Source organism: Athene noctua, chromosome 1 (genome assembly GCF_965140245.1).
Source record: "Athene noctua chromosome 1, bAthNoc1.hap1.1, whole genome shotgun sequence".
NCBI classification, from domain to species: Eukaryota; Metazoa; Chordata; class Aves; order Strigiformes; family Strigidae; genus Athene; species Athene noctua.
The window spans coordinates 223,568,044-224,721,476 of NC_134037.1; the positions used below are offsets into that span (position 1 = coordinate 223,568,044).

The 1,153,433-nt window shown below is 36.7% G+C and overlaps 1 protein-coding gene across 4 annotated transcripts; it reads left to right on the forward strand.

The window, feature by feature from the left end:
- Positions 1-92,739: 92,739 nt before the first annotated feature.
- PCDH9 (protocadherin 9) lies at positions 92,740-803,519 on the forward strand. 4 transcript variants are annotated; one of them, XM_074931165.1, is made up of 9 exons: positions 92,740-95,808; positions 262,100-262,111; positions 335,402-335,419; positions 392,580-392,597; positions 415,972-415,977; positions 506,851-506,868; positions 525,286-525,295; positions 546,477-546,678; positions 801,615-803,519. In XM_074931165.1, exons 1-9 carry the CDS (start codon positions 92,753-92,755, stop codon positions 801,986-801,988), a joined length of 3,714 nt encoding a protein of 1,237 aa, XP_074787266.1. In that variant the 5' UTR covers positions 92,740-92,752; the 3' UTR covers positions 801,989-803,519. The 4 variants fall into 4 exon arrangements, 3 of the variants coding, with proteins under 3 accessions (XP_074787266.1, XP_074787258.1, XP_074787273.1); XM_074931157.1 differs by lacking the exons at positions 262,100-262,111; positions 335,402-335,419; positions 392,580-392,597; ... (1 more) ...; positions 506,851-506,868; positions 525,286-525,295 and having other exon boundaries at positions 92,740-95,788; XM_074931172.1 differs by lacking the exons at positions 262,100-262,111; positions 335,402-335,419; positions 392,580-392,597; ... (1 more) ...; positions 506,851-506,868; positions 525,286-525,295 and having other exon boundaries at positions 92,740-95,788; positions 546,603-546,678.
- Positions 803,520-1,153,433: the final 349,914 nt, after the last annotated feature.

Genomic DNA, 1,153,433 nt, shown 5'->3' on the forward strand with positions numbered 1-1,153,433 from the left:
ACATAAATGGTTCTCCTTATTTATTTCCAGATGCTTACTATTTTGTTCATTCACTGAAGTGTGACTATTTACACATTTTATTTTGTAATCCTACCTATTACGCACGATTATTCATATAGTCCTTGTCTTAACCTAAAAGACATCATCTCACAGTGAATTTTATTCACCAACTAATATTTCCTCCGTACACAGTAAAAATGATTCTTTACATTGCTTTTTAGTCTATTGATTTTCAGTATTGTTGGTTGCTTATCAGTCCTTGCCTGTGAAAAAAAGATCATATTTGATAATTTAGTTTATTTTTTTATTGTTATTGAATGTTTTCCTTATTGTCCAAAACTGCACTGTCCCACTGCATTTCCTAAATGCCTCTAGGTAAATTTCTCTCTGCTTTACAATACTTGGACTTCATGCAAGAGATATTACAATTTCTCTTGGACAAGTATCCCCAATTCTACTGAGGTTAATTACTTTAAGGTTGGTTTTCATAAAAATTGTTTTAAAGTATATTATTTTGGATTTCTTTTTAATCACAAAGCAGATGCTTTCACCTCAGAGTTTCCACATGATCAATGTTCTCAATGCTCTTAAAACTAAAGGAACAGGAATATACACAAAATGAGAATTAGCTTACTTAGGCCCAGAGTCTATGCTTATGCTATCTCACAGAAGCCTGATGCATTTTAATCATCCATATCATGGCTGACATTGCCCATTTTGCTTTAAAAAAAGACATGAAACTGCAGAATGCTTAATAGCACAGGCCACAGAATAGTGTTGTATTTTTACACATACAGTAATTGGAGAAGGATATCTTAAAAAAAAAAAATACTGAGAGAACATTGTTAGAGGTTTGATTAAACCTCTCCAACTCAGTAGGATAAATTGCATCTTTTATCAAAAATAGCAGAAATTATTAAACTTATTAGGGAAGCCTCCAAATTGAAACAAAATAATTGTAGTCACTTTGCCACTTGAGCTTTCTGGACAGAAGACCTTTGGGATATAATGTTAAAATTGCAGAGGTCAGAAAGAATTGAGAATGATAAAACAGGAAATGGACAAAAATGGAGGGAGGAGAAGGAACAAAGCAATCTAACCATCAGATTAAATGTAATTCTGAGAAAAAGCTACAAAGATTTTGGGGTATAATGAGTGAAGGCAACGTGTTTCAGTAAGCCAGGAAATTGTCTCTTGTAATTTCATTTCTCATACTATTCAGTAAGTCAACATTTTGGATGGGTTTTTGGAAATACAGACATTACCTGAAGAATGCATTGGATCCTCTCAACATGTTCTGCTCCTGAGCTGAAGCTGCTGAAGGAGAAAGCAAATTGAGTCAGTTCGCAGAGGTAAAATCCATCCAGCTGGCCTTGGATATCGCTGAGTGAGAAAAGTGTCCAGTGCTCTACCTCTGTACTGACTCATGGATGGTGGCAAATGTGCTGTGGGGGTGGTTACAGCAGTGGAAACGGAGCAACTGGCAGCACTGAGGCACACCCATCTGGTCTGCTGAATTATGGCAAGATATTGCTGCTCGGGTAGAGAATCTGGCTGTGAAAGTACGCCATGTATAGATGCTCATGTACCCAAGAGCCGGGCCACTGAAGAACATCAGAAGAACCAACAGGCAGATCAGGCTGCCAAGATTTAGGTGTCTCAAGTAGATCTGGACTGGCAACATAAGGGTGAACAATTTCTGGCTCGCTGGGCCCATGAGTCCTCAGGCCATCAGGGAAGAGATGCGACATACAGATGGGCTCCTGACTGAGGGGTGGACTTAACCATGGATGTGATTGCACAGGTAATCCATGAATGTGAGACGTGTGCTACGATCAAGAAAGCCAAATGGTTAAAGCCCATTTGGTATGGAGGATGATGCTTAAAATATAAATATGGGGGGGCCTGGCAGATTGATTATATCACACTCCCATGATCTCAGCATGGCAAACACTACCTGCTTACAACAGTAGAAGCAGCCACCAGTTGGTTAGAAACTTATGCCATGTCCCATGTCACTGCCCGGAACACCGTTTTAGGCATATCATGCCAGAAAGGATTGAGGATTGATTGGGACACATTTCCAAAACAACCTCATAGACACTTGGGCCAAAGAAGATGGCACTGAGTGGATATATCACATTCCCTACCATGCACCAGCCTCTGGGAAAATTGATCAATACATTGGGTTGCTAAAAACTACACTGAGAGCAATGGGTGGTGGAATTTTCAAACACTGGGACGTGCATTTAGCAAAGGCCACCTGGTTACCACAGATCTGCCAAGCAAGCTGGCCCTGCTCAATCAAACTTCATACATACTGTAGATAGGGATAAAGCCCCTGTGGTGCGCATTAGGAATATGTTGGGGAAGACCATCTGGGTTACTCCTGCATTGGGTAAAGGTAAACCCATGCGTGGGAATACTTTTGCCCAAGTACCTGAGTGCACTTAGTACATAATGCAGAGGAGTGAAGAAGTCTGATGTGTGCCTCAAAGAGATTTGATTTTAGGTGAAAATAGGCAATGAATCAAACTGTAAAATAACCCTGTTATTGCAATTGGTGCCTTGCAACATTCCCGTGCCACATCCAAAGCCTCCTGCTCCACTGACTGAGCCCACTCCACCTCATTCCTCCAGCCTTAAAGATTGTCATGACAGATGGAACTCGAAGTTATGGACTAAATGAACTCAGCAGACATTTTTGAAGGATGACCCATAGACTGAGGGAATGATACCTGTGAGACCAGGGAAAAGGGGTGGTGGTTCCTTAGAATGTATTTGGAACCTGAGCATTCCATGGTATGGTATAAGGGGTGGAGTTGTCCTGGTTTCAGCCAGGATAGAGTTAACTTTCCTTGGGCTGAGAGGGAGCACAGCTGGGTCTGGATCAATCATTGAAGTATTCCATATCATGTGACGTCATGCTCGGTATATAGGCGGATGTGTGCTCTCTCACGCCCCATTTTTCGCTTTCTGGGTCAGCATGGCAGGATTTTCTCATGAGGTTGAGATTACTACTGGGGGCAGGCTCCATACTGGTTGCTGCTCAGTAAGCCACTGCTGCATTTTACCCGTTTTGGACTACTGTTATGTTGGTTTTGTTACTATTACTTTTTTTTTTTTTTTTTAATTCAACCTACAAATTTCTTCTTTTGTCCCTTCCCTATTTCACCGGGGGGGGGGGGGGGGGGGGGGGACGACGACGACGGACGGACTGGAATTGAACAACTAGACATGTGGCGATTGGCTACCAGCCGAGTTCAAACCACAACACCTCCTAACTGTAATAACTTACATCTCAAACCTTTTTGTGTCTCATGTAAAAAGGGATATTACAGTCAAAAAATTTAAAATAATCAGATTATATAATTTTTTCTGATCCTGCATGGCATTTATATGAGAAAACTATCTTGCAGCCTTCATTTGGATTTTCATTGGATCCCTTCCCCCCATATTTACTAAAGTTAATCCAAGAAGCACTAACAGGTTAAGATTAACATTTTTTCAGGGATAGCAAAAAGAGTTTTGAAGTACAGACACATGCATTTTCATCCCAACAGTAATAAGTGAGGGACAACTAAAACTTCAAACCAGAGCACAAGAATTTTTCAGAAATTTGTTTAGCAATCTAAGCATCTGAATTATGGTACCCTTCTTTCAGTCTGGAAACCATTCAGGGGCTCCCTGAGTTACAGAAAGCTCTGCATCGTCTCCTCTGAATCCCTAGGAAAAGTTTTTCTTTCTCTCATTCTGAGAAGCAGTAATGCACCTGTTCTCTGCTTTTCTGAGATATCTATTATCTAGAACTGCAGATTCTTACCTCAGGAGCTATCATTTCATCTCCTGTTTGGTCTCTGTCACCCTGCCCTCAGCTGCAGGTGCCTCACCCTGCTGGGCAAATGCATAGGTGGAGAGGGAACAGGCAAAAAGCACCACACTCTCCAAATGTCTCCATCTGACCCAGAGTGCAGGACTGTTATTTTCTGTGGGCTTGCCTCATGCTTTTTGAAGAAGCAGTACATGAACAAATCAGATATGTCCTGTTAGTTTTGTGAATATATTCCTAGAACTCATGCTTGAACTTGAAGATACATGGAAAGCTTCAAAGAAACTGTTTTACCCATTGACTTCAGGAGATGAAGTTATGCCACTGTGCTCATGGTATAAGAAAGATATTTTGTGCTGACAAACCAGAGGTCAGATAATTAACAGTACATTAGACTGAATCTTTCTTTTTTACACTTCTGCAATTTCACTTTACCCAAATCATAAGATCTTGAGACTAAGGATGGATAGCACAGGACAACTGGTACTCACTGATGTCTGTTTCAACAAATGGTCGTCTACATGTTAATCCAGAGAGTCACGGATGGTGGGGGAAACTGTAGAGGCAAAGTTGTTTTTTTTTCATACTCAGTCTAACTACAAATATATAATGAGGTGACAGACTCACTAAGTTCCAAGTGTATTTGCAGAGAACGGAGTCCATTTTCAAAATTTGTCTCAGTTTAGTGAAATTTATGAAGCTGAGAGTGACATGACAGAAGCAATAGCTTTGAGAAGCACAAGACTGAAATCCTTAAAATAATTACAACAAATACTTGAAAAAGAAAATATCCAAGACTGAATATTTTTAAGTACATATTTGATAAATATAAAAAAGATCAAAAAACTTAATTTTTGTTATATGCATCTCTTACCACTTTTTTGCATTCAGGTTTCAGAATACTTGAATTCCCACCAGTTACATATAAAATATTGTTATGGGCAAAAGGAATGCATCATATATGCAAAGCTGAGAATTTATTCTTTGTCTCATTAAAGTCTTAACAGTATAATCAAAGAATTGTTACTCCAGTTGCATCGATTTTAACACTTCTAGGTTAAATCATATGCAAGCAGAATGAGGTATGCACAAACTTTGTAGTATCTACCCTTTTCTCTGGCATTATGCTCAGTCCTCTACTGCTTCTCTGCATCCTATGGTCAATGACTTCAGGTCCTGGGGGTTTGGTGTAGCAAGTCATCAGTATACCAAGTCCTTTGATGAAAATAGTATAATGTTAGGGTTAGTGGTTTCTTCCTCCTCACTCTAGGATCCATTTGGGGTCATTTGTATACATATATTATCACATTCTACATTCCTCTTTCACTTGCAAGTACACCATGTATCTGGTTACTATATATGGTGTGATTTACATATAATGGATGCTTGCTCGCTCTTTTTTTCTGTCACCCCTGTAACTGTTTTTGTCTTGTCTCCCAAGGTTGCATTCCTTTAAAAACCAGTAGCTGAACTCTGGTGAGTGGTCTGAAGACAATAGAATCTGTTTTCACCTTGTGCCTGTATTTTCCAGGCCTCTGTGATCACCCTATGTCTCTATTCCTTCTTCTATTCTAGGACTTCAGCCTGTCACAGACAATAGCAATAATGTATTTACTGGGTTACAGTGCTACAGATTTGCAATACAGAAATTCCTGATCCAATTTTACAGAGTAAAAATATACTTGTCCACAAAAATAGTGCAGTACTTTGTCTAAAAGATAAATACTGAATTGTTTTGACAGTGATTAAATAACATATTGACACTTACAATTGCAACATTTTTTTTCATCTAGCTGACTCTGGCAGCTCAATATTTTTTCACTGGAAATTTTAACCTGTTAATAGAGAGTTAAAACAACTAATGTCGATATCCCATATAATTCACAAATAAAAGTCCCAAAACTGAATGTTATGTTCTATTTCCTGGTAACAATCATATTTTCAGTGATTTTATTTAGTTCCTCACAAGTGTATGCATCATATAACAAATGTATTTACTTGACGATTATTGCTCTTGTTATGCTTTCTCTTTCTTAGTTAGATTTAATTCCAATTTTATTGCTGATATTTAAATAAGTGTGAATTTAAAAATACAAATTATATTTAGAAAACCTCAAATTCAGGGTAAAAAAAAATTATCGTATGTTTTATTCAAAATTATTGTTTTATACCATCTTTATGCTAATATCCTTTTATCAATCATGACTATTTTTTCAAGAAACAAAGTAGTTATTGGCTAACACCTGATCTTTCCCACTGAATTAATGAAGCTGGTCGCACTACCTGTTCTGGTTAGACAATGATATGGAGCACGAGACTGGCACCATAAAGTGGTAACTGCTATGTAAACAGAAGTTAATTTAAGAAGTTTCAAGATAAAACAAAATAATCCTTCATATTTTCCAAATCACCAGCAATATTATTGCAACAGCTATACACTATGCTTTCAAAAATGGATGCACTTTCAGACTTCTCTTTTTTATCACCTCACCGTCATGATAAATGAAATCTTCAAGATTACAATCCTTGGTTCAGAATATTATAGCGCCTCAGAAATAAGAGTCAATGTTTATTAGACAAAGAGCTGACAGAAAAGTGAGGAAAAGCAAGAAACTAGAGGGAAACAACAAGAGGCTGCTTGTTGAGTCTAGTGACCTTATTTGCTGCTCTTAATATGCTAAAAATTGTGCCAATCACAGAAAAAAAGAGGAAAAAAATCCTTTTAAATTCAATTTTTCAGCACAGTGCTTGGATATTGTTGAGTTTTTGTTTCCTGCATCTGTTTTCAGCACTTTTATTTCTTTTCTCCTCAGGGTAATACTTTAAAATGCAACTTGTTGTCGGCAAAAAAAAAAAACCTCCTGATTATACATCTGTAAGTTATTATTACTGACATGTACGCAAACTGCTAACTAGTGCTTTGTGCCCTTCATTCAGTTTGTATTATTTCCTTGACAAGCAGCACCAAAATTACTTGGGAAGAGTGAAATACAGCCTTGAACTAGTCTCAGAGCTTATTAAATATTTAATGAGTAATAAGAATCCATCAAAGGATGGACTTTAACTTACCTGTGACAGCTGGAGGCAAGAATTGTTTTACAACTTGGCCTGAAAAGTGATTCTCTATGAAAATGACATGAGCATAAGAGGCAGGAAAGAGGAAAAACTGTTCTATTGCTAGCATTTAAATATAGAGTAATCTATGAATAGCTGACTTATTGGCTTTTACATTTATTATTATGGGGCCCCAGGAGCTAGGAGCTATGACTGCAGACATAGTTATGTGCACTTACCTGTGTGTACAAGTACGAATTGAGTAACGTGGAAGGCTTTGATCCAGTTTCAGCTGAAATTTCATCTTTCCTGTTTGTGCTACTAACTCTTCAGACACCATAATATCTGAAGACTTCTAGTGCTGCTACTTTGCACATAATTAAGAAGGAATATGTAGTTCAGTGCTACTTTTGGTAAAGCATACATACATTCAGCATTGTGTATAACTACCCTTATATCCACAGTAAGAATTGTAGAATCATAGCATGTTTGGGTTGGAAGGGACATTTAAAGATCATCTAGTCCAACTGCCCTGCAAATAAGCAGAGACAGCTTCCAACAGATCAGGTTGCTCAGAGCCCCATCCAACCTGACCTTGAATGTTTCCAGGGATGAGACATCTACCACCTATCTGAGCAACCTCTTCTAGTGTTTCACCACCCTAATCATAAACAATTTCTTCCTTATATCTATTCTAAATCAACCCTGGTTTAGTTTAAAACCATTACCCCTTGTCCTATTGCTGCAGGGCCTACTAAGAAGTCTATCCCCAAAGAAGCCTGTGTTTCAGTGAATATGTTAAACTTGGAGTTTCTTTCCCATAATTCCCTATCTTGTATAAATCTAGATTATCAATTCTAAGAGCTACTAATCACTTTTGTAGCACTGGAAACTGTTCCTTTAAATATTTTTGGCTGGAGGGGGTAAAAACTGAAGAGATGAAAGTTCCCAATAAATTATCAACTTCAAAGTAGCCTGACGCAGAGAAATGAGTGGCTAAAAACTGTATCTCTGCTGAAAAATCCCTGAAAATGCAGAATATGCCCAGGTAAATCAGTACTTCATCCAGAGTCTGAGCAACAAGCACCACTGCAGAAGAACACAAAGAAAGATCACAGATCCCATTACATTTTTTTTCCCCAGCAAATCAGACAAAGGATACTTTAATAAGCAAGAAATTTTAGAACTCTGGCACTCTACATATAATTAAGCATGAAATTAAAAAAAAAAAAAAAAAGTGTAACAGCATTTTTGAATGTCATAACTCTTAAGAGATGGTAGAAGCCATTTATCTCTGATAAGTTGTCCTGGTTTGAGTGAGTGGCAGGGGTCTTTTGGTAGCAAGGGAGGATGCTACAGTGTTGGGCCCCTGTAAGAAGCTTCTCAAGAGATCCCCATGCCCCAAGTCAGACCTGCCTTTGCACCAAGGCCAAGCCAATTAGCTGTGCCTCTGCAATAACAAAATTAAGAAGGGGAACCTGGGAGGATTAGTTAGAGTTGTGAGAAGTTGTGAGAACGTCTGTACAAACACCAAGGTCAGTGGAAGAAAGGAGGAGGAAGAGGGGAACCAGAGCACCAGAGCAGAGACTCTCCTGTATTCTGTAGTGAAACTGCAGGGCCGCCCCCTCTTCCACCCATGGAGGTCTACGGTTGAGCAGATACCACTTTGCAGCCCATGGGGTCCCCACACTGACCCAGGTGAAGAAGGCTGGGACCCTCTGGGAAGAAGGCCCCACTGTTGCAGTTCGGTGCTGGGAGGACTGCAACACACGGGGGTGACCCACACGCCCATGGGAATGACCCATGTCAGAGAGAGTTTGTGGACAACTGTCTCCTGTGAGAGGGGGACTGCCCTGGAGCAGGGGAGGAATTCCAGAAGTTGTGTTCCCCACCCCTGAAGTGGAAGAAGCTGCAGGACTGACTGCACCTTCATTCCCTGACTCCTGCATAGCTGCAGAGGGGAGGTAGAGATATCAGGAGAAAATCTGAACCAGGGAAGAAGGGAGGGGTGGGGGAAGGTGTTTTCAAGATGTCATAATGCTTCTCATGGTCCTACTCCGTCTGTTAAGTGTTGTTGCTAGTGTCTGTATTAAATTTATGTTCTTTTCTTTCTTCCCCCAATGAGTCTTTCTCTTGTCTGTGCCTTAAAGAATGAGATCATCCCTCCTTGCCCTTATCTCAAGTTCCTGGGTCTTTTGATTCCCTCCTTCTCACCTCAAAATGAGTACAGGTTAAGATAATGTGCATTATTTTTATTTTTTTTTTAAAGCTGTCAATTGGATCCATTTGCAGACAGCTACAGTGAGCACTATGAAGATAAAAGAACAACTGCAGCACCTCTAGAACAGATGAATTATTTGGTGAAGCAGTGGAAAATTGAATGTAAGTAAACTATCACACTAAAGCAACCATAACATTTACTTATTTAAAATGACACAAAGGTGCACAGACTACTGTTACAGCAGACACAGAATTAATACTAAAATACAAGTAATGAAAGGCAAAACAGAAAATTCCAAACTTCCAGTGGTGTGCTTATTATCACTAAATGTATATATAAGAAAGATGTATGTGGAACATAAAAATAAGAAAAGCTTTTACAGACTAGGATAAAAAGTATGTTGTTGGGCTAAAAATGCATCGAACCACATGAAGCAAATAATTGATTTTCATATTTGGTACTGTAAAGCTTATATTTTAAACACATATATTCCAGAATCAAGTTCCTTGCAGAAGGGAGATGTCTCCAAGCAAGTATTAGAGTCATAAAGGCCATCCAAATGATCTCTTTCATAAGTATGGTGGAGCCAGAGAATGAGAAAAGCTAAATAGCAAAGTGTATATCTGATCATGCAAACCTCTCCAGTTGTTAGGCACCACACTTCAGGGTTAAAATAGAAATTCCAGCCTGCTTCTGGTTAGTATCCAGAACCTGGGATAGACCGCTGTTCAGAACTAATACAGAATTCACAAGATGAAATGCAGAAACAAATCATAGCCACTTATATGAATATTCAACACATATATGGGGGGAGTTTGGTCTCTGTGCCTACTATTATTACTTTTTTTACTCAGCACATAAAATGTGTTTTGATGTTTTAAGTTGCCTAGAATAATGGGGGGGGGGGGGGGGGCAAAATATATTAGTAATTAAAAAATAGTTAACTGGAAGAACTGGGGATGTGACAATAACTTCCAACAAGGGGTAGAGAGTGGCCCTTTCTTGCCATCACATTTAGAGCTAGAAAAGGTTGTAAAGCTTTGGCTTGGGGAAGGACCGAGCACAGCCTAGCCAGTTATGCATGCAGCAAAATATTTGTTAAGAATCCTCATAGTTCAGTAAATATCAATCACTACATATGACTCCCAGTGGACTTGAAAGCACTCTGAGCCTTTCACAATGTGTGATATTCATTGGATTGACTACAAACACAAAGTATATAAGCAGTATGTTGTAGCTTTAGTGTCTAGTAATATAGATAACTTTCTAATGAAATAAGGAATACATCTTTGGCAGAGGTTTCCAGAAGTCTCTGTGGTATTTATAATGAAGGCAGAAAGATCCTATGTTCTCATGAACTTTTGCACCTTTGAAGTTGGAAAAGTGAATTTAGATATCTCCAAGGGTAAAAAGGCTTAAGCAGCTCCAGGTAGTGATGAAGAGAGTGCATACCAGGGATAAGTTCAACTTGTAAGACAAGACCTAGATTGTTCTCAGGCAGACATTGTCCATAATTGATACCACTCTGATTGATCACTAGTTTAACAGGGTCCTAAGAGGCACAAGGAAATAAGGAATTACTCAATAATGTTTAGACTTTTATCTTAAAAAGTTTAAACGTCAATCTTGACAAGATGATGAAAAACAAATTTCTTGTGCTTTGTAACAGATTATGCCTCATACTGTTTCTCCTTCTGCTAAAAATGCATAATCGTTAGTGCTGTGTTAAAAAGCATTGTACATTTTATGTGAAGTGTCTTAATTATTTAATATATTTCTTGGTAAAGCAGTTAATTTAGTATGGTGTCTGTTGTCTATCTACCCAACAGTGAACAGTAAGTTAAATGGAAACTATTAACGAGTGCAAGGTACTTAGCAGTGTCTCTGCAGGGTAAAGAAATGTTCTCTCAGCCATTCTATCTCAAATGCAGGACTCACTGAGCATAAGTAATATCTAAGCTACAGAGACTGAGACCTAGATCATTGATAACCTCTAGGCACATGATTTCCATTGATTTTAATGGCAGTTACATACCTGAGTGTTTCTTGGGATTTGGTTTGCTCAGCATACCCGTAATTACATTAAAAAGCACAGTGGCACATGGATGTTTCACAGTGAAAACTCATGTCCTAATAATTGAGCCTGACCTCAAAATTAAACTTACATCCTTGAAAACTAAATTAACCATTTATATGTACACCAGTTTCTGCTGGAGAAAACAATATGTGAGACAGATTGCAACGGTACTATCCATTGCAGCCTTTATTCTCTCATGGGAGAATTAAATACGGATGACTATCTCACCGCAAGAAGAGGCCGTGATGAAGGTTGAACAGGCATTGTTTTAATTGGTTGCTTCTTCACTATGCTTCCCTGATGAGAGTGTTAGCAAAGACAGAAGATAACATAAAGCTCTATCCGTACAATTTTGGCAAAAAGATTTAAGGGGAGAAAAAAAAAAACAATGTTTAGTTTCTATTTGGCAAAAATATGTCTGAGTAAATATTACATTTTGTATAATATGTGGATTATATTGCATTAAAAAAGATTCCAGTAAATTGAACATTTTATTTATGTATTTCTGAAAACATAAATGTAAGCAGTAAGAAAGGTACTACAGTCTTCTTCTGTGCTATTTTTACCTTTACAAAATAGCATCTTTCAATGCCAAGAATGAAGATGCTTGTTTGTTGTTTTCTCTTTGTTTTAATCATGTACCAAGGACAATCTTTTTTAGAGAAGCAGGTGTGGTGTAAAGAATAGCTAATGAATTCAGGAAGCAGGATTCATTGTGTAATTTCAGTAAAAGGAACTTTCGTATACAGTCTTTCAGGACTTGATCCAAGTCTCATTGAAGTCAGTTTGATTCTTTACTCCGATTATTCAATACAGAGTCAGCAGAGACAAAATAAACAAGACACATCTTAATAAGTTCCATAGGAGCCACGATCTTGCCTAAGGAAATCAATATAACTTCTGTATCTGGTTGTCTCTCATTGTAGCCATTGTGCAACGAGTACTTTTTTTTTTTCCCCTCTGATTTAGACACCAAGAGCACTGATTTCATCTAGTCATCAGTGCACCAGTTCTCAAAATCCCTGTCTGCTGAGAAATCCTAAGTACAGCTGAACTGCACAACCTGCAGCCCTCCAGCATCTTCTGTATCTTTTGAGTTTCTATCTGAGTTTCTTATCTCACAGAAAAAGCAGAAATTCAGCTGATTCAGAAACATAAGCCTTAGATATGCCAGTATTCAATTCCTTGGGATATGGCCCACCAAGACTTACTACCTTGCATTTCCCATTTATACTGTGCTTGGTAGACAACATAATCAAAACCAGTAAGTAAATATGGTGGGTTGACCCTCACCAGAAATAAAGCCCCCCCACAGTCATTCACTCAATCTCCCTTCAAGGGGATAGGGGAGAGAACCAGTATGAGAAAAGTGAGAAAAACTCATGGGTCCAGAATAAAGCCACTTTAATAAGTGGGCGGGAGGGACGAAAAAGGGGTGAACAATAAAAAGGTGAAAAAAAAGGAGAGAGGGAGAGGGAGAGGGAGAGGGAGAGGGGAGAGGGGAGGAGAGGGTTAGGGGAGCAGACCACCGCCCAAACAGTCTCAAACTAATGGCTACTTTGCAAAGTCTATGACCTGATTTTATTGTTGAGCATGTCATATGGTATGGAATATGCTTTTGGTCTGTTTAGGTCAGCTGTCTCAGCTATGGCCCCTCCCAGCCTCTTGCCTATCCCTATTCTATGTGCTGTGGGGACAGAGGGAGAAACATCCTTGATGCTGTGCAAGTACTGCTCAGCAATAGCTGAAAAATTGATGCGTTATCAACCACATGTTGATAATATAGTGGTATTTTGTGTTTGAGAAAACGTAAAACATATACCTGAGAAAACTGTATAGTCTGGTACTTAGGGATTCACCTAGAAGAAAAGAGTTCTATTTCCCATTCACAGGGCTGTTTCTGTATTTTAACATACATAACAGACTGAAACAATCTTATACTTGCTCTTCTCTTTCTTACCCAGTGAATCCTGGATTCTATGTGCAAAATAGCACAGCTTTAGGCACTGCTTCTACCTGCAGAAACCTCATATCTGTTGTTTTAAGAATACGGTCATGGAAGATGCACGTTGATATTCAGATTGCACATAGAAATGTTTGATTTTAAAATAAGAATCAAGAAAATTTGCCTTTAAAGAGGCAAATGACTCAGAATTTATCTACACAAACTACAACTGGAACACATACTCAGTTTTAATTTATTGCTTTATTTCAAGGTAAATCAAGTGTATGGAACCATCTTTTTTGGTAATAGCATGATCTGATAAAACATTTTGCTCATGAAGGCATAAGGATCTTGTCCTGAACTGAACCATTGCTCAGAAGCAATAGAACTACAGTGGCTGTTCATTTTTTTTCTTTCCCTCTGAGCATATGGGAAAGATCCAGGGACAGTCTAACTCTTAATTCTCATCTAGGTAATTACCTCTTAAATAAGTTAATCAGCTTTCTTACCTACTGAAAGGATGCATGAGTAAAAGCCAATTTTTGACACTAACACCTTGACATGAGGAATAATGTGAAGTGACTGATGGAACAACATATATAGCAATACGCCACTAAGAAGATTCACTTTCCAGTTTCTTGCAAATGTGATTTTAGATCATCTGCAGTTTCATTTCTTCAGCTACACTTTCTTGGCACTACAAAAATTTCTGAAGTACAATTTCTATGTCTTTGACAGCTAGTGATGCTATAAGTACAATTTCTATGTCTTTGACAGCTAGTGATGCTATATGCTGTCCTTTGCTTTTAATTATCCAGCATAATTTTACTGGTATTTTAAGACTATTTACAATTTCCTGTTGAATCCCTGTTTCCCTCTTTTTTTTTTTTTTTCTATTTTTGGTGCTGCATATCAGTAAAAACATTCAAAATGTTTACATACAGTAAATTTTATGGGTGATTATCTGAAAGACTGTGTTCCTATCACAAAAGACCTGATTGCTGCTGTGCTGTACCTTGACTGTACCTTGTCTTGACTCTGAGGGCCACCACTAAGCTGCAGCTGGCACAGCTGGCAGCAGCACACCTGCTAAGCCAAGCAGGCTAATGAGAATATCTCACACCGGAACGCTTTTCTTGATGGTAGATAATATAGCTCTTCAGCAGAGGAAAAGTCCTTGTCCCTATTTGCAAAGTCCAGACTCTGTGTGGGTCTGTCACAAGCCTGTTCACTGCTTGCCCTGAAATGACAGCTGAAGTTAACATGCAGCTTTACATTGCAAAACCCTGTATTTATTTATTTGTCTTCTGAATACTCTAATCTTTGGTATGCTTTTTTTATAGAACTCTAAAATGTAGGCATACAAACCAAAGCTAAAACAATACATCTCTCACTACTTTAGTTTCATATGTACAAAATGTTATGAATATTCCCCTCAGGTAGCAACCATGCTGCTGGTCACCACAGACTATGAAAATCCTCAGTCAATATTTGCTCACCTTCATGTGAGGAAGGGTAGAACGGTTAAAAATTAGATGACTCCAGCAGACTCTTCCATGTCAGTTGTTGATGAGCTCTGAAGAACCATACACTGGTGAAGTCAAACCATGTAAAGTGTCACAGCCTTTGGAGAAAGTGTCTTTTTATAAAGAACCTGTATATTATGTATGGATGTATTTTACAAAACAAGCACCTTATTAAATATGTATTGAATGAAATGTGGACAGATTTTTCATTTTCTAACAACCAACTACTGGTTAGCGTTTTATTCTTATTAGAAAATAGACTATGGATCTCTAAGATTTCAGTTAACAAATGCTTGGGGTATTATTATGTGCTAAAAAAACTTTCCCAGTGATTTTTTCACATTAGGACACCCTAGGTATTAGCTATTTACATAAGTTTTGTGTATGTTCCTTATTGTATATAATGATTATTTTTCATTAGTCCTGCATTTAGACTGTTACTAACTAACAAACCTTTCTCATATTGTCACTGAGAATTAACTAGGAGAACAATTTATAATCTTTACAGAAAATGAGACAACACTAGCAGTTATATGTAGAAACTTTGAATAATAGTTCTAGCAAAAGGGTAAATATGATGCTTGTGTAAATAGAACTATATATTTCCTTTTATATGATTCACCTAATTAAATAGAGTTTCAGTATTAATAGCCTGATGTTTCACTTGAAGATTGATTAGGACAATGTTTTCATGAACACTCTGGAATTTTGCCCACATCAGCTTCAGATTTCTGTCTTTCTTTTAGAGTTTTTCAGCATTAGAAAGCTCCGAGGAGACAAAAATGTCTGCCTTATTGACAGAAGTCAAAGTTTCATAACCTCCAGACTGCATTTTTTTTTTTCCCAGATACTCTGTAAAGAGGAAGGGGAAAAGTACAGATTTTAAAGGTTCTTATTAACATACATTAGCTGGCAATTATTGAGTTCAGAATGTCATTCTCTAAAGCGATACTCTGAATTAATTTTGATGCCCTTCAACTTCTTAAATTGTTTAAATCCTGTACAAGGGCTATAAAGCTGATCAGTAGTTATTCAATACATTAGATATTTATTTGAAAGTAATACTTTTCTTTCCACATATCTTTGAACTCTAACAGCACTTATTAGAAACTAAAAACCATACCTATTTGTAAGGCTTTTACCCCATAAAATAAGTTCAGTTTTAAGACTAAAGAAGAAGCTAGAAATTGGATGACTTGTAAATAGTTACTCCAAACCTCTATTGAAAGAAAAAAAATTATCTTGTGTAGCTTGGAGTTCATGGAGTTCTCTGTTGCCTTAGACACTTTTCTCCCTAACCTTTAAAAATATTTAAATACTAATAGTTTTGTATCATGTTTCAGGATATTTTTTGCAAAGATAACAACCTGTATTGAAGAAAACATTGTTCTTGTATGTTTAGTGTTCCTAAAGTTGTTTTGAATCATTGGGAATATAACCCTGTGGCTGGAATGTAACTGTTACAATTCTTGCTTGTATTTAGCAAATTTTAGGACTTGCCATCACCAACATACAGATTATACATCACATTTGACTGAACAGAAAAACTATCACAGCATTTTGTGTCTCCTCGAAAAACTAAGGAGCAAACCAGCAATACAGCAGCGATGGTGTGATTTGATTACCAGATGATGTCTACATCAAAGATTCAAGTTGGATGCAGATTTCTGAAGTTACTGAGTTAGATCAGTTATTTCAGATACTTAATCATTTCAGTTCAACTACCAAAGTTCAGAAAAATAATAGTTAAATGAAGTTTCAACAAAAAGTTTTACACATTTTTTAATACATGGCACAGAACTGCCATTCCCTGACAAAGCTCTCTACCAACATAATAAGGTTATTACTTTATTGAAACAATGGCTGTCTTAAGTCAGGGACTGGGGACAACCCCTCTGAACCAATGCCTCCTTGCACATACCCAGAGGAGGTGAACATTTCATAAATTCCTCTGCTCTACATTCTCCTCTTTCTCGTTCTGTAGATTACACTGTAGGAGGCTCAGGCACATACAGGGAACAAAGTAGCCTTGATCAGGTCCAGCTAGACAGTTAGGGAAGAACTTTAGGGCATGTCTCACATCACACCAGTACCACATGCATTCAGTCAGCAGAATATAGTGAAAAACAAAGCAGAGGCAAAGAGTCGTAACACAGTGATTCCTATATCATCAAGAAGATTAAATTGGGAATGGAAACCTGACAGCATTTTGAGAATACCCGAAGACTTCCACTAAAGTTAAATATTTGTAGAGATTCTTTTCAAACTAGAAATAAACTTTGATCCTGAAGACTTTGGTGAGATACATGTTTTTTTGTTGTGTTTTTTTTTTTTAAATTAAGTTTTCCGCCTCTCTGCAAAACAGTCTAAAAGTTTGTTCATATCTAAAATGGGACTTTTAAAAGGTGTCTATGCTATGGTTAATTGAAGCTAAAAATAAGTATCTATTTCTTCTGTAAACAAGAGTTGGCCTTGCCCAGGGTGAACCAAAATTTATGGAAAATGAAAATGAGTAATTAGCAATGTCTTCTTCCTTATCCCATTATAGAAAACCTTTTCTTTCCCAAAGAGGAGAACATAAACTGCTTTAAACAAAACAGAGCATAGCTGGAGTAATTTGAATTGTAGGCTATGCACAATTGAAGCTGGAGCTAGTTCTGCTTGCATTCATTCTCTAAGTGTGTGATGCAAGCAAAGAAAATAAGATTTTCAAGTGCTCCACCCAGGATTGCAAGGGAATAATAAAAAAGCCACAAGTAAGGCTGTTCAAGATACTGCTTTATAGTACATGATACAAAAAACATACATGAACAAAACTTAGCGTTTCAAAACCTGAGGGCAGTACAAGGTGTGCAGCTTTCAGCAGTGGTTGCAGAGAGGATAATTTCATTGGGAATATGCCCGTCACTGCGCTGCAATAACTTGCGATTGCTCCTGCTCATGAGTTTGAAAGCACACAGAAAGCACTGTTGAATAGTGCTCGTCAGTGGGAGAAAATTAAAATCCAGACATTATTTTGCTGCATCTTAGTGCATTCAGTAGGTGCGCATAAAGCATCTGTGCCTGGGCCTTGTACTGCTTTAACTGTACTTCAGGCTACGTCCCACTCACCTACGCTCTCTTTAGTGACAAGAGCGCAGCTTTGCTTACTCTGTTGATGACAGTACACATCCCTCCTGCTACGTGAGAGGCTATTAGCACAGGTACTTAGAAAATGGTGTCAGGAAAAATCTGGGCTGTATGGAAATCGATAACAAAGCTTTCCATTGATTATAATGAAGCTGGATTTCACCTTGCAAACCAGAATTCTTACACTTTAGCTTATTGCATTTCGCTTCATCAGCATTTGGGAGCTGGAAGGATTGATCTCATGACAACTTTTATTTTTAATTTACTTATGATGGAAAATTCTTTAATTAAAAGCCCCTGTTTGGCAAAGAAATAATTGTGGGAACTTATTTATTAAATGAAATCTCCATGTTTGCTCTTCGTGTACACCCTGGCTTACTGGAAAAGCAGTTAGAATTCTTCTGAATGTATTAACATATGTTTCATAAATTTCAAATCAGGCTGAGAACATGCAGCTACAAATACTCTCTTGGTCTTGTTTGCTGTGAGCATGTGGAAGGGATATATGATAAATGCACAAAATTACAACCACCACTGAAATACGTATCAACCTTTTATTTAGTGTCCTATATAATAATGCTTAGTGTCCCAAATAATGCTTCATTCTTGAGAATAAAAGTCACAGAGTTTAACATTTATTGTTTAACTGATGCTGTTAATTTAAATAGAGAAAAAAAGTATTTAAATGCATTTTAAATAAGTAATCTGTTTGATAAAGAAACAGTAGAATACGACAGGAAAACTGGTATTTAGAACTGTTTAGAAGCTGATTTGTTTCTTCTTTCTTATCATATTCTAATATTTCACAAAAGATAAAAAAGTTAATTCTGAATTTAAACATAAAGATTTGAAATTAACAGTCAAAACTCCAAATACATTCACTATGGATCAGAAGTTTCAACTAATTTGATGTTTTTCTTTGATGTTGTTTTATGCATTTATTAATGTACATACCAATACTCTTAAAGTATAAAAATTAACATTAACATACAATCTACTCTGAAATAATTGCTTTTACTCCTTTATTGCTAGTGATAAAGCATTATGAAATATTTTATATTCATAAATGCGTTTAAACTTAAGATTATTAAATGTAAAATATTTGAGCCAGATTTTTTTTAGAATTATTAGATAGGATAATAAAAGGAGCCAGTCTTGATTCTAGGCCTGATCCAAGACCAGTATATTTCCACAGATTCAGTGGCGGGTGCCATCACACACTAGGATGTCTTCTCAACTGATTCTGTCACCTAGAACTTTGATACCTGGTTTGAGCTGGCTACTCCAGACTCCCTTTGAAGTCAACAGAAAGAAAAACAAAAATTTTAGGGTGTGATTCGTATGACCAAAGGTGATGCGATTTCTGCCTAAGGACTCAAACTGTAAATTTCTCTGCCTATAATGCACTGTTATTTCAGATGTGGATCTGCAGATCTTAAAGATGAACTCTATTGGGTCAGATGAATCCTAGCCTCAGTACACCTTCCTTTATTCAAGCTATCAAAATGAGTAATATACAAATGCCATGAGCCTTCATTGCCTCATTAGAAAGGGCAAGAGCCTTCACATCAATGACCCACATGTGAAGGCATGGAGGGATGCAGCATGGCAGCAAATACCTTGCAGTAAATACAGGGAAGCTCTGAAGACAGATATCTATTTTCTAAAATACCAAAGTGAGGATAGACTGACAGGTTCTTAGAGTGTTAGCTACAGACACATCATTCACTAAAGTGCAGAGCAATATAACTGCTGCAGAAAGTATGTCTTTTATACAGTGCTTCCCTCTGCTTCAAGGTACACCAGGACAAAAAAGCTTGTTTCTTAGAGCATGAATGAATACAGATCCTCAAAGGAGAGACCCTCATTTGCGAACAGCTTGGCTTACATTTAGGGTCATTTCTAGCTCACTACTAGGAAGCCAGTGAAGGGCTGGAGAAGAATTATTTCAATTTTGCTCATATATATATTTGGGGGGGGGGAAGAGGGGACATGACACAACCTATAGTCATTAGACCTGGTTGAAAATGTGATTGTTTTCAATGTACTAATAATAAACTAGGAAATTTGGGAGGATTGTAAAATTTCAGTGACACACATTTCCAGGCAAATAGGCGCAGAGATCTTAAATACATCTTCTAATCTAACCAAGGATTTTGTTTTAGCTTTTCACATTTACAGTAAGAGGCACCTTTCACTCAAAGCCTAAGTAATCTTAGACCTTAATAGCTTTTCACTGTAAATCATGAATCATACTTTCCTCTACTCATCCCCAGCAATGGAAATGTGAATCTGAATTATTGGAATAAGAAAATTATAGGTAATTTATGTTTGTTGTAGTCTTTTTTCTATGATTTTGAGAGAAGATGGCCATAATTTGTAGCCCTGGTAACAGGGACTGCACATCCATTTGTTAAAGCTGACCCAACAAACCACTTGTCCCTCTGGATTTTAGTTGAAGGGAGAAAAAAAAAACAAACAACAAAACCCAACAAAAAAACCCACAAACAAACAACTAAAAGAAAGAAAGAAAGAAAATGAGATTAACTCATCATTGGGGAATTTTCTTGTTGTTATTGTTTAATTATTCAAGTAGCATTAGGGAATGAAATATTATAAAAGGATTTCATTAATAAGTGTTTCTGCTGGAGATATTTTTAATCCTCAATCTTGAAAAAAAAAAAAAAAGCTTTAAATAATGTTTCTTCAATATTCAGATGATAGCACAAAAATCACTATCCATTTAAGAACACACTTGATTTCATCACATTGATACCGAAAAGCTGGTCGAGGAAGAACTCTCTAAGACTCAGAATCAGAGTATTAGAAAGCAGGCATTCTTTATTGCAGCGCTGGGGGATCGCTCCTCCACAAGCGTGCACACCTTGGAGCGAAAAGCAGCTCCTTTCTATAGTGTAAAGCGTTTACATATTCATTATAATTCCAAGAATAGAGAGAGATATTACAATTAGTTTTGAGAAATCATTGACATAAATCCTGCCCCAAGTCCCTCTCTGTTGTGCCTGCGCAGTGGCTCCTGGTAGTCTTGGGCGGGGGTCTTCAGGATGAAGATTGAAGATGCGTCCTCCTCTTCCTCTCGTGACTTTTCACCCAGTTAGATCTTTTCATCATTTCCACAGTCATGACAACTCATCATTCATTGAGTCCCCCTTCCTTATCTTGGGACTCAGTAGTTGCAGCTCCTTCCTTATCTCAAGAGCCCCTCCTGCTGAGAGCCCACCCTTTTATTGCATTATCCTGCCTGTCCAGCGTCTATCTTAGTTGTCCTGCATCCATTTTGTCAAGGTTCCTCACTTCAACATGCCTGATACCACCTATTCAGATTGTTATCTAAGAGCTCGTTAAACATTTACTTAGAGTTGTAGCAAATCCAGACCAAACAGTGAGTGACTGCATGACCTGAAAAAAATCCTACAAAGACCCCAAGTTTTTGTAAAAGATGTGGATCATGACTCTCTGTTCCCACTGTAGTGATACAGAGAAATGATTACTTGTTTTGAGACTTATTTACTTACTTAAACTGCTTAGCAACTTATTTACTTATTTATAGCAAGTTATAGTATTACTTATAGTATTTTTTAATATTGCTAAGAATCCTGCTTGCTCAGACTGTTCTGTGGAATTTTACCAAGGACTACTGTGAAATTGATTCACGGAAAAAAGACTCTACAACTCAAATAGAGTTATAAAGCAGGTATGTTTACTCCGGCACCCGGGTGCAAGGGGATTTCTCCACAAAGCTTGCACACCCACCACACATTTTACCAGAAACTTATAGAGTGTGCATATCCATATTCATTGGATTACATAACACAAACATACATATGCATGAGTAGGGCTGGGTTAGTTAGAAAGGCTGGTGTCAGCAGTTTATGTTCTCTTGCTACCCGCAAGTTGCCTCCTGGTGGTCATCTTCGGGGGTCTTTAGGAGGAAGGCTCACAGTCTTTCTCACCTTGTTTTTTTTTTCCCCGGAGCATGCGCAGATTCTCTTAGCCAATTTCTTGAATAACAAGAGTGTTTTTCAGCCGGTTTACTCATTCTATCTTTTCTAAGAGAACCAATAGAACTTCTACCATCCGTATATGGCTATCTTTACTCATTACCAAGACTCCAACTAGTTAGAGCACACCTGTTCCCCAGGGACAAAAGCATAATATTTTGCTGAACATTATAGTTCTTGGTAGATTTTCACAGTGAACTGCTTTGTCTTCATGAACACAGTAGTCCTTGGTAAAATTCCACAGAACAGTCTGATCAAGCAGGATTCTTAGTAATATTAAAAAATACTACAATACTATAACTTGCTCTAAATAAGTAAATAAGTTGCTAAGCGGTTTTCTATAAGTAAGTAAATAAGTCTCAAAACAAGTAATCATTTCTCTGTATCAGTAGTAAAGAGAAATCAAAGTTCTTTAAAGCTTACAGGAGGTGCTTAGTAACTTCTAGCATCTTGTCCTCGATTAGCATCAGTTTACAGCTGAAACATTGGTCTGTTAATTTAAAGTGATTTGATGTGATGGAGCAGACTGTGTTCTAAATGCTTTTTCCTAAATCACACTCAATTAAATAAAAAGCTTGTGATGTGTTGATGTGATATCAGTGCCCACAAGCTGTAGGGCTTGTCTGTATTATATAAATGCTTCTTTTTAAAAACAAAATTTAAATCTTTGTACTTCTCTATGATATATCCTTTGAACACCACTGTTGAAAACACACCTATCTCCTGAAACATTCCCATTCTAATGACCACATTCCATTATCAACCTTTTTTCTCAAGCATATTGTTCTGTCTGTGAATCTAGTGTACCTTTTACCCATTACCTCCCTGCATACATCCAATTTCTCAGCCATTTTGCACAAAGTAGTGATTTTCATCCTCAAAGTCCATTTACCACGTATTTCTTCAGCTCTTAAACAAAGCATTCAGTTACCTAAGCAACTGTCACACCACTGAGTTTTGCTAGCCAGAAGAAAATGCATGCACCTGTACACAACTTCCCGTACCATACTTCCCCCCCCCCCCTTTTTTTTTTTTTTTGTCCCTTTCAGGTAAACAACCAAAACCAAAACACCTTTACTGATACACAGATTTGCCGAGACTACTTGCACACTTTGTAAGGTCTGGATTGAATCACTGGATCCCACACGTTTCTACATTGTCTAATCCTCGTTAATCGTAGATCATAAATTCCAGAAAACTTTATTGGACAAACTTCTTCAGTGCAAAATCAAGTTAGATCCCCTTTATCTAATGGAACACCATATGATGCTGCTGCTAAGACTATAAAACCTGTGTATCAGCCTCCCTGAGACACGGTTGTACACAAAAATTTGACTGAAAATTTTTGACAAAAATTTCTATATCGCAGTGCAGTCTGATTTCACAATGGCAACATTCAGGGACGATGCACGGAAAAAGAAAGAACCACTGACTCAGCTAAGCAATTTGTCTAACATGCATATAGGCTGTCATATTTAAAATATAAAGCATAAATCTATGTAAAACTAAACATCCCAGAAAGCATTTACCATTCCTGTCCCTTTAGCAGCAGAGTGGATGGATTCAGGGTTTAGGGCCTTTGGGACAAATAGTGCTCTGGCCTTGTTAAGCTGCTCACCTGGCTGCTGAAGAAGAAACTTCTTATTTGCACAGAGAACTTTCCCCTTCCAAAACAGCCTGTGACTCCTTTCAATCCCCTGCGCTTATGCTGCAAATTTTCCAGCTCTGACATGAACATGCACCCTTTCAGCTTCTGGGCAGAGGGTTGTTCAAAGTCAATGGCCCTGCTGGTATCAAGCCCATTGATTCACTGGTGTAGAGCCATTAAGTATTGATGGCCCTTGATTGCTCTATCAAAGCTTCCCAGCTATAGTCTCTTCACTATGTGTCAACCTCCTGCTTTAAAATGAATGCTCTAAGCTGCACTTAATGTTACCTTCAAAATGAAGTGCAAAACACAACAGGGTATTCACAAAACACAAATGGGAATTTTACATTGACAGCGACATAACCCCAAACCCTCACCACTTTTCTTGCGAATTAAAAGAATGTCAAGTACTCTTTTTGTCAATTAAAAGACTTTAAAATCTAACAAAGGAAAAATGAAAAGCATAGTTTGAGAGACTACCACAAGTGTGAGAATGGAACAGAGGAGTGCATCTCTGAGAAAATGGATGGATAATAGTGCTCTGACTTCATAGCAGAAAGGAGAATCTCTTTCTAAGGCTGACATAAATGAAGGGCTGTATCTTAAGTATTGTCAATCATGTGACCGAAGTATCCTAAGGAGTTTTCTATAAGACTTTTTAATGACCTCAGCTCAACTCACTCTGGCAGTGCATACGATTACTGATGATTTGCACACTAAATCGATGAGTAAATTCTCATAATAAATTATTGATTTATTTCATCCCATTTCGCCTAGTCAGGCATATAATTGCTCACAGTTCTGCAAAACCACAGATTTGTTAAAATCTAAATATGTATGTATTCACCAGTGCTTCTCAGATTAGTATTAATCTATTAATTAATAACGTGTAGATTGATATTCCAACTCAAACAACCCTTTCCTCATTGAAAGTATAGACATATATCAAAACAGCAAACGGATTTTGTATTTTATCCTCTAAATAGATGCCAGATGCTCAGCTGGTGTCACCTGGTATATCTCTATTAAAGGCAATGTCAATTTATACCAGCTGGTCCATGTGACTACATGTCTAGGTGAAAGTGAAATTTTGTTATTTGTATACAGAGTTCTTTGTTCCACTTACTTGATTCTTCTTTAATGATACAAAATTAGAGTCAGCTGCATATGTTGTTTTGGTTTTAAAAAAAAATACACAGCCTAATGTTGCCTTTATATTTGTCAAAAGAGATACATTTCCAAACAGTAATCAGAAAGGGACAATTATTCCCCCATGAGAGGGAAAAGGAGTTTTCAACTGAGTTAAAAAGACAAGTGAAAAAAACAAAAACAAAAAACAAAAACAAACCCACACACCAAAAAAAAAAAAACAAAAAAAAAAACCAAAAAAAAAAAAAAAACCACACAAAAAAAAACCCAAAACCAAAACGTTGGGGGGGAAAGCACAGGAAACTCTAGAACAACTAAAACTCAAGAGCGGAAAAATTCATGTGAAAATAATTCAGTAATGAGCAATTGCAGTTACAATGATCTGCAATCTCAGATGTTTCCATACACGATTTTTTTTTCTCTGTGTTTTAAAAAATGACATGAATATATACAATAGACCAATCTATCCCAGTCCTATATATGAGTTTTGGTAGGTAGCTTCTTGTTACTGCTTTGCAGTTGTTGTTTTCAAGCTGCTTTTATGTCTCATTTTGATATGCAAATAACAGAGGCTCAAATGTTAAATCACCTACCAAATAACATGACAATCTTATTTCATTCTACCTTTCAAAACATTCTTTTCTGGTTTTGCTTTTTAAAGGCAAAAAAGCTCTTCCATTCAGACGAGAAACAGGACTCCAAACTAGGCTATGTAAACTAATAGGATGATTCTGAGATTAAACCAAGTAAAGAATTTAAACACCTTTATTAAAAAAAGAAAAATATTTTTATAAACAGCAAGGTTTTCACAAAGGCATGATTAAAAATAGAAAATATATATATATATACAGCCGAGTGATCTAAACAATGTAAGACTGCACTGAGACCAAGCCTTTCTCAGAGTCTAAAAGAGCTAAATCTCCTCAGTAGAATTTTTCTTCCCCTCACTTTTAAGATAATATTTACATATACATGCAGAGATTTATGATAATGCATTTGCTAGTGTTGTGGCCTGCCAGGAAGAGTAAAGTAAATGCATCTGTTACCTACTCATATAAAGAAATGCCATGGGAGTGAATGCCTAATAAGCAGAGAATCCCTATACCACAGTGTGAGAAACTACCCCTGAAGTAAGGACTGAGCGAAAGCGAAAAAGCTTTCACAGCACAGCATCAGCTGAAGTCGTGCTGCTGGACGAACCTCTTGAAAAACACTCTCAATATCACTCTCAATGAACAGTTCAACCAATGGAGGTAATAGAAGTCATCAAGAACCAGCGGCAGTCACAGGCAACGTACCTCTGACTATATATATTCCATGTGTATATATGTATATATTCCTGTGACTACATATATTCCATCCAGGAATCTCCACAAGAGTATATGCTGAAAAATCATGTTCTCACAGTTCCTTTATACTGCCTTTTTTTTTTTTTTTTTTGAAATTAGAACTGGACAACACATTCTCCCCAGAAGAACTTATATTTGAGTAACTAGGCAACAGAAGCAGACTAGTCATCAAGTATGTCACAATTTGTCAGTTATCAGTGTCTATGACATCAAGGCTTGCTTCTTGTCCTTGAGTGGTTCACATACCACAGCATGGTAATAACTGGCAAATACTGTCAGTTTTTCTTTATAAATAGGTGAATAACTGCAGTGGCTCAAAGAAAATCAGAGGCACTATTAAATAGGAAATAATTAGCCATGGTAGATCAATACTTACATAAACAAATCAAATCAAGAAAGGTCCAACCACCTCTGAAAAGGATCCTGAGACATACTTGAAATCACTCAGCAAAACAGCTGTCTGGACAGAAAAGGAAGACTAATAGTTTATTCAGTTAAAATTCTCAGATGAACTTCAGGGGGCAGAAAGCAATTACTTGATTTGGAATTTGGCTCAGCCACACCCCAGTTATGTGACAGAGTATAGATCTTCTGTGGCCACAAACAGGCAAACTTAGTCTTACAATTCACAGAGCTGTACCGGGATTACGGTATCTGCTTATAATTTTTGTGGGTACTTTATAAACTATTCCAATGCTGATATTGCAAAGCAACTTGAAGATCAGTACATTAAAATTTTATGAAAGTGGATCAAAAAGATTATTTTAAAAGTTCTTCTGGGAAATGTTTATTTGTACATTCAACATTACATTATAAATTACTGTAAGTGAGTTAAAGGTTCTAAACAAAGAGCATACCATACAATCACCTGTTCAAGAGGCATCTCTCCCTTGTCTTTTTAAGTGTAGTTGACAAGTATTGAATAATACAGACTCACTTGTGCTTTTCCACCAAAAACAATCACTGCCTTCAACTGAGATCTCCAAATTTAGATCAGCAGTGTCCAGAGTAGAAACCGAACCTCAGGTATCATATAATTTGTTAGTAATATTTAAAATAATAGTATTTTTTGGCAGTCACAACTCAGAAGATTTGCAGACTTCCCAGTGGGGGAACTAAAAAAAGAAAAATCTGCTGCTGGACCACAACTCTAACCGTATATACAAGATGTTTTTCTGTTCCTTTGCTATTATGTCTACCATGCATTGGACAATATAATGTACTCCATCGTGCCCATAGCTTTCCTCAGCTTGCAGCTTATAATGTTCTCTGTGGTACTCATTATACAGCCTGCAGCCACTAACAGTTGCTGAACTTGTTTTTGAACTTCAGTATTTGAGCCTTTCTTGCTCTCTGACAGACATTGAAAATGCTGTCTGTGGAGTCAGCTCATTCAGAAGAAGATGTATCTAGATACACCTGGTGGTACCTATATAGGTTTTCTTGAGGTTTTCTTACAAACAGCGTATCTTTATTTCATAAGAAACTATATGCATTTCTCAGCTGGAGGGACAGTGTGGATCAAGCTTGGGGGATAATGAAATGTTGGTGGATGAGAGGCAGAGATTTTTTTTTTACAGAGAGTTTGTTTTGCGAACAAGGAAGTATCTAACGCGACATTATAAAAAATTGAAATGGAAGCATGTAATTAGGAAAACGATTCCATGATTCTATGATTCTATGAAATGTAATTACATCTGTCTGATGTGAAAACTGGATGAGTCATCATTTTCTGCAGGCAAACAATTAATACATGTATATTTCAAAATATCTAAGGAGTGCATACACTGCCTGCAATATACATTAATGACTATAATGGTCTAAGCAGGTGTCCAGATATTACTGGGGGAGTAAATAAAACTGTGAGTTGTCATTTTTTCACAGCATTCTAGTTAGGAAGTGCAACTGTGGTATGACTGAGGAGCTGGCACTCATGAGAGTGTTTTTTAAATGTTGTACTAGGATGATTTTATTTTCTACTGCTTCATTGGAGTGAGGTGAAAAATTATATATAGCTTTAAGAGATTAATGCTATTTGTAACTGGGTGTACAAATGTTAAGGAAATCCGAATAAAGATAAAACGCTTAATGATGTATTTGTTTGAGAGCAGTTAGGCCTGCACTGCAATACTTTTGCTAGCATTAATAGGTCAACATTAATGATATGTCCACTGCTCCAGAATTAAGCTCTCTGCTGTGGGAATATATGTTCCTCCCTGATAACATTTTCTTCTTCATTGAGTATAGATTGTGTTCTTTGTTCAATGCACAGTACATGCTTTTGTCACTATAAATACTATATGTCTACTTCAAGACATGCATGATAATGAGTGTGTTTTATTAATGCATATATATTTTTGAAGAGGTATATAATAAAAAAAAGCATCACTACTCATGTCTCCAGATGCAGAAATCAAGATAAGTGTAATTAGTTTTTCAGCTTCCGTTTATTTGTAAAAATATTTTCTTTCTTCTTAAGCTCTTTTATACATTTCAGAAAACTTAGAATATGTTTATTGGTAGGATTATGGCTTTTAAATTATGAACAGCAATGTTTATTCTGAAGAGCCCACATTTGTATGAAATATTCTATATATAATCTCTTGATGTAACTGCATGGGATTAAGTTTTCAGCTATACATTCCATTTATATAGAAACATTTGTAAATATATTGAGAAATTCTGAATCTCTAAAAGCAAATAGATGAGAAAATAAGTGACCTACAAGTACCAGCCACTGAGTTGGTAATCAAATCTATAGCATCATGTCTTGAAAGAGAATCATGGGATTGCATATTAAATATGTGACATTATTTTCTTTTCTCCCAGAGAGAATATGACTTCCCTGTGCAAAACGTTCAGACTGTAGTTTGTGTCCTGTGCTCTCAGCCCTTCAATTGTTTAAGACTTTAAAATTTAATCAAGAGATTTCTTAATGGAGACGAAGGAAGACTAACATCAGAAATACATTTGACAAAAGGGTAACAAATTTCTACTTAATTATTTACAATGGCCTTATACTGCTACTTAGAGACACAAAGTAGTCAGACTCCTGAGCATCAGATCCAAGAGTCTGGAAGGACAAGGGCATCAATTCGTCCTCACATCATGCAAACAGTTTTCAAGATTGCATCTTGTTGATCTTGATGAAATTACAAGTCTAGGATCTGATGCAGCATGCCAGTAATTTATGATCACAGGTCACTCCAAGCTGAATGTTTTCAGGGCACATCAAGCCTACTTGTAATTTGCATGTAACTCATTTTATCACCTAAGAGATGTTTTTCATCAGGCCACTGGGCAGACATTTGCAGTTCTGGAAGGCCTGCATTTGAGAAAAAATGACCTCTTTTCATCCATCACAACATTAAAACAAACATCAACCCAAAATGTAATATTAAAGCAATTAACCTATTATCTTCAGGTCAGGTGTTTGTTATTTTGCCATTTACAGAATGACAAACTCTCCCACTTGGCTGCTGATGTTTGGACTGGGCCAGCTGTCTGTTCTTTCTAAATGATGTTTCAGTTGATTACGTGACTATGAAGTGCCCTTCTTCCTGCCATTTGGGATTACTCCTAGTTAACTCTATAGCTGAGCAATTTTCCCTACATTGCCTTTCAAGGGAAGAAAAAAAAAAAAAAAAAAAGGCAGATTCCGCAGCTATTATGTTATATTGTTTGCACCCTGCAACCTTTTGGACAGGTTTTCTTTTCCAGAGGAATCTGTCTCACTCCTAATGTACTAGCTTGAAAAACAATTAAGTTCTCTGATATTGTTATTTCTAATGTCATACCACTCACAGGGTTCACAGGGTTCCTATAAGAATAATAACAATTTAGAAAAGGAAGGCAACATTTCTCAAGATATTTCAAAATTAACAGTTAAATGATAGAAGTATGCCAAGCTCCACAGAGGAAGTTTAAATATTTGAATAATTCTGATCATGGATTATGGGGGGGGTGTGTGGAGAGGAGTTTGCAACAGGAATAGAACTACCTTTGACGTCTTCAGTCTATGTCTGTGCTAGTCATCCTAGGTTCCTTTGCAAACAGCTCCGAAAGGGAATTCATCCCACCCAATGATAAGTGTCTAAGATAAATCAAAAAAAAAGCCTCCTGAGGGTTCCCATTTCTGTCTAATTACTATAGGGGGAGACAGGATGATTCATTCGGATTTAGATATAGAGTTGATGGTTCTCTGATGTGATGCAGGATGAATCCTGCATCAGGCATATTTCTCCTGTAGGTGCAGGCTGCCAAGTGGGTCAAATCTTTACTGTGGCACACTTAGTGCACAGGACCTGTATATCACAATGTGCTCTAGCTAGTTAGCTACCATGCTGCAGATGCCTTGCTTCTGTTCTAGAGAATAACAATGGAAATGTTTATGTGGTCATATAAAAGCATTCTTGCATAAGTAAAAAAGGATTATCCCTATACTGCCCTCACAGTGGCTTAAAACATACTAGGTTCAAAGCATCTAACTTAAAACTATCTCTAATGATACCCACAACAGATAAGCGTTGCAGACTATCCTGGATGCTTGATCCATTTAGAGACTACACGATACCAGCCCAGTAAGATTTCGATTTTAGTAGTCCATCTGGGCATCAAACTTAAGTCTGGTACATCAACAGTAAATTGATTTGAATCACTGTTGTGATTGCACTAGGTATATTTGGAGTCTCTGATCTCATTCCCCCCGGACCCTGAAACAGATTAGTCCAAAAATGCATGTGGTTTACCGAACAATCTGAATAAAGTTGCAACCTGACTCTGTTCAGATCCATTTATGTACACTTCCATGCAGTTTTTTGATTAATTGGATGTGGTGCATAGCTTGGACCTTAAAGTAAGTGATGTGGATGCACCATTTTAAAATCAACTCTCTTTTTCCTTCTTTGCTGGTATACCATGTTTTACTTGGCACATTCTGTTGTCCTTATGCTTTGTCTGTTTTACCTCATCAGCTTTCATGTTTCAGCTATTATAACTAAACAAATCTCTCTCTCCACTTTTTGCTATTCCATGTAATAAGGCAAACAGCTCAACCAAACTTTTGGTCGTGTCACCCTGTCATCAATTCAAACACAACAGAGGGGAAAAAAATCACCTCTCCTCCTCTACTGCTACCAAAACTGTCATACAGACTTATAACCCAGGTCATATAATTTCCTCCAGAACATTTTCTGCAACATTCATGGGAGATGAAGGTGCAAAGAGCATTCAAGGCTGTGTTGTCACCTATAGGAGGAATCCAAATTAGTCTTTCAAAAGTGTAAGGTTTGTTTCTAATTCATACCTTTTCTGAGTGAAAGACCAAGAATGCTTGAACAAAGAAGTTACTCCTAACCTCCAGCAAATGCAAATAGATATACAAGAAAAATAGAACACTTTCTCTGTGTTCTATTTTCTTAAAATACATGCCCATCAAGCTATGAGCAACAGTACCAATTAAACTAACCATAAAAGCTTGACATTTAATGTTGAAACAGATAATAAGGGAACACAAGTGAAACCTTTCAGGGGAGTGAGGAAACTGAAGGTGAGTCATAGCACCTGGAAACATCCGTTGATTCTGTATGAGACTTAAAGGACAAATTACATGCAGATTATAAAAATATAATTTTATAATGGATACAGCAACTTGGGTGCTGCAGTGCCATACATCTGTTTTATAGACTGCTGAATAATTTAGCAATTTTAAAATTAGAATACGTTACGAAAGGCCATTAATATTGCATGAAGCATTGTTGAATTACATGGTATCAAAATTACATCTGTTATAGGGTGTTTCTTCCAGTAATGGTCAACTATGTTTATACATAGTCACTGCTTTTCTTAATTGTAAGTATTTTAGTGATGTTCTGGAGAGTGAAATCAACAGATGTTATATAGGATATAGCTCTTCCAGATGGGAAACACTCCTGCTTTAATAGCCTAAATCAGCCTTTTTTTTTTATCATCAGTACCTAAACCATCACTACAAAATGGCTTTTTTTTCTTGCAACTACTGGAAAAAAATTGTCATAAATTTTTCAGTGTGCTTTCAGAAAGTTGACAACACTGACGCCTTCATCCTGTAAATTTCTAGTTGATTATGGTACACATCTGATTTTCTTTGAAGTTCCCCAGGGAAGGGTTTGGAAAGCATGAAAACTATTGTTGAGAAATAGGCCCTATTTCTTTCTGTATCTGACCAAGTGTCACCATCTTTACCTTTTAAACTACCATGCTTCTATGTTTTCATCAGACAAATCTGAAATAGTAAGTGAAAAATAAAACTTCCTCTTTGTTGTGAGAATACAGAAGTAGCATGTCTTATACAGTAAATTACTTTCTACTAATATGACATACAGTATTATTCTATAAGGATAATATTGACCAGTCCTTATTGCTACTACTTATATTGATTAAAAAATGTTTTCTCATATTCTTTCAGTGAATGCTGTCTTCATAATATGACATAATCACTGAAACAGCATTTCAAGATGCTGACAGACTCTTTAATTAGCATTTTGAAAGTAATAAAAGTTTTTGCATGTGACCCTTTTAGTTCAGAAAGGCACAACCCTTGGCACAGCACTTCTGCAAACAGCTACTGCTAACTACTTTCCTTATTGAAGCCTAATTACAGAGATTTAAGTATCTACCTTCCCAAATACAAACCTATATTCACTTTGCTGCAGTATTACCATCAATCTCAGCACAGCTGTGAAATATAACAACCCAGTTTGTTGTACTAATGAAGCAAAGAGCTTTATGTTTAAAAAAATGTCAAAAATTATATTCGAGCCCAGAATCTTTTGTTTGATATTAAGGTAACTTCTGTGTTTAGTCACTAAGTAACACTACTTGGACCACCTCCTTCTTCTCCAAAGCTCAGTGAATGAAGTTGGCTTTGCAGGCTTGCAGCTAGGTACATAGCACGGATTCACACTGGGTTTTTTTCCCACTCCCACCTCAAAACACAAGGTCATATCTCCACTATTCTGTCCCTTGACGGGTACTCTCCAGCCAAAATCTGTTATGTAGCCATCTGTTTATTAACTACTAGCATTCTGCAAAATGCATCTGTAAAAGAATCTAGATTTTTTTAGAGAGAACAACTAGCACTTAGAAAAACAATTTCCATTTTCTGCACCTGTCTTGACAATGAATTCCCTCTACCTTCAGCTATTTTGACCTTCCTTATTGAACAAACATTGATCTTTCCCTTTGCGCCTCTTGAGTGAATAGTGAATGTTCCTCTGTTTCATCTCTTTGTCTGTGCTCCAGAGTCCTTGCCGGTACAATTATTGTGGTAATGTATCCAAGACTTTCTAAAAGCTGTTTTCTTTCTCCTCTCTGTGACTGAATGCATACTGAGTATAAATCATTAAAGAATAGAAGGGCTAACAGAAGTCCAAGTTTTGGAAACTGAACTGTCATCTTTAGGACACTGCAAACATTGTTCACTGATACAAGAGGGGTAGAAGGACAAAACAGAACCACTTTTCTTTGTGATACTAACATTTCTGAGATTGGTTTTGTCCTCATTATTTAAAATATAAGAGCTCCTTAGCCCACTTGTTCTTGGTCTGATATATATGTGTGTGTGTATAAATATATACTTACACAGAGAACAAGTGACTGCAGGCAATGGAGTATGTGTTCAGAGTTTAAATTCCTGGGCAGGTTCCTTCAGGTGTTACTGCCTGTCATTCAGCAGTTCACAGTATGTCGGTTCACAGGTACTGCTCAGTTACCATCTTTGTCTGGAAGTAGATATACACTATATATTTTGGCAGTGGCAAGAGTTGGAGGAAGAAACATGGTGGTCTTTTAGAAGGAGGGAGGGGAAACTTTCAAGGCATGGTTCTGGTGCAGACAGGAGTTTTGACAGTAACTTACAAGATTGTCTATAAAAAACAAATTAAGATAAAAGTATTATCACAGTATTAAAGTATCATTTGGTATCAAGTGTATTGTGTCTTTTTGTGTATTTTTTTAAAAAACCACATCATTAAGAAGCACCGCATCCTGCTACAACCTGAAAGTCTCAAATTTTAAGCCAAGGAGAGGGGGACTAACTTAAAAAATATATTGTTAGTATTATAACCAGATGTCTGGTTGATAGGGAGAAATAGACATCTGTTATAAAACAGGTGTTTAAGTTCAGCAGTATTGCTAACTTCAGGGGTCAGACAATAAAAATAGCTGACTGTGTAAGAGTTAAATAGGCAATGAGCTATAGTGAATACACTATGAGCCATATTTATAGGTAATACAGCAACTAATTACCATGGCAGGTAAATTACTGACAATCCCATGTCTTACATAAGTGTATCAGCATGTACGTAAATTATCTGAATAGGCCATTGAGCTATTCTATGAGTCATTTTAGTTAAGCCTTGCTGAAGGAGAGAGAAGGTGGATGGTGCATGGTACAGATACTGAGAAAATCCATTCTTACATCTTTCTTATTCAGGATTCTTGTAAGTAATCCACAATTCAGTGACATCCTGAGTGTGAATACTTCCTATGCTGGAGCTTAAATTATCATGTAGTCATGTAAACATATCACATAGCTATGTATGCTACTGATTATACAATAATAACTATATTTCATGAAAAGCACCGCAATCATGATAATAATGATGAAGAATTCGCTATTCGACCCATACAAATATTCAGTAGTTCTAAATTGTAAGCCTCAGGAACAGAATAGCATTTTCACACAGCTTATTCACATAGCCAAGGCCTGACATTCTCAACGGTATCACTTGTGGACAGGGGTCTATGCAGTATAGAATATAACTGAAATAAAATACATGAGACCATCAGGGAGAAATAAAGATGTCTTAAAATGTCTCTAGGCACAGATCTTTTTATATGCAAAAAATACAGTAAAGCTCTATCGAACTCTGCACAGAATGGCCTTAATTTTAACTCTTTTATGCTAAATTCTGAATGGAAAGACATCAGTAATGTGTGTACTGTTGTTTATTTAGTACAGGTCCATAGCCTTCATTACATTTCAAAGCATTATTTGCTGCTTTCTAGATTTGAATTAGTCTCTCAATCATCCTCCAACAGAAATCTACCAGCTGTGACCATCAGTAATTCCTCTTTTTTGTCATAACAAAACATGTAGTGCCATATCCAGAGATAAATTAGTCTGGTGGGTTCAGAGATGGGAGTCAGCAAAATTAAAGAAGGAATGAATTACCTAAGAGCAGAACAACGAGGCTGAGAACAGACCCATGCTGAGAGCACTGTGGCATGGATAGATGTACAATGTAATCAGCATAACAAAAATAAATGCTGTACTTCCAGCTGAAGAAACTCTCAAACTTCCGTCCAAACAATATAAATAAAAACTGCTTCTTAAAATTTCTGGACTTTTTTCTATTTTCTGTCAAGTTAAAGTACCAGTTATTATTAAAATTCTCTCAAATTTTAGCAGGCAGTTCATTCTTTTTGTTTCCATTAATTGCAATAGAAATGTGCTTTGAATCCCTACAAATAAGAGATATCCACTTATAAAAAAATAAAGGTGCTATATTTAAGAGAAAATGTATTTTACACATCTGTCTTTATCACCACCTGAAATTTGATGCAGCTTCAGAGATAATGTCTTTATGGACAGAACTTACCTCAAAAATTATTTCCATGACATACAGATCTATATTGACTTACACTAACTGGGAATCTACAGTATTTTTTAAGGGAAGGATCCCTCGGTATTAAAGAGAACAGAAGGATCTCCAATTTTATAGACAGAAAGTTGATGCATTGACGCCATTGAGAGCAGGAAAATAAGGCAAAAAACCTCATGAGCCAAGATAAAGAGAGGGAGATCCCTTACCAATTACTGCCACAGGCAAAACAGGCTTGACTTGGGGAAAATTGATTTAATTTATTGCCAACTAAAATAGAGCTGGGTGGTAAGAAACAGAGACAAAAAAAAAACCTTAAAGCAACACCTTCCCCTCACTCTCCCCGCTTTTTCCAGGCTCAACTTCACTGCTCTGCTCCTGATGTGTGGACAAACCTGCCCTGGTGTGGTCTTCTCCAGGGGCTGCAGGGGAGTGAGTGCTAGTTACCCTGTCTGGAGAGACTCTTTCCCAGTTCTCTCATCTTATGACTGCAAGACTGTTTCATATTTTTCCCTCACTCCTTGCTGCCACACAGCTTTTTTCACCCTTTCTTGAATACACTTTCCCTGAAGCACCATCTTGTCTGAGGGGCCGAGCCGTGCCCTGCGGTGGGTGGGTTGGAGCCGGCTGGAACCGGCTGTGTCCAGCACGGGGCAGCCCCGGCCTCTCCCTCCGCACAGAGGCCGCCCTGCAGCCCCGCTGCCTGCACGGTACGCAGACATAGCCTGCAAACAATTTTAGTAAGGATGCGATCACAACTCAACCAGTTTTATCGCTCTACAGTATAGATAATCTACACCTTACCTGAACACATATGTCACCCTTTACAGTCAATGAGAGAAACGGGTGCTCTTCAAGGCACAATTCATCTTACTGTTGAATAGACCCGTTGGTTGGTTTTACCATGAAAAACATTCTCTGTTTCCCTATAGCTGATCTGGATTTAGACACACACACACACACACACACACACACACAAAACCAAAAAACAAACCAACAAAAAAACCCCACCCAAAAACTTAAATATAAACCAGAAAAATAATGAAATCCAAGAAGCATGAAATCTTTGTACTACTCTGTAACAGGAACAGTAAGCGCCTCAGTGAAACTGAGTAGATAATTGAAAGTCTCATTTTATTCAGTTGTTCACTATTCAAGCAGTACATTGAACCCATTAGAAATGTTCAGCTATGACAGAGAGACCATTACAGTCACCACTGTGGATATTTAAAGAGCAAAACACATGGCTTCCATCTTACGCACCCCAGAAGTTCCTAAACTTTAATGGGCTTCATCTTTCCTCAGTTCCACCTGTCTTAAAAATATGGAAGAGAAAACAAAACAGAAAAAAAAAAAAATTGCACTGGAAGCGTATTAAAGATTCAATTTAAAGCTGAGAAAGGAGGAGGGTGTCCATAAGTCAGTAACTTGGAAAGACACTGTGAGAAAGACGTGCTTTGAGACCGATGTCCATGCTCCTCAGCCTGTTCAACAGGATAGTAAATTTCTGTTGGTCTAATCCAGCAGCAAAGGACAATTCCAAGACAGTGCTGTCTTGGACACTGCATTGAAGGCTAGACTCAGCACTCTGCTTTCTTTCTATTCACGCCTCACCTGACTTTGGAGGACTAGGCACACTGAATAACTATCCCAGCTTGTTTTAGGTACTTAATCAAACACTGTTCCTGTCAGCTACTCACACAGTGGAGATCTGAACCAGCTATGGTCACTCTGGTTGTAATTCAGCCACTTAGGTTAGGTGTCTAAATTTAAATTATATTAATGTAGGCCTGATTACCTGCATAAAAACGGTCTCCCAAGGCCAAACTTCAGGCATAAAGGTGTAGGAGAGAATCTATTTACTCCCATGAGCAAAGTTTTTGTCCATCACATTCAGATGTTATAAGACAAATGTGTGTGTATATATAAATATGAAGCTGGCCTAGCTAAGAAAAGTGGTGATGCCTTAGCCAAAAGCTGAAAAATAACAGTTTTAATAGGTGAATTAAGGACAGATTCTTATCATATTTTGTCATGTGTTATATAATTGGAAACACAGAATAACTCATCTAGTTTTAGTAAACGTAGTCCCCAAAGTACTTGGCTTCCACAGATTTTCAACACAAATGTGGGCAATGTTTAGTTAGTCAACATAATAGTAGTTTTTTTCTTGATATACAGTAAGTGCTGATATCAGCATAGTGATAAACACAGACCTGTCTTGGCTAGTATTTTTGCCCCCTATTTCTGAATACTCTGTCAGGCAGTCTGTCTAAAGCTTTCTGATTTTCTGAAATAGACAGTATTATGGAGCCGTGGTAGTCATTCCATGGCTAAGGTTGTAAGTACCTTCCATTATAAGCTCAATTAGGCCATTCCATCTAATTTTAACATCAGACTGTTCTATTAGAAATTTCTCTTGTGTGGTGTTCTGAAAGAATATGATTTTTTTTTTTCCCCCTAGAAAGTTTGAGGGTAATTGGACAAGGCATTTGTGAGATTTGAGAGGCTGTAAAATCAGTGGTAATTTGCATTTGTTACATTATCCTAATGTATTTCAGAACAGCATATCCCCAAAACAGCATGTTGTAGAAACGGCAAATGTGGTTTATTCTCCTGTCTTCAGTGAGGAGTGAGGAGTTTATGAGCTTTACAGGACTAGACAGAACTACCAGGGCTAGGGAAGAACCACAGTTTAAAAGGTTTGCAGGAGTTGGGCTGCTGTCAGAGCTTTTGTTTAGGAGGTACTCAGCAAAAGCAGGACTTTGGATCATCTTCATGCCTGAAAATACTTTATAAGACATAATTAGGAATAATTAGTAATATTAGATTAAACTTTCTCTTACTAAAAATAACCAAATTCCCTTAAAAATAATTGACACTTAATTTTCAGATATGTCTCTCCATTAGCTTAGGAAAAAACAAAACAAAACAACTTAATTAGAGCATTCTGCAAGAAATATGAAATTTGAAAGACAGGAAACCTTAGAATTCTAAAGGAAGATCAATAAAACCTAAAAATCAGAAACTTTAACATTCTTATGTAAAGTACCAATGCCTCATTTATTGCTTTCTCCTGCTCTTGCTCACCATCATGTAGCTTTCAGGTATAGTTCAAATATTATATGTTGACCTAGACTTTTAGGTCATAATCACCTACTAAGTAACAAAACACAACAGCAAAAACATAATGTTAAAATAGAGGTACTATAAAGTACTGAAAAAATATTACAAATTTAAACAAAAAGATACATACTTTTATGCTGTTCTATCCCCCTTTCCCAAGCTTATGAAATATTCTCTGTAAAGTTCTTAGAACACATATACATATAAATTACATAGGCCTATCTTTATTATCACATGTAATTGATACACTTTCTAGTGTAAATCTCAGGTTTTCATTTTTCACACTTTACTTCGAGGAGGCTAAGAAACAGATTTAGGACAAGTGACATATTATAAGCCTGTAAACTGGACAACAAAACATAGCCATTACAAGTTTTAAACCAAAATTGCCCTCCAACTTGCATACAGATCAAAGATTATAATATTAAACACACTATTCTTCATATTAATATTTTATATACCTTACTGCGGGTTTTAATGTACTGTATTTCATATACTTCTCAGTATTATTCATAGAGTATATAATTATGTCACAGAGCAGAGACTGATTATTAATCCAGCTAGTATGGAAAACATGGAAAAAGAAATTATTTCACCTAACTTCACTCACCTAAAATTTAGTTACCATGTCCAAAGTAGTCCTCCCAAACTGTATTTATCCCATGAAAACAGAGAACACCTCCAGAAGGTAATTAATCCCCTTTGAAGAGTCAAAGATGAAATTCAGTTGCCTCAAAATAGGGATTCTTTGTTTCAAGTGCTCTAGGATACCTGAGACATCAAGATGGGGTTGGAAAACATGATGAAAGAGACCCCTTCGGAGACCTCTTTGAGCTGTTGCTGAAAGCAACACAAGGCATACCAAGATATTTTAAATGTCACTAGATTAAATGTTTCAGGAACTGCATTCCATCCAACTGTCAAGTTTAAACTAGATAGACAACATTCTTGGTGACTTAAATTAAGTAAGGGTATTGCCACCCACACTCACAGATATAAACATCAGCCTAACAGGTGATTTGCTAATCATGTGACTTTCTTTTTTTAAAAATTACATTACCTGGAGAACACTTAGTACATGTCTGCCAATCTACATTGCAGTTGCAGTACAGTTATACTGTCACAGAAATATAACGAAGGTATAACGAGTGACTCTTACACCAAGGAGAGCAAGCATAGAGAGTTCTCTGAGTCCTTAACTTGTGAAAATATCACTATTTAGCAAAATAATTAACCATGTTCTAAAAACCACATTTTTCAGTCTCACCAACTTTTAGTGTATGCTTAAACTTAGCAATTGTCAAGCTTTTTCTGAATGAGAGTTTAAAAGATGAAGGATAAACACAAGAGAGATAAAAAGAGATCACTAGAAAAAAAAAAAGAATATAAGAAAGCTAAAAATATTTTCTCTCTAGAGTAATACATTTTCTTGGAAGTACATAATGATCTAACTACAGTGACGTTCCTCTTACAATGAAAATTTATTCTTAAATGATTTAGCAATGGCAGTGTATGATGAATAAATTATACATGAAGATTAAGTAAGGCAGCATTAGAGTGTCAATTGCAACTTTTCCTTTTTTTAAACAGAATTAAGTCAAGGATACTTTAATGAGAGTTCTAACATTTGAAAAAGCTGTGAACCATCTAATAGCTCCAGTGCTGAATCCAGTCTTACACAGATAATTTCATTGTTCTCTCGAGTATTTATAGTTGTGTTCTAACCAGAACTGATATTATTTTATGCATCATATAGAAGGAGTCCTTACAAGAATTTAAGATGTTATTTTTCTTGTTAAGATACAAATATTGAGGTCTAGAGAGGCTCCTGTAATTGTAGATTTTTGGAAAGTCTGAGGTACTTTGGGAAAATTTTACCAACATACTCTTCCTCTTCACGTACAAATGATGCCATCTCAATATTTGAATATGGTTATAGGTGCCTACATGTAATGGATGATTGGAGCAATCAGTACTAACCAGCTGATTTAGTCTACAAGTTTCTTGTACCATGAAAGAACTCTGTGCAAAGATTTGAAGTCCTATTTACAACTACTCTTCTAATTCAATAAACCATTTGACTCTTGTAGCTGTCTTTTAAACACCAAGTGAGTGATATGTAAGCTTCCTTGGTAATCAGCTAATGGCAATCATATTTTCAGTTAAGGGGATGCCCTGCATGCAAGTGTGAAAAATAGAAGAAAAACATTGCTTCTGTGTTCTTTAATGGCCTCCTAAATCAATATGGCATATTTTGTTCCATGGTATCACTCATCTTTCTTCAAACAATTCTAATTATTATCTCCTATCAAAAGACTAACAAAGAGAACCCATCTCAGATCAATTTTTAATGACAGATCCTTTTAATGATTGCTATCCACAGTACACAGATTTTATTTGTTAAGCTGACACAGAAAATTATCTCTACTTTTCCTTTAAAATCCTCTGCTGCAAACAAATCAAATCACACTGAATATCAGATAGGAGAATTGTTAAGATAGCCTGAGAAACTGGGATATTTTAAAATAACATATATTTGATAGACACTAAAAAGATTATTAAATCGCTCTTCTTTTGCTATTTGGCATGAGCAGCCTAATACATTTCATTTTAGACTATAGGGTTTTTTGTCTGTACATTAAGTGAAACTGGAGAAATACAGGGCAGACAACTCTTCATCAGAGAACTAATAAGCTCACTAAGCCGTGAGCCCTGCCTCAAAAGAGCTATCGTTTTTCACTTTTCTTACACATCTGGGAGGCATTAAGCAATTTTTCCTGTGAAGGGGACTTCTTTCCCTATCCAAAGGAAGTACTTTCCTTGTATAGCATCTAAATAACAAGCCACTTTAAGAAAAGTATAATCTGAGGAGCTTGTGTAATAGAAGTGCTACATGTGGGTTATATCTGGGTAAAAGCCCATGGTGAAAATTCTACCTCTCAAATTTCCTCTGACTGCAGGAATCCTGGACATGGATAGAGATTCTGCTTTCTTTCTGAAGTGCTGTATGGTTGAGAGTTTTGATCTTTTACCATAAATCTTCACTTCGTAACAGAATGCTAGAAAGTGTTATGTGGTCTGTGATATACAAGGTCGTATAAAGTAGATGTTCTGTAGACCCTGTACAGAACATTTACCTACAATTCATAGGGTTTGAACTGGATTATTTCCAGGTCTTTTTCCATCCTATGACCCTACTATTTGACCTCCAGATGGTAGCATGTAAGATCAGTTCTAAAGGTTATACATTTCATCTCTAATACCCAGAAAATAGCTTTGTCCAAGTTTTCAGCTCTGTCATTGCACCTGCACCATGCTTCTGAGGAAAACTGTAAATTCAAAGGGTTGAAGCTTTCATGAAGTGCTTGAACTAGAGCTGAATCTGAGGGGAGAATCTGGTACTGATATTGAGGAATGAGAAATTCCATGCCTGAAGAAGGATGGATAGCTGGCTATCAGTGTTGATTAAAAAGCATTTTTACAATCAGACACAGAACCACGTTGCTCTACATTTCAATGCTGAAGTCTGAACATGCACTTGGTTAAATAAAAAATAGCATTCCCATTTATTCCAGTGATTGTCAGACTAAGCTGCTGAGAGGACACTTGTCATACTCTTTAAATACAGGGCAAAGCTTCTCAGCAGCACACACTTCCACTTACAGTTTTCAGAAGACATTATGTCTTTTAGAAATTACAAATGAAAGTTTTTTCTAGTTTGCCTCCTCCTGATACAGTTTAGTCTCAGAAATGATAATTGAGACATATATAGCATAGAGTGGGTGAAAAGGAAGTGCCACAGCAAGAATACAAAGGCTACCTTATACATGGTACCTTTCTCTCTGTCAAGGCCTGTCACTTGAAATACTGACTGGTACCTTCAGGAAATTAGTATGAAATACAGTCATAGGGAGCAGAGGGAAAGAAAGATGTTAAACTCATCTTTCTTGCTTTAAAGGTTATTTCTAATTTTTCATTTAATCTCCTTAATGAGATGCCTGTTGTTACCCTAGACATACTCGCCTACTTCAACGAGTGACAGAATGAACCCCAAACTTCAAATATTAGAAGATAATAGCTAGTTACAGATTTTTAAATAACAATCATAAAGAAAAAAGCCATCTACAAGTGTTCAGAGAATTTAAAATGTGCAGGAGTGACCCATTCCTGAGTTTTAAATGTTAATTTTATACGGCTGATTTTCAAAATAAAAGCATATTTGCTCCAATATAAAGCATTATATGCATATTAAATAACTTTACCAGTGAATATATGAAGATGTTAAAAAGTCAGTCTATTTACAGTTTATGGGCTATGTTTCATATTCAGTGCTAGTACATAGTGTAGTACTGTCAGACTGCAAACATCACTTTGAACCTGGTCCTTGCGTGTGTTTTCTGCTGACTTTCAGCTCAGCATTGAGCTAAATCCCACAGGTGATGTTATGAGAAATTCTTGCTTTTATCATAGAGCAGACAACAAGAGTCATTAAACTTTGATGACTTAAATGGGATAATGATCAACAAAGAGATGCATGCAACCCAGAATATTTTTCTTTTAAGTCTGAGTGTGAAAGATAGCATTACTTGGTAACAGATTAGCCTTTAAAAGCTTTGGTAACTTGTCTGAGAATTATCTGAAAAAGTCAGTTGACAATTATAACACAAAGTTTTGCTGAGTCGCTTCTCTCCAGGATGGGTGCACTTGTCCACCAGTTACCCATAGGAGGGGACCTGATGAAGGAGCCTTCTCTAGCCATCAACTTCTTTCATCCACAACAACCGATGCATTAGTAATACAAGAGCATACACCCAGGTCTCTGCATTATGTACATAATCTCTCCAGGTTAGTCAGTTCATACATAGTCTTGTATGATGAGTGAGAAAGACTGAAAGGAGAAAGCTGCAGAAATGCAAGGGTATTTCATGGCCTGGAGGAAATATTGTATGCCAGAAGAAACACAAAGAGGGGTCTTGGGCTCTTTTACAACCTTTTTCCCAAAACCTAAAGATGCTCACCAGTCATGATAAAACTGAGAGAGAGCCAGTGTGTGCAGGTATTTATTGGTTTATGTGATCTGGTCTTCCATTAGTAGAGCATGACATGTTTATATGTGTCTCTGAAGGCTGACTTTAAACCCAGAATGTACTGTTATGGTTTTGTGGGAAAAGGTGTTTAAATGACAGTAGAGGCTGAAGAGGAGCAATGACACCAAGCAATGTTGTATCCTGCTGTGATGGTTTGACTCTGGCTAAATGCCAGGTATCCACCAAGTCGCTCTATCACTTCCCCCCCCCCCTTCCCTTTGTTTTCTCAACAGGGTAAAGAGGAGAAAGAAGATAAACTAACCCTTGTGGGTGAAACAAAAGCAGTTTTAATATAAGCAAAGCGAAGCAAAAGTCCGCGCGCGGAAGCAAAAGCAAACAGATTTATTCTCTACTTCCCATGAAGAGGCGATGTGGGGCCTTCTCAGGATCAGGGCTCCCATACACGTAGTAGTTGCCTCGGAGGACCAAGGGTGACCCCACCCCCTTCCTCCTTTCTCCCAGCTTTATCCTGAGCAGACGTCACATGGTCTGGAATATCCCTTTGGTCAGTTCGGGTCAGCTGTCCTGGCTGTGTCCCCTCCCAAGATCTTGCCCACCCCGTCCCACTGGGGGAAATGTCAGAAAGAGCCTTGGTGCTGTGTAAGCACTGCTCAGCAGCAGCCACAACACCAGGGTGCTACCAACACCCTGCCAGCTCCAACATAAAACACAGCACCGTGAGGGCTGCTATAGGGGAAAACCGATTCCAGTTCAGCCAGACCCAATACACCTGCTTATGAGAGGCAATACCAGAGACACAGACCTGTGCCCTGAAAGGACGGCAGAGGTTATATCTACACTGCTAAATGCACCCAGCCTAGGGAGTGGTCCCTGCCTACAGATCAAGAGGTAGGGAATGTTGCTCCACACTGCTGAGCACTAGCTTTCTAGAGCAGACTGGCTACATCCACAAGACAGAGAGACCAGTGCTGGATCTTTTCTGAGACTCATGTAGGCAAGGTGTAACGATCTTTCTTTTTCCTTTCCTTTCTCCTCAGGACAAAGTGAATAATGTGAGGGCACACCAAAGTGATCTTTTCACAGCGTGAAAGTGAGGCCATGTATTGCACTTGCGGGGGTGTGTTCTTAAGGCATGTATGAGGTCAGGATAATATTGAAGAAACAAACCTGCTTCGCTCTTGTCTACCACACCTTTTAAAAAAATTTTCTGGATATGTGTGGGGGTTAGCTGCTTGATGCATTGTGAGCTTCAGCATGAATTACCATTCATGCAGTCTGGAGCGGCAGGGGACCTGCACACTGGAGGGAACTTGGAACTGAAACTGATTAACACCAGATATGTATTCTCAGCAGGCAGCGAGGAAACATATTCAAGCTAAGAGAAATTTAGGACTATATATTCCCCAGTAGAGTTGGGGAATATGTACCTGGGACAGGTAATAGCTAACTATCCTTTCAACATATACCCTTTTGTTTTGAATTCAGTCTTAATACTAAGTGGTTTCTTTTCTATGATGATATGATGCAAAGTTTAACCCTGCTAGAGCAAGTACCAAGCTTTAGAGGGGAACGGGTATGCAAGGAAATAGTGATTACTATAACCTATAATGTTTTATACCAATGTACAAGAGCTTTCTGGATGTTTTTTCTTTTTTTTTTTACCTTGTAACATTTTATGGCATAGGAACTGTATTTTCTCTCCTTGCCTTGGTGCCACATATTCAAACCTTCTGTCTCCAACCATCCATTAAGCATTTAGGTAAAAGATGACCTTCACAATTAAATTTTTTTTCTTTTTTTTTTTTTTTTATGAAGTACCGTCTCTACATATTAGTGCTAAATTGAGATAGCTTCTTCTTACTGACAGTGCCCTGAGCAATACAAAATTCCTGTTTGTCAGTAGACATCCCTGCTACTTCAGTGCTTATCACTAAAATGAGATGATAATAATAATAAAACCCCTTCTTTTTAAGGATGACACACTCCTCTGGCACTGTACCCTCTGTTGGCACCATATGATCACATCAAAATAAGAGTGACTTGGGGGAGTGTGGAAGAGCAAATGATTCAGAGTGAATAATTTAATAACATTTAGCCTCTTTTCCATGTGTCAAGTGCCCACAAGTAGCTTAATACTTTCTCAGCTATATTCATTACCTGTGAGTATTCATCACATATTTTCTCTCAGTAACGTGGATTTTAAATTGTTCGTTTGAACTGTTTATTCAAATGAAATATTACTTTTCTTGACATATACATTTTGTTCAATGAATGGATAAATGCAAATGAAGTCAGGTATCTAGTGGAAATAGATTAAAAATTCATAATTTACTCTCTCAAATATTTGCTATGTGAGCACTAAACATATTTCTACTAGCAAGTTTTCACTAGAATGTCTGCAAATATTGTGAGTACAACTAGGAGACATTTAATAGCTATAGTGTTCATTAAGGTAGTCTCCTAGAATGGGAAACCAAATCAACAGAAAAGATTACCTTAATTTTTCCCCCACTCCCTAAAAAGCACCCCAAAGAAAAATCATGCCAATATTAAAAGAAATAGGCCTGATACTAACTTCTTTCTTAAATCAGGTTCTTCTGGGTAGTCTTTAAGGTTTTGGGATAAGTTCTGATGTCTCTGTATCTTCCCTCCTCTCTAAAGCACTCAGATATACACTGAGCAACCTCACCTGTGAAAAGCTATCTATAGTAGCACAGAGGTCAGCCTAACCCTTTGGCCAGGAGTCCTTGGAACAGCAGTTTTAGAAGTGTAATCTGGCCTTTTTTTACTAGCAAATGTGACAGCCCTTTGGCAGAGCTCTCATAAGCTCTCTCCTCTCTTACTTCAAAGTGCTTTCCTGCATGTTACATATTTTTTCTCTAAACGCTAGTGTAGCAGGAATGATCAAAACAGATATTAAAGCCGTTTACCTGTTCTGTGCTCCTTGCAATATTTCATGTTGCTAATGAAGGTTTCCACAGAAGACTATTGAGATGCTACAGTGTTTACTAGTACCTACTGCTTTCTAATCCTATTACTCTTTTGCAGCCTGCTGAACCCACTGATCACTCATTTGTATTGTGCATGGACTCATTCAAGCATACATAGGTTGAATTCCTCCAGCTGTTACTACTGTGCTTGACCATAAAGGAATGCATGACACCCCTTTTTGTAACTATGATACCTGTGACATTATTTTTCTTTAATAACATCTGTAAAGAGGATCCAAAGTTTACTTTACCCAAAATGCCACATTCACTGTAATGAATGTAATATATGGATATCTCTAACTGATGGACACAAGTTTAGTAGAAAGGCAAGGTGTTGAGACAGGTTGTTCAAAGCCATTGTACAGACAGATGGCAGCTACTGCTGCTGCCACCTGATACGCTGACAAAAGATCTAAATGTTGCTCAGTTTCCTTCTTGTAACTATATTCACAACCTTTAAGTTGCCGTGGTTTGGTTCCCCTTTCCTTTCATGCCTTTTATTTTATCCTTGTCACTTCAATACCTTTTTTTGAGAGATTTTCAGGCAGGTCATTACTGCAGCAGAATTTTCAACATCTTTTTGTTCTTATCATATCCCTACTCTACAAAATTGGAAATGCCTGGTTTTAGACCAGCAGAACAGGTTTGGCGGTGATAACCAGGATCAGCCAAGACTCCAGATCCCCAGAGAAGTCTGTAGGGAAGGGGAACATCCAAGGTCAAGCTGGGAAGTCATCAGCAAGCCAGGGTCAGGACCAGGTCTGGAGACAGCAAGAAGTGCAAGACATCCCAGCAATTTCTGGGCAAGTCTACAGTGATGAGGCAGGTCTGAGATCAAGACAGAAAGTCAAGTCTGCAGTATGCTGTATTTACCCCTGTTTGACTAAACAGATTTACTCAAATTACAACCATCAGCACCTACACTAATCAAGTGGGAAATCCAAACAAATAGTTCGACCTGATAGACGATCTCTTTTTTTCTTATCATATACCTAGCCATACCCTGTGGTACCTACAATGAGAAAAAGTGTGATCTTTCTCAAGAACACATCTTTTTCATAACATATTCACAAAACACTGCAGATCTGTTTCCCTGTTAGCAGCACAGTATTGCATTTGTTTTGGGTCTGTGTTCTGCCTGATTCATAGCCATATTCTGTACTGTTTTCCCTAAGTATCTTCAGTATTATCCTGCTGAATACCTATTCTGAAGCAAGGTTCCATCTTCCACTATCTCTGTGGTGAGGGGATATTACTCTGCTTCTCGTGCTGCTCAAAGTCATTCTCTATTGCAGTTACTGTGTTTTATAAACAACAGATGCTCTGTGCCCCTTGTCCATCTTAAACAATTGCTGTCAAGATGTAGCATCAGAATAGGCCACCTTGGCAACAAACAAACATAAAATTCCTCACTCCTACGTCTGGACTATAGGTCATGCTTTTCAGTGCTGACTGCTCTGGCTGGAGACAATTCCAGCTCTTCTGCCTTTTCTCTGGGTTTAAAGAAACAGTTCCCAGAGTACTTGCAATTCTGGCAAAAAAAATTCATTTAATGAATTATGCTCTGACTAAACAAAATCATACATGTAGCCAGTGGGTAATATTCATACCCATACAAATACAAAAGTACAGTAAAATGCAAAATATACCCTTTTACTGTTGAGCTAACTTTCTTCCTTTCATTCATCCCAGAATTGTTTTGGCCATGAACTGAAAAAAAAAAAAGAAAAAATCCTCCAGCATAGAATAGCTTTTTTCCATCTTTCACTGGAGAAATTCAAGAGGCTGTATTTGATAATTACAAGTCAAGCTTTAAAAAGGCATCCAATTCTCTCCTATGAAGACAGGCTGAGAGAGTAGGGGTCGTTCAGTCTAGAGAAGGGAAGGCTCCAGGGAGACCATATAGTGGCCTTCCAGTGCTTAAAGGGGGCTACAGGAAAGATGGGGAGGGACTCTTTATCAGGGAGTGTAGTGATAGGACAAGGGGTAAACAGTTTTAAACTGAAAGAGGGTAGATTTAGATTAGATATTTGGAAGAAATTCTTTACTGTGAGGGTGGTGAGACACTGGCACAGGTTGCCCAGAGAGGTGGTAGATGCCCCCTCCCTGGCAGTGTTCAAGGCCAGGCTGGATGGGTCTTTGAGCAACCTGATCTAGTGGAAGGTGTCCCTGCCCACGGCAGGGGGGTGGAACTAGATGATCTTTAAGGTCCCTTCAAACCCAAACCATTCTATGATTCTGTGATTCTATGAAATTCTCTTACATCTAATCTTACTTACTTGTCCTTAGGTTCTGCTGGTACTGTGGAAAACAGTACTGGTTTAATTATTAATTTTTCCAAGGCTTTATGTTTGATGCTTTCTTTACTCAGTGGAAATGTTAAAATATAATTTTATATTATACTCTTAAAATCTATGTTCCAGTTATGTACTTTTCAGCACATAGTTTACAGACATTTGCAAATTCAGGAAAGCTAGCTAAGGCAAGAAAGATGTTTTGACAAAGAGTTTAATTCTGGACTTTGTATTTTTGTTGTGAAAGTGTACAAGGGGCTGAAAGTAATAAAAAATGTCTGTCACACTATTTCTTCAGTTATATGTATTACAGCTGAATCACGAATTAAAGAGCCTCATGGCAAGATGATTAAGATTTTTTTTTTTCTGGCCTTAGAAGGTATGAACCTATGAAATTACTTATATGTGATATGTTGGAAAGTTTTGCCAGTTTAAGCCTTGTGCCGTCAAACTGAGGGTTTTTTTTATATGAACACTTTTTTGTACAGGTACACAGTTGTGAATTTCCTTTAAAGTGGACAGGAGAAATCTGATTTGCATGAGTTTGCACATCAAGGACTCAGGTCAAATAGGTTCTCAGCTTACTTTAATTTACACCTCTTCTTGCCTCATGGCATAATGATTGCACTAGTTTACAGTCCTTTATACATCAGCAGAATGAAAGCAAGTAAAAAAGATTCAAGTGAATTTAATGGAAATGGCTCTAATTTAGACAACCTTGTGAATACTTTTTGGACTCTCCCCATAGAAATTAATGGTGTGGAATGTCTATTAATTCAGCTCTTCCATACCCTACAGTACAATAAATCCACCCTGGCCTTACATGGGTCTATCTTTGATTGTAAAGTAGTGAGAAGCTCTCTTAGAAAGCACCTACTTGGCCAATGATTTGGGAAAATAAATTCTGACCACGTAGGAGGGGAAATATATAACGGATTAATTTAGATATATGACTCAAAAGTAATTTGCTATTCAGGAATAAAATACACATAGCAGTAGAAACCCTTCTAATGTGTCTAATTTAGCTATACCATTCACAACAGAGATTGCACACAAAATTCAGCTAATTCCACCCATTTCTAATTTTCTAACAACCAGGTGCCACAGTGATTTCACCTCCAGAATATTATTAAGATCTTTTTCCTTTTACAGTATTTTAGAATGTCTGGTTTTATAAAGCAAGAAGTTTGATCATCTATCCTCTGAAATGTGGATACTAGAAAGAGACTGCACTGTACTAGCTACTCAACCACTGCTGAATGTAAAGTGCCGTCTCAATACCAACTCAGTATTGTCCTGCTTGTATATGCAATATTGCCACCGGTTCTTTCAGTTCAAGTGTCTTAATGGGAGCTTACATACAGCTGATGAACCCTCTGATAACTGATATTTTTCCCCCAGTGACATAGCCCTGGAATATAATTTCTTATCTTCCATTTATTCAGTGTGTGACCACACTTTTGGACATACCAAACCACATGTTTCTTTGCTTGTTTGTAGTTTAGAACCATCCATATAGCTTTCTAGCAACATATTATTAGCTCCATCATTTCATGTTTCCCAGTCTTTGTCAATCGTGTTTTATTTAATATCGTAATAGTAATGTCAAGTAGATGGGTGCAAAAATCCAAGCCCATATCTACACATAAGGCAGACAGAAGCAGATCTCTATTCCCCAATATTGTATATATTTAATGCCAAGACCTCTTAAATTTAGCCTCTTGCACAGCAGATTGGCTACATACACAGTCTGCAGTATCCCTCTGACCCCAAGGCATAACCAACATTACTTCTTGGAGAAAAAATTCAGGTCAAATATCTGAAGCAATGTGAGAATTGTTTTGCACATTTGCTTGAGAAGGGCAATGGCCTAGTCAGCAGCCACACCCAGTTTGGTAGTCTTCTCTGTCCTTCCAAACATACTAGTAATTATTAGGCACTGTGCTTCATTAATCTATTGCAAAAAAGAAAGCAAGCTCTACATTAATTATGGTACATGATCCAAGAAAAATACTTCTATTTCTTGTATAAGTAGTCTGACACCTTCTTTTCAAAATTATCTATTAAGATGAAGGTTATAATTATATATATTTTTAATTGCAGCACAATCAGCAAATGTATCCATATGTTACTTATACTTCCAGTCTACAGCTACTGCTTATTAGCAAGCAGATTTAAAAAACATTGACAATGTCTTTCAATGCTAAAAATTCACTGGAAGCTTTTGAAATTGTCAGGTTTTTTGCAGCAAATGAAGTGTACTGCTTAGAGAAAAGTAAACGAAGCTAAACATGTACTTGATATTGATTCAGTCTACACAACAGATGGCAACATGGATGCAAATAAAGTGCTTGTCCTTTTATTATTATTAGTTAATATTTACATCACTAGTATGCCCAGAGGCCTCAGTCAGGAGCAGAGGCCCATTATGCTAGACACTACACAAATACGCACCGGAACATTTTGTTCCAGTATCATCTTTCTCCTGCTGCACACTAAACTCATTGATGACTCATTTGTATTGCCCAGAGAGTCGTTCAAGCATACAGAGGGTTGATTTCCTCCAGCTGCTCTGTAAAGTTTATAACCTAAGCTGCAAAGGAAGGAAGGAAGGGAAGAAAGCAAGCTTCTGAAATGTAAAAATTCACTTTGAAGGTTTTACCTTGCATTCCTTATAGCACAGATGTGTTGGAATACCCCTTCACTTTCTTCTCAGGTTCCCTCTTAGTTTCCCACTGCCCCATTGTTCCACCCATTTTCTTAATCCTGTCTCCTTCCCTTTGCTGCATTCTCCTTGCTTTTTCTCCAATGCTTTCATGGCGTATGCTTTTACCAGAACATCACCCCATATCCTCCAAGCCTGGTAAGACTCCAGGAGCTATATAGGAGTTACAAAGCATACGGTATTCATTGGCCAACAAAGACATCTGTAATTATTAACTGAACTAGTGTATTCAATTTTCAAATTCAAAATGTTTCACTGTTCTCATCCAGATTGTGATATATTTTAATTATGACAATTAATGTGTTGGTGTATTGTGTATGATTAGTTCTACAGTACAGAAGAAAAGCCTCTTTGCCAGTAAGTTCTTCTCTGAGGACCGTTTCTATCATGTAACAGAAGCAAACGCCCCCCCCCCCACCCCCCCATCCATCCTTGCCCTCAGCAGGCACATCATTCTGTCTCTCACAATTAAGCCGTAGTGGAGTTTGAAACTAGATTTCAATCAACTTCTCTCTGATCCTGTGGATGGGTCTCAACTACATCGGTATACAAAGTTTTTCTCTCTGTTCCTTCTTTCTCACCTCTCAGAAGGAAAAAATGAAATACTTTTTTTAGAAGTCTACTAACTGTTTTGATGTTTAGGATTGAAACAGGAACCCACTATTTAGCTCATTTCAAATATGGTAGAAATCCAACTATCTAAAAAGAAGAATAGTTTTATGATTTTAAAATTCAAGAGATGGAAATTTTGTTGCAGCATAAACTACAAAGTGCTGTAATATTAGCCTTACCAAAAAAAAATTTCTTAAATGCAAAAGAAAAGCATTTAACAAAAGCATTTAAAAAGTCAATTAGTATTAAAGAAATATTATCAATATAATTTTGATGTCTTACAAGAAAATTATGCATATGAAAAAAAGGCCCAAAACTTAACAGAAGTTTTGCTTAGACTTAGTGTTAAGAATCTGTACTTCCCAAACTAATGAACTGTTCCTGATAAAATTTAAAGGAACAAAATCCATTATATTTTCCGTCAGTCATCATTAGGATTCAGAGTTAATACCCATAGTGCTACCTTATACCTGTTCAAAAATGTCACAGATAGTGATTTGTGCATACAGTGTCACACAGCATTTATTTGATGAGATGTTAATTAATTTTATTGCTGGTGGTATCTTTCTTTAGTAACTCTTGGGGCTAAAAGAAATATATCTGAACAGATTGCTGACTGGTACATCTTACCACTTACACTCCAAGATTCACTAAAACTAGTTAATAAGTATATTCACACTGAGTTTCTTTGGGAACTATTGGCTAACATCAGGGATTACTGAGGTCTACTAACAGTCATTACTGAGATGATCTTTTGACTCAAATTCTTGTAGAGGAGAAAAAACCCATGTCAGTAATATCAAAACCAAGGATAATGGATTATGTACAATCTTCATGCAGCTACTCCTATGCAAGACTGGTAATACTGTCCCAGTTACTATTACTATGTCGCACCATTACAGGACACGTGAGAAGCACTGCAATATTCAGCCAAAGAAAACAAGAATATGCTGTTCCATACAAATACTTCCCTTTCACTGATACTACTTTTTGTCAGAGGCTGTTGCTTGAAAAATAGTTCTGTTAGGATCATTTTGTTATCTGTAAATCAAATAGAAATACAAGGTCAAGCTCTCACCTGGAAAACCGGGGGGAAATTACATTAACTGCCTGTATTTGCTAAGTAATAATTCCTTATTCTTTAGTAACAATTCTGGCTTTAGAAAGAACAGGAAATAGCAGATGCAAAAATTAACCCAGAAGTTAAGATAATGGGAGAGGAAGGCTGATCTGTAATAGAATATTGTCTTATAATACTGCCCTCTTACTCAGGTCTAAAGCCATTATTATAATATCAAGTGGGGGACTGTAAATAGACATACATGAGCCATACATGCTCCTAACCAATGAAATAAACATTTCTCATTCCTTCTGGAATAAAGCTTTGGATCAAATTCTATCAAGTAGCTATAGGAGTATCAGTTACATGAGCAGATTCTGCTGGCCACCTCTTTGATTTATCTTCAAGTTTGATGCAAGCAACAATTTTGGAATTAATTTCTAAGCCTTAATTTTTGTAATTAAATGTGAATGTGGTGGCCTTACTCTGCACCAAAAATGCCTTAGAACATGTGCTGTGAACTGCACATGTTCTCCCCAAGTCCCTAACGCTAAAGCATTTTGGTAGTACAATATGAGTGTTACAGTAATTGCAACTCTACAGTCAGAAGCCCATTATCTATTTCAAAGCAGTAATCTGAACTCTGTTCAGCTGGCATTTTTGGCAGTGGCACACATCTAATCAGAAGTTCTTGCTCCCTAGCTCATGCCAACCTATGGTAATGCCATAACCCCTCACTGACAGCCTAGATGACCTTCCTTTATAGGCAGTCCAATTGCACTAGGTAAAAACAGAATGACAAAAACATTGTGTAAGGTCACAAATTCAGATACTATCAGTAAACCATAGGCTTCAAATGCCAATAAAGATAGAAATAATGAATGCCACTAATAGCAGCTCTCAGTATGAAAAAGTTATTTTTAATGCTTTTTAAAACAATGTAACTATGGCTTTAGAAAGTTACACAAGCTTATTCTGGTGATGCAGATAGCAGCCTCTGCAGCAAGGAGGTGAGCTTCTATTCTGATTTATGTCAAGGACTCAAAACAGTACTCGAGGTTTACATTGAGGACAAGGAAAGAAGAATCTGACCCTTAAGACCCTGTATTAAAGACAGAACAGTGAGTTTCTTATCAAAGACAATTGGTTTCAGTTTGTGTGTAGTTTAACTTATATTCTTATCACAGTTCTGGACAGTGGACATAAAATAACAGTCTTCTGAACTCCACTATGACTTTAGCGTCATTATAATACAAACCATGGGTAATTAATAAGGCTTTTTTCAGTATGGAAAAAGAGGCCCAGATAGATTTTTGTATCTGTTCTGTATTGGGCTTGATCTCTATCACTGCTGTTTTTTTATTGACACAGTTCAATCGTATACTTATGAGTCATTCTTACTTTAGCCTAGCATATACGAAAGAAGAAAGGTTCAATCGGTACAAAAAAGCATCTGTAAGGGAGACTTAAGTTACTAGTACGGGTTAGAGGAATTTTCTTATCTATTTTGGCACTATTTTTGCCAAAATAAGTTTTAATATATTCTGCTGCTGAAAAAGGAAGACAGGCTATAGGATGTTTTCTGTTACAGTACTTTATGAGCCACATAATTTGCCATGTCACATTTATCAAATAATGCTTATTAATAACATTAATCTTGAGCTATTGGTTAATTCATCTCAAAATTCCTTAGCACCTACACGATATAACCTTTTTGTAAATGTGAGTCATTCACTTAAACTAAGGAAATGTTTATGGCAGTGTAAAACATTAATTAGTTATCAGTCTAAGAAGATTCCAGGAATGAATGTTCAAACTCCTTGTATTTTAACAGATGACAATTAAGTCAAATAATTAACCTTCATATGACAAAAAAAGTCACAGAGGAGAACAAGTCTTTAGTGTATCTGTTAAACACAGAAAGAGCATGCAAAAGCAAGTAAATTCTAATCAGCAAAAAGAGATGCAGCTATTTCTATACAGAAATATATTTTACATTGGGTGTCATTCAGGGTACTTGTAGCTTTCAGTCTATGATTCACATTGCTTGGGCAGCATGTGCCAGTACCACAGCAACTTCATGCCTTAGATTATAGTCTGAAATAAAACAAATTTTAAATTATGGTCGTAGTTTACTAACCCATATTAAATAATATGATATAGTGACTCTGCATTGCCTTCCATTTTGGGGACTGGCTTGTCCTTGGTTAAATAATGCCCTTGTAAAATTGCAAGGCAAAAATAAACTGTTTTCCTCTTAACTAAACAGAGATAGCCCTGTGATGTGAAATTACTGAAAAGATGTGATTTGGGAAAATTACAGTTCCTTGCTTAGTATGTATTGTGCATGCCCTACAGCCTTCCCTAACCAGTAGCTCCCAATTTCATTTAAATTGTAATGATTTCCTTTAAGGACAATTACGTTGCCTAAGAGCAATGCATGCATAATAATGCTGCTTTGGCATGGTTCAGTATAGAACGAGAGTAATAACTGTTTATTAATATGATAATTAACTGTTAATGCTTAGCAACCTAATTATATCTGTTAAATAACTTACATTTTTGAGCCAAATTCTAGCAAAAAGAATTCTATTAAAAATAATAAAAAGCTATGAATATCATAGTAAAGACACAGTTACAGTTTAAAGTGCTGGATTTTGACTTCACTTCCATGAAACATTCTGGATTTCTGCAAACTGTGAACAAACATGGGCTGTTAGGCCTTTCTTGTTCTAAGAGGAAATGTCTCGATGTTAGAATTTGGGCCTTATTTCAGGAAATGCACAAATGAACTATGAATACCATAAAATCTGAAGAAATTAATAAAGCTGTATACTCTATAGGGTTATTAGAGTTTAGAAAAAGTCTTTCAGCAAGATTTGCACAAGTTTCACCAATGGTGATCTTAGTAAATTTTATTATTACTATTCTTTTCTTTGGTCTAGGAAGAACTGCCTTGATATTGAACAAACACATGGACAAATACAGCCCTGGATATGTCTTGGCTAGGAGCAGTAGAATTTTGATGCCATACATCAAAAAGATGGACTAATTGGTGGTAGTCTGATAGAGAAAAATAAGAATGATCAAATACCTAAATGGTATAACTTATGAGAAAAATGGATTTGTTTAACCTAAAGAAGAAAAAACTGAGAGGAATATGACAGTCTTCAAGCCAGAAGTTATGTAGAATTAAGCAAGAAAGTGAGTAAAGTTAGTGAACTGAACATGAAGAATCATCTTTAACTGAAGAAAGAAAGGTTGAGGCAAGGCATTAGAATGTATTTGTAAGGACAAACATAGCAAAACCATGCAATAGTTTTTCTGGGAAGACTGTAAAGTCTCATCATCAGAGGCCTTGATGCTAGTTCAGAAGCTGTCAGGAATTACAGAGGCTGAGCTGACTCTGAAGCAACAGGATGGCTCAGCCAACTCCTGGAGACTCTCCCAGCCTGGGAACACTTTGACAGTTTTTATCTGCAGAGCAACATAATAGGATTGACTATTTCAAATATTCAAAAATGTAAGTAGTGTCCTATGAACAGATTGTTTGCACTATTTTGGCCAATTGTTCTCTGAAGTACTATCACTGCACTTAAGATTTCAGTGCCATTTGATTCTCTCTCATACTGTTCACTGGACCTGCAACCTGTGCAGCAAAAGCCACGTTTTCATCTCTGTGGCTGCTAACTTTTTATTCTGTTCTTCTCATTTCTTGTCCATACAATGTTTAAAAACAATTGCAGTTTTCATTATCCCTGTCCTATTGATTGTGGAACAAATGCTCAGGAAATAATTCACCTCAGAATATCTAGAGGCACAGATAAGAATGCATCTAGGTATCCTGTAGACAATGCCATATCACGGGATTCCGTTCTTTAGATAATACTTCCTGAAAACATTTGTTTAAGATGCAAGTAGAAGTTTTCTACCTTACTTTGTTTCCTACAGCATCTTCTTTTGCTCTATAATTTTGAGAAGTGTTATTAGTCTCACACTAAGTCTCAGTGCAGAATTTTATATTATAATAAACAGTCTTTTTGGAACCCTGACACCCCTAATAAAACCCAGTGAGAATCTTTTGGATTTTCCTTCCCCCAGCCCTTTTCTTCACTCATCAATATTAAGTCAAATAAGAATATAATTTAGAATAATTTTATGTGATCCTTTTGATCCTCTTTTGGATAGGACTTTCATAGCTCTGAAACTGGTTTTATAACCTACCTCCTATCAGCTTCATTATCATAATCTATAATTCCCTTCTTCAGGATAAAGAATACAACTGGATTCAGTATTTCAAATAAGTTCTCCCTGTGGCATCCAAACATAATTCACTGAAGGTTTTAATAATTAACAACAGGCATTTAAATTTTATTTTATTCCAGAATTAAGACCAACTGTCATTTGCAGAATACAGTGTCATACTAGCCAGTGTCACTTAGTTGGTAGATAGACACTTATTGAATCAGTATACTTTTTCCCTAGGAATTTGTTGGCATGCCAATGTCAGCATACAAGGGGCATGTTGAAGAACATTAAGGATGGTAGGTAATACAGGGATAGATTCAGAATCCACTATAGTGATCTGGAAGTAACTCACTAGACGCTAGACTGGACTTTACAATATAGACATTACAAATGACAAAAATGAAAAAAAAAATCTTAATAATTGTCATGTGAATTACAAAGATAATGGTAGGAGAACTGACTGACACAAAGTGTACTCTCGGATGTCTTATTAGCCCTACTCTAGAGAGTTTCATTTGTAAGAATTAAAGGAAGCAAAAAAGGAACACTGAAATTTGTGACCTTTCATCACAACTGGAATATATCAACTCTAAAATAAAAGGGCATAACACTAGTGCTCTGCATTCTCCACATTGAGGAACCTCATCTATCTCCTAGAAGAGAAATGGATTCTTGGCAAACTGAGCTGTCTGACAATGTTCTGACTTGTTTGAGCCAGCTATTTCAGGGTGATTCATTAAGATCTATTAACACAAAATTTAAGATCTCTGACTTTTCACTTTTTATTTCAGAATTAGAAATTCTGCTGCAGAGAGGTCAATTAAATCCTGTATTATTACCAAGCTGATAAAGTAAAAAAGACTTCTATTTTCCTTTAACTCATTTTTGGATGGTGCAGGCCAGATTATACTGAGTACTAGTACTGTAGTGCAATCAGAATTGGGAGATTCAAAAATCACTGGACTTATGTCCATAGCTCTACAAAATATACGCATACACAAATATATATATCTATATGAAAAAAATATGTTTAGCATGAATTACAGTATGATTTGAGTGTTTACCCCCTTCAGGGGAATTTACTTGTTTCCCTTCAGTTCTCTGTGATGCAAAGAGAGAAGGAAGAAGCTTACAGTCGCTTAGAGGAATCTAAAGCACTTACCAGTGCAGTGCTGGTTAGTGCCTATACACGGGATGACCTGACCCTACTGGTCTCTCCACATCCCAGATTCAGACACCTGGCCCTAACAGAGTGGCTCACAGATCCTGACTTAAGCATCTTCACAGACTGTTTTGCCATGACTAGGTACAGCCTGAGAAAGACAATCTGCAAAGCCATTTTGCATTTGTTAAGGAGGTGTGTAAAGCTACTTAATAGAAAACACTCCATACATATTTCTGGATGCAGACCTCCCTTCCCAGAGACAAGAAGCCTCTATCCATCTAGGATCAGAGGATAGGCCCATTCCTGAAAGTTTAGAGGCTTAACTGAGCAGGCTTATAGTTGTTAAAGAGTAGGTGTCAGTGGTGCTCTCTGACTGTATATTCTACCCTAGTGGCAAAGTGCACTCCCCCAAACACTGAGGGACCTATGTTGAGTTTGCAACTCGCCCTGAGAAAATTCACATCCACATTTTAATCTGGGTGAGTGCAACATTTGGTTTTCACATGTAGCTAGATGACTATATGAAAAGGAATGCAAGACTTGTGGTGCCAGGTGGACAACAGGAGAGAAAGATGACTCAGCAGACAAGTTTTGAGTGTTCACTGCTTGGATGTGGAGGAAATTGGGTTCTGATTGTTGTCAGACTGCTTCTGATTTTCTAATCCAGTTACCATGCAGTGTGAAAATGCATAAACAGTTCAGGGATTTGAATGTAAGTCTCTTTTTATCAGCCATGTGTCCACCCACTCATCTGCAAAACCCAGTTTCCTAAATTGTCTCCATCTGGTCCCAGGAATCTCACACCTTTTTGTACATTGGTGCAGGTGCAACAGCAGGAAAGATCCATGACAAAGCAAGCTACCGTGGTGGCTCTTCCCTCACCCGAAAATTAGAGAAGTCTCTTAGGAGGAAGGCATTAAAGTACTAAGCAGAGAAAAAAAATGGCACTAGGTTTCTCATTTCCTCTCTAAACGGCAAGTTGTTTGAACTGGGAACTACCTGGCTGAGTACTGCTGAAAGGACACCTTTCCTCTGGCCCTGCATTTCAGTGGAAGTGTCCACAGCTGCTACTCTCCAGAGAAGGCCCATACCTTGGGTGTGCTTGAGGAATGCTGCGAGCATGGCTGTGGGGCTGGGTTTGCCCACGGTGCCCATATGCCACCAGCCCAGGTCATGATGGAGCACAGGTGAGTGCTGGTCCCCTCACACCCCAGGGGCCACTTCTCTTGTGCACGTGTAAGCACATACGAAACTTTACAACTCAAAATTAAGGCATCAAACTAGAGTAAATAAGTGATGAATTGTGTGCTTCTGGGATATGTTTCCACATATGGTTGAGGGTTTTTTGGTGCTCACTCTTCCTGGTTTGCACCACATCAGCAGTTTCTTAATCTCTGGCCACACCAAAAAAAAGTCCAAATGAATAAAAGTTGGCTCTCCCATCTTTCAGTCTCATTCTACCCAGTGGCCTAATGTTCTTCCTAGCAAAAATAAGAAATTATTTTATTATTAGAAGTATTATCCACAGGTCACTGGTCATATAATTTTTGTAACGTCTCTGTAAAGCACCAGTAGAGCGATAACAAGGAGAAAGTAAAACTGGAAATCACTCAGTGGTTGATATAATCCTCTCCATGTTGTTTTTGATCATTGAAAATCTTTTCTTGTCTCTTGGCACTTTTTTTCCTAAAAATTAGTAAAGCAGAGAAAGGTTGGGCTGTCATATGTCAGCCTCTCTATCAGACTCTTTCTTGCTTTCATTTAGTGAATGACATTGGACCTCACAAGTGATCCCAGACCATATTCTCTCTTAGTGTCACTTTATTGTTATTTATTGTGTGACTAGAGCCTGTATGTAGTGATTTGTAGAGTAAAAAAGTCAAGGCTCTTGGCAATCCACATCTTAGAGAAACAAAAATAATATCATATACATAAATTAATATTCAAATACAAAAAAGATATGTAAGGCCCAGCGTAAAAGGGAGAAACAAAATATGCTTTATATATTATTTATTTTTCTCACAATGTTTTTCTGCCCTGGCAGAGTTTTCTTAGCACACATATAAATATAGACAGGATTAAAATAATTGATGACTAAAAAAGTGTAAGAATAAAGGCATTGTGAAGGAGAAGACTGTAAGATGACCTGAAGACACTGGGCAATTGGTTGTGGGAAAGGTATACAGTATTAAAAGCAAAGATATCTGAAAACGGACAGTAAAATTACTTGAAAGCTTACAAAGCAATTTCTTTGCAAGAGATAAAAAAAGAAAACTTTTTTCATGAATATATTTATATATCTACATGAAGTCCATGTAGACAACAAAAACTAATACTGCGCCAATGTTCTCATCCACTTCATGCTGATGAAGGATTTTAAAACAATAAAAGCAGTATGTTTCTCAAATTAGGAAGAAATATAACAACACAGACAGAATATGGAGAAGCATATAGCACTGAAAAAAAATCTTTCATAGAGAAAGTATTTCCAGTCTGTAGAATGGCCGAGAAGACTGTAAAAAATGTAAAAATCAGTTTATAAATAAAAGTATTCTTGACAATGTGTGGCTACATTCAAAATCTTGAGATGTTATCAAAATGTTCTCAGCATCTCATTGTTAATTTTCTGCCATCATTGTAAATGAGTTCTAAGCTCTTTTTTTTAAAAAAAAAAAAAATGATATCATAGGTAAATTTGTGGAATAATTGTCTCTACACAGCTGAAATTGACTTTATCATCAATCAGTGTCACATTTGAGCCATAAATACTTGTACGATGTCACAGCTGTTAAATGATATCACAGCAACCATTAGCACTATACAACACTGAAGAGCTAAGGGTCACCAAACAGTTTTGAGACTTTACATTTACAGCACAACTTTTTGGCCACTTGGAACCATTGAGTTTTATTTTCTCCTCCTGATCCATCTATGAATAACAGAGAAATACATTTGGTAGCTGCACCTGAGTCAATCATACTCACTAGTCTTGCTTTAAAATCACTGGAGAAAAACAGAAAATTTCGGGCCATCGCTCATCTCATTTGAAAGTAAGTGTCTAAAATAGGTCAGAAGTATTGCTCCTTGAAAGGTCTTATTTCTGTACATTGATTAGAAAAGGAGCCTACAAAGGCTACATCCCATGTAGATGTCTCCACTGTAGATTTCTAAAGCTATGTGAGATTATTTCCACTAATACATTTTAAATATTTATTTTTCTGTATAAAATTCTGGTTACAAGTGTCCATAAGTACTAGTAATGCTACTGTGAGCACCAGTGCACACTCTGTGTGCTTCATCAAATCTCCCAAGACTCTGCCAGAGCAGCATACAATATTCCAAATATAGGTACACTGAACTGTCTTTAACGTTTTGGGTCTCCGTCAAAACACTATCGTCTTTGTAGTAATATTTTCTGAAGGGATTTAATTATTCATATCCTCGGAAAATGTTATGATAAAGAACAGCTTATGTCACTTAACTTCAGACATCTTAAAGTTACAGATACAAGACTGAGCCAGTCACCCTAAGTTCCCTTGGTAGTCACTGGAAAGAAACTGGCACCTCCAAAGGGCAATCCATCTGACCTATCCTAAATACCGATTTTAGGATGAGATGAATCATTCCCTTGAGGTGTCCATTTCTCTTCATTGACTATAAAGAAAGAATAGGGTGAGGTAGAGAGATTTTTTTTTTTTTTTTTTTATGCCTAAAGTAGGGCAGATTAATTTTACCCCAGGAGGAAAAAAGTTCGGCTGCTTTGTACAGAAAGCTCTTAAGAATATAACAGGCCAAACTGAACTCTGTTCAAAACAGGGCAAGAGCACAGAATATAGTGGATTTCTTAACATATACTAGGCTGAATATATATTCAGTATAATTGGCCACGCAAGAAAACTCAGGAAAACTGTAAACAAAAAGGACTTTCTGATCAAACACAGAAATAAAGTATCTCTCTGTTCCAAAGCAGCTACATATTTCATAATTAATGCTAAGAATCTTTTTAGGAGTTCAGACTTTAAATAAATTGTTAGGCTAAATTTACCCACACTTTCAGAGTAATAAATTAACTACTAGTGTAGTACCCATAGAAAAGATTAGAGTCAACACCCTCCCTATATGTGGTAGACTTTCAATAAAGGGGCACAGGCTTAAAGTCAAGTGCAGAACCTGACCTACAGTGAATGAATGTTTGAAAGCTAGTTAGGGTTGGGTGGAGAGAAGTGGTAAGTTTGGAAGAAACTAACTGGCATATAAGAGGAATAACAATTTCTTGCTCAATTAATTTAAAAGTACTATCCTATATGAATTAAATGTATATTTAAAACTTGTGATTGAAATTGTTCCAAAAATATCAAAATTACTTGTAAAGTAGGGAAATTTATTTTTCCCATCATGAATTTCCATTGCTCTAACTTGCCAAATTAGACATGAAATGATTTATAGCTTTTTATCAGGTTTTTGTGGTTGGTTTTTTTTTAATACTAGCTTAAAATATAAACATCACAACTTCATACAAAGTGCAAACAAAAAAAGCATTCCGAAACTTTTTTTTTTTAACCATAAAACCAAAATAAACCCTCCTCATACAAGAATATTTTTTAAATCTTTAATAAAGAATAATGTACAGATGAAAAAGAAAGAAGATTCCTTAAATTCTTCAGCTAGATATTGTGTAAGGTCAGGTTGGATAGAGCTCTGAGAAACCTGATCTATCTGAAGGTGTCCCTGCTCATTGCAGGGGGGGTTGGACTAGCTAACCTTTAAAGGTCCCTTCCAACCCAAACCATTCTATGATTCTCTAAGTTAATATTTTCATAAATATGCATGACTTTCTGTAGAGCAAACATATAGAATAGCTGTCCTGAAGTCAGTAGGAACGTTTTCAAAAAATTGGTTAGGGTCAGGCTTTCAGATGGTTCTGGTTATACTGAGACTTTGTTTTCTACCCAGGCTATTGCACTATAGGTGCTCTCTTTCCTCACTCATTCTGTTCACTCTTATTTTCACAATGCAAATAGACTATCTGATATTTTACTGGAGACAGGACTTGCTTTGGCCAGACATGGGGTGTGGGGCAGGAAAGAAGGGACACATGCATGAGCACTAGGGAGTGGGAGAGCACTGGAGTAAAACCAAAAAGGCTGTGCAAAGTAACTTCAAATGAAGTACAAGACTAGTATCATGAATCCCTCGACACCTAAAAAACTTCAATAACATTTGGTTTTAAAGTATATTTGACTGCCTTTAGAATCATGTTATAAATGCAGTATCAACAACCTACACTGAAAAAAAGATAATTTTTTTAGTCTGATTTTACAGTTTCTCTGATGGAAAGTTAATACTCTCAGAAGTTCCTGGAAATTTCCTTAAATCTTTTTTAAACTAAACTTTTAAAATTAGATAGGAACAACATCTACACATTTTTTTTTTCCCCAACAAAGTCGTTAGTTAAGAATTTGTTTTAAACCCTGGTGAACATAACTATGCTTGCAAAAAGTTGCCCAGAGTACATGGCTTGATGCATTGAAGATGTTATCAAAATCTTGAATATATAGACTAAAGGAAAGACAGCATTATATTATTATTCTGTGTTTGGGAGAATCACAGGGACACTGCAACTATGTACAGTACGAAAGAGATGATGCAAGGTTCTATATTTTTATTCTGGATCTTATCAAACACTATATCAATGCTAACTAAATGAGACTAGGCGTAAAATCTTCCGTAGTGATAATCTTGTTTCATAATGGTTCTTTCTAAGTGTCCACAGGGGACACTAGAAGGAGAATACCAGGTCAGATTAGCCACAAGTCAGATACAGTATAGTTATTTTAATGGTGCAATAAGGAAGACAGAGATATGATCCAAAAGGTGGGAACTGAGCATAGAATTCCCCCAGTCTAGGCTGGTGCAGGAGCAGAACAGAGTAAGATGGAGAAACATGAAGGGAAAGAAGGATAAAGGATTGATTTGGAAAACATATCAATGTTAGATAGCTTAGCATTTAACTTGCAACATAGCATAGATAGAGGCAAGTCCAGTCAGGCATATTTACTTAGCTGAAAACATGCACTTATATGTAAAATGTGGGTTTTTTTAACACCAGACTTACTTAAAAAAAGAATTCAACAACATAACATTTGTATTTTACAGATCTCATGGCTTTCTTGAATGTTTCTTTTACTTTTTACTTACATACTGTATTCAACAGAATGATCCGTGGTCTTTCATACTGCATAAGCACACAAAGGTCATAGACTCAGGCTCCACACCTGGCTGAACTACTCAGCAGAAATGCAGCTGGACTGTGGAAACCCATTCTGTTGAATTCAGCAGGTGTCCCCCAAAGTCAGTAGCTGGGAACTACTTATTTCACTCAGACCAGTTTCTTTAATTTCATCCTTCCTGTGCACCACTGATTCCAACAGGCCTCACAACCAACCTCCTATAATGGAGAACACTTAATGAGAAAAGGAAGCCAATGTTCTGGATTAATGCCTTCTAAAGTCACAGGCTGTTAAGCAGGTGCCCAGAACAATTTTCAGACACGTTTTCTAATCATCAAAAGGTCCTTAGTACCTAAGCAATGACCTCAAGCATGATTTTATTAATGCTTATTATTATTAACTTATTGCTACTGCATTCAGTTTTTGAACACAAAGTTGCCACCAATCAGACCTTGAAATAAGCTTAAAAATCTTCCTACTTGTATGAATGTCAGTTAAACTGCTTATAATATTTGATGGCAGGTTCTGACTGAAATTTGAAAAACATTTGATGATGATGTAGTGGTAAGCACAGGACACAATTATAATGACAGTATTTGTTACCATAAATGCTAGGGTATACTATCAAACACAAAAATTCAGGGTAAGAGCTTAAGAAGGAGGGATTTAAGACATATTATTTTCTTAAATAATGTACTTTCTTAAATGTAATACACATTTCTTAAGATCACTGTAGAGGAAGTTATTCTCTAAAGGAATTTGAATACTTAAGAGCTGGTGGTTAAAGACTTGCTGACACTGGAAAAAAAAATCTGAACATGAGGATCGGGTGGAAAGAGAGTAAGGAGAATAGTGCAAGAAGGGAATGAATTGGGTATGAAGGTTAGAACAGAAAATTGGGGGCAATTAGTCTGGAACACTGCAGAGAGACCATTGTTCCTGGCTAGGATGTTTGCTGAGACTGCAAATCACATATTTATTTATTTCTGCTGAACTAACCTTCTAAGTAATAAAGTGCTGCAAGGGCACAGACCAAGAACAGTAACATAATTCATTTGAAATTAAGTCACAGCAACCAGTTTATAGATAAATGGATAAAGAGCTACATATTCTTCCGGCATAAATTAGGTGTAACGTCATTGGAGTCAATGGAGTTGTGTCATTTTGCATCAGGAGAGAATTTGTTCTACAACACAAGAAATAGTTTTGGCAGTTGTGTCCCATTTCCAGTAACACCAAAGCTACAGAAAAATTCCATTTGCAGCTTCTTTTTAATCTGTCTAGTAGTTCTGTCTAACGGCTGGAAGGGTCCCCCAAGAATTAAAAAAGAAATCAATTTCCCTTCTGGTGACATCCAAAGACAAAGATATAGGATGAAATTCTGACACTATTTACACCTGGAAGTTTCACTGAGTTCAACAGTACCGTTTTATGATACACTAATTTGGTTCATTGTTTCCTATAGTTCGTTGCTATTTAAATGTCTGAATATTCATGTAGTGATAAATACAATATCTGCATAAATGCAGCTTCTTTGACACTTTCAGTACTGATATTTCCTTCATGTAGAGCTTGATCAATAGAGGTATGAGCTGGGACAACTTGTCCAGATTGAACATTTAAGCAGTTTTATTCCTTACTGAAATTTCCATATTGTTTTTTTCTTCAGACATTTAGAAATTATGTTGCGACTTACAGCAATGATAAGTCTTTATTTCACAAATTGTAGAATTTTACAGGGATCCAAAAACACTACAGAAAGGAATTGAAATACTTGTCTCTGCAGAGGCATTGCAATTCTTTCTTACTCATATTTTGTTATGTATTTCTTTCTTGTTACCATTTTGGGTTGTTGTTCATTCTGATATTTTTCAGGTGAAGAAAGAAACTAAATCTCTTAGAGGAGACAGATGGATCTGAGAGCAGCATAAGCCTTACTAAGAATATGCCTTTTATTCTAAAATATTTCTATATTTTTAATTCATGTTTCTGACAGCTCATGGAATCCAATAGGAAAACAGAAATGGCTTTTACCAAAAGGGAAAGATCTGTTCCAGAAGGTATTAGTCATTTCCTAAATATTGCTACATATTTCTTCATGATCTTTCAACAAGCTACAAGGACTTATGAGAGTCCAATCCTCAAATTTCTTCTTCAGTCTGCTTAAATGCAGATAAAATAGGAAAAGAGTAAGAAATTGTTATTGTCAATGATGCTTGGATCACAGTCTGCTACTTAGAGTTATGACAAGCACCTTTCCATCCTTTTAGTAAATAAGAAATCTTAGTCTGAGGCTGTCCATACCCTGATGTGTAACATTAATGACAAGACAAAAGCTTACACTGGAGGCTTGTGGAATCTGGAAACTTTAAGAAAAAATGTAGCCTGCAGTGCTGAGGAAGTCACAACAAATTTAGACTCTATGCTAGTGATCTGCCATAAACATACTTATGTGCTAGAAGTACTGTGTGTTACAGCCATACTAAGCTACATCTACAAAAGGACTTGTGCAACAAGCACCAGCATTGTGGTTTTACTAGGTTGCTCCGAAGCCTTGCTGGACTGCCACCTACCTCTATAGGCACCTGATGACCCTTTATTCCCTGTTCAGAGATGTTCATAACAGAGGCCCTAATGCTCCCACACTGCTTTGTGCCTATGCCCTGGTAACGCTGTTAAATGGCTGGTCTCACCAGGGACTTCCAGTATGGTCAACTCTCTTAAATGTTTGAACAGCATCACACAAAATGTTTTTATCCAGTATCTTAGTAGTCTCCCAGGACAGAGACTCTGAGAACTGAATCCTCACCTCTAACCTCGGCCTCCTTTGAGATGAGTACTCTATTACTGTATTGAGTGTGGCTGGAATTTTTCTGTAGGCTTTCTTGTTGTTCAGTTTTTATTTGTCAGGTTTTGGGTAGCAGTGTGTAAAAGAGCTGTTTCAGGCTCTTATATAAGAGAATTTTTGTGTCAGAGAAATAATTATGTCTTCTTGAGGAAGGGGTTGAGGTCCTACCCTTCTCTATCCTCAGTATTTTGAAAGAGTTTGACTATTTCATGTGAATCCCTGTTCAGTTTGCAAGTTTCTGTGACACCTCACTTCCCCCTTGCATTGAAAAAGGAGAAAATACAGTTTGTCTGCAAAGCTCTCAGAAGTTAGGTATTGCAGTACTTAAATTCTTCTCTGGATCCCTATCAATCTCCCTGACGACCTGGGAAAGAAGGAAATTGTGCTGCATTTATATCCAGCACAGCATCTGAATTTCAACACATTACTATAATTAAAGTTAGGTACATAGAGATACAGATTCAAGGTATCAATTTCTGATGGCCGCACATCCACACGGAGAGGTAAAGTGAAATGTCATAGCTATGTAGAATATGCTTCCTCCTTGTTATTGATCAATACACAGTATTTGTAAATATTAAAACATTTTCTTTCCAGTCCTTATCTAGTTAATAATGGTTTTCAAAGTATTAGATTAAATTCACCCTCTTGAAATGTGATAAATCCAGCATAGTTTCACTAGGAATGTATTTGATTTGGTAACAACAACAACTGCTATCTATGTTTTGTTCATATCAAAGAATCCAAACTCCTTTATAAACTAAGGAACGAGTTCAGATGCTAATGAAATGCAGTCACCCATAGGTGAAATGCAGCAGAATTCCTCTTCTTTTAAATAAATAATCTACATAAATGTTCAGCACTGGTAGTGGAAAAGAATCTCCGAGATAATTTTTCTGCCACAGATTTTGGTTTTTTACTCCTCTGAACACAGCAAAAAACATTGTGATGTTTCAGGGTGAACTACAGCCACGGTTTTAGAAAAGAAGGTGGCTAAATTAGGCACTTAACACATAAACAAACGTATGAGAGGAATGACTTACAAAACCACTGATCACGAGGTGTCTCAGCTAGGTTGAGAGCTGATTGATGAGCCACCTATTTGGGTAGGGACACAGGACTGCTATTAAGAGGTATATGCAAGGAAAGAAAAGGCAGTCTCACAATGAAAGGGTTTAAGATGTCAATAAAGCACATGTTTACAACAGTAACATTAAGCAGTTAACTGTGATTCACAGTTTTAAAAGCAGAAGACATTTAGCTTGCTAATTACAATAACAGCTGCAAAACTGAAGAATTCTTCAACTATTTATGAGGTATGAAGACAAAGCATAAAGATAAAGCATTAGAACATGTGAGATCTGACCAATAAAAGTTTCCTATTAAATCAATCTCATCTGAGTCCGGCAGAGTCCTACCAAAGGGACTTTAGAAGCATCCTTATTCTTTTCTGCTCAGTCCCTGTCTTGCATTATATTTTTAGATGCTGCTGGTCCTTCAGTTGATTGTTTTAGCACATTGGCTAGGTGTTCGGCATGTGAAAGGCCTCTACTGGATATTGTGAATTGGATTCTTATATGCCTGCAGAAAATTTTATTCAATGAAACAGCAAGTCCTTTCACAGGATGACCAGGCCACAAACCACAGATGTCTAAAACAATTCATCTGAGTTGTGCCTTCTGACCCCTTCTTTTCTGCACATATCACAACCATGAGAAAGTGGGCTGTGACCTATGCGACAATTCCTGGTAGTCCATACCCAGGTCTATTTCCTCCTACTTTTCTGAAATTCACATATCTCTTCCATTTCCTCGACAGATGTGAATCTTCTTTCAGTCAGAATATATCATACTATATAACTTAGTAGATAAACAGCCAGGTCTGTGGCGGGGGGATATATACATCTGGTCATGCCCCTACAAATACACTAAGAATGATCTGCACACAGTTTATGCTTAACAGGATTTTGAAAAATTTCCTGTATCTTTTGGCAGCAAGGGGTTTCTTTCTGAGGAAACTATAGAAGGGTCATTACTCTGTTTTTTGAGGCACATCCAGATAAAAAAATACAGGAAAGTTACCCTCTGCATCAGGAAGCAACAGTTAAATCCTCAGTGAAGGAACTTGAAGATGCTTTTACATAAAGCAGTGATCTGAGTCGATCTCACAGGATTGCAAGTTATATTAAAAAGCAGTGCAGGGAAATGAAAGCCAAGGCACAGTATCCATCAAAGTAGTGTAGCAAAGTATATAAACGGCCCTTTGATAGCTATCAAGCATTGGATGCCATTGCAACAGCACTGGCACTAAATATAATAAAATCCGGTAGTGGTCATTCACTGTCATATCTTGGGCAGTCTCGTACTAAGTGGTACTGTGCATGCTATGCTATCCTTAGGAGAACGCAGTTAACTTCCTGGAGCCCTGTTCTTCTTATTTCCCCTATGAAAAAGATTTCCAGTGGGAGCACAGGATAGAAGCCGCTCTTTCAACTGTCTGGACAATGGCTGGAAGTTGCTCTTCTATGAAGTAAGTAAGGGAAAGGAAAGCAGTAGCTGGCATATGCTCCCTCTATGCCTGGACAAGAGCACCTGGACATCAGGTGACACACAGTACATCACCTGTTTCCTATCTGCCACCTTAGCATGTTTTTCTTGACAGCGACTAACTCTTGTGCCTCAAGAATAAAAAATATAATTAAATTCACCATAGGAAACAGTTCACGTTCTTTCATTTTGCATCCTCATTGGTTAAACATTTTGTGTAGGAAGGGCCCCTCTGTTGGACTTCCTTTTCTGTCCTATGTCCATCTCTTTTTTGCCCACCTGCCAGCCTATCTACATAAATAAAATCCACATTAAATACGCAATGGTTAGCGGAGAGGTACTGGAGAACTTGCCACTAAATAATGTCATTTAGCTAATTAAGTTAGACTGCTAATAAAGGTAATGATAGAAACAATAGTTTTGGCAACAAGAGCCGGGAACTGTGGAGGAGAATGTGATTGCTGCTTGGATCATATTCACCTTTTAAAGTGCCATTTTGACGTTCATAAAGCAAGCACTGCTTGGTGGAAAAAGAGTGCTTGGTGGAAAAAGAGTGCTTTCAGAGCAGCATAGATCAGTAATAACTACAGAAACAGGGGATAAAAAAGGCTGTTTAAGATTCTGGGTGTCTCTCATGCCAAACTCTGTGTTATCCAGAGAGTTCAGAAGCTCACAGCCAGCGTCTCCTGGAAACGTGTCACCTTCGGTTGCTATTGATCAGTAGCTACCTACTGTTGTGCTGGAGATTCAGCTCACCAGCAACAAAGTACTGTCGGTACCAAGGGTGTTGCACAACAGTGCACAAAGCTTTTTGATGACTAAAGTAAAGAAATAGATATCTTTGAATAAGGTCAGAAATTACTCAGTGATAACATGTTTTCATGTTATCTGTGAATGCATCACCATGGCTCAGTTGACAGAGGTGAGAGACTTCTCCAAAACACTGAGAAACAATCACGTAGGCTATCTTTGGTTTTTAATACTGAAGAACTTCTTTCTGTTGTTTTTATCTTCATTTTTATCAAACTCAACTTGCACTATTTTACTTAAGTTTTATGTAATAATACTTTGTGAGAAGTGATTTATTATTAATGTATCAGCAAAATATTTCCAAAAGGTGGTATTTTTAAAGTGAAGAAAAATGGAAGTGTATAATAATTTCTATAAAAAATTAAAATAATCTGAGATAACTATACATTAAAAAAGTTAAACCTGTGCAAAAAAGACCTAACGTTATGACAAATGGGATGCACACAATTCACCAAAGTACATATATGCACATCAATCCAGTTTAGTTTAGTCATCCTATGGGCTTTTTACCTAATTTCTTTCTGGAACCTGTGGACTGCAAGACTGCAGTATGTTCCTTCTGAATTCAAGGTTCAAACCTTGGCTACAAGAAACCATTATATTTTGGTATACTCAGTGGAGGAAAAAGCTGTGAAGGTTGCACCTACCTGTCATTCTCTGCAGCCCCTCATGACAAGAGTCTATTCAGTCCTCTGGCAGGCAGTAGAAGAGTCCTTTTAAGACCATCACTTATACTCAGGAAGAAAAAAATCTATGCTTTGAGTAATCATCTGACTTGTTCCCCTTACAAACCCACACATCTCTGCAAAAACAATAGTAAAGAGGGGCTGTTTAAAAAAAAAAAAAAAAAAGTTGAAGTCAGGAGAGAAGACACTATTACTAGATATACACAGTAAGATGATGCATAGATACTTTGTCTCAGGCCAGAATTGCCGTGGAATAAGAATATTTTATCCACTTTTTGTGGATTTTTCAGAAGGATGTATCACCATGGACCACATTCTCTTTGGTCTGAGTTTCTGCAGTTACTTCCCATGTGCTTTCCTCCAACATTTACAAAAATGAGATTCAAATTAGAATAATGTTAGTATAGTCACTATCTAACTGGTTATACTTAACTTTGGGAGGGGCAAAGTTACTTAAAGGCAGTATTTCTCTTTCCTGTCAGCCTCATTTTTGTGACTGACTTCTTTTTGCTTTTACAATGGTATTTACACTTTTATTCACATTTCTAACTTGCCAATGGCTATTAGGAAGGGTTGGATAAAATTTACGTCAATGTCAGGCTATTAGTATATAATTAGTACAGGTGTTTGTGCTTGAGAGCACGCATCTGTGAGAAACCAGGGAATGGATGATAAAGTCCTTAAAGTCTAAGGCTCAGTCTTAAACCTATGCCGTGTATTTACTGTAATGGGGGAAACACTGAGTTATTTACAAAACCTGGAAGGTTCTGCAGCCTGCTGTTACAGAAAGCAATGTTCAGCAGGCTTAATAAAAAGATGTGCCCTTCAGACTGCTCTCAGTTTGTCCTATCATGTCTTTTTCCATCTTCTGCCTTATAACATTTTCTATGCCTTGTAAACTGATAGGAATTCATTCCTCAATGGTCACACACAGAGGTTAATAAGCTTCTAGAAGCAGCTGACTTAGCACTAGAGAAGAAATACTCTCCCCTACATCCAGTTCAGAAATGTTACCTTCATATCCCCTTCCCTGTTTTGGGAAACCATACTGACACTAAGTCTTTTTCCACCTCGGCTCTTCTGGGTGTAGACTGGCAGTGCAGTAAGTTTTTCCTCTTGTCCTGTAGCTGAGAGGCTGTTCACTGTGCAAATTGCTGGTCAGCATGATGTGACACTGAGTCAGCCAGAACCATGAGATAGGTACCAATGTTATTCCTTATGTCAAACCTCAAAATAGGGCTTTGAGTGTTAAAAATAATCATTCATTAGGTCATGGGGTAGGACAAGGTAACTATTACAAAAGAGAAAAAGATTTTGTGGGGGAAACAGCTTAAACCATTTGAAAACAAATCTCTCCCCTACCCACAGTGTCTGTCCTTCCTTCTGACCTTGTTCTCCATCCAGCAGTTTTCACCGTGGATTGCAGCAGACTCCCTCTGACTGTCTCAGAAAGTTTCCATCACCTCTGTGTCTGTGCTCTCTGATTTCACGCCGGCTCGCACGCCAGCTGCAGGCTCTCTGCCTGCTCCACCCTGCACTTGCCAAAGGTTTTCCAGCAAAGCCTTTAAGCTCGCTCTCGGAGATAACACCATCTCCCTCTCCCTTCAGAGGGTGCAAAATCCAGGACAAAACAAAGCAGCAGCTTTTGACCTTGCTGTCCGGCGCAGCCTTTCAACAAAACACACTACGCACGGAAGCTGTGAACAAACAAATAACTCAGGCTGTTTAACATGTCACAGTGACAGGGTGGTGAATGGTAGGAAAGGCTAAAAGAATTTAAGAGATTATTGGAGGACAAGCAACTAATCCTATGTGTATTTCTCCCACATTTCTTACATCGTAAAATGTCATTCACTTGTGCAGCCAGGAAGCAGAGAACTTGCTTGTTTAAGAAGAACAGATCAGGAAGGTACTGCGGATTTTTATTACTCAGAAGGATTCCTTCTAAGGTGATAAAAGCACACAGTTATCTATACTGGCACAAACAGCAAGGTGTCTCTGACTTGTAATATTAGAGCCAAAATATGTCACTTTCTCTGCCTTAAATTCCTTCTTTTTTTTTCTTTCTTTTTTTTTTTTTATCTTCAGAAGACGTGTACAAATTCCACTATAAAATAAATAAGTATTTTGCACCGAGTGATGAGAATGTTAGAGGTTAAAAATATTCTCTACCTCCTGCCCCATCCGTGCCCTGCCATCTCTATATATTTTCATACATATGCAAGTTTATGCTGTAAAATGTTCCTAGCAAGAGTTTGCTGTTAAAAATGTTATGCATTATGCCCGATAAAATGCTGAGATAAAATGGAATTACAAAAAGCTGTGAAATACACCTTGGACAGTATACGGATGCTGCACTAGGAAATGTACCTCACAGGAAACCATGAAACCTGTGACCCAAATCACGGCACCAATCAATCTGTGAGGAAAACTAATATGCATGATGCCTGGGTTTCATGTACTCAGTGAGCATATTCACATGGTAAGGTTTTTTATCATTTGAATGTGCTGCACCAAAAGGGAAAGGATAAAAAGTACACTGTCACCAATTTGGAATGAGGTCTGTAGCAGTCTGCCGGAAAGGAAGAGGACCATAAATGGGAGAAAGGTTATGTCTAAATAGGCAAGGCTTTCTACAAAAAAAGACACCTGGGAGAATGAAGACAATTGCTATAGATTCTTTTTTTCCTGCAGATTTTTTCAATTATATTCCTCAAAAGATTTGGAGACAGTAATTAATGTAAATGTTGAAATGCCCTCAATTTACCTTCTTTTTATTTTCTTGCTCCTTGCAATTTAATAAAATAATATAAGCAATGATGAAGGATTTTTTTCACCTTTTCCATTCTTCCAGACCCTCAGTTCCTTAAAGTCATGAAAGCACCAAAAGAAGTATTAAGCCCTGTAATTTTTCTAGTCTGCCACCCTTCCAACACTCAATTTTTTGAAGTTAAAAAATTATTTCTGTCACCTTTTGGAGGCTTTCATAGGTGCAAAGTTATGAATAAGAAAGTAAACTCTTAACAGAACTATCACTCCGTACTTTGAACCAAATGGCAAAAATAGGGCGGGAAGAAAAAGGATGAGTAAGGGAAATTAAAAAAAAAAAAAACAAAACCAAAAAACCCAAAAAACCACCACTTTTTCCAGATTAGCTGATTTTAAAAATGCATGTATATATGTGTTTTTTGCTTCTGTCTTTTCTTCTAGTTTGATCTTAATAGAACTGAAAAAACCTGCAATATACCATTTATTTGTGTTTCTGACTTTGCACAAATGTTTCTCTGCTTTTCAATAGATCCTACTCATAGCATGTAAATATCTGTGGCAAAGACCATCCCCCTGGAGTGATACAGGATGCTGTTAAGCAACATTTTTTGAGTTTTCTTTGTTTTTGTCCTTTTGTTCTCTCTCAGAGTTCTTTTTGTCATTTTCTTTCTTACCATGTGAACGCAGAGGGAAGTTCCACAAGGGCCTCTTTCTGCAAATAATAATCACGCAGCTATGTAAAGACTACAGATTTCAGATAGCCCATGCAGAAGATCATGACATTTTCTAACTAACTTAGAATCTGATGTTCAGAAGCTGAATCCCACTGGAATGTGGGAATACAAATTGGAGTATTTCCACTCTAGATTACCATTACTCTCTGGGTGGATGGGTCTCCTGGAGGCTCAACTCCACAGCAGAAAATTATTAAATTCTCCACTTTTTTCCTTCCTCTGCACTTAGCATTTTTTGTAAAATATATCTGAGCACATAGACTAGATGGAAGCCACAGAGCACTCCAGCAAGGTTTCTTAGCTAGGTGATCAGCAGTGAGGACTTGAAGACACGCTGGAATATGTAGTCTTGATCAACAGTTGACCCAGTCTCAGCTTGTCTGAGTCTCACCTAACTGAAGGAAGAACCCACATATAACAGAGCTCCTTGTATCATTGAAAAGCAAGCATAAGCCTGAAGGTCTAAATGTGTATCATCATACTTAAAATGTTTGGAAATTATTAATGGACATACATGCTCTAAAATTACCAACCCAAAGAGCAGAAATGCAGCACTCTTGTGTTCATAGATCTGTGGTTGTGCAAGGTGTTCCCAATACAGAATACTCTGCCAAAAGCTGAAAACACAACAGCAAACGTTTTGTCATTTTCCTTAAAGAAAGAAAATTAAAAAAAAAAAAAAAATAAAAGTACAAGCTGCTTCTGAAGCTGTTATTTGAGAATATGAAGCTTTTCGGACCCTCAAATCATAATGTGTCTTCTTGCCTAGCTCTTTTGTTGAGACCTGCATTTTTGTTGATGCCAGTGCTAGGTATGACATGGCAGCAGTTTCAATGGGTTTACAACTACCAGTAGCAGTCAGAAATGGTAAGTTTCCAGATGTTTATGACAAAATGCATCTCTACAGACAAGGAAAACTTACATTGGTATGGTACTGGCAGCTCCAAGGCAACCTTGACATAAATTTTCAGTAAACATATTCCTGCCATTGCTAGCTGTGCTACCCTATCAATTCAGTGTGATTATCTAGTCCAATACCAGGAATCCACATTTAATAGATGGTTCCAGCAGCAATCCTCTGACACCATCAGCTAAAACTTGTTCTCACTATCTTCTTTACCCTCATCTTTATTGCTGTCTGCAAGAGAGCTTCCCAGTTCCATAAATTGGTATGTAAGGGCAGGTATTTTCTTCATAAACTCCTGCTGTTTCTCAACTGTTTGTCGGTGCAATGGAAGATTTTCAATACAGCATGTAATTAACTATTACTGAGCAAGTAAAAACAGGAGCGAGATGTGTTTGGTGTTGAAGTGTAGCAGAGAAAAATGTGATTTGCCAGGGTTATTCCTTCCTACAGCTTTTAAATTGCACCATGTCTCTCCCAAAAATAAATTCATGAAAGACTGTGGTATTTTTACCACTGAGCTCTGCTTATGGAAATGCCTGGCTGCCCTCCAGAAAAATAAACTCTTTATGAACAGAAACAACCCCCCAACATTTCATATAACAGGGCAGCAGTGCAGATGGTTATAGGACACTTAAGCATGGCAATAATTCATGGACATCCCTAGCCATTTTAATATAAATGTTCACTTGTAATGAGCTAACAAAACTAAACTTGGTCAAAAGTTTCATTTTAGGAAGTAGTTACATCAAGAATTTTACATTGAGGTTTCAGGCTTGGGGCAACTGTGTTTGTGTGATCTTTTCCACTGAGCACAGAAACCAATTTTGTAAACACTGAAACTAATTGGTGGGGACAGTCTCAGACACTCTGGCTGTTGCTTTGACTCTGAACTATATTGTCCTCTAAGACACCAGAGGTCAAGGCATTAGGCCCTTGACAAGCAGACAACTGTACAACTTCACTGTGATGCTATATCAGCAAGTATTAAATTTAAATTTTCATACTGAACTAGCGATTAAGCTTGAAAGTATGGTTGTATAACAAGCAATGAAAAATCCTGTTTTAATTATACCAAACTTACATAGACATTGCTCTTTCTCTTTTTGTTTCCTAATTTATATCCTCTCTCTTGGTGTTGCCTTTGTTTCTGCTTCGTTCTTGGCCTTCCTGTCTACAGCTATTTCTTGTCAGAATACTCCCACATCTTTTGCTACCTAGTGCTTCCTAAACGTCTATCATCTCTACAGCTAAATTGCATAAAGCATTACTTTGCTACCAAAAGAAAAAAAAATCTACTGCAAGGGATCACATTTTCCTACTTGATGCTCCTGTGGACCATTTCCATTTCCCCTGCTATCTCGAGATAGGAAGCCCAGCTGTTTGCTTTTTTCACTTCTTTCATTAGAGTTCACACTTTACCTCCAGATACCCTGCTAGAGCAACTGTCTTCCTACACCAAAACCCTCTGGAGAGGTACAAACATTAGTGAGCATGTTAGAAGTACTAATGTGCAGAAACTTACCCTGTATTGCGTATGCTGCCTCTCGAGTTCTGCACAGGGAGCAGTCAGTCTCACAGTGCTCCTCCATCTGAAAATAAAAGAGAGTGGATGAAATAAGAAAGGTTCTGTGCAATTGCGTGAACATGTTTGTTTTCTCCTTATAAACGCATTTACCAGGCAAACATCCAAATCCAGCGGAGTTCTGCCTGACGAAGCACCTGTCCCCGAGGGGCCTCATTTACTGTCGGTTCAGGAAGAAGCTCTAGATGCTGTGCACTTCTCCCATCCCCTCCACCTTTGTCCCTCATAATGGGGTGTACTAACATCTCTCTGGTCTCTTCCTTACCCAAGAAAGCAAGGTCTTTTAATTGCAAGAATAGGTTTGAAATAGCATTTTTTATTATTTTAATTACTGTTACTACTGTTATTTGATCACAAAAATGATTATGGTCCTATCATCCTTGTCATCAAACTTTATGACAGAGTCACTAGAATAGGAAAAGGGTCATCTGATAGGCATCGTCCTTCCTCTAGCCTCATTCCTGCAAATGTTTCACCTTTTCTTGTCAGGCAATAATGCACTGGATGCAGTAGTGTTTTTAATCACCTCAGTCACCATTCTAATACTATCATTACTCCCACAATGTGTAGCCATATAAATATAAGCTTATTGTGGAATGCAAGCGATGTCAACTTTCAAAATGGATGGTCACTTTAATTATAACAGAATTATAAAAATAAAATTGCTTTTTAGCCAGTGTTATCACGTCAAAGATTTTATCTGTAACTAGTTAACTTGACAGCTTTACTGAAACTTTGTTATAATTAAATTCCTGTATCATGCAACTGTCTGGTTTGATTTTATTTCATATTACAGTTTTTAATTCATTTAATTAACATTATAGCCTCATTAAGCAATGGTATGTTTTTAATTCAGCTCATTTGTAAAACAGATATTAAGTTACATCCTAATGGACCCATTGCACTCAAGATCTATACAGATTGCACTCTTGCCTGACCCATGACTGAAATTAGACACAGCCTTAAATATTTAAATTCTTGCAAAATAATATGAAACTGTGACAAGCAAGAGTGGGATAGCACATGAAATTTGTAAGTCCTTCTTTGGCAAAGCAGGGATAACAGAGAGTTGCAGGATGTGAAAAAGTATTGTGGTCTAGAAAGAAAAAAAATGAAACTTTAGTTAAGGCAAACAATAACACTTTTCCTATAATTTTGTTATTAACATACAGGATTTTTTGTTTGGTTGTTTGGTTAGTTATTTTTTGGGGTTGGTTTGTTGTTGGGTTGTTTTTTTTTTTTTAATAAAAAAAATAAGGTCTGATATGGCAGAACTAAATTATAAAAAGAGGGAAAGGAAGACTTGTATAACTCACCACTTGTTGATGGAATGAGGTTTTGTTAATTGTTTCCACTCTCTGCATCTAAGGTTGGAAATAAAAACCTCTTAGTAATGTCAAGTTGTCTGTGTAAGACAACATTCAAAAACATGCCTCTCAAGTCCTGTCAAAGAGATCTTTTCCTACCATAGGTCTCACACTATTCTTTGATGAATTAGCAATTTTTATTTGATGTTTTTTATTAGGCTTTTAAAATATTTTAAAATAAATTTCTTAGTGAAATTTGAATTACATTATATTAAGCACAAATAACTAAAGACAATTTTAAAAATATGCACTGGTCATGATATTACAAATTATTCCCTTATTTTCAGTTATGACAATTTTACATAATATTTTGTCACCTTAATTGAACTAAACCAAGGATTCATAGTAATAGTGGATATTAGCTTAATTTCTTTAAATGCCTACAATCAAATGAACAGCTTTAAGGCATCTATGTATTTTGTTGTGACAGTGTATTAGGCTTTCTGGTGTCCCGAAAGCACAGTCTATTCAATAATACCTCTTTTTTTTTTTTTTTTTTAATAAAAAAGATAATTACTATGGCAACTGTCTAGCTTCACGCTTTCACTTTGCTTATCAAAATTTTGTAATGTTGTAGATGACATGCAGTACTTAAAAATATCCTCTAGATGACACTGTTTACTGTGTTTAGAAGATGTGCAGGCATTTTTAAGAAATGGCTGTAAATTGAACGAAATACATTTGACAAGTATTGTTTGAGCTTAAGCCTTCTCTCTTGACGTCAGCGGCCAAGATTTCAGCAGTTTCAGTGAAAACAAGAAGAGCTTCTATATTTATCTATAAAACTAAACAAAAATCTTGTCCTTTTCTTTCAACGGTAAGGACTGCTCTTTAAAATACAATTAAAATAGTTTTAATTGCATCCTAAGCTATAAAATATATCATAGGAATGCTGAAACTCCTTCTAACATACACACACATACTTAATTATTCTAGATGACTTTGTTTAAAAATGACACTGTATAAATATTAATCTTTTTTTTTTCAACTATTCTTTGTTCCATGATCTACATTCATTGTAGCACAGTAAATTTGAGTTCATTAGATCAGTTACTGCTATTTAGATGTAAATGTCTTCAAGGAGGATTAATTACACTCTAATTCTGATTTTTTTTTTTTTAAGGCAGCATAATGAAGACATTCTCTGACATTTCTCTGATAAAAAAATCCAGAAACTCCCCTTGTGACTCCATATAACACAGTTCACAGTAGATAAAATTTTGGAAAAATGGGTAATTTTAATGGGACTTGGGCTAGTAAATTAAGTTAGGTTGAGATCCAGAAAGCCATTCAATGGTCAAAATGTCCATGCTCAAGTTGTCTGTCCCCCACAGCGGCACCTTGGTTGCCTCTAGAACACATGGGAAGAGTGAAAAATTCCAAAGTGCTCTCCTTCAAAAATGAATGAGAGGCCACTCTTTCCTTTAAACCAGTCAGAGAAGAAGGAACTGCAACTACCATGGAGATTTACCCACATGCACATTTAGATCATGTAGCTGTATATGTTGCAGCAATATTTTGAACAACTTTTCAATTTGCACCTTCCTACATATTCTCTTAAAGAACATGAGAGCCCTGTTGAGGAAACTGAAGGTAACTGCTAGTAGGAATGCTTTTCAATTACCTGTTACAGACTTCTTATAAGTGGTAAATGAACCACCAAGAGCATTTGAAACACAGGCTGGAAATTCATGACAGTTCTCCAAGGAAGCAGAAGAGCCAAGAGGTGTTTTCCTCTGTCCTGTGTGATTCAAGCATGCACCACCCTTTCATTAGCAGAGTATCTTAACCTGCAAATTGCTGGTTATTTGTGGAGGGTCAGGTTTACTGACTATGCAGGATTTTCTTCAGTGACTGTTTTATGCAAGGGGTGCACACAGTTCATTGAGTAGGGAATGCAAGACAAGGATCTCCTTCAGTCTTACCCACTATGCTTTGGAGTCAGCATACACACACAGAGAATCTGTCCCAGTCGGGCTTTAACCATATTATAAAAGTGAACAGCATCATCAAGAGATAAAGTTAAGATGTTCATCCAGAAATTAGGAGTTGTGATTTTGAGACTATAAAGACAAAAACTGAGTAAACACCTTCTGGGCTAAAGGAATTTTAAAATCATTTAAACACAAATTTCATGGTTGTGCTTAAAAATAAGGTAAAAGAAGATGCAATGTTTTACAGAAAGCTGGATTTTGTAGGCATGCACTGTATTATCCAGTGAGAAGACAAAAATAGACTTTGTAGATCCTGATAGGGCTCGAGATATGTGTTGTTCATACAGGCCAAGACTAAGAGGCTTTTGAACAGCCACAAAAATACAAGGTCAGCTTCTCAGAAATGTTAACTACGCAAGCAAGATGTGGAGAAATTTCCTCCAGTTTGATGACATTTAACTTCAGACTTTCAGGTTTGCATTGCAAGGCAGATACCTATATTCTGTCCATAACTTACTTTAGACCACTTTAGATCTTTTTAGATCTGATTTTTGAGGTCTGGGGGTTTTTTAACCATGTATCTTCTCAGTGGGGTTACAGTATTGTGCAAGATCTACTTCACATCAGAACAAGCAGTATCAGCGTTAATGAGAACAGAATCTGTGACAGTATACTTTAAATCAGAGCTGCCTTAGGATATGTGGGAACACTGACATAATCATTTGCAATGCTAACTTCATACAATTCCAGAGAGAATTATGAAAATTAGCCTCATGTCTGTATTTTGTGGGGAGGAGCTGGGTTTTCAACATTACTTCCTCTTAATACTACTAAGACATGCAGGTCCTGACTCCAAATGAATTCCAAGTTTGTGAGAACATTTTTGATTGAAGACCAATAGTCCCCCGTTCCCCCACACCTCCCCTTTAGGAAAACTGAAACATATGACCTTCTGAAAGAGAACCAGTTAGGTTCAACTTCTGTAGCCTAATTGGAAGCTTATACTCATTTAATTTAAAAAAAAAAAAAAAAAAAGAAAAGAAAGAAAGAAGATATATTACTCTTTAGCCATAGATGTGTCACTGCCAAAGAATGCCAAGCTTTGGCAAAAGCTTTGACTTTTACCTTATAGCATTTTACAATAAATTCTTCCAAGTGATGGATGGGGCTGGCTAAGGAATACCTGGGTAGTTGATCCATAAAGTATAAAGCACTAACCCATCACAGACCAAAGTGGGGTAACAAACACTTTTATCAACAGAATGGAGATTTTCACTTACATTCAAGGACTTGGATTCAAGACCTAATACTTAATAGGGAAGAAAACTGGAGGCTCACAACTCCACTGATTATGCCATAGTAGCATAGGTATGTGTACAGAGAAAGATTCCTGCTACACCATCTGTAAAAATATGTATCTCTAGGGCTAGAGAGACAGTCTTTTCATTCACTTAAATGTAATCATGTTAATAAGAATTTCATAGTTTCCAGATTAAAAAAATTCTTATTTCTGTCAGTAATGAAAAGCATATTTGCTGAATACAGCTGACTACTCTCACTGTATATCCTGAAGTCCTCTGGCACTCACGCTATAAGAAAAAAATCCTCTTCAATAAGATTCCCTACATTTCTCAGTCAAGAATCAGCTGAACAGTAATGTAAACCAAGCAACAGCTGAAGTTCACCTTTGAAATTGACTGCTGTTCAGTATACGAAGTTTACTAAATTGCACAGGTGTTTTGATGGATTGACAGCAGTGCAGCAGTGGGAAAAAAAAAAAAAGGCTTTGTAATTATTACTCCTCACTGGTATGATAATAGCATAGGCAGGGTGGATCTGGTTCTACAGTGAGTGACATACTTTGTAATGCCTGAAAGTAAAAGACTTCCCAATTACAGAAATGAGATAAACATCATTTTTCTATTATGCCTTCATGTGTCTTCTTCCAGCATCACATGCATTTCATCTGAGCTTTCTGTCTAAGAAAATCTGTAGGTTTCTTTTTTTATTGCACAAATTTACTGTCTTCAGTGACAAACAGTTATATACTGTACAGGAAAAGAATGTCTAAATAGGACTCTGAATAAATTTGACTTACTCTTTTCCAAGATATCATATCTTGGGAACAAGTATTCTCTCCTCATCACAGGCCTGAGGTTTGCAAGCATGGAGGGAAGCTAATCAGCCAGAAGGCCCTCAGTCTATCCAAGCTTTAAAAAGATAAAGGGGAAAGACAGAGATATGAAAGGGAATCTAAGTACTGATCCCTGTAAATCCATCTGAAAATAACAACTTTCTGGCATATGTCAGAACAAACTTTGCCAGGAAAAAAATATGGCACTTCCAAGCGATTCCTAATATTACGTTTTCTGATTCTAAGGTGTCCTCCCTGGGAGGGAGGATTTTCCTTGTTCATGCAACCTGAGTCTGCCCAAGCCCAGTTGCTGGGCAGAGGGAGATGGGTGCCTTGTTAGTCTTTGCTGTGGACCCCTGCGGCACCCTCCTGCCGCTGCTAGGACTAAAAGCAATCTAATCTACCTGTCTAGACAAGGCTTTGCTTTGGTCTGATCCCTCTCTTTGGAGTTGCTTGTGACATCCAGAAATTTGACAAGGAAAGCAATTATTGATCAGTCTGAGGTGTGTTTTGCTGTGATAATTGTCTAAGCATGACTGAGTGATGCTCCTATAGATAGGTGCTTACTTATTTCCTAAGGCATGTCGTCCTCAGAGTGACAGAAACATTGATAAGGAAGAGGACAAAATGACTAACTTTGATGGAGTTCGCGTTGAAACATCTGCTGCTTGTCAACATGGGAGGCAGAAACAGTGATTTATTAGTAGTAAAAAAGGAAAACCAATGAAACTGTGTCTCATTCTTCCCCTAAACTATTTGCTGACTATGAATGCCCAGTTAAGTTCCCATGAAGAGAAATTACCCCATTATCTGTATATTATTACTTTACTTACATTATAACTTAACACATACATGATAACACATTACTTACTTTAAGGCTTCAAGTAGCTTCTGCCTCTTAAGGAACCTGGCCAATAAAGTCACTGAATGGAATAGTGAAAATCTATGAAGAAGTCAAATTATGGTCATTCAGATTTTTTTCCTCTTGTCTGGAATCTAAATATTTTTAGGATATTGAACAGCATGTAAATGAATGCAAAGATATTTGGTGACATTTCCTATTCCCTGAATGCATACCAAACACAGGCCTGTAATTTTCCCCCATTGTTTTAATGCGAGTAATTTTATTTGGATTAATCGTTTCTTTTGGGCTCAGCTCTGCATGGGGACTCTGCAGAATTCTGGCTTCCACATTAAGAGGAGCTCTGAGACGAATTAGCCTCCAGAAAGACAAAATTATATCAAAGTACTTCCCCAGAGCATGGTGGCATGTACAGGATCGGGGTACTGCCACCCGTAGGAGGAAGACACACCTTCTCTTTTACGGCTCTCAAGTCCTAAAAAATAAAGGTTCTTTGAGAATCACAGCCATGCCACTGGGGCACGGAAAAGCAACACGGTGCAGAAATCTATGCTCTTCTCTTCAGTGTATATGCATGGTAAATAGATTGGCATAATCTGCTCAACAAAAGGGTGCAGCTCTTACAATATTTCTACCATCAGAATGCAAAACATACCGCCCCAAAATATAAAACCTCAAAACCACAGATCCCTTGGTTTAACCAGAATGTTAAGAAAAGTAGAAGTGTTATAAATAAGAAGCGATCATAACAGCACAATGCTTTTAAACAGAAATTAGTCATCTGTCTGCCTGCCTATCTGTAATTTAAAGAATGAAGCTATGTCTATGTCAAACGAGTATTTCTTTCCCCAGAGGACATAGAGTTTAATCAAGCTTCACTACCTTAGTAACCTTTTGTAAATGGCGAGGCATGACTGACATCAGAGTAGGACTAAAAAACAGAAGATATTTAGGTTCAAACCTAGATGTAAAGATGTCAGTCTCACTAATGCAAGTTAGTGTGAGTATATATATTGATTTAAATTGAGCATTTTCTATTTTCTGTGCAAGCAAGGAGCAGGTCAGAAGTTGAAAGCAGAAAAACAAAGTAAATGCCTGAAGGACGTCTCATTCCATGCTTTGGGTCTCATTCTGATCCTGTCAACCTTGTATCAGCATAACTCCATCAATCAGATTTACATTACTGTTTTGATGGAAACGAAAATGCTTTAGTAAAGCTTTTTTCAGACACTATTTTGTCTGAAAACCTTTAGACTTCTGTTCTTTTCCTGTCTTTTTCCTTCTACCGTTTTTAAACAATAAAGCATCAGTAAGACATCAGGTTATTTGCAGGTCTTGGAATATTTTCACCTTACCCAAAAGCACACTGGTTGGAATCTGCTCCTATATTCTGATTCATCAGCTACTTCATCCGCTAGTAAATAACATGAGGGTAGCAAAGAATAAGACATTTTTTTCTTTTTGTGCCACATACAATTACATCTCATTTAAGTGGTCCAATAATTGCATTTTAAATGACACTTGTTTACTATTCTCTTTTTGCCATATCCAAATTGATTTTTATTGTTTTACTAAATAGTTACTAAAGCCCTGTGAGGGAGAAAAAAAAAACCCACACTTTTAAGCAAACAACTCAGGTCTGTACATTAATATGTACCTTTAAATAAACAGCAATAATTAATGGGAGTTCGGCACCTTGTTGTATTGTACAGTGACAGGGATTAAACACTGGCACTGCAAAATGCCATTTTTCAGCTTGTGCATTTGTAGACCCTTCAGAGCCATGAACTGACATTTGCAATCTTTGTCAGTCAAAAAAAAAATGGCAAATTCAGTTAAATTTAATTCTGCCATTCAAATGGAATGAAGGTCGTCACCTGCCCCTTTTGTGATTTGATTATCCAGGGTCTGAGTTTATTTTCCTGAAGAAAGACACATTAAAAGGGCCCAATTCTGCAACTATTCCCCCATCTCAGCAGTTCGATTGGCTTAAATTATTCATCATTAACTGACTTAGCTGTTGCTATTTATTTAAGAGTACAGATTAATATGTAGTCCTGGACTGTTTGCTTAAGTGTTTTTTCTTTCCTAGAGTGCTCACAACCATTCTGAAAAACAATTAAAACTATTTTGAAATTATGAAACTAAGTGTATTAAATATAATTTATAATTCAATTACCTGGCTTTTTCAAATGCTGTAGTTATGTATGGTTTACAATACCCGAAGTATTTTTATTGACTTCATTTGAACTACTCATGTAAATAAAGACTCCAGGTTCAATCCTTACACCCAAGAAGAGAAGGAAACTCTGAAGCAAGCTCCTGAAATCCAAACCATTAGGTGTATAAAGTCTGGACAAAAGCAGCATGGTTGTAAGGAGAAACAGGCTTGTAAGGACATGCAAAAACCACAGGCTCCACAATCCTCTCTGTATGCTGCTCCCACCTTTGTGGCATTCATGCCTCTTGTCTTCATAGACTCCCTGAAGTTTGGGGGGTTAGAAGCACAGAAAATTATAAGCATCACTTTTTGGCCCAGTACTTCTTGTAAGACGTGGATTTCCTGAGGTTCCCATAAGACTGAATTGTGGCAGAAGCCCGAGTCAAGGACAGAGCAATGCCAGTGCTAGTTTGAGCAGAGCAAATGTCTGCCCTGTGGAGGGGGACTACTTCATGGATTAAATACTATCCATAACAGGGGGAGTCCTCACTTCTCACTCGCCCCCGCTGAACTCCAACTTCTCTTTCTGGGGACAACAACATCAGGAACACCCTGAAAGATCTCAGCAGAACCAGCAATTTGGCTTTGAATATTTTGCATTGGAGAAGGGACCAAGGCTGTATTTGCTAAAGATTTAAGCACCATTTAAGAAACAAGGCCTCCAGGGATAATATTAAGGATTGCTAAATAGCTAGCACGTAACCTGCCATTTCAACACACAAGGGAATGTTTATAATGCATTTTTTCACTATGCTGGACTGAAGGGGACATGCTATAGGTGCACCATAGGTCAGGTTCCAGTGTTGCAGTGCGATAGCATGAAGTAAAAGAGCTCATTCATTAGCATATGAATCAGTTCTCCATAGAAAGTGGTAGAACTGCAGGAGAGGAAAAGCCATTTTGCCTTAATAATAACAGCCTGTAAGAGGCAATCCCAGGTACAAAATGATCAAGTGACCAGAGCCAGTTCAGTGAAGAATGATAGCATTTTATGCTCAACACTTCAAGATTAAAGTCTTTAGTTAGCTAAGCATAATGTGAATCAGTTTCATGTATAATGTATTGTGTGAGCCTGTAGCTGGTATGATACAATGTAAGCAATCCCATTTAGTGCAATTTGACTATAGCTAGTACTGAATAATTGGAGTCAGCTTCTAGCATGCTAGAATCTGAGTCAAATATGATATGGAAAAGAATTTGATACATAATAATATGGAGGCGAAGATAACAAGCAATGATGTGGATGAATAGTTAATATGCCGTAATACAGAAGTCATTTTAATAGGTTATGATGTGATTAGGAGTCCAGTGTTCTTATATGCAGACAGAAGCCTAATAGATCACGGTAAAGAAAGGAGACTATTAAGGAACAGTGTAAATGATGGTACATAGCTGCATTTGAGCAGAGCATAACATCAAATACTGCAGTTTTCTCAAATATAAGAGTGAGCAAATAAACATTTACTGGAGGATAAAACATGGCTACTCAAGTGGACATGGGAAACCTTTCCAAGCATTTCCTCACATTTTAGGGGCAGTGTAATGCTGCACTGGGTGATTCCAACTCCTGCTCAGGAACTCAGCCCTTTCTATTAATTTTCTCCCATTATTAGAAGCAGTTGTGACAGTTCTAGCCCCTTTGGCACTCTGGGCCTCAGTTTTACAAGCTGTTGTGCAAATATTATGATCCAAACACCTGCCTTTCAATGTATGATTAGTTAAAGCACTACATCATTTTAAAGCAAGCATGCAAACATGACAAATCTGCACATAAACATATTTTGCTTTCTAAACTTCAGAAAACAGCAAAAATATGCTATTATTGTGACTTGTGACCATACTGAGTTTAAATCCAACAGCCACAAGTTCATTGATTTTTTTTTTCTCTTCTAACTTTTCATGAGGCTAAACCTGTGTACATGAGAAAAGCTCATTTATGAGTATGTGCTAATCAGTTCTGACTACAAGTTAAAGTCATCCCTGAGCAAACAGAAAACTATTCAGCTTAGCAATAAAGTTAAATAATTATTACCAGGCTATGTGATGTGACTACAATGTGACATTGAAATGACTATGGTGTGATTAGAATAAGAATGTTATATGCCTGTGATGTTACCAGAACGAGGCTATAAAACGTCTGTATTGCCATACTGCTGTGATATGACTAGTGTCAGGAAAAATGTGTGCATTATTAACGCATACATAAACATGCCGTATTTCAGAGGCAGACTGCATTACACAGAATGCTAGTAGTTCTAATTATCTTCTTTATTAATGGCTGTTCTGCTTTGTATTTTAAAAGACGAAAGAAATGCGTACTTAATTCATTCACAGAGTTCTTTTCCTAAGTGGTTTGGCAGTGAGGTTGCTCCTTCATGTCACTTGTTTGACTTTCAATGCTGGGGCTCTAGTCATCCTTTCAGTATTACATAATGAACATTTTTCTTAAACTATTATTAGATTCAGTTCCGTTTGCTACCACTACTTGATGTCATCAAAATCAGGATCAATTTTTTTCTGTGTGTATCTGTAACAGGAGTCTTTTGGACACAAATACAAAGCACAGCAGAACTAAGAGTGTTTAATCTTTACACATCATGGGATTACAGGATGTGCAGCGTTCACATACAGTGCCTGCATCCATATGACTAGCAAAGATATGTACATTTATTAGCATGTACCACAGAATACCAAGCCATGCAAATTACTGACCTCTGACAGATACAAGCAGTTTCCACCATCAGTTAACGGTGTGTCGTATGTGCAGATGCATATGGGAGACTAAAGGTAGGAGCCTGCATCTGAAAATGCAAAATCTTCAAGGTAGGAACTCGCATCTTCAGCTGGCCAATGCTATCAACTGAAAATGTGTAAATTATCTATAGTACCGTGTACAGAAAAAGTCAAATGCTGATGTTATCTTTGTTTTTTTCTGTTTTTGTATGCACAGGTATTTGAAAGGCTTAACCAGAAACAGCAGCCAGGGTGGCCATGTACCTGGGCGTACTAAATTGGATAGGTACTGTGTCATACAGCTTGCAAGTTCAAGCTGAGAAAAGCTAGCAATAAAAGCGCAGCCAAATGAAGGTTCATTCATGCTTCAGGAAACGTTGAAAAAGGCACTACATATAATGCACTATATATAATGCACTATAATCATCTTCTTGTCACACTTCTGAGGTCACTCGTATCGTAATACATTGGCATTTTATTATTACACTGTCTTCCAGGCTGGTGATGCTTCTTTGTGGCTAGCTGGATAATCTACCTGTGTCATTTACGGGGAAGGCGAAATGATCACTTTTATTATTTATCAAACCACAGAGAGGGATGTTTTCCAGTTCAATGTTTAAGCAGACAAAACCCAAACCAGCAGAGCAGCTCCCTCCCTCCTCAGCAAGTATCTCGGCTGACCCTTCGGGAAGGGGAAGGAGAAAGGTGTGCAGGCGTAAATGGGAGCCGAGACAGGGCTGGAGTCAGAGCAGCGTGAATTATAGATGAAAAGGCATGTATTAAACATAAAGTCGAACCGCGCGGAGGAGGGCCGAGGCAGCGTGTTTCCTCCGGCGCTGCGCGGCGCGGCGCCGGGCGGCGGCCCCGGCCGGGCAGCGGAGGCTGCGCGGGCACCTGCGCTCCGCGCCGGACTCTCAACCGCACCGCGGCCGGCGGCGCTTCCCGCTCCGCCGCGCAAGGGGGACCGAGCGCGTTCTGAGCACACCGCCTCCCCCCCCCCAAGAAAACCCAAACCAACAACCCACCGCCAACCCAAACCTACACCGCATCCTTCTTCTTTCCGGATTGCCTCGGGGCTACTCGCAAGCCCGACGATCCCTTCTGCCCCCTCCGCGCCCACCGGGGCGGCCCCGACCCCTGCTGCGCTCCCTCCCCCGCCGACCGCGGAGCTCCCGCCCGCCGGGTGGCCGCGACCCCCGCCCCGCGCCTGCCTCCGCGCCCGCGTCTGTCCGTCCCCCGCCCGCCGCGGCGCGGTGCGGCCCCGCGCATCCCGCCGAGCCCTTCCGCGTGGCGCGGAAGCGCCGCGCCGCCCGGCCGCCCCCGCCGCCCGGCCGGCCCGGGGAGCGACGTGCCCGGCGGCCAATGCCAGGGCCGCGCTCCGCCATCCACCGCCCCCGCCGGCGCGGGCCAATGCGGTGCGGCGGGAGGGGGGGCTTAGCGCCGCGCACACCCTCCCCCTGGGCTTACTGAGAGTTATATCAAGAATTTCAGTTCAGAGAGAGAAGGAGAGAGCGTGTGTGAGGGAGAGAGCCTGGGAGGGAGGAGGGAGAGCGCCGTCGCTTCCTCCCGTCACTAAAGCAATAACCTATTAGGGGGGTTTTGTGTTGGTTTGGTTTTTTTGGTTTGGTTTTTTTTTTTTTTGTGGTTTGTTTTTTTGGTTGTTTGGGGTTTTTTTCTCCTTTTTTTTTTTTTTTTTCCTTTCTCCGTGGACAATTATCACCCCAGAGATAAAGAGAGAGAGAGAAGAACCGCCAGACCAACTCTTGTCATTTCCAGTAAGAAGTTGCAGACTTCATGTAGCTGCCTCTGCTCTTCTGAGAGAGGGATGGAAATTGTGTGCAGTGCAGAGTGGAAAATACCCCCGGTCTAAAGAAGTGCACCGGATTTTTGCTTGCTGTTTGTTTGGGTTGTTGCGTGCACGTTAAACACCCGAAGGATCGCCGCTTCATAGAAACGAAACGTGGAGAGGATGACTAACGACAGAACTGTGAATTTCTTCCCTGGAGTTGCTGATTTGCCACCCCGAAGCAACACATATCTCAAGGAGGAAGCATTTGCCTGCTGCTGATTTCTCCGAAACTGGTGGTTTACCAGATGCATTGTGCTGTATCTGCTGGAACAGATCATTGCTTAGCTGCAGCAGATCGTCAAAGGTAGACAACCAACGTAAGTGCAAAGTTACCCATACACTGTGATGCATTTCATTTAAAGGGAAAAAAAAAATAAAAAAAAAAAGCTAACACGCAGTATATTTATCTAGGGAAAGAATCAGTGTTTCGGATTCAGTTGATGTTGGTGGCAAAGGCTCACCTACTCGCTGTCTCTGCATCCCTACCTGCATCACTCTGCTGGAAGTAATCACGGGCATCAGCTATCGTGCAGCTTAATGCAGATAAGATTAGTGCTTAGGGGCTGCCCGGTTCCGCCAAACTGTAGGTGCTGGCAGCCTTGCACCCGGATAATTCCCGGTTAGCAGAGCATGCAAACAGAAGTCTGTCTGTCGCTTTCTTTTTTTTTTTTCACCTGCATTATTAGTCTGCAGTATTTATATGTGGCAGCTGCTAATAACATCCTGAAGGGAGACCAGTGTCAATGGGGAAAGGCTGCACCTTTTTTCATTCTCTCGTCATCAGAAAATACACCCACCCCCCCCCACCCCCCCCCATCTGTAAACATGCTGGCTGCTCCTAAGTTGCATTTGGAATTTCCAGCCTCCTGATTCTTCGGATTTAGACTGTGTTTAAAAACAAAGTTTAAGGTTATTAAACAGAAGGAGAAGTATCCAACATCTGGAGAGGAAACGTTGAGCTGAGAGTGTAAGAAACTGTAAGTCCTGTTATTGTCTCATCAGTTAAGAGGGATGTGAAGTAGCCAGTGACGACTGCTGCAGCAGCGGCATGTCCGGGTGGTTTTTTCCCAGTACCATAGCTATAGAGGGGGATGCAAGGCACAAGGAGCAGAGAAAAATCTGTTTTTCAAGAGCTAAAAAAATATGTCGAAGCAAACAACAAATTACATTTGGCAGCTGACATAGCAGTTAGAATCCAGAAGTAGTGCGGGAAGATTTTTTTACTTGCACCAGATGACTGGGTGGAGGAGGGTAGAGGGGGAATGAACGTTACGGATTACACGGTCTACCAAGAAATTATTCAGAAAGTACGTGTTGAAACGGTAGCTACCCTTTATCCTGCAAGTAGTTATTTCCATTCTCACTCTGTGCAAATGCAGCTGACGGGATATTGGTGCATTTGTCCAGAGGGATTGCTTGTAAAAGGGAGCAGTAAGAAAATGTACTGCTGCAAGTGTGTATTGCAAAAACAAGTAGTAGTTGGAGATTGTGGATTTGTCATGCCTAAAAAACCAATAATGCTGTTCTGTGTGGTTGTGTTGACAGTGCTGTCTCCAAATAAGAAATGAGATGTAATGCATCCTGCAGTCCATGCATGCCTCCTCTTGCAAATCGCGCATCATTCCTCTGTGGAAACCTTTAAGTCCTAAAATTTGGGAAAAAAGAATAAAAACATTATCATGGACCTGAGGGATTTTTACCTGTTGGCCGCTTTGATTGCCTGTTTAAGGCTGGATTCTGCTATAGCTCAAGAACTTATTTACACTATTAGAGAGGAGCTGCCTGAAAACGTACCCATAGGGAACATACCAAAGGACCTGAACATTTCTCACATCAATGCTGCCACAGGGACCAGTGCCAGCCTTGTCTACAGACTGGTGTCTAAAGCAGGGGATGCCCCTCTGGTCAAAGTGTCCAGTACCACTGGGGAAATCTTTACGACATCCAACAGAATAGACAGAGAAAAACTCTGTGCTGGAGCTTCCTATGCAGAAGAAAACGAGTGTTTTTTTGAACTTGAAGTGGTGATTCTCCCCAATGACTTTTTTAGGCTGATCAAAATAAAAATAATTGTAAAGGATACTAATGACAATGCACCTATGTTTCCATCCCCTGTCATCAATATCTCCATCCCAGAAAACACTCTGATCAACAGTCGTTTTCCAATCCCATCAGCAACAGATCCTGACACAGGTTTCAACGGTGTGCAGCACTACGAGTTGTTAAACGGGCAGAGTGTCTTTGGACTGGATATTGTAGAAACTCCAGAAGGAGAGAAATGGCCGCAGCTGATCGTGCAGCAGAACTTGGACAGAGAGCAAAAGGACACTTACGTGATGAAAATCAAAGTGGAGGATGGAGGTACCCCCCAGAAATCCAGCACAGCCATCCTGCAAGTCACAGTAAGTGATGTCAATGATAACAGGCCAGTGTTTAAAGAGAGTCAGGTAGAGGTTCATATACCAGAGAACGCCCCTGTAGGCACTTCTGTAATTCAGCTTCATGCTACAGATGCAGATATAGGCAGCAATGCAGAAATCAGATATATTTTTGGTGCCCAAGTCGCCCCTGCAACCAAAAGATTTTTTGCTTTAAACAACACTACAGGGCTGATTACAGTTCAGAGGTCCTTAGATCGAGAAGAGACTGCTATCCACAAAGTGACAGTGCTGGCTAGTGATGGTAGCTCTACACCGGCTCGGGCAACGGTTACCATCAATGTCACTGACGTAAACGATAACCCTCCTAACATAGACCTCAGGTACATAATAAGTCCCATCAATGGCACAGTTTACTTATCTGAGAAAGATCCCATCAATACAAAGATTGCCCTAATTACAGTTTCAGATAAGGACACTGATGTGAATGGCAAAGTGATATGTTTCATTGAGAGAGAGGTCCCCTTCCACTTGAAGGCGGTTTACGACAACCAGTATTTGCTAGAGACCTCTTCCTTGTTGGACTATGAGGGCACCAAAGAATTCAGCTTTAAAATTGTTGCTTCTGATTCTGGCAAGCCCAGTTTGAACCAGACTGCCCTGGTAAGAGTTAAACTGGAGGATGAAAATGACAACCCTCCGATTTTCAGCCAGCCTGTAATTGAGCTGTCAGTTTCTGAAAACAACCGTCGTGGTCTATACTTAACAACTATTAGTGCCACAGATGAAGACAGTGGGAAAAATGCAGACATTGTTTATCAGCTTGGCCCTAATGCCTCCTTTTTCGATCTGGATCGAAAGACGGGAGTTTTGACAGCCTCCAGAGTTTTTGACAGAGAAGAGCAGGAACGTTTCATTTTTACTGTTACAGCCCGAGACAATGGCACCCCTCCTTTGCAGAGTCAAGCAGCTGTAATTGTTACTGTCTTGGACGAAAATGACAACAGTCCCAAATTTACTCATAATCACTTCCAGTTTTTCGTATCCGAGAACTTACCAAAGTATAGCACGGTGGGGGTGATCACGGTGACCGATGCCGATGCTGGGGAAAATAAAGCAGTGACCCTTTCTATCCTGAATGACAATGAAAACTTTGTGCTGGATCCATACTCTGGAGTTATAAAGTCCAATGTTTCTTTTGATCGAGAGCAACAGAGCTCCTATACCTTTGATGTTAAGGCAGTAGATGGAGGGCAACCTCCTCGCTCTTCTACAGCGAAAGTAACTATAAACGTCATGGATGTTAACGATAACAGCCCTGTTGTCATCTACCCACCTTCTAATACTTCTTTTAAGCTAGTGCCACTCTCAGCAATTCCAGGATCGGTGGTAGCTGAAGTCTTTGCTGTGGATATAGACACTGGAATGAACGCCGAGCTTAAGTACACAATCGTAAGTGGAAATAACAAGGGTTTGTTTCGGATTGATCCAGTGACAGGTAATATCACTCTGGAAGAAAAACCAACTCCTAATGATGTGGGACTGCATCGCTTAGTTGTCAACATAAGTGACCTGGGTTATCCCAAATCCCTGCATACTCTTGTGCTTGTATTTTTGTATGTAAATGATACTGCTGGAAATGCCTCTTATATTTATGACTTGATACGCAGGACTATGGAAACACCTTTGGACCGGACCATAGGAGACAGTAGCCAACCCTACCAAAATGAGGACTATCTCACGATCATGATCGCCATTGTGGCAGGTGCCATGGTTGTCATAGTGGTGATATTTGTCACGGTTCTCGTTCGCTGTCGACACGCATCCAGATTCAAAGCCGCCCAGAGGAGCAAGCAAGGTGCTGAGTGGATGTCTCCCAATCAGGAGAACAAGCAAAACAAGAAAAAGAAAAGGAAGAAAAGGAAATCGCCGAAGAGCTCTCTTTTGAACTTTGTGACCATTGAGGAGTCCAAACCTGATGATGCAGTTCACGAACCTATCAACGGGACAATAAGCCTTCCAGCAGAGCTGGAGGAACAAAGTATAGGAAGATTTGATTGGGGCACAGCACCACCAACAACCTTTAAGCCTAACAGTCCTGATCTTGCCAAGCATTACAAATCTGCCTCTCCGCAGTCTGCTTTTCATCTCAAACCTGACACTCCAGTTTCAGTGAAAAAGCACCATGTGATTCAGGAACTCCCGTTGGACAACACCTTTGTTGGTGGTTGTGACACCCTTTCCAAACGCTCTTCCACTAGTTCAGATCACTTCAGTGCCTCAGAGTGCAGTTCCCAAGGAGGCTTCAAGACAAAGGGCCCCTTACACACCAGACAGGTAAACGAGCACTTTTACTGGTCTATAAGTACTGCATACAAGTGCCCGATCAACCAGTATTAAAAGTGCCACTATGTTGTGGGGTTTTTTTTGTTTCAGTCTAATTTAATTTTATTATATTATGGGGGGAACAAAAAAACCAACCAAACAACAAACAAACAAACTTGACCCCTTTATCATTTATCTGGGTCTTAACCATGTATTTGCAGAATGCCTCTGTTACTTTGTGTTTTGAAGAATACCGATTGTTAAAGGACTGTTATGCATCTGTGCATGTGCACATACATGTGCATAAACAAAACTGAAAAAAAAAGTTTTTTTTTTTCTCCCCAGTATTTGACTGTCCAAATGTAAAATTTATAGAAGAAGAAAAACTGTTTCCTTACATGCTAAATTTCAATCAGAACATTTGACTGTTTCAAGACTGAAGGGATATGTACATTCAGTTTCAAATTTCAAAGTGAGTTGGCTTGAGTTTCCTTTACAGTTCAAGCTGATTTGGAACTTTGCTAAGTTAGTATTCCTAAAAGGGTTAACTTTTTTCCAAACAGCCAGCCAAATTTCCAAGCTACTTCATCTGTGAAGCACGTGGTTTGTTGGTAGGATATAACTAAGCCATACGGAAGTCTTCCTCTGTTTTGAGTTCAAAATGATTTTGTTGTAATAGATGAAAGTTCATATCTCATAGACGGTTTATTGCATATATTTAAAAAAATGGCCAAAGCATACTTTTGAAAGGAATGCGTTCTCTGAATACGTCTGAATTATGCAGGGAAAAAAAAAAAAAAAAAAAAAAAAAGTCAGCCCATTGTAAATATTTTCTCATCTTGGTAATGCATAAGTGATCTGTCATAACTCATTTTAAACGGTGAAATACGCCATATGAAGAGGGATTAGGAGGCTGAGAAACTCATATTTCAACCAAATCCAGCATTACTTTTTTCTTAGGCCTAATAATTCCTTGCTAATAAAGATTTAAACGCGGCGCTGTCTAATTTATTGTCTGGGTGCTGCGGGTTGCCGCCGCGCTGGCGGCTCGGCGTGGCCTGTAGATGGCGCTGAGGCACCACGCGGCGCGCGCTGGCCCGGCGCCAGCCCTGCAGTAGCGGGGAGGAGGGGGGGAGGGAAGGCTCAAGCTGATATTCCAGCCAAAGAACCTTTTATTTAATGATGGTTGCACCGGAGTGGTCAGTAGTTAAGTTGGCGTGTTTGCAAGGCGGCTTCCTTAGCGCTTCGCTTTCGCTGCACCGACTTCGTAGGTGTGGGGAGTCGCGTTCGTATTCCTGCTGGCGCTGTACCCTCCAAGCGGCGGTGATTTGTCTGAATTTATTAGGGATGTGAATCCTAGAGAATCAAGTGAGACACATTTAGGCTTGTCTTTGCAAAAAGATTTTGACAGGAGCCAAGTTTAGGATAAAGTCATCCTCTTGCTGTTGCATTAGCCTTATCTGAGATGAATGTGACGTTCCCAGAACTGTGTCTTGACTTTGGGTGTCTGTAAGGTGTCACACTAACAAGATGCTAAGAATAAAACAAGCGCTTTTGAGGCAGTTCTGTTAAAGTAACTGCTCTAAAACAACTCGTACTTACAACGAGACGCTGAAAACATCGCAGAAGGTTCTCACAAAACCTTAACCTTTCGAAGGACTTTAAAGAAGGGTATACTCTCGGAGCCGTCTTCAGGCTGTTACACAGCACCATACACGTACTGTCAGCATAAGTTAAAAAAAGTACCAATTTAAAAAAAAAAAAACAAAAACCAACAAATTTATAGAAGAGCTCTGCACAATCTGTGGTTACTTGTCTGAAGTTTTCTCCCCAGTTTTGGTTACAAAATGTAACACCCCCAACCCACACATTCCTTTTCTGTTCTGAGATGTTGTTAATTTAGTTTAAATTAGCTTTACAAACTCTATTAGAAAACTCAGACTTAATCTCCCACAGAATCTAGAGGCAGTTTAGACCCAAAAAATTACTTAACTGACAGAATGTATAAGCTCCGCACAGTGAAGTTGAGGGGGGGACACCAAACAAAAACTACTGGCAGTATTTTCAGTTACCTGTGTTCATTACATTAACTACAGTGCTTTCAGTTTAATAATAGCATCAGTCATTATACCTGTACATGGACCGGATTCAAATTCCACTGAAGTCTTACTGAATCCTTTTTGAAATTAGCAGATACTCATATCATGTAGGTTGGATTGCTCCCCGCAAAAGCTGTAATATGTAACTGAATATATAACTCCTTCTTAGGTGGACAGTTATCTAAACTGAGCTTGCGTATTTTTATTCTGTGGGGAAGCAGATTGTCTTTTTTTTCCCAATGATGAGTGTTAACAGGACATAACCTTTTCATGCCCCTGTGTCACTTCTGGCTGGAGGAGTATAGCCAGCAATGGTAGTAAACATTAGCAGCCTTCCTATTATTCTCTCTGTAAATCCTGAAATTAGGATGCATTTTAGCTAATATTCATTGGCACAGGAATTAAATACACTTTCATAGGTCTTTTTTTTTAGATTTGTGATAGAGTATGGCCTTTAAGCAAAGTATTCAGACTCAAAAATCCTACTGATTAGTAGCATGTGTTAATGGCACGGTATCTGAGAAACATTTTTAAAAATTCCTTTAGGAATTAAGTAGTTAGTTCTTTGCCACTGTACTGTTTTCTAGAGGTTTAACGAAATTTCTCTGTATCTAATGTTAGAAGTTGTGTTAAGTTTGGCAAGTTTCCTTTATGTGGTTTGCAAAGGGTGCAGGAATTGTTGGGGAGGATGTCAAGATAGGGAAAGAAGAAAACCAGGATTAATATATATGTAAGAAATACTAGCAGCCTCCATTTTTACTTACAGTTTCTTTCAGTCCAAGGTAAATACACATGCAATGTATCTTGCATATCTCTATATTTATAGAGAGCTGAGACCGAAGTTTACACTTGGACTCCATGCAAGCAAAATCCTGTTACTTTTAATGGGAGCTTGGCCCTAGAAATCTATTAGAACTGGGTCCTAAGTCAGAAAGGTTTTAGAATTCAAAAATAGATTGTTCAGTATGAATTTCTTAGTATTTTTTTTGCTGGGCAATTTCTGTGCAATCATCAATAAATTTAGTGGAAATTCTGTGGTTAAGTCATCACATGTCACTTTGAATTGCACAGGCTGATGTTTCAGAAATACCCAGTATAAAAACCAAAGCCTTCTTCAAGTGCCTATCTTGCAGTAAACCTGGTGGATGCTCTGAAAAGAGCATTTTTGAATACTTGAACTTGGGATTGTTCTAAATGCTAATTCACATAATGAGGAATATGGAAAGGATGTTGCACACCACCAGCTCATATAGCTAAGCTTCCAAAATCAGTGTTATGACTCATAAAGAATACTGAAATCTATGCAGGCTTCTCAATCAGTGTTCTTTTCAGTATTTGATTGAACTTTAAAATGCACTTCAAATTAGTAAGTCACTACACCAAACAGCTACATAGAAATACAGTAGAAGACGACATGTTGTATTCTTCTATGTGAAAGGCGTCTTATAAGAAGCAAATAAACAGACAAAAACCTACTCAGTGTCATTAGATTAACAATAGATTAAATAATAAAAGAAATTAGGGCCAATTTACTATGGTTATCCCAGTTTTAAATTATAACAACTTCATTTAATCAGATTTGAAGTACAACAGTGACAAATAACACAGCTTTAAAAATACGTATCAGTATGGATTATGAGTAAAACCTTCAGTCTTCATTCCTAATGAAATAGCATATAGGCATGTGCTTACCTTTCATGTAACGTGGTGGGACTGAAGCAGATCCTTAAAGCCCAAATGACTTCAGATGTTTTCAAGAAAGACAGCCGTAAGCACACTCTAAGCACTTTTCTGAATCAAGATGCTAATTTATAAATTTTGGAAACATGCACAGTTCTAGTAGCTTCTGGAAAACTAAATATATGTTAACACTGTCCTTTTATTTCTGTGCTCTGATGGCAGAAATTAAGGATTTGGGGCTTGACTGACACATTAAATTCATTCCATACTAAGGTATATGTTTAATCATATAGTCAATAACATAAGCTCTATGGAGCTTGCTTTACTCCTTTTTCAGTCAATGGGCTTCTTGCCTGATCAAGGAACGAGTAGGCTGGATCCCACTGATCAATGCACATCACTTAAGCTTTCTGTGGCAAATGTAATCGATGTTATCTTACTCTGGAGTGTTTAAATTTGTAACTTTAGGGTTTATGTAAGAGAAAAGAAAAGAAAAGAAAAGCTGAAAACATTAATGACTTAAATTGATACGCTGAGAGTGGCAATTTCAAGGTGCATAAGTTGATGGAAATCTGCATTGGAACAGCAGTGCTGAGTCTATGTCACCTGCAAATATTAAAATTCTGTAACTGTAGCATTCCGTAATTCTGTACACGGTATTATTTTTAGTCGCCTTGCTTTACCACTTAGTATAAAAAAAAAATTCAATTCTATTGGGGTTTTTTTTATGCTTAATTTATTTTTTGTGTTAGCATGGATATTAGTCTCGGGTGAGGACTAGTCACCTGGAAGAACGTCTGCATGTAAAATTAAACTGTTTTCTAGTACTGTATATTTATATATCTATATCTATACTAAAGTATTAGAAATGGTAAAAATGTACAGTGTATTTTTTCTATCCTTGTATAACTGAAAAATAGGTTAACAGATTTTGTTCAACTGTCTAAAGAAATTCATCTTTGAGCTGAGACCAAGCATAGAAAATTTCAGCTGAAAAGAAGAATTTTTCAGAAAGTTAAGAGCATGTGAAAACTGGGGGTTATAATGGAAATCTGAACATAACCCTAAGCTATAATACCATTTTCAATAGTGACAGTAGAAATGCTAAACTAGAGTAAGGAACATTTTGTGTATACAGATACCAACAGTAAAAGCTTAGCAAGCTTCATTTCTCTTGAAATGTTTCCTATGCAAAAGATTTTTATCAGAATCACTGGGGTCTCATCTGTCCTAAATGTGCAAAGTCAAAGTTTCACAAATGCTAATAAATTTCTGCCACACATGGGAGTGAGAACCGGATCTTGAGAGTTTAATGCTGTTGGAATTTTGTGATAATGTTCTTTTGTATATAGGAACAAGAGAGGATCTTTTTAGTTTCCATTTCAAATTTTCACTTCCAAAGAATCTATTCTTCTAGCACAGCAAAACCATATCAGCCACACTTTATTGACAGCAATTTTATTGTAGCTAGAGGCTTACAGTAAGCTGTTTATTGCTGTTCCCTAACTCGGTTGACAGCAATTGGGGAATTAATTTTCTTGCCCCTGATGTGCTTTCTTGGGTATAAACAACAGATGTTAAAGATATGAAAACTGTGACCCATTTACATTCAGCAAGTCTTTGTGGGCACAGTCTACCTGTCTGAAGTGCACGTTTCAAGTCCTAAGTAAGATTGCTTCATCAGTTCTAGGGTTCTTACTGTTTTTCAATAGAACTGCTCATATACACATGTTCTATACAAGGGCAGATACATAATACCTAATGGACCAATCCTTATCTAAGCAAATTCAGTTGAAGAATAGCTGAGTTCAAGTTTCATTCATTTCAGGAGATGCTGTATCTTCTTACTCTAGTGTTTAATTGCATCGAACATACAGAATATAACTGACAAAACACACATACCATGTTCTGAAAGATCTAACATGAATTACAGGTGATACCTGAACTGTTGGTATCACTTCTCCCAGAAAATATCATGGTCATCTGTAAAATCTGTACTCAGAAGTTTCCTCCGTTGCTACTTGAGTACAGACATCTCACATAGATTTTGTAATGTCCATGTCTTCACTGAAGAAAAAACAAACACACGCAAAATCATATTTTTTTTCTTCTTTTATTACTGCTTTGACTTTCCAGCCTGTGGTGAAATGTATGTAAACATTTTATCCCAGTAGACTGATGTGGGCATTTAATCAGTTCATTTCTGGTTTACATAAGATAACATTCCATTGACTGGAAAAATATTTCCCAGACTGTAGATAAGAAATGAATGGATGCTATCATATTTTACTGAACTTTGGGGGGAGGAGAGCATCTTTTGTTTGTTTCCATTAGTGTCTTTTAGCAAGACATTTGCAACATAAGGGGCTTTAGCATATTACCTAACAGATTTTAAGTGCTTGTCTAGATGCAAAATGTATATAATTTTAACTGTTCCTTTGTAATTAAGATACACAAAAAAGTTCCTTCTAATACAATTGCACTAATTTTGTTGTAAAGGATTGTCCTTTAGTGAGCTATAAACTGTCTCTGGAAACAGAAGTAGCCATTACTGACAGAAGACACCTTAAATTGGCAATGTGGCACTATTACATTGGTTGTGTGATTATAGAAACTTCAAATAAATAAAGAAATTAAATTGTTGTAGCCATAGGAAACCATGTGTAGATTATTCCTAGGACCTAAAGATTCAGGGAAGCATTTGGGCCACTATCATTTTAATAGTAAATTCATATTGATCTTACTAAAAAAATGGAACTTTCAAATCTGGGAAAGATTTGGCCTGCATTCTCAATTTAGTTTTTAGTTTTTATGAATGCCATGGATTATGTGTGACAATGCAGAGAAAGGTGGTTAAAAATTTGATTTGTAGTCATGCTGAGGTGTCTAAATTGTATCAGTCTCAAAAGTTATCCATTCTCTGTCTCTTCTTATTTCTTTTGCAGCTGAGTTGCAGGGGAAATTTGTTTTAAAGACTTGGCATGGGTTGTCCTGCATCTTGTGTTGCACAGAGGGAAAAATGAGTAATTCAGCATTTGTCAGGATTTGTTGGTGTATAGTGTCTGTAGTTTCCTATGAGCTGATGTTGTAGTTTTGCCATTTCTTCTGTGAAATGCCACACTGGATCTTTTTGTGCACAAATATCAATATTATTACTCGAAAGTTGTTCTAGAATATGCACACTTCTTGCTACAAGAGGAATATAAGGAGTCCTTCTTAGAGCAACAGTTCAGCATTTGAAGCTAAATCCAAACTGGAGTAAATCTGCTGATTTACGCCGTCTGCAGCTCTTCCTGATGTTAACTTCTTTATAAAAGCAATAGGATGATGTTGAGATAATATTTCCAAAATCTAGAAAATATGTAAAATTAATTGGGAGTCAAGTGAATTAAAGATCATTTTATTTTGAGCTGAATTTGATAACATGTAGAGGATCAGCTGTCAGATTTTTCTTCCTTCATTTGTTTCCTCCCCCAGGTTTGCAGATACAAGACCTAGGTAGCATTTTAAAATAGCAACCTCTCCCCACTCCAAAACAATCGGATATTCTCACTGGCTGATAGCTGAAAGAGGATAGCTATTGATATTGATTTGTAAAACACTTAGTAGCCTCAAACTGATACTCATACATTCTCCCTCATTCCTTCCAGCCAGATTAAGTGTTAAATGCAACTACTTCTATTTGTAATTTTGCAGGATATTCTTAGCACCTCCTAGACTTTCATGTGTCTAGTAAGAAAAATTCTGTGACTGATTTTCTTAAATGTTAAAAAAAATGTTTAATATCTATCTGTACAGTGGTTTTGATCAAATGAGTGATTTCAGCCTATGCCTTATATGGTCATATAGCCTTTAAAACAGCAAAAAAAGTAAGAGGAAGACCATGTTTCAGTTATGAATGGTATTTGCCATTCTTAGTCTCTTGCTGATTGGTAGCTAACAGTGGTATCTCTTAAATGGCTAAACCTGACATGCAAACTTCTGTTACATAACCTGTGCTCCTTCAAAATACATAAAGTTATGGAGGTAATTGTGTTTCTAATGCAAAGGTGTCTGTAAGATACATATGTTTCTATATATGACGTATATATGACATATATATCAGGTTATTATAGGGAGTATTTACTCCCATTCCTTAAGAGAAAGAAACAGTTTGCTACTGAACTTCGTAGTGGAATACTTTCACCACTGAGGTTTATGTGATTCTCTCGTCTCCTCCTACCAGTATTTTTTGGAAGAAAGTTTTAGCAAAAGTTTGGTTTTACAGGAAGGAGTCCATGAGCTCCAGAATGGGATGCAGACTCATGAATTTTGATTTAAGAGAACACCTCCTTCCTGTGTAGCATAAGATGCAGAGCCTGAAGGGAAGTGAGATCTAATCCCTGTTTTTAGCAGCTTTCCATTCAGTAGGGTAGGTTTTGGGAATACTGTTGTTATGCCAGTCCCTGTCCTTACAGCATGTAATGAATATATCAGATCATTATGGTTGCTTCAGGTGCCCAACTTCTGATTGTGGATCTAGCCTAATTTCTGTAAATGGTGTTCACAAAAAGTATGATTTGTATAATTTTCAACAGTGTACTTAGCTGCTAGCACCTGTGCACACAATACCTGATTTTGCTTCTGCTGACATGGTGGGATTCATCTCATCTAACTTCTAATTGTATGGCAAATCTAGTTTGCTTCACTGGGTTCATGATATACTTCACCCTGAAGAAAATATGCTGGTTTAAACTGTTTCCCAAAGCTGATGTATACAGTTGGGTGAGATGCATCCCACACCAGTGAAGAGTACGATCCAGAGTATGATCTAGTCCCCTTTTCTCACTGAACTCAAGAGAAGGGCTTTAAGGGTATGTATTTCTTTAAGTAAAGGCATTATTTGAATAGTTTATATGCATACAAAAATGTATAATATGCACAGCTGCCTTTGAGAAATTCTTCTTTAGATTATGGTTCAAATTCAGAGGCTCCTGAATCAACAGAAAGGCCCTTACTGAGTTTATATTAAATTGTTATCTGGCCGTTTGTACAGCTGTCTATTTTAGGAAGACGGTGCAATGAAACACCAGTTATTTTTTTCTGTTCTGAGTATTTCGTTTTTTCCTCAACACTGCATGTTCCTTGATACCTCGTTCTGTGAATGTGAGTAGAGAAAAAGGAAGTTGTAAACTTTTGATCTCTACCCTTGGTCATATCTGGCTGTTCGCATTATAGTGCAAAAACGTTTCTTTTACCTCTCTGGTTTAGGTATGTGTCTATAGCAGTATGAATTTTCAGTCACTTGTCAGATTGTTTTACTTTAGCCATTTCAAAAATACAGGTCAAAATATCAGTGAAATGCTAGTGTTACCAGTAGGAGAATTTGAAATTGCCTTCAGTTTGTGACAACAGTAGCCTGAAACGAGGATTACATTGAAGTCTGCAGCATCTAGAGCAGCAGGAGGTAGACTGTGCACCAATAGCAAAATCCTAGTCATCTCCCATATTTTTTAACAACTGCCAGATAAATAAAAAAATAAATGAAATCTGCATCTGTATAAGGGCAGTAAACCTTGCCTGTTGAAATTTAATCTCTCCCCTGTACAGGAGATGGACTTTCCTATTTGAGATTTCATCAGTTTCATTTCAGAAAGCTGTTACATCTGTCAAACATTTCAGTTTGAAATGAATGCCTGATTTTTTTTTGCCTTTGTATGCTACAAGAGCACCAGGTTGTCAATCAGCAGAAATACAAAATGAGACAAGATAGGTGATCCGCTACTATGATTGGCATTTTATTTTTATTTTACAACCCCTTTTTTCTTCCTCAAACTGCAATGACTTAAAAATGGCAATGCTTGTCTATATTGTAGAAACAGATAAGAAACACGAATATAGTGAAGGGAAGTCACCCTTGGTTCGTCCCGATCCTGTTTGTTGTGACTTCTGGTGGCCATCCTTTTGAGAGTACTGGTACAGTCCAGGTGGACAGTAAATCTGTAGGTGGCTATCACTATGAATTGTGTGTGAATGTCAGTCTTGTGTGAATGAGATTAAACTATATTGTATGAATGAGATTTAAATACATTTACTTTGTTTTTCTTCATTTTTGCGATAGAATTGATACATTGCAACAAACCTCACAATCCATAATATTTAAGCAGTAGAGCAGGACCACTTCTGGGTGGGCTGTGTAGACTTTCAGAGCGCCTCCAGGCAAAGGGGTGGTCCAGAACCTTTGGCAAGTAACTTGAGTCTAGCGACATTTTTGGTTTTCTAATCTGCTTCCCTGATACAAATCAGAACTTTTGTTTTTTAATGTGATTTTTCAAATTCTGGTCTAAGAAATTGTCAGAATGGTAGGCGCTCTTGAAGAGTTTTAAGAAACTGATGCACTTCTGTGGTTCTGTGATGTGTCTATTGATAGCATCCCTACTGAACATCCCTGCCTTTCACTATTACTCAGCTTTGCTCAAATCTAGGCTTTGGCTGCCTTCTGTGCTTTAGCAGTTGATTAAGAAATATTCTAATCCGTCACACAGTACCAAGAAACTAATGGCTTGTGGAGTATTTTAGTCTTCAAGCTTGCACTATAAATGATATGAAAAATAGTGTCATTTGGCTGATGCTTAAATACATCTCATTCTTTTATGAGATATTGTCGTTGTCCTTTCTTGTTTCTCTTTTTAATCTCCTGTTTCATTCTCTGAGAACACTTATTTCCATAAAACATATTAGAAATCTGAGATTTCCCGTCAAATTAATACTGTCACAGTAGAGTAGTGGCACATTTTGTGTACGATCTGTTGTAGCACACCCAAGTCGTAACCACACGTCGCTGTAGGTAAGGACTTACAATGAACCAACTGGCTTCATCAGGATTCAAAGATGTGAAGCATTTGGAAGTATATCTGGGTAGAAACATAATATGGGAAGTAAAACACTTTCAAAACTAGATAGGTACTTGCTTTAACTTGTTCCAGTAGATTTAAAAGAATCAAATAGGAATGAATTTTAATTATTAATACAAATCTGAGAAGAAAATCTATTCCTGCAATATGTAACATATTTACCCTCTGTAGCTTGGTGACATACTGCATTTGGATTGCAAAACCGAGCTAAAGGTGTGGCAAAGGAAAAACCTAACTTCATAACCATGGATTTGCGGAGATGTTAGGCGGGACAGCTTCTTCTAGTTAGAATTGCAACTAGGAGGGTAAATGTATCTGGTGTTAAGTTGCATGTCAAAATCTGAGGTATGTTTAGTGCACTTGTTAGTAATAAAAGCAGGTGTAGGATGAACAGAGATGGTGGGTTTTGTAGTGCTATGCACCTGCATTTTAATACTGATCAAATCTGATTCACTGGTAATTGATATTATATAGGCATCCTCGATATGCATTATGGAGGAATGAAGCTAGTTTCATATGGTATAATGGCTTGTATGAATCATTTTCCTTCAGAGCATTTGTATTATAGACATACTCAACCAAAATCCTTTGTATCTATCTTCACCTACAGTTGCTGTAGTCCAGTGCAATGCTGTAGTACCAGCTAGCCTGCTGGATTTCACCGGCTATTTTTGTAGCCATCCTGTATCTGTCATAGTTAAAACAAGTGGACAAAATATTTATTTAATATATGTTTTGCTTACTTGTTGGTTTTCTGTTGGGGTTTGTTTGGGTTTTTTTTTAATAAGATTGTTCATACTTTCTCACAGATGGCATAATGCATTCACAATTTGTAATAAGTGTGGTATCTCACTGAGACTTATGATAGAAAATTGATTCTGAAAACAGCAAAAAATGTAAATCACAAAGCAGAACAATGGAGATTACAACTCAGTAACTGGATAGTGCTTCTTGAATTCAGCAATTTGAAAGGGAGATTGGGATGAGAGATGAAAACATTCATGTGTCTTTACATTTCAAATGGTTAAAAGCTCAGTGTGGATGTCTGGAGTTGTAGGAAAACTTCCTCCTTTAATAAGAAAGCTGGCAGTGCTGCTGTGATATACAGGATGTCAGTGATCCCTGTGTCTGCTTGTTTAAAGCGGCATGCTGAGCACTTTTCAGCAGAGCAGTTTCATGCAATGCCTACTAAGATGCTTTATAGATGGTGCAGATCAGCTCCAGACAAAGTACTTCTTGTTGCCATTTATGATTGTTATCTGTCATAAATATGTCATAGAAGTACTTCCCAATTTCAGAACTTTCATTCTTTGGACCAGTGGTGACCACATTAAAAAACATTCTACATTCACTATCTCACACTTGGTATTTTTTAACATTTTCATGTCTTAGTGATAAATACAAGCCTAGCTTGTGTTCAGTATTGTTGAAGTTCATTTCAGGAAGCCTCTAGCTACTGACGAGTGTTATATCTTACTTCCTGCTGTCCTCAGTAAAGATAGTTGGGGGTCAGGAGAGCCCTCTGCACTGTGCTGCTGCTTGCTACTGCTCATGACATTTGGTGTCTGATAGGGATGCTGTGATAGCACCTTCAATTAAAAGCCATAGGCAACAAGCATAACAAAGAGAATCCTTAAGAATGCTTAACATTATGCCATTGCCTGGACTAGAATAAAACCAGCATGAGAATAAATTGGCTATGTTAGCTTAATTGTGATTTTCACCTAAGCGCTGCCCATGAGACCTTAGACCTAGCAGAAAACTCTAGCTGAAATAGAGAGTTTTTTCTGAGATTACTTAAATTTATCATATTTCTGTCAGAAAATACTAACGCAATTCTATTCCAGTTTTAAAGCCTTAAGCTTTTGCTGCCTGTTTTGGGTTTTCATTACTTTTACGTGTGTACAGTTACACAGAATAATGAGAAACCCGCAAAACCTGCATATCACTGCATGTAACATTGCTCTGCAACTATTTACCACCTCATTAGTTTTTTCAATAGCAAAGATAAGTTAGCATTCTGTCATGAAATTTGAACTGCCACCACATCCAGCTGAAGCTTATAAACCACAGCATAACTTTCACAAAGTGCATTAACTCTTGCACCAGAAGATGCACTCTTGAAAACACAAAAAAATTCATATGACTTTTTATATCTGTGAAGCCAATTTGTTTGACATTTTCTCCTGTAAATTTTGCTGCTCTTAGAAATCTTCTAAAATACAAAGGGAGAAATTCAGTTGTTGTGTAATTCTGCACAACTCAGTTGACCGAGATAGACTTGATCTCATTTACATTTGGACTGTGCTGTGTACTCATTAACTCTTTAAACATCATGTGCCTTTTTCTCATTTTTGTGAAGGCTCTACCTTCACTAAAAAAAAAAAAAAAAAAAAAAAAAGTTGTGTGCTACATCCAGATTGCTATTGTGAGGTATCTGTCTAAATGTAAAATCTTGCGTAGACAAGAAGCGGGTATTTCATACCTTGATGTAGCTGGTCGAGGTCAGCCCTGAACAATACACCTGGGGCTGATCTCAACTGGCTGTGTACAGGTGAAAGTACAATACCTTATCATTAGCAGGATTTTATACTGCATTACTTATTTCAGTGTAAAATCATGTTATACTATCTTGCAATCTAAAGGTGCCTTTGGGGATATAAATTACATGTGTACTTACTGTAGGTCCTTTTACACTTCTAAAGCAATGCAAAATGAATCTCTGCCCTGCTGTCTGGCAAAACCATACAATTTGGTCCTCTGGCTGAATTAAAGTCCTTGTTGGACTTCACATATATCGCTGGTGATATTGGCAGTGGTTCCCCTAAAAGTTCCCACCAGGTTTGCGTTACCATCTGGTATAATTCCAATGCATTTTCATACCTTCTTCAATGTTGGCGATACCATTTTGCAAATTATGCACGTTTGCATCAATGATTGCAGCTGCATACAATGTTTATAACTTAGTCATCCCCCCAGACTGAAGTAATATGAAGCATCAAAATCAAACATTAATTCAACACAGGCCATTAAGTCATGATGGCGATGGTATAGATGTGCCTATATTCAATTTTTACTTCATTAAAACACAGTATTTTATAGGAAGCATGATCAGAATAAAACATTTCATCCACAGTCTACTCCATGTTGACAATAAATGAGTAGAATAGGAACAAATGTCAGTTCCTTTGAAAGTGAGGTGAGCAGTCCTGAGCATGAGTTGCCTTCTTCAATTTTTTTGTGCTCTAGTTTGTCTGCTCCTAAGAATACACTTCTCAGTGTATTTCTCCCACCTTTGTTAAAGTGTCTCCTGAAATTGTCTATAGGTTTGGATTGCTGTCAACCAAAGGGTTACCATTCCTTTAAAACCACCTTCAAGATTTGCTGTTTATTTTAGGTAAGGAATCTGGATGAACAGTTGTTTTATACCACTTAAAATGTTCCTTTACTGTTGTGTCATCTCTTAATTTTTGATCTAAACTCAATGACTTTTTTTTTGGTCCTTTCTTGTTCTGAACTTTCAAGGTAATTTGCTTGCCTCATAACCTGCACAGATGCTCCACCCATCTAAGGATTCTCTCGTTTTCGATATACTGTTTTTTTCTATTATTATTATTCCCCCCACAAAGGTACCTACAAGACCACGTATTTGGTTCACAGTCAGTAGTTACCCAGCGTGAGACATTTCCCATTCACATGTGATACCAGCTGGCTGCTGCTTCCAATTATGCCATATGCTGGAAAGCAGAGCTGTTGAAGTATTGGAGTCAATGTTATAATCAAACTAGTTAAGAAGGTAGCAATGTGTCTCATAAAGGGTTCTGGACAATGTCTGATTCCTGCCATAAGCAAAATACTGACAAGTCCTGCTTTGTTTTGCTGCTTTTTCAGGTGGCAAAAAGCTAGACATACATTCATTATATTGTAAAATCACAACCTTCGAGATCTTGCTGAATCTGCCCTACAGCTATTTATCACATGATTGCAGGGAATGAAAATAACATTTTTCCTTCTACTAGGAATATGTTGCTAACCTTGAGGCAAGATAGTGCATAATTTTATGTGTGCCTAGTCTTGCTGTTATATATAGACTATTTTGAGATGAATCAGTGTTATCATTTCCCAGAATTTAGCAGTAGTGCTTTACCAGAGCCAAGGAGATTTCATATACTTAGTCTCTTGGCTGCAACAGTGACCAGGGATCCCAAGTCTGAGTCACATTTACCCTAATGCCATTTTATAGTCATGGAAAAAGGCCAAGAAGATGCTAATATCATTTACTCTCAAGTGAATTTTTTTATTTTTTTTTTTTAAGGTTAGAAATGCATGTAAACTGCATTTACTTTGTGTAAAGGCTATCTGAACCCAATTCTGATTTCACATCCATTAATTTTATATTTGTGAAATTACAGCTGTTGTATTGATGGTTTTGTTTGCAATCAACGGTTGAATCCGTCTCCTCATGTCTGTGCAATAATCCCTCTTTCTTCCTCCCCCAAGCAACTGCAGGAGATTCAGAGATCTCTTAAGACTTTTTTTCTTTCCTGTGGCACCCATCTTTGTCTTGCAGTTTCTTGAGTAATCTCTTATTTTTAATACGAAGTATTAATTTAAATAGCGAGAATTAGGAAAACTGGAGCACAGTCCCTCTCCCCAATTACCAGTTTAACCATCAAGTTGCCTATCTGATGCTTTTCTAAGCATAGCTCTACTACAGCTGTGTACCTAATATGTAGCTGACTTCTTGGTTTAGTTTGTTTGCAGGGTGACCTGCAGCGAGTAGTTTTGAGCACGTTGAAATAATTTCTGATAATACATAGACACTTTCTGTCAGGGTGCACTTTTGAACTACTTATGTATATAGACAGCATTTTTTTAAATATTGTCTAAAGATAAACATTTCCAGGATGAAATTTGTAGAAAAAAATTGAGGCATATACTAATGAAAACAGTTGAATATGCAAATCAGGCTACATCCACTGTTTTAAGAAATAAAATAGTCCTGAGCATAGTTTTTAGCATCATCTGTTATAAAAGAGATGTCATTCTTTTTAAGCGTGGGGAACAAAATAATCACATTTATAGTCCATGGGTCTGTGGTATTTTGAGGTAGTTTAACAAAATGGTGAGATGCATGATACTTAATCCAAACCCACTGGAGCTTCAGATTATGCTGTTCAACTTGCTGTGTAAATTTTCTTTTGGGGATTCCTAGTTGATTAAAGCTTGATAAAAACAAACATCAGAAAGGGAGAAGTATCAGTTTACTCTCTTCTGGATTGAGATAGCTGTCCCAAAATATAGGTGTGAAAGCAGCAGTCCACTTTTGCAGACTTCGTTGGGGCAAAAAATATTGTGATAAATTCTGCAGAACATACTTGGGCAAAATGCCCATTTTTTTAATTGATAATTTTGCCAAATTAAGACCTGTTTTACCCTTATCTCTTCGTTTCTTGGACAAACTGTGTTGACTCTGATCCAGTAAAGTGGAGCAAGCTTCTTAATCTGGCACATTAAATAAAAGCTCAGCTGGGAAAGGAATGCAGTATTTTGTCTTTGCATTTCAACTGAGTTGAAACTTCTTATTTTAATCTTAGGTTGCGAGAATCATCTCCAAGCAGTGTAACATCATTTACAAAGTTAGGTGATAGATGCTTGGACTGAATACAAGTGTATGATAGGACACATCTTTCCTGTTAATAAAAACAAAAATAAATAAATGCAGTGTTCAGACTTCCTTATTCAGTTCTTTCAAGCAACTCTGTTCTGACTTCAGCACTCCTGCTGTTTCGAGTCATGGACCACAGACAGTGTATTATGCTAATCTGTCTGCTGGGCAAAAACCCAGTTGGGAGTAGTTGAAAGTCTAAAAGAAGTTTAACTTTTGACCACATCCCTGTTTTGAACCAAATTTGACAATGTAGAAAGGCTTGCTACCTCTAGAGGCGTGCAGAGAGTCTTGCACCTCTTCCTTGAAACTCTGGCGTCCTTTTCTCCTCATTTTGCTTCCTTTCCTCAGGGGAAATTACTCAGATTTTTACCAGTGTAATAACGAAAAGAGTTGCACTTTTTATTTCTAAAACAAATGAGCATTTTTTTTTCCACTTGTACTGAGACTGCAATCTCTGCCAAAAATCTGAAAAGAAATCACCAACTGTTCTGTAATTCTTTAAGCAATTACCATTGAATACACACACTATGGTTGAAAATGCAGTAAATACACAGAACTTCAGCAAGGAAAATCTAACACAAATCATAAACAAGTAACTGATGCAAGTAGTAACATACACATTTTTTATGTTAATAAATATAATTTATGAAATAAAAGTACATTGTCAGTAATCCCATGAGTGATTTAGTGTATCATCTCATCACATGGTGAATGAGGGGAGGCTGCATGTAAAATGAATGCTTGTAACCTTATTTATCTCCCAGGTATACTAAAAATACTCCTTTTGATATACAGAAGAATTTGTTAAGAAGATTACCAAAACAATATGGTGGGATTAGACTAAGATCATACCAGAAGGTCCATCCTTCAGTTCTCTGACTCATAAGAAGAAACAGATTGTGTCAAATGGAAAGTGAGAAATAATGTAATCTAACCAATCTGCACTTTGGCAGAGTCATTGTAGGCTAGTTGAGGTTTTTTGCCTATTCTCAGTTAAGATAGCTATTTGACACAATACTGAAGAACTGACCATTTTAATTGTGAATGTGTTTTCCTGGAAAGCAAAACTTAAGTTCAGAGGAGTCTTTATTGGTGGTCTAGTTAAATAGGGCTTCTCAGGGTCAACCAGCAGGGTGAATCAGTTGGTTGCATCAGTACTTGCACAGACCCTGAATTGGGAGCTGTGGTATTTAAGAGAGCCCAGGAAAAAATCAATACTTGCTTCCTTCACAGTTTTTATTGCTTCCCCTGAAGCCTTCTGTCCATGATTCCTGTTGATCTTCGAAGTCTGTAAAGTTTTTTTTTCTGGGGCTTGGGAATTGTCACTTTTTAGAAATCTATTGATGAAAGTTTTGTGACTCCTGCTCTTTTTGCTGAGAATGCAGACTTAGTTTTTCTGTCTCTTTAAGGCGCTTGTGCTTCTCTTCCTATTGTATAACCAAAGGTAACAAGAGTATTCTTACCTTTTTCCTCTCTTGCCTGGACTGCATGCTTACTGTTTTTCACCTTTGCTTTATTTCACAGGAGAAAGGTTACTCCCGCAGAGTAACCATTATTTGTTACGAGGTGAATCACACGTCTGTTTCATGTTACTGGCTTATGCTGTTTTAGCCACAGTTAGTATTAACTAGGCTTAATCACATTCGGGGTTGGAATCTTAAACTATGAAGCTTTCCTATTTCCTAAATCAATCCATTTAATTCTGTATAAATGAGAGCTATTTCAAACAGAACAGACAGAAGTACTTATATGGGATACAATGTTGCATAGTCCCTAAAAATGATTTTTTTAAAAGAAATGTGTATATCATTTACATAAATTTACATTATTTAGAATAGAGAAATACATTATTGCTATTTTAGTAGCGAGTAAACTGAGGTATAGAGAAACGATGTCTTAAAGGTAACATTTTTAAAGCCAAGGATAGAATGTGGATTAAAGACTAGGTGCATTAGATGCAGTGGCCCTTAAGTGGAATAGTTGTTGAATTATATTTTCATGGAGGAAAACACAGTTTTAGCAAGCTGAGAATGCCAACAACATCAGCAGTTATTTGCATAGTATTGTCAGGGACAGCTATTCTGGAGACAATTCAGTGAATCAGAGCTGTTTGATTAATCAAATCAAGTCTCTGTTGTAGCAATGCAAAGAGGTTATGTCTGCTGGCAATCTGATTTGAAATCAAATGTTTATGGATTAATGAACACAAGACAATTGCTTCTAAACCTCTTTTCAAGCAAAATCTTAGGTCTTTAGAAATGTGGATAAGTAGGAAATGATTAGCTGGGTCTGACAGCACAAGTGAGAATTTATCTCCTCAAATATACACTCTTTACAATTAAAGAAAATCCAAGCAATTAAAAGCAGCCAAAATACAACAAAGGACAAAATTTACAAGTTGTGTTTGTTATTTTATTAACATATGCTAATATAAGCAAATTGTAATCATAGTTACATTACATTCTAATTGAACGATAAACTTAACAGAGCTATGTCATTTCGTATCAACTGAGGATCTATCCCACAACCTGCTTTTTAAAAAGCAGTCCAGGCCTTATCTTCAGATGACCCTTGCACTTTAATGTATTGAAAAAAAAATCATTCTTTCTTTCTTAGCAGTTGTTGTTCATTACATTACCTTTAAAAACTGTGAACAATGTGCATATTATAAAAGGAAATGTGTAACCCATTTGAGCATAAAAGAAAGTTCTTCTGCTTTTATAGGAATTGACTCAGAAATAATTCAGGTACAATTTTGTGTTCCCTTTGGTCTCTTTCTTCTCTGAGAAGGCGCTCTGCTTTGGTTTGATACTAAATTAGTTATATCTAAATGCCACCTTCATTTCTGCCCCCACTGAGCTTAACAGTTAATGTTCCAAGCTAGAATAAAGAAATCCTTGCTTTCATATTTTATCCCATTCCCATGGTGCAGTCGACCAATAAGAAGCATATAGTTCTTACTGAGTTAAGAGAATAGCAGCACTTCTCTGAAGAAAATTGGCTGGCTTTCACTCAGTACATAAAAAAATCATTAATTAAAAATGGAAACAGCTGGAAATGAACATCTTTCTCATGTCAGAGGTGAATTTCAAACTGCTTTTTGATTTGACTTTCCCTTCATTTGTTTTAAGGTGATAGTCATTATTTTGCAATGACTCTCTTATTTGCTAAGGTAACAGCGATAGCATTACCTGCTTGGGCTTGGGTTTGAAAACTTGACTATATGTAACATTTGGTCTACAAGTAGCGGCACTGGCTTCTGTGTACAAGAAAACTAAATCCTAAGTTCTTAGAGGGATGAAATTTGTATCAGAACAGTTTAGGGTTATCAAAAGACGTCCATTAAAATCTGTGGGAATTTTATCATTGATAAGTGCTTTTGAAAAGCCTACCCTTTTGCTTTATGTTAAACTCATGAGGATCACAGAACTAAATCCTAAGGGTGTTGTCTGATATTTCACCTGAAAGGTGATCTAATTTGGAGGTTAGAACATTTTAAATGGAAACATTAGTGATGACAGTAGCAGGACATCAGCCTCACTGTCTTAAAACTTTAACAGGTAGGTGCTGTTTTGTATATGGAGAAAGTCCATGAACTGGCTATTTTGATCAAATTTCATACTACATCATCATCTCAAAGTCATGATTCTTTTAGTGTGTAAGAGTGACTCATATTTTTTAGCTGCTTGCTTTAATGCTGTTAATGTTGTTTGTTTGTTATAGTTATTTTAGTTGCATTAGTTTAGTTAGGACTAAAATAATTCAAGCAAGGAGAATATGATGTCACTCATCATCTTGCCTTGTCACTATGCATGTACAGGTGTAGATATATGTACAGATATATACATGTGCTTGTATGTACAGGAGTATATATACTTGTTGAAATACATATGATTGGAAATTGGCCAGTGTGACAACCATATATAAGAAGGGTCAGAAGGATGATCCGGGAAATTACAGGCCTGTCAGCTTGACTTTGGTGCCTGTGAAGCTGATGGAGCAGCTCATCCTGAGTACCATCACACAACACATGTGGGACAAACAGATGATCAGGCCCAGTCAGCATGGGTTTATGAAAGGCAGGTCCTGCTTGATAAACCTGATCTCCTTCTACGACAGGGAGACCTGCTTATTGGATGAGGGAAAGGCTGTGGATGTTGTTTACCTTGACTTCAGTAAGGCCTTTGACACCATTTCCCACAGCATCCTCCTGGCGAAACTGTCTGCTCGTGGCTTGGATGGGCACACGCTTTGCTGGGTAAAAAACTGGCTGGGTGGCCGGGCCCAGAGAACTGTGGTGAATGGAGTTAAATCCAGTTGGTGGCCGGTCACGAGTGGTGTCCCCCAGGGCTGGGTTTTGGGGCCACTCCTGTTTAACATCTTTATTGATGATCTAGACGAGGGGATCGAGTGCACCCTCAGTCAGTTTGCAGATGACCCCAAGTTGGGTGGGAGTGTTGATCTGCTCGAGGGTAGGGAGGCTCTGCAGAGAGACCTGGACAGGCTGGAGCCATGGGCTGAGGCCAACTGGAGGAGTTTCCAGAAGGACAAATGCCGGGGGCTGCCCTTGGGCCACAACAACCCCCAGCAGCGCTACAGGCTTGGGGAGGAGTGGCTGGAGAGCTGCCAATCAGAGAGGGACCTGGGGGTGTTGATTGACAGCCGGCTGAACAAGAGCCAGCAGTGTGCCCAGGGGGCCAAGAAGGCCAATGGCATCCTGGCTTGTGTCAGCAATAGCGTGGCCAGCAGGGACAGGGAAGGGATCTGACCCCTGTCCTCGGCACTGGTGAGGCCGCCCCTCGATTCCTGTGTTCAGTTTTGGGCCCCTCACTACAAAAAGGACATTGAATGACTCGAGCGTGTCCAGAGAAGGGCAACGGAGCTGGTGCAGGGTCTGGAGCACAGGTCGTACGAGGAGTGGCTGAGGGAACTGGGGGTGTTTAGTCTGGAGAAGAGGAGGCTGAGGGGAGACCTCATCGCCCTCTACAGCTACCTGAAAGGAGGTTGCAGAGGGATGGGGATGAGTCTCTTTAACCAAGTCATAAGCAATAGGACAAGAAGTAATGGCCTCAAGTTGTGCCAGGGAAGGTTTAGACTGGATATTAGGAAGCATTTCTTTACAGAACGGGTTGTTAGGCGTTGGAATGGGCTGCCCAGGGAGGTGGTGGATTCCCCATCCCTGGACGTGTTTAAGAGTCGGGTTGACATAGTGCTTGGGCATATGGTATAGTTGGGAACTGTCAGTGTGAGGTCAATGGTTGGACTGGATGATCTTCAAGGTCTTTTCCAACCTAGATGATTCTGTGATACTGAGGATTCTACCTTAAAGATACAATGCTGGCCAAAGGTATATTATACATGTTGCCTAAAGAATATGCACTGGTATGTATTTAATAGCTAAAGAGCCATAGGAAGGAAGTTCAAAGTAATTTTCAACACTTTCAGAAAGACCAACATTACTTCTTTTATGACTAACCCAAAACTGCTTTACGTTTTCAAGCTGAGAAGTCTACCAAGTCCTCAGGTAGTACTAGACGCTCTCTTTGTTTATGAAAACAGTTGAGGATTTAATTTAAGGACATTTGAAGATTTATTTTACAGGATAAAACCAGATGCCAGACGTTACAATGAACTGTCTCAAAATGTAGTGCAATTGCAGTCCAAATCAACATGAAGCTTATCCCACAGAGACCTATGGCATATACAGAGAAGAGGAGTCTGAGGACAGACCTTATCACCCTCTACAACTACCTGAAAGGAAGCTGCAGAGAGCTGGGGATGAGCCTCTTTAGCCTAGTAGAAAGCGGCAGGACAAGAGGGAATGTCCTCAAGTTGCGCCAGGAAAAGTTTAGACTAGATATTAGGAAGCGTTTGTTTACAGAACGGGTTGTTAGGCGTTGGAATGGGCTGCCCAGGGAGGTGGTGGAGTCCCCATCCCTGGAGGTGTTTAAGAGTTGGGTCGATTTAGAGCTTAAGGATATGCTGTAGGTGGGAACTCTGCTAGGTGAACGGTTGGACTAGATGATCTCCAGGGTCCTTTCCAACCTAGATGATTCTTTTCTATACGTCAGAGGTGAATCTACTCTATAGGAATGCCTTTAGACAAAAGCATGATAAAAGGCAGAAGAGATAAACAGTTCGTAACTGACAGTCTCCTCCTTAGGAAACAGTTCCCTGACTGTGTCCCTGCTGCTTACAGACTAAAGGAGAATTAAAACAGCTAGTGATGTCGTTAAGGCATTGGCTAGCATGTGGTAGGAGAGAGTTTCTAACTGGAAGAGATCACATGGTACCTCCACATTAATATTTGTTATTGCATTTGGGTTGACTTGCATTGACTATCTGTTTCTTGATGGGAAAGTCTCCAGGATTGCAACTACATGGATTTTTGGTCCTGTAGGAGATGAGCAGATATTTTTAAAACTTCATATGGGAAACACCATGCTGGTACTGAGACTGAGCTGACAGGTACCACAATTTTCACGTGAAGGGGTATAGCACTATTGCATTGTGCTACAAGATAAACACCTTGTCATCAGCATGGCTTGTATGGTTAGTCATGGCATGTTTTGGTCCTGTCTTGTTGATGAGCAAAGTTCATATGTAAATGTAGTTTGGGCTAATATAGGCAGCAGTGCAGACTGGTGTGACTTGTTTTGAAGTACATGGTACCTGCCTGTACTAGTATCACCTTTAGAGAACTGCTAGGGTCAGAATTAAACACTCAAACTTTCTTTTCCAGTAAGATTTTCTATCAGATATTGGTTGTGCATCATTGCTCAGCATGCATTAAGATCTCTTAAACTAATAGCATTGAGCCTATTTTCATGTATGAAATTGCAAGGACACATGGCTGGTATTACTGGTAGATAATTTCCGATTATATTTAGTATTATAATTGTTGAAATTTGACAGTAAGTTCTTAGATATTTTTAAACCTAGTCACAGAAAATTATTTCCAGTTTGCCAGAATGTGTTGTTTGGGTTAGACTTTAGTAGTCCCATCAAGCTTATATATGATTGTTCTGCACAGAATTTTCCACATGTTATGCTCTGTGTACGTCAAAACAAACAAAACTAGCTCAGTGATGTGGAGGCAGCATACACTGCACCCATGGGTGAGTAAGGCTCATTCATGCAACAGTATGCTAAGAAATCTAAGTGATGCGTGGCGAGGTTGTAGATCATGTAATCACACTCATGACTGCTGTTCTAGTGGAAAGGATGAGATCTTGCTGGACTTCTGAAGGCTGAGATAGTAGTGAGAGAACAATACTTCCAAAAGACAAGTCAGGTCTGAGAAGTAAAAATGTTACAACTTTATATGTCTGAGAAAGGTAAGAAGAGATTTATTTTTAAATTTCCTATTTTGTGGTTGATTGTGAAGCTTTGGTTTCGTATTATTGGTTTCTTTTTTTTTTTTTTGTGATTTATTTACTTATTTATTTTCTTTCAGAATTAAAATACCTAAATTTTACTCAATTTTTTCTTAATTAAAGATTGTGGTTGGATATGTTACTGAATACAGACCTTAGTACAGCTAATAAGCAAACAAGCTTTTCTGTAAAGGCTTCACTAGATAATCAATCTCAAATCCTGGCTGGGAGCTTGTAACTGTTACTTTTTCATGTCAGTAGAATTAAAACAAGGTTTACAAGTTTAAATTAATCAAGCTGCTGAAAGGCTGTTTTTTGTTTGTTTGTTTCCTTAAAAAATAGGTGAATTTGACCTCTGTCTGTATGGGAAAAAAAGATAGGGAGACACGTACTTGAGTTGGGGTAGAAACCCCATGGCTTTGTGCAGGTGCATGTGTGTGTGCCTTTGTGAGAGAGAAAATCCAAACAAATAGATTACTTTGCCATGTAAAAATGTTGAATTAAAAAGAAAAATGCTGGTGTTCATAGAGAATCTTGTATTTAACAAGAGCAGCCCTGGAAAGAACGCTCCCAGTAATCTCTCTTTAACCGACTCAACTGGAAGAAAGCCAAGTTGTTCAGTTGCACAATAGGTTGTAATCATGCGGGAGAGTTCCCAGTTGGGAGTTGAAAACTGAAAACCTGACATGCATAAGTGAATGAAGTTACCCTATGTGATGTGTTGATTTAAGATTTTTTTTCCCTCTCCTTAAAAATACAACTGGGCTTCTGCCTTTGTCTCGGTACTAAAGAGGCAACACTGTGAGACACAAAATTAGTTTAAAATTGACATTTTGGATGTCAGTGATAATTTGTCCTGATGTTATTGCTCCTGGTTGTGATTGTGACAAGCAGGCTTGATCCAAGCGGGCACTGTTAAGAGCCAAATTTAATAGACGACCTTTGTAATTTTCTGCCTTGTGGACAGCAGAGACTTTCCAATGTTCCTTCACCACAACAATCAGGGATTACTAAATAACAAGTCCACAGGATTGGGGGTGGGGGTGGGGATTGAAAGGATTAATGGAGTATGACAAAATTGCACCTGAGGGGGAAAATCTGTAGCAGTTTTTGTATGGTGATGTGGTACATCAGGCAAATTGGCAATTGCTACTGATCTTTACACATCCATGTCTTCAAATAAAGTGTGTGAAAGTCAAGCAGATGCAACTATGTGGCTAAGGCTGTCATAAACATTTATGTCATAACCGTATAAATCACTTAATACTATCTTTTTAAGTATTTCAATGATCAACTATATTAAGCATCAGTGGATTGTAGGCACTGTACTAAATCATTTTTTTACTCTGCTATAACCTCTTATCCTGCTAAACCAAATCCTAAAAAAGATTAAAAATGTAGGGTTAGTCCAACCCTTCTCTTCAAAGATAATTAAGAAAAGTTCCTGTTTAGGAAGAGTGTTTCCAGCTTTAGAATTTAAAAATATATATATTAAAATTGGTTTGCAGTCTGCATTCATGTGCTGATCTGATGTTAAATAAACCCCCTCTATCCCTTTGTTAAACATCAATTTCTAAACAACAACAACAATCTTAGCCCCAAGTTCTTATGGGATATTAATTTTTTTAAAACAAACTGTTCAGAACTATGAAACATCAGAAATTTGTTAACAGATACTAGATTCCTTTTCACACTGGATTAAACCAAGAATCCCACCCCTGATGGCAATGTATTTACATAAAGTAGAAACAAGGAGAAGCAAGAAGAGAGCTATTCAGTTTTATTTTTAAAACTCTTAATTTTTGTTTGGAAAGGAACTTATCTATTAAACATTGTTTATTAGTTCTATAAGAAAAAAATCTAAACTTGGGACTATTTTCTTGACTTATGTGGAAGTTTTAGATTTATGTTGTGTTCGTGTTAGCTGAATTTAGCCTTTAGGAGCAAGATACTTTTCCTTTCTTCCCATTTTGGTATAAACCCTTAGTCATTAGGGAAAATAGCAACTGGTGCAAATGGTTAAACTTTTACCTATGCAAATCTACTCAAGAGAGAGAAAATTAAGAAAAATCACAAACACATTTATAAGTTGCTGTCTGAGGTAATCTCGCATGTTTTGTGAATTGTTTAAGGAAATGCTTCTTTGGCAGTGTTGATTGAAGGTCATGTTGTTATTTAGACTTTTTACTAGTGGAACAGCAAATGATTCATTAATTCCATTAGCTATCCTTTCTGCACACTGGGAAAAGCAATGTAATTGTCAACTATTCCTACTGTATACTTAAGCTGTCAAGGATCCTGGAAGGCTTCAGTTATCCTCTTTGAAGATATCAAAGGAAGGGGTGGGCTATTTTGTGTCTTTAAAACAGAAATAGGGAAAAAATGTGCCACTAATGTAAGCTAAAAGATTTCTTTTTAACCTAAAGTGACACTTTAATACAGAAACACTGGGCAGGTTTCTGACTGGTAAAGCTTCTGGTTAGTATTTTTTTAAAAAGCAGTTTTAAAGTAGAGCCTGTCAGCACGCCATTAGTGTTGTCTCTAAACCTGTCTTGTCTCTGGGACCCATGCCAGGGACTTCTTGTTTCCCTTCCCTTTGGGTTCCTGAGGCAATCCATAGGTCTCACACTGCGTGTGGTGGACAGGCGAGCGTGGCATGACTGAAGTTGGTGGGCATGCTGCACTCTTCTTGCATGGATATCAGGCAAAATCAGGGCGCATATTTTTACAGCTCTTCTCCATGAAGTTTCTGGTGGGTTAGTAAATGGCAAAAGTGAAAAACATCAGGTGGATCTGCAAAATTATTACCATATCTTCCTGCTGTTAATGGGGAGGACAGCTAAAAGCCTAGTCTACTACATTTAGCATGAAAAAGCAAAGAGAGGTTTCAGGACTAGTAGCCCAGCCAAAAGTGGGCTACATATGAATTGCAGCATCTGCCCTCTAAGTGATCATTCCTATTAGGTAGTCTTTTGCAGAGAAGTGTTTCTCCATAGAAGAGACAGTTATATGGAAAAGACAGTGAGGCTCTTTGGTGCAAGAGGCTTCATTTTAACCGTGGTGAAGAAGTCCAGGAAAAGTAGGTAAGCAAATCCACATAGCATGGATTTTTGTTCTCTCTACCCATGTTCTTAAAAGAAATAGTGTGCTCTCTTCTGCTGATCTTAATGTCCCAGACATCCTTGGTGGTCGTTAAAAATCCACCATTGGTTATTACACATTTCAGAATATTCCTTTTATTTTGTCAATAATGAATGCAAAGCTGTCTTGTCCTTTCAGTGCTTTGAGCTGTTCAGATAACACATTGCAGAGTGATTGGACACAAATCATGTAACCCTACTAGGCTTTGTTTGAAAGGAAAGTACAACTTTTATTTCATTATTGGCTAACTAATTTTCTGGTATGCTTTTCCTACAGTTTTGAGTGACAGTCCCACACCCGCAATACATGGTTTGTTTAATTATGGTGCCAAAAACTTAAATTTCTCTTTAAAGATGCAATTTTACATCCTGACCGTAAAATAATTAATAGTTTGCTGCTCACTCTTCTATCCTGAAAAAGGAAACATATTTTGCATATTTCTTAAGACATAACTTTGTCACTATGTGATGATTTTTCTCTAAAACGTGAAAAAATGTGGAAAAGGAGGTCCATCTGTTGGGAAAAGTTTTGCTCTGTGTGTGATATAATGTAATGAGTAATCATAAATGTAAAACACTTGATGTGACAATTTCCTATATAATGATTATGCAGTAGTTAGTAGCCACAGTATACTATATTACTCCTGTTATGTATTTTGGAGGTGGACGCTATGGATTCATAGTATGGTTTAACTTGTATAAGTAGTATCAGTCCATCTGAGGGATGCTCTTTCCCCAGGTTGAGAATTATGAATTTAAAGTGTTGATTTTTTGAATCTTATGAGCCACTACAGAGTGGAAAATATTTAAGGATAGCAGTGTATGTATTTCTATATGTTACTGAGTGTTAAAATAAGCAATCAATTGATTGTTAAATAAACTAATATATATATAATGCATTATATTTATGCACAGAATAGCTGCAAATATCAGGAGTGTTTCACTTTTATTGTAGTAATAGGCACCATTGCTATGTATTTATCTATGCATAGTTTAGGAGAGAAGAAGATGCTGTTAATGATTCTGTAATATTTTCTTCATTGTAGTGGCCATTGAGTTGAATAAGAATTCACTGATATGTATAGTAATGAATCTTTAAAACTATAATTTCTAATCAGTGTTGGACAGTGCAAACAAACAGGTGTCCTTTAAAAAATGGACCTTTGTACACTTTGAGTAAAGAACTACCTAAAAAGGATATAAAGTAGTTGTACATTCAAAATGTATTAAATTCCATTTTTCTTTTGCTATATTTTGTAAAACATTTTCATTGTAAACAGTATGCCTCTCACACATGTCAAATCAAAACTCTTTATTTTAAAAATATATACCTAATGTAATTGGAAGCTTATTGCACTCTCATGCAATGTATATATTGTGACTTCAAAAAGTCTGTACTGAACTTTGCTTAAACTACTAGTATGTGGATTTATTTCAAATTTATTTTTAATTAATGATATTAAGGATAAGATCCTTTCTAAATGTACTTTAAAATTCACAATAAAGTTTCAGAAGTTGTTTTGTACAATGTTGAGGCTTTGTGTTGAATTTTCTTGTTGAAATATTTTTAAACTGGTACCTTGACTCAGTTCCACATTCCTCGAGTATGTGCAAATCTGTGTTTAACATCATCATGATTTAAATCAGGTGTGCCACGTAACAAAATACAGTATGTCCATTTACTTAAGAGCTGTCTTCATTAAATTAGGGATTGCTGCTCCATTGAACACAGCATTTCCTGGCACTTCTATAATTTCTCCTGGAGATTGAGTCTGGGTTCAAGAAACTCTCCATATTGGACTTGAAGGGTGAGATAAAATGTATACTTTATTTTGCATATCCCCTCAATCCAGGAGACTATATGGAATGAGTTGGATGAAATAATGGGGTAAATATACAGAAAAACATTTTTATTTTAGAATATCTAAAAATCTCATTCATAGCTTCCAATGGAAACAAAAAATAAATATAGCCGTGTTGGAGAAAGATGAAGTGGTACAGTATACAGTCAAATCTATTGCAAACTTCCACTTTTATTTTCTATGTCTTTTGTTCTTAAAGCTGTTTTATTATTAGATGATTCAGTAGTTATTGAGGTAAAAATCTTGGTGGCCTCAATGGGGAATCTGCCTGAGTAAAGAGATAGTTAAGCTCTGCAGAGCTTGGAATAATGATTATTTTTCATTTCTGTCCTTCCCCATTAGGGAAAAAAGTGACCATTGTTTCGCTCAGAAAGATAAGTTTCTATTTAGCTATATAGTTTCTATTTAGCAGTGACTGAAGAGGTTAAGCAAGAGGATGGTATAGTTTTTATTTTGAAGATAAAATAGTTATTTCCTTAACTAAGAGACGATTAGGATTTTAATTTTATGGATATTTTAAAATTTAGCATTTTTCCTTTGATGTCACTATAAAAATTGCTAGTGGCACAGTTTTAGGTCATTGGTGTACATGTTTGACAACCCTATACGGCATACCTGTATTATCATGAGGCTGTAATTTTCAATGGCACTGTAGATCTGCATATCTGAAAACATACATAGCTTCATAGCTCCCACTCAGAAATCCCAATACAACTCCTTAACTATGGTTAGCTAGACTTTTGCACATTAAAAATGTAATTCTGATGTCAAATAAATCTGATTTGGAGAATGAGCTAGAAATCTATATGGCTTTCAAAATCCCCTATTTAACTTGTCTGTTTAAATAGGTAAAACTCTTCCAGAAATTATTTCCCACTGCAAAGCTTCAACTAAAGTCCAAGGCAAAATTAGACCTAATTATCTTAATGGCAGATAATACTCAGCTGAATACTTTACTTAAGAAATGCCTCGAATTTAATGGTGCTATTCCTGCAGAAAATCAGATCTTTCTTTTTGAGTGACTCCTTCATAAAAGACTGAAGAACAGTTTTGAATTGTCTTCAAAAAAAAAAGAATTTGAAATTCAGGCTCTAAAGAGAGCCCTCAGATCTCCAAAGGGTTAGATAGTTTCACCATACTCAGCTGTTTTTTTCAGTCTTTAATAACATTTATCTCATTAAAGAGCTGCTGTAGGGCTAACTCAACACTCAATTACGGTGAAGCACTGATACTCCAAACGAGAGAACCATTTTCACTTTTAATTCTGGAAATGGGAATGGATGTTCAAGTATTCTCATGTGAGGAAACACAGATGACCAAAAGGAGGTAGGATCATGTACTTTTCTTGCAAATACAGCCAGAGACCAGAAATAGTATACCAACATTATTGTACAACACAATAAACGGGACACTGACTGTCATCAGGAATGAAAGTCAGAACATTGTCTGTTGCCTGGTTTGATGCTAGTCATTGCCTGCTCAGCTTGCTGGTGTTTGAGACCCATAATTGTCTCTTGATGTATGACTTTGTGTCTTTTTGCTAAGGTTCACATCTTCGCCTTCTCCATTATGAGTTATGAATCTTTTTATTGCAATATTACTGCCAAATTTAAGTGATTAGCCTAATTTAGAACCTGATGGTGTAACCTAGGCTCATGTTAGCTGGCAGCTAAATCTGCGAGGGGTCCTGTTAGTTCCAATACCGCACAGTGCGCTTGCAAGAGCTTACTGGCATGCCAGGGCTTGTGTCATCCAGAGCTGAATAGGTGGATTCCTCTGTGTGAAATCTGACTTTAGCCAAGGTTGAGGGCCTCTGATTAATTTTTAAATAATTTGATCTCAGTGACAGGAAAATGATCCCTGGTGTCCATAAGAAGTCCCATCCTGAGTTGCATTTTATAAAGTTTTATAATACTGCAATATCTTGATAAAATGGTCATAAAAGCAAAGGTGTAGTCAAATTAGGATATGGTAATTTTCCTTAATTAGGACAGACTTCTTGGATCAGAATTCTTTTTAAGAGCTGATACACACAAGTTTCTATGCCATTTATTCACGCTGAATACGATATACCAAAATAAACCTTGTCTAAATTAATAAGAGCCAGATTCTGCCCTCCAAAAAACCCAGATAGATGGGAGCCAGCTGTAGCAGAAGGTGGGATAGGATGAACTAAAATCTCTTCACTGATAGCCATCATCAAAGGAAAAAAAGAAAAACATAGTTTATTATGAACCCAGGGGAACTATTTAATTTAGTTTTTGAACGCAGATAAACTCAAAAACAACACCCTAAAGAAAGAGCTCTAAATTAAATCTTATTTTGATCTTAGGAATGTTACGTTTTTTTAGTTGTTGCAGGTTTTTGTATATCAAGTGATATGATCAATCCATGAAGTTAGATGTTAAAAGGCATTTAACAGTCAGTCAGTTATCTCTATATGCATGTATTTATGTCAATTTTATTTTCTTAATAGAAGAAAGTATTTTGCTGATAAAGTTTCAGGAAGTGATCCAGCATCTTTACTATGCAGCTTTCTTGAAGAAAGAGTCCGTTTCTAAATATCTGATAAGAGCCAGCTTCATGTGAAATGGAGTAAAATGTTTTTGTCTTTGAAAAAGGCATCCCCTAGATTTTTGATGGGGATCAGATTTGCTGGAGGAACTTGTTCAATTTCATTCTTGCATATTCACTTTGCATTTAATACAAAATGTTTTCTTGCTTGCAACATGAAGCAGGATCTTGTCATAGCACTGCAAAGGGAAGATACATAGTTGGCTTGGCATTCCCTGACAATATGCTTTCATTAAAACTTTAAAATGTAAATGTATGGAGAAATGTATGTCACATCCCATCACCGAGCTTCACAGCTTCACAGCTATTGCATTCGTTGCCACTAGTATGTGGCATAGTTCTTCTTTTTATAGCTTGTTTCCCTTCTAAATGTAACTATATACAGCAAGTTATATTTAGGAGTGAATGTTTTGCCAACCTTAACTAATCAATAGGAGTCTTAGCTCCCAGTCCATTAGATCATTAGTAGTTTAAATTAGTAACCAATGGTTAACAGATTTTTAGCAATGCAGTTCCCCCCACTCCCCCCACCCCCAAGTTCTTTCGCAAACTTCTTTGCAGCCCTGTTTTCAGGTCACTACTCAACGTCTTATCAAAAGGAGTGGGTGGATTAGAATTCAGATACATGAGAAATGTTAAATAGGAATTGCTCAGTACTGCTTTGACTGTGGACAGAAATATGTTAATTAAAAACAGTGGAGAAGATAATCCTGTTCTGAAACCAAGTGGCTATGACAGTTCCTACAGCTGGGAGGCACAGGGCATGCTTTAACCAGTTACAAAACTATTTAGATGGATCAGAAAATACAGTGTAGAGAGATTATACCAGTGAATCCAATTCCAAGTGTTACGTCATCCCTCCTTTTGCTTTTAGTTTCTTATTTGAATGTTAAATACTTGAAACACAATCTATCATTTGGAACATATATTAATTAAAAAATAACGTAAGAGCTCATTTTGCTGTCAGAAACATTACTTTTACGGTCCAATAGTACACAGCAATATGCCTGACAATAGCATTATCAGTAGTTTGGAAAGCGAGCCTTTCCAAAGGCATGTTCAGAGATCACAGAGAGAAGAGTCATTTCATGGTAGAAAATCATACGTTCCTTAGTAAGAGAGGGTGACCACAGAGGCCAGTTGCAGAACCTATCCTAGGATATTTTTTCTTTGCAAACAGGAATGTCACTACTTTGTCCTTTGTGGGAGATAGCAGTAGAAGGAGGTGGAGTTCTTCAATGACAGGGCTAGGAGGCATCATTTTACAACCAGTACACTCAGTATTTATCTCCATGTGTACTTTTAAACCATGGTTGTAAAACAATTATTTTTGCAATTAATACTCTTCTTTTTATAGAAGAGTATTAATTGCAATTATTATCTCCTCTCTGATAGGAGAGTTAAGGCTCTGTGGTGACATACCTGCATACCACAGGGGTACAGTACGAAAGCTTCAACAGTGTTAAATCTCTGTGCTTCTTTGCATTTTTATGCTTTATTTTGGAAGTATTTTGACATGGCTTTTTTTGTGGGTTTGTTTTGTTGTGGGTTTTTTTTTTTCTTTCTATTCTCTTAGTCTGGCCTAGTCCTTCCAGATTTGCAAAATTTTTTTTTTTTCCTTACTAATTAATATTCTTTCTTAGATAGTATCTTTTGGTGATATAGCTCTTTTTCAGGATGACACAGTATTATGTTGTTGGAGACAAACGTTGAGAACACCTAGAGTTATACCTTTAAAAATGGACATAATATATTACTGTTCTGATCCAAATCACTATACAAATACCATTGTAAACATCTTTGCTAAGAAATTAGGCAGTCTGTCTTTGTAAGTGTGACAAGAATGTCAAGCTACAGTAGAAATAAATGGGAAATCAGCATTATTCAAGAGAAAAAATAATTCACTCTCATATCCAAAAATAGCTGTGGCCAAAAGCAAATATGTCATTTAAGTAAAGGCTTTGAACCCTCTTTAAACAGACCTACTTTAAGGATTTGCAAAAAAACCCTAAATAAATTTAGAATTATCAATAAAAATATGAACTTCATGAAGAAAAGTCATTGTAATATTTTTGTAAATATTTTCTCTAAAGAACTGGTAACACAAAATTCTGTGTAAGAGGAATAGTTTCTGAGAAATAAATGCTGTTCTCTAGTATTATCAGCTGCCTGCTTCTGCAATTATCTTGGATTAAATTCATCTGACTGAATGATCTAATCACCTAGACACCTTTTATACTTAGTGGAGAGAAACAATTTGTGGGTTTGATTGATCTCATTTCATCCTGAAGTGGGTGCCCAAAATCAGTCCTGTGAATTTAACCCTAAATGTTAAGTACCTCATGTGTAGACATGAACCCTGTAGAAATTTAAAACTAGATGATGCCAGTTTTTTCAGACCTTGTATTTCTTTGAGTGTTCTAAGTATTTCCAGCCTCAATACTTCTCTGTCAAAGGCTGTGAATTCAATATATAGAATAAAAGTCATTATTTGCAGTGCCACTTCATTTAGAAATGTGTAAGGAATAGAATTAAATGGAGCTGAATGTTTTCAGTGATGGCAGGCTGAAGCCTTGACAGTCATTGTGATTGCAGTACCTTAACAAAAAGCATAAGTGATGAACATAGCATTTCAGTTAATCTTTAACAATAATGTAAAGTAATATATGTGGTTTTATATCAGTTGACCACTAAATGACAACTGATTTATATGTTGGTCATTATCTCCTTTGAAGCAGGTGAAGGAGTTAATTCTTAGGACATTCCTAAAAGCAGTCCTCTAACCACCAACTACTTTGACTTATTTTTTAGTTAAGAAAAAGAGCATTAAAATTAAATTTTATGCTGAAAAGCGGCTCTTTCACCTTTGTCACCTGCAATCATTGTCTTGTAGCCACCTGTGGTCTGATTTGTGTCTAGCTTGCTCTATAAATTGATATTTTTCTAACAGCTAGCCCAGAAAACGCAAATCAGAATGACAGGCTAGAATTCTTTCTTATGCATTGTCACCAATTATAGATGAGTCAGACTAAATTGCTCAATCAGGTTTATGTGTTTTTCTTGTTCTCTGAGGAATTTGCACCTCTGTAAGGGTTTCCTCACAGATTTCTTTTGTTTACTTTTTCTGAATGGATGGGATTTGCTTCATTATTAAAAACTAGATATTGTGACTGGGATGGAAGAAGCTTTACTGAAATATTTCTGGAATTTTCTTCCAAATTTCATTACTTGAACATCACTCCAGAGGGTATGGATTTTTATCTGTGAACCTCAGTGGCAGTGCAGTCCTGTCCAAGTTCCATCTCCATAACACCTTAAAGCACTTAACACCTTAGGTCTATCTGGTTTCTTTAGGTGTCAAGGATGCTGGGGACAGGGCTACCTTGGTTGCCCTGCCACTCTCCGTATTGCAGCTTTGAATTCACTGCTTCCATTATTTTTGTTGCCAGGGTGAAGAAGAGGATTTTAGCTTTTGATGACAGTAACAATAATAACCACAATGATAAAAAAATGAAAAAGGAAAGAGAAAAACAATTTCAAGAATAAATTTGGAGAGATCAACAAGCCTATGGATATGTAATTTCAAAGACCTATAGATTTTCAATACATGCAATAGCAAAATATTTATTTCACAGCAGGATATGATCAACAGCCTGAAATTTATAAAAGTCTCTGAGCTCTCAATCCATTCTTTTTTTTCCAGTTGTTCTGCCTTTGGGAGCAGTGAAGCAGTCTGGAAAAGACTGCAGCAGATGAATCCAGAGACTCCTTTAGGAACATAGCAATGAGCAAAATATATCAGCATTTCTCTACTGACAATATGCAGTAGGTGATCTTTTTCAAAACTCTTGTTACTCACACAGTATTAAAAAGACATACAAAAGCTTAGCATGCCCATGGGGCTTGGGAGTCAGATTATTTCTCTCAGTGAGTTTGCATCCATAAGTTAAGGACTGTATTCTGGATGTTAGCTTTGTTGGTATAATAAAGTCTCATAAAAGAGAAATATATAAAACTAGATCCATTACCATGGAAATAGTGAAAGGTCATTTCCATGGAAACCATGGGAAGCTCTCATACTATAATTTTGAAGAAGCCTGTCTTTGAAGCTACAATGCTTTTATACAACGAGCCTTGTTTTAAATTAAATTTATATATGTAAAGTGATAGACATTTTGAAATTTCTAACTTAGTACAGCCATTTGCTGGAAAGGGTATGAATTTCAAAGCCAGATGTGGTACTCATTTTTGCTATGGGGAAGGTGTTTGGTATCTTGTTGTGCCTCGTGTGTAAAAGGCTGAGCTTTCTTACTGAGAACAGTAACCTTTTAGGATTTGCGACTGAGGTTTCTGTTTTCCATGGCTTCCTTTTCTGTCTAAGCCTGATGCCAGAACTTCAGCCTCAGGAGAATGCTTTCTAGCATATATGTATATATTTGTAATTTGAGAGCACTTTCAGGCATGGTAACAAGACAATTTGTAAGGATCTACCTTTATGAAAAAATGCTATAAAATTTGTACAAAGAACAGGGTTCTATAGAAACATCTGTGAAATCCTGTGCAAGTTAACTTGCCCAAATTTTTCATTCCTTATTGTCCACCACCACAATCTTTTTAGATTTTTCTTTAGACAGTCCTGTAGGTAGTGCTTTTTAGAGACTTTTGAATAACTTTTCATAACAACTAAATAGACAATCAGCCTATAGATGTTGTAAAAATATCTTCTCTGAGTAAGTAATTCTCCACTGGGATTCTTTCATAGTGAGAGATAATTTACTGTTTCTATAATGCAGGTATGGAGAGGTAGATGGAAAAAACACTTAAGGTATTTAAAGGTGGTTTTTATCATATTGGAACACACACACATGCCTTCAGCATGAATTTCCAAGCAAATGTGAAGTTTGCTAAACTAGCTTTAAAAAGTAATTCAGCTTCAGGATCCTTGAGCACCAGAGGGTAAGAATCCTTACTTAAAATAATTTACATAAAATCATAATGAAGTTTGGAGCCAAACTACTTTCTTTTTCTCTTATCTCATCAGAATCACTGAAGCAAAAGTCAGGGCATTACTTTTACATACCTGCTTTAGATTTGAAACAGCAGTAAGCTTTCAGACATCCCACTCCCCAGGGTTGCCTATGCAGTCAATGGAAAGAGTTAGCGATATCTGAGGTTAGGCAGACTCTGCTCTACAGGTCCTTCCCACAGAAGGATTCAGGAGTCTCTGCCCCATTAAAATCATTGGAGTGCAGTCACTTAATGTCTTCCCCAGTCTGCTTGATGTTGCAGCCTGAGAGAGCCATCTGAGTCACCATTTATCTTAGAAATAACAGTAGTTACAGGGCTGTGGCTGCACTTTTCTAGAAGAGGCTTTGGATACTGTCCATACTTTCTTTCCTGTCAGTATTTCAAAACACTTTCCAAATATTAAACCTTTTATCTTTCTATGTTTGCAGGAGTTAAGGATCAAAAGTGTTAAGGCCAGCATTTCTAAGTTTCCACTAATTCAAGGAAGGTTTATCAGCATTCATTTTGAAAAAGTCTAGTCCTGACTTCAGTCTAAGAGTCTAGGAGTCTAGGACAGGGAGTTCTTGCTGAAAATAGTATGTGCTAGCACCCGCACTGACTTAAAATCAAATTAAGTTGTTTATCAGAAGTTTTTTACAATTTACAAGTGGGAAGGAAGCAGTGATGTACTGATCTGATGCACGAGTCACTATGAATCAGGTTTTCCTGATTTGACATCCTGACTTTCAAGGTGCAGTTAAACTGAAAGAGATAAATGAAAACATTGTGAGTTTTCTTCATTATTTATCATGTCAAGGGGACAGCCTTGGTTGGAGTCATCACAGTTTGTCACAAACTATAGTGCAGCCATGCACTTTAGACTTTGGAATCAGAGATTTTTCAATCAAAACATTTGCATTTTTTTTAAAGGAATATTCAGTGAGGCAATTGTGATGCAAGGTCTTGCTAAGAAACAACTGGTGTCATTAAATACTCTAAGTGCATAGAACACAATATTTTTTTTGTCATTGTATGCATGTATGTAATTCTCTCCATCTGGGAAAGCAAATACTTGAACTCACTCAGAGTAAATATTTAATTTATATTCATTTAGTTCACTGATACTCTCCAGGATATCTCATTTTTTCTGGCCAGGCCCAGATTGCTGGATGAAGAGGTATGGATGCTGTTATGTAGAAAGTCCACTTTGCTCCTTGATTGACTGAAGGAGGTTGCTAAACATTGAAACAGTGATTCTTTTATTCTTCTTCACTGCTGCTAATCTCCTCTGCTGAGCAAAGATACAGATCTCAATAGGAGAAGATTCTTTTGACATGATACCACCACAGTCTCTCTGCTGAGTGATATTTAGGTTGGGATCTTTCAAAAAGTTATACTCACATCCCATCTTTATTCACTTGTCTTAGTTTCGTCTATGATACAGAATTCTCCTTTCATTTTTTAGTTATTTGAGGTGCCAGTATGATCCTATGCCATTTATCAGAAAGTGTCCTGCTCTACAGATTTTCTGGAAAACAAACCAAAATATTTTAAGAATTAAGTCAACAACAAGAAAAAAACAGTCTATCTTTTCTATCCCATATCTTTTGTCTTAACTCTCGCTTCTCCAGTCTTCCCCCCCTGGGAAGTTATGTTTAAAGCTATAAATTTTTGGCAGAAAAGTTCTGAACTACATTCAACAGAAAGTACATCTATAGTTTTTAATTTATTTATTTTGTTTAACCATCTACTGTTGCCAAGGAACTCTTAACTATCTGGTATGTTTTCTTCACATTTGGCCAGATCCGGAGCAAAGTCAAGGGAAGACTCAGGGAAGTTTCAGTGGGATTTGGAAGAAGTTTGTTTCATTTGTATACAGCTAGAAATATCAGAGAGTAGTATTTGTAAGGGTTTCCAATGACATGAATCAATCCTAAGGCAAATATTGCAGTTACAGATTTTCAGTTCATAGTTGTTGCATATGAAAAATATATTAAAGTCAATTGGGATGGAGGAGATAGGAAGAGACACAACAGTGAGTGTTCATATAGGATTCCCTTTGTCTCCTTCCATGAACCAGCTTTTAAATATGTAGATAATTTTCTTATTTTATGTAATTTATGATTATTTCTAAATCACAATTTGGCTACTTTCAACCTTCCCTTCTCCCACCTCCCCTTTATTTTTCCAGCTAGGTTTTTAGAAATCTAAATTTAGTACAGTGAGTCACCAGCTAGCAATGGTCAGCTGGCCCAAGCCTCCCCTGACTTCTACCATTTTCACTGGTGTAAAGGTAGTACTTTAAGTAGCATTCTTATATATTTTCCGGCCATTAAAAAAAAGAATGAAGCATGACCAGACCTGTTTGGTCTAACCTTATGGGCCCAGTCCAAATATTCTGCAGATTTTTCACAGAGAGAGTGGTCAGACAGTGGAATAGGCTGCCCAGGAAGGTGGTGGAGTCACCATCCCTGGATGTGTTTAAGGGTCATTTAGATAAGATGTTGGGGGATATGGTGTAGAGGAGAACTTTGTAGAGTAGGGCTGATGGTTGGACTCGATGATCTCAAGGGTCTTTTCCAGCCTGAATGATTCTGTGATTCTGTGATTTTCTCACTGATACCATGATGTACTTTTTGTCTTTGGTATTTGGAAGTACTAGACCTGTTCCTTTGTTTATTCATTTTTTAAAAGATACAATTAACAAATGCATAAAAATGGATCTGCATTTCTAAACTAATAATTTTCATCAAAGGAAATAGGATATGTCATTTGATATCATTATAACTGACAGTGTTTAATTGACATTTTTGAGATTAAAAGAAAAATAGTTTTACATTATTAAAATGGGTCAAATGGTAATTCGGTGTTTTGAGCTCAAGAACAAGAACCAGTACAGTATTTCTTCATATATTTCCTGCTCTTGATGATTTGAAAGTGGGAAATTGGAAAATATAAGTTGGATTTCTTTAGAGGATATTTCTCTGTGGAAAGGTCAATCAAAAGGCTATCCTGAGTTGACATTTTTGAGTATTATATGAAAAGAGGGATAATAAAGATTGTAGAAAGAGATGCAAGGAGAGAAGAAGATTTATAAAAGCACCAAAAGAGAAATTATCCATTATTTCAATTTTTCAGGGCAATATGTGCTAAAATGTCAGAAGTATATTCATTTATCAATTTATCAGTAAAAGAGATTAAATACTCCATCACCCATTATTTTTATTGTCTGATTTAGTATTTTGGTTACAGACACTGTTTACGTAGACAATAACTTCAAGAGCGTACTGTCACAGCCAGATCCCATGTGCCTTGCTCTCTGCATTTGCAGAACATCTTACAGCATTGGCGCCAATTCTACAGAAAATCACTTTTAGCAAATTAAAGAAAGTTGTGTGTATATGTGTTTCAAAATGAAGTTCCCAGTTGGGAAGTAACTTAGGAAACCAGAGACAGAGTATGTCAGGTGGTAAACAAAACTGTAGGAGGATGCAGCTGTCAGAGAATTTTAAACTAAAAGCTGTCCTTGGTCTGTATTGTATCATATGAATATCAGAAGTGCTGTAATGGAGATCAGAGATTGGGCTTGAAACACAGAAGTTTATCGATATTTTTGAGTGGAAGGCATAATAAAAACAAAATAAAAGTGATTGTCATACCGTAAGTAATAAAATCTAGCCTCACCCACTCTAATTTATATGATTTATATAATTTATATAATTGTTCATAATATTTTTTCTGATAGTAATAATAAATATACATAGAGTGTATCTAAATATTAACATGTGTGATAACTTGCATGCCATTCACAAAGAGCCAAAAATCCCAAGCAATTCCCTCCAACTCAGAATATGACACTGGTCTCCTTAGGGGTATGCTGGGTGCAGGAGAGGAGCATAAGTGGGAACAACCAACAGTGGAGGCATCCATTCATTCTGGGCTCACGAAGAGCCTTCTGTCAGTGACACAAATTTGAGCTGCCTGGTAAGCACTGGGTAGGGGGCTGAAGGTTAGAAGAAGGGACCAGGAACTTGTTTCTTATCACCTCCTGTGTTCACCCAGGGCACAGGGAAGGATCAATGCCAAAGTGATTGTTTATTAGTGCATGCAGTTACTGACACTAGACAGACTGATATTTATCTTTATCCAATTCCTCTGACATGTACTACCCAAAGATCTGACTCAAATATAAATATGTATGCAAACTAAAAATCTACCGGCATTTCAAAGTTACCTGTTAGTGGACAATCATAGCCTTGTCAGTGAAGATACAGTTCTTGCTTGTCTACAGCATTAACCACGCTACCAGTGCTAAAGGAAATGATATTAAGACCATAATATAATCAATAATAATGCAAGATAAAAGGCCCACTTCTTCCATCACTGAAAAATCCACTGAAGTTAATAAAATGATACAAAGGTAATTTTTTTTTTTTTTTTTGTCCTTTCACAATATATAAACATAGGATACACAATGAGTTGTTACAGATTCCTGAGGATAAAACTCTGCCAAAGATACTTTCCAGTCTTTTGTAAGTCATTAGCATTGATGTGCATGAACTATATAGCACAGAAGTTCTTTAATGTTTGGTATGATTTAATTTTAATATTTAATAAACAGAATAAGAACCATTCAGAAGTTTGTTTCATGGGGTATCCCTAATCTAGTCTTTCTACCTATTTCCATTTTAGGAGTTTTTTGGAAGGTCTTTTTATTCTTTAGATTCTTGTTACAATCCATTTATTTACAAGGTTTTACTGTTACGGCATTATTGGCAAAGTGACTAAACATATAAGAAATTAGGAATCCTGATCTTATATTATATATCCTTATATATAATAAACTTGTATGGAACACCCTTTTAAAATCTGTGTGGGTGTGTCTGCATGTATCTTATAATTTAAGTAAGATGATATATTGGGTGTGTCTTACATTTTCCCTGTTCAGGTAAGTAATTTATATACCTTTGTGTTTCAGAAAATTGTTACATAGTTTTGTGTGACTTCCTCCCATAAGGTTCCAGCTCATCTTAATGACGTTGCAGTTTTTGTTGTGCAGGTATAATCTCTGTTTTATAAATATTGAAGACTTTAAAACCACTTTTTGTTGTTGTTGTTTTTATTTTCAAGATGAAGCAACAACTATCATGTTCCCATTGATAATAATAGAGATTTTGTGAATGATTGCTGTGGGAGCTGGCATACTGGTGTAACACATCTATCTAGATTGTCCAAATGGTGTTCAGAACTCTCCCAGAGTTTGTTGGATGCACATCTAATCCAAATTACACAGTGCGATCAGATAGTTAGAACTTAACGACACTGGAATCACTAACTTTGTGGAGCATTGAGCTGCTAAGTGTACAGAGAGCTAACATATCTTTGTAAACAAACATTAAAATTACTGTGTTGGGGATATTTTACCTCCTTCTTGATGGTAGTTTTCATTTCCATCACTCCAAGTTGCATGCAGATATTTTAGAAAGATAAGGTTTCTGGTAATATGATCAGAAAAATTACTCTGAAAAGCTTAGAAGTCTTGAACTTCCTCTCAGTGATTTTTCTGTCTGTGCAGGTAAGAAATTAGAGATGGCTTTTCTAATTGCTAGCTCTGTGAATACAGTATCTGAAAATCCGTGTTTCTGACTTTCACTTTTAGCTTACTAACAAAAATTCTGCAGTTCAGATTTACATAAATCATTTTGCTGATGATGCACAAGATAGAACAGAAATTCAGCTCAGTTTTAAATGAGGTCTAATTCTGATAGTATAAACGTGGTATTTATTGTCAAAGGAGACCTGCATGATTTTTAGAATGGCTCAGCAGATATCCTTATGAGGGAGAAGGGCAAGAATTGGTCAGTGACTTTCCTCAGTTTACTCTTTAACATTGAATGTAAAAGATCTGACCTTAAGTCTACTGAAAAGAAGATCCTCTCTAATTTCAGCAAGCTTTGAATGTTGGGCTGATTACAGATTATAAACACTTACTTCTTGGTTCTTGTAAGTACATTTATGTGAGCTTGTAAGGTTCTGCATGTACAGTATGTATCATGATAATACCCTGCTGAGACCAGACACTTCGAACCTGTCCTCCCTCATACTTATTCTGACTGTGCAGATGTGACATTCAGTTACCACCTGGTCTTGCTTTTTTCAACTTTAGAAAAAATCTTCATCATAATTTCAACTTAATATACTCCAATTTTATTATTCTCTGTGAAAACACTTTCTGAAATCTAAATTTGCTAATTAACGCACAAGTTTTTTTTCATGTCCTTAAGGAGAGGAACTTTGAATTGAGTGTACAAGGAAGGTATGAAAGGCAAAACGTCCTTATAAATAATCCTTTATGCTTCAAAAATAGTTTGATGGAATCAAACACTTATTTGAAATAAAGCTCAAATATGCATTTGATATAACAATTTTTAATGGCTAGAGTCCATGGGTGTCATGAGACATCCGATTTCCCATTTCTTGGCAGTTTATAACAACTGATGTCATGTAAGTCAAATCCATCAGAGGACACCTTTCTGCAAATTTCTACGCTCTGATGTTGCAGAGTTCCCTAAGGGCTCTGGAGAGACACAAGGAGAGATGTTTATTATGGGCTTCATTTATTGAAGAAAACAGTTCTTGCATTTAGTGGGAGGATCACAAAGCCGCAGTGAAACTCGGAGAAGTCCCTCAGCTCTAGATTTTAAAACTCCCAAGCTTGCTTGTTCTTTTATTTGTCTGTCATTGTGCACAGAACAGCATGACCACTGTTTGCCTCCCAAGCCACAGCTGGCGGCAGGGGATAAGTGAGAGGCCCAGCACAGCAGAGAGGAGGATGTTTACACAGACCCAGCCTCCTTGAAGTTTATGCAGGGGGAATGGCTATTAGAGATGTATAAAAATGTTAAAAGGGAGGATTGCTTGTCATATAATGAGGAACTTTCTTAACCTCCACCTTGCTGTCTTTCTGCCTTGCAGAGCTAAGAATTCTCCACCTCCCTTCAGCTCTGCTGCATTTGCTTTAGCTGAAGCTGATCTGATCAGGTGGCTGGCCCTGGGGAATCTGGTTAAGTGTTAAAACAGGCCAGGTCTCTGGGCCAGTGGGCAGCTGATGAGCCTTTTGCTCAGCGTGGGGAGTGGGGGCTCATTGTTGCTCTGTGGCAGTCACCCCCCACCCCCCCCACCCCCCCACCCCCCCCACCTTCAGTAGTATCCCTTCAGAGTTGTTTCTCCATCAGTGTTCAGGCTGCTCTGAAAATGAAAAAAAAAAAAAAAGAAAAAGTCCCCAAGCCCTTCTGGAGCTTTTCTTTTGTCATCCCTGATGCTAGTGCACAGCCTTTGGACAGCACACTGGTTTCTTAGGACTGTCACACCTTTGAATACACATCCCAGGAGGCTGGGTGTCACGCACTCTGTCAGTCTCTGGAAAGGTATAATTCACTTCTTCGTCACTCAGCAACTTCAGTGGGCTCTTACCATCTTTCCTGGACACCCGGCAGCATAAATAAACAGGAATCTCTTTGTTCCCCTGAGACACCCTGATTACTGCCTTGGGTGTGCAAGAAAGAAGGAAAACCCTGCATGTGATCTCATGGATCTTCAACTGCAGCTTGACCTTTTGCTTCTTCACATTACCAAACTTTATGTGTGTAATATATTTGCATTTTTTCCCTTGTGTGCTGATTTACGTAAGCATGTGAAATTCTACTCAGAGGCTGTGTCACCTGAAAGCCAAAACCATGTTCAGGGTGGGGTTCCTCTCACCTAACCCTAACTGTCTACAGTTAGACACTACATTTGAGGTCTGTATATAATTGTAAAGAAACAAGGAACAGGGTGTCACAAGTCATTTGGCGTTTTTAACAGCACAAGATAACCAACAATTCCTTATTTTGCTCCACCAACTAAGCATACTAATGCTGTAGCATATTAATATTTCTCACAGGATCACATTATTTGGGTTCAATATATTTGATCAGAAAAGGAGCTGGTTCAGTATAACACATGTAATAACACATTCCCCCAGGGAATGTTAGTTGCTTTTATAAAAAAAAATAAAAATTAAAGCTTTTCTAAAAAAAGGTGTAATGTGGCATCTATGTTATATGGATACATTTTCCTTTATAGCTTGCAAGATACTTAAAACTATGCTACTACAGTGTTTTTATAACCAAGTACAAGCTTTTCCTCAAATTGAATCACTTTTTTGTCTCTCTGTATTTATTTATTTTTCAAGCATATTTGTCTCTTTCATACCTGACTATTTTATTTGACTATGGTTGCTTTCTCTGTTTTATCTGCAAGTCTAATCTGTCTAACCTATTTTAGGCTTTTATAGCAGGCTTATCGCTACAGTATCTAGGCATTAAATGCTTCAATGCATTTCTGAAGGCTTTCATTTTACTTAAATGCCTTTGAACACACTTAGGAAGTGTTATTAATTAGAATGAGCAGCCCAGTACAACTTCAGGTACTAATTAGACATTGCCCTTCCATAAATTCTTTGTAACTTTCCCACACACAGAACATTTTAGCTAAGCTAATAATTTGGAGATGGAGAAAACCATTGTATGTGCTCTTGTCAATGTTTACTGTGTACACATTAGATATGACATGGTTAGATTATGCTTTTGTGTAGAACACAAGCATAAATCTTAAAAAAGTTCTGTGTTGCCAATTAGGTATACTTAGGTAAGTTCTGCCTTTGGACCCTTTCATTGGGAATTTAATTAAAACAGTGAACTTTGAAAGCAGTCATCCACTGACAGTTTAATTTCAACATTTTGTTTCCTTTCATGTTTGGTACAATTTAAAGGGTTCATTTCTTTGTTTTATCTTTTTTACCTCATAGAAATAACTTGCCCAGAATATTTTAAACATTTCCTTCTTCAAAACAGTATGAATGCACTTATACAAGTCCTGTAATTTTCAAGCTGAAAACTCAATAATCGAATGGTAAATATGTCCAACCTTCTATGTGAGTATGACAAATTGTTTCATGCATCTGGTATTGTGTCAGCGTTCTGAGCACAAAACCCGGTGAGCAAGAATTTATATACTTTAAACATCTCAGAAAATACCTTACCGTATATTGAAAGCTAGGCCATCTCTGGGAACTAAGAGAAGCTGTTGGTACTTCACTGGAAAGCAAAACTTCCTTTGCACTGCTGCAGTAGTGAGAGCTAGAGCTTGGATGCACCTCTTGCCACCCAGGGGCTGTATGAGTTACAGGCAGCATAATGCTCTTAGGCAAGGCTGCCTTAGCCTTGATCTCACCACTTGAGCTGCATCTGCATGCACATCTCTCCCCAGAGGTTGTGTCAGGGTTGTTACTAGTGATCCACCAGCTGTAATCGCACTTCGCTGGCCTTCTCACAAGATAAGGAACGGATAATGTTTTCTCCTGGTAGTTGCTCAGATACAAAAAAGAAGTCAAATATAAGAGACTTCAGTTACATACATAAATGCTTTCCTTGGCATTTTTTTAATGTGGTGGAAGTACTTGCAGGACACTTCAACAGCTCATGTGCACTTAAGAAAATAAATTGACCTAATAGTATAAACTCAGTGGGGAAAAATACAATACGTGCTAAATGTGAGTTGCTTTAAGTCTGATTCTATGCTAATGGGTTTGAAAAATAACACCTCTGTCTGCTGTGCTGTAAATTTTGAACTGCATTTTTTAACTTTGAAATTGTTATGATGGGAATGAAAATTAAATGTTAGAGTAAATGTGACGCTATTTATGAGATGAGGCTAAGACAGTTTTGCTTAACTTAAAACAATAATCTTTTATTTGCACCGCATTAATCTTTACACCAGAACTCTATTTCTGCCTTGCATATTTCTTTTCTAATATGAGAGTTCAATATTGTTTCCTCCAAATAATTCTGTTGAAACCTGAGCCAGCTTGCTACATTTGGACAACATTTGGTTTCTTATGACCCATTTTTATGACCTTTCTCTTTCAAATAGGCGCTATACTTCATGTACCTCATAAAGTCAGACAAATGTGAGTATATTCTGTGATTAAAATTGCATCTAGTATAGTTTAGCCTCTTGACACAAGTTTAAAATGAACAAGTTTTTCAAATTATTTTCTTTTCCATTGCTTAAGGTGCTGAAAAAAAAAGAACAAGTAGACTGTGCTTGGTTTATTCTTTTGCATGAATCAACATTACAGTGAGGGATATCCCCATCATTTAAACTGAAGCAAAAAGATCCTTCTTAACAGTAGCACTTACTGGTCTTGAAAATCGTAGGAGATTCTTCCCACTGTGTTTACTACAAAGAGATCGAGGAAGGAGCTTACAAGACATTTCAGCCTTGCTCAGATTTTGTCTAGAAATTCAGCATCAGCATTTGTCAGGAATGGACCCACAGTGTTTGCAGATGCAGAATCAAATGACAGTCATTGCTAAACCCATGTTTAAAGTTGCATCTGTGTAATACATGAAATTAATTTATGAATCTCTAAGTAAAGTGGTAGTGCACTCGATGAACATAACTCCAAAGCAACACGCCAGTTCTAAGGACAACTGTCTCCAGAAAGGTTTATCTCAGCAGGCTGACTGCTCTACCTGAAAATAAAAGTATCATAGAAAGGTAGCACAGTGATTTATGAAATATAACAGGAACTGAATCTCGGATCTCAGAAATCTCCACATAAGCTCTGCATGTCTACGGCTATCCCTGAAGTCATGATGCTGAATCCTAAAGAGCTAGGAAAGAAAGCAAGCTTTTGTCAGAAGTAGAGCCTTTGCAGTTCTTCAGGAAGGAAGCTTTTGTTCAGCTGAGTGCAGTGAGTTGCTGCTCAGCAGAACTTTTTGTACTTTTTTTTTTTTGGCTGACATTGGACTGCAGCTGTGATACAGATACCTTTCAATGGATCTTTGCTGAACAAAATGAAAGGTAGAGACAGGGCAAATATTTTTATGAGGTCCTCGGGGGAAGTAGGATCCCTGGAGCAAAAGGAGTGACGATCATAAATTCACATAGTAATCTGGCATTCACAGTTCACCTGAAATCTGAACTTTAAACTAAAGGACATATAGGTCACATTTAGTACATAGAATGTCATGACCACAGCATCTCTCTTCGTTCCTCATCACTTCCAGTACAGCATACCATGTATACAGCAATCTAAGTGAATCATAGCTCCTTAGAGAATCAAATTCTTGTGAAATAGCTGCTCTTTTCTTAAATTGTATTGGAATGAGTTCTGCCAGCAGACCACCAACTCTACGCTGTCATTCATACACAGAAACTTATATGAAGAGTTATCTGAAAGTCTGAACTGGGTATGTGTCAGCCACAGTACAATGCCCTGTGTGTGCTTTCAGTTGTGTCATTTGACACTGGAGCATCTGTTACTTCTTCTGATGCTCAGAATACATATTAATGCACAAGGAAATGCTATTTGTGTCAATGTGTACATTTAATGTATATGTGTATGTATACGTACATTTCTGATAAAATTCAACATTGTAGCTATGCAATTAGCTATGTGAAATGAAAAAATCGTCACATTATATAAACTGTAAACTTAGAAATACCTGACATTTTCAGAAGAATCCAGTTATATGTATATTTTAAAGATGTGGAAACCTCTCTCACTTTACTGAAAAGTGGTGTTGGCTGACAACAGGCACGCAATACAGTTTGGGGCAAATAAATTCTGTGGGGGTAAAAATTATCTGTCTAATTGGTAAGAAAGTTTTCTTTCTTAAAACTGATTGATTTATTCAGCTTAGTAGAGCAATTCTTTATTGTGCAAATTACATGCAAGTTGCTTGTTCTGCCCTTTTTTATTCCACAAAGATTTGTCTTTTTTTTTTTACCAGAAAATACTTTTTCTAAAGAAAAAAAAAAAAAGTAATTCTCCATTTAATCTGTTCCACCACAGTAGAGTAGTTTCTCTTGAGTTGAACTTTTAGTTCAGGTTGAAAGAGTAAGACTTCCTTCATTTAAGAAAGCCATTTCAATTTTTAAAACATATAATGTGAAATATAGTTTTACAGCTCAATCCACATGCATTGAAGCACTGCAGAGTTGCTTTGCTTCAAGTGTGGAAGAAATTCCTTATATTTTAATGGCAAATATGTTAGAAATATATGGGTTCAATGCCCTGTGCTTTGTCCAGGGCAAGTGACTTACACAAATCTCTTCCAGATCTCTCCAGGGGATCCCTCAGTGAGAAGGGTGACAGAGCTATGCATCCTATCTGAAACACGAGTTGTTAGCATCTCCATTCTGACTACTTTGCTCCTGGGCATTGTAATACTTGTAAACAGATGTTTGCAAACTTTGAGATGAACATGACTGAAAAAAACATTCCTTTTCTTCTCTGTGTAATAAATACCAGAAATTCCTAGTAACAGAAAGTTTTCTCTCTCTGTAGGCCTAGCTGACCACTGGTGTACTAGATTCATAATTACTTATGAAAAAGGGAACTTTCATTATTTTTTTTTTCTTTTAAAATTGTTTAAAAGACAGTTTTTTGGTTTGTGATGACAGGAAGAATATAGAGTATTTTTCAAAGGAGTCTCACTAGAACTCTGATTGACAACTTTCTGTTGTCAATCTAAAAACCTCCAGCCAGTTCTCTGTTTATCTTGTACAACACACAGAAGAAGCTGCTTATAGTGTCATTCCTACTGTCATACCTGTGTCCAGCCCACCATACACATAACTTTTTAGCAGGGGAATTTAATGGCCAGAACTTTTGGTTGAAAAGCAGTAGCTATTTGACTCCTGCTGTCTCTCTCAGACAGTCTTCAGACAATGTAATATCTCTTGGTTGACATCATCCTAAAAATGTACTTTGCATGGATTTCTTTCACTTTTGAAGTGATAGTTTCCTGTACAGTCTGCTCCATCTTGGATCCAGTTCAGTACAGAGGAAGGTAATTTATCATTCTGTAGACTGATTTCATAAGATGGCATGGGTTGGCTCCTGTGAAGACAAAATTACTGCAGTGTCTGCAAATACTAGCACCTGGGACTGATGACTTTGCAGTGATCTCATGCCTAGTGAATTAGGATTCTCCCCATTCTAGAACTGTCCAAAGCACACTCATCTTCCAGTCCTCTCCCCCAAAAACTGAGCCTCCAAAGACTGCTGCCGAGACAATAGCTGTGTTTCCAAAACAGACCCAGTGGCACCATTCCTTTGCATCTTAATGGATAAGAGGTCACTTACCTCTTTCGGATCTACTGCTCTGAACCGTCACGGAGAGGTTTCAATTTCCTAAGAGAGAAAGACTACCCTACAAAATTCCCAGGTTCTCTCTGTCCTCTCTTCAGCCTAGAAAGGAGGGAGCATGATGGAGACAAAGCTGACTCTCATAAAGTCTGACAAGATCTGTCACTCTCACTGGTTGGGAAGAGAATACGTGCTGTTATGTCACTAACAGTGGTTTTGCAAGATCCAGGAGATCCTTCTCCTCAGATTTTCCTGTTATCCAGTGGGAATTAGGAATGGTTGCTCACAGTGCTTTTCCTTATACGGCAGCAAAGCCATCACACATTTTGTTTCCCAACAATTTTGGCTTGTATCAAATGTGAAGCTGTCTCAGAAACAGCTTGTAAAAGAGAGAAAAGTAAGACTTTCAGCTCCAATAAGTACCTGAATGCTCTTTCTTGTTAACTTGGCATGAGTATGATGGTATTTCAACTTGACATTGACATGAACATTTCAATGGCTGGACAGTAAGCTCTCTGATAAAACCATTGTCTGACTAGGAAACAAGGCTATTTAATAGGGCAGCCTCTTTATAGCAATTATAGTAAAAATCAACCTTTCAGAAGTTAAGTTTCTGTTTGAGGGGCCAAAACAAGGAGTGAAAGCAAGGATTAATTTCTCAGCAACTATCTAAGCTCTTTCCTTTTCAAATGAAAACAAAACTCAGACTGGATTTTATGAGAGGTATATAGATGCACATGAAAATATCAGTCTTTTAGTTTTCCTAATTAGGCTCTGCTTCCAGATATGAACATAGCCTTACAGGCAGAAACAACCCTTTACAAAACTGGAAAATTTGAAGCAAAATAAAGAAGAAATCCATATGGAAAATAATAATTTTTAAATATAACAAGCTTGTATTTTTAGGAATAGACTTTGACAAGAGTTGTCTCATTATGCTTGGTATTTTTTGGCATGCAGTTTGAATATAGTACTCATTCTGAGTATACTGCATAAAAACATAGCTTTGATATGGCTTAGGATGTCTGTTCCGTGGTTCTCTGTATGTTTCTTGGTTTTGCATTAGTTCCATTGTGTGTTTCTCCAAAATGTACATGCAGCTCTTTTCATCTGTCTCTGCTTCTTCTTGTTCTTTGTTTCCTTTCCTTTGGTTATAAGCATTTTATATCAGCCTTCTGAATCTATGTTACTGTAGTAGAGTAGTGCCATAAAGTGATATCATCTGGAAGTTAAGTAGAGGCATTATGTATTTAAATTATTCCTAAATCATATATTCCATGATAAGAAAAATCTGGGGGAATAACATTTCTGTCATGGCTTGTAAGTAACGTGCAAAAGATTTGCCCAATACTGTCAGACAGTACGTGATATCCACAGTGAGAGTCCATCATATTTAGTTTATCGGTTTGCAATCCTTTCAGTTATATTTTTTTCATCTGAAGGTTTATTATCAGTTGCTGTACATTCATCCACTTATTTAGGTTTCAGTCATCTTCTCTCTGAATGTATGATCTTAAACCATTTATTAATCTGAAGATTAATCTCCTTTTAAAGAGTATTTTTCCCCCTGATTAGCATCAAGAAAGCCTTGCTGCTTTAGATGAATGCAAATTGTTTTGGTTTGTACGTGATGGAAAACTAGGACTTCTGCCAGTTCCCTTGACTGTTTTAGAGAAATTCCAGACAGCTAGAAAGTAGTAGCTCCTTAATGCATGTTTAGTATTGTAAGTCTCCTATTGATGGTGCATTAATATCTGTCATCAGAAGTATCATATAAAAATGTTGGTGTCAGCAGTGCTATGCCTAATGGCAGTCTCCTTGTGAACAGACTACAGAGAGAGGTGAAAACAAATAGATGATTATTTTAGACCCTTGTCCTTTATTTAGAGGAAAAGAGGGGTGAGACTGTCACTTTAAATAATAGTTTTCTACTTCAGGAGATAGTTTGTTGGTTATTCTCTCTTCATGTTATGCCAAAGTTGATTTTTGTGTACTTGAGACAATAAATGTAATGCGTGAGCCTGATACATATTCATAATTTTGCTCTAAGGCTAAAGTGCTTTCCTTGTAAATTCATCTAGCTACAGATATTGTGAGCACCAAAAGCAATTACTTCACCCCATCAGTTTGGTCTGAAAAAGAATACCATTAAACTCCTTGTTCTATATTTATTGTTCTAACAGGGAACAAGAAGAACATTCTGCTGAGACACCAGTACAAGAACCAAAATTAGGATGCTTTTATTCAATTATATTTGACAAAGCTGGACACATTTTTTTCAATCTGTAATGCAGTAAATTTATGTACCTATCAAAAACAATTCATAGAGCTCTCCAGTGTTAAATTGTGGTAAAAAGGGAAGGCTAGGCAAATTTAGAAAAAGAACAGTATGCTTTCCATTTGCAAAGGAAGACATGAGGCTCAGTAAAGAATGCTAATTTTTCAAGTTGCAGTTTCTATTATCTGTTTTTTTCACTATATAACACCTAGAAACAAGAATCCGTTGACTGGGTTCTGTAGAGATCAAAAAGTTGTGTGCCGCCCCCAACACTTGCATATAATGTAGAATTAAAATCTGAATAAAATCAAAGGGACAGTGGAAAACTGAAAAATGAGGACTTCTTTTATGATAAAGGGCAACTATAAGTGAAAATATACATAAAAAAAGAATGAACTATGTTTCTAAGTGAGTACCTAGGAGGCATTTCAGTGGAGCTTCATATACATATAGAGGGGTATTTGAAAGACAGAAGTTGGGCTCATCAGAGACAGAGGTCAAATTCTCAGTATGGAAGAAAAATGGATGGAAAGGTTGAAGGTCAGCTGTGAAAGTTCTTACACATTAAAAAAAATAATGGCAAAGTAAATAATACAGATGAGACAACCTTTGAAAGGAGCATAAAGCAAGGAATATGATGAAAAAATCAGACCAAGTCAATTATCTTTTGCATAAGTATTTTGAGTGAGCGCTAGTGTGTCAAGATCACAGTTGTTGAAGCAAGGAGGTGGGGACTGTGAAGATGTGAGACGAGGAGAAGCTATATGATCATTTTTGCTATGTGCTTCAGGAGATACAATGTACAGATGCTGGCCTGGAACTAGCCTAATTCAGGGAGCTGCCTACCTTAATAACACAGTGGTCACTGATTCACTATGCAGTCAATGGACAGAAGCACCTCCAAAGCATCATCCATCCTAAACCAGGCAGGCAAAGTAAATGAGATGGATCATTTTTCAGGGATTCCTGGGTTTTTTTGCTTAGTGACAACTCTGACTTATAACATAAACATTAATATTGTGAAAGACGAATCTAACCAATAGTTGGATGGTGAATGTAGTTTTTTACTGCAGTAGCGCCGAAAGGCTCCACATTATGTTAAAATCTTGTTGTGTAGGTGCTGTAAAATACAGCCCTTTATATGGAGTCATGTATCCTTCTGTGCATACATCATGCATCTTACTTGGAGATTTCTGAAACAGGAGTCTTGTGGACCAGAAGCAGAAGCTTTATGAGGTGAACCACAAAGAGCTTTTGAAATGTTTGTAAGTGGGCTGAATTGTGTCTAAAGATGTTCATAGACCTTGTTTCTTCTCCATTTAATGGTATAAATTTAAAGGAATTTTTTTCTGTTTGGGCATGTAGGTAATGTGAACTGCTGCAAAACAAACTGCATTAAATATATTTGTATACCATATCATATGTAATACAAAATTAAAATTACATATTTACCATGAAGAAATTATAGTGAAAAATGAAATTATTTTTAAATATAATTTAACTGATTTTTTTTTTAAATGAGTACTGTCAGTTTTGAACTGGTGTATACAGGCTTAATGTCTACAGTTGTAATTTTTTTTAAATGCGCTCTAAACAATCTTAGAGTGTCTATGAGTGAATACTTGTAGCTAAAGAAGAATTTAATGCATGTGGAAAGAAGATATTTCGAAGTATATACAAAGACAAACCCCTGTTTTTACACAGATTTTATTCTTCCTCAAAACAAAAAGATTTGCTAAGGGAATTAGCATTTTTATGTATTAATTGTTTTATTGTTTTTTAAAATTAATGTCAGGACAATGTAGTTTCCTATGCAGCACTGGACTTCTGGATTCACTTAGTCTGTGTAAGAAAGATACTGTATTACCTAGATCTGTATCTCAGGAAAGGACTCTCCAGAGGCTGAGGTATTACATGGTGGTGAGGAATGGATGTGCCATCATGGTGGCATCAAAAATGAGGTTAGAAGCTGTTGACCTTATCACTGTACTGTCTCAGCATTAAAGTTTGAATTTAGCTATCATCACTATCTCCTGTGAAATAGGAAGTTGTTGTCCTTTCCTCTAAGCTGGCAAACATGCTGAATTAAGTGGTGTGGCCAAGATGGCATAAGAAATTTTTAGTTATAGTAGAAAATGAACACATGCCTCCCTAAGCCTATTCAGTTATTTATCAAATAAGATGATTAAAAAATCCCCACCCCTCCATTTTATTTGGTTTTCATTAGGACAGGTGTCTCAGTAGTGTGCACAGAGAAGAGCTTTGAATTCTGCTGAAGTTGGAGTTATATGTCACATAATTCCTAGAACCCAGTAGTGAAGAGATAATTTTATGGGATTGGTTAATTTAGGATGAATGTTTCTACTTGCTGTGTTATCTGTGAAAAGGAAGTCTTGTCTAACTACCAAGGAACTGGAAAGAGCGGCATGAAGTGCAAGACCTCCACACCAAAAATCCTTATGGTTTATCTAGGAGGGAACAGACATCATTGTCTTTTTATTATGTTTTGGGGGTTTTTTGCTATTTGAAGTTCTCATCTGGTTTTGTATTTCAGTTTTAAAAATATTTCAAATCCTTGTTGGCTTCTCTGTTCCTAACAAAGCTTCCCACCCAACACATTAATGTCTCAACATGCTCTTTGTCTGGACACCCAAGGTCTCCTTCACATGACAAGACACGTTGCAGGTTATATGTTCCCTCATCTGTCCACGTATGCAAGGACTTTTTTTCCTGCAAGTGCTTTTTGTTTTTCAAGCAAATCCTTTTCAGTATAAACAGGATCTACCTGTGTCAAGGTGGGAATGAGAACTGGATTTGACCCTGAATGTCCATCTGAAATAGGTTATTGGAAGTTTGGCTTCTGTTCATCACCAGTACTGGCTATCCATTAGTATTCAGAAAATCATTTGGATGTTAACCTCTGTTGCTTTAGTTACAATCTGTACTGATGAAAATTGCTGTAAGCTTCACAGGAAAAACTATCACTGGTAAACTTGAGATAGGGAAGCTTTCAATTCAGTGCTTATAATAAATTAAATAATATAAGAAATTAAAAGGAATTAGGTCTTTTCTGTGAAGATGCTGTAGTGCAAATAGGATAGTTGCAATGAGCTATTGCAGCTATTGTCAAAAGCCCTTTAAAATAAGATTAGATCACTTCATTGTACCATTTTCAGTTGGTGAATTGTAACTTTGTTTTATAAGGCCTATTTAATACACAAATTTCAGTGGAACTTGAAGAAGTGAAGTAATAGTTGTGATGATTTAAGATTAGAAGTGTTTGGATAAACACACATAATAGTTGTAATAGATCTGAATTGTCACCTGAGATTATATAACCTGATTTATCATTTCACAGAAGAATTGCAGGTAACAGTTTACAATATATTTTCATATGTGGTCTTGTCATTGTTTCCCTTAGTAAATTATGCTCCTTTATATAACAGAAACAAGAGTTTTATTTTGTCTTGAGGACATGTAAGATTTATGGAAAATATTTATTTTCTAGGTAGAAGAACTGATGTTATTTTCTCATTCACTTTGATACAGGAGGGACAGTTAAGATCTTCAGGCACTTATTTATATTTAATGCATTTTGTTTCTTCTTCATGTTCTGGAGTGGCTAGAGTAACTGCATTTGTGAAAACTTGCAATTAATTTAATTTCCATTTGCCAAAGTTAATAAAAACCACTCTAAGAAAATTGCTTCTTTGTCAACCTATTCTAGTGATGAGGGTGACTAGACAGGTCATGTCTCCTAGCTTCTGCAATAAGAGGGAGACAAGACAGGATTCTCATAGGAAAGAATAGTTTGTGGATACGTGTTTTTGCACAAGTATTTTTGCATAATTTCCCAGACAATTTCTCCAAACTTTGCTATTAAAATTTAACATCTTGTTTAACAAAAATGTTCTGTTTCAGTGGTCATGAGTCAGATAGCTATTTTCTCTGCTAGAGACAGCAGTCTGTTTGGCATAGGAGATCTTCTATTCTGAAGGCATGATCACAGAGAGCGCTGCAGACAAACGAATGCACGGTCACTTTTCATCCTCCTGCTACGCATAGAGTGGCGCAAAGGCAAGGTTGCACCTTATTTTACTCATTCACTCAGGCCTTTTCTTCAAGGGCACTGAAGTACGTCCAATTTTTATTTTCTGATGCAGTCTCCTGCTGACTGAAATCTAGGTCAAAACCTTGTGACCTTACTCCACGTGCATTCTTTCTGCTCCTCGGCAGCAGTGCTGTTTGATGGCTGCACTGCCAGCTCGTAGATCAGCTGCTGAGAGGCACGTGGCACCGAACAGTTTTGGCTGCGCCTGAAACGGTTGTTATAAACCTTTCTTATGCAAGAACTCGAGAGTTAATGTGCCGCCTGTTTAAAAACATCATATTCCTCCAGAAGTGCTGAGGTATTCCAGTAGTTATCCAGCAGTGTCTCCTAGAAGAGGAAAATAGCTTTCTGGGGTCACAGCAAAGGTCCTGCTTCTGACAGTGGACAGCAATGACTGTCGAAGGAATGGCATGACGACGAGGAGATCACAGAGGTGACCTTCTGAGGTGAGGGTTATTTCTGGCTGCTCCATTCAGAGAAGTTAGCAGTTAGTACAGGTAGGAATCAAACCTCCTCCATTTGATAGCAGGGGCAGAGGGAGTTAACGTGAAGTAATGGAAAGTAGAACATGAATCAAGCAGGAGAAATATAGCTTGAGTATCAGAGAAACTACTTAGTGGTAAGCTGTATTACAGAATCAGGCAGCTTCCCAAGGAGAGATGACGGATTTGTATTGCTTGTGGCATTTAAAAGTGAGCTGCGCACAGCACATGAAATACGTTAAGAGGTATCTCACCATCTCTAGCAGAATGACAGATTAGATGAACATCTCTAGATACAAATGTGTCGCTACCCAGAAAAAGATTTAAATAATTTCCAGAATAGCTTAAATAAACACAGCAGAAACAAAATGCATTAACTTATGAGGTTTAAAAAAAAAGTTTTCACTTTTTTTTCCCTGTACCTCTTGCCAAAATTACTTTCCTTCTGTGAACCATAGTTCTGCATGTATAGCTTAACTTTTATAACACTTGTTTAGTGTTATAAAGGTCATATAATAATCTGTATTAAATTACATGCTGCAATACATGTACTTACATATGCATTTTTAGAGCACTAGATGATAACTGAAATGATCTTGCATCATTTTATTTTACAAAGATAAATTAGTGTGTATTATAGTCTAGCTAATGCCACACAGTATCTTACACCAACTCTAGCTCTATGGAGGTAGCATGCTGTTCGATCTAAATAAGCATTTCATAACCCGGACTTTCATTTTAACCAGCTGAATGAATCTGCCTTGCATCTTTTAATGAATACTTTGTCCAGAATGTCATACACCCTCTAGTGAATGAAATTCTTCATAGTCTGAAGCATTTACTTTAAAAAATATTTAACATGCAGCTGCCTGCTAACATACATAGCAAATCTTCATGTGAAGCTATCAAGTAGAAATAAGGCACTTACTTAAAAACTTCGAGACATCACACAATTTGCCACTGAAGACTGTTTAAAGCTTTAGGCACTTAGGTAACTTAATTTTTGTACAAGGGAAGAAAGAGATTTAGGTATTCAGAAGAAGATGAAGTCAGAGAGTGCTGTGCCAGGTGTTTCAGCTGTAGGAAAGCTTAAAGCATGGAAGGAGCAATGTAGCAGCAAAGCAGACGTGCTGAATAATTCATCACTGTCTTACACACTTCTGCTGCTGTACCATTATTTAGGAAAGAATATTATATTGTTATTGATTACAGCACTTGCTGACACGTTTCATTTGCTAGGAGGTGTGTGTGCATGCTTTGTATTTCCGATGCTTACACCATCACCAGAGAAACTTATGTATAAACTCGATTAAAATTTAAGAGGCTGGATGTTATACACACACACACAGACACTCAGCATTTATCCCTAACACTCCCAGTTTGGGGCGGGAGAGCTTGCTTCATGTGTCAGAGGAACAATCTTCCCACAGATAGTGTTTTTGAAGTGATGAAAAGCATTTCTTAAGGGAGTACAAGCTTACCACAACACTGCTGGGCAAACGACTTCTTCGTTTATACCCACCTGCCACCCTGCAGCACCACAGGGGTGCGCAGGAAAGGACCCAGAAGCATCCTCTGCCGCGACAGACCGACTTACACAAGCCAAAGCCCAAGGGTGCCCTTTACTTAGGCTGCTGCAGTTGCTGATACAAATAAACTTTTGCCTGTAGTTGGCTAAAGGCCAGAGGGACTTGATGGCTGTTGCAGCTAGTAACATGTTATTCGAACAATGAAATGAAATCCTGTTCCTTACATGCTTGAAAACAAATATATATATATATATATATATATGCGTTCACATCTATATCTATAGAATAGAATATATAAATAGAATATAGATAGAAGTGTATACAGATATAGAAACATGCCATTATTTATGCTTTCAGATTTATACTGGAGCATTGTGAGATGTTTTCTTTTTCGACTTTTGAAACAGTGAAGTATATTTTCCTCAGTTAAGGAGAGGGCAAGGGAAGAAACAAACAAAAGATTTTTCTGATTTTTTGTTTGTTTGTTTAAAGGAAATCTGGTATAGATGAAAAAGGCTTTGTGGCAAAATCTAAATTGTCTAGAAACAGTACTGAGAAGATGTCAAGTGGCTGTGGTGAGCTTTCTCTCAAATGTTGAGCTTGTAGGGGATCCTGTGCCAAATTCTGAACAGCACTGGAGACTGACAGAAAATAAACTGCATGTATCCTGGAGGAAACCCTTTCTTTACCTCTCTTCGCATGTCCAAATAGCAAAAATAAAGACTATATGCAAAACACAAGGGGCCCTGAATGCTTTACTAAAAGAATAATCAGGTTTCTTTTACCATTTTGAAAATCAGCTTGGTGGAAATAACATTAATTTTATACCAGGATTAATCCACAGTAAAATACTGATCTGTTGAAGCAAATGGCTGCCCTGTCAACGATTTCAAGAGAGTCAGGGCTCACTCCTAATGGCCAGTTTTCTCAGGTGGCAAACAGTGATTAGATTTATAAATATTTGTTTCATAAATATTTGCTTCTGCTCAGATTTTGGAAGAGCCAGTTCACATTTAGCATGGCTAGAAGCTTAGCAGGTAACATGATCCCCCAACTCATCAGTCAAACATACACAGTGTATCCCTGTTTGATGTATGCAAAATATTTTGCACAGCTTGGATGTTTTTAACTCTCCAAATACTAAATGAGACTGCTCAGTCGAATTACAGTAATATGACTAGCAAGTGTTACTTGCAGGTTGTTGGTTGGGGTTTTTTGGGTTTTTTTTCCTCTTTCTCTTTCTCTCTTTCCTTCTTTGCCAAGAGGACAATTAGATGGGCAGTTAATATTTGGTTTTGTAGATTCTTTTATTTTACTCCTTCAAGCTGAGATGACAAGACTGAAGGAAAGCCGTCTGCTTAGAAGAAAAGATTTTAAATAGCTTTCTCATGGTTTGTATTTGCAGTGACTCTATATGGATATTAGATCAATATCTGAATAGACATTTGTGAATATAATTTTGCAAAACCTTTCTTCAAAATGCTTGGCCTTTACTATGGCAAAAATGGATGAATGCTGCAGATTTAGAAACAGGTTCTTCAAAGCTTTGGTGCTTTTGCGTCAAAGACATCTCTTACTTCCACTATTTAGTTATTGTGTTTTACCTAGAGAAAATGCATGCATATATTTGATTTAGTCAGTGTTTTGATTCTTGGCAGAGTTAGTGCTTTGATTCTTGGTAACTAGTTAAAATGTAAAGCAATAAATCCCTGAAATTTATCAAGAATGTTAAAAGGTACAGCTTAATCGTTATTTACTGTCTAGAGCTTTTGGTATGTCTGATTCACTTTCAAGATAAGTGCCGAAAAAAAGGAACGCAATGTATCTTTTACAAAATGCTCAGCAAAAACTCCCAATAATATGGTAGTGATTAGTGCAGAGCAATGCTTACAGCAATCATATAGTGCCAGTGATTATACTTTGGATCCACTATAAAAACAAGCTGTTCCTGATGTGCTCCTCAAAAGTAGGACAAAATGTTCTCCATTAGTCTGTTGCTACTTAACATCTTTCTCTACGTCACATCTTAATTTTTCTCTCATGCCATCTGCAGAAAAACATGTCTCTCAACCTTCTAGATACTTAGATGGCAATTTTCAGAGCTGTAAGAGGAATTAGGCCATGTGAGTAGAAAATCTTGTTGTGGTGGTATTGTAGAGGCTATAAAAATATACAGATAAAGTTGCCAACACTGATTTTAGTCTTCAATACAAGTAATTATACCATTATTCACATATAGAGTCAAACATAAATTCACATATAAAATTCAAATATAAATCATATTCTGTGATTTTAATCTAGTCTTTTGCTGCCAAAGTATATGAATGTTTACATCTTTAATCTTGGCCTCGGTCATTAAGTTTCAGATCAATGTGAGAACAGAATGCATTTTGAGGCCAGCTGAGTGTATCTTTTCTTTCCCGAGAAATGAAAACATTCTTGTACGTGTAAATATCTTGTATTCTACAAAGAGGGCTCCCAGTAGTAGGGAGCATCATGGACCAATCAGACAATCTGGTGTACGCTCCCTTGCCAGCACGTCCTCTGCAGCAGAATGCTGACGAGGTGAGTCTGAACCCAGGTGTCCTGCTGGACAGACATCACGACGCTGAGTGTCCCACCAGCCCTGGATGTCTCCAGGGACAGACTTGTACATTTTCAACTCCTTTTATAGCAGGTGAACAAAGAGCAGGGGTGTGTTTCTGCTGCAGGGCAGGACTGGGACTTCTCTGGACTCGTTGGGGATGAACATGGAGAGGGAGACGTGTGGGAAGGACTTGAGTAATACACCTAAATTCATTGGGCTTTCCTGAAAGAGGAGCACTTGTGACCTAGTGACACAGTGAATGATGGCATTTTTCTGTAACATAAGTTGCTTCCTGACATGGTAATACTGTCTGTGCCCTAAAAACTAATGCCGCTCAGCTACACCGAACAACTTGTCTCAAGAAGCTCAAGGTATTATTCTATCTATAAGAAACAGGGCTGGTTTGGAAAAGATTAGAGGCCTTAGTGGGGCTCAAAACTGCGCTCTGTAATGCACTGACAAACTTGAAGCTCCACAGTGAATTATAACTGTCCTGATTGTAAGGAAGCACCTATGGACAAAGAGGCAAGGCAGCTACAAAACTTCGAATGGGTTTGCAGAGTTGAGAGAGGGCAAAAAATAATGGGAGATGCAACTAAGGATCTTATGACAGGCTGAGACATGGTACAATGTGCAGTTTTGTTGAAGTCAGTGAAAACTAGTGGAGCTGAGCATTAAAGGACCATCTCACTCACCACTCATCCATGTGTGATGTGGCAAATCTCTGAGACTTTTCGCATGTAAGGTATTCTCCTCCTTTGGTTCTTTGTCCTGTTTCAAAGACGCTCACTTTCTCTCTCCCATGTGCTTTCAGTTTTCTTTTTACAGTGAGTTTCTTCTTTTGCTTAACAGTGAATATTTGATTAGCAGCTACTCAAGTACTATCTAACTTCCACTCCAGGTAGCAAGAGTCTTTTTTTCCTTTTTTTCATGTCTTTCACACTGGCTTTTTATCCCGTGAGTTTTATCAATGCTGCATTTTTGCAACTCTCACTAGCATCACCATTTTCTTTTTTCCTATTCTGTTTCACTTTCCATTCTGTATTTCATTCAGTACTGAGAATGGAGATTGGCAGGTATTTTATGCCGAAAAATAAAGGGTTGGAAACAAAGGACTTTACAGAAGTGGATAGAATTATTTATTGTTGAAAAAATCTCAGTGATCTTTTAAAATTAATTGAAATACCTTCAGTACTGGAAGCCCAAATATCACAGGGTTGTGAAAGAGCTTAGCCTGAAGCAGACTGATGCCAATAGAAGGATCACAAGTGACTTATAGTCAATTGGTATTATAGCTGATTGGAATCTGTGACACTTCTGTGAAAAATATGTCCCTCTTTCTGGGATTAACTAGCCTTAATTTATATTTACAGTGTGAATATAGCTGCTATTGCCATAGGATATAATTGCCTTTCATATCTGCAATGTACTATGTCATATACTCTACTATATTATGTATCATGATTTTAAAGATTTTTCTGTTTTCCATTTTACAGTTAAGAACTGAGGCACGCACTGCTTCTATGGCTTGCTCAGGGTAACATGGGGAAGTCTATATCAGAGCAAGGACTTGAATTTCAATTTTGTGAGTCAGTGCTTTAGCACTCAAACAGTTGCTACTCTGACACCTCTCTAGTAATCAAAGAACAAAAAATGAGGAAGGGTAAAATGCCTATGGTATATCAATCTTTATGCTGAACAAGAAACAGAGGGAAAGCATTAAGCTTAAAAAAAACCCTTCCTAAAATGTTCTTATTCTATTGAAACTGGGCCACTTGTGCGCCCAGGGATTCAAGATTCATGGATTTAGGACAGCAAACACGAAGGTGCTTGGTTTTCTATCTTAGTGGCTGAAGAACTCCCTGTGGATACAGGAGTCTTGGAGATCTGATCATTGCACTGTTCAGATATTTTATATTAGAAAGTTGTTAGGTAAAGAAAAAGAAGGGAAGAAGAATGGAAATTAATTTCCACCCCCCTCACCTGAAATATGCTCGAATTAAATTTTAGGGATAAATGTAGGGATTATTCTGCATTATTCCTGCAGAAAGTAGACATCTAAGACTGCTTAAATGACAGGTTGCAGATCAAATACCTAGGACATGGTGTGGCATGCACTCACATTACAGATAAGCCTGATCAATTTAGGCATTTCTCATCCTTTATGCAAATAACTTATTTTACTTTTATTTTTAAGAATGTTATTTGTGCTTGCTGTGCATAAAAGAAGTACAAATATGTGTATCTGTCTGAGTGACAGCTCTCTGAAGTCTACCACGTTACTGTGCCTCTGAACATGATGGATAATGGGTGCAGAGAGAAAATATGGTGGGAAATTATATTGTCTCTTTAATTAGTTTCACATCAATACAAGTACACACAGACATGTCTTCATGGACATAATTCCCACATAAGAACTGTAGAGCTATAGAGGAAGAATGTTACAGCTTTAAATGGCATTGACTTATAATAAAGTAGATATAAAAATTAGGAGCCCTGACAAATGTGTATGCCAGACTTATTTAAGGACTTGGTGTTCTTACAGAAAACAATTTCAAGCTATAAGGCAATATGCTTAGGAAAGCTTTTTGTAAGAAACTGGTCTTTTGAGAGCAATGATTTGGAAAGGTAATGTGTCAGGAAGCTGAGACACAATCATACATGAACTTCAGTGAGAAGACAGTCCTTTGTTGATTTTCTGGTTAAAATATATGCTAATGGTTTTCACTGATTTTTTTCTCTTTTCCCCTGTCAGTTGTGGCAATGTTGGAATATTTCCAGAATAATATTGAATTGGTTTATTGCTCTTCCCTTCCCTTCCCTTCCCTTCCCTTCCCTTCCCTTCCCTTCCCTTCCCTTCCCTTCCCTTCCCTTCCCTTCCCTTCCCTTCCCTTCCCTTCCCTTCCTTTCCCTTGTATTTTTCACAAGTTTTATTGCTATGCTTCAACCTTACACTTAAGGGTAGCATCATGTCAGTCATCTTGCTCTCAAAAATAAATAAGGTAAATGCCATATTTATCCTCATTCTTCCTATGGCAATATGCCATTCTCTGTTTTCACTGGGAAAAAATGCCACTTTTTGGAGAATGGCACTGTTTTGGAAGATTTCATAAAGAATACAGTATCATAGATTCTATAGATTTGGGCAAGGGACAGCATCATCTTGAGTGACCCAGTGAGGTTTTAAGCAATGACTTGAATAGATATGCCTACATTTACATGCATCTGTAATTTTAGAAAGCCACAAAGGATGCAAAAAACTTCTCAATGGCTGTTTCAAGACTAGTAAATAAAAGAGCTAAAGCCTGTTCTTTAGCTCTGAGGACAAGCAGTATGTCACAGATCACCTCCATGCGGCTAGACTGTCTTTCCCAAAATCAAGATGACTGCTGTCCTGCAGTCTGGGAACTGTCCCCATTCCAAGGTAACCCCCGAACTGTGACATGGTGTGCTCTATGACAGCAAGAGTTTGCTTGAAACTGACAAGGACTGTGCTGCTAAACATACTGGATGTGTCTCATCCCTGTTTAGTTTATGAAGCTGGATGAACCTTTCATTTTGTATTGTACAAGGACAGCATAAGAAGGCACACTACATACTGAGAAATGAGCTATGTATATTACTGTAGTTTTCTGCCTGCTATACTGAATCAACAGTATGAACCCCTAAGATTAATCATGGATACCCAGAACTCAAAGTCTGTGGATGCTAACTCAACTGGAGACCAGGCCCAAAAGGGACACTAGGACACAGGGTAAAACAAGCATGACTGACTCTAGGACACCACATGTGTTTGAAAAGTTCTGATGAGAAAACATTGTCATAGCTGGAGAATTAAAGCTAATATGATTAATATGCACTGATCATTCTGCGTGTCTGGACAGGTCTAATTACAATAGTCACTGTTAAAAAGCAGCTTTTTTTTTCTTTAGCCACGTACATGCATGCAACCTGGGTGCATTAACTTGGTAGGAGGCTTCAGTGGGTGAAAAATAGAGAATAGCAGTCAGATGGCTATCTATCTTCTGTATATATTTTTGTTTTGTTTTGTTTTAAAACGGGAAAATATTATTAAATTTTAGTCATTGAGGTGTTTTTGGTAATCTAATTGTATTCTTTTGTGGAGTGCAAATAGCACTTTTTCAGAGGTATCCCCTATTCCTCAGTTTCCCTATTTTATGTTATAAAAGACACCAGTATTAACAACATACATTGCTGATGTTCCTATGTACTCAAGGCTTCTAAAATATTAATGTCTGTTAAAATCCTTCTTAAAAAAAGGGGTTTTTTGTGCATAAGTGCACATGCATGTTGATATACAAACACCCCATACATCTGCTTCCTTCCTTCCCTCCTTCCTTCCTTCCTGCCTTTCTTTCTTTCTTCCTTCAGACATAAATGCTTGCAGATTGCTCTCCTGTCTTGCCATTCAGCAGGGACATCAATCATTTTGAAGCTGAAGATATTTTCAGGAAAATCCTCAGGTCTTTTCATATCAAAAAAAGTTTGATTTAATCAGAAATTTGAAAATTTCTTTTACCTGTCCATGGAGTCTATGAATTCGACTGCCCTTATGTTGTCACTGTAAAATAAAAGCAAAAATACATACGTTTGTGGAAAAAGACACTCCTTCGGTTTTGCTTTTTTATTGATAAAGCGGCTTGAATGGCACAGCATGGCTTCAGATACTGAGGACACATAGACATGAGAAGTATATTGTTAATTTTATCATTTCAGAGAGAACCAGACCTGGAATTCACTGTTCCATGTTGGTACTGCAGCAGAGAATTTGGCTGGGCTTGACCCCTCTGTCTGCTTGGAGCAACCTCAAAATACTCAGGACTTCATCTCTGAAGCTTGCTGAGGGATGATACTCAGCCCAAAGCAAGCAGAGTGTTTGTTCCTTTTGTATTTTTCTTCTGCATGTGTTAGAGTCAAATGAGGCAGGCTCAGGAGCTTTATAAGCTTGGTGACATGGTATGGCTCTTAAGTTTATCTCAGATCGTATTTATACAAGCATGCTTGCATCCAGCAAACATTTTAAATTCGTAGCCTGGTTGAAAAGACAGAGGGTCTGCTTCTGTAGAGGTGCATGATACCCTGGCTATACCATAGGTCACCTAACTCAACCCTTATATGTAGTTCCTAGAAATACCTCCATTATTGATCTTTACGTTAGTTTCTTCTGTTCTGACTGAACTCTTCCTGAAGTGAGATACTTTCCTGAACTACCATAAAGTTCCTCAGAAAAATACTTACGGAACCTTTAAAATAAAGTCAAAACAGGAATCTGTGCGACTAACTAGTGTTTCTCCCACTTCTGTTGTACATTATTGCCTTTTAGTTCTGTCCCTGTTGTGTTTCCAGACTAGAAATTCCTGAACTGAAAAAGCTGTTTTTTTGGTTGCTTTTGCTGTCTGTGAATCAAAAAAAAAAAAAAAAAAAAAAAAAGTAGCTTATGGTGAGCAACGATAAGTAATAATATCCATGATCTGCTGATTTGGGAAAAAACCCTGCTGTGATTCCAGATTTGGGCAGACTGGTATTACGCTAGATTGAAATCCTTCTGATCATTTAATTTGTGGGATAACACAAGATTTAATAAAAGTGTTATTCTTATTGCATTGAAGCCAGTTCAGACTCTCAGTGACTGCTGTGTGAACAGGATCAGCTTTTCCGCATGCAGTAAGGTACAACTCCTACAGCACTTTTTTTTTGGTTTAAAAAAGGCTTACTTCTCTGATAAAACTAAAATTGAATTCATTGTCCTGGTTGTTTTCTGAGAAAGTAGTGTGATAAGTCATGACTGTTACTGAAAGTCTATTTAAAAGCCAATGACTATCAAGTTTTTAATATCTCAGTTATCACAGAATTTCTAGGTGGATGAAGAAAAAAAGGCTACATGCTGCTCTCCTTGAGTCAATAAGAACTTTGCATTGATTTTGAGGGAAGCAAGATGAAGGCCCAAGGACTATATAGTGGTTGTACACTCTAGTTATCAATGGTAAATAATGACTTCTTTCATGGCAGGTACTAAAGATTATTTTTCCCATTTTATAAGTCACAAAAATCAAACCTGGAAGGTTAAATGCCTTGTGTTCAGTCACAGGTAGAGAACATAGAAGCACTAAGAAGCTCAGGGAGCTCTTGATGGTCAACTCTGAACTGAATCTTCCAGAAATTTGGCAGATAAAGTAGGCAGATGAGAAAGGAGGCATATACTGACCGAAAGGCCAGGGAAATGCACTGAGATTCTTACTAGATCAAGTAAAGCATGGGCTAAAAAAAGGCCAAGAAACTTTTCCATGTGTTGAAGCAGCAGTATATACTGTTTCTAAGGAAGGTGTGGAGGAGCCCTTCCAAAGCCAGGACTTGAAGGCTGTGGGAGCCGTGGCTGGGGATCTTGCTCTTCAGCTTCACCACTTAATGAGGTTTGACAAGGTTATGCATTGCCTTACTGGCACAGTGGGAAGTAAAGATGCAATGTGCAGATACAGAATCACCAAGTGACCCTGCCTGTCTGGTATACTGTGTTTAGGGGCGCTGAGACTGATTTAGCCAGGCTTCTCCAGACGACAAACTAAGAGAAGGAGCTGAATGAGCAGGCTAGTGGCCCTTTTAACCTTAGCACATGAAACCTTTTCCAGAAGGCTTCCCAATGAAAAAGAAAATTTCTTTAGTGCTAAATCATGTAACCAGCAGGATGCACAGCACAAGGAAGTGGATTTTGTTAGGATTTTGCCTAGAAGAGTTCTGCTGTCTAGAGTTTATGCAGAAAGGAAATGAGGAAGAAAATAACAGCTATAGGAGAGAACAAGTTGCACAAGCTAAACTGATGTATTTCAGATTTCTGCTTTTCTTTCATGAGGGTTCTAGTTTACAGTAAAAATTATCTATCATGTTAAAATAGATGGTAAAGATTCCTTATACAGAGCTAGAAAGAACATAGTGGGTTTGCCTCGTATTCCCCACAACATGTGTAGCATTCCTGTTACCTAGGAGAAGAAGGCAGGTACATCTGGTGTAGAAATTTGAAGGACATGAGAAATGTCTGTAATTGGTCCCTAACTGTCTGCGAAAAGAGGTGTTTCAAACAAGAAAAATGATTTTGTTAGGCAGTGGTTTTGCATTTTCATTAATGGAGAAAAGGAGAAAGAAACCTCAGAAATTACAATTCTTTTGCAAAAAAATAATCCGAATGTGCAGCCATCAGCCATAAAGGAGTGTGATATGCATTTTGTATCTATATCTATATCCATGCATAACTATTTATAAATTCTCAGTATCACTGAGAGCTACTGGGCTGCTGAGGACTTATGTTAAAAAGATAGACTTGCATTTAAATGCTGATCTCAACTTTCCACTAGGGACCACTAAAAAGTCTTTCAGTAGAAAAGGCTGGGATCAGCAAAACATGAAATCATTATAGCTGCAGACTTCCTAGACCTGCTTTGTATTAAGCTTTTGAAAGGGACATTTGTTTAAGGATAAGATAGTTTTATCTTGCCTTGACTGCTTAATCTTCTGCTATGGCAGAACCCCCGTGCTCTCACAGCAAGGTCTCTGAACAGGGACCAAGGGACACACCTGTTCACCCCCTCCAAACTGACACCCAACATATCCTACTGCAATCTGACCCTTACTGGATGCCTGTACTAGGAAACCTTGAAGTTTTTGTCTTGATTCCATTGTTTACATCATCATTTATAAAAGCAGACCTGTGTTAAGATGTAACATGGATTTAACACAGGTGAGGGGGCAGCCAGGTGAGAATTTACCTAGGTGGGAGCCCTAGGGGATATGCCAGCTTTTTCCTTTTTCACTTCCTTTACTACAAGCAAAGTGAAAGTAATACTTCCACTGTCATGGAATGAGTATGAGTTTTTCAACTTGTCAGGGTCTTTTTGAATTCCATCGTAAATTTTGTCATACAATGATGTTATTTTCCCGTGGCAGCTGAGCACCAGGGTGACCTGCTATTAAATATCTGAGTACATAGCTCCAGAGAGGAAGGAACATCTGCCTGCCCTAGATGCAGTTATGGGAAAAAAGAAAGTACCCACTTTTATGGTAGATACTTTTTTTTATTTGCACAATCTGAAGTGTCACTGAGGAATTACATGGGAGCATAAAAGGAATCCTATACCAATGCAATCCTGTGGAAATTTGGATGGAAAATTGTAGACCATCTGGGTTTTACCTGTGAGCTGATCTATCCTCCAGCTGCACTCAGGTCATTGGGGTGATCTGAAGACCTGGGTGTTCCCTATAGTCTGCAACCAACAGAAGATAGAGACAATGCTATGAAGAGACAGTTGGTAAGGTGATTTGCATTAGGATTTGCAGAGATAAAAAACATTCAGAAAGGTGATACTATGAAAGTGAATACTGTTTAGGGTAACTTTTTTTTGCCCCCCAGCATGTATTTTTGCAGTTAAAGAAACTTTGTCCTGACTTCTTGCTGCACATCCCTTTCACCTGGCAAGAGATACGTTCTTATTCTTTTCTCACTTCATGATTCTTGAAGAGGTAGCACGTTCCATGGTACTTTTTTTTATACTTTACTGTTTGCCTTAGGTATTAAGTTTTTTAAAACAGGGATTTCCTCTGCGTAGCTTACCAAATTGCTCCACCTGATACTAAAAAAAAAATTATAAATAATTAAAAACCATAATAATCACTGTGTCTTCATAAGCAAGCTGATTCTTGCTCCATTCTTCTACAGTAAGAGTGAATGAACTTCTGAAGTAAAAACTGTGAATAAGAATGGCCAATATACTGAAGAGGGTGCTAAAATAGGTTCTGTGTACATGGTAAGCACAGACCTCAAACAATCAGTTATAATAGCCATACATGAGGTCTTTGATTTGTTCATATAGAAGACAAGACTAGAAATTCAACATGTTGAGAGGGTCAGAGCTGAACTTAAGTTCAGCTGCCTGTTTGATAACTGCATGTATTAAAAATAGCAGCATAGAATTTGAATGTTTAAGCTACTCAGTGAAGCACACCATGTAACTGAATCTATAATTTGGCATCTGAGATATAGAAACTGCTCTCACTAGAAGATTTGCTTATAATCTGATGATAAATGGCATAAGAACTGTCTTTTCCTAGAAATGAAGGGTGGTCAAGAAAACAATCTTTGAAATCCTTATTCTCTTCCCCTTTTTTACAATAACTATGAGTCCACTGAAATCCTCATATACCTTATGAATGTTGAACAGGTACACTATGACAGAAAGTGTACTGCTTGGTAATCCAAATGCTTATAGGTAGGTCACATCTCCTGAGCTGCTGAATTTTAGCTCTGTGTAGGTGGAATGTAACAAAACAATGTCCACATAGTTTGTGCACTAGTGTATAATTAGCCAAGTACTTAAGCTTTCCTTTTTATTTTTGATCTTTTACATGTGATAGGTGATGCTCTGTACATAAAAATGAGACAAAGTGCTCTCTACAATTCTTTCAGAGTATTTCCATTTATAGAGATGTCAGAGAGCTTTTTTGTTATAATTCTGAGGAACATGAATGTCTGAGCTTCTCAACTGATAACATCTTGTGCATGCAAATCTAACACAAAAGAATCTATTTACAGCTTGACTTCACAGCAGATTGCTACCATATTAGCAAACACCTTTAAGTAGTTTGAAAAAGTGATGATTTGTTATGTCCTTTGGGCTGTGTATCTTGTATATGGCTGCTTTCTTCTCTCTTTTGATGATGTCCCCATCATCACTGCCACCAACACCAGAAAAAAAAAGCCTGTAATAGTTGCTCTCCATGCTCCCCATGTTGATGGATAGTAGAAACAGAAATCATTTAAGGTGTGGCATGGAAACTAACTACTTCAGTCTACCTGTGGTTGTCTTTAAGTTTTTACAGATGGCTGGAAGACAACCCATAGAATCTTAATTCAAATTAGAATTTCAATGTGAATATGACTGAATATGAATAGATTATGTAATCAAATACATCAGAATAAATTAGTAAAGAAAATTGTTTTGAAAAGATTTTTTAAACAAATTTCTGTTTAGCTGTCTCTTCTATACATATATTATCAATTTAATATTGGATCAATTCAATTTCTGCTGTGTAGGTAAAAATTCATGTGCATTAATTAGCTTACAGACAACAATAAAAGGAAAGCTGAATGAGCATTAAGACCATTTACAATCTTATGCATAGGAGTGGTTATTTTGGGTCAAGGATATAGTGAAGGAGAGAGCAAGCAAGGACAAAAAAAAAGCTTGCTCACTGATCCTATGTTGTGCCTGTTCTAAATTTGGCTGTTTTTCAGGGAATTCAATCCTAGCACATCAAAAGCAGTGCTGAATGAACAAAAGCATGTCTTGGAAAAGGGGACCATATTTTTAGTTGATCTAAGTTATCATGGCTGCACTGACATCAGTTAAGCTACTGGTTGCAATATACAATCTTCTAGAACACTCACACACATACATGCATATGCGTATTATATATACATTATCTTTATGCTAATATATTTTTATTAATGGAGGGGAAGAAGAGGGAATTGGATAAAAGTTTGCATTTGTGATGGCCATGGAGAGGAAACCTACTCAATAGTGACACAAAAATATTTTTATATTTAAATATAGCCTTAGAAATGGGAAAATAAATGTTAAATGTTTCATAATAAAGTTGTAACCTGGTAAAAAAATTCACAGTGAAATAGAAGGAAGATTACTTTTAGGACTCCACTCATAACTAGTGTGAACTGCTTCCAAGCAATCCAAAACAATATGTTGTGAGGAATTCTTCGGTGCTAAGTCTACCTTAGCTAAAACCAATGCCTGTCATTGAAGTCTTCTTACTCTTAACCATATAAAAATGGCAGTACAAAGAAAAAGCAAAATAATTGAAGAAAAATATGTATCATGAATTATATATCATTAACATCCTTCACATGATCATCACCCTTCATGTGATGATGATATGTGTTTCCTTGTGTACCTCTTATGAGGAAAGGATGAGAGCTGGAGCTGTTTGGCTTGGCGAAAAGAAGGCTCAGGGGAAATCATACTCATGTATATAAATCCCTAACGGGAAGGTGCTGAGAGGAGAGAGACAGGCTCTTTTCAGTGGTATGCAGTGACAGAACAAGAAGCAGTGGTCATAGACTGAAATACAGGAGGTTCCTTCTGAACATGAGGAAACACTTTTTCACTATGAGGGTGACCAAGCACTGGTACAGGTTTCCCAGGGAGTTGAGAGTCTCCATCCTTGGAGATATTCAGAAGTCATCTGGACATGGTCCTGGGCAACCATCGCTAGGCGTCCCCACAGGGGCTGGACTAAATGACCTCCAGACATCCCTTCCAACCTCAACTGTTCTGTGATTCTGTGAAACAGGGCTGCTAACTGGTAAATTTTTGAAGGCTCAGGACTATTGCCACAGTATGAAATATGAGGGCTATTTTAGTCATCCGTCTGAATTTATTTATTAGAAGACTTTTTAAAAATCAAGGAAAATACATTATTTTTTTATGCTAATGTGGGAATTAGTCTCATAACACTTTATGTGTAGTGGAAATTATATTTATGCAAATAGAAGTGTAAAGGATATAGCCATCCTAACATGCTAATTACTCTTATGGTAGAAGAAACAAATCAGGTGAAAATGAAAGCTAAAATTAGAGACTTCACATGAATGACATATATTGCAAGATGAGGTGGAGCCAGTGTTTCTAAGAATGATGTGAAATAGAGAGAACTGGAATTGAAGTTAGCTTGTGCTTGGATTTGTACCTTACGATTCCTCTTTAATTAATAGGTCCGTCTTCAGTTGATGATGCCACTGAGACCTTTCTGTGGTAATAAGAAGATATAAAAACATTATGTCCTGGGAAATATTGGTCGTATTTGTGAGATTTTATTTCTTTTCCCCCCAATACTTCTACCCATGAAGTACCTTAAATTACAAAGTATTAAGTGTAGGATGGAAAGAGCAATCAGAAGAAGAAAAGCTTGTGTGAGAGGCCGACATTACAGCTTTTTCAGGTATCTCTTGACGAGACTGAATATGGAAGGGAAGAGCAGGTGTTCATCTGAAATAAGGTCACCAACGAAGAGAATACCAGACACAGTTTTACTAAAATTGGGTCTGACTCATTCTGGAGCAGTATGAAACATTTTTTTCTCAGAAAGACCAGTTCTCAAAAGGATTTTTCTCTGAAGAGCTGGTTGGTCAGTCTGCTTTTATAGCATCATATGAAGGGACGAGGAGTTGAGAAGTGCTGTCATTAAGCCATTCAAGTTTTCATTATAAAACCTTTGCTCTTCCTGTCTTCATGAGAGTAGTGAGGTTTTCTAGCACGATAAAATGATGCTCAAGTATTTTGTCTTTTCAGTTCTATTATGTTCTGTTCTGCCACTCTTCAATCTATTGTATGCCTACAGAGCATTATAAATGTATCAGAATATAGTTTGCCATATATCATTGTCAAAATAAAATGCAGCTGCGATTAGTACAATAAATGTTGAAAGCACTGAAACTCAGTAAATAATACCAAATCTTTAACAAAATTCCAAATTAAGACTTTCTAGTTGTTTACAAAATGTAACCCTGTGTTTATTGTCATACACAAGCATGACACTGAACAATTTTTAACATGGACAGACCTTAATGATTAGAGATTTGACAAAGAAGGATATATTAGGCTGCCTTTTAAAAGATAATTTCTTCTCTGTGCCTGTCTGAAAAGTATGGCTATTAATCAGTCAGACATTGTTAGCAACCTAAAGATCGAATTAAGTTAGGGAACAGAAAATACACTGGAGTATGGGAGGTAAAAGAGTGTGGACACCTTGAGGTACAGATAAAATTGATTAGGAGGGTTTGGGGGTCCCAACTAAGAAGACCGTTTCTTGTGTGGTCCTCTTTCTGAATTCTTATCATTCATATCTGATGACGTCCGTTGCCAGCCAGCTTCTCATTCTTAATCCTTGTTCTCATTAAAGTCCTTCAAGATTATTAAATTAATTTTCTTGGTTTATCCTAGCCTGGTTAAGCTCAAATAGCTGTTTCTCATGTTGGCCTAGACCATTATTTATCTCTTGTGCTCACATACTTAATTTTTTAAATTTGTCTTCCCTTTCAGAATAACTGACATGCTTATTTAGCAGAGCAAAATCTAATGGAGCATTTCAAAGCAAGGTTGATAGCCTTTTTTTTTTTTTTCTCCATTTTGGCAATATCAGATGTGTGAAACAGCTCTTTTTAAAAATCTTGGTGATTTGGATGATATCACCTTTACTAACATTACTTCTAGCTACTTGTTTTATTACTTGTTTCAAAATGGAAAAAGACCTCCTTTGAAAAACTTCAAAACTGGAACAGTAAAGATGGAAGGGAACCCATGTCTCTGCATTACTCTGCAAATCTTAATTTTTAAAAAAGCAAAATACTAACTCCTTTTACATCTTGACATATTTTACATTGAGACCACTTTTACATTTCAATTTTCATTGATTCACATTTCACCCTCAATTCTGATGTTTTTAAAATCATGTAAATTAGATACTAATATCGTTATGCTATATCCATGAATATTTTTAGTTCTGTTGCTGCATGTTCAGTTACTGATAAATTATAGAGAGCATCCCAAGTATGATGTGTTTTACTTCTGATTAGAAAATGCAGCTCTATGTTTCACATTCAGATGAGATTAATATCTGTATACGGTGCTAGAGAATTTTCTTTCTAGCATGTTGAAGAAATTTGTTGAGTTTATGTTAAAGTCATTCATAAAGTTGGTGATGAGATTTCTGATTATATTCATATATAAGATTAACTTGCTTTATAAAATATAAGGAACTGTTCTTATGAAAAATGACAGTCCATTTCTAGCTATTAAAATACCTAAATGTTCTGTCTTAATTAAAATTCTTAAACTATTACTACCTTAGCTGATAATTAGTAAAATTCTTTATCAATTCCATTATCTATGTGAACCGACAAATGGCAAACCAACAATTCATTACTTGCTTTTCAGCATACATAAATGGAAAAGGTGGGATGATATAACATTTGACTCTATTTGCATTTGTCTTTGAGATGGTTGACTCAGAAGATGAAACTGGATTTGTCAAAAATCTTTTGTCTCGCATGGAATTCACTGAGAGCATAAAAATAATTTTAACTTGAACCAAGGGTAAAATCCTAATCCATTGCAATAAATTATAAAGCTGTTTTGGCTTTAGAGGTGACCACTAATTTATCCTGGTTGTCTACAGAAAAAATTTCTGAGAACCGTGAATGTAAATGCTCCTATTCATTTACATCTTGATGACAACTTAATCTGAAGTAATCTAGTCCATATTATTTTCTTCACATACATATTTTGTACTTTGACATTCCCTTAAATCTCTCTGGTTTTAGGAGTGGATCTTTGTGGCTTGAGATATTTTCCTAATAATCTCAAGGATTTTTATTATGAAATATGTAGTTCGAGCATGATTTAGCTTCTTTAATTTTTCTATTTATCTTTGCCTGTGTATTTCAGTCAGTCATGTCCTCAGCCTGGCTTCTCTGTCAAGTCTATAGACTTTGGTTTCTATCAGGAGATATGGTCTGTTAAGTTAGAAAAAGCATTCAGCTGTATGCCAAAAGTGGTGGTTATTATTTAGAATTAACAACGTTGGAAATGCCGTGCTTGTTTTTTTCAGTACTTATTTTGGTTCTGTTTGAAGGCACTGGGCCAAAATCAGGAACAATATGAAAAGCTATAATTCTATTGATGTCGATATATCCAATCCTCTAACTATGAGACTAGACTGGCCCATTGCCTGTACATTTTAACTTTCAGAGGATCTGATCCCAGAGCAATGGACATAGAAAGCATTTGCCTGTCAGTCTTTTTCAATTACTTGACAGTCAGTATGGTATATTCCTCTATTATTGTAATTATAGTTCTCAAGGGATAGTCAAGACACAGAGCTTTCCTTTCAGACAATGGTTGTTGCCTCAGGGGAGAACAATAAACATGCAGATATTCTTAGACAGCCACTGACACTCACAATAGCTTTTCCTAGATGTATAGGATCATAATGCTGAGGAATTGTATGGTTTGTTATAAGGATTTTTTTATATAGTTGCCAGCAGCCTCAAACTCCAAACTAGTCCAAAGACTGTATTCATTTATTAAACTTCATCTAAGCTAGTATCAATAGCCCATTGAAATGGTAAAGAGAGTTACATAATAAATTCACAAATATGCATACATTGCACAATTAATTTCAAAGTTAGCCGTATCTGCCTGTCATTTCTCTTTAAATAAACGCTTTTAGATTGGTAGGTCTAGACTGAAGGTGAGAAATGGAATTTGCTGAGGGTTCCCTTCTCCTGGGTCAGAACTCGCCCCCATGCTGGGAAGAGCGTCGGCAAAGCCATGCAAATACTGATGGTCCTCTGGTGCCTTTCTACATTCTCCCTGAAGATCAGCCAAATTTTCTCATAATTGACTAGGAGCAAATGCTGGAACATCTTAGCACAAAGAATCATGGGCTCTGTCCTCATCAAATACAGCTGAGTGCAGAAACAAAAGGCTCAGCTATTAATGGAATCGCTTTGCTATAGGATGCTCGCATGTGGGCAAGGTGGGCCTGGATGCTCAGTCTCGGATGCCAGTCTGTCAGCTCACTGGCTACGGCAGATAAGACCTTAGTGCCAGAATGAGCTGCCCTCTCCCTCTCCCTCTGCATGTGACAGTGTGACCTGGCTACAGGAATCAGAGATAGAAATGGAAATGGTCTGTCATTCCTTGTCATAGGCAACTGCTGTTCAGAAAGGAGAAAAAAGGGTTCTAAAGTGGAGGCAAAAGTGCATTCCTATTATAAATGTCATTTATTTAAATACATGATCACTGAAAGGGTATTTTATTCATTTTCTTGCTTTTGAAAAATTAAAGGAAAATATGTCTGAGAGTTTCACCTCAATGATCACAGTACAGAAGGCGAGGAAACAGAGGTCAGCTGTTAGTTGTCGGTTTTCCCATTACATTATACATCAGAAAATGAAGCTCTCTGTGATTTACCCTTTATGCTGTTTATTGCCTTCATCCAGTTTTGGAAAATTCATTTTTTAAAAATTAGTGTTAAAACGACAGAATCCTTAATTCTGTCAGAATGTAAGTAAATTATCACAATTCATAATGAAATTGTTATGAAGGTACTTTGAGTACTGTTGCTAAGCCGTTCTTTTAGGCACCAATGTGCAATAGATTCTTCATCCAGTACATTTTGCTTAAGGTCTTTGTTCTTTTAATAAAGATAAGAACCCGGGGGGCTGCATTGTCTTTGGTGGAAATGACTAAATGGATGGCAACATTTTTCAAAGTTGCATTTGAATAGGTTTGGACTCCTTTCACAGGAGTCTACACCTTTCCCATTCACAGAATTCCCAAACAAGCAGTGATCCTTGTAACTTTAACTCCTTAAAAATACTTGAATGACTCTGTTTTCAGGTTTGTCCTAAGATTTTACTGTGATCAGTGAAGCTTCTGTGTGGCTAGAGCGAAGGAAGAGTGAAACGTCTCTTGCATCTTTTCTCTGAAGCAGTACATCTTCCTCTTCATGTGACATTATGTGTGTCTTTGTGTTCAGGGCAGAAATGGTTTGAGGATGAATGCATGCTGGCAAAGGAAAGAGGGATTGTCTGGAGGCCTTACGTGGTTTACATTGATAAAAACTATGACAAAAATCAGGACAGATGTAAAAAAACAGACGAGTAATTGCTCCGCTCACTCCTTCTGTAGATATCTATGAATGAAAGGGTGGAGGATTAGGTTTTGAATATTCACTATTGCAATTCTTCCACTGTAAACTCTCATCTGTGGGTTGTCCACTGTTCTTCTGCTTGAAGCAAAAGAGGAAAAGGAAAAGGAAGAAGATAAATGGAGAGGTCTGCTGTAAAAAAAATAATGAGCATAATATAGTTCTTCAAATGTAGATATATAGTGCTGTGTTAAACATCCTTGTTTGAAAGATGAGCTTTGAAACAGGTGAGGTTATTGTGGTCCACAGTTGAAAGGCAAGGAAGATTAAATTGGGCTTCCTAAAAGAAATATAAATATCTGTCATAAAAATTCATCTGCCTTGTCTAAACACAGAAAATAAAATTAACTCAGTCACGACTATCAGAAACATAGTAGATGGATTTATGATTTATTCTTAATTTGTGACATTTTTAACTGCTGAGGACAGGTTTTTAGTTTATAAGAGCATAATAACTTTGCATCCCAAGATCTCACGTCCACATCAGGTAAGTCACTAGAGGATAGATATATGTGCTGTGGGAAAGTCACTAGGCTTATTAAAGTCATTGTGTATGAATTGGTCAGAGTAACCAGATGAATATCTCATTCTCTTTAAATGAAGGAGACTGGCAGTTGCTTTTTAATTTTTTTTTTTTTAACTGTATATGCCTTCAAAGTTTGTGTGCCTTATTGATCATAAATACTTTAAGTCCCATTTCAGAAGTTAAATCCTTAGAATCACTCCACTTCCTTGCTATCTGGGGCAGATGAGTGCTGGCTGACAGAAAAATTGAGAAACAAAAGCAGAAGTTTCTTGGAATTATTTTTTAAAGTATTTATGAACTTCCATGGAACTAAAATACTAAGAATTTGCACTAAGTGCATCCTTTATTTTTGAATATCAATTTAAAATATCTGATAAGAAAAATGAAAAAAATCTTTTCAGATCAACAGAATTTTTAAATTTCAGTAGATGTTAGATTAAAATTAAAGTTTGAAATGTTATGTTGAATGCATATACTTTAGACAACGCCAGAACTAAAAGTATTTGGCCAGTTCCTTGACTTGAAGTTTGGTTTTGTTGCGTTCAGTTGCACCTCTCCTTCATGGATTACTGAATGTTTCAGTGCTGTAAGGCTCTATTTTTCCCCACCTCTCTCCTCTAAACTGTGCTCTTGGACCAGTTTTAGCAAGTGTGCATAACTAACTTCCTTCACTTCAGTGCAAATAAAATAAACTGCTGGAGCCATTCTTCCCCCAAGTCTATAGCTGTGTAACTGCATGCCGCCTTATCTGATTGTACATACTGCTTTATCCAGAAAATACCTGCTTTATATGCTTATCTTCTCAAATACATTTCTGTTTTGTCTTCCTGAGTCTTAAGCCACATATATTTTTTCTTTCTCAGAAACCATCTCCCATAGAGAACTAGTTTCTTTAAGGGTTGCCCCTTTCAAGGTGACCTACTGAAGACTCAGCGACTTTAATTTGTCTTTACCTTCCTCAAGCAAAGCAGAGATCACAAATCAGTAGTCTTCTGGCAAGAAAAACAAACAGTGACAACCTCAAGTACTCCAGACTTCTCAGAAAACATTCCGTGTATAAAAATAGCCAAGTTCATATTTATTTTGTTTGCCTTTTGTTTTTAGAACATTTTGAGCCCACCTGGGTGGTATTTTCAAACTCTTCCCTGCAACTAGGGAGCTGCATATATATTTTATTTACAAGCCACACGTCCTTCTCCCTTGAAAAACACATGTATTCTTACGACTAAGAGTCAATAAACACAGAAGAGACTACAAAATATATGATAAATCCTGAAAGCTGATCCAAAGAAAATTTGAAATGTGCAACTTCCCTTGGCCTGACTATTCCTTTTGTTTACTGAAGAGCAAGAAAAAAGAGAAGGGCATATTTGCAGTCCTTTACTCAGTCATTTTATTCTCACTTGTGCTTCAGCAAAGGTGAGGCAAAGGACGATTTATCACAACAAATAATCTGTTGCTACAACAGGAAGCTTGACATAGTTCAATCCGTCTCATATACAAAACAAAAATTGAAGTTCCCCTGTGCAGATATTGTTTATCCTCATTGTATGAGTCCTTTTTTTTCCACTGGAGATTATGTGACTTCAGAACTGAGCCTGAAATACATAAAGCCATTGTGAGTGAGGATAGTGTTATAGAGGACCACAATACACTTATTTTAAATGGAAGAAAAATTTATATAAAAAAAGAGTGTTTACTATCCCACTGCAGGTACAACTCAAGCTGAGTTACAGTAATGCTACCTCTGCCATTGCAGAATGGGGAGGGATACAACACAACACTACAGAAAAGCAAAATTTGAAATGTCTTTAGCCAGCAAAGACTATGAAAGCCAGCTTGCATAACAGGATGGAAATGTACAGACATTTCAAGGTGTGCAGCCCTCTAGTGTTTTAATATCAAATGCTGTGAATAGTGGGACCCAACTGTTTTTCTCCAGCTAAGGGAGAATTCTGCTGTGCCAAACAACTCCTGCATTTTCATTATTAACTGAAGTGTAGCAATGAAGAGATCCTATTCAAGTAAATTACTGATGCATCACCTGCTTGCATGTGTGTTACTTATACAGACTATGTTACAAGTTCCAGCAGCTTTTATAATCAGTGCAGCAGCTCCCTGAAGAAAGCATACTTTGTGGAGACAGATTTTGTCATTTATTCTGTCAGTTCCATAGTTGCCAGATATGGTATATCACAGAAGATATCTTTATATTAAGGTGCTTTCCTATAATCCTGAATTTCATTGAATTTCATTGGAAGCAATAGAATTGTGCTCTTTTACTTTCAGTATGAATGTAACCCATTGATCTAATTTGGTCCATTCTATTTCAGCAGCCATGCCATATACCAACTTTCTGAGGCAAAATGTTTCCGTAGAGGTGTCTGTGCACACATTATGGAAACTTAACTCAAATAAACCTCCAACAATAACCAAAAAACCCACCAATATCACAAACTCCACACAATACAGAATTTTATCTATGTAAAAAAATACAAGATGAAAACAATAAAACGTTTAAGGAGACTGACAGGAAGGTTAAGGAGAGTGGAAAGGACACATTCTCAGGGTAGAGCCTGTGACTCTGAATGTAGTATTTTATGCATTGTATTCAGTTAAAGTAATATGTGCTTTAAATAAACCTGAACTGAAAAATAAACAAAAGGGTATTTATAGGTATCAAATTAGAGAATTATAATTTAATGCAAATTTACAAATGAAAAATAAGTGTAATCATCTAAATACACAGACACAGATAATCATCTTCCGTGTTTAAAAAAATTGGCTTTGTAGAAGAAATTGAGTTCCTAATTTTGAAATATTTTTACTTATAGTAGCAAAGTGGTTCACCCATAGCCACTGTGTTATTCTCATAAGGCACAGTAACAGGATATATAAGAAGGTATACATGAAAAAGACTTGATAAACTAATACACTAAGACTGCTTTGTTTCTGACATTTATTTGTAAATCTGTGGTTGAAAAACATTTTATACATCATAATACTGTGAATGAAAAAGAGATGCTGAAGATGCCAGACAGAGAACAATAAAGTAGCTTTGATTTTTCTCTAAGTTGAGCTAAGAAACCAATGCCCTCTCAAGTTCCCAAGTGTGTCTGTGTGTGTTGGCTCTGTGTGGGGGGTGTTTTATCTGTGATGCTGGTAACCTAATGGCAAACATCACAAAAGCTGTACCAAAAAAATAAAAATAAAATTGTTGGCAGAGCATATGCAGTCACTCAGAGCAACAGCGGGGATTGTTCTAGAAGTGACAAAGTCTCTCCTGCTATATACTGATTTGTCACTTCCCTTGGGAAATAAATACGTCAATGCATTTGCCACCTTATGTGTAATAAAATACTCTTCCAGGCAAAGAAACAAATAAATGCTCCCCTTCTCCATCCTTCTCCAGATAATAAGCAAAACTGAAGTCAAAGTCACTTTTCGTCTCTCAGCAATCCCTCAAATAAGAAGCGGTGTCCTGTAATTTGATGCAGTTAAAAAACTACCCTCCGTTCCTTTATTCAGGAATATGAAATCTAGGCTTATGGGAGATGGGTTTTGAGCAAGGGTGGTTTTTTACGTGGGTACGGTTTATTTTGAATCTACATGCAAAGTAATGAAAAATCAAAAACAGTAAATCTGAAATGGCACGTGACCTGCATATGTGTGTTTGCACCTCTGCATGGTGTGCACAGGATGTGCAGTCCATTCAACAGGGTGCAGCCACACACTACCAAACAGTGTATTCATTGAGCACTCACTGAAGAAGAGTTCTCCTCAAATGTCCAGTAAAGCCACAAATTCAGCTTTATATTCTGACATGATCCTCTGTAGTGGAGACTACTGTAGAGCTGGACTGACAGCACCCTTCGCTTGGTCTAGGCTCTTTGTCTCTTGGACTTTATTATTCCAGGCATGAGGAATTTAAGCAAACATGGTTTGTGGCTTTCTTAGTATTGCCACACTGAATTTCCATCTGTTTTATTCCTCTACAAGTACACCTATTAGTGTGACCCCAATGAATATACATAACTCCTGAGTTCAGCCTGGTTCTTCAGGTGTGCTTTATGGGAAGTATCCAGCTGTGCTGGAGTGCTTTAGGTTACCTGTTAGTTCAGTTCCATATTGCTCTATTTAAGGAAACTTTAGGTGGAATTGGTGCGTGCAATTTGAGTAAAACAGTATTTTTTTTGTTTTCGTTTCTGGGGGGTTTTGCAGCCATTGGCAGTGCTTGAAAAAGTATGTAATAAAAATTGGTCTCAAAAATTGTATTCTCTATAAAACATTTGTTATGAAGGATTAATCTGAGATTCAAAAGCTTCAAAAGGTTTTTTTTAAGACAATCTTGTATTTTCTTGATCAGAAAAATGTAACTAGCAGCCATTTTGTTGTATGCTTAGATTAAAAAAAAAAAAAAAAAGGGCTGGGAGGGGAGAAAACTGTTCTGTTTAGTGCCAATCATTTATTCTTATGTTTCTATTATATTCAGGAGATAAATTTTGCCTTTCCAGTTATGACTTGTTATTTGACAGTGTCTTAGTTCAGTGTCGCATCTTGAAAGCTCTACAGTCATTTTAGACCTTTGAAATCTCTTCATGAATACTTAATTCTGCATTTGTAGGAGAAGAGTCTGTGCTGGAGAGATCTGTAGTACCGTTCAATCTGTTGCCACTAGCTCTCAGTGCAGATTGTGCAAGGCTGCAGAATAAATTAGTATTATTTTGAAACACCATTTGTCCACTGGAATGTCACCCCTTCAGATCCTCGCATGGAGCATATGAAATAGCACTAGATGCAGACAGTGATGTATGTTCCAGTGTGGTTCTCCCAATTATCGTCATGAAGCCTTCTTGCCTGCATTGATGTTTTGTGAGAAGAACAGAGAACAGCGCTGGTTCCTGAATGTATCTGCGTGATGGATGGCATTTATTTTCATTTCTTTGTTCCTCTGAAAGGGGAGTGACTGGGTGGGAGGAAGGTAGCTTTGTTTTCTTGTGTAGGGAAGATCCCAGAGCAGAGGGCAGAGAGCATGTGGCAGCTCAGCAGGACCCTGTTAGCATGGGCAGAGGGCAGGGAACTGGTGAAAAGTGCAGGGAGCAGACATGCTGCAGCAATGTGGAGGTGATGCAAAGAAAACTTTTGAGGCATCTAGAGCATACCGCACAGAGTGTACTGCAACCCAGATCAAGTCATTGAGTCTGAAACCAAGCCTGGAGAGAAGGAATTGCTTTCAAATATGTGATTTGGGGTACACTGAAGGGAACATTCTTTATAATCCCATTTTATTTCTGCTGTTTTACTTAGATTATTCTGAGTTTTGTCTGTTAACAAATATTTGGTCTAGTGTAAATTCAAATAAAAACTTGCTTTAATGATTAAGAACCTGTTGGAGTTTTCTGAGTACTCCTTATACTGCAAGGGAGTATCATTTCAATAGAAGTAAAGGGAGAACTTCAAAGGTCTGGCTGCCTTTGGCTCTTGTCACAACAAATTGAACTTTTAAAATCAGAAATGCATGTTTATTTTTTTAAACAAACTCCCCAGATTACTTGCTCTAAAAATGTATTTGGTAATCATTGAGCTATCAGGGTTGGGCAGATGTAAATCAAGAATGGCATAGCCTCTGCCCTAGATATTTTTTTCCTTTTCTCCCCCTTTTTGCTTTTAACTATTTGGGCTTTTTCCAAAAGAAAAAGAAAAACAAACGAAAAAACTCCAAAAACCTAGTTAGCATGCAAGGTGTTGCTTTTAATGCCTGTTAGAAGTAGTGCCTTGAAGACCCTGCTTCTGGAAACCGTAAAAGTAAGCAATAAGGAAAGAAAAAAGTATTAAATGATTTTCTCTTTTTCATAACTTCCAAAAGAATTAACTTGTTTGATCTACCCGTGTACAGCATCCTTAATGTACTGAATGCCATGCTGTTCAGACAAACCAGAACCCATAATAAAAACAATTCAATTAGACAAGACACTTAACCACTTTACCCTTAAGTGTAAATTGATATGTGAACTGAACTCTGTGGAATTTTCCCACTGAGCTCAGTTGTGCTGTAATAGATAAAATGGTACTGGTTTGTGTACACCTCTTAAAAGTGAGAGAGTTTGAGACATGTGGCAGCAATTCTGGCAAACATTCCCTCTCACCCTCTTTTTTTACTTTTAAATTTCCTGAGGGTTCTAATTAATAAAGTTAGTAGGAAAAGCAGTCACAGTCTATCAGTGTCCCTAATGGACTTTCATTAGAAGGGAGGCCAAATTCTTGCCTGTCTATGATCCTCAGTTTATTGGCCGCAATATCTGGTTTGGATCTGAAACCTTTATTTTCTTTCAAGATTTCTGTAATAATAAATTCCTTGCCTGACAACTCCATTTTCTAAATTTCATACTGAATTAGCCTCTCTACAAGGATGTCCTTTTTTAGGGAAAAGTTAGGGGGCTTTGCCGTCACAAATCTTCTCTTGTGTCACAACCAAACACGTAGCCAGACTCTTAGCCAGAACACCTCAGAGACATAGAAACCAATATATTTATACAAAATACTGGCTATACATACCTATAAAACAGCAGTTGATCAGCAGAACTCAAGTATGACCTTGGTATTGACTCTGTAAAAACCTCTCAGTTATTAAAAAAATAATAAATACTTAGTTCTTACTGTGGCATTTTTTTGAGTAGATTTAAAACCTTCTTAGAGGAGGTAACCTTGACTGTGTTTTACAGATGGGAAGAGAAGGATGCAGCTCTCCTAACTTCACTGAAAAAAACCACTAGCAAAATTACAATTCGAAATTCAGGCCTCCAGGTTGCCTTTCAGGGCTGTCTATGGTAGATCTCACTTACAGGCAATAATGTAAAATGAAAGTTGTCTCAGTGTCTATTCTGGATGGAATATTAATAGTATCATGCATTTACAGAGGTTTGTGTCCTTTGACATTTACACACAGGTGTCACAGTTCATAATGGGTGCATAATATAACACCAGCAACACTCAAACAAATGCGAAGTGGCTAGAAATTAATGGGGTTTATGGCAAAGACACTTGGGTGGCAGATTTGGCTCTTGTTCTTGCTTTGTTAACCATTGAAAGGGTGGTGGTGGTGGCGGTGGGGACCAACATGGAAGAAGGTGGAAAATTGACAGTAATTAAGGATAAAAAGCCAGAAGTTCTGGAGTGTGAGTAGGCCTCTGGGAGCATGAGGGGTGAAGTAGTCTAAAGTTTAAGTGGTCGCAGGGAGAGGCCAAGTACACTGATATTGCAGCTTTATTTGAGTAACAAGAGGGAGGAGGTCAGAATGGAACAGTGACATGGACACTCCAGTTTAAATCAAACTGAGAAACAAAGCTAAATGCAACAACTAATATTTTCCTAATAAGGCTATGTGACATTCCTGACTAATTTTAAAGTGAACCAGAGTAGATCACATGGTTAAGGTTTTCCGTGCAAATTTTAACTAAACTAATGTTAAATTTCAGTTCAGTTAGGATAATTTTTCTGTACAGAGCAAGAAGAGTGCACGTGAGGGTGGTGAAGAAGTGGCCGCTAGTAGATGGTACAAGACAGTGGATTTTAATCTTGTAGTCAGACTGGGGTCTGAATGTGAATTGAACAAGTCAGATCCAGAGCATCAGGTGCAACACAGTGCGCAGCCAATTGCTGGCAGCCTGCTGGGCTGCATCTCTTGAGAGGAAGATCAAGGACTCAGCAGTGGAAGGGAGAGATGATTTACTATGGGAGGCTTAAAACTGTGTTCTATTTAGGCTCCATTTAACCTCCAGGACCTTCGTGAAGACAAGAGAAGACACAGAAAGTAAGGAGCGAACAAAGAGAGATGGAAAAGGAAGGATAACTGAGTCAAAAGTGGATACAGGAGAAAATGACTGAAACATGAGAGAGGATGAAGTGGAGGAAGGATTGCACAAGGGAAGGAGGGGACCATCTTGTGCTAGGGGAGAAATGTGGGAGAAGTTTCCTTTTAGAAGTTTTCCACCCAGCAGTATCGAAGGCCCACGGTAAAGATTTCATTATTTGTACTACTTTTAGTAGTATGTCCTAAAACTCACACACTTCTAGCATCTAGGCTTGAGCCTGTCCTGCTGCACAGTGTCCATGTGGTGAGTAGGGGGTGAAGGTGGGTGTACCCCAGCACCTTGTCTCTTCCCATTGTGGGGTGTCTTGCTCCAGGCTGCAGGCACAGTGTGGGGGGGATGCATGCATGGGCAGCACAGGGCTGTGAACCATGTGGGGACTTGGGCTCAGGGTGGGCTCGGTGGTAGAGCAATAGCGAGTCAGGGCTCTTGAAGTGGTGGGATATTAGGGCACTACTCAGAGGTACCATTCAGAAGTGGAAAGGGAGCAGAAATGGCTGCTAGGTGAGAGACTCAGAGAGGCCATTCATACCTCTGCTCTGCCCTTCTTTCCAGCTCAAGAGCTGTCATATTTTTAAGCATCTTCATTATTTTGTTGCTTTCCGCAGGATGGACCTTTCTTTTAAAAAATTATGCTCTTTGAGACAACGCATAAACATAGACTATTTAGGGTCACTGTATTTAAAGGCTTTAATTTAATTATTGTTCTCTCTTTTAGTACTCTGAATTCTTCAGGCCTTAATAATATTGTTGGGCTTTTTGACTACTGTTGTGCGTGGAACAAATGGTTTTATTGAACTGTCCAAAATACTTTGCACATCTTTTTCTCTGAATAGGTACACTTAATTTAGAAACCATTCGTACATAGGGGCAATTCACATAATTTCATCCAGTGTGTATTGCCTCTTGTCTACACTGAATTTTATCTGTTGACTTTCTTGAACACATAACTTCGTTCAGGTTTTCTGAAGTTCTCCCTGGCCTTCTCTAATCTTGAGTAACCTGCGTCACTTTGAATGTGAGTTTTAAAGGTTCCATTAATACTTTAAATGGTTTTTAATTTTTTGTTTTGTTTTGGGATTGGCAAGGCAGTATCAGAGGTACACTGAGAATACCTTTGTTCAGCAGAGCTGCAGTAATTGCTTCTGTCCCTTGTAGTTTGAAGAAAGTGAAATAAAGTGAAAATACCCATTCATAACAAGAAAATGTAAAGTCAAATAGGCACAAAGTTTTTAATATTTAATTTTCCACATTATAAAGCAGACTCTTCTTCTCTGCCTTCCCATAAATGCAGAAATGGATAGGATTAATTAAACATTAAACCATTATTCTTCCTAAAAGAAGAGTCCTTGCTGGTCATGTTTGATATAATATATTCCCAAGGTGATCTTTCCCCTCTCCAAAGTTTCCCCATCACTGGTTTTAAAAAAAATTAATAATAAAGAAATAAATATTTTGTTATCATATTGCCTTTATCTTTTTACTGGAGGAGAAAGGAGTATTATTTGGTAAAGCTTCCTTTAATTAAATAATCGACTGGAGGACTGATTCCATAATGGAAATGTTGTGTGACATTCAGTGCAGGCAGTGATTTAGAAATGAGACAGTGAGTCTGTGGAAGGAAAAAGGTTTCTAGGACCTTAGGCTTTAGGGAAGAAGCATATTTACTTTCTGGACTGTTTGCCTTCTAGAAAAGAAGGAGGAGCAGAGAATGAAACCAACAAAATAGGGCCCCTAGCATTTTTAGCTAATGATATGCAGTGTCGAGAAGGTGCTATTTGTATCTGTGAGATATTGCTATGGGCTGACAGAGTAAGAAAACAAGAAACATATGAAGTAAACTCAATAAAGCAAAAATATGCCATCCAGGAAGAAAATGAACGAGAGAATGAATTTTTTTTTTTCCTTTTTTTTTTTTTTTTTTTAATAAAAGTAAATCACACTTATTTAAATTACTTAAGTGTTGCATTTTGTAACCATGAGCGCATGAACATAACTATTGCATTGGCTGTATCCTGTATTCTTTAATTTATCTCTATTACTAGCTTTGTTACTCTGCATACTCCGCTTAGGCTAAGTGGATAGTTCTCGTCTACATTTATCATAATAGCACTGAATAAAAATGATAGTTACTGACATATTTACACAAATTCACAGGAAAAAATAAAGTCTTTATAGACCTACAAAATTAGGGGGTAGGGTGGTGAGAGAAGGAGATATGTAATATATTTGCTGATGTGATACGGGTAAATAATGAATTGTCAGGAACTCTCTGGACTTAGGGAGATAGGAAACTTTAAGAAACAGTCTGGGGATTTACCTAATCCCTTTATTGCTCCATGGAAGCTCAGAGGACTTCTACTTTTAACTCAGACTTTACCTACTATCTTCTGAGCAATAACTCTACAATTTGGAGCACTTTGTTTTAATCTCCTCCCAATGGTATATTTACTATCTTGTATCATATGTTAACAGCACAGTGAGTCCCAGAGGAGGAAAAGGGAGATCTATCGTTTCTCAGGTGTATAAAACCTTCTCTCAGCTGACATCCACCAGTACCTTTCTAAAATGAAACCAAAAGATGAGTGGACAAATGATACAAACTTGGGGTGCAAATGTCAGTGGGAGAGGAAGTGAAAAGGAGATAGTGGCCCAAACACTACTGTGGCTACAAGAATTCGTCTAAGGTAGGGTCTTTCTAGCTCCAGACTTCCATAACTTTGATTAACCTTGCAGTGTTTCAGCACAGGGTCATGCTATCCCGTTGACACTTTTCCTTTGAGATGTCAGTCACATTTCAATAACTTTCCAGTGTGGGCTTGTAAGTCCTGTCTCTTCATTGACTTTGAATGAGGCAGGTTGCTTATGAATGCAGCTTGAAGTGTCACTCAGATATTCTCGCATTGTGTTATCTTTGATTGACGTGTCTGGAGTGGTGGAAAACTCAGGGTATCTAACTGCCCCTGTTTTGACAGTGAGGACCCTCCATTTTTTTATTTTTATTTTTAATTCCTGAGACTCTCTCGTCCTTCTGATGATAATGAGATTTGGTACTGCTTTTTTCTTTACACTATTAACAAGCACACGAGAGTCCTATCCTGCAGATGTAGCATCTTAGCATTTCTGTCTGGAGTTTAGGTTCTCACAGCATGAAAAGCATAAGCCCCACTAATGGAAGATAATACATTAATGATAGCAGAGAAAGCACCAGTTCAGGAAAGGGCATAAAAGAAATTCCTATTGGTTTAGCCTTCAAGATAGCTTTTAGTTTATGTCTGGTTTGTGTAATTCCTAAGGGTTAGGCCCAGAGCCATTTAAAAAGGGCCAGCAAGAAGGCAGGAAAAACATTTTTAGTTGTTCAATGTTTATTATTAGCAACATAGACTGTTATCTGGTTTTATGGAAGTTTCACTATGTAGTAGAAGGCTGTGTCCCAGAACAGTGATTGTTCCAAGGCTGTGTTATTCAATAAGCTGATTTATAACATATGACTCCAGTTATAATCCAAGAGTTTCTCCATTTATTCCGAACAAAATAAATATTTCTTTGCTGTAGCCACTTGAGGTTTATAATCTTGTTTTCAGGAGTGCCCTGGCTCATATAAACAGACTTATCCCCCTTCCAGTGCTAACAGAAAATGCAGGGTCCATTGTGGAGGAGGGGCAGATTCTGTAGTATAAAATAGTTCATATGTGTTTCATAGTGTTTCATAAATCTGGTTCCCAGGCAGTGGAGAAAAATGAATAAGAAGTGGTTTGGGGGTTTTTTTTCAAGCTACTACTATAGCTTTTTTGCTCAGCTGAATGGAAAGTTTATAAAAACTGCTAGTGCTGGAAACTAGATGTAAAACAGTAGCAAACAAAAAACTCTTTAACAAGCATAATCTGTTGTCAGTGAAAGGCAAAGACATCATTAAATTCACAACAGTGCTTATTTTTCTAATGTAAGTCGTGGTGGAAGCAGTCATGCTGAGATGTGAAAAAGGAAGCAAGGGCTGTATCCTGAGCATTGCCATGCCAAATTCTTGCATGCGTGTCCATCTCTGAGGCTGAACCTTGGCTGTATCTGTAGCCACCAATGTAGTGCACAGGGAGAGTGCCGTGTCTGGAGTGGAATCCACAACATTTATTGCAATGAGGAGAGAGCTAGTTAAGAAAGCTAATAGCAAGGAGAAGGGGGTGTCTCATGCATTATCATCTACGGTTTCAGTGGCAGGAATGAAAAATACCCCATCAAAGCTCATAGTCTAATGGCTACAGCACTTTATTTGGCAATAGGAGATGGAATACTCTTGAAAGACAATTGAACTGTATCCTCTCACATGTTACATCAGTGCTTGAACTACTGGATAATTGGGACCAATGGTTCTTCTTGCAACCAGGTTTTATTTTTTAAGAGGTACTTACAGTGGCACTCTGTAACAGGTGCTCAAGAGTGCCTGTAAGTTCAAGCCCTCAGAAAAAGGAGGCAGAAGAACATCTAGCTTATTGATCCTGATGGGGCTTAAGTCTGCTCTGGGTGTGAAACTGCTGAGCTCTGACAAAAACTGAGACTGTTCCCTGTGTCTTCAGAACCAGGACCTTAAATGTGTGAAAATCTTCAGTGTATGAAGTGTGGCGAGTTGATCTTGGCCAGATGCCAGACGCCCACCCAGCAGCTCTCTCACTCCCACTCCTCAGCAGGACGGAGGGAAAATAAGATGAAAAAGCTCATGGGTCAAGGTAAAGACAGGGAGATTGTCTTACCAATTACCATCACGGGCAAAACAGACTCAACTGGGAGAAAATAAATCTGATTTATTGCCAATTAACATAGCATTGGATGGTGAAAAACAAAGACAAATTAAAACAACACCTTCCCACCCCCACCGAGCAGTGCAGGAGGATGGGGACTGAGGGGTAGGAGTCAATCCATAACAGCTCTTCTTTGCTGCTCCTTCTTCCTCACATTTTTGCCTTGCTTCAACGTAGGTCCATCCCATGGGCTGTGGTCCTTGAGGATGAACTTGCTCTGGTATGGGATCTTCCACACTTTTTTTTTTTCCCCACACACTTCCCCCCCGCCCCCCCCCCCCCCCAGTCCTGACTGCCTGTGCAGCGTTTTGCACTTTCTGAAAGCTGTTTTCCCCAAGGCACCACCACCCGAGGGGTTCAGCCATGCCCTGTGGTGTGTGAGTTGGAGCCGGCTGGAATCGGCTGTTTCTGGCACAAGGCAGCCCTGGCCGCTCCTCACAGAGGCCGCGCTGCAGCATTCTAGTATCAAAGTCTTGCCATGTACACCCAATACACCAAGATAAAGCACCTGAGAAAGGTAGGTGGGTTAACAGATACTGTAGAAACTGGGTTTTCAGGATTGTTATTTTGTCTTGACTACCTATGAAAACTTGTCCAAGTTCTGTCTTGGGATCAGGAGAATCCCAGACTGAAATTGTCAGAAACAAGAGATACTATTTAAATTAACTTGTCCTTAACTTACTGTAAGATGTGTAACTAATCATTTAACTATTTTACTCAAAATTTCCTTTTGCCTTTCTCTCCATATTTTCTCTAATACTTATCACCACAAGTTTATGAATCTCAAAGTTTGAAGAAGCTTTGAGAATTTTGGCAGAACCAGTATGTTCAAATTTGCCCAAAAATTAGTTTGATTGGAAATTCCACTACATTGTCTTCCAATACACATGGCAAGCAGATGCTGTGTTTTATTATGTGTCACCTAATAGTACCAACATTTACCTTAGTATGCTATGTAGGAGGTACGTATAGACATGAGTCCATTGGCTGGCTTGGAATTATGAATTTTAAATGAAAAGCAGATAGATTCATTCACAAATACCTAGATGCCCTTGCTCATAATTATTTTTTATGATGATTTAATCTCCATGTTTCTTAATACTCTGGTACCTCTTCAAATGTTTTGGGAAATAGTGTTAGAATATTTTCTTTGCAAGTAGTTTCTTTTGATTTTTATTCACTTATTTTTATACAACATATTGCAAATAACATTAGTGCAAAAAATGTGTACATGTGCATATGTGTATATTTGATGTGTGTAGTATAATATGCGTAATATAACAAAATCATTCTTTCATCAGCGTTACCACCCTCCCAGTGATAGGAGCTAGTATACTCAAGAAGAGACCTTTCCAAACCATACTGAACCTCCATGTGATACTGACTTAATTCTTCATTCATCTGTCTTGAAATCTAGCAGAGCAATAGGAAAAAAAAAAAAAAAAAAAAAAAATATTTCCCCGTGGACAGTCATGAGTAAAAAGACAGAAAGCTGTGATGTGACTTGAGATACCACACTGGGGGCCTTTGTTTAACTGTTGAGGGCTGGGTATTATCACAGTAAATGGCTGTGGAAAATCTTTTAGTTATCTTTCTGAAAGAGGTGTTCAGGAACAATTTTCTAATGTCACTATCTAATTTGTGCTTTAATATTTGTTGCCTACTGAACTATTTTTCCTGACCTAAGTGCCTGTATTTTTATGCAGTTACTGAAGAGATTTAAGTTGTATAAGCAGGCCAGATCTCCCCGTAAGCCTGTGAACGTGCATAACTTCTCTTCATTGCTATGTTAAGTTGGATTTGCCAGATACTCATGATGTAGGTGTAAATAAGTTGTTAAGTTAGGCTGAGTGCTACAGATCACATTTAACAAGCGTAGTCAAATATGTAATGAATACTAAGCCGAGAAAAAACAAAGGGAGGGACTAGATTTTTATATTAATCTTTGAGTGGGAAGATAAATTTGCATTTTTATTTATTAGTCAGAATCTTCTAGGACTTTTTAGAATTGTACAGTTTCACCAGGAGATCTAGCTTATTTCAGGATTCATCGAAGAAGGATGTTAGAAGGCATCTGTCTCTGTATCCAGTACTCTTTGCAGCTCTCTGCTTTCTAGCAGTCTGACTGAATCTATCTTATATGTGCTAAGTGTCTCTGTTTAAGCCATTCTTTCTGAGAGATCATCTTCAAGTCTGGCAGACTTGGTATCATTAGGAAGTCTTCCCTGATATGCCAGCAGGGCTTTACTGAGGCTTGCAAGGTAGTGCTGTAGGTATAGGACTGCAGGACTGCACCACACACAAGCAGTGGCAAAGTGGTATGCATTTCTGGGCTAATGACAGCAAATGCTTCTTAATCACTTTGGAAAATAGTGCATAATGCCATTTTTTTTGTTTTGTTTTGTTTTTATTTTTGTTTTTGTTTTTTAATTTTTACTTGTGCAGTTCTACCTGACTGTATGCAAGTGCTCTTTGACCACTGGCTGTCATCTCTCGGTTGATGACTCCAGAGCATTAGCCTACTTTTCCAACCACCTCTCCTTTGTCCCTCTCTTCTGAATGCAGCAATGATGTAGTAGTGAAATGCTGCTATTAGGTTAAGCTTTTCTTAGTTTAATTCCACTTTAATTCACTGTGTAGATCATACAACTTGGGCTTGAATATCTCCCACGTAGATACGGAAACACTCCGTTTTGATTCCCATCATGAAAAAATGGCCTCAGTCTGGTTCAGAATACGTTCCCCAACCTGTTAGATGAAACAGCAACAACTATCCATGTGGGGTGCCAGATCTGTTAGGTGTGATCCAGAAATGCTTACTAACGAAACTGATGTAGTAAGCCTCCTTCATGGATTTGGATGGACGAGAGAAGGAGGCACTCAGTCCTAAGAAGGCAAGGGAATGGATTTCATGACCAGATCAGGCATATGACTGAGTTACAGAAGCTTCATGATCACTGCACATCCTCTGAGCTTCAATAGTAGACTTCGTTAAGTACTCTTAGTCAATGTTAATTGAAGTGTAATTAGACATGATCTGTTGATGTATCGCAGTTCATGTGTGGTATGTCTCTATACTAAGGTCATTTCAGAGCCTGCGTAAGCCAGCTTACATAAGCAAAAAATACTGATTTGAGACAGAAGGAAGGGGTTTTTAGGTTAGATGTTTAGAGAAGCTTTTCAGTAGCATAGATGGTTAAGCAGCAGAACTGTTCTGTGATATTGCTGTCACTGTGAATCTGGAAGACATGAACATGTTAAACACAGTAAGAATTGTTTTCTTATAGGTAGAGGTGACTTCCAGCTCTAGGACTGAAGGGTCCACAAAAGAATTTACTTGCCCTAAGACATACAGCAGAAGTTATATGTAACCCTGTGGTGGAAGAGGGAACCTAATTGTGGTTTCCCAAACCCTGCCCTTCATTTGAACAGAATCTTTGGTCCACAGGTTTGGTTTACAATCTTTTAGATTTTTTGAAAATCTGTCAGTATTTGTATTTCTATCCCATATACACATACTTCTTTCTGTCTTCTCTTTATTACTTAGATGTTTTCCATCTAAATTCTGAGCTAGGATTATTTTACTAAAATTGTAGTTGCTGGAAGAACTGCAAGGACAAGATGTGTATTTTGTTTGAGTTCCTTCATTTAATCTTGAGGGGAAATAAAATTATTTGCCTTTGATGTTTAAAAAAATGTTCAGTATTTTTAGCAGCAGCTATCATTCCTGCCTCCCTATGCACATGTGTCTCTGGAGACAATACCTGTGAGGAGTACCCTTTTCTGGAAGTCCCAGGGACAATTCTGGTTGAGTTTCAGTGCCGTAGACACTCCTGGCTTGATTCTCGCCATGCATTTACTCTGGTGCAAATACTTTTTAAAATTCCAATAGCATTTGATTTTTATTAATTTTACTTCATTTTATATTTTCATTTTAATTTAATTTGGGCTTTCTTTTCCTACAGAAAAGTTGTGTAGAAACTAGAAAATAAATTAAAAAGAATCACTGACACACTAGGAGACATACAGCTCAATAACTCATTAAGCTTTAGAGATGCTTATTGCATATATTCTCAATTTTCATTCACAACATGCGAAGTGCAAACTCCATCTCTCTTTTGACTGTGCACTGTCGGTAAAATGGATTACATTTTTTCCTTGCACAGGATATATTGTCTGTTGAGATCCATGAAAATAAACACAATAAAAATTCCAATGAAATGTTATTGTATAGAATAAGTGGTTGGGTTTAAAGTCTCACTATTTCAGCTGCATTAATTGTACAAGCTACATAGTTTAATATTTTTTAGGAAAAAAATTAGGAACTTGTTTGAATTATTCATGTTTTGAAAATGGCCTGTATGACAGCTATTTTCATAACTCATTTTTACTGCAAGTTTAGCACACACCAAAACTCCCACTGAATTGAGAAATTAGGATAGTTATGATTTTACCTAAAGTATTTTCATGCTTTCTTTTAAAGAAATAGCTTCTTTACTGTTAATATGCTGCACATTGTCATGAATGGGGAACTACAGAACTATGAAATCATATAATGCTTTTCTTCAATTAATAAGGCTATAAGATTTTGTCCTTCTTAGCATTAATAGGATAGCTTTCTAATTAAAAGATTTTTGATCTCCCTTTCTCTCCAGTTCAGGGAAAACCTAGACCGCATGTAAATGGTAGTTTCATAATACACGATGAGGAAACTGGTAGCAAAAAGAACAATATTAAGCCTGAGACACTTTTTCCAGTTTTGGTCTGTAGAAGAGGCAAGTCAGAAACTGAAAGCTGTCTCACTCTCCTGTATTTGTTCTCCCTTCTTGGACTACATGGAAATAATTTGATAAAGGCTCTCCAGTACCTTGGGTGTAAAGAAGGAGTAAGAACTGAGGGGCAGGATTTTTCTCTTTGGGTACCCAAGTTGCCTGATACATGCAGAACAGCCTGAATCTTGGTTCATGCTTCTCACAGTCTGAATCCAAAGACTTAAATTTAGAAGCTGGATACTTCCAAATATCCTCCTTGGAAGAATGACACTAGACCAATATTTATTCAGCACCGTTTTAGGAATCTCAGGCAAACAAAAAGGATATGATATTTCCAGCTTGCCACTCCTCTATTGCAGCAGCAATGTTTTTGTCCCTGAGTACAGCCAAATTAGTAATTTCTTGATATATGCCAGGTTATATTGCTCTTTCCTGACCAAATAAACTAATTTAAATATGTTGCTTGTACTACACTTGGATGCTGACCCTAGTAAATTGTGGTGACATCCAGAAAATTACTCATTAGGAAGAGGTATTTAGAGTAAATGAGCTGTAGATTGAAGGAGCAAATGTGTTATAAATCTCTTTTTTTTATGTGTTTGATTTAATTTACAGTCCTGGTTCTGGTCCATCTTCATCTGGATATTGCTTTCTTCTTAAAAGGACTTTGAACAAAACATACATCCAACTGGCAGGATATTGTGAATATGTGCTTACCTTTGACAGACTCTTGGGCTTTAAAGGAAAGTAAGAAAATCATATTTGCCCTAATAAAGGGATTTTTTAGAACAAAAGAAAACCACTAATTTCTAATGAAAAACTGCTAAAACTTGAAAAAAAGAAAAAAATAAAATCATGTGCCATATGGCAATTATGCCAAAAGATTAAATTTATTACCAAATAAAACTGTTGGCTTGTGCATTTCACAGTTTCCTCCATTCCCAACCAGTGTGTTTTTAGAGGCTTTCTGTAGGGTTAGTTGCCCAGACTTCTGCAAAAACAACAGTTTGTCCTTATTGCAGGAGGTGTTAGGAAATCAAATCCAACTGGAGCACCGAATGAAATTACAGACTGGTTTTGTCCCAGCTGCATGACACATGCCAAGAGCTGATTTTTCAGTACAGACATTTAAAGAAATGAATACAGAATTCTATTTGTTCTCCTACTGAATGCATTATCCTTATTGGGTTTTTAATACTTCAGCGTGCTATTTAATATTTCAGCAAAGTCACCGTTCATTTTCACCTCAGTGAAAATGTTTTTACATGTCATGTTTTCTTTTACTAAGTGATCTTTTAAGGAAAAAAAAGTACTAACAACCTATGTAAAACTTGAGTTTGTTTACTAAATAATGCATGTGTGTGACAGACATACTGTGTCAGTGATAGCCAGATGATAGCCATAATGATTTATCACAGCTTCAAATGTGACGTGTTTCATTGTTGCTGTTGTTTTATTGAACATTTTTTTCCAAAAAGCCCTATGGGATTGCAGAAGGCATTACAGAAGATTCCTGTGAAATTTCTCTCTTAATGTTCCCTGGTCTTAGAGTCTGCTAACGAATACTCACCTCCCAACATGATTTTGAATCTTTAAAAATATGTGTTTATTATTTGAACTTTTGTGCCATCAATTTCCTTTATAATCGACAGTTTCATTTAGGTCACATTATGGAAGGTATTTCCCTTCTTACTTCCCTTGTCACCTACCGCAGACATTCATCTATGAAAGTGGACGTTTGCATTATCACCTCACATAAAATTTGTGCTCTGAAGTTATGTGGCTGAGATGCAGTTGGCAATCATTTAGCAGGCATATTTAAACGACATGCATGTTGCTTGCATCTAAATTGTAAAACAAATTTTTTTTTTTTTTTTGTGTAGGCACCTATTGAATGAACTTTCTCGGTGTGTTCAGCAGGGTTTACCGCATTCAAATTCTATTGCCTAAAAGAGGGTGAAGGGATAAATTTGAAGACGTGAGATCCCCTCACTTCCACTTGGGCACGCAGTGTGACTCTCACAACTAAGTTGGCAGAGATCCTTGACACATGAAAAGGAATCTTCAGCAAGGACAATGGTGTTTTTATTTGGCAGTAGGAAAAGATGCAAGGGAACACAATTAAGCTCCATACTCTTGTGCTGAATGGCTTAATTCAGCTATGTTCGTTCACCAATATTTCACTCTTGTTCCTGTGATTGGCATGGGGAGGAATACAGGAAAATGAGTCCACAGAAGCCCTCTTCACAAGGACAACTTACTTATCTATAACCTGTCAAATTTGCCAGCAGCTAACGTCAGTGTATTAAACCCTTTCTGAACGTACTTGTGCAGTTTGTTCATCAGATCGGTTCTGTGAACAGAACTCATCCTTGAATCTGTCCCCTCTCTCAGGCCTCTCCTAATTTGCCGTCTTTGGCATTTAATGTCAAGGAAATAGTATAATGTGAATTTGTGAAAAATATTTTCAGCAAGTTCATGCTGATACAGAATTTCCCTGAGAGGCAACATTAATAATGGGTTGGCACAACACATTTGCTGGAGTGGGTTTGATGCCTTGATTGAGTTTCCGTGGTGCGTTTGTTGTTGCTTTGGGGAACGTGCGGATATTGGGTTCAACAGACCATAGAATTTTGAATTAACCTCTCTTTTTCTCTTCATGAATATAATGGCTTCACAATCTGTTCTTGCTTTGGCCTTTTATTTAAGGGAAGAAGAGAAGCTTTGATTTAAAAAAAGCCCTGCCATTTTTGAGAGCATTGTGAGAAAAAAATAAATATACATAAGGAAACATTGATTCATCAGAATCCCTTAGGCTACTTTCCCTCAAGAGTATCCTACACTGATTCTCTATAAAATATTCAGTTTAGCCTTAAAGTGCAAAAGATTAAAACTATTAGCACTAAGTTCAGATATGGCAGCTCCGGATACAGCCTTTGTTTAGAAGAAGCCTATGATAATTTTCAAGAGTCCTGTTAAACCCCATCAGGGGTCTCATTTTAGTTAAATTTCTCTTTTCCTGGGAGTTGTAATTGAATAATGCAATTTTCCAAGATGAAGACTGGGAAAAAAATAGAGAAAAAAAAAATCTTTTTTCTTTATTCCCTGTTACTGTGCTCTGAGTGTATTCTGGTTGCTTTTTCAGTCAAGGACTCTGCTTTGAGAGTCTCAAAACACCAGAGTAACAGTCTGATCTTTGCATTATTTCCAGTGCCTAAGAAGTTTGTTTTGTGTGTGTGTGTTCATCTGAGAGAGCTACATACTTGGATGTGGGAGTGGATAGGTGCTAATAAAAAATAGTAGTTATAGGCTGTATCTGTACCGCCAGATGAAAAATGTGCTTAGGGTTAATTTAAGGGAAAGTTGGTATAATACCTACTAATATGGTGATTTGTAAAGTGAGGTACAGGCTGACTATGAAATTTGTCTTATTTAAAAATGTCATAACTGCCGAAGTACATAACCTTTGAATACTAATTTTACTCCTTAGATTGTTATATTACAAAGAAGCTAAACATTAAACTTACTCTTTATCTTAAATATTTCACCATGTTTACTCTTTAAGCCCTGTTTGCACATTGAGACACATGTTCAAGTTATTTTAATTTACTAGCTGCCTGCTTTAGCTCAATCTCACAGTATTTGGGTTGTTCTCACAAGCAAATGTTTATATCTAAGATTTTAATTCAAAAATACAAAAATAGCCTGGGATAATATTTAAGTTTTTGGTTTTATTTTACAGAAAACCTGATGAACAGTTTTTCAAGTTTATTAGTTTAGCCGTATTAAGAACAAGCCATTGGCATATTCCTGAATTTTCTTTCTACCTAAGTACTGGCTGTGATTACAAAGAATTAATAAAGCTGTTTCATACTTTAGCAATTTGTTTCCTGAGATCCTTGTTCAAAGTTGTGTGGGTTTTAGAGAGCGAGTTAAACTGGGGAAAATTAAATTAACCTTTTGGACAGTCTGTCCGTATTCCAGACTTGCAGTAAATAATTTGGGTGAAATTTATTTGCTCTAGGAATTAGATGAAATGATGCTGATCGTAGTTTAGCTCTTAAGAAACTGGTGTTCAAGATTTAACATGCTGTTGTTTGGGTTTTTTCTAACAGAAAGGCCCAAAAGTGGCAGTTTCCTCCCTTTGTTTATAAAATACTATAGCAAGTATAGAAAGGCTTTTCATTGGTTATTATATATGCACCAGGATTTTTTCAAAATTTTCTTGTTCTCACTATTTTAGTTCCAGTTTTGGTAACAGCAAGGAAAGCAAGAAACAGATAAACAAGTCTTTGCAGCAAGACAAGTTTAAAGTCGCTAAGCACAGGGTGAAGCTAGAGGAGTAAGAGGCACTGTTGTTTTATTATAATGACTTAACATTCCTGCTCTTTCCCACTTTCCTTTGCCCCTCATCAGCTCCACAGGCAAGAGTCAGAATTGGTTGTTCTCAACAGACCTTGTTCTCTGAATGATCAGCACCTGTTACTCTAAGCAGGGTAGAGAGAACTGAGAATCCCAGCAATCCTGCAAAAAGATAATGAACTTTTCTTTAATACTGTCTTTTCCATTATTTTTATCTCTACTAGGCTCAACTGTAATAGTGACAAAGGAAAATTTTAGCAAAAGCTGTCATGATGTTGCCAGGCCCACACAACTGCACTTGGTTTGGTAATCCAAATTCTTACATGACACAAAATGTGGGCAGTTTTGGTATCAGAAGATCATGCTTTTTTACATGCAAATAGAAGGCACTTAGCTTGCCACCATATGGAACAAAAGTAATTACTGAGGATGAAAGGCAAAGCAAGACAATTAGCATGCTTGTTGTTTGTCAGGAAGCAACCTTCTATATGTCAGAATGCTGTAATTCAGGTTGCATGATGAGGGTTTTTGGGAATGCAACAGAAGTAGTGATTTGAATATTTATTCATTTATTGCAGTGACAAATGCAATGGAAACCTGTTCAGAGGCTTGCTTTATACTCAATTGCTTCTTGTAACTGATTCATTTATCAGGTATTTGACTAGGAGGAGCTCAGTGTAACACTGTACTGATGTAGATCAGTGCAGAACAAAATATGTTGAATTTCACAGGCTTGCCTAGACAACCAAGCTGATTACCACTGTATCCTAAATATCAGGTATTTTTTTTTGATTGGTATTTGCCACCTGTTGAACATGATCTTTCTGCAGTAGTCTTATGGCATGGTAATTTATAATGAAAAATACAAGGAAATTGTAAATATATAGAAACAATGTAAAGAGATTATTCCTTAATTTAGTCTTCTCTCATGTGATTTCAGTCAAGGATACAAGAAGAGCTATCCTTTTTTCTGTGGCAGAATATTAAAAAGTGAATGTGTTTTAGAGCACATTTTCACATGTTCTGATCTAGATTCAGCAAGACCAGTTCATCTACAAAGATTAATTCAAGTCACATTGTTCCTTCACTTGTTTTCTTCTTCAGGGAAACTTCAGCTCTTAAAATCACGAAGAAAGTGGGCTCGATGAAAGCCCCAACGAAGAGTTTGTAACTGGCGACACAATAGGTTGGCTGTGTGCAGTCCTCATGGTCTATATTGGGTGCTTTGAAGCAACTCTGTAAGAATTAGGGATGCTGTTGCTAACACAGGTTCTTCAATCCTGAGTGAAAAAAGTCCTTAAATGTGACTGAAATACTCTTAGCTGGGTTGAAGTCTGTCCATTTTCCCGCTCTCAGGAAACGCCCCATTGTTTTCTCCACCCTCTGTGGTATATTGCTTCCTCTTCATGATTCAATGTATTGGACAGGGAATCTAAGGACAATGAGAAATCTGGAATACAGTGTATGTTCTTATCTGTTTCAGAAGTCTCCATGTCACATCTGTAGGATTTATATTTTCTGAATAGTCCTTTCTAATTTTGGGGTAATGAATATTCAAGCCATGTGTTTAGATGTCTGTGCTATTTTAACCTGTCTCTTGCATGATATTCCCCTGTGAATGTTTCATACATGTAAAAGTAAGAAGATGGAAAATTACAAGACGGAGATTGACTTTTTTTGGACCTTTTCTTATCCACGAGAACATTTTAATAAATTTTATGGAGCATATTCATAAAATACTATCTGCTAATTGTGAAATGATTGAAATATTCTAAGAATAGATACTATATATGTAAATTAAAAATTAAGAATGTGTTGATAATCTTTAATAAAAAATACCACATCTGCTTGGAAAAAGACAACAAAAACCCAGAAATTTTGTTGTATGCAATTACCGTTCTGAAATGGTACACTGTACCATCATGTATCAGTCTGCTTCAACCATATGTATGCCTGATTATGTATATATCTGTTACTTATGCAGTTGTTATAATACTGGAGTTATGATGAGAAAGTGAAGTCAGAGATGATGGATTGCACACACAAAAAAGGGTTGTTTTTTTATTTGGCCTAGGTGATGTAACTGTTGACTTAACTAGTTGCCAAAAGAGCTACAGTACATTTTTTGACTGACTTGCATGAGAATAGCAGCAACTTGTTCAAGGGTTCTGTTTTTGTTTTCCTTTTGTATTTCAAAGACAGCAGCCTTAATTAAGATTTGTGTGATGACTTTAGCTGAATTTTTCTTCATTTAGTCAAAGCCTTTAAATTTCTTAATAGTGCTGTTTATAGTATGCTAATTTGAGTTAATTTTACTGCACTAGATGATACACTGATTTAGAAATGCATGTAATAGTCCAATTTTGAGTGGAATGAGACCCTTTCTTAGTTTATTCTTGTAGGCACGTATTGTCTGCTCTGACCTGCAATTCATGTAATAAATCATTTTTAACGCTGGCACAGGTGTCCTTTTGAGTTTAAGTATGCTTTCCATTCATATTGTCTGCTATAATTTTTTTCTGATGTATGGCTCATTATCACATCATTCTGTGTGTGCAAGTATTTTTATAGCATCAGCTTTTGTGGTCGTTTCTAGTTTCATAGCTGAATTTCTTATACGCATTTTTGAGTTTCGTATTCAAACTGTATGCATGAGCTTTAAAATACCATATTCGAATCACTCTTGCAATTTTTCAGTGAAATTTGAATCTGTCTGAACCTGATTTATTCTCCCGTCTGAAAACAAATGGTCTGATCAAATAATGGTTGAGAAAGTAGCAAAGAATTCCAGAGTTCTCTATAATTTCAGATATAGATAGCTACCTATGGCATTACCACAGTGAGGGCTTGACTCTGTGGAAATGATTTATAGTAGTTCTTAAACATACAGGTAGTATTTCTGGCAGGCTACGTGTGTAAAGGACTACAGGACTTTCTCTAAAAAAAGTACTTTTTTTTTCTCTCCAATTTGAACTGAAAAAAAAAAAAAATCAGGAAAAATAATATGGTTGATGATCCAGTCCCTTCCAAAGCAAGGTCAACTGTACCTAGGTAATTTCTGACAGATGTTTGTTTCTTAAAGACACCCAACTGTGGGAACTCCAGAGCTCACTCAGCAATCTGTTTTACTGTTTCAGTAACCTTCCTTACTGTTACAAAGATTTTCAGCATCTTGCTGCAATTTAATTTCACTAATTCTTTATCATGGATAACACATTCCTCTTTAGAGCTACCTTTTATACATTAAAAGATTGCTATCATCTTTATCTTCAGCCCCCTCTTCTTTAGCTTCAGCAATCTCAAATTGTTAAATCTCAGATCTTTCCTTGTTGGTCAGACTCATGATAGTTCTTTGGACTCTTTCCTGTTGGTTTGTATCTCTTTGAGCTGCCCAGAACAGGACAGAAACAATCTATCTCAGGTTTTCCCAAAACTGGAGCAAAGCAGAAGATTTATCATTTGTATCCCGCAGGTAGTTCTCAGTTTTACATATCCAAGAATGTGTTTCTTGCAACAGAAAGACACTTTTGATTTATCTCCAGATTGGATCTCCAGATCTGTCCCTAAAAACCTCTACGCACCTGGTTGTTCTATATCTTGTATTTGTGCAGATTGGTCCTGCCTTTTAGAACTTGCATTCTAACTGACCTTCCAAACACACTGGTAGGCCCAGTTACACATTTTCTTTAAACGCAGTAAGCACTCTCTCCATCGTTCACATTATTATTAAAAATTTAAACAGGCCTGCTAGAAAAAAGAAAAAGTAAAATTAATAAATTGTTAGCAATACCTTAGTCATGATTACACTATACGTACAGATATCTAAACAGTTTTGCAGCCACACTATATTAGTACCACTTAGACAAGCTTTCCCTTTTTCTTTTGTATGTGTGTTTGAGAATTTTCTATGAAGCAAAAGCCAGCCACATAGATGACCTTGTTTCCAACTCACCTCTCCACAAGCTCTGTTGCCATTTTGTGGAGAGATTTAATTCTCTTGACATGTTGTTCTTAAAGGATTGACTAATAATTGATTGGTTTTGCCTGTTCCTTACCTCCTTTTCAAATTTCCAGCTACTTACAAACCATGCTGTTCATTTGTTCCGGAACTTTTCTGAGACTTAATAGGTGACAGAGATATTTGTTATTTCTATGCACCTGCTTCCTTTTTTAAAGATAAGTATTATGTTTTCATTTTTTTCCATTTTATTGATACCTCATGCGTCCTTCACAGACTGCTTTTCTGATGGCAACATGGTTCTGAGATGGCTTTACTAGTTCTCTAAATACCCTAGGAGGAATTTCATCAGGCACATCTGTTCTGAAAACTAATTTACTTAAGTACTCTCTAACCTTTTCTGTCTGTATTTTTAATTGAAATCATTCCTTTGTTGTTTGTATTAATTATGCTAGTCACCTCCTCATTGTTGACCTTTTTAATTAAAACTAATGCAAAAAAGACATAAAACACTTTGGCCTTCACAGTGTCATCTGTCAGTAACTTTTTTTCTCTATTGGATAGCAGAACAACACTTCCCTTTGTCCTCCTCTTAGTCAGTTTGAATAGATTCAGTTTGATTAGTGCAGGATGCAGATATTTTAATTATGTTTTATCCTCCCAGTAGATCAGTTTAAATTTCCACAGAAGGGATTTTTTTTTCGTTGACCTTCCTGTGTTCATGTTCATGCCAAAAGTCAAATCACTGGTATTCCTGGAAAGTTTTATACGAGTCAATACACCTTTTTTTTCCTTTTTTACTTTTTTTTTTTTTTTTAAAAAAAAAAAAAAGGCATTCAAACCAAAGTCAGGAAGTCGAACTCTGGAGACTTGACAGTTTTGTTTGCTGAGTGACACATTCAGCCCCTCATTATTCACACACAATGAAAGTGAACACTTCAGCAATTGGAAATCACTTTGGCATGATCAGTCAGTCAGAGAATTTGATGGTGTGAACATTCCTGATTCTCTAGTCTACTACAGAGGACCTTTTATATGCTGGAATGGTTTTTAGCACATCTAGCAATTTTCAGTCATAACTGTTTGTCATGGTTTAACCGCAGCCAGAAACTAAGCACCATGCAGCTGCTGGCTCACTCCTCCCCCCCAGTGGGATGGGAAGAGAGTCAGAAAAAAAAGTTAAACTCATTCATTGAGAAAAGAACAGTTTAATGCTTAAAATAAAATAAAATGTAATAATAATAATAATAATAATAATAATAGTAATAATGAATATAGCAAAAAGAGATAAATAAAATCCAAGAATAGACAAGTGATGCACAGTGCGATTCCTCACCACTTGCAGACTGATGCCCAGATGGTCTCCAAGCAGCGATCTGCCCCTCCTGGCCAATTCCTCCCAGTTTCTATACTGGACATGATGGCATGGAATATCCCTTTGGCTAGTTTGGGTCAGATGTCCTGGCCATGCTCCCTCCCAGCTTCCTGTGCACCTCCTCACTGGCATACCACCGGAAACTAAAATATCCTTGATTTAGGATAAACACTGCTCAACAACAACTAAAACATCAGCGTATTATCAACATTATTCTCACACTAAATCCGAAACACAGAACTGTACCAACTACTAGTAAGAGAATTAACTCTATCCCAGCTGAAACCAGGACACTGTTCTACCATGAGAGATGAGAGCATCATGAAACATGATATTAACATGAAAGTGTTAAAAAAACCCAAACAAGAATAAAAACAATATCACTATCTTATCTCTTTCAGAATTAACTTGAACTGATTCTCCTTCACTTGTTTAAATTTCATAATTTGTTAATATCATCCCTTTAGACTTACTCCTGATATTTTTTTAAAAATGTAAATACTTAGCAGGTATTTTCCCTCATATCCAGTGACAGGATGTGTGGAAATGGTTCCAAGTTGCGCCAGGGAGGTTTAGACTGGACTTTAGGATGCAATTCTAAGGTGGTCAAACACTAGAACAGGTTTCCTAGAGAGGTGGTCAATGCCCCAAGCCTGTCAGTGTTTAAGGGGCATTTGGACAATGTCCTTAATAACATGCTTTAACTTTTGGTCAGCCCTGAAGTGGTCAGGCAGTTGGACTAGGTTGTAGGTCCCTTCAGGCTGAACTATTTCCTCTCCTCTCCTCTCCTCTCCTCTCCTCTCCTCTCCTCTCCTCTCCTCTCCTCTCCTCTCCTCTCCTCTCCTCTCCTCTCCCTTCTCCATAAGAATTACTGCAAATACATTTCTTTCTCACATTCTCACTCAAGCAGCATGATCTCAGAATGATTTTAACATGAAAGTCTCATTAGTAGAATTAAAAATAGATTAAAAACTTTAAATTGGCTTTTGTAATATCTGTGACAACATTTTCTATAACATTTCAGTAGCATTCATTTGACCTTCTAGAAGCAACTGTTCCTTATGGCACAATAACAGGATGCCTGGAGATGGGTTAAAGCAGTTAAATGGGGACACTTACGGAATTTTCATGAAGCGAGTCCTTCAAAAATTTCTCTACCCCCTGAAGCAGTATGAGGTTTTACCATTGTATGTGCAATTTGCAGGCTGCCTACAAGCTGAAGAATGGGAAAGTTGGCAACCAAGAGAATAAACTCCTGGATCTTTTTGTCTTCAGCTGAGACAAGAGTGTTGAACATTATGATATGGACTCTTTGTATTTACTATTAGTCACTGGAAGAGGTGCTTCCTGGCTAGAGAAGACTGAGATTTACAGTGCTGAAAACGTATTAAGTCTGCCTTGGGGAACTGAAAGGAAGACTTCACAGCTAGAGGAGAGATTTGTCTTTTGGTGTGTGTATAGGAGGGAAACGACTGTGGAAGAATGTACTTAAGAGTTAAACTGAATCTTTCAACTTCCAATATATGTTCTTCAGGATGCATATATCAAGAGGCTTTTATTGGATGTATAAGTAAAATGATATAGAGCATCAGATAACAATGTAATATACTCTGCTATCAGGTCATAGAAGATTTCAGGATGTTTTGTTGTATCTAGACAACTTGGAAGAAAAACTTGCCCTTTGTTATAATACAGGTTGTCAATGATGCCAGGGCTGCTAATGTATCATAAGCACTTACAGGCAATTTACTAAAGCTGTGATAACTAAATTTCATGCCAAAGATATCTAAATTATTTGTGAGATTTTAACAGACTAAAATGTAGCTACAATATTTTCTAAGGAATAGAAAACAAATATTTTATTTTACAGTGACAGTAGATTTAGTCTAAGAGGGAAAAAAAAAAGAAAGTAATTCAGCAATATCTAAATGCTATTGCCACCAAGGTGGGGCTTATTTTATTTTATTTTATTTTATTGGTTGAATACCGGCAACTGCTTGCTGTTGCTTGGTTAGGTATGTCAGGTGCCAACTTGCTGTAGGCAGCACAGCAAGTGAAACAAGTGAAATGCTGTTACAGCCTTGGGCACCTAACATCCATGTTGTTTGTTAGCATCATCAGACAGGTAATTCTGAGTGTAGATGATACCAGATTATCACAGCCCCAGATATCACAAGGATGAAATCAGTGTCCCCAAGCTAATCCTGAAAGAGTCAACAACATATGCTAGAGTATGTATGTTGCAGCTTTCATCATTCTGTTTGCCAAATACTATTTTGAATAGTTTACAATTACAGGCAAACAAAGCAAACAAACCCCAACCAACTAATAACAAAATAAACCCCAGTTTATTTCACTTTATGGCTTTGTATTTGAGAAAACATATTGTGTTAATCCCTCCATTATTGTCATATTTACAATATTCTTTCACCACCTTTCAGAATATGTATAACCTTTCCGTTAAATCTCAGAACTGAGTGGAGGCAACAGTCCCATCCACCTCCTGATAACTGAAAACAATCTACCCTACCTAAACAAGGTCTCAGATTTCATTGTTTATTTGGGGGCAGTGTAGCATGAGAAGACTTTTTGCAATTCCTCCATTCTTCCTAAACCTTGCTCGTGTCTTTTTTAGGCTGTGTTTCATTACCAGTAAAACTCTTGCATTTATCAGTTGATTAAATTGCAGGTTTGTGCAAATTCTGGGTTTAGGTAATGCTGAAAACTGCTGCAGATAGTGTGCAATGGGGTCAGTGTAATTCCTGAAGTAGAACTTGATGCTGAAACTATTTGGCAATCAAAATAAAATCTAAGCTTTTCAGGAGTTAAATAACTAACCAGTATATATCACAGAACATGTGTAAACATTGTTCACTGACTCAGATACACATTAATTCTAATAACCAATTTTCCTCCATAATAATATTATCTTTTCCTGTTTTACTGTATCTGTTCAGTTAATCAACCTTAAGGTCTAGGTATTACTATAATAATTTATATATATATATTATGTATCTTATATATGTTTATATATATATAATAAAAATATATAATATATATTTTTATATATCTATATATAAGAAAAGACAAAAAGCCCCCCCCCCCCCTCCTATTTTGTTTTACACAGTGATTTGTTGTTGATAATGCAGAGTCGAGGACAAGTGTTATGGCCAGATTATTGTGAAGAAAGAAAACCCCACCAGTTCTTTGGTCCTTCTCAGTCAGGTTGAGAGAGAAGTATTTTAGTGGTTTAGCAGGATTCTGGAAATTAGGAGGAATCCATCTAGGCCATAATATCTCAGGGCCACAACATTTGTTGAATATTTTTGAAAAGGACTGAAATAATTTCATTCTTCTCCCCCTGCACTCCCAGGTTCTGTTCACCTAACACCCACCCCCACAGCAGTTATGTTACAATAGTATTTCTTAAGCTTAACACAGTTTGTTCCCTTTGCTTCTTGAGGCTTTGGCATTAATTAGTCTCAGTTCAATATTGTAACTTTCCAAGGTAATTCTGCATAAGAAGTAAAATAAACCAAAAATGTATATACGATTACAGTTGATACTGAACATGCTATGTGTGGAATTACCAGTGTATAGGTCATCATTTTATTGTCATGGGCTAGAATTTAGTGAAGTCAACTTCAGCACTTTGAATGGTGAAGCATTAAGACCTGCTACTTGTATTGAGAAACTCTTCCTCTTATCAACTTTATTTTTCTTGGAGAAAAATAGTAATAAAAATGGATTCTAGAATAAATTTTATTTGCAGGTTTTTTTCTCTACTACATAAAAGCATCCATTTTTAACTGTTAAAAAGTTGATCTTATCCGTAGTACTGAAACAGAACACTGTACTGTTAAATTGCAGTTAAATCCCTGGCATAACTGTATTTTTACAGAGGTAAAAAGACAGCTAGCTGAAATGGAAACGAGAGAACATTTCTTTCTTTCTGTGTTGATACAGAGGACTCATTAAATCTCCTATCAGGCTTGCAGGCACTGCAGAAGGACAGACATTTCAGAGATCTTCAACCTCTTAGGAACTTTGGAAGTTAATGAGCCATCCCATAGTTATTATTTTGTGTTTTATCAGGGGTTTGCTCTGGGCTTTTATTTGATTTTCAGATTGTAGTGTGATCTTCTATGTGTGAGCACTGGATGACATGAGCTCTAGAAATGCTGTGTTTTTCAGTAATGATGGGCTATACCAAAATCTTTTAATACTGTTTGAGTCTTTTATGATCTTCCAAGTACCATTACACCATTAAACATTTCAGACAAGAATCAATAGGGCTTCGTGTCAATCTTCAGAGACCCAAGGACACTTTGGCTTTGGTGAAGTCTGTAGTGCTAGGATCTTCCATGTGTACTGGGACCTCCAAATGTTCTGGTATCTAGCCATAGCATAAATAATGCTTCATCTCCTTCAGAGCCCCCAGGCTACCTTTGGTCTCATGCTTGTCTCATAAGTGCCCTGTTTGAGGTGTTTTGATGTTAGGATGAAGGGCAACCAGTTAGTATAGGAAGAAGGGTGTAGCTGCCTCCACTCTCTTGCCCTTGTGCCTGGCAGCCTGAAGAGGCCAGCAGGGGAGCACTGCCTCAAATCAAGAGAAGCAATTGGAGAACAGAAAGAAAGGGAAGAAAAGGGCACTAAAAAACCTGTATTGTGATATTGCAGAAGGATCGGAATTAAATAATTTTTGTGTCATTTGTAGTCATTCACTGATGCAACTTTCCTGTTTGTTTCTCCAAGACAGTTAGAAATGCTTAAAAAAAAAAAAAACATTTCAAAAAAAGGCTTATTTTCTACTGAATGTTATAAGGCTATCAGAATATTGTTCTAACAAAAGCTTCCAATAAAGAATCATTACAGAGTTTAAGTACATCTGGCAAAGGTGAACCCACCCCTTCTAAGGCTAACTAATAGCACTATAGTCACTGGTATTACACCATTAGTGAAGCCTGATTTATCCAACCTGTTCATGTAGACCCATAAAGTACAGCAGTAAGCACCAGCATTAGAAATGATGATTTGCCTTGCCCATGTTATGTGTTTGAACTAGCAGGTCTATGTCAGGGAAAACTGAAGTTCATTCCTGGATTAAACCAGGTCCTTTAGACATAACACTTAGAAGTCAGTAGCAATCTTTCCATCTCCTTCTTTGAGCTTTTGATCAGAAACTCAGGGTCGATTTTCTTCAGCTAGAAGCATCATTTTGGAGAATTTCAAACAAAACTGTCCTCTTCACACAGTCTCTCTTCTACCCAGCAAAAGTCTGCCCTTTATTCAGAGACTTGTATTCAAGTTTCTCATCTTACTGTTTCTGATTACTTAAATAAAAAGAGAAAAACAAAACAACCATGCTTTTTCTGAAAATGTATTTATCTTCTGAGGTAAAATGAGTACCAGAGTTCATTATCTTTTGAACCTAAGTAAGAAGTTAAAGAATGAGGGTTGCATGAACGTGTTTTTTGTATGGAGGTGGGGGTTAAGGAGGTGAGGAACTAAAAAGACATTTGTTTTATAGCAATCAGGCCTTCTCATGCTGACATGCAGCGTTTTTCCACTCCAGCTGACATGGTTAGACATACTCTGACACCCTGAGGGATGTAAATCAAAGACTGAGAATTTTAGACTTTTTACTCTCTGGAGAAATTTTCCCAGTATTTTAATGATTATTTATATTTCCCAACTGTACATTTCCTTAGATGCATGCAGGTTTAAATATATATAAATATATATCCCCTCTCAAATCTTCAGAAGACAAAAAACTTTAGTCTGTATGGCTTGTTATCATTTTCCTATACATTTTCCAGAGGTGTGCTAGGAACAGCCTGCTGTACAGCTGCTCTGCTCCAGCTGAACAGGTTCGTAGGGAATGAAGAGCTTAGAGCAATTTGTAGGCAATGAAGCAGAAAGAAAAATCCACAAAGAAGCAGCTGATGTTAGCAGCTTTTAAGGAGATTGAAAGAAAAGGGAAAGAATAGGGAGTTGAATATAGAACAGAGAGAGAGAACATGATTTTGGAAGAAATCTGAATTACTATTTTTCAAAACCAAGGAGAAGCTACAGTGCTTACCTTATAAGCCATACTTTATCCTTTCATGCTTTTTACTGCTTGCTGAACAATATCTACACTTAGAATATGCAGACATTAAGCCAAGTCTTTACCTTCATTGCACAAATGGCTAGGAGCTTGAGACTGGCAGCCAAAGTTTTGTGTTACGGCTTTGTCACTGACACACACCTAGGCCACAGTCAGGAAAGCGTTTAGAATGTGTTAAATTTTAAGCACATGGTTAAATCCCCACTACTTGCAGTAATACCTTTCTGGAATGAAACCTGAATGTTAAACTCTGCAAACCAATCTTGCAGTGCCTGTTTTCCTGTCTGTAAGCTGGGAATAATACCTAGTTCCTATGTGTGTTTTGAAGCTTAATTCAGGGCATTTATACACTATCCTAAGTAAAATTCTCAACACGACGGAATTGTGGTTTATTACTATATTTCATTAGCATTAATAGCAACTGTTATGTGTGTGTAGTTCAAAGAGATAAACATCTAAATTTTCATGTCATTACTGACTTTATTTTCATGTCATTACTTCCCTTTAAAATTCTCAGTATTGAGAATTTTAAAGGGAAGACTGTCAGTATTGAATTAAATCAGTATAACAGAGTCAAGTACACCTTCATAACTCCTATCAGATCACATGGGGATTACTTCAAGAGATCCTTTAGTGTTGTTTTTTTTTTTTCTTTTGCTTTAGTTATTTACTCTCATGCAAAGTGAGTGTAAGATATTAACAATCCAAACTATATATTAATATACAGCTTACTTTCCAGAGGGACCTATGAACTAAGGAAAACAGGGATGAAGTGAGAAAACCTGTGAACAAGGTATAAGAGCCACTGTGAGAATACTAGATATTTTATTTGGATGTTTTCTTATGGACATTGTTTAGAAAGAAAATAAATACTTCATGATGTCAGATAATCTGATAAATAATTAAAGAACAAAAAAAAAACAGTGAGAGAAAGAATGAAGAAAAACACTTAAAAATGTTGTGGCTGCTGCTTTTCTTTAAAACACATGTTAGTGATTTTGAATTCCCCGTAAGAGTGTGTTTGATATTCCTGAGGTATGTAATAGATGTGATGCAGTGTCCTGGCACAGAGGGACCCATTATTATATTTCATTGGTTCTTTTATTACCTGAGGGTGAGCACAGGCAATAGAACAAGGTGTCAAACTTACTTTTAACCTTTGGTCTTAGAAGAAGCTGAATGAAGGGTTTAAGTGTATTTCAAGTTATTATCCTTAGAATCGTCTCTCTCCCTCTCTGTTTGCAACTGGTGAACATGAATGTTACTCAGTTTGCAGTGTCACCCCCTTATATTGTGTTCCACTTAGACCTGTTGTTTTCACCACAGGTCCCTTCATGCTTTTTCCTCTGCTTTGTGTGATAAGGTATAGGTTGTGTCAGATAACTTCAATATGATTCCTGCTTAGAGGAAAAAAATGTTAAAAAAAGGAGAAATATTTCACTTTTGAGTGATGGTAAAAAAGCACAAGACTGGCATATTTTTTTGAAACATGCACAGGTCATAGATCAGACTGAGTGTGGCGCCCATGCTTAGAAAGAGAAATAGACTGTTCTTAAACACTGGAGGATAAAAAACTAGAGAAAATGGCAGAATAGTCTTCTATTATAGAAATATTATGGGTGTATGTTAGTACTTGAAATGCTGCTAAGGCTTATTCCTAACTAAGCTTCAGAAATAAACTGTTTGTGGAGGTCAGACAGGGGTAAAGCAGGCTAAATCATGCCTCTGCTTTAGAGAAGGTATGTGGACTGTAGGCCAGGAGAGCAGGGAAATTAATTTTATTATAAATTTGGAATGGAATCAGAACTATGTATTTTCTCCCACTTCCCCACTTGCATCCCCTACCACACACAGTCCGCAGTCATCAAATAATGTGAAAATTAATGATGGAGTCTGATGGAACAGGGACCACAGTGCTGATAGCCTTCCCTCTCTTTTCTGAGAAATTTGGGCTTCACAGTAACACAGTAAGATATTAACAGGAGGATGCTAGTATTTCTTAAAAAAAAAAAAAAAAAAAAAAAGGAGAATACTGTGGAGAAAACTAATGTGAGAAACATTTTTTAGCAGCTTTAAGGTTTAAGGAAGCAGCTCCAGAAGTCCATTATTATAAGCCAAGGAGACCTGTTCCATGTTGTGTAAAAAAATATGTAAGATCCTCCTATGACTTTGGTGTTAGAAAGCACTGAAGGTATTCATAGCACTAAGCAAAGTGATAATAAATATTTTACTACTGCTAACTGCTTAATTCTAATTCACATTCTAGAGTTCAGATTCATTATTTTCCTTGTCTGACAGTCGGTTTGGGGTGGTGAATGATGGAAAGTGCTGAACTCTCTCCTCACTGAAGTTGATGCCATTAAGTGTCCTAGCCTTTACCCCATACACATAATTCTGCCTGTAGTTTTGTTTGAGTAAAGCCAGCTCAGCAACAAAGACAATTATTTTGAGAGAACTTTTATGTTAGAGCTCTTTATTTTACTACTGAGGGTTCTCTGTGTTTACTGACTCCATCTTGGGAATCCACCTCATTTCTGGGCTGCAATGACCTTTGTGTTTATAATGTTTCATCAGTTTCCAAGCAGTCAGTTGGAGGTGAATGTTGTAGTATTAATATATTTATCATCAATTCATGTCACCTGAACATAATTCCTTACCCCCCTGGCCCCTTCCCTTTTTAATTCTGTTGTAATGCATTTTGCTGAAATCCGGGGGAAGTATTAGGTTCATAGCTTTTCAGAGAGATATGGAGTTTTATGATTTTAGGCTTCTAGTGTAAATATATCAGTTTTCACTTTCTAGTGTACACTATTTTTTTTCCCTGAGAGTAGTTTGAACACGTCTAGTATCTGTTGATTATATCATTGTGTCAGTGTTTCATCCATAATACTAAAATAGTAATACAGTATTCTGCTTTTCTTAATGTTTTTCAACTGTAGAACTGTAGAGCTAAGAGTTTTTTACAAAGGAGTTCAATATTGTTAACCACTTTTTACATATTAGGAAAGTGAGGTACAGAAAGAGAAATGACTTGCCCCAAATTAAACTAAGAAAACTAAAATAGAACTGGGGATAGAGGCCACATTTCTGAATGCTCATTACCCTCTTCTGCTTCCAGAATGTTGAGGTTATGTTTCCATGCAGATAAAGAAAGAAGAAACATTCCTTGAATATAATGAAGAACCATATAAACCACATCCCATTCCTTAACTTTGTCCCTCAGTAGGATACAGTATCCTTGCTTATTTCTAGGGAAATTAACTGCAAGCTTTTTGGGGTTTGGGTGGTTTTTTTGTTTGTTTGTTTGGTTTGGTTTTTTTGGGTTTTTTTTGGGTTTTTTGTTTTTTTTAAAAGAGGATGGTATTTGTATGGATTTCTCCAAATATTAACACACTCATTTTAAATTAAATTAATTAAACTTAAATCTTTATGTGCAAATTACCTCTACTGGAGAATATGAAGTGGTTTGTTTTTCATTTGGGTCTTGCTTTTTTGCTATTTTAACAGGGTAAAGATGGACTGTAATAAGGTCTTTGCTATGCAGGACTATCTTGTGTATTGTCTAATAGCATTTTACAGCACAAAAATAATTAAAAAAAGGGACATTTTAAAATCAGCAGCAAAAAAAAATGCACACCTCTTTTTGATGTGGCAGTGCCTCTAAAACATTATTTTGAACAACTAATCCTTTAAAAACAAGACCATTTCATTAAAAAAAAAAAAAAAAAAAAAAAAGCCAGTCAGTTTACAATGGGCATTTAAATGGATTAGTGACATGTTGTCTCTGTGATATATTCCGGTAGTCAAAGTTTAACAAGAAAATACATACCAAAACAAAATTCATGTTTGAAACAGAATGACTTTTTGGTAATAATTTACTGAAACTACGTCTAGTTCACTAAAAGCTTATTTATATGGAGACTTTCAGGAAAATTAATCTGTAAAAACGAATTTAAAGTGGATTAGTTAAACCTAATTAAGTCCCTGTATAGATGTTCATTCAGAATAAAAATTGCCTTGATTTGGTTTAACTTAACTCCCTTCCAAATGAGTTACGACTACCAGAGATTTAATGTAGTTTAAATAATCTACTTTAAAAATTAAATGCAGGATAATTCTGCTGCATGTCTCTGTGTAGACAAGGTCTCTGGGAGAAATCTGTCTGACCCTTTCCCAGATGTTAACATAGGTGTAGACATTAACTGAATTTCAAAGGTAGTCTGAAGTCTGGCAGAAGCTATTAAATCACTCCAAATTTGGAAATGATCTTTCAGGAAATGACAGTATACAGATAAATAAGCTGTTTAACAGGTGTGAACTTATGACAGGAGGGAAAAAATATCTTCTGATGGTACTTGCTTCCAGTAACTGTGGGGAAAGTCTAGACTTCAGCTTTCGGGCTAACTTTTGATAAGGTGAACATGACCCCCTCCCCTAAGAAGGAATGAATTGAACAGGGCCATCCTCTATGAGGTGATAGGAAGTTGGAACCTGTCTGGTTAATTATCATAATTATCTGTCATCATTTTAGAACATAGCTTCTTTATTCTAAGATTCCAGTTTGGATGCATCCTGGCAACAATCCTGAATTACCAATAAAGTATTTATATGTTTCTTTGACTGTGTGTTTTTTATAAGGCTTGGCATTTCTTCCAAACTTTTAGAGTATCACCACATACCACAGTTTCTAAGTGACAATGACTTAAGCAGACATAAAGGTCAGACAGATTCCTAAAGACAAATAGCACCCATTTCTGCCATAGCTGTGCTGTGCTTGAATGAACATGGAAGCTTGGAGGAACGTAGAGGCATGGTCAAAATGAATTTTGGAAAGACCTCTTCCCTGAATGAGCTTCTTAATGTTTAAAAATGAGTTCTCTTATAGGCAGGAGAGACTTGCATTGCAAATGATGGTAGCTTTTGTGCAGATGATTTCATTGACTCTCAGAGCATTGTAGGTAAATTCTTCCTGTCTTAATTCTCTGCCAGTTGTGCAAGATGTTGTGTGATTCCAACACTTTCCCTTCAGCTGTAGTGAATTGAATTTTTCCACAGGGGACTTAGGAACCAGCATTATTTAAGGCTAGTAGTAGATTTTCTCCCCTTACTTAAAGCAACAGAAAGAATGATGCTTCTGTAAGACCTCAACTTGATAAATTTCCCAGTACATTGAGGATGTTATCAGAATCACTGTAAGTTAAAAATAGGGGGGGGGGGGGGTAGGGGTGTGTGGGAAGTTATTGAAACGTAAGAGGAAGACTGACAGCTCTGTGTGTACAGTAACTACACAATGGTTCCAGATATAGGTGATTTCATTTTCAAAACATCAGCAGTATTATTGTTCTCTTCAATTGATTTTACATGGCACAGTTAAAAAGCTGTCTTCATTTCTCTTTGCTTGCTTTGTAACAAACATCAGTGGAGAGCAAACTTCTAGTCACTGTAACGAGAAGTGTCACAGAAATGCTCATGTCAACGCTACTAACTTCACACACTAATTGTACTATTGAATTTTGAAAGAAGAAGAAAAAAAAAGCAAAATATGGACTAGTAATAGAAGGAAACAACAGAACAATTTTGAGAACTGAGAACTACCTGGTAATATCCTTCACTTTTCAACTTTATGTGAAATAAACCACAGAAGTGTAATGAAGGCCGTTACTGGTGCATAAATGCCACTTCTCTACACATATGGATGGACTCTGGAGTAACTGAAAAAACTTATGACTGGAGGAAACAAAGTTAAACTGTGCAACTGCAGAACTGCAAACATACACGTGATCCTTTTAGAAAAGGATCCTCTCTGTTGAGGGTCCCTGTCAGTATGAACCAGCAAAATCTGCCCTGCAGGGGTACCCCCCCTCGCCCCCAGCTGCAAGTCCCCATCCTCTGCTCGGTCTGACCTCTGTGAGCTGTTGCTGTTTGCCATGTCCACAGAAAGAAAACTATACTGAGAAAAAGTAAGGAATTTTCTTCTGGCTGAGTAAGCCAAGTATGCTTCTTGGGGGGGTCAAATGAACACTGGTACCTGTGGCTGAGGAGGAGTGGGAAAATGTGCCCTGAGTGAAGGGGGAAAGGGCAAAGGGCAGTTTAAACTGCTTTCAAGTACACCTGCACATTGAAGTCAGGTACAAATAAGAAAATGTTTGCTGTCTGTATAGATACATATTTTTATTGTTCTTACACAATCATGCAATACATGTGAAGTGATATATCTGCTTACTTCACATTCATAACTTCAGAATTGAAAATGCATCTTCCCTTTTTTTCTGTGGGGTTTTTCTGTTGTTTTTTAGTTCAGCATCTACGGTAGATATTGCTTTGTTAAATATTTTCTGAAACCTTAGAAATATTAAGGTGTAAATTAAATGATTTAAGAGTATAACATTTATAAAAATCCACTTGTCAGTGTTGGGGAGGTAAAAAGAAATAATCCTACCATGACAGCAGTCCCTTGGGAAGACCTTACCTTCCTGATACCATCCATGTTTTTTGTGGTTCAGAACGCTTGTTAAGCTGAAAAGGGGGAAGAGAAGTGCATGACATTTAAACTTGTTGTAACATAAACCATTTCTTATCTCTCCCCTCAGTCCCTCTCCTCTGCCTCCCTCATGTCTCCATTTACAACTTCACTATCCCTCCTGCCTCCTGGGACCATAACCTTAGTGTAATCCTTGTTCTTTTTGCTTCCCTCTTCATATCTAAGACAAACAGTTTCTTTTTTTTTAATGTCACCAAAAAAGTCCACATTTCTCTCAATGTTTGTGGTGCCAGAAGCCTTGTTCCTTCTTTTTTTTTTTTTTTTTTTTTTTTTTTTTCAGAGTAAATCTCCTAACTCATCTCTGTGCCACACAATTCCCATATCAACCAGCCCACAGGGCTAAAATCCCAGGTGACACTACCAATTCTACCTGCTAGTTCTAGGTTTTTTTGTCATAAAGTGGGCATTGTCCCATTGAGTTGTGGAACTGAACTCCTTTGTTTCTTTTCTTTTTCCCAAAAGACAGACTGAGAGATATTTAATCATGCCAGAATTCACTGTTCTTTCAACCTGGACTGGTTTTCAGCAAGCCTGGAAAGCATCTCTGTGCCATTATCAACTTCTCAAATATTCACCAGCCATTTTACTCACACTTGTTAGCATATTTCATGATTTTCATGTTAATTAGACATTTGGTGGTATAGGTTTTCATTTTTCAAATTTCCAAGTGAGCCAAAACTTCTTTGTCAGGTTTTTCCCAGAAGCATAGCTCTCTTGGAAGAGAAGTCCAACTCGCACTTTACCCTGTTTAGATTTACAAAGTAAGCATCCTTGTGTCTAAATCCCATGGGGATCTGGTCTGGATAGATGCTCTACAGTGGAGCTTAACACACACAGAAAGCAGTAAGCTTAGCTGCAAGTAGTCATGACTGCAGCCGCTTTCAGTCAAAACGTGTTTAGAATACAGTGTGTTGCTGTCTTTCTTGTGGATCATTTGCCCAGGAAGTGACAGACTTAGGAAGACCTGAATGATGCTGGTTGTTTTATGACTTCCACCCTAAATTCTGTTGCTTCGCTTCTTCAGAAGAATAGGAACAACAATATGTGCAAGTTTTGCAGAGTGTTTTGAGATCTCCCGATGAAGAGACCTGTTTAAAAAGATGTACAGATTTTAAAATAAGCTTTGAATTGTCCATAGTTTTGCATTAATAGTTTTGAGGTTCAAATTAATGCTGTTATAAATAGTACCACTTAGATATGCCTTGTATGTTCCTAACTGTGCAATCACCAAGCAAATGCAGTAGTTAGATACCTTATAGCAATTCTATGTGGGAGAACAACTATAAGTATGATGTTAATGTAGCTAAATTAAGGACCATTAAGGCCCTATATGGAAACTCTTATTGAGAAGTAGAGTGCTTAAGGGAGGATTAAACTACAAAAAATAAACACATTTTAATTCAGAATGAGAACATCTACATATAGTTTAATGCGTTTTAATTTCTCTGCATTATCTTCATAGTTTTATCTGATTCATTTTAACCTTCCTAACTGCAGGCGTCCCAAGTGATTCTACTTTTTCATAAAAGTATATCTTTGGAAGCCTTCTCTTTAAAATTTTATATCCTTCTATCCCACTCCTTGCAAGTAACCCAAGAAAAGTCTTGTTTAAAAGATCAGTATAAAGAAAAATAGTAATATGCATTCTGTTGTGAACTGATTATGGCAACAGACATGACCATCAGAGTGAGAAAATACTTTGCCGTATTAAAATAAATATATAAGCTAAAAGTAAGTTCATATTTTACAAATAGAGGTTAAAAGCTTAAGGGGAATTCAAAAGTTCATGAATGATGGACATAATGGAAAATCACAGAGAACAGCAAAAGGAAGACCAAGATAGTAAATGGCATCGTATACCTGCCCACGGAAACTGAATGCCTGAGTTCAAACCTGATGATTATGGGTGAAGTGAAAAATACAGATTTTTGTGTGTTTGGTACAGCCCATGGTAAAGAAGTATGTGAAGCTGTGCTATGCCAAAGATGGGGTTCGTCCTGTTGCTCCATGCGATTTGTTCCCAAAAGAATATTTCTCTTCTTTATTTCTATGGTGTCACCTCAAGCTTTACTAACTTTGGAGGGATTCAGCTTGGCTGCTTGGTTGTAATTTTGTCATCCCTTAGGCAGAAATATCAATTCCATCTAAATAAATATATAAAACTGCCAGGTAAGCCATCCCACACCTAATACTCTAGAGTCAATAGAAATTTCTTCTGTCATTAATATAGGAATCCTGCAACCTTTTCAGCACTGATAAGGCTGCATCATGGACATGAGCATTAATGCTTCTTTCCACTGGAATCAACACTGTTTGGGTTAGAATTTTAATAATTAGATTTCGGTCCTATTTTTGGCACTTACAACAGACTGACTTAAGTGGCTTCCAAATATTAGATTTCCAATTTTTTTCACCTGTCATTATTTTTAAAAGTTCATGGAAATTAACAGAACTGTGGACATGTCCACTGGCAGAGCAGTTGGTTCCAGTTACTTTCTTCACTGATGTTTGTGTTATGCTGATTATAATACTTAAATAAATGGAAAACCAGCCATAATTATGACAGAATACATTAAGAAACAGAGGCATTAATCTCACATAGAAAGCAAGCAGAGTATTTTCTAATTCTATGAGTTATCACATCTGTGAAGGACAGAAGTCCTGCTGGTTTTTATTGCTAGTTTTAGATTTTAAAGGACCTTGCTAACATCACTTTAATGTATTTGAATGCTATTGTTTTTTAAAAATAATAGTCTATACAATTAAGAATATTAGAAAATTCATATTTTTGTAGTTACTAGAGAGGTTTCTTATCATGCGTTATTGAAACAGTTGATGGTAAGTAGATTTATTTATGTAACTTGGTCATTTTTAAAAAAATATTTAATTAGATATTAAGTAGATGTTTTGACAGTAGGGAGTAATATTTGAAAGCAGTTTAGGATCACATAACTAAGTGCAGATCTTTCCAAAGGTGTCCCGCTACAAGCGGAGAAACACAACAGTCTTCACAGAGAGATGCCAAATCTGGTGCATTTACTTTATCAAGAGGTACAGTGGACTGCCAGTCCTGGGGCTAGTGCTTTTTCTTGTTCACCCGTGCATTTCGTTGTTAGAGTGTGTAGACTTGCATTCTCCATTTAGAGAAATCAATGCTTCCTTCCATCCTCCCCTTTTTTTGCTACTGCTGACCATTTTTCTTGTCAGTTTGCTTTCCCCATTGCTGGGTGAGCAGCATATGAGAAATAAACCACTGAGGCACATCAAAGCTTATAAGAAGGCCAGGGTGGTGATTCAGTGGCTGACTTTTTCCAATCCATTCTCCTTCAAGTGGCTTGTTTAAAAACAAAAACCAGAAATGAAATCTTACAATGTCTCTTGTTGATGTTTAACAGAACTATAGAAAGACCTTTTGCCTTAATAATGCCGGTGACATGCATTTTGTTTATCTTTCTAATTATTTATTTATAGTTGACATGAAAATGCTTCCCACTAGACATCGCTGACTGCACGAAACCCAGTTGTGTATTGCTTTTGTGAGACTTTTGTTATTATAGCATGATTAAAATAGTACATTAATTATGCATCCTGCTATAAAACTAGATACAGCAGAGGAAATAAATACATATTAATAATACATTAGTTATTAATCTGTATACTTGTCATGAGACGCAAACTACTACATCTTTGGTTCATGAAGACCACCACTCTTCTGCTTTTTAAGTCCACTTACATCTCACTACTGTGAAAGGACAAGCTTTTGTTAAAGGTCACTTTGTGCTACAAATGAGTAGTCCCAAGATTAAGTAGCCAAAAGCTACATCGCAAAGCTAAAATTTCACCTGAGTCTAAGATATGGTGGTAGCATAATAAAGCAGACTGGCCACTAGGATGGCCATGTGCAATCAACTTTTAATCATTAAAAGTGGTAGAGTTTATGGTCATTGCAAGCAAGACATCTTCCTGAATCAACAGGAATGATTCTGACTTTTTATTTGTGAGTTTCCTTACACCACTGGAAAGGAAACTTTTATACTAAAGGGAAGCCAGCTAAAGTTTTCTGAACTGATGAAAAACATTCTAGACATGGGTATTTAAAAATTAGGAGATCTTGTAAAGTACCTCATGTGATTGGATCACCTTAATGGAAGATTGTAAGGTTGTATGTGGATAGCTCAAATGTGATGAAGTTATACCTATTTAGTAGTAACACAAGGGGTTCCCAAATCTTTGTAAATCAAGCCAATGGATCAAGAAGGAAAATTTCAGCCAATTAGCTGCAGCAAACTTTTATTAAAAGAAACCATTTGCTTTCTTTTGAGCTAAGGCTAAATTAGATTATTTAGTGTAAGAAGTGCTTGTCAGCATTTGTACTAGGAAAATAAATGTGTCCGGGACTGTTGATGACAGTGAGGTCAACTGTACTGGAATGACCCATGTCCATATTATTAAAATTTCCTAGTCTACAAAAGAAGGTGAGTGCAGGCGAACTCTCTGGAGAGAATACTATTAACTCCTAAAGCTTGGCTAAAATATAGTTTGGGAGAGGCCTAGTTGGCCAGGAACAAAACTATGCCAGGGAGTATTTGTGTAATTTAACAGGTGGTTGATTTTCAGTCCCTTGGTACATTTGCTAGCACTGATTATTTTCCTGGTAGTGGTAGTGTTGTTGAGTGAATGCCCAGAAGATGGAGTTGTCCAAAGATATGTTTTCATTCAAGATTTTAGTTCCATCGTTAAATGACATATGTATGACTTCTGTATTACTTAGAGGTTTTAGACATATTTTAATTATTGGGCCAATGCATGTGAAGAGGAAGATAGATACTTCTGCTGAGGCTAAGTTAAAAACAGACATGATATCCTTAAATTGTCAGCTACATTATGGTTATGTTTTCACATTGTCTTAATACTGAACAATGACAAATAGAAACCTGCATCATGGGTGTACAGTTTTAAAAGTTGTTTGATTAGCTTGATTTAAAAGTTGTGTCAGCCAAGAGAGGTTAAAATAATTAATTTTCCTATTAGTAACAGCAATACAGCAACAACAACAATAATAATAATATGTAGGTCTGTCCTGGGATTTGCACCAATAGATCTAGAAGCACATGAACAAGGAAGTAAATATTATTTTACAGACTGTGAAAGTGAGACAGAGTCAAGTGGAGGGTCGTGACCACAATCACCTTCTAGGTCATGGGCAGCATCAGAAATAGTATGTCAATCTCTTGAATCCCACACTAAAGCTCTGTTCCCTGTTATAGCACCCATGGTTCAACACATAGGTTTAACTCTTCCCAGATTAATTCTGAAGAAGGTTCTGAGTCATATAACATGGACAAGTCATCTTTAAGGGCAGTGATTCAGAACAATATGTGAATATTTATTAAGCTAAAATGGCTTTCTGTCTTTCTTGTAATTTCATATCTTCTTAGTTTTCTCTGACAGAAGACAGAGGAGATCATCCAGTCAAGAAAGTAATCTGCCAAAAGACAGATTTACCTGTCTATAAACCCTTCCTGGAAAATATTTTAAACACCTGTTTAAAAAAAAAAAAAAAATATCCAGTTGTGGAAAATAACGCTGGTTTGTTGGTGGTTTGTTTTGTTTTGTTTTGTTTTTTAAGTAGCATTTTCAGTCTGTCATTTTCCTTACTCTTGGCAGGTTGTTTTTATTCTTAGTGTCTAACCTACATTTCCTTTGCTTTGAGTCCATAGTGTCCACTTCACAGCTGACTCTCTTCTTTCCAAATCCATTGTCTTCCCTTTGATAGCAACTGCTGATATATTTGAAAATTGTTAATGATCTTAAGTATGGAAAAACTCTTGTACCAAAGAGTGGATCTATTCCTTTTTTTCACCACTATTTGCAGATCTTTCCATTGCTTTCATTAGAACTCTCAGGAAGCATCTTAGTATTTTTCCTTGAAAATGTGGTTATCTTCTTCCATTTGAAAAACACTGTTCATTACAGCGTAGACCCCTCTAGTAAGAGAGATGAAAACACATGAATATTGGTGAATACCAGCTTGCAAACAAGAAAAAAGCAAGCTGAAAAAACCAACACTTTAATGTTGTAACCATTCAGCCGTTGTACTGCTGAATTTCCTTAATTTTAAAACAATGTTGCACAATTATATATTCTCTGTTTGCTTTGTTTTGTAAAAACCCTGGAGTGATTTCTGTGAGAGAAAATGAAATGATCTGGCTGGCTGCTGAATGCTTCGGCTGCTTTAGGGCACTTTGGAAGAGGTGGTTTTGCATTAGCAGTTTGGATTTTTTTTCCCTTCTTTATTCTCTTCCTTTCCTTTTTTTTTTTTTTTTTTTTTGAAAGGCAAGTCATAAATAATTATACTCCAAAAACGTGATACCATAGCATTTCTACAAGAATCATGTCCTGCTGTTTGCTAACCTTATGTAGCAACAGTGCATTCATTCAGTTAGTTTACAGGGATGCTTTGGCAGTGCTGTTTTCATAAATGCATGCAAATCCTGCTGTTTAAAGCACTAGGCTTTCTTAACTTCTCCAAATACACTAATGGTGTTATAGCTGACAGAGCACAAAAAATCAAACAATATCAGAAGAGTTATCCCTTAATTCCTACACTTCTACAGAGATGCTTTCCTTGTTTAAACTGGCTTGACTTGTGCTTACTTTGGTAATGTTTATATTTGTAATTAAAGCCCCTCCCAGTTTTTCTGTAAATTGTTGATTACGCTGCACTCATCCATCAAGGCTGGAGAGCTGTAGAGAAAAAAACCACCCTGACACTCCTGGGGGATTTATTGGTGGAGGAGAGGAAGTTGGAGCCATTTCCCTGGGACTTTATAACACTCCTTTAGTTCCAGGAATCTGTAACTTTCCTTCAGTTAGACCATTTCTTTGGAGCTATCACCAAGAATTGCTCTCTGTATGTGCAAGCATTTTAAGGTGTGGGGAAATGAGCAATGGAATACAATATGCATCTCAACAAACTTGAAACCTCCTTGTAATTTCAAATAGAAAATGTTCCAGTTGTATCTCAAGACAGTGCAACTTTGATAAATCTTTTCAAAATCCACTTTGAGGGGAAGTTCAGTGGTGTCTCTTAAAATCTGCTCGATGACTATGCTGAAATGAACAGTCTGCAAAGTAATCTCTAGGGTCTGGATAGACTAATTAAAAATTGTTTTTGAAGTTAGAGAAAGGTGAATGAATTCGATGGGTTTCGTACCTTATGCACTAGTCTGAATTATATGATACTTGTTTTATAATAAACCAGTCAAGCAACATAAGCTTCAGGAGTTCAAGGTTAGGTAGTGGTCATATATGGGATATGAACTTAAGGAATATAGTTTCCTGAGGATTCGGGGTGGTTCTTGCCCTCCCTCCCTGCCTTTGCAGACAGTTAGCTTGCTTTTTCAACATCTGTGGCTTCTAGGTTTTATGTGGCTGGTTAAGGTCACAGATATTTTTTGGCTGGGCATCATCATTACATGTACACACATACATGCAGACACACATGCACACACACTCACTCTCTCTGCCTAGCAACTGTAGAAGAGATGTCCAGTTGGTCTAATGATAAAATAAAAATGCTATACAAGAGAAACCACTGCTTAGTGGTTTCTTCATACTAGTGCTTTGACAGTATGCCGGGGCATTCATTGCAACTCTGGCCTGAGATAGAGTCTGAAGTGAAAAAGGAAGGGGAAAAAAAATTACAACGTAACATTGTTATTCTGAGAGATGTTAGCAGCTGAGAAAGCAAACAATGGTTTAATATTCCCCTTTCATTTTCCATTCTTGCTTGTTATCTTTCATGTTTGCTTGGAACCACCTTTTCATGACTGAGATATGCTATGATAAAGGAAGTGATGATACATGAAGTAGCGCTGTGACAAAGCACAAAGTGATCATTGCCCTCATCCTCACTGCACTTTCACACCGTTAATGGTGTAACTATTAAGACTTACACTTAGGATCTCACATTTGTGCTTTCTGCAGTGTGCCATACTTGAAGAGTGACAGCCCCTGCTAAAGCACCTCAAAATATTAGGCAATTCTGATAACATCACTCTAAACAGACACATCTTATTATTTCCCATTGTGTAGGAAGGTTAAGTGATTTGTTTCAGCTCAAACAAAAGTCAGTGATTATGATCAAGAATTCACATACTTTTTCTTGGTACTTAGTTTAGTTGAAATAACATTATAACATTAACAAACATGAAAATAACTGCATATTTGGCAACTGAGTCTGATAAGTAATTTTAAAATTATTTACATGAGCAATTCACTTATCTCTGTAAAAGTTTTAATTCTCTTTCTGCTAATACTGAGATTTCTTTTTTGTTTCCTTCTCTTCATTCCCTTTCATCTGTTTGTTTTGTTGTGGGTTTTTTGTTTGTTTTTTTTTTTTTTTTTTCCCCTCGAAGTTCTTTCATCCCTTTAGCCAGGATCTGCTCTTAAGTACTTTGCTTTCAACAAGAGACTGTCTTTTTGTAGCAGATGCCAGTTTCAGTCGGTGGGATTGTAAACAGAAAGTACCCATGACAACTGATTCATCCCCCACAGAGACCACACATAGTACCTAGGAAATGTCTGCACTTACAAAGAGTGGATCCTGTCCCCAGCTCAGGTTTGCAACACTGAGTGCCAGAACAGGTGCCAGGAGAATTCGTTTTGGCTTGAACTTTATGAATAAACTAGTATTTGATGAGGAATGCGGTCTCCATTGACGTTGCTGCCTGCGTTCTCACTATTTAAAGAACAGAGGAGCAAGCTTCAGTCCACAGTGTGTGATCATTTCCCCCAATACCTGATTTAATACGAGTAATTTCTCGTTACACCGTGTCTTCCTGTTGAGAAGCTCACACTCTGCAAACATAAATTAATTAAGCTTTATACTCCCTCTGTGTGGTATTGTAGACTCAGGAATAGAGTGGTTTAACATTATACTAGTGTGCCAGTTGGGAAATACCAGAAATCTAGTTTTCTCACTTTCCACATGCCCCAGGGCAGATTCAATGCATGCCTTAAATGAACGGACTGAAAAAGACCATGAGGAATGTGGTATTGATAGTACCTCCAGACTTACAGTTTGAGGCAGGGGATCCTACTTGGGAGAGCTGGAGCGCTCGTGCCAGTGAAGTGAAGGCGGATTCCTCGTGAAAAGGTGTATGCTAGAGCCTGCTGAGGTACACAGCTTTTCCAGTGGTCCTTGTAGAGTCTTTCTGTCACAGTGGCCTGTACAGTTCTGCCTTGATGCCTTGTCTCAACTAAAACCATGGAAATTAGAGATTCATCTTCCTTATAATGATTTCTCTAAAATCACGGCGGTAGATATGTGCAAGCATGGATTATCTGGTGGGGAAGAAAGGCTAAGAGTATTTCCCTTTGGTATCACCTGCTATGGCATATCCTCCTGAGGTATGCCATAAAAGATCTGGATAGTCAGACTGCTATTTTGTATAACCCCCCTGGTGTGGGACACAGAACAGCCAGTTGAGTTTAGGAATCCTGTCTCCCTGTTTTGCTAGTATTAGAAGTTAATCTAATAAATACTTTTTTTTTTTCTTTTTGTTTTCCTCTTTGAAGCCCTATTTTTTAATGTACAGTAACTTTTGGGTTTGTTTTCCAGAGTAGCAGCTCTGTACCATATAAATTATTACCTCAGGCACTAGGACACTGTTGCTAAGAAAGCGAAAAGAGAGACTGTAAATGCGTGTGAGAAAGAAAAGGTTTCTGCATTTTAAGAGTAATGGCTAGAAGACAATTAAGGCCTAGCTTTTAAATCATAGGGCTAGGCCAATGTGTATTGGGACTGCAAATTGGAAATGTTGCATTATTTTTAAATGGCTGAATACCTTCTGCGGTATCCATAACAATTGTTACTTCTCTGAAGCTGCATAACTTACTGCAGTGAAAAAAAGGAATGAAGTTTAATCTACCTAAAGAAAATATATCTTGACATTTACCCACCATTAAGTATACATCCTAATCCCATGCTATCCATACACTTTGGTTTACAAACAAATGACTCAATTAATGTCTCTTAAAGCCTTCTGGGAGGGAGAGTGGAGGACATGCAGTGCTTGAGCAATGGTTGCTGAAGGCATTTTGATTACTTAAGCTTGGAATAGGCATAATATCCCAGCGTGGGGGGTCCTTATTCCCTGGCAGTGCTTTCTCTTCTCCTTCTGGAAAGTGTTTGCATGCTCATGCAGTAACTCAGGCTGTTTACTAATCCCCAGGGGGAGGCTGTGGTGATGCTGCCACCCAAGGAGATATAATCTCCTCAGGTCACTCAGTACCTAGGGAAACATGAGGTGCTCTCCTTTTGTGCTTACCCAGTAACCTCATACAAATAACCCTTTCCTCTAGAGTATAAGTGGGAAGTGAAAGACTTTTTTTTATAAAAACTGGAAAAAATAATTTTAGCCATTAAAGGTCATCAGGGATTTAATTCCTGAGACTAGCACTGACCCACAGTTAGTGTTTCAGAGCTGGAAGCCACTGATTTCTGAGCCATAGAAATGGATTCCAATCCTACCTTCTGTCACTTCTTCCAGGTGAAGCTGATCCTCTGCTTTGGTGAGGCTTTTTTGCTTCTTTCAGCTTCAAGCAGCTGAAACCCGTTCTTTATTGTTTTCGGAAGTGTCTCCTCTACTGGTGGCCAGTTTGATGCTCCAGTTAGCCATTTATATGTTGTTAGGCTGTGTCTGTTCTCTTACTACCTCCAGCTAGCAGAAGGAACATCCAAAGATGTGAAACCTCAAAAGTTCTGGTATCCATCTAGCACAGAGTTATCTGGGATTAGCAGAGTCTCATTACTCAGTATGGGTTAGGTTATGTTTAAATTCTGTTTGCAGTTCAGGGTCTAGCCAGAACTTCATGACAGACTTAAGGACGGAAAACTGAATCATTCTACTATCAGTCAGTTTGCCCCTCCAACAGTACCATAAAAGCAATTGGACTTGTCAGTTTGCTTTGTAGGGGTTCTGCTTCTGACATGTACCAGCTTGTTCTGAATGGAGAGCACTGGTCTAAATCCAGATATGTCAGGTTTTAATATTAATATTCCTTAATAAAGGAATGAATCCTGCAAGGGAAGTAAAACTCAGAAGGTTAAGAAGTACCTTTGAAGTCCTCTATCTATATGTGTGAGTACTGGTGAACCACTCGAACAACAGGAATCTTTCCAGAACCTTTTGCAAATTCTAGTTGTAGTTTTACTAAAACTATTTCTTCACACTTCCAGAACTTCTTGAGCAAGGGATTCCTTGTACTACCCACCAGATTGCTTTTTAGTTTATGCAGATTCACTGACATAGATTGCTGATAGCTGAATAAGGAAAAAAAAAAAAGCTAATGTCTTTTTGAGTCTGATTTCCTCAAGTTACTTCTGAGTTAAAGTTGCTACAGTCTGCGCATCTCTGCTCAGTTTCATTTCCTGTTTTGGTAGGCGATAGTGTTAGGAGGAGATGCTTGCATTTGTCAGAAAGTAAATTTAGTGTTGTAACTCTGCCATGCTGAGACGGACTGAAGCGGTACTAAATGAAAGGGAGAAACCAGAAAAACAAGAGGTTACAATGTCAAATTCCCCAACTGATTTTGAATTAGAAGCAGAAATATACTTTGCTGTATAATCATGATTCAGTTCCATCACCCCAGCTCCCACCCCAAAGAAGACCGTGTTCATTCTGTTGAAATACGGAAAACTGAAAATTCATTTTGATACTGTAAGAGGAAGTAAAAAGGGCCGAAAGATTAATAATAGAATGTCAGTGTATACATGTAATCCAGGCTTGAACCTGAGGGCAGTCCTTTCAAGGAGTTGAATGACATCTATGTGTAATTTAATAAATGACTGTTGTAACACAAGTGGAGAAGCTCTCAGACACATTGTTTTTGTGTTGATTGCTCAGTTCAATTACTGTAAACAAATAATGTAATGTTATAATAGTCACTGAAATAAATCTACTCTAAAAGGTTAGAAAAAGGTTGGAAATATCAAAGCCACGTTTATCTATAATTCAATGATTGATGCCAGACTCACCTAAAAATAAAAGGCCGTCCTTCTATGAGTATATCAGTAGCAAGATTAACAATTTCAAGAGCTTAATGACAACTTTTAGATGATGGTGAAAATGTTCCAGCATAAATGTTTACAAGTTACTGTACATACAGAAACGCTTAGCAACAGGTAGAGGTTAAATAGATTAATTGGTAGCTTTTATTTCCATTTACAGGTTCTCCTATAAAAAGCTGGATTTACAAAGAAAAGATAGTTGAACTAAACTGTAATTTAAGATTAAGCTCTTTTTAAAATTTCCGTTTGAAATAGCCAGGTGGTTCATTAGATAATAAACCAGGTTCCTCTGGAAAGCCCAATTTCAAGACTTAAGAGAGTGCTCCAAAATAATGTTTTTCCCATTCTGCTTTTTCCACAGACTACAGCTGCTTTCTTGTATTAAAAAGGTTTTATTTGCTCAGTAGATGTCCATGTGCCTGAATTTTCATGCCCTTTCACCTCAGATTTTTCCTAAACCTCTTGTGTAAGTTGGTTACTTCATATCCCCAGCTTTTTCAGCAGCAGCAGCCTTCCCCTCTTATCACAAGCTACCCCTACCCAGAGCAATGCATTAAGTCTGAGAGGACAGGATGCAGCTGCCTCTAAAAGCCTGTCAATGATGCTTCTTTTTAAGTCACTGAGAACTGCTAGCACAGCTGCACAGTGAGGTGGATTTACACTGTATACTTTTTTTTTTTTCTATATGAGGAATTTCTCAAAAGCTGTATAGAATAATGAGTTAACTGCTGATGCATGAAGGCAAATGAAGACACTGCCTTATGCTTAATGGCATCCTATGGATAGCCCTGCATTTTAGAGCCAGTTTTTCTTGGGAGATATTGTCTAGGTCAGATGCTGGGGTTATTCTTTACAGGGAATTCAAGTAGATTCTTAACTTTAGATGTGACAGTCCTGGAGTAGGAACAAATTTGACTTAGCATTAAATTGACAGCTTGTATCTTATTTCCTTTGAATACATAATTGCTTGACGGTGAGCCAGTCTTGACGGCTCACACAGTACCAGTAGACTGTAGCAAATCAGTTAATTTTGGGCTCTAATTTATGAGTCATTATGCATTTTAGCATCAGTGCAGAATTTTTTTATACAGAGAAGTATCTGGTGGCCTTAGTGACCAGTGTGCCTCCCTTTCCCATCACTCCTCTTTTCCCTGAAGGCTCCATTAGTTACTAGCTTCATCCAGTCTGAGAAAAGCAAAAGGCAAGGGAGCAAGCCTGGCAAGGCTGCAAGCTGATGTTTCTTTGCCTGTTTGCTTCCACTTTCCCTTTTTCTGTTTATTAAAGTTGTAGCTGTCATCCACGTGGCAGCTGTGCCTGGTTGGAGGAGGGCAGCAAGGGCAGAGGAAGACCCAGGCAGTAACAGCAGAGAGAGTAGATGCCGCTGGATGTTTGTTGCTGTGGTTAAAAATGCCAAGTTTAAAAACATATCTTAACATTGCAAGTGAAAAGAAGTCATCGTGGCCCTTCTGTAATTTCCAGCTAGGCTCGTTACAAAAGAATCAAACACACATTTGATACAACAAAGAACCTCTGTCCAAATGACAGTCAGGAAAGTGAGTGTACAGTTGGGTAATGACGGACCTAAGGACTCAGGCATTACTTAATGCAGATATATGGGAAGAGGCGTGAGTTGCCCCTGCCCACATTCCTTCAAAACTGAAGCCAGATCTTCAAAACTGAATTCTCATCTTGAAAAACAACAAATCATGGGCACGTGAGTTTTCACAAGGAATTGCAAGTAAAGGATTGTATTAAATTCCCTCAATTCCACAACATTATTACTGTAAGAGAATCTATTTGGATTGCCGTTTACAAATTGATGTTTAATACATTTATGCTTCTTCATATGCATCTTGTTAAATTTTTCATGTATTTGTGCTACTGCTTGGGACAGAGGAAGTCACCACCTTGAAATGGGATAACGATTTCATTAAAAAATCTCCTATTGCAGAGATCAAACCCTTTGCCTTGTAAACAGACTGGAGAAAACATTCTCAAAAATGATTAAAAGGTCTTTGAAAATGTAATTCTAACAATCATAATCAAATTAACCACCAGTTAACATGATTATGTGCATTAAAAAGTGAGTATAAAGTGTGAAACCAGCAGCTTCATATTATATAAGTTCATAAAAAGGAGACATCAAAGAAACCCACAACCATAAAATGTTACCAAAATATTTTGAAAATTAACTTAAGGTTGTATTTTAGGTGATTAGAATTCATTTGAAAATCCTTTAAAAGACATGTTCTAACTTCATTTTAATGAAAACAATTGCTTTGGTGGCTTTAATAATTTGGGATTAGTTGGTAAGAAAATATGAAATGTCAGATGCTCTGACATGATAGAAAATACCACCTTTCAAACACCCAGTGGAATTTCAGAGTAGCTACTAATCTGTTACTTTGCCAGTGCTGGTAAGCGATTGCTGTATTTCCAAATGTCATCGGAGTAGTTTGAGTCATGCCATACAGAAGTGAATTTCTGAATATTATTATGAGCTTTTCCAAACAACTGAGTTCCTCTGGCTTTGGCAATTCTCTAAGCCATAGTTTAAATACCTCACAAACTCATTGAGCATTGTGGGTTAAAGGACTTTCATCACTTAAATTACAGATTATGTGGGTATGTTCAGCACTTAGATGGGAATGAAATCCTGAAAACTCTTGATAGCTGCCATTGTGTTGAAGTCCTAGTGTGCCAAAATATCTGCTGATAAAACCTCCAACGCTGCAGCATCAATGTATGCATACAGCTGTTCATGTAGTGAAGCTTCTGACTTGCTAAAAGCCCTGTCTTTTGCATATGGTATTTTCAAAGCAGGTATTCTTCCTCCTGGGCTGCCTTCCTTTTGGCTTTCTCAGGATAAGAAGACAGACTAAGCATCTACTCACCTGTCCAGAAAGCCTGTCATTGGAGCCCCTGCCAGGACACAGTATGCATGCTTGCATGGAGAGGGAGAAGTAGCAAGGACAGATGACGTTCCCCATTCCTTAGTTTTGCTTAAGAATTCAAGACATGACATGATTCCTAGTCCTTTTAGAGCACTTGACTCCAGAAACGGGAAGGATATTGCTAAGAGGCACTACAGCCTCAAGTTAGGCGACATACTATCTGAGAGGTGGAATCTACGCATTCCTTTCTCTTCTCCTTCCTTCTGATTACTTTCTGCACCTCCTTGTTCAGGCTGCCCTCTTTTGCAAAAGTGTTCTCAAATGCTTAAAGCGCAAGGAGAACCTGACAACGTAACACAGATCTACCCAATCCTGCAGCTGGGTGCCAGACAGATATGTCACCACTGAGTATTGCAAAGATCTAGTCCTTCTTTCTTTTATCCTTAGCTAATTAGCACTATGATTAGAAGAGTGGCTGCAGGCCACGACTCACACTGCTGTTACCAGTGGTGGAGTTAAACCAATATAACAAGGGAAAGTATATCCTTCACCGTTAAACCTCCTGTGAAAAGGCAGATTTTACTGGCATGTGATAAAAAAAAAAAACAACAGTGTTCATTTTCATGGAACAGCATTGTGTGTTGTTCTGGCAACGTTAGAATGGATAGTGAACCTGCTGAGAAAGCACTGGATGGGCTTTGCTGGGGCAGCTGCCTTATACAGCTACCCAGGTATAATGAAAGTGGTTAAACCTTTTACATTTGGTAGACAGGATTCCCAGAGGCAGACAGCACTAGGAAAAAGGCTCAAATTTCATATACAGCAATATTAATTTTGGATTGCTCTTTTTATTAATAAGTTAGGTGATCAGTAGGGTGAAGGCTTTTCTCCTTTCAAGGAGTTGGCGTGTACTTTTTTTGGAAGAGATTAGAAATGTGATTTCACAGAGGAAATGTAATCTCATCTTAAATATTTACAGAATGCTAATTTTATGCTCATACGTTGGCAGAAAAACAGAATAGCATTAATTAATATGAATTATTTTCTAACGGAAGCATGCTCTCTTCCTTTGGCTAGGACTATATTAGTAAAAAAACCCCAACATACAGGCCCATTCTTTGGCCCTCAGATAATGCAACACAGTTTGTATCCATACAGCTAAATTCTCCCTTTTTCTTTAATGCTCCTCCAAAAGAGGATGGCCTGCTTCGTAGTGGCAGGTAGAAGTTGCTACTGATTCCTCCTATTTCACATGCAATACTAAGGCACTACCTGGGAGATGCTATTTGGCATGACTAAAGGAGTATTGATAATTGTGTGCCAGTGCTTGACACCATGTGTTTTATAACTATAGAGACACCCTGTGGCAGATGCTATATGACCAGCACACAGGGCTAATACTGAAGGAACAGCTAAGTACTTGTGCTGAACACAGAATGTAATTCACTGCTTGCCGACTTAGATGTTAGACAAAATATAGCAATATACCATACTTTCAAGTAAAAAGACCCTCCAAGCATTGAGATGGGTTACAGAGGAGGCTGTGAAATGCCTATTTCTGCAAGTTTTTACGTATAGGTTAGGCAGATATCTACTAGGCATGTTTAACCCTGCCTCACATTAGAGAGATGGACAAGCTGATGTCCTGAGATTCCTTCAGTGGCAGCTTTCTGTAATGCTGTGATGTTAGGATGCTTCTTTGCTGGCAGTTATGGCATATGTGGAAAAAAATTTGCAAGTCTCTCTTGTACTGAGTAAACAGTTCCTAGGGTTTTTGTGCTCACTGACATGGACTTCCAAAGTAGTGAATTTTATTTATTTTTTATCTCAGAAATACTGATTCTGCAAGAGATTCCTGTGGGTATTTTGATACTGAGACTTGCTCTATATCTAGAAACTGATCTATAGCCATGGATGCAGATTAATTTTTAAATAGCAAAAAAGAAATTTAGAAACACATGTGCGCATTTTTCTTTGATGACTTAAGACCGCTCAAAGGAATATTTCCTATTCACATAAAATCCTTAAAAAGATAAAATGGTTGACAGATACTTTACAAGAAAAAGCCATATAAACATTTGAGTTCATACGTATTAAATATAACTGGGTTTGATCCATAAATTGAAATATCTTAATGTTAATCTCTTGTCTTCCTGCTTCCCACCCTTCACCCGCACATAGGCTTTCACATAGGATTGTCTCAGGATACACAATGCTAGGAATTAAACAATGTTGCTCTCTCCTATAAATTATCAGCATTTTGGGATAAGATTAACATGAAATAATTTACACTTTTTGGTTAACCATCATGATTTATATTTTCCTGTTTTACAGAAAAATTGGTTGAAAACTCACTTGTAGGTTCAATGAAACAAATGGGTCCTTGAAATCCTAAGCACCAAATTCTTATCCAAACTCAGCATTAAAAATGAACTTTCATATTTGTGCTAGTTAAATCTCTAACACATTCTATTGCAGTTTTTCTTTTGTGAACATAAAGAGTTAGAAGCTTCTCAGATGGTGTTTAGTGTTTATAATGCATTTGTCTGGGCAGATGTGCTTGTAAAATTACCAAACCGTTCAAAGTTATAAACATAGTTCAAATAAAGCTTGTTTCGTCTGTGTGAAGGAGACTTGATTCCTTCCTCTCCAGACTTCTCAGAACACAAACAGTATTACTGCAGTGTAATGGATGCCACTGTTGTATGTGGATTGTGACTGCTGGTGCTCCCTGCTTTTTTTGTTCCTTGGTATGTTTATTTATAGGAGAGTTATAAGACTGTGATTGAAGACGGTCCCCTTGGGCTTGAAAAGTGACTGACCCCAATCAGCAGGGCTTGTTGTCAGTGATGCTGGAATCTCTTCATGAGCGAGTGGAAAGTAGTTTCCTGTCAAGTTTAGTTAGGGCTGGGCTTTTTTCTTTTCTTTTTTTTTTTTTTTTTTCCCTCTAGCATAGACGATCTTTGTTTTTATGTACAGTGTGATTCCTGTGTTGCCTTAAAGATACAAAGAAGAAAGCCCGTGTTTGAAACAAAGGGACTATAACAGCTAAATTTTGGTTCAATGGAGTTGTTGCGTAAGAGCTTTCTATGCATTGAGAGATAGATTTCTCCAACAGCGAGTCCTGTCAGGGACCCTTAGAAAGTACAGACTTATGATTGAGTTTCCCATCACAGTCCAGTCTCCTTTGTCTTCTGCCTCTGCAGTTTGAAACTAACCTTGATTGTGTCTTTGCACAATATATTGTATAGTTGATATGTGAGGCTACACAGGTAGAGAGTAGAGATATATCTAATGATGCTGTGGTAGGATGAAGGAGTAAAGAAAATGTCTTTGAAGAAGGACATTTTCTTCATTCTCCAATGAAGCAGCTGAAGGGAAAAAACCTCAACCACACAAACAAAAAACCCCCTCAGTTTTCCGCACTGGACACTTAATATGACTTTAGGGTTGTGGTTTTTGGCTTTTTTTTTTTTTTTAAATATGTTTACAAAAAAAACATTCCTTAGTTGAAGGGATTGGATCCATGTTTGACAAGACATTACCCCTTTCTGAGAGTGACTTCTAATTTCCTTTCAACATTTCTTCTGTAAAAAAATCCATTTTCCCTTGCAATATTTGTCTCAGTATGATAGTCTGGCATTGACCCTTTACATTTGGCAGAACCAAGCAGATACAGTTCTCAAGTAGCCTTTTTATTTCTGGATGTTGCTGGCTATTGTTCATTTTATTGTTCCAGTAGTGAATGACTTTAACTCCTGTCATTTTCCCCCTCTAACTTCTGCTTTAGGAGGAAAAAAAAAAAAAAAAAAAAAAAAGAAAAGCAAGAAGGAAATTACTGAAGGAGAATGACATTTTTCACACTTACTTTTGATGGTCAGAGAATTTATTAAAGTGCTGTTCTTGACAGGATGGTTTCAATTGCAATTCAAGTCTGGCCTCAAATCTGAGTCGGAGACTGGATCTGACTAGGACAGAGGGGGTTTTGCCTAAAACCTTCTCACAGTTCCAACTGCATCAGCTACAATTGCAGTTTCGTGTTTTTGAAGATTGTTGTCAGACTTCGTTATTAAAGTGCTCCAGGACAAATGGTGCTCTGTCGTGGAAGTGCCAAGTCTTGTTAATTATTAGTAAAAGTATTTAAGTAGATACCACCTTGCTGGTAGTGATCATCTGCAAATCCAAGGGGCAAGCTCTGAGATGGTTGATATATAAGTGATTTGAAGCTTTTTTTCAGTATTTGGGCACACTGTCACCAGGAATTGTGATGCCTTATGAAAAAGCCGAAATGCTACAGTATGCCAGAGGATTATTTTTGTTTCCTACAGATCTCAAAGCAACTGCTTCCTTCTCCCTTTGTTTGCTACTTTTTGACACGCTTACAGTGAGGAATGATTGAATATCTGATTAACATCACGTAAGAAGCATTTTTGCCCCGTTTTCTGACGAGCTGCCGAACCAGTCCAAATCCCTTGAGTCTTATGCAGGAGGTAATCCCACGATCCAATGTCAGCATAATCCCCCCAAGACAGCTTAAATATTTGTAGTTCTTTCTTAAATCAAGAAATCCCTTGAGGTTTATACCAATCCCAATTTAAAAAAAGACTTGACCTGAAAACCCTGGAGGAATGTTTGAATGAGGTTGTCTTGCCTCTGGCTTCTTGGCCAACTTGCTCTAGTAAGATATGAATAAGATATACAAGGTCATAATTTATAATATGATATGAAAATTATGCATCCAGTGAAAGGCTAGGGGGAAAAATAAGGGATGGCAATGGTGGTAGAGACAGCATTTATTGTGATTATTAGAAGGGGGCCTTAGTGGGCCGGGATTATTGTACTTTAAGTGAAATTGATTTTGTTCATGATTTGATTTTAATCTAGTTTAGATGAATCAAATTCTACAAGGAGCAGATATTTAATTTAGTACATTAGGATGAAAAGGACATCAGTTCAGAGAAGTTTAATGCATATGATGTGATAAAAGCAGTATCTGATTATGAGAGGGGTTTTTTATAGTAAATCCTTGTTATTTCATTACTTCTTGGATATTTTTTCTCTCCACATAATATTTTTATTAAATCCAGCCAAGATTCTAGTCTCCTTAATGATACTTAGGCTGACTGCATGAGTGAAAATAATAATAATACTAAAAATTGGAGGAGGACAGGGAGGAAGACAGAATTCCAGACTTATCACAATGATTTTTGCTAGAGATCTACTATTGGAACAAACAGAAGATTCTTGCTTGCCTCCGGGGCATTTGCTGCAGGTGAGCTTCTTTGCAGAACGAGTCATAGCTGTCTTGTTACAGACTGCAGTTGTAAACAGAGAGTCTGTAGAAACCAATCTCCTGCAATTTTCCAGTCTACTGTTTTCTAATCTAAGGGAGCTGGAATGCCTTGCAATTTGGAAGAAGTTGGTTGCTGTTGAAGAGAGGTCTCCTACACTTTAGCAGTCAGGACCAGATGGATCTGTTTTCTTAGGTTAACACCAGAGTTGGGAAAGCCATCCATGCTCAGAATGCAAAATTCAGCTGATGTATCTATCTATATACACAGGTTTCTTTTTCTTATAGAATAATTTAACTGAAAATGTTCCTCTTTCTTTCTCTATTCCCTGACATCTGATTACTAGCAGCCTCTTGTTGGAAGAAGGAAATACTGTTGATTCTTTGCACCTTCTTAGCACTGTTCTTTGGGCTGTTATAAATAAATCAGAGAACTAATTTCCTCACTGAGGAATGTTTTCTGTTTGGATGTTTAATGAACAAACCTTTTATATGCTTAGGGAAAAGCTTTGCTGTTATAGAAGGGACTTTCTATTACCATTTAGATTCACAAGGATCGGCATGGGTCACAGTGATCTGCATGGGAAAATAATAAAAAGAAATAATGAAGGAGAATTCTTACATCATAGATGCAGGGCAGGAGTTGGCAGAAAAGCATTTTAATACATCAGTTTGGGAATGCTTGATTGTATGTCACCTTGCTGCACTTGCTTCAAATTAGGAGTGCTTTTGCCCTCTTTGTAAAAAAATATAATTAACATTTTTCATTTGCTGAAATGCTTTTCAGGAAAAGGCAAAAAAAAAAGGAGTGGTGTGGAGAAAAAAAAAGTGGCTGTATGGGTCTGACAGCCTGTGTCCAGAGGATGGGACCTTGCCTTTCAATGCTTGAATCTAATCATGTGTCGCAGGGCAAAACTACATCCCCCTTCAACTCCCCCTTCCGTATAACAAGTTGTTCCAATTTAAAACCAATTTAGTTAAACTGGGACACTGGTGGATAATTGTCAGATGCCTCCTATGTGGAGGCAGAATTCACTCTAGAGAAATCTCTGGAGATGGGTTTGCATTGACGTAAATGAAATTAAGATTTTAAAAGAGTGCACACTATCTGTAGAGAATGCAGTTGGTTCCCCCTTATTATACTGCTTTAAAGCTAGTACCCATCACTTACTGCCCTGGTCCAAGACCTGTGGTCATCGTGGTTCCCCATCAGAGGCTGAGAACCACCATAGGGAGCTGTTTGAAGGACACATTGAGAGTGTCGTTTGGCATAACAGGGAGACACTGTTTCCCTTTCTGTTTTGGAGGCTTGGCTCCTTTTTCGAATATCCAGTAAATAACACTCCCTGAGAGCCTGATGAATCAGCAGAAGTAGATGTTTCATATTTTAGTATCTTATGCAGACTGTTCCAACGAGTAGATGTATTGTTTCATTCTGTCCTTAAATACTTGTGTGTTGTAGGCAACAACTGCAGTTTTAGATTTTTGCTTTATAGTGCCTTTATTAATATACATTGTTTTCTGTCACTGACTAATTAGCATTGGCAAATAAGGCCATATTTTTGGATCACATGAAGTTCACCTGAGGTTTGAATGAAGCAGTGTTAGACATGGTGAGGGATAGAGCATTAAGCTTGGTCCGTGCCTTATCAATAATCTTGGATTTCCACCACCTGCAACAACTATAGTTTCACTCCATCTCTTTCTTTTTCCTTGAGATTCTGGGAGTAATGAGAATTTTGTTGTCATTGCTGACTATAAGTCCTGTACTGAGATTGCATCAGTTCATTTAGCAAGAGCTTTTCAGGGACCTACAGGCAGGAATTGCTTTCCTTATTTTGGTGCTTCCATTTTGTGGATTCAACCCAAAAAGCAGTCATCAGTGAAAGAGGTTCTACTCTTATATGTATTTTAAAAATTACGAGAACATGTTATGCTAGGGAATCTAATTTTCTTTATATGTAAGCGTATTTTAAATTTGTAACATGCTTTAAAACATTTTATTTCGCATTCAATGCTAACTAGTATGTCTTTGGGAAGAGAAGGGTAGAAGGGAGCAAAGTAAACACACAAATCTGAACGTTGCATTTAGATAAACTAATCTGGTGATATTAAAAGCTTGTATAAATTATTATTTTTATAGTATCATGTTTTCTAGTTCCTACTAGGCTTTAAACTGTCTGAAGCCGTGAAAGGCTATATTCAATGTCACAGATGTTTGCGGGAGAATGCAAATGGGTTGACATGTACTTGTCAGTGTCAGCTGAGAAAAGAGCTGGCGTGTATTGTTCGGTGGAACAATGAAGGAGGTGGTGTCTCTGGGACAATAGCATTAGCTGGCGAAGCAGATGGACTGCTAGCTTGGGAGGTCTAACTAATCCTCTATCAGAACAATGAACAAGAGTTTATGCTTTACTTGGCTAAACTCCACTAAAGTGAAACAGAACTGTGGATGTATCAGGAATCCTGAGTTAGGGCCATTAAGTGCAATAATTTTGCCTGTAAAGGCTGTTTGAAATGTTCCAGAATGAGTGATTGTATCAGCACAAGGATTCATTACTTTTAAACAAATTCAGAAAATTTACCCATATGAGCAAACTCTCATAGATGAAGCAGTAACACCATTTCTTGAATAAAGAACCTTCCACTAGGAGACTGTCTTCAGTTCCTTATAACTTTGCCAGAATTAAGTTATCTGACATTTTTCCTTGCCAAGATCTGCCTAGGCTCAGATTTTCGAAAATGTCTAGAGGCAAAATGTATTATTAAAATAAATTTTTGTAAAAAACCCAAACAACACTCTTGTAACTGTTTACTAGAGGAAATTCAGTCCCTCTGTGCTTTGGCAAATGAACCTGGAATTGGTAAGAATCTATCTTTTGCTCTTACGTTGGGAAAACCACTCACATGTAGTCCACTCATACACATTTAAAAATACCTCAGTTTGCCCTGGCTCAGTAGCAACATTAGCATTTGGCAGCTAACGTCTGTGATTTGTGCCTGAATTGAGCTTGCTTTAGCTCAGAAATCACTGGTGTGACTTGACTGCACATGAACCATCCCTAAATAGCTATATCTGTGTGTATCAGGGTGAGCATCTCTTTTCTTCCAGTATGGTACTCACAAAGGGCTCTTGGTCTCCACAGGGAGATTATCTTCTGTTTTCAGTATTTGTCCACTTGATGTCCAAACAGAACTGAGAATTACATTCTGGCTTGGTTGCAATGAGGTGAGGAGCAGGTATGGAGTAGGAAACAGGGGAGTTGGAGGGAAGAGATACCTCACTCAGTAGGAGGAAGAAATGGCAGGAGCCACCTGAGAGGCATAGGGTGGCCATGGGTGGTGCTTACTGCAGCTGCAGCTAGGCAGAAATGTGAAATCTGGACGTAAGAGCAAAGGTGGCAAATGATATCGGCAAGGTAAACAGGTCTTAGGAATCTAGGAGAGCAGTGGCGGAGACTGGACAGGAATGGTCACTGAGCAAAAGGTAGGTAGGTAGGTAGGTAGGTAGGTAGGTAGGTAGGTAGGTAGGTAGGTTGATGAGAAGCTCAAAGCTGGCAAAGAGCTATGAACTAGAAGCACAGAGTTAGAAAACATTCACAAGGTTTAACTGGAAGGCTAGAAGCTTGCTTCTGTAGGATTGCTCTGATAATGATGGTGAGAAAACCAGATCAGCTGCCTGTGCCAGATATGCTAAGGCACCCTCTTCATTGGCTGGAAAGAAAATTTAAGAAAGAGAACCTTTTTATGCCTGAAGTTAGCCTGGTGACACTTAAATGAAGCTTTCATTTCAGCAAAGGCTCGCTTGCTGTGTGTTTCTTAGTATCTGTGCGAGAGCCTGTGACACACTGACTCTGATGTGCAGAATGCCTTGCACTTGCCCCGACAGCCGAGGCCAAGGGGTATCTGTCCAGAGCCTGTGTGAGGCCGCACAGTGCCAACCACTGGAAAAAGAAGGCCCTGAAGCTCTGAAATTTATTTCACACCTCTATATTCTTAGTTTCAGCAGATGCATGTCATCTTTCCTTTGTGAAATATGCCCAGCAATGCTACCACATGCTGCACAGTGATATTGTATGGATAAATCTGTTAATATTTAGAAATTATTAAAAAGCTATAAGGGAGAATCAAGAACATTTGAGGAAGGTAGTATTTTGTTATCAAGTTATGATTTGAAAAGCATGCTGGAAAAGGTGTATGGTGTATTCACTGAGTAGCGAGGATAAAGTAAGCACAGAATAGCTGTTATTTGTCAAGCAGTGCCTGATCTCTGCACTCAGCGAGAAGAATAGCAGATGTCATTTACAAGGTTTATGTACAGAGAGAGGAAAAGAAAACAAAAATGGTTATTCTGGCATTCCTTAATTTCTGGTTGCCTGATTTTGTGATGTTAATAGTCTGCTGTATTATTTCAGTAGTGCAGCTTTCACTAATGTTCAGGCTAGGCCAACCGACTTATCTTCGTTACTTCAGAAGGCTTTCTTAAAAAAAAAAAACAAACAAACAAACAAAAAAGCTACCACAAAAATCCATGCTTGCTGTGAAAGGGTTAAATAACATAAGCCTTTTTTTCTGACTACTTTGCTAATCTGTACACCTTGTTAGATTCACAATTGCCTATGAGGTTATCTACCCTGTTGAAGCTCAGAAGAATTTTCAGTGATGCTCATTTGTAGTATACCTGTTGGGGGAAAGAAAGAGCTTGTGCAATTACAACTTCTCTTATAGCCATTGCTTATCTGAGTCTGCCTCCAAGTCAGGAAGCCTTTTCTGGCTTGAGCAGTGCAGTGAAGAATGACTCTGCTGCCAACGGAATGGAAACTCAAAACAAGATTGAGTTTAAATCCACAGCTGGGACTTGAACACTTGGCACTAGGGATCATAAGGTCATTGCAGTAAGACAGGGAATGTTCATGCATAGTGTGTAAGAAACACATCAACTTGCCTGTCCTCACTGCAGATTTTCACTATTTGGTATATGTGTGCTGTACAATAGATGCCCATGTTTTCAACGGGAAAAACACCCCAAGTCTGTATGAATTTTTTAGTATTTATGGTCAGACAAAAAGATTTACCTGAAGTAAATAGTTATTTATTAGATTTGTCACTTCTAACACAGTGGAAAATATATTTTTATATTCTTTTTGACAAAGGTACAAAATGCCTGTGAAATATGATTATATTGCTCAGGATATCAAAACTCACATAACTGAAGGCAACTGTTCTTTTTTTTCTTTTTTTTTTTCTTTGTAAAACATTGTTTGGGACTTGTGTATATCTTTTAATGCCTTGCACAGTCAAAATTACATGGCCACTAAAGTTATTAAGAATATTAAATTCCAAAGGAAAAAACCCCCAAGGATTGTTTGCAAAAGTAAAGCTATAGTAATAGATAGTTACAATCTTAGAGATTTTTTTTCACTGTTTATTCCAAGTTAGGTGTATTACATTACATAATTCTTGATAAATTCAAATAACCAACAGAAAAAGTGCTTCTTTTTAAAGAGCTAGCGTAGCCTCTGAAACTAGACGTGCGTATTAAAGTTACAGCCAATAATCCTGCCTGAAAAATACATAAAACTCATTTTAATAGAATCAGAGGTTAATAATTTCTTGCTGTGAAGGAAAGACAGAAAGCAGAAACCAGTCTGGCTTCAAGGATTTAGGGTGAAACTTGGTACTGTACAGGGGAACAGGCACATGACCAAATTCAGGAATCTGCAGAGGACTGAGTTTGCAGGAATAGAGTTATCTGGTTAGAATTTCTTCATGAGAAAAAAACATTTAGTTGACAGTATTTATAAGCTCTTTTTAACTTTTGTAATTATTAATGCACTGATCTCCTAGACATTGAACATGTTTTTTTGTCTTCTGATAAATATGACAAATTTGTCAGAGATTAGATATATAGATTATAGAGTATTTGGACTATACTTTTAGACATCCAAGACCTCACAAGAGATAGCTCTTGAACCCCCTAAGCTTTGAAAAACAGAGCTCACATGGGATAATTGACATGCCAGACATAAAGCCATATTAAACTAGGCTTCAACAGTTAAGCCTCTCGCAGAGCTGCATGTACTGTATAAAACTAGCAAACCAACCAACTGGTATTCTAACTTCACTTTCAAATGGCATAATAGATTGCTTTTTTTATGGTAAATGGGGAATAACTGGGAGCTAATACTGGAAATAATGCACACTGAGGATGGACTAAATATGTGAAGAAAAGCCTAAGAACTACAAAAGGTAGAGCTGAAATCTTTGTTGTTTGATTTAAACAGTCTGTAAAACTGGAGACTATTGAAGAAAGGAATCCAGATTTGTTAATCTCATGGTTTGAGAAGAAGTTCAGTCTTAACTGGATGAAAAAAAACCTTTTGCAATTTGCTGAACCAAAATTTAAAAAAAAATGTTTCAGGAGTGCTAGCACATAATGTTTTGAATTTAAATAGGCTCCCTGCAGTTGCTCAGTGAAGCTGGCATTCTTGACAGACCAGCAACTTCAGTTTAGTGATCAGCTACTCTGTGTTTTAGGATCTGTGTCTCTGATAGGAATTGGGATACTTGAGGCTGTCCCCATTGCAGAATGGGAGATAAATACAGCAAGAATTGGACCTCTCAGCGCTTTCAGTCTCCAGGCTCCTTCACAGAGCACCCCTGGCATGACTAACTTCCCTTATGGGAGCCCTTAAAACTCTCTTCTGGATTCATCAGCAGTTCATCTATTGCAGAAAGCATGGACCCAAATATTTTTTGGGGTCAGTGAACACACAGTCAGAAGAACTCCTCAGGGAAGCTGAATAGAACTTGCAGTAATAAGGAAAATGTCACTTTTCAACTACTTCCCTGTCATTTTTTTCCATTTTACAGTAGTGTCTTCTTAACTTCTCTTGACAAAGCTTCCCATCTAGTCCAAGACTATTCAAACTTTACAGTGAAATCCTTTGACTGCCAAATATAGAGTTTATTCAGTAACTTTTTTTTTTTTCTGACCATGATATATTGTCTCTTTTTCCTTTTTTTTATTTTTTTTTTCCTTTTCTTGTCAGGACAGCTTTTCTTGCTGCAACTTCTCATGCTTCTCAAAATGATAATTAAAGACTCACAACTCACGTACTGATTTACTGCTGAAAGGTCATACCGTACCCCTTCCATTAAGTGGTTTATCCATTCCTTATCACAAGATATGTTCATGTCTATGTAACAGTTTCCCACTCCGCTTCCACTTAGATCTGCGTTGCATCATCTTCTCACAACTAAGAACCCTCTAAATAAACAAGTATATCAGTTTAACCTTCACTTACACAACATTCTTACAAAACATGTATTGTTATTTTAAGGATTGTTTTGCCAAGTAAATAACACCTAACATCTTCATAAGTATTAAGGCTAGAAATATAGACCTGTGTTTACTTGGCACTACATTTACCTTGGCAAAATGAAGATCAGGTTCTTAAAATATGATAGGACAATAACCATTAAGCTCCCACCTCTTAACCTTTCATTCTGGCTTTCCATCTTTATGTATTAACCACTGTGCTTTCGTTCATTCTGATTTATTTTTATTGTACTTTCCCAGCAGGCTTGCAGTAATGCTGCTTTCTGTGGCTTCTGTGTGCAAAACACACTCTCTTGCAGTAATCCAAATTTCATTTATTCCATTTCAGGGGCAAGTGGATTTGAAGAGAAGTACCACAATGGCTAATTCTCTTCATAATTTCTCTTACGGCAGGTTGCAAATTATCTGTGACCACTATTGTAGGCAGAAGTATACTTTAATCAGAAAAGAGTACTGATATACGAAGGAACCCATTAACTGTGGCTGTGATTTTTCTCATCTATAGTGTGCACGTTACAATATACATTCTGCCAAACAAAGCCATAGCTCATAGACACCACAAAACAGTTTCAGATGGTTTCACTCATACAGAATACTTTTGTCTGCTAAAACTATTGTGGAATTATGCTGCTGACATTTCAGCCATTGAAAGTGGCCTTTCTTTGCTCTAATTAGGCAGCTGAGACTGTCAGTTTTTTCTATGGCGTGAAATTTTTATGAAATTTATGGCGGTTTCTTCTTCCAGAGGAATTAGCTGTCCAAGATATGTCTGAGTAGAAAAACTTGCTGCTGTGCAAACAATTCATGTTGTGTTTGAGAACGTGAAGATTTCTGTTAAAGGAACACTGGTGCAGGATGGATGGTTGATGTTGCTCTGCCCAGCCAGTAGAGACAGGGTAGTTTCACAAATCTTCCTCAAAAATTAATTGTATACATCCCAGGCTTGTCCTGTGAGTACAACAGTCAGGGCTACCTTTGGCGGCACTGTAGAGACTTATAAGACCATTGGCAGGATGCATTTTGTAGACTGTATTAGCCATTGTACAGAACAGTTGTCTTTTTGATGCTTTTCTGAGGACTGGGGGGAAAAGGATTTTCACAGCCCCTTCCTTCTCTGAAGCAGTGCATCTGTACACCACATGGCAAGATTTGCTAGCTGACAGGCTCCTGGGTACTGTGAAGATGCTGGACTGTATGAAGAAGGAAGGAAAGTGTTACACTGCTGAATTCCCCCAAAATACCTCATCTACTATTTGCTTCTCTCTAAGTTTTTACAACTCCTGAAAGAACAAAGACAAGTAAAGTTTTCAACTAAAATAGACAGCAGGGCATTATACTAACAGGAGTTGTTATTTTGTTACTGAGGGAAAAAAATGCAAAATGATGTATATGAAAATCAGAGCTCAGAGTGTATAGTGTATCTATCTAATGCTTCAAGACCTACCATACAAGATACATCTCTGCTTGTCAGTGAGACTGGATTTTTAGGAGCAGATGATTTGATATTTGAAATGAGATAACTTGCCAAAGTCATTACTTCAGTATCTTTCAGTAGATACACTCCCTGTTCAAATCAATAAAATACCCATCCTTAGCTTTCATTAAGTACGAGCCAAATGTCACCATATCCTAGAAGTATGCTGCAAGATTACAATATGTAGCTGCCTTCTGCTTATACATGAATAAGCTTGTGATAAGTTCACTTTAAACGATTTTCTTCCTCTTCCTTGCTTCCTCACCCTCCCTTCTTTTTTCCCCTTGCTTGTAAGGGTTTAATTTTCACTAGCTTGCCAAAAGCATAATTATACTTGCTGCATATAAATACCCAGTAGAGATCAGAAGAGAAGACAGAGAAAGTAATTTTTAGAATTCTAAAAAAAATTGCAAATGTAAACTGAAAGTGCCGACAGGATTGGAAGTATGTGGGCTGGATCACTAATTTCCACTAGGGCAGGGTTCATTCAAGGGAAAAATATGGTTAAATTAGACAAATTTAGGTAATGAATTACTTGCATATCTCTAATGAGCACTTCAGATTACCTGCTATTAGAATTCTAGTACACCCAACCTAAATTTGGATGAGATACAGCCTACACAACTCAATTTCAGGAAAAAGAATTACATTTACTTTTTAGTATACGGGCATTTCATTTTACTGTAAAATGTTGTGTGTCTTAATCTAAAACACTGTCAGTTTATGTAGGATTTAACATATACACAGAAAATACAGGCTGGATTATGTGGAGAGTCCCTGATCTTTGTGTTAAATTGTGTTTCACTGAATTTCAGTGAGGCAACTTTAGCAGATTGAAATAGCAACATCCTCAGTAACTTTTAGCAAGCTCTGCATACTAGTCTGCGTTTGGAAACGAACAGAGTAGTTCTGTATGTTAGTACATACTAATTTTCAAGTTGTCAGGGCATTCATTTATCGCTTTGTGTAACCTTTGATGGAAGGTATGAACTGTAGTTTGGACAATGAAGTCACAGATACAGTTTACATTATTTAGAATTACGATGATATTTTGACACAGGCTGTATTCCTGTTAGCATGGCTTGAAGAAAAAGAAAATGCCAGCAGATCATCAAGGTGAAATTCATATGGTCTGATTAGAAATCCCCTGTAGTCAATGAAAAGACTCCTGTTAATGCAAATGAACTTTATGTTAGACTGAAAATTGTCTCCTTCGAATCCCTCCCCAGCTCTGCAGTCACTTACTTTTACAGACTGCTTATTTTCTAATTCTCTTTACTACAGTGTCACTGATCTCTTGTTTTGTATTTTGTCCTAATACCTTTCTCTTTCTGGGCTTTTAGTCTGGATCTCACTATTAACTTTTGTGGACTTCTATTCATGAGTTAAATCACTGCCTTTTGTCTTCATTCAAATAATTTTTCAAAACTCATCCCTGCTATAGAGCCTTTAGGGACAACCCATTGACTTAAAGAAATCTGAAATGCAAATAATATACTTGGCAAATACACAGTATAGTTAATCACTTTCACCGAAAAGCTGTGGTTTTCTAGCAAACTCTAGAATACTCTTATTTCCCATGTGTTTTTTTCCGTATGCGCCTTTTTTTTGCATTCCCCACTAGTTTTCTGTTCATTGTCATTAAAGAATTTCTACATTTTGTTTATTATCATTCACATTTAAAAAATTTTAAACAAGGTTCCTGATCTTATTTCCCTATAAGGTGTGTGATTCACATGTGGGGTTAATATATCTGTGTATATAGAAAACCTTAGATCTTGTGCTTAAAAATACTCTCCTGATGATGTACTGTCATACTTCAGTTTATTGAGCAAACATATTTTAAAAACACGTGTACAAGTTTACCTGAATGTCTGACCGAGGGCAGAAGTAAAATATATGTTAACTTGCAAACAGTAATAAATTGTCCTGTAATCTTTTCTGATGTTGCACCATGCAAGTATAATGAACCTTTTCCATTACCTTCTGCGGGTGTTGCCGAAGGGTTCATTAGAAGAACACTGACAGGTGTATAGAAATGCATTTTAAACTCTCTGAATACACAAAAGATGAATAAACTAGTTGAAGGTAAAATACTTCTCTAGCCTTTCTGTCTGCTTCAAAATGTATGTCATCTTTTCCCTGTCTGTGTCAGGTCATGAGTGACATTTGACAGCAATTTTTGTTCACATGTGGCATATTGAGGCTGTCTCTGGATTTCTCTTTAAAAATAAGAACAACCTCTTCCCTCTTGCCCCACACCCACAGAACAATTCCATAATGATGACATTTCCAAAGCCCTTTGTGTTGCCACTAGAAGCAAATATACAAATCATTCTTCTGTTATATAGAATCAATACTGTATCTTATTTGTACGAGTTTTGTTTACATATAAAGATTATTTTGTTAGAAACAAAGACTACTGGCATCCTTGTAATGGTAAAATGTTTCATATATCATTTGTCTTTTATCATCAGTATAACATCGTCAGAGTTGTTCAGTTTTTAGCAAATCCAGTTAGATGATAGATGTTGGTTTATGCCTTGTGATATCATCATAAGAAGGGAAAAACTACTCATTTGCACTAAGATAATTTTATGCATATAATACTTAAATATTAAATAACTTATTTTTAATGATATTTTGCAACCAAAGTTAAAAGTAATAAATACAGAAAACAAATTAAATCTAGAAATACTTGAAATGATAGGCTCAGATTTTCCTCAGCTGGGTTAGAGCTCAGAGTTAAATACAAAGAGATTAGTATGAATCTGCTTACTAACAATTGTGATTATCACAAATGAAAAGAGTAATTGTTGTATTTACTTTGCACATGGATCCTCATAAAACAGCATGTTATCTCAGGACCCACGTGCAAAGCAAATATAAGAGTAGTTATTCTAATAAGGCTTACTGAACATCTACTCCAGCAACTTTCTTTTTTATCAAATGTGTGAAGCCAAACACTTATCGAAGAAAATATAATGAGAAGAAAAAGTAGGGCTGCTTGGCATAAGATAATATTAAATGCAAGACACTTGCATGATGTTCTCGTCAAGATCAGAAACTTGTTGGTTATCATTGGGTGCATTTCAACAGGAGATCTGTTTTTTATTTTTGTCTTGAGAGATGTTTCTCTTTACAGTTGACATCAAGCTTTCACATCAAACCTTCACATGTATAAACAAGATCAAAAGTTTTGAAAAACTTTAAATTCCTCAGTCAGCATCTCTTTTTATGAGCTTAGTCATAATGTTACTTTACACAGTGTGGTATGGCTGTTTTCCCTGATTCCTTTTAGTTATTTTTTGTAACCGTGTGAAAGAATTAATGGTGTTGCAGCCTGAGAACTGGAACAGCATCAGAAAATGGGGTAAAAGAATGATCTGGATCAAAAGGTCTAGATGTAAAGGTATAGCAATATGGATTGATAAGGAATCGACAAAATTATTTGGATTGTCATACTCTGTTGCTTTTCAATTCTCAAACTGCTGTATTTTTTAAGTTAAAGAAGAGTGGATCTTAATGCATAAACCTGCATCTTAGATAATCTATGCAAAATCAAAGCTAGAGGCAGGGGGATCAACAGCAGGGGTGCTCCTGGGAGGCAAAGGAAGTGGGCTGTAAGGGATTGACAGGAAAGATACTAAGGAAGGGAAATCTTGGTTTTAAATTCACCTTGCTTGATCACACATAGGTCCTTTGCAGAATCCCATGCTTCATTTTGTTTTACCTTTTTTTATAGATAACCACAGGATCAGGAAATGAAAGATCAGTAAACCCTTACAAATTATATGATGTTTTCTGAATACTGTGTAGTCTCTTCTCTTATTGAAAGGCCAGTTTTTTTGCTGGTGTGAGCCAGTATGGTTTCATCAACCTTATGGAGTGACTGGTAGCATTGGCAACAGTGGGATTCCAGGGATTTACATGAAATAGAACTGGATTTCAGACTGAATTCCCTAGTTTTATTTTATTTTATTTTTCCTTAATCAGAGGTACAGAGTCTAAGTACCATTGCATCTTTCTTCCCCATGACTGTCACATTTGTCTGAACTTTAAAAAGTTAAAGTTGACACCCAAATAGGATTTTCTTAGTGCACAAGGGATTGTGATGTGCATTTAGGTGTTGTCTCTTTCTGTTTTACTAACTTGCTGTATAGTTATCTAACTTCCCTGAGTTGAGCTGAAAGCCTTGTATCAGAAGCTGTAACTATCAGTGGAAGTAAATGAGTTGCCACTAGTTACAAGACTTCTTTTTGCCCCTTAAGCAGCAGTAGTCAGGAAGCCTGGAACAGGATAAAAAAATCAAAATAATTGGATGTAAGAAATCTGAAGGTACAGCCGAGACGTCATCTTTTTTTACAGGTAACTGTAGAATTTGAATAATTTAACCTTTAAAATGTTGTTTATTCTGTTGTGATCAAGAGGAAAAAATGTCACTCCTTTCTTTTGCTGATGCCATTTACAGGGTATGATTACAGATGAATGGTGTAGGTGCTTGTGTACAAGGAGGCTTCAGTTCAGTGAGGAGCATCGCTGTGCAAAACAAATCAACCAGAACAATTAAAAAAGAAAAAAGAAAAAAAAAGAAAATCACACTCATATTTACCTAGCATCACTCTGGGCATAGGATATGAAAAATCTGACATAAGCGAAGAAGAACTTTTTGGTTTATCACCAAAACCATAACCATTTCTTTGCTTTGTTGTAGGTATTTGTGGTCACCCCATCTCTTGCATTCTGGAATTGGTTGCTGCCTGGGCACTACGCAGGACAGTGGCTTCCTGTGGGCTGGGGCTGGCAGCTGAGGGTGTCCCCAGGGAGTTGGCAGCTGGGCCCCACTGCTCCAGCCGGGAGAAGGGCAGCTGGGATGCAGTGGGGGCAGCCCCAGCCCGGAGCTTCGGGCACCTCTCTGCTGACTGGCTGCGGCCAGGCTGGGAGTCAGGCCAAGGTCTGGACCAGTGGGAGGAGAGCTGGGCACAGGCTGGGCTGTTCATGCAAACGGTAATGATGAGTAGTAGCACCTGCTCTTCACAACATGCTGTGCTCCACATGTGTGTCCTTTCCTGCATGCACAGTGGTGCACGCCATTGAAGTTGCAGTCATGGTGACTAGACCAAAAGCCATCAGGATGACTGGTTCCAGGTGCTGTAAAATAGTCTGGTTTACATTTTGCAACCTCCTGAAGTTTGAAAGTCACTACTCTCTTTCCTTTGCTTGAGGAGATGCCGTCACACTGCATATTAGCGGTGCTATGTGCTGCCTGGTACTAGTCACTGTGGAGCTGGGAAATTCTTTACTACAACGAACCTTATTCATAGAGTCATGCCCATATGTGCTTTTCCAGCACTACTTCACCACTGGCAGGAAGATGGTGGTGTGCTGGCTGTCTTTAATATTCCTATTCTGGAAAATCCAACAGAAATATGTTTATGAAAAAGTGAGAATAACTGAAAGAACGTATCTCTTACCGAGAACTTTGTAGTAAATCTTTCTGTGCTTTAAAACGTGACTGATATGCCCCCAAAAATGGCCTCACAATGTGTTATCTTTGTGCCTTCCAGAAAAAATGTTTTATTTTCTGGAACATATTGCTTCATCAGGTCTAGAATATATTCTTATATGCTATGCCACTGCAGATAGTCCACTGAAAATACTTTGCTTGCATTATGAAGCATGGCCTGCAGCATGCCTTAGGGCATGGCACTTGTGGGGCTCAAGTGATAGCTGAGTAACTGTATATGCACTGTATAGTTGCTTATAGTTACTTCAACATAAAACAGCACATTTACACATTAGACAAGCACAAAATGGTCCATGTGGAATGAATTTCACTTGAGGCAAAGTGTCCTTGTAGAGGTTTAAAGTGTGAAGTGAATTTTATCATTTTAAATTGTACAAATAAGCAGAAAAGAAAGTTAATTTGTATTCTTTTTCCTGTTTCAGGGCAGTCGAGGAGAAGTTTTTCCATTTTTCTCTGCTTCTTTTTTTCATATTTTTGGGAAGGGTAGGAGAGCTAATACAAATTTTTTTTTTTTTCTTAAGGGTGTAAGTCAGTTTCCAAATGAAGTAAAATATAATAAGGAACGTGGGAGAGTGAGCCTCTCAAAGCTGACTTGACATGTGTAATGATAAATCAATTTTATGTTTTATTATGTGGAGCTTTTTGTTTAGATGAGTGGAAAGTGAAACAGCAATAATTGTGTTGGGTTCATGGGCTTGTGGAAAAAGTGCTATGAATTTCTCTTTCCCTGGGAAAGCCCTAGCCATTGGACATATCAGTTACATATTCAAATATATTACAGTTTGTATCACTTGCATCCTATTTGAAACACTAGCATACACAAAGAGTAGCGCGATGTAGAATTTATCCCTTTACCTCACAGGGTTTTGGGCAGGTTTGCTGTTCTCAGAGTTTTTAAAAACTTTTTCACATCTTACAATCTAGTTCTTTTCATTCAAATTTGTATTTTTCCCTGAGGACCTTTGCGAAAGACACTCACCAAAACATAGCAAACAATTTGAATTATTTGGGTTTAGTGATTCAGGTGGAAGTATCACCAGTGTGCAGTGGCCAATCTGAGAAGACCATGAATCATGAAAAGAAGCAGTAATTCAGAGATCAAAATCTGGTCCTTCGAGCTTGCAACTCACTATGACTTGCAGAGGAGTAAAACTGAAGTCTCTCTGTGGAAGGCATTGGAACTACATCTGAGAATGAAGCCACTACGCCCCAGTCACCATACTACAATAGTATAGTATAGTAAAATGCCTGCTGAAACAGCTGAGAATTCCTTTTTTGCCGTGACTATGAAAGCCTTAGCAGCTGCCTTTTCATACCTAGAATGTCTGAGTCTCATGGAGAGCTCAGGACCGCTTAAACGAGAGGTGGTCTCTACAGCTGCCTGGGCCTGAATAGACAGGGCAATCTGGAAATCAGCCTCTCTAGCATGTAGTTCACTATGTGTTAAGCCCCCATTTTAATTTACAGTCCATAATACAGTTTCTTTGGCAGGGATTCATAAATCTATGTTTCATCCATATGACTGCTGCATTTTAATGGAGCTTTCTCTGGTGCTGCCTCTATCTCCATGAAGCCTGCCTCTTAGGACATGCAGAATTCAGCAGTAGGAATATCACCTGATGCCAGTCCTCGCAGATGCCTAGCATTATTGAAAATGTGCTGGTACCTCACATTGCTATGCAGGTCCATGGTCATTAAAATTTTATCATATAAACCCTGCTGTCTGCACTGAAGAAGAATTGAGAGCCTTAGCAGAGGATGATCACGTATTTTATCAGAGTCTTCCGAAAGGGAAAAACCAGCAGGTTCAGAGCAGGAAGGAACCAGAATAACATTCCCTTTAATTTAAATATAATATAATGTCAAAACCGTTGAAATTGACATTTATCTACTGTAGTTCATTTTAACTTTTTCCCCAGAGTGGCTCAGTGTCCTGTGGTTGCACAACAGTTCAGACCGGTTGCACATGATGTGATTTTCATGTTTCTCCTGCAAGGAAGATATTTATCCAAACATGCAACAGACAGCTAAAGAAAAAGATTATAACACTGATTTATCAGAGGTCAGACTGTCAGATTAGCAGGTTCAGAGGCTTCTTAGCACTGATGCATATAGAAACCGGCATGAAGGTAATTAAGCAGAGTACTCTGCAGGTAAGACAATTAAGAAGTTTCAATTTAAAAAACAAAAACCAAAAAAACCCCAAAACGAAGCCATTTCTGGCCAAAGTATTTTGGTTTGTTGTTAGCAAGTGATCAAATGAAAGGAGTTTGGCCTGCTTGTGGTTTTACCAGGATTCTTTTTTATTCTTAGTATTTTGCTTGTGTATGTATGGTTTCCTTTTCAGTTACAATTAAAAAGAAATTAGAGAAAGAACATTACAAAATTAATTACTTTTTAAATTTATAGGGAATATTTAAGAAATGCTTATTCCGTATTAACTAGAAAATGTTTGAAAAAGATAAATTTGAGCTGAGTTCCAAAGTGATTAACCCCTTCTTTTTTTTTCCCCCTAATACCTGAATACATATCTTGAGATAACTGATATACAGAAATTACACCTAGCTCCCACTGAAGACAAAGCAAGTCTTTCTGAGTTTCTCAGCATCTTTTGTATTAGAATCTAGCTCGCACAGAAAGAGTACTCAGAATATAATACTTGGAATCCACAGCTTGTTGGCAGGCTCACTGGTTTACCCCTAAAGAGACGTATGGTCCATAAGCAAAAGTATCTGTCCCATGAGCTGTATTTAGATAAATAAAACATACTTGTTCCTTAAATGAATAAAAATAAAGACAAAACGAGATCTACTGCAGGCAAAAAGTATTTCATTCTCATATTTTCTGCCTACAAGAACTATTGCAGTGTTAGGTGGACTTCGATGATTTATGAATTCAGGAAAGGCAAACCTCAGTTTTCCTAGATGACTGGCATCTAACTGTTCTTGCTTTAAAAGCTGAGAAGGGGACTTTTTTCTGTAAAGCAATAGGTCTAGTGCCAAACACTTCAAAGGTACTTAAAATAAGCACAAGTGTTTTCATTAATGAAATTAAGGAGCAAAAAAAATATATTTTCTTCTTGAGAAGTAATGTTTATCCCTGGAATTAACAACAGTGGGTGTTGCATGAATTTTATTCTGGATTTCTTCTTACTCTTTAATTAACACTGGCTTTAGATCAGATGGCTAACTAGCAAGTTCCTACCTTACCTCTCTAAGTGTTTAAATATTATCACAATTATTTCATTTCACTTATGAGTTAAAAGTGCTTATTGTTTTCAGCTCTTGGCTTTTCTTCTCTCTTTTTTTTTTTTTTTCTATAGATGAGTGTATCCTTGTTTAATTCTGTGTCAGGGTAGCTTTGTCTAAATAGAAGTACTTTGTTATGCTGTCTTGCCCCAAGTTTTTTAATAAGCAATGATTTACGTCAGGGAGGGTCTGGCACTACACTGAGAAAATGTTGGGAAACTACAGACAAGCAAAGATACCTTGGTGTTCAAAAACTACCTGTCCTCTCAGAACAACTTTATTTTCTGAGCTATGGGTTTTTTTCCCTTCCTAATTTTTATAAGTCCATGTGCAAGAGTTACTCATACATTTACTATTCTCTTGGAGCTCTTGAAAGAGAATGTGAATGGCAAAAGGACTGTGGAGCCACCATCTGCAAAAGGAGGAACTGCTTCTTCCAGTGTGAAAATCTCCATAGCTTTATCTTTGTCCACCCTTGCCTTCTACAATACAGGTCTTCTGAGGAAGGAAGGTGACAGGTAGACCACGAGGTTTGCAAAGCTTTGGAGGAAGCGATAGGCTTCCACTAGTGTCTGCTTCTGCTGTCAGTCTTACAGACCCCTGAGCTTATTCCTATGGGTTCAAATGCATTAGAAATAAATGAACAAAGGATTTTGCATGAGAGATTTCTGTTTACTTTTCATCTTTTACTGTACTTCGGATGACCTGGCTTTTTATAGGGACAGTAATCATCTAGGTGAGTATTATGAGTCATCTACTGAAAAATAACAGGTTGCTCTTCTCTGTTAAAAAAATATCTGCTAACCTTTCTGAATATGAAGAAACTACAAAAAAATATTCCATATGCCTACTTTCTATAAAAATTATCTACATAATAATACTTCTGATGAGTATTTGTTGACAGGTTTGCTATCAAGTGTTTTAAATCTAAAATTTGAAATTATTTTTGCACTGTCAAGGTTACTCTACAGATATGTAGAAATTTTTTTTTTTTGCTTGTGCTTGTAGGAATGTTTCATTTACTTGTAGCTGAAGTCTGCTTCCTTACAAAAAAAGATATGCCCTATATTTTGAATGCATATAACCTTTTGAAACTTGTAACTTGATGAAATCTATTTGGACTTGTTTTCATGGATCTAGCAAAACAGAACTCTGTGATCTCGGTACTCTTTTTTTTTTTTGCTTAGTATCAGGTTGTAGTTCAAAGCCTTCATAAAGCTCTTCAAAGAATGTACTAGAAGAATTCTCATTATTAGTGTTAGCTAAAAGGCTTGCTTCTAATTTTTTTTTTAAATTTTCAAAACGAACAAAAAATATTTCACTGAAATATTTGGTAAAATCAAGTGAACACAGGACACCAATTAATAATAACACTGAGCCAGTCTGATTCAGATGACAGACATAATTTTGGTTTCATACAGTAAAAGTTACATTAAAGTGTAAGTCAATGAGAACACAGCTTTCCCTATGTTCTAAGAAACTTGGCAACCTTCACTAGGGGCATTTCTACCAGCTATAATCATTGCATTATTATTATATCTTGCATTCCCTTAGCTTGGGAAACATGATGAGTAAGAGCAGTCTCATAATGTATATTGATCACCCAAGTATTAATCTACTCAAACAATATTTACCATTTGCTTAGCACTTTTAGTTTCTTTAAACATGAAAGCACTTTTAAAAGGCTGGTGGGTCTGTATTTTTCCATTTTACTTGTGGAAAAAATGAAGCAGGGCACAGCTAAGTGACTTTCCCAAGTCATGACCTCAGAAGGGTGACTGAAGTGATTTGGGCACTCATGCTCCCAGGGCTGGAAGGGGAGACAAACTTGGCGAATCTCTCCAGCTGTGGTTGTGCCTGCTCTTTCTGTAAAAGCACATTTTTGTGTAAATGCCTCTATAGATATTTATTCCTTGAAAATAACAGCTCCTTCCATGCTTGTTCTATCTCACAGCTTTTTCGACTCTACCTGTCTTCGTGCCATTTCTAGACTTGAAAAACACATGCACACAAATCAACCACTGAAGATTTCTAGGGCTGAATATGAGGTTTTCTTGTTCATCCTCTTGATCGTGGCGTACAGTCAATCTTATGAAAAGGTGCTTGTAGGGAAGTCTAGTTCAGCACTTCAGCTTTACCAGACATAGTACTTCATTTTTATCTCTTTCTGCCAGTACTACAGCAGTTTTCCAGGGGGCTGGGATGATGTTTTGCAAGAGATAAGATAATATAGTGCACACACTCTTTCCTAAAAAGTGTGCTTTCTAGCATACCACGTTGATAGCAGAGCAAGTAAACAACAATAACTACCTCTCTGGCGTACACATCTGCAGCTATCACTAAGGGACACTGCTGTCCAAAACCTTTTCTTCCATGCAGTGCTGCACAGCTGGGCATGGGCACTGTGATTTATGGTCCACTGACTGCAGTTCCAGCTAGCCTTCTTTGAACCAAATTTTGCTTTTAAAATGACAGGTCTCTGCTTTCTCGTTGAAAAAAAATCAACCGAGTTTTCCACCGGATTTGTAAAGTTCCAAAACCTTTGTTTCAGTAATAAATACTTCTTCCATAGAACTCTTATACATGTCAGGGGGGAACCATCCCCAGGCTGATTTAAAGGCAAAAGACAGAAATGGGCCACTCCAGGCTTCCTGTAAACAGTTTAGATGAGAACAATGCGCTAACAGTTCCATGCAGTTTTCAGAGGCGGCTGAATTTGCTGGATTGCTGAGTCACTGACAAGCTGTCGCATGAACCAGACAATAATTTCTTTCAATTAGAAACTTATACAGACAGGAATATCCTTCAAATATCACAGAGGTAAAATGGAAATTCGGCTCCATTTCGGAGATGGATTCCTCCACTGCTGAACAGCAAGTGCCAGATAATGGAGCATCTACTTACAGACATCAAACTTCTTGCCTTCTTTTCTTTTTTCTTTCTTCTTTTCAGTATTTCCTAACTATCTTTTCTAAATTCATTTTACTGTTGGCTGACTGTCACTGGTTACCATAGCAACAACCTCTGGTAGCAGCAAGTCTGGGATGCCCGATGTGAGCATCTTCACATTTGAGCCTTGCCAAGGCTAGCTATTAATCCAGGGTTATATATTGGCTCAACACTATAAGATTGCTCTATTTTTTCCCCCTTTAGCTGAATGCCACTTTGCTTTTCCTGAGTTGGTTACTTCTCTTTCCTCACATATCTGTTGGTCAATCTGGTGTTAATTTTCATTCTTTGATCTTTTTGGGTTTGTTACTTTGGAGGACTGGTTAGCTTAAATATCTTTTAACAAAATAACATACAACATGACTGCATTAAAGAACCTCTTTTTCAATATGGTTCTTAATAAAAAAGAAGGATTTTATGTAATCTTCTCCTTTGGACAAACATTGACAGTTTATTAGAACATATTTCACTTGCAAGCTGTTTAAATGGTTTGCATGGCATAACGATGGTAAGTTTTTTACTAGGGGAGAGAAATACATTTAATGGTAGCATGTTTGGAGACAGGCAACGGGTATGGAACAGATGTGAATGATGCAGCACTTAATGGCAGCAGTGGAAAGGTATAACAGCCTTTAAAATTTTTTTAAACCCCCATACCCTCACCATAAACCAACTCCTAATAGCAGTTGAAACCTTGCTGTAAAGCAGAAGTAGCAAAGTGGTTAAGAGTAGTTGGCTGGGAAATGAGAGCTGAAAGAGGAAACTGCAGTGCAGTGATTGGTTTGATTTGCTGAATAAATTGCTATGTTCAGATTCAATTTGTATCAATAAGCAAAGCACTGTACACCTGCAGAGGCTGTCACACTTGGTATCCAAAACTCTGACACAGGTAGTCTTAAACAATCTTTTTACTGTTGTCAATAATTAAAGCCAAAAAAACCCAAATCACCCCACCAAAAAACCCCACTAAACTTACAGTATTTGCAATTTTATTCCATATACATGGGAAAGGAGAGTAATGTTTCTTTGGGGTAATTCCTTACAAAACACAATAGTTTTTATAAACTATATATGGAATATTGTAGTATTGTAGTATTCTCAACGGATTATTTTAAGAGTAGCCAAGGGGTACTGTTCATTCTGTAGAAGTATTTCTCTTTATTAAACGTGACTGAAAGCTAGAAGCATAATATGCTGTCTCCTTAATACAGTGAAAATTGCACTTTGATAATTTGCAGCTATGATGTAAAATGAGTAAATGTGAAGGCTTTTACATTTGCACCCAGGCAATTGATGTTTATCCATGTTTGCAATCCCTGTAGCTTTTCAGGATTAAGAATAGCTAGTTTCTAGGGAGTGCTTGGGTTTTGTTTTATTTCTTTTTTTCTTTTTTTTTTTTTTTTTGGTCTCAAACCTCTTTGGATATGTTTTGCAATGAACAATTCATTCAAAATCTGAACTCTCTGGCTTTTTGGTTTTTTTGGGTTTTTTTGAGTTGGGAAAAATCCCTGCAGGTTTGTTTGGAAGCTTGAGTTCAAACCGCTGTGATGGGAGTTTTCAGGAGAAAGAGGACTGAACTCTTATAAATGATTGATGTAGAATAATATTTCTGGAGAAAGGAGAAGGATGAATCTTGAGAGGAGGTATAATGGCTCCAAGGTGTAGAAGCTTATTTGGACCAACCCTGGTAGATTTTATGGGAATTCCTCAGGTATTTAGAAAGTTGCAGACTGACTGAGAGGCCTATCGGCTTAATATTTTCTATTAGGGAATTCAATTTATTTCTAGTTAATTATTTTTTTGAGAGAGTAAGTAGGGTGAGTTGATGTTGAGTAACTTCTGTCCTGACTCTTTGAGCTGCTACACTCATACATTATTTTAGTCAGAATCCCGCAGATTCTATTTCTTATGGTAAACATGCATATTTTTCTGCAGCCCAGCACTAAGTACAAACTTTGAAATGTTGCTTATTAATTACAGTTGACATTTGTGAGCTTGAGGTCATGCTACTTTTTGAAAAGATGCCTACATGGCAAATTTGAAAAAGCATTTTTGGCAGTTGCAACCCAAAAGACCTATGGACAGTTCTATAAACTCGTTTTCAGCTTTCTTTAATATTAGTTTAACACTCTGATGTTTAATCAAAGTGTTTGATATTTAAATATTAAACACTGCCATCTTCCTCTGGACACTTAAGCCAATATTAAAACAGAATGAACATGAGCATCTTGTTTAATTATTGTTAATGGTCCAGGCCAATTCCAAGACTGAAATATCAGCACTTATTATACATCTAAAGGAAGCGTGATTCTATTTATTCTTGGTGACAGGTATTTTCATCATGTGAACTTAAAATATTTTGAGCTTCTGTAGACTTCTTCAATGGAAAATTCCTTTACACTGGAGGGAAGTTTGATGTCAGGATGAAAATGATGCTCAGTTTTTGATGACTGACAGAAAGAAGGTCTCCTTCCTAATATAGATAGGAGTGACAGTCTTTGTTCAGGAGTATGTTATCAATTTGGGATATATATCACTGAGTATTCTGGGCTAAATTTTTAGACATGTGTTTTTGCCCTGCATCTAATATGAGACCTTCACATTGTAGGTTAGTAGTCTCAAAAATACCCAAAATAGTATAGAAAAATAGTCTTAGAAATTTGTGCTTCCATGCAAAACTATATATTTTAAAGGCTATATGTAACTACCCGGACTTACTGAATCTTCTTCATTTGAGGAGGTGGGAGGAAACAAAAAATCAAACAAAGAAAAAGCAGCGGGGGTGGGGGTGGGGGGGGGTGGGGGGGGAAAAGCTTGGCTTCAGTGCTGATGAAATTCAGAAGGCAGGCCAAAAAGAAAAAAAAAAAGGCAGTACAGGAAAGACCTGTGACAGAGGGTCTGACCAGTCTGTTAAAGTGGGTTAAATTAAGTTCTTTAACCTTAGTCTCTAACTTTGTTCACAGACTTAGTTAAATTGGTGGGTAGGCTGGCTCACTACACTTCCTTCAGGCTACACAGAAGGAACAATTAAACACTCTTTTATGTAGTCCCTGCTGGAAACAGTAAAAGCTGTGCCACAAAGTGTTTGGCTGCATGGCATAACTTGTACCTACCCACCTGAAGAAATAAAAGGTATTTCTGAAATAGAAGTTCAGAGGCCAGTGGATTTATTGGCTGCAGCTGTGAAGGTGAGTGGCTAAAAGCAGGAGCAGTAGTCATGACCATTCGGCTGTCAATATGCCAAAAAACCAAACCAAAACAGATCTTTCTGTGTTTTGTGAATTTTTGTTTGCCGATAATGTTTATTTCTGAGTATGAAAGCTGTATTTTGTATCTAGTTTTTAGACAAAGTCAGATGTCCTGGCATTTACTTTAAGTAAACAGGATTGTGTGAAGGACATTTTTGATGACTCCTTTGTTTCTCCTAAGAGAAACAGCAAGCAAGTTCTCTAGTAAGGGAAAAACATTCAAGATAAATATGCATGACAACATTAATTGTTGCAGTATGTTAAAAACTAGATGGATTGTTGTACTTGTGTCATGCTTCAAAAGCATGATCTTTTCTTATATTGTTTTTAATACATCATTTTGTTAGAAATGCCATGGATATTCAGCACTTGCCCCACAGCAAAATGTTTGCCTGAATTCCTGTCAAATCTCTGTTCATTTATAGGAATCTTTAAGGCACTTTAGCCAAAAGGGATTTGGTCTTGTGATGCCAGTGTGTGCTGCCAGCTTTTATTGGTTCTTGGTGGATGGGCTGTTCACTGCCTTCCTCTACTTTTAGGGAGCTTTGCTCCTTTTCAGCCACGTTGTTAAAGAAGGTGAGGAATCTCTGCCTACACATCTTTATTGACTCTCAAGCTTTTGAGTGAAGGAATAGAGTCTTGAGTTTTGATTTCATGTTGTTTTTAGAACAAGCAGACAAAAAGCATTGACTTATTGAACAAAAGAGATCAGGCTTAGATGATAATGCAAATGATGATTCAGAAGAGGTTTTAAATGAAATGCCAATAAATATGATCACAGGTCATACCTACTCAGCTGTTTCTTGATCAGTTGGCACAGCTCTGTATGTGTGTGCTACCCAAAGCCATTAAGCAATTTGTTTGCGATGAAGATGATTAAACTGTAGAAGCCAAATGCCTGAGACAGAATTACTGTACTGGTCATGCAAATATTTCTTGGTGTATAGAGACAGACAGCTTCCTGAGGCGGTGGCTTCTTGATAGGTAAGGTAAAGACCTACAAGTCAAGAAGAAATTGAGAGGATATTCAAGGGTCTTTCTGTTTTCCTTGATGGTGAGGGAAAGGATAACTAATGAATAACAGCAAAACAAATCGAGCAGTAAGAGGTGAGCGGCTTTTTCTGCCATGTGATGAACATTTGTTTCATTCATGTATCATAAATCTGCAGCTTGTTGTCAGTGTTTTCCTTAGTTTTCCAGTACAGAGCCCTGGAACATACCCACACTACTTGCTCTTGTAAGTATCTTGAAATAGTGACTGTGATTCAGGCTGAGATGAACAGAAAAGGGAGGGGCTTCTAATTTACAGTGACTAGATAAGTACTGTTCATTACAGTTCTTTGCAAAGATTTTTTTTTTTTTTTCCCCCCAAGGTGTACCCTGTATGTGCTGCTTTTTACTTTAAACCTGATAAAGCCATTTACATCACAGGGAGTTTATGAGGAACAACTCTTGAGGCCTGATTTGCTACTGTCTTTCTTTAACATGGAGTAATACCAAAACACTAACAGATCAAAATGGTAGTATTTACATCGCCAAAGTGTAAAAAAAAAACAAAAAACAAAAACAACAAAACAAACCAGTACTTTATTAAGAGTTTGCTCATTAACCATCCTCAGTGATAAGAGATGTATCAGTTCTTGCAGAGACTGGGACATGTGGTGCTGGAGGGAGTTTACCTAAGGAAGAACATTTCAACACGCCTGGCAGGTGAATGTCTGAGCTTTCTGAGGTGGATTTGAGAATGGCTGCCGCTGTTAGCTTTCCTGTAAATTCTGCCCCCCTAGAAGGCTAGTGTTACTGCCATGCAAAACTCCAGTTGCACTTTGTTTGTCACAGGCATTTTAGGATGGAGTCACCTGGTAATTCCCATTGACCTCCCGAGAACTCATTTGCACGACATAGTCATTTTAGGTACTTGACAGTGATTTGACTCGTTATTATTTTGTTTCAATCAGCTCACATATTGCATGTCGCAGCAAATTGAAAAGATTTCATAAACACCTGTTACAAATTGTGATTTCATGAGTGAAATTTAGATCTAAAGTGTTTTTAACCATGACCTTTTGTTATCTCTTGTTATTTTTCTTCTTGTTGTTGTTGTTGTTTCTTATTTAAATATAAACTGAGAAATAGAGATGAGCTACTTGTTTATGAATGTTAGGGATCTCAGATGATGGCCACTTGATTTTTTTATATTCAGTTATTTTTTGTTTTTATTTTATTTTACTCTGTATCTTTAATTTCCAGATAACATTATTTGCAATGATAAGTGATGGAGGTAGTGGGTCCCACTAGTGGCCATTACCTTAACATGCTCAGTTTGCATTCTAATCCATTACTAGCAAGTGATGTTTTAGGTTCATTTATATGAAAATGTCATTGCATTTCAAATTTTGTAGTCCAGTAAGATATGCTAATTTAGAGAACATAGGGATTTACAAAATCTTATGCTTTAAAAATAATGAAAGAAGCTTTCCAAGTTTCTTTTCAAGCAAGTCTTTGCAGAGTGAAAGCAAACTACATAGACATCAAGAAAGTGGAGTATGATAGATATCAAGAAAAACCTGGAACATTTCTATTTTTTTCATCAGATACATAGTTTGAAAATGTCAAACAAAGGCTATGTTGTTCTTTACATTTTAACTAGAAAATTCTCAGCGATATCTAGGTAACAGGAAGAAAATATTCATGGATTGTTATAGTCACAGTTCCTCTCATTTCCCAAAATGCACAGCTGCTGTGTCATTTTAAGATTTAGAAGTCACTGCATTTACGTTTTAACGATCAATGGCAGCTGTTGATCTGAGTCATTAATGAGATTTTGACTGCATCTGCATTTAAACCTTGTATATTCTGAAAGAGACAGACTATGCTTGGAAAATGAGATTTCTGTCATGGTAATAATAAGGAGTTTTACATGCTCAAGCTGAGAGGATTCACGAGAGTGAATCTGCTCTACCCTGTGGAAGGTTACACAGTACAAACTTTCTTTTAAATGAGAAGGGGCAGAGGGAGAACTCTTGCTGCGATTTCAAATAGAGCCCTTTGGTCTATAAGCACATAAAAAATGGCCCCTAGGTGAAGGCACCTGCCACTTCTGTGTTGAGAGTAAAGTAGTAGGAAAGTCTCCTCAAAGTGAAATGAGATTTTGTAGCTCTCTCATTTATTAAAATGCTATCTATTACTTCCTTTGAGGGCAGCAGAGTACCTTGAGAATGACAGATTGAGTGCATATAGTGTCACTTGGGGGATGTTTAATATAATGTCATAGATATTTGGGTATAGTTAAACCGCTCTTAAAAATGGCAAATAATGACCTTCACAAACAATGTCCAAATTTTAATTCTGTTCAATATAATTCCTCCTTATAATAATTAAGTGTTCTTGTATTATTATTTTTTTTTAGGCTGTAAGTATCAGTGGGTTTCCAGATCAGTAATAACTTGCTTACACATTAGTAGAGAAAAATATAAATCTTTTTCAAGCTACAGAGTGAATTTCTAAGAGGGTTTGCCTTCTTGCACACTTCATTCTCTGATGTATGTATTTCATTAGCCTTTCTATCCTTTCAATCAGAGACTTGTTCTCTCTACTTTAGATCCTTGGGAAATTGCTCCGGTTAATTTCTCATTGCCAATAGGCTAAATTAAATTCCCAATATAACAAAAAGATAGAATTTTCCAAATTAGAAGTTGGTGAATATGTGCAAAAACCAGAGTGAACCATAATAAAGTTTTCTTGTAGAAGTGCTATGATGCTGGTTTTTATCCTACTGAACAAGGAGTGGGCGCCTTACTGGATTCTTAGTAAAGCTGTACCATTTTCAGGTGATTGCTTATTATAGCTTAAACAGGCCAACTGCTGTTGCAAAGTCCAAAGTACTGCCCATTAGGACATGTGAGAAGTAGCTTGGAAGAGCTACAGGAGGATACTGACGTGATGTTTTACAGAATGTTGAGACCAACCTACTATTTCAAATATCTTACTTTTGTGAAGACTGAATCTGTAAATTGCCCGGGACATTAGATAGAGAAGTAGCAAACAGCAAAGTCACAAATCAGCTAAATACTAGCTTTCTTTCAGACAATGTACACCTGTTACAGATTTCTGGTAAGGCAAAGAGTGACAATCATAACCACTACTTTAGAAGAAGTTTGCTAAAACATCCAAAGTCACGAATAATGGTTGGTTTATAGGTTATTCGTTATTTGAAGTTAACTGTGTTGGAATCAGTCTGGCATGGACAGTTTGGGAACAGATGCTACTTCTAATTTGGCTAGAGAAATTAAGTACAAAGAGAAATAATGTTAAGGTTGACAGGAACAATAACATCTTTTTGTTATCTCTCACAAATTCTCTACTGCTGATTAAGATTATTTCCTCATCCTATTTGTCCTATACAAATCTTTGATTTGGCCAGATGCCAGGTCTCAGTTCTTCAGAATCATCATCTCATTTACAGCGGAGAGATTATCCTTTGACTTTTGACGTACTACATTGCAACTGCAGCCTGTGTTAGCAGTAAATCTTGCCACTTGGGCATTTCAGAACTTCATAACTAGTGAGAATTAATAATTTCATAAAAATAACTAAAATTGTAGCAGACTCATTCCCTTGGAGAATTTATGACTATATGATTGTGAGTCTCAGTTCTGAGCTTGGGTAGAGGACAGAATATCCATAGCCCAAATGTACCGTACCTCATCATACAGGTGTTGAAAAACTTAGACTGTAACATGTTTAGGACTTTTCCCACCTCTACTCCTTCATCACAAGTCAGGAGTGCATAGAATTATAGAATCATTTAGGTTAGAAATTACATTTAGATCAATGAGTCCAACTAATAACACTGCCAAGCCCACCACTAAACCATGTCCCTGAGCACCACATCCACATGTCTTTTAAATACCTCCAGGGATGGTGATTCAACCACTTCTCTGGACAGCCTGTTGGAATGCTTGACCACCCTTTTGGTGAAGAAATTTTTCCTAATATCCAATTGAACCTACCCTGGTGCAACTTGAGGCCATCTCCTCTTCTGTTACTTGTTACCTGGGACAAGATACTAACACCCACCTCGATACAACCTCCTTTCAGGTAGTTGTAGAGAGGGATAAAGTCTCCCCTGAGCTCCCTTCTCTCCAGGACAAACAACCCCAGTTCCCTCAGCTGCTCCTCATACAACCTGTGCTCTAGACCCTTCACGAGCTTCATTGCCCTTCTCTGGACACGCTCGAGTAATTCAATGTCCTTTTTGTAGTGAGGAGCCCAAAACTGAACACAGGAATCGAGGGGCGGCCTCACCAGTGCTGAGTACAGGGGCAAGATCCCTTCCCTGTCCCCGCTGGCCACGCTATTTCTGATACAAGCCAGGATGCTATTGGCCTTCTTGGCCCCCTGGGCACACTTGCTGGCTCATATTCAGCCATCTGTCAACCATCACCCCCAGCTGCTTCTCTTCCAGGCAGCTTTCTGGACACTCTTCCTCAAGCCTGTAGCACCACATGGGATTGTTGTGACCAAAGTGCAGGACATGGCACTTAGCCTTGTTGAACCTCATACAGTTAGTATAGGCCCATTAACAGCCTGTTGAGATCCCTCTGTAGAGCTTTTTTATCGTCAAGAAGATCAACACTCCCACCCAACTTGGTGTTGTCTGCAAACTTACTGAGGGTGACTCGATCCCATCGTCCAGATCATTGATAAACATATTAAACAGAACTGGTGCCAATACTGAATAGAATCACTTGTGACCAGCTGTTTTGCTGATTAAGGATACCAATTAAACTCACACACCAGAGTGAAAAGAGTAGGCGTATTTTACTGGTGATAACCAATGTATCAGTGTAATACAGAAAACATGCAGTAAGAAAAAGCAGAATAGTGCACCTAAAGCAACAAACAGGAAAATACAGGGTAATGCATCAAATCATTGCTACAGGAGAGAGAGAATAGTGATTAAGAAAGATCCATCACCACTTGCATACGTTACCATCACCCAGACCCGCAGTGGCTGGGCAGCCCCGGTTACAGCGAGGAGCCTGTCCCGGCAAGGGGGAAATCCTACGCGGTGCATCCACACGTAGGTGAGGCTTCCAAAGTCGCTGTGAGCGGGTCCAGCCTTATATACCAGAGATCGACAGGCCAGAATAGCTGTCACCTTTGTTTTGAGCGGAAAATCTCTGGTTTCATTCTCCTGTTGGATTCCACCCAAAGCCTGGCCAGGGCTTGTAAGGGGAGACCAAGGGAGTTTCTAACAAGGCCAAATACGTGGGTTCTCAACCTTGAACAAGGCTAAACCAGCGAAGTTGGGTACGTTCTCTCCTCACTACTGATTATATTTTGTCTAAACTGCATCTTTCACTAGCGAGTTTATTTTATTAATGATTACAGACTAAGTTAGCCGCTTCAGCTTGGGGCCTGTTGTTCAGGCTTCAGTATTTCAATGCTTTAGCACTTTTTACCTCAGCACAAGTGAGTTGTTATAACTTAGTACAATACCTACTAGCACAATGGTTATCAGCTATAAAATATACAGGATTCATCTATAGGTCAGCTCTGGCTTGGGCCTGTTCTCCAAGCCTTAGCACTTCACCAGCCACCAACTGCACTGAACTCCATTCCACTCCTCCTTGGACTTGGCCATCCAGCCAGTTTTCTACCTGGCGAAGTGTATGCTCATGAGTTCAAAACATTAGCAGCCAGTTTCTCCAGGAGAATTCTTTGGGAGATGGTGTAAAGGCTTTACTAAATTCTAGGTAAACAACATTCACAGCCTTTCCCTCATCCACTGAGCAGGTTTCCTGGTCATAGAAGGAGATCAGGTTAGTCAAGCAGGACCTGCCTTTCATAAACCTATGCTGACTTCACCTGATAACCCGGTTGTCCTGTATGTGCCACGTGATGAAATGCAAGATGATCTGCTCCATAAACTTCCCCAGCACTGAAGTCAGACTGTCAGGCCTGTAGTTCCCTGGATCCTCCTTTTGGCCCTTCTTGAAGATGCGTGTCACATTTGCTAACCTCTAGTCAACTGGGACCTTCCTAGTCAGCCGGGACTGCTGATAAATGATTGAAGATGCTTTGGTGAGCACTTCTGCCGGCTCCCTCAGTACTGTTGGTTGGATCCCATCTGGTCCCATAGACTTTTGTGTGTCTAAGTGGTGTAGCAGGTCACTAACCATTTCCCCTTGGGTTATGGGGGCTTCATTCTGCTCCCCGTCCATGTCTTCCAGATCAGGAGGCTAGGTACAGCAAGAACAATTGGTTTTATTATTAAAGGCTGAGGCAAAGAAAGCATTAAGCACCTCAGGATTTACACTGGGAAGTCACAGAAGCCTCTTGTGATACAGGTGTCCACTTGCTTCCTCTTCTGGTGAGCTTTCTACTTTGAGATCTGGAAGAAATGAGTGAGGTAACAAACCTGTTCTTATGTCTAAACACTGGCAGTTTTTGAGGTTAGGAGAAAGGAAATGAAAAGTAGCTCAAGAGAGAGCTCTGGTTCCCATGAACTGAAAATCCAATGAATTTCATAAACTAAGTAAAGGAATGATCCAGAATGTCTATCTCAGCAGTGGTTCAACAAAGTCTTATCGCCCCAGATGTTGCTTTGCTCTTTCATAAATCCTCTTTCTAGCAATGGTAACAGCAGGGAAAATAAATAATCAAAACAACAACAAACAGAAATTCTATGTAGAAGTTTTCCACTGTATAGCATAAGATGACCATTCTGTAATGCCTGTTATAAACTTAGAACTTAGAAAACTGACTTTCGTGGTTAAATAACTGTTGGCTAAGAGCAAAATCATGATTTCAGGCCTCACACTACAAACAACTTACACATGTAAGTAGTTAATAGCATGGTATTAATTATATGGATAAAGGGTGCACATCTGGGCCCTTGGGCACTTTGGAGTCCTGGGTAGAGGCTGATTTTGAGACCTGAGTAGTTTTGTGGAAGCCATTACAAATTTGATACTACTAGCATTTTAAAACTGGAAAAAAATGTTAATTCCATATCAGACACTTGATGTGGACAAAGGAAATAGTAACAGATCATAATCTATGCAGTAATACTGAGTTAAGTTTATGCTTGTACAATGGAAGCAGAGAAATTGTTATTATCTTTGCTATTGCTGCGACCCTATGGTATATTTTAGGATTAAAAAAAAAAAAAAAGTATGAATAAACCATATATTTGAGTATATTTAAGTATTAGTTATATTTAGACTTACATTAAGTATAGTTAAGTTTTTTCAATTGCTTGACTCTTTTCATGGAAATGTGACCTATATCCTGATGAAAACTACAAAATAAAAAAAAGCTGTCCTTTACCATTGGTTTCTTCCAATCACACCATTTCTGATTGAAAGGCCTGAGAATAAGGAGCTTTTCAGCCTTAGGGAAACCAATTCAGAACCCTTTAAGCATATCTCAATCTCCTGTAGTGAGGGGAAAAAACATCACTTTTGGATTGAGGATAAAGTGTAGTGTATGCCAAATCCCAAATAATGTGTAGAAAAAGTGACGAGCAAATGAAAGAGTTCTACATAGAATTAAATATGATTGTGTGTATTATATACATAAAGTTGTAACAGACTGGAGAGCATAAAGCTCAGTAGGCCTTTGTTTCAGTATGCTCAAGAGCATCCCAAAGTTTGACCTTTGGTCCTGAAGCCTAACTTGTAATTAGGTAAGTGACATTTCCAGGTTTGGAAGGTTCACTTTGTAGAAGTGCTGAATGGGGTCTTGTAACATTCTACATATTCACTTTTTTTGTCATTTAAAACAGACATGAATTCTCTTTTCTGTTTTGAAGAGACACTTGCCATAATGGAAGCAGATATGATATACTTCTCATTGGCACTTCTTTCAAAACTCATTTTCAAGTATACAGTGACACCAAACAAAAGTGTGCCCTTTCTTCAGCTGAGATGCTAAAATCTATCCCATCCACATTTCATTCCATGCACATTTCTACCTAATCTAATTGGATCTGAACTTCTAACATGAGAAGATTGTTTTAATGGTAAGAAAAGTGTATTTATTTGTCCATACCTGGCACAATGTATAGCAAAAGAACACATACCCAATATGAGGTACAGGGAAAAAAGCACAATATGTTGCTTAGATTTAATATGCAAACCAAGAAGATAGCATGCATTTGTGTAACTTGAATGAGGTAATGTTCTTGTGGGAAACCTAATTTTGCATAACCGTAATGAAATATTTTATCTTTTATTTTAATAGTTGGCTGACATTTACGCTTCTTTGCTAAGAAAGGGAAAGTAAATTAGTTGGAATAGTTTTCAGTAATTGTGTAGATTTTTCATATGAAAATAATATTTGACTTCAGGCCATGCTTTTTAACTGATGACAAAATTTAGAACAGAGGACTTGACTTGAAAAGGTAGGCTGGCAGACTCAAAAAGGTATCATGGGTATCTAGGTGAAAACTTTTTGTTGCAAAATAGTCATCAATTAGCTAAATCTGCTCTTCCTGGTAAGATGCTCTGCTACTTCTTTCACAATATGAAATATTAAGAAAGAAGCTAACTTTAAACTAAGTGGTTGTTAGTAAAAATAAAATGGACAAACTATGTCTGGAAACACAGTATTTATGCAGCATTAGGGTATATTTTTTGTGTTTGTGTAGTATTTAATAAGAAAAAATACAATACACTCTTTTCAAAGTAGGTGGCTTTCAAATTAAAGGTATTTAATTGTTTCATGATTGTGGAATTGTTATCAATGAGAATTAAGTCTTAATAAAAACTTAAAAGGTGAAGAACAATAAACTTACCAATTATCTTGAGCTCATGTTTGTAAATACTCATAGGCTGGAAACACCTCTCATATTCCTGTGAGACCAACAGTAATCATACTTTTTATTATCCCACATAATACAGAATCCATCTCTTCTAGGCTTTCAAAATTAAGTTCCTTGTTGTTGCTAACCAGCTCCACCTCTTTTGCTGTTGAACATTGTACTACAATAGCATATTTATGCCACAGTGTGTTCAGTGCATATCCTGTGGATTGGATTCAGCCTAAAACCAGCCTTGCAGACTAACTGTAAACCCTCAGACATATCTAAACCATATGGTGAGTGCAATGTGGATATCTCAAAAGATAGCACTAACATCGATATGTAATCTACATGGTGATTTGTAGCATTGTGCAGGATATACCAGCTCAAGATGGACAAGATGGACATAAGATTTGTATGCCACTTTAGTATTTTTTCCTGAAGAAAATGAGAAAATAATCATAGCAACATGTCTGATTAGTGACACATGCATATGAAAGTTGAAAATAATAAACAGTACCAAAGCAGAGGCAATTCATAAAATCATAGAACAGCCTAGGTTGGAAGGCACCTCAAAAGATTTGGTTCAACCTTTTGCAGAAAAGGGAGCCTTGATGAGATTATCTAGCACCCTGTCCAGTTGCATCTCGAGAACTTCCAGCTTGTCGGGGAAGGAGACGAGACAAAGCACAACCACATCTTTCTTTGTAGCAGCTAGTCACATCTTAGCTCAGTTGGGGCTGCTCATCTTCTCTCAAGTATTCATCCCGGGCCAGGTATCTTCACAGTCTCTCTGCAGTGTCCATTTCATAAGCACTGTCTGAATACAGCTTCTCTTCAAGGGAGTCACAGACCTTCAGCATTTTGTTCACCCAGCTAGCCCTACAAATGCTGCTGCTCTGTGTGCCCCCACTCCCAATATCTTCACTTTCTAGCTACACTCAAACCCCCACAGAACTTCTCAGGCTTTGTGCTGGGTGGATGTGAGATGAAAGCAGTAGTAGCAGTTAACTGAACCTTTGTAAAGGCACCAGTATGGTTTATCTCCCTGCTATCTAGTTTAATAGCTTATACTGAATGAGGCCTCTGACAAGTCAGTTGAATCTGAATCTTTGAAAATTGTAGGTGGGTTTAATGATATATAATTAAACTGGCTTTTAGTATAATACCAATAATAATAAATAGAGTACTACCATTTTCCTCCAAACCCTCTAACAGATACTTACAATAAAGGTTTTCTCGACCCCTGCCACCCCTCCCATCCCGGCATTGAGAATGTAATGAAATTAATAAAAGTGGAAGGAAGAATTATTTGAAGATACTGTTCAAAATAAATGATCCTGTTTCTACCAAGTATATTTTACACTCTCTTTTTGATTCAGTTTTCAGATCTGATTTGAGGAAAAGCTCTTTTATGCTTGTGACTATCATTATTTACTTGCACTGAAAGACTTCATATAGGAAAGAACTAGAGAAAGAAAAGCTAATGAATTAGAAAATAAATAGTTTAAGAACAAAAGGGGGCAGAAGAATACCTTATCTCTCTGAGCAGCAAGACAGGCAGAAAGGAGAAAAAATGTGGTAAAGAAAGTGTGGAGAACATAAGAAGCAAAGTGCCTCTTGTTTGGAAACATTGCGTATGTCTTCCAGCTGCAAATGTCAATAGCATAGCTGGAGGTTAAGGTAGGTCTTGAAGACAATTGGGACATATGGAGTCAATTGTATAGCTGCCACAGCAAAAATGTGTTTGGTTCTGCATCTAAAAATGTCACAGTTCCTCCAAACACATGCACAGTACTATATAGCTTATGGCAATGGTTATACTAATTGACAATGTGTGACAAATCCAGTCAGCTAACTGGAATGGAATGGAGTGGATTACAATACAGCATAGGACAATTTTTCTGCAAAAGACCAAAGTCCTAATACTAGGATCTCACAGGAGATACTGAGATACTAGGGTATTACTAGGATAATAGTAAATGTATCAGGATAGTGATTCATTATTACACAGTCTACCTCCAAGACTGCCCAGATGTTTCAAGAGAAAATGCAGACAAAACAAGCAAAGCAAAGAACAAAATAATCAAATAGCCAGAGATGGGAAAATCCACTTCCAGGGAACTTTTCTCCAAATTCTTTTTGAAAGTATTGTCTTTTAAATCATGAAACATAGCACATAACCTCTCTTTCAAAACTTTTTAACGGTTAGCCTGCGTAAGATTCCCAAGAATATCAAGAGTTGTAAGTGCCAAGTCGTCCTTTGAATCTTGTTAAGGTCTTGACATCAGTGACATCCTGTGGCACTGAGTTCCATAATCTAATTATGTGCTGCATTAAAAAGTATGTCCTTTTATCAGATTTGGAGCTGCTGCTTTTCACTTTCACTTAGTGTCCTTTTGTTCTTGAATTATGAGATGCAGGACTACAGAAGCTCCTGATCTATTTTCTCTTTGCCACTTACCATTTTTATACTTTCATCATATCCCTCCTTATTCATCTTTTTTTTCTAAGGTTAACAATTCCAATTTTTTTCAGTCTTTTCATATGAAGGCTTCTCTATATGCCTAATTATCACAATCACTCTTCTCTGAATGCCTTCTAATTCAGTAATATCTTTTTTGTGATGGGGTGACCAGTACTTCACACTATTCGAGAGGAGGGAAAATTATTGATTCATATAATGACATTATATTTTCTTTTTTATTCCTCAACTCATTTCTTATGCATCTTAACATTTTACTTGCTTTTTTGACTGCAGCTGCACATCAAGCAGGGCTCTTCATTGAGCTGTCTGCAGTGAGGCCCAGGTGTTTTTCCTAAGTTAGTGCTCTTAATTGAGATCTCTGGTAAAGTGGATGATTTGCTACAGTTTTGGGTTTTTTTTACCAATATACATTACTTTGCATTTAAATAATTTTTTTTCACCTCTTTTAAGATGGCTCATCCATCTAGCTTGGTCAGGTACTTCTGAAGTTTCCTGTCTTCTTCAGAATTTTTTTGTGTTATCTGCAAATTTTGCCACATTGCTCTTCACTCTTTTTTTTAGTGATAATTAATATATTTTGAACACCTGGTCCTTGTATGGTGCCTTGAAGCACCCCGCTGTTAACTTTTTGCTATAATGAAAAATGACAACATATATGCATTTTTTTATCTTTGAGAAAACTTTTGCTTCATTTTGCATCCTATCCCAAAATGACTTAGTCTCTGACTGAAATGGAGACTGAGTTAGTCTTCTGAGAGGATCATTGTTCTTGCCACATTTATTCAGTTACTCTAACAAGGTTAAGCACTGGATACCTTCACAATTAAAGCTAAATCTTTGAGAGACAGCTATGCTCTTTGTGACCACAAGTATGGAAATTAAGGACAGAGGATGAAAAAGTAGTTAATTCATGCAGTATATTGGGCAGACACATTCAAAATTAAGATGCGAACGAGTTTTTAATACAGCAGTTCTTAACACTGTCTTGGTGATAATCCTAAAATCCAGGAATATAATCAGTCTAAATGGGCAGGAGAGTAAGAGTCTACTTCTTATGCCTAAGAATTTGTGCAACAATAAGGAATAAAAGGAAACGAGTAGTAAGGTCTAGGCAGCTGTTAATTTTCCAGATTTTCTTTCAAAATCTGATACAAACCAAGATATTTTAAGATTTTGAATCCCCAAAGTTTTTGTGGAAAAGGGGAAAGGCAGACTCATTTTGAGGCTTTATATGTCCTGACATCCCCTAGGCCTGCTTATACCCTGGTATCTCTCTCTCTTTCTCTCAAGTGTTCCCCATCCTCTCCCTGAGAGAGACTATGTCTGCTTCATCAACCCTGAATGCCTACAGTATGCAACAGACTCTACCACCTTTCTTCACAAAGAGGATTGATTGCACAGAGGAAGGCTCCTCAGACTGCTTGGGACACCTTGCACAGATGCATGCCACTGCCTTGAATTCAGAATGGACACTAAAAGAGATCCTGAACATATATTGGTGGAAATGTGATCAGTCACCTGCAACTCAGGCCCTACCTCTTTGGTGAAGGAACTCTAAGGACAACTAGAACTTCTCATGATATTGCCAAAGTTTTGTCTGAAGGAAATACAGTATTTTCCATATCATAGTCTACCCAACCCTAAACCACACTATTTTGGGTGGCATGGAGGTTGACAACAGGTATCAAGTCTTTGTTTTCTGAATGAGCCTATTCAAATGCTGGTAAACTCTCTACAACTAGTATTGGACCCTAGTAAGATTTCAGGGCAGAACATGGAATATAATCTATGGCTATCTGTGGACCAGTTATACATACATATAATTATGCACGCATATATATTTCTGTGTGTATATGGGTATATATACACTATATATATTCTGTTTCCTTGAGCAAGCTATTTTGAGATAGTCAAATATAGGATGCTGAGTTATAAGAGAGTAACAGTAAAACTTGCCACCATGACCTTTTTTTTTTCATGCATAGCAACAGAAAAAAATTATCAGTCTAATATAGCACATCAAAAATACAGAGTTTCTTATTTGAAGGAAGTATAGCAAGAAAACTTGGTGCTCTTCATTTAATTTTGGAAGGTTCTAAAATACCACAGTGCTTGTGCAGCATAGAAGGTGACAGGGATAGAACATAAATTGTACAGTCACACCTATTAATGAACATAATGTTGTATTAATGACTCTTTTGAATCAAATATAAAACCAGGAATTGTACTGTATGCCAGTTAGATAATTTAGATGAAAAATAAAGTATACCAAAAATATGAGATCACTGCAGTGAACAAGTCAAAGCTGAATGCTTTTCACAATATATTTGCAAAATAAGCAGCAACCTGATAAGGAGTTATGTAAGTCTTTACAGTTTGCCAGCCAAACCTAAGAAAATGACTTAACTTTAAGTGATTGAAGGCTGAGTTTTACAGAAACAATGCATATGGAAAACAGTGAGAATACTGTGCATGCTGCTGGCTTCACACCGAAAATATTCATGCTTTGCATTTGCTGTGGGTTAATATATATCTTGAAATGTGTGTGTATTCGGATAGTAGTAAGAGATAAATATATGCCTTTCTAATGGTGTACTGCCATTTGGGAGAATATCACAGAGTACTTTTCAACATCTCTAGGAGGCTGTCACTCATTCAATGAAGCCTGTAGCCCAGTATTTTTCATGTAGAACCACCATGATGAAATGTATCAATAAATAAGCATTAAAATGCTGTCTGAAATAAATCCATATCCTGATAATATTCCAGTGCAGAATTGGCTTTTTTTTTTGCAGGGTTTTTCTTGTTCCTTTTATCTTTCTCTAGAACCTATATCAAAATTAATTTGAATATAGAAAAGATTTATCAGTGCTTTCCAGGAAGGCTGCTTGGTTCTCTCCTTCCCTTAAAAGTCTGTGCATCCACCTCTGTTCCTCAGACATCAGTAGGATATCAGAACCCATGAGAGGTGCTGCATTTTTCAAGTTAAATGTTTGAATACCTTCCCTCCCTCCATCCTGTTAGTCCTGGTAATGATTTCTTCTTGGGGAGGGGTATCAATGGTTATAATTTTAATGTACAAGATAATAAGTGAAGGAACACAGTGGGAATAAGATGTGAATGATTATATGGGCTAACATACCTGTTTGTTTGGAAGAACCTGTTTCATATCCTTACATCTGTGACAAGAAACCCATCAGCTTAAGGTCACGGGAGCTTCTGTAACTACTGGGAGCAGGCTTGGGTGGTGGTTTTAGTACCTCTGCATTTCAAGTTCGTATAAACCCTGAAATCATTATGATTTCTTTTTCCTTAGGCAAAACAAAGTAATAGAATTACGAGGCACAAAAAGTAACCTTTCTGAATTTTAGCTGCTTTTATTTTTTTGCTTTTTCTTCCTGAGATTCACAGCTATAAAAACATTTCTGTGTAAGATCCTTACTCAGCTATCCTGCACTTAATCAAGAACAGGGACAATGGATTGATGCTGCCCTTACTGGGGATTTTTCACATATATACAATCATAGACATAAACACATGCAATTGTTCTATTCAGTTCTTATGAATTCATTTAAAAGTAAAAATTGTGTTAGTAAAAATCAATGGGAATATTGTTTTTTACTTCAGTGGAACACAGGTTTAATCCAAATGTGACAAAGATATATTTAAAAAGCTGGTTTTTATGAACACTCTCAAATCACTTGTGATTTCACTTTTTTTTGTGATGGCACTCTATTTTTCAGACATTGATTTTTTCCTGACAATTTTAATTATACTTGTCTATGTAAGACAAACTATGATCCTCAAACCATCCAGTCAAAACTCTCAGAGCAGAATTATATATAGTTCCCAGAAGAAAACAGCTGAAAACACTAAAGCTAGATGGACAGATACATTAATTATTACATAGACTTCAAAAAAATTTTTTTTTCCATACCGATTCTACTTTGCAAAATGGAGAATCTATCAAATCAAGTATTTGACAGGTAATGTACAAAATATCATGCCATTTGTCTGTTAGAGAAGAAAATACTCTCCTAGCTGAATCTTACTGAAAGAAGTCTTCATACTAACACAGATTTCACAAGATAATTAGGTCTTGCTATGCACAAGACGTGCGTATCCTGTTCATCCAGATTAAGTATTATTTTAAGTATATTAGTGTATCATTAGCAACATGTGAACATCAGCATGTATGAATGTTGTCTATCCCTAGAGTGGTTTGCCTTTTCAAAACAGAACTATCAGAATGCTTCCTTTGAATTTTCCTAATTGGTATGGAACCCAGGGCTGAATTGGTGAAAATATTCAATCTTTCCCTATCAAAATTAAATATAGTATTGCGAATTCTTGTGCTATATTCCCAAGATCTTACTGACCATTCATTTTAAAAGCATATCAAACAAGAGCATTATTAAAATTCAAGATGTTCTAGTCTGAGGTTTTAAATGTTGTATTTATCTTTGTAATTTTGTAAAAAGAATGCTGCTCTGTGAATAATATCTTTATTTTAAAGGCGAGTCTTTAGTGTTTAACAATAGAAGTTAACTGCCTTCTATTTAACAGCAGTGGTAACTATACTAGCTTGACTTTCTGATTTGTTTTTCATTGTTCATCTGTTTTTTGTTTAATTTCAGATCTCACTGATTTTGAACAGTGAAATCAAATTGGCCTTTAACTTTTAGATTCCATTTCATATTCCTTTGAGCGGGTACAACACAGTGCCATTCATGCAACAGTAAGATAGGGCTACATGAGGGGGGAAAAAAAGAACCTATAATAGCAACTTAATAATGGTTTTACTGTCTTTTTCCTTAAAATGTAAAAATATATCAATTCAATTAACTTATTTTTATAACTTCAAAAGTAAGTCTATATTCAAAATACTGGATTTTTTTGTCCAGACTTATTTTAGGAAAGCAATTTAGCGATTTAGAGTACAACCAGAAGTGTTGACAATAGTGTCAATATTACATCCTAGTTTGCTATTGTACAATATATTGTTTCTCAACAAAAGAAAAAAAAAAAGCCATAGTATTTAATTTACAAAGGAGATGACTGGTAAAGAAACATTTTAATCCTGTGCCTAACTGTAAAAGGGTTTTAATGAAGGAGTATTTAGTTTTCATGAAAACATCTCTGAACTGCCTTGTAATTTTTAGCCAAATGTTTGAAGTTTGTCCATAACATTAACTGAGAAATGTGAAGTTTAAAATAGGTTATGTTATATAAGTTCTTCCCACCTCCCAGGAATTGGTAAATCCAAGTAACTAGCCCCATCATGACTGTCAGTCTGTATGCCTTTATACAGGTTTAATTTAAAATACTTCTTGTACTTCAAACCTGCTTGGACAGATATTGCATCCTTCCATATCGTTGTGGTTCTCCCTAGATGATCAGTTCCTAGTAATTACTGTGGTGGAAAGCAGATCTGATTAGGAAGGAAGAACAATGTTGTGTTGAGTAAAACTAATTCCACTAACTGCTAGATATAAATTTGTTTTGTAAGTTTAAAGAACCATGGATAGAAATGCCTTATTTCTTTCAAACTCATTCTTTGTATGCCTATGTCAGCTAAACGTTTTCCTCTACACTTAAAATAGATTTGTGGTTTTTGGATTATATTGTTTTATGAGCTCACCAACATGTCTCCAATAATGGAACTTCAAGATAAAGCTTAATGTTACACAGCACACTGCTTTTTTATGCTGTGGACAGTCCATATTCAACTATACAATGTTTTCATCTTGCCTCTATAAGTTTTGCCTAAATTATATGCCTTCATTTTGCAACTGAGACGAGAAAAAAACATTTTTTTCTTTTTCTGTCTCTCATCACCTTATCACATTTAACATTCCTTAACTAAATAAATTGATGGTGCATATGTAGAACAAACCTTTTCTAATGGTTTGGTTGAAGGGGAGGCTTTCAGAAGCTGCTCTTGAATACCTGGTTTGCAGCTCTCAATATGTTGAAATAAGATGAATAATTTATGGCTGTCATAATTTGTGGCTGACATAATTAGTTGTGATATGTGGAAACAAATAGTTTTAACATTAAATCCTGCTATAAAAGGAACTTAGTAAATTCTTAGATCACTTAATTTGTGTAAGAGAGATGATAAACTAAACAAAATCAATGATGTACCAGGAAATCATTCAGACATTTACAATATAAGCTTTTCTGTGACCCAAGAAAATCAAAAGAAAAGTATGTGAGTGGTACACTTACCTGCTTCTCATCTTGAGACTTACCAAAGTAGTTGTCAGTGGAAGATCTTTGTTGAGCCAATCAGGAATCCAGTGTTAAGCAAAATGTATGATCTTTGTCCCCTTGGTAACAGTTATGTTTAGCACAACACAAAATGTGTTGCTCTGATCATTGGTCTAATTGGCACCTTTGCTGCCAATCTCAGAAGAAAGGTCAAGACGTGGTTAGGCATGGGACTCATGTACTGTCTTACAGCTGCAGCCTCCTTGGCTGAATGCTGCCATTTATTGAGCAGTCATGTACTTTTTAAATTCTACTAATGTTTTAGCAGATTCTGTGGCTAAATACCATATGCATTTAATCTTTTTATTTTCTTTTTTTCTTTTATGCTTTCCTGCAGATAGTGAGTTTACTGCATTAAATCTAGGTGAAAGAAAATGAAAGTGAGGGGCTAAGCCAGTGAAAACATATCTGCAACCCGAACACTTCATAACTTCACTTACTGTTGACAGGCAGTGTTTTATGCAGTGGAATATTGACACCACCTAGGCCAAGCTACTTTGGGTATTCGACAAAAGTACATCTTAGAACACCTAAGTTTAAAAATGTCTATTCCATATATAGTCATATTCTATGAGGTAGGCACTCCTAGAGGGTGATTCAGAGCCCTAAATTAGTTGACTAAAGTTAGACAGTGTGAATACCTCCCACAGTAGCAATATGTTGCCGAGGGACAGAAAGGCGACAAGTGAAGGCAGAAAGGGAGGAACAGAGTGATAAGGACTATAAATGAAGTAAGTCTATAGTGAACTTCAGAAACTGTTAGAAATCTGTAGAAGTTTTTTGACAAAAGGAAGACCAGTTTGCTTGGTATAGCACATACTCCAAAGCAAGTATTGTCTTCATAGGTAAATAGCGTGGGTATGACACCTTCACCTGTGCATATCCATACATACTTTTATTATATCTGTATTACAGTTGTTCATGGAGTCCCCAGTCAATACTGAAGGACTAAAGTACATATATAAATAATTCCTGCTTCAAAGAGTTTACGAGAAAAATAGGATTCACAGGAGAAGAATAGGAAGGCAAAGGGAAGGCAGAAGAATGAAATTACTTGCCGAAAATCACTAAGGATAATAGTTATTTCTTACTATAACATGGACTATAATCTATAATCCCTATGATTTCCCTGTGTGAAAGCATTTCTAATAGACAGAAATTCTGGGAAATAATTTGTTTTAAGAAATGTTACTTTTAGTAAAAGCAAGTATTTGTGCTTACAAGTAATGGTGCCACAGTAACAATCTCATTTATGTTCATAAGGATTGGGTAGAACTCTTGAAAATGCAGTCCTTTCACAGTATTTATGGCTCTTCTGTTTTTGATTAAAATAATTCATTTGGGTTGTAGGCACCTTTTTAAAGAGAAATCAAGAAATCTGCATTCATCTGTCTGTAAATTTATTAGCTCATTAGTCACTGTACAAGTGGATGGCAAATCTCAATTTTTCATCCTCAAACCCAAAGGTTACTAAAGGACAGACATCCTACATGTCACAGACTTTCGATTTTTTAATTTGTATTTAACATCCATTTAGAAGTCTTTTTGGCATTTAATGGGATTGCCAAGGAGCCTTCTAGTTATAGGTGGACATACATGCACACACAATCTATCTATCTATCTATCTATCTATCTATATCTATCTATTTACCTATCTGCCTATCCATCTGTTATCTTAGCTCGTGTAGGATAAAAACAATAGATCTCTGAGAAATTTTCCATTAAACACTGTCATTATTGTGCACCTTATAAAAAAAGTATTGTGGTTTGGGGAGGAGTGGGAAGCAAATTCTGTTAAAATTGGTACAGCCATTATTTCTCTTGCTGTTTCCTTTGATGGACTTTCATTTTCCTGATTCACTGTAAATTGGCTTAGTTGAAAAGTTTTGAAAGTTCATAGTCTTAGTTTTGATAAACCAAATATGTGAGTCATAGGTTGTAGATTCAAAGTTTCTCATTTTTAAGTACTGATAGTACAGGTAGTTTGCTATCAATCTGTCTAGTGGCTACTTTTACAGAAGTACACTACATTGGAGTAGAGCAATACATTCTTGACAGTATGTGGATTTCCTAAATTGCATCATATTTTAGAGTTGGGTTGAGATTTGACCTGAGCCAGTTGTTGTAGACATAATAGTACTGTGTATATTATATTGTGGATGAAATTGAGCTTCCTAGGCTAGTTTTTATAAGTCTGTTTGACTTACTGGACAGAAGACTTCATCTCAATACCTGTTTACTAATCAGTTTCAGCTTGCATTCTTTTATCTGGTAACAGGCAAGAAAAATATTTAGGCAAGTTATCTTCTGCTTGAAAATATTTAAATAAATTTATATAGCCATTTATCCTATTCAACAAGAGTATGTGATCTTTTGGTTGGCTACAGAAAAGGCACAGGCTGTATTTGATATCTGATGGCTATAGTTTTCTTTAGACAGGCTCATAAATTTTGCCTCTTAGTAGAAAGTAAACTAACACATTTCAATGTCAAAAATATTTAGCAATGTGAGCTTTGTAACTACTGAATATTGTTTTTTACAGTTCTAGAAAAAGTGCTAAATGTTAAAGCACTAGAAAAATTTTAAGATTGACTTATTATTTTAACTATCACTTTATAGTCCTTCCGCTGCCTAACTTCCCATACTTTTTTGACATTTTAATAGAGAGAGTATTCAGATACATTGGATTGAGAGTGTATCCTTGGGTAACAACTGCTGCAATCAGTCACTATTTTCTTTGTCTGGAGTAAAAAGATAAGCCCTTTCATTCCACCACTATCAAATTTCTCTTCACTCTGGAGCAGGAGCCAGACACTATGAATACATCGGTAGCACTGGACATATCAGCCCTGCAATTGTCCAAGTCAGAGAGCACATTCCCAACAGGATGCAAATTTTGTATTTTGGCAACGGAAGGACATCTGCCATATCCCTCTTCTCAGTGTCCTGATAATCCTGGAAAGGAAATCAGGGCACATGGACAAGGCAGAAGATGGAGTCATGTTCCAAGAGGGTAAGTTTAGATGCAGCTGCAACATTTTGAGCTACTTATGCCGTGCTTGATTTTCTGCTCTAACATGCATACTAAACATCTTTATGTGCTTGCTTATGTACACACTTGCTCTTGCTTAAAAGTGTTAATATTTTTATATGCCTGAATTACAAATCAGTGTACCTCAAAAATGCAATCAAAATGCAGTAGTTTCTTATAAAATACTAATGCAATTGTTTTCCCTTAGTATCTGAAAATGTGTCTGAAGTAATTTCTGTTGAAAGAACTTCCTTTAAAACTGAGTCTATCTTCTTTCCTACCACCAAAGATATTTGATTTGGTAATAAAGAAGAAAACCACTTGTGAAATGAAAGTGGCCATTAAAAAAAAAAAAAAAAAAAGGTGTTTCACCTGTTACCAGAATACTTAAAAATTGGTTGTTGTTTAACCCCAGCAGGCAGCTCAGCCCCACACAGTCACTTGCTCACTCCCCCATAGTGGGATGGGGAAATGAATCAGAAGGGTTAATGTGCAAAAACTTGTGGGTTGATATGACAGTTTAACAGGTAAAGCAAAAGCCACCCATGCAAGCAGTGCAAAACAAGGAATTCATTCACCACTTCCCATTGGCAGGCAGGTGTTCAGCCATCTCCAGGAAAGCAGGGCTCCATCACATGTAATGGTTACTTGGGGACAGAAAGGCTATCACTCCAAACATCCCCCCTTCCTCTTTCTTCTCCCAGATTTTATTGCCGAGCATGACATCATATGGTGTGGGATATCCCTTGGTCATTTGGGGTCAGCTGTCCTGTCCATGTCCCCTCCCAATTTCTTGTTTACACCCAGCCTACCCACTGGTGGGGTGGTGTGAAGAGCAGTAAAGGTCTTGAGGCTGTGCAAGCATTGCTCAGAAATACTTGAAACATCTGGGTGTTATCAGCAGTGTTTTGGTCACAAATCCAAAGCATAACAATATGCAGGCTACTATGAAGAAAATTAACTCAATTCCACCCCAAACCAGTACAAAACTAAACTTCAATATATTCTTAATCTCATTTATTTCTTGAACCCTCTGTATTCTTCATATAAATATGAAAACTGGCTTCCATTCTTGGATCCAGTGCTGTACACTTCAGGAAATCCCACTAATGTCTAACATTATCCTCACAGAATGAAAGAGAAAAAAGGACATTTTTTTTTCCCATACCTTTTCCTTCACATTTTGAATACAAAAATAAAATTTCCATATAAGTATACAGTTTCTGTTATAAACTGCTACTAATCATCTGAGGTTATATTATATTTCCTTGGTTCAGCTAAATACAGGATTAAATATAGTGTAATTAAACTTCGGTTTTTGTCATTTTTACTGGTAGCAAGTTCAACTCACTGCTTATGTTTCCAATGTCTATGTCTATGTGAAGTCACATTTTTGATGAATGAAGTCCTAATTTCCTCTCACATCAGCTGTAGGGCTCATGAGTGGGGTGGCAAGTGTCATGTAGTTAGATCAAGAATATTGTGTAGTTAGAATTTCTAAGCACAATCATGCACTTTGTTTTGTTATCACTTTCCTTTATATTGTTTACACGCTGGGAATTTGCTTCCTGACTTTCTGGAAAAATGCCAGGCTCAGAGGAAGTTTCAGGGTCCTTTTCCTTTTCACCTTCTCATTCAAATGTCCTTGTGCATTCAGCAGGAGGATGCCAGCTGTGTGGATTCAAGAAGCACAGACCGCAAGAGAAGACGTTTTTAGCATAACTCACTGTTCTCTGTGGTTTTGCGTGTTGCTTATGGGAACCTGTTGTTCTTATGCTGGCTAACAGTGTAACGTGTGGCAATGTGAGATGGATAGCTATTGAACACCAACATTTTAGAGTTGTGGAAAGAAAGCATGGCAACTTTTTTTTTTTAGTTGATGGGGGAAAGGGATTTTTCTGGCACTTTTGACAGTCATTTACAATCATTAAGTTTAGTGTCTGTAAAAATATATAGTACAGCTCGATTATGCTGTGAAAGGCTTTCATTGCTTGAGTAGTAGTGTCGAGCTGTCCTGCCTTATGTAAGCCAAATGTTTTCGAAATCGAGCTGCTTGCGGAAATCTTGGGATGTCTCTGGAGGGATGTGCCAGGGCAGGGGCATATTGGTTTTGACTAAGGAACTTGTAACCATTTTTCCTAGCCAAATTATATATTACTAATGACAGCAGTTCTACAGGGAAATGCAAGTGAAGGCACTGTAGATAACTGCAGAGAAGGAAGAGAATATATCATTTCCCTGCCTTTTGTTTTCAAAGTCTAGCCTTAGAAAATTAAAGGACAGGAGAAAAATAAATTATTAATACTGCTCATGAAATTTTAAATGTACAAACAGATCCTGAAATATAGTAGCAGGAGGGTGATAAACCCACACCCTTTCCACTTTTTTTCGGTAGTGGACACGTCTGTGCAGCAGCACTCAAGCACAGATTCTTACTGCAGGTGCTTTTCCCATTTCGGGAGTTCACTGCCCTTGTTTTGTTAGCCTCAGCATTTTGAAAGTGTTGGCTCACCCGCAGTGCTTGCAAATATATCACTGTCCATGCTGCCTTTGCTCTTTGTATTTACTGGTGTCTTATGCTTCAGGGTTTCTGATGCCCTTGAGAAGCTGTGACCATTTTTTACATCTGAAAGAGTGCCAATTCATTTATTAAGACAGAGTCTGTGAGGCCTGGATAAATTTATTTCATCTAACATTTAATAAAACATTAAATTAAAAATGTGACTTAGGCTGTGACATACTTGGCATTACCCTTCCAAGGTTTATATTTGAGTGTTGCAGGGCCCCACTCTCCAGAAGGTAACATGCTATCAATCTAGTTCTGAGGTGACAAGGCCACTGATGTTTTCCTGTGGTGGTTGTTTAATAATTAATTTTTCATTGCTCGTGTGTTCAATAAATAGATTGCAACAATTAAGACCAGTTTAATAGGTTTATAGGTTCCTTATAAATTCCAATAATGATAATAGTTAATAAGAGAATAATGAATTTGTGCTCAAAGATCTCAAGATCAATCAAGCAAATTAAATCCGGCCTATACCTAAGCTGTGGCTGCTGGGGTGGGGTGGTTTTTTTTCGTTTGTTTTGGGGTTTTTTTAGCATAAAATGAACCCTGTGTGGATAAGCCTATCTGGTGATTTGTTGAATTTCTTAGTGTTCACTTGTCATATTAATTTAAATCTTTAATCTGAGGACGTGGCAGGCATATGAAGTGGTGCATTAAATCAATATTATGTTGCAGACGATGTCTCTGAAGAGGTTGCCATTGTGTAGGGGAATGCAATAATAGGAATAATAAAAAGAAATTGCATTTTGATCTTTCCACATATGTTATTACAATGCTGTTCACCCATTTTAGAAAACATACAGCTCTGCTTGTAAAGGCAATCCCTTGCGTCGCACTTTGTCACATACTCAAAATGCAAAGTAAAAAAAAAAAAAAGAGTCCAGATGGGGAAGTCTTGTCAGTTACTATTAGGATTCGAGAGCATCAGCCCTATGAAGAGAGAGTGTATTGCTTAACAGGCATTTGCTTGGCATTTGAAATAGATGGTTGTTGGTCTCGTTAGAGTTCCTGATAGTCAGATATAACCTCATTAAGCAAGTTAATAAAGGAGAAAGGTACATTTGGTTTCTCTACTTGCTTTATGTCTCATCCAGGGACTGGTTTTCCAATTCTTTTCAAACTTTTCTGTATAATCACTTGAACTGGGGTGATTCTGTCATTTCACAGCCATCTCCACAGCTCTTTATTATTGCACACACAGTACACTTGGAAGGGGATTCAAAGCACTGTTATTCATTCCTGGCTCTGAAACTATCTTACTGAGCATCCATTCACTTCATTATCCATTTTCTATATCTGTAAAGTACGAATCAAGCTGATGACCTCAGTAAGATGTTTGGATTAAAATGCTGGATAAGTGCATATTACGTGAGATGCAAAACAGTAGGAAATTGGGGCATTCGTTTTTCCAGAACTTTAGGATCTGACTTAAGATCTTTTTTTACCAGTTCTTTTTTTAAAGTAAGTCTGCTTAGACAGGACCTTGCCAAAAATCTGTGATATAACCTGAAAAGCAAGGGGGGGGAAAAACCTCCACAACAACCGTATCTGTTATTATCTGGACTCTAAAGAAATCAACCTTAGGAAAGACTGCATATCTAAACCAACCCCTGGTAACCAATACTTCATGTGACATATTGAGGCATTTCTTTAGCCTTCCTCGTTCTTGCCATAAACCAAGACTACCACCTCTCAAGCTTGCAGGCAAGGAGAAGGCAGCGAGGGAGCAAGTAATCATTGCCTGGGCAGCAGTTAGCTGTGGCTGCTGCTCCAGCATATCTGCAGAACAACTTTTAGAGAGAACATAGGTACCCATATGTTGGTGAAGAAAAGAAGAGAAGGTCTTGAGAAATGCAGCTGTTGTGGTTATTGCAGGTAGAAAGATATGCAGCTGGAAAACTATGTTGCACTGCTAAAAAGCAGAAGTAGGGTGGGAGGACATTGCAGCAAAACATAAGAGTAAAACGCTATCATAAAATGACAAAAAGAGGTGAAGGGCTGATAAATCTCCATTGCTACAGAAGAGTTAATTATTTAGCCTTGATCAGTGGGGACTCCATGCATTTAGAACAACAGGTACTACTTATCATTAACTGCCACTACCCTGTTTCTGGTTTTGGCAGTAGCTGATTAATACTATCAATGGCGATGTCTATCCTGACAAAATTAGATATTTCACTACTCTAAGTTGGTCAGGTGCTGCAGACTGGATTTGCCATGCTGCAACCCATCAGTGCCACCTGCTGTTACTGCAGTGTTTGCCAGTTTCAAATTTGGACACACAATGACCTCTGATCCTGTGGTAAGAGATCATTGGTGACCCATTTCTGCACACAGCAGTTGCCCATCAGTGGCTGACCGTGACCTTTTTCTCCCAGTGGTGAACAGTCATCACTGAGAAGCAATGGGCATTGACCAGTGAATGCAAATTGCACTTACTGCATAGCAGCTCACTAGCAGGGTATGTTCTGTTAGGCTCTTATTTTGGGGCAAGGAGTTGCAGAAAGCAGTTACTGCTTCTTGCTAGCTATAGGTCCCTAATTAGTTTCTGCAGTGACTTTGTGATTCACAGCAGGTGATTAGCAGTGATAGTTTACTAGTGGAGTATGTAGTGACTTCAGATAAGAAGCCCAGGGCTGAGAAGATAGGAAACGTAGTAAGAAAATGGGACTATTGTAGCTAGGAGGTAATCAGGTAGCTTTTTTTTTTTTTTTTTTTTTTTTTTTTTTGGTAAGACTGAAGATGTAACAAAGATTTTTAAATAGGAGAAAAGAATGACGCAATTTCAGTGAAGACATTCCTGAAACACAGTGGGGAATTCAAACTCAGTGCATGTGTGTCTACAGTATAGTCACTAAATCCCAAGAAATACTGTTTTCTAAAGGATGGAGGGAGCAGTGCTGGGTGGCCTGACTGAAGATAAGCATTCAGAATAGACATAATAATGAGATTCCTCCTTGATGTGCAATAAGTGGATAGAGAGAATAGCAACAGTAAGTTCATCAAGATGGAAAATCAGAACATTTATCAATGATGATTGCCCTCAGAAACTGTAGGAAAAATTATTAAAAGTAGTATCTTACTGATGGCTCCATATAGGCAAATGGGAGAGCATAGTAATTTTAGGGGTTTTTTTAATTTCAATTTATGAGGTTAGCAATTACACTATGATGCAGGATGATATGTGCAAATGTTTGCATGAATTAGAGACCCTTTACAATTTATCCTGATCCTACAGAAGGCAGGCAAGCATTTATTACTGTAAATTACTCCTTATTATTGAAGAGAATTTTACTTGATGAGTAAGATATCCTTTTGTAGCCCAAAATAAATTTTGTAGAGGGGATAACTAAGGAGTTGTATATCCTTACCTGTTGGAACTATGACGAAGTAACTCTTAAGAAATGAACAAGGTGTGAGCTTTTTTTAAATTGTACACTCAGTTGATTCCTGCTCCCTAGGTATCTAACTCATATGTACAATTAACATTAGCTCAATTACAGTATGGTCACCTTTAACTCTTGTTCTCTTGGAGACAGTTATTTCAGTGAATCTGGAAATGACAAATCCCATGCCTTGCACTCTGCCCAAAATTTAGATCTGTGCAGGAAAGCATTGCTGCCACTGACTGCGAGTCTTTAGCTTATCCAAAGTACATTTTTCCTTTCCCTTAGTGCTCTCAGCCTGATATAATCAAAACCTTCTCCAAGACAATGTTAATATTCATTCATTTAGTGTATGGGATCCTATGTCCATCTTAAATACCTCCTATGGTTGGACATACTATTTAAAAGCCTGGGCTTGTTAATAAAGTATGGTATGTGGGGTCTCAGTTCATTCTATTTTAAGTTTATGAGAAATACCATTTCAGATGTACAGTATTGTAACATTTGAAAAATGCTGACCTGTTAAAGGCAACCATTGAATATTTCTGTAGAGAATGCTTTGAGGACTTTTGCTTTTAGAAAAACATCAGGTTCTAAGCAGAAAAAATAGTTCTTCTAACTCCATCTAAACTATTTCTTCCATGTTAATGCTACTTTCAGAGGATTCTGGAGGTGTTTAAAAGCCCACATAATAAATTTGATGTGGGTTATTGATGCTTCACTTTAAACTTGGAATCAACACAACACTTTATTTTTCAAAACCAAATTTGCAAATAAAATGTAGCAGTTAGTTAGGTTTTTGTTCACTGACAGGGTTCCTTGATTTTCAGGCCATGCCATGAAGGATCACAATGGTATTCCCTCAGGGTCCTTTTTTAACAGTAGACAGTGTCAGAAGGAAATAAAGGGAACCGTGGAATGCTCTAAAATGGAAATGTAGCAACGTTTCCACTGAGCCTGTTTCTATCAAACATTTCAAGTAGCAGGGTTATGCCTTGAAATATGAGTTTGTTTTCTTACAAAAAAGAATATATGCAGTCCAATGTAGCAGTTGATGGTCTTGTTATCCATATAAATATCTAAACCTCATCTGAATCCTGCTGGGCTCTTAGCTTCAGTGATATCTTGAAGAAATGTAATAAAACATGCTTCCCCAACACCAACTTTCTCTTCTCTTGGGAATGAGCTTCTCATTATTATAAGCTATTCACCATGGTCTTCTGGATCTGACAGACCTGATCAAATAACTTCCTACCAGAAGTGGCCAGCCTCTTATTCCCTGGGATAGAAAGAATGTGCTTCTCCTACTCTGCCTCTATTAATAGTGTTTAGATACTAATGGACTAGTCTTATGAAATTGAATTCATACCGACAGCTACCAGCTTAGGCTTGATTCAGTCAGCCATATAGATCATTTATGCACCATGGACAGATTCAGGGCAATGCTTCTTCAAAAATAAGTAAGAAAGTATGGTCTGAACTCTGTATAAATCCACATCAGGCTTATAACAGGTGGGTTGAAGTAAAAGCAATTTAGAAAAAAGATTGATGTACGTTGCAGGAATATGCAGATTAATGAAGTAATAAGGACAGAGGGCCAGATCCTCAGGGCGTTGTAAATCATCATCACTTAGCTGAAGTTACTGAAGCTATCCTGATTTACAACACCTACAGAATTGATCCAGTAGCAAATCCTTAGTGATAATGTTGGTGTTTTCTCCTGGTAACGGAGATGCAGGCATCAGGGATGACAGTTGGTTTGTGGAGCAGGTTTAGAGCAGAATATAGAGAAAGGACAACATGAATATTTACAGCATGTGGGGAACTTAAGGCTGGAGAAGACCTTCTGTGTTCAGTTCGTTTTTCCTGTTGCAAGCAATGACATCATCCCTTTCAATTTTTTTCCTAGAAAGGAAGTGGTTAGTTGAGGCAGAATGATATTTTAAGCACAGCTTTTCTTTGAAAAATAGATTGAATGGAACTTTTATCACATGCTCCTTCTGGTTTCTTTTATGATCACTTTTGCATCTTCCATTTGAAGAAAGAAAATTCTATATTAAAAGGGGGTGGAGGGGGGTATGTGGTTTTTTGGTGTTTTGTTTTTTGGGGTTTTTTTGCTGTTGTGGTTTGGGGGTGGTTGGTTGGGCACTTTTTTTTTTTTTTTTTTTTTTTTTTTTTCCCCTTAATGCTATTGTTAATCTTGTAAAGCTGGGAGAGTTGTGGAAGAACAAAGTGGATAGTCTTCTAGTTCATTAATCTTTTAGGATGTTAATAATGTCCTCTTTTCAGACCTTATTTTTGTAAAGGCTGTGGGACCTATGCAGCTAGTACTGGTAGCATTGAAGAACACAATATGAATGCACTACAGATAGTAAATTGACTTGATGCTGCTTTGTACTGCACATGGAGCTGCACTTCACTTACCATCTGAAGTATCTGTTAAACTGGAAATGTCCAGCACACCCTAGTCCACTGTGCTGTCTACTGAGTGAGGAATTTTATCTGCCAAATCTTTAGTGCTGGCAGCAATATACAAAGCCAGAAGGACAACAGCTTGGCTTACATGTAGCATGCTGAGTCTGCAAGGACCAGATAGATTGAAAGACTGTCTATTGACTTGTAAATTCAGAAAATTTGATAGTGAATCCTGTGGTATACTGAAAATGCACAACTGTTCTATGCTGTCTATGAATGTAATTTACAGAATAGGATTACATTTTAGTTGAACATTGGCTTTTTATGCAGAAGTTCTGAACAAACTCTGAAATTTTTTTATTAGTAATGAAGTGTAACTTCAGCTCCAAAAACATTTGAAATTGTGTGTGGCAGTTTTTAGCTAAAGATTTTTACTTGCTTCAGACAGTTACTACAGGAGTGCATATATGTCAGTGTCAGGGGGGGTAGGGGGAGGTGGAGAGAAAGGAGGGTTTTATTTAATCTTCCAAAATACAGTTCCTGATAACTGATAGAGAAGATTGCATGGATAAGCATTTGATGTTCAGCCCCTAAGCTCAATCTGTTTTATTTGAATTTATCAAAGTTTCCCCATCTCCAGAGAAGAATGAAAATGAACATTTTGCTGAGAAATGTTTTATGATATTTCTAGATGTAATTTTTTTTTTTTTTTTTCCTGGCTAGCTGTGAGAGCCTCTGGGGTCTCTTTTCCTGATGTTTATCAAATTCAGTTAAGGTACCATCAAATCTTTGCAAGGCAATGTATGGAGAAATTGACTGTTATGAGAGACTAATAAAAGTTATCAAGCTTGTTCTCTTCCCAAACCCCTGTGTTCTTATTTTCCTGATCAAATACAGCATATAGTGAATGAGAGCTGCTTTATTTATTCAGCAAAATTGTTTTTAAACAATAACAATAACAAAAAATTTCGGTGGGGTGTTTTGCTGGAAAACTATATTTACTCCTTCAAGGAAAACTTTGGGTCTCCTGCAGAGGAATCAGCTGTTTGAAGTTTGGAGCTAAAGTGTACTGATATTAAATCAGCATCTCTGTGGTAAACAGGTTAAAATATCTTAGTATTTAAGTGGTGAATTTTGAGGGGAAAGGTGTTTTTGTTGTTGTTTGTTGTGTTGTGTTGGGATTTTTTTTAATAACCGGCCAAGCAATCCAGGTCATGAGGAAGTTCATAACAGTAACTGCTAAATCAAGAGTTTGAGACAGGACACTGTGTCACATGCATGAATAACATAGTATTTTAAGTATCAGTAGTAGTGCACATGTTCACTGGCTTGGATTCCAGACAGTTGCATTCATTACTAGAAAAAACTATGCAGTTAAAGTGGTTAATTGAACCAAATTGACTACACCAAGGAAAATGAGATTATATTGGTAAACTTGGCTATTACATAAATATATGAATATACTCCTTATTATAGCCTGAAACTCCCTTTTCATGGTATGTTGCACTAATGCAAAGCTGTCCTGGTCTGCAGGATGATGTACAAACTGGCTTCACTTCCCTTGGTTACTACTCAGCAGAGAGAACCTGTCTGTGGGTGTACTTCTGTCTGTGGTTTATACTGTGCAGGACAACAGCTAAAACAGGTCTGCTGCACTTTGTGTATAGTTCAGACTTTTCGATACTGTAGATACCGACAATATATTTGGAACAGCACCATTCACGTATGTATGAAAAATCTTAGACTCTTGGTCCTGTTGCTTTGTGATTATCTTGATTTAAAAGATATTTAATTAGCCAGTACAAAACTGGTGCTACAAATGTGCTTAAGGACATCTGAGAAAAACAGACGAACAAGTCAAAACCCTAAAAGAATTAAATTAGGATAACAGGAAAAAAAAAGAAAAAAGAGGAAGAAATTCGTTGACTCCACAACTTAAGAGAATTAAATTTTGTATATCTGTGAATTTAATACCATATTTTGTAGGAGATTTAGAACAAGTTATATGATGCAGTCACTATAGTAAATGGTGATGTAAAAAGCATAGTAAAGAAAAATAGAAATCTGGAAGAGTCCTTAGACTAAATTTCCATGGAAAAGCCCTTATAATAGAATATTTCTTTATAATATTCTAATAATAGAGCAATTATTTATTTGTTGCAATTCACCATAGTATGATTCTTTAAAAAGATAACAACCGGGAAGTTGAGAAAGACTCTTGTTTTGCATTGATCTGGCCTCTCCACTTTGGCTCAGGTGAAAAGAGGGTGTTTATCCCTTTTTAAAGGGAGTGTGTTTCTAGAAAGAGAGTGTTTACCCCTTTGCTGGGAGCAGCTGGACATTGTGTAGGAGGAGAGAGGGAAGAGGAAAGTGAAAACAAAGGACAGGACTTGTCACATAACAGAGACCTGGAGTTTGCTAGGCAGAGCAGGGAACAGGGGTGGAGCCAAGTTGTAGGAGGGATGGAGGGAAAGTTGGCTCTCTTTTTTTTTGTTTGTTTTCTTCCTCAAGGGACAGTCACTTCTATGGAGTTTTTTGCAATGTGGCAAGCTATTGTAAGACAGATGATTGGAGAAGAAAGCATGAGGAAGAGACACAGCAGACAAGAGAGAGATTTGACTATAGTATTTTCTGTTTCATTCTGGTTTTTTTTTCTCCAGGTTAATGTATTTGGTTTTCCAATTTATATACTAATACAACTCACTCTAGGAAGAAAAATAAAAGGGAAAAAGAAAAAAAAAAGCGCCTTATTTTGCGTTGCTTGTAGACCTGACCTGAAGGAAAAGGAGTGGGCAAGTTTACTTTCAAACTGTTCCTGAGTGAAGTCTAGTCATACTAAAAAAAAAAAAACACCAAAAAACCAAACACCAAAACCAAAAAATAAAAGAACTTGTTAGAGATGCTGTACAAAAAATTCCAGATGGTGAAGCCTCAGGAAGTCTTAGCCTGATTACAAGCAGTATGGATAACTGACTCTGATAGTTAGTTACCAAGACACCAGCCACCACATGTGGTGACTTTCTTTCTTCCTTACGATCAAATGGGTTTGTTGTAGATGTAGGTGGAGAATGGGGCCAGGTTTACTGTCATTGCCGGTGTTTCAGGAGATTGCATCTTTCCCCCAGGGAACTGACCAGTGAAGGATTTTTTTCTTTCAAAAATAGATTTGCATCTGACACGTCAGGATGGTGTCAGGATATTATCTTGGCATTTATCCTCAAAAATCCAAATCATGCGTTAGTCAGTTTGGTGCTATGTACACTGCAAGAGTTAGTCGGGAGCAACCAGCCATGTCTGACAACCACAATAACAAGCATGATAATGTTTTTTCAGCATGTGGCATTCAGGTATTCTGATAGCATACATTCAACAGTTTTGAAATAACTTGTAATGCACTTTGGAAATAGCGACTGTATTGCCAGTCAGTAAGGAAATATTTAGGATAATGACAGCTACAGGTGAATTACTGGGTCCAAAAGTGCTTTTGACAAAACCTTAACATATTGTGGTGTATGGGTAGATGAATATTCTGAGAATTAGACCGTAGAGTCAGCATGCATGTGGATGTCTGTCTTTCTCTCTTTCTATAAATGGTGAATTTGAGAAAAATTTCTCAGTTATTCTCTCACTGGAACTGACCTTTTTAGGGCTGAAACAGAACAGAAAATGCCAAATTCTTTGGCCTCCCTGGGCACTCCAGTCAGTTCATAAGGGCAGGCTACTCTTTGAGAGGTATTTGAATTAACAGGGTTATTTACCTTAGGTATTTACATAATTTCTAAAGTACTAAATTAAGAGTGGATTTTATGCATTTTAATACAAATGTAATTATATCTTTATTTAGATATAGACTGTCAATTAATAGGAATGAAAATGCAGGATGATTTTACGGCATTTGCAGCTAGATAATTCAGGGAGTTGGGTAGGGGATGATAATATGTTCTTCAGGTTTTGTGTGTAGTATATTAAGTTCAAAATGGGTTTGTGGTTTAAAGCCTTTTCCAGCCATCTACGAACAGCAATTTTCATTTGCTGTGATTAGGGCAGAGTTTGATATGAGGTCAGCAGCTGATTCACTAAGTCGCTTGACCTCCTTTCGGTGTCTTATTTCAATACTGAAACAGTTCTTTACATCTGCATCATCAGCTGAGTTCACATCTCTTTGATATGCTTAGAGGCTTTCCTACTACTCTGTGTTTTTGTTTAGTCAACAGTACTCCCTTTTATATATGCATGTCTATAAATATATGTGTGTATTTACAAATATCAAATTACTTCTCTTGTGAAACAATACTTTGTGTATTAACTTCACATTTTGTCTTTAGAAGGTAAAGATAATGCTTCCCATAGAAGAGCCAAGCTCAGGTCCCACAGATGTCTCTTATGGTGTGTGTATATCTGTGTTAATTTGCTTGATACTTACAAGGGATCCAGAACCTTTCTTGCAGTCTCTGTGCAGTCTCAATTCTATAACAGAATTGTGACAAACTTGAAATTTATGTTTTACAGAGAATTTGTCAATTTGACTTTCTAATTGAATTCCAAACTGGATAGGTAAGAAAGAACATTTTTATTATTTTCTGCGATTGATATTTCAAAATATTTTGGGAAGACGGGGATTAAATTTTTAAAAGGTTGACAGCATCAGGGCAAACTGGCATGACAATATTTTATGATACTTTACCAGTCAGCCTAGATTTCATACTTTTTTTTTTTTTTTTTTCTGGATGTCATAACATTTTTGACCATAGCTACATGTGAATAAGCATTACAGGTCTTGTTCTTCAAGTCTACTTTTATTATAGTTTGTGATGCTCAGAGGTCTTATATTGCGCATATACAGATTTTATTTTGGATATTCAAGGTCCTGATTGTCTGGGCAGCTTTTTGCTCTGTAAAATCAGTCTTATGAAGTCAGTAGGACTACTTGTGTGAAGGTAATAGTTGTGTTCATGCTCTTTTTTTATTACATAGATCTATTATAGTATTAATGAATTTAATTTAGGTTCTTGAACCTCGTAATTCTTTGGGTGAGTTCACAAGAACAGATTGAGCTGAATGAAAAGTTGTAAAACTCTGAAGTGGTAAAGAAACCAATTAATGTATCAACAGTATATACTGTAAGGCAGCAGTGAAGTACTACTAATCATACAGCAATCTTTAAGGTTTAATCTGGAAGAGGAATAAGATATTACTGTTCTTTTTTATTTGTGCTGCTGATTTTTAAAAAAATAAAATTGTGTAAGTAGTGGAAAGTAAGAGCAAGTTTCTTCAACTTAGTCTTTTCAAATAAATCACTTGTGAATAGGTTCTATCTTAAATGACAGCAACAAATATAAACAATGAAAATAATGTAATTTAAGAGATTGCTCCAGCTTCTTAAAACACAATTTGTTTGGGAAATTAAATGCCTATTATAATATTCTGAGTGCTATCAATGGAATTAAGTGAGGTTTTTATTTTCAGTAAATGATAAATCTGTGTAGCAGGCTATGCCACACCCTGCAGTTTCTCTCCCCCTCCGTTTTAAGATTAAGAACCTCAAGTATCATTAACAATCAAGGCAGGCTTTCCTACAGGAACAGTATCATTACAAATAAGTAGCTTAACACTCAGTGCACGTTAATGCACAGAACAAATCCTTATGCCGATTTGCTAGCACTAAAACCCATTAGAATATTGGCCCCGAAAGGGGCGAATCATTGAAAATATACTAATTATCAGTCAGGCTCTTTAGAAAGATTTTTGGGTCAATGCCAGGCATTATTAAGATTTTCAGTAAGTTTAGACTGAGTTTTCTGTTTGGTTCTCTGAAAGAAACTTGTAGGTAGAGAATTTGCTTTATGCATGTGTAAATTGAAACTTCATAGATTTATGGAAGCTTTTATGTTAGGAAAATCTGTATTTAGTGAGTTCCAGTGTACTGCTGGGATAAGAAGTGCTAGCATACTGTGCCATCTCTGAATCCTACTTTCGGCCTGCTCTTGGGTCTTGAACCTGACTCAGGTTATATGACCATTGTTAGTTGCCAGTCCTTTGTCAGGAAGCTGAAAAGCAGTCAGCATAAAATAATAAATGAGTAAATGTTTACACCGATGTCATGGCTGGTGCACTGCAGACTGTCTGGTGGGGGGAAGCTAGTCTGTGAAAAATGGACAATGTGTGAATTTATGGCTCTGTCAGGTCATTTTCATGGCTAAGGGAATGGGTATAGTGGTTATCGACCAGCAGAGAATTTATATCTAGGATTGACTATTGTTGTTCAGTACAACAGATTGTTTCTCACATGTCTCATAAATAATGTGCAGCTTTTCATTCAAACTGATGAGTATACCAAAAAGTTGTATTTTCTGCTTTCCCTCTGCATGGTGTTGAAACAGTGATGACATCTTGCCACTTTCTTCTAATGCTTTTACATCTATGAGGCCTGAGAGAGAGAAGAAGATAAACAGCTATAGAAGCATCTACTTGGTTATTTCTTTAAGCAGTTAGAAGCTATCTGTTACAGGATGTGTCCTGACACTGTCTCTCATCCCCAGCTGAGTCAGTGGTGGGACTGGGTTCTTTACACTTTGGCATCTCAAGATGAAAATGTTGCAGGAAGGTGGTATTAACTGAAGTTTCTACTAAGTAAACAGGATGTTATTGGCTTCAATGAAGCTTAATTCATTTTTACAGTGCTGGATAGCCTGACAGGGTCTTCGAAGCACATATTCCTTCAAATAAGCAGAGAAAAATCATCCTATAGCTGTTTAGTCATGTATGAACTGATAAAAGCAACCACTCACGGTCGAGTAAGTTCGTGCTACCTAACTTGAATAATCTATCCTTTACTCTTTTGGTGAGAGGACTGTAGTCCTCCACTACTGTACCTTTCAGCAGAGAGTGGAATGCTTCAAATAGTCGTGGAAATTCAGTTTAGGCTTTTCCTTCTTAATTACATTCTTAATTTGCGAGCAGCTTCCACACACATAGTGGTGTCACCAAAACGGTGTAATAGAACTTATAAACACCAATTTGATGGAGATAAGCAGACACTCCTTTATTAACGGCCAGGTGCACAGGGGAATTGTCTCACCAACAACACACATCTAACTCGTGTAGCATGCTGATTATATTGGGTACAGTAATACATATTAATCAGTTTCTCATACATAAACATGTTAACTCCCATAACTCATTTTCTTATTCCCACCTCTTTCCAGTCATGCGCACTTGACTCCTGAAATGAGTCGGGGGGCTGCTTTTGCAACAACCACAGACTACGGACCTAAAAGGAAGACCCTCCAATGCCCTTGACTCAAGGACTTTGGCTCACATTGTAATTTGAACATGCTTCGAGGCCCTTTCACAGTGCAATTTTAAAACACCTAGTATACAGGGCTATAAATCATCCTTACCAAACACTCTAACAATGGTACCTCATCTAGCAGTATAACTGGGTGCATGGTTACTTTAAACTAAACACAACATCTCTATGACTACTTAAAACATTACACCACTATCTTTTATAAAAAGTGATATTTAATTGATTAGTCCTAATCATTCCTTATCAAAATCACCAAAACTCATAAACTCAAATTAATAACAAATCAGTAACAATCAGTAACAGTGGCAGAAAATGTTGACCGCAAAACTTGTGGCTGTCAGATATTAGCAGGGAGATTAGATGTCAGCGTTAGGTATCTGGAGGTTCTTCTGGTGTGACTGTCCCTCTGTCCTCTTCAGAGCCAAGGTAGTATTCACTAACCAGGCCGGATCCCAGATTTCCCTCTCTGCTTAGTGCTTGTCTAGTAGCTGTGGACTGTGGTGGGCCACCTCTGTGGTAATACTGCAGCTTAAGTAGACATTCCCAGTTAGCTTGAAACTAGCCAAAGGAAATCTGACTCACAGTGTAGGAATGGGCAGCATGATGGGAGCTACTTGCTAGTGTTTACTCAGCATCTGCTAGATGGGGCAATCCTTAATGGACTGATAAAATGTATACACTATTATGTGAAAATGTGAGGGGTAGCAACTTTGGTATAGTTTACACCACAATGATAATATGTCTCTCTATGTCAAAATGCACTGAGAGCTGTGCAGGGTTTTGCAGGGTTTGTTTTGTGCATTTTTTTGCGGGGGTTGGGTGGATTTTTTTGGCTTTGATTTCCTTTTCTCCCTTCGGCTTCATTTTCCCGCAGAGTAAAGATGTACCCTTTCTTAAGATCTAAAGCTGTAGTCTGTTGTTTTCCTCTCAGGAAGAAAATTCCTTTCTACTATTTTCTTAATGCTTTACCTGTACTACTACTGTACCAATGAAAGTACTGCATAGGTTTGTGTTAGAAGGCATTCCTCTTCATGATAAGAACAAATTTGATTTAAAAAGGCCTGAAGTGGATGAACAAATAGATTTTTTTCCCTAGTGCTTTATTTTAATTTAGTTTAGTATTCTTAAGGTGTGTTTTAACTGCTATATATTAATCTGGATATCTTTTTCCCTATGTCTTTGTGAAGGTGGTTTGTGGTTGCAGTTGCAGTAGATCACCGATCAACACTAAAATGTTTTGCCTGGATTTTGAACTCTTAATTTTGGGGTTAAAGAATATTTGGATTTGCTATGGTTTGAATTACGTCTTCCTGCTGTTTGAGGAAAATACAATTAAGGCTGAAGCAAGTTATTTTTGCTTAATAAAGGGAGAACAGTGCATTCAATATGTATAGTTTTATTGTCAGAGTCTCAGAAGTGAATTCATTAGAAGGGAAACTAAACTAGTGTTCAGTGATAAAGCAGCATGCTTTCATGTAGAATTTAAGTTCAAATTTACAGCTTTTTCCTCATGTTTTGGAGTAGCTGTTATTACACAGACATACTGTAATTTCTTAACCATTTTCCCCTTGTCATACACTGAATTACCGTAATTGAAAATGGGTGCAGAACCTCTATTCAAAGGATGAAATCTACCCATCAGTCCGTGCACCAAACATCTATCCCATGACAAGGGATCATGCTAATAGAAATGCTGCAGAAGTGCAGGGTGAAAATATTTATGAATGCAGGTCCAGTGTTAGCTGTGTGAGACATTTTTATATTTGGATTTGGGGTTTGGTTTTATTGTATTTTCACTTGTAAAGAGAACTTAACTGTAGCTGAACCATAATACTTCACCAGACTTTGCTTGCTAGACATAGTTCCCTTGGGAACAGCAAACTTCCCTCAGATGCCTCTGAACAGCCAAGATTTCTTTTCCTTAACCTATGGATTTGATCCCAATAGACAGGGATCCCAGAGCGTAACTGATACTCTTGCCCTTGATCCATCTGGAAGCAAATCCTGCCCCTATACAGCTGGTGGGCTCAGGCAGTGTATACACATAGAAAGGCTCAGATAAAAGTAACCACTGACCTTGTTTGCTTATTTTAGCCTGATCTTTTATTATCCATTATGAAACTGAGATGAAATACACAGTAGTGCTGAAAGAAAAAGGCCTGTCATGGGCAATTGAGGGAATATATATCCAGTGACGAGGATCAGTAAAAGAGCTGCATCTTGCTAATGTGATAGGGAGTTAAATATGCCTAAGCTCCCATATATTTGAGCAACAAAGAGGCCTTGCCATCCATTATGATCCTCATTCTTTGTGAATTGGTATACTGTTGTCCAGTATAGTACTTTCTTGCTCCATCCCAAATGCCAGTGTAAATTTTGTGTTTAATCCCCTGGATTCTATCTGTGTGTCTAAAATGTATCCCATGAGCTCTGTGACAGTTTACATCTGGTATTCTAAATAAGCAAGAATGTCCATGTGTGGTTCTGTGGTCAAAATTGTGTTGATAGCATACAAATTTCTGAAGAGAAGAAAGATTATGTGTTCATGATTTATACGAAAAATTATTCTTCTTTCTCCTGATATTCACTTGTTGTTTGTTTCCCAATATAGTAGGTTGTGCATTTAGAGGAGACTAAGTATGTGTATTTTTAATAGTATAATAGATCTGACATTGTACCACTCACAAAAATGGTATGCTGACAAAACACTGGGCTGAGATCTGGTTTTCAGTCTTTAACTTCGTTAAAGATTTTGAATAACCCTTGGTAACTCACTTATCTCTGTAATTAATTTCACATCTGCAAAGTAAAAGAGATTCTTGCTTTTACTCTTCCTTATATATTTCGCTATTGAGATTTATGAGGGAAAGATATTTTCAAAAAACATGTTTCTACTGAACGAATTGAACTAGCTGTATCTTATCTGGGTTTTTCAGTTAATCCTCTAATTTAGTCAAATGATAATATTAAAAATAAGAATTAGTCCTTTTTAACTGTTGTGAAACAGAAAGGAGAAATATAGTCTTTTAAGTATAATACAAGTAGGAATCATTATAATTTTTTAAAATAGAGAACTTTATTCTTCCATCAGAATGAGCACAAATCTTACTTATTTTTTTTTCTTTTCCAAAGTCAAAACCACTTTTCCTTTTGTATCCCATTGATCAGTTTGGTTTTTACACATAAAAGGATAGTGCTCGGTAAGATTAATGTGTAGTTGCATTATATAGAGCAACATATACATTTTTAATGACTTGCATTCAAATTCTACCTTAGACTATTTTTATAGCTCTCCTTACTATGAAACTCATGTGGTGTTTCGTCCAATCAGTGATTCTAAAGTCTGATGAAGAAAATAAACATCTAACAGCTCAATCAACAATAGCATTGTACCTTCCAGAACAGCAGTATTATCCTTAAATCTCAAGTTTGTCTTCACAGGACTTGATATAAAATAGTGCACTGTATTTTAGTCTCAGTGCATATTGCTACTAAAATGAGTATTCAGGCAGCTTATTAATGAGTAGAAGAAAATCAAAGTTCTAGTATGTTGTCCCCAAACCTACCAAGTAAGTCCCTAAATAATCAAATATTGGAAATACTGGAATTGGGATCTGGGAATAAATAATAATCTCTAAAACGAAGGTTCTGCCACAGTTATGTAATGTGGACACTTTCGGGGTTTGACAGCATCTGGGAAGACATTTTTTAAATTTCGGTTTTGTAAAAAACCACGTATATTTTACCATAAATATGTATTTACCTATTTAGGTACAAAACCCACTTCAACTTCCAGCATAGCCTGCAAATAAACATTTCCAACATACATTTTCTTTTGTCTTTGAATATGCAGTGTGTCTGGACAAAAGTGCTTTCAATGATTTTAATTATTAGAAGTACCCCAAAGTAGGAGGTAGATTATTATATAATTTCTGGATAGTAGTCTGAAACCCAAATAAAAATGCCAGAGCTAAACTTTCTAAGATCTTTCATCCTATTTGGCAACAGTATGTGTATATGCTTCAGTTTCTAAATCTTGGTGCAGGCAAAATTGGAATTTGATAATCCTGTATGACAAGTACCTATTCTGTATGCTCAGCAATCAACATTATTACTGCTGTGTCTGCAATAATGATTATTAATGCTACTATTATTTTAAAATAAACATTATAGAATAGTTCAGTTGGAATGGACCCACTGATAATCTAGTCCAACTGCCTGTTGGAATTAACTCCCTGATTGAACTCAGACTGATGCAGAGAGCACTATATAAATACTTAAAATAGGCAAAATCTTTATTTAAAAGGTAAATATTCATAAAATGATAGTGATTGTATACATATAGATAGTATTTGCAAACAATAAATTTCATACTAACCCAAAATTCAGGGCATCTCCAATATCTATCTGTTGGCAAGACCAAACTGCAGAAACAACTTCAAGCTAATTGGAAAAGGGGAACAAATCCAACAGCAAACTGTTTACCTTGCACAGATCACTGAGTTACTCAGCTAAAGGCAGTGAAATACTTTCTGGCACACACTGATATAAAGATTCCCTGAAGTTAGACAATGGTTTGAAAATGAGAGCTGGATTTGTAATTTTGAAATTTTGGTGAGTTTATTTGTGAAATGCCAGCTTCTTAAAGTGCCTGTTGTTATAGAAGATCAATCCATGGCTTGCATTAGAGCAACTGTTTTTGTTGTCATGCATGTTACAGCCTTCCAAATAATTGCTGCAGTAAAAGCGACCTTAGTTTTCTTTCACTCTCTCTCTTTTTTTTTTTTTTTATTAAAATATTTTAATTTTTAGTCTTTCTTACCATGCACATGTTGAAAGTTGCTATTTTCATCTATAGGAATTTTTGTAAGTCTTAGTGTTACAGTACACAGCCAGCCAGCTTAAATTAAAAGACCAGTGGAGGTGTTTTGGAAGGTTTTACGCTTAAATTGATTAAGGACTATTGAGACAATCCCTTCTGCTAGCAGTTCTGCAGGATGCTGACATCTTAAACCATTGAAGCTCTTACTAAAATGGTTGTGACTATACCTCTGCAATGCAAAAAGCTTCAAATAAAAGAAAACGTTTTAAGGCATTGATGCTATTTATAAAGATGATCTAATTTCCTTCGTACCAGTTTTATATTACTTTTTCAGATAAGTTTTGGCTGGTTGCTGATTTTAGGTTCTACTTCAGTGGTATACATATTTAATGGAAAAAAAAGAATCACGTTTCAAATCGGAAAATCTGCATTTCATATGATGATATTTGAATTACTGAAATGTGGGTTTTTTTTCTGTTTTCTTCTGGAACAAGACAAAAATGAAAGGCTAGCTTTGGCATCAGTTAAGTTTTAGTATGATCTCATGTTTATGGTGGGTAAAAATAGAAGGAATATCTTAGTAATTTTTCTTGTTGTCTTTGGGCAAACATTTTGGAATGGAATAAAAGATTTAAGGAGCTGCTTAGAAAACAAGTATCAGTGTAGTCAATAGAAATTTACAGCAAACTGCTTGTAGAGCCTTTCATGACCATATGCTGGGACAGTATGGATAGTCAGTGTCTAGCCGGACTATCAACTGAGCCTTTTCTCAACCATTTATGTTACTGATATTTATGGAATTTTTTGTTGTGCAGGTAGAGAAATAGCATGTCTTGCTTTAAGGGAAGCTGAAGTCAATTATGGTGAATCAGCTTTGGGAAAGATGATTGTATATGTGTCCAATATCACCTAAAGCCAAAGACAGAGTCCTTTTGATTTTCAGTTTTTCTCTCTTATAGTAACTTCTGTGTATTTGAGTACTGAGTCTTTTATCTCTGGCAACATTTGAGATAGCATAACATGGTGTCAGAAGCAACTGGGAAATTTTGGAATGTGCATCCAAGTCGTGGTCTGGCAAGTGCATAAGTTAGTACCTGTCCACAGTATGGACAACTAGAGAATGGAGTTGTGGGCATGGAGGAGAGATGTATTGGTGCATACTGAGAAGCTATGCAAGCATAAAAGTTATACTCCCTGGTCTCTAGCCAAGATGAGAAGTGACATTGCTTTATAACTGTACCATTGCACTTTTTGTTTTGTGTTATGTTTCAATCTGTTTTGAGAATTAATTAGACAAATATTTCAGTGATGCAGTTTTTTCAGCATCAGTGATCTCCCACACATGGCCAACCTTAAAATAGCTATTATACTGATTTGATGGACAGGAACATGATAGGAAAACTTAGGTTAGCTTGGAATTTGAATTTGAGTAGTATGACAGCTAACTTTAAGGCCAGTGACATTAACCCAGTGCTGTATTAGGAGGAGTGACTTCAAAGAATATGTGACATTTTATTTCAAATTGTTTCCCCAGTGTCCAAGAAGATCATGTTCTCCGTGTTTTCATATGTTGAGTAAAATTTGAATCCCCAGATAGTTTGTCAGTATTCATTCTTGTGGAAACTATTGAAACTGCTATTTCTCTTCCAATTTGGCACAATCTCTTGCAGTTTAGCAGCGCTCTGTTTTCATCACTGCTATGTTTTTATTTACTGATATACTTTATTCTTGTTCTTCAGTTATTCTATAAATGATGGATTTCAGAAAGTTTTTGAAAGATGAAAACTTAAAATTGTTCTTTGGAGGGTTAATTAATGCTGCTGTCCCTGTGTCCTCTCTACCATGCATAGTCTGAGAATGATTTCTGAAATACAGCACTTGAAAGTGTTGCTGTGGGGCTCATACCATGCTGCCTGTTCCTCCTCTCTCCGTGGGAAGTCCTGGTTAGGCCTCAGGCTTGTCTCACACATGCACCAAATTATCATTCAGAACAAGAACACAATGAGTTGCTATTGCTCAGAGTGTTAGCTTACATTTTAGCATCCTTCAGTTGGAGGTGCTTTAATTCCCACTAACTCAATTAGCATTTTTTGTAGAATCATAGAAATTATGATTTGTGAAAGCCAATTGGATTTTGTAGCATCAGCCTCTGTTATAACAGGAATTTTCTAGACTTATTTGAAAAAGTGAAATCTCAGATGAAGTGGCTTCTGCCTTTCACCTTACTAGATTTTTTTTTTTCCCCCTTTTTTTTGGTGAAATCTGGCTTTTTAAACCTTTGTTTCTTTGCTTTCTTTGATTCTTATATTTAGCCTTCAAACAGCTTTTGTTAGGTATCTTAACCTTTTCTTGGGGTTTTAAGCCCTCACTTTAGAGGTTGGTATTGCTGAGCAACATATTAACAAGAGCTGAAGACATTATTAAATACTGGAATGCTCAGAACAGGGATGAGATATAATTTTCCTGACAGCAGGAGAACTTATAGTTATTACTGCCAACTAAAGTAGTATGCATGTGTATTTTAGTACATAAAAAAGTTTTACTTAAAAAACGTGTGCTTTCACAATATATTAAGTAGTATGTAAAACTATCAGCTGTTAGTGGATATTTTAAAGTTGTAATATATTTTGAATTTTCTAGTGCTGATGAAATGAGATAATTGATGAGGCAATTTGCAGTACAGCATAAATATATAGCATTCATCAGATAAAAATGGTTGCTGAGGAATTACACCATATTTAGTAGCATTAACTTTTTTGCCCTTTATATAATGGCATAAAAATGCTTCTGGAATGAAAATGGGTCTTTCCTTGAAATATATCCTCCATTAATATTGCTTGTAATTTCTGTTATGTATCACCAATTATATCTTGGCACTTTGCCTATCATAGTGGATATGCTGTTACAGTTGCAAAATCATTTCATCTAGAAGACCTGGTGGCCTGGAACAGTGCGTTACGTTTACAGCAGAGAGAGAAAATTTAGGGAGAAATGCAATTTTCCAGAAACTCTTGCTAATGGAGGTTGGAAGCCTACCAGAAATGATGCTAAGGAGATCTGAGGTATGAGAGAGACAGAGAGAGAGACCTTCTGCTCGGTTGCCATTCAAGCTGTAACCTGCTATGACAGTTGTCAACATTGCCCTTTCTGATTTCTCCCAGTTGTATTCCATTTATTATAAGCACTTCAAAGAGACGCCTGCTGGGGAATCCAGAGGAGAGTCACTGCAGGAGCCTGGCTAACAGACTTAGTCGAAAGTATCCTTGCCCCCTGCTATGAGCAATAATTTAATGAGCACTTCACAACAACAATATCAAAATAGGCATGCCCCTTGTTTCCAGTGGAGGAGACCAGTGAGAAGAGCGGGCTTCCAAAATGCATCCTGTATTTTTGCAGCTGGGATCTGGGCCCCTTTCTTTTTGACTTGTTACAGTGAGGAGAGAGCAGAAGTAAGTTAAAGGCTTGACCTGTTATACAGGATGCAAAATGCTTGAAAGCAGACAAACACTGCAAGGTTTTCTTACTGGCTCCCCCAGGATCTTTTTTTGTCTCTTTGAAAATGAAGGAAATGTGAGAAGGCCTGTATCTAAACGGTTTTCTGTAATTTTGAAGGGAAGATGCACATTACTAAAGCAATAGGCAGAGGGTAATATAAAAATCTTAAAACTCTTGTGGAATGTCAGATAAAAATGAGTGGAATAAACCAATACAAGGCCAGCGGTGTGGGAGAAATCTTTAAATAAAGTTAGTGATTCTACTTACAGGCTGAGTGGCTTACTCTAACTGGTTTACTGAGAGAATCCTTGTGCTCTCTACCAGTACAACTTCTTGTAACTCCATTTTGCTAGAGTGGAAAAAAATATATAGACGAAGAATCACACAACATTCTTTAGAAAAAAGCAATTTCCTGTCTGAGAGCAGCTGAGCACGACTGTCTGTGGTACTTGTTTGGGGGAGCAACATTGGCCCTTCCCTGAAAAAGACACTTCTGAAAAGTACTTTTTAACCTCAGTTGAAGCAGTGGGGCTTTATGATGCAGTAATGTTCCAAATATTGTGCAACAGTTGTTCAATGGTATCTCCTCCAAACTCAGGTAAACCAGCTAAATGACTACTAAGAGAAATGCACAAAATGCAGATGTGTACAGCAGAATCATCCACTGGAGTATCAAGAAAATAGCATTACCTGGGCTATATAGTTTTGCAAAGAGATATATTTGCATGCAGATGTAGTTATTTATTTACACGTCTAGTTATCTGTCTAAAATATAGACATGTTAATAGCTAGCACACATTTCACAGGCACAGACTTGACTAAAACTTCTGACCCGCAAAATTATCCTCGTATTAATGTCCTATATACTTGTTATAGATCAGTGCCTGTCTTTAGATTATTCACAAGAGTTTACAAAATCTGTTGTTCTATGATCCTAATTTAGTCTCTTTTCAAAGAGAAACTGTAGGAGGCCATCATCATTACACTAATATGGGGCAAGCTGTTACTAATATCGAATCAGAACTCATTAAAATACAATGTTGGAGATACTATCCGTTATTAAAGTCAGGTTATGCTAGTGCATTTCTGTCAATGAAGAAGGTGAATAGTTCACTCAGGATTACTAGTGCAGTTGCTCATAATTAGCCTACAGGATGTTGAATGTCAGTTCGTTACATCTTTAGACTATTTATGCCCTGGGGGTCTGAAAATTCAGTTTAACATATCATATAAAGGGCCCTTTTATTATATCCTGCCTTGTTTGTTTTCTGGTTGTTTTGTTTTGTTTTGTTTTTTTCTTCCAGTGAAGAAGGAAGTCTCTTCTTTAGTTACTTACCAGAAAGCTTCTTTTTATGCAAAACAGCATTACTGAAATGAACTTGATCAATCTCATTTTCTCACTTTTTTGGGGTCCTACTATGACTTTTCAGTTTTACAGAGAACAGACAGCTGGCTTTGTAGCTTGTAGGAGTGTGGATATCACTGAGGTCTAGATAACATTAATGTGACTGGGAGTTAATTTGCTTGTCTACGTGCTCTGCATTGTGGGGTGCATCTTTAGGTTTAACAGTTGTGCTAGAAAAGCAGTCTGCCTTCAGAGCTGGGTAGTATGAATAAGAGGAGATAAGAGGATTCACAGCCAGAGTAATTTCTAACTGATGCTGTTAAACCTTGATTTAGGATATTTCTGCACAGCTTGGCCTATGCTCACAAAATGAAACTGGTGGACTGTGCTGAGATCATAGGCAGTGATTAAACATTTATAGTTAACGGTAGTATACTATGGTATTGCTGCTGCCCAGAGGCAAAGCATTGTAATGCAGATTCAGTATAGCTGCTGCAAGAACTCTAAGACAGAAGGTGATGTAGTCTCTTCTGCAGTACTGGCTTCTGGCTGTTCACAAACCCATGTGTATTTCTCTTTTTTATTTTAGTAGGGGGACAGGGGAAAAAGTTAAGTGGGGGCTGCTAATAATGATCCAAAACCTACTGCTTCCATCCTTTGTCTGTCCATTGCATCTGTCTTCTGCTTAAAGTTTACTCTCCTGTATGTTAGGTTATTCTGTTTTGTAAACTGGTTTATGAGATTAAGTTCTGTAACCGTAATACAAGTATGTAGCTGTGCTCGTGGTGATGGCTCAGTTGCAAGATAGATTAATCAGAATGTCTGCTTGTAGAGGGCCACCATTTGTTAAAGAAATGGGTGTAGACATTTGGATTTTTTTTAATCCATTCGTGTCATATCTGTGATCTCTTAAGTTATATATACAACAATCAAGTTTAAAACAAGGTGGATCGTGTTTGGTTTTAGATGATTATAAGAAATTATTTCTTGACTGCTAGCAGCAGCTGATATTATTCAAGAGTTCTGTGTTTTGCTTTGTTTGTATTTATTTGCATACCAGAGACTGCTGTTTGCATAATAAAACCACTTTTAGTTTAAATCCCTGTATGGCTGATTGCACACGCATTGCAACGTGGTAGGCTTTTTATGCTGTAGAGATCCAGTTCAGCTTTCTGTCTTGCAAAGTGTTGACTTGTAAATGTTCACTGTATCTGAAGAAAATAGCAGGGTCATAGCAACATGCTTTTGGTGCTAAGCATCATAATTGTTATGCTGTGAATTTCCTGATGCTGGCAGGTTGGTCTAAGGAGAGAGAAAGGGACATAAAGGACATAGATAATCACATCTCCATTAGGCATATGTAGCAGTTCAGATAAACAAGTGCTAGTTTACTGCAACTAATGGCATTGAGGAAAGAAAAATGGTTGTCTGCTAAAGTCTCTTGAGGAAATTTTGAGTTCTTGTGGGATATACAGAAAACACTTAAAGCTTCTTTAGTCTGCATTTACTGCTACACATTGGAATTACACTTCTAAAATCACTTGTAAGCATGTATGTGATGTTATTAAAGAGGGCTTTTATGATGAAATCATATAACCTGTGATATGATTAGCTAGTGCCACACTTGGGCCTAATAATTAATGTCATTTAAAAAGAAGTACCTGCTGGGAAGGCACCTACTGGAGGCGTAATTATGCATTGGTAAGTTCATAATTCACATGCAGCTGAATATAAGCATGTGTGAAAACTGAGCCTGACCTTTTCTCTGGAAAGGACTGGGGGATTCATCTGGTTTCTTTGAAGAAAACATGGTCTGATTTGGCCCCTGTATCAGGTAAATGGAATTGATGCTCTTATCCTCACTGGTATTTTTATTTTCTATGGAATTTAGCTGCCCTAAGAATTCCTTGAGTGTCAACCATATTACACAAGCGCTTGACTCATGTCAGCATTTGGAAAAGGGAAGAACTACATAGTTCTTGGCCCAAGAAAGCAATTAAAGGCAACATCTTGTTTTAATGCAGCATTTTGAAAATAGGGATAACCTTTGAAAGTTGTATTATCTTTTTGTTAGCTTATGACAGAATCTATACAAGCTTGATTTGTCACAGTGCAGCGTCATCTGTTGAGGAGAATTGTTGCACTGCTTGCTGTTGCTTATCTTGCTCTTTTTGATCTGTCTTATTTCTTTCTGCTTTTGTGTTTACCCTTTCGTTCAACATAAAGACACCTTAAGCTTTACCCACTGGGAGGAAAAGCGAAGAAGAGGTGCAAACCCACATCTATATGAACATCAGCATGTCAGAAAAACAGACATTTATATCAGAGGAGGACTAATGTCTCTTTCTAGGGCCTGGGGAAAAGGAAAAGGAGAGATGGAGCAACTGCAATACATAGAAAATGAAACGAGGGCCTTTACTGATAATGCTATTACAAAGTGCAGGTGTGGCTTAAGGGTTAGGGCAGGAAATTGGGAATTAGGTCTCCTGGAGACATATGAGTTTCTTCAGTTGACTTATCCTTGACCTTAGGTACTTTTTTTATGGTTTGATTTGTTTGACTATATAATAGTACAGGGGGGTTTTGTTTTGTGTGGATGTGGAGGGAATTGATGTTTGCAAAATGCTTTGAAATTCTCAGATGGAGCTAAGTGATTCTTACTGGAGGCGTTTGGCAACATTTTTATACTTGTGTTCTGCTAAGAAATGGCAAAGGACAGGTAAAAAGTAACGCCTTTCAAACCTGACTTTCACTGCCTTGCAATGTGTGTAATCGTTTACCGTGGTGTAAAGTGAGTGTAAAAATGCTACTGAACTAGAAGAAAACAGCATTTTATGCTCATTTTATCTAGGTACAGATCACTACACAATGATCAAGACAGTAGCAAATCCGACTTTCGTGGTAAATATAGGATACCCATGCTGGACAGGGTATGATGCTATGCCCATGAATTCCCCTGAGAAACCCAGAAATGCTCTTTCTCCTCAAAGAGGACATTTCTTATGGGAAGTTTCTAAGCAATCAGACAACAACTTTCCTCTTTCTGTACAGTCTGCCTCAGTGATGGCTTGAGACCTCATCCTGAGGGTGGAGTAGGAGAATATGGCATAACTTCTGAGCTAATTGTGCCTGAATTAGCACTAGTTGTGAATCTAGTTTGATGCCTCCTCCTAGGTGCTGCACATGGTGGAGATAAGGGCTAGAGCAGAGTCTATGCACTGTCTTGCATTGAACAGTAAACCTGTGCTTTCCATTGCTTGCAGATCTCAAGACCTTCTTTTCTAGGTGAAATGCCTCTAAAAAATGTGGCCTGACAGAAGAAATAGTACTTTTATGCATCCCCTTCATGGCATACCACATTGCATAATGATGTGGAAGTAAACTAAATTAATTCTCTTATTAGCTAGAATCCTTAAGTAAGGCTGGACACCATCTAGCATGGCTAGAAACAGGTCCAGAGAGGTGGAGGTGGAAGGCTACAGAGCAAGCAGAATCTAGAAGAGAATCCAGTTTTCTCAAATACTAGTCACACTTTTTTTTTTTTTTTTTTTTTTTTTTTGCGGGGGTGCGGTAGGGAGGTTGTTGGTCAGCTGGGTTTTGGGTGTTTTTCTGTTGGGTTTTGGTTTGGGATTTTTTTTCTTGATTATAACATATTGTCTATATGTAGTATTATTTTTCTATAAATTGTGAAGAGATGGCTCCAGATGTGTGGAAAATAGCCTATAACATGAAGTTTTAACTCTCCAGTAGCATTATCAATAGCATCCGTCATTTTAAAGATTAAGATGGGCTAATTCCCATGAAGCTCCTTCAGCATAAGAAGTTGCTAAAGACAAACTGTCTCAACCTAAAGTCCTAGTGCATTCTTTAGGGAATGCAGATTTCAAAAGCTTACCATGTGTATTTCAACCCAATAGTTAATATTTAGATGAGATATCTATTCTATAATTGATTTTTTAAAATGACAAGTAGTATAACTGTGTTGGGAGAAAGACAGGTGATGAACACTTGATCAAAGCACTGATATTTACATATGTCTTATCTTTAAAGGACCATTTGAAGTTAGCATGCTTGCTAGTTCATTCACCCTTTTCCTTAGAAGGTGAGAGTGGCAGTGTTTAATTAGTGAGTGAACAGTATTTTGTTTGGTTATGACTGCATCTCAAACATGATCGGATGCCAGCTCTGGAGGTCAGATTTCTTTGGCCGATAGCTGACTCTGGTTGACTGATTTCTGCTGTGATTCTGTGAACCATATCAGTATTGATCAGAATAAAATTTTTCATGTGTGTGATCTCTGACTGTACTGTAGAATAACTTTTATTTTAGCCAAATTGTGCTTGGGTGATTTGCCAAAATAGTTTGTCTGGTTTTTTAAAATCTTGGATTCTTCATAGAGTAGAATCATAGAGTCATTTAGGTTGGAAAAGACCGGTGAGATCATCAAGACCAACCATAAACATTGCCAAACCCACCACTAAACCATGTCCCTAAGCACCACGTCTAGACATCTTTTAAATACCTCCAAGGCTGGTGACTCAACCACTTCCCTGGGCAGCCTGTTACAATCTTGACAACCACTTCAGTGAAGATGTTTTTCCTAATATCCAATCTAAACCTCTCCTGGCACAACTTGAGGCCATTTCCTCTTGTCCTATCACTTGTTACTTGGAAGAAGAGACTGACACCCACCTTGCTACAACCTCCTTTCGTATCGCTGTTGAAACGGACACGACAAACACCGAATTGTGCAAAATGGCTACTTTATTTATTGTTCTAACAAGCCTTTTTATAACTATATTAAGACTATGTGTCCATATGTGATTGGTTTAATTAGAGACTAACAGTTCAAGATTGGATAACCTCTTCTCTGTTGGAACCTCGATAACCTTCCTTTCCTTGCGGTCAGGGAGTTCTGGTCTGGTAGTTCCTTAATCTTGTTTACTCAGCTTTTCTCAGGACTTTCAAGCCTCTTAAGGGTACATGGTTATCTGCTCAAGGTCAATAGCAAACTTACATTCTGATCCCTCGGACCAGCCGAGGTCTCCCATACTTTCAGGTGGTTGTAGAGAGCGATAAAGCTCTCAGCCTCCTCTTCTCCAGACTAAACACCCCCAGTTCCCTCAGCCGCTCCTCGTACGACCTGTGCTCCAGACCCTGCACCAGCTCCGTTGCCCTTCTCTGGACACGCTCGAGTCATTCAATGTCCTTTTTGTAGTGAGGGGCCCAAAACTGAACACAGGAATCGAGGGGCGGCCTCACCAGTGCCGAGGACAGGGGTAAGATCCCTTCCCTGTCCCTGCTGGCCACGCGATTGCTGACACAAGCCAGGATGCTATTGACCTTCTTGTCCTCCTGAGCACACTGCCAGCTCATATTCACTTGGCCATCGACCAATACCCCCAGCTTCTTCTCTGCCGGGCAGATTTCCAGATACTCTTCCCCAATCCTGTAGCATTGCATAGGGTTTCTGTGACCCAAGAGCAGGACCTGGCACTTGTTGAACCTCATACCATTGGTATCGGCACATTGATCCAGCCTGTCCTTTTATCCTCAAGCATATCAGCAGTCCTGCTCAGCTTGGTGTTGCCTACAAACTTAGTGAGGGTGCACTTGATCCCCTTGTCCATATCACTGATAAAGATATTAAACAGAACTCTCCCAAATACTGAGTGCTGGAGAGCACCCCTTGTGACCAGCTGCCAATTGGAGTGAACTCCATTCACCAGAAGTCTTTGGGCCTGGACATCCAGCCAGTTTTTTACCCAGCGAATAGTACGCTTGTCCAAGCTGTAAGCAGCCACTTTCTCCCGGAGAAAGCTTTAAGAAGTGGTGTCAAACACTTTACTAAAGTCTAGCGAGACAACATCCACAGTCTTTCCCTCATTTGCTAAGCGGGTCACCTGGTCATAGAAGGAGATCAGGTTAGTCAAGCAGGACCTGCCTTTCACAAACCCATGCTGACTTCACCTGATCACCTGGTTGTCCTGTACATGCCACATGATGGAACTCAAGATGATCTGCTCTATAACCTTCCCCAGCACTGAGGTCAGACTGACAAGCCTGTAGTTCCTCATATCGTCTTTCTGGCCCTTCTTGAAGATGGGCATCACCTTCCCTGTCAGCTGAGAGTGCTGATAAATGATTGAAGATGCCTTAGTGAGCACTTCTGCCGGCTCCCTCAGTACTGTTGGTCAGATCCCATCTGGCCCTATAGGCTTTTGTGTGTCTAAGTGGTGTAGCAGGTCACTAACCATTTCCCCTTGGATTGCTGGGGCTTCATTCTGCTCCCTGTCCATGTCTTTCAGATCAAGTGTCTGCATCTTTCTATTAATAACTGGTCTTAGAACAACTGTCTTGAAGATTGAGGCAAGGCGGCATTAAGTATCTCAGCCTTCTCCTTCTCCTTTGTCACTGTGTTTCCCCACACATCCAATAAAGGAGGGGGATTGTCCTTAGCTCTCCTTTTGTTGAAAATGTATTAATAGAAACTTTTTTTACTGTCTTTTACAGCAGTAGTCAGATTAAGTTCTAGTTGGGCTTTGGCCCTCCTAATTTTCTCCCCACATAACCTCACAACATCTTTGTAGTTCTCCTGAGTTGCCTGCCCCTTCTTCCAAAGGTCATAAACTCTCCTTTTTTTCCTGATTTCCAGCCAAAGCTATCTGTTCTCTGTCTTTTCTTTCGACACATGGGGATGGCCTGCTTCTGCACCTTTAAGATTTCCTTGTTGAAGAAGGTCCAACCTTCCTGGACTCCTTTGCCCTTCAGGACTGACTCCCACGGGAGTCAACCAGGCTCCTAAACAGGCCAAAGTCTGCCCTGCAGACATCCAAGGTAGCAGTTCTGCTGACCCCCCTCCTTACTTCTTTGAGAATCAAAAACTCTATCATTTCATGATTGCTGTGCCCAAGACGGCCTCCAACCATCACATCACCCACAAGTCCTTCTCTGCTTGCACACAGGTCCAGCAGAACTCCTTCCCTAGTTGATCACTCACCAGATGTGTTAGGAAGTGATCTTCCACACACTCCAGGAACCTCCTAGAGTGTTTCCTCTCTGTGGTATTGTATTTCCAACAGGCAACTGGTAAGTTGAAGTCCTCCACAAGAACAAAGGCTAGTGATTGTGAGACTTCTCTCAGGTGCTTGCAGAATATTTTGTCTGCCTCTTCATCCTGGTTGGGTGTTCTGTTAACACCCCCACCATGATATCTGCCTTGTTGGCCTTCTCCTGCATTTTACCCATTAAATACTCACCCTGTTGTCACCATCATCAAGATCTAGACAGTCAAACTCTCCCTGACATACAGGGCTACCCTACCACCTCTCCTTCCTTACCCATCCCTACCGAAGACTTCAGAGCCATCCATTGCAGCACTCCAATGGTGTGAGTCATCTCACCATGTTTCCACGATGGCAACTACATTATAGTTTTCCTGCTCCACAATGGCTTCCATCTCCTGTTTGTTTCCTGTGCTGAGTGCATTTATGTAGGTAAACTTCAGTTGGGTTGTTGATCCTTCCACCTTTTTTTGGGGAGAAGCCCTAATTCCTACATGACCATTCCCAGGCACTTCTGTGGTTCCTAACATCTCAATAACCTTTTCATCTTTGCTGCCACAGATATGCTATATAATATGTATTATTTGCCTAATTGGACAGGCTTAGTTTTCTCAAACTCTCTTAGGTAATGTAATAAGCAATTCACCTTTTCCTCACGAGTTGTTGTATTGGGTCTGGCTGAGATGGAGTTAATTTTCCCCATAGCAGTCCTCATAGTGGTGCTGTGCTTCGTGTCTGTAGCTAGAAAGGTGTTAATAACTCACCTGTGCTTCGGCTACTGTTGAGCAGTGCTCATACAGCATCAAGGCTGTCTCTCCAACATTGCTCCCTCACCAGTAGGCTGGGGGTGGGTGAGATCTTGGTAGGGGACATAGCCAGGACAGCTGACCCAAACTGACCAATGGGATATTCCATACCCTATGACATCTGCTCAACAATAAAGCTAAGAGAAAAGGGAGGGGGGGGGGGCTTTCATTATTATGGCGTTTGTCCTGCAGAGCAGTCGCTACACATACTGTAGCCCTACTTCCTGCAAAGTGACTGGATATTGCGTGCTGATGGAAAGTACAGAATAAATCTTTTGTTTTCCTTTACCTGAACCCATGAGGTTTTTTCCATCTTATTTTCTCCCACTCTGTCCTACTGAGGAGAGGAATGATAAAGCAACTTGGTGGGCACCTGGTGGCCAGCCCAGGTCAACCCACCACAGTCATCAGTGCCCAGTTGTCCATACTATATAAGTGTGTTTTGGAAAATTCTGTTGAAAGAAAAAGGTTGCACTTGCAGGCATGTTTCTTAATGTCTTTGGAAAGTTATCTACACGTGCCAAAATGACCTGTTGTGAATGTTGGCATGGAGAGGAAGGAAAAAAAGTTTGTTATGGAGCACAAATCCCCATAATGCAGTGCTTAGAGGGGTACGATGCAATGTTTAAGGAGATGTTTCGTGGATCACCTCACTTTCTGGGATAACAGGTTATAACCAGTGCAAGTCGGAATCAGATTCTGAGGTGATCAATGCAGCTTTCTGCCTGTGTATGAGGAGTGTGTGGCTTCATATTTTCACTTATCTATGCCCCAGTATAACTGCCTGGGTTGGAACTGCACAGATTTTTAGTGTCAGACAGTGAGATGGCAAGCTGAAATAGGTATGTGAGTGTTGATTATGAAAATGTGCTCCTGAGGAAATTGAAAATTTGGATAGTGAGAAGTTCTCAGATGTAAAATGGTTGTCTGTAGCTACAGGGATGTTTTAGAAATCACCTGTGCCATGTTTAATGAATCTCTCTGAGCTCTCCGTCTGGGAAGATCAGACCTAAAAAAAGAGAATGACTCAAAATGGGAAGCAGAAGAAAAAGGACAAACCTACTCTAGTTGTTCAGATAAAGCTTTGTGACTAATTTATTTTATTTCTTCAACAGCTGTAAAGGAACAGTTTGGGAATCTGCTAGACCAATTAAGATGCATGTGTGTACACATTCAATCTGTATTCTAATGGTGTATGGTTAGCTGAGTTACACTGATATATGAGCAAATTATTTTTCTTTGATTTCTTTTTCTTTTTAAGAAAGCCTAACAGATATGACCCAGATGAGTTTTACTTGTTTATTTTTCAAAAATAGAAAATTGAAAAGTACATATTTAAAACAAGCAGCATGTCTATATAAAAAAATAACAACTAAAAAGAAGAAATTAGGTCAGTTATTTGAAGCTGAGATTATCTATAAATAGATACAGGACTTGCTATTAAAATAGCAAAGCTAAACAAAGCACTGTCCTTACTCAAGCATCGGCAATCTCTAAACAGACTCTAATTTTCTCTTCATTTCCTATTTAAATATGTAGTTCTTTCCTAAGTAGTGTGCTACATGGTTTACAGACCACAGGTAGTAGCAGCATCCTTCTAGCTGTAGAGCAGAAATATGTTTATTACAGCACTAAGTAAAGCAAATGGCATCTATAGACAGCAGTAGAACAGGCAAGGGTGGTAATTTCTTCCAACAAGAATTACTTTTTAACTTTATACTGATAAAAAATACTTTCATATAATATTAATGCTGGAAGTTTTTTTGGCCAATACATGGAAAGGGATTATAAATGAATGTCAGTGAAACTATTACAGGCCATTATTAACATGTCCATGACAAAGTGTGTATTAGTGTAACTGTACTGTAGATACACTGGATTTTTTTCAAAAGCTTCTTTGGCTTTGTAGAGGTGTAATGGTCTGTGCATGTTGCTAGTGGAGAATGCTATCCTTAGGTATGCAGTTCATTTAACAAGAAGTGAAATAGTCATTTATGTACGCGGATGTGACATAAGTACTTATCTTTTTTATATATGGGGTTCTCTAATGAGACATACAAAATGTCACCATTTTATTATTTTCTGCTTTAAAAGTGATTGTGAAGGGACCTTGTCTCCCTGTGTTTCTTCACTTTTTTTTTTTTTTTTTTCTTCTAAGGGTAGTAAGCTAGGAGATGCATAGTGTGTATCATGGTGTTTTTCAGTTGTCATTTTGAGATGATCTCCAGACAGTAAGGTCAGAGAAAAAGTGTATGCAAATGGTCCAGACAGAAGAAGCCGATCAAATAAATTAAAAATAGAATAAATAGATAAATATTCCAGACTTGTAAAATGGTTGGCTTTAATCTCTCAACATTCTTTATTGCTTTTCTTCTCCTCACATAGAGTTCATTTTGAACTAGCAGGTATACTGCACAGTATAAGAACTCTTCATTAAGGCATCAGTTAAGATTTATTCCTATATTTTAAACATCTCAGTATATTCATAACTTTATCATTTTGCACTTAAAAGATTTTTCATGAGATTTTTTCTCTCAAATATATCTACATTGTTTTATATTTAATAATTCTCAAATATTTTTTTGAATTATAGCAAAAAAAAGTATTTCACTTGTGCTATACATCTCTTGAGTAAAAGATGTGCTCAAACATTTCTTAATTAGTTAATCTGAATATCTCACACTTTTGCAGTAAGGTATAGGTGCTCCCATCTAAACATTTGAGCCACCTCATACTAGGAAAAACATTTTGTACATAAACAAACAAAAAAAATATTGTATTTTTCTCTGACTGCATATCTAGGAAGCATGCCTAGCAAACAGCATTTTCTCTTTTCTTTTCTTTTCTTTTCTTTTCTTTTCTTTTCTTTTCTTTTCTTTTCTTTTCTTTTCTTTTCTTTTCTTTTCTTTTCTTTTCTTTTCTTTTCTTTTCTTTTCTTTTCTTTTCTTTTCTTTTCTTTTCTTTTCTTTTCTTTTCTTTTCTTTTCTTTTCTTTTCCTTTCCTTTCCTTTCCTTTCCTTTCCTTTCCTTTCCTTTCCTTTCCTTTCCTTTCCTTTCCTTTCCTTTCCTTTCCTTTCCTTTCCTTTCCTTTCTTTTCTTTTCTTTTCTTTTCTTTTCTTTTCTTTTCTTTTCTTTTCTTTTCTTTTCTTTTCTTTTCTTTTCTTTTCTTTTCTTTTCTTTTCTTTTCTTTTCTTTTCTTTTCTTTTCTTTTCTTTTCTTTTCTTTTCTTTTCTTTTCTTTTCTTTTCCTTTCTTTTCCTTTCCTTCTCTTCTCTTCTCTTCTCTTCTCTTCTCTTCTCTTCTCTTCTCTTCTCTTCTCTTCTCTTCTCTGTCTTTTTTTTTTTTTTTTTTTCCCCTCTGTAGCTATGGTATCGAAGCAGATTTAGTTGTTACTTTATTTGCAAAATTAGAGAATCTGCTATCTGTCATCAAAGCCTCACTGTGAGTGTCACCTTTTATGGTAGTGTGAGAGTTTGTACTGCACAAAGAGCATCCCTGGTCATTCTCTCATGTCATATATGGGAACCTGTTGTCAGATTTTCTGCCCAAGGAGTTACATTGAGTATTTGGATTCTGAAGTATATAGTGATCAGCACCCCATCAGAGAAAATAGCCTAATTATGATATTTTCACATGGTATGGTTAAATGAAACAGCCACAGTAGTATAACTCATAATCTGCAGTAGCTAAAGATTAAACAACTGTCCAGGCGAGAAGGTTATTTCAGAATGCTCTTTTTGTAAGTGTCATGACCCAGATTGGAGGCACAGAGATTTGCAATGGTTCTGTGATCCCCTTGGGTTAAATTAAGGTGAAATGACATGAAACGACTGGTTAAAATGGTTTACTTGTGGACGAAAATTATAAACAATGTGTTCTCCTATAAATCTGTAAGAAAGAATGGAAGGGAAGGGAAAGGGAAAGGGAAAGGAAAAGGGAAAGGGAAAGGGAAAGGGAAAGGGAAAGGGAAAGGGAAAGGGAAAGGGAAAGGGAAGGGAAAGGTCAAAGAAAACCAGATCACCACCCCTGGATCCAGCATTGTCTCTGGTCCAGTAATCGTGGGTGGTGGGTGCACCACACAGCAAAGTTTGACACCTTTTAAATTAATTTTATAGGCTGATTAGCTACTAGACTAGGAGGAGCTGGTATTCTACAAACTCATTTCCTTGAGAGATGAGGAAAAAGGCAGAGCATGGGTTCCATTTGAGTCGGTGGTCATACTCACCCTGCCTGCCTTCGGGTTTCCTCTGTTTCCAGAGATTTCTGCTGACTTCATGCTTCTTATCAGTCACCCCAGAAGTGATCATCTCTTCTCAGTTCTTGTTACCACTTCAGTGGTGAAGGTGTAAAGTCATTAGCAAGGCAAGTTTGGTGTCTGACTTGCACAACTGAGCCACAAAGTATCAGGCTTGGACAACAGAGCCAGTGATTAGTGGTACTTGTGTTTGAGGGGAAACATTTGGTTTCACTCAGTCTAGCTTCCCCCCCTGAGGCTTATCTAAGGACTTTGTCAGTGCAACTGCAAGGGAGTGAGGGGTGCATCATTTGATACACTCCCCCTTTCTTGGGTGACATTCTTTAATCCAAAGACCACAAGTTGTCCTTGAGGTTTTCTGTGTCAATGAATGTTTGAGGCATTTCTTCCTTCAGTTCCTTACAGAAAGTAGACTCTTGCCTCCATAGTCTGTTCCCTCTACTGCAATGACTACTTTTGCTATGATTAATATTTTTTGGTAATAAGCAGGTTATTTGAAGTTCTGGTTGAAAGGAAAACTGTATATTTTTAAGATAAGGGATTCATAAACAGTAAAATACTGCACAGTTGAAGAAAATTTTTTTTCTTTAAATATACATGAACTTGTTTCTCTGAGGATAAATTAAATTCTCTACGATGGAAGTGCAGAAGAAAACATATGATATGTGTTGTTTACAACCCTTACAAGTCTAATGGCTCAGGAGCAGGCAGTCCCCAGGTGCTGTAAAAGAAGCCAGCACCAGAGAAGGCCACCCTGGCTAAACAGGGAGCTTTGGCTGCAACTCAGGGAGAAGAGGAGAGTTTAAAGATTTTGGAAGAAGGGGCTAGTGACTCACAGTGATTACAGAGAGGCTGTGAGACTATGCAGGGCAGAAATCAGGAGGTCTAAAGCCCAGCTAGAAATTAATCTGGCTTCAGCAAACAAGGACAAGAAGAAATGATTCTATAAGTATGTCAACAGCAAATGAGAGACCAGAAAAAGCCTCCATCCCCTGCTAGACGCAGGAGGAAACATGGTAACAAGTGATGAGGAGAAGGCTGAGGTGCTTAATGCCTTCTTTGCCTCAGTCTTTAATAACAAGACCAGTTGCACTGAAGGAATCCAGCCTCCTCAGCCAGAAGACAGAGACTGGGAGAACAACCCCCCCTCATTCCAGGAGGAGACAGTCAGTGACCTGCTGCATCACACAGACACACACAAGTTTAAGGGACCTGATGGGATACACCCGAGGGTGCTGAAGGAGCTGGCTGGGGTGCTCGCCAAGCCGCTTTCCATCATTTACCAGCAGTGCTGGCTGACCGGGGAGGTCCCGACAGATTTGGTATTGGCCAATGTGACGCCCATCTATAAGAAGGGTCGGAAGGATGATCCGGGAAATTACAGGCCTGTCATCTTGACTTCGGTGCCCGGGAACTGATGGAGCAGCTCATCCTGAGTACCACTGAGTACCATCACACAACACATGCGGGACAACCAGATGCTCAGGACCAGTCAGCATGGGTTTATGAAAGGCAGGTCCTGCCTGACAAACATGATCTCCTGCTACAGCAGGGAGACCTGCTTATTGGATGAGGGTATAGCTGTGGATGTAGTTTCCCACAGCATTCTTCTGGCAAAACTGGCTGCTCGTGGCTTGGATGGGCAGATGCTTTGCTGGGTAAAAAACTGGCTGGATGGCCAGGCCCAGAGAGTTGTGGTGAACGGAGTTAAATCCATTTGGCGGCTGGTCACGAGTGGTGTCCCCCAGGGCTCGGTTTTGGGGCCACTCCTGTTTAACATCTTTACTGATGATCTAGACGAGGGGATCGAGTGCACCCTCAGTCAGTTTGCAGATGACCCCAAGTTGGGTGGGAGTGTTGATGTGCTCGAGGGTAGGGAGGCTCTGCAGAGAGACCTGGACAGGCTGGAGCCATGGGCTGAGGCCAACTGGAGGAGTTTCCATAAGGCCAAATGCCGGGGGCTGCCCTTGGGCCACAACAACCCCCAGCAGCGCTACTGGCTTGGGGAGGAGTGGCCGGAGAGCTGCCAGTCAGAGAGGGACCTGGGGGTGATGATTGACAGCCAGCTGAACAGGAGCCAGCAGTGTGCCCAGGTGGCCAAGAAGGCCAATGGCATCCTGGCTTGTGTCAGCAATAGCGTGGCCAGCAGGGACAGGGAAGGGATCTTACCCCTGTCCTTCGCACTGGTGAGGCCGCCCCTCGATTCCTGTGTTCAGTTTTGGGCCCCTCACTACAAAAAGGACATTGAATGACTCGAGCGTGTCCAGAGAAGGGCAGCGAAGCTGGTGCAGGGTCTGGAGCACAGGTCGTACAAGGAGTGGCTGAGGGAACTGGGGGTGTTTAGTCTGGAGAAGAGGAGGCTGAGGGGAGACCTCATCGCCCTCTACAGGTCCCTGAAAGGAGGTTGCAGAGAGCTGGGGATGAGTCTCTTTAATCAAGTAGCAAGTGATAGGACAAGAGGGCATCATCCTAAGTTGCACCAGGGAAGGTTTAGCCTGGATATTAGGAAGCATTTCTTTACAGAACAGGTTGTTAGGTGTTGGAATGGGCTGCCCAGTGAGGTGGTGGAGTGCCCATCCCTGGAGGTGTTCAAGAGTCGTGTTGAGACAGTGCTGTGGGATATGGTGTAGTTGGGAACTGTCAGTGTTAGGTTAATGGATGGACTAGGTTATCTTCAACATCTTTTCCAACCTGGATGAGTCTGTGATTCTGTGAAGCATGGTGCCTCTATCTTGACAAAGAGAAACTCTTTAAAAAGCAGGATGCCTACTCCTTTCCTTAGTTAATTCCAGTTTGATGTTTTTATTCTCCCTTCTGGATCAAAGTTAGATTTTACATTAAAGGGAACAGATTTATATTTATTTGTTAAATGAAGTTAGGCTTGTCTGGAGTTTCAACTTTTAAGACTACTCAGGATGAATATCCAGTAGAACCTGCTTCTCTTTCAGTCTAGCAGTGCTACAAAAAAGAATAATTCATTTTGAAAATGGAGCACTAAAGTATCTTTAAATTTCATATTTTATTTGATTTGACAAAAGTAGAAGACTGCTTTGCTTGCAAGCTCATGTCAGCTTTTGGTTTTTCTTACAAAGCGGAAACCTAAGTGGTTAAACATCACCAGTTGCCACAGTTTATTGTTTTTTATGATCAATGAGATCTATATCACTGAACAGTGGAATGAAACTCTCTCTCCTGCCTTAAATGTGGGACACTAAGACTCTATGCTGTAAATCTTAGACCAACAGCATTCAAACATGGTGTTACAGACTGACTCATATCATCATTAGATGATGAGTCTAGCATAAGATTTATGAAGACAGGAGTATGACAGAAGTCCTAAGTTTCCTTTGGTGAGAGGAGGATTCATTTCAAGAAGGCTCTTAACTCCCCAACCAAATAATTTAAATAGTGTTTATATTAGATCTCACTGATATAGTAATTCATTCATTTGTCATTATAATGTAGTCTTGTTTTGAAGGCAATTTATCTGAAGAGGTTAGTATTCAGGAAACTTCCCTCATTTCTTAAGTTTTTAGAGACAGATGTTCCACTATGGAATTGATGTGAAGAAAATTGGGAAGTGTTTGTTTTCTTGTTTTTACTGGAATCTACCATTTCATGCAAAATCCACCCATTGTGCTATTGTACAGTTGTGTAAGCATGAATGCCCAGCGTGTGGCCTGGGAACTTCCTGAATTGTAGTAAAAATTATTTTCTATCCAATCATGCTTGCCTCAGTTTGAACCTTGATGTTTCAGCAAGTTTTTGAAATTTTGCACTCCTAGTCTGAGAAAGAAAGAGAAGGTAGAAGAGCAAAAATTTAAATGAGATAGATAAGAGATAGAGAAGCCACAAGAAATAGAACTGATAGAACATATTAAATAGGAATGTCTTAATTGTCATACACTCTTTTACAGACTTTCCTGTAAGCAGCTCTTGATGTGGAAAAGCTTGGGAATGTGTGTTCATTAACTTGCTCGTGTTCATAATGGAACACAGATGTCACAGTTCTCATAGACAAAAGTCGTGAAAGTTTGAATAATTTTCTGCTCTTGCTGGTAGCAGAAAACCCAGTGAGGTAGCAAATAAGAGTTATGACTCTTGCTATCTAACTACCAGAAATGCACCAGTATCACAGGATGCTTAACCTTGAAATGTATACTTGTGTTTCTTCTTGATCAATTTATCTCTTCTTTAGAGTGCGATCACTTTTTAAACTTCCTTTCTCACTTATTAACTTGGTTAATTTCAAACATTTGATACATTTCAAACACAGCTTTGAAGATAGAGATGTTTTAGTTGTCTGTGGAAGTCAGAAGCTGAGGAAGTACTGAATATTAAATATTGAATATTCTGACATACTGGAGCTAGATATCTTACTCATGTCTTCCTCATGAAAGGTTAGCAATCTACAATTAGTACATTAGTAATCTACTCTATTTTTGTCACATCCTACCTTTTAAGTAAGGTCAGAACTGCTCTGTGTCTAGATGTCTTCTTTGGAAGAATGTTCATGTGTGAGTAGTATGAAACAGAAGTTTAAACAGAACAGTTTCAAAACAGATATATATATTGTTAATATCCCAGTCTGGTAAACAGGGTTTATTTGTAAATCAGGGGTGGCACTTTCAGATGGATTCTTAATGCATTTTAGCAGGTAGTTACCCATTCCGTATTGTGGTTAAAGTTCCCAAAACGCATCTTCCACTGCCTATTGTGATTTAAAAGAAAACCAAACAAAAACAAAGAAATCAACCCTCCCAACTTTTTTCTTTGTCTGGAATCCTGTACCTGAAGTAAGAATCCAGTGACAATAAAAGGTGATAGTCAATATTCATGTAAACGTTTTCACAGGGATAAGCCTACTATGAATACTTGAGAAAAGGAGGAGTCCAAGCAACAGTGGGTAGAAAAGCCATAAATTTTATGAAGGAAAAGTGAGGAAAGCTTTTATATTGCTTTTATTCTGCTGTGCTACCTCATCCATTACTCTCCACCCTTCTTAGGGCAGTACGTCAGAACAATTTATTTCTAGAAATTTATGGTTAGTAGATTGAGATGTTTCAAGATAGAGATAGATTCCTTTTGTAACAGATGTACTTAAATCTTAAAGCATAGACTTGCAATCAAATTCACATAGATGGGAGCTGGAGGAAATATCTTTTGAGGAGTATTTTTTTTCAGATAGTGGAATGGGGTCAATGTTTATAAAAAAAAAACCCAAACAACCTGGTCCTTAACAGAACTCCATGCTTTGGTTCAGGAGCTGCAAATAGTCACCTCGATTCCTTGCAGAGCAGAAAGTTCGGTAAGTGACTGAGCTATTGCTGGGGTAGAGTCTTAGCTCCAACTGCTTCTGGAGATGAACTGTGTGTTCTTATGAATTTTTATCTAAAATATCTTTTTCTCTCTTTAGCTGTTAGCTGCTTTCCAAGAAATTCATCTGCTTTCTTATCAGACTGAAAGCTTGGGAGGCCTCACTTGCTTTTAGCTAGTAAGATCTCCTACACAAATAAACAGTTTTTTATTGCAGTAAATTCTATGAAAATAATTATTTTCTTTCTGGAAGGGGAAACAGTATCTTCTGTATCATTTCTGTATGTTAGTTGCAAAGAAGAAACTGTTATACATTAGAAATTCATTACTCCAAGAATCTTCCACTTTTTTTCTGCTGAAGTTAATTAGAATTCATGTAACCAGACTTACTGTGAAAACAGCGTAAAGTCTGAATAACACAAATCTGCATTTACAATAACAACAACATTGTTTCATGTATAAAAACTAAGGTCTTCATTTTAGTATCAAAAAGCAGAAAATAACCACCAGGTATTAATGTTCCCAAAGGGCTGTCAGAAATGGTTTCTAATAAAACAAATCACTGTGTATAAACCCATACTTTTCCTTTCCATATTAGGCAGTGTATGGGAAGTGTTAGCTTGGAAGGATTTGTTGCTCAGCAGTTCACATGGCAAACACAGGTAAGGATTTGGTTAAACAGTTTAAGACAATGTTTCCTAAAGCCAGTAACTTCCTTAGCTCTTCTGCATGGTTTTCTGAAAGGCTGTGCATTATAGTTGCAAAAAGATTACTTCTGACAGCAACGTTCTTCATATTAGAACATTGTCAAAACAGGTATATACACAAGGACAAGAAACAGATTAACTACATCTCTTGCTGAACATATTGCTGGGCATGCTCAATCTGGCTATGCAACTGCATAGCAAAGCTCAAGGCAGTTACACAACAGATGTAGTGACTTTGGGCACTGAATCTATACTGTTGGGACTATTTTTTTTAATAACTTTTAGTGAGGCTTAAAATATGTTGTTCAATTTTGAGTAAGAAGGAGAGATTCATTTTATTTCACATTACTTCAAATTTAACTTTTGTATTTTGACCAACATCATTGCTCTGTACATGTTAAATGATGGTGGAAGGTATGTTAAAAAAAGAGAAAGTAGCCTTTCTTACATGCAATTTATGTTTTGATTCATAATTTACCCTTGTAGTCACCGAGTCACATATTTACAGCATGGCAGCTTGAGGAGTTGCATACATTATCATGCTGATTAGACAACAAAGAGACAAGACTGAGTTAGCATAATTGTCATATACCACCCAGGTATTTATTCTTCCTTACTGAAGTGAGGATAGAAATCTGGTTTTTATTAATAATAGAGGAGGGACTTGTTTTAGATCTCTCTCTGAACCACTTCTGACTGTTCACATTCAGCTGGGAATCTGAACCTTGCATACATTCATTCTCTTTGTCTCACAAAACTTGACCTTGTCACTGGAGTGTGTTGTCTTTAACTTTTGCTCCAGGAAAAATTCTTAACATTTTATAGTCAGGTTTAATAGCCAGCACAGAGATAAAATTCTAATCTTGACAGAAACTTTTGAACATTTGCTAGACATGTTTGGATTAAGAGGCCAGTTCTTTTCTCTACGAGGGTAATAATTAACGATATATGTAGAGAAGAAATGGCCTTTGGCACTGTAGGCTTTTCAGTGTCTCCTATCCCGATTTAAAAGATGTCTAATTTGGAAATGCTTTATTTTGCACCTGACAAAGCCCAAGAAATGGGTATCCTTATCTCAGGCCTGTGGAGACACATATGTGAACATTAAGTGTTTGGATTTCTGAATGCCCAAAACACTAATCTATTTTGTGCCTTGATCTTTTTGTGCCTCAGTCTAGAGGTCTGTAGTATCAGTGAAAAGTCTGGGTTGTTTTGAAGTATAGTTAAGGGACAGATTCTTTCAGCAAGGCACAGAAAGTATGGATTACTTGTTACTAGACAGTATCTGTGTGCCCTACTTAACATGTAAAGAAACAACCTGTGTTCTTTCTTGAATCTGATTTACTTGAGAACTGCAACAGCAAAAATAGACGCCCTGCCTTAAGTGATGCTGTTCCTACCTCTCCAGTGCAGGCCCTTCTCTATCGCATACCCCCATTTTCCCTTCCCACTTCCATCATATTCAGGCAAAAATAGTTGAGCTGCCTGGTGCAGTGTATCTGCAGGAATCAGTTTTCATTTCCCACCAGCACGTGAGCATCTGCCTGCAAGGTGAGTCAGTGGAAGCCAGCTGCTCCTCTGTTGGAAGCAGCGTGTGAATTATTGCTGTGTTGTGAAGTGGGCGTATGGCTTGCAAGCAGTGTTACTGTAGTTAGCAAACAGTCACACCAGAGTGCAAAAGAGGAACTTGTACCACTGACTTTCCAGCCTGTGAGTGCATTGTGCTTTTTACTCTGTAAGAATGGAGAGTATGATACAGCTACCTGTCAGCAGCCTGCTACTCCACGCAAGAGTAGCTGGTGGAATCGTATTCATCTGTGAAAACATCTGTGTAATTAAGCTGAATGCCAAAGAGCATGAGAGTTCAGATGATAGGAGAAAGCTTCAAATATACCCTTAGAGAGATTTGATTATCATATGGTTTTCCCAGACTTGGCTACATAACTCTGTAGGCATTGATCGATTGATAGGTGTGTATGCCAAATAGATACATTAAGAACTGTTATACTGAAGTTAGGATAGAAAAAGAAGGAACTAATCTATAACAGATACTTTCTTGTAAATGCACATCATCCTCACCTTCTGTTCAAATGGGAATTATGTGGCTTTCTACTTTCTGTTCCCAGTTGCAATTAAAAAAAACCCAAAGTGTAGAATTCGTAGTATAAAATAAGGATTTAGTTAAAATAATCCTATTTCTTAAAAATAAAAGCTTTGTCAAGTAAAAAATTTATTCTAATTGCATTAAGAACTTGTAGGTTGTGCATACTCTCATTATATCAGTATTAGATGTATTATCTGTATGGTGTGCATAAGATGAGAATACCAAAGTGTATGATGTGTGATTGCGATGTGTTGGTTTTTGCAGAATGTAATTTTCTATAAAATGCCTACAGATTTTTTAAAACCAAACATGTTTCTCAGAACACATGCTTTCCTGAAGATTAAAAGTGCATACAGCTGTTGGTGCTTTTAATTTTTTTTTCTTTTAAATCATATTTTAATTTTTAAGGGATTGTGAAAGTCTTACATTGAGGATTCAAATGAGCTTAATATTAACTGAGAGCTGTTGTTTTCTTAAAAAAAAACCCAAAACAAAACAAAAAAAGATTCTCTCTAAAATCATGAATTCTAACTTTCTCTTATAATGTATCAGATTCAGCTGGGAAGCTAGTGAATATGAACAGATGTGAGATAAGTTTTGTGCTACTCTGAAGTTTTGTTAAGAACTTTCAATAGGAGCCCACTTAAGAGAAAGGCTACATGATTATTCATTTATTGCCTCTTTTCTATCATATTGCAATGATACTATTCATGTCACAATTCAATTTCTACTATTTACATTTTAACCTCTGAATATAGTCCATTTTGCTATTGAAAAAAGAACTGCGTAGTGTTCCAGTAACTTGTCTGCTAACATAGTCGCTTGGTTTTGATGAACGGACTCAGTCTAAAGGATTTTCTCCTATGATGTGTGATACCTCAAACAAATAGAAATATGTTTCTCATCAATGCATTGGAAAGAATAATTTATATTGTCACATATGAACAACTTGTTCTGAACGTTGTGTTTCCTCTGTCATACTGAGCTGCTCATTTAAAGTGTGCAGGGAAAACTTACTGGATAAAAACTGTTGCTCAGTAAATAATGATATCCGCAAATGTTTAAAACAAATTAATCCAGTGTGACTTTGTGGTTGGTTTTGTTTTTTTAATAGAAATGACAATTCTGGTTTTACTAGCATTCTTCTGAACAGTGTTGAAAACTAAGAATAGTGGCTAGTCTTTTAACATTACATGTTAAATCAGTATTAAACCTTGATATGCACAAGGCAAAAACCTGTATTTTCTAGTTTAAATATCTGACCATCACTCAGAAATGTTTATTAATTAACAATGTTGAGAGTAATTTTTTCCTTTTTATGAAGACTTTACTTAACCTAGGAAGCACATTTGCAATGTAAAAATGTTTGTGTCTGTATTTCTTTAGTCAGTGGAAGAAAAGCCTAATGTATGCATACAATATTTCTTGTGCAATTAATTAATTTCCTATTCTTTGTGGTGTGGGGTAGAATTTCTTAAAAACACACACACACGCTTGTTTGATTTGCCTCTCATTTTAATACTTAAATAAATATTCTCTAGGCTTTCTGATCTTCTCTTTTACATATTTCATTTTCCTCAGGTTCTAAGAAGGCATTGTATTGAGGGAGTCAACTGGCACAATGCCCACAATTAATGATAAGCCTTCCCTTGTCATTCTTTCTCTGCATCATTGTAGGCATTTATGAGTAAAGTAAAAGAACATAGTGTATCTCTGCTTCTGAATGCAAAATTCATCACTTCACCTTTTCTTCCCAGGACAAGACATATGTAGTTGAAGGGACAGACCAGAACAACTGATATCGCTAAGAAATGCATAGAAATCTTGTTTCTTTCTTTTTCTCTCATATTTATTTATTTTTAGATTTATTTTCTCAACTACAATATTTGCTCATAATTAGAAGAATTTTTTGTAATATTATAGTTTTAGTCCACATAAAAAATATTTTTGAATGGGAGTGTGTGAATGACCCTCCACAGGCATTTAGGTACTACAAACTGATGTCAACAGGGTATCGGAATAGATTTGGCTTAATAATGCAAAATGCAGGATCATAATGTTTGGGAAGGTTGTTAAATGTTTGCTTGAAGATGCTGTACAGCAAGGTGGTGTATTTCCTCAACTTGTCCTCTTATAAACATGAAGAAAATTTTTAAAGATTGATCTGATTGATCTTAGTGTGATGTGTATGTGCTCTGTGCTTCACAGAAAAGCTCTCAATAACCCCTGTACAGAGAAGGGTTTTGAATAATACAATGTTTAGGGTTTTACGTAATGACACTTCCATTGGTCATGCTGTCTTGTACTAGTCTTCAAGGTCCAGATTGAAAATCCAGTGAAGTCAGTAAAATATTTTCCTCTTGGTTTAGGAGATTGTTTAAATTGGTGTACTCTGATTTTAATGCTGCGTCTAGGGTTAAAATTCAAGCCTCTACACCCAGACTTCAAAAAAGATCTAGAGAGTCTTCAAGGTGACAAAAGATTTTGTGCATTCTAGCAGCTATCATAACTTACAGTTAATTAGCACTGACTTTCAGATTTTCAGTGAAGAGGAAAAAAAAAAAAAAGAATCTTCTGATTCAGGGCAAAGAAAAGAGCACATGGACAGAGTAAATGCTGCATCTGTTTCTCTTCTATAATTTGTAGCAATGGCCAGTAGAAAGACCTTTCCCAACTGTAGAATGTGGTTTCGTTACAACATGATTTTATACAGAATTGAGTCAATAGCATGTAGTCCTCTATTAGGGATTTTTTTAAAAATTATTTTTCTTACCCTTTAAAGAAGAGGGACTGTGTCTTAATGATTTTGCAATTGTGTGATGGTGCTAAGAGACCTATTACAACAAAAGAATAGAACTGTTACTGGAAGTATAGCATGACTTGTCAAAAGATTCAGTTTCAGTAGATTTAATAGATTTCTTGACTGAAATCTTGACAGATGCATAGTCTATCAAATTACTAATGTAACCTAGTTGGTACCTGGGTGTGTTATACAGGCTGTAAGGCAAAAAGAACACAACAAAAGGATGCCTATAAAAAAATAACACTACTATGTCTTCTCTAGAAAAAAATTATATCGTTCTGCAAAATACATGGTAACTTTCACAGGTGGCCAACACATGTTTAATCAATTTTCTCCACATCGTGACAGTTTGGGGTGGTCTTCCAAAATAAAGCTCCATGGAGTTACTTTTGTATTAACTTATTTTTAACTAATTTGTTTCTAAACATTTTATAAAATATAGAATATTATGAGCTACACTGACTGCTTACTATACATGTCTAAATTTTATATTTGTTAAATACATATGTAGGGGCAGTCATGGGTAATAATTTCAGTGACTTGCTCTGTTGAAGTGAATATCTGATAGTGGAAATAATACCTGAGTACTTTAAGCATATTGTTTTATTATATAATCCTGTTAGAAAATTAAGTAGGCAAATTTAAAAGATGCCCACACACCATTGTGGTTTTCTGCATTTTTAGAAAAACATCTGTAAAACTTTATTTTTATCTGTACTAAATTCTGTTGTGTTTTTACTCTGGAGCATTGTTTGCCAGTTAGTCACTACCACAAATTTGATAGAACTATCAATCAGAAACACTGTAGAAAGGGAAAATGAAAAGCAAACAAAACAACACAGCAGAACTGGCTGTGAACAAAACCTGTGGCCTTTTTTGTACCGTGGAAAGGACACCTACCAGAATGTCCTCATTTGTTTGGATGCAACCGAGCTTCAAAAGGGCAAGACAGGTGTGCTGTCTTAAGGAATCTTAATTTATTATGTGACACAGTTCATAAACCATCAGCTAAATGTGAGAACTGAATGCATTTTGGGGCCAGCTCAATGTATCTTTACTTTCTCTAGAAATTAAAATATTTCATAATTTTTTTTCATATTATTAACCTTCTACACTTCAGATGCCATGGCATCACAGCAGAGTGGAGAGATCTCTGAGAGATGTGCCAGGATGCTGTCTGCCTGGCTGGGATAGCTCAGGACTTCAAAAACTTGGACAGATGGGGTGCCATCTCATCAGAGGTAGCATTCTGCTGGGCCTCAAAAGAACTAAGAGTTGAAGATGGGGCACTGTGTCCAGTTGACATATCAGTTCTTCTGCTAGGTTGTGTTACAGCAAATGAGATCATGGTAAAACAAACCAAAACAAAACTAGAAAGGCTAGGGAGCAAAGTTATACTCAGCAGAGCCTAGTAAAAAAAAAAAAATAAAATAGTATGCTTGTTGTGTTTTGCCTCTCAAAACTTTATATCAACAGTTTTATAGAGGTGGAAAAACTCATTGAATAGACCTTTACTTCTTCCATTGTCCTATTCTCTCTGTCTGGTCCTACTTTTTCTGTGTGTAGATGTTCAAACCAGTACAGAGAGAACTTTCTCAATCCTCTAAATATCTGAGAATCTCTTCCACTTTTGTGGTTTTGTTACTATTCCTATAAAAATCCTAATGTACTTTTCTTTTTCTTTGGCCTTTATTGAAACGTGAGCTGTGCTTCCTACAGGTAGTTCATTCTTTCTGTACTATTATTCACCAGCACAACTCTTTTCCCTCGTTTTAAAGCATTTGTATAGAAACAAATCATCTGCATACAAATGCATCTGCAGTGACATACCTTCTGCTTGCAAACAGCATAAGGCAGACACATTTCTATAAGAGATCAAAGAGTTAGTTTACATGGATAAAGGTGTGCATTGGAGACAGAACAGCTGCTCCAGGCTTTTGAACTTTCATTTACCATCTCCCACTTCACAAGAACAGTATCACGGCAGTAGATTTCACAGCCATCAGAAACTACATTCTTTCCTAAACTTACTAGATCCTTGGTATAAGACCTCTGGCATATGCTTGTGCTGTATAATTGCACAATATATAATTGGAGAATGATTAGGATTGATGCAGGATAAAGTACTGTGTGTTGAGGATCGGCAGGCCAGTGTTAAGGGGATGAGCTTCAACAAGGCCAAGTGCCAGGTCCTGCACTTGGGCCACAATAACCCCCTGCATGGCTACGGGCTTGGGGAGGTGTGGCTGGAGAGCTGTCTGGAAGAGAAGGATCTGGGGGTTCTAATTGACAAGCAGCTGAACATGAGCCAGCAGTGTGCCCAGGTGGCCAAGAAAGCATCCTGGCGTGTAATAGTGTGACCAGCAGGAGTAGGGAGGGGATAGTCCCCCTGTACCCTGCACTGGTGAGGCCACACCTGGAGTATTGTGTCCAATTTTGGGCACCTCAGTACGAGAGAGATCTCGAGGTGCTGGAGCGAGTGCAGAGGAGGGCAACGGATCTGGTGAAGGGCCTGGAGAACAAATCCTGTGAGAAGGGATTGAAGGAGCTGGGAATGTTTAGTTTGAGGAAGAGAAGGCTGAGGGGAGATCTCATCACTCTACAACTACCTGAAAGGACATTGACAGGGATACTCAAGGAAGGAGACGTGGTGGGGTGGTGCTGTATGTCAGGGACTGTTATGATTGCTTTGAGCACAAGTGTAGGGAAGACAAAGTGGAGTGTCTTTGTGTTTGAATCAGGGAGAAGGCCAACAGGACAGATGTTGTAGTAGGAGTCTACTATAGGCCACCCAACAAGAACAGAGAGGTGGATGAAATATTCTACAGGCATTTGGGTGAAATCGCACGATCGCTTGTCCTTGTTCTTGTGCGTGACTTTAACTTCACAGACATCTGCTGGAAATACAAGACAGCAGAGCGGGATCAGTACTGGAGATTCCTGGAATGTGTGGGAGATAACATCCTGACACAGCTGGTGAGTGAACTGAGCGGAGAGGGTGCCCTGCTGGATCTTCTCTTTGTGAATAGAGGACTGGTGGATGATGTGGTGGTTGGAGGGCAATCAGGGCACAGCGATCATGAAATAATAGAGTTCTCTATTCATAGAGAGGCCAGGAGAGGGGGCAGCAGAACTGACATCCTGGACTTCCAAAGGGCTGACTTTGACTTGTTTAGGCACCTTCCTGACAGAATCCTTTGGGAGACAGTCCTGAAGTGTACAGGGGTCCAGGAAGACTGGACACTCTTTAATAAGGAAGTGTTAATGGCTCAGGAGCAGGCTGTCCCCAGGTGCTATTACGTAAGCCAGCGTCAGAGAAGACCACCCTGGCTGAACAGGGAGCTTTGGCTGCAACTCAGGGGGAAGAGGAGAGTTTACAGCCTTTGGAAGAAGGGGCTAGATACTCACAGTGATTACAAAGATGCTGTGAGGTTATGCAGGGCAGAAATCAGTAGGTCTAAAGCCCAGTTAGAAATTAATCTGGCTTCAGCAAACAAGGACAAGAAGAAATGATTCTATAAGTATGTCAACAGCAAATGAGAGAGCAGGAAAAGCCTCCATCCCCTGCTAGACGCAGGAGGAAACATGGTAACAAGTGATGAGGAGAAGGCTGAGGTGCTTAATGCCTTCTTTGCCTCAGTCTTTAATCACAAGACCAGTTGTACTGAGGAAATCCAGCCTCCTCAGCCAGAAGACAGAGACTGGGAGAATGACTCCCCGTGACCTGCTGCATCACACAGACACACACAAGTCTATGGGACCTGATGGGATGCACCTGAAGGTGCTGAAGGAGCTGGCTGGGGTGCTCACCAAGCTGCTTTCCATCATTTACCAGCAGACCTGGCTGACCAGGGAGGTCCCGACAGATTGGAAATTGGCCAGTGGGACTCCTATTTAAAAGAAGGGTCAGAAGGATGATCCGGGAAATTACAGGCCTGTCAGCTTGACTTCGATGCTCGTAAAGCTGATGGAGCAGCTCATCCTAAGTACCATCACACAACACATGCGGGACAACCAGATGCTCAGGACCAGTCAGCATGGGTTTATGAAAGGCAGGTCCTGCCTGACAAACCTGATCTCCTTCTGTGACAAGGCAACCTGCTTATTGGATGAGGGAAAGGCTGTGGACGTTTTCTACCTTGACTTCAGTAAGGCCTTTGACACCATTTCCCACAGCATTCTCCTGGTGAAACTGACTGCTTGTGGCTTGGATGGGCACATGCTTTACTGGGTAAAAAACTGTCTGGATGGCCGGGCCCAGAGAGTTGTGGTGAACGGAGTTAAATCCAGTTGTCGGCCGGTCACGAGTGGTGTCCCCCAGGGCTCGGTTTTGGGGCCACTCCTGTTTAATGTCTTTATTGATGATCTAGACAAGGGGATTGAGTGCACCCTCAGTCAGTTTGCAGATGACCCCAAGTTGGGTGCGAGTGTTGATCTGCTCGAGGGTGGGGAGGCTCTGCAGAGAGACCTGGACAGGCTGGAGCCATGGGCTGAGGCCAGCTGGAGGAGTTTCCATAAGGCCAAATGCCGGGGGCTGCCCTTGGGCCACAACAACCCCCAGCAGCGCTACAGGCTTGGGGAGGAGTGGCTGGAGAGCTGCCAGTCAGAGAGGGACCTGGGGGTGTTGATTAACAGCTGGCTGAACAGGAGCCAGCAGTGTGCCCAGGTGGCCAAGAAGGCCAATGGCATCCTGGCTTGTGTCAGCAATAGTGTGGCCAGCAGGGACAGGGAAGGGATCTTACCCCTGTCCTCGGCACTGGTGAGGCCGCCCCTCGATTCCTGTGTTCAGTTTTGGGCCCCTCACTCCAAAAAGGACATTGAATGACTCGAGCGTGTCCAGAGAAGGGCAACGAAGCTGGTGCAGGGTCTGGAGCACAGGTCGTACGAGGAGCGGCTGAGGGAACTGGGGGTGTTTAGTCTGGAGAAGAGGAGGCTGAGGGGAGACCTCATTGCCCTCTACAGCTACCTGAAAGGAGGTTGCAGAGAGCTGTGGATGAGTCTCTTTAACCAAGTCATAAGTGATAGGACAAGAGGGAATGGCCTCAAGTTGTGCCAGGGAAGGTTTAGGCTAGACGTCAGGAAGTATTTCTCTACAGATCAGGTTGTTAGGCGTTGAAATGTGCTGCCCAGTGAGGTGTTGGAGTCTTCATGCCTGGAGGTGTTTAAAAGTTGGGTCGACATAGCACTTAGGCATATGGTGTAGTTGGGAACTGTCAGTGCTAGGTTAACAGTTGGATTAGATGATCTTCAAGGTCCTTTCCAACCGAGATGATTCTGTGATTCTGTGATTGTATAGAGGTTGGTGCTGGTCTTTTCTCACAGGTAATTAGTGATAAAACAAGAGGGATTGGCTTTAAACTTCAACAAGGGAGGTTTAGACTGGACATTAGGAAAAAAATTTTCACAGAAAGAGTGGTCAGACAGTGGAATAAGCTGCCCAGGCAGATGGTGGAGTCACTATCTCTGGATATGTTTAAGGGTCGTTTATATGAGGTGCTGGATGATATGGTGTAGGGGAGAACTCTGTAGAGTAGGGCTGACGGTTGGACTCAGTGATCCCAAGGGTCTTTTCCAACCTAATGATTCTGTGATTCTGTGTGATTCTGTGACTGAGTTTAGCACTTACTAAATGAAGTCACTGAAAGTGGATAGTGTTCCTGCAGAGGGGAACACTATATGCTTAGCTAAAAAGTGATCACTTCTTCCATTTGTACCCTGGTGTAATAGTTCTGAGTTGTCCAAAGGAAGTGATATTAAAAGATACCACTTTGTATTTTAAAAAGTTGTTTAATTTTCTTGCTCTAGAAATACTGGAAGGCTTCTTGCTCTTTCTTAAGCAACTTGCACCTACAGCACAGTCCAGTGGCCCTATGCAGATGTGGGGCTGTGCACACAGCTGATTGGGATTGGAGATGAAGATGACTCTTTGTCTCTTCTGTCATGTTGAATACTAGGACTGGCATTTGAGAAGCCCTTTTGAATGAGTAGCTTCAAATTGATCCAGTTTGTTGAAAAGCTTGAGGCCCACTGAATTGAAAAATAGAATTTGGATTGGAAAAAAATGATAGATTTCAAGTCACTATGCAAGCTTTCTGAGACAGGATTTTGCATTGCAGCAGTCATTTAGAGTGTGTAACTGCTTATTTCAGCATTCTTTTAATTTAGTAACTTTTCCCCCACTAAACTTGAAACAGAAAAGTATTTATGTGTGTGTGTATACATGTCTCTCTGTGTGCATGTACAATTACTAACACCTATATATAAGAAATAATTAATTGAAATACCTCCTAATGTTTAAAAAGGGTTAGAAGCTATATCAATGTATTTTCTGATCACGTTGCAGTTGTGAATACCATGTGTGATGTATCACTTTACTTAGATTGGTAGAAGTTGCAATATGTGGTTGAAACCCATGGTTATAAACCTAAATGATGAACTACAGGATTTGTGGGTAATCAATTACTGTGGATTACAAATTTTTTAAGACTTTATTAATTTATCAGCTGTTAATAAATAAATGAATTGTTAATGGTGTCATGCGAACACACAATATGATAACTTCGTTACTAAGCTTTATTGTTTTTTCTTTCAGGAGATCTTATGACTAGAATCTTGTCGATTTTTTTTTCTAATTGTAACATCATGAATCAACAATTAGCTTTCTGTTTGCATAAAAACTTCAAGCTGTGCACTTCAAAATCAGATGTGGAAGTTTATAGTAAGGTTACAAGGTGTATTTATTCTTCTTTTTGAAAACAATATAGGAATGATGAGGACATTTAAGGCTTACTGCTTAAATGTTGTTTTAAATCATATATTTCCATGTGTTGTCCATTCCTCTAGAAGTTGTTGGTTTTGATTAGAGGCTAACAAAAGTATCTGGAAAATTCCATTCTTCAAATGTCACAGCACTGATCACAGCTGTACACCTAAACATTTATTATGTCCTTGTCTGTCTGTTCTCCCTCCCCAGAAAAGATTGCCTGCTGGGAGAGCAGACTCAGGCCTTACTGACAGCTTGAACCAAGGGATTATAAGAAGTTTTCACAGTCCAAACAGAGGACAATTTACAGGCTAGCGAAGAATTTGATCATGCAGATTGACGTGCCAGAATTCAAAACTGTGACCTGCTGCTGTTCAGGTTACTAGGACAAACGTAGCCATTGGGACCAGGATTAGCAAATTAATTAGAACACCATGTAAACTTCATATACTATGTCATTTGCTAAACAGGACCTATGTCATTATACATGTATTACATCACAGTTAAAGGAAAAGGAAAGTGAAGGAAATCATTTACGTAAACGATATAATTAGAATCCTATAGTCTTTGGAGTGTCACATTACGATCTTCAGCTTTTATAATTTGCATGAGTTGCCTATGTTTAATCACAGTAACACACTCCAGGGTGAAATGCTTTCATGAAAACTAACAATTTGGCATTGTCATATATTACAGTTTGACATAATAAAAACATAAACTCCTAGAAAGTTTGTAGACATTTAAGTGAAGAGCAGGGATATCAATCATTACAGTAAGTAATGCTAGCAAGAATAATACTATTTGGGATAGATTTCATCATTTTAAGGTTTAAACTAATTTCTCACTATTAAAAATTAGGATGAAACTATGATTCGGATGAGATGACCTCCAAGGTTTCTAGTAGGTACAGTGGGTTTATTCTGAATGATACTGGTAACAGCTGGAAACGAGATGCTGGATTTAAATGAAACATTCATTTGCCTGAAGTTTTCTTATCATTTGTTAAATTCCAGAATGGAGCTGTATGCTGTTTTCCAAGGTGGGACAGTAAGTTTTATAGCCTACAGACAGGCATCCTGGGTAACTCTGTTAAATATCAAGGCTATTCAGACTTCCAGCTGCTAATAGCTGGTGAAGCTTTTGTCTGTCCTCAAACAGTATAGTGACTCTTGGTCCAGAGTAGTGTTTGCACAGAAAGGAGACACATAGTAGGACTATGGGGAAGAAAACAGAATACTTCCATCAAAGTGGTAGTTTACTGTGGGTGCAGAAGGTGTATTCTCACAAAGGCTGTAACTGTAGTTGCTTACACTTTTTGCATTTATAGATGCAATATGTCTGAGAAGCTGATCAAGGCAGTGACTTGCAATCTTGTGCTTAGTTTATGGGAAAACTCAGAACTGACATTTGGTGGCTACACATAAATAAAATCATTTTCTTCTAAGGAAAAGTGTCATACTTAAAATTTGATATTTTTCTTCTCAAAATGAAAGAAGCCTTTGGCATAAAATTTATTCAGGGTCACATTTCACCCATAACCTGTTTTTTTCTTTTTCAAACCTGTACCTAGTTACACTTTAATATTTCCAGTCTCTCTAGATTGTCAACATCATTGTATAATAACCAACTTATTATAGAAAGCAGCAAATGCCATGCTGCCAATCACTTGTCCATCACACTAACAGGTGCGCTGCCATTGTCAGTGTCAGGCTGAATACTGGGGATCAGTTAGACAGGTGAAGTAATTTACTCATCTTGTAGTGGCAGAAGGGGACACCTTATCAAGGAAAAAAGAGAAGTGGCTTCCCTTGGCGCATTTGGTATGTGGCTATATAACTTGGATTTATAGCCTCTGTGTAGAAACTGATGCACAGACCAAATTTTACTCTAAAAGGAGGAAAAAGATGTTCTTTTAGGTATTATGCAAGAATATTTGTTTTTCCTTTCTCTTCACCTTATTGACTGTCATTCTCATCCTTTTCCCCGACCCCCATCCTGAACTTTCTACTATTGTCAGCTTAGCACACTGCTAGATGCTAAATCCTTGAAAGATCTGTCAGTCTATTGGAGTAAAAAAAACTCCCACAAGCTTCAATAAGAAATAGCAATTCTGTGCATTAAAATATTTCCCACTGCCACTTTTTTTTTGGCAGTGTTTGGAATAGAGGTGTCCAGAGCATGCTTTTACCAATTCATCCAAGGAAGAATAAATTTAAGAGTTACTATAGTTGTACTGATGTCTGTCTTCACCTGTCCTAATCTCTGTAGCCATGACAGCTGCTGGTTAATACCCAGAAAGTTTCTGGGGGCAACAGAGAAAGTTGCTTTATTTAACTGTCTTTCTCTGTTACTCTCAGTGTGCTGGACAAATTTTCCAGTATCATTTGTGACCTCCTGACTGGAGCTTTAAACAGGATGGCTAAGCCTGGTGTGTTTGTACTTGTAGCTTCTGACTAAAACCATCTGTGGTCAGGTACAACCAGTAATTACCTGGGCCAGTAAATAGAGCTATTATTTGTAACAGGGATCTATGAGTCTTCAAAGTCAGAACGATAGAGGCAGCCTCAGACTTAATTGTGGGAAGGAAGAATTCATGGTAACGGTTTTGAAACCTTACTTTTATTGAAGCACAGAGAGCTATGTCTGGTTAGTAAACGAAATACTGGAGGTTGATTCTAATTTATTTACGGAAGCATTGCTAGGAGTACATGTACCCTCACACTAGAAAATTTGGGGTTTAAACAAACACTTGCTAAAGTGTCAGGCTTTTTTAGGATACTGCTAATAATAGGTTTGACCTGTGGGTTGACAGGAGGATTTGTGGTACATTGACTGTCTTGTTTAGCAAATGGCTCCCATAATCTCCAGTTCCATCATCTAGATATGTAGTTCAGCAGTTCTTGTAAACAGCAGAGCTTTCCCTGCTTCTCTTCTCTGTCTACCAAAATGTAATGGGCAGTGCTGAAATTTCAGACGGCCTTGGGCACAGTATCACATTATACCTAATCTGATGTAATTACAGGCTGCTTCCAACAAGGATGCTCCCAGCCCTTATACCCTTGTGCTTCCTGTTGCTTATCTTGTATCCCTTAAAAGGAAAAAAATAAAATGTTCGTTTCCACTAATCAGTAAGAACCAACTATCTCCTAGCTGCAGGAGTGTTGGGAGATGAAGAGGACTAGGATTATCTTTTTCAGTGGCAGTCAGCAATTAGGTGGAGGGTGAAACTGCACCTGTGCAGTCCTTTCCTGTTCTGCATGCAACCTGTGCGAATAGGCACCTAACCTTCCCTCTCTTTAATTTGCTATTATTTGCCATAAAGCGATAGAAGCCCATTACCATCATGTGTTAACTTCTGTGTTGAGACTTTTTGATGGCACTGTAATGTTATCTCTGTTTAACTAGTATGATGTTTACTGGTATTATAAAGTATTATCCCACCAGAACATTCTGTTTACCAGAACAGCCTGCAACACTAAAGCCTGTGATTGTAAAAGAGATTTTTTCTTTTTCTTTTTCCTTTTTGATGTCATTTATAAACTTCAGAGCCATTGACAAATTTGAAGGATTTGATCCAGAGCATGTTCTTTCTGGTTACTATTTTGAAATTCAAGATGCTAAACAGGAAAAACAGGAAAGTATTTTGCATAGTTGGAAAAATGAAACAAAAGCCAAACATTGCTGAAAATAGCTCTTTATACTGAAGACCTAAAGAAAACACTTTGTTTTCTCTTAAAATCCATTTTGTATTTTAAGTTGGCATTCTTGCACCGTATTAGAAAACTGGGCTCAGAAACCGCAGATCAAGGTCAGGTCCCGGAAAGAGCCTGAGGCTTTATCTACACAAAGCCCCAGAGCAGGATGCACATATCAACTGATAACATTCTGACTGAAACTAACACAAGACCTTCATATGTCAGCCTTTCTCCCTTTCTAACCCCTTCCTAGAGAAAGAAGTGTGAGTGCACACCCTGACTGGATGCTAGTCTGTATGATAATCTGGTAAATCAGGCCCCTAAGGAATGTTTAAATGCATGCAACCACAAAATTTCCATCACTATTGGGATTGTTGTCTCTGCATTAAGAAAAATAGAAGCCAGGTGATCCTCAGTTCCAGGTGGCTGGCACAACAGGGCTGCCATTATGGACGTGAAGTTTAATAGAACACAGGGTTTAGAAGCAGGACAAACTTGGTTTTTGGTTAAATGCTATTTTGGCAAAATACATGTTTTAGCAAATGCCACTGCCATTTCGGTTTGAGAAAGGATTTGACGTCTGAGAACTGAAACACTGAGAACACCTTCTAAAGGTATAGATCAGGAAATACATTTATTGCTGTTTATTCATAATAAAATGTTCAACAACAACAACAAAAGACTAAAAAATACTTAAATTAGATAAGAAACCTCTCCAATGACATAGACTGAAGATTGAGATTTGCAGTCCCCTATACATATTTTTCTCTCTCACTTGAATGGAGATTGCAAAGATTAGTTTCGTTATCAGAGCTATATTGACTTTCTTTTCATTTGCAGAGGTACTTTTAAAGGTAAATTATGCTGTTCTCTGACAATAAGCATGCTAGTGTTCTTTGCTGCTTGTAGTTCTCTCTATAAATGAAAACTGTCTCTAACGCTGGCAGTCCAGCTCTTTGCATGACACTTAAATCTCCCTTTTCTCTCTCACTCTTACAGTTCAGTTTCTCAAAAAAACCACACCACACCACCTCTCTTTCAATGCTTTTATATATTTTTCTATTTCTGCTATGTAGTACAATCTAAAAGGAACACAGTCTTTCACCAGTTCTGATATTATGGTTTCCCACCCAGTGATACAATTTTGTCTGAAGTATAACCAGTGCTTTCAGATCTGGTGTGTAAAGCTAAGTGTCTGCACCCATAGTGAACTGAATAAAAATTGCAGTTAAATATACCCCATATGGATTCAGGAGCTGAGCCGTTAAGTGTCAGGTCTGAAAATGTTGGTCTGTGTGTTCTGTAGCAATGAAAGAGGGAAGGAAAGAATAACATTAAGGAAAAATCGTGAGGGCTTTTCTTTCTTTCTTTCTTTCTTTCTTTCTTTCTTTCTTTCTTTCTTTTTTTTTTTTTTTTTTTTTTTAATCAGAACACATTTATGATGCTGTCATCAAAGTACATGTGGAAGCATCTCTTTAGAAAAACTGAATTCTTTAACTACATGCTGTTTTTTCAGTAGCAAAGCTGCACTGTAAAATGCTAGGAAGTTCTTCCTTCATCACTGGATTGCTTTTATGAACATATAAAAGCTCTAATAATAACTTCATTTTTTGAGGTCTGTACACATTGCAGGATTCTGGTAGTGCTTACCACAGCTCAGAGGAGCTGTATACAGTGTGACGTGTTCAGGCACCGTTTTGTGTGTGGTTTTTTGTTTTCTTTGTTTGATAGAGCGGTGAATAAAGACACCAAATTTCAAAGGGTTTCTGGTTTAAAGAGTGAATATCTTTTTCTGCCTGGAAATTTATATTCATAAATCTCATCGGCATGATCAGGAAAGTAAAACACTGTCCTGATGAAAATATACAGAGCTCCTAAAAACCTATTGTGGTGCTTAGAGCACAGAAGGCTGAAATTCTGCTTTTATAGCTAAAATTGTTACAAAATTGAAACCCCAGAGGCCAACTCCAGAGAGGAACCATGTGATCACCTCGTGTATGTGTGGTGGTTCATTTTTCAACAATTTTTTTAACAAGTTGCCATTTAAATGTTATCACAACAACAAGTCACAGGGGATTTCTCATGTTCTGATGTTAACTTGAGGTGCCATACTGGCAATTGCATGTAGAAAAATAGTTGTGTTGGGTTTGTTTTTTGTTTTGAGTTTTGGTTTTGTTTTTTTTATTATTTTTTTAATTTTTATTTTAAGATTTCAGCTTCCTGTTCTTAGAACATATTTTAAAAGACATGTCTCAGTTGCAGTTTTTTTGGGGAATGCTTGTACTTCTGCCAGTTTACATCTCCCACTGGGAGTCACTGTAGAGCAGGGATTACCTTGAATAGGTTTCAACAGATTAAACAAACCACCAAAAAAAGCTTGTCTTTATTTTTACTTCCTCTCTCTACAAATAACACGGTAGGCAGAAGGGGAATGAATTACAATTTAGTATGTCAGCCTTAACCAGCATGTATCTCAGGAGGTTTTTTTCCAACTTTACTAACATGTGAGTAAGGTAATATTTGAAAACTCCTAAACATAATAGCAAACATGTATATGATATCAAACTTCTAGGAACATGTGCTAAATTTCTGCACTGTTGCTACATTGTAATTTTATATTTCCATTCTGAGTCAAATGTTCTTTTTTGTTTTGCCTCTGCTTTCTGGGACTGAAAGGCATCTAAATTTTGGAGCATTGTATACTGACACAAACCAAGTGACACTAAACAAGGTTTTCGCTAAACAACAAACTTTGCTTGCTTTTACACTGAAGGAAAGATCTTTTATTTTTATTTCATTTGAAAAAAAGAGTAAAGCTTATTCCTGCACGCATGAGCCATGGTTCTGTAGATGCTGTTGTGATTTTTGCTCATTTGCCTTCGAGGGCTGTTGAAGTCAGTTGATATTTTTGCATTTAAGTTGATCATTGAGTTTCAAGACTGAGGAAATATTGTACCTATGTACTTGGAGCCCACACTTTACCTGGTGTAGAAAAATGCAATCCATATAGTCTCTCATGGTGTATGGCCACAGATCATTGCTGAGTTTATATCCGTAAATGTTGCTCTGTGTGAATAAAGGAGAAGTGGCATAGCATCTTTGAAATTCTACTTGGAGAGTACAAGTAAAATTCTATTTGAAAGATAGGCCACATGCAAAAGATTTTATCTTGTTAAAATGTGGCCTCATGTCCTATCTGTATGTAACTGCAGGCATTTTTCCACATCATAATACTACCTTCGCTGTTCTAGCTGATTCCCTGTTAGAATCTGTAATCAGTTTCACATTTGTCTCCAAGCGAAATCCCTTCTTCAGTAACTCCATCCATTAAAGGTGAAGTCATGCAGCTTGCTTCACTGTTGTGTGATTACATATTAATTATATAATACAAATTCATATTGTTGAAGATACTTTATAGGATTCTTTGCATTTTTCCCCTATATTGATCAAGGATGGGTATTTCTTCTGTTTCTTCTACAAGCCTTATGAACAAATTATTCAAAAAATAATTCCCAAGCCTTTCAGGAAACAGTTGTATATCATTCTACTAATAAAAATATTTCTTTTTTCTAAATAAGTTAAATGTTTAAAGTGTATGCTTAAGGTTTATTTATAGATTCCCACTTTTTTTTTTTTTTTCAAGGAAAAAGCAATCGCTTAATGCTTTCTCATCCTGAATTACTATACAAATGCCCAGCAAACAATATCAGTTCCTCTCAACATTTGTATTTGTGCACTGCACATATTTTATAACAACATTCTTTATGCTGTTGTTGGTGATATTTTATATTACAAGTAAGAATAAGTGCAGAGCATGATTCCTAGTTACAACTGAATTGGGGAAAAAGGAGAAAACTAGTTAATTTTCCCCAAAACTTGTCCTAAGCTTCTGAAAACTTTGTTTTTAAAAAAGTTCCTTCATATTATTTGGAAAGTAAATTAACCTCTACATCAGTATATTTTATTGTGGATGAATGATAGTGGGATTAATGCTTATACACAGAAAGCATGACACTGTAAATCATGTCATTCTTGAAATGCAGTTAGAGTTAAAAACGTAACTACGTGAAAATGACAGTATGGAGTTCCATATTTATTCTTTCTCAGTTATTTCCTTATTAAATGTGTTTAGCTTGCAAGTCAAAAAATAATTTTTCTTAACTGCCAGCTTTTAAAACTGAATTTGAGATCTTAAATCTGTCTCTCATCTCTACCTCACAGAATGGAGTTTACTTATTGAACCTTAGATGCCAGTCCTTGTTGGTGACGGATGAGACAGAATAGTACTCAGCTCATTCTTCCCTGTGATAGCTGGAGTAACATTACAGCTGCATTGCAACTAATTATGAAAACTTTGCTAGATGAGGAAACAAATGCAATTCTGTAAATAGAAGCTGTTATATGGACTGAAAATATGTAATTTTTACATCTTAAGTTCGTTGGTGTATACCAAAGCAAGTTCAAACAAATGGAGGTGTTATTATCTCTCCTTTACAAGGAGAGAAAATACAGCTGAGAGGTTGGAAACTGGGTTTCCAGTCACCCAAAGTCACAAAGTCTTTTCATAGCCTAACGAGTATCACTTTGATTTGCTAGTAATAAACAGATATTTTAACTTCCTGAGTAGTTGCCTTACAAGATAATGCAGCTGTAAATTCAAGGGTTGTCAAATGGTCCTTGCTTGTCTGGGAAGCATATCTTTAAATTCATTTTGATGTGCACTAGGGTCTTTTCTATCACTTTTCTTTTCCATTTCTTATTAATTTTTCCCCCAGAACAGAAACTATTAATATCTTGATCTCTTTCACCTGTTTTCTGTAGAGAAGGCAGAGCCTCCAGGTTGGAGTATGACCAGAATTATGGAACCAGCTGGTACAGTGTCCATCATGTTTCTAGGCTCCTTTTCTTCCAGTCACCTATCTTCTTTTCCATGTAGCACAATTGAGCCAGTATTTGACTCAGTAAAACATAAAGATTTAAAACAAAACTTTCAGTCCACTTCTGCTAAATATTTTGCTTGGCAGAAGCTACATTACACAATAAATGAGTCTTTTGGAAACAGCCAACTGCTTCATAAAAAAAAAAATCTCCTGTTCCTTTATTGCTTTCGGGGGAGAACAATGAAAATTCACTGTTACTGGCCACATCAACCTGAATGAAAGCCAAATAGGAAAATTGAAAATGATTGTCAAGTTCATCATATCTAATACAATAGAGGCAAATTAGAGTTATCTGCAGCAGCAGAAGTAGCAGCAGATTGCATTATAAATCATCATATCATTGACAGTCAATTACATTCAAAACTTTCCAAGCATGAGGCAGCGGCAGTGTTTATCTACTAACAAACTTATTCAAGCCAGAAAACAGTGTGGGTGCATGAAAAGAATTTCTTGGGGGTCTGAAGGGTTTGCATTGAAAACTAAAGTTTCAGCAAAAACATATTCCATGAACGGTAGAAAGGATGAAGCTTGGTTAGTTGTGAAATTATATCTTTAAACCTATTCTGCCTTTCTTCCACTGCAGTAAACCCACATTTGCCAGTCTGGGAGAGCCCTCCAGTAATGTCAACTTCTCTCCAATCTTCTCAGCTTCATTACCGCTTCTCCTTTCACAATACTTCTAGCTTCCTTTTGAGTTACCAGCATTTGCTCCTTTCCCTTGTTATTTTGTTTGTTTGTTTACAATTTGAAGTACATTTTTAGTTTGTCTCCATCAAAGTAAGTAACCTTGAATTTTTGGGAATCTTTAACTTACGTAATGGATAATGTGATTTTAATTAAATAAATTCTAATCAAATAGATTGCATAGAAAAATAGTGTAAGTTGAGAGAAAAGTCTTGACATTATTTTACCAATCAGTTTATTGTACAAATTCTGGGAATTGGACTGAACCCTCAGAATTAAATATTTTTTCTACTGGAAACTACAATGGTTGTACTTTCTGGCTGTTCCCATGGCACCAAAAAGAGCACAAAGCAGGAGCAAAAACTTTAGGCCCTGGGAGGAGGGTTTGTGAGTTTACTGTAGTGCGAAAGAAGGAGAGAGTACTCCATACGATGATCCATCTACTTTTTTGATAAGCATAGAAAGCCCTGAAGCAGTAACACAGTGTAATGCAGGGTTAGTATTGATCTTATATCCATGTGCCTGTATGGAGTGGGATAGGTTGTTGGGTTTTTAGGAGAAGGTCTTAAGTTTATGTTTATTTTTTTCTAATCAAATCTAGGTAAATCTCCAGAGGCTCTCTTTTAGGATCAGGTTTCTTCATATTTTCGGAATGATTTGAGAAGATTATCATGCAATAGAGCAATGAATCACTCCAACATTAAAATGGGTAAAGAGTTAAGGCTGAGAGCTGTGCTGCTGTTTTGCAGAGTAAATGATTTATTTTTAATAAGAAATAAGAGACTTCAGGTCTGAGGTCTTCCTCCTGCAAGAGCTCTCCTTTGTGCTCTGAGTGCCATCCCATCCCAGTCAGCTGACTCCAATTATACTGCATGGACACATGCCTGTGATTCATTCTCAATTCCAGTCCTAAACCACCAAGTAATTTTTGTCATTAACCATCAGCCCTTGGTGTATCTGAGATGAGAGGGGCATGAAGGTGAAGAGCCAACGTGTTACAGTTGCCACACATCTCTGCTGAATTTTAGTTTTTCCACACCTGAGAACTGATCTGTGGATCTCTAAAATTAAGTAGCCAGCTAAAGTGCTAAAGTTAGCGCTTCTTGGGTAGTTAAAAGAAAAATAGAGGTAACTGTGGAAGGTGGTTCAGATATTAGGTGGGTTAAATCATGCTGAGAATCTAGAATAAAACCTGAGTTAATGTGGGTATCATAGTTAGTTGCCTGAAGATAGGTAGGATGAACCTATTAAGGCTAAGATCAGAACGAACATGAACAGGAATTGTTACACTGATGTTATTTTGAAGCACTAATAAATTAGCTGAACGGGTAGAAAAGAAAGGCTTGTGCATAATGGTGAAATCAAAATTGTGTTTCCGGTTTTACATGTCTGGGAACAATAAAAAATTCTCTTAGCTAATGTCTGTATAAGGGAAGTAAGGAATAAAAATGTGGATACTTTGGGTGGAATTCAGATGGTTGAACATAGTTGTCCCATGCAGTTTGGGATGCCCGGGCATACCCCAACTATGCTGCTCTTCTAGAATGGTGTAGCTGACCTAATAGTCCTACGTTCTATCTACCCTATGAGACAGCAGAGACATCATAATCTGTCATGTAAGGGAATCTCTGGGGCATTTTAAATGGCATTAGACATCTCTGTTTAGAATCTTATCCAGTCTTTGGACTGTTGTCACATTATGAAATGCCAACTACAAACCAGAAAACAATTATGCAGTCAGTGCAGCTTGCTTTTGTTTTAGTAGAAGTTTCATTGAATCTGAGTTGAAACCTAAATTTCTGCGGTTAGACAGTTTAGCATATTTTTGAAAATTCTCAGTTTTACTATGTTCTTCATACAATTCTGACTGTAAATCAAAGCTTTATTTATCCATCTCCTTTGCCTCTTTTAGCTTTTCATGAAACACTTTTGCACCCACTATTGAAATAGCAAATGCTAAATTTAGTATGTAAGTAGTTTTGTAGAGGATTATGTTCCATATCCTTACCATATTAAGAAACTGTGGTGTTTGGCTTGCTTGTTTGCTTTTAAATGCTTCTTGACAGCTGGGGTATGACAAAAAAGCTTTTCTGTATGCTTGTTCTGAAATTATTTGAACTTACATTATCGAGTAGCCATAAATAAGCCCTATTGACCCAGTTAATTACATATGCTTTCACACATTTCACATACTGATTTCTGTCGTGTGCTTTATTCCAAAGGAATAAGTCAGGGCCGGTAACTCTGTGGGTGATATTCCAAGAATGAGTTAAGCCAGAAGGACTTGATTATGTTTGCAAACATATATTCCAGTAACCGTGAATAAAATACTATATTTCATATTATGTTTTTGATTACTTGAAATTGAAAGGTCTTACCATTGTGTTATCATAAATACAAAAGCAAACTTGTGATAGGAACATTAGTTAAGATCAAGAATAGTGATTTGATCTCAATAGAATAAAAGACTATTCAAATCACAGTTCAGTTTTTTCCTTTTAAATCCATTATACAACTTCAGTAATCTTTTGGGACAGTTTTTCACTGGTTTTCTTTTTAGCTATGCTCATAAAAAATAATGTCTTCATTTTTTCCCCTGTACTGAGCTACATGATCCCGCTAGTATTAACTGAAATTAGTAGGACACCTATCTTGCTTAATGCTGTGTATGATTCTTTATTTTAAATACGGAAATTGTTTCTGGAAACTCAATTTTCTGCTTACTAGCTTTAAATGTTTGTTTTGATTTAATGTTTCGAGCAGACATGGACAGGGCTTTTACAAAGCAGTTCTGACATATTATTAAGTAGCGTTTAAATTGTAGGAACTCATTTGATACTTAGTTCTTGCTCTCTTATTGAAGTGTATGTATTGCCAACTAATGTTTAGGAATATGTTCAAACTCTTGAACATATCAAACACTCAAACCCAACCCATTTCATATTAATGCCTCCTGAATTTCAGCCTTATCATAAGACTTTGTATTATAACAATATCTTCCCTACTGTTGCAGGCCCATCTTTACTAAAGGCAACATGACCCAATTCCTGTATTTCCAAGGAAAAGTTTTAAAAAGTTCTTCTCTTTCATGAAGTGATGCTATCTTTGTGGGTTTATTTTGTATTTCTTAGTGGATTGGGGTCATGGTGGGGTGGGTACAACTGTCTGTCTTTATTTTTAACCACTTCCCAGTGGGAAACATTTTATCGGTAAAAAGCCCAATTAGAAGATACAGAAATGCATACATTCTCAGGGTTCTGTAGTATACAGACAACATGCATAATTTATGTAACACATTTGGGAATTGTAACTTCTTTCTATTATTTCATAGGAAGGAAAATGATGGATTGTCAAATCATGCTACATGTTTTAATTTTTGATAGAAAGAGCTAATATGTTTATACAAGGTCACTCAACTCCTGTAAGAAAGGTTGTTAATGTGAGAAATTATTTGCTGAGGTAAACCACCTTTGTTAGACAGCAAAATTCATCACTCCAGTCTTGTTTAGGCATGTAAAAAACACACTGTGAATACACCTAAAATTCAAGGGAATTAATGTTTCAGCCAAAATATTTTTAGGCTATCCTAACAGGAATGCTGGGTATCAATGAGAACTGGTTTCAGTGATGTTGCTGCAAATGGTATCCCTGACATGGTCCAAGGTTTAGGTTGCCAAATGCCAGCTAGAGTATCATGACATATGACTGAGTGTTCAGTGACCGCACAGAATGTGTTTACCACCTTCCTGTTTGCAAAGGAGTAAGATCAGTCCTGCAGGTAGTTACTGTGAAGCAGCTAACAAGATGTAAATACTGATAAAGTGTAAATGCACCTTATCAAACAAATTATATGCCTTTTAATAATGTGAGATTTCACAGAATCACAGAGCCATCAAGGTTGGAAAAGATGTTGTAGTTCATTCAATCCAACCATTGACTTAACACTGACAGTTCCCAACTACACCATATCCCTCAGCGCTATGTCAACGCGACTCAAACAACTCCTGGGATGGGGACTCCACCACCGCTCTGGACAGCCCATTCCAACACCTAAAAACCTGTTCTGTAAAGAAATACTTCCTGATATCCAGTCCAAACCTTCCCTGGCACAACTTGAGGCCATTCCCTCTTGTCCTGTCACTTATTACTTGGTTAAAGAGACTCATTCCCAGCTCTCTGCAACCTCCTTTCAGGTAGCTGTAGAGGGCGATGAGGTCTCCCCTCAGCTTCCTCTTCTCCAAACTAAACACCCCCAGTTGGCCTCAGCCCATGGCTCCAGCCTGTCCAGGTCTCTCTGCAGAGCCTCCCTACCCTTGAGCAGATCAACACTCCCACCCAACTTGGGGTCATCTGCAAACTGACTGAGGGTGCACTCGATCCCCTCGTCTAGATCATCGGTAAAGATGTTAAACAGGAGTATCCCCAAAACCGAGCCCTGGGGAACACCACTTGTGACCAGCCACCAACTGGATTTAACTCCATTCACCACAACTCTCTGGGCCCAGCCATCCAAACAATTTTTTATCCAGCAATGCGTGTGCCCATCCAAGCCACAAGCAGCCAGTTTCACCAGGAGAATGCTGCGAGAAACGGTATCAAAGGCCTTACTATAGTCAAGCTAGACAACATCCACAGCTATAACCCCATCCAATAAGCAGGTCTCCCTGTTGTAGAAGGAGATCAGGTTTGTCAGGCAGGACCTGCCTTTCATAAACCCATGCTGACTGGGCCTGAGCATCTGGTTGTCTCACATGTGTTGTGTGATGGTACTCAGGATGAGCTGCTCCATCAGCTTCCCGGGCAACAAAGTCAAGCTGACAGGCCTGTAATTTCCCGGATCATCCTTCCGACCCTTCTTATAGATGGGCGTCACACTGGTCAATTTCCAATCTGTCGGGACCTCCCTGGTCAACCAGGACTGCTGGTAAATGATGGAAAGTGGCTTGGCGAGCACCCCAGCCAGCTCCTTCAGCACCCTCGGGTGTATCCCATCAGGTCCCATAAACTTCTGTATGTCCGTGTGATGTAGCAGGTCACTGACTGTCTCCTCCTGGAATGAGGGGGGGTTGTTCTCCCAGTCTCTGTCTTCTGGCTGAGGAGGCTGGATTCCCCCAATACAACTCATCTTGTTATTAAAGACTGAGGCAAAGAAGGCATTAAGCACCTCAGCCTTCTCCTCATCACTTGTTAACATGTTTCCTCCTGCGTCTAGCAGGGGATGGAGGCCTTTCCTGGTCTCTCATTTGCTGTTGACATACTTATAGAATCATTTCTTCTTGTCCTTGATTGCTGAATCCAGGTTAATTTCGAGCTGGGCTTTAGACCTCCTGAATTCCACCCTGCATAGTCTCACAGCGTCTTTGTAATCGCTGTGAGTGGTTAGCCCCTTCTTCCAAAGGCTGTAAACTCTCCTTTTCTCCCTGAGTTGCAGCCAAAGCTCTCTGTTCAGCCAGGGTGGCCTTCTCTGCCGTTGGCTTCTCTTACAGCACCTGGAGACCGCCTGCTTCTGAGCCGTTAAGACTTCCTTCTTACAGAGTGTCCAGCCTTCCTGGACCCTCTACCCTTCAGGACTGTCTCCCAAAGGATTCTGTCAAGCAGGTGCCTAAACAAGTCAAAGTCAGCCCTTTGGAAGTCCAGGATGTCAGTTCTGCTGCCCCTCTCCTGGCTTCTCTACAAATAGAGAACTCTACTATTTCATGATCGCTGTGCCCTGATTGCCCTCCAACCACCACATCATCCACCAGTCCTTCTCTGTTCACAAAGAGGAGATCCAGCAGGGCACCTTCTCTGGTCGGTTCACTCACCAGCTGTGTCAGGATGTTATCTCCCACACATTCCAGGAGTCTCCGGGACTGGTCCCGCTCTGCTGTGTTGTATTTCCAGCAGATGTCTGTGAAGTTAAAGTCACCCACAAGAACAAGGACAAGCGATCGTGCGAGTTCACCCAAATGCCTGTAGAATATTTCATCCACGTCTCTGTCCTTGTTGGGTGGCCTATAGTAGACTCCTACTACAACATCTGCCCTGTTGGCCTTCCCCGTTTCTATCGCAAAAAATGTGCTCTCCTACTTGTGTTCAAAGCAATCATAACAGTCCCTAACATAGAGCGCCACACCACCACCTCTCCTTCATTGTCTGTCCTTTCTAAAGAGCCTGTAGCCATCAACTGGCACACTCCAGTCATGGCAGATATCCCGCCATGTTTCTGTAATAGTCACTACATCATAATTTTCCTCTTGCCTCATGGCTTGAAGCTCCTCCTGTTTGTTACCCATGCTGTGTGCATTGGTATAGATGCACTTCAGATGAGCTGATGTCTCCAGCACCTTTTCACATTTAGAGGTCTTAAGTCCAGTCTGAACGTTCACAGATGTTACCACAGTTACTGATCCATCAATATCCCTTGCATCTTTGTTGTGCTGCATCTCTCCATCCCTTGCCTCCACTGAGACGGCAGGGTGAGGGTCATCACTGGCATAACAGCCCACAAACTCCAGTAATCTACCTTTGGTCTTATGTCTGGGAGTTCCAGTTTTGTCCCCTTCCACCTTCACATCCAGTTTAAAGCTCTCTCAATGAGCCCAGCTAACTGCTGACCCAAGATCCTTTTCCTCCTCTGGGACAGGTGCATCCCATCCGGTGCCAAAAGGTCTGGTGTTCTGTATACTAACCTATGATTGAAAAATCCAAAGCGCTGCTGGTAACACCAGTCTCAGAGCCACAAGTTCATCTGTAATCTTCTTCATCCATCCCCACAACTTCTTTTAGACTTATGCTTTTTTGTTGTTTTCCTTTAAATAAGTTTTCCCTTCATGAAGTGGTTGCATTTTAAAACACTTCATCGTTTGTCTCTCACCCAAGTCATGTTTCTGGAGTCCCATTATATTAGTATTAATCTTGTTCTTTATACCTGCTCTCTGTAGTTTTAAGGAAAACAATGTTGACTTTTTTTTTTTTTTTTTTTTTTTTTTTCAGTTGCTAGCAAGTATTAAAAACTGTGTTTCCCAGGACTACTGAATTTAGATTGTAAGTGAAACTTCTTCAAGATGGTGATCACAGAACCGAATTCTGTGTCTAGTTATCAAATGTTTTTCCCTCTAGATAATACAGTACCAGTATTTATAGTAGTCATGTTTTTGAATGGTCAACTATCAGTCAACCATTAGTCACCATTAGGGGAAAAGGTTATTCTGAGACATATGGGATTTCCTGAAAAAGTGCAAAAGTTTTTGCAAAGAAAAAGAGAGTTGTGGGATAGGGTGTGGGGTATTGTTTTGACATTTTGATGAGCTGAGTTTATTAATCTAACAGTTATTTGTGACCCTATCCAACTGTCTAAGACTCAAATTTTGAACATGTTTGAAAAACATGTTTGAATAAACACTTGGAACCTACACGTCACTGTTCTTTCTCACAGAGAGGAAGATGCATAACAGTAGAATGAGGATAATGGATTTGGACGAATTTAGGGAACAGATAAATAGGGTCCTTGAGGAAGATCACCTGAGCTATATTGAGAACTGGTGACACAGACTCTTGTAGAAGTACAGCTGCAGACACTTTTGAAATGCACAAAAGGGACAGGCAACACTGTAAAATACTGTTATGACTACATCAGAAGCTCTTTGATAACCTGAACCAGAAAGAAATCATAAAAATGGAAAAAAAAGTTATACATAACTAGGCATGAGAATAGCAAAATAGCCTAGAAACAAAGATAAAGTAGTACCAAGTGAAAACTGTATGTTAGTTAGAAAGTGGTGGGGGGAAAACAAAATGTCTAGGTCAATCTCATATAAAAATAAGAAAATCATATCTTTCCATTATGAAATATAAAGAAGAGAGCAAATACAGGCTGATGTAAAGAAAGCTGAAAAATTCAGTGCTGTTCTTTTCTTGTCTTCATTCGCCATGATACAGAATTATTTGACCAGATAGATACACAATGTAAGGGTACATGAGAAATGTGAGGACATAGGGTATATGATGAGGTACATGCTGAAGTATAGCTGCCAAAAAGAAAGACCTTAAAGAAGTAAAATTAATGAATAAAACTAAAAATTCATTAATGAGAGCTTTCTCTGAATCTTTTACATTTTGAGAACTCATGGAGATTGAGGGAGTCGCTGGGGGTTAGAGAAATGTAAATATATTTCTGGGCTTCAAAATAAGAAAAAAAGACAACCAGGATGTCATAGCCAGTCTGACCTGAATCCTTGGAAATAGTTTAGAGAAAGTTATTAAAATCTACAAGAAGTTAATTTAACTCTAGAATGCTTTTGACAGGGTAATCAGAAATCTGTAGAAATCTGTAGATGTAACATACCTTGAATTTAGTACACTCTTTCATTCTGTCCCACATGATATTCCTGTAGGCAAACTTGGACTCCATTTAATCAATGTCATGTAATGTATAAGAATCAACCACTTACTGTTATCCTCCCTTCAAACCGTGAAGGCATGTCAACAGAGTCCTGTATTCATCTGTCCTGAACAGAGTAGTATTTTCAGTGTTTTCATTAATAATTTTGATGATAGACTACTGTATCTTTGTAAAACTTGCAGATAAAATCAAGCTTTTAACAAAGTTGACATGTGTAGGGGGCTTGCTGAGAATCAGCATTCAAAATTTTGGAAAACACCTTTCAAGTGACCAGTAGATATTCATTCAAGTTTTGTGGTAAATGTAAAAGTCAGAAAGGAGAAATCAAATGCACCAAGACAAAAATGTCTGGCTAATCAGGTGATAGTTGGTCAGAAATGAAGCACGAATTAACAGTGTGATCCTGTAAAATATCTGAACAGAATTACTGTGTGCAAGATGTGGAGAATAATTATTCAAGTCAGTGCTTCTGAGGCCATATCTAGTATGCTGTTTAGTTTTGGTCATCATGGTTTAAGGAAGAGTTGAGCAAGCTAGAGAAAGTCCAAAAGACAAGACTGACAAGGGGTTTTGAAGACATAATCTATAAAGAAATGTTGATAGACTTTGTTTTATTTAATCCAGACAAGAGGAGACTGAGAGAAAATATGAGGACTCTTGTTACGTAAAAATCTGTTGCAAACAGGACAATGATCAATTGCTTTTCTTGGACACCAGATGAAAAAGAAGAATAAATTGAGTTAATCTACAGATTAGGGTTAGGTTAGGAGATGTGAAAGTTTATCAGGCAGTAAACCATTGGAATAAATTACCCCCAAATATTTTATTTCCTGGAGTTTTCCTCAAGTTTGGCAAATGTCTGACAGATGGGTCAAGTATAATTGCTTTTCTTGCTTTTATGTAGTTGAAGTAGATGTTCTGTGAGATCTCATTTCCCATTTATTAATATAAATCCATAAAATTTATATTTATTGTACCAGATTTATCATGCATTTTTGTGCCTCAGTTTCTTAGCCTTAAAATACAATAGTAGTTCTACATTTGGTAGTTGTGGTGGGAGTATATATATATGTGTGTGAAATACTGAGATTGCTTGGATACTGTGACAATGGAGGCCATATACATTTATGCTGTAGAGTGATAGACAGCTACTCTATGAAGTCATTGTGAAAATGTCATGTCTTTGTCTTAAATTCTTGCTTTCTATTTCTGGGAGATTGGAAGTTACAGTGGCTTCACAGAGTTGTAAAGGAAGTATCTAACCTCAGTTGTGCCTCTTGGGACCCCTTGGACAATTTTTGGAGAAGTTATTTGCATATCTCCAATCAACTCTTTGGCAAGTATGGGAAAAGTTCCCAGCTGCCAGTTTTGACAGCCACAATTCTGGCAGCTGTTAGTCTTGAAGGGGAAAGAGGAAAAAAAGAAGAAGTAATAGCATTGGTATTTTTGTAGAGCTTGGTGACATTTAATATTACCTGCTGAAAATAATAAAAATAAAAAAGCACGAATGAGAAGAAAAGGATTCCAACTCATGAAGCAGATAATAGTAATTTAGTATTTTAAAGCAACTCCATGACTATTTCATCTCTGAACAGTTCCACTTTCAGCTTGTTAAACTGAAAGTAGAAATAAGAAATTACAGGTTGAAGGCATGGGGTTAAAAATAAATTCTCAAGTGGGCTGGCAAACTGCAACTTCTTGGGAAAAGTAGTTTAGCTAATGTCAGTTTTCTGTTGCAATTTTCACAAGAAAAGGTCTGGTACTGCTAAGTATCTCTCAAAAGGGAGATTACTTTAATATAATGGTAAAAATATTGAATAAATAATTTTTTAAGTGTTTGAAGGATTTAGGGACAAAACTTTGTGAGAGGGAGAGATACTGTTTCATATATTTTATTTGTATTTGCAATATTTTAACTCTACTTCTAAACAATAAAACAGGCTTTCTTTAACTTTTCAATTAACTGTGTGGTAATTTTAAGAAAAGATCATGATGTGGTTTGGCACTAGTTGCTGTTCATTTTAGTGGGATTTATATTTTCATTCACTAAGATACTACAGTATTCTGAATGCAAAACTGATGTTATAGGAAATTTTGCTTGAGTAGGAACCGCATAATTTGACCTGGAGGTCACATTAGTTATTCTCTTGTATTGAAGTATCATGGGTAGTATTAATCTGTATTTGTCTTTTGTTTTTTGCTATATGTTATCATGATGCATTGTCATTATAATAACAAATAGCCTGTCAACACATTTACTGGACCGCAACCCTCTTGGGATAATCACTGAATTTTCATCAAGACTGCAATGATTAGTGTTTCTGATTATGATAATCAAATAACTAATTAGCTATCATGTTTCAGAAAAGAGATAAAATTAAAAATGTTTTCAGAATATGTTAAGACTGAAGTTTTAGCTACTTACACTTTTTTTTTTTTTTTTTTTTTTTTTTCAGAGAGCTTAGAGCATGTAGGAAGAAATGGAAGTTGCTATTTCTTACGAAAAATGGACTGAGTTGTTTCTCACTCTATCCTTATATAAAGACCTGTACTTATCTTCCTTCCCCTTATTTTTGACCAGAGCTGATTCAAAAACATGGTGAAATTACCACTGGACTTTGTAACACAAGATAACACATTTTGTTTCTGGGGCTTGTATGTTTCTTTTCCCTTTTCTTTATATTTTGTGCCTTTTTTTTTTTTTTTTTTTTGTGAATTTTCAGTCATGTTAAAGTCTGATTAGCTGTCAGTGTAAAGGTAGAGAGAGATCTCATCTTCACAGATTGCTTCACAGTGGTGCTGTATTGTGGTGCTGAGATGGTATTCTTCTCACCTTTACGTGTATTTTATCTTTTTGTATTTGTACATGATGAAAGCTTGTGGCGCTGTTTCGTTCAGGTTTCCTGCCTTCAGAAGCAGGTGTCTGACTGGAATGTCTGGTTTTTTTTTTTCTTATGTTTTGATTTGTTTAATGGTATGACAGAGAATGAGGGCAACATAAGGAATGCAAAAGTTTGTTAAAGGATTCATTACATGCAGTTCCAGTTCCTTGCTCATTCCCAGAACTATTGTTGTATCCAAATACTTGTAATTGCATTGTTTTCCATGCTGTCCTTCATCTGTGTTCATTTTAAATGTCACAGAGAGAGGTGGTGACATTATGCTAATTTGTAATGGATTCCAGTGTTACATTGCCCCATTTCTTTGACCTCAGCAAAGAGCACTTGCTGAGAAGAACAGAGGATGATTACCTCCCCTCTGAGCATGAACTAGCTGCTATGCCTACATGACCTTGGATTCAAAGAATAAACTCTAAAATTGCTGTGCAGAGGTTATACAGGTTTTGTGCCTAAAACAAAGAAAGGATTTCAAAGAGATTTTTTTCCCCTCTGTGGCAGAGTTTATAGATTCTTCCTCATAAAATATATCTCTCATTCAGAAATTCCCCTGTCTAAGCTCGTGATATCAGTTTTCAGTGAATGTGAAAAGAAATGTGGCGTACATATATTTAGGATATGCTCTTTAAGAGATACCAAGCTTTTACAGGGGAATTAGATGAAAGACTAAGTATTGCAGTTTATTATGAGTTCGTGGCTGGAGTTAGACTGTACCTGTATCAAGATAAGGATCTCGCCTGAAATATTGCTGTGGTTTGATCCTCCTGCAGCCTAAATGCAGGAAATATTGAGCTCCCGACTACAAAAAGACTCTCAAAGCAACCCCTGAAACTATATCAATTCTATACTGCTAGAATATAAAAAAAAATGGTGGCAGGATCAAAGGCATAGTTCAGCCATTACTGCTCCTTTTAAAAGAGAACTGAACAGGGTCATGTGGGAGGAACCTATGAATGGTGGAATTGAAGGAAGATTTCAATCTCCCTTTGAAAATACACTGGCATTAATATGATTTTGAAGAGCATGAATAAGAAGCTCTACAGTCAAAGCACTGCTGCAGGAGCAGGTTTTTGGCCTTTTTTACGTCAGTCACAATTACACCGGAGCTCCAAATAAGAGGTGAGTAAAGCCTGGGGACATGATTCTGCATTCATTCCTCACCCAAAACTCCCCCTCATGCTCAGTGGGAGCATAAGGGGGAGTTTTGTGTTACGCAACACTGCTTCAGTTCTTGATTCTGGTTCACAGTGAAACATAAATCCATTGTGCAACTTCCTTATTTCTCCTGAATCAAACAAATCAAAATCAAAGACAAAACCCCAGTAAACAGATTATAATTCCTTTGGGGAAAAATAATCTGGTTTTCTCCAGATGTGTTCTGGTACTTTGATTTTAAAAGATTAGGGTTTCACACATGATGAAAGTCAGAGGCTATTGAGCTCTGTCCAAGGAATAACTGATATTTTCATATAATACCTTTGAGTTTTGGTCTTGACACTAATTATTTTATTTTCTCTTGATGGTTATCAGATTGTTAACGGTACTGAACTGAAATCTCTAAGACTAGCATGACTTGATGGATTTGATATTTTTCCACCAGCAGCATAGGAAAAGTAGAATTGTGTCCTAAACAGATGCAGAACAAATGCCAGTTGTAGGTTACTGTAGCATTTTTCCCTCCATCTTAAAGACAGATTTCATTCGTTCTTGAGGGAACAGACTTTAGCTTTGGTACCCTTTTGGACTTCATAGATTTTAAAAATTCAGAGCAGGCTAGACTGTTTGGCGGATTGAAAATCAGGGGAAAAACAGTGATCTTGGTGAAAAAAACCAAGCATTTCAGTCATGCTGAACATCTTCCAGTCTTCATATTTAGTATCTTTTTCCCCCATTGAAGCTTGCTTGTAAATGTATGTTCTGCAAAGCTGGCAGAGAAGAAAGCTTAAGATGGTATAGAAAGATGATTTTAATGTTCATTAGAGTCTTATGTTATATTATAGACCAGGTTCATGAATCAATTTAGTTACAAATGTCACCTTTGTCCTGATTTCATATCAGTGAATCATAGTCACTGCTCTAATGTACAAGATTATGTTCTCTATCTAAAATCTAAAATGATCACTTGTGTGGATATGCACATGTACTTGTGCAGGTAATAAACGGGGGGTTTTTTGTGTACTCATCCCTAAATTTAAGACCCTAATACATTATTAAAACCTACTAAAATAAATAATATTTCTGTTAGCTTTCTATTCCCCTAAATTTCTAAACATATTTGAAGAAAAGCTGTGGTTTGAACTCCTTGCTTACATGTCCAGTCACATTCTGTAACAGCTGCTGAAATGCATCTGCTTCTGGGTGGATTGTGACAGGTGCTTAAAAAGGTATCTTCCATTGAAATTGTATTACAGTTTTTATAACGAGAGGTAAATTGGAACTCTGAGCTAAAATACAGCTATTTTCCACATTTAGACAGGCAATCACTTATTTTAATCAGATAACAGTATTACAGTGTTGTACTTCACCTGTTTCAGAAATAAGTTTCTGTTGAAATATACTGCACGGGAGGTTGGGGTTTTTTTAAGCACTGCAGCAAGGTCATATTTCATATTAAATACGTAAAAGGAGTTAATTCTGCAGTAAAAAGATAAGTTCCTAAAATTGTACAATACAAGTAGTATGTTCACTACATTTACAATACTTCAGTTCTTTAGTAGTCAGTCTACTTAGCAGCAAATGGAATGAATTCCTTCAGCTATTAATGAAAATATCTGATGTATTCTTCCTAAGGCAGTCTTTGGACCAAAATGGCATTCATATTCATCTGGTTGTAAAGTTACAAATGCCTATGTTTCTTGTCTCAATTTATTTAAAGCATAATCTTGAGGAGATCAGAGTGGCCTGTAATGCAGATCTGTAGAGCCAATCCACCATGTTATCCTATTGTAATAAGGCTAATTTTAATGAGTACACAGTGTGCTGCAGCAGCAAAGAAAGCCAACAGGATGCTGGGTTGCATCGACAAAGGCATCACCAGCAAAGATAAAGAAGTCATTATCCCGCTCTACGCAGTGCCTGTCAGGCCACACCTGGAATACTGTGTTCAGTTTTGTTCCCCACTATGTAAAAAAGATGTAGGCAGACTGGAGAGGGTCCAGAGGAAGGCCACAAAGATGATCAAGGGACTGAGAAGCCTGACATATGAGGAAAGGTTGAGAACTGGGCTTATTCAGCCTTGAGAAGAGAAGGCTTAGGGGAGACCTCATCACCATGTTCCAGTATCTAAAGGGTGTCTAGAAAGAAGATGGAGACTCCCTTTTTTACAAGGACTCCCATGAAAAGACGAGGGATCATGGGAACGAGTTACTCCTGGGGAGATTCTGATTGGACACCAGAGGAAAATTTTTCATTTTCATTGAGAACAATCTCCTTAGGGAAGTTGTGGATTCCCCAACATTTGACACTTTGATGACAGCTGTACAGGGTGATGGGTCATCTTGTCTACACAGGGCTTTTGCCAAGAAAGGTTGGACCAGATGATCCTTGAGGTCCCTTCCAAGCTGATATTCTATGATTCTGTGATATCAATTTTTGGCAAGACAATAACTGTATGGGAGGAACTAGTAAAGCAGATCCCAGTATTCAAAGTATATTTTGATGAGAATTTTTTTTAAATGCATACCCATGGCAACTTAGTTAGAACAGGGGTATAAAATTCTAATATAATCGTTATGAAACACTTAAATCTGAGAAACAGACAGAAGACGTCTAAAAAAGACAATTCATACCAAAGTCTGATCCATACCACAGTGTTTCCGTATTCCTGCTGCTTTGTGAATAATGACTTGAAATTGCATCCAGTTTGGATATAGTAAGATGGAGAAATATACAGTAATTGAATGTGAATAATCTTTGCAGTTGGACTTTGAAATACAAGATTGGCTTTCCTAAGTGCAAGGTTTTGCTTACCATTCTCTAATCACTTGCTTCTCTGCATTTTTTTCCTTGGCACACTTAATGCTTTGTTGGATTTTAGCTGAACTAGTCTGGCTTGTATATTACAGATCATTTACTAGGAACCTGCTGGGTTACTTTCAAAAAGGGTGCTGTTCTTCAGTTCTTAATTAAATCACCAACAATTCCATTGTAATCGTACATTTAATACATTATTTGCAAACCTTTGCTGGATTGTTTTCAATGAGTAACTGAAATAGTGCTTTATTTTATATTTCTGCAGTATGATGGCTGTTACATGTGCAACAAATACACTGTTAAACATGAGTCAGATCTAATTTAAGTATTATCAAGTAATACTAGTTTATTTTTCCTCATATTCACTTTGAAACAAGACATTTAAAAATAGATCTGGTTTAAGAGTAATTTTCTCTGATATTTTTAGGTGCGTTTAATTATGAACATATGCCACAGAGCTGAGTGTTCTAAACATATTCTAATTGGAATACAGAATGAAGTGGAAAAAAAAAAAATCAGTATTTTACATTTTTATGTCTCAGTTCAGTTTTACTATCACAAAGTTAAAGGAACAGAATTATTGTTATTATAACATATAGCCCTGACCCGATCCTCATCCACTGCAGGTTGTGGCTTTCCACTATGAACACTGTCCCTCTTCCCAGAGGCCTGGGAGACCTTGGTGAAAACTCAGGCAAAGAAAGCATAGAGTACCTCAGACTTGCTTGTGCCTGCTGTCACTAAAATACCTTCACTATTCAGTAATAGTCACACATTTTCCTTGTTAACTCTTTCACTATCAGCATCATAGTGAAATTCTTCTTGTTGCCCTTGATGTCCATTGCAAGTGTCAGCTTTAGGTGGGCTTCTTCTCTCCTAACAACAGCCCTTTGTGTCCTAGAAGTGTTTCTAAATTGCTCCTTTTATAACTTGTCCCTGCTTCCACCTCTTGTAAATTGCCTTTTTTTACCTTGGAGCAATACAGTATTGTATAACTATATGAAGTTGTGCAGTATTTCATTATACAAATTTATGATGATAGATCTGTTTATTTGGGATGGTGAAACTGCTTCAGGCCTAAGGGAAGAAAGAAAAAACACCTTTGACTGACTGGTTGTTTGGCTTCGCATCACTTGGGTGCTAAATTTTTTCAAAACCTTTTCCAAGCAGATGGACTACTTATCTTAAATGTCCTTTAGTAATACACAATTTTACAAGCACCAGTCATTTTGCATTATTATTATTATTAGTAATTAATGAAATAAATAAAGTTTTATGTCAAGTTTGACAGGTTTAACTGAAGTTGTGGATACACCCTCCCTGGAAGTGTTCAAAGCTAGGTTGGATGATACTTTGAGCAATGTGGTCTAGTGGAAGATGTCCCTGCCTATGGCATGGGGGTTGTAACTAGATGATCCTTAAGTTCCCTTCCAACCCAAAGTATTCTATGAATTATGAGGAAAATGTATGGTATTCTTCCATGATTCATCCTGTTTCTGTCAGCATGTCTTCTCTCTGAAAAGCTTCAAGAAAATCTTCAATGCTGGTTTTAACACAGCATTAAGAATCTTTCTAGAGAAACAAACTTGCTAATATAAAAAAAAAAAAGAAACTCACTGCCAAAAACCACTGGGTTTGTTTCTGTAGACCCAGCAATTATTGAAATTGCAATTTTGGTTGGTCTTGTATAGATATGCAGATGAACATTCAGTAGAAGATCTTCTGATGACTTCTTAAATCATTGTGTTGTACATAGCTGCAAGAAATTTTTTTTTGCTTTCTGCCTAATAATCTCATAGCCTTAAGGATTTATAGATGTGTTTGTGCACACTTAATGCTTCTCTGATTTCACTGATAACAATTCTGAATATTACAATATTCTACAGACCATATGTGCAGATACTTAACACTATTACTACATGATACTAAAAAGAAATGACAGCTTTGTAAATATTTTGCAACTTGGGCTATTATTATGATGTGATACTTGCAATTATATGTCAGTGCATGTTTACTTGTATTTTTTTATTTGCTGTTATGGTCCAACAGCCTTTCATCTTATACTTCAGTCTTTGTCTGAGTAGCTGTTTGCTTATTCAGATTGGTTGAGAGGTATTCCAAGAGTATTTAACATGAACTTGACTTGGTGTGCATCAGGTGTAGTGGATAAGAGTCTACATCCTTTTTCAGATGAACACATAATTTGAAACTTTGTTAGAATTGTTACTGACAAAAAATGTTGAATAAGTAAAATGGAAATCACAGTCTTCTATCTTAAGGTTTCAGCCCTACAAATATTTCATAGTCACTCATGTGCTTTACAGGAATAAAATGGTTATTAATGGTAATAAGATCCTTTTCAGGTGTAAAACTATATGAATATATGCATATAGGATGTGTGTGTGTGTATAGGTATATATTTATATATGAACATACATAAATGATTGTTTGATTCCCTTCTTCCCCCCCCCCCCAAAAAAAAAAAAAAAGTCCTATTTTGATCTCTATTTAATTTTGAATAAATTTCCCACTTGGTTTTATAAGGAAGTTGGAGTATAGTCCTTACCTATTCCCTCCACTCCACATTCTTTAAACTCTGTTTCCTCACCAAAGGATGTGAAGAAATAAATTTCCTGCAGAGCTTTTAAATTTAGAGCATGGGGTTCTTAATGAGGGAGTAGGAATTGGTGGTACTTGAAGCAAATAAATAAATAAAACATGGTTTAGTGAGGAATAACTGGTGTAGCTAAGAGAGTGCTAACTCAGTCCTGACATAATGTTGGTATTTTAATGCATCCTGCAGCATAAATATAAGACTCTTGCCTCCTTAATTATAGCGAACATATTTTATAATGGTTCTATTGATCTTTTGTGAACAATGTTGATCTTGTAGGAAGAGTAGGTGGAGCAACCAAATAACAGCATATACTGCTATTGCTTTCCAGCAGGGTAGTGACACTGAAGTGCTTCTTAAACAAAAATATTCAATTATTTGTGTAATTGATGTAGCATAAATTTTCAATATTCTTAAAAGTAAGTGAATATCGTTCTCAATTTCATGACTTGGACTGTTATCAGCTTCTGTCATTCACAGGAAATTACATCCTAAAATCTCAATAGATAACATGTAGCTGCTGTAAAAGCTAGTGAGATGAGGTAATGCTATGTAGACAGTACAGATTGTCTCTGATTGAATACAGATTGAATATAGCACTTGGAAGAACTTTTGCCAATCACTGAAAATAGTCATTACACAAGTAAAATGAAAGAAATGCTTCCTGGATTGAATTACTTTTTTTTTTTTTTTTTTTTTTTAATAAGGAAAGTAATTAGTGATCTTAAAATAACAATGATATTTCAAAGTTGGATAAACCCTTGCAGAAAAGTGGTAACAAGGATCATAAAGGACAATAAAATTCAAGTTATTCTACTTTTCTTTCAGTTACTATCAGCACCTTTTTTCCCCACAAGTGCTCTGTTCCGGTACTGACAAGAAATTTCTGAATTTAGGGAAACTGTTCTTTGTATTAAGCTGGTTTTAGTTACTGATTAGATATAGCAGCTAATCCTGAGATAAAAACCATAGTTTTGCACTGCCATTTAAGCTAATATTTTCTTATTTAAGTAGAGTTTGGAAACACAAGCTGACTGCATAAACTTTGTCAATTATCTCATTCCAAGAAACGGACAAAATCCTTCTGGCATTACTCACGGGGGGTAGTTTTGCATAATTTGGTGAAATTGGAAAGAGTATTTGATAATAAGAGTAAAGGTCAGAAGCATGGGAGGAAAAAAATGTCTTCCTTTCACAAACAAAAAGCATAAGTACATTATGTGCCAAATACCATGCGTCATTGGATGGGGGAATGAATTGTGTGGGATCTGACAAGTTCCCAGCACTGTCTAATGGTATTTTAAAACCCCATGTTTTATTGTGACTTTTCAGAAATACTGTTTGTTACAATTTAGCAGATCCTTCAGAGAAATTACATGCTCTTCAGTAAAATTATCAATTATAACAAGCAAGCATACTTGCTTGTATGATTGAGGCCTCTGAATTCATTCTGTCTCTCACAACATAGAAAAGCAGCAGCATTTCAAAAGAAAATATTTAGAGTTTTACATTACTGTGGTAAAAGTATGTTTTTTCTGGTGAGAAAGTAGAACATAAGGGTCCTATTCAGTGACCTTTGATGCAAAGCAATGCCCTACTTAAGTTGGTAAGTCATTTTCAAGCGTATTTACCATTATGAAGCATTCTTAGTTTAGGTATCCATCATTAAAATAGCCACTATCCCAATAAAAAATTCTGCAAAACCCATAACGACTTATAATAAATAGGTAGACTGGATATCAAGATATCATTTTAGGAGAAGTTTGATCTGGGTCTGGAAAGGACTCACTCATTCTGAATGACCAAGTATTTTTATGGTGTCCTTTCTTTTGTTCTCCAAAGTCCTTGTTGTAGTTGTTAGCTGAGAGGAGGAATTGTTTATAAATTTGCCACAAATGTGTGGGGAGGATATAAATCATAACTCTGTTCTCTTCAATGCTGAGTCACACTTTTGTTGATGCATGCTGAGTTCTGGTCTGTCAATAATTTGGACCACTGTAGGGTCAGAACTGCAGCTCTCGTCTTGGTCTTGTATACTGACTGTTGTGACAGTCCATGATCCAACTATGTATTATCTCTCATCTTTTTGAGATTCATATTATTTATGGGTTTAAGGACTGCTGCCATCTGAATAGGAGTCAGTAGCTGGTGTAAATGGGTCATGGTATGTTGATAGCCTTTGGATGGGGAACAAGGCCTTGACTTTCCAGTGATATAGAAATAGGAACAAAATATGTGAGATGCTTGGGTTTATGTGTTTACTTATTCTCTCAGGACCTGGACAGTCACACTTTGTATTAGCTTAAGAATTGTAACATATAGCAGTATATAAGATAAATAACAGTAATCTAGTTGGACTGTTTTAAAGACATGTTTATCTCCCAGATAGCTGGTCTTGAAGACTTTGTAGACAGTGTATGGTAATGTAGAACTAAAAACTCTAACAGAGATCCATAGTCTGGAGCTGAGTTTTTATGAGCAATTCAGCTTTCCCATGTAAAATTATAGGAATTTCTGATTTACAGATATTTTCAGTAATTTCCATGGCTTACTTTGTCTGGAGCACTTGATGTTATTTTTTCTGCATTGAAGCTCTTTATTGGTAATCACCGTGAGCTGTGAGTAGCTGACTAGTTTTTCACAATCATTTGGCAGTCAAATTCAGTGCAACTCAGCCTAGCAAAGTTGACAGTATTCTTCTCACAACTGTGTATGAAATCTCTATGTGATAATTTCTCATTTGCAGAAGACTGGAAAAAGACATTATGAGGTATATTTCTAGGGAGTCTTCATGTTTGTGTCACTGACTTTCTCCTTGATCACTTGGAGGGTTCTCTTTTATGTTGCGGTTTCCTCATTAATTTTGTTGCCATTTTCAACCATATGTTTTTCGGGGGGTTTTTTGTGGGTTTTTTATGATGTTTTCTATACCCTATTAATTTATTAATACTGGTTATATAAAACTAAATAAGGAAGAATATTTTACATTAATGCCATGAGATAAAATTGCCCTAAAAATATGCTGTAGAAATGCTACTTTTCAGTCAAGCAGTTCAAAGTACTGATTAAACTTGGAAACTCTTATTAGATTCTGTAGTTGGAAAATTCTTGCAGAGATAGCTTAGTGCTTTTCTAATTTATTTCTATTTTATTCAGTTTTTGGGGTTGTTTTTTGGTTTTCTGTTCAGCTCAGTAATCTGATTTCCAGAATTCTCTGACAAAACACCAGTGAGCATGACCAGGTCAGCTCTACATTACATGATCAACAATGCATCGCAGACATTGGGCTCACAGTACCTGATATTGGAAGGATGGAATAGTCTTCATTTACACAATAATTTGAACTATTTACTTAAAGTACACAGACTGTTGGCAAGTGCAACATAGATTTTTCATAAGACCTACCAACATTAGGAAATTTGCTAGTAGTATCAAACTCAGTTTATGTCATAAAATATTGTGCTTACTTTTTTATGGTATTCTCATCTCATTTGATTAAAGATTTGTCCGCAAATTCTAATTGCTTCCCAACTCTCAGTCAGTGCTTACTTATTTAAAATAAGATGGAGGTATCTCCACATAGCTTTTTTTCTTATGAGAGAAACTACTTATGAAATGGGTTACTTAATCTGTAAAGGTGATAAAACCAGAATATTCTTATCTATTATTTCCTCAATTTTAAAATTGTTGTGACAAACCTCTAAGTTTCAGATTTATCATGGCTAAACTGTCAAACACCACTGTCCAACTATGAAGAGAATCTGTTTCTGCAGATACAGAATTTGAGAAGACATCTAGATGTGGATGAATTTAGCTTCTTATTTTTTTTTCACTTCCTTTAATTTAATTGAGTAGTTTAGCTTTTAGTTTATCATTTGGACTTTTCAGATTTTTATGCTCATAACCGTGTCTTACCACAAAAGATTTTTTGTTTGTTTCTCGCATGCAGCTCTTCTGGTCCACAGAACATATTAAAAATGAAAGGCTGGAAACCTGGAGGTGTAAAATTCCAGCACCAACGTCGAAGTTGGAATATGTCTTCTGATTCTCCTGGACTAACTTAAGCTGCTAGAGTTCATCTACGCATACACGTCCAAAAATAGTTTATCTCTGGCACTAGAATTCTCTATGCTTAACTGGATACTATACAGACTATACAGATCTTCATGGTGATCTCAGCAATGGCAGCAAAGAAACAAGATAAAAAATGCATTGATTTATACTGGTCTGAGTGGAGAAGTTCCTAGAGTATAGATGGGCTTGTCTGTTATTATTGTGGTTATAGGGCTATGAGGGACAGAAATTGGAGATACAGTAGCCTTTTTTCTTTTCTACTGCTATATTGGAGAAAGAAAAAAAACCCTATCCCAAACACCCTTAATGATATCTCAGGTTGATCTCATGCTGCAGTCCAACAATATGGTTGCAGCATATATATATACACATGCCTGATCAAGTAGATACCTAATTTAACTCCTGCAATGTTGTGTTGGGTGTAGGCTGAAATACTCTCACCCCTCATCCTTTGGGAGCTTGGGTAGACTGGTCTAGCATCTGGAGTGTCCTCAGCTCATTCCACTACCATAATTTCCCAAGCTCTTTAAGTTACATTTGGGGTCAGATTGCAGTTGCACCTGGGACTGCAGTGTCAGCACACACTCAGAAACAGTGAGAATATAAATTGTTAAATATGGAAGAGAAATGTGTTTAAACTTCTGGTAGGGAAAGTATAGATTGCTATTTCAGTGTTAGGTTTGGTTTGGGGGGTTTTGGTGTTTGTTTGTTTGTTTGTTTGTTTTTCCCTAGAACAAACAAAACAGGAAGGATGAATGTTTCTTTGGCTAATCCAGTTGTGTTTATAAGAATATGATCTGTATTTCTCTGGATTCCTCTATCCCTTCAGACCCCTTTGTGTATCTGAAGATACAGTTGTCTAAGACAGGAAGGGAGAAATTTAGGAAGTTAGAATAGAGTATCAGTAATTGATAAGAAACACTGAAGGGTTTCTTTTTGTGTGTGTTTTGTGTTTGATTAGCGTGATTGTGTTAAATGATTTACAGTTTCCAGAAAATTAAAAATCTCTGTTTATATGTACTACAAACCTGAACTGCATTCTGTGAAATATAGATCATGAGGCATACATGCTTATTCCCTTTCTCTGAAATTTTGAGAAAATTCCTGTCGGCTCAAAAGTTAGTCTTTTCTTGCATTTTCTCATCTTTGTATAGCGAGATGTTAGTGCAGTTCTCTTATCCCCCCTTTTTTTGACATTATTAAATTTTCTCAACAAACCCCATTTGGCAGCAGCTTTTGCTGCATGCTCAATTAAGAACCAGTACGGAACAGCATGCAAACACAGTGTAAAATGTTAAAGTATGGATTAGGAAACTTCAGGCTGATTTTGCTGCCTTGCCATTCATGGAAATATACACAGAGATCCTATTTTAATCTATGACAGTGTTTGCTCCTCTTACATACTTGTTTGTACAGTGAATAAAGGATAAAAAATGGATTTCTAAGAGGATCTGTCCTACCTGCAATAGAATGTAAGGTTTTGTAATAATGAACAGTAAAAATATGTTATTTCCTTTTTCATTTTGTTTCCAACATGAAGTTATACAAGCCTTCTATTTAATATACTTTTTGATTTTTTTCTTGAGAAATAAAACTGTCGCAGGATATTTGCCTTTTTCTGGTATGGTATCTAGGCAATAATAATTGCATATTAAACATTTCACTTTTTTAATATTGAGTTTCTTATTACTTTGCAGTTTGGTATGTATCATTAAACACCATGCCTCCGAATCAAGTGTGAATGGTTTATTGTTGTTTTATTTTAAAATAATAACTTCCATGAAGGGTTTTCTTTTTCATTTTTTAAAGAAATCATTACATTGATCTTGTTTTGTAAAAACTTTTAACACAAAGAATTTTGTAATAAAACCATCATTAATTCTTATTTATCTTAACCAGATAAACAAGGTGTCCACTGATCATGATTAATTATCATCAGTCTGAGTTAAGAATTCTTTTTGAATTCTATCTCCTTGAATTGCTATTCAGAAACATGAATTGGAGATTTTCTCTGGGGAAAAAAAAAAAAAAAAAAGTCACTCTAGCAGCATTGCCAGTGCAATAAATGACTGTGTCTAAATTGATATATGTGGGATACTTCCAGCTTGGGGTGAACATTTTGCCATATCTCATTTCTCTCAAAGGACAGGACCTCGGTAGCTGCACATGTGGTTTTCCATGAGACAAGCACAAATTTTATTCAGTCTCAACACAGACAGTGAATCTTTCTATGAGCAAGGACTTCTTCTGTGGTTGAAGGTGGCTAAATCAATTCCTTAAGATTGGAAGAAATAGGAGATACAATTCAGAGGAACTGAAAGCAGATCATTATAAACAGAGAGGGAGCTCTATGTAAGGTTAAGCACTTATGTAAATGTTTGTCATAATGGGGCATAATCAGGCGAGTCAAACAAAGTGTGGAGATAATAAAATTAAAAATCCAACATCAAAAGGGCTCAGAATTCATCCTGTGAACTCTAGAAGTTCATTAAATCTTTTCATAATGTCAGGTGGTCTGCTCTTTATCAAAAAATGTACTTTTAATTAGGGGTCGCATCACTGTAGTAACTGGGTGAACCACAAGTATTCGAAAATAGAAAACCTTGCAGATTTATAGAATAATGCTTATTTTCAGGAAGCTTAATGGTATGTGAAAGCAGGTGGAAAATTAATGCAGTTCACTTTACATCTGGGAACAAATGGAATTTGACTGCAGTGTAGAACTGGATGAAAAATGGGAAAAAAATATTATTCCATTCCCCTCACACCCTTCAAGTGGGATTTTTTTTTTTTTTCTTTAATGGATGTTTCTAAAGCTTCTCCTTCTTCCTCTGTTCCCTTCACAGAGGACATTATATATTTATTCTTCCTCACTCCTCTTCTCTTTTTGTAAAAACAATTGCATTTTTGGTTTTCCAGCAATTGTCTCGGTTCAGCCTGTGTCCACTAGCAGTTACCATGACAAGCTGTATTTTCAGAAATTTCAAATACACAGTTGTGGTGCTTCTTCTATAGCTGCTACCTCATTTTGCTGAATTTAAAAAGAGAACTTCAGAAATACAATAAGTGATTTATTCTTCCCATGACAACAATTTTTTTTCACTGATGGTATGAATGAATGAGTGCAAATTTATGTTAACTAAAAAGATTTAATTAATTTCAGTGTCCAATTTCTTTTGATTAATCAGTTAGCATATATAAAAATGGTCCTACTGCATTCTGGCCAAGAGTTGACCTAGCTTATTGTATGGCCTTCAATAATAAGAAAAAAACCCCTACAAGGTAGGACAAACATGTATGTATCATGTATTTTAGTTTGTGTGTGGTTTTTTGTTTCACTGTTTTTAAACTTTGTAATCTGTGGATCAGGGGCTTTATTTTATCTGTATATTCTATGGTTCTTGATGGACTTCCATTTTCATTTATATCTGGAAAATACTTTTTTTTTTTTTCCCTGTGCATTTATACATACCAAATTTCATTTTACATTTCACTGAATTCAGCTGACAGCTGAAGTAAAGTAGTTGTTTCTTTGCTATTTCTGTAGTTCTGAATTGTTGATTTTCATCTGAGAGGAAAAATGCATGCACTTCATTTGTTTTCTGAGGTACTTTTATGAAGTAACTGAGCAGTGTATGTAACCGATCACATAGTAAGTTTTTGACTTAAGTGTCATAAGTAAGCTTTTTGACAAAGCCTTTAAATTAGGTTATTTGATAACTATTTTGAAATACAAGACTAATATATATAATAAATTTATACTGTCCATTTTAGGCAAACATTTTGAACTCAAAGTGTGAAAAATAGCATTAGATAAAATACTCCACTTTTCCCAAATGCTGTGAACTTAATTAAAATCCTGCTGGAAGTCACATTAGGCTGTGTTTCAATGTAAGTAGCTGTTCCCTGTCACTGTCTTTGATGCTTCAGCTGAAGTAGTTTTACCAAGTCATCCAGTGTGCAGTGTATGAGTGTCTCTGATAAGATTTCTTCCTTGTAGGGATGAAATCCAAAAATCAATGTCAGATGGAAATCAAAGTTCTCAAAAGTTTGAGGGATTGATGGAAAGAGGTTTTAATGAGTGCGCACTTCAAGCTTTACCTTCATAAATCTGGCAGAAAGGGCAAGCATGAAATTCCTGGGTGCAGGTGTCTGGGAGAGATGTTTGAAAATAAGGAGGTTTGAAAAAGTTTAAATGAAAATCAGGAGTAACGTTTTGATGGAAAGAAAGAAATATTTTTTCCATATTCTACCTGGAAATGTAACTAAGATTTTGAGGAAATTAAGTATATGCCTGTACCTTTGTGAAACTGGATGATAACCACATTGCAATTACCTCTCAGTAATAAGAAGCATAAAACTTAATTGCTTCTATTCAAGTAGCTATTTCTTCTAATTTAAAATAAATAAAAAATTCCACCACCCAGAAACAGGGTTACTGAAGACACCGCCAAGTTGACTGATTAAGGTAGAAGACCAAAATGAGAGAAAATTATTATTGTTTTGAATTTCAGTGTAGCATCACACAAAATATTCTGTAAGCTAAGGTTAATTTTGTCAGTGATCATTTATAGCCATATGGAAATAAAACCATTTTAACTGATAATACTGTTGCATCCATGTTTTTTTAATATAAACCCCATATTTTTCTAACAGTTCTATTCTGATTTTTTCCTGTTCAACCCAGTCCAATTTTTGTTTACTAGAAACTGTTTGCTTATGCCACCATACATTGGATATTGGCACTTAGAGCTAATTTTAAACTGTGATTGGACAAGTCATTCGAGTGAAAATAAAGGTAGTTGCTCTTTCTTCATGTAACAGTATCAAATGAAAAATAAGTAATGAAAACAAAGGAGAGAAATAAATTGGAAGCTTATTCATCACAATAGTTGGGTTCCAATGCTATTAATTCTGAACCTGAGATTTGCCTCTTTCAAGTATTTACTCTGAAATAAAAATGCAATTAAGAAACAAATGGGGGAAAAGAGTTTAAAAATATAACTGCAATGAGAAAACCTTCTGGATCAGGTTATATGCTGTACTGAAGTAGGAATATTCTGGATCTTTATTTTTTTTCAGTAGTTATTGCTTTGAAAAGCCTTATGTTATTCTTCAGAAGTCTGTGATAAAGATGTCCCTTTCTTACACGAACTTGGGCAACAGCCATGCCTGTGTTTTGTGAAGTACAAAGGCTTCACAACTAGTGAGAGTTTGAAAGAACTCTGCATGCCACGGGCATAGTCTTCTCCCAGGTGTAATTTGAGAGAAGAACCATTTTGTACTCAGCTGCATGAAGCTAAAACTGACAATGGAGAATCTTCATCCTTGGAGATTCCCAGAACCTGACTAGACAAAGCCTGAGCAACCTGGTCCTGCTCTAAAATTAGCCTCTGCTTTGAGCAGTTAGACTAGATGATTTCCCGAGTTCCCTTCCAACTTAAATTATTTTACAGTTCTAAACTGCAGTATATTTTAAAATTTGGCATAATGGCCATGCTCATATTGCATCTTCCTGATGCAACAGCACCATGCCCACACTAATGGCCATAGCAAAATATTGTGCTTAAGTTCTGACAGCTCAGATGTCTAAAACCCATTGAAATTAAATATGGCAGCTCTCCACAGGAATTCCAGAACCTTTTGCTCTATAGTGATCTAATCAAAGGTTTATTTTCTTTTCTTGTTCCCTTCTACGTTTTCATCTCTTTGAAGAAACAGTCCAAAGGTTGTTATTTTGACTGGAATTTGACTTCAGCTAATTACATGTGTTTCTAGTACTTAGTGTATACGTAGTAAACTTTGCTGTGGAAGGAAAAAAATCTCAATAAATCGTATGCTCTTGGTTGCTACTTATTAGAAACGTGATTTTTTGAGGAGATGAATACTTTTAGAGGACAGTTTCCAAAAATTGTGATCACAAATACAATGCCAGTTACAGGCCTCTATTTATACAGAAAAATTAGTCTATCCTGCTTTTGCATTTTTTGTCTTCTCTTGCTGTCATGTTTATGAGTTGTTAGCAGAGGAGCTAACTGGAAGAGACAAAACATATGCATAGAAAGGGCTTGCGTAGGTATGAAACACTTCTTACTGAACCCTGACAAAGCCTGACCCTCTACTTTCTCTCCACTACCCATACTCCACCATCTTTCCTTAGCCATAAAAAGAGACTTTGCCAGTCCCCCTAAATGAGGAACCAAACGTGACAGCTCAGCTGATGGTGTTGACATTGGCAGAAGACTTGATGGACGGCACCAAACCTTGCCGTGGCCTATCTCCTGCTAATTAGCTGTTCGAAGGAACTCTGTGTGCCACAGGCACAGTCTTATCAGAAAAGGACATCTTTGCCATTCACCCTGACAGCTGTGATGCAGCTGTTCATGGAGCAAATTGAGCACAGAGAGGGAGGGTGGGAGGCGGAGGAGGCAGATTTAGAACAAGTGACAGCTCCGGTATCTTGCATTGAAGCTGTCCTGAGCTATAATAAACAACTGGAATGGAGCAGAGAGAAAATGGGAATCAAAATGTATAAAATGGGAATACAGGTTAGGCATGAAACAAGAGGAGGAACTAGAGAAGCAAACAGGACTGCCCTGTGACAGATCTGTAAAGGAACTGGAGCTGTATGCTCTTGTGATTAATGAAGGCTGAGGGATTTAACATACAAACGTTTGTGGTTTTCTATAGGTTGTGCACATGTCCGTGGGTATTGATGGGGATGCATGCCAGGAAGTCCCAGAACTGAGCAAGACAGGGAGCAGCATGGGCCTGAATAATTTATTGAGATGCCGTAGATCTGATGGCTTTGGAGGCAGACTGAGGGAAGGAGTTTAAAAAATCCAAAAAACAACACAAAATGAAAAAGTGCTTGCTACTTGCTCTGAATCATTATGGGTGGGAAACAAGAGAGTCTGAGAAAGTGATGCTGCTGCTTTTCAAGGCAAACACCCTTGCTGATGCAGAAACTCTAAGCGGTAAAATACACTGTTGCTATAACTTTCTTATTCAAGCTTGTAACATGTATTCTATTGACACTTTTGAAGATGTCTAACTTAATTAAATGTTAACTAGACAGTAGAGAAATAAAGGTGTGGACTGAGGATGTAGAAAGTTCACTTGAAACAGTAACATTTTCACTGGTGTACTTTTGTTAGTTTCCACTCATTTTTATTTTCTAGTAGTTTTGTTTTTAAAGAAGAGTGTGAGACCAGACTTTGGACCTTTTGTGATGCTAAACTATCAGTTATAAATTTACCCATCATTTTATAATGTAACTTGAGAGGGGTAATAGAATGCAAAATTCAACAAATAAATTTTAAGATTAAAATGCGTTTGCAATTTTTCAAAAAGTTGATCTCATTTAGAAGGTAAAAAAGCAGTTTAGATTACATAAATGAACTAAAGATGACAGTAACATTCCCTTCCCCAGAAGTCAGGCTAAAGACTTTAATGTTGAGTGTAAAAAGAAAAAAGTTATTACAACATTAATTGATTTTCCTCTGTGTTTCCTAGAAGCAGAAAGACAAATATTTTTCTTGCAATATATCTGTCCTAGGCAAGGGTAAGGAGTGTTAGATTGCGTGGGAGAACTTGCCTCTAGAAAGCTTCTGCTATAATTTTACAACTGAGTGGATTAGTTTGTGATAGCATTGAGATTTGGGATGTTCCTGCAAACTAATTCTTTTTAAGGTTTTCTCTTTTTATTGCTGATTACCTGTGGGTTTTACTACATGCAACTTCTCTTTTCTCTACTGACATATAGACAAAACAGCTAACAGTATGCTGCAATCAGTAGCCAAAAATGTCCCAGAGCATATGTTTCTATTGTTATAGTAAAGAAACCACACATATGCTTATATACATCACCAATGCTTTGTTTTTACATTTACTACCATGCTTACTATACCTCTTATCCTGCACTGAAGAAATTATCTGGAGTTGCCCCCCCAAAATAACATATAGTCTTAGAACATATATCAAAGATTATTTTCCTTGTTTGTAAGTATATAAAAAACCCAAAACAAAACACTCAGAAAAGATGAATTTATACTTTGGGGACTTTCTCAATCAAAAAAATACAGACCTTTGCTTTATTTTATAGCACAATGCTCCTGTAATTTTTATTTGTGCGTGTATAATGTATCCTGTACCATATTTACAGAGACATGCAATGGCTTATGGTCGCATTTTGTGTATTTTCACTCCTGATTTGTGAGGTAATCCCAATTATTGTACTAAAAACTTTAGGTATTCATAAATATTTGATGTGCCCACATAATCTTTCAGATTTTATATGTCTAATGACAAATGTTATGAAAGTGATTTTACCCAGTTAAAAACAAACAAACAAACAAACAAACAAACCACAAAACCCCACCAATTTATGTTCACTCTAAATGTTATTTCTGTTATTCTGTTATTTCTGATCTTTTTGTTATATTTCTTAATTTTTCCAGAATTCAGCATACCATTTACAAATGAGTGGTTCTTTATATCTCTTCTGCCAATACTTTTCAAAATTGTACAAGATTAGAGGTTTTGAGTGTTTAGGTTTTGACATCTGTTCTGTGTAACTGATCACTCAGTTTAATAATTTCAACAGTAAATCTTATATCAATATCTGCCTTCCTGTGTTTTGAATTGTGTGAGTTTGCCATTGCACAGAAAATAGGTATTTTCATACAAAGGGTTTTTCTGTAACTTTATGTTAGTGGTCTAGTTCACTAGAAGTAAATTAATTTTGCATTGAATTATTTTTGCTGTCACTATATTTTTGCCAGTGGGAAAAGTCTTCTATATTAATCTATTTTTCTATTGATATAATTCAATTATGGTTGTGCATGGGTGGCCTTTGCACACTATGCTATATTAATAACATAAAATTAGATTTACTGTTCTTAATGGGTAATTCTTGTATAGGAGATAATGATACCTTTCACTTTTATTTAGGTTATGCTGAAGCCAAGACAATATCAGTAGGTTCTTAAGAGATATACTTTCACGGACCTTGTGAACTGCCAAAGTTTTTGATATTGAACAAACTTAGAATCTGGAAATGTTAACTAATTAAAAAAAAAAAAAAAAAAAAAGCAAGCTAGCCTTAAAGTTTAGCCAGAGTTCTACCCAGAAGATGGACACAACCTGCCAGTCATTAAGAGATGACTTAGAAAAGCCTTTAAGGCTTAATGTCTTGCTGCATGAGGGTCTGAGCTGAGTAGGAAAAAGAGGGGAGTGGGAATTTTTAACCTTGTGATACTGTATAAGTGACTAATCAGCGATGTGAAAAGAAAATGATGGTTTTATTCTGTTTTCACCCCCAATATCTGTTGTTTCTTTTACTGCTGATGTGACTAAAGGGCAGCAGCAGAACACTCATGTACATACTGGTTGTTAGACATACAAACAACAAATACACCAGTAACAAATCTCATTTTTTATTTAACATTTTTATGGTAGTGAGTTTTGGTTTAATCTGGGATCTTTTTATTGGAGATATTATGATAATCCACAAGCCACTGATGTCTACTGGAGTCATAATCTTTCAGATTTCTTCTGTCTGAAATTAAAATGGTGCTTCTGGATGTTGCAGATACAATCTGTTTGATGGCATGTCTATGTGTTTATGAGTTTCTAAGAGATGAACAGGAAGGAGTTGTTCACAGAAGCACAGCTTTTCATTTAATATATCAGATATAGTCAGTGTCCATTTTAAAATCATAAGTATATGTGCTTTCTATGTAGTTAATAGATATATTTGGAATGCAGTTACTAGAAGCATAAAAATGCTTTTTTTTTTTTCCTAAATAATTTTGTAAGTAGTAATAAACCATAGAGGGAAGTTTCTGTGTCTTTTTTTTTAAGGGAGTTTTCACATTTGGTTTTTCCTCCTGTGTTTTCCTTTGTCTTCCTTATGCTCTTCCTTGCTTTCAGTCTCACTTTCTTTCACATGTTCCTCTACACTATTCCTGTCACACCTGTTGTGTGCAATGTCACACTCTCTCACATGCCTCCTCTCTTTCTCTCTAATTTTCTCAAGTGCTTTTCATCTCTTCATGTGCTCTCTTGCACATGCTTTCAGTGTCTTGCTTGCTCATTCTTGCATGCTCATTTTCTTTCTCACTTGTTTTCTCTTGCTTTCACTCCCTCTCGCTCTATAGCATGTGCTCTCTTGTGTGCTTTTGCCCTCTCACTTTCTTGTATGCACTCTTTCTCTTATGCTCACTCCCTTTCTCACTCATGCTCTTGCACTCTCGTTCTCAATCTTGCTCATGTGCACTGTGCGTCTCTGTCTCTTCTGTTCTCTCATTCCTCTCAAATTTATTGTATCATTTTTTATAGGGAAAATATGTCCTTTTTGTTACCCAGCAAGTGGTCAGGGATTAGCAATACGAGATAGTTTGATTACCAGGGATAATACTGCTTTATGAACCTTCTTAACTGGATTCACAGGCAAGATTTTGGTTTTCCTTTAAAGTGTTCCCCCCTCTTCCTTCCACCACATCCCCCCCGCTTCAATCACATCATTGCTTGGAGGCAAGAGGGTATGGGGAGAGGGGAGAGAAGCTCATTTAGCAGCCCTACTAGACATAGGCATCACAGTACCAATCAATCAACACACATACTTTTCCACTGAGACTCCCCTGTGACCTTGAGGAATGTGACAAATGACTTAGAGGACTGAACAGACAGAAGGTTCGTGATAAACCAAAAAATTATGTTCTTCTGAGTGATGAAGAAAAATAAAAATGAAGAGTGAGGGTACATATAAATTTGGTATGAACAAGATTTGATAAATTCTGTAACTACCTTTCTCTATAGTGACTGTGTTTGGAGGAGTTTACTGTCATGGTAATCAAGACTTCTTCAATAAACCTCACTGCAGTGTTTACGGTACTTTTTTGTGCAGTACTGCAGTATTTTATGGCTCTGAGCCCTCAGCTGTTGCTGGAGGTTGTAGCAGTTATTGATAACAGATTCCAGAGGCAACATATCTCATCAAATTCATGTTGAGGGAAAATAATCAGCAATCACTTAACCTGGATTGACTTGACTCATTCTGAAATCTGCAGCACGTTAACTCAGTCATGAGAAGGTTAGTATTAATCTTAAATGTTTGATACATTAATAAATGCAACAACTTATAGTCTGGCTGTAGATACACTTTCAGCAGAGTTCTAAAAATATTTTTACATATATTATATATTTTTACTTTTTAATAGAACAGCTGGAGTCAGCAATCTCTATGCATCTGTTGTGTATCTGTGTGTTTAGTGCGTTATGGGAGAAGGGGTGCATTTTTTTGCACCCACCAATGTGTGTCGAGTCTTAGCAGAAAACAATGTCTGTTAGGACAAAGATATCTTTTGCCGCATTATTCATTCTTTCTGTCTCCTTCCAAATGCAGATAGATTGGCATTTTCATTACTAATTCCTACTCATTCCATTTTTCTCTAGTTCCTTTGACCCTTATCAACGTGACTATCTGTATTCATCCTGTTTTAAGCCCCTAGTAATAGCAATCACTATTACATAGTTCAGCCAGCCAAACCACTGATACTCCTGGTTCTGTACTTATATTCCTCCTTTTTGGAGCTCTGTAAAATAAGTAGTGACCTTCTCATCGAAATTAGAATGTCAAATATACATCAGAGGTCAGTAATTCTTGTTCTGCATAATTGTCATTGCATTCAATCCATACAGGCCGTAAAACTGAATTTCTAATCTCATTGGCAGAGTTTAGAAAATATATTTCCCTTCAAACTTTCTTTCTTGTTCTGAGAAAAAAAGGCCTATTGTAAACAAATTTGGAGACTACATTTTTTCTAATGACAAGGTAAACTTTCCAATGCAGGAAAAGATATTTTGTTCATTAAGCTCTGTAGCAGTGCCACTAAACTAAAGGCTAAATGAAGAGAGGTGGCGTGTGTTTGGGGAAGCAGGCAGTAGAGTGTCATCATCCTTCTAATGATATTGAAACTGGTCAGATTTACTGGTAAAATGCCCAGATCTCCCTTGTAGCAACCATAATTGGGTATATGTCTGATGTGTTAGAGTGCCAAATGCAAATTGGAAAAAAAAACCAACACATTACCTGGTGGAGGGTTGAAATAATTTAGATAAATATAATCCAGTTTATAGATGAATGAATGACAATCACTATAAGGTCCTCCAAAATGACAGCAAAAAGCAGTCTGTTACTGTTTCAAAAGACTTGTGTTAAATTTACCAACAAGGAATGGCCTATCAGAGGGCAGCAGATAGATATCACAAAAAAACCCCAAAAACAAACAAACAGAAAGTTGATTGTTCTTGGGGTTTTTAATGAGGTCAGTAACCCAGTCCTGTAGAACAATTAATTTCTTCAGCACCTTGCTGAACGTAATTCTGTTTTGAAAGTGTTAAACTCTTCTCCCTCAACTTATTCAGCTGCAGTTTTCATTGAGGTAAAGCCAGATTGCTAGTGTGTAACTTTTCTGCCCACTCATTCCCTCATTTGCTCTAATGAGGGCATTTGGAGTGGGTCTGACAATGGAAAATGACAGAGAAGTGGGATTATAGATTAGTCTGAGATTAAAAAAAATGCAGAAAACAGGTTAAATTTTAAACCATTGAGTATGAATTGTGTTCACTAGATGCTCTGTTAATATGAGCAACCATTCAGAAGTGTAGAAAGCAAGACTCTGTAGGTTTCTATACAGTAGATTTTTCAAATTCAAGGTATTTTATGTGACAATACCAGAAATCCATTAAATAGTTTTCAAGAGCTTCTGCTTTTCCAAGGAAGTTATATTTTTTTACACTGGCTATCATGTTGAAATGTTTTCTACTTGGAATTCATTTGTTTTAGTTGGATCAAGTCTGTGTCTATCAAAAGTAGTTAAGAAAAAAACTTTGAGAGTGTCTTCAAGGACAGGGAAACATGAGCATCTGGGTATTTTTATTAGTTTGGGAACACAAGTCATGTAGCTTTGTGTCTCAAAGAGATAAGGAAAATAGAACAGAGACTTGAACCCAGGTCATTAAAGCCCTAAGATAACACTTTAATCACTGTACCTATCCATCCTTTGGAAGAAGATTATTAATGCAAGTATTTTCATCTTCTGCTTTTAAAAGTAAGTTTTGTCATGAAATAGCAATACACCTCAGTGGAGAGTTTTTGCAGCTCCTGTCTGAATTTAATACAAATTAAATAATAGGGTTTTTGTATTATCAATGCCAAAAGCTTTCAGACTGACTTCTGTTTTGGTTTATCCCAAAAAAGAAAGGTTAGCACATTTGAAAATAGAATAAATATCTCTTTATAAGATTTGTCTTTATATGGCAGAAATACAGATCCATTTGGCTCATTCAATTTACTGTTGAAGGCATGAAATACTAGAGGCCAAATTCTGATAGACCTATATAGTCTATTTTATGGAAACATATGGTTTTGTAGGGTGAATGCAAGGTCTGAATTTGGCTTTAAAACTAACAGTAACTCTGAGAAGTGTTAAGTATGCTTTTAATGCAAAAATAATAAACATAATTATATGGGGAGGGTATAAAGTTTTGGGAGGAGAGTACAGTGAAACCAGAGCTTAAAAGACTAATCCTGTTCTTAGTGCTGTTGAACAAAACTGTATGCACATCAGTTTACATAGATAAACTTTGCTATAGCAAGATTTAGTTCATAGGAACATTATGAATCATAGTGATGTAATGTTTGTTAGAATGTGTTATTTTAGGTATAGTCTAATTTTGTGTGTCAGTTATGCTTCTCCATATAACTGTGGAAAACCTGCTCTATGTGACAACATAAAAACAAAGCAAACAAACATTCTTGTTTTGTGGTATCAGAAATCAAATTTTGTTTTTTTCTGTTTTTCCATCAGCAAAGAGGTCTAGTGAGAATGGATCCTGGTTGGTGTTTTGTAACCTTTAAGTGATTATAAAGCTAGAATCACCATGGCTGGGTAAGGGTAAATGAGTAATTAAGGAGAAACCGAGGAAGAAGAAGCCAATATATTATCCAATCAATGGTGACATTGATTCTGAATAGAATTTCTTAAAATAGATGCTCAGAAGTCATGAGAACATAGCTGGGTTTAAAGGAAGGATGTACAGGAGTCAGTGCCAGTAAATTTAAATTTAAGATGTTGGTTGTCCTTTCAGTAACATATATAAAACATGGGGCTTTTTAAAAAAAAAAAAAAAAAAAAAAGAAAAAGAAGCCTCCCATAAAGGTTTGTGATCTGTATGTTTCTGAGTCCAGCCTTTAAGAAAGAAAAGAGAGAAAGCCTCTCAAACTGTAATGAAATGAATTTTATTTTGCAGGCACTGGGCCCATGCCATTTCATTTCATTACCAGGATACGCTGAGCGGGCTGGAATCAGCAAGAACTACAGGCAATGCAAGCTGATGATAAGCATTTCATCATGGCCCTAAACATATTAAATTTTTAGCTATAAATTTTATCAACAGCATCTACATGGCTGTATAGCATTTACCCCTTTCTTTCTTCAGCACCCACCCCCACCCCCTTCATTTTTGATCTGCAAATATAACTTGCACTTGACTGTTCTGCTCAGAAAACAATTTTTAAAAAAATCAATAAGTAAAAATACATCTACAATTTAGGTAGTCCAGTAATTATTGTTCAGGTTATCTTCTGTACTAACTGAAAATGGCAAAACAAAGTTGCAGCATGAGCAAGGGTAACAACAGATGAACCTCATCAGGTTTTGTGACAGTCTCCAGAAGATTTCCTCCTAAAACTAATAACATATTCCAGGGGAATATTTTTCATTTGAAGACCTTCTTCTCAGACTTTTGGTCTTCATAGAATGCTGATAGAGAAATAAAAGCTATAAATCTTTAAGAAAAGGTTGTAGATTTGATATTTCTAATAATGTAATCAATAAAATTTCACCAACTTCGGATATCTGTAATGGTTAAATGGCCAAAACCAGAAGTATACTGGAGTCTACAATAGCATTTTAAATTAAATGTTCCTAAGGATGAGGACCAGGAGAAAACTTAATCCTCTGCATTACCAGGTGATATCCAGTAATCACTGACAGACAAAAGGGAACACAGAACTGTGAAACAGAGGGAGCAGGTGATAATTTTGGTTTCATCTGGAAAAGGGCTGGTCTTTCTGAGCAGTGCTCTGGGTAACTGTAGTAGCATGTTTAATGGTAAGAGAAGGGTGCATATGTGAGAACTCTCAAGGCATAACAACCCTGGGGCTGGTTAGAGGCTAATTAGTTTCAGGAGTGAAGACTCTAGAGTAGCTGAGAGAAATCCTAATTGTATTAATAATGAATTCTGTTCTTACATCGTGCTATAGTACAGTTCATCATTGGAAATGTGGTTTTAAACAAATATGTTCTTTAAATTTTGGAGGATAGTTAATACTGATTGAGTGGTCTGCTAGGGAGGAAGACCACACTCATGGATATGTTGACTGCTAAAGCCAGCAAGTCTAGAATCCTGATGTGACTCAAGATAAACTGAAATTTCAATACATTGCTCCTCCACTGTTGTGGTTTGAATTCAGCCATAGCAAATTGCCACATGGCCTGTTGTTTACTCCACCACCACCCCCTGGTGAAATAGGGGAGGGACAAAAGAAGAAATTTGTAAGCTGAATTTAAAAAAAATGTAGTAATAGTAACAAAACCAATGATAACAATAGTAAGTCCAAAACGGGTAAAATGCAGCAGTGGCTTACCAAGCAGAGACCGATACAGAGCCATCCCCAGCAATGGTCCGACTGAACCAGGGAAATAAAAAAATGAAAAAAATATCCTGCCATGGCAACCGGGGAACCAAAACCAAAGACATGTGTGAGAGAGCACGTCTGCCTATATATTGAGCATGACATCACATAATATGGAATGCTCCAACGACTGATTGGGACCTGGCCCTCTAGTTGTGCTCCCCCTCAGGCAAAGGAAAGTTAACTCTATCCTGGCCAAAACCAGGACATCCACTAAGCTGTATAAGCTCATTCTGAAGGTTGTAGTGCAAGAATCTAGGGACGAAGAAACAGGTGGTGCTGATAATGGCAGAAGCAACTCATTGGTCATGTAGCCATACACGAAGTAAGTTAAGAGAATGCTTCAAGATCCTAAAGAAGTTTGTGTGTACAGCTTCTCCTTTTTTTCCATCCCATCCTTTATAAGGAAATTCATCCTGCTCATCTATCTGGTATTTCTGATTCCTATTCCTACTGTCAACTCCCCTGCCCCCCCTTTTACCTATGAGTGAGTAAGGACTGATAAGCAATGACAATCAGAAAATCAGTAGGCATACCTGGATTTTGTTCAAAAAAACACCCTGTAGTTTGAGAAAAACTGCTTGTTACATTAGGCCTGGAAATATGGCTAGGACGGGCTTTTCTGATGGTACCTGCACAGTATTAATGTAATAATTGCTTACACTCAAAAGTAAAAAAGTGCAATCTTAAAGAAAAAATTACCAGAAAGCATTTCTATGTCAATAGTTAATGTAGAATATTTACCTTTTTCTTTAAATAATATTTTCATCATTATTTTGGGTTTGGTTTTTGTTATATAGTATAGCTTTTTGACTACATTTTATTGGTACAGCTCATCCTGTACATATTGCAAAGCCTGATGTAGGTGACATTTATACATGTTGCTTTGAGAAGACTTCGGGAAACAGCAGTTGCCATTGTGGTTCTTGGAAGTGAGCAAATTATTCTTGAAAGAAAGTAGGGAACCTAACTAACTTCTAATGTGGTTTTTGTCACTGGTATCTCAGTGTTTCATACAAGTAAAGATAACAATAAAGGTTTTTCTCCCTCCTTTCCTGATGGAAAAATACAGCAATGGCTCTGTGGGACATCTGGCGTGATGTGTAAGTGATTAGAGCAGATCTATGCACTAAGTTTATCAGACATTGGATCAGGCCCTATGTGGCTGCATCACATTTGTCTCTGTGCAGGAAGTTTAGCATGTAAAAGGCTACTGTAAATAGGGAAGGAATAATCAGTTCTCTGTGTTATGTCCATGGTGGATACAAGAAGTAATTATCTTAAACTGCAGTATTGAAAACTCAGGTTAAAACTTCCTTCCTATAATGGTAGTAAAGCACGATCACCTGAAAATACATTACCTGGAGAGACTGAAGACTTTCCATGACTGGATGTTTAAGGTCAGAGTTGATAAATATCAGTTAAGAAAACCATTGAACAAGTTTGTCATGTCCTGGAGTGGGAGGCAAGGGGTTGATGTCCTGCAATTCATTGTAGCTTTTAAATTTCAGGACTCAAAGCAAACACTAATGATGTTTCTTACTTTAGATATGCAGTTAGCTGCTTTTTTTTTTTTTTTTTTTTTTCCCTCTTCCTCCTAGCCATTCAATCAATAAATTCAAGATCACTAACCATCAGCCATCAGGTTGCTCAGAAATACAACACCCCAGCATCCTAGCTCTCTAAGAGATTTCAGCTTCATGGCTAAACCAACTCAAAAGAAGAGGCAGCAAAATTTAAAAGACTGTTTCTTTCGTTAAAATGATTTAGGTTTTCCTTTCACCTCTGTCATATTAATAAATACATGAGCTGTGTCTTTTTCATACTCTCAAGCATCAATAAGGAAAAATTCTTTCCAGTAGAACCCAAGAAAAGAAAGCTTTATGAAAAAGTAGGTGAAAGTTTGAGGCAACTAGAAGGTGACTAAATTTAGAGAGTGGCAAGGGCAAAATGAAAAATTATGTAAGCCTATCTAATAATTTATTTGTCAGTCTTGTTTCAGAGCCAGATAAGATCTTTATACCGTATGTCCTTTGATTTTACTATAATTCTTTTCAGTTAAGATGTAGATGAAGAATTGTGTGTTCACTATCTTGTGTTGAACTCTTAAAACATATAAAGCTACTCTTAGAATTATAGAAAGCAACAAATTAAAAAATAAGTAATTTTTTTTTTAAATGAGACAATTCTTAAGAAACTGAAAATAATTATTTGGTTCAAGAATATTTAAGAAAATAAACTATAGGAGAAAATAGTTTCACATTCTAATATGTGAAAACCCTAGCATGATCTTTATTATTCATTCAATCTCTTCCTAAACTTGCCTGTCCTCATTTCTTTCTTTTTGTTTTATTAATATTCTGGCCTAGCATTCATTTCTACTTTCTGTTATTTCTGTAATTTTCACAAAGGCAAATTAAATCTGTTGCATGACAGCATTATGCGACAGTTCAGTAGTTTCACAATTCTTACAAATATTCCAAGCCTATTGCTGTCATAAGTGATGCTCTTCTGTGTGACTTTCAGAGAGCAAAAGCTTTTTATAGGCAGCTGTGCTCTTGCCCCATTCTCAGTTCTTCAAGTGAGCACAGTGGAAGAATCCTCTTCTGGTACGCCAAAAACTGGATAAGAAATCATCCCATACCCATCACGGATTGTACACCTCCTGATGTTGTGCAGTCCAAAGCATCTTTTCAATTTCCACATGCCTCTGCTGTGCCTTTTGTTGCAGAACATTTTTTTATTTGCACTGAATGGTCTTCAAACCAAGGCATCTAAATGTATCTGCAATTGAATGAATTTGTCATGATTATTTTGTTTCCTTCTGTTTTAGCAACATCTTTTGTTCTGGCTAGTGATGTTACCATTCTAATAAGTATATATTTTAAAATAAACAACTAGAATTAGATTTTTGAAGACAATTTCAGTTTCCCCTGGTTTTATTGCTTTGTAATTATATAATTTTCCATGTGCTGTTTTCAAATATTTAAAGCTACCTGGCAAATATTGCTAATTTGTCCTTCTGCTCATTGCTACTTTCATCAGTGTCATTTGATGAGTTATAAGGAAGTATTATTTATTGAACGATACAGCATTAGACAAATTAAGCTATTTTGCCAGTCTCCAAATGCTGTTCTTGTTCACTTCCAATGAAAGTGCTTTGAGTCGTGGAAAAGAAATATGAAGATATGGAAACAAAGTAGAATGGATGGTTTTCATATGAAGAAAGTGTGGGATTTAATATCTACAGGCTTACTAAAGTCAAGATAGGTTACATCCACTGCTATTTGCAGCCAGACATTTCATAAGAGGTATCAGGTTGGTCAAGCATGACTTACTATTGGTAAATCAATGTTGCACATTCCTGGTTACTTTCTTGTTCTCGTGTTCTTAAAAAAGGGATTCCAGGGAGACATATCCCATGATATCTCTGTAGTGAGGGACCTAACTCAGGCTCCTATCATTATTCTCTGGATCAGTTTTCTTCCCTTTTTAAGGATAAATGGATGTAAGGATATAATGATAGCATTTTTACAGCCATCAGGGACCTCATCTAATTGCTGTGCAAGTTATAGACAGTAGACTACAGTCACATCAGCCAGCCCTTACAACAGTCTCAGGAGAATCCCGTCAGGTCTAATGGATCTGGATACATCCAACTTGTCAATATTGTCCACAAGCTTTTGTAAGTTTTTCTTTTGGTATGAATCATACATAATTTCTTGCCCATTAATAATTTTATAACTTCTTCTTTTGAATTTGCTACAACTTTTTTTTTTTTTTTTTTTTTTGTATTAAGGTAAATTGATCTCAGCAACTAATTTTCACGATAAAATTGTTGCTAATGTTCTGGATTCAAATCAAACACTGTTAATAGATAAAATGGCTTGGATTATTAGGTCATTGCTCTCAAATCATATATATTTTTTGAAAACTCAATTTTTATACTCTTCTATTTTTTTCTTATTATTTTCTGAATCAGTCAAATGACAGGCAGAGTTGGTTAGTCTGATGTACTCTGCAATGTATTCTTTTGTCTCACAGATATGCATACATATGACAGTACATTTAAAAAATACACTTCTAATTCTGAACATTTCTCAGAAAAATCTGATTTAAGACACTTTCACATCTGAGCTTTGAATCCTTTCAATGATGTTGCCCATAGTGTAGATTACTAAGCATTGCATTAACATAAGTAAAATTGCCTCAACCCAGTTGATAGTTTCAGATAAATTATATCTTTTCTATGGCTTTGCAAAGTTTGGTATTGTTTGTAATGAGGAATTCTGTAAACACTCTCAAACCTGGCTTTTTTGCCTCTCACATTTCTGTTGAAATAAAGACAGCTGCGTTTATAGTTAGAGGGAATAAAAATTACTTTTACTATCTCACCTATGGTAGATGTTTGCTTCTCTTTAATTGACAATATAGGCAGAATACAGGACTCCTCCAGTTGCAACTGTCACACAATATAGGTATGGCCAGAAAACAGATGAATGCAATACATACAAATGTAGTTAAATTGTTACAGATGTTAATATCTTTGTAATTATAGTTCAATATTCCAGAGTGCACAGGTCAAACTCAAGGTGTTGATTTTGGATTAGATGTTACTCAGTCTGAGTTGCTATTCTCACTGCTAGCAAAATATAATTGATTGATTTGCAAGGCAAGACAGTAAGATTTTATGTCTGGCATAGGTGCAATAAGCAGATTTCCAAGATGTCTGAAGGAAAAGACAGAACATAATATGAAGAGAAACTGAAAACTTAAACCCAGGTTGATTTCACTAGGAGTAGAAAGGGATTGATATACTGAGGACATGGGAAAGGTTAGTACCCAAAACTATTAGAAGGCATTTAGTGCATAATACTATCAATAAAAAATCACACTGAAAATCTCATCATTTCATACTTTCTTTGCCGCACAACACTCAACACCACACCATACCACCCCCCACCAGTATCCTTTATAGGAACCCTTGACAGTCATGGCAAAACTTTGATTCTGGCCAACACTTGGACATTTTCAGTGTATTTCAGTATTGCTGGCATCTTTCCTAAAAGTGAAAACTGTGACATTTTTATAACAAGACAAAACTAAAAGAGGAAAAAAATGTCCTATTCACCCATTTCTCTGTGTGGAGGTTTCACATTTGTGGGTTTATTGCAATTAATCAAAGACCAAATGCATTTGTATTCTCTGAATGGTTTGGGAATACTTTCATATTTTCTCAGTGTAGCAGTGTGAAATGGTGCAGGATGCCAATGGATAATAGTTCTGGGAAAGATATTTTTCATGCTAGGACAGTTCTTATGGGTTTTGTTTTAGATGATGGATTGCAAGTTCTCAGTCATTTGCAAGCTACAGACTTTACCTGTGCTGTCTACATTATCAAGTTTCTCACTCAGTTTGAAAACTACAGCATTTTAATTGAAAGGGAAGCTAGACCTTCCTGCTATATCAATGTGGGAAGGTTGTTAGACTCTGAAAAATAACCTTCCCATTTCAGAAAAATGAACAAATACCATACAAATGTTTTTACCTTGGTAACCAATGGGGCCGAAAGGTGAGTTGGCACACATTCAAGTGCAAAATATTAAACAGAACCCTGTATGACAAGGAGATCATTTAAAATTCACTGACTTAGAAGAGATTGAATATCTGAGGACTTAGTAATGTTTAACAACGGTGTCAGTCTCCCTAGAACTGCCATAGAAAATACTTTTTCCTTTGAGGCTAGTTTCAGTGTATGACAGAGATTACTGGATGTTTCAGTAAGAGAAGGGATCAGAGCAAAAGAATTGGGCATTTGTACAGCCGAAGCTCTAAGATCAGATTGGTGCAGCTCATCAAATGGTGGAGTTTACTTTAGCTCAGATCTCACAGGGTAAAACAAACCACAGTAAGAAGTGAATGCTTTAGGGCCTTGACATTGTGAAATGTCTTAAGATAAGTAGTATGTTGGATTTAAAAATAAAATAGGGACTCTATCCATACTGTCTTTGCGAGTAGTTGCAGGTACTGCTTTTTCCAGTAGTTGCAAAGTTACTTTTAGAATGGCAACATGTACGTAGTTTTCACAATATTTAGGCATAACTGCTGATGTGTGAGTTTTGTAGATAATTAATTTAGCTTTACAGGCTGCTGATGATGTTCTGGGTCTCCTCTTCTAATCCATGTTCTGAGGACCTACCTTTGACAAGTTATTTTCACAGACACTTTTGGAAAAAAACCCCACCTTATTTTAGTTGAAAGGGAAGAAGATGTCTGCAGATTTCTGGAAAAGTGAAAAAATTCATTAAATGGTTTGTATTTCAGATACATTTATTATTTGAGTATATATTAATATTTCTAGGGTATATTCAATGTTTGTCATTATGGCATTTATCAATTTAATAATGGTGTAGATAATAAGGCTGACACTGAATTAGGGAGAATGACTAACAATGAGTTTGGAATACATTTTGAAAGGTATTAAGTTTTGGATCTTCGTTTAAATAATCCCTAGTATTGTACAATCTGAGTTTTTCATTAAAAAAAAAAAAAAAAAGAAAAGAAACAAAGAAAGGTCTAAATCAGAAGTCTTGACTGCTGTATTCTGGTGCAATTTGAAAAATTTTATAAAACTTACAGAAATGTACTTACCCTGAACATCATTTGTAAGATTGTTTTGTTGCAAATTATTCTTTCTGAAAAGAAAGACCGCAGTATGTCTGCAAGTCCAGACACTTATTTGAAGAAGTGGTAACTGATACTGTTTAGTAAATATTCAAGGCAAACAATTTAATTTGGCAGTGTTTCATTTAAGTAAAATTTCTAGAGGTACTCTTCCAATAATTGTCAGGGGTGGACTACTGATAGGAAAAATAATTACCTTTATTCCTGAAGGTTTTTTGCTATGATTTATTTGAATCAGGATTAGTATTAAATAGCTTATCCATTTTCTTCAGAGACATATTTTCATTTTATTGTTTTGTGAGTTCTCTCCCATTAATGTGAAAGTAGAAGTCATCTGGTAGACCCAAAGAGGAAATAGTGATAGTTTACTATGAGTACTTTGTATTGGCTCTCTCTTTTTATTTAAATATAATATGGGTACCTTTTATGGGCTTTATTGTGGTAGATGTCTCATGAAACTTTTCTCTAATAGCTCCCAAAGGAACAGCAAAGTGAGTACTTTGCTAGGTTCTCCTGACCAAATCCTCTGGTTCTGTGGCTACTCATCCTTTTAAAGAACTTGTTTTCCTAAGTTTTAAAAAGTCAAGATCCTTCTCAATGTGCCCCCTGTGGAATGATATCCTAGCTTCCAATATAATAAATTATTGGATCATTGTTCCAGATAGTGAAAAAGTAGTGGTGTTAGCCGACTGTATAATAAGACTAGTTCTAATGGAAATTCATGTTCATCTCATGCTCTTCCAGTTCAGGAGAAGAATACAGAATGAGATACAGCGGCTGTCATATAACATTCTAGATTTGTGTTTGATCTCTCAGCATCAGTTTTGACCACACTGCTGCCAAAAAGGCAAGTCGTGCTCCTTTCCCTGCCTCCAGCTGTCTGTTCCTGCCACCTCTCTTGTGTCAGCACTAGTGATTGTTCAGCTGTTCTGGGAAAAATAATAATTTGGGGAGGCAGGTCTAGTTTTTAGTCAGTTCAAGGAACTGACATAACTGGTGAGTTACGTGGTTTAAGTACTGACATAGCAAAGGATGTGCCCAGCAAAAGAGAAGAAAGTGAGAGCTGTCTTTCTGGTGGCAGCACAGTCTGAGATCAAATAAACCTCGATGAAAGTTTATAGAATGAAAAAAATCCCTCAAAAAAAACTTTGGGTATGATTTGTGAATGTTTGTTAAACTCTGGAGTTTAGCAAATGACAACTGCTTAATTCTGTTGATATCTGCCCTTGTACCCTGTTCTGTTACTTGTGTTGTCAATTTTAGTGATATCTGAATATTTCTGTTAGAACAAGTGAATTAGGTAGTCAGTTTTGTTTATATTTATCAATGTATGCTGCTGCAATTCTCTATTCATTGGTATATAGGAATTTGCAAGAAAAAACTAAAATTTTGCTTTTAGTTCTAAAAATGCTGAAGCTCAATTTTTTTGGTGAAGTCAACAGAAGGAAGAATGGAAATTCTTTCTGCTACTCTTGATGCCTTCTGGTGGTACAGTTTGTTTTCAGAAGAGCCTGGTTGCCATGGGAGACAGAGTGGGAAATATAGTGTTTTGAGCTAAAGACATTCTGTAACATCTTTCTGTTGAACTCTGTAATAGTCAGAATATCACTGTATGGAGAGAATACTTAATTAATATGTTGCTACCATTTGTGCTGACCGGACTTCTTAAATTGTGGTTTGTTTTTTTCTGTTACTAGATGCTTAAAGAGTAATACTGAAGGGTTCAAAATATGTGCAGTTTGAGTCACTCACTAAGGTGTAGCCATTATTAAAGACAGAATTAGAAACAGAAAAATCAAAACCACATCCTAAAGCCTCACAGTTGCTATATAGGGCAGTACACCTTTAGCTAATTTCTTTCTACTCATATGTTCACTTTTATCGGTTGTTGAAGAAATTATCCCAAGTAAGTACGAAATATTGAGAAAATATATATAATAGCTATCAGGCTGATTTTCAAATAATCAGAAGCTGGGATGAAGCTTGAGGGATGCTTGCTTATCTCTTGCTTTTCCTAGGGCCAGCATGAATTATTTGTTTTAATTTTGATTTGGGTTCTGTTTTCTGAAATAAAGAAGAATGACCAGTTCTGCATAATGTATACACATAAGAAGTTACACATCTGTTTTAGACCTGTGAAGGAATAAGTCCACTGTAGATCCAAATAAGTGAGTGTTCTTGAGTTTGTACTGGAGTAATTTCACAAAAGTTGACAAGATGGTTGGAGATAGGATACTGAGCCAGGCCAGTCCTTGACCTGAACAGAATGGCTATACCTCTAGAGGTCATCTGATCCAACAACCCATTACCTGTCACATGGCACATACAAATATTTATGGCTGTTTTGGGGGTTTTGTTTGTTGCTGGGGTTTTTAGTTTGTGTTTTTTTTGTTTGGGTTGTTTTGTTTTGTTTTGTTTTGTTTTGTTGTGTTTCCTTCTAGTTAGGGTTACTGTCTGTCAGGCAGAAATGTAATGAGATAGGGTTGTCTTAGTCATGGCACCCACTTATACTGTACATACCTGGACCTGAAAGCTAGGAAATTATTCCTAATTTCTGCGATTCTGCAAAAGTCTGACCGACTCTGTTGCAATTAGGATCATAGTACTTACTATCACAGAATCACAGAATTGTCTAGGTTGAAAAAGACCTTGAACATCATCCAGTCCAAACATTGACCTAACACTGACAGTTCCCAACTACACCATATCCCTCAGCGCTATGTCAACCCAACTCTTAAACACCTCCAGGGATGGGGACTCCACCACCTCCCTGGGCAGCCCATTCCAACGCCTAATAACCCGTTCTGTAAAGAAATGCTTCCTAATAGCCAGTCTAAAATTTCCCTGGTGCAACTTGAGGCCATTATCTCTTGTCCTATCGCTTATTACTTAGTTAAAGAGACTCATTCCCAGCTCTCTGCAACCTCCTTTCAGGGAGCTGTAGAGGGCGATGAGGTCTCCCCTCAGCCTCCTCTTCTCCAGACTAAACACCCCCAGTTCCCTCAGCCGCTCCTCGTACGACCTGTGCTCCAGACCCTGCACCAGCTTCGTTGCCCTTCTCTGGACACGCTCGAGTCATTCAATGTCCTTTTTGTAGTGAGGGGCCCAAAACCGAACACAGGAATCGAGGGGCGGCCTCACCAGTGCCGAGGACAGGGTTAAGATCCCTTCCCTGTCCCTGCTGGCCACGCAATTGCTGACACAAGCCAGGATGCCATTGGCCTTCTTGGCCACCTGGGCACACTGCTGGCTCCTGTTCAGCCGGCTGTCAATCAACCCCCCCAGGTCCCTCTCTGACTGGCAGCTCTCCAGCCACTCCTCCCCAAGCCTGTAGCGCTGCTGGGGGTTGTTGCGGCCCAAGGGCAGTCCCCGGCATTTGGCCTTATGGAAACTCCTCCAGTTGGCCTCAGCCCATGGCTCCAGCCTGTCCAGGTCTCTCTGCAGAGCCTCCCTACCCTCGAGCAGATCAACACTCCCACCCAACTTGGGGTCATCTGCAAACTGACTGAGGGTGCACTCGATCCCCTCGTCTAGATCATCAATAAAGATGTTAAACAGGAGTGGCCTCAAAACCGACCCCTGGGGGACACCACTCGTGACCGGCCACCAACCAGATTTAAGTATAAGTTATGTAATTTAATACTGAAGTAGTAAATAAGTGATATTGGCTTGAAAACCACACTAAAAATTTTTAAAAGTGAGAGGATCTTCCTCTTTGGTACCTAAATTATAGAAGATTTTAAAGTTTCAGGAAGCTTAATGTGGATCTTTAGGTCAAATTTTAAAATTCTTTTTGCCAATCAAATGGAGGCCAGGAATTTTATATCTTCCTCATACTTATCCAAATACAAATAAATAATATATGTATATCAAAGAGAGAGAGTTTAGGGTGACCTGCTTTAGATTAAAAATAAAAACCTCTGAGGGGAGAAAAGAGTTGTGATACACTTGGTGATTAAAATTTGTTTCAGGAGTAAAACCAATTAGTTGAATGGTCCATATAATTATTTGGAAGAACTTTGTGTAATACTACTGCAGCAAATGCTTTTTAGTAAAACATACTAGACAAGATTTATTCCATTAAAGAAGTTAATCTATACATTTCCCTTCCCTGTCTTTAACATCTGACAGGAATTTCACAGTTTCTTTCAGACTTCATAAATTATTTTCTTTTAGCACTAAACTAATTATTTGTATTTTAAATTGAGGATTCCTTTAATTATTTTATTTTCCTAAATTCAGAATTTAGAAGATTCTGTGTGATTAAACACAGGAGCGGTATCAGAGCACTAACTTCAGTCTGGCTTTGCAAAATCTGACATAAGTAATTATCATGGTAAAACGGATTCTAAATTCATCAGTGTGCTAATATTTTCTTAAGATAGTATTGAGTTTTATGAAACTAATGAAAAAGTTATGTTGGATTTCAGAGTTAATAAAAGCCTCAGATATGTTGCTGTGTTATCAGCTGCTATATTATATCAGAGGATTCTGTGTTACATTAGAGAATATTGGATTTGCAATAGGATGCTAAATGACAATGTAATATAAAATTGCACAACTGATATTTTTTGAAGTCGTTAATATAATAGACTAATTGAGTGAATGATTTTCATATTTTGTCAGTAGTTTAAGAGTAATGAAGAAGTTCATCTTGGCTGCTGAAACTGAAACTGAGTCACAGAAAAGTATCAACCTGGTCAGTCCCAGTTCTACAGGATTGTCTTAGCAAAGAGAGGGAAAGAGTCGTCATACCTTGTTTCTCTGTATTTTCATGCCAGCTGCCATAGAATTGATAGATGTAATAGATCTCTAATTTTCACAGTCTAAGCAGTCCTGAGGGGGTGTGGATCTTGAAGGATTTTCGTCTCTAAGTGGAATACCTCATTATAGGAGGGGTGACATAATGATGACCCTGAATTCAATGATTAAAATTTTTGCTTATTTTAGCATGTTATTACTAGTTGTTAAACATCAGCCACTTCAAATTAAAAATGTTAAATGAAATCAAAACAGGGAAAGCAGCAGTAAAATTTCAATTCAGCCCTAGAAGTGGAAAAAGATAATTGATGCATATATGTAAGGTCAAGAAAGCTTTATTTGATGGTCAAGGAAAGTAAACAAGTGAACAGTAAACTACTGTTTAGGATAGCTCACCCATCTTTTCCCTTTTCCTGGTTTCCCAAGCAAGAGGTAAAATTTAAAAGTCAGAAGTGAGTTTTGTTACTCAGGATTATGATTTCATGATTGTGAAGATATTGATAAGTGGAAACATAGAAAACATTAAATACGGTAACGTAACATGAAATTTCCTTCAGAGAATCTGGGAATACCTGTGAATATAAATTTCTACCAATAATAGGTGAAATCAATATTGTGTGTGCTTTCAAAGAAAATCCTAGAAACCACCACAGCAACAACTACCCAATACCCCCACCCTCCCAAAAACTGAACCCAGACTTCCATTATATCTTTGCTTACAGTAATCAAATTGTAAAAATTTGAACTGAAATATCCATGAAAGCTATTGACTATAGACATAAAAACTTTTGAAGAGCACTGAGTTAAAATGGTTCCACTGTTTCTAAAAAAATGAGGTTAGAGAAAAATCTGGTTTCCATCTATATAATTTAACCTGACAAAACAGACTTTTATCTCATATGCATCATATCATAATGTTAAGGATACCTGTTGGAATTCTAAATGTCTTATTAAGCTAATAGTTCTGTACAAAATGGAAAGTGAATCAAATCAGCCAGCTGTCTGACGGTATGGAAAATATCTTTGAACAATGATGATAAATATTCCTCTTGCTGAACTTTTCAACAGCAAAATGGCAGACAGTGAAGTTTGAACACCTTCACTGGCCTCCATCTATACTAAAAGGAGTGGCACTTCCAGACAGCAGATCAGTGTAATACAAGTTGGAAAATCGAGATACAGACCGTGTTTCTACCTTTGCAAATAATGTAGTATTTGACTGTAGGGAGTTGGACACCCTCAAATTATGGTAGGATATGCAGCAAAAATACATTAATTTAATTTTGGTTTTGTTTTTTGGGGGGTTTTTGGAGGTGTGTGTTCTTTTTTAATGTTTTTAGGAAGGTGATTAATTTAGAACACTATCCATTTATGGTGGACTGCAGAGACTTTGGATCAGACCTAAGATGTCTGCCCTACATATCTGTTAATCTATTCTGTTTTCATTCCAACAGTCCCTTTTGAAATACTGTCAAAATGAGGTTTTGTGCCATTCAAAGGGTTCCCCCTTTGAAAAGGAAAAGCATTCACTGCACTGTTAGACATCTTTTAAAGAAGAAATTAATTTGATGCTGTGGTACCTACAGCCTTATCCCAGCCAACAGTAAATACAGACTATTGAACATATGCTTTCCTGGCTAGTAGTCAGGCTTCTTTAGCAGAGATTCTTTTATGCGTACATTCCCTTTTGAGCTAATGGAATAATGACAACATGTTTTCTAAAGAAAACCTGTGTATGAGAAAATTGCTTAGACATGCATAATCTTTTTTCAAGAGGCTGTCAAGGATTTGTGTTGACGCTTGATGGTATGTTATTAACATGCTTACAAAACTAATTTAAAGGCAGTAGAGCAGGGCTGTTTATACTATTTGTGGTAATATTACTATTACTAATTACATTATATTGTAATACTCACTGATACAAATCAACTGCTGGCAATGTCAGGATTAGTATGGGATGGTATAACAAGCCAAGATTTTAGACCTTTGAGTTCAGCTTGGCATTCTCGTGTTGAAAATGTTTTTTATCTTGCTCTTTAACATGAGTAGAACATGTTTACTCTCCAAATTACTGCAAAGACAGAATTTTATTGACTTCTGTTTTCACTTTAAGCTTGACTCCTGTAGATTAAGCTTGACTCCTGTAGAATTAGCAAAAATTTAGAGATTGAAGACTATATTGATTATTTTAAAAGGTAGTCATGTTTATGAAGAAGCACAATAGGGAAGGTGCAATTTCTTTTTTCCTTAATATGGAGATAAAGGATGACAATGGGATCAATACAGATCAGTTAAGGTCTTTTAGGATATGTATAAGCCTTTGACTGATTAGGCAGGCAGCTGTATTAATTGTATTACTAAATATGTCGTGGGTTAAACCTCAGTGCAATACCTTCCTTTCCTTCTAATATTAACTTCAGTGTAAGTACTGGGATAAAATTTGTGACTTTCAGACAGAAGAGAAAACAAGATTAGACCTACTAGAAACAAGTTATATGAGTAATTGAATAAGATTGTCTGTAACTATAGGTTCTTTATGCAAATCTTGAAAAAATATTTATTTTATTTTGTGAAGGGGAAAAGTTACCAACAGTTAGCTCAGTCAGTCATATCCTAGGCATTGTAATCAGGGTAACTTCTGAAGTTTTTTTCAAGCATGGTTTTGTTTCTTTGATATCCTGATGGTCTTCATTAGGATTACTTTATCACTATTCTTTATAGTGAGAAAAATAAACTGATCACAATAAACTCATTATGATTTCCTTCTGACTGTTGTCAGAAGTTTACACTTATTTTCTCTGAATGACAACCATAATTAACTGTACCCCTCCTCCTTAGCCACAATGCTGCTGCTCCCTTCATAATTTCTTCACTTCATAACAGACAATTGCTGTGCTACCTGTGCAAATCATTACCAGAAAGTCTCAGTGTATATGTTTATTCCCAGCATGGATTTGCGGTATAGAATTCACGAGATTGGAGTCAAAGCATTAAATTGAGAAAAAATAGTACATTGAATCATAGTGCCAATTTTAAAGCTGAATCACATCTACCTTTGGGATTTTAGTATAATGTAGCTTTGCATGACTAAGAGCCTTCCCACCAGACTAGAGTCCTCTTCCGAGGTATAAAGGATTGTCCTTTGCAACATAATATGCTGCCTCTGAGAGAAAGAGAAAATGAGAGAGATTTTATTGCTTTTACAGAGAGATTCTATTTCACTTTTCTTTTTCTCTGTTTTTTTTTTTTTTGTGTGTGGGTTTTTTTTGTCTTGGTTTTTTTTGTGGGTTTTTTTTGGTGTTTTTTGTTTGTTTGTTTGGTTTTTTTTTTTGTTTGTTTTTTTTTCTTTTAAGCATACCATCACTTAGCATTCAGAAATATCTGGAGAGTACAAAAGTGTGCTCTTTTTTATTTTTCCCATTGCGCAGAGTTTGCTAATTTAATGCTGCAGCTACTGAAACAATCTGTCCCCTGGATGTTGCTATGATTTCATATAATTGACTGTTTTGTAGTTTTACCTGAAGAGAGTTTCACAGTCATGACAGGTAGTATATAGACCTTTGTGTTTTGCTGATCAGGGATACCAACTAAACTCAGACACCAGAGTGAAAAGAGCAGGTGTATTTTACTAGAAATAACTAAATAATATAACAGAATAATATAGAAAACATACATTAAGAAAAGCCAGAATAGTGCACTTAAATAAGAATATACAGGGTAATGCATCAAATAATTACTACCTGAGAGAGAGAATAGTGATTAAGAAAGATCCATCACCACTTGCATACATTACCATCACCCAGACCCGCAGTGGCTGGGCAGCCCCGGTTACAGCGAGGGTTTGGGGAGCCTGTCCCGGCAAGGGGGAAATCCTATGCGGTGCGTCCACCCATAGGTGAGGCTGCCAAAGTAGCTGTGAGCGGGTCCAGCCTTATATACCCAAAAGTCAGCAAGCCATAATAACTGGCACCTTTGTTTTCAGTGGAACATCTGGTTTCAATCTCACATTAGATTCCCCCAGAGCCTGGCCAGGGCTCAAAGGAGAAGCTAAGGGAGTTTTCCTCCTTATCTAATTTATTTGTGTTCTCTTTAAAACAAGGCCATGCGTCTGTCCCAAGGCCGGACAGCTGGCTTCACAGCTTTGTTAACTTACCCCTACACAGAGAAGAAGAGATATACATTCAGGATAGACATGTTTTCATTACATCCATCACCAGTAATGAGTATATGATATCTAAGATACATCTTTCATTAATGAGCATACATACTTTGTTAATGACTACATATTAAGTTAGCAGCTTTGGCTCGGGGCCTGTTCAATACTTGAACACTTTATCACTTTTTACATCAGCATAGGTGGTTTGTTATAACTTAGTATAGTACCTATTGGCACAATGTTTTTCAGTTATAAAATGTACAGGATTCATCTGTAGGTCAACTCTGGCTTGGGCCGGTTGTGCAAGCCTTAGCACTTCACTTTATCATCCACTCTTGTCATAGTGTATCCACAGAATAGGTGCAGTGCAATGAGCAGCAGTGCAAAGAGGCAGTCACTGCTGGTCAAGTAGTGGTTTGAATCTTTGATCTTTTTGACCTTAGAGTTACCAATAAGTAATCTACTTGTGTTTTGTCATAGATAAATCACATCTACTTTGAGCTAAACTGAAACCACCAATTTATTTCACATAGGGGTAATCCACACAAGCCTAAATAGCGGTCATTTGTTTCTCAACCACACACGATTGTCTTATATGACCATGTCTTTCCTTTGCCCTTGGGTTGAGGATGAAAGACTTCAGAGATCGTAATTTCAGGCAACACTGAAGAAGCAAAAAACCACAATAATTTGATATTTGCAGGATGATAATATAATCCTTTATGGCTGAAACCAGTTATAAATTGTAATCATTAACAGTCAGTCCAGATCCATTTCAGCCATAAAGAGTTGCACTGTGCTAGAAATACCAAGAGGGTTTTAGTTAATAATTGAATTATTGTCCTTTTGTGTGGATTGCATCTAGATATCTGTGTTCAAAATAAGTAGTCTTCTGTAGAAATTATATATTCAGTACCTTACATGTGATAAAATTTTATACCTGTCAAATGGTCTTACATCAGGAAATCAGCATTAATTAGACATTAAATAGACAATAAATAAATAGAGCAATGAATTCACTGTAGAATATGAAAGGTGAACTTGCTGTTATGCTTGCACTGTCTTTGCAGTGTTAGTTTCTCTTTACATCTCATTTTAACAGTTACTAGTCAAGTACCAGAGACTTATTTACCTCCTTAACTCAAATGAGGTGGGACAGAAGCGGGGAATATAAGTCCATGAGGCAATGGTAACTAGTAGGCATGACTCTAACAGTAAAATATTGATAACGTAGAGTATTATGTTGCAAGCACAGAGATTGCATGGGGAATGCACATGCTTTGAGAACTGAAATTAAATTATGAAGTCTCTTTTTTTTCTTCTGATGGGGTAGAATTTCTCTGTGAGCTCAGAGAGATTTCTCTTACTCAATTTTCTGTGTTGTATAATCACTACTAACACCAGATAGATTCTAGAGAAGGTTTGACTTTTCTTTTTTTTAAAAAAAAAAACCCAGTGAAATATGTACTTGGTTTCTTTTATCTAATAAAATGTTCATTTGTCTTCCTAAAAACATACTTAATTGCTCACACAGGAAAATAATTGCATGTCTTGTAAACCTTTCAGTTCTAACACTGACATTATATTCTTACTTTCATTCTTTTTAATACATTACAGTTTGCCTTTTAAAGTTTTACTTCATCCTTAGAAAGTGACGGCTTGTGTGGGTTTTTTTGTTGGTTTTGTTTTTGAAAACAAGAAAAATTGCTTATCTCTGTAACTTATGTAGTTGCTGCTTTTACTTTCTGGTGGTTTTTTCCTCTTCCGTGATGAGAACCATCACCAGTAGGTATTATTTATTTAATATTTTTCTGTGTGCTTTCAATTCCTGTAAATTACAGCATTTAAAAATAAAGACAAACTGTAGGCAAACGAATGCTGAAGTCAATTTAAACCATGCCAGCTGGAACAGAAGAGAACCTAGTAAGTTGGCAAGGACTCATCTGGTGCTGCTTCTTCAACTGAATGTTTATTGTGCAGGTATTTTGTGTTTTGTGCGTGTGTATTAATGTGTTAAACTGCAGATCGGTCCATCATCCTTATTTCTCTTTCTTCCTGTCACCTGCTGGATCTTTGACTTCTTCATTGTAATTAAAAGATCAATAGTTTATTATGCTTGAATTCTTCATAAATGAAGGCAATGTTAGAGTCTTCACAGATACTACAGCATCTTCACATGAAGGTATAATCTTATGTAAGAATACATGCGGAACCGTATAATTTCTAGACTGTATGCCAGTGCGGTACAGCCTCTCACAGGCTCTCTAAATGAGCAATTAAATGCTGTGGTGTCCTGTCAGTTCTCTTGTGTATATACCCTATTCTGCTGTTGAAGTGTAAAAATGAATAAAGGAGATTATCCTTGCTAAGACCTATTAATGATCAGTCATAAACAAGTCTCATATTCTTTCTTAGGACACTGTTGTTAGTACTACCTGTTTTGACAAGTTACAGTGTATTTTATTTTTACTTCTGTTCAAGAGCCTCTATACTACTTCAGTGGGAGAAAATTAAGAATTATGGTTGGGTAATGATGCTACTGTATTACAGTCAAAAAGACAGTAAAATCTTTTAAATACAGAAATTTCTTGCTAGGTTTTGGTGTGGTGGTGTTTTTTTTTTTTTTCAAGCTGTGTAAGAATTGTCATTTTCCTGAAATGAGTGACCAACACTCTGAAAATCAGAGTGATTTCTTGATGCATACAAACAAGATTTTAATGTTATTCCTTTTAGGCATTGAAATGACAGACATATGTTGCAGGTTGTGTGAGGATTGATGGGAGAATTGGGCATTGAACCTCAGTCCTTTAATTCCTTATTTGCTAGGAGTGAGAGACAATGCTCTTCAGAGTCCCTTATGTTTGGGTCTATTAGTTTCAGAGAGGTTTGCCTGATTAGAAAGTTTGTGTAAACACATTTCAGCTGTGTAATTCAGACAGCTTAACTTCCACAGGCACTGTGTGACAACATCTGTATGAACTATTTGGAGACCAAAATGAAGTATTGGGTGTCCAGGTTAACAAGGTTCTTCAGAATTGGGGTTTTATTTGCAAAATTCAGCAAAACTTTTGAGAATAACGAAGTACAGCAGACTTTCTTCCTCAGGCGAGGATATGATTTCTGATGTCTGTTTTTTAAAATATATGATCCTAGCAGAAAAGGAGAGGAAAAAACTAAGAAGTTTGATTAATGGAAGAAGCTTAGAAAGAGCTAAGTTTGAGGACTGATCTCAGAGCTCTTAGGCTGGAAAAAACATCCCATTAATTTTAGTGGGAGTTTTGACTGCACAAGGACTTTCAAGATCAAGTGCTTTCTTGTTCATTAAAGGATAGAAGGTAATTAGAAAAAAGCACAGAAAAGATTTTATATAGTATTGCTTTTGTCAGCTGAAAAAATCCATATTATTGTAGGAGTTTTAGGCTAATCTTCTCTCTCCCTTTCTTGCATAAAATGATGACACAGTAGGTTGTTTTCATTACTCTTAGAGGTCTGTGGTTCTATCTATTCATTTTATTGGGAAAAAGCAATTGGCAAGTTTTTTCTGTGTTATCTTCCTTGCTGTTGGATTGCAATCTCATCTATGATGCTGACTTTGTCATTTCCTCCTCCATCCAAACTGTTTAGCTCAAGATATTCCCACAACATTTTTGTTTGTAAATGTTGGATGATAAATGAAATAAAAAGCCAGTGTGCATTTTGGTTGAAGGATTTTGCTGATGTCAGCTCATGAAATAGAGGAACAGTTGGAAAGAAAAAGATAACACTGTACTAAGTTTTGCAGAAACACATCTTGCATGTTTTATTATTCCTTAAATTATGTTGACTTTTGAACACCTTTTGGGGAAGAAGCTCTTGAATCCAACCCTGAATTTTAAATGTATGGTAGCCACGAGCCATTTCAGGAATTTAGCTGTAATTTATTTGGGTCTAAGTTTAATTCCAGTTGGAATTGCCACTGGTTGTTGGACTGAGAGCAAGAGCCACTTTCTTACAGCTTTCTACCACGTGCTGGTGGACACAGGGAAACTGTAGAAGGCTGGGGAGTCAGATAAAGCTGTTGCAAATCTGTTGCTTCCCTGATTCTCTTTGCTGGCCCTGTAATACATAATGATCTTAACCATTCCCAAAAGCATGGGAAAGTGCGATAGATATATTCACTTCTGATGTAGCAGTAGCCTGCTTTTTGAGAAAGTAGCTATGTAGAAAAAAGATGTTGTATTTAATGTGATGCCGTGCATTTGTCTTTTCAGTCTACAATTGTTATATGAATGAGATTTTATTCCTGTTTATTCCTGTTTTATTTTGATGGTGTCCCTAATCTTTCAACTAGCAAAAGGGGATGGAGGAAGAATTCATTATTTGTTGTTATTGAAATTACTCTTGTGGTTCCTTTCCAATTATTTTCAGGAAACAATACTTATTATTTCTGCAAAGGTGACTTATTTCTGTAAAGGTGACTTTCTAACAAGTAAGAAGTTATTTAGCAATACGGAGTCTGCCTTCAAAAACTCATCACTTTATCAAAGTAGATAAAATGTGCAATATACATTCTAAAAAGAGAACTTGATCCATAGGGACTCCTTCTTTGCTTTTTTACCAGTTTAATTTGTGGCCTTTGGGTGAATTGCTCTTCATTTGTACTCATGTAAATGAGGAAAACAATCATATGTAAAATATCAGAGGAGATAAAGGCAGATTTTAAAATGAGGCATTCTCAGTGTCTTTTACCTTTCTGTTAAGCTCTACTTATTAATCTCCATGGATTGTGTAAGTGCCTTTTCACTCAGAGTGTAAGAACAAATAATAACAATTCTGCGTGAGCAAAGCGTTTTTGTTTTTTTGTTTTTTGTTTTTTTGTTTTGTTTTGTTGTTGTTGTTGTGTGGTTTTGGTTTTGGTTTTTTTTTAAGAAATTTTAGAGGAGGAAATAAGGGACTTCCTGAAATTAGTTGGAAATGTGACTTCAGATATCAGAGGAGAACATTTTCAGTAGGTGAAATACTTAAGATGACTTTCTGCTTTCAAGGGGATTTCTTGAAAAAGCTTTCAGAACTGTGATATAATTCTCCAACAACACAGAGTTTGTGTGAGATATCTGAGGTATCTGTTGGGAGTACTTTGGAAGTACTTTGGAAGAGACATGTGTTTTCCATTGTGAGTAAAAGTACTATTTGATGTAAAGTTTTCTGAGGATTTTGATCACTATAAAATGGTAAAGGAGTGGATAAACCATTCTGTACGGAATACTAATGTCCTGTCTGAATATGGTGCACAGAGTGCTTGTTTGTAGTTTGAGCATATTACTCTACAGAGAATGGATTTGAAATTGTCTGATTTTCCAGAAATTTTACTCTTAATGTAATGTTCTCTCTCTGGGAAGATTTCTTTTCTCAAGTAAAATGGAACAGTACAAAGGCCTGGTGCTATGTTGATACCTGAGTTTCTGCCTGTCCCTCCAGATGCATGTGTTGCTCTGGTTTAGATTGTTCAGAATTATTGTGGCACTATTCTGCTGTCAGGTTGGATAACTAATTCATTCAGTCCCTCTAGGAATAAGCACTTTTGAAGGTTCTGCAAACTTGGTAACCTACTGAACTTTGCCTCCACAGTTCTCTTACAGTCACATACACAGAGAGACCTTATGATTCCAGTCCTTGGAGACATGATATTTTGGGGTGTCTGAATATTTTACTCAGGAGGGAACTTGAAGTGCATGGTGCTATTTATATTCAGCAGTTAGTAACAGAGTATGAACATCCATTAATGCTCCCACATTAAACACAGCTTTAATTGCAGTTTTAAAGATCTGCTGGTTTTGCTTTTTAGAGTCTCAGGGTTGATTAATAAGATCTTAATAAAAAGCTTAATAGTGCATTAAACTAAAAAAAAAAAGTTTCTCCTTATTATGAGACAGCAATTTTACTTGGTAGTTCACTAAACAGAACAATAAAAACCCATCTGAAAAATCTGTTGCCTGGCTGCAGCAATATGTTATACAGCCAGCCTTCAGAAACCAAACTGACGTTTGGTGTAGCATTTTAAATGTTACCATGCATATGTCTGGTAACACTAAGCAATGGCCTCTGAAGTTTGTGAACCCTCATAAAGAGCTATTTATCTATCTATCTTCAGTAGAAATTTGCTCACATTTTGGTTTCTATATTACCACTATGGGCCATTGGGGAGGTGGGTTATATGAAGATCTGTAGTAAGAATGACACATCTTTTTTATTTAAATATTATTGCTTTTTAGGCACTGAATTTTGGAGATATGCCGAAGTACTTGTGGGAGATTTGGGTACCTGACAAACCATGGGTGGTAAGATATCAGATCCACTGAAATAAATAAAATAAACATTTATTTTTAAGATAGGAATTTTGTGCCCTGTTGTCACTGAATTCAATGGGCAAAACTCCTGCAGGGCTAGTAAGAAGTGCATTACTACGAATTTATGCAAGTGTGTTTCCTTTCTTTTCAATATTGTCACACTGGTGTGAAGTTGAAGTAATGCCTGTAGTGAACTAAAGCTGTGTAGTATCATCTGACAGGGGGAAGGGAGAATTGCTCAGCTGAAGGTTATAATAAGACCTTTTCTCTTATCTTCACTCAGACAAGCAAGCGGTTAGCTATTGCCCATCAGAGCAATTCATGGTTCACAGCTGGGCCTGAAAGGTACTGAATAGTATCTTTCTCCAGGTATCCTCTTGTTAGTCTTGTTTAGCGCTTGCTCTGGACTCCAACCTAGTAAGCCAAGGAAAATAACAGTCTCCTTTTGAGCACCATGTGGATTTCTAAGAAAATGAGTCTGGCAGATGCTGTCAGTCCTCCACTTTCAGAGGCAGTAATCAGAGATGAAACAGGATTCAAATGCTTTGTTTTCTAAAGCTCTGCAATAAGGAGGAGCCATGGTCTATTTAGATGCAGTTTCTTCTCGGTCTAGTCTCCAGTCTAGTCTGTGAGTTCCCATGCTGGGTTTTTTGTGTGAAATAAAGGACGGTAGTATCTGTCCACTATCTGTGCTTTTTAGAGAAAGTGTCTCCAAACTTAATACCAGAAAGCTCCATGTAGAAGTTCAGAACTTCCAGCTGTTTTAAAGGTTAAAAGTAATAAATGCAATTTAAATTTAGTTGCATGTTATGATACATTTAATTATGTTTGTTCAACTATTCAAACTACAAGATTACAGTAAGAAGTAATTTCCTTTATAATATAGGCCTCTTTCCTCAAGCATTCTGCGGCACTTAAGTTACATCAAAAGAAGAAAATTTCCTGGAAATGTGAGTTTATAGTATCAGACATTAAATCTAAAACTATATTTTCTAACTACTTCTGGGTATTTGACTTTTTGGACCTAATACTAGGCTATTTTAGTCTCAGTATAGGTATTTCAGAGAAAAGGGAATTGCTTTTATTTTTTTAGTGTAAAATATTCTGAATAAACTGTTGAATTTCTATTAGTGTACTATAAAATTGATACAGATACATGAATCTAAATATCTATCATCCATCTTATCTCTAATAATAGACAGTGCTGTAGTTATATATTAATCCAGTCACACAAGAATTCTGAAGAAAATTCTGAATGAAAAAGAGCCATTATACACTGGACAATGTAATTCAAAGTGAACATAATAATAAATGGAATTCACAGTTGGACTAGATGATCATTGTAGGTACCTTTCAACTGAAAAATTCTGTTCTATTCAGCTACAGATACTAGAAATTTAGGTAGCTATAGATGTGTATAAATTCTTATTAAGGCAATGGAGAATGTTTGGACCACACTGAGGTGGATTCAGGCAGTGGAGTCCCATATGAGAGTAAATATTCACTTAAGCTCTTATCTCAGTTTTGGGAAGTCGTTTTTTGCATCAGTAGTAGAATGCAATGTTTTAACAGAAACTGTCGCTAATATTTTATTTAATTGGATATTAAATACAAAATAAAGTCCTGATGTACTGTTTTATTTAAAGCTCTGAGAACAATGTATTTTAATACTTCATGGTTGAGTCCACTTTTCTGAGGGAAGGTATTCTATACATTACATTGTAAAAGTTGTTCCTTCAATTGTTGCAGTTGTTAGGGAAATCTTTTTCACCGAAGTTGGATGTTAATTACTAGAAAGTAAGTTCTAAAGTGTCTAAACAGGAAGAAAGTTATAAACTTTTAAACTAATTTCTGGAAGATTTTATGGAATTCTCTCAGCATTTCTCTAAGTATTGTTGCTTTTTGTCAGACAAATCTTTTCAGTTAGGTTCAATACTACGGAAGAGTTAAACAAATAGGTAAACTATTTCCCATGCTTGTTTGATGTTTCAGAAAATGTGAACATTTATTCCCTCTTCTCTAGCAGTTGATATTGGGCATGGAATACTTCTGGCTTTTTGTCCTAGCTGACAGCAGCAGGCTGACCAATCAGTTTAATTAAAGCTTCTTTTCTATCCATGTGGATGTCAGGCTTTGAAAAAATCCTCCAACCCTTTACTTACGGAAAGCATTTTAAGTATTTGAATATATTTTTATCATTTTAATAAATCTTGATAAATCTTCACAGTCTGAGCAATAACTTAAGTAATGTTGAAAGTCTGTAGAGTGGACAAGGACTGCACATTTTGCAATGCATTATTGAGTATGAATAAAGAAGTATTGTATTCTTGCTTTTTTTTTAAAAAAAACCAGTTGAATTACCTGTGAGTACTTTGCTCATCTAAACAGCAATTACATAGTCTCTTTCTAACGGATTCTTAACAAAGCAGATCTCCCTTAACATTGTATGTAACAGAATATAAAAAGCCCTCTTAAACCAAGTTTCAGACCTAATGGATTTTCTATATCTTGAAGTTAAATTTTAGTCATTGCCTTTAATGTTGGTGGTAGCTGGACCTAAAGATTAGAAGCAGAATTTCTTAGGTAAGTAAGTGTCTGATGTACCTGATTAAGCAGCAGTTCACCCAGCACAGTTTTGGGGTGGAACTGGGCTGGGGCGGGATGGATGCAAGAATGGAAACACAACACTTGGTGTGAATAATCTAAAATTTATTTAGCATGTGGGAGGGATGATAGTGCGTGGATAGCAATTTGTCTTTTAAGAAGACTATTCTACAACACACACCATGCACACACACACATAGACCAGGAGTACAGGATGCTCACTCCAACAGTGCAGGATGGTTGTCAGCCAGACTCTTGTGTGCACGGTTCAGGCTCAGCCTTCTATGTGATGTTGGATGCCCATGGATTTGTCCACTCATGAGAAGTTATTGTCTTAATTGTTTACTGCTTTATAAATCATATTCTTGGTGTAAACTACTATAAGCCAAGCTAATAAGCCATGTGGCCTCACTAGTCACATAGCCTCAGGCCAATCTCCTTGATTATCATCCAGATGCAAGGCCAACTAACAGTTGTCACTGAGGTTTCTATCACTCTGTGTTACAGAAGTGTGAAGTCAGCAACAATTATATGATGGTGTTCAGCTAGTGCATCTTTGTTTTCCATCTCATACCAGGTTAATTTTGTTATTTGTAGATGGGCAGGTGTAGTCATGGTCCCTTTTATCTGAGAAATGCTTTTAGGTAGACTATTGGGACATGTGATCAAAATTATGCCTTCTAGGAATATAATGATACTTGGGCATTGATAACATTGATCTCTTTCTGTGGGGTGGAAACACCCCCTCCAACCCCACACATGAACACACAAATCTGGAAGTATGTGTATATAAAAGGAAGAAAAACGGCATGGAATAATCAAAAGCAGGAGGCAGATTTGCAAAGGATATGAGCATAAAGCTTATGGCTAAGTATTTCCTAAAGTAACAGAATCTCTCTTCAAGAGAGGAAAGAGATGCAGAGCTGCAGGAAATAGGCTAAGGTTAAAAGGAAGAATCTGAGACTATTCAAATATCTCATATGAGTATGTTTCATATAAATGACTTCTTTCCAAACAGTAGATCATGCAGGTATATTATTTTCCCCTGTAAAAAGGAAAAAAAAAAAAAAAAAAAAAAGAAAAAAGTAATTTTTTCTCTGCTGTTCAAGGTAGATGATAATAGTTGCTTGAGTCAGGATTCTAAGAAGAGGAATGCTCTGTACATTTTATTTTTTTGAGTCTGCATATACAGGTATTATTATTAACCCTGGCAGAAGTTTTCACAATTTGTATTTTGTTTTGCTCATAACTCTCTGTGCCCATTATCTGGCCTCTTAACTTGGATGTAATTCAGGGATATTGGACAAACACTGATATTCTTTGTAATTAGATTTTATTATTACTTTGTTTTCAAAAGTAAGATGATTTTTAGTTTAGAAATATCATTAAAATTACTTGTGAAGCAGCTCTTTCAAATTAATTCAAATAGGTGATGGCCAATGAGGTACTACTCTTCTATCTCAAATGTGTATGAAATGAAACCGAGCAACTCCAGCTTTGTATAAAAATAAATGTTTACATATATAATTTGACTTCATTTTTCTCCCTAATTAGTAGCATGCAATGTACCATTCTGATTTTTGATTCACCCCCTTAGTGCCTGCACCTCCCCTTAGGGATCCCAGCTGTTTTCCTCTCCTGCTTTAATTGAAATCAAACTTGTTCCAGCCTGTAATTGATAGTGGATCTAACCATCTAATGTTTTCTGTGAGACAGATGCACAGCAGAAGCACATGAAGTGGCATATGGAAAACCAAGTACCCTAATGGAGTAAAGATAGATCCATTCTTGTATTGTTATACAATATTCCAATACTTTAATGAGCTAGTTCACCTACATTTTTGTATGTTAAGTGTGTGTTATGCATAGAAAATTTGGAGTATATACGATCTATTAATGGAATGGTTAGGCCAAGTCTCTCTGTCCTCATGAAGAACTGTACCTCCAGACTGCTCTTATATATTATTCTCTTCTCCTGCTCTTTTTTCTTGAAGTGTTAAAGAAAAGTATTCTAGTGTCTAAGCATTTTTGTGACAGGTCTAATGGATCATATGAGAATTTAAATCTAGCCGTTCTCTCTCACCCTTGTTTTGGTATCTAGTGCAAATCATAATCTTGTATAAAGAGTGTATCTTTTTGTCTCTGGATGAAGACATTTGCTAGGAATCTGCCAGTAGAAGCAGGATGCTGCTGTCTGACAATACTTCGATATATTCCCGATTTTCTTTCTCTCTTAAACCATACAATGTTTCCATTCTTCGTGAACAAAATAATAGGTATTTCCTTTATCCTATATCTCTCTGTGTCTCCGTATATAGTATATAAAAGAGTGCCAGTCATGAATTTTTATATTTAAGTAATATTTTAATATTTTAAAACATTTTTAAATGCTTTGGTAGATTGTGGTAGGTTTTTTTCCCCTCCTTGTTTGGGACCTACTCTAGTTCCTACACCAGAAAGCTTATGTAGTTTTAATAGCATTCTTCTACCTCTAGCTTCTCTTCATGACGCAATATATGGTAATAAAATATACAATGAAAGAGAAGTCACAGGTTACTAATAATTTCATTGGCAGCTGGATTTCTTGAGATTTTTTTGAGGCATATTTTCTTAGCAGAAATAATGTAATAGTCCCCTGTGTGGATTTCCTCCTATCTGGTTTTGAAAGGAGCCTCATGTGTTCCTTCCAGTGCTACTGATAGCAAGGTGTTATCAGTGCATCTGAGTCAGGCAGACTAAGGCTTTGAGCGATTGCATCTCTATGACTGAGAACCTAGCTAAAGTCAAAAATTGCACTTATTCTGTACTGTTTGTGACTCCAAATATGGTTGCCCTGTGTAAAGTTCAACAGGATTTCTCCTGGGATAGCAAAGTTCCTTTAGGTATGTCTAAATAAATATTAGCTTTCTGGTGAATACTTATGAAGAGATTTGGAGGAAAGATAGTTATTCTGTAACTCCTCAGATTATACCTGGTTTCTCAGGGACCTTAGAAAAAATAGAGGAGAAATTAACTTCTTTACACAGTTCAAAATCACAGTGGAGATTATTCTCATTAAATATTTATCCATCATGGAGGAGGAAGAGAGTTCAGTAATCAAACAGTTTGTGTTAATTTAAATGTCATAACCACAATTAGAAAAAACATCCTTGCAATCAAATTTTATTGTGGTTTCCTAATCTGTGTTCTGAAAATATCCTTCACTCAAGGATTTCCACTCTGAAGGAAGAGAAGAGAGTGAACTATGGGTTTGACTCAAGTTTCCTAAACTTTTACCTCTTTCTCAAAATTCCATAATTTTTCTGTGACTCAGTGATCCCTTTATAAGAAATACTAGGTTAATTTGGGTTGTCCGTATTTCCTGTAAATAGATTTGCCTCCAACTTCATCACCCTCTACCCTGAAAGAATGATCTGGAGCCTCTTGCTGTACTTCATGTGTGACCTTAATGAAGCCAATACAAGTGACAGCAGAGGCAGAATTTATGTTTGGTTTTTTTGTGGGGGTGAAGCTTGTACACGAAGTAGTGCATTTTTTTGATATTACAATGTAAACTAATTTCTTACTGTCAGATTATTTATCTGATACTATTTCTAATAGCATCATCGGAACATTTTAAGTAGTTAAAAATATTTGTAATGTTAAAATGTGTAATGTTTAAACAGATTAGCTTTGATGTATGGTTAGTTTTTCTGTGTATTTCACAGAAAAAAATACTATCCATGGAAATATTATATAAAAGTGAAAACTACTAAATATATTAAGACTAGGCATGTGATTATTCTTATAGTCTTGCTATATGTGTGGAGAACTGTTCTATTATCATGGAGTAATCTAACTTGGAAGGGACCTTCAGAGGTCATTAGACACAAGGTCCTACCCAAAGAGAGCTAGTTTAGATCAGGTTGTCAGGGCCTTGCCCAATTAAGTTTTAAATTTCTCCAAGGCTATCTCCAAGGCTATTCACAGCCTCCCTGGGCATCCTGTTCCAGGGTCTGATCATCCTTGTGAAAATTTTTTCCTTCATATCAAACTAGAATTTTCTTGCTTCTCCTCCTGTCACTGTGCAAAAAGAGTCTGGCTCCATATTCTCCAGGCCCTCCCGTTAAGTGGCTAAAACCACAGTAACATTCACATCTTGAGGGTGAACACATGCAGCTCTCAGAGGCCTTCTTAATACTCTCCAGCCTCCTGACCAACTTGGCAACCATTGCTGGTCTTACTTCAGTGTTTTTTCTGTACTGGAGAGCTCAAAACTGAACACATCATTCCACATGCAGTTTTCATTCATAGAATCATTTAGGTTGGAAAAAACCTTTAAGATCATAGAGTTCAACCATAAACCCAACACTGCCAAGTCAGCAGTGTCCCTAAGTGTCATGTCCATAAGCACCACATCTACATGTCTTTTAAATACCTCCAGGGATGGTGACTCAACTGCTTCCCTGGGCAGCCTGTTCTGATATTTGACAACCCTTGCAGTGAAGAAATTTTTCCTAATATCCAGTCTAAATGGTCTCTGGCGCAACTTGAGGCCATTTGCTCTTGTCTTATCACTTACTACTTGGGAAAAGAGAACAACATGCTGAAAAGAGAGGAAGAATTGCCTCCCCAAGTTTTCTGTGTACATTTTTACTGATGCAGTTTGACTTTTGTTTAAGGACACGCTGCTGACTCATGCTGAAATGGTTGTGCACCAGGACCAACAGATATTTTGCTGTAAAGCTGGCTTCTATCTAGTTGGCTGCCAGCCTGCATTGTTGCATGGGGTTATTTCCTCCTGGGGCAGAACTCCACGTTCACCATTGCTGCACTTCTTGAGGCACCTGTTGCCCATTTATCCAGCATGCCAAGCTCCCTCTGAATAGGAGCCCAGCCTTCCAGCATGCAGAACACTTGCCTCCAGCTTGGTTTCATCTGTGCACTTGCAGAGGATGTCCTCTGCCTCATGATCCAGCTTATTAGCCAAGACATCAGATGCAAAGGCGGCATTGGCCCCATGATCCACCCCTATTAACCAGCTGCCCGTTGGACTGTACACCTCTGATCACAGCCCTTTGAACGTGGCAGTCCAGTCAATTTTTCCAGGCACCTGGTAGTCCACCCATCCAAACCATATTTTCATCAAGTTGTTAGTACGGACTAAAAAAGCATTGCTAGCATCAAGGTACCCCTTTTTCATCAAGGCAGCTCATCACAGAAGCCAGTCAGACTGGTCAAGCACACTCTGCCATTGGTAAATGCACATAGGCTGTTTCCAGTCTCCTTTTCCTACTGTACATGCCTGGATGTGGCTTCCAGGAGCATTTGTTGAGTGGTGAGGCTAGGATGACTAGCCTGCAGTTCCCCCATTATTCTCCTCCTTCTCTTTGAAAATGCACTATTCTTCCAGTTGTCAGAAACCTACCCCAATCATTCAGACCTTTGTAAGACCATAGACAGTGGCTTTGCCAGGTCATTGCCTGCCTTCCTTGGCACTGTTGGAGGTATTCCATCTTGTCCTATGTTCAGTTTACTTCACTGGTTTCTACCTTGATCTTTTACTGTGGGTAATTCATCAGTCTCACAGATCCTGGCACAGGCTCAAAGGACTCGGGAGGCTTGAGGCAGTCTTTACCAGTAGAAGCTGAGGCAAGGATCTAGTACCTCAGATTTTTGTTCATCCTTTGCTGCTAGGTTCCCTACCACTTTGAGTGGTGGCCACACATTTTCCTTTGTCTTCCTTTTGCTGATAGGATAACTTTCTTTTATGCTTCACAATCCTCACTAGTATCAGCTCCAAGAGGGTACTTGCTTTTATATTCAGCTAACCTCAGTCAGGATTTCCCCATTATTCGCGATGGCCTTATGCTGTGCTTGATCAACTTTCTGGGTGTGACACTGGAATTTTTCTGTGCTTTGAGGAAGTTGTCACTGATGATCAACCAGCTGTCTTGAGGTCCTTTACCTTGCAGGACAGTATCCCATTAGCCCCCACCAAGCAGATCCCTGAACAAGTTTAAATCTGCTTTTCTAAGGTCTAGGTTCCCCTTTTTTTTTTTTTTTTTTTTTTTTTTTTTGTAATAGATCCAACTGAGCGTCTCCTCTGGTCTCTTGTCAGCCACCTGTACACCTGTATCAAAAGAACAGTTCTTGGGGTGCTTGTCAGAAATATCTTGAAATTTTTGTGATCAAACATTTTGCCCTCTTAGAAGATGTTGGGGTTATTCAAATCCCCCCTGAGAACCAGCCTTGTGATTGTAAGGCTTCCCCCAGTTTTCTAAAGGAGGCTTCATTTCCTCTTCTTGATCAATCAATCTTTATCAGACACTCATCACTGTACTTACTCTCACCTTGACCCATCAGCTCTGGACTGGTTGGTCACTTGCTCAAATGCAAAGCTCCATGAATTCAAACTGCCCTTTTCCACCGAGATCAACCTCTTCTTCCTCACTTGTCCTGAGGAGCCTGTATGGGTTCTCTGTGAGTTGTTTTTCATGCATGTGTTTTTGTACAGGCACTTGTGGTGAGCCCCTCAGCTGTACTGTGTTCACAGGGGACGTTCCTCATGCATCATTCTTGCTCCTTTCTCACTTTGTTGTATCCCTCCTCTTAGTCTCAGAGCTTCTGTCCACCATCTCACAGTGTTTAAAGCCCCTTTTACTAGATTAGCAAGGTGCTCTGCAAGGCTGGGTCTTGCCTCACTTTATTAAATATACCATGACATAGAAATATTTTGATATATATATTTAACGTGTACATACAAAATATCTATGCATATATTTAGTGTCTGTGCTTAAATACTGTCTGCAAGTTCGTGAAGAGAACAGACTGTATATTTTGTTATGTGTTTGTGTACAGCAAGAGAAAGAGGAGAATGTAAAAAACTTCTTAAAGTACTGAGTAAATTACCTTTTTGTTTGGGAGTATTGTCTTCAGCTTTTTATCTCCTACATGCTTTACTGGCACTCTTTCAGTCTGATTTTTCAAATGGTACAATGTGTTTTTGTTTTTTCAAGCATCATTGAAGTGTGAAACAGAAAGCAGGGGTACATATGCCTGGCCAATTTGATGGTGATGGTTTACTCTTCTTTGTAAAGAAGGTGTTGAAATGTTTTGGAATGGCTGGTCCTACATAGGGATTCAAAACACAGGAGTTAGAGGTACAACTTTCATGTTCTTTTCTTCCAGAACTATAATCTTACATAAAATAAATCTTAAAAATCATCAGCATATAGTGTTATAAACACATTTGAACTGTAGTACTGAATTGTACTATCAAAAAAAAGAGACATTTTTATATACTCCCACAGATTTATTTTGTTTAAAAGCTGTTTTTCTTCGGGAAAAAAGAAAAATAATTTTCTTGTATCTGAATATTTTAAGGATGATATATCTATTATTTTATGTTACTAAGATTGGGAAGGAGGATGCCACAAAGGTTGTCCCAGTGGTTTGGTTTGATAATGTATCTGTATGAGAAGTCTCTTGGACATTCCTCTTTGTATACCATTGTTTATGCTATTTTGTTTTCTTAAACCAATAATTACCATTGTAGGTGGGAGAGTTGAAAAAGTATGCATGAGAACAGTTCTTCACAAGTTTTCTCCATCTGTCCTATACCTATTATAATGAATTTACTTTCTGTACTGAATGAAATTCTTTCACTTGCACTTTTCCTTGGAGGAGAAGAGAATTAAAAAAGAACGGTATATTCCATAATTCAAAGTTTTTTATGACCTAGTGCTAAATGCAAAGGTAAATTAAGATAAAAAAAAGGTACAAGCGTGATTCACAGTAATATAAATTTTACTGGTTTTTTGGAGGGGTGTGCATTTTTTTTTGATTGAAGACTATAGTGTCACAATTTTTTCTTTTTTTTTTTTTCTGTTGGTGTTTACCTGACATGTTGTTTCTTAGATGTCCTATTTTTTATGTTTCTAAAGAGGTACTTGACTGTATTAGAGAACATGAAGTATACTTTATAGTATCTCAAACGTTAGCAGACCCCATGTTTAGACAACTGAATGAAGTCTTAGTACTTCACTACCTGTAACTGGAGCTTGTGGATGCCCAACTTTAGGTGTCTGAGCCTAGAATTGAAACACAACCTTCAAGTTCATTCTAGGTTTGATTTGTTTTGTTTTGGGTTTTTTGTTTGCTTGGCATTTTTTTGTTGTTGTTTAATCCTGTCCAGTGAATTTTTTAAAGCTGCTTGGGAAAACTCTGCTCACAGAGATTGAAGTGGTGCATGCATGCCTAATATTTTGTCAACCTTTTTTGCACCATGTGACACCAGATTATGTCCTCAGTAAGTCTTGTAAAAAACAGCTCACATGGTTGTCACTGAGGATAGAATTTGATAAGCTTTCAAATGCAGAAATTGAATAAGGACATGAAATGTCAGTATAGGCTAGCAAGAGTGTCTTGTGGGGATAAACAGAAGTGATACATAAAACGTAATTCAGCACCATCTTTGTCAATGACTGAAGAAGCATAGATAAGGATACCTTTATCCTGATTAAAGTCAGCTGACATTTGCCATCGACCTTCATAACGCTTCTGAATTTTACCCATTTTATTCGGCTTAACTGGAAGTTGGCCAAGTATGTGCCGGTGATTCCTCTTATCTGTAGAAATTTAGTCTGTTCTGGGTAAAAGCTTTGTTACTATTCCCTTCATCAGGGTGGCATATGCAGACATTACTTAATAGCTTTAAAAAGTTTTCCTCATTTGTGATGATTCACCTGATTTGAGCAGAGTACAATCAAACATTTGTTGTGAATTTAGTAGCCTCCGAGGATCCAAAATATGAGTAAGAAAGAGGTTTGCAGTTTTTGCATGGATCATGTATCAGATTAATTGTTTCTGGTTTAGGATTAATATGGCTTCTTGGATAGGGATAGAGTGGATAAGCAGCCAGTGATCTTTGCAGGAAAGGAATGGAAAGTATTTTATCCTGAAAAGTTTCAACAGTGCTGATCTTTTAAGTCAATTTTCTGGGTTTAATACAGTGCTGGTTTGAGCTGTTATATTTCTTATATATTGCAGCACTGTAAACCCTCACATCCTGGACCTTCCTTTAGAAGACTGGGTATATACACTTGGGTACATGAATGTAACAGTCAGGAAAGAAATGTCTGTTACTGCATGTTCTTCAGCATGACAATGTACTGCAGATCACAGGGATTTATTACAAGAGGGGGAGTTTGTTTTGTTTTGTTTTGTCTTCTCCAGATGATCACGACTGTGCTTTTCTTTTCATTATACCATTCCATTGTCGGAAATAGTAAATCCATTATTAACTATCCTTCACTCACTAAATACTTCTGTAACGTAAACTAAAGCATTACATTTTGCTTCATACTCTCAGTTTCCCTTCCTCCCCCAAAACAACCTGACCTCTACCAACTTTTGTTAGGTTCAGAATCAGAGGTTTTACAATGATGAAAACTGCCAAGTGTATTTGCTAGAAATTCATTTGTACACTTTTCAATTCACAGAACTGGCCCTCAGTCTCAGTTTTTAATTTGGTGCTTTAGCTGAAATCCTATTTGGGGAAATCAATGAGAGGTTAACCAAAGCCTAGGCAGCTGCAGTGGTTAGAAATCGACAGCACTGATTGCATGCCAAAGTGACATCTAGATTCAGTTTTTCTGTTTTACTTATACCTTATTCTCCAGCCTTTTGCTATATCACATGACATTATTCTATCAAGCTTTGATACTGGGAGGGGCGAGTTAGTATGCTTAACAGAGCGTTGCTTGTTACCTTATACTATAATTTTATGAAGTCAGAAATATCAAATGAAAAAAACATACAGCAAAATTAGTTATTTAACACAGAATTTCTGACAAGGTTCCAGCTACTATGCCTGTGCCTCTGACATCCTTCACTGCTGCTGATTTAAATCGGGCTAGTGATTAACTCATATCATTGGTGGAAGGTAAAAGGCCAAAGATGAATTTATACAACACAAAATGATACACACAAAAATACATTATTCATACTCACTTTATACAAAATTAATGTGGGCCAGCTCATGTTTTCTACAAAGTTTCTTTACCTTTTTTGTGTTAAAAAAAAAATTTAAAATGTTCTTGATGAATTAATATGGCAGTTAAACTGAATGTTAGCAATTAAATTAGAGCAGTTAATGTAACACGTTGTAAATTCCCCTCTCCCATCTTACTAATGGATTTAAGTGGGGGAAAGAAAACACCTAAAAAAAATAGAGACAGTTCTCAGCTATAATGTTATCTACATATAGCCATGTGTATAGGTTATTATTATATATATTATTACTCATGTAAAAGCTAGTATGCAGAGATTAGTTAAGGAGGATAAGCAAAATGTCCCAGGAACATCTGGCCTGATAACAGAATGCAGATTTTCTGTGAGCCTTACGGTGCCTATATCCATCTTACCATGTAAATCCAGCCCCCGGATGTCTGTGGTACCAAAAAAAAGGCACTGTAAACAATGTGTAACAGAACAGCTTTTGGCACGCTTACAGTGACAGAAAGCGAAGGCTAGAGGGACAAAAATTAGAGACCACGATTCTGGGAGAAGGTGGGCATGATGGGTTCCTGTTTGTAGGAAAGACCTTTCACTGCTTGCATGAAGACACTTGACAGATGTGCTGCATAATTCTCACTGCAGCCACGGGTTATGAAATGTAGCTTTGTGTCAAAGGCAAACACCTTTAGATAACACTGTTCCATTACAGGTACACCTAACATTGAAGGCTCTTTTGGGGAATGTCTTATGTCATGCTTTTATTTTATTCCAGTTGGCTGGATCTTTCCTGCTGGAAGTAGGTCTGAAGGAAGAGTAGGTGTTTGATCTTGCTCTGATTAAAGTCAAAGCAAAATTGGTTTTGAGTTTAACAGCACGAGTTCAGTCTATAGAGAGAAACCATTTAAGCCCTTCCAGCACATTTACAATATTTCCAATGTGAAATGGGAACCCAGAACGTGAAAGCTTACCAATTTTTACCTAAACTTCCTTTTTGCTAGGCATTCGTTAAGCAACTGGAGATTGCTTTGACATGCTATTATTCACTATGAGTTTGGAGTTTAATGGAATGAAAAGCCAGGAGCAGTAAATTAGATCATCTTTCTGTATTTCTTACTGTAATTTAAATCCTACATTAATATTAATCCTGGAACATAAGACCATAGTGCGGTTTTCAAATGGTGGCCTATAAACTGCTAGTGACCCACTCTTTAAAAAAAATATGTGAAGGACAACTAAGAAAACTGTAAGAGGTTTATTATGTTAATATTGAAATTATTAATCATTGTCTGTGATTATAGCTGGCTGTGTCTTTTCCATTTAGTTGTCAAAGGAAGTAACAAATGAAATTGTGTACAGTATCAGGAAGGACTGTTTCTTTGGTTTTGGGGTCGGGGTTTGTTTGTTTGTTTGTTTGTTTTTTTATGTGCTTAACAAATATCAAATTGACCTATGGGAATTTTTTCCTAAATTTTCTTTGGGGTGTCTTCTGCAGCTTTCTTGGGTAATTTATTTTTTTTTAAAATCACCTAATAATTTTAAGTTATTTTCCACTTTTTTTTTTTTTTTTTTTTTTTTTATGACAACAGAGTGTACATTCATGCAAGCAGAGAGCTGTTTATATTTATCAAAGTAATAAGTGCTTGGCATGAGAATTTGGCTTTTATCTAAGGTTGGAAGTACAACTAAAAAATTGGAAAGACTATAGAAACAGTGAGAGAGCAAATTCCCACATGTAGATTGGTGTTTAAAGAGATTAGCATCTAAATTGTAGAAGAAAATTCAAAGGAAAACCAGAACAGATTACTTTATAGCTTTGCTGGTGGAGAGTCTGTAAGTACCCAAGGTTTTTCAGGTAAAGTTTATATACCTAAAAATCTGCCAATGTGGATGCACAGAGGCAGTACCCAGATTGACTGAACTAAGTATTTTGTTGTCAGACCTTCAAATTCCAAATATGTTTAGGAACAAAGTGGTCATGCCTATGAATAATCCCTGTGAGAAGATATGTCATGCAGCAAGTGGATTTTAGGAATGCATAGCATGTGCTGACTATGCTGAGTACATCCTGAAGCACCAGCCAGCACCATTTTTGCTTGGAGATGGTAGAAGGCAGAGACAACCTTCAGTACAGCTCTCCAGCACAGTGGTGTGCAGCATTCTGCTGGGACAGAGCAGAGCACTGTCCAGGGAGGAGCATGTGTCATGACTTGTCACATAATGATAATAGTGCACATCCTTTTGCTTCACATGTGCAGGTTTAAAGTTTTGAACCTACCCATACCACCACATGTATTCATTCAGTGAAATCATATTGGGCTTTAACAAGAAAAAAAAAAAATTGTTTTTGCAAACAAATACATAGAAATTAAAGGAGAACTGAATTAAGTTTTAAACTGTTGTCTCACAGAGATGTTTAGCTCAAGATTGCAGGTGTGATCAAGTCCAGGACAGAAAGATGCATCTTTCCTATTGATCAGCATAGAACTTCTCCTCCATGACTAGCACTGTCTGCCTGTCCCAGCACACAGCTGCAAATTCCATTCCAAAGAGCTCAACATATTACAGAATTTCGGCATGCAAAGCTTCTCCATGAAACCTGCTGGATAGAAGGTACTTAGACACCTAATGTCCTTTACAGGTCTTTACAGAGATCTGTGGCATATTTAGAAACAAATTTCTCATTTGTCAGGTTACAAATTTGTCTTGTGATGCTGCTTAAAGATGAGGAAACATAGCTTTAGGAAGGTTTTGAACAAAACAAAATAAAAAGATGAGAGAGGAACACATGTACTGTTTTCTGTATTATTAAAGAGCCTAAGATCTCTGCAATAAAAATACTCCTCTCCAAGCACTTAATTTTTATGTAATAATTTAATACTGATTTTGCAATAAATTGGTCAAGTTGAAATAAAGAACTAATCATTCTAAAGATTGTTTTACAGTTCTATTGAAGTGACTAGATTGAGACTCTACAACTGATCGAAAATTACAAAGCACACAATCCTGCCCCAAATCTTTATCCTAATACTGCAGTATTCAGAAGACCTGAAATCACTGTCTGCAGATTATGTGCAACTTTCATTGGGTCAGTGGCAATTTTTCACATCTTGTGTAATGTGAATTAGGTGCACAGCTTCAATTCTGCATGTATTTTATTATATTGTGTTATCAAGTGATACTTCATGATTCTTTCCCTTAGAACCAGTTGCTTCCTTATTCTGTTTATCCAGGTCATGCTGTGTAATCCACAAAGATTCTGTTGTCTTTGCTTCTGTGAGGAAAATATAAATTAATTTATTGTGAAACCAAAATACAGCTCAGCACCCACATAAGATGCATTCTGAATTACAAGTGTTAATGATGTTAGATTTACAAACGCTGGCAGGATATGTTGAAAGATATAATGCTGCCTGGGCTCTCTGAAACAAGTTATTGAACCCCAGAATGATAGCATGAAATCCATGAAAGCTTTACCATCATTTTTGTAAAATGTCAAATTATGCCTGAAGAAAGATGGACAGCTGCAACTCATAAGCACAGTAGGAACAGATGAATTGCAAGGTCAAATTTTGCTCTGGAGTACAGCACTAAGACTGATTTTTATTTCATTTTTAACTCTACCTTAAGATTAAAAAATAATTAAATTAGGTTTTCAAGTTTATGCATGAGTGTCCATACAGTGGAAGGGCCTTATCAGAAGTCTCTCTTTTGTTCTCATGATTTGTAAGTATAGATTTTTTGTGGCTATATCAGTGAATATGATTTAGGAGAGTAAAACTTCTGGGAACAGTGACCATCTGTAATTTTGAAGGAAAGGAATTCATGACAAATTTTCACGCAGGTTTTCATGTGCAAAATTTAAACTTATACATCAGTTGTACAGAATAAATTTACAACAGCTCTATCAACCTTCTCTTTCTTGAAAAACAAGATCTGTAAAAATTATATGAGCTGCATAGGGAGTGTCACAGCAAAAAAAATACATTCAATTTAAACCCTTAATATAACGGTAGGTAATGATCTAAGTAATCACCATCCGGTACTTCTGGAAGCTTAGATTAAATGAATTGACCTCCATTTAGGTCCCAGAAAATAAGATATTCTTACTGCCCTTTTGTTTGTTTTTGGCAACTTCTGCCAGGCCAGGGACTCAAATATTCCTTCATCCTTCAGATCCCATTTGAGGAATGCTGAATGTGATGCTTGATCCATCTGTTTGGGGCTTGGCACAGGATCTGGATAAGGAGTAAGATTCAAGGACAGCTTTTCAATTCACTTGATCTATCAGCTGATCTTGAACCAAAAGCAAAAGAATTACTTTGCAATTGGGGGATGTCTGAGCATGGAAAGACATTGCTTGTCATTTAAAGAGTTGTATTGTTCTGTGGGGCTGATTTCTCATCCACTATATTTTCTACCTTTGTCTACCTATAAGATACTTGAATATTCTAAGCTAGTTATCACAGGCTTTCTCTATAGTAGGTGTACATTTTCAGAGAATGTTTCTTTTCTTCTTCAGTGAGTTCTCAAAGGTAACTGAAGTGAGGTTCTCCAGGAGTGTACTCATTTCCAGCACAAAGTCCAGCTTTTGAATGTCTAAGGTCAGCCGAATCTCAGCCTGAAAAATGAACTTAAACCCATAAAAAGTCAATGCAGTGTAGCTGATTTTAATTCAGAATCAATGCCTTTGTTGCTAACAAGTGAGAGGCAGATATGGAGGTAGAAAAACTGAACCAAGTCACATACTAGCCTCTAAGCCTATTTTAAAATAAAGCAAACATATGGTTTGGCAAGATGCACTCCTAAAGATTTATGATAGAATTTCTAGTGTCATAGATGTTATTTATTGAAGTTTCTAATTTGTCAATCATAGAATCATAGAATGGTTTGTGTTGGAAGGGACCTTTAAAGGTCATCTAGTCCAATCCCCCTTCAATGAGCAGGGACATCTTCAATTAGATCAGGTTGCTGAAAGCCCTGTTCAACCTTAACTTGAATGTTTCCAGGGATGGGGTATTCTGTCCCACTCTGTGGGCTAGGGGGAGGTAGTTTTTCATTCTCTGTGGGGTACGAGAAGTGACAACAATATCACCCAAAAGGTTTCACCAACTAACAAGTTTACTTGAAACTGGCAGTGGCACAACAGATAGTATAATGTCTAGGCAAGACCTGAATGACAACCAAAATCCGTGAACACAATGCAAACAGTGGCTGAGACAAAGCTTACAACATATACCAACAAACCACAAATGCACCAACAAACCATACACCATGTAACATACACTAACAAGCTTTAAATCATACCACATGTCCCAGCAAGCCCTATATGTGGAAAACAGAGAATGAGAGAGAAGAGTAGAAAGGGTAAAAGAGAGCAAGAGAAAGGAAAGAAGAGAGAAAGATTTCACCAGTCCTGGTTCCAGTGTTGGTCCAGTCAGCCTACAGGTTCAGTTCCAGAGGGGTACTGCCCAGAGCTTGAATTCATGTCCTTTTATATTTCCTTGCCCCTCCTCCAGGAGGGTACTTGGATTCATTAGGCTATTTTGGTATCATGTGCAGTTCATGCTTCCAGAACCTTCCTGGCTCCAATGCATGGGTAGTTTGTACCTTCGGAGCCTTCTGGAAATGGGTAAGTGGCCTTGGGTGTAGTAGGGTAGCTACTCCCCCCTCTCTGTAGGTATGATCACCATCTGACCCCTCTTAGCACATACGTAGTGAAAAAGGCCTCCCCATTGGCGCTTTATGAAGTCACTCAAGGTAGGGAAGTCCAGCCTCAGAGAGGTGCGATCCCACCTCCACAGTACACTGATCCCCCTTCTGGAATCTCCCTGTCATTACCAGCACGACTCTGGTGTTTCCATAGATACTGTCTTCTTTGTCAAAGCTCCCCATCAGATCTTTAAGGCATCGACTGTGACTTTGCTGGACCCTCACATGGGGCATCTACAGTGTATCTGGGCAATCTGTTCCAGTGTTTCACCACCCTCACATTAAAGAATTTATTCCTTATATCTAGTGTGAATCTCTTTTAGTTTAAAACCATTACCCCTTGTCCTATTGCTACAGGCCCTACTATAAAGTCAGTCCCTATCTTTCATATAAGTCCCCCTTTAAGTACTGAAAGGGCACAACTGTCTCAGCCTTTCTTCATAGGGGAGGAGTTCCATCTCCCTGATCATTTTTGTGGTCCTCCTCTGGACCTGCTCCAACAGGTCCATGTCTTTTCTCTGCTGAGAACTCCAGAGCCAAATGCAGTATTCCAGGAGGGGTATCACAAGAGTGGAGCAAAGCGGGAGAATCACCTCCCTCGTCTTGCTGGCCACAATTTTGATGCAGCTCAGGATATGGTTCACTTTCTGGGCTGTGAACACACATTACCAGCTCATGTTCAGCTCTTCATCCACCAGTACACCCAAGTCCTCTCCACAGGACTGCTCTCAATCCTTTCATCCCTAGTCTGTATTGATACCAGGAGCTGCCCTGACTCAGGTGTAGCACCTTGCACGTGGCCTTGTTGAACTTCATGAAGTTCACATGGGCCCACTTCTGAATGGTTGCCCTCTGAATGGCATCCCATGCCTCAGGCATGTCAAGCACACTACTCAGCTTGGTGTTATCTGCAAACTTGCTGGGGGTGCGCTTAATCCCACTATTTTATGTCATTTGTGATGGTATTAAACAGTTCTCGTCCCGATACAAACCCCTTAGGGACACTATTTGTCACTGATCTCTGTCCAGACATTGAGCCATTGGCCACTACTCTCTGGATGCACCATCCAACTAATTCCTTATTCACCAGTCTACCCATCAAATCCATATCTGCAGTCCACATATCGAATCCAATTTAGAGAGAAGGATGTTGTGGGGGACTGTGCCAGAGGCCTTACAGAGTCCATAGCTCCTCCCTGGTCCACTGGTGTAGTCACTGCATCATAGAAGGCTACTAGGTTGGTTAGGCAAGACATGACCCTGGTGAAGCCATGCTGGCTGTCTCAAATCACTTCTTTGTCTTCCATGTGCCTTAACATAGCTTCTAGGAAGATCTGTTCCAAGATCTTCCCAGGCACAGAGGTGAGGCTGACAGGCTGGTAGTTCTCAGGGTCCTCCTTTCTACCCTTATTAAAAATGAGTGCAATGTTTCCCTTTTCCAGGGACTATACCTGACTGCCATGACTTTTCAAATATCCTGGAGAGTGTCTTCTCAACTACATCAGCCAATTCCTTCAGAACTCTGGGATGCATCTAGTCAGGTCCCTTAGACTTATGTGTTCAGGGTCCTCAGGTGGTCATGAACCTGACCTTCTCTTATAGTGGGAGGGACCTTGCTGCTACAGTCCCTGTCTTCTGCTCCATTCACTTAAGAGGTCTTGGAAGAGAGGTTGCCAGTGAAGACTGAAGCAAAAAAGTTATTGAGTACCTCAGCCTTCTCCTTGTCCATTACCAATTTGCCAGTTGCATTCATTGGGAGGTGTACACTTTCATTGAACTTCTGGCTGATATACCTATAGAAGCCCTTCTTATTATTCTTTGCATCCTTGCCAAGTTCAGCTCCAGCTGCACCTTGGCCTTCCTGACCCCATCCCTACACAATTATGCAGCATCCTTATACTCTTCTCAGGATACCTGTCCCTGCTTCCACTGCCTGTGCATTTCCTTCTTGCCCTTTAGTTTGACCATCAGGTCTTGACACATCCATACCGGTCTCTTTGACTTCCTTTCCTAATTTCTTACACCTGGGGATCAGGAGCTCTTGCTCTCATGACTCAATGCTTCCAAAAGATATTAATCCACAGGATTTGTGAAGTCTTCTGCCAGTCTAGATTCTTCAATATCAGAAAGATATTGATACATTGATTGTGTTGAGGAAAGTGGGGAAAGAAGAGCCCGGCATTAAAGGAAAGTTCAATATAAATAAGTATATATAGCTTGTGCTAAGTGGCTATGCAAAATATAGCCCCTAAAAAGGCTTTTTTGGATATCTTTGGAAAGTAGAATTATTTCACTATTTTACAAAAAGCCATTTACTTAGTAATTTATACATAGAAGGGTTTTAAAATTAATTTCACTGAAAATATCAGTACAAAGAGTGTTGATATTTTTAAACCGGCTAATGTAAACGTTGCAGAAAAAAAGCAATTAAAGTATCAATCAGTTCCTTAGATATCTGAAACTAGATTAGAAAAAGTTCTCAAGATCGTTTTGTGGGAAATAATTTCCTCTAGAAGAAGAAAAGCTATATCACTATATTTATTTGTTTATTATTCTGTGGTGCTTAAAATCAAAAATCTATATCTTATAGTTGAATCTCAGCCAAGAAGTGAAAATGCTGTGAGAACTAAAAAACACATCACATTTAATTCTAGGTCAGAATATTAACTGTGATTTAAATAGCAATTTAGGGTCTTTATCAGTTCATTTTTAGTTGTTCTTTTGATATGTTACTTGCCAAAGCACTATGTATTGCATTCTTCAGACAGTAAATGTCTGCACAGAAAAAAAAAAAAAAAAATCAAAATTTCTGTAATTTAGTGAATGGCAATTAGTTGAATGTATCTTGTTCTTTCACACTGGTAAATGTCATCATGTATGTCCTTTTCTTTCAGGTCTGTTGTTAGGCTAAATGTAGCATGCATTCACATGTCTGTAAGGAAAATCCATGTCTTACATTGTGTCTAAATATTTTTTCTCACTGACTGTAATTTTTGAAGTAATGTTTGACCAAGATTAAGAGAAGTATTAGCTATACTTTTGAAACTGTTATCATGGTGTCACTCTTTATATAATAAAACGAACTTTATGAAGTTCCAAATAGTTACCTCTGTAGACTCTTCATATATTCTGGCTTTTCTGGCTGTGAATCAAGACCCCATTAACAAGATTTCTTCTGATCTCTGTTGCTACATCTAGCACAGATAGAGGTATTTCTAAGGTAAGATCTAAATTATAAAGGTCCTCAAAGATTAAAATCAACAACTTCAATTACTCTTCACACTGGTCTGGAGTTAATTGTAGTTTTATCCTTCTAACCACTTCCCCTTAACAAGTGAGTCACACATTTTGTATCACATGAAAGCTATGAGTATTCTTAAGCGTAGCCTGAGACTGAAGCCATCATATAAATCTAGTCCATCTGGACAACAGTATGACTAATTTTTTCCTCAAATTAGTGCACAATATTTTTGCATGATTTCACAAAAAAAAAAAAAAAGAAAAAAAGAAAAAGAAGTTTTGTTTAGTAAGCATAAAAATAAATTATTGGGTTTAGTTGTCTTTCAGTTTAGAAGTATTTTTAAAACATACTGACAATGCCTGTACTGTTATTTGAAAGAGTATATTATGGTTCCAGCTCTGACATTGAGTGGTTCATGTCAAGAGCATTTATGCCTAAAGCCTTCTGTGGTAGATTTGGATGTAGAGAGATTGTTGAAACTGTCTAGAACAGACCAAAAAGGTTATATAGCAGGTTGAATGATCAGGGATCTAGTATTGGAGGCTGCTTTTATTAGCAAAATAGTTTACCTAGTGATATACAAATACATTATTATGCAACATGATAAATGGTTATAAATACTTTAATATCGACTATATTGAACTATAGTTGAGTAATTAATAAATAATTGAAAAAAAAACCAGCATAGGTTAGCCTTCGATAATTTGCATTTGGCAGGGGTTTTTTTGTTTGTTTTGTTTGGTTTTTTTTTTACCTTGTCTCAGGTATGAATTTAGTACTCAGCCCATGTACGTTTAATTCCATTTACAAGTTCAGCCTTTCAGAGCTGCTTATGCCTGGCCATTGACTGAAGAGGAGATTTAGGCACCTAGTCTTCTACCTTAGGTAAGAAAGGCTGAATCCAGAATATTCCCTTTCAGAGTGTTCTGTCATAATCCAGACCATTCTGTTAAACAGGGAACAGTAACTCACTTCCTTGGCAATACAGAGAAAGTAATTTTTGCAGAAGCTAGATGTGGAATGACTCCCATGCAGTAATATCTTCAGAACCTTATAAGAAAACCTCATTCCAAGCACACTAATTACCAACCAGGTCATGTAAATATATTTGTCTGATTCCCTCACTATAGCTACAAACTCTAGTCCCCTACCTAAGCAGTTAATGCTGGCCTAATATGTTAGCAGATGGCACGCTGGTCCTCTTCCAGTAGAGGCTGCCAGCTCACATGGCTACCGCCCACTCCCTTCCTCTTTTCCCCACCTTGTACCTCCTGTATCTTTTTAGTACCCCTGCATCTCCCCAGAGTTCTTGGAAGGTGGTATATTTAGAGAAAGGACAATTTCATGTTCCAGGAGATTTTAAAAATGTAGCCAACTATGGCTTAGCTGGCATGCTGAAGTTTGCAAGAGCATCTGTCTATAAAATATTCTGACTCTACTTCTTACTGATCTCTATTGGAGACTTAGAGGGGAGGCTTGCTGTTCTTGTTCTACAAACTATAAAAAACCCTCAACCCTCTAAAAACAAAATCTTTAAAGTATTTGAAACTTGATAGAAAATGTATTTTGTTGGTACCAAAAGAGACAACTGCAAGGCTACTATTCTCTCTCCTGCTTACTGTGATTTATTCTAAGAACTTGGGCCCTCAACAGAAAATCTGGAATAGACTCTCTTCAGGATGAAGACTCTGGAAATAAAGACTGTTTAATATCTGAAGTAAGAGTAACACTTTCAGTGTCCAAAAGTGAATTATAGAATCTGAAAGTTAAAGTAACGGATATATATATAGATATATATATATAGATATAGATATATATATATATGTATATAGATATATATATATATATAAAGACAAAAAAAGAAGAAATATCAGCTGTGTGGGTGTTAGAGAGATTTTCTTATTATTTAATACTCTTATATAACATTATAGAAAAGTCTAAGCAAAATTAGTTTTCCCATAGCAAATGGATGACTGGCTCAAAGGCTAAACTACTTACAAAGAAAACATGAGCAAATAACGGGTCTCAGGAAGTTTTGTTATTCTCAGTTTAAAACAATAAGATATTTTTAAATTTAGTATTTATTTTTAATAGTATTTACTAGCTATTTAAAAAACTTCTTGACATCTCTATCAAATGAAATGACACAATTTTTATAGGCAGAATAGGTTTGGTACTTTTACATTTTATCTTATGGTGCACCTAAACTTCATCCACTATTTGCATGAAAAATGTATCATTACATTAAGTTAATTAGGTATCTGTCATGGCCAGATGCTGTTCCCTTTCAAAGATGGTGACATTTCAGCATTGAATTATGACTGGATTTGAATAAGGAGTTACAAGAGACCTTCTCTACACTACTGCCTTATCATATAGCACACTGTACCTAAGTAATTGTAGTTTTCTTCATGCCATTTGCAAGGAGTGCTGTTTAGGGTGGAAAAGATGACTCAGAATTTGTGAGAAAAGCTGATACTTTAAAGCTGGCACAAGTTAAAGCTGCAGTTATGACTAAAAGTTGGCAGAGATAGGCTATGGAGTAGATTGTACCAACATGTCTGTCCCTGCACAACTGGCTTCATTAACTGGCCAGCAAGCAAAGAAGTAGTAATCAGAGCAATAATCTTATTTTTCTTTACTTGGAAGTTTTCAGTGAATAAAAACAATAAATCACATGAAAAATGTGACAATCACTTCTTTGGTGAATTTCTGTATTCAAATGCAGGTTGCCTGACCAGGTGGGTGTTTTCATGGGGAAGAGCTTCTGACTTTCTCTTTTGTATTTCACTGAAACCCAAGATCTTGTAAGCTTGTTTTATTTCCTATGTCTATGGAAGCAGAGATCAAAGAAATATTCTTCATCACCTCTATGCTCCATTTGAAAAGTTGATGAGCTATAAAATACCTTTTTTGTTTTGGTTAGTCTCCACAGAGTTCCTTAGCCTGATATTTGCTTCATGTGCCATTAACAATTCCTACAGGCAATGTTTTAAAGCCCAGAGACTTTCTCTGAAAGAAAATACCCCAAATGTTGGGATCCTGATTTTTTTTCTGGATATAGGGGGTGTTTCTGTTGGGTTTTTTAATGCATATAACTGAATAAAATATGTCAGACAGAATACTGGAATGAGTCAGTAATACATCTATTGAGTTAGTATTTCCAGTTTTCATGTATCAAATCCAAAAGACACTCACTTGATTCTGCTTACGTTACGTAAATTATTGTGATTTGTCTCAGCCATTTTCTGACACTTTCCAGTGTTACTGTGTCCTGGTTCAGCTAGGATAGGGTTTAAGTTTCCCCAGCAGAGAGGGGGAAGGGATCTCCAGCCGGGTTATTCATACCATGCTGACATCAGGCCCAGGCGCGGAAGCACAGGAACTTTTTCCTTTGTAGCTTTGGTGGCGGGGAGCTCACGGCGGGTTTGTTCTGTAACCATTGCGGTATTTCTCTGTATATCGTTTGTCTTGTTCACTGTTATTGCTGTTTATTGTTGTTATCATTGCCATTGTTGTTGTTCAGATTGTTTATCACACTGTTGTATTAAATTTCTTCTTATTTTAACCCGGGGTTTGTGCCTCACTGCCAGCCCGACCGGCTGCGGGTGGGGGAGGGGCAACGGCAACGTGCTCTCCGATCCTGGCAGAGCCTAAACCAACACATATTGTAAACTTGTTAGTGGTGTGTAGGGTGGAAATAGTTATATTTTTTAAAAAAAATATTATTTGCTTTTAATTTTAGTTGTTGATTTTTGCTTTTTAAGCTAATTTATTTTTTTGAGTGACTGTGGTGTAGTACTATATTCTCACAGTGCATAGACAGTAAAGGTAATATATAAAGGGAAAAGTCCTGTAGACTGTAAGCAGTTGCCTGTACACTGCACCCTCTCATCTTGTGATCAATGCTAGATCTTTGGGTTTCTAACCCCTTTCTAATTGCAGCTGCCTTCCAGAACAGTTTTGTGTCTTCATGATGCAGGTGAAATTCAGGCCTTCATCCCATCTTCTAACTGAGTCTTTTTTAGGCTTGTTGTTGAATTTTTGAGAGATTTCCTGTATAGCACTGCAGTTCTAACTCAGTTATGATATCCCAATAATAAGGTTCAGATATTCCTGAAAAATAAATTAATGCACAAATTTGGTTTTAGCTCTGTCTCTCTTAAAACAACAGCCACAGAAAATTGTAGTGAGTGCAGTACACACAAGACACAGTTTCACAAGATCCGTCACAGGATGTTAAGCAAGTTTATTGTTTGACATATCTTTATTAAAATGCAAATTTTGGCATTTTCCCAAGCTGGCAAATCCTTTCAACTCAACAGTGTGAAGCATTAAAACCCACACAACTGTATTCAAGAGAGGATGTAATATTGCCAGGGCAATTTGCTAAAAACAGTAAAAATTCTAAACTTGGTTAAAGAAAAATTTTCAGAAGATTCTAAAAGGAAATAAATAAAATCATAATGTGATTTTCAGTGTTGTTATTGTCTTACCTTTCTTACACATCAACCAGTATTTTCTAGGTATTATTGCTGTTCAGTACTGACCTTCATGTTTTGCAATCATACTTCAAAACAAAATGACTCAGTGTCCTAAACTTTTTTGTCAACAGCTTATCAGTATAGGCATTCTAGCTTATATAGATTTGAATATGATTTACATAAATTGAAAGAAATTTTACAGTTACATTGTGAATTAAATGAAGGAAAAAAAGGAAAACATTTCAGTAAAAAGGAACTGTGTTTGATTAATGGAATGAGCACTGAGGTATTCAACAACATATATGGAAGAGTAGAGTATTGAATTACATTCCCTTTGATCAGTTAATATCTCTGTTAGCAAAAACTTCTTTTTTTTTTTTTTTAATGCAACTGGACAGAATTGACTTAATAACATCTAACAAGCACTTCAACAGTCAAAAAAAATCACGATCATTAAATAACTACACAAGTCAGACTGTGACACCAGTGTGAAAAGTTATACAAGTTAGAGAATATCTAGCAAGTCTTGAAACAAGATTGTATTTAGCATAAATAGAGAGAGAGGAATAATTACTGGTCGTAAGGTCTCTATTTTATAAAGGGGTGAAGAAGATCTAGAGAGAAGTGCTTAATGCTTCTTAACCTGTGCATGCGAGTACAGTGCTGCAAATGAAAAGGAAATGAGTCCTCATCCTGGGATTATGTGCTATGATAAGATATAAAATAGAGCTAATTAATTATAGGTAAGACTGGGATAAATGGGTTGGTATGCACTACTGTAATTTATACAGAGAAGTCAAAATATTAGTATAATGTTAGAATCAGCCAAAGTTCTTAAAATCTTGTTTAACAACAGAACAGAAAAATTAGAGCTCTTTTGTAGGATACATTTGTTACAAGGCATGTTGGATTGTTTAAAAAAAGATTATAGACCTGCCCTGGCTTTGTTTCCAATTTATTTTAGAATCAAATAGTGGTGGGATTTACAGTTGCCAACATGAGAACTGTTGGACTCCCAGCAAACTATTCTGAAAATGACCTTCTGAAAATGACCTACTTTTTCTTGTTAAGACAAAAAGGATGAAATGAGTAGTCTTGTCTGTGTCTCTATGGGCAAAGAGCCAAACAGGATTCTGAAAGAGTTTGGATGATGCATGATAAAAAAGAAGTAATGTTTTAGCTAAACACGTAATGTGCGAAAAGGATTACCCTATATTTCCAGTGACTCCTTTTACATTTCCACAGCCAGAGAAGACACACTGAGAAAGAGGCTGTTTTAAGGATTTAGATCTTCATTTCATCCAGAACAAATGGGACTTTCACTTCAGTGGAAAGGCTAAACTTTCATAAGCAACAGCTTAATATTGAGGGTGAAATAAATCACTGCAGTTTTAATCATCGGAAAAAAGTGTTGCAGGCTTCACCTAATAGATGAAAGAATACCCTAATCATAATGCCACAGAGTCCAAAATACTTAACAGGCATTAAAAGTCTCAACTCATTAGATTTTTTTAAATAGGGCTGTATCATTACTGGAGACTATATTTCATGCTCATTCCCACCTTCAGGAAAACGTAACATATACCCTTGAATAAATGTGCTGTTAAAATCTTAGAAAATTGAATAATTCAGCATTAAGCTTATTTGATAAAGCAGTGTGTTGGGTTGATAATGGAATTTAATTTCCATTTTCAGGACAGCTGTCAATGTAGTCTACAAATATATATTTTTAAAGTATAAAATGATCTTTGATGAAGTAGGCTCAATGTTTGAAGGTCTCTCAAATACAAATGATATACAGAAATCAAAGACATTCATATTGTGAGACAAGGTCAAGTGATATTAGTGGCAGGTTAATCTTCCTTGCCATGGAAGATTACACTTGGCATATGTAATGACTGGATTTCTGTAACCAGAACAAAAAAAAACCACAAAAAAACCCCCACACAACTGAAAACCCACTTATGTAAAATGCAAAGTCTATTCTTCACATGATAAATCTGCAAAACACAGTGACTAATCAGGTATACAAAGTTATTTTGTTAGGAAAAGAAATAAGATATTGCCTAGAGAGTGGGTGAGAGAATCAAAGGTAAACAAACCCAAGACATTTCTTCTCTAATTGGCATCAGGTCCTAAGAAATTGTTAGGGTATTTAAAGTAGAAATAAAAACTCAGTAACTAAAATTTGGAATATTTTCCTACTGGAGGATAAAACTCAGAATTCCTTCTTTCTCACTTTTATCAAGATTCCAGACTTCTCATTCCAAGCTGCATGTTTCTGAAATGCACACATCTTTCAAAAGGTGACAGAACAACAGAATTAATCAAGACTGATGTACCCTCATTTCAGCTAGTTCCTTGTAATCCATCAAAAATATTTCTGTAAAAATTGAATTAGACTAGAGGGCATTCTAGAAAGTTACAATTGATAATGATCATGTGCTTGAACTCCCAAAGTTTAACAAATTATGCATATATATGTATATATATGTCCAAAAGCACACACATTTTTTTTTTAAATTCCATATTATGATAATTTTTGTAATTTTATTAAATCTGTTATAATTTTATTAATCTGTTGCAGTTCTTTAAAGTTATTACAAAGTACTGGTCCTTTATATTTAATGTTTTATAAGATGTTTTGAGTTTTGTATTTCTTCTTTGAAGTCCATGCCCATGTTCCTTATCTGGTCCCTTACTCAGTTAAAGTTTTTTCAGTTAAAGTTTTCTTTTTTCTACCATCTTAGATTTCAAAACAAGAAGAGAAGTTGCTCCTTAATATTACAGTTTTAGAGACAGAAAGAAAGAAGGTATTTGTTCCTGAAGGACTTTGCCTTTTTTGTAGTGTAACTCAGTTTGTGCACAAGTTCTAATCATGCTTCTTCTTAAGAGCCATATATGAAGTAGTTTTATTTTTTTATATCCATTGTTCATGTATTCTGTACAGAATGATGGCAGTAGGAGATTCCACTATCAGAATCTGTCCTCATTCATGTTTGGAAATCAGGTTGTTTTCTTCTTCCTCCTCTGTAGTCACCCAAATAGCTATTGCCTATTCCTATGACTCTTTTTTCCCCCTATTTTTCCTTATAATTTTTCTTTCTTAATTACATTTTTATTCTACTTTAAATTTTTATGATTTTTACTTCCAAATTCCTTTTTAGTTCATCTCAGTGATATTAGGACTTGTGTCATGAATATATGTTCCACAAGAACAGAAAAAGTTTTACTGTTTTCCATTTGACTCATTTATTTGCATTTATATTTGTAGGTATTTTTGAGTCTCCCTTTCCACAACCCAGCAAAATGTTTGTGGATTGTTATCATAAAGTATATATTAGTCTCAAGAAACTGAGAAAAGTCAATAGGAAGTAAGGAACATTTTAATGTTTTAGTCTGGAACATTTTAGCTGTACAGGAAGGCAATGAGCATTATTATGAAGGTTAAATGAGAATAAAGCCTTAAAAAGAAACCCTCTCTTAATCAGTATTTTTCCAGATGATAAAAAGAAAGCCAAAGAGATGAAATTGACAAATGTAGCATATAATGGTCCTTCTTGGAGCAGTACTACAGGGGCCTCATTAGTAGACATTTTAGTACAATCATTTTTACCCCTGTGGCTGTCACTTCAGACTGCTCAGAAAAGGTGGCTGTAGGAGCTAATCACAGCGATGCCTTTCTCAATTTTATTTTCCTTGTAAAAATGAGTCACAAGAGAGCTAGTAAATTCTAATTGAAATCAGAATTATCATTGCCATGGATGCATGCTGTGTCTGTAGGGTATGTTTGTGTCAGTGGAAAATTTTCTTTCCCCATAATAAGTTTGGGGGCATTAGACTTACATGTAAAGTTGGGCTGAAGTCAGTACTGGCACACATTATATTCTGCTGTTTTCAATAGCATATCCATCTTGTTAAACAGAAGTGCGGTTGTCCATTTATGTTTACCATTACTAACTGTGGTTGATAAGGGGTGGGGCAGACTTCAGGGAGATGTGACATTTACATTGCGCTTTAAATGGGCTCTTTGTTGCATGTAGTTCATTTTCCTTCAATATTTCTCTATTTCTCTTACAAAAATAATTATAAATACCATTTGCTGCTTGCAGTTTAATTGCCACCTTGAGAGACACTGCAGGATCTTCATTGCTCAAAAAATTGTGTAAGACCAAATCAAAGTGTTGTAACGATATTTTAAAGTGGGAGAAATTCTCCATTTTATTCAGCTTCAGAGAAGTATCCTCCTTTAATGGTCAATCATGCAGATACCAGGGGAAAAACAAACAAACAAACAAACAAACTAGATATTCTAGAAATTCCATTCCTCCCACCATTGAGTTTGTATGATAGTGATGGAGTAATAATCACTTGCTATAGCAAGTATTCAAAAATATCTCACTCCTTTTTCTCTTGGAAAATATGAGTTTGTTAGAAAGCAAAACAGAGAAAGAAAAAATAGTTTAGAAAGTTTTCAGCTCAGCTGAATATGTCTTAATTTTTGTTCATGTTCTGGAACTTTCTAGTTTTGGAAGACTTCGTAGTTTTGAAGGATTGACACATCTACAACCTAAAAGGAAGGTAACAGGAAGAATCGCTTCTTAATGTACGCGTAACTGATGTGATATAAAAACACCTTGAAGAGTTTCTCTCTCAAAGAGGATGATACCACAGTGAAAAAGAGATGTCTCTGTGAAAACACAGGTTAAATAAATTGAACCTTGCTTTGGTTTTAGTACAGCCTTTTAATAATTGAGACCTCAAATACCTTTCCACCCAACATTTTTTAAGTGTGTGTTTAATCCAGTTTTACCTGTCTTCTAAGGTCTGAAAATGGGATTTAGAAATTATGAAGCTTTTATACAGTGTTATTCCTCCTGGAATTAATTGTTAAATGTTGCCATAACTAAACAGAAATTACATGACAGTTCTTAAAGTCTTAGAAACTGGAAAAACTTCCAGTAAGTTAATGAAATATTATTTTCTGATATAAGGGTAAAGAAACCACGATGGCACAGCAGTTGTCATTGCTATAAAGCAAAGGCATGCTTAAAAAATGAGAACTCTTACAAACAGAAATTCTGACAGTATGCCATCAGAAAAACAGATATTCACTGCATGTGGTTTTTGCTGACAGTTGAAGAGAAGGGGTGAAGCTGTTCATTGATGAGAGTTGCTTGCAGAATTATAACTATATGTAGACCTTTTAACACCACCTATATTGTGGCTACTTTATCCATGATCTCCCCATTTTTGGCCAAGGAAACAAAATTGCGTTATGGAGTAATGACTAGGATAGAGCAGAGGTTTTTTGAGTGCTATTGAGGCCACAATAAGCAGGGAGTGTAAAAACAGGTAGCTATAATGGAAACTGTTTTTCAACTTTAATTGAAGCAGGTGCTATCACATACTTTTTGTGATACTGACTTCTGTGGAGGTGAGCGTCAGGAGTTATTAACCCAAGAGGTTATACTGACTGAGGTGAAATTAAAGTCAACAGAAGTACAATAAATCTTTATGTTTCATGAATGTCGAAGTCCAACCACAGATACTCTGAAAGGTTTTATTCGTGACCAGAAGAACTTCTTTTTTTTTTTTTTGGGAGGGGGGACACACACAACCCATTATTGTGGTAATGATTTCCTAATGTTTTACAAGTTTTGGGGAGCTGAGAGATGTAATTCTAAAGCTGATGTCATAAGGATAAACACAGCTTGCCTAACAACTGGAATTGTTGTAATTAAGACATAATTGTTGGTGTGCCTAATCTAACTGGACAAAGCGTCTTACCTAACTGACAGGAAATCACATAAATTAAATTTATTTATGAATTGTGGACTTCTTAACCAATCTGCCACATAATTTTATAACTGCTACGTATTTATAAGTATAAATATTCTGTCATAAAAACACTTGCATAAGTATCTAGCTACTTCATTATGACTGAAGATCTCTCACAGCATAAAGGGAGAACTGATTACTTAAAAAGTTATAAAGGCCTATGCATGATGTCAGCTGTATGTCAACAGCATTTTATTAACAAAGAATTAAGAATGAAAGATTCCATTTTAAGGCATGGGAGGATATAGCTAGAAATAGGAGAAGATACTGTAAGCAAGAGATAAGTTAGTACTTAAGGAGTTAGAAGTGAGAGACAAATAAATCCTGATCTCTCTTCACATCAGTATGAGACAAGTTGCACAAAATGATCCAAAACATGTAGGAATAGTCTATGGGTTGAGGAAGCTTTGGAGATCATAGAAGGAGTGAAGAAATCAACACAGAAGCCTTCTAGTACTGTTTCACTTTTATTGATGGTATGGATGATAATAGTATTGCTGAACTGACTTTCTAGTCAGTTGTCTGGGTTTTGTGTCTGAAAAACTAAATAGTCGTCAGACTGATTTGCTTTATTTAACTGACTAATCGGTTGTCTGGTTCCGCATTCAGTGCAAGGAAAGTAGTTTTTAATATTTTTTTCCATTTGAGATCTAAGCCTTGTGTTATGGAACACTCTTATTCTTTCATCCTCTGTTCTTCTATGAAGATGGACATGGTGAAAGAGGTATTTGAAGCAGTTCTGTTACAGATAATAAATTACCTTTCCTAATGCCTCCTTCCTCCAAATCTGTTGTACATATGCTACCCTGAAAGCATGAATAGTTAAGAAGGCAAGTACTAAAATACTGGTAAGAACTGATGACAAAATTATTTTAGAGGAAGGAACTCCATCATTTAGAGATGTAAAGCTTCAAAACCAAAATGTTTTTCTCTTTTCTTTCCTTTTTGTATTAAATTGTTCTTCTTTACAGAAAATGCTGAAATGTCAGTATTATATTTCTGTATTGAAGTATTTTAAAAAAATTTCATGTTGTTATCAAAATTATATGTACATATAGCAGTGTCATGTTAAAGATAGGGAGCACAGGTACCATGGTAATTGCATTAGAGGAGCCACAGACTCGTGCCACATCCTTGTTCCCAAGTTGCATTCAGTGTCTCCTTGTGTGCTTGATTTTTGCATGCCTAAACACTTTTCTAAGTATGACAGACCTCCATGTGGGTTTATATGCAAGATTTTGATGATTTTTTCCCACACATAATATTTTCTCACTGGAAGAATGTTCACTGAGCAGTTTGAGAATATTCTTTATCCAAAAGTGTAGATATTTCCTTCCTTTCTCTTTTTTAGTTTTAAGGCAAATAATGTTAATAAATTATGTTTGTATTACACGTCCATGAATATCAGGAAGGACTCTGTATGTCCTAGCAATTCCAATTTGTTTCAGACTAAGTTTCGAGACTCATTCCCCAACCTTTGGATAAACAACCATCTGTCATAAATCACAGTGTATAATGTGTATCATTAATGATGCTCTCACAGGGCTGTCTCTCTTGAAAAAAAAAAAAAAAAAAGAAAATTCCCAGTTGCCAGAATCACATTCAGAGTGAAGGAAGGGAGGGCAACAAAGGACAAAGAGAGAGAGTCCACACTACAACTCTATATTCTATTAATGCAGATGTTGTAATTCATCTTTCAAGTCAATTACTCTGCTGGTGGCTTATGGGGAGAGCACAGACATTAATATTTCCAATAAACCTGATTGTAGTCAGATGAAATTTCAAACAGTTTTCAAGCGGGAAAGGAAATTAGGTCAGGAGAAATAGCTGCTACAAATTAACGAGCCCACTGATAGTCTCACCATTAGTATCACTATTTCCATAAAGTATTCCAATGATGTAGAATTAAATATCAGACACTGTTTCATGGAATAAGGAGAAAATGTAGTCATTATCTCTATTTTTTTCCCTTTCTTTCTTTTGATACACTGAAAAATTTTTTGCTGGAGTGAGTATAGATTTTAAAAATCATTAAATATTGGGGTTTTGGTGTGGTTCTTTTTGTCTTCTATGCTTAGCTATATGCTAAAGCATTTATTCTGTAGAAAACAAGTTGCAGATATGTCTCTTAGAAGTGGTACTGTATATCAGAGATATCTAATCACCTAATAATGACTTTATTATAGAACATGAAAGATGTGAGAACCATATTCTCTCTCTCTCTCTCTCTTGTTCTACTATTAAAAAGCATCTATGTACCCACAAAATAACGTGTAGTGTGCGTGTATGCATATGCATGTGCACGTGCGTGTGTACACATGCAGTGATTTCAAGATGCCATAAGTGATTGTCCATACACTGAAAAGTCCTAATACTCCCTGTATCTGATGTATATATGTACACATGTATATACATATGTAGTATACTCATATGGGCCAGAAAAATAGGCACTATTACCATTGCTTTTCATGTCTTTCCAAGGTGATTACTTTAGAATCATTTTGTACAGAAAGGAGAAAGAAAACACTGCAAACCCATGGAACCTCCTAAGGACTACATTACCCTGTAATAAAATAACAAAATCAGGTGGAGAAGCTGTCTGTCTTTCATGTTGCTTCTTGCTTTACTGTGACGAAATTTAGCATTTAGAAAATTTTGTAAAAGTCGTGTGAAAATTTAGAATGTAAACATAACATTGCAACTGAACATAGGTAGATATCTACATGCTAGGAAGTTAAGAGAACAGTGTGATGGGAATGTGATGGAACAGTACTCCAAAACCAACCAGCTTCAAGCTTCAAAGTGACTGGAAAGTGACTTCAAAGTGACTGGATTGACTGGATTCGTTAACAATGCCCATTGCCAGTAGTTAGCACTTAATCATTATCAATCATCCATAACAAGCTTATCTTAAATTAGTTGCAAGTGTACAATACCACTGAAGTGATACCGTTTTAGTTCACACTGATAGCTATAATCCATCAGTACAGAGAACAATCAGAGAGGAAAAGCCAGAACAGTCTGCCACCATCTTTCCTGCCCATCCTTCCCCATAAAACACCACTAATGTTCTATGCTTTTCCGCTTCTTCCCCAAAAGAAAATTGAGTGATCTCAGCTTCTCTTGACGTTTATTTTGGGATGAGGTCTTGTTCTGGTTTTGCATATTCTGCAGGATTATTCTGGTTCCATTAGACACCCTGCCTGCCTGCTCTGCATGATTATTTTGGTTTTACCAGACATCATTCTTGCCTACTCTGCATCATCAGTTCCTATCTTGCAGAGTTCAATACTTGCACATGTTTTACACACCGTGTTTGTGCCACTATATCACAACTCCATCTGCTCCTTTGCAATTAAGGTTATTATTTATATATTAAAGCTGAGCTGCATTGCAAGATGATATTAATGTTTTTACAATGTTAAAATATGCTTATATATTGTACCTGGTTATGCTGTTTTAATGTGCTTATGACTTTGTTCCAGGAAAGTAAATACTAATTTTCTTGCTTAGTAGGCAACTAATTACTGCATGCAACAGGCTTCCTTCTGGGCTACAGTAAAACCAAATTATGGTTTGGAGACAAGAATATTTTAACACAGGTTGAAGCTCAGTCGCATACATGCATCAGATAAAGGTTAAATCTCTAGTAAATTTCTAATTAAACTCAATTTATATTAAAAAGGAGCATCTTATTATAATTTACTCAAGTTTAAATAGGACCTAAGTGGTGTATTTAGCAGACAGACTGAACTGCTCCTACAGGAGACTACTCAGATATTAAGGCTTTGAAAACTTAGGCAGGTATGAACTTTCTTCACCATGTTAGAGCATGAAGTCTAGATGGCAATCACTGAGTTTAAGAGAGGACACTTTTTCCCTGAGCAACAATTCAAAATCATGAGAGTCTGCCTTAATCAGGAAGTAGGAATTTTGACAATCACAAAGCTATTCTGAATATGTCTATGAAAACTGTGTTAACACATTTATTTTTATGTATTTTTTTTCTTAGTATCTATTAATCTAAAGGAGTAAATTTCAATTTTCCACAGATAATTTACTTGAAAAATTGAGGGAGAGACTTGAAAAAATATTGTCATTGGAAGAAATGGGGCGACTGTTACTAGCAGGAAGCACCTTGTGGTATTGAACATGCTGAATCTCCTGTAGCATTTTGGAAAACCTTACAGAAATTGTGTGCATAAGTTAACGGTGTGCTTAGGAGACAACTTTACTTAAAATCTCTAGAGGCAGCTAAGCTGCAGATCCCCTTTGGCTGTTACTGTATTTGGCTATTTTAGCATGTCATATCTGCACACAGATACTCAAGTGCTTCCCCCCCCCCCCCCAATTTAACATTGGACACACACAGGCTTTCTTTCTCATTTCCCTTTCCCTCCCCTCACTTCCTTCCTCTCTCCCTTCTTTTAATATGGCAGGTATGTAGAGTTTTATGGATAACTTGTAAGGAGTCTCACAGAAACTCAGGTCAAAGTGAGCAGCTAACATTGCTGCACATCCTGGTTCCGAACAGAAAATTAAACTGTTGATTTCAAATGATGCATACTGAAATTTGGAAGTCAGCTGCAAATCAGGTTAGAAAGGCTAGAGGTATTTTAGAAAAGTGTTCAAGATTTCTCTGCATGTTTTCTGTTCAAAGTGGAGCCTGTTCAATATACAATGAATGCTTGAATTGCTGGCCATCTCTTGATTTGTGATACTCTGCTGCTCACTGTAAGAGAACATCCTTTACTTATGACAGTACTTGTTAGGGGCAGCCTAGTCCAAGCTACTCACATTCTTAGAGGTAGTTTTTACATCCATCTAAGTGACAGAAACCCTTGGAGGATTTTCCTGCTGTTCTTTCTCACTATTTCAGATGACAAATAATTTAACATCTTTGAAATTCAGTTTGAAGGTATGTAAAAATAAAGTTTAGAATCATAATTAATTACATGGTAACACTGAGATGTCCATGTGGAAAGTATTAGAAAATTTTGGAAAATAAGTGTGTCAATCAGGACTTGGAATCCTATGTATTTTTTCATAATATTCCCAAGCCAGCTGGAAGGAAAGGGATATCAGCCTTCCGAATATGCAGTGTGGCATGAGGAACAGGAAAGAACTATCTGCTTGACTAGCAGCTATATGAGACTTATGGTTTCATACCCAAGTAAACTTAAAAGTATTTATAATTCTTATAGCACATTTATATTATAGGGAAATATAAATATCCTTATATTGTAGAGGACTGTCACGTATTGGAGAACTGGCTTCATTGGAGTGAAAGTCAAAAATTCTATCAACTTCAGTGGAACCAAGAATTTATGAAAGATTATCAGCCTCGTGTTGTAAGTGAAATTTCAAGAAAAAATAAATTCTGCTATCACCAGATCCTTTGTCCTTTTTTTAGACAAACACATTGGGATCGTACATGCTTTGGGCAAATCTCCACGCTCTGGAAGGTATAAAGTGAAAAATGGAAAGACACAAGAAATAATAAGAGAATAAGAAACATTTAACTTGTGGCATTTTTCTAGCTTCAGTAGCATAGATCTTTACAAAAGACGTATTCTCCAGAACTAAATTCAGTTTTAGGGAGAACAAAGTTGATTATTCTTACTGTGCCATGAGTCTATCCAGAAAATATATTTTGTCTTGTTACCTGAAAAGTGTTTTCATGAGTGAAAAGTACAGAGGAGGTGAGGACAATAACATTTTGAACATGGGTGTTAGGAGATGTTTTCCAGCTTCCTTTCACTGGCAATATATTCTTTAATTTCAAGAACGTATATGATTACTTGTGTGAGATGTGACTTTTTGTGGTAGGTTTTCCTAGAAAAATAGGGTTGCATCAGGTAAGAAGGACAGGTGAAATTACTGGAAAATCTTTCCAGTTCAGATATAAGAGCTCACATGTGAGGAATCACACACTGTATGCTCTGTTTTAGTAAAACAATTTGATATCTGCATTGAAATGCGTTTTCAGTTAATCTTTGTCTGGAGGCCAGTGGAGTGCTGTGAATGTTGAATGTTCTTTGACTAAAACACTGAGCACACACCACAGCCATTCCTGCTGTGTTGAAGACCAGCTGGGAAAAAGATACATACTCTGGAGTTAAAATAGTCAGAGCAGGTCCCCTACTTGATAACAGCTGAGTGCTGTAGTCAAATACAGCAATTGCAGCAGGATTCTATTGATTTATACTGGACAAAACTGGTGCTTTTATCAAACAGTTTTGTGGCTACTCAGCAGTCTATGTCAAGCCATAGGCGAAGATTTTCAGGAAGTTCCTGGCATCCAGTGAGACAGAGAAAACTGGTTATTATACGAGGCAAATCGCTCAAATCACTTAACAGCATGCCTGCCTCTGTGAGATGGAAAGCACATTCACATTATTCGGATTATACTGCAAGCTAGCACAGCAGAAAGATTAGGACTCACAATTTTCCAGGTAGTGTTTAAAATCTTTTCCCTAGCTAAAGGATATAGCTGACAGTTCACACTCCAGAGTCAAGTTAATCTGTAACATTATCCGCCCATTTTGCACTGAGCAGTCCCCAAAGCAGTTTGTAATATGCATATGAACTGAACCATTGTTGTGATCAAATTTTAAATACCCTTGTGAAATGGGAAAAAAAGGAAAGATAAAATAAAACCCTGCTGCTCTGGTACTGAAGATTGACAGCAAAAGGAGAAGTACTGCTTCACTGAGTGCATGGCTGTGGCTACAGTGGCTGCATTAAGTTGCTGGTGGGACTTCCAGTCCCTCCTCTAATGCATGGCTAATAGCTCAGCATTAACTCTGTAGAGTTGGGAGATGAAGCTTTCCTATTTCAGAATATTATGAAGTTGCAGTGGTGTGAAATTAGAGTGATAGCTATCATAAATTTGTTTTGGACAAGGATACTTGGTTAATATAGCTCATGAATGTGGTTTTGTGTGGTAGGTGGTTCACAGTAGCTCACCACTGCAGCAGCAACAGTGCAAAGCAATAGCAATATATATTACATTTTCGAATTTGATGGCTTTTAAAATCATTTCTTGTGCTGGGGAATCACACATCTGTTTGAGAGGAGAAATGGAGCACAAGGAAAGAATTGACATTATGGCAGAAGGTAGAAAACAACACATCCTTGTTCTGTCTTCTGCTGGCATGATGCCCTCTCCTAGACTGGTTGACACCATAATTAATTATATCCATTTGTTTCACAGTAGTGAAATTCACTCCTGACTTTACTGTGTACTCAGAATTGATCCCATTTGTAAAACTACATAATTCACTTTAATAACCTCAACACCATCAGTATGCCATGAGATTAGTAAAAGCTCCTTTACTTCATGACTATCTTGTTAAAGAGCTCTCTGTTAGTGTAGTCTCCACAATATGGGGTGAATTAAAAAAAAAAAAGGAATTTGTTTTATTGCTGCTAATATTTTAGTTCCTTCTCTGATTTCTTAGCTATTTACTTTTTCTTATCACTGCCTCTACTATGGATTATTCTTGCAAAAAAGAAAGAAGAAAATTACTTTTCTGTCTTTACCTCACATGGGCTTGGCAAAACACAAGTATTTAACCCAGGTTTCCTCACAGAGCAAAGAGAAATCTGAGACATATTTTCCCACACCTTTCATAAACGATATTTAAAATATTGTAATGAAAAATTATGCCTCTGTTATTCGTCAGACTGTGTTTTAGGAGCATGTTGAAAGAATCTTGCAATTCAAGCAAAGAGAACTGATATCTGATATGACTTTTGTAGAACCAATACTTGTTATTCAGTACCGAGAGGATTTTATAGCAATTTCTTTTCTCCCAAGGCTGCATTGGAAGCACATCTAGCTTTTGATCCTGCAACCTACTTCTATAAACATCACATAAACAATTTAAAAAAGCTCATCACTGCGGGGAAAAGGATGCAAGTACTGATGTAGCTTCCACCTACTATTATGCAATCTTAGGCTTGGTGATATAAAATGTATGATGAAATCAACAAAGATATTCAGTATCAGTTTACTTTTAATTGATAAATTAAAATTATGTATGATGTAACTAATATAAATTGTGTTTGATTCCAAACCAAATCCAAATGCCGTTTATAGAGGTAAAATTCTAGGATACTATTGAGTTTTCATAATAATTAGAAATTAATATAAAAAATAGTGTTACCTAGTTGTGCAAAATCAGCAACAAAACTACTAGTTAAGTAATAGTGTCATGTGTCTTAACTGATTTACACACTTAATTGTGGAAGTCTTTTTTAAGTTAATATTCATGTATTTTATCTGGAATTAAATGTAATTATAAATTCTGACATGAGTAGTCTTTGCATACCAATTGGTCACAAAGAGTAATTAATTAATATTCAGTGAAGTGTTAATTTGTGCAGAGCCTAGAGCAATTGTAAAACTTCATTTTGCCTTTAGATGGAAATTTGCAGTGCAAATGTAACTCTATAATTGTATTAATCAGTCTTAAAGAGTATTTGAGGTTGAAACATATATTGTTCTTTTATTTTTGACCTACAGTGGTGCAATATGAAATCCTTATCATGACAAAGAACGGGTTTTCTAATCCCGTTCTTAACATCCAAATACAGTTAGAAGCAACTGGCTTATTTTATGAAGACTTTGTTATCTTTGCTATTTATTACTCGAGTTATGAATTCAGAAGGGTTTTCCCTTCTATTTTCTGTTAGAAATTTGAGAAAAGAGGGAGGGCAAAGGATGTAAAGTTACTTTTGAGAGACAGATTTTACTTTTGAGAGAGACATTTTCAGAGCAACATTTGCTCAGTCTGATTTTATCAGGTCTTTATTGGACTGTCAATATAAAACCTATTTAGTTTGGTTTTAAACAGATAGGGGAATTCTTTTGTATGCACCTATAGAGCTGAAAATGAATGGAGTTGCACATCGGCAGCTGGGAACATCTACTTGTATTAGGCTTGAATTGACACACTTTGTAAGTGGAAGTAGGCAAGTGAAGCCCTGAGCCTTGTCATAATATGTATTTCTTGACTTTTCATGAGTAGGAGTTCAGTCAGAAATATACAATGTGAAGTACAACAGTAAGCTAATATAAATCAAACATGATACCCAAATGGATTCTTCTTTTAACAAGCTACTAATGACCTGTATTATATGATTATAAAATATGCAAAAATAATGCTGAACATGCTTCAAATTGAAGTTGCATAGAACTTTGCCACTGCAGCTAGTATTGACCTTTCTCTCAGACCTTATTGTGCTTTATAGTCTCTGGATTGTCCGAAGAAAACACAAAATTAAGAGAGAGCAAAAGGTACATACACTGCAGAAATGCCCGTATCACCAAAAAACAATTTGGGAGATCAGTAAGTAGGGATACCTGCAGTTCTCAGCAGCTCTTTCTGGAAGATTACTACCTGCTGAGAAGAAGAAAAGCTTGTATCACTGTAGGAGGACATCATGGAAGTAGGTCAAATGCCCACAGGTGACTGACCAATATGGATATGTTAATACATGAATCTTGCTCAGACATTTTCTTTCTGTTAGTTAGGGGTTTGGGCATTTTTTCCTTTTTCTTTTTTTCTTTTTTTTTTTTTTTTAAGTGTCATAATAGTGGCCAGCCATCTGTCATTTAGCAGAACTCTTTTGATAGCGGACTACTTGCAGTATGTTGATCCCTGTCTGTTACTCAATCCAAACGTTCTATTACCTGACCTTTAGCAGTAAAACCTGCACACAGTATTTTCACATGAAAGGATAACCTAAAGAAGTCTTGTTTGAAAATGATATCCCATGCTAGAGTACTTAAGTGGATTGCCAGATTTGGCAAACTGGGATTATTGGTTTTGAAACCATAAAGAAATGTAAGGATAGGTTCAAAGTTTATTATTAAAAGATACCTTTCAAAGGTACTTTAATTCACTGAACTGTTACAAAATGTAGTTCCTTAATAACTTGTATAAATTTCAGCACTCCAGTTACGATTAACAAGAGTACCTAATTTAGAGAGAACTGATCAAAAGAATGCAGGATTTTTTGATAGAATGAACAATAGAAGCAGTAATGAAGTTTATGTACACTCAGGTGTTTAACAGCCATGAGCTTTTGGTTTCATGGGGAAAAACAAAACAGCAAAATAATTACAGCATAAATACAGATAAAAATCATGTTTTCAGAGCCAAAGTATACAGATTACATTAAGCTTTCACTGTTGTCTGGCTTCAAGCTTTTTCATTCTGTATTCAAGATGGTAGAAATGCAGATCTAAGCCATTATCTTGAACGTTCTAATGTTTATAGTGTTTTTTAAATCTAAAATCTCATGTTGATTTAACACATAGGAAAACTTTGATCTCATCTGATCATATCTCAGCACCAGCTGTTTAGGGGATCTCTTGTACAGATACAACACCCAAATCTCTTTTTCTATCAGTAAATGAGATTCCATTTAACATCAGTTAGGCTATGCCCATTTATTTTGGTAGACAATTTGCCCCACAGGATTTATCAGAAGAACCTCAGTTTCGCATTTCCTTTATCACTCAAGCTAGAGAATCCTCTTTTCTGCCAGTTTGAATTGGATTTCACCTGCAGAAGACGGAACTGCTTTATACAGCTGACCTTTCAAATCTGTTCTGATGTGTGCAGTTAAAAATAAGTAGTTCTCAAAATAATATTCCTTAATTCAAACCTGTCCCATTGTATATAACTCCTCCCACACCCATGAAAACAAACAAACCAAAAAAAAAGATTAAGATAAAACAAAAGAAACTCTGTGAAGTGGCACTCCAGAAGTTGTATCATATTAACACTGTGTCATCTGTGTATCATGAAGATGTTCTCCTTAAGCTTTTCCAGTGCCATTTGCTTACCTGTAAATTAATTGCATAATATTTTCAAACAAATCTATGCCCTTGTCCTCTTTTCCTTTTTACAGCCAAAGAGTGTGGCTGGTGAACAGTAGGTTTCCCCAGTTTACTTTCCAAATGGGAGACAAGTTTGACTTGGCAGTGCTGCCAACAGTTAAAGCAGGCTAGGGGCACAGCTTAACTGACTGTCACTAATTGAAGGGAGAAGACTAATGGCTACATGTAATATTTCCACAGTAATGAGAGCACTGCGCTGACACTGCTGTGTTACTCTGTGAGAAACTGAAATGTTTTACAGGGATGGCAAGGCAGTACCACTCTCAACCCCCTCCACCCACACAGCCTAAATGTCATAATGTAGTGAACAAGCTGACTTGGCTGAGGAATTTCAGGCTGGTTTTTTTCCAGTTCAGAATGGGAAGAAAATTGGGCCTAGTGGAAAAACACTGGCCAGCTACAACTCAGTGCCAGGACCACTGCTTAACCGATGTCTAACGACAACCAAAAAAACGTCCCCATGCAAACCACAGTAATTACAGAGTCCTAGTGATGCCACATTAATATGATTGCTTAAATTACTTTTGAAGGTATGCTACATTAGTGAGAGAGACATGGCTTCACCAATAACTAACTGTTGCAACAAATTTAGTGTGAAGAAGAAGAGAGGAAGAACCTGCCCCAATGAGTTCAGTGTACAAGGGAAAGGCTGGACAGCATCCATCATCTCCCATCAGAGAAATTAACAGGTTTCATTCAGAAAGCTGAAACAAATCACTGCAAGATAGCATGCAGAAAGAGCAGAATTATCTCCTTAGACTGTCCAAAAGGTGCTGTTCAATAGTTCCAGCTTAAACTCAGATTTAGCATAAAATATTTTTTTCTCAAATTGTACAGTGTACTCTGGCTTAGAAATACATTTTGTCAACATGAGCATGTTTACCATTGCTTTCAGACTTAACTAACTGACTTGGCAGACAGGTAGCTCAGCTATGCAGAAATGTGGGACAGCAGCTGCATCTGTCTGCCTGCTTTATAAAAGGAAAAGGAGGAGACTTCATCTGAAACTTTATAGCTGCTCAGGGCAGTCTCAGTGATCATTGTCCACCCTTACACATGTCCTATTCTAAGGAAAGTAATGAAGAGGATAATAAGCTGTGAATGGTATATTATGATGCATGCGATAGAAAAAAAAAAAGAGGAGGTTATGTTATTCCAGGTAATTTGGATAGGGTTATACATTTAGATATCTATCAGGAAGATATTCAACTAGCAGAAAATTTATCTTTGTAATCTCTTCTCATTGTGTTCCTTTAAACCTGAGAATATTAAGCTTTTAACAACCAAAACATTACCATTAGAAAGCTCTTGCTGGGATTTTAACAGAAATGTATTTGTAATGTACATTTGGCCTTCCCTGGTTATAGAACTGATAAAGTGCTACTTCCAGGCCAAGGACAAGTTGTAGGTACCATGAATGCTTCTTAATTAATACCTTAACGTCAGAGAAAGTATAAAATGGTGTTTATGTGCCAAAGAATTGTCAGGGTGTACTGGGTCTGGCTGAACTGGAATTGTTTTTCCCCTATAGCAGCCCTCACGGTGCTGTGTTTTATGTTGGAGCTGGCAGGGTGTTGGTAGCACCCTGGTGTGGTGGCTGCTGCTGAGCAGTGCTTACACAGCACCAAGGCTCTTTCCGACATTTCCCCCCTCAGTGGGACGGGGTGGGCGAGATGTTGGGAGGGGACACAGCCAGGACAGCTGACCCAAACCGACCAAAGGGATATTCCAGACCATGTGACGTCTGCTCAGGATAAAGCTGGGAGAAAGGAGGAAGGGGGTGGGGTCACCCTTGGTCCTCCGAGGCAACCACTACGCGTATGGGAGCCCTGAGCCTGAGAAGGCCCCACATCGCCTCTTCATGGGAAGTACAGAATGAATCTGTTTGCTTTTGCTTCCGTGCGTGGACTTTTGCTTCGCTTTGCTTATATTAAAACTGCTTTTGTTTCACCCACAAGGGTTAGTTTATCTTCTTTCCCCTCTTTACCCTGTTGAGAAAACAAAGGGAAAAGGGGGGGGGGGGGGGGGAAGTGATAGAGCGACTTGGTGGATACCTGGCATTTAGCCAGAGTCAAACCATCACACACGGTCATATTGTTTCTGGAAGAATATAGATATCAGATCACACAGAGGTACTTGCTTGATACTCTCTTTCATTTGGTCCTACTGCAAGACTTGAACCTGTCCCATATTTTAGGACTATATAGGTCCTTAACTGAGGCAAACATTAGAACACGCTTTAAATGCTATTCTAAGGAGAAACATTTTTCTTTCTGCTACTCCAATGTAAAAGCCACTAGCTTATACACTTTCTCACAGCGGTATTCACATGTCACCTCTACATCAAAATCTGTATCTCTTCTGACTTTAGTCCTGTATGTTTGTAAAAAAGTCTTTGCTTCAGTGGTACATAAAAGTCACGTAATGGGGTCTGTGGCACTATTTATTTATATGCTTATTTATTTTAATGAGAAGTAAGGATTAATAAATTGTACTTTTGGGGGAAGAAAAAGCCTCAAACCCTCTTTAAAGTAAACCCCTTTTTGTTCACTAATAGATAAATTAACCTTGGATTTTCATAGGATACGTATTTATTATATACATTTGCCAAATTATCTGATTAACAACTTTATCAATGAAATTAAATTTAGGATTAATGATGATGGTCCTCCTTGAGTTAGCTCTTGAGATTACAAGTAAACTGCCTGTGGTGTAGGTTTGAACATGGTACGCAGGCTGGTGTTTATACACATGCAGTTTTCTCTCAGCGTACAACATGCAGACGTTTGTTGGACAATTATTTGCCATAACACTTTAAAGAAGTGGTAGGATGCTACTGAGAAAAAATTTTGCATGAGGGATAGTTACTGAATTCATGTAGAATGAGGTATTCACAGAGTTAAGGTTAAAGGACACAGAATGAGCTGGAAGTGGTGGGATACCCTTAGCTGTTCTTCAGTGTAGATCTCAACCTTAATCTATAAAGACTGTTAGAGCCTCTGGAGGGGCTGGGTGATAGTGGTGACTGTTATCCTAAAAAACAGATGGTAAAGTGAGTGACACCTAGAAATGTGCAGGCTGTGTTACTTCACTGACAAGATGCTAAGCCCTTCTGGCACTAAAGTAAAAAGACAGGTGTTTTTGACACAAAAAAGTAGTATTGAAACTATGCCTTAAGCCATGTGGAGAGTCGGAGCCAATTTTTCAAGTAAAAGTAACTAAAAATCTAAATTGGGGTATACATGTAAAAGCACGACAGCTTCAGACGTTTCCTATCGATAAATTTTTGACGAGTTCTAGTGCCTGTCTCATGTCTGTAGAATTAGCCGATCGCCTTTCAAATAAAACTAATTTTCAAGGCTTGAATAGCTGCTACCTTTGCTCTGGAAATCTTGTGCAGCTGATTTCTTAGTGAATGAAATGGCAAGCAGTATTTTTGGGCTTCTGTGATAACACCCTTCAAGTCCGGTAGTAGAATTCTTCGATTACCTTTATGTCTGCCTTAAATATAGTATGAAGTTAGTCGAGTGTCCACATATCACATATTATAATTGTAATATTAACAATGTCAGGTTTAGAGATTCATGTGGCTAACAGGGAAACCACAATGGTGTAAAAACTGATGTAACAAGTATACTTACTTTAAAATCCGTTGTGACTTCAACGGATTACTTTGTTTAAAAAGGTATTGAATCTAACAGCATTTAATCTGCTTTCCTGAATGTAGTAGTATTTTTCAATAACCAATGAAATAAAGCTTCAATAATCAAGCAATACCAGATGGTAAAATCTCCAGTGCAATTCTTTCACAGATAAATTAGGTTTCTTTCATTTTTTCTGCTTTCAAATTTAGAACTCTATGTTTATGGATGAAAGGAAGCTGTTAAGCAATAAAAACTGCCTCAGGTATTCACCAAAATAAAATCCAGTGGAACCCACTTTAAAAAAAGAGAAAAAAAAAAAAAAAAAGGCATAAAAAATAAAGGGAAATGTGACTTCTGTTTGTTGCCATGAAGTGAAATTAATTGTCTCCACTAGTTAAAAACTTTCTTTGCATTTGTATGACAAGGCTTTTATGTATCCAGTAGTCTGCTGTTTATTTTCAACAAGTACAATGTCCATTACAGTATACAAATAAAATCAGTGACAGAATATCCTGTTCTACTGCTCTCTTGTCTGTTCCTTTCATTTAGTCAGCATAGTTGTCTTCTTGGAAGATAGTCTCCTTGCACATTTAGATTTGTTTCAGCTGGATAATTTATTATCACAGTTCAGGTGGAAACCATGTGTCCAGCCACTATGTGTTACAGATAGCAAGAATACTTTAGCAATATATTGTATTATGTTAACAGAATTAAACAAATATGTGATTAGAGAGTATAACTATTTCAGTGGCAGGTGCGGAGCAACACATGCAGTGGATGATATACGGTTGACCATTTGCACATTAAAAGAAATCATAAGAAATTATTTTTTTTAATTGTTTCTCATGTTCTCATCCAATGTCAATATGACAGAAAAGTAACATTTAACACAAAAACCATTTATGAGTCCAAAAGACAACATCACAAGACAAAATATGGCTCCATTGTCTTCTGTTGTGATTACTAACCTGGGAGGGGGAAATCCATTCAAGACTTTTTTTAAACTTTTTTTTTCCTTTTTCTATTCGAACTTCATTGGATAAAATCCTTGGGAGCAGGGACTGGAGCCAGGGACTTCCCTCTCCTCAGTCTGTGCTTGTACTGTTAGGCTGCCTCATTTGCTTTACTCTCAAAACTAAAAATTCTGCATTCTTGATTTTACAAGAGATTTCTATAGGAAGAGTAGAGAATACTTACATTCTAGGCTGGTGATCAGGACATCCACCAGAGCTTCAGTACAGACTGGGAGGACGAGGTTTCTTGAGTAACTTTTTTAATCACGTAATTACTGTGCTAAAACTAGCCATTTTCTCGATGATCACCTCATTTTTTTGATAGCCATGTTTTAAAAAAAAGGTTTAATTTTGCTAGACATGACTGTAATTTACTGCATCTCATATACTGAAATTCAAGTGAATGTGTATTGCAAGAAACAGTTTTATTTTCACAAGCAGAAGTTTTGATATGGTGAAACTAATCTACTTTCAATGCCATTGCTAATACCAATGTCTCTTCCCTGATTTTTTTTTTTTTTTTTTACAAATTTTCTTTACTATTTATGCACTTCTGTTACCCATGGTAAAATTTCTGTTGTGCATTTGAAGTACCATATATTACCCAAGCTCATCATAGAATATATTTTTTAGTTTGGAACTGTTTGTTTTGTTTGCTTCCTCAAGGACTGCATAATATTTTGATATGTTTGACAGATCACTGTCTTCCTTCTAACCCTCAGATAGTTTATTTCCTAATAGTTCCCCAGCTAATGTGTCCAAAATGTAATATTGGCTGTGTAAAAGTAATTTTCATTTCATGTCTTATAATTTTTGCTAACAACAACATGGAACAAGAGACTTGTTTCTCAGCCATCATCTCTTGTAAGACTGAGATGTGCATATGGATGTCTTTTGGATTAATGTCAAATTTGAAGCATTCTGTGATGCTAGTTCTCTTCAGGAGTTCCAGACTTTCATCCATATTATCATTCATGGTTTTCCAGGACTATCTGGAGGGAAATACAGCTTTTCAAAATGTGAGGTTTTAATTTGACCTGAAAGAACACTGAAATGCTACTTCATCTGCTTCCTGTATTTCACCCTGTTTAGCTTGGTAGAGACACAGTTCTCACTGAATGTACTTGATAATATCTCAAGACTGAAAGTGAAATAAAGTTCTTCAGTGTGTGGAAAGTCACATTGTCTATAGGACCACAAGTTTCTAAGATTCAGCCAAGTGTGTAATCTTTAAAGCATAAAATTCTCTGTGACTTGTATCCTTGAGGTTCTGGCAGAGATATGCATATGTAGCAGCCATAAAGTCATAAAATATTTTAGGTTGGAAGGGATCTCTGGAGGCCCAAAGCTCAACTCAAAACAAAGAGCCCCAAACTGGGCACATTATTCCAGATACTGTCTCATAAGTGCTGAAAAGAGAGAATGAATCCCTAACCTCTTCAAGCTGATAACATTTCTGTAATACAGCCCAGTATGCTGTTGGTCTTCCATGTTGCAAGGCCACACTGTGGAGCTTTATTTGACATGTTTTCCATAAGTTCCTGGCAGTCCTCTTTTTGCCAGCTCTCTCTCTTGCCAGCTGGCTGCCAGCCTGCATTGTTGCATGGGGTTATTTCCTCCTGGGGCAGAACTCCACGTTCACCATTGCTGCACTTCTTGAGGCACCTGTTGCCCATTTATCCAGCATGCCAAGCTCCCTCTGAATAGGAGCCCAGCCTTCCAGCATGCAGAACACTTGCCTCCAGCTTGGTTTCATCTGTGCACTTGCAGAGGATGTCCTCTGCCTCATGATCCAGCTTATTAGCCAAGACATCAGATGCAAAGGCGGCGTTGGCCCCATGATCCACCCCTATTAACCAGCTGCCCGTTGGACTGTACACCTCTGATCACAGCCCTTTGAACGTGGCAGTCCAGTCAATTTTTCCAGGCACCTGGTAGTCCACCCATCCAAACCATATTTTCATCAAGTTGTTAGTACGGACTAAAAAAGCATTGCTAGCATCAAGGTACCCCTTTTTCATCAAGGCAGCTCATCACAGAAGCCAGTCAGACTGGTCAAGCACACTCTGCCATTGGTAAATGCACATAGGCTGTTTCCAGTCTCCTTTTCCTACTGTACATGCCTGGATGTGGCTTCCAGGAGCATTTGTTGAGTGGTGAGGCTAGGATGACTAGCCTGCAGTTCCCCCAGTGGTCCTTTTCCTTGAAAATGAGCAGAAGGTATTTCATGTTTTAGTCATCAATAACTCCATCATGAATGGACTGCATAAACTTACAGAGAATAAAGAATTAATCTTACTTTTTTCTTGACAAGATATATATGTTAAACTTGAAAACATAGTTGACTCCTATGCTCTTAAATTTACATGGGATGTTTTAAATTGATTAATATTAAAAAGAAAAAAAAAAAGGTAATTCATATATAATCCTCTGTCTAGAAAAAAGAAAAAAAAAGGCATGCACTTTTGGTCTGAAATTCAATCTCAAAGTATCTTTATGTGGAACTGAAGATCAGAGACTTGGATTCATCTCACATACAGTCATTTAAGCTTCCTCTGTAGTTATGGCAGTGATGCAGGTGGATTTATCTGAGGATAAATTCTAACAGGTTACGTGGTGGTTTACTTCTGGAACTGTGGGTTTTTCCTTCAAAGTCTAGCTGAGAAGATTATCTAGCCTGGTTTACACTAGGTGACTTAAGTTGTGACATCTAAAATTAGATTAAATAAAGACTATGTTTGAAGCGTATTTCATTGAACTGGCTTCTGTCTTATATTCTGAAGTCATTGAACTACATTTTCTAATGTTTCTGTTGGAAGCAGCAATGTTTCATTAAGGATGGGAAGTTTATAGAAATTATTATTATTTTTTAAATATTAATTCTCAGCTGTTATGACAATAGGCAGTCTATAGAGTAACTGAGATAAATGTAAATTTGGGGATGTCTGAGTTGGGCAAAATGTATTACTCAAAAAGAAGTTTGCAAAGGTCACCAAGTCTAACATTGATAATATTTTTTGTATGGGGAAATATTTAATGAGATTTTAAGCAATCCCCAGTGATGTGGATCTTGTTTTACTTTCTTATTTGAGAGATGGCACATTAGCATTACACTCCACTGTATACTCCACTATTCCTTGCCAAGCAATTTTCTTATAAACAAAGAGGTAGATATGGATGAAATATAACATAACTTCCTGGATTGCTGATATTTCCATTGACAGTGTTCCATCCTAGTGTTTGATGATTTGCATGGTATATAATCGAACATCTGATTCTCTATGTGAATAAAGTATATTCTCTTTAAATACTGTATTTTGAATGTGTTGGTGATAAGACTACTAATCAAACATTTGTACTTCTTAATGAGGAAGTTTTTAGAAATCTATTTAATAATTTCATAATCTTTACAACTAAAATTTTTTTACAAAAACGTTTGTGCTGAAATCAACCTCAGAAACGAAAATCTCTAATTGCATTTTATTAGATTACTCTGTAGAGTAGTATGAAGCCATTACATATATTGACTAAAATGTTAACTTCAATTTATTTAAACGATGGAATGACACATGTGTGTCAGTATTACCTCTTAAGGAATACAGAACCTACCATGTGCACAGACATTATGTAGGCTTTATCTATTTCAATATTTCACCATATAAATTTACTAACATTTCAGTGATACTATTTCATATATTTTTTTGTTTATAAAGATGGAAGGGATCATGTGAAAGTCTAACATCCATTTCTCCATGATGAAGGCTACAGGGTTTCCTCTTATTGGTTGTTCCTTTAATTTTAATCTCTCTTGTAGAAGAAAATAGTTTTGCTTTAAAAAATACTCAATGGCAGTGAATGTCCCAGAAATTTTAATATTTTTTATAATTAAACTTACTGTTAAATTAATGCAAATGGCTTTTATTCTGAGTATGCTGAATTTTAGTTCTTAGTAATTTAATTTTGCTGTACTTATGTCTGCCAGATTAAAGCATCTCCTGTCAACAAATTCTTAATACAATTAAAGGTTACTATTTGGTTTCTTGAGATTCTTCGTGAGCCTGTCTTCTATAGTTCTCTGACTCACTCACTTTATTAGTTTTGTTCCTGATGTAAAGACAAACAACATATTCTAGTAATGGTTGCCCCTGCATGAAATAAAAAAACCCCAAACCAATGCTTTGGTCATATTTTAATATGAAAATCCACAATATCTATATGAGTCTTTCGAATATAATATATGTAAGAACCATGTCAATTTTCTTGTTTGCTGTCTTCTATTCAGAGGTCATGTTTAGCTGATTATCCATAATAGCCCTCAAATCCTCTTGGATGTATTTACTTTCCTAGCTGTGTAAACATGGTCTGCAAGGTTTTCTGTTTGTTCATTGCCCCCCATCACTTCCATCCCACATCTATGTTTTTTACATGTAGTCATATTAAAATATATAGTTTGCTTGATCCCAGCTTTCAATGTGGCCCAAAATTCCTCCTAATCAGCCATTAGTGTTATTTATTCACTTTCCCCTAATCCTTATGTAATCTACAACCTTCATCCCTAATTTATTGGTTTCATCCATTCATGAAAATCTTAAACCACAGTGCCAAGATCTGGGACCTGAAGGTCCAGTACCGGTAGAAATAAGCCCGCTTGATATTGATTCTATGTTTGCCTTTACATTTTTACACTTACTAATTAGCCACTTTTTATTTATTAATTAATTTTTAAAGACTTGATTTTAATGTTTAGTTTCAATAGTAAAATGTGGAGAGACGATTTTTTTTTTTTATAAAAACTGATGTCAATAACTACTGTTATTTTTGTCATACAGAAATTAATCTTGTCAAAAAGAACTGTATTAGTTTGGCTGAATTTGTTTGTCATGAACCTGTGTTATCTTATTTCCTTCCTACTCATGTCTGCATTATTTTTTGTATAAAAATCTCACAGATAGGTATTACTTTGCTTAGAATCAGAATGAGGTTGACTTGTACAACCTTTTATATCTTCTTGCTTTTTTCTGTGAAGAAACCCAAACTATTTATGGAATATTTTTGCCTTTGTGTCATCTTTGACTATTCCACTATGTCAGTCACTCCATGATTCTTTTGAATTTAATGTCCACTACTTAAAGATATTTTCCCTTCTGTTCTAATGTACATTTTAAAATGAGTACTACTGTCTTTCTTGATCATTATATCTTTTCTAGTAACACATTTTTTCCCTTATCTGAATCTGATCCATTTAAAGGTGTCTACTGTCCGTATGGTGTCACGTATGAAGGTTTATGTATTATGCTTACTGCACTGAGTCTTTTGCGTGGAATACAAATTAGAGTTTTGGACAATAAACATCTCTTATTCATCGTACTGAAAGATCGGAGATCTTCACAAGAGTGTACTATGAATAAAACATTCAGCACAAAGCTCTGCATAAAATTACAGTGCACCTTCCAGTGCATTAGGACAGTCTATCCCTGATTCGTCCATACACAACTGTCCCTAACTCGGTATGTATGAAGGGATTGCAGAGGTACTTGTGATGCCTTATTTCTTTTCTGAATGACCCCAAACTTTACACATTAAAGATGGAGAAAAAACCAGTGGTCTTAGCATAAGATGGAATTGGCCTCCACTCTTGCAAAGAAGAGCACAGGAATCTGTAATGAATACAGTTATTCATGACCTCTTTTATTATTGTGTTATTTCCAAAACACAGTTTAGAACATTTGGTGTCATGATAGTAAATTGGCAAAGTATTCCACGAGGTGATGAATGCTGTAACCTGTTCAGTCAGGTATGATAATTCAGTTAACTTTTTTAGGCATAAATTCTGTGAGTTTGTAATAAAACTGCTCAAAAGCATAATACCATTAAGCGTGTATAAAGCTGTATGCTTTTCTTCACTGATATCTGCAGGATTTTTTTAACTGTTGCTCAGTATGCCACCAAGCACAAACTGCTGCTCTGTTTGTTGTGCCTTTGGATGGTCAAAACTATTATGTCATGCTTTTGGCTGGTTTCAGTGAGTATTGTATCAACTGTAACAGTTGAGTTAGATATTTGTATTCTTAAGGGATAGAAAACAGTTATCATAACTAATCTGGTGTGTGTTCCCCTCTGCAAACTGTTTTCCATACACCAAGGACAAAATCTAAGTTCTGAACTAATAAGCTCTTAAGAGATAGAGTCCCTACTAATTATAATTTCCAGTGCTGCTTTTTTATTCCTTTGTAATCTCAGTAACCATCTTAACACCTTGTCAGGCATTCAGGAACTTCCATCTGTGCAGCCTAGTGCATTTGTGAAATAAACCCATCTGTACAGCTGATTAAAAGTTGGATGTAGTCCATGTTTTGTCTTTATCCTGAAAGAAACAGTATTGCTGCAGCAGTTGTTGATGTAGGGCCTAAATACAGAATGAAATGCACAAGGCTAATGGAGCAAAATAGCTTTTAGTGTTTTCATTTGTATTTAATAATTGTTTTAAATAAAATCAGAACAAATTAAGTGTGACAAGCAAGACCAATTAGAAAGGTTGCAGAGTTCAAATCTGCAGTTAGATGCAGGAAGCAAATCTAGAATTCCTGTCATTTCAAGTATGTGTTAAACAGAACGTGAATCCAAGAAGACAGCAACTTCTTGTACTCTTCTTAGTCTTCTACAAACATCCTTAATTTTTTTTCTGAGTGTATGTGTGTTTTTCATTGGTGTGGTAGACAGTTTTCTGTTACATATTTTTAGAAAGGTGGACAAACAGATGCACAATTCCTTGCCTACAAACTAGGTCAGTAGACTAACTGCATCTGACTACTTGATTTGTAACCATATTTGATAGTCAGAGACACCATCTCATATTTATATTAATAATCTTACTGCCACTGCTAAAAGTTTTATGGATGCAAAGATGAACCTTCAAAAGGTTTTAAGAAACATCTCATCTTTAGAAAAGAAACAACAAAACCCCACGAAGCCAGAAGCCATTTTTAGGTTACTAAAAATTTCAGATGGAAAGACATGGATAGGGAGTGAATTATCCTCTCACAGTCTGAGCCAGCAGTGTGCCCAGGTGGCCAAGAAGGCCAATGGCATCCTGGATTGTGTCAGCAATCGCGTGGCCAGCAGGGACAGGGAAGGGATCTTACCCCTGTCCTCGGCACTGGTGAGGCCGCCCCTCGATTCCTGTGTTCGGTTTTGGGCCCCTCACTACAAAAAGGACATTGAATGACTCGAGCGTATCCACAGAAGGGCAACGAAGCTGGTGCAGGGTCTGGAGCACAGGTCGTACGAGGAGCGGCTGAGGGAACTGGGGGTGTTTAGTGTGGAGAATAGGAGGCTGAGGGGAGACCTCATCGCCCTCTACAGCTCCCTGAAAGGAGGTTGCAGAGAGCTGGGGATGAGACTCTTTAACCAAGTAATAAGTGATAGGATAAGAGGGAATGGCCTCAAGTTGTGCCAGGGAAGGTTTAGACTGGATATTATGAAGCATTTCTTTCCAGACCGGGTTTTTAGGTGTTGGAATGGGCTGCCCAGGGAGGTGGTGGAGTCCCCATCCCTGGAGGTGTTTAAGAGTCAGGTCGACATAGCGCTGAGGGATATGGTGTAGTTGGGTACTGTTAGTGTGAGGTCAGTGGTTGGACTGGATGATCTTCAAGGTCTTTTCCAACCTAGGTGATTCTGTGAATTCACATGGACACATGGAAAAGATAAAGGAAGAGAAAGATAAGGGAAGGGGTGTTTAAGAGACATAATGAGAATCTCTGACTTGTGGTTTGTTAAGTATCCTCAGGACAATTGTTATCACACATCTTTCTTTAGTACAGAAATGCACACCTACTTTTGGATATCAGGAGAGCCATAACAGCAAGAATTACTTCCACACTGAACTAGGATAAAAGTAACATAATGACATGGGGTTTCCTATATGGATATGTGAGCTAATGTTAATGCAAGGAAATAAATCTGCATCAGATGGCACATCACCACAAATGTACTAGGTCACATTTTACTGGTGCAATGCCAAGGACCTATTTCCTCAACAGTGTATAAATGTGTGTGTCTATCTTACTGATTATTCAAAAGGTATTTCAGACAATGACTGCTTAAGGGTATATGCCATGTGTTCACCTGTGCTGTTTAGGCATGCTCATCAATGCTTTTTAAATAACAGGAGGTATAATATAGTGACAAAATTGCATTCATCTCTGGATGCTCAATGTATTGCAAGACCCTTTAATCCTATTACACCAATAAAGAATATCATGTGGTCTCATATATGAAACCACATCAAAATTTCCTGAATTAGTTCTATTGACCTTTATTCCAACAGAAGTATAAGACTCATATCCATTATAACTGCAAGGACTTCCAAAGTCTGTAGACTGAGAAAATTTTTCTGAAGTTACACAAGTGCAACTGAAAATGGAACACGATCTTAGGCTTTAAGGTGAGAAATATGGAGGATTTTAGCTAGCTAAAGATGCCAACAATACTTCAGAAAATGTTATAGCTCATAAACTGGAGCAACCAGTCTTTTCTACTGCTAAAATTTTTTTTTTTTTCTTTTTTCAAGGCACTTAAAGTAATCAACAGAGAAACAAGACCTTAGTTATAATGTAGATGCAGTGATAATTACATTTGGTAGCCGTGTCATATATTCAAAAACCAAAAGAAAAGACACCGCAAACCTCTGAACCCAGAGTAATGCTAGAAAGGAATGAAAATCTGGATGTTCCAATAAAAGAATAGTATGGGTGGGATTTATTCAAAGAATCGAGATAAATAATTGTTTAAATATTAAAACTAGTTTCCTTGGGTGATCTGGGGGGTGAAGAATGGTGTGTTTGTTTTTGAAGTTGGAAAGTGAAAACACATTTAATCCTGGGATGGGAAAGTGCAACTATAATTATACACTGCAGATTTGCTGCCCACTGAGTACTGTTGTGTTGAACATGGTTCACTTTTGGTGATAATAACAATACGTCATTTGGTGAATTGTGAATTCCCTCAAGGAACTTATGATACAACACTGGAGCTGATCAGATCCCAAGTGCTTGTGTCTGATTTAAACTAGATAAATGCAGCTGCTTCTTAATCTAGGACAAGTGTCACTAAAATATTTTTAAAATACTGTGTTTGGAATTTCAGTTTCAGGTTGTCCAGTTAAATTTGCTTGAATGCACTTCAAATTGTATTTATTTTTTTTTCTTTTTCCCCAAGGGCACAGTTTAGTAATGTGTAGGTGAAAAGACGATAGACATGGTTTTCCCCTCACTTTTGAGACATATTGTTTGGTCTACACAGTGCTGAGCCATCAGCCTCAGGTGTATCATCTTTACCTTCTCACAGGTGCAGAGGGAGATTTATTCAGGTATAATCTAATCATTACCATTATTTGAGGAGGTTTTCCTTAAAGTCAAGGTACATGAGTGGTGACTCATATTCTGGTTCCTTTAATAGACTAATATACAGAAAGCTTTCTCATTCCATGTAGATTGAATGACTAAAGGTGCTCCAGGGAAGTATTGTACTGAAGACAACAGAAAGAATTAATTTAAGCAATGTCATATGTAAATCCCTGTTGCCTTTTCACTCCAGAATGTTAATTCTAGGGATATGTGACCCCACTGGAGTTTGTGTCAATCTCAGACAGGATAATATAGAGGTATAGCACAACTGAGGGAAAAGCTTTTAGGTTTGAATAATGCTGACTTCAATATGATCGTGACAAATTCACCAGTGGTTTACACTGGTGTAACACAGGATGTAATTTGGGTTATGAATTGTATAATAAAGAGAAGAACTTGTCCAAGTGTTTCTGCATGAAAGATAAACAAGACAGTTTTATATACAGTCTAATTTATTCAGTGCAGTGTCAAATCAAGCTGAATGTAAAAAAAGGTTTTGGGCATGATGTTTGCAATCAGCTAAATTTAAGGGACTAAAACTTAACATTTATGTTCACCTCCCCCAATATATTTCCTAGGCAGACATCTTTTTCAGCCAAACTGTTTGAGCAGCTGATCCAAACTCATTAATGTAACAGTATTTCAGCAAAAGTCATACTGATAGCTATTGGTTCATTAGTGCCTGAATCCAGAAGGTATATAGAAATAGAATCAACTTACAATTTTGGCTTCGAATGCGATACACTTATAAATAGTTTAACAATGTTTTTTGATATTTTTGTCTGTTTTGGGAGATTATATGATTATTATTATAAGATTATATGATTATTATTATAAGATTATATGGTGTTTCATAAGATTGCTAATAGATCTACTTTATTATTTTATGTTTATTTCTCACACCAAGTTACAAATTAGATGCCACTTATTAATGATGTGTTTATTATCATGCATGGTGCTATACCAAATTTATCACTCAATGTCCTTGGCTAAAACTGACATCTGTAGTTATGTCAATTAATGTATCACTTCATGGTATAGTTCTAATAAGACAAAGCAGGGGACTTTCTTGGAGCTAGGAAAAATCATGAACAAGAAAAGTTACAAAGTGTACCAAACCAAAGAGCAAAGTGTGAACATGCTCAGAGGCCAGAAGAATCATCAGAGTACGGGGGGATTCAAGAAATCTGCGTCTGTAGAACACGATAATGGGATGCCATTGGTCTAGAACAATTTCTTCCGCCTGTGCTTCAACTTCATCCTAGATTCATGTTACTAGATGGAATTTGAAATGCAGAAAAGGATGATCCTGAGTTGTAGAAGCAGGAGAGAGGAGGTAGGGTAAGAGACAAGAACCAAGGCACAAACAAGGAGCAGCAGGTTAAATTTCTTAAGATATCTGTTAGCTGAGGTAACCATATCAGGCTTGTAGGGTATTTCTTAGTCTTCAAGAAACTCATCATGCCTAAATGGATAACTACAGATTAATTATGCAGGTAGAGCCTGACAGCTGGAGCTTGACAGCTTGACAAAGACTGGGACAAGATGAATGTGAAGCAATTACAAGAAGGGAATCTCAGACACATTCTTTTCCTATTTTAATCCAAGAACGGCTAGAGACCTCCTGAAAATATTTTAGTAAATTGACCAAATAGCCACAAGCCACATCATGCATATTCAGAGAAGCACCATGTAACGTGTTTACAACCCACTGTACTACACATCTCTGAAACATTCTTCGTACTTTTCTAGATTACGTTTTTAGGGGTGATTAATTACACTGATAACTCTCTGGATTCCTATGGACCACATAATTTGTTTTACACCAAAATTATATCACCGTAAATCCAATCCCGTGTACACTCCATGGTATTTTAAAACATTTACAGAATTCAACCTTCTCATCTGCTGTATATAATCTCAAAAATAAAGATGGTAAATTAGTCTTGAAATAGGTTATTTTGCATGGAAATAATATTTGTAATTGAGAAGAAATTGTCTTTATCTTGAATGTTATAATTTAGGAGAGAACATATGGTGCTTTTAGAAATTATGTCATTTCTGTCTTCTGCAGGTGTTTTCCTACCCCTAAAGGGGGATTAAAGCAGGAACTCTGAACACCTTTTGTGTTGTATTAGTAAAGCTTTCCTACTGTGCTTTCCAAATTATCTAATGGACACACAATTCATAAGCTGGATGGCAAAGTTTCCAGGACACCGGTATTAAATTGTTTCTGTTTCATATGGTTTAACTAAAATTAGTCCTTGGAGCGATTCTGAGAAGCAGTTATTCTTTGCAACAGTTTACCAGGGTTTTAGATTTTTTTTTTTTTTTTTTTTTTTTTTTAAATTTAGTGTAGTATTCTCGGAGCAGATTTCTCTTGAAAGACATGGTTTGACTGCAGAAACTATCATGATGTATGTGCTAAAATAAGAGCTCATTTAAACTGTAATCACAGAGGGTGAAACTGTATTTGAACTACTAATGTACAGTGTAGCTACATGCGGTTTATAGGTCAAAGTATAACAGTGTGAGCATTTTTTGATTGGTACAAATTTTAACCACAGTTGTCAACTTGGCTCCAAGAATCCCATGCACTTGGGGAAAAATAATAATGTGGTTTTTAACGATGCCAAAGTACTTCAGGATATTGCTTCACCAAATATTAATTCTTCTGTGCAAGTTCCACTTTCCTCTTAGTGCTGCCCCCAATTAAAGCTTTAAGCACTTAACCTGTAGTTGTGAAAAAAGCAGTTTATGATGGGTGTAATCTTACTCCCAGAGGTCTAATTATCTCAGTTGGTTCCCAATTAATCCATGAAGTTGTTAGGTCTTCCTTTTAATTAGATCTGTTCTTCTTGAAGAACAGTTTTATTTTTCATATTTCACTTTATTATTTCCTTCACTGGAACCCTGCAGGGTGGGAATTCTACTTTGAAATGTTCTTATTTGTTTGATTGCTGGTTGATGCTTAATGAACATGATGTTCTTTACCCACAGCTTGCATTAAAGTTCAGTTTGGAGATTGGAATGCAAGTCCTTTAAGCATGAAAATTAAATGTAAATATGTACCAAGTGAGACAGTGAATGCTTCCTTTGTTCTAAAGCCATTATTTAAAGTTTTTCATGTTAAGGCACAATTATCTTTGGTGCAATCTCACAAAATTGAAGTTGAGGTAATTCTAAACACATTCTGAATTAGCATTTTACTTGGTTTTCGTGGGGTTTTGGTGTTTTTGTGTGTGGTTTGTTTTTTTTTATTATTATTTATTTCATTAATGCATATATCTAAGAGGATGCATCTATGAGGAAGTTGGATATAAAGTCGTATTTTCCTTTTCACTTTCACCTCTGAAAAATCTTTTTATATAACAGAGCTCTGCAGTCAGGAATAGAAGCTTCATTAAGTAGTCACAAAAACATTCAGTAAGTGGAATATTATCTGAAGACTGTTGGGAATTTCACTTACCCCTCCACTCTTGTGTCAGCTCTGCATGATAGAAAGCTATATTGGTTTATCTGACAGTGTCCTCTGCTGTGTCTCAGTGATATTCCCTTGCTGTATTCCATTAAAAAATCACACAGTTTACCCATTGGAACTGTGACTACTATGAAAAAAAGTGTGGTCTTCTTAGCTGTGGAATTTAGCCAGAGAATGAAACTCTATTTCATGTATGTGTTATACAGTTTCACTGACCTAAATATTTTCCTTCCATGATGCACAAGTTCTGTTTTGAAACCTGAGTTAGTTTGGTATCTTTATTTTTGTATTAGTTTTACAGATAGTGAAATAACTGTCCATTCAGAATTCACTATACCATTTAAGGGTTATTTAATAATCAATTAGTGCATAATGCATAATTATAAAGTTCGTGGAATAAAGCAATATTCAGTGAGACAGGAATGAAAATAATAACCAAAACAGAATCATAATTATTGTTCATGGATTACACTCATCTCCACAAACATGCATTTTAATGAAATTACACAGGTTACATAAATAAGAATGGGAAATAATTGTTATAGAGAGAAGAGGCTCTTATATATTTCCTACAATAATTGGTGGTAGTGTGGTGTAGTAGTGAAGTAGTCATCATTTTGTGTTTTTAGGAGAAGTATACAAAACCACTGGGTTATCTTGTGCCTCACTGTTAAGATGCCTTTTTTTTTTTCTATCAAAATTTAAGAATGGAGAAAACCATTTATAACTCTCTCAGATTTCTGTGAATCCTTTTACATCCAAAACTTTGCAGAGACACTTTGTCAGGTGGTGTCCACATACAGAAGGTGGTGGTATTTAAGTGAATAAAGAGAACAGCAAGGAAGAGCCAAGAAATGTACATTGACCTCTTCCTAACTTCTAGATATTAGTTAAAGAGTGGAAGTCTGAAGGATTCTTTCTGCTTTTTAGATTTTGGGTAGGGCTGTGACCAAGGTTTTCTATACTGGTACCTTTCAAATCTTTTGCTAGAGAATAACATGGGCAGAAAAAATTTGGAATTCACGGTCTAAGAACTTACCTCATTGATGGTTTTTTCTTTGTTTTGCAAGGATTAGGGTGGTAAGCAGACAAGAGACATGCGTGGCTAGTTTTCTTAAGATGCAATGTAGAAAAATGTTATGAGATTTTCTGTGAATATTCCTCCCCTAAAATAAAATAATTGGAAATATGTATGTGGGTATGCTGTATCTTTGAAGAAACCTTCTTATTTAAAGTAATCATATGTATTTTGTTTTGAGTTCTTCAAATTTCAGTTCAGGAGTTTCTTCTCTGTTCTCTTACCTTCATTTTCTCATAACAGCTTGCAGTTCTGTGACTTCCATAGAGACAGCAGTCATTCTAGCAATGTCTAGCTAAGTCTGTAAAGGAAAAAGTGACTTTAATATTGGTTTGGACAATCAGTATAAAATACTATTAAAAGAAAAAAAAAAATCCAGTAGCTACACTTAGCATAGGTAATTTTTTGCTCATGTGATGTGCCTGTCTGCTCTGTGCAAAAATTACTTTATTCTTAAAAGTGAACAAACAACCAAGCAACGGAAAAAATAAGAAACCAATAAAACCTTCTAAACTCTACTCACTTTCCTCATCTTTTGTGTTTGTTTTTGTGTTTTGTTTTTTTTTCCTCCTAAAAGCAAGGAGTTCAAGTTTGCTTATTTTACTCTTTCACCAAGTGTAGAGACTACATCTAATATTACCAAGTAGGGTGACACAGTCAAACACGTTAGAGTGAAGCAACTGACGCTGAGGTCTTGACACCTATAACCTATGAATTTTTAGAATTTTGCTAGGTCAGGTTCTTGTCTGGTCCTGTGTTGGTTGCCCTGGAATACAGGATCTCATTTTAGCGTTCAACTGAATTCACCAGAAAGCTAGTCTGTGCAATTCCAAACCTCTCTACTTTGTAAACCAAGGCTCAGTCAGTGAACACAAGCTCTATGTTCATTTCTAAAACTTGCTTCTGATTTAGACCAAAATTCTCATGTAGATCAAGCCCCAGATACATGCAGGTCTTAACTGATCTGAATAGAATGTGAATTTCTGGCAGTCCAAAAACATTTATTATGGTTGAACTACTGGTACCACATTGTTAATTTTATTGAAAGCTGCATATTACCTGATTTTCCTGCTAGTGCATTGTTGGTTGCACACTCTGCAACAAAAGTAACTTTAAATTCTAACGGGAAGTTTTTTAAGAAACATTTTTTTAAAAAAGACCCAAAAAAAAAGGTTTATGGGCAGGTTGATCTGTGGCAGGAAATGGAAATTAGGAATGAAAGTGTGATTTCATTGCTGTGAAATTCTGCCTAAATGGTTAAGTGGAAATGGTCATGAAATGCCCCAATATTTATTCTTGTTGAACTTTAAAACTGCAACCATACTAACTATCCTAACATCAGGTGTTGTTTTAATTATAGCTACTGTGTGCAACATAGGTGTATGAATATTCCTCTAAGCTCCCCAACTGTCAAACCTAATATAACATGAGGAGAATTAAAGGAGCAGGAAGCCGGTGTTACAATAGAGATTGCTGATATTGAACCTTGCTCATGCCTAATCCACAGTCATTTAACATTATGGGGATGTCTTCCATCCTTTTCATCTATCCTAATCTTAAACTTTCACCATGTCATCATGATCTCAGGTCTTCAGAGTAGCAGTGAAACAAAAGTATTTTAGCTAGTGCCATTGATGTGCAAAGCAGGTGACACAGGGGATGAAATAGAACCAGCTGCTACTCTTTCTGTCTCCATTAGAAACAATATATTTACTGATACCTATGCAACTGGAAATATTGGGAAAAAGTGGAATTTATTTTGAAAAAGCATTGGAGTTTTCTAAGATAAATAATTGGATTCTGCTCCATACATGCCTGGATGCAAAACTTGCCAGCAAATGGCATGACCCTGCCCCTCAGTTATCAGTGCTCCCTAAAGTAAATGAGAAGAGAGATCAAGTTCATCCCCAGAGCGGTGATCCATGAAAGTTAAGTACACTTCAGGGACAATGTGATAAAGCTGAGGTTGTGGTTGCTGGCAGGTAGATTAGAAAGGAATTAAGAAAATAGTAATTTTGTGTAACTAGAAGAATTTATACAAATATTTTTAAAAACCCAGATATTTAAAAAACCCCCAGATATTTTAAAAATATTATTTTGTGGTGTAGATTATTTCTATTAAGTGTGTGAAATTTTTAGGTTGATTTTTATTAAAATGGGGTTCTTAATTGTGAAGTCTAACCTGTGAAATTGCTCTGACAGACCTTTGTTCATTATGCAGTAATTAGAAAGGCACCATTAGCAACTATGCTGTGAACTTTTCAGTGTAGTTCAGGACACATGGTAGTATAGCCAATTAAAACAAAAACATTTAAGTGGGTAAGAAAACTATTAAAGCCAATTCATTAGACCTGCATATTTTGGGGTCAGTGGTACAGAACATGCACATCAAAGCAGAAAAAGCTTGAGTTGCTAATATGCCCCAAAGCACTGAAGTGAGCAGCACTGCAGATTGTGAATTTGAGAGGTAGGGCAGCCTTAGGGTACTGATTGCATTGATGAGGATATGGTAATGACTTAAGCAGCTGTCAAGAGTTACAGAGACCAAAATCCACAAGGATGTGTGGCTAAGTAACAGATGCCTTTAAAACTGCCTGTTTTGTTACTGTTCAGTAACTTACAGCAAAACTTTAATGAGGTGACCTCCACAGCATTTTGTATGTAGCCTAGGTTTTTTTTTTTTTTTTTTTTTCCAGTTTTCAGAAGCCAGGTTTCTTACAGCAGTGGATGAGCTCAGATAGATCTGATTTTATGAGCTACCAGTACATGTGTCAGATCAAAGAGCAAATAGAGGAAGAAGGTGATTTGGAAGAATGCTGAATAGTAAATTAACTCAATCAATACAGGGTCTTTTCAATGCCTTATACAAATCCAGCTGAGAGAAGATCCTTTAAGGTCTCTTTAAGGCCAGCATTATGCTAGACAAATGTGATCAGGTTTATCTAATGTCTAGTCCTATCACAAATACTTCTGACAATCTGACCAAAGCCTACAGACCAAGAATCAGCAATAGAAATAGATTGGTCATCAACTTGAAAGAATCTAGTGACGGAAATCATAGTTTGTTTCAGAGAAATTTGTTTTCTCTCATGAAAGCCATCTAAAAGTTAGGTGTGAGGTCAAAACTAGTCATCCCAGGTCTATCTGTGGTCAGTGTAGAAAAACAAGGGAGTGAATCGTGCTGTCCAGGGCAACTAATTTCTGATGTTTGGTTTATTCACTGTGTGATCTTTCTGTTTTGTCTGTAGAGGTGGACTGGATGAGTAATTTAGATTAGATGCCTAATTTGTGGAAGGCTAAAATAACATACAATGGAAGGGGGGGTTTAAATAATTACATGCCTGTGACAAATTATCCAGTTAGTACAACTGTGTAACTATCTGCCCATATCCTAGCCATTTTTCTATATTCACATATTCCAGTACTTGCAGACCACTTATTAAGTATCAACTGTCTTTTTTTTTTCCCCCCATGCTGTGTAGTTCCTACAAATGTTCCACCAATAAAACTGAATTGTACTGCTTGGACAGTATTGTCAGTAGCAGGGTGCAAAGTGGTTTTGGTCTCAGGAGAGGTGTGGGGAATCACTGACACCTGACCTCAGTTAAGCTTATATAAAGTGCTGAAAAAGACTCATACTGATTATAATAATTCTTCAGGGATCACCATCCTTCCCTCCTGCAGCTCATGTGCAGCTCTTTTAATGAGCGGCTCAGTGATCTTGTCCACAATGAGGGTAGAAGTGAAGATACTTGAGAACCAATCAGCAATGTGATTAATCACTGTTAACATAAGAGTGGTGTACTGCCGACTGTTGGTATGCACTGTTTGATTTGAATACATTTATCTGGGGAGGTGGAAGTCTCTATTCTGACTGGAGCAACCCTGCAGCTTCCAACGACTGCTGAAATCAGGCATGTTTCATTGCTATTAATTCAATGCAAGAAATCATTATCACTGTGCTGAGGTGCTGGACACATTCTTTCTTGTCTGAATTCTAAATCCAAATTAATAAGACTCATATGCTCTCAGTCAGTAAATTTCTACTAGGTAAATAAATTTGCCCTGGTCAGAGCTCACTGCTGTCATTTTACCTTGCAAAATGATTCAGGAGGTATTCAAACTAGTAAGAGTCAAGAGTAAATTAAAAAGTACGTAGTTCTCCTTTATACCAGATGTGAATAGCTCTCTATGCTGATCCTCTGTGTGATAAAAATCAAGGATTTGCGTAAAATTTTTGCATTTCAAAATTACACTACCTTTTCCCTGCTGTTTTTGTCAGAACAGTATTAAGATTTTTTTTCTTGCTTCGGCTCCCCATTGAAGATGAGGGATGGTTACTTCCTTTTCCTGTCAGCTAGCCAGTGAATAACCAATTGAGCAGAGAAGAATATAGGACCAAGCCCTGTTCCGTTTCACCAAGTCTCAGACTTTAAACTGGGAAGGCAAGCATTAAATCTATCCTAATCTATTTACTGTAGGCTGCCGTCCATCACCCTGGTATACAAGCGACTTCTAAATGAAATAAATGGCAGTAGAGAGTCCATAGCTGAACAATAGCACTCACTTTGTTTGAGATAATTAAAAACCCCACCATGTTCACAAAAGGTTTTTATTGTTTGTGGAATCATTTGCTTTCCCCTCCCCCAGATTATTAAAATACAGATTTTCAGTATTAAGTTCCATTTGTATAATGAAAAGTTTTCTTTGGACAATAATTTTGTAGAACTTTATTTTGTAGAATTTGTAGAATTTTATGAAATAAAGATCATCAAGCTTTAAATTTCTGAGTTCATTTGAGAACCTTTTTCATAGCCACCCAGTTTCCAAGTGGTATTTTAGACTCATACCCACAATTATAATCTGAATTGATCTATCACAAGGAAAGAAATAAGATGACATTATGTGGGTTTTTTAATTTTTTTGTGTGTTTCTGTTGTCATGAAGCAATGAGCTAAAGTAAAATAACAGAAATGTTATGATGATTTATTCAAATATTACTATCCTATAAAGGATAGTTCTCCAATTTGCTAAAATTTTATTTCTATTTTGACATGATTTTGTATACCTTGGAAGCTTATACTTTGGTTCCTGAATAATTAGAAGCTATAAGGTGGTTATTAATGTTACTATTGTTATTGTCATTATTGTTATTGATATTATTGTTATTTTTATTGTTATTGTTCTCCTTTAAAATAGATGCTGTTAATTTAAATTATATAGGTCGCATCTACTCTAAACTGACTAGACAACATTGCTGAGGCAACTGTTTGCATTTTCAGGGCAATATGATCAGGCTACATGCAAGTGTTATACCTTCTGCTTTTGATAGCATGTGGGAAATGAGCATATTTGATTTATGCAGACATTTATGGGGTTTATTTGTCATTTCAATTCATTAACTCTTTAATTCTTGTCTTTAAACTTTCTCTTCATGTGGTATTAACGATCTGATCAATACAGAATCCATAAAATTTTGACTGTTCTAGGTGGATGTTCTGTTTAACCAGTTAGTTGTAGGCTGATTGAAAGGAGATTTTAATTATTTTAATGTTTATGTTTCTTTACTAGAGTCCCAATAGAGTAATCTATGCAGAAAAGTAGGATATTAAAAACATTATAGAAATTTAAATACAGTTTTTTACATTCTTAAAAGAGAAAGTTAAGAAGCACAGCTATCCTGAATACCCTAAATAGAAAAGTGAATATAAACATTAATCAAGGTGTATCTGAAATTTATGTATATAAGTTTTGCCTCCAAGATTTACTTGCCTGAAGCCCTTACTCATTACTCGTGTTTCTTGCATACCCCATGTCCATTTTCTACTGTGTCTATAGCCATTTAAGGTGTTTTGTTTGCTGCTCCAGTAGTTTAAGAACAGTAAATAATATGAAATGTTAATGAAGTACTTAGTAACCATAATAGAATACCTGCTTGTACTTTGATTGACAGATCATTATATGAAATAAAAAAAGTCTCAATCAATAAATTCCCAGCCATTTGTCTGGCATAAGTGAAGACAGGCTATTAATGCTTCCAATATTTCTTACAATACCAGCCAGATGGAGACTAGTAAGTACCTTGTAAACAAAAATATGACATATAATGGAATGTTGGCCTCTTAGCATGAAAACTTGAGCATGCTCTATGCACTGCTTAAATAAACTGATTTAGAAAATGAAGATCACAGAGAGCAATCATTTTTGAGTTACTGGCATTAACCAAAGCATCAGCAACCAATACCTAGAATGGACCATTAAAAGAAAATTTTTCACAATGTAAGGGCAAATAATCTGTGTCACGTGAGATAACCAAGCTGTTTTCATAAAACAGATGCTGGAAAGTGTGTATTGTAACTCTGTTTAGAAGAGGCACTTAACTCAGATGGCCAAGTCAAAATTAGATGTCCAGGATAACATTTTCATGGTCAGGAAGTTAGATTTCATTTCTAAATGTAAGCTCGGAGCCTTTGGTCTCGTTATTAATTTTGTCAGTCTGTGACTGAGTTCACAATGCTGTGAATCTTCTGGTTTCCTATTTTCCTTTAAAACTCTGCTGACTTGGTCATAGTCAAGCCACATTACAGAATAGTATGTGACACTTTGGACAGCTGATGAGTTTTGGTTGAAGTATGGAGTGAGTCCTCATCTAAGGTTACATTACAAGAATAATATTTAGCATACGGTAAAAAATAGAGTCCCAAATTTAAGTGTAGTTTGCAACTCATTTAACCTTACCAGCTTTTGAAAATGTGTTTCTGCTGGCTTAATTTTCAAAATTATGCTCAAATAGTAGCTCTTCAGTATCTTTTAAACCAGGTGTTTCATGTAATCATCTAAATCTGTTTTAGAGAATACTGAAAATGCTTGCTACCTGATCTGGAAAATATTGTCCTATCTTTTAATTTCATTTGGCAAATTACAAATGATAGTAAGAACAACCTGTTTCTACTTGAGTATTTATATTATAAAGGAAATCTTTTTAGGCTTGTCCTAATTTTTGGGGTGTTCTTCCTGATAAGTTGTAATAGCTGTACTCTTACATCTCTTATAATACTCTTAAATCACTTGCATGCTTGAAGTCAGCCCAACCATTTCTCATTCTTGTTACAGCTTCTCAAAGTTACAGTGTGTGTTAAAGAGCTGAAACTTGGGATGTTATTAAAGCACCCCTTCAGAAGCTATTACTGTATTTAGCTTTGATTTGAGAAATATTACCTCTTGTCATCTTGAAGTTTATCAATAACTCTTTGCATGCTGGAATGTACAGCGTGCTTAAGAACTGCAACTGTTTAACGATGCTTTGTTAATTCCAGTCGAATGCTGGGAGGCATATTTTCAAAATGACATACTGATATCACTGTTCTGGGAATACATCATGTTTTGCAACTATTACAACATCCATAGGGCAATAAATCTGTTAACTATATTCCTCTAGGCCCAGAAAATGAGCTAAATCACTGTTTCAGAACAACTTTTCCCAAGCTCATTTAAAATGAGGAGTGTTGGAAAGGAAACATTAGTACAGGAATAAATCGAAAGGCCAAGTGAGGTATATATAGGTACAATAGAAGCACATCATAGGGACTGTGAGCAGAATTCTTTCTGTCACCGTATACAGCTAGAGATAATGACAAAAAAGTGTTGTAAATAACCTATAGCTAAGGAGAAAACTGAAATGAGAAAATAAAATAGGTACTTATGTTCTCTGCATTTTAATCAAGATGATGGCTCCACAGTTTTCTTCCAGCTGTGGGGGTAGGGAAAAAAAGACCAAAATCCCCTGGTCAGAAATTCCAACTCCTGATGTCCCTCTTTCCATAATGGTGTCCTAGAGTTTGTATTCCTTTAAAGGTTTTATCTCTGTGAAATACCTTGATGTCCTGAAAAAAAAAAAATCATTGAATACCAAGGAATATCAAGAATTATTCCTATTTATACAAACATACATATATATATATATATATATTTATTATACACATAAGTGTATGTGTATATATACTTTATTTTTTAAAATATTTTCCCCCAAACTTTCATTTAACTCAGCTTAATGTAAAATGACCCAGCAGAATTGTCAGGTAGTCAAAAAAATAAAAATAACCCACTTAAATAGGAAACATTGTAACCTTATAACAACAATCATTAGTATTAGATATACTATAATGTATCATAATGCTGTGCTGCTTATGAATTGTTGGGCTTCTATTTATTGGGGGTGTGTGTGCATATATATATATATCTATGGATATCTATAGATTTGAATAGATATCTATACACACACATATATAACTATTTACATATATATCTTGCTCAAGTTCATTAAGGCTGCTATCTTCTTCAGAAAATCATACTTTAAATCCATTTTTGCACCCACACAAAAATACAGAAAATTCCTAACTTTTTATTAAACTAGTGATAGGGAGATGGAGACTCGTTAAGTAATTTAGTGTCTCACAGGCAAGAGAATTACGTATAATATGAAGGAAATATGTCTGGTGCCTGCTTCACCTTTTATTGTTATATAAGCAAAGAGCTTTGAAATTAAAGAAGTTTCACAGGGGTAAAATTGAGATATATGTAAAATTGTCCACTATATTTAAAATAAAGGAAAATAGTGGAGCCTAAACAACTGCAAATCATATAAATAGAGTGCAAATTTCCAGTCCAGTGGGCTGATTGTGGAGACTGGGAAATGTGTCTGCAAAAGTATTGACAATTTGCTGCATTTCTGGAGACTGGGTAGACTGTAAAGATTTATTATAAAATAAGATACCAACAAATTTGGGATGAGCAACAATGTAAACATTTAATTGTTTAGTTGGACTGAAGGAAACTGAACATGCAGAATCTCCAAAGTACCTGTACTAGGAATTTAGTGATACGGTGAGAAATCTATTTTTCTGTATTTAGCTTTTAACTCTTGGGGAGGACTGATTAATATATTTCAGTGTGTCCTTTTCATATGTGAAGCTGCACCTCCCAAAGCTGATAACTAGTCTGTAGTTTATGGGTATGTCAGAACTGCAGTCAAAGGGATGACTCCAGTTGACATACGCAACCAAACTTTCCATTCATTCATTCATTCATTCAGTACTGGGTGTGATAAGACCTACATAATCTTGCAAAATACTTGTTTAGGCTAGATTCCCTGTTACCACAGTATGTGAGTCTGCTAGATATAATTAGCAAAGTACAGCTGTGCGAGCTGCAGTGCATATGTGATCCCACGCATATAGCACATGCGAACTGCAATGACACCTTTGGTTGAAGAATAAATATACATGTCTCCCCAAAATTACATGTATGTAATAAATGTAAATACATCTATAAAAATGGTGTCATAAAGCATTACAGATTTTTTTTCCTCTTTTCCTATATATTCTGCCCTTTTCTTCATGTGAAATTGATTCATAATCTTAAATTAGCCTACCTGCTAAACTTTATTAAAATTAAATATGTGTAAAAGTACCTGTGTTCCAGGATTCTCTATCAGTTAATTTTTTTTTTGAAAATAATACTTTATTGTTTGTGAAAAAGTGCATACATTGAAGCCTCTTACTGATTGATGCACTTCAGTAATTAAAAGTGTTGCTGTCATACCATACTTGATTTGATCAAGTCCTTTGTCCTTGTAAGTTGTCCTTTGTGTCAATCTGCAATAATAACCCAGATTGTTGTACATGTAGAAGTGCATTTTCCTTTTCTAATCTAACCTTTGAGGGAAATGCTGGCCATTTGACATTTGATTTCTGATATTAGATAATTGAAAGGATGAGGCTCAATTGGTGACAATCCAGAGTAGAAAGATGTGAACCAGTTGAAAAGAGTTCACTACAGGTGAGCTATGAGAATGATCAGATGTCTAAAGAAAATATAGTCCAAGAGGAAAGTTGTAAAGAACGGCGGTTATTCAATCTAGACAATACTAATCTTGTGTGGGCATAAAGATGAAAATCAACAAGGGAGATTTAGATTAGACATTAAGAAATATCTTGTAACAGTAAGGATGCGTAAGCACTGAGTTAGAGGTTTGAGAAAGGTCTTGAAAACTTCACTGATGAGAGTTTTTGAAATTAGACTGACATCAGCTAGGATGGAAACAAGTGTAGTTTCTGTAGAGGGGAAAAGGAATAGAAAATGTGATCTTTTCAACTTTGTAATAGCTTTTTCTTCCCTGATTATAGACTCTGTGTCTCCTCAGGATTGCTTTCAGTCCTCTGAATTAAGTGAAATATACAAGGATTTCTTTGTTAGAGGGAGAGAAATGTTTTCTGTGGTGTTTTTACAAAGAAATAACTTTTCTATATGCATTTGTCCATTGTTGCCTGATCTCGTTTGCAAACAGGAGACCGATCAAAATTATTACTCGTAAAAATTATTTCAGAGAAGCATATAAGCTAAGTTGTTGTTTTCTGTCCTAATAAATTTTTCATTTTTTAAAAACTCCTATAAGCAGGTAGCTGTATTCTGCCTTCTTTTCCTTGCTGCCTTTTCTTATAGGTAGCGGACAAGTTTTGATCTGATTTGTTGTATTTTTATTTTTTCCTCTGTTTACATGACAATAAAATAAATGTTTGGGCATTTGATGTGTTTAGATATGAAAACAATTTGAAAATGTGACTGAAATTTTATTGGAGCTTTGAAAAACAAAACATGAAAATAAGGATGTTTTGCAGCAGAATTCCCTAGAAAGACCTCGTGGGCAGAGCTGATTTAACAGTATGGACAGTTCAGTTGGGTGTGAACTATTGAATAATATGGTACATCTAGGACCAGAATCATGAACCAGCAGCTGGGTAGCTGCTTTTCTTTGTCCCGTCCTTAAAATGATTCCTAGCCAAAATGCTGCGGGAAAATTATGGTTTATATGTAGTGGGTATTAGAACCAATGTATGGATGAATCGGAAATAATAAGTTTAAACAGGGAGGCTAGGAAGAAGTTCTTAGGACCTGAGTTGGATATTGGAAGGTTAAAGGGCTAGAAATGGAAGGAAAGGATGTAAATATTGGTATGACAATGGATTGACAGTGGTCTGCAGGTTACAAATTTTAAAACTAATAACTTACTGATTTTTTAACAGGATTTTATGTTATGCAGACATCTTTTTACTGATGTCTGCATTTTTCCTAGTCAAATAATATTCTGCATTAATATGGCATGTCTGTTTTGATTTGGTTTTAAGGGAGCTATTTTAGGGATTTAAATCAAGCAGTGAAATTGCTCCTGTGCTGTATGCAAGTTTGTAAGTGAATAGTAAATAATATAAATACTTATTTCATTCAGTTAATTGACACAGGTATAAAGTTGTATAATTGCAGAGACAGAAAAAAACCTCAAGCAATCCAAATGTAACAGAGAATTATTTTTCCAGAGAGGTAGATTATGTCTGGACGAGAAAATAGAGGAGACTTGTCAAGACACAGAGGGTAAACTGTCCCAAGCGGCTGAGTGATCACAGAAAACAAACTCTCTACAAAAATAATGAGATTGTTTGAAAGGATGGAGATGCACATCAGTTGGTGGAAAGATGATAGATAATCAGAAAATATGATTTGGAACAAGTCATGGAGGGTTTTATTTGTTGATTGGTATTAAGGAATTGTGTTTTCACTTAAGCCTTTCTTCCTTACAAATAATTAAGACTGATTCCTTCGATGCTTTTATAGTGTGCAAAGTTTTAAGCTCTGAATTTAGTAATTTTGCAGCTTATGCAAGTTAAACTATTTCTCCATCTCAGAGAAAAGATTGGCCTATTAATAGTGTCCTTTTCAACATATGGTATTATATTCTGTCAGTACTTAAACAGGACATGGTTCTTTTTTTATCCTGAATCCCACTTGTACTTCTAAACTGATGATGCAGAGTTATCATGCTTAATTTTGTTACAGAAATCTTGCCAGATCTTTCTCATTGCCTAATGATTATCTGTTCTGTAGCTTGTATTCTATCAATTTCCCAGAATTCAGTGTTCTTTTAACCTTATTGAGTGATTTATTTTTGCACTCAGAAGGCTCTGAATATTCATTTTTTTTATATCACAGAACTGGATTTTTACATGCATCCGGTTTTGCCATTTTTGAAGGAATAGAAAGACGTGCAGCCTCTTCTAGACTATTTGTGATCTTTTTGCAGAAATCCTCCACATACTTTCTGGTTCTATCATAGGAAGGATTGAAATTGTCTCTAAACAACTTACAATCCATGATTTTTACATTTACCTGGCTTCTTCAAATAAAAATATAAAAATAAGAATTTATAAAATAAAAATATAAATAAATCTTCCTTCTCTCTTGAGATAATGGTATCTTTACAACATTAAGGAAATCATGCTTCCTCAAAAACATTCATCCTACTTCTGCATTATCCCACCTTGCTAGTATTGACAGTCAAGCCAATAAACCATTAAGTTAAAGTTAAATCTTAGGATCTTCCATTATTTTTAAAGACAAAAATTGATGAGTCCAAACAAAATTTCAGTATTGGAAAAATTTGATTACTTGGTAATAGAAGATTAAGAGTTTTGGTGGAAAAAACCCCAAACCCAATCATGAAAGAAGCCTGAAATTGTAATGGATTAAATGATAATACCATTTTTTATAATTCAATTTGCCAGATATAGATTTCTTCATGTTCTTCTATCAAGGGAGGTGCTGTCCAGAGCAGGAAGAGCAACTGAAGTAAACTTTTAACATTCTTATTCTGTTATAGACATTTAATGAAGTTTAACTGGAGTTATGAATAGCTAAAATTATTCAGTCTAGTGTACCTAGTAAAACCAGAAGGAATCAAAACAAAAGCTGTGCCTTAGATACAGTATTGCTATGAAAAGTTCACCACAGAAGGTTAGCAGTAGCTTTACTGCACTGCAGTGTTCACCTTTCTGCGGACTAATCTTTATGCACGGTTATAACCATTGTGGTTTCTGATATGTGTGAGACTCAGAAGTGTAAATAGTGTAGGTTTTTTGGCGGTGAGTCTTGAACTATGCTTTTGGAATGTACAAAATATATAAAGATTCAAAGGTGTGATTTTTGCAATTTATCCAGATACTGTCCCTGTGATTAAAATCTCTGTGGTACTTGCTCTAGTTTCTTCCTGAAGATGAGAAGTAATCTTACTCCATCAAAATACTTCAACATATTATTCACATTGGTGGTAGGATATGATTACAGGAGTCAACAGTCATTCATAATAAATGTATCATTAGTATTTGGCACTTCCAGATATTAAAAAGTCCTGCAAAGCTCTTAATCTCAAATCAACTGAAAGCAAATGAAGAGCTACAGTGATTTTAGTGAGCTGCTCTTGCACCCCTAATACAGCACATTACAAATTGAAACCCTATTCTGTTGCATTTTAAAGCAGGTCAGTATCTTTGCTCCAGCATGTTGGAAAACGTTTTTGTTTCCTAGAAGCTAAAGATGCTTACTAAGCCCTTTTTGTCCTTTACAGTAGTTCACTCAAAAATTGTTTAGTGTAATTTCTTATCTGTATCAAAAATACTAGAGATTCTTTTCTTACATGCCCACTGGGTTCCTGGACACAAACTATTAAGATTATTAGAGTCTACTAAACAATGTAGACAAGCACTAAACAAAAAGGAAAAATAGTAATACGTATGAACATCAAAATCTTTGTCAATTCAGACTGCAAAGACTTCTTGAAATAAAATCAACTTTTACTTCTTCAAGACTCCAGTGCATCTGATGTAATTACAGTATATTATTCTTTTCAGTGGTTGAGATGAGCCAATTATAATTTCGGTGATGTGAGGAATTTATTCTTATTAATCAACAAAGTACATTCATTAAGGGTGCTCTGTGGTAGGGATTATGTATTTTTTTATAGAAAACAAGCAGATTTTTAAACTTTTACATAGCAGCCATTTTTTCTAGCTTTACCTTTGCTCTGCTTTCACCATTTATTTTATTTTACATCTTTAGGAATAGTCCTGCTAAATTTAATACAACTCTAGAATCATGAGGAAAACACAGTAACAGAGATATTTTCTCAGTTTTCTCACTCAGGACTTTGTTTAATTCAAAGTCCTGAGTGAGAAAACTGAGAAAACATTAACTCTCATTTTTTTTAGAATAAACCTACAAACAGTATTTATCCCTCTCAGTCTCCAACTGTCAGTACAACTATGAGATTCAAGGCTTTTCCATCCTGAGGTATACCTTAAAATAGCTTGACTGTTTGATATAGATCATGGCAAAATAAACAAATTTTGGCAAAATAAACAAAATTGAGTCCTGGAAATGCATGGAAGTTGGCATGAATCTATCAGCTGTTGACAGATCAGGATTAGGTGGCTAAGTTTTAAAAAGGATTTGTTCTCATCACACCTATTTACAGTTTTCAGGTTATATTTCTGGTGGATTACATCTCTGAGTTGTTCTGATGTTTCAAAAGCCTGGAGAATAAAATCTCTACTACATATTTCATATACTTGTTGTCTTTTAACAGCTTGTAATTCAGAAAACTTTCTGCTTATGGAAAAGAGCTACCTACCTCTATTTAATTTGATTTTATTGTCTGGTTGCTTTTTTGGTTTGCCTGGGTATTTAACTGAATTTTTTTCTGTTGGCTTTGGCTCCTCTGTGGAATCAAAAAACCTCAAAATTGTGTTTAGAACTGTTACTTGTGCAAAACAATTGTAGAAATACAAATATACACAAATAATTATCCGAAACCTGGGGAATACTAGAAAGTTTTCATCTCTTGTATTTGATAAAAGTGAATTTTGCCAGCCTTTTATACACTATGTAATTTAAATAGATACTTAGCTTTAAACATGATGATTTCCTTTGGAGGATTAGTGAACTTCCACATCTTTTTAGGATCAAAGATGTATGGTAAAGATATATATACACGTTTGAAAACGGAGAGAAAATACATTATTGAGGACATAGAAATAGATAGGATTTAACTTACTCCAGAGATAAAGAAAAAACAACTGGATAACATGGGAGACCTCAATTTCTATACAGTGGAGAAGTTTCTTCACAGAAATTTTAGGAGAATACACTATCTTGGACTGAAAATATCTTAAAAGATAGTAGGTGGTTTGAGATAGTGGCAAATAGTGTTTTAAGGACAGTTTGATTTTAAAAAACCCTAAATAATTATTAAAATTCCCTGATTAAGAAATGCATAAAAAGCTTCTCTTCTATTGTATTTTCCCCCTTGCATCTTCATCATAATGACATTTAAAGCCTCATTATGTTTTTAAAGTGAAAAAGTTTGTCTTTAGATGTATGAGCATGACAGAATGATGCTGTACGATTTTCCTTTGAAGTTCTGAAAAAAGTTCTTCTCATCACATTGTGTGACAATTTCTTAATGAGAAGATGTTGGTGGAGTGGAAGCTCAATGATTTTCTGTGCAAGTAGCAAGGGTTTCCTTTGAGTTTAAAAGACTGTGAAAGCAAACTGTAATGTTCATATTGATCTAGACACTATCTATAGCTGTCTGTATTACGTTTGCTTATTTTGTCATAATTTATTTATGACTAAATTACTTGGTGGAGTCTCAGGAAGACAAAAAAGGGATTTTCTGGTTATTAAAAAAACCAAAACAAAACAAAACCCAAAACCCAACCCAAAAACTTATTTTAATTGTTAAAAGCTTTAATAGTGTAAGAGGAAACTCAAAGGGGTAGAAAGAGCGGATGTGAGAAATATAATATGCAAAAGACCTGCCTCAGCCTAATACACACTTAACAATTGATTTACTTAGGAACAGATTATAAAATTGCATGTTGTTCAAATGAAGTCTTACCACTACTGAATTATTTATACTTCAGTTTGAAAAGTAAATAAATGCTAAGGGCCTCACACTTTTTTCTTTCTTCTGAAAAGACAAATATAATCTCTTGCTATCAAAAGCTCTGTATGATTTATGAACGAGATTTCAGCCTGATTTGTTTCAGATTAAATTGCTTAATATATTTTATGCACAACCTGGAGACACATGAGGGAAAATTAAGTAATCAGTTATTCATTGTTTCACTGGAAAAATGCAGTTTTGTATTAGAAAAAAATATTAAAAAATTATTCCAGACTAAACTCCTCCCATTCATCCTTGTGTAGTATAAAGTTTACAGTATAAAGCTGTAGATCCTGGAGATCCAGTGTATCATGATAGGCAGATGTTGATACTAGCACTTGACACACTATTGGGCCTTTCATGAACAAATACTAATTCCCTCTTCTGCAAAACCACCCCGAAGTCAAATGTGTTGAAGTGCTGTATCTGAGCACCATGAGGTTATGGCACTTGCCAGTCTCAGTCTGATTAACTCTGGGCTCCTTGCCCCACGAAGTTAGGCACACCTGTGCAGTGGCTAAGTATTCTCAGGAGCAGATCTGCTGCTCTCACAGATTGTCACAGTGCTCTTGACTTCACAGGAACTATGATAACAGTTGCTGCCTTATTTGTCCGCTGTCTTATTTCAGAGGATAATCTGATTTAGCAGTGATTTACATTGTCTTTGCAGGAGTGTAAATGATTACTCCAGGTAAAACACCACAGAGGATCAAATCTCACTTCTTGAGAAGACTACAATGAAGAGATAGACTTTTTTGATACACATAAACAAATGTCTTTTCAGTGTACATGCTTTCTAATTAGGGTTTTTCAGAGTTACTGTTTTATGAACAAATTTTTTCATCATCAGACATGATAAAAATCTGCAACAAACAGAAGGAAAATTTTTACAGTGCAGTATCTTTTCCAAAATATATACTTTTCCCCCTCATTATATGAGGCTTCAATTTGTATTAATTAAAGCTACTTCCTGGGTGGTCAAAGATACAAGGTGAAAATTTTGTTAAGATATTTTACACTATAGCTAAACACCCTGGTGTTTTATTGCTGATTTTCACATTTTCACTGCAGTTTCTCATTGCTTTGGTGGGCTGTGAAATTATTCTTTACTCCTATGAAATGAGGTAATATACTGTAGTCTGTATAAATGAGAGATCTTTTTTCTGAGTTCCAATTAAAAAAAAATCAGGTTTTATACCGTTTACATTTTAAAATAGTCTTATTTTCACCCTGCAACAAAAGAAATTAATAGATGTCATCATTTCACCACTTACACCACTGCTTGAAGTGCATTCCCTCTGGTGGTAACCTGGTTGAAGTAATGAATGAGTCTAACCTGTGGTCTCAGTATGTACCCATTAACCAGAAGATCCCCTCTAAAGGTCCAAATAAAAAAAAAAAGGAAAAAAAATAAAAAGAAAAAAAGAAAAAAAAGGTCCAATAAGGTAACCTACAAAGTAGCTTGTTTTAGAGTTTGCACCACTGCCTGCAGGCTAACAATTTTCTACAAAGACTGTCTTTTAAAATCCTAGTAAACCTTCCAGACTGTGTTGGTGCTTGGCCTGTGTTTCTTCCTTTGGAGGGCTGTGGAGCTAGTTTTGTGATGTGGTTTAAATCAAAAGTTATTAAAGATAAAGGGGACATTGTAAAGGGAAAGCGAAGAAAACAAAAGCAAACTAAAAAGAAACCAGCCCTATACATTACAAAGTTGACCTTGCATTAGCTTCTCTCTGGCAGAGAGGAGGTATTATTTCTTTAGAAAATGGTTGCCTCTGATTGGCCTGGGTAGGAATTACTTCAGCCAACTCAGTTGTCTAAGAATTGTTCTCAAATTGTAAATTGGAGATCTAGCTCCTCCTATGGTCAGTGAAAAGAAATTGACACCAAGTGATTAATATCCTTCAAAAACAAGTGCATGAGAATGGTGGAAATTGCCTGGAAGTAGTCTTTGGACTGGATAAAAAGAGAGTCCGTATTTGTAGATGAGACTAAAATGAGTAATTTTAGATGGGGAAGGCTGAAATGCTTTTTGCTGTCAATTAACCTTAATACATCCCTTGCTGCATATATGGTATCTCATACTTAAGATACTTACCAAATACCTCGTATTAGAACTCAGTGTCATTTCACAGTTGGGTTACAGGAATAATTCACAAAATTATTTAAGAATACCTACTGGAGAGGACATCAAGGTTTTTTCCTTTCTTTCCTGAAGTATCTCTAAGAAGTCTGCCACCTTATCTCATGTTCAGAATTTCAAAGGAAATTTTGCTTTCTCCTTCCTTATAAATGTGTGTGTGGGGGGGTGTGTGGTGGGGGGGGGGGTTTGGGGGGGTTGAGTGGGTTTTTTTGTTGTTTGGTTTGGTTTGTTTTATCTGTACCTAGTATTCTTGGAAATAATGTGCTTACATTGGGAATATCTGTTTTTCTGATTCATTTGGTGACAGAAGTATTCAGATATTTCATATCAGCTTTCCTTATTAGAAAGGATAAGTAATGGATTCAAGTGCCTTTGCTGCATAGATCTTTGAATACTGCCATGATAAAAATATTTACCACTGTAGAACGTATTCATAGGTTTTGCTAAGGAAAAAACCACAGGTTTGAAGGTGAAGGAAAGCTTGAGACACAAACTCTGTAGAGGTAATATGCTGTTACATATTAATTGTTAATTAAGAGCAATAGAAAGTCACGTTGTATTTTGTTTGTGATATCGGGCTACCCGTTACAGTTGGTAAAAAGGAACAGCTTTAGGATACACAGGCCTCTTCTTGATCCTACTATTATGTACAGTACCAGTGCAGTTATCTGTAAAAAAACATTAAAGTACAATACCTAAATCTTCTGGAATTAATTTTGTTGTCCTTTACCTGCGCTCATACTTCTTTAGATGTGTTTTATTGTTAGAAAGAAAACAAAAAATTTTACAGACTTGATTGATCCTGCAAAAGAGTAACTTACAACAAAATTAAAGACATTGCCAAGGGGCTAAGCCATGTCTTGTTTTAGAAGAATTGCTATAGTTTTGTATGAGTGATAAACCTACATTTAATTTCACTGTTATGGTGGAATAGCCTTGACTAGGGGACAAACTCCCATCCAGCTACTCAGTCACTACTCCTTCCTACCCTGTGGGACAGGGTGGGAAAATCATCTGAGAAAGCTGGTAGGTTGAGATAAAGACAGGGAGGTTTCTTACCAGTTACTGGCAGTGGGAAGATTTAATTTCTTGCCAGTTAAAGTAGATTTGGGTAGTAAGAAACAAAACCATATACTAAACTAGCACTTTCCCTCCCCCTTTCCCTCTTGGCTCCTCTACCTTTCCCCACCTCAAGCAGCACAGGAGAATGGGGAATGGGAGGTTTTGGTCTGCTCCTAAGAGCTCCTCTCTGTTGCTTCTTCCTCCTCACACTTTTCTTCTCCTCCAGCACACGTCCTTCTCATGAGCTGCTCTTCCTTTAGAATAAACATGCTCTATCATGGACTTTTCTGCTGGCTGCAGGGGAATCTCTGTTCCACTGCCTGAAGCATCTCCTCGCCCTCCTTCTTCTCTCACTTTGGTGTTCACAGGACTGTTCTTCACACTTCTCTCCCCACCACCACCCCCTCCCCCTCTTGTCCCATGTTTTCTGTCCTTTCTTAAATATGTTTTCCGCAAGGCACCACCAGCTTGGCCAGTGTTCTCAGCTAGGTCCTGTGGTGGGTCCACTTGGAGGCAGATGGAACTGGCTATGCCTGGTATGAGGCAGCCCCCTGCTACCAGAACCTTGCCATTTGCACTCAGTACCACTGTCCATAGAAAAAACAATGCCACGCATAACTACTTTAAGTATTGAGAAAGTTCTGAGTGAACATTTGTTTTGCCAATTATTAGGCCTAGCATAAAGGACACAGCCAGCATAAAGATGAACCAATACCCAAACTGTATTTGATACAAAAGGGTCAGTACATGGGTGAGCGCTGGGGGTACAAACAAATCAGTCAGATTATACATAATCAACATCAACCCCACTGACCCCAACAACGACACCGCACGACCAACAATGGGTGGAATAAATGGTGAAATGCAGTCTCTCATAGAAGGGATGGGAGACAACCGAGTCAACAAGCCAAACACATAAGACCAAGGAAGCCACACACTGAATCTCTACACAGCCCACGTTTACAAAAGCCAGACCTGACTGGAGCCCAGTTTCAGGGAGGCAGGAGGTCCTTCCCCAACAGGGAACTCTGCAAAGTGTGTCCTCCTCACAGACAGACCACAGTTCCATGACATTTCCTTGGAGTAGCAAATAACCCTTCCTGGAATGAAAAAAGGTTTGAGAGTGAGGTTGAAACAAAGGCAATGTATGTTTCCCAGTGCATCTGTGTTACAAAATTAAAATTCAGTCCTGTTGAATTCTTAGGCTAACAAATTCTGTTTCATCAAAAAGAAGTGAATTTAGAAGGGAGAGAAAGCTGTAAAGGATTTTCAGGTTTCGCAGTTATATGTGCTTTTTAAAATGTTTTAGATAGTTATCTCTGTGTATGCAAAGAATGAAAGTCTCTGATCCCTGTAAGTAATTTTTCACTCCATTGCTGGAAGAAATGTGGAAGTAATTGCCGTTTCAGTAATAGTCAATGAGTATTTGTAATTGCGAGTTCTGTGACTAGTACATAGAACCATATATTAACCAATATGTAGAACAACATCCGTATTTGCGTGATCATATTTTAAAGAAATTATAGAGTCCTTCAGTCTCATTTAAAGACTCTGTAAAAAGACGCGCAATGAACTAATTCCCCCCCCCCAAAAAAAAAAAAAAAAAAAGAACAGTAGTACTATGACTGTATAAATGGGGGAAATGGCATAATTTACATACATTAAACTGACTGGAATTTTACAATTAATTGTAGCCCTCTTAACTGTTATCTTTTACAGAAGGAAATTTTCAGTTTGCACAATTCATAAGACTGTGTTACTGTATTGCAAGGTTGTTTGTTTGTTTTTTTAATTTTCTCACACTTCATGTTATAAAAGGATAGCTTGTGAATCTCACAGTCAAACAAGAAGCCACTCTGTTATTTGTCTCAAAGCCATGTCCCTCTGAAAGCAAGGCTAGCCTAATCTTTTATATTTAAAGCAGGTGACTTGTGTGCAGTTGACATTTATAATGGTACTTAAATCTACTTATATATATTTTATATATATATATATATATATGTATATATAAATAAATGGTTCTTATAATGTGCTTAAAAGCACAAGTCATTTCCAAACTGACTTGGTCAAGGTTATAATGAACGTAATAACACAATTAGACCTGGTATTAACATCATTTGTGATAACATTTTAGAAATGGTTTAGTTGTTGATGGTATAGGAAACCTTTATCTAAATTTAAAAATATCTCCATGTTGCAAGGCTACATAATTAAGGCAGTGGCCAAACATAGTTCTTGTAAAGTATAAATCATATTTAAATGAAGATTATTCTCCAAGTTTTGTGGAGTGTTTTTTCCTTCATCATTTGTGCAAGTTATTTCAGATGGACAGCCAGATGAATTGAGAAAAAGATAGGGTGAGACATGGAAAACAATCAGGGTATTTTCCCTTTCTTAGCTAACCTTTCTAAAATCATGCTCGATCTTCAGAAACAAAATGAAAAGTGTTCTCTTCCATTAAAATTGAGAATTTTTTTCCATTGGTATACAAGAAGCAGTGATAGATTTAAATAACATTGTGCATAGAAGAATTCTCTGTGGAAAGCTTTTATTTCTTCTTGCAAGAAGCTAGTATATTATCTCCTGAATAAGGATAATGGCTAAGTAAGTAATCCATACACATGCACAGCGTTTTAAGAAGGTGTGAGCTAGTCCATTCGCAGTACAGAAAGAGGACACTTGGGGCCCAGATTCATGTCACTTAATATGAGGCACTTAACTGAGACAGCTGAAACACTAGCGCAGGTGCTCCAAGTTTCAGTGGTCAGAGTGTGACTGAGATCTGAATTGACTTACTGAGATACCTACCTGTCATTACTGACTATCCAGGAAGCCTAGGACGACAAACCTGGGTATTTTTTAAGGCTCTGCTTGGGTGCTTTCTATTCCAGTGGTTTTTGGCTTTTGCTAACAATAACAGGAGAAGAATGAACTATGATTTTTCTTTTCTCCTTACCATCTGACATTGTCGACATACAAACAAAAGTAACAATAACTGTGTTTGAGTTATCTCAAGGAAGTGATCCTGAGAGCTGTGTCTCTAAAACCACTTTAGTTAAAGGTTAATGTTCATTAGTGTGGAGTCAACAGCACTCTGATAAACCTCTTCGTTTAAACTAAATGACAGAATAAGAGCTAGTAGTACACTAGTGAGCATTACAATAAAACATGATGCATTGCATTTATAAAAATAAAAAAACCAGACTTTAGTAAACTGGATAATGCTTGCATTTGATATATTACAAGTTGAGTTTTATCCACATTTCTTTTTGCAGCAACATTTATGTTAGTTAAGCTCTATAATAAACAAATGCTGGATTTCATTGCTTAAGATCAAAATATGAGACCTGCGTGGATAAAGGTCAGGAAATGCACAGGTTAGCTCACAGTAGCCTGTGAAAGGGTGGTAGGTTTGGAGAGGGGAAGAGACAACCTATGGTACATTTTCTCAGTTCTGTAGGAATTCATGACTGACTTGCCAAGTGCAGGCTGTTTGGCAGATCTGTTCCAGCAGTGATTTAAAGCAAGACAGGAACTAACATCAGGAAGAACAAAGCAAATGATCTCTACAGTGAAAAAATATTAATTTAAACTAAGGGTGAGCAGAGGCCAACTTTTTTTTCTAATCTGCATGCCAGCATTTTTCTAGACAGTTATTGGGATCTGAACCCCAGACCAAAAATAACTTTTAGGCTGAAGCTAGCCAGCATTTACTCTGGCTAATCAGCATAATAATATTTTCTTGAATTACTTTGCTAATAATCTACAAGCACAGCAATTGCTTTTGGAGGATGATGGAATAAGAATGAAAAATAAGTAAGACTCTCAGAAATAAGAAGGATCGGACCAGTCTGAAGTTAAAATTAATTCTGGATTTCCAGTTAGGACAGCTCAAGTTTTATTCCTGCTTTAATACTTCAGAACTATAATTGGTTAAACAATAAAATTCCAGTTCATAAGTGAGGGACTTTTTATCATGATCATGTTCTATAACCTACGAAGGAGATTATAATGAAAAAAATAGTTGTTTCATGAGCTGGAAAGGGATCATGAAAAGTGAGAGCTAAGAAACAGTTATAAATATAAAATAAAGCTGTTGCTTTGGTAGTTTGGATCAAATCTCACACATATCTAGCTGTTCACAAGCAGAGGTTAAGTGCCTATTCCAACTCCTGAAATAATCAATAACAACAAATATTGCAGTCAACTTTCTGGACTCTGGGCATTTCAAACCAGAAACACACATAAGAGAACTCTAAAGATTTTTAAACATGTTGCAAGTAAAATGGTGTTATGTTGATGGAAAATTGGTTATAGTTTTGATTATTTGTGTGTCCAGGTTTCCATAACTGCTGACAGTAGAAGGCACTTGTATGCTTCATTTGAATATTACATTTATTTGAAATAATAGTTTTAAATATGACAGTATTATGTTTGGATTCATGGTTGAGGCCTCTGGTTGCCTTTTCTCTTGAAAACTCCAAGAAGTTGAAAATTTCCCCATGAATCCTATTTAGCTTTTAGGGAACTCCCACTAATGATTAGTGTTATTTTTATGGTTGATCTCATTTGAATTCTTTCACCAGGTATGCTGTATTGAGGGCTTTCTCATTTTAGGTACTTAATGTCACATTTTTACTCCTTGTTTACATGAATTTTTAGAGCTGAAAGCATGTGAAGGCCTACTTACTCTCGAGAAAATAACAGCACACCAAATATTTTCTGGCTTCCCTATTTTAATGTATAATATCCCAAATTGGTACACAATAGAACTGTAATTCAAGACTGAGTGTGATTATTTATTTTTTTTTTCCCCCTAAGAACTGTACAGAACAGTATAAGGGTTAAGGACAGAGGAGGTCTGGTGACTCAGCTTGAGGAGTGAAGTGTATGACAAGTATTTTGGTGCTGAGTTCCTTCAAAGATGAGAATTAGCTGTGCTTTCAATTGTTTTTCATTTCCTTGTTTCTGTAGTGGAACTGTAATTGGTTTCTGTGGGCCCAGAAATTCATCCTCTCTTACACAGCAACATTGCCTTGCACATATAAAAGTGATGTACCTATTAATATGAAAAGAAATGTAAGCATACTGCAAAAGTCTTTTTAGTAAGCACTTAGAATAAGTAGAGCAAAATGTTTTATGTCTGTCTTTTTCTGTATATATTTTATAAATATATAAGAAGTAATAATTTTTATACCACTGTATATCTCACAGCAATAGCAACTGGCAATCAACTGTTATTTTTGTACAGTAAAACTGTCCTTAAAACTTAAGCAGTTCTTAAAACTGGATGATGTAAGTGACCACTCCAGTGACTAATTTTAATTGGATCACCCAAAATCAGTGACTCACTGTAGCACTCTGTGAATTTGGAGATACTTTTTAAGAGTGTTTTATGATTTTCTATCCTCTGAAAACGACATCCAAAACACATTCATCTGATGTTTAGATATTCCACTTCCATGGGTATATGAGAATATATGTGTGTGCATGTGTACATATTCATATTTTTAGACATTTATATTTCTAGTTTTTGGTATAAATTGCTAACTTTGAGTCAGTAAATTGGAAAAAATAGAGTTTCCATAATCATTACCTGTAGAACATTTAAACAAAAATTGGTATGTTTTCTTAAAAACTAAACTCATTTGGTTAACTGGTTGATTTGGACACTCAGAGAGTATTTCTTGGTGTGTGCTTAATATTGCATTTATTAAATGAAATTAAATTAAATTAAAATGCACTGTACAGAGTATGGCCAGAGTATTCAGACATTTGCAACTGGAAAAAAACTAAGGGTGTTGCTCACACTGATATACTGCCACTTATTGTGTATGTTCTGATACTTTGCTAAGAGCAGTTAAATTCTTACATTAATCTTTCATGACTGTTCCAGAAACAAATTAAAGCCAGTGATTAATTTCTTGGTATTATTTTTCTTCAATAGTATTTACCTATTATTTTTGCTTACTACTGTATGTTGCTTTTCCATAATAATTTCTCTACTCCTTTTTGCTTTAGTGATTCTAAATTCTATGAAGATGATGTGCACCTCTCCTACTGGCATGTCTGTTGATGTTCTCTGAACTTCTTTTCATGAAAAGGATGATGAATATATAACTGAACTCCATGTCCCGTAAACTAGATTAGAAAAGAGAATATTTTCTTTTTATTCCGTGGTGCTTTTGTTACTGGAGTCTAAGCTTGCACTGGAAAACACATAGCCAGCTTGCCTCTCGGAAAGTGTTTTTCAGCATTAGTGCTAATGCAGTTTTTAACTTCCATTAAATATCAATGTTTAGAATTATTTTACTCCAGCTTGGAGTTCAAGTGGAACTTGGTGTTGTTCGTAGTTTTAACTTTCTTTATAATAATTTCATTTTCTGTTACAATAAGGACATCTGTGATTGTTACCTATTTACAAGGATAGTACAAAATGTTATAAATCCCCACCCTGTTCTGAATAGAGGATATATCAAGCTATTATTACAGAAAGTTGTCCTCTTCTTGGACTATACTTTTGTTGTTATCTCAGATGACAGCAAAACATATTTATCTTCCAAATGTAATTGTTTTCATGTGTTTCCTCACAGGACCTTTCCTGTCCCACCTTCTGGTTTCCTCTCTCTCGTTAAGCATTCCAGCAGCTCTCACATCCTAAGAGGTATTAATAAGGGCCACCTGCTACTGTGACTCATTTAAAATGTCTCTGCACAGTCTAAGATGAGAGATAATAAATATGTCCAGGCCATAGGGGATCAGAAAGGAGCCATGAGACAGTATTGGTCAGCATGATGGGCAGTGGTCTCAGCATGAGAGCAACCTAACCTTATGCTCCATTATTCCTCTGTGTAAATGCTCAGCAAATGTCACAATCCTGTACGTACACTGTAAGCAGTCTGTGGCAGGTACCACATGCTGCTGTAGGTCTGTGCATAATGACCACAGTGTTAGCTTTTCACAAGTAATTTTTGATATCCCCCCCAAACATTTCTTAAGAGTTGCTAAAGTCTTTTCTAACAAAAAAATCTCAACACTTCTTTAGTATATTTTCAATAAAAAGTTAGACTTGCTTTTGTTCTTGGAGGAGAATGGATATACCTCTCGCTCTTATAGTTTTGAAATATTAATTCATTCAGCCATAATTCTAGATCTAAGAATCCCTAGATAAATTACTTAACCTATTATTCCTTCTCTATGTTCAGCACTTTTTCTGGAATGGTTTTCCCATTTCCTCAGTAACATTTTCTTTTTGATGATAGTACATGTTACCCCTTAAATATACAAATTTTACTTGCTTTAATCTATCATGCAGTTGAATAGGATACAAACAAACAGTGGATATAGCATTGTAAAACCTTTATGTAGTGAAGGGCATAGCAAAGGCACTTGTCTTTGCAGATGGAGAACATGTGTCTGTTTCACACCGAGAGCGTAATTTTGTACACGGCAAAGAATGCATTCTTGTCATGTTGTCTCATGGGGGGTTTTTTTCTTTGCAAATTTTTTTTGTTTAAGTTGAAACAAGAGCAGGCATTCTTCAGAAAGTCAAGCTAATGCAATGAATTTGATTCCATTATGTACACAAAAATAATGAAATATTATAAAATAATATCAGAACCATTGTTCAACAATAATGAATTTTAAAAAATCAAAACCAAAACCCAAAACCCACCATAATTGGAAAACATGACTGAGAAAAACTAAATGCTGCAGTACAATAAAGAAGTTATATTCTTTCACTAAAATATACTAAATAATATGGGATGTTTTCTTATGTCTTACATTTGACTTTCTAGATGATTTGCTGGGCATCCGATGTATGCCTTCTCTTTACTGTAGTACATTTCTTCTGAAATATTGAAAAGTTCCTTTAGAAATTCTTTTGTCATTAGAAATAAATTTGGAGAATAAAAATCTGAAATAAAGCAGCATGATATCTTCATCAACACTGAATTTATAAAATGTAAGCCGCACAGCAAAGTTGCTGCCATTGAAAGGAGTAGTTCTTTAGTTCAGTGCACTTCCTGCTTCTTCATATCAGCCTCCCGAGAATAAGGATTCAAAAAAGGACATCCAATTCAGTCTCAGTTGCACTGTGGAATAACATGAATCATCATTTTTTGTGCAATGTGAACATTACATTCCTGTAGAAATTCTGCCAACTTTGCTTAGATGAAACACTGAATTGGCAATAGCTGCAAATTAAGTAGTGTGGTATGATAGAGGGAGTGAAGGCTTGTCTTGAAGAGCAAAAGATATATGCTAGGAAGACTGCTTATACAGTATATGCAACTTCTTCTCCCCTGTTTGAGCACTAGGAATGTTATTAGTCTTAGAAGCATTATGTGTCCTTTATAACATCAGTCTGACTGTAAAGCAGGTGCTGGTTTTATTCTACTTTTCTCAGTCAATCATTTTTTACTTTCTATGCTTCTTTCTTTAGGATGTCACTCATCATTTGTAAATGATCAGAAACCTTCCTTGCCGCCAACCCAACCCAGACTAACACTTTTAGAACTTTCCTCTGTGCCTTTGGAGAGCTAGCAGATAATTTGTGTTATTGAAGTATACTAATTCAAGGACCAAGTGCAGGTGTTCATTCATTTGCCCCATTTCCTTTCTACTTATATATGAAAAGATTATGTTTACCCGTTGAGAAAAATGGCTTTATCAAGTGGCCATATAAGATGTTTCAGGTTAAACGTTATTTAACATCTTAGGGGTTTTTTTTCCAGCTTGTGGTGAAAGGGGCATGTTATCAGAAAAACATTTTGTGGTATTTTCCTACTTCATTAAATATTGGTTAGGAAAGGAAAAGAAAATAGTGGGGATTTTGTTTGCAGCTTCAGCTTGTCAGGGAAGTACAGTGTGAGTGACATGTAGTAAGGATCTCATGTAGCAGAAAAAGGCGGAAGAAAAAGAACACAAAGCTATTTTATATGCTAAATAAAGTGCTTGAGACTGCTCTTCTTTAAGAGCAATTGTGTCATTTGCAACCAGAACTTCTTAGAAGGTTTTTGTCACCAATCTATTGTTTCAGAATATTCCTTCTCTTCCTGAAATGGTAGGTAAGTTGTCAAATGCTATAATCAACCAGCTCATCCAGGCTTGTGGCAAAATTTAGAATCCCTGGGGACTTTTTATGGCTAAAATATTCTTCCTTACTTTTGATCACATCCTGGAATGTACTGTGACCTCTTCGATTGTGACAAGACTGCCTCTACTTTGTCATTTTGTGGAATTGTAATCAATTTCTCAACCCAACCACCATAAATTTAGTTTGGGGGCAAGTTTCAGTCTACAAGCTTAGTTTCACTGAAGCATGTGAAGTCCTGCATGGTCTCACTAGAGCAAGCAGATGCCAGAGTTTTAGCTGCAAGGCAGAGTTTTCTGTATCCAGGAGACTGCATCCTTCCCACTTGGATCTGGTGCCCAGATCATAATTCTAGAATTAGTTCATTCTCAGTAGGGTATTTGTAGTTTTAAACCACATTTTTCCATAACTCTCTCCTATGTGTGCACATATTCTTTGATAGATGCAATGTGTATGTGTATTAAGTTCATGTGCATGTGTCTATGGACATATATAAATTGCCACATAGGCAGCACTGTTTACTCTTCTTTCTCATCTTCTGAAGAAGAGATTTCTTTGCCAATAGAAGCAACTTAAAAATATCTGATTCACAAAAATGATCAAATAGAGTTTAAAATAGTTTAAATATTTGTCCATTAAAGGAAATAATTCCACTGTATTTGCTTTCTATGAACATTAATCTCTTTGATTTTCTGTACTACACTGTTTGGCTCTCTTGATATGCCAAATAAACACCTTTTGAAAAAGACAAGGAGAACACAATTTGAAAAGGGCAAGGCACATGGGCTGAGCAAAGCCAGTGTCAAAATACTAAACACCTGCACTTATGACACATCCAGTATGATCTGACTGCATTTTCTTTTGGGCTTAATGTTCGCATGATCTTCAGAGATGACCAGCATATAGTCCTCACAGAAATCTGCCGCAGAGTTGTTGTTGCTTGGTATTTGTCTTTGGGTGGAGAATAATTCCTCCCCACAGATCAGCACAGAGAGTAACAGAGAACTGCCTATACATAGCAACTTCTGTTCCTCCACCAGCATTTGGAGGTTGCTCATCCCTGTGTAATTGTTTATAGTGTTTTATGAAGAGCCTGGTAATCCCTATAGGATGTTTAAAGTGATTCCCTGTGGATGATCTAATTGAAGCAATTAAGGTGGGTTTATTATTGCTGTTTAGTAACTGGACCTGTAGTCTTCCTGTTGTATTCTCAGATTGAAACAATTGCTGGCTAGGAAGAGGGATGGGTGTTTCTTCTTTACAAGTGTGGGCAGAATTAAATAGTATCGAAGCTAAACTGATAATCAGGTGGGTGAGTCAGGGGTTAATTTGCAATTAGAAGGTTTTCAAATTTATTAGCTGCTTCTGCCTTAATTAAATTTCTGTTGAAGGTCAGTTTTTGCCTTGATGGTCTCTTTATTTTATCTGTTAAAGACAATGGCTCTGATAAAAGGTTTTACTGAAACCCAGAACAGAGCACAGTGAAAACTTAAGGGAGCATATTAGCATGTAAAAGTGAGGGATTAATCTCCAAGGTGACAAATTTCATAAAGTCCTGTAGCTTCAACAAAAGTCAGTGATAACTAGGCAAGTAATCACTGGGGCTGTAGTACTGTGGTACTGCCCATGGCGTGCTGCCTCAGAGGGACTGCTGAGCTAAAACTCTGGACACCTCGGTGCCATTTACTCCTTTAAGATCTACTGCTACTGTTTTATTATGTTAACTATCAGGTATATTGAGTGGATATCTGAAGGTCTGTTTTTTATCCAGTAAAAATACATCTGTGATAACACACAGTTCTTGTCTTAATATTTTGTCTTTTCCTCATATTCTTTGGATGTAAGCTCTGAGCTATAAAATGTAAATGCAGGTAGCAGACCCCTTCTCTTGGCTCCTCTAAGCTTACCAACCTTTAGCTAACACAATTTTAGCAGATTATAGTATTTCTCAGATTGCTCCACCCTTTTAAATTAGGTTTTCTCTCCACAAAGATCTCAAATGAGACATTAATAATGTGTCAGTAAGAGTCTGTAGGAATAAGAGTTTCTAACATACCTTTCCTGGTCCTTTTGTCAAAATTGGGAACTTAGTCTTTCACACAAAACTTATGGGAGGAATATATCTAATACTTGCATATAATACTTAGTTAAATGCAGTCTTTAGCCTAATGGAGCCAGAATATTTAGGTCATTGAACTATTGTGAAGGTCTTGCAATTTTTGGTAGTCTCCAATGCACTCTTTTAATCTCAAACTGCTATTGAAAACAGTCTATTTATAGTTTGTTGAACTAACTGCAGAGCCACTTGGCCTGTGAATAACCAAGAACTACTATTCAAAGCATGACCCCAAAATAAGACACATCTGTATTCAGGGTCATGTTTTCCAGGGTCTGTATTTCTTCAGGGACATGTTTTCAACTGGAGAACTAAAAAAAGCAGTACAAAAGGTTTGCTGTGTAGAGCAAGTTCTGTTTTTTGAATTGGACTTAGCCTTGCACAGTATTAGATAGGACTTATTTTATTTTTTTTTTCCTCAGCTTAATTGAAATAAGTTTTCAACAACAAATTTGCAGTTAGTTACATAAATGTAAATCATGAATAGCCGGGCTACTGTCAGAGAAGTTATTCTATACTAACAATTTGCAGTCAAGAGACAGAATTTGGCCTCTAACTGGAGGGTTTTTTCACTCTCAAAGACTTTCAAGCTACAGGGGAAATTGCTAGTCTAAAACAATTAAAATGGACACATCTCATTAATGTTTTTAGTCAACTTTCATAGTATCAGTCCTCTCTTGATTTATCTGGGAAAACTTTAGATACTGAATCAGGATTGTCAGAAAGATCTGCAACTTTCTCTTTTCAGCTGTGAGAATACACAGTTGATTTCTTTTCTTAAATCTCTCTCTGAACTTCCTTGGAATTGCAGTTAGGGACAAAATCGGGGTAAAAAACCTTTTACTATAAACCACTCCTGTTCCTGTTGCTCTCTGAAACTACAGGTGTGAAAGGAGGGGAACAGCAGAATGCCCATAGCTGAACTATTTTCAGGAACGTAGACTTCGGAAACCAACCTGGCTGTAGCTGCTCCCTCTGCACATCAGAGGGTGTGTGTACTGGATGTCAGGCTTTGCCTACCAGCAGTTTTCGCTCCCCTCAACTCTTCCTAGTGGCAGCAAGCCAGAGCTGTTTTCCTTCAGGCTTTTTCTTACAGGGTTGCCCCTGCCCCTGTTGCAGGGAGAGCAAAATATTTGTCTGTCATACTGAGGGAGCAAACATTAAATTTCACCTGATATCCTGAGAAGTATTGAGATTGCTCTATTTAGATGCCAGTGTTCAGCCAGTGTGGTGGTGGGTTCAGGTGAACTCATAGCAATAGTTGGGGATCCTCTCTTGTGGTTTGCATATGTTGCATAAACTGCTCTCAGGCAGTACATAAAAGAGCACAAAAAGTGCAATAATGAGCAGCACTGCCGATAAGAGCTTTGCAGCAGCATAGAGGAAGAGATTTTTACCTTAATTATATTTTTTAAAATTCTAAAGGGACTTTGACTCCTCTTGGCATGCTTAGATTCTATCTGTCAGCCATCCAGAAGGAAAAGACATGTGATCCTCTACCATACAGCAAGTCATGGTTTCCATTTTCTTTGTAGTCTTTTTATGTTTGTGTTGTTTTCATTGAAATGATTTTAATTTCCTTCTTTAGGAAATAAACTTGAAATATTGTTATCTCTGATAATTCAGCTAAGGGTTCTTACAAAAGACAAAACATTGTTTATGATCATCACTTTGCACTTACTTTCTGCATATCAACTTATGAAAACACAAGATCAGCACAACTTGCAAACTTGCGTTCATTTCAGTTGTCTGTGTGTGTATATATATATACACATATATGGACAAACTTGTATGTATATATTTGAATCTTACAGAAAAGCAGCACTAGAAAAGGTCTGGTTTTCTTGACCTGAGTGCTTGTCACATACAATTGAGACTTGGGTTCTGTCTTACTGAAATACAACTGTATGTTATAGTGAAGGTTATAGTCACCTAGAAAAATTAAAACAATGATTTGATATATTTTTGTTATGCAAAAATCAGGAACATGTTTATAAATCCATCTGTCAGTAAAAGGCTATTTTGTTCATTTAATTCATCTGAGAAAAAAACCTCAAAACATTCAACAAAATTATCCATGACAATACTGTATTGACAGGCTGCACAGTTACAACATGTCAATGGTAGTGATCAAATTAAATTATGGTAAACAAGGGAAAATAATGACTAATGTGTATTTGACTGTGAAATAAATAATTCATCCCATTCATTTTGTTGCTTCACACAAATATCTGCTTACTGCATTCCATCACTTGCAGCATAGTTTATTTCTATTTTTATAATTTCTTATATATTTGTATGTGATTTTTGATAGAGATATATGTATCTACAACATTCACAGGGAGTTGTCTGTAAGAAAGGCTTCTAAGCTTTTGGCATTACAAAGCATAAAATATGGTGGAACTGTCTTACTAAGAAAAATGGAATTGCTTATTTTTGCCTATTAAATCAGATTATGCTCTTGAAATTTGAAAGACCGTACAAGAAAAAGTTGTCCGTTTAAAGACTTTACCATTAATGTTGCTATCTTGTTCCTGATTTCCTTTTTAAAAGTGATAGTGATCACATGAATTTTTCTCACACAATTGTAATAATGATATTGAGTTCAGTGGAATTATTCTTCATTTGCCCAGTGTAAGCAGAGAATCAGATTAATTCACCAAAATTATTTTCTTGCCATGTTACAGGATCTTATTACTTTAACCTGTCAGACATTCTCATGATAATCTTAGTAGGGAATAGGTTAAAATAATCTTCATCCAGTCGGGCAAAAAGAGTCAGCCTGCTGCTGTCTTATATAGCCCGTCTGTTCTGCCAACTTATTTTTGATGAGCTTCTTAGAAATAGCTGCTTTTATGCCAGTGACTTAGGGTAGGATTGTCTGTAATTATGCTCTTAGTAACACTGTGAGTATAAAGCAAGAGGAAAAAAAAAAAAAAAAAAGACATAGGTCTTTTATGGGACCTCTTGTAGGTTTCTGTCTCATTATGTTAACAATCTGCCTAGAGAATGGTGTCAGATTTAGAGAGCAGATGAGATTGATTTACTTTTCAGGCCCTTCTACCCAGCCTAATTATTGCGTTACAAATGGCGATTCTTTCACCCCTCTGAAGGAGCACTTTGATTAGTGTCTGCAATGCAGGTGCCAGGGCTTAATACAGTAAGTGCATGTCAACTAGTTTCTTTCATCACATAGTCAAACTGTATAAAACAGCTATTGCACAGTAGGAGCTGATACATGGTTTTACCATAGCTTATATGAGCTTAAAATTGATAGGGTTAGAACAGCTACAAAATTTGCCATCATATTTTCTTTAATGGTTTCTTTTGTTATTCTAGTAAACACAAGAATGATGGTCAGAAGCAAAATGGAAATAAAGTTAGTGTGAATAGATAGTTTACCATCATAGAATTTTATTTAAAATTCAGATCAGATTTCTCCCTTCTCTGTGTCCACAAGTCAAGACTGAATGGTTCTTCTCACAAATTAAGGTATAGTTTCAACATCACAGGTTCTCTTCTCTGCTCATATACTTGGTGACTTGACTTGCTGAAATGTTTTTTTTATTAAGCGATAGTAGAATGATGTTCTTTTTAGTTGGTTAAAGATTAATTTATAAATAGCATGTTTTTAGCTGTTGAAAATGACTAGGTAAATACAAGCTTGGATAAGTAAACAGAAACACAGGATTCTATAGTTAATGCTAAGTACTTTAAAAATTCAGAATCAACATTCATGTCAAATTCAACAGGATTCACATCAGACACTAGACTTACTGTTGACTTTCTATTGCAAGTTTCTCACGTTTGATATATTACCTCATTTGCTAGAGAAGAAGTTTTGTGGGTTTTGTTTTTGGTTTTTTTTTCCCACTTTCTACGTATTAAAGGAGAAAAAAATGTAGAGGATAGGCAGTATAAGATTCCTTTCCTAAATAATTTCACATAGCTAGTGTTAAAAATATAAGGAGGGTGGACAATGGGGAAATTGTAGGATTGATGCTATTCTGAGTGGCAGACAAAGGTGAGGCTCTTGAGATCACTGAAGGTAGTGTGATGTTTCTCAAACACCTGTGCATTTGAGTTCTTGGCTCAGAGAACACCAGCTTCTTCCTCAGCTACCTCCTTCCCCTTGGATCCTTATTATGAACTCTGTCAATTCTCTTCCCACATTTAACCAGCATTGCATGTTAATAGGTATCATTTACACCTCAAATGACTTTTCCATGTTCAATTTGATACACGTTCCTTTTGAATTATGTCTGCATATGTTCTGAATTATGTAAAAATTGCTGGGTATGCTTCTTAGCTTTTTGGTGTACAATGTATTTAGCGTAATTATCAGCAAAATATATCAGTAATCATTACAATAGTCATTACTTATACAACAAATATATCCAATGCCCATTAATAGTGCTTGATAATTTCTGTTTTATCTTAGATTCTTAGGGGCTTTTTAAATTTTATTTTCTAATTGTGGATCAACATATGGAATGTACATGGCAAAAGCAGTATTTGTATTAACACAATCTAATTTTCATAAAAGGAAAATACAGAGACAAATTTGAAAAGTTAAATTAAAAATATACAACCTCTTGCCTATTAAAATGTTCAACAGGGCTAAGATGTCACACAATATACGTATATATTGTCGGCAGTCCAGCACTCAATTTTAATGTACCCAAATAAACATTTTCTTTTCCCAGTTATATAGAGATTATATTTTCACATCTGAATTCATGGTAGTCATGTGTGTTAAACACAATACAGTCTTAATATACATGTATAGACTTGTTGAAATGAGACATTAGTGATGAGTAAGAATGTAAGAACTTAGAAATGAGAACAGACATTTGTAGAAAATTATTCCTGTCCACCCATATTTTAAACTTAGGGTTCCCTGGTGATATTTCAATTTGACTACAGTAATATTGACTCCAAATGTTCTACTCAACTACCATGTCAATCTACTGAAAATTTATTTGCATTTTCTCCAATATTTTGATCCCATCAAACTGCATTTTTTAAACTTGTAGTATAGCTATTAATCCTTCTGTAAGACTATTCCTTTAGCTTGTGAAGTTATTTACAATACTGTTGATAATTAATTTTGTGGTTTTCTTCTGGTTTTGTTTTTGGGTTTGGGTTGGGTTTTTTGGGGGGGTTGGGTATGTGTTTTTGTTTGTTTGTTTGTTTGTTATGTACAGTATTACTGTGCAGAAATCTTTATAAGTCATGAAATCCTGACTTCATCCTCTTCAACTTTCCAATTTTTTTCCCCTGCATCAAGACTATTACCAAATCACGAGACAACTTTCCTATGGAACCTTTTTCCTAAGAGTCATTCCTCTTTGTTTATACATTAGAAACATTTCACTGGTTATCTTTGACCTCATTTCTTAATCCACTTTTACTCACCATGTTCTGCTGGTCTGTGACATTCCACTTCACCCAGATACGTAGCACAACCTCTTTGCACAATTAAATGGACAGCAGTAAACCTTAATCCTCAACCACTGCAAGTCGGACTACACTGAAGTATTGAGTTGGGATCTTCTGTGAAAAAAATTGCACGTTGTTGGAAGACAATATTAATTATATTATTGCTGTAGTTATTTTTTCTGTTTATAAAATTGTCCTGGTTTTGCCTGGGATAGAGTTAATTTTCTTGAGCTGAGAGGGAGCACAGCTGGAGTCCCAGGCCCGAACTGGCCATTGGAGTATTCCATATCATGTGATGTTATGCTTGATACATAAAGGAGACACGTTCTCTCTTATTTCTGCTTCCCGTTGGCACGGCAGGATTTTTGTTCTGTCAGGATCACTGCTGCGGGTGGGCTGTGTATCAGTTGCCAGGTGGTGAGCAAGGGCATTGTGTAGTACCCATTTGGATTTCTTGTTGTTACTGTTGTTTTATTACCATCACTAAACTGTTTTTTTATTCAACCTACGAGTTCATCCTTTCTATATCTCCCCTATTTTATCAGGAGGGAAAAAAAGGTGCGTGACCGGCTGCATGGTGATTTGCTACTGACTGAGTTCAAAACACGACAACAATATTTTATTTGTTTAAATCTCCCCACAACTAGATAAAGCTATGTCTAACTCTCAGCCTGTGCCGGTGCACTGTATAAATATGTTCTAAGAATTCCAGAAGTGACAAGTGAATTTAAGACTCTATATTGCTAAATAAAAGAGAGCCAGAGAATGATCATGGCCCAGAGTCTATGTTTGAATTGTGTAAGGGTATCCTCCTCTCTACAGCAGATTTCTCTTGAAGATCCAATGAGTTTGGATTTTTCAAAAATAATTTTGAAAAATATTTTGAATGTTCCTTTTAAAATTCTGCAAAGAAGTTCAAGGTTCAAGGTACTTTGCAGATTTTCGGGGTTCTCTTTTAATCTTTGTTTTGTAATGTTCCAGAACTATTTGTAACTTCCCATATTTTGTCCTGGAAAAGTTACGGAATGCAACATAGTATATTATAAAATAGTCCCTTTCTGTTATATGTCTTTCAGAAATGAATTAAAAACTTTATAAGCATGAAGTAATTAAATCTTGCACAAACGTATTAGAGGCTTTTAATGTACTTTAGCAGGCTGGAAACTGGAGGAGATTAATGTGGTCTGAACACCAGATAGTTAAAGAGCTATTTAAATGCTAACGGTATACAGAGGTTAAAATTTTTATTCCAATTTAAACAAAAGACAACATACAAGCAAACAAACAGAAACAGGTATATAGTGTAGAGGATACAGGGTAAATGCAAAAAAGCCGGGAATAAAAGATTACTATGTGTACTATTGGACATTAACTCCCATAAATTTCTCTAGCAAAATGGTACCTGTAACATTTTTATGCTACTTTTTTTCTATACTGACTCACTAAGTCATATGCACTCTATGATGTAGATAATTTTAGTTTTTGGGGATGGTGCTTATGCTCAGAGTGTTTGCAGAATGTGTATCAAATACTTGACTATCATTTAAAAAACAATCATAAAGGGGCAGTGCCACTCTGACATATGCATCTTGCAGCAGAATGAGCTTGAAATTTGGTTTCATAAGCTTTTAATGAAGTAGTAGTCAGGAATTTTAATAGACCACACTTTCTCACATATACTGAAGGAACCCTACAGTAACTGGGAATAGATTTTGACTATATTTTTAGCATTTTAACTAACTAAATAAGAAAAGCCAGTTTAATCTCCAGACTTGTGAATTTTAATTCAAACCTTTGATTCAGGTTAGGCAATTAGTTATTTTTTGCACTTATCTGCTCAAATTAAAGTATGAGGAGTTTCAAAGCTGTAGCAACACATTATCATGCTTGAAACACTAATTACAACTCAGCTTTTTTCAATAGCATGAGAACATGATCATCTGTGTCATCATTCTTGCTTGATGCATAATTATGACCTAGTGCTTTAATTTGAATTGTCCAAAGGAAGGTTGAATTCACTTCCTTGCTAGTAAATATAACAGCTGGGATTCTGTTAGTTCCCTGCGGAGATCTCCAGACAATATTTATCAGAAATTTCAAGTGCAAAATAAACTGTTGTACTCCAGCAGTCAGTCTGCACAGTGATATGTGTACAGCTGCAATAAGTGGCAATGTACAGTTAAACAGTGTGAATTTGATCCTATTACACCTCTCCTATCAATAACGGTTGCACATTTTAGGTGTTCTGATGCACAAACATTTACTTCATAAATACAATTTTTATGGGAGTGGGTAGTACATATTTTTTTTCCTACAGTAGAAACAACTACTTTTCACAAAGTTCTTTTCAACCAGGAGTTAATACATCTTGATATCTGGAAAGTTGGCCCGGGAGTCTTTCTCTGGCTTTCTAAGGCTAGGAGGTTTGAAATCGTACTGTCAGTTGTGCAGAAACACTTAAAAGCAGTAATAAGAGCAACAACTACAATAACAATATTAATAATAATAATAGCAATGATAATACTAATAGAACACAGCAGCTGCAAAAGTCAGCTGCGCCTCTGTAGCGCTCCGTGCCAGCCCAGCTCATCTCCAGTGAGTTGAACTGTTTTGTCAACAGCTCCATCTGCAGCCCATGGGCAGCCGAGTGCTGCACACTGCCATCCTGGGATGTGCTCGCTGAACACAGTTGTCTGTTAAAATTAGGTTTGAAAGGCAACACCTTAAAACACCTTTTTGCAGTTGGAATTTTGGCACTGTCAGGTTTTATATGATTTCTGAGAGTATAGCCGTAGGCTCTGTCAACGGAAACTCCCTGGGAAAGGAGCAGGGAGGGAGCAAAAGGAGAAACGAGCTATCACTGTTGCTGAAGGCCTGCAATCAGGCATAATAAACTTTCCACTCAGCTGTTCAAATAGATACACAGCAGATTAACCTGAATCTTTGATATTATTTTTTTTCCTTCCCTTTCCGTGAACGTGCTTTTATTTGCAATGACCGCTTCTAAGCTTTTGTCCACTTGACACCTTCTCCCTTTGTGATGTGAGGGTGAGAGCAGTGTAACTCATTCTGCCAGAACTCTGATTTTAGTTGTTTGAATAACTTCTGTGCTCAGCAGTGGCAAAGACAGCAGGGTTTCCTTCAGGGTGTGGGGCAGAAGTTAGCATTGCTATGGTCTATTTTTAGCCAAGATCTGTAGTTTGGCAACACTAGAGGGCTGTAGAAGTCTTTTCTAGTCACCTACAGGTGACAGGTTTTTTTGGTTTGGTTTGGTTTGGATTTTTTTTCTGGGGATAAAAGTGGTGGTGCTAATGGAAGTATTTGTGCAAGGCAGGAGGTATGAATGCACATCCTAAACAAGTTTCAAACCAGCATTAGTTTTAAATGTCATTAAATTATCAGAATGCAAGGAGTTTAGTTATGAGTGCAATTATATCTTTGTATGTCCTGACTTTTAATAATGTAGTAATTGTCATGACTTTATTGAATCATTCACCATAAAATTTGTCTCTTCCTTACTTTATCTCATACTTTAATTAACAGCAAGTTAGTGTGGGCTTGTGTTTGTTTGGTTTTTTTGGGGGGTGGAGTGGGTGGGGGGAGGAGTTAGGTTCACTTTCATACACGGAGATATTTCTAATGCTCCCATCTGTATGTGTACTGTTAAAACACTGTATGTTGTCTTCACAACACCTTCAGATATCTTTTTTGACCCGTTGGTACTCTTGACAAATTAAAATGCCATTCACGATGGACAGGAACATTAGTCAGTAGGCAACAGTCATTCCCTGGCCACAGAAAATAGTACACAGAAAACCTTCCCTTCCCCTTTTCACTTTTCTTGACAGCAATCCTACCTACATGTCTGTATAGATGGATGGGATTTTGGTATATTGTAAAAATTTACAAATTTAGATCACTTCAGATAGGTGTGGAAGTGAATTCTTCAGTGAAAGAGCACTCATATACCTTGTCATTAGTTCCCTATCTTTCACTCAAAGGTGCTTCAGTGCTGTCAGTAATCTTAACACATGGGGAGTGAGTCAGTCTCTCAAAAAAGCAAACTTCAAGTCATTTTGGGCTTTATAGGTCAAAAGCAGCACTTCAAACTCCACTTGAAAAACAACAGGCAGCCAGAGCAGATTTGGAGAGCAGATGTCAAATGCTCATAAAGGGATACAAAGCATATCAAGCAGAATGGCACCTTCCTACACCAGATTGTTTCCAGGTTGATTTATGTTGCAACCCAATGTAGAGCTCGTATCAGTAGCCAGATCAGCTACTTGCTAAAGACATATTTGCAAATGCTAAATTATGAGAGCATGTTATAACACAGAAATATAATTATGCATTAAAAGAATTTATCCTCGTAATTTTGTGTGTTACGAGGTCATGTAAGATTGCATTCAGAAGGGAGCAATACTGCTTGGTATAATTCAACTTCGCTTAGAGAGAAGCCCCTTCTATTCAAAACCCCACTCAGCATTGTCTCTTTGGGAAAGGTTCAAGGACTACTATATACTTCCTTGGAAATCTCAAATAAGATCAGAGGAAGTCAGAAGCAGGAAATATCATTCCTACATATTCTTCTGTGCTTAAGGACTTCTGAAAGTCTTGTAAATTTATGTGTATTATAAGTAGAACTATTTTTTCTGGGAACAATTCCCCTTGCTTTCAAAGATATAGAGCTCAAAAATACCTATTCCATTTCAAACATTAGATTTTAAGATCTCTTATTAACATGCTATATAAACAGTATTAATTAGTATATTAATATTCTGCTCTCTAGATCAACCCTTCATTTTAAATGCATTTTTTCCCCCTTTGTATCACTTTATTGTTACAAAAGATTTAATTTAATTTTATACATCCATGGCATTTTTGGAAACTGCAACAGTATGCTTAATTTTCTTAGATGGCTCAGGACATACAAACCATGGACAGTTTTCATAGCACCTTTCATAAGAGGCCCTGTATGTTTTGTAAATTCAGTCAAACCATGCTTACATTATTTGTGAGGCCATTTTACATCACGGTGAAAGTCAGATATCTATCGAGTGGAGAGTGGCAGCTCTTACCAATGTGTATTGACATTATGTGGCAGTTTAAAATAGGAAGTAAAGATGCAGCATCCAGTCTGCAGTATTTCTGCTATGTCTTACTATGGTCAGCTTGTTAACAATGGTGGGGGGTTTTTTGGTGTTTTTTTTTTGTGGATTATAATCAAATGGATTTTGATTCAAACTAGCATAGAATAGCAAAGCTTTTGCTACTGTTTCCAACTGTCAAAATACAGTGCCAGTAGAGTTTGTTATCGGCTATTGCTGCCAGGTATTCATTACAAGAGAGAAAAACAATAGGTACTCAATCTGGGCAAATAGGGGGAAAAGAAATCTTACAAATCTAGAAACATAAATCAGACTTAGCACTATCCAAACAGTTCTTTGTATTTTCTTCCCGTTAGGAAAATACTGTAAAACTGAACAATCAAAGTGGGATACACTTTCATTAAACTGTCCAGAAAATAACAAGTTAAAAATGTATAACAGATTCCTGCTATCACTGCAGTGATAAAAGGAAATTCGGGGACAATATAGCTCAGGTTTGCAAAGTATTAAATACTTTCTTCTTTGATGGTGCATATGGTATCAGTAATGTTTATAGAGAACTTGAAATGCACTAGTCATCTGAGTAAGAAGCATCAGAACTTATTTCATTATATTTTTGCTTGGCATCAAGCAGGGCTCAATATCCTGGTAACTGACCATTTTGGATGATCTTGTTGAGCAGTTTGTAACATTATTGCATTACTGATGTGTCCTTGAAGAACTGAAGGTAAAAAGAAATTTTATGATACCAGTTATTTAATTTCTTTTATTGATTTATCTGACTATGTAGCAGGTTTCCCAGCTTCAAGTGTGAATAGCATGACCAAACGGCTTCATATTTGATTATACAAGTGAAGTGAGAGGTAAACTTTCGAATGTGAAGAAAATGAACCGAGGGCATTTGTGCTCCATGAGGGAAATTGGTTCTTGTTTCTCTGTTGCTTTGTGTGTTGAAGAATTAAATGATAAGCTCAGTAATGATACAGTTTTCTGGTGCCACATAAGTCGGTAAGGGGTTGGTAATAAAGACATAAATGGCTAATTCTGATTAGACTTGGTAAACTGATATGAATTCTTCTATGAGCACTGAAAAATCCTGGGAAGATGGACCATATTTACAGATGGGAAAATACTGCTTCAGGAAAGTAGTCACCTTCACAAAGTGAATACTTTGCAGAGAGAAATACTGGATAAACAATTGAATGTGAGCTCACAGAAGTGGAAGGTTTTTAGAGATGTGACCATGCAAATATTGAGGAAGACTCAATGGATTATATTGTCCCTGCTCTTGGCATTAGTATGACTATTTATTTAATGTTGTGTCCTATTCTGGTGCCATCAGTTAGGAACACAAACCACTAAATGTCAATGAATCACAAATAAATGATTGAAAGGACTGGAACATGTGCTTTGCAATGAAAAGCTGAGCTTAGTCTTTAAAAAAAAGTGGACTTTGATTAGAATCTATAAATACCTTCATGGAGAACAAAAATTTGTTAATGCCGGTCTATTAAGTCTGTAGGCAGGAAAATGTTGAAGTGTAATGGCTAAAAACAGAACATAGACCAAATCAAGCTAAAAATAAAATGGATATTTTAACTAATCCTGGAAACTACTTTCTGATGCAGTTGATAGATTTTCTGTCACTGGAAATAAAAATGTGACCTTTATTCATTTTCTTCTTTTAAACATATAGTCTAAATCAAGCTTAAATATTGAATTTGAAACAGAAATAATGAAAGTATAGTATCTAAAATATACAGGAAGTCAAATAACCACAATAGTATTTCCTGTCCTTAGAAGTGCATTAACCTAAAATAGAAAGCATGCACACTTTCTGTTTCTTTTCATTTCCTTTCTATATCCTAACTTTTAAACTATGTGCCAATTTGTTGTCTACTCCTGAAAATATTGTGTGGAGAGCTTCCATTTATGTCAATAAGAGTAGGGGATATTAGGGTCATACCCTTAATATAAAATATAATTTATTTGGATATTGGCTATCTTCCAGTTGATACCATAACAAATTCTACTTACCTGAAAGCATACAGATTTTTTTTTTCCTTCCACTCAAGAATGTATAGCATTGCACAATTGACCAAGTGTATTATGGGAGAAGTTTATCTTTCTATAGAGGATTAAGTATTACCCTTCCCCAGAGGCAGAGTGCCAGATTGATTTGATGGACCAGTTTACCATAGCGAATTGCATATTCTAGAAGCACTTTCAACCAAGAGTTACTGTCTGTAGTGCAACATCTGCTAAAAGTCTGATATCTCTAAATTTAGATGATCGGTGAAGTCAATTTGGGTAGTAAATTATTCATTTAAATATTGTAGTGGACACTTCACCACATGAAAGCCTGCTTCTGCTTCTTCTGAAATTTTAGTTAAGTAGGATAGAAAATGGGTGGATAAAAGCAATACATTTTTCACTACTTTGAACCTATACAATTACTTACATCCATAGAAAACCATGTATCAGTAGAAATGCAATTCTAATGTGAATACACTAATTTGACACTCAGCACAATATGTTAAGTAATGAAGAATGAACTCAGGCACTGCGAACTAATGGCAATGTGATAACATTACTTTGGGATGACAGTTTATAGGATGCAACATCACACCGTATTTATCTTTAAACTGTTCTATCCCGAGAACGGAGGAAAGCAACACAGAATGTGCGGCTGCAGGTTTTTTTAGTTTTTCTTCCCTATTACCTATTTGTCCTTGTATCCGATGGGGTATTGTGTAACTCCTTTTGAGAACAATGACCGGTGACAATCCTGACTTGCTGGTTAAGCTGTGTAAATTGACAGTGTGTCTGCACTAGACTGGTGCTAGGCCAATAGTTTGTGACTGCCCATTGGGCCAAATAATACAAATTTGAAGTGTCTCATAGGCTCGCCATCAAAACTGAAGTTTTCTTGATTGTGGGATTTGCAGACAGCCCACTTCTGTACCACCACATGTTCTACACCCAAATTTAAACGACAGCTGCAGATTGAGCTAACAATTTAGCAGTTTTCACAGGTATTACAGGTTTTGCTGGCAACATTTTTCTGTCAGTTTATTTCTAAGTATCCTATGCACTGACAGATTAGAGAATACCAGGAGTAGTGAGTTGTGTGTTTTGTTTTCTTTCTTGTACTCTTCCCCTTGACAGCCCTTGAGAGAGGATGGACTGCACCCTCTCAGGTTCTGTGCATCTCTTTCAGCATTTCAGGGTTTGTCTTTTCCAACTCTCTGAAACAGGCTTTGCTGGTAATGTGAACCCATACGTGCTGCCTATCATCAGCTTCAAAGCTTTTGTAAGCCTCATGTCTAAGTAAAGATGGTATTTCTAAGTAACTTTGAAAAGCAGAATTAAAACACATGTAGTACCTTAGGAAATTTCGGTGCTGTTTCAGACATAATTCATGCTGGAGAATTAAGGAAGTAGCTTAGAGCTGATGCTATTTTTCAGTATCATCCACAGGAGCCAGTGGATGGTTTGTTACTCAGGCATATGCGTGAAAGCAGGATAGGCAGTACTTTTAGTTAATGCGGTAGATAGTAGCTGAATATCACGTAACATACAGCATTCACAGGCTTGACTGCTTGTTCAACAGAGTCTTGCATTATAATTTGTTAATTTTTTTATTCTTGCTGTTAATGACCATGTTATCTATATGGTAGAATAATACAGTGTTAGTATGGCATGCTGGTGCTGACCTATCTCTATTACTGGGGATAGATTTTTCTGAGAGAATTTTCAAATCAGGAATGGTGATAATTTTAAACTAGAACTGTTGTTCTAATGAGAGATTTTCTTTGAAGTGATGTGGTGAACACACTGACATATCCGTTGCTGATTTGGGTATGTGTATCACTGATAGTGCAATTTTTCCAAAGGTGTTAAATAAAAATTTAAACAAAATGTACACAGAGCTCAAGTAGTCATAAAAGCAGAAGTCAAAATACTGTAATGTTTAATTTATGTGGGTGCTTTTATGTTTTCTTTCCTTCCAGATTAATGATGAAAAATATTGGTCTAATAAGAAGTTTCCTTATTTACAATAAAAATTAAAATAACTGTAATGTGTGGCTTGGGGTGTGTGTGTGGAATTTTTCATTTATTTTAAAAGTAACTACAGACTGCATGTCCATAATTATGAAACACTAATTACTTAAAGGTCACAGAAAGAGTTTCCAACTTTTTTTAATATCCCATGGTTTCCTTTTTATAAAGCAGAGTAATTAAATTCCCTACCAACCAATTTCATGTGGTGTCATTTCACTGCATTACTCTAAATGGAAGTATGTAGAATTTATGCTGGTATAGGGCTTCTTATTCTGCTATTTGCTATTTTTGCTGATTGACACATGTATGGAAGACTCCTTAAGAAACAATATAATTAGTCTATTTGCATTGCCAGGAATTAGGTGACCTTTGGTTTTGGCAGTAATTAGACTATATCTGCTGTACACTATTACTCGCTGTTAGTCACTAACCAGGCAGAAAAGGAGTCCAAGGAGCTCATTTAGGGAGCTACAGAAGCTTTTCAAATGTCATTAAAATGAACAGGAATTTATAATTAATAGTGCAATATCATTTTGTGGATGTGTCCCACAGATAAAACATGGCTAGAAGCAGTCATTTACCTAGCCAGAAAAAAAACCCTTAAAATAAACGAGTGTTTTCTTGGGCACAACTTTTGTAGCCTCTACTTCTAAAATTCTTCAGTGGTGCAGCACCTGAGAGCGTGTGCATGTTCTGAGTGTTTCCTCAGGATGTCTGTATGTAGGCATACATACTAAGCCTAATTTTTACCAACAGTGTTTATAACTTGTTCTCTAAGGCTACTGAAAAATTTATATAACTGTATATATTATTTATATAATCCAAAGCACATCTATTTTATAATGCTTCAATGTCATTAATTATTTTTTTCACAGAAGATATTAAAAGACTATGCGGTAAATTTTGGAATATTTTTTTTTACACTATTCGGAGAGACTTAGAAAAATCACTAAGAACCAAATTCCCAGGTACTTGCATGCTTGATTGTATATGGATGATATCTTCCTGCATGAATCCAGCCCTGCAATAAGATAAATCTGGATTGCCATTACAACAAATTGAAGGTTCATGCTTTCATTTCTAGCAGTTAATTGAGGCACCCAAGTTGATAGCCTAGATTAAATAGACTCCTAGTTTAGGTCTCGCTTCTGTGCTTCGAGTTGCATGGTAGAATGAATCAAAATTGTAAGGTACTCATAGTAAATGACTCACCAGAACTGAATTTTACACAGAGTATCAGGACTGTGCTGAAGATTTACCAGTAAGTAATGACTGCATTGCATCACCTCATTAAAATAATGGATCTATGCATTTTTGTGATTGGCTTGTAACACTGTAGCATTAAAAGACAAATGAGGCATATTCATAGAACAGTATTAAAATCCAGAAATTACCATAATCAACTACTTCCATGATTTGTGCTCCTTTTGTTGGTATAATGGATGTAAGTTTAAAGTCCTATAAATTCAGAAATGCTGAATACCAATAAAGAAGGGTTTTTTTTTTTCAGAGGATAATTGAATGTTTTTTCGGGGGGATTTGCAAACATCAATCCTCAAATATTTTTGTGAGACAAGTATGCATTATCTATTTTTTTTATACACGTCAGAAGAGTTATTCTCTTAGCTGAGGGCACTGTACGTATGCTATAGCTTTGCATGCAATTTTATGTCTCTGTTTTCATAAATAAGCACCAGATGTTGAGAATTTCATTTAAATTCAAATTAATGTTAATATAATGTAGAATTATATACATTTGAATTACTTTATCTTTTAATCTAAAACAGAAGATATGTTTTTCACTGCTGGCACCACTGCTTCAAATCCTCAAATAGCAAGTGGTTTGGAAAGGTGAGTAAAGTGATTTTTCTTTGAAAAAGATTTATTCCACCTTACTTTAAACATCTAAGTCCCACACCTTAGAAGAGTCATCTTTCTGTGGTCAGAAGAGATAAAATAGATGCATTGTTCTCTAGAGATGCCTATTTCTCTCTAACTACTTTTGCCTCTGAATAAAAACTTAAGGATAAGTTACCCAGGATGTCTAATTTGAACTTAAACATCTGATTCTCAGATTTCAAGACTGAAATACACATCATTCTCTAAACTTCCTCAGCTGTGTCTGAGTATCATCAAAGAGCTCAGCTTAAAGTTAACTTCAGTACCTTACATTGCAGTTCTGTAGTTAACCTCCCCACCGAGTTCATGAAAGAAGACTAGAGACTCCTGTTACCATGCTACCCTTGTCTTTCAGTTGTGTGTTTGGCTCTTTATTTTTCTTTTAATCAAGAAGGCAGTTTATTAGATGAAGTATGTGTACAGGTGTTCCTCACTCTCTTGTCTGAAAGAGTTAAAACTTTACAGTGTCACACCTAAGATTTCTGAGCACTCGGAGAAACTGAATCAGTTTTGACAGTAACAGTAGATAGGCGGTCGCAAAAATGAATAAATTCATTTGTAAAATTCAGGATTTGCTATTAAAAAAAGAAGACTGACAACTAGCAAACTTCTTTTCTCAGGCTTGAAAAGTATCTTGTTCTTGACATTTCATAGTCTTTTGAAACACTGGTTCAGTGAGATGTCAAACTTGTAAATGTAACTTTCAATACAAAATGGTTATTTTCACTTTTTATTCTGTTTTAGTAATTTTTCTTTTTTTTTTTTTTTTAAATACCTACCACAGAGGCAATACAGTTATCAATAAAACTACATTATGTGGATGCACACTTAGAACACTGTTGGCAGAGGACTAGCTTTTAATGGATTCAACTCTTAAAAAATAAACACCTTACAATTTTATGATGAAGTACGAAGATATAGTCACCTCCACAGGCTGCTTAATCTTACCCATTTTAGATACATTTGTATCTAAATGCAAATACATTATAAAATTTGTTTATTTTTTATCATTAAGTTTTTGACAATATATATTTGTTACTCTGAACTGGATTTAGACAATCAGCTGAGCCTGGATCCTTAATTTTAATAACTATTGTTAGGTGAGATGCATGCAGCTCCAAAAGTTTCACATTGTTTAGCTGCTAGTGGTAAAATGTGTAAAATTTTCTCTTTCATTCGAAGTATAAGAATGAAAAGCAGCCTATATAAAATGTGATTTATCCTAGAGATAGTGACAGTTGGTTATGTAATTTCATTAATTCCACAAAATATTCATCAGTTTCTATACCGAAACAAAAAATCTGAAATTCTTAAGTGATTCTTAGCTGAGGACTGCTCTGAATGATCTCATCTGACCAGGCTTGGACAAACAGCCATTATCTGGCTGAAAAAAACTAAAAAAACCCCCAACCAACCAACCAACCAACCAAAACCCCAAAGATTTTTTTCTTCATTTTAGTAAACTGATAATATGTCTCAAGTTTATTTTAGGAACTTTCACTATGCAGCAACACCATTTTAGTTCATAAATTTCCAAACATGATGCTTATGTTTCATTTTTATAGTAGGAAATTATATAGTGCAGAAGTGAGGGGCTGGGAGCAAAGCTTTAAGCTAACTGATCGAATTCCATGTCATGTTACTTTCCTTCATGAACAGATTTTTGTTTGTCATTTCAAGTTTACTGAATCCCTCATTTTTTGAGCTTCTGGGTAAATGATGTCGATTTACCTATTTTAAAACAAAGTTATTAAAAAATACTCAACAGAAGATATTTGGCTAGCTGAGGGTTAGAATAATAAGGACTGGTACTGTTTTCTATGGATATTATTATTTTGGCAGTGTTCTGTGGATCAGCGGTAAAATGGAAAGAAACACCCACCTCCCTCTCCTTTTTATGGAATCCAAAACTGTCTTTTCGGTATCTTCCCTGAATAATGAGACACAAATATGGATTTTTATTAATATTTTGCATGATATAAAATCTTTACGCGTCTTTCTAGAGTATGGTCTGTCTATCTACCTACCCATCCACAGGTTTACAAAGATGTGTAAATACATAGACCTGCTGTGGAGACACAGATACATTGCATGAGAAATTGTGAAGCATTTTGTCAAGTGTATTTTAGGCCATATTTTTATCTGAAGTTGTAAATGAAAGCTAACTGGCTGTAAATAGAAAAAGCTTTTTTTTTTTTTTTTTTTTTTAATGTAGTGAAAAATAAACTTTATTAATTTGCAATTTTTCCTTATATGGTTAAGAGGGATTTGAAGAATACTCTTGGTTTTTGGTTTGTTGGTTTTGGGGAAGGAATATATTATCCATATAAAATTTACCTGAATTATGGCTGATGTTGGTGCCACAGTTGTATTAATACCACACCTGTTAAACCTGTTGAGGTAAGAGATGCAGACCGAGGATTGGTTGGGCATAGAAAGTGTTTGCATTTCATGTGCACAGCATTTACTATTTATGCAAGTTTAAAATTGCCTGGGATAATTCACATACAATTAACATTCAGTATTTTTAAATTAATAAAGTGCAAAAGATACTTCTCATAACTTTCAGTTTGGATTGTTTCTAATTTATTTTCCTAATCAACATCTTAAAGTATAACCTTCCATTTATAAAATAGGATGTGAAATTGTCTCTAACTATAGCCCACAAAATGTTCTGAATGTTAAACCTGTAAGAAAACTACATAAAGTACGATCCGCAAAGAGAGGCCCTTTAAATTTCTTTATATTTTAGAGTTTTTACAGGAAAAACAGTAATGGGATATGTTTGTATATAGAAGTCCCAGATATACAACAAAGATGGTTGTAGAAAATGTTTGCAAAATTGGGATTTTTCTGTGAATAAGGGATGGGAAAATTTTTCCTCAAAAAAAGATGAAAAAATTCTGGCTTCAGTGATGTTAAGAATGACTCTAAGTTCATTTTGCTTTAATCATTCTAAAGACAATAATTAAATTTGTTGCAATAGCTTTTTGAATTTAGATTCAAATGTAGCTTGGGTCAGTGGGAAGTGTAAAGAAAAGGCTTTGTATTATGCCATGAATTTTCTATACTCTAGAAATACCCACGGATACTTTTGTCAAAATATCTTTAGCTCAGAGAGATTTGTGAATTATAAACCTGTGAAATAAAGAATTTAGAAAAATAACATTTACTGACCCTTAGCTACAAATCCTTTATTAAATTCACTGCTAGCATTATAGGCTCTGGAACTATTGAGAAGAGGATTATGCTTATAGTTTGGCTCAGGATTAGATTTTTGAGTGATTTACTAGCATTATCTGAAAGGTGTTGCAACTCCCCCATCCGCTGCAAAACAAAACAAGAAGTCAATATTGAACATTGTATTATCCTCAAATTTTAGTATCTTTATTTCTACTAGTAATAAATTGTGGAATTTGCCATAGCTAAAACATGGATGCATACAAGCTATCAATTCTATTTTTATACATAAAGATTTTAATTGGAGTAGCCCACATTAATTTGTATTATTTATAACAACCAATTCCAAGGTGTTGGTTATTCTTTTAACCTGCAGTAGTTTTAGTTACCTACAAAAGGAAACAGGGAAAGGTATTTAATCTGGAAGCATTTTTCCCTTCTATATTTCTCATTTCTCTACCAAGTAAGAAACAGAATATTTCGAAGTTCTTTGGGAGTTATTAAAACAAAGTGTCATCTACAGCCTAAGATGTTAAAATAGAAAGTTGTCACTGACATTTTATCTATGCAAAAAAGATTTCTAATCTCAAGATGTGGGGGTAAAAATGACAGATAAATGGTAAATAGAAGTACAGTATAAAGGTGTCACTTCTCTTTTGCATCTACAGCTGCTTTCCTCCTCAGCCTTATTCAAATTTATTGCTGGTTTTTTTCAAGGCTATAAAATCCTGGAGTGTAACACAACCTCACATAATGCTTCCCTCAACTTTTATAGCAGAGGTATGATTTACTATTGCAATAAAACTCTGCTATCAAGTATTTTCTAACTGCTTTTATCTCTTCTGCTGATGAATAAAATGTAAAATGAGATTCCCGTCTGAATATATAATTGAAGACAAAGTTACTTATTGCAAACTACTTTGAGAAGCAAAATAGATTTAGATATGTTAGTTTAACACTGACACAAAAACGTCTCATGATGTATAATTCTTATCTTTGATACCCAGGAGCCTCAGAATTTAAGCAGACTGGTAAAACCTACATGATTTTGACTGTAATCACAGGGGCGTACAGTAATTTCTGTGTTTGACTTCTGTATCAAACAATAGATCATTCCTTCTGTTTTCATAGCAGAGTTCAAATCTGATCCAAAGCAATATTGCCCAAGCTGTTTTGATATATTCCAGTTATGCTTCACCTTTTTTGAGTAAGAATTACATTTCTAAATGCTAGAATTCTGAATTCTTTGCAAAGAAAAAAAGCCTAAAATATTCATACAAAATACTGTCATGCACCAACAAGCAAAATAGATTTTACACCTGTTCACTTTCCACTTCATTCATTACTCATTAGCTTTGCAATATTTTTCTCAGCAATGTTGTGTGAGGATAAAAATAGAAGTATAAAATGAATAAAGAAAGAAAGAAAAGAAAAAAAGAACAATACTGCATATTTCCTCCAGATGTGAGTGCTTTGAATGCCACATCTTGGGAGCTTTGGCATCCATTAAACATGCTGCCCTCTGTGGCTTAAAAGCAAGTTTGGTTGATATTAAATTCAGTGAAATTTTTTTTCACAGGTCTGTATGGTGGAGTGGCAGTTTAGCATAAAAGAACAGCTTGTAGTCTAAAATGTGTGGCATACAGAAACTGTCAGAGGCACAGTGTGGACATGGAGAATGGAGTATATTCTAACTTCTCTGTGCAGGGATTTCTGCATGGGACTAACCTAGGCATGAATGGAGATGGTAGCATACCTTGCTGAGTTTACTTCTGTGCTTTTATCTCAGTGCTTATACCAGACTTACATACTGCTGGTTTCTCTTCTCAGATGAACAGTGGGAACTGCACTTACTATTTGCTATGAATTATTTTTCCTGTTTTCTGCCCTGTCAGATTTATTTGAAATAATTTTTGGAATAGTGGAAAAAATTTTATCAGAAGGCTGCCATTTATAAGAAGCATTTTTTATGACAGCTTTTTGAAAGCCTTTTAATTTTTATTTTTTTTTTCATGAATGATCTCAAGCTTTTGAAATGTGTCTTCCTTCTGAACTGGAACAAAATCTGAAAATTCATATGAAGGGATTGAAAAAAAATTTCATATTAATCACTTTTATTTAAATTCTATTTTGTACCGTAATACACAGAATAATATAAATAGAAAATAGAACAGGATGACACTTCATGACTGCCTGTGACAGCATGGTTTTGGATTTGCTAACCTAGTAGATCTCTTTCATTCTGTGAATAGTAATTTCAGAAGAAAGGATTAAAGACAGTCAACATCATCAGCTTTTTGCTTCTGTGAAACAAAATTTCAGCAAAATTACAACACTCTGTGAGCTGTTTTACTTTTTCACTAGAAAATGCTTCTAAGTTTCTTTTTCTCAAAATATTCTAGGTGTTTAATACATGTTTTCAAAAGTTGCTTGTAGAAGTAATTAGTTACATTTTGCTAGCAAGGCATATGCAGAACAGCACTTTCAGTTTGTGCCAGCTTTTTTCTTCAGCATGAATTACTAGAAGGTGAAATTGTGCTGCTAACCTTGAATTGCTCTTATCATAACTCAGTAATCCTATAACAGTCCTCTACCTACATTTTTCTTCCTCTTCCTATGGGGTTTTAATTTAGATTGAATGAATGGGCCATCTCATTTCTGGTGGCAGTTATTAGTGAACTGTGACATTAGCAGACAGAAAAGGCAAGGTGCAGAACCAGAAAACTGTGCACTTACTGCCTCATGGCCCCATGGAAGCTAGCAAAGAATTAAGAAACAGAATAGCAAACAACAGTGTTATACTGAAGGATGTGCTACTGAGACTTTTCCTAACTAAGCATTACTTAAAGACAAGAGGTTTATATAAGTACTTAGTAAGTCTGTCTCATGAACAGCATAATCATAAGCTTTTAGAAAGGAAATTTTAATTACAACTATTTCAGAAATTAGAACCTGGGGCAAACAAAGGGAAGAGACTTTTCTGAAGTCAGCAACCAGAGCAGGTATAAAATTAGTGTTTCCTAATTTTTAGCCACTACAGCAGACATCTTCTTAACACCAGAGAAGGTGTGTATAAATCACTTACCTCACTTAATCAATTGTCTGCCATTGCAGAGGAGTTTGGATTGGTAGCATCTGTTTTTCTCATTTTCTGTCTGCCTTTGGCAAAAAGCTTAGTCTTCTGAGAACTGGAGTGCTAACTAAAGTCTTTGGGCTTAATTTAAGAGCTTGTGGGTAAAGCTTAATGGTTTATGATATATAGGAGGTCAGAGCAGATGATCTAATAGTCCCCTCTCACCTTAAACCGTATGAAACTATGTAGACTGCTGAAATATGATAAAGCTAGTACCAGTGTCACAGATCACAGTGATAAATACTGAACTAAACCTTCTTGGCTGCAGCCTGAGAACAAGACTGACTGTGAGCCTCCCCATGCTGTGAAGAGACTGAGCCTGCCTCTGCATGCCAGAGAAGAGCATCAGTGAAGGAATCTGAAATAGCTGCACCTCATGTTATAGTCGGCATGTTTTGTGAAAAAAGAAAACTGTTGGAAAGTAAACTCATACTTGAAAGAAGTATGCTGAACAGTACGTTCCAGAGTGTGGCTTGCCTAAATGAAAAGCTCACAGTTTTTGTTCTCATGAATGAGAACTGTTATACACAGAGGACGTTAATTCTTTTTCAGAGTCTTTTGGTTTTCATTTAGCTACACAGGCTGTCAACAGGTTCTCTTGAAAAAGGTTATTGCTGAGTATCAAGTAAGGGACGGAGTTCTTTATGATCACTCAGTTGAGGAATTTCTGGAAACCACAATGTCAGTGAGTTTCCCAAATGGTCTGAACACATTTCCATGTTATTCTGCAAACTATATGTACCACAGAAAAATGCTTCTTGAGAAGAGGGTTGCATGAGGGTTGAAGACAGGTTGAACAGTATGTTTCAGTCACAGCAGGCTGGAAGTAGAGGCTCCACTGAAGTTTGCTGAAAAACTACTGTGGAGTAGAAGGTGATTAGAAAATGCCTCAGAGGTGGGATAATTTTGCTTGCGTGGAAATATGCCTGCTTTCTGCATACATATTCCAGACAGGAAAGCAACTGCCACTCTCAGATGTGTAGAGGCACAATAAAGATAACTGAAAAACAGATCTAGCTCCTGAAATATGTACAGAGGCATCAGCACTGCATTTCACTCCAGCTGTTGCCATCCTTTTCCCCATGCCCTCTCCTTCAATGAGCAGCATGACTGCTTTTGCTATTGCTTTGAAGATTTACTCAGCAGGTAGGTCTTGTGACGTAGGACACTGCACTGCTAGCTCTGATGCCCTTGTGCAGTGAGAAGGGCCTAATACCTTATGAAGATCAGCAGACATGTTTAGGGGAGAAGAATTTTGTGGATAAACATTATTAATTTTTTTTAACTCAAACTCATGTATTGTCATTAAAACATAGGTAGGGACAATGCTGTTAGATGATCTTTGTGATAGTATCCTACTTGTGATATTGTGATATATACTATTGTGATATATTTGTGATAGTAGCAATGAATGGAGCAGGACTGCATTTTAAAAAGTGTGAGGAAGAGATGCTGCTGTAATCAGGATATAAGATAAAAAGATGGATAGGGATTTTAGTTGTGCAGACATAGCTGAGAAATTTTTTTTTTTTTTTTTGATCTGTCAGACAAAAAGAGTCCTTAAAATTTAGGCTGTATCTGGATGTAAAGAGCTAGAGAAAGGAATCTAGAGAGAAACATTACCTAAAATATCATTATTTTAAGTGACACAACAAAAATAAGGAAAGCAATCAGAAAATTGCAAAATAACAATCAACTAACAAATTCATTTCCCCACAGGTCAGCTCCTACATGCAAATGCAAATTCTAAATGCACACAATTCTTCAGATGGATATTAGAACTTTCTGAAGAAGTAGAGATTAAAAAAGAATGTTGTCTTAGCCAAAATAAAGTTGTTTAAGGAAAAAAAAAATCCAATACACATTTATGTTACCAAACACAGGTTAATAACTTCGAGGAACACAAAACTTTCCCTAAATACCTGTATTGACTGAGACACTGTAAATCTCAGTCTCAGAAGCTAAAAATATAAAAGCATCTTTATGAAATAAATTCTCAACGGGAAAATCTGGGATTTTGATGGGGTTTCAACAACATATGCTTGGCTGACATTTTACAGAATGTAAAATCTTGCTCAGAATTTGTGCCTAACCAGATCAGCAGAGTGTTGTTGTCCAGCTTTCCTCTCCAGTCTCAGTGCATTTGAGGACCTGTGTTGTCTGTGATCTGCAGAGTCATGGCAGGTCTGTTGAAGTCTGCCTAGAGGTGCTGATGCACCCTCTGGCTCTATTAGAAATGGGTAATTGAAACGGCAAAGTGAAATTGACTTGTATGGTACAAAACCGCTCTCCTTATAATCGTGGGACTCTGCGTAGTGGTTTAAACCCAGAGGCCAACCGAGCACATTCCCTGCTCACTCACCCCTTCCCCCTCAGGGGTGGGGAGGAAAAAAAATAACAAAATGCTTGAGGATCAAGACAAGGACAGGGACGAATGACTCACCAGTTATGGTCATGGGCAAAAGACAGACTCCACTGGGGAAGAAAGAACAACAGTTTAATTTGAAGACCCCCTCTACCAACACTGATTTATCAATAAAATCAGAGTAGGATAGTGAGAAATACAACCACATCTTAAAAACACCTTACCCCCACCCATTGCTTACTTTCCAGTCTCAGCTTTGCTCCTGATTTCTCTACCTCCTCCCCTCCAGTGGTGCAGGGGTGCAGGGGATGGGGGTTGCGGTCAGTTCATCACCCCTTGTTTCTGCCACTCCTTCCTCCTCAGGGGGAGGACTCCTCACACTCTTCCCCTGCTCCAGCACGTGGTGTCTCTCATGGGAGACAGTCCTCCATGAACTTTGCTGACATGAGTTCCTCCTATGGGCTGCAGCTCTTCACGAACTGCTCTAACATGGGTCCTTCCTTCAGGCTGCATTCCTCCCAGCAGCAGACTGCTCCAGCACCCGCTTCCCTCAGAGTCACGGTCTTTGGGAGCAGCCACTTGCTCTGATGTGGGGTCCTCCACAGCATGCAGGGGAGTCTCTCCTCCAGCGCACCTCCCATCCCCTCCTTTCTTCAGCTGACCTCAGTGTTTGCATAGGTATTTCCCTCACAATGCCTCCTCCTTTCAGGTTCCCCTTCTTAAATATGTTATCAGAGTTGCATCCACTATTGCTAATTGGCTCAGCCTTGGCCAGAGGCTTGATCTGACTTGGAGCTTGGTGAGTTTTGAGAAGTTTCTCACAAGAAGCACGTCTGTAGCCCCTCCCCTGCTACCAAAACCTTGTCACACATAAACCCAATACAGTCTGTCACAGATATTTTCTTAAAAGACTGACATTACGATGAAAGGTGGGGGTTTTGGGGGTCTGTGGGATTTATTCCAGGCAATTCATCCTTGTTCATATTTGTTACTATCCACAAAGGGAAAAAAAACCCATAAAATTACACACACAAATTGAAGAAAACTAAACCACACTTTTACGTACACATTAAAATTAAATGTTGACTTCTATTTAGATAAGTGCACCATAATGCAGATAGAGAAATCTTATGCTTATATAGAGAGAAATCTTACACAGCTAAAAAGTGAATATCATTGAAGGGCACATTAAAGATCCTTTTGCTTTTTAGCTTTACTAAATATTTATCGGTGGTTTTAAGGATTTCCCTAGCAATGTCACACTAACTAAGGGAACCACATCCCTCGCTTATCAAACTCTGTCAATACAATAAGTCAGTCTTGCCATGATTTTGCAGAAGTTACTCAGCCTGGCACACTACCTCTTAGATTCCAGGAAGAGTGATTTCCCTGTCAGCTTTTCTGGTGATGAGAGGTTTTTCTCACTCTTTGTATTTATCAGACATCAGGCTACAAAATCACTTCTCAGTTATGTAGCTGGGATTCACTTATGCCAGCATTATGTTGCTGAAGTGTGTCTTCACTGAAGAGATTTTGGGGTATATGTGTCTTTTATATCCAATCTCACCTTGCATTTGTGAGAATTAAACCTCACTGAGGCATCCTATAAGTGTAAATCAGTTGTGATATAAATGACAGAATTTTCTTGAAGAATTTTCTCTTGCTTCCTCATAAACATGATTTTACATTTACTAATAGCCCTTTGCCATTTTTTTCCCAGACAGCACATTAGATTTTCTTCTCCTGGTTGCTGTCTGCAAGGAAATGGTTAAACCAGTGTAAAGATACTAATTTCCAGATATAGAGGTAGAGTCTGAATCATTGACTGAAACGTGTATTTTGTGTAAATGTGCATATATTGGCAATCACAGATTATACATGTAACATTATTAGGCTTTGGCTGAAATAACACTTGAGATAACTGAGCATTTTGAGGTGATTGTGGGCTTGGACACATAACATTTAGCCTTCACTCAGAGGAACACAACAAAAAACTTCATTAGATTTATTTCTGGGTATGACACAGAGACTAATGACTTTGTGTTGATAACAAAAGACAACCCACTTTTTATATAGATTGTGTTGTATTTGTTCAGTGCATTCTATGATATTTATCAAGAGGTGAAGATGGAGTCTGACAGGGGACAGATGAAGTTTTTCTGGAGTTGTCCTGTTTTTTCACTTGCTGGGGTGAGATACCGGGTAGCAGAGAACAATTGCTTACCCTCTATGAAGGTTCTATTGCACATGGATGGACTTAATTTACTCTCTTGCTTAATACTTGAGGGGATGTAGTGAGTTGACAGAACAGGTGGTATCTCTTAACAGATGGATATTGCATGCTATCTGTCTTTGAAGAACTGAAGTGATGATTTTGATTTGCCTAGCCTAGTATCTTGCTGTAACTGGGTTTTGAATGAGGTCATCCTAATTATGAGTCATTTCACAGCTGAGTGACTTTATTCTACTATTAGTAAGAGCGATACTAGTCTTCTTTAGTAACGTGTATATCTGTTACTGCCAGAAAATGTCCTTTCTTTCTTCCATCCCAATATTTAAGGTCTTTCTTTCTAGCTGCTATTTGTTTCAGCACAGTAAACATCAGAATAAAAGAGCCTTAGCTTACTATATGTGGGGAAGGAGACAGAGAGGGGAGTGGGAGCTCTCTGTGCACACAGGTGAATTTTGGCCTTATCCATGTGCAAGCAACATACTTTTCTCAATCCTGGATGTTGGCAATTCAATGTCAATTGGTTGATACCTTAATTTCCCTAGCCTAAAGAGGGCGTGGAATAGGACATAGGGCAAATAATGCTGCTGTCTGATGTAAGATTAGAAATTGGTGAAAAGTGGGTATGCTTTTACAGTTTACCATAAAATTAAATTGCATTTACTGGTGGGTAAAAATGTTGTGAACTAATTTCACCAGTACATTTCAGACCTTTTCATTTAAACTGACAGAAGCAAATTATGGTGCTATAGCTCATTCATCCATGATTTCACGCTCCTGCACCCTAGGAAACAAGAGGCAAATCTCAACGGGTTTCTCTGTGGTAAAACATTTTTAATTAGTAAATAATTCTGAAGCTGCACATTCAAAACAAATCCTCACTAAGCCATATTGTCACTTCCAATGACAGCACTTTCAGTTTTCTCAATGACTGTGTGCATAGGTTCACTTTTCACAGCGTCTTTCTCTCCAAAGAGAGGAGACAGTCAGTCCTGAACACTGTTGTTGTTTCTTGCCAGTTAGACTAGCATACAAATTGAGCCAAGTGTGCCTTTGTGGAAGTATTTCAGCCTGCAATCCATGAGATTTATAAATAGAAACTAAACAGTGAGTGTTGAAAAATGTGAAGGAATGTCAAACAAATATGCATTTGGTTTAATGGAAGTATGGTCAAAAATAGTGTTTTCTGGTGATGGCTTTAACAGGTAGAGTGAAAAACAGAAACTTGCATGTCTTTGTAATGTCAGCTTGGTTTTAATTCATAAAAAGAGAAGCAATTAAAACTTCTGGTCTAGGATAAAGAGGATATAAATAAAACAGGAAAAAACAGAACCATATTTCCAAAAGATTTGAAAAGACTTGACAAAGATGATTGGAAAAAGTTGTATAGAAAGCATAGATTTTGTTTCCAATTCCTTTGATCTTCTTCCCCCTTGCAGGACTATATCTCATAATTGTGTGGATGTCTTGGCAAGACATTCTGCCTCCCTACGTTTGCAGGTTGCTGTGGTATATCCACAAAAGCAAACTATATTTAATCATCATTTTCGTGTTGCAGAATCTAGTACCCAGAAGCCAGTAATAATGTTGCTACTGAAAACACAATTCAGCCCCCCTGTGTGTAGGATTACAATACAATCTTTAATTACCTAATCATATATCAATCATTATTTCTAGAGAATCTTGATCCTATTCAGTGCACAAAATATTCAGTCCAAGTTAATGAGCTAACCTCAGTATTTGCCTTCCTCCTTGTTGTTCGCTATAAGTTGATGTTACTTGTTGCAGTGTTCATATCCTGTTTTGAAGAAGGAGCTGTTGGTTTTCTCATGGAATTTTCTATACCATTTATCACTACTGTATCTGAATGCTTTCAAATATTAACACATTTATTCTTCAGTGCAGAATCAAAAGGATATTAGTACCCTTTGAGGCAGTGGTGCATAAGCCACTGTTGTATGCATGAACTCAACTCTCAGACCCTACATTAACCATTCAGGAAATAAAGAACAGAAACTAAAGGTGAAATTACCTGTCTTCACTAACATTTCATCTTACTTGGAGGAGGTTATGTAGATATCAGTTTTAGTCAATGGAAAGTAAGTGGCACTGACAGGAGGTGATTCATCCCATCTTGAGGATGATGTCTTAAACACGGCATCCTTGACAAATGCCCATTTCTCTCCACTAACTTGAAAAGTAACCTATTCTTTTCACCCTAACTGGTTCTTTGTAGAAAGTCTAACAATTTCCCTGGTAACATATACACATTTTGTTGGTGAAGACAAGGACAAAATCTAATTCAAAGTGGGATTCATCCTGCAGTTTTTCCAGGGCACATTTTTTAATCCTTTAACCTGTATCTTTAAATACCTAGATTTGAAACAAATGATCCATTTCTGATCACTATAATACTATTCACTAGTAAATTTTCATTCATTCACAGGAGTTTTGTCCTATTGCACTCAATCAGGGAGTGTTTTCTCTTAGGCAGTTTATTTTCTCAGGGGATTTCTCCTTGTCTCTTCCATTCATTTCCTTATCCTAATGTGCACAGGCCAGCTAGAAGCTTTTCTCCCAATTCCTTATATCATCTGCTTCCTTTCACCACCTTCCTCTTCTCCCACCAGTAAATTAGAATTGATATCTATTCTTACTTTGTCCTTGGCGTGTCATACAGCCTTGGTCTTACCCAGTGTCTCTGTGCTGCCTTTCATTTCATTCTTCTCTCCTACCTACAAGTTTCAGACTGCTTCCCTAACTGCAGTCATTCTCTTTCTGTCCATTTCAGTCATCATTCCTGTTATGTTTTTATTTCTAGACACAGCTTCCTTGCTACTTCCCTGGTCACAATGTACATGCCTTGCCATCCTCTGCAGAGATCTAGATCATGTCCCCATGATAGTCTAACTATTGCTTCTTACATCTTGCTCCAAAAGACAAAATAATGTGTTGTTTCTCCATAAATTACTATATTCTGGAACAATTAGTGCATTAAAAATGACATTCAGGATTGTTTTCCTGGATTTTTACTGTTTAAAGGAGAGAAATAAAGCAATTAAAAGAAAACAAACTACATTTAAAGACATTATGAAGTCTGGTTGAAAAAGTAGCTGCCTTGCTAATTCATCTTCCCCAAATCATGTGGGCTACAATTTACAGGAAGGAAGCAGTCCTATACTGTTTACTTTCTTCAGTCTTCTATAGTCTAAACTGCTCAAGAGCAAAATTAACCTCCTTCTCGTCAGTCTCCTACTGCTCAGAGAGTTTTGAATAGCAGCAGGAAAATATGACAAAAGGCTCTTATCAGTTTTAACTCTGCTGTAGCCTGTCAAATCTTTGGGTTACAGCAGCGGCACTCCAGCTGTCTGTCTGCTGATTGAGAAAGCAAGCACTGCATTGCCTTCATTCAGTTTATAGTTTTGAGACTTCTTTTCAGAATTTTTTAAAAAGCTTAGATTCTGCAGAAGCTGATAAGGGCCTGGAAGGAGTGAATATAAGGAGTGAATATATTCACTAATAACTCAGAACAAATTTCCAGGTTGACATTAATTTGATTCACCCATATAAGTGGACTGGAATTAAGTATTACATTGCATTTTGATATCCTGATATTTCTTTATGATGAATATCTCACAGAGCGTAATGAAATTAACCCAAGTACTAGAAACATCACAAGAAAGTGATCCTGCTGAGTGTTCCACTGAATGAACATAGATAGGCAAATGGGCTCTTTTAACATTTGAGTGTGTCTCAGAGGACTTATGTAGGTGAATATTGGCATGTAGGAAGTTAAAGCATTAGCCATGTTCAAAATATTCTAAGATTTTTATATTTTTTTTTTTTCCCATACACAGTTATGGTTTGTATTGTTGATATCACATAAAGGGTTGCATACAGCGATGCTTTATGTGAGTATCAGATAGAATCCTCATCTTGAAATCCTCTATTGCCTGTGGCTTTCTTGTCACTTCAAAACAAAATGGCAAGTGAAGGAAGATCTTTACTCTGTCAGGCTTCACTAATGTATTGCAGCTCCTGTAGTGTTCTCCTAAAGTGTCAGAGTGCTGTGCTGAATGTAGGCACCATTAAAAAATATCAGCTAGTTCACTACCCCCCATACCTATCCTTTACTTTAAAGCATTTTAGAAATAAGTTGTTGTGTTGGAATTGCTTTGTCCAAGTCCCTTAAAGACAACAATTGCAGAGAAACCAAACTGCCCTCTCTCTCCTTGGCCTGGAAAGACTTGAATATTCTAGCTGTCTCTGCAGCCAACTCCACTGGAATTTGAAGAATTACTTCAAAGTTTGATTGTCGATATCCCAACCCCTGTTAAACTCTGGACAATGCTTGGGGAATTAGTTTCAGAGCAATATTTAGGGTCTAAAGGAGCATGCCTGTTTAATCTGGCAAAAGTCATCTCAGCAGTATTATTAAGCCACTGAGGGAATTTTCAAATGCTCGTTCCTTTGTTCTTCTTCCTTCTGGCATCAATCCTGAATTACTCCCAGATCAGAGAAATGTGAAAGTCCCTTATGATTAAGGGTCTTTTTGTGAGAGAGTGTGAGTGGCCCTGTGCCAGACCACTGTCTTTCATCTCTGTAAAACCCTTCACCTACAGATGACAGACAGTAGAGTGACTGAGTGATAGCTGTTAGAAAGAAGGTGAAAGAGACAAAGCTGTCATTGGAGTGTTGGCAGATTCACAAATATGTGAGTATTCTTCCATACTTATCCCAAGGCAAGATAGTGGCAATTGAACTGGTATTGCTTTTCAAAATCACTGCCATTTAGGCATTGGAAGAGAGAAAAACTTTTAGACATCTTGAGTCATCTGCTTTAGTTAGAAGCTATCCTTGCTGTTTCGCTCTGCTGGTGCCCAAGCTGCTGCAACTTGCTGTTTTCAAGTGTTGGTAAATAGTTTGAGAATAGATGATGCTATTGATTAAAGCAAATAGGGCAATGATTAAAGATTCTGATATCCTACCACTTCTGTACTCAGCCAGCTCTAAAAGAATTCGAAGTGACACTGTTGGATCCATGTGTTTTGATGTGTGAATCTGTATACTGCAACTCTCTATCCAAGCTAATTAATACTTCTTGTACGTAGTAGAATTCACTCATCTGAAAAAAAAACCCAAACAAAACAAAACCAAAAAGACATGAATGGCAAGGGTGTAAGAATGTTTGGATACCCTTACTTTTAACACAATGTATTAGTCTGTTTCTAAGTCATCATTGCCTACTTTGTCTTATAATTAACAAAGCACGGAAGCTGACTTATTAGTCATTTCTTCACCAAGGTGTGCCTAAAAGATAGGAAACCTGTTTCTGGAATTTTCAGGGAAATAGTTACTAGACAGAAGGATTAGGATTTTGCAAAATATTTTTGTTTTAGAAATGCCTGGGTTTCAGCTCAACCCTGTTTCTTGTCAGACTTTTAAAAAATCTCATTTTTACAAGGTTTTCGGAGGTATCTCTGAAATAAACCTTACAAACCTCTTGCATTACCTATTATCTAGTTTGCTTTTTTTTCCAAGATGGATGGTGCTTACTGGTTCATAAGTGAGATTCGTTCTTGATTTGCATTAACTAGGGTCAGGACCTTTTTGTCAATAGGGTTTTCTATTTCTGATCTAGAAGTTTTGGGGAGTTTGGTCAAGATCCTGATGCAGAACTGCTATATAAGGTTATATAAACTAAGCATTTTGTATAGAAGTGTGCCAAAATCATTGAAATTATGTACATAGATGATAAAGATATTGAATAAATTAAAAAAAAAAACACAAAACAAACCCCACAGACCTTGAAGATGGTATGCAAGCATGTAAACCTAATCAAATTTTCCTTGAGGCCCATCCTGAAAGGAGTTTACTGTAGCGTATATGTGTATAGTGTATAGTACTGTATATGAAACAAGGAGGAGTATTTTGACTTAAAAAGTGATGTAAGCATGAAATTTTCATTTAGCTTATGTTTTTGCAAGTGAACACACTTGTTACTTTGGCATAATTGTGACTCTATAGACGTGTGTGTGTAGCCACAGTCTTCATCAACACATATAAAGGCATCAAGTGCTATGCTGTATAAGCGCTTTTGAATTCAGGACTCCCTTAATCATGGAGAATAGATTTATTAGAGAGAAGAAAAAATATTTTTAATGAATAGAAATAAAAATGGATCTGTTCTTTTTCCCCAAACAAAGCATAAATGCTGAGAACAGTAAGTGTTCTAATTGTAATTCCAGAAACCTCTCATGGTATTTCTTATTTATTTATGTAGCAAAATGCATGTGAAAATTTCAACTCCCCAATCTAATTAATTCTGCTCACTAAGATTCTGACTGGCAAATCTTCTCTAGGCTGAGCTTTTGTGGTTTTGCTGTTCATATTTCTTAATTATTTTGGTCAAAAAACTCTCTCTATGCTCATTTGCCTCAATTAATTTCACTCAGCTATGACTGGATCCCAAGCAAAAGTCTTTTAAGAAGAATTTTCCATTAGTTTTTGCTTCTTTTACCCTCTAGACTCTTTCACTGGTTTTGCCAACATGTCTGCTTTTTTGGCACACCTGCTTTTGCTGCCTAGATTGTGTTAGTTCTTTTCTCAGAATCAATCGTGAGCAGCTTGCAACCAAATGCCTGATTAAAAAGTTAGCAGACCTTGAGTGCAATTACTTCAGCTCTATGGCATTCACGCATTAAACCCAGTGTTAATTGTTTCCCATTTTTGAAACGATCCTTATAATAGGATAAAACCAGAAGAGATCATTTCTTGAAGTTAAAACAGCAGAAAATAAAGACATTTACTCTGATTAATCATCTCAATATGAAATTAAACACAATCACGAGTAAACATACAGGGTCTTTGTGCTAGATACCAGTGAAAATTGTCATTGGTGCTGTTTGAAGTATTTATACTGGAGGCTGGCACAACACACTCATTTGTCCTATTTGAACTTAGAAAACAGGATTGAGTAAAGCCTTTTCTGAGTTGCTGATCTGGAGGAGATTCACACCTTTATATAAGCAATATTTGGATATTATCCCAGAGAAATGTCCATATCATATATTGTGGATAAATATTCATAATTTTCCAGAAATTAGTAGTTCTATGGTTTCACTTGGACTACTCATGTATGGTGTCATATCACTTTAGTAATGATGCTTGTATATTTGAAGAAATCTTAGTTAAAACTATATTTAAAGTGGCAATAAAGTATAGCCTGAAAACACAGCTAAGTGGTATTGCAGACTAATGACCTCTTCTAAGATTAAAACAGCTCCTGTAATTATTGGAAAACTTCTATTTAGGTATTTTCACAACCATTTAATAGGAGTGTTTATGCAGAATATCCTGTTCTCACCATTACTTGATAATGGGTCTTCTTATGTTTATTTTCCAAAAGATGCTGTAGCTGTTTGCAGGTAGATGACTACTGGATTTTACAAGGAAATGTCTGAAGGGAGGAGTAAATGTAATTTCTATTTGTTATTGTTTTAAAAATCAAAGCATGAGGAGGAATATCTTGAAGTAGAAGTCACCATAGGAGTGAAATTTGGATGTTAAAGAAAACGGCAATATTTTAAGAAAAGAAGCAAAGGCAAAGATTTGTATTTTTATTTTTTTTTAAGAAGGAAAATATATCCCCAGAAACAACTAGAAAGCATAATGATTTAGATCCATCAAGCAGGACACATAGCTAACCATAGTAATCACATGGAGCTGTTACTTCTACATTTGTTATTTCCCCATGGCTCTCTTGTGGTCTTTACTTCATCCAGTCTTCAATCAGATTGTAAATTTTGTGAGGGAGCAGCATTCTTTACCATGTTATTTGAATATTTCTTCTCAACAATGCCACTCTTCTGTTTTCTCTTCCACCCTTCCCCTGCTCAGTGTTAAGCCTTTTATAATCAAGTAAATGGTGATTATAGACATATTTCTTCTACCTCAAATTATAAAATAATAAAATATTAAAAATAATAAATTATTTATTCTTTGGATAGCATTTTCCATCTGAGCATCTTAAATTCATCTGCGAATGTCATGTTAGCATTCATAAGCATCATGCCTAGATGGAAAAAGGCAATGATCATTCCTACTTATCAACAAGCAAAAATGTTGAGTGTTTCATATCGCTGGTAGCTGACAGCAGCTGGCCATCGTCAGGAGGTTATCAGTACTTTGACAATAGATCCCAGGTACCTGATTTGGAGTTTAATTGGAAACTTTCTATTGATTACAGTGACTTATATTTTACTACACATGAAATCTGTCACAGAGTGAGTCTTCTAACTCCATGTCCTGTACTTAAATCACATGATCACCCTCTGTCCCCTGGGTGAAAATGACTACTTATATCCTCTCACATGTTAGCTTCTCTGTCATTTTCAGTTTTGCTTAGAAACTCAGTATCATGAATTCTTTAAGAAGCTACTTGTCTGACCTGGCCCCTGATTTTAATTGTTAAGATTCAGGCTAGCTTCCCAGATGGTGCCCTCTACAAGGGCTACACAAACTGGATCTGGTTGGTGTTTTACCATTTCTAAGGAAAGTGCCAGCTGTTAGTCATTTTGCTTGTTAATGAAGATAATTTCAGATGATACTAGTGGGCAAAGTCCTAAAGGATATTTGGCATTATTGCTTTGGTAAGTATCTGTAGCCAGGGTTATTGAGTAAGCAGTTTTATCTATGCCTGATAGTCATCTTGTAGGGGAAAAAAAAAAAAATCAAAAAATTAGAGCACATCTGTCTTTCTTTTCCTTCCATCTGTCAACCGAGGGCATGTACCATATCAATTTTTTCTCAGTGTGGAAACATTTGGCTTCCTCATTATGAAGTTAACTACATACAGTTTGATGTTGGATTATTTTTGTTACTTTTACTGTTGTTATTAGGAATGCTATTCAAAATACATTGTCCAGAGGGTTTCTAGTTTCAGTTCTAGAGATTTTGAACTACGTGTTTTCCTAAGAAATAATGATAAATAGCCTTGTATCTACAGAGCAAAGCCTCTGGTCTATTTCAAAGTACACACAAGGCATTTCTTTGTTATATGTACATGTTTTAGGCTCTTGTTTGCATTAGATACAGGATTAATTATTTAATCATTTTGATTGTATTCCTTTCAATAAAACTAGTTACAAGACATACTATATATGACTGTTCCCATGGGAAAAGATAATTTTGTGATAAGCACTTATCCAAATGTAGTTTTGCCTGCTTTTTTCCCCAATTCCAGGAATACTTCCAGAGCAATGCCTGATACCAAAATGACTGATCTGTTTAGCCTACCTGCTGCTTTCCTCCAGCACATTGTTACAGCTGTTGTCACTCTGCCTCAGTGCAATGTGTGTACTCTTTTAAGGAGCAAAGGGAATACATCTATGTTGAGTGGGACTTCTATGGCTATTTTATAACCTGCATATATGTGAGGACTGGTCTGTCCAAATGTGATGCATTCTTCACACTTTTAGTAGTTTGGCCAGTCCATCTTTGCATAATGGAGGTATTAATGGAGTAATCACCTGTCTGTGAAATCAGCAATCCTTACTGCAGTGCAAGGCCTCCGTTACCTTCTGAAGAATAACTGCAGGATTTGGCCTTTAATGAAACATGCCTGTCATTTCATACTGAAATGCTGATCTCACTTTGACTGCTGCATAATTTTTGACTAGGTTTTTTGCCCATCACAAGTTAAGGGCATGCTTCACATATAGTTATTATAGATGTTATTATAGTTATTATAGTTATAGTTAAAGAAGACTGACACACAAAACACTTAATGTCAAACCTAAATGATTATTTAATATACTTAAAGCTTGTTTAAGAAGCCATAATCAGATTTAAATTTTTGTATCCAAAGAACACTTATTAGCATACACTAGAAAAGAAAATCCAACACTACAAGGCAAAAAAGTAGATTATGTATGATGAGTGTCTTCAGTACAGAAGTTATCTGTGAGTAACATAATTTAGGTTAAAAAGTCTGATAAAGTCGGAAACATTCAAAACAATGACTGTCAGATGACAAGAAAAATTTAGGGTTTTATTAGCTTTAGTTACAGTGAAAATGTTGATAAAACAATCCTAATGCCATTGATATCCGCAGAAAACTTTCCAGTGACTTTGCTAGGTTCTAGGTTAGAGCCATGTTTACTCTTTCTACAAATGAAATTCAAAATTGAGTGAACAGTATTAAAGTCTCTATTTTAGAGATTTTACTCAGCCTTGAAGCTGTTTTGCCTGCTCTTTTCACTGCTTTTTTTTTTTTTTTTTATATTACCCAGTAACTTTAATGTAACTTTCCATCTTCGGATCTTTGCTGAAGTAGGTGTGGTTATCTGCCATTTTTGACTAGTTATCACCCTAGTTGCAGTTCCTGTGGAAATATCTCAGACTTCCATATCTGTGATCTGTCAACAATACAGATCAAACCAGGGGGTTTGGATGCATTCTTTACATGCCTTGTCAACCTGTGAAGACTGAGATAAGGTGGCTTCCACAGGCACTGAGCTCTGTGATGTATTTTACTGTGTGATAATACCTTAAATCTCAAAGTACTACCATGCATTTTCTTCCATCTGTCATAGTAGTACATATCAGAAAGGATCCTGATCTACTGCTATGTGAGAAATTGATATAAAGGCAATAATGCAACTCACTTCAATTTGCCCATAAATAGATATAATTTATTTAATAATTGTTCTAATGCTGAATTCTTACTCAGAAATGTGACCTGACTTCTTAGTAATATAATGAAGAATGTATCATGACATAACAGCAATACTCATAAACATTTTGGACTTATTTTTTAATACTCTGGAAAACAAAGACACATGGGCCATGTGCGTATAGCTTTGCAATGTTTCTGTGAAGTGCAATTTCATTCCTATGTGACTGTGTTTTTCAGGTTTTATTTAAATAAATATTGCTGCATTAAAAAAAAATAATTGTGAAGCAAGGTTTGTGCTTGTCAGTTTGCCTAATGAAAAGCTAGCATTTGCAAAGTACATATAAATTACCCTTGAAATGTTAGTAAATGTTGGGCTCAAAAGTCAGCAGTATTTGGCTATCTGTATTAATAGATATGGTCTTGTGCTCTAGGTGGAAAGTGCACAAATAAGTCCATCAGTTTTAAACATTCAGATCAAAGGTGATGGCATCCAACAAATTGTGTGAAATGAGAAACTTACTAGTATGTAAACTTGAAAAAAATACACACCAATCATTAAGTGGTTTCTGTTCAAAGTAACTGTCCAATGTCCTGCTTTCTCTGGTTTTGCAGACAGATAATGTTGGAGAAGTCACAGGTCAAGATCGAATGAAGGTCTGTAGTTTTGAATATGTGGCTTAGTGAATCTGTTTCCAATAGGTGTTATTAGCAGAAGTAGATGCTTATTAGCATCACTTGATGTAACTTCAGTGACTTCAGCGAAGTTATTCTTTTAGACCACTGAAAGAAATTCAGCAGTGTGAGTTCACTTTGCTAACATTAAATGCAGCTTGCACAAATTAGGTTAGATTATCAACACCAGAACATGAACATGGACTACCAGACGTATCTTTCAGCTTATTCCAAAGGGACCCATGGCATTAGCAGCATTTTCTAAAACTATCCAGATGATAGTCAGACTTCTTGTTTTCCCTATAACTTTTGATGTGTCAAGAGCATGCCATATGTAATTTCTGGAAAATACTGAAAATTGGATGAAGTCTGATAATAATCGTTATTCTTGTCAGCTCTCATTTGACTCTACTGGAGGCCAGTAGAAAATATATTTCTAACTAGTTACTCTCACAGTAAGATATCTTTGAGAGTATCTGCTATTTTGATAGTACAGTAGTACCATTGTCTTCTCTGTGTACCAGATTTCCATGCAAAAAGACCTTATTTTGTCCTCTTTTTTTCTGCCTCTTGTTTCTTAATAAATTAGGTTTTAGATTTCCTACTGGCTAAGCTGATGAACCATATTTTACATTTTTTCTGGAAGTCTCTGTGTGGAAACACCTTAATATGCTTACTCTTCATTTTACATCTTATTTGGGTCTGTAATTTCATGTAGCAGAGGTTTGCCCCATTATTCAACATGGCAAGGGAATGAAAGAGCATTATCAAAACAAAAACCCCATTCAGCCAGTGAAAGTCCTAACATTCTCTGTGGATTTAGTTTTCCAATCTTTGACAACATAAAATATTACCAGGAAGATGTACATATATGTTATATGTGGTGGAGGGAGAATTTGCAGTCAGTATTTGTAATATGTATTGTTCTCTGAAGAATCTTAAGTGAAAAGATGGTGGTTTTGTCTGTTTGTTTGTTTGTTTGTTTTTTTCATTTTCTGTAGCATGTGTTTGCATATGCAAAATGAAAACTCCAAAGCTTTGGGAGTTCAATAAGAAAAAAAAAAAAAAAAAAAGCAAAATAAATTTAGTAATCTGCTCTTAGGAAAGCAGTTCTTAAGGACATCCTGTCCCAAGTAACAAAATGAGGTTTTTATGGTGCAAGTATATTATTGTCTAGTTCCTTTTCTAGTAGAGATGCAGATATGTTTTAACAGCGGTGTTTTAATTAACTTATAGTGTGTGCAATCAATTGGGATAATACTATTAGTTTCAGAATTAAAATATTATAGAAATTGCATCTTATCCAGGATGCACCAACTTAACTGTATTATCCTTGACAATCATGTCCACTTTCAGTGTTTCTAGTGTGGATCCATTTATCTAATGTGACAGCTATAGTGTCCATTGTGTTAATGGATGTACAGCTGCTTTCTAGAATCATACAATATAAAAGGTCTTATCCTCAAAGGGCAATGCTGCTGCTGTTTTCCATGCTTGTAGGAGAAGACATGACTGCTAACTCAGAATTAATTGTAAACCAGTGAGCTGTCAGTGACAGATAGCTGTTACACATGGTAGTACTAGTTCAGGAGGCAATGTTTTAATGTACTATTCTCCCTACAGCATCCCTAAACTGGGAGCCTCCTTCCTTGCCCTCCTCCTGCCCCCATTCTAATGCAGGATATCCTTAGGATCTTTTTGAGAATTCAGGTTTTTTCTGCATAATATTAATTCTTGCTTTAGTGAGGAGTAATATGATCTTCTTAACTACATTTCCTCAAACTCACATAAATAAAAGTGAAGACTGACATCATGATGTCACTATGAGGACTGGTTGTTTTAGAGTGTGATTGTTTAAAGGACTTCAAAGTTTCTTTTTTTCTTTTTCTTTTTTTTTTTTTTTCTTTTAAAACAGTGTTGATCTGACTACCTTTAAAGCCCTGTGATATTATACAAAGCTTCCTAGTGGACAGCTGCTAAAACTGTGGGTTTTGGTGATATTATACAAAGCTTCCTAGTGGACAGCTGCTAAAACTGTGGGTTTTGAAGTATGTTTTTCTTATTATTATATACACAATTGAAAATGAAATATTCAAATCCTGAGGTTAGTTCTAATACAGGGCAAGGGTTGCATCACCTCAGACAAAAATTGCTACCTTTTCATAAGAGCCGTGGCCTGCTTGATTTCCAAGGTTATGTGCGGTACTAAAAATGCTATTGGAACAGAATACTAAAGGGGTTTTTATCACATCTTTCTTTTTCATGAAGATCACTGGAAAGTTTCCTATGTCTTGGTACTGCATAACTCGGCATATCTGCTGTATTGACTGACAGTGGTGAAAGCATAAATACACAGCATTTCTGTAACAGTAATTAGCAGCTTCAACAATAAGATGCAGTATCAAGAATGATTATTGACATGATGCCACATGTATCAGTTTACTCAACACAATTAACAAACCTTAGTTGAGGCAATACTTCTGTAACTCATTAAATATTATAAACATAATTTAACAATATTAATATATCAGCCAATATTTTAATATATGACAATAATAGGGTTATTTTTATAATCAGTCTCCAGATAATGTACGTTCCTCAAATGGGAAATATTCTCAATTGTTTCTTCTCACATTTAAAAATGTAATTTATAGATGAAAGTCCCAGAAACTTTATTACCCTGTTCACATTACTGAAGCCAGATGAGTTTTACAGAATGTAAATCAGGGCAAATTTATTATTATAATTAAACTTGTAAAATCTCAGCAACAGCTGCTTCTACATTTTAGGAGTTCATATACATTATTGATCAACACATGCTTTTACTAATGTAAAACTTCTCAGAGTGTAGAGAAGTTATGCTGCTTGTTGTTTTAACTGCTCTAGCGCTTCTGCAACGCTTCTTCAATTGAGTGCACTTGTAACATGCATTATCTGTCTTGCTAGAAGGAGCTCATCACCAAAATCAAGCTAAACAAATAAACTGAAGATCACGGAAGTATTTAAATTACTAAAGATCACATAAAATATAATTCTATTACAACTATATTGTTTATATGTGAGTTTCTTTCCTTCTTGTAATACAAATAATCTCTTATATAATGTGCCAGAGAAACAGATAAGTCAGTGAGATCTGTTTCTTCAGGTTCTTGTACCCTAAATACCTAATGGCAGCTAAAATGTCAAGTGTTGAATGTCTAAAGTCAGGTGCCTAAATAGTTATGAACACAGTACAAGATCTCTTTTCTTACTGGTAAGTTAACTTTAGTCATAGGAGTATAGCAACAAGGAGTCAAGGAGTATAATAGGGTTGTCAAAGGAATTAATCTGTGTTGTCTTCTAATACATGTCCTAAGTTTACTTAGTCATCTGTAATCAATTATCGAGTACATACACCTCACAAAGGCATTTTACTGTTATTTTACAATCTTGCACGTTTTTAGGATGGCATGAATGTTCACTAGAGCTGCCTCTCTTTCTCCATTAACTACAGATGTGTTTAGAAAACTATACTAGATACAACACTAATTTTTAATAGGTATCTGCAAAGTTATTACATTTTAAATTGATCCTTTCTCAGCGTTATTTTCCACAGAGTTTCTGGTAAGAAATATCTAATAAATGTAGCAAACTGTGGTTTACTAATGTCTAGCCATTTTGGTGAATAATGTCTCTAAACATTAGCTTAGATGTCTACTGGTAGCATGCCTGGCTATTTTTTTTTTTTTTTATGTTTTATTATGTACAGCAGTTTCCATGTCTTCTCCCCACTTGCCTTTCCATGCATCTGAGATGTTAATTTGCATAATTGTAGACTTAGAACTGATTTCCTGAGTCTCAGACAATTAATTCAAGAGGACGGGGGCTAAGACTGAAAATGCTGAAAACTTAATAGTATTTTACCGGACTCCCAAGTTGAACAAGGTAGTACTCTGATTTAGACTAGTTTAAACTGTAACACTCAGCTTTTCTGTTAGGTCAAATTTACTTGCAGTCAAGATGATTGTAGATGGATAACAACGCTTATTAGAAAAAAGGACTATTTGCCTTCTAATTGGGTATTAGGAAGGCAAAACTTAAAATAAAATATGTTGTGGTCCTGTATTTAGTATCATTGGTTAAGGGTTTGTCATTCTTTAGAGTATCCAGTTTAAAAAAAAAAAAAAAAAAAATTCCAACAAAACCCAGGCAGGATTTATGGCATGAAGTCTATAGTTTCATGAAATAAAATGAAGGAACATCACTACATGAACAAAGAAACTCAAAAGATAATTGAAACCATAGGATCTGACTATGAGTCTTTCTTCATTCACTGTCTCTGCAAAACTAAAATAACTCCCCAACCATGAGGCTGTTTTTTCCCTATGTTTAAATGTGCTTGGGACCATCAAGCAGTCATTTCCTCCCCGGTCACTGGGCAGACTGTAACTGATAATATTTTTCACCCAGAAGAAAAGGTCAGTTCTCTGCAGCCTAAGTAGCAAAAGAGATATAATAGGTGATTAAATTTATGCTTCCTTTTAATATACTACAGTGTAATTTACTGATTTCAATGAAATTTTAGTACTGTGAAATTGAGCAGAAGAAATAAAATGATTGTCTGGTATAACAATTTACATTCTGAAATCAATACCAACATTGTTATCTTAGGGGGAAAAACAAGTAAATGCCTAACTGCTCCAACTATTTATATGGGTAGCATGGTATGAAGATGCAGTATGAATTGCTTTTTTTTTTTTTTTTCATTCTTAGTTTACCCTGAGAGATTGATGGAAACCTTATCTATGTCTATTATCTTTGTTCTGTGGGTAAGATATCAAGATGGGCATGGAGAATGGATTATCCTGTGATGCAAGTAGGATCCTTAAATAAGAACTGCCATGGGGACTTCACAAGGAAGTTTAGTTTAGATGTAGCCAAGAAAAAAATAATCTTATTTTTCTTAGCAAATTGCAGGAGTCTACTGTATAATTTGTATATAACACAGAGTTGAGCCAAGATTATCTGGGAGAAGCAAGAGTGGTTTTTACTAAGAAAGTAGAATGATTTTTTCTCAGATTCATATTGTTTTGTAAGCTTGAGTGGAACACAAAAGAAAAAGGTGTATGAATGATCATTGAGCTGAATTACAAGAAATCCTGTTTGAGGCGCTTTGTGGCCTTCCTGTAAGATACACTACAACTACACACTTTCAAAGAAAGTCACAGTCCAGATTTTCATTCATCTTTCAAATTTGGAAAAGATAAGATAGATTGTAGATTTTAGGGGGCTTTCATTAAGCCAATCAGAACTGAAAAAATATATAACAAACCATTGTTTATTTATAAAACAAACTAATACAGCAACCATATGTTATTTCAAAGACCTTGGCAATTTTTTCTGTGAGAAAATACATAGATATTTTTGTGTAAATTTCCTATTGCATTTTAGTTTAAAAAGAATATCTTTATCCCAGATCACTCTTGCTGCTTTAAAAGGTGCACTGTTTGTGCTTCCAGCATAGGAATTTGAGACAAGTGTGGTTTATCTTATGAGAAAAGAAGGGTTTAAACTATAGTTCATTAAAACTATATTTTAAAGCCTGGTGATGCCCAGCACATCTTTTCTCTTCCCCTTTGAAAATTACAGAATCACAGAATTATCTAGGTTGGAAAAGACCTTGAAGATCATCCAGTCCAACCATTAACCTAACACTGACAGTTCCCAACTACACCATATCCCTCAGCACTATGTCCACCCGACTGTTAAACATCCCCAGCTCTCTGCAACCTCCTTTCAGGTAGCTGTAGAGGGCGATGAGGTCTCCCCTCAGCCTCCTCCTCTCCACACTAAACACCCCCAGTTCCCTCAGCCGCTCCTCGTACGACCTGTGCTCCAGACCCTGCACCAGCTTCGTTGCCCTTCTCTGGACACGCTCGAGTCATTCAATGTCCTTTTTGTAGTGAGGGGCCCAAAACCGAACACAGGAATTGAGGGGCGGCCTCACCAGTGCCGAGGACAGGGGTAAGATCCCTTCCCTGTCCCTGCTGGCCACGCGATTGCTGACACAAGCCAGGATGCCATTGGCCTTCTTGGCCCCCTGGGCACACTGCTGGCTCCTGTTCAGCCAGCTGTCAATCAACCCCCCCAGGTCCCTCTGTGACTGGCAGCTCTCCAGCCACTCCTCCTCAAGCCTGTAGCGCTGCTGGGGGTTGTTGTGGCCCAAGGGCAGCCCCCGGCATTTGGCCTTATGGAAACTCCTCCAGTTGGGCTCAGCCCATGGCTCCAGCCTGTCCAGGTCTCTCTGCAGAGCCTCCCTACTCTCGAGCAGATCAACACTCCCACCCAACTTGGGGTCATCTGCAAACTGACTGAGGGTGCACTCAGTTATTAATTATTAGTCTGGGTTTTGTCACTTGATTTCTTCTATTTACAGGCTTTATCTCATTAAAAAAATAATATCTTGTTTAGTTCATGAACCAGGAATCTTAATTTTGAGCTTGGGAGGAGTGAACTTTATTAAACAGACATCTTCCATAGAGGACATCCAATGAAACATAGTTTTTTCTTGTTCCCTTACAATATTTTCTTAAACTTGTGCACAAGAAATATCTTCTTCATCATCATAATTTCACAGGCTTTCTAGAGTGTTTTTCTAATGTTTACACTTGATATTATTTTAATATATTTCTTCTCAGACTTCTTTATTCATGAGTTGGGTTTAAGTTTCAGTACAGTATGTCATGTATAGATTATTCTGTTTATTTTCCATAAAGGAAAATTTATTTTTTTTTAAGTTTCTCTTGTAAGCCTCCATAAGGAAAATATTCCCAGAATGTTTCCTTTGTCTTTACTTTTGCTTCATAATATTCCTTTGTCATTTTAGCGCAAAGTATGATGTAATAGTTTAGAAAGGAAAGGGAAATTATTTTTGTCGATGCAAAATTTCTATATTTGAAATAAAATATCTCAATGACAATTGAAGATGTGTCATGCTTGAATATATATTCTGGTGTGCAAATGTATGGCTCATTCTGTAAAACTTAATTTGCCTTGCTGTGAATCAGATGGTGACATCTGTCTTTCTGGAAAATAAAGGACAGAAATCAAGGCTCTTATTGAGTATATATAGAGAGTAGAGAAGAGGGCATTTTTGTTAAAAGTACCTGATTTGTAAACTCAGAAGCCAGCTCAGTTGGTTAAAATTCATCAGGTTCTATTTGCAACAACCCAGTGTAGAAATGTTTTTTTAATTCTAGCTTGTTTTATAACAATGGATAGGATCTGTAGCCAAATCTGTTCCCTGTGAGACATTCAGCAATGGAACAATAGTATAATTATCTCTTGGATCCCTGATTAGCAAAAACAATGCAATAGTTATACAAAGCCTTGAAAGTCTGGTTTTCAGAATAAAACAATCTCACCATGCAAAAGTTTCTCTTAATGCTGATTTCTGTAACTTGCTATTAGATTCAAGCACATAATTGGAAGTAAAATGCATTTCAGAAGCTAGTATACAATGGAAAGCACTGAACAGTTTTGAAAGTTCATGTTTGTACTTCCTACATTAAAGTTCTATTTCCAAGACAGCTTGTATCTCATCAACTGTAGGACATTTCAAACACTCAATATCACATGGCATGATCTTTCCTCTACTTCAGACTTTGAATACTCAGGTCACAGAATACCTTGGACAACTCACAGCCCACTTTCTGTCTGCATATGGAGGTTTCTGGGAGAATAAGGCAGCAGCAAAAAGCTTAGTCCCACAAGCAGTGCCCAAAGCTCACTGGTATTGGCACAGCTTTTCTAGAAATCCATGCCGAGATACAATTCCTAACCATTCTTTTGCTTAAGTAAGGATTTCAGGATTGTATCTTTAATGCTCTGTGCCACTTTCCAAAGCAATAGATTTATATGGAATGAAGTTACAAATTCTAGTATCAGAATATATTTTATATGGCTAGGATTGTCAGAAATAAAGTACTTCAGTATAAAATCATGTTTTCAGCACTGGAAATTTATGAAACTGCTCCAGATATTTCTAGATTTTATTTTATTTTCAATTAGAATTCACAGAATCACAGAAGGGTTGAGAGTGGAAGGGACCTCTGGAGGCCATCTAGTCTAACCTCCCTGATCAAGCATGGAGGCTTAGAGCCAGTTGTCCAGGACTGTGTCCAAATGGATTTTGAATATCTCTAAGGAGAGACTTCACAACCTCTCTGGACCACTTATGCCAGTGCTCAGCCACCTTCCCAGTAAAAAAATGTTTCCTGATGTTTAGAACCTCCCGTCTTTCAATTTGTGCCCATTATTACCTATCCAGTGGCTGGGCACCACTGGATTCCTCATGTCAAGACAACAGAAGGGAGAAAAATAGGGCAGAAGAATATGAGGAAGGGAAAATAAGATATTACGAAAATATATCTTTAAAATTATTTAAGTATCTCCAAATAAAGTATTGTAATGAAGAAAAATGCAATACCCTATGTCAAGCACAGGTTCTAGTTTTCTGTGCTTGATAAACAAGGTTAGGAATATCCCTACCCTCTACCATCCATCCCTCCTCTTCACCCAAGAAATCTTATTGATATTTTTATCAACATATTCAAGTACCACAGCTATTACTTATATTCAGTAATTCCACAAATTACAATTGTTAGAAAGTACTAGGTATGTATTTGATTTTGTTGCGGTAAGAAAGAAGCAGCTAAATCAGTTTCATCTAGTTGATTTGATATAATTTTTGTTGTTAGTATGTTTAGAAAAAGTATTGGCTGACTGACCACCTGGTCTGAAAAGAGAAAAAAAATGTGTTCCTATTATGCTTGAATGGTCCTTTTATCAACATCAGAGTTTGCTATCCTTTATCACCATCTAAGATACAGAATTAATTCTTCTCTGTATCTCTTGTGGGTGTGAAGTTATACTTCACCTAGATAAGCTTTATAGAATCTGCTGCAATAGGTGATTAAATGAATAATGATTCCATGTAACTAGTATCAACTGTTTTTCTGATTTTTAAACTCAGCCCAGGTTCAGAAACCTATTGAGTCAACTTGCTCTGCATTATATATTGAAATTACTTTGACACAGGTTAAGATCATATTATTTTGATGGAATTTTCCTTTCAGTTTTGGGTTTCAAATAACAATAAAAATAAAGATGGGATTTTTTTCAGGACCCGAAGAAAACCTGTATTTCCCCCTCCCCAAATAATGGTTTATGATTGAATATGTCAGATTTTAGATTTGAATTTTGGCCAAGTATTGTGGACCTGAACCATAACCCTACTTCACGCTGTACAGAATCCTGCATATGTTTTAGCATAATTAAAATTATAATTACTTGTTATCATTAGTGCCAGTGTTGTACCAACTATAAATCTCATTACTCAGAATAACTTGATTCTGTCTTTAGGTAAAAAGAATTCAAAGCTGCATTTGGTTGCACAAGGGAGTAGATAAATACAAACATAGTCTAAGCATGTTGTAAGATTTTCTTCTGAAAGAAAAGTCCCTGATACTATTGTAGAGAGAAGAAATTCAGTGTATTAGTAAGGGGCTCACCACTGAGCTGGGACTGTGTGTCGCATCCCGTGTGCCGGCAGCTGTGGGCAAGTGGCTGTGTCTCCCCCAAACTGGGTGTGCGTGGGGTGTGCATGTGGATTCACTGACAAACTCCAAGGTGGACCAGCCGGTGAGTAGGAGGCCCCGATTGCGGTCAGGGCTGTCAGGCTGCCAGAGGGTCCGTGCTGGTATTCAGGGGGACCCACGGGAGTGGGGTGCCTGTGGGATGAGTGTGTGAGTGTGTGCACGAGAACGGGGACCCGTGGGGTGGGTAAGTGGGGCTGGGACACACGCAGGGGTGTTGAGTGGGCAGAGGGGCCCTGCCAGTGCTCGGGGGATCCACCAACAGGCCCGTGCCTGTGAACCTGGAGAGTGCGGTGCGTGTGCTGCACTAGTGACCTCCTGCCTCTGCCAGCCCCAGAGGAGGAGGGGACGTGTCTGTCTGTGCCCGTGTCTGGTGCGAGTCCTGAGTGTGGGCGCTGCTGGGGGCAGCGCCTCGTCTGTGGCCATCTGTGTGGCCGGTCCTGGCCGTGTCCTTTGTGTGAGTATGTGTGTATCCCGGATCACTCTCAGTCGCCTTACTGCAGCAGCTTCATTAGTGCAAAGGGGAAAGTGGCAGACACATCTCTCAGCCTGGTCAGAGACCCCGAGTCCCCGGGCGCTAGGCTGGGGTTCAGTGGTTGGGCAGGAGAGTCCTGCACCAGGCAGCTGGAGGAGATGGCCACATATCACATTACTTAACGCTGTCATAAGCTCCCAGTAGACTGAGTGACCGTCTTCCTTTGCAATTAATATGATATGCCTAAGCTTAAGCATTTGCTTTGAATCTCTCTTTGTAGAAGGCTTTTTCCCCTTATTGTTTTGATGGCGCAGCTTAGTCTAAAGTTTCTTGACGGACTGCATGCTGTCTATTCATCATCTCTGGAACTGGATCGCTGTTTACATGACCTTCAGGTATTTTTATAATCCTTTATGATTTGTGGGGTCCTCAGTGGGAGGCTCAGAAAGCCAAGCCAACAGATTTTTTTTCTTATCATTTAAAGGATGGCTTTAAAAATTTATAGCACTATCAGCTAAGAAGTTGCCAGTATTAGTGTTAGGCCCGTGCCATTTTACTGGCTGACTGGTCCCTGTCAGTATAGAGTCAGAGCAGATTTCAGCGAGTATGAGGAGCTTTTGTTGCCCAAAATCAGTGTTTTTACTGCATAACTCATGAAACTGGACATTTTTGTAATTATGGTTTTTACTATTTATTTAGGTGGTTAATTAATTACAGGGGCTTAATTATTTTGCAGAATCTTAAATTGAAATTTTCATCCCCTCCCTTACTTTAAGGATTTATTTTCTCAGTCATTCATATTTTCTCATAGAGTCTTAGTTTAAAAAAAATGAAAGTAATCTTTTCCTGTGGCTCTTACTGATTTTGCTAGTGACAGAAATTCTCTGGAAAAACAGATCTTTAAATTTGGGTTGCTGAAAATAAATGCAGAAATAAAAGATTTTAAGCTGTGTAGTTAGCTATATTTCTATTTTGAAATGAAAAAGTTGTAAGAAAAAGAATAAAGTGTGAGGTAGAAGTTTCCTTTATGTTAGTATCTAGAGTTAGGTCCTCTGTTGATGTAAATAAATACAACCCAATGACTCAGAGGATCTATTTGGTTTTACTATAGCTGTATTCTAATCCTAAAGCTAGAAAAGGAACTTAAAAGCAAAATGCTAATTATAAAATAACAGCCAAGAGCAAATACTATTACATTTATTTCTATACTGAATTACACAGTCATCCAAAATTGACTTAATCAACTATCTATGTCCACCCAAGGGAGATGAATAAAGAGAAACCTGGTAGAAGATATTGATCATCAGATAAAATGGTAGCAATTACCATTAACAAATAGTTTTTAATAAGCAAACATGCAGTTATAACTTGAGGTTTTCCTCATTTTAAAAAAAAAAAATCATAAAAATAGAATCGGAAAGAAAAGGAGCATCAAGGCTGATGCTTTTTCCATTAACTTCAGGAAAACTTACTCAGATTTGGGGTGGATACAGGACACCTGATTTTCACAACTTAAAAATTGGTAACTAGTGGAAGATACCTGTTGTAGTACCTTCCTGATGTTCCTTCTTTTTACCAACTCTGCAGAAATCTTGAATGATTAGCTTAGATATAACCCATAACTTTCAGATGGCTAATATTGATAAGAATGTAACCACTGAACTAAAAAATTATTAAGCTTAAGGCAAACTTCGTGATTCTCCTCTTTATTCTAAACCAATCTAGCTAACCAGATCACTCAGGCTCCCTGCTGCTGAAACTCATTTTTGTGGGAACATGTGCTTAACTTAATTTAATCACTCTCTTGAGATACTCTTGAACTAGTTGTTTCCGATGCTTCAAAGATGCAGTATTTTGATCCATGAAGACCTGTAATATTCCGTTCATGAATCCCACAGTCACGGTTGCTAAACAGTTTGCAGCAGTGCTATCGGCTCTGGTGCTCATGGGGAATCACTGTATCATTCTGTGGCAACAATTCACAAAGTCAGGTTATTTCTCCAGATGAGAGAGGTTCAAAATCAATAATGGTTAACTAATCCAAGTGTAAACTGCACATTTTTTTTCCTTTTGAGATGGCTGTAGGGGGTTTTTTAAGTAGTTCAGGAAAATTTGTAATTCTGGATCTCATTCACTGTGTTGTTTTGAACAAAGTATGCGCTCTTTATTTTAATTCTCTTACCAGAGTGATAAGCATTTATTCCATCATTGCATTCTGTGATTCTCCTGACCACTGTGATTTAATAGATATATTATCAATCCAAATATCCATATTCGTTATATAATTGATATCAGTTAAGTATCCTATAGATATGTATTTATATATCCTTCTATTCCTGGAAGATGACAATGATTTTTATTGGTTTGTATAAATTGATAGACTTTTTTTTTTGTTTTCCAGTATGAACAGTGATAATACAGGTTTTACCCTTGGAAATATATACTTAATACATTTGCTGATGTCATTTGCTTTTCATAACAGTTTGTAACAGGTTCTGCTTCTCAGAGAGAGTTTTTATAGATCGTGTTTTTAAATTTATGAGAAATATACTTATTGTCTACTGATTACTTTCTTATGTGAAGCTTACTTCACAGATGAGCATGTGCAGACCTTTGAAATTTGGCTCTCCTGCCTGCCATCTTCCCTGGGTTGCTCTAAAAACAAGCCAAAAAGCCCCCAAACCACCAAGCAGACATGATAACAATTGCCTTATAAGCATTGCCAGGAATCTATTTGTATGTCAAAAGTTTTTAAAAAAAAATACTCAGGAGAATAGAAGAGCACTAATCAGCGTGTCCTGTGCTCTTCTTTGTAGTCCCAGCGCCGTGTTACATTTCACCTCCCCGATGGCTCCCAGGAAAGCTGCAGTGACAGTGGTCTGGGAGACCACGAGCCGGTGGGTGGTGGAACCCTGATCTCACACCCTCTCCCTCTGGTTCAGCCGCAGGACGAATTCTACGACCAGGCTTCACCGGACAAGAGGACTGAAGCTGATGGCAACTCGGACCCCAACTCGGGTGAGTCACCGTCAGTGCTCTGCTTATATGAGTTTCTTTGGTAACTTGGTTACTTTCTTTTTCATCCCTTTGATGATGCACATGCATGAATATTTGGTCACGTTGGCTCGTTGGTAGGAAAGAATAATCATTGGTGGGAAATAATGTAGTTTGCCTGAAGTGTTTTATGTTGTAATTTGACTATAGAAACAAAAATATGTGAAAAAAAGAGCTTCATACTAATTTCACAGTGAGAACAGCTGGGAAAAAGGAAGTCCTACAGGGTAGCAAGCTTTTCTTGATGTTTGTGGTGCTGTTGCTATTTAGCATTGGACTTTAGGAAAGTCATTCTAAAGACAAATTTAAAGAACAAGGACATCAAGGTTGCCCTATCTGTTAGACTAACATCAAAAACAGTAAATCAGTGAAGCACTGAAAAATTTAAAGAATGGAAATTTCTATAACACACCTATAGTTCCCCATTCTAAGAGCAAGAAACTCAGGGTTTCTTTGTTAGGTTGGAATGGCATGATGTTCTGCTTTTTAGAATTGTTGGATATGCGTTTTTATAAAAATACCAAGTAAGTGCAGTTTGTCTGATTCGGGAATTTCCACCTTTTTTCTTCTTTCCTTCTCTGTAATACATTTACATTATTGCAGTGTTTTTGTCTCAGTCAGTACCAAAAAAATGAAGAAAGGTCTTAACCATTATTGTGACTAGTATTTTGTCATTGGAATGTGGAGACTTGGACATACTGCAAACTGGGAGGGGGCAGTAATAATGCCCTTAAGTTTTCTGTCCAGAATGTGGAGTAAAAGGTTAAAAGTCTTGTCTGTGCTCTTGGAAGGTAATTGAACTTGAGTTCTCTTACATCCCAGGAGTATAGAAATAAGAATTAGTTTCTCCCTTTGGCATTTCTCCCTTTTGTATTAGATGATTAAATTGTCACTGGGCCTGTACAAACCAGGAGAGAAGGTGGCCTTGAGATCTGATGAACAGTATTAAGGTCCATGTTCTCATTTGGGCAGAGCTGGATCTGAATTATGACATTTAAATCATGGCAGATGAGAATCGAAAATGTGGAATATTGACCTTAGAAACGTTTTTATCTTATGGGAAGACCAAGAGGGTGTGCGGGGTGGAACTCTACGAAAAAACAATTTGAAATGTGTTACTGTTTCAGTATTATGGTTTCCCTTTCCTTTCCTTTCCTTTCCTTTCCTTTCCTTTCCTTTCCTTTCCTTTCCTTTCCTTTCCTTTCCTTTCCTTTCCTTTCCTTTCCTTTCCTTTCCTTTCCTTTCCTTTCCTTTCCTTTTCCTTTTCCTTTTCCTTTTCCTTCCCTGCCCCTCCCCTCTCCTTCCCTGCCCTTCCCTTTTTTTTTTTTTTTTTTCTGGATATGACACCTGCATTTTATTTTCTTTACCAAATCAGAAATGTTGTTGGAATTGTGATCTTAAACCCTAAATCTGTAGAAATACAGAGAACTATAAAAGAATACCAACTATGAATGGAATGACTCTGGAGCAAGAGCGTATGTCTGCTTAAGCAAGCTATGAGCTTAAGTGGAATTATCTTGTTAATTCTCTGACCATGTATGAGACATGTGAAAGATTTAGCAAGATCAGAGAGGAGTTTTAAGGCAGCATTGCATCTTGGCACTGTCACATTGTCTTCATCGACTCTGAACTGCACATCTCTTCAAAATGTGACATAGAAATCCTTCAGGAGAGTTAGGAAAAATGGGCTTTGTAACCTTTATATGAAGTTATTAAAAATATGTTTTTAGAAATTTTGTATCAAACACATTGTACAAACACAGTATATTAATCATGACGATGTATTCATCCCTAATGCAGAGACTAATAGAAGATTAGTCAGAGTGAGTAAGTGTTCTTAAAAGCTATAGGAAAGGTTTTAATATGTCTATGGTTACATCTAGTTTAGCCTAGGGGTTGCTAAATTCATGGCAAATTTATGAAAATCTAACCATCAAGCTGTACTGATGATTCATAAAGTATTGAAGTATAGATTTTTTTTACCTTTTATGAGACTGAATTAGGATAGACATTGAAACAGTGCAATCCAGATCTCATCAAATCTCACAAACTACGAAGGGAATGTTATGGCCATTATTGTGACAGAAGTCATCCTAGGAAAACCCAAGGCAGGAAGGGAGTGATACTGCCCATTAGATGGATTTGACTTTTTATATCTTATTCAGTATCAAGTTATTGCCTAGGCACTGTGTCCAGTTCTTTTGCTACTGGAGGCACAAGTTTTAGAATGAGGTGTAAGATGGAGTTTAAAGTAGTTTATGATTATTGAAGATCCTATGGCAATTTTCAGAAGATAAAAAGGCTATCTGGTGATTGGGCAAAATTACTTTGTTGGTATTTACATATGTTCATGGTCAAAATAACAGGTAGTATCATTTCAACATGGTAGGACACTTCTAAACTGAATTTCTAGTTCTATTGCAGTGAAATGTTAAATAATTGTATTTAACAGTAGATGTAGTTTCATTTCAGTGGCTGTTTAAGGGATTGCTGTTTATAAAAGTAGTTGGAGCATGCTGAGGTAAGAGATACAGCTATAAAGTAAGGAAAAAGTCTTGGAGTGTAGTACTATTACCATGTAAATGTAGTGCTGCCAGATTTGAATGACAAATGTTGCAGAACAATGTTTTATTTTGATATTAAATGTTTCAAGTGAAGAGAAAGAGAAGTGCTTATGGGAATATTTTCTATTGATCTCAAAGAATAAAATCTACACAAAAAATACAGATTTGTCCCACTGTATTTTAATGAAAGTTCATCTAAGCAAAAGTTCACTTCAGCTCATGGGAATATGATGTTAATCTTGATAGTAAAGTCCTTGTCTCATGGTGAGAGCAATTTTAGTTAATGGCTTTAATGCGCAGTGTACTGTGTCATTTATTATTGTACACTGTGAAGTTATGTGAATAAAAATGCAGCCATTGTTTCTCAATATTAGTATGTTTCTATTTTAAATATATTTGAAGAGTGACCAAGAACTAGGTCTTCAAAACCTGAAATAGGAGGGAAAAAAAAAAAAGAGCTAAAAGTCTTGATAACTTATGCAAAGGTAGGAGAAGCCTTATCATCATATTTTTCCTGCAGTCATTAGCTTCTACAGAGACACAAGAGCTACAATTACATGATTTAATGAAAGAAGCATACACATTGAGAGTACATTCATCTACTTAATCTTAAAACAGCAATCTCTCACACTGGGGGAAACTGAAATGAAGAGAGGGACCAAACACTGGCATTGTCAGCCACACACTGTCACTGTGGTTATGATGGAAAGGCAACAAGATAGAAATATGAAGTAAAAGGTAAAATTTTTAAGAACTTTTATAATGATGTGTATAGTGCAAGTTTGGTTTTCATCACTCAAACCTGTCCTCTTTGTATAGAGCCTTTAATTTTCACTTGAGGGTTTCATTCTGTTCACTAAGATATCTTTTCCATTTCACCATTGTTAATTGATCAGTATTAATTGATTATCAGAGGACTATGATGTTAACCTGACAGTTGCAACTTACTTATATTTCACTTTTGTCTCATTTGCACCATGATACACTTTATAAAAATTCTTCTATCAGTGAGCAACAATTCAGTGTGTTTAAAAACAACATAACATTACAGAGTGGCACCAGCACTGTGGTTTTGTTATGCATTATTAAACGATAATAAAAATAAGTAATTCAAATTTAGTACAAGAAGTCTCATTATTCAAGACTCATGGTTATGGTGATTTAATTTTGCATACAATATTGATTATAAGGCAAGCCTTCTGTATGTTACAAAAGTTTATTGCATTTAAATGCAGTGATTAACAACCTTAGCTTTGTCTTGCTGACCATGACTTTGCCAGCAGCATGGACCAAGAAGAAGGGAAAGCAGCATGGTATTTCCTGGCTACATTGTTTGTCACCATGATAACACACAAAAGAGAAAGATTGTAAATATTATAGTGTTGAGAGTCTGAAAAAAAACCCCAACAGAACAAAATAAGACACATGCAAAAAAAGGCGATATTACAATTTCGTGAAAACTAATGGTTTTAAATAATCTGAACTGTGCTTTGGTCTGTGGAATGCTGACTTCAAATGTTCTTCAGATAAACACTATCTTTTGAATTTGGAGGGTATGTGTATATTACACTTCCTATAAAAACTAAAGGAATATAATCCAAAGATCTATCAGCTCGTTAAAGTTATTTACCTTTTATTATATCAGATTTTAGAATACATAAAGTTTCTTTAGGATCTAAAAAAAAAAAAAAAAAAAAAGGTCTCTGTAAATTTGTATTTACTGGTATGACTTTGTAGCCTCTCTTATTAGCAAAAATGCAGCTTTTTAATGGTTTTCAATGTGCGTCTCAGGAATTGCACTTTTAACACAAACATCTTCTTCATCATCAGTTACATTAAAAGTGTGCAGCTGTCCGATGTATTTTAAGGTCAATTATTTCTTCAGTAATCATTCAAAAGAAAACTGTCTTTTTGTTTGCCAGCAGTCAGATGCAGAATGTTACTTTTCATTACTATAAGTATGGTTTTCACTGGCCTAAAAAAATCCCACCTTATTAGTGAAGAATTCTTCTTTCATTCTGGTTTAGTAAAGGTTGTCAGGGACCTAAATTTAGATTGGAATTGTTAATGTATCTAAGGGTTTCATGCTGCAGAGCTGTGTGATAGAACTGTATGAAGGAAAAATGTGCCTCCTAGTGTAAAGAAGGGGAAAAATGCACTTTCATGAAAATGCTTGATAAATCACATTTTGATAGCTGCAAGCTGTGGATGTGATTCATTTTTCTTCAAAGAGATAAAGAGGAGTAGCATATATTTAGTGGAGTGTTAGAACTGCTCTAGGGAGAAAGACTACTATACACTGTGGATGAATCTGTGCAATAATTCCAGTGGTTTTAAATCAGGCAGAAATACAATATTTATGTCTTCTGATATATGTTTATGAATCTAAGTAACTGCTTGCCTAATTTCTACACCTCATTAATAAGTAGTATCAATATATGTTACATAACACAAAGAAATAGCTTTATGAAACAGGCAGCTGTAGAAAAAACTGTAACAAATACACTGGTTTGAAGGTCATCCTTTTTGCTTAGTAATAATTACGTAGACTTAAAAGTTAACTTTATTTAGTACAAATTAAGTAGAATATTCTATTTTGTCCTAAGTAATTAATTACAAATTTCAAAACAATTCCATATTCTTCAGAGTAATAATGGTGTCTACCGATGATACTGTTTGTGGAGAGCTTTTTTAGATAAATGTGGCTGATAAATGCCTGAGTTCCCTTTTAATAAACCTAATACTACGGTTCCCTTTTAATAAACCTAATACTACGGTGGTTTAGTCAAGTGATGTCAGGGGTATTAAATCTTACTGTAATTCCAGTAATAAGTAGGAATATCTCTGTGGCAGTCATTTAATTACGATTAAAGTTCAGAGTAATGGTAAGATTGTCTTGTATTGCACTTGTTCATATGATAGGGTCCCATGTGGAGAAACTAAGCCTCTCATGCAAAGAGCTTTGGTTTTACAGTGTCACTATCATTACACCCAGTGGGTGATGATGGTTTAACCTTGTGGGCATACCCTCTGCTTAATCCTGCCTTTCATTTACTGCCTCAAAAGTTTCTTGTCTTACTTGGCAATTTTGGAGTCCATAGCTGAACATACTAAGGTGTGGGAAGAAATGTTACTCTGTTAATGCTTAGCTCTAGATAAATCACTGTCCATAGTTATTCTTGTGTTTTCATAATATGAGACTCAATGTGAGCTAAAATAGGAACATTTGCCTTTGAGTCATTTCCTCCATTTCATTAAACACAAGTTCATACCTCACACAGAATCTAACACTGTCACATTTAGCTACAGGCAAGTAGGAGTAAGAAAAACTGGAGTCAAGTTGTTGAATTAGCCTACTGAAGAGCTATAAAATAGTCTGAAGTCTGAATTCAATCTTAGCTCATGCACTTATTTCTTTACAAAGATAAATAAAATCTGAGAGGCGTAAGAGGTATTGCTATCTCTTTACATCTTTTTGCTGCCTCATTACGAGTGAGGATTTTAAAATTGTCTTGATTTAGAAAAGTCACTGTGCTACATCTGTTCCTGTTCTACTCTCTTTTCCCCCAAACACCAAAGCTAATTGCGATGTAAATCAGGATGACATAGCCATTGAATGGGCAGTGAGAAGGGAACTTGTCCCATTGCTTCTCCAAGATGAACACCTAATGTGTCTGAACTTTCTAGCTGCTGCTGCCATCCAACATGAGAAACTGCAGGTCCTCAGCAGTGAGCTGAAAAGGCTAGATGGGGCATGGGGATTATTCAGACTTGTAAGAAAAAATTAGAAGGGTTAAATGATTAAAGGAAGGGGAAGGGTGCACATTAAGCAAAAAGTGGTGCCGGTGACTGCCATTGCTGATGATATTTAGGACAGTTTAAAACCACAGATGCTTTTGCCAGTGGTGCAGGCTAAAACAAAAGACCGATGTAAGGAACTGCTGTTATTGTCTCCTATCGGTAAGAGTTATCTTCTCACAAGACTTTTCTTATCACAATAAGCCCAAATCTACTGCAGAGATTCATAGATTTTTCTTAGTTTTAAAATATTATCATTATTTAGTCAAACCTCTGTCATAGCACAGTGCATAGAATTTCACACAAGATTTCTTAAACCAAGCCTGTATTTTAAAATAGTCCAGTGATTTATTTCCCTTAGTGTTTGTATTGGGTTTACATGTCAAGGTTAGGTGGGGGAGGTGTGTGTGCTGCAGGGGATGCTTCTATGAGAAGAGACCAGAAGCTGCCTCCATGTTAGACAGAGCCAGTTCCCACTTGTTCCAAAACAGACCCAATGCTGCCCAAAGGTACACAGCACCTGGGAGGGAGAAGTAGGAAAAATGTGAGAGAAACAACCTGCAGGCACCAAGGTGAGAGTAGAAGGAGGGGGCGGAGGTGCTCCATGCGCTGGAGCAGATTCCCCTGCAGCCTGTGGGGGAGACCATAGTGTTCCCTGCCACCCATGGAGGACCTCAACCCAGAGCAGGTAGGAATGCCCTGAAGGAAGCTGCAGCCCATTAAGAGCCCACGCAGGAGCAGGCTCCTAGCAAGAACTGCGGCCCTGTGGGGGACCCACTCTGTAGCAGTCTGTTTCTGAAGGTCTGCATCCCATGGAAAGGACCCATGCTGGAGCAGTTAGTGGAGGACTGTATTCTTTGGAAGGGACCCTGTGTTGGAGCAGAGCAACAGTGTGATGAGGAAGGAGTAGAAGAGACAAAGTGTTATCAACTGACTGCAACTCCCATTCTCTGTGCTTCTGCACCAGGGGGTGGGCATTCCCTGTCCTGCAGGGGGAGGAGTCAGAAGAGTAGGAATAAAGGAGTGAAGTTGAGCCTGGGAAGAAGGAAGGAGCGGGGGACATGTGGTTTTAGTTTTGTTTTTCCTGTTTCTCACAATCTTACTCTATTGTTAATTGGTGATAAATTAATCTTTCCCAGGTTGAGTCAGTTCTACCAGTGATGGTAGCTGGTGAGTGATCTCCCTGTTCTTATCTCAACCCATGAGGTTTTTAATCTTATATTCTTCCTTGTCTTGCTGTGGAGGGGGGTTAATAGAGTGGCTTGTTGGACATCTGGCAGCAGACAAGTTTAACTCCAGTGTTAAAGTGACTATTGTATTCCCAGTCTGAAAGCTGTTATCTTCAGTGTCTAGGTCTTGTCTGTGAGACTGAACTGGCCTTTCTCAACAGGAAGTCTTTGGCTTCCAGAAGCGCATAGATGTTTGAGGCCCAAGGGATGATTTTGACTAGTTTTGCCTCCTGCATAATACAGGTCAGAAATCTTAGCAAATAACTTACAAAAAAACCGTGTGTCTTCTGCTTGTATCTACAGCATGTTTCATAATGATTCCTTAAGTTAATGATCTTCAGTGAAGAGGAAACCGTATTCCAGAGCTTACTAACTTCAACTGAATCAATTTTTCAACTTTTACTTGATAAACTGGATTGTTTAGACATAGTCTAAACATAGTTTAGTCTATAGTTTAGACATCGTGCTCAAGACTCTTGGATCTGTAATAAATTGGTTAGTTCTTTGTGGTATTTTGAATATTGAATTTTTTTTTTCTTGAGCAGGTTTTTTTAATTTATTTTCTTAAATGTTGGTCCCATAGCTGTCCAAAATGAAAAAGAATAGTGAATCATTCAGTCCCTTCTAACACTCTTACAGATAAATGACATAGTCAACAGCTTCAACTTAAATATCCACAAAAAAATACAACATAGCTCTTCTAAATCACAAACTTTTAAAAATCAATTTCACTCTTTATCATTCATTGTTTTGACCTGAGTGAGTACTTTTCCATGCCTCATGAGCATGCTATTTAACAGTAATTCTTAGCAGTAGAACAACAACAGATTTTTCTATTCCTTAGAGACTTTTCATGGGCTGTAAAAGTAAAAAGCACAACTGAATACATATATCTTTAATCAGGTTAAATATATCAGAAAGACTTTATTAGCATTATAGGTGCTCTATCAGATAAGTATATTTGAGACAATGCACCTTTTAAAGGAATGATAGTGTGATTATGGCAGCAATATTTGAGATTTTTGAGGTTGCGTTTTCTGAAATTCAATGAAAGTTATTATTGAACAGCTATGACTGTTACATTGATACTAAGATTCATTTTCTGATGTTTCACATTCTGTTTCTAATGGACTCTTAGCAGTGCAACTCCTATTCACAATGCCAAACATTTAATTGTTTAAAAGAAATATTATAGTTGTGAGAATAAAAGTGGTTAGAAATTGTAAGTAGAATTAGAATTGCTGGTGGCTCCAATGAGAGGTATCACTCCATGCAGCAGGAAAGACCCAATTGCATCAGCGCAGACTTCAGTCTGACCAACTAGGAAGCAGCTTTTCGGTAAAAGAACTGGTAGTCCTGGTGGACAACAAACTCTCTATGAGCCAGAAATAAACTCTTGAAGAAAAGAAAACAACCTCCTGGACTTCATTAGGAAGGGTGTTGCCAGCACTGGTGAGACACATTTGAAGTGCCAAGTCCAGTGCTGAGCTCCTCAGTACAGAAGGGAAATATATGGAGTAAGTCCAGCAAAGAGCCACAAAGGTGATTAAGGTAATAGAGCATCTGTCACATGAGGACATGCTGAGAGAACTGGGACAGTTTATCCCAGAGAAGAGAAGGCTTTGGGAGGATCTTATTAATGTGTGCAAATACCTGATGGGCTGTGGGGAAGAAGAATAGAGAGAGAACCAGACTCTTCTCAGTGGTATATGAAATAAAAGAAGAATGGGAAATGGGCACAAACTGAAATAAAAAGAAATCATCTTTAAATATAAGGAAGAAATCCACTCACACTTTCTTACTGTCAACGCGATAGAATGCTGCACCAGGTTTCCCAAAGAGACTGTGGAGTCTCCATGCTTGGACATTTTGAAAATCAAACTGGACATGGATTTAGTTGACCCTGATTTGATCAGGAAGGTTGGACTAAGCAATCTCCAGAAGTCCCTATCAACCTCACCCATTCTGTGATTCTTCAATCCTATGAAATAATTAAATTTGTCTTTTATAGAATGTACAATACAGATGTGACAGAAGAAGGAAAATCTGTATTCTCTAAGGTAAATGAATTATAAACTTGTAAATTTATGGTAGGGTATCTTGTACAGTACTATACACAGTACAGAAATGTGATAAAAGACTACGACCAATGGCCTGTCTAGCCCCATACTTTGTGTGAGCAGTGGAAGCTATATATGGAAAATACCTCCTGAGGTATATATCTGAAACTGGTCAAGGAAATTTCATAGACAACTGCCTATAACCCACCACAGGTTATGAATGAAGGCTGTAGTAAGTAGCCAAGAGGTACGTGTGTTAGTTCCACACATTAATGATGGAACTCTGCTCCATATTATAGACTCTTGAATTTGGATGCTTACATGTAGAAATATAAATCTTTATCCTAAGTGTCTAAGCTCCCTTTTTTATTTGTTGAGCACTAAAACTTTCATTTCATCTTGAAGCAGGTACCTGGAATAGTTTGGCTAAATTTCACTCTAGAGTCCATTTACCATATTCCTACTGAGCGTAACAGGAGCTCAAACACCAAACCCACATATAGACATTTGGAATGGAATTTAGCTCCAGAATGTATAGGACTTGAATAATTTGTTACACATGGACATCTGGTGCTACTTGACATACCCTGAGGTTACCTACCTCTTGTTAACTCTACTCCCTTCTTTAACATTTGACATCTACATGCAGATATCTTAGGTACCCCGGGATATCTCTAAACTGGCATTGCATGTTAATGGTTAGGCAGGAGAAGTGAGGTTTAGACTGAGATTACTTCAAAAATAAGTTAGCCACTTAGGTCACTGCTGGTAACCTCTCTATGTGTCTATAACTCGTTCACATTGAGTTAGTTGGAGCTCCAGTTGTAGTCAGCGGAGACCTAGTCAATATCACAGAGGCAAGAGACCTATTTAGTTACTAAATGTGTGTCTAATGTGAGAAGCATATTTTTCCAAACTATATTGACCCGATTGCTACTGTGTATAAGCACAGCTTAGATACCTAAATTTAGCTGGTTCCAACAAATGCAACCTTTTGTGTGAGAATGAATCTCAGCAGTTCTTGTTGCTCTTATCTTTTGGGACATTTAACAGTCTTTCTTACGACCTGCACATGACATTTTTCAAATGAAAAAGGCATTTTTTTAGTTTCTTGCCTTGTTTTTCCAGTAGTTATTGAATACAAATAAAAATTTGCATACCTTCCTCTTCCTCTTTTTTTGGTGTAGCTGAGGTTAAAACATCCTATCTTTTAAAGAACAGTTCTAAAGAAAGATTTCTAATAAAGTTTTTGTTCTCTAATCAGTTTTCCTTTCTCCAATCAACAATCAGATATTGGCTGGTAAGTAGTGTGAATCTCATGCCATTTTGAAAAATAGCATGTCTTGAAGTGAAAAGTTTGTATTTTGTCTGTCTCTTTAAGAATGTCCATATGTTACATTCTGGAGTCCAGTCACAGGATATTGAGTTCCTTGCTTAAAACAAATAGCTTGATAAGCTTTTGCTTTCCAAGAAGGAAATCTAGTCCTTTGGTAGAAAGTGTGTCATCTTACGAACTACCCTTATATATCAATGTCTCCAGATTTGACCTAGTCTTGTCCAGAGAGTAGTTGTTCATTTTGTTTGTTAGGCTTATTCTGTGGCTTTGTGGTTTTGTTTTTCTCAGATTTTATGTCTGCTTCTTTGTTGTATGTCTGAGAAATCCATGCATGTGAAGGGAGGTTCCCTGAATAAGTTATCAAAGATTTGCCTTCCCAAGGAATGGTTTATGTTTCTGTGCATGAACTTGATCTATTTGTCTTAAACAAGAGGAGAAGGGGGAGGAAAGATGAATTAAGTATATTGAAAACAAATAAGAAATTATGTTTACAGTCTAAAACATATATAAGTAAACCTTATAGAAATGGGAATAACAGTTGAATCTTTTCGTAGTCTAAAGCTTTATCCTCTTTCATAATGATCCAGGTAAAGACATCTTAAAAGAAGATAAATAGGGAGAATGAAAATAATAATTCTTACTCTGTTCATCATGCACAGCATGTTACATTTGTTTATTCTTTGGTTGCAAGGTGAAGGCATGTCTTCTGGAGAAAAGTCATCCAGATTTGGTAAAATTATAAGCAACCAAACTTAGGGCATTTTTACCTTTAGCAAGGGAAGAGAAATCTTTACCATAGCCTGAAACCTTGTTTTTTCCCATCTGCAATCAATGAAATATACAAATAAAGACATAAATAATATGTTATGTCTTCAGGAAGATTAGAACATTTTTCAACTTTAGCAAAAATATTTTTGATACAAAACACATGTTACATCACCACAAAATTTTTAATAATGTTATTCTTTCTTTAGTAACATCTGGTCATCTTTGTGAGAAAGTAGGAAGAAAGATTTATTGCATATACCTATGTATTATTTTTATACCTTAATCAGTGTGGTTATAACTACACTAACAAAAAATACACAACACAGTAGGAGTGAATGTGAAGCAGCTGGTGCTAAGGACACAACGTTTACTGTATGCACTTCTGTAGTGTTTACTCTGGATTTACATGGTCCCATTGACTGAATGTCCATTAGTTAATGGAGAATAATTCTAGTTTCATTTCAACCAAAAGGAATCCCATCCTTGTGGTCCAGAACCCAAGTGCGTCAAGAGAACATGACTAGGAGATTCATGTCAGAAGTACACTCCTGAAAGTTAATGTAGACATACTCTTTAGTATATGTATTTCTTTCTCCATGGGCCAACTGACCTATCATTTTAAAGAAATTTATATTACTTAACTACTATCCAAATACTGCATGCTTAAGTATTCCCAGCATATTTATGGCAATTTTAAAGTTCTTTACTCTGAAAAACCCACCAAAATGTCATTTTCAATATAAAACTTGAAATTAAATTCTATGTGCCTATCATTTAGGAGAGAGATTCTTTTTGCTCTCTTGGTGATATGCCCAATTACTCTTTTAGATTAGATCTGTGTTGTCTTCAGGACTTAAAGAAAGTGTTTAAGTTCGTTCACAGAGATTCAATAACTTATTTATTTTACTTTATCCTTACTAAACAGTACTGAAGAAGTTAATTGCATAGCTGCATATATAGAAAAATATCATGGAGATGGCTATTGAAGACATACTTTTATATCGAGTAAAAGCATCAGTTATAAATTATTCATCCACCTAAAATAACTGGAAAAAAATTAAAACTTTCTCAACTTTATAATCATTGCATGGTTTTTTATCCAAAAATCCTCATGATATGCATATCACTTTACATGTCCTTCATTTTTGCTTATATAAAATGTATATATGACTGACATTACAGTGTGATGGAATAATTGACCAGGTTTGATGTTTAGCTTTTACTGAATATTAACAAATCATTTTCTGCTAAAGAGCAGTGGTCAATTACTGAATTTAAGGGAAAGCAATTTGTTAGTCAAAACACGTAAGTTGTTGCAAATTAAAATATACTTAAAATATGCAAGCACATATTTCAATGTTGCCAAAGATTTATACTGTAACATGGCAAAGGCATACAAAATAGATTTTCTTTTCAGGAGATAAGCCAATACAATTTAGGTGTTTGGGGGATTTGGTTGTTTTTGTTGGGGTTTTTTTTGTGTTTTTTTTTTTTTCTTTTTTTTTAATATATTGGTTTTCTGAAAATGTAACAGAAGAGGCTGGTTTTAATTGGTAGTGTTATTGCAAGGCCCTTGAAACCCAGCCACTTACTAGTTGTTGTGAGTGTGAATGTGATCTGGCAAGCACAGCATAGTCATTAACTAATGGATTATAGCTACAGTCTTTCAATAAAAATGTGTAGGTGGTTAGTAGTACTGTAGTGTTACCAGCAATTTTAAAGTCATTTGTAGGTTAGCTTCTGAAATTAAAAGTGTAATCAAAAATTTCTTTGCACTGCTGCCTTTTTCAGCTGATTTAACTGCAGATTCCTTGGATCATTCAGAAGAAGAATCAAATGACTCAAAAATAATCATCTCCACCACAGTGAATTAGTTGTTTGAATGACAGTTTCACAGTTTATATATTTCCTTTTATGAGAAATGGAAGGAATAGTATGAGGTACTTGTTTTGTGCCATTATCCCAGGTCTAATTTTTTTTAGTACTATACATACCTGTCCTTTGTTGCTTCATTATGAATGAAAATCATATATTTTCAGTTGTAAATAGACAGTTAATAATATAAATCTCTAGTTGCATGAGCAACTACATTGTTTGGAGACATATTAATGATACTTTTTGCAGAAGAGTGAAAATATCTAACATATGTCATAGATGAATATAGGTCACTGTGCCAGCTGTAAAAAATATATGCATATCTATGCATATTGACATGCATAGATATAACATGTTCAACTAAGGTACAGAGATGTTCAGATAATCTAGATGCTTACTAATGATACTGACCTTTGGGTACACAACTTCCCTTCAGCATTTAAAGAGGTAACATGACTGATCTTAAAAATGGACATAGTGAAAAATAGTCAGATACCTCAGTGGCTATGTTCTTTTGATACTCTGTGCAGATTAATCAGACTCTTCTGGTCACATTTTCAGTAAATTCTAGCTAGGAGCCTATACACACAAGCTCTATTTCTGAATATATGGACTGATGTGTTAGGCACAGGATACTTGTCCAGTTCACGCTTAAGTCTCTAGCCTATGATGTCATGCCTCCCAACAAAACAAAATACTTAAAAAAATGTATCAATACTCACTTTCTATCCTGAAAGTCAGATAGCTTTTCTGAGCTTCTCTCTGTGTTAACGGTAAAAGGTCATGTCAAAAGAGGGGAATAGGATGAAAAAGACAACTTTAGAGACACTTCTGAGTTCATCCATGTTATTTTGAAAACAATGACAACATTATTACAAATAATTTATACCTTGAAAGAAGTCTGGCTAATCAAAAAATAATGAAGAATCCTAGAATGTCCAAATAATAAAGTACTTCGCATGTTTTATTCACTTTTGGACTTAAGGGTGATCAGCTGGTTCCACAAGAACATACATGAATAAATAAATTTTAAAAATATATAAGCATAATAAAAGTTAAAGAAACTAAGAAATAACAATTTGATCCTTTGGAAGATATTTTAGTGCAAAAAAGACTCATCACAGTCTTTTATTTTTGAAGGAACATTTTCTGTGGCATACAAGTCTGTATGTCTCTCTTGCCTGCTTGTTTGGCTAGAAGTATATTCTACTGGCTAATTTTGTTCAACTGCTGTGCATCTTCACACACTAAAAGAATAAATCCTGGTAGCACTGTATTTTGATGTCTGTCTGTATCTCATGTCTTTCGTTTTGAAATCAATATGTTTGGGTTGGTGATAAGATAGAGTGTATTTTTCAATGAGGCAGGTCTAGCAGTGAGTGTTGATATTGCCTACTCTGTTGCACAAGTGCAGGGAAAGAAAAGGAGAGCGATTAGACAGGTGTTACTGGAGAGGCAGAGAAGGGAATGGCTTGGAAGATGTCAGGTAAACTGCCAGCTGGATAGATTATGCACAACAGTGTAAGCATGGCATATGAAAAATGGAGTGCCAGGGAACTAACATTGGTGTAGGTAATGCTTCCATGTACATTGAAACATTTTAGAACAGCTTTGTGCTGCTCAAAAGTCAGAAAGCTGTTTTATTTATGGCTCAAAAATGACCATGAATCATTCTGTCAACTGTACAAACTTGAAGGGAAGAATGCTTGTCCTCAAAAGACTGCAAAATTCTAGAGCAAACTGGAAAACAACCCAAATTGAGAGACCACTTAGTTCAGGGAAAAGATGAGTGTCATATTGCTTAATTCAGCCTCCTTCCTTTTTTGGTCTTGTCAAATGTTTGCCTATCACAAGATGCCAGCCTACTCAGTGTTGTATTCTGCTGCAAGGTATATGGCATCTCATAAATCTGGCAGTTCACTGACAGCAGTGTTCTACTTTTCTACCCTGGTTGCCCATTAAAATCTGTATAATTATGTTGAGGCTATGAGATCTGAGGAGCATGTCTAGACTAGCCAGTGGTGTTAAACTCTCATGGTGCCAGATGTCATGCTTAAGAGCAGATAGCACTGACCTCCAAAATGTATTGAGGAGATACCTGCATAAAGCACATCTCTGCTAACACTAGCAGTAGCATAAGAACAAGGTTTGGTTTGGTTTTTTGTTTTTTTTTTTTCTTTTCTTTTTTATATCATATATGGTATTACTTCCTCAAATATGTATAATTTCTATACATCTGTTCAGTGCATCTGAAACTAAAGTATATGTTGCATGCAAATGAATCTCTTTAACATGGCAGGCAAACAGTGGTATATTCAGCTTTAGGAAAATATGGTAAAGATGACAAAATGCTGATGCTTTTGTGATTTGTTGTTTTGGGTTTTGTTGGTTGTTTTTTGTTTTGTTTTGTTTTGTTTTGTTTTTTCCATAAATAACTGGATCATTTAAATTATTTTACTGGATGAAAACATGCAAATCTCTTTTCCACTGGAACAGATGACTAAAGTACCTAAGTCATTAACAGTGTTTTTGTTTTGATGAGGTTTATTCCACAGCTTTGATCATTTGAATTGGGCAGTCACAATCGAAAAAGGGTGGATTTGTGTAGCTAATTGTCTCTGGATGATACTTCAGTGAAGTCCCCGTTTAAAGTAGCTGAGAGATGACCAATTAATAAAATTAAAACAAATAATTGCAAATAATGTTGAGCTTCTTTCTGTAGTTGAGTATCAGCTTTGCTGACAAACTGCTTTATAAAAGGTTTGTCAGACTAGGCAACTGATCTGTGTATTAAAGCATCAGACTACAAGAACCTTGAAAATAGTGTTTTCTACTCTAACAGTTGGTTATGCACCATAATAGTAACTGGACATTTTTAAAGGAGAGAAAAGCAATGATTTTCATTGTTTGAGTTTTGTTTGTTGTTTCTTTTTTCAAGGTGCTGCCTTTTCAGGCAAGACATTTGAGGGAAGTTGTCCTTAGTTATCATTGTAAACGCATTTGTTTGATGATCAAGAACAAAAAGTTAATTAGCACAGAGATGTAAACTTCCAGCCATGTGTGCACAGACATACATGGATTTTCCTCCTTACCCAACAAATATGGTTTTAGGAAGCACGGGAATGATCAGCTAATTATGAAGCACTTTGGTTATTTCTAGATCTGTTTTGCATAGTAGGTTCTTTGATACACTGTAGTAATAAAATAATTTCTATTCAGCCATAGGAAGTGTGATAAAGAATGAATACCTTATCTATTGCTGTCTCCTGTTTGCTCAAATCTTTTCATGTGTCTCTAACAAAACTTTAACACTTAATGCTCTTCTCAAATAACACTTTTAATTCATATGGATAAAGATCTACCTGTTTTATCTTCATTAACATGTTATGTGGTAAACAAAGTTGGCATGCAAGAATTTCTCTGTGTTAAGATTAATTCAATCATTAGACTAACATTTCCTGCACTACAAATACCCCTTTCAACCTATTGAATTTATTGTCTAATATCTGTGGGCACTGATTAGCAGTTTTGCTCATTATCACTCTGAACCTGCTACATAAATCATGGCCTTAAATTGTTTGTGTGATTGTACCCTGAACTTTTTTTAATGTTTCTGGCTCAAGTATTTCCACTAGATTTTAAAAAGAAAAATATTTAATTTTTCATGTTTAATCTTGACTATATCAGAACAATATACAAAAAATTCTCTACAGCTACATAGAAAAAGTGTCTGTCTCATTACTAAGCCTGACTCTATGCTATGAAACAAGTGAGCACATTTTATTTTTCTAAATACTCTTTTATTTTTCAACCTTATTCACTTAATATTTTTACACCCTCCCCTGTTTTTTAAAAAATAAATATATTGGATATGGTTTTCAGGATTATATAGAGATGTATTTGTTGTAGGTGCCCAGGCATGGGGGGAGCTGCAGGGGCAGCCTCTGTGCGGAGAGGCCGGGGCTGCCCTGTGCTGGACACAGGCAGTTCCAGCCGGCTCAATCAACCCACCGCAGGGCACGGCTCGGCCCCTCAGACAGAGTGGGGGCACCTCAGGTAAAATGTACTTAATAAAGGGTAAAAAAAGTTTCCTTGCAGCGAGAAGTGAGGAAGAGGGATTGGAGCACTTGACATATGAGGAAAGCTGAGAGATCTGGGATTATTTATCCTCAGGAAGGCTCAACAAGGGTATTTACTTATTTATATAAACACCTGAGGGGTGAGAATGAAGAACATGGAGACAGACTCCTCTTAGCGGCACACAGTAACAGGACAAGATACACAAATTGAAATATAGCTAATTCCACTTATAGGTAATCCCCAACTTTATTGTGAGGGTGGTTGAACACTAAAACAGGTTGCCCAGAGGTGGTGAAGTCTCCATCTTTGGAGGTATTCAAAACCCAGCTGGATGCAGTCCTGGACAAGCTGCTTTAGTAGATCTTTCTCTGAGCAGGGAGGCTGGACTAGATGATCTTCAGAGATCCCTTCCAACCTCAGCTTTTCTGTGGTTCTGACAGTTTGCTTTATTAATGATAAAATGATAAGCAAGAACTTCACATTCATTTTACTCTAAGACTTAAAAACTTTAAAATCTAGACATGCTAAACCCCCAAAATTCATAGAGATTCAGGAGGACATATGAGATTTTTCAGCATTCAGGTTAAGGGTTTTAAAATGCATGTTCTTTTTCCTATGCTACTTCATTTGCAAAAAATTAATTTGTGATGCAAACTACAGGTGACACATGAATGTCTTTGTATTATATTTCATGAGCAGACGTTTAACCCTATTGGCTTAAGCTATAAAACAGCCATTAAACTTGCAGTAATATTAAGATAGACAGATTTGTCTTGGGTTTGGTTTCAACTGTATGTCCTCAATCTACTTTTGTAGCAATAACTTCATATATGAATTCCATCTCGGGAATGGGAGCAGAGATTCCCCTGCAGCCTCTGGAGAAGACCACACCAGAGCAGGTTTATCCATGCATCAGGAATGAAGGAGTGAAGAGCCTGGAAAAAGGGGGAGTGAGGGGAAAGTGTTGCTTTATTTTTTTGTTTCTCACCATCCAGCTCTATTTTAGTTGGCAATAAATTAAAATAATTTTCCCCAAGTCAAGCCTTTTTTGCCCGTGGTGGTAACTGTTAAGCAGCCTTTTCATCTTTATCTTAAGCCACAAGCATTTCTATCTTATTTTCGCTCCTATGCTGTTGAGGAGAGGGAATGAGAGAGTGCTTGGGTGAGCATCTGGCAGCCTGCCATGGTCAACCCACCGAAAATTGTAGTTTAAACTTATTGCCTAGGAAAACAGCCTCAGAATTTGAAGAAAAATATTGTTCAATAAATATTCATCCTCACTAGTGAAGATCCCAGTTAAAATGTTATGGCCAGTTTTTAATCTATCCTATATTGTTTTAATCTCTAGCTTTCCACTGTCACAGTTTCTATTTTATCATCCTGAGGATGCTCTACTCTATCTAGTCCATACTCACATGTAAGAGAAATTTGTCAGATACTAACTCTGTGATATTACCATACAGATATATGTGAGTAATTTTGTCAGAAGTTGTCATAACTCCTCTTAATTATACATAATGAAGTTTTGAGAAACTGTTTTGAATATATATATTTGCATTTCAGAGAAAGATCCTGTCATGTCACTAAGGCAACTCTTATAAGTATAAAATTTCAGAACAGGACCTATGCTAAAAGAAGTACTGTTCTCCTTCTGCCTCCATCCGAGGTTTTGTTCAAGCCTTTGCTTCCTCAACAAAATATTTCCATGTGGAACAGCAAGCTTTCTTCTAAAAGAGCTGCATTATTCTGTTTCCCATCTAGGAAGGCAAGCTTCTTTAGTGACATACAAGAATATTATTGGAGTTATAAAGCCAAAGATACTAAGTCATGTCTCATCTGAGTTAGGGTCAGTAGGGAGACATAGCAGCAAGAAACTAGAATCTATTAAGCAGAGATCATTTTCCTGTTTTCTTACATGAAGAAGCTAGAGAGACTCTTAAGTCAGTCTGACATTTCAGCTCCTTACAAGGGATGTAACCATACTATTCAGATGAAACACTGCGATAGTGTAAGGTTTTGCTTTCCATATAAGTAAAAGGGATCCTAGGAAACAAAACCGTAACATTTGCCAATCTGCTTTGCACAACAGAAGGTTTTACAGGTTTGAAATGACCTGTGCTGTGCTATCACTCACCTCATTTACACTGCTTCCCAGGGATTTTGAAGACTGGTTTACACACTGATAGAGTATAACAACAATGCTTTGCAATATTCATATTAATTTTTAAATGATATTTTCCCTTTCAGTTCTTAAAAAACAACAGCTATAAATAGAAATAGAAGACCTACAGTACTGTCATAAACCAAAATTAAGATATGTCTGAAATGTGTAGTAGTGCTCCTTTTGGGATTGGGATCTAGCTTTATCTTAAACACATTACTGTAAGAATCTCACTTTCTTGCTTCATCAGAACAAAAAATATTGGGTTTCCATATTTGTGTTTTTTTTTTTTTTTTTTCCTTAAAATAGAGCAGGAGAAATTGCAGATGTTCTGTGCTGTATTGTCTTTTCTTCCTTCCCCTCTCAACTATAATACGTTGCCATTCAGAATGGCTTATCCAGAAAATATGAATATAAATTCTGAATACTAAATAATGTAGATCTAAATCTGAAAAATGCATTTTAGGAAACTCAGGGGTTAGAATATTTCAATTCACATTGCAGAACACTTTTTTTTTTAACCCAGCAATACCATTATAATTCGTTTCCAGGTGAGTATATTTTTATTGCATGTCTGTATCTGGAAAAGCCTTTAGATACTTATTTTTTTCCTAAGATTACTGCCCTGACATACAGCTGTGAACAGTTTAAAAGGAAAAACTGTAAACAGCTGTCACAGAATACGTTGATGTTTCACAAGTCTTTTCTCCCAATCATTTTTTTCAAAGTACTGTAAGAGACACTGCTTATGTTTCCATTATAGAGAGACTCATTCTCTGCTAAATAGTGTGTGGATCTTTTGTCCCTAGTGCTTTATTATTTCATCCTTTGGATCTATTTTTCGCTTGGTTGAGTAGTCAACTATTTAACATGAGTTCAGATAACCTTTGAAAATGGCTTTTCCTGATGTTTGCTATGCAAGACCTGTTCTCCAAAAGCAAGCAATAGCACCCGTGAGAGGTTTTTTGTTTTGTTTTAGTTTAGTTTTCTTGGATTTTTTTTTTCCTCTTTCTTTTTCCTAATCTGACTACAAGGCATATTAGGAGTCTAAGCCCATGACTGATTACATCACTTCCACCTTCTGTCTGTGCAACTGGAAATCCAGATGTAGAATATAGTGAGCAGAATAAAGACATGAAAAAAAACCCCAACCCAGAGAATAAGATATACATGTAGCAGTCTGGCCAGGGTACCAGGTTCTGTGATGTTAAGTGAGAGCCTTGACTCGTTATGTTATAGTATGTCCTATGGGTCAGTGTCTCATTTTTTATGTGGAGTCTCTTGGGACCTAGGCATCCATTGATCAGAAATATCCTTTAAGCATATCCTTTATAGATGATATTGAACTCCATATCATTGTTTTTATTAATAACATAGTTTAGCTAACCTGGAAGATGTTTTCTGTCTCTCCAGAAAAATCTTCAGAGGTAAATTCCCAAATGCCACACTTCCAGAAAGATTCTATCAGTTGTTTGAGCTTTCTAGGTAGTTTATGAACTCTCAAGATACCTCCCTTCCCATCAACTGAACCTATTCCTGTTGTTAAATTATTTCTTATGATATGACGATATAACTAAAGGTAATATTACAGATGTCATAAATGCAGTTGGAATTCCAATTTGCTCATGCAGTCAGGATTTGGAAAACTTGTTGCCTGGTTCGTATCGCAATTCCATTTTTACAGAGGGTGTTTTGTAGCCAAGGAGAGTTCTGACAGAAGATTAATTCCATCTTTTGATCTTCATGTTATTCCTCAAATGGGATGAATTCTGAGCCATACAGCAAGAATAGTATCTGTCTCCCAGCAAGCAGTTAAAATTGGATTATAGTTTATCTAGACCTGATACATGACCATGACCACATAATTCCCTAATTAGAATTGCTTAGCCTGTTGGGCTTTACATGAATTTCTATATTCATTTCAGTCAAAACACTATTAAAATAAAATAGAATTTAGAAGTCAGCAATCTGAAAATCATGATTCTTGAAACTAAGCTTTCTAAACCTTTCAATTTATTGTTTCATCTGTTTGAAATTTATCTAAAAGGAGGAGCACTGGATTTTCACTTAGTGCAGGCAAATACATTTTTTTCATGTGCTACTTCTTTACAGAATTTCACAAAATGTTGCAGTGTTGTCTTCACTGAGACCAAAAACGTGCTAACCACTGAAGATGGATGAGAGTGTCACTTGAAATGTGGTGCATGAAAAGAAAAGTGCTTCTTTAACCTCTCATGAGTATTATATAGAAACATGATGCTAAGAAATAGCATGCTTGCCTTTGTAGTAAGTGCTGAGGATCAAAACAAGAGTCCTAATGATGAGAAAGTCTCCATATTATGTGAGATTTCTGTATTTAGGATATATTGAGGAGAAGGTGTCATATGTTTTATTCGGTTCTGATTTTAAGTTTATAGTTTGTCCTCTTTTTTTCCCCAGCATTGTGTGTGTATGTATGTATTCCTGAGGTTCTCTCCTTTGAGTGTAAAATAAAATAAAAAGTAATAACACTGAAAAGCCGATGGGCAAAAATTGATTCATAAATGAGAAGGTGGCATTCATCTCGGCGCTCTTATTGGAAACCTAAATCTCAGTAAATTTGTAGCCTAAGGATACAATGGACTTAAAGGATTTCTGTCTCTGAAGAAAAATTAGAACGCCTTTGAGGTAAGGTAAATGGAAAAGGTTGTTTGGGCAAACGTGGAGCTCTAGCACTATTAAATGTTAAGCACCATCAGGGGGTATCTCAGTCATTAACAAGAGTGGCATGTTGAAGATTGTTTCAAGCAGGAGAAGAGTTATGGATGGCTATGTGGAGGTGGCACAATGCCACAGGGAAATTATGTCAAGCAAAAAGAAGATTTTTTTAAACTTATTGTGGGGAAAAAAAGTACTGAAATAGCATCCTTTCTTTATGTACTTTAGAATCTTTTCCCCAAAATAACTCTATGTTGTCTTTTAAATGAAACAAATCTGGGACACTAACTTTGAGTTCTACTGTACAACTTAGTACATAGTAGTCGCCTTGATCTTTGGCATATTTTGTGTTCACTTGCAGTGTAAACATAAGTACCAACTTAATCCAAACATAAGCATGTTCACTTCACATCCAAGTAGTTAGCAGTCTTGACTGACTTGGAAGTGTTTTATGGACCTTTTGTGTTAGTTTTGTATATAATTAAAAGGGATCTCAAGGGTTCTGTAGGCAGCCAGTAAGTTAAGCTATCTGGTGTGAGAATAATGTGTTGCTATCTAGGGAAGGAAAGATTTAGGAGCCAAGCTAGGATCCTTGTTTCAAGCCAACAGAGCTTGAGAAGTGAGCAGACACGAAATGTTATATCTCTAGGCAGTAGTTACCAGCTTTCTCATTACGCTAGCACATCCTCCTGGCTGTTCTGCAAAATGGCCCTGAGATTAGAAGCTCTGCAGGAAGCTATCTGTGTTCTCACAGCTGGAAATATGTTGTTAGGATGACAGCAGTTACATGGAAAATGGGTATTAAGATAGTCTTCAGCATTAAGAATATTTTGCTTTCCCAGTTTGCTTTAAGGTATTGCTTAGAGAGAATAGCAGGTAGTGTGGCATGTGTTGTAATCCTGTTTGAGAGTAAATAGTGAGAAATGCCATTTTACTTTCTAATATATAGTGTACAAAAATTGTACTGTGGGACAATAAATTGTACTGTGGGAGGACCTTAAAATTTTGTTCATAGGGTGATCTTTAATATAGAAACACTCTTCCATATCTTCACCACTTCCTATGAAATTTGTTATCACACAATATCCTTTCAACTACTTGTATTGGGTTATGTGGAAAGGTTCTCTAGTGTGGGGGGCTGCAGAGGTGGCTTCTATGAGAAGATGCCAGAGGCTGCCCCCATGTCAGGCAAAGCCAGTTGCAGCTGGCTCCAAGAGAGATCTGCTGCTGGCTAAATCTGAGCCAATCAGTGACTTTAGTAGTTCCTCTGTGATAACATATTAAAGGAAGGATAAAAAATGCTGCACAGCAGCCCCTGGGAGAGAGGAGTGAGAAAATATGAGATAAACAACCCTGCAGACACCAAGGTCAGTGAAGAAGGAGGGGCAGGAGGTGCTCCAGGCACGGGAGCAGAGATTCCCCTGCAGCCCGCGGTGCAGCCCATGGTGAGGCAGCTGTGCCCCTGCAGCCATGGAGGGTAACGGGGGAGCAGATCTCCACCTGCAGCCCGGGGAGGAGCCCACACCAGAGCAGATGGAGGTGCCCTGAAGAAAGCTGAGTCCTGCAGAACCCCCATGCTGAAATGGGCTCCTGGCAGGAGCTGTGATCCTGTGGGGGATCCCTTCATGTCCATTCCTGAAAGACTGCACCCCGTGGAAGGGACCCATGCTGGAGCAGTTTGTGAAGGACTGTCTCCCATGGGAAGGACCCTATGCTGGAGCAGGGGAACAGTGTGAGGAGGAAGGAGTGACAGATACAAAGTGTGACAAACTTACTGCAAGCCCCATTCTCCTTCTTCTTGCACCACTCGGTGGGGGAAGGTAGAGAAGTCCAGAGTAAAGCTGAGCCTGGGAATAAGGGAGGGTGGGAAGAAGATGTTTTTAGATTTGTTCTTATTTCTCATTACCCTACCCTGTTTAACTGGCAATAAATTAAATTAATTTCCCTAAATTGAGTCTGGTTTGCCTGTGACAGTAATTGATAAGTAATCTCCGTGTCGTTATCTTGACCCCCAAGCTTTTCCTTGTATTTTTTCCCTGACCTGTTGAGGCAGGGGGAGTGATAGAGTGGCTTGGTGGGCACCTGGTGGCCAGCAAAGGTCAGCTCACCACACTACTAAAGTCAAAGCCTGGTTATTTTATAAGAGAGCTGACAACATATGACCTTTCAGTTTCCTTTGAACTGTCATTAACAGCTGTTCAGCCCACAGATTGCAAGGTTTTATTTATTTTGCTGTTACTGTACACTGGGATTTTAACTGGGTTTTTTCATCATCCTTACTTTGGACACTATTAAAATATGTAGTAGTCTTTTATAGTATTCAGGGGGGTATTTGATCCCTTTACAATGGTCCGTGGGACAGAATATTTTATCAGTCCACTTAGCTTTTGTCTGCCCTTCTCCATCACTTTTGATCTAAAGCAGAATAGAAAGTTTTTTCCTATCTTTTTTCATCTTTGGTCCACTTGTACAAGTGACAGTTAATTTAGACCAGATTATGCATACAGTTTTAGGTACAGATTTTGAGATTGCCATTTACTTCGTGAATACTTTCGTAAGTATATATAGACCAGGGACTGTGTCTCATTATTTTTTCTACAATGCTAACACAATCTGACAAAAAGAGAGATATTAATAGAAGCAAAATCACACTGATATGCCAACTGAAGTATAAGCTATCATAAAGCACTGATGCAGTAGTTCCAGGTCTGCCAGACACTTACTAGTGTCAACAGTAGAAACATCAGTCCTGAAAGAAGATATGGGTAAAGGGCAAAAAGTGATGGGCTGTGACCCAGATTATCACACATTATCAGTTTTCTCAGATGAGATGAAACTACATATATCTTGTTACGTCCTCTATTAAATAAACATGCTGTTGTTGTTGATAGTTGTTTTTTAAAGATTTAATTAATGTAATTTTGATTGCAAACTAAAACTGTAGAATGGAATGTAAATTCATGTTGAGAAATGTGAATAAATGAATTACAAGAAATGGCCGTTATATTGAATCTACATTGATACCTCTATTATACCATGATCTTTTAATAGTATTAGGGAAGGAAATAATCCACTTTTTTTGGGATACACTTAGGCAAGAAACTCTTATTAACAACATTATTGTTAAATGTTGCACATATTCAGAATATGTAAACACCTTGGCAGAGTAGTACATGAAGGGTTAGCAGTGTAGTGGCAGGATGCTGGGTGGATAAATAGGACTTCATTCACTGATTTTGCATTTAATATTGTTCAGAAAAAATTCATTTTCAAGGTATGAATACATTCTCAGAAACTGATAACATAGCAAATATATATAATCATGCCTATAGAAAACTAATGTGGCACTTTACTGAATTTACTAAGATCTTTTTTGGTGACAAAGTCACTCTACAATTCTTAACCAGCTTGTTCAGGGTACTTAATATATTTAAAAATTAAAACTCATTATTCCTACTTCATATTTAATACAAGCCTTAGAGTTCAGATACAAAAAAGCTGTGGAAGAAAAAGATCAGTTTCAGAGTAAGATGTTACTCCACTAATCTTGCAGAAACAGATCCAGGTGATGTGAATTTTTATACAGTTTGCACTTAAATATCCACTTGGCAAGAGGAATTAAAGATAAAGAAATGCGTATAAAGCCCTGAAGTGTTGGATTCATTCCTTAACTAGAAGTTTTAGTCTACAGACTTAATGCATAGCTTCTGAAAATGTTAAATATTATACGTATTAAGGCTACTTAATTCAGATTTAACAGTAGGAGTTTTGGAGGCCTGCCATGTACAAAGTAAAGCGAGAGAGGTAAGCACTCTCCTGATGTTAAGAGGAGCCATCACTCAAAATCATTTCTGCCTAATTTAAAACCATAGATTTGAACGCTGAAATCATATGGAAGATTTGTGCTTCAGTCAAAAGTTTACATTAAACACAGTATAATTGTCCCAATTACAGTATCTATGTATCAGCATGAGAGATTTTTGCTTCATGTTTTCCGAATTTGAGTAAAAATGCCTTGTAAAACCAGTTGAGGTCATTGCCCCTTATGGGTTTTGTTTAAACTGTGATTACTGAATGTAAAAAACAGCAGTATCAAGACATTATTAATAATAACATAATATCTCTTTCTTCCAAGCAAGTTTGATATTGATTGACAGTGAATAACTAAACTTTAAAATACAGTATTTATTATGAATGTGACTTACAAGTAATTATTTAAAGGGTATATTTTGTCCTTCTTTACAGTATTGAAGTCCTCTGGAGTTGGACATGCTCATTAATGGCAAAATGAAACTCTCAATTTAAAAGTTCTGTATAATTATGTTTTGAATAAAGAAGTTATTGCGAATAGCATTTAAAACATATGTACAGGAATCAAACAGCACGTCTTTTGAACAGTTACACTGACATCGATTTTTCAGGTATTTGATTTGGGAATAAACAAACATAAAGGAGAATTTAGGCACCTATATTTGATGATGATGATCAGCTGATGCCCGGCTGAGGAGTTAGGAAACAGCTGACGCATACACCTGGCCCGAGGAAACTGAAAATTTCTGAATTTATTTTCCACAATCTCTGTGTAGCTCATAATACAAGAGAACAGCATTCAAGAAGTCAGTACGCTGAGGAAATGTATGTCTAAGACTGGGAATTAGGAATGGTCAGAACAAAGATTTTGTATGTCAGTAGACTTAATTGTACATTTGTGATTCAGATTAAATTTCTACAGTGAGGCTGTGATTCACAGTTAAAGACCAGTTCTAAGATTAAATGTAAATAGCTTCTGTGGACCTGAATAAGTAGCTGAGGCATTAAGAATGCTGGGGAAAGAAAACAAGAAATATTTGCTTTTACATAACAGCCTATTAAATGGAGCATCACCCAAAAGAGTAGATTTCATGGAGGAATGCAAAATTCATTGGGTCAGAGAGATGAGTATTGAAAGATTTCGCTGAAAGAAGTGGGATGCTGTAGTCTTGTCCTACCACAGGAACCTGCCTCTGCTTTCTGTGTTCCTACAGAGGCTACTGGATACATTATAACCATAAAGATATAATGTATAAAGAAAAGCTTTAAGAGAAGTACCAGTTTATCCTTTTCCTTCTCTTGGATTATTTTCCTGTGTTAATGTTTTTCACTACGTGTGGAAGAGAGGAAGAATAATGGAAGGAAGTGGCCATGTATAGTAGAGAGCAAATGCTTTCAACCAGGTAGTAAGTGGGAGAACCAGTCCAATATTCGCTGAATGCAGAAAAGCAGTAAATGTAGAAAAAGGTTTTTTTATAGTCTGCCTTCTCAGAACGTAGCTTGGACAACCCACTGACAGCAGTTCCACAGTTTTATGACATGTGGATGATGCCCAGTTATTAGTCTTGGTCTGAATTCAGTCTGTAGGCAGGTTTGGTGCACTAGTGAGAGTGTTAAAGAAAAATGGTAGGAGGTAGTCAGTGGAAAGAAGCAGCCAAAAGTGTAGCTAATGATTAGGCTAGGCCACAGAATCCACAGGTACATCAGCAAATATGTATGCACCAGTCCAAAGAGACAGAGCAAGACCCCAATGCAGGGCTAAATTATTTCAGAGCTCAAATAAACTGAACTAACAAGTAAACAGTATTACTTAGAACCTGCATGAACTGGCTAAAGATAGGAATTAAGCATAAAATAGCAAATTTTGAGGATGCAAACTGAAGAGGCAGGGTTCAGAATCCAGAATGAGAGCCAGCAACTCAATAGGCATTACAAGGCAGTTTACACCCTTAAAAATATGCTCATGTGGCTCTAGGTTGGAGGCATCCAAATGGTCATGAGGCATAAGAGGTATGAACCAGAATTTGTGTCCTATGTACATAGCATCTAGGTACTGCCTGGGGAATGACTGTCCTCTCTAGCCTTCTATCTGCAGGCAGACTATGATTTGTTAGGTGGTCACACATTCAACAGTTTGGATAAACAGAATTCAAATGTTTTCTTGGCAGCTTCAACTGTTTCTGTTCTAACCACACCAAACTCCTCTGTGGGCTTCACTACACTGAAAAGTAACAGTGAGGATGAAAGAAACTGTGGATGTTCACTATTCCCTTTGTAAAATATATCTTCTAGGATAAAAGAAATCTTTGCAGTCAGTGTAGAAACCTGCCGAGGAGGTCAGGATTAGAATTCGAAATCATCCAAAAACCTGGTTTTGCTATTTATAGCTGGGGAGAGGAGACAATGGTTTAGACATCAAAATACAGTCTCATTAAGGAACGATTTGTTAAAAATTCCATATGGGAAACCTTAAGGTTTTCATTCATCCACTTGATTTTGCATACTTTCCCTTGGGAAATGTCATAATTATTATGCCATCACCTTATAATTTTATCATTTTGCTTCTCTTAGTTTTTTGTTTTGTTTTCATCTTTCTCTTCTCTGGTTTAGATTTAAGCTTACTTTTTCTTTTTAAATTAAATTTATCACTAAACTTTATTAATTTAATATGCAGACATATAACTTCTTTTGATTATTTCCTCCTGAAACTAATACCTTACTGGGCATCAGCCAAGGTTGCTGAACATCATACATCTAAGTTTATAGACTCAAAACTTTTACTCTGTAAATATTTTTTTTTTTTTTTTTTTTTTTTAAACCAGTAAGTCATCCACTACTATACAACTCAAGTGGAACACCCAATCTTAGTAAAATATGAAAGCAATCTCCTGTTGCTAGAACAAGCTGCTTCTATTTCGGTTGCTATGGAGCTTTACAAGAAATCAAAATGCAGACATGAGCTATGACACACCACACCTCACATGTTCCATTGATAGAGACTAGGGACCCCAAGTCAGTGAAACATGTATACAGGGATGTCATGTTCCCATATAGGCAAACCCTAACCTTCAAACAAGAATTAAAGTTAACCTTAAAAAGTAGTTGCATTGAATTTTCATACTATGGGCAATATACTTTTATGCTTGTAAGGGAAATTTAATATGACTTCAGTAAAAGCAATCCCAACAGTGCTTACAGTGTTTCTTCTTAGTGAGATTTAGTTGCAGAAGATCAAATATTGCAGAAGAACAAATGGTGCAAGCATACATAATGATACGCTTTTATGTTATTCATATGATTAGATGCAAATTTCCAAAGTTATTTCAGCACTTCCTTATGTTCTTTATGTAACAGCTAGTTTCTACTGAAGTTTTCTCTTTTTCTCAGAAAGTTAAAGATTTTTGTGGCACTTGTGAATACATAGGTAGGTGTATATTTTTCCATTTTCTTTCCTTTTGTTGCATCTGTTGTATTTCATATTTTTCTTTGACTTTTTGCTTAGAAATTTAAGCCGAAAGATTGGTAGTAATATTATATATTGAAGCATGTAAATGCTAAGTATAACATAATTGATATCTATTACTTCTGTATAGATATTTTCTTGAAATTAAACTGAAAATATGGGTAAAGGCCAAACGCAATATGAACACAGGGAGGTTATGCATAATTTTAAATTAAAAAATTGGCTCCTAAGGAGTGGTTTTGCAGTATGTCAAGATGGAATAATTTCAGTAGTCCTGAACATGGGCAATATATTTTTATATATAAATCCAATTTTTAGATATAAATCACAGTAAAAAAAAAAAAATCTTTGAAAGATTCCTTTCTTCACTGTATGTTTTTCATAAATCTCATGTTATCAACTTGTGAATGATTTGAAAACACTGACTAATAATTTAGGAATAGTAATTGTTCAGCAAATTAGATCTTTCTCTAAGGTTTTTGGTAGAGATTTAAAAATATAATCAAAACTATTTAAGATGGGAAAAACCTAAACAAAGAAAAATAATTAAGAAGCAAGAGCAGGTATTTTGTAGTAATAGCAATGCTTTTAATTGAGCATTTCCCTAATAGAGCATATCTCTTTCTATTTTAATTATATGTAGCAACTCTTTCTGACATCCATGCTACATTTGTCTTGCATTTTTTATTTCTAGACTTCCTTTTCTCCAAGTATTTAATGCCACTCAAGAAAGGAAATTGAAAAGGAGTTAGGCTGTGGCAAAATAATTGATGTCCCTTTAGGTTTGCCCCATGAGGATGCTCACATAATAGCCCAAATCCCCTTGATTTAGGTCTCACAGTTTAACTTGTCAATATGTAATTATGGTTCCAAAACAAAACAGATTACTTCTCAGTTTTAGTGTGGTTTCAACCATGCAGAATGGAGTAGAAACACCCAAGGCTGGTAAAAGGTATTGTCCCATTAGTATTTTTTTATATAATGACCAATGGGGAGTGCGCCTATACCTGTGTGTATCAGTTCAACAATCTGAAACAAGAAACCTTTTCAGATCCCCTAATTAAACGAAAAGAACTGGAACATTAAATTTGACTACCACTAATAAATTTACAAAACAATAGCATATTTTTTACATATTTACTGTTTATCTTTCTTTAACAGTTCTTGGAAATATCATCCCAGGCAGACTGGCTAACTGACTCTCTACAGATGACTTTGTCACATCAAAGTCTTTTCTGTTACAGATTGTAATTGATTTTTTTTTAAATAGTTTTATGAAGGCTTAACATTAGTATGGATTATCAGTAGCAGTGCAATTTCCCTCACATCGTAAATGGGATCAGTTAAGGTAACACCTCTTCTATTAATATATTTTTAGCAGCTCTGCAAACAACATGGAAAATGTTCATGCTTCCTCAATTCTTATTGCTCTATCAGCCGTTCATCCTCACCTCCTGTTTGACAGCTGCAGCTCTTTAATCCCAGCAAAGACAACTATTAAAATTATTATACTTAATGAAATTGTTAAGCGTTCCTGTTTACCGTACTTTGATAGATTACATGAGTCGGAGGGCCTTCTATTAAACCAGGCTATTTTAAAAAACAGTAACCACAGTAGTGAAAGGCAACTACATATATACTTTTTTTCTATGCAATATCTATTGATGTAATTACTATCGATTCATTTTAGTCCATCTGGAGAGCCTAGTGTCTCCAGTGTGATTGTCAATGGGACTGTAATCCCTCCTCCAGTCTCTTCCAACTGAATGAGGAATCCAAGAGCTTCTGATAGGAGGAAAATTCCCACTACTACCCACTGCCTAATTTGAATACTAATGACAAGCATCAGTCATACACTTCAAAAATCAACAATGTATATCATTAAAATTACCTTCAAAGAAGTTAGTTTATATCTGTGTCATTGGCATTGCTGAGACTGAGTCATAAGTGTTGTCTTCAGGCAGCTTGACAAGCAACAGCTTCAGCATGCTCAAGGACGGTCTGTCAGAAGGGGTATATTGTAAAGGGAATTCTGTCAGGCATATCCAACTCTATTTTGACCTGCTGTGGTGTGTTGACCCTGGATGGACACCAGGAACCACCAAAGCCACTCTATCACACCCCTTCCTCAGCTGGACAGGGGAGAGAAGATATAACAAAAGTCTCATGGGTTGAGATAAGGACAGGGAGAGTTCCTTCAGCAATTAATGTCATGGGCAAAAAGACTTGACTTGGGGAAAAATTAATTTAATTTATTGCCAATCAAATCAGAGTACAGTAATGGGAAAGTAAAAACAAATCTTAAAACACCCTCCTCCTCACCCCTCCCTTCTTCCCAGGTACAACTTTACTCCTTATTTTCTCTACCTTCTCCCCACCAGTGACACAGAGGGACAGGGAACGGGGGTTGCGCTCAGTTCATCATGCTTTGTCTCTGCCACTTCTTCCTCCTTAGGGGAAAGACTCCTCGCACTCTTTCCCTGCCCTAGTGTGGAGTATCTCCCACAGGAGACAGTCCTCCATGAACTTCTCCAACATAGGTCCCTCCCACAGGGTGCAGTCCTTCAGGAGCAGACTGCTCCAGCGTGTATTCCTTATGGGGTCACAAGTCCTGCACCAGTGTGGGCATCTCTCTCCATGAGGCCACAGGTCCTGCCGGGAGCCTGCTCCAGTGTGGGGTTCCCATGGGGTCACAGCCTGATTTGGGCACATCCACCTGCTCTGGCATGGGCTCCTCCCCGGGCTGCAGGTGGAGATCTGCTCCCCCGTTACCCCCCATGGCTGCAGGGGCACAGCTGCCTCACCATGGGCTGCACTGCGGGCTGCAGGGGAATCTCTGCTCCTGTGCCTGGAGCACCTCCTGCCCCTCCTTCTTCACTGACCTTGGTCTCTGCAGACTTCTCACTCCTCACTCCAACTGACATTGCACAGGTTTTTTTCCCCTTCTTAAATATGTTATCCCAGAGGCGCTACCACCATTGCTGATGGGTTCGGCCTTGGCCAGCAGTGGGTCTGTCTTGGAGCCGGCTGGCATTGGCTCTATCGGACATGGGGGAAGCTTCCAGAAGCTTCTCACAGAAGCCACCACTGTAGCCCCCCTGCTACCAAAACCTTGCCATGCAACCCCAATACATAAACCTTCATTAAAAAAAAGCAAACCATTACCTTCTAGCTCCATAAATTCACATGAATAACTGCTCAAGTGTTCATGGTTTTCATTTCCATGGTTTATTTTACCTGAAAGTTTCACAGTTTTTACTACCCTACAAATTGCTGTGATATGCAAATGAGTAGAGGATAATTTCAGGCCTGCTGCCACTAATATTAAACAGTAATAACATATAAATCACCTAAAACATGCATTAAATAACAGACATGAAAAGCATCTGTGCTACATTTTAATGGAATTAATCTTTATGAAGGCCAAAAAATTATGTGGTGAATGCTGACTTTTAAATAATTGCTTTTATTTATGGACAGAATTGGTTTTATATATAAGTAAATATATTAGAACCAGGTCCAAAGTTTTTCTAGTGACTTTCTACTAATTAAGAGAATTCTGCAAGTAATTCAGTTTAACTGGATATTACTGTGTTCTTTGCTTGAATGGAAAAACTTTTTTTAAATTGATATTTCATAAGTAATTATTTTTTTTAATCTCATATTGTTTTAAAGTTGTTGCATTTTTCCTTGTGCATACAACACACTAGTTTTCATTTATACAAATAAAAATTATGTATGCACTAAAGCCAGAAAAATTTAGATAGTCAAGGAAACAGGAAGGAAAATATCCTTTTTAATGTACAGGTATCAAAATAGGCTGGTAAATGTGAATTTTTTACACAAATGCTTAAGTATAATATACAATGTAAAGTAAACACCGTATTGGGTTTGGTTTCCTTGGTAATAGCTTTATTACTGCAGCATATCAAAACATGTAGTTCAGTTACTTGGTAGCTATGAAACTTGCTAGAAAGCACATGATAGTAAGCCTTCAGCTATAAATTGTAAGTTCACTCTACCTCCTTCCCAAGTTCTTTAAAAATACTGCATTTTTGTTTATCACATACATTTTCTTTAAGTTCCCTACCTCCCATTTCCTTGCTTTTTTGAAAGAGACAACATATTCTAATAGATTAAAAATGTGGATTTTTTTTTTTTTTTTAATTACATAGGAAGAGCTACATTAAAGGGACTTGGAGAAAAATCGACAATTGGAATTAAGGTTTATTCCCTTAACTGTCATCAGCTCTATTGTTTGGTTGTTATTATAATCTTTAAGCAAACTACACCTTGACAATGACCTCAAATACAATGTTAATACTAACAAATTTTAAAATCTGGTATTACATTGAATAGGACCATATTTCGTGGAAATTGATATTATATTCAGGTGGTCATACAAGGGAAATTTTCAGATTCTGGGAAGAAAATACTACTTACCAGAGTTTTCATTTGCAATTTTCAATCTTTTCAAAGTGGGAATAAGTATTGTTATTCAAATAACAGTGTAATTACAATATGGATTTTTATTTTACATTTTTAAAAATCTTTTATTGGTAAATAAACTCATGAGAAATACATATTTCAATGGAATTCTGGTTTTAAATATGTATTCTGGAAATACTCTTAAAAGTTTATGTTGTATTTCATTGGATTGGTTTCCTTTAAAATTCTTTTTTTTTGACCAGAAAACTATCAGACCTTTTCAGACTTTTTTTTTTTTTTTTTTTTTTTTTTTATAAAGCATTTACTTTTACCTCCATCACCCCCTGAGTGCTTTTCTTCTCAGGATTTTTACATTGTCTTGCTAGTGATCTCCACCAATATCACCCCTCCCAAAATGATCACTTTCTGAAGTTTGTATTATACTGTGTTTTCAGATCCTTTCTTCTACAGTCTTCTTTCTAAAATAACATAATTGGTCATGTAATTACAACGCAAATGCATTTTGTTTAAGTCACTGAGTTTCAAGTGTTACATAATTAATATGTCAGTGTACTCAAATAGTAGTTTAAAACTTTGTGTTCTTGAGGTGTGGTAAAAATGCAAAGGAGGTATGCATCATCGGTAAAATAAATCCTAATAAACTGTGGTTTAATCCCATCTTTTACTTTCTGTACAGTTCCTGTCTTGAGGCACCAATATATATTAAATGCCTACTTTGTTTAAGAAATCTAGTAATGTGCACTGCAGTTAATTTATTTGGGGACAATTACTAACAGAATTAGAAGAGAACATTACTACTCCTGTCCTCTTGCTGGGGGCACACAAAGAGAATGTGAGTGACAGCATGCTTAGTGGTGAGAGGTTTCAGTCTATGCTCAGAACCCAGAGGGTGAAGAATGGGCACAGAGAAACACAGCTGCTAAGTAACTGGCCCTGTCAGTGTGTATGTAATACAAATGCCTTAGACTGCTTCAGTGAAGGTGATTTGAGAGTAATATGCAAATCATTATAAAGTTATATTAATTCCAAGTGCTCTTGGTTGGCACTGCTTTTGGGGGCTTTTTCTGAGGAAACACTCATACTTTTGCAATCAAATGCCTGATCTTACGTATCTGTCCTGTGTACCCGGAATTGTCTTCTCTCTTTTCTGTAAGACATCTAGAAGTCAAGTGTTTGAACCAGCCAGAAATTTGATGCCTCTGAGAGTATGGAAGTCTAGATAGTCTGTTTGAACAACATATAACTTTATTTTGCTTTCAATATTATAATTTACATGGGAACTTTTACATTAGGTAATAGGAGTTGCTTTTCTACTGCCTTCAGGTGTTTTCTGTGCAATTGTCTTATTGACAGATTTCTCTGTAATCCCTTAAACAAAATTAAAATCGACCTGTAAACTGAAACAAGTGTTAAGTACTCAATTCACCCCTCACTATCAGCATTTTTTTCTCCCCTTCCTCAATCAGAATACAAATATTCCTTCCTAAATACTTCAGTGAAATTGTAGAATCCTTCAATGTTAGACTGTAAAGATAAGTTAGGTTTTAACTTGGTATCTCCATTGGTAAGACCTAGCCTAATATTTAATTCTGTGGGAGAGAAAGAGACCTGTTGGTTTGCAGCACTGAAATAAGCTTCTGCTTCTATCATAGCTGCAATATGTAAAATTCATCAATCACAACATTATTGTCTCTGCTGCCAACCTGTAACTTCTGTTTAAGTACAGCCTGAATTCTCTTAGAAATCTTCTCCTCACATGAATACTGTAGCCCATGATCAAACTGCCATGTGTTCTTCTCACACAGAAATTAGACTGTCTTAAATCTCTCATTTTAAGAGCAGCGTTAAACTGTTGCTTCATTCCTTTAAATTTTTTTGCTTTTTCCTTTTTCCCCCCTTCACTTTTTTTCAGTTTTTCAGCACTATTTTGGAAGTGAGGATTCCAAAGCCAGATAGAGCTTTCCAGTAACACACTGCTTATACCTATGCTAGGCCCTCTATGCTCCCTGATTAACCTCTGTATATCCATATTGGTACTGTGTTAAAAAAGCTAGAATGAAACATCCAAGGAAGGTGATTCAATACTGGACACTGCTGTGCAAGCTCTGGAAAGTGAAGAGACAGACCTAGACTGCAGAAAGATTCACAAAGATGAAATTGGTACGGTTATTTCTGCTTTGCAAAGAAATAGTCTCTCAAGAGAATACAACATTTTGTGGCATCCAAGCTGCATGAATTTGAAGGTGGTTGAGCAATTCAGTCCTGGCTAGCTTGCCATGTGGAGATGGTGATCTAGCGTAAAGACAAAACTCAGAAATACAGGCCATTTAAAATTCTTTTATTTCTCTGAGAAATTTGAGGTAACAGGATAATGCTTTGCCTAAAGATGCAAGATGAAGTTTCTTAATTTTTCTTTTAGCCACAATTCAAACAAACAAACAGTTAAAAACATTTCCTGCCTGCTGCCTTTGTTATCAGAGTAGAACTGTGGTTTTGAAGTTCTAACAAATATTCTCAAAATTGACTCATGATTATAATTATAAATATGTATTTAAATTTTTTTCATAATTAATTACAAGGAATAGGATTTTCTTTCAATACACACCACATGTTTATTGGTGGGCGGCATATTCTAGTTGTATATAGAACTATATAAAATTATGGTCACCTACATTTTAGTGAATATTAGCTTTTAGATCAATGATTGTTTCAAACTGAGTGAATTTTCTGACATATCCAAGGCAGAACTTCATTAGTGAATAACTTGTTGTTGTTGTTCAGATAATTAACTTATGAAATATTAGCCCATGCAACGGTAGAATAAATGCTTGACTAAAACCACATTTTTTATATAATCTCTGAGAATTATCATTATGTAATAATATATCTAATGACTTTCATGATTTAAGATGATAGAGTAAATTATAAGAAAATGACTGCTTAATGAAATCCAGATGGAAGCTTTTTGTCTCATTGGGATTTTCTCCTATTCCCTCTGCTACCAAGCCATTCTAGCAATTTCAGTTTACAAAATATATTGAGTAATAAGGTGATCTTAATTCAATAAACCACCTACAAAGACCTAATTTAATCCAGAATAAAAGGTCTTTTAATATTTTATGCTTTGTTTGGTCTTCAGAAAAAATAAAGTTGAGGTTTTAAATATTATGTAAAATAGTTTTTAAAGTTATCTGCAGATTCCAAATACTCATTTTCTTGGTGTAAAATCCTACCAGATTTTTATGTTTTGGTGTGGCTTTTGTGCCCTCTCAGCCTCTCAGTTTCTGGTACAGATAGAAATGTAATGATATCCTGAACAGAACAAGTATCAGTTCTGGCAAGGGCTTTCACTGAGGTGCCTGTGATTTGTATCCAGTTATCACTCAGCCTCAAATTTTGGATTAAGAACTTTTCCTGGGAAAAATAATCTGTAGTTTCTTTCTTCCCTTTCTAGTCAGCACTTCTCAGTATTTTAAATAAATAAAAAAAAAATTATCCAGGTAGGCACAAAATTCCTCTTATGAATACCCACTGGCATTTTGATACCAGTATTGATACTTTAGTTAGGGATTAGTAGCATCAAACTAATAACAAAACTACATTCCATGGTGGAAGAATTTACAATGCTTTGTTCACCACATCAAGTTGAACACAGGAAAAAAGGCTTTCTGTAGAGAAAAAAAAAACAGACCCTCAGGTGGTGGCCTCTCTTACTCATAGAGTCAAAAGAAGGATTTAAAGACGAATTGGTCATATTTGTTGCCATCTGTAAGTACTTTTGTATTCTCAAGTACAGGAATACATCATATTTTTAAATATATAGCATCTTTTTTGTGTGGTATCAGAATTAAGATGGTATTTCAGTTTAGCAATGGACAACTAATGATGAAAGCAAAGACAAATGGTTTTGTGTGGTTTGGTTGGGCCTTTTTACTTTTTTCTTTTAAGACATTATGTTTTATGTTATTGTGTCTGGTTGCAGTGGATTGAGCAAGTAATAAAAGGAATTTACATCCTGTTTGATAGCATTATTATTTTCTGTGTTTCAAAAAGCCGGTAAGATTCCAAGTCCTTTGTCCTGTCTTCCTTCTAGTACTACCTAGAACAAGCAGTGGAGAAATTAAAACATCAAGAAAAAAAATCCTTAGAAAGCTTTATTAAAAACTTCCAGCAAGATACACCTCCCCTTGTCATCAGTCCCTAATTTTTTTTGGCAAAGCATTCCTATCAATCCGGTACAGATTGTATTCCTTTCACCATAGAAAATTTATGCTCCTTAAGAAAACTTTTCTAGAATACCTGAAACAAAGTTTCACGTGGGTTTGAAATATACTTCATTACAGCATCTTATAGCCCCCAAAGAGTCAATGGCAAACAGTATTAATGACATGGGACAGTTTGTTATGAAAGACAGAAAAGATTAATGATGAAAACAGTGTTTCAAGCTTATGCAGAGAACTGTGGCAGCTCCAGAGGGCAATGGCTTGTTACAACCTCTGTTCCTCTGCTTTCAGTCACACTGGGTTGAGAAAACGGTTTCAGATAGTTTCATATGGGGTACTGAGAGTGGAGGAATATTGCACTGTATTCTGAATAATTACATAGTCCTGTATGGTTATAAACAGCTTCACTGTCTAAAAAGACCACTTGTAAGGAACTGAAGGAAGAAATGCCGCAAACATTCATCGAAACAGAAAACCTCAGGGACAAGCTGTGGCCTTTGGATTAGTCTAAGGAATGTCACCCAAGGAAGCGGGAGTGTATCGAAGGATGAACCCCCCCCCCCATTCCCTTGCAGTCACATTGTCAAACTCTTTAGATAAGCCTCAAAGGCGAGACACGGACTGAGCTAAACCAAATGTTTATCACTGGTTCCATCATGTAGCCATTTGTGACTCTAATGTGCAAACCAGACACTATGCATGCGTTGCTAATGACTTGCTAATGAGTAATGCCCCTTCGCCACTGAAGTGGTAACAAGAACTGATAAGAGGTGATAATTTCTGGGATGACTGATAGGATCTCTGGGAACAGAGGAAAAACACCAACCACCACCGACTGGACTGGAATCCATGCTCCACCTTTTTCCTTGTCTCTCCTGGAAATGAATTTGTGGAATACCTGCCCCTCCTAGACTAGTAGCTAATAAAATGAACTTAAAAGGGCAACAGAAATTTTGCTGTGTGTGCACTCACCATTCAGGATTACCAGACCTGAGACAACGCTGGATCCAGCGGTGGTGATCTGGATTTCTTTGGCTCTCTTTCTCTCTTTTCCTTCCCTTTCCTTTATTTTCTTTCTCATAGATTTATAAGAGACCACATTCCTTAGTATCCTTTTCCAAGTTTAAATTGTTCTCTACTGCAAGTAAAACATTTTAACCGGTGTTTAGTGTCATTTCACCTTAATTTAACCCGAGGGGATCACAGAACCATTGTGATTCTCTGGGCTTCCAGTCTGGGTCATGACACCGCTTAAATGATATATTAGCTTAAACAAACCGATGTAAAGCCCATTACTTATATGTATTGATAAACCCATTACAGAAAACTATTCAACAGCATTGGTTATTTTTTTCTCTGACTCTCAGTCCTATTAGAATTGTCATTGTGAATCCTTATAGGAGCAGCTCCTCTATTTTGATCTTAAAGACTCATTACTTTTTTTCTTCTATCAAATTAAACTATTTTGTATTATAATTTATTCCTGTCTGACGGTATATTGTACTGAGTGAATATATACAAATCTGCTGTTCTATAGAAATTAAGCATTTCATGCATACTTACAGATAGACAGACAGATATATATAGACAGACAGACAGACAGACCTAAAACATTAATGGAACCTTACCAAAGATTTGAATTTGCTTCAGAGGAATCTAGATTTCTATTACCATAAAGATGGTGAGAATGTGTAGCAGCAATAAGGCTATCAAATAGCTATTTTTCTAATACCTTTCATTTCCAATACTCTTATTTTTATGTTACCTTTATATTAGTTACTTGGAAATAACTTGAACACCAACATTTAAGATTTTTGATATATTTAGATAATTTGCTAATTCTGCTGGCTGCCCGACTAGTTACAGAAAAAACAAACAAACAAACAAACAAAAAAACTTGACCAATCTGCTTGGATTTTTGGTCTGAAAACTTAAGTCTGATATGAAGCTGAATAAAACAGATTTACTTACATCAGTACTTATTTAGGCTGTTATGATAAAAATATGTAGATGCATAGATGTAGACAAGGGAATGTCATACAAAAATTGTTTTGGGATGTGGGTTTTGTTGTTTGTTTTGTTTTTTTTTTTTTTCCCCCAGTTTTGGTAATGAAAAGTTTTCTCTATGTAAAATCTCTCCTGACCTGCATGGAAAATGAAAATGTTTTTAATAACATAACCCGGCAGTAAAATAACTGTTCCTGTACCTGTTTTAACTCATGTTTGAGCCTGAATGCAGTTCAGAAACGTAATTAGTAAGAAAGAACAGACTCTTTCTTGTGAGTTTCATTATGTTTTTTGGCTTATTCTACTAAAATTTCTCTGTGAAGACCCTTGTGACTGAAACAGGGCGAGACACCCAAGGGTAGAAGCCTTTCCTACTTCTCTCATTGTAAGGATTAGTCTAATAGAAGAATACAATAATTGGTTTGTTTATTTAAATGAATAATTTTAAAACATGGCCTTAAACTGAGTAGACTATATGTTCATCCAACATTCGGATACAGAAGCACTTTTTGTTATGGGAATAATTTCATCGTAGTGGATGGACTTTTTTTTTTCATCCATGTAAAAAATATATCCTTCATTTATTTCAGGATGGGGCACTCAAGGGGTTAACTAAACCTCGTTTCTGTGGTGAGAAAAATAATTGGTATTGATTAGCAGTTGGTGCAACATTGCTGGAAGGGTTATTAAAGCCCTAAAGTACAGTACAAAATGATACTGAAAGCATCATGTACTCCCTAGACTGTCCTACACTAACCATTCCTGTGTTTGAGATGTCCTCCTGACTTTGCTTATGATTCTCAGGAGCTTTGTTATACTTAGTGATTTCAAATTCTAAAGAACATTTAATTAGTTAAATGGGGGCTAGGGTGAAGGGGAATTACCCAAATGTAGAGGCTGCTGTCTTTCTCCTCAAACAAAACTTGAGAGCTATTTCATTAAGAAAGAAATCATTAAAGAATTGGATCTTATAGCCATATCTTTTATGCAGCTTCACTTTATGTGATAACAAAGTGATAGCAAGGGACTGGAAAGTACATGTTTCTTTCTTTCCTTGTTGTTGTTGTTTAACCCCAGCCGTCAGCTCAGCCCCACACAGCGACTTGCTCACTCACCAACAGTGGCATGGGGGAGCATTGGAAAAGTAAAAGTGAGAAAACTAGTGGGTTGAGATAAAGACAGTTTAGTAAGTAAAGCAAAAATGGCACATGCAAGCAAAACAAAACAAGGAATTCATTCACCCCTTCCAATTGACAGGCAGGTGTTCAGCCATCTCCAGAAAAGCAGGACTTCATCACATGTAACAGTTATTTGGGAATACAAACACCATCACTTCAAATGTCCCCCTTCCTTCTTCCCCCAGCTTTATGTTCTGATCATGACATCATATGATATGGGATATCTCTTTGGTCAGTTGGGGTCAGCTGTCCCAGCTGTGTCCCCTCCCAGCTTCTTGTGCACCCCCATCCTACTCGCTGGTGAGGTGGGGTGAGAAGCAGAAAAGGCCTTGACTTAGTGTAAGCACTGCTCAGCAAGAACTAAAACATCCCTGTATTATCAACACTGATTCCAGCACAAATCCAAAACATAGCCTCATACTAGCTACTATGAAGAAAATTAACTCTATCCCATCCAAAAGCAGCACATTTGTGCAGCTATTTTATATTCTCAGTCAATGTATCCTTACAGTGAACCAAGAATACACTGGACTTTGCAGAAGAGATATCCCAGATAATCTAATCATATTTGTCACTTATATTTTAAGAAAATTGCTTGTCAAGAAATTATTTTAAAATTATAGTAAATATAGAAGTAGCTCAAGGAAAATGTGTTAAAATTAGAACGGAAGTTACATATCATAAGCTTAAATCTCTTTTCACTTAGATTGATGCTAATCCTTTTTTTCTGTATATCAAACTGAGTATACTCATCATGACAGTTGCTGGCTTTTTCAACAAAAATAAATGTAGTTCAGTAAACATGTCAAGCACTGTTAACTGCTTTAGGGCCTTATTTATACATTAGGTAGTGATTTAGAACAGTGTGGTTTTACTCTGTCTTGTGCCTGATTCTCACTCAAGAGATGCTTCTTCTGCACTGCCAGATGATTGTGACAGGTCAAGGAGCAGTGGAGGGTGAAACTGGGACACAGTTGAGGGTGACATTGCATGGTCCATGGAGAGGTCCCAAAGGAAGGTTCCAATCCCAGTGGCTTCTACACTTCTAAAAGATAAACTGCAATTTAACTGAAAGGCTTAGTGGTATTTTTAAAATTTTATTTCAAGTTCTCTGATAGTAAACCACTGTAATCTCCTAGCAGTATGATTGTTCCAAACTCAGTAAGTTGTTTCCAAGACTTAGAACAACCAACTGCTATAATGGACTCCTCTAGCAGAAGTTGAGCAAGCAAAGAAATGCTGTGGCAAAGCTCCACATTTTTCTTTTGGTATTTTCCTTAACTTCAGTGTACTATATCACCCAGTCTGCATAAAGTGGTTGGGATTAGAAAGATCTGGTCCAACATCTACATTTTTACAAGTAAATACAAACATAGTAATAGAATGTATACTATTTATGTCCATATATATATATATATATATATAGTTGCTATTAGTAAAAATAGTACCTTTTTCTCAATAGTATAAAACTGCATATCTATTGTATAGTATTGATGTTAATGAAATTTTCTTAAATCTTAATTTTGTTGTAAAGAAATAAAGTGGATCTATCATAACAGCATTTTTGCTTAACTTGAATGAATTCTTATACAGATTAAAATCTGTAACTATATATTTAGAAGTTACAGGGTAGAACACTAACTCTTATAGAAAAAATGAATGTTATTGCATGATGCTGTACATCAGAGAATAGCTAAGTAATTGAATTTCTTCTTGCCAGATATATTGGGAGATACTTGACTGTCTACAGTAACACACTACCAGACTACCTATATTAACTAGTCCACCTGCCCAAAAATTTTAATGGCCAATCTACAATAAAAGGCTGTATTACCTTGAATTGAATCCTTCCAAGTTAGCCTTCCATGATTTGGAGAAAATGAAGCATCAGCTGTCCATCATGAAACAGACAGCTTCACAGACACAGAAAGACAAGTGTGTGGTGGTTTCATGAGGCCACACTTGAGTTTTAAGTTTCTGTTTAAATGTAATACTTATTTTCAAAAGCTTACTCCAAAATAATACTGTGGTTTCTGATTTGGTAAGTGAGACAGTGCTTATCCCGTCCTTTGAAGCTATTACTATTGACTATTTAGTGTTTCTTTTTTGCAAACAAACTTTTGCCTGGTTTGCAATATTTTCATTATCATGATAGTATTTTCTTTCAATTTTAGGGTAAAACATGATGCAACATATGCTATGATTGCTGTATATTCACAGTCCATTGGACCTAATGTATGAGTAATGCACATAGGAATCTTTTGAAAATATTGTTTTATGTCTACTTTCCTATGTCCCCTCTCCAACTCTACTACCTAATACTTATTGCAGCTTACTTTTCCAGGTATTCCCAGAGTTCCCTCTATTTTAAGAATAAACCTGATTACTATACTTTACAGATTATCTAAACTTACATTCATTGATGAAAGAAACTGCTGTAAAATGTTGAAAGAACTTGGCAGTAACTTGAACAACAGAGTTGCCCACTTCACATTATATGGTGACAAATTACACTGAGTACTGAGGCAAAGTACTTTGAAAACATCTGCTAAACAAATACACAGGTAATGACAAACTAATCAAATGCTTTTGTGGATGACTGTCATCCAGCTTTACTAAACAGACAAGCTGTCAAATCAAGATAGTCATTGTTAGGAGTTACTCAAGAAAGACTGGAGAAAGAGGTTCATTTGAATCTGTTTCAAGTAAAATAATAACTTTTCTACCAATTGTTTTATCTGAAAAACACATAAGTAGAAATGCATCAATCCTGAATTCAGGTATTTTATTGCCATGAAAATAGTTCTGTGAAATTCTCTGAGAAAACTTCAGTCTTCAATCCCAATGTTGAACAGTTCACACAGAACCTTTACTGAAGAAGTATCTGCCATATTAGTGTATTTATAAAACTTCTCATCTGTGTCCATTCCTTAGTGAATTATAGTTTTCAGGCCATTAGTTCCTGTGGTCCACTTGGAGTTATATGAAGAGTAGTAGTTTATTTTGCATTACAGTAGAGAATTTAACAGTCTACAAATACATGCTAATAGATATGCCTGTTCTGGTCAATATGATTATTAGGATAATGTACTGCCTAAAACAAGACCTATAGCAGGGGTGTGCATAGTGCCCTCACAAAAGGGTATAAAACACTGTCTTGTCAATGTGTGTGTCCTGTGGCAAATGTCTTTGAACCCTTAAAGGTGAGAGGATTATGTGCACAACATAAAAACAGGAGGAAACACTGAACATAATATACTGCACCTTACTGATTTGCATGAAATAAAGGTATTTATTACACTTTTGTTTGGAACTTCTTTACACTTTTCCTCTTATAAAGTGAGCTGCCCAAATCCAGCTTCTTAACAGTAATAAAAGTATCATATTGAAATGGAATCACAATGAACTGTGTTTATTACAGCTGACAGAGAATTTTTCAAGATTCAAGAATTTAATTTTAAAATAGAAAAAATACAAGCAGAAGAAATACGTATATTTTTCCTTTTTTGTACCGCTTTTTGTCTTTATCCATCAGTAATGTTTCTTTGGATTCCTAGTTTTCTGCTTTCCTTTTCTCAAGTGTCTTTGATTTTAGTGATAGTTATTTGACACTTGAATGTAAGGAGAGAAATATGTCTTTTCCATGATTGAGTTTAGTTATTTGGAAAAATGTAGCCACCTCACTAAGCAGTTGAAATGTAAGTTTGAAGACTTGTACCCATAGTGTTACGAATTTACTACTAAACTCCTCTGTAGTCTTGGATATGTCACTTTTCTGCTCTAGGCTTATGTTTCTCCTCAACCTTTCTGCCTGATTTTTCCAGTTCAAATGTAAATATAACTTAGTCAGGAGCCTTTTCTTCCTTTATGGCTGCCCAGCACCTGGTTTCACTAGAACGTTAATGCTCCAGTAATAAGAATAATAAACCAAAGCAAATACAACCTCGTTGTAAATAGCTTTTTCTTCTAGTCTTTAAGTTTTGTTGGAAGAGAGGAGATTGTGTCTGGTGAAGCTACTGTTGTTAAGGAATAAGTTGGATTACTCTGTGTTCTTTAACTTGACTGCTCAAATGGCTAAGTCCACAGCTGTAATGGGGATGTTCTTTATACACATTAAATCTTTCTATGGTGATTTTTTTTTTTCCTTTCTAACTTATGACTTCTGAAAGATGTGAAATGATTTAATCAAATAGATAGAAAGAAAGATAGGGAAAAAATGTGATAAGCATGAAATCCAATGTAAGATGTAATTTTCCACCAATTTGGTGTCTGCCTTCAAAAAATATAGTTGGGTAAAGGTTGGGGTTGAAGATAATTAGTTCTGTTGTCTGTGTTTGCAGGGTGAATTGGGACACTATCTGAACAAATGATGTTTCTTGTAAAACTGTATTAAAGCAATTTCTAGAAGAAAATTGTGGAAAAGCGAGACATTTTGCTATTGGTGCACAGGTCTCAGGAGTTTACAGTTGAAAATATTAATGATTTTTGCATTAGTCTTAACACTAGGAGATTAAGTCCATTTTGACTGAGAAATGAAATGGCAAATTGTGCCTTCTCAAACCATATACTAATGAGATTTGTATAGGTATCTGTAATTTTAGTAGAGTTGTATTATTTTTTCCCCTAAGATCTGTAAGACATTTGTGGAAACATTGTGTAAGTCATTACCTGTTCCTTTTACGGTTTCTTTTAATGGAGAAACTGATCTTGGGTAGTCTCTGGCTAGTGTCACAGTGAACATAGTAAAATAAATGCGAACACAGTGATATTACCAGGACATGGATGGGTGTATTTATATCCTTGAAGTAATGCAAAAAATGTAATGAAAAGACCTGATTTTTTTTTTTTTTTTTAAAAAGGAAAGCATATTCTTCTCTGTTAATTTTCATAATTTCAGAAGCATGTGTAGGACCTTTTTCACCCTTGTCCTTATTCTTCCACCTGAAAAGTCACAGTTTCATGTTAAAGAAATGAGTCTTAAATTAAAGACAGCCTCCAAATATTGCTGGTCTGCCTCCTGCTGCTGCCCAAGAAAGGTAGATGTGAGGCTCCACATGTGGTAGAGAAAATTCTGCATTATGTCTGGATTGGAGGAGCAGCAGTGACAGGGACAGCACCAGGACACTGAGTATTACCATTGCTATTTTACTGTTTTATGTTTGTCCTTCTGATGTTTGTCTAGTGCTGAAAGAAGATAGGGACAATTGAAGTGACGTGACCTATCACCTCATATGTGCTGTGGCGGTTGTCTCTGTGTGCTATAGACCCAATCACTCCCTGGGTAGCATAACACATAATTTCCATTGATTTTGGTAGGAGTTGAACAGAAGCAAGTAAGGGCAAAATTTGGTCTTTGGCTGCCGTGATTCTGTGCTTGCAGATTGCAAAGGCAAATAAAGGTCTGTGTGATTCCATTCCGTCTGAGTAAACTACTGTGTGTAAAAGACTAAAAAAACCAGAAACTTGCTGCAGTGTCATTATCGGTTTGAAGCCCCAGCTTGTGTCACTGTAAAAAGAAGGGGAACATAAGCCAAGTTTTTCAAAATGTCAAGAATTATCTCTGCTTTGTCAGATTTGAGAGTGGCATCATGGGGCTTAATTAGACATCGCGTAATAGAAAATGCAGGGGTGTTAGTCAGTAGTGAGTGTCTTTCACAGAGATATAAACATTCATGCTGCTACATTATTCGACATCTTTCCAGTAAGCTTGTGAATGACCTAAAATATAAAGAAAGATTATTCTGTTATGAAATGTCAGTCTGATGATCAGGTATAAATTCTTCCCTATTTGTTTTTAAGAGGTTTCTCAATCTACTAAAGGAATCAGCTACAATGATTAGGGTTTTTTAAATATAAAACCTTGGAATTCTTTTACTACTGTTTTGTTATGAGAAAACTTAAAAAATCCACTGGGTTATTCTGACAGTATTATTTTACTTTTTGGAGACTGAAAGTATTACATTCACAGAGTTCAGCTATACTTCTCTGAAAGTGTATGTGCATGAGCCTCATAAAAATCCCTGATACAATTAGATACAAAAGTTTTGCAGTCCCTTGAGTTTTGGGCATATCTTTGAAGCAACTTAGCTTTAGGGACATATAATCTCTGAGAATTATAAGTGATAACAAATTTAAAAATTAATAAATCCAGGATAAACCCTGGCACTAGATTTTTGTATCATTTTGGATTTTCTTTTTCCTATCCAAATTATCAGAGCTTTAGCTAATACCAGAAGACTGAATTTTGATAATTCCAGAGAGGACATGCAGAGCTAATCATATTGGATTATTTGGCTGTTGATGGAAGGTAACAATGGATGAATCTTTGCAAAATGCTGCCCAAGATTGATGGTTGTAATAATACACTTTGCCTACTGTGATGCTTGAATGGATACTAAACTGTGATAGAAATTTAGGACAGATTATGATAAGATGCATAATAAGTGGGATTTGGGGTTTTTTTTGCAATAATAATAGAAATAATAAGTAATAAAATAAGAGGTTTCTCCCTCAGAGGCGGGATTGCATTGATGTAAAACTATGATGTGAAAGAAGCCTCTTTCACAGTACTTGAAAATCTATATCTCTTTCAGTTGCATTGGTTTACAGAGTGGTTCTTTCTTCTGTATACAAGCAGTTGCTATTTTCCTTCAGAAACTTCAAGTGTTCTTTGTTCAGTTTTTGAGATGCTATTTTTGAGATTATGTTGCTCAATCCTGAGATTACACTTTTTATTTAACAGGTTGCTGTAGCAAAAGCATCTTGTATCCTCACTTAAATCAAGGGACTAGAACAATTTTTATACAGTGTAGTATTCTGAAGATTGATCAGAGAATGAGAAGATGTCTTCCCCTGGGCCCATATAGTTGCATACTTCTTCACTTCATTAGATGTATGAAAATATAAATGATAGAAATATAGAAATGTATAATGATGGACATCATTGTACTTCTATGTAGAAATGCATGACAGTGTCTGTTATGACATCTGCTTTTGGGCTAAACAAAACAAATCAAATACTTCTGTAAATCTGGAAAACTAGTTTATACCTATTTTAGTTAACTTTGACCTATCCAACAATTAATGCAGTCATGCATTACTCATGCAAATATTCTTACTAATATACTACCCTGTCACATTTTACCATGACTGAAATGGAAAGATAGATATTCCATGTGTATATACATGCATACTAACACACACGTATACATATGCATGTATACATAATCTCATTTGGGGTATTTTTTATAGTGGAAAATTTACACAACCTTTCTCCTGCTTCATCAAACTTATGCAGATGAGATCTTCCAAAAGAGAATGAAGTCATGGTCCTCTGAATGTTCAGCAATTATATATCCTATAGAAATTTTTATCAATACATATATTGAGTGTTCCATACTGTGTCTGTTGCGCTGAAGATAAGTTATACATATATTGATATTCTCACAGTCTTAAATCCAGTGTTGCTGTCAATCTCATAATACAAGTTATATCGCGGAAGCCATTACAAATTTTTAAGAAAAAAAAAAAACATATAGGAAGAATCTACCAAGGTATGTACTAAAATTATATTTTATTAATATATAATACTAATACATATAACATATTCAGCTATCTTTTTTTTTTTTCCCCTGATTCTTATTCTTGTGGTGCCCATGTTATTTCAATATCGAAATACTTTACTGTAGTAGAAAAGCATTATAGGTATAATAATATAATTTCTTAAATAATTCTGATCTGTCTAAGTCTATCCATTACTTCCTTTTCTGTCTGTAAAATTTCCATTGTGGAATCTGACTTTAGAGGCTTCATTTCTGTGGCTGACTGAAAACCTGAGTATGCAGGCCTCACTGTGATGGAAGAGATATATATCTTTTCTCTCTCTCTCTCTCTCTCTCTCTCTCTCTCTCTCTCTCTCTCTCTCTCTCTCTCTCTCTTTCTGAAGCCCAAAGCTAACACAGTAAATCAAAAGACAGCAAATAAATAATTACAAAACCCACCACCAAACCTTATGTTGTCTAATGTCCAAGCAGAACTGCTTCATCAACCCCTGTGAAATTTGCTTCCAAGCTTTATCTTTTGTTGCTGAAGATGGTATTTACCTCTTAAAAATGAACAGGAGTAGACCTTCAAGAAAAAAACAAACCAAAACCAAAAAAGCCACAAAGAGTTCTCTATACCAGAACAAGAATGAGAAAGAAAAAGGTTATCAGTGTCTTCCTATTCCTAATGGCTGCCAATATGTTTTCTGGCTTCTAAAATGCTAAAAATGGGGAAAAAAGTCAGACAAGGTAAAAGGCAAGAGCTGTAATTGTACCCTTTCAAAGCAGTTGAACATAGGTTTTGTCTGATTTACTTATTTTATAATTGCAGAGATATTCTTTAGCCTAGCTGAAGTTTCTCTATGTGAAAGATGGACAAAGCACGATCACTGCAACATGCACAAGTTTTCCTTTTGCTGGCTCATTAGATGAAATTTCTGCTTAGTGATCCTGTCTCTAATTGTTTACACCTTTTAAACATCTGCTGCATGTGGAGAAATCCCTAGTTGTTAAATTAGAGATAAATTATGCCTTTTAAAATAAAACCTGACAGTTTAGGGTTATCTTCTACAGGGGTTAAAACAACAGCAACAAAACCAACCAAAAAACCCATGCAGACAAAAAAAACCCCAACAAAACAAAACAAAAAAAAAAAAAGGACAAAAACCACAAAAGAAACAAACCTGGACATCTTTAACAACCAATTTCATAACGACTGCCTTTTTCCCAATTTTCCAAATAATGTGCTACATTGTAACCTGTCACATTAGATTATATCCATCATGTAGCACTATAGCACCTGATTTGACATAATGGGATGTGAAGGCAAGTATTAGATATGAAGAGAAGGGTTTGATAAATGCCTAGGATGCACTTGTGTGTTTGTGTATCCTCATTTATGTTACTATTAACGCATAAAAACTACATTTTGCTCACATTAAGTGTTTGACTTCAACCCATTATACCAAAGATGTTTGAGTGCAGAAAAAAGCTGTCCTTAGCTCACCCTGCCATACTAAAACACATTACTGTCTCTGTTACGTAACATCAATCATTCTTTCAAAGACTTGTCTGTTGACATTTGAGTGATTTAAAGTTACTTTAATTTGGAAAAAAAAAACATTTTTTCCCCAACATTCTATCATCTAGGCTTCTTTTGTGTACCTATGAACAGGGTGGTTTTTCAGCCCTAAGAAAAGATTGTGCATCTTAGAAGTACATTTCATTTATTTTCCTTCTTCATCATTTGTTATAAGTAATAATAGACTAACAGAATAATTTGTGTTCAGAGGATGCTGGAGGATGCTGAAGGAGCTGGCTGGGGTTCACCAAGTGGCTCACCAAGCCACTTTCCATCATTTACCAGCAGTCCTGGCTGACCGGGGAGGTCCCGACTGATTGGAAATTGGCCAGAGTGATGCCCAAATGTAACAAGGGCCAGAAGGATGATCCAGGAAATTACAGGCCTGTCAGCTTGACTTTGGTGCCCGGGAAGCTGATAGAGCAGCTCATCCTGAGTACCATCACACAACACATGAGGGACAACCAGATGCTCAGGCCCAGTCAGCATGGGTTTATGAAAGGCAGGTCCTGCCTGACAAACCTGATCTCCTTCTATGACAGGGAGACCTGCTTATTGGATGAGGAAAAGGCTGTGGATGTTGTCTACCTCGAATTCAGTAAGGCCTTTGACACCGTTTCCCACAGCATTCTCTTGGTGAAACTGGCTGCTCGTGGCTTGGATGGGCACACGCTTTGCTGGGTAAAAAACTGTCTGGATGGCCGGGCCCAGAGAGTTGTGGTGAATGGAGTTAAATCCAGTTGTCAGCCGGTCACGAGTGGTGTCCCCCAGGGCTCAGTTTTGGGGGCCACTCCTGTTTAACATCTTTACTGATGATCTAGATGAGGGGATCGAGTGCACCCTCAGTCACTTAGCAGGTGAGCCCAAGTTGGGTGGGCGTGTTGATCTGCTCGAGAGTAGGGAGGCTCTGCAGAGAGACCTGGACAGGCTGGAGCCATGGGCTGAGCCCAACTGGAGGAGTTTCCATAAGGCCAAATGCCGGGGGCTGCCCTTGGGCCACAACAACCCCCAGCAGCGCTACGGGCTTGGGGAGGAGTGGCTGGAGAGCTGCCAGTCAGAGAGGGACCTGGGGGTGTTGATTGACAGCCGGCTGAACAGGAGCCAGCAGTGTGCCCAGGGGGCCAAGAAGGCCAATGGCATCCTGGCTTGTGTCAGCAATAGTGTGGCCAGCAGGGACAGGGAAGGGATCTTACCCCTGTCCTCGGCACTGGTGAGGCCGCCCCTCGATTCCTGTGTTCAGTTTTGGGCCCCTCACTACAAAAAGGACATTGAATGACTCGAGCGTGTCCAGAGAAGGGCAACGAAGCTGGTGCAGGGTCTGGAGCACAGGTCGTACGAGGAGCGGCTGAGGGAACTGGGGGTGTTTAGTGTGGAGAAGAGGAGGCTGAGGGGAGACCTCATCGCCCTCTACAGCTCCCTGAAAGGAGGTTGCAGAGAGCTGGGGATGAGTCTCTTTAACCAAGTAGCAAGTGATAGAACAAGAGGGCATCATCCTAAGTTGCACCAGGGAAGGTTTAGACTGGATATTAGGAAGCATTTCTTTAGAGAACGGGTTGTTAGGTGTTGGAATGGGCTGCCCAGGGCAGTGGTGGAGTCCCCATCTCTGGAAGTGTTTAAGAGTCGGGTTGACATAGCGCTGAGGGATATGGTGTATTTGAGAACGGTCAGTGTTTCCTTAATGGTTGGACTGAATGATCTTCAAGGTCTTTTCCAACCTAGACAATTCTGTGATTCTGTGAATCTCTGGAGGCCATATAGCCTAGCCTATCCAAAACAGAGCTAACTTCAGAATTAGACCTCAGAATATGACTTTTTATGTTTACTGTGTAAATACTGTATTACCATATTTGGTGACTATCATACAGATCATGTAATAATACCCAAATTTTTCACTTTTCTTTTTTCTAACCCAGGGGCTTGTATTTGTGTTTTGTGCAACATAAGCAAATTGTCATGTCAAATCAAATAGCATATTGAGAACATGAAGTAATAAAAATTATTAAGAAAATTACCTATGAAAGTAATATACTGTGTTGTTAAAAAAACCCACTTTGTTTTATGGGTAATAACTAAAAAAGACCATTTTTGTCTTACTGAGGGCATTAGGTCAAATTGTGAATTGAACTGATTTTGGTTTCTTTCCTTAGCTTTTATTGTTTAGAACCTCTTGAGAACTATTCCCAGTCTTAGGTAAGGGTGAAGGCAAGTGATTCAGAAAGGTAGCCAAAGGCTTTCTTCCCTTAATAAGGAAGACATACAGCTTTTATTTTATCAGTGCAGGACATTGTGTCCCTGCTTTACTTAAAACAGCCTACATGGCCAAGTAGCTTCAGTGTCTTTCTCTTTTAGCATTTATTCATACTGTTCTCTAAGAAACATTACTCATGTTTCCACCTCCAAAGGATGTGTATCTGTGTTACAGAAATATGGGTTGGATGAGACCTCAGGAGGTTGCATAGTTCAGCCTCCCCAGTGAAGTCAAGAAGCAGAACTTTTGAGTAATGGCTATATCAAGTTACCCATGGTTTTCTACAGATGAGTCTTGAAAATTCTGAAGATGAGGATTTCACAGTTTCTCTGTGTGACCTGATCCAGTGCTCTACAAAAGGTTTTTCTAATGCCAGATGTAGACCTACCAAGATACAGCTTATAGAGTCTGCTCTTTGTTTTACAATTTGTCAATGACAAGAGATTGACAGTTAGAGTCACAGATGTCCTTCAAGTGGTTGAAAGCTTATCCTCCTCTTAGCCTGCTCTTCAACTGAGACTTCCTTTGTTTCCTCTGGCAGTCAGGTACCTCTCACTACCTTGGTTGTCTTCCACTGAATAATTCCCTGTTTTCCAACATCTCTCTTGAAGTGAGTCACAAAACCAGGATCCATATTCCAAGCGCAGCCTCACTGGAATTGAGTTGAAGAAGATAGTTTATCTCCTGACTACAGTTTGTCTTACATAGCCCTATATGTGATTTGCCTCACTAGCAATGAGAACACACAGTTCGGTCCTACTTCACTTTCTGTTCACTGTAACACCCAGATCATTTTCAGACGGTCTGGTACTCAGACAGCTGCTTTCCAGCCTGTATTAGTGAACGAGTTTATTCTGTCCTGTGTACATAGTTCTGTATTTCTCTTTGCTGAACTTAATGAGATTTCTGTTACTCAATTCCTCAGCCTTGCAGTCAGTCATATCAGCAAGCTCCCATCCAGAGGGACCTTGACAGGCTTGACAGATAATCCCGTGCAAACCTCATGAAGTTCAACAAGACCAAGTGCAAGGTCCTGCACATGGGTCGGGGAAATCCCAAGCACAAATACAAGCTGGACTATGAGTGGATGGAGAGCAGCTCTGTGGAGAAGGACTTGGGGGTGTTGGTGGGTGAAAAACTGAATATGTTGGCAATGTGCCCTTGTAGTCCAAAAAGCCAGCTGTATCCTGGGCTGCATTAAGAGAATTGTGTCCAGCAGGTCAAGAAAGGTAATTCTCCTACTCCACTCTTGTGAGACCCTACCTGGAGTACTGTGTCTAGCTCTGGGGGTCCCAATATAAGAAGGACCTGGACCTGTTGGAGTGGGTCCAGAGGAGAGCCACAAAAATTATCAGAGGGCTGGAGCACCTCCCTTATGAGGACAGACTGAGAGTTGGAGTTGTTCAGCATAGAGAAGAGAAGGCACCAGGGAGACCTTATAGTGGCCTTACAGTACTTAAAGGGGGCCTACAGGAAAGGTGCAGGGCAACTTTTTACAAGGGCATGTAGTGATAGGAAAAGAGTTAATGGTTTTAAACTGAAAGAGGACAGATTTAGAGTAGATATAAGCAAGAAACTCGTCACTGTGAGGGTGGTGAGGCACTAGAACAGGTTGCCCAGAGAAGCTGTGGCTGCCCCCTCCCTGGAAGTGTCCAAGGCCAGGTTGGATGGGGCTTTGAGCAGCCTGGTTTAGTGGAGGGTGTCCCTGCCCATGGAAGTGGGTTGGAACTACATGATCTTTAAGGTCTCTTTCAACCCAACCCATTCTATGATTCTAGGATTAATATCCTCAGGTGAATTCCACCCAGTGTCATGGATAAGGTCTGCCTTTGTGAGCTCTAGGTTATATATATAAAATCAGAGGATGAATGTAAACACAAATTACAGGTTTCAGAGTGTGAGGAATATGGCTGCTTTTCTCATCAATAGGCAATAGCTTTTCACTATATACCTTGCTCTCACATATTCCTCCTGTGAGCTACCATCTCTAATTTCTTTCTTTGATCGTCATCTGGTACTCATGAATAAAACAAGTCCAGGCAATACTAGTTTCATATATGAAACACAAAGAAAGTTTCATTCCTCATGGATAATGCAAATCCAAAACCAGACTGAAACATATAAGTATTTCTTGTTGTTCATTTGGTTTTTTTTTCAGGTTTTTTCTTTCTTTCCAATCAAAGCACAAGTGCTATGGACTTTCCCCATTTAAAATCCAAAGACAATTTTTTTTCATTTGAATGTGTTTGACTAGTGAAGAATTCTAAAGCATAGAAATAGCAGAAACAGACCACTCTGCAAATGTTATCAGATTTATTTTTTAATCTGTAAAATGTATGAGAATTGGATCTGTATAAAATACTGTTGCTTCAGAAAAAGAAAATAAGGAAGCATAGTTTTATATGAATAGGGGGAAGATTGCTGAAGTCCTCTCAGATCTGTATTTTTGATGCATATAGCAATGATAGTCAATACCAAATTCTAAAATAGATTCTGTATTTTCACTATATAAAGTGAAGAGTCAGTCTTAAATGGAGAATAAAGTATTACAAATAATTAGTAAAGAGCTGAAAAAAACCCTAAATAATGTTAAATTGGGTGTCTATAACCACTTGCTATTGAGAGCAGTAGCAGTACAGTGAATTCAGCTTATTCATTACTAAACAAAACTGTATTTCTGAAGTGTCACAGATTATGCAGTTATGTGGAATACATTTTCTCCAAGAAACTAATTCCTTGTTCAGTTAGTATCACTCCATTACTTTTTCTATTTCATATCATCCTTTTTTCTGTCTCTAATGTTGACTCCATCTTTTGTGGGACTTTGTTTCCTTAATTAACCTCAAATAATCACTGAGAAAAATAAAATAATGACAAAGCTAAGCAGATTTTTCTCCTCAGTGAAACTAGATTTTTACTTATGTTGCACTATTTTTATCCCTCTAGAAATTTAGCTTGGTGATGTTCTATTAGCAAGACAGATACAAAATTTTAGTGCCAGATATGATTAGAATTGTTGTGAGTTAATGAATTGTCATATAATATTTTGACAAATTTAGAAGGACAAATTATGTACACTTTTCACTTACTACCTGACAACTTTAGTGATCTAGAGGAATGTGTGTCAGTGTTTCTACAATTTGATGTACAATTGATTTCCCTATTCCCTCATGCTATTCCCTTAGGAGAAGAATTATGCAAAATGAGAAAGTAGAAAGGAGGAAACTTTTTTTTTTCCCTGGAAACTCAGTCATATAAATTGTTTATAGCACTTCATTAAATTAGCTGCTGAATATAAAAGGCTTACTCTAAGCTTTAACATACTCTCTTCCTTGACTTGGAAAATTGACTCTTTCTATTGTTTGTGTCCAGCAAGGTATCCAAGATAATCTACCAATACAACACACAGGGAACTGAGTATTGAATAAATAACTAAATGCACCACCTAACAACCACTGACTTTTTTCCTGTCTTTTACTACTTAAAATAGAGACCATTTCCAGTATCATGCTTGTGGCGTTATCCTTGAAATATACATTTTTACTAATGAGACTTGTTATGGCCATTTGTGTATTTTTATAGTTTTGGTTCTACATGGTTTTCTATGTTTCTCACATGGTGAAAGCTAAAAAAGTAATGGTTATTATTTTGAGAAGAACAGAGCATTAACAATTATTTGAAAGACATTCAGTACTGAATTTCTTTGTTAATATGGGGTTATAACTGAACAAATATTCTGATGACCCAGCAATAACCCATTATTAATAAATTTGGTTCATTTTTAAATGTTACTAATATCTTTATAGCGCAGCAATTCTGACAGGTTATTAAAAGAAGCACATAATTACACATAGTGAAGTGAAATATTGTCACAGCTCAAATACTGGATAAAACAGGATCCAAAGCAAAAAATATGTCCTGTTTTTTTCTCATGGGAAAACTTCAACAATGGTGCTGAGTTCAGGTTCTGTATTTTGTATTTTACTTTGTTTTAAATATTTGTATTAATAGCCTGAAAATACTGAATAAAATACTCTGAAAAGAGAGTAATGAGGTAGATATATTTGTAGATGACATTTAACATCAAAGAGATGTTTGTTTGGGATCAGAGAAATCATGGAGGTTTTTTAGATCTCTAAGGGAGCTGAAACAAATGTTAAATGAAACAATACTATACATTCAAATTGTAGGAAAAACAGCTTATAGTTGAATTCAATCATATAATTTATAAATTTTAATTTGGATATACTAACTTTTAAAAAATGTACATGTATAATATGCAATGAGTTAGAATTTAAGGAGCAATTCATCTTAACATAGAGATGTAGTAAAAGAAAAGAAGGCAAACTTTTAGCATGTATAAGAAAAGGGATAGTAAAGAATAGAAAAGATATCATAAGGCTTTAAATACCTCTTCTAGAATGCTATGTAATATTGTTCTGGAAATCATAGACCAAAAATGTGTTCAACTATAGGTAATGCAGTCATGAAGAGTGTGGAAAACTTCTGTTGAAACAAACTGAAACTACTTCAAAAGAAAATGAGTACATGTTTTTCTGATATATGTTATAAATTACATATTTTCACATGGCAAATTTTACCCGTCTCTGAACACAACAAAAAGAGGACAGTAAACTGAAATTAAATGTTGTGCAATCCAGAAATGCTTATAGGTTTACTATTGTTTTTCATGCACATGTAAATGGATTATAGAATTTATTAAAATGGGATGTAGTTTAGATTAAATATTGAGGAGGTTTTTTAAAAATGAAATAAATTTGTTGACAACACATTTAATTTCTTGTAACAAATCATAAACCATTGTTTTAAAATTAATATTTCAATCTTGAGGTTAAAGTATTCTCTGTCTTTTAGATTGAATAACCCTAGAACAGTCTGTTGTAGGTTTCTTATACCTTCCTCTGTCAGAGCTGGGATATTGAACTAAATATATCTTGGATCTATTCCAAAGAATCGTTTCTCTCTTTGTGCTCGGTGCGCCATGTGTTTGTAGTAAAGCTCTATTAATACCAAAATAAATGCAGGTTTCTTGTACTGAGGCACAATCCTTATTTCAGAAATTCAGAAGTGAAAAAGAGATGGGAAGGAAGCCAAGGAAGTTATTGATGAAGGGAAATAGGGGATAGAGGAAACGATGTAGATGATAGATATACAGAACTTATCAGTATAAGCTCAGGCAGAGAAACATTATGGGAGATTCAACTGTCATTTCACTTGACCTCGTTTTCAGTTAAATACTTAATAACTAAAGCATGACACTTTCAGCTTTGAATTGTATTTGTTTCCTTCTGCAGTGAGAAGAGCTGGTACTAAGTCAGAGGCGCTGTTTGTGGCAACATTAAGTACAAAGCTAATTCCTGGTCCCAAATTCACTTAGTTATATGTGTCACAAGTATTTGCCATTGCATAAAAAATTAGCTTGTTTGAACTCTTTTCCTAGTCTTAGTAGTTTTGTTCAAGTCAGTCCCCAAGGTCACATTGTTCAGCTGGTAGAATTTGTCATCCCTAAATAGTTCATCTATCCGATATATCGGATAGACCTCTGTGCAATTGCTGCATTTTCAGAAGATATTGTCTTGGCAGCTTTATAGTTCAGATTGTTCCAGGCCTTTTTTTTTTTTTTTTTTTTTTTTTCAGGGTCTGGCACAAACTCAGAGACTGCAAAACTTTCATAAACATTTCTAATCAACCACTCTAATTGCACTGTTAATAGCTGCCATTGAATTTGGTGTCCTCTGGATTTTAATTTTCAGATTTATTCTGTTGTAAACCTTCTGGTCACTATCAGTGTAAACAATTAGGAGCTAATCTGCCTGTTGCTCAGCCATCAGTGAGTGCTGAAGAGACAGACACTAGCTTCATAACAAGAGAATGGCTTCATCCTTCATGCACAGTTAAGAACTTGCAGCTGACTTGGCTGCGTTTGGGGCTCAATGGATAAAAGAGTCCATTAAATCATTAACTGTTAAGAGTCCATTAAATCATTAACTTTCTTTCTGGATATAAGTTTTTTAATAACATGATTACAGGGATCAATAGCCAAGAACATCTGTCCTATTGTTGCAGTACCAATACTGAAACAAATCTATGCCAAAAGTTGATGGATAGAGTCTTCCATTCTCTTAGCAGGCCAGATACCAGGAAATGCATTCCCTTATTTTTTCTCGGACCTTTTGTTCTTCTGATCAACCTCCAAATATTTCAATATAAAGAAAGTTTTCTTTTCACAAGCAAAATATCTGTCCTATCCAAAGTGCTCATACAAGCATCCTTGCTATCTCTGAAAATAACTTTCTAGGCCTGAAAGTAACAAAGAAGTTACTGAACTATTATTTATTCAATTATTTTTAAAAATGTTAGTTACATGACCTTAGGCCTGTCATCTCCCTCTTCTTTATGTCCCTTAGCCTCATCCTTCAGCAAATCCTGAATCTGTTAGATGAACTGGGATTCCTAATGTCCTTAAAGATTCTAAACTGCTATGTACCAGGCTACGTAGTAGCCAGTATATCTGGCTAATTTGTACAGCAGATATACTGCAAATTTATTCTAATGTTAATTCTGTGGACTTCATGAAGTCTGATTTAAGCCTTAGCAGTCTTCATTTTATTCTGCACCACAATGACCTCAGTTCTCTACCCTAGTATCTGCTATGCCTTAAAAGCACTCTTAATTCACAGGAAAGTATCTATCCTGGTTTTACTAGTTTTTGCTTTGAGAGAGTCTATCAATTCTTTGGGGCACTGAGAAAGGGACATACACACACCCCCCCTTCACTTATGTTTTTTCAGAAGTTCTGATTATTTTTTCAAGTCTTTCAAGGACAGGGTAATTTTCTTTTCATTCTAGCATGGAAGACAGAGGATCTGAGAGGAAAAAAGAGAATCTTCTGTTCCCCTAGCTATGTTTACATCACAAGCCTTCCCCCCCCCCCCCCCCCCCCAGTCCTTTCCTTCTTTCAGGTGGTCTATTTAATTATTATTTATTTAATTAATTATCCTTCTAATTGAAACAGGAGAGTAAACCACATTGCATTGAGATTCAGTCATACTTATGATTTATTTGACTGTTAGGCAAAGTTTAAGTAGAAGTAGGAGAATTAAATGAGCTATTAGTTTTTATGGCTTTAAAGGGAAGAAAAGATAGACCTTTAAAGCAGAATCCAAATACTAAAATTAAAAAAAATGCATAAAAAAATGTTTTCTATTTGAAAAGTATGTGAAGGTTTTGACATATTACTATTATGGAAATATTTGCTGCAGTTTAAATAAAAATCATGATTTAAATTAATTTTAACATGGTCAGTACTTTCATGTTCTGACTGAATACATTGTATTCAGTCTTGAAATACTCTGATGTTGCCAGATACACAATGCCTAGCAAGAGCTATCAGTGTTGACTTACAGAGAATTTTACCAATATCACTAATATAGGCAGCATCGAAATACTACCATCAAATTATGAGCTCACGTGTCCCACCAATTTCAGTAGAACCTCTAATGCTGATTTTGAAGAGGTAAATAAGATTGTAACATTATGTTCTTACTTAGATTCCACTCTGGTTTTATCCAGAATCTTATTGATGAAATTGTGGATGTTATCTGCTAAGAAGTTAAATAGCTGAGCTTTTTACTTAATAAATGGTGTACAGTAATCCAGTGTGCCAGACATCTATAACCAAAGACTCATTAAGCCAAGCTAATTAAATAAAAACAGTAAGCCAAATAATTAAGATGAAAGTCATGACCTGTAATGACCCGAGGTCCTGTCTATGACACAGAATTAATCTTTAATCATGCCTAATGGCTGCTTGCATATTTAATGCCTCCTACAGTTACTATTCTCTCCAAAGGGAATCCTCAGTTTCTTTCCTTCTTTCAGTAGGTCCGTTGGGGATATGTGTTAATTGCTCTTACATAGAAACAAAAGTAGTTCAAGTTTTCAGAGCTTTTCCTCCCCCCCCCCCCGCCCTTTTTTTTTTTCCTTGATGATTGTCAGTAGTACATAAACTTTTAGTTGTGTCCTCAGTGTATAAGACTATCATCAAGAGTTCCTGAGAGAACTTCAAGTGTGGTGTAAGAAATACCTAATAACTAACTTGCTGATCTCATTGTTCAGACAGCGTAAGTTGCATTTAATTTGGGTGAATGGAAGTGACAGTTTGATACATGGTTCAGGTCAAATTCAATTTCTTGCTGAAATGACTAAGTTGGCAAAACTGGCATAGCTATATCAAATGTGCCATGCTAATCTACCAGATGTTTTTTAATAATGTTAGGGGATTTAGAAATTTTGTTGCCAATCTTCTTGTTTTCTCCTGCTCTGAGCAGGAAGAGATTGATCATCAGATTTTCTATTCTTTCATATATTTATTCTGTCCTTTGATTCTGCTTAGTTTTAGGAGGGAAAAATGTGTATCTCTTAGAGTTGTAGATGTCTGTGACGAAGAATATTCCCTGTCAGATTTTCATAGACTCTCACGCTGCCAGTGAAGTTTCTAAACTCACAGAATGCTTCTCCCCTTCACTGCTTCAGAGACAGATAAGTATCATGAACTTAGTTTAACTAGACTGCAGCCTTTCCAGGGTAACATACATTTAAAGAAACTGTGATAAAGTTGTCCTTTCCTGCAGTAAGTTCCACCTTTTGAAGGGATGCTGTCTCCATGAAAAAAAGTGCCAGAGAACTAGCAAAAAGAGGTTATCTTGTAAGTGACAAATCTTTTCTAAAGAAGTATCTTCTACCTTCAGTTACCAGGAAAAAAAAAAAAAAAAAAAAAAAGGACTTGCAAGTGACCATTGCTAAGCACCTATTCAGCTATGGCAACATGATAATCTAATTAGGTTTACTAAATCCATGACTGCCGAAGAGAAAAAAATTGCCATGGGGAACAGAATAAAACTATGTCACACAGCTCAAAAGCCACCACCGAAATTAGAGATGGAACCTTAATCACCCCAACATTTTTGTGTTATGTATATCCAGATAGATGTTAGAGAGGGTTTTTTCCTTCTGGTGTATTATGATCTCTTTGATGATGGGAAAGTTATATATAAGTTTCTGCAGCTATTAACCTTGTCCTGCATCCTCCTGCTTATGTGATTTGCCATTCAGCTGTTTCTCTTCAGCTCAGCCTCGAAAGGAACTATAAGATTTCCTTTGTCTGCATGTCTAAAATCAGGCAAACATACTTTTTACATAAGATTTTATTTTTTCCTTCCAAGTCTGATGGAGATAAGGCACTTTAACAATAGTTAATTTTGTTATCATCATAGTTCAGTAAATCATATAAGCATGTGCATAGTCTTCCGTATTTTATAGACTTCACATATCAGATATTCAGCTAGTGTAAATTAGCATAATTCCACTCACAACTGAAACCACTCTGATTTGTACCAGCATTAGAATTGGCTTAGCCTCTGTATCAAGAGCTGCACGTGGTTACTAAAGAGACTTGAATTTATTACTTATTATAAAGTGTCAGAGTCCAATGCTCTCTGATAAAGTTATTTTAGATATTCCATACATGGATGGTGTAAAGTTTAATATCAGATTTACCTGTTTGAAGACAATTGATGTTAAACAGGATTTCTGATTAGTGGAGCGATACGAAATATTCTGAAAGCACAATACAAATGTAAGTTATGCTTAGCAAAATACAGCAATTGCAACATACAGTTCAATCACAATACCAATGTGATTTCCATTATGAGTCTTTATAATATGCTCAGTGAAGTGAGGTTTACATTCTGTGTGAGCTCATTTTCATTTTTTCCTGTAGTTTCAGATTTTTCTATATCTTCAGATATAGGAAAGGTGTAGCATTTGCACAATTTGAACCTGTGAATCCAGCAACTTCATGCTTTTTCTCTGTTTTCTTATTTTCCCAAGTCATGATATTAATGGTCATAGAAAATTTAAATCCAGAAAGGAGGGAGAAGCCAAATTTATCAGAAACATGAAGCTACGTCTCAGCTCGTTACAGAAGTATTGAATAAGCATAGCGTCAGCACAGAATTAAACAGAACTAAGCATTATGAAGCTAAAACAGAACAGACCAAAAAATCTGCACATATATATCTATACTGGAAGAAAAAGATGTTCAAAGTACCCCATATCATTGTTTTGGAGTGTTTACTGTTTTGAGTGACTTTCAGTCCCCGTCCTTTCAGTCACTGTGGATAAATTGCTGATTACATGTGCAAACACCTAACATGTATGAGGCAAGTCAAAGCGTTCAGCTATACAGTGATACACTGTTACTCTAGGAGAATTCCTTAATTCATACCATATAATTATTTGCCTCCATCTGGACTGGAAGATACCCTCCCAAAAGGTGAGTAATCTTTAAATGGTAGTGGTAAGTTATGGTTACAGCGCATGTGGGACCTGGTGCAAGTCCTTACCATGGTTCTGTCATTACTCAACCACAGAGCTGGAAAAATCAAGTATTGTTTCAAGGTCGAATTTTCCTAAATTCAGGTTCAAGCCGTTTGATATTGTTTTTCAGTCTGGAAGACTAAAACTTGCCTCTGTCAGACCTCTCACTCTGGATGCACAAGTACTTGCAAACAATGACTAAGTCGCACATTCACTTTTCGCACAGATGACCTCTGAGCTGGCTCCTGTGTTTTCTTTATATTTACTGAAGTGTACATGGCTGGTTGAATTTTTATCATCTCAAACAGTGTCAAGTCTGCAAAGTTTGAAATATTTCCTCTGCTTACAGCACTGAGAGCAATTATTTATATTGATTCCCAAATACTTGTTGAGGTACCGAGCAAGCTGGGGTCCCTCTGGGGCCAGGAGCAGTGGGGGGTCCTCATGGGGTCTGTCAGGGCAGGGTCAGGAACCAGCCCATCGCCTAGCCAGGAGCAGGGCAGCTGGGGGACTGGGGCAGCTCCAGCCCCGGGCATTGGGCACCTCTATGGGTATGGGCCAGGGCCAGACCAGGCCGTGAGCCCAAGCGTGGACCCGGCTCAGTGGGGCCCATGTCTAGGCAGGGCAGGGCTATGGGGATCTGGAGATCAGCCCGGCTGTGGCGTCACTGGGGCAGGGGCTGACAGACTTGGGGGGCTGAAAGGGAGTCCTGGCCATGGGCAGGGTGGGGGGAGTCTAGAGGGTCTGGGCAGGGACTGTGAGTCCTGTGAGTGCCCTCAGGGCCTTGACAATTCTTTTCTAAGCCACTGCTTTCTAAGGCTCCTAATTTTTAAGTACAGCTTGAATTGTTAATTCCCAGGTGCATTAGCTTTTATTTGCTCTATTAAAATGCATTTTGTTCAATGAGGCCTTTGAGCTCAGTGATCCATATCATTCTGTAAAAGTAACGTTTCCTTAGTATTTATTACTCCATCAATCTTTGTGTCATCTGTAAACTTCAGTAGTAAAAATGCTAAATTATCCAGTAAACTACTGGTAAATAGAACAGGAATCATGTTGGATTTACAAATTGTGTCTGCAGGACCACAGCAGGACTTGAGTCAGTAGGCCAACACCGACAGCACGGGAAGTAAGGGAGGAAAAGAAAACCCTTCCTCTTCTTTTTGTGTTTAAAGTAAGATACTGTTCTGTGTTCACAGTGAGAGGAACTGGCCACAGTGAGAGGAGTATGGCCACAGATTCCTCTGTCACTACTCTTCCCAGGTTTGGGGGCATTTAAGGACATATGGTGCATTGTGTTGTATGGAGGTTGACAGCAAGGTGGTCAGTGGTTGTCGTGCAGAGTGGTGACAATGCATGGCTGTTTCTGAAGCAGTGCATCAATCCCAGTGAGCTTGTGCGAATGATAAAGTGGTGATGATGATGCTGAAGCAGTGTCAAGGAGGTCACTGTGCGATTTTACAGTTCTGGATGACTCTGTCTGCAAGGTCAAATTGTGGTATGCTTTAACCATTCTGTATAATGATCTAGGAGAATTTTTTTTTTCGTTATTAGCTAGAAAGTTTTATTATGTTTTGTGAACTATCTGTCAGATGCCTAGCACCTGCTCACTGCAAGTCACTCTGTTTCCAGCACTTTGTAAAACCTATAGGGGTTTTGAAGGATGATAGGCTTTCTTATTTTAGCTTTTTAAAGCTATTAAAGCTTCTTTAAACTACTGGCCTTATTTGATAAGAAGTCCTGCTGTCACATGTTTTTGCTTCTTCTAAACCAAATAGAACACACAGAGATGAGCTGTACTTGGGGACTGAAAGAACAAACAGTTCATCTTGTGATCTGAAATGTCTGCTATGAAAATACCAGCATCTTCAAGACACAATAAAGTGCTAGCAGTGGTGGAACATTAAAATGTATGTGAGTTTATATAACTGTTTGCCTCTGTCTTTTCCTATTCTCTTTCTTTGAAGGTAGATAGGAAAGTAAGCACACAGAAGTGAGCTAAATTAATGAAAAGCATGAGTAGAACATTTGCATTGTCTACTCATGTGTCATTAGGATGGAAAGCTTTTATTTAAGTGTACCTTTGTCTCTTACCTAGACAACTAGGATAAGTCTAATGAGTGTGAGCAGCCATTGCTTGTATCCATATAAACCCTATCTGTGCCTTTTGTCAGGCAGAAAAATAATGATAAAAAGAAAAGAAGATTAGCCTTTGACAGTGACAATTTTCTATAAAAGACTTAACAGTCATTGATAGTGTTTAATGTATAACTGTACTGGATAACATTTACCTTTATGATGAAACTGCATAAAGAAACAAAAGCATTGGCTTAGCGGGTTTTAGCTGTAGTTGGACATTATATGCTACAGAAATCCCAGCAGAGCCTGCTGTTTGAAGACTTCATTGTTATTCAGTTTGTTAACATGACAATGATCAAAGATATCCAGGCTTAAACCACTCATTTATTCTAATTAAAATAACTGTTCCTATCTGTTACAGGTTTTATCCTTATAGTGTGTGTATATCTAGCAAAAGAGTAATTGGTAACCTTAAAATGTTACAGAGGAAGGCATAGTGCATTCTGTCTCCAGGGGCACTGTGATTTGATGCAGAAGGACCAGAGTTTTTAAGAGCAGTCCATTTTTGTTTCATCTCACTTGTAATAAAAGCATTGGTCATTTACTGAGAGGTGGGCTCCTGGCAGTTGACCAGCTAGCTTCACACTTTATTTCACATTACAGTTGAAAATATGACAATAAGAAATTACACTAAGCAAGATGATTTACACCTACTTTAAGCTTTATTTTGTTTGAGAAAAGCATGCAAAGGCAGGCCTTATCTGATAGCCCAATTGATTTATTTGAATCAGAAACAACTCTGTGGTATATTGATTCCTGGTACATTTTATTTGCTGTGTATCATGTCCTGCAAATTATTTGTATTTAATTTAAATTACCTGACCTTTCAGAATTGCAAAATAATTGTCTTCCTTATAGTGAGAGATGGGCTGGCACTGAACTGATCAGCTTGTTCAGCAGTTCGAGCATCATCAAAATATTCAACCAATTGCTTAAAAATAAAGGACTGATGAGTGTGCATATTCTTTTCCATTTTATACCAGCTCTTACACCACTCTCTTCTCAGAACCAACCTCAGAAGCTGTAATTAGGTTTGAGAATGATAAGTGATACAGTCTGACTTGTTTAGGAACCTAATTTAAGTTGTATGATTAAAGTTATGTGCTGTTAAGTGTCCTGGTCTTAAATCTTTAAGGTTAGTTAGGCCAGACTACTGATGTATCTGCTGTGTCCAAATGACAGTTACTGGACAGGGCAAAGGACAAGTTAGGGTGGGGATTCTTACAGTGGGGATGTTGCAACAGAAACTACCGCTTCCATTGTGAAAGTTTTCTAGTTTTCTTTCACTCAGCAGGAACCAGCCGACCAAGTGTCCTCCAAGAGTCAACGCGATTCTCTCCATCTTGGAGAGAAGCAGCACTAGTACAGTATTCATGATCAGTTAACAGTGCTGGTTCACACCTGAGACCTGCATCTGACCTAGGTGGGTGAGTGTATTACTTAGGAAGTGCAGATGGACATCAGGCTCAGATGGGAAACTGTTCTTTTAGCTGCTACCTCCAAAGTATGAAATGAAGTAGGAATACTCATACACTGAGGCTCTGGACTCAGCTGTGAAGCAGCAATTACAAGCTTAGATAGCTACAAGCAGATTTCCAACTGCTGCTGTCTGTAACCTGCCATTCTGTCTACTTGATGTATTGGAACTCAGGAGGTTTTCCTTTATTCCTGGGAAACCTAGTGAGTATCAAGAGATGAAATCTCTAGTCTGGAATTAAAGATTTAAAAATATGTTCGGTTGGTAAATTAGGGTGTAGACTTGGGACAAATGCTTAGCCATAGCCTATTTCCTGTCCTTGACTGCATTCTGAGAACCAGCCATAAAAAATAGTCAGAATTGCTATAGCTGTCTAAAATGCACGTGTCACAGTGACTGAATCTGAAATCTGGACTATTCCATTACCCTTTGTTAATGTAATTTTCTTACTTCTTTTTTTTTTTTTTTTTTTTTTTTAACAAAGAGTTAGATTTTTCTCCTTTCTTCAGGAGGAAAATGCTGGTTGACATATTACTATTCTGCTGATATTGTATGTCTTTCCTCACAATGAATTGTCTAAATACTAAATTACATTCTTATATTTATAAAATCAAGGTCAAAGCAGCTGCTTGCTGTATTTGTAGTAATGAGGTTTTTAGGAAGAAGATGTGTCTAACAATCTTAACAATGTAAACTTTCCTTTATTTCTGAAATCTCAATTATTTTTTCATACATCCATTCCTTGCCACTCCAACCCCACATATTTTTATAGGAATCTTAAATGAATATTTTTTTTTTTTTCTTAATAACAAAGTATAAATAATACTTTTATATGAAGTGCCACTGAGGACAGCTTTAGCATAGCCCAACTATAGAAAACTCTGATTTATTTTAATGGAGTATTATAGCAGGGATAAAATGAACTCCTTGGTTTTAGATAATTGTGTGAAACCAGGAAGATTTTCTTTGTGACAGAGGCTCTTGTTCATCAAACTTTATTTCTTTGTCCATATATCTGCATAAAACATAGCTGTGAAATAGTATTTATATTCAATTTCCTCCTGCAGTGATTTAACTCTGTCTTGTTTTGTTGCAGCAGGTGGTGAAAAAAACCCAAATAAGCATACAAACACAAGAAAAGCCTCAAGACCTGAACATAAACCAGAATAAAAATATAGCAATGTTACTGATTTTTGCAGTATACTGTGATATAATAAACAGACCAAGAATGAATGATAGGGATAGGAACTGTGTTTTAAGTAAGAACAGGAACACTTGAAAAGCACTGCTTCTTTCTGTCAGAAGCAAATCAGGCTTACTTTTTCCTGACTTTTTCATCTTGTTTCCCTTTCTGCTCTCCCTCCCTTACCACTTAAGCTTTCCACCCCATCAGTTAGACCAACAGCTGAATCAGCTGTTGATGGAGATAAACATTAAGTGAGAGAATGAAACCTAGCAGTAAGCAGGAGCTCAGTGGCTGGGCATAGAGAGATAAGTAGATATAAATAGAGTAGCAATCTCTTAAAATGATAATGAGAGATAAAGTGTTTATAAGTCATGAAATGATAATTGGGAGATACTTATGGTTTTACAGCTCCTGTTGACAAATTGGTGTTCAGCTCTCTACTAGGAACATATTATGCCAGAGCATCTTGGAACAGTCTAATCTGAGGTCCTTTCTTAGCAGTTTTTCTACGTTATTTTGCACTGTTATTCTTAAGACATAAAATTAGCCACACATCTGTCAAAGAGGAAGGAATAAAGTAGTCACAGAAGAGTATTAATACTCTCCCTTTTATGTCACTGACTTGCCAGTTCTGAATCACCCCTCTAGATGCCTCCTATCTCCACTAAGTATATGGGCAATTTAGGACCCTATTTTTATTTTCTAACTAAGAAGTAGTATGAACCAGTGCAAATAAATTGGCAAAGGGTACAGTGTTCATGTTGTGTACATTTCAGAGTTTTTATTCTGGACTGGTTTTATTTTCATCTTTTAGATTAAATACCTGTTAATGGGTAGAGTGCATTAGAAATATATCTACAGTAGTAAGTGGCATGACTCAGTAGGAGCAGATGTATAGAATGAAAGAGGTGGTGTTGAGGACTTTCTGTCCTCACCAAACATGTTTTGGGATGTATATGTGTACTTTTGAGAGCAGCTCAGTTTTCATCCTGTGGACTGAGTACCTTTTACTATTAATGGTGGCAACTAGAGTGTCTTTTTTGTCCTAATATAATCCAGGAAAAATTCTGCTTGTATGCTCCAAGAATTCTCTGTGCTTTGAGCCAAAGAGCAGTAAATGGGAAGTTCAAGAGATTCCCTTCAAAAATGCACTCCTGATTAAACCTAAAATGCTAGTGTTAATGTTCCCCCCTTAAATTACTAATATGAAAGATACTTAATAGTTAAGTCTTGACTCATATTGAAAACAACTTAATAAATAGTCCTATTAAAATCAATAAAGAGACTACTTCACAGTGAAGTGCTACCCAATATGAGTAAGAACATTAAAATCTATCTTAAAGTACTAATAACAGTGTTCAGGATCCATAATTGATGGACTCATTTGCAGAGCAGAATTAATATATGAGCTTTTGTCATACTGAAAAAGAGAAATTTAGGCCATTTCAATGTGTGCTTTATGGCTTTTATTCATAGATTTTCTGGACTGTAATTGTTTACTTACCCATGGTTAATACAAACTTTAGTAAAAATCAGTCATCCCAGTATTAAACATTCATGGAAGCGGCTGGTTACTGACAGCAGTGAATATAGTAGTGATTAAAGAGCACTTTGAAGGTATGTTCTCCAAAGCAGAATGTTTAGGACATTTAAGCTTAAAGGAAATGGCCAATGGCAAATAAAAAATTTGTCTTATAACAAGATTTCTAAAGTCACTAGTCAATGCCAAGCAAGGTTGACAAGAATAATAATGTAATTCCTTTCTAAAAAGTAACCCCAAAACTGAGGTGTTTAATTATTGATCCAAGTAATATTTTTCTTTCAAACTCATCCGGGGGCTAAGAGCCATTAGTTAAAGCGTCTGACAGAAACTCTTCCTAAAGGATTAATGAAATGAACTCTTCAGCGTTTTGCAAAAAAGGATTTTTACACTAGTAGATTAAAGAAAACAGACATGTAAAGCATACTGATTCACTTAGAATTCTAAGAATAATAATTACACTAAGGTTTCTTCCATTTCTCCCTTCCCTGTACAACATTTCCAAGTGGTAAGTTCTATATTAGTCTAATCCAAATGGTAGTTAATGTTACATGTGAAAACACAATCATTTTTGGGCCAAGTCTGCTACCTTTATTCACACTTTATTACTTTACTACCCAGTATGTCTGTTTATATAAATAAGATTGAGTAAAGAGATAGTGCACATTTTAAGGAAAGATAACATAATTACGGACCTAATTGTCAATGTCTTTCTTTTCTTGTGACTGTTTAGATGTTTGTGAATGATGCGTACATAAATACTTCAGTGTTCGATATCTTTATGATGAACATTTAACATATGCAAATTCTATTATGGCCATCTCGGAAATCTGTACCTTTTTCCCTATTCTGTAAAGTCAGCATAGAAGTTAAAAAAGGGTAGGATACCTTAAATGTTTTTTGAAAATCTAATCTGGTGCCTGTCTGTATTTTTTGAAGCCTAACACCTTTAGAAATTGAGTCCAAAGTGACTTTGCCAAGATATTACTGGAAGAGAAAGGACATTAACACAGATCCTAGGTTTATGCCCCAGCCCTTGGATTACTTTTTTACTGTAGTTTTTTCAGTCTTTCTGCAGTCACAATTCTTGTAAATGTCAGTAGGAGCAAAATTACTAATATTGGAGTTACGAGCCAAAAGGGGGAAAAAGCCTACTTAGATAAATTTTATTTTGCACTCTTGCAAGCCATTTTTCAATAATCTACTTTATGGTCCTCTACACCCTGTTGAATTGTTGGCTAAAAAAGTACAGCTGACATAATTCACCACTGAGCACCTAAAGGCAGACTCATTTTGAGAGTGGTGAAGTAGGAAGACAAAATTAAATTGGTTTATTTTAAGCCTCAGGAGCTGTAATGGTGGCCTATGCCATTTTACCTAAACAGGTATTTTCAGTGTTTTGTGTAGAATCAAAAAGGATACGTTGGAATTCCTATCTATTGTAAAATTAGACATTTTCACTTGGGTGTACAGTAGGAGTGAAATGATGGCCCCGTTCAATCTGATGGAACTTTTTGCAATTGACTTCTGTGGGACTAGGACTTCACCCCAGGAGTGTACTTTCAGGCTAGCTAACATCTTTTTTAATGTACCCCCTACATAGCCTATTAAATATTCTTGTCATTACAGAATACAGAAGAGCCCATTTTCCAATTTGTCACGCTCTGACGAGCACTGTTTCATAGAGCTCCCCTCAACCCCTGTTGTTTCCTACTTACTAGTTAGAGCATGAAAAAGCCAGTGGGTCAGAGGTTGCTTTCTCAGTCATCATGTATACCTTATAGCAGCTAACGGGTTATGAAGGCTTCCTAAGGGGCAACCTGAATTTAGTTAGAGGTTTTTGACATACCTGGTCCATCTTTTATTTGAAGATTTTTATTATAGGCATGGTTTAGTAAAAAAACATGATTTGAAACAGCTGGCCTATGGAAATCATAGGGAGAGAAGGCACCATGGGAAAGAACAGAAAAAAATTTTCTGAGCATCTCTTATTCAACCACAAAAGAAAGAAAAATGATGCTGAGTGTTAATGACTATATCTTTTGTCACTCCTTACAAAAAAGCCATTTTAAAAATTTGTGGTGCATTTCAATAACTCTGAAAACAGATTTCCTTGGTACATTCACAGACGCACCCTAGAGTCCATGAGTACCGATGTGTGCTGCCATCTCTGCAACAGTGATGTGGCTATTGCTGTACCACAGTGTTGCCTACAGCTAAATGTAGTGCAGAGGTGAAGGAAAGACACATAAAACCAGTTATTTTCCCCCAACTATGTTTACTAAGGGATACAGGAGGATTTGACTTCATCACAATTAAATTTGAGAGGGTAAAATACGACAACTGCAATAAGACTGAAACTGACTGCAGTTTTTCCTTGTGAAGGAGCTAAACTGCTGAGAGCTCAAAGTGATTTACTTTGGATTTGATGGGAAGACTTAGGAGCCTCACCTGATGTAGTTAGTTTAGTGAGCATTTATCTTCTACAAAATACATGAAGAACTAAAAAAATCAACAAAAATAATAATGGATACAGTCTCATGAAGACATAGTTATTTGCTTCATTTTTACAGACACATTCAGGAACCTAATCCCATGTGATCAAATCCCAGGAATCAGATTAAGTTCTCTAGTTTTATTTTCAAATATTTTAATGAACAGCACAGATTTTCAGCTGTAAAAAATGTGTAAGTCATAGTTTGAAGGAAAATAAATAGAAAACAATTTTAGATTTAGATCTCAGAGCTGGTTTTTTTTCTAAATATTGGGTTTTGTTATTTGCTTTTTAGAACAATATATTAACCATCTACTATCAACATAGTGTCTTCCTCAAAATCAATAGCAATATACTGCTCCAAATTTTCTCTGATGCAAATATGTACAGGCCTGTACTTCACTGTTTCTGTAGATTAAAAGCTCTGTTTAGGATTTATCTTCAAAGCGTTCTACAAACAAAGTGTTCTTCTAACTGTATTTAAGTGTGCAATCATTTTTAGAGCCTGAAGTGACTCTTGCTTAATTTGGGAAGGTTTAAGGACTTTTTATATATAATAGAGCAGGTTAATATAAAGGACTAGTATGGGCCTGATTCAACAACACGGTAAAAAAAACAAAACCTCTATGTCCTGAATATCTAATACACTCAACAGTTTTCAAGCTGATTTACTCAATATATTGTATTGTTGCTATGGTTACTCTACATTATACCCTCTCGCACATGGCCAATATATATGTCAAGATAAAGACCACTACATCCTTACATCAGAGGAGTTCATACAGTTTATCTTTTGGGATGTTCTATTTCACTGCTTGAAAATTTATTAATGTATATGTACAGTATTCCAAAAGAAAATGAAAGTCCTTTGTTTCCTTCATTTGTATTCAAGAAACACCAGAAACCTCAAATGCTACTGCAACCCCCTTGTGTGAGTGGCTATAAAAAATATATAGTAATTTTTTTTCTTTTAAACAGTTAAAAAAAAAAAAAAGAATTGGAGAAGAGAAGTGTTTATATCCCTCTTTTACTGCCAGGAGTAAGGTTAGCGGACTGGGTCATTCAATCAAATATCTCGTTAAAAATGTGTTATCTTATTCCTGTTCACTTTTGTTCCCAAATACAGCTACCAGAAAAGTGGGCTAGTGAACTGGGTGTCTGGCTGGGTGTATGTTTGTTTGGGATTTTAATTCTAGTTGAATCCAGTAGACTTTCTGTTACACCTAATTTTATAATACAAATCAACCATGCATCTGGTTATGTTTTGCCTTTAAAAATCAAAATAAGAACAAAACCATCAGGATGCCTGGGAACAAGTGCTTAATGTTTAGTCTGAGCACTTTTCAAGAACATCATTTTAACAGCTTCAATCCATTTTGCTTTCATTATTTATCACATTTTAGATAAATGCAAATGGTGAGATAAATTAACACCACAGTGATTCTTCATCCAAAGGCCAGTAGTTGGATACTTGAACTGAAATACTTTGTTGGTAATGGTGGCAGGTCAGTCAGTGCCTGTATTGGTATGTTTAATGTCTGTGATATAGTTAATTAACTGGTTTTTACCATAATTTAAAAGAAACAGGACTAATTCTATTGCTGTGGTTGAAATGAAAGACAGCTGGCCATGCTGAATATATGGATGGGTGACTATCTCGCAGTGCTGAAATACAGATCAGAAAGGCACGAGGCGATATTTGTAAGCAATGCAAAGCTATCCTTTGGTACTGAGAGCTAAGAAAGGGATTTGCTTCTCCAGGAAGCAGTCATCCATCACCTGTTATATAGACTTTTTTCTGCATATCCACATTCACAAGAGTTAATGTGAGTGTACAGAATTGGGTTGGAAAGGGAATGTAACTAGCCTGTTCTTTGGATATGCAAATTGTACATAGATAGAGATTAAGTGAGTCTTTGAGTCACTCACAAAAATATCCACTAAACCTTCAGTGCTACAGAAACAAATGTGCAGTCAGAGCTTCGACAGGTCTTAGTTGCATGACCTGTAGTACTTATCATTGCTTTAAATAAAATAAATGAAACTATTTATTCTTAGATTTTCAGTATGGCTAAGTAACTGGTAGAAGCATTAGTTAATGGGATAAAAACAGTAAAGGGATCGGTTTAAAAATCAGCAATCTCAGAGGGGTTTGGATATCAGCTTACTTAAAAACACCTTTAATGTGTATTCTTGAGAGATTTCTACTGGTGGCTTAAACTGCAGCCAATCAATTTCTCATTCTTTCAACATTTCTTGTACAGCTTAAATGCACAAAAAGGGAAGAGCAACTATTTCCCATCCATTCCTAGCTCTTTTCAAAGCTAGATTACTTGTCCCTTTAAAACCTCTACAATAATTACGATGAAGAAATGGCAAGTAATGAGGCATGTGAACCATGAAGAGTAGGATACTGAGCCTTAACAGGGAGAAGTGCAACTTCCAGACTGAGAAATCAGAATATGCTTGGAAACCGAGAAATAGTTTTAGTAAATTGTGGAACAATAACTGCAAAAGAATAATTGAATATTCTTATAAAGATTGTAGTCGCTTTCTGTTTAAGCAGAATGGTTCATCTACCCTGTTTCCTATATTGCACTGCCACCTCTCTAATATGGACATTCAAAGAATTCAAAGGAAACAGGGTGACTAGATATTGGGTCACATCAAACGTTTGTTGTTTTTTTTTTTTTTCTCATCTTTACTAGTAGTTATGGGAAAAGAGATGCTACTTGTCATTGTCTTGTTTTCCCAGGGGTAAAATTATTTTATTAACAAAACATTAGAGATTTATGGATGAAAAGATAAGAATCTTTCTTATTAAAAATGTACCCTTTTTTAGTATCTTTGTTGCAAGTTGAAATATAAAGATATCACTGTTTTAAGGATAGGGTGATTGCCTCATACTTGTAACACTTAAAATGTGTTTATAATTTTTTATCCTTTTCATGATGTTCCTGGAAAATATTTAACATTGTACATGGACTAAATTGTGTGAGTTAAATACAACCAAAATTACATTACGATTACAGCGTGCAAGTGCGCAGCCCTAAATCTAGCACAGTTTCTCCTTCAGAAAGTAGAATTCAAGAGAGAAATAGTTTAACAAATATTTTTATAATTTCCTCATATCCAGGTGTACAGGAATATGTTAAGGAAGAGGAACCAATGTTCTAATTTCAGCACTAGGAATTAGTTTCAGTTGTATAAATATGTTGTATGACCTAATCCACCCCAGATATCATGTGTTACTGTGGATATGTCATTAAAACCTCTTTCAGGATCTGTGTGTTAGCATTTAATTGTCATCAGTTTCCCATCATCAACTGCCCTAAGGTTAGATACCTTTGTATCTCTAAGTGACTATGCCAGTATCTCTGGTTGTATCTATATTACAGGGTGAAGAGAGGGCTTTACTTCACCAACTTGGACACCCATTATTTCTTACCATATTGTTTTCTATAGCACAGCTGTAGTAAAGTCCCAAAGCATTCCCACAATACTTAGGAACTGTATAGTCTGGAATATTCTGTGCTTGGCTGTGGTTGTGGCTTGGTCAACCCAATTACAGAAACATGCTAACATGCTCAGAAGGAGCTTGGGCTATGCACATATCTGAACATAACCTTGAGGATTTCTGATGTAAATAGGGGTAAGTCTCGCCATGAAAGTTGACATGTATGCTCATTAAACTTTTGGCAGGTACCATATGTCTTAGTTCCCCTTCCACAATGCTGTATGTTAAAGAAAGGAAAGTAATTCACTACTTAGTATCGCAACAAAAATCATAGAGAGACCCTTCATATTATTTTCACATAAAACTGTGGGTAAAAATCTTTCTGGTTTATTTGCTTTGTCTAAGAAGTGTGGTCCAGACAAAGCATCTGCACTAGACAAGGACAAGCAGTGAGAGAAGCAAAAGTGATAACCAAGGACATTCTGTCTGTTATGATATTATACTGAACTGTCAGGAAAAATTAAATCAAAAGGTTGTGTAATCTCAGAGGAGAATCATACAGAACTTTAGCTAACGTATATGCTATTGTGCCTTATTTTAACTTTTAATCAACTCCCTCTTTTTTTCTATGCTCTCAATTTTCAGTGTTATTCAGGACTGACAAATGGGCAAACATGACACAGATACTATTTCAAAGGATGCAAGGCAGGCTAAAATCTGCTCAAAAGGGGATATTAGGCATCACAGTTTGCTCAACATTGTTTTTACTGTCACATTAGATAGAGAAGATATATATCATAACTGAACTATTGTCACAGTACAAATACTAGTGAGGGAATGGTCCAGTACAAAATGCTAGTGTGAATTTTTAAAAGCTGCATTAATCCAGTAAAAGATACAAAATGTACTTTGGGGAGTTTTAAGCATAGAGATGGTATTTCGAGAAAATATACCAAATAGACATAAACAAGTGCAATCAATCATTGGCTTAGAACTTCAGAAAGTCAAAATTTGAGAAAGTATGTCTACCTAGAAAGTGATCTACAGTGAAGCCTTTGTAGTTTGAGTTGTGTCAGCAAAGGTACCCTCTTCAAAGTCAGGAAACTTTAAATGGCTGTGTCAGGATGGAAGACGTGATATTTGAAAATGTACATGGCTACTTTCTGAGTTTTATGTGACCCTTCTCTGTCTTAAGTAACATTGCTGTATCTTCCCACTGGTACCATCCTCATTCTGTATTCTTAGTAATGTTGCAGTATTATTATGTACTTTGCTGATGTCCGATTGCAAGCAACCATTGCTAATCGGCTTACTCCAGCTTCCATATATAACTTTTAAAGAGCTTATGAAGGTAACCCATTGAGATTAAGGAGGGATAAGGCCTGTTGTTTTCAGGTACCTGACAGGGAGATGGAAATGAACCCACCTTCCCATACAGTACAGCAAAAAGTAGAACAGCTTTCTATCAGTAATTCTCATTTATCTTCGGTGTGTCAGATTCAGTACTTTATCATCAAACGCACTGCCTTATCACTGCCTAGTCTTGTATCAGGATTACACCAAGAACTGGGTTGCAAGAGGTTCAGAGGTTGAATATTTGGTTCATTATGTACCAGTATGTTTTCTTCCATAGTGATTTAATGTTATCCTTTGTGAGGTTTAAAGAAAACTACTGGCATAGTAATAAGTATTTAGAAAACAAACGTGAAGTTAAAATCAGTTTCCTTTAGAGACACTGTGGAGGTACTGAAGGTCAGTGAGAAGAAAACAAAAACCTGTTTTCGGAATCAGAGTTTCCACACTGATTATACAAATACTTCAAAAGAAAAAGTGATTAGTAAGGTATTTCAGAAAGCATGTTTAATACTTTCCATGCAGCATAAACTCTTTTGGATTACAGTGCAGGAAAACAGCCTGAAACCTTTTCACTGCATAAAACGGGCAACATCTTTTTTGGGGTTATTACCGAGAACAGAGAAAAAAATGTATGTCAAATTTAAAAAAGAGATAATACTCAAGAAATTATACTGAAATGACACTTGGTACAGTTTAGGACACATACCCATTTCTGAAAAGAGACAGATTTTTTTAGTTCCTTCATCTTATTCCCAATCATGCATTTTCTCTGCAAAGTAGTATTTAAGAAGCTAGTATGTTTGCTGCACTCATTTGCATTTCCTTTGTGGCAAGATATTTTGCCAGAAAAATGTTTGAAACATGTACATATAAAAATATGTTTAGGATTAGATATGACATATCTGTGCTTTGATCATGTAAACCTACGCAATTTTGTAGATGTCCATCTTCAGTATAATTAAGAAGAAACACTAGTTCACAGAAAATTTTAATTGAAGTATTTGGGGATAGAAAAGGACTATTCTGTACAGCATTCAAATTTTAATTTTTCTGAACATCTTGAGGTTTTCAGCAGAAATTAGAAATAAAAACATTTCCACCACACCACAAATAGTCTTTAACTGACACTAATCTATTGCCATTGACTCCCTGTGTTGTTTCCTTGTTTCAGACGTGTATATACATACTCAGGCTCTAACTCAGGTGCTGGACATGTCAGAACAAAGCTCTGAGCAAATTCATTTACTTTCTTCTTTTGAGTGTCCTTCCTCTGTCTAACCAATTTTTTTCCTCCAACCCATGAGGTATATGAATTCATCAAACTAGGTTACTCCTGTCTTTCCTATCTTCTCCTATCTTCTCAAGTTTCAGGTGCAGACAGTGACATTCAGGTGCTCTGAAATGACAACAGAAATTTGGTTTTGGCAATCCAAGACAACTAAAATCAGAGGTGTTTTGAAAAAGTAGTTGTTAGAAAGAGGCAAGAGTAAAATAGATTCTTCTTTATAGCACGCCATGCACACGTACAAACACACATAGTATAATGTCCACGGAATGTGCCTATCGATTCACCTTGTAGTACTGATTGCTGCAAACTTTCCAAACCTTTTCTGCAACAACTGTAAAGCTACCTTTATCATCTATCATATCTGTGACATGTGTCACTGTTGTTTTTCTATATTGAAAAGAAACTGTGTTTGCTTTACATAAGCAAGTACATTAGATCAACAAAGTTAAACTTTTTGAAGAAGACTTAAGGAAACATAGATAGCAGGAGTTAAGTTTTAATTTGTGAGTATCTCCAGCTCATCTCTGAATGTTGATTAAGCCTAAGGAGACAATAAAACATGGCTGCATGAAAGTAATGTTTTGATGTCTGATTGCTTCTGAGATATCGTGAAAGAAAGATTATTTTTCTTCTGTGGATTTTTTTTTTGTTTTGTTATGTAAATAATTGCCTTCCTCTTTATCTGATCAAATCCTGTTACCTCAGATCCTCCAGTGCCCAGGAGCTTTTTGCTTTTTGTTTTTGAATATTTCTCTGTATTAAACATTATAACTCTTGGGCAAGTGTCCCCTGTTTTCTACTTTTAAAAAGACTTGAAGTTCCAATGCTGAACTAAAATCTTTAATCCGAACCTTTGGAGTCTATATGTGCTTTATTTCACGTAGCTGAAGAAACTGTAGGTCAGAGATTTCGGTTTCCCTTTTTCTCTCTCATGATTTTATCTCCCCTGATGTAACTAGGCTTGTAGCCCCCCCGAGAAGTCTAACCAATGAAGAGAAATGCACGCATCCAAATTCAGTTTCCAAGAGTCACTGCAATTTTTTTAATGCCATATTTTTAAAGAACTAACTGAAAAGTTTTCGATTTTAAGCTTTTTATTTTTTTTTTTTTTTTTTTTCTCCTTCAATAAAAAAACTCATCAGCCGGTCAGCTCTATCCTGCTGAATGTGTCTTGAATTTCAGGCAAGACCTCAGTACTGCCCTGTAGCTATGTGAAATGAAGGTAACTGCTATGGGAACACCCAGGAAATAAGTGAAAATGTGTGTCTCACACTAAACATATGAGGTTTGGCAGGTTCTCTAACTATTCAAGCTAAAATTTTCCATGCTGGCTAGTCATCTCAGGACGACAACTAGAAAAAAATCCACCAAAATGGTTCAGCTGTTTCCCGGAGCTAGGCTGGAGAAAAATGTGTTGCTTTCAAAGATAAATTGTAAGTGACCTTGAAATTTGGCAGAGGAGTGGCATTTGTGTCATGGATGTTTCTTTTGCTATCCTGTGACAATTGAAGCAAATTTAGCCAAATTGAAAAAGCACATATGTTCAGTAGATACCTACCAGGACTTCACTACTATTACCTCTAAAAAAGTCACTGAGCATGCTGTGGTCTCACAGTTCCTAGTACTGTCCAGATGATGAGATGCCATGCTCAAATATGACAAAAGTACTTTGTTTGGGTCAGAGTTGCAAGGGTGAAATTAATCACACCTGATGTGATCTGCTTTGAGCAAAGGCTGGCTAGGAACTCATATGGGAGCAAGGGAATTTCTGTCTTTCACCTGTTTTTTCCTTGCCCAGTTCCTTTTCCCCTCCCTCCACAAAGCAGCTGAGTAAGCCGGCACGCACAGGTACATGACATTTAAGCAGCCAGAAAGATACATGGGCGGTAGGAGTTTGGGGAGGGTTTGGCTGAATAAGGGGCAATTGAGAGAACAGCTGGGGCAAGAGGCAGTGAGTGAACTGAATTAAACTGAACAAGGAATTATGGGACTCAAAACGTACAATTGCAGAGCAGGTGGAAAGCAAGGAGCATATACAAAAAGAGAAGGTGACTTTAAACAATGTGTAATAACGATATCTGACATAAGAAGCTGGAGCCCCGTGACATTTTTCTCCAGAAACTGGCTGCTTTTGGTACAGTGTGACCTCAAAATCACTTCTGTTGTTGCTGTAAAGCTAAACTATATAGCTAGAATTTTCCATTTCCCTTAAGCGGAGTATTGGTTTCTCTGAAGAAACGGTGCATTTCAATCCCTCTCTGTCAGTATTTGAGGACTTATTAACTTAGTTTCCTTTTTCTCTGCCTTTCGAAAACTGACATGGATTTGTCCCATGTCTCCCAGAGGCTTCAATGTGCAATTAGCCATTGGATTCACTGAGTAATTACTTCATTTTTCATGTAAAATGTGCTTGATTTATTGTATACTTGGGAGGGCACGGCAGAGATAGGTCAACAACAGTTAGAGGAGATTAGCAGAGATATTCTCTGCTGCTGTGGTAGCAATCAATCCCCAGGGAAACTGACTGCGCGGGAGCAGCGCCTCTCACGCCTTGGCAGTGGTGCACCATTTGACTTTGCCACTATGTGGAATGAATGTGAGCGAGTGCCAAGCAGATTTTAATCCCTAACTATCTATAGGAGCCAGCAGATTGTGGAAATGATGGAGGTGTTTAAAGAATGTGCTTGAAAAAAAGGCAGATACTTTTTTCTCAATGGGAGTTGTGAGCTGATTTAGAAGCTATCTGCTGGGGAGAGTAGTTACAGTGTACTGGGGAAAAAATGTAGACTGTCATATCTTTTCAGACAGGTATTATTTGCACTCACTTTTCTGGGTTAATGGCTTTTTAAGTAGTGGTTTCAAAATAGTTATGCCAGAAAAATGATATGGAATAATGAGACTTTTTTTTTTTTTTTTCTTTTTTTTTTTTCTGAAAAGCAAGAAGCATGGACTTCTTAGCAAGAAGCATGAGCTGATGAAGATATATATGTGACAGATTAAATTATAATAAATCATTTAATGAAAATAATTATATAACAAACTCCAAAAATTTTATATTTTAGGGAACACCCCATATTTACTGTGCTTTTATATAATTTGTATCAGTGTTACTGATTATTCCTTTGTTTTGCCACTATTTTAAAATCCTTCTCAGATCCAGATTTTAAAAGGTAAATTTTGTGGATTACAGAAGAATTGTAAGGAGAACTAATGTCACTTTTAAAGATTAAGGTATTTAACCATAGGCACGATTTACCAACAAGCATAATATATTAACCACTACTTAAAATCTGTGAAAGCTTAATGGAATTATTTTTATTAAAACATAGTAAATAGTTTTACATACAGAAGTATGAAAAAGAGATTGGTAGGTGAATCTGCTGCTTTTATATATGATATCAAATAAGTGACCAAAATAGTACTATTTAGCTTTAAAATTAATGTATTTGGATTGTCCTTATCTGCTAAAATTGTGCTGTCAAGTTTGTCTCTCAGTACTCCTTTTATGAGAAACTAGTCAGAAATATTATATTGTGGTGGTGGATGCTTATGAGCTATCTAAAGATAATGAAGATAATTTGTTACATGAATTTATTTTGTCCTGCTTTGGAACATACTTAATTTTTTACTTTAATGCTATCAACTTTATAATTCTAATCAATGTCAGTGTATAAAGAGGTCATTGCACTGAGAAGGTTTTTGGCTACCACATGATATTATATGTGATACCAAAAAAGCGCAGTGTGAACATATAAACTTAATATTCCACAAAAGCTCAGTGTAAGCATTAAGAAATGAGAAATATATATGTACCAGTTAATTATAAAGATTCTTTAAGATGGTATGATGTTAAAACAGAGAACAGTTCAACACACTTCCAGTATTTAATTATACTCCTAAAATAAAGGGCAATTTTCTGTCCTGAGGATCATCCCCCCCTCCCCTGCCTGAGAAATAACCAGTAGCTGCAGTGTTTTTATTTCATTTGTATAAGTAAAGAGGATGACCAATTAAATCTCTAACACTGACTTATAGTACTCTGGGAGAGATTACAACTTGTACAGGATTCATAGAATTATGGAACGGAAGTTTTAAGTAATTGTGTATTTCTTGAAAGTTTGCCAATACTATGAAGCAATTTTGTCAGAAAAACTTTGTTGAGGTATAGTGGGTGTCAGTGCTGACATGCAGACATGAAGCAGTCCTGTCTTGGACTGAGTAAATCCTATGCATGTCTACAGTCAGATAGGTGTATCTGGCATTTTCAGTGCATAACTTTATTTTTTATATCCTTTTGTTGTTGTTTTTTTCTAGTAATGTTGTCCAGAATTTTTTATTGGAGGATTTTTTTTTTATATAAATTTATATAATTTTATTTCCAACAAATTACAAAGTTAAAGCTCCTTTTTTCTTCTTCCCTTTATTCTAACTCCAAACTTAAAGAAGAATAAGATCCCCAAAACCAGATTCCGTAAATTTATGTGACATAAAGCACATAAGATATAAGATCACTAAGTGATATCAGTAGTATTCTATGAGTATAATTTCTGATATGCTGATGGGGTTTGAATGTCTGATTTATGTGCAGCAAATCCTGACAAGTGATTAAAGTGCAAATGTACCCTTTTCTTCTGATTTTGGAACTTTCCAATTTTTCAGGTGCAATAGAACAGGAAGATGAAAACTGAATTCTTGTATTAGTAATGAAAAACAGCAAAATGAGTTCAAACTGAATTGTGAATCATGTGTAGAACAGCTTGCTTGGGTAGTGCCATTGTAAGAGCTGAAAAATATCCATCGTGAAAAAAAAACTAATGTTGTCTCTTAAAATAATTTTAAAAATCAGCACTGATCAATAGTTGTGACTGTGTGGTATCAAAATTGTGGTTACCACACTTTTCCCATGTGATTATAGTGGACATAATCTGTGGTACCATTTTTACATGCTTTTGCTTTCCTTCAGGAATGTTAAGTGGCTGATATGAGGAGAAATGAAAAAAAAAAATCAAAAATTCAAATTATAGTTTTGAACTATGTGTTTCTACACTTCTGTAAGCAATTCAATAACTGGTAAGAAACTTAGCTTTATCTAGATGTTTAGCTTAGTGTTTACTCGTAGCAGTTTTCAGAAATATAAAGCTAATCAAAAGAATCCTATCTCTAGGAAAAAAAAAAAAAATCTCTTATCCATAAGGGAATTAAGAAACGAAGCAAACAAAAACCAACCAAACCAACCCCCCTCTCACTACTTTAGAGGTTAGTTGTTGTCCATATTTAATGTTTCCTCAGTTCTGTTGCTTGGTTTTATTTCCGCTTCAGTGTCACTGGAGTTAAGTGCAGTTTTGGAGAAAAGTGAGATTCAAAGTATATTTGTTTTCTGTCCTTTGTGATTCTTGGTCACCTTTATGATGGGTGACTGGCTATCTGGTATTCTTAATGCACATTGGATGGACATCAAAGAACACCCACTGATATTGATTGTGAGGGTGTAGTCATGTCAGAGTCCTGATCTTAGTGGAGCTGTGTTCCTTCATGAGGATCCTAGTGTAGCTACATTATTGCTACAGTACCTGAAAATGGGGTAGCCATCCAAATGCCTTCAAATTCATCTTTATTCTATCACCAGTAGAAAGTTTGCTGTAGGATAAATGAAGAACTGAATCTAAGATTTCCCTTTCCTTTGTATTTTCTCAGATTGCCTTCTCTGGATTGCCTTCTCAATGATTATTATATTAAAAACTTATTTCCATTATCTTGGAACTATTTGCGAATTGCAGGTAGCATTTAATGATTCTCTTGAGCTGAAAAGGATTATGTAATTTTCCTTTTACACAAAGTTTCAGGGGCTAAACTTTTCAACACAGAGAGAAAATCCATTCTGTGTCTGAGGAGCTTTACATAACTCTTTTTTTCATTTTTCAGCACAGGTCCCTAAATATTAGTGTCTAAGGATTTTAGAATTGTATTTTACTCAGTCCATCCTGCTGCAGACATTCTGCTTGATATAGGAAGTTACTCAAAGACTTATAGGACCCAAGAGTGAAAATGTTGCTATCGCCTGATAATTAGAACATATATTCAGAAGATAAACATGCAGCTTTCTCTTTCTCTTGCAGTTTATTTTTAATTGTTTATATGGAGCAGATTGACAGGACCACCCAGAAATATTTCTAGCATATCCTTTTGTGAAGAAGAAAAAGAAAAGAGTCACATCCCTTCAGGCAAACGATTAAGTCAAACCTATGATCTTGTAAGATTAGGCTGCTTCTAACCCTTTTCCTCCTTCTCTTTTCTCAGTTTTGAAAATCCTGTGATTTACCCCTTAATTTACTTTGTTTTTCTTAAATTTTCCCATATAAACATTTAATTTTACAAATTTTAAAAGATTTTATATCAAAGAATATGAAAAGTATTGCATGTTTCAGTAACACAGGCATACATTGTTTGAGCCTAGTTTATTTTTGTTTCTTTCTTTCTTTTGTTCTCTACATATTCTATTCTGACTTTTATAATCCTGTATAAAATATCAGCATATCTACAATTACTAGAATATCCAATATCTTGATTTACAGTTTTTCAAGGTAAGAATTTTGCTAGATATATTCACGGTTGATTACTCATTTTCAGCATCTATTTAGAAGATTAATCCATGTAATATTTTTTGCATAGGTCGCTCTTGGTTTCCCAAATATAGCTTTTTGCACTTTTTCCTCAACTGATGTCAAATTGATTAGACACTAATGCCCTAGTATATGTCCCTAGACTGTTTGCATCTGAGAAACAGAGGTAGGATAGTCACTTTACAGCCCTCAGAGATTTCCAGCTGAAATGAGTTAACGTGAAAAAACTACTAAAGTGGGCATGCTTTCTATCCGCTCTGCTCAGTCATAAGAACTATTAACCTTTGATTAACCTTTCTGTTAACTATATATTTTCAAATTTCTTATAAGCTCCCATAAGAACTGAAGTCTAAATTTCAGCTAATGTTCACAAAGTGTTTAATTTTCAGGTAAGTAACCTGATTTTCAACAATCAGACCATAAACTTCAGAAAAAACTAAGTTCATGGGCCATGCTAACAAATAGACATTTGGGATAGCTGTGTGTAAAATATAACTAATTAGACCCGTGGATGTGAAGTGCATTCATTAGAATATGATTCAGCATCGGCTGAATGGTCTTACCTTTCAAAGGAAAGCAAATGTAGGCTCTGAGCAAGCTTCTCAGCAGTGTAGGCAAATTGAACTTTGCCTCCTCTGGGTAAAGTGACATATAATTTATCTGGTCCTTACTGTAGGTGATATTGGAACTACGTTTTGAAAGTGGTGTTCTAGTCTATTGGGATAAAGGCTACTCCAACCAATGCGCTTAAACAGTTCATTTACATTTCTACATAAATTCCTCCTTTAGTGTTTTATTACCAAGTCCTTCCCTCTTATGCTCACCTCTTATTTTATCCATCTCTTTTTTGACACGTTTCTTTTACTTTTAGTCTAGGGCTATTCTGATATAATTTGAAAGGCTTTGCTCATCTTATTTGCCTCTCTTTCTCTCCTTTTCTTGTCTTTTTTTTTTTTTTTTTTTTGTTTCACCCGTCTCTCTAGCTGTTCCATAAAAATTCCTAATATTATGCCTTATGCCTCAGCTCTTCAAATTAATCTTTTTCTGACATGTTCTTCTCCTAATCCTTTCTTAGTTCACTTATTTGCTCAGTCTTTCCATCTCCTTTCCTTTAGTAGTGTCCCTGGTTCTTTTTTTTTTTCCCTTGTATGTCTCATCTGTGCCTCCTCTGGGGACTTGTGGCTGATCTGCCCTTCAGAACTGACCATTTGCAGACAGAGATGATGAATGGGGGTGGCAAGGAAACACCAAGTAAAGAAGCACAGCACTTGCTGTTCTTGTGGAAACTACAGTAGGACAGATAGGCAGTTAGATAATTAAGTCAAAAAATGTGCCAATCTTTCAACCATAATATAGGAGAGAAACAAACTATGCTTCTGAAAACAGTAATGCTGGGACCTATTTTAAAACGGTATATTCTTGAAACACTTGGTTAGCAAATCACCCAAAGTAAGTAAAGATCAACAAGTAATTAAAACCAAAATGAAAACTATAATCTAATGTGTGTAAGAAAAGAGCATATTGGTTCCAAAGGAAATTAATAACCATTGTACAGCATTGTTACTTATTAAACTCTGAAGCTCTATCACAGACAATTCAGTTCCTTTTCCATTTCCCATTACTTTCCGTTTATTTGAATATAACACAATAATTTCTCTAACATGATGGTGATGATGTGAACATGAGATTTTCAAAAAGAGCATATTTATGATTGTGTCTGTATTTATGATTTCTATTTTGAGTTTACATAACTAAATAGTAATGGCTAAAGAAACTGCTAACATTAGCTTATGATAGGAAAACTTAAGCTACCAGTAATAAACATTTCTTGTAGTGTTCTAACCCCAAATTACTCACTTCCCGGAAGATTTGTTGTAGTCTTCCAGCATGTGGTGTTTTCTGAGAAAGCACTCAAAACCTATGTAATACAGATACTTTTTTTCTCCTTGTGCAACATTTATGTACTGAAATTAGACATGTACAGAAAACTATACATGAAAATAAAGTCAAAATGATGCTGACACATACAAAATCAAGGTATCAGGATACTGTCTCTTGGCTTATCTTTGGTGATAGCTGCAGGCAAGTCCTATCTCACCTTTTTTTCTGCAATCACATATCTAGAAGTAGGTGAGTTTGGTACAGAAATGCCTAAACTGGCATATCTTGGGTCTAGAAGACCCAAAATGATTTTTGCACAGCTCTGTGCCTACCTGATAACTCCTGACAGGAAAATGAACACAGACATAACATTTCTGTATCACAGGTGATAGGATGAACACATAGTATTCCAGCTCAGAAGTCTATTGCTTAATGTGGGTTAGCAACGTATGTCCCAGGTTCAATTGATTATATCAGGATTACCAAAAATTTCTAGTAATGATGGATAGTCTAATGAGGTTACTTAGCTAGAAGCACCTGAGCAAAATTCTCAGATTTTGATTAGTTTTACTGAGATTTCATCTCTTTAACTTGACTTTAAGAATAGTTGCATTTTAAAATTAAATATATGTATGTCATGACTCTGTGTATGTTTAAAAACTTCAGTCAGTAGACTTCACATGAGTATATGGAAAGTGTCAGTAAAAGTTAATCATATAAAAATTATTTTCCCAAATATGAAAAACGCACTTTTGAAGGCTACTGTATTTTGTATAATATTAAACACATTGTCAATACTAAATATATTAAATCAGTTAATGTATTTTCCACCAACACAGAAGTGCTTCCTCTTATCTATTTCACAAAGCTCAAGAGTGTGCTTTCAGATAATGGCTGAACTCCACAATAGATACTGTATTTTATCTAACCACCATCACCTGCTTGGCCTCTAATAGCTGTATTGTAATACAGTTGTGGTATGTTGTAATTTTCACAGGTGGGTTTTTTCATTGAATAGAATGCCTTTTATTGGAAGCTTCTTTATATATAATACTTAAAAAAAACAACCCTCAAACAACCAAACAAACTTCTACATTTTACTGTCAACTTTTTATAAGAAAGTAGGTACAAAAATTATGAGTGATGTAATTGTGGTTTTTTTTTCCATTAAGTCATTTTTTTAAATTCTGTAAACTACATATGTCTCTTTTGTTTAAGATATGATGGAAAGTGAGAAAAAAAAAATCTATTTCTGAATGTCAGAGTTGCACATGATGTGACTGCTATTGAGTATCAAAATGGCCAGTATCTCTGTGATAATTTTTTTTTCTGAATCCATTAAAACATTACATTCTTAATCCTTTACTCTGTGTTTCATTGTAGTTTAATTAATCTCAACATGTTTAGAACCTTAGCAGATTTAAACTCAGTAAAATTATCTTTTGTAGTTTTGCTCTTTACACAATAAGTAAAAAACACAGTTTGGTGATACATATAATTGATTCCTTATTGTAGATAGATACATACATGCACAATAAGCTGTGCATGAACAAAATGAGGCAAATTCACACTGGGAGGAGGAAATTACACGGCAAATGAATATGTCCTGAAAGTTTTCTTATAGGGTAACTTTTGCGTCTCTGATCTCTTTGGCAGTCTCTGAGGTGTCTTTTAATTCTTGCTTCATTCTTTTAGGCTGGAATTAAGGGAGGAAGAAGGGAAAGAGAGGACATTTAGGAAATGAGAACAGAAATGTGTAAGAAATAGATTTCTGTTAGTTCTGCAGTCTATCTAAAAGCCATCATGTTTAGAATGGTATTCTTATCCTGCAGCAACTTTACGTGGTTTATCTAAAAAACTAGTTTGGTGCTTACAATATGTAACTGGTGTTGCATGCTTGTACGTATGTGCACCTAACACCTAACTTTATCAGTATTGTGCTCTGTATCAGTGCTGTACTTCGCAACTGAATTTATGTAGAGGTAAAGGGTGCAGAGTTACAGAATCTGCGTAGTCACAAATAACTTGTTATTTGCTGAGCTGCTGAAAAGCCCTCAATGACACTTCTTCACATTGTTCACTATACTATTTGTTTCATGCTACCTGACTGCTTTGTCAATAGTTAAAAACTGAGCTCAATAAGAAAGTGGTGTGTCAGAACAGCTGTGAATCTCACAGACCTAATACTTCTGTTCCAGTTTCAAAAAGGGGTTGTAGAGTTTCTAGAAATGACTGACAGCAAACTTCTGTTTATAGCCTCGTGCAGAAGCAGCAAACCTCATCACAGTCCATTTCCTTTCAAATTGCCTTGGAAAATAAAAGCTGAAAAATATAAGGAAATGCTAAAGAAGCAATTTTTCACTCTGTAATAATGTTCTACAACACAAAAAGCCAAATACAGTGTTTTATCTCTGTGAGTGTAAGTCAAATTCAGACTTGTAAAGAGTGTGAGGGAAAAAGATTTAAACATAGGTCTTGGTTTAATTTAGGACTGATTGCTCATTAATCTTTGGAATAGTTATCCAAGCTGTCTTCTAAATGCAGGGGAGGCAATTGGCTGCTATCATCAAACCCTGCTGTGCACTATTCAGTTCTTCTTTGGTATGATGTTTAGCCTTTTGTTCAATGTTTACATACAAAAAATTATTGAGAAAATATTGCTTAATGAGCTAGTAGAGTTGGATCAAAGGAGTTAGACATTCAGTGTCTGCAAGTGGGTAGCTGGTGTGAACCCACTTGAGTTGTCAGATGTAAATCATAATTATTTCACACTTTTGATTTGGTGAGGCAGAAACCTCTGACTCCATGGAAACTGAGAAACTGCTTGAGTTGCTGATTCAAAACAAGGGTAAGATGTGCAAAGACTAGATCTAATTGTGAATTCTTTGTGCCTGTCTAAACCACAAGAACTTGATTTTTCTCTTCTATGCAATAAAGAAGCAACACTTTGTAGCTACAGACTGAAAGATTCTGGGAGATTGTTAAGCCTATTTTAGCTTTTGTCTTTTCCTGGTGGCTACATCAGCTGGCAATGTGGAAATCATGAACTCTGATGTGTTGTTTCCACTAAGCAGGAAAAGAATTTGTACGAGTGATTTCCAATCAAGACACACTTCATATGTTTGCTTGAGCAGGTATGAACCTTTAATTGGCTTATTTAAAAAAGACAGGTTATTTGGTGACCCATATAATTCTTTATGTATTGACTGAGGTTTGAGTGACAAAGACTGCATTCTTTGAAGGTTGCATAAAGTATTAAATGATGTAATGTTGTTAACATCAGAAACCAGAACATGAACTATCCATCTGAGAGCAGAGCTGCTAACTGACCAACTCCACTGGTGACCTTGGTTCAATATCACTCTTTTTAGCTTAAAAGTATCATGGAACAGCCCAAGTTCATCAGCCTTTACCTTCTGACTTGTCAGAGAAATAAAATATGACAGAAAAATAATAGTATGACGTGTTGAATGACAAAAATTTATTTTTAGATGGGCATCTGAGATGAAAGAATAGTTCCATGCACATGTAAAAATGCTAATATAAAACTTTTGTTAGTGAATTATCAATTAGAGTGTTCAGTTTTATTTGAGAAATAAATGCATTTAAGTATTAGTATTATGATTAAAAACCAACATGCTAGTAAAGCCTAAATAAAGAATACATATGGAATGCAGGACTGCTGGCCTCCAAGTAATTTCAAGGAGCCTGAGGACAAGGACTTTTCATGTTATGTTTCTTTCTATATCCCTATTCTGGCAGCAAAGGACAAACTGAGTAATAGGAAATTCATGCCAGTCAAAAACATTTTATTTAGTGTAATCCCTTGTCAGGCTAATGTAAAAGCATATATCTTATTTTAATAGGACTGCCACTGATCTGTCAAATAAAAAGAGTAAGTTGTACATCTTAAACATGTTAGTATTTCTGTCTTGAAAAGACACCCAAATGTGAGCTATGGCTGCTGTCTAGAGCCGTATCACCCAAACATCTGACAGTGGTCAGAGAAAATAAAACAGATGGTCTACCATGCAATCAAATTACAATGAAAAGAGTTTTACCTGTTGTGAGCCCTATTATTGTAGAACAGAAACAAATAAAGAAATATTCCATAAGGATATAAAACAGAATTATCATAACAGATACTTTCAACATATGTATGGAATTTTAGTTGCTATTACATCAGCATAAATCTATGAATTCTATAGATAGATACTATCCCGCATTAGTTGTCTATACCATTTGATATATAAGATATACCACTTTGAGAAATAAATATCATATTTGTGTTTCACAAACTTTTTTCTGCCAATTCTTCAAATTTTAAAATTTTACCTTTGAAAATAATCAAGGATCACTCTGTTTTCTTTGTTGATAGAGTGATAGCCAAATTGTACATATGTATGAAACAGGTTCTGCATCAGTCATGGAAATGTTTTTTATATGTTTATATATATTTATAATCATAATCTATAGTATAATATATATAGTCTCCTATGGTATGAAATACATCTGTTTTTCATAGAAAAGTTGACATTTCTGTAAGTTGAAATTTCTGTAATTTTAGTGAAAGCCAAAAGCTTCTGTCTAAAAACTTGTTCCCATCATAACTGGAATTTTTTAGCAATGTTTAATCTGATGTGAGGGTATCATGTTGCAGACTCTGTCCTCAGAGTGTTGGCTCTGAGGAAAATGAGAATTTTATGGGTAAGAGGCAAATCTGACTGCATAGGCGCATTTGTTCAGACAAGGTGACTCGCAAGCTAGCTGTTGAGCACCTTACAGATAGTAGAAACAGAAAATCTCTTACCTGATCTGTCTCATTCCAAATAGTCTCTTATTATCTTTGAGCCTTATTATGCTCCTACTATGTTTAGCTTCTTATAATTTAATTCTAATCTGAATGGCTAGAACCAATTCAGAAAAGAAAATATTGAGATATCTTTCTTTCTCAATCTTGCAGCAGACCAGCCAGATTCTTTTCTCTTCAACTCTATGCTATTCCCAAAGCATTACTATTTTATGCTTTTACCAGTGGCTGTCAGACTAAATGCATGAAACCATGTTTACAGGTATTATAAATACATGTGAAAACATGCTAAGCCCTTATTTTAAAGTACTGTAACTTTACCACCCCAGGGATATAATGGGGCTAATGGGATAGCCTTTAGAGATCACATATTTGGGTGCTTCTCCTGTCCTCTGAGTAGTGAGGAGTGACACAACACCTTTACCCAGTGAATTATTTCAATCTGCAGGTATGTCCACATGATCTTAAATATGAGAACTCATTTTAAATTAAAACATTAATTGCTTTTCTTAGTTTCATACATTCCCAGACTGTAGTGTGGGGTCTTTTGTCTATTTCTGTTTTTTTTTTTCCTTTCTTTTTCTTTCATTAATCTTTGTTTTACTGATCAGATGTAAAAAGGAGCATTCCAGACAGGACAGAAACAAAGGGCATCTCTCAAAAGTATTTCTGAAGACAAAATTAGAACTGTTAACCTGTAAAAGGTGGTGGATCAAAGCCTTCAGTGTGGTAATTTAACAGCATAAAGTCTCCCTATGCTTAGGGAGACAAAATATATAACTTTAGCCTATTAAATAATGACTAGGCACACCTTTTAAAATTTTACTGGGTTGTTGTGGATCAGAAGTGAATTTCTGAGTTTGATATTCTTGACTATCTCATGTCCCAAGCAGCCACTCTCTAGAGTTACCTTCATAGACTGTTTCTCACCATCAGACTCTGCAGCTTGACAAATGCATTTTGTCCATTTTTATAGTCAGTGCCTCAACTCTCATTGCTTGGCGTGTGACTGTGCTTCATGTGACTGTCTGAGCCAGTGATCCCTGCTCTTTCGATGTGTTGCTGCTTAGATGGAATTCTTCATTGTTTGTCCCACTTGAAAGTGTAACTCTCAGTGTTAGTAAAGTCTCTGTTGACTGGTGATCAGTGTCAATCATCCTTTCAGTGTAATGATTACAGGGAAGACTGTTCTACCACTCTCCTCTGTAGGTAACATTTCTCTACTGTATTCAACATGCCAGTATTTCTACCTATAATCAATATATCATATATGGAAGCAACATTTTAATCTAAACCACAAAGTTTATTCTAACTTAGATTAATATTCAAATATTGATGAGTTGAAATAGGTGAAACTGTAGAACCAGTCACAATAAAGATATTCTTCAGGTATCACAAGAGATCTGGCATACCAGTAATGCTATTATACTCTCTTAGTAGATGGGTTAAGCCAAGGAACATTTCACGAAACATGAAATCAACAATAGTACTGTAGACTAACCTTGAAGAAATGGCAAATGGAATATGGCCTCTGGTACTAACTAAGTAGCACAGGCAGTGTTTCTGTTTTCTCATTAATATCTTAAGCAATAAAATGTAGAACAGCAGCTGAACCTACCACTGGGAATTATCAATAGTTTTAATCATAGCAGATAAAGAAGTCCCTCAGCTTTGCCTCAGGGTCCATTATTTTCCTAAGCACTACAAAGCTGCTGATATAAATGCCTCTGTCTCAGGTCTCCCTACTTAATTGTAGCCAATATGTACCATACGTATTCTACTGACTTCAGCTATGTGTTATTAATACAGAAGCTCTGCATGTGTTATCCATTGAATTGCACTTCTTCGGGGAAATATAAATTAAATTGAATTATTACATACTTCCTTAGGTTGGTAATAAATGAGAAAGAGAAAAGAGAAGTAATCTTTTTTGATACACTAATTCCTTTTAAAACAGGGGGATTCAAATCACATTAGGATGACATGTAAAGAATTTTCATAATATTAAAAAGATATTTTCTTAGCCTTAGCAAGGATCAGTTAATTTCTTTTAATACCATCCTGTTTTGCCGCATATATTAGATTTATTTTAGCAACACTAGCCCACAGAATACAGGAATTAAAAATTATAAATTATATAATCCACTAGATACCCCTGATAAACCAGGAAATCTTTATTAAAAAAAAAAAAAAAGAGTGTGAAAGGGAATATTAAGTGTCTATTTCTTTAAGCATGGTATTCTGAGTTTAGATTGGTGCTGGTGTATTGGCACACAAAAAGCTTTCATGACAAAAAACTTGTTTTGTGAGGTTAGATGTCTGTCTTTTCAGTTAGTATTGGAAAGTGATGGACTGCATCTTTGCCTGGAACTTACATTTTAAATGTCTATATTTCATTTTAAGAAGGAGTTAAGTGTATTACTTCCTAACTACAAGGTTTTTTAGCATGAAGTGCTGAAATATTTATTGCTAGCCTGTGTTATAGACCAATTAATTTGCACAGAATTTTGGAAGACTTGCTTAGAGTAGGATTTTGCTTTGTATTGTGAATTGTGAGGAATATATGCTCATACTAATCCAAAAAATGACTCTTCCACAGTTCTACAATAAGATTATGATTCACATAGAAACAGCCATTCAGATAAAGGGCTGGATAGATGTTCAATAAACTTGTAGTGCTTGTGCTTTTGAAGGTCTTTCTTTTAAAACCTTTACTCAAAATGTTGAAGATGTACAGCACTATATATGCCCTGCAATGATGAAAACACTTCAATCAGTATACATATATACAATGTATTTCTACATATTTTATATACATCCTATGTACATATGTATACAAACTCATGTATTTCATGTGATTGATAGATAGAGAGGTAGGTAATAGATTAAAAATACAATTTTTTCCTTGTGGATTAACCCTGGTAGGCAGGAGTGGGCCTACATGAATCTCATGAGTTTCAACAAAGCCAAGTGAGAGGTCCTGCACATGGTTCGGGACAACATCTGATATCAATACAGACTGGGGGATGGATTGAGAGCAGCCTTGTGGAGAAGGACTTGAAGATACTGCTAGATGAAAAATTAGGTATGAGCTGGCAATGTGTGCTTGCAGCCCAGAAAGTCAATTATATCTTGGACTGCATAGAAAAGCAGCATGTCCAGCAGGTCAAGAGAGACAGTTCTGCCCTTCTACTCCATTGTCATGAGGCCCCACCCGGAGTACTGTATCCAGCTCTGAAGCCTCCAGTACAAGAAATGTTAGAGTGGGTACAGAGGAGCGCCACGAAAAGCCCTGATCAGAGAACTGAAAAATTTACAAAGTCTGTGAGAGTCAGAGTTGTTCATCCTGGAGCCATAAAACTCCTGTATATACCTGGCACCATTTTCCATCCTTCATTAAGAGGTTGCAGACATTTATGTAAATTCAGTAGTAACTATGATGAGACATTAGAGTTTTTCTGTAGGAGTCTGTGAATATGCTCCACTATTTTTTCTTGACATGGAAGTTATGAGATCATCCAAGACATCTGCAGAAGGACCTGGATGATCGCTGTCATCGCCACCTCTTCATAGTCAATTCTTGCCCTTCTAAGGAAACTTCTGAGCTTGTTTGTGTCACTGGTAGTTTATTAAACACCTTAAAAATCTATCTGTTCCCTTGTTTTTGAAAGTATTTTGTACTATTTTATATTGACAGGTTGTTAATCAAGAAAGTCGTGAAATAAACATTTCAAATATATGGAATCTTAACATCTGCTTTGTCAGTTCAGGATACGTCATGGTTCATATATGACATATGACAGGTCCCCAAAGACTGTTCAGTGCAAATGAAATTTTCCATTAGTTCAGGGCAGTTCAATACAGATATGCTCTAAAATTCTGACAATCATGAAAGCAGAAAAGATATTTTTTTGATAAATAGTAACTTCCTACCAAAAAATTTTTTTCTCAAGGTTTCCACCACTTATTAAGTGATGGAACACTGAAAGTCAAATTATTTTATCAGTAAGTCATAAGGTCTGCTCATATCTAAACTGTTCACTTTGCAGTGTAGTATCTCAAACTCCTTTATAAAGTAAATAGCAACATCTGCCTGAGGCAAAATGCTCAAAAGACTTCTACATAGACTTTAGAAGAGGGATTACCACCAAATAGCATTTGAGCAATTCAAATTGTGGATTTCATATGTGCTACTAGCAAAGCTGTGCTGGGTGACCTAAATCCTAGATGTAGGTACAAGATGCTGCAGATTTGACATCACCAGGTGAGGGTGAGATCTGACTTAAGTCAGATTTGAAATATAGTTGTCAGGACCTTTTAGGAGACATTGACCCCTCCTTGCCTGTGAACCATTCCTGGAATTTCCCCTCTCTTCATTTGAGTAAGTTTTGTGCTAATTATATTGTTTCTGTCTATGGTAAGAAGAAGATTTTAATTTCTGATATCACAGAAAGGATCTTGCTTCTTTCAAGTAGCATCCACAACTTGGTATTTCTCATTGCAACCAGTGACTGTATCTGTTCTTGAAAACGTTCAGCCAGTGTGATCCCAGTTCACATATGCATTATTTTAGAAAGCATACTTTGATCAAACTGGATCTGTTCTTGTAGTTTTGTTCTCTGTACAGTGTCTGAGTCTACTTTTAATGATGCATCTCAGCCAGCAGTGCAGATACATCCAAAGAGTCTGTATCCTTCTCTAAGAGTGAAACTGAACAAATGATCACGATCCATCCCATATTAACATAGAAACTTTTAAAATTTTAGTAGATCAATAGCAAGGCATGACCCAGGTTTTGTTTACAGAACAATACAAGTGGGATTAACTACTGCTGTCTTGCAATGCTTCTTTAAATCTGTTTTATTTGAGAGATACATCTCTTTCAGTTCTACAGATAGAGACTGGTAAAGGCTTTTTAAAATTCCTTTTCTTTTTTTCCTTCCCATAGGTTTTTGTGTCTGTGATTTTTCTTAATTTTTTTTCTACTGGAAAAAATTATTTTTTTCATGAGGGAGTAGATTAGATCCTTGCAAAAAATTAAAAATGGAATTTTGCAAGTTGTTGTTATGTCAGGCTGTGTGAGTGTAAAAGTACAAAAATGCAGTGAGGCATCAGCTCCAGAAGGTGAAGGCTAAAAAATCTGCTTTTTATTAGCAGAGATTGAATGCTATACTCATATTTTTTCATATTTTAGACTTGAAAGACAGAAAAATAAATTATTTTTTTTTTTGGCTAGTGTTTTCCAGACTACAGAAATGTCTAAAGTGTAAAGTAATGCATAGAAACTTGTTGATGGAAATAAAAATACATAATTCTATTAATAGAGAGGTCCTGGTTTGCTTAAGGACACGCAGTAAAAAACACCATTTAGGCAATTACAATTTGTAATACACTGGATGCAGGCAGTAGAGAAAGTCTTTTATAGCACCAGGTTCTTTAAATTAAACCTACAGTTTATTAAATTAAGTTCACATATGTTTAGATACTTTTACTTCATTATGGAGCTGTGAGATAAACTTTTTATTTGAACTTTGTGGAAGGAGAGGTAGAAATCTTGTCTTCCACAGTTTCAAGGACAAAACAAAGCATAATCTTTTCATTTTCAGGATATTTTTAAGCTAAAGAGGGTCACATCATTTGTAAGCTGACATCCTTCCTATTGTTTTCATTAAAGAAAGAAGAATGAGAGTCTGAGAAATCTTGAGCTGCACCTGATAAGAAATTTTTAAAAGATGACCCCAACCTGTGGAGGATGATTTATGAAATCATGGTTTTCATTATTAGACTTAGTGCTGACTCTGTTGTTTTTGATTGATATACCTGGAGCTTATAAGCTTCATTTTTTTCTCTAAAGGGAAGAGCAAGGGCATTGGAATTTTACTGGAGAACAAAGTTATGTAAAAGACATCAAGGTACAGAACCAGGTATCACTGAACATGAAAGGGCTACAAAGAAAAAATATTAACGCTCTCAAAATTACTATAAATGTGTTTAAAGTTTAATTTTAAACAAAACTTCAGGAATAACAATGTTGAAAATCAGAACTATTTACTTTTCACACATAATCACTGAATTTAAGATATTCCAGATAATTTCATTTCCATCAGCATATCTGTCACTGCAAACAAAAAGATAATAAAAAATCCCCTTTAATTCCCAGGGGGGGAAAAAAAAAATCCACAAAGCAGAAACTGCAACAAAAACTAGTATGGCAGTCATATTTGATTATATTGGCATATGTGTGATGCCTAAATTGACAATATTGTGTGTATCACTTCTATTGGGGTTACAAAATTATAGGATTGCTGTTTAAGATACTGAAGATGTCTAAACTGAGTTCACAGCAAAATATATTGTACACTAAGATGTAGTATAAATTTCATACAGTTCAGTCATCCCATTGTCAACATCCAGGTAAATTACAGTGTAACTCATCTCTCATTTTTAAAAGTCTAAATTGTCAGAGTAATATTTTTTGGGGGGGTGGGGGATGGAAAGTTCCATAGTTTTGACTTGTGCCAAATTTAAACTAGAGAAGGAGAATGTTATTTTGTTTGGAGAGCTAAGGGAACAAATTAATTAATGTATTTTTATGAAAAGCCATTGCTGGTTGAGAGTAAAATATATTTATGGAAAACAAGATAGGAATGTGTGCTATAGTAATATTTACTATAGTTGATATTACAGTCCTGTTTGCTGATAGTTCTTGTGCGAGTTAAATTATGGAGGAACATAACACTCTAAAAGAAAGATGATACTGTAACTCACCTGTCAAGGTCCAACATATATTATTATTTTTTTTGTCTTGTGATACTTAGATTCACAAGTGATGATATATATGGCACCTATGGCTAAGCATCATAGCAACTTGAGGCAAAGAACTTTACACTGGAGCTTCCATCCTCATCTACCTGGAGTAAAAAAATTTGCTTTACTGCAGAATCCATTGGAAATGAGCAATGAGGACAATTAAGCTAGATGCACAATAAAACTACTACAACCAGAGCACATTATCATGCATCAGCTTCACTGCAGTAACTGACAATGAACTTTAAACGTATGGATTTACCTGCATTTTCTGTGGGCTAAGAACATGAAGATGGTTACTTACAACACAGATAGCTTGACTCACCTGTGTTTGTAAAACATTTGCTTGATTGTGTGCCTTAGCCCTAACTAAGCCCTATTGTACCAGTAAGAGTTAAGGTGCATATACTCACCTAAAAAAGAAAAGATGGGGTTGAGGGATATGTGGAAAGATGAATGGAAAAGAGGTTCTTCTGATGAGAAGTTTCTAATTCTCTTTACTTATACCCTTTTGTGCATATGTCTAAATATCATGTGCATAGTGGCTTTTAGACACCAAACCAGTAATAATTCTGTTATTACGTATTGTGCAATAATGGCTTCATGCTGTAAGTTGAAACCTAATAAATCACAATCATCTGAGCTACTGATTTGGGGGAAAATACTGTAGACAGTAGTTGCACGCATGCATACAGTGTCACTTGCATTGTAGTAAATGTCAATATAAATACAAGAATCACAGTGTATTTTTAGTATGTGCAAACATTTATACTTTTGAGAGGTTCAAGTTTTGTCAAATTGGTATGAGGAAATTGCTTCTCTGAAGTGTCACTGATAATAATTAGACTATTGCATAAATTGCTTTGTGCAACTCTCTTTTTAGCATAAGTTCTAAATAATGTCTGGAATTGCAGTGCTAAGCATAGTAGAAAATAGTCATTGTACAGTAGTTGGGTGACTGAGGAATTGGTGAACTTCAAGAAACTGAAGATATGTTCCTGAGAGCTCAATCAAACATCAGGAATATTTTAGATCATTAGAATAATAAAATGCACCATTCTTCTAGTTCCTATATGGTTTATATTTTGGTTCATTTTTTTTGGTGACAATTTCTTTAAAATAAACAGACATTTACTCAGCTTTGTATTTTTGTTCTATTCTGTTTATATGCATGAATTTTCTTTTGGCAGACAAAGTACACAGTCCAGGAAACTTTTTTTTTTTTTTTTTTTTTTTCTGGCATGTTTTTTATTGAAGAAAATTATACTGATCTTTATTCAATATTGGGTAGTACAAGTTTCAACTTTATTGTAATCTGTGGTCTGGTAGATGAATAAGAGGTGTGGAGACCATAATAAAGTAGCTTGCTTGATAGTTAACTACTAATATCAAGCTGTCACTGAAATGGAAAATCTACTCCATTCCTTTTAAAGCAATCGAGTAAGCAATTTTGCTAATTTTTAAACAAAATCTCTCAATGTTCCTTCTAATACCAAAGTCACAACCCACAGATTTGTAATCTCATAACAGTTTGTATGCAGGAATTTAGACAGATCCACGTGTAAGCTCTCTTCTTCCTGTTATAGAACAATTTGCTAGGCAATAGATGTTTCATTAGCAGGGTTTAGGGAATTTGGCCGGTTCATTAATCCCCATGTATTACTTTTTTGCATGAAGCTGACTCTTTCTTGTCTTTTGATTAAGCATGGTCATTTTACCACATTCACAGAAAGGGAAAGCCTCTTCTTTCCAATTCAAATCACAGCTCTGCCCAGTCCTGGTTGAAAAATGTGGTTTTAGAGGTATGTCAGGTGCCTTTTTGTTTTCAAGTTCTTATGTGAATTCATACATTATTTATGGTAATGTTAAAAGAATTATAAAAAATAATACATAAAACCAAACAGACCTTGTTTAGAACAGTCAGTATGATTCTGATAAATAATTGGTACATGGCTTCTGTGAGTTCTCATGTAACTGTCATATGTGTAGATGAGTCCTTACCGTTTCATACATAATTTGTTTTGCCCTTTTTAAAAAGTCATAATACTAATTTCTATAGCTTAACTAATTTCAGTGGTAATTTTTTTCTTAAGGTAAAACAGTGACATTTTTGTACAAGCAGAGTTTCATTAGTTTTCTATTTGGTGTTTCAGAAAATTACATATCTGACTCAGCTGGAAATCTGTACTTTTTAGTCACTTTTATAACATTTGAGAAAAAAAATAGATTGCATTAGGAAAAATGTTTTATACACCCTGGGATAGTTTCATTTACACTAATTTAGAGTTTAAAATTTACCTGTCATCCACGGGACAAGGCATACTCAACCATATTTGTACTCAGTGAAAAGACATGGACTCCATGAGAGCATGACCCGTCTTTTAGATGATGTCTAGATGACTATTTAAAAAAACATCTGTACTCTTCTCTGATTCTCCATACTGATTGTAAAGGACACTAACATGAGTACTGCACATTTAAATGTGTGACTTTTAAGAGTTCTAAAGTAAAATGAGATGATTCTCTCTTTATGTCCTAAATTATCACTTTAATAAAAGTGCTGTAACATATCTAAGAAGGCAGAGAATCCGTATGTTCATGAATTTAATTTTCAATTTACAGATTTGTAAAATGGCAGCACATGTATTAATTTTCCCTCATAAAAAAAAAAAAAAAAAGTATTTCTCAATTTATTCTGAGCATGAAGTATACCAAGAGATAAAATAAAACCATCCAAAAGGATGTAATAATGCTTTTCTCAAGGGTGATATATTTTTTTACATGATCTAATTTAACTTAAATTAAAAAAATAAATTACTTCTTGATATAAACTTCAGAGTAAATTGATCCCTCTTTTTCCTATTTTTTGTAAAGGAACTTGTTAGGACCTTCCAAATTTAGTTTACGGCTGTTGTAGATGTGAGAAAGATATGCTCATTATGTAAAATATTGATGAATATTGTCTTTAGAATACCTAGGTAACCAGATTTCTTGGGTTTGAACATAGTATCTTTTCTGAGGCTTCTAAAGAATTGGAAATAGAAGATAATTCTATAAATCAAGGAAAGTGCATCTGTTATGAAAGAGTATGAAATTCAGAAATGCTCAATCTCTTTATGTTTTATGAAATTGTAATCCTTTTATAACTTTTTTTTTTTTAATATTTTTTTCTTTTTTTTTTTTTCCCTTCTTGCATGGTAGAATATGGTCCTGTGCTGAATATCTCTGATTCAATTTGAGGGAAATTATAAGTAGTGGCATGATAAGCAAGTAAAATTTCTTCCAAGTGCCTACCTTCAGATACTTCAGACACTTCAGACAGCCCCAGAATGAGAGATATCATTTGTCTGGCATGTGAATTGGGCATTTAATAGCTAGATGTTGTTGCTTTTATTATTTCATGTTGAAGATGAAAAATCTATTGGGATTTTAGGTACATGCACAGTCTAAAATAATGTACTAATGGTTTAGGGACAAAGCTTTAGCCATTATTCAGGGACAATTCATGATGCCAGGGAATAAAGAATTTGATCACACTACTGATACTTTTATCCTCTTCAACTACTTTCCCTTTCTTTTAAGTAGGAATTTTGATCCATGAGGAATCATGTCTTTGTTCTTGTTATGAATATAAATTAATAGAAAAAAAAAAAAGTATCTCTAATGACAGATAAGTTTTAGTATTGCATTCTGTGCATTGACAGCATTGATTAAAATTTCTTACCCATAATTCATCCCTGGAAGATTATAGTTTTCATATATACTTCTGTTAAACATAATTAAACAATAATTAAATATTTCTAGCTGTGCTGTTCATCAAAAAGAAGCAGAGATAAAACATGTGTTTTCTGCAATTAGCAATTTGAGTTTGTCCTTTCATAATTTGTTTCTGACACCTGCTTAAGCAGAAGACAAGTTTAATCTAGAAGTAATTTTCCTACACAGTACTTTGCACTGGGAGGAAAAGCATGAGGCCAAGACCTTCTTCATATAGATGAGAAGCCTAGGGAGATAAATACTGTTACATCATACAGGGAGATAAGTATGAATGTCACAAATTTAAACACAAACCTGTCTGGCATTTTAAAATCTTAGAAAAGCAGAACTAGTATGTACAATATGGATCAAAGACAAAGCAGATCATTAATTTAAAAGAAATTGAAAATTCCTGTAAAAATGGGAATGTAATCTAGAAGAAAAAGTCTTGATGATTATGTCGTCTTACTGGGTTGAAATTCTACCTGCAAATTGAACGCTATGTAATCACAATGAGTTCTTCATTTAAAAATGAAGTAAAATCCCTTTATACATGGCAAGTTGACCCAAACACTCCTAGACTAGGTTTCAGTGCTTTTCTTAGTCTTCTTGACCAAACAGGAGAAACTGAAAATCCACACATCAATATTAAGAGAAATCTCTCATTGCTTAAGTCAGAAGTTCCAAACAAAGGGTTAGAATTTGTGCTTGAATCAGGCTATTGGCTGATGTGTTCTTGTCATTTTTTTTTAAATGAAAGTTGGGATTTTACTCTAGAGGTAAAAGGGCCAGTACTCAATAAGTGAACAACTATTCATTATAGCCAGTGGTTCTTAGTTAAATCCAGTACCAGCCTGAGCCTTGAATATGTGTCCTATATTTTGCTGATTTTCAAAAAATATGTTTCCACTTTTATTGTCTTTCTACTGGTAATTATTTTATATTCTGTCTCAACCTTTACACCTTATTTATGGTAAAGCAAGGAGGAACCCCATAAATTGTATCCAGAAGTATCTTTAACATACAACACAAAGTCATGTTACATAGAGAGAATAAAATGCTGTGCTAATGAATTTTAAAGGGGAGAGCCCTTCTACGCATAGAAAGTTGGATATATGAGATCGTTGTAATTTTTAGAAAAACACATGAATGTATAAACATTTGCACTTTGTCACACACTTTTATTTTTCTCATTTCGCAATTTTATAAAACTTATTTACTTATTAGTATTTTGACTACATGATGACAGTAGTGAAAGGAAGGAAGATTATAAATACTGCTATTTTTACTTTTTTTTTCTGTGTCATTTGAGAGTGGTCATAGGGGGACAGCCATGAACTGAATTTTTCCAAATCCCTCTGACTTCCCTCTGTTCTGTTGCCTGGATAGGGTTAGTGTGAGGCTGCCTGGAATTTAGCAGCTTACTAAGTATCCTGACACCTTTGCCCATGTTGGTACCTGCAGTATCTGGTTACTCTTTTGCTGTGTAAGTATACATGTGTTTGGGACAGTCCGAAAATATAATGTATCTCTGAGTAGAATTTAATAATATAGCATTAAACATAATCAAATCCTATGCTCGATTCACAGTGTTAGAACAAGAATAGTGAGACTAACCCAAGAAAACTCTAAATAAAATAGTGTTTCCCCCATTAAGCTCTATAAGTGAACCATATTTCAAGTCTTTGGGCCATTTTCCATTAATTTGGCAGCAACTCCACAAAAAAAGTTTCCTTTGTGAGGAAGAATTCATTGTTTCTATGTTCTGAATCAGTGAATTTTGTATTCAGAGGAAATCTTGTCTAGGGGAGAATTTAACATTTTGTCTTTATTTACTCAGACTTTTTTCGGTTCCAGAGTGGGCAAACTCTGAAGTGAACCTGTAAATTGAAAGTTGAGTTAAGTCTCAAGACATTACATCCATCTGAAGATTTAACTGGACTTTAGTCATCACTGTAATCTCTTACTTGCAAAAGTAATTTGCCTTAATTTCAAAGCCTGCTACCCGTGGAAATGCTCACCACTGAGAGGAAGTTCAGATGGTCCAAACTTAAGCTCTTCCACAGTTTATTGTCATTTTATCTGAACAGCTACATGTTGAGGGGATCAATCTGGATGTTCAGTGTGCTAAAATTAATCCAAGTTGGATTACTTTTAATCTGAGTTTACCTCACCAAAATAATTAAAAGCATGCTGCAAAGCAGGGAAAAGAGTATCTGCGTACAAAGTTCCAGAGAAATGATTATTTGACGGTCCAGCTCTGATAAATAGACATCCTGAATTTTTAAAACTGAAAAAAATATTCTATGACTTAAGTACATTTTGCCTAGAGGAGCTTCAGTCAGTTTGAACCTGAAATGCAGTCCAGGGATGAATATTTAATTTCACTTTCCTTATAAGTGAAGTTGAATCACTTCTACAAGTCTGTGGGTGACAGTTTCAAATTTCAGCTCAGGCAGGCAATCATCAGAGAATAACATTACAGCAGGGCAAAAAGTTGGTGACTCAGTAATGACATTTTAATATTACAGAGCAGTAGTAAAGAGATCTGCAGTCCCTTGTGAAAGCTTCTGTTGATTTACTAATCAATATCATCATAACAAGCAGCATATGTAAAATTGTACAAAGAGCCAGTGCCTGAGGATAATGGAGAAATGCATTCCTCACATTTTCCTGGATTTGCAGTTTATGGCTTTTTCTCTATAAATGATTCAGAGCTGTACTATTTCAAACTGCAGCCCAGTTAAGAGCACTGAAGGCCCTGTGATCCACTCTTGGGACTTTCACACTTGTGGTCAGAATTACTAACATTTATCTCAACCCAAAATTATTTTTCTCTGGGGTATGTCCTTGCCTATTCTAGGGTTAGGGTCAGATCAGAACATGGCTGACCACAATTTGTTGCAATTAGTATAGTGGAACCTGCTAGTCAAGCACTGGTCTTCACTATTATCTCTTCATAGGCTGAACCTTCACTAACAATGTCTGTGTCCAAGATCTAGAAAAGAGTTTGGTGCAAAAGACCTGTCACTCTGGGCAATAAAAAGAGAAATGACAAATTAGATGGAGCTGAAGCAGAGCAAGAACATAATCACAGAATTATAGAATGGTTTGTGTTGGAAGGGATCTTTAAAGGTTGTCTAGTCCAACCCCCCTGAAATGAGCAGGGACATCTTCAACTAGATCAGGTTGTCTCAGAGCTGAATCCAACCTGACCTTGAATGTTTCCAGGAAAGAGGCACCTACAAGCTCTCTAGGCAACCTGTTCCAGTGTTTCACCACCCACATCGTAAAAAATGTCTTCCTTACATCTTATCTGAATCTGCCTTCTTTTAGTTTAAAAACATTACCCCTTATCCTATCACAACAGGCCCTCCTAAAAGGTCTGTCCCTGTCTTTCTTATAATCTCCCTTTAAGTGTTGAAAGGCTTCAATTCCCACAGCCTTCTCCTCTCTAGGCTAAAAAATCCCAACTCTCTCCATCTGTACTCATAGGGGAGGTGCTCCACCCTCCTGACCATTTTTGTGGCCCACCTCTGTAACCACTTTAACAGGTCCATGTCTTGTACCGAGGACTCCACAGCTGGACACAGGTTGGGTCTCACGAGAGTGGAGGGCAGAATCACCTCCCTCGACCTGCTGGCCACACTGCTCTTGATGCAGCCCAGGATACTGTTTGTCTTCTGGGCTGCAAGCACATGTTGCTGGCTCATATCCAAATTTTCATCCACCAACACCCCGAAGTCCTTCTCTGCAGGGCTGCTCTCAATCTACTCATTGCCCAGCCTGTATTGATACCAGGTGTTGCCCTGACCCATGTGCAAGACATTGCATTTGACCTTGTTGAACCTCATGAGATTCACATGGGCCCACTTCTCAAACTTGTCCAGATCCTTCTGGATGGCATCCCATCTCTCAGGTGTGTCAACCACACCACTCAGCTTGGTGTCATCTGCAAACTTGCTGATGGTGCACTTGATCCTGCTGTCTGTGTCACTGATTAAGATATTAAATAGTACTGGTCTTAGTACAGACCCCTGAGGGACACCACTCATCACTTTAATTTTAAGACCTTACACAGGTTTGCCATGTTGCATTGTGATGTAGCATAAATAAGAGACAGAACTGAGTCCTGGTGGTACAATATCATGGCATAAATCTGACACTGACAAGTTGTTATGGCAAAATAATTACACGATCTCTTATTCAGCTGCAATATTGCAGTGTGTCTTGAACAATCACAAAAGTGCATAAATAATTGTTATTTTTATTTGATAAAATAACAGTGAGCTGTGAGTTGTTAAAATAAAATTTCTATCTAAACTAATGAAAACTCCTTAAATTATATTTTAAAAAATTATTTAGAAATGCATCTTTGAATAGTTTCAGATTAGAAACTGCTTATTGCCTGCTTGGCTCTATTTGGTTTCACAAAAGGTATCTTGTCTGTGTACAGATATTTGCTTATAGATGTTTGTCTCTCTGTGTGTGTCTATGTGTTTGGGGGTATGCTTTTTTATACTGTTTTCCAGGGCTTACTTTGCCCACTTTTCCTGTAAGATTTCTAATAAAATCAATGGCTTTAGCATTTGGATTTCAGAAATTAGTAGGAGGAATGAAATAGAGAAGACCAGAAATTAAAAAAGGGCAAACTAGTATTTAAAATAGCAAGCCTCGTGCTAATTTGTAATTGCTCATACTAGTTTTCTTCCTATCATATGTGATAGAAAGGAACAAACAAGGAATAATTAGGCATATATACATTGGAGAAGGAGCATCATTGTTCTTTCACTGCTTTGAAGGGTAATAAGTGTGATAGTTTTTTATTCATTCTAATAGATTAATTCCTGTAGTTTACTGAGATCAGTGGATCTCCTCATATATTTCAAACCTAAATATTAAGTGCTTTACTGGATGTGATCCTAATCACTTAGCAGATTCTCTGTAGTCATAAAAACAGAATTTACTGAAATCATCAGTTGGGTCCGAGTGGGAAAAAAAACCCATAAAAAACCAAAAAAACCCACACTCCTCCCCCAATAATTGTCTTTGTGATTTTAAAACAATTTTTGAATAATTTTTTGTTTTAACGTAGATCTATTAAATACTCATTTAGAGAAGACTTCTAATGTGTGGAGTAAAAGAAAGTTTTCTGACTCACCCAATGATAAAGTGGCTTCCTAATTAACTTACCAAATGTAGATGTCTCAATACAATAGTTCTTGTGTGCTTCACAATAAGGGAAAATGTGTGTAATCCAGAAGGGAAATGGAGCAGAAAGGAATGCTAGTATAAATTTTAATACATTTTAACAAAACCAGGAGACAGCTGTCTTCAGGATACAACATCCTTTTTAGATTTTAAAAGAAGCTTCAACATAGCATTAGTTTTAACTCTAGCATAAAGGTGAATACATAAGTAAATACAGGGAGGCTTTTAAATATAATCGTTGATGTGATTTATAACTCCTTTTGATATTTCTTACCAAATACTGTTGGTCAATGTTGTACTTCAAAAAGTCAAGTTTCCTCTTAATAAATGTATTGAGATCATGCTCTATGTTACCTCATTGAAGGGTAAGTGCCTAAATAAAGAAAACAAAATGGAATTTTTTAATTGTCAAAGGGATGAAGAAAGGCAGAGGCTTCTTTATGTGGTAATGTGAGAGACTGAAATGTCAGCTGATTGTCTCAAAGCTTGCTTGTGTGTGTGCTTTGAGTCACAGGGTGATGTCAGTAATGCCTCAAACATTCATCAAGGACCAGCTGTGGCCTTTGTAATTAGTCTGAGGAATATCACCCAAGGAAGCAGGAGTGTATGGAAGGATGCACCCTCCCACTCCCTTGCAGTTGTATTGAAAAACTCCTTAGATAAGCCTCAAAGAGGGGGAAATGTGAACTGAGTGAAATCACGCATTTCTCATCAAGCACAAGGACTGCTGATCACTGGCTCCACTGTGTAAGCCTGGGACTTTGTGGCTCTATTATGTACGCCAGATGCCATGTGTGCCTTGCAAACGACTTTGCGACTTCATCAGTGAGTGAAGAGGTGATAAGAACTGATAAAAGGTGATCATTTTTGCCCCAGAAGCTGGATGATTGCTCAAGAAGCATGAAGTCAGAAGATCTGTGGGGACTGACTGAGGCAAAACCAAAGGTGGGCAGGGTGAGCATGACCACCCACTCAATTGGACAATGGGTGGTGTAGCCCATTCCTTCTCAATGTATGTGCAGAACTTCTGCTCCACCTTTTTCCTTGTCTCTTATGGAAATGAGTTCATGGAATACCTGCTTCTCTTTGTCTTGTATGCAAATCGGCTGATAAAATGAGTTTAAAAGGCAATAGAACTTTGCTGTGTGTGCACCCACCATTGAAGAACTGAAGACTAAGAACCAATGGGATGCTGCTGGATCCACAGGGGTGACTATTCTTGTGACCATATTCCAGATCCTTGCTTGATTTCTGTCTTCTCCTTTCATTCTGTTCTATCACTACCACTCTTCACTTTTAATAATAAAAACTGTTTTGGGTGTATGGCATTTGACCTCATTTGTGTCTTAATCTTGCTCTTGGGATCTTATCGAAACCTCCCCTGACGTTGGATCGGGACAGGTAATAATTTAAAAGTCACCAAAGGGTGACTCTTTGCACTGAAGTGAACATATTAAAATATTGGTAATATATCCTTGAAATACATACCACAGGGACATTGTTAAAATACAATTTTAGATTTAATTAATAAAGATAATTGTTTCTACACATTTTCCTATACTGAGGCATAACTAAAAGGAGCTTCAAACAATGTTCTGTACCTTTAAAACACTTTTTGCTATCAGGAAATTTGTGTTAATATTGGCATTTACTGGGACTAAGCTGTTGCAGCTGGAAATTCAACATTTAAGTCTCCTTTGCCTTCATATTTAAAAGTATATGGTATTAAGCATTTCATTTTTAATTTATTTCTTCTTATTTTCTAGTCAGTTAACTGTTACATTTCCACACACTGTGTAAGTGTACTAACGACATAGAAATCTGTTGCCATTTCCTCATTATATGTCTTGCTGGATTGCCTGAAAATGGCTTTTTGAGCTTCTGCCATGAAGTATTTGAGAATGAAATCCAAGTTGTGTGTGTGTGTGAGAGAAACATCTACCATTGCAGAGGCTGTGGATTTGTAGGTGACAGGTGAACATCTGCATGCGATTTTTTTTTATCTTAATGTGTATGATAATCTGGTCTCTAAGGTTTTTAGCTTTTACCCACAGAATGGTGTTGTGCCCCAATGAATACAGTACATTTATGTTGGGTTATGAACAGCAATATCTGAGCATATCTGAGAAACAATTAATAGCGCAAATATCTTTCCGGATGTTGATCCTGATCTCATTCCATTAAATCTATTGATGTAATTCTCACGGATTTCAGCTGAAGAATACTGCCCATGATTCTTGTTTTGATTGATACTTTTGCACAAGAAATGATGGACCAGTATGAAACAGGCAATCTTTTGCATTAAAAAAAAAAAAAAAAAAAAGGCAGAAAGAATAACCTTGTGTAAATGGGACTATTTCCAAAAACCAGTATTTTATTCTTAGCTAGTCACTATAATTGAAGTTCATTTTTCCAACCAAGAGAAGGAAATGGGATAGTTACATATTACATTTGCTTTATATCAACATATATAGATACATGTGTGTCTCAGCTATAACTAATTGTTTTGTGTTTCCGCCAAATCCCCAAGTACACCCATGATTACCCTGAATATTTTCTCTAATCTGTAAGGTATTGCTCTCAAGTAGCATTTTGAAAAAAGACCTTGATGTTACCCTGTGTTCCTCGTAGTGCAGAAGTCTATAGCATTTAATATGACTACCAGTACCCAGGATATTTCTTAAAACATACTAAATTATATTTTTATTTTTCCTTAAGCAAGGAATGTGCATTTCTTCACTAAAACTGGAAGCAAGAAAAATGAGTACCACATTGTGCTACATAGTTAATATTATTACTTTTGCATGCATCTATTATCATGAAACGGAGTTGAATTAAAAATTATAAGAAACAAATAATGATCTAAAAGCTTAGTTATTGATTCTAGAGAATGTTGTGTAGCTTTCTGAAGAATATTCTTAGTCCATGCTTGTAGGGGGAGGCGCTCGGAAGATCTCGCGATGTACGGGAAAAACAGAGGCACATGAAAAGATCTCGTAATGCACGGAAAGAACAGGGAACTAAAGATCTCACGATGTACAGAAAGGGGTATATAAAGCAATTGCGCAGTTAATAAACCGAACAGATAGCATCCACCATATTGGCGTTTGTGCTCTCTTTTCCCGCGGAGGTTAACCTCCTGCAAGGGTTAGCTGTGATCTGAGCGCCACACCCCTGTGGCTAAGCAGATGGAAAAAAACAGCTAATGCCTTACCACTACACATGCTATTTGTTATTTTAACAATTTTAGTTATAGTCTGATATCAACAACAATATAGAGCATATGCAAAATAAATATTCAGTAGATTTACATTTTTCATATTGAATGTCACTTATTTCTTGTCAGAATGAGAAAATTGTGTATCTGCCCTGCAAAAATGTGGATTATGTCTGTAAGACAGCTATAAACAAATTCATAACAGCTTCTCTCCCAGTTTTAGTTGATTTAAAGGCAGCTCTGAAGTGTAAAGTAACCAGTCTGGTCCTGTAGTTGCCTTGAGGTTTTGCATTTCTGTAAGTGCCCAGACTTACTAAGACCCCCCACAGCAAGCATTGCTGTATCTGTAGTAACTATGTTTTGCTTTATGGCTGGCCAGTCATGTTGGGAAAAGCAAAGGAAATGAAAATCTGTTGTGCACCATGGGAGGTGGACAGCTCGTTTCCATAATCTCTTGACCTCCCAATCTGATTTTGTGTTTTCAGCCTTTTCAGAGCAATTTATGTTTTCAAGGCATTTGCATAGCCAGCTTCCTGCAGAGCCACTATCCCTGGTTTCTGATCTGGATGTGTTCTGCTAGTTTGAGCACTAAACATTTTAAAATTTACAAATTCAGACAAGCAACTGGTGACATTCTGATGGAAAGTATATTTTTAAAGCTATTAAGTACTTACTGTGTATATATCCTGTATTTCACTTATCATTTGACAGCAGAGTAATTGCAAAATGAACATTTAGATTGGATTGAGGACACCATAAACTGGAACAGCTGTGGGTGGGAAGAAAGAGAAGCTTGGTAGTACATGCTTTGCGGTGTGTCTAAATAAATAAATAAAGTTTGCCATGCTGACAGAATGCACGAGGTAGCAATGGTACTTTCTTGCTAAATCTTCACCCCTGACCATTTATAGCACTTGCTATATGACAGGTTAGTTCTTGAGACCTGGAAGAGTGAAATCACCTTTTGGAATACCAGTTGGAATATGTGCTATTCATTGACTATTGGGTAGATTGCATAGTAGCTCTAGCCCACCCTACATCCCTTAATTAAGTTTCTAAAATTGTTGTTGGTCAGATGACTTATTTAAGCACAAGCTGAAGTATTTTGCTGGATCTGCAGCACAAATATTTATCAATTATATTTTATTATATAATAAAAATTTTACAAATATTTGTAAATAATATTTGCTGCAAGCCTTCATTTAATAGCAGTTTGTGAATACATAATTTTGCTATATGAACAGTTTTATTTTCAGAAAACTTGGTCAGGAATGTTGTTGGGACTGTACAAAAGAAAGAAAATTATGAGTAGTTCTTTAAGAAGACTCAGAAATCTCTATAAGCAGTGAATTCCAAGCTTATTTTTAGCTTGGATATTAGGTTTTGCACAAAACGTTTCTCCATTCAAATGTTTTGAAATTACTAAATATATACAAAATATTGGTGTATACCTCATATTTCTTAACTAAATGTAAATTTTCTCATTTTTAGTGTCAAATGTACACTCAGAAAATATTGTTTCTTTTAATTTTGGGTCTGAATAGTTCAGCTCCATCTAATGAGGTGGGCTATTTGCCTCATTAATGTAATTGCATTGCTATTTTGCATTATTATCTTCAGCACTAGGCTGTTTTCCAGCAACAATTGTTACACATGTCATACTAATTTGTACATTTTCACTGCCCTAATATTCCACTGAGATACTACTTTAATTAAAACATGACCTTATTATTCATAACTAAATGTGAAGCATAACCTTTTATCCTCAAGGAGTGTCATGAAAGGTTGCATCTTAGTTCTGCATCAGATCAATGACTGTCATGCAAGATGAAGCTCCTATCGTCTGTGAATGGCACCCGATGGTAATTTATAACATTACCTGCCAACTCATCTATCTTTAGAGACACACTGCAGTCATTCTCAACCTGCCTTAGATGCTTTCATTTAGCACTGCCTAACCATCACTCCCAAATGATAGTCAGGAGACAATTCATAAAATCAGAGTGAATTACCATGTTTATATGTGCCTGAGTATGAAAGGCAGTAAGCAAGTCTTCAAAGGCTAAAATAAGTTTGTATATGCTGTACCATCAATTTATTTTGTTACTGTACCCAGAGGGGAACCACTTTTGTTTTAAAAGGTGAGCAGTTCTGCTTCAGAGTTAGGGGACTGTGAAGTGAAACTGAATGGTCGGATCTATCTCAGGGGAAGAGTGAATGGAACACCCTGCAATAAAAATAGCTAGCCTCAGGTCAGCATAAAATTTCATTACCATGGCAATTGAATATACTATAAGAAAAATAACTAATGAAATAACCAAATGAAGTGCATACTGTCATATATGAATGTTAGGTAAGGATTTTCTTCCTTGATAAAAGAGACTTTTCCAAGAGTTAAATCTATCAACTGGAAACCCCTACCTTGTCCATAAAGATATCATTATCTGCATCACTGTTCACGGTCTATTCAACATCTAGTTCCATCAGGCAAAGCATCCTTATGCAAACTGTCCTTATGCACTGTCCTGCCTGCAGTTCTTTGGGCTCCTGTTCCCCATTCAACCTTGGCATTTGCTGGGCCCTGTTGGGGTGGAAGGGATAGGGATGATGGAAGACAAAGGGCTGCACAGGAAAATGAAGAAGCTGTTTTAAAAGCTTAGCTGGATTTAGATAACCATTGTCATTTTGTCCTTGTTGCAGTTGGACATCTTTAGAGATTTTTTTTTTTTCCTTTTAGTCACAGCCAAGCTAAAAAATAATATCCTTCTCAAGCTAATACAGTTTAAAAAGGTCATTTAATGAAATTATTTTGTTTGCTTGTTTTGCCCACTGTTTAGTACCAATTGATTACTCTTATAACATTTAATAGGAATAGGTCTAATCAAAAGGTCAAGTGACAATTACTGTTACTCTCTGCTACTCTAACTCAGATGGCAGAACACATGCAGCTATGGAGCCAAGCATTTCAGTAACTTTTTGCAGTTGTGAAGGTATTTTAATTTTTTTCCCATCCTCACTACTTCTGTGAGGACCATATAGAATGAGATGGTATTTTGATTTTTTTTTTTGGTAGCACAATGAAATAATATTATGGAAACTTCAGATTTATAAATTTGCAAGGGAATAAAGCTTTAATATTGGAGGAGTCTTAGTATAATTAGAAGGCTCAGTAAATTGCATGTTGTAGAATCTAAGCCATCTTTAAATTGCTTGAAAATATAGAAAGAATGCAGGAACATGGACTAATACCCCCCCCTCCCCCCGATTTTCTATTATAATTAAATAAACTTTTATAAAACTCCATTAATTTTAAAGTAAGGTTTCAGAAAGTGCAATGAAGTAAATACCACATTCCAAATAATTAAAAATAAAAGTTGCTATTTCTATCCATCTCAGAAAAAGGCAACCATTCTAATTCAAACCAGTACTTCACATCATATGCATTATACCAGCTATGTTCAATTCTTGGCACTTCATTTCTTACACAGCCTCCTCCTGTTGTAAAGCGTTGTCCTGGTTTTGGCTGGGATAGAGCTATTTTTTTTCCCTTTCTTGGTAGCTAGAATAGTGCTGCATTTTGGATCCAGTATGGGATTTGATATGAGAAGAATGTTGATAATGTATTGATGGTTTTAGTTGTTGTTAAGAAATCAAGGTTCAACTTCTCATGTCCTCCTAGTGCACAGGTACACAAGAAGATGTGAGGGAGTATAGCCAGAGCAATGGACCCAAATTAGACAATGGAATATTCCATATCATATAACATAATGCTCAGTGTATAGATGGGGGTTGATTGGGAAACTTAATCTCGATTCTGGAATGGTGGTTTCAAAATTTTTCCTTCTCTAGGATTTCTAGCCAGGAACAGGCTGAGCATTGGTCAGTGGGTGGTAAACAATCACACTGTACATTACTCAGTTGTATTTTCTATTATTACTATTGTAGGTTTTTCTATTTCAGTTATTAATTTTTTTTTAATCTCAACCTACAAGTCTCCTTACCCTTACCCCTCCAATTCTATACCCCATTCCCCAGGGTGGGAGAAGGTGAGCAAGTGTGGTGATTGGCTGCCAACGATGATGAGCTTGCAATGGTACTAGTAATAGCATCACTCCCTAAGTAAAAAAAAAAAAAAAAAAAAAAGCAAGCAGAAATAAAACGAGAAAGGCCTACATAGGTAGACACTGATAAAAATGAGAAACAGTATATTGCAATAATTAGTATTTTCATTGTACAGCTTAGTAATGCTTTGTTGAATTCCTTATACAGGAGTGAAAACCCACGTTTGTTCTGCTTTGAGAATGACCTATGGACTAGTGTTATGCACCATAACACTGAACTTTGGGACTGCCTTTGCTTAGTTTTCTTTTAATCTTCAAAATATAACTTACCTGGAATGTTTCACATTCTTTTTCATTGAATCTGTTTCATACTAGTTTGCCAGTTAAGAAGGAAAGTTTTGTTCCTTCAAGGTAGAGGGTTTTCTAAATCTTAACAGGAAGTCATTCTGACTATGTACTTTAGAACAGAAAAGAAAAATAGTAATAAAGCATGTTCATGTCCTAAGAACTGCCTTTAAAAGTGCTATGCCAAGTTCCATGAATGCTTTTTAGTGAACTTATTAATTTTACTTAACTTCTAAGTGAAAAATATGTATATATTTCCTGGCTTTATGGCCTTGAATGTTAACTTTGAGCTTTAATTTCAGTGGTGAAGATGCCATATTCTAACACTAACCTAGGGTTTCATTCTTGAATAGAGTCTTTGAGAGTGATACAGTAAAATAGTCAGGAAGAATAATTAATATCTGCTAAAGGAAGCTTAGTCTCCAGTCTATCAGGATTTACAGGTCTTTTTCAGCAGAGCTGCTACCAGCCATTCCATCTGTACCAGCACAGGGGGTTCTGCATTTGCAGATGCAGGTCTATGACTTTGTTGGTTTTTAATTCCCTGACATTCCTGGAAGCCCATTCTTCCAGCCTGTAGAAATCCTTCTGAATGAAAGGCATGTCCTCCAACATATTGATTGTTCCTCACAGTTTGGTATCATCTACAAACTTGATGAGAATACATATCTTACTTGTTTGGATTTACTCTTGTTTACTGGTGACGGATGTAATTGTCATAACCATTTGTGCAAAAAAGCAACATTTGGGTGTATATGCTTGTATGTAATTTTTAGAATTCCTTGGTTGTTTGAGGTAACTGTAACATAGAACATTTAAGATGTAACATTTATTTTATTGCATTTTCTTTCTTGATAATTTTTAGAAATCATAAAGATCATGAGACTTCCAACACATGCCATTCAGGTTGAAGTCACACATTATAATGCAGTTTTTCCACCTACACAGCAGAAATCAGTGCTTTACAGATCAGCCATCCTTTTTCCTAGACTAAATTGTTGGTCTGTTACAAACACCAACTAGTATCTTACCTAAGCTTTTTGTTTGTTTGTCTGTTAGAGCACAAATCTATGAACACACAAAATAGTTTTCTTCTGAGTTACCAGAGAACTCAGGAGATGGTAATACCCCTTCTATCATATAAAGTGCCTTTGTTCTTTTTTTTTGCTCACTAGATCCTGCCTAAATACATTTTATCAGTGATTTTAACATTCTACTCATGCAAATCTTCCCACCAGGTCTCAGTAATACTGGTTAGATCATAAAAGAGCAATTCCAATTCCAATTTCTCTTTTTTATTACCCAGGCTTCTAGTATTCATATATAGGCAACTAAAGCATTTCTGTTCAAGCTTCTTGGTGCCTTGATTAATTTTATTCCTGACATCCTGATTTTGTGCTAAATGAGCGTTCATTTGTTTCTCCTTTACGCCCTCCTTGGTAGTTGTTACTTTAATGTTCTTTGAGTGGCTGAGTCAGCTGATTCCCCACAAGTTCTGTGAATTCAGATGGATAAATGGCATTTGTACTAAAATGTACCATCACCAATAATTTCTTGCACAGTGACTAGAGATACATAAATAATCCTGTATTTATGCTGTGGATAATATTTATTTTAGTAATGTAAGTCAGGCATCTGGTCTAAGCTGCTCTATAGGCTTTCTCTATAGTCAGTGGAGAAAGGTATCTCCATTTGCCAGATTTAGAAGCACTCTTAAAATGAAATGAGTAATCATCTGGAATCTCTCTGCTGCTGAGAGAAACAGCCTGGATGAAGTCTCGTTAAGTGGAATACCATCTCTCATGTTCAGGGGTAGGACTCATTTAATGATTAGCTGAGTCATCTGGAAATGGTTATTTATTTTTCATTCATTAGATATTCCTGCACATTGCTGACATTCCTAAGTGAAGACAGTTGAATCCTACCCAAAGAGAAAGAGAAAATCCATCCTATTGTCTCTCTGTTAATGCAGGATGCTCCTTCTGTCCTCAGTAATGAGTCCTTGAAAAAAATATTTTTCCTTTTTTTTCCAACTAATTACGTTCTTTTTGTTTGTGAGCAGCCACGGTTATCCTGCAAGACTAGTCAGGCAACTATTTTGGGGTATTTTCTGTCCTTCCCATGAAATAGTATTTATTTCCTATAGGAAGACCTTCTCCACATGTGGAATTTTCCCTGGACCCCTAAACCTGTGGTTTTTTGTCTTGCTCATACTCATTTACCTCCAGTCATCTAAAATGTTTCCATATCTTCTAACCTGTAGGGATAAGTTGCCACCCTCTGCCTCTGGTTTCCGCTCTTTGTTCAGTATCAAGTGAGTATAATTCTTAAATCAGATTATCAAATTCTCCTCCTTTGTGGTACTCTTTCTTATTAGAAGATATATACTGACCATATTCTCTGCAAATCACCCATCTTTATTTTGCAACATAGTGACCTGTTTGTACAAAGACAGGTCCTTTTGACTTCAGAAAAGAACTAAAATAGAGCATCAAAGCCTCTTGTAGGTCATATCCTCTGTTTCAGTGCTGAGCAGTCAAGTATGAAGTAAATGACCATACCTAGAAAATGCATCTTCCTCTTTTAGGTGTTTTGTTTGCCTATTCTTAATAGAAAGTGTTCTGCATCTCATATTTCTTCTGTGTCATTTCTGTAACCACTTACCAGCTTCAAATTTTAAGTAAGATTGCAAACCCATGCTATTGTGCAACAGCGTTATTCTGATTTTACATTTAAATCACAAAACCTTTTTTCTACTATCTACTGGTTTGTAACATTTATTTCAGTCTTTGGAGGGCAGGGAGAGGGAGGCATGTACTGTGTTTAAATTAAAGCTTATGATGTGATTAAAGAAGTAGCTATTACAGTCTAGTGTCATAGTAAAGAAAAATATCTGGGACTCCATTTCAGTAGCTGTACTCCTTGACTTCATTGTGTCTGTGTTAAAAATTGTTTGTGGGGAAAAAAAAGTTAGACTTTAAAAGCCCTGAAACAAGGCATTTAAAATAGATTCTTCTGTTCTGTACCAGTTCTTAGTCGGCTGACGGCACACTGAGAAGAAACTACATTGAGTCAGCACCCGCTACAGGTCTTTGTAACACTTTTGTTTCAATTAAACAGTTGGAGTCTCCTGGAATACAGACTTTATGAAGAAAGAAAACATAATAACCTGTTTTGTAAACATTGAAATCCAATCTTTAAGTGCCTCAGTTTCTCCATCCATAAACCAAATTGTCTTTCCATTTCAAACTTATTGAATTACGTTGATAAGAATGCTATAGGAGAACCAAGCATTGCTATCATCCTTACTACATTTGTAGACTGTAATCTGCATACTGACTCATGATCCAAAAGCAATTGCTTTGCCTAGGGTCCTATGACTGAAAGTACAATATGGTATTAAAGGCAAACATGTACAATTATAGATTGTCAGCACACCAAAAAACCCCCAAAAACTCGACCTACCAAACCCTAAAAAGTCCTTTATTTGCAGGTAATATATGACTCAGAATTTGCTCTTCCCCTGACAGCTCAGTGCTGGAGCTTTACTAGTCTCCAGGGGAAATCAAGATCTGCATTTAAATAAAGATATTAATAACTAGAGCAAGGTTTTATTTTTCAATGATGGTAAGTATTGTAAGGTACTTTGTATAAGAAAGCATGTGAAATGAATACCAAATGACATTCCAAATATTCTGAAGAGTTCATCTTTTGTCACTTATCACATCTTGTGCAGTAAATTGTAGGTTATATTGTAGAGAGTCTAATAAATGCATTATTCAGGAGTTATTGGTGGAATTCTGTTAAAGCAATTCAAGTTTAACTTTGGTGTGTATTGCTAGGATGGCTCATGCACTAAGAGGCAGCATATGTTCATTAAGACTTGTCACCATTACATAAGAAAGAAAGAGAAAAAAAAGCCCCAAACAAAAAAAAAAAAAAAAAAAAAGAAAAGAAAAGAAAAGAAAAGAAAATAACTACCCAGCAAAACTATTTTATTGGTAGAAGCAAGCAGCTGTGTAATTTAGTCTTGGAATAAATGTTTAATGTGAAATGAGAGTAGCAGTCTTCTAAAGTTTATGTAAAGGTTAGGTTAAGGAGACTTTGGGGCATTATGCAAACAAAAATCTGTTTCCAGAATTTAGTGTGAGGGACAGGAAGCAAGAGGGGTTGCAGCGATAGAGGGTTGTAGGGTGGGTGAGCAGTGGTCAGATCCCTGTACCATATGCCCATGATTATTTTTTTTAGTTGGAAATCCTCAAGAAGTGTGACATATTTCTGAGTGCTAATGGGATGCACTAAATTATAGTTTCCATCCTTACATCTAATCTCTTTACTTTGTGCTGCAGTTGGGCCCTGCTGCAATTTACAAAGTTAAGAACCAAACTTCTCTTTGCTGTTAACTAAATCTTGTTTCATACTTGCTTGCTGACAGTTTTCAAATTCCTATGCCTTTTTACCTTAATGGAACTGCAAGTCTTTTTTTTTGTCTTTTTTTTTTTTTTTTCCTATAGTACTTTGAAATCATAATTTTTTAAGGTGGCCGTGAAAGATGTCATTTCTACTTTTAGACTGCATAAATCTGCTCTGTCCAACAAAAAGTACTACTAGGGATTTAATTCTCAACAAGACACTGTCAGCATATTTCCTCCTAATTTTGCTTACAAATACTATTTCTATCTGTGTGGACTGGGAAACTGAGAACTGGGAATGATTCACAATCAAATTGTTTGTATTCTGTCTACTTACTATGCCTTCTGATTTCTCATTGTTTAAACTACATAAATCTTTTCAAAGCTTTGCTGTTTAAGATTGATTTCTCAAGACAGTGTCCAGCACTGCAAGTAGACTGAAGCGATCACTCTTCATGCTGTGTTTAATCTGCTTTGGGACACACCACAAAAATAGTGATCTAACTCATATACTCACTAAATTCCTCTATCTGGGCTGGCTTGGAGGTCAGCAAGGGTCACTTTTTTAATGGGTCGAGATGCCCTACTGATGTTTTCACCCTCCAATGGTTGCTGCTGATCAGGTGAAGGACTAAGCCCATAAATTTCCTCTTCCAGCTGCAGAGGCTGATGCATGAGCAGGTGGCGCTCTGTCTTCCCAGCACCACTCCTTCTTGTTTCAGATGAGTGAGTTGGCCATGAGGAATAGAATGGTGCAAATTTCCTTGTATTTCAGCTTCAAATCCCATGTGCAATACCAGAAAGATTTGGGAAATATCGAAAACAAGATAATATTGAATGCAGGGTTTTAGATCGTAACATAGGAAATACATTATATGAGAAACCTATTTTTTAAACAGACTAATAAAATTTCTGAGGATCTCCATCCATCAGAACATTGCTTAATTATTTGTTTGGGTTTTTTTCATAGAAGTAGAAATGGAGATACCTATAAGCTAAGACAGATACTAGTACTGTTTAGTAGATAGTAAATCTGGTTTCAGCAGAGTTTATATTATATATAATTCATTTTCCAGGCAAGTACTGCTCCAACACATATTAATTGCAGTCATCATGAATTCCTGGTCTTGCATAAGATGTCAGTACAAGCAGAATCAGGCCTTGTCTTTGACCTGGCCTTGTCCTGATAGAGTCAGCTCTAGTGGAAGCTACCCGCAGATAGCAATTTTTGTCTTAACATTTTGTCACTATTAAAATTGTGACAAAAAAAGAGTAAAGAATATCACTTTAGTGATTAAAGTAATAGCTGAGATTATTACTTATTCATTCCCACATGAGGAGGGGGAACAGTTGAATGTATTTGAAGTGTTGTCTTTTTTAAGTTATGAATCTTTTCTTCTCTAGTGAATCTGTAAGTAAAAGAGTGCCAGGCCCCAGCAACCTCTGATGTGTAATATTCATAAATACGATGACACTAGAAAAAAGATCTTAATGATATTTTCATTTTATATTATTGTGATCTCAATAGTTGTTTCTGCAGCACTTTCTTTGTGAGACAACATAATGTGCTTTTGTCAAAGCACAATATTTTTTTGTCCTGAAAACCGGTATATTGCTGTCCTCATTAAAATGTCAACCGTTACTATATATCCAATTAATTTGCTGGCTTTTTCTAAGGAGATTTATAAATCTGAGTAAAGTGCTGCTTTCCATGATTTCAGTATTTGATATGTACTGATATATGTTCAGGTAAAGACACTGTTTTCTTGGCTTTATTGTTCTCTCTGCTGTTATAGCAAGAACTCTTAGGGTGAGACCCTTTGCCTGCATAAATCAACAGAGCTCAGCTTGCTCTAAGAGACCAACTTAATTTTGTTAGGAGTTTGTCCAATAAATACCGCTGGTTGAAATATGTTTATAAAAGAATTTGAAAAATATTTTAATATTTTCTCAACAGAGTAACAGTAGCCTTACTTTTTCCATTGAAAGACAAAAACTCTTTTTTTTACTATTATGTAGCTGAAAATGCTGAACAGCTAGTAATAAGAAAGCAAAGTTAAGGAGGCCAGAAAAATTGAAAATTAAGGGGAAAATGTTTAATGGAGGAAAATATTCTGAAACACAAATACTGAATATCTTATAAATAAAGAGAAAATAAAGATGTACCATTTCTGTAATGATAAGCTACACTGGCCCAAGAATTCATCAGCTGAGATCTAGTTCAATGTTGTCTGCTGTCAAGCCCAATGTTTTGTTTTCTAGTGTACAGCTGGACCTGTAAGAACTGATTTTTTGAGAAAGAGGGGTTTTTTGTTAGAAAATGCAAATTCAGCAAAATCATAGTTTGTTCAGAAACATGCCAGTTCCAGTGAAGATTGATCCAAGAAACATTTCCCGCATCCACTGAGTATTTTCAGAAAAGAGAGAGGAAAACCTATCTGTAATGTTCGATAACTGGCATTCACTGGGATGTTCATGCCCCCTGCTTTACCTCGTTAGTGTAAGGGACTTGAACATAGGCCTCCTGGGGGTTACATGGCTCCCATCTCTGGCCTTTTCTCGCCCGTTGTTTGTCATTCTGGAGTGGACATAGCTCTCTCCCTACTCTGGAGAAACTTTGAAAGGCCTTTGGTTGTTCAATTGTGGTATGAGAGAAATTTTTTGAAAACTTGCAAAGTAAATCTTGATGGGAAAATGTGCTCAGGTCTGGTTTACTGCCACAGTTAATGGTATGTCCCTATCTCACACCAGAGCCTGCTCCCAGTAAGTGATCAATAAGCCTTGGATTCTTTAGAGAAGAAGTTTAAAGGTTTGGGTATTATATAAAAAATAATTATTTCTCCCTCCCATAACTTTGTGCAATTTTGTGGTGTTCTGCTAAATGCAAATTACTCCTCATTATATTATTTTGGTGGCTTCTTTTCCGCTGTTCATCCACATGTTTATAAACAGATTGCTATATATGATAGCAATTACAGTGTCAGTGTTCTTATGAATAATAATGCAGCAAACCAAAGCCAATAATCATTGCAAAGAAGTATATAGGAAAGGCTAAATGAAAATTAGAAACGTATAGTCACACCACAGTGAAAAAATACCCGCTATGGATACTGTGCTTATGACAAAATCTCTAACTCATTAATAACTACATGTTCACAACAAGAAAATTTGATAGTTGAAGGAAAGGAGTACTAAATACTTATTGTTACAGTAATGCATAAGCCCCACTGGTTAAGTTAGTTTAAAATGGGCGAAAATGCAGCGTTTTAAAGAAATAGACTGTGCTGCAGGTTTTTGTGCCAGACTGAATGCTACACTGTTCTTGCAAAATCAGACGGAAGTGGACAGTGAATTTAGCAGATGATGATGACAGCGTGAGTCAATTGCTGAGTGTGTACTATCACATAGGTAAACTGATCTTCTGAGAATATCCTCAATGACTCCCAAAGGAACTGTGATCCAGAAGATCTTCTTTATTTTATCAGTGTTAAAGACCAGACAGTGAAGAAAGACAAGCTTTCCCATTGTCTGTACTCATTTCAATTCTGAAATGCCCTTAAGGTGATTCTTTTTCTCCAATGACTGTACAGAGAAGGCAGAGCAACTTAAATGCATTTCTTTAAAATTATCTGAGTGCTTTATGTATCTAGCATAAGGTGGAATTAGGAAGTAGTTTTGGGCCTTTATAAATCTTGGCTGTTTGACAGAGGATGAAAGGGATAGTACCTATGGAGGCATATGTATTATGCTTCTGTTGCTATGTGGGAATAACAAAAAGAAGAAAATTGGTCATCAGATTGTGTGGGTTTACAACACGCATTTTCTCTCCTTTCGTGTGATAATATATTTGATACTGTTTCCTAGGGAAAAGTGGTATAGAATATTAATTTTTCACAGGTTCTCAGGGAGTATAATGAATAGCATTAGATGGGGCTTGCATACTCAAATATATGCTTACTTTGTAATATAGTCAATTTGTATTAAATTACTAGTTTTCAAAACAATTTTGTTTCAGCTTGAACTGACATTTTCAGAGTCAAGCAATTTAAATTTACCAACTCGACTGCACTTCTTAATTCAAGTGCACGTTTGAAAAGATTGAAAAAGCTGTTACAATGGCTTAACTCTAGCTCAACAATTTGAGAACCAAGAGTAATGGAGAGCTGAAGTCATTCCTTTCTCAGCACAGGCTGCTAAAATAATCTGAGGATTAAATCTAGCATTTTGGAGGTACACAAAAAAAAAATAGGACTGATAATTTTAGCCCATCTAATTCTTCAGTGAGACAACTGGACTTCCAGGCTTTTCTAGTAAAACATAAGTCAGCTCTTAATGCATCACCAGGAAAACTGTAGGCAAGTTTGTTTTGCTAGGTTGTTTCGGGTTTTTTAGTTTAATCAGGAGGAAGACTGAAAAGCAGAAGGAAAAAACTCAAACATTTATCTTAACCCCATACTTTTCTGGACTGTCCTGATCACATCCAAATGGGATTTTTCTGAAGAAAACTGAGAAAAGATGTATCTGAAATTGCTGTAACTGTGTTGTAGAATCATTAGATGTTTACAGATTTCTAGATGTAAAAAAAATTGAGAAATGGATTTAATAGAATACTAGACAGGGAAATTCTATCAGATTCCATTTTGCAGGCTGTTCTTTCTGCATTCTCTGATCTGTTAGGCAGTGTTCTCAAGCTATGGTACACAGGGAAATTATTTTTAATATCGCTCACACTCACTGAATATTGATAAAATAAAGTGGGAAGCAAGAGAAAGAAGATACGATGTTGCAGATTCTTCTTACTGAATGTCATTGCCCAAGGATCTGCCAAGGTAAGGGACAATAGATTTAGGACTGATGCTAATCCATTCTCATTATCTTTCTCTTCACTATCACACATTATAAATCCTATTTATATCAATTATTTATTTTTTAAAATTAAAATTTAAAATATATTATTTTTTTATTTTAGAAAATAAACCACTGTTGTTTTTCCAGAGTTACTGCTTAATGATATTAAAAGTTCACTTCAACCCAAATAAAGGTGAGGTATACTGATAAATGAGCTGTGAGTGACTTCATAGTGAATTATTCATTGATATACATGAAGTAAGACGTCCTTACTACTTTTCAGAATTCTGGCTCTTGCATCAAGATCAAAGCAAACATAATTGGAATGATGCTAACAATGCTATAAAATATAGAAATTTGAGGGATGGAGAGCCCAGTTCCTTCAGGTTGTAGCAGAACAAACTTGAAAAATAAGTGCTTCCGCAGCTACCTAAAAATCAAATAGAAGAAGCTCTGTGGAATATTTTGACAGTTTGTTTATCACAAATTCAGTGTGTCTGGGAGGAATTCAGGAAATCTATTTACATTCCTGTTAACTGTAATATATTAAAGATTTTCAATATATAAACATATGTGTGGTGGCAAGAAGCTGTAGTTTAATAGTGGCTCACTTTCTTTTACCCTACAGTTATGTATTTTTCTATCCATCACAAAAAACTGGAGAATTAATTTGGAATTATTCTGTTCTGAAATACCCGGTTTTGTGGAGTTCTGTCCTTTTGCTTGAGTATCTCAGAAGTCTTAATGAATTTACTTATCAAACCTTCATAAGCCATCTTCATGAGTGTTACTGATTTTTCAACAGATACCACCTGTGGCATGGAAAGATATTTGTCCATATTTTTCATTGCTGCAAATGGCAAGAAATCCAATGAAGTTTTCCTTCTAGACTTACCAGGAATATGGACCAAGATATTTCAACTTTCTCACTAAAGAGAGATCTGTCTCTCTTTGTCTATTTCAAAGTTGAGATGCAATGTGGGAGTGAATCCCATTTCATGGATTAGGCTACATGCTCAAGTCATGTCCTGACTTTTTCTGGAATGAATTCTGAGCTATTTGCTTCTAATCCTTGATAAGTAGACCTGGGTTTCCATGTTAAAAGAAACTCTGTTGCTCTCCTGCATGTTGTCTAAGAGAAATAATTGGGAAACCAGGTGTACAGACTAGTGTTGAAGAGCATGTCATGTAGAATACAACATCTGTGTATCCTTCTTGACTTCTGTGATTTTTTTTTTTTTTCTTGTTGATAAGAAAAGTTGTTGGTAAGATGAGAAACATACCATTGTCAAAATTGCTCTATGTAAGAAAAGACACTGAAGTGTTTCATGGTATCTTTTGCTTTGATATTGTCACTGATTTAAGATTAACTGCATTTGTGTGCCATCTGGAGACAGAAAACTCTCTACAAATCTATCAGAAAGCAGCAGTTCCTTTGAGAAGTAAATTAGGGTTAGAGCAAAATTAATGAGTCAGAGACTATGCTCTTGCAAGTCTCTGGACACTAAATCTTTCCTGAGATGTGCATTAGAGGACAGAATTTGACCCTCAGCAACAAATCTAAATAAATATAGAGAAAGAGTGTTCAGTTACTTTCTTCTCATATTACGTCTGGGTTTGTTTAAATTAAAAACAGAGAGAATAAAACTTCATTCCTAAATATTTAGGTGTTTTTTTTTCTTGAGGACTTCCTACTTAAAAAAAAAAAAAACAACAAATTCTCTCCACTTTCATGCAAAAGACATGGAATTTGACCTATTATAGTGGTCTCAGTTAACACCAAATATGCTTCTGTGTCTCAGAACTGATCATTTGAGATTTTCTGTGACTTACTTCCACTGTAATATTGGAACAGTTAGTGTTTCCTTGGTGGTTTAGAAAGAGAGAAATCTTATGTTGTTTGTACAGTAAAAAAGCAATGAAAACTTGTAAGCAGAAAAATCTTTCAGTTAAAAATTCATTTTTTCACTAAAACCTGTTACTTTTAAAATATTTACAGTACTTCCCTGAAATCCTTTCCCATGTGATTCAATCCTACATCTCCTCCTGCCCTGTAGTTTAGATCTTCTTTGGTCCTAAACAATGCAGTATTGAACAACTTTTTTGCCTCTTGCCTTACTCATATGCATCTCTAACAGGAGCCCTAGCATAATTCTAGTGTAAGTTTATGCCTAGATTTATCCAACTGATTTAAGGCAGCTACTTAAACCACTGAAATTAATTTTGGTGCTCTTAAAAGCACTGAAATTATGGTCTCAATTAATTAGTTTTTCCTCCATCAAGATATAGGCATTTCCAAAGGATGATTCATTCATCCTCTGGAAGTCTGTCTTTTCATAGAGGTCTATAGGAACCCACTGTGTTTTCAGTAATTACCTTAAATTAAGCCAGCTAAAGTGAGCCCTCATCCCTTTGCAAAGGGACGATGGATGGGCAGGTTTGAAGATTTAGTTTGAAAAGAGAAGTAGCAATGCAAGTTTCTCCACAGTGCCTAGCCAGTATGCAACAATCCTGAGGCCATGGCTATGCATGAAGCCATGGCTATGCATGGATAAACACTGAATGCTTGATCATTCAGTGCTTGACACTACTGCTCAGACTGCCAAGAAATGTCACAATTCTTCTGGATGTTTTCTAAGAAGGACAGGCTTAGCCACAAGGAAGTTAACTAAGACAACTCCATTTCAAGATGAGAGAAAAAGAAAGCATCAAGGAATTAACTTCAGTCCAATGAATAGTGGACTGCTAAGCCAATAAAAAGGCAAATTTCTGCACCAGAACTGTTTAATTTGGATGTGTGCATTCAATAAGTTTACTGTTAAGCTGTGTTTTGTAAAATGCCTGAGAAAACCTTATGCAAATGGGTTGGTGAAGGTTGAATGTGGGCAGTTATAATCAGACAGTGGATTGGGAACCATCACTGAGATTGTTAAGTCCAGGAAAAAAAAAACCCACAACAATAAAAACACAACAGAAAAAAACAGAAAAAAAAATCTGTTATTCATCTGTCTTTATTCATAACAAAATCTATTAGAGTTCCTTGAACTGACTTGATCTTTAAGAGGAGTAGCCAAGGCTTGCCTATATTTTAGGAAAAAAATGTTGAATATTACTTTTTTTTTAAAGTATTCAGTACAGTTTTCAACAAAAGTCTAGTTTTACTTAATACCCTCACTATTTGAAAAACTGTAATTAAAATATCATGCCTTTATTTCTAATTCTGATTCGACATTATTGTTGATTCTAACTTCAAGAAGTTCTTCTGCCCAAAAGCAAAGAACAAATAATGTGTTTTGATAATAAAGGCGAAAAAAGAAAAAATATCCTTCAGAATGGAATGGAAACATGAAAGAGAGAGCCTGGAGCACTATCAACACGAATACGGAGTGTCAATAAATTTGTACTTTTTATCAGATTCAAAAGTATAGATGTAAAGGTGTTGATTAGCATCTCAATAATGAGGCAGAGCTGGAACATTGCCTCTCTTCCAATTTCATGGAATTTAGATATTAGCAAAATGAACCCCTGAGAATGGCTGTGTTAACCTTGTAATCAGTCTTCCTTGACTTTGTATATAGTTAGATGTTATTTAAAAATCACTCAATTTTACAAACATTAGAAAAATCACCCAGGAAAGCCTCCATGTAGTCTCCCCTTAATTGCCTTAGGGAGTTAATTGTGCATTTACTGTTGAACAGAATCCTTCCCAAAACGATCATCTTGAAATTTCTCAGCAACACGGCATTTACTAAAGTTTCTATCAATAAGCTAACACATATCAAGCCTGCAGAATTCCTGTTCATATCTGTGATCACAAAATATGTCTAATGAAATCAAAATTCATGCAAAATTGGGGGTGTACTTAAAATTTTCTCCAATCTCTACTGATATGTATCAAATGACTGAAGCAGGCATGTTAAAATTTCATCTTGGGCCACTACAGTTTACTGAGTAGATCACATCCTGCCTAATTATTACCAGGACTGTAATTGTGCAGAACCAAGCAATTTTGGAGATCATCTAGTGGCCCCATTTGAATAAACAGTTATATTGTGTATTTCTTTTTTGCTTAACATATTTTACATCAAACTTTTTTTGATCATGTTCACCCATGTTGGTGGTTAATTCACATTAGGTAACGTGGAAAATACGGAAAATTCACCTTACCATGTATGATTTCTTTCATATACTTTTTCTGGGGGTATATAGCAGGAAAATGTGTTGAAGTAATAAACTATTTTACTAACAAAAATGTGCAAATCAAAAGAGAAATCAATTCATTTTATTCTTTTTCATCTAAACATGGCATAAGGCTGTTCTTCCTTACAAAGCTTGGAAGGCTGACCTCAGTCTTTCAGATTAGTGGTTTTTGGCATATGATTTTTTTCTGGACATTGCTCTTAAATGAAATTGCATGGATTTTATTCATTGCAGTAAACCACAAAACCATTGATGTGGACATTTAAGTGTTTTGTAAGTAATGGTATCTTCTGTTTTTTAAATGAGTGTAAGCTCTATAATTGGCTGGCTTGAGGTACAACTTACTGTGCAGCTGTAAAGTGAACGCAGTGAATTCTGTCTCTGTTGTGGTTTAACCCCAGCCAGCTATTAAGCACCACACAGCTGCTTGCTCACCCCCTGCCCCCACTCAGTAGGATGGGTGAGAGAATTGGAAAAAAAAAACCAAACAGTAAAACTTGTGGGTTGAGATAAAGACAGATAGGACAGAAAAGGAAAATAACAGTAACAGCAACAATAACAGTAACAATAACAAACAATAACAATAATAGAATATACAAAACAAGGGATGCACAATACAATTTCTCACCACCTGCTGAGCGATGCCCAGCCAAACCCCAAACCACGGCACCCCCTGACCAACTCCCCCCAATTTATATACTGAGCATGACAGCATATTGTATGGAATACTCCTCTGGCCAGTTGGGGTCAGCTGTCCTGGCTGTGTGTCCTCCCAGCTTCTTGGGCAAACCCAACCTCTACTGGCAGGGCAGTATGAGAAGCTGAAAAGTCCTTGACTTCATATAAGCACTTCTCAGCAACAACTAAAACATCAGTGTGTTATCAACATTATTCTAATTCTAAATCCAAACCACAACACTATATCGGCTACTAGGAAGAAAATTAACTTTATTCCAGCTGACACCAGGACAGTCTCCCAGTGATATATTAGTGTTTACAGAATGCTTTTAGACTACATATAGTAAGATCCAGGAAAATAAAGTCAGTTTTAATTTTGTGTTTAATTTTGCTTATTTCTTGGTTCTGCTCAGAATTAATAATTATTACAATGGAAGGGGGAAAAAAAAATCTTTTTTTTCTTTTCTATTGTCTAGGTTTGATAACCTTTCTGCTTAATCAGAGAAGGGTGAGTGCTATCATTGCATTATGAATGTGCAGCTAGTACTCTTTTTTTAATCTTTAGTGACTTTTACCAATTTTAACACACATCATAAGTATACAGAGATACATGTACATTCCAGCACCACAATGAAACATGGAAATATACTGAGGGAAATATTAATAGTTATAAAGCTAGCTCTATAAAGAAGTAATGGTTCACTTAAAGAATCCTTATTCCCCAAGTATCTAGATATTCTGTGTAAGTTTTGTAGAGGGAGAAGGAAGTAGTTTTTAAAGAATTTGATTCACAGGAACTTTCAATATACATTTTGTTATTTCTTTAGTAGCTTTGTGTGCACTTGGCATTTTCTACTGAGTAGCTTGAGTGTACAGATTTACTTGGGGAAAGAGGAGAAAGGGGCAACAAACCAAGTGAATTTACAGACTCCTATTTAACTTGGGGTTGCACTGAACACTGAGAGAAGTGTCCTTTAAGCCTCATCTTTGCAAGACTATTGTCCTTCTGATTGGATTCATAGGTGAACATGTCCTGAAAACGGATTTAAGCCAATCTCTTAACACAAAATACAGAATAACAAGTTTCTGCATATTTTGTATACCAATGCACTGAATAAAGAACCATTCAACATATGAGAAACTTTTCTCTAGATCTTTTTAGTGCTTGATGAAACTTGAATGCTTGTTTCCTACAAGTCTGCATCAAGTACTGAGCTATAGGTATATTCTGAATAAAGACTTTCTCAATCTCTTTTCTTCTTTCTCTGCTGTACTTGTATGAGCTATTTAAATATTTGTTGAAATGGAAATAAAGATGAGGCAGGATCTTATTTCATACACTGAAAAGGCTGAAGACTTAGCCACGAAGATGGAATATATGGTACAATGGTGTATATTGTAAATATTTTTCTTTTTTTCTCCTGAAAATAGATCACTGTGCAGATAGAAATTCAGAACTAGAAAGATGGCAAAACTGAAAATCATGATTCCAGTCCCAGCTCCCAGGATGGGGTTTGTGAAGTTGGTGATTTTTGTAGAAAGCTCATAAACACCCCTGGAGGCTTTGACAAGAATGTTAAAGTAAACGTCCTGGACAGACCAGCAGATTCTGTTAAGCCATTTATTTTGTCCATGATGACAGACAGCCATTTGAAACTAGAATTTCACCTTCCCCAGCAGGACCGTGGCTATCTTCTTCTCTACCTTTTGGGTCTTTCATGATTCCTGAAGGCCTAGTAACACAACAGTGGCACTTATAACAGGAATCAGCTCTTTTTTTATGTCTTTCCTCTGCAATTCACAAAACAATTTTGTTAACATTCTTTGCGGAAATGCCTTTAATTGTTGTTTGTGCTGAATGTTCTAGATATCTCTAAATCTACTGAAAGAGAAGACATGCAAGAGACCATGAGTCTGGTCTTTGATCTGCTTTCAGATTTGAAGCAGCAATTTTTTCTTTGTGGTGAATTATTGTGTGCAATGGCCAGGCTTCTGCACATTTTGTGGGACACTGGTTGGCAATGTCTGGCATTACATTTGTGATTTAGTGTTCTGATGTGTTTGACCTCAACAGTGGCATTAAGGCACCCTACACAATTCCTGCTGGCATTGCTGGCATTCTTAGACAGTCTTTGAACATGGAATTCCATGATTTCAAAGTGGAAGGGAGGCCTGAATCAACAGGAGATTTTCCCTGGCAGGGCTTCCTACTTCTGCACTAATTCAGATGTACAGGCATTTTTCAGGGTCTGAAGTAGAGGTGATGATAAAAGATTGGTGCTTCCAGAATTTGACAACAGAAGACATTTTCCAAATCTTGTCTTCAGCACCAAAGTAGATCAGCATCTCTTCCCTGACACTTATTTTGGATCTAGCCTGTTATTCTTTTATAGCTTATAGAAGTGTTCTCATTTACACCAGCTGAAGATCTGCATTAAGGATGCACTTAGTTTGGATCATTGCATGTTTTCACAATAAGTGTTAACCTAAGCATAGCATGTATTTTGCAAACTATGGCTCATGGAAAAATACGGGTTCCAGCATTAATTACTTATTATTAAAAGATTGCAATAATAATTGTCTTCTAACTATGAGTGTAATTGAGTGTAAGTGACAGCTGTACCTCTCTAGCTACTGTGTTATTTTGGGTTGAACTTGATTAGTAAAGCAGATCCTAATGCAAGAGCAGTGCATTTACAGGTTGCTGCTGCATGCCTTGAGGGCTACCACTCACGCAAACAGAGTATTGAGGTTGGTAGCACTGACAATAGAACAAGTTTTAAATAGGATGAAAATGATGACATGAGAATAGGAGCTTCCAGGAGGTGTATGTTGCAGAGAGAAAAATAGGGTTGAAGAAGCAGGTGATGCTAACTTCCCTTTCTAAGTCAGGAGCACTTCAGATAACAAATGTACTCTTGAGAATTTCTCATTCTGAATCTCTCCTTACCTATCAGCACTGAAATTCTCTCTTTCCTGAACTTGTTTTCCTTGTTTTGTGAGATGTCTACAGTACGTATTTTACTGTCTTAAAATTTAGCATGTTATGCATAGTAAAAACAAAACAACAAAAAAGATTAAGCGATTTAGATTTAAAAATGCTAGAATATCTAATTTAATGGCAAAATTATTTTCCAAATTTACTGACTTGTTTCAAAACTGTAACGTACATATCATTGTAGCCAAGAGGGTTTCAGGACAATTTAAAGTCATATTGAGGCTGCAGCTGCATTGCATAATAAAAAAATTAAAACATCAGAAGATACACATTTATACCTTCTTTATTCCTTTTTAAAATCTTCCCTGTATTTATGCCAGTTTTTAATATCTGCAGATATGACAACTTGGCACTATGTGTGTGATACTGAATTTAAATTGAAAAGAAACAGGAAGATAATTACTAATTGCTGAAATACTAAATACCTGAATATCTGGAAAAATGTTATGCTAGATGGTAGTATTATTGTAAAAAGAGAGACATGAACTTGTACTGAAACTGCTGGATAGTGACACAGTAAATTAATTTAAAATATTTAGATACATATCTGTGCATCCATGTACTATTACTGTAGATAGTAGTCTGTTCTGTAGTTCCATTGAGCTAATTCCTGACTTTCATACTGAGGAGACTATCTGTCAGACCTACAACAATGGCTGAACAAAGACACTCCAGATTTTTCTTGCCATTTTAAAAATACAGAGCTTTTGATGATGTCAGAATCTATCAGTATGAACAGCTGCGGAGGTATCTCCAAAAAGCCATATATTTTGTCTTCAAGTCATACAGAATACAATTAATTATTTTATTTGCTTTTTCATCCATTCCTCTCTGCACTTATGTACTTGCTGACAGCTGTACTTAGTGGTGTGACACACAACCTTCCCTGGAGCAGAGTCCTTTGAGCATGTGCATTATTGTCTTGCTCAGCTGGATGGAATCTATTGCTCTAGGTCAGCCGATCCACGTAGGCAGCCACTTAAAGGAGAGTGATTCACTTTTATGCAGGATGTAGTAGGACCCTAAATTTGTGCTGGCAGCGTCGTCAGTACAAAGCAGAGAAAATTCTCCAGCAAAAGGTGTGAAGATCAGGATGCTCTCCTGCTACTCCTTACTTATTATTAGCTACCGTAATTGAAGATTATTGCTTTAGTTTCACATTCTGCTACTGCATTAGTCTAAATAAAATGTCAGGGGTTTGACAGTAGATGTTATAATGCATCATCTGAAACACAGACTATTCAGATATTGTTGGTAGTTTGGAGATTTCTTTTCACAATTTATATACTAAACCAAGCATGATTTACATAAGAGAGTATATACTAAATGAGTTCGTTATTAAGTTGATCTAAGAAATGCAGTCCTAGTACATATAAGCTGTGTCACTGTTATGGGGAGGACATATTGGTTATTCATCTGCTGTACAAAATGGAGTCATACTTCTGTCAAGTCACAGTTTACTCAGTGCAAACTGTCTTCAGATAATGTTCCAGAGTGAAGCAGAGTTTTGCCACAGTTTTCTGTTGATGCAGTTTAATTGTGTTCAACTTGCTTTTCAATTCAAATGAGATAAGTACTTACTTGCTTGTATCTTACCTCCTGTTCAGCAGGGAGGGTGGAAAGAAGATGAAATGGTAGCCAAACCGCAGAAATTGAAGAGTATGTTTTCTACTGCAATTTATAAACAAAGAAATCAGAGTCTATCTAAAATGAATATTCTTATTTTTATGCTTACATCTCTCCTTCAGAGGCATGAAAGCAGAGTAATAAGTAATGATGCTCTCTTTCTGTGATATTATATCTTAATTATCTTGTTGCTGCTTAGTAATGCCATGAATAACATTCTGAATGAGTCATCATTAAATCTGTTTTGATTTCCATGTGGTAATCTATAGGAAGAGAGCTAGTAATGTTGCAAGAACAAGTTAAAACCTGATTGCGAGCCTGCAACATCAGTTTTTTTGTAAAGTCTCATCAGAATGGTGGGAAGATGTCAGAGCTGAAGTGCTCATTCTGTACTCTCTGCTTGTTGCCAGGACTGGGGAAGGAAAGACTTTTCTTGGTCTCAGTACTTCTTAAAAAACAGCCTTCCATTGAGAATGGTAAATATTCTGCAATTCCTGCATCTTCTTCTGTGCCATAAAGAAGCACGGCACAACAGTCTTAAGAAGCCAAACGTCACAAACTGGTCAGAAATTAGTGAGAAAATGTATACTCTAACAATTGTAATAAATGAAGAGAAAATAGAAAAGCTCTGTGCTGAGTTTGTGTGTGGCAGCGTTTTGTTAGTGGGGGAGGGGCTAAAGCAGTGGCTCCTGTGAGAAGCTTCTAGAAACTCCCTCTGCTCCAAGTTGGACCCACTTCTGGCCAAGGCTGAGTCAGTTAGCGACAGTGGCTGTGCCTTGGTGATAATATAGTTAAGGCAGGGAATCTGGGAGGATGAGGAGTTTTGACTGCTGCAAACACCGAGGTCTGTGGAAGAAAGGAGGAGGAAGGAGGAGGTGTGCTGGAGCAGCCACTCCCCTGCAGCCCATGGTGAGAGGGCAGGCTGTGCCCTGCAGCCCGTGGAGGTCACCAGTGGAGCAGATGCCCCAAAGAAGGCCAGGACTCTGAGGGAAGCCAGTGCCAGAGCAGTCTGTTGCTGGGAGGACTGCAGCCCGTGGGAAGGACACACTCTGGAGCAGTTCATGAAGGGCTGCAGCCCATGGGAAGGACTCATGTCAGAGAAAGTTCACGGCCAACTCCTCCTGTGAGAGGGACCCCATGCTGGAGCAGGGGAAGAGTGTGAGGAGTCCTCCCCCTGAGGAGGAAGGAGCGGCAGAAACAAGGAGTGATGAACTGACCATAACCCCCATCCCCTGCACCCCTGCACCACTGGAGGAAAGGAGGTAGAGAAATCCTGAGCCAAGCTTACCCTGGGAAGAAGGAAGGGGTGGAGGAAAAAATGTTTATAAAATGTGGTTGTAGTTTTTACATCAAATTAGTTCTCACATAAATTAGTGGTGGTGGTGGTGTTCAAATTAAATTGATGTTCTTTTTCTTCCCCAGTCCAGTCTGTCTTTTGCCCATGACTGTAGCAGATGAGTCATCTGTCCTTTGACTCAGTCCCAGAGACTTTTCTTGTATTTCTCCTCTCCATCCCTGAGGGGGGAGGAGTGAGTGAGCAGCTGCCTGGTGGTGGTGCTCAATTGCCCTCTGGGGTTAAACTATGACAAGCTCCAAGAAGTTTATGCTGACTACTCTTGACTTCCAACAAAACTGTACTTTAAAATGGGTAAATGCCATAAAAGTGTGATTTCAGCTTCCTGTGTCTCTGGCAGATGAGCATAAATTAATTTTTTGCTATAAACATGCAAGCTTCTGAATCCTTCACTGAATTTCACCAAGGGCAAATAACAGCTATCAAAGTATTTTCATGCTTCTGTAGCTGTGCAACTAAACAGAACTCTTTTACAATATTAGCCAATGCAAATCAAAATTGTCAATATTCTGTAAGTAGAACAAAAAAGTTATTATTGGTCTCCGTGTTTGAGTGAATCCATGTGTGAGAAGGTGTTGCAAAAGCATTTGATTTTCTGACTCAAGTTTGTGTTTTCTTTCAGTAAATCAATTGCTTCACCAATCTATACAATAATCAGAAATTTCAGAATAATCAATTTCTTTTCATATGCTAGGCTATTTAAATGGTATTCATCAACAGGAGAATGGAATTTTTGAACACTTTAATTTTCCTTAGCAGTAATTGCTTCCTCTTGATCCTGCAGTCCTTGCTGAAGGAAAACATTCTCACAAAACCAAGGGCTACAAAACCCTCTGTCCTTGCTAACAATTTTATCCAGTGCAAAGGACTGGTTGCACAATGTAAAACCTTTGAACTATGGCTATGAAATATTGAATTCTCTTAATAAATCTTCCACTGAGTATTATAGGATTCAGAACAATTCATTTAACCTCTGTTTCCGTCTCTCTTTCCTTTTTTTTGACTGTTTTGTGAATATAGGTAATATTAGCCAGTGGCTTGTCTCCACACAAGTTTGCAAAAAATCTTGAATACCTGGTCTCACTCAAGAACTCTGGAGCGATACTATCATACAAAGATAAAATCTACAGGAGACTTGATAAATGACAATAGTTTATTTTTATGGGCATTGAATAAATTAGACTTGCAGTCCGCTTGGAGAAATCTGCATCAAAACAAGAACCTTTTGCCTGTCAGCTACTTATCTTTAATTACTGTTCAATCTTTTTTAAAATTTACTTTTCTGCTTAAGAAATATAGTTTTTCATCCACTCACTTTCACCTTAAGAGACTGAGGGAAAGTTGCTTAATGCTGCACTTAAAGGATATGCGCTGCTAGAAGGATAGCTAAGACCCGTGTTTACTGACAACACAGTAAGCAAATGCTGTGAAGGTTAAACAGAGAAGTTAAACAAAAAGTAATCCTCCTACACGTTCTTCCAAGGGTACTGCCGGCAGATTACCAGGACAGGAGGATGGGAGTCTGACATTAAGTGAGCAAGTGTTCTCTGGTTCAGTCAAATGGAAAGATACACGGAAAATATCTCTCTTCAGAAGTATGCACATGCTCTTTATTGGCATTTTGCATATGGTAGTTACTTCTCTCTAACAAACAATGCTTATGATTTGTTAACTCTCTGGAGAACAATTATTGATCAAGGTATGTCTTAAGGCATAGTATAACCACTTCTGCTGTTAATCAGTGGGGAAAAATTAGCATTCTTTTACATAAATTCATGATCCTGAAATACAGATTTAATAAATCAGATGACCCATGCAGTATTCATCCTTTCATTCTCCAAATTCTTTAACAGAATAGAGCACTATTTCATAGTGGTGTCATAGTATGAATGTTCAGTTACAGGACCTCTTAATCTAGTACAATAGGACAGAGTATATTTTGAGGAAAATGAACACCTTGTGTTTGTGGATCAGTCTTAACTTGTTAAAATAATTAGGTCAAAACCGCTTTCATAAAAATAAAGGACTCTGTGTAAAAGGCAGGAGAACTATAAAGGAAGAAATGTGTGTTGTTATCCATTTCATTACTAGTAATTGTGGTGAATATTTGAGGCAAGGTACCTGCTACCTTGAGGACACTTATGTAAAATGCCTGTGTAAAAAAGACTTATTAGAGTACTTAGTCCTTACTAATATACTTAGTTCTGCTAAGGACTGCATTGCAAAACAATAGAACCTTCAGTTAAAGTTATTCATAATAGACAGCAATCAAGAGACAGAATACTTTGTTTCCAGGAAATTAACAAACAGGCTGTTGTTAACTAAGGAAGAGGAAATTATTTCAACAACTAGGGAAATTGTATCACTCTGTCACTGAATCCCGAAGGATAAATCCAGATGCATTAGTAAAAGTTCTTAATTTTTGAGTCAGCTGTAGCAACACATGAAAACTCATTAACAGAGAGGAAGGAAAAAGGGGACTGAATACCTTCACAGTTATTTCTTTTCTAACTACTTTTTTTTCTTATTTATTTTCTTATTATTTTATTCATTCATATTAATTTTCTTATTTATTTATAAAGACTTGCATCGATGCATTTTGAATCTCTTTTCCTAGCACTAATTACTTGCATCTTTAATTACTACCCAAGTCAGACCAGTGCTTATATATGAAATCTAGGTTAAACCAAATTCTTTTAGAAAAATATAACTTTCAAATGTTTGCAATTATTTAAAAATATTATTAAACTTTATTATTTTTTAAAAAGGGGGCTTAGTATTATCTTTGTGATGAAACTCTGTATAGGAGATAATTAAGATACCATGTAAGTGTTAAGGAAGTATGTTCATTTTCACATCAATTAGAATGAATTTGCTCTGACTGTTTCTAATATTAATGAGTCTCATTTTGGAGTTGTGTTTATCTTTCTTTAAGCAAAGCCCACACAAGTGAACTGTGAGAGAGGAGGATATAGAAAATAAATTCATCATAACATTTTTTTTTAATTAAAATTATCTTGCCCTTGATTCAAACAATTACCATAGAGTTATTCAATAAACCTTTCCTCACTGGCAGTACTATTACATTTAACAGGGTTTTCAGCTAGGCGACACATTTTTCTGTAATACTATTTTGTATCATTGCCATATCATCTCATGCAAGAGTGGGTAATGGAAATTAATATTGTAGTGATACCCAGTGACACTAATTGGACTAGCTTACTTCACTGTTATTGAGGAAAGAGGATTGTCTAAAATTTGTTTAGAGGACTTGCAGGAGAAACAAATATAATGCATCATGAATGCATTTGTCTGAACTACTAATAATTTACTTGGCTTTGCAGAATGTTATTAAAATACCTAAGTATATGGTGCATAAAATTACATTTTGTATAGAATTGAAGAGAAAGAAAAAGAGCCAAAGGAGTAATAAGAAAGTCTTAAAAGTGGAGGTGTAGGAATATGAGTGGATGATCACCACAAGGAAGAAAAAATTGCATCAGCTTGAGTGACACACACTTAAAAGTAGGTTTCCTTTGTAACTGCTGTTTTGAAAACGCTTGCCAATTTACAGAGGATTTACTAGCTATATTTAAATTTGTCTTTTCCATTTATCATAGTCAAGAATTAAATAATCTTCCCTGGATACAGCTAAAGGGATCCCCTAATAAGATACTACATAGACTGTTTTACTTGCTACTGATTTTATCATCAACTAAATCATGCCTGCAGATAATCCATCTGAATTATAGTTTGTGTAAAGTAAACATGTCTCCAGACAGTGGTATCCATGTGGTCATTTAAGTGGGCTTCTGGGACTTGAAATGGCACTTAAATTAATATACTTCTTTTAAATATATATGTACCTGTTATGTATTCGAGTTTAGTCTCAAGTGGTTAATAGGATCTTTTAGTTGTTCATAGTCTTTGCAGTAAAAAAACCTATTATGCATTTGTTACAAAGCAGGTTGTAGGAATACTTGTATGTTTAATGGCATATAGTATTATTTTTTCATAAGGTGTGAGTGAGATAGCTCCAGGCTTTTTTACTCAGAGGCTTTTTCTCAAGGTACAGGAGCTATTTCATTCCTCACTGAGATTATAATAATGTTAATGGGAAGTGAGATATTCCCCACCTCCCATCCTCCCAAACAAGTGATAGATTTTTGAATTTGGTTCCTTTCAGAAAATATTTGGAAGAAAGGCTGTAGGCTGGATCTCAGAATTCCAGAGGCTCACCAGAGCCAAATTATTTCTGTGTCACACAATTTTTTATTTTATTTGCGTTGCTTCTTCCCCTCCCCTTCCTCCTCCCAATTTTGAGATTTTGTTTAATGATTTTGTGACTCTATCATCATTCTCCTATAGTAATTGAACTTTGTAAAAACTAGGCTTTTTATTTTGGTCTGAGTTTATGCTTGAACTAAAGAGGGTGAGAGATTGTGCATGTATACACTCCAGTGCACAGCCCCTAGGAAACTTGCATAAAAGTAAAGATATTGGAACTTGGAGTAAATCAAAAATCACAAAACCAGATTAACCTCCTGTGACTGCTAAGCCTCAGGGAACCAGGTCACAAAGAGGCAGAGCTATTATAATTGAAGTAATGGTGTTACATACTGGAAGCATAGAGGAATGGGACCGTAAAAATGACTGGCCATTGCAAATACCCCCTCTGCTGCAATTGTGAAGAGGTTAGAGAGACTTTCCTTTTGATATGATTGCATGAATACACGTACAACATGATTAGAGTTTTTTAAAGCTGCCACTTTCTAAATGTTAAGAATAGAAGCAAGGGCTAAGTGCACTGTTGTTACTGTATGAATTTCTGGTAGTAGCTGAAAATATCTGCTTCATGTCTCTGGGAAGGAGAACGCCAAAGCTGGTCTTACATTGTCAGTGCTGAAACTCTCATGCTATATAGAGCTAAAAGACCATGTTGTGGCAGGAAGGATGATAGACACCAAAAAAAATCACATGTACATTATCTTTTGAACTTACTGGTTTCCTGTCAATGAACTCGCACCTCATGGTTTCGGAACTGCTTTTAGAATGAGTTCACATGCTTATCAGGGTGGGCAAAGTGACAGGGGAAATGAAAAATAATTCCCTATTGTTTCCTTGATTTGCTTTCCTATCCCTTGCATTAAGATTTCATGGAATCAACATGGAAACAGGGCTTTCTTTGAGACTTCAAACAAATCAACAAACCATTGAAAGAATGAAAAGAATGCTTTCAGTAAAGTATTTGATTTCTTTTAAAGAAATAATTAACTACCTAATTTACTTTTAATACTAGTTAGTTTAAACATTATTTATGCTCAGTAATTCTACAGAAAATACACGCCTAACCTGCTAACCTATCAAGCATATCTTACTGAATGATTGACTATTACTTGCTGTAAATATACTTGAGTGTTACATGAATATTGCAAGTTCATCATATCACCATGTGCTCAGCATCTGGGGCAGGGCGGATTCACTTCTAATTATTCCTCAAATCTTTTCCCCTCTGGGCCAATTTTTTATAATTCAGTATAATGTCTTAATTTAGCTTAATCACTGGATATAGGAATCTTCTAGATGCTATTGACAAAGCCTTAGAGGAGCACATTTAAGAATACCATTACATTATCTGTATATACAGAATGAGTTTTTCCTTCTGAGGAGCAAAGGATTAGGTGGGAAAATGAAATATTTTGAAGTCTGCTTAAAGTACTGATCCTAAGAGTGGCCTTCTAATGATTGTGTGGCTTTACTTGAGTGTGGGTATTATTGCCTTGTAAAGTAAAAGCAGAATGCACTGTACTGTTCTCATTTTGAAACACTTTAGGTAAGTAGTGAATCAAGCTCTTCTTATCACACAAAAAATGTCTTCTCCACTCCTGAGATTACTGTTAGGAGAAAGTCGTATAATCTATTTTGGACAGTTATCTCGAGATTAAAGAATTGTCCTCTGGAAATGCCCCATTGGATATAGACTGAGACTGAGGCAGTAATATATTATAGATATAGAGCTTTTAGGTGGATAAAGCTAAGATGCATCTCGCTCTTGGTTTTCTCCTACAAAAAGTCACAGGAACATGTGTATGAACAAAAAAACCTTGGCTTTTCTTTATGATATGCTAATAGCTTACAAACATCAAATCTGAGACCTTCCGCTGATGAGTGGTGGGTAACTCAAGCCAAATTCACTTACACCTTGATTTTACTCTTCTATTTCCTCCCCTTTGCTTCCCTCCCTTCTTGTAGAAAGATTGCTGTGCCTCTCACCCTGACTGATGTTTTCCCTGTTTAAAAAACATAACAAAACAATATATTAGTCAGAAGCTGCATCTACCGTGAACTCAGTGGTGACCAACTCTCAGACATGCCTATCAGACAAGACCCCTCGGGGAACTCAGGTGCAGATCTATTTCTGACTTTCAAATGGGTTTCAAGGGTGAAACAGATACTGAAATGCTCAGATTCAGTAAAGTAGACTCTGATGTAGCCCCTGGGTCTGCGCAATAGCAGAACTTGAAGCAACTATAAACTTTCCTGGCAAAACCTGTTAGTACCTGGATACTAGTCAGATTTCTTTGCTCTTTCTCCTTACAGTACATTCTATTTCTACTGGACTTTGTGCATTAGTTATTTTTTTATTTATCTTTACCTCAATTTTCCATCTTTGAAATATGAATTTTAATACTTCATTAATAAAAAAGATTTTGCAAGGCTAAAATTATTAAAAAGTCTAAAGCAGTCTGGGTCTATGGTGACAGAGGTCAGCAAATTATCAGCTTGTAATACCTGGTTAGAAGAAAGCATTTATATTTTACTCTGATGTATCTGTCTTAGCTGCATGAAAGGAAGAGAAGACTCTGCATGGGACCCTCAGGTACTTTCTCTAAGTGACATAACTGAAGGATACTGATATGAGGGGCTGGAGATTTTGCAGAAACAATTACCAATTCATTTTAATTGATTCAGTAGCTTTCCAATAATAAAAATATTAAGTATTGAATTTTTTAGTTGAGTGAAGGACAATTCTTCATGAACTGAAGAATTCAGTTTATGCCGTTATTTCGCAAAAGCAATGCCTTCGTTCATATTTGTAAGCTAGCAGTTTTGGGAAAGGCTGGATTGATAAACTATGCACAAGTACTCTGATCTCGTTTGCTGTGCATAGGAATGTGTGTTCCTATGAGTTTATATTTAGGACATAAAGAGCCAGTCTTCAGGAGTTCTGAAAAAGAGAACTTATATTCAGTATTAGCGTGCAGAATTGAAATATAATTATATATATAACACTATATTATTAAGAACAAAAGAGTAGAAATCACAGCATGCTGGAAATCCCACTCTTGAAAGAAAGGGAAAGAGAGAGAAGGGCAAGGATAAGGAAAGAGTTAATTTCCTTCATAGCAGCTTATATGGTGCTTTGTTTTGAATTGTGACTAAAACAGTACCGATAACACACTTAGGTTCTATCTTTGCTATTGTCAAGGCCTTCTCTATTTCTCACTGTGAGCCCCTAGTGTGAAGTCTGGAGGTTGCACAGTAGGTTGGGAGCTGACACAACCCTGCAGATGACCCGAACTAGCCAGAGATACTCCATAACATATAATGTCATGCTTAGCAATAAAAGGGAAAAGAGGAGGTTTTAGAAATGTTAGCCATATGAGGAACAGCTGAAGGAATTGTGGTTGTTTAATCTGGAGAAGAGGAGGCTGAGGGAGACCTCATCGCCCTCTAAAGCTACCTGAAAGGAGGTTGCAGAGAGCTAGGGATGAGTCTCTTTAACCAAGTAGTAAGCGATAGAGCAAGAAGGAATGGCCTCAAATTGCGCCAGGGGAGGTTTAGACTAGATATTGGGAAGCATTTCTTTACAGAATGGGTTGTTAGGTGTTGGAATGGGCTGCCCAGGGCGGTGGTGGAGTCCCCATCCCTGGACGTGTTTAAGAGTCGGGTTGACATAGTGCTGAGGGATTTGGTGTAGTTGGGAACTGTCAGTGTGAGGTTAATTGTTGGACTGGATGATCTTCAAGGTCTTTTCCAACCTGGACAGTTCTGTGATCCTGTGACCTTTTTCTCAGGAAACTTGCTGGACATCTGTCTGCCCTTGAGAGGCTGTGAATGACTGCCTTTGCATCACTTGTTTTGTTCGGTTTTCTTCCCTCTTTCTTCAAATTCTTTTTTTTTTTTTTTTTTTTTTTAATCTAGATACCCAAGGTTTTTTGATTTTATTCTTTCTTTCATCTTTCATATTCTTTCTTTTATTCTCTTCCTTCATCCTGCTGGGGGGTGTGTGTGTGGGGAAGTCAGTGAGCATCTGTGTGGTGCTGACCCGCCCAGGGTTTGCCAACAATAGAAGGGAATGGGAAAGAGAAGGAAAAAATTCATACTAATTTCTGATGTTCATTATGCTAGGATATATGGATTTTTCAATAGTAGCATATTAATTAAATTGTGAGTGAAAAAATAAAAAAGGGCAGTGAATTACACTGGTTGTTAGCAGGTACTTCAAGATTACAATTTCAAGGAAGAAAAAAAGTCTGGTTTTGAGAAAGTATAGCTTTGTACTCTGAGTTATACAAAACAATATCAATCTTGAAACTGTAACTGTTCCATTGTGTAAAGGATTGAATTATGAAAATGCTTTTACAATCCTTGCTATTTTCAGGTTCTTTTGACTACTTAATAGCTTCACAAAGCCGTTACGATTTTTGAAATTATTGAGCTCTGGCTATCCATGTAACGGCTCTTAGAAGAGCAGATCATATTCCTATTCAAATGCCCACTCTCCCTTTTTTATATGTAAACTAAACTTTGGAGGTTTCACTGAGAGGAACAGTTGCTCTTGCAGTTTATCCCTAATATACAAACACACATTTTTTTTCTGAACTACATTAAAGAGATTGTCTTCATGATTTAATTTCTTTATATTAGGCTCCTGTCATCTGACAGGAAGCTCGCTAGATGATAGAAACTGCAAACAGGCTTGTATGATAGACTAAACAACAAGTGTGACCTTCAGTGGCAGCCTGCAAGATAACATTTAAAAAGTACTTTTCTTTAAGTAGTGTTACCTTACTGTACTTCTAGATGAAATCTGTTAGCTTATTTGCAATGGACAACTACTTTAAACTAAAATCACATAGGAAGTAATCCTTTCTAATACATTGTTGCCTTCACAAATAGTCCTTGCTATGTATCTATCTTCTACTTCCTTAAATAACTATCTTTTTTTCATAGCCCTATTTCCAAACACTGATTTCCCTTTGGCTACCATACCCCATTGGCTCCTTAAGTCTTGGTCACGTTTATTTCTCTTCAGTCCCATTTATGCCTCTTTAACTGATTTCTTTGAAGTGCCCTTATCTGAACTAAATACAAATTTGTCTACATTGCTGAGAGCCAGCATATATAAATTTTCATTTTTTATTTAACTTTAATGTTTTTAAACTGTCTGCATAGCTCTTTCCCCTTATCCCAGGGACAAACCTGACTAGGATTTTTTCGTGCAATATTACTTCTGCTAGAAGTAGTAAATAGCAAAAATCTTCATGGTTTTCTCTGCCTTAAGAAGCAAGAGAGTACTTAATCGGAGAAAGCTATACTCAAAAGAAGCAGAAGCTTATTGGCTGGAAAGGATCACTGGAGGTCTTCTGTCTGACCTCTGCTCAAGGGATTTCCAGTTAGAGAGAATTGCTCAGGGACATGTCCAGTTGCATTTTGAATGTCTTGATGTCCCTGTGGAGACCCCACAGTCCCTCTGAGTAATGTCTTCCAGTGTTTGCCCACACTCATGGTAAACAAGTCCATGTCCCCATGGGAGAATCTCTCGTTCTTCAACTTGTGTCTGTTCCCTCCAGATCAGTCACCATTTACCTCCAAGAAGTCTAGATCAGTCTACTCTGTGCCCTCCCACAAAGTGTGGAAGACAACAATGAGGTCTTCCCTGAGCCCTCTCCTCTTAAGGCTGGAAAGACCTCATGTCCTCTCACAGCCTCTTCTTGCCCACACCCTATCTCCCTCACCAGCTTAATGACCTTTGCTGGATTCATTCCATATACCAGTGCCTTTCTTGTGCTGGGAGGCTCAAACCCATACACAGAACTCAAGATGTAGTCTCACAACTGCCAACCAGAGGATTGCTTTCCTGGGCCTGCTGACTGCTCTTCTGCTAATGCATTCCAGGTTGCATCTGTCTGGCTTTGCTGCAAGGATGTGCTGCTGACTCAGGTTCAGTTTGTCTATCAGAACCTTCAGATACTTTTCTGTCAAGCTGCTTTCTATCCAGCCAGCCTCCAGTCTATAGTATTGCATGGGGTTATTCCCTCCCGGATGCAGGGTTTTACACTTGTTGAACTTGATGATTTTGCTGTCAGCCCATTCCTCACACCTGTCCAGGTCCATATGAATAGCAGCCCTGCCCTCAAGCATATCATTTGTTCCTCCCGATTTTGTATCATCTGCAAATATTCTGAGTGTCCTCTGTCCCATCCTGCAGGTTGTTAATGAAGTCATTGAACAGTATTTGCCGGCTGGCTTTTTTATTGCTGATCACCGCTCTTTAAGACCAATAGACTAGCCAGTAGACCAGCCAATTTTTCTCCCACTTCATAGTCCACTTATCCAGTCCATAGCTCATGAATTTGGCTGTAAGAATACAATCAGAGACTGTGACAAGTGCCTTGCTAAAGTCAAAGTATGCCACATCCACCATTCTACTTTCATGCACACAGCTGGTTCTCTTATCATAGAAATCAGTCAGACAGGTTGGTCAGGCACAATTTGCCTGTAAGGGGAACTCAGTGATCAGCATGTGTCCTATCATGATGCACATGGCTGGTCTGAGGCTGGCTTTGTTGTAGGCTAAATTGTGGAAAGGAGTGTCCTTCTGCACAAAGAGCAGAAAGATGAAAGATGCCTTTGGTTCCTGATATTTTCAGTGTGAACATAGTAACATAGAAGGATCACTTGTCAAGTCTCAGTCCATGTTACATATGAGACAGGTAATGATAGAGTCATATATTAATTTGAGTCTCCTGTCCTAACTCAAGGATCTTCAGCTCTGATTAGCCAACCATATGAAAGATTTGTGCTCCTACCCTAAACCAGGTGATGTAGTTTGCCTATTCTTTTCCCACAGTGACACATCTTGTGAGATTCATCACACCTAACTTTACTGTTACCTAGATTACCTCTTTAGTTACTGAAAAGAAGTAGGCTTTCTAGGGTATAGTTCAACTAATTTATTACAAACAGCCACCTCATAATGAAATGAGGTCATGTTCTAAAAGTAAGTATAAGGAACTCTTTTTAGTTGTAGATTTAGTCAGATAAATCTCACATAGAAACATTTCTTTTGAATTTCCCCAGGATATTTCTATTACAATTCAGTTGTTATTAGGTGGATAGGAGAAAGTATAAAACCAGATTTTCCTCACTTCTAAAATATTCCAATCCAGACATCCTTGAAGATTTTGTATAGCTTATGGTACATTTCATTTCACACTAATAAATGCATGATTGAGTTTCCTTGTGATGCTATTAGCTGTGTTCTATTTGCAACATCTGAACAATCTGTTTCCTTTTGCTGCTGTTAGCTGTTGTTTAGGTATTTTGGAAACATGTCAGTTTTTTAAGGGAACCAATCTTCCCTGAGTCAAAAATACTGGAGTTTCACTATTGCCTTCGATAAATGCAGAATCAGGTTTTCAGTCTTCTTACTCTAATGTGATTCTAATTATGGTACACTTTTGTCCTCCTTCTGTTCTTTCCCTTGCAATGTTAAACTTAATTTGTTAATTACCCAGCATTTGCAAATTATGAGATAAATCTGGAACTCGTTTTATTTCCTTTGCTACTTGCTCTATGTCCTCCCTCTTAAACAAATGGAGTGATAAGCATATGACTATTTTTTTGCTAAACTTTATGTCCTTTAATAAAGTCTGGTGTACAGTGGTCGCTCTTACAGTCTTCTCAGTTTACCACAAATTACATTACCCAATCTTTGCCCTGATTCAGAAAGATACTTAGGGTTACAATTATCCACAGTTGTGTTAGGAATAATACTGAATTTAATGAGACTGTTCATGACGAAGGTTAGGGTTGTCTGTAATTACTGTTTGGTGGTAGGGGCTGCCTTCAGAATAATCTATTACAAGGATAAAAGCATTTATGAAATACTGTAAATACTGGAAGAGCCTTTTACTTAATGCAAAAATAGCACATCTAAAAAAGTGAGTTTTGAATAATGAAAGTGATTTAAATGCAGAATTCCATCCTTTACATGTATTTCTTTAAATATTGCTGAGCACCACATTTCTACTGAGGAAGAGACTACTGTCAATCTGAGATTAGCTACAAAGAATATCTTTTGAAAGATTATTCAAAGTCCTATATTGAAAAAGCCAACCAAACAGACTTTTTTCTGCAAGAAATCAAAATCTCTTTACAGGTTTTTCCACCTCTGGTCTATTCATGGTGTTCTTCCTGATACTGTCAACAAGAATGTCAGTTGTAATGCAGATATCTGTCCAACAGGAAGTGAACTGAGACCATAGGATCAATTTTCATAAGCAATTGAATAGCCATCAGTCAGTAATGATGTTTTGTTTGGACATATTAATGAACTGGATCACATACAAACTAATGATCTGTCAGAAGTTGAAAGGTCATTGTCCTTTTATCAGTCTTTATACCCTTTAGTATTCTGGAATGCTTTATTTAATTTTCCTTCTATCTTTTAACTTATTCTTTTTTAGAATATTCTTTTTTAAGTGTCTTGTAAGTCTTGTCCTAAAGCCTTATTTATCACATGACACTTTATTCCATGCTTATATTGCATCAGGCACATTTAGGTCCACAAAATTCACTGGATCTCTTGAGCATTAAACTAATAAAACTAACAGTAAATAACGACTTCATCTCCAGGCAAAATGAGACCTGAAAAATCGAAGTAGCAATTCTTGCTTTTCCACAGTCATCAGAATGAATCTTTAACAGATCATAGCCTCTGAATGCACCATCGTGGAGGTTCAGTTCTCAGATCACATTTGTCAGATTTCCAGGTCTGGAGTCTTGTCTTTACAGTAGGAATCACAGAATCAACTAGGTTGGAAAGGACCTTGAAGATCATCTAGTCCAACCATTAATCTAGCACTGACAGTTCCCAACTACACCCATACCCCTAAGCACTATGTTGACCCGACTCTTAAACACCTCCAGGGATGGGGACTCCACCACCTCACTGGGCAGCCCATTCCAACGCCTAACAACCCGTTCTGTAAAGAAATGCTTCCTAATATCCAGTCTAAACCTTCCCTGGTGCAACTTAAAGCCATTGCCTCTTGTCCTTTTGCTTGTTACTTGGTTACAGAGGCTCACCCCCAGCTCTCTGCAATCTCCTTTCAGGGAGCTGTAGAGGGCGATGAGGTCTCCCCTCAGCCTCCTCTTCTCCAGACTAAACACCCCCAGTTCCCTCAGCCGCTCCTCGTACGACCTGTGCTCCAGACCCTGCACCAGCTTCGCTGCCCTTCTCTGGACACGCTCGAGTCATTCAATGTCCTTTTTGTAGTGAGGGGCCCAAAACTGAACACAGGAATCGAGAGGCGGCCTCACCAGTGCCGAGGACAGGGGTCAGATCCCTTCCCTGTCCCTGCTGGCCACGCTATTGCTGACACAAGCCAGGATGCCATTGGCCTTCTTGGCCACCTGGGCACACTGCTGGCTCCTGTTCAGCCGGCTGTCAATCAACACCCCCAGGTCCCTCTCTGACTGGCAGCTCTCCAGCCACTCCTCCCCAAGCCTGTAGCGCTGCTGGGGGTTGTTGTGGCCCAAGGGCAGCCCCCGGCATTTGGCCTTATGGAAACTCCTCCAGCTGGCCTCAGCCCATGGCTCCAGCCTGTCCAGGTCTCTCTGCAGAGCCTCCCTACCCTCGAGCAGATCAACACTCCCACCCAACTTGTTGTCATCTGCAAACTGACTGAGGGTGCACTCGATCCCCTCGTCTAGATCATCAATAAAGATGTTAAACAGGAGTGGCCCCAAAACCGAGCCCTGGGGGACACCACTCGTGACCGGCCGCCAACCGGATTTAACTCCGTTCACTACAACTCTCTGGGCCCGACCATCCAGACAGTTTTTTACCCAGTGAAGCGTGTGCCCATCCAGGCCACGAGCAGCCAGTTACGCCAGAAGACTGCTGTGGGAAACAGTCTCAAAGGCCTTGCTAACGTCAAGGTAGTCAACATCCACAGCCTTTCCCTCATCCAATAAGCAGGTCTCCCTGTCGTAGAAGGAGATCATGTTTGTCAGGCAGGACCTGCCTTTACTAAACCCATGCTTACTGGGCCTGAGCATCTGGTTGTCCCACATGTGTTGTGTGATGGTACTCAGGATGAGCTGCTCCATCAGCTTCCTGGGCACTGAAGTCAAGCTGGCAGGCCTGTAATTTCCTGGATCATCCTTCTGACTATTCTTATATTTGGGTGTCACATTGGCCAATTTCCAATCTGTCGGACTCCTCGATGTTCCAGGAATCCTTACTGTAACTGCAGTGGTGAAGATCATGTCTTCAGCCAAAGATTTTGGCCTCCTTCTTCTAAGAACAAAGAGCAGTGAGGATCTGGCAGCCCTGCAGACAGAAATCTGTAACTTGAGGACTCCTCCTGCAGGTCCTTCCACCTGCCATCATCTACGTGTAGCCCTTCAGCTCAAACCTCTGCTCATCACCTGGTATCTCCTGGCTGCAGACCATGTTCATGGTGTGCACTCATTGATCATTTATACTTCATGAATTAGAATAATGTTTACATTTCCAGCAGTATTTTTAGGAAACCAACTTCTGACTATATTCTGACCCACTTGATTACCTCTGTCATGAATTTTACTAATCTTAAACTTTCTATAATATCAAACTTGAAAAGTTATAGATTTGCAATATTTTGACATCTTTCTTCTGTCCTTTCATGACAACTTCTACAGTCATTACTAGAAGGAAAAGTTGTATTATCATTACCTTTTTTCATTTCCTATTATTGACTACATGCCTTACTGTGAGGGTCATTATTTCAAAGATGAGTCTCTGATTTGGGGTATGTACAGCTATAGATGTTCATGTAATAAAAATGCTTGCAGTCAGATATGTACACAAGGCCTATATGCTGAAAATTCAAGTTTGAGCCAAAGCCACCAAATTTGTCATCCTAGAGTCTCATCAAATATGCATTTTTTTTCTCTCAGTTCAGCCTTATCTCATTTCTTTCTCACCTGCAAGATAAACTCCATGTAATGAGCTCTTGGTTATTCCATTCTTCTTCCCCCTTCTCTGACTTCTAAGTCTATCTAGAGCTTCCAGGAATACTTACTGTAAACATACTGCCATCCTTTGAATTAAGCTGTGCTGTGGTAAATGTAGGCATATTTAGTAATTTTTAGCTGCCTTCTTTTCAAGTTTAATTTATATTCTAAACATGCATCAACCAACTCCTGAGTTTGCCACTAAAATAAGGATTAAGTATTCATTTGGCATGCTTATCGTACGGTGGCTACTGCTATGCCAGGGGAACCAGCTGGACTGTGGAATAAAAATCTCATATTAGATTTTCCCAAGGACTTTTTCTTTAAAGAAACAACCAGAAATAATCAGGAAAAAAATAATAATATCAGTAGAAATGTTTACAGCATGAGTTGGAAAATGTGTTTGTCCTTGTTTCTGGAATCACCTAACTTCACATTTAAGCCTACTGTTTTTGAAGATAAATGTTTTATTCTGACATGAAATTTCTAAGACCTGAAGCAGTTTGTGTTTTTCCCATTAACACATGAAACACTGACTAAAAGTGTCAGTGTTATATAGCAAGTCCATCTTAACTGTAGTTCATCATATTTCATTCCTTTTATAAAAATCCTCTAATTCACAACACTCTTGCCTGAAAAAAAACAAAGAACAACAAACAAATAAATAAAATGCCACCCCAAAATGTCCCCAAATGCCCCAAGTATTAGAAGAGGGCACGGCAATTTTTTTCCTTGTGGAAGCTTTCCAGTAGTTAAAACTGTCTTCTTTCTATGCCTCTGAGCTACAGTATGTAACAGTCCTACTAAGATATAATTAGAAGTTTAGGATAATTCCAATGCTGTTTTACAACCGATGAAATCTGCTTCAGCTCTGTCTACCACCTGATTACCATGGAAACCATTGCTGGCCAACAGAATAATTCTGATCAAAAGGAATTATTATTAATCTTCGCAGTCAAGGGTAGATGGAGATTTGTACAGTTTATGTTAAAGTTTCTGGTACAAGCTGAAAGGTTCAGTAAGGGTAAATATTAATTCTTAGTGTGTTAGAGAGCAAGAGTGTTTCGTTATGAGACAAGTACAACTCGCTGTCCAAAACCCAGATATTAGCAGATTGCAATATCAGCTGTGCAGCAACCAGGAATTGGACATAAATAAAGGTAGTTTTCTAGATGGTAAGGAGCTACAAGAACAGCTGACATGAGAAAATTAACTGTCTGTTTTGACAACAGTCAAATGCTAGTTTAAAACATAGTGCTGGAAGGAAAAGGTAAGAATGTTGTACAGAGGTTAGTGTTTAGACAGGTAAATAGCTAATTTGACAAAAACATTTAGAAAAGACGCTTTTGTTTTTATTCTTAAAAACAATATGTTTGATATACAGAGTCAGTAGCCATGGTTTGTAATAAACATTGAAATTAAATATTTTAGAGAGGTTTGAGATGAGGTCATAGAAACCTATATCAAACTTCTGCTATTTGAACAAACAGAATTTGTTTATACTAAGACTATAAAGACAGAAGAGAGGCCACCATTTTCCAGGAATTCCCTGTCTTTTGAAACAAGTGCAAACTGATCAGCATTTGGCGTTTATAGACTTAGAAGGTTTGGCTTCAGAAATTGATGTTTATACCAGACACCAATGTCACCAAAACCATGATACTTGTACATTAAAACTATACAATTCAAATTTTTCCATAGTTCATATTCCAGAAAGTCTAAAAAGAAAGGAACCAAAAAGCCAACAAACATCACAAAGTTGGTGTGAGGGAACAATGTTTGAGTAATCTATATGGAAAATAATTGTAATAATTTTGTTCTGCTTTATGTAGATCAAAAAGTTATTTTTACCTTTTTATGAGTAAATAGGCATTATTTTACCTCTTTCTTCTCTTCTTTAATGGAGGAAAGACAGTTAGGCACTTAGTTCCCAGAAAACTCAGTTACAGTAAAATACATAGGTATTTAGTAATTAGTTGTCTTAGTCAAGCTATTCTTCCAGACTGTTTCTGTAGACAACAGAGATAGGTACCTTCAGACAGTGATTTAACTGCATCTTAAAATGATGTTTTTAACCTAAATTTCAAGGTGGCTTTTTATTTCCTTTAACTATAAAGGCAACATGGATGATAGGTTCAACTTGCTTTTAGAAGACTAACCTAGGTGACCTTGCCTAGGTAACCTTGCACTTGATGATCTTCAGAAATGACCAGGTGACTTGATGATTAACCACTTGTTCTCTTTGTATGATATTGCCCCGGTGACTTTTAAAAAAGCACAGGCCACATTTTTTTAAGTATTCAACTGCTGATTTTCTTTGTAGAATAGTTTGCAAGATTAATATCAGGCTGGAATGAAAAGCTGTTGGGAATGACAGGGAATGGATCATTGTTAGTATAGCAACATACTAAAGCCATGCTAGCAGGAGGGTTGTTTTGGGGTTTGCTTTTTGCTTTGTGTGTGTGTGTGTGTGTGTGTGACTGGATTAATATTGACTCTATGAACATAGTTATTTTCCTGGATTTTGTATAAATAAAATATGAAGAAGGAGACGTTTTACCTAGTCTAATGATTTGGAAGATGAGAGGAAGTACTGATACGTTGGAAGCCAAAAACATGGAGGTACTCTGGAACTCGTCATTGTACTTTATAAGAATCAGACTCTCAGTCTCCCACTGGGAAATAAAACAGGACCTCTTTCTTATTGCCTTCACCCTTGGTGGCCAATTAAAAGCCTTTCTGTTTCCAGCTGAAGATTTGGCAGGTCTACTCTTTCAGCCACAATGTGGTGAGGAGTGTAATGAAAGTTTAAGTTAAATTAGAGTTCAGCACCTGTGGCTGGATTGGCTCTGTGTTCACTTTTGACACTAAGCCAAGGCAGATCCTGAGTGAGAATCTTCTAATGTTGTTTCTTGGCAGTCAAAGTCACCTTAAATATCAGTTAATACATTTATCTTTTCTCATTTATATAGTTAGCTCCAATGCTTTGACTTCCATCTTGCTCAAAGGGACAAACTAGGACCTTGGCATGTTTCTATTACCACAGGTTTGGCTGAATGAATTATGCAGATTAAGAGAAATTTACTTTCTAAAAGGCAAAGATGAAACCATAGCAGTTATTGAGCATTATTGTGAGGGATGCTCGTGTTTTCTTAAAATCTTTTTTTGATCTCTCATTTGAATGGGAAATGATTTTTCTTTCTGTGAAGTCTTTCAAGTTTTTTTAAGTTTTGTGGTCTGCATTTAATAAAACAAAGACTTTTGAAACTCTTCAGGAAGAAAGTGAAACTCTTTACTTCAGAATAGCCATTTTTCTGAGGACTCCTATACTTTCAGAGAATAGGTAATACCTGTTTTTCAAAATTGTCATGAATGAGGCCAAGCAGACACTTGGAGATGGCCCTCTAGACTAAGTAAAAAAAAAATCAATTTATTGACTCTTTTGGCTTGGGTTTCTTTCAGTCTCACTGTGATTGTCCCTCTTTGAACCTTTTATTAAACAGGCACTCAAACAGGATCTTTATTCTTTATCAGGAGTGAGTACTCTAAATCCTTCATTTTAGGTAAATCAATATGGCTTGCTTTTTTTTTTTTTTTTTTTTTTAATTTATTTGGAACTATGTTTATAGAGATGAGAGCAAAAAGGGATGGTATTTACCTTACAGGAAGCATCTATGTCTGAGCTACCTATCTAGACTCTAATTACAGGCTACAGAAGAAAAAGGTAGTTCTAGGTGTAATTCATTTTATCCTAAAGCAGATATCTAAGAGATCAAATAAATTTCATGCTAACAGCATCTGTTTCTTCCATTGATTATAAAGGAAACTAGACAGACTAGCTGTGTTGCCTACATTGTAGTTTTGTTTCAAGTAGATAAGATTAATTGTAGCTATGTTGTCTCTATGGTCTAATGTTTTGACTATTCATCTGGAAACAGATGGGGACACTCAGCCCCCTTGGAAAGACTGTAATGGGACCAGAAAATGATGCTGATACTTTACAGAGAGATTAGATTAGCAGTGGAAAATGACTGGGGTAGCCAAGTATACTAACTTGAGCAAGGTGTGATACTGAAGGCAAGTGTTCAGACTACACGTTTAGAAAAACACAGTAACTTTAATTTCCTCTTAGTGAAATACACTATAGTGAAAAACAGTTGGAAAAGTTTCTAAAGCTAAAAATATACAATTTAATTATTTACTTTCTCAACTATTATTCTTATTTTCTTATAAAATTTGTGTATACAGAAGGCCTATTAAAAAAGCTAGTTAATTTTTTTGTTTTTTTCCATACCTCTATAGCTTTCAATTGTAAGGATGTTTATATTACAGAAATTGTATGTGAGCAGTAATAGATTTATACAATACTGTCCTTTGACATTATCAAAATAAACCACTGATATTAGTGGAATACATGCATATAAGTATTTATGAATGTATATAACTACATAATATGTAGGTAAATGTATACTTTGTAAGCATAGGTGTATGCTTGCATATCTGTTATCTTCTTTTCTTAGAAATGGGAGCTATAGTACTAGTCGATACGAATGTTCTCATATCAGTGTAGAAAGATTACAGGTGACATGCTTAATTTTAATGATTATATAATTTTAATCTGCATCTCAATCTCTTTCTAAATGTGTCTCTACCAATACATATTGGGAAGTTGCCTATTTTATTTCTGTTTGATTTTTGTGGTTGTTTTGGGTTGTTTATTGGAGGTTTTGGTGGGGCATTTTGTATTCTGTTTTTTAATCCATTGATTTCCAGGTTACTGCTGGGTATAATATATAGTATCTGTTGTATTCTTCAAGGCATTTTTCTTAGGAAAATAAATATTAAACCCAAAATTAACAAACTGGATCTAACTGGAGGAAACAAAGGCACTATAAACTTAGGAAATCTGGGGCACTATAATATAAGTCATACCTAAAATGTGCGTTGAGGCACTGTTCAGCTTTAATTCATATGCAAATATTATGTATTTGAAGAGGAAGGAATCATAGGTGGTTTATTACCTAGTAAGATTTATCTGTCGTATTATAGCTACAGTCCAGAGAGTGGAATGCTACAGAGAAGATCTATTAACATCACTGACTAAAAAAAGAAATAAATTTAGGACTGAAACTTTAGATAACAGGTCACTGCCACAGTTTTTAACTGTAGTTCAATCTACAAGACTGTACATTGTACTATTATAATTTCTGCTGAAGAAATACTGAAGTGAAATTTTGTCTTTAGTAAAAGGAAGTGTAATTATTGCTACTCAGGATTAGAGATCTGAGACGAGATTGTGCTTTAGAAAAATCATAGCTGTCATTTTTTCTGCCCTTATTCCTAAAGGAAGCTATTCCAGTTGTGGATATCTGACTCACTGCTTCTTTATGCACTAATACAGCTGTGCTAACCATTTCAGGGTGACAGCTGAGTAGAAGCCCTGGCTGTGTCTCTATCCACTCATTCCCACCTCTCCCAAATTTTCAGAAAATGTTGCAAGCCATAGATAAATGTCTTTGTGTTCATTTTACCTTTTTCTGGCCTGCATGCTAACACAGATGCTAGCAAATAACAGTCTTGCCTGCAGATTCAAGAGATTAATACAGTCAAAGGTACAGGAGTACCTATGCTGAGCTTATGCTTAGCTAAATAAATTAGGTGTACACGCTAAATGCAATAGGCATTCTATAGATAATTTTCCTATGGACACATTTTCCTATGAAATTTGTGTTGATGAAGGAAATGCACCTTATGAAGCACCAGGAATTTACTGATTGTTTAATCAATATTTGAACTGTCTAATAAAATAATACCGAAGTTATTATTAGTCAAATTACAGTACTGCTAATACTTATAGACAGTTTTATTAAAATAATGCTAATTGACAATAATAAAACAGTGAGCACCGATGCATACAAACTTTCTCATACCCGTCTACTTTTGCTGATATTATAGTCACCGTCCCAGTGCTCTTCTGGATCCCAAGCTCAACGGCAGTGTGTTCCCTCAAGTACAGTGGAAGGCCATTTGCATTATCATAGAATCAGAGAACTATAGAATGGTTTGAGTTTGAAGGGACCTTAAAGATCATGTAGTTCCAACCCCGCTGCCATGGGCAGAGACACCTTCCACTAGATCAGGCTGCTCAAAGCCCCGTCCAACCTGGCCTTGAACACTGCCAGGGAGGGGGCATCCACAAATTCCTGGTACAACCTGTTCTAGTGTCTCACCACCCTCACAGTAAAGAATTCCTTCCTTATGTCTAATCTAAACCTACCCTCTTTCAGTTTGAAACCATTATTCCATGTCCTATCACTACACTCCCTGATAAAGAGTCCCTCCCCAGCTCTCCTGTAGCCCTCTTAAGTACTGGAAGGCAGCTATAAAGTCTCCCTGGAGCCTTCTTTTCTCCAGGCCTGAACCCTAACTCTCTCAGCCTGTCCTCATAGGGAAGGTGCTCCAAACCCTTGATCATCTTCACTGCCCTCCTCTGGACCCACTCCAAGAGGTCCATGTCTTTCTTATGTTGGGGGCCCTAGAGCTGGACACAGTACACCAAGTGAGGGGGTCTCATGGGAGCGGAGCAGTGGAGGAGAATCACCTGCCTTGACCTGTTGGCCACAATTCTCTTGATGCATCCCAGGATATGGTTGGCTAGTGTACTGCAAGTACACACTGCTGGCTCATATTCAGTTTTTCATCCAGTAATACCCCCAAGTCCTTTTCCACAGGGCTGCCATCAATCATCTCATTGTCCAGCCTGTGTTTGTGCTTGGGATTGCCCCAACCCATGTGCAGGACCTTGTATTTGACCTTGTTGAACTTCATGAAGTTTTCATGGGCCCATGTCTCAAGCCTGTCAAGATCCTTCTGGATGGCATCCCTTCCCTTCAGTGTGTAGACCCCATCACACAGCTTGGTGTCATCAGCAAACTTGGTGAGGGTGCACTCAATCCTACTGTCAGTGTTGTCAACAAAGATGTTAAACAGCACCGGTCCCAACACAAACCCCTCAGGAATGCCACTTGTCACTTATCTCCCCTTGGATATCAAGCCTTTGACTGCAAATCTTTGAGTGTGACCATCCAGCCAATTCCTTATCCACTGAGTGGTCCATCCATCAAATCCATGTCACCTTAATTTAGAGACAAGGATGTCGTGTGAGATGGTGTCAAATGCTTTGCACAAGTCCAGGTAGATGACATCAATTGCTCTTCCCATATCCACCAACTAATCTTGTTGTAGAAGGCCACTAAATTCTCAGGCACAGTTTGCCCTTAGTGAATCCACATTGGCTGTCACCAATCACCTCCTTATTTTCCATGTGCCCTACCACATTTTCCAGGAGGATCCACTCCATGACCTTGCTGGGCACAGAGATGAGACTGCCTGGCCTGTAGTTCTCTGTCTTCCTTTTTTCCCTGTTTAAAATGGGGTTATGTTCCCCCTTTTCAGTCAGTGGGAACTTCACCAGACTGCCGTGACTTCTCAAATATGATGGATAGTGGCTTAGCTATTTCATCGGCCTTTTCCCTCAGCACCCATGGATGCATCTTATCAAGTCCCATGGACTTGTGCCCCTTCAGGTTCCTTAGATGTTCTCAAACCTGACCTTCTTTTACGGTGGTTGATTCTTCATTCACCCAGTCTCTGCCTTTGTCTTTCACATCTTAGGCGCTGTGGTTGGAGCACTTGCCAGTGAAGACTGGTGCAAAAACTTGATCACCTTCTCCATATCCTGGGTAATGAGATCTTCTGTTTCCTTCCAGAGGGACCCCACATTTTTCCTAGACTTCTTTTATCACCAACATACCTATAGAAGCCTTGTTGCCCTTGATGTCCCTGGCTAGATTTCATTCCGTCAGGGCTTTGGCTTTCCTAACCTGATCTGTGGCTGCTCAGACAATTTCTCTATATCCCTCCTATGTTACCTGTCTTTGCTTTTACACTGTAGGCTTCCTTTCTGTGTTTGAGCTTGTCCAGGAGCTCCTGTTCATCTACACAGACCTCCGGGTGTTTTAGCCTGACTTCCTCTTTGTTGGGATGCATCATTCCTGAGCTTAGAGGAGGTGATCCTTGAATATTAACCAGTTTTCTTGGGTCCCTAAAGTGCACCATTAGCATTACAGAATGACATAATACATCCTGTATATTCAGTTATGAGAACTCCCTCTTTTGCAATTTCCCCTTGACTTTCTTCATGAATAGAGAGGTGTTTGTGTGAAGAAATTTGGTGGCTTCTGTGTTTTAAAAAATGTTGTTTCATTTTAAATTTGTGTTAATTCAACTTGGAATATTTTTTTTAATGCAAAGAATAGTGAATAAACCACAGCTGTAAAGCCGTGTTTATATCCTTTGTCTGTGACTGTATCAGCTCCAATATATTCCTTAATTAGGATACCATGCTAGTATTGTAGTTAGTTATCAGAGAGCAACAATTGGAAATACAGGAAAAAGACTTAGGAAATCATCACACCTTGATGCAATAGTCATATCTCAATGGATGTGTTCCAGGAACTTGACTTATCAAAGTGGCTGCACTGTGAAGAGAGGATGCTAAGACTGCCTTTAGTTTGACTGTTATACAAAATGTAATCATCTAACATCATATTAATAATATGAGGGAAATATTGCCAGTAGAAATGCTTCCTGTGATCTAGTGTAATAAAATATAAGCTTGCATACTTAGGAAGTTACTTATCTTTGGTCTGCCTTTTGTCTTAATGATTTCATTTAAACTAATATGATATGGAAGGTACTTGACAGTATATGATCTGAGCACTTTGCTGTGCTAGTGAAAAAGGAAGAAGCTAATCTCATGAAAGTTGTTAATAAGTCTTAAAGTATTATCAATGCTTTAAGATATTATTCACTTTTGTGTGCTATTAGGGAGAGGAGAGTTGGCTAATGTGATAAGAAACCAATTAATATGATACAGAAGCAAGTATATGATAAGACCTTTGTTCAGAACATTGCTGGCTTTGATAAAACCTCCCACACAGTAATTTAATAGCTTCTTCATTGCAACTGTGAAAGGTTTTTTTTAATGTCCACCACAGAAGAACATAGGGATTTGTTTGTTGCTCTTTATACAGCTTGAAGCGTTATCAGTGATGACGTAACAATTTGAAAAATATTAGATTACCTCTTTCTCTGAGAATATTTCAGTTACCAGCCCACAGCTAAAACTCATGGGTAACTGACACTTGCTAATTTTATCTGAAATATTCAAATGTTATACCTTTTATTACTTTTTGTGTGACCATTTGGAATATTACAATTATCATCCCTCTAAAATACAAATATTTCATAAGTTAACCTGGAGTGAAAGAAGTGTCTGCATGCTTCTTTTATGAACATCATGATAATCTTGCTTTTGAGAGATGTGGAGCTCAAGTGGTTCACATAATATGAATATTTATAGGCGTTGAATATGCTTCAGTAAACACATGAGCTTGAACACATACTTTAAATACAAATCCTAAAAAAACTTATGTACTACTAGATGTTCTTGTATTCACGTTCAGCAGTCTGTACTTTGACAAATAGTTTAGCAATAAGAGCAAAAGTAATCAAATGTGTTTCCTTTTTATTGATGTTGTTTTTCTATGCAGTATAGTGTTTCAGTTATTTCTAAGTGCATCATTAATACTTCTATTAGAGTTTAACAGTGGTGAAATGTAAAAGGTTAGGTTGGTAGATTTTCCTTTATCTTTTAGTCTCTTTCATGTGCTGCTACTTAACATTATTATACGTAAAGTTTAATTTCTCCTTACTACAGATACTGGTTTCCTCATACGTTAACTCATAATTCTACTTTGAAACAATGTTGAAACTATTTTGACAAACATTTGTGATTTTGGATTCTGATTTGCTTGGGATCTCTAGGAGTTTGTAATGTTGTGCCACCATAAAACTATAGTATGTAAGACAATATATATTTCCATGTTTATATATATTTTCATGCCTGATTTTTTCTCATTAAAACAAGGTTGTTAATGGCTGCATAAAAAAAAAAAAAAAAAAAAAAGTGGAATATTTGTAAAAAGAGATAAAGAGGAGTATGACAACAAAAAAAAGAGGAAACCAGCAGTGTAGAGGAGGTGAATAAGGAAGCTTGATTCTTTCTCATAACACAGGTAAGAAAGATATTAAAAAGAAACTAACAGTGGAAAGTCTAAAGCTAATGAAAGAAAGTGAAAATTACTCTTTCCATACACAAAGCACATTTTCTTTAATTTCTTTCTGATCATAGTTTCTGATTCCTTGAGCTGGAAGAGAGTAGGGCTAGCAGATGCTGCCTTCTAAGACATGTTAAAATATGTTCTCAGTTTGAATTCAGAAGGCACAGCTGACTTGATTTTAAAATTGGGGAAAAAGGTGAATGCAAGATTTCAGATCTGGGTGAGAGCGGTTAAAGAAAGCTAATAATATTTTTAGTTAACAATATTTTGAATTGGTTGCCAAAAGGAAGTTGTTAAACACTCATTTGCTTTTTCAAATTAAAAAATTAAAGCCTCCACCAATGTGTTTCTTTTCTTACTTCCTCTCTCTCCACAAATGAGATGAATTTGCCCTTTCTGAAATAGATGTTGAACTCAAGGAGCCTTGAGATTAAAGCATTGTTATGTGTATTTTAATTCTATTTTAATTACACTACCTTAAATATTTTCTTTCAAATTGTTCTTCTGTGATTTGCATTTTCAGTTCACTAGGTTCTATTCTAAACATCACTGAGCTTGTAATTGTTTGAGGCACAAATAATAAAAGCTAATTTGTTGACATTCCCTGAAACACCAAGGAATCCAGCTGAGACTTAATGGATTTCTCTATCCCTTCCTTAAGAGGCAGTTTCTAGTTTATTTCCTTCTCTGGCAAAGTGTGTTTCACTGATGCATAAATTCAGGGATCCAAAGGTTATGAATATAGTGCTTTGCTGTCCTAGTTATTCATCCAGAGTCGTGAAAGCTCAGCCTGAGACACTGATCTCTTTTTAATCTTTAAGACAAAAATAGAGAATACAGAATGCATTAATTTCTCTACATAAATGGCAAAGACATTCAATAATGTTATTTACTACTTCTAAAAATGTGATAGACAATACGATTGAGACCTCTCAAATAATCAAAATACCTGTTTGTTGTCACATTAAATTTACAAAATGTGAAAAGCTCATCTATCTAAATAAACTTCTTCCTCTGGATCTTCCAAATTACTCTATCTTTCTGAGCTTGTTGTCTTCTATATTCTTATTAAAAAAAGTTTTCTTGATAAATGCATACATTATTTAGCTCACAAGCTGCTTAATAGTATTATTCAACAACATAATTGCTATCTCTGATTGCTATAATGATATTTCCTCTGGATCGTCTCAAAGTCATTTACTTACTTTAGTTGATGCATTTCATAATGCTATAAATTTCCAAGTGTGAAGTATATTTTTTAAATACATATATATATATATATATATATATATATATATATATATGATGTGACTAGTTGGGACTGATATAGCTGTGAGAGAAACCTCTAAGAGTCCGATAAAGTCTTAATGACTGATCTTTAAATACATTCAATCATTGACACTGTCACTATCACTGATTTTGTGATTCCTAGGAAATTTGTGAGTTTTACATTAAATTTTAAAATTATTATTTTTACCTGTGGTTAATGCTCCTCTGTCGTCTCTTCATGTAAAAAATTGACAGTCAAGACCATTCTGGATAGAAATGAGGAATTTGGTGTTTCTAATGGAAGAAGATTAATTTTATCTTTCTTAAACATATAATGACAAAGAGCAGGAGTGTTGAAATCAAGCAAGGAGTGGGGATATTCCATGCAATTTTTTGTCCCGTGTTGCTGCTGCCAGCTGAACTCAGGAAAAGATTTTGAGGGGCAAATCGAAAGATTACAGTTCCTAGGAAATAGAAGTCCCTAAAGGTATGTATACATACAGGAAAAACACTGAGTCCTTTAAATTTGGTGCCCACATCTGAGACAGGTGTAAAAACTCCCATTATGGTCAGTGGAGATCTTGTCACAGTAAGTAAGCACCTAAAGCTTGATTTAGGTGCTCACACAAAGGTGTGTGATATTACATACAAAAGAATTCTGCATTGGTCAGTCATGTAAGACAGCTCTGCCAGCTTTGATGGAAACTTTCATGATGAATTCCACTAAAACAAAAAATTTAAAAAACAATTTTGTTAGTTTATTCAGTGCTTAACGTTCTTTTGCTTAGCCATAATCAATTTCTACACTGGTATAAAGCCCTTGGCTTTTATTCCTATAATTTATCCCATTGGGAGCCACATAAGTGCCCTGCAAAGCTAAAAGTTAATTTCATCCTTCTTTAATTGCATATTAATTTCATGTAACTTTTACATGAACACCATTGAAAAGCAAGATAATTTGACTTATTCTTTTATAATTAAAGAATGACAAATGAAAAAAAGAAAAAGCTGAAGTTCTCCTTATATTAATGAATTACGGTTTTAGTTGATGATTATACTTTTAACTTGCCATTTAAAACTATCGAAATTATAGGTTAGCTTTTTAATTTAGTTGATAATCTGCTAATTTTCCTTTAATAAATGTATTCATTAAAATATATAGTGCTTTATCTTTATTTCTGTGTGACAGCTGTCAACCTAAATTGATAATTTATGTAGTGCAACATTAGAGAACACTCAAAATAAGTGTATCATTCTGTATATAGTTTAGAGCCATTGTAAAAGGAGGCTATCAGGCATGATTGCTAAGATTAAAATATTAAACTGCAGTTCTTGCTACAGTTGATCTGTGTCTATGGGTTTTTTCTTTGCATCCCCACCTCCCAGCACCCCACAAAAAGGGATCAGCTTGAGTTTGAATAAAATCTGAAGGTAGATGGAAAATTAGTAAAATATAGCCTTGAAACCCCTGTTTAAAATAGAAGCTGTACTAATATTGAAGGGAAATACCCAATAATTAATATTATGTATATGTACGGGTCCTGGCTAGGACAGAGTTAATTTTCTTCATAGATGCTCATGTAGTACTGTGGTTTATGTTTCTGACCATATCAATACTGATGAGATGCTTGTGGTGTTTTCATGGCATCAAATCCACCTCTGCTTCTCAGTCTGCTCCCCCAGTGGATAGACTGGGGGCTGCACAATAGGTTGGGAGTTGACACAACCATGCAGATAACCTGAACTAGCCAAAGAGATACCCCATTCCATATAACGTCATGCTCAGCAATAAAATGGAAGAGGTTTTAGGAGGGTTAGCCATCTTTTGCTTGGGAACTGGATGGACATCTATCTACCATTGGGAGGTAGTAAGTGATTGCCTTTACATAATTTGTTTTGTTTTCTTCTCTTTTCTTTCACTTACTTATTATTTTTGTATCTTGACTCCAAGTATTCTTGCTTTTATTCTTCTTTTCCTCCATTCTTCCATCCATCTCCAGTGGGATGGGAGGGACTGAGCAAGCTGTCAACCAGGGTTAACCCACAACAGTATGACACTTGACTATATGTTCACATCTAGTTGGATCACCATGATTAAAAGGATGGAAGGAATACAGTATTTATTAATTACTTTATGATTTTTACAGTGAATAGAAAAAAAATCTGTGCAACATAATTTTTTTAAAGAACATTTGAAACACTTCTTTGATTAAATTATGGAAAATGGATTATAAACTACACTGAATTATGCAGATTTGCTCTAGTCATTTTAAGTGCTTCTGAAGCCAGACATGTGAGATGTGTGCGAAGAACAAAATATGCCAGCTTTGTGATTGACTTTTAAGTGGAATCAAGGGGAATAGCATCTATTAAATACTTGGAGTAGGGTTCCTTAACAAGCTGGTAAAAGAAATCACACATCTAGCCAATATTCCAAAGTCTTGGCAGTTCCAAGACTCCATGAACTTTTGTATTCTTGTTCCTAGTTATCATTTCCCCTTGCATCTATGTCACTATTCCTCCTCTCCCTCCTCTTCTAAGCATCTTTATACTTCCTTCCTACCCAAACTGTTTATTTTGCAACAGTGCCCTACCATTTTCTTATCACTGCAACAAATTATTTGTTGCAATTGATTAAAAGACCTTTTTGAGATTTCATATGTTTAATATAATGTAGATGCAGTGGCCACAATATGTTCCTTGAACTATTAAATTCGTGTAAAAACTGATGGGCTAGAGAACCTCTTAGCTAGTATCCTTGTGTGCTGTAATCTCTTTGGTGTACATCTGTCTGAATTGCTGAATGCTGTGAATAACATTTTCAGTACTGTTTTCTCCAGTGATAGTGGGAGCTGTGCACATCTTGGAGTAAGTATCAGGGAACACAAAGCAGATAAAAGGTGACAGAGGCCAATTTGAGTGCCTTATATTGAAAGGAAAAAGCATGCTTTAGAATATCTACTGTACGAAAAGCTTTTCTTCTGGGAGCAGTACCTGAAAAAAAACCCCCACATTGTAAATTAATCACTAACTAGAATCAGCAATCCTAATTCAATTTCTAAGTACACATTAATTTTAAGGTAAACCCCCTATGGAACTGAAACAACACTTAGCAAAGTTACATTTTAACAGCATTTTAAATTTCACAGAATTATCAGTCTAAAGTCACAAGTTTACTATATCCAGCACACATTACTTATTTTCAGTATCTATGTGCCATATGGTTTTGTTAATGCTTCTTTCTGTTACATTTCTAAACGTGTTTAGGAAAACTGATTGTAATAATTGCTTTCTGTGACACAACATTAATGTGTTATGCCTGTAACGAAGTATCTGGCTCATGTAAAGACACAAACATTGAAATCTGATGCAAGATTAAAAAGTAGGACACTTGTTTATAACTTCTACACAAAGGGTGTAAAGAAGAAAATTAGTTTTCCTTTGATAAAGAGTATTTAATATAATGACTACTAGAGCATAAGGTTTGGGGACAATTCTTTTCCAGGTCATCCTAAATGACCTTGTTGTTGAGAAGGGATCATAATGTAATATTTGAGAGAAGTAAAATTGGTTCTTGCTATATTCTGGACACTGCACAGTGAGAAAAGTAAATATTGCTTTGAAGGCAGTGTAGCTCCACATGTTTAGTAGAAAGAAAGTAAACCTCATCTATCATCTTTTCCAAAAATCCCCAGACATGGTCTTCTTCAATGATCCTAGCTAGCCCAGTTGTATTGCAATATTGTACTGTTAGTTATTAGCTGCAAGTGTCAGACTTTGTCTCTCTTGAGCCTGTAAATAAGCTTTGCTCTTATACTAACACAGCACAGTTACAGTGCAGGCAGTTGTGTTACCTTTGCTGCTATGTGATAATGACTTGGCATATGGACACATTCATTTGATCCCTATTCCATGTCATTTCCTATCACTGTAACCAAGAAAGTGCATTTGAAATTACACTTTCTTTCTGCAAAAAGGCACAGTACTTAAGTGTTGGTTAGATCTGTTTAACAGCTTATCAGACATAATAGATTCAGTTGTTACTAGGAGCATAAATTCATAGCATTACACAAATCTGTTTTTTGTTTATTTAATCCTATCATTTTAATCTGTCTACTCGTGGGAGCTGATGTCCATGAAATTTAATGAAATCCTGATCTTGCTAGTATCAAAGGAATTTTGTGATTGTCTTCTTTTAAATAAGGAATTCACACAAGATATTCAGGACATCAGTGGATTCAGATTTCCCTACTCTGATTCATGTAAAAAATTATTGCTTAAATAACGGTTCATCTACGAATTTTTATCTATAAATGAAGAAAATGGCTTCCTTCTTAATGGCTGCTCTTAACAGTTTATACTTCAACGGTCATTCTTTGTCACATCTTTCAGAAGCTTTTGAAAGAAATCAGATGAAATTTTGACAAAGATAGTAACTTTATAAGAAAAAGACATGCTTCAAAAAGTTACTTTTAAACCATGAGATTTGTGGTTAACATCAATCTATCTGGTGTTGACAAATATTTCAACTATTATGAATAAAAAGTTGGTGCAGAAGTATCTAAATGAGATGCCAAAAATATAACAGTTAGTTCTTGAGACGTTTAAAACATAAACAGCTGGACTTTTAAATTAAGAATGTCTCTTCCATCTTTGGTGTTCTTTAGACCTGCATTACAATGAAAATATGAAAGCTAGGGGCACAAATAATATCATATATACGTATATATGATATTATTTGTGCAATAATAATGCTAAAACCCATCAGACTGAGCAGCTACTCAGCCCCTTGCAGAACCGTGTCACATCATTCCAACTAATGATTTATCTAGCCTTCACTGTAGCATCTGCAGTGATAGTACCTTGACCAGATGCCCTTAAGGAGCAACCAATTGATCTTAAAGTTAAGAACTTTTTCTTATTTACTGCCACGACTTTTCTGCTCTTTGCTTTTGGCCAATGCCCCTTGTTATTACTATTTTCTAAACTAAATAAATCCCTTTTTTCTTTTATGTATTATTACCCTGAAGGTATTTGAAGAGACTGATCATGCCCTTAGATTTTTCCAGTTTGGTAGATGACACTAGATCATTTAGTATAACTTCACATGGTTTATTTTCTGGTTGCTGTGTTTCATTTTTACTATCGATCCTTGTATACCTTTAGTTTGTTCTGTGCAACTCATTGTCTGTGAGAAGCAGCGTTGCAGATACTGGGTAACAGACTCATAGTCTGCTTCCTGCCTAAAGTGGAGCAGTAAAAATGCCTCTGCTAATGCTGAATGTCATCACTGCTCTGGGAGTGATGGTATCATAAGAGACTGATCCATGGGGTATCCCACATAGTGCCGTCCCTAATGAAAGGAAAGGCACAAAACCAAGTAACATTTAAGACTCCATTTAAACTTTGGAAACTGTTTTGTGAGCTTTGCCATGGTCTACTCGGAGAGATGAAAACTATCGCGTAGATGGCACAGAGTTATTGAGGAACAGCAAGGGAAAGATTTACCTAGGATACTCATACTACAAAATGCCAGTCAGTTTTTGTTTGCAGATTTAGACTGGTGTCAGACACTTGGACTCTGGAAGCTTTCATCTTCTTTTTAATTCTGTCATGACTCTTCCATTACAGCTAACTATGCATATAATTATACATATACCCTTACAGAAAGTCACGGTTGTAATTTCTACCTGGGCTCCTTCTGAGGATATATATTTGGGTCTCTTTGCAGCATATGCATTTTAGCATTCTTTCAGCGATGAAACTTTCACTGCTCCTAAAAGTGAATGAGCCTGGAGAAACCAGGCCTGATATACTTCATGCCCCCCTTAGCTGATAGCTTTATAGGTGCCTTGAGGATGAGGTAGGTAAGTTTCCACTGTCTTTCTCTGTGTATGTGTGTTCTTATAGACACACTCTCCTCACGTACCATTGGAATATAGACAGTGGTGAAATTACCTGCAACATACCTTATAAATCTCAGCTGAAGTGCAATAAAATAGACCTTGTTTTTTATGTGCTTGTTTTGTTTTGTTTTGTTTTCTTTCTCTAAGTGTGTGCAGCTGAGGTGTTGACTATAGTGACATTGAGTACAAGCATACAAAAAGTCTTGTACAAAAAGTACAAGACCATGCTTTTGCCAAGAAAGGTTGGATCAGATGATCCTTGAGATGCCTTCCAACCTTGTATTCTACGATTCTGATTCTATGATCTAAACAGAAAATAACCTCCAGGATTTCAAGGGATATTTAAGACTTTCATGGTACTATTATGAAAAGAGCAGGTAGCAGAAATCTGGTATCAGCTGCCACAATTCCTAGTGCTGCTTTCACCCTGGATTCATTTTTAGCAGTTGGCTGCACCTGCACCCACCCCAAGGGGCTGATGCCATGCCAAATAGTGCAGAATGGCTCATGTACAGAGCATCACTCAGGGCTACCCCCTCTCAGAACAGACTCACTGCATCCATTTTACATAGCACATGGTCCTGGCTCTCTGTAATGCCTATATCATCCTAAAACAAAGCAAACTTTTCTTGTGTGCTTTCTCAATTCAGGGTGTCTAAAATACTATGAAGGGTGTGCTGCAGCCCTCAGCATGAGAATTTTAAATCACGAAAGAGGGTGTGAGGGTGGCCTCTCCTTTGATGTGGCCTGAGGACAGGCAGGAAAGCTTGCAGGTACATAACCTGTAGGAAGCATGTTAGAGGATTGTGTAGGGCAATGGAAGCAAATCTGATGTAGCCGAGTCTGTACGAGTGATCCCTAGAGGAAGCTGTCCTTAGAACTATACACAGGTTTTCTTTTGGAAACAATTAATTGGATACTCTAGAAAGTTACAAATGAACTGAGTTTTGTGTAGCAATGAAAATTAGGCAATGAGGACATGAGAGTAAACTGGGCAACAAAGCTATTTAGCTTACATAAAGGTATTTGTTGAGTATGGTTTAAGATGTTAGTTCTTCACTTCTTATGTCTAATCAAGTTGTATTCCATAGTTTTCTCATTTATAGATTGGGTTGCAGAATATGATTTCATATGTATCAATCTGTTTTACCTTGCAGATAAGGCAACAATGCATTTTACTCTGGATATCTCTAAGCAGTGGTATTTAATGATCAGCCAGCCTTGATCAAATGAAGTATCAATTACTTTAAGAGAAGACCAAATTCCAGAGAAAAATAATATTTTAAAGAAAAAAATTATCTATGTGTGAGTGTGACTCACTCAGCATTTATTACCCTTTATGGCAACCCTTTGAGGCAATTTAAGATATGCTTCTTCCTACCCCAGTGTGTCAGCCTTTTTTTTCTGAAGAATGTCTGTTTCTACAGAAAAATAATATATCGTTAATCCCACCGTAGTTCTTGAGTTTGTATATATTTTTGCATACCATTCCTGTGCAGATTTAAAATCTGTTTGGGAGGTTGGTATTAGGAAGAATTAATTTAATTTATAATTTCAGCATTGTCCCTTAGAAAATCTTTAGCTGTTTATTTACGTATGATTTATCTTGAATCACTTGTTTACTTCCTACTTGTAATCTAATTAAAACCAGTAGAACTCTAGTGTGACAGTATAAATGTTATAATGATCTGTATATATTATTTATTAATTGTGGTTTATTGCTTGCCAGAATGAATATATGCTGAGATTTCAGGGTTCTTTTTGAGATTGGCCATGGAAAAAGATATCATAGATACAGATTTTCTGTTTCACTGTAAGAATCATACCAAGGGCAAAGTGAATCTTAGATACTTAGGATATTTCTGTGTTTATTTGCACAGTAAATACTCATCTCTCCTGCCCAGTGTCTAAAGAAACTCTGTAACAAAAATTGTCAGGCATGATGAGAAAGGTGGAAAAAAACAAAAGCAAAAGATGACCACAGTCATTCCCATGGGAAACAATTTTCCAAGCTCCATGGGTTCTTCTGGTTCATTAAACATATCTGAGGTAAAGGGGCAAGGTCCTGCATCAGTTGTTCTGTCCAGTATCACTGCAGTACTGTAGGTCAGAAGAAAACTTCATGGACGAATGCAGTGTCAGGCTAACTTCCAACTTGAGCCTAGCAGAACAATACCTTCTCATATGGCTGTATTTTGAAATAAATGTTGAAAATTTGATGTAATAATAGTTTCACTTTTTTATGTCTTCAGAGGTTTTGCATCTAGCCATTAGGAGTTTCATTCCCTAGCTCATTGCCTAGTAGTACACATATCCATTTTACAAACCCGTCAATGTCAGTTCAATCATAGTCTGTGAATTGGGTATAAATTTAGGTGATGTAGAGATACATTCCTCAACAGAGAAAGGAGCAGTCAGTGGTATCAGTTGAAGGCTTGCTTAGACAACAGAGAAAGAATAATGGCCTGGGATTTAATACATTACCTATTTTATTTATAATATTTGTAATGAATATGACTATTAATGGAAAATTAAAATATTTTTATTTGTACCAAATTCTAGGAAAATATTGGAAAGTTTGGAAATGAAAATGTTGTTAAGTTCAATATAACTGAGTTAAAAATATGCTGTCCTGAAAGCTAAATTACTTGGGTTTATTTTTCTTCTTCTTCACTTTTCCATTCTTTTTCTTCTCACTTGGAGCCATCTTTTCTTCTTGCTTTTAATTCTTGCTAGCTACACAATTCAAAAGTAATGCCAACTTTAAAGTTTTATATATTAGTTTAAAGATCAACAGATCCAATAAATTAATGAGTAGTGTGGATCTCTTCTCTTTGACTTGTTGCTTAAGGCCATCTTCAGACACACAAAAAAAGGATGGATTCACTTCCTATCTGGAAACATTCTGTTAAAACCAAAAAGAGTAGAAATGATAAGTAATTCCAAGCCTTTTAAGTAAATGGCAAATCTTTCAATCGACATCAGCAAAGTCCAAGTTCACCATTCCCTTATTATGAGTTTTGAACAAAGCATGAAGATAACAAGGCACAGGAAACTGTCCAGGTCTGCCTCTTTGGTTGTATTTGTCGCCCATGTGTTCCCACGTCCCAGTTGGAAAATTGCAACTATAACTGCTACGCTTCCTTAGCCATAAAAAGTCTGTAGTGGAAATACTGATTCAGCAGCACTTTAACACTTGTGAGTGTCTCTCTCTCTCTCCCACCGACTTAGAATTTTTATAGGTCCTTCATTGTGACTTGGAATTTAAGCAGATGTGCAGAAAGATGAACACATCGTTACTGAATTCTGAGGGATTTTTCACATCAGTGCATTCTAAGCTGCTTAACTAGATATTTTTTTTTTTCTTAAAAAAAAAGAGAATAACATGAAGTGTAAGCATAGGAAGTCTATTATATCTGTACTGATATATCTATACTATCATCCTGTAAAAATGGAGTTTCTATATGTTTTCAAGGGAATTGTAGAGTTTCTACACCCAAGAGATAAGACATTACTGTAAGATAAATAAAACAGGGTGAAAGTCATCTCTGGACTAAGTATTCCGTCTACTCAGGAGAGTTACATCTGTCCTTATCACAAGGTTTAAGCACCAAAGGAAATTATAATTACGGAACTGTAAATATACATAGTACTTAGTCACAAATAGTAAGTCAAGGTTACCTTCTCCAGTCAATTTTTAATGTATCAAGAGACCTAATTACAAAAGTGCCTGTTTCCCCTTCAGCTGACTAAAGGCGGCACAGAAATATCCACTTCCATGGTTAATTCCTTGTCCTAGCTTCCTTCACAATCAACTCAGTTTAGTGGAAGGAGTAAATCTTTAAAAGGTTTCAAACATTTACAAGATAAAGGGTGACATTTACAAGATAAAGGGAGATGCACTACATTTGTATATTTAGAATTACTTCTAATTTTACATGCTTTCATTTGCTTAATTTCAAAATTAATTAAATCATTAATCCTACCTGGCATGGCCCTCAGATTATTATTCATTATTGATTTTTCAGGTAGGCAGCGATGATGTTGCAACAAGAAGTCTAAGGGCAAGCAAGAGAGACTTCAGGGCCTTGGGACAACTGGTTAAGGGATTAGGAGCACAGCTAGGGTTCTCCTCTATCCTTTCAGTGGCAGAGAATGATGAGGGAAGGAACAGGAAGAGCCATCAGATCAATACCTGGCTCTGTGCCTGGTGTCATGGGCAGAATTTGGGGTTTTTTGATAATGGGTCTGTCTACATGACACCAGGCCTGCTGGCGACAGATGGGGTACACCTGTCTCAAAGGGGGAAAAGGATCTTTGCAGAGGAATTAGCAAAGCTCACTGATAGAGCTTTAAACTAGATTTGAATGGGGAAAGGGATAAAACTAGGCTTGCTAGAGATAAGCGTGGGGGCAGCACACAAATGTTTTAGGGATAGTGTGCAAGCAAGGTCCTTTGGTCTGCCATCTCATTAGAGGTAGAAGATGGAGATCCATGCAGCAGCAAAGATACAAGGGTTGATGATGTGTTAGAAACTGTGGAAGCACCTGAGAATGGTCACATAGGAAACTAGGGCTTCTCCACCCAGGATGGTGGCGAGATCAGTAGCCCAACTGAAGTACATCTACACAAGTGCATGTAGCATGAGCAACAAACAGGAGGAGCTGGAAGACATTGTGCAGCAGGAAAACTGTGACATAGTTGCCATCACGGAAACACAGTGAGATGACTCACACAACTGGAATGCTGCAGTGGACGGCTATAAACTCTTCAGAAGGGACTGTCAAGAAAGGAGAGGTGGTTGGGTATGTTAGGGAGTGTTTTGACTGTCTAGAGGTGATGATGGTGATGATCGGGTTGAGTGTTTAATGGGTAAGAATCAGGGGGAAGGACAAAAAGGCAGATATCATGGTGGGAGTCTGTTATAGAGCACTGAACCAGGATGAAGAGGCAGTTGAAATATTCTATAAATAGCTGGGAGAAGTTTCACAATCACTAGCCCTTGTTCTCATGGGGGACTTCAACTTACCAGATATCTGCTGGAAATACATTACAGTGGAGAGGAAACAGTCCACGAGGTTCCTGGAGTGCATGGAAGATAACCTCCTGATACAGCTGGTGAGGGAGCCAACTAGGGAAGGAGTTGTGCTGGACCTGTTGTTTGCAAACAGAGAAGAACTTGTGGGTGATGTGATGGCTGGAAGCCATCTTGGGCACAGTGATCATGAAATTGTAGACTTTTCAATTCTTGGAGAAGTAAGGAGGGGGGTCAACAGAACTACTACCTTGGATTTCTGCAGGGCTTTGGCCTGCTTAGGAAACTGTCTGACAGAGTCCCTTGGGAGTCAGTCCTGAAGGACAAAGGAGTCCAGGAAGGATGGACATTCTTCAAGAAGGAAATCTTAAAGGCGCAGGAGCAGGCTGTCCCCATGTGCTGAAAGATGAGCCAGTGGGGAAGATGACCAACCTGGCTGAACAGAGACATCTTGAACTCAGGAAAAAAAGGAGAGTTTATGACCTTGGGAAGAAGGAGGAGACAACTCAGGAGGACTACAGGGATGTTGTGAGGTTAGCAGGGAAAAAATTAGAAGGCCCAAAACCCAACTAGAACTTAAACTAGCTACTGCTATAAAAAACAATTTAAAAATTTTCTATAAATACATTTGCAACAGAGAGCTAAGGGCAATCTCCATCCTTTACTGTGTGCAAGGGTACACGTAATGACAAAGAATGAGGAAAAGGCTGAGGTACTTAATGCCTTCTTTGACTCAGTCCTTAATAGTAAGACCAGATGTTTTCTGGGAACCCAGCCCCCTGAGCAGCAAGACAGGGATGGAGAACAGAATGCAGCCCCCATAATCCAAGGGGAAATGGTTAGTGACCTGCTACACCACTTAGACACACAAAAGTCTGTGAGACCAAATGGGATCTACCCAATAGTACTGAGGGAGCTGGCAGAACTGCTCACCAATCCATTTTCCATTCTTTATCAGCAGTTATGGTTGACTGGGGAAGTTCTCAGATGACTGGAGATTAGCAAATGTGATGCCCATTTACAAGAAGGGAGGAGATTCTGGAGAACTATCAGCCTGTCAGCCTGACCTCTGTGCCAGGGAAGGTTATGAAGCAGATCATCCTGAGTGTCATCACACAGCATGTACAGGACAACCAGGTTATTAGGCCCAGTCAGCATGGGTTTATGAAAGGCAGGTCCTGCCTGACAAACATGATCTCCTTCTATGACAAGACAACCCACTTAGTGGATGAGGGAAAGGCTGTGGATGTTGTCTACTTAGACTTTAGCAAAGTCTTTGACACTGTTTCCCACAGCATTCTCCTGGGGAAACTGACTGCTCATGGCTTGGGTGGGCATACTCTTCTTCACTGGATAAAAAAATGGGTGGATGGCTGGGACCAAAGAGTTGTGGTAAATGGAGTTAAATCCAGTTGGTGGCTGGTCACAAGTAGTGTTCTGCAGGGCTCAGTGTTGATGCCAGTTCTGTTTAATATCTTTATCAATGATCTGGACAAAGGGATTGAGTGCAGTCTCAGTAAGTTTGCAGACAACACTAATTTGGGTGCGAGTGTTGACCTGCTTGAGGGTAGAAAGGCTCTGCAGAGGGATCTAGACAGGATGAGGCCAATTATATCAGATTCAGCAAGGCTAAGTGTTGGGTCCTGCACCTGGGTCACAGCAACCTCAGTGCTCTTGGGGAAGAGTGTTTGGAAATCTGCCTGGCAGAAAATGACCTGGTTCTGTTGGTTGACAGCCAGCTGAACTTGAGCCAGCAGTGTGTCCAGGTGGCCAAGAAGGCCAATGGCATCCTGGCTTGTGTCAGCAATAGCGTGGCCAGCAGGGACAGGGAAGGGATCTTACCCCTGTCCTCGGCACTGGTGAGGCCGCCCCTTGATTCCTGTGTTCAGTTTTGGTCCCCTCACTACAAAAAGGACATTGAATGACTCGAGCGTGTCCAGAGAAGGGCAACGAAGCTGGTGCAGGGTCTGGAGCACAGGTCGTACGAGGAGCGGCTGAGGGAACTGGGGGTGTTTAGTCTGGAGAAAATGAGGCTGAGGGGAGACCTCATTGCCCTCTGCAATTACCTGAAATGAGGTTGTAGCGAGGTAGGTGTTAGTCTCTTCTCCCAAGTAACAAGCAATAATAAAACTGTTGTGGTTTGAACTCAGCCAGTAGCCGATCACCACGTGGCCCGTTGTTTACTTCCCCCCCACTCTCCCCAGTAAAATAAGGGAGGGACAAAAGAAGAAATTCATAGGTTGAATAATTAAAATAAATGTAGTAAGTCCAAAATGGGTAAAAATGCAGCAGTGGCTTACCGAGTGCAGCGACAGGTATGCAGCCCGCCTCCCCCAGCAGCAATCCAACTGTACCAGAAAGATCCCACCATGCCAACCTGGAAACCAAAAAATTGTGTGTGAGAGAGCCCACATCTGCCTATATACTGAGCATGACATCACATGATATGGAATACTCCAATGATCGATGCAGGCCCAGCCCTCTAGCTGTGCTCCCTCTAGCCCAAGGAAAGTTAACCCTATCCTGGCTGAAACCAGGACAAGGGCAAGAGGAAATGGCCTCAATTTGTGCCAGGGGATGTTTAGATTGGATATTAGGAAAAATTATTTACTGAAGTGGTTGTCAAGCTTTGGAAGAGGCTGCCCAGGGAAGTGGATGAGTCACCATCCCTGGAGGTATTTAAAAGACATGTAGATGTGGTGCTTAGGGACATGGTTTAGTGGTGGACTTGGCAGTTAATGGTTGGTCTTGATGATCTTAGAGGTCTTTTCCAACCTTATCAATTTTATGAATCTATGAAAATAATATGTAAATATCTTACAGTGTGTTAATATGGCTTAGTATTGTTTTGCTTTGTATTGTTGTTTCTAAATGTTGATTAATTTTGAGAGGAAACTGGGATATATACTGTCATGTCATTTATTATGGCACATAGAATTTGAATGGAAAAATGCAGAAATTATATGTTACTAATGAAAAGCAAACCTTTCTGAATGAAGTAAGACTGAACTAAGACCTTTACGAATATTGGCACATGGAATTAACTGTTTGCAATTTAAATACAAGACTTTTTTTTTTTTACTTGTTATTCATGTTGATCTACTTCTACTTCTTCACTGCATAATATCACCTGTGAGGGGAATCAGTTTTACCAAAACAATGTGTACTATATACTCCCAAGCATCTGCTTTTGTTAGATATCTGCTTATTTTATGGAAAGCTGAAACATGTTTCACTGTGACTTATGATTCATAGAATTTTACTTTAGGACTGTTAGAATCTTAAAGTTCAGAGCAAATCATGCAGGTTTTATTTGAGTAGTGCAACAAACATAGCAATTGAATCAGGACTGAATGGTGTCTGGAAAAAACCCTGTAGATTTGTTATAGTGAGACTATAAAATGAGAATGTATAATCTATTTGCCTATAACGTATTTAATAAAGTAATGAAGTTAAAAGTATGTTTTAAAGTGGTGTAGACTAAAATGCCAAAACAAGATGCCAATTTATAAAATATGTTCAATGGTATGTCAAGTTTATAAACAGATTTCCAGAGATTTTCAGTGATTAACAGTGGTATATTCATTAATCTCTTCTCAGCTTTTTCAGGTGTATGTTCTTTGTATGTAGCTATCTAAAAGTGCATACCACTGTGTCTGAAAATTTAGCACTGAGGGCCCAAGTCTTCTGTTAGACATACCTGAGCAACTTCCTTGAAGTCAGTAAGAGTTAAGTGTGAAAGCATTTGAAGGCTGATCAAGCCTAAAGGCTCCTCCTTGAAATTCTCAAATAAATTTAGTTCTTCAACTCACTGAGGCTTCAATATTGTATGAAATTGATAATCTGATGCTAGGCTAAATGATTCTTTTTACTTTGTCAGAAGCCTTATAGTCAGTATGTGATAATGTTTATAAAGATTAAACACTTTTAAGTAGTTTGTTCTCACCCCTCATACTACAAGCATTAGGCGGCTGTAGGTTTAAAACATGGCTTTGTTGGAGTTAGTTGCCACTTCTAGGAATATTAGGATAAACATGAAAATCTAATCCCATGTGTTCTGAAATACATGTCTTGTGCACATAATGACTATTGTAGGAGAGAAGTTACTGTATGTTTTTTATTTGATATCAAATCACTGTGATTGGGACAAAGGATGGGAATACAGCTATTTTTGCTCCTCTTTTTCCTCCAGAAAAGTGCTTACAGCAGTTGTCCTTCACTTACACTCTGTCATAACACCCACAACACACATTCATCGTATAATGCTTTATTGTTTAATCATTCATTTAACAAAGGTTTTAAGGCATGAAGTTTAATTTATCAATTGTGTAGGATTCTCCCCCTCCTCCTTTCTTCTTCTCTGAAGCAGGGTTAGGAACTTCTTGTGCAGTGATGTGAAGGTAAAAACTGAAGTGTTGTTTTATGTATTTCCTTAGGCTCTCCTTTCACATCAAGATTTAATTTATTTTTTTTTTTTAAAGATGTGGAAACACAATCCTTTAAAATGTTCTTCACTGGAATTCTGTTATCTCTTCTTGTGGAAGCAAGCCAAATTGTGGTGCATAATGATTAATTTCAGTTTCACTGCTCTTAGAAGTATCTAAAGGACTGTATTCAGATTAATATGAAATAAAACATGTGAAGAAGGTAAAAAATAGAAGCATATACAATCTATACATTATGTGAAATATCAAAATCTTGCATATGAGTATGCTCTGAATTTCTTGAGTGTTTTTCCTTGCTGAGCTTTCAGTATTTTTAGGTTACAGGGAAAAGACATAATGTGACAATATATGGGACTGTGGATAAAACCTGCTGGTCTTAAAGTTTCTCACAGTTTTTCAGCAAAAGTAAGAAGAGCAGGTTTATTGGAAAAGTGTATAGAACAAAAACTGTTTAAAATTTCCTACAGCATTTCATGAACTTTGTGCTGGTGCTCTTGCTTTCAATTTATCATCTAAACATATATTTTTTCTCATAGCCACCTGTTGAGAAAAAAAGATCACAGTAGTTCACTTAACACATTTGTAAGGGTGGTTTTTTCTTTCCACAGACTATCAACACCTCACTGTATTGTTCAGAATTTCAAACATAAATTTTTTTCTTCCTCTGTTGTTCTGTTACATTTCTTCTCACATTCACACTTGTTCTCTCAATCTCTCAGTTCTCTAGGGTTCAGAAGTGTCTTACCTAAGTTTAGGTATTTAACTATGCAGACTTTAATTTGTCTGTGGAAATACGGGGCTATGCTAGGCCCTTTTCACTGCTTAGGAAGGGTAACTGAAGGCCTCCTATTACAATTTATCTGTCTGAAATAAGAACCTAAAATTAAGTAGTGATCCAGGCGCCGTTGTTCCAGATTTTGTGCATTTCTACTCCTTTTGGGTTTTTTTTTAGTGTTAAGTAGTAAATGCAGTAACTCATAAATAGAGTAGTACTTTTATTAATGCTTGTGAATACCTGGATTCTCAGACACATGTCCACATATACGTTATTTACATACAAAAAGTGCTGCAGCATAGTTCATACCCGCATTATTGTGTCCCTCTGGAGCAGACTGGTTCTGTCTACTGGACACAGCATTGAGCTGTGAGTTTCCTTAGAGCCCCAACTGGGACTCATGTATGAGGCATTAGTTCAGAACATTTTGAACTGATATGAAGGCTGTGTTTCAAACCATCAAAGCAATATTTTTTATAGCATGAAGCATAGGATGTATGTTGGATTTCAGGTGTGGGCATACAGGTCCTAAAGAATGCCAAGGCTTTTTTAGGCTACTAGTGTTAGCCTTATGGGACAGTGCTGATAAAAAGCAGAACAGGGCAAAGGGATACAAAACTTCTGTGGCTATGTCCATGCTGAATTTTAGGAAGGGTCTGTGATATGAATGGCTCTGTGAGCTGTACTGGGATTGAGTCCTAGCAAGAGCTAGTTAGAATGCTGCAAATGCTTCTGCAGTTGCGATGACTAGCGCTCCAATTTGCTCCCTGGTCTCATTTATTTAACAGTAAAGATATACTTTGTATTTATTTCTTCTTATCTATGTATTTCCATAGCACTACTGAACAGTTGCATCACTGTTTTAAGGCTGATCCAATCTTTGGCATTTAACTGATGTTTTTCTACATTTTATTTGAACATATATCTCTATATATACACACACAGAGAAACCCAGATAAAACTTTGTTCTCAGTGCTTTCAGATACCTTTCAGTGAAAAAAAATAACCTCATACTCAGCGTTTAGAACTCTATCAGCATTTCTTTGCTGTAGTTACTGGTGTGGGTTTTTTTTTTCTTTCATTTAACATTTCTCCCACCAGATCCAGAAACTTTTGAAGTATTTGCCTAACTGTGCTGATTTTGGCTGGGACTGTTTTGTACTGTTTTCTGACTTTGTTCATCAGGTTTTATAAACCATAAAGCAGATACTTTATAAACCATAAACAAAACTACAGTACTGGGTTTATCTTGGCAAAATGTTCCTTAATGCTCTAACAATTTTTCCTTTATAAGCAATGTCCCTACTGCACTGCAGGTGCCAAAAGCATCACATGCTGCTTTTTCTTAATCTCTTTAGTAGGCCTTAAATTTTAGTTGTGATTTATAGCTTCTCAGTAACCAGTTTCTAGTTTCATACTCAGCAGTATCACAGTCCTCAAGTTGCTGACCTGCTCAGCAAGCAGTTTAGGGGAAAATTGTGACACCTGGCTGGTTTCCAAGTGTGCCCAGATCTCCATTATTCTGGAACTCCAGGGTTCAATTATTTCAACCAAAGCAACTTATCCAGGAAACGGTAATAGTAATTAAAAATAAAAGGAAAGAAAAGAACAAGCAAGTCAATGTGAAAAAAAAATCCTTGTGAACTCTTAAGTACATGGACCAGTATTTGGGCTACTGTCTTAACAGGTTATCAACGTGGTATTTATGACTCCTGTCCTTGTATTGTGTCATCTGTTCAAAGCTAATTTAGAGAAAAATGCAACATGAAGATTTTTTTTTTTTTAAAGTTGACTGTGCTGTTCAAGGTTTTGGCATCTTTTCTTTTTTTGGTATTAATATAATTTAGAAACAAATCTATGATTTTCAAATAGTAGCTTACAACTCCATTACAGAAAGAACAAAAAATAAAGATAAATGCTTTTTTTTTTTTTTTTTATTACTGCTTTTTGATATAATTTACCTGATCAGGGGCTAAAGTTGAAATCTAAAACTGGTTGCCCATATGTGCTGAGTTGAGACTCCATTCTCTTGAAAGAGAGGGTATGTGTAAAACTGCCTGTTCTTTACTGATTATCTACTTTGTTACTTCATTTTTGAACCTCTCTACCTAGCTGGCTTTAAGAAAACCCCTGTGCAATCCATTAACACTGCACATGATTTTGTAAAAGATGTTAGTACTGAGATGTCTAAGACATATGACAGCTTTGTCCAATGCATCGAGAAATCTCAGACTCTTTTTTAATGCCATAAAAATGTTAGGTAGGTTCAGTGTTCAATGCTGAGTTCTTTCGTGGTAGATCTTCACTGCTGCAAAAAGATCTGGAGTGAGTTTCTTCTGAACTATAGGTGACCACCTCCAGTCCCTCTCTGTATTGTCAGTGGAGATAAATAAGCACTTTTAAGGAACAATTCATGTGACTTGGTTTAGATATCGCCTTCAAATATGAGATGAATCGCATCCAGGAATTTTCTGTTTCTCTGAAATGACTATAATGGCACCTAACATCTTCAGATACATACATCTCTGTAGCATAGATATGTGAAGTTAAGTGACAGAAATCCTACCCTTGCAGTCTGCTAAATCCTCAAATTTGTCAATGAAAATGATATTTAATCTGAGTATGGATTTAGCATTCAAATGGCATTACAAATCTCAACAGAGTAACTGAAAATACAGAAAATTAATCCACAGCTTTAACCTTATTTTAAAGATTTGTGCGTGTAGTTTACTTACTTCATAGTACCAATCCATGATTAATATTTACTGCCAACAGTTGCAGCAACCTCAGAGAAGCTAACTTTTTACTACCAAATCTAGAAATCTTAGTCACCTCATATCAAGAAACACTAAATATTTTTTCCTTTGTGAGTCTTTACCTCCCAAAAGCTACAGTACCCCGAAAAGCTCACTTGTTGTGCTCTAGTTACTCTTTAATGCAATACACCGTCTTTCCCATAGGTGAATAAACTGGACCAATCTTGCCATGAAGGGGAATGCTCAGCTTCTGGTTTCTTCTTGCCAGTCTCTCAAGCTTTTTTTCTTTTGTGTTAACCATGTCCTTTTAATTAATTAATTTTTCCCCATTACACAAAGGAAAGGTAAATACATTCAAAGGCTATTCATACAAAGCCATGTTCATAATTTAGGGGTCTTCTGTGAACTTGCACCCCAGGAATCAGAGGCCACCAGAACTGATAGTTTTTATAGGTCTCGAAAGCTAGTGCATGAACAACCCTTTTTTAATGAAGAAAAATTACTACTTAAGAATCCATTCTTTGCAAATTTATTTGTCTTTAACTCTGTATTTGCTAACTGACACTATATAAAAACATTTTTTAGTGGGGGTGTGTGGGTTGTCTGTTTGTAGGTTTTGTTGTGTTGTTTTCTTGTTTTTGTTTTTGTTTTTTTTCCTCAGGGCACAAGGAAACATTGCTTACTGTCCTGCAATATAATTTGAAATGTTAGCATATAAACTGTGGTAGATGGTCAGCAGGTTCAAATAAATAAATTTCTTCTTTGATAACCAAGAAATGCAAACACTTTAAGCTTCTGTTTCATTTGTAAATATCAGTGTGAATCTTGTTAGAAATTCAACCAAAACTGTTTACCTGAGATGAGTCAAGCTAAATCTTTCATATAAGAAATCAGCTATGACTGTAGGGATCTTACTTGATTACACTGGAACCAGGTACAATGAAAATAAGCATTTTTTTTTCTATGAAATTAGTAAGTTATAATCAAACGGTTAAGGCTGTGATGTGTAGCAAAGTCCTGAATTATGTTTTCCCTAGATCGGGATCACATGTGAGGTAGCAGCAGACTTCTCCATGGCTGTTTGCATTAGATGAATGCTGCTCAAGGGCATGGCAGTGGAATTGGCTTCCATCACTTATACAGTTATATAATGTACTTGGAATGGAAAAAGGATGCTTCTCCATTAGAGAATCCAAAATGCCGTGTCCCTCACTGAACCCAGTGTTTAATATGCAGGGGAGAGCACTGAGAGGGGGAAGGCAGGGAGAGAGTGAGCTGTAACACAGTGCTCTTACATAGCTTCATAGCAGTTTGGGTGTTTGTTGTTTTGTTGGGGTTTTTTTTCTTCTCCTATGCTGTGCCTGAGCATACTAATGGCTTCTTTTCCTCTTCCTTGTTAGTTCTGTAAGTGCTTCAAATGCTGCACTGTGCATAATGCCTTACACTGGAGGTGAAAATGTGAAGGTCAGCTGGTAGTATGACATCGCTTTAGTGGAAAGGTTTTACCCTCTGGTGTTCTTTACACCTGGTCTTTTCAGTTATAGCAGTACTATATATTTAATTTTTTACTTGAATGGATGGTCTGTTTCTGAGGGATATTGTTTCTTTTTGTTCCTTTGTTGGGCAGTCTTTTTTTCTAACTGGTGTGTGTAGGTCATGTGAATTGTGGCCAGAAGTTTTCCTTGGAAGCCTTGGCTTGAATTTATTTGAATGAGGGGGCCAGGCACTGTTCTGTAAGAATGCCTTTATGAAAGGCCCATTGTTGAAATTTTGGAACAGTAGAGAATATATTAGTGCAGTCCTGAGACATAAAGTGAGTCTAAAAATGATAGGATGGCGCTGTGTATTTGTGTTTCCTTTACTCTTTCTCAGATGGGCTCAATTATCGGTCAGAACAAAAAAAAAAAAAAACAAAACACCACAACTTTTCCAAATGCCAGGTCAACAAAATCAGCCTAGAATCAGACAACCAAGCTAACATGTGTTTTATGATGATACATTGTGCTTGTAACCTAATTAAAATCCTTGTTGCTGTTTGAATTTGAAAAGAAATCATGCTCATTTTCTTGTATGTGAACAGTGAAAGTGGCAAACTCACTTTTCTACAGAAGAAATGAATGTCGGAAATAGAAACAGTAGTCATTAATAAGACCCAGATTTACCCTTGTCATTGGTTTGACCTTCTGTCTGCTTAGAGTGGATGTTCCTGGTGTGCCTTGTAAAAGAATTTTAATTCACAAGACACACATAAAACCTGATGACTATTAGGTATTGAAGAAGATCAAGCATTTGCACTTATTATTCTGATCTATTAGCTGTCAATGATATACAGATGTCTTTAATAGATACAGGTACATTTTATAATAGAAGATATAAAGAATACCTATAAATGGTCTGTCTATAAATCACCTGCTGTACTATGGCTGCATCAAAACAGCATGATCTTTAGGATATAGAATCATGAAGGTTTTGAAAGTGAATACAAATAATGTACTGTACAAAGCCAATTTGTACTTAGTTTCTTATAATTTGTTTTGTTGATAGAATATTAATATTGGCAAGTCTGAGACACATTGTCTTTCTCTTTAAGTTTTGGTGTTCTAATGCTTTATGTGCATTTTGTATGATTAAATACAAGCATGATATTGAGTGCTAGGAGTGAAGTATTTTGGTGTGAGTTTAACATATTACATTTTTCACACCATGTCAGCATTCATAGGAACTCTAGTTTATAACAACATGAATAATGACCTCTGTGCATTATCTATTAAGAAGATGTCATGGTTTAACCCCAGCTGGCTGCTCAGCCCCACACAGCCACTCGCGCACTCATCCATAGTGGGATGGGGGAGTGAAACAGAAGAGTAAAAAGGGAGAAAATTTGTGGGTTGAGATAAAGACAGTTTAATAGGTAAAGCAAAAGCTATACACACAAGCAAAGCAAAACAAGGAATTCATTCACCACTTCCCATCGGCAGGCAGGTGTTCAGCCATCTCCAGGAAAGCAGGGCTCCATCATGTGTAACAGTTACTTAGGAAGACAAATGCCATCACTCCAAATGTCCCCTCCTTCCTTCTTTTTCCCTTCAATTTATATACTGAGTACAACATCATATGATATGGGATATCTCTTTGGTCAGTTGGGGTCAGCTGTCCCAGCTGTGTCCCCTACCATCTTCTTGTGCACCCCCAGCCTACTTGCTGGTGGGATGGTGTGAGGAGCAGAAAAGACCTTGACTGTGTGTAAGCACTTCTCAGCAAGAACTAAAACATCCCTGAATTATCAATGCTGTTTCAAGCACAAATCAAAAGCATAGCCCATACCAATTACTATGAAGAAAATTAACTCTATGCCAGCCAGAACCGGTACAGAAGAGTTAACAAATCAAAAATCCAGGTCAATCAACAATATTGCAAATTATTATAAATTTCAAATACTTAAATTAGGAGAATTAATATTAAGGGTTAAATCAAATTACACTGACATATAGAGTTTATCAGTACAAAGCACAACAGAAGAAACTGCATTCTTTTATAAAGATTCAAAATACTGGATTTTTTTTAACCACAAATAAAGTTCAGCATACTTAATATGAAGTAGCTGGACTGCTGAGTAACTATTGTAGCTCTATTTACCCTGAATTTTCAGTTCATAGTTTTGATCTTCAGAGATAAAATTGCCTCTCAGATGGTACAGTTACGGGAATTTGTCATAAGCAAGAATAAAATTAATTTGTTGTATATGTCTGTTGCTAAACAGCTACTACTCAGGTATTAGAAGTAGGCTGTCAGGGATAACATCCTTTATTTGGTTTCTAGTTTCGTAGCATGTTAACTCTCTATTTTTATTTTCACCTGTCCATTCACGTTTACCTTTTTTCCCCCTTCGCCTGAAAGATTTAGACTTATAATATGGCTTGTTCTGGTGACAGCTGTCCTATATAACAAAATGAACAGGTGTGTAATCATAAATATTTACACTTTCCTTCACAGAAATACCTGTGTGTTAAATTACACAAAGGCTATTTACTGATTATGTATAATAATAATAATAATAATAATAATAATAATAATAATCCTAAAATATGCATATTTCATATGCATATTTCTTAACACTGTAGTTTTGTACCAATATATATTCCCGTACACATCCATCTGGCATTAATTAGTAATTGGTAAATCACTGTAATTTTAGCACAAAAGAAATAACTGTGTCAGCTGTGGACTGCATAGTATTACTGAATCCACTTACCTTTTACCACAGATTTCACACATAGGACTACACTAGATGTAAAATCTTTACAGATATTCAGTTTGATATCATAGATCTAATATTTGTTTTGATTGAGATATATATAAATTCTTAGACACACCTGTGTATGAACTGGCCTAAGATCATTCATAGTAGCTATATATCTATATAAATATATAGAGGTGTAAATATTAATATAGATACACACACATACCTGTACACAGACATATGCACAAAGCAATGTAATATACAGTAACTCTAAGAATAATCCTCATATCATCCTAGAAACAGGGTTTTTTGTTCTGAAAAGCATCTATTTTTAAAAAAAGCCAACATAACCACACTAAGTGAATGTAAGTAAGTATGTTAAACAAGCAATGGAGTGAGAATTGGGACAGAGGGAAACAAAATGAATTGCCAGTGATAACAGAGGAAGTCTTTGGCAATCGGGAAACTGGACTCTGATCTCTGCAGTTTCAGTAAGCACCTTAGCCACACATTTTCTGTATTTGTTTCTTTCCCATATAAAAAAGTGTTTGCCTAAATTTATTAAGTTCAGTATGTCGTAAATGGGAAATAAATAGACGGAGCTTCCACTTAACTGCATTAGATTAAATCATGAGATCTGAGCTTTTTTCTGGAAACTTACTCATTTACTCTTCAGCAGAAAAAAACAATTTTCACCAAAAAAAGTGTATTTAGATTTGTAAATGTCCCTTGTCCTGGAACAGAAAATGCGTGTCAGTTGGTGACATACAGACTTGCACTGACGGGCAGTAGAGGTTGCCCACTGAGATCACAGTGGGTCAGAAGACAATTTGTTCTTAAGCAGAGACTGCAGATCCCAGACAATGGCTGCATATGCAAGAGGAAACTGATAATTTGTCTAAATCAGGCCTTTATTTAGCCAACTGGTGACAGCTGTCAAAGGCTGCGGTGGGATGGACAGACTGGATTGTCCGGCAGCTCTGCCTCAGGTCGCCAAGGAACATGGACCCACCTGAACAGTCAGAGGATAGAAAGCTGCACCGAGCAGAAGCAGAGAGGATCTTGAAATAAAGTTGTATCTCAGTCCACCTTTTCTGTAGTAATGTGTTGGATTTTCATGTCAGAAAATAGAAACAAAATTGCGTGTTCACTTTCTAATATGACTGCTGTTCTGTGGGGCTCTTAACCATTTAATTATTGTTGAAGGTATTGCAAATAAAATATACAGTACTTCGTGGTTGAGATCAACTGATGGCAAATTATTATTGTAAAGAACACTTATTCTTGCCCCAATAGCTTTAACTCTTAAGCACATGCACCTGTTTCATGCCTGACAGAACAGTAAGTCACTAGAGAATATACAAAATTAATTTCATTCTTTTATTTAAAGATTTGCCTTTACTATTCTATTTTGTTATCAGTTCTTCTTTATCTGAGTGGGTATTGATTGGGCAGTGTCAGCGGGACAAGGATCTGTAAAATTTTATGATCCATTAAAGGGTTTTTTGTACAAGACGAGTAGAACTTTTGGCTAATAAGGAACTTAGCTCAACACTTGGCAAGTGGCTAGTCAGATGAATAATATTTGTATTCATATAGAAACAGAATGAAGAATCTGTGTGTTTCATATAAATGAAATGCGCATAGTGCTTTGTTCACACTTTAGAGTGGATATGCTTGACCTCATTTATGAAATGTTAATAATAAATATACGTTTACACAAATAGAGTATCACAGATCCCAAAACCACAATACACATATGACTTTTCTCATGTAATGATTAAAATAAATGCACAAAGTGTGAACAATAAAAGATGTTTCATTCAAATATGAAGAAATACTAGGTTTAAGTTTTTTCCAAGCAACCTGACTTTGATGTCACTGTGTGGCTGAGGTACATTTTCAAGGCAAGATCTGGGACCTGTGGAACAAAAAAGAATTCAGATGCTGTGCTTTGAGGGTAAACATGCGTGGCATTCAAAACAAAGAGAATCCCACATTTGTTTCTGTACCAGATTGTGTTTTTTCTAATTTTTTATTGTAGCTTGTTCTTTACATTAATGAAAGAATCAAGGTCTCATCTGGTGTTTTTAAATCCTCCTAACATTTGTCTGTATCTAGAATGTGATTTCCATAGATGGGTCCAGTCCTCGGTTAGTCACGAAAGCATTTCATATAAGTCAAGATTGATATAAAAATGATCTTTACGTCCCTCCAGTCTTGTTCGGATTCCGTGGTGCATCTTGACATGTATCTTCTCTTGCTTCAGTGCTGTAATGTTAGCATGGCTTTGGTGATTTAGTTCAATTATCATTTTTCCGTCTTATTTCAGCTAGTCTATTTATATAATCTTTCAAGTCCTGTTTGAGTTCTAACCTTATTTTGAAAATATATTGTAATTTTGTGTTTACATCAATTCTTCAAAACCATTTTTTGGGGGGATTGAATTTTTCATAAAGCTATCTGTTTTTTGTTTGGGGTGTTTTCTGCTGGTTGGATGCTTTTTTTTTTTTTTTTTTTTTTTTTTCCCCTCTAAATGATACAGTATGACACATAGCATTAACACAATATTTTTCACTATAGCTCATAACCCAAAAAGGGTTATTTAAGGCTTATTTCCAAACAGTTCTTTGCATCCATATCATGTACTCAGTACATTAATAGATTTGTAATTTTTACTTCTGCAATAAATTACAAATGTGCTATTATTTTGTCGCTATAAATGTTTCTATTCTCTAAACTGAATGGGCTTTGTCTAGCGTCTAGCTTCAGTGATGAAAGGACTTATCATTTTTGGTTAGTGTTGGTTTCATTAACATTTTAATTAACTTTTTTCATCAACATTATTATGAATTAATGAATTACTACTTTCTCTAAAACAAAACAATAAAAATATGAAAGAACTCAATTCACATGTTTTAAAGATCAGGCAAATGGAAAAAGTCTGTTCTATGCAGACATATAGATTTAATTATTTAAATATTTAAATAATAAATATTTCTGTATGGTTGTTTAATAATAAATAATTTTTTAAATATTCAATAAGCAATATATTAGGTTTTCATCCTGGATACTTGCTTAGTCTTCATCACTACATTATCTAATTGCCTAATTTAGCTGTAATTCATTTCACACATACGGTTTCACCAAGGTAAAGCAAATTCATCTTATTTATTTAATGTTAAAATTTCAGGTTTTGTTCCCTCGTACTGAGCCCATATTATACATGTATCATGATAGTGAATTACTGTTTTTCTGGGCTGTTGTTTTACCTGCATCTTTACCTGCTTCTGAGAGCAAGAGTAGAATTGTATAATATTTCAAATCTAAAAAATGCTTAGTTTTAGTTAGTAGTATTTTCTACTCCCTTTGTCTGAATCTACTGACAAGATTATCCTTTTTACTGTCATTCCTATTCCTATTTGTCCACATGTCACATTGGCATTATTTTTAGGGCATCTGTAAGCAATTATTTTATTTAAATTCTCCATATTTTTACTTTAGTAGAATCTATGTCCAAGTGGCTACCACAGGCTATCCTTACAGAATTTGTTTTAGCACTTATACATAATTCTGGTCAGTGAGCTCCTGGCAAAAAACTGGAAATCCCATGAATCTAAAGGAAATAGAGGCACCAGAGCATACTTTTGCAGTCGTATCTCCTTGCATGCACAACCAGTGTCTTTGCTTCCCTGGATGCCTCAAGTCAAAATAACAGAATACAGTAAGAAAGAGGATGAAGAGAGATGAATGCTATGAAACAAAATAAAATACTGTGATTAAAAGAGAATCTGTTGAATAAAAGTATGACTTGTATCTAGAAAGTTTATGAGGCTCCCTAGTTCCCATCTATTATAACAAACATGTTTTCTGAATGTTCAGACTAGCTGTGTGCTCTTGCAAACAATTATACAAATACCATGGGAACTGAAGCAAGAATATTTGTATGCATGCTGGTATCTTGTTGGCAAGACTGGACTCTTAAAATGCATTTCTACACAGCATATCATGAATTATTCTGCAGCATAATTCTGTTGCTTATAGGTTGCTGTAGGCCACTCATGAAGTCATGAGCATGGTCATTCAAATATAGAATGTTTATAAATTCTGGCATCAAAGAATACACATAAACTTCTTGCCATGCAACACTAACTTGAAACACTCAGCCTGAATATTAATGTCTGTACCAGGTGCTGTGAAATAAGTTGCTTTTTCTTATGAAATCAATGAAACATGTGATTATAACTGACCATCCTTGTTGACACTGATGTGCTTGAAACATTTACTTTGTTTACATAGAGACATGACAGCAATTTCTGGATCCAGAAAAATTATTAAAATAAACCATAGTGGTAGTTTAAAGAAAGAACACATGGTGAAAATTGTACCCTCTTGTTGTGGAAGATGATGAAGCTTTGAACTGATCATATCTCCTTCTTTCAGTGCATTTAGATCTTAAAAATTCTTGAAGATTTTATTTTATTTTTATTTTAAATGCTGTAAATATATACTCTTAGTTTCTGAAACAGTAAGTGCTATGTTTAGCCCAGGGTGATTCTTATAATAACGCCCTGACAAGAATGGAAGTGCTGGCAAACTTGATTACAATGTAAAAATCATGGCCGTTATACAGGGCTTTATATAAAGTAGGAGTCCCTCTGCATCTAACTGTGATGCTGCTAAGAGCAGTGAGATGCTGGTGTGTCTTGTGCCTGGGCAGGAGAAGCGTTGGTGAATTTAAAAAGGACATGCTCCATGTAAGTGCAGCAAGTCAAGAAACAATTTGAAGCATGTTTATTAAAGTCTCTGTTACTAAGCTTGGATTTAGGCTTGATTTGTAAATTAATTGTGAACGAAATACTATTATAACGAGGATACAATGTTTTGTTGTCTGATGTGGAATATGCCGTTGCAATTTCAAATCCGGTTTTAACAGACCTTTTCAGCTCATTATTTCTATCTTTTTGAGTAGTCACATATTTTTCACAGAGCACAGTAAGAATAGAGATGGAAGCAAACAAACAGGTCGTCCATAAAGTACCTATGCTTCTCTCCCAGCAGGATCTCAATAATGGTATTTGAATTCAGTGATTGAAGCAGTGAGATCCCCTAGCAAAGAACTTATGTGCACTTAGTGACTCTCTTTTAAAAATCCATTTGTAATAAATTATTTCATGGCATTCCTTTAATTATTTACGATACCGAATGGTCATTCAACATTCTGACTCACGGCTTGATCCACTTAGATAAGCACAGCTATGCACTACATGGCTTTCAAATGTGCTAGGCATTTTTACTTTACTCAAGCCTGGTTTTAAATGCCATACAGACTGCAAGCAGAGGCCAAAACTGATTAGCTGGTTTAGAATCTAAGCCATAACTTAAGACTGTAGCAGTGAAAGTATGCCTATATTATACATATATGTATGTACATAAAAGTAGCTATACTGTGTTCAGAATAATTTTGTTTTAAAAAAATACATAAATATTTTTTATACTCTTTTAAGGGGGTTTTTGTTTACTCATTCTCCTTAAGCATATTCCGTGAATAAAATTCTGTGCTGTGATTAAAACATAAAATAATACATTCATGATAAAGTTAATGCTGCTAGCATAACCAGTGAGGTTGTGTTTTAGATATTTATCTCCCTCTTGGGAATTAAGCTATGGAAAGTTACTGGGACAGTCTTCTGCAGCCGTTAAGAAACCCTCCAGTAAGTTATGGTCTGTTTTGAAGAAATTGTGCATTCAGAATGGAAATGGACCTGCTTTCAAAATTGGAGTGTATCCTGGGATAAGCAGCTTTGAGGTGAAGAAAGCCTATTTTTTTTTTTTTTTTGTTATGTAGAAGGCTCGCTAGCATCATTAGAGTCTTCAAATATGACTGACAATTGAGATGAGCATCTGGTAACATTTGATAATGGTCTACTACTGGAAATAAGGTAATATATTTCTCCATAATGGTTCACTGCCAACAGTGCTCATTTATGAGTGAAACAAGATGACCATTTATATTCCCAGTTGGGTAATGTTGCAGATTTGTGTTCTGTTCCTTTTGGTGAAGATCTTAAATGGCTATTAAAGATATATCATGGCCAACTAAGTGCATTGCTTTCAAATACTCTGTGTGACAGTTCCTTGCTGTAATTATGTTTTAATGTCAAACACTTCACAGATATACTCGCACAGGAATATATCTGAATGTGCAGAATCCAGCTCTTTCCTCCTTACTACAAATACATACTTTCTGCATTCAAAGGGTAAAAGCATAAATTTTCTGTTGTATGCTGGAAGAAAGCTGTGAATTGTGCTCTTTTAATGATGTAAAAAATCATCTTAAAGCTGATTCATATGCAATTAAAAGAGAGCCTTTGTTTCTGTTACCTCTGAATTAGAAAATGCTCTCGAGCTTGAATTCACCACCAAACTTATCTGAGGGAATGTTGCTGAAGTATGTACATTTAGGAACTACTCTTAATTATGAATCAAATGTTGCTTTTTGTTTCATTTTCATCAGTGGTGGTGTGGTTTTCAGTGTAGCAGAAATTCAGAGCTGTTTGGGCAAACATCTCATGTTAGTCTAGGTCAGAATCTCGTACCTCTAGACCTCTGAGAAAACAGGCACACTGCTACACTGTGGGCTACCTCTCAGCCTTCTTGTGTTGTCATAACATTATGACATCTTTGTTAAAAGCTTTCTCCTCTTGTCTCATTTCTAGTGTGTTGAGAGGAGAAAGTAGGTAATTCCAGTTCTCTGTAAGAACATCTGTGTTGAAGTGCCAGCTAGGACCAAGACTGTGCATCAAGAAATACTAGCATATAGCATCCGTTTGTCATTGCAGTAGTCTGGATCTGATGATTCAGAAGATCGCTCCCACTGTGCTTTTCCTAGCTAAGATACTATGCAGAAGTCTAGGGACTTTACATGATTACTAAGAGTGTAACGTACTTTGCTGAACAAAGTAATAGTGTATGCTACGCCTGCTTTTTCATTTAGAAAGATAAAAAATCTTTAAGCATGTGTGTGTGTACGTGGGGAAGGTGAATGGTGAAGGACAGTAAGCTTGTTCATGATAAATGAGTTGCTGCAGTAAAAGGCGTTGTATTGTTTACTATGTCTACTTGTCGTTAAGGAGAAATACAGTTTTAACAGCATTGCAGTTTATGCATTATGTGCATTTAAGTGCCTGTCCACTAAGGACGCCTGCTTCCACTGATTCAAGACAGGAAAGTTGGCATATTATTCCCCAGTGCTCTAAACTCAATGTTGGCTTCTATTAAATGCTGCCAGACAAGCAGAACAATATTTGAAACAAGACTGTTTGAACTAAAATGTAATTGGACTCATTTAAAGTCTTATTACAATGAAATCTGACTTCCTCCTTGTAATTTGACTTGTAGAAGCCTCTCAAAAAACATTACCTTTTGCCACAGGCTGTAAATTTAAATTCTGCACGAGGTAAGCATAATGAGAAAAGAAAGTTCTGACATGGCTGGAGATCATATCAGCTCTAGCTTGATTAATTATTTCCACATGATCAATCAGCACCTTATTTAGATAACTGGAGGCACTCACTAGTTAATTTGTGAGAGTAGAACAATGAGGGCAAGCATTCATATGGTCAGTCAATACTCCAATTAGTGTTAGGAAGTCAAATGCAGGTTTGAAAATAGCTAGCAGAGGAAAAGGACTGAAATAACACAGCAGCTTCCCTGTTCTTAGATATATTCTTTCTATGATTTCACTCGCCCTTCCCAAAAGTATCTAGTCTTTCTACTTATCTACTCATGTGAAAAATATTATAAAAGTTTCTGTATACTTTTAAAACTAGTTAAAATAAATACCAATGCTGCATTCACATAACAACCCTTAAATTTGTAGCTGTATATCTACTCACTCTACCTTATCAGAACTTACTTTAACTTGCAAGGCAGATACTAGTTCTAGGAGGTAAAATCTAGGAGTAAAAATGGTGCACTTTAAAACTGCAAAATGTTTCAAGACATAAGTTATAGAAAGCACCAGTTACTGCTCTATGTACTGTCTGGTTCAGGGATTAATTTGCCTGAAATATGTGATGACCAAATCTGTAGACTAACTTCTACATTCAGAATAAACTCCCTGGCCACAATGTCAGATATTATATGGGGATAAACTGACAGAGATTTAGGACAATCATTGTCCAAAATTACGTTGCTGTTGTTTTCCATAACATCTAAGCACTGGGAAATGTCTGTACCTGAGAAAAAGAGAAATAATAATTTTATACAACATCATATTTCTCTACCTTCTGCTGAGAAAGGAAAGAAGCTCACAAACTCTACATTTCAGCTAAACCATTTTTATCAACATCAGACTGATTTTGACAGAATCTTATATGGGGGGACAAAAGTTTAGAAAATTTTAAAAAATGTTTCTAAAGAGAAATTGTGAGTTTTTAAATATTTAAAAATGCATAATATTTATTATTGCTGTTATTTTTGTTTATTTTTCTGTATAATCTAATACCATTTAAATAATCATATCATAATCTAATATAATTTGAAACAGGCATACAATTGTCAATGAAACTATATTATTATATTTTCATTAGATATTAAGTAAGACAAAGTTTGGAAGGAGAATTTTGATTTTGAGACTGATAGAAGAAAAAGGCAAACCTTTTGCACACACATTTTTTAAGTGACAAAAATATAATTACTGTTCTTAAGATTTTGACAAAATAGAATGGTAACATATTCTCTTACTTTTATATTTGATATCACTTTTTATCTTTAAAATCATGTCTCCATAACATCAAGCAGATGTTAATTTAGATGAGAAGTCACCATAAAAGTCACCATCAGAGTTGCAATTCGTAAGTACTTTTACATAAATATAAGTACAAGTATCATATGGAGAAGAAAAACACACACACACACACACCAAAAAAAAAAAAAAAAAGATTGTGTTGCTTCAAAAGCCCTCAATCAATTCAAAATTAAGCTGAGGAGCCTCATTGTTAGACCAGTTGATCGGCTTTCACAGCAATGACTTTTGCTACTGTGTGTGTTCCTGGTATTGCCAAACTTTGAGGGAGAAAAATGATTCACTGTAACATAAATAAAAGTATTTATCCTTAAGTGTACATGTGAACATGTAAACAAAAAATATTTGCATACTTCAATACTATGAATAATGAATTGGTTTATTACTTTTTCAGTATTGCTGTCCAGTTGAAGTTGTGCCAGTTTCTTGTCAGACTTTGAAGCATTTGCTAAATAACTTTCAGCAAGCTGCATATTGATGATTTAAGAGATCATCTAGTTTACAAATCCTTGGTCTTGTGTGACCTTATTGGGCAAAAGTTATAGGTGGGAATTATTAGAGATTTTTATCAGAGCTCTAATTATTCTAAACTGTAAATGCAACAACTGTGGCAGGGAAGAACTACTCAGCTCACCTGGGTTAAACTAAACCAGGATCAAAGTGGTTTATTGATTTGTGAATTATATGTAATTAATGGGCCAGTTGGTGAACTATACATCTGGGGTCAAGGTCAGCAATAAAATGGATAAAGCATAGTACTGGGCACCTACACAGTGTGAATGTACCCTTACACTTTTCTAACTGCCCTCCAATAATTCTAGGAAGCTTTAACTGCACACGCACAACCATATGGTTATGTCCGCACCTGATCCTGTCCGTGAGTGCGGGTTCCCCTCTTGATGCGCACTCCCTGTGTGATTGCAAGTGTTCTGGCTTTATGTGTCTGCTACATCCAACCTACTGCTGGTGCAAAAGGTCCATTGGGCTCACACAGGTGCTCTGAGGTGTGGGTCCCAGCATGTGGCACCCTTGCAGCGCCATCCCTCTAGCTGGAGTGCAGCTGCCCGTGCTGTTACATGAGGTGAAGACTCCATTAGGCCCAGAATGAAGTCGGGATGATTCTGGCAGTGTCATGTTGGAATTGGACTGCTGCTCTGTTACCACTTTTCTGTTCCAAGGTGTCTCCCCCATCACAAAATGTCATGCCTCTTTATTCTTGTGGTCAAACTGACTCCTTTCCTCAAAAGCCCCTTTGCAATTATCTGATTATTTTTTAATCTAAGCGATGGTAATTTCATGCAAATCTTGTCATTCATAGAATCATAGAATGATTGGCTTGGATGGGATTGTAAAGATCATCTAGTTCCAACCCCCCTGCCATGGGCAGGGACACCTTCCACTAGATCAGGTTACTCAAAGTCCCATCCAGACTGGCCTTGAACACTGCCAGGGAGGGGGCAGCCACAGCTTCTCTGGGCAACCTGTGCCAGTGCCTCACCACCCTCATAATGAAGAGCTTCTTCCTTACATTAAATCTACCCTCTTTCAATTTAAAACCATTACTCCTTGTGCTATCACTTACATGCCCTTGTAAAAAGTCCCTCCCCACCTTTCTTGTAGGCCTCCTTTAACTACTGGCAGGAGATTCTAAAGTCTCCCTGGGGCCTTGTCTTCTCCAGGCTGAACAACCCCAACTCTCTCAGCCTGCCCTCATAGGGGAGGTGCTCCAGATCTCTGATCATCCTCGTGGCCCTCCTTTGGACCCCCTTTTATCCATTGTCATTGACAATTTCCTCTTTAGGGTACTCTGGTTTGGAGCAGCATCATCTCAGAATAGAGTATTCCATTCACACACTGTTAAAATTCACTTTCCTATCTATTGTTATCATCCATTGTTAACCTGTGCATGTTAACAAGAGTCTTTGTGGATTCCTCAACAACAACAAATCTAACAAGGGTTATAGGATAAGACCTTCAAAGAAGAGTAGAGGAATCTCATGGAATGTGTTAATACCTGGATTTGGACACACACCCTAATACTGCATACTTTTGATATATTAACATGGCTATACCTTGCTTGAGAATGAAGTATATAAATTAGAATTTGGTTAAGCTTTGACAAAGCAAGAATTTATTCACATGATAAAAAACAGTTGAAGGAGTATGGAGGGTCAGAACAAGAAAAGGTGGTTGTATCTTTTACTGTGTCTCATCTGTACCCTCTCCAGACTGCTTCTCTTCCAGCAACTCCTGCAGAAATTGTTGAAGTGGTAATGTATGCCCTTTACACATGGCTGTATGCCAAGCCATAGGATTTTGTTATAATTCTCCTTTCCTACATCTCTTACCATATTGAATTTGCCCTTGGAATGGACGGCATCATTAGGAGTGAAGATTTAATTATAGGCACTTAGAGACAACTTAAGGACTGTTGTTTAATTTACTGCAATTTTAAAGTGGAAACTAGATGGTAGTTTGGAACTTCAGCAGTTTTAAAACACTGACACATAGGACACTTAGTCAAAGGTTTGTATAGCACAAATCCATTCTCAAGGAGAAGTGAAAGGAGTAAGGACTCTCAGACTAATTTTTTTTTTTTTTTTTTTTTTTTTAAAGCACCAGTAGATATACCTAAGCGCAATCTGACCAAATCTTTTCAATATTTTGGATTGTTATAACTGACCTACTGGTGTCTTAACTAGTTATTTTGACTGGGATTCATCTTGTCTAGCTTTAGATATCTACAGTATACACATCTGTATCACAGATGGTTAACCTTTATATTTAAGAGAAAGATGTCCATTTTAGGGCATAATCCATTTGACCTATCTAGATGACTTCTTTAGGTAGAAATGAATCATATGCTAGACAAACCTATTTTTCATTATTATAAAAGGCACCTGGGGTGATTAACTCAGATGTGGATATTTAGTTTTGTTATAGTGAATTTCATTCCAGTTGTCTTAAAAACCATAAAGCATTTGCTTCTATTTAAAATATATGTCTATGGCATGTTTGATAGATTTTTTTTTTCTTTTTTACATCTGACAGTATCTAATTGATTCTTTTTACTTTAGTGTCTGTAATTCTGGGCTCTCTTTTTTAGTCTCTATACATCTGAATTTGAAAATATGCATCATTTGTCATACTGCTGAAAACATGGTAAACTCATGGTAACTGTTAGCCTATGCCAATTATCTATTCAGATTGAAGTGGATTATTACAGAGTTATTGTTAAAGTTTTGTTGTTGTCATCACCTTCATTGTTGCCTTTCTCTGTGTAAGGAGATCATGATGGGCAATCAGATACCTCCAGGGATTTTGATTACTTGTTCAGTAAATTGAATGAATTACAAGTTCTCCATTTCCCTTTAATAAAGCAAGAACAGGGCAACATAATGTGATATAATGTACTTGTACTTTAATACGGAGTAAGATTTCCAGACTGCTATTGGGGACTATGTGATTCTTCATTTGAAATCAGTGGATAATTACATCCTTAGCAGTTTTAGCAACATTGTGACTGTAAACAGATATCTTCCAATACTAAAATATTCATCATAGAGAAAGAAAAAATTAAATTAAATCCCTGTGGCTTGGAAATGAAGGGTTGTTGAGCTGGCGTACACCATGCCTTTTTTAGGTAAGATCTGGCTGGTAAATGTGCTTCATTTTGTCATATTTCACATTATGTTCATTCAATCATTTATTTCCACATAGAAGAAATAAATTTGTATTTAGAAGAAATAGATTTCTACAGCTGACCTTGCATTAGGTTGTTGATTTCTCTAAGTGAACAGTACTGGCAGTTTTGGCACCAATAAAAATTTTGTTTCCAGTTTCCCCTTACAGCAGGCTAGCACAGAAATGGCCTTCTCGGCCTTTGTCAAGGCTAAGAACTTTTATGTGGGCATGTCAGAGAGGAAATTAGGTAAAATCAGATTCTGAGGACTATGAAGGAGGTGTTACAATGTGGATTACAGTGGTTTTCCAGGCTGTTTCACTGTATTTTATATAACAGGACACTGCAGTACCTCCAGGTTACAAGTCTAGATTCAGCCTAGGAACAAATAAGGTGGGGAACATGGACTTTTTTTCATGCTTCACCTCGGATCAGCAGTGAGTCTAGTTCTCTGGAGGACAGAAAACCACATTTCATGGTTTTACACAGCATTTTACCTTCTCTGTAGTGTTCTGCGACTGGTGTACTGATGTCTTGAACAATGCTACTTGCTGGAGCTGTGGAAGGGCTAATCTCAGAAGATCAGAGGAAAGAAGAATTTTGTTCTATGGACATGTGCTAACTCTGTAGCTGGGAAGATGGGTGTGAATGAGGAACAAAATTTCCTTATCTTTCTTCAGTCTCTTATTGCTGCCCCTGCCCTGCTCAGTATAGTGGTGACATAATATTACTAGTCAGAATATTATATAGTTTAATTAAAGTTGCTGGCTCCTTCAAAAGAGGTATAGAGGTATATTTTTTAGTTTTCAATGATCTACTCTTGATATTTGGCTGGTGATAATGCTCAGAGAACCTTTGCAAATGTTCTTACTGATATCTACAAGAAAGTAATGACTTGATACCTAATGTTGTGATGAAAATTAAAATAGTCCCCAACATACCACTTTCTCCCTTTTAAAATGTTTTATTATAATGAATCAATCTTCACTTTAGGCCCCTTCATATGCAAGTACTTGATAACCATCTTTCAACAACCAGAATATTAACTACGGGAAAATGTTTTATTCTAAGGGATACTGAAGAAAAACACTATTTCTCTTACTACTGAATGGACTTTTTTTCTTTTTTTCGTATACATTTCCACAGCTCTCACATTTCTCAATGCTCTCAATTATTTTTAGCTTTGACTTGGTATTAACTAGTGCATATTATCAGGTTTAATGCATTTCAATACATCTGCTTTCTGAACTTTTGTTCATAACTCTTTATGCATATAATTGAAATTAATTTAAATCTCAGTTTTAACAGAAATGATATTTAATGGGCTTCTACAATCTGCCCAAGTCTGTTTACACAAGGAAAATATATTTTCCAGTTGATGTAGAAATTGACTAAGCGATTTCAACAGTTTTTAAAGAAATTCAAAAATCTGTGATTTTAAGATAAAACACTTTTTCTACTATTTCTTAACAAGATTTCTGAAGCATGCAAGCTCGCAGTCCAGTATTTTTGAACTACTTGATATTCCTCAGATAATAAAACCATTTTATTTTTTCGCCAAACTTTGTCATTCCTGCAGAGTGTACAGATCTTTAAAAGTGGTGGGTTTTTTCTTTTTACTTTTTTTCCCCCGGGAAAAAAAAAAAAAAAAAAAAAAGCTGAATCAGGATGTAATAATTTTATTTCTTGAAAGCAAGACTTGAAGTCAGTTAATTGAGCATGAGTGTGTCTTTACAATTCTTTTTCATTTTTCTTCTGCTTTGCCCTGGGGTGTTTTTAGATAAAAGTTATGTTTATAACCAAATTAATTGTCATTGGTTCTTTGTTGTCAGGTAATCTTTCACTGATGACAGAAACCTGAGCACATACACGATCACATTTCTCTAATTTAGAAGCTGTATCATAAAAAGTTTTAGTACATGCTAAAATACTTGAAAGTAGTATTTAGTTGCTGACAATGGTTTTTTTGTCATCTATAAAGAACTTAAAAATTACATCTGAGCAGCCAGCCTCTCTTTACAAAAGTAACTTTTAATAGCTAGAAAATTTGAAAACTTCCTTTTAAGTGTGTTACAAAGAAAACAGCTCCTACCTCAGCATCCTTGTGTATTGCCATCTGACAAAGTAAAATGTCTCCTCTTGTTATAAAACTAATTTGGTAGATGAGAATAAATTGGTTATTATTTTGATTACATAACCCTAAAGAGGGCATGATGATTTGCATATAGACATGTTTGCTGTATTAATTTAAGAGCTGACCACTGAAGTAGAAGCAAATTTTCATTTTCTTTTCCCATTCATATGTAGACACAGCAGTATCTCTTGAAAGTAACAGCAGTAGCAGTTGCAGAGAATGAATGGTACATTGGATCACTGAGTGAAGTATAATAATGCATTTTCAAATACTCTTAATTTTCAACAAGGGATTATTTTTTCATGCTTAAAAATCTCAAGATGTGACCACTTGGAGTCTGGACAGCTACTGTTCAGCTGCAGGTGGTGTCACATCCTGTATGCAGTTCACATGATATACAGTTTGTCTGCATTCATACTAGTGAGAGTCGATTTATGAAGCAAATGGTGTAGAATTATCTCTGCATATTTGGCATTGAGTATGTATGGATAGGAGGAACTTTTTCACTGTGAAGACAGTCAAGTGAAGGAATAGGCTGCCTGGGGTGGCCTCTGCAGTCTCCATCCCTAGAGGTTCTCCTGACTGGGTAAAGCCCTGAGCAACCTTTGCTAATCTTACAGCTGATGCTGCTTTGAGCACAAGGGTGGACTGGAGACATCCTGAGATTCCTCACAGCTTGAACTCTTTGACTGCTCAGTACTTTTGTGCAGCAGATGTCCTCTGCCCATGACCTGCTTTCTACCATGACTTAAATGTCCAGAGTAGGTCTGGTTAGCAATAGGCAAAACAGATTTTTTCTACTGGTATTAAAATGTTTGATCAAAAGGAGATATTTGCCAGCTCAAATACTTTGTCACTGGGGAAACATCCAGGAGTGCCTGTGTAGCTCTGGAATTCATTGTGTTCATCCTCGCGACCTCATTTCACTGCTTTCCAGCTAGCAGCTGCAGATTTGAGGGGGAAGCCTCAGGTAATACAATCACTTTGATTGAACATGTGCTCTCCCATTTATTTTCTGGAAGTTAAAAGAGGTCAAACCAGAATTTCTGCATGTCCTATAGCACAGCTAAAAGAGGACAACTTGGCCAAGGACTTTTTTTTTTTTTTTTTTTTTTTTTTCTGTAAACAGAAAGAAAGGTTACTGGCACATTTTAAAAGTAAAATAAACAAGATATTTTGGGTTTTTTTGTTTGTTTGTTTGTTTTGTTTTGTTTTGTTTTTCCAAAGAGAGGAATTATTTAGTTATATGGAAGTAGGTTTAGGTTGAGTTTATTTTGTTTTGGAGAAAAAGTGAAATGGGATTTTCTGGATTTGAATCCATTTGTCTGGAGTTAAGAAGGCAAACACCTTTTTTTTTTTTTTTTTTAATAGCTCTTCTGGTTATAATGCCATTCCAAAAGTTGATTTTGTTTTTTTATAACATTTAGTGTCTTACTTTTATCAGATTCCTATTCTTGATTTTTCATCAATTTGGAAGTTTCCCTATGAATAAAAAAAAGTGTTCTCTGTTGGATTATACTCTAGTAATGCTTTTTATTTGGTGCATAAATTCTCTCAGAAGAGGGTTTTTTAATCATTGAATAAAATTTGTACTTAATATATTTTACTTTGGACATGTCTGACAAGCCTATAGACTAGCCTGTAAACACAAGCATGTTGGTATATTTGCTATGTTTGGTAGTACTGCTGTCAGTGTGTCACTTTATACCTTAAAGTAATTGCCTCTGAAGCTAGAGGGATTTTTTTGTTTGTTTGTTTCTAAAAACATACAGCTTAGGATATCTTGACTTCAGAAATTGTTGATTTAAAAGCATATTTCAAAATTTAAAAGTTCATTATTTTAATATAATCAATAAATAATAAATGAGTTAATATACTATTTTAAATATGACATCTTTTTCAGTTAATAACTTAATAAACCTGGAAAGGTTTATTTTATGCATTTTATGTTAGTAGAGGCTTCAAGTGCCTTTTTCTTATTGTACTCTGTAAAGAGCTATTGCTTCATAAGAAGTAAAAGGCTTTATACTGTCATTCATAAACATATCATTGAAATACCTTCTGCATAACTGGACTATCAATAGCAAATCTCTAGTGACAACAGAAGCTATATTTATACTAAATAAAACAGCTGCAAGGAATGTTTCCAGCCACTGGAACTGAATTGTATACATTGTTAAATTGTTAAATTTGTCCCTCGAATGGTTTTGGCCCAGGCTGGAAGCAGCTTTTCCAAGAAGCTCCTGGGCAGTGTCCAGTAGTCAGAGCAGACCAGAGACCATCCCCAGTAGGCAGTTCAGATGTGCCTTGTCCTGACCTGACTGTTTTGGAGAGCAAAAGATTTAATAGCATCAGTACAATCTTTTCCATGCTGGTGTTCTCAGTGCCAGCGAACAGACCCAGGATATTGAAGTCATAGCCTTGGAGGCTTGTTCTGCTGTCTTTCCTGTATCAGAAATGTCACAGTGAAGATCTTTTATTCCATTATTATTGTTTGTTTGTCATATGATTTGCTCATTATTTTGGAGGTCTTTTGGAGTTTTGGTCATTTATTTTCACCCTTTTGAGCTACTTGTACCTAGCAGGCTCAAATAGACAGGTCTATCAAAATGTTATCGACAGAGTATTCTGCAGGAAGGTATTTACAAAAACTGGATATTTTACACAGCATATGCTAATTTTATGCATGTCATCAATCTCTTCTGGATCAAATATAAACCACTCAACTTTTCCTCAACACTGTATGTTCCATCTTGAGCTTTGTGGACCATTCTGTCCTAGGAAAATTACTGTCTAGGTATTTCACATGAAAAGCATTTGAACCAGTCAATCACTACATAAATACATGTCCTTAATTGAGTAGTAGGAGACTGGCACATGAGTGAAATACTGACGTGTAATGGTTGTATAATCGTGTGGTAAACTATGTCAGTAAAGCGCATGCACAGCAGCTTATGTTTTATTTTATTAACACACTGTAAATGCCAGAGAATGTGGTACGTTCCTAACGTGCAAGTTCTGTTTTCTTTTACTCTCTTATGTACTTGAATATATTTAGATTAATTGCAGCAGAACATGGATACTTGAGCTGTAACAAAGTTATTATGTAAAGGATAACCAGAGGTTGCCACTGATCAGATCTTAAAGCTGGGTATAATTATATTGTTTCTTGGTGTCAGAAATAAGAGAGGAAAGGAGTGTAGTATACTTACTTCTGAACTCTATGAGCTAACAACTGTTTTATGAGTCAGAGATGGATTATTCCTTTACTGGAAGATCTGAAAAGCCTTTATAAAATATTATTATATTGCCAAAGTGTTGAATGACAACAATTCCAATATTTCATGTTTAAATCCATTTTCATTTAAACACACAGTTTTGTGCTCTACTTTCTCCTTGGGGCTTTTCAGCAAAGTTATTTCCATAATCATTCCTATAAAGAGGAGTTAAAAATGTAGCCCAGAAACACATTTTGAACGGGTATTTCTATTTCTGTGTAATTCAGCTTTCTTGGGAAGTATATTTTTAATAACTAACCACTTCTGCTTATACAGAGAGTAAGAATGTAACATCATTTACAGTTTTGTTCCCAGGAAGGTCCATTTTCAGTCTCCCTCCAGCAGCAATTACTCATAGAACTATTAATATTGCTTTGAAACAACTTCTGAAGCACTTGCAAGTGTCTGGAGAAAGAGGGATTTTCATATGATTTAACTCTTCTGAAAAACTGTGAGATTCTGTTGCTACCAACTACTCTATTTTTCGCTATAAGTTTGCCATAAATTAGTCCTATGTAAGAATTGAGGAATGTAATATTAGATTAATGAAGACTATTTTCCAGATTTTTTTTTCCTAGGTTTTGAGAGAAATAACCAATTCTTTACAGAAAATTATTAATGATCCCTAATATTCTCCTAATTCCATGCATTGGTTTTAGGACAACAATAAGTGGTTTTCATACACTGGTTTCTAAATATTTTTATGAAATAGATGTTTTCTTTGTCATCTCATTACACCTTACCAGTACAAAGTAACCACTACTCAGACCTCTGAGTGGTCTACCATTTTTCACTAAGTGATTGCATTTGTTAACTGCTGTTTAAGTAGGGAAAGGTCTGTGATGGTCTCTGGTAACTATTTGCATACTGCATACTGATTGCACTGTACCTGTAAGTATGTGTAAGAAAGTAACGGAAAAAGTGAATATGTTCCTATAAATTTCCACATTTAACCTACAGCCTTTCAGAAGCCTAGCCAAGTTTATTATCTATTTCAGACATCTTCAGCCTTTAGTATACACTGGGAGATGTTTGCTGCTTTTTTCTTTTCATGTTATGTATAATGTTGTCTTTTATTTGATATTTTCAATGTAGTTCAGTAGAAAAATATATATTAAGCAGTGGAGAACACATGTGGTTATGTGTGACATTTTAAAGAACCACTTCCATGAACATTCAAAAGAAATCATTGGAAATAGAAGTGCTCAGAGGTCTTGTTGTAGTTCAGACACACATGGTTTCTGCCCAAAAGTGCTGTCTCATCTAAGATCAGGTAAAACAATTGAATGTGATGAACAAGGGCATGGTAAGGAAGGATCATCATGCCAAAACAAGCAACACATAATAGATGTTACTTACAGTGACTAGGACTTCACAGAGAAAAGCGAAATATAAGAACGTGCCCAGAATAGCCAGCAGCAATAACTAATTCCAAAAGAAGTTAGGAGAACAATTCAGTGGGGAATTCTTCAAAATATCCGCTACTAAATCCAGTACTATGGTCCAACTGATCTTACATAACAATAGATGCTACAATTTATCTATCATTCCAGGTAGTTGTACATTGTACGAATTTACCAGTAATATGTTGCAGATATTTTGCCTCATTTTTCTTTTTAAAGTTGTTCAAAAAGTTCTGACAGGTTTCAGACAAGTTTTATTATTATTTAATAGTGCTTTAAATTTTAAGTTCTTGTGAATCAGCAAGTGTTCAGAAGTAATTTTACAAACACCCAAAAACCTAGACAGTGGAAATCAGTGTATCCAAAATTTTGTAAAAAATGCCTGCTGGACTCAAAGGTATGGATTATTGTAAAAGCTTTACACAGCTTCTGTGACATTCTCCAGAAAGGGAAAATGGGAAAATGGAAGTTCCTTCCCATTATTTTCAAATTGTTTTAAGTATCAGAGATAAGATCTCTACCTTCAAGTGAAATTGCAGCACTAAACACTTAACTAGGGGAGGACAGCTTCTTCATTAGGTCACATATTTTTATATATTTTATATATAATATTTTATATATTTTTATATATTTTATATATTTTAATATTTACATATTCTATGTAAAATGCTGTTCATTGCTGGAAGAGATTTTGGGAGCAGAAATGGTGAGAGAGGAAAAGGGCAAAAATAATTAGGAGATGCAGATTAGAAAGAAGTACATTTAGGAATATATGTGATGATGAATACATTACAGTATTTCAGATTGATTAATATCAGTGATAACTTCTTTTGGGGAGACCTTTGGAACAACAATGCTGTTGGTACTTCCCTAGGAATTTTTAGGAGTGAAAGTATTTGGTGATGGACAAAAAGTTTCTGTCGTCTTTCTGTTAGTCTTACTAGATCTTATGAATTTAAGATGGATTCCTTGTCCAAGCTGCAGTTCAGTTTGCCTATAAACTTCTCAATTTATGTGTTTCATTTACTTTTGTGTTTGTGCACACATGTGGGTGTGAGTAGGCTGAATAGTAGCCAAGGTTCTCCTTTGTACCAGAAAGCTGAGCACATAGCATATTTCAGATTTTTTGCTGACCAAAATCTGCCGATATTATGTTGGAGAGAGATATTTACCTCATTTGATAGCTAAGAATTTCTTATTTAAACAGCTTATTAGACTGAAAGCTAACAATTAACTGAATTCAAAACTATACTAATTAAGACTACTTTAATCTATGTGATGCTTTAGGCCATGTCTCTATTGTGTGTAGGAAGAATTAAAAAAAGCCTGTAAAACCTTGCTTTTCATTATGAAAATTTTGTTTTCCATGGAAGACAACAAATGGGTGTTGATGATCCTTTCATTACAAGGAAAAGATGATGTGAATAGTAGTAAAACACAATGGAAGTAATTTATGAATGCTAACAATAATTTACACTAGTCCCAAATTATGTCTTTTAGCAAATTTGAAATATCACAAGCCTTTCTTTAAATATTGATGTTCATCTCTCACATATTTAATAATAAAGATTATTCTATATTTGAAGTTAGGAAATATTATTTTTTATTAAATACTCCAGATGATCTCTTCTGAATTAGCTGTTTTTCTTATCCCGTTTTTGCTTTAAGAAATTCTTCTATTAAAATAAGAGAATGTCTAATCTGAGGCCTTTACACATAATTAATCCACAGAATCATAACAAATGTGTGTGGACCAGACGATCAAGTTCAGTGGTCTGCCCCAATTCAGGTGTTCTGTTTCTGATTTTCACCATAAATTATTTCAGATTTTACTTGATTTGCAGAGAAGGCCTAAGGTGACAAAACATTTGTAACTATAAGATTTAGAATTTGGGTAACATAAGAAGAAAAAAGTAATCTGAGTTTTAAATCAATCAATGTCTAAGTGCCCTGTGAGCCTTTTATGAGATTCTAATGAAAAATTTCTCCTTCCTTACAAAAATGTTCATAGAAAATAAGTTTTGAAGTAGTAATTCTTGCAAGGCATTATCGAGAAAGTGCATTCTCATTTAATCAGGTGCTGAAGAACTAACATTTTTAGAAAAGAAAAATTAAATTTGTGGTTAGCCTATTTTCAGCAAAGCTTTTTATTGGATTAGAGGTTGTCTGCAGATAGGATTGTCTATATAATTAGGCTTAGATTCATCCTAGTACTTGATACATTGTCAGGTGCCTCACTGGAAATTTATTAACTGCTAGTTTGCTGTTTTGTCACAGAAGATAGTAGTACCTGCAGAGAGTGATTCAGATTTAAAATATGCAGAACTACCTAAAGATGTGCTCACCTTTGATTGTACTTGCTCTTATATGCATCACCTGCCTGAAGTGTTGGTGTTATGAGTCTAGTCACCACATTCTGGACAGGGGAATTATATAAATTTCTGAAGTATAATAACAATATCCATTTCTGCAACTAAATTAGATTTTTAAGATATTTTGATACTGAAAGTGTTTCTAGACAGATCACATTTTGCTGAGGTGTTTTAATCTGCCTTCCTACACAAATATGCCATGTTTCTCGTTTTCCCCTAGTTCTAATTTAGCTATCATCTGGCCTAAATTAATGACTGTCTACAATGGAAAAATTTCCAAAGCAGTTAGGTTTTCTAAGGTCCTTAATCAACAACAGTGTGAGATGCATCTCATCTAACTCTGGCCATGTAAATGTTTGTCACCTAAATTTAATCTAGTCAGGATCCTCTATCAAAAGAAAGAAATAGAAATCTTCAGGGGAAATTGATGCTGCCTGTCTTTGAAAATAATTTTGAAAAAGAAGTAACTGCCGTTTGAAGGTAACAGTTGCTCTGCAGTGACTATCTACTACCTGATGTCACTGTTACACACATAAGGTTAGGTGAGATGAATCCCATTGATATCTAAAATTCTGAGTTACTGTACTCTTCTGCTGTTAGTCATACCCTCTTGAATAATCCATACAGAGCAGCTTGTGATCAGAATGTCCATATTTTGCAGTTTAATGCCGCATATAATATTCTTTCCAAACATCAGTTTTCTGTATATATTTCTATTTTTAATTGGGGATTGTAACTTTTTCTAACATTCAGCCTGATCATCTTTTCCACATTTCGATACTACCCTCTCATTTCTAGAGTTCTCTCAATTTTACCACTTACATGTACATGGCAAAGGCCCCTTTCCAGGGAAGCGGCTCTATTCTATATAGAGCTTTAATTACATGATTACATTTTTAAGCTTCTGTTACAGCTTCACAGAAGACAATGGCTCTTAAAGCATGTGCTTGAAGATGAACTTGTGTTAAAGTGCTTCTCTAAATGGAGATAGATTTAACACATGCTTAAGTGCTTTCCTGACTCAAGGACCAAATTATACTCAGGGCTAAAACTCGGGTAGTCCTAGCAAGATTAATCTAGCATACACGGTTTTTAATTTGAATTTGTTCTTTATATCTTAGCCGCTGTTTCCTCTAGCATTTCACATTTGATACTTTGATATTATTTATGCTCTTTTAAAATTAAGACTGTATGAGTCTGCAATCCTTTTTTTAAAAAATTAATCACACTTTGCTGAAATTACATATCTCAGCATGTCATCTCACTCTCTGATTTCTCATAACACTGTCATGTAAAGCTGTCTTTCATTCCTATTCTACACAGTGTAAGCAAGATGTGCTAATGGAAACCACTCTGGAGCTTCATATCTTATTACAAAATAAATCATTCAGGTAACTGTTATCTACATCCTTTTAAATGTGTTTGGATATAGAAATAGGTGGATAGAGGAATGGAGATGGTGAAAAACAAAGAGCATTCTTTGGTAGTATGCTTTAGTTGAAATTTGTGTTGGTTGTTTTAAAGAAAATGGGAAAGAAGTTTTGAAGGCCTAAACATGAATAAATTCTCATTTATTCTAGATGAAACATGGACTAACTTCACTGGTATCCAGAGGAATGCTACTTTAACATGTGCACAGCTAAGGCTAGCATTAGAGTCAAAGCATTTTGGAATGCCATACGTGTTACACTTATTAAAAGTAATTCATCACGTTGCCTCCTCCTGTCCGAATCCTGTATGCTTAACTCTGTTCCCACCAATTCAAGTTATTCACAAAACAGGCATTCTGCTAACAGTATCTTTTTAAAAATCTCTTTGTTGGCCAGCATTTTATCAGTTTCTGCCAGGAATGACTTGTATATATGAGCACTGTAGAGAGCTGCACAGTCAGAATCATGTTGGAAAAAAGCTTTTGGGGTTTTGTTTATTTTTGTGCTGTAAGTAAAGCTATTCATCTATTTAGAAAGTACCTCTGAAAACGCAAAGCTTAGTACTTCACATGAGATTTTTCACTCATATTCAGTGCCTCTGGCTTACAAGCAAGTGTCATATGGTTGCAATTAAAAGGATGTCACAAAAACTTCATTGTAAGTAGGGTAACATATGCTCTTAAGGGGTTTGTTTCGGTTTCCAGTGCTTTGAGTCTTGCTGAGGTTGGGATTCACATCTTTCACAGCTATTCAGCCTCTCTGCTTTAGATATGTCAGCTGACAGGGCGGCAGTTAAAACATCTTCCGGAAATGTTGACAAGTATCTGAAGGGAGAAAGCTAACTGCTCCAAATAAACAGATAGGAGTGAGGAATAGGAGTGGTGAGTTTTGCTCCAGAGGTGGTACATCTATCAGCCAAACAGTCTATGGGTGGCATTTGAGAAATGTTTGTTGTTGAGGTATAGGGGAGGGAAGAGTTTTCAGTAATTCTACTATTCTGTTGTGGAAATGTCCACAGGCTTGCCAAACATGAGCCAGAAATAGGGACAGTGAGTAACTAAAAAAAAAACAAACCAAACCAACCAACAGCACAGAGATGAGAGAAATATAAGGAAATGGGTGACATTCCTGCTTATCACACAGGACTAAAGCTGCATGAATTCAGTCATGTTACAAGAACAAACTAAATTAGTGAGGGAGACTCATCCTGCATGCCTACACTCTTAAAATGCATAGCTGCAAAACTGTTTGGATGTGTTTACAAAGGAATGCCTTGCAGAGCTATTTTCTCATTATGAGTTTGTTAGAACAGGGACAGGCATTTGACTAAAGTTCTCAATTCACTTTGGCACATGTACAATCAAATTTTCCTAGATTTCAGCATAATCTTTACATCTACTATGCAAAGAGAGTAGGGAAATCAATCTACAAATTGCACGTTTGAAGGCTATAACAACATGTTGCCATTTGGTCTTCCTTCATGCAATTTTTTTTTCCCTTACAGAGAATTTTTTTAAAAATTTTATTTTAATCCTTTATTTGGCAATTGTGCTTTCCTTCCCATACAGCTCACATCTCAGTGTACACTAGTAATTAAGCTCTTGCTGTCAAAAAAATTAGCAATTTAATGCACTGGGCAGAAAGTAACTATTCTTAATTTTTTTTTCCCATATAACCCCAATATATTATTTCAGTTATGAACATTAGGGAAAAAAAAAATCCTGCTGCTGATAAGATTCTACTTCAATCTGTTGTATGACTGAAATCATCATTACTTCCATAAAAGTCTTAAACATTTTCCCTTTTCCGTCTGTGTTAAAGTTCTTACAAGGATGGAGGTGCTAGGATTCCAGCCGATATTCATAGCAACTAATATTTTAGCTTTGCTGCAAAAACTTTATTTGGTTACTTGTCAGTGATGAAGATCATTTACTAGCTTAGGTTTATGACAATAATATATCCAAAACATGTAGTAAAATAAAGTAAAAATAAAATAAAAGTCCTTAGCAAGTTATAGCAATAGGAAGAAAATATTTTTCTAAAATTAATGGACTTTTCCCTCAGTGAATTCTACTTTTATACAGGGCAAAAATCTGTTTAGAATGGAAAAGTTTAGTAATGCATCTGCCTTACTGTCTGTCTTAAAGGTGACAGAGGTCATAATGTTCAAAGTTTTAAATATGCAAGTAGTACCAAGACTTTTTACAATTTCTCGGTCATGTCCTTTTTTTTTTTTTTTTTTCTGAATCTACCTGACAATTTTACATATTTATTTTGTCCTGTTAATTGTTGTCAGTTAAATTGATCGCACTCTGCCTAAACCATACTCAAACTTTATGACTTTTAAGATACCCTTACAATACCATATCCTGCTGCAGTGGTACTAATCTGATTTTAAAAAGCAAACAGACCCACCCTCAAAAACCAGAAAAGCAAAAACCCCACCACCCCCAAACCACACCCTCACTCCCATTGAGATTAGGAGAACAAAGGATATGTCTAAGGATGAGTTAGACTGGGTAAAGTTCAGAAACTGACTATATGGACAAGTTTTTTTAGAAACAACATCGGTATTTATTAAGAAAAGCTTTTTTTTCTTAATGGGGTTATTTTAGAAAGGGTAAGAGCAGAATAATTTTGAATAGTGCAAGTGCAGCATCAAAATTTGGCTTGTGATGGCCTTAGTTAGAAGAGGGGTCCCTCTTCTCAATTTAATGACTTGCAGTCATACCCTTTGTGAGAATATGGCCACATTATATATTTGGGCAGGAGGGAAGATTTAGGCCTACTGTGCGTAAAAGATGAGATTATGGGCAAGTGTCCTAATCTAATGTCCGGAGAGGTTTCAATATGATCCCAAGAGTGAGATTAAGACACAAATGAGGTCAAATCACCTTTCAAACTTTATTCCTGTAAAAAGAGGTAATAACGATAGGACAGAGGGAAGCAGAAAAGGTCAGAACAGCTAAGCATCAGAAGAGATGCTCAAGCTCAGTTACCCCCACCACGAATCCAGTGGTGTCCTGTTGGTTCGAACTCGGTGTGGGTGATGGGGGGGGTCTCTGCAGGTGATGGGGAGTCCCACAAGAGAAGAGCAGGCAGTCCTTTTATCACCCCAGTCCCCACGATCAGTCTGCCCATTTCCACAGAGTTCATTATCATATTCACTGACCCGTGTTCCTCCATGTGCTTATGCCTGGGTGTTCATGGTGATCGTATGGGGGGGTGGGGTGGGGGGTGTGGTCAGTCAGTGACACCTTTAGCCTCCACACATCCTCCTCTGCCTGACTTCTTGCCCTGGCCCTGCGCGCAAGCACAGCTTTGTAGATGTTACGAAAGATGTCGTTGTTTCAGCTGCAGGCAGACACGTTTTTTGGGGGGGATATTTTTGTCCTCTTCAGGGTGTACTTCTTCATGGCAACGGGATGTTGAGGCCCAGTTTAGGCAGTGTTGCAGTGTTGAAACAGGCAGCGGACACAGTCTGGCTCAGGACATGATAATGTGCAACAGCAATGCTGAGAAAAAAATGCTGACACAGTCCCTTACAACAAGGTCCTACTTGGATTTGGGGTATGTCATTAAGCTTGCAGTAATCTTCTTTCTCTCAACAAAATCTAGCACTGCATTGCTACATTTGTATACCTTTAAATGTCTTGAGCAAAAGAGGAATAAGAAAAACCCATAATCTAAAATATATTTTGTGTTTACAATTTAGTCTCACAGAACTATATGTTAATTTGTGTTTTCCGCTAGTTGCTCACCTCAAAATAAGCTTTGTTTCTGAATGCTTCGTGGGATGCTTTTGTACTTTCCAAACAACATGTCAAGTATCAACGGTCATAGCTGACAGAGGTTTTCTAAGCAATGTGTCGTAGAAAATATGGGGGAAAACAAAATAAATATAGCATATTCCTTTTACATCTAATACATAGAATTTTATTATTTCTCTTCATAAGGTGTCCTGATTAATCATGCTGAACTGAATATTTGCTCAGTATTATGAAATTTTTAATGCTACCACACAGGACCTTCATCATAGAAGTATCTTACCGTTACTTCCCTGTCAAAGTCATTATTAATTAATTTTTTTCTGCATGGATGAAAAAAAAAAACCACCCAGTCATTCTTTAGTGAATATATCAGCATTAGTATTTTCGTTTGCGTTAGTTGTACTGTTTTAAAGCAAATCCTCTGGTTTTCTTATTTTTTTTTTTTTTTTCTGCATTCTTTTGATCTGCAGAGCAGTTTTGGTGCACCAATTCTGTGTTAAGGTCGACTTCTTTCAGAGAGCGCTAAACTCTGACAGGTATGCACCAAGTGCTTTCTTACCCCTAATAGGATGAGGCATCTGAACCAAACACTGGACCTTTGGCCTTTGGGGGCTTCAAGCAACACACATGGTAGGGATGTTCAGCCCAAGGGGCCAAATAGTGTGCAATTCAAAACTGCCATGCTCCCCCACCCAGCAGTTTTTGTAAGGGCCTTAGTACTAACTGGTGTGATTTACTAAACCATTCCTGTTGCTCCAAACTACTTGCTGTTGTGGGCATACCTGGTAGTAACAGACTGGATTCTGGAAGCTGAAAGGGAGATACCCCATGCATTAGGACAAAATAAGCCTAGCTATGAAAGGATTGAAACATTGAAATGCTGGGGTTTCAACCCCAAGCCCCAAATTAAGGTTGACATATGGGTGATTGACACAGCCCTTCCCAAAGGGGGGGTGAGTTTGCCTTTAGGCTTCCCTCCAGGGTGGTGCCGGCCTGGCAGGGAGAGCCATTGGGTAAATGAGCCCCGGGTGTCTGCATTGAGTAACCCAAGGTCAGGTGTCCCACTGAGGGATAAAAGCTGGGACCACTTGCAGGCAGGGGCAGTGTCTGTCTGTGAGGTGGATGCCCTGTGCAGAGTTCCCTGTTGGGGAAGGACCTCCTGCCTCCCTGAAACTGGGCTCCAGTCAGGTCTGGCTTTTGTAAACGTGGGCTGTGTAGAGATTCAGTGTGTGGCTTCCTTGGTCTTATGTGTTTGACTTGTTGACTCGGTTTTCTCCCCATCCCTTCTATGAGAGACTGCATTTCACCATTTATTTCACCTCTTGTTGGTTGTGTGGTGTCATTGTTGGGGTCAGTGGGATTGATGTCAATTATGTATAATCTGACTGACTTGTTTGTACCCCCAGTGCTCACCCATGTACTGACCCTTTTTGTATCAAATACAGTCTGGTTATTGGTTCATCTTTATGCTGGCTGTGTCCTTTATGCTAGGCCTGATAACTGGCAAAACAAACATATGGTTTACTTCAGGTAAAATTCAGCATAAAAGGCATTAAAGCAAGTACTTCAAATTTACAAACTTCTTCAAGAAATATAAGTTTTCTTGGGGAGGAGGCAGAACTACAATTACCAGTTCCAAGGTCTTGAATCCTATCTGAGCACTGAGGCACACTTAGTAATACATCCTCAAAGTGTGTATAAGCACTTTTTTCAAGTGGACATCTTAACAAATCTGGGATTGTGAAGTGATGTTTTTAATATCTAAAATGAAAACCACAGGTTTATTTTGGAAAAAAAATCTGCAAAATTCTCATTCAGCTATTAAATTCAAACCATTGTATTCCTGTGCAGTATATTTCAATTTACGTAGAAGAAAGACTTGTTTGAATTATACACATTTGTTAGATGTGAAACTTGGAGCAAGTAGAGGACTGTAGAACTGAAATGATAATATTAGCATACAACACTTCAGAAACTCATTGTGAGAGTGCAGGTTCTATCTGCTTAGTACATGTTGGTGGTGCTTTTCTATAGATTGAGAGCTGTATTGATTCTATAGAAACAGACAGTGGGAGCATGTTATTATGTAGATTGTCTCATCAGTTAGCCAATATAGGAATATAGAAGATCTTGAGTATTTGAGAAAGCAGGGTGGTACCCCATTTAAATTAAATGTTTTCAACTTGCTCTCAAAGACTCTCTCTGATCAGAGATTGTATCAAAGAATTGGCTTACCTTTGGGGTGTGTTACCAGTAAAGATTTTTCAGTTGCAAGGGAAAAACCAACTTTAACAGAGCAGGATAGTTGTTTGAGGTGTCAGGATCGGGCTGTCTGAGAATACAAATAAGTCATATCTGTTTGTATGGTAGTAATTAGAGAGGATGATATATTCTACAATTCATATTAATCACTTTTGCCTTGGATTCTTTCTGTGTAAATTCAAGTACTATTCAAGTACATGAGTTAAGGCTGTTTTCAGTGCATTTTGAAATCATCCAAGGTTGTTAGTTTGAAATATGTGTTTTAAATTTATGAAAGATTGGGTTTGTTCTCATTCCTTTGTTGTACAGATTTGTGAGTTCTTGGCTACTTTAAAAAATAATGTCAAAAACATGCTTTGTCAAGTACAGTGACAACACACCTGTTTTTGTGATCAACAGTTGCTCAACACAGACTTCTGTGAGATCTACTGTATGGCAGTCATGAAGGTGATAACTCCTTATAAACACCACATCTAGAGATTAATAAACACTCTTCTGGTTTTAACATCTGGAGTGTGAGTTCCATTTTGCATACGATGACCTTGGTTGAAGCACTGAAACAGAAGTGTGTGTTACTGAATTTGTAACTTGCCGTTAATACCAGCTGCAAGGAAATAACATGCCTCACTATTTTTTGCTTTCTTACTTTATCAATATTACATTACAGCTTATCCAGGAGATATATGAAAGAGCATCTTTACCTCTGTTGTTCTCAGTGCTGTTTCTTTTAAGATAATAAAAACTCTCTGAAAGATGCCTTCATACAATTAACTTCATTCTAGGGCCAAATGCAATAGCTGCTCATGTCAGCTGAAAGATTCATACTGAATTCACTGAGTGCCTAAAATTTATTAACCCTTGTCTAATGTGAGATAGATGGTCACCACAGGTAACCTACTGTAATAGACAGCCAGCAAGAAGTAGCATACTAGTAACTTCTTGCTATTTTACATGTTGGGTTTCTGAGTTCATATGCTTCCACCATGGATCTTCTAGATGTTTTCTTTCCAATGAAATTAATCTTCACTGGTTCTGTACTGAGAGAACCTGCTCACCAATTTTATAGCTAGCAATATTTTTATTGTTCAGAAAAGGGTAAGACTATTTAATTTTTTTAAGGACATACCATGTGTTTTCACTATAAATGATGGCCTTGCTATACAAGGGGAAAAATTGTAACTGTCATATTTTTTTATGGATTGCCCAAGTATTTTGATTTATTATAGTAGTGCCTTTCAAACTGTCCTGGGGAAGGACAGGGGTGATATCCAGTCTGTGTACAGTATTTTGTAGCCGCTATTCATAAAATTTTTAGAGTAGTTATAATAGATCCATGGTCCTCCAAAACTGACTGACTTACAGGCAGTGACATTAAGGACATAATGAACTGTGAGCAGTTTTTTGGGTTCCAGTTTTATTTTAAATTTTTCTGAGTCAATATACATCATTAGAAATCCTGTGAGGCCACATCTTGCCTAAGAGCCAAAGGGGGGGGGGGGGGCTTTAGAGTTTGTGTCCTGATCATATAAAAATAATATTCTGAAGAGCCAAAACTTACTGTGGTTTAGATCACTTGATGGAGTTACACACAAAATAAGAAAATAATTTTTAAAATATTAAATGTGTTCTCAAATTATGAGTGAAAGAACACCATGAGATGGATAGAAGTTTTGAGATACAAGGCCTGGTTATCACTCAGTGAAGTTTTGCTTCAAATAGTTTGTACCCAGTGAGTGCCTTCTGATTCATAACATGACTTAGAGATTCCCATCTGTTGAACTGAAGTATTCCACATGGTAAGTTTAATAAAATAGCTGAGTAGCACACTTCAGAACCTAGTCACATAATAAAGCCACATAGCTGTGGATTTTGAGACCATCTGTATTGTGAATATAGCAACAAGTCATTCACATCATTTACCATACAATAACAGTCAGGGAGCTATTTTAGGAGCAATGGTCCTTACATTGCAGACATCTAGCAAGAAACTACAAAATAGAATTTATTTACTTCAGTGCTTCACAAAGATTAACTTTATCCTTGGGAGGCTAATAACCCTAGGCTCCCTTAATAGTCCATGGAAAGAAATAGGCTCTTTCACTTGATTCTGAGCAGAACCCTAACTTGAAGTATGTGGACCATTTGGAAAGAGTACAGAAGAGATCAAGAAGAGATTTCAAATCAATGATCTGCTTGTAAAGATTGTAGAAATTAGACTTGTCATGAAGGGGAGATGACAGGGGAGTATGAGCATCTTAAAATATGTAACAGACTGCTGCAAAATCTGTTCTCCATGTAGCTAGTGAATAAGACAAAGCAATAATGCAGCAAGGGAGATTTATATTAAACAATAGAAATATTCTTCCAACAGTGCAGATGTAGGAGCATGCTGAAAGAATTTCTGAGTAGATTACAAAGTCTCTGTCATCGGTGGGCTATAAGAGCAGGTGAGACAGACATCTGTCAGGAATGCCATAAATATAACTGATTGTACCTGCAGAAGGGAATAGACTAGATGACTTCTGGAGGTTTCTCAAATTTCTTTGATTTTTATGGCTTTCTTAAGAAGGGGCCTATTTGATGGGATGGGTTAGGGAAATTTGTCTCTTTAAAAGAAATTTAACTTTTGTAATGATTCCTTGTTTAATGTGCAAGAATATCCACTGAAAGGTTGTCAGAATGCTGTGTTCCTGCCTGTAAGAGATCATCAGCCCATGGATTGTATGCTTGACTTCTTGCCTACAAGTAGCACTTCATACATAATGCACTTGACACTACAGCATCTTCTTACAATAACATACATATTAAAGCATTTGATGTTATTATCTTCAGTATTGTCTTAGCTCTCTTCTCCTGAGAGATTTGATTCCACAGTGATTCTATTTTTACTATGATAATTCAGTTTACTAATAAAGTGTTCTGAACTGTAAGTCAAGTTTTATATCCAGTTTTCATTGTAATACTTAAAGCTTTTTCAATCATCTCTTCATTCACTACTAGTGAAAAAGGACAGTTTTCAATGATACATTTTCAACATAATGAATTTGTTGTTGTCACTGATATACATATGTAGTAAAAGATATACTGGATTTATTTCTCTTCATTTTTATCAATGAAATAGAAAATAATTCTTATGAACTAAGGTCACTTATTACAGGTTTTTAATTCGATACTATTTGTCTATGTGTTTGCTTATAAACAGTTTTGTGGTTTTGGTTCTACAGGATATGTTACTATTTGCACCCTTTAGGTGCAAACTGTAATAAATATTTAAAATTAGTGAGAGATTAAGATTTCAAATGAAAAGGTGTATGGCTATTTTCACACTTTTAATTTATATAAATAGCATTATTTTCTTTAACTGGCAATTCCTTGAAATTAAAGTTCTTTAGTATTTCCCCCAACTTGAAATTCTGAAAGATTTTAGAATTTAGATCTTACATTGTAATTCCTTAATGTTCAAATTAATCCTATAATTTTTAAAAGTAATTAAATTATGATGTGTACATAAGATTTAATTTTTGGTTTAATTAGACTTTTAATCATGACAACACCAAGTGTACTGCTGTTTAACAATTTTTCAGTGGGTACAAACCCAATTAATTTCTGTCCAACATCACCTTTTGTCCTTTTGATACAGCATTTATTAAACTCTCCCAGGCTTTTGCAGTATTTCACCAAAGTTTATCTAGTAAAAAGACAAAACCCACCAAACACTATAAACATTGCCAAGTGTATTTTACTAAGAAAGTATTAAATAGGGCAACATGAAAATGGTCACATACTTGTTGTCTGTTTGAGAATCTGACCCTACAATCACATATTCACGTTATTAATATTGCATTTAAAGGAAAGCTTATGAATTCACTAAAAGTACACAAATGTGAATGCAACTGTAGGCATTTTAAATTATGTTAGCTTCCTATAAGATCATCCTAATCTTGTCTTGTTATACTTTAAATCATACTTGGCAAAACTACATGTGTGAAGCAGCACAACTTCCTATTTAATCTTATTTTCTTTCTATGATTTATGAAAATCACTTTTGTTTTTGTTTTTTTCCTCACATAATAGTACAATAGGTATAACTTAAAGAGCCTGCACATCCCCCAGCTCAGTTGAGGTGTCATTTTGCTATTGAAAGTGCACAACACTTATACATCATATAGAAGCCAAATCAAAATAAACATGGCTTGGATAATTATGTAGTAAAGCCATTTACTAGATAATCTGCTATATTTTTCTTAATAACAGTAGTAGGGAGCCCAGCAAATGACAATGGTAAATTACTGTCATGCAAAACATTAGCAAGTTGCATAACGTCCAGTAGCATAGAGGACATAAATCAGCAATAGTATGGGCAAGAGAATATAAAATTCCATAGCATTGTGTGAAGGAACTGCAGGCCACCTTCACTGTCATTCTGCTCAGCATTTATCTTTGTTTTGTTCCGTGGGCATACTTTGCTAAGAAAAGTTAGATGATCTGAATTCAGGCCACAGTATGTAAATCAGTAGATGTTGCAGAGATTTATATTTTTAAAATATTTAGTCTGTTGAAAATTTTCCTGTAAACCCTTTATTTCTGGGCACTTTCTACAGGAGAAGAGCAGTGCCAGTTCTTTAGGGTTACATGTTCATATGATTGGAAGCATTTTTTTTCTTAAAATTCCAGAATGAGGAATATGCATTAGCATATAATATTTTATTACAGAAATATATAGATGCCTAGTACTTGTGATCTGAGGAGGAAACCTGGAAATGAAAATTTATCTTAAGTAAAAGAAAGCAAAAAGCATATCTAACAATTTTTTTTCTGGTTTTTTTTTGTTTTGCGTGGTTTTTTTAAAAAACCAATTTGTAATCTAGCATGAATTTTGATCCTGGACTCAGGATTTTAAATGTTTGAGTTGGCAGTGCTTCATGCACATAGTCTTCTTGGGAGAAATTTTCTTTCAGCTAGTACATGAACCATGAAATTGCTGAAATCAAATGGAGTTTCAGAATTGTACATAGAGCACAGGCAGTTTTTCTTTGTTTACAGCAGTGGATAAAACAATGTGCCTGATGAGCTAAGCCAAGGAGAAGCATTTCTGCAGAGTTATGTTGTTTTGGTTTTTTTCCTCTTGGATTGAATCAGTGAACCAAATTCTTTGCTGCTATAAACTGTTGCAGATTACAGTTTTGTTAAAGGATTGCTAGTGTGCAGTCTGTGCATCTTCCATTCACTTTCCTGTGCTTACTGTCCTATAATTCTAGCCAGGGTTCTCTCAGAATTGTTTACCACTGATATACCTGGTTCCCCTGACAAAGATAATTTTGGATCACTGAGGACTTATTGGACTATGCAGTGTAGCAAAGGAAGAAAATTTTGTTTGCATGCATTCCTCCAAAGGAAATAATTAAAGAGGAAAAAAAGTGTTTAGAATTAGTTTGGAATAGAATTAAGTATCTGTTCGAAAAGCTAGAGTTGTTGGCAAAAAGATATGGACAATCTTTCTGAAGAATTAACTGATATTAAACTATTTCTCTAGCAGAAACAATTATATCTTGTCTATTATGATCTTCCTAATCCCTATAAACAATAACAATCCACAGTAGGTATTATAATATTAATGATAAAAATGTAAAAATTGTATTAAAATTGCACTTATTAGAACATTTTCTTGTTAAGATTCTTTATCTGTTGCTGAAATTCAATATAATTAAATAATTAAATCTTTAGAGATTAGAATGTATTTTTTAAACAACCTTATTAAATGACTGTGGTACTTCAAACAATAATGCTCAAGGTCATATTTTCCCTTTCTTTTGGCTATCATATCCTACAGAATGAGTCAGTTTCTTAAAGCCTCTAATCATTTAGAGGAGAGGCAACAGGCAATGTACTTATAACACAATAAGGGGATTTTTCTTTGGGGGAATTCGCAAAAGAAAATTGAAACTTTTAAAAACTTTTTAAAAAGTTTATATAAGAACTTGCTGGCAATTAGGAAATCTTTTGATGAGTCATTACTTAAAAAGAAAAGTAGTCCATTAGATTTGGGAAGCTAATACCATAGATTCAGAAGGCCCAAAAGGAAGAAGTCCCATAAACTAGAGTACCTTTAATTATACCTTCATTACCATTGTAAATAATTATCAAGGATTTACACATGTACTAAATTTTATTTTACACGTAGTAAGTCGTTTTGCTGAGTTAAAAAAATGTGTTTATTTCCATGTGCGAGTCTTTTCAGAGCTGGCTTTTAACTGCAAATGCTACAGGAAAATCTTGGGTATCCATATAGGAATGAACATTACGTGATGAAGGAAAAGAACTTGATTTTTGGCTTTCCTTTAAAGGAAAAAAAGAGCAACAAAACAACGAGTGTGTGACAGGTGCTCAGAGATTTGAATCATTCAAAGTAGTCCCAGTAGAACAGAATTTGTGGGACAAACACAGGTGAGATGATGCACAGTAAATGCAATCTAATTTTATGCCTGTGGAGTTTATTGCATGTGTCTCATCATATCAGATTTAGATGGAGTACCTACTCATTTGACTTTCTACTTGATTTCCTGTTTCTTGCAAATCATCCTTCATTGTCATCTTTAAGGTTGCCAAAATGGAGTATCCCACTGGCATTTTCTTGGGCTTGAAACAAGCATGGTGAGAGGGTAACAGAGACAGTGTGAAACTTCAGCAGAATTTTTCATGTATGATGCTGCTCAGTGTCACTTGCTGTAAAACTGCTGTTAAACCTCTAATATAAGACTATAGTTCTGGTGAAATGCAGTGTTTGTTGATGCTAGTTTAATTTTCTTTATATTGTTTCCTCTTAAGATAAGCAGGAGGAAAGTGCTAAAAAATAAGTCACTCAAATTTTACATCAGTTCAAATTATATCCCAGAATCATGTGAAAAGAGATGTTTGGAAGAATTAACCTAATCTTTTTAGGGCAAAAATTCCAGTCCAAATATTTTTTAGCCAAGGATTAAGTATTTTAATTCAGACATATATGTGCTGGTACCTCAAAAGATTTGCAATGCAGATTCCTTATGCTCCTTTCTGTAGTTTGACCTTCCTAACTGGATTTTCATCTGCAGTAACCCTTCTCCCCTTTTAGAAATAGCAGATAGTTATACCATGTAAATCTCTGTTTTTCATTGGAAAAAAAAAAAACCACCACATTTTATGGAAAATTTTCAATTAGACCTAGCACATGTGTTATAAAACTTACGCTTTCTTCATGCTGTTTCTTTTTAACCTGTAGAAAAGTCTGGAACAAATACATATGCAGGTAGGATGTGTATGCCATAGGAACAGATGACGATAAAGGACACCAATGTATTTGAGAAGCTGTGATAGTTTATATTGAGCTAAAAGTAAGTTTTAGAAGTATTGTATAAAGGGATTGCCTGTGGTGATTTATGTAGTCCCATAAAAAGTACCAGTGCCTTGTTTAATAAAAACAGGACCCAACTTTTCTTACTCTTCTTTTGTTATGGGTTGGGGAAAAATAAAGCAAACAAAACCCAGACAAAGAAGTAAAACTTCAACAGGCAAATTATAACAGATTATATTAGTGAGACAGGCAAAACTAGGGAGAAAATGCTAAACACCATCAAAGCCATTAACTAAGACAAATACTTTGTTTCACTCTTAAATGTGAAAGTCAGATGCGCTGCTGGATTCTAATAAGTGGATTTTCTATTTAGCCAGTTGTTTCTCTTCACAATATTCATCCACCTAGTGACTGATTCATGCCAGATGGCATTTCTCCAAATATGTGATATTTCCATGTCTCTGTTCACAGCTTGCTGGAGACAGACAGATAAAAATATGCTAGCATATCGTTCTACCTGTGGATAGATGAGAATCTATACGACTGACTAATTTAACAGCAGCCTAAAAATGCAGTAGAAAGTGAGAGTTTATTAATGATTTTAGGGTAAATGAAATTAGTATTAGAAAGCTAGGGAACACCTAAAACAACAAGTTAAATGTGTTTGAAAAAGGAAAATGTACGAACCAGAAGGTTGGATCTATACCAAATATAATAAATCACTGTATTGTAAAAACATAAAATAAATAATACTGTTAACCTCCCTCATTATCAGTCTTCATAACAGCTTATAGTGAATTTTAAATAATTATTGCATTTCAGTCAGCTGTCTGAAGTAAAAGAAGACACCAGATGACTGTCAGATTGACAGAGCTCTCCTGCTTATTTTGAATCTGAGAACCCAGAAATTTGCTTTAGTACACATTTAGTCCCTACCAGTTTGGAGCTTCAAATGTAGGTCTCACACATAGAACTACATAAAGGCAAAGAAATCAAGGTTTCCCATTTCCTTCTTTGTGCTGAAGATTCCTATTCAGGAACTTGATGTAGGGCATATATAGTCAATGTGAACCTTCACCAAAGAGACTTTGTGCTCAGAGAGAAAGAGTCTTAGAAGAAAAAAGCTTGGAGGTGATTTCCTTACCAACTGGGAAGGAGTAATTTCATTCCTGTTTTTTAGTGGGTCTAAAATAGGAGCCACATGGTGATATTACAAGGTTTCTGAAAGGAAGGATGAGAGATCTTAACTACTTTGCAGACAAGATGCCCCAGAAGAGTGTATAAGAAAAATTACTCAGAAATGTCTTTTATATGAATTTGTCCAAGAATGAAGGGATTAGAAAAATTATAAGCAGATGTGGCATTTATTGCAAAGTTTTGCATCTGAACAATTTTTGTAATGCTTAATATTTCTACTCTCCAAACTGTGAAAGCTACTTCTTCTTACTAAAGATTTTACAGCAGCAGCAGAACAAAGAACAAGAGTAATGCATAGCATACTTAACCTATATATCTTGGACTTTCATGTATATTAGAAGGATAGGACTAGACTGTAGCAGAGAATTAGCATGTTCAAGAAACAGAGGTATTCATTAAGAACACCTCACTCTTGCTCTTTATACCATTTTAGTCTCCCTCTCCACTGTCCATGGAGGAAGCCTGAAATTAGCTTTTGTTAGCATTCCCCAATTACTAAAACACAGTTATCTGGTATTTTTTAGAAAAGTTCATGGGATTGTCAAACCCTGCTGTTTAAAAGCTGTAGAAGTTAAACCATTAGTGGAATCTGAAAAATACATTTTCCTTTTCATTTTTCTATCTCCAAGATTTTGTAGCAGTATTGATCTTCAAGTCAATGCATCATTATGTTGTTCTGTGAGACCACTCATATCCTATTGCTATGTAAGTGCAGCCACTGAAAAAAAAGTGTATTTTTAAGGAAATACTTGGATTAAAAGCAAAATCAAAAGAAAGAAAAAAGCAACAAAAGGAATTTCACTTGAATCTAGATCAATAATATTTGACCTTATCCAGCATTTAATTGGTTGGTTCTTCAAGTCTTTAAAATGGTGGATTACTTACCCTGAATAGTGGAGCTGTTTCAGAGCAGCTATGTACCTTTGTATTGATCAAGGCTGTGTGCTTGGTCATGATTACACTGTAATGGATATTTCAATTGGAAGAATTTACTTGAGCACTATTACCTTTTAATAAGTCACCACATGTTCACAGAGTGGTGCAAACCTTCAGTTCTGTTCAGAACTGAAAGATGCTGAAGCAATAATATTATGAGACAATGTATAAGGCAATGTTATCAAACCGGAAATATTAAAGTAGAAAGGACTCACAAGCTATGAAGTTCAACAAAGATCTGTCAATACTTTTGCTTAGTTTTGTTTTTCTCTTTAAATTTATTTCACTGTCACTATATGGAAATATGCATGTGTAAAAAGACATCTATACATGTGTGCAGCTACACAAGTTTGAATGTGTCCTGCAAGAATTATGATCAAGCAATTATACATATACGTGTCCTTATGCTTTATGTGGCCTTCTGTAAAGAAGGAATATTTTTTCCTTTCATATTACAAACCTAATTCTTACTCTATTTTTAATTTTATCCTTGTTAAAATTTAGGACTTAAGTTAAAGGTGGATGATTACCAGCTACTGACAGTAGAGATTTTGCTGCCAGTTGATACTTTGCCCAAAAGAATTTAGGATGTTTATTACCTACAGTTTTGTTTGTTTTTCTTTACTTCATTAAATTTAAGTATATTTCTTCAGCTTCTGTGAAATGTAATAATTTAAATTAAAGGCTCTTTGGACGTTTTCTCTTAAGTCCATGTTACTTTCACAGTATATCTAGTTATTGTTATCAATAACAGGAATTCCTCTAATTACCTTAACCTCCAGCTTTAGGAGGATTCCAGTAACATCACAGCTAGGTATAGAAATCCTAGAAAGAACTCATTATCTAAATTGTGTGTCCTTGTATTATTATACAAATCATTCAGCAAAACATTTCTGTTATCATTAAACAGCCAGTTGGGTCCTATATGATGGCATGCAACTGTAACTTCAGCTGAGGAGATGTTTAGTGTTGCAGTACATAAAATAAACACAGAACTGTTGACATGACATATTTAGGACAAAAGAAGCATACATACAGTATTTAAAAGAGAAATCACATGCTGAATATTTCTGGGTTTGAGACACTGTACAATTTGTTCATATAAATCCTTTGTGGAGTTTCTTTCCAGTTATGAATTCAGAGCATACCCTACAGCACATTCTTATGCAGGAGCAACTAACTGAGGGAAATCTTTCTATTATTTATAGACTTTACATTAGCTTGAAATTCATCATATTTCACAACAATTTCTTTAGGATGGAGGAACAGAACCTTAATCTGGATTCTCCAGTTAGATTCAGCTAAATTCATGTAACCTTACTACTTATTCTATGTAACAACACTGGTTTTATCTGAAGAAAATGTTCTTCTGAGCTAAGAGAGCATGCTGTGTCTTTTAATGGAATTATTTTTCACTGGAAACATGGCAGGACAGCAATTACAGCAAAAAATGGGTATAATGGAGTATAGATTGCAAAGCATATGAGACAAGAGTAGAGGAAGATTTAATGATAGCTGAATGCTCAAGACTGTTTTGTAGATTGTAAATTCATACTATAATCAGTGTTCACAGTGCTATTAAGTAGATTTATCCAGAAAAGTTCAGTTGTCTTAAGGAAAAATATATTTACAACAATGAACCTGATTATTTGTGTATGTGTATATAAAGAAAGAAAATAAGAGATAAACGTGTAGGGTTTTTTCACCAGACAGTGTGTTTTATCAGTGAAATCTGTGTATTTCAACAGTGAAAAGCTTATTTTCTTAATGTGAGTAAGAGGTATAGCATTTCTTTGTCCTACAAGTATCGTTTTCCTTACCAGACATACCTTTTGGTTTGGAGGACATTTTTCTTCTGGGTGACCTTTCAAACAATCATCTATAAGCAGACAAGTGTAATGAATCATCTTCTGTTTTCACTTTTCAGTTCCACTAGGTATTTGTGACAGAGTAGTTCATTACAGTCTTTTCTTCTGGAAGTTGCCTCAAACTTTTTTTCTAAAAAAGGCATTTTTTTCCCTCCTTCAAAAAAAAAGTAATCAAGTGTTTCTGGAAAAGCCTTGACAGAACAGTGAAATGTAAGCAGTAATTCTAAGGACTGGATAAAATGTGACACAGGCCAGGATACCATTTGTGTTAGTAACATTTAATGTAGAAAATACATTTAGAGTTATATAGGTTTTCAAATGCAGACCAAAATCTCTGGAGGAAAAAGAAAAGTTCTTAGTCCAAGTTTATTTTTATTTACTGAACATTTTTAGTGGTTTGCTCACATATATAACTGCAGACAACCAAAATTACATTTCTTATTAGCAGAAAATTTTGCAAATTACAACAAAGTCTTTGATGTATTTTTTTGGTTCTGCTACAGAGACTCCCTATATAATAAATATGAGTGGGACTGTGTCAAGGCAAAGAGATCAACTGGATAGCCCACATCTACATGAGCCAGTGCAGTCAAGTCTCTGGAGCAGCATGGCTGCATGCTGCCTGCCTCTTGGGGACACTCCGTGGTGTCCCCCTCACCATGCCTGAGACAGCTTGTTCCAGGAGAAAACCATCCCAAACACAATCTCACTCAAGGCACTGGTCTTTGGCGGGTTAGACTTCTAGGCTGTTTGATTGGATTACCTAAAATAAAAGGGAAAAAAGAAATCCCAAATCTAAAATAATGTTAGAGACATATATGGTTAGACATGAAATTACACCTGTTTTCAATCCTACCCATTTCTCTCAAAAATATCAAGTGATTCATAAAGGCTAATTAAATGGAGATATTGCATAACAAAGTACATATGTCAGTGATGTAGAAAACTACTGCTCAAAACTGTTCCTCCACTAATAAACATTGTGAATAATAAAAAAAAAACCCACACAAAACTGTACTTTTCATAATGGTAAATGAGATCTAGAATATGAAGCCCAAAAATGAACTCAAAATAAATTACATTCCTATTTAATTTTTTTCATAAACTTAATTTGAATGAACCCCGAGTTATATAGAATTTCACCTTCATTATTGAAGGCTATCCTCTGAAAAGTATAAAAATATTTTTCACTCTAAAGCTATATTAGAGTCCATAGACTGTTTCCAGTTGGTTATTTAGAAACATTTTATTCAATAGTTGTTGCTCTGCAAAACCTTTATAACTTCTGTGATTTATTTAGTTTCTTTTCCTGTGCTTAGCATGCTCACTAAGGAGGGGGAGAAATACTTTGTGTCCATTGTCTCAAAATTTACAATTCCTACTTTAATACAGCAACAAAAATCTAGATTTTATCTTGTTTTCAAACTTTGAATATCGTGTTATAGTTGATATTCTGGTATTGTTTTAAAATTGTGAAATAGATTTAATAGTAATTGCCAGACTATTCTTACCACATAATTAAAAAGTTGCATCAGAATTTTGAATATTTTTCTTCATAATGGATTAATGTCTTGCAGAAGATATCTTTAAATAGCATTCCTTTTAATTTAATAAATTTATGCCAAGAGGTGAAGGTATAGCAGAGGAAATTATATATGAATATTTCAGCATGAAAATATCTGAAAAAATTATACTCTAATGCTTATTTTTAAAATTTGTTCGAAAGGTCTTGCCTAGCAAACGTTTCATTTTGCTATAATTATTACTGGACTTTGTAGTCAAAAATACCATGGCATTAAGCAGAAAAAATATTGGCAAAAAAAGGTTAACTGCAATTAAAGCCAGGTATTGTGATCTTATTTACACCACTAAACTTGAAATAATGTAAGTGGAGTTCCTATCAGTTTGAGTTCAATATCAGGTTTTGACTGGGAATAGGCAGTAACTCAGATAAGCATCTGAGAACATTTTTCTTTAAAATACTTTTTCATGGATGCTTTGAGGGGAACAAAGAAGGGAGTCAGCTATAGCTTTCTTCAGAGCAGGGAAAGTGCCATTCTTGTTCTTTATTCATTATTTAACCCTTATTAACTCCATTGCCTTTTCAAAAGAACTCTATCATAAATTACTTTGGAAAGTAGGAATATTTCAAACCTTTTGATTATAGATTGCCAGGAGTGTAGCCTTCCATGTGTCTATTTTATATACCTAATTTGGCCTAAGAGAATCTAAAGGAGCACCTCACAGGTCTTTTTGATTAGTTTTTATAGTATGTGAAAGTGTTGCATTTTTTCTCTTCTTTGAACACAGAAAACTCATCTGGATAAAAGAGGATGTTTGCAAACTTGTTTAGGGACAGTGGAAATTCTCCAAGGAAAAGCTGTGATTCAACAAAGATTCTGTCCATACAAAAACGATATAAAACTGACCATCATGACTACACTACCAATAATTCAAATCAAATCATATAAACTGGCATTGGGTCACAGCAAAAGACACAGCTGTTATTGCTCTGCAGTGATGGATGGACTTATATAATAATGTCAAAAACTGATATTGATTCATGAAGGTTCTGCTACTTTCAAAATAAGCAACCTTCACCTTCCAAATTTGCAGGAGGATGGAAGAATTTCTATTTCTTGTTCTAGATAGATATTTCAGAAGCTCATTCCATGATACTTGTTACATTCACAAACTATTTGTGCTAGCTGTTTGCATGATTTACAGCAGAAGGGAATCAGTCTACATGAGAAATCATTGTCTGGAATAAATAGTACAGTGGTGGTATGCACAGCATAGAAGACAACCTGAGGTGAGTGGCGGCCAAGAGGGTGTGATGCGAGTTAAGTTACATAGGCTTTATTTATAACTATTTTACATCCCTTTGTGATGTGTAGGTGACGTGATGCACACTGTGAATCTTAAACATTTGCATTTCTGTTCCAGCTTTGAGGAGGGAGAAATAATGTGTTCTGTATTAATTGGATATCTTTGGCTCAAGCTTTTAAGTGTGACAAATGGAGATGTGCCAAACCGCCTGAAAGTAATTCGGGCTGTCAGTGAACCACAGTGGCTGCCAGCTTGCAGACAATTTCTAGTCTTCTTGGGTCTGTCACATCTCTTTCACACTACCTATTTACCATCTGAATAGAGAGCCAGCACTCTGCAACATAAATAAATGTATTTGTCTTTAATATGAGAGTGTTTCTGTGAGGGACTTGTGTTATATTGTGCCACACATCGTAAACCAGCCTGAACTTCTTCAGTGACACAAATTGCAGACAGGTCTCCTCAAGCAAGCAACAATTAATGTGCTTCTGGAAGCCAAATAACATAATTAATAAGCAGGTGACTTTGAGGTTGCCACATATTTTTCTCATGTTGGAATGATGTTTGCATTAGATTAGCTCATTCTCTCCAGGACACCTGAAAGTATATTTGCAATAGAACAAACAATCTACCCCTGTGGATGCAACAGCAGAAGGCTTTGTTGCTTTATGAGTCTGGTCCAAAGCTGCCTTATGCTTCTTAGTTTACAGGAAATCCAGGGTAAACCTTTTATTTACAAATAGGGAACACTTGCCAGAACAGAATAAAAAAGCAGCTGATTAATCAGCATGCAGCTCTCATCTTGAAGGGCCTAGCTGCCTGGACCTTTTTAACATTTGGAAGATTAGCCTTGGTGAGAGAAATGTTGTGTGGAAATGCCTTTGATAGCTCTGTGATTGTCTACCATGCTTTGGAAAGGGGATAGCACCAGGTTTGAACAAGTCTGCATGACAGAACAGAGAATGTTCATGACTGGGGAAAAAAATTACCTCATTATAGTTCTGTACTGCTGCCCTTTGAAGGAAAATCAGAGGAAAGCTTGCACTGGTACTCCAGCTGATAAAATCTGCTTTCTGGAACATGACCAAATCTCAACATATATCATCTACAAGAAATAAGGCAGACAAAGGATTGTATTCCTAAATATGCTTGGAATATCTTGGCAACTGCTAAGAAAACACAAATAAGGAACAGTGTTCTGCCCTTAAATTATGCAGCTGTTCATTACCAGAATTATATATCTCATGCTGCCCTTTGGAAGGAAGGCATGGTGCACAGAGCTGGAACAATTACTGAATTATGGTACAATAAGAAAGACCTCCTAAAGTGTCACATGCATGTAGAGGAAGATAAGAAAGGCCAGCTTAAGTTCTTGGCATTTTAAAGAAGGCAATCAAGAAACCCTTTGAATTCTCTGGTTTTCTTTCCCTGCAGTTCATCTACATTTTTATGCAAGTCTGACAAAGCATCCCATTCATGTGTCAGCACTCTCGTCTCTGGATGCATTAGTGTTTATTACAGGCTGAATGTGCAGATGCTACCATTTGAAAACAGTAATAGAGCCAGTTGTGTGGCCTTAATATTTATATAATTACTAATGATTTCATGCTTCCCTCCCCAGTGCTTCTGAAATAAAAACTGCTACATTAGCATGGTCAAGCATAACAGTGCTCGATACAATCCTGTAAGCCTAAATTGTTTTGCCATAACAGGCTTTGAATTTCACTCTGAAATAAAATATGTTGTGTTAATCAGCTTACTGTTAATGGATGATTTGAGTGACACATTTGGCACATTTTTGCACATTTAGCTATGATCTGGGTTTTTTTATATTAATCACACAAAATGTATACTCTGAAGAGTGTGCTGGAGTGTCTTAAATATTTTGTATTTCCTGGTTTGACAATGATATGTTGTATTTTTCAACTCCCTAAAGTTTGTCTGGAAATTAGCCTAATAAAAACATTTTTTGTATTCCTTATAGCTATATTTTCACATAGTGTTTCTCTTCATGAATCTGGATTGTACTGAGAATATCCATAATCGTTCCCATTCTTTTGATGAAGCAAGTCATACAATATTTCTAATTAAGATATTAGTTATACAGAAATAAAGAACTGCACTATCCCAGTATATTTAGTACAACAGTGTTCAATATAACTGTGTTGAATGTTTACGCATATAGAGAAGACTAAAGAAAGTTAATTTAGAAATACAACAGGTTCGCGATTTTATTTCATTCATTGGGAGTAGGAGATTTCAGTTATGTCTATGTTTTGAAATTAAAAAAAATGAATAGATGTTGGTAGACTAGGAGAGCATTTAAAGATGTATGTTTTGTTGTTCATCTGGTTTTTATTCTATTTAGTTCAGAGTTTTGAAGGTGATGGTTTCAGTAAATTCTCTGTAAATCAGGATCATATTCTAAGTAAGCATTCTGTAAAAATATGTAAAGGAATTAAGGAAGATGAATGTTTTAGAATCTGTCCTTCTGTTGTGTAAATATTAAATGACTTAAGAAAAAATAAAAGAAAAGCAAAACCTTTTGATTGTAAAGATGAAAAGAGGAATTACTTGCCCCTTAGAAGATCCAGTTAATAGGGTCTATATGCCTAGAGTTTGGGAATGATGTGTGAACACAGAGAGAGCTCTGATAGACTTACATGCGGCTATGCCTAAAAACCAGCATCCCCATTATCAGAGCTGAAAGACACTTTTATTGCTTTTATCTCAGATGCTCTGTAACTGTGTACACAGAGTAGCTTTACCAGAACGTCTAAGGATTGTGTGAGGAGGTTCTTGTGTCTTTTGTCTTATATTCCATGTACTTTGCTCTGCTGTAAGCTAGACATTAAAAGCTTGTATCACTGTTAATTTCAATAAAATCTGTTGTGTAGACTAGGCAGAAGTCACTTTTCCCTTCACTGCTTTCTCAGTGACCCAAGAATAGGACACTTGAGCATGTAAATAATTAACAAAGTTATTAATGCTTGTTGCTGGCTACTTGAACAAGCACCTAATCACTGCTCAAGTAGTAAAGTGCTTACATTACAAGGGAAGTTGTAACTATCTCTGCAAGAACATCTCAAAAGTCTTTGAAAGATCAAATACTTTAATTTAAAAGTCTTCAAGACATCTATCCATCTTCCACTCAGTTTCCAAAGCTTAAGCAGACCTTAGTCAGAAGAAACCAAAGCCATATGAAAATCCACCATTAAGAGAGTAACCATTGTACTCTCTGTCAAAACCATGCAGTGGTGGAGAAACCTCTGCATGGTCTCATGTGCAGGCTTCTGGTCTCAGGGACACACACCCACAATGAAAGTTGAAGGTGGACACCACTGTGCCTGCACAGCTCCTGTTCTGGCAGGTGTTGGGCTATGAGTGGACTTGCTTTTTATTATCTGCTCATATTAGTTGTTTGTGGTCAATAGATAAGGTCATCAGAAGGGGAGTTTCAGGGCAAGCAAGTGGGTTTTCAAAATTCTGTGGGAAATGAGAGTTCCTGAGAGGAAGCAAGAGATGAAGGTTTACAGGTTGAATAGAGGATAACAGGATCCTTAGTACCCTGATAAATCTGCAAATAGCATAGGCATTATTTTAAGATTAGAAATGGTTTGTTATTAAGATCTTGCCAATACAGATGTGAATGATCATTGCAGCTGTAAATGAAAGCCATTACTAAGACATTGTCTTAGATTGCTTGCTGAAAATAAAACTGGGAAAGCTTGCCATTGCACTGAGAGTTTTAAAAGACTGTCTGATGGATTTTTTAAAAAAATCTATATTTATCCATGTTTCTAGCAATGCATTTTAGCTGTTTTAGAAATATGTTTGCTCTCATGGGAATTTTGGTTTTAGATAAGAGAATTGCCAAACTGAAGTAAGGTTGTTCTGGATGCCTTTCAACTGGTAATGTTACCAGCTTTCAAGATTCAGAGGTTTTGATCTTTCAGGATGTGGTTTGAATAATATGATTTGATGTGTCTAGGTATTTGAGCTTGGTCTCCCAAATTTCTGTCTCTTTAAGCTATAAGATTCTTCTAATTGCTATATTTTATATAGGGTCATAATTTATTATCACAAAAAATGACACATAAATGCTTTGACAGAACGACAATCTTTCTATTAAAACACAATAGCTCATTAAGTAATCAGTTTTTGTTTCTTGTCCTTAGAGTTGTCCAGTTAGCAATAATGTATAGTTACAAATAATCAGACCTCATAAAAACCAATGGGTTTTTATGTGGCTGAGATTGTAAAACACACAAAAGAATAAGACAGTACTATTCAAAGACAGATACTGGGGGGAAACAGCCTCTGTCTTTAGGGGTGCTATAACAGTTGATACATCTGAGATCTGGTTTATGACTTCTGTGAGCTGTTCTGCTTTGGGAAGAAAAAATTAAAAGGTTTATATTCAGTTTGTGATTCTTTGTTTCTATGGAAATTGAAGAGACCTTTTTTCCATGAGATGAGTTTCAACTTTTCATATCTCTTGAGAAAGAATTTCAGGGACTATGGGAGAATGGCAGAAAGAGTGCTTTCAGCCCATACACACAAAACATGACACACACCCTCAGGTCTGGCTTGCTAGAGGGTTACTAGTCTGTCCTCTGTTGCACAGCTATCTCAGTACTTCTGAGTGACATGACACAAATTTAGACCTGTGAGGTGCAGATAACTTTTCCTGAGATCAAATAGAGAAAAGAATGTCTATTTTGACTTTAAACATCAGACTGTAAATACAGTGCTGTTGTTCTTATTATTGACAAGTACTTCTTTGTACCCATTTCTCTGCACTCCCCAAATTCTATCATCAGCCATTAGCTCTAGACAGCCTAACAGAAGATTTTTTTTATTTCCAGCAACTTTGAATGCTTGCCTTCTCTTTATGGCTGCTGCTGCTGTTAAAATATTTATATCCTTGATTTTGAATAAATAAGGCTTCTATGTTTCTCTAAATCAATGTGGTTAAAAAACCCTTTCTCCCACGGAATTCTGGATTAATGCCAGTTTAGCCTTACAATAAAAAGGCACTTTCCTTCTGGAGATTTGTAAGCGCTGCTTGAAATATGAGGATGTTTCTGACAGCAATTCTAGGGTAAATTAGGAGTAATTCAGCTGAGGTCAATTGGTATTGGGTAAATGAGATCAAAATCAGCCTTTGCATATATGAAACAAGCACATATCAGAAAAGTCACAGTATAACACTAGAAATGTGTTGCAATTAATTTTTCACCGAAGATTTGAACTCTCACAAGCATTTCCCTGACAATTGTATTAAAAGAGGGTAAAGAAAATTTAAAAGGATGTATTATGTATCAGTGGGCAGTAAACACAAAGGCTACTTTTGTTGGTGCAGCAATTGTTTACCTGAATCATGAGACAAATGGAATAGCTTGTGACAAAGAGAAAAAGATACACTGTGTGAGTTTTCTTAGGAGGGAGGGATACCCCCTTGTCCTGGTTCAGCTAGGAAAGGGTTAAGAGAGAGGGGGAAGGGATCTCCAGCAGGGTTACTCATACCATGCTGGCGTCAGGTCCGGGCATGGGAGTGCGGGAACTTTTTCCTTTGTGGCTTTGGTTGTGGGGAGCACGGGGCTGTCCGTAACCATTGCGGTATTTCTCTGTATATCTTTTGTCTTGTTTACTGTTATTGCTGTTTATTGTTATAATTGCTACTGTTGTTGGTCAGATTGTTTATCATACTGTTGTATTAAATTTCTTCTTATTTTAACCCGGGGTTTGTGCCCTACTTGCCCCTCCCCCACCCTCAGACACAACAGCAATGTGGTCTCCGGTCTCGACAGGGCGTAAACCATCACACCCCTCTTTCAAAAACATCACTGTTATGATTAATCATAGTGTGCTTTACGTGAAACTACATCCTTCAATAGTGCTTTGCTTCAGGGAGATGTCAAATGGCCCTCTCTGAAAATAAATTAGTTTTGAGTTTTACTGTCTGTTCTTCTTGGATTCTTCATTTAACAGTCCAGAAGAGGTTTAAGTATTTATAGGGCATCCACTGCCACCGTATTAGAGCGCCATGTAATCTGCAACCCACTGCGTTGCCCTGCAAGGTATGGAAATTCTATTATCCTCATTTTATAGATTAGTACTAAAGACACAGAAGAACTAAATGACATAGCTAAGGTCACACACATTGTCTTTGATTTAGTAGATATTTTGAAAGATCTGTCTTCTGTTGCTTCAGCTGTAGAAGCTAAGGATCCCACATACGCATCTGATCTAGGTACTTTGGGTAATTTAGTAGTCAGCAGGGAGAAGTAGACACTTTCAGGGCACAATTCATCTCATCGTAAAATAAAACCTAAAGGAGTTCAGATGAATCACATTGTAAAAGAGCCTGTTTAAAGAATCTAGATGATTAGCTGAGAGGTATTGTTCAATTACAAATGCCAGTGTTTCATCAGATCATTCCTACTTCTAGTACCTTCTTTTACTAGATGAGACTTTTTGAAAGTATGCAAATGCTGGACAGCACTCATAATGAAAAATCCCACCCTCTTGCTAAGAATTATCTTTAACGCTGCATATTATTGCTGTAAGGAATTATAAATCCTTTTATCTACCTTGTACTGTTTTTAATACATTGTGACTATAGTATCTTAGTACTTTATTACAGTGCAAACTTCTATTGTACATCAGCTGCCATGACTGTAGTAAGACATTAAGAAATGAAATATACGAGTATAAACTTAAACTAATATGCTCAATAAAAATAAGGCCACTGTTTTTCTTGTGGAATTTTTGCTAATGAAGAATCTAAATATTGAGAAGGGGTCCAGTAGTGTGTTGTCATAGACATCATGTCATTGGATTTATTCTCACGACAACAGTATCTGAATTTACAAAGTCATTTTATGTGTCTATTTGTTTACCCCTGCTCTTCACCTTTTTCTCTCTCTGGTTTCATTCTCCTAAATGAAACAAGCTAAAATCACCTAGTCTTCCCTAGTGAGAAAAACTCCTGTTTTTTTACTTTCTCTAGTTCTTTTGACAAGATAACTTGGTCTTTACTGATTATACTTCCCTGTTTTGTGACAGAAGCAGATTGTATCAGCCTTTCACTTATATTTATATCAAGGTCATTACTGAAAATATTATTCAAGATTATTGAATTTTGTGGAACCTCTCTCCAGCTTCATACTTCCCTTTTCAGCAACATCTATTCACTCCTTGAATCAACCTATGAGTTCTGTTAGCATATATTCCAGCTAAACTAAAATAATTTCCTACATGGCACTTCATCACATGCTTTACTGAAGTCCAGGAAGATGACATTTGCTCAATTTCCTTTGCTTCTAAAAATGAAGCAATTTACCATGGTAATCTCACATTAACTACCATTCTTAAAATATATATGGCAGATCTCTCCGTTTATCAATTGTCATTGTATTATATTTCCCTTTTTAATTCTGCTTAATTCCTTCAGATCAATTCTTATAGATTTGTGGTAACTTGTGCTCGCTTATCTCTCTTCTAAGTTTAGCTGCACATTTTTGACATCCCAGTCAGGTAGCATTCACCTCATACTTCACATATTTATAAATTAAGTTGGTGTTGAATTTGGATTTTTTCCTCCGATTAATTATGCCTGTTTCTCTTTAGTAAATACCTCCCCAGGTATCAGACAAAAGCACATCAAGTATGGACAGGGAAACTTAGGTGATACACAACAGAGGTAGCATGAAGTTTAGGCAAGTATGATATTTCTAGTTGGTGCTGTGACTGCTGTAAGCCATGCTGAGGTGGGCATTTGTGCAGGCAAATGTTGCAGTCTTTCTTAATCAACCTTGTCAATAAGGAGATCTTACTACCTTCATCTTTTAGCTGTAAAATAGTAGGATCCTGGAGGTTTACTTAGTAAACTAAAAAATAATGGTTTTAATGTTACTGCCTTCTGGAAGGAGAACACTGTGGAAGGGATATGCAAGCCAGCAGTGAAAAAATTACTGACATTTATGTCATTCCCATGTTGTTTGACAACACAGGTATAGAAACTGACAGAGCGTAAAGTTCCTTTGAAAGTCAGACTACTGAGAAGTTGCAAAGTGATTACCTGAGACTGTGAAATAGATTAATTAAAAAAGAAAAAAAAATGCAGTGCTTAATAAAAAGTTTCATATTCAAGGTGGCTGCCAGGTGTTTTCTGCTTCCACTGCTATTTTTCTTCCCACATCAGGGAACAGTACTTTTCATTTTAATCAGGAATACTGCTAGCACTTAATGCCTGAATGGGAGACACAATGCAACATAAGTTAGGATATAATCCACCTTTTCAAACATACTTATGGGGTTCATCATGTCACCTTGCACTCAAGGCCGTTATCATTAGTGAAATTTTCAGTTGTTTGTTTTAAATTCTTTTTGGCCTGGCTCACTGTCGTACAGATACAGCTTCGGTTCCTTAATACTGCATAAATCCATACTGCTATGGTAACAGAGATCTGCTATACTGTGAAAATTAATGCTATCCCTATTTATCTGAAATTCCATTCTATTTCTGTGTCACAATGCAGAAGAAATGAAAATTTTCTCTAGAAAAATTGTCTTGAAACTCTTCAGCGTGTGCTTTGAGACTGTCTGAAGGCCTTGCTAAAGTAGGGCCTCTGTTCTGTCCAAATGGAATCCACTCACAAGGAACAGAGCTCAGGAAAAATTAATTACTTCAAAGGGCTTAATTTTGTAAGTAAAAACGTCAGTGGTTTGATATAGCAAATAGTTTTAAAGAAATAATGGCATTAGGGAAGGTTTCCTAATCTGTGCACGCACATTAAGAGATCAAAGTGATGAAGTGTTATGGCAAAGTCAAGGGTAGGGCATAGCTCCAAATTCAAATGCTAAGTTTAGCTATCTACAGTGAAGGTGTGTCTGTAAGAGTTAGGTGCCTTAACTTCTCCTTATGGTTAATGGAGGTCTAGTCAAAACAGTATAATGTAGAGAGCTGTTCAGATTCGCTTTTGTACATTTAGTTTGGTGAATTACCATAGGGTATTGACTAGACCAATAGAGTTGACAGGATCTCTGTTAATTAAAATGGAAGATTAGAAAATACATGTATCCGTGGTTGCCATGTAGAGCTATATACACTGTAGACATTTGAATTTTGAATCTGAACCTGAATCTTGGTCTTATACTTGTCTCCTCTGTAGCACTTCATTACCTTGATCTTTTAAGTTGCAAATGTATCAGATTAAACCTTCTTTTTGCATAATAAGTTCAGATGACTGTCTCTTAAGTATTCTTAAATTTTATACCTAAATGAAGTACAAATGAAGTACTCATTTTAAGTGAAATGTGGTAACTAAATTCAGTGACACAAATGTGTAAAAGAGGGACTTATCATCTAGTCAGCTGAGACGATGGTGGAAGATGGTGGGAGGAAATAGGTTTTTTTGAGAAAAAAACAGGAATACTGATGAGACCTGAGTTGAAAACATGTCAAAAAGAGTAATCAGAACTATATATAGACAGCTTGAAAAAAATAGTCTTGAGCTGAAAACTTGTAAAGAAGAATTGATGTGGTATCTAGAGAAGCTAAATGCTAAAGGAATGACTTGTAGTTCAAAAGGGAATTGATCTGTTTCCTTCAGTGCATGCCTTCCTAAATCAGGCTTGCTGGTAAAATTAATTTTTAGTGGCAAAAGACCCAGTTTTACACCCAACGAAGACATAGAAAAACTCCAACCTATTTCAGAGGAGAAGAGGCATGTGTCCAATGGATGTGTGGAGAAACAATTGCCTGTCTCTGTTCTCCCATTGAATAAACTGGCCTGGCATCTCAGATATGTCATTGTGTCTTAAGCGTTTGGTATTGTTTCTAAATGACTTGCTGCCTCTGAAGTTAGCATTTAATAAATTAATGCACTTGATACTAGGGTAATAATCTTCTTAAATGTGACTGTTAATTCCCTCAACTCTACAATTTTATAAGAGTTCCTCTTCAAAAACTAAATTGTTGGCACAAAGCCATGCATTACTAGCTGGGGTTTGCAGGGAAAGACTGGGTGTCCTAACCAAGTGTCAGTGATTCTTTTCAGCATTCTTCAGGTTCAATCAGTCACTGAACCCAAGCGCAGGACAAAGTCATTAATGGAATAATAATTCTTAGGTGTTTTGACAAGGTATTCTCTAAATGGTAATTAACATCTGCACTACAGTTTTTGTCAGGGAGGTGAAACAGTGGAAATGTTAAGTGAACTAAATCCGACAACTGGAATTTTTCACTTTTCATATTTTGTTAAATCAGCTTTTTTTTTTTTTTAAATGCAAGAAGGAAAATATGTGATTTCATTCAGGTTATTGATCTGAGTTGCTTCATACCTTTTCAATTCTACAACAAGATCAGTAAGGACTAAACTGTTCATACTGCCCATTACTTTCAGAAACTTGAATGTGATAAGCCTATAACATACCTCATTAATTATGTGCCTAAAATTATATTATCCATTGGATTTTATTTTTTTCTTTTTATTATTATTACAAGATGGAAAATAAAACCAGTAAATTCAAATATATGAAATTACTGCTTACTTTTATGTTTCAAACTGGAATAAAAAAAAGGCCCAGTGAACTGCCAAGTATTCATGACTCTCATGTTATAGGAATTGTCAGATTCTTATACGACAGGCAAGAAATACAAGTTTCTAGCTACATTGTAAAATGTGGCTAGAATTTATATATGAAATGAATTCTAAGGGGGTAAGCAGGTCTTGAATCTTCTCTTTTGGTATTATAAAAAATCCAATGGTTTAAGAAAAGTAAAACAACAGTTTTTCTTGGTGTGCTCCTGCCCCTAAATAGCTTTACACATGAATCAAATTTCCCAAACTTCCACTGATTTTGTTTTGAATACTTGAGAAACCAAGCTGTGTAAAATCATAAAGGGGAATGTAATGAGCCTGTTACCTGTGTAAGTGTTCATGATCTGTGCTCATAGTAACAATTCTTCCTTCAGCATCTCTTTCAATCCATTTTAATCCATTTAAAAAGCAATAATATTTGTTAGTATTTGTTTTCTTAAAAATTTCGGGCACCTTGAAATGCCATCCAGGGTTTTCCTCTAAATTTGTTACTGGAGACCAAACATATGTGCACAAATTTCAGACAAACTTTTTACTGTGTACTTAGAGTTGGACACAACTTAAAGTGGCCTACTTTCTAGCTTCTCTGGTGTGAATAAATATAATACAGTAAAAAAGTTGAAAAAGTTTGGAAGACTTGGTTTTCTGAGATTTTTTTTTTCATTAAATAGAAGACAAAAGAACCTTTTAATCAGCCATTAAATGTGGATTCACTGTTCATATGGAATATGGTTTGATTTCCTATTTGGAATCACAAAGACTTTTTTCTTCAGTCTTCCAGGTAATATTTGAAAGCCTGGAGGTATAGCTCTTGCCAAGGATGACAATAGGACTGTAGGACTAACCAAAATTATTTGGAAAATAGTGTACACAGGCACTGCTTCTATATTAATTTTCTGTATATTGAATGTAGTGACTAAATGCAGCACAGATTAATTTTCAAGCATAGTTTAATAAAATGTGTTTTGACTCAGGAACATTTGTTTAATGGGAGTTTTACTGTAAACTATATAAGCTCATTAAGAGACTTATGGATATATTTTCTGAAAAAAAAAATATAAATGAACTTAGTTTTAAAGAAAATGAAGGAACTATAGCATGGTTGTAGCCCATACATAATGAAGGAAAGCATGTTCTAGTATTCTCTGTGTAATATTCCTGCAGTTCTGACAATGCAACCGGCACTGTACTGAATTTCACAAAATGAACTAAATGAGATGCCATTATACAAGCAGAATTAGGAAATGGTTCTGTCTCTGGATTAGTTTAATGGCATCTCTGACATCTGTGTTTTGTGAAATTTATCAAGCACACTTTTTTTGTAGAATGAAAGACAAAATCAACAATATAATCAAGCTTACGGGCACCTTATTTAAGCACTTCTGTTACGTACTTCAGTGATTCAGATTCGTGTAGCTTAAGTATACGAGTTCCCAGATTTAGGTCCTAATTCTGCAAAGACAAATGTACTTCAAAAGGTCTTTTAAAGTCAGTTAACTACTTATTTACATAATAGAACTTACACATAAGGCATCTGCCACAGATTTGCAGCAAAGTCAGTTTAACCTAAATTTGATTTTGGTCTGAATTGTACTGAAGGAAAACAGGAAAACACAAAAGTGACAAGAAGCTTACATTAGTAATATGACTTCATAAAAAAGATGCATTTCAACTTAAATTTAATGTTTGTTTAGATAGCTGTAATTTACCTAATTATGGAACAAATTTTGGATTTCTGTGCGAGAATAGTCTCAATTATATTTCTTAACACTGTGTTTTTAAACACCATAGTATATGTCTGCATTTTCATTTTGCTCTTAGATGAGTTGCTGTCTGAGTGTAAGATTTGTAGTTTTTTGTTACTGTCTTTTAAAATTTTTTAAAAATTTTTCATTTATTCCTTAGACCAGACAATTAATTTTTCCTCTTTTTTATTAAAAAAGTCCTGAGAAAAATGTTTACTTTGGTAAATGCCACTGTACAGAGGTTAATCTAGGGCTATGAAAATTACACTTAGGAAATAAGGATGAATGTTTAAAAATACAAGTAATTTATAGAATTTGAAATTAAACTACACTGATTATTCCTGGTGGCAGTTTTTTGTTGTTTATTTGCTAAAGGTCCCCAAATAAGTTCTATTAAAGGTCCCAAAATAGGTTAATAACTTAGAACTATTTTTCCCAAGATTAAAACCCGAACTTGTTATTTTTGGAGAGAAGCAAACTGACAACCCTGTCCAGGAGTCCCTGGGCCATGTGAAAATGTGGGTTTTTTCAATTTGAGAAAATGTAAAACTTACAAGAAAGCAGAAATATACTGAAATCTGGGACCAAATGCCTGGAAGTCTGGAAATGTTGTAGGACAATGAAGTAAGTTTTATGATTGTGGTATGGTAGAATAACCTTTTCCATAAAAGTTAGTTATAATGAAGAATGCTACTATTTGTGATTAAATAAGAGGATAATTCTTGCTGTGGCCCCTGTCCTGGTTTCCTCTTTACACATTTCTGCAGTGGATAATAAGAGCAGTAAGGTTATGTTTTGGAGATTTTGTAGTTCTCCAGTCTTTTTCAAGTTCTGTTGGACACTCAGCTTACTTCTATTTCTAGATCTTACTTGAAAGAATGAAGTTTTGTGTAACTTTAAAACATGTGGTGTCCTTTTAAAGAAAAAGTTACATTTTATTAAAATACAATACCTCCTATAAAAAAGTATTCTTGCGATAAGATGAAGAAACTCTTGTTCTTAAGCTATCAAGTATATATTAAACTAATGGCCAAATATTATTATTAGTGATATTTCAAGGTTAGAGGAAAATAGGCAATATTGGGACTTGCAAGAGAACTGGAGATAATTGAGATTTACTGAATGAATCATCAAAGAAGATTAATATAAACTAACTACTAAAATTTAGTAGATGGTTTGGGTTTCATTAACCTTATGTATGGGCTGAGAATATCCTGGAGATAAGTACAGTAAATAAACCATATGTCTCTGAATATAAAGTTTTTCCCTGGTTTAAACTTGAATAGTTTTATGGTGCAGTAAATAATTTACAAAGATACCTTTCTTAATATGGCCCATGAATTTAATAATTTTTACTTTTTCACAGTTATGTTTTCCATGCTTTTGTATGATCTGTCTGTCCTACTTTCAAGACATTAGGAAACCTCAACAATCACAGTCTTCTCTTACAAACAGCAGCATTTCAGGTCTTCCACCTTCTTCAAAGTGTGTAGAACTAGAATTGTTTTGAAGTATTAACTTTCTGAAATATAGCGACTATAGCAGGCTTCCTCCACTAGGTCTCTTCCAGGCTCCAAAGAATCTTCCTTGCTGAATATGCTTGAGATGCCCTGCCATTTGGATATTTTGGATAGTATAGTTGTCTGCTGGTTTATTCACTGGCTGCTGGAACTATTGTGCCTATAATGGAAAAAATTTATTTGAGTGCATTTTCAAGAGATCAAAGTGAATTAATCTAACACCTTCTGGAATGGCAACAAAGATCTAGACTCATGACATCCATTTTAACTATGTAATCACCATCAATGGATTCCCTTTTTAGCAATGGACAAAAACTCATACCTCCAGAAAGTGAGCCAGGTTGCAGAGAGCTGAATCACTTTGTGCAAATGCTTCTCTCTCCATTGAAAGCAGAAGGAGGTTAGGATAACTGAATACCCAACTTGACGACAGCAATTAAGTTGCTCATTTTGTGATTACGTTCACTACAATGTGCATCACTCTATCAATTCCATTCTGTTGTTAAATGAAGATAAAGGACTTTGATGGACAGATGTAATATATATGTATATATTAAAAATATGTATAAAAGTAAAAATATAGAAAATATATGTGATATAGGTATAAAGACATTATACATATATTTGTACATATGGCACAGTTCATTGTATAGATGTATATGATGATGGATTGTGCTTTTATTCAGTTATGGATTAGTAAAGCCAATATCCTTACTTCAATAAAATCATAAGTTATCATGCCTGCCCTCAAGGCATGATCTGTTTTATCACAAGTCAGAAGATCAGGCTTCCACTGTAAGTTAGAGAGCAATTGGGAAAAACAACTCTTTAATTTAGACTTTTTTAAAAAAAATCATAAAATCAAGTTGACTGGTTTTATTTTTTCTGCTGTACGTGAGTTAATGGGCAGTCATATAGTAGCTGCATAAAAAGTGTACAGAACTGTATAGTATTGAAATAAATATTGTTCAGCTCAGTTTCACAGCATTCTGCCAGATTTATCATTTTTAATAATATGTTTTTTTCAGAACAAATCCTACCTTACACAATTTGTATAAATTACCAAAACTTGATTTTATGATAAACAGCTGACAATCTTCCAAACTGAGACTTAAGGGGTTTTTTGACTGACAGCAGGTTCATGTTTTAGGCATATTAATAGATCAGAAAATGTGACCATGTCAAAAGTGGTGCTGTCTCAGCAGGATGACTGTAAGTCAATTCAATAAAATATTTTGATTAAGTACCATAAATATTTAGGTGAGAGAGAAAAAAGACACTAAATGATTGTGACCATGGAATGCTTTATAAATATTTTATTTTCACCATCATCACTTTTTGGGAATAAACACCTTTTTAGGCAGCAAAATTAAAAGCTACCTAGCAAAAAAAAATGAATATTGAAAATGAGTATTATTCCAAATACCTGAATACTGACTGTACTTTGGTCTCATTAAGTGACACAACCAAATTTAGAAAATCCATTTGAATTCTATGCGGCATTTTGATTTTTTTAAATTGCCCTGCTAAAATTAAATGTGTGGCAGGAGAAAAATGCTGATTTTGAGGAAATAAGATTAGAGGGGATAACATTCTTCATAGGAGTAACTTCAACAGATGAGAAGATGGATGAGTTCCGTGCAATGCTGAAAATGGGTGCAAATTCATAAAGATATGCTGTCTTCCCTTTGTGTGCCATAAAGTCTGTCTAAATAACAATATCCTCTCAGGGAGAGAATCTGCTGTTCTGGCTGCCTGTGTATTATTGTATTTGGACTATCTCCATTTGCAAATGTTGACTTTTCATTGTGACCAAAGAATGAAATCTGTATGAGAGATGTGTAAAACATTTAATCTTTATTTATTTGTTGGCAAAAGGGGTTTTGGCCAAATCCTATTTGCACTTCTTTTCTCCTGTTCTTCCTGGAAGGTGACCGTCTGCATCCAGAATGTGACACTTAAGCTAAGAATGCTAAAAATTGCAGTAATTTGTGGGGGGTTGTTTGTTTGTTTTTCAATGACAGAATACATTAAACCAGAATAACAATCCCAGCTATTATATGGTATCTTCTGTATTTCTAAAGGGTACACTACAGTTGTCTATATTTGTCAGTGAAAGTTTATACAGAAAACAGTTTTATGTTAATATCTGCTGATACATAGATTTTTAAGACCAGAAAGAACCGCTAGATTATCTATTTTTTTTACTACAGGGTATAAAGTTTTACCCAGTTAAATTAAAAAAAAGTGGCACAGAGATATGAACCTAGGCAATGTGCAATCCATGATAAGTAACCAAGCTGGATTTTTATGACCGCTGAAGAGCAGTGCATCATCCAGGTTTGTTCAGTGGGAGCTCAGCACCATCCAGACCATGACTTCTTTGAAATGCCTCCTGTGACATCTTCCTTGATTGCATGGACAATGGCCTTGTGATTTCAAAGAGTATTGTAAACTTCCCTGCAGAATGGTCACAAATCTAACATTAGTCAATTCATCTATTCAAAAAGTCTAGACAGTGTTAAGCAAACTTGACACTTAGTATCTCATAAGATCAGCAGTTGCATAAGGTGTATTCAAGAGAGATTAGGAAATGGGCTGCTGGCGATCTTCTGTGGACAGCTGAGGGCTAGAATTTGGTTAAATCTCTGTGACTTTTCAAGGAACCAAGAGGAACTACCATTAGAATATAAAAAAGTATTTCTTAATCTGAGATTTCACTAAAAGTTAAGTCCCAAACAAATTCACTATAAAATAATTTGTTTGAAAAACCCCAGAACGAAACCAGAAATTAAATAATATATAGCTGAACTAATTTCAAGTGTGTGTTTAGATGTCAGGGGCAGAGAGATGTAAGTATGGCCTGCCTATAGACTGAAATTTCAGTTTCCACATGAGCTGGTTTGAAAGACTTCATGGGATTATTAACAACTCTAAACTACTAAACTCTGCTGAAATTCCTTATATGCTTTCTTCCATTGTATTTGCTTGGGCATAGCCACATGCAAACTTAGTCTTGTCGCACCTGTTCTGCATCTAGCTGGATAGGAGATAAAGTAACCTATTTGTTCCTATCTGCAGAAAACAGGCCACAAAATTCCTTCCAAGGGATGTGTAGTTAAGCAGGTGTAGGAAACAAGTCTTTATTCTCAAAAGCATTGTAGAATTAATTCAATTTCTTGGAAGGTGTCAACTCTGAGAATGTGTCTTGCCCTTGGAAAATGCAAGGTGTGGACTCTGTGGCACATGACTACTTCCTGAACATGCACACATGGAAATGCATAGAGGTTTATATACATGTATGTCAATGCAGAAAAAGTAATTGGAAATAGGCACAGCTAGTCCAGGTAAAAATAATATATTGACAACAGAGCCATTACTGATGGAGGTGTAATTTGTAAATCATAACGGCATTAAATTTTTAGGGAAGCTACCAGAAAAAAAGGAAATATAACAACCTATGTAAGAATTCCTTTCATTGTAGCTTTTGTAGTGGAGGAGCTAGAAGTGAAAGGAACTTGAGACAAGAAATACAGAATACTCTCTGTAAGTGATCATGGTGTTAACAGCTACCTTTTCCACAGTAGATTAGTAATTTCAGCATTCTCTAGTTGTGTAAGAAGTCCCCTTCTCTGTAACATTACAGAACTGATTCTCATTTTTCAGAAAAGCTCTTCTTACCAAGATCAATGTTGATTAGCGTACTTATCTAGGAGAGAGGGACTCGAATCTGTCAGGAAGGAAAGGGAACTGGAGCTGAGCCCCCCAGAAATGTTCTAACCAAAAGTGTCCTCTGCATAATATTTGAAACAAAAGGAAGGTGCCTTTTCTGTAATCTGCCTATGGGTATCAACCTGAGGGGGGGAATAAAACAGCGTATGGCACTGCTCTTTTGTTCAAAGTTACAACCTGTTGGCATATGTTAGTTATACTCTCAAAATGCCAAACACATTTATATATTCAAGATATGAAGAGAGCACGGCACTTACTTTCTTAACTCTGAAAAGATTCAGACATGAAGCAATCTTAGTCATCAGAAGATGCATTTCAAAATTGACCTGCCCATGGACTCAAAGAAGTCACACATGATTTTTTAAATTTTGAAATTATAGTTTGGATCTTAGACACCTACATTTCTGTGGAACACATCTGGATCACTTAGGTACTTCACAGAATCGTGCAGTAAATGTTATTCTACCAGGTTTTCCCGTCTTTTCAGAAAATAATTCAGTTGCTGCATTTATGTTTTCTGGGCAGTACCTCCCACACACCTTTACCCCCCTACTTCCCGTCCCTCCTGTTATTGTGTTAATTAAGGATTCTGTCACCTTCTCCCTGCTAAGTAATGCAGATATAAGCTAACCTTACAGTATTATTTAGTTTAGTAGTGATGAAAAAGAAGCTTGGGCCAAGACAGGGAAGAGCAACTAGCAGGGGTTTCTATATCTGTACCTGAGTACAGAGGGTGCAACTGCAGGAAGAGGAGAGAGAAGCAGCAGGGTACAAGGTGGTGGTGATAAGTCTACCAAAACTGGCAGCAGCAATGATTGGAATCCAGGGACCTTGGAACAAGGTGATTTGGGGACAGAATGTGATTTTATCAGCACTGACTGTGCCAGGTGGAATAACCATGGAATAAGCCACTAAAATTTTATTTTTAGTAGTCACTGAATCTTGCTGTTAATTAATAATACCAAGAAAACACACCCAGCATAGCATGTATCTGACTTTGTGGTCTTGGATTTTATTTTTTTTTTTTTTAACAGTCTAGAAATAAAGAACAGTCTTTAATTTATTTGGCTGATATTTAAGAGAAAAAAAGTCAAAGAATCTTTTTCATTATAAACTATTTTTCAGTTTTTATATTTAATATATACAGTAGTTGCAAAACCTCTTTGAAATATAATAATGTCATTTCAATTCCAATATATGAGGGGAAGTCTTTAAAAACATGTGGTCTCAGAAAAGGTCATTTAGTAAAGGAGCCCATGAAAGCTTAAAAAAGCTTTCTGTATTTGAGGTTAAATAGAGCTGAAAATATTATTGTTGTTTTCTTTTATTTGTTCTTTTTAAAATGCAATATGAAAAGTTAAATATGATTGTTTGAAGCACAACTGTGGCCATGTTCAGATCTGCTATACTTAATGTTTGTGCCTGAAGGCAAAGAATACCCATTCATTTTTTTGAAACCCAGAAGTCTCACTGAGTGGAACTTATCTTGTGGTCTTGATTCTTTCAGAATTGAAGAATTAATTTTCTGGCTTTAAGCAAGAAAATTTTAAAGAAGCAGGTTGAAAAGCAGCTGGTCAACACACCAGAAGATAGTTGCTAATTGCAGCAGTAAGTTAATCAATGAAGTAGCAATTTAGCTTCTGGGTATAATAAAAGGAGATAAAAGACCACATAGAAATTTCAGTGTTAGGGTATGACCAGCTCTTGAGTGGCATACATTATTTTCATTCTTACACCTATCTGCTTTTGAGTATGCAAGTCACGCATCTGCTTGACAGCTATTAACAGAATAAAATAACAACAAAAAAGCATTTTTGGGTAAGATCTGATATAAATATTTACAAAGACAATTTAAGGGAGTGTTTGTTATGCACTTTTGTGTTTGCTTTCAAAACATTTAACTCCAGAGACAGATGGCTTGTACAGTTTTATCAGCACTTGTGTCATTATATATTCAAGCAGCCAAGACTGATAACCAGCCTCATGTATTACGGATTGTTCAGAGAACAAATACTTTGAAAAAAATCCCTCACATATCAATAAAGTACTTCAGTGTGGAAAAACTTGATACAGAAATTTCAGTGACATTTTTGTGAAGAGAAAGGAAACAAATTAATGCAATTATAAAATTAAAGCAGCAGGAACAGGTTTTTAAGTGGTGTCATTGTATGTGGTAATGAAACAACTTTAGAAAATTGGGTGAAAGCTATTGTTCAGCAGTGGTGGAGGAGAAAGATAATTACCATTAAGGCAACATTATGCTTTCTCAATACAAAGCAGCCAACTCTTCAGTGAAAGCTACCCCCAAAAGATCTCTCTCACATCATACTGCTCATGATCATTTCACTTTATGCTACTGAATAACAACCTGAATAATAAGGAGTCTTAGAAAAGAATATACTGTCTATACTTGAGAACATAATTACACAAAACAGAAGCTGAAAAAAACATATTGTTGAAAAGTTGTCTTTTTTTTTTTTTTTTTTTTTTTTGGTGAGATCCTTTTTTCCTGAACCATTTTTCATCTTTCCCCTGTGTCTATAAATGTAGGGCATTTATAGAGTCCCTGAAATCATGATCATCACCATTATTAGCAATAAAATTTACAAAAATATTAGCTTGTATCTAAGATTCTTAACTGGACATCAGGGTGACAATTACCACACACATGAATGAAGCTGCCTTTGTCCTCAGTGAGCATGATCATTCCTTGTAGTAGCTCAATAGAAAATATATTATTTTAACAATCTGAATTTAAAAAAAAAAAAACCACCTTTGTGGATTTCTTTTTCTCTTGTGATGGTTTAAACCAAAAGTGATTAAAATAATAATTGTTAATTATATATTAGGTGAAGTCTGGTAAGGCATTTTGTAAATTTAAACCTCACAATATTTTAGTAAGGCAAGTAAATATTCCCTGAATTTTTCAGATTGGAAAGCATGAGTCAGAGTACTGGAAAATATGCATACTCACTTGAATATGGTGTCATAGTTAGAGTCTATAATGGGCCACCCAACCAGGACAGAAAGGTGTATGAAATACTCAATAGGCACTTAGGAGAAATCTTAAATTCACTTGCTCTTGTTCTTGTGGGAGACTTTACCCAGGAATACAGTACAGCAGAGCAGGCTGAGTCCTGGAGATTCCTGGAATGTGTGGGAGACAACTTCCTCACACAGCTGGTGAGTGAACCGACCAGAGGAGGTGCCCTGCTGGATCTCCTCTTTGTGAACGGAGAAGGACTGGTGGATGATGTGGTGGTTGGAGGGCGACCAGGGCACAGCGATCATGGAATAATAGAGTTCTCTATTCATAGAAAAACCAGGAGAGGCGGCAGCAGAACTGCCATCCTGGACTTCCAAAAGGCTGACTTTGTCTTGTTTAAGCAACTGCTAGACAGGATCCCTTGGGAGACGATCCTGAAGGGTAAAGGGGTCCAGAAAGGCTGAACACTCTGTAAGAAGAAAGTCTAAATGGCACAGGAGCAGGCTGTCCCCAGGTGCTGTAAGAGAAGCTGGCGTCAGAGAAGGCCACCCTGGCTGAACAGGGAGCTTTGGCTGCAACTCAGGGAGAAAAGGAGAGTTTACAGCCTTTTAGAAGAAAGGGCTAGTGACTCACAATGATTACAAAGATGCTGTGAGGCTATGCAGGGTGGAAATCAGGAGGTCTAAAGCTCAGCTAGGAATTAATCTGGCTTCAACTGTCAAAGATAACAAGAAATATAAGTATGTGAGCAGCAAAAGAAAGACCAGGGACAGTCTCCACCCCCTCTTAGACTCAGGAGGAAACATGGTAACGAGTAATGACAGAAAGACTGAGCTGCTTAATGCCTTCCTTGCCTCTGTCTTTAATAACAAGACCAGTTGTATTGAGGGAATCCAGCCTCCTCAGCCAGAAGACAGAGACTGAGAGAACAACTCCCCTCATTCCAGGAGGAGACAGTCAGTGACCTGCTGCATCACACAGACACACACAAGTCTATGGGACCGGATGGGATACACCCGAGGGTGCTGAAGGAGCTGGCTGGGGTGCTCGCCAAGCCGTTTTCCATCATTTACCAGCAGTCCTGGATGAACGGGGAGGTCCTGACAGATTGGAAATTGGCCAGAGTGATGCCCATATATGAGAAGAGTCGGAAGGATGATCTGGGAAATAACAGGCCTGTCAGCTTGACTTCGGTGCCTGGGAAGCTGATGGAGCAGCTCATCCTGAGTGCCATCACACAACACATGTGGGACAACCAGATGATCAGGCCCAGTCAGCATGGGTTTATGAAAGGCAGGTCCTGCCTGACAAACCTGATCTCCTTCTAAGACAGGGAGACCTGCTTATTGGATGAGGGAAAGGCTGTGGATGTTGTTTACCTTGACTTCAGTAAGGCCTTTGACACCGTTTCCCACAGCATTCTCCTGGAGAAACTGGCTGCTCGTGACTTGGATGGGCAGACGCTTTGCTGGGTAAAAAACTGTCTGGATGGTCGGGCCCAAAGAGTTGTGGTGAACGGAGTTAAATCCAGTTGGCGGCTGGTCACGAGTGGTGTCCCCCAGGGCTCGGTGTTGGGGCCACTCCTGTTTAACATCTTTATTGATGATCTAGACGAGGGGATCGAGTGCACCGTCAGTCAGTTTGCAGATGACCCCAAGTTGGGTGGGAGTGTTGATCTGCTCGAGGGTAGGGAGGGTCTGCAGAGAGATCTGGACAGGCTGGAGCCATGGGCTGAGGCCAACTGGAGGAGTTTCCAGAAGGACAAATGCCGGGGGCTGCCCTTGGGCCACAACAGCCCCCAGCAGCGCTATGGGCTTGGGGAGGAGTGGCTGGAGAGCTGCCAATCAGAGAGGGACCTGGGGGTGTTGACTGACAGCCGGCTGAACAGGAGCCAGCAGTGTGCCCAGGGGGCCAAGAAGGCCAATGGCATCCTGGCTTGTGTCAGCAATAGCGTGGCCAGCAGGGACAGGGAAGGGATCTTACCCCTGTCCTCGGCACTGGTGAGGCCGCCCCTCGATTCCTGTGTTCAGTTTTGGGCCCCTCACTACAAAAAGGACATTGAATGACTCGAGCGTGTCCAGAGAAGGGCAACGAAGCTGGTGCAGGGTCTGGAGCACAGGTGGTACGAGGAGCAGCTGAGGGAACCTGGGGTGTTTAGTCTGGAGAAGAGGAGGCTGAGGGGAGACCTCATCGCCCTCTACAGCTACCTGAAAGGAGGTTGCAGAGGGATGGGGATGAGCCTCTTTAACCAAGTAACAAGCGATAGGACGAGAAAGAGGGAATGGCTTTAAGTTGCACCAGGAAAGGTTTAGACTGGTTATTAGGAAACATTTCTTTACGGGCGTTGGAATGGGCTGCCTAGGACAGAGTTGGAGTCCCCATCCCTGGAGGTGTTTAAGAGTCGGGTTGACATAGTGCTGAGGGATATGCTGTAGTTGGGAACTGTCAGTGTTAGGTTAATGGTTGGACTAGATGATCTTCAGGGTCTTTTCCAACCTAGATGATTCTGTGATTCTGATTCTAAATAGGGGTCTGAACCTCTTCTCAATTCTGGTCATGCATTTTTTTCATAGATTTTTACTAACAGATGTACGTAGAGGTGTGTGCAGTCCTACACCAAACCTCACAGCTCTTTGAACAGTTATACAGTTAAAAGAAGTGTCCTGCACATGTTCCCCTGGGATTCTTATTCCTCTCCTAAAAGAATTCCTCACTCTCTCTACACCTGTCACTTGATGTGACCTACATCCACGCAAAAATTGTAATTGGCCCACTACAAAGACTGCCATGGTCTTGCCTTTGAAATATCTGCACAGAGAATTTTGACTGGGGGAGGACTTGCACACAGTAATTAATTTTTGAAGTCTAGGTGAGACAGTGGTGTTTTTTTTAAACTAAAAAGATATCAAGGAGCTGCTCCTCCTGAACAGGGAGTCATCTCAGCATTGTTACCCCATTCCTGTTTTCTGCTCACAGTAACAGATATCTAAATGTTCCAGTGCTCTCCAGAAAGTTTATCAACTTAAATATGTCTAACAGAAAGTACATTTAAAATACATTCTGAGTTTAACAGCATTAACTGCCTAAGCTGTTACTGAAGAAAGCAAAACACATGAAGTAAGTTTTCCAAGGAGTTTGACACGTAGCTTATAGGGTCACATGCATATTAAGGAAAACCAGATTATTACTCATTTAAATTTTAAATGGAAATAAATGGGTTATCTCTTGAAATTTATTTAACAGAACAGAAAAAGTAACTTATCCCCTTCAGAACTATAGGACTGAAGGCTGTCCTGTTAACCTTTTCTTCCACTGTAAATTGGAAGCACAGAGTGCATGCATTGTTTTTCTTGAAATATGTCATTCTGTGGTGAAAAGATTTCTTTGTGTTTTGAAAATTTTAATACCTGCCAAACCTTTCATCCTTGGTCAGCAAGATAGTATTGTACTGTGAGAGTAAGCCAGATGAAAATATTTCTGCCTCTTCTCACTTTTTTCCTCTGAAAATGGGAAAAAACTTAATTAAATCTCTGTTGTCAACAATAACTACAACAAAATAATCTTTTAACCTACACAGTAAGTTTTGGAATTACTACAAATATACCATGAGTACCTCCTTTGCTTATTATTGCTTTTTTTTTTTTTTTTGGTACTAGTTACCTGCCTCAGTTCTATTATAACTTCATAATAGACGATTCAGAGAAGATCCTTATAGAAAGAAAGAATCTCTCTCTTCTAGGGAATTATTACAGTTCTCATTTTAGAATCAAGGATCTTGGTTCCCACTGAAACCTTTGCAAATCTCCTACTTTACAGTTGCTGCCTTTTTTTTTTTTTTTTTTCCAAAATGATTCTGTCCTAATTTCATCTTCTATTGATCTAAATGTAAAGTAGCATAGATTCTGTACATTTTTCATTTGTTCAGTTAGTTGTCAGTTTCTTATACATGGAATGCAGAAGCAACTTGTATTATGCTTTATTATATTGCCACATCAACAGCTTACTCTATATTCTTCAAATATTCAGAAAAAGGAGCTACTCAAAGATAAGAAGATTAAGTAATTACATTGTAACTTGTAGAAATACACCTGACTGCATTTTCTATATGTAGGTGTAAAAACAGTGGGTTGATAATCTGTAGAATTTACTGCTGTATGTGCTGGTTAAAAAACCAAACAAACAAAAACCCCAAACAAACAAAAAAACAAACAAACAAAAAAACCCAGACAACCAGCCTGGGAAAGAATAGCAATTTCTATAAAATTAATAGGGATAAATTCAGTATTCAGAAAAAGATCTGTTACTAAGGGTAATTTATTGTATATGCATGGAGTATAAGAGAATGAAGTATTCTTTGGCATTGTAACACAGGAATCTTTGTTAGTGTCCTCACTTATAATTTTGAGTCTCAATTATATTATTATAAAGTTACACCTTTTTTTCTGGTACACCACTGACATTTTTCTTCTGATTAGTACTGCTTTTTAAAATGCTTTATAACTTCACTATTCATGCTTAGCTGCTAATACTCTTTCTCAAAAATCAATCTATATTTTCCATCCTGCCACTGGGCTGTTTAATCAAGGAAATACGTCTCCTTAACTCTTCAAATGCCTATAACACTAACCAGTTGATTTACTATGGTCAAGAAAAGGCATCTCAAAATTCTTGCTCAAAATTACAATACAGTTAGCAAAGAATCATGACAAAAACATATCTCAGATATTGAGAAATATCTAACAAAGACACACAAAGTGATTTCTCTGCTTTTTCCTGGTTTGCCCTTCCTCATACATCCAGACTGATCAGATGAGCAAATTCAGCCATTTAGAAATACAGTAAGACTGAGAGGAATTTAGTGCTACTGAAGATGAGCTACCTGTCTGCTTGATTGCAAGATGCCTACAGCTGGCCAGCTATGTCCTCAGTAGCATGGGAAAAATGATGTGGATATTTAATGTGCATGGTACTTCAGCAGACTTAATTTCTGTCTTCTATGGTCTCATATTCCTGATTTACAAAGAATTATGAAACCAGTTCTTTATCAAGTGCAAGATTTACATAAGCCTTTTCTTTTTATTTACCCCTTGATTTTTATGGTTGCATAGCAGCTGAGATGTGTTTAATGGTCAGAAAAAATACAGATTCTATTCTCTGCAACGTTTAGAAGTGTTTCATAGTTTCATATTAAATCCAGCAAAGTTTAACTTCTCACTTACTTGTTGGGAGTGTGCATCAGAGTTTTATCCACTGGGTAGATGTCTAGAACTATGTACAAACCCAAGTTTGTAAAATAGTAGACATTAGAATAATCCCACATACAGAGCATTCCTTTGGTCAAGCCCATTTTTGGATAGTATAGATGTTTCTCAGTCTGTGGTGGGCTGTTAGTTCAGCAAGGATCCCCAACAGCAAAGTGAGTTGAAAGCAGAAGAGAATACATCCAAACTGTAGGATTTTACAAGCAGTGTTAATTCTCACTCAGAGTCTGCAAAGATATGTTTACTTCCTCTGATATTTTTACCTACCTAGTTCTATTTTCTTAGAGGGACTGAAAAAGGGAGTTAAGTTTATTCATAGTAGGATCTGAGGTTTATAACTTAGGGCTAAGCGAACTGTATTTCCACTTTCGGAAACTATGTAGGTAGCATATAGAGAGAGTATATGTCCTACAAAGCAACTGCTGTATGTAAGATTTACCAGCACAATATTTTGTTGCAAAATCATTGTTAATTTTCTCATAAGGTATATGTATAAATTTAATTACAAATATCACAGTCTAATATTATGTCTTTTTTTTTTTTTCCTTTCTCCCTCTTTCTTCTTTCCTTTTTTTTTTTTTTTTTTGTTTGTTTGTTTGTTTGTTTTTCTTCTACAGATGGGCCTCTTGGGCCACGAGGATTAGCTGAAGCTACAGAGATGTGTACTCAAGAATGCCTGGTTTTGGGTCACTCAGACAACTGTTGGATGCCTCCCAGCTTGGGCCCATACCAACAGCCAAAGTCTCCTCTCTCCACCTTTGCACCTCAGAAAGAATGGGTTAAGAAGGACAAACTAGTTAATGGACACACATTGACCAGGACCTGGAAAGAAGATAGCAACAGAAACCAGTTCAGTGACCGAAAGCAGTATGGTTCCAGTGAGGGCCATTTCAACACTGGCAACCACATGACTGACATTCCTTTGGCCAACTTGAAGTCTTATAAACAGGCCTCAGGAGCTGTTGAGAGTCCAAAGGAGCACCAGCTATAAGAAATGGTTACTTTGGACCAATGACTTTAGCCTACTTAGACTTGCTAATACTGTGTGTGTGTCAGAGCTTTATGTACTGGGTAGACCTCTAGAGCTATGCTTCACCTAGCAGAGATATGCATATCTTTATGTTAGCACCGTGGAAGGTATGATGTCCTGCAACATGAAAGAGTGTTTCTACTAGTTGTGTGGTTTGTTAAATAGACATGATGAAAATCTGCAGAGATCTCTCCAGTTTGCAAATATCCTTATTTTGTTTGTTTCTTTTTTGACCCTGGACTGCTGCTATGAACAACAGAAGATGCATTTGGAGAGTGAGAGAGTGAGAAAGTTCAGTGGATTGCAATGATTGAATAGCATATCCAGTTAGAAAATTGTGCTTTTGTTGTCATTGATCTATGCTGGGACCATTATACTTGAGATCATATTGCAAACAAAACAACTGAAACTGTAAACATGAAACCTGTTGTGCTATTAACAATGTTAGTGGACACTTATAAATTGATCAGTGTTCAAATACTTGTAAATAGAAACAATTATTACTTACAATTTTTGTGTACTTATAACGTTCACTTGAAAAGATACTGTAGCCTATTTCAGTGTTTCACAGTTGCTTTTTACTTTCTTTCATTTGCTTGCTGTTGTTTTGCTTTTATTTTCAGTGATGGTGTTTCTGTGTTAGTAGTCTGTCTGACACACAATGTTCCAAGGAACTCAAAACACTTGTGTTAAAAGGGAAAAAAGGACTGGTGGGGTGGGAGGGAAGGTTGGTTGTAGAAAGGAAAAAAAAAAAGATTTTTCTTTCTATGTAATAGCTAAAATGATGCCAGCATTCAGGTAGAATTTCTTCTTATTCTTTTTTTTTTTTTTTAATATTAAGAAGTTAAAGGACTTGTGTAAGGGCTTAAAAATTTAGCTTTTTTTTTTTTTTTTTAAATTCCATTATGTTTCATAAAACAGGGAAACTGCAAAACAAAAGAAGAATACTTAAATTTGTAGTGGTGGGTGAGAGAGAAAGGTCTTTGTTTGGAATCTTTGATCAAATTAGCTGCAGTCTGTCATTTAATGAGTGGCAGCTGACATTGATCTCAGCTGGAATAAATGGAGGAAATTCTACAGGAGCAAAATACAATAATCATGTTTTTCCAATTGGGCAGGTGTGTGTCTATACCTAAGACAGTTTGTATTGCTGAAACAGCAGCATTTGTGTTGATCTTCATCTGCGTTAATGTTGTAGTAACACAAGTGTTTTTAGACCATAGCCACAGAATATTTAATGTGTTGTGCCTTCATGATGTAACAGAGCATTCTCCTGGTAGGCTAGTTGGGGGAACTAAAGGGTTAAATCTCTAATTATTGCTGTTTAACTGTTTGTTATCATAGTTGGTCAATGCCTGGCAGGTACCAGTATCTTGTCACCTCAGTCAAACCAGCAGAGTGACTCCTAATGTTAATAAGATCTGAGTTGCACGCAAAGCAAATCCAAATCCAAACATTTTTAGATGGTTTTTGTTAAGGCATGACAGATGATTTACACAAATAAATAGCATGCAAAAAAAAAAAAAAGAAAAAAAAAGTCCTTACAGACAAAACCAAGTTACTTATGCCACAGTGAAACATCAGTCTTAGAGTAATAAATCTAGCTAATCTGAAGGTGATTTTATTCTTACCAAAACCACTTTTTTTTTTTTTTCTTTTCTTCTTTATTCTTTTGTATATAGCAGGGGTTTTTACTTTTTTTTTTTTTTTTTCCCTTGACAGTATAAAAGGCATAAAAATGGGTTAGAGGTGCATTGCTTATTGCAGTACTTATGTCAGTTTGTGAGGGGTGTTTGATGACTTTGACAGAATAAATATCTAACCAGTTATCCTTGTTACTGCTTTGCCAGTTCAACGTTATTTAGTTATACAGCTCTTGCAATAAATGTTCTGAATTCCTGATTGTGTTGTGTTAGTTCTTGGGCAGATGCCTAAGGGACTTTATTCTTGTTAATTTCTCTTTCTTTCTGTTGTTGTTGGTTGGTTTGTTTCTTTGTTTCATTCTGAATTTCCAGTTATTTTTCAGAGCATATCATGGTCCCTTTGTTTCATATATATATATATATGTATAAGAATGGAACATACAATAAATGATAAATCCTGAGGGCCATATTCTGTCATTCCTATGGTAAGGAAGAACTTATTCAAAATTAGTTATTTGAATTGGGTAAAGTGTTACTTACCCAGCACAAAGGTGACAGAATCTAGCCCAGATTTGTTAGACATACTTAAGCAGATGTAATAGGCATCATTGCATGAGTCTTTGTTACAGTACGGTGGTAGCATATAGAAAAGTCAAGATTTACAACACCTCAGTCTTTTTTTTGAGAGTAGAATAAAGTCATATCAAAACACAGTATATCCTTTCTTACAAGGAAAATTTGTGTGGTTATATAATCACTTTTGTTGTAGCACAGTAAAAAAAAAAGAAAAAAGAAAAAAATACAAACCACCTTGAAATAGAAGTATCAATAAAAGTAACCTGTTTTTGAACATGCTGAGTTTTAAAGCAGAGGTGCCCTGAGTTCTGTATTAAAACCAGAAATACAATATTTATTTGAAAACCTAAATAGCATCACCTCTTTTAAGTTATAAGTGCCTTTTAAAACAGAACAATTTTGAAAAAATTCCTATCATGGACAGAAAGTAAATGGGGTGACTATTGCTACAGAAAGAGAACTATATTCTGTTGCAGCCTTCAATACTTTATGCTGCCATCAACCTGTGTAGGAAGAGCACAAAGAGATATGATTTAAATTTCTAGCAGGTAAAAATTTTCTTATTTTCTCAAATTGTGTTTAATTTAACTTCTTAAGGCATTACCAAAATTTGAAATAGTTATTAAAAAAAAAAAAGACAGGAGGGAAAGAAAGAAAGAAAGAAAGAAAGAAAGAAAGAAAGAAAGAAAGAAAGAAAGAAAGAAAGAAAGAAAGAAAGAAAGAAAATTAAAGAGATTAAGAAAGAGAGAGAGAGAAAGAAGAAAGGAAATAAATATCTGCAGCACTGAGAACTGTATCTTAATCCCATTTAAGCCAAAAAAAGTGTTTTCCAGATGTTTCCACACAATCTGGAATTGGCCTTAAGCATTTTGTTCAGTATGTGATCATTCATTCACAACCATTTTGTTTGCTCAATTAGTAATATTAGTGCTGCTGTCTAAAACTCACCAATTAAGGGGCGGAAAAAAAATATGAAAAAGTTAAAAAAGGTTAAATCCTGACAAGAATTCAGTGATATGTCAGATGAGAAACTTCTAAAAAAAATTGAAATCCCACTGCACAGAATGAGAAGGCAGCTGAATATTGGTCACTATTCAAGTTTACTAGCTTTGAGGCTAAAAATTACTTAAAATTATTGGTAACCTGGCATGATACGGATGCCTCTCTGATGACGGTTCTAGCTTTTTTCTTCAACTAGACATACTGTGTACCCTTTATTTATTTGTGTATTAATGCACACATTTGAAGGACTGCTAAAAAGATAAACCAAAAGTTTCTTCAGTAGTTCTTTATTTTTACTGTCACTAACCAAAGCCCTTTGTCCAAATAGAAAATGCAAAGCATGCATAGATATATTTACTTACTCCTACTTAATCCTATGATGTGCCAACTCTTACTAAAGATAGAGCAATCATAACCTCTTTCCAAGGAACTGTCTGAAGGCAGACAAAGCAGAATTAAGGTGGATGCAGAAATATATATTAATTTTAACAAATAGATGTGAAGAAAATTATATTCATATTACTTGCTTAATATATTAACTTTTAGCAGTTTATTAATAGGAATCGTGATCAGGAAGATTAATAAGGACTTGAGCATGGAGTAGACTAGACTAATGGAGAAACTCGGGAAATTTTGGATACATAAATGGCATAAAAGCAGGAGATGTATATCTGTGTGAGAGGAAAGAATGGGAGTGATAAAGACTGATGTAGCTGACACGAAGAAACAAAGAAATAGGGAAAAGAGGATCACAACATCAATCAGAAATTTAATTTTGGGATGTTTTGAACAAAGGGAGGCTCTAGTAGCTTTACCAAAAAAAGGACGCCATGAAAATCATGGAACATGGCAATAGGTGATGTCAGGGGATCCATGGAACTCATGTCATGACAAAAGGCATAAGGGTAGAGTCTAATAGCCTTAGAGAGTAGCATCTGATACTTCAAAAATATTCCTACTGGCACGAGAACACAATAGTGTTGTCATATCTAGTTCAGACAGAAGAACATGCAGTCTTTTATGACTGATTTCCCACGACCAACAAAATATTTCCCTGATTCAGCTGATAGAAGTTTCTTATGGCATGTATCCTTGTGTAAAGTAAAGTAAGCAGGAAGAGTTCTCCACAGCACGTGTTCTGATGTGCCAATTCAGACAGCAACTGAGCACTCATGGAATTATCTCTGAATACTCAGTTCTTTCCTGTTTAATACACTTCTTCAGCAGAACTGTGTTTCAAAGTCTCAACTTTATTCGATTTATATGCTTGCAGTCTTTGCTGCTATGATGCAAACCTTCAAAATGGAAAGCAATTCTAGATCAGAACAAAATATTTTCATATACAGAAAACATGATACAGTATTACCCAGAGGCGTGAGTCAGCTCAGTATATCACAGACAGTTAAGCTCTAACTCAATTAATATTAGTTTTATTAACTTTCACTGCTGACCACCTTAGTGGACACATCCATCAAATATAATTGCCCCATAATCCAAAACTACTTTTGACTTTTCCTCTTGTTCCAAAACAACTCTCATTGGTAGATGCTTCCTTGTAAAATTTTAAGCTATGCTTTTTCACACATTACTTGAGTGGATTGATTTTTTCCAGTTTGGCTTCTCTGAAATATAATACCTTATATAACACAGCTGCTCATAGTTTAAACTGCTTTTCTTGTGGAAGCCCATTCCATACTTTCTTTTCAATCAGTTGAGCATAGTAAGAGTGTAACATAGCAGGCCAGATGCTGATCCCTCAGCCCTTATTGAACCTCTTACAAAGCAAAATATCAGGACATGTCCCATAATTAGTAACAGAAGTAGCAAGTCCTTTAATATTTAGTGGACTAGCAAATGCCTGAGGGGAAGCAATTTTGTAATTTCCAGGTTTTTAAAATGCAGTTTATTTGTAAACAGAAATTAATGCTAACAAATGCAGAATTAGAAGCTCTTCTCTCTTTTTTTTTTTTTTTTTCTTTTTTTTTTTTTCTAATTGATATAGAAATGTCACTTCACTGGACAGTAATATATGTGCTGATATATATCCTCATCCTGACAAATTCTGTGCAGCTCTTTTGAGATGCTGACTGCTCTTAATTTCTTTAGAACACAGCAGTAAGCATCCTCTTGTTGGAGAAGCTCAGTATTTCACAGGACTGGGTCCACAATGAGAAGAATATCAGACATGCATGTCATGCTAAGTTTTGAAGCAAGAATGTTTTCTCTAACTGTGTCATCTCATGGCTCTAAACACAGCTTTAAGTTTATACTGCTACCTAATTGTACAATAGTAAAAGTATGTCTTTAACTACCAGAAAGGATATCAAATTCTGTGTATTATGAAAAGAAAAAACTGAATGTCCCTCATTTTCAAAAATAAGTTTGGTTTTTTTTCACCACAGACATTCTTAAATCCACCTGTTGTGCCTAGGTATTGCAACACATTCTAATATTGCATGGCATGTAAATAGATACCTTAATTACTCATAATGATATGATTATATACACACATATATATATATTATATATATATACTTAAATATTATCAAGCACATAATTACTCAGTATTATTTAATGGAATTTTGGGACTATGGATTTTGTTGTTTGATGTACTTTAAACTGTATGAAGCAGCATATTCTTAAGACTACCCTCACCAATGCTTTTGATTATTTATTCATTAAATAAAGTGCTTTCTTTTGCTTGTTATAATCCTGTTTGTACAACCATGTGATGATGTTAAAATGGGTAAGTACTGTACGGGAATTATAACTGTTTCTTTTCTTGTCTAAATATATACCTATAACAATATTTATTAGTGATCTGAGTTTTAAGAATGTGTCTTTTTATGTGTTTACTATCTTCTTACACATGGTCCAAATTTAAAGGAAAGCTGAGATAACATTTCTTCATGAAACTCTGAATGCCCCGATGGCTTTTAAATGCCTTTTTGCCTTTATTCACAAGTGAAATTAGGATGAGAGCTTTACTTTAAATCAGCCATGAAATAAATGCATAATACAGTACTTAGGGTTTGCTTACTGTAGCTATCATAAGTGAACCTACATACTTCATTTCTTAGGTAAAGATAAATTAAGCCTCAGGTGGGAGAGGGAGAGACTCTACACTCAGAGGAAAACATTTAGAACAGCTGGTTTAACAGGAGATGAGCAGAAATCTTGTACACTAAAGACTGTTTTTTTTCATGTTTCACAGTCAGCTTCCATCTTTGTTTTGCAGAGATGATCAATTAAAATGTGTGCCCCTTTGCGGAGCTCAAACTTTTATTGTTGATAAAATGGGAACTGTTTTCGGGAACCCTCAGTTTTATCAAAGTCAATGGGAATTTTCATGATTATTTTGAAAAGCCACTATTTCACCAGCATTTAAATGTGTATTTGTTTGAAGGAAAATTATTTTCTGCTTTCTTTCACTCACTGCAATATTCCATAGAAAGATTATTCCCTTCCCTTCCCTCCCCCCACCCCACCCCACCCCCACCCCCTCCTTATTGCCTTGGATGTTTCTGGAGAGGTAAGTTATGCTATGCCATAAATTGGTAGACTGAACTTGAGACAGTTGAGGGTTCCTAGAGCCTACCCAAATTGGACAGTTCCTTGGATACTTTTTAGGGAATGCCAGATGGGCACTATTTCCACCAGTCATTTCCAAAGGTTCCCTCATACAATTTGCTTTTTCTCACATGACTTGAGAACCCACCTCTACTCCTCAAAGATTTCAACATTAAGCTGAATCTGTTGCTATGTTATATTTACATGTACCACATCCTTCCTAGGGTACAGAGATTTTTTTTTGTGTTTCTTTTCAGGTAGGGAATTGAAAGTGGTATATGTGTGGTCCTGCAGCTATGCAGACAATTTTGACATCTTGTCATATAGGTACTAATAGAAAAGAAGGTTGTTGATCTCATTGCTTTCACAATGGAGAACAGGAGAGAGAGCGTAGCAGAAAGGCAGGAAAGGGAGAGGATAGCGGTAGGCTATATATGTTAGGGAAGACATAATCTGTGGCAGCAATGAAAAGATGAAGTTTTGATTTGATGAGGAAATTATGAAAACCCTTAAAAATGTGCTCAAGTTTTCATATCTCTATAATACCGTAAAAAAATACCCTCCTATCTGTGTAGGTTTGTCTACACACAGCATATTTAACATCAGTTTCTTGTGAAAAAGATGTATGCAGAATTACGGTAAGGCTGTACCTTTTCCTGCTGAATTTCTTCCATTTAGTATTTGTATTCATTCTAAGAAATGCTAAACTGCTTGAGAGATATTGCTCTTCTGCCTGACACATATATAGAGACCAGAAAAAATTACACACAATTTCAGTAGCTGAGCACTGAGTTTGACTTGTGAATTTTTAATATCAAATGCTTATAAAATCAGTAGCTACAGATAACTTGCAAATAATCCATAGGCCCAAATGAATAAGAAACTCTCTGCTACCCATTGATAAAGAGAGAAAAATTAAAAAGACAGCACACAAAGGATTACACTCCTGATAATTCAGACATTTCTATCCCCCATCCCCCCAGAAAAAGGCACAACTAATATACAGGCTTAATGCTCTAAAGTGATCAGTGGATTTCTTTTCATGGGCAGTATTCTTCAGAAGCTCTCGGTTATGAAGATGTTTGTGTTATCATCTGATATTTAAATTAATTCAGTGTGAGATTAAAGAACTTCAGTCACATAAAACCAGAAGTCCGATATCACATTAATAGAAAAATTAATTATTTATTCTCTTCTATTGCAAGTCAGTATTTAATCATTATGTAACAAGAACTGTATCCTTATATATATTAACCTGTATTTTTTACAATGTGAGTTTATAGTTTGTTTTCTTTTGGGAAGAGAAAGTTTGAATTCTGTTTACAATGTTTGTACTTTTGATTTTTTTTTTTAATTTTTTTTCAGGAGTATTATTTACCACAGGGAATGGCATAGGCCTGTGCTTTTACTGCATGCTCTTGTACTCCTAGGACACTTAAGCTATCTTCAATAGGAAGTTCTTCTACATTATTGATAAAGATCATGCATAATTACTGTCCACCATGTGGTGTTAAGCCCCAAGAGAAAAAAGAAAAGGAAAAGGAGGCAGCCACATAAAGACAATTGTTTTATTCACAGAAAAACCCCTCTACTGTGTTATGATAGGAAAATTTCAATGGTCTATTCATTCAGGCGGAACTACCTTACTGATGCTGACTGATCGATTCAGAAACACACTATTTTATTTTTCTTTAGGAAGAACACCAAATGAAATTATGAACAGTTATGCCTCATGGTGGGTCTAAACCTCATTCTGAAAATGATCTGAAACACAAGGGTCCTCTGGATATATGTATTTTGCGGGAATACAATCTTAAGTAGGTCTCTGATTCCTTAGTTTTAGGTGCATAGTGGAGGAACCTTTTAAAATAACCTCAAGTTCCCTAACATGTAAACAGCTGTGTCTGGAGATCTTCAAAAAGAAACCTTTTATTCCCAAGTTTAGACACACTAACTTTTTGCTTTCTGGAGAATCAAAGTGCAGAACCTACTCCAAACTTTACAGCTGACAGCTGTGAAGTTTCTGGATAGTTTACCATGTCAAATTGCCCATCACTAATATTGAAAACTTGAACACCTATAAGCAGAACAAGTGAAGAGAGATTGAGGTTAATATGTGCACCCTTGAGATAAAAAGAAAAGCAAACAAACTTTATGGAAGGATGAGGGAAAGATACATTCAAGATTTTTAGATTTTGTTTTCCTTTGTGAAACATGTAGTTGCAGGGAAGTATATTACTAATATTGCGGGGGTTTTGGATGGCCTACTATGTATGGTTCAACTACCATTATAAAGGCTAAACTCAATAAACTTACAAGCAATAATTCTACACAAATATGCATTCAGTTGATATATGTTTTTTATATGGGAAGTACAAAGAAATTTAGTTTCTCTGCATTTCTAGAATATCAAATGCATGATTACTATTTATAAGAAGCTTGCAGTTGCAGACTCTATAATTCTTTAGTCCTGAACAATTGCATAATTACTAATTCAACTACATTAGCATTGGGAGTAGACATGGATGATTTCAAAAGGGATACTACTGATTTAATGAGGTCTCAGTCTGTACATTTCCAAAATTACAGAAATTCTGTTTAACACCCATTGATGCTTTTGGGGTATTTGAACCAATACATCAACTGTCAACCAAAAGAAGCATTAAAAAATGAAAACAGAAACGAGAATGAAATTTTGCTTTTTCATGATGCAGCTACCAAAATATTATTTCATGAATAGTTTGCAACAGTCTGGCTGTCTTTACTATGGACTGGTTGCTGCTGAATCTATTGAATACGTAAGGCTGCCATTTATGACAGTGTTTTTGTATTTTGAATGTTTATAGCATTGTGATTATGCTAGAATAAACATGACAAAAGGCCATGGGCACAGAGGAGCTATTCTGAATTCATTGCCCTTCTCCTCAATTTGCTACCTCATTTTTTTGCATGATAGGCAGCAGCTGATCAGATCCTGAGGTTGTGGAGCTGGTATTTTGCCAAAAGGAAATAGTTGGCAGCTCTGTGTAAAGAGGAATTTGTAAAATTTTGTGAAACTTGCATCAATTTTATCTTGAAGGTGTCTTTATTCTGCAAAGGTCCCAACATTAAAACTTCCCTTTGATTTCAGTGGGAGACAGATTAGCTCAAGCGTAGTTTTTCATGTCAGTGGTCATTACACCAAATAAGGATGAAAGGATATGTCAATCAGAGACATCACAAAATCCTTAAACTCATATGCCCCCAAGTAATCCTGCTGTGTAACCGACAATTACATTACACAGAGAAGTAAAAGGGAACAACTATCTTAACATAGAAAGATTCAGACTGATGAAATTATAATATGTAGTTGCAGATTGACCACACAGCACCCAACTGTACATTAGCACTACCTTTTCCCATCAACACTAAAATGAATGGTTGACCTCTATCAGTTTTAATGGGGTTTTATTGCTTATAGACAGTGCACATGTTCATAAATTCCTCACGCATCTCTATCCAACAAGCTGCTCATATACTTAGGCAAATGCTGGCTTTATCAATATGTCCGCTGGATAAAATCAGTTAGATTCTTGTCCTCAGAATAGGACACATGAGCCTGAATTGCAAGTGAATGAGGACTTCTTCATCTCTTCCTAAGAAGTAGAGAATGGCAAGAGCTAAATCATGTTTGCCTTCCAGACAACAGACATTCTGAAGGCTGAGCACTATGAGCTGAGCATGTGTCCTCAGCATGCTTTTTAGCCCTGTCTAGGAAAAGACATAGGTAATATGGAAGGCAAGAACTACTTACATCTTCCTTTAGCACTACATAGAGGTGTTATGCTATATTAATTTCCAGAGCGTAAGCCTACAATAGGCTGTTACATGAGCTCCTACTGCAGAGGGCTGTAGTGTAGGTGGGCAATGTGTCACATGTGGGACGACCTCCCCTGACTCCTTCTAGCCCATTCTTGAATATCAGCACAGCTGTGCCAAAGAGATCTTTCTACACTCCAGTTACTAAGGGACCTCTCAGCACCTCCACTGCTACTACTGGGGACAACTGCCACCTTTAGACAATCTGGGAGAGGCCTACAATCACTTTCAAAATGATAGGATGAGCATAGGAGTGCAGACTGATGTGTCCTCTTCAAGCCAGAGGATGCTACTTTCCTAGAAGTGCATACACTGCCATTGGAAAATGAGGAAAAAAAAAAAAGTAAAAGGTTTACCTGAGAGACCTCCTCATATATGAAATGTATTTCTTTACCACCTTTAATTTCTGCTGATGTGTGAAATAAGCACATTTTTCTTTTGATATGATCTACCTGTTTGTTTCCAGTCTTATTCTAGTCTCATTTAAGCCTTCTGCCTGCAAGAAATGGTTGTCAATGTTCTTGTGTAGTCTCTAACTGTTGCTACCTATCTTGCTCTACTGCAAAATCTCCTAAAATATCAGGCGTGAGTGACACATTTCAGCAAGTCATAAGCCTCCTAATCCTGCAGGATGTCCTTCTCTCTGAATCTTTGTAAAATTGGTGGAAAGGCCACTCCTTCTCCTCCTTTAGACCCTCAGGTAACCCAGATTGTCCAAGAATTCAGAGTTTTACATGACAAAGTATGTCCCAAAGATGGCACTGACTTGCTTCAAGACTTGCTATATATTACCTTTACATCAGTGCAGGCATATTTGGAGGAAAAAATCCTGCTTTTCCAGCATGTCACAGTGTGTACACTTGTAGATAATTATGCAGAGCAGATGCTTTCACAAAGTGTGAGGGTTTTTGAAAGCAGTAAGAAGCCAGGATAGGATGGGATGAGTTTGACTATCTGTAAAGAAAGGGAAAGGGAAAGAGAAAGGTAATGAGAGAAGAAAGATGTTATACTTCATGTTTGTGCTTGCTGTAGCCAAGCTCTGGATGGATGTCTTCTGGGGAAATGTCTATGTCTGAGAGTATTATGCATGACACAGGACATGTAGTACTAGACCTTGTAAATAATGATGCAGATCTTCTACTAGTCTTCCCTTAGGAAAAAAAAAAAAAAACAAACAAAAAACAAACAAAAAAACCACAACAAGCAAACAAAACAAAACAGGGAAGAGTAAGGAAATATAACTCCAGAGCAGAAAGAATACAGTTTTGGGCTGTCAGACCTGTGGAGCAGGTGGACTGCTGTGTATACACTGTAAGCGAGTCTTCCCCAGAACTTTGGGAGGTTGCTTGGTGACCCAGCAATGCAGCCTTGCTGGAAGGAGCTAGAATTATTACAGTAGTCTTAATTCAAGTTTAAAAGGGAGGTGATAATATGCTGGGAAACTTTCACTTACAGAAGTATTTCTTGACTTCCACACTGGCCTCAAAAGTCATGAGTTCCACTGGAGCCTGAGTAGGCCAGCATGTCCTGAATGACACTGCTCCAATACAACAACCACAAAGCAGACTAATGGACATACTTAGATCACCACTTTTCTAACGTCTCTGAACTGCAACTTGCCTCTTCTCCCTTGTCCATAAGCAGCATCTCCTCCTTTCCTTGTCCAAAATGTGCCCTGTCTGACCATAGATCCCCACACAAGTTCCTGCCTGACTAATCACACTGGCCATGTGTTACTAGACTCAACCCTGAATTTCCATTAAAGCCTGCCATTATCTGTAAGTAACCTTCATCTAATCTGTACATCTTCTGTGTCAGTTAACTCCACTTCCCCCAAAACATGTTCTGTTTGTTAAGGCCCTTAAAATACTATTATATAGTTCAGATATTTACATGGTTGCAGACTGGGTAACAACAGAACCTGGCTGTCTCTCCAAAGGCTTTATTTTGGACAGACTTGATTGGTACTCCAGACAAAACTGAAATAATGAGTATGTAGCCAGGTAGACCATATTATGAATACATCTAGAACTCTAAGTTGCAGATACTGATGTTTTCTAAATCTTGATGTCTAACTGCAGATGCCTTCTGGATATAGACACATTTGTGTGTGTGTGTGTGTGTGTGTGTGTGTGTGTGAATATGAGGAAGAAGCAGTTGTTATAACTCTGATGAGTACTAGGACATCTGCAACCCTGAAGGACATCTGCTTTTAGTCAGATAAGCCATAGCTGTTGTGACCATTATCTTGAAAGAAAAATAATATGGAAGGTTTTGTTTGTTTGTTGTTTTTGTTGTTGTTGTTGTTGTTGTTTTTTATTTAGTCATGGGAATAATGATTTCCCTATTTGTTTACCAACCTCTGATAATTAATTTTACAATGAGAATTTCAAAGCCAAAATGTAAAAACAAATAAGTAACATATAGTGAAAATAATATATATTCATTCCTCTACTGGATAACTTGAGTTGAATATTTTTTAAATGCCACAGAAACTTTTATTTTGCTTGTTAGATTGAGGAGCTTTATTCTAAATCCAGAATGCAACTGAGGGCATACATAAACATACAATTTAATTTTGGGAATTCAGAGATATTGAAAGCCTGGTCTCAAATCTATTTAAGTAAATTAAGCCTTTTCAATCATATTTTAGAAATAAAAATAATATTGTGAACTAATTCCTTCATTTGTTTATTTAAAAATAAATCTGGAAACTAGTTTTAATGATTAAAATGAGGCTTTGAAATTAGTATCTAAATATTTAACTTCCGATGCTTCAACTGAGAAGATGAGCTTCTCATCAACTCAAGTGCGAGACAATGCCTACTAGGTAGTTTTCATAAAAGAGTCCCTTCTCTGTCGTTTACCAAATTCTTTTTGTTACATTGGCCTGCAGGACTGAAGAGATGACCTCTCATGGTATTGTCCTGAAATGTTGCAAGGGATGGAATATAGAAAAAAAACAACAAACAAAACCCCAAACCAAACACAGTACATTACTGGGATGTCTTTTTTCCCATTGGTTTCATGTGTAAGCCTAAGGGTTGTTGTGGATTTTTTTTTTTTTTTTTTTTTTTTTTTTTATGTCTCCTTTCTTTAATATGGATGCAATCTTCTGCTCAGACGTGCAAGATCACAACCATCAGAAATGCCTCTAAATTCAGTTTTGCATTCTGCCTCCATAGGGGAACCAGATCCAGCCATATTAGCCTCCTCCACCTGCAATCTCTAAGGAAACCAAACACAGAGGTTAGCAGGGAATATAATGACCTCTTACCAGAGATCTCTCTTCTTGACAATGTGTTAGCAAGACCATGCATTCTTCCGCCGGAACGTTCAGATGCAACTGAGTCTCTTCAACCTGAACTGTGGTGTACCAATCCTACCCATGTGCTGCCTTAGCAATTTTTATTACTTGAAGTGGTATTTCAGTGTATCCTTGAAGTGGTTCATCTGTCTGTCCTGGTTACACGCTGCTTCTTCAAGTCCACAGCACACCAGCTGCTGCAGGATGCGGTGTATTCTGTCCTAGATGTGTGACCAGCCTAGTGCAGCTGTTCTATGATGATCATGGCTACAGTCCCTGGAACATAGCTTTGCTCTGAACCTTTCTTATTGAAAATTTTATCCTGCCATCTGATGCACAATATGGTCCACAGATGGTTCAGATGACATTTGTCTAGGAGTCATCACTAGTCCATGTCTTCAAACCATTCAGCAAATTGGATAACAGTGCTGCTTTATAGACTCTTGATGTGATCTACATTTAACATTGAGCTGCTGTTTGACCTCAGAGTAGCCTACATTCTGAATCTCATGGTGAAGTACAAAAATTTGTATTTTTTTCTTGGACTTTTAGAAGAAAAATAAACTAGGTGAAGAATGAGGGTAAGGTAAAAATATTACTGTTTTCTTCAAAAGGTCTGGTAATTTTTTAGTTTGTTTCAATTGTTTAAAATAGTGCGTATTGCACTTACCTACTTCACGTATCTGTTAAGAGTCTTGTACTTTACATGTACAGTGCACTTATGTTTCTTATTTTTTGCTATAAACTGTTAAGTGCCTCATTTAAGGGCCAGACTTTGATCACAGCAGGAAGCAGGGAGCTAAGTGTCTTGTGAATCTGAGTGTACAGATAAACATGTAGGCTGACACTGGCAGAGGACATCTGCTTATATGTAACAAATGCTATATTTAACTGAGGTTATAGAGTTTATCTATCATATTCATATTGTTCGGGACAACAAAAAACCCAGGAACATTTTGAAACAAACAAACAAACAAACAAACAACCCACCACATATGCTAACTTATCAAATTTCCCCTCTTTGATTTGTCTATGGAGAAAGCTTCTAAGCAGAATGTTCCATCTCAAAGCCTGCCTTCCTTTCATTCTCTTGTCTTCAAGGAAATGGCAACCACTAAAAACTCAAGATCACATGTGTCTAGGCTTCAAAACCTTTATTTCATTGTCACTGTCAGGCTTTAAGGTCGCAGATGTGGTAAGCCCTCTGCCAGATAGATGAATGAAGACATGTTACTTCTGCCCTGAACCTCAGTTCTGCAGCAAGGTCTTTTGTGGAACCAGCATCCTGAAAAGAAAGGGAGAAGAAAAGCCTGGGAACTCTGTCCCTGCATTTCTATCGCCTGCTGAAATGAAAGGTTAAATGTTATTTATGGATGATGGAATTTCTCCTTTATCTGTTTTTATGGAAGAGAATGAAAGAGAGCTCGCAACTTCAAATTACGCTATACTAATTCATTACTGGTATAGAGGGTACCTTTGTCCTTCAGGTCTATTACAAACTACACGTTAGGCTATTAAATTTCTCATACAGAAAATTTCTTCTGGGTAGTTGTGTTGTCTTTTTCTGGACTTTTATTTTTCTTATTAAAAGAAAGAAGTATTAAAATAGGCAGCATTGCAAGAGAAAAAGTACTATGGAAGTGGTATGTGATTTAACAGTGCCAACTAAAACACCAGCCAGCTCTGGTCATCCAGAGTCATATAGATTATAACCAGAAAAAAAAAAAAAAAAAAAAAAAAAAAGAAATTCGATATTGCAAACTGAACATATGTTTCTAAGGTGTTTAGCCTCAGTGGCTACAGTTAATTTAGAACCCAGAAACATGTATGGGTAATTCAACTAAAATGATTTCTTAGGATGAGTTTTGCCTATAACATACCTCATCTTTTATTCACTGAATCTCCTCCTCATTTTTCTGATTTTATCAGCTCCTGTTGATGTTCTCACTTTTTATATTCTTCTCTGAGGATATAAGCATACAACTCAATGTATTTCACTAAACTGACTTAACAAGTTTATGGTTTTGTCCCGGTTTCAGCCAGGATAGAGTTACATTTCCTTGAGCTGAGAGGGAGCACAGCTGGAGGGCTGGCCCGGATTGACCATTGGAGTATTCCATATCATGTGATGTCATGCTCAGTATATAAAGGCTCAGTATATAAAGGAGGTGGGTTCTTGTGACAGGATTGCTGCTGGGAGTGGGCTGTGTATCGGTTGCCAGGTGGTGAGCAACAGCATTGTGTATTACCTGTTTGGACTTCCTATTGTTACCGTCACTAAACTTTTAAAAATTCAATCTACGAATTCTCCATTTTGTCACTCCCCTATTTTACTGGGGGGGGGGAAGCTTAACAACCAGCTGTGTGGTGATTGGCTACTGGCCAAGTTCAAACCACAACAGGTTTTAATTAGGTTTCTACTGTGTTTCATACTTGGCTAGTTCCTTTGAAAGATAATGTATCACTTCCAGTTCTTTCCTTGAATATGTCTGTACAATAGTCTTAACAATCTGCATGTGTACCTCAGATATAGGCATCAGATTGTTTATCATCTTGTCCATTCAAGTAAATAATGCTAGTGCTAATAATGCCCAGTGTAAGCCTATTTCCAGTCTGACAATGGATCCTTTTTTCCCTCTCTAGGGTTTTATCTCCTAAATAGCACATTATCCGCAGTATCCTTTAATCCTCATCCTAATAACATCTTCTTAAAGGCTTCATAGAAATTCCACAAAATGGTGTCTCGAAACCCTGAAGGAACTATGTTCTAGTTTGTCTTTATTAGTTTGTTGGCATGGCTAGAAACATTTGACTCACTTTGTATTCTCTGCAAAATGTAAAGTGAGTTCACAGAAGAAGAAACAAAGTGCTTCCTAAATAATAAAATAAATCATTAACTGCTTACTCCAGCAGACACCATATTGACTTTCAGACTTTTCCTTCTTTTGTGGCTGCACAAACAAAATTAAATTCTATTCTCTGTATTCTACTCTCCATTAAATATTGCTGTTATACAGTGGTGAGTCTGTTTCTCATAAGTAATAAATAAAAGTGTTTGTAAATAACATTTCTTTTCCTTTCCTGTCCATCCTCCTAGGACCAAAACCAGCAGTGAGTGAAAGGACTTCCAAATACAAGCATTTCAAAGGAATTGAAAACCTTCCCCTAAGTATTCAACAAGTCTGGTTTTCTCCCTAAGGATTTATTAATTTTAAATTTCTCTGTATATATTTCTTTGTTTCTAACTTTAAAATATCCTCAGAGGATGTGACAGAAATTTACAGCACAAATAGAATGTTCTACAGGGGAACTGCACTGTTAACTGCAAAATATCACAGGTCATCTACATAGATTAACAAATCTATGATAGAATATCTACATACAATACATTTCTGATGCTTGATCTGTGTCAAGAAAAAGCCAGAGCTTAATCACTTAATGGTATGTCTGTGTAGACATAAGCAAAGGTCTAGCTATTACTGCTTTGAGGTATTATGACTGACTCAGCTCTCCAAAATTCTTTAAGAATTTTTTTAAATGTTATTTCCTGAACTTACCTTTTAGAACAAGGATTAACTTTTTGGTTAACATAGCTGTTCAAAAGGCACAGTCATTGTAGTACTACTAACTCAACTGTGCCAAAAATTCCTATTACTTTTTATCGAGTTGTCTTGTTAATATTACAGTAAACTTAACATAGATGGATTGTGCATGTTGAAAAACATGCACAAAACCAAGAAAAATTGCACCTTTGGAAAATGAAACATTTTTTTTCTTCAAGAAGGAGATATTGAAGCTTAATCCTTCACAGATTTACTTCCATTTTTCCTAAGCCCTCTTCCTATATCCCCTATGATATACCTATGGAGCAAAAGATAGCATCTGGAACTAAACTTGGGCTGATTGACTATACAATAAAATTGATGGATCAGCCACTTTTATACTAAATGAAGAAAGGTTCCTTGCCTCAGAGGGGAGAGGAGAGGAGCACCTCCAGTTTAAATGAGTTGAAATTATGTTTACTTACAGTTGAATATTTAATATATTTTATATATCTCAACAGACTTTTTGAGTGCATTGAAGATGGGCTTTTTTCCCAGTCATAACATTTTGACATTAAGATTTTCAGAGAAGACAGATACTCTATACATTTAAACAACTTTCAAGGCTAAGGCAATTCAAATGAGAAAAATTTCAAGTGTCTCATTGAGTCACTTTGCCAATTCTTTCATTGCCTGAAGATGATAAAAATCCTGACTCATTTGAGTTTCGTTTTTAAGGCGGTTTTTAAAAGTATGATGATAGATTACTGTCATTGAATGGTGTTTCTAGAGGTTTACTGATGTGATTTGTGTCTTGTTTGTTAAGACTGCTGCATGTTTATGTTTATTGACAGTTTGGGTAATCTTATAATGTTTGCCTTTTTTTTTTTTTTTTAATTCCCTGAATATTTCCCAGTAACTGAAAGTTTCTCTAGGGCTGTTGTCGTGGTGGTTTGTTAATCTTCATCCTATTGGGAGAGCATTTCCAAATAACTTCTTCGGATTTTTTGGTATGGTAGGGTTTTTTTGTGTGGTCGTGTGTTTTTTTTTTTTCCTTGGGTTTGGGGTGGGTTTTTTTTTTAAGTATTGGATTAAATGTTTAACACTTTCACCTCTGAAATGCCTTTTGCTCTGATTTTATCTTTCTGCTCTTTTGGAGAGAAGCAGATTCACAGAAAAAAAATATATAACTAAACAGTTAAACACCAGTTTATTTTTGCTATAATATAAATCCATTATTTTTTGGTTTTTTTGAGAGAAAAATCACAGGGAAGTTCCATTTTTTATAGAAAGGAGAGCCAAGTTTTCATTAGGATGTCTATTACATGCTCCGACTGATAGGAAATGCATAATGCTTATAGATTTTTGATGTAAAAATGGTGCAATTTAGGAAATGTTGCTGCTATATTGTTCACAGATTCAGGAAGGTAAGGAAAAATTTTATTTGCTGTAGGTCATGTTGCTACAGTGGTGGGGTAATGTTGATCCTTACCCTTATCTCTACTGATTGTTTCAACAAGAACTAAAGGGATTTCCCTGGACCAGTTCTGCCAGATGGTACATCCCTGAAACACACCCTGCTAAAGCAGTCCAGACAATCCAACTGTACCTGAATTATGAAGGGGCATAACGAGGAACACATTTCACATTTCACTCTCTGTTCTGTCTTTTCCTCTTCAGCAGGAACGGAGTTAAAGCTAAAACATTTGTTCAGTCTTACATTGCTGAAAGAGATGGATGCCAGGAGAGCGCCTTGTTTAACAAATTGGATGCTTTCCTTTCTTTTTGCTCTTCATCTTGTGTATACATATAGACCAACATGAGATACACAGGTATGAAATGATCTACAGCTCTATATTCTAACATTTTATGCACTTTCTTGGGTGGGATCAAGTCCTTGCTTCCAGATGCAGAAACACCATATGTCATGTTATGTCAAAATGTTGCAACAGTCCTATGAGCCAGGATCTAAGCCTTGTGATTTAGTGTGCATGTGTAGTATATAGGTATGAGGTTTTATTCTTTTCTGAGTGGGTTATAACAAGGATTAAGACTTGTTCAATTCAGACATATACTCCTGGTCTTTATTACAGAAAAACAACAACAACAACCAAAAAAAAAAAAAAAAAAACCCAAAAAACCAAAAACAAACCAGGGGAAAAGATGTTAAGAGTTTCTGTCCTGCCAAGAACGTAGAACCCTACAAACACTGAAGCTCTGGAAGCATTAGCAGACTACTCCAACTCACTGTACCATCTTCAGTCACAACTCCTGTCTAAAAATTCCTCTGCTGAGAAAAGAAAGTAGAGCTGTCAGGCAGTAAAGTCAAAATGCTCAGCCACTTAGGAGGACTGATGAGGCCTCAAAGAGATCAACTGCCTGTTTGTCTGCAGCCACTGTCTTTTACAAAAGTTATTGTAAGAGCTGAAGAGCAAGTGTGAGCTGCTGTGGAAAGAGATTTTTTTCTCCCTCACTGGGATATAAAACTAACTCTATTATGTTCTTGCTCCAGTTCTCATACAGAGAAGCAATCATATTTTGATGAGTGACAACAGAACTGCATACATACGGTTCCATATGGTATATATATATATATCTCATGAAGTTTGCCTATTGGCATGCCTTGATCATTAAACTTTCTTCACAATCTCTATTTTATGTATCTCCTAAAATATAATATAGCTCAGTTGCCTTAGGTTTTGGGGACTTTTTTCCCAATGCACTACTTGCTGGGAATGGAAAATAATTTTTCCTAGGGCTGATTAGAAAGTATTGTTGGTAAACAGTGTTTGTGACCTAGACTGACATTCCCAGCAGGAAATCATTGGGATAGAATAACTGTCTCAGTGGGACACATGGTCTGGGGGGCATATAGCAGCGTTGTATCACACTGAAATATCTTACTAAGACTGTAGAGAGAATCAGCAAATCTGGAAATTTTTTCCCCCTTCTGAGATTTCTCGTAAAAATTCTGTAACAAAGTCATGATCTAGCAGGGTAGAATGGGGAATTTGGAACAGCTCTTTTTTTAATAGAAAAGTGCTTTAATTTCATATGAAGAAGCACTATGGTTTTCATTGCTAAGGCCAAAAGCAGTGTCAGCATTTCTACGTTGCAGTAACCCTGACCATAACTTTGTTGAGAAAAGAAACTGTAAGACTGCTTGCAATGGCAGTCATGCAGAGAGACTCTGCAGGCAAACTTCTGGACTTACTCCAGTCATTACACATTTGGAAAGAGCTTCACACAAAGGTATTTTGTGCATGAATAGTCCAGAGGAATAGGTTTCTAGACCAACTGGTGTGTAGCTAATTTTAAAAAGTCAGTTTACCATAACAATTATTTTATGGGCTGTAGAGCAGATCTCATTAAAGTGGGGAGAGAATCATAAATTAAAGGAGAACCAAACACATTAATATGTCTAATACTGCCGCTTCCTAACAGGAACATTACAAATGGTAATGAGGACACTGTTCATCTTGGGGGGGGGGGAATAGTGGTAAATATGGTAAAAATAGACAAGTGTTATATACTCAAGTACAATTTTCAGATGTTATTTCTTCTGTACTTTTTTTCCTATGATACTACGTAGCAGATTTTTTTGTACTCAGAGACTCTTTTATTGTCATCCTAATTATTTTGTTAGGTTATTTTCTTATTGTCACATTAGTTTCTCATTTTTAGAAATTTTCTATGTATAAGTTAACCATAGTTTTACCTCTGCTGGGTTTTGGAGAATTTCATTCTAATTACTATCCCTTCTTTTATCTGTCTTGTGTTTTTTGTTTTTATTCTTTTTTCTTTTTTTTTTTCTCCTCATTTTCCTGTAAGTTTCAAAACATTTGGGCTCATGTAGTTGTATATACCAAGTACACGTGTATATACGCTGGTACACTCACAAGTTATTTCAGCTAATTGTATAAAAAGGCAATACAATACTTGAAGTGACAGATGTGCTTTTTTCCTATGAAGTTGAACGTATACTTCTCTTCAGAAAGCTCATATAGTGGATCCAGTGTCCAGAAAACCTACAATGCTATGTAAAAATTTGGGGTTCACTCTAATAACACAGTAAATCACTGTATGGAAGACTGAAGATCACCTGTATATGCTTCAATGTGGTCAATAACTGAATTATTAAGCTTTAGTTTTACATCCTTATTTCCAGATGCAATACATTTCTACAGATTTTTCTGTATTTACAGAGCTGATTATTTAAAATATTAAAAAAATTACCTTTGTCTTTAAGTGCTAAATTAATTATTTTAACCTTTGCTTTTTAAAAAAATGTGCATTTGTGTATATCAATTGCATATAAAAAACAGAGATCTTTTTCTGGTCCTTTGTTATTCAACTTTTATTCTTCCAACTTCAGCAGCAAGTATTAAAGAACAACAATAGTAGTCAGTGGGAGTTTTTCCATTGACTTCAATGAAATTATACTTAGATGTGAGCTAAGTACATTTGAAAACCTCACTCACTATTAAGCAATTCTGAAAAACACCACAGGGGTGCCTACAAATCATCATTTGCCATTCAAAAGGGAGGAAACTCTTCTAACCCTTTTCTAATAATGGTAATAATAGCTACTGCTTTCATATTGCTTTTACCAGTCAGTCTTGGATCTCTGTGCAGAGGAGGTTGATTTCCTAATTCTTACATTATGGATAGAGAGATGGAGGTGCAGTGAGGGAAGTGACTTGTTCACCTCAGCATTTATGCACGTTTTCAATACTGATCTAAGGCCCAAGGTGATTTAACAGAAGAGTGGTGCTTAAACAAAAAAATTACTGTTTGGGGAAATAATCATATGAATCATGAAATGTACTTGAAATGAGGTAAAGTGATATCTTGGATTGGTGTAAGTGAAGTGGGTACTGTAATTGTAGTAAAACTGCACACAGTGCGTGCTCCTGAGGTCACAGTGGACCCTCAGCAACGAAGGGCTCTTCCACCCTGCTCTAGCTGCTATAGGACCTTACAGTAGTGATTGAGGTGAGTAGTTCTGACTCATAGAGTAGAGATAAATAGGACAAAAGTGCTTAAGCAGACCTAGACTTTATCTGGCTTTCCTTTGGGTCCATATGTCTTTACTCCTCTCGGGGTTTACTCATGCCTAAGAAGTAGAAAAAAATCAAATAAAAAAGATTCTGCTTAAGGCTATATGAAACAGCATCATAGTTTTCATTGTTAGGTTGAGAGCAATTTCAGCTTTTTTACTTTGTAGTGACTTTGAACACAACTATGTTGATGTAAAGCTACATTTTGATGCCTTTTATTTTGTTGGTCTTGTCTTCAGTGTATTTCCATCTCCACCTGTAGGTGCTAAGGTATTAGCCTGGGTGTGTAAAAGTATTATAGTATCTGGTACAAACTCCAGCAATGAAAATAAACGTGAAATAAAGACTGGAACTGAGCTCCAAACACTCAATGTTTAGGTTTCTGTTTGTATGTGGCATGCAGACTAAAAGTCAGAGCTTTCATTACTGCCAATGGAGCCTAGAAAGAAGTCCATCTTGGCACTTGATTCAGCTACCTAAAAATAGATCTATAGCATTAATTGGAGATTTCCAAAGATAATCTTCAAGGCTGTGTGGGTCTGCATACACAACACAAGACCTACAGAAACCCTGCACCACCTTGAAATGTCAGATAGATGCTAGTCAAAATATTCTTATAGCCCAAATGACAATGGATAGAAATATGTGGGCAGCTGAACTGAGCAGTTTATTGACCATAATATTAATTTATAATTTCAATATGTAAATATATAGATACCCTCATTAAGTTTTCATAAGTAAAATGTGGAATTTTATTTCCTATAGCGGATATATTTCATGAGTTTGCATAAACCAGAATGATGAAGAAAGTCAAATAGTGTTCCATATTTATTTTTTGTATTTAAAGGAAGAAAATTAAGAATAAATCCAGCACTTCTAATCTAACCAGTTTACCCAAAAAGAATGCAGACGAGAATTCACATAGCCATAGAGCCAATGAACTAATAGAATGTGGTTGTTCAAGGCATCAGAAACTATTGTTATGCTAGTTGTCCTATAAAGCCTGCTTTGTTCCCAATGCCTTTCCCGGAAAATAAGATACTCCTGTAGATGTTATGCTATATTCTTAATTCTGATGGGAATATCTCAGGTTCAAAACCAGTAGTTGTCATCTGTGTTTAGGCAACTGAATTAAGCCGTTAATGTTCTAGCTGTAACGAAGAATAAATAATATTGATGTCGAGTTTCTTGAGAAATTACGCTAGAAGTAGCAGAAAAGGGAACATGTAACACAAGCATACACCTACCCAGACTCTTGCTAGGAGGTATTGTAAAACCAATTAAAAACAAATAAGGCACTGAGGATGAGGATATTAACCAGGAAAAATGTGCCTGACCAAAGGACAAAGTGTCAACTTTAACAAGTTAACCAGTTAATGATTAGTAAGTGCAATCCCATTTATGCCTTATGACATACATGCTGGAACATTTTTAAGAAAATAAAGACAGAAACATCCATAAATGAACACTTGGAATGAGAAGGATACTTTGATGTAGAATTAATTTAACCTCTTTGCATTTCTATAGCTTAAACACCCAAATCTGAAGTAACAACTCCCTTTGCCTCAGTCTTTAACACCAAGACTAGTTGTACTGAGGGAACCCAGCCTCCTCAGCCAGAAGACAGAAACTGGGAGAATGACCCCACCACCAATCAGGACCTACTGACCTACTTAGTCAGTGACCTGCTGCATCGCATAGACATACACAAGTCTATGGGACTGGATGGGATACGGTCGAGGGTGCTGAAGAAGCTGGCTGGGGTGCTCGCCAAGCCGCTTTCCATCATTTACCAGCAGTCCTGGCTGACCGGGGAGGTCCTGACAGATTGGAAATTGGCCAGAGTGATGCCCATCTATAACAAGGGTCAGAAGGATGATCCAAGAAATTACAGGCCTGTCAGTTTGACTTTGGTGCCCGGGAAGCTGATGGAGCAGCTCATCCTGAGTGCCATCACACAACACATGTGGGACAACAAGATTATCAGGCCCAGTCAGCATGGGTTTATGAAAGGCAGGTCCTGCCTGACAAACCTGATCTCCTTCTACAACAGGGAGACCTGCTTATTGGATGAGGGAAAGGCTGTGGATGTTGTTTACCTTGACTTCAGTAAGGCCTTTGACACCGTTTCCCACAGCATTCTCCTGGTGAAACTGGCTGCTCATGGCTTGGATGGGCACACGCTTTGCTGGGTAAAAAACTGTCTGGATGGCCGGGCCCAGAGAGTTGTGGTGAATGGAGTTAAATCCAGTTGGCGGCCGGTCACAAGTGGTGTCCCCCAGAGCTCGGTTTTGGGGCCACTCCTGTTTAACATCTTTATTGATGATCTAGACGAGGGGATCGAGTGCACCCTCAGTCAGTTTGCAGATGACCCCAAGTTGGGTGGGAGTGTTGATCTGCTCGAGGGCAGGGAGGCTCTGCAGAGAGACCTGGACAGGCTGGAGCCATGGGCTGAGGCCAACTGGAGGAGTTTCCATAAGGCCAAATGCCAGGGGCTGCCCTTGGGCCACAACAACCCCCAGCAGCGCTACAGGCTTGGGGAGGAGTGGCTGGAGAGCTGCCAGTCAGAGAGGGACCTGGGGGTGTTGATTGACAGCCAGTTGAACAGGTGCCAGCAGTGTGCCCAGGTGGCCAAGAAGGCCAATGGCATCCTGGCTTGTGTCAGCAATAGCGTGGCCAGCAGGGACAGGGAAGGGATCTTACCCCTGTCCTCGGCACTGGTGAGGCCGCCCCTCGATTCCTGTGTTCAGTTTTGGGCCCCTCACTACAAAAAGGACATTGAATGACTCGAGCGTGTCCAGAGAAGGGCAACGAAGCTGGTGCAGGGTCTGGAGCACAGGTCGTACGAGGAGCGGCTGAGGGAACTGGGGGTGTTTAGTCTGGAGAAGAGGAGGCTGAGGGGAGACCTCATCGCCCTCTACAGCTCCCTGAAAGGAGGTTGCAGAGAGCTGGGGATGAGTCTCTTTAACCAAGAAACAAAGATAGGACAAGAGGTAATGGCCTCAAGTTGCACCAGGGAAGGTTTAGACTGGATATTAGGAAGCATTTCTTTACAGAACGGGTTGTTAGGCATTGGAATGGGCTGCCCAGGGAGGTGGTGGAGTCCCCATCCCTGGAGGTGTTTAAGAGTCAGGCTGACATAGCGCTGAGGGATATGGTGTGGTTGGGAACTGTCAGTGTTAAGTTAACAGTTGGACTAGGTGATCTTCAATGTCTTTTCCCACATAGATGATTCTGTGATTCTGTGATCACAATTTATTCTCGGTGTAGAGAAATATACACTTTCACAGAACCAGTATCATTTAGACATCTGTATTAAGATTAGATGAATCTTGCTTTGTTTTGCTCTGCTGCATAATCTGACAACATTTCTTTTCTTACTTTCATGAGGAATAGCAGGTCTCAGTCAATGCTGTCATTTGATATCCTTCATCCTGTAGAGCTTTCGTTTGTACTATCTCTGTTTTACCTATTTTATATGCAGAAGATAATAACTGAAAAACTTATGGCACTCCAAGTTTGTTTGACACGAGCATCCTTAGCATTCTTAGACACATCTTTATTCTCTTACATGTGACTGCATCAGTGATAATATATGTAAGAACTTAATGAGTGTCAATCAAATGAACATCAAAATGAGTAAATCATAAATAATAACAATAGGAAGAATAGGATGTTCCTCTTAACTTCTAGTAAAGAAAAGATGCTGACTGATAAAATTAAGGAAGGGAGAAGTGAGGTCTACTTCATATACTTTTAACTTTTCTCTATTATAATCTTGGACTAGTCTAAAAACAATCATTGTCCATTACTTAATAGAAAGAGAACACGTGTCTCAAACAAAACATGCATGTGACACTGTTCAGAAAGGCAGGGACTAGGAAAAAACATTACTTGTATCTTCCTTGCGGCATGTGGACACTACAGTGATAAAATAGTAAAGACTGTTTAGCTGATAGGTAGTAGGGAGGAAGTTTAAACTGTGCTTTAGTGTTAGCTTACAGGGGCCAAAAAGGGGAGGACTGGATCTCCTCACAACCTAAGTATGTTATTAGCAGACTGTGATTTGGTTAACACAAATAGGCTCATGAGAATTTAACATTTAGACTCATTATCCTTAAAAACATATTCTGAGACTGTCTTAACATTTGAATAGTTTGATATCCTAACAAGGATATTATTGTAAAAATGATAAACACGGTTTGTTTTTTGTTTGGTTGGTTGTTTTTTGTTTGTTTGGGTTTTAGTAGAGGGCTTATGGTCAAAAGAAGAAGCTGTAAAGAAGAAATGACTACATGGTCTGAAAGCTAAATGAAAAGACATAGTGCTTTCCAATGATAACAAAAAAATCAATAATAGGATACTAGCTGTCTTTACATTGTCTTGTGTAGTTAGGCAAGATTTCTGGAAAGGAAAATTAATTCGAACTGAAACTAGACAAAACATGTATGTAGCTTAAAAATCTATAAGAGAAAAAAAAAAAAAGAAAAAAAAATGCAACAGCACTGAGTCAGTCTGCTGACTCTCACTTTTTAAAAAATCATCATAGTGATATTATTTAATTATTTTTCAGAAGTGCCTGTCTTGTTCTGCTGGATAAAGAATTTATCAAGTTATAAAAGGCAAAATATGAACATCGTTACACAGCTAAGCCAGAAGATTAAATTTACTTAATACAAATAAGTAGTAATAACCTATTTTGTTGTAGTGCTGTATATACAAAGTACAATTGCCATTTCAAAATTGCACATTTTTTTCCTTCAGCATTATTCGTTAAGACAAATTACTCTGAATAAATATTAGCACATGTTCAATGTCAAAAATCATCCAAATATTATTATATACTTTTTCCTGTAAAGAAGAGAAAAGCTTATAATCCATATGGTAAAGGGTGAACTGGTTACAGATCTTACTGTAACATGCCTCTTAAGCATTCATTTATTTAAACTGAGAGAAGCAAATGAAGCTGAACTTCCTTCCTCGATGTTGATTGTGTTTGCTGACCTCTGCCAGGGCCAGAAGTACTGCTGTGTGATGCTGTCACTTCCTTCACAGTTGTAACTTGGCGCTGTGGCTATTGTCTGTACAGCAGGAATCCCTTGATTTGGTGGAAGATCAGAAGGCATCGCCTGCGCCTGGCATATTTATAAACTGACATATGTTCCTGTGATTCTGAGTCTTGAATGTCCAGGGTAATAGAATGAAAAATAACAGAGCTTATACATGGCTACATATATAATTATTTCTTTCCTTTTTTTTTTTTTTTTTTTTTTTTAATAGCCCACTATTTTAAGTATATCCTTTGATCCATTCGTATCACTTTGTTCAAAATCTTGTTCAAATGTGATTTAAATGCTGTTAAATATTGCAACATATGGAATGCACTAAGTATTTTTGCCAATCCTAACCACTTCATATGCAATAAAATTGACAATTCCTATATAAAAGTGATGTTTTTATTCATTACAGTTTCTTACCTTACTTTCAAGCATCATTTTGCTTTTGTTACAAGATAAACTAATGTTCAGGATCCAAGTATAATGTATCTACATTCTATTTACAGGTATCTGTAGCTACTGATTATTAAGATAAAAACTTTAGTTGCTTTTTACCAGTACTCATCATGGATCTATTTTTATTTAGCAGCAATCTGAATCCATGATTCAAAACAAGAATTGAGGTGTTTACACTTCGAAATGTTTGCATAACTTTGCAAGCATTTTATCTGTTCTCAGTGTTATGAATACTTCTCAGTAAGTAAAAGTATTATTTAAAACTCAAATTATTCTCAACCAAATAGATTCCTATATAAATAAATATAACTGAGCTTCATATTACTTTATAGGCCTTAGCAAGGTGGGGTCTTTAGAGTACATCAAACACCCATATTGAAGTTATCAGAGGGGAAAAGGTAGGCATGATGGACATAAGAAAACACAAGAGAAAGGAAGGATTATTTGAGTGCCCCAAACCCGAAGTTATTCATTTGATATCGTAGGATTCTGAGTGAGTCTTAAATGGAAGATTTTTTTTTTTTTTTTTTTTGCCACTGCAGAAATATTAAAACCTTCCTTTAGCTAAGTCCAGAGAATGTCCAGAGAGAATATTGACAATCAACAGCCTCAAAAAGCTTTAAAAATATTTATGTGGAGCTGAAAACAGCTCTCATACTTCAAGAAGTTAGCACTGCTCTCTCTAAGTTCACTTACAATTTTAGGTTTTAATCAGAGCAGTTTTCACTTCAAGAGGGCAAATTATTGCCAGAATCCTCCAGAGGAAAAAACAAACAAACCCAGACCAAATACCCTCAGGTATTTTATGTTACCAGAGTTTAAACCCATAGGGAAAAAAAAAAAAAAAAAAGATTCTGACTAGATATCCAACAGTTTCAGTGATTTGCTGAACTCATGTAGTTGACTTAACTGGAGCTTAGTCTTATTTCAAATTAATGCAGACCCAAAATTCCCCTCATTCATTAAGACAATTGACTTACTATCTATACTTAGTGGTCAGCACTTGGCTGACTTCATTTGCTTGTAGTTGAATCTAGGCTGTTAATAAACTGACAAAGCTTAAGTTACTTGTGAACTTTCATGTCTAACTTAAGCACTGTGGGCTACACTGAGACACCCCCATTGTTATTCATATATATATAACATAATTATACATACACATATATATTAATTCACATATTCATTTCAGTATTCGTATATTTATCATAATATGTATGACACAGCCTGAACAAAGTATAAATGGCCCAGGAAAAAATTCAGCCATGACAATTCAAGACAAACATGACATGGTAAAAATACAATAGATGTGATACTGCTGCATGTGAAGCTTGAAAAACTGCATTTTAATTATATTTATTGTCTCAGTTTTGTTCTGATTTGCACTAACTTTCTTAAGTCTGTTGTCTACAGTGATTCTAAATCCTTAAAAAGGTGTAAATCAAACCAGAATTTGACCCTTAAAACATTTACTGCATGTTTTTTGTTCCTTTAGTGTAGTTCTATCCTTTGCAGTCTGTTAAGACACAAAATACATTAGAAAGGACAACGTACTACACTTTTACTTATCTATCACCCTTCAGTATGTAATTTCTTAAAAGTACCAACAAATTAAACAGTTATACTTAGATTCTGAATTGTCATTTAGTAAGAGCACTGTATTCACTATTGTCTTTCAATTTCCTTTTGTTACATCTCATAATATGTTTGCACAATAAATTTTAAATGTAACTCTTATTACTACCATCATGTATCATCATAAAAAAAAATCTTCTGCAACACTCTAAATAAGATAGGCATTACTTTTATTAGTAATAGGCGCTTGCGCCTATAAAAGTCAGTACGGGGCAAAATTGCAAGATTAAATCTCTCATAGTTTTTTTTTCTTTTGTGTTGGAAATTGCAATTACTTGTTAGATGTAATATCATGATGACCATATGATAGTAGGGAACAGTACATCACTGTACTGTTGTCTTATGAGCACTTTCCTCATCGGAAGTTTGATAATGTGTCCAGAAAAAAATCATTACTAAATATTCATGAGTCTATATACTTTCAACTTTATATCAGATCACATTGTCTGAAATGTTACAGTAACCAGTAAGGTAACCACCTACCTATTTTCACTTTTGCTTTGAAAAATCAAGGCTTGTTGAAAATATATACCATACTTTAAATTGTAGAATTGCTTTTTCCATAACATTCCTCTTTTTGAATTTAAACTGCCCAAGATCAGTCTGTCTATGAGACTCCTTGGGCAGTCTGATCTCCCCCCCCCCCCCCCCCTTTATAAATAGAAAAGGGTTTTGAAAAATGCATTTCTATTCAAATGAATCCACTTCTACATAAGAAAACAAATGCTGCAATGTGATCCCTTTCAGGCAAACAGCTCAGGAAAGCAACTGCAAGCTTTTTCTTCCTTCACCGGTATGCTTTATGGCAGAAGTAAAACACTTCAGGGAGGTATTAAGTATGCATGCTATTCTTTTTTCTAATTTTAGTGTGAGAATTACCCTCAGAACTGTGTTTATACAGTATGCAGAATATAGCAGATCTGTGGCAGAGTTAAGAAACCCGTGAGGAGGTATCAAAGTTTATGCATCTTACTTCAAATTAAATCTCTGTATCAGCAGGGTGTTTTCCTCTTATCTTTTATAGAGGAAAGAAGATGGGTTGAGAAATGTGTTAGGTGCCTTGTGCTTCATTATCATTTTTATCCTTTACTTTCTAAAACTAAAGAGACACGTTAAAACTGTTCATGATAAGCTCTAAAATGTTATTTGCCCTCATTTTTTTTTACAGTTCTGTGAGGTACTTTAGTTTTTCTGTGAGTCCTGACTTGGATAGTTTTTACGTATCTGCATCAACAAAAGGAATTATGCTTTACATAACCATTTTTGTGAAATTTTAAGCTTTCATTTTGAAAATAAAAGGTTCAATCTGAAGTCAAATTTTGCAAGAACTTTATGTTTCATTAGGACTCGATAATTTTTGTGAAGTTAATTTGCAACAGTCATTGCCCAGATTCCTTTTTCAAATGATATATTGACTATTTAATTTTTTACTTAAAATCGAAAAATAGAAGTAATATAAGATTCAAAAAAATAATCTAAGTATGGCACTTAATTAATTACTTAATTCAGAGAAGTATATAAGCATCTGCTTCAAACTGATTACTTAATTTGAGTACCATCAAAGTCAGTGGGAGTTAAGCACCTGCTTAAAATTAAACAATTATCAATATGCCTAGAAACAATGTCTACAAACACATACTTGCAGGAATGTATCCGTAATTTGCTCATTTGATGACGCTGCAGGACTGTGATCAAATGGGAGCCAGTGAATGCCTTGCAACACAGCCCCAATAGTTTATTAAGGACACTTAATTAGGTTATAGGATACTAATGATCAAGCTTTTCTTTCTAGTTATGGATAACCTGTAGAAAATAGATATTTCGCTTCTCAGTTAAGTGCTCTGAATTGTTAGGTTTTGTGTTGGGTTTGTATGTGTCAGGGTTTTAGCAGAGGAGTCAGACCTGAAAAGGTGGCTCCTGTGAGAAGCTTCTAGAAGCTCCCATGGCTTCAAGTTGGACCTGCCTCTGGCCAAGGCTGAGCCAATTAGTGACAGTGGCTGCGCCTCTGTGATAACATATTTAAGAAGGGGTAACCTGAGAGGAGGAGGAGTTGTGAAGAAAATACCTCTGCAAACACCAAGGTCAGTGGAAGAAAGGAGGAGGTGAAGGTGCACCAGAGCAGAGATCCCCTGCAGCCCGTGGTGCGAGGGCAGGCTGTGCCCTGCAGCCCATGGAGGTCCACGGTGAAGCAGATGCCCACCTGCAGCCCGTGGAAGACTCCACACTAGCACAGGTGGCTGCACCTGAAGAAGACTATGACTGTGAGGGCAACTGGCGCTGGAGCAGTTTGTTGCCGAGAGGACTGCAGGCCATGGGAAGGACCCACACTGGAGCAGTTCATGAAGAGCTGCAGCCTGTAGGAAGGCCTCACATCAGAGAAAGTTTGTGGAGGACTCTCTCCCATAAGAGGGACCCCATGCTGGAGCAGTGGAAGAGTGTGAGGAGTCCTCCCCCTGAGGAGGAAGGAACAGCAGAAACAACGGGGGATGAACTAACTGCAACTGCTGTCCCCTGCTCCCTTACGCCACTGGGTGGGAGGAGGTAGAGCAATTGGGAGCAAAGCTGAGCCCTAGAAGAAGGGAGGGGTGGGGCAAAGCTGTTTTTAAGATGTGGTTGTATTTCTCACTGTCCTACTCTGTTAAATTAAGTGCTGTTGGTGATCGTGTTCAAAACAAATTGATGTTCTTTTTCTTCTCCAATCAGGTCTGGTTTTTGCTCATGACCATAACTGATGAGTCATCCCTCCCTGTCCTTGTCTCGTTTACTGAGCCTTTTGTTATATTTTCTCTTCTCCATCCCTGAGGGTGAAAGAGTAAGCAAGTGGCTGTGTGGCGCTCAGTAGCCTTCTGGACTTAAAACCAGGACAGGTTTTTTTTTGTCATGCTGCGACAAGACGTACCTGCATGAATCAGAAAGAATCTGAGTGCCTCATTTCAGCTGAAGGTTCTGCTAACATCTGCGTAGATAAAAGCTAAATGATGAATTATCTAATGGTCATGTCTCTTGAAGGCCTGATCTAAACTCTTCTAAAATCATTGGAAGACTTCCCACTGACTTCAGTTACCATAGGAGTCTGCTTTTACAGCTTTCACTTAGACAGTGCTCCCAGGAGATTCAGTGTGAGTTGTACGTGGCCAAGACCTAGATAAAATGAAAGTGACTCGAGCAACAGACTTATTAGAGCAATTGAATATATTTTCCATTTGTTACATTAACATATAGTCTTTTAGAAGGTGAGATTACACATAAATGTGTCTTATCCAAACTGACAGCAAATCCATTTGAAAAAAAAAAAAATCTCTTCCATTATGTCTCTTTATGGTGGTGTGTACAATCACATGAAGTTGGAATATGTAAGACTGACTCAGTATGAAACAGCATAATCAAATATGGCAGCATCATAAAAATATATTAGTAATACAAATACAATATATTTTTAGCATATCTGCTGTTATAAATCCACTGCTGAACACAGGACTCCCAATGTCTTCTGCAGTATCTGGATAGTCTGTACTCCTGCTGTTCTCGATTATCTACCAGGTTCTGTCTCTCTGTCATTCTGTTTAGCCTTTTCTGCTGGGATTCCCAGGCTTCCAGAGCCACCTTTATTTTACACTTTTTGCCAGAAGAATGAGATCTGCTTTCAAATCCCTGTTATATTGGAAAGGATATGTTTTCCAAATCCTGGGTGAATGCTGTAGTTATTGTGTTAAGGGCTAGCATGATGTAACATGTTCATTTTGGTTTACTATTTTTGGGTGTTATGTGTCTGATCTTTTTGCTGGTTTGGGGCTTCAGGTGTATTCCATGAACTATATCTTTATTTGAAAACTAAAACTGGTGAAAAAAACAATTGCTTCTTTGAAAAATACCACTAACATTTCACAAATGTGGACATTTTTACTGAATAACTGAAAACAATTCTATTTCTCTGTAGAAATGACAGTCAAATAATTTGGTTTCATAACCAGTAATTGGAACTGTGGAACTAATAGTTTGGGACTGGCAGTGGTCTACATATCTTCCCTTTTCCATATTATTGAATTCAATCTGGCCTAGAGCTGTGTTAAGTCAACGTTTTTATTGTGGAAGGACTATTCAATGGTAGATACAGAAATAATCTGTGGTCTCAGCCAAAATGAAAATAAAATTCTCACAATAAACAAGAAAAAAGATACTAATTGTCACTGTTTGGCATTACTGATTGGCAGGCTTAAACAGAGAAAAAAGGTCATGAAGAATGGATTCTATTCTCCACACCTTTGAAAGATATATAGCCAAACAAAGCACATCCATCATCTTAGTTCCTTTAGCGCTAATTACATACCCATTATAGAAGAGGCGTTTGCTATGTTGAGATGAATAATGCTTAGGTTTATGAGATTAAATGTAGTAGAAGACTGGTCACAGATATGTCCCTCCATCACAACACCGTTAAAAGGGAACAAAGACTTCTTTTTAATGCTTTTTTAAAAGTATAAATATAAAAGTACAATTTATAAATGATATGTCTATAAAATATAAATTTATATTAAAATACATATATATTAAATGTGCTTTATACACATTTATATATGGGATATACGTTTACATATTTCTATATATCTTCATGCACACATATGTGTGAGATTCCAATGGTAAAAGCAGTTAGGCTTCTGGTTTTAACCTGATACTTGCAAAAATAGGTTTATTAGTTTGTAAATTGGTTTATTTGGGTGGAGGTATGAGGGAGAAACATTAAAAAATTCTCTGATTTTGCGAATTTCTGAAGTAGAAATTTTAACTCAATAGGTACAAATAAGCTCTGCTTCTATTCTGGAAGGATATATATATACATATAAATATTTTCCTTTAGGAATCAAAAATATGTAAAATCTTATTTTTCCTTTCTGCAAGGAACTTGAACTTCTGGAGGTGTGGGATGCCTTGTTATGGAATTAAAAGCTGGGATAGTAGCTAAGATATTAACATCTTTTAAATTATATGCAAGGCTGAAAAAGAGAGTGGTCTAATAAGGTCCTTTTCGTTAGATGATCAATCACCTTTATTTTCAACAGGAGATGAAATGCCCAAGCATCTCAGAAGTTGAAGTGCTACTATAGCAATACTCATGTAATTTCCAGTAGTTTTCTCCCTTTTCTGTATTTTTTTTTGATTATTAACTTTTAAAATCTATGACTTTTTTTTTTTTTTTTTTTTTTAATTACTTGGAGTTTACAGATAAAGTCTTCCCTCAACTTCTGTAGGTTACAGGCATTAGAATACATCAAGTCTGATTTATCTGCTTCTGTTCAGGAGTTGCTGTTTTTAACTCTAAGACATATCCCTCTCATTTTGTAGGCAAATGTAAATTTTTCAGGAGATAATGTAACATTCTTAATATGTCAGCTTGACTGATGTCTCATTGTGAAGTTTTGTTCATTGATTCAAAACCTATCTCACACAACTAAATATATAGTGATAAAATTCAAGTCTGCAATCTGGCCACCTCTTCACGAGAAATGCATTGATAAATTGAAAAGAATGAAGCAACTAAAGTGTTCAGGGAATTAAAATGATTTGGCTTAAGATAGCAGAGATTAAAAGAATGTAAGTGTTCACAGATTTGCTAAGAGACAGCAAAAAGGCTTCATGATAATGCCCTGGCTATTGCTCAAAGATGTACATACCAAAGATAGAACTGGAAAGGATCACAGGAAAATATATATGTGGTAGGAAAACAATACAATTAAAGTAAAGCAGTCAATTTCCAGGCTTGAGACTGATGTATTAAACTGTAATTGTGGGGGGAAAAAGGTTTATCAGTAGGATTATTTAAGTCAAACTGGACAAAGCATAAATACATGGGATAAGTCCATGCAGACAAGAAAGACAGGGGAAAAAAACCCCAATTATTTAAAAAGCAAACACTTCTGATCTCTTTATTTCATGACATAGATACTAGAGATGGAGTAAGAATGAAGACAAAACCAAGTATATGTTAAGGTTGAATCAAGAAAGAAATATAGGGTGCTCAGATTGTCTTGCAATTGCAAATAAGAGGACAAGATTGTTCATGTCATGGAGTTCAACTGACAAAAATCCCCATTAATTGGAATTTAGTCACCTATAACCCTCTTTAGTTCCACACAGCATCTTAGTCTGTCTACTTTCTAGCACTGCTTTACCCTGAAATTCATTACTTACTTTTCTTCTTAGCCTGAATGTTCATTTGCCAGTGACAGTTAATTTGTCATGCCTGCTCAGAAGTGCCTGTTTTGAGGGAACAGGTACTTCTCTTCACGCTGGAACTTGGATGTGACTCATATGCATGATCCAAGCCCACTGAGAAACCCCAAAACATAAATGTGATTTGCCACTGTCAAGTTTGTGTATAAATGTCATGTCTCATTTGATAGCTGTGATGTAGCTTAAACATGAAGTAGGAATTTGTAAGCTTGTTTTTTTGACCCTGTCAGATGGAAAGGCTTTGAACTTGCGTCTCCTAGGACACTGCTGTGACAACCAGTCTGTGGAGTATCCTCAGTAGGAGTTCTTACATTTTTTGAGGCTAGATCACCGTGCAGTCATGGATGAAAGTGTAATGGAGTTAGGAGGAATGCAAACTAATCTTATACAGCAGTTAAGGCTCACATGTAGGGATGGGACTATCTGTAGAGAGACTACAAAAACCATGGTAGGCTCAGATGCTATTTTCAACTTCTGCTGTGTTTTGGGTTTTCTATTGGACAGAAAAATCCCTACTTGATTAAGTCTTATCCTCTGAAGGTGATGAGAAAATCTGAGTCAGGTAGGTGAACATGGTGTGTATGCCTAGCATTACTCAGAAATTAGAATCTGAATCTTCACTGCCTCTGTAAGGAATTTGATTTCTCTTCTTCTTGCAGGCATCTAAATTTTTGCTGAAATAGTGTTAAATTTGTGTACCTAAAATAGTAGGTCTGTGTTCTGTCTACAGGTGTATTTCATTAACTAAAGGAACTGAGGTAAATAAATATGCACACATATTGATTCATGAAAGTGTATTACTACATGACATGTAAATTGAATAAAATGAATAAAACTGGAAAAATTACTACCTCTGGTTCATGTTACAGTATGATGGAATATCCCATATGAAATTTGGTTATATTCCGTCAAAAATAAATAAATTCACCTCTTTGAAATAGGGAAGAAGAACTTTGCCTGTGTTAAAAAAATAATAGTACCTTACAAATAAAAAGAGGAGAGTAAAAACTATGGGATAACAGGTGTAGTAGAGAGATAGAATAGAATGAAATATCTGTGAAAATCAAGGTTTTAAAGATCCTTTTGTTAAATTTGTTAATCTATTTGTAATCTCATTCTGATCCTTCTTAATCAGTAAAGATTATGATAACATATTGGCTTAGTTATGCTAACATTGGCTTCAGTAGGTAAGGAAAGTACTGGTACGTTGTATGTGTTTAAAGGGAAGACACGTTCTATTTAGCACACGTTTGAAAAAAGCTGTATATATGCAGAGAAGAGTCTAGTCTTTGGGGAAAGGAGCAGTCATATTTCATATGGCTAGGAGATAATAAAATCCCTTGGTCCGTTTAAGAACTGGTTTGGACAGAGAATTAGCTCATTCTATATAACATCTGGCCTATTATATGTCATTTCTTGAATTTCAGAGACTACAAGCCTGGAATCTGTAGGAGCCCTTAGTTATATGTTGAATGCCAACACTTTCCTACCATAGTTTTTACTCCTGAAGTCTTTTGAATATGCTGAATAGTGTCTTCTGGGATTTTTTGTAACTTCTTGTAGCAAAATAAACAAACAGTTTCCTTATCGGCACTACTTTTATTTCCTGTTCTGCAATAGTGAAATTTAAATTAAACAAGCAAATAAATTAACAGAAAACTGATTTGATTCTGGTCAACCTAACAGTATGAGAAAAGTTCCACTCTAGTTTACTGCTGTGTATCAGTATGACCATCCCTTCAGCCTTGCTAAACAGTGTTTACACGGGTTGTTGCTGATTCCCAAATTTCAGGCATCTCTAATACCAGCAGTGGCCTGGCTTATAAATTCATCTACTCACCCTAATCTGTAGGGTTTTTAGCTCTCTGTATTGGGTTTATGTGGCAAGGTTTTGGTAACAGGGGATGGGCTACAAGGGTGGCTTCTGTGAGAAGACACCAGAAGCTGGCTCTCATGTTGGACAGAGCCAGTTCCAGGTGGCTCCAAGATGGATGTTCTTCTGGCCAAAGTTGAGCCAATCAGTGATGTTCGTAGCACCTCTGTGATAACACATTTAAGAAAGGGTAAAAACATCTGCATAGCAGCAGCTTGGAGAGAGGATTGAGAATATGTAAGAAACAGCCCTGCATACACTAAAATCAGTGAAGAAGGATACAGAGGAGGTGTTCCAGGTGTGGAGCAGGAACTTCCCTGCAGCTGGTGGTGAAGACCATGGTGAAGCAGATTGCATCCCTGCAGCCCATGAAGGACCATAGTGAAACATATATTTTCACTGCAGTCTGAGAAGGACCTCATACTGGAGCAGTTGGATTGTGCCCTGTAGGAAGCTGCAGCCCATGGACAGCCCATGCTGGAGCAGATTTTCTGGCAGGACCTGTGACCCCATGGGAGACCCACACTGGAGCAGTCTATTCCTGAAGGACAGCACTCTGTGGAAAGGACTTGTGCTGGAGCAGTTCATGATGAACTGCACCACATGGGAAGAACCCATGTTGAAGAAATTAATGAAGTACTGTCTCCTGTGGGTGGGAATCCATGCTGGAGCAGAGGAAGAGTGTGAAGAGGAAGAAGCAGCAGATAGGAAGTATTACAAACTGACCACAAACCCTATTCCCCATCCCCCTGTGTTGCTCCACAGGAGGAGGTAGAAGAATTGAGAATGAAGCTGAGCCTGGGAAGAAGGGAGGAATGGGGTGATTTGTTCTCATTTCTCATTATCCTATTCTGTTTAACTGGCAATAAATTAATTTCCCTAAGTGGAGTCTGTTTTGTTCATGATAATTGGCAGGCAATCTCCCAGTCCTTACCTTGACCCATGAGCTTTTTGTCATAGTTTTTCCCTCTGGCTTGTTGATGGAGGTGGAATGGTAGTGCAGCTTGGTGGGGACCTGGTGGCAAGCTGAGGTCAACCCACTACATTGTGTCAAAAGGGGTCAGTCAGAAAAAGGGTCAGTAGTGACTTACCTAGGATCAGACATGTCCGCCATGTGTCTACCTTGTTCAGACATGTCCACAGATGATATTCTAGTCAAACACAGCAATGTCTTTCTTCCTAGGATCTGATCCCAAACTAGCATTACATACAGAAATTTGTAGGTTTAGAGATTAAATCTTAGCTACAGGTTTAAAGACTTTTGTTGTTTTTTTTGTTCTCCACCCCTCCTCCCAGATCTATTATTGGTGCTTTCTGTGTGGCCTACAAAAAAGGAAGACAAAGCCCAGAGTCAAAGACTTACATGGGCATAAATGTGTGCACAAAAGGACTGGAATGAAAAGCAGAGGTGAAAATTCTTCTTGTATGGCTTTTCTACATGGTGAAACTTGGTTCCTATTGCTTAGTACCTATTACAAACATCTGCCCATGTTTGATAGATTGGAAATAAGTCCTTTCCAAGCACTAACTCTGAAACATGAAATCCTGAAGACCACTCTGACCAGAAGTCCTTTCCCTTGAAGAAAGAACTAAAAATTTTTGGCTATTTAAGTGAAGTCATGGTATAAATAGGTATCAGACATAATAATAATCACAAATACTTTGAAGAGAAACAAAGGTGGCAAAAAAAAAAAAAAATCACACTAACATAGCTTCCTGTGTATTCTTTGTTCTTGAAGTTATATAATAGCCCTAACTGTAGCTCACAGAACATCACTCCTCTGAACTGCAGTGCATCTTGACCTTGAATCCTTCTTTATATATCTGTCATATTAGATTAAGTATCATAAGCTTCTCACCAGGATAAATTCTTTATAAAGAAAACCTAACCTGTTTTGGAAAACAGATGTGAGATTTTTGAGGTGAGAATGAACAAAATAAATAGAATTATGTATTATTGATGGTGAATATTAATTGATTACTTGAGAAACGAAAAGTCGAACAATACTTTTGAAAGGGATTGCCTCATTTCAGCTTCCTACATCTATATTTAGACCCTTTTAATTTAGCAGTCAGCACCTGGTTGCTGCTACTAGTTCATAAAGGCTTCTACAAATCTGGAAGGTCATGTCAGTGACACAGTTTTGACTGGCCCCAAGCTGCTGACTATTTTGTAGGCTCTGTTTAATTCTCTCTTGTTTTCAAGAAAGCCATGTGTGCCTGCAAACAATGTGTAATGTTTGTTATTTCTGGATGAATGCACTTAATTATCTCTAAAAATCATTTAATCAACAGATGTCTCCTCCTCCTTCCTTTGTACTAATCATTCCCCGCATTTGCGAAACTTTTTTTTTTGTTTTTTTTTCTGAGTCCTTGTGTTCCCTTTCTTCTTATCTCTGAAGGATTTCTCCTCCAAGCAAAGCTCGCTCTCAAACCCAGAAATGTGTAGATGCTTAAAGCACACCATAAAAGCTTTGCAAATATTCCCTGGTGCATGTTTGAATACATCCATGAGATCTGTCCAGACAGCTTAAAGGAAAAAAAAAAGAAAAGAAGAAAAAACTGAAAAGGTAAAACCAGAGAATTTTAGTAATTGCTGCAGTGTGTTCTAACAACTAACGCTTCAAAATACCCTATAGTACTATTAGCAGTACATTATGGGTTAGAGATCAAAAATATTCAGGGTTCACAAATCAGGAGGTATGCAAAGGGGAAATTACCCTTGTAAGGTTAACACCACAATTAATAGTGGTTATATTTTATAGTAAATCTTAATAACTATATGGGTAAAAAATTTAGAATTATATTTCAAAGTGGAAAGAGAAATAGGAAATACTGCATTTGCAAAATGAGTGTTAACATTGTGGAATCAACTCCATATTTTTTTACACAATCATAACTTTTTAAATGCTGATACTGCAATAACTTATATTTTAATCTATTGCTTTTACAGTACCTGTAAAAAGAATAGAAGAAGTATTAATAATGAAAAGCACATACTCTGTTTATATAGTGTGAAGAAACCCCCCCACATTATCAGATAATAAAATTTCTGCTTTTGTTCTTCGTGGAAGCATGGGGATCTTACATGACCACTTAGGTCATAAGAAATCGAGGTAAATAGTTACCTAGGATTGCTTAGAAGGACATAATTCTCCAATGTGAGAGAATTATTTTCATGCTTTTGGATAAATATAAAGCCAAAATGACGATCAATATGAAAGACAAAACAATGACACAGTTTTCAACACTAAATTTCTCTTTAGAATCTATTTACTCACAGAAATGCCCCATAGTCTTGTTGACATAGTCTCTTAAAGAAATACAAAAATCCTGTTACAGAAATAACAGTCTTTGAAGAAAATACTAACATGTGTTTTTCAGCACTATGACCAAGAAAGTTGCTCTATACTTTTTTCTATAGTATGTAATTTATTCTTTTCTATAAATTCATATAGCAACCATATCCACTCAACTCAATGAGAATTTCAGACAGTTTGTTATCATAATTTTTGTACTCTTATTTATCCTGGATCACACATCCCAGTCTATATTACAGAAAAACCCCTACTTTTCCATACCTTTTTATTTTAGTATTAGTACTACTTATCACTGTATATTTATTATTACCCATCATGCCTAAAAACATCTGCCATGGATCAAGATTTTACTGGTTTTCATATAGTACTAACATATATCAAGACAATTGTCCTTTCTCTACACAGCTGACATTGTGAATACGGAATAGGTGGATATAATGTTTATTACAAAGTATCGTAAAATACAAGTATTTATACTCCAGTATAAATGTCTCTATGGAGTTAGTCTCCCATTACAATCAATGAAAAGAAATAGGTTCTCTTAAATTGCAGAGCTAAATTTAGAGATCTAAACCAAACAAAAGTCATTGCAACATATGCATGGCTATTTCCCTTCATTAAGTAGAAAAAGATGGCAGAGATAGCAGCTCAGACAGAGACTTCTGCAGTGTTGACTGTAAATTACATGAAATAAATTCAAATTGTGGGAAGAATGAAACTATGTCTTTGAAGACACTGTGGATGTTTCTACAACCAAAAAGGCCTAATGAGGGAAGGAGAAAAGAGCATAATTTAGCATTATTACATGGCTTAAATATTTTAATATTTTATATCATGGTTTCAGTAGAAAATATCTCTACCATAAACTAACTAGTAAATTCAGACCTGGATTACACTGTATAATTTTCTAGTACAGACGTTTTGGATCAGAGGGCAGATACCATGATGCAGATGCAAGAAAAGAATAATGTTGGAAAGGACATACTGGTTCCTGAATCACCCAAGGAAGAATCCAAAGAAGAAGAGAAATAAGGAGAAAAGATGTATGCACATTGTGAATTTATGGTTTATCTGGAGCAAAATGTTGGTTTGATTAATATTACTTGGGGAAATTGTGCAAATTTGCTAACAGAAAGAAGTCTGTCTTGTCATATGGTTTCTGTACACATGGATTCTGCTGATATAGCTATGGTTGTATTGCTATTATGGCTATAGACAAACTGTATAATATTCAAGCCTCTCAGGGAAACAGTTGTGGAAAGGGGAAGGGAAGGGAAGGGAAGGGAAGGGAAGGGAAGGGAAGGGAAGGGAAGGGAAGGGAAGGGAAGGCAGGGCAAGGCAAGGCAAGGCAAGGCAAGGCAAGGCAAGGCAAGCTAGGGAAGGCAAGGCAAGGCAAGGCAAGGCAAGGCAAAGCAAGGCAAGGCAAGGCAAATCTAATTTGCATGGGCCCCAAGTTTCCTAAACATGACCCGCTGTTAAGTCAGTTTGAAAGATAGTCTTGTGCTAGTTAACCTTAAATAGAAATACTACTGTCAAAGAATAGATGTAGCATATTTATTATGTATTGAAACATCAGTGTGATGTAGTGATCTTCAAGACATACAAAAAATCAGATTGCAATGATTGAGTCTTTATCTGGTAACACACTTTGTAGCAAAAATGTTACCTGTGACAGTTTAAATTATTCTGTAGTAATAACACTACTGTACATTTACCTAACTATTGAGACATTGGACAAAGACGTGATTATACAAGGTTTTTAGTCATTTTAATAGATCCTAGGGAGCCATCACACAGAGGAAACACTACTTACTGAACTTCAGAACAGTTATCCTTAATTACTAAAGATTGAGAACTTTAGGGTTAGATTCTTGATATCACCTGTCATATTTTCACCATTTAAATATTATGTGTACACAATCTCATCTAATCTTTTTCCACAGTCAACAGAGAAATAATGACATCTTTATAGAGTGCAGATCATCAGGATGGGAAGAAAGGTAGGATCTATACAGAGCACAAACCAGTCATCTTTTCATAGTCTCCTAAGTAAGTACTACTTTTTGTAGTGAGCTTAGCAGTTTCTCACAATGTGGGAAGGGTTTGGGGCTGCCCTCAACAGCTTTACCTTGAAGCTGATTGCAGGTCTTGTTCTTCAGGTACTTGTCCTGAATGTAAGATCACTAGCTGTCCTGAGAAAACATTTTTCTGTCTCTTCTGTTGAAATGGAAGAACAAAATAGAAGAAATTAGGGAGAAAACTGAGGAAATAAAAGTCTAACTTTTTGGTTTGCTGATATAAACATGGTTACAGAAGGAAGAGAATCTGGGATCAGATTATTGCACCATGGCTTGCTTATGACTTTTCCATCAGTCACAAACATGTACAAATATGACTCTGGTCACTGTGAAAACTGGAGTGTCTTTTGGCTTAGGAATGCTTTTTAGGGGTCTAACAGTTGTATCAATAAAGTCAGCCTTCTAAGAGAAAAAGCAGACTGTTTTTTAATTTAAAGGAGAGGTTCGTACATATTTATTTGGTCATAGTGTCCTTAGGGAATAAATTATTGGTGCCTGAACCTAGATGGACTTGAAGTATATTGTTAAGAGAAGCTAGAAGCAGCCACCTCCTCCATTTGCCTTTGGCTAGGACCCTCCTGTGCAGCTGATGGAGCCAGCAGTTGGTGCCTGGGGACTAGGGGTCTCTGCCCAGGCTGAGGGACATGGTTGCTGCTTTGCCCTTCGCACTAATGAAGTTGCTGCAGTACCAAGACTGAGTGTGTATCACAGAGATATGGATATACACAAGGACATGGACATGGTCACAGCTGTGGCTACACAGATGGCCACAGACAAGGCGCTGCCCCCAGCAGCGCCCACACTCAGGACTCGCACCAGACACGGGCACAGACAGCCACGTCCCCTCCTCCTCTCGGGCTGGCAGAGGCAGGAGGTCACTAGTGCAGCACATGCACCCCACTCTCCAGGTTTCACAAGCACGTGCACATTCATGGATCCTCTGAGCACCGGCATGGCCCCTCTGTCCACACAGTATCCTTGTCGGGATCATGGCTCCCCTTACTTGCTCCACAGGTCCCTGACTCGCTGGCTGGTCCCGCTTGGAGTTTGACAGCAAATCCACATGCACACCCAGTTTGGAGAAGGTACAGACACTCACCCCCAGGTGCTGGCACCCAGCATATGGGCTGTGACCTACAGTCCTGCTCCAGCACTGAACTACTCATTCACCCTGGTCCCCCCACCAATAGTTGTTTTTCAGGACATGCACTGCTCCCTTCCCAGTGGCTGGAGGTTAAAGACCCCACTGGGCTCCTGCAGCTGATGCCAAGACTGCACTCTCTTCAGTAGCTGACACCACAGACCAGGGGCATCAACAGCCCTGGTCTGAATCCAGCAGCTGGCACGCAGTCCCCTAACACCAGTCCCCCCAGTAGCTGGCACTGAGTCCTTGCAGCACTGGCACTCATGGGAGAGAGAGAGTGAGATTACACAGAGACATCATTAAGAAATGATTTAGAAAAATACAGAATGTGTGATCAGGCGCAGGGCTCAACCAGACAGATGTACTAATGGGCCTTGCTTTGCACCCAATTGGCTTCTTTTATACCTTTTTCTGTCTTTTGATGCTTTATTCCTCCCTTATCCCCCTCTCCTACACCAGCTGACACAGTCTCACTGATCCACACACTCGCACTCCAAATATCCCAGACCCTCAAGTCTGCAACCTTATCAGCTGCAAAGTCATGGTTTGCCTACAGTTTCTTGATAGCCTATCAGTTAACGTGACTCATCAGGTTTGTTTCCTGTCTTTGTCTCCATTATGTCTGCCAGATTTGTGTCTCTGTACATTGTTTATGGCTTCCCTACTTTCCCTAACAAACCATTTGATAACAGTCTTGTTCAGACAATCTTAATGAAAGAAACATTTTCACAAACCCACATACCCTTTGTCAATTAATGTGACTGCCCAGATTTGGTTCTCCTATGGCACATCCTATCACTTGTCTGTGAGGTTTGTGCTCTCTATGTTCTTGTCTATGGCTTCCTACTTTTCTTGCACTGAAAAGGTTATTGCTTAGACAGCCTTAAAAGAGCAGACACTCCTTCCACACACATTTACCAACAAGGGCTTGGTATATGGAAAATTGTGTGAGGCCATCTTCTGTTTATAAGAAGATGATAGACAGAAACTGTGATACTTACCTGGAGACAGAAGAAAAACAAAAAGACATAGGGTCTTATAAGAAAGATACAGAGAGACTTTTTACCAAGGCCTGTAGTGACAGGACAAGGAGCAATGTTTTAAACTGAAAGGGGATAGATTTAGATTAGATATAAGGAAGAAATTTTTTGCTGTGAGAGTGGTGAGTCACTGGAACAGGCTACCCAGAGAAGTTGTGAATGCCCTGTCATGGGAAATGTTCAAGCTCAGCTTGGATGGGGCTTTGAGAAACTTGCTCTAGTGAAAGTTGTTCCTGCTTCTGGAAGTGGGACTAGATGGTCCCTAAAAGATCCTTTCAGAACAAACCGTTCTGTGAATCTGTGATTCTAGGAGTCGAGTAGTGCTAGGAACCCTTTGTTTCTGGTTCATCCTTGTTTCCAATATCCAGAATTTATGCCATATAATTATTATAGTATTCTGATTTTATGGAATTTCAGTAATCTCTGAACGTTAGTTTTAGCTTTCCTTTGCTAGGGCTTTACCACTTTGATCCTATTAGAACTGTGGTCTGTTCATGTTATCTAAGGACAGTAATTGTGGAAATGTTTTTGTTATATTAGTTCATATTCACCTTGTACTTACTCCACAAAGGTACAAATAATTACAGCTGCTTAAAACTGATGGAAAATCAAGCCAAACTGGTTTCATTTACACCTATGTGATGCAGGTGAATATACTACACAGAGTGCAAGGTAATGGAATAGAACAGAAAATGCTGGTTCAGCTTTCAGAGAATGCATAATAAAATACTTTCTTCTCTATTTCCATACCTTTCCTAGTTGTACATATAAAGAGGAATGGAAGACGGAATTTTATTTGGAGTTTCCTGTATTATAAAAGTAGGGGGAAAAAAGAAGTATAATCTCCTATGTCAGGCATATGAGATATAAATGAAAGCGCAATAGGTCTAATTCAGATTCAGATTGTGTACTGCCTTGAAAGAACTTTTGTCCTCATACTGATTCTTTTATGCTCATTTTTGGAACTGAGAGCATTATCTCCAGTTGTGCAATAGAAATAATTTGTTCCAGGGTCCTTAGCCAGTAGTGTTCCAGAAACAAGACAAACTACAAAACAATTCTCCCAACACGTTTGTCAGAACAGTGTGATACATGCCCAAGTGCAATAGTAGCAACAAAGCACTGATGATATTACTAAGGCATGATTTAATTAAGTTGTTGTTCATGCAGTAAATACAACATCAGACTCCCAGGCCTGTCCTAGTGTGTTGAGGGACATTAGAGTTACATAGCAAACATTGGAAACAAGGACATGCTTCAGGCATAATGAAAAAATCTTGGGGAAAAAAAAAAATCCAAGCAAATGTGGAAACAAAAGGAACACATAACAGATAATGCAGTAAAAGATATTATATCAAAAGCTATTTTTATTTCTTTTTATGTAAATGAAGGTTCTAAGGAAATTTTCTACAATAGAAATTACTGGATTGAGGATTCTATACCAAGAAGACATTAGCAATAATAAATAAAAAAGATTGTCAATGAAACCAAACTAAACTAAAGCTTTCATTTCCTGTGAAAGGAAAAATTGGTCTGTAGTTACAAACAACTAGTATAATTAGGAAGGACTGAATAGGTTTACTTTCTTGACCATTACCAAACTAGGTTATTTCTCTCTGCTGGTAGACCTACTCAAAGGAAAAAGGTATTCCAGACGTTGTTTTTTCGGCCCTTTTAAACCTTTAAATCATAAATCCAGATATATGAGAGAGATAGGGAAAAGTTAATTTAAGTTATTAACAATTATTTCTTATGTGAATTGTGGTGCAAAACAGCACTTAATAGAAATACTAATGAGAATTTTACTTAAGTATATATTGCTCTTTGAAGGACTAAGAATGGTTTATTGGAAGAAAAAGTCCATTGTATTTTCAAATGTATTTCTCATCTACCAGGCTTATCTAAGTATAAAAACTGTAATGGTTCTTCCTGAAAGATTTGCAGCAGGTACAGGTATGAGTCTCTGTTCTGTGACAGTGATGCTATGGACTGACACATTCCTGCTCGTGTTATCTAGGTAGAAAATCCTGCATAAGCATGCCTCTCTATGCCTGCCTCTGCTTGCTTTCATGGGTAGGGAGGCTGTGAAAGAGTATCTGCCATCATTTTGGCATACTTCCTCTTTGCATGAAGGAAATAAGAATCAGATCAACTGGCTTCAGAAGTCATATCTTTTTTCAGTAGATGTTACCTTATAGATGAAAGCATTTGATTGCATGGAAATATATCACATACTTAATAATTCTGTGATTTAGGTCCTTCATCCTACATTGCGATGGAAGTGGTTTGTGATCAATGAACAGTATAAACTTGTCACATATCAAGCAATTCTAAATTCCAGCTTGTAGTCTAATATTTTTAAGGACAGATTTTAATTTTTAAAAAAACCCTGCATATATTTTTAGCCATAGTTTGCCTTTGTCCTCTGCTTTAAAGTTGTATAGTTTTATCAATGTGGATAGAAACAACAACCAAGAAAAGCTCTGCTGAGGAACTGCTGGCAGTCAGTCTCTCTGGAAGTGCAGCCCACTTATTAATTGCTACGAGGCATTGGTAGTGGAACTGAATGGATATAGAAATGTGGAAAAGATGTGGTTGAAAAAGGTATTCTCAACAGAAGTGTGAGAAATGAGAGGAAGAAAAGCAAACAGAAGCTAGAAGAAACCAGTGGGTTTTTTTCTGTTTGTTGCTTGTTTTCTTTTCCCCCAGAGAGTACAACAGGTTGATCAATGTAAACACAGTAAAATACGTACCTGGTATTTTCTTAATGTTATTTTTAATCTCTACATGTATTTCCTTTTTCTCCTCTTTTTCTCCCCTCCCTCTCCTCCCCAGATGTATTTTTACAAATTGATTTTGGGGATAACTTCTCTCTTCTGATGTATAGAAAAAAATGCCATGTAGCATGTTTCACAAAATAATAAGTATACTGTATTGATGAAGTACTGAATGGAATCTTGTATTTTAAATTATTTTGTTTTGTGGTATTGCTTTAACAAGTAGATCTATGAGCCCTGTAACTAACAGAAAGAAGTGTCCTATACGTCTGGAACACCAATCAAAGCATTTCCCCAGACTGATACATTTATAATATTGCATTCACAGTATTTTGGGTTCCGACCTTATTGAAGAGGGACACACCGACAGACAGTTGGACATATAAACATATCTATACACAAATTACACAAGCTGCATTATGATTTGGTAAGTCTTAGTATCCTATTCCTTCTCAATATTCCTTCAGATGCTTCTGAAGAAAAAAAAAATAAATCAGATTCTCTGGTACAGCAGCCTTTAAAAAATGCTGAGAAAATGATTAAACATTTTCAAGTTGTACAATTTGGATATTAAACTGTTAAACTATTAAGTTTCATGAAAAAAAAAACCATTTGAAAGTTTACCTTTAAAGTGTCTATTAAGAGATATAAGGATTTTTTTACTATTTTGTTTTTTTGTATGTATACTATGTTTTACCAAAAAGACTTATCAGGGAAAGGTCTTATCCTGGAAATAGTATCATCCTAAAACTATCAGTCTTTGTAATGTCTTTAAAAAGTCTGATATGTGAAATCATAATGAGTAATACTTCTAAGCACAACATTGTCATTTATAACCACATTGTTTTACATGCCACTTCGTGGCTGTTTGCATTCATTTTTAGCACATTTACAAGTGTTATGCTTTCTATAACTTATTTAATCTCTCAACATTGAATTCCTTGATTACTACTTTCTGAAGAACTGCAGTGACTTTTCATCTGATACATCATATAGTAACTCCAGATAAAAGGGTAATGTTGTACTTAGATTTCTTTATAGCTCCTATCTTCTGTAGAAAGTCTGAAACCGGTTCATGGAGATCTCTGCAGGATGATTTCAGTTTTCCCTTTGAGGAATTTCAAAGATGTTTTCCTTCAAATAGGAAATGTCTGTACTTCTGTGACAGTTTTACCATGAGAGCAATGTGCTATAGTCACACATAACAGAGGACACTATAATATACTTACACATGAGATACTCTATTACTGCTATTGACGTTAATCCTTTGGTATTTTTGGATAGCACTTTAAATATTTGTCTGAAGGTCTTGCTCATATTTCTTTTTACCCAGTGCTTCCAAGTAAATCTTCAAGTTCTGCATTAGCCTGCAATAGACCTAAAAGGACATTTTAGACATAAAAAATAGGAATTCATGCTTTTTATTTGTGCCAGATTTTTGTTCAGTAATTCAGTTTATAACTACTTCTTTCCAAATATTTAGAACTACAAAAGAGGTAAACTAACACTTGCCTAGGCAAATTCTCAAGATCAAGCTTTCATGTGGTCTTCGTCAAATTGAACCTACTTTGTTTATCAAGCTTTTGAAACATATAAGTGATTACATCACTGGCAGTTTCAAGTACATTTACAAATCAATTTGCATCCTGGTAAATAACATATATGCATTTCTAATAAAAGACAATAGTGTTTGTACTGACTTGATAGTCCTCAGGATGCTCAGAAATCTTCTGACATAGTCTTGGCTTATCTAGCTCTATCTTGTAGCAATTTCCTAGGGGTAAGAGAATCCCTGGCTCCCTTCTTACCAGTATAGACCTAGTCTATCAGAGAGGCTGCAAGGAATTGAGAGGAATCTGTTTGACATACAGGGAAGATAGTATCTGAACCTTAAGGTAGGATACAGATGGTGAGGGGAGAAAGGCAAGACTGTGTTTAGCTCAGAATTGAAGAAGAGGCATTCTGACTTGTTAGATAAGAAGGATTGTAAGGGACAAGTCACTCAAAGGGTAATGGGATGAAATCAGAGTGGAAAGGATAGTGGCAGCATACAAGTGGATATTCCTTACATAAGAGGAAGAAGAGTTCAATCAAGGTATGAAATAGGATCCCAGGTTTGTTTATCCTATGAAATTTCTTATAACAGGCAATATTAATGCAGTAGGATGATAAACTTCATATAGAAGGACTGCTTTTTGTAAGGATGTGATGGTGCAATTCCTTCCATCAACCTCCTGGGCTACTTAGTGATTAGTGCAATTCCTCCCCTCCTTCCTAGGCCACATACCAACCTGGGGAGGTAAGTACTGCCAGTGGCAGTAAACAGAGCATTAAGGTGACCCTTTCATGAGCCTGGCTGTGTCCTCCCTATCACTTGGGAAAGGTTATAACACTCCTTTACCTCCTAACAGCCTGGTACACTTGTCCCTGGGTTGTGGTGAAGGAGAATAATAACAGAATTACACATCCATCAAGTTCTTGACAACTGGTGAAAGACATCAGAAAACTTCATTGTTTGATCTGGGCTGGAGTTAAAAGTACCCAACAAAGGTTAGTTATCTTGTACCCTATAAACACTGATCCCAAGTGAGCCACTTAGAGCAATTCCACACCAAAGAGGGCCTGTGACCAGCATCTCCTCTAGTTTGGGATGCTTCTCAGGTATTGAATCCTTGAGGTGCCATCCACTGATAGAGCTGACGGAAGGCCAGGGTGAAGTCAAACCTCTCAAGTCTCAACAGCCTGTTGAAGTCTGTCAGTGCATTGTGAGTCTTTACTCTAAACTCAAGAAGAGGGAAATTTTAACATTGAGCTAGCTTCACTTTCTCCCATACTTTGTCTCTGTTTACCAATGTGGTTGGGTATACACAGTTATTTTCAAGAGTGTGGGTGCATACTTATTCCACTGGATCCAAATATTTTTGTCTGTCTGTTTGTATGCCTTGAGTTTGTGAATGTGCATGCATATACGTACATAGATTTAAGATACGGTTTAGTTAGTTAGCGTGAAACTTGTAATCTTCAAATCCGTAGTTAAGTCACTATTTTAATTATAACATGTTTTACTTAATTATTTTGTAAATCTTTAAATTGGTTACTGATTAAATGCTGTTAGTCATTAATAAATCTTGATTTGCTGCTAAATCATTACCTTGTTAATACTTTCATCCACAACAAAGCATACAGTTTGTTTTTTGATAACTGTATAAAATGATGAAGTGGGATAATGAAGTGGTATGTGATGCATTTGTTCATGTACAACTTCAGTAACAGTGATATAAAACTTGATCAAGTCAGGTTTGGAAACAGGTGCATATAACTCTAATTTGTAGAAAACTCACAGAATCATCTATGTTGGAAAAGACATTGAAGATCACCTAGTCCAACTGTTAACCTAACACTGACAGTTCCCAATTACACCATATCCCTCAGCGCTATGTCAACCTGATTCTTAAACACCTGCAGGGATGGGGACTCCACCACTGCCCTGGGCAGCCCATTCCAATGCCTAACAACCCGTTCTGTAAAGAAATGTTTCATAATGATCAGTCTAAACCTTCCCTGGTGCAACTTGAGGCCGTTCCCTCTTGTCCTAACACTTGTTACTTGGTTAAAGAGGCTCATCCCCACCTCTCTGCAACCTCCTTTCAGGGAGCTGTAGAGGGCGATGAGGTCTCCCCTCAGCCTCCTCTTCTCCAGACTAAACGCCCCCAGTTCCCTCAGCCGCTCCTCGTACCACCTGTGCTCCAGACCCTGCACCAGCTTCGTTGCCCTTCTCTGGACACGCTCGAGTCATTCAATGTCCTTTTTGGAGTGAGGGGCCCAAAACTGAACACAGGAATCGAGGGGCGGCCTCACCAGTGCCGAGGACAGGGGTCAGATCCCTTCCCTGTCCCTGCTGGCCACGCTATTGCTGACACAAGCCAGGATGCCATTGGCCTTCTTGGCCCCCTGGGCACACTGCTGGCTCCTGTTCAGCCGGCTGTCAATCAGCACCCCCAGGTCCCTCTCTGACTGGCAGCTCTCCAGCCACTCCTCCCCAAGCCTGTAGCGCTGCTGGGGGTTGTTGTGGCCCAAGGGCAGCCCCCGGCATTTGTCCTTCTGGAAACTCCTCCAGTTGGCCTCAGCCCATGGCTCCAGCCTGTCCAGGTCTCTCTGCAGAGCCTCCCTGCCCTCGAGCAGATCAACACTCCCACCCAACTTGGGGTCATCTGCAAACTGACTGAGGGTGCACTCGATCCCCTCGTCTAGATCATCAATAAAGATGTTCAACAGGAATGTCTTTCCTGGAAATTTCTCTCCTTCCTGGAGACTACTCAGACAACTCTAAAGCAACCACTCCTAGGACACATACAGGATCTGCTAACCACTAGTTCAACACTATCTTTGATACAATAATACAGAAATAAAGATGGAGCTGACAAAGGGTGAAACAGAAGCTGAGACTTGCATATGCTCTGATAAAAGCCTACTTTAGAGTCAAAAATATTTACATATACAGAGAACTTAATTAAGCAAGATAGCATCTTTAATTTTTGATGTTCAATGTTCCTTCAAAGATTTTAATACATGATGTTGCATACATCAGCAGACCAAATTGATATAAAAGTCTGACCATATAGATGGAAGCAATTACAGAATTTCTGTTCCTCAAGATAAGAGCAGTAATGGCACTTTTATTGCTTACTGTATGGGTAAGTACAGGGTAGATACTAAGAGAAAAGAGGTGGAGTGGAAAAAATATTTCATAACTTCATGATTTAAAATTAATCTTCAGGTGTAAGCTAGTTATCTAGATTCCTGTTATATTCTGTGGTGCAAACCATACTCTTAAAACCAATCTTTTAGTAATAGGTTTATCATCCTCCTGGCTTAATACTTTCCAACCTGAAAAAAAAAACCTCAAACACACAACCCCAAAGCAAACAGAAAACCAACCAAAGAAACAACAACAACAAAAAAAAAAAAAAAACAACAAACAAAAAACACTAAAAAAACTAACCCCAGATGAATCATTGTCTGAAGGTGCTTATTTCTGTCCAAGTGTAGAGGGACTCTGGATGATAGCTTTTTATGACAGAGTTAACACTGATGAAGATAAACTTTTTAGATTAATTCTACCTATGCTTGTACACTGAAAAGATTACATCATTTTGAGTAATCATATATTCTAGAAGATAATTGTTCTAAACAGAAAAACAATATGAATGCTCGCAGAGGAGCAGATGTCTCCTCCATGTCAACAGATATACTAAAGGGTGATTTCACCAGTGATTTATTGGCATACAGTAGAGTTTCACCTGTTAAAGGTTCATTCACTAGATCAGCGAGGCTGATGTGGAGAAGGACACATCAGCCGGTGTGCTTTTTTTGGTGTGGTACATATAGAAACTTCAATATTTACCAAACATAGGAAATTTACAGTGGTATGTCTTTACCTAGCTTAGAGAAAGGAATGAGAGACATAAGAGTTATCTGATGCCAACTGATTCCAGATTTAATCACAAAGTAAACCTAAACAAGAAAAGAATGTACTGGATCTGACTGGAATGGAATGGAGTTAATTTTCTTCATCGCTGCCTTTATGGTGCTGTGTTTTGGGTTTGTGGCTAGAACTGTGTTGACAAAACACCAGTGTTTTGTCTCTTGCCGAACAATACTTGCACAGCATCAAGTTTTTTTTTTCTTTTCCCACTCTGCCTCACAAGCAAGTAGGCTGCCTGCCGATGGGATGTAGTGAATAAATTATCTCTTTGCTTTGCTTGCATACTCAGCTGTCCTGGTTCAACTAGGATAGGGTTAAGTTTCCCCAGCAGAGAGAGAGGGGGAAGGGATCACCAGCTGGGTTATTCATACCATGTTGATGTCAGGTCCAGGGGTGGGAAACTTTGATTTTACTTTCTCTTTGGCTTTTTGGTGGCAGGACCCACGTGTTGGCTTTGTTCCGTGACCATTTTGCAGTATTTCTCTGTATATCTTTTGTCTTGTTCACTGTTATTGCTGTTTATTGTTGCTATCATTGCTACTGTTGTTGTTCAGATTATTTATCACACTGTTGTATTAAATTTCTTCTTATTTTAACCCGGGGTTTGTGCCTCACTTCCAGCCTGACCAGCTGAGGGTGGTGAGGGGCAACAGCAACGTGCTCTCCAGTCCCGGCAGGGCTTAAACCACAACATCAGCTTTTGCTTCCCCTGTTAAACTGTCTCTGTCTCAATCCATAAGGCTTCTCACCTTCCACTTTCTCCCCATCCTGCAGGAGAGCCGAGTGAGCAAGCAGCTGTGTAGGTGCTTAGCTGCTGGCCAGAATCAACCCATCACAGATGTAGATATAAAAAAGCAGACAATAAAACAGATTAAATATTTATTCAGTGTGAGGCTTCTTTACTTGAATGATTGTTTTCATAAGCATATGCTTTTATTGTTCTTGATGATATTGCAGATGTGCTAGCTTTCAGTATGTTTTGTAAATAAGAACCTGTATCTAGTTGAAACTGAGTTAAGCATTGACTGGACCAGGAGAAGATAGCAGTGTAAAACTAGCAAAGGAGAGAAGAGATAACTGAGAAGTATGTGCAGCACAAGGTAGCAAACAAGCACAAATACTTCCTAATGTAAACTCTTCTATACCAAACAAGGTAGAACAGTACTTGCTGTCAATAAATCCTAAGGGGGAGGCAAGAAAGAGATACTACCTAAGAAAAACTGCTAAAAACCTGGGAAGAAAACATGACACCAGTTTTCTCCTATAACATTTTAAAACAGGTGTTTTAAGCAGAGTTTTATAGTGAATGAGGGAATTAAGTTTTAGTAGTTAGAAATTTCTGTTTTCTAATATACTCTTTAGGCATATTAGTTTGTACCAATCACTTTCATGAACACAGTATACCAAAAAAATCAAGTTTCAGCCTAGTACTTTGTCACTATTTTACCATGATCAGTCACAAAATAAACTTCTTATATATTTTTCCTCCTTTTCCTTTAAGCAATGCTAATAATTATTTTAATGTTATTTTAAAGTAACATTAACCATAAAATTAAAGTAATAAACCCAACTGTGGAAAAATGAAACTTCAAAACGTGGATGTGTGCAGTCACTGAGCCAGGACAACAGTGTTGTGTAGATGCTTATGCATGTGTTCTTTCATTTGACTCAGAATTTACAGCTCCATATGGCTAAGTTAGTTTTCAGATCTTAATAGACTGAGGAAGTTCTCACAGGAAAAGTTACTTCACTCTTTTTGCAGTCTTTGTATCTTTGAAATTTCAATCTCAGATATTCTTCTCTAAATTCCCTTCCAGTAAATTTATCAGTATGTGTATATGGAATGTAATCATATTACTTTCACCCATACATCCTTTCTTTGTGACAAAATCATGGTAGGTATCTACAGATTTTTTTTTACCATCTACTCCAGTATCTGCAATCATTCTTTCCATTATCTGGAAAAGCACATCTCTGGTGCTATGGAGGAACATCACTTCTGTAGCTGGGACACAGCAATTTTTAGGAGCCTTATTTTTTCCTCGAATCAGACTTTTATTTTTTCCTTTGACTTAGAAGATGAATATAGGCTTCTGAAAACATAAATTCTAATCTGACTCACTTCTACCCATTACTCATTATTTTCAACTTCAAAACGTGCCATGATCTGAGAACACAAAGCTTATCTATTGTTTCAGTTCTATTCAACCAAATACAAGAATCTTATAAAGTGTAGTACACTGAACTATTCTGTGTTCTTAATAATTCAGTATTTATTAAGACAAAGACGTCAATTTTTATTCGTCATTTTATTACTGAAAAATATTACTGATAGTCTATTTTAGATAAGAACCATCAAAACAGAGTTAAAAGACTCTTCAGACATCCAATCTTCAGCGAATTATATGTTATCTAAAGTATATGGTGCACAAAGTCCACAATCTGTATCCTGAATTCTTTTTCTGCATCTCAGTGTCTGTTTCGGAGTGTCATGTAAATCTCCATTTTACAGTTTTAAATAGCTTACCTATTTTCTAGATATAATTTGATAAAGAATCCCTGTTGTCCAGGAAAGACAGAAGAAGCCATTTTTTACTATATCAGAGAGTGCTGAGAGCAACATGGAAAATAATATTGTGAAAAACTCTTTCACTTTCACCTGTTCCCTCTTGAGATGATCAACAAGAACTCATTAATCAGCAAGAACTTTCCACATTATGCTGTAGAAGTGTTTCTCCAATAGACTATGTTGAGGTTTTAACGGGACTTTCATCTAAAAAGAAAAGAAAAAAGAAACTTGAAAGATCAATAGCATACGGTCTTATTTTATTCAGTGCAACCATGTTATATTGCAAGGTTTATGTGATATACAGTTACAAACTTTGTATGCTTTAATAATGAGAGCATGCTTTTATAGTTTTGCTGAAGGAATAAAAATATATTTCATGGGTATGGCCAAAATACCATAGCCAGATGGTGCATGCTTCACTACAGTGTCATTACTAAACATTTATTTAAAAGCTGTGAGAATTTTAAACAAATGTGGTTGCAGCATACAGCGGAGCTGAAGTCAGTCATATCAAAAGATGGGTCAGTAAGATGATGCTAGGTTCCCATTTTTGTTTAAATGAGAGCTTGAATTCAAGGCCAGATCAAGGAAAGTGTTTTGGAAACTGCTGTCACAACATCTTAACCTCAGTGTTTGGAAATGTCTAAAAATAATTTTTCTTGTCCTGAAGCTATCAACAGCCTGAATTAAAATGTTATTATTATGGATATTCACACTCTGATTTTTACCTTTGTGGAAACAGAAGCTGAAGAGAGACTCCAGTTAGCTTTGGACCTAATCTCAAATCATAAATGGATTAATGAAATCAAACTAGAATTTTTATTTTATATGTTTAAGTATTTTTATTGGAATTTTTATTTCAGTTTTCTCTTTTAGTATGAAGTTATCTGGTTCAACAATGGATTAGAACTAATCCTTTTATATCTGACTTAGAGACTGCTGAGTTTTTGAATGTATTTTCCTCCAAAACCACAACTCTAAAAATATAATATTTTGTGATTTCAGTTTAAAGAAAATCTTGTGCTTGTTCTTAAAACTCTGTTATGACTCCTCAAATATGGCAGAATTTATCTGGTATATCCATACATGACTAGGACTGATCAAAATACTTGAAATATACATTTAAAGGTCTGTATGTTTAAACTACAGCTATATTAGCTTGCTCAAATGAAATACTGATATAACTAGGCAATACACTGCAGCAAAAACTTCTGTGCCACAGAAACTGTAAAAACATGTGTTTTTAAGCAGTAAGTTTATTAGTAGTGTAGATACAGTAATTTTCTCTTAATCTAAGTCTGTTTACCAGTGCTGTGCAATCTCTTCCAGGATCCTTATTAGGAACTGGTGATTTCTCTCTCTAACATTGATCTATTAAATAAAAAGACATAAAGATTCAAGGATTTTCACTTACTGAGGTGGACACTTCAAGAAGCCATTCGGAAGTCTTTACAAGTACAGTCTCTGATGAGAACTTTTCATTCTTGGATATGATCTCTAACTGTATCGTCCAAGACAAACTTCTGAAAACTACGCTGTAGACAAACACAAATTATGGAGTTAAAATCAAGACTAACTGCATGAAATCTTATATCATACAGAAGGTTAGACTAGATATTCTAATGATCTTTTCTGGCCTAATAATCAGTGTATAGGTGAACCTTCTCTGAGGTTTGAATTTCACTCCCCATTACAAACTTGCACGCTGAAAAAGTACTAGAAAAACTTTGATAGCAGAAAAACACACATATCTTCATAATTTTTAATAAAACCTTCACAACAATCTTTTTTGTTACATGGCAGTTAAGAATATTCGTATGTTTCTAGCTAAACGATTCAATGCTTTTTTACCTATTTTAAAGACAGATACTCTTTTTTTTCTCCCAAGGGCATTTCATATCCATTTTCAAAATTAGGTTGGTGTTTTTTGCAAATGCGTGAGTCTAAGCTCTTTAATGATGCTGGAATTTGTAGCGTGATCTTTGAAACGGGAAAATTAACAGTAGGATATGATGAATTTTACTTAGTAATTATGCTGTGTGCTTTGACAGACAGATTTAGGTGAACAGACTGGGATTCAACTTGGGTAATAGTAGCAGATAGCTATATGATTAAGAATTAGTTACTTAGATCCCATAATTCAGTTAGAAAATGTCAGTAATATGTAGGAATTATACATGGAAGCTAGAAAGTTAAAACGTGTTTTTTATAAACTTCTGTGATTCGGATACATTTGGTGGGCATTTCAGGTTTGTAGCTTATTGTGATCTTTGGTATTTATGCTTTCTTATATCCAGGTTGCCAGCCATATTTGAACAGCAGAACAATCTGCCTGTGAAAATGCAGTAGATAGATAGCTCTGCTATGTACCTACTTAAATGTAATGGCCATTGATTTCTTACATGAGAATCTCGGTGTTTTTTATAATACATGTAAGATGGCATGTCAATTCTGTAGTTATTTAAAGCCTTGTGCCAAAACTACAGACCATACTGAATAGATTGCTGGCTCAATACCTTGTCAAAACTGTACTTAAAGCAGGAAAATTTAACGGATTGAGACCTTATCTGTACAACCCCAGGAGTCCAAGACAAGGAGAAAGTAATTCTTAATGATAACTATTCTCTCTTAACTTATTCAGCAAAACCAATAAACCAAGTCTTCAGTGCCTACAGAAATAAAAAACTGAATGTTATCAGGGTTACCTTTTTTTTCTCTCTCTTTTTTTTTTTTTTTTCTTTCTTTTGTTATAAACAAAGTTGAGCTCCAAGAAGAAATTTCTCATCTTTTTGAAACATGTGTTATCCCATTAAGTTAAAAAACATGTGTGAGGGGAAGGACTGGAGCAATCTGAATGGAAGAAATAGCTGTTAGACTGAGTCCAAATGGGGAAAAATCTCAAATTATTGCATGACATAGTAAGCCAATAATCCTATTTATAAACATATTTGTCTACAATTTAGACAGCTGACACTGTAAGACCAAATGCATCTGAGTGTCTTAATACAATCCATATATCACACTACAAACCACTGGATTTCTAAGAGTAAGTCACAGACCTACTTTCTTTATTTCTTTCTCTTAGGAAACTAGTTTATTGTAGTCTGGAAGCAAGTATGCTTTATTTTCAAGATTTTTCTTTTTATGTTTTGCTGTTGACATAATGGTGACGTGAAAACTAATGTAAGGATGTTGTGGATGGCTGCAAAGCCAGTGCTTACTTCTCTGTGGGGAAAAAGTCCTCAGCCTCTTTCAACAATCCTTTTATTTTCTATTCTCCAAATAGGGTATTATGATAACTACTTAAGTCAGTGATGCCATCTGTCTCATCATTCTGAAATATTTACAACTTGTAATATAAAAATAGTTTACTAGAGAAATATTTTTTAAATATAATGTTTAGTTTAGTGTTTTGTTTTGGTTTGTTTTTTAAAAAAGACAAATATTTGTGATTATGTCTTTGGTTATTTACATCTATAAAGCTTTGATCTTGTAATTCCAATTAACTGAAAATACATTTCTGAAGCATATTTTGTGTTCTGCTACAGCAATATGAGTGCATGACAAAGGTGCAAGGAACAAGGCAAACCTCTGTACAGGTTGGAGTTCAAAGAGGTGGTGTATATTTCAAGTCACACTAAAAGTGTTGATCACTGCAGACCTTTGTATTGAGAATTTTGGAGGTGCAATCTTTCCCTCTAATCTGTAGTCATTAGGTCAGATTTTCCTTCCATCATCAGAATTTCCAATCACACTAATAAAAGAAGTGGGTGCAAGGAGACAAAGTCATAATTCGTAACCCTTAGCTTAGCTTTTCCTGAGGCAGTGACAATGTGCAGGATTTATCAGTCACTAACTTTTGACAGTGATTCCTACTGAACTGCTTATCATGGAAGGATACCTGAAGACAGAAGCTTCCATTCTTTCTACCTAGCGATTACTTCTGATGAAGATTCCTAAATTAGGGGACACACCTACCCATTCCAGACAACCTATGAATTCCCAAACATCAAGGCAATTCCAATCGGGAGATTTATAATATTAAACTAATAAATTTATTATAATGAAAAAAAAAAAAAAAGTAGATAGTGTGTAGAAGATAGATAGAAAAAGGTAAGGCAGAAAGCTTGGTGTTACTGCAATGTTTTGTACATAAAAGATACATATAATTGCCAGAACATTTTTTGTGATATGTAGCTTCATTTCTGGTTACAGAACACCAATTCCATTCCCAAAACTCTTTCATTACTTTGCACATCAGCTGTATTCTTATAATTCAAACTCGATCTTGGCAATTTATGGCATATTTCCAACATCATCCTGTACATACACTGACAGTACTCAGTTTAGCTGTCTGTGCTACTAGAGTAAATATCTCAAATGCATAAAATGTAAACGTATTTTAAGATGAATACTGCAGATGTGGATGCCTTTTGTGAATTAGATGTAATAGCCATTGACATCATCCATTTTGAAAGTTCCTTTGGCGTAGTTTTTTTATAAAAAGTCAATGCAGATTAAGAATAATGTGTTTTGTAAATGGAATCTACCGAAATCAATGCTATATTGCCAGAATAATGCATGCAAAATACAACTAATTAAGAAAAATAAGCCACAAAGCTTTTTAGATGCCTATGTTCACGCTTTGGTTGGTAGTGCCATCCTTAATGACACCACTGTTGTATGGACTGGTCAGCATCTAAAACCTCCATTACCAGGTGGCTATCTACCATATCCATATTTGCGACTATCAGATGTCAGGCATGCTTGCTGGTGTGATTCAAATCACACCAAGCTCCCAATCCATATACTTTAAATTGTGAAACATCCTCCTACCATTTGGATATTCTCTTAAAAGAAATATTGACATTCTAGGTGATGCATACATAGTTTAGACTGATTCCAATTATAAGTTGTCACATCCAAAACTTTAGAATGCTGGAGCATTACTCTGTTTTAAGATTAAAGTCATACTTATCTCAAGACATGCTAAAAGAAATTAAAATATTTATTACAAAATCCAAAACATATGAAGTATAACTAAGTGGCAGATATGACAGAAATAAATTTTAAAATACACATACTTTCATTAAAGTAAGATCCAGTTCAAAAGCTTTCTCTTCCTTTCTCTATACACAACTGATGGATTCTGGATGCTTACCCAAATCCATTATGTAAAACCCCCGGGGTTGCAATTACAGACTTTTGGTAAATCAGGCTTCCTTCGCTACTTCATCTCTTTCTTGAGGTTCTGTTGATATTTTCCTCTTTTAAAGAATTGTCTTTTACTTTTTTAGTACCTTTGATATCACCTCAGGTTGTGTGCTATCCTAACCACTTTAGAAATTCTAAGAACCTTTGGTAGACTGTCATATCTTAAACTTGACACATCTATTAGGAAATCATTATCCATTGAAAGAGAAATACATTTTTCTCTGGAGAAGCAGTGAACTACTCTCATTGTAAAGTCTTTCTGTATACAGAATTCTGTGGGACCATGTGAATTGACGAGCTTACTTGAATTAAATGTGGAAATGGAATTAGTATATACTACCAATGCTAACTCTTGACTGAGTGTAGACAAAAAAGCTATGTCTATGTTTAAAAATAAAAGACAGTCAGGAACCAATCCCTGACTCAGAGCTCATGTGGAAATGACTGGCTTTTACCAACAATGCTTAGAGCATATTGTCTCAGAGCTAAGACAAACATTAACACTTAATTAAGTCTGGGTGTCCTTTGGATCTCAGCTGAAGCCCACACATTCATAAAACATTATTTTGCACATGTTTTTTTCATGTAAAATATTTATAATAAAGTAATAATAATACTGTTCAACAGAGTGTTATTTTTATGGTATGAAACTGAAATTATATGCTGCAGGCAAAATCTACTGAGATAATTTTGGAAGAGTGTGTTGCACTAAAGGAGCCAAACCCTGTTCCAACCATACTTCCCCTTGAAAAATGATTGCTTGCAGTTGGTATATCCTGATCAGAGCTTTGGCTGTGTTCCTGGGAGCTCTTGTTGACAGGAGCAAAATTGTGCTCAGCAATTAAGCTAACATTGGCTGAGTACTGTGGATTATCGTTGTTCCACCATGACTTTCTCAAAAGTATAGATGTAGCCTATAACAGTCAATATTTTTTGCTTTATGAGTTTGCAGAGATCAGGCTTTAAGGGATATCTCATAGAGGTGATTTTTAAATAATGATGCTCCACCTATCTTAGCAGATGAACATGACTCCTTAGACAACAACATCTTCAGAACAAATTTATGTCAGATGTAGTTTCCATGCAGATAGACAAGTTCTTTCTCTGTAGTGACTATCTTTAAGAATATGTGAGTGTTTAAATATTTCACTCTCTGGAGTCATTTACTGGGAAAAAGAAATCATCCTCAGTTGAGTGTGTTAGTCATTAACCACTCCACTGAGTGTTGTGTAGTAAATGTCTCTCATTGACTTCTCTTTGAAGTATGGCACTTCAAAAACATAATTAAATACTGAGTAGATCATCTGTGTTTCAGGGTTGTCTTTTTCCTCATTTTAGGTTACTATGATACCCACTGAACAGTAAAACAAAAGTGGAAATCAGTTCCTGTAATCCCATCTGCACTGGAACATATGTGTCTAAGTCTGTCTAGACTTGTAGTCATCTGAAGGACATTTAACCTACGTTAAAAAAGATTATAGACTGAATCATCCGCTGGTGGTCAAGCCTTAATATGTGTATCGTGAAAAGAGGTTAGCACCTGAATAAGATGGTTCCTATTTAACACCTTTGTTAGATACATGGGCACTGGCATTGAGTGTTCCATCAGCAAGTTCACCAACGACACCAAGCTGTGTGGTGCGGTCAACACGCTGGAGGGAAGGGATGCCATCCAGAGGGACCTTGACAGGCTTGAGAAGTGAGCTCGTGCGAGCCTCATGAAGTTCAAATACAAGGTCCTGCACATGGGTCAGGGAAATCCCAAGCACAAATACAGGCTGGGTGATGGGTGGATTGAGAGCAGCCCTGCAGAGAAGGACTTGGGTGTGTTATTGAATGGAAAACTGACTATGACCCATCAATGTGTGCTCACAGCCAGAAAAGCCAACTGTATCCTCAGCTGCATCAAGAAAATTGTGGCCAGCAGGTTGAGGGAGGTGATTCTCTCCCTCTACTCCACTCTTGTAAGACCTCCCCTGGAGTACTTTGATCAGCTCTGGGGCCCCCAGGATAAGAAAAACATAAACCTGCTTGATTGGGTCCAGAGGAGGGCCATGAAGATGATCAGGGTGCTGGAACACCTCCCCTAGGAAGACAGGCTGAGAGAGTTGGGATTGTTCAGCCTAGAGAAGGGAAGGCTCTGAGGAGGCCTTATAGGGCCTTCCAGTACATAGAGAGGAGTCTACAGGAAAGATGGGGAGGGATTAATTTCCAGGAAATGTAGTAATAGGATGAGGGGTAATGGTTTTAAACTGAAAGAGGGCAGATTTAGGTTAGACCGAGGAAGAAATTCTTTGCTGTGAGGGTGTGGAGGCACTGGAACAGGTTGCCTAGAGAAGTTGTGGATACGCCCTCTCTGGAAATGTTCAAGGCCAGGTTGGGTGGGGCTTTGAACCTGCTCTAGTGGAAGGTGTCCCTGGCTGTGGCAGGGGGGTTGAAAGTAGATGATCTTCAAGGTCCCTTTGAACCCAAACCATTCTATGATGTCCTGGATTTAATTTTGCAGATCCACAAATGCATATATCTCTAGATTAACTTTATTGAAAATGTATAAATTTACTTTAGTGGCCTGGGTTGCCACGCTGCTAAGTTAAGTGCACTAGATTTCATTCTCAATGTCTTGACTCTAATGCTGTTTGGAATCAAAATCTAAAAGTGGTCTCCCTTGCTTTCTGTAAAAGAACCATTAGGTGACCCTTAATACTGAATTAAAATGTGCTAACCTATTCACAATCATCTTTAAATACCAAAAGGGTACAAAGAAACAATTAACATAAATTAAAACATAAATTTTAAACAGCCATCCCTTAAAAAAATTCTAATCAGACACCTACTGACTCAAGATCTAATCCTGCTGCCATTGAAGTCAGCTCATATATTATTTTAATTTCTTCTAGTTAGCTTGCTAGTTTCTAATTCTTATAAAAGCATATATCACTGCAGCATCTAAGTGTCACTGAGGAAATAGTAACTGCTCTAACAACTGGCCAGTGATCCAATTTTTTTCTCTCTACTTCTCCTAATCAGTTAGAGCTAGGAATATATTTCTATTTATTGTGTTTTAAACCACATCTTTATTTTTCTCATCTTCCGTTTTAACTCCTCTTTCATTCCTCAGTGCTATCTACAGTGATATTTTGAGAATTTTATGTTAATGTAAAGAGTGTTGCATTTAGACTTATTTTAGTCTGGTCAGATAAAGCTTTGGTCCTGTTACTGAGAAAGAGCTGCACCACAATTTCACTTCCCCGCTATTGTCAGACTGACAGATCCTGCAGAAAACAGTTGTAAATGCAAGTCATCGTTATGAGGATGGACATACTCTATGAGATATCTCAGGCATTAGAAATAAAGAAAGATTGATTTTGAAGGTGGCTGATAAGGCATGACTGTTTCGGGACTCATCACATCAAGCAGTATTCTGGGACAAGGAGGTGGTGATTTTTAAAAAAATTATACAAATAAGGAGACTCCCACATTCTGAATTGGCTTAATTTTTGATTGTTATGGTGCTGATACCACAGAGTCAAATATTTTAAAAATTCCAGGAGAATGCCAAAATGTGATGATCTGTCACTACTATGATGGGATGGGAGCGTATCTTCCATTAGCCACTACTGAAAGAAGTTATTAATTCTCAGTAAAGACTCATCTGGCAGTCATGTCTGAAAGAAAATAGGAGATGAAAGTAAACAGGTTCCTCACTTGAAATCCACAAATTTAGAACATTTTATTAACAAATTAAATAGGATGTAACTGGTGGAAGATAACACCAGAGACATATACCAAAGAAGATGCAAAGGGTAAGAGAAGGATACAAATAAAAAATGTTTTCAGGTTAGTTTAAGGAGACTAAAGCAAATAGGCTTCTCAACCACCACAAATACATAAATTTTGTATGTACTAATTAAGACCAGTGACACCTTGAGTCTCCTGTTTATGTACACTGCACTATCCACAGCACAATTTAGATTCTCACAGCTGTTACTGAAAGTCAGTCTTAGCCCTTTACTTTAATTAATCTATGCTCATTATCAGGATGGCAGTCTTTCTGTGAAAAGAAAGTCAAAGGAGAAGATGTATTGTTAACGATGTTTTTAGAGCAATTTGAAGGAAACTGAGACATTAAATATTTTTTACCCTGAGTGAAGTTCTTTGATCTGTAACAATAACAATGACATCTCTAAATACAACCTTGAAATAAATACTTGAGGACTTGCAAATCTGGTGCATAACAGAAAATGTCATTCACAGTAACCAGCTGCTTTCTCACTTCTTAATAAATTAAGGGGTTTTACCTAGAACATATGGTTTTATGATGATCTAAATATTCTTTCAAGATTATGAAAAAATACCTCTCGTTACAAAAGAAATATGTAACTACAGCAACTTACTAAAAGAAAAAAAAAAGGAAAAAAGGCAGCTATAAAGGTGTGGTTTACATCAGTGTATTCTATTGAAGAAAGCCTGCACAACCTACTTGACATAGGGTCTGCAGATGTGTCTCCCTTTTCTCCATCTTCCTCTCTCTATGTATATTGTATAGCTATGTAAGTTATATAGCATGAAAATATATTGTGTTTAACTCTATTTTCCTACAGTGAAAATATGTGCTTTACTATTATCAAAAAGATAACTATATAACTGAAAACTACATGAAAACATAATTCAAAGTAAAAATGTAAGATACAACCATGAGGAAACTTGTAACAGGAATATTTAGTAATCATAAACACATATATTACAACTCCCAATAATTTATTCTAGGTGTCATACTATAAAATAAATTAAAAATATGCAAATCTGTGGATATCCCCCAGTGAAGTGACAAAGGATGATTACATCTCTGCAATAACCAAATAGTTCTGAAAAAAGATATCAATATATTTACATTATCTGCCAGTTAAGAAAGGACAATGAAAAGAAGAGGGCACAAAGAACTGCAAAACTCCACGATGACAGGATGTAGCGGGTATGTTTTGCCATACTTTTTTGTTAATCAGACAAGCAAACAAAGCCCTCTTCAGCTCATTTATTTCCTATTAACAGAACAATGAATACAAGCTTTAAGAAAGTAATTTTCTTCCCAAATATATCAATGGTATGTACCTGCCACCTCTTTGTCTAAAGTATTTCTAATTCTTTCTTTTAGTAATCACATGATAAGAGTTTAAAAATGGGCTGGAATATAATTAAAATCTACCCTATTTCAAGTCTTAAATTGTTATGGTGGAAGAGCTTAATGTTGCTCTCTATAGGATTCTTTTTTGAATTGGATAAAGTGATATGTTGAATGTCTTGGTATATTTAATATGTCATTTGATTTGGAAAGATGGGCATTGAAATTGTAACAAAACTAGTCAATAATAATCTTCAAAAGGAGGTAGAAATGTATGTTACTGTGTAATAGTGTGAAAACAAAGCCAAAGTGGATACATAGCAAGTAATATTTTTAAGAATGGGAACTACTGATGTATATCAATCTGTTCTATACTAATAATAGCTATATTAGGCATCATTACGAAATGTGTATAAACCATCAGAGAAGAGGGGCAAAAGTAATATTAATTAAATATAATACTGCTATTATGAATTATCCTGTAAATATGCTATCTTCAGCCTTTCACATACATTAAAAAAAAAAAAAAAAAGATAATAATTGAGTTACGGAAATGTTTCCATAAAAGATAAAATTCTAAAAAATTAGTGGAAAGGCCATCATCACTGAATTCTGATGGTGGACACATCAGGTTATCTGCCCACTGTCAGGTCATTAAAGTGACCAGATTTTAAATTGCCACCCAACGTTTGAAGTCTCCAACATTCATTACATTTTCAAAGTAACTTGGATTAACAGTACATAGTTTAAAGAGTAATGCATAATTCAAATGCTCCTGCTGACTTGGTGACTGCTCAGACCGCAGATTTAATGGTTTTTATAGTTGAGGACATAAATAGTGGTGCATCTCAGTAAATATAATTTTGTCATTAGTAGTAGAAGGCCGTAGACTTTGTCCTGACCTGACTCTGCAAGGTCTCAGCACTTGTCTGAACTTGTCCTGTCCTGGCTGGTTTTAGCTCATCAGTACAGCCAGCAGACTTCAGAGAGCAATTAATCTCACCCTAAAGTAGACATTTACATTTGACCAGCCAATTCTTGGTTGCTTTAATTATATTATTACAGATTTCCCCCATGTACTGTAGATGTGTCCCACTGCTCCCTTTCTGATCTGGCAGCCTGCCTGTGCCAATCTGTCCTTGTGACAGTGTAACATAGCCGGTGTTGGGAGACAGAGACCATCTAAATCCTTTCTAGGTAGACCTTGATGTTTCCTGATAAAAGAAGAGAGGGAAATTGTAGGTAGCGTGAATTTAGGCTGAGCTCAATCTACCTTAAAAATCAATAGAGTTAAACATAAAGCCAGGTCTGGCAAATCTTCTCGACTTTTAGGCTGTTAGGATTTGCCAGTTCAGGTAAGTGCAGATATGATCAGAAGGAGTAAGAACACTTGCCTTAGCACAGAGCTCTAATAGATCTTTAAAAATCTCTTTGATATATGCTAGACATTTGCTATTTAACATACGTCTTTCCACAGTTTTGTGCTCTACAAATGTTTATGTTCTGCAAAACACAAAATAATATTTTGTAATATTTCATGCCTGTAAGTTCTCCAATGAGGAGAAAGAACAGATAAAACCAAGAGAATCTACAATAACTCAAAAACCTCCATAAAATATAAGAACCAATACACATTCTTTAGGTGGATACAAACTTAATAGACATATTTAGAAAGTTATGAACAGATTTTATATATACAAGTAACAGTGCTGGATATACCAATGATAGTACTGGATATGCAGGTATTTACTTGTTATGCTTGTTAACACTGTCTATTTTATATAGTCTTGAGCTCACTTAAAATTAAGAACCAGATATTAATACAGAAGTCAGTTATACAGATGTACCTGATTATTCATAAAATTAATGAACTTAACTTTAAACAGTTAAGAAATACAGACATGGAATAAAACCATTAAACATTTACAAAGGCATAGTTTTAGTGAATAAGAAGGGTCTCCAGACCCGTAAATCTATGGGTCAGATCCTATAATTTGTCAAAGCTCCACTGAAATAAGTGGAATAATATTTTTCACTGACTGAAAATGTGTTTCTAAATATTTTTTCTCTGTTATCATATTTGTTTCTTGTTGTATCAATCTTATCTACAATTTTCTATTTTATTTCCAATTATATAGAATTGTTTTGTATGTGGTCTGAATTTTATTTAACTATTTACCATACAATAGCTTTCAACAACAGCTATGTTTTTAAGTCTTTGCAATGAGTTTTAGCTATGTGATTCACATTAAAATCAATGGAAAATGCACTACTAAAATTCTTGTTTGGCACTTTGAAAATTTATTAGCAAGAAATTAAATAAAAAAGTTCAGTGGCTACAAAAAGAGTCTTTGTTGTTAAACTCACTCAGTATTAAGTGGCTCAGCTTGCTGAGCTGTAACCGGCATGCTTCACTGGACACTAGTTTCATAATTGGCACTTCTGATTACCTCTAAAACCATCATTCACCAGTTCATGGGTTTTAGGATTATACAGTATGAACCTCAATGTGCACAGTTATTTTTAAATTAGGAAGAAAAATTCCAAGAAAGAGAAGGATACATAGTTGAAAACACCTTAAAATTAAAAAAAAAAAAGAAAAAAAAAGAAAAAAAAAAAAAGCTCCATTCATATTCTGGGCATTGTTTTTAATCTCCATTCTGAAACAGGTCTGAGGTTACTTTGCAGCATGAAATGTATTTTTGTTTAGTTGTCTGGAATCTAAGGAATGAAAAATATAGAATAATGAAAAATTTAAAAAAATTCCCAAATATACAATCATGGCAAAGAAAGTACTCAACAAAGGATGTTCTCCATTTTATAAGACATGAAGTCAAAAGAATGCAGAGCCTGAAGTCATTACAAGAGTCAAGTTAGAAGCATTAGACTACAAAACACTCATACATTATTAAGTATCTCATCTGTGGCATCTGAGTACTTCTTAATTCTCTTTTCCACTGAAATAAAAAATTTATTTGTTAATCATTAAATGGAAAAATAATTCTAAAAAAAAAATAAATCCAAACATCTGTGAATACAGGACATTTTGAGAAAATAAAATCTCAGATTTTGAACAAATACTTTGCTATTTTTGAGTAATCTCTACGGTATGCTAGTACTTCAGGTGTCTACCTTGTGTATACCACATGCTTAGGGTCTTAATTTTGGTATAATATATTAAAAGGTGTTTGGAGGTTGGATATGTGAGGAAGAAATGTGAAGAGACAGAAGGGAGAAGGCAGGCATGTGCAGTAGCCTGCACATTTACAGCATGAGGGAGAGATATTGGAGTGGGTCTTAGACAACACAAATTCTTTACTTTGAGACATTACCATATACACACACGCTTCTCATGATTTACATTCATCTTGTGGGTTGTAGTAAATAGGTTTTATGGCCACCTGTCTGTTTGGCACTCATGAGATATGACACTTCTGTTTGGGGCGTGAAAGAAGGACTGCACCAGCTGAGTTTCAGTTTTTCTTCATCATCACTTGGCCCACCATCAAATGTCTTGATGCTTTATTGATATCTTATTCTGCTAGCCTGCATTTTAAGTGAGGTAATTTTGTCAATATATTAGTGGTGATTTACTTAACAATGTAGCTGAACAATGAAACAATTTATTTTTGCAAGGTAACCCTGGGTCCACAAGAGTGTCAGAGCCCTGAGGGCACTCGCAGGATTCACTATCCCTGCCCACACTCCTGAGGCTCCCCTGACCCTGCCAATGGCCCAGGACCCCATTTCAGCCCCCCAGGGCTGTCGGCCCCTGCCCCAACAATGCCACAGCAGGGCCATTCTCCAGCTCCCCACATCCCTGCCCTGCCCAGCCATGGGCCCTGCTGAGACAGACCTACCTGTGGACCCACAGCCTGGCCTGGCCTTAGTTTGTCCCCATCCCCAGGGAGGTGCCCTATTCCCAGGGCTGGGGATGCTCCTGGCCCTCCCTGGCTGTCCTGTTTCTGTCAACCCAGCCCACAGAGAACAGCTGGTCAGTGCAGCATCCTGGCAACAGTCACCTTAAATTGCCCAGGTTCATGTATGGATTGTCCTGGGATACTATCTAGCAATGAACCACCCAGAGTTTTGTCATTTTTCATTTAATTTAAGAACTTACTGTTGCATGGATCACCCTCTGGGTGCACCTATGATTCTGCAAGGCTCTTAGCCAAAGTGGGTCAGTTATTAAGATATAGCCAGAAAATTATTTTTCTCTTTTCATTTAAAACACTTATGGACATGGCAACTGTGTTAGGACCTATAGATGGGATCCTATAAATGGGACCTTAGATGGGATCTCAGTATCTGTATATCACACACTTACAGAACAGCTATAGCTCCTGAGGTGCTGAAGTGCATCAAAATGAACAAAAATTACCAAGGAATTAAGTGAAAATCAAGAGGAGTTTCCAATGGCACATATTTCCAGTAATAGGTCTCTCTCTCTCTCTCTCTCTCGTTTTCCCCTGAGACTTCAAGCTTGCAATCAGTTCCAAGTAAAAGTCATGTGCCACATGGTGACAACAACTCAACGAAGTGAAATCCTAATAATTGCCATTGGTTTGACTTCATTTGCTGATTGCTCAGTGGTACCAGCCTCTGTGGAATCTTCTTTGAACACAATATATTCTTGTTTGGTAGTTCTGAAGAAAATGAGAGAGGGTATCCCACCTTTTCTGTTCTGTGTGATTCAGGGGATGCTGTGCGGTATAGAATCCATGCAGCAAGTGGTGAAGGCATCTATTTCTGTACTTTAAGCATCTCACATAAAACAGACTATAAAAGAGCCTCATCTATATCTGTGAGATAATGTGAATAAACTCAATAGGCTATGCTTACTAAAAATATATCCTTAGAAATATAATGCAATATCCTAAGGTAATTACATAAATGTGAGTCACCTAATACAATTATAACTTTATAACATGCCGTTTCAGAGGCAAAAAAATCTTCATGCATGATTAAATAACAAACTTTGTCTGAGTATACTGAGGATTTTTAAATTGCATCACTCCCTTTATTTGAGTTTCTTCTTCAGATGTAAGATGAGCTTTATATAGCGTTATTTTCAGTTTTTAATTTTCTAGGTAGTGTTAACATTCTCTCTCAAGGAAGAGATGAAACATAACTGAGACCACTAATGCATATAAATCTCTTTCCTTCTTCTTCAAAGACAAGGAACAATATACTTTTAGGTTTAGTTATGTAGCTTTCACCAACATAATTCCTTATTATTCATGACATCTTGTCCATTATAGCATGAGATTCCTCAGAAGATAGAAATTATGATCCAGAAGTAGAGTCTAGCTAATTATCTATTGTCTGAGAAATCGAGTTGGTGTAATGGATGAAGTATCAGTTACAGCAATTGGTGGTGCCGTCTGACTGAAGAAATGCATCTTTGGAATTGCTGTACCAGAAATCTCAGAAATCTTCTGTCTTCCTTACTTGTCTTCTTTATATGAGAAGGAAAGCTTGTTTGCAGCAGAATTTTATATATATATATATATATATATATATATATATACACACACACACATACAAAACATTTAAATGCCTAAAAGTAATTACAGAATATTACATTAACATTACTTTTGTAAAATGTACAAGCTATTATCTTATTATTGTTTTCTTAATATTGTTTTCATAGAGCAATTAGTGATTCTGTAAGAGTTTAGGAGGCTGTTGTGATTTGAGGCCAGAGGGCAACTGAGCACCATGCAGCTGCTCATACACTCCTCCCCCCTCACGACTCAGAAAAAGAAAATAAAGTAAAAGGTTTGGGAATCAAGATAGAGAGAGAGGGATGGTTCACCTGTTACCATCAGGGGCAAAAGACAGACTCGTTAGTGGAAGAAAAAGAACATCACTTTAATTCAAACACTAACAACAACATTTAACAGACAGAGTGGGACAGTGAGAAGCATTGCCACATTTTAAAATCACCTCCCGCCATCTCTCCCATCTTCCAGGGCTCAGCTCTGTTCTCAATTCCTCTACCTTCTGCCCCCCAACAGCTCAGGGAACAGGGCATGGGGGGGTGCTGTCAGTCCTGCCACCTCTTCCTCCTTAGGGGGAGGGAATTCTTTGCATCCTTCCTTTGCTCCAGCATGGTTCCCTTCTTGCAGGAGAAAGTCCTCCATGAACTTTCTGTGATGTGAGTCCTTCCAATGGGCTGCAGCCATTTCCATGTTGCTCTGGTGTGGGTCATGCACAGACTGCAGGTCAACATCTGCTCCAGAGGTGACCTTCATGGTGGCAGGGGTGGCAGCTTGCTATCTCACCAGGGGATACAGGGTGAGGGTCTCTGCTCTGGTGCACCTCCACCCCTTCTTCTTCCTTTCCTCCACTAAACTCCATGTTTGGATAGGTGTTCTCCTCATAACTCCCATGTTCCCCTTCTTAATTATGTTTTCTCAGAGGTACAGGCACCATCACTAATTGGCTTGGCCTTGCCACACAGGTGGGTCCGATTTGGAGCTGGGGGAGCTTTCAGAAACTTCTCATAGGGGGCCACCACTGTTGCCCCCTTCCCCGCTACCAGAAACCCTGACACAAAAACCCAGCACAGAGCCACTATATTAAAGTACCTTACTGGAAGTAGGAATGTATTATTTAAACAAGATTCATTTTAGTTCATTTTTTTAAACATCTATTATTAATTTTTGTTTGCTTGTTTAAAATACACAAAATACTTGAACTGCATAGTAGTGTTAACAAAAGGGCAACATAATATAAATGCTTTAGCACCTAAGAGTGACTGCTTAGTAACTTTTTCAGTCCTGGAGCAGCTAAAAACATTGTTAGAATTAGCAAGTAACAATCAGGGAAATTTAGACACCTGGGATTCCACAAGGAGAAGCTTTGACAATTGTACTGGGCTCTTCTAGGACAACTGGAAAGAAAACAGGAAGGACAAACATGCCAGTCTAGAAAGTGAAGGAACAGATGAAAATAAACCCTGTACATGGAAGTTAGACATGGACAATGAAACTGAAAGAATTAGATAGGGGAAAAGTGCCAGAGTCAGAGCATTCATGTAAAAAGATGGAAGATAAGACATTTTAAAAACGCAATTATAATTAAATTTGAGAAACAAGGCCTGAAGAAAAAGGGAGATATCCTACATTAAATGGGAATAGATTCTACTCTAAGAGATTTGGGCTCAATTTCTGCTTCAGATAAAGTACAGTGAGAAATGCATATAGCATAGAGGCTGGATTTGGCCCTTTTTCTTTACCATTTTAAGATGCTTGAAAATAAAGAGAGGTGAGGCTAAAGGAAGATAGCTCCAGGATTGTAGGCATGGTCTCTTTTCTCTGAAGTCTGTTTTTACTTTCTTTAATCCATTTTGAGCTGTGCTTCATTTGCTGTCTCTAGAAATGTTACAAGCTGGCATTCTCATAGGAAACTGAACCCTGGTCTCAGAGCTGGAAAGGAAAATGAATACTTAGGTACTAATCAAAGGTATAGAAATGGCTGTAGTTTTCTGATGGAATGGTGCCAGACAATATTTGAACTGAATCAGTTTTTTGTGTGCCTGTCCTGCATTGTATCATGGTAGAGGCCAAAACTGGCCACCAGTTTTTATGAAAATATTATTTACAAATAATTTCAACACTGCAAATATTACTATTCACACAGGGAACAAACAAACAAACAAACTCATCAGCAAAATAAAAGTATTACATATGAAAGTCTTATTTGTTTTGAATGTTCAAGGGAGTCGTATTTGTGAGCTTCTGTAGGTTTAGACCTCTGGTCAATTCACAAGTTGGAAGGTACACATGAGAAATTGTCTCCTTTTCCCTAAAACAAAAGCTGTGATTAACTGTAAAACATGCAGTCTGAACAGTGAATAATAGCATGAAGATTCAGCATAATGGCAACCAAATATCAGTATCTAGAATAAATAAAAACATGTATTTCAATCTAATCTAAAAGCTAAACTTTTTCCCAGAAAATTTAGAATGACATGATTTCTTAGTTCTGTTCTAGAGGCAATATTGTTTAGGGAAAACCATCTATACCCCATATAATCATCTAATACTCTTTAGAGTGTTCTCTTATGGCAGAAAGTTTCTCAAGAAAGATTGCTTTTGTTCAGCTTTTATTGTACTCCTACAAGTTAGAAAAAATGAAGCACATGATGAAATGAATTGACATCTTCAGGAAATAAGCTAGCTTATACATAGGAGTATTAAAGTGATAATAAAACAGGTACACAGTACAATGAACCTCCAAGGACAGAAAAAAGAAACGGAAATGAAAACTTGTATGAAGAGATAAGGAGGGCAAGTTAGGTTAACAAGATTGTGCTTATGGATGATTTGATTTCAACCTATTTCAACCTCCCTGGTATTAATTGAGAAATCTCTGAGGCATGCTGTAGAATGGAGACAGAATTGAAAGATTTAGGATTTAGTAAATGATTGCTTTCCTAAACCACTGTGTTAACAGCCCAACATGGGATATTTTTTGACTAATCTGGATTGAATTTTAGCCAGTGACTAAGGCAACAGTGGTAAATTATCGAAATAATAGAAGACAACTAAGTTACATGTCCACAGTCCACTTATTTTCCTGAATTCTTAAAATAGTTTATTGCATACAGAAAAAGCAGGTACCTAAAGAAGTTGTAAAAATGGGATAAGAAAACAATGGTAAAGAATGCTGTAAATAGTGAAGTGAGGATTAGTAGGTGCTGTGACCAAAGACACAGTAAATTGTAATATAATCTGGGTTGCCTGTTAATATTTTGAAACAAAATACTATTGTGGCAATCTAATGCACCTATAAACTGTTGATTTAAAAGGGCTGTGACATATATACAATTCTCAAATGTATTTGATATACATGAAGTCTTAAATGGTGTAGACAGTGTCATCTCTAGTTACTGTTTGCAGTCTACCATGCACAGTAGTACAAGGAGGCATAAATGGAATTGAAGGGAAGTGAGACTGGACTATTGATATCTACAAAAAATGACTGGACCTGTTGTGTTCCTTAAACTGGTCTATAGTGGTATACAAATCTCCCTCTTGCAATATAAATATCATGGCCCATGCACCTAATTTATTATCTTTAACTGCCACATAGTATTGTAAAAAAAGAAATTAAAGTCCTTACCCTGAAGCTTTAGAACTGTTTATGATCTTGCTGAAAAGTAGTAAGATAAAAGACTACAGAATCTTTAAAATCTTTATTGAGTCATGTTGACTGAAGAAAGCAAGATCTGCAAATTAATGAGCATTCATGTAAAAAGAGGCAATTGTCTCTTAGGAAACCAATGATTACTAATTTTTTCTTTATATTTGCTAAAGTTGTACAGATGTTTTGTTATTCAAGAGACATAGCTCCTTCCTGAAGCCCAAATTAATGACTTATTTGAGATACAATTTTATACGTGAAGATTTGTTGTTTTCTAGTATGGCATTAAGAGTCATGAGATCTCTGGAGTCCTTTTCCTGATATTTCATTCTGTATGTCTTGAAAAGGCTGAGTTAAAATATTTGCAAGATTAAAAAGAAAAAGGAGTCGCTTTGAACAATGACTAATGTTTACAGAAAGATTTTAATATGGTAACTAAACCCTGCTATTGCTATGGGATAGTAGCATATATTTGGTGCAGCTGTGAGATGATTAGGGAAAACAAAAAAAAACACACACACACAAAAAAAAAAACCACAAAAAAAACCCTACACAAAAAAAAAGCATTTTCATCATAGGTACAAATGGCCTGAAAAGAAAGAATCTTTAATTCTGGTATATGCAAATATATTTTCAAAAGAAGGATGGTCATACTGTCAAAGTGCTCTGATCTTTAATGACAGACACTGCTTAAATAAATTAATGGTTCTATGCTTTATTTCTCTAACTGCAATATGAGATAATACTGTTTTTCTATACTTTACCTACTTCGTCTTCGTAAAAGATAAGTTCTTCTGATTGAGATATTTCTCACCTCATAACCATATATGTAGTGGTAACACAATGGAAGCCTGAATTTGGTAAGCATCTCTGAATATTACTTTATCTAAAAACAATACAAAACATATATTTTAGAAAGTCAGGTATCTAGAACATCATCCCAAACACTTACTTTGATAAGTTAAATAATTGATACTTAATATAATACAGTGAAATAGTCTTTAAAACAAGGACTAGAACTTATTGTCAAGCAGCAGCAAGAGATGGAGGACTGCTCTTCAAAGACAAATCAGAAGGTGAGGGTCATTTCAGAGTAGGAAGAAGCAGTGACCTCTCCGATGAGGGCATAGTCCCAAAGTAACTGAGAGGTTATTACTAAATTTAAGGTTACAAGTTTCCTGAAACTTAAGGCTACAATATGGAAAAGTGTGTTGAATTTCATGATTTAGAAACCAGATTAAGTGAGTAAAGAAACAGGATTCGGAAACTAGATAGATTAAAACAAAATGGGGTTATCATTTTGGCACTCATGCTCATACAGGGCCAGTTATTGCCTAGAGCTCCAGTAGATTCTTTGCAGCATTTATAACACCAAATTATTTTTCATCTCTCACTATTGTAACTGTCTTAATACTAGAGCACCTTAATAGAGAAGATTTTCAGGAGTATTTTAATGTGCATTTCAATAAGAAAAAAGTTGATTTAGCATTTGTTTAACCTCGTGTTTTTCAGTGAAAAATCTTCTGGAAACTATAATACATACAAGATGGAATACCTTCTCAGAACTGGAGATAGAGGAACAAAGTTCATTCTAGAACAACATCCCCCTCCAATAGTAATAATAATAATAATAATAATAATAATAATAGTAAACAACCAGTAGCAACAAACTACCAGAGCCACTTTTCACTGTCAGAGGCAGTATATTGTTCTAGAAAGACCAATGGAAGGCACCTAGATTTAGGTACAGTGTGGTCTCACATCCCAAGGGAGTATTCTAACCATAAGTGTGTAAAGCAACATTTCAAAGTATGTGAAAGCCAAATTTTCTTGTAAATCCTACTAATACCTTTGTAGCTTTGGTCTGTTCTTACTCTGGTGAATACAAATTGTTCAGCCTTAAAAGAAATGTCAAAACTAGGCTGAGTCAACCCAGTCTCTAACTGATTGGAAATGTATTTGTGCTGACAATGCATTTTAAATGTATGAAAAGGAATTAATCTTTTAAATAACATGTAGGACCTTCTATTGATAGGTAATAAATTTAAAAAAGGATTGACCATTGATACAGAAAGTCTTTTTGGTATTGCTGTCTTGTTCTACTAGGTAGACATTTGCTTGATGAGAAAATTGCTGACACATTAAAAAAACCCAGCTCATCCCATGTATCCATTATGAAGTGGATTCTAGATTATCTTTTACTACAAAAAAATACAGAAACAAATGTTAATGATGTGGTCTGACATGATTTTCTTCAAAATATTGTTTTCAAATACATTTATTTTTCAGTTCTACTAACTAAAAAAAAAAGTAGGAAATACAATCAGGTAAAAGAAAACATTTTTTCCAGTAACACATCTACATTCCTTATTCTTATAACTTCATGGAATGTTACTTTCCATCTCTTTCTTTATGTCTCTGAATATTTTCATTTTATTAAATTATGCAAAATCTTACACTTCATGTCATACATTTTATTACCTTGTTTTAATAGAAAAACTATGTGACATTTAATGGTTTTATCTTTATAAGACACATTTATTTTCCCTGTATACATGTGAAGGTTTAAAAAAATCTTAAAAAGAGAGAAAACAATCTGATGATTCACAATAAATTTTTGCCAGGTTGAATAAGTGTTAAAGCCCAGGAGATAAAAAAAAAAAAAAATTCTAAATCACTACTTCTTGTATATTGGGGCAATTAACATTTCTGATATAGAAACAAATGCTTATATCTGTGTTAAATATAATAAAATTATCTGTTGTTATTATTCACTAATTTTCTAACCATTTTCCCCTAAGAAATATTTAGTAATCTAAGAAGAAGCATATGTTTGTGCAAATTATATTTTACCTTAAGATTTTGTAAAAAACTCAGATAATAAGCAATTATATGGTACTTCTTTAGCTTAAACTTCTAGATTAATCACAGAAAGGTTTTTGCACATAACCTTATTGCCAAGAACACACTTTAATGTAGCAAGTTTATCCTCAGTTAGCTTTTCTAATTTGTTTTTGTACTATTGTGCATGTTTTGGTTTAGCACAAAGATAGTGTATTCTCTTTACAGATATATTAATCTAAAAAATACTCTGCTGAACTTTAGTGAATAATTAATTTGATAAAACTATCTTTTTCTGATTGATGTCTTTTGTATGCACAGCTTGGCTTTTTATGATCAAGATGACAAGATATTACAATATCATCATGCAAACCCCTTGACCAGCAGGTAAGTCCTATACTGCACACTGAAGAAATGTATTTTCTGAAGTTTTACCTTATTGTTTGTAGATGTTATCTAAACCCTATTCAATATATTTTCTCACAAATAATTTGCATGTTTGAATGTTTCCATGCCTTTGGGTTGAGAGAGAAAAAAAGTCTTAACTACAAATTCCAGTCTTCTGTACATTTATTTGACATTATCAAAATGTATCATAGAGGCAATATGTCATGTTATGTCAGAGTATGAAATGACAACCTCTGTACAAACATATGAACAGCAAATCTTTCATCTGGTATTAGTGAAATTAAGTAACAAAGGTATAAATGTCTTCATTTACAAAGAAACTAGATACTGTAACTAAAGATGAGTGAAACCTTTTAAAGAAAATCTTTTAAATGACTGTATACTTATAAAGTAACATGGGACATTTAGAATGGGAAAGTTCTTTGCAACAAAATAGATGGTGTCACCATTTAAGGAGTTGCTTTTTCTTTGATAATTGTAGGTTCCTTCATGTTGACTGAGCATTCCCATTTGACTAGGTGGCACAAAGCAAAGGGGATTTCTGGTGTGTTTGGAGCACAGAGGAAAGATTTCCAGTGGCAGGGTACACTTTACCAAATAGCACATCAATATGAGAATATACTTATCACTGCAAGTTGATCACAGTTGAATTCTCAAGAGAAGACTGATAGTTGTGAATAAACTTTTCCAGCTGTCCTTTGGAGACAGATATTGTCTGTAGCAATTGTAGAGAAATGTGGAGAAAGAAATGAAACACTACAATAAAGAAAGCAGTGGGATATGACCTGTAGCCTCATAGAGATTGGAGTAAGAATATCTAGCCAGGTGAATACACAAAGAAAACACACCCTATTTGAACACAGATTCGTATGGACTATGGTAGTACAAAACAGATAAAACAAAGAAATAGACATTATGGAGAATTGTATTTTATTTGTTAATATTGTATACGAGTGTATGCTGTTCTTAGTAATAAAAGCAATTAGGGTGGTATTTGTTGCTTCAACATATCTCACAGATATGTAAGTCTTAGCTCATTGTTTTTGCTGCAGTTATAAACAATGCCAAGATATAATAGCTATCAGAGCATAAGTTACCTCAGCTCTCTCAAGTACTTATTGTAAGGTTTTATTGTATTGTTTTATGGATGTTTCTTCACACGGGGATTGAGTGCACCATCAGCAAGTCTGATGAAAAATTGTGTGGTGCAGTTGACACGCTGGAGGAGGGAAGGGTTGTGCCATCCAGAGGGACCTTGGCAGGCTTGAGAGGTGGGCCCACGCAAACCTCCTGAAGTTCAACAAGGCAAAGTGCAAGGCCCTGCACATGGCTCAGGGAAATCCCAGGCACAAATAGAGGCTGGACAAGGAGTGGATTGAGAGCAGCCTAGCAGAGAAGGACTTGGGGGTATTACTGGATGGAAAACTATGAGCCAGCAATGTGTGCTTGCAGCCCAGAAAGCCAACTGTATCCTGATCTGCATCAAGCGAAGTGTGACCAGCAGGTTGAGCGAGGTGATTCTCCTCCACCACTCCACTCTTGTAAGACCTCCCCTGGAGTACTGTGTTCAGCTCTGGGGCCCCCAGTGTAAGAAACATGTGGACTTACTTGAGCAGGACCAGAGGAGGGCCATGAAGAGAATCAGGGTCTAGAGCACCTTCCTTATGAGGACAGGCTGAGAGAGTTGGGCTTGTTTATGTGGAGAAGGGAAAAGTCTGGGGAAACCTTACAGCAGCTTTACAGTATTTAACGGGTGATTACAGAAAAGATAGTGAAGAACTCTTTTTCAGAGAGTGTAGTGACAATATGAGGGGTAACGGTTTTAAACTGAAAGATGGAAGATTAGATTAGATACAAGGAAGTTCTACACTATGAGGGTGGTTAGAACAGGTTGACCAGAGAAATTCTGGCTGCCTCCTCCCTGGAGTGTTCAAGGCCAGGTTGAATGAGGCTTTCAGCAACCTGCTCTAGTGGAAGGTGTCCCGGGCTGTGGCAGGAGGGTTGGAACTACATGATCTTTAAGGTACCTTTGAACCCAAACCATTCTGTGATTCTATGATTCTACTTTTTGCATTGCCCTGCCAATGAACAGGCTGGGAATGGGCAAAAAGTTAGGAGGGGACACAAGTGGGACAGCTCACCCCAAGTGATATCCCATACTATTTGATGTCATGCTCAGCAATGAGATCTGTGGGAAGGAGGTGGGAGGACATTCAGTTTTATGACGTCCGTATTCACAATTAACTGTTATGCATGATGGAGCCCTGCTTTCCTGGAGATGGTTGAATGTCTGCCTGATGATGGGAAGTAGTGAAGGAATTCCTTGGTTTTCTGTGCATGCACACATGGCTTTGCTTCACTTATTAAACCATCCTTATCTTGACCAGTGGGTTTTTTTTGCTTTTGCTCTTCCAATTCTTTTTCTGATCCCACTGCAGGGAACTGAGTGAGTGGCTGTGTGGGTCTTAGCTGCACAGAGTTAAGCCACAACCATACCTAAAATGTGTAACCTATTTTTCATTTCTGCGGTTGAGATCCTTTCAAAGGCTGGTTTACCTGCTGCAAATGTGTTTTCACCTACATATTTAGTATGGCTTTATTATTATCTGCATAAACCATAGGGATAAGGTGACTTAAGTATTCTGTGAAAATATTCAGCCTTTTTTACAGAATTACTCCTAGAGAACTCCTTGTCAGAAAAAAAACAGTCTGATTAAACTCCATCTCTAACTTTGCTTCCCTCTATAAAAAAGCTATATATTCACTACAGGAATTTATTCCAGTCCTTCAGATGTGCACCAAAGCACACATGCATGCACATGCACGCACACACACACAAAAATTATAGCTCTATAAAATGAATTTTTGAAAAAGTTGGAAGTTTTATTGGAACAGCAGAACTATTTGCTTACCAAGGAAAATTTCCACAGGTAGTTTCAGATTTGGTACTAAAGTATCAATTCCATTAACAACATAAGAGCATTCACTGAGGGAAAAATGTAGTGCTTAGTCACTTGAAATTCGGTACAAATGAATGATCATTGTGATCAAATATGTTCAAAGGTCAATGTGAGCTCTAAACAATATTCTAAGACTTTGACACAGTTTGATCAATTTCATCTAAAACACTCCATCTGAGCCAATTATCTTCTCTTTAGGTGCTGGCTTGACTTATTTTCAGCAGTGGTTTTGCACTGCTGCATTATTATTCGCTTGAGATTTTTATCCAGAGAGCCTCAGATATTCAACACACTAACTAAAAAACCCCAACTATATGAACAATTTGAGCTTTCTTTATGAGGATAGTGTGTCAAATCAGCTTTCCAGAAGTATTGTGTGACTGAAAGACAAAGTTTAAATAATAAATAGAGTTTATTTAGTGTGGTAGCACTATTTACCAAATGCAAATTTTACACTAAACAGCAGCAAAAAGAAAACTTGGCTGACAAATACTGAACGTTGATAACTTTACCTATAAAGGGTATAAAATGTTATCCACAGAAAGAAGGAAATGTCTGCAAGTCCTCTTAAAGCTATGAAAAAAATAGAAAATGAAGGATTTTTTTTTTTTTTTTTAGAAGTGTTATTCCTGGCCTGAGCAGAAAGTAGAACAACTGAAAATCTCAGTGAAGAGTCTTTCATGACATTAATTCTGTAGATCAAAGAGCCAAATTTATAGCTTTTTAAATTCTATTAACAAATAGTAGTTCAGGTAAATTTTGTATATTAAATTCTGTTTTTCTGATTGTCTTAAGAAGTTCCTGGTTATAAATATTGATATTAAATTTGTTTGCTGACCGTTTACTGTTATGTTGCAGTCAGAAGAAGACACCAATGTTGTCTTTTAGACCATGGTGCTTTTTCATCCTTTTCATTTTATATGCTACTAATCTTCAATAAATATTTATTCCTGTGCAGGCAGATGAAGACATATCGGTAGGTCTCAATCTTAAACTGACATAGTGGCACATACTTTAAATGCTATGTGAATTTAGGGCTGAAATTGTGAACAAGAATAGTTTTCTGTGTTGCATGCTAGTATACTGTAATTTGAATTGATATCAGGTGATGTTCCCAATTTGGCAGTAAAGAAAGGTTACATAGTGTAACAGTAAAACTGATTTCTTATTCTGATTTGAGGACTTAAACTATAACATAAAAGAGTTAGGGTCAAGTTTTCTCCCTAGGCTTTCCTGGTACACTCTACACTTCTCCCTTGCATATTCTCAGTACATATGGTAACTATTTTCTAAAGGTATATTCAATTTCCCTGATACCTCTTTAGGTTTAACATTAGGTGCTAACAGAAAAGGAAGCTTTAAGGCAAACAATGCCAAACTATTAAAATATTTACACTGTAATTTCCAGTTTTACATTTCAAACTAGAGTAAGCTTTACATAAGTTATCCTCTACTCTATATTTGAAGTTTCCATATTATGGAATTAAGGTGCTTAATTCCATATTATGGATTTAAACAAGGATACTCTTTGCATATTATGCATTCAAAAGTAATTAAAAAAATTAAACTCTTAAATAAAACATTCCTTAAATAGAGGGGGACAGTGGAGTTAAAAGTTATATGTCTGAAAACTACTAACTAAAGTTAATAGCTATTCAGAATAAAATCAACACTTTGGATCTTGTCATGAAACCATTCCTGAAACCATTCCTGAAACCAGGATGACTTTCTTTCTTTTTCAGAAGCCTCTATAGGAAATGAAGAGGAAATACATTATCCCCTAGGGGCCAAGTCATTTGCCTGCAGCACTAGCAGAAATATTCAAGTCATACTGAAGATAAATAAGCAGGAATATAATTATCATCATCAGTAGTGGAGTATCGCACCTTTGTGTATTATGGACAAAGACTGAAATAATGGGCAAATTTAGGATCTGGATTAATCTAAATTAAAAAAATATGAATGACATTCAGTAAATTTCCAAAATGTATTTTCTAAATGTGTTTAATAAATTATACTTTTAAAAAATATGTCCTATCTTAGCTCCCTCTTTCTGTTGGCTTAGATGGCTTATCATATAAGTTCACAGAATTGTCAAAATAAAGTAAAAATCCTCTTGTAACAGAGAAGTAAGAGATTTTACAGCTGCACTGATTAGGTCTTCAAATTACCTATCATCCATACCAGAAATATATTGGCATTTCTAAGTGTCTAAACCACAATGTGTGGGTTTGGGGTTGGTTTGGGTTTTGTTGTTGTTTGTTTTTTTTTTTTTTTTTTTTTTAATTTATAAACAATGCCTGTGTGATTGTCAGCAATCAGGAATTTTTACAGGTCCTACACAGACTTATAAGAGAGAACAGATCCTTTCTGAATGTCTCACTGTCTTTTCCATCTGCTGCCTGGTCCTCTAGAATGTAAATCAAAAGAGCAGATGTGTAATTTGGGAATGTCACTAGCAGCACTAAATATTAGGTAAGCTTTGTTTTGGCACAGTTTATTTAAAAACCTACAGTTTTCCTGGCCTCTGCTTGTCATTTGCCAATTATATGGTTTCTCCTTGTACAGACATTTTATCATATGCATGCTGTTTAAAGTGAGCCAAATGGTAGATTCTGGAAATCAAATGTATAGAAAGCAAAATTTCCTGGCTAAGTATTTAATTAGTATAACCTGAGAGGACATAGAGAAGGAAAGCCAGACCCTATAAGGTTCCTTCTCTGCTTGACTATCAGGGCAAGAAGAGCCGTTGGGAACTGCTGCAGGAAGCAGAGACACTGCTTCCATCTTCTGCTGTTGACTTTTACCCAAGAATCAGAAAAATTAGCTTGGAACAAAAAGACTTTTTAAAGAAATCATCACTTTCTGTGAGAAATGAGAATTTTTCTCTGCCCTAAACACACCAGATTTTTGGAAGAGGAGGAGTTTGAATTACAACACTTACAAGGTATAAGAAAATTTCCCTCCAGGACTGTAAATATTACAGAGCAGAGGTGAAATTATGGAAGAAAATGTTGAAGTGGTAGATAGATACAAAGAACAGATAAATGTGTAGAACTGACTGGAAGGCTGAATGTGAGAAAACAAAATCACAGGACAGTTGTACTGATTTTGTAAATCTGTGGAAATTACAAGATAAAGACTGAGATTCTTAGTGAGAAGTTGGTGTGAAGGTAGAACTTCAACAATTTTTCATGTCTTCAAGAACTGCAGATACATATCATTTCCTTAGTATAGTTGCAAATTAAATTTGCCTTAAATGTGATCCTAACTGTTTTTCTGTTTGTGTGTGTGTTGCTAGCACCTTTCCAGACTTACTCCTTTCTTCTGGATAATACTGACACCAATTCTACTTTGAAAACTTAAAAGTACTTGTTCCTAAAATCTACAACAATTAATGTAGATAGAAGGTTTGAAAGAATAGAAGTGAAATGCTACTTAAAGGAAACAGAAGGGGACAGGGGAGAGGGAGATTAAGAAAATATATAGCAATAAATAAAAACTTCTCATTTACATTCCTCTTTACAAATTTATGCAAACTATTTAAGATCATGTTATTAATTTGTTATTTTTGTCCTAAAAGCTAAATCAAATATAAACACTCATTCTTATTGTCAATAATTTCATTGAACGTAGCTTCTGTAGATGCTTGCTAAGTAGCTTTTGTGTAGATGTTCTTAATAAAGTATGAGTTGCAAAGCTTCAAAGATCTTCCATGTCAGATAAATGCATATGACGTGAATGTTTGTCAAGCCTTAACAAGCTTTGCGGTTAACTTTCTGGTAAGGGTAAATAAATTTCTATCTCCACTTCTTTGAGAGTGCATACAGAAAGAAGGTGGAGAAGTAATCAGGACTCTGAGGTGGAGATAGGCATGATGGCACAGTAGAGATGTTGAAGTGTTCAGAATTGTAGCTGGAAAAAAGTATCAGGTTGGACCTCAGTGCTTAGCATAGTTAAGTGAGTGCAAGGAAGATCCAGAGGTGAAGGGAGCAAAAGGTGAGTCAAGACTATGCCAACAGAGGCAGAGAACTCTACAAAACATGAGAGGAAAGGAAAGGAAAGGAAAGGAAAGGAAAGGAAAGGAAAGGAAAGGAAAGGAAAGGAAAGGAAAGGAAAGGAAAGGAAAGGAAAGGAAAGGAAAGGAAAGGAAAGGAAAGGAAAGGAAAGGAAAGGAAAGGAAAGGAAAGGAAAGGAAAGGAAAGGAAAGGAAAGGAAAGGAAAGGAAAGGAAAGGAAAGGAAAGGAAAGGAAAGGAAAGGAAAGGAAAGGAAAGGAAAGGAAAGGAAAGGAAAGGAAAGGAAAGGAAAGGAAAGGAAAGGAAAGGAAAGGAAAGGAAAGGAAAGGAAAGGAAAGGAAAGGAAAGGAAAGGAAAGGAAAGGAAAGGAGGGGAAAGGAAAGGGGAAAGGGGAGGGGAAAGGAAAGGGGAAAGGAAAGGGGAAAGGAAAGGGGAAAGGAAAGGGGAAAGGAAAGGGGAAAGGAAAGGGGAAAGGAAAGGGGAAAGGAAAGGGGAAAGGAAAGGAAAGGAAAGGAAAGGAAAGGGAAAAGGCAAGAAAAGGAAAAGAAAGGAAAAGAAAAAAGAAAAGAAAAGAAAAGAAAAGAAAAGAAAAGAAAAGAAAAGAAAAGAAAAGAAAAGAAAAGAAAAGAAAAGAAAAGAAAAGAAAAGAAAAGAAAAGAAAAGAAAAGAAAAGAAAAGAAAAGAAAAGAAAAGAAAAGAAAAGGCATTTCAATTGCTATGACTGGCTAAGGTGGCAACACTATGGGTTGCTGCAGATGCTTGTTGAATGGTAGAGTTCTAGTGTTGAGATGATTTGGAAGCCCATGACTATCACTTCCTTTACCATCTATTATTATCAAGACATCAGACAGATGGGGTGCAAATTAACTGGAATCTTCATTACATGCTCTGTTTCTTGTTCGTATCATCAGCCATTTAGCCATTTAGCTTCTCTTCTTAGTGTCATTTTTCTTTCCCTACTCAATGGTATTTACTTGTAAAATGACATTTACTTATAAAGTGACACTCTTTTTCACCCTCAAGTGACATTTCTATGGCACACTGTGCAAATGTTTGGCAAAGATTTGCTGGATCGATTCGAAGAAACAAAGGAAAAACACACAACAGATGTTGATTTTCTTGTTGCTGTGACTATTGTTTTGAAAGACTGACACAGAATTTTCAGTTTTTTCTGTCTTCTTGGCAGCAATGCTAAAAAGCTTGCCCAACTGCAACACACATACTTTCATTAAACTGGCTCTGAAGACTCACAGACTCATAGAAAAGACCTTGAAGATCATCTAGTCCGACCATTAACCCAACACTGACCATTCTCAATTACACTGTATCCCTCAGTGTTATGACTCCTGATGAGGGAGTGTGATAGTTTTAAGCCCTGCCGGGACCAGAGACCACGTTCCCATTGCCCCTCCCCTCCCCTCATCTGGTCAGGCTGGAAGTGAGGCACAAACCCTGGGTTAAAATAAGAAGAAATTTAATACAACAGTGTGATAAATAACAATCTGAACAACAACAGTGGCAATGATAACAACAATAAACAGCAATAACAGTGAACAAGACAAAAGATATACAGAGAAATAATGCAATGGACACAGACAGCCCCGGGCTTCCTGCGACAAAAGCCACAAAAGGAAAAGTTCCCGTGCTGACATCAGCATGGTATGAATAACCCGGCTGGAGATTCCTTCCCCCTCTCTGCTGGGGAAACTTAACCCTATCCTAGCTGAACCAGGACAGGAAGCTGAATGTCATCTTTCATAAGATGAGCTGTTCTGAAGACAGCTAAAATACTACAGGATAGGCACACATCAATCATGGAACTGGATGTACTAGCTTATATGTATTAAACTGACCTCACAAAATTCTTTCCTCTAATATCATAGTGGTCAAACAGACTTTTCCCCAATAATTTCCTTTATTTAACTATTGCATTCATTTTTAAGAAAAATTAGATTTTGAGGGAAATCTTGGGCCTGGTGGAATTATCTCATTTTAAAGTTTCAGTTTTCCATTCCTCTGGAAATGAAAATTTTCTGAAGAAGTGGATTAATGAAGAAATGCATTTATTACACCAGGTGACATTCAGGAACTGATTACTCCATGTTCATTTAGATTTGTGCAATTTTTTTTTTTTTTTTATTCATTGCAGAAACAAGAAAGAATTAATCTGTTCTTGGCAAAAACTCGGGCATTAAAGACCCCGTGCTCTTGGCTAAATCTTTATTTCACTGAACTTGGCAGCACTATATCTAATCTTTAAAATCAATTTTAAAGAAAACAGTGACAAAAAGTACCAAGTTTCCATGTTGGCTTAATCATTTTTAATAAAATTAAAATGTCGTGGGAATAAAAGTTGACTGGATGTTTATGCTAAACAAAGATAACACTCATCCAGAAATGAGAGGTTCCATTTAATTGTCTAAGCATAGCCATCCAGAGAGAGGTTCCATTTAATTGTCTAAGCATAGCCATCCAGAGTAATTTTATATGCCTGAAAGTGTCTGGGACACCTGTACAGGATTTACAGTTTACAGCACAGACCCTTGTGGGATACCCAAAGGCTTCTAAAATAGCAACTGGATGCTAAAGGGAATACTCTGTGGCATTTCAAATGCCACTAAATTCTTTAAGTCCAAGATACCTGATTGTCTTCTTGCTTGGGACTTTTTTTTTTTTTTTTTTTTGGGTGAGAGTGAAATTCATTGCCCAGTGTTCTGTTTCAGATCAAATATGGGATCAGTTTTCACAGCATTGAGAGGTTTGTTCCTGTTTTCCTAGTTTCTTTTTTGTAATGAAGAGTTTGTAATCAGATCCTTTAAAGTATTCAAAAATCACTATTTAGGCAAAAAACTGCTCCTCATAAAGGGTAAGCAAACTAGATGCTAAACTGTATGGGCAGACTTAGTCAGGTCCCAGACTCACTCCACCTAATTTTATTCAGTTAGTGCCTTACGTCAGAGATTAACTGATCCACAGTTTTGAGTCTAGCCCTAATTTATGTTGGGACTCTAGTGTCTCATGTGACATAGAAGTGAGTGTCATGGTAATGCTCAGCCTAAAGACATGCAGTTAAAAATGTCCAGAGAGTAAAAATTACTAAGATCTACATTGTCTCTTGAAAGAAATGCAGTCTTAACTTGAAAAGGAGCTTTCAGTAAGTATAATTCTTAGTTAGAGCTTACATAGATGTAATGAATCTAGATTTTACAGTTCTTAAAGCACTCCTCTCATACGTCCTTAAGCAGAATTTCCATTCAACAAGTAAGCTGTTACATGTGGCTTGTTTCATTTTCCTAAATATAGGCAGGTATGGCTCTTCTATCAGACATAACAATAATTTAATTGGAGAAAATACAGCCTCTTAGATGTGAGGCCAAGAAGTCCTGACTATTGTGGAATTTTGGCCATCCACCATCAGCTTGTGGTCAGAAGTGGCTCTTAAATGAGAGCACAAGTGATATGAATGGACATATTCACTCATTTAAAAGATACTGATATAAATTCTGCAATAATTTCCAGGTGTTTCCCCTAGCTGACCAGTATCATGTCAGTGTGCTCTGAGCTGGGTTTCAGACAGATTTCTCTCATTCTTAGACTAGTTTTCATTAAGGTCTCTCATGAAGACTATAAAGATGTAGTGAAATTATGCATGGAGAACATTAGGAGAGCCAAGGCACAGGTAGGGCTCAACTTAGATACAGCTGTTAAGAATAACAAAATATGTTTCTATAAATTCATTAACAGCAAAAGGAGGATTAGGGAAAATCTCCTTCCTTTATTGGATGCTGAGGGAAACATCTGACCTCAGTGCCAGGGAAGGTCATGAAGCAGGTCATCTCAAGTGCCATTAAAAGTCATATAATGGACAACAAGGGGATCAGTCCCAGTCAGCATGGGTTTATGAAAGGCAGGTCCTGCCTGACAAGCCTGATCTCCTTTTATGACCAAGGGCGACCTGCTTATTAGATGAGGGAAAGGCTGTGGATGTTGTTTACCTTGACTTCAGTAAGACCTTTGACACCATTTCCCACAGAATTCTCCTAGAGAAACTGGCTGCTCACGGCTTGGATGGGCACACGCTTTGCTGAGTAAAAAACTGTCTGGATGGCCGGGCCCAGAGAATTGTGGTGAATGGAGTTAAATCCAGTTGGCGGCCGGTCACGAGTGGTGTCCCCCAGGGCTCGGTTTTGGGGCCACTCCTGTTTAACATCTTTATTGATGATCTAGACGAGGGGATCGAGGGCACCCTCAGTCAGTTAGCAGATGACCCCAAGTTGGGTGGGAGTGTTGATCTGCTCGAGGGTAGGGAGGCTCTGCAGAGAGACCTGGACAGGCTGGAGCCATGGGCTGAGCCCAACTGGAGGAGTTTCCATAAGGCCAAATGCCGGGGGCTGCCCTTGGGCCACAACAACCCCCAGCAGCGCTACAGGCTTGGGGAGGAGTGGCTGGAGAGCTGCCAGTCAGAGAGGGACCTGGGGGTGCTGATTGACAGCCAGCTGAACAGGTGCCAGCAGTGTGCCCAGGGGGCCAAGAAGGCCAATGGCATCCTGGCTTGTGTCAGCAATCGCGTGGCCAGCAGGGACAGGGAAGGGATCTTACCCCTGTCCTCGGCACTGGTGAGGCCGCCCCTCGATTCCTGTGTTCAGTTTTGGGCCCCTCACTACAAAAAGGACATTGAATGACTCGAGCGTGTCCAGAGAAGGGCAACGAAGCTGGTGCAGGGTCTGGAGCACAGGTTGTATGAGGAGCGGCTGAGGGAACTGGGGGTGTTTAGTCTGGAGAAGAGGAGGCTGAGGGGAGACCTCATCGCCCTCTACAGCTCCCTGAAAGGAGGTTGCAGAGAGCTGGGGATGAGTCTCTTTAACCAAGTAATGAGCGATAGGACAAGAGGTAATGGCTTTAAGTTGCACCAGGGAAGGTTTAGACTGGATATTAGGAAGCATTTCTTTCCAGAAGGGGTTGTTAGGCGTTGGAATGGGCTGCCCAGGGAGGTGGTGGAGTCCCCATCCCTGGAGGTGTTTAAGAGTCGGGTTGACATAGCGCTGAGGGATATGGTGTAGTTGGGAACTGTCAGTGTTAGGTTAATGGTTGGACTGGATGATCTTCAAGGTCTTTTCCAACCTAGATGATTCTGTGATTCTGTGAAATGGCATTTCAGATACTGAATCATATTATAAAATAACCTTTTATTCTGTTATTCTTGTTACCAGATCTTTATGAAATATATGTCTTCTCATGCAACTTTATGTAATATATGAAATATAGTATTTTCTTTAGTACTCTGATTCTTGGTTTATGGCTTAGTTAATTTTCCTGAAGTTAATTTTCCTGAATTTCTTACTCTGATTGTGGGTATGTGATTTTTTTTCCCCTTTACACACTGGGATTGTATTCTTCTTTATGGATATCATGAAGTGTCGTCTTTTTCTTGTCATAACCTCAAAAAGGTTCTGAAAGTGTCCTTTTTAATGATAGAAAATTAAAGAAAATTATGAAAGTGCAGCTAAAGCCAATGCTCTGAATTGCTACAGTCCTGTGAGTATGATTCCATCTGAATTATTTTTTATGTTTTATATGAATTCATGTAATGTAAAGCAGAAGTGAACAAACAATTTACATTATGAAAATGTTATATTTTGAAATTAAGCACAACCGGCTGGACAGCACCTATATAGATTTTAAAAGGAATTGGTGCCCACACACTAACACACATTCACATTCCTATCAGTATTGAATAAATTACAACTTATGTATTTTTTACCCTTTGTACTATATATATTTTTAAATGAAAATTTTTAATATATTAAGGCCACATGTAGATTATACATATCAGAGAGATTTCCTCTGAAGAGCTGTGTACATTATAATGGCATTATTTTATTTAATTAGTTCTAACTTTAAGAAATATTATTTCATCTTTCACCACCATTGAACTTCCCAAATGTGTTGTATGTATTTGTACAAGTAACAACAATAATCTATACATTATCTTTCAGAAAAACAGTTTAGCTAAAATTAAATTTCATTGCACTTTAAATCTACTGATGGGGATGAAAATATATAATTTTAAATACCAAAGGGTGGCAGTTACAGATAATAATGGAATATAGAAATAGTACACCATAGCTTCTGTTAAAGCAGGAAATGATAGAGTGATCCAAAGCAATAAAAAAAAAAAAAAAGCCCAGAAATGGAAACTCTCATTGCCAAAGTCCTTAGGTTACTGAAATGCTTATCACCATAAGACAAAAATAGTGAACAAAGGCTTCGATCAGTTGGAGAATTAGATTCTTTAAAATGGTATGGAAGAATAAACCATTTACTAAAAGGCCATCACAATAAGTATTATAAAAAGTATTGACTGTCCTTGGGGGGGGGGGGGGGGAAATCTGTGAGTAATTAGAATTTTAAAATACACTGGGGTGAGAAAACTAATTCAAATAGTGAAAATACTTTTGCAATACAAAAAAATGGAAAAAAATGGAATCAAGGTGCAAAGTACAAATTCTTGTTAAAATAACACAGGAAAAAAAAAAGTGTTAGTGGATCTTGTATTGTGTAGGCAGATGGCAATGATATAATAGCTGCTAATGCAGTGAATCATTTCATTTTAGGTTTTGTATCAAGGTCTGATACAGTGATAAACCTACTCAGATTTAATATCCTCATATGGTGGCACATTTGATCACATATAGTGTCTTATATATATATATATATATATATAAAATAGAGAACTCTAAGGGTGCAATTAATAAATTCAGTTGTGCTACAAGAGTTCCAGTCCATTCCTTTCTTCTTTTTTCAATCAGTTTCCTCTCAATTCTCTGAGCACTGTTTAGGGCTGCTATCAGTGAATGTTAAGATACTAGCGTTAACTGCAGTCTGTTAACAGTTGTTTGTTTAGTTATGCCTTGGAGTGAAATATTTCTCCTGAGACTAGAGTTTGAAAGAACTAATTTCCTAGATAATTTCCTACAAGGGTGTATATTTTATTTTATTTCATTTTATTAATCTAATAGAAACTAGATCTAAGTTCTAATGACCTTGAGTTAGATAACATGCAGTCAAAGACACAGACCAAGATAACAATACTACTTATATGAGACATTGTCAGCTATAGACAACCATTGCCAAACAATTTCTGGTCAGTACTCAAAGTCACATGATAAAATTCTGGCCTTTTCTGTTAGACAGAGATTGATTTAGTAGTCAAACAGTGTACACTGCACTTATTTTTCTAATTTAACTCCAAGCTGACCCTTTTTTTCTGTGAGGTGGAAGGAATGGCCTTGCTTCACCTTAATCCTTTCAAACTGATATCTGAGGACCCCTCAGACACTCAGGTAATTGGTGGGGATATGGTGTGAATTCATAATAAACAAATGTCTTTGAAGGTCCTGAGGGAAGGCAAAAGAAAAGAGGAAGAAATAAAAGTCAGATGAGACATTACCTCAGTGAAAAATTGATACATACATGAATCATTGGAAAGTAACACCAAAGTTGCTTTTCCATGTCAGATAATGAACAAGCAGTTGGCACTCAAGATTTCTTTGGAATTCCCTTTGCAGATTTTTTTTTTCCCCCCTCTCAATCATTACATATTTTTCTGCTTATTGCATTTTGGTTCTGGATCCCAATACACTCCAGCTGACCCAAATGGCCCAGATTCCTGAAGCATTTGGAAACAAGAGAAAAAAAGACTTGACATAACTATTGCAATGGTTAAATATTAGGTGCTTGTTTGTAGAAGAGAACTATTTGGAAGGCTGTTTTAGAAAATCTGGACACCATCACTTCTTATTCCTGCAGCATTTTTGAAAGGGACAACTCTGAGTTTTGTACTTCTCATGCCTCCCTGTTACAGGATAACATAATTACATAATCAGATTTTTTAATTGCAAATTGAGTACTGTTTGGGACACATGCTTCTGGGCATTCAAAGCAGCTTTGTGCTCTAGAATCAAATCTTCTTCATGAGGAGTTGTAACATGCTTAAACTTGTACATGCTAGGACTTAGGTGAATGCATACCACTAGGACAGCACTTCAGAATAATTTACAGAGCCTGAAAAGTTGCTTATAAGCCTAAATTCAGAATTGCAATTTATAAATGCTACCTAGACCTTGCAGGCAGCTGATATGACCTAGGTGACTAAGATTTGTCAAAACCTTACCTGCAGGCAGAAATTTGAACTTACTGTGGATTCTTAGTGTAGTCTTCAACTTTACTGGTTTAATTACTTCAACCAAAGACTGTTTAATTGAAAAAAAAAAAAAAACAACAAACCTTCCAAAACTCCCTTTATTCGGACAGCTGAGATGAATTTTACTTTATTGAACTAATTTCAGTCTCTCTCTGCATAACCAGTGATCTTTGCACATCCACTTAGTGGTTAGTCAGTCTTTCAGGAAGGAGCCCAGAGTTCTAGGTTTTCTTCTCCTACAAGAAGCTTGGATGCCAAACTTTGAGCACCTTTGGTTGCTCAAAACCCCATCCAGTCTGACCTTGAACCATTCCATGGATGAGACACCCACAACTTGTTCCAATGTCTCACCACCCTTATTGTAAAGAATGTCTTCCTTATGTCCAGTATAAATCTACTGTCTTTCATTTTAAAACCATTGCCACTTGTGATATCACTACAGGCCTGGTTAAAATTATGATTGAAAATGTGACCCTGGAACCTTCTCCCTTCCATTCAGCTGCAAAGGGGGGAAAAAAAAAAAATCCTATCTCATTAAGATATTTTTCCTAAGTTTTTCCTCTTTTATCCAATGCTTCTCCAGCATACAACAAAGACAGCAGGTGATAACAAAGGCCAAACTGGAATACCAGTTTCTACCCTGTAGTGATGTCTTCATTCACAATGGTCTGAAGCATAGGAAATGGTGGTGGAGTCCCCATCTTTGGAGGTGTTTAAGAGTCAGGTCAACATAGTGCTGAGGGATATGGTGTAGTTGGGAACTGTCAGTGTTAGGTTAATGGTTGGACTGGATGATCGTCAAGGTCTTTTCCAACCTAGATGATTCTGTGATTCTGTGAATTGTCTGTTTAATGTAATTAATTTCATTTAGATAATAGATCAATAGCAAATACTTTGATTCTGATCACACTTCAGTCCACAAAACTTTAGTATAATTTCTGATATTTCAGAGATTAGTCATGTGCATTTTACTTTTACTATAGTGCAATCTTGTTCCTATATATGCAATCATATTGTTTGTACCAATGCATTCTCTTTTCTTCCTAATCTACTTATAATGTTTGCTATTATTATAGTTAATATAATTATTCTTTATAATTTTATTTGTTATTAATCATAATAATTTGTTATAGTTTTACCAAAAGCCTAGAAATATTTTATATGGTAATAACCCAGCTGTGTCAGTGCTGAATAACACAGAAGGGAAAAAGGTATAACTTTATAACCCAAAGAACTTGCAAGTTAGTGCAAAAGCAGTGATTCAGGTGACAATTTAAATGCCTTAAGGTATCTAAAACCTCAACACAGAACTGGAAACCAGACATGAGACTATGAAAATCATTCTGAATAAGCAGCTATGGACCAGACCAACCTTATGAAATTGAAAATGGCATTAAACACATATTGCTGGATCACTATGAACATGCAAGAAACAGCTGTATGTGTGCTACATGGTATCTCTGTACTGAAGTACTAAAATATAAAGAGGATCAATGAGGGCTTTCCCTGATTAGGGATGGTGTTACTCAGACTATGTTAAGAGTAAGTGAGGAACAATTTAACTAATCTTCTTCCATTTTAATGATACATCTTTGGTAACTGTAGAAGATTTAAGACTCCCAAAACAAGGCTCCTTTGGAATGGAGTAGAATGATAAAGAACACCACCACCCAGTCCCTACAGTGATATAGTAGCAATAACATTTTATTTCTGAGAATTGTGAATTCCAAAATGTCTTTTTTTTTTTCTGACAGTGGATGGAAAGTATATTTATGTCTATTCTATACTCATTTAAATTTCAGGCATTTCTCAGCCTTGCCTACTCTGTAATGCTCGTTTTGACCTATGCCTCTTTTTGTTTTCCTCAAGTGTGTGATATTGCATCCATACTTGTCAGGCCAGATAATTAATGGATATTTTTTACTACAATTTCAAAAGGCAGCTTTAAAAGGAAGCCCCAAAGTATGCAAGATCTGACCGCAGTCTGGAGACAGACTTTCTCAGACCTTATAGAATTACTGGAGTTTGCCATGGTTCATCTTATGAAAAGAATACTTATTGAACAGATTTAGTCTTAAAAAACTATTCTGAATTTATTATCATGTTTGCTGTGAACTTAACACCAAAATTTCTCTCAAATATATAACAGACATTCACAGAAACTAGGCAGTTTATATATACACAATGGCATTATACAAATAAACTTGTAAAATCAGGAACCCTTTATAAACAAGTTAGAAACAGAAACGAGTTAAATTTGCAAGCATTAGTTTGACTGTACTGATGTACCAGTTTTGATTTTACTTAGTGGGGTTAAAAACCACTAAGACTGGGTCAGCTGTTCCAGATCTCAGAACTGCCAAGGCTAACATTTCTGAGGGTTAATAGCCTTCCTTAAAATAAATTTAGGATGAGCTTTTTAAAGACAATCCTCATCTCTAAGTCTGCCTGTCATATGCTAGGCACCTTAAACAGCATATTTGCATCTGAAGCTGATTTTCAGATTGTAATTCACTTGTTCATGATTTTCATAAACTACATTTAAACTGTTTTATGGGAAGCATATAAAAAAACTCCAACTACCAGCATGCATTACAACTACACCTGTGCATATCCAGAATGAACACTGGAGTGAACCAGTGCTCACCTTGCCTTCATTTCCACCCAAAGCAATCTTGGTTTTGGTGGTACACATGCTATATGATAGTTGCAGGTCTCCCCTACTCAACATGAGAGGATTGAATCTGTCACACTCACCATCTACTAAAGGGACTATCTCACCAATGAACACCCAGTGGGCTCACCAGCCAGTGCTTACGAGGAACCAAAAAAGGCCACCTTCACACTGAGGGTGGATAGCTACTGCAGTTTATCATGAGAGTCTCAAGCAGATGCAGAATAACACACCCTACAACCACTCAGCTAATATGGAACCACACTAGCTATACTTATCATCTATTATAAGAAAAGTTTATTTTTTATTGCCTTGCTTCTTTTTGTTGTCAGGTCAAGGCCTTCTTTCTTCTGCTTTCTTCTCCATTCTTTTTTCTTTGATCTTTATCCTTAATAGGTTGCTAGTTATCACAAAAAAACCCCAATTTAATTTGTCCAGTCAGGGGTCTTGTCATGCTTGCCTCTGTATTGATCCTTGTTTCTCCTGTCTTATGGTTTTGACATCTGTCGCCTCACCTGCTCTTTCTTCCTACTTTTTTGTGATCTTTGAATGGGTTTATTTTGGTCTATATTAACACTGTGTTAGACTGAATGCAAAGCACACTGATTTTTCCAGAGACAGCTATTCTTCCCAGACCATTCTTTGGCCTCTTTCCAACAGGTTATTTTAGGGTCCTCACAAAGACAAACTAGAAGCCTCAGTGGAAACCAGTCTGTCTCCCAGTGTGGAGAATAGTGAGAATGAGATTATAGGAGTTATAAGAGAGTGTTTGCGTGTTATTTAGACATTCTAAGAAAAAAGTGATGGGATTGCTGGGCAGGAAGGTGGCCCATGAAAAAACGTTCTGTTGTGAAGTGATCAGTGAAACTGAAAGAAGCTAAAATACTGAAGTATATATTCCAACAGTTTCTCACCTAGATTGGGATACTGCTTCAGATTCACAAATGTAGGCATCTAGAGTGTAGGTGCCCTTAAACAAAGTGTGTGTCTAAGCTCCCATTATAGTCAGCCAATACAGCCAGCAAAGCTTAAAGAGCAATTTCATCTGAATGCAGGCACCAGAGGTTCCATTCAGTTGCTTTAATTAGGTTGTCTCCCATCATTTCAGAAGTCCTAGTTTATCTTGGAATGTCTTTAGTTGTTGGTTCAGAAGGGTGCAGCTCTCTTGCATGTCCTGTGTCAAATAGCCCTGTATAGCTATTTGGCTACCCTAGTACATCTTGAAGGCACTCCATGCCCATGTTTAGGCATCTGAATCAATCTATATGTCTAAATATTTTATGTAGTTTAACTGTAATGTACTTAAATTTCAGGAGCACAAGACAGGGTTCTGTGCAGCTATCATTACTTAAGTAAAATTGGTACAGAGATTGACTAGTCCGACCAGGGATCCTTTTGGTTAGCTAAGATTAGCTACATTCAAAAGGGGTTTATCATCTAGATTACTTAGTTGAGTACATAGAAAAAAAATACTCCAACAGACTGAAGTACTTGATAAAGAACAGTGTCCTATAGTCAATATAATTACATACACAGCTAACATATGCTTAAGCATTTTACTGTTTGAAGAGCAAACAGAACCTTGCAAGAGAACTAATTGCTTTCAAGTAAGTTGCCTCCCATCTAAGACTGAGAATCAGTCTGTCTCTGTCACAGCTGTGACTGTTTATACCAAAACAACCATATATTTAGAGACAGAAAAGGACTGGTCAGAAAAAAAAGGTATTTGGAACAAAATAATACGATTAGCAAATTTCTATTTGAAGTTTGTTTTATTTTTATTTTAATTTTATAAGAATGTTAGAATAAGGGTTGCCGCTGTCATGAAAAAGGGTCATTTGTCTTAAAATTAACACATCTTTTTTCACTAGATGCATTATAAACAATAAAATAGACCAAATATTTTTATCTTTGAAAAATATTTTAAATGTCCATAGTTAACTGTGGGCTGCTTCTGCAAAGACAGCTACAACCAGTTAACAGATGATAAACTGCTTCTCATGGACAAATGTTGCTGAGATATATCACCTTTCTTTATCATTTACTCCCTCAGTTTGAATAGGATTCTACATGTTGCTAAGGATTACAGCTAAACTCTGAGTCATAAAGGATATATATTATGAGATCCTATGCATGTTTTGTTTCTGGTTTGGTTTATGTTTCTCCCTCTAGCCACAGTTCAGATTTGGCTATAGGGCTTCATAAGATTTATATATTTTCTTATTATTATTATTTTTCTTTCTTTCTTTCTTTTTTTTTTTTTTTTTAAAACTTCCTTCATTTCTAAATAATGTAAAGATCCTGGCATGTACCATCTTTGACAAGTCAGAATGATTATTTCTAGAGTACTGTCAGGTTAGATAAGCTTTCGATCCTGTGTTAAAGCCTGAGTTGGAGCATTTAATTCTAACACAACCTTCCAGAGTTTGACAGCATGACAGTAGGAATCTACTGATACATAGAGGAAGTACATCTGGAAACTGAATGATTCATTGAACTTCTGGAATATGCCTTCCTCTGTAACTTTCAAAATTTATTAACATAATGCATGTTAAATGATAGTATAAGGTTTCATAACATTAAAACTTTTCCAGGTACATGTTATATCTATATAAGTATGTACGTGTGTGTGTGTATATATATATATATATATATATATATATCTGTGTAGGTGGAGACATAGCACTGTGTAAGCATTAAAGTTATGTGCATTCCTTATAATAAAATTATTATTTTAAACAGGTTGAACAAAATGTTCTTATAAAGGTTTTTTTGTTTGTTCCTTTTTAAAAAAGTTATTTCATTAGTGGTTTTCTTTTTCTGTTGATACTGGAGTTATCTTTTACATACTTTTTCAGATTTATTTTAGTATGTTTGTTAGCTGTTGAAGGTCAGGTTTTTTATGGTGTAGACATGGAAATGGAAGTAGCATATGCCTGTATTTATAAAAATTTGACAGACCACAAGCTTACAGAAATTCATAGCAAAATTGTTGATTTACTTAACCCCACAGTTATGAATGACTAAAAAGAGGTGACTGTGTCACAGTACTTTTTTAATACATTGCACCATTCTATGATCTAAATAATAAATTGATTCTAAAAAAAAAAAAAGAAATAAATATTAGAGGCAACAGATGAAAAATTACTGAAATTTTGAAAACTGATTTGGAGCAAAAGACTGAAGATGAGCAATTTAAGCCTGAAAAGATAAACTGATTACACTCCATCAGGACCTAACATAAAAAATATTTCTAAGATAGACATTTTGCTGTGTAATAAGGAAAAGGTTTCTAAGATCCATTAGTAAGAGGTAAACATAGATATATTTAGACTAGAGCTAAAGGCAATAGTTTAATAGTTACGAGTTTTAATCATGAAAACGATGTACCCTTGGAGTGCAGGATTCTCTCTCACTTGAAGTCTTTAACCCAAGAAAGCCATTTTTTTTCACTGAAAATTCTGTGTCTCATTGTGAAGCTACGAACTCGAGAGAGGAATTTTCAGGTGAAATTCTAAAGGACTTGGTTGAACAAGAAGTCATAAAGCAGTCATAATAGATTAAGACAGTGATCCCTTCTGGTTAAAAAAATCTATAAATGAGTACAAACTTCTATAATCTAACAGTGCTTGATTTGCAGCTTTTTTTTTTTTTTTTTTTTTTTTTCCTGAACCTCTCCTTGGGAAAGGAAAATGGTCTTAACTTTCTATTTTACTGATGCCTTGGCAAGCACTCTCTGACATGTCATGACAGGGAGTGAATCATATGAAAAGAAAACAGGATTAAAAAAAATGGAGACAAAAAGCAAACCAGCTAGAGCTTTCTAGATTTCCTGGAGTGCAGTGACAAGTGAAACAGAAAATTTTATTTGTTTTGCTCTTGATTGTAGATTTCTGTAAAACATGAAAAAAACCTAAAATGTATTTAGAATTTTTGTTTCCAGTTCATTGTACCTATCTATTTGCCACAAATTTGATTGGGATGTTTTCTTTAGCTTGGTACAATGATGAATGCATATGATAACCCTGAAAGAACAAAATTTAATAGCATTGCCTATGCCTATTGCAATTCTTTATGCTTAGACCATTTGAAAATAAATCCTCCCTTCCATCTTCCATACCCACCTACCTATTGTACCTTTCTTAACCTTTACAAATTACTAGTTCCTTGATGGGCAGTTAGATATCTCTTGGAAAAATTTCCATCTAGTGGTGTGCAATAGAGAATTCTGTAGGTCTCTTATTTGTAATTTTAATCGATTGCTGTGTCAGACAGATGTTTCAACTAATGTGATTACTTTTATATAGGTAGAAGTGCCCTGTCTAAGAATATAGTACAGAATTTCTCACACTGCATGAAATTGGAATTCCAGAAGTTATGTTTCATATATACAAGTGAATATCTTGTAGTCTATAATTTCTTGCAGTTAAGGGCTGCTTTATGAATGTTGTTGGTAAAATGCAAAGTTAGATCTGGCAGTTATTTTGTAAGAGCAACATTTCTGCTGGTCAATATCCAGATCAAGAGCAAAGAATCACAGGTGCATTTAAAATTTTTAAAATATTTTCTTCCTATATCATCCATCCTATATCTATCAGTTTTCCCTGATCTTTTTAATATTTTGGCCCAGTATAAATTATGTTATTGTATTTTACATGCTACAAAACTTCCACTTAACTGGAGGATAATATTTGTGTGTAATTTCAAAGAAATCCACATATTTTCTCATTCCCCTGTCATAGAATATAAATGGTGGTTATTTAAAGATATTTAAAAGAAATTTAGCATTATTTATATTGCAAACTACAGCATTTATTACATGGAAATGGTCTTAGTAGTTAGATAGATATTTTTCATTAAATTTATTATCTATTATTTATACTATTCACTAATAAATAGAGCTAATGAGTATGTCTTCTAGTAAATATCAATGATTTTATCTAATAGGAGATGTGAGGATTCTGCAAATTGTTTTCTGAAGTATCTAACTTCATTCTGGAGTAAGACACACATCTTTGATGTAGGTGCCTAAACACCTATGCAGAATACCAGGACAGACATGTACCTCAAAATGGAATACAGAAAACAACCTTCATGAAAGAAAATATAGGTGAGAACCATATCTATTCCTAAATTGCTGCCAACAAGACTGCCACTTGGAATTGACAATCTGGAATTGTTTTAGTGAAAGTAGACCAAAAGGTAATTTTTTTATCTGAGAAAGACTGTAACATGTATTAAATTCTGCTCCGTGGGAAGATGCCCTGACTCGTGCCTATAACAAGCATTGAAATAATCTCCTTTGGGTCCAATCTTGCTGTCTAATTTGTAGGTTCTGAATGAGGCTTCAATCTATTCAGACTCTTAAATCTGAAATGTACACAGTGGTGCTAAAAGTACTAATGTTGGTTAAGTGACTTTGAGTTGAGGTGATAGATGCTCAGGAGCAAAAAAGCTTAGCCTGTGTCTGAATTCTGCTGAATTCCCTCTTCAGGGACTGGGCTTGCTTGTTGCCTGCAATGAATGTTATTCTTTCACCTGTTATGGTTATCATTGTCACTTTGTTTCTGAGAATTGGAGATTAGTTTTGAAAAAAAACCCCAACAACTATTGGTCTTCAATAAAAATAATAAATAAGGATAATAAAAATATATTCTAAATTACTAAATACATTAGAAACTAATTGCATCTCATTAGGATATCACTAACCACAGTTAATTGGTTTGCCATTTTGCTCTCTGTATAATCAAAGTTTAGACTCCTTCTTGAACTCCCTTTGCTCTCTGTAACCATGATTTGGAATTTAAAATATTTTAAGATAACATATTTTTTTCATGGTGTATAAATACATAAGGGGAAAACCCTTAGACCTCAGTATTGTAATTCTGAGTGTAGCTTCTAATGAGTTTTTCAGGTTGACCCTTTTAAGCATATCTCATCTGTGACATTCAAATACTCTGGAAGGAGATGTTAAGATTGTATAATTTCTACTTTTAGCATGTCTGGTTTATGCACATTGCTCATTTCTCTAAATAGAGGTAAGGAGGGCAAGAAGGAATTGGTGTCAGTAAAGTATTTGCTGCTCGTATCAGACACCTTCCCTGCCCCCTTCCCCAACTGTTTCTAAAGGGTGATTTTTCTAATTTCTCTCTGTGTCTCATATCCTGCATCTGGGTATGATTTCATGAGGATCTTGTCAAAGAAGGAGATTAGAAATAATGGACAAGCTGAAATGATGAACAACAATGACCTTTCAGTAGTGATTGCCACACAGAGCAGGATTTAACCAGACATTGACAAGACTGTGCTTCAGGAAGTCCTGCAGGATATTTCAGCTCACGCTCACCAATGGCTATTGCTTTAGCTGTGAACACTAATTAGGTTAAGCAAATAGTAGAGAGAGTACAAGAAAAACGTGACTGGAATGACTGTGGATAACTTCCCATAAAAAAGCTAGATGAAAAACTTTTAAAGCAAACAAATGTTACTTTTTAGTTAGGAAACCACATATCAGGAAACAGAAGGAAAATTATTCTGGAAATATAGTGATATTCACTTTTTTTTTTTTTTTTCTAGTAAAGGTATGAGCATGAATGCATATACATTGCACCATGTCAGTATAATGAACACACTTTACCATTGATCTTAGAGACATAAGGTGCCTAATAGCTGGTATTTGGTAAATTCACTCACATCAAAGATGGAAGGTAGTCTTGATATGTTGAAAAAAATATTGAACTCACTGTGATCTATGTTCCTTCACAGCCCACACTGGCCAAGAGTCCGAGAATATCAACTGTCTTATCCATGAGAATACAATACCTTTTTTCAGTCAAATATCTATACATGTAACAAAGCTCAATAGAGTACCCTGCTGATGCTATCTTTGTAATTTATTAAACAAAAATGGCATGAACCATGTATTCAAGGAGAGGACCACAAACATTGTGGTAAGAGATTACTTTTGCTGGTCTGTTCAGGGAGTAAAATTTATGCCTTAAAAAAAAAAAAAAAAAATTACACTTTAAATTATAATTTAAAAAAACTGTATCAGTATGCAAGCTTTGGCAATTCAGGTATGAATTACTAATTCCAACAATTCTTATATATTATTTGACATCAGATATTGAGGAAATAAGAGTAATTAATTCCTCAATTCTGGATTTTTGAAAGTTAAGAAATACAATGACTGGTAACAGTAACACCCGTTCTAGGTCTAAGTTTTGTCTTGCACCCAGAAAGACAGCTCAAAAAAACAATGGCTGCATTTTCATTATTCTTCAGTAATGAAGAAAGAATCCATTGCATTTATTGATTGAAAGTTTTTCAAAAACTTCAGTTATTTATGGAATTTGGGATGAGTCAGAAGGGTATCAATTCTGTTATTTAATAACTTAAATGATTAAAGATTCATTATATCCTTGATCAGGCAGAAGCAGTAGTGCTGAAAGTCTGAAGATCCATTCTGTTAAATAGTAGGCAGCTCCTAGAAGATGTTTGAGAAATATCTTTATCTTTCAAATTTGAAAAGCTGCCATCTGGAGCTGTGTTCCCACTTTTTGCTAAGTAGCACTCTCTTGGCCAAAAAGCAAAGTCGTTTGTTCTTTTTGGGGTAGCTTATTTATGTACTCTTGAGCTTCCCTTCACCAAGTAACGTTCAGTGCTAGTCAGTCTTCCAAGAATGGGGATTTACAGAGACAAATCTCCACAGTTTGGAAGGATTTTGTGTGGAATGGTCTGGGTATATCACCTCTGCATAGCCAGTTAATCCACCATCTTTTCTTTTTGAGAGTTTTTGGTTGGTATTTCATATATACTGATAGGAAAAATAAACTGAATGAGACTGAAGCCATAGTCCCTTGTGGAAACTGGTATAATACAGTGAGATTTGAGATAGACCGCACATGAAGCACAAGCAGTCACTGCTTTCCAGTTGTCTGTGCATGTGACATTGCTGAAATACATTAAAAAATTATATGGTTTTGCAGAGGCAACTTATTTTCAGACCAGTGGATAAAGTAGTATATGAATATCTAATCATAAAAGCACAACTTGGCAGCTCTAATTAGCATTCACTATTAAAGTGCAGTCCAAGATAAAGCACTAGAATATTTTTAATCTCAGAGGGCTTTGGGGTTTTATAGGGTCTATGTGGTTTTTATCTTATTTTCCTTAAATCAGGACATCCTCTTTTTTGTGACATATGATAAAGTTGAGAAATAAAAAAATCATTGCAGTAGTCCTGGCATTAGTAAAGTTGCATAGATTTGGCAATATGGAGTAGTAGATATTTTGAAAGCAAAAAAGAATGTTTACTGTGTTTGTGCCAGAAAAGATGTTTAGCCCACAGCTATTTAATAGCAGTATTAGTATTCAAGATCTGAGAGGAATGGAATAGATCTTGCTTGCTCGTGAACTTTTGTTGTTATTTTTGCATGGAAAATATCAACAGAAAGAAAGTCTAAAATATCTTTCTACTCGAACATTCATGGCATTTCAGGAATAACACTAAGTGTAATTATTTACATACACTGTTGCAGATAAACACCCTTAAACTTAGTTTCCGCCACCACTGATTTTTCAGTTGGCCTCTTTTTCTCTAAGTAACAGTGATGCAGTGAAATCCAGTGGAGCACAAGCTCTATTGATATCTATCTCAATTGATTAACTGTCTAGAAGATTTGATTTTCAGAATAGATACCCAAGAGAGCTCAAATTCATTAGTGGTTGTCCACATGTGATTAGAAACTGTGGGAGGGCTAACCCCCTCTTTTAATTGATCCAATTTCATATTCCTTGTGGTCATTAAGTGTGTTAATGGTAACTTAGCACCTGCATTAAGAAACCAACTTAACAACATCCTATAAATGACTTTAAGTCAGCAGGTGCCAAATTTACAGGAAAAAAAATGACATGATTGCTGCTGTAATGTTACTGCAGCAGGGATGTGAAGTAATAAAATGTTGCAGTTGTTTAATCCATCACAATCAAGCAGTCATCATTTGATGATAACATGATTGTTATATTATTACTATCCTTTGTTACTGATTGCCCCTTCTTCACTCAAGGGTATCATTCCTGTTTTATGTTAATAACTACACTTCCATTTATACTAGTTTGTAAGGAAGTAAGACTTCCCACTTTCTTCACTATAATGAGATTTCAGGTAGCAGGCTGTTTTAGTTATAGGTTGTGCCAGAAAGGCTCACAGAGTTTTTATTCTTGTGCTGTATCTATATAGACATTTTGCTTGAGAAATCTTTCTGTAAATCATACACTCTAATAACATGATATTTCTAATGTTTTCTGATTCCAGCAGGACTGGCTCTACTTTAAAAATAAATTTTGAATGCTACACAATGCAGATTTTTGGAGGGATTATACTGAATTTTTCATTGTTATGCTATTTTTAATGAGGGATACAAGAGTTAAACGTTCAGTTTAGAAAGACTGTCCAAAATTTTCTCCTTTCTTCCCCCAAAATATATGTGCAATATGACTGCTACCTAAATTTCAGGGCATGGCTAAGTTCCACAAATACGAATTCTTAGAATTATAGCTCTGCACATGCCAAAACCTGCACCGTTCTGAGAAGCCATATGTCTAAATCCTGTTGGTTTCCAGAAATTAACTGGAGAAAAGTCTATGCTCCCTAAAGGGTTCATCTGTGAAGTATGCTGAAAATGGTACATTTAGCATGCACCTATTGGATTAGGTTGTCATACAAAATGATGTTACTCTAGGCTTTGTTACCTCACAACAGAGCAACTGGCAATAATTTTCTATAATATCTGAGCAATCAAAGAGCATTTGGAGAGAGAAGGGGAAAGAGGTTTGTTTTAAGCTATTACACTGGGTACCACATACAGTGAAAAGACAGAAGGAAATATGAGGATGAGAACTATTCCTTGGAACTGGTTATCATTTGAAAGAATTAAAGTAGGAGAATGTGAAAGATATAGGTAAGGGAAAGAAAAGAATAGGGAAGGCGAGAAGGAAAAGAAAGGGGCTTTGGTGGCTGGATGGCAGAATAACAGAAAGACATAATCCTCTCAGAAAATGGATGAATTTTCTAATGTTATGGAAAATCAGCCTCACTGGCTTCTCGGCATAGCCATAATATACAAATAATGTAAGTATAAACTTTAAACAAAATGCTCTTCAGAAAAGGAAAAAAAAAAAAAAAGTGGTTATTTGAAACAAAGATGTACAAATATGGAAAAATATTTCTCCTTTCCATTGATAAGTTATTAACTTTTTTAAAATTGCACAATGAACATATGTTGTGCCACTCACTGACTGTAAAACTGCTAGACCCTAGATATATCCTAGATGGTTCCTTGAAACACTGGCGCATACAGGGGCAAAGAGGAACCATCATAATGTACTGAGGGGTATTATGCTAACAGGAAAACAAGCATATCTGAGAAAATAATTGGGATGCCTGACTGCTATCAATTGTTATTTACTGAATTAATATGAAGCTGCAGATGAATATGAATGTAGATATGGATATGGATATGAATGTGGAGTTCCTTCTTTCCTAGAAAGCAGAAAGCACTTCTCTGGGCTGTGAAGGCAAGTTATTTTCTATTACCCTGCAGGAATGGTGGGGAAGAGGTTTGTTCCTACAGCTTGACTCCGTGCTTACCTGAGAAGTGCCAGCTGAGATTCAGTGTTAACTGCCACTTCTTGAGAAAGACCAAGGCTGCCTCCCTCAGAGAGGAGGAAGTGAGCTTTTTGGGTGTTGAGCTCAAGTCAGAAGCTGCTTGTTCTTTTACTTTACAGGAATGGTGTTTCCTGTGATGCATCCTTCATTTATTAATTTCTCAGGAGTCAGAACTATTTCAATTTGAGTCATATAAAATATGAGTCTCATATAAATATGTACATGTATGTTTATACATATATGCTCGTGTAATAATATTAAAAGTTGTTTAATTAGTTCAGCTGAACTAAGAGGTTGTCATGACTCACACAATGGTGTGTAATCAGCAAGTTGCTCTGTCAAAGCCCAGAGTTCAAATTTAATATGTAAAAGAAATATAGCACTCTTCATGCTTACGCTTGATGTCACACTATTTTTGTCTCGGGATCTGACAATATGAAAATAGCTGGTTCACAAAGGTATAAAATATGATTGCATTAATATCACCTGACACAGCAGGTTTGTATAATCCTTATATTCCCATCTGTGTCACATCTTGATGCAGAACAAAAATATTGCAAAACTTTCTTCAGTTATGTAATTAAAGGAAAAAGTGTTGGAGTCATCTGTAAAATCCCACTGTAAAGAAATTCTAAATGTTTTGTATTTTTATGCTTTTTGACAAAAATCCAAGAAATTGCAACCATAACTCTAGAGAAAAGTACAAGCAGCAATCTGAGGAGAATAAGATTGTGAACTTTGGTAATAGTGATTAGAACAGAAGGTGGGCATTTGGCTCCCAGTCTAGATGGAAGAGGAAAGGGAATGATAAAGATATAGGTCTAAAAGCTTTCATAAGACTGTAAGAGAGTGTCCTGGTTCAGCTAGGATAGGGTTAAGTTTCCCCACCAGAGAGGGGGAAGGGATCTCCAGCAGGCTTATTCATACCATGCTGATGTCAGGTCTGGTGCGGCAGCGCTGGAAGCTTTCCTTTGTGGCTTTGGTCGCGGGGAGCACGGGGCTGTCTGTAACCATTGCGGTATTTCTCTGTATATCTTTTGTCTTGCTTACCGTTATTGCTGTTTATTGTTGCTATCATTGATACTGTTGTTGTTCAGATTGTTATTTATCACACTGTTGTATTAAATTTCTCCTTATTTTAACCCGGGGTTTGTGCCTCACTGCCAGCCCGACCGGCTGAGGGTGGGGGAGGGACAACGGCAACATGGTCTCCGGTCCTGGCAGGGCTTGAACCTACACAGAGAGTAACTAAGCAAAACTCCCCAAAATGTCTTTTTTTTTTTTTTTTTTTGCTTCCTGGTCTCTTTTTCTGATTTTCTGATATTCTTTGTGCAAACTGACAGAGGTTAAAGTGGTAGAAATAATTAATAATTATCCTGCCCTAGCCTTTAGGAAAACTTAAATCTGTTAAAACATTTCATTAATATTTCCCTCCTTGTCTCTTTATTTCTTGAAGAATTTCCCACGGGGAAAAAAAATCATTATTAACTGACTAATGAATACCTGGGTCATAAATATAAATTATGAGGATTCTGTAGGCAACTATTAGGCACAAAGTGAATCACTTAATTCTTCATTAACTCCTTAGAGTGAATATTCTATTATCTTGCCAAGTGTTGGTTTTATTAGTAAATTTAATATAATGCTTATACTTCTAATACAATATAAAAACATATAAAACCAGATACATAAATAAAAGCTTATGCAAATAGTTTTTACAGAATTCCAGCCAAATTCTGTTACTGTAAACTGGTTTTCCACTAATGAAGTCAGTGATGAAATGCCTGTTTTATAGCAGTTGAGGGCTTGGCTCTTGGTATCATAGAGGCTGTATCTGTTTTGGGATCCTATCTGACATTGCATTTGCAGATTGCTACAAGCCTGGTGCATTGGTATCCTGCTGTGAACAATTCAGACTGGGATTTTTTTTTTTTCAGTGCAGAATGGGAAATGTAGTCTAAACTGAGAGAGCCTAGAAATGCACAACTATAATTAGAGCTATAGAATGGATTAATTCCCGATTGGGAATGTATAGTAACTTCAGCTGATTTAGAAAAACACATGCTGTTGACTTGTTCTCCCTTCAGAAAGTGACATTTTATTCTAAACAATGGAAAATTCTTGATGTGTGAAAACAGATGGCCTATCTTACTTTATACCGTACTGTATATATATTATAAATTTTCATAGGTTACCATATAAGTATCTATATGCTCAATATTTTATTAGAATAATTATGATGATGAACAGTGGAGAAAGCAGCAAACTGTCTTTACCTGGTGGCAGGACTCTGAACCAGCTGAAATGCTCCACAGGAAAGAAGAGTGTCCTGGAGCGCAAGATAGGGCAAGCAGTGATTGAGAAATATGACATATGCATATGTGCATTTGTCAGCACATATAAAGACACCAAAATTTAGGTGTTTTAATCTTCTACTCCTACTCCTATAATTTGGCAAAACTTTACTCCTGACAGAGCAGCTTGTTTGCCTGGTTTCTAGTCTCAGACAGGATTTTGAAATCGGGTGGATTCCAGGTCCCCTGAAGGATTCAGTCTAACAGGCCTTTTAAGAACAAGCCTACCAGGAAGACCAAGCCCTTCACAACATGCAGCTGTGATTTTTCCTTTTAGTATGTTCCAAAAAGAGTTGCTCGGTTTTTATGTGCTTACTACCTTGAGTCCTCACAGCAATTCTCAGAGCAACTACTTCTATACTATACTGCATAACAATATTTTGTCTTTGTACAACTTAATTTATTTCACTGAAGTAATTTAAAGTGGAATCAGGTCTTGCATAGATACTTAAGGAATGAGACAGCAATTTTTTCTGTTTGAAGAAGGTAATAATTCTTAATAACTAAGCATAAATACACAATTTATGTTATTGCTATGTGTGTATATGCTTTCATGATGACAATACATGATTACATGATTACATGATGTTGCGAGACTGTGGTTTTTAAGTTACACTCATGATTATTTCTCTTCTTTATGAACATTTAAAATAAATTTTAGATCTACAGGTAGAAATTTATATATCTGCCAGACATGTAATTTTTGTCTTCATTTGTTAAATAGTTAAGATTTTGGTAGTTTTCTGACACAGTACTCCTTCATATGTAGGTTAAAGGTTTACATATTTCTTTTTCATAGATCATTTTGCTTTCCTTCTGTCTCTTTAAACTCATAGGAAAGAAACAGGAGTCAAGTGGTCTGTCTGTATTTTGCTTGAGTTAACTTGCTTTGTTAAAAACTTTATACTTAGGCAATGTTTGTAGCAATGTTCAAAGGTTTAAAAATTGCTTACATTCCTACAAAAACAGTTACACTATGAGTAAATATTTAAGTGTTGGGTGGTACTTCAGTAGGATTCTGGGCCAACCTAGCAAAGCAGGGCCAGCTACAGGGCAGATTAAGTTCCTCAGGATTTTATAGAGTTTGGTCTTGAAAAATCTCACAATCTCTTTGGACAAACTACTCCATTGGTTGACTTCTTTCCTTACCTTGAAAAGTTTTTCTTTCTGGCAAATTTGATCCTTTCTTGGTTTATCTTGTGCTCATTGCATTTCATATTGTGCTTATGTGACGTATGGGTGTGTGTATGTTTGGAGTGGTTTTAAGTAATTATTTCACACATTTCTCTTAGAGTACTGTCAAGCAGACAATAAAATTGGCAGACCTGAAAGGTTGCACCAGTTTCCTGACCAGGGCATGAAGCAGTAAGGATTTTCTTGCGCTGGCTTTGTCAAAAACAAAGCTGTAGTCTTCTAATAAATGCAGGTGCACACAGACTTTTCAGAGTGCCTTCACACTGGTTGTTCCTAATGGCTGCCTTTAGGTATCATTTTACCTTTTTCACACACATCCCCAAACCCCCCATCAGCTTTCATCAAAATGTCAGATACTAATTTTTTTTTTTAAAAAAAAAACTATTTTTATAAAGGATTTTGCATTCTTAAGTTATGTAGTTCCTGTTATCCTACTCTCTTATCTGTTAGGAATTTAATTCTTAAGGTATAGGAGAATCCTTTATTTAAGCTTTCACATTCACAGTGGAATACAGAGATTAAAAAGCATAAACTACAAATATGGATCGCTGCCCTGAAAGTTAAAATGAAATCCTAGATTCCACAGTCCCTCTAGACTTGCTATGTCGAAAACTGAGATTTTAATAAGGTTCATGTTATACCAAGTAACCTCCACTTCTACAAGTGTAGTTGTGCAATGTCATCTGATTGTGCTCTGTACTGTAGTGTTCTGCTTACCTGAGAGTTTTGCCTTTTTTTTTTTTTTTTTTTTTTCTTTCAATGTATTTCCACCTTTTCTGTCTTCTTATAAAAGTACTTCCAATTTTCTGGGTCATCTAATTGAAGTGAAAGGCATTTCTTTGCACTTCAAAATACCTTTCAGTGTATTTGTCAGGTACTGGTAATAGAAGAACCAGCTTTCAGTTATTAGCACATGCAGAATAAACTAATGGTTAATATGTTATTTACACAAACTGAAGACTTTTGTATCTATTGGTGACCTTGAAGCTGTGTTGTGTTCAGTGCCCTTTTTATAACCTTAATTACCAGGGAATACAAAGCTTTAAGGAAAGACTAACATTTCACTTTAACATCCACAATAATCTATTATAAAGCCAGCTAAGCCAGTCCCCAAATACAGAGAAATGTTATTACATGCTCAGCTAGCTGTCGAGGGGCCATGAGTCAGTGGCTCTCAGTTATCAAAAGTAACAAGGTTGTTCAGAATTTTCTCTAACAAAGCCCACCAGCTTATGAAGGGATTAAGCTCTCTTTGATTAGAACAACTGGAACACATCCTGTCCTTTTAATTAGCATTCCCTTTCACTTGGTTTAGACTGGTAATTTAACACTCTTACTAGCCAACACAAGAAAAGACTTGCATTTTTGGCCTATCCGTGAGTATTACAGCAGTAGTATATTAACATGCAACAGTATATTATATTAACATGCACTAGCTAAAATGTGAGCATAGAGATCATGTTCAAAGGTCTATGAAAATCTCAAGGGCATAAATGTCAATAGACACAGTGGAATAATATATGAATGCAATGTGTGACAGGAGACTTCATGAGCCTTGAGGCACAGTATAGTGCCCTGAGGCCACAATCATTCTACCTTCTACCCTAGAAAACCAAAAAGGTTTTATGTCAGCTTTACTGATATTTTAGAGGTTTACATTTTAATTTCTAACTTAAGGCAAGTCAGTCATAGCAACCTCTGTTTCCATTGGTGAAGAAGTGAGTGAAAAATACATGTGAAAAATGAAGTCTTGATATGAAGACAGTTTGACCTGAAAACATCATCCTTGCCATGCTGAAAAGAAAGACAAAAGGGTATTTTATTGGAACACAAGCACTAGTATCTTGATTTTGGATTGACTGCCCTCATTCTTCCCCTGACCTCTGTCTTCCTGCTCTGACATTTCAGTGTTGATTGGTATTTGATAAGTATTAAGGAAACTTCAGGTGACCAATGTGCTCTCCAGACATGTTAGTTATAAAAGTCTGCTTATTATACTGAATAATTACTGAGTGAAATGTTTGTCAGTGTTCTGCAAGCTACCTCTTTTCTCTGGTCCCTTTCAATGACGTGAATTTAAAATACACCCCACTGTATGTTGCTCCTCTTTGTCTCAGATAAACTGCTTATATGTGTACTTGAGAATGTTCTCCTGCTCTCCCCTGATCCTATCCTTTCCTGCTTTCTTCTGTCCTTACATCTATGCAATATTAAGTGAAAAAAAAATCAGTTTTGTTCAGCCGAAACAGTGGGGATAGTCAACTAAGGCTGTCTCATGTTTCAAGAGCAGCTGCTCATCGCCTACTTGCCACCCACCAGACATTACCCCACCCTCAGATTTGCCCTGTGATCTGCTTGTGTAATCACTCCCTAACTCAGTTCAATCAAAATTATCTGTGTTAGAGAACTTCTAACTTTTAGAGTCTGAGCTAACCAAGATCCTAAAATAAAATTTCATATTACATAAATATATTAATTTGATTTATTTTGAAAATGGTAATAAAATTCAATAAAATATTCAAATTTTACTTTTATTTTCTGTATTTCAGATTCCTAAAAGTACAACAGGAGAGTAGGATCTGATTTATTACATAATCTTCTGCTAGAGCACTAAACAACTAATTTGAAAATTCAGAACTTTTTTTTTAAAAAACGAAATATCCAAAGCATTGGATTTCTGCAGATCAACAGGAATTAGATTTAATGTATTGCCTCCTAAAGCTATTACTATGTCTCCTGTCCTGCATTGAAAGATTGAACTAAAAAATATAGCCCATATTTTTGTAAATATTTAGACCTTTATTTTCAGTTCACTATAGGATTTTGGGTTCACTAGAAATGCATAAGGAAACTTAGTTGCCACGCCTCTCAAATTTTGTGAGTCGATACTGTTTTCTAAGGGCAGTAGAGCTGATTATTTGATGTATCATTGCACTATTAGGTTTAAGAAAGGCTGCTGGGAATTACATAGAGTAGCCTGGGTTTTGTCCATTGGCCTTTTACTTTAAATGTTTCATCTCTTATTGGGTTATTAGGTTGCCTACAGGCAGGAAGCAGTATAAATTACTGTAAAAATCAGTAGCTGAAACAGCTCTTCTCTTAGTACAGCTCTTGCCCCTTTCCACAGTCTGCATTTTTGTGTGACCCAATCCATTCTGCCTGACAGAAACATTCAAAGGTATAATTGAAGTTTGGTTTTCAGACCTCTACAATGTTAAACCATTTTATAAGCTAAATTGTGCATACTTAAAAAGGCTACATTCTAACAGACAAATCCAATCCATTTTCAGGGATAGCATTTAAAAAGAAAAAAAAAAATTCAATATGGAGAATATTTCTGGAGATTAAAAAAAAAAGTAAAATTATTTGCCCCTGAGAATGAATGACCTTCAGTGAGCTGATCAATGTAGGCTTTTGATTTAAGAAGAATTTCTCTTTCATGAAAAAAAGGATTTTGTTTCAGATTGCCTGTCAAAAATAAGATCCCTTACAGTGATGTATGAAATACCACCACAATGATTTTTCTCCTGGATGTATGTTTTTAAAAGATGACGGGCATAATAATGGTTTGGGCATAATAATTTAAATCACACACACCACTGGAGTTTTTTTGTAACTTGAATTCCTGTTTCTTGTTTTCTGGATTTAGAGGGAGTTTTTATGTATCTTGTGATGTAAAAATAATTTGAAAATTAAAAAACCACTGAATTTCAGATAGACATTTTCAAAAAAGGGTTTTCTTGAAGGACAAGACATAATGAAATAAAGTGAAAGAATTTATTTTTTCTTTTCTTTTTATAGAGGTCGTTAAGACATTTAATATATATTAAATAATATTTTTTATATTGTGGTTCTCTAATATATGAATAACATAGAATTAAAGTAATTAAATGCAAGATATATGGTAGCCATCTTGTTTCAATAATATTAGTATAGAAACAAAAAATAAGCGGTAGTGAAGATAAAAATAATAATGACATTATTTAAAAACTGGAAAAGATGCAAACAAAAAATACTCATGGATATATCCAGAATGTGAGGTGAGATGAAAAACACAGAATATGACTGTGCTTTATACAGTTTCTTAGACATTCGAGTTCTCTCATATGACAGGATTGCACACAGAGAAATGCTGCGAAAAATACTGTTTGATTTCTCTTTTATGTGTGTGTGACAGGCACACCTGCCCAATGAAAGCAGAGCTTCTTGGCTGCTGAAGTGTAGCAGCTCCTGATTGCCTTTGCTCTCAGGGCTTCACATCAGTTGGGGCCTTTGGCCAACGGGAGCCGCTATTGACTGCAGGTCAGGTTGGGCCTGGGTATGATGGAGTCCCCTGGGGGAGCCATTTGGAGCTCGTCCCATGGAGCAGCGAGCTGTGGCTGAAGACTTTCCCCTTGGGTCAGGACATCACCAAGGAAACTCCTCCAGGTGATCTGGGTTGGGGCACTGCCCTGAGCAAGTCAAGGTTGAGAGCCCTCACTTGTCAGGTGAGTGATAGAGCATTTTGGGTTGTCATTAAACCCTAGGGAGTGGGGCTTTGTTCTGCATTTTGGGTTGTCATCTAAAGAGTTGTTCTTTGTGATGTGTTTTGGGTTGTTGTTAAACCCTAGGAAGTTGTTCTGTTCTCCTCTCATGGACATTCGAACCTGTAATTTGCGGAGGGTTAGTTTATTGTGTTAACAATAAATTTTTAATTTTTGGTGGTTAGTTGTTTATTTTAGAGCCTCCATTAACAGTGTGCCATGAACACCTAATGCAGAATTAATTATGCAAAATAGAAGGGTACACGTGTGATTTCACCTGTAAATCTACTCATAATAGATTAAAAAAAAAAAAAAGAAAAGTGGAGTAACATCTAAAAAACAGATTATCTGGGAACAATTCAATAGCTAGAATAATTTGCCTGTGTCCCAGACACCGATGTGCATGTATACAAATACATAGTGTACACACAGACACACATACATTTCTGTGTGTTTGTGATGGCACACACACACACACACACACACTTATATACATACTAGAGACAAAAATAAAAGGAGAATATTCACTAGAAGTGGAAGTATTACCAGATACCTACTTGTACTCAGCTGTTCCAAACAGATTGTTCATTTGCCTCATTGATGTAAGCAATGAAATTTCAGGGTAAACTAATAAAAGTTTCTGTGCTTATATTAACAATTCATAGCTGAACTTCAACACTGAAGAGAAAATACCTTTTCAACAACTTCAGCTCTGAAGTGAAAATATCCATTATTAGTCTGTGTCAATATAATTCAGTCTTCCAGGTTGCCTTTCTCCTGCCTCTGATGGGGGAAATTTTAAGAACATACTTCTTTTTTTCTATAAACTGTTTGGAAATTCAAAGTCTGTTTTTTTTCAGATGCGAATCTATTATTTTTATTTAAAGGAGGTCAGACTTCAGGTTTTCAATTAAGCTTGTTAGACATAAGCTTCAGCTGTAAGGTAAAAAACGTACACTGCAAAACTGGAGTGTGTACGTATGATGGAAATGGAGGGATACAAAAGAAAAGGACTGGCATTAGAGCTATGTCTAATGACTGTTAAATAAAGGACAAAGGAAAGGAGCCATTTAAAGTCAAAACAGTATATCCCTGATTAAGCTCAGACGTATAACACAAATTTTTTGTTAGTGCAGTTCATAACACATGATTAAATGTTTGATGTACTTATTTATTGATGTACTCATTTATTGTACATGCAATGTACAATAAATAATGGTAATTAAATTATGTCTGATTAAATTAATTTGATCTGGGAGGGAGGGAACTGAAATTACTTTCTTGTGAAGGCTATAAAAGCTCTGTAGAATAAAAATAAAACTTTCTTATTTAGGCGGAATAGAGGAGGCCCTCATATCAGAAAAAGTGCAAAGTGAAGTTTATCACAGAAGGTGATTCCTTCTAATTGTTTAGAAGGTACTGATATCGATGAAGGGTATGAATAAGAAATTAGTATAAAAGGAATGCATCATTACAAAATAGTTCTGAAATAAATTTAGTTTAATAAAATAAACTAGGAAATGCATACTATAGTAATGAGACTGTTTAAGGACCTGGTAAGATGCTGAGTATTTCAGCTATGGTTTGCTTTGTATGAATATTTAAAGATACACAAATATGTTTGGATTATATTACAAAGTGACTTTTATTAGCCAGTCATCAAACAATGCTTCCTTCATGAAAATGCAGATACTATTGTGTCTTTAAATTTTCCTCCTTTACATGATACTTAACTTGCTAGTATTCCATAGGTGCTAAGATGAGCTATCACATCTATGAAATTCTAAAATGTAACCTGCACAGTTTGTGTGTCTCCGTATGCTAATGAATTAAATAAAAAAAAAAAAGCTGAGAAAAGGAAAGGGTATTTTTAAATACCTAGAAAATACCATCTGAGCATAACAGCAGACTTTTCATGATACTTGTTCACCATAGACTTCAGAGATCTTATTTTTGCAAACTTCAGATAGTTCAAATAAAAGAATTAATGTAGTTGAAATAAATTCAAATTTAATCATACAGTGATTAAAATTAAATAAATTTTTTGTCAAAAAAGGAATGCTTTGCAAACAAATCTCATGCAAACTCTTTTTTGAAAGCTCAAATACATATTTATAGAATTTATTCCACTTACGTAAAACACTCCTTATAGCTATAAATTTGGTAAGAATCAGAACTTCCCAGAAGCTACTTAAGGAAATATTCTTGTGGTACTGGTAATCTAGCAGAAAAAAACAACTGCAAAGCTCATAAGAGAGCTGATGTTCTAATCATAGGCATTCATAGGTCATGTCCATAGTTTCTGAGCTGTGCCACAGCATGCATCAGGACAGTAGTCATCCAGACTGGCAATCTTTGGGTGCCATAGCTCTGTTTAGCTTCAGTATATCTAGCAGCCTTGAGAAAACCATACATATATGCGGTGCAGAGGAATCTATTGTGTTGGACATCTCCTTCCATTGAGGAGTGGAAGAAGGGAAAGAGAAAGAAGTGGTTTTGAGTTCTCTAATCTAGATGCAGTGGAGGGGACAACTTGCCATTTGATTTTAGGCCTATAGTTTATTTTAAGGCACAGTTAATAACAGTACATATTGACTCCAAAATGAGCAATTTGGTGTCACATTGAATATACATCAAAATCTTATTAAATATACATCTTGTCTGCAATTGACTACAGAGCTACATCATACAGAGCTGGAAAATTTGGACCAGGAGACAGATATTTTGGATAAGTCTCTTATTACACATCTGTATTTTTCAGCACTCATCTAAACTGAAAATTCTCCATATATCATTACTTGCTATATTATTCAGATGCCAATTTTTTTATTATTCTTTTCCTGAGACAGAATTTTATTTGTGAAAGCAGCTGCAACACTGTAATCATAATTGCAAGTCACATAGTATATGTGCACGCAATAGTACAATGTATGAAACAAGGTAAAATTACAGCTCTTAAGTTTCTCTTTACTATAATTAGTTATCCAGCAGAATCAGTTCTCTGCTAACTGGCTAGTGAAGGCAAAACACATCCTACTGATGTGCTGACATAGATCTTTCTGCAAAATATTAAGCATTATATTTGAGACAGGCTAAAAACTAATTGGGTGTCTTATGGCTTTGGAGGGATGAGACCTACCTCCATCCTAGCAAAATAACAATGACATGATTCTTTGACTCTGAGGCCTAATAACATCGAAATAATTTCATCCATACAGCTATAATCTCTTCCTCTGCAAAATAGGTAGGCTCTGTTAAAATAGATAGGAACAAACAGCTATAGTGTTTTCTTGTGCTAAGTCTCAGGAATAACCAAATTCTTTACAAGAAGGCAGCTGCTTTACCTGAACTAAAGCTATGCTAACTGTTGAATAGTTTGGACTTCTTCCCTGGACAGCTCATCATAGTAAGGAAAGGCATAGCTGACTGGTTGCTAGTCCATACACACATACACTGTACACACCGTGAAAGAAAGAGGCAGGACGTATATAACAACACCCACACTAACATACATAATTCTCTTTGATATTAAAATAAACAAAACATCCAACAAAAACAACAAACAAACAAAATCTCAAACACCAGCCCATCCCCCCCCCCAAAAAAAAGAAACCAAACTCCGCTTCTTTTCCCGAATATGCCTGTTTCTCGGATCAGTATGGTCAACAGCTAAACAGGTTAGTTTCAGTTTATATATTTGTTCAATGAAATATTATGTTTTCAAAAGATTTATGTCCTAATCTTAACATTTATGTTTTCTTTTCCTCTCTTTTAAAAAGCTTAATTGATCTTTGTGACTTTGGGAAGAGAACAATTATAGCTGTTAGTGTTCTTTTGTGAAGTTCTATGAAAATCCTTTTATTAAGCAAGAAGTGATATTGATTTGCTGGTAGACATCACACCAGATAAATTCCACATTTGTTCTCTTACGTGTTCCAGGACAACAGTGTTGGGAAGATGTGAGGCAGGATCATTGGTTTTCTGCTTTACCAGATCATGGACGATTAGTGCTATCTAAAATAGCTCTGGTATTTTCAAGAAACATTTTCATTCTTTGGTTGTCAGAAGTATGATTAATAAACATAGGGCCTCCTTTATTCCTGGCAGGTTTTCAACATTAGAACCCTGATTCCTTCCTCAGCTAAGTGTCAAATGCATGTCTCGTTTAGTTTCAGTTATTTAGCTTCATATACCTAAATATAGTACAAAAATAGAAAAAAAATAGTTTTTAAATGTCTGCCCCTAAATACTTCTGAAACCGGTAGCTGTTTAAAATTTTCAGTATTTCTTTAATATTTCTGAGATATTTTAATAAAAAAGGAAATTACTATTTTTAAAACAGAAAAATTACAGTTGCTGAAAACATCTCTTTGTATGCAGTTGCATATTCCAAATTTAACGTATGTCTAAGATCATTCTTTCACAAGTTTAAGAAAACTGAGAAACATAATTATATTATGGTACTGACAGTTACATTTTTTTAACGTTTCTTTTTGTTCTTCAGATGTAATAGTATACATTTATAACGTGTTGGGATTATGCTTCATGCTGCTCTATAGAACTTCACTTTACAAGTAACCTGGTTGTACTAAACAATGATTAAAACTCTGTGTTGGGCATAGAAGACAGAAACATTGATTGTAGGAAAAGAACAAATAAAGGCTTTATACTTCTGGATACAGCCAGGTACATTGGTTTCATTGTGCCAGACATTCGCTGTGACATTGACATTCATTGTATTATTTGGGACATTTCTTGAGAAATGACATGGTAAATGAAGTACTCCAAAGAACGGAAGTAAAGATACAAATTCAGTACATGTGTAACAATCAGATTAGCTGGTAGATGGATTTTGGGAATCCTTCATATGCATGAGTCACGGGTTTCATTCCCTGAGTGAAGATGTGGGAAAACAATCTTGAAGAAAGTAGCGTCTAGCTATTTAATAACTTTCTGTGAATTACCTCTTATTAAGAATAGCTTTCTCGTATGCAAAACACCTCCCTTCATTTAAGTATTTTAAAAATTTTTGGTTTTCCCAAGAAGAACCCTTTATGACTTCTTTCCAAACAGACATAATAGATTTGAAATGGGCGCAACCCTGGTGTTTTATAATTTTTGCATTCAGTTTGCTGAAGATTAACATAGATTGCACTCCACTTGCAAGGCCCTGAGGGCACTCACAGGTTTCACTGTCCCTTCCCACCTCCTCTGGGGCTCCCCCATTCTGGTCCAGGACCCCATGTCAGCCCCCTGGGGGCTGTTTTTCAGAATTTTAGAAGCTTAGTCAGTGTGAATGTATCATGCAATGAATGTGAATACAATGAAGAAAAATGAGGTTTCTTTGTAGACTTAGAGATGGAAAATCCATTCACTCAAACTAAACTTAGAAGGACAGTACCTTTTTCTGGGAACCACCAAAGGCATACTACCTTTTCGCACTAATTTCTAAAAACCTTCACATTTATTTTAGAATGACTGGGAACCTAAATTTTAGATAGGTTGGAACCTGGGAAAGCTGCACAGCAGTTTAATGGTAAAAACTGGCACACACTGAATGGTGTAGCATAACAGGACAGGAGAGAAAGCTGTGATAGGAAAAGATATGATAGGTCATCTCAGATAGCTATAGATGTCTATGTTCAAATATCTGAAATTCAGAAGTGAATTTCATCACTCCTATGACTCATCTCATGTCCTTAAGTCAGCCTCCCTGGGCACATGGTATTTCCTTTGTATATCTTCTGTGCATCCCCAAAAGATCTGGGAAACTGAATCATTCATTCTGAATCATACCGTTCATATTTACAGTTCATAGAAAATTATTTAATTCTGCATGGAACAGAAGATGGTTTTAGTTATAATAGGGCAATATGCAGCATGTAGGCTCCAGTTAAACTCCGAATCCATTCAGAAAATAAGGACTCTTTCTTGGGTAATTATGAAGGAAAGTTAATTGAAGAACTGCTGTAAATACTATGTTCAACAATTTCTAAATAATATCGGGTGTCAAAAGGTTTTTGTAGTACTAAAGGTGGGCCATGATTGACAACAAATTTCAGAAAAAATGTACTGAATATAAAGAAATAATTGACTAGACACATGGTATTTTTGCTGCTAGGGAAAATACACAAAAATCGAACAAATATTTCAGATAATCCTAAATAAAGAAATGGTTTGGTTTTGAAAAATGCATGCTTCTTTATTTGTTGTATATAAATATTCCATTGATGAATTTACTGTCTGGAACTTGTGTTAAAATATCATATTCTGAGCAAGTATTATAGAATATGCCTAGACAGTGAAGTGTGAACTCATAAATGTGAGCAATTGTACTTAAAGCTATTTCTTATTCTCCTAAGCTATGTTCATATTTTGAGCAATGTTAGCTAATGTTACTATTCATAATAAAATACTCAATATCACTTACTTCACTACTCTTCCTGCCCTAATAATTACTTGCTTCACAGATCAAACATCAAATTCTAATGACATGGTTACAGCAAATGTGAATGTTAAGATATTGAGGCTCTAGTATTTCAAATGGAAAAGTAAATTTCAGCAGGGCTAATACCTGACCAGTGTTTTCTTCTAATTTAAAAGATGAGAACTTTAAGAACTCAAATGGACACTCTCTACCATAACTCAAAATGGAACCAGTTCAAAAACCCCATCAAATATTAGTTTTAACTGTATGGGCTGATGTTAACTGCTTTAGTCCTGATAAAAACTCTGAGGCATAGCTCATAAAGCATTACTATATGCACCCGTCTTGATGATGTGGCACTACCCTGTGTATCTGAAGAATATTGGGCTGCATCTCCACAATATCAAGAATTTCCATAATTTTGTTTTTAAACAGACTATTGCTCTCACATCTTACAGAGGAAAATCTTAGACTGAGTCATCTTAGATGCCCTCCAGCATTTGTCTCCAGTAACTCAGCCAAAAAAAGTAAAACTGTTTTTCCTCTTAGGGTCCTTTACTATAAAATTTGTACAGTACATGTGAATTTAACATTCCTTCTCCTAGATGACTTATTCCTGCTTTGAGTAGCAAACTCAAAGCCAGTTTACTGGTATTCCTTCTTGTAGCAAACATCTTGAACTTTGTGAGGATGGTAACACATTGCACTTACAAAAGGTTTATCTTTAGGAAACCTAGCTACCATAATAATAGGCAAGTACCCCTGCTGTGACTGGGAAGTAAGAGGACTATAAAGTCGTTCAGGCACAACTGAGTGAAATACTGCTAGAATGTACTCCCATCTGTCAATGGTACTTTTTGGAGTTAAGCCCAACTTACAGAGATGTATGAATTTTACACACACACAAAAAAAAAGTAGAAAGCCAATAACTAAATTATTTAATGGAGTCACAGAAGTTTGTGTCTTTTAGTGATAGTCACCAAAATTCAGAGGAATCTTCTTATATTGCAATAAAAATATGCCTTACACCTTACAGGAAACATATGAGAGGGAAGCTTTCCTAATGCACCTAATCACAAGTACAGGGTTACTGAGCTATAAAAAAAAAAAGGGAGAAAAAAAAAAAAAAAAGGACAAAACTCAGTCCTACCATCCTTCTTTCATGTTCTCTCATGAACAATACGCTGGTTTCAAGGTTGATGTCCTGTCTGTAAGTGAATAACAAAAAAGCTGTGCTGAGTGCCTAAGTCACCTGTGAAAAGAAGAGAAAGGTGTATTTGATCAATTTTATTCCACCAGCATCACGTAAAGGAATGGTGGTTCACACTTTGAATGTTCCTTTACAGGATTGTGTTTACACCATATGATTCGAAATTATAGAATAATTTTATAATTTCAGTAGTGAGGGGCTGTTAAGGTCATTCTTAACTAGATTTTGAAGTTAGAGCAGGTGCATCAGAATCTTGTCCAGTTGAGTTTTGGATATCTCCAAGAATGGAGATTACTCAGAGGTTCTGGGCAATCTGTTCCAGACTTTGACTGCTTTCATTATGAAAAACTTTTCCTAATATCTAATTTACTGCAACTTTGTCCACTGATTCTTGTCATTTTACTGTACAACTCTGAAGACTGTGATTCTGTTTTCCCCATAAATGCTTTTCAAGTAAATGAAGATACCACTTGGATCCCCCCTAGCCGCCTTTTCTATCCTTACACATTGTGTAAAACCCCTAATTGTTGTAGTGTCTCTCCATTAGATTCACTACTCTATATGCATTCTTACAAATGCCAAATAGAGAAAAATAATAATTTCTGTTGACTTGCTAGCTAGACTTTTACTAATACCTGCCAGTTTGTCGGTGGTTTTCTTTGCTACAACAACACATTTTCCTCATGTTCAACTTACTGTCCACCAAAATATGTAAAGTTGGTTTTGAGCAAGATGGTACCCAGCTTGTGTTGTTCCATTGAATTATTCCATCCCAGATCCCATGAATTTACATTTGTCTTGAAGTTCATAAGGTTTCTGTTCACAATATTTTCAACCTGTTGAGGTCCCTTTGATTAGCAGCCTTAGTCTCTAGGATATCAACAGATCTTCTCAGTTTTGTATCATCTGTGTAATCGTATGGGACTCGGGTTTTTTGGCACTGGGACATCTTGGAGTAGTGAACATATCCCATTGAGCTAATACTTATGACACAAGACCTTCAGAAATGTATGCACCCTTTGGCACCAATAGAAGTGGACCAGAGTGAGTTCCCTATGCCACCCAGACACTTACGTGTAAGCACCTGAAGAGATAAACTATAATAAAGAAGTCCATGTGCATGTTTTGACATGTGAGCTGTCTATGTTGTCATTATAGTGTGTAGGGATCTGGAAATTTGTTCACTTGCCTCATACAGGTGTTTAGTGTCAGATGAGAGCTTTAATGATGACCAAAGTGTCTGTGTGGAGCTAGCAGGTATAACAAAGACATGCATGGGAGAGCTGTGTAGTCCTGTAGTGGCACTTGAGGTCTAACAGGACATGACAAAGCACTTCAAATGGATTGTGTGCCTATTTTGGGAAAATTAATCAAGTCGATATTAAAGTGGAATTGATAAATCTAAGGCATTATTCAATTCAGCTTTTAGGAGACATATAAATGTAGTCAGCTGAACAACTTTCTAGACTGTATAGCCTTAATTCAATTGCTTAAATATAGGCTCCTGGTGCCATCTGAGATATGGTAGGATATCTAAGACATACACAAAGAAGTGAAAGATGGGATGTAAAGCAGACCTATATCTTCCTGGAGTGGCAGCTGAAGGATTTGCAGATAGCATGAGATGAACACATTTAAGAAACTTGTTTGAGTCTCAGTGTCTGTACTGACCATAAATTTAATCAGTTGACTTGATGTAGGCACCTACTGAAATTTGGTTTGCCCTAGAGTGTACAAGCCATCTCACAGGTATGGTACTTAGACCACAATGCTTTCAGGAGACCCATATAGCTCTGAAACAGAAACTGAAGGACAGACAAAAAAAATGCCCAACACTGAAAATGGTACTAATATTCTGTGTGTAGGCAGCTGATCTAAATGCTGCCCAATGTGTACGAATTTGAAGTCCACCTCCATCTAAAATGATAAAGTATACAGGAAAAAAAAAAAAAGACTAATTAGAAAGAGAATGACCCAAGTGAACACAATATTGATGTGTTTTTTACTGATAAATATGCAATTATGCACTGTGAGCCTTATGTAACACAGAATAAATTGTGCTTTATGTTTAGCAGTATAAGGCAAGAAAAATAGAAAGAGAAAATAATGCTTATCAACGGATCCATTTAAAAGTCTATAGTATAGCAGTATTTAAGAAACCACTTTTTTTGTTTTTCACATAAAACTTCAGAGCAATAAGAAACAAATATTTTTTTCACCTGGTTTACTATGCACAAAAATGGTAAAACCTCCAAGAGTTTTCTCAAATGACACCCCTGACAGAGATACCAGGTGTAGTTTACAAGAGCATAAATCTTCCATCTGCTACGTATACAAGTGTCTCTGCCTTCGCATTTCCACTAAAGATGATCCCAAACTCTTTTATGAGAACAGCTAAAATGATGGGTTGGGAGGAGAAAAAAAAATATTCTCTTTACGGATAAATGCCATTGAAAGTTCATAACTTGAAAGCGTGTGCCTTCAGGGGGTCGCTGCTGGAAATCAGGGAACATATTAAAAGGAGGTATAAAATATCTGGTTCTGAATTTATACATTATATTAATGAGTATTGTAAGGCTATCACTCATAACTCACCTGTGATTAAGTTTGCAAAAATGTTTCAATAATATTAAATATTATATTTTAAAATATTTATACGTACATCCAGAACCATAGAAGAATTTGGGTAATTAGTCGAGCTGAAATGAAATTTAGTCACCTATAAGCAACATTGCAGAGAACTTGCTCCATTCCTATCACTTAATTCAAGGTTTGTTGCCATTTGTCTATTTTTCTATGTTAGTGCCTACCGATTTCAATTGTACATTTGCTAATTCTAGAACTTTTCCCCACTTCAATTTTCTCATGTACATGGATCAAAGAATTTGTATTATTGACTTTTAAAAAAAAAAAATAAATCCTTTTGTGTTTTATGTATTTCCATCCTGAAATTGTATCTTCAGATTCAGTGCCATCTCAGAGTTAGGAAAAATCTTGATTGCAACTGGAGGTCGCAATACAATAATGTGATATTCAAACAACATACATAAATTAGAACATTAATTTACCCTCTGGCCAGTTTGGATTTCTTACCATCATTTCTCCCATCCAATGCATACATACTTATTTTTGAATTTTCATAATCCATGTTCATCAAGTTCATTGCTTTCTTATACTTGTTGCCTTCTAGTTTACTAGCAGTAAAATAGTGTCTTATTTCCCTGGTTAGGAATGAAGATGAAATAGCTTTGACTTGAAAATGCATTTTTTAATAGAAAAAGTGACAATAAGAATTTTATCTATTAAAAAAAGATCAGTTTTCAAATATAATTTTTAAATAATACATCAAAAATACAGTGGAGATGATGGGTGACATAAAAAGGAACCATGACGGTACATTAAACTTGAAGGTGTATCACACAATGAAGGAATGACAAGATGTTCAATAATTCTGATGACAAGATGTTCAATAATTCTGAAAGAAAAGGTGATTTTAAATGTAAGTTTTACATTCTGAAACAGGTGTGTTTAGATAGAGTTGAACAGCAGGAGGAAGTACAACTTAGATTGTTGCTTTGCACATATATATGTGTGTATGTGTGTGTGTATATCTGACATTGTGTTCCTGAGGCTGTTTGAAGGAGGTACACTTTAAACATGTATGTAGGAGTAGGTTTCATTTTAATTGACTGTTCGGAGAATTGGGTGATGGTCAAAGTTAAGACTGAATGGAATTCTGAGAAAAAATTATTACAGACAACTTTTCAGATCATTATTCCTATGTTTTCTAGTAAATATTATGGTCTGCGAAATATAGCTTGTACTGAAAATCATCATTGTATAAGCTTGCATTAGTAATTTTTGAGGGATTTGGACATCTTTTGTATCTCAGATTTCTTATATTACATAAGTATGTAGTTCAGGGAGCTGGCATGGTCTCCTTAGCATTTGATGTACTTCTTGTTTCTAGCCCAGTATTTTAACATGTATATCTTGGTTTGAAGGATGTTTCTTATAGCATGCATATCCTCCCCCCCCCCCCCCCCCCGTTTTCTTTTTCTCAAGCATAAATCAATTTTATTCTAAATTGAATCAGGGTTCAAATGCATTTTACAAGGTAACATCTGATTTTACTTTATTTTGGTTAGATCTTTTAGCTGCCTATTAAACTGAAGGGAATTTGTGTTTCTATCTATGAGCTGTTTGTCCTATGCTAATCCAATCATCTTCCCTGTAGAACATTATACCATAACTTGGTGTATAAAGTCTCAGTAACCTGTAAGCGTGAGTGCAGTTTAGGAATCAAGCTTAAGAATTTCACTGCTCTTTTGATGATTTAAAGTCTGAGGAGTCTAATCAACTGAATACCAGCTACTACACATAATGTCTAGTTGACACATAAAAAACCATGCCTGAATAAATACCACATGTAATTCTAGCATAAAGTGCATTACAGATATCCATGAGAAATAAATCTACAGTTCAAAGAAAGTAAAATATACTGATGATCTATTGATGATGTCAGAGTTCTTTCTCTATATAGATTAATCTGAAATTCTGAGCAGAAATTCATATGGGAGGACAATTCAGTCTATCTCCCTAGAATACTGGATCAATTAGCAGTTAACATTTCAAAGCATAGTAATATGACAGCTAGTCTGGAAGATAACATTGTAAACTTTATAAATCTTCTGCTTTTCGGAGATTTTCACAAATTGTTTACTTTTGAGCCTTTGCATGTTTCTCCTGTTAATATCTCGTAAATAGTTTATTGTCATGAAGAAATATTAATACTGTGCCTTTATGCTGCTCATCTATAGGGCAACCTGTCTGAAAGAGGAATGAATAGCTTCTTAGGAGTACTGAATATTCATTGAAGCATATATTAACTGGAGTCAATAGGATGTTCTTTAGTATGCTGGAAAAATAATGAGATGGTTTCACAATCCTCTCATTTAGATAAGTGGGTTCTCTCTGCTTTGTACAGAAGCATATACAGATTTGCATGAGTCATGATTTATTTTATCTTAATTTCAGTGGATAATTCTATTAATATTTATAAATAGCAAATAGAACTGGATATGATTGTAATTGAAAAATAGGTGCTTCCCTATCTACAATTTCAACATGTCAGTGATGCCCTGCATCATTGACAATGTGTTTCCAAACTCCTGTTTAACACAGGACATGGTGACAGATTTGTCCAATAATGTAGGACTCTTCCTTTGTTATCTAGGAAAATGTCATGTTTTGCTTTCAAACTCAGAGTAATAATCTGATATCTGAGTTCAGGGACTGCATTTTCAAACCATCATATTATAGCGTGAGCTACCGACAAGTTGAAATATGAAAAATGTGAAAAAGTCTATCAACAAAAAGTGAATCCAAAGGACCTTTAAAAGTAACCTTAAACTTACTGATTGTAAGCTTATGATATTGGAACTTCTCACAGCTATCTCCTAAAAGACTTCTGTAGGCTTCACATACATTTCATAACAGCCTAAGTGAAACAGGCTAACCCAATTTTTGCAGTATCAGACTTGCCAAGGCACCCAGATGATCTGTGCAATCATATGGATTTATGATCCAAAAAAAGGCAGAAATTCCATGAGGGGAAAATAACAAAGAGAGAAGCACTGAAAGAAATATCAGTTTCACACAGAAAATAGGAATCAGTTTGTGGTAATTACTTGCAGTTTAGATATGTTCATACTTTCAGAACTATTTCTTTTATAGTGAGCATCTTATTAGGCTTCCTAAAATAGTTATAAAATAGATGCTGTTTTCCCATTAGACGACAAGCTCAGCCTAATGGAGAATGGAGTTCATTTTTACTCCTGGGATTTTACTGCCTTAAGGATACTGTGGCAGTTTGATTCAGTTCACCATGTAGTGTAAATTCACTGTCTAAGCACCAGATCAAAGAACTACAGTACTGTTCAAAGCACTATGAGCTAAAATCTGACTTCCAGAGGCATGAAAAGAAAAGGAAGGGAAAGGCAAAGAAGACAGACATGGGACAAATTGCTTAAGGTTATAGCATGGTGGCAAAGCCCATTGATATAATGAAAAAAAGCAAACAACAAAGCCACACTATAACTCTCCAGTAGTAGTTTTCATTCACATGGGGAAAAAATATTTTACAAAATAAAGAATACCTTGTTCCATATATTTTATAAAACAGTAATAGTGGTATTGGAGAGGCCAGGTCATGTGGCAACATAAATTATTGGCTAGAACACTTACCTGCAAGATGGGACCATTTGGTATAGATATCTCTGAATCTGCAAAAGCATAGGTATGAACTTCAGAAAACCCAGGAAAAAAAAACTTGGCAGATGATTGTTGTAACAATGAAACTACAGAATGTTTTTGAGTCAGTGATGAAGAAGCTTCTCCTTTTCTACTTTGGCCGTTCTAAGACAACAAATTTTATTTTTCACATAGCAATTTAACAGTTTAAAGTTAAAATATTTAGTTTACAATAGTTGCATTGGTACATTGCTTTGTCAGTAGGAAAACAGCCATTTGCAGATGTGATGGGTAGAACTGTCCTATAATGCTGACCATCTATTTTTAAAGTTATTATTATGGACTAGGCTATTCAGATTTACAGAGCTGGAGTCAGATGAGAATTTCAGTTTGAAGGATTATTTTGAATCCTTAATTTCAAGAAGGAAAGGCAAAAAAAAGTCTGAATGTATGGTTTTATGATTCTGTAAAACCAGTTTTATTTTATTGATTTTCATAGTTAAAATACAAAATCTTGTGGATTCCAAGGGAGTGTGCATGTGCTAGAAGGTTGGCAGAAATATGTTACTGTTCAAGAGCGGTGACCCCATGATGATGGTGATGGCAGTACTAATGGTAGCCTTTCTTGCCCAAAGGATTTCAGATTCTTTGACCCAGAAGAATATGTTGAGAAACAGTGTATACTCTAGGACAGTGGGCCAGCTAGCATCTTGTAGCTTTTTATGGTGTGGTGAAAACTTCTCTTCCTCTGCAGTATTACCGTAGTGCTTTAGCCATACCCGAAACTTGGAGTCCAACTGTGTTTCCACTGACTGCCAGTGTGGAATCTCCTAATGGAATTATTACATCCATTGGCACATGCTGGAGTCTAGCATGCTCCAAATCCTGGTATACAATAAAAATGTGCAGTTTGAAAAACCCAAAACACATGGGAATAAATTATGTACTTACTTAGCAAAAGAATAAAAGCATATTTCTAGCTTGCAGGTATATTGAAACAGAAACTTAATAACTTCAAGTAAACTATAAAACAGTTTGTTGGAATTACAAATAAAACTGATGCATAATTGAGTTGTGTCCCACAGGGACACATTCACCTCAAAATTAGTACTTGAACAGATGAAATACTTGCTACAAAATTATGGTAATGCTGTTTACACCACTTAACTTACAAAGAAAAAAAAAAAAAAAAGAAAAAAATAATAAAACCCCAAATAAATCTCCGTGAAAACTTTCAGACTCATTTGATAAGTGGAAACAAACCTGTTATTTTGCTCGGCAGATCCAGTCTCTAGATTAATTTAGATAAATTTATCTGGCTTTGGACTTTTTTTCCCCTATACAGAGAAGCAGATTGCAGTTAATTTTTCTACAAGTCCAGCCACCTTCAAACTGCAAAACTGCAAAACTTGCATCTAAAACTTGGTATCTAAAATATAAAATGATAGAAACTTGTTTATTGAAACAGCAAGGAATGTTTTTTCCTTTGTGAGTGTCATCCCCAGTCTCATCTCTTATTACAGTCAGGTCATTCTATGGAAAAAAATATTTAGAACAGTAAAAAACAGTCAGGGAAGATGTTAATTACTTTATTGGTGTAGATGGCAAGGTTTTGGCAGTGGGGGCTGAAGAAGCAACCTCTGTGAGGAGAGGCCGAGGCTGCCCTGTGCTGGATGCAGACAGTTCCAGTTGACTCCAAGTGACCCACCACAGGGCATGGCTGAGCCCCTCAGACAGGGTGGTGGCATCTCAGTGATAAAATATATAAGAAAGATTAGAAAAACTGCATAGGCAGTGAGGAGTGAGAAAAAAAACTTGAGAAACTATCCTGCAGACACCAAGGTGAGAGAAGACAGGGGAAGGGAGGGAGTAGGTGCTCCAGGCAGTGGAACAAAGTTTTCCTTGCAGCTCATGAAGGACCATGGTGGATCTGATATCCACACTGTAACCTGTGGAGGACTCCACACTGCAGCAGATGAATATGCCCTGAAGAAAGCTGCAAACTATGTGAAAGAGCCACACTGGAGCAGGGGAAAGGTGAGAGGAGGAAGGAGCAGCTTAGATAAACTGTTATGGACAACCCCTCATTCCCATCTCCCGTGTGCCACTGGGAGGGAGAGGTATAGGATTCAGGAATAAAGGAGTGAAGGTGAACCTGGGAAGAAAGTGTGTGTGGGAGAAGGTGTTTCAGTTTTTGTCTTTGTTTCTCCCCATCCTACTCTGTTTCAAATTAGCAATAAATTAATATTCTCTGAATCAAGTTTTTTGCGTGTTACAGTAACTGGCAAGTGAGGTCCCTTTTTATATCTTGACCTATGAATGTTTTCATCTTATCCTTTCACCTTATCCCCTCCTTGTGCTGAGGAGGTGGGGAGTGAGAGAACAGCTGGGTGAGCGTTTGGCAGCTGGCCAAGGTCACCCCACCGCAATGATGAAGCAGGGTGTCCAATCAGTTGTCCAGTACATGAATTCTCACACTTCCCTCCTCTTACTTAAAAGCAGTGGTATACCCAAAGATAGAAGGTATATAGATATATTTAAAAAAAGCTGTCAACCACTTTCTTAAGGTCTGAAACGAAAAAACTTTCAGTGTGAACTCAAAGATAAACTGTGGAATAAAAAAAAATACTTTTAGGAAGCTAAAGTTGTATTCTGTAAAAGGCAACCTCTATTTTGGTAGATTCAGAACACATTATGGTCATTTAGTCTGACCTCTCATATAACATGGGCCATAGGATCTCTGTCAGTGATTTCTTCAATTAGTCTTCAGCCAAGGAATCGTATCTTGATTTTTTTTCTGATTCGGGCCTACTATTGACCTTTTGTGTTTATAGGGTAGCTTTTATTTTACTTAGAAAAAAATATTAGCTGGTGAGGTTTAAAACTTTTAGAAACTGTTCCTTTAAGACTCACTTATCATGGTCCGTTTTTGTTATTCTTGGATGATTAGTTCCTTGATGTCGTGGAGATATCTGCCTATATGTTACTAGTGACCTACTCTTTCTTGTAGTCTCTTGGTAATGTGACAAGCAAAAAATAGCAATGTTGCTATTTCATTTCCACCCATCCTGTGCCTGATTTAACCTACAATTAAAAGTTCCAGCCTATAAAAATGACAATCTTTATTATATTAATGTGGAACTTGAAATACTGAAGTGATATTTAGCTACTAAAACTAATTATTTTAGAAGAGTATCTCATATAGTAGAGCATGGTAAGAGTGAGTAACATTTTTTAATAGACCAAATATATACGGTAAATCTAGAAAGGCTGAGGAGTGCAAAAGATCCACTGCCATTGAGAGAAAATCTGCCAAAGTTACTGAATACACAACATTTCTGATCCTATTAAAATAAGCTCTCTGCAGCTGCAGGCTGCATAAGTCTTCATTTAATAAAAGCAGAAGCACATTGTTCTAGCGTTCTAGAATTCCTAATCCTAGCATATAGTGTATTTCTTGATTACGTAAAGAAATTTTAATGGATAGATCAGGAGAATAAAAGAATAAGCAAATGAATAACATTATTCCTATGCTATCTTAGTAGGAAAACTTGAGGAGCCCTGAAAAATACCCTGTGCATGCGCATACACCCCTAGAGAAAACTGTAGGTGGTAAATTCATTGACAGTTAAAAACAAAAGTCAAAATCCCCTTGGTTAATTGTTCATGTTTCCTGCTTTCACAGTTGGCATTTTCTCGAACGAAAATGAAGTACTCTTTTGCAGTGTAGACTTTTAGGACAACAGAAGTGTTCAGAGGTTTACAAAACTAGTAAACCATTTCCAGAAATTTTGCAACTAGAATGTTTTTAACTTTCAAGTGTAACATAAGAGAGAACCAGAAGAACAATAACAGCCACCATCAGTTTTAAAATTTTAGGTGAATGTATAAATTTGAATTAAGTTGATTATGATCAGAGTCTCTCTACAATGACACCTACAAGGAAATCAGGTAAGTTAAAATTGTTACATGATTTGGTAGGTTGAAATCCCTAAAAAACCCCTATTGTTTCACTGATTTGCAATGAGCAATCTACAGTTATTTATTTATTCAAAAGTCATTTCACACATTCTGTAATGAGAGCAGCTGTAGTTCTTTTAAGATCCAGGTGGTGAGTGCACCAAAGCTATTCCCTCAGCTAAAACTATTTCCTCAATCTATTGGCATGATTGGTTAATAACTTGGTATGCAACTGGTGAATGATGCTATCCAAGTGCTTCTTTTTCTCCACTGACTATAACAGAATCTTTGAATGACAGTCAGGTTTCTTAGTCTGCATGAACAGCTGGATGAATCCCCGGCCACACTGATCCACCAATCCTTGGAAGGCATTAATAACACTTTATTAATTTTTATTAATAAATTGTTATTAATAAAAGTTGGCACTGATGCCAACTGGCACCATATAGCTTATGCGTAGCGTACAAACTGAACTTCCAAAACTGTGGATGCAGGCAAATTCTTTATTGGAGATGGCCCCGGCAAAGTTATAACACCCAAACAGTGCTCAGCAACAGCCCGTGCTAGCTGGAATGTAGCAAAACACGGACAGGGGATTCTCTGGCAGTTTGTGAGCACGGAGAATTGTCTTCTCATGCCTGAGACTGGTCCTACGTGTATCTGAATTTATAGACATAGACTAAAGATATGCACAGTTGGCTGCAGTGTGTGACAGGAAGGTATATAGTGAGATGCACAGTGTAAAGATTTCTGCAATAGTTTTGGGGAACCATAGAAAGCTGAGGGAAACAAATCCAATATAGTGTTGTTCAAGCACTGAACTATGCCTTTGTATTGCCTCACACAATAGGAGGTTTAGCAAGGCAAACCAGTGCCAAAAGATGTGCAAGCAAATATCAGTATGAACAATAGGTGTCCTATGCCCTATTTTGTTTACTATCAGAGAGGTGGCTGGAAAGCTGTGGGGACTTCTGTTTGTTTTAACAACCTATTATCAAGTGGCTAGTGCAGTTTTGTCAATAATGTCAGCACAAGATCAGATTTCATCCTTGAATGAGAAATAAGAGGTTAGAAGGTCTTTAACAAGTTACAGGTTTTCAGATTATCTGGAACTGATGAGTTTCAGCTCACACTGTTTAAATTATTTAGCTGATGGAATCTGCAAGCTATTAGCAATTAATTTGGAGAACTCATGAAGTGTTTTTGTAAATACATGATCTTCTATCAAAAGTCTGGAGGAAAGCAGCTGTGGTCTCATCTTCAAAAAGGGGAAGGCAAGGAATTATATACCTGTCACCTTAACTTTGACATACAAGACAAATACTGAAAGAAATATTTAGAGTCACCTATACAAAACCAAGGAGATGGATTACAGCCAGTATGGATTTATTAGGAATCAACCAATTTTATTTATAAAATGATGGAAGAATTGTAAACAGAGGAGCAACAACGGTACCATACCCTAATTTTAGTAAAGTCTTAATCAACTTGGTCAAGGCCATCAAAAAATACAAGCATAATAGCCAGACTTAACCGGGAATGATAACCTGGAAGATATGAGACAACCTCTCTACTTTGCTTAGCACGGTACAGTCTCAGTAGGAATACTGCTTCCAGTTTTGGGGACTATGTTTCTAGAAATATTTAGGCAATTGGGAACAGCCAAGACATAATTAAAAGAAGAATTAAACATCAAATTTTTGGTCTAGTGGATCAAATGAGGAAACCCTGAATAAATTAGTATGTGCAGTTCAAAAAGAAAAAAAGCTGAGGAGTGAATGCAGTAAGCAGATGCATATGCATAAAAAGGCATCTGTAAGAGTGAATACAATAATTTTCCATTCTTTCTTCCAAGAAGCATAGGCCAAGAAGTAGTGTTATTTAATTGCAAGAAGGAAAACTGGGCAGGAGGAAAAATTCCATAAGTTAAATGATAAGCCCTGGAATGGCTTATTCCAGGGATTTAAGAGCTTTAATCATTAGAAATCTTTATCTGAAGGGCAGACAAACACTTGTCAGTAGTGACTACATCTACTTGATACAATACTTTATCTTTTAGAGCCCCTTGAAAACTTACAACTTTATGAAGTACAGTGGCCTTTTGTAAAGTGTCAGCTTATATTTCTGTGAATACCCATATGAAGCTTAAACTTGATTTTGCATTCCCCAGTTCCTTTTTTGTCTGTGCTGTTTTTTGTTTGGTTTTGTTTTTTTTTTTTTTTTTTTAACTTAGCCTCTCCCCTTTTGACATGTTGTGATGTGGTTTAATAAATCCAAAGTAAACTGAAGACCAAACTGAAACTCATTTTAATTTGCTGGGTTTTTAGCTTCCTTTCAGGTTCTACTGATGTACTGCAATATAACATACCTAAAAACCTGTTGTAAGTATCTTAACTTTACAGACAGTATTAAAACCCCAGTCAAATGTAGTGCAGAATAATTAGTGAGATCTCAGTGGAATATAATTTCCTAAAATATGAAAACAAAAAGTGATGGAATAGAACAGTTTAAATTAGCTGTTGGGAACTGATGTAGATAATTCTTCCTGTGGACTACTTATATTTTTTTTCCCCAAAACCCACTTATTTTTAATTATATATTTAAATATTAGGGACGTAATTTCCAGATGGTAATTGATTGTGTATATTGTATTATAAATTTTGGTTTCTCATTAGCTGTGTGGCCTTTTGTTAAGTAGGAAAATGCAGAATGACAAATCAGTGATGGCTGTAGCTCCCTGTCTTCAGATAATAATTCTTTCCTATTACTTCTTCCTTCCCTTTATTGAATCTTATGGTGGAAGTGGTCAACTATACAAAGTTGCAAGAGCTGGTGGCAGACAAATGATGACACTAGCAGCTGTGCAGAACTGCTGCTTGTAAGGAACTCAAAAGGAGGTGCAATATTAAGCAGCAGCCGAAGTTTGGAGCATCTCTGAGCACACAGAAGTGAGGACAGATGGGTTAGTGAGGTAGGCAAAAATCTTCATAGGCTTTCAAACAATTCACAGCTTTGATGACTATCAAACAATGAATTACAAACACCTATATTCATGAATACATTACCTTATTGACAAAGTACTTAGAACTGATAGATTTCTTTGTGAGTTTTCAGAAAGATCCCTGCCCATCATTTCTCTGCTCTTCAAAACAACTCTCACGTTTTTCAACTGTTTCTAATTTTCTCATGAAAAAAAAGGTTTTTTCGTCTAACATAAGAATATTTTTTATTCTTCTGAATCTATTTTACTACAAGAAAAACAACAGACTACATGACATTTGATTATTCCCTCATAAATAGAGTAATTTAGAATATATTTGGTGAAATATATTTTTGAAGCAGAAATACTTAGCAAAAGCTGGTGGTTTCAACCAAAACCAAGAACTTCTCACTTTCTTCATAAGACACTAGGTAATACTGATGAAAATTAGCATTACATCTGTACTCTGCATGACTCAAATTGACCTGGGATGGTGAAAGCGCAGCTGAAGGATAGTACAAAGAGTTGAATGCAACTATGTAGACAGGAAGTTCAGGCAGATATTTTCTAACATAGCATCTTATTTTGGCAGTATTGAATTTTGATGCTACAATTATATGCCTTCATTTTATGACAGAAAATTATTTTTGCTGCGTTTTTTGGGGGGGCTGTTGATGGTATTGTTTGGTTGTTTTTCCCAACATGGGATTAAACAGATACCAAGACTTTAAAAGTTACTAGGGAAATGGAATTGTCATTCTCTAGTCAGCACTATTTTCTGGTCCTATTTTTACAGTAATTTCCAAGTCTTGATTTATATTTTTTCCTTTAAAGGCTCATTGAAAATTGTTTTAAATACAAACACTCCTATTTGAGGTCTAAAAGTGTTTTCCATCATTCTGATGACTTTATATATACCTGCCAACTCATGAGCTCATGACTGCAAAATATCTTTTTGCTACAGATGTTGAAACCAGTAATACAGCTTTCTTGACATGATTTCATACAAAAAGTGAAATGCAGCTATCTACTGAATCAGTAAACTTTTTTCCGATTTCTTCTTCTATCTTTACAATTCTTTGGCCTCTAGCCCTAGTGTAGTTTCATTGCCTGCACATTTGATAGCTATAGAATATTTAATGCCAGGGAAGAAAAGAAAAAAAAAAAAAAGCTTTCTGCCCTACTTTATGTTCTAGTCAGTGACTCTTACAAAAGAAGCATCTTGCAGTCTGCACATAGGTCTTGTAATGGAAAAAAAAATGAGTTAACCTTTAAATACTGTAGGTAGTTGCTGCCTTCTGCTTCAGTGAAACATTCTGAAGGAAACTTCCTTACAAACTGTTCTGGAAAGTTATACAGGATAATATGTCTGTTAAGGAGCCAAAATAAAGATGTACAAATACTAAAAACATTATATTCTTAAAAGTATTCTTAGAAACATTATATTCTTAAAAATCTTGTGCACAGATGGACTGAGAGTTTAATTACAGCAACCTCTGAGTGTTACAGACATCACTGCTCTCTGAGTTGTAGACACAGCAACAAAAATATCCATCAGGAGCTAGTTAGATCTATATAAGTTATGATTGCAACCAGGTGGTATTTCATCTATGTCACCCCAAAATCCCAAAATATTGAAATATTTTTATTACTGTAAGGATATCTATTTTTAGATATCTGATGGAGTATTTCAAATACAGCAGCAAAAAATGTCAACAGGCAAAGGTCTAATTAATAATGTAGTTTACATAAAATGGTGCTCTGAGTACTTGGTTTTTGGCACATATGTGAAGACAGCATACACACCATTGAATTCTCATTTGAGAATCCCCACTGTTGAGATGATACATCTCAACTGAAGAGCTCTTTTGCAATAGTGTTATAATAATAGCCTATGGTCATGTTTACAGAATTGTAGTATATTGCCACATATTTTTCTGGTAAAGGGTAAAATGCCTGTCAAAACTGGAATGAATCTTATTATGTTAAATATGAATACAAATGACATAATACTCATTTTGGTTTGATATTTTTTCCCTACCACACCAAAAACCTCTCTATGTTTGCTATTAAAAAAAAAAAAAAAAAAAATTAATGGCATTGTTTATAATGGGAAATATCTTTCTGAAGATCATAGGTAGTGAATAGTAATGTAAGTAGACAGCACTGTGCCACAGTGGAGCAAAACAATAACTGTTGTGAAGAAAAGCACTCAATAAAGTAAATATCATTCTAGTGAATTTATGGAATAGTACATGTGTAATGTCACAGCAGGTGGCATTTTAATTATCCTCAAAATAATATACAACACATACCAGTTTTTGGCTTAATCATATGACAGTACTTATTTCTAGGTCCTGCTTATATACATGTGGGTCCTACTTGTATTACAAGAATCAGTGGGGATTTGCACTTCCCTTCAGCTTCTACAATATCTTGGAATAATTAGGAAATGTTTAAATGGGTGGATGCAGACAGGCTGAATTTATTCCAGTAGTGCTTAGAGGTGTCTGGATGTGAGACATGTGAGATAGTGTAGAAGCCAGTTACTTTCATGTGGTATTGTACATGAGCTAGTATGCCCTAGTATACAGTATAATTTTTAATCACAAATGTTGACCTGCCATCATCATTTTGATTTATTCACAGGATGACTTAGAATCAGGATGAAATAATCAGTTTCTGAGGAAAATATGCAAACAGTTATGTTTTCAGATGCTGCTGAAAATTAAAATTACATCACTGAGTTTATGCTGTTCATGGTAATGTAAACTGAGCAGAAGGAAGACAAAGTGCCCACTGTAGTTTCTACTTTAACTCTTGGCAAATTCTTTAACCAAGAAAAAACACTGACATTTGTACACAGTATGACAAAAACAAGTCTGATTTTGTTGCTGAATGGAAGTGGGGCTGCATTCTGCACTTCTGCATTCTGCATTCTGCACTTCTCGGACACTATTTTTAAATGCAGATGTTTTGTAAAATTAATAATTTTAAGGCTTTGGTATTTTATTTTTCTATCCCACTTAAGAGGATCATAGTGGAAATATTTGACATAATTTTTATATCTCCCTTGTGTTTTATAGGTAGGACTTATATAGCCAGGTGTTTCTTGTAACCACTTTTAATAATTCATTAAAAAAAAAAAATGATAAATTCCCTATCCAGGGTAAACATTTAACCTCTCATGTCAGCAGGGCCTGTTTTGTTGTCCTAAAGAGATTTTAGCTGTGAAGTGCAGATGGATTAAGTGTTTCAGCTCCCTGGAAATTATATGAGCAACCTACCAACAGTCTAATCAGAACACTATTTCCACTTTTCTGCCTTAAATAGCTTCAGTCCAGGATGTGTATAGGGAGGAGAAGAATAGCTTTAACAATTTTCACTACCAACTGTTCCTCAAATGGTACAAAGTGACATTGCTAGTGAATAGAAGGTGCTGACTGTTATCTGTGGTTAATAGCATCTCTCACTGGCCCCCATTCAGCTGCCAGTTAGGAAAAAGCCCTGTCTGCATGACTTTTAAAGGGTCTGCATTAATACACCCAACCAATCAATGGTTTCTGCCCCTTCCACAAGGACAATGGTCTGTTACCATTACTAGATGCTGTCAACAGAAAATGACACAGGAGTCACAAAAGGTAAAATGGTGTCAATTTAATCAGAGAGCAGACAAAAGGCAAACAATGCTGCCCTGGAAAGGAGTATAGCAAGGAGACTCAGAGGTTGGCATAAGCCACACTCGGCAGGTCCCAGTGAAACCAGATTGAAATTCAATGATACAAAATCCAGCAATGTGACACAGAGGATGAGAGCTGTTGTTTCCATTCAATTAAAATCAGTGACTGCTGCTGGCATAAAATAAATTTGACAAAATACCAAGAGAATCTGTATTGTAGGTCAAACTATTTTCCTTCTAAACTGAAAGAAAATAACAGTGATAAATGAGTTAGTGCAATTCTTGTCTAAATTACACAAAATAATAGTAAAAAAACTCCTCCTGCAATTTCCTGTTCACTGTGAAGTTAAACAAAACTCTACTGATTGAGATGATTCCACTGTAAAAACTAAGCAATTTAAAGTGCTTACATATTTATGAAAATGGGTTTTAATAAGTTTAAGATTCTTTCATTTGGAATTCATATGATGTTGTGCACATAATTTCCCCAAATCTTGTTTATTTTCAAGGATTTATAGAAAAATAACATGGTATCAGTTCACGTCTGTGTGGAAAAATGAATATATGGGTTATTGTCAGACCATACAAAGCTTTACAGCCACTCTACTTACACATTCCTTTAATGTGGGTGCCCTATACTGTCAGGATACTGTAACCTGACTGTATGTCAACACCAAGTGTGCAGCTTCTTCCTTCTCTGTGATCTTTCTTGTAGGGAAACCTTGGTGCTCATTCACGAAGGGATCCAAATAATGTCTGACCTGATCTGCCTGGGTTAGGAGAATGAATCTCACATGTCCTGCTGCCTAGATGCAGGTTTACAAACAATTAGGCTCAGGCTCTTTTTGTCTAATGTTGAGCACCAAGCAAGAATTCTACAGTTCTTTCCTAGCAGCTATAAAACCAAAGGGCTCTTTGGTGTTCCCAAGCTCTGGATCAATTACAGATGCTGCGTGTCTCTCTCTGCTGCCTACACAAGAAATGAAAGCTTAGTTTTCTAATATCAGGTGGGATAACTTTGGTCCTTCATCGTGTACTAAAAAACAATAATGTGATGAACTATGAAGATAATTGTTATGGTTCATAAACTCCCTAGATGCTTCTGTCTTCATGTCAACTATAAAGGTGAAATGAGATTAGGAAAAAAAAAATCTTTATTTGGTTGTAAATATGCAATTTAAAAGTTAAAATTGCAAGCTGCTCAAGTTGATATAAAAAATCATGATCAGTTTATCAGTTATTGGTAATACATGAAAGTTTATATTAATGAACTCTTTGACTGATTTATCTGTTAAACTTTCCTGTTCTGTTTTACTGCTTATTTATTGGGGTATAGAAAGGATTTTTGAGTATTTGTAAAGTTTCACGTATGTATTGTTCTTTGACCTACATGATATGACTAGAAATAAGTTGAATATTCTGAAGACCTTTCTGGTCATCTGCATATTATTTCTGCATGTAAAAACTTGAAAATAAATGAAAGTAACTGTAATCAAAATGGCTTTGTAAGATGTAAAGTGACGAGGGTAGGTTCCAGCCTGGTAATATCACTTCAGTGATATGGCATGCTACTGTGAATAACAGCTGGACTGTGATTTATGAATGAGGATTCGTTAAAAAAACGTAAGTATAATCTTGCATGGACAATCTGGTGGGAAGCCACCTAAACTTTCATCCAGTTTAATGTAGACTGCTGTTCTTATGAAACAATATGGTCATTCTTCTTGATGAGGGAGTAACTTGTGTTGTAAGCAGTCACAAGTAAGTAGACAGTGACACGAGTTGAAGATATAACGGCCTAAATCTAATGTGTTGTCCAAGACAAGTCACTTATCCTTGGCTTTATTTATCCTAACCTCAGGTACATGAAAGATAAGCAGTTATCATAAGCTAGGTGTCTACTCTGCCTATAAAACAGATGTAAAGAGGTCTCTCTAGGAAGACAGACACAACCCATACTAAAACTTTGAATGGGAACACTTGTGCCTTGGAAGAGCATCTTTTTCTCTACTGAAAGACATTTTGATTTTCAGCCTAAGCCCCTTATTTTCATGAGCTTTAAGGTTGGAGAACATGAAATGGAAGCCTAATTGAATGATGTTCTAGTCAATTTATGAAGAGAATCAAGTTTTATAAAAAATTGTAATTTAAAAAAGCTACTTTAATGAGCCTTAAGACTGTAACATATCAGAAAATGTTTGGAAATTAGAGTCATGGTGAAGAAAACGTTACTGAGAACAAGAAAAAGAAAAGCTGAAATAAGTTTTTCCACCTTCTAGTGTATAATCATTGGATCTCACGTGTGACAGAAATTTTGTATTTAGATTTTATCTATTTGAAGGAATATCTTTTTTATGGAGTGTGATTCAGATTGATTTGAACAATAATGCTTTTTGTGGATCTAAGAAGATAAAAAAATATTGATCTTTGACACGTTGATTTATATGAACAGGGGATTAATTTTACTACATAATGATGCATACATGATAAACAAATGCAATGTAGTTTTATTAGCTTAATCTTAACCTAGAAAAATGATAAATCTTTCACTCAATTTATTTTAGTCTTTCTAACAAATAATTGTCTTTTATGTTTCTCTGCCTATAGGTTATTCACATAGAAGAAAGAAAGATACTGCATGACATCTGACTCTAACAGTATACTTACTGGTTCAGAATGTTTAATGTGATACTTGTCTTTTACATTTACTTGTATTTTAGATAATTTTTCTAGAGATTATTTCATTTTACATTACATTGTAATTGCAACAACTACTGATGAAGTATAAATGAACAATATAAAATCTTTAATATTTTACTTATAAATATGTATGTATTTATATACATATGTTTATAATATAAATTTATATCATAGTGGGTGTAAAGAGCTGGAGCAGATATGGTACATTTCTTTACTAGAATACATGATTTCCAATGTATCTGACTTTTTATTGGGCTATGTCTAACAATTATTTTTAATTAGACAACTGGTATTTGATTTCTAAATCACAAAATAACAGGTTGATATTAATATGGATATAACACTGAAGCAGTAGATGCTGAATAAATTTATGAACCTCCAGGGTGCTACTCAGCCATGTAACCCATGTTATACATCCCCTTTTATGAAGTGTGATGGAAAGTATTCTGTTTAGCTGAAGTAAAACATTACTCAGGTGTACACAGACATTTCTTCAAAAATAAATGTAATGAAACTGAACAACTTGCACGCTTTTTTTTTTTTTTTTTATGCCTGACAAATAAAAAACAGTTAGACCCCTTTGGAAAAATCCCAAAGTACTAATAGCGTTATTACAATCACGTTGGAGCTCGAGCTGTAAGAAATGGGATTCTAAAGACTTGAGACATATGAATGAGCTTCTATAGATTTCCAAGCCTGTTCCTGTTTATTCATCAGGCTTCTATATGAACTAGAAACTAAAGTCATTGAATTACTGCACCTTCAAAACACCTAATGCCTAACTTTCTGAACCTGAGAATGAATAGAGTAACTGAAAATCTGATATGGCAATCACCAGATTCAAAGTTTGAATCACTTTCCAAATATTCACATTTACTTTGGAGTTGATTTTTATGTATCTGTACTACAAAGTGACAAGCATGAGAATTTTTTTAATGTGTGAAGCTTTGTATTTGTAACTCTGCCAGGAGAATTCTCTAACATTAATGAGAATAGAATAAACACATTAAAAATATTAAAAAACAGTGATTAAATGGTAGTGACATACAAAGCAGTAAACACCTTAAAAATTTCACAAAAATACCCTCTAACTGTTTTGTGCCACTTTTTGTTGTTTTTTTGTTGGTTTGTATGTTTTTCTTTGTGCATGTTTGTGACTGGATCTGAAATGTAGCCACTTTGGGCACCGTTCTGGCTTTGTCATGAATCTGGATTTTTCCAGGTAGCATTTTTTCCACTCTTGAGGTAGAAGTTTAAGATAGGTCAAGTCAAGCACATCCTGAAAATTCCTATTTCACTTCTTGAATTCTTAAGGGAATCTAGATGATTAGTTCATATGGGTATCTACATAGTAGAAGTCTAAAGTTATTAAGGTTAATCCCATCCTATGCATATGTTTGAGAAGAGATGCTACACTTGGTTTCAATCCAGACGTCAGCAAAATCTTGCATATGGAGCTCCAATAGGGAGTCAGAGAAATACTGTGATTGCCTTCTAGACTTCTTTATGCTACATTATTCTTGCTTTATTTGCATTATGTTGAAATCCATAGGATGAGTTTTGATTTGTTGTATTTTTAGAGTAGATCATTAACTACCTTACTCATTAATACAGCTTGGACATTCAACACTTTAAGAGAAAGCAGCCTGATCTAGTTTCTGATCTGATCCTTTCATAACATTTTTGTAGACTAGGATTTTTGATCAGAAAAATTTATTAAAATGTCAGAAAAATAAAAGACATTTCCAAACCAGGAATATAATAGATTACATATTTTGCCTGTTTTCAGATGAAAATATGCCTGTTATTAATGCAGTATATAGTTTTGGGTTGAATGGATTTATTTCTCAACTTCACTGAAAACTTGGAGGAAAAGAGGATAACACGCAGGAGTACTTAAGCAATAAAGCATCACACTTAAGAATACAAGGGGACTGGGACAACCCAGCCACATAGTACAAACCACTCATCTGTGGCTGTTCTAGATAGAAGATTGTGCTTATACATGAATCTCTGCATAACTAAAGAAAAAAGTACAGTTCAGAGACTGTTTCTTATGGTTGTACAGCTCAGGTACACAGTGACCAAGCTATGTCCAAGCCTATTTTATGGCTATTTTGTAATTCTAGTATTAAACTTTCCAAATTATAATTTTCTGTAACTTAATTCAGTGAAAAAATGTCATTTAACTAGATTCAAATGTAAATTATTTTTTGTTTTATCAAAGGAGTTATTAAAATAATACTGGACTATAACTGAGTATCTGGATTGGATAAAGCCCTGAGTAACTAATCCAGTATCATAGCTGACGCTCTTTTCAGACGGAGACTTCCTGAAGTCCTTCCACCTTGAACTATCATAAATCCTATTCAATTATCATCATAGCAATACTTTTTTATTTCTTCCCATTCCAAGACTTACATAGAATTTCTATAGTTCAAAAGTACTTTTTTGCTTATCTATACACCGTGTCATTTGATATATATGCCTTGTTCTACCTCCGAAATGTAAATTGTGACAGACAACATTACAGACAGAATCATTACTGAAATCTACAAATCTGCAAATGTACACATTGCTATAATTTTTACATACCAAGTAGTTATTTTCCTTCTCAGGAAACCATCCTGTATTCTATTACTGCATTTACTTTTCTACATCTTTATGAACTCCTGTACAATTGTTGCCTCAGTGAAGGTAAGAGTTTGAGAATGTTGTAGCAAAATGGGAGGAGAATTACACAGAGATCTGTAAGAATTATTCCACATTATGAGTGTGTCTTGAAAAATCTACAAGAGTGAAAACATAAAAATTAAAGGAAATAAAGAAGTGTCAAGTTGAGGGCTGTGTGAGGGGTCTTCAGTACAAGTGGGAAACAGATCCTGAAATATGCACATGTGAAGGACAATAGTATTTTCAAGAGGCAACAAGACTATTTTTCTGGAAAACCTAAGCACCTCTAAGAGGACTTGAGAGAACCTGTGGGTGCAAGTTGGAGCTGAGCTTAACCCTGAGAGACAGAAAGGCAAAATGCAAAGTTTGGATGGAAGAAAAGAGCTACTTGAGACACATAGTTATTTGCTGACTTTATTCAGTTGTGTTTGCTATATTGAGATTCTATTTATTTTTCATTATGATGTCTAAAAAGAGCAAAACAAGTTTGAAACTGGTTGTAATGTGTTCAATGCAAAAGAAACAATTGTGCCAGTTAAGGGGTTTTCAGACATGTATTGGGATGTCAGTACCGGGTTTGGGAAATTTATTTCTTTGCGTGGATTGCCTGCATAGCCTCCACTTTTACTGTTGATCCATAAGGAGTGAATGAATTTTTCTTCAGTAGATGCAGCGAGTATGCCTTTATTCTGGCTCTCTGATACTGGAGAATATTATAGACTCTGCCACTCAATTTTTCCTCACTGGAATCAAGCTGAGACCAGGTTTAAACTGTTGACTGTTAGCACTGACTTTCTTTTAATATTAAAAAGACTTTAAAATCTATCTACTGGCCAACAACAATAAAAAAAAGCAGAGAAAATTTTACTTGTGGATTAAAATCCCATCCAATATAATTTATGAGAAGCAATTGAATTTTGTTCTTTGTGATAGTGATGTTCAAAACCTTGAAACCAGTCAGGACCTCATTCATATCTTTCTCCTTGACAACAGAAGAAAAGGGCTTTGGTTGTTCTTACACACAGTTTTTGTTTCTCAGGAACATTGAATTAGCTTCTGTTTTTCCAGGTGTATGAACTAACAGATCACCTCTTGATGACAAAGTTTGAGTGTCTCAGTCTTCAAATGAGCTTATCAGGTCACTTGACCACATATAGCCAGGGCCTCCCATCATGCTACACAGAAAGGGGGGAAATGGTGTTTTCCCCTGGGATGCTTATTCTGATTTTAGATACCCAATTCCAAAAAGACAGTATTTGGGGACTGTAGTCATGCTAAGCTATTTCTACTATCATTGAATGACTATAGCATATTCATACAAGTGATTTAGTCCACCTCTGATCATCATCCGTGAAATATTTTTCCCTCCTCTCTCTCTGTACTTAGTTTCTAAGTACTTAGGTTCTAATTTATAGTATTTCTTCAGCTGCACAGAAGGAATGTGGGTCCAGATATCCAATATCTTCTTCAAGAGCCAAGTAAGGAAATATTAGAGTGACTTACGGCATATTTCTTCTAAATTCCTCCTTTCTTTTTAAAGATAACTTTCAGAGGAGATTTTGCAAACATAAAAAACGCTGTTTTGTAAACAATATAAATTTCAAAAAGTTGTGGTAGTCATTAGAATGTTTTCTGCTTTCATGGCCTTATTGTCCCAAGATATTCCTATAAATTGGTTACAAGTTCTGTCAAAGCTTGTTGCTTTGTATTAAAGGTGTGTCAGCACATGTAATTTAAAAGCACATTCAGAGAGGGAACATTACCATCTCTGGACTCTCTAGAAACATTTCTGTCTTTGATATTATCAAACTGTGGGTTTACACTACCCCCTCCAGGTCCCCATGCCAGGTTCCTCTCCCAGGTTCCCTATGCCTTTCGTCTAGGGCTGTAGATTTAGATTGGTTTATTAGGAATGTCCTGAACTTTATCTACAAATGAATATAATCTAACAACTGCTGAAGGAATTAGATACTGGTTACCAGAGATGGAATTTATCTGGACCTTAAGAAAAAAAGAATTATTTTCTTAGAATAATTACTTCCTTGAGCTGTCTTCTGCCTTCCATTTTTATTTGTAATGTACTAAGAGGTGTGAAAGCCTTGCTGTGTCATGGAAATTATTGTTCATGAGCAAGCCAGTCTTGGATAGATGAAGAAACAATACAGACTCTTTAAGAAAATGTTTTAAAGAATCATATGTACTACGGGGTAAATAATTTTTAACCCTGTTTAAGTAAGTTTGTGCTTAAGGTTGTTGTACATTGAATGAAGAATTGAACACTCTGAAAGATCTTTCTCATTTCCCACTACTGTGCATGCATGGGCAAAATCAGTCACGCTAGGAATATAAAGAGATAATGAGAATCTAAGCATCTATTTACATTCCCAAGAGGCTGTATTTGTTCAGATGTGATAGTTCCTCTGTAACTTTAGAGGTTAAAAGGAGGATTTCACCTGAAGTCCTGGGTGAAGGATTATTGATCCAGAAGAAAGGAAAAATTAGAAAGAGAGAAAAATAACCTTCCTCCCCACAGGGGCAAAAAGTATAAAATTAGATTTTTTTTTTTAAAGCTCTGCATACAAAACAAGAAAAGAAAAAAATAACCACATACAAGAAAAAGGAAAAAAAAAAAAAAGAAAATGGGATATGCAAGCAGAAGTTGTCAGTACACAAGATAGATCCTATTGATGTACAGCTTTTTTTCTGGACAGATGGATAAACAGATACTTGAAACTTCACTGTGCATACATGAAACAAGAGCTTGCTATTCTGAAGGAGTAAAGAGATTGGAGCTTTTTCAGGATTGCGGAGGATCTTATATCTATTTTAAAGCTAAAAGCATTCTAAAAGAAAAACTAAAAAAGGTCATAATTTAATGATTTTTTTTTTTTAAACAAAAGTTCCCAGAATATCCTGGTATGTTATTTAAGTACATTTACATTTACAGACAATCACTGCAAGCACTGATCAAATGTGTGGAGAATTAGCATCTGAACTTGAATGAATAGAATTACACAGTTTAAATAGATGCTGAAATACCTTATGTATTTATTCCAGAATGTGTTTTTTTGTTGTGATTTTTCTAAATGCTGAGGTAAAAGATTCTGCTTATTATGCTGGTTTTATAATCCATTTATTAGTTACTTCATGTAATATCAATATCGTTGAAGACTGTTATGAATAAGAAGTAGAGAAGTGAGAAGAATTTGTATTTGTTAGTTCTTAATTAATGTCAGTATTATGTGGAAGTGGGCAAACCAAATTTATATATTAGAACATAATGTTATGGTAGGAACACCTAAAATGGCGTATAACTGCTTCAGTTAGATAACAGAGATGCACAAAATACTTTAACAGCCACATAGCACAGAGGAGCAACAGTTTTCATTCTTTCACTGGCCAGTCTTCCTCTGTTATTTGGTCCAAATCAAAATCTTGTGTGGCTTTTAAAACTAATCGAACTCCTCAGAAATCATTGTTTCTTCAACTTACTAAAAAAAGTGAGTTGTGGCATATTTCTATTCTATACAGCCGTACAGGAGCATTACAGTATGTATTCGTCAGAGTCTTGATAACAGAAAATTAAAGTACAGATTATGCACATCAAAAACACCTTTCCAGTGACTAAGTTAATCTATATTCAGAGTACAATCACAGTTCAAGTGGTTCCTTTAAGAAATCTGGCTTTCTACATCAGTTAAACATCAAACACCCCTACTTTGCACACAAAGTGCCTTCATAATAAACAAATCACACCACTCAGATTTTGTCTTCTGCATATTATGGAAACTTTCTTTAAAGACACTGGTGATGACTCTTGGAAAACTTTGAAAGTTCTTTTTTCAAGTAATTCTGCAAATATTATCAACTATTCGTTTTTCCTTTCTCACTATAAAATGCATTATCTAAGATAACAGCTTTTGTATCTCTGAGTGCATTATTTGTTCATGATACCTATTCTGAACCACAATACACACTACAATTTCATTATTTTTATTATTTAAGGTCAGAAAGGAGGCATTAATGGAAATATTTCTATTTTGATCACTGTAGTCCTGAATGTCTTTGTCAGTCTTAAAACAATTTATCTAGCCTGAGGCATCCCTAGAGGACTATAGCAATGATTTTTCTTATCTCCCCCTCAAGTTATGAAATAAAATAAGTTTATCATTCTATAGTTTAGTAAACGCAGTAAGACAATCTCTATATACGTGGGCTAAACATGAGATATGGCACAATTCCTGTTTATGCTTGAGCATTTTACTCTCTGTGATCTGTGCTGTATTCGTAACATTCTGTTAATTGTAATTATCTTAGATAACAGCTAACTGGTGAAAAGAAAGGGTGAAGGCTTGCGGGAGTGGGCGTGGGCTGTTTAAATGTGACTGGAAAGAACTTCACTCTGAATAAAATTATGCCTATATTGGGTCAGTTTACTACCCATATACTTTTTAACTGTAAAAGAAGAGCGAATGGAGATCGCAAGAAAGATGAAAGAATTAAATATTGTAATGGTATCCATAAATAAACAACTTAAAAGGATTTTTTTTTTCTTCTTTCTTAACAGAAAAGGGAAATATTCCACATAAACAAAATTATATAAATTGTCTTTTTCTTGTTTTCTAAGGATATTTTACTGGACACTATCAGAAGAAAAATTTGGATTGGACTTCAGTTTACAGATACAATATGGATGCTCTTATTTTCTTATGTGGATGTCCCCCAAAAAAGAAAACATCTGGTTCTGTGAAAGACTTTCTGTGAAATCTAGATATAATATTGTATTTATATTAAAATGTAAATCAACTATGTCTGGTTTTTGTTCTCTTCCACTTCTCCTCTGTGCCCATTCCCAATCAATGAAACATAAGAAGGAAAAAGAACAGAGAGGCATTAACAGTGGCTTCATGATGAAGGCCAGTTCTACACTTAAAGCAGGAATGTGCTTGTTATGTTTGAAGTACCCCACATACTTCCCAAAATTACACTGTTTGCAACCAGCATTCACAGTTTGTGATTCTGAGTATGGATGAAATTTACTTAGAATTTGCAAGTAAATCTGTTTCTTAGTATATGAGTTAATTTGAAAATAGTTCTTAAAAATTTAGCGCTTTCTATCAGAATCTGTCACAAATCTTTTAAATAATAAAATAGTTCTTGAGACCTGCTGCTTGGTAAAATCTCACTGAACGTTGGTACGCAGGCATTACCTATTTTCTAAATGCCCATTTTAGGAATATTTTTTCTTTTTCTTTTTTTCCTAGTATTGCATATAAATGAGAATTTAGTTTCAGTGACTTGAAAGACTGACTACTTTTACTCAAAATGTCACTTAATTTCATTTTTGGACACAAGAACAGTACTGTTTTTGAGGAGATGTGTACGCCTAATTTTATTTGTTTCAAAGGTGTTACTGTTTGAGGTACTTCTCACTCTCTTTCCCTCTTTCAGATACCCTTCCCAATTCTACTTTTTTTTTAATAAATATTAAGGAGAGAGGACTCTGCTTAGTACATAATTTTCTGTACTTAAAGCAGAAAAGCAAGTGTTATATACCCTCAAATTTTCTTTTAATTCCCTTAGATGCTCATTATACAGGACCTGGAAGGCTAGAACCTTTATCCTGTTGATTTCAAAGGTTCCAGAATTTCATGTTCTTCCTTCTTTTGCATAAGTAGTTGAAAATGAGAAAACTCTACTCCAGTCAGCAGTTCAAAGAAAGCTGATTATGTTTTATAGAGCAACAAAACTAGTAATGTCAATCTGTGAGCTCAATTCAGCTTTCCTCTGACAAAAGCTTCAAGGTTAGCTGAGTAGAATAGAAGTGATAAGAATATAGTTATCATTCTTATGATCCATTTGTTATTCTTAACTGCTAAAGAATTCTAAGATAAGGAACTTGACAAAAAAGAACGTAGGCGTAGTAAAGCTGAAACTCTTTAGTATTTTGGTAGACCAGTTCACCTGACTAATTGGTTTCTTGGTTCAGCTAATGCAATGGAAGACACAAGCATTTTTTAATGAGTTTTCAGAGTACTGTAATTAAAAACATTAGCGCTCTTATCTGGGGGAATCAATGGCCATATTCCCTTGTTTAAAATCACTCATTTCTTCAATCTGATAGTAATCCTTATTAGGTTCCCTCTCTTCAGCTCTGTAGAGTAACTCTCTGTCGCAAGAAACTGCGAAATAACTTTCCAGAAGCAATAAGGGTACCTCATGTCATTCCTGGTTTTGACTGGAGGTACAACCTCTTTAGGTCTTTCCAAAACTCTTATCATCTGTCATACTCATGCTACTCATTTTCATATCAAAAATCTTAATAAAAGTTATACAACACATAGCAAAAAGATTTTAATATTATAAAACTACTTCATTAATAATTTTATTACTTCTAAAATAATCTCAGATTGATTACTCTTCCTTTTCTTCTTTATCTACAAATTAAAATTTCAATTTGATTTAGTACATTTATTAATAAAAAGATTCTTATGAAATACTCTAATAAGTTAAAAAATTATTATGAGCTGTACATGTTTTGTAATTTGACAAAACTGAAGGTATATCTTACTGATGCTTACATATGGTCATTTTTTTCTCTAGCTTTGCAAAAGTTTTCTATATTTATCTGATTTAGAGATGTTTTGTAGTAGGCTGGAAATCCTGTACAGTTAACACTAGAAGGATTTCAGGTGATCTAGTTAATGTTGATAGTTATAATAAATTAAGGATCTTTCCTGGGTAAAAGGATTGGTTGAATTAAAGACAAGGGAATCTGCTTCAGCAATGAGAAGCTTGGTTAAAATATTAGTATTCCTGTAACACTTAAAAGACACTACCAAGTCTAGTCTTCAACAAGAAACTGGGGAAAATCGTTGTCTCCCTAAAGTATAAATATGCACACTGATACGTAAGTATGTCATGTGCATAAATATGTTTTCATGCGTAAGCATAATGCCCATATAAAACAAGGCAAAAAACCAAACCTAAACTGCAGAACAGGAAAAGGAGCAGGGAATAATGGACCGAATTTTGAAAATCTAAAGTTAATAAACCAAACCAATATGTGTGTGCATGTTTGTATATATTTTCAAGTGAGATGTATCTTTAGCACTGTCCTGGTATAGTCAGGTTCTGTACAGAGAGAGAATGCAGTAATGGAAGTTTCTTTTCATAGTCAGTTTTGGCTTTCTCCTCCTGTTGTTTGTTCATTGTATATGTAAACATAGGAAATCTCAGAGCTTGGAAGAGATCTTTTTTTATGTCCAGCAGAAATATTGTTTCTATCTCCCAGCAACATTGCCACCCAGCTCAGTTTTGAGATTTTCTCTTGTGATACTTATTAAATTTTCTTAGCAGGGTGCTGTGCTCTCCATGCTCAGCAACAGCCAGCTCTTCCATAAAACAACATCTAAGTTCCATAAAGGATCCATTGTGTGTAGAATCCTACTCATTACACAGAGGAAGCAGTCTCATCAGACAACATCTGATAAGAATGGAACATCGTCTGTTCCTCTGGTGGGAGTGTTTAGTATCTTTAGCCTGGTCATGTAGAACTGTGATAACTGAGGTCTCTCAGCCTGGTCACAGTTGGTGTCATTCTTCTGCAGTTTGTTAGCCAGTGGGAATAATACAGCTATATTGCACCAAAAGTCAAATTGTACCAAAACGTACAGAAGTATCACTCAGGAAGTTTTTGATGTTTTACTCATCTGCTCATTTCTTCTTGCTTGCTAATAACTGTTGCCAGAGATTTCTTTCACCTTGCTTCTAACCTTTTTCCATTTGAGCTTGTTAAGATTTTTTTACTTTTTTCTTTTTTTTCCAAGATACGCTTCTTGATGGAAGTCAAAAGTTTTCATGGAAAATGCTAGTTATGATAAAACTTTTTAGGCTTCAGGGTGAAATTATTAATTATAGAAGGCCACTCCACAGAATAGCCACAGGCTTAGTGGTTCAGTTAATCATCTCAAGAGTGAGCAAAATTCTAATATCTACACTAAGTTATTTAAAGGAAAAAATAAGTTTGTCTCTTCATAAAGTCAAGCAAGTACCCTACATGCCTCTGTGTCTTTGAAGCAATTGTTTGCTTTACAATATATTTCAGTTTTATGCTGGTGAAAAATGAAAATAAATTTCAACCTCTTGACATTATATATGTGAAATGGAATTCTTGTTTACAAAACATTTTTAATATTTCTGATAAAATCTCCTTATTTACTTTCCACAGACCCATCCAACGGTGATTTCCTGCATTTTGACAGCTCAGAAGCTTACTTGTTCATCTTTACCTTACAACAATTCAAATAATATTGTCTGTGTTTGAAATCTAGTGCAGTCCCTAGTTCTTTTCTGATGTAAATATTCACAAAGACTCCTTTTCTTTGAATCCAGATAAAAAGTGATATTCACAACATTCTTACAGTACAATGGAAAAATAGAAATAGAAGAGTACTTGACATAAGCACATGAAATATCAGATGCTTTCTACACATATCTAAGGCTTAAATCCTACAGTTCATCTGACAGTTGTATTCCATCCTCCAGTTCCCCAAATGAAGGAAAATTATACAAATGGGGCAAGTAGGAGAGAAAAAGCGAACTCATTTCCTTTGCCCAAACATGCTACCATTTGGAATGGCCAACAGTACACCCAATAGTCACTAGCTGCTACTGCACAGGTCTCCCATGGTTTCTGTATTATATCTGCCAGCTTCTTATACCCTGGATATCTCAGAGCAACTCAAATGACACTTCAAGCTTCAGTTTAGGCTACTGGCTTGGGTTCTGTATGCTTATATCTTTTTGACCAAGGATAACATGCCTGGAATAGAATTATTCAGTACCACAGGCAGCTAGATCAGGTAAATCTTTCCCATAAACCTCATAAGTGACATGTCATTCTGAAAGTGTTACTATGATGGAAAGTTACAGTAAGTAAGAGGATGGTTATAACATATTTTGATTAATTTATTTTTTAATTACAACTAGTAATTCTACTAGTAATTATGCAATCTTATAGTCATGATAAGATATGCTTCGAAACGACTTTTGATATCTACATGTAAATTTAGAAAGTCATTAATTTAAACCAAAATTATTATTTAGCATTTGAAAGTTATGTAAACAGGAATGATTTCATATTTAAATAACAGTAGCAATTTCCATGGTGCCTGAGCATTCAGGAAGACTTTAATTATTAAAATGAGTTCCCAATGCCAAAAGAAAAGTGCAATTTATGACCTCTGGAACATAAAGCATCTGCTATGTTCTTTCTCCCTATTAGTTTATTCTTTCTATCAGATACAAAAGTAGGTTTTTTAAACACCATTATCACCAAGCGTTGTGGCAAAATATCTCATTTCACAAAACTATGAATTGTTTAGTTTTGTCTATCTTTTGCTTTGCAAAGAGGACTCCACATAATTACTTTCTGACATACCTTCTAAGCCACAGAAGAGGAATTTCCTGTGTCACCTGGGAAACAGCTTTAGGTAAAAAAACAAAACAAAACAAAACAAAACACCCTTAGTATGGTATAAAAATGTTGACATGGAGAATTATACTGGTATATGTTCAGAGTTTTAAGTGTGTTGGCATATATTATGCTGGTTCACGCAGTAAAATTTCTGCAAACTTGGATTGTAATTGATGGTAATTAGCATCTCTGTGTTATGAAGACTTCTGGTGGGCCTTTGTTAGAAGAGCATGGAATAACATTATGGACTCAGAGGACAGTTGCCAAGGAATTTTCTGCCATGCAGTTTGTGAAATGATTATGGATAATTCATAGACTACAGCCTCGTTCAAAAGGTTCATTACTTACAGGCAAATCAGGCCAAAAGTTTAAAGTAGCTGTTTTTAAAAAAGTATCAAGATCAAATGAATCACAGACTCATCAATTAAGACAGATCCAGATAGAGCACTATGAATCTAGTAGATGCCATCAGCATTTCTCTGGATTACCATCTCAGGTGCTTTTCGCAGGACACACTTTATTTGTCTGTTAGCATCTATTCTCCTTTAAATGCTCTAGAGAAATACCTCCTGTAAGCCCCCTGTATTATTTGCCAGCCTGTTTGGATGTCCTAAGTATTGCAAACAGTATCAGAAAAGGAAATTTAGGTAACTGAATAGATCCCAAAGTCAAAATATACGATGGAAATTGGAGCCATTAAACTTCACTTTAGAGATCTGTTAATTTATTTTATTCCCATGCAGGAGTCCCATGTCATTTTAAATTACCTACTTCACCTCTAGCTGCATGATATCTCAGCCTCTGTGGATGTCTTGGATGTCGTAGTGGCACCAGGGTCCTATGTTGTCTAAACTCTGTCCTTGGCTTCTAAAAGCCAGTAATCTGTATGAGAGGGTTCTTCTACAGACCAGTTCACACATATACACCAAGTGCAATTTGTGATGCCCTTCAGCTGTCTGCCAGGCATACCAGAATCACAGAATCATCTAGGTTGGAAAAGACCTTGAAGATCATCCAGTCCAACCATTAACCTAACACTGACCATTCTCAACTACACCATATCCCTCAGCACCATGTCAACCCTACTCTTAAACACCTCCAGGGATGGAGACTCCACCACCTTCCTGGGCAGCCCATTCCAATGCCTAACAACCCCTTCTGTAAAGAAATGCTTCCTAATATCCTGTCTAAACCTTCCCTGGTGCAACTTGAGGCCATTCCCTCTTGTCCTATTGCTTGTTACTTGGTTAAAGAGACTCATCCCCAGCTCTCTGCAACCTCCTTTCAGGTGGTTGTAGAGGGAGATGAGGTCACCCCTCATGGGAACTGGGAGACCTGTGTCCTGGAATAGCAGCTGGAACACAGACAGGATAGCAAACTGCATTTTTAATGGTACTGAAAATGGACAGCTGAATCAGGACTTTAACTGGAAACCATACCTTGGGTAGAAGAATCCCCCCACTGGCCTATTGGAAAAAGAAGGCTGAAGTTGGCTGGATTATGTGAATTCCTGAAAAAGGATTGAACTGCCAGTCTTTCAAAAAGAGACCTATCATGCCTGATTCCTGGAGGAGATTAAGGCTGGTGAAATCTGGCTATCTCTACTTACCCAGTGGTAAAATATTGATGAACGTAATGTCAGGTACATGATTCTCACTCTTCCCTGTTGTGTGAATTACATTCTGAGAATATCTGAAAGAACTGTCATATGGACATGTGTAGACAGATGCAAGTTTCTCTACACTCTGATGTGTCTATATGCTGGGCTGATGTGGCTGTAGACCCTCTGAAGTGAAGATGGTTCATAGGCAACTGGTTTGGAGCATATGTAGAGTAAGTCTTCATCTTTCTGCATATACATGTGTGTACTTAACACCCTCTTCACTTTCATAAAGAGGAGAATTCTGATTATGGCAGAGTTTATGAAAAAGTGAGCTTTGAAAACAAAGTATGAACTAATAGAAGACCTTCTGAGGAAAAAACCCTAAGCTTTAGTATAAATGGAGAATGAGTCTATCAAAGAGATAAGGCTGAGGCCCTTTAAAAATGTGGTTCGATTGATGTAGATGCCCTTGAAACCTTTGAGATGAAGTATACAACTCCTATACTAAGAGTTGTTAGTTTTACTTAAACTTTTTGATGGCTGCATAATAAAAAATAATTTGTCTCTGCTGCTTCAGGGTGTCTTCATGATACCAAATACTAAAAAAATCTTCTCAATAAAACATTAAAGTCCTATAAAAGTATTTAAACCTATTGATGTTGTCTTGTTCAGAAACTTGCATGGGACAAAATTGGATTTTTTTTTACTTTTATGTATATGTTCCCTCAATAGTTTCAATATGATAATTTTTTACTATCCTTGAAAAGCTGTCTGCATAGGAGCATGTGTAGTCTGTGGTTGTATGTGAGAGAGGACTAGAGGAAAGGAATAGAAACAACCTTTAAACACTCTACTTTGTGAAAAGTAACAACATAATGCATTTTCTGGTGACCAAGCTGACTGCTGGATATAATATCTTGGTACTCCTCAGAGATGCATATATATTTTGAAATTTTCTCACTAATAGTTTTGTGTGTTCTAGCTTTTTAGTATATTAAAATAATATATAATAAAGTCCAGAACTAGTCTTCTTACATGATATTAACTGTATGTCCATAAAGACCCCTATGGGAGAGTCAACCATGATTAAGTGCTTTCAGCACTATTAGCTATAATAAATCTAATAGTTGGCTTAAAGTATTTTTTATACATAAACAATTATGGGCTTAGAGTTTACAACGTCTTTAAAAAATTATTACATTTTTATTGATTGGTAAAAGTAGCATCATGTACTTTATGGTGAATGTGAAAGATACCTAGAAATTCTGTAAATTTACTTCTATCATAGGTGACAACATGTTGGCCTGGTATACACAGGCTGTAACAGAATATTAGTCACATATCTTCAGGAAAAAAGGATCACAAATAAATTATTTTTAGGGTGTGGATAAATTTCTACTCCACTACCAAGAACAGACTGAATCTTTCATCAATATTTTATTGAATCAATTAATTTACAAATAGTAACATTGTTGTTAGAGGAGAAAACCAGGAAGAATCTTTGGTTATGTAGCAATTATACTACAATACAAGTGCAATGTCTAGAAGGCTCTGGCTAAATGAGGTCACAAATTCAGAGCTCTTGACAAAGTACTAATAGACAGACAATTTCTATAGTAACTTGCAGTCTAGATTGCTCTCTAGACATCTTTTAGGTAGCAAGACAGGACAAGTTAGTAGCTTATTTTGCCATACTGACCAACATGTGTGACGTGTTTACCAACATATGTGTGTAAGTATATAAACATTAAAAGAAAACTGAAAACATATTAAAAAAAAATATTTTTATGATTAGCCAAGAATTTAAATAAATGCACGTGCTTCTGGAATTTTTTGAGACCTGATACACCTTTTGGAGAGGTCTATCTGTTTTAATATACTAGATAGGGTGATTTCAATTATACATATTTGTTACCTATAATTAGATGAGATCAACTGAGGTCAACAAATAAAACTGAAGGTATGAATCACCAGCTTTACACCATTGCATCTGTACAACCAGAATGAACCTTGCCTTTATCTATATGTTTGGGGTTTTTTTAAAGACTGCCTTTAAAATACATATTATAAGTTATTTCTTTTTTGTTTTGTGAAAATTAACACTCTGCAGCTTTTATGAGAGCTGTTCTGTGCCTTGGTCTGCAGTAGTTTGCTTTGTCTTTTGTTGAGATTAAGTAACTTTGGCAGCTCAGATTATTTCTTTCTTTGTAAAGCATAGCACATCCTACTAACAATAAATGATTATAGTATCAACTATATAGCTATATTTTCTACTAGTGCTAATATTTACCAGGGTGAAATTCATTCCCTATTCCTTAGAGATACTGAGTGATAGGCTTTTAATAAAACACTGTAAGATGACAGTATACATAAATATGAGAGGTTATTAATAGATAATTCAGATATTTTGAATTTGAGAATAAAAGTATACTTTTATAGGGTAAATATAATATTTATTTTCATTGTCTAATCCTAGCATGCAAGTAGGTTCAGTGTTCTTGGGAAATAAGGTAGTTTATTTTTATTCTTAATACATCACTACAGCTTCAGGAAGAGCTATTGTCCTTAGTTGTCCCTCCAGTCTTGAAAGTCTGTAGCTGGGAACACTTGAGTGTGTACAAGGGCACAAAGACTTGTTACAAAAAACAACATATAAAGAAATTGCTATCAGAAACATGACAGTCCTTGAGGACAGTAGAGAGATCATAATGGGAATAGTGTTGTATTTAAGAATATTTGTTTCCTGTGCCTTGGGCAGAATAATTTTGTTGCTGGCATGCTCAGTGAGAGAGACAATATGATCTTTTCAAGATCTTTCACTTGAAATATAAAGCTTCTTTACACCATTTTTTTTTTTCCAATTGAAATTAACCAAATACAGCAAATATGCTACAGTAAGTATTTAATTTTAAATGAAGTACAAATTAATAATCAGCTAGCTTTCATGGAAGAACACTTTAAGCATTTATTATTCATCTGTTGTCTTGTTTTTAACTATTAGGGATTTTTAACAAATGCTTTGGAAGCAGTATATAATATAATCCCATTTGACCTGAGCAGCTAGTCAAAGTTCAGGATTCACTACATTGTTTCCAGTAGGAGAAGAAATAGATTAAATTCAGTCAGGAGTTTCTGATGTAATTTTGGTTGTTTACAAAAGAGATATAAAGGCTTTTTAATCCCTAAACACAAGATAACTTATACAACAAGGGACTTCACTCTTATTTCCTATATCGTTTCTACAGCTCAACATACAGTTCCCCAAAAGCCTCCCCCCACTTCCCAAATTCTGTTTCTGCACTTATCCACCATTATTTCTCTGCTTTGTCTCTCTGCTGGTACTTCCACCCATGCACTTACAGATAAACATAGAAATACTCAGTGATGGTCTCATTTCATTTATTCTTGCTCAAGAATATATCATATTCTTGAGTAGATTTCATGTAACTTCGCTTGACCACAGACTTTTGCCTACTGTGGATTCTTGAGTGTCAGAAAGCATTAATGTTTCTACGGTATTAAGGATATTGATTATGACCACTAGTTTCAAAAGTATTTTCTTTATCTGAAAGAAAGCTTTCTTTACATTTCTATGGCTCAGTTACCAACTATCTCAGGTTTTACTACTGTGTGATTGGGACAAGTAATCAAGGTGGCTACATAAAGCAGGCTGAAACGTTAGCTCAATCATTATCAAACTTCTGGGAAGAAATGGCCCATTTCACTTAGCATTTTCCAGAAAATACCTTGCGACACTTCCTAGCAGAGTGCCTTTCAGGTACTGTTAATAGTAAGAATGTGGCTACTCACTATAAGGGACAGATGGAACGAGAGATAATTTTGATTGTGTGATCTGGACCATGTCACTTGGTTAAAAAAGATCTCTCTTTTATTTTATTTAGACCTAAAGATGTGAATATAGAACTATTATAAATATCTCAGGATTAGAAATTGTTGGAGAACGGCTTGCAGAGAGCAAGGCCATGGGTCTCTGCAGAAGCTGATTGCAGCCATCTGAGGTAAACAAAGGAAAAAACCCAGGGTACAGTTATGCTAACAACGGACTGTTATGTTAACAAAGAGAGAAACTGAGGTACATTATGACCTTGTATATGATAAAGGAACGGCCCTGGGAGAAAAAACAGGTTCAGAAGAGGGAAGATGTTGTGACATATCTGAAATGCCACAAGGGGCTGGGATATTATAATGTAGTCTTTTACATGTATCCAATAGATTTGTGAGTAGTATGCATGATTATTGCAGAGTGCTTATATAAGGTGTGATTTCTTTCAATAAAGTCGAAGCTTGCTCTATCATTCACATTGAATCGGCTGCTTGCTTCCTCCGTCCGCCGCAAGAAATGGCATCCTATATCTGTAGATATAGTGCTGTTCACAACTTTTTCTTTGTTGGTTCAGCTACAGAAAGTGAAGCCTCATTTATGTCTATTCCATCTGCATCTTTTTCACCTCACATGCAGATGAATGTAATAAAAAAAACTGATGGTGTTTGTACTTAGAGTTGTGCTAAGTTTCAGGAATATGGTTAAAGTGGCAGAGTCAAATGGCTATGTCTGAAATGCCTTTTAAATTTAAATTTATCATCCTATCTACTGTATTTTTGTTCACTATAGTACTCAGATTTAGCCCTTGTGGGACTATGGGACAATCCAGTACAAAAACTCTATGTGCATGATCTTCTTTATCATAGGCCCTGTTACAGTCTTGTCTACACTGTGAGCACCTAAGATTAGCTAATCAGTCACCACATATTTTGATGGGTCTGATGTGACCAGTCTCAGGTTGACTAGGTGGCTGTCTGGGGGATTATTCCCATAAGGCATAATTATTATGTGTCTACGTAACAGACAGCATTTTAGGCAGTCTCAATCTGGGCTATCAATGTGAAATTGTAAATACCCACTGCTTAGCTGCAGATACACTGTAAAGGTAACAGGGATATAAATTTCTCGCTTGGACCTTTTCTTAAGTTCATAATTTCTTTTGTCAGTGCTGATGTAAATAGTGCTTCATTTCTTCCTAGTCTATCTGCATGACATATGGCCCTATTACTTGCTTTCCATCCTTTACTTCGTACTTGGTGGCATCAATCACCTAATCAGACAAAATTGATTAGCCTTAATTGAAAAGTCATTGTGGCATGTCTTGTGAAGGAGTTTGTGGAATAGATAAGGGACCTTCTGTAATGAGAAATTAGACACCTTGCTCATATTTAGACATTTCAGACAGCTAGTGCTGAGTTCAGCTGATCAAACTAGGCATCTATTGCAATTCAAGATGCTATTAGTGTAGCTCTGCTGTTCTTCAGACATAGAAAACAGGTTTTCATTTGGTGTTTAGTCTCTACCAGCTTCATAAAGATGTTGCAGACATCTTCAGGTACTGTAAATGTGTAGAGAGATAAATAGAATTCCTAAATTTAGATGAAGTGAATGTTACTCAGGATGATTTTCAACTTTCCTTTGATTTAGCTTCTTTTGGTTTTGTTTCAAATGAATGATTGCCCCAAGACTTCTTTTCTTTTCTTTATTACTACTGCTTGTCTATGGTTACCATCATTGATGTCTGCATATTTTGTTAAGCTAAATAAACAGCAGGAGTTACAAAACTGTGTAAATAAGCAGACACTTGTGAAAATGTATGAATATGTTAATTAATGAACAAATATATATATATATATTTCCAAAAAATTGTTTTAGCTTCTAATTCAACTTTCAAGGATCCTATGCTGACTCTAAAGAAGTTTTCTCATAGAAATGATCAGTAAACAAAAGATCAGCAAGGTATACATGAACTACAATGAGTCTGTAGCTAACACAAGCTTATCACCTACCAATATGCTAAATTCTGAACCTTAATACTAGGTGAACTTGGCTTGTTTTGTGCATGCTTCTACAAATACAGCAACTGGTGACTTTTCTAACATGACAGATGAAGAAAAAAAAGAAGAAATAAAAAGGTAGGGGGAGAAGACTGTAATTTTTCTTAGGTTAGTTGCATTCCCTAGTGATTTTACTGAGTGATGGAAGTTTCATATAAAAATCAATGACACTGAAAACTGGTTTATAACTGAGTTTGACAGCTAGTATGGTCTCAGAATTGCTCTGCTGTAATCTACCCTGTCTTCCTTGGTTAGCAAACATTATCCCAATTACAGCTATGCCAAATATAGGCAGAACAGATGCTCCTCATAGCCAAGAACTAATTTCTAACTGCAAATTTAGAAATATAAAAACACTGACTGCCAATTCAAAGTGCATCACATCAATAGTTCAAAGGCAAAAGAGAAAACTGTTTGTTAAACTATGATGTGGCCTCATCAAAGCCAAAATCTTTATTGAAGTTTCTGGAGAAATGGGATTACAGTGATAGGGCCGGGTAAAGATTAAACTTGTGTGGATGCACACAAGTCTGTGGGACCGGATGGGTTACACCCAAGGGTGCTGAGGGAGTTCGCAGATGTTCTCGCCAAGTCGCTGTCCATGATTTACCTGAAGTCATGGCTAACTGGGGAGGTCCCATTGGACTGGAGGGTGGCAAATGTGACATCCATCTACAAGAGAGGCAGAAAGGACGATCCAGGAAACTATAAACCTGCAGTCTGACCTTGGTGCCAGGGAACGTCATGGAGCAGGTCATCTTGGGTGCCATTAAAAGTCATATAATGGACAACCAGGGGATCAGACACAGTCAGCATGGGTTTATGAAAAGCAGGTCCTGCCTGACAAACCTGATCTTCTTCTATGACAAGATGACCCGACTACCGGACAAGGGAAAAGCTGTGGATATTGTCTACCTGGATTTCTGAAAAGCATTCAACACAGTTCCCCATAGGATTCTCACAGAAACACTGGCTGCTCATGGCCTGGATGAGCGAACGGTCTGCTGGATCAAACACTGGCTGGATGGACGGTCCCAGAGAGTGGTGGTCAGTGGAGTTAAATCCAGCTGGCGGCAGGTCACAAGTGGTGTTCCTCAGGGCTCGGTGTTGGGACCATTTCTGCTCAACATCTTTATTGATGATCTTGATGAGGACATTTACTATCATCAGTAAGTTCGCAGATGACACTAAGTTAAGTGGGAGTGTTGATCTGCATGAGGATAGGGAGGCTCTACAGAGAGACTTGGATAGATTGGATCAGTGGGCCAACGCTAACGGGATGAGCTTCAACAAGGCCAAGTGCCAGGTCCTGCACTTGGGCCACAACAACCCCCTGCATGGCTACAGGCTTGGGGAGGTGTGGCCAGAGAGATGTCTAGAAGAAAAAGATCTGGGGGTTCTTATTGACAAGCAGCTGAACATGAGCCAGCAGTGTGCCCAGGAGGCCAAGAAAGCCAACGGCATCCTGGCTTGTATTAGAAATAGTGTGACCAGCAGGAGTAGGGAGGTGATAGTCCCCCTGTACTCTGCACTGGTGAGGCCTCACCTGGAGTATTGTGTCCAGTTCTGGGCACCTCAATACGAGAGAGATCTCGAGGTGCTGGAGCGAGTGCAGAGGAGGGCAACGAAGCTGGTGAAGGGCCTGGAGAACAAATCCTGTGAGGAGCATTTGAAGGAGCTGGGACTGTTTAGTTTGGGGAGGAGAAGGCTGAGGGGAGACCTTATCACTCTACAACTACCTGAAAGGACATTGTAGAGAGGTTGGTGATGGTTACTTCTCATGGGTAATTAGTGACAGAAAGAGTGAATGGCTTTAAACTGCAACAGGGGAGGTTCAGACTGGGAAAAATTTTTCACAGAGAGAGTGGTGAGACAGTGGAATAGGCTGCCCAGGGAGGTGATGAAGTTTAAGGGTTGTGTAGATGAGATGTTGGGGGATATGGTGTAAGGGAGAACTTTGTAGAGGAGGGTTGATGGTTGGACTCGATGATCTCAAGTGTCTTTTCCAACCTGAATGATTCTCTGATTCTGTAAAAGGTGGAAGAAATTCTGTCAGAATCCATTCAGATAGAATTTCAGATCCAGTTCTCTCTGATGGTGAAAGATACATTAAATAGAACAGTTATGGTAGATGTATAGTTATAAAATAAGTTAATACCAACTGAATGGAATATACCTGTAATTTCCATATAAGTTAATCATAAACATCTTAGCAAAGCTGTTAAGTTAGATATTCAAAAAACAAAAAACAAACATTCTTGCTTCTATTAATGCTATCCTTTGGTTACTTGGAGTAGTGCATTAATAAATAAATTATTTCAGAGATAGGAACAGTATTTCCCGTGTAACTGTAAGAAAGGTTGTACCAGATCTATAGCCTAGTATCATGGTACTAACTGCTTAGTAGTGGATGCCTAGGAAACAGAATAAGAATACAGCATTCTATATAAGTTCTTGGAATAGTTTATTTTTCTACATGATGCTGATACGGCTACAAATAGTCCAGATACAGGTTGTTCAAGATTCTTGTTCAGAATTAGAAAAGTAAATGTTTCTTTGGTAGCTGAAGCAATTAGAATAAGACTATAAAACTAGAAAAGTTTAAGGAAAAAAAGAAGAGGAAATTGTGATATGTCCAACTTATGATACTGACAACTGTGTTTTTATTTCTGTGGGAATTGACCATATTTCTCTCTGGTATTCCAGTCATCTTGTATGACCAGAAAAGAAAACAGATTGTTTTTGATTTGAAAGCTTTATAAAATGGATTAACAGCATAGAATTCTTTAAGTTTCATTAGCACTGGTTCCTCAGAAGCATGTAATGAATTAACCTGTTGTTCCTTATCACTGCTTTCAAGCTTGGAATGGGAAACCTGAGTTTGAAGATCTGCCTGTTAAGAAGGTTATTGAGACTGTATCTCCCAGTTTCCGAATGAGTACAAATATGATATTATATTTAATAAGGAAAATTATATCTTCCTTTTTTTCAATCTTCATTTCCACATTTTTCAATTAAAGTAACAATGGCTGCTGAATGTTGTGTTGGCCTGACTTTTTAGTGTGTTTTAGCTGTACTAAAGAATATCTCCCATTCCAACTGAGGCCTTGAGCAAAGCATGACTATATGGATTACTAATAGGGCTAAGCATCAGACAAGTATACAGTAGCTCAGGCATACCAAGATGGTAACAATCCTGGCCTTTCACGGCAGCAGCACATTACGCATCTTGAGATTTTCCTAAAGCAATTTTATGTGTCTGTAATCTCTTCTCAGGATGTTCTGAGGATTGTAGACTTGAATTTTGGTACTTATATTACTTCTGAGTGCCACGTTTGGTGCCCAGGAGCCTCACATCTGTGATTTTTTGTCTGCTTTCATGGCTCTCAACTTCAAGTTGCTCCTTTTATAATTTTTAGTTGCAGATATTTTGGAAGCATAGAATATCCAGAAATTATTGCATAATTCTAATTTATGAAGATGTATTTTTATTTATTTCCTTCCAATAGTATTTCTTTCTAAATGGTTTAGACAAAGGATATTTTTGGGAAGACAGTCACTGAAGTAGCAATTAATACAAGTTCCCAAGTCTGGATCAATGAAGTCAATTTCTTCAAAGTTTTACAACCAATGGGAATGACATTTCATCCGTTATAATGTTCAAGATTGGTAACACAAAGAACCTGAAACTTCATTAAGAGGCAGTGCTGACTTACAGACAGATCACACTTAATTCAGGAAATAATATAGGGCTCTGACCAAGACAACAAAATGTTTTAGTCCTACCTACACTGATTGGTTAAGATTGACTAAATTTTTGAGACATTTTCTGTTTAAGAAAGTTAAGTTTTGTCTCTTTATTTTATGGTAGACTTTATAGGTTTACTTTTGTTCAACATCAACTTTGTTTTATGAGAGTTACCTAATTCACTAAATAATCCCCTATTAACCCCTTAGAAAAGTCAAGAGTACAGGTACAGGACAACTAAATTTCAGAGAGTGAATTTCTACTCCAGAAGGAGAAGACCTTGGCTGCCCATTTAAAGAGGAATAAACTTATGTGCATTTTTTTCAGAATCCTGGCATCTATGTGGAATAAGTGCAGTCAACTTAGCAATTGTGGCACAATTTTTTGCCTTTTGTTTTTCCTTTTACCCCTATGTAAAACAGATTATGAAGAACATTTAAACAAGGAATTAACCAAAAGCATAATATGCGATTATATAAAGTTATCACATGCTTACAGCTTGACTATTGTATGCAGATCTGGTGCCTCATGTCTTTCTATTCCTCTCTCTAATTAAAATATAATGTAAAATGTAAAATATACATAGAATATTACATAATAGAAGTATATTAAATAGAAGTACACAACGCAGAGATGTGGAATGGTCTGAAACAAAGAAACATGAAATACACTGGACTAATGAGGCTTCAAAAGACATTCCTGAGGAAAAGGTGGAAGAGAAAGGGGAAAAAACAATAGGGATCTATGATATAATGTTTGATATACAGAAGATAGATAAGGGAATGGAAGATTTGGATTACACCCAATGAGAACAAGCAGCTAATATTTTCAGGTAAACTAAAGAAAAAACTGTCACACAAAGCATATTAGAGAACTCTTTCCTACAGCATGTTGTCATGTGCAAAACAAACATATTCAGACAAAAAATGGACAAATTCATAACAAAGGGCAATTAAATATGGATGTGATCTAAACCTTAAAAAAACCCAGCAGCAAGCTGCAGAGTCAGAAGTTTATACAGACAAAAGTATTATTCTTTTACTTAGCCTGCTGTTAAATATTTATCTAGTTGACACCATTAATTTACATAGGGCTTTGATCTAGCTAAGTCTATATTAACTTTTTTTTTTTTTTTTTTTTTTTTAATATATGATTTTCCAGCTATAATTTTCTTTTTCTTAATACCTTCTCACATCTTGTTGGTCACTATGGTACTGGAGTTCCAAAATTGCTGCCTACCTTCCTGTTTAATATTGATGAAGAGGACATCTTCTGCAAGTTTCATGGATAGTCCTAACCAAGGCAGACTTCTGGCTTTGTCCATTTCAATGAGGCTTAAATATCATCTTTGTGATCAGCACACACTTCCTGAAAGCCTTTTTTCTCTCTGCTGTCTGCTTAATCTTCTACCATCACTGAGAGAGACACTGAGGTCTGGGGAGCAAAGACTACTGCTTCAGAAGCAGCAGTATATGCTCTGCAGCCACCTGTATCATCTCACACTCTGACAGCAGTGGGAGGATCAGCCACTCCTGGGTCTCTTTGACCTGACACTCATGCTTGTTTTTCTCCGAGTTCATTCCATCATTGCAACAGCAGCAGACATCAGGCAAGCTCCCACCTCTGAAATAGTAGCAGCTTGAGAAGGAGCTGCTGCAGTGGTTGGGAAGCATAGACACAGTGGCATGATAAGGAATCCTTGTGGAGGAAGCTGTAGCTAGCAAGCAGAATGCTTGTTCCTCAATCAAGGATATAAGGATATAGTGTCATTCCATCCCAGATCCACAGCTCTACAAATTCCTGTTGATACCCGGCATTCCTTTGGCCACCATCATCCTTAAAAAGATTGGACTGACTTCTGTTCCCTTATCTTTACCCCACTGAACCCCACTTCTTTTATCTCCTTCTAAGCCTACAAACCTCCCCTGAACCTTTCCACCCTGCTCATTCCTTACTGACGGTTTGAAAACTCTCTACTTAGGTTTCCGAACCTTACTCTTCTCTCTGTAATCAATATGGCAAATGACACAATATTGAATTTTTCACCTCCAGAATGAAGATTAAGTAAATCTCTGTCCATAAGGAAGCACAATTCAATTTTCCACAGAATGCTGAAAGATCAAGAAGCTTGTACTTCCCTATCTGTGCACACTGTTTCTTTTGTTTCTTTTTTTCCCCCTTCTGTATTGTAGTTATGACCTGATTGTTAGCTACTCCCTTGGCCGAAGCACTGTGTGTGAGCATACGAGTACGTCTGTTCTGTTTAAATTTAAATGACATAGATTCACTTGAACCTTTTCCATGGTTTTATCTGTACTGATTTAGATAGCAATAGTGTAAAAGCCCACGCACAAATTTCATCTCAGATGATGAAAAGTAATCCTTTAAAGAATTTAGTTAGGATTGTATATGGTCCTCTATAATTTCTTCTTGTCCATATAGCAATGGTGGGGTAACTGTTAGTTTTTTACTGTCTCGTTCTACATTATTTATATAATTGCCTTGCATAAGGAATTCCAGTAGTCAAATAGGATTCTGAGTTCTATTATGGTAGACAAGCAATTATAACATTTAGAAGTGAAACTGTAAAACTTGCTTTTACTGGCTTGCCTTATGTCCTTTCCTGAAAAATTTTGTAGGAGATCTTGGTGCAGATATTGTAAACTGTCTCCATTTATCATAACTTAAGAGCAATGACTTTAGCCTTCATAATCCACAGAAATGCCTTAATGTGAAAAAAGATGACACTGTAAAAGTTGCATTAGTCTTCAGTGGAATATATTCATCCATTTTATTGTATATATCACCTCTTCCCTAAGAAATGTAGTTCTATTTCAATGACCTGCTGACATAAATGAGGATTTTAAAATTCTGAAGTGATGAGAAGATCTGCTGAAAGAGCCTGTGAATAACAATTCTCACATCATCAATGAACATTCTCTAACACCTGATAGTGATCTAGTTGAAACTCCTCTCTGGGAATTCTACATTTTACGGTGCAGAGAAATGGCACATTTATTTAATACTTACATAACAATGTCATAGAGTTGCTGTAGTTGTAGCATTTCCATTAATAATTTATTTTCTCTTTTTCAGGGGTTTATGGCACTAGGTTAAAAAAAAAAAACAAACAAACAAAACAACATGATGGCTTAGAATTTTGCACAGTGTCACAGAGAATATACCTTATTTAGTGGTTAAATATAAAATATTTTATAAAAAATAGACACACATTCTGCAGGAATGGGGAAGAATTTATTGACCCTGCAGAAATAATTCGTATGTATATTTTGCATGTATGACTTAATATCTTTAATGTGCAGGTATTAAAACAGTTGTTATCCAGAAATCTGGTGATATCTACATGGAGGAAATTTTAAGAAATATGAAGATATATGTTAATGTCAACACTTTACCCTGTTCTGTACTACTGATATAAGAATTTAAAGAACTTGCTGTAAAACTTGTATGAGGTTTTGATAGCTCTTAATGAGGTTTAAGACAACTGAATCCATAAAGAAGTGTTGAACATTGAAGTGTAATGCTGCCTTTTCTGAATTAGGATAGCCAACATACCAGGTATTTAGGAATTAGGTGGCTGGTCATGATGTTCAAGTCCCTGTCAACCATAATGTCCTCTTGTAACACTGTAGTGAAGCTATTAAACATCAGTTGTCAGAACAGGTTAGGAATGTGTCATAAGATGTGTTGGGGTAGCACTCAGGCTATGCAACACAAATCTTGACCATGGGTGTGCGCTCAAATTCAAATATATCTCTTGGCTGTGTTTTAATGACTAAACCTACAGCCAGGTATGTGGCTCTCGGAATACCCTTATAGGAAACGCAATTCTGATGTATTATTTAGTACAGATCCTCACTGAGTTAGTTATCTTTAGTCTGAAATGAGTTAGGCACATTGTGTCTGACCCAAACAGGTATGTCTTCTTCTAGGGAATTCTGTGGTGACATGAGTGTCTGCGAGGAGCTTTGCTGTCTAACATTAACTGTGTTTACATTAACTATCCTATTAATTGGTGTAGGTAGGTACTGACTTGAAACTCTTTTCCTACCTTAACACTGTGTAAATACAATCTCTGATGGAAAGCCTTTATTCTTTGGGGCAAAAATGATCCATACCACAGCACAGTATTTTGTAGTTGCTGAATTACCAGAGCTGTGTATCTCTGTAGGAACAGTTAAATGTGTCTATGATCACTTGGGATCGTTCAAGGCCTGAAGTGTGGAAATGCTAACTACACTACATCACTGAATTTCAGCTTGGATGCACAGAATTCAGTGTGCCCTGTGTTAGATCATGACCTCTGCTGAGGACAATTTCATGTGGCAATAATTAACCCATCTAAAGTTGAAATGATCTCTTCTATACCAAAGTACCAGTATCTCTCAGCTTGGATCCTTCTGGGTGTCAACTGAACAAAGAGAAGCTCAGAATGCAGTGTTTTTGATAGATCCTAGTCTAGCAAAAGCAGTTGCTGAGGGACAAAGTTGAGCGAATATGAGTATGAGAACATCTCATGTCATGTTTTTTCTATATAATAATCCTATACTTCTTCTGTGGAAATGAGTTCTTCATTGCCCTGTTTCTATGCTTATCCTGAGGCTTTTTTTTTTTTTTTCCCTGATTACTCAAATGCTGCTTAGCAGCTCAACAACTTTTGGCTATACTAGGAATTACATTCAGATGTCCCACGCATACTGGTGGGATGTTTCACGGTAAATGGAGCTTCGTGGATAAGCTTGTCAGGAGAAAGCAATAACACACAAATTGAAGATGGTTTGAGGGGCTGTAGCCTTGATGTCCTAACTGGTCTTTTCCTTCAGCACTGTGGAACTAGGATATTTTTCCTCACTACAGTACAAGGCCAATTATAAAAATCTGTTACTGATATAGATCCTTAAAACAAAAATAAATTGGAACAAAAAAACCACGCACTCTCTAGAATTAATTAGAATGCTCTGTCCTTTCTTTAAGGTTAGAATATGCAATTTGTTCTAAATACCACTTAAGGAAAACATTTTAGAAGACAAAGAAACAATGACATTCAGAGTGTTTTAAAACTAAGCTTCCATCTACTAAAAATGATCCTGACTCACAAAGGAAAGTATTTTTATCAAGAAATATTTATCTGAACAATGTGAGCTATCTTCTGTTATTTATCTATATTATTTAGTAACACTGATAATACAGACTTAAACCAAGGTAGAAACACAATTATTCACTGTTGTCTTTTGGATTACTTTCCTTCTGTAACACAGAAGATTAAACATAATCAGTTCCAGCTGGAAACACTTCTGTGCTTCATCAAGGACAAGCTCACAAATTAATTTTACCTGTTATTTATTTATACGTTTTATATAAAAAAATCAGTTAAAAGGAATATAATTAGCATTCCTTATAATAAAACACTTAGAAAGTTTTTTGTAAGGAGAACTATATTCACATCAAAATGTCAAGTTATGTGGAAGGAATATATATTTATTTTTCTGCAACCTAGAGTGTATTTGGGACATTATATTCAAAATATTTAAATTTTGGGATCGTTTTGTTGTTTTTTTTTTTTAAATACTTAAGTAATAAAAATACATTATTTACTACCAGAAATATTAGTATAGTAAACATGTGAAGATACTATAGTGTAGGCTGTCAAAATTTTGGTCAGTTTTTTCACAGTTTCTTTGAAAAATACATCATTATGTTAGGAAATCTGAATGTAAATTGAACTTGTAAATAGATGTCTAAATAAGAATTTAGAAGACCAATATTTTCTTTCTAGATTTGCAATGAGCAGTGTGACTGTTCATATTATCTTTCTATGTCATCTTCCTTTTTATTCTCCGCCTTCTTTTTTTTTTTTTTTTTTTTTTCCCAGAGATTTTATATTTGGATGGCCATTTTAAAATGTGTTTTGGTGAACAAAACAATCTATTTCAAAAAACTATAAAGAAAATAAAAGCTTCATTTCAAATTTCTCTTCTTTCCTAACATCAGCCAGAAATTATTGGTTAATGGGATGGGGTTTGGTGAATTAGTATGACAAGTTTTTTGTTTCAGACTGCTGAAATTGAACTTTTCAAAAACTGTTCATGGAGATTTCAGTGAAAACATTCTGCAGAGACTTTAACTCACTTTCCATCTATAGACCATTAAGACCTGATAAAAATCCTACATCTTATCACCTTATATAACCCTTATATATCCTTTTACTGCTTATCATAACAACAGTGGAATTATATTCCCTATTTTTCTGAGTTTGTTGGTTGGTTTTGTTATGTTTGTAATGGTGGGAGATCTGTAGAGGTGTCTGGTGGAAATGATTGAAATATTGTCTTAGGTTGTGCTCAGTGTTATATAGCACTGGCTGTCCTACAGCACTGGGATCTGAAGGATGGCCAAGATCTCGCTCTGCTTGCATTCTTTTCAGTTATAATAAGTGAAGATCTGTTGTAATCCAGGATCTGGCTTTAGAAATCTGGATTTATACAGAGAATAACACTTTTCTTTTTTGCTAAGTAAAACAGGCAAATCTTTTAAAGTGCCAGTTTTAACAGCTTCTGCCATACAAGATGCAATGTATGGCTCATAACCACACAAATGTACCCTAGGAAATGTCATTCTATTAGGAAAACACATTTATCCCATTACAACCACCACACACACTTAGAGGCTTTTAAGATAAAAAGAGAGGGACAATATAATTCCCTAATACCATACTGAATTCTTTTCACTAGGATGTCTGAATAGTTCAAAACAGCAGTTACCTTGAAAATAAATGACTGTGCCGAAAGGAGAATTAATTAATTCCGATAAACTAAATAAACTCGGTGAACTGACTAATGTAGCAGAAATTACTGGGTGCTGATACTGCTGTTTTAATTATTAAGCCCACATTAATTAATTTCAAATCTACCTTTTTTGAAATCCACAGCTTGACCAACATTCAGAGTATAAAACATGCCAAGAGACAAATTTTGCTTAGTAACACTTTTGCAAAGGGTGAACCGAGTGTTCGTACAACTAGATCTGGTGAACATTAAAAGAAAGTGACAGTTTCAATAAACAACGTAGGATCCAAATAATTGTGTAGTACTTGCTTGACCACAAACTGAGAAACAAAATTTGTTTGTGCCAACTTATTTCTTTCACAGAAGGAGCTAGGCTTTCTGTTAATTGTCAATATGGTTCTGAATATAAAGGGAACTTAATGTCTCTTTGAGAGCCGCAGTAGAATCAGTGATCATGGCTACCCATGACTTTGCACAGCTACTGGACATGACCCACTGTGAGATCTGAACCTCACTGAACCTGAACTTTGTATGCTTTGTTCTTCATATTTCTCAGCATGTCTATTTTGCTGGTAGTGGATTTTTTTATTTTTGAAACCTTGAAAGATTACTGAATTTCATCCAAAATAATTTCTCAGTAGGTAGATTTTGTAACTCTTTCATTATACCTATTGAAGCAGTGATTTATGCTACCAAATGGGTGAGAATGGATGTCTACCAATATTATACATTATGTTATATTTAGTAGTTACTGTTGATGTTTCTTGTACATCAGGACATAAGTAGCATAAAATCTATTTATACCATACTTTGTTCCCTAACACTTATCATGTGTGAAGTACTGTTACAGATACTACTGTGATTGAAGTGCTTATTACATATTTGTATTTAGGAATGTTCAGCAGGGATTTTGCTATCTATACATTACCCTAAAAAGACAGAAAGGAAGGTATTATATATTTTAAGATTGTCTGTCATAGTGATTAGTTCCATTGCTAAAAAAGACACAGCCAGCAAATTTACATCTGTTGCATCACACAGAAGACAGCAGTAACATCAATACAGTAACTAAAAGGTACATTCCCTCAAGGATTTTGTTCTCTAATCCCTCATCATTTTGCTTCATTCTTAAAATGAAAACACCTGTAGCAATAATTTATCCTGACAAGCTGAAAGGCATTGAACAGAGAACAAGTTTAATAAAACACTTTAATCACCATCTTTAGTATACTTTCACCATGTATCAACACCTCTTATGAACATCTTAATCAAACTTGGTTTTTCTAGTTTTCACTTGAAGCAAATTTAAATTTTATGGAGAACTCTACATACACCTTCAAGGACCAGGAAAGAATGTCTCTGAGAGAACCACAGACAAAATAGCTGTAACAAAAACCCTTATCAACTTTTCATGTTGTGTACTTGAATTTAAAAATATTTAAGAGCAGAAGAAACTTCTACAGAAACTTCTGAAAGCAAGTTTTTCTGCAGTAAAGTGGCTTTATCCGGCTATTCCTTCTGAGACAGTCTACTATAGAAATTCCATGTAGGCAAAATCCTTCCTAATTAAAAAAACAAAAACAAAAAACAAAACCAAAACCAAACAGATTTTAAAAAATACTTATTATTTCATTGCCACATTAAAAATAATTTCTCATAAAAATACAGATAAATAAATAACATCTTTAATAGTGTTACTTACATACTAAGTATTTTAAAAATATCACCTTCTGTGTACCTTGAAAGAACGAAGTTGCCCATTTTGCAGTGTCTCCTAGTGATTAACTTGGCAGTTTTCTGCTCAGCATGCTGCCAGCTGGGATCCTTCAGAGTGTTTTAAATTTCCACTATATTATAGAGGGAGCACAGGCACATTGCTCCAACGGGTGGATTCCTCTCTGGGAACGAGGCATTGCAAAGCTCAGTGTTACAGTACCCATGTCATTTTGCAGGACTAGCACTGAGATTGTTAGAACTGAATGCTTGAGAAATTAATATTACTAAGTTACACTACAAAAGCCTCACAGAATATCAGCTTTGCCATTACAGACTAAGTACCGTATGCTTAGTTTCAGCTCAGAAAGGATTTTTAATGCCATGTTATTCTAATCCCCTGAATGTAGAGGTTTTACAAAGGGAATGTTGGCACACTCTTAATCGTGACAATGCAGGCATCCTGTTGCATGAGCTGCTGAGGCTGATGCAGGAAGCAGTTTAAAATTCTCCATATTGCCTGGCATTTCCCAAATGCAGTATTGTGGTGGGTTGACCTTGTCCAGCTGCCAGATGCCCGCCCAGCTGCTGTCTCACTTCCCTTCTCAATAGAGCAAGGGGATAAAATAAGATGGAAAGGTAAGGATAGAGATAGGAAGATTGTTTGCCAGTTACCATCACAGACAAAACAGGCTTGACTTGGGGAAAAATAATTTCATTTATTGCCAGTTAAAAAGAGTAGGATTATGGCAAAGGCAAAAACATCAGCCCCAAACTCTAAAATATTTGCCCCCCAACCTCACCCTTCTTCCCATGCTCAACTTCCTTCTTTTATTCCTGAATCCTCTAATACCCCCTCTCGAGTGGTTCAGGGGGGTGGGGAATGTGGCCAATCCATAAAAGATTCTCTCTGACACACCTTCCTCCTCACACTATTTTCCCACATCAGCGTAGCTCTTTCCTATAGGATGCAATGTGGATATCTTCTTCACCATAGTTTCTTCATGGGCTGCAGGGGAAGGGTTTAAGTTGGAGACAACTTTGAAGATCATCTAGTTCCAACACCCTTGTGGTCAGGGACATCTTCCACTAGACCAGGTTGTTGAGAAATCCTCCAATTTGACCTTGACTCCTTCCAGGGATCGTGCATCCACAACTTCTCTGCACAACCTATTCCAGTGTCTCACTGCACTCACGGTAAATAATTTCTTCCTTCTAATATAAATCTACCCTTTTTCAGTTTAAAATAGTCATCCATTGTCCTATCACTACACTACCTGATAGAATCCCTCCCCAACTTTCCTGTAGGTGCCCTTTAAGTATTGGAAGGCCACTATAAGGTCTCTCAGGAGCCTTCTGTTCTCTAGGCTGAACATCCTCAACTCTCTCAGCGTGTCCTCATAAGGGAGGGCACTCCAACCTTCTGACCATATTTGTGGCCCTCTTCTGGACCTGATCAAGCAGGTCTATGTCTTTCTTATGTTGAGGGTCCCAGACCTGAATAGAGTACTCCAGGTGGGGTCTCACAAGAGTGGAGCAGAGGTGGAGAATCACCTCCATTGACCTGCTGGTCACACTCCTCTTCATGCAGCCCAGGACGTAGTTGGCTTTCTGGGCTGCAAACGCACAAGGCTGGCTCATATCCTTTTTTCCATCCAGTAATACCCCCAAGTCCTTCTCTGCAGGTCTGCTCTCCATCCACTCATCAACCAGCGTGTATTTGTGCTTAGAGTTGCCCCAACCCATGTGCATGACTTTACACTTGGTCTTGTTGAACTTCATGATGATTGAACAGTCCCACTTCTCAAGCCTGGCAAGGTCCCTGTGGATGGCATCCCTTCCCTCCAGTATGTTGACTGCACCACATAGTTTGGTGTCATCAGTGAACTTGCTGAAGGTACACTCAATCCCACTGTCTGTGTCACCAACAAAGGTGTTAAAGAGCACCAGTCCCAATACCGACCCCTGAGGAACGCCAGTCGTTACTTCTCTCTACTTGGACGTTGAGTCATTGACCGTAACTCTTTGAGTGAGGTCATCCAGACAATTCCTTATCCACTGAGTGTTCCATCTCTCAAATCCCTGTCTCTACAATTTAGAGACAAGGATATTGTGCAGGACAGTCTCAAAAGCTTTGCATGAGTCCAGGTAGATAAAGTCAGTTCCTCTTCCCTTTTCCACCAACACTGTAACCCCATCCTAGAAAGCCTCCAAGTGCGTCAGGCATGATTTTCCCTTAGTGAAGCCATGTTGACTGTCACCAATCACCTCCTTATTTTCCATGTGCCCTAACATAGTCTTCAGGATTATCATTTCCATGATCTTTCTGGACTCAGAGGTGAGACTGTCTGGCCTGTAGTTCCCTGGTCTTCCTTTTGCCCTTTTTTAAAAATGGGGGTTATGCTTCCCCTTTTGCAGTCAGCAGGAACTTCACCAGGCTGCCACAACTTCTGGAATATGATGGACAGTAACTTAGCCACCTCATCTGTCAGTTCCCTCGTGACCCGTGGATGCATCTTATCAGTTCCCATGAACTTGTGCACCTTCAGATGGCCTTGAACCTGACCTACTCTTACAGTGGGTGATTCTTCATTCAGCCAGTCTCTGCCTTTGCCTTCCGCATCTAGGCCAGCGTGTCTGGAACACTTGCTGGTGAAGACTTGAGGTAAAATAGTCACTGAGTACCTCGGCATTCTCCATATCCCAGGTAACCAGGTCTCCCGTTCTCTTCTGGAGAAAGCCCGCATTTTCCCTAGTCTTCTTTTAATGACCAGCATACCTATAGAAGCTTTTCTTGTTGCCTGTGATGTCCGCAAATGGATTTAATTCTACCAGGACTTTGGCTTTCCTAACGTGATCCCTGGTTGCTCAGACAGTTTCTCTCTATCCCTCCCAGGCTACCTGCCCTTGCTTCCACCCTCTGTGGGCTTCCTTTTTGTATCTGAGCTCATCCAGGAGCTCCTTGTTCATCATGCAGGCCTCCTGGTGGTTTTGCCTGACTTCCTCTTAGTTGGGATGCATTGCTCCTGAGCTTGGAGGGGGTGTTCCTTGTAGATTACCCAGCTTCCCTATGCCCCTCTTCCCTCCAGGGCTTTGTCCCATGCTACTCTGCCAAGCAGATCCTGAAGATACCAAAGTCGGATCTGAAGTCCAGGGAAGTGAGCTTGCTGTGTGCCCTCCTCACTGCCCTAAGGATTTTGACCTCTACTATTTCATGGTCACTAAAGTCAAGGCTGCCCTTGACCTTCACATTTCCCTCCAATCCTTCCTTATTGGTGAGAGCAAGATCCAGCATAGCACCTCTCCTCATTGACTTCTGTATCACTTGGAGTAAGATGTTGCCATCAATGCATTCCAGGAATCTCCTGGATTGCTTGTGCCATGCTGTGTTGTCATTCCATGCTGTGTTGAAGTTCCCTGTTAGGAACATGAGGAACATGAGGCTGCTCCTGTCTGTCTATAAAGAGTCTAAACCCCTTGGTTTTCCTGGTTGGATGGCCTGTAGACAACCCTCACTACAGTGTCACCTACCTATGTCAGTAATACAGATATTGAACATATCATCCCACTACAGATCCATCAGAGACACTACTTGTTGCTGATCTTTATTTAGACATATAGCTGTTGACTGCAACTCTTTGGATGTGGCCATTCAGGCAATCCATAAAACCCATATCTCTCCAATTTAGTGACAAAGAAATTGTGTGGGAACTTATTAAATGCCTTATAGAAGTCCATTTCGATTATATCAATTGCTTTTCCCTTACCCACCAATGCAGTCACTCCATTGTGGGTGACCACCAGAGTAGTCAGACAAAATTTGCCCTTTGTGAAGCCATGTTAGCTGTCTCTAATCACTTCTGGCATCCATATAACTTGACATAGCTTCCAGCAGAATCTCTGCTCCTTCTTTGTGTTCACCTGATTATTTCACACACATTTTTTTTTCTTATTTTTTCCTCCTCACACTTTTTTTCAGTGTTTTCTGTCTTTTCTTAAATATGCTTTCTCAGAGGCCCCATCATCTTTGCTGTGGGGCTCAGCCACACTCTGTTGTGGGTCTATTGGAGACATCTGGAACTGGCTGTGTCCAGCACAGGGCAGCCCTGGCCTCTCCTCACAGACCAGGACCCAGGAGCTGCACCCAGACACAGACACCAAATACCATGATATTCCTGATTGTTTAAATCTAGCATAGTCTACATGAGTGTGATAAAAAAAAAATATCAGTCATTAAACATATATTCTACTAAAGATGCTAATATCTGTCATATATATTATTTCTCTGCTTTTTCCACATTAACTACTTCTTTGTTTGTTTGTTTTTCTTATATATAATGAGTATCAGGTGGGTTTTATTTCTCTCCTTCCAGGTATACCCAGAGAAGCTGTGGAAACTCCCTCCCTGGCAGTGTTCAAGGCCAGGTTGGATGAGTCTTTGAGCAACCTGGTCTAGTGGAAGGTGTGCCTGCCCGTGGCAGGAGGATTAGAAACAGATTATCTTTAAGGTCCCTTCCAACCAAAACTATTCCATGATTCTATGATACATCTGTGGTTTTGCTGTCCTCCAGAAAATGTTGTTACTAGAAGATTTTGCTACTATATCCCAATACAATAGTTGTATAAATCTTTCAAATTATAACATGTTGATTTGTAGATTTTAAACAAAATGTCTCTTTTGAACAAGATTAAATTTTAGTTGTGAAAATAATGTATTTTTGAAAGTTGTTGTCTATCAAGAAAAAAATCAATGTTAATACTAAAAAAACCCACCCTTTTTCCTTTAATTCAGCAAAACATTTAGTTTGGATAAGAAAATTCTGTTTCTATAATAAAAAAAGAAAATTAGAATAAATTTTAAAAAGCAAAAAGTCTAAATATTTAATTTTGAATAATTTGTCACGGTATATTTTTGCAATATAAAGAAAACCCCCCACATATTTGTACTTCTGCTGGTACATATTTGTTTTATATCCAATATTCATTTAAAATAAATCAGATTTGTAACACTTTGTTCCAAATTTTATACTCAACAAACTTTTCTTCCTTGTAAGTCTAGCTCTTAAAATGTAGGCACTACCCTGTGGTTTGAATAAATGTCCCTTATGTTAAAACGCTTGGAAGAACATGAACCCGGAAGAAATATGAACCTGACATTAAGAAATGTTTCCTGGAATTGCCCTGTACCCTATAGAGATAGGTATTATAGGCATTTCCAAGGATGTAATACGTGTTTCAACTTGCAGAGCTCTAGCTTATAAAGAGGTGTCATAGGCAGCTTATCTGCTACTTGATTTTTTTTCTGCTTATCCTTTAGTATTAGACCAGTGGAAACAAGATATTTCACATTTTAAAAATTATTTCCTCTTCCTATGCATTTTAATCTATACTTAACTATATGCAGGAATAGGTTCTTCTTCTAGGTACTGGAACATAGCAACTTGCAATCTCCCAGATGGAAATTCTGAACAGCTGAGTTTCTGCTGTTTGCTTCCTGGTACAAGAAAAGACATTTGTAGATCAAGCAAGCAGCAGATGGAGAACAATTGGAGTATATAATTATTCGGCCTGGGCTCCTTTTAAATGGGTAGGCTGAACTCTATCTATTTGGCTGGGAAGCAGAGGAATAGAGTGGCACATGGTAGATAAACCTTCCACAGATTCTTTAAAATAAATCTAGGCAAATATGTGAAATAACTTCATCAGTTACCAGGGTATCTCTTTCTGTGAACTCCAAAATCTGGCAAGTCACTGTCATTCTGCTTTTGAAGGTTGACATTAATGCACAGCCTACCCAAACACTTCTGTATTAATAAACTACATTGATTTCAGTATGTTACCTGAGGACTCCATCTGGTGACTCTTCTTCACGTTGCCAGATTTTGAAAAGCTGGAGCCTTACTGTGATCTATTGCCAAATATAAAATCCACCATAGGAAAGTATTAACACATTGTGATTCTTGCTCTATGGAAGTGAATAATTTAATTGTGTGAATTTTTGAAACTAACCTCATAGGAGCATTACATTTTGTAAACTGACAGCTAACAGTAAGATTACATGCCAAAATCAGCGTCTAGAGAGCGATGAATATTTTCATTAATTATTCAAGATAAAATGGACATATGAAGGAAAATAGATAGGACATCAAAACTGAAGTAATAAATTACTGTGAGAAAAAGAAGCCAATCAGAAGAATTAAAATACCAACAAAATGTGAAATCAGAAGATATTATAGGAGAGTAAGATATGTCAGAAGAGAAATGGAAAGCATTGTACCTTCTTAACATATCTAAATTGTCTTCTGAAACTACACAGTCAAATCAGAAATTACTCATGTATTTCCCCTGCAAAAGTTTTCATAGCAAAGAAAGACAACAGAACAGAGGAAAATGAATGGAGCATTTGTTTCTACTAAGAAAAACAGAGATTAGGATTACAGCTACATGTAGCAAAATTTACTTTTGTTTAGAAAATTGATACTGAAAACAAAAATTGATTTAATGAATGAGGAAAATTTTAGGATGCATTGAAGTTTTTATTGTGCTAAAATCTAGGAAAAATCAAGACTAAAGCCAGCAATTTAAAGTGAAAGGAATTATTAATATGAAGAGAAGTTGAACAAGAATGAAACTACTTGAAACGTTACATGCTTCCTTCTGGTTTATTGTTTCTGTTGCAACTTATTTGAAGTTTCAGAAGTTCATTCTTTGCTATGAAACTGTGGCAAGAAAAATCTAAAATCTTATTGCTTCCTTAACTCATGTTATTCACGTTTAATGACTTCTGTTGATCTCAGTGAGAATTCAGATTAAAACAATTACATGTAAACCAAAAAATTATACAATAAATACAAACCCTAGGTGCAATTAATCCCTTTATTTTTTCATCTCTTGAGTAACAAAATGTTGATAAAAAATTATTCAAGCATATGCAACAGGCTGCCAAAGGTGCATTGGTTCTCAAAGTCATTCAGGAAATATAAAGCAAGTTAAATCTTACACATGCATTCTAGAAAAAGACTCGCTGTAACTCAGCACAGAATGACCAAGCAAAATTAGATAGCTAGCTCTTAAATTATGAGTCAAATATAGTTACAAATTACATTTATTTTGTATAATATGTACTAATCTGACAGCTTTACTATTTGTGCACATCACCATTTTTAGGGATGAAAAATAGATTTCATACCCACAGTTCCTAAAAAATCTTTCCTGAAAAGTGAATCTCTTTTTGTGGGGTTGGAGGCTCAAATACACAAAAGAGGTGGTCTATAAACACAATGAATTAATATTTTGTTCACTTTTAAACTTTACTACATTCTAGAGATCCTCTTTTATACAATTAAATACAAAGCTTCAACTCAAAAAGTAAACAGGAATACACATGCAAATAGCAAACCTGTATTAATGGAAAGGCAGCAAAATTGTGATCTGGATTATTTTCATTTTTCTTTCTATAAAGAGGAACAGGTATTACTTTGCTTCAGCCAAGCTGACATCAGTGCATGTACACACATCATTGTACACAGGCATGTTGGCACATACACAACTGCACATACAGACATGCATTGGAGAAAGTTCTGAACAAGAATAACAGATAGTTATATGTTATCCTTTCAAGTAAAAATGCTGGCATTTTTAAAGTACCCTTAACAAAGTGATTACATCTGCTAGATATATAGCAGTTTTTACTGCCCTCAGTATGACTAGAATTTGTATCCCATGTGCATTAATTATAATTACTAGTGTGTAAGTATTCTTCTACCAGAATTAAAATTCTATTAATTGGATTTTTATATATTAAAGAGACTGTGGAGTAGGTAGAATGTATACAATAGACAGATTACTTTTAGAATATTTAGGAGACAAAGGGAGAGAAGATCATAAACTAATGTGAAAAGTTCATCTCAAACAGTTGCCTATCCATGGTTTACAACTGAGAGTGAAAATTTTAGCCTGATTATTGTATACTATCTGACATAAATTACAATAAATAAAATAATCTTTTCTAGGCAGAGTCTTTCATAATGTACACGGGTACAGTATAGACAATGTTACTCCAGCTGTATTAACAGGATAATGTAATCCCAGTCTGCCACATAGAGTGCACTTTCTTAGTTTTCACCACTACAAAGTTACATCTATCTTTGCACATAACAATGACTGCATTGTGCCCAACAAAATCCTCTGTTATTTTGCTGGTTTGGTTATCTTCTTATTTTTTTGTTTTGTTTTGTTTTGTTTTGGGGGAGGAGTGGTGGTGTATGATTTTTGTGTATGATTATAATGCAGAAAAATACAATACACCATTGAAAGAAGCACAATAAACTAAAGTTATCTTAAACTTCATGCTACTAAGGCCAGAGATTAAATTAGCTAATAGGTAATAGAAGGTAGAGGATTTAGAGCAGAGCTGACACATGACAGTCAAATGTATAGAGAAAGAAAATGTGGCGATTCATGAGTCATGAATCTGGCTGATGGTTGTTATTCCAACATTCTTCTGTAAAAATGGACTGTATAAAGGAAGCAGTAGCCAGTGTGAAATGGCTGCACTAAGCATGTAGCATACAGTTAAAAGCACCCGTTCACATTTTTACACACACCTTGTGGCTATACCTGTTACTGATACTATCACAATATAATGTTAATATGAACTAAGTCATCTGCAATAGCTGTTTGGAGAGGAAGAGGAAGTGTAACTAAAGGCTGTGATTACTGATTCTTCAGCTGTTGGGAGACATGGATCTACATCCTGTGCTGTGGAGGTGGAAGAGAAGGGTTTGAGTACTGTTTCTTGACTGTACAAGAGCATATTTGTATTTATTCTGTGTTTAATTCACTGACATTGAAGTCATCCTCTACTTCAACTATACTAATATCTTGAAATTGAGAAAGGAAGAAGATTGGGATGAAAATGAAAACAGAAATGACACTGCCATACTTCCTCTTGTTGCTATGGTTATAGCTACAGGAGGCAACATCTTGATGTCTACTCACTGTGGAGGTTAAAACTAGCAAAAGACAAGCAGAATCAGATGATCTATCACACTAGGTAAAGAGAAACAGAGATTACTATGTCAGTGACTGAACTCTCCCTTTTATTTATACAGAATTTTGGAACACAGTTTTCTCTTGTGGATAATCTAAAAGCTCCAGGACAAGGAGAAAGCTTGAAGATGCCTGAAGGTGACTTTACAGATGTAGTAGCTATAAAAACAAACTAACAGAAAAGGATCACTATTGATTTAATGATAGAACTATTCAGACACACTTCCTGCAACACGGTCCATATATAGGCTTGCTTTGATTATAATTCCACTATTTTTTTTCCCCATTAATACACTTGCTTTATATACCACATTTATTTAGTTTTCTTTTGCTGTTCTGTGCACTGCTCTTGAGAGGACTGCTTCAGTAGTCTGAAGATGCCATGCTGGAGCTTAAGTATAAATAGCTTGGATGCTGTAATAGAGAATATTTACATAAGATATCAAGCTCAGGAGAGAATGCAAGTGTGTTGGAGGACAGGAATAGAATTTAAAATAATTTTTGACATATTGAAGGTAGGTTTGAAATAATAGGATGCAATTCAATAGGGACAACCCAATATAGTCACTTAGGCAGAAATAATAAATTGCACACATACAAATTAGCGAACAACTGTCTAAGTAAAAGTTCTGCAGGTCTCCATGTTAGAGAAGATCCCAAGGTAAGCATGAGTCAACAATGTCATAGTATTGTTAAAATTAAAAAATTATTAAAAAATGGTTAATATGCTAAAACATTTCTTGTGGCCTGTAAGATGCATGCAGTTATTCTTTTATTCAATTCAGTATTCATGAATAGAGTTGCATACTATGTCAATTTTTTTTTCTACTCAGCTTTATAATGAGTAGACACCAACTGGTGAGAGTGTCAACAAAAGCAGAAATACTGATTGAAGATCTTGAGATTATAACCTGCAAGGAAAGATAGAATAAAGACAAGATTTAGGAAAGATGTGATAAAAGGCTTCAAGGAAATAAAATACTATTTCAAAAAAAAGGTATAATATGCTCTTTGTATCAGAAAAGAAGCAATAAGCCTAAATTGCAAGGAAAAAATATTCACTGTCTAGTATAAGAAACACTAGAAAACACTTTTGTAAGGAAAAGGTAATGAAGAACTGGAAAGTTTGCTGAAGAAACCTGTTGACCTTCTGTTATCAAAAGTACTTGTAAGCAGATGAGAAAAATGTCTGTCAAGAATGGATTGGTCTTCCAAAATTTGAATTGACTTAAAATGAAAACACTTTATTCATTCTTCTCTGCATATTTCAGTCTTTTCAATCTTTGATATTTCTGTGATGCTTTTTATTATTTTTTAGGAACACCTGACAATAATTAAGGATAGCATTAAGAATGTGTAAATTTGGGTTATATTCTTATTCTCCCTTTGTTGTATTTTAGGCATTTTACTTTTCTTTCTCCTGTTTTGTTGTGACATATTTTTACTTCTTTCTAGTACACCATTTAGTTTCCTACATAGGTGAAAACATTGCATATTTACACCCATATCAGTGTTGATTCTGAAGTTGTTCAAAACTAAACCTTTATGAACCTTCCTTACTTCTCACTTCAGCCTCCTGTTATCTTCAGCCTTCTCTTTGCTTCTCTACAGTACTCAGAAAAGAGTAATATCTATAATATAGCGCAGAAGTTATCATGGAGAGCCTATAGCTAATATTCACATTCACATTCTTTATATATCCTCTTATTTACCTTCCTATCACTATCTTTCATATCATCTCCTTTTGTTATAATCACTGTGCATACTGAGATCTGTATGAATTGACATGCAATTAAATCGTACTGTGAATTCACAAAGTGCTGGAGCAACTTTAAGTTTGGGATTGCATAGAACTGATAAACAATATATGCAAATGTTCATGAGCTACACGGCAAAAAAGATTTGTAATAGAACTAGAACTGGTAAACTCTGTTTCTCTCCCTTAATTTTGTCAAGAAAAATAAAATCAACCAATTTTCCCTTTTCCCAGTATAAATAGTAAGCATAATCTCATAAGCAAAGGTTTGCATTTAAATGGAAAGTATAAATGCAAGTTAAAATATGCTCTATACTCAATGTCTTATTTACATGCTAAACATAGTGTTTAAAGTTGGATTTGTAAATCAACAGAAGGGGAAAGGAAAACACCTGCTATCTGTTGATCTTCTGTGTATTCTCTAAAACACATTGGTCTGATGATACTTCTGGGAAATGCTGAAGGTGTGAAGTCTGGATATGTGCTCTGTATATTTAGTTGCCAGCTGATGCATTAATTTCTATAATGTAAGTAGGATGCTGGGTAGTATTTGTGATAGTAGATTTAATGGCTTGCCACATGAGAAAAGATCTACTGAAAAAGTAGAAACAAATCTGTAATAAAATATAAAACATTTCTATTTCTGTTTGTGTTCTTATGAAGTTTCTAAAAAATGTATAAATTATATTGCTAAAGGACAATATTGGAGAAGAGTTTTAGAGGCATATCTGCAGGGAAGTGTGTATGTTCATGCATGTGTGTAGTCATCTTAATGGAAGTGAAGCAAAAATAATAAGGTAAACAGTTTATGGTTCATTAATAATTGTCAAGTAAAGTAGAAAAAAGGAAAAATAAGAAGTCAGAGATTTCCACTACTGAAGTTATCGTGGTCTCTAAAATAAAACTGTTCACAGAATCACAGAATTGTTGAGGTTAGCCCTTTGCTCAGACATGTCCTCTGGATGTGGCCCTTTGCTCAAACAGGGTCACCTAAGGCTGGTTGCCCAGGACCATGTCCAGACAGCATCTGAATGTCCCCAGGAATGGTGACTCCACAACCTCTCTAGGCAACCCGTGCCAGTGCTTGTTCACTACCACTGAAAAATGTTTCCTTCTGTTCATCATGAACTTCACATGTTTTGGTTTGTGCTCACTGCCTCAGGTCCTGTTACTAAATGCCTCTTGAAAGAGTCTCTCTGCCTTCATTACAGCCTCCCTTCAGATATTTGTACACATTGATGAGCTCTGCCCTGAGACTTCTCTTCTAAACAGTCCCAGCTCTCTCAGCTTTTCTTCCTATGGGAGATGCTTCATCCCCTTCATCATTTATGTGGCTTTTTCTGGACACTAGTAGTTCCATTTCTTGTACTCTTGTAGTCCAGAACTAGATGTAGTACTCCAGCAGTGGACTTAGCAATGATGAGGAGAGGATAAGGATCACCTTCCTTGATCTGTTCTCAGGACTTCTTATGCAATCCAGAATACTGATGACCTTTTTTTTTGCCACAAGGGCACAGTGCTGGCTCATGTTCAACTTGTTCTCTGTTGTTTGCCCCTGCCAGATTCCATTTTGCAAATCTGCTCCGAGCATGTACTAATGCATTGGGTTATTCCTTCCCAGGGGCAAGACTTTGCATTTTTCCTTTGCTGAAATTCACTATGTTTCTTATGGCACATTTCTCCAGTCTGCTGAGGTGTGTCTTCTGTGGATGGCAGAACAACAGTTTGGTGTGTCAACCACTCCTCCCAGTTTTGTGTCATCACCAAACTTGCCAAGGATACGCTCTGCCCCATTGTGGAGACCATTAATGAACGTGTTGAAAAGGATAGCATCTAATACGGACCTCTGTGTCAGACCACTAGTTACTAGCCTCCAACTAGACTTCGTATCACTGATAACCATCCTCTGACCTCTGCTGTGCAGAGAGTTTTAAATCAACTTCACTGTCTGCTCATCTAGCCCATACTTCAACAGCTTGTCTGAGGATCTTATGGCAAACAATGTCAAAAGCCTTATGGAAGTTAAGGGAGATAAATATCCACTTCTCTACCCTCATCTACCAAGCCAGTCATTTAATTATAGAAAGTTATTAGGTTTGTCAGGCATGACTTTCCCTTGGTGAAACCATGCTGACTACTCTTGATCAAACCCTTGTCCATAGTTTCTCATATTAGTTGTTTGAGCACCTTCTCAGGAATCCAGGAAAGGCTGACCAACCTGTAGTTCTGTAGGTCCTCCTCCTTATCCTTTGTGAAGACAGGAGTGACATTTGATTGCCTTCAGTCTTCAGGCAACTCTCCCAATTGCCATGATTGTTTAAAGGTTATCAAGAGTGACCACAACTGTTTAAGAGTTGTCAAGAGTGGCCTCAGAATTACATCAGTCAGACCCCTCAGTACTCTGAGTGCCTCCAATCAGGGCCCATGGAGTTATGTATGTCTGGTTTGCTCAAGAATTCTTTGACTCAATCCTTTTCCAACAAGGATGCATCTTCTGTGCTCCAGACTTTCCTCTTGGTCTCTGGAACCTGGGATTTCTCAAGGCTGGTCTTGCTTTTAAAGACCGAAGCAAAGAAAACAGTCAGTACCCCAGCAATCCCCATGTCCTGTGTCACCAGGTCTTCTGCCTCATTCAGCAATGGGCCCCTATTTTCCCTAGTGTTCTTTTTGCCCCTTATATATTTAGAGAAATCCTTCTTGTTGCCTGTGACATCCCTTGGCAGATTCAGTTCCAAGTAGGCTTTCAAGTCTTACTGGCAAGATGCTTCCTTATGCAGCTCACCATACCACTGGATTTCTTTGACAAAAGGGCATAGTGCTGGCTCATGTTCAGTTCACTGTTGACCATTCCAGCCACATCCTTCTCTGAAGAAATGAGATGGGTCACCCATAGAAACGCTGAGCAGGGGCCTTGGAAGCCGAAGGGGGACAGAGCCTCCATTGCTGGAGAAGTCATTGGGGGGTGCAGGACAAGATAGCCTGAAGGTGCCCTGTGGTGGTACAGACTGCCCCCTGGGGGTTACGTTGCCATATCAGGACCAGACAGCATTGGGTTCTTGTTTCGGTTATAAGTGCAGTGGGCTGGGATGTTTAGGCACTCCCTACCGTATCTAAAATTCCTACTGCTTAATAGTGAGTTAGGACAAGTAGGTGCTCCATGTTCATACTCAGCACTGTTGCCTGGGAACCATATTTAAAACCCCTGCTGCCTAGATTGTAGTCTGCTCTGGAAGATACCAGAACTACCTCACAAGAATTGTGGCCAAAATGAAAATAAAATACTGTCCATCTTCTCACAATCCTATAAATAGCAATCTGAGAGCCTTTGAGATCTCTGGAATCTCAGCAGGCTGTGACCCAGTATCTTCCCCTGAATTGGGATGTCAGGGTAGATTTTGCAAGGATTTAGAAGATTAGGTTTTGCAAGAATTTTGAAGAATGGATTTTGAGAGGCTTTCCAAGATCATCTGCTGATAGATACTACTGAAGAATAAAAGGTCAAAGATCATCTGCTGACAAATGCTGATGAAGGAGAATAGTGAGTAATTCACTATAGTTAGATTTTGCAAGGTTTCAAAGATCATTTTGTACCAGTAATTTACTACAACTGTCAAAGAGAGAAAAATCTTGGATATAGGTTAGCCTCCACGTCTGTGTGTGTGTGTGTTTTAATTTAGGAAACTTTGCCTTAAGTCTCGGGTGAACCTTGCCATTTTAAAATCTTTAATTAAGTTACTGTGTTGATAATAACAAATTTTATTAAATCACTCTGATAATTGGCTGATGATTAAGTACTGTTAGAAGTCATTCAACCTAATCTTGTAGTTTACCATGTTAATAAATCTTAAATTCCTTCTATCTCGAAGTTTGTCGACATCCATGATAAATTGAAGTGGTTGGCAGGAGACTTTCCTTAGCCTCTTCTGAGAGACATCAAGCCAAGGTGTGTGGATCAACAGAAGTACCTCATTCCTCAGGAATGGGTTTTGCGACCCAGAAAGCATGTAACCAGAAGACCACAGCAAGCTCCCTCCTGCCTGCAAGCCACAGCCACAGGGACTTGGGCTGAAGGAGTTTTGGCTGCTGTTGTAGAGGAGTGTCGGAGAAAGGCTGAGACTAGTGACTAGAGAATGACCAGGAACATTTGGGTGCAGAAACATCAGCAGGAAGACTTGCTGGTCAAAGGCCTTGGACACCCCTGCCCTGTTGCTTGGTAGTAGGAAGCAGGGAAAGCAGGAGGAAAACATTTTCTGTTGCAGCAGTTAACATTAAATGAAGTCATCATGCGCTCCTAGAAATTAAAAGCATCTGTCTGTTTATTGCAGGCAAAAGAGGTCAATGCCCAGGGGCTGCAGCAGCTCAGTGCTGAAGCAGACTTAGAGAGCAGCATCAGGGCTGGCCAGGTGCTCCTCGGAGCCTGGTAGTGTTTGCTCCCAAGAAGCACTGGCTGTGGAAGCCTCTTGGGAAGTGGCATTTGAGGGTCCCAGAGCTACATTATACCTCTGCTCTTGGTCTCTTTCACAGGTCCCATTCTCTTCACTGAGGGGTGGTAGTCAGTGGGCCTTCTGCACAGGTTGTAGTACGACTGTGGGGATCTGCTCCAGATTGTGGGTGCCCTTCTTTTGCGATGGGTAGAGGAGCTGACCATATATTCCTTGTAGTCCTCATCCGCTCTCACGGTGTGCAGCACCCACTCAAAGGGCTGCCTGCAGACTGGGCAGGCATCTCTCCCTCTGGCCCACTGCTGGATGCAAGTAAAGCAAAAACGATGTAGACAGGCCATGTAGTCTGTATTTTCAGTGTCACCCAGCCAGGTGGGACATTAGCAGTTTGCTCTTGTCTCCATTGGCCTTGTCAGGGGCAGCTGGCTCATGCTGGCCTTTGCAGAAGACCCTCTCTCCTCCATGGGTTCTTCAGTGCCCCAGAACTTGCTCTGACAAGAGAGACATGCAAAGTGCCTGAAAATTTTCTGGTGCTAGGAGTGGAAGAGCAAGGACTGCCCAAGACAGCTGTGGGAGAGAGGGTGTAAGGGTCTCCCAAAGGGTCATCTTATGGGCTCAAAGCAGCAGCAGCAGCAGATCTGTGGGTCAACTAGCCCCTAGAGCAGCCCTGCACCCTGCCTTATTCCCTTACCTCCCCTAGGCAGGCAGCCCCTACTGGTGCTGAGATGCTGGGGAAATGTCCTGCCCACGTGCCAGGAAAAGGGAGGTTTGGGCAAAGGGTCCTGGGCAGGGAGAGCCCATGTGTCTCTGGATGGGAAAGTCTCCAGCTGGGGCTTGGAAGGAGGTGGGGCCAGGACACGATGTGCTTCTCTGTGCCCCTTTGGAGGTCTTCTTCAGGGTGGGAGGGAGGGAGAGCAGGAGGGGCAGGCTCTGGCAAGCTGTCAGAAGGCCCTCGGGGAAGAGCTGGTGTGCACAAGACCCTCAAGGCCCTGCACTGTCTCCCAGACAGTTTAGCACAGGGTACCTGAAGGACACAGTCAGGAAAGGCAGAGGAACTCACTGGGAGTCTTCAGCGGTGGGTGGCCCCAGCATCTTCCTCATGCCAACACCCCACAACAGACCCTCTGTGGGACCTACAGCATCCTGCAGCTGGGCAGATGGGAAACAAAGCATTGGAAGAGTCTGTATTTGCTCAGCACTTGGAGCTGCTGCTCTCAACCAAGCCAAAGCATGAAGATCAAGACCACGATCCTGCTGGAGTCTGCACGCCTTGTGTGTGCTCACAAGTGTCCTGAACAAAATGCACAGGAACAGTGCATGTGGCTGCTGAAAAGCAGCAAGAAGGTCAGGGGGATGTCACAGTCATTCTCTGATATCACAGGGGTCCTGGGAGCCACCCACCATTGGTCACCCAGTCAGGAAGACAGATGCCCCAAAGGGGGAAAGCCTGCTGTGCAAGGTGATTGGTATCTTCTCATGGCCTTGCAAGCAGGTTTTAACCTCGGGTTTATCAGGTCCTGTGATGAGAAACTGGTGCCCTGTGCACAAGGGGCAGCCCAACAGTGCAGGTGAGGAAGCCCTGGTGACCTCCTCAGTGCCAACAGAACACCCCAACTTGGTTTCTCCACTGGCTGTCAAGGGAGAAGGATATGACCTTTGTCACCAAAGGGAAAGCCCTAGAGATGACAGAATGGTTGAGGTTGAAAGGAACATCTGGAGGTCACCATGTCCAACCAGTCTGCTAAAGCAGACTCACCTAGAGCACACTGCAGGACAACGTGGAGAGCCTTGCTCTGTGTATAAAACCATCAGCAGCTGGAAATAATACTGAAATTAATTTGGTGCTGTTTAAATTTAAAAATAAAAGTTTACAGTGGTAAAGAATTTTCAAGGTTCTTGCTAAAGTCACAAAAACAGACCAATGAGGTTGTGAGGGGTCCTGGCTGTTGAGGGAACACTACTTAATAAAATCGCTAGTGATCTGATTTTGGTGGCTTTGGTGGGATGAGGGTAAAGTTCCTTTCTGAAGTGTCTTTACTGAAAGTTTCTTGGCAACTTATGTATGTGTATGGACTGAGAAAGCAGATGTAACCATCCCAGGTGAAGGCCAGATAATTTCTTTATACTAAAAAACGTATCAACAAAGCACGGAGACTTTTTTTCCTTATGGTTATCCTGGGCAGACCAAGCAAGAAAAAGGAAACATGGCAACTTTTTCACCTCTTTCAGTTTGATTGAAATTACCCCCCAAACCTGGCTGTGAACATAATGTTCTTGCTCATATTTTATCTTCTATATTGTCTCTGAGCTTTATCTTTTTTTTTCTTTTTCTTTTTTTTTTTTTTTTTTTCTCCCTAATAAGACTGTTTTTTGCAAAACTGGAATAATGAAAAGGCAAGCTTAAATCTAGAAGACAAAGTCATTAGACAGATACAGATACAGATGCTTAAATGTATTTTAGGCACTGAGGCTCAACACCCAGGTGTCATTTATATTTATAACATTTTACCCCTGCTTCTGATTTCTGTTAATTGATATATGCTTCCCAACTAAAACTTTATATCGATGAAATCCAGTGGATGGTTTTTTTCACCTGCTGCTGAGCATGCTTATAGCAGCTTACCATCACTTCTTTAGTCATCTCCCACATTTTTTCCTAGCCAGTAGTTATGCTTGAAGCTCGCTTGAAACCCCTCTCTCTTCCCATTTGAAAAGCAAAACTAGCTGGGCAAGGACTTTTTTTTACTGCTGGTGCTACCTGCTATTACTCCACAGCTGACTACCTATAATACAGACACAATAGGATGAAGACTTCATCTTAAATGTTCTTTTTTCTTCTTAAATATTCTTAATCTTCTTAAATATTCAAGCATTTAAGCCCTTTTTTGTCACTTTGGAAGTGCTCTAACTGGAAAACAGGATATTTGTGAATATGTATGAGGCTCTCTTACCCAAACTAATTTAAGTTAATTCAGGAAAAGCAGGTGATTTCTTCACCTGTGCATCACAAGCCATCTGATTGTTGTGCTTGTTCCTTGCACTGACATCAAGACTTCCAGAGTACTCTCATGACCTAATATCTATATCCAAGTCAGGCTTGGGTGGTGAGCCATTTACCAGATCAAGACTGAGATGTCATGCTTTAGTATACAGATGTATAAATATGTGCCCTGTAAACTTTTGAAGTTAAGCAATGAAGTACCCATGGAATTTAGGTAAAGTAACTGACAGCTGATAGAGGATTTTCAATGTCAGTTAAAGACTGGGATGGCTCACATTACTCACCATTATGCCTCATTCAGCTCAGTCCACTTCTGGGCTTTTTTTGGGTCTAACCTGGATGCATAACTCCATGCCAGGGAATTCTAAATATGAAGTTTCCTAAACTGTGATGAAGAAAGTAATACACAATACCCTTGCCAACATTAGTAAGGAACACACCTGGTCATACTGGCTTTTGTAGGTCACATTCTCAGCAACCTAATTCTTCACAGGTAGTGTAAATTCGAACAAGTATCAGGCATCCTGTTAGTTACATCATACAAGATGCAGCATAAAACCACCTTTTGAATCTAATCCCCAGCCCTGACAGGTAACTGTACTGAAACTGATTTTGCTGGCACCCAGAGTATGCCTTAAGTATTTAGCCTGATTAGTGGTTTTGTTAATTCTTTAATGCTCTATGATTGGTTTTTTTCTGCTCATGGCAATTTTAATTTTGCGAAACAAAATAATACAAATAAAAAGTGGATATGGTATTTCAGAAGTGTAAATTAATTAACAGTATATCAAAAGTTGTCAAGATGATCATGGTCAAAATCTTATTACAGAGTGCTAAACTTATTCTATTTGTGTGAATAGTGAGAGTTAGGATATTAAGCATAGGTTCTAATTAATTTGCCAGTAAACTTTTATAAGTCAATCAAAAGTCATGAGATGTCAATGACAGGGTAACCAAAAAGTAATTCTGAAGTTAAGCAACTGTTTAAATACCCAGGTAAAACAACCGATATTAAAATTTATTTTCTCAGACTTGCTATTTATTTACAGTCCTTTTCCATTCAGTCATGCCAATTTACACAGACACCTATGTGTACAAAAACATATTCTAACTCTGTTAACATAAATATGATTTATTTGTTCATTTGAAATCTAAGAAATTCATTAACATAAACCATCATTATTCCAGCAAAATTGATTGGATTGCACATTTATTTTGTTCATACAGCTATACATTTGCAATTATTTAAATCATTAATTTACGACCTGTACAAAGATAATGTTAGAATCATTGTAGATATTACTTTTGTGATCAAGTCCTTTCAACATGGGGAACCAGATTACAATTCAAGCTTTTTTTTTAAGAGAAGATGGGCAGATTTTTATTTTCATGGACATTATTGGAATACCAGTTTCAGATACTGTGGATTAAAGGCTACTAACCTTGTAATGTATTCTGATAGTTTTGTTAGAAAAGTGAATAGAGACATACTGGAATTACTTTAAGGTTCTAGTTCATAACAAAAATCACATAATTATTCTGAGATTAATTTTTGATGGTGTGATACTACAATTATGTTTTTAGACAGACTCTCAGGATTGAATTGGGTAGGAGTTTTTTCCTTTTTTCTTTACTTCTGGTATAAATAAACTGACTAGATCTCTCACACAGCTATAAGATTACAACTCCTAATTTTAGTAGATACACTGCAAGTTAGCACCATCTGAGAAAATCCAAATATCTATAGATATTTAGGATTTTGATCTTGAAAAGCAGCTACAAAGAGCGCTCCCCCTGTCCCCCCCCTCCCCACCATTGTACAGAGGGTTCAGCTCATCTGATTGAAAATGCACATAGAAAAATGAAGCTAGGCACCTCTTCCTAAACAGACATCGTTCAATATATGATGGATTTATTTTCTGAAGCAGTTCAGTTCTTGTAATGACCTTTAAGCAGAAGAGCTTTTCTACTGGAGTCATGGTTGAAGGAGAAGGAGAAAAAAGGACTGAAGAGACACTTGTATTGTTGTATAGCAACAAGTCCTGCCTGAACCAACCTAGTATAATGGAGTGAGTATATCAGTGGACAAGGAAAGAGCTACGGTCGTTGTCTGTGTGGACCTTGATAAGGCCTTTGACACAGTCCCCCATAACATCCTTCTCTCTAAATTAGAGAGGTATGGATTTGATGGGTGGACTGTTCGGTGGATGAGGAATTGGTTAGATGTTCACATCCAGAGGGTAGTGGTCAACAGCTCAATGTCCAGATGAAGAACAGGGGTCTGTACTGGGACCAGTACTATTTAATATCTTCATCAATGACATAGACAGTGAGATCAAGTGCACCCTCAGCAAGTTTGCAGACAACACTAAGCTGAGTGGTGCACTTGACACTCCTGTGGGATGGGATGCTGTCCAGAGGGACCTGGACAAGCTTGAGAAGTGGGCCCATGTGAACATCACGAGGTTCAACAAAACCAACTGCAGGTCCTGCACATGGGTCAGAGCAATCCTTCTTATCCGTACAGACTGTGGGATGAAGGGATTGAGAGAAGCCCTGTGAAGAAGGACTTGAGGGTACTGAAGGATGAAAAGCTGGACATGAGTTGGTGTTCAGAGACCAGAAAGCGAACCATATCCTGTGCTGCATCAAAAGAAGCATGGCCAGCAAGTCAAGGAAGGTGATTCTCACCCTCTACTCCACTCTGGTGAGAGCCTACCTGGAATACTGTGTCCAGTTCTGGAGTCCTCAGCACAAGAAAGACATGGACCTGTTGGAGTGGATCCAGAGGAGGGCCACAAAAATGATCAGAGGGTGAGAACACCTCCTCTATGAATAAAAGCTGAGAGGTTTGGGGTGGTTTTGCCTAGAGAAGAGAAAGCTCTGGGGATACCTTATTGCAGCCTTTCAATACTTAAAGAGAGCTTATAAGAAAAACGAGGACAGACTTTTTAGTAGGCCTGTTCTGATAGGACAAGGGGTAATGGTTTTAAACTAAAAGAGGGTAGCTTCAGACTGTATGTAAGTAAGAAATTTTTTTACAGTGTAGGTGGTGAAACAGCAGAAGAGGTTGCCCAGAGAGATGGTAGATGCCTCATCCCTGGAAACATTCAAGGTCAGGTTGGACTGGAAATTGACCAACCTGATCTAGTTGAAGATGCCCCTGCTCATTGCAGGGAGGGTTGGACAAGACGACATTTAAATGCCCTTTCCAATCCAAACTATTCTGTGATTCTATGATTCTATGCAGTATAGATGACACAAGGAACTGAGGGGAGATAATTTCTCAGGGAAATATGGAGGGGTGTATCTAATGCAATGATCAGGATGCTAGATAGAGGTTTGTACAAAGATCTAAGAGCTTTGATCAAAGAGCTGCCTCAGAATCTCAGACTGCACATATGCTTCTTTCAGCATCTGCAATGGTCAGGCTTGAGGAGCCAAAGTCTTTCCACACACAGATAGATGTTGTTAGTAAATAACATACCACAGAACACTTTTTTTTTTTTTTTTTAATATATATATATATTACACATTTTGCTTCTTTTCTTAAACGATGTTGCTACTTTTTCATTGAGTTGCATAGAACTGGGATAAGTGAACGTGAACTTATCAGATTCTGGGCATGTTTTTCACAATGCAAGAAACAGCTCAGTTTTACAGTTCCAGAGAGTTTGTGCACTACAGTTCTAGTCTTGCTGTAGTAACTTTCCCTGGAATTAAAACCATTTAGAAGTATCAACAGATAATGCAAATAATACATCTGCTGTGGGGTGTTTGCAGAGAGGAGAAAACACAGAGCTCTATGCATTTATTTCCTATATCTATAGTTCATCTAAATATAGCAATAGATCAGTTTGAGCACTTGCATAACCTGAATTAAGAAATACCTTACCCTGCTGTCTTCATGAAAGAGCAGGTATGACTTCTAAGAGTCAAACAAAACTAAACCCCTACTTGAGCATTGCTGCTCACTGAAAGCTTTGTTATTCAAATGCTAAAAGTTAAATACAGCCAGGGTGGAGATAAAATCTATGATCTGTTTTCCCAGAACGAAAATAATTTAAAAATATGTGAAGAGATTTGCAATAATATCAATGTAAATAAAAAAGAGGATCTGGTCTGTGTTTTCATTAATTAAAACTCATGGCACTTCAAAAGTACACAGAAATCAGAGCATATCAGCACAGTCCATTTGTGTCAACAAAGCTATCTGATTCATATTATATGAGAATCATTTTAGATTAATTTATTTAGTTTTGGAAGTTTTATTCAAAAAGTCAATTAACACTAGGTGGAAAATGACTTGGAACCCTTTCTCTTCTAAATGTCTCCATCCACTGATGTCTAGTTAGGCTTTGAATTTTAATATATCTTTGTTATAACAGACTCAGAATATACCGTCATACAGTGTCATTAGGTCACGCATTGGAGATATGGGCACAATTCTCTTAGCAGAACCAACATGTGTTTTGCATTTGTCACAAACATGTAAAACTACACTACTTGCAGTGAAGCTGGTGTTGTCTTCCTCCATACTCTTACACCTCTGCAACTCCATGACACAGATACCAATAAGGGCACATGTGGCCTAGTAATGATTAGCTCAAGATAATAATGGAATTGTATCCTTATACCCTCCAGTAAGTATTGAGCTCAGTTTACTTTATATATTACTTGCAGCACAAAACATCATTATCAGGCTGAGCCCAACTGACAAGAGAGGTGAACAAGCATCTAATTTGTGGATCATGATGGAGTTTGTGGATCATAACGGAGTTTGAAACTTAAGCTATTTAGTACCTTACAAACACTTCATGCATGACCTGATGCCATTCAATGCAAATACATAACTAGGTGGCAACTTTGTGGAGTTTTTAGGATTTCAGTTTGTGATTTCTGTGCTTGTAGTATGTCATTTAGACTACTAAACTTCAGCTAAATCCTTTCTATTGACCTGGCTGTTGAAATTTACTGAGAAAGAAAAAAGACTGTCATTTTTAAAAGTTGCAAATTGAGGGCAGAGACAAGTTTTGTTGGGCATAAACCACAAATGTGTGTCAACTGCTACTCTGTGAATGACACTTTGCTCTTCAAGCTAACTATAAAATGAATACGTAAAGATGAGATTGTCTCAACATTTACAGCTACTATATTTGAATGTTTATAGTTGTTTTGTGCTGCACTAGGACTCTGACCTCTCTGTGTCTTTAGTCAGTTTTACAAGCAACAGATGAGACATCAGTCTTTGTCAACCCAGAAATAATCTAGTTCTTGACATTGTGGTTTTCTCATTGATTAAATTGTCATGGTGTATTCACAGCCTAAATGCTGCCTTCTGGTCACTGTCCTTTTCTTGTGTGGAAAATGACCTTTGTGAATAATTGCATGACCCACATGTGTCAAAATGAGGAGGAATTTGCAATCCAAAGTAATAACACTATAGGAACTGTTTGTCCCTTGATTCTCTTGTAAACTCGGGGGATGGGGGGGAGGAAAAAAAAAGTACCTGAAATATATTTTACCAGTGTATCACTAAAAGGTATTTTAAGGCGCATTTAGGAAATTTTTTTTGTACTTTGTATTCTGCTTTAGAGTATTTTAATGATTGCCTTGTATTTCTTGTAAAGATAAGCACATGCTGAGGTCTAGGTACTTTTTTGAGCCACAGGTCCAGTCACTGCAACAGTAGGTCTGTGTTTTAACTCCCTTTATGCTCCTATTTGTGGAGCTATCAAAGACTTATAGGTAATTTATAATTTTAGGACTACTATATTTTATGTCAATATGGAAAAATCCCTAAGAGTTATTATTCTGGGTGGGAATTTCTGGAGTGTAGTTTATTCTGGCTGCAGCCCAGCATGCTCCAATTTATCATCTATGCTGTAGGACTTAAATGGAATGCCATTGAAATGATACAAAATTTCTTCCTCTACCTTTCTGAATTGTCCAAAATCAGAACTGAGCAAAACTTTACAACTAATAATTCTCTGAAAATAGTTAATCTGGCTCAATTAAAGTCTTTCCTTGCAACTTTGTTGACTTAACAGAAACGTATCAAAACCAAAGCAGATGGGTAGGTTGGAAGGCTCACATGAATGCCTGTTTTCCTGTCAACTCATATACCAGTCAAATGACTGACACGTGGCTTCCCTGGCTTCCTGAAATCCCACCTGTTAGGGTGTGGGCTGCCCAAGTGCCTGGGAGCTCTGGCTAACTTACAGTACAACTGGTAGGATACAGGAATGCCACAGCTCCATGCACAACGTAGGCGGTATGGTTTCCCGGTCAGACCATTTCTTGGCTATCTGTTTTTCTGTATCTCTGCCCAGAAAACAGGCATGGTCCCAGTTCCCCAAGCTACTTGGACAGGTCTAGATTGCTGGCCTTTAAATGACAGAAAAAATGGACTCTGCCTTGTTCTGAAACAAGTTTTTCTGAAAACATTTTTTCTATATATTAATCTTTTGTATTCTTCATTCTGAGTCATAATGAAAAAATGCCCCAAATTCTAAAATTTCTACAGGATGAAAATCCAATTCCATATTCAAATGACATTTCAAAGAATAAAGGCATTGATTGCAAGAGGCAAAAACTTGAATCAAATGATAATCAAATCCAGATGAAAATTAAAGGCATTTTTATTTGGGAATAGAAATCAGAAATACTCCCGTAAATGTGTAGGAAAAAAAATCAGCATTTTAACCTAACTGTAACTGCAAAAAGTCCCATGGCAGCCATGTATTGACAGTTCACAGGTCTTGCATGTTATGGCTTCTCCAGAAGATGATATGATCACTCATCTGAATCGTGCCAGAACAGAATTTTGTATGCAGCTGTGAAGCAGAAATATATTAATATATACGATCTCCATTTCCTGTAGTCTCTTTGGATCTCTTTTTGTCTCATATGTCTCTTCCTGTCTCATAACCAAACAATATATGAGATCAAATTACCTCAACCTAATGTTGCATGGCTGTATTGGGGGTTCTGCCGTTGTTTTGTGCATTCCTGTAGCTTTACTCTTCCTGTCCTTCAACGAATAGCACATTCTTCAGATAAATAATACTAAGATCTTGTTAAAAGAATAGTATTTTAATCAGTTCAAAGACAATTTTAAGCCCTCATCTCTGTATACATAGAAAAAAAAATAATCTTTTGTTTAGAACATACTAGTAATTACTCAGATTTATATAACTTTATATGGATATGGACATTGGTTTGCATATGTAAACACATAGATAAATAAAGAAGTGTGTATTATGTTAACAGAAGCAGACTGATAGCTGCTTTTTAAAATATCTAAGTACAGTTTCTTTATATGCATATGGTGCCTGTGCTTGCACATACCACGGACACACATAAATGTGCCACTATCCCATGGATCAAACACCACTAAATTAATTCTTTCTGTTCATTCATAAATCTTAGTCCAGGGTCAATATTTACTTCTCAGAGAACAATATAGGTCACGGAACATCTTAAGGGTTTACCTTATTCATCATCCAAGACAGAAAGCAACCCTCCATCTTATTTTGGAGTATCATCTGCTTGAAAGATACGTGGTAAAACTGACAACAATATGCAGAACATGTTCCTAAACCCTAATATTTATTTGTATAATTTAAAAGAAGAAAAGGAATATACCATAAACCAACTGAATGACAAAAAGTATTACAGAATGTTTTTCTTTTGCTGATCTGATTGCTGGCTAAATTTGTAAATAAATTTCTTCTCATAAGGAAAAGTTTTGGGATGAAAAACTCAATTGTAGTTGAGATATTGTCTCATTGATTTTTCAGTCCATGGTCCACTGAGTGAGGAAAAGTATTCAGTCAATTAAGCATAAATGACAAGGACATATATATATGTTATTACTTTAGAGTGAACTCTAAATATTACTAGGGTCCCAGGTTTTCTATTTTGTCTGTGTGGCATATAGATTAATTCATGCAGTTCCCATCTGTGTGAAATGGAGGAGTCATACTGATAACAAAGCTTTAACACAGTCTGGTGGATAGAGCCTCTTGGACCTCTTTGCCTGCATACAATGTTCTGATCCAGACCTGGTTCCCAGGGATGATGATGCAACATATGCTGTTTCCAGACTTCACTAGTTGCTGATACACTTGCCCTTCTAAGTGGGGGTGGGACTCAGCACCATCTGTTCCAAGGCTGCCATCAGCTGAAGGCTTCAGACCTTGCTGGACTGATAAGACTGGTGAAAATTTCATGTGGAGGACAGGACAGTTTTGGAAACAGATGCATCAGGATTACAGAAAAAGAGGAAGGAGGCAGGACTGGGGGCCATTACTACCTCGATCCTCTTGCACCTGAAGACTTTGAATTGCCTGCCTCAACAGTACCCCTAAAGACAAACAGGACCTGTCTGTCTGTGTACCCTACTACTTAGGTTACCAAAACCAGAATAAGTATCAGTAATTTATCTGTAACTTAGATGTAGTTCCTGGATGTTTTGCTTTAGTTTAAAAAACTTGATTTTATGGTGAAACCGAAATGTTCTTTCTTGCCTTGCCAAATATTGCTTCTATAGCACCTTTTCTATGTGTTCAACATCTATGTGTGAAGTCAGGTAGAGCCCTGTAGAAGTATACTACATGTATTTTTCCTGTCATCATTGAAAGAGGGATCTAAATGAACAAGCTGTAGGTGAAATAAACAGAATTAGAGCAGCAATTCTAAAATGGCTGTAACTGTGGAAAGGTACCAGCACTGGGTATGTAGCTTCATGAAAAAAAAAAAAAATATTCCCTCTGTCAGTTTTGTCAGCTCTGTCTGAGCCCACAACATGAAAGATCACAGTCTTTGACAGCTAATGGCCTGTGATGGACAGACAGGAAAGGGTCCTGCATTTGTAAGCAGAGAGAGAAAATACTCATTTATGTGCATGCAGATCTAGATGTTTTAATTCTATGTATGTGATATTGTGAGAGAGAAGTCTATAATGCCAAGTCTAGCTATGTTATCTGGGATTGCGTGACCCCTTCCCAGAAAGGGGCTACACTGTGGTCCTCTCCAGTCCAAACCTATAGAAAGAGCATCAACAAGCAGCCATCTCTGTGCAATGGTTGCAACATGAATGCTGAATGGATCTACTGGGCATGTCTTTCAGGTAGCAAATGAGAAGCAGCTCTGCTTGGAGGTAGATGAGGAGCTGACTGAGAACTTATGGATCAGAATTAATGGGAGGGCAGAGACAGCTGACACTATACCGGGGATCTGTTACAGGCCATTACAGGCCATCCAACCAGGAAAACCAAGGGGATTAGAACCTTTATAGACTGATAGGAGCAGCCTCACAAACATGGTCCTCATGAGGGACTTCAACCACCCTTATAACTGTTGGAGGGACAATACAGCATGGTCCACAAAATCCAGGAGGTTCTTGGAATGCGTTGATGACAACTTCCTTCTCCAAGTGATACAGAAGCCAATGAGGAGAGGTTCTATGCTGGATCTTGCTCTCACCAATAAGGAAGGATTGGAGGGAAATGTGAAGGTCAAGGGCAGCCTTGACTTTAGTGACCATGAAATAGTAGAGGTCAAAATCCTTAGGGCAGTGAGGAGGGCACACAGCAAGCTCACTTCCCTGGACTTCAGATCCGACTTTGGTATCTTCAGGATCTGCTTGGCAGAGTAGCATGGGACAAAGCCCTGGAGGGAAGAGGGGCATAGGGAAGCTGGGTAATCTACAAGGAACACCCCCTCCAAGCTCAGGAGCAATGCATCCCAACTAAGAGGAAGTCAGGCAAAACCACCAGGAGGCCTGCATGATGAACAAGGAGCTCCTGGATGAGCTCAGATACAAAAAGGAAGCCCACAGAGGGTGGAAGCAAGGGCAGGTAGCCTGGGAGGGATAGAGAGAAACTGTCTGAGCAACCAGGGATCACGTTAGGAAAGCCAAAGTCCTGGTAGAATTAAATCCATTTGCGGACATCACAGGCAACAAGAAAAGCTTCTCTAGGTATGCTGGTCATTCAAAGAAGACTAGGGAAAATGTGGGCTTTCTCCAGAAGAGAACGGGAGACCTGGTTACCTGGGATATGGAGAATGCCGAGGTACTCAGTGACTATTTTACCTCAAGTCTTCACCAGCAAGTGTTCCAGACACGCTGGCCTAGATGCGGAAGGCAAAGGCAGAGACTGGCTGAATGAAGAATCACCCACTGTAAGAGTAGGTCAGGTTCAAGGCCATCTGAAGGTGCACAAGTTCATGGGAACTGATAAGATGCATCCACGGGTCACGAGGGAACTGCCAGATGAGGTGGCTAAGTTACTGTCCATCATATTCCAGAAGTTGTGGCAGCCTGGTGAAGTTCCTGCTGACTGCAAAAGGGGAAGCATAACCCCCATTTTTAAAAAAGGGAAAAAGGAAGACCAGGGAACTACAGGCCAGACAGTCTCACCTCTGAGTCCAGAAAGATCATGGAAATTATAATCCTGGAGACTATGTTAGGGCACATGGAAAATAAGGAGTGATTGGTGACAGTCAACATGGTTTCACTAAAGGAAAATCATGCCTGACGCACTTGGAGGCTTTCTAGGATGGGGTTACAGTGTTGGTGGAAAAGGGAAGAGGAACTGACTTTATCTACCTGGACTCATGCAAAGCTTTTGAGACTGTCCTGCACAACATTCTTGTCTCTAAATTGGAGAGATATGGTTTTGATGGATGGAGCTGGCTGTCTGAATAAGGAATTATCTGGATGGTCACACTCAAAGAGTTATGGTCAACAGCTTGATGTCCAAGTGGAAAGCAGTGATGTGTGGCTTCCCTCAGGAGTCAGTATTGAGACCAGTGCTGTTTAATACCTTTGTTGGTGATACAGACAGTGGGATTGAGTGTACTGTCAGTTACTTTGTCAACAATACCAAGCTGTTTGGTGGGGTTTACATGATGAAGCGAAGGGATGCCATCCAGAGCAACCTTGCCAGGCTTGAGAGGTGGGCCTGTGCAAACATCATGAAGTTCAAGAAATCCAAGTGCAAGGTCCTGCACATGGGTTAAGGCAATCCCAAGCACAAATACAGGCTGGGTGAAGAGTGGATTGAGAGCAGCCCTGAAGAGAAATACTTGAGTGTACTGATGAATGGAAAACTGAATATGAGCCAGGAATGTGTGCTGGCAGCCCAGAAAGCCAAATGTGTCCTGGGCTGCATGAAGAGAAGTGTGACCAGTGGTTGAGGGAGGTGGCTCTCCCATTCCAATCTGCTTTTATGAGAACCCACCTGGAGTATTGCATGCAGCTCTGGGGCCCCCAACATAGTAGGACATGGGCCTGTTGGAGTCCAGAGAATGGACACAAAAATGATAAGAATGCTGGAGTGCCTCTGCTATAAAACAAGCTGAGAGAGTTTGTGTTGTTTATCCTGGAAAAGAGAAGGCTCTGTGGAGACTTTACAGAAGTCTTCCAGTACCTAAAGGGGGACTACAAGAAAGATGCAGAGGGACTTTTTACAGGGGCATGTAGTGATAAGACAAGGGGCAATGGCTTTAAACTGAAAGAGGGTATATATAGATTAGGTAGAAGGAAGAAATTATTTACTGTGAGAATGGTGAGACACTAGAACTGTTTGCTCAGGGAAGCTGTGGCTGCCCCCTCCCTGACAGTGTTCAAGGCCAGGTTGGACGAGGCTTTGAGCAACCTGGGCTAGTGGAAGGTGTCCCTGACCATGGCAGGGTAATTGGAACTAGATGATCTTTAAGGTCCCTTCTAACCTAAACCATTCTTTTATTCTGTGAAAAACAAAGTTATTAAATTCTCTAGTCCAACCCACAGAAAGTAAAGTAGAACTTTCATAGAAGTAGTTTGTTGCTAGAAGTCATTTATGGGAGTCTTAAAAGTCTAAAAGCTTTACTTACTGATTATGTGCATATGCTACATATAGACTAGTCACACACGAAGCACTGCTTCAAACACATTTGATGTCATTTCAGAAAAATATGTGTATTGGAGTTCTGGACTGAGGATGATTTAAAAATATTTGTTCTCATTTGCACTGCTGCAATTTGGCAGCTTCTCTAGCAGTAATGTTTTAAAAATTATATGCAAGTAATTAATTGCTTCCTCTTCATGTGCATTTTAATACATTACAAAGGTTCTAACTCATCTTCATGCCTATCAATAAATATTTCACTAGCTGTAAATGCTGCGTTAGCAGCAATGTGCTTTTACTGCATCTGTACTTCAAGCATCGCAGAGCTTGAACCATTTGGGTGACATACAACTACAACACTCTACAAATTCAATAGGTTACTATATTTCATAGAGGCTAAGAATAATACTTGTTTGCAGAGGAGACTGATTTTTAGTCTTCCATTAGTATCCTAACTCATATTTATTTTATTATTACATCATTCCCTAAATGCCACTATTTTCTTCCATTGCTTCCCATATCCCTGAATTCTGTAAATGAAACAAGACTCATTCTTCAGAAATTATCTTTACAGGAATAAGCTCTGGTTATGGAAGACTTCAGACCAGTGTTTCTTCTTTGAATTTTATTTGCATCATACCTGAACCAAGTATAATCTCATCTTTATCAAGATTCAAATAAATATTTATTATAATATTTTGCTTAAGAATGAATTTGTTTTCCTTTTCAGAAGGTCAAAAACCAGCTAGGGCTAAGAAAATCACATTTCATGGCTACTTCCTAGAGGCATACTGAACTGATTGTAATATCTCTTGTCATGCCAACAAAAGAAAGAAAACAAAACCAGAAAATGCAGTTTCCTAATGAGAAAGGGAGTAAGGTGGAGTATATATATGGGAAACTGGTTTTATTCTGAGGATCAAATATGGCTTCAAAACACATTTGTTGGTCTACATAATAATAAATTACACTAAAAATATCACTAAGTGAAACAACAGCAACTATAATAATAATATAATCTAAAACTTTAAAGATATGAGTTTAACATTTAAGTTACTAATGTGATTGAGTAAATTTTAAGACTACATTTAGCTTATGGGATACAAGTTGCCCAGCCCTATCTACTGGCAAAAAGATGACTGGACTTCTACATGAGGAAGTTTCTCTTGACACATGGGCCTTCTACTTTGCAGTGACTATTGCTCCTGAAGGAAGTCTAGCATAAAGAGCTGTGTGGATTTTTTGTTTCCTCTACAGAGAACACTGTTCTCTCTGAACAATTAAAATCTTTAAAATCACCCTCTTAATGGGAAAACTTTGAGAGTTGGAGGGATTGTGATTTGTTGGTACGGTAAAATTTAGATGACAAATTTAGTCACAACAAATGGCATAAGTCCTTTCTTGCATTACCTTTGAGATTTCTTGATCATGGGGCTATGCAGTATGACTATTCCCACTGCACTTTTCTGATGCATGTTCCCTACTCTTATCACCATGCTGACAGTTATCATTGCTGAAAGTCATGTAGGGCAGTATCTGTGAATAAGAAACTATCTGATAATACAGTAACCAAAGAAAAGAAAGTGTTCCCTCACGGAAAAGTAGAAACATTTAGCTGAATTGACAGCTACATTTTGCATCCAACTTTTATTACTTCAAGGGTTTCAATAGTGCTAAAATGATGTACAACATAGTTTTGTATATCCATTAAGAACATCTCTCCTTTTTCAATCATGCATTTTAAATAAAGTATATTAACAAACTCAGACAAATATTAAAAAGCCGTATGGGTAGAGAAAGCAACTGTTCACAAATGAGCAGAATGAAGACTTTCTAAAAGAACAATTAGTGTTATCTCAGATTCAAAAGGGGAATGACATGCTGTCCCGTTTCCAATATTGGGGAGGGTTCTTAAATGATCCCAAGAAAGAGATTAAGACACAAACAAGGTCAGATGCCATACAACATTGTAAGCTTTATTTCCCATGGCAACTGATAACAGCAATAGGACAGAGAGAAGAAGAAAGAAAAAGTCAGAATACCTACACAAGCAAACGAAAGAGATGCAGCAAGATTAGTTATCACCATCATGAATCCAACAATGTCCTGTTGGCTCAGCCTCAGTGCAGGTGATGTGATCTTTACTCCAAGCTCCGCAGAGAGGTGAGTCAATATCCCAGCTCTGAGCGCCAATTTCAAAAAATCCCCAAGAGAGGAGTCTTGCAGTCCTTTTACTGTCCCAGTCCCCACAATTTCTCTGAAGAGTTCACCTTTTTCCACAGAGCTCATTGTCATATTTGGCACCCCATGTTCCTCCATGTGTGCATGCCCAGGTGTTCACAGTGGTTGTACTGGAGGGGGATCAACCTGTGGCATCTTCAGCCTCCGCATGTCTTCCTCACCCTGATTTCCTCTCCACCTGGCCCACGCACAAGCTCAGCTTGGTAGGCACTGCCAAGGATGTTATTGTTCCTGCTTCAGGTGGATATGGTGGTTTCTTTGGGAACAATTCGTCTCCTTCAGAGTGTAGTCCTCCATGGTGACAGGATGTTGAGGCCAGGAAGTGGTAGTGGTGCAGCAGCAATGCCGAGACAAAGACAGGCCAACACACAGTCTCTTACACATGCTATGTTAACAGTTTCAAAGACAGAGAGGAAATCTGTAGTGGCTTAACAGTGAGGACTCCGGCTTCTAACTGTGCCACTTAAAACAGAAGAAGTAAGCATCCTTTCATCACTAATAGGCTTTGGCACAAAAAGTAAAACAGCTGATTTAAGGGTCTAATGGATATTCAACAATGCACATCACAACTGTGACTATGTATAATGTCCTAGAGTCAAGGTCTCGAGAACAACTTAGTGCAATTCATAAAACATAAGTGGGTGGCATATCTGGAAGGCATGGTCCTGTAAAAATGCAGTGCAGGAGGATGTTTATTGATCCCTAATTTGTTTTGGTTGCCATAATTACTTCAGTGTTGTATTACCCTATTTCATCTTTGAAGAACGTGTCGTAGCCTTCCTCTTATGTTTGCTAAGGTCCCTTTACTATGTCCATAAAAATGGACCTTCAACTAGGTGTGAATGTAAATCACTGTAAAAAAGCATTACAACCTCACTTTCAGGAGCACAGAATGGTAGTGATGTCATTTTTTTCTAGAAGGACAAACATACTGTGATGTAAGAGAACAGATTGAATTTGTCTGATCCTTACCAGAGAAGAGAAATCATACTAAAATGGACTCTTTTCATTCATAGCTGACAAATGTTTAGGAGTCACAATACATGATTGTTGAAAAAGAGTAACTGATCTTAAGCTTCTGTTCTTTCTCATCATGTATCTTTCAATCATTCATGGCCATCACATTTTGTATAGTTTCTGACTAAAAACATTTATATAAATGCAGGTTGATATTCAGGATATCTACTGTAACATGGTAAAATGTCCATACAAAATAAATACATATTTTTTATCATAACATGCATAAAAAATGTAATTAATGTTATACAATACTTATTAGAACCATTGTGTTTAAAGGATAATTCATGAGAAGACCTATAATCTTTCATTCTAACTCACCAAGGATGAAAGCTACTGCCCGTTTTCATAACAAAAGATTATAAACACACTCCCTAGATAAGAGTAAAGCTTTTTTTAGAAAAATTTTGGTTAACATAACCATTATCTTGAAAAATGAGAGAACAATTTTGAAACATAACATTGAAAATAATCAATAATCAAATTTCAATTTCATTGAAATAATCAATAATCAAATAATGAAAAAAAACCTAATTTTTTACCTATAGTACTTTTATAATTTATGACACTTGTTAAAATTATGCCTCTGTATTTTGAATGTAAAAATACAGTATTATAAAAGGTTTATAATATAATATTATCAAATGTTGTTCAATGCTTCTCTACAATTCTGTTTTTTCTTTATTGTTCTCATGAGTATCTGAGAATTTGGAAGTTATAATTTAGAAACTTCAGACACTGCAATTCAACATTGCACTTGTACATAATCTCAGAAAAGCTTAAAAAGCTGTATATGCAAAAGTGCATATTTTCAAAGATGATTTGAGCTTTGCTATTTATGTTTTTACAGGTCAATTCTTACAAGATACATGAAATAAATGTTCTTTGTTTATGTCAAGTTGTGCTAATATTATAAATGCTTTTTAGCACTTTGAGGGCTTGTGGGTATCCAAAACTAAATCAGAAACTCTAAATAATTGATAAAACATCAAAAAACTAAAAATGATCTACTCTAAATTGTAGATAGTGGATTGAAAGGTCACTGAATTAAAGATAAAACAGAATGAAATTAATATAAATTAACTTTATGATGCTGAAATGCAGCTTGATTACTAAGATTGTGAGACACAATTCTGTCAAGAAGCTATATAATGAAGATTAATAAAAGTGGCAGGCTTGAGTCCTGCCTTTTGAAGTTTGAAATACAATGTGACATTTGACAGTTGAATAATTTTTTAGAAATCAAGAAGAACAAGAAGAAACACATTTAAATCTTCTGTTTCCTACTCAAGATTTCAAGATGTAATTAAAAACAGTCTATCATTTAAAAATTGTTTTAAATGTTTTTTTTGTCTCTATTTTTGCACTGAAGGACATTTTTTGCAAGGCTCACAGGCATGAGAAATAAAACAAAGCACGTATGTCCCATTTTAAAGCTCTTTTTGTTTCTGGGATGATTTTGACTAAGAGAGAACTGCAGGAAAATTTTTATCACTTTGTACAGTGACTACAGCTCTCTTTCTTTCTGTTACCTCTGTGTTTTAGATTAAATGGTCAAGTATCTGTTTTACTTGGATTATGCAAGAAATAGTGTTAAGGCAGGTTTGGGCAGATCAAATAACCTGTGGCTGTAGAGCTGAAAGCCTCTGATGATACTTACCTCCTGAGTGACTGAATATGTTCTGGTAATTTGACTGGAGGGTTTGTTGTCAGTGGTAATGTTTGTAGTTGCCTCTAGATAAGTGTTAAAATGTATGCTCTTGTTATTAAATAGAAGGAGCTAGTTTAAAATGTCAGGGTTTTGGCAGACTGGCAGGAAAGGAATCTTTATATTCTGATGCCTTTAAAATAGCTGGAGGGTGAGACAGAAACTATTCCAAGGGACTTTGATAGAAACTCAGGAGAATGAATTAGGGCAATTTTTGCGCTCATTTACACCAACATAAATCTGGAGTGACTCCACTGAAATAGATAGCTAATCCCAAACAAATAAAACATATTTTCTTCCTTTAATTTTTATCATTACAAAATAAGTAATAATAATTGTTTTCAGTTAAAATATTTGTCCTAATGAATTTTGCTCATGACCTCCCTTTGGAGTAGAATTTATTGATAATCTGCATTTAGCTATTATAATAGATTATATGCCTTTTTAAACTCCTTTCATTCATCTGACCACTTTTCGTTCAGTCCTACATCTAATTCCTTTGTGATCTCATGTAGGGTTTCACTGTTTTAGGGCAACACTGAGGAACCAGCTGACATACCCCTTTCTCTCAGACTGGGCTACAAGGCCATCTCAGTAAGGAAGGCTGGCTGTGCATAGGATTTAAGGGTATTGTCCTGGTTCAGATAGGATAGGGTTAAATTTCCCTAGCAGGGGGAAGGGATCTCCAGCCGGGTTATTCATACCATGCTGACGTCAGGTCCGGCACGGCAGCACGGGAAGCTTTCCTTTGTGTCTTTGGTGACGGGGAGCACAGGGCTGTCTGTAACCATTGCAGTATTTCTCTGTATATCTTTTGTCTTGCTTACGTTTATTGCTGTTTATTGTTATCATTGCTACTGTTGTTGTTCAGATTGCTTATTACACTGTTGTATTAAATTTCTTCTTATTTTAACCCGGGGTTTGTGCCCTACTTGTGTCCGAGGGTGGGGGAGGGACAACGACAACGTGGTCTCCGGTCCCAGCAGGGTTTAAACCAACACAGGTATGCTCTAGACCCATGTTGTTGTTCAGGTTACACAATGTTTGCTATCCAGTTTGCACAATGCATAAGAGACATGACACCTGCCCCAAGCAGTTTCTAATATCAAACTAGATATAATACAGTAACAAGTTATGATTTTTGTTGCAGCATAAGAGCTGGTGGACGTTTAAAAGAAAAAAAAGAAAGAAGATATTATAATAAGTTTGCATGAATTTTAAACTTCCATACCAATTGTAGTTATAGACATCATATTAGCTAGTCAAAGGGCTTCCAAGAGCTGGGATAATTTGACTGGACTAGACATTGTGGATGCAAATTAAAGAGCACAGGAGGATACTAGAGCATGATACCAGTGGGAAGTACAATTTATCAACAGCGTTAGATCATTTTAATTACTATAGAGGACATGATATAGTTTTGACTGTCTTAGCTGCATTGCATTAGGATGATGGCTATTTTAGGAAGTACAGTAAAATAATATCTGGGAAGACTTTCCAAGGCACTACCCTTCAACAAATGAAATGAAATTAAATCTGGGGTCCGTGGGATTTTTCACTCGATGCTCCATAAAAAAGTACTCTCCAGCACATTCCAAACTTTTTGTGTTGAGATGTTAAGTGGTTTGCTAGAGACAGAATATCAGGGGAAGATGGACAAAAGATCTATATTTTCAGTGTTTACTTTGAAATTGAAACTAAATAATTGCATTTACACAAGTAGTAAATCTTTACTGGTATTTAAACAGTATTTTGGAAATGTATGACAGTGATACGTTTGTGCACAAGGCAGTACTATTATCATGTGCTTCTCTCAGGAAGGTCACTTGGTTATTTAGTTAGCATTAAGAGAAGTGTGAAAAAGGATCAAAACAATAGCTCTAAGTGACTCACATGGTACATTCATCTTATTTCTGGTTGGCTCCTATGTCAACTTTTGCATATTAAGAAAGCATGAAGTCTATTTAGTTGATGTGACAACAAACTGAACATGTGAAAGGACTGAGGATCACCACAGCAGGAGGATAAACTGGCAGTGTGCTTTTTCCTCCAGTTCAAATTTTCCAGCAGTCTATTATATCTGTTATGATGACTTTGCTAAGGAAAGTTACCTCTGTTCTGAGGCCAAACTGCAAATGCCCAGTTCAATTCAGTTTCAGGCTATTTTGGAACAGTAGAAACCAACACAATGTTCTGGTAACCCGGGACTAATAGTGTTTACTCACTTTATCAAAAGTAATATTATGTCTGGCTAAACCTGAGAGAAAGTGGGTGAATTTATAAGCTCCGTTTCTATTTTTCATCAATGCATTTCTTGAATTTTCAGGAACTCTTCCTTTCGTATAGACCTTGAAGTCTGGATGGTAGTAAAAGGAATTACATAACATTCAAATTAAACTATTTTTTTCAGAAGAAATAGGCACCATTATAAAAAGGCAATAACATCTGTCTCTCTAGCCAGTGGGGACACTGGAGGAATTCATGGTACAATGGAGCCAGTGGGTGAAATAGGTCTTGACGAAAAAGGAGATATATTTTGATCTTCTAAAAAAATCTTTAGATTTCCCTTTTTTTCTTATTTTTGAATCAGACATGCAGATCTCTCTGCTTCCTTGCCTTTGCTTCTTCAATTAGAGACTGCATGCGTAACTTGGAGATAAGTCTAATTTAAACTCATAAAAACTTCATCTTCTGAAATCTCTGTGATCTTTATGTGAGCTTTAGGTAGTACATAAATAGCCTTAACCAGTCTCTCTTCAGCTGTACAGCTACTTACTTATTTATTACTCTTTCATTTCTGTTGCAATACTTTTTGTAAGATTTGATTTTAAACTACTGTCTAACTAGAACAAACAATTATGCAAATGAAAAATTAGATCCTTCAACACTTCAGAGAACTGCTACACATTTAATTGCTACAAGGAACCACAAAGAATAAGTTAATTCCAGAATAATTCAACATCTGCTAACAAATTTAAAGAAGATACTGAATTTATTGTAGATCTGTAAATACTCTGCAACTTGGCAGGTGGTACTTTTATGGAGCAGAGAACAAAACAGAAAAAAAATATAGATAAACCTAATTTTCTTGGGTAAGGGACATTGCTGCAGTACATATATAGAAAATATTATAACCTTTTACGCTTGGGAAGGTTCTGTCATTGCTGTTGATACATTTTTTTAAGATTTTATTACAACTTTGCACTCATTTCATTTGGTGTTACATATGGAATTGTCTGTGCTAAATTCTCTATCTCAGTGATTTAGGTATTACATTTCTGACATACTGCAGAAAACATCAGGCAGTTTATTTCCATGGGACATTTTAAGGGATGCTACCGTCACAGCAGAGCCTGAGGAAAGAGCAAGAGATCTTATGGAAGGCTGCTGATCTCTACAAAGTTCAGTTTATGTTGAGAAGAATGACACATGAACTTTTGCTTGGAAGTGTCATCTGAGCTGGCACAACTGTCAGATGTTGGGCGGTTGCATATTGTGTACAAATAACTGAGAGACATAACTACAAGGCAGGATCACTTGGGATCGCAGATGGTAATTCCTGAAACAGGTCATTTATAAGGATGTGCTTTTAAGCTTAGATTTCCAGTTTACTTCATCTTAAGGCTATAAGGGTTGAGACAAATAGTCTTTGAAGTCTGAAATCAAAATTCAGAACTTTAAAATATTAAAAATAATATAAAAATATTTTTGTAATAGCTGATCTGGTAAAACCTTAAGAACATGGCCACTTTTATGAAAACATGTTGAGGCTGAATTATTTTGACACCAAGTCATAGACAAGATGGACCTTAAAAATAAGCAAAGAAGTCAGTGGTCTATGGCAGAAAAAAAAAAAAAAATGGGTAAAGGGTGTCCATGATTTTCTATCTTATTTACCTTTTTCTGAATTTGTTGGCATTATGCAAAAAGGGAAGGAGAATGGGGATGCTGTGGCTAAGAACAGTTGTTGGCAGCATTCAGCCCTTCATTAACCTCAAGAGGACTCAGTGAAATACCACTGGGAAACCAGAAGGATCAACGACATGAAAAGAAAATGGCAGCTTCAATTTATGAATTGTTGGGGATTTTTGGTCCACTTCACTTAACTTTCCCTTCTAATCTTACTGTTATATACGAGAAAGTCTTTGGAAGACAAATCTCTGTGTTAATCTCACTGAATCAAACTGAAGATGAATTCTCTAAAAATGAGATTTTAAAATGAAAACTATAAAAAAAAAAAAAAAAGGTTAATTTTAGCTCAAAGATATTTTTCGTGTTTCACAATAATCAAGATTCATACTTATTTTAATTTATGGTTAGGAACACAGATAGAACATTGATATAATCATATATCACAATTAAGATTTTTTAATTATTTTTATTTTTTGTTAGCCAGCTATACCACTGTTTAAAAACGGGGCTAATTAAGCTCTGTTCATTCTCATTCCATTTTCTTGTTATGCACATGAAACATTTTTCCATGGCACTCTGAGTCTCCAAACAAATTTTGAACAAAGCTACTGTCATTTCAGTGCAAGACAGAAATTCCCAATTTATACTGCCTTTATTTCCTTCCAAGTGACTTGTCTTTATGTGAAAAACAAAAATAAAGTGTCTACTTTGGAGTGCTTTGTGTCTGTTTAGAAAAGTACTCTAGTTTCCAACTTATATATCAAATGCACTGGCAAAAAGGAAGTCTACAGTGTGCAAATACAGCTTATTTTAGGAGTTAGTCTCTGAACTGAAAAGAAATGCTATTAAAGATAGCATGGATGTATCTTGGGGAAACTATTGAACTTCATCCATTTATGATTAGCAACACTGTAATTTAGAGTAACCAATATGCCACTAAGATTTGAAGATGCATTCCATACTTCTTACTGCTAAATATTTAGCTTTTAATGTTATAACAACAACAACAAAAGTTCTGGTTAAACAAAACAAAACAGCCACCCAAATTAAAGACCTGTCAATCCAAATAGTAGTATATGAACCTAAAATATTATGGAAATAATGATGCCATTAATGGTCTATTGTAGGTGGAACAGTATTAGAGGTGGCTATTTTATACTGACTTCTTAGCATACTATATCAATGAATGTTCCCTGAATATAATTAACTCTAATGGCAAAACTATTGTGGACTTATATAAGTGTAAGCATGTACGTATATTTAAATTGCAGTATCGGTTCAAATAATGAGGAAAACCAGCAAAGTCAATGCAGTTAGTTAAATCTTTTTTAGTATGAACTACTCTGTCTTCATAGCTCTGATGGAAATAACAATGCTGGCAGAAGACTGACTTAAGGACTACTCTTCTCCAGTATATTTAACTTTAAACTTTTGTCAAATACTCATTTTGACTAGTGCTGATGTTTTTAGTTTTTACAAAAAAAAAAAAAAAATTATTGTAACATTGCGAGGTTTTGAAGCTGATCTCACATGTAATTCTAGTTGACATCTCTCGCCACTGCAGGCTCTAGAGTTTCTTTCTATTACAAGGGGAAAAGGTTAGCAACATTTAACCTTGGTGCTAACCTGTACAACCATATGGTATGTACTGAACAAAAATGTAAAGCCTTTCACTGACTTTCATTGCATATAGCCAACATAAATCACCCATGCCAGACAAGCAATACAGAAGACACCTATACAACATATATTCTTAGAAAGAAATGTTGAATAGCCATACACCTGTAGAGACACATTTCTAGAGCAGCTTGATTTTGCAAGGGAGGCATATGATATAAAAAAAAATTATTTTGAGGGAGTCAAAATATAGCACTGAATTGTCAGATTATGTCAGTGTATGTAAAGTCTTCTTTTACTTTTTTCTATATTCAAACACAATTTACATGCATATCCTTTATTCAGATTATCAAGCATAGTTTTAAATGATGTTTCAGTATGCAAGATTATTGTGAATTTCTTCAAATGCTGTTCTCATAAGATACTCACATTTGCAGATTATAAAATATAAGACTCTGTTCATGAATATGTGCAGTGGATCTGGGTTTTTTTATTATTGTGGTCACTAAGAAATAAAAGACCAAATTGATTCCTTTTGGTCATTATAGTATCATTTTCATGTTGTGCTGCTTTGCTGTTTGAAAAGAAGTCACAATGTTTCCACTATTTAGCTGTATTTAGCTAAGTAGACAAAAATTAAAGTTTAGAATCTTACAGTCTAGTAGTTTTCATCTATCGGTTTTATATTAGGAAAACACTTCTGTGAAATAACAGTAAAGTTTTTATACATTGACTGAAGAATAGTTTTTACCATAAAAAAAATTAAATTCTACTAAGAATCACCAAACTTTAAAAAATATTATTATATTGTTTTTTTCTACACATTTTCACAATATTTCTTGCTAAAAAAGCTATCATCTTATATCCTGGTTAAGAATAATATCCTTAAACTCAAGAAACTTAATTTCATATTTCAGCTATGTATTGTACTGGAGGACAGAAAAAAAATTCTAAAATTATTTTTGGCTCCTTGTACTGTATAACTTTCATAAATATTTATAGAGAAAATAATTATGTGGGGTTTTTTAAAAAAACCTTAAAACATTGTTGAAAATTACTTTCTGTAAAATCTACTATTACACATAATCTTAAAACCTGTAAAAACTTTCAGATAAAATATTGGACACTATAGTCTGGTAAAAAGAGAGAGAATTTGTCTCTTATCATACTTTTAGCTGAATACTGAATTAGGATAAAACATAAATAACCCCTGGCATTACGAAGTGCCATTGCAGATTCCTGTTGAATCACAAAGACGTGGGTTATGTTTTGTATAAGAATTACTTGAGGCCTTTTTCTCATCTGGAAATCAGAAACTGAATATGTCAGTATAGTGGTCACCAAACGCAGTGTCAGGCTTTCTGGGATGGAGCTTATTTGTTTCCCTCAGAATAATTTTTGTCCTGTGGCCTTGGATGTAAATCACAAATAACATTATTTCGGATCTTATGTATTTACTAATAATACTCTAGAGCCATCTTTCTCTCAGACTTAGCAGACTAGGCATACTTTGAATCATCCTGAGCAAGAAGAAAATATCACAGAATCATCTACGTTGGAAAAGACCTTGAAGATCATCCAGTCCAACCACTGACCTAACACTGACAGTTCTCAACTACACCACATCCATCAGTGCTGTGTTGACCCAACTCTTAAACACCTCCAGGGATGGGGACTCCACCACTGCCCTGGGCAGCCCATTCCAACGCCTAACAACCCCTTCTGTAAAGAAATGCTTCCTAATATCCAGTCTAAACCTTCCGTGGTACAACTTAAAGCCATTCCCTTTTGTCCTATCGCTTGATACTTGGTTAAAGAGACTCATCCCCAGCTCTCTGCAACCTCCTTTCAGGGAGCTGTAGAGGGCGATGAGGTCTCCCCTCAGCCTCCTCTTCTCCAGACTAAACACCCCCAGTTCCCTCAGCCGCTCCTTGTACGACCTGTGCTCCAGACCCTGCACCAGCTCCGTTGCCCTTCTCTGGACACGCTCGAGTCATTCAATGTCCTTTTTGTAGTGAGGGGCCCAAAACTGAACACAGGAATCGAGGGGCGGCCTCACCAGTGCCGAGGACAGGGGTAAGATCCCTTCCCTGTCCCTGCTGGCCACGCGATTGCTGACACAAGCCAGGATGCCATTGGCCTTCTTGGCCACCTGGGCACACTGCTGGCTCCTGTTCAGCCGGCTGTCAATCAACACCCCCAGGTCCCTCTGTGACTGGCAGCTCTCCAGCCACTCCTCCCCAAGCCTGTAGCGCTGCTGGGGGTTGTTGTGGCCCAAGGGCAGCCCCCGGCATTTGGCCTTATGGAAACTCCTCCAGTTGGGCTCAGCCCATGGCTCCAGCCTGTCCAGGTCTCTCTGCAGAGCCTCCCTACCCTCGAGCAGATCAACACTCCCACCCAACTTGGGGTCATCTGCAAACTGACTGAGGGTGCACTCGATCCCCTCGTCTAGATCATCAATAAAGATGTTAAACAGGAGTGGCCCCAAAACCGAGCCCTGGGGGACACCACTCGTGACCGGCCGCCACCTGGATTTAACTTCGTTCACCACAGTTCTCTGGGCCCGGCCATCCAACCAATTTTTTACCCAGCAAAGTGTGTGCCCATCCAAGCCACGAGCAGCCAGTTTCACCAGGAGAATGCTGTGGGAAATGGTGTCAAAAGCCTTACTGAAGTCAAGGTAAACAACATCCACAGCCTTTCCCTCATCCAATAAGCAGGTCGCCCTGTTGTAGAAGATCATGTCTGTCAGGCAGGACCTGCCTTTCATGAATTCATGCTGACTGGGCCTGATCCCCTGGTTGTCCATTATATGACTTTTAATGACACCTGAGATGACCTGCTCCATGACCTTCCCTGGCACTGAGGTCAGACTAACAGGTCTATAGTTTCCTGGATCCTCCTTGCTGCCTCTCTTGTAGATGGGTGTCACATTTGCCACCCTCCAGTCCAATGGGACCTCCCCAGTTAGCCATGATTTCAGGTAAATCATGGACAGAGGCTTAGAAAGCACATCTGCCAGCTCCCTCAGCACCCTTGGGTGTAACCCATCCGGTCCCACAGACTTGTGTGCATCCAAGTGGTGCAGCAGGTCTCTGACCACCTCCTCTTCAACTGTGCTGACCTCATTCTGCTTCCCCTCCCCATCTCCCAGCTCCTGAGGCTGGGTGTCCAGGGAACAGCCAGTCCCACTGCTAAAGACTGAGGCAAAGTAGGTGTTGAGCACCTCAACCTTTTCCTCATCCTTAGTTACCATGTTTTCCTTTGCATCCAGTCAAGGAAGGAGATTTTCCCTAATCCTCCTTTTACTGTTAATGAATTTATAGAAATATTTTTTGTTATCCTTAACAGTTGCAGCCAAACTGAGCTCTAGCTGTGCTTTGGCTCTCCTAATGTTCTCCCTGCATAACTTCACTACATCTTTATAGTCTTCATGAGAGACCTGGCCCCTCTTCCAAGGGTCATAGATTCTCCTTTTGTTCTTGAGATCCAGCCAAAGGTCCCTGTTTAGCCAGGCCGGTCTCCTTCCCCGCCTGCTTGCTTTTCAGCACACGGGAACAGCCTGCTCCTGTGCCTTTAAGACTTCGCTCTTGAAGTATGTCCAGCCTTCCTGGACTCCCATTTCCTTCAAGGCTGCCTCCCAAGGGATTTTGTTAATCAGTCTTTTGAACAGGTCAAAGTTTGCCCTGCAGAAGTCTAAGGTGGCCGTTTTACTAACTCCTCTCTTTGTTTCTTTAATTCTCTCGAGAATTCGATCATCTCATGATCACTGCACCCTAGATGGCCTCCAGCCTTTCCTTCCTCCACAAGCTCTTCCCTGTTCACAAGCAGCAGGTCCATGGGGGCACCTTCCCTGGTCGGCTCACTCACCAGCTGTGTGAGGAAGTTCTCCTCCACACATTACAGGAGCCTCCTGGATTGTTCCCTCTCTGCTGTGTTGTGTTCCCAGCAGATACCCAGGAGGTTAAAGTCCCCCACAAGAACAATGGCAAGTGACAATGAGATTTCTCCCAACTCTTTGCAGAAGGCTTCATCCACCTCACTGCTTTGGTTGGGGGGTCTGTAGCAGACTCCCACAGCAAGATCTGCTTTGTTGGCCCTTAACCTAATCCACACACTCTCAGCCCCGTTATCACTACCCTTGATTTCTGAGCTGTCATAGCATTCTCTTACATACAGGGCCACTCCACCGCCTCTCCTTCCCTGTCTATCCCTCCTGAAGAGCTTGGAGCCATCAATTGCAACACTCCAGTCATGTGAAGCATCCCACCACATTTCTGTTATAGCTACTATGTCATAGTTGTCACGCTGCATTGTGGCCTCAAGCTCCCCCTGTTTGTTGCTCATACGGCGTGCATTGGTATAGATGCACTTGAGATGAGCTAGCAAATCCAACACCTTTTGTGAGTGTGGACTCACACCCTATTCCCTACCAGACCCTTCTCAGGTGCTTCCACGGTTCCTAAACATCTTTCCCTTCTCTCAAATGAAGTGGCAGAAGCAGAGCCCTCACCAGTCTACCATCCTTCAAGCTTTGCCATGCTTTCCTTGAGCTTGTTCCTAACATGCCCAGTTATCTCCCTGTCCCCTCTCATATCTAGTTTAAAGCCCTGTCAATAAGCCCTGCTAACTCCTGCCCCAGAATACTTTTCCGGCTCTAGGACAGCTGCATCCCACCTGTCTCATTTGTCACCAGCAGACCAGGTGCCTTATAAACCTCATCATGGTCAAAGAACCCAAAATTCTGACGGTGGCACCAGTCTCTGAGCCATGTGTTAATCAGATATGTTTTCCACCCTCCTTCATTGGTTTTCCCTTCCACTTGAGGGATTGACAAAAACACAACCTGAGATCCTGAGCCTTCAATTAGCCACCCCAGTGCTTTCAAGTCCTTTTTGAGTGACAAGATTCTCTCTACCACGTCATCATAACCTGTCTGAACTTATAAGACCATCAGTCATTTGCGAGTACATGAGGCACTCTTCCAGGCATCCTCTCCTTCTTTTCTCTGCCATTCTGTGTTCTCTTTTTAGTGCTCTCCACTCTCCAAGCTCTTTGTTAGATCTCTTGCAGTGACAAGACCAAGGCAGACTTCCAGTTTCAGGTGAGGAAATTTTTTTTTTTTTTTTATATGGCAAAATTGATAAATGTATGTCGTTCTTTTAGGTGAGTTGGAGTAGATCTATTTAACATGGAAGACATTCCTTTTCTCTGGTTCATTTATAATTGCTGGGCTTGTGAGTTTGGAAAATGATAGACATGAAGCCTCTGTGAACCACTGCATCGACCAACTATGGATCCCACATACTACAGTACACTGTGGGGGTACTTGGTGTCTATCAGGATGCTTTGCAGAGTTCTCATATCTCTTACTTCCAATATGTAGAGAAGAGGTGTATAGAGACAATGGCTTCAAGACAAATTTCTCAGAGAGCCTGAAGGTGTAAGTATTCTGGTTTGAGTGAGTGATGGGGAGGGCTACAGTGGCGGCCCTCTGTGAGAAGCTTCTCAAAGCCCCCCTGGCTCCAAGTCAGACCTGCCTTTGCACCGAAGCTAGGCCAATTAACGGTGCCTCTGCAATAACATATTAAAGGGGAACCTGGGGGAGTTGTGGGAAGTGCCCAGGAGCAGACTCCCCTGTATCCTGTGATGAGATGGCAGGGCCAACCCTCCCTGCCACCCATGGGAATCTACGGTGGGGAGCTGTGGGAAAGGAGCAAAGATAAGCCCTGGAAGAAGGGAAGGATGGGGAAAGGTGTTTTCAAGTTGTGGTAATGCTTCTCACTGTCCTACTCTCTCTGTTACATGTTGTTGTTGTTAGTGTCTGTATTAAATTTTACGTTCTTTTCTACTTCCCCTAATGAGGCTGGGTTTTGGCCTGTGTCTTAAAGGATGAGATCATCCCTCCTTGTCCTCATTTCAAGTTCCTGGATCTTTTGCTTCCCTCCTTCTCAGCACTGGGAGGAAGTGGGGAGTGAGTAGTTGCATGGTGCTCAATTGCCCTCTGAGCTCAGACCACAACAGTTAGGGAAGCACAGCCTTCCAGCTCAAACATAGTGGCATTATGCTGTTTGTGCATATATGTAAGACAACATAATCAGAGAGCATGGGCAACTGTTTCAGCTGGTTAATATTTTTAAGGAATCCAAATAGGTACCAATAGCTTATCTAACACTGATGGATTTATAATACTCTTAAATGTACTGTTCAATGAGACTTGTAAAAAGTACATGACTAAAGCACAGCTTAAACATCTAAAGAAAATACTCACATACCAAACACTATGTTCAACAAACTTTTCTATACTATGATTGTTAGTGGTTAAGGAAAAGTAAAAATTAAAAAATTGCAATATAAAATACTACAAAAAAACAAAGGAAATGTCTGTGAAAGCAAATTTATGCTTGAAAAAGTAAGGGTAGCACATAATGTGTTACAAAATAATGTTAATTTAAAACTTTAAGTACTAAATTAAGCGGATCATTCTCCAAAATGTTTCATCCTTAATGTAAAAATAATGATTTTTAAAAATAAATGTAAGATTTTAAATATGGACTATTTTAAAATTGATTTCAAAGACATAAAAATATTACTACTGTTTGGAGAAGAAATTGGTGGGTTTTTTTGGTTTTGATTAAAAAGAAAGGATAAAAATCAGATCCAAGAGGGAAAAAATACTGGTTTAATTTAGACTAATTAAATTGAAAATAAGAAAAGAAAAATCCAAACATTCTGAAAGACATTAGTTGTCTGAAATTCTTCGGAGACTGTAAATATAAAACCTAATTGTCTCAAGACAATAAAAGCAGAGGCAATGTTAAAGTCATTATGTATGCTAAAATAAATTTGCATTATATTCTCCCCCTGAACATTCAGAAGTCCTTTCAAACTCCTCTTTTCATTCTATGATCTTCTCTTCATTATGATATTACATGACCCAGTTTCTTCTGCAAGGATTTTAGTTATCTTAGCCCTTTTTGCCAAATAACACTTTCTCAGACAAGGACCCCAATCTCACTCCTTTTTTACACTTCATGCCACAACCCCCCATCTGGATGTCTTCTTGTTTCCCAAGTTCCTTCACTGTGTTACCTTATCCGAAAGAGCAGGTCCCACTATGGCCTTGCCTATTGCGGTCAGTGTAGCAGAGAAGGTGCAGGAACCATACCACAGTGCAGCAGCAAGTGGCAGCTTCTCATCGGTCCAAAGTGGTGCCGACACAAATGTTAAAGTAATTTCATTAGGAGAGGAAGCTGTGAAGTTTCATCTCCCTACCTCCACTAAACTGTATGGCAAAGAAAGCCTGGGAATGCTTTTCAACTGTATTTGTGAAGGCTTCTCTTATTTTTGTTAAGGCCCTTAGCACATCAAAGGCATATTCATATGGGGCGTTTGGAATACATGCACAATGTGGGGACCGGAAGAATATGTAAGGCTTCACTATATTAATCTAGCTGGAAATTATTTAAAGTAAATAAATAAGCATATGCCACATCTGGGACCTTTCAAATCATACTGTACACCTGCAGATTGCACAGATGAACTCTCTCCATACTCTGAAGGTCATATTTAATTCAACATACTTTGTGGAGACCTGATATAATGTTGACATATGTTTCACAGTTCTATTCAAACTAGGTTTCAAAATAGATCAGGTGAAAGTAACTTGGCCAAATATATTTCTGGTAAAACCTGTCCAGGCTTGCAGTCATTGAGGTAGGAACCCTTTTAAATGAAACATCCCTGATTTTGCAGGTAATAAAGCATGCCAGAATTACCTTGGATAAACACAATAATATGAAATAATATATTCCAGCAGTAAAATCTAAGGTTATCTCAATGTGAGAGAACAAATTAAAATGTAGTGGTTTTCAATTCAAATGGAATAAATATGTTGGAAAGGGCAGACTCCTTAAAACATCAGTTCAGACTTGGAATAATTTCAACTGGTTGGCACATTTGTATCCTGTACAAACCATACTCTTTGCTATTTGAAAATACGTATTTGTTCTTTATGCATCTTCCATCTTCTAAGTATTAAAATCTGATACTGTCGAGGCAAAGATTATTCCTATTTCCATAATCACTACAGGTGAAACTGTTTCATCCTTTAGCTTAAAAATTCTGCAGTACTTTTTACGTGTTTTTTTTGTTTGTTTGTTTGTTTGTGGGTTTTTTGTTTTTTTTTTTTTTTTGTAGTTTCAGCATAACAAGACCTATTTATGGGTATATGCAGTCAAAATCAGTAGTAAGAATGCCTGTTTCTTGTCACTAAATTGTCCAAAGTTTTGTCAATTTTTCTAAAAACAAATACAAAACAAAGTCCATGTCTTTTTTTTTTTTTTTTTTCCCCACTGAATTTTGAAATATACAATCTAATCCATCTACTTAGTTCACTTTTCTGAATATAGACATTTAAATGTCTTTCTTGGAGAGAGAAGTCATTCAGATATCTCTTTTTCTTAGCTTCTATTTTTTTCCAGATTTATGAAGATAATGGATTTAGAGGAAGAATAGAGAGATTGCAGCTGCTGCTTTGCTTTGTTCTGATTTGTTCTGTTTGTTTTGTTTGCTTTTAATTCCATGCAGTTATCCAAAATGCAGGTAACCGAAAATTTCAACTATTTGATTTCAGTGGTCTAATGTTTTAAATGGTCCGTATTGGCAAATGCTTCATCTTTCATACTCTGTGTTATATGCTACTGAGTTCAGTAACTCAGCAACATGGTAGTTATCCTTGGAGAGTATTATTAATTGAAGAAGCAGATGCAGTGGTATAATCAGAAGTTCTTTGAGACTGAAGATTCTGTCCTAACCCTCCAGATATACCCTGCAAGAAAAAGAAGAAAAGGAGCTCAGGGATAAAGTAGCCAATCCGCTAACCTTTTGCTTGAAAGCGGCTTTGTCCCACATGCCTGAAAGTTAAATAATATGATCAGTGTTACACAATTTGTTCCTAGATCTGAGAAAATACAAACCTGGACAGTGGAGAACTGTACCTGACGAATTAATAGAAAGTATAAGGGATAAAGTCAGTAAACAGCTGGATAAATATGTTATATTGAGGAAAAATAACCACAACTTTTCTACAGGGAAATCAGGCCTTACAATTCTTTCAGAATTCTTTGAGACAATGATGCAGGTAAAGAAGATCTGGGTTGATGTAATCTATTTTCATTTCACAAGGAGATTAAACATAGCTCCTTATCAAATGTCCTTGAAGAAGCTAAGCCAGTAAGGGACGAGGGTTGTGTCCTTGAATGGAGAAAGGAAAGAGGAAGGGGAAAGGGAAGAGAAAAGGGAGTGAAGGGGAAGAAAGCGGAGGAAAAGGAAGAAAAAAGAAGGGGGGCAAGGCAAGACCTAATGACTGAATTTTATCTCACAGGTTGACACTAATAGAGTGTTTCAGGAATCTGTTTTTGATTAAATGCTCCTGTACATATTCTTATAAAGCGTGGAAAAAACATGTGTAGTAATTTCTTCAAAACTCTTTATATCAGTAAGCCACTCAGTGCAATGAAGAGGAGGGCTGACAGTGGAAAACTGTACAAGGCTGAGTGAGAAGTCAGTGGATTTTATGTAGCTAACGTGCAAAATCATGAACACAGGAAAAGTCTTGATTTCATACTTACAGTCATGGATTCTGAGATAACTATAAGTATCTAGGATGAGATATTTGTGTTATTTTAGATAATTCTATGGAAATAGCTTATCTGAAGTGACTAGTGATCTGGAAAAAACAAACAAAACAAAACAAAAAACCCCAAGCCAAACAACAAAGTAAATGTTAGACATTATTAAAAAAAATAACAGATAACCACAAAGGCCCTTCTCTCAAAACACAGACAGAATCCACAAAGCCAAATGGCTGAGAACTGTTATCAGTTCAACCGTTCCTGTTGGGCTCACATGTTGAATATTGTGTGCAGTCCTGTTCCTGGTATCTTGAAAAGGATATAGTGGAACAGGAAAAAGTTCAAAGAACACAGCAAAGATGACTGAAGATTTTGAACATCTTCTATACTGGGAACAACTAAGTGAAGAAACTAAAAACAATCCCAAAAAAGTATGTTTTTTTCACATAGCATATGATTCAACTGTGGGCCTCTTAGATGCAGAATATTCAGTATGATGAAAGTTTACAGTGGTGTAAGAAAGGAACCAGACAGATTAACAAAAGAAAAATCCAAAGAAAATTTATCTGGCTCATGAGACTTCTGAGCTGCAAACTACTGGAGTCTGAGAAAGAGTTGTCCTTTACATTTTAAATAGGAATTTGTTGGCTATATTTAGAGACTGGTATGAACAGCAATAGATCATTGTCCTCCTCCACTCTATTCTCAGATGATTATGTAAATATGGACGGTGAAATTTTATCAGTGCTATTATATTTTTTCTTCTAATATTTTCTAATATTTTGTTTTCTCTTCCCTTATGATGCTTACCCTGCATCTCTCCTAGAAAGCTTTTGGTTTACTTGATTTTTAAAATAAAGTGGTTAGGTTTAGGCTGAAATCTAAAAAATAGTTATAATGGGAATGTTAAAATCAGAGAACACATAAGCACAAGAGTTTTAATATTAAGAAGAAGGTGCAAGAAGTATAGAACAAAGTATTAAGTATTGGAAGATACCTACCTAGGAATTACAAGACAATTTTATGTTGAAAACAAATTCAATTGATTGAAGGTTATATTTAATTTTGAGAATCCAGATGGTATTGCTGAGGTGTTATTTTTACTCATCACAAACTGTCTAATGAATGACTTAGTTTCACTTGGGTCACAATAAACCATGCTATCATCAAATCAGTTCTTATTAGATGCATCAAAATAAGCAGAACTTGTTAACTACTATGTCCAGGGGGGACATGAATAAACGAATGCCCGAAGTTTCTGAAAATTGTTTCACTGCACAGATTGAATGAAACAAAAGGATCACGTACTTTGAAATTGAACTGTAATAAAAAGGAATAAAAAACCCATCACTCCATAATGTAGGTTTCCCAACTAGAGTAAATCATTATTAAAACACATCAGTTAATGGGAATATTTTAAAAGCTCATTAATAATAAATGTTTCTTAAGAGAATACTTATTGTTAGAGGAAAGTATCGAATATCCACTGCTCTTTAGGAAAAAAAAAAATGTGTTGAGGTCTATATAGTATATATTTTCTTTTTCTTTTTTTTTTTTTTTTGGAACCCATATAAATTCTAGTAAACAAAACGATCCAGATTCTTCGAAATAACATATTAGGTTACCATCAGTCTATTAAATTGGTAACTTGCCAACTACATGCTTTAGTTTTCCCTTTTCTACAGAACCTTTCTTTACATTTGTGACACATGGTAGTGATAATTACACTAGTCTTGTGTGATTGATTATAACTGCTATCTTTAATACCTGTGAAATACTTACATATGTGTATATATACAGCTGCTGAAATAGTTGTGCACGTGCCTGTTTATAAATCCATGAATAACTTCAGCAGATTCAATGGTTAACTGGCCTGCTTAAAGTTAAACAGCTGAATCCTGGCAGATCCAGGACAGTGTGTATTTAGAAAACATTAAATACTCCTGTTTTATTGATTTGAAGCAGTTTGTAAGGAGTAAATTAAACCCCAGTGAAGTTGATGATATTGTTTGAACTGACTTCAATGAAGTTTCAATCAGTCTTTCACAGTAGGGATCTAGAGCAGGGTTTAGGTGATTACCTTTAGATGATAGCCCTGAAAAATAGTCATATTAATTTTCTGAATATTTTCAGAAGATGAATATATAGAATTTAAATTCTTTATGTAGAAAACAAAAATTATTGGGAAAATATCCTTCTACTATAAAAATAACATATATAATTAAAAAAAAAAAAAGATAAAGAAATCATGTGCTTGGTGGGTCAGAAACACTTTAGTTCAGATCTGGCAAACAAGATGGATGTTTGAGGTTTATGAAGATCAGCTACTTCTATCTAAATGCAGGCTGAGAGAAGATCACTGCATATATGCTTACAGAAAGCAGATATTTGGTAACAAAAAGTTTTCTTCCCATTGACAAGAGCACAAAATTCAGTGCCCAGAGGCTGAAGCTAGATTTATTTAAACCTGAAGAAAAGCTCTAAAAACTTTGGAGGAATATTTACAGCTTTGGAATGTCTCTTTCAAATTAAGTAGGAGAAAAATCATTATTTACTATGTTCTTAAGGTAATTTTGATTATTCTTTTCTAAATTTATTTAATTCTGTTTTCCAGGAGAAATTATCTGGCTTGGAATGAGCATTCTACAATGTCCTTTTTGGGTTTGGAATTGATGGTACTTAGTTCTTGTATTCACCTACTTTATGAAAATGGGTCAAAATTGTTTGCATTACACTTTCAATATTACTTCAGGTATAAAACATGGCGCGCTCTGCTTCCTTAGATTTGATTTATCAACGGACTATTAGCTTTGAAAATACTCTAGAAGTTGTCTGAGTACTGAAGATTTTTTTTTTTTTTTCAGCTTATTTGAAGAAAGATCCTAATGTATGTGCTGTTAGTTCGCATTTTTGTAAATATATCTTGAGGACTTTGGTTAGGTCATTTAATATTAAGAACACTTTGAAATTAAAAAATAGTAAATATAGATTGTTTATCCTTCCATATAAACAGTGTACAAACTCTTTCTCAAACTGGATAAAATTAGAATATGTGTTTATTACTGCTCAAGACTTTCGGTTTTCTTCCAGCTGACATACGGCCATCTTCCAGTTCTTTTAATTTTCAGTGCTGATGTGACATAGTCACCGAAGATGACATGTGGCACGTATCACAATTATACCTTTGAGATCCAACAGATGTTCCCCTAACCGTCTTTCATATCTTTTGAGCCTGTTCCTTAATTTTTCAATTTATTTTTGAAGGAGGCTTGTAAATATGCTTAGGCGTCTAACGCCCACTTCTATCATGGAAGCTGGGTGCCTAAATACCATCAGAAATCTGGCCTCAGTCAGTGGAATAGATGTATACAAATGCAACTCAAATTTTAGCAAGTAATTCTGCTCCATTCAATAGTTATGAAAATGATACTTTAATTCATTTGAGATATTAATTTATCTACGCAGTAATGACTACATAGTCAGAAACAGCAAAATACCACAACTTGAGCCAGACTTTTAAAAGTGGCTAGCTTCCATAAAATCATCAACAAATAGAAGGAAACTGCTTTAGTGGACCAAGCATTACTCTAGTGTCCAGAGGGGACCTGTTCCAAATTCAGCTATTCTCTGTTTTGTCCCAAATGTCTAGAAATATGCATATGACCACTGAACAGTACTCCCAAAAATAAAATGTGTCAGTGAAAAATTGTATGAGTTAATATCTGTTGGCCTGGTAAAAACAGTTATTAACTAAAACATAACCTTTCAAAACTTACTTTGCATTGGTATTTTAGCAGTAAAATTAAAAACTGTGAAATCTTTAGAGTAATGATAAACTGTGGCAGTAATAAAAAGCCATCTGTGAATAAAATGCTCAACTTGTTTATCAGCAAGTGCTATATAATCACATATTTTAAGAAAAACGTACTGCAAAAAGACACTCAGGCACAGCAACTGAAGATTGAGCACTACTGAAGCAGGATGTTAAGAACAGAGAATGGCGTATGTGAAATAGGAAAATTTTGGAACCTAGAGGCAAGGTCAAATTGTCTATAATGTCTCTAGCCATAAGAAGTTCTCAGCTTGAAGCCTCTGAGCTGTGAAATCTTCTGTGTCATATTTCTTACCAGATCCCGTATTTCCCTCTTTGTCTGCAAGATAACCTCTGGTTGTTCTGGTATGTTGTTCTGAGATGAGCACTGTCAACAATATGTACTGGCTGTAAGCATCTGTGCTGTTTGCTTCAATTCACTATAAACTGTGAATTGAGGGTCTTAATTCAAACTCCGCTGTTGATTCTATCATGTAATATGTAGACTATTTTAATGAAAAAAATGAGTACCTTGCTCAGCAAAATCAACTGCCAGTTTTGCAGGTATAAAAGCTGTTAGTTTTCCTTTATTCATGCATAATTTGGAATTATGCTGGATTTCAGTGGTTGTTACATTTCACATTATTATTTTGACTCAGTGCATTTTAATCATAATGAAGAGTTATTATGTACATAATGTAAACAAGAAGAAAACCTCTAGAAACTTTTTTGCAAGTGAAATGTGGAAGCATTCTTTAAAAACATAGAAACTGACCAATCAAATCAACTATTTGTGACAGGACATGATCCTGTCCCTTCTCAGTCTAATATTTCCTTTCCACTTTTCAGTATTTAGTAAGTATTTCAAGTTGTTGTTTTTTCACTTAAATAGCTGACAAAATTTTGTTGTGGGTTAACACTGGTAGGCAGCTCAGCTCGCTCATTCTCCCACAGTGGGATGGGGGAAAGAATCAGGAGGGTATAAGTGAGAAAACTCGTGGGTTGCTATAAAGACAGTTTAATAGGTAAAGCAAAAGCTATGAACAAAAGCAAAAGGAAAAAAAAAAAAAAAAGGAATTCACTGACTATTCTCCTCAGCAGGAAGACGTTTTTTAACCATTTCCAGGAAAGCAGGGTTCATATCGTGTGATGGCTACTTGGGAAGACAAGCATCATAACCTTGACTCTTCCTCCTTCTTTCCCTGAGCTTTCATTGCTGATCATGACATCATAGGGTATGAGATATTCCTTTAGTCAGTTAGGTTCAGCTGTCCCAGCTGTGTCCCCTCCCAACTTCTTGTGTATCTCCAGCCTACTCACTGACAGGGTGATTGTGAGAAAAACAGAAAAGGGCTTGCTTGATACTTTATAAGCACTGTTCAGCAACAGCTAAAACATCAGTGTATGATCAACACTATTTTGGTCACAAATCTAAAACATAGCACTATATGAACTACTTTGAAGAAAATTAACACTGTCCCAGCAAAAGATAGTATCTCCTTATTCCATATAATTTATGTCATGCCCAATACATCCACATTATATAATTTCTCCTTTCTTATCCTTTGATACATACACAGATATTATTCCCTTAGTCTATGGGCCACTCCTGCAAAGTGTAACATGCAACTCAAATCATGGGTTACAAGAGTTTAAAGGTACATCCATTACACACTTAAATATTTTTATATTCCTTTCTAAGAACTGTACTTCTGCTGATGTTCCATAAGGAAATTGTTTTGACACTTTTAGGAGAAACCAGAAACTTGGAATTCCATTACACACATATATAAATACCTTCCCAGTTTTGACTGGAGAAATTTTCAGGTAGTTTGTTGGAAACAAAACCTGACTCTCAGGTATATAGTAAATAGAAGTATTACAGAAATTAATTTGACTCTATTTATCTGTATCAGCTGGGAATTTGTCCCACAAAATAATTCAAGTGACAAAAATCAGATAGAAAACTGTATTAAAAATAAGAGCAAATACTGAAAAAAATGCAAGTCTAATTCAGACTAAAAACCTCAGACAATACACAAACTAGAATAATTTCATTTATATTTGTGGGTTTTATTCTTGCCTTTCTAGCTGAAACATGGATCCCAGACCAGTCACGAAGACTACTAAAAATATGCAAATATAAGAAAAAATGTACATCTCTATAGTTTTGGTTGAACAGACAGGTGGGAATAGACCTTAAACATGATTCTAGAAGTTAATTATTCTAGCAAGAAAGAGAAGCAATGTGCCTTATTTGTCTAATAAAATTGAACAAGATGAAGCTTTTCAGATCTCAGTAGGAAATGGTTATGCAAAGCTGTTTATCATCCAAGGAGTCTATGAAACAATCATGTAACCCTAAAACTCATTAGATTTTTTTGAAATATAATATCTTATATAATTACAGAAAAAGTTCTATGCATATCCTAGCCTAATCAGCAGTATGCTAACTACTACCTGTGGGCTACCTGTATTTTTAAATAGGTGTGGTGGGTTGATCCTGGATGGATATCAGGTGCCCAGCAAAGACATTCTATCACTTCCCCCACTCACCTGGACAGGAGGAAAAAAAAAATATGACAAAAGTCTCATGAGTCATGAAAGGACAGGGAGATCACTCACCAATTATCATCATGGACAAAACATAATTCAACTCAGGAAAATTAATTTAATTTATTACCAATCAAATCAGAGTAGAATAATGAGATATAAAATCAAATCTTAAAACATCTTCCCCTCACCCCTCCTTTCTTCCCAGGCTCAGCTTTTCTTCCCATTTCTCTACCTCTTCTCCCCTCCTCAGCAGCACAGGGGGACAGGGACTGGTGGTTTTTGACAGTTCATCACCTGTTGTTTGTGCTGCTCCTTCCTTCTCAGGGGGAGGACTCCTCACATTCTTCCCCTGCTCCAGAACAGGGTCCCTCTCACAGGAAACAGTCCTCCATGAACTTCTCCAACATGCATCCTTCCCATGGGCTTCAGCTCTTCACATCTGCTCCAGCATGGGCTCTTTCCATGAGATTCAGTCCTTCAGGAACAGGCTACTCCAGCGTGGGTCATCATGGGGTCACAAGTCCTGTCAGCAAACCTTCTCCAGAGACGGCTTCTCTCTCCCCTGGCTCCTCCAGTCCTGCCAGGAACTTTTTCCAGTTCAGGCTTCTCACAGGGTCACAGCCTCCTTTGGGCACATCCACCTGCTCTGGTGTGGGCTCCTCCCCGGGCTGCAGGTGGAGATCTGCTCCCCCGTTACCCTCCATGGCTGCAGGGGCACAGCTGCCTCACCACTACCAAAACCAAATACAAAAACCAAGTGTAATGGTCAATTCACTGACAAGCTTGATCTGCCAGATATCTTATTCTAAAATGAATGGGCCCCTGCCAGTAAGTAATCACAATTCCTTTATTTAAAAACAAACAACATCTTCACTCCAAAAAACATGCCCAAGGGTCCTAAAGAAGAGCTACAAACTTTCTCTTATACAGTAAAATGTATGAGGTGTGGTGAGGGGAAAGAGACATATGCCTTTTCTTAAATTTTCTCCTCCAGAGTAAAATTCTTCGAGTAAAAAAGAATACAGTAAACTTTTAATTCAGTGACCCTCACAGCCCACTCAAGAAGACTTAGACACGCTGAGGTTATAGCATCTTCTTAGCCATGAGTCAGAAATGGAGGGAACACATTGTGTTAATTTATCTTGAGCATTAATAGCTTTATTGGCATGGTAAGATGAGTAATTGCTGATTGAATTTTGATTTGATATGGATCCAAGCCCTGCTTCGGACTGTAGGACTTCGGTACAGAAGCAGACAGATGGTCACGGATAATTCTTCCTAATTAGGGAAAACTGAAGGAATCTATATGCAGAAATCATGTCTGGATAGTTGTCCATGGGACATATGGCAGAATGCTAATGAATGTGTACTTTATACTTATGCATATATTTGACAGAGAACAGTTATTGACAAGCAGTGTAACACACAACAGTGGAATAAGGACCATGTGATTAAAAATTACATTTTTTTAAGTTTTCCAAAATAAGTTTGTGTGTTTTGATCACCTGGCGTGCAGAGACTACCTTAACACCTGTACAGCTAAGTAGGTATAATAAATATTGTACTCACTAAATACCACAATGCCTTTCTCTGAACTCGTTACCATAATATAAGATCAAATCTAAAGCAATGTGAATAAATTGGATATATTATGTAAACTTTTTCAGAAAAAAACAGGTAGGTTTTTCACTCTACATGAGGAAGTAAGATTGCTGTAAATACATTCTTTGTCAAAGATAGCTGAAAGAAATAAAACATGCATCCACCTGGGCATAATCAGGCAGCCTGCTCAGCAAAACATCTTCTGAGATGACCTTATCTTGACAATACATGATCTATTCTATGGCTTGCAGTCTGGGGTTCAGAAAGTAGTTCCTTTGACTTCCCACCTTCAACTATGCCTCTATAAGTTGAAAGAACCACTGGAGAAGGGAAAAAAAATGTTGCCAATATGTCTAAACTTATGTATGTCAAGTAACTGAGGTCTGTCATGTCCCACTCGGATGAGGGAGACAAGTGACTTAGATTCGTAAATCCCCGACGGAGTGGACAATAGTGAGGCAAGTCTCAAAGTCCAGACATTTATTAACTTCTCACAATGTACTAATTGGCTACACAATTATTGGCTAAGTATATAATGAGTTATGACAAGCAGAATAGTATGCTTTGTGTTACTTTATGGTAGTGAAGAAACAGGGGAAAAAGAAAAGGAGGGACATAGAGGGAATAGAGAAATAGCAACCACTGTTCTGGATTCCTGCATTGGTCCTTTCTGAGTTCATCAGGGATGCATCTGTCCTCTTCTTCATGTCTTCTTTTTTCTTTCTCCCTTCACTCCTCACTCCTTCCTCCCAATTTATACATACAGTTTCCTTGGGTCCGTCGGTCCATCCCCTAGGTTGATCCACACACCTACATATCCCATGTATGGGGAGGGGTAAGGTGCTTCCTGGGATGATGTAATTAACATGATCTTGTTAATATTTATTAGCATAGTTAGGGGTGTCAACTTTAATATGCATTTCATGGATAATGAAGCAAAGGTCATTCACCAGACAGATGGCCCTTGAAACTTTGAAAGATGCACAAGAGCAGAACCATCCTGACTTCACAGGGCTCCCTCCTCCAGCCCACCCTGTGCTTTCCAGGCAGCCTTATCAGCTTCGACCTCCATACTATCCAACCCGTGACTATAGTTTTGTTACTTGCAAGTGTTTGAGACATTTCCTAGCTCTGAGGGCCTCCATTCTCCCATTCTCCCCCATCTCTTATCTCTCTTAGGATTTTTTTTTTTTTTTTCTTTCAGGCTTGTTTCTCTCAGGCCCTGTTTTGGGGAGTTACAAGTCATCTCTCACAAGGTCACACCTTGACAAGTTGTCTCTAAGTTAGAGAGTTTTTTCCTTTTCAAACCTCCCAGAGAAAGCTCTTGTGGCTCACAATGTGGCTGACATTGTAGTAACAGTCACTTCATTTACTCTTCATATTGATGGTATATCCTTGTGGAATTATATCAACTTTGTAAATATGACTTTAATGAAGAGTAGTTGCCATCTACTCTGTAACACTGTACTCTAGCTACATCCTACATTTTGCAAGTTATCCTTGAAAAATCTTACCAATACAAGTTTCATCCACATTGATACTATAATACCTACATATTCCTACATGAGGTACTGATGATCCTATCAGATGATTACAGAGGTCCTTCTGACTGACAAAACTGCTTCTCTTGACAGAGTACATACCGCAAGCTATTCTCTGCAACACAGCATATCCCACACTATATTCCCTTCTACACGTGAGTGTGACCCAGGGTGATGCTGCATGACAGCTAATGCTTTCTGCACAGAGGTACTTCTCAGATCCATGCCAGGACACACAGAAAACTTTATGAATGCTTCTGGCAATGGTGACCCTCTTTCTCTCTGTCAAGAAGATTACCCAGGGACTCCAGTGATATACAGACTATAGATTTAACATGTTTTGTAGTCATGAAAGGCAAACTGCTTTCAGATTAAATAGTAATTTTGAAGTTCTTAAAAGCCTGCTACCTACACACAGCCCTGAGGCATTAAATACCTGTTTGTGAAAACTCAGTGAGAAATAGTCCTTCTGAATAATGATCTGTGCATATGGGTGTCCAGTATAAAATGTTCATGATAGGAAAATGTATAATTGTGGAAAATTGAGATTTTTTAGAAATATGTTTCTATACTCCTGAGATCACTTGTGAACCAAACCTTCATCACCTCAGACACAGTACCTGCCAGAAAGGGAAAGGAAGCTGTAGGTATACGGTATCCGAACACATTGCCAGAGAGAAACACTAACTTTTATGGCTTCTGGGTGGTTTGTTTTTTTTTTTTTTTGGTAAGAGCAACAACAAATCTTACAGCAAATAAGAAAATCAGGATTACACCTTTATAAAGGAAACCATGATGATGCACCAACATGTTTACAAATAAACTAAAAATTTGTATTTTTTTAAAGTGTACATGGAAAAGACATGATTAGAGATAGCAGCTTAGCTGTATGACATTCTGGCTTGTAAAAAAATATAATGCAACAGATAAAAAGGAGAAATTTTAAACATTTATTTGAGGTGGAAACCAATAACTTGCAGAGGATAGAGTCTGAATAAATTAAACAGATGAAGAGAAAGTAGAACTATTTTTCTTTTAAAAACATAATGTAGAATAACAGATGCCTGTGGAAGCCAGGAGTGAATGAACGTAACCCAAAATGTTTTATTCAGAAATGTAAATGTAAAGCACATTTATCTTTTAAAACACTTGTGATAGGGCCAATACACTCAAAGGAAATTTTCAGTCCTCACTGATATAAAAGTCTAGTAAACAAAGGAGATAATATAGTGAAAGGCAGACAATGAAATATAAATGTGTGCAAGTAGAGTAATATTTTAACATAAAATATTGAGACTTTTGCACATGACGAAATATCAGTTTTAAACTAGACAAAAGAAGCTTTTTTATTAGTGTTTTGAACATTTCTTGTGAAGTGAATATCCATACTAAGTTTTTATGTTTTAGATTTAACACGTTTTGCTTTTTGTAGGGAAAAAATATAATACAATTAATGTCATACAAAAATATTACATTTTAAATGCATATTTCATTGTTTGTTCTGTATAAATTAATTTCATATTAAGTAGAGTGCTATCAAAACAAAAAATAAAAAAAACAAAACCTGCATCTAAGAACTGTAATTTCTTCATTAAAGTATACTTAGAATCATAAGAAAAGACTAGAACGAATCTCTGAGTAACTGACTGCAGACTGGTTTTGATCCCATCCTTGCTCATCAGTACTTATGAACTGATTATGTTACTTTTTAGATCTAAGAAATTATTCACAGCAGCGTTACTTATGTAGAAACTCATTCTTTTAGGGGTTGAATGCTTTATAATTATCTGACAAAGTTGCTCATAGTCACCTTATACCCATGTATTAATGAATGAACATTACATTTAAATGCAAAGTTTTTCTTCCTATGACCTCTTACTATAGATGTTGTAATACTGCTGTAGACTCAGTCGTGGGATATAGCTATAAAACTAGTGTATATTGTCACTAGGATTTCTGGAGACATTTTATGAAATAATAATGAGAAAAATTGTATCTTTGGAGCTGACTAGGATGGCTCAGATATATAAAGGAGACTATTCTCTGCTGAATGGTTTATCCATGAATTCCAGGCTCTTTCTGCCATTCTGAAGGCACAAAGTATCCATAAAGTCAATATGAATGACTATTTAAGCCTTTAAAAATAAATTTATGTTTACTGAATTGACACAAAGTAACAAAACATGTTGGCAATTCTGTTCATGATGGCTTTAAAATAAATTTGTTTACCATCCTATAACAATTCTGCAGAATTATCTTGAGTTTATATCTATAAACACCTATAGGAACTTTCAGTTGGAGCTCAACACATATATAACCTTTCCATTACAGTTCTCTTTAGCATGATTATTTCAGAATATGTTGAATCCTGAATGGCTTTTCTGTAAGGATTCATGTAATACGTATTATTTATTCAAGACTTTTATGTTGACTATTGTGTTAAAAATTAATTTGTTTTCACATATAAATTTATGAATTCAGAAGTGTATTTTGTATCAGTAGATTACAAAAGTTAACTTCAGTATGTGCACAATTTTTTCGCCTGAATTCTAGTACTTTACATATTGTCTCTCCTGAAAATGAAGAAAAGTCAAACAGAAGTGATTCATTCCATTATTTAATTCAGGATAGGCTTTAGCTGTGTCCTTAGTAGCTAGTTCAGTGAAAATGTCATTTCAACGCTCAGTAGAGGTGAAGAAAACAAATTTACTATTAGGAACTACTAGAAAGGACATACAGAAGAAAATAACACTCATATAATCATCTCACTACTTACAAATCTATGAGCTGTCAGCATCTTGAATACCTTCTACAGTTCTGATATCCCAAAAGGTATTCTCCCCAAGAACTAGGAAAAGAGAAAGTGGTCAAATGCACGACCAAACAAATGAGAACCATTCAGCCTGAAAAGAAACACCTGGCAATGAATAAGAAGTAAGTTATAAAATCATAAACAACGTGGGAGAAATAAGAGGAGGAAGATTGTTCAAAATTTCTTGCAATGCTGATCTGTTAGTATGTTAGCTATTAGCACTGGGAAGAGTGTAGTTTTCAAGGTAATGATTTCCTCCTCCGTGATTCTGGGGTCTACTTGAATCTATTTTTAATATTTTCCTATCACAGTTTCCTTCACTGTTGTGGGCTCTCAACTAAAGTTTGAATTCTACATGACAGCTTCTCCATGAATTGGAAAGGGAAGAGTTAGAAGGGAGAGGAGACTTTTCTTTTTCATGACAATTCCTTGTTAGATGGATTTCTCATAGACTTTACACCTCTGGAGTTATTCAACTTGTCTTCAACAATGATGATTTATTTATGGACAATAATGTGAAAATACAGCCAGCAGGTAAAGTGTTATCTAAGTATGGTAGATCCAATGAGTACAGTGGATCTCAGTAACTACTGAATCTTTGTAAACTGCAGAAGAATACGATGATTTTTCTGTCTTATCTGTAACTTGCTTCACAAAAAATAGCCACATAATTCATTAATGAAACTTATTTACGGTTACATGCCATAATTATGGCCATTGACCAGTGGCCATTCAAAAGTCAATTGAAGGGTTAATTTTCATCTCTAACTGTTAAATGAAAAGCAAAGCTGCATTTTATTTCGCATATATGTCTTCCACTATTTCTTCAGCCTCCCAAACAAAAAAAGTATTCAAAGTTATACAAAAATATTCATTAATAACTACTGCAACTTAGTAACTGTAAAGATAACTAAACCAAGTTCAGTTTTCTACTAGAAGTCTATCTTGGATCACAAGTGCTAGGGGATTGGGAAAAAAAAAAGAAGTATAATATGTTCTCATCAGGGTCTGAAATGATTCGATTCAGTGCCTCCAGAACAATAAATTTATTGGCCATTAGTTCCCAAATCCTTCCTATTACACTGCAACCACATCTATGTTAAGCATAAAATGTGGGCAGCACCCTGGTTGGAAAAATGTTGTTTTCTGAGTTCATTGCTGTTCATATATTAAAATAAAATAATAATAATATTTATTATTATTATTATTATTATTATTATTATTAAAAGAAAATACAAAAAAAGGGGAAAAAAAGGGTCTAAATACCCACCACCAAATCTGGTCATAATGACTAGTGATTTCACCTCTTCCTGTGATCCAGACCCTTGTTCTTATTGTTAGAGGATACACTGGTATCTCTCTAACGATATCTTCACTATATTCACTAAAACATCAAATAAGTCTGGTTCAGAACTGTGTCATAGACAATAGTGGGTGCTGGAGGATTGGCATGCTTTTGTCTGTCATGAAATTCTGATCCTCGTTACGCTCACACTTGCCTGAACACTATGGTGTTACTAACATACTAGATAGGCAACAACTCACTAATGGACAGTGGTGGGCTAAACTGAGCAGAAATCTGAAGAAGCCTCGGGGAAGTAGGATATTAAATATCAAACCAATATTTTCATACAGGTTTTGGCATGGCAGAAGAAAGAACAGTAAGTTTGCTGAAGAGGAAAAAAAAGAGGATCATGGGATAGATATGCAATTACTAGAGGACATGTCAGTAAACATGAAATGAAGAATATTTTTTGTTGCTTCCATGCTCTGCAAAGTAAATTAGTATAAGAACAAGTGTTTTTATTTAATCCTTCAAGTAATTATATTGGTACAGGTTTAATGCATACATTTGAAGGCTTTCCATTATGGATTCCAGGGATAGCCAGCTAACATATGGCAAACCTGAAAAATGGACACAATTTTAAAAGTTTTTGTTAATTGTGATAAATCAAACAGTTTTGTCATTTATTTTAGATGAGAATAACTGTGACTCTGCAGATTACATGGTGTTCAGCCTGTGAACAGCTACTACTATACGAGCTCAACAAATTTACATTTTAATTTTGTGTCAAATTGTTTAACATAATTTCACTATTTCCTGATATTTTATTAATTAAACATTACTGCAGTAGAGTTTAACTTGATTTTAAGAAGTAATGAAATTATTCTCTGTACCTCATTTAGATATACTTTAAAGAATAATTTCACTTTTTTAAAATGATGTTGGTATACATACAGCACTACATTATATCTTTATCATTATCCTCCTGCATCATAAGGTGACACATAAGATTAAGATCACCGTGCAATGCAGTTTGCCTAATTGGTTGCTGCAAGATTCATTGCATCTGGCATACAGTTAGAAAAAACATGCATTCAATTTCACTGCCCCCTGTCTCTGCACAAGTCATTCTGAAGCTTTAAATTACAAAAATATTGGAACATCTGTTTAAATCTTATCAAAACCCAGTTAAGTTAATTAAGCAGCTGTTTAAATGTTTTAGCAAATAAGAAGGTGAAGTGCTAAGGCTTGGACAACTGGCCCAAGCCAGAGCTGACCTATAGATGACTCCTGTATATTTTATAACTGATAACCATTGTGCCAGTAGGTATTGTACTAAGTTATAACAACCCACTTGTGCTGAGGTAAAAAGTGATAAAGCATTGAAATACTGAAGCCTGAACAACAGGCCCCAAGCCGAAGCTGCCAACTTAGTGTGTAATCATTAAAAAGTATGTAAGCTCGCTAGTGAAAGGTGCAGCTTAGATAAAATATAATCAGTAGTGAGGAGAGAATGTACCCAACTTCCCCTGTTCAGCCTTGTCCAAGGCTGAGAACCCACGTATTTGGCCTTGTTAGAAACTCCCTTGGTTCCCTCCCCCCAGCCCTGGCCAGGCTTTGGGTGGAATCCAACAGGAGAACGAAACCAGGAATTTTCTGCTCAGAACAAAGGTGCCAGCTATTCTGGCCTGTCGATCTCTGGTATATAAGGCTGGACCCGCTCACAGGGACTTTGGAAGCCTCACCTACGGATGGACGCACCGCGTAGGATTTCCCCCTTGCCGGGACAGGCTCCCCAAACCCTCGCTGTAACCGGGGCTGCCCAGCCACTGCGGGTTTGGGTGATGGTAACGTATGCAAGTGGTGATGGATCTTTCTTAATCACTATTCTCTCTCTCATATAGTAATGATTTGATGCCTTACACGGTATTTTCCCGTTTGTTGCTTTAGGTGCACTATTTTGCTTTTTCTTACTGCATGTTTTCTGTATTACACTGTTATATTACTTGGTTATCACCAGTAAAATACACCTTTTCACTCTGGTGTCTGAGTTTAATTGGTATCCTTAATCAGCAAATCAGAAGGTACTGATGAGTTGAAGTCCATATCAATAGCAGAACAAATTCCACATACTTAATATCTGTTTGTCTTCTGGGCACACACAGAAGCTTTACACAGAAGTGTGAATTCTTTTGTGTAAGCATCATACATTCTCTAAGAAATTTTTATTAGTAATTTTATTTCTACAAGTAGAATTAAGATCAATGAAAAAAAGGTTTCCTTTTTCAAAGGCATGCTTCAGCTCAGAAAATGATGATGGCAACTAGTATACCCCTAGCAAGAAGGATTAATGCAGTGGAGAAATAGTGTCTCTTTGCCGTCAACATTTTTTTACTTCACAAATATGTAGTAAAAGATTATTTTCTTGGCAAATTTTGAAAGCTTCTTTTATATTGTCCAATTAACTTTTCTTTTCTATGATATATAGCCACTGAATGGTAGAAGTTTCAAGCTCTTGTTTCATGACCAAAGATGCTCTTAAGTGCTGCCATAGTTAAGGGGAATCCTGCAATTTCAAATATCACTAGAGGATGGCCCAGTGTAAAGCATTATCCTGGAAAAGGAGAACTTGAGAAGCATATTCCTATGTCCTTTCTCAGGATAAACCTGCATGTTTTAGCTGAAATTGAGTATTTTTCAGGATACTGCATGTAAACAATTTTTGGAATTCCATTCCTTTGCATATAAACCACATAGCACAAACACCTAAATAGTGTTTTATTGTTTGAAGACTTAAGAGATGATAGATGCTTGCACTGATTGAAAGACTTAATCATTGATAGCTGTCAAACCTTAAAAGGCATGAAATGATGTAATATTGTTGTTTGCTTTGTGACTTCTCTTTTTAAAGAAAAAAAGACAGAGTATATTTAGTGTAAATTAAATTTCCCAAGGCAACAGAACCCAATTTCCAGGGTTTGCATACTAAAGGACAACATTTAGTCTTCAGATGAATACTTGTGAGGCTTATACTAAAGCCTAAGGGCAAGCTCTGATTCCTGATTATAAGTAGCTGAAGAGATACATTTCTATACATTTATAGAGAATGTCTATGTTTTGTCTAGAGACCTTAATGAAAGTCACTTTGCAAATCGAAACATTCACACACATATGTAGACACAACCCATCATGTCCTGATAAGTATACATCTTCAGCTATTATACACTAATCAGTGTTCCAAGAGAGAAATAAATATGGGAAACAGGGCTCCCTTTTACAATATTTACTCTTCCATCTGGGTTTGAGTTTTATTAATATGCTTTTCCTGCCTCTCTCTTTGCAATTTTCATTTTATTTTCAGTCTGTGTGAAGCCTTATTTTCAGCTAGTCCACTTCCACATTCATTCCAGTAGTCCTCTCATGACTTCCTTGTCCCAAACCCTCAGGTTCAATTTTTACATTATTTTTCACTCATCCAGAATTCCCTTTCTAAATTTCAGAAAGGAAACAGTAACTGAAAACAGAGAAAATTGGAAGTCAGTCTCCTTTATGTGAATAAGAATGAAGAGGTGATATTTCTCTCTGTCCCTTGTGAGGTTGTAAGTAAGGACTGTGATCTAGAATATAAAAACATTGACGCACCTGTAAATGCATAATTTAAAACTGTTGAGTATGCTAAGGTCTAGAATTAAAAAGCAGGTGCATGTTCACAAAAATATATCTGAAAAACATATTGTAATGAAAAGGGACATCTAGAATTAGAATCTCTTCTTCATTCATGTAAAATACTGAAAATCAATTATTTTCTAGTTTGGAGCCACCATGTGCCACAATGTGCCACAAGAACAGAACCACACTGTTCAATACATATAATATAAACCTTGCTGCAATAGACACACTCACACACCACATGTCAATCAAAGTCCCTGCCCCTCCAGTCCAGTTTAGATCACTGGCCTAAGCAGACACTGAGTCTATCTCTTGGATGTGTCCTTGTCCTGACTGACATCCCATTTTCTATATGTAGCAGTTTCACCACATCTCAGCCTTTTACACTGTCTGACATCCATGTATGTATTCACCTGATCAAATAGCTATTGTTTTAATTACTTATTGTTTTCTAAATTAGTCTATTTAAACCTCGAAGACTTTACTAAACAGGTAGCTGTGGGTCTATCTCTTTGGCCAGTCATTGGTTGCTAAAGGATTTTCTAACATGTTCTGGTGTCCTGCACAAAATATACAATACTTATGTCAGTTTAGGAGGAATTATACAACAAAGTTCATGTAAAGCTCTGTTTTCCAGCAAGGAAGATGTGGTGAAAGTCTCACTTACCTGAGTAGTCTTTTTGGATAGGGTTCATGCTGTGATGATGCTATACCATTCACCAGTCACTTTCCTCATACTTCAACAGGTCCACTTATGCACTTACCAAGAAATGGCAGTGGACCCAGAAATACTAATCTGTTGACCAGTCTGAATACTTAGGAGAACATAGAGTTCTGTATTCCCTCCTACTTTCCTGTTTTTAAACACATGCCACAGAAAATACAGATCTCATTATTGAAGTGGTCACATTCCTCTAGTGGGTCTTTTTTATTCTAGTGCTTTGCTCTGCAAGTTTCTTTCATGTGTTATCAGTTGTCACTGCGACCAGTAAAACAGGGCACAAGTTATTTCCCCTGAGGATGGATGACTAAAATTATTGGATTGACTGGCTGGTGCTTGATGCCGTACATACCCATGGTGAGTTAATGTACAGCCAAAGAGTGGGATCTGATTAGATCAGTAAACTCGCAAGGTGTGGAGAAGCAGAATGAGGCCCAAGCTTCAGAGGACAAAAATGAAAGACATTTTCATAAGAACCCAGAAGACACTTGACAGTGCTCATTTCAATCCAGAAAACCATTGAAAGCTTTTGAACAATGAAAAAAATAATAGTCTTCAGCCCTAAAAGGATTCTGTAGGAAGAAAATAATATTTTAATGTTTTACTGAATGGTATAGAGCCTGTGCTGACAAATCTAAGTCCTCTGTTTTAAAAGTCTTATTTCAGTTTCTGTTTTAATGGAGACCAAAAAGGTTTTATTATATCTACCTGAAAGAAGAGGAGGCAAACCAATCAGTCAAAAGCTGTGTCTAGCTCAGGCTCCTGTCATAACCACCTTAAATAGTACAGTAAGGAATATTCAAACTCTAAAGGAATCTCAAATTGCAGAAGCTTTAGAAGTTAGGTTAAAACTATAATTATTTCATGTTGCTTTTAAGTAAGCAGGTTCCTATGAGTGAAAACTCATTACCTGAAGTTGCAGCAACCTAAGAAAATGGAAGACATAATTGGTAAATTCATAATACAAAAATTTAAGTCAGGACAGCTTGGGTTTTTGTTACCGAAATGATGTCTGCACAGTGCTCCTTATTCTGCTATAAAATTACGAATAACTATTTTCAATGATTGGTCGGAGAGACACTTAAGTAAGGGTAAGATAACCTCTCTGCTGAGCTCAAAAAATAGCTATTCCAGGTTCAAGGAGAAAGAACAATGAAAAAAACCCCAACCCTGGTTTGTCTGTGTTTCTGGAACAGTTGCTTTCAGAGTAGTGAAACAGGAGAAAAAAATCATCATATTAATTAAATAATGCTTTTTTTCTGAACATTCTTCTTTATAAATCTACTTATTTCAAGCTCTATACCTGTTAAAAAATCTGGAGGTGTAGCTGGGGATGCAGTCATCTCTTCACAGCACAATGAAATAAAAGTTAAACAATAAGCAATAGGTGCTGTCATCCACCTCTCAGCAGAGATCTGGATAAATACACAAACAAATGATTACAGGGGGTGTCACTGCCATTTTTCAAGCTGTACTGCACTGAATAATACACAGTGAAAAGTAAAAGAAATTATTCCCCTCTGTGATCCCCATAGTCGACAGATATTTTGTTGATCTAGTACCAGTCAGACAAAAAAGATGTTTGATCTTACATGAGCATGCGCCCAAAGGCCTTTAATCTGTCATAGTTATTAATGCCAATGGCATTTTCACTGACCTGCTAGAATCCTTTAACTCTTTCTACACAAAATTTTGTGACATATCCTTTCTTCCAATTAAATCTGATGATCATCTAGTTGAGTGAATATTCTCAGGAGCAAAGAGGAAAAGTGTTCTCCATTGTCTTTTAATTTACAGATCATGATGATGGTCAGATGACACTTAATTAGTAAAATACTGGGCAGAATGAATTTTGTAAATTAGCTATTTAGCTTCCAACAGACCTTTTTATTACAGGATCCAGTCATGTGTAGATTAGTATGGCACTAAATATATCAGGAAAGCTAGAAAGAGACTAAATATTGCATTTTATACTTGTAAAGATCTACAAAACTGAATACATGACAGAAATATAATTTTATATTTCTGACTCTCCTGAATGTTTTAATGACACACATATTCATTTAGCAGTCAGAGAATTATTTTTTCTTGCTGCATGTGCACAAAGCTAGACAGAAATTCTGTAGCATTTAGGATGTTTATATTAACAGGAATAACAAAATTAGGCATTGTTACTGTTTCTTAAATGACAAAAGTTCACTAAAACTAAACACTGAGGAAGAGATATTTATGTATCTTTATTATACAAGCTCTGAGGCTTCCAGGAAGAAAAAATCAGGTGTATTCTATCTCTTTGTAGGTTTATGTGAAAATCTCTCTGCAGAGTAAACAGACTAGATACAGAATGACTTATTTTGACCACTATCCTCAGCAACTTCACATGCTGCTCAGACAAAGCTTTTGAAAGGTTCAGTGTTAGTTATTATGGAGATAGATGGGATTCACAGGCAGACTGCACTCCAGATAACCTTACAACAATTGCACTGAGAGTCATGAAGTTGCTGTGTTTGCACAGCCATCGAACTGGACATAGAGCTATCATCTGGCATTATTCTGAGCCAAACTATACAGAAAATTAAGCTGGTTTTGTTCACAAGGCTAGGTATAACTCCCTGATGCTTCTGAAGATGGCAGCTCTCCATCTTGTAGGTTTTGTACCAGAATGCTATACTAGACCAGAGATGTATAATACAAATAAACCATTGCCTTCCACAACTAGTAAAAAGGGAAATGGGACATACGTAAGCTTATATAAACAAACATAAGCAAGCATACGTTTGCTTCTCCTTACATTTTCATTACCATTGCAGCCATGTGGAGACAGATACTACAAGGGGAATAAAGGTCCTCTCTATCCAATTGCCATTTTCACAGTTATAGATGACCTTTCTATTTCTTCAGTTAGCATTTGCAGATCACTTTGCCCCATGTTGTCTTGTCAAAGTCAGAACTGAAACTGAAAAAATAAGATCCCCAAAGCCAGTTTACAGATCTAGGCAGAAGAATGCTTGCTGTATTGAAGGCCAGTGTTGTAAACTCTATCTTGTTCTCATGTCTGCCATGTTCAACAGGATGAGAGCCAGATATCAGACACTAATGAGTGGCAGATTGCCACACAGATAACAAGAAAGTTTATTGAAAAAAGATAATGAAAGCATGGAAGTTGTAAATATGAGAAGAGAGAATTATTTTCAGATGTTAGTGTATGAGTGTATGGACTTCTATATTATGGTGTGTTCTCAGGAGAGAGGGAAGATCATAGCTCATCGAAGCATAAACTTCTAGCAAGTCATTCACTGATGCCCCATAGAAATCTTTTCTTCTCTAATGGGTGCTCCTTTCTTCATGATGCCTCTGTAGAAGTGTGTCTACAAGGTGCAATGCAGTAGAAGGTGAAACTCAGTAGTACAGGCATTTTATCACCATTTCTCCAGTTTTAAGGAAAGCTGTGATAAAGCTATTTATGCACTAATGCTTCATTAAAGACTATATCATGACATTCCATCTCAAATTAAGTCATATTTTATATTTGAAAATAAATTATATCATGGTACAACTGCCATTATTCCTGAAGTCTCTACTCCCCTGCTAGCCTTAGGCATTTGATACAACAGGATCACAGACAGCAAGCAATTTGAAAAAAAAAACCAAAAACACCAAAACCCAAAAACAAACTACCAAAGAAAAATGTCCCAAGCAAAAAAAAAAAACATTAAAAAAAACCCCAACAAAAATAAAACAGTCAAAGCCAGGCCTGGGCATACGGCTGTTTTCTGGGTAATCAGTAGAATAGCCAATCTCACCACATCACAATGACAGGAAAGAAGGCAAAAGATATTCGGTTATCTTGGTTATATTGAAATTAGGCTATCAATTCTGGTGATGGGAGGTCTATCCATCCTCCTCTGTTTAACTGTCTGTCAAGCATAGTATGGAGAACATACATGCACAGCTAGCTGACCCTGCTGGAGCTTCTGAACATCTCAGCATGATGCGTAAATGCTGCTATGCTCTGTTAATCTAAATCTGTGTAAATATAAGAAAAGTAATATTCCATGTACTGCAGTAATATATATATATATGATATGAATCTTACATTCAACTAATTGTATTAAATATTTAAATATTATTTTACAGATTTCGCAAGTCATAGGAAAGATGATGAAGAATAAAAGGGTTCTGCAGGGGGTTTTCTATATCCAGTTAGTTTAGAAATGGAAAAGAGTAGTCTGACAGCTATCCTTTGCAAAATTACCAGGAGAGTGTTCTAGATTCTTTAGATTAGTTAGCAAACTGTTCTCTGAATTGAGTCTTCCACTTAATCAGTATGCAGAAGCAACATAGCACACCGGTTTGTCTACTGCAGGAGTGACTTCTAGCTGCCATTTCATTATAAATCATTAATAAGCACTAAATTCATAATGACCCTTACATTAAACTCACTGAATAGATTATAGTACATTTAATAGCCCATGCCCACACTTTTTTTTTTTTTTTTTAATTAATGATGCTTATAGTTGGAGACTTGTTATTTCCACAATTTTCTTTGTAAGTGGATTGTGTTGCTTTTCACCTTGTTGTGTGTTCATGGCTTTGGATAGTAGCTTTTTGTAGAAGGTTTTATTTTTAAAGGATAAAAGCTCACCCTCCCCATCATTATTTATCCTTTGATTTCTCTTGGAAAAAAAAAAAAAAGTTTTAAAACACTCTTCAGTCCTTCTCTGAGCACAAAGACAACAAAGAAAAAGATGAAAATACAGCAGCTCCCTTCCCCCAATATTAGCCTTGCTTTCCTTCGGTAAACCTGAGTGTTCTGAACTATCATTAAAAGGAATTTGTTTTTCTTTATCTTTAAACCTTACCTATTAAGCCAGAGTTCCGAAGATCACACAGCTACGAGTCAGCTGCAGAATATATGTTGCAGTAAGTAGAATTAACTTCTTGACCTTCAGCTCTCCTCTCCTGTGATGTGCACAGATATTTCTCTAACAATAAGGTATTTTCAGACAAAGAAAGCATGGCTTTTTGCCATTATTTCTCACTGAACATCTAGCTAGAAGTCTACAGATTTCAAGTTAAAACATTTTTCAATCCTAGGCTATTCTAGCTATACTTAGTGAAATTACAGATATACATTTCTACTAAAAAAAAAATCTTTTCAATGGCAAAACTGCATCTATACTTAGTTGACTTGGGAAAATTAAATGGAGTATTTATGTTAAAAAACAGATTTGTCATACTTATGTCCTTACAAAAGTGTATTTGCAAATGACTGTATATTTTTCTCAGTGATTTTTAAAGAAGTATACCCATGAATTTGCAGAGGATAGCTAGAAATGAAGCTGTGACTGACAACAAGAAACAACTGCAGTCTGTTTAAAACATGTAGTGATGGAGAACAAATTACTTGACCAGCTCTATTAGGAGTGGTTCCGAAATATTCTGAGATCCAGCTGAATGCAATAAATTCTGACAATACTCCAAACCTGACATAATTCAACTAAGATATTCAGGAGAAGAATTTCTTATATTTTCTAGAAATGGAAGCATCAGTATAGTGAATAACAGATTCAAAGAAAAGCTATTTTCTTATTGATATCATTAGAACTAAGAATGAACATCTTAACATTGTAAATTGAGACTTATGCTTACGTCTTACAGCAAAGACAACAGGGGATCAGGATACATGTGTAATTTCAAAAATATTTCTCAGCTGAGTGAGAAAGCAGTAAAAACCGAATAATCAGAATGACATATTTTTCAGGATAAGTCTCTGGACAATTTAGGGAACAATTACTTTTTTTGAATCATTAAAAATCTATGTATAAAATATTAGAAATATTAAGTACTCTGTGACCACAGGACTAAAAAATAAAAACTCGTAGTCACAGAACTGTAATGAATTGATTTATTTGAATTTTAAATCCTCAGTGTGAATGAAAGTAGTTATTTTAGGGATTTCTCAAACATAGAATTGAAAATGGGCACTTAAAAAAATTTTGGGCCTCATCTATCAAAAGGACTTATGCGTATAAGTGGGATTTGAACACAATGTGAACAACTTAGTCTAAAGTTTTGAACATGCAGCCACTCTCAGTTGCTTCCTAAACATAAATATTCATAAATATCATACTTCTTTAATTGCAAAGTTCCACAAAGACCTGAAATCCTACATCTGTATATTCCAAGAGCTCTTCTCATCTTGATAGGACTGAGCAATCTTACCTCATAACCACCTGTAGATACCAGGCATCCTGCTGGTAGGATTAAACAAGCAGAATGTTGCTCTATTAGGTATGTTTACAGAAGTTTTGTCATTTACCCCAGAGAGCGGAGGCCTTAAGTAACGGATTTGTGCCTGGCATTTAAAAAAAAAAAAGTGGAAAAAAAATATAACCGAATGTGCTGTATTCCTTTCCTGTTCTGAGGGTGATTACTTACAGTGTGCTGCCTGCTTTAGTGAGAGACTGACCTAGCTTGTGTGCTGCATGGGATGCAGAAAGATTTAATAGGAAGTTTTGTATTCATCACTAGGGGTCTTGCTTTTTGTCACTCAGGTTTTATGTTGGATATATTTTACAGATGCAGAAGGAGGAAACAAGAAATTTGCTAAGGGTGTGCAATGAAATAATGAGATTTAATTTTAGGGTCTAGGGTCAGTTCTTCATTTAGTTTCAAGTTACACAACTGTCCTTATGTCACTGGAACTGCAACGAATTATCATATCCATTATACAGATCTATGTATAGCAGCCAACACTTACACAGCTGATTTACTTTACTACAAAAAAGAGAAAGATCCATAAACCAGGAGGATATCATTCTTTGAAAATACTCCATGTATGGATTCTGTTCCATGTATGACCCAAAGGAATTATGGAGCTTTCCCTGTAGATTTTTATGTCCTTTCTCTGGAGTGAAGAAGCAAAATGACTTAATTTATTATTTGGATGTTTAACTCCTACATAAGATTTTGAAGATTTGTATTTGTGAAGTTAGTGTAGAACTATTTATGTCAGTAAAAGCTATAGGTTTCAATAAATAGAAATAGTCTTTACTGTTTTTTCTCTTCCTAGCATGGGATTTTTCAAGAGAATGTTTTATTCCAAAAGCTAAAGGTATTGCCTGAGTATAGAAACGTTAGATCTTTGAGTTTGGGGTTTACTAGGAGGTGATGGAGGCTTTTGGAGGTAGAGAGTATTGGAACTAATTTAAATTGTTTAACCAACCTAAATTTATGAATCTTCCAGGGAGTTTTCTGTGTGTTTCCCTTTATTTCACTATCTCAGGTGAAAGTATATGAATTAGAGTTTTATTCAGAACATAACTTTAAGTTTGTAAGAAACATTTTTTTTTCTTTTTTCTTTTTTTTTTTTTTTTTTTTAATATATATTATTTGATTTATTTAGAAAAGCATTAAAGCATTATTGTGTGAAAGACTCCCTCATGTTTTGCTAAGGCAGATGGACATAGAACTCTCGGGGGGGGTTGTATGGTTTACATTTTACAATAACACTTATCTTGCTTGTGAACATAACTATAAAAACAAAACCCCTCAGACTGTGCTGGTACAACAGGACATGATTTGTACTTCTCTAAAACTGTCATACATTATTTTTATTCATGGCTGTACAGTTGCAAACTTTTCTGAAATGGCATATTTGTGCATCTGCTAAGAAGATTCACATACTTTAAAGCAACCAAGTTTTCTTGTTCAGGCAAATCCTGAAAGGTCTTTGGGCTCTTCAATGTATGACACACTTGTAGTAATGCACCGTAACTTAGTGAGCTTCTTCAACTTGTTTGTGAAAAGGATTTTTAAAATGTAGTTTGAAAGTGATGTTCCCATAGGTCAAGGGTTGCTTTCTATGTCAGGTTGTATATGAAATTGCTTAACATAGGAGAGAAGCCCTATCAAGATATGAATGAATATATTTGACTAATGAAATGTTACACAATTTAATTAAATTAATATTTTCCTTAGGTGAAATTAGCTGGGTTTATGTTATCCATGCAACTGTTGCAATACTGTACACTGCGTGCAAGTTCCAGGCATTGTATTTTTTGGGGTAAAAAATATTACTGAAAAGTGTTACGGTATTTTCAACAGCCTCACTCTGTTTCTCTCAGGGAAAACTGGTGGTTGCTTCTTCCACTAGGAACACTGAAAGCACAGAGGAAATGAAGCTTGCTGGAGGAGATGATCTCTCATGAAAACAAAGGAGCATGTATGCAGGTATATAATATATATATGTACTGTAAGAAATTGTGCTGATTGGTGTTCTCTTGGTAGCACAGCAGATGTGAGACTGAACAATAGATCTGAAGGGGAAGAAGCAAATGTTTTTTTTGCAAATTCTGTTAGGATTCTCAGTTTCCCATAAGGGCAAGAACAAGAGAAGGCACGAAGTCTCATACTGGAATATATATTTCTATTCCCAGGAGGCTGAAAGGGAAAATTAGCTGGATCAATAAGACTAACTTACATGGAAAACTTATGTTATGTTTTTCTTAAATGACAAATAAAGATAGCTCTTTGAACTTATAACTAGTGTCTTTGATAAGAAAAAACCACTAACTTTTAAATGTATGTCAATCATTGTGGTGTCTTGTAAGAAAACAGAAGTCTGTATTTCAGTCAGACTGCTTGTTTACTAACATTAATGGCAAAAACCAGTCTCCACTAGAATTGATTAAAGTTCCCATAATTATAATTTTTCAGTCTGAAACATTTAGAGGATCAGTAACTCATTTTTTTTCTCTAAGGAGGAAAAATTTAGTTGTATCATTAATGCAACATCCCCAGTTCTAAATTGGTTTTTGACCTGATATCCTTTTTTATGAGCTATCAGGATAGTCTCATGGGATTTTACTCTACACTTCTCTTTCAGTCATTTTCTAGTCTGCTCAGCCCTTTAGGTTCTATCTGGCCCACTGACTCCTGTATGATACAATCTGCTATGAAATTTGAGACAAAGAATCACCTTTTCCAATCCTTTTCTAAAGAAAAGTTAAAGCATCTGAAAGCATGGAGGCATTGGACCCAGGTCTCACTGCCAGTCTGTGGTAATTTGAAGCCGGAGAGATTTGACAAGCTGTTCACATATGACAAATTCAAAGTGTCAGACTTGCCGTTAATGTACAGGAGGACCCTCTGATGTAGAATACTTGCTGTAGACATGACAGATGCAGAGTATGACAACAAGGACCACGACGCTTCTGAGATGCCTTAAGCAGGAGGTGTTACTTCTCCTTTCCCATAAGTCTGGTTTTTTTTAGGAATCATGGGAATAGAGAAAACTGTCCTGAGACATTAGTTGCTTAAGAATAAACTGTCCTGTGGCAGCAATACTTTTCATATGACCTTCTATCTCTGTATTGTTGTTACCCATATTTTATGTAGCATTTATAAGTTCTTATCATATCACTTTTTTATTTTACTTATTTATTTTTTGATGGTATCGAGTGTATAGTTGGGTAATCTGGTTTTTAATCTCTTGTCAAACATTTCAGCAGATGACAAACCCAGTTTCAAAGGGTACTTTCACATCTGTTTCAGTGCCAGAGATCTGAATCAAACTTCCCATTATTTTCAAACTTTCTTTTAACTTAAAGTTATTTGAAACATGTTCTGTCAATTGTAGATAACAGTAGTTTAAATAACATCATCAATTATTTTTTATAAAAATAAATAAAAAATAATTTCTCCTTGTGATACTTGTCTGATTTCTTAGAAATTTTATTTTCTCCCTAAATTCTATATATAAGCTTGATTTTATTTCATTTTATCTTCATTCATCTGTAAAGCTTACCTTTTCAAGAATGTTTTTTGCTGCCTGTATATACTCACCATGGGAACAGTTTCATCACTAAATGGTCTAAGCATTTCTAAGCATTATACGTCAATGTTCAAGATGACTACATTTTCTTCATACCATTAAGTTTAGATATCACTCTGACCTGTGTGTCAGCATCCAGTTTTTGGGTAATAGGCTTTTATTTGTTCTAAAGGCTATGATGACTCCAGAGACTGTAAGATTCTTGTAAGATGAAGTTGTGGTAATGTTGTATTTGTAAGTTTAGTGCTGTTGAGGTAATATAAAGGTAATATTGAAGAAGCAAAATCATGGATATTACAGGGTAAATGGCCACATCTTGCACTGAATATAGAGCATGAATAATTTCAGGAGGTGAAAAAGTATGCCTGTGTTTTCTGTTCAGGACTTGTAATCACAAGATGAAGCTTTTAACATCTGTAATTCTTGTTGCTGCCAAGCCAAGAAAATTAAAAATAGGAGAGCAAATAAGTATACATTTTAATTTGTGAAAATGTTTTCATGATTTTTATCAAGAAAGAGTGTTAAATCAGTATCTTGTTCATTTCTTGTGTACAAGTATACAGTATTTTTAGTATAAAGTTAATGTTCTCCTCAGTCTGCTTAGAAAGACAGGCTCCGTAAAGCAGTAGAATTAGTTTACCTGTCTTTAATAGTTATAGGTAGTTGTTTTCCATAACACAAAAAATTCTAGTTGCTTCTTTTAAGTTCAGAACAGAGTTTCAAAATATTGAGTCCCTAACTCTGAAATTAAACCTTGTCTCACATTATTATAAATGCTTCCAAAATTGCTTTCTCATTTTGAGTCCTTATATGAAAACACTCTTTTCCCAAACCTTCACATCTGGTAGAAGTGCAGTATTTCTCAAAATCTAGTAACACAGTCTGAAAACTGACTTGTTTTTTATAAACTAACTCCAGGCTACTAGAGCTAATGCCTCTTCAAGCATGTTGTGTAAGTTCACATTCTGACAAAAAAAACCCCACCACTTTTTGTTTCTCTTCCTTTACAATCACACCCTCATAAAGAGACAAAATGGCTGTTTTAATATGTTGCAGTCATCCTCTTATGCATGTAGTTGCTAAGTTTCACTGGATTCCTTAGTTGGAGTTCATAGCATTCGTCACCTTTTCTTCCATAGTTCCCTCTACCCTTCTCATTTTAAATTTACTTCAGGTGTTTTGCAATATTTTGACTGAATGGAAAAGGAGAACTCTAAGTCAGGGGGGTACTATGCTGAATGTTTAGTATAACTGAATGTAAAGTAGCAAATATTAAAGGAAAGCATTTGTGAGGAAAGGCATGGAAGAAATACCTGTATTTCTCTATCTGGATCCATATGTTCTAATGCTAAGAAGGAAAACTAACTGGTCTTTAGGAGAATATTCTGTGCACTGTAGTACAGTACCCAGACCTCTAAAAGACTTTAAAACTTGTCGTTTTGGATTGCACAGTATCACAGGAGAGTATGCCAGCAAAATGATCTGTGCCACTTCAGCTAGGTTGCCTTCCTAGGTTAGGTAAATTAATTTAAGTATAGCTATGCTGCACTGCACTGTATAGCATATCCATATGTACACAAAGCAGGTTAGGTATACTCATATATCAAATCTATTATCTTGAGGTAAAATAAAGAACAATAAGAGAAGAATAGCTAAGAACAGAAACATATATAGAAGATAGTCTGCTTTAACTGAATTAAGTGAGAAATACACACTGAGTTCAACTTTCCTGCTACTTTACTAACAGAAACTGTATTGGAATTCAAACACAGGTATGCAAATTATATATTTTCTATATGTAATTCCATACCTAGCTTTTAAATTAGATATTATCTTGCAGAATTTATCCCCCCTTAAAAAATATTCTTTACTGAGCACTGGAGCCTGCAGAATAATTGTTTCTTCTGCATTTCTTAAACCTGTAGTATTTTTTCTTAATTTAAACATTGTGCAAATATTACCAAAGTTTTACTACCTGTCATAAAGTCTGGCATTTTGTTTTTGTTTCAATTAAATGATTCTAACAAGGGTCTAAAAAATGTTTCAGACTTGTGGCTGCCATTTTGTAATCAGGTCTACATAACAGCAAATCTCTTTTCAAAATGGCTAGAAAGGATAATTCAAACATATTATGGATTAGTTTCTGCCTAAAGGGTTTAAAATGAAAGCTAAACCAATATCTCTCTGTTTACAGGACACAGGTTATATAGACTTTAGTGTATGCAGCTTATATATTCTTATAAATATTTTTTCATCCCTGTAGATAAATTAATAATTACATGACTTTTATGACAGTACGATTATTCAGTAGATATTTATGCCACACCACCTGCATACCTAATTAGAGTAAAGGAAGAAATAAGTGTTCAAAGAAGACAAGGGAGAAAAGAATGAAAGTACATAGATTGCCTCTTGACACGAGGGTACTTTCTGTTTGGATAAAAATAAAATTTTAGAGAGAAGCAACATTACAAAAGTTCTTATATTCTTTTACATTTTATATTTTTAAGGTACAAAAATGAAGCAAAAATATACTCAGGAAGTATAACGCTTTCGATTTCAGTCTACAAAATCATCGTAAAAGGATTATCTTTTAGCTACATTTTATTGCCTTCTTCATATTTCCTGGATGTCTGAGAAAATTATTTCACATAAACCATTCTTTCTATCCACATTCCATAAGAAGAAATGTAACTTGTGCCACTCTAACACAACCACAGCTTGATAAAGGTTCCTGTAGCACAAATGTTAATTCCATTTTACTATTTCTATTCAATTTATTTCAGATGACTTTACATGCATTTAAAATCAAATGCAACTTGCACTTGCAAGTCCAAACAAAAGTACCAGCACTCCATAAGAGCTGTTCACCTTTCAGAATCTGTTGACATGACTGGGTCCTAAGGATAATAAAGTAACAGACAGACACTAAAAGAAAAGAAGATAAATGCTAAACATTTCTAGAGGTGTATTATGATCATTTGTAAAGTAATTGTTTGTATGAAAGGACATACCTTATTAGCATATTATTAAACTAACACACAGTTTCTGTGAATATATGTTACTTTGTATAACAGCATCATAAAACTGCAACTGGATAGATAGCTGTGATGAAATGAGTGTTGCTTCAGTGGTGCATGTCAACTTATAGAATGCTAATGTCAGTTGAAGTAACATTTTTTGGTTCAGTGATTTAGGCTATCAACATCCTGGAAGCCATCCCAGTAGATAATGCTTTTGTCTATTTCAGCATTTAAAATATCATGGGTTAAGGAAATATTTATATGTATGCTTAGTATTGGATATTACAAATACTGCACCTTTTTATGCTAAGTATTGGGTATAAGAAACCCTGCATCTTTTTATTTTGTTTTCTACATCCTTTATTGCAGAAAAAATCCTAATATTTTAGTTGTGGAATTCTAATGTAAATTATTGAAAGAATTATTGCACGTACAATGTCGAGAACTGAGGTTTTTAGGTTTGTTGGTCTGGTTTCTGGTGGGTTTGGGGGATTTTGCGTTGGTTTTGTTTTGGTTGGGGTTTTTTTTGGGGGGACTTTTTTTGGACCTTTTTAAAAAAGATGTATATTAAAGTGCTCCTTATTTTGATGTTCTGTTTTGCTTTTTTAAAGGGATACAGATACTGTTTACCCATCATTTGTAACAAGGACTTGAGGAATATCTACAAAAAGATATGGTATGTTTACTGGCAAGCTAAGCTGCATGGACACACAACAGATCTGATCCAGAAGCCATATGTCTGCCCTAATGGATCTCTTATTAACTCAGGTGTAGCTCTGTACTGTTTGGACTACATTGTACCTGAACAGCTTGAGTCCTCAATAGAGAAGCTAAAGTTTCATGCATCTCTTTTGCAGATATGGCATTGATTTCAACAGTGTTGTTTTTGTAATGGCTTTAAATTAAGCGTTTGAGCTCCTCATACATTTAGAAAATTGAGCACCAAAATTCAGCAGTGACCAAAGAAGAAACATTAATGCAGGGAACACATGAACAATCTACCCTTCCAAAAAGATGGGAGTTCTGATGTCTTCCCCAGACAATAGTTAATTATTATAATTCAACATGATCCCCACCCCCCCACCCCCCCCCAATAAAACACATGGAAGCTTATTTCAAAATATATCTAGATTAATACTGAAGGACATAAGAGGGCTCAAACTTTTCTGCAGAAAACAGAGGGAGGACTTCTTGGTAAATTGGTTAATATCAGAGCACTGTTTTTAGCGGTACTGCTACTTCTTACTGTGCCTTGTGTGAGGCCTGATTTTTCTAGGAGTGTTCTGAGAACACAGGATTAATTTTAAGACATAGGTTTAATGTGTGCATTCACCAAAGTCGAAGATTCCCACCACCTCCAAATGGAATTGGCTTGTGTTAACAATGCCTTTGTTATTTTTGCAGTGCAAACCCACACATTATTTAGCATCCTGTCACTCCCTGCTTAACCTTCTGAGTCATGACTTCATTTATCTGCATCAAATTGGGCTGTGAAGTTGCAAGAAAAAAAATATTATAAATCTCAACAGGAGCATTCAATAAGATTTAAATTAATAGCTGTTCCACAAGCCTTGCAAACTTCGATGTTAAAAAAAAAATAAAAAATAAAATGCCAGAAATATCTTTTTGGAGCTATAGGAAAACTTTGTAAAGTTAGGGACTCGTGGCATAAATAATAAAGAGTTATTCTGGTTTCCATTTTGAACACAGGTAGAACTGGGAAGAATTAGGCACCTGATCTTTTTATATGTGTAAGGTGAAGTTTTCGAAAGCATATGCAGATAAAGATGGCATTAAATATCTGTCACAATTTTAAAAAGAAAAATAGGTTTTTCTGAGATTGAAATTCAGCAACTCAATGCAACAATATAGTCTAACATAGCTGAACTTTAATACTGTTATTTAGGTGAAAGTAGGAGACAACTGAAATTAATTTCCACCTTTACAAGTCTATATAGCTATGTTGATCTCTCTTTGTAAAGTTTCTTAAAAGTTGGGAATTTCACCCATATCCCTGAAGGCCATAAAAACTGAATAGTAATTTTAAAAGAAGTTAGTTATTGTATATATCAGTCAATGCCTTTATCCTCCTTGTTTCTGCATTCTTCACCTACAGAATGTGGAAAATATATGTTCGTCATTTCACAGGAATGTCATGAAAGTAATTGTGGCATGATGTTTGAAGTATTGAGGAGGGTCATGTGTCAGTCTCAAAGGAGTTCTGATACTATTAATAGACTCTAATTTGAGTCTTACACATCTTTATTTTGCTGTTATAAATTGTCAATCCTTGCAACATATGCTCATCTTAATATAAAAGATACATTACAATAAGAAACTAGTAAATATTCAGCAATGGTTATGCCATTGCATGGCCTGTGTTTTTAAACTGTGACATGAGTGTAGGTGCATGAAATGTTTGGACAAGCATATTTTTGCCATGATTATCTGCTTGTGTAACACAGTTAATCTTAAAATCTTTCTTTAAAATTTTTTATTTCATGCAGACATTATTTTTGAGCACTGTTGTGAAGAACAGTAATTATTTTCATTCATGGTGATCCCCAAAACCTTTAACAGCCTCTCAAACTAATTCATTATCTGTAAACATTAACCAGAACATTAGTGAAACACAGTCACTTCTGAAAAGAAATAGAGCAGTTAACACACCTTCGTCAAATAGACACTGGGTATGTTAAATTGGCTGAAATGATGAAAGTGTGTCAAAAAGAAATTTTAATTTCTAAAAAGTTGATTACTTTAGAATATATTCATCCTTGTAAGTATAATATCTTATGGTTTACTTTTTTGTTGTTTGTTTTGTTTTGTGGGGTGCATGTGTATGTATCTAAATAGAATATAATCGGCATTTTCACTGCTCACCAATATGGGTCACCACTGAATCATTTCTTTCCCAGCCACATCCCTGGTTTTAAGTCCAGAGATGTCAGTTGCATCTAATAAAACCTTCAACAGAACTTCTATAACTGATTCTAGCTGAGAAGCTGTCCCACTGTTTTCTCATTTTGGTTTTGGATTGTTATAAACATAAGCACAAAACACCCAGAAACTTAGTTTTAAAACAGTAAGTAGAAACTTTGTATGATTTCTGGGTTTTATTTAGTTGTGGGGTTTTATTTGTGGTTTTGGTGTTGGGTTTTTAAAATAATAATAGTGGATTCTTAACAGTTTTAGGGGTATTTTTCCTCTGGTTATCCACTTATGGTCCCCTCTTCATTCTCCGTATCATTACAGACTGATATATACATATCTCAGATGAAAATTGTCCCTTGGAATGAGATGTGTAAGCTTTTAATCCCCTCTTGCTGTATAAAGGCAATTTGGAAGTCAACAGAACAACTCAACATGTTAGATACTACTGTTGTTTTCAGGAATGACATATGAATCTAGAGCAAAAGTATAAGAAATCATAGAAATTACATGTTTATTAATTAGGCCACATGTTTTGCACATATTGTCGATACTCTACTTGAATCATAACCATAACCATAACATTATTTGAAAATACAGACCTGATAAACAGCAGATTGGAACAGGAGGCAAAAATATGGAAGATGTGACATTTATTGACTATAAATTTTTTCATATATTTTAGAATAAAGGAACTGGAAAAAACTAATTGACTAATTTGACCTTGATATCATAGCCTACTAAGGACAATGACACTACTCCACTACAATTTTATCCACGGTATTTTTTGATGAGTGTAAAAAAATATGGAAGTGTTCATCGCTGTCAAGTCTTGACTGCCACAGTAACAGGGAACTGAGAAACCAGTGGCAGACAATTGAGTCACTTTTCTCCATGCAGAAACATATTTTCTTCATATTTAAGTACTGATCCATAGTAATCGAGTCACCTATTTACCTTTTCAGTAAGCTGCAAATGTGGAATTTTTTGACTCTCATTATAAAGCTTATTTTCAAGCTTCTGGATCATTTCTGTACATACGCTTTTAACTTCCTTTAGTACGTCATCATTTTTCTTGAAATGGACACCAGAATGGACAAAAATATTCATTTAGCAGTTTTATGTAGTCTAAATTAATTATTTCCTCTTTAGTCAAATGTCTGCCTTTTTAATAAAAATCTAAGGGTCATTGTCAAAACATTTTGCCTTGGAATTCTACTAATCTACAACGATAGAAAACAAATGCAAACCCATACATTCTTGCTTTCCAAATCCATTCTTAAATTATTAGCATCACCTACATTCACTGCTCCAATTCATATTATTTTAGTTGCTTTAAAACACATTAGAGGACAATGTTTGTAAACTCTATAGTGACAGTGTGAATATTGAGCAGCTAGTGTCTGTCAAGTTTCAGGTAGCTCTTCGGGTACCTACAAGCACACATGTAGTCTAGGATTTGTTAAATAGTACTCTAGAGGTTAAAAAAAAAAAAAGTAATAATCATATAAGATGTTCATTTTGGGCTACTTTTCAGAGTCAAGAAGAATTATCTCTAGAAGGTTCTTCATTTGACCTGTGTTAAATACCTAAACCAGGAATCAGAATTTCCCTCTGGAGGTCCCTGATTCTCTCCAGTGATTAGAAAAGGAGACTAGGGTAACTAGTTCAGTCATGGATATCTAGTTTTCAGATGGCCAGATAAGGAATTTGAATCTCATCTTGAGATCTTACTCCTGAAATGTTAGATGTTAAATAAACAGATTTGGAGCTAGGCAAATATTTTAATTGGTTTGTGGGACAAAAGAACAAATAGTTGTGTCTTCCTTGCTCCCTAAATTTCACATAAAAATACCTTAGAAGATACTTATGGAAACATGTATGAATTTCATATACTAGTTTTGTTTCGTACAATCTATATCTATTGGAGCATAAACTAATGATGCTGGTGCAATGTCAGATAGATACTATCTGACTTGAAAATAACAATATAAATATTAGAAACACCCAACATAAATGTGCTTGAATTTATGCAAGTGCATTCACACATTATTTTAGCTACAGCTGTTATGCACTTACAGCTTCCTATATTAATTAATTATGTGTATTTTAGATGTTTGATGTTTAAGTTCTCTCTTCATCATGATAGACCTAGATATTACAGTTGACATTTAAAGAAAACGCTCAACTCCCTGCCTAGTGCATCTTTATTAATAGAACTACCTCAAACATCTTGATTCTTTTTACCCAATGCCCAAATACATACTTTTTTTTTTTTTTACCTTCAATAACATTGTTTGTTTAATAAAACCAGAGAGTCTTCATAATATTTCTTAGAGCCAAATCTTTAGTTTTTGAGAAATTTTCAACCTACTCTGTGATCATTATAAATTCACATACGTGAGCTATCACTAGAAGTGAAAGCCAAGCAGATGTTGAGTTGAATGACACATCTGTTGGCTTGAGAAGAAATTATATATATGCCAAATTGGATTTGCCCTTTATTTTTTCTCAGGAGACTGAATATCATAACTGAAGCGTGCACAACCTAACAATTAATATAATTGGTTTTAAGTCATCAGTTCCATTGCAAATACATATTTTAATGATATTATTATTCATAATTTTAAAATTACATTTAAAAATATTTAACCAAGAGATGAACAGTACTTTGAGATGCACAACTGAGTTTATAAAAATTATCACTGGATATATTCGAAAGTATATTAACAGTATAAAAATAAAAATCTGTTCATGTCATCACACAAAGATATTTTTGTGAACAATATAGTAATTAAAACCAGTTTATAATTACATAACTAAACATTTACTATTATGAAATAAATGCCTTGATCTATTTCTAAACAGCAAAGACTACTATGATTTAAAAATAGCAAAGACAAAATTTTACTTTGGAAACACCTGAACAGGAAGCTTAGAAGAGAAAAAACCTCATACATTTTAATTAGAAAAGAGTTTGGTCTTGAGGATCAAGTAAGAATAATTTTTATCCAGATGTACTAAAAAAGATCTTGTTACAGGATGCTAATACATTTAAAACTTATAATAATGAAATATCTTGCACTTAAATAACACTCAGTGAAAGGAGATGTACAAAAATTTGTAATACAGGAGCAAAGAGACATGAAGCTGAAAAGCAACAAATTTGAAGTTGATGAAACAGAATACATCTTTACACAATACATAATTAACTTGTATTTTTCATTGGCACAAGATATCCTTGAGACAAGAGCTTAGTTGGACTGATAAAAGGATTAGACACTTACATAGATAATGAAAACTCTCACAGCCACATTAGAGAAAGTAAAAAAAAATTTAAAAAAGTATTTCAGCACATAATCGAATCACTAGCTGAAAGAGCTGATAAATCTTCTGAATTGTGCAAGTTACTTCATAATAATTAATTCTTGAGTTTTTTGTAACTTTTCTCTAATCAGAAACAATCAGTCTTCAAAGACAGGTGTCCCCTAATCTTCTCTGCAATTTTCTGTTTTGTTGGGAGACTCAAAATGTTAGTTAGGTTTATTTTTATGTATTTTCTTGAAAGAGTATGCTTACATGTTCCATGGTTCCCTGTTACTCAGTTTTACTGTTCTCTTTTTTATTTTTGTAACTGCTTTTACTGAACAAGATAAAGTCACACTCCTTTAGTGCTGAGTGTCTACCACAATTTCTATTAACAATCTGGAATCTCTGGTATCATTTTACGTTTTCATGATTCCACTCCACAATTTTTTCTAAAGTCACAGGCAATTCAATTAACCAAACATAGCTGCTCCCTACTGGTTTAATTAAAGTTTAACATAAAATGGTTTCCTGTTACCAGATTATTGTTATGCCAGTTAAACAAACAAACAAACAAATCTCAATTAAAGACAAATCAGACCAATTCCCAAGACCCTGCACTGTTGGGGCAATAGAAAGTCTGTTATCTTTCATTAGTAAATTCATGTTTACTTTGAAACTCATGTTAGCATCAGGCTTTTAAATATCTTTTTTCATTTAGGGTTAAATCAACATTTCTTTCTTGCACCCTTCTTCTCATTTAAGGATTCGCTAAAGTTAGCTCAATACTTTGGTGCTTGAGAGAATCAAGAATGAAATCAGAATAAACAGAAAACCCCAAAAAATTGGTGTGATAAGGATCTCTGGAGGTTATCTTGTTCAACCCATTGCCAAAAGATCGAATTGCAAAGGGTCTTGGACAGCTGATCTCTGAAAATCTCTAAAGATGTAGATTTCAACATCCATCCAGGCAGCCTACTTCTTCACTTAGCTACCATCTCTCTGAAGAATTTTTTTCACTATTTACAGTAAGAATTTTTGTCGTTGCAGTTTGAGTATCTTAATTCTTGTCCTTTTGCTTTTCACTTCAGAAGAAGAATGCATCTTCTCGATAATCACCTTCCATGTCACTGAAGAAAGCCATTATATTCTCCCTCAACTGTATTCTCGAATCTGAACCGAACCAATTTCCATTGCCTCTCTCATGCACCTTTTTTCCATACAGCTTAGTGGGGTACAGAAAGATAAATAGCTAAGTTGTTTCAAATATTTACATTATGTGTTTCAAAATCTGACAGTAGTTTTTAACTGGAAAAAAATAGTTTTATTTGTTCTTGTATCCAAATGACACATGAAATGGACATATTGAACTGTTGAAGAAATTGTCTAAGTATGGACAGCAAAATAGTATAGAAATGCTATGACTAGTTTTAAATGGGTTATCTGATTGAACTTCATGGTGCTGATGTTAGACTGTACCATTACCTCTTAAAGCTCCCTCTGAAATCTTTCTCCTATGCTGAAAGCTGCAGTATAGTTGTAGCTTAAGTAATTATTTGAAGTATTTCAGTCAACATTATGCATCAGTGGACCTTAAAATTTTATTATTCCTTCTGTTGAGAACCATGAGATGAACATTTCAAGGACCAGAACACAGAGCTTTACAACTGAAGAAATAATATCACTTCTAATACTACAGCTGCTCAGAATCACAACAAAAGTAGAGGAAACAGATCAAAGGAAGTATAAAAGACCGGAGTTTCAAACGCCATCAAGCCTTGTGTCTATTAAGGAAAGAGTTTGAAAGTGACCTTGTTTCATTATCAGAGACTAAAGTTCACATTCTGTGAATGACATCAATCTTGGATGTAAAACCAACTAAAGTAAATTAATTGAGTTAAACAAACAAACAAACACAAAACCCAAACAAACAAACAAAAAAAAACACAACAGGAAAAAGCTATATAGAATGTGGTAAATGGAACTTATGGGTCTTCTTGTTTTAGATAAAAAATAGCATTAAACAGGATTGAGTGAAAAGCCAAATCTTATATTTCATTAGTAATAGTGTTTGGACAGACCCAAACATAACATTAAAATTAAAAGTCCCACTTGCTCTACTAAATGTTTTGTAGAAGAGAAAATAACATACAAACACCTAAAGCAAAAATGTGAATTTTAATGCTCTTAAAGATCATTATTAAAAGAAAATTTGCCGAATTATTTTTAACAAATTTATGAGGGAAAACATGAAACAGCTAATCAACCCTTTTTCAATTGCTCTTTTTCCATTAGTAGTATAACGGAAAAAAAATCTCATCTTTTTCCCCGCTAACGATTCTATTCTGTTTTATAGTTCCAGGATCAGATGGCAAATGCTTGTCCATGAAGAACCATTCATAATGGCAGTTCCTACTGGATTTTTTTTCCCTATTGTGATGTACTCCATCAATGGCATCAAATGCTTTATGAACTTACCTCATGAAAATATTTAATTCAAACATAGGAGAATATTTTTCAAAAAATTGTCATTTTACTCATGGCATAACAATCCTGAACTTCAAGTGAGATGAGATATACAAAATACTTCAAAATATGAGCCTGGGAACTGAAATTATTAATTCTGCTACATATTAAAAATCACAGACTTGACAGAGCAGCCTTTTTATGGATTACTATAATTTTTCATGTTGTCCCTTCATGGTATCCAAGTGCTAATGAGTTTTTTCCTCTGTTCCACAGGGACTAACTACTCCTTCCTTTTAAGTGCTCTAACTCAGTAACATAATCACATTATAAATAGAATAACTGTGTTTAATGAATTTTAGGTTAATTTTCCCGTTTCTTGTCATGCCTGCTTGAAAGTTTATTCTTTTATATCTCTGTTAGGTGGTGTAAAAACCTTTCTCTATGAACCTCGCCCCTCATTTCTCTTTAGGTTAGACACTGATCAATCTAGAATCACTTAGTGATCAGAGATCTAGATGGTAGCAGACTAAATGATGCTTTGCCACTGACTTTCTCTTTCTAATGACTAAGTTTCTAAAAGTAACTCTTCAGCTTTATACCAAAAAGTTATGTGAAAAGGGTGAGGTTGTGAGGGTCTGGGTATGTTTTTATAGTTATAATAATTCCTCTCTTTTTCAGTTAAATCTATTTTTTCTCAAAGCAGCGTACTGAGATTGTGCCATTGAGGTCAGCATCTGGGACAGACCACTGTCTAAACACAATTCAAACCTCTGTAAAAGGAATAGCAGATACGATTCATCACACTGACATTTCATGTAAAGGGAGAGAAATAAACATGCAGGAGAATGTTTTTCTTTCTCCCACCTAATAACTTACAAAACCTGACTATGATTAGGATGTCAGACCTGGTGAGATTTTAGCCTGAGTGGGCAGTATACTTGGAGAAAAGCAACCATGCCAGATTTTCTACCTGAAAGTTAGATGCTACGTCTAATTTATGAAGGAGGTTGAAGAGGAACATGATTCACTGAAACTGGAAAATATGATTCCAGATCTTCTTCCAAGTTGTTATGCTGATTTAGGCAAGTCAAAGCTACAGCTCCCTTTCTCCAAAGCTAACAGAGGGATTAACCTTAACAGGGAGGATTTGTGTTAGTTTGGTCTTAAAAAATGTAATGCATTAAAGAAGTGCTATAAGTATTAATTTATTTTCTCTTCCTATGATTTTCATTGCTTTTAACATTGCTTCTTTGTTATAAGGCCATTCCAATAAGTCTGGCAAGTCAACATCTAGGATTTTCTTTTCATCTACTTGAGAAAAACAGCTAGTCCTCTTGTGTTTTCATTTTTCTGTTAACTTGCTTAATTTTTCATATTTTTCCCATATTACAGATAGTCAACCCAGCCCATCACTTACTGATTCAGAACAAAGGAAAACCATAAATATTCCTACTTGTTTATGAAATAGAGACAATGGTGTTCATCCAATATTCTGATGCTAACCCCTTCCAATTTTAGTTCCAGCTCAGATGTTGAAACTTCTGTATTCATACTCCCATATTTAACTTATGCATTCCTTTCAACAGTACTCCTGTCTGTCCCAGAATGAATGTTTTCTCAGTGTTGATTTTTTTTTTTTTTTTTAGGTTCATGGGCTGTTAAAATATTTTATTCTGCTATTTTTAAATCTATCTTTCCTGAACTATTTCAACTATGATAGCTCTTGTGTTTGGTTGTTACTGTAATATCCATAGTTTTTACTTGCAGACCAGTGTGTCTAAATTTAGTCTCAAGACTGCATTGTGTAACCTTGCTCCTGAAAAGAACTGCCACCTTTTGTTGTTTGTATGTGTTTGAGAAACAAGCCTGTTTTTCCTTCCTAGTACAAAGCCCACATTGACAGAGACTTGACTGTTGTCAAAATTTGGTACGTATGTCAGGTTTAATTTGCCCCTTATGCCTTATTCTCTTGGTTAGTGGATGATCCCGTCTTATGCTTGCTCTCAGTTACCTGTATAATATCCCTGTTTGTCTTAGAGCTCTGGTCCTTTACTTTTATTTCGTCACAGATTTTCATCACAGGCATTCTATATTATAGAATATATGAATAACCACTTATTTAACGCACTGTTACATCTATCATGTCACTATTTTCTCCTTACAGTGCAGAAAATATTGTAGCGTCTTATCAACATGTCTTGCAACAAGACCGTAGTTGCTCATGGAAGAGAGATGCCCCAAAGTGCCACAGCACTCCTCAATTTTCGGAAGGTTTCACATCTAATTTAAGGCCTTCCCTTCCTTCAGATAATTTGAGGGTAAAATATCAATTCACCTCTTAAGCGTATGTCTTTATTTTGTGAAAATTCTTAACGATTTATTGTCTTTTAAAAATACTTCCAGTCATTCTTATATGCAATAACTTATATGCTGGAAGTTTGAGTTCACTTTTCAAGGAAACAGGAAACGGAATTAATTTTTGTTTGTTCATTTTTGTTTTCTTTCTGTAGCAAGAATCTTATGCAAAGCTTCCATCCTTCAAGACTTTTATATTAGAACATTACCATAGAGATGATGAAAAAAGAATTCACTAATATGTTCCAGTATGCAAATGATGTATTTATCCTATATTATAGTTCAGTAGAAATGTGTGAGAATTTACTAATAAACATTTATGGTTGAGATCTTTATATTATTAAGCTTATTTTGGAACATCGTTGAAAACATAACATTTTTTTTTTAAATACTTTGAACCAGTGTTTCTACCTCAGCTGTGTGATATCTGTGCATTCATAATAAATAGAAGGTATGTCTTTTGTATGTATTATGAAATACTGTAAGGAGGTTTGATGTAATGTCAGATTGTTTGCATCCTGTGGGACTGAAGTGAGGAACAAAGGTAAGGAGCCTCTGCCATTTAACATGTCAAACTTACAGGGGCCAGTGGAGCTGACAAACGTGGAAGAAAGCATGTTTTGCAATTTATAAAGATTAGAATACTCATTTCCTCTGCATTTGTAACTCACACAAGACATTCAAATGAACTAAGCTGCAGTCTTACGGAATGTTTCTGGTTGCTGATCTACACAGTAAAGTAACTAACTTAAAAGTTAATTTTTGTCAATTTTGTGTTTGAGGTGAAATCAATCATAGTGTTCCTTTTAATTATCATGACAAATATATCATAGTCCAACATCTGACAGGATAAATGGTATGTGTATTGTAATTTTCTCCCTCAAAATAGTTATAAGGGAGTGAACAGTGACTTAAAAGTCAGAAATGTGGCCCTGAATGGCTAAATGTTAACTGCAGGCAGCAGATGCCTTGCTATGATAATGATAATTTCTATTAAAAAATAAGATTATAGAATTCAAACATAGGATGCAATAAAAGTATTTACAAACCTAAAAATTCCTAGAGAAATCATTGCATGCTAGGACAAGTATTAAAAAAATTTTAAAAAAATAAATAAAAGGGGGGGGGATGATACACGAAACATATCAGTCAAGAATGTACTTTTCTTAAGAAATAAATCACTATCCTTCATGTCTGCAGGTCTATGGCTATTATTTTACAGCCAGAGCTAAAACAAAACTTGACAAAGTTAAGAACAAGAGTGCCAAAGGAATGAAAGTGAATTTAAAAAGTATTTTTCACTTTGTAATTAAAAATCTCTATAACAAATATAATTCAGTTCATTTCATATCACATTGCTCTTAACAGAGGATTTTGTGGACATACTGATTTTGCATTATTTCTTTCAGTCCAGGGGAAATAGATGTAATGAAACAAGACCCCTCACTTTTAAAATTTTACATGATTCGTGTACAAAACTTCAGTGTACATGGAGATTACAGAAAGTTTATGCTTTATGGCAATTATCAATACTGCTATTATTGATGATTAGGTACCAAGCTCAATTTATATGATTGTCAAAGGTCATCTGCATACTATCAGTTGGTGCAAAAGACTTAACAATTTAATATGGCTCTCATCTTCCAAACCTCTGTAATAACAGATAAAAATGTTACCTATTTTTCATTAAATTGAACATAAGTCATTACAATTTAATCCCTGTCAACATTGAATAGATAAATTTTAACTGCATCTTAATAGCTTCAAGTCTATCAGTTCACTTTCCTGAAATTTCAAAAGCCAGATGGATAAAGATATCAAAATGCCTTATTTATATTATCTGACAAATAATGTGAAAGTAATAGGAAATGTTGAGGTGTTCCATGCAGACCCCAAGAACATTCTATTAAAATTAAAAAAAAAAAAAGGGGGGGGGGGGCAGAAAATGTTGCAGAATAGAAATAAAACTGAGGAGTTGATTGCTTCTGACGTATTTTAGGGTCAGTGTTCTTTAATGCTTTTATAAATTATCTGGATGCAGGAATTGACTGTACATTAAACAAAATTGATACTAAACTAATTGGATCTGTGAAATCCGTTGAGGGTAGAGAGGTCTTACAGTGAGATCTGGACAGACTAGAGAAGAGGGCAATCCCCAACAGTATGAAATTTAACAAAAGAAATTGCCAGATTCTGCAGCGGAGACAAGGTACAAATTGGGGGATGAGAGCCTAGAAAGCAGAAAGAGATCTGGGGGTTTGGCTTGATGTTAAATTGAATATGAGTCAACAGTGTGCCCTGGCAGCCAAAAGGGCCAACCATGTCCTGAGGTGCATCAAGCACAGCAGAGCTAGACATTGAGGTTGATGATTGTCCCACCCTACACTGCACTGGTGCAGCCCCACGGCAAGTACTGTGGGCAGTTTTGGGTGATTCAACATAAAGACATCAAACTATTCGAATGTATCCAAAGGAGGGCAACCAAGATGGTGAAAGCCTCGAGGGCAAGACTTAGGAGGAGCAAGGAGCAGCTGAGGTCACTTGGTCACACTGGTGATCATCAATAGAACATGAGGAAATGGAATGAAGCTGCATCAGGAGAGGTTCAGACTGGACTGAAAAGGAAAGGAAAAGGTTCTTCACTGAGAGGCTGGTCGTTCACTGGAATAGATTCCCCAGGGAACTAGTCAGGGAACTTCCCCATGCCTACTAGTCATGGCACCAAACCTGTCAGAGTTCAAGCATCTGGACAACACTCTAGTTATATGGTTTATTTTTAGGTAGTCCTGTGAGGATCAGGGGGTTGGACTTAATGATCATTAAGGGTCTCTTCCAACTTGAGATATTCTCTGATTCTATGATATGTTAGGTAGAGAGTTAAGGAAGATCAAAAACACTGTATTCTTTAGGTATCTCATCAAATTATAGGATATATAGGTCCAGTTGTCTTTTGAGAAAGATTTAATGGGGAAAGGTATTAAATAAACGTTATGAACTTTCCATCTCATTACCAGATAATCTTTGTTTGCTTCTATGTTTATTTAAATAAAAGAAACACATTATTATTATTGTGTAGCGGTCAACCAGATTATAATCTTAACCCAGAGTAAAGGTCAAAACCATTTTAGGATAGAATTACCAGGCAGAAGAATGAAGTGGTTTAGGATAATGATTTGTGGAACAAATTCAATTGACCTGGAAGATCTCATCCAAGAAACAACCTTTATAATAAACTAAAATTATGGCAATGATTTGGGCTGAGATAATTTAACAATTTTGAGGGTGAATAATTTCACCCAGCTTTCAAGATCTGAATTTTAGTATCTAAAATAAATAAAATTCCTTTGAAAATCATGCCTCATTTTTTTTCCACTTCATTTTGAGTTAAGCACTTATATTGGAAATTTGTGTTCAGTTCAGGAAATAAACGGACACTTGCTAATTATTGCAAACTGAGGAAAAAAAAAAAAAAAGTTGGAATTCAGTTCCATAAAAAGTTCTCACTTTCAACGTAGCTATAATTAAACTTCACAGAACTGTAGAAGTTAATACACGGTGCACTCTGGATCAGCCATAAAGCTAAGCTTCCTGGACAATGAACTCCTTTACTGTAGTTTAAAAACAATTAGTTCTAGCTTTGCAAAGGGTCTTCAGCTCCATGTAGTAACAAAGACATACCTCTTTGAATGCCTCTGAGGATAAAACTACCTATCTAACTTTGGTGCTTTAGCACAGGCAGAATCGCACTTTGAAGGCTTTATATGATAATTACCTCTTCCCAGGTAAGGCCTTCTAGGCCCTTACCTCTGACCACCGTGATTTTAAAAAATCAGATGCAAATGAGCTGCCTAGATTAAGTGACCTGGCTCTCACTTCATAAGATTTAATAAATTCGACAGGCCTGATTTATCTGCCTGGCTTCACAAATACATACTCCAAAAAAAGTGTCTAAGATCTGTGGTTTTACCTCTCAACCTCATTAAGTCACTGTTTACCTGTGGTCCAATCTTTTGCTCTCAGACCATTTACTTGTGCTGCTTTACTTTGTGACCCACAGTCCTATTCCCTTACTTGATTTTAGCTGTTTCCAGCATTTTTTCTATACCTTAACTTTCATTTTTACTTCAACCTTACTCAGCCAGCTCCTCAATTTGTTTCATGTCAGGTCATGTGCTGGGGATACCATGACGGTACCTTGCATCTTGCTCATTAGTGGTTGCTCTTGTCCAACAGAGCAGGAAATCTGAGATTTTTATAGAAAAAAGATTAAAAGATTTAAATAACTATATCTAGTCCAAGCTTGTAGGCAATAGCCAAGTATTACAATCCTAGTCTTTATATACTAATTATAGACCTTAGAATATCAGAAATAATACAAATATTAAATATTATCTTTGGTTTCGTAAATAGAAAAAAATATGCCACAGAATGTGTTATGAGTATGCTGGTTAGAAAAGTGCAGTATAAATCATATGCTTGCATAAAGCAAATCATATGCTTTAATGCTTAGATTCTACAGAGACTGTGCTATAGAAATATTGAAGAGAGATGAAAATGCAGGATTTGAATAAAACATCAAAACAATAGTGACAGGATGGATGTTTCATTTTATATATTTGATGCAATGTCTTTTATAGAATAAAATGCTAAATTAATTATTCTATAAATAAATTTATAGAATAAAATGCAAAAATTTGAACATAATTAATTTTAATTATTTTCCCAGCTAAGGATTCTTTTGGAATTATATGGGGTACTATCATAAATTTTCTCCGAGGAGAGACCATATTCCTTTTTCTGGGGAGACCTAGAATTTCCCCAGTATTGTTCATGACTCCATTCCTTTTAGAATTCTTCAGATTTCAGTGGCACCAGTTTTCGGAGGGTTCATATTAACTTTTTCTTTGTTATGATACTCCTTCGCACACCCCTCTCTGTTTTTCTTTGAGTCAAACCTGTCAACTTTCACTTGATATTGCTTTTTTAGGCTAATAACCTGTTCTGTCTGCCACAGTTAAAACTATGGGAACTTTAACTATAGAGTTGAAAATCCCTAGACACATTATCATTTTAAAAGCCCTCAGGGACTACCTAATAATATAGCATGACTACATCAAACAAGAATGGCTAGAAGAAGCTTTTCTCCTGAAATCTTAAAAAAAGTAGACTCTGTGTGTGTATGTGTGTGTGCGTATGCATACGTATGTTTGTGTGTTGGTTATAAAGTACTCAAGGCAGTATTCAGCCCTGCCCTAATAACAGCTCTTTGTGCACCACAGTTTTATAACTTACCTTTAACTCTGTGTCTGCAAGCATCTGTGGAGCAAAGTCCAAAAGATTTAAATATCTGACACCTTATTTTAGAAGCATTTGGGGATGCATCAAATGATAACATTTGATGTTTTCATGATGCTAGCTCTGTTAAGTGGCCTGATGAGTGATCTAAAGTAAATTGCTTTGCCAGTCTGTGTCTACATTTCTTTATTTTTCAATCAGGATTCATGATTCCTCTGTCCTTCACAATATGCTGTGAGCTCTGGGGAGTAACTACCATGCTGAACATTTTTTATTAGCAGCAAAAGAAGAAAACATTAAAATGGCAAGTAATTTGAGGGCTGCTGGACTTAATTTTCATGCACTTTTTTATTATTTATTTTTTATTTTTTAAATGTATAGGAACAGACAATAGTCTGATAAACATGAGTTGTAGCACAGTCATGAACGGAAATGTAGTATGTTCGTGTTCATTCATTTCATTACTAGTATTATGTTTATTTGAGGATGTTTAATTGATTTTTGGTATTCATGATCACAATTTAAAAAAAAGATCCAGATTAGATTTTACTTAAAGTAAGTGGCTAAGTTTATCGGTAAACAGTTTGGAATAGAAGACTGAAAACCTACCATTTACTAATGAAGCTAAGACTTACTACTGCATAACTTCATAAAGAAAATTTACATTTCTCTCTGAAGTAGAGGATAGAGATGAACTTACTGTCAGAGATGTATTTCTGGACGAATATAGTACCTACTTCATCTATGTTCTTTTCATTATTAATAGTTATCTTTGCAGTAAAAATATTTTTAGATGGAAAAATACAGTGCCTTGAACAAAGAGAAGTGATTAGACAGTAATTTCTGTGTACTACACAGTGTATTTATTTGTGTGCAGATTGTATATTTGTGTACAGTATTTCTTCAGCATACAGTATTATTTAAAACATGGCATATCTGGACTGCCTGTAACATACTTGTTTCAAGTGTTTTCTAAACTGCCTGCAAAATTTATCAAAGTTATCAAACCATGCAAGGACAGTAGTAAGGAAAAGAAAAACAGTAAAATTTCTCCATGTTGCTACTTTCAGTGACTATGCGGTTACCTCTGCCACAGGATGAATAGCACTGTGTAGTTAAGTGAGACCTTGGCTATATCTACCCACCACTTAACTTACTATGTGATGGTGGTATGTACCGAGAAAACAAAAGAAACACAGATGAAGAGAAGGCTTACTGGTGAGCTTTGGACTACATATGCCTTCCTCTAATGGCTTAGGTGTGCATGGGAAAGAAACAAGGAAATACAGAGGAAATAACAACTTTATACCGTTCTAACACATTTGGGGCAGGAAGACAGAATGTGATAGTAATGTGGGCAATGGCCACTAGATGGCTTTGGGTATGTGGAAAATCAGAGATGGGCCTGAGTGAGGCCACTGCTGGTTCATGCTGACCACTCAAATTAGAAAGTACTAAACATGAAAACAATACTTCCTGGAGGAACATACCCATGGAAGCCCAACACCAAACAGAAGCCTGAGCACAAGGTGGAACTGCTATGTCTAACACCCAGGTTGCCAGACAAGCTCAGGCAGGATCAGAATGCTGTAAGGGCCAGAAGCTCCTTGTGGGCTGGGTACCAGGATCCAGGCAGCTCCTCCAAGCGTCCATCAGGGCAGGGCCTGGCAGCCAGGCTGTCTCTTACCGTCCCAGCCAGGAGCAGGGCAGCCCCAGCCCCAGGCATCGGGCACTTCCTTGGGGTCAGGGAGAGGCCAGGGTTAGGCTGGAACATGGGAACAATGGCTGGGCAGGGCATGGCAGGGCTGTGGGGACCAGGAGACTGGCCCATCTGCTACATCACTGGGACTGGGACTGATAGCTCGAGGGGGCTGAAATGGGATCCTGGGACATTGGCAAGGAAGGGGGAGGCCCCAAGAGAGAGAGTTACTGCCAGTAAGACTAGTAGTACCCTCAGGGTCCTGAAAGAGACCTCACACAGCTAGCATGAGTGTTGTGTTTCCCCGAGATCATGGTGCTGGGCACAACTGAACCAGGCACCTTTACTAATGTACAAGTGCTCTTTACATGTCATGTGTTGTGATAGAAATTAAATAATTAGCCACTACTACAGTCATCCTTCTTAGTCATTAAATCTTTGCTGTTATGTAACTGAGTGGTATAATTCTGTTCTTCCAACTACCTCTTTAAAAATTCCCTCCACGAAAGTCTCATCCTGTCCTGGTTCAGCCAGGATAGGGTTAAGTTTCCCCAGCAGAGAAGGGGAAGGGATCTCCAGCCGGGTTATTCATACCATGCTGACGTCAGGTCCAGGAGCGGGACCGTGGGAACTTTTTCCTTTGTGGCTTTGGTCATGGGAAGCACGGGCTGTCTGTAACCATTGTGGTATTTCTCTGTATATCTTTTGTCTTATTCACTGTTATAGCTGTTTATTGTTGCTATCATTACTACTGTTGTTGTTCAGATTGCTTATTACACTGTTGTATTAAATTTCTTCTTATTTTAACCCGGGGTTTGTGCCTCACTGCCAGCCCGACCGGCTGAGGGTGGGGGAGAGGCAATGGCAACGTGGTCTCCGGTCCCAGCAGGGCCTAAACCAACACACATTCTAAGGCTGATATTTGTTCCTTTCAGAAGAGGGACCATGGTTTCCACACTAATGTAACAGGATCATTTGTAGAGTATTATGTTTACTCCAGCCTATAGGCTTCTACTCGGTGACATCTGGAAACTCTTTTGTTAACTGGGAAAGAGATAGATGTTCATATTACTTCCCCACTGAACTCAGAGAAAAGCCAGAGACAGAAGGTTCATAATCTTCATAAATTAGGTATCTAAGAATTAAGTGAGTGGTTGTCTTTTGTTGAAGTCAGTGGAGAATAAAAGTCATATTATTAGGAGATTAAATCATTTTTCACAACTTAAATCAGCTTCTAGAATTTCCTACTAACTACTCTTTCAGAGGCCCTATAATACCCTGCATGGCCTCCCACTGCCACTCCAAAGGTCCAGGTCTGTAGTAAATCTAGTGCTTTATCTGTCACCCCTAGCAGACATCTGAGATACACTAGAGTCTCAAATACGCTTAGACATCTATGTTCACATAACTGAATAGCTCCCAGTGGTGTCTGGAAAGCTACTTAGTTAACCAAATGTTGATGTCTATTTTAAGATGAGCTGAACAGTTCTCTGAGCTTGAATTTAGTTGCTCACAGTTAGATGCTTAGTGCCATTTTTAGATGTCCTAGCATATCTGTGTGGAATTGGCAGATATGACATAAGATATGACTTGAGCTCTTCTGGAGTGACAGCTGGAGGTCAGATTAGATACTTTAAGGCATCTCAAATGGCACTATATGCCTACATTTAGTCAACCAAATCAATCTGCTAGTTCTCACTGCATACCAAAATTATCACTGTATTTGATTCTTCTGGATTACTGTTTTGCTAAGCAAGGGAATGCTCTTGGATATCTGATCTTGGCAAGAAGTTAAGTAAAAGAAAGAAATATATTCTGTGAAAAGAATGGTCCCCACCAGTAGGCTAGATGGGAAAGAAGTTACACAATAGTTTCTGCTGGAAATTACAGGGCTCACCCACAAATAAAAAAAACTAAACGAGTAAGAGTAACTAGTAAAAATAAACATTCAGTCGAAAAGATTACTTTAAAATGTAGTAAATTCTCCAATATTTGATGCCTTTACAGAAAGATCATTCTTCCTTCTGAAAGACAGATTTGTATCTAATCAGATTTAGCTGAAGTAAAAAGATGAAAGCACTATAAAGAGTTCCATGACCTTTGCATTGACAAAGCCAGATTAGGTAATCGTGATTCCTTCTGCCCATAAAAGCTCTCTGTTAATCTGCTGGACAAAGTTATACTGTAGAAACCTGTATCTTTAATAGAAAGTCTAATCACTGTAAAATTGGTTTGTTCCCCTGGGGAAAGAATAGGCTTTTTCCTGAGGAAAATCTTGCAATGAGAAATGTTTAATTTCACTACCCACTGAAGATGCTGGGTTTTTTTCAGAGAATAGGATCAGTCTGGATCTTACTGTGATGCTTCTTCTTAAAGAGCCAGCAGTACTTTAATTTTAAAATTTCTGAAGCGCATGTAGGTTATCTATTCAACAGGTTTAAACTGATAACTCTGTTCACACAAACTGATGTATAGTAAATGATCCAAAAAAAACTACTCTTTTTTTTTATTTAAAGCATTTAATGGCTAGAATGTTTATAATTTCTTTTAAACATAGATAATTTTCTGCATCTTAATCTGAGAATTTAATTATGTGACTGAGATTTCTGAGTGACTTGAAACTTGCCTTGGATGAAAACATAATAAGGCAGACTCTGAGTTGATAGAAGGACTATATTAATACCTAGCCTGATTAATCCACTTTGAATTTTAAGCACTTAAAAATGTCTTTCTCTCCAATTGCCATTTGTGCAAGGAAAAAAAAAAAAAAAAGAAATTTAGCTACCTTCTTCAGCCCAAACAGAAGGGCTGTCAGTCTGTTTATACAGTCATTTATACTGCTGATAGAAGTGCTGAAGAAAGTGTCTGTGAGCTGAAGGAAGCTGCACTCTGAAAGTGAAATACCTAGTTGATCAATCTAAACGTAGCATTTAGTTGAGGTGCACTTTCTGCCTTTAATATAGATTTCTAAATTTAACATACAACCTTACACTGAGAGTGCCAACAGAAACAAGAACTGCTTTTCTTTACTAATAGGCCAAAATCAAAATATCCCACAATATTTTCCAAGCATCTCAAGTAAATGAGTCATTTTAGTCACCAGCTGAGAAGGCAAACAGTAGTGTTTATTACTCAGATTAATTTATTGAGCAGAGATTATCAGACTTGGGCCAAGTATTTTCATTATCACCAAACATTACACCACGGTCACACATTAAAGCATGCCATGGTGCTAGATTGTTGTACATTGAAACACGCTATGTAGCCAAGGCTAGCTGTGAATTTGGAATGATGTCACAAGGCAATACGAAATTTCAGGTCTATTGAGCAGTTGTGCTCACAGCATTGCTGTGCAGTTGTGAGATGTGGATCAACTTCTCTTATCATATCAGCAGATTTGATCATTTCTATCTACTGTTTTTGTTCTCCTTGGAAGATTCAGTATCATAACAGATTCAGCTACTAAACACCATAAATTCTTCTAATGTTTATCACTCTCTTCTGGACTTGCTCAACTTTATCCATGTCATTTTGTACTATGTGACTAAACCTGGGTGAAGTATTCCTGATTTGGGCTAATGAGTACTGAGCAAAGGAGAATAGTCACTACCTTCTGTCTACTGATTACATTTATGTTGATGCAGCCCAGTAAGCTGTTAGGATTCATTCCGCTGGGGCATGAGGAACCCCAAAAGGACCACTAAGCCTTCTGCAGTACAGCTACCATGCAATGAGGCAATCACCAACCTGTACCCTACGGGGGGTGGCATGTTCAGGTGCAGGACTTTGCATTTGCTTGTCATGTAGTTCCTGTTGCCTAATTCTACTGACCTGTTAACCTGTTCCTCTGGAACACTGCTATGCCCTCATGCATATTGAATGAGCACACACATACACACACATAAACCCGCAGAGTTTAAAGTTGTCCACAAACTTGTTTAGGGTGTAGTTTATCTCCTGCTCCTCCAGGTCATTGAAAAAGGTATTAAACAACAGAGCCGTACAAATGATTAACCATTGTTTTATCAAAATCTGAATCACCTTTTGTTCTTGTTTCTTTTTACAGACTGTGGAAAGTCTAGAAAGGTCCTAGAGGTAGAAAGGTTCAGAAAGTAAGCACCATGATTAAACAATTAAATCTGTGTAAGTTAAATTCTGGCAAATGTGAAGTTTAATAATTTTTTTATTAATATCCTTTGGTAGGATAAGTATACAGGATCTATATTCTTTTCATTACTGTGTCCAAATATTTCCTTGGGTAAGAAGATAAAATAATTCAAAATTAACCAGAAGCTGGCTATCTGTCTGTTTTGTGGATTTCATATCCCAAATTCACTGTTGATAGGAAAGCGCTGTTCAGTAATGGAGTTATCATGAATTCTTTCATATTTTACATTTATTTGCATTTTCTGCTAAATTGATTACATTTATGGCAAACTGCCTTTACCAAAATGCTAAACACATGCATATTCACTTCTACACTTCCCACACTGACAGCTGAGGTACCATCTTGTTACAAGGTTTTAGTGACCATCTTTATATTAATTGATTTTTTTCAGATGTTTTATCTCATACTTAGTTATTTATTCCCTTTGAAGGATAACGTACTGAATTATCTGAGGTAAATGTCCTGATAAATAACTAATTAGTGTATAACAGGCAAATGTAGGAACTGATGGCCAGTTTTGATGGTGGATATGCAAGGAACATAAGAATGACTTAGTTGGTGACAAACTTTGCTGATAAAATTATTCACAGAGCTAAAGATAATAGCATCTGCAATGAATTACAGAAAGACCTCATTATACAGTGTAATTTATCAGCAAAGAAATAAGGAAGATCCACTAGTGTATCAATAAAATTGTGTAATGCACCCACATAGAGAAATCTACAATTAGCCTTGGGGTCTCAATTTCTAAAAAGTAGAACTAAAGGAGTTAAAGACAGGAGTGACAAAATCGCTGTTGAAAATGAAACAGATTCCAGTCTAGGAATAATTAAGAAGATGACTTTTCACCTAGATAAAAATGTTTTGGAAACTAAAAGCTTATATATATCAAAAAGTACATACAACATACAGGGTTTTGGGGGTCAAAGTATTAATCGCCATTAAGAGCAAACAAGTCATCTTAGTCTTGGGATGTCTTTGAGCTGCTGATCACTAGGAGGAACATCAAGGACATATATAATTAGTTTCTTATACTTTTTCCACAGGCAACATCTGGCTGCTGAATGAGAGGATAGGGAGTGAAGCGAACCTCTGCTATGACTGTTCTCATGATAAGTTTCTTGACAATCCTTCATACTTTTACACTATTGCTGTTCTTCTGCTTTACTGAATTGCATGGATTAATTTACATTCATTGACAAAATTCTGTTATGCCTTCCTGTTGTTGTGCTTACACTGGATACCCCAGTCAGGGAACCTGAATAAGCTGCAAAAAAGCTGGCTCCTGCTTTCACTTCTATAGTGTCCTTTATATTTCCTCATGGCCTTTCTACTTCTGTGTAACAGAAAGATCTTTCATATTTCCATTCTTTTCCTGAGTATACATTAAGCTAGATTCTGTAAAAAATCAGGATTTCTCAGTGCTGAGAGAAAGATGTTATTAAGAGATTTAAGATATGCTAGGATTAAAAGTAATGCCACAGACATCAGTGCTTTGTGTTGGGTATTTGGGGATTGGTTTTGGGCTGGAGGGAGTGTTTGGTTTTGTGGGATATGTCCCCTAAGGAAAAATAGTATACACATCTATAATTATGTTAGATTTGTAGACTGTTCTTTCTAGATTTACATATTCTGCTAAGGTGTTTGGAACTATTACAAAAATTCATCTTCGTTCTTAAAATCTATTGACTAATGACATTGAGTGTTAACCTTTTAGTAAGGCAAGGACAGCTTGTGTTGAATAATTTAATTATTTCTATTAAGATGTTACATTGTAATGAGAATCTGCTGTAAACTGCAGTCTGTATCATCTGGTTCTGCTACTAAAGACCAGAACCCCACATTCCAAAGAAAAACATGATGTTTCATCTCTGCAGATATTTACCACAGTCTTGTAAAGGGACAGATATTTTCTGTGCCCCTGGTGATACTGATGAAACCTGATTTTTTTCAGTTGGTTTGCATAAATTTAATGAATCTGGATGTAGGAAAGTGGGAGAGAATGTTGATCTGCTCAAGGATAGGGAGGCTCTGCAGAGAGACCTGGACAGGCTGGAGCCATGGGCTGAGGCCAACTGGAGGAGTTTCCATAAGGCCAAATGCCGGGGGCTGCCCTTGGGCCACAACAACCCCCAGCAGCGCTACGGGCTTGGGGAGGAGTGGCTGGAGAGCTGCCAGTCAGAGAGGGACCTGGGGGGGTTGATTGACAGCCGGCTGAACAGGAGCCAGCAGTGTGCCCAGGGGGCCAAGAAGGCCAATGGCATCCTGGCTTGTGTCAGCAATAGCGTGGCCAGCAGGGACAGGGAAGGGATCTCACCCCTGTCCTTGGCACTGGTGAGGCCGCCCCTCGATTCCTGTGTTCGGTTTTGGGCCCCTCACTACAAAAAGGACATTGAATGACTCGAGCGTGTCCAGAGAAGGGCAACGAAGCTGGTGCAGGGTCTGGAGCACAGGTCGTATGAGGAGTGGCTGAGGGAACTGGGGGTGTTTAGTCTGGAGAAGAGGAGACTGAGGGGAGACCTCATCGCCCTCTACAGCTCCCTGAAAGGAGGTTGCAGAGAGCTGGGGATGAGTCTCTTTAACCAAGTAATAAGCGACGGGACAAGAGGGAATGGCCTCAGGTTGAACCAGGGAAGGTTTCGACTGGATATTAGGAAGCATTTCTTTACAGAACGGGTTGTTAGGTGTTGGAATGGGCTGCCCGGGTTAGTGGTGGAGTCCCCATCCCTGGAGGTGTTTAAGAGTCAGGATGACATAGCGCTGAGGGAAATGGTGTAGTTTGGAACTGTCAGTGTTAGGTTAATGGTTGGACTGGATGATCTTCAAGGTCTTTTCCAACCTTGATGATTCTGTGATTCTGTGAAAGAATATATAATGATATACAAGAAATATATGATGATATAGAATGTTGTAAGGGTGTGAGTCACAGACGTTCTTCTGAGACATCTTTTTTTTATTTCCTGTCTGTTAGTGTATGCTATGGGTCAAGGCTACCAAAATCCCCTCTAACATTAGGTGTTTCGATGCACTTTGGATATTAGTGCACATACAAACACATTGTTTCAGCTACATTATGCTTAGATTTGCTGACTCTGCTTACAAGGAAGTTAATCAGTTAAAATTTTCTAAATAAAGTTTTTCTAAATCTGCATATATGCCATGAATAAAGGATATAATTACTGGCAGGTGAGGGGGAAGGGCCAATATTGGAATCTGAAAGGAACATTAACTTCCTCTGTCCCCATTAACATTGTGTGATATGTATTCTATGTCATATGACAGGCAATCTACTATACTTCACCAGAGTGTTCACACCTCCTTGCTAATCAGTACTCCACCTGAACTGAACCCTGAAGTGAACAAGACTCTGAAGTAGAAGTCTGTAATATTCAGAGTAAATTATAAAATAGAACATTTGTTGCAGTAAAAGTTCTTATATTTTGTTGTTCCTTTTAGATGATAAAAAATGGAATGGGAGTTTGTTATAACATTGCATTAAAAATACAAGTGTTGCCTTTAGATGTTTCTTGTATACATATATGTATATACAATTGAGAGCCCATTAAAATTGTATTTATCATTGTGTAAATGTTTTAGTGCGTTTAATTAAAAAGATTTTAGTATGGTCAAAATTAAATTATTATATTGAAATTAGTAAAATTTTAAAAATGGCATTTCTTTTGGAAAAAAAAATCATGATGTTTCTATGAAATATTTTGAATTTATCAAAACTCTTCTTTGTAATAGGAAAGTGTTCCATCTATATTTTTTCTTCATGGTCAGTAATCAAGAGGATATAATCCAAGTAGTCAAGTAACAGTAAATGTGCAGTAATATATTAATATGCTCTAGCTCCATCTAGCTTTACTTTCAGGGCAACTCATATCAGACAAAAGTTCTTTGCAAATGGGGTGGGATTTGTATGGTCTGAACTCATCATGTACAGTTTCATAAGTAAATCTCATGGTCATAATGAAACTTGATAAGGAAAGTGCAACTTTCTTGTGGTGTCGTAAAAGTTTGGCTCAGGGTCTGTGAACTAGTTTTTTAATAGCAGACAAAATGCAAAATATAGATTTTTTTGTATTTTGTATTACTATTATTTCTTATCTAATTATGATATTTTAAATTTCTTAATTATGATATTTTAAATTTCTTATAGGCACTCTGATAGTGATACAAAGGTTCTCGCTCTATTGTCTGAACCTCAGATATAAATAACTAAAAATTGTTCTACTCTTTCAGGAATTTTATAATCCATGAGACAAAAGCCCTTATCTTTGCTCCTGTAATCAATATAATTTACTTCAATAGAGCTAGTATGGGAGTATTCTAATTATTATCAAGAGTATATGTTTTCTAAAGTGAAAATATTACAGCATCCCTAAATGGCTAAATAGGGCAAGGAAGCAATGCAATTGAGAGATCACAGAGTGTTAAGATTTACCATACTCTACATTGTCCCCAACAGCTCAGCTTACTCCTGTAAAATGGAGCATATTCTTGCCATTGTGTTGATACAATAGAAGTTGGGGCAGTGCTCAGACAGTGACTTCATTAAAGAGAAATAGAAAATTTCTTATGGAAGGAGGAGCTAGAGTGATTGACTAGGACCTGAGCAAGTGAGAACTCCTAGTGTTGTTATTGTCAGATAAAGATCTTTTAACATCATAGCATAGTTTATTTTTCTTCTAATTTTCTTAATTATTTAGGAATACCACAATACTGAAACTTTACAAACCATAGTTTGCCAACAATCAAATATGAGAACTTACGTAATTCTGTAGATAACTGTGATTCAAGTAGTAAAGATCCTTCTACCTGTATGTTTACATTTTCTGGATCAATTATCTTTAGCATTGTTAATAGTAATGTATTTCCCAGAAACAAATTTTTCTCTCTTATTCTCACAGGAAATAAAGAAGTGGAGGGACAGGCAAATATTTTGTCTGCTGCACTTAATGCAATAAAATCTGCAGAGCCTTTGGTTATAAGAATCCAAGTTACCGAAATGAGCCTTTCCTTTCATGACTTTTCCGTTTTCATTATGTTTGGGGATTCTGAATTGACCTTTGCTTCTGCTCGAATTTAATTTTACATGGTTGAAGGCTAAAAGTGACTTTAGTGGAATTCAAAACATGTCAAAGTGTGCTGAAGAAGGATGCTTGGCAAGTTGTTTTTCTTATTTTTCAGGATGCTCTGAAAATGAAACAAACTCACCGAAGTAAGTATAAAGTTGTTTTCTGAATCCTTCCACTAATTTGATAGTGGGAGCACTGAGCATGTTAATGTGTTTACAATTACATTTTTGGAATCCGTAAAGCTCTCAACTCTTTGATTTAAACATGTAGGTTTAACTTGGATATGTTGTCATTCTTCTGGAATTTCAAACAAGATAAAAGTCAGTGATAACACTAATGTATCCCACAGGGCTAAGTTATAAATGTTTTTTCAGTCTCTGCTCTGAGACTGAGATGTCTCTATATTTATCTCAATTTTACTTAACATAATTATTTATAATATATAAATTTAGCAATTTACCTTTAGGTTCTACTCAGAAATAAACTGAAAATATACCATTATAAATCTATTTTTATGCCATAAAAATATAAATATGTTTTATACTAAAACTATAAATTAAGTAAAAAGTCTAAGGTTATGTGACATTTTTCTTAAGGGTCTGAATTCCACAGTCATGTTATTCGAGCACATTTCCAAGATAATCATACTAAGACTCAGTATAATAGCAAGAAATTTGTTTCCGACTAAGAAAAGAAACAAACAGGCACATACTGACAGATATATAAGTGTATATATGTGTTTATAATTTTAGAATTATAAAATATATATAAAATTACAATATATACGTGCATTTCTAATTAAATTTCCCAATGTTTTAACTGATCCTGTGACTCCAGGGGTTTTCCTGTAACTTCTGAAAATGAACAGTTATTAATACAGTAATTTCTGCATACATAAACACCGCTTCATGACAGAATTCAAAATGTGTCATAAAAAAGATTTAAGTTACTTTATTCTAAAAAAAACCTGAAGCTGTGAACTGCCATATTCCTGCACACTTTCTGCAGTCAAAAAGGAGTGATAAAATTTGCAGCAGTATTCAGAGGTGATTTTTTAATTTATGTAATTCAAATTTCAATTCCACAGTTTTATTTTTTAAAATTAAAAAATCTAAATTACAGATTTTTAAAAAATGTAGTAACTATCCAGTTAATAGGTTTCTAATACGCTCAAGGACATGCATCCAGGACATATATCAAAGTGATTCACATGAGATGCTGGCTCAGTATTGCTGAGTTATTTCTCCAGAGAAATAAAACTCAAAGTGAAACTTTAATTCAAACTAATCTGAAAAATTTTATTATTAAGTAATTTAAATCTTGTGTGACATAATGGACGCTCTTCTTTCTGTACCGTTGTATTCCAAATATGTACCTCACTATGATCTAGGAAAAAAGATACATTTGAAACTACTCTTTTCCCCTCTACTGATTACTTTTACATTTTTTTTAATTGATGTCTCTTTTTTACAATTTTGCCTATACAATCACTTCTTTCACGTAAGTGGACTACTGCACTTCTGCTTCCTGAACACCAGCTGTGCTTCACTGGTAGTTATTGTTGTAAGTCCAAAGCAGAACAACTCAAAAACCGTTCGGCTGACAAAAACTCTGCTGTGCTGAAGCAGTAGGCCACCATCTGCATTTCTCTCCTGAACTCATTTTTAACTAATATATTGTATAACTGAACAATTCTACCCTTTACTTGTGGAGCTTATTCTCTTTTCCTTCATCATTTCCAAACAGCTCATTTTTTTCCTAGCTATTATCTCCACAAGACTGCAAATTCTACAGAGCTGCAGGTGACTTTTAACAGAAGTGAGGAATGGATACAATGGATAATTTAAAGCAAGATAGACCTCAGCAGAAAGGAAAAGTTGCCTGCAGAGTGAATGTATCCAAATTCTAATGATGCTTTCTCTATTGGAGTTTCTGTCCTGCTCTGTTTTGAAGGATGTAGTTATTCTCCTGTACTTAATTTAATCTACCATTTCTGAACTCACTGCCAGATTTCCAGATCATCAAAATTATCATCTTAACATCTGCCTTTTTCTTCCTTTATATCATTGCAGAGAGGATTAAAGTTTTTATCTGGTACAGATCTTTGTTTTTCTCTGCCTCTAACAGTTTGGTAAGCAGCTTCATGCCATCCTGTTTTACATTTGCATTTGATGCCAAGGCCCTTTCTACTGATTATCTCAGCTGGAATGCCAGAGGGCCAGGGAGGAGGGGAAGGGTTTAGCATTTATGTCCTGCAAAGGAAATCATCTGTTATTCAAAAGCAGTATGTGGTGTTCAGTTCTCAGAATTTCATACAGAACTGTGCTTTTTCTCTTACCCTCTGACCTTGAAAATACCAAAGGAAATGGAAATCTGAGAAGTTAGTATATATGAAAAGCTACTGCTCAGGTACAGAGACTTAAATGTAACTGTGATTTGAGGATGGGTTTATTGTGGATCCAGCTTTTTTATTTTAAAATATAAACTCTCTTCAACCAGTTATAATCCTTGACTTGTCTTAAGTCTGAAATGTACAAAATGTCAATACTGGTATTCCACAAAATGTCATGAATAATTTTTATGTGGTGGACTTTTACCACAATAAACTTTCATCTAATATCAAATATCCTAAAAAGAGACTCATTAGAAATCCTTACAGCTAATACAAACTGAGGGGTTAAGGAAGGGTTTGTATCTTTCATTATTTTTTAGATATGGCTAGAGAGCAGCTCTTCTTTTGGTCATGCTAAATAAGTTTCTAAATAAAGACGGTTTAACCTCCAATATTGGTGTGGGAGGATCGTAACACTAAACACTTCAGAAAACAGGCCTGTGATAATTTTGATATTGATTAGTCAAGTGCATGGTGGCTGCCTTATTCTGTTCCACAATACAGAGTTATCCATACACATTTTATCCAGGAAGACCATGTAGGTCATTAACTGTCCATCCACTGTCTTACAGATACTTCTGGATATGCTATAGAAAGCTATGAAATAAAGGAGAAGTTGAGGTGCTGGCATCTACCGTGTACATGAAACAGTTTTTAGAGGTACCACTTGGGTCAGGGCTGATTTTTAAATCAGCCCCAAGACAGGGAACTTAAAGTAATAAACTAAACTCTTCATCATCACTGAAGATCAAAGCAGTGGTCTGAAGTCTGAGGGAAAAAAATGTGCCACAGCACCCCTTGAGATCCTTCTCCTGTGAAAGGCCAGACTGGCGGATTTGTTCTAGTGTACTCACACTTCTTTTCCTGATAATGTGGATAGGTTTCTATATGAGAAAGAAGGGAAAGAAGAAGCATTTGGAAGGGAGCTGGGATTAATGTGTGCTTATATCATAGTGTGGATAATACCTGTAGGGAGGAACCTAACTGTCGGAATCACAAAGTGTTTCTGGATGGTGGTATTTATTTGTGTTGTTATCGAGGTCTAAATGCTGAATTCACAACTGACTGGCTTTAAAAAAAAAAAAAAAAAAAGAAAGTGTAGTAAAACTGTGAAAACATTTTGAGGAAGATTTATGGTCTACAGAAGATGTACGGTTGAAATTAATATATATTTAAATATTTAAAGGCTTAAATGCAGAATAACCACATTGGATAAAGAAACATGTTTCACTGGGGCCTCTGTGGATTTGTACATGCAGCCCCTTTCTTTTAGATATTGAACTGCTTGTTTTACATGAGGTTAACAGGACTACAGAATAGTGTGGGTAATCAACCAGCTGCGTAGATATGTGAAGCATCATCCATAAACGATTTTGTATCATTATCTTTTTTATCTAATTTCCTAGGGGGAAAAAAAATCAGCACTGCACTACAAATTCAGAACTCAGGTTTAATTACATTTGAAGGAAGGTTTTCCTCACTAAAATGTGAATGTGGTATTTTCAAGTGGATGGAGGTGTTTTGACTTTGAGAGCCTGCTCATATGTATCTAGTTTAGTTTCTCAATATCTTAGGACTCTGAGGCACTTACCTTTTATAGAAACAATAGGAGAAATGTATTTATGTACTGTGGCAGTTGGAGAGCAGTCAGGATACTCTTGGGTGTCTAAAATGTCTCTGGATAGCAATGTTCAGGCACCTGCATCCCACTCTCAGGTACAAATTGTCTCAACAGTAATGTTCATAAATACATCAAATAGACAACAACATGTAAAAAGGCTGGAAATTTTTTGTGTCTTCATGGCTATGCAGGCTGTATAAATATATATATTTTAGGCCACACATTCTCCACCAACAAGAAACAAAAATAATGTCACAGAGATGGAAAGAAATGAGCTACCACGCTGCATCTGTATCTCTGTTTTGCTGATTAAGGATACCAATTAAACTCAGACACCAGAGTGAAAAGGCATATTTTACTGGTGATAACCAAGTAATATAACAGTGTAATACAGAAAACATGCAGTAAGAAAAGGCAGAATAGTGCACCTAAAGCAACAAACAGGAAAATACAGGGTAATGCATCAAATCATTACTACATGAGAGAATAGTGATTAAGAAAGATCCATCACCACTTGCACACGTTACCATCACCCAGACCCGCAGTGGCTGGGCAGCCCCGGTTACAGCGAGGATTTGGGGAGCCTGTCCCGGCAAGGGGGAAATCCTACTCGGTGCGTCCATCCGTAGGTGAGGCTTCCAAAGTCGCTGTGAGTGGGTCCAGCCTTATATACCAGAGATTGACAGGCCAGAATAGCTGGCACCTTTGTTTTGAGCCAAAAATTCCCAGTTTCATTCTCCTGTTGGATTTCACCCAAAGCCTGTCCAGGGCAGGGGGGAGGGAACCAAGGGAGTTTCTAACAAGGCCAAATACGTGGGTTCTCAGCCTTGAACAAGGCTAAACAAGGGAAGTTGGGTACATTCTCTCAGCATTTCATCCTCACTACTGATTATATTCTAGGCCGCATCTTTCACTAGCGAGCTTACATACTTTGTTAATGACTACACACTAAGTTGGCAGCTTCGTCTTGGGGCCTGTTGTTCAGGCTTCAGTATTTCAATGCTTTATCACTTTTTACCTCAGCACAAGTGGGTTATTACAACTTAGTACAATACCTACTAGCACAATGGTTATCAGTTATAAAATATACAGGATTCATCTGTAGGTCAACTCTGGCTTGGGCTGGTTGTCCAAGCCTTAGCACTTCAATCTCAGAATCAATTGTTTATATAAGAGAACACTGGGGATTAATGCAATTACACTCAATTATTCTGGTGATTAGCTGTGCACATTTTCCTGTGACTTCCATGGGACTTGCCCACTTAATAGGTTTAACTTGCTTGTTTAGTTCATGATCCTACATTTTGCATTGCATAGACATCTGGGACAGAGGACTTGAAGGTTTGTTGAAAAGTTTGAGGATCGAGACTATGGAAAGTTAGGTTAAACCTCTTAAATGGAAATATCTGTCTCAACAATACAAGGAAACCAACATTTGTGAGAGAGTTTAAAGCATAAAATGTATGACATGTATGACTTTAAAAGTGCCAATGAACGGTATCTGAACAAGCATCTTCCTCCTGTGACTATTAGATCAAGGCATTCATATTCTGATTAATCATCAAATCATTCCTATTATGAATCATTCTATGATCATCTACTTATGCCAACACTATTACTGAAATTAAATTGATAAGCATGACTTATATTAGAATACAGTGTTTAAAACTGGGAAAACACTATTAGTATTTACTTAAATTAATTTGAAAGTAAAATAAATACTATGTAAAGATTTTGTTCTTATTATTCATCTCCAAGAACACTTGAATGAACTAATTTGTAACTGCAATATACACTACAAAAGGAAATCGAGCCATAGTTATCTGTGCAAATGTGTTCTTAGATATTTATAATGAAAAAACAGATCAGCAGTTCTGAAAATTCTGGGCAAGTGTACGACTCAGCAAACAGTCAACAAATATAATACTACCTACAACATTGAGCATTTCTGCATTACATTGAAAAAAAATTGAATTAATTATTTCTACAACTGATAAATATTGAAATTAACAAAGATATAACAAAGTCCATAATAATAGCAGGTTCAAGTGTATAAAGGTATTCTAAAATGGTAATTCCCTTCTTCAATCAGCTTAACTGGACAAATCCTAATTCCAGTGAAACAACCACAAAACATCTAATACAGCAAAACAGGGTAGGTTTTAGCTCAAAATGAACATATTTTCTCCCACCTCCAGCAGAAAAGTGGACATTAATTTGTATTTCTGACTAGTCCATTTATACTTATTCTCCTTCAAGTATTTTTTGTTCTTGTTGAATCCACATCTCGTGTTGTTCAAATAGACATTTTGTTTCACTAATTATCCAAAGACTTTTTATATCTCACTAAAAAAATCTCTACAGATCTTCCTATATACAAGGAGATCAAGGTGCATAAATGTATACATATATAATGAAACCATATATTCTATACTGTCTATACTGTTACCCAAAGACTCACAGAAAGAGTGCTTGTTAAAAAAGAAGGGGAAAAAAAATTGGGATATCTTACATAGCGTAATGCTCTCATTTGGAATCAAACATCTTGAACAGGACAAATAGGAGCTGTCTGCATACCAGAGTCTCTGTTGCATGATTCTGATGACAGACTCCAAACTTTTTCCAAATCCTTACAGTCTAGCTGGCTCATGACACCACATGGCCACTCCAGGGTACACATGACCAATTTCTATTATCTCACACTGTGTACAAAACGCCTCCTATTTCATCTGTGTACAAAAAGCAGTCCTACATGCCCACCCCTGCACCTGCAGAAATAATTTCTACTGGTTATTTAAATTATATGTGTTGGAAGTGCGGGAAAAACAAAACAGTGAAAAAAATGCAAAATACACATTTCCTTAACACATGGTTCCCAGAACAAACACAGGACGGGATGGAGATCCAGTGATCTGTGTTGCTGTGTCACCAAGGAGGAATGAGAAGCAAGATGGAGGCGATGCGGTCCCATTCTTCCACTTTTCTCAAGGAACGTTTGACACAACTATGCAGATTTATCTCCTGCTCTTCACCTTCTCTCAAGGACTGCTTTGCGATACTCTGCAGACATTGTCTCTCATTCTTCCTCTTCTCCCACAAAACCTGTGCACACCTTGCACCAAGGAAAGTTCTGTGTCCTTACTTAAGAAGCAGTGGCTTGACCATAGTCCCACCCACTCACACATACATACTTAGATAAACAATACCCCGAGTTTATATCTAATTTGGAGGGACGATACTCTGATACCGAACCGGAGGGACAGATCAGTGGGGTTGTGCTCCTCACCCGCCCCCAGAAGGGACACCTTTTGGTAAGATTTGGTCCCTCAGCTACACCTAGTGATTATCCAAAAACCAAGTCTATGCGATTGCAATTGGGTTTTGTGTGTAGTGCTGTATAGCCAACCTACAGTGTGTGCATTTATCATAGGCAATCAAGAATCTGTAGTTGTTGCATAAGAATAAACCGTACTATTCATGAACCTGACTGCTTCTCTTGAATGCAACCAGACCTACAGCACAGAGGCAGTTCGTGCATCTGGTGTCACGCCAATAGTTAATGGCCCCAATTGGCATACCTGTTAAGAGATAAGTCCAGTTGCCCGCAGCCCCTCTAATCTCTGAGGATCTGCTAGAACACAATGGGATTCATCTCTTACCAAATTAATTCATTACCTTAAATGCAACAATCTGCATATAGTTTCATAATTTCTACATCAGGAACTGACTTGGGGAGTTTTAGGGATGACCAGATTCCCCACGCAGCATGTTAGTTAACATATATAAGGATAGAAATAGTGTCACCACTTGGCCTAAGCACAGCAGGAACTGTCTGGGGAAACCTCCAGGGTTGTCTGAAATTCCCACCTGGAGAGCTCCTGTAACATTAGCCGAGTGCTTTGTTGTGAAGGTGGTAGGTATAGTGGTGCTAGTCAGTCCTCTTGTCCGAAGTTGGTCCATTGTCTCAGATCTATCTATTGCCTCATCTATGTAGAAACTAGATGCATAGCTTCTTGGGACCACCTAAGGAATTGGGCTAAATGCACTTGATTTACACGCAGACACACAGGTACACAGTTGTTATAATGTTAGGATAAACATTAATTTCATCATTATTACACAGTTATAACTTAAAATTCATGGACCTTAGAATAATGTATTCCGTGTAGTTTTAGATATATGAAGAAACATTCTAGGGAGAACTGCTAGAATAAACAGACATCTTACACTGTTATTAGTAGTAAAGTAGAAGCCAGTATTTAATACATTTAAAAACACTGTGAAGTGATTAAAATGATACTTCTGAGACTGAATCTGTGTCAGTCCTATATTTCCGACCATAATTATGGCAGAATTTAAGAGATATGTCTTACCTCTTGAATTCTTCAATACAACTGTAGTTTGAAGCTCTCTGGAAAATGGTCATTCATTATTTATGATAGATGAATATATGAAATATTTTTTAAAGTAATGGCATAATGTGGTGATAGTAATAAATGTAATTATTCTTTTAGAGGCATGATAAAAAAAATCCTGCATGTATGTGTGAGAGACTGAAATGTCCTATGACTGTCTCAAAGCTTGCTTGTGTCTGTGCAAACTTCCAAGAGAAGCTTCTGTGGCCTGTGAATTGGTCTGGGGGATGCTGCCCAGAGAAACGGGAGTGTATTGAAGGATGCACCCCCCACTTCTTTGCGGTTGCGTTGTCTGGACTCTTTGGACAAGCCTCAAAGGGGCAGAGGTGTGCTGAGCTGGCCCCATCCTGTAGCCATTTGTGGCTCCATTGTGTAGGCCAGACCCCATGCACCATTGCTAATGAAATGACAAGAGGCAAACGTTCCTGCCCTGAAGCCAGATGCAACAAAACCTGTGGAACCAGAGAAAAAAACCCTAAAGGCGAGCAGATATGCAGATCAGCTGGTAAGATGAACTTAAAAAGGCAGCAGAAAATCTTGCTCTGTGTGCATTCACCATCGAAGCAGATCCGTGTGCACCCACCACCGAAGAACTGAAGAGTGAGGACCAACGGGACGCTGCTGGATCCATGGTGGTGACTATTCTTGAAGTCCTATCCCCCATCCTTGATTTATTTCTGCCTTTTCCTTCCATTCTGTCCTATCGCTACCCCCTTCACTTTTTTATTAATAAGAAACTATTTTGGGCATTCACCATTCGACCTCATTTGTGTTTTAATCTCGCTCTTGGGATCGTATCGAAACCTCCCCCGACATTGGATCGGGACAGTATGTAAAGATGTTACATATTTAAACTTCTCAAAACCTCTTTATTTTTCAATGAAGGTCTTTTTTCATGGGCTTAATAGAGATTTGAACACAGGTTTATTTGAAATTTTGGAATGTCATTTGTATACCAGTGGAATGCAGACTATATGGACAGCTTTCTTGTGAATGTTATAAATTTCTCTGACAAGCCAAGTCAATTCCATTATCATATTAACAGGTAGCTGATAAGGTGGGAAACAGAGAAGAGGTTTTATTCAGCTCTCTGTTAGTTTTATAAAAAACGAATTGTCAAATCACATAGAAATATTGTGTTGCTTTTTGTATATGTATGAATTATTTTGAATGTTGCCAAGTTTACATAATACATCTCCTATTATCTGTAAGCTAGGTATTATGGATTCTTTTGCATTTAAAAAGTTGCTTTCTTGTATAAATATTTAAGAAATTATTGAGTGTATTCATAGGACAAAATGCAACAGTTTGTAGTGTTATAAAAACACATAAGTAAGGAGGAAAATTTTGGTAATCAAGACACTTCCCTGAAACAGCAAGCATCACTTTGCATACTTCATATTGAAACAGCAATTATTTTTCCTTCTTGCTGTACTGAAAGACTTTCCCAGAAACTTACAACTCTAAAGATCTTAATTTGAAAACTGAATTTATGTATGTTATGTTTATCCTTGTGCCACCACTGTTCTTAAGAACAAATAGCTTTCCCCTCCTTATGATAATCATACTCATTTCAGACTTTGTTCTGTTCAACTAAGTCAAAGGCTTATTATTTTCTCTCATAAAATAGACTAATTTACTAGCCCTCTTCACTTCCAGTTTCAGTTTATTTTCATTATATGCAGATGACCAGAGAGTGTAACTTGTTCTGACTTAGTCTCACCAGGAAATTGTGAAATAGCTTCAGTACTCTATTGTTACTGGAAGTATCTCTGTAATTTTTCTTAAGGTTTTCTTTTTATATATATGAAATCCCAGTTGTTGTCTCACAAATTTTAACAGCAAGTATTCAAGTGCTAGGTACCTGGTCACATGAAATTTAGGTGAGATGAAGAAATACACATTATCATATCCAAGAATTTATCATTAGTCTAATTAAAACCTTATCAGTCTGAGCAAAGTATTATTAGTCCAGTTACAGGGATGCTAATGCTTCTGCTCCAAATTACCCAGCTATTACATCTCATTTCCAATAATGCTGTACAGACACTTTGTAGCATTTACACCTTTCTTTGGTGTTATTCTGGCCTCTGCACTGTCCCTGTGTGTTCTAAATCTTTATAAAGAAAATAGGTGAGGTTTCAGTGTCTTCAGTATCCCAAATTCTTTTCCAAGAGTAGTGTGGTTAACACTGATGGTTTCTTTCTCCTCACATAAGGTCTGCTTAAGGCTATTTGTGTGTTTAATAACATGGTCTGTTTACTTGTTCTTTATACTTTGTCTTGAAATTCAAGACATGAAAGCATGTTCTGTTTTATGTATCTTGAAGAATTGTTCTGTGTTTGTTCTTATTAAAACCAGTTTTGCCCAGCTCTAAAGTCTGTGTTCGTTCATTGTCCATTAATTGACCATCTGTGGTTTGTGCTCGTTCAATTGGTGCCTTTGTCCTTTCCTTGTGCTTATACTTTGGGGGGACCTGTGTGTTTTCCAGGTCTCCTTTGCATCATGACATCCTTTACAACCTGTCATAATCTTAGAAGACATTCAATAAATTTTTATGAACAGAATGTGTTGGGGTTTTGGATTTTTTTTTTTTTTTTTTATCATGAAGAAAGCTACTTACTGCATAGTGTTAAAGAGTAAGGCAGTAGCTCAGGAAAGAAAAAGACTGATTTGGAAAAATCATTGTGTCATTCACAAAGTCTCGTCTTGTTCTTACTTAAAAATAGATAAAAGGGAAATAACATTTTTCTATCAAGGTTAGAATAATCTCATATTTTCTATCAAGGTTAGAATAATAACTAAATATGTTAATACTGTGGGTCTAATATCAGATTACTTTTTTAAACATTTTTTTATTAATCTATACATCCCTTTTGACCTCTTTCATCAAAGTATATATCACCAGTGACTGTCAACTCTCCTGTTTGCACTGTCTGACTCTCATATATGGTCATAGAATAATTAATGGAAGTTAATATGTTGAATAAAAGTTGTTCCCTATGTATTTTCTTACCAGTGTGGCAAATTAAAAATATATATTTCATGCTATGTAATAACATTTTCTATGTTTCTGTGCAAGTATGTAGTATTTTTTACTTGTCATTTCATCTTTTTGATTCTTCTATATCACTTGTATCATGGGTTTTCATGGTCTTTTTGTTCTTTGCACTGAGTATCTATCTAAGGAGCATTCTGTATCTTGACTTTATTGCTTGCTTACCACTCTTGAGTTATCATAGGAAATTAAATCAGTAAATGGCAATAATCTTTCTTAGAAGTACCAGATTACGTTAAAGCAGATTAGATTAAAATAGACATTTCATACATTTGTTGTCACTAAAAGGTTCCTTATCTGAATTAGATGAGTCTGTTGGTTACATGGAATACTCTGGTAGCAATCTTAAAAATATATGGCAGTACATTAGTCAACAATTGCCCAAAATTACCTGGATTGATTATAAGAATGACAAATTTTATTTAAGACTGAAGAGTAGTACAGAGCAAAAATGCAACCACCACTTAAAGCTTTTATAAGACACAAAGACCAGCCAGACACCCAGTCTTATTGAAAGTAAGTGGAACTGGTAGCATAAAATTGTTTATACCTTTGAAAATCTCTTTCATAAAACAGTTTGCCTTCAGTGATCAATCTTCACAAGTTTTAGTGTAAAGGAACTATTTTTATCTTAATGAAATATGGATATAATACATTGCCTTGGTGATTTCTTGCATGTTGACAATCTTGACTAATGTTCCTCGATCCTTCCCATCCATTATTAGAAGATCTTATACAAATTCTTGGGAGATATTACAGAATCAGATAGAAGAAACATAATCCTGTTTCCTAGTGTAGTTTTTTATTCCTGAGCAAAGTAAGTGTACAAGCTAGCAGACGAAGACAGTATATTCTTTCTTTCACTTTACACTCATTTTCCATAGAGGCAAATAATCACAGTATGTTAGACACTGAAGAATTAGGAACATTAACTTACAAGATTGTATTTAATGTATGTAAAAGGATTTAAAAGGTTTGATGTGTTGTTTCACAAATCAGTTTTATTTTGCCAATGTCTTCAAACACAGTAACATGCTGAATAAATTTCTAATAATAAGTCTGGAGATTCACAAAGGAAATTGCATATGAAAAATATTTTTCCCTTGTATTGTGTGCAGTAAAAATATTACAGTGGGAAAAAGTCTGAAAGATGAGGCATTGATTATTGATATAGCTTGCAGGTTCCTAACACAAAAAGTAAGCTGCTCAAGAGCAGAACATCCATATAAACCTTGTTATTTTCTATGTATTGTGTTATTGTTTTATTAGTAGCAAACTCACCACAGGGAGGGATACACAGTCATGCAAGCTAGTAATGCCTAGGACACATTCAATTGCCTAGCATGAGTCAAATATTGAACCTGTCTCTTATTTTTTTTTGTAAAAAACATGATACTACTCTTGCCACCTTTTCATCCAATAGGTTCAGGATATCTGTCATGAAGGGCATGACAGACATAGGCTCACTTTGTTCTTGAATTCAAGGACCTGAGACTACATTTCCATTGAGACTAACTAATTATTAGTCTGAAGGTTAGTCAGGAGAGAGGTATCCTCTCAATTCTTTCTGCCAAAGCTGCTCCACTATGCATAAATTAATTAAATATTAACTTGGCCTGTGAACATATGTAAGTCTGATTTTATAACTTGGTGCTTAGAGTACTCTTCTAAAATGCAAGAGATGTATAACCTGTTTTAATTCTAATGAGCTTTTTATTATTGGATTTAAGTAGCACAGGGGTAAGAGAAAAAACAAAGAAGAATAATAGAATCATAGAATGGTTTGTGTTGGAAAGGATGTCTAAGATCACCTAGTTCCAAGCCCCTGCCATAAACAGCAGCATCTTCCACTAGACCTGGTTGCTCAAAGACCCATCCAACCTGGTCTTGAACCTGATCCCCAAGAAGGGGGCATATAACTTCTCTGGGCAACCTGTTTCAGTGTCTCACCACCCTCACAGTAAGGAAATTCTTCCTTATATCGATTCTAAATCTACCTTCTTTCAGTTTAAAGCCATTGCCCCTTGTTTTATCACTACACACCCTTGGTAGTGCCTCTGTCATAGCATATTTAAGAAGGGGTAAAAAACTCTACACAACAGCAGCTGGGAGAGAGGAATGAGAAAATGTGAGAGAAAGAGCTCTGGAGACACCAAGGTCAGTGAAGGAGGAGGTGGAGGAGGTGCTCCAGGTGCTGGAGCAGAGATTGCCCTGCAGCTCATGGTGAAGCCCATGGCAACGCAGGTTGTTCCTCTGCAGTCCATAGAGGCCATGGTGGAGCAGATCTCCACCGGCAGCCCGTGGAGGACCTCATGCTGGAGCAGGTGGATGTGCCTTGAAGGAAGTGCTAGCCTGTGGAGAATCCATGCTGCAGCAGACTCCTGGCAAAAACTGTGGCCCATGGAGAGGAGTCCATGAAGATTTTCTGGTACAACCTGTGGACCCTGGGGAGATCCACACTGGAGCAGATAATGAAGGACTGTACCCTGTGGGTGCAACCTTACCCTGGAGCAGGAGAAGAGCATGAGGAGGAAGGAGCAGCAGAGATGATGTGTGATGAACTGACTGCAACTCCCTTTCCTTATCTCACTTCACTGGTCAGGAAAAAGGAGGTGGAGAAATCAGGAGTGAAGATGAGTCTGTGAAGAAGGGAAGGGTGGGGGGAAGCTGGGTCTTTTTAGATTTGTTCTTATTTTCTCATTATGCTAGTCTGTTATTAATTGGCAATAAATCAATCTTCCCCAAGTCAAATCTGTTTTGATTGCGACTGTAATTGCTGAGTGATCTTGACCCATGAACTTTTTGTTGTATTTTCTCTTATCCTATTGAGGAGAGAAAGTTGACAGAGTGACTTGGTGGGTACCTGGTGGCCAGATGAGATTAACCCACCACACTCTTCTACACTGGCAGATAACAAGATCCATAATCCAGGATACCTCAAATGACACTAAATTCCTATTTGAGACAGTTGAACTAAGGTTTACATATCTACCGCAGAGCATAGTAAAAACTTCTTAGTCCTTGAAGTAATAAGGAGATAGATAACTAGCTGAAACCAGGTATTCCCCTGTGCATAGGCATGTTATAATAGCCAGACACTGAGAATGACAATGAATCCCCCTGAGAACCCCTAAATGGAGGGGACTTTGTTTAAGGCTGTGGAGACATGTGGTCATGTAATATGATATTCCCATTGCTAATAACAGGCTACAGGCTTTGTACTGCTTTTGCAAGGCCTCAGGAATGAGACTTGTCAGACTTTGTCTGAACTTTTTTTGTAAATACCTAGAACTTCATTTTCACATGGTTCATCAGATTAGCTATGGCTAATCTTTTTTATTTTTGCTTATGTTTGCATGGCAGAACCATAGTATGGTATTTAACAGGAGAAAACAGGAACTATTTGAAATGCTTGTAACTCTAATGTGGTGATGTAGTACAGGGAAATACAGGTCTGTTATGAAAGCAGAAGCTGTGAAAAACAGGAACAAAGAATGCTGTAAATGGGAGTAGAGGCAAGAGATGATACTGCCAGAGGCACAGGCTAGCATTGGAGTTAACATGACTTTAAACAGCTCACAAATAGTCAGTTAAATAATATACCTAGAATTGGATGAAAAACATCTCAGGGATAATGAAGAGAGCAAAGACTGTGTCTATTATTAAACATTTCTGTATATTAGCACTAATTTCTTCTTATTTTCTGCTCTTTTCTTTGTTCTCTGACAATTGAATCTAAAGTAATAATAACTATTTGGATGAATTATGAAGATTTCAATCATATAAAAATACATTCTTCGATTTTATTTTATTTTTTCTGTTTGTCCACGAGATATTCTGTGAAAGCAGCTGATTGGTAAAACATAACCAGTGGTAACTCATGGATTACTAACTGGCAGCTAAAAGCCAGGAAAACACCTTATGATATCACAAATGGCTTTAAATTAACAAAATCCCTTGGGAGGCTGCCCTGAAGAATATGGGAGCCCAGGAAGGCTGGACATACTTCAAGAGCAAAGTCTTAAAGGCACAGGAGCAGGCTGTTCCCGTGTGCTGAAAAAAAAAAAAAAAAAGCAGGCAGGGAAGGAGACCAGCCTGGATAAACAGGGATCTTTGGCTGGATCTCAAAAACAAAAGGAGAATCTATCACCTTCGGAAGAGGGGCCAGGTCTCTCATGAAGACTCTAAAGATGTAGTGAATTTATGCAGGGAGAACATTAGGAGAGCCAAAGCACAGCTAGAGCTCTACTTGGCTGCAGCTGTTAAGGATAATAAAAAATGTTTCTATAAATTCATTAAAAACGAAAGGAGGATTAGGGAAAATCTTTTTTATTGGATGCAGAGGGAAACATGGTAACAAAGGATGAAGAAAAGGCTGAGGTGCTCAACGCCTACTTTGCCTCAGTCTGTAGCAGTGGAACTGGCTGATCCCTGGACACCCAGGCTCATGAGCTGGGAGATGGGGAGGGGAAGGAGAATGAGGTCAGCAGAGTTGAAGAGGAGGTGGTCAGAGACCTGCTGCACCACTTGGATGCACACAAGTCTGTGGGACCGGATGGGTTACACCCAAGGGTGCTGAGGGAGTTGGCAGATGTTCTTGCCAAACCGCTGTCCATGATTTACCTGAAGTCATGGCTAACTGGGGAGGTCCCATTGGACTGGAGGGTGGCAAATGTGACACCCATCTACAAGAGAGGCAGAAAGGACAATCCAGGAAACTATAGACCTGTCAGTCAGATGTCTGTGTCAGGGAAGGTCATGAAGCAGGTCATCTTGGGTGCCATTCAAAGTCATATAATGGACAACCAGGGGATCAGGCCCAGTCAGCATGAATTCATGAAAGGCAGGTCCTGCCTGACAAACCTGATCTCCTTCTATGACAAGATGACCTGACTATTGGACGAGGGAAAAGCTGTGGATATTGTCTACCTGGATTTTCAAAAAGCTTTCGACACAGTTCCCCATATAATACTCATAGAAAAACTGTCTGCTCATGGCCTGGATGAGCGGATGATCTGCTGGGTCAAGCACTGGCTGGATGGACGGTCCCAGAGAGTGGTGGTCAGTGGAGCTAAATCCAGCTGGCGGCAGGTCACAAGTGGTGTTCCTCAGGGCTCGGTGTTGGGACCATTTCTGCTCAACATCTTTATTGATGATCTTGATAAAGACAGAGTGTATCATCAGTTAGTTCGCAGATGACACCAAGTTTAGCAGGAGTGTTGATCTGCATGAGGATAGGGAGGCTCTACAGAGAGACTTGGATAGATTGGATCAGTGGGCCAACGTTAACAGGATGAGCTTCAACAAGGCCAAGTGCCAGGTCCTGCACTTGGGCCACAACAACCCCCTGCATGGCTACAGGCTGGGGGAGGTGTGGCTGGAGAGCTGTCTGGAAGAGAAGGATCTGGGGGTTCTAATTGACAAGCAGCTGAACATGAGCCAGCAGTGTGCCCAGGTGGCCAAGAAAGCCAACGGCATCCTGGCTTGTATTAGAAATAGTGCGACCAGCAGAAGTAGGGAGGTGATAGTCCCCCTGTACCCTGCACTGGTGAGGCCACACCTGGAGTATTGTGTCCAGTTCTGGGCACTTCAATACCGGAGAGATCTCGAGGTGCTGGAGAGAGTGCAGAGGAGGGCAACGGATCTGGTGAAGGGCCTGGAGAACAAATCCTGTGAGGAGTGATTGAAGGAGCTGGGACTGTTTAGTTTGAGGAAGGGAAGGCTGAGGGGAGACAACTACCTGAAAGGACATTGTAGAGAGGTTGGTGCTGGTCTCTTCTCACAGGTGATTAGTGACAGAACAAGAGGGAATGGCTTTAAACTGCAACAGGGGATGTTTAGACTGGATATTAGGAAAAAAATTTTCACAGAGAGAGTGGTCAGACAGTGGAATAGGCTGCCCAGGGAGGTGATGGAGTCACCATCCCTGGATGTGTTTAAGGGTCTGAAGTGCTAAGGCTTGGACAACTGGCTCAAGCCTGAGATGACCTGTAGATGAATCCTGTACATTTTATAACTGATAACCATTGTGCTAGTAGGTATTGTACTAAGTTATAACAACCCACTTGTGCTGAGGTAAAAAGTGATAAAGCATTGAAATACTGAAGCCTGAACAACAGGCCCCAAGCCGAAGCCGCTTAGTGTGTAGTCATTAACAAAGTATGTAAGCTCGCTAGTGAAAGATGCAGCTTAGACAAAATATAATCAGTAGTGAGGAGAGAATGTACCCAACTTCCCTTGTTTAGCCTTGTTCAAGGCTGAGAAGCCATGTATTTGGCCTTGTTAGAAACTCCCTTGGTTCCCTCCCTCGAGCCCTGGCCAGGCTTTGGGTGGAATCCAACAGGAGAACGAAACCAGCAATTTTCCGCTCAAAACAAAGGTGCCAGCTATTCTGGCCTGTCGATCTCTGGTATATAAGGCTGGACCCGCTCACAGCTACTTTGGAAGCCTCACCTACGGGTGGAAGCACTGCGCAGGATTTCCTCCTGTGCAGGTTTAACCCCTGCGGGGACCGGAGAGCACGTTGCTGTTGCCCTTCCCGCACCCGCAGCCGGTTGGGCTGGAAGTTAAGCACAGACCCAGGGCTAAAATAAGAAGAAATTTAATACAACAGAGTGATAAAACAATCTGAACAACAACAGTGGCAATGATAACAACAATAAACAGCAATAACAGTGAACAAGACAAAAGATATACAGAGAAATACCGCTAAGTGGTCAGGGAACAAGCCCGCCGCGTGTGTCGCCACGGCCAAAACCAGAAGCGAAAGTAAAAAAGGCTCCGCCCCTGGACCTGATGTCAGCATGGTATGAATAACCCGGCTGGAGATCCCTTCCCCCTCTCTCTTTGATGGGGAAAAACTTGACCCTATCCCAGCTGAACCAGGACATCCCCTTGCCGGGACAGGCTCCCCAAACCCTCGCTGTAACCGGGGCTGCCCAGCCACTGCGGGTCTGGGTGATGGTAACGTATGCAAGTGGTGATGGATCTTTCTTACTCACTGTTCTCTCTCTCATGTAGTAATGATTTGATGCCTTACACGGTATTTTGCTGTTTGTTGCTTTAGGTGCACTATTCTGCCTTTTCTTACTGCATGTTTTCTGTATTACACTGTTACATAGTTTATCATCAGTAAGATACACCTACTCTTTTCACTCTGGTGTGTGAGTTTAATTGGTATCCTTAATCAGCAAAACAGGGTCACTTAGATGAGATGTTGGGAGATATGGTGTAGAAGAGAACTTTGTAGAGTAAAGCTGTTGGTTGGACTTGATGATCCTAAGGGTCTTTTCCAACCTGAATGACTCTGTAATTCTATGACTCTGTAAATGTTCATATTTGTGAGCAAATGAGTCAAGGCCCTTTTGACTGTAGTATAATCTTACCTCTAGACAGATAACTAAGACATGCACTCTTTTCAGATACTCACAGTTACTCATGCTATATTATAAATGTCGAGAAAAAGCTGTAGTAATACTAGGTTGAAATAGTGTTAGTGTTAATTTATTTATGCAGTTTTCTTTTATATAAACTAGTTTAAACTACTAAAGCCACTAGTAATGTAATTGCCATTTGCATGATTTGGAAAAAGCATGTCAATTACGGAAATCAATGAACAATTTGTGATAAATTGATCCCTATGGTATCCCTGTAAATTGACTAACACTAAATATATGTTCCAATTGATTAGATCTTAAGATGCAGGCGCTTGGCAGGGATGGAAACTGTATGCATCAGGGTGGTTGTTTTTAGATCTAACATTCATAAATTCATGCATATACATACATACACATATAAATGTCTAAGAGTTTTGTTTCTGCTTTCTCACCTCTTTCCACCTTCTCCTAGCCATAATCTTCTCTGCAAGTCAATGCCTGAGTCAAAGACAAGAGACATATTAGTGGACTCAATGGAAGTACTGGACCTTGCAGTTTTTTAAACGCTACAGGTTTGACTGCAGGTTGTATGTTTATTATGATTGTGGCAGAAGATTTCAAAGTGGATGCAGCATACTGCCCTGATATAACTGACTGAAAAAAAAAAATAAATAATCATACCCGTTTACAAGAAATTATCATTGTATTCCCTTTTACAGGTGGGAATGATTATATGAGTCATAAGACCTTAAAAAATCAGGCCTTACATTTTCAAGGTCTGCCCAGTTTGCAGGATCTGCAAATGAAATACTGAATGGTTTAAGAAATTCTCAGAGTTTTATAGCTTCAAATGTGAAAACTGTCTGATAACAAATAAAAAATATAAAAGAAAGCTCACTCAAATATTATTCCTCAAGGACGTTGCATGCCTTCATTTTCTTTTAAAATTACTAAGATTTTTCTTTCAAAAAACCCCCACTCTGAAAAAGATTGAACTTCGAAGGAATTGGAAACCAATGAGGAAATGCAGTACTCTGTATGTAAATAAGCCACTCAAACATTTCTATAAATATCTCCCAGTCTACATGTAAAATAGTGGATTTTGGTTTTAGGAATGCTTTTCTTTGAAGAGGAAGATTGCTAAAAAACAACTCTCCCATCTCAACATTTCCATGTGTCATAAAAACTGTAAGTACTTCTATTAATCTTGGCAGGGGGAGAATCTAGCAAGACTGTACAGTATCCATTTTCTATTCAGCCTGAAGAGACATGCTTACTTGTAGTACTTTGTGCACTATTTATGAGATCATAAAACCCAACACAATAATAATGATTAATTTTTAACTGGCAGAATAAAACCGTTCAATACAAATAATTTGATGCTAATCTAGATGCAAAATGTAGATGTAGATGCAAGATGTAGAATGTATTACAACAATTGTGTTTGATTTGAAAATGTCTTTATCATAAAGCTAACCCTGGAAATCTTTCTGGAGTATTTTCATGCAGGAAATTCTTTGTCTCTTTCAAAATGGAAATGAAGCACAACTGAAGAATATAAATTCATTTTGAGAGGTACAAAATGCAATGAGAAGGAAAACTGAAATGTTTATAAAATTGCCATGGTGCATAAATGTGTGAAGCATTTCTGGTTTTGTGTTTAAAGCATTAGATTGTCCTTCAAAGTCATATCATGTGCCTTTTTCATTCTTCCTTTCTTTTTCTGCTATTTTAATAATATGGCTCTGGGCTACTTTTTCATTATTATGACAGTTGCTATTAGTATTGATAAACAACTACGATTAGAGCATTATTTACCTTTGAAAATAAATGCATTAATTTTGCAGTGCTTCCTGATACTGTATTCTGAGGGCACAGTATTACGGGAAATTTCAGCGTATGTGCTTCACTAAAGGGTTAATTTTCCTCATCATTAACCTCTTTGGTTGCCATAACTCCACTGTTTCAAAGGACTTCTAGTAATGAAAAACTAGAGTATAACAGTAGTTCTCAGTTAGCCCTCACATGGAGAAAGTAAAAGTTTATCTTTAAAAAACATAAATCATATTGTTCTATTTAAACTTTGAGAGGTTTTACATAGAGGTTATCAAGTCTTAACACAAAAGCATCCTCTCTTTTCATGTAAAATCAGTTCAATTATGATGAATAAAGTCAACACAGTTGGGGTCTGAAGTCTAATATGAAACATATCTTCTTACACACTCCTACTGAAGAGCCCCACTTGCTCTTGGCCTTGTGAATATTTACCACTTAACCATCTTATAACTCGTTACACTCGTGCATCTGTTACTGACACCAGCTCAGACTACCAGGCTATTTACGAGCCTAAAAATGTTTAAAGGAGATTATGTGCATTTATTCTTAGTTGTACATAAAATGTAATTCTAAAAAGAAGGTTTTAGAAAATAAAATTTTCATTGTCCAAGTGGGACATACACAGAATTTAATTCTGTCCCAGGAAGATTCTGAGGTGAAAGTATGACGTTTTTATGCCTAGAAAAGCTATGTAAGGTTATTTTTAGTTCCTTTTATGGCTCCCTGTGAGTCTTGTATGGCTTGACTGAAGATAACTAAGGGAGAATGGATTTTCAAGTGGAAGGATACAAAATTAGTCCCAATACTGTTTTTTTAATTCTCTAACATAATTATTATGATTCAACATTTGAATTTTAGTAATGTGTAGAGTCCCCAGTCAGGAATTAGGATAAGCATGCAGAACACATCTGAAGAAAATACAGTCTTGCATCCCCCAATGGATAAAAAATATTTTGTTCTCATTTAAGATGACCAACATAAATAATTTTTAATTTAGCTGTGTGTTAATGTTATCACTCAGATTCATATAGATCATTTTATGGTATCTAATTGAGAAACACAGCTTGCAACTAAAGATGGGAAGCTGCATTTTTTACTTTTCCTTTTCCCTGTGGTCTGTCTTTACTGTAGTGCATTTCGTCACATTATGGATAAAACGGTAGAGAATCAGGCTTAAGATTTCATGTTACTTCTCTAAAATTGTTGTTATGCAGTAATTGTCTAGTCAGCTTTAAATGATATTCTTAAAATAGGGATAAATTTGCCTTCAGGTGTGGGAGAGGAGTAGGTGTGAGGCCTGGGCATACATTTTTCTTGGGCCATGTAAATGTAAATAAAGGTTTGGATTACTGTGTATGATATAAAGTATAGGAGAATTATATCTAAATGCCTTCTTAATCTCTATTACATGCATTTATCTAGACAGAATGAGATCAAGAAAGCACACACACATGAGAAGGGTGGAAATACACAGGTAGTCATTGTGACCTGTGTAACTACATGGTGCTGTGGTGGGTTGACCTTGGCCAGCTGCTAGACACCAACCCAGCTGCTCTCTTACTCCTACTCCTCAACAGGACATGGGGAGAAAGTAAGATAAAAAAGCTTGTGGGTTGAGAGAAAGACAGAGAGATCACTTACCAGTTGTCATCAATGGCAAAACAAATTTGACATGGAGAAAATCAGTTTAATTTATTGTCAATTAAAATAGATTTAGATGGTAAGAAACAAAAACTAAACCACTTTACTGACACCTCCCCCTTTTTTTCTGAGGCTCAAGTTCTTTCCCCTGCAATATATAGGGCTCAACTTCATTTCCCCTGCAGTGCAGGGAGATGGTGGATAGGGGGGATGCAACCAGTTCGTAACAGATCTCCTCTGCTGTTCCTTCCTCCTCACATTTCTCCCATGCTCCAGTGTGGCTCCTCTCCATGCATCGCAGTCCTTCAGGATAATTCTGCTCCAGTGTGGACTCTCCTCAGGCTCTCTTTAGAGAATGTGCACCCGTTCCATTGTGGGGTTCCTCCAAGGACTGCAATAAGGGTGTCTGCTCCAGTGTTGCCCTCCATGGGCTGCAGGGCAACAACCTGCTTCACCATGATTTTTTCCATGGGCTACAAAGAAATTTCTGCTCTGGCACCTGGAGCACCTCATCCCCCTCCTTCTTCACAGACCTTAGGTTGTTTATCACTCTTGGTTTTTTAACTCACTCTTCTGTGTGGCATTTCACCATTTCTTAAATATGTTTTCCCAGAGATGCCAGTAGCATCACTGGCAGGCTGAACTGTGCCCTGCAGTGAGTCCACTGGAGATGGCTGGAACTGACTCTGTTCACTACAGGACAGCCCCAGCCTGCCCTCGCAGTGGACAAAACCTTGCCACCTATACTAAATACAAGTGCATGGAACACACTATCAGTTTCTTCCTGTTAATTATCAATAACAATAACTACAACATACCAATGCCTTCTTGAGGTATTATTTTGTCAGTCCTTACAGATTTTTCCCTCACCTAGCCATGCTGTCTGCTCAGTCATCTGTCTCCCCAGTTTTTGATTCTGACTTTCTCCATCCTACTTCCCTTTCTTATGGAGGGATCTTCAGTGTCTTGTTTCAGAAGGGAGAAGGAAGGAATAGAGTTTCTCAACAAGGATGGAAAAGCTATGAACAATATTAAGGAATTAAATACGATAGGGAACTTTCTTGAGCACTGAATTTTGATTGCCTGTTGTACTGGTTGTGGCAGCAAGCTGTTGATGTCTATGGGAAAATATATGTAAAAAGTGGCAAAATGCTGCACAGCAGTCTAAGTAGTAAGGAAAAAAAAAAAAAAAAACCCAAACAAAAAACAATCAACCTTACAAACACCAAAGTTAGTGAAGAATGAGGGGAGGAAGTGCTCCAGGCACTGGAGGAGGGATTCCCTTGCAGCAGGTGGAGGAGACCATGGCGGAAAACATGCATTTGTTATTTATTTTGCATTTCACTAATTTTACCTGAAGGAGAAATCCTTATCCGAGTTTTAAGATTGGGAGTTCTGAGAACTTAAAGTGCCTAATGATCTGCGCCATGGATTATACTTCATCAGCTTTGTAGACAGTATCTAATACAAAACTGAAATCAGTACAAAGATTCCAACTGTTACAAATTGCTTTGGACCAGATCCTTCTAATCAGAAGTGTATTCACTTACAATATCGTGATTTAGTATTATAGCAATATGCTTACTTCTATGAAAACTACCAATTACATTAGTCATTTTCATTATGTTTTTACCTTCACTTACATCTCAGTTATTTCACTTAAAGTCTATTATCTTCCTTTTTATATGATGTTACTTGATTAAAAAAAAAAAAAAAAAAAGATTTTATATGTCTATATACCCTTCTCTCCCCTGTCCTCTCACTCTGGCTCAACTTGCAACACTAAAGATTTTACTTCTTAATTCAATTATTGGTCCTTTTCCCCTGTTTTTTTCCCAATACCCACCAGCATTTCTCACCTTCTTCTCAACACTTTGTACTTATCATTTGATCCTTTTACTACAAATATCTTGAATGTCTTTCTAGTTTTTAAATTTTTTTTCTACTTTCTCACCTTCTTTTGCAGTTGTATTATCACACCTCTTTTCACTGGTCCCATCTCATAGTTCTGTCTTCTCATTTTCTTTCTTTTTAAAATCATTAATTTGGTGTGCCAAGAACTGACGACATAAAAGGATTAAATCTGAAGTGCATTGGATTTTAGAAGGCTTTTTTCAGCCATTTCCTTTTTGGATAATTAATACGAAACTCTTTCCATCAACTTTCTCAGTTCTATTTCTTTTCTGAATTTAGTCTTTTTGTGGACTGGATGAAAAATAATTTAGGCCCCTATCTTCCTTTTTCATAACAAAAAGGGAGGGAGGGAAGGATAATGTTAAATCTCTGAGATCTTCATACTCACTTTCAGTGGAAGGATGCAGATTATTAACCCTACAGAACCTAAGGATCCATAATGAAAGCAAAATAAAACTCTTCTCCCGGCATAAAACCTCTTTTTATAGTGCTTTTCAAGGAGAATATATTCAATAAATACCATATTAATTTCTCTGTTCTTATATTCTTTTTTTTTCACCTTTAGCAGGTGTTAATTCTTTTTCTGTGGATGTAAAATAAAGACAAGTCATTAAAACTGCTTAAGGTGCAGTTCTGGGGGATGAACATTTTTTTCTATATGCATGCATTTCTTTAAGAGTGTCAAATGGAGAGAAATCCATAGGGGAGAGTTGAAAGAAACTCACTGAAGCTAGTTTACTAATACATAGGTTGCAACATACTCCCTACACTAATTTGCGACATTTGATTATCTGTAATGTACTTCAAGTCCTTCATAACAACTTTAATCAAGTATATACTGTCCACAATAAAGATAGGAATGGAATTTTACAACCTAAAGTGGTTAATGAGCTGTCTTATGGATTGTGCTACAGAAGCTATATAAAATTGTAGATGTAGAACTAGACTTCTAAAATATAAATACTTCTTTTTAATAAATATTTAAACCAGACTTTTTCTTGAAACTGTCTTATGATTAATTAAAAGTTATTTGCTTGTTATTGCTTTAATTTCTTGCTGAAAATGTCTGATTTCCAGTTAAAATAGTAATAGTTAACAACAGTACACCAGAATTGGTGTTATATCAAGACAGACTGAAGGGAAATGGTATGTCAGACATGGTTGTCACAAACTGCTTGTAAACAAGAAACTCTTCATAACGAGGATGTCTCAAACAACTCGAGTGGGACACCCTGTGGGGGAGAAGCAGAGAGAGTTCTGCAGAGGTGGGGCAGCAGACTGTTTCCCTTTCCCTCCCTCCTGTGGTTGCCCAGAGACAGAACTTGCCTGACTGTGCAGGTACAAGCTAGAGAAACTGAGAACCTTCTGGAACAATCTAGTGCCTTTTCGTAAGAACGACTATATAAAGGCAACATCCCACATGTGTCTTTGTCGACCCACCACCTAGAACCCAAGCTGGCTACTCTATGACAATGTGGGATCCAAGGGTCCTTTTCCTATCCCCTCTTCTCTTTCCTCATTTTGCACTCTCTCTTTCTTGCATATATCTATGTATATACATTTTGTACAAACTGAATTGCAATCATTTGATCATTGATGGATTGTTAGGAAATTGTCTCATCGCCAAAGTGTCTATTCATTCCCTGGATAGTTATCAGTAGATTGTTGCCAAATTGCCTCCATTCACTTACTAAAGCGGTCAAGTAATAAAGTCACCAGCACAATACTTCCTCTGAGTCATTATCATGATTCGGCCCACCCTGCAGTTCTGCTGAGCAGAGACTGGCTCTTTCACTGGTATGCAGGATCTCGGGGAATTCACAATTCACCCCCCTCATAACCCACCACGTGGGTTGAGACAGTGGTCTAGGAAAACATCTCTGGACCTGGATATCCATCCATTCCTAAGAAATAGTGGATATTTTCTCTGTTGACTTCATGCTTCTGTAGTAATTTTCTTTCCAAAGAATGCAAAAGCTATAAAATAGATAACTAACTTTAGCACTACACATTTCCTAGGTATTTTGAATACAAAAGTAAACAGACTGAATTCTGGTCTTACTGGTTGTGGAAAAACCCTAAATACTATTCTTGCAGCAGCCAGTTTTTCAATAACACCAGACTACACTTTTCTAAAGGATAATCTGGAAACAAAGCTGTACTCAAAATCCTGCTACAGGCCAAAGAGAATGTACAAGCTAGACTGAGACATGAATTTTTGTTAGTCTACTTAGTGTTTAAGCAGTATAATATTCCAAACTGTCTAATTAGAACAGGAAGAGCCTTATTCATAAATTGTTATACAAAATAATTGTTCACAGTGATTACCCATTTTTCTGTGTTATGCATACCCTTTCAGTGTCAGTCTGAATCCTAAAGCTGGCTCACCAGTTGTGGTGGTTTAGGCCCTGCCGTGACTGGAGACCACATTGCTGTTGTTCCTCCCCCACCCTCAGCCGGTCAGGCTGGAAGTGAGGCACAAACCCCGGGTTAAAATAAGAAGAAATTTAATACAACAGTGTAATAAGCAATCTGAACAACAACAGTAGCAATGACAACAACAACAGCCAGTAATAAAAGTAAACAAGACAAAAGATATACAGAGAAATACTGCAATGGTTACAGACAGCCCCGTGCTTCACACGACCAAAGCCACAAAGGAAAACGTTCCCACGCAATACTGCAAAATGGTCATGGAACAAAGCCGATGCATGGGTACCGCCACCAAAAAGCCAAAGAGAAAGTAAAAAGGTTCTGCCCCTGGACCTGACGTCAGCATGGTATGAATAACCCGGCTGGAGATCCCTTCCCCCTCTCTGCTGGGGCTGAACAGGACATCAGTCTACCTCAGGCAGGATGAGGGTGTGGGTAATGACAAGTTTATAGTACCCTGAGGTCTTCCTTTAGAAGAATATGATGTTCACAAGGTTGGGGAGGGGTTTGTTTCTTCCTCCTCAGTGGTGGCATTGACTTGAGTTTATTTTCACTTTTTTTCTTATCACACTCTTGTTCCTTCTCGTGCACCCCTAGCTGAAGTTCAGAAGCTGTTCAACAGCCTCTCCCAGCCTCAGCTGACACAAGAGTCTCTTGGGTTTTGCAGAGTAACCACTTTTATGTGTGAGACTTTAACCATATGTGGTGTTCCCAGGGCTTCAGCTGCAACAAGTCATGCAACATTCACTTGATTGACAGGAAATTTTTACAATAAGCTAAAATTATCGCAGATCAAGCAAAAGCCAGAAAAGTCCTGACAGCCTGTAATGCCACATCAATACAAAGCCTACATCCTTGTACTAGTAAAGGTCCTGAGGACTCCACTGCAACTGAAGTACTCTTTATAAGGTACAATTTATCCAAACTGTGTAGAACAAGCTATATGTAAGCAGGATGTTACTCATCACCTTTATTTGTTTGTGACTGTGTTGCACCTTTATGAAGGACTTAGAGAATTGTGTTGTGTTTCTTTGTGTGCAAGGGGTTTTGATAGTGGGGGAGGAGGCTACAGCAGTAGTCCCCTGTGAGAATTTTCTCAAAGTTCCCCTGGCTCCAAGTCAGACCTGCCTCTGGTCAAGGCCAAACCAGTTAGTGATGGTGGCTGCATCACTGCAATAATGTACTTAAGAAGAGGAACCTGAGAGGAGGAGTTGAAGTTGTGAGGAGGAGTTGAGGGGAGGATATCTATGTGAACACTAGGGTCAGTGTAAGAAAGGAGGAGAAGGGGAGAGAAGCACTGGTGTACTCCCCCTGCAGCCCATGGTGAGATGGCTGGGCCACCCCCCTGCCACCCACGGAGGTCCACAGTGGAGCAGATTCCCACCTGCAGCCCACGGTGGATCCCACACCAGAGCATGTGGTTGTACCCAAAGGCCATGTCTCTATGGGAAGAAGCCCCCACTATTGTAGTTTGGTACTGGAAGAATTTCAACGTGCAGGAGGGATCCATGATAGAGCATCTCGGGAAAAACTGCAGCCCATGGGCAAGAGTCATGCCAGAGAAAATTTGTCGAAGGCTACTTTTTAGGCATTTCAGAAGCATGAGAAGTTGATAAAATCTGTAGATATCAGATTCTTTTTCTTAAAATGCAAAAGAAAATGTAAATGGCTGAAGGGCTGTCATGGATAAAACTAGTAATAAAACGAGTAGGTTGTACAGAAAGATGGCTTTCCCCTGAGATAAACTGTGGTCCAAGTTAAATTACCCATCCCATTCACTCTGGGGCAATAGTATGATCATTGTAGAGAGCCTGGCTTTGTTTATGGATTGCCTTCAGACATTGTCCAAAGTTTTGAGAGTTATGTAATGCCTGGGGGCTGTTTACGTCGTGGATGTTAGTATTTAGCTAAATAAGTCTTTGCTGATCAGACCTGCAGATACCCTGCAACCTTTAGTAACAGATGATCTTGCCTATCATGCTTTCCCAGAACATGTCCTGGTTGCTTCAGCTTGGTTGCAAGGACTAGTTTTAGCCAAGAAGTAATAGTGCCTTAAGTTATTTGCTACACTCCATAACACATGGTTTGGCTTCTGTTACCTTCCCACATTATTAAAGTAGGTTATTGCACGTTACCCTAGCTTAAATAAATATGCCACATTACAAAGAAAAATCTGCACTTAGATTAAAATAGTAAAGCTATGTTTGCTATAGAATTACAAAATATAATCCTAGACTGTTTTGGGGAAAAAAGCATCCACACAGTGGGGTTACTCCAGGGATGAATGCAAGTCTTACCTTTCATGATCATCATCATGTGAATGTAATGAAGGCACTGTTGAGGGACTTCATTAAGAGTGATATTTTTTTCTTTCAGCAGTAATGTGAGGAACTTTAAAACTACATTATAAAATGGAGAATCAACCCTTTCACACACACTTTGTGGGTTAAAGCAATCCAATAAGTGGGAACAGCTGTGACTTTAATCACATAAGAAATAAACCCTTCTATTATGCCCTGCTGAATGCAGAGACAGAATGCAATAACTAAACACCAAAAGGCAGGAGGCAATCAGTGGGGTATTTATTTCCTTTTATTGTTACATGATATGCTAATTTCTGTTAAAGTAATGTTCATTTTTAAGAAATTTATTATTGACTTAGATTCAGTTAAGATTCATCAGCAAAATTCTAGTGAGTATTTTTAAGTCATATAAAGGTTAATATCTTATTCTTCAACAGAATCTTAAAACCTATCTTGCCTTTTAACACTTTATACATTAACTTAGGCATTTTCTGTACCCAGATTTGAATTGTCTCAGTTACAATGAATGAGCAGAAAAATCACTTGGAACTGTAATATGTTCTTCATGTTTCTTAATCTCCAAGACTTGTGTAAGAAAATAAACCTTTCCTTCATAAAGTTATCAAAAAGGAGATGAAATATTTACCTGTGCAAAGCCAAAGTACAAAAGTGGTTTATTTTTTACAGATATTAAAGACCAGGCTTGCTGCATTTAGTGAGTATTTTTACATAATAAAGATTGCAAAATAAGGCTCATAGCCATAAATGGTGGAATTGCTCTGTGTAACAAAGAAAAAATTAAATTATTATTTTTTTAAAAGATAGAAAAACCATGGTGTAATGAAAGCTGAGTTTGTGGGGATGGTAGAAAAGGAAAGAAGGAAGTAATATGTGTTAGGAAGAAACTGTATATTTTATAATTAACCACAATGCTTAGTAATTTGTATTTCATTTGTGTTCTACTGCAGATCTCTAAAATTATTTGCTTCTGTAATTGCATGTATGCCAAGTCTTAAAAATGAGGAAAGGAATGTATAGAAACACAGGCAGTGGCATTCATCCCAACTAACTTTTGCGTGCTCTATCTGAGATAGATTGGGGTTTTGATATAGATATGTTCTCTTTATAATCTGTCTTCAGTGCAGCACTAATGTTAAAGTTAGGTACCTCAGGTTTAATCTTATTCTAAAACATTTGAAGATGTCTAAATTAGGTCAGGCAAACTGAGCTCTAAAGTAGTTATTTCTCTCCATGTATGGAAAGTGAACCCATGGAATGTAAATCAGGTAAATCCCACGCTCTGTGATTTTTATCAGCATCAGAAAGTAAGGCTCTGGCAATGCTAGGAAGAGACTTTCTAACCTAATCATTTATGTCCCAGTGTACAATTTAAAGTAGGACATTGTACTGGAGAGTGAGATTAGAACGATGAGGAACTACATAAATGTATCAAATATATTTGGCCTTGAATTGCAATATCATCTCAGCTTTTACATGAATTAAGCCTGTTCTGTTACCTAACAGAATTTAAATTTTAAAGAAAAATTATGGACAAAATGATCTCGTGAAGTCCCTTCTACCTGAGAAGGACCATTACATGTTTTTAACGAATTTTATACATTTGAGATTGACAATATCTGTATCAAACATATGAATGAACGATAAAAGCTTGAAGTGACAACTACATAGGAACAGCAATGACCAGAAATATCAAAAGAAAAGATCCATCAGCTGAAAAAAGTTCATGAGATTTTCTCAAGTCTGACAGACTCCTGATAAACTGGAGAAGGTTTCTGCTCAGTGATGGGTCTGCAAGACAGACTCTGGGCAGCTATGCCAGAAGCAAGTCAACAGAGATGAGGTTGTGAAAGCTCTGGAGGACTGGTTCTGACAAAGGTGGGTTGAATAATAGGTGTTTCAAGGAACAGAAGCTACTAACATCTGAAAAAATGTGGGGACGCTATAGTAGAGCACATAACGGGAACATATCTTACTGGGTGAAATTCATTTAATTCGGTTTCAAACCCTTGCAGTATTTATGTCTGCCAAGCAAGATTTCCTTCATGTGTGCTGACAAGAGACAGATACTTTTAGGGAATACCTGACCTACCTTAGAATGAAATAGTTTCCTGGAGTATCATTAACTGTAAAGAGAGCCTGTCATGAGTAACCTGAGTATGAATGCCTTTGTTATACATGTTTAGTTTTGGCAACATTTATCCAAGCTATCAGTTTCCTCATTTGATAAAGTGTGAGTAAAGAATTTTCATCACCATAACAAGGCCAAGAAGACATCTCTAAAGTAAATTTTACCCATCATGATTTAACAAGTCTTGCACTTCAAAGGACATGATATCTTCAAAAGATGTCCTTCAAAAATCTTTATACAGTACATAAAATTTACATATCTGACTAATGTCCAGATAATTTTCTTCTATTGTTTTCAAAAGCTTGAGGTGTACAAACATACTTTTCCTTCGGATCTTATTTCTTCATTTCAATATCTTTTGTCTATTCAGGTAACATAAATAGCAAATAGCTCTCCTTCCAAATCCTTGGATATTTGGCCTGCTTGAAAATTTGTATCTCCTTACTTTACATTTGTCTTTCCACGTCCTTCTGGGTTTGTGCTTGGGGATTAATTTCTTGCTTCTTTATTTAATGAAAATATGAACTATATCAATCAAAATGTATAGCTCCCTTGTGTCCTTACTTACAGCTTTAGGTCATTGCTATCTAATTTTCAATTTTCCATTCCTACTAGCCCATCTCCATAGTATTTTTTTTTTTTTTTTTTACCTAGAGAAGAGGGTTGGACACTAAGTATATCAGTGATAAACAGTGTAAAATTTTCTAAAGTTTTTAAACAAATATTTTCAATAAGAATGATTACTTTTAATGATTTTGTTGTTGTTGAAGAAATACTTTGTTAAACATGGAAATAAGGAATCCATTAATCATTTCTATAGTAAAATTTGTTCTACAATTTATTGATTGTCAAGTTGATTTTTTTCTTTCTGTGTCAAGTGCCATCACTTTTCTGCTGCATGCTAGATATCTACAGTGCTTTTAAAGAATCTGCAGTTCTCTAATGAAATATCTCTGAGCAATTAGAAGTGGTACCCCTTTTTTAAAATTTTGAGTAAATAAAATATGGGTTCTGTAAATGTCTGTTTTCTCCCTATATTTATTTTCTGTGACAGAAAACTTGAATGGGAGACAGTTATCAATTTTTGTTTTCTCAATTTATAGGAGCACACATTTGCAGTAGCAGCTTATGCCTCAGTTCATGTATGAGCATAATGAAAACTGGTGACTGCCTTTCCACAGTGCATTGTCTGTCCTCCAGCTTCTTATATCTAGCATGAAGGATCATGATGAAGCAATCCTGCAGCATCAGGGATGTATGAGTTCCAAGTGATGCTTAGGGAAGCAAGAGACAGCAGCAATGCAATGCAGGTGGGATGTCCAATTTCTTCAGTAAATTTGAAGCAGCATCAAGATCTTTGAGTAAATGCTACAGTTCTAAAGTAAATTGAGTTAGACAACCGGAAAAAAGATGAAGGTGCTGACTTCTTTCACTGAAGAAGATATTGAAATGGAAAAAACTCTGACCCTTCTACTTTTCAGTCACTAAATACCTGTGTTATAACACTATAAAAGTCTCATGCTAGAAATAGCTGTCTTCCAAATGACATGACTGACCTTAGCATTTTAAAGTCAGTGTGTTTCCACTGACTCCAAAGGAAATAAACAGATTTACTGATGATAAGATTTTTTCAGATGTTAACCATTTCATTCTGGAAAAGGCTAGAATGCACCTATCTCAGGAAAAGGTATAGTCTCAAGCAAGTTTTGGTAGACATGACAACTACTTAGAGTATTATCTTTACTATTAACCTCTATGCAGAAGTTCAGACTACTCGTTTTCTGAAGTTTTCTTCTTCAGTGCCAAAAATCTTCTGTATGAAAAGCATGAAACTATTAATGGCACAACTATGACAGGATCTTAAGGCAGTCGGCCAGATGCCATATTCAACTGACAAAACTATCTATGTTCTTCCCTCTGTGTAGACAGTATCGTGAACTCTAAAGGATTCAAATGAGAGTTTGCTCTATATTGTCAATCAGCCATATTTTTTCCTCATATGAAAAAAAATATATCAAGTTCAAGAGTATATTTTGAGTATACAGATGGAAGCTGTTAGGAAATAAAGATTTAATGACTCTGTAGAGGTTTCCAAGCCAGTTGCCTTGGTAGAGGAATGGAAACAGCTATGTGAAGGCTCTTATTCTCACTTCTGGGATGTAAAAGTAGTAGGATACTTTAGATGTGAAACTTTCCAAACTTAGATATCTGCAACATAGATATCTATAGCTAGACTAGAACCCTTAAGTCTACATTCAAGATTAATGGAGAGAAATAAGTGCCCTTAGAGGGCAGTTAATCTGTTCTAATTTAGAACACTACTCAGGCTGAGTCCTTCTCAAAAAAATGCCTTTCTCTCTGCTGAGTATAAAAGGAATTAGGACTTAGAAATATGTACTAAGGTATGTTCCTGCAACCTAGTTACACTACATCACTAGCCTTAATTAGTCATGACTCAAATAAATATGCAGGTCAAATTTCTTTTAACAAAATTATACCCAGAAGTTTGAGATTGCAAAAAGTTATTATCAAGTGTAAGCAAGACTAATAACAAAAAAGAAGAATAATTTGCTGTTGAATTATGGTTTCCTTATTGTGCATCTATGAACTTTTAAGTTAAATGAATTCTACTAGTTTAAATTAATTCAGGATCTACAGTTAATCAATCAAACTTTAACAAATCTTAAAATATTCATTTGTTTGGAAAATTTTGTCTGGTTTTGTTTTTTTGGGGGGGTTTGGTGTATTTTTTTTAAAGGATGGAATATTACCAATCTTGAGTTACAGATTTATCCTTCAGGATAAAAAAATCCATAGTCCATACCTGAAGTTCTATTTTACTGCCACTAGCTAAGGAGTGAAAGAAAAAATGCAAGTCACCACTAGAACTCATTGGTTAGAAGCCAATCTGATAAATTTAATTTTAGGTAACAAAGAAAATGTAATGATTGCTAATTAAGGTATACATAAAATGAATTATACTACAGTTCAAAATAACCAAAGAGCTTACATTTAATTTAATCATAAACAGTAGAATTTTTCAAAATAATTAAAACACAACATTAGACCTGCTCTTCAGCCAGCATAAATTTTATTATCTCTGTGGCAGTCTAGGAAGCTAGCTGAAAGTCTAGACTAATCTTATTAATATTCATAATTTACATCCCTACTTTCTCTTACAACATTATTTATAGTCTTTTTAAATTCCTGGTTTTCCTGACATTCTTAAGATAGTCAGTAAGTAATCTCTCTGTGGCTTACCAAGCAAATGCTTCTCAGTTTCAGCTGATGGATTTCTTTACTTTTCTTATGACTGGATGAGAATTTTTACATATATGTCATTTCATCAGAGCAAGGCAGTGCCATTTTCCCCCTTTTTTCTTTTGCTATTTGACATTATGTCAGAGGTATCCAATAAATGTAAAAAATAGCAACCTATTATCAACTTTTTCTGAAGTACTTACTCTAAGTTTCAATTAATGACAATCCTGCCACAGAAATACTCTCCTAGTTACTGTTCAGATGCTGACTATATAAAAAACAGTTTTTCTTTGACTTTACAATTCATTTAGAGCAAAGCTGAAAAATTCCTGTGCAGTGGAAGTGATAGGCTTGCCTCTGAAGAATAACATGCATTTAGCAGCATCTCTCTGTGTTAGCTGGCTTAACTGTGTATGTTTACCTGCATATGTTTAAGAGATCCTTCTGGATGAATGTATTAATTTCTGTAAACACCCTGTCCTTTCCCATGGCCAGATTTGACTCATCCTAGATAGTATAATCTGAATGGATTTATATAACAGAAAAAGATGCCATCCAAAGTGAGTAATAGTCTCAGAAGTTGTCCCTGAACATTCCGTTTTAACACAATTCCAAGTACTTTATTCATGTTAACAGGTCTTCTCTAGTGAACTACTGCTTTATTTAGGTAGTGTCAGAATACGTACCATCTGAGTCACTGCGATTTTAGATAGATAGTGATTCTTTCTACTACAAAAATTAAAATTATAACTTTGCTTTAGAAAATTAAGATCCAAAATGTCTGATGTTTTAAAGAAAGGTCAGGATTCTTTCCTTTGGAAAACAGTCTTTATTGTAGCTGGAATTAAAGAAAATGTTTATTAAGCTCCAGACATATGGCATAGATTAAAAAACTTCTAGGATGGAGCTCTGATTGGTAGGTTAATATTCTAATGCAATAGATTAATCAATGTAAACCACATAGCTCAGTTGAAACTGCTGTTCCAAATTGCCAATTTCATCTTCATCCAGCAGAGAAAATGCCAACCTTTCTTTCCGCAGTAAAATGTTCTTGTTATAACAACGAAGCAGCTCCAGAGTTACTGTTATTGTGAAACATCTGGTAACTACAAGATGTAGCTCCTGTGTGATAATCACATCCCTGTAAAATTAGAACTTACTGAACTTTGTTGTATTTCATGTTTTGTAATACCCCCGAGTGTGGTTTGCTCATAATTCCGTAATCACTTTGCCTCTGCACCAGAAATGAAACCACAGATGCTACACTTGGCTATAATGGCCACCTCTTAACATAAATAAATGATCAAAATAACAGTATTGTTCATATAGAAAATATACACACCATAATAAATAACTTTAGGATTGAAAGTTACTGGGAACACACTAAAATAGGTGGAGAAGGCCTCATTATGGACATCATTAAAAATAGAACAGGACATAGAAAAGTAATAAAAAAAAGCTTTGCATTTCCACAGTGCTACTTTTATTGTGAAATTTGAATTGTTTAATCTTTTTTTACCTGTTAGAACATTTTCTTTCCATAATAGTAAAGTGGTCTGGAACAACTTGGGTATAGTCTTTTCCTTCAGCAACTTAGAAAAGAAAAATAAAGTCAGAAAATGAAATTCTGTATTTTGATAACACAGCTAAAAGAAACATGAATATCTAAGTAAAGCATAAATCACCTAAACAAAATTTTTTAAAAGAGAGAACTGGAACTTCATACTTGTAGCTTTTCTTAAACCATTTTTCATTTATTTTTAAACTATCTGAAAATGAAAAGGGAAGTTTTTTGACAAAACCAGCTCATCAGAGTGGAACAGTGCCTGAAATTATTACAATAGTCACTGTTGCTCTCTGAGAACCACTTACCCTCCCATCTGATCTAAACAACTCTTAGAAAAATTATTGAGTCAAGGAATATAAGAGATAGAACTGGTGTTACAAACAGATATAATAAATAACTCACTAGAAAAAATGTATTTTTAGATATTTATCACTGTATAAAAAATAAGAAATTTTGGAATCATTTTTTTTTAAAAATGAATGACTGCAGATGAAGTATAAATGGCACTTTCAGACATTACTGTACAGGAATGACTGACAATCTTAAGGTAGAGCAGAGGTATTTGTGGCAGGTAATGTTAAATATTTAAGGGTAGTTTCCCCAGGCATAGTTCTGCACCATCATTTACTGCTTCTATTGCGTACTTCAGGAAACACAAAATATAGGTAAAGGAGTTACATTTTAGTTTTACAAAAAAAACATCATACTGAATCATATGAGAATAGAATCAAATATAATTTAAACAATGTTGGCAGAAATGAGTGGTCTCCTGTGATACCACTTCACTATCCTGTTCCAATTCTCTGTGTCCTGCAACTTGCTGGAAACAGCATTTCCACCTGTTCTAATGCTATAATTTTGATTTTATATCATTTAACCACCATTTCACATTCACTTGCAAAAAAGCCTATGGTGATACAGGTATTCTATCACAGTGATATTCATTCTCTATTTTACAGACAAACAAATACTAGCAACAGTGATTTATTTGTATTACAATAACAGACATGCTTGTTGTTTGGTTTGGTTTTTTTTTTTTTCTTTTTTTAATTTACTATACTTTTTTGTATCATTGTTCTATACTTCTAATTGTGTGGTGGAACATAGTTTACACAGGTCTAAGTATTAAATGGCATGGTTACAGTGGATTGAGTCAGCTCTTACCGTGGCAACACTGTGGCCCACTATAACTTTACCAAGCACTGTTTTAGTAGAATCTGTCTGAGTTTCTTCTTAGGCTAAGCAGACATTGGTCATGCACATGCCAGCAAGAAGCCTGGCACTACAGTACACATGAAGAGGAAATACACTCTGAACAAAATAAACTTTGCCTGTACAGTAGCCCTCAGCGAGGGGGAGATTCCCACCAGCTAAAAAGCTTTGGACCTGCAATTGCAATGTGTAATTTGAACCTCCAGGAAAAAAAAACAAAGATACAAGAGAAAACCAAAGCAACAACCCCCCTTCCATACACAGACATTCTATGTTGGCTTGGTAGGGCCATTTCCAAGGCCCAGTGCATATGTAGTGTACAGTAATAGCACACTTGGCACACAGTAAAATGACCTGTATTATCTCTACTTAGCTGTCATTCCTTCCATACAGTCCTTCTGAACAGCTTTGCACTGCTGTGAAGGGAGGGCTGTCATCAGCATGTATTTTAGAAGGTCAAAACTTCTCCTGTGTCTGCAAAACCTGTTACTGCACAGTACTGAATACAGCAGAAGGTAACATCATAAAGTAAGAAGTTTTATACTTCCTTTAGCAATACACAGGTTTTTTTGTTTGTCTGACATAGTGCAAGAATGATATATGTATGGAAGCAATGGAAATTTGTCTGGTGAGCTTAATGGGCAATATGTTACTTTTTGCAATAGTACTTCTATACCATATGGCACACTCAAGTGCTGGAGTCTCTTCAGGTGGAGGTTTTTTGATAGTCACATGTATCAAAGGTGTCAGAAACAGTCAAGTGTTTGCTGATCTGGAGTAAATATAGCAAATGACACTGTTTTACTGGTTTTTTTAATTGAGGTGTTACGATGTTAATGGGATATAAACTTACTCTGTACAAGTCTGTGGTAAACACCTTAGAAAATTGCAATGGACAAGCGTATATATTCCCAGCAGGCAGACATAGTGAGCAACATAGTGAGCACCTGGCAAAAAGCAGTGTCCTCTGCTTCTCCTCAGCTTCTAGCACCTGGTAGAACAAATGCAGCTACACAGCTACTGTTCAAGCGTGCAACTACCCAGGTTTCCAGCTATGGGACATGTGGATGGATATTTCTAGAAGTGGACAGTGATTGCAAGCAAACTTGTGGGAGGTCTGATGAGGTTCGTGAGCTGCTCTGCTCGGTGGCCAAGCTGCAGGAGGAGGTGGGCAGACTGAGGTGTATTTGAGAGTGTGAGGGAATATATGAATGGAGCCATACCCTGCCACTTACGATGCACGGAAGCTAACTCAGTGTGGCTCAGGAGGAAGGCAGCATCACAGGGGATAAGAAGGAGTGGAAAAAGGCTACAGCATAGAGCAGTAAGGAAAACAATTCCTTATCGTCTAAGTTAGCCTCTAAGATACCCTTACAGAATAGGTACAAGGCCCTGGGTACGATAGATCAAGTGCATAATGAGGCAGAGGAGGAACCTGCGCAAGCACTCTTGCAAAGATCAGAGAGACAAAACAAAACCTGGACCCAGGACTGGTGCCTCAATCAAAACTTTCGGTTTCTAAACCATGGAAGGGCCTTTGAGATGCAAGGTGTGCTGGGGCCTGATGGGATCCACCTGTCTCAGTGGGGAAAACAGGATTTTGGATGTAAGCTGGTGTGACTGATCAAGAGAGCTTTAAACTCGATTCGGTGGGGAAGGGGATACCAACAGAACTGCAGAAGGTAAGCCAAGGGTTGGCACAGTATTGTCTGAGGGTAGAAATGCTAGCAGGAAAATTTAAACTGCTCCTGCAAGCACAGAGAGCTTAGGAGCGTATCTGAAATGTAAACCAATGGACGCGGTAGGAGAAAGAAAGAGGGTGAACTGGAAGTGCTGGTCAGCTCCCAGAGCTACAATATCATTTGTATTAGTGAGACTTGGTGGAATAAGTCCCACAACTGGAATTATGACATAGAGGGCTCCAGGCTGTTCAGAAGGTATAGTCAGAGCAGGCAAAGTGGAGGTATTGGACCATATACATAAGGGAGAGGTTTGGTTGTACAGTCTTTACAGTTAGTGATGATGTGTTTGAGAGAGTCTGGGTGAGGATTAGGGTGATTAAAAACAAAGGAGATATTGTAATGAGTGTCTACTACCAATCACCCAGCCAGAATGTAAGCGCTTACGAGTTGTTCTATAGGAAATAAGGAGAAATCTCTGGATCAGTAGTTCTTGTCCTTATAGGAGATTTCAACTTCCCAGACATCAGTGGGGAATATATTGCTATGATGAGCAGCTCCAGGGAATTCCTGAAGTATGTTGAAGATAATTTCTCATCACAAAGACTCAGTGAAACAACTAGGAAAGGTGCCCTCCTAGACTTGTTGATTGTGAATACAGAACTTGTGGGAAATGTGATGGTAGGTGGCTGTCTTGGCCACAGTGATCATGAAATGGTTGACTTTAAAATTTTCAGTGTAATGAGAAAAAAAAAAAAAAAAAAAAGACATCAGAGCTGGTACCCTGGACTTAGGAGATCAAACATTATGCTATTCAGGGAGCTATTTAACAGAGAATTCCAAGAATCTGATTTTGAGGGCTTAGGAGTTCAACAAGTGCTGGTCAGTCTTTAAGAACCATCTTTAGAAGCACAGGAGCAGGCAGTTCCACTGTGTTGCAAATCAAGTCACCACAGCAGAAGACCAGCTTGGCTGAAGAGGAAAGTCCTTGTGAAGTTTAAGAGGAAAAAGAGATTGTACAGTCTCTGGAAATGAGGTCAGATTTCACAGAAGGATTACAGAGCTGGGGCTCTTATATGCAGGGAGCAGACACAAAAGGACAAATAGAGTTGAAACTGGCCAGTGTTGTCAGATAACAAAAAGGGCTTTTTAAAGTACTTTCATAGCAAGAGAAGCTCTAAAGAAAACATTGGACTGTTACTTGTTGAAGACAGTTAAAGACTTGTTGAAGGGAAGGTGGTGGATATAGTTTTTCTGGATTTTAGTAAGGCTTTTGATATTGTCCCTCACAACATCTTTCTGGACAAGTTGTCCAACTATGGGATGAGTGGGTTCACAGTGAGCTGAGTGAATGGCAGAGCTCAAAGTGTTGTAGTGAATAGTGTTACATCTGACTGGTGACCATGGCCAGCAGTGTTCCTCAGGGTTCCAATTCTACAGCCAGTTCTATTTGATATATTTATCATTGATCTGGATGGAGGAGTTGAGTACACCATTAGCAAGTTTGCTGATGATACCAAACTGGGAAGTGCTGTTGACTCTCTTGAGGAACAACAGGCCTTGCAGAAGGATCTAGATAGATTGGAGCATTATGCAGTGTTTAATGGGATGAAATGTAACAAATTCAAATGCTGGATTCTGCACCTAGGATGGAGTAATGCCAGGTACAAGTATAAACTGGGAGAGGAGTGGCTGGAGCGCAGCCCTGCAGAAAAGTATTGGTCAACAGGAGACTCAGTATGAACCAACAGTGTACTCTGGCAGCCAAGAAGGCAAACCGCATCCTGGGGTGCATCAAACACAGCATAACCAGTCAAAAGAGGTGATTATCCCTTATTCAGCACTAATGCAGCCTCACCTTAAATGCTGTGGGTGCTCCTGGGCCCCACAGTTTAAGAAGGATATGAAGATCCTTGAATATGTCCAGAGGAGAGCAAGAAAGGTGAAAGGTCTGGAAGGCATATCCTATGAGGAGCGGTAAGGACTTCGGGCTTATCAAGTTTGGAGAAAAAGAGGCTGGTGGGTGACCTCGTTGCTCTCTTCAGCTTCCTGATGAAGGGAAGTGGAGAGGGAAGTTCTGAGCTCTTCTCCCTTGGCATCCAGTGACAGGACGCGTGGAAATGGTTCAGTGCTCCAGGGGAGTTTTAGACTGGACATTAGAATCATAGAATAGTTTGGGTTGGAAGGGATCATTAAAGGTCATCTAGAACAACACCCTTGCAGTGAGCAGGGACGTCTCCACTAGGTCAGATTGCTCAGAGCCCTATCCAGCCTGACGTTGAATGTTTCCAGGGATGGGGCATCTAAAAACTCCCTGGGCAACCTCTTTCAGCATTTCACCACCCTCATCATAAAAACTTTCTGCCTTATATCTCGTCTGAAACTACCCTCTTTTAGTTTAAAACCATTACCCCTTATCTGTCCCTATTTTTCTTGTAAGTCCTGTTTAGGTACTGCAAAGCCGCAATCAGGTCTCCCTGGAGCCTTCTCTTCTCCAGGCTGAGTGACCCCAACACTCTGCCTTTCCTCAGACGAGAGGTGTTCCATCGCTCTGATCAGTTTTTGTGGCCCTCTTCTGGACCCACTCCAACAGGTCTTTCATCTACTGAAGGCTGCAGAGCTGGACACAGTACTCCAGGTGGGGTCTCACCAGAGCAAAGCAGAGGGGCAGAATCACCTCCCTCAACCTGTTAGCCACACTTTTTGATGTAGCCTAGGATACAGTTGACTTTCTGGGCTGCAAAAGCAAACTCTCAGGTCATGCTGAGCTTCTCATCAGCTAACATCCCCAAGTCCTTCTCCACAGGGCTGTTCTCAATCCCTTCATTACCCAACCTGTATTGACACCTGGGTTTACCCTGACCCAGGTGCAGGACCTTGCACTTGGCCTTGTTGAACCTGATGGCATTCACATGGGCCCACTTCTCAAGATTTTCCAGATCCTTCTGCATGGTATACTGTCCCTCAGGTGTGTCAGCCACACCACTCAGCTTGGTGTCATCTTCAAACTTGCTGAGGGTGCACTTGATCCTGCTGTCTATGTCACTGATTAAGATATTAAATAGTACTGGTCCCAGTACAGATCCCTGAGGGACACCACTTGTCACTGATCTTCATCTGGACATTGAGCTGTTGACCACTACCCTCTGGATATGATGATCCAACCAATTCCCCATCCACTGAACAGTCCACCCATCAAATCCATATCTCTCTAATTTAGAGAGAAGGATGTAGGGGACCATGTTAAAGGCCTTACAGAATTCTTAGGAAGACTTGGTACTTAGGTAGCATTTCTTTACTGACAGGGTGATCAAACACTGGAACAGGATTCTTGGAGAGGTGGTCAATGCCCCAAGCCTGTCAGTGTGAAAAAGACATTTGGGCAATGTTCTTAATAACATGGTTTAATTCAGTCAACCCTGAATTGTTCAGGCAGTTGGATTAGAGGATTATTGTAGGTCCCTTCCAACTGAAATGATTCTATTCTATTCTATTCTATTCTATTCTATTCTATTCTATTCTATTCTATTCTATTCTATTCTATTTGAAGTAGGTCCAGACTCATCAGATTTACAGAAAACAGTGAATTTTTGTTTATATTCACTACTACTATTTTCAGTTACTTTGGGAAGAGCTAAACTCTGGAGATAATCTGTGCTGTTGTGCCTCAGTTTCCTATAAGAAAATGAGAATGCTTCCATTTATCAATTTAGAAACGTACAAAAACCATAGACAAGTATTATAAATCACAAAACAGAGTTCTTAACATAAGAGTCTCTCTTTCTACTTGTTATTATCGCTCTTGAAGACAGGATAGTATTATGTAACACTGGGGGGGGGGGGTGTTAGTATTGATTTTCTCTTTTTTTCTTTGCTCTTCATGTTTCCTGATACTCCTTCCTAGTATAGTTATATATATACTTTTTCTGGCTACTATGATTTACAGTGGCTTTAAGAATAACGTAGCTGGGAGAAAATAATGATTTAATATATTTTTCCTTTTGCCTTTTTTAGTTTCATAACTTAACCAAGCAAACAGGCAAAGAACAAAAAAGGAACAGAAAACACCAACTGTAAAATCTTGAAAGGTTCACTTCTGCTAGGTACATTTCATGACATAATAGCCATATTTTATGGTTTTGATTTTTCATCACTTTTATTGTTGGGGTTTTTTTGATCACAATTACCTATTTTGACGTGAGTTATTAAAGATTCTGTTAGAGAATAAAATGGCCATATAAATTAAACAGTAGTTTTACCAACTTCAGTGTACTCTACATGAGCCCACTGGGTAAGTTTTTGTTTGGTTGGTTGTTTTTTTTTTCATTCTGAGCATTTCCTATCTATAGCTTAGTTTTTATTGTAGCAAATGATACATTAAACATGCAAGAATTATATTTAAGAATTTCTGTACTCTAACTCTGATGGTAACTCTCCGTGTGGTCCTAAGCAAACTAGTTGAACTTCCTCTTTCTGTTACTTGCAAAATTGCAATGAAGACTTGTGAACAATTAATATAGACCTGTAAATGTAATAATGCCCAAAGGTCTTGTAGCTATTGTACATAAACAGACCTTCATTTCATTTCTTGACTTTGTGAAGGCATTAGCACTCAGACTCATGGAACAACAAATTTAAGAGCATTTGGAACTTTATTTCAAGAGTAAATTCCAACAAGGCAGGGTTTTACAGGCAAGTCTGGGAGCTTCTGCTTCATGTCTGATTTGATATCAGACCTGTCCAGCCTGGTGTTCATATGCTGCACGGTTTGATCTGTTGATTTGCTCATGCACAAAAAGTCAGAGGTTAAGAACTATGGCTTGGTTACTGTAAATCTGATGTATTAGATTTGTTGCCTATTACACTTGGACATACAGTGGTCAGGATTTCCTGCTATCTTATAATGATCCAGATTTTGCTACCTGGAAGCTAATAGCGAAGTCAAAAACTTGAATATTTTGTAAGCAAGTAATGACCAATTATTTGCTGTCTTCAGAAAAGCACCTAGGCAGGTTACACTGAAACATAAATATGAAAGTCCAAAAGATCAGTAGAAACATACCCTGGTATGAAGAACGAGGTGGCTGAATTTCTCAGTGCTAATTTATTTTTCTTTTAAATCCTTACGAAGAGAGATAGTATGGATTCCACACTGAATGTAGATAAAAAAAATCCCACAAATAATTTTAAGGTATCTGTATGCAAGATCTTATGAGTTCTTTTGCTCATCTCAACATTCTTCTATCAGAGTAACTAAATCTCATCATAATCAATGGGTCTTAATTTTATATAATACTTTAAAAAGATAATTACATTAGTGACTCATAACATTAATGGAGAGAAGCACTAATATCATACAGCACTAATTCAATTTGTTCAAAAGTGCAAATGTAAGACTCACATTCTGCTTTTTCTGAGAAATATCAGTGCTATCTGCTCTTTCTTTTAACATTGCCTACAGAGGAAGCCTTGTTATTGAGCAAGCCTAAAATTACCACCAATACTTTCAATAGACAACTGCTTCTCCAGTGAAGATAAAAGACTGGAAATGTCTAGCTATTTCAGAAATTTAGAAAACAATAGCATTTTTTTTTAATTTTATTTTTTTCAAAATGCAGTGAGTTATTTAAGAACATCTAAAAGATCCACAACAGAATTTCCTACAATATATTACATTTTCAGCCTTTATTTTCATTAAACACATCTGTCAGCAGTGTACAAGTGTAATTCTAAGACTGTACACCAATATATATAGGATGAAAAATAAACTTAGATTTATAGACTACAAAATTGAATATCTTTACCAGAACTTCTTTTATAAAACAGCTCAAGCTTGATTTTCTGAGTCACAGCTTTCATCATGGCTATATAATACTTGTTAAAGATGCGGGGAGGAAATGGGTCTAGTGTGGTTATGTGTCTACTTCCCAGAATCAGGAAATGAACTCTTCAGGTCCATTCCTGTGGTATAAAGGGTTCAATTTTTTATCTTGCAGTGATATCAAGAACACCCATCACTTCTAGGTGTCCCTTCCAACAAAGCACAGTTCTTCTGGTCCGTGACAGATGCATCAGGTAACCATAAGAATCCTAGGAGGTACTAGATGCTTATGCAGTGCTGCCCAGATCACACTTTTGTCCTGCTTTTGACCTCTTTCCTGGCTGAAAGAAGTAACTAGCAAAAAAATTACACATCATCAGTAATAGAGTGTCCCATTGCAAAAGATGAAGAGAAACGCACATAGACCAGTTGTGGTTTGTTGGTCCTAAGACTGCTGCTCTGTGTCAGTGGGTGGACCCTGCAAAGAATCCACAAGCCTCTAGTTCTGATACAACCTCTTAATTGTGTAGATAGCTTCCTTCCTTCCACGGCCTTTCTTCATGCTTTTTGATTATCCATGGGTCAGTGCAACAAGTTGCTTTTCAGCCATTTTTTTTTCTGCTTAGATACCTTTTTCCTGTTATTTCTGCCTTACTGTGTGAGAGGATAGCACATGCTATTACAGCCTTTTCAAACCCATTGTGAATGTGGGAGCTGTAGGAATAAAAAAAAAATGCACAGCACACACTTACTTCTTTAGTGGTGTTAGGTACTGAAGGAAAGGGAAAAAGGCAGTAGGGTAGTAAGGGGAATTTGGGAGATATCTGTTAATATAAAGAAGCTAAAACCTCATTAGTTACTCCTGCCCTCTGGCAAATTCTGGGTATCTTCTGCTTCTCGTACTTGGCATGCAAGTCCATTCTTCACAAAAGTAAAAGGTACAGGAAGGCCGTAGAAGGGCTGCATCATCATTGACAACATTTTCATACATGGGTACCCCATATATATATACATAAAATAAAAAGTTTAGAGGAACACAACTAATAAAGTCAGGGAGAAAATCTAAAATGGAGTTTGACAGGAAATGACAGGAAAATGTAGATGAATGAAGACTGAAAAGAGATGTGCAAAAAACCCAGAGTAAATTAGTGATATAGGAAAGAGGAAAGAAATTGGAAAGTAGAAAAAAAATTTTTTTGAAAAAAAAAATGTTAAGAACATCAACTTCACATGTCGGGACTCATGTGAGAAATAACTAAATTCTTTCTATGAATTAAATAAGATGGCTCAATTTTTGAAAGGATTTGTCATTATTATTTTGGCCTGTTCCTTCATTACATTTCTACTTCATTAAGTGAAAACTCAGGTCTTTCAAATACTTTGTTCTTAATATGAGGGCTGGACATGAAAACATGTTCTGTTTTGTTTTTGAGATCTGTTTTTACAGAGTGGAATACAATTTATACCTGTTTTTTCTAGTATTGCTGTTCATTTAACCTACTACAGGATTATTTTTTCCTTCTCCATTTCCTCTTCCTCTAGTATTTGATTAACAAATGACAACTGGAAAATCTCAGAACTTTTCCTTGCTTCACATTTTTTTAAGCCTACAAAATTGGTTCGGAAGTTCTTAGGCACGCTATTAATTTCCTTACTTAGAAGTCTTACACTGAAATTTTAGCCATATGTTTGTAACAACTGGAGTTTAAAATTAGAAACTTTCACAGATTGAGAGAGAGGGGGCTACAACAGTTCTTGTTATAAACAGGGGAGTGGGAAAAAAACCCATACAATGTTATTGACTGAATAGAGATTGAGAAAAAAAATGAAATACAAATGGAAGGCTTTATTTTCAATACGTATAAAGTATTCGAGGTGAGTGGGATATTGCTGCTCATGCTGCCCACGGTTCATAAGGTCTGCCAAAACACTGTATTCTAATGATACTTCATGTAAGCGAGTAGGCATGCAGCCAGAGGGCAGAAAAAAACATCCATACAGATGTTAGAAAAGAGACTACCGATTGCTGAAATTTACATGAAGAGATTAGGATCTCACTTGACTGGTTTACATTACAGCATACAGAATGAAAAATGTAAAAGTTTTGGTATAAGCATTTTCTAATATTTTTGTTTGTCCACAGTTCTTAGATATGTAAATATTCATTTTTCCTTGCAGTTTACTTTACAGATTGCTAATCTATAACACAGCAATAAAACACTGTGCAATAAGGTGTTCTGGAAGATAACAGTCAACTTACCAATCAGTAATTGTTCTCCTTTGTTCTTTATATCCTTCAAGTATTTCTATGGTTGTCGTCAAGTGAAATTTATAAAATAAATGAAAATTATTTTGCTAGAGATGAAGTGATTCAGGTATATTTTAGAACATCATATTCTAAGTTTAAACATGTGGAACAATAGAACATATTTCCTACCTGAAAATATATGAAGGAAAAAAATCACTTCGGTTGATCTTTTGACATATTTCAGTGGGTAGATATTGAAAACTTACTTATCTCTGATCTCCTATGTGCTGTTATTACTGAGAGGAAGACCAGAAAAAAATACACTGAATTGAAGTAGGAATATTGAGAGGTGGGATATTTGGAATCTTACGTGAGTTCATTTCCACGGGTTGAATTAACTTCAAGAAAAGTTTTGACTCATGCACAAATAGTGCACAGTTCAATGAATTTTATCTCCGATAAAACATTCTTCTTAGCTCAAGAAAATATTTCAAAAAGTTAAAAGTGTAGCATTTCATCATTTAAATATCTTCAAAGCTATGATTCTTTTGAATTTTCAAATTTAAAATACTTTATTAGAAAAGATTAAATAAATATTTTATATTGTAAAATAATGTTACAATCTTTGTAATGCTTACTTTTTCCTGGATCTGGATAAATAATAATTTTTAAAAAATTAAGATTTTTAATCAAATAGTAACACTACTTAGCCTTAATCTGCTTCTAAAAAGAGGATTGAGGAAGTTACTCATTAAGACAGGAATTTTTAATTTTTTTTTTAAATTTTGCCCTTAAAAAAGAAGTAAGGTAAACAATTTCACATCCCAGGAGAGAGCATTCTATGCAAAATCTGGAGAATGGAGGAGGAGAAAAAGGAGAAAAAGAGCTGTTGTCAGAAATGCAAAGTAAAATAGATGGTTTAAGTGTGCTCACAATTCTCTCTTTCTAAATCAAGTCATCCAAATCTTTCTTGGAAAGTTAAAATACTTTTTAGATGATGACTCATATAATGACTATGATTCATCTTATCCAAGTTCAGTTCTCACAATGTGTTAGGCATAAACTTCTAGGGGTATAGGAGAGAGAGAGTAATTTCTGAAAAGTAATTAACTGTTTTAAGGTAGATGGTCCAGGCAGGATGAAAAATTGCTTTCTGGAGGTTCCTATATTCAGTATTTGCATAAGGGTATAAAATAAAATGTCTAGACATAAAGATCTAGTAACATTTATGATGTCTCACAGTATGTCAGACATCTTGACAGAAGTGACAAATATGAAACAGAGTTTATGGGAATCACACACTTCTGAAGGAATAACTGGATGGTAGATGGGATAGCCTTAAAGCACCTCAATTATCACTAGACACCTATATGTGGGAAACTAAGTGAATCCAAGGAGCTTAGATAAATACTACAGATACGATGCTTAGCTCTCCAGAGATGGGATTAAACAGACCAGATTCATTCATGTTCATTTGGGTGTCTACAGTGATACTTTGACACGTGAACTGAATGTCTAAGTTACAACTACTGTCAATGGAGATCTAAGATTCAGCTTACTGATGCCATTTAGGTTCTTTAGAATATCTCAGTTGACTTCCAGTTGCTACACGAGAAAGATTTAGATCTCCCTTAGGTTTTGTGTCATCTTTCTCAATTCCATATAGATATGTCCAGTATCTTAGGGCACCTGAATAACATTTCACACTGATTTTTGGGCAACCTAGTTTATTCCTAGTTCTTCATTAACTACAATGAAAGTTTGACCCCTGCTTATATATACGTGTAGACACTAAGTATCATAATCTGTAGCTGAATATTGTCCTAAATGTATAAATTAAAATAAGATTAATTACATTCTATGTTTCAAATAGTCATAACCCTTTTCAGGCTACAAAAAGCTGTCAAATTATTTCATGACCTTCATCAAACCAGTTTTCAGCATAATTTGTAAGGCAGCTTGAATGACAGCCTTTGATAATATGCTTTCCAGATAGATTTCATTACAGTATTCTTTTTTTGCCTCATTTTCTATAATATATTGGCCTCGTTATCTGCTTGTAGCCCAGTGATAAACATCATAATCAAAACACATCTGCAGATATTGTAATGGTTTATTATAAGCACTACAATGTGAATTACATGCATTCTAATAAGCCCCCAATTATTTATGTAATATCTTTAAAGCCTTAGCTTTTCAGTAATACGAAGTTTAAAGAATGCTGAAGGGTTTTATCCTGCCCATAGGCATACTGTTTTCAGCCATTTTAGTCAATTATTACAATAGAGACATCAAGGTGCGTAGGGCAGTACCCTCAGCTGCTGCACCTGAGCAAGAAGAGCAGAGCAGGGCTGGTGGTGGTAACTGGGGTTGGCCTACAGTCCCATCATCACCAGACAAGGTGATAGTGATGAGGCAGGTCAGACTGAGCAAAGTACAAGGTCTAGCAGAGCATACCTACAGTACAGGTCAGCCAAAGCAAGGAGCCAGGGTAAGGGCCTGAGCAGAAAGTCAGTGGAGGAAAGCTCTAGGTGTAGTTTCTCAAGGCTCTTCTCCCAGAAGTGGTGTTTGGCTCCACTATATCAGATCTGATCGTGAACACAGGTAGGCAAAGTTCTGTCAGAAGGGAAAGCCTTTGCAGAACAGGAATACAGATAAAGACTGCTACAGCCTAGTTGGGGCAAACATAGCCTGTTGGTGCATTCAGGACTCATACACATTTTCATACCAGAGTGGAGGACTTTGTAGAATAAAATATCATGATTTCAAATCTCATTTCCATTGAATGAACAAATATTTCAAATATTCATTAATATATATGTAAATATATAAAAGTTTTTATGAAATAAAAATGAGCTCAGAAGATTTTTTATTCTAATATTGACACAAAAAATTATAATTGAACAAATTATCATATCTGAATAGTCAGTTTAACTTTTAAATTTCGTCCTTTTTGCCCCTGATTACATTAACAGTACAAAGAGGTAGAATTTTTCTCTAAGGTCACAATGTATGGATCAAACTGAGGCCACATCAACTAGAGGGGAGAGTTGAAGGACTACAGATAGTTTCTTTTTTTTTTAGAAACCTGACCAGGGTGTGTTGCAATACCTTCATGTCTTGTACACTAAATAGCCTTTTTGCTGAAATAAAGATATAGGAAGGAAGAAAGGAAAAGAGATTAAAGGAGGCTTAGCACATTCACAGTTTAGGAATAGTTTCAGTTTATATGCACATAAAAGTGAAGGTCTTGTATCACTGATTAATAACTACATTCAGTACAGGCTTGCATTCAATAATGATTGATGGTTTTGACTGAAGTTATTTGCCATCTGTTTTTTATTTCTCTCTCCCCTTTCAATTTCTTGGTTTCTTTATCGCCCTTTGTCTCATTCATTCACTCCAGATGTTACTCCATTTTCAGGGTTTTCTTCATTCTCCTGCTGTTTGAAACATTCCTTTTGAAGATGGTGACCACTCAGTCTGCCTCACTTGTTTCAAATATGTTCTTCAAAAGTCATTTCAGACAGTACACTACATAAGATGGACAAGAAATAAAATAAACTAAATACAAATGCAGAAAATTATGCAAGATTATTATACTGTCCATGAATAACCGGATTATTATCTTTACATGGTGTCTTCAATATGAGGAGAAGCACTGTGCCTTACTCTGGAACTGAATATCATTATGCCTTTTAGTAGATAAATATATCTAAAAATCAGAACTTTTATCTTCAGAGTACAAATAAATCTGTTGTGGAGGAGACATTACTGTAATTATTGTGAGGTACCTAGCCCATATCACTGCCATAATAACAGTAATTCTTTGATGAAAGCTTAGCTTTTACTATATGTATGTAATAAATAATAGATATGTCTTAATAAACTCCCAGTATAACACATACCTAGAAACACATATAACACACCTATATGATGCTTAGCCTTGGAATGGTATAAACCACAATATTCCCAGTTTAAACTCTTGTTGAAATCAGATAAATGTCTTTATGTTTAATTTGTACCCTTATTTTCTGAGAATGACATCTCAGTATTTTCACATCAGTTCTCACTTATTACCATGTCAGCTCCAGAAAAATTGTGTCAGAAAAGATAATACTCCAGACAATCTAGTTAAAATGGCAAAAATCTAAAAGTTATTCCTTCAGGATAATCAAACATATGTATAGGTAATGATTAATTAAAGATGCCAGAAAAAAATCTGACTTCTATGAATCTTAAGCCTCTATTAAGATATGACTATGTTTTTCTTGTAGCGGGGTTCCTAGATATTTAAAGAAGGATATGGCAGATTATAGAAGCTCTCCGTACTGAAAATCATTACAAGTCATGTCACACAGGAGCTCTCTAATACAAAGTGCTCCACTTCCCTCCTTCACAATATTAATGTTCTTTTACTTTTTAGAAGTATCTATGTTTTCCCAGGACTGTATTTCTCTGTCAACAGATGTAAATTTTGTTCACCTCTGTTCTAACATGGATGCGAGTTAATTGAAATCATGTTCCTTTCTGAAGACATTTACATTCAGGCCTGCAAAGTACCCTGGCACACCTGGCCATGACAGTAACATGGTCTTTTAACATATTGTGTTGGGTTTCTGTGTGGCTAAGTTTTGGCAGCAGGGGAGGGAGCTACAGAAGTAACTCCTGTGAGAGGCTTCTGGAAGCTCCCCTGGCTCTATGTTGGACCCATTTCTCGTCAAGGTTGAGACACTTAGCAATGGCGGCTGCGCCTCTGTGATAACATATTTAAGAAGGGGAATCTGAAGAAGAGGAGGACTTGTGAGGGAAATACCTCTGCAAACACTGAGGTCAGTGGAACAAAGGAGGAGCAGGGAGAGGTGATCCACAGCAGAAACTAACCTGCATCCCATGGTGCGAGGTCAGGCTGTGCCTCTGCAGCCCATGGAGGTCACCAGTGGAGCAGATGCCCACATGCAGCATTGTGGAGGACCCCACACTGCAGCAGGTGGTTATGACTGTAGAGGGCTGGGAGTCTGAGAAGCCCACGCTGGAGCAGTCTTTTGCTGGGAGGACTGCAGCCTGCAGAAGGTACCCACGTTGGAGCAGTTCATGAAGAGATGTAGCCCTTCTGGGAAGGACACACATTGGAGAAGTTCATGGACGTCTGTCTCCTGTGTGAGGAACCCCACGCTGGAGCAGAGGAAGAGTGTGAGGAATCCTTCCCATGAGAAGGAAGGAGTGACAGAAACAATGGGTGATGAACTGAAGGCAACTCCTATCCCCTGCCTGCCTGCACTGCTGGCAGGAAGGAGGTAGAAAAATCTGGAGCAATGCTGAGCCTGACAAGAAGGGAGGGGTAGGGGAAAGGTGTATTTTTAAGATACAGTTGTATTTCTCACTGTCCTATTCTGTTTGTTTGGAAAATTAAGTGGTGGTGGTGGTGGTGGTGTTTAAATTAAATCGATCATATTTTTCTTCTTTTCCAGTGGAGTCTGTCTTTTGTGCATGACCATAATTGGTGAGTCATCCCTCCCTGTCCTTGTCTCAATCCCTGAGCCTTTTGTTTTCTTTTCTTATCCCCATCCCTGAGGGGGAAGGAGGAAGCTTAAGCCATGGCACATATTTACAAATAAAATAAGAGAAAATTCATTAGAGGATTGAATTGTTGGTGGGTAAGTTTTTGATTGTTTTTTTTTTTTTTTTTTTTAGTAAAACGTGCCAACAAAGCTACATTACAATAAATTAGTAATTAATCACGTGAAATACAGCTGTTTGTTTTTAACTAAAACAAATTAACTCCTCAGCAGCAGAACATATGTACCAATTAGCTGTCATATTATAAAAATATAGTACCAATTAGCTGTCATATTATAAAAACATAGTATCACCATTCTATTCATTTTTTTTCTGCTCACGTGCCGTTAAGTTCTGAATCCTACTTCAGTATTACATAAGGCCAAAATATCTATTGACTTGAACAGAAACAATGTCACGTCTCCACACATGCTTTGTGTGACTAAGATACAAAACACTGTGATGGAATCTTCTGTGAGTAATGGTTTGTATAGAGATGATTCTTTTGATCTTGAAGAGTCCTTCAAACATCAGTGTCAGATTAGTTGAGCAGCATGCTCATTTCACCAAGGCACAGCAAAATATTAATATTATAAAGAAGGTGACCAGTAACAATTTATTGTACATCATTCCTAACACATTTCACAATTTTAACCTTGAGACATGACACTTGATGCAATGTTAGATGCCACAGTAAGAAAAAGTATTCCTCGCAGCAAGCCTCAGGCTACTTATTGGTAATTGGTTTCATGAACATTTAGAGAGTGATGAAATCATTTTGCCCATTTATATTTGAAATGCCTATCTCAAAAAAGCATATTGGTCTACCTGGCAGCATACTGTCATGTCAAGTGTTCCATTTATTTTTGGAAAATCATCATCATAATCTAAACTGCTGTACTCGAAACCTTATTTATGGGCAAAGAAGCAGCACAGCTTATATGTACCTAAAGCCAAAAATTTATTGTTAGTATAAATAAAATCTTAAGAATCTCATAATAATAAGTCCACATCTAATTGTTACAGAAAAAGAAAGAACAATGCACCTGAAATTGTTATATACACAAATTATATTCTATCCCTCTTTCCCAACATTATGGTCTCCATTCCATGGTCTCGCAGGGTCACAAGATTGGTGGTTAGCTTGGTGGTAGTGGGGTGTTGTGAAGAGCCATCAGCACCCTGGAGTCTTTTGTCAAGAGAAATGCAATGGTTGTGTTAATGTTTTCTTCCTTCTAACTCTAAGGTCCATTTGGGGCAATTTAAAATGTTTGCCAATATATTTTAATACCTTTCTCTTTCTTCATTGGTCTGCATCTTCACGTTACATATGAATTTACTAAATATGATGCTTTTTGCATATGTTGGACACTTGGACTTTGTTCTCTTTGTTAGCCCTAAGACCAGCTTTGTGCAGCTCCAGGTTTGCATTTCTGTAACTGACTATGGGTGAATTGTTTATAGCTGTGGGGTGTCCCGTGCCAACCATATGCCAACCTCATGCCTTATCTTTGTGTATATGTATGAGGACATCTCCCCATTCCTCTTTATGCTGCTTCCTGTGTCCTTGCTTTTCATGTCCTCTGTTGTCATATCAGGCCTGTACTTCTCTACATTACGTCATTACGTTGGAATCATAAATATGTAATTCTTCACAGAATAATTGCTTGCTACTGCTATATATATAAAACTATTACAATGATCTTTTATTTGTTTAAAGTACATTTTTATGGATTTATCTAGATTTTTTTTTTGTGATATTATAATGACAAAGACATTGAAGACATATCCTCTGTCAGTTTGTCAGTCCTTTGAATGATGGTCTTCACTTTCAGTATATCAGCCCTTCAGTATATTTTTTCTGTTATTACTTTACTAGCTTCTCTAATCCTGATTGCTTTTGACAGATTAATATGGTTTCCTCTTTCTTCTTTCTATATAGAGAAATATAAAGGTAAAATACAAATAAATTGTAGTACAAATAAATTCTCCTAAAGTACGTGGTCAACAGACTCCTTTGTTTACCATGAGGTACCTATGTACTCTTACACTTGCTTCATCATTGTCCCTTGAACTGTGTTCAGTGGACTCTGAACCAAATTCACTAATCTCGTTCTGGCAGCTGAAGAAATTACTTCCCCAAAAACTTTTTCTTGTCTACCACTTTATACTTCTCCCATGTTTTCATTTTATGGTATTGATTACTGAATAGAACTCGAACACATGTATATAATATTTGATGTACTAAAATTTAGCTGAAATTGGGAACAAGCTACACTAATAATCTACATTTAAACTTGTTGCAAACTAGGAGAAAACACTATTTTATTCATGTTTTCTTGATAATGAGGAAGCAGTGCCATAGAAGTACTTGAGATACACTGATGGAAATTATTCATAAATTTTATGAACTAAATTTGCCTAATATGTCACATCTCTTAGTCATCTTCTTCTGCAAAAATAACCATGATTTCCCCTAACATGTTAAGTTGAATATAAAATTAGCTGTATAAGATTTTATCACAGAAAGAAAAGCCTGACTGTGCTACTAATTAAAAACAAACTGATCAATTTGTTTACACTCTAAATAATACATGTTCCTGTGTCTGTGCGTGGCACAGCTGAAGGCACTATTATTAGAAAGCAAAGTATAACTTCAAACATAGCAGAATATTTGACAATATCATTCCATTGTCTTTCTTAAAATGTGCTAATTTCTGTGTTAAGAAACCTTACTCAAAACTCAGGAACTAAAGAAAAATATCTTCCATTTGTTCTTTATATAATCCAGAGCATCATTTAGCTACATGGATTTTCTTCCTCAGAACTTCATGAGACCAGCTGGTTATATTATTCTACAGTTGGTGACAGTGCAGGTTTTCTATTTTTTACCTTATTGATAATTTTTATAGAATAAGAATAAATAGAAAAAAATTAATATTTTTTCTGATTCATATCCAAAATAGGTGTCCAAGACATTCTAATTTTGTGCTCACATCAGAAATTTAACAGAGTATTAATAAATTAGAGATTATAAGAAGCTGAAATAAACCCACATATTTTTTTCATGTATATTTAACCACCAAATTTAAAGCAAAAACCTGATGGAATTAATCTGTTGTCTTCTACATAGCCAATGAAGAATTAGCAGCTCTAAGACTTAATACAGATATCAGTTGAGCAGAACTGTCTTTTGAAAGTTGTTCTCTTGCTCTCCATTGCCATCATATTAAATCTCTTATAGCAACTTTTCTGACGCAGATACATTGGTGAGACCAGTTTGGAGCAAATACGGCAAGTAACTTATTAAAAAATAGTCTTGTTACTTTTAAGGTTACTGTGAAGCACATTCTGTCAGATCAACAGATGACACAACAGAGACAGATGGTCAGAACATGAAGTAATAAGTATTCTTTGGCTAAATGTCTGTGTTTATTCCTATACTTTGATGAAGATAGACAGTAGTACTATCAATACACTAACTCTAGAAAACTTAAGAATTCAAAAATAATTTTTACTACTATGAAACTATAAACATAATCTAAAATGTAAATTTATTGTAAGAATGAAACTCCAAATTATCGAGTTATAGGGTATGCTGTTCTCATCAAAAACTTACTACACCCTTCTATATTTAATATCTGTAGTTGTTGAATATATTATCTATATGTTAGCTATGAATAGGGTCATAACATGTTGTAACTTACTCAAGCTTTTCTGTCAAAAATCCAAAGATGTCAAATGTTATAAAATAAACTAAAGAATGACAAATACCAAAAAATAAGATGTTGTATTTTTCTGACATGAGTCTTATGATCTGGCTGAGAAGGCCAAATCAAGCACTCGTCAGGCACAGATTGAATTATAAGGAAATATAGTTCTGTCACCCGCAAAAGCTTCAAGACATATCTGTTCTGAGACACACTACGCAAAGTTGTCTCCTTAGGAGCTTTAGAAATGGAATGTGCTCTAAAACCTCTACAGTCAAAACTAAAATTGCCATGATGGAGTTATATTCTTTCTTAAAACTTTATAACAGTACTATATTGTTGCCTTAGGCTATATTGAATTGTCCTTAAACCACTTCTTTTTAATTGGTTAGAGGTTAAATGATTATAGTTAAATTGTTGATGTAATTTTCTAAATGGCAGGATCTAGGAATAAATTCTGCTTGTTTCACTTCTTATCGTCATGATAATGGGGCAGACATTAAGAAGAGTGACTATTACCTGTATTCAGCAATGTTGTCCTGGTTTCAGCCAGGATGGAGTTAACTTTCCTTGGGCTGAGAGGGAGCAGAGCTAGAGGACTGGGCCTGCATTGGTCACTGGAGTATTCCATATCATGTGACACCATGCTCAGTATATAAGGGGATGTGTGCTTTCTCATTACTATTTCGGTTTTGGCTTCCCAGTCGGTCAGTGGCAGGATTTCTGGTAAGGTCGGGATCACTGCTGGGGGTAGTACCAGTGGCCAGTCGGTGAGCAACTACTGATTTGGAGTTACTATTGTTACTGTTCGTTTGTTACTATTACTATTTTTTTTCAATCTACAATTTTTTTTTTTTTTTTTTTTTGTCCCTCCCCTATTTCACGGGGGGGGGGGGGGGGGGGGAGTAAATGACTAGCCACGTCGTGTTTGGCTACTGGCTGAGCTCCAACTACAAAAAATATCTGCTTTCATTTTTATTTCTTGCATGGAAATAAATCCAACGTTTAGACTGTTGTACTCCTCTTATGGTTTCTGTTTGATCTAGAGACCAGAAGAGGAGGTTGTCATTTCCTTTCTTGTTAGTGTTATCTGCCATTAAGGTCCTTCTGTTACAATATTTGAAGGCAGAAATGAAATCTGTCAGAATTTTTTTTTTTTTTTTTTTTTCTGTAGCTTGATATTTTGCAAAACATTTGTAAAGGTTCCTATGTTTTGCATCTGCTCACATGGCCTGTGAAATTCAATAAAGTTCTCTATGGGGAACTAAATCACAAATATTTCATTAAAATAATTTTTGCTTTTGAGAGGAAATCTTAAGCAAGTCTGCTTACTCGTGGAAACCATAACTTTGGTGAGAAAACACTCCACAATCTAGGTTCAGACATCTAAAAGTTAAATATTTAGATCTGACTCAGCCACTCTAGAACTCTTTGTAGTCATTAAGAGGAAGGAACCTCCACCTCTCATTTATTAAATATGAGTCCATTTGCTATAAAGTCTACAGGGACTATAAAGCCAAGTTAGACCTATAACATTAGGCATCAAAAACTGAGTCCAATTTTGGTTTATTTATGTCTTTAAATTATGTTTACACCTATGAGCGGTGACTATGAAACACGAAGCTAGGATTCCATCATCAGAATGTGCAATCTGATACCTGGAACGCAAGATAAGTTCTGTATTTTATTTCATGTGGGATTTCTTCAGCACAGGTTGTGTGGGAAACATCGTGAGCATAAAGGCATACATGCTCAGGATTACTAGATGCAGGGTTTGTTGAAGCCTAGATATTTCAAACTGTTTTTCCTTCCAAAATCAGAAATCTAATGGTGTGCTACACAGTTTTCAAAGTTCAACAACTATTTCTTTAGCAGGACTTGTGTGTCTTCAGCAAGTAGAAGCATAGTAAATCAGATTAGTGTTATGAAACAGACTTGAGACCCTAGAATAAGGACATTTATATTCTGACATAAGCTCCTCTGCTAGCTTTTCTCACATATTTGACAGAATATGCAAGCAAGTCACTAATACAGGTGTCTATGTTATAGCAAGATAGCATATTTGACATGTTTTACAAATGAGAATGAGCTTGGGAGTGTTCTTGTGAGCAGATGTAAACCTAAATACTGTATTTAAAGGTTTTTATTTTTCTTAAGGTATGTCTTCGTATCATAAATCACGGTCTTTGTACTATCATGTGTTTGATCTTACTTAGCAGAACCGTTGTGAGCACGGGAAAGACGTGAATAAACTATAAAAATTATGTAAGTGTAAGAACTTGTAAGTGCTGCACTTCAGTGGCTGAAGGTGTTTCATTAGTGTAAGCTAAAGAGACCTATTTCTTCTTCCTCAGATACTGCATTATTAATTAAATGGTAACTAAATTGGAGTTTTTGTCTTACAGTATTTTTTTAATTGCCTTACAGTATTTTCATAATAGGAAATAGGTGTAATATGGTATTACTTGCACAAAGAACAATCCTAGACTCCAGCCCTAGATTGAGGACTCTTCCTGAAAAGCACAAGAATTATTCCTCATAACCTTTGATATCTGTTATTTACAGAACTCAAGAAATGGTGTGTGTTCAAGTAACCTGTATGAAAATGTGATTTCTGAACAAAACAAGTTGCAAAGTTCTATGAAAATTAGTTTGTAATACGTTAACATAGAGTATTTCTTGCCCATTCCAGTTATTACTGTTTATTTTTCACTTTTGGTTTGATTATGATTTTCTTTTGGAATATTTAGAGGTAAGTTTGAGACCCTTTCATTGGCCTTTCCCAGTTTTCCAGACTATCCCTGAACTGAAGACAAAAGAAGCATTTGTACTATACAATGACTTTAGTATAATAAAAGGAGATCCTGTCATAATACTCTGGAAGTAAAAGCATGAATAATTTCCAAATTCTTTGACTCAAAATTAACTTAAAGAAATAATGACTAATCCTGTTTGGCCTGCTGCACTCAGATTGGAATCACTTCCATTATTTTAATAATTACAGATAAATTACATATTGGCTTGTTGTTGGTTTGGGTTTTTTGTCATCATTCACTATAAGCATATTAATATTTTTAAAATTTTTTAATGTAATCTGTAGATATTTTATAATATATTATTACAATACATATGTCCAAGCAATAAATTTCACCCCACGGTTTATAAGATGCAGTGTAAATCTATTATCAGTGGTGTTTTCTGTCTTCAGTTATGAGTTTATGAATATTACTGGAGCTGCAATTAAAGAGGAAATGCATTCTAGATTAATAAAATATTTTGAGAAGATATCAATGAGTTATCAATAGCATTATGTCTATTTCAAATAGCTACAAATTTTTCAGAGAAAAGTCTCTCTGACTGTCTTCCAACACAGCTGTGAAATTAACAACATTTTTACATGTCTGCCATAAGTACAATACTCAATGACTTTGAACCTGACATTATTTCAGACTCCATGTTTCAGGCTTCATATCAGAAAATGGAAGCAAAAGTTTTGTTTTAACAGTATTATTCCAGGAAGTTTTACTGGAAGTTAATTTCTAACTCTTGTATTTCAAAAGGAAACCCTCCAAGTCAAAGATAAATAGAAACCATGCTGTTTGAAACAGCTAACAACCCTAAACCACTATTGACTAAAAAGGAGTACTTTAACAGAGAGTTAGCTTCATTATTTTTTAAGATTTATTTCAAATCACAGACACATAGAATTTGTGTCCCAGTTTAACAAATGGGAGAACCATAAAAATAGTGCTAAGGATTTTTTTCCTTCTTTTATTTCATTTTCTTAAATGTACTTGTTTTAACTCCAAAGTACAAGACACTATGACACTTTGTGCTTCTTAAATTCAAGGCTAAGAAACCATTTCCTAACACCTTTTGCTAAGAACCAGATTCAGTGTTTGTGTCTGCACTTGCACTTGTGGTTCTTATAAAAGGAGACCAAACATATATACATATATAGATGTATAGACCCCCACAGGGCCACAAGTCCTGCCAGCAAACCTCCTCCAGGATGGAGGTTTCTCCACAGGTCCTGCCAGGAGCTTGTTCTAGCATGGCCTTTCCGTGGGGTCACAGCCTCCTTTGGGCATCCACCTGCTCTGGTGTGGGCTCCTCCCCAGTGGAGATCTGCTCCCCCGTTACCCTCCATGGCTGCAGGGGCACAGCTGCCTCACCATGGGCTGCACCGCGGGCTGCAGGGGAATCTCTGCTCCCGTGCCTGGAGCACCTCCTGCCCCTCCCTCTTGACTGACCTTGGTGCCTGCAGAGTGGCTTATCTCATATTTTCTCACTCCTCTCTCTGGCTGCTGTTGCGCAGAAGTTTTTTTCCCCTTCTTAAACACATTATCCCAGAGGCACTACCATTGTTTCTGATGGGCTCAGCCTTGGCCAGCAGTGGGTCCATCTTGGAGCCATCTGGCATTGGGCCTATTGGACACGGGGGACGCTTCTAGCAGCTCCTCATAGAAGCCACCCCTGTAGCCTCCCCACTACCAAAAACTTGCCATACAAACCAAATACAACATAAATTTCTTTTTTAAAAAAATATACATTTTATATTAGTAAAATTGACAGTAAATATCTTTATCCCTTTGGCCAGTTTGGGTCAGATGTCCTGGCTACACTATCTCCCAGCTTCTTGTGCACCTCCTTGCTGGCAGAGCATGGGAGACAGAAAAATCCTTAACAGGATAAGTGTTACATAGTAACAACTAAAGCATCAGTGTTTTGTCAACATTATTCTCACACTAAATCCAAAACACAGCATTGTACCAGCTATTAGGAAGAAAATTAACTCTATCCCAGCTAAAACCAGGGCAACTATCTATATACTGTAACTTTTCCAGCCACTTATGACACAGAGTTTACTATTAAGAGAATGTTTAATCTATCCTGTGCAGAAATATATTTGGTGGAAGGTAAAATGTTGAAACCAAAAAGGTGTAGGAGGTTGCAAAATGATCCTGATTTCACAAAGTACTATAAAATATCATTTAGATATCCTCCATGGAGCTCAACTGGTCTTCCAGAAATGTATGGCTCTCTCATAGCTACTATGTCACTTCATCAGATCAGGATATACACTGTAGAACGCCTGAGATGGCAGTAGATGCCATCCAGCCTATTATATGGCATCTTCTGTTGTGCTAGGAAATGACCATCTGGAATACTAATGGTCTAAATGAAAGCTTCTTGGGTAACTTATTTTTCTGAGATAGATTTAATTATGACAGTTATCCTTTGATCAATAGGTTCTGTCTCTAAGATGTCTTTTAAACTGTGAAAAATTATTCCTGTCAGAATAGAGAGCTTAACCCACAGTCATTATCACACGATTTCAGGAACAGTGGCTGCCAGGATTATATTGTTTGCCATAGGCATTTGATATAACTGTTTATTCAATGTTTTTGCTGTTGATTGAAGTTAGGAAAGACAGAGCTGAATAACAAAATACTTTCCCACTTTCTCTGTGTGTACAAAACCATTACTTTTCTGTTGAATTTCTTCTAAATCTTAAAACCAGAAGATTTCCCTGAGACTGTCATAGCAGTATCACTGCTAAAGTATTCCAGTTCACTATATTTTATTTCAAAGATTACATCTTTTTAATAACCTCCCTCTCTGCATGTGCATACAGTATACCTTAATAAGTTCAATCAAAAAAGTTTCTTACAGCCTTTAATTACAGTGTACGTTCTGCTTAAGAGTCTGGCAAAGTACTGATAATTGTGAGTTATTTTGATTAGAAAACATGTCATGTAATAACTCAACATGAGAGTGCAATATATTAATCCAGTGGTTTAGTTCTAACTACAGTAGCCAATTTACACTGAAACACTGCCTGGTTTATAAAGAACAATAAGGAAAACAGGTTAAAATGTGTGTGTGTCTGTGTGTGTTTAAACTTAGTTTCTCCCAAGAGACCTGCACATGTAAATAATAACATAGTCAATGAAGACCATGACGTTTACAGATTGAATCCATTTGCCTGGATCTTACCTTACTCAGTATAACGTGTGTATGTATAATTGCACTGGGTTTGAGTGGTGGGGGGTTTGGTATCAAGGGAAGGGGCTACAGTGGTGGCCCCCATGAAAAGCTTCTGGAATCTCCTCTGGCTCCTGCCTCTGGTCAAGGCCAAGCCAGTTAGTGATAGTGGCTGCACCTCTGTGATAACATATTTAAGAAGGAGAACCTGGCAGCTGGGGGGACTTGGAGGAGGCATTATGGAAGGACACCTGTGTGAACACCAAGGTCAGTGGAAGGAGGAGGAAAGGGGGGAGGTGTGCTGGAGCATGGAGTCCCCTTGTATGCTGTAGTGAGATGGCAGGGCCATCCCTCTGCCACCCATGGAGGTCACTGGAGGAGCAGAGATTTGCCTGCAGTCTGTGGAGGACCCCACACCAAGCAGGTGGCTACACCCGAAGAATGCTGTGACTCTGTGGGAAGAATTAAAAGCCTCCACTGTTGTAGTTCATCTCTGGGAGGACTACATCATGTGGAGGTGACCCACACTGGAGAATCTCAAGACAAATGCATCCCATGGGGAGGACTTATGATGGAGAAGGTTTGTGGGGGACTGTCTGCCATGAGAGGGACATCTTGTAGAGCAGGGGCAAGAATGTAGAAGAATGTTTCTCCCCACCTTAGAGGAAGAAGCAAGGACTGACTGCACCCCCCATACCCTACCCCTGCACCCCTGGGGAAGGAGGTAGAGATATTAGGAACAATACAGAATCTGGGAAGAAAGGAGGGGTGGGGGAGGTTGTTTTAAGATACAGTAAGGCTTCTCATTGTCCAATTCTCTCTGTTAAGTGTTTGTTTTGTCAGTGTTTGAATTAAAGTGATGTTCTTGTTTTTCTTCCACTAATGAGTTTGTATTTTTTGCCTCTGACCGTTTAAATGGATGAGAGACCCCTCCCTGTCCTGAACAGCTGCATGGTGCTCAGTTGCTCTCTGGGCCTAAACCATGACCATGACATTACAGTGTTTGCTGACAGTCTGGTTTTAGGGGTTTACATGTTTCCTTCTTCCTCCATACCATTTCTTAACACCATAATTTTACCAAAATTCTCCCTTAAAATTGAATAAAATTATTTATTTAATCTGGATAATTTATAACTGTCACCGAAAACCGGGATAAAAACTTATTGACACCAATGTGATGTAGATAAGCAGACACTTCTGTATTAACGGCCACGTGCGCAGGGGAGTTGTCTCACCAACAACACACACCGAGCACCAGAATTATACATCTTATATAGAACTTACTCATTAATTATTCATACATAGACATATAATTTCGTGTAAATCATCAACATATTCTCCTCCTATTTCTGACTATACGCAGTGAAAGCTAGAAATGTCTAGAAATGGGTCCGGGGTGCAATGTGAGTAGGTGGTCCATGAGTTGGTGGTCGTGATCTCTCCCTGCCGGAATTACTTCTGCTTAAGTTCACGGTTTCTTGGCAGGTACTTGCAGGTTGTTACTGTCACTTCCCTCAGTTCCCATTAATCCTAGACCTTGACAACTACTTGCGTTCGTCTAGTCCTATGTATGCGTCATAAATTAGTTTACAAATCATCTTGTGCTTTGTTACTTACGTCCTAACTGTTCCTACTAGCTAATTATGACCACTCCCTTCAGCCTTGGTACAGGACTGTACAGGGAATTTTAAAGTAGCACTCAGTTGCTGGTGTAAAATGCAATAAATGTGAGCAAATTATCTGACTACATTATTACTTATGCTTCTATATTTCTATTAAATTACACATAATTATTTCTACTTATGGGTAAATCAATAACATAACCATTTTTGTTTTTCCAGAGCTGAGATGATGATGAACTAAAACAGTAAAATGTAGAAATCTCTTTAACATGGAATGTTGAAAAATAGCCAGTGGGATTCAAAACTAAACTAGTAGTGCACACCCTAAGTAGCAATTCAGTTTTCTGAATTATAAACACCACCTGGGTTAAGACATGGTGTTCAAGTCTGCCTAAAATTATCCCTGATGTTTAGCTTTATTTGTCTGTACACAGACAGAGGTGTTTGTTATGAAGCAACTGTTACCCACTCCTCTTTAAATTTTGATTACAACTCAGGGTTGGGCAACAGTTTGTTATGGGATCAGATAAAGAACAAGTAAGATAAAGACTGACTCCATTGAATGCTTAAATTAATGGATTAAAAGTGTAGCTAGGTAATCCTCTCCATGACAAGGAAATAGATTTAATTTTGTCTTTTTATACAGTCATGTTCTAATATAAAAAAATAATTAAAATGTGCTTGCATTTCAAGGAAATAAGTATGAAACCACAGTTTTGAATGCATATATTGTAATGAAGTAACTGTTCTCAGAATTGCTTTCTTCCTCATTAGTGCTTTGGTTCAAAGAGAGTGTGGTTTTGAAATGAATCTTCTGATTGTACCTATTTGTCATTTGTTGATGGAATTTACTGAACAGTTTTGCTCCCCCCAATGTAGATTTCTGTGAGGGGAAGCTAAATCAGAAACTACATTTTACGAGTGAACTAACACGCTTTAGTTTCTCATTGGAAAACAAAGTTCCAAACCTTCAGACAGCTTTATAGTACATGTGTGGTGGGGATGTTCAGTAAATGGGATCAGACTAAATCTAGCCAAGAGCAAAAACTCTGAATCTCACCTGGTGTACATGGAGCATCCCCAGCACTAATTACTTTGATCTACTGCTTTTCTCCTATTCTCCCTGTATGTCTTGATAGTATAGATATAGCCAGGGAGAATCAGTCACCTGATGCTGAATGTGGTATAACATACATGCTTTTGTTAGTTTGTTTTATCTAACAATTCTCATAGAGTAAGAAATTCTTCATGTAGCTTTTTTTTTTTTTTTTTTCTTTTTTTTCCTGGTGTTTCTGCACTGTGGCTTTCTGATTAATCTCTGAGCTGAGATTCATCTACTTAAGCTAATTTTCTTGTGCTTTCTTAGATATGCCTCCCTCCAAGTCTTCTGCCTGCTTATTCAGATCTCCCATAGAGCTTTCCACAGGGCATGTGGCTTATTGATTAGCCCCATGCAGCCCCTGAAAATATCTTACATCTGGGTGATTGAACTGAGCTCAGACAGTCCTTTAAATGTTATTTACACACAGACTATCTGAGCAATTTGATAAGAAGTGCCTATTTCTCTATGATGCCTAGATCATCAACAATTCTAAGTCCTAAAGTCAACTAGTACATTTTCAAGTGTCAGAGGATGAAATTGGTCTCAACGAGAAACAATTTTCAATTTCATTCTACTAGCCTTTTCTACCCAGCCAACAAATTCAATATTCCTGGCACAATACTACTAATACAATACTGTAGTTTCCTCTTTTTTTTTGATCTTGCTTCTATTACTGGATTACTGAAGATTGTATAGAAGGGTGAGTACATAATAAATAAGGAAATCTTTCTGAAGCCAAATGAAATTTCATTAATTTCAAATTTCAGATTTTTTCAGTTAGGAGCAGATTTTACAGAAGTGTAGCCATCAATATGCTAATGGCTTTTCATGTGACAATTTATGCCATAGTAAATAAAATAGGGTATGTAGTGAAATGATTGCAATTTTTTACCTTGATAATAAAATTGCTTTGAGAAAGTGTTATGCCCTGGGCTGTGCTTGATAGATTAGCCATTCAGCACTTCAGGTCTTTGTTCACCAAGAAAATGATAAATTACAAGTGGGCCATGCTTTTTATGACACTGAGGAGGAACACAACAGCTTATTTGCTTTTGCATACGCAGTAAGTTCAATTTCTCAAAAAAATAATGCATAGTATCATGATCTATATTTATGAACTTAAGGATGTAGGTAAGCATTTACACAGGCATTTAGCTAAGCACTTAGTCTAAGAAGCCATGTAGCATGAATTTAACCCCTTAAATTCAGAACAGTATCTACACATCTAGATTGTCTCCTTTTTGCAATAGTGAAAGTCATCCTATTATATCCAAACCTTTTCAGTGTGTTTATTTGCATCTCTCTTTCTCATGTCATGATTTCTTTATGTTGTACAGAGAAATAAGTTTGTCTAGGGTGCAAGCCATATCAACTTCAAAGAAACTTCCACAGAAATATGAAAGGAATTGTGAAATATTAATATCTTCTTCTTTGTAATGATCATAAAGGAAAATTAAAGTAAAACACTTATGAATGTCTAAAGTTCCAGTATCTAAAGTTGAGTAGAGTATGGAGTTCTTGTCACTGATTGGACTAAGTGGAAAGAATTACCCAGATATGTCAGTGAGTAGCATTCTACTCCCTGATGACAGTGATAACAGCAAGACAACAAAATCATCTTCCTTTCTCTAGCATATCTTTTCGGTGACCTGGAATTTTGTATTCCTTTCTGCATAGGATCCTTGTTAAAATTGGAGATCTAAATAGCATATTCATTCCTGATAGTCCACATTATTGTAGATAAAGCCTTTTCTTAGCCTGAGGAAGCTGTTTGTTCAAATTGCTTAGGCTGAGACTTGCTTAAAGATATTTGGCTCCTGCAGTAAATATTCTTCAGTTAAGTAGGTTTAATGAACAGAATCAGACAGCAGCACAATCTTTTTAACTGAATTGCATGTACACTAAATGAGAGTACAAATATCAGTCACAATAGTTCTGTTATTAGATACTGGAATACCTGTCTTTTGCAAACCAGGTGTCCACAAGTGAGAGCTAGCAGTCAGTGCAGACTACCTAGAAAGCTTTCATGGAGTCAGTAGAGCAAAAGCTGTATGCTCAGTAACACAACTTCATTTGTCCAGGAAAAAATTATCAGAAAATTTAAGCGCCAAGGCAGCAGAATATGTTTGGAGATGTGTTTTTGGATTTCTATGCTGAACTTAAATTTCTAATGCTCACTTAATTTGAATTAGGTTTTCAAAGGCTGTGTCAGATCTCTGATGTAACTTTTTTTCTGATGTAAAAATAAAATGTCTTTCATTCTATAATCAAGAAAGAATGTGGAGAGTTTTTTTCATTGTAGGAAAGTGTTTAGATCATATGTAACTTAGAAAGAAGTCACTGGTTCAGTAGAGAATACTCCTATGTGATTTTTCCTTTCTTTGATTCAGTAGTTGTTTTTCAAAACGCAAGTCAAGAGGATAGCAGAACTTTCTTAAAGTTAAAAATGGTAGTGAGAAAACCTTAAATGGAAATATTGAACTAAGCAGGTTTCTGCTTCCTCACCAAGGGGATCGCTGTGATTATTGAGACAGGCGTTCTCCGGTCTTGGTCAGAGTAGAGTTGTTCAGAAATAGAGGTGTATGGTCAGCTATTATTGCCTCCATGTGAAAAGAAACTATAAGAATATGTATTTAAAGTTCTTAGTTTCAATATTTAGGAATGGTAGGACTGGAAAATACCTCCAGAAGTTGTTTTATCTGTCTGTGTGCATCATAGAGTAAACTATATGGTATCATTTGCAACAGATTTTTGTCTTTCTGAGGTCTGTTTAGGCAGTCTGCTCTGGTGCTTCACTATTCTTGTTGCAGTCTTTCTGAATGCTTCTTCTGAAACTTCCTTTCTGCAGTTTAAGCCAATTGCAGATTCTTCTATATAGAATGAGCATAGAATTAAAGAATACTTTTAATTTTGTTCTCAACCTTGTTTATAGTTAAAAGCTGTTATCACATAATCTGTTTCCTTTTGAAGGCTAAATGATCCCAGTTCTTTCAATGCTTTCAGTAGACTGTGTTTCTTTTTGTTATTTCTTTTTTTTTTTTTTTTTTCCTTGAGTGAGAGTGAAGAAGGCTCCATCTGTTTGGTCCAGGTATTTGGAGGGAAATGCAGTGGACACAGTTAGACTATGCTCAGGAAAATAAAGCAGAATTATATTTTATGCATTACAAATTTAAAAATATTCCTATCATTTTCTTCACTTTCACAGTGGTGGGTGACTCTGATTCATTTTCAGATTTTACTGTTTGTAAAACAATGTAATTGTGCTCTAATTCCCAGATTCTTTTTTTGCAGAGCTGCTACTTAGTCATTGTTTCTCATCTTATATTTGTACACTTGATTATTATACTTGAAGTATGGAATGTTGAAATTTCCCTTATTTCATTT

What these genes read in the sequence shown, in the direction of transcription:
- PCDH9 (XM_074931165.1), top strand. Translation starts at nt 92,753, where the DNA reads ATGGACCTGAGGGATTTTTACCTGTTGGCCGCTTTGATTGCCTGTTTA. An exon ending in CAACTCGGACCCCAACTCGG is followed by an intron (nt 546,679 to 801,614) that starts GTGAGTCACCGT and finishes TTTCTTCTACAG; the next exon opens with ATGGGCCTCTTGGGCCACGA.